Here is a 1149757-nt window from a genome sequence, read left to right on the forward strand (position 1 = left end):
TCAGGGCCAAAACCAATGAGAGAAGAGAGAAATTCAGCTTAAAAACCAATGTGCACATAGACACCATGGTTTCTTCATCCATCCTCCTGTTGAAGGGCACCTAGGCTGGCTCCATAGCTTAGCTATTATGATTCGTGCTGCTGCAAACATTGATGTGGCCTCATCAGTATAATATGCTGATTTTAAATCCTCTGGCTATATGCCGAGGAGTGGGATGACTGGGTCAAATGGAAGTTCTGTTCTGGGTTTTGTTTGTCTTTGAGAAATGTTCATACAGCTTTCCATAGTGGTTGCACCAGTTTGCAGTCCCATCAGCAATACAGGAGTGGACCCTTTCCCCACATCCTCACCAACACTTACTGTGATTTGTATTCTTTTTTTTTCTTACTATTTTTTTAAATGCATGACAGCAGAATGTGTTTTAACACATTATACATACATGGAGTACAACTAGCCATTCTTCAGGTTGTACATGTTGTGGAATTACATTGGTTGTATATTCATACGTGAACATAGGAAAGTAATGTCTGATTATACGAACTTTCCTCCTCCTAACCCCCTCCCTTCCCTTGTTGCTTGTGATCTTGATCGTTGCCTTTCTGACTGAAGTGAAATGAAATCTCAGTGTAGTTTTTTTAACTTGCATTTCTCTAATTGCTAGAGATGTTGAACATTTTTTCATGCATTTGTTAACCATTCATATTTCTTCTTTTCAGAAGGGTCAGTTCAGTTCTTTTGCCCATTTATTGATTTTTTTTTTTTTTGGTCTTAAGTTTCTTGAGTTCTTTGTACATCCTGGAAATTAATGCCCTATCTGAGGTGCTGGTGGCAAATATTTCCTCCCATTCTGTAGGCTCTCTCTTCATGTTTTTAATTGTTTCCTTGGCTGTGAATAAGCTTTTTAGTTTGATGCCATCCCATGTTTTGATTTTTGGTCTTATTTCTTGTGCTTTAGGAGTCTTGGTAAGGAAGTCAGTTCCTAAGCCAATATGTTGAAGTGTTGGGCTTACATTTTCTTCTAATATGTGCACCATCTCTGGTGTACTTCCCAGGTCTTTGATATACACAATGGAATATTACTCGGCCATAAAGAATGACTTTATGACATTTGCCAGTAAATGAATGGATCTGGAGACTCTCATGCTAAGTGAAATAAGCCAATCTCAAAAAACTAAAGATCAAATGTTTTCACCGATTTGTGAAAGCTAAACTACAATAAAGTGGGGTGGAGAAGTTCAGTAGATTAGCCAGAAGAGGAATGAAGGGAAGGGAGGGGAGACAGGAATAGGAAAGGCAGTAGAATGAATTTAACATCATCTTCCTATGTACATATATGAAAATACCTAAGTGAATCCCACTGTCATGCCCACCCACAAGAATGGGGTCCTAATTAGAGTAAGATATATTCCATGCTTGTGTAATTTTATTGAAATGGCTTCTACTGTCATGTATCACTAAAAAGAACAAATAAAAAGAAAACCAACATGTGTGGGTGTGTGTGTCCGCGCACGTGTGTGCACTTGGACTAGGAGGTCACCTGACACACTACTGCCTCCACCTCTACCTCCAGCTGTTTCCTCCTACTGGCCACAGCAGCCAGCGCACAGACTTCCAAGTCTGGGCTGAGTGAGCAGCCGCTTAATCCCCCTTGTGACGACGCCAGAGAAGCCCAGGGTCAGGAATTCAGGGGCTGGAGCCTAACATCAGGGACCAGGTGAGGCTCTGAGGACATTAGAGAGCCCTGGAGGAGAAGCAGGCCGAGGGCCTGTGCAGAGACGGCTGTGTGACTGGGAGGAGTGTGCGTGCCCGGGACAGGAGAATGACCAACAGGAGAAAGAGCCTGTCATGTGTTGGGACTCTGTGAAGAAAGGCCCCATGGGTCCTATGAAAGATTTTGGGATTGTGTGTGTGTGTGTGTGTGTGTGTGTGTGTGTGTGTGTGTGTGTGTGTTGCTGGGGATGAACACCAGGGCGCTCTACCACTGAGCCATAGCCATATCCCCAGCCCTCTGTATTTCTTATTTTGAGATAAGGTCTTGCCAAGTTGCTTAGGGCCTCAAGCTTGCTATCCTCCTGCCTCAGCCTCCAGAGTCACAGTGCCGCTGTGCCCAGTAGGATTTCATCTTTAGCCTCAGAGCAATGAAAAGCCACTGAGAGACTTTAAGCCAGGAAGTGTGACCAGACTGGCAGTTTGAATACATCTCTCTGGCGTTGGAACCGACTAGAAGAAGGCAAAGACTAGAAGCAGAGAGACCAGTGAAAAGTGTCCTGCAGCAAGACTTTAAAGTGATAAGGCAAAGGACCAAGGCAGGGGCAGGGGAGGGGGCTACGGAGGGGTAAAGGATGATTCCGAGGTAAACCAGAAGAGCTTGGGAATTCATCTTCTGGGGTGTGAGACAAGACTAAGGGTCGCGGAGCAGATGGTGATCGGGCCTCTGATGGGCCAAAGGGCCAACAGGTGGTCCATCGCGTGCCTCAAAGATTCTGCAGATCCTGGGGGAGAGACCAGGCTCTGCAGAAGGAGGGCAAGGGCCCAGCCAGCGTGTGGATTTGGCTTGAACCCACGGGTTTACTTGAGCCCGGGGATGAAGAGGAAGCGGTTGTGTATTTGGTCTCGAGCTCAAAGTCTGGAAAGGAAGGGGAGATTTGGGAAGCATCAGATTAGAAGTGGTCTCTGAAGCCACAGAAGTGGACAGAGCACCCTAGAGAGAGAAGAGAGGGGAACCAGAGAAGGGTGAGCTCGAGTCCTCACCAAGGAGACCCACAAGAGGGTCCAGGAGAGCAAGGACGACGTCTAGAGCATCCCGAGGAGCTGCAGCCGGAGCAGAGGGTCCACTGTGGGCGGAGTCCCCGGGGACCAGCACAGACGAGGACTGGGACGCAGACAGAGACACAAGTACCACTGTAAAGGGGGTGTGGGGCAGGGGGGCGGGAGGAGGAAAATAAAGCAAGACTGATAAAGAGGTGCTATTTGTTGAAACTGGGTAATGGATTATTATTTTCACATTCATGTCTTTTTGAAAGATTCCATAATAATCCAAAGAAAATAGAAGCGGGAACTCTGGGACAAGGAAAAGCTGATACGAAATTCAGAGGAAGGAGTATTTCTTTTGACAAACCAAGCCACATCTCGAATAAGATACTACTTTACAATTTAAAAAAATTGGAATTAAAAATGTTAGATGCAAAAACATCAGAAAAACTACATCACATTTTAAAATAGAAGAGTGATTAGGTCTACTTTCATATACTGAGTGGGAATACTGTCAGGTGGATGTCTTGTTTATAAATGATTGTTAGTATAGAAAGTGAGGTGATTATCCAGCTTTTCTCTCCTGCCAACCCCCAAGGGTCATCCTATGATGCTAACTTCAGGTGTCAACCTGACCTGGCCATGGACTGCCCAGGTAGCTGGTCAAACATGATTCCTGGGTGTGTGGGTAAGGTAGGGTGCTTGGGGCGGGAGTAGCACTGAATCAGAGGACCAAGTGGAGTAGACAGCCCCGCCCAAGGCGGGTGAGTGTCACCCAGTCCCTAGAGGCCTGGATAGAAGAGAGTGGCAGGGGAAGGTAGAGCCGGCCTCCTGCTGCCTGCCTGGTTGAGCCGACCCCCTGTGTTCTGCCCTCGCGCCCCTGGCCTGCTGACGGGCTGGAACCTTCCCGTGGCCTCTCCACCTGCTGGGCCTTGGAGCCACTCCACCAGCTTTCCTGGGGCTCCACGTGTGGACAGCAGAGCGTGGATTCCTCAGCCTACGCAGTCCCACCCGCCCAGCCCTATCAGAACTCTCTTCATCTACATATACTGCATTATAGTTTTATTCTTGGTTTTATTTCTCTAGCGAACCCTGACTAATACAAATCTTTGTTTGGGGCTGCTCCAACAGAGCAGCACGACTAGGTGGCTTCAATTTTTGCTCCCAGTTCTAGAGACTGGAAGTCCAAGACCAAAGCTGATCTGGTGCCTGGGGAGGACCTGCTTCTTGGCTCGCAGATGGCTCTTCTCATCTCTTCACACAGGAGAGCAGGGAAGGTGACCACCTCTCTCTTTTTGCTTCTTATAAGACCCTAATGCCATCCGGAAGTCCCCATCCGAATGACCTGGTACCTCCCAGAGTCCTCACTTCCAAGCGCCACCTCCGTGATACCTGGGACTCAGCGTGCAGGTTTGGGGAAGACTAGGCATTCGGGCCCCAGCTTGAGTTATTTCAGTCGCATTTTTGCCCTTCTGCTGAGCCCTGGCATTATGTTGTTTCTCTCTCAAACTCAAATCTCTGCATGGAAAATTTCAAATAGTATTTTTAAACACTTGAAAAAATATTATTTTATCAAATTGAGATTAGTAGCGTATCCAGAATAAGACACAGGTGTGGCAGCCCGGGAGTGTCCCACAGAATCCTGATGTTTATTAGCCTGACCTCATTCCAACTCCAAGCTGGTATCTAGGGGGAAAAGGCCTGATTCATTAATCTCTTTTCAAATCTCTATTTAAATTATGCTCAAAATGTCCCATTCTCATCAGTTCATAGAAAAATATGCAAATGACTAATAAATATGAAAAATGTTCTGCACTCAACTAATCAAGGAAATGCAAATAAAACAACAAAGTAATATTTTTCATCTATCAAATTTGAAAATGCATTTTAAATGCCAACAGCGACATTGGCCAAGGTGAGAGACGACCCGTTTGGGCTCAGGGTAGCACAAACGAAACATTTAGGCTACACAGAGCGAGAGCCCTAAAAGTTGTCATGCCCTTTGACCTCATAAATCCTCTGCTAGAAATCTGCTGTAAGAAAATGGTGTGATCAGAGATTCACATGCAAAAGAATCCAAGGCTCTGGCTTAATAACAAACATCATGCACATCCCACAGCCACCCACTGAATCACGGTTTTCAAGCTCTGATCAGTGGAGCCCTAGAGTTAAGCGCAGAGAGAACTGGTGGGGTCAGAACGTGGACAAGTAGTCAGAAATCTGGGTCACACAGTGATTTTTCTCTATTTTACATTTGAGTTTCAGTTAAGAATCACAATTTTTTTTTTTTTGTATTTGTCTGTTTGCCCCAGCTGGAATGTGAAATCCATGAAAGCCTTATCTTTGAGCAATGGGCTCTCAGAATTCTCAAAATTAAGCACAGTGCTTGGCTCACAGTACACATAGTCAATAAACAGATGATGTATTTTGTGGAGTTAAGTATTTTTTTCCTGATTAAAAAAAATGGATTTGACAGACAAGACACATCAAGGAAAGAAAACATTAGACCAATATCTCTGATGAACATAGATGCAAAAATTCTGAATAAAATACTGGCAAATCACATACAAAAACATATTAAAAAGATAGTTCACCATGATCAAGTGGGGTTCATCCCAGAGATGCAAGGTTGATTCAAAATATGGAAATCAATAAATGTAATTCACCACATCAATAAACTTAAAGACAAGAATCACATGATTATCTCAATAGATGCAGAAAAAGCATTGACAAAATATAGCATATATTCATGTTCAAAACACTAGAAAAACTAGGTGATACTATGAACATGCCTCAACATTGTAAAAACTATATACATAAACCCAAGGCCAACATCATTCTAAACAAGAAAAACTGAAAGCATTTCCTCCAAGCCTGGAACAAGACAGGGATACCCTCTTTCCCTACTTCTAGTCAACACAGTCCTGGAAACTCTAGCCAGAGAAATTAGACAAAAGAAATAAATTAAAGAGATAGGAACAGTAAAAGAAGTGCTCAACTATCCCTATTTGCTAACGTCATGATCCTATATTTAGAAGATTCAAAAACTCCACCAGTAAACTTCTACAACTCATAAACAAATTCGGCAAAATAGCAGGATATAAAATTAACATCCATAAATCAATTGCATCCCTATATACTAATAATGAATCAGATAAAAGAGAAATTAGGAGAACTATCCATTCACAAAGCCTCAAAAAAAAATACTTAGGCATCAAAGGAAACAAAGTGAAAGACTTCTACAATGAGAATGATAGAACACAAAAGAAAGAAATTGAAGAAGACGCTAGAAGATGGAAAGATCTCCCATGTTCTTGGATAGGCAGAATTAGTATTGTCCAAATGGCCATATTACCTAAAGTGCCATACAGATTTAATGCAATTCCTATTAAAATTCCAATAGTGTTCTTCATAGAATAGAAAAAGCAGTCATGAGATTCATTTGGAAAAAATAAAAGGCCCAGAATAGCCAAAGCAATCCTTAGTGAGAAAAGTGAAACAGGAGGCATCACAATACCAGAACTTAAGTTACACCACAGAACTATAGGAACAAAACGAGCATGGGATCGGCACCAAGACAGACACGTAGACCAATGGAACAGAATAGAAGACACAGAGACAAACCCATATAAATAGTTAACTCACACTAGACAAAGGCATCATAAACATGCATGGAGAAAAGACAGCCTCTTCAACAAATGGTGCTGGGAAAACTGGAAATCCATATGTAGCAGAATGAAATTGAACTCCTATCTCTCACCCTGCACAAAACTCAATTCAAAGTGGATCAAGGACCTAGGCATTGGACCAGAGACCCTGTGCCTACTAGAAGAAAATGTAGGCCCAACTCTTCATCATGTCAGCTTAAGAACCGGCCAACTCAATGCAAGAAGTAAAATCAAGATCAATAAATCGGATGGAATCAAACTAAAAAACCTTCTTCACAGTGAAGGAAATAATCAGGAGAGCGAAGAGAGAGCTTACAGATTGGGAGAAAAACCTTTGCCACCTGCACCACAGATTAATTAATTAATCTCCGGGATATATAAAGAACTCAAAAACCTTAACACCAAAAAAGTAAATAACTCAATCAATTAATAAATGGGCAAAGGGAGTAAACAGACACTTCACAGAAGAAGAAATACAATTGATCAACAAATATATGAAAAAGTATTCAACCTCTCTATCAATTAGAGAAATGAAGATAAATGTTCACTGAAACTTCATCTAGTCAACAATCAAGAATACAAGCAACAGTAAATGTCGGCAAGGATGTGGGGAAAAAAGATACACTCATACATCGTTAATAGGACTGCAAATTGGTGCACCCACTCTGGAAAGCAGTATGGAGACTCCTCAGAAAACTGGAATGGAACCCATTTGACCCAGTTATCCCACTGCTTGGCTTATACCCCAAAGACTTAAAATCAGCCATGTCAATGTTGATAACAGCTCAATTCACAATAGCTAAATCATGGAACCAACTGAGGCACATATGAATGGATAAAGAAAATGTGATACATATATATACACAATGGAATAGGAGCCATACAAAAGAATGAGCTTATGATTTTTGCCAGTAAATGGATGGATCTGGAAACTATCATGCTAAGTGAAATAAGCCAATCCCCCCAAAATCAAAGGCCAAATGTTCTTTCTGATATGCAGCTGCTAACACAAAATGGTGGTGGGGGGAGACGGATAGAAGCTCAGTGGATTAGATAAAGGGAAATGAAGGGAAGGGAGAGGAGACGGGAACAGGAAAGAAGTAGAGTGAAATTGAACTCCTATCTCTCACCCTGCACAAAACAGAGGACATAACTTTTGGATGTTGATATATGAATACACCACCTGTGAAACTCCACATCATGTACAACCACAAGAATAGGATCCTAATTAGAATATTATAGTTATATTCCATATGTATAACATGTCAAAATACACTCTAGAGTCAGATATTTCTAAAAAGAAAAAATAAAATATTTTTTAAAATCAAACTTGGAAGCTTAAATATGCTGGACCTTGCTAATTGATGGTCTATCTGGACCAAGGATTATGGAACATTGACTGTTCTTCTAGAATATCATTTCTTAAGGGCATGAGCAAATGTTCATGCTATATTAGGTGAAAAAAAAAGTGTGCTAGTATCCTAGTTTTTCCAAGGATTCTTTTGAAGAAAAATTGACTTTCTAATTGTGGGTCAGAAATTGTTACTTTCTACAAGTTTCTCTGAGCAATTCTTAAATGATCAAATTTTTAATTTTTCAATGGCTATTAGAAAGCTGAGTCAATTAGTCACTTGTAGCAAATTCGCTTACCTCTATTTTTAGTAGCTATTACTAACTTATAGGTATTTATTTTTTTAATAAGTTCATGGAATCTATCTTAAATTTTATTTTTGAAAAACTAAAGTCATAAATGAATAAATGCATAAAATAAAGTATTTTTAATCTGTGGGGGGGGAACATGTATCCTAATAGACCTAATATGGTTTGTAAAAATATTTGTGAGTGGGCCAAAAAAATTGTTAGTAGGGAATACACTGACTATAGAGATTACAGTGACTGCAAACAAACAACAAACAAAAAACAGGTTTGAGCTTCCCCAGTTCATCCCTCCAACCTACCCTAACACCTGGCAACTACTAATGATGGGGTCTGATCCTGCAGAGCATGCGCAGAGGGTGCTGAGGGCAGTTAAATCTACTCTATGTGACACTGTAACAGGGAATGTATTCCATTTGTATGTGCCACACCAGAACGGATCCCTGACAGGAAGTATAGATGCCAGGCAGTAATGATGTGTCTGTGTGGACTCTTCAGTCCTAACCCAGGGGCCACTCTGGGGGATGCTCACAAGTGGGGAGGCTGCACATGTGGGGACAGAGAGCAAGTGGGAATCTCTGTATTTTCTCGGTGTACCTAAACCTGCTGTTTAAAAAACAATATATTTCATGTGCTTGTTGATTGATTGTATGTCCTCCTCTGAGAAGTGTCTGTTCAGGTCCTTGGCCCATTTGTTGATTGGGTTATTTGTTTCCATATTGTTTAATTTTTTTGAGTTCTTTGTATATTCTGGATATTAGAGTTCTATTGAAGTGTGAGGAGTAAAAATTTGTTCCCAGGATGTAGGCGTACATGAAAAAATGCTCACCATCTCTAGCAGTCAGAGAAATGCAAATCAAAACCACCCTCAGATACCATCTCACTTCAGTAAGATTGGCAGCCATTATGAAGTCAAACAACAACAAGTGCTGGCGAGGATGTGGGGAAAAGGGTATACTTGTACTTTGCTGGTGGGACTGCAAATTGATGCAGCCAATTTGGAAAGCAGTATGGAGATTCCTTGGAAAGCTGGGAATGGAATCACCATTTGTCCCAGCTATTCCCCTTCTCGGACTATTCCCTAAAGACCTTAAAACAGCATATTATAGGGATACTGCTACATCGATGTTCATAGCAGCACAATTCACAATAGCTAGACTGTGGAACCAACCTAGATGCCCTTCAGTAGATGAATGGATAAAAAAATGTGGCATAAATACACAATGGAGTATTACTTAGCACCAAAAAAAATGACAAAATCATGGCATTTGCAGGGAAATGGATGGCATTAGAGCAGATTATGCTAAGTGAAGCTAGCCAATCCCTAAAAAACAAATGCCAAATGTCTTCTTTGATATAAGGAGAGCAACTAAGAACAGAGTAGGGAGGAAGAGCATGAGAAGAAGATTAACATTAAACAGGGATGAGAGATGGGAGGGACAGGGAGAGAGAAGGGAAATTGCATGGAAATGGAAGGAGACCCTCATTGTTATACAAAATTACATATAAGAGGAAGTGAGGGGAAAGTGGAAAAAAAAAACAAGGGAGAGAAATGAATTACAGTAGATGGGGTAGAGAGAGAAGATGGGAGGGGAGGGGAGGGGAGGGGAGGGGGGATAGTAGAGGATAGGAAAGGCAGCAGAATACAACAGTCACTAGTATGGCACTATGTAAAAACGTGGATGTGTAACCGATGTGATTCTGCAATCTGTATACGGGGTAAAAATGGGAGTTCATAACCCACTTGAATCAAATGTATAAAATATGATATGTCGGGAGCTATGTAATGTTTTGAACAACTAATAATAAAAATTTTTTTAAATAATAAAAAAACCCAATATATTACATTTGAAAAACAAGTTTGAAAGTGAAATAAGCCAATCCCTCCCAAACCAAAGGCCAAATGTTCTCTGTGGATGCTGACTCACAATACAGAGGGGGTCACCAGATTGGACAGGGCAGAGTGGTGGGAAGTGGGGGAATGGGGATGGGAAAGACACAAGAATTGGGCACAAGTCAGCAAGGCGCTCTGGAAGCGACTAGCTACATGGAATGGACAATGGAGACTATTGCACATTTGACCATTATTCGTAAATGTGTGCCACACACCCCTTATATCAGTGATACTGGTAATAAACCTACATAATATTGATAACAAACCTGGCATTTATCAGTGGACCACTGCCTAAAAACATATTTTATTCAGTGAAGTTCCCAAAAGAAGTACAATTTGCAAATGTAGCCGGAGCCGAAGAAGCCAGCTAACGGGAAGGGGCACAATGGCAAACAGAGGCAGAGTGAAAAGCCCTCTCCCCACCCAGGGCCAGAGGAGGCCAGCAATTAGGTTCTGCACCCTGTGTGCAGGGGACTGTGTGAGGCTTGTTCTTCATCTTTCAGGTTCTGCCACATGTAGAGAGAGAAAATACGAAATTTGAGAGCAAGAAGGTCAAAAGACCGTCTCTATAATTAGCTAAACAGGCAAATTAAGGTGCATTGATTCCCAGAGGCCAAGGCAGAAAGAAGTGGAGTCTACAGCAACCACCTGGTTCTCCGCACCCTCCGCTATTCATCCAATAAATTGCACTCTTTCTCTCCTAATTAGATTGCGACTTAATGTGCAAACCAGATTCCCCGTGCATGTAAACAGTGCTTTATAATTTTCAAATACAATTGTATTATTATTTCACTTGATCCTTGCAACAGTTTTATGAAAAAAGGAATAGCTACATTTTAAAGAGAAAAAAAAGGAAAACAGAGTTTTGGGCGCCTAATTTCACCCTGGCGTGAAAGCCAAGCTCAAGAAAAAAAAAAAAAAAAACGTTCCTTTCAAAATGCCTCTGCTTCTGAGTGCACTCAGGTTTGGGTCCTTGACCACTTGGCCCGGCTGTTTCTGAGGCCCTTGGCCTTGACCGTTCTTGCTGGGGAAGAAGACAAACTCACCTGCACCGGAAGGGCCACCCTGTGTTCTTTACACCCTGGTCTCCGCCCCATGGTGAAAGCTTCTGAGAGGTAGAGAGCCCATCTCTCTTCTGGTCCTCCATCTCCGTCTTCTTCCCCAGGGAGAACTCACACACAATAGGTCCCCGAGAAGCTTAGAGCAAGATGGTTTCTCCAGGCTGCCTGGGGGACATGCGAGCACCACGTTGGGGGGCGGGGGGGGGGGACGCACTGCTCTGAGATGCCATGCAGCCCCATGGAGAAGGGCAATCTCAGCTACTGAGACGACACAGCATCTGCGCTTCCTTTCAGGGAAGGGGTGTGGAGAGAGAAGGGAGGGAAGGCAGAGAAGTTGTTGGACCTCTACCTGTTACGGGAAGTTTCAGAGACTTAGGTGCTGGATCTTCAGACAATGTGTCGGGGTCGCCATCAGCCCCATCTTTCAGATGACAAAACTGAGGTTCAAATGGGTTAATTTCTAGATTAATAGCATAATAGCTAAATATGAATCTGTGGTTTCAAAGACCATCCTTCTCTGCTTGAACCAGTGATTCTCAAAGTGTGGGTCCCAGGCAGCAGCAATAGCATCACGTGGGAACTTGTGAGAAACAGAGAAACTCGGGGCCCACCGGACCTGCTGAATCAGAAACAACAGGGGTGGGGCCCAAGAAGTTGTGCTAGCAAGGTCCCCTGCCAAACACTCAAAAAAGTGACCCCCGCACAGGTCAACCAAGGTTTGCTGCAAAAGGCCAAATAGGAAATGTTTTAGGTTTCGAAGGCCAGATGGTCTGTGCCGCAACTTCTTGACGCTACTGTCGTAGCACAAAGGCAGCCACAGATGATAATAAACAAATGAGCAAGGCTGCGATCCAGTACGCTTTAATTACAGACAATGGAATCTGAATTTTATATCATTTTCATAAAATATCATTCTTCTTTTGGCTCCCCCACCCCCATCATTTAAAAAGCCCTCTCCAGAGGGGCTGTACAGAATCAGGCAGCAGGCTGGATTTGGCCACCGCTGCCCTACAGTCAGACCATGCTACCCAGTACCCAGGAACTCTGAGTTGGGAGAAGGATGCAAAGAGAAGCAACTCTAAAGCAAGGTAAAATGTTGTAAGTGACGAAACTCTCTAAGGCCCAGTGAAAGTAGACAGCTGTCTGGTTGTGGCAAACAGGAAGGCTTCCACTAAGAGGTGACAATCTGTGTGTGCCTTGCAGCATCAGTAGGAGTTCAACAAGTAGAGGGAATGGATATAAACTACCTAGAGAAAGTAGCTAGGCAGCAGAGAGAGACTACATATGCAAGGCACCCACCCCAATTGCCACTTCTACCCCAAATATTCCAATTCCTTGGGCTAAACATGCTTTGGAAGATTGCATTATGTAAAAAGAGCTTCAATGTTCCTGTGAGGACCAGCTAAACTGAAGCATCAGGAAGAAACCAATTGCAACCACCGAAATCGCAGCCCTGCATGTGGAAATCATCATCAGCAATGGGTTCCTACAGGCCTCAGGTTTGGGGAGGGTGTCTTATTCCTGCAACAGATATTTCATGTTGCAAACTATATGAAATATGCTCCCAAGTATCGTAAATTGCAAGAAATAATTCTTTGGAAATATTTTCTAGTTGTACAAATTAGTTCCCTTGAGAATTGCTTTGTTTTCCTAATTATTTACATGCTGTCTTCAAACATTCAAGAAATCCCCTTATGATTGTAAATTATGATCAACTTCGGAGGAGTTTTTTTTCAAAGTTACACATTTTCATTAAATTTGCATCGATACTTGCTATTAAAAGGGAATGCTATCTGTGTAGTCATAGTTCCCAGAATAAGAAAGGAGGGAAATGATCAAGTTGGTAAGGAATAATAAATTTGTGTCCCAATAGATGCCAACTTCATATAGCAGAGCAGTTAAGAAATCAGGTTCTGAAGCTAAACTCTCTGGGTTCAAGGCCCCGCTCTGCCCTCACAACTATTTAACCTTAACAAATCACTCCTCTCTCAGAGCCCCATGTCCTTAGCAATAGAGCAAAGAAAAGCAATATACCCACCTCTGGTTGTGGATATGTTTGCAAAGTACAGGAAAAGGGATCCGTATGTTTTAGTCATCATAATTATTTCCCTGTGAACTCTTTCCTCCAAAAATAAACAAATTCACTTTTCTATTTTCTAAACTAAACTATGTCCCCTTTCCACTACTTCTTGATATGGTGGCAGTTTAGGACAGGGCCTGATGAGTAGACCCTTGCTCTCCCCCTTTCCCCTCTGGGGGGATCCGAAACTTCTCACCCAGCTGGGAGAGGCAGAAGACAGAGAAGCTGAGTATGCGGCCACTCCTCTGCCATCCTCCACCAGCAGGACCAGCTGGGGAGAGCAGGGCAGAAGTTCCACCTTTAGGATCCTTACCTAGTGGGGACATACCAATGACTGAAAGGGGAGTCCTTCGGGACACAGAGTGAACAAGGTATTTGTATCGTCTGAGAGTGGCTGAAAAAGCTATCAGGCCCATCAGCTCCTCCTTCCAGGGGCCAGAGAAGAACTTGTTCCATGATGTGGGTAGGCGTGGGCAGAGGGGACAGCAAATTCAAGCTGACTTGGCTCACATGCCTTGGGGTCCAATTACTTAGGATTGTGCATAGACTGTCCACAGGCAGCGGGTGTGGGACGGGCTCAGGCTAAGACACGAAAGGACCTGAAGTCCACCACCATTAACCCTGTTGAGAGACAGTTTTCTCCTCTAAAACCTGGGGCACAGATGGGTGGGGTACTAGATGAGACGAGGGCTGCAGAGTTGTGGGCACAGTGCCCACCATGCAGTGGGCCAAATGAACAAGAGCTGCACTTGTCCCAACACTTAGTACCCATCTGCTCACTCCTGTGCACTGGTCATCTGCAACGTCACTTGAGTGTTCACTAAGAGACACACCAGACGCTCCCACCTGTCCAATGACAGCCCAGCACAGTCCCCCATGTTCCCGTCACCCCAGGTAACACTGAAGTTGGCATTCTTTACTTATTACCATTCTCCTGTCCATCGGCTCATGGGTCAGGAAGGAAAGTTCCCAGGGCTTGGAGGACAGGCAGGTGAGCTCACACCCCACACTGGATTCCATCTCCCTGGTAGGTGCTCTGCCACACCTGCTACTCCACCTTTCTTAGAGCTAATCACATTTGATGGCAACAACATCTTGAACACTCTCTCCATTCTCTGTGAATTCTTTCATAACATGGATTGGATTTTTCATCCCTGGATCGTCACTGTCTAGCTCCTGGATTTCTCCTGGATTTAACATCATATATTAAGGTATGAGAACAAGCATCTTGTTTAAAAATAACTATGTTGTATACAGTGTGTGCTCTGTATACAATGATATTTGTAATTGTAAGCTTTCCCATGTGGCCATCACCCTAACCAAATGTTTTCTCATTGATCTTCTTTATTTGCCCAGCAAGCATCACAAAAATCCCCGGCACCTTAACACAGGATCTGGCTGCCAAAATCCCATAGATAAAACCAATATAGGATGCTCCCCTAGAATGCCCTAGTCCCTTGGTACCTACCTCCTCTGGAAAAGACTTCCATGAAGGGAGGAATCGGCTTCGTTCTTCAGTCAGTAGAAAATAAGACTCTGAAAGCCAGACGGCACAGCCCATGGGATCCACCTCCAGACAAAGGTTTCGCCACTTCCTTGAAAGAAACATGCCCACACCTCGCTATCCTGCATGTTCCTTGCACACTGGACTAAACACCAGGGCCAGGGGCAAGAGCACCTCTACATCCCTGGAGACCAAAGCCATATCAGGTCACCGCTGCCACACTCTGGGGTCCCCAGCTGTGGCAGGGCAGGCGTGCTGTTTCCAGAGCAACTGCAACATCGGGCTTTACCACTGCTGCAGGTGGTGAGCCCCACGTGCCCGCCCGCAGCAACACACCCACGCACCCATCACTCCAGCACGCGCAAGCAGGCAGGCACACTCAAAGACAGATACCAAACCCAGAGGCCAGCCCCTGTGTCATGTGAATGTTCAACTCTTTTACAAAGAAAAGAAAAAGCCACCTTATTTCCTAATCCAGCCAGAAGAGCTCACTTCCCAAGCGCATACAGTGAGCTGGCTTCTTATCTGTTATGTAATATTTCTTACAGGAACTTGGGGGAAATTGAGAAGTCGGTGCTCTGTATGCATTTGTAAGTGTCTGCTGATCCTGTCCGTTCAGTTTATTTCCCACGTGGGCTGAGAAGGGCCCAGGGGGACGGGATCACCTCTGGCCTGAGATGTGTGGACCCCGTCCTGTGGCTTCAATTAGTGACCTCGACACTTCAGTTAGTGACCAGGGCTTGGAGGACAGGCAGGTGAGCTCACCTGGGCTACTTCCTCCTCTCCCTGTCTTTCTCTTTCCTCGTCCTCCGTAATGCTTTGCTCTTGTTGGAACTGCTTCTCAGGAAAGTCAAAAACCAGAAAGCTCCTCTGCTTGCTTTCAGGCAGGAGTTGTGAGCCTGCGGTGGCACGTGCCCACAATACAGGACGGAGGCAGAGAAACACCTTGGTTCTCCAAAGGGCCCAGTGTAAAATGGGGCTGGCCAAGGCAGGCTTTGAAGAGCAGGGTCTGGGGGCACTTCTGCAGCCTGGGACTCTGGGGCTTGATAAAGGAAGTCGTGCTGGATTTCAGTCCGCTCACACCCTCAGGGCGGCATGGAGAGCCCAAAGCTTCGGGAGCGGGTGGGCAGAGCTCCCAGCCTCCAAGTGCCAGTCCCCTCACTGGTCTCTCTGCACTGCCTTCACAAGCTCAGAGTCCCCAGACCAGGCACTTCTCAACCCAAAGAATCAAGCCAGGGCCTTAAGGGGAGCTCAGTTCTCTATGTGAAGAGCCAAGAGGAAACAGGACTTTGGAAAGCAACACTGTGGTTAGGAGCCCAGATCCAGCCAGAGATGTCGCCTGGGCCTGGTCATCCTCCTGTGCCTCATCCCTCTCTTCTCAACACTGAAGAGCTGATGGCTCCTACACCACTGTGTGGCTCTGGGGATGGCAGGAGGTCACATCAGCAAGCTCACGGCAAGTACACAGTAAAGGTCATCTGCCCTGATTTCCCCAAACAACTCCAAACCCAACTAAATTTCCCAAAGTGGTGAATGCTTTGTTTTCATGTATAGAATAAGAGGTGCTCTTCTCCCTGTCTGCCCACCCTCAGCTCCTCATCCCATAGTAAGTTCATTGTCAGTGTCTAGAAATTGGAGCTTGTGGATGAGCGTGACCTTGGAGAGTTCCACTTGCAGCTTCACCATAAGGCAACAAGGTCATCCACTAGACACCGGACAAGCCTCGACTCTACAGGATCAGGAGTACACAGAAGTACAGAATCACAAATACAGACTCTTACAAGCAAAAAACCAGAATTCACTGAAATTCCATTTTTAAAGGTGGACGATGAAGAGATTTCGTACCAAGAAATGGAGGAAACTCCGGGGTCAATGTCCTCTCTGTTTCCTGAGGCCTGGTGCCATCATGGCATTTGCCAGTACGAAGGGTGCACAGAGCGGCTCAAGGGCACGGTCCCTGCCAGCATCCCCCAGCCTCCCCTGCCTGATGCCAGCACTTGGTAGGCAGGCCCTGTGTGCTGGCATTTCTTCCTGAACTTCCCTGGATTTCCAAGCCTGGATGAGGGGTTCCTTTGCTGTGTTCCCACCATCTCCTGTTATATCAGAGGATAGTGTTGTTTATTTCTGTCCCCCGAGACTCCGAGCTCCAGGACAGCGGGGGTCACGGTCTCTTTTTCTATGCTGTGCCCTCAGCATCCAATAGAGTCCCTGGCACATGGGTTGCAATATTCTTGTAATGAATTCTTGGCAGTGATGAAGAGGATGAGTCAAGGTCAGTGTTAGGAAGATGAGTCAAGGTTTCTAAGGAGCTTTTAGATGGGTACAGGCACCGAGCAGGGTGTTTAAGAGGGGATTCTTGGCTCTGCTCCCAGCACAATCTGGGCAACCAGACAAGTAGTCACTTCCACTCAAAGACAAGGAAAAGAGGGCTCTGGAATTTCTTCAAGTGGGGGACATAAGATAATGGATCAAGCAAACCTATGTGCAAAAGAAAAATTAAGTTATGGACATTTCCAGGGTCCATATCCTCCAAGCTAAGAATGCATGCAGTAACACAAATCCCAGCTGTTTGTGTATGATTTGGACCAAGAAACTCTGCCCATGTGCCTTAGCCAGAGTAGAGAGAGAACTCAGAACAGGAAGACCAGACTGGGCCTGCTGTGGGAGGGAGGGAGACCGGTGTGGATTTAAACCTGGTGCCAACATTGATGGCTATGATTGGCTGCCATCCAGCTCAGAGCCTGCATCTTATAGGGTGAGGTGCTGAGCAGGGATGTGCTGGAGGTGGCACACAGGAAGGGTTGGTGCCAAGGCTCCTGGGAGGGACCCATCTCCTAGTAAATAGCCAGACGTTCAGAGAGCACCCTCCCCTGGAGCACCGCGGCTTCTAGCTCACAAATAAGAACGGCTCGCAGAACAGAAACTTGGCCGGGGAAAAAGTTTTTGAAGCTGCCGAGGGAATCTTGTGCCTTTGAGTGCAGCCAGTTCACCTACTAGGGGGCTCAGAGTGACAATGGGCAGCTTCTGCTGGGCAGTTTCTCTGGAGGAGCATTGTCAAGGTCACTGGGCAGCACTGGAAGGTGGGCCATTCAGGGTCTTCTTACAGGAAAACCTGTTTGAGGTCATCTGTCAGTCAACCGGTTCTTGCCAGGCGCCCAGTGTGTGGGGATGCAGCCATCCAGAGAGCGGCAAGGTCTGTTGGCAGTTCAGCCCGGGTGCAGCAAGACACAGTACAGCTGAGGCCTCCTGGGTGTGTGGCTGCGTCACCTCCGGATGCCATCGCTTCACTGAAGATATACACAAGCCGCCCTTGCCTTCGTCTCTTTTAAAAACCAAACCAGTCTGCACAAAGTGGGTGTGCCCAGGAGACACACTGAAAACTTAGTGGGGCAGAGCAAAAGGAAGAACCAAAAGCCAGATGGTGGCTATCTTGCTCCCGGACCACCCAAGAGACCGAGGCAGAGGTGCCACTATGAGAACAGGGCTGCACGGCTCGGTGGGCAGCATAAGAAAGTACCACAGACTGGAAAGCTTAAACCATGGTCACCTCCTGGACCTGGAGGCCACAAGTCCAAGATCGGGGGGTCAGCAGGGTGGTTTCTTCTGCGGCCTCTCCTTGACCCGTAGAAGGCCACCTCCCCGAGTCTCCACGCAGCCTTCCCCCGTGCTGTGTGACCTCTGTGTTCTAATCTCTTCTTATAAGAACGCCGGTCACATCAGACCAGGATCCACCCAAGGACCTCATTTAACCCCACCTTTTGGTAAAGGCCCTATCTCCAAATGTAGACGTATTCTGAGGCGCTGGGAATTATGACTTCCACATGTGAGTTTGGGGAGACATAATTCAGCCCATAAGGAGGTCCTATCACCAGAACTAAGCCGTCAGCTTCAGGGATGACCTGGAAATGAATCTCAGAGTTGAGAGCTTCCTTGTGATCCCGAGCCAACATCTCAGGCACTTCCCATTTATGGCGTTTTTATTTTTTACTGTCAACTTCTGAGATGGAGCTGGTTGGGGCTTTAAAGGATCATCCATCAACTTGATCGCTCCAAACTGGACTCATTCACATCTAAAGACTGAAAATCCTTCCCAGGCCATTTGGAAACCAGAAGACCAGGTTGCTTTTTCTACTGTAGTGAGTTTCCTGAAATTGCCAGCCCAAAGGCACCAAGAGAGCTGAATCCCATGCAAATAAGCATGATTCCATGGGAAAGAGGCGAAAGTCCCATCCCAGAGCCACCCAGGACACTGACAGGTCATCAAGCAGGAATGATGCTGCATCTTTACCCACCGACCACAGTAAGGTAGGGGGAAAGCCCCTCTGACATGTGCAGAGAGGACAAGGGATGTTGGTTGGAATCAGCCCTCACAGAGTGGAGGCTCGCTTCCTCCCCTCTCTACCTTCCCAGTGTTATCTACCTTGAAAAGACACAAGTGGAACTGGACAGCCCTGCACTGGGCTCCAGGTCCCCGCACAAGGTTTGCAAAGGTGTCTCAAAATGACCCTTGTTACGTTCCTCTCCAATTTTGTCCCTCGGAAGAAAAGGTGCCTTAGCCCTTGTTTTAGTCAAGATTCTTACTTACAAGTGACAGAAACCTATCTAAACCAAACCAGCGTCGGGGGGAAGAGGACTTCTTTGTCTCACGGTGAGAGACTTTTGGAGGGAGCAAGCTTTAAGTAGGTGTCCTGGTTGCACACTTTCCTCAAGTGTGCTCTGAACCTGTGAGTGTGACCTTACTTGGGAATCCATCTTTGCAGATGTTATCAAATTAAGATGAAGTCACACTGGATTTAGGTTTTCTTATAATGAGAGAGATATCTGGATAAAGACACAGGTACAGAGGCCCAGGTGGGACTGAAGCTTCCATGTAAGCCAAGGAGGGACAAAAACTGTCAGCCGCTACCAGAACCTGGGGACAGTCCTGGAACAGGTTCGTCACAAGGGCCTTTGGAGAGAGCGTAGCCTTGCCAGTACCTTGATCTCTGGCTTTTAGTCTTTAGGACTGTGAGAGAACTAAGGTCTGTGGTTTTAAGCCATCCAGTCCGTGGTTACTTGTTAGGGCAGCCGCAGGACACTGGTAGGGTGGGTGAGAACCTGGGGAGCTAGCGTGTGCAGCAATCTGCCCATCACCATGCAACGCAGTGGTAGAGCCAGGGTTTTTAGGGCTGCTTTATTGAGGTGCCATTTACATGCCATACAATTCATCTATTTAGAATGCACAATTGGCCAGGTGCAGTGGCACATGCCTATAATCCCAGCAGCTCGGGAGGCGGAGGCAGGAGGATCTCAAGTTCAAAGCCAGCCTCAGCAACTTAGCGAGGCCCTAAGCCACACAGCAAGACCTTGTCTCCAAATAAAATATTTAAAAGGGCTGAGGATATGGCTCAGTGGTTAAGTGCTCCCTGGGTCCAACCCCTGGTACTCAAAAATAAAAATTTAAAAAACTAAAATGTGCAATAAATGGCTTTAGTATATTCAGAGCTGTGTCCCTGATCCTATGAGTGTGCTTGCATGCAGCCTGGCTTTCAGACCATGCCCCCAGAGGGCTACACTGCTAAAAGGACAGAAAGAAGACACCCTGAGCAGATTTTAAAAATCATAACTGTCCCCAGTGGGCTGTGTCCCTCTGGTTCTTCACAAGGGCTTTGGAGAGAACGTGGCCTTGCCAGTACCTTGAGGTGGGCTTTGGATAAGCAAGCACTCAGTGGGCCCAAGAGTTCTGGGCTGGATCTGAAATGTTCTCCCAAATCTCCTGTGTGGGAAGCTTGTTCAGAGGTGCCTTCAGGAGGTGACCAGAGCACAGGGCTCTGACGTCCGCAACGGACTGACGCACTGATGGACTCATCACGGATGGCACCCTGGAAGGGGTGGGAACTTCGGAGGTGGGCCAGGATGGAGGAGGTGAGTTTGGGGAGTGTGCCCAAGAAGACTCTATTTTGTCCCCTGGCCTTCCCCTACCCTTCCTGGCTGCCATAGGGTACGCAGCTTTGCTCCACAACGTGCTCCCTGCCATTGTGATGTCCTACATTGCCACAGGCCCAGAAACAATGGAGCCAAAATAAGACTTTTCTCCTTTAGGATGATTTTCTCAGGTATCTTGTCACAGTCATGGAAAACTGACTAACATACATAAGGGTCTTTTTACCTTATAAAAAGACTCCCTCTCAGAGGCCAAGTCCAGTTAAATGAACACCCCCTGCTGTAACTTGGATATGGTCTGCTTTGGTTCCAGCACAAGGTTCACGTGCTGGAAGTGTGGTCCTCAGTGTGGGGATGTCAAGAGGTGAGGTGGGCCTAATGGGAGGGGTTTGGGTCATGGGGGCACTGCCCTCAGAAGGAACCCAGATAGTTCTCATGAGACCCTGAGTTAGTTCTTCAAGAGCAAGTTATTACAAATGTTGAGCCTAACCCTGAAACGTTTTCTTGCTGCTCATCTGGTGATGTGATCCCTCTGTTATGGTTTCTTCTATTCACCATGAGGTCCTCACCAGGGTCAATCTGATGCATGTGCCATACTCTTGGATCAACAGATCTTTGAGCTAAATAAACTTATTCTTCATAAAGTAGCCTGCCTCAGGTATTTCATTGTAGTAATGAAAAACTCTTTGTCACTGTAGTGAGTTACTTGGAACTGCACAGCTACTAGTATACCTCCCTCAAAAAGACACCCTCCCCAAATACCAAGTTAATAGACACATAATCCAATATATGAATAATGTAACATTTCAGATGTAACTTGGGATCTGCACCTAAAAGATGTCTACAGAGTATCAACGGCCTTTGAGTTATATGCACCTCAACATTTATATACAAATCGTATATCAGGTGGCATGTGGGTACTTTTATCATGAGTCATGAGATGCAAGGCAGCTTCACAAAGTAAGAAGGCAGGGGCCTAAGGAGACCTGCATATCACTGCCCTAACAGCTGTGGCCTCGATGCCGAGAGACAATGCTGACAATTCTCTCACAACCTTTGCAGCCGTGGAGTTCAAGGTCTTTACTAACCTGTGCCTTTGGCGTTGCCTGCAAACCCAGCCCGGGCATTCACACGCCCAGAGAGCTCTAATTCACTCACTTTCCCTTGGAGGCTTTTCACATTGACTGCAAGAGAAATGCAGCGGGTTGGCCCTTCCTCAGGTCGGAACTGACTTGCTGAGTGGCAGCCCGCAGGACAGAGGAAAACGGGCTGTCGCTGGGGGTAAATGACTCTGTCCAACAAGCCAGTGGCACTCAGAAGTCACAGCTCCCAGAAGGGAGACAGGCAAGGCTGCGTTACTGCACCTCCCGTCAGTCAGAGGGTAGCAATTCTTCAGGTCATCAGTCAAAAGCCTCCTTGGAAATGAGAAACGAGCGGAACGCCAGGCCATTTAAGAAGGTATTTATTGTGAAATGTGGAGGCAGCAGCGCCTTCCCTGAGATGAGACAGGCGCTCAGCATGAATTATGCCAGATAAGAGGAGAGACAGCAGCAGGCACCTGGGTGTAAATGAGAACCCACCGTAAACTAGCGCTTCAGCCCAGCCCCGGGAGGAAGAAGAATCCCGGGGAGGGAGAGGACCTCAGTGCCCAGGGCCATGGGAAGGGACACAGATGATCCCATAGCCCAAGGCAGGACAGTCTTGATGGCACTGCAGAAGAAGAATGAGGCTGCATCCATCACAATGTGAACCGAAGGTCACAGCTGAAATGCCTTGTTGCCTGGAATTTGCTTCAAAACACTCCAGAAAAGACAGGGGGGTGGATAGGTAAAATGAGATTGGCAAGGTATGGATAACTGCTGAGGCTGGGTGAGGGGTAGTTGAGGCTTCATTATATTATTCCTTCTACCCTTGTGTGTATTTGATGCATTTGAAATTTTCAATATTGAAAAACATTTTTTAAGAAAATAAATCTTTTTCCTGCATTCATAGATCTTATCTCCCTGTAGATACACACTTTGGAGCAAGAGCCAGCCATGTTTTCTAGGCTATAAACTAAAAAAAAAATGTATTTTGGATAGAGACACACCCATACCCATATTATAATTGCTACATCTATATTATGGCATGTCAAGTCCAGCGCCAACCAATCTAGGTACATTCCATCCCAAGAGGCAAGGGACTTATTAAACCAGCCAAGGTCAAAGGGCTCCAGGTTTCAAACCCACCTCTGTCGGACTCCAGCCAGGAATCTTACCCTCTCAGTGTACAAACCAGCAGAATGGCTCCTATCTGTCCACCAGTCGAGGTCAGAGGACTCCCAGCCCTACCTGGCTGGTTCTACTCTCCCTTTCCGTATCTCTCACCAACGCCACGCCCTTCTCAAGCCCCTGGCCCAAGTCTGTGTGCACCCAAGGTCATTGCAAGGGGGTCTGCAGTGGCAGCTTCTGTATGAAAAGCTGCCCGTTCTCACAGATCTACATTTGGCTACACAGTAAGACCCCAGAGCTGAGTTGGGGGGCTGGAAATGTGGGAGGCAAGAAGAGCATCCAAGTGTCCAAGAGAACATGAACATGCATCAGAGTTTCCCCAGATAAGAGGAGAGGAAGCCAGGGTAGTTATCCCCCAGCTCCTCACTGGCTGAATGCTGCTTCTGCAGTTAGTACCTCTTCAGCCCTTGTAGCCTGACCTCTGTGCATGGGCCACCACAGGCCCTTTGGTGGCGAGTCACGGGTATGGCAGTGGGATGCTGTCGGCCCATGGGCAGGGCATCAACAGCACAACTTTCAATCCACTTCACCTGGCCACCCAACATTCCTTCTGTAGATCATTCTGTGATACCTTCTGAGCCCTCAAAGCCAACACCATCCTGCCTGTGTGCCTGCCCACATCTTCCTCCAACCATGAGCTGCATTAGTTCTCCGCTTTTACCATTCCAGTTATCCAGCTTTCGCTTCTGTACTCTCAAATGCTTGGAATTTTACTAGTGCAGGTATGAGTACAGCTACTCCCACTCAAACGCAGCTGTGTTTATGACGGTGCCCAACGCCACCACTCTGTGTCCTTTCAGATCACCACTGCCTAGAATTCACCTGTCACTGTAGAAATGCCCAACTATATGTGTGCAATGGATTGATTAATGCCCACTGAATGCTTTGGGATGTGAATTTTTGCCCATGACTATTTTCTTAGGATATATTTCTGGAAGCACAATCACTGAGTCATCTGTCCAAGAATTAAAATATCTTGTTCACATAAAGAATAAAACATTCTATAGACCCTTCCCAAGTACTGGGGCTGCCATGAAACTTATCTCTAAAGTCATGGCTCCCTGCATATGCTCTTGGCTTTTGTTGTGTTGTTATAAGAAATAGTCTGGTGTAACTTATCATAGCAGTGCATAGTGGTTGAAAAAGACTGTTCTACACATTTTTAGTACATGAAGGCCCATGTGAGAGATTATCCTGCTTCCTGTTGCCCCTGTAGAAATGACGTAACTCTTAAAAACTGTGCAATTAACAGCATCTCCCTTTTTGGTTTGACTGGCAGGATGCTCAATATCAAATCTGAGGTTGATTCCCCATTCTACATGTAATCCCTCTGAGTTTGATTTTTTAAGGTCCTGTGTACATTTTACCATGTTATCTCTGTGTGTGTGTGTGTGTGTGTGTGTGTGTGTGTGTGTGTGTGTGGTGGGGGGATGGTAAGCTGATTCAAAATCTTCTGTGGAACACGAAAGATATACACAAAAACAGACAAGAGAGACCAATTTCCTGCCCTGGTAGTGGAGAGAATCCAGCAAGTCCTGTAAAAGGAGGCTTCCCCCTTCCCTACCTGCAGGCCCTCTGCTCTCAGCTCTAGAGAGAGGATGCACAGTCATAGAAAATGTCACAGCCCCAGAGTTCTCAAAGTCTGAGTCCTGGCCTGGTCCTTTCCCTCCCTCCAAGACAAACCATCCCTGGACCCGATCTTGGGGCCTTCACTTCTTCAAGGGCAGCAAGGAGGTCCCCACATGACCTCAAAGATCCCTGCCAGCGGCATGAACACCTGCTCAGGCTGACTCCAGAGCACAGCCAGCCAGTTAGGCTCCCACAGCTGGAGTGACCCACAGGCAAGACCATGAGTGCCTGACCAGCGTGCAGGCACACCTTCTGCCCAGTCCCACAGTGTGGTGGAGCCACCATTAAGCTGGGCAGTGTCAGGCTCCACTGAACCCTCCTCACCTCTGAGCAACCTTGTTGGTGACTCAGCGTACTCCAGGGACAACAGTACGTTTTCCCAGTCTCCGCTCCTGGAGAGTCTGACACAGCAGGACTGGAGTGGGTCCCGGAAATCCGATTGCTAATGTGATTAGCAAAGACCAAGCAAACCTGGAAAGCAACGACAGGAGAGCCACCATGGTAGATACGTGGGGTCTGCTGCCTGTGGCCACGCAGCGCTCACTTCCCATTTTGGTCTAGATCAACCCACCTACCGGTTTATACCTGCTCTTGCCCTAGAACCATTCCCCTACCAAGTAGGCAGGGTTTCTCAGCTTTGGCACAGCTGACATTTCAGACTGCATGATTCTTGGGGTGGGCTGTCCTGAGCACGGTCGGATGTTTAGCAGTGTTCTCGGCCTGAAACATGTCTCTAGACACTGCCAAGTCTCCCTTGGAAGAAGGGTCAAGAAAGGCCACCCGACCACCACCACTGAGAACCACTGCAACCCAGGAGACACCTCCTCAGTCTCAGACAACCGAGAGAGCTACTCACCCTTAAGCCCATTCCCTGCAGAGGGCTGAAGGGAGCCAAGTGCCACTGAGAATCCCCAAGTTCCTCCAGCTACCCAAGTCCAGATCACAACTGGGAAGGGAACCTTGACTATAGTGGGACTATAAATAAGAAATTCATTGAGACATCCCACCCAAGGAAGCCAGACATGTCCGAGCACCCACCTCAGGAGACTGTGAGCTCCCTGAGGGCAGAAAACCGAGATTCTCCCGCCTCGATGATGCGCTAGTACTCTGCACAGAGCACGTGAAATGTGATCAATAAGTAATTGCTGGGGGCTGGGATTGTGGCTCAGTGGTAGAGCGCTCGCCTAGCACGGGTGGGACCCGGGTTCGATCCTCAGCACCACATAAAAATAAAATGCATTGTGTTGTGTCCATCTACGCCAAAAAATAAATATTTTTTTAAAAATAAGTAATTGCTGATGGTTAGTGGGTGGATGGATGATTGATCCATCAATCAATAGGTGAACAGGTGAATAGATAGACAAATGGACAGATGCATGCATTGACTCTGAGGGACTACAGTTAGGTACCCAGTCTTGCCAAGTGTCAGCATATAGAATGCGGAAAATACCTTCTCTGTACGGCTGCTGGAGGGCGAAATGAGAAACTGCACTGCGGCATATGGCTCCCAGGATTAAAATGCCTAATGAAGTGCCTAGCACGCGGCAAATGCCACCTCCTTCCTTTTCTGGGGTCCAGAGAACTAATTAAATTTAATTAAATGATTCTGGAAGATGAGGAAATAGGAGAGGTCCTCACAATGCCTGTAACACTGACAAGCAGGAGCAAGGAAGATTGCAAACATTCTTATCTTTTATGTCTATCTAGTGGCCATCATTTCACACTGTTCCTAATTCAGATAATGGATCCAATAAATGAGATTCCACCCTGTCCTGCCATGTGTCCTCTATCCTGCGTGCCCTGGCATCTGGGAATCTTTAACAACTACCCTCTGTGTCTTAGGTTGGTTCTGCCTCTGAGCCGTTTGGACCCTCTTGCCCAAAGTTTCACAGAGTGTTAGTCCTCCCGGCCTCCCTGCAGTCCAGCGGAAGAGGAGGGCAGAAGGCAGCAGCCAGCCTTCGTTGGGCATCATAAACCTGTGGACTCTTCCCTCGGCTCAGCCAGAAAGACCCTAACCCATGACCTTATCAAGATCTGCAGAAGCCCTGGGAACGGAACTTATTCTTTGTCTCCCTCCCTCTCTCCCTCTGTCTCATAATGTGTGTTTTTTCTTTTCTTCCCTAATTTCTTTTCCCCCCTTCCTTATGAAATACAGTTAGAGCATATGTTTAAGGTGGATACATACACATACACATTGTGAACTGATCACCATAACCAAACTAATCATCACAACACCTCTCACAGTTACAATTTCTGGGTGCTAAAAACATTTAAGATCTACTCTCTTAGCCATTTTCAAGAATGCAATACAGTGTCTTCACCATATCCACCGTGCTGCGGTTTAGACCCTCGGATTGACTAATCCTGCATAAATGAAACCTTGTACCCTTTGGTCCTTTGTGACCACCATTCTCACCCTGAATCCTATTCTTTAGAGAGGAGAGACTGACAGATTTATATGAATGACTCAAACATGAGCTGAAAAACAACTTCAATGAGCCTCAAATGAGGACTCGAGGAGATGGGATACGGTAATAACATAGCCAAAAGGAGAGCCCTCACCAGGAGCCAAATCAGTCAGCACCTTGATCCTGCAGTTCCCAGCCTCCAGAACTGTGAAAAATAACTTTGGTTGTTTAAGCCGCCAGCAAGAACTAAGTCCATGTCTGTTGGCCCCCAGAGAAGCCACATGCCAGACCTCACAGGAGGTGAGGACACACCTGAGTCAGATAAGCAGAGAAGGGTTTGTTTACACAAAGGGCAGGTACAGAGGCAGAAGGCCACCGCCCTGGGAGGGGGAACGCAGGCCAGTTAGGAGAGCCGAGGAGCTGTGCAGAGTCAGCCCCTGATAACCCTGTCACGGAGATGCAAGGTGACCACCCAAGGGAGGGCCAGAGAAGGACGGAGGGAATACTTGACGACTCCTTCAGATCTCCTGATGGGCCCCCCACCTGGGCCAAGCCTGGTGAGTCACCAGAGGACATTGGCACCTAGTGTTGGCCATAAAAAGATGGGGAAGCGTGGAGAACAGAGTGGGTAGGAGGGCAAGGGCAGGATCTCTGCAACATTCTCCTAGCCCTGGCAGGCACTGCTTGTTGAGAAGGCCCGAGTCCTCTCTCCATGCCTGGAGACGGGCTCTGTTAGCAGGTCTTGAGGACTGTGTGCACCTTCCTCTTTTGATTTCAGGGGGGAAGTACGGGGATGATTCCCACACTCCTATTTTGCTACCATGTGATCTTTGATAATCAACACCATTTTAGTGAACAGCCACAGAACCTGTGGACAGCTCCAAAGCCATCTGGTTAGCATTCCAGATTTAGATAAAGAAAGACACCTTGTCTTGGGTACCTGTCTCTGAGTCGGCTGCTCCATATGTCTGCTCCATATGAATGTGTTCTCAAAAGGCCACGCTCTCTCCCAGGATTCCTTCTCCTCTCCCATCACCCGTTCTTTCAACACTTTATTTAAATGTATTTCTCTATCCAGGGCCAATCTGGGATGTAGAGTAGGGCAGCCATGAAAACACACTGCTCAGGTCTGCCTGCAGGACCCAGCTGGCACTGCCTCCCGAGGCTGCTACACCCCGTGTCAGCACAGCACAGTGACAGCCCCACCCCACAGGATGTGGACTCATCTAAGGGTTGGCCCTGGCTGGAGGGTTCCCCATCAGCCTGGGCTGTGGTCTGAGGCCCAGTCCCCCTTCCTCTCCACTCTGCTTTCACGGGTGTCAGGTTTGAATCTCATCTAAACCTTGTTCCATCTCTTTCTGCTTCCCCTCTCCCCTTTATCTGCTTTACAGTCAAGTCCCTCCATAAATCTTGGGCTTGTCTTAATCCTGTGTTGGTGTCTGCTTTTAGAGACCTGAACTGGCACATAGAGCCTGGCTGTTTTTCAAACTGGAAGGCCGTTGATGCCTCCAGTCAGGTGTTTGCATGAGTCTGCATACCTATCAATGTAAGCAGGCTTTAATCTTCTTGTTTTTATTTATGTATTTTTTTTTCTGTGAAAGAGGATGATGGAATTTAGAGTTTGAAGACAAGAGAGAGAGAGCAGGCAGATGGAGGGGTTGCCATGGTGACTGTCTCCTTGATCAGAATTTGGAGACAGATTTTTAGCTTGCATGGGAGAGGAGGTAATGACCACAAGTTGAAGGACTTGCATTCAGGAGAAAGCACTTTGGAAGTTGGACATAAGCAATCTTACATGATCAAAGGTGATAGAAAGTTAGGAACACACACATAGCCACAAACCACAGTGCACCAGCAGAAGCAACAATGCCCAGTGGGAACCACCTTCACTGAGCATTGTATCAGTTAGCTATTGCTGTGTAACAAATCACCTCAATATCCCAAAGCTCAGTGGCTTACCTTAATGATCATATACATTTATAAAATGAAGTTCTATCACTATACTGATATCTCATCCTGAGGCTATTGGAATTTTGCTAAAATAAAGACAATGGTCAAATTTTTAAAAACTCAGTGGCTTAGAATAGTATCATTTATTAACACATGTGTCCACAGGCCCACTGAAGTTTGGCTGATCTAGGCGGAGCTCTGCTGAGGCACTTCTGCTTCACATTCACTCATCTCCCTCCTTGGACTACCTGGCTATCCAGGGCAGAAGAACAAGAGAGCAAATGGGTGTGTGAGATCCCACATAGATCATGGGCCAAAGTAAGTCACATGCTTGAAGGGTGGAGAAATACTCTCCATCCATAACAAAGCCATTGCAAAGGTGTGGACATGAAAAGAATGAAGAATCCCCCATTAGGAAACCCTCAATAAAGGTGAATAAAGACTGCACAAGGAAGAGACAGCCAAAGAGAAAGAATAAGAGTGATAGTCCTTTGCCTATAGAAAACATCTCCACCCAACTTGGAAGGCTTTGCATTGGGGCAGTACCTATAATGTCGCCTCATTAACAGGTAAGAATCCCCCTGCCTTGGCTTCTCTGCAGGGCTCACAGCGACACCTTCTTTTGCACACCCACTTGGTCCTCATGAAAACTACCTTTAGGGAGCAAGATGGCTTTCGGCAGATTAGAAGACACTTCTTCAACCATCCAACACAGGTCTGAAGGTGCCTCTGAGATGGCCAACGAGCAAGGCTGGAAACTAGCATGCATGACTACCTTAGGGACGTGTCACTGTCCACCACAGTACTGGCCCTCACAGCAAGGACAAGACTACACTGTCTGCAACCCTCAGATCTCCTATTTCTTATACCACAGGATGCAGTTGATCCCACAAAGGAACACATGGTGCTCTTAGGAAGGAGAAGAGGTGAAGAAACTGAGGAAATAAGGCACCCAGAATTTACTAGAAGCAGCCAGCATACATACTCCCTGTCCTCGGGGAGTTCCTGGACTAGTTAGAGCAAGGTCAGTGACCAGACAAACGTATCATTACAACTGGTAGATCCTGCATAGAAAAGAAACGAAGAGAACGCTATTGGGACGGATAATTAGGGAACTCTTCTGATGAATTGAGAAAGCCGATCTGGAAGAGTGGGCAGGATCAATTAGGTGAAAGGGGCCGAATGCTGGGGACTGAAGAAAAGAAGGGTTCGAGCATCCCAGGTAAGGGAACAGGCTCTGGGACTAAAAGGGTAATGATACTGGAGAGATCTGGGAAAGGACAAATGTAGGCAGGGATCAAAGACGAGCAAGAGATATGTAAGTTCTAGCACTAGAGAAAAGAGAGGTCAGGGGTAGACCACGCATAGCACCCAAAGCTTTGATATTTACCCCAACAGAAGATGGGCTCGTTGAAAGGCCTTAGGTAGAAAAGGGATGTGATCCAACTGTTCCTTTCACTCCTGTGCCCTAGGGAGAATGGGTTGGCGCTGACAAGGGTGAAACAAAGAGCCTGTGGTGAGGTGGCAGCTGTGGAAACTGGATGGGAGCTTGCAGACAAAGCAAAATAGACCTGATTGTGGTTCAAGAAGCAGAATCAATAGGCCATCATGAGAGACGAAGGGGGACGACCAGGTTGGCAACCTCCTCTCTCTTTAAAGCACTGCCCCTTCAGGGTACTCTGGGTTTCCTATGCCCTTATGCAGTGGTCCACGGAAGTCATGCAGGTGGCGGTGGCAACACAGTATGAAATGGACACTGAGATCCAAACCACCCCGGATGTTCCTATTCTGCCACGCGGCATGATGGGAACTATGGAGAATTTTGAAATCAGAGACCCAGGTCCCAATTCCATCTCTGATCTTCATTAGCTGGAGAGAATGAGTGACCTACTTTAACCCGTGGCACTCCTATTCCCAAATCCATAAAACTTGCAAAGAATAAAAGACTTTAAAATGCTAGTTAGCTTGGTATGATCATCAGTAAAATCATTCTCTTACTTATTATAAGTAAAATTATTCTCTGATAAAGAACATTTATCTAGCACATTGGTTTCTGGCAATGACTAGTTCTATATTTACTTAGCCCCAAAAAAGGGAAATTGCCTCATGGGTCTTTGTTGCAATGTCATGCCCCTACAAATGCAGGGGTCAAAACCTCACTGTGTGACTTGACAATGAAGAATTTCAAATGGAAAAAAAAATACAAAGTATCCTATTTTGGGTACAGTTTTGCTTCTCAGAAAACCTGTCATCAATGACCCGTCACCTGTGTCTACAGGCCTCTTTGATAAATTACACGGGTGTTAAAGCCACAGGCAAGCAAATGTTCAATGCACAATGGGATCAAAGGAGGCCGACAAGGGGCAGGGTGGGTCCCAAGCAAAGACCTTAACTCAAATTGGTTAAGCACAGAGGAAACACTTCAACCTGAGACAGAGAAGACCAGGTCTGTGGCCGACTGAAACATGGGGAATTCTGGGGCTTGAACAATGTCACCAGCTTTTCTCTACTTTCTCTCTGCTTTGTTGGCTACACCTCACGTGGGTTCTCCTCACATCCCCCAAGTCAAGTCCAGCAAAAAAAAAAAAGAAAGAAAAAAGAAAAGAAAAAGAAAAAGAAATTCTCTTCCAGGAAGATCCTGGGTTTCACTCTGATTGGGCTAATTTTGAGTCACATGTTCACCAACCAATCATCTGACCACAAGGAGAGTGATGCTGCTCAGTCTGGATGTGTTTTAATCAGCCGTTGTGCTGATGTGAGTAAACGTTCTGACCAGAACAATTGTAGAGGAGGAAACCTTTATTAGAGGACTCATGGTTTCAGAGGTCTTAGTCCTTAGAAGTCTGGCTCCATTCTTCAGGCTTGAGGTGAGGAAGAACATCATGGCGGAGGAGTGTGGCAGAGGGAAGCAGCTCACCTGGTGTCGGGAAGCAGAGAGAGAGGTCTCCACTTTCCAGATACAGATATATACCCCAGAGCCATGCCCCCAGTTCCCACCTCCTCCAGCCACACCCCACCACTTCAGTTACCCCTCAGCTCATCCCTATAAGGGGATTAGCTCACTGACTGGGTTAAGTCTCTCACCACCCATCACGTCTCCTCCAAACCTTCTTGCGTTGTCTCACATGTGAGCTTTTGGGGGACACCTCACACCCAACCATAATAGGATGTCATGGCCCCTCCCTGGAGGAAGAGCAACGGGACCCTCCCCAAACACCTGACCTGAGAGTGGAAGAAAGACAAGCCCCAAGAAAACTCAGGCACGATGCCACTCCAGCCAGAAGCAGGGGTCCTCACCAGGCTGTGCTTCACTCCAGCTTTGGCCCCCTTTCCTCTGACCTTGCCCAAACCAAGGGTGTCCCCATGAAGATAATTTCACGTCATGGTACTTTCATCATCCACTAGTCCCTCTGCTCTTCACGCTAACCATGGAGAGGGAATGTAGCTTTCCAGAAAAACCTCCTGACTTCCAACTGTTAACATCTATTCTTCTTCAGTCTGCCCTTGCACCCCATTCTTCATCCTCTGTCCTGCTGCCTCCCCAGTCGACCCTGGGTGGCACTCCAGGGCTCCCTTACTGAACCAGTGTCCTGGGGCCACAATCCTTCTGACCACAACTCATCTCAGTCCTCCCCAGCTTGTATGGGTTCCATGCACCCCAATCTTTCCTCTTGCCTTTTCAAGCCCATGGTCGGCCTCAGCCTCCAGGAGCTGCGAGGCTCTGGGTGCCTCAACATCCCTTGTTGGTCAACTCTAACCTTGCTTCTAAGAATATTCTTTTTATTAAAATGTCAACCCAATTTGAATTGGATGGCTTCCTGCTAGAACTCATAAGCAAACCCTCCTCAAAATGTTGTTCCTCAATTACTCTATCTCATCCACATCCGTAATATCTTCCTGTCCTTCTGCTTTGCCTATAAACTAGCTGAGCTTCCCCTAAACCTAAAGCCACCCTCTTTCAACCCCATCAAAATACCAGTCTCTCCTCTTTCCTCGTCTGTTCTCCCCACTACACAGGTGGTCTGAGCTCATGGGCAGGTCACTCAAAACTTTTTTGACTCTTTGGTTTCTTGTCCCTGAAAGCTTTGGAGTCTTCCCCTTAAAAGTCACTAAGGAAAATCTGTTCCTTGGTCCCCATGTGTCTTCCCTGTCACTTCTCTAGGGCCCCGTCTGAGATGTGGAATTTCATTTGCATGTGGCCTTTGCCCCTGTCTTTTCTTATACCTGCAGCCCCCACCCCACCCCACGTAGCTGATCCTACCCTGCTGTCCTTTCATCCTGTGTCATCATCCATGAGCTCAAGACTCTCAAAGCTCCAGATTCCTGTCTCTACCTGCCTATTGGTCACCTTGACCTGGGCGACCCCTCAGCCCCACTTCCCACATGGCACCGACTTTTGTCAGGGTTCTCTAGAGACACAGTCAGTAGGACATGCAGATAGATGAGCAGAGATTTATTGTGGCAATAGGTGCCCATGATCATGGGGACCAGGAAGTCCCATGGTCACTGCTGGCAGAGGGAGCCCAGGAGAGTCAGTGGTCTAATGACACCTGCGGCCAAAACCCTGAGAAATGAACACAGCCGGGAGCAGGTGCCAGTCCCGAAGTCCAAAGGCCAGATAACCAGGGACTCTGATGTCCATGGGTGGGAGAAGACGAAAGTCCCAGATCAAGAAGGGAGAGAACTTGCCTTTCCTCTGCCCTTCTGTTCTACTCAGCCCTCATGGAGCGGATGATGCCCTCCCATACTGGTGAGGGTTGATCCCAATGCTAACCTTTTATGGAAACACCCTCACAGACTGACAGAGCACTATGTTGTCAGCTACATGAGTTCCCCTCAGTCCATCACCATCACAGAATTCCTTGTTCATCTGCTTTCTCATGCAGCTGGTTTCCACCTGGGCTACTCCTGACAGTCGATGGGCAAGGGTCCACAGGACTATTGTACAGGGCAGCTGTGGCTCCTTGCCTGGCTCCTCTTCCTGCAGGGCACACTGCCCTCAGGTGGGTGTGCCACCTGGACGATAGTCGATGATGTAAACCACACCTAGCAGGCACACCGCCAGATCAGGTGAGAGTTTTAAAACACAGATCCCTGGGTTTCATCCAGGTGCTGCTAAGTCAGACTCTCCAGGGTAAAATCCATGCATTTGTATTGTATCAAGTTCTATAGGTGGGTCAACTTGGGGAAACCTTGGTTGAAAGGACCTACGGAGATAATTTTAGTATTTTATCCTAAATTTTCTATACCACTAAATTTTATTTTATTCCTCCAAATAAAGAAAAATAAAGCATCAAAGCAAAACTGCTTCTAGTCTTTTAGATTGTATCTACTGCCTTTGTTAGAGGTGGTATTTTCCTCTGAGGCAAATCTTCATGTACATTATATGGACATCCACTTAAGTAAACTAAACATGGCCTTCTTGACTGACCCTTTTGGCAACAACAGCAAGTTCAAGGTCACAGAAAATAAAGGGGTATGTTGGAGTGGAAGGGAAGAGAAGTGAAGGAGTCGGAAGGTATCAAAATGAGTGCTAAACTTCTAGTTTTTCAATCAAAACAAAAATCTCACTACAATGAACAGAATTCAGAATAAGATTTCAAGAAGTATGAACATGTCGATCAGTCACATTTCTAAGCATCCTTTCATGCCTCTCAAACTTTTTAGCCTATTTTTGGTGTTTACCCAGGATTTATCTTTTCCTTTCATGACCCACAGAGAAGCTTGACAATGTCCTAAGGTTTGACAATGTCCTCTTGGAATTAATATTCCATCACCCACTTTTGGAAGCACTCTATCTAAATGTTCCTCTCTATAGATAACCCAAGTAGACTTTGGTACCTGCTTCCAGTCTCAGAAAGACATACTCCACTTTTCCTTCTCATTTCCAGAGCTATTCTTCCCCCAGCATTTAGACAAAAGAGAAGGGGAAATCTTAAAGCAGTGGTATCTACAGCCTGTTTTGAAGCTCTACCTGACCCTGAACTTCAGCAATGGGCACTGAGATTCTCCCAGCAGAGCTAGTACACAGTTGAGTCCTCCTGTCACCTGCACTCAACCATCAGGCACATTTTCTACCTATGATCTGAGACCTCCTGGGCCTGGAACCCCAAAGCGAGCTTCATCTCCACATGTAAGCAGCCTCTCAGACACCAGCCTGGGAAAACGAAGCCCAAGACACAGATGCACACAGAGCTGGGTCTTCCCCTCCCTGCCCAGCATAGACCCGACCAGAAGAGCATCCTGGGGAAGCTAGACTGCAGAGCCTGGCCAGCACTGGGGCCGCAGCCAGTTTCCATCTCTTTGAGTTTGTCTTTGCATGCAATAGGTTAAAGGTACTGCTCTGACAGAGCCTGAGCTCTCTTATAACAAGTGAGAGTGGCTTCCAATTTAAGATTACCTGATTCTCTGCATGACACGCCCACCCCTTTTCTCTCTGTCGCACAATTCCTCTCCAACACTAATCACCTGGGACCAAAGAATTCTTGAATGCCAGTATTAGACAGAGTCATCAAAACCACTCCCAGTAAGGGACAGAGGCAGGACCATGGGTGTCTCAAGGTTCTCCAGAGAAGCGGAAACACATAAAATTCACCATCACAGTGGGGCAGAGTGAGTGAAGGGAAGACAGTTAACAAAGAGGTCAGAGCATCATTTTGTGGGTTTTATTAATGGATGTTAGAAACCAAAGATAAGCAACAGTTGCCCTAAGTCAATACGCCGGGTGACAGCTACCTAAAAGTCACGTTTTGAATATTTGCTACATTTTCTACATGACACAACAGCTCAATGTCAGCATATTTGTGTGTTGGGGTCTTTCCCTAAACTGTCAACTGTAATAAAAAGCAAGCTCCACTGACCCCAGTAAAACCCAGAATCCCTGAGGACAGAAACCTGAGTCACACCTCAACGAATCTCCACACAGGGAAGGGCAGCTGGATCTCCAAGCTCTGGTTCGCAGATGTTTGCCCAAGGTCGGTCACCACTGCCAGCCTGCTGGCCACAAGGGGCTGCTGTTTCCCACTTGACACCCTCCTAGCCTTGATGGGGAGCCACCTCTCTAACGCCCTGGAGCACAGATGTGTCAAGGCTGAGCGTAAGATCAAGTTTGCAAATTCCAGGGGAGAGCAGAAGGGGACTCAGCACAGGGACCAACTGCAAATGCGACCACTGGGCTGGGGGCCAGCCCTAGACTCAGTTCCTAGCCAGCCTCGCTGAGGTGGGCACTGTGCAGCAGTGACTTGAACACTTCTTTCTAGGACAAATATACTGTGCCAGGCACTGTGCTAGGCAATAGAGATATATTTTGAATAAAGTAAGCATAGGTCTTATTTTAAGAAATCAATGCTAATCCCAAGGTGGAATAAGGCCAATTAAATGAAGAAGAAGAGGTGATAGAGAAAATCCAAGTCCATTTAGGGTAGTCAGGGAGGACCTCTTTGAAGAGGTGCCCTGTAATCTCAGACTTGAAGAGGAGAAGCCAGCCTTACAAAGATGGTACCAGGCCGGGGGGAGGGTATACAAAGTGCCTGGCTGGTACAGGACCTGCCAGTGCTATGCCCCAGAAAGTAGGCCAGAGGGGCCAGGCCATATGGGGAGAAGGGGGCCAGGCCATATGGTGTGGTTTGGGGATTTTACACCAAGAGCACAATGCGATGTCACTGGGACCTTTGAGCAGGGGAGTTCCCAGTTGACCACAAGATCTCCTACCTGCTGTCAGAGTGTGACATGCATACCTCCCCTCTAAGGGTTTATGTTCCCACCCTTTTGAGTCAGGGCATTGGTAGGGACTACTCTCCCAGTGCTGTGTGACTCCTAGGGAGAGGCATGAGAAGGGTTTCTCTGAGAATGCTTGCAGTGGAGATGCTGGCCCTCGTGCTGTGAGGGAGCCCAGGTGCGGGCACGCGGGGAGACCACATGGAGTGGAACTGAAGTCCCAGGCAACAGCCAACCGTGACCACTGGACGACTGAGTCAAGGAGCCCCCAGAGGACCCTGGCCCCCTGCCTGTCCCAGCTGAGGCCCCACCCATTCAGAGACAGAGACGCCACCCTGATGTGTCCTGCAATTCCTCCCCCAGAATAACCTGGAAACGCTTGCTTGGCACTCTGAGTTTGAGGGGATGCCTTGTGCAGCATCGGGGCCAGAACAGACAGCTGCATGGAGAACGAGTTGGCTGGGGCAGAAGTAGAGCAGAAACCGTTTCCTCCACATTCCAGACCCAAAGCACAAGACCTAGCGATAGGACAGGATCCTCTTCCTCTCCACCTGAAGTTAAACCTCTAGCCCTCGCTTCCTGTCTGAGGACCACATCGCTTCCTGTCTGAGGACCCACCAGGGGAAGAAGGCTTGCCCTCAGGTGGGATGTGCCTATCTGTGGGGAGGGGTGGGAGCACAGGTGAGGCCCCCACGGGGTTCACAACACACAGGACAGCACTCGACGGGGCCCTCCCTCCATCTCCAGTGTATTCAACACACACCTCCAAGGACGCATCCACCTTAATTCCATAACTGAACAAGTATCTGTTGAAATTCATCCATTCTTCCATTGTGTGTAGCATTTAGCTCCTTTGGAGTGTTTTTGTTTCCTCTTAAATGTCATTTGCTATTTTGCCTACTTTAGACTTTTAAATGCCCTTTTGCCATTTTGTTCATGTACATCTATCTTAATTGGCTAAAACTTCTTGAAATGCTGGAATGAAGCAAAGGTAACACCTCCAGCGTAAAGGGCTGCTGCTGGGCCTTCAGGAACAGCACCCAGGCCTCTGTGTCAGACCTGGATGATACAGGTTTGTAGCAAGTAATTGAAAAATATATATATTATTATAAAATAAATATACATTGACTGTAGAAGTTTTAGAAAGTACAAATTTTAGAAAGCTAAAGGAGGCCATGGGAGGATGACAGTGAAGGAGGAGGAGGAAAAGGGACAGGGAGGAGGAAGAGAGAAAGGGAGAAAATTAGAATTGCCAACTATCTCACTGCTAGAAAGTTCCTGGTTTCTCACTAACACACCCTAGAGCTCCACAAGGTCTAAATAGGTCCCTTTATGCCAAGCTAATCTCTCTCTTATTTCAGATCATCCTGTCAATCTACAAACATTTATTAAGCACCTAATATGTATGCTAGATAATGATCTACAACAACAAAGAGGCACTTTGCAGTAAAGACTGATGCCAACCAAGAAGCCAATGAAGAGGTGCACAGGATGCTCCCTCCGTGCCAGCTTTGGGAACTGAGGAGTGAAGTCTAACTGGACTTAAAGAGTGAGTGGGAATTAGCCAGTAAACAGGGTATGGGAATGGAGCGGGTAGGGCTGAGGGAAAGGGCAGAGAGGCCGACATATTGGAAAATCTGAAGGAGGGTCATAGTGGTTGGAGCCTAGATTTCACAGAAGGGGCTTGGATAACAGGCAAAGGTAAGGTCATGAAGGGCCTTTATCCCAAGAGAATGAAGAACAACTGTGACCTGTGGTAGGACCAGAATGAGGAGGGGTGATGCTGACGGGAGGGAGACGAGTTAGGAGGATCTTACATTCACTGCGCCTGGCTAGAGATGCTGGATGAGGGAGGGGCAGACTGGAAGGACATTTAGGAGGTCAAATCAGCAGGACCTGGTGAGGTACTGCAGATGAAGGTGAAGGGAAGGGAGAGTTTAACTCGTTCATAATTTTCCAACAAAAAGAAAAAATCCAAGTAGATATATCAGTGGTATTTGTCACTAAGGGAAGGATACCAGGGACTAGGATGAGTTCAGTGTTTGACATTCTGAGGTAGAGATTTCTGCAGGATGGATATCCCGCTGGAGCTGGTCAGTGGGGAAGGGAATGCAGTTTGGGCTTCTGCGGTTTGTACCTAGTTCCCAGATTCCTTGCAATGCACTGGTCCCATCAAACTTCTCCACACTGGCAAATGGCTACTTCTCTGTTTGGATAATGGGTTTAACATCTTGGCTTAATCTAGTTTTGAAGCAATGGATACAAAGAGAAAAGGCTAAAAAAAAGTGTTGTTTTTGTCTACAGTATTAAAAAAACAACTTAAATCCACATCTCAAGTTGTGGGTTCCACAGGTATTTGGGCTTGTGTACTCTGCACCCATAGCATCTGCCAACATGAGGTCATGTGTTGTCCTCCTCCCACATTGGGGAACCCAAGGGTACCACCAGATCTCCATGCTGACGGGGCTCAGGAAGTCACACTACCAATTTAGTTCACTCAGATTGGGTTGAGAACAACAATTAATGAGGACACTTTCCATATTCCACAATTGCCTTAAGACTAGAAGATTCTGACTACAAGACATTTTACAAGAAAGTAAAGATTAGATACTTGCAATTAAGATGTCAGGGCTCAAGAAATGTATTCAGGATATCTGGGTCTGAGGTGGCAGCTTTTTATGCCAAGGAATGGCTTAAGTCCTTTTGAATCTCCACACCTCTTCCACTTATGTCCCTCTTGAAAAAGGACCCCACATCAGCTGAGCCCAGCTTTTTAGACTTGACCATCTAAACAGACCATAGACTGACCCTTTGCAACCCGTTGGGTTAATTCCACATGGAGTATCTGGACATCTTTAACCCCCATCAGCTTGGGTTTGTGTTTATTTTCCATCTTGGATGCTGAAGTCAAAAGTTTTCCAGGTTTCAGGATGCCTAAGTCTTTTATATCTCCCCCCACCAAAAAAAAAAAAATCTGATAGGCATGGTGGCACACAACTAGAATCCCAGTGACTCAAGAGGCTGAGGCAGGACTGCAAGTTTGAGGACAACCTTGGCAACTTAGTGAGACTCTGTTTCAAAAAAGGAAAAGGTGGGGATAGACATAGCTCAGCGGTGGAGCACACTATGTTTAGATCCTGTGTACCACAAATAAATAAATAAATAAAATTTTTAAAAATAAAAAAAAAGTTTTCCAGGTGGCTCTGTTGACCTCAATTCAAGATCTGCCTCCTTGTTATTCCATGGCACCACGAGGTGAACAAGGTTGGCCTCCTCAATGTATTTATATGATGTATGCCTTGTAGTTTCAGAGAACTGGTCAAGAAACTTTCCATACAATAGTTTATTTACTCATCACCCAGCCCATCCACCAATCTATCCATTCATCTATCCATCCATGCATTAAATAAATACTTATCAAGAACTATGCTCTCAGGATATCATATTAGCAAAACAAACATGGTCCTTGCTCTCCTGGAGGCTATAGTCTAGTGGTGGTGATGGAAATTAATCAAAAAAACATAGAGATAAATTCATAATTACAAGCTGAGGTAGGAATTTGTTCTATGAGGCAGTACAAAAAAAGATGATATATTCAAGATGGCAGGTTAGAGCAAGGCTGTGTTTCCATGTGCTCTGTAGCAGCAGGAGCACAGATTCTCAGCAAGGTGGGGTGAAAGAAGGAATTCACTGAAATTTAATATCAGACAGTCAGAGTCTCTTAGAAACTCAGAAAATTGAGTGCATTGAACAAAGAGCAAGGAGAGTAAATTGGAGCCACAGTGATTGTGGCAGCAGCAGCAGTGCTGGTTCACCACAGAGGGGGAAAGATAACACAGAGAGAGAAACCAACAGACAAATTTGGCATGAAAAAACCTGTAGATCAGAAAAGCAATCAGAACTTAGCCGATCCAGAGGCTACACAGAAAACTGGTATTTGAAACCTGTGGGTTCAGATTCTCAAATGGCAAGTAAAAACTTGAGAAAGAAGAATCTTGAGGATGCCACACCACAGCTTGCTGCTGTGGGAACAGGAGATCAAAGCAAATATTGCCATACTGACCCAGCAAGTGACTACCATGTGGGTACCAGGATGTGCTTAGCAGAACATGAGTGAAACACGTACCCAGGGGTGTACAAGTCAGGGATAAGGAGAGGAGTCCAACTCACTTCTTTTTGAGTCTGGCAGCTCATGTGACTAGCTGAAGATGGTCAGAACACTGAACAGGTGGGTATGAACACACTCAGAGATTAAGCCAGGGAAGTAAGTATTCTTGGGCAGCAGAGTGTGGCAGTTCCCATGCCCCATAAGTAGAATTCTTGGGAGGCACCTGAGATCCAGATTCCCAGCAGAAACCCACATCTACCTAATTCTGAGGGGGTGTTGATCTAATGTCTCCAGAAGAGATACCAACAAAGTCCCTAAGATCTTATTAGACCTAAGGCCCAGGCAATGGAACTCCACTCTGGGACTGCATCAATCCAGTCTGTCTGGATAGAATTCCAATCAACAGTTCCTCAAATTCCATCCTACCATATACTGGTGAGAAGGGAAGTTGAAAGTTAGTTCAATAGTTTCAGTTTTAGGCTACTCCAACTGGCAGTTCAGTGAGTTATAAACCCACATCACACTTGTGCACGCCCCCCGCCCCTTTCTCCATTGACCAAGAATATATGGAAAGGATAGCCAAGCACAGGTAGTGACCACCCATCCTTGTCAGTAGCTCTGACAACCTCAAGGGAGACGATTCTTCCATTTTTAATCATGAATCTTTTTTCCTTTTTTTCCTTGTGTGTATGTGTACATGTATGTGTGTATGTGTGTGCACGTGTATTCACATGTGGTCTTCTTACTGTAGTGATTGGTTCATGGATGTATAGATGTTTTTTTCTTCCCCATTTTTAGCATTTTTTATGATTGATATTTTTTTCTTTTGAGGGTTAGAATTTTGTTTGTCTATTTTTGTTTGTTTCTTTTTTCTCTCCTTTATTCTCCCATGAAGTCAAACACTCTTGTTCTCTACCTTTACTTTTTTGTTGTTTTTTTTAATTGATTTTTTTCCTCCTCCTATACAGCCATCGCATGCTACATCTCTTCTGCATTCTCTGTTTACACTTTGAACATTCTAAACATTCTTTTCCTTCCTATTACATTTTAATTTCTTTTACTGAATTATTTTTTACCATGTTTTAGAATTACTTGGTTTATACAACTCCTGCCCCCCCCAATTGTGTTGTTGCAGTTATTGATACTACGGATAGCAGAGTTGATACCTGCTGTTTACTTTAATGCCAGACCTAGCTCACAGATATTTATTGCTTTTGCTTTTGGCAATTTCTAACCCCACCATTCCTGTTCTTAAGGTGATTAGTGTTGTAGATGTCAGAATAAGCACTGGGTACTTATTTTAAAGCTTATATGGTTTCTCCAGTTGTTGCTATGGTTTATTTCCCTGTTTTCTGAGAGGTTCTGGGGATCTATAGGAACACTACAAGTTCATAGGTAGAGAATCTGTTGATGAACTAAACCCAGCCAAGAGACAGTATAACTTGTCTCACAAACTCAAATTTCAGCAATACCTTAATACAAAGAATAGAATAGACAACAACATCAAAACAAACAAACAAATAAAACCTAATGATCAGACCCCAGGCAGAAGTGGTTGGGAGGGCTTCTAAGGTCCCTTCAAGGGCATCCACTCCTACACCAAAAACAAAGAGAATTAACACAAAACATGTAGATACCACACTTAGGAGGGGTCTCAATATAGATCATTGGGGGACACTTTAACAAGAAAACCTGTGCCCTAAAAGAGCTCATAGATAAGAGTGGAAGAGAAATCTATCCCAACTGATACATAAAACTCAGCACAGGAATAAAAGAAATATGAAAAAACAAGGTAACACAATGCCTCCTAAAGTTCTTAATTCACCAGCAACTGCCTCCAAAGATATGGAAGTGAGTGAAGTATCAGATTAAGAATTCAAAAGAAAAACAATGGAATAAATTGAGAAAGTTGTGCAAAACATGAATGAGAAGTTCAATAAGGAGATAGAGACATTTTAAAAGAATCAAACAGAAATCTTGGAAATGAAAGACACAAAAAAATGAACAACTGAAAGTTACTTTAAGGTCTGGGGTTGTAACTCAATGGTAGAGCACTTGCCTAGCTCATGTGAGGCACTGGGTTCAATCCTCAGCACCACATAAAAATAAATAAATTAATTAAAGGTACTGTGTCCAACTATAACTAAAAAAAAATTTTAAGTCACTTTAGTAGAGTAGGCCAATAGAATCTCAGAACTGGAAGACAAAGTGTCTAGCCTTGAGCATTCAGATAATATTAAAGAAAACAAGTAATGATGAACAGAATATACAAAAACTCTGGGACAACATTAAGAGACCAAATTTAAGAATCATTGGCATTTAAGTGGGATGTGAAATGCACACTAATGGTATGAATAACATCTTAAGGGAAATAATAACAGAAAAATTCCAAATATTGAGAATGAGATTAACATCCAGATACATAATATATTCAGAACCCCAAATAGACAAGACCAGAAAAGAACCTCTTCATGACACATTATAATGAAAATACCTAACATTCAGAACAGGGTTAAAAAAAAAAAAACAATCTTAAAAGCCTCAGAAGAAAAAACATCAGGTCACATTTAGAGAGAAACCAATCATAATTACATCCAATTTTTAGTAGAAACTTTAAAATCCAGAAGACTTGGAATGATGTGTTTCAAATCCTGAAAGAAAATAACTGTCAACTAAGATTGCTTTATCAAGCCACCACTATCCTTCAGAAGCAGAGAAGAAATAAAAACCTTCCAAGATAGCAGAAACTAAAAGAACTTGAGACCACTAAGCCAGCACTACAGAAAATACTTAAAGAAATACTACACAGAGAAGTAATCAAAAACAAACCTGAGTTCACAAATGGAAAAGCCTCATTTGAAGAGTAGCTAAGCAAATGAGAAACAAGACAAATTTAAACATTAGAAATAAATCAAAATGTCAGGAATTAATAAACATCTTTCTATAATACCATTGAATGTGAATCGTCTCAACTCTCCAATTAAATGACATAGGCTGGCAGCGTGAATTAAAAAAACAAGAGCCAACTATATGTTGTTTGTAAGAGACTCACATTACAGACACGGACAGCCACAGGCTGAAAGTTAAAGCATAGAAATAGACATACCATGCAAACGGATTCCCCAAAATAAGTAAAAGTAACTACTCTCATATCTGACAAAACAAGCTTTAAGCCACAATTAATCAGAAGAGACATAGAAGATCATTTTGTACTGGTAAAGGGAATAGTTTAACAAGAAGCTATACCAATACTAAACATTTATGACCCAAATGTTGGTGGACCTAATTACATAAAACATTTACTATTGTGAACAAAACAGACACTACTCAACTTGAGGACTCACATATATGCCAGTACAGTGATGTCAGGTGATTTCAGCACACTTCTCTCACCTATGGATAAGTCATCCAGACATAAATTCTGTACTCTTTAGATCTAAAAAGTATTATAAATCAAATGGACTTAAAGGATATCTATAGAACATTTCACCAAACAACAGCCAAATACAGTTTCCTCTCAGCTTCTCATGGAACCTTTTCTAAAATAAATCTATTTTAGGTTACAAAACAACTCTAGCTAATCCAAAAAATTGATATAATTCCTTGATATACTGCCGGTTATCCGTGACAAGTTCTGCTCCCCCACATGTTGAAGTTTGAACATTAGAGAAGCACGCCGAGGCAAGCATATAAAGCAGGGTTTATTTAAAAAGGAGTAACATACTCTTCTCCTGGAAGGGAGAAGGGGTCATAGCTGGTATCTTGGTATCCCAAGAAGTGAGGGTGTTTGCCTTTGTACAGGTCTTAGGGTTTTTTTGTTCTCCTGCTGTCTTCCCCTTATCTCTCTCCTTCTTGCATAGCTGACTAGGCCCAGGAATGCCCCGTGGGTGGCCAAAAGGAGGGAAACAGGTGGGCTGAAGGGGGAAGGGCAGGATGGAGCAGCCCAGGACACATTAATTAACAACTTTATAGCTCCCTGTAGGGAGGGGCAATTCCTGGACAGGTTACCTTAGCAACAGGTTGGAGCAGGGGCAGGTTCTTGATAAGAGTGGAGGAAGGGCTCTGAAGGACATTTCAATCCCTCAAGGGACAGTCTCCAACTTCCCAGACTCACTCAAACTTGGCTTCCTTGATCTGACCTGACTCAATTTACCTATCTATACTGACTACCTGTTTAATTCTGGCTTCACTTGCATCTTATCTGATCTTAATGAAATGAAATTAGAAATCAACACCAAGAGGCTGGGGCTATAGTGTTGTAGGGGACAGATGAGGCAAGGCACCGAAGATAGCAGGAAACAGCTTTATTTGGCTGCAGCCAGGTTCAGAGGGCACAGCTTTTGTTGTAATCAATTAATCCCCCAAACCCCGAGTTCAGGTAGTTTCAGAATTTTATACCCAGTGTGTAAGGGGAGGGGCCTAGAAGTTCACAGTCTGCAGAAGTTCACATAAAAGCAGCTTTTTTTTTTCACTGTTCTGGGCAAGTTAACCCTCCAATGTTAACCCTCAAGTTAACACCTGAGAAGGGGAGAGCTTCTTCTCTCCTTTCTTTCCTCCCACTGCCAGCTGTTACCATGGAGCCCAGTTTGTAACTTCTGTTATCTCAGAAATGTAGACATCTTTGTGAAGCCCCAGCTCAAGGCCAGAGGCCTTATTAAAGGATCTGTCTTTTTTTAAATCACATTTTGCATTTGCAAACACACTTCTACAAACTACTATACTGGATAAATATTTGTGAAAACCTAGTAAAGGGGTGTCCAGCACCTGGAGTGCTGATTTCTTTCAGGCAGATGGCCAAGTAATAGAGCAACAGGAAAATAGGAAGTTTACCTACATTGAACTCTTTGGTAGAGATTCTTTTGTTGATAGTCCTAAAATCAATTATGGTAAAGATTTCTGGAGAAGCTTAGTTAAAATTTTCTGAGGAAGAGAGGATGCCATTATGATAGCTCAGTGGTAAAGCACTTTCCTACAGAAACTATATTAGCCCATGGAGATGGAAAAACACATTTTTGATGATGAATAAGTAATAGAAGAAATCAGAGGAGAAATTTTTAAATTATTAAAATCAAACAAAAAGAGTATAAAACATACTAGAACCTCTGAGACACTATGAAGTCAGTTCAAAAAGGAAAGTTCATAGTTATGAGGGCCTACATAAGAATATTGAAAAGATCCCAAACAACCTAATGATGCATCTTGAAATGATGTCCTTGAAAAAGAGAAACAAGCCAATTCTGAAACCAGTAGAAGGATGGAAATAATTAAGATCAGAGCTGAAATAAATCAACTGGAGAATTTTAAAAATACAAAGGTTGATCTTTTTTTAAAAAAAAAAACTGGTTCTTTGAAAAGATAAACAAGATTGATAAACCCTTAGCATAAACTAGCCAAAATAAATAAGAGAAGACCAAAATTAATAAAATTAGAGATATAAAAGGAGAAGTCGCAGACATCCAGAGATCATTAGGGACTATTTTGAAAACATCACACCAAAAATTTGGAGAACTTAAAATGGATACATTTCTAGACACATATGACCTACTAAAATTGAATCAAGAGGACATAAAAGAAAACTAAGCGCATCAATAACTTCCACTGAGATATAGGAAGCAATAAAATATCTTTCAACAAAGTCAGATGGATTCTCATTTCCACCAGACATTTAAAGAATAGTTTCTCCTTCTTCTCACAAATTCTTCTCAAATTATTCCATGAAAAAGAAAGGGATGAAACACTTCCAAATACAAACTATAAAGTCAGTATCACGCTCATACCAAAACCAGATAAGGACACATCAAGGAAAGAAAACCACAGGCCAACATCACTGATGAACTTAGAAGCAAAAATCCTCAATGAAATATTAGCAAATCATATTCAACAATGCATTAAGAAAACTATCTATCTTGACCAAGTTCACTTTATCCCAGAAATGCAAGTGTAGCTTAACTGCACAAACCAATCGTTGTAATTTACCACACAAATAAAATTAAAGACAAAAATCACCTCACCATCTCAATAAATTCAGGTAAAGTCTTTAATAAAAATTCAGCACATTTATGATAAAAGAAAAACACTGAAGAAACTAGGAACAGAAGGAACCTAACCTCAATATTGTAGAGGCCTCAAAGCCAACATCAGAGTGAATGTGGAAAAACTAAAAAAGCATTCCCTTAAAATCTGGAACAAGCCCTTTATGTTTACTCTCAACACTCTTATTCAAAGTAGTATTAGAGCAATTAAGCATGAGGAGGAAGTAAAAGGGGAAAAAATAGGAAGAAAGAAGTCCAATTATCACTGCTGATGATATAATCGTATTATGATTTAGATATATGAGTTGTCACCCAAATGCTCATGTGTGAGGCAATGTAAACGGTTTCAGAGGTGAAATGATTAGATTATGAGAGGTATAACATAATCAGTGGGTTAGTGCACAAGTATGGATTAACTGGGCAGGAACTATAGACAGGTAAGATATGACTGGAGGAAGGATGTCACTGAGGGTATGTCTTTGGGGTCTATATTTTGTCCTTGGTGAGAAGTTATTCCCCCAACTTCCCCAACCCCCCGTCTTTCTCTCTCCTTGCCTCACCTTAGGTCCAGAGCTAAAGAGTCAGACAGCCAACCATGGACTGAACCTCTGAAACTCTGAGCCAATTACACTTTTCCTCCTCTAAATTGTTCTTGTCGGATCTTTTAGTCATAGCAACAAAAAGTTGGCCCAAACATATCCTATACTTATATGATTAAAGAAAAAAAAAAACTCCACCAAAACCACTGTTTTTCTTATTAAAACAAATTCAGCAAAGTAGCATGTTAGAAAATCAACATATAAAAATCAATGATTTTCTATACATGGATAATGAATCTGCTGAGAAAGAAATCAGGAAAACAATTCTATTCACAATAGACCTTGGTAAAAATGTAGGAATAAATCTTGCTAAGGAGGTGAAATACCTCCACAATGAAAACTATAGAACCTTGAGTAAATTGAAGAAGACACAAGAAGATGGAAAGACCTCTCATGTTCAAGAATAGGTATAATTAATATTGTTAAAATGGCCACACTATCAAAGGCAATATACAGATTCAATGCATTCCTCATTAAAATAACAATGATACTCTTCACAGAACTGGAAAAAAAAAACAGTCCCAAGATTCATTTGAAAGAATAACAGAACAGAAAAAAAAAAAGTGCTGGAGGCTTCACAATACCTGACTTCAATTTTACTCCAGAGGAATAATAACAAACACCACATGGTGCTGGCCTGATAACAGGCACACAGAGCAGTGGTACAGAAGAGAAGACACAGATGCAAACACATACAGATATAGTCATCTGATGTGGTACCAAGATGCCAAAAACACGCTGGAGGAAAAAAAAAAACAGTTTCTTTAACAAATGGTAATGAGAAAACTGGCTATCCATATGTAGAAGAATGAGATTAGATCCTTATCTCTCACCCTGCATTAAAGTCAACTCAAAATGGATCAAAGATGTAGGAATTAAACCAGAAATTATACAACTCCTAGAAGAAAAAACAGGATCAACACTCCAACATATAGGCATAGGCAACAAACTTTTTCAATAGGATCCCTAAAGCTCAGGAAATAATGCCAAGAGTTATAAGTGGAAGAGCATCAAGTTAAAAAGCTTCTGCACAGCAAAGAAAACAGAATGAAGAGAGAAGTTACAGAATGGGAGAAAATCTTTTCTAGCTACTCTGCTGAAAGAGGATTAATATCCAGAATATATAAAGAACTCAAAAGCCTTTATTCCAAGAAAACAAATACCCAATTAATTAATGAGCAAATTAACTAGATAGTTCTCAAAAGAAGAAATACAAATGGCCAACAAATACATGAGAAAATGTTCAACGTTGTTAGCAATTAGGGAAATGCAAATCAAAACTGCACTGGAAAAAACAAATGACACTGAGATTTTATGTCCCTCCAATCAGAATGGCAGCCACCAAGAACACACACTGTAATAAACACTGGAGAAGATGTGGAGAAGAAGGAACCCTTCACACTGATGATGGGATTGTAAATTAGTACAGCCACCATGGAAATCAGCATGGAGGATCCTCAAAAGACTAGATGTGCAAACAACATATGACCCAGGTATACCACTCGTTGGCATTTTTCCTGAAGAATTAAACCCAGAATATTATAGTGACACATGCATATGTATGTTTATAGGAGCATAGTTCACTACAGCCAAACTATGGGGCCAATCGAGGGGTCCATCAATAGATGAATGAATAAAGAAAATGTGACATGTACACACACACACACACACACACACACACACACACAATGGAGGGTTATTCCACCATAATGAAAAATAACAGTTTATAATTTGCAGAAAAATGGATGGAACTTGAGAACATTATGATAAAATAAGCCAAACTCATAAAGTTGAAGGGTTATGTTTTCCTCTTAAATGTGGAAGCTGGAGAGTAAAAAGGAAGAGAAAGGCGATGGTAGTGGACATGGGTGAATCTCATGAAAGTCCAGGTAGATCACTAGAGGACACGAAAGAGACCGGGGGGGGGGGAGGAAAGGAGGGAAGAAGAAATATTGGGAAATGCTACTGGCCAAAGCATATTGTTATATTGTGTGTGTATGAGTCTGTAACAACAAATCCTTCCTTATGCACAACTATAATGCACCAATAAAAATATGGGAAAAGATCATGGCATGAAACAGGAGATCAAGGAAGGCTTTGCTGAAAAAGTGTCTGAAGAAGACTAAGACCTCCCTTGAAGTCCAGTCTTTCATTCAGGACTATTTTCTATAGAGAGAATCTAGGTGCTAAGCCACAATTCAGTTCTGCAGCTGGCTGGAAATGAAACCAAGTAACAGACTTTGCAACCTTCATAGGCTAGTGATGAGGAGTTACAGAGTTGTTCCTCATGGTACAACCTCTCCTCTCCCGAGAAGTGCCCAAGTAAGGCCAGTTAGCTAATTTTGTGCAAGATCAAGATACAGGCAGAGGAATCTGCTTCCTAGAGGCCCCGTGTTATCCTAAAGTTCAGCAGTTTAAGGACATAGAAATCTTATGACCCTAAAATTATCAAAAAGAAATTTTCAAGCAGCATTGGAATGAACTCAGGTGAAGAAAACTTGAATATTGCATTTCCCCCTCCTAGCTATCTAACTAATCTCAAGGAAGAGAATTGTGAATGGCCCTGCACTTACATAAGGACATCTCAACTGTTAACAGCTGATTGCTTTGGCTGAACTTTACTAACCTTGGAGCCCCGGTACTTCTAATTAGAAAACTGATTTGGAACAGTGAGGTATTTGGATCACCATGCTAGAAGCTGATGCCTAGGCTCTTTGAGCATGAATGCAAATCATGTTCAATTAGTTATCAATTTAATAAATATGTACAAATATCAACTATGTTCCAGGCATTGTTCTAAATACTAGGGGTATAAGCAATTAACATGTAAAGGCCATGGGATGCTAAGTGCTATCAAGAAATATTAGAGGCTGGGGGTGTGTCTCAGTGATATAACATGTAGTTAGTATATGCAAGGCTCTGAGCTCAATACACAGCATTTTCCCACACATACAAATACTACTACTACTATTAATAACAACAACAATAATAATAAAATATGCAAAACAGGTAAGTAGTCAGGGACTGACAAAGACCAGACAAGATTTCTGTCTCTTGCCTCTTGGTCTTGGTTCCAATGTCACCTCCTCAGAAGTCTTTCCCGAGCATCCACCTAAAAGTCACCTAGAATTCCTTCTCACTAACTTTATTTAAATGCCCCACACAGCACTTAGTATTATCTGATATCTTTGATGCTTTTTACTGGATTTTGAGTGCCTCTACCGCTAGACTATAAACTCTGAGCAGGGAGCTTGGCAAGCCTGTTCACTCTTGAAACCAGGACACATACAACTAACTGCTTCTCATGGGGTTGATACTCCAGAACTCTCACTTGAACAAATCAGTCAGTGAAAGGCTAAGAGAAGGCCTCACATGCACTGGAAACTGAGTCCTCTCTCCTGTGCCTTCATGAGTGCCCTGTCAGGGGAAGGGAAGAATGGCAGGGGAGAGAACTGGTGAAAGCTGGGGTAGCTGGGGCAGTTTGGAGACATAAAACCTTGGTCAGTGGACTCAGGAGTGTGTTTGAGCCAGCTCACACGTGTCCAGCTAACCAGAGCTGATGGGCCTCATCTTTTTCCAACTTCATGTTCAACAATGTCATGCTGGTAGCTTGATGATAGGAAAAAATATTTACAAAATTTTAAAAAGACTGCTTCAAACCAAGATGAATCACTGAGATCTCGGAAACCCCCCCGATTCTCTGTCACATGTTCCTTTCCCATAGGATACAAGAGTCCCCTCAAATCAGGTCCCATGAGCTCTCTACTTCTCCCACGTATCTCCAGGGGGGCTGTGCAAGCTCAATCCTGATAATGACCTGGGAGAAGGAATTGAAAATCATCTGTCAGCTGCTCTGAGAAGTTGCCAAGGAGAATGTCGGGACACTTGAGAATTCAACTAACATAAAAGCAAACACTTCCTTGAATTTAAAGTGATGTTTACTTTGAGTGCACCACACTCTCCCAACCAGGTGAGATGGCGCTCACTTCTCCCCTCCTACGTGGTGCTGCATCCCTGCGGTACCAGGCATTTGTCTTGCCTCCAGGGGAACATGTTTATTTTCAGCATCTTCATTTCTACTACGAACAATTAAAATTCCATTAGAATCAAGAGCTCGCAGCAAGAGAGCTCTCAGGATTATGCCACTTCACGAGGATGCTCAGGAGTTGGCCCATAGTGGCAGAAAATGGGATGTTGACAAATGTGAGTTACTCTGTGAAAGGACATGGATGGACACATACGGACTCCGCTTCTTAGAATTCTCCTATTTGCAAAATAACTTGATGAAGTGAAATCTTCTCCAGAGAAATAATCCCAAATGAAAAGATTGGCCAACAAATGCAAATCGTTAAGATTTAAAACTCTTAGAAAGGGAGATTCACAAAGCTAAAAATAGAAAGGTTGAAAAAGAGAGAGAGAGATAAATAGACGGCTGCAACCATAGGATGAAACCTGACACAGCGAGAGAAAGAACACCACTCATGGTCCTGGAAGGGCGTTCTGCCGGGGGAAGTAGCTGGACTCCAAAGGCTACGCGCTGCATGTTTCCACCCCTGTGACATCCTGGAGAAGGAGAAATTACAGGACAGGAAAATAGATCAGTGGTTCCCAGGGCTTAGGCTTGATGGCAGAGGGCACTGCACAGGGGAAGGAGGGAGACGGGGTGAATAGAGTTGTTCCTGATTGCACTAGTGAGGACACGATTGCCTGCATTTGTCACAGTATCTGAAAAGGGTGATTTTTTTTGCCCTATGTGAACTGTTTACCTCAATCTGTTTAAAACTTTAAACACTGAAAGAAATATTTAAAGTAAATGTATTAAACCTTGAGATAACTCAGATTTATATGAACATATTGAGATCCAATACTTAAATAGGGAAAGGATATAAATAATATACATGCACCAATAGAAATATTTTTTTTAAAAAAAACACAGTGTTGGGCATGGTGGCACACACTTGTAATCCCAGCAACTTTGGAGGCTGGGGCAGAAGGATGGCAAGTTTGAGGCCAGTCTGAACAACATAACAAGACCCTGTCTCAAAATAAAATGTAAAAAGAAATGTTGTTCAGTGATAGAGCACCCCCTGATTCAACCCCCAGTATACTCCCCATACACAAGCATAGAATCAAAATCCATGCTACTGAATTTTAATGCAGTAGAAAGCAGTCTTGACGTATCATTTTAAACTTACTCAATCTGGAAAAATTTCACAAAATAAACAGTAGATATTGTGGGCCAATTTGGAATGAAATGCAGACTCTCATTCACTATAGATACCTTTACAAATTAAGATGACCTCATTGGAAAACAATATTATAAAACATCTCTAGTAATTTCACTCCTGGAAATGTATTCTGAGGAAATAATTCAACAAAAGGGAAAGGCTATATGTCACAAACATGTTTATTACATTGTCAACTGTTACAGAAAAACAACTAGAAACTAAATGTCTAACACTAGGAAATGGTATTATAAATTATAACATCTTCAATAAAAATGACATCTGAAAGGCAGAGGAAATTGTAAAAAAATGGTAATGATGTATTGCTGGGTTAAAACTCATACAAAAATTTATATAAAATAGCTTTTACCATAAACAACTAAATTTTATTCTCTGTAAATAAAAACATCCTATATGTTCCAAAACCGTAGCAGCCCATCATAACCTTTGGAAAACAAGCATAGGGATTGTGTTGGGTTCCATTTCTCTTCTTCTTCCCCCCTTACCAGCTGTATAGGAAAGTTGCACCTCATCCCCATGTATTGGTTCCATATTTGTACACTGAGGTAAATAATGAGTGTGAAGAAAAAAAGTAACAGTAAGGGAAACACTCTCCAATCTACAATGTACTATATAAAAAAAATGTTGCAGTTATCAGGAAATAGCAAAACTTCAGGGAAGAGGAGCTCAATTAGAAGGTGCAAGATTAAAACAGGACCGATGACATGAAATTCTAAACAACTTCAGGGGGCCTCTGGCGAGTGTGTGTGAGTGTGCATGTTGTATGTGTTTAGCTGGTTCTAAAACGGACACTTCTGGAAGACTTTCTAATTGAAAGAAATTGTCTACAACTTAATTTATTCCTCAAGCTAACTTTTAACAACTTGGAAAGACTTTCTTAAATTTTCCATTTTGTTGGCAAGTTCTTATATGATGTGACAATAGTCTCAATTAAACTGTTGGGATCCGTCTGATATGGGGATATATGTAACCTGGAAGTAACAGTGTAGAAAAAACATAATTATCACATCTTTTTGTTGTTGTTGTTTGTTTTTGCAGTACCCATCAAAGCACCATTCTGTGTCCATTAAGTAAGTGATCAGAGTTTCCTTGGCAAGATGACACATCCAGTGTGGGGGGGTGGGTCTGAACTTGGGATCCCTTGGCTAAGGGACTCCTCTTAGCTTGCCGACATGACCATGGATTATTAATCACTTAATAACGATTTCATGATTTCTGTGAACCTCCTGAAATTGTATGTGTAGTTGTATATCTTTCTGGGAAGAGTATCTAAGCTTCATTTTTAATTCTCTAAGGAATTCATGATGCCAAGAAGTTAACAAGTCAAAGCATCAAGGTATCTTTCCTGCCTTAAAAAAAAATCCTCTCAATAATCACACAAATTCCTTCATATATTTCAGAGTCATTGTCAAGACACTGCCCTCTGATAATCTGGATTCCCATCTTATTGCCTCCAAGAAGACAATGCACTGAGCTCCTGACAGTGGCACTTGGGCCACAAGAGAGCTATATTTCTCATTGCAAAGTTAAGAAATGGGCCATCAGGGAAAGGGAAACATCTCATGTCCAAGCCGCCAGGTGCAAGTACAACAGACCTAGGGAATAATAACTAGTGTGTGGAGCAAGGTCCAGATGTTGCTATAGAGTACCTCATGTCCTCATTACAAATCTGCAAGGAGGGAGTGCTTCCACTTGCATTTGAGGGAATAAATGTTTAGTATAATGAAGACACTTTCTCAGGGTCACACAGCTGCTTGCCTTCTAAGACCAGGGGTTTTTCATGCTGATACCCACTGTCACGAAGTGGAGCTAAGTTACATCAACTGTGCGCATGGTGCCACTGCCTCAAAGCCCTCCACATCTTCTAGCAACAGAGCCTCGTGGTGCATGAGCCAGGCACAGCTGCCCAGAAGATCTCCCAAGTGAAGAGGTTGATTTAGGGATGGAAACGTGACCCAAGCCAGCCCCATTCCAGTTCTTCCCTGATTGTTGTAAACGGGGAAGCACGGGAGGCCTTTTGCCTCTCTGGCCTTGGAGAAAGCTTACCTACTGAGGAGGAAAAAAATGCTCAGAAATCAGAAGGAACAGACGTGGGCAGCAGGAGATCCAGCTCCAGTTCTAAAAGCTCTTCCTTTCGTCCCATGAATGTCCCTCATTCCCTCCTGAAGAGATGAGTCCATCAATGGGAGGGAGTCAGTGACCAGAACAGTCCCAGCTACCTTGTACTGCATGTGTCCCTCACATCCCGACTCAGGTGGGTTCTACTGTTGCCAAGTGAAGGGAAGGAGGAACCAAGTGGTAAACCAAATTGCCCAAGGTCACAGAGAGGATGTGGCAGAGAATATAGAGGCAGACTCTCTCTCAATCATTGAGTTTATGTTGCTCTCCATCAACATAATGTCAACACAGGATTCTGTCAATGAAAACCGAGTGAGGTTATAGGTCCCTTTGGGGAGAGATCTGAAAGCCACATAGATGCCTTCAGTGAGGAGTGTTTTCCCTGAGGATGCAGGGCCCCTCCTAGCTTGCCGACATGACCATGGATTATTCATCATTTGCTATAACAACTCCAAGAATCTCCTGGGTTTATAACAACAAAGCTTTCTTACTTGCATGCAGGTTTGGAGCTCAGCTACATCTGTCTCTGTTCAGCCTGCTCCACTGTCTGCTACTCCAGGACTCACACTCAAGGAAGAGTCACCGTAGGGGCCTTCAATATTACAGCAGGAAGCAGGAGATCAGCCAAGTGACGCAGTCTCACTGAACGCTTCTGTGGAGAAAACCCCTTCACTTTTCTTTTCTTTCTTTTTTAAATATATTTTTTTATTTTAATAAATATTTAATGAAACACAAATAGGATATAAGATACAACAAATAAAGTTATGATACATTTTTTTCACATCTTCATACATGTATTTTGTATAATGGAGACCCTCATTTTTTCTTTCTTTTTGATGCTGGGGATGGAATCCAGGGCCTGGGCTATATCTCCAGCCCCCCTTCATTTTCTTTAAGATTTCTTTTTTCTTTTTCTTTTTCCTTCTTTTCTCCTTTTCCATCAAGCATAAGTATAAATGTGTGTTTGTGTGGGTGGGTGGGTGTGCTCTAGCTGTGTGGATTAGCTTGTGGACATGTTCACATTCTTTTTTACCTTCATTTTTATCACTTTTTTCTACCTTTTTAGTTTTTATTTGTTCTCTTTCCTCAACCATATGCTATCTTGCCTTGTCTTGACTTTAGAGGAGTAAGGGGTTTTGTTTAAGTGCTTTGGTTTGATTATTTGTGTGTTTTGGCTCTTGTCTTTCTCTTATTCCTTTCTCTTCTCCTCCTCCTTCAAAAGTCAGATTTACTTGTTCTCTCCCTCCTCCCCCCTCGTTATTTCTTTTATTTTTTACTCCTTCTTTTACTTCTCCTTGCTACCTCCCTCCTGCTGCACCTCTGTTCACCTTTTGAAATAGTTTAAACTCTTTTACTTTCCTACCTCATTTTCTTTCTTCTTAATGATTTTGCTATCTTTAAGGACAATTTAGCTCATATAATTACCCCCCACTATTCATGTTATTGTGGCTATTTGTACTGGGAAGGGCACAGTTGACACCTGCTTTTTATTTTAATGCTACATCTAGCTCGCAGCTTCTTATTGTTGCTGATATTAAATGCTAATCCTACAGTTCCTTGTTTTGTGATAATTAATCATGTACATTCCTTAATAGACACCAGACATTTATTCTAATGCTATATATTAACTTCTGTATGTATGTAAATGGTCTCAACTCTCCAATTAAAAGATACAGACTGGCAGAGTGGATTAAAAAACAAGATCAAACAATATGCTATTAGTAAGAGACTTACAAGCAAAGGTATCCACACACTGAAAGTAAAAGATATTCCACTCAAATGGAGTCTGAAAACAAGCAGGGGTAGCTATTCTCATATCTCATAAAGCAAATATCAAGAAAAATTAATCATAAGAGGCAAGGAAGGCCACTACATGCTGTTAAAGGGAACAAGAAGATATAATAATAGTAAATATTTATGCCCCAAATGTCAGTGTACCTAATTACATAAAATAAATCCTTCTTGACTCATAATAAAATAATACTTGGTGATTTCAACACACCTCTCTCATTAAGAGACAGGTTGAGCTGGGGTTGTGGCTCAGTGGCAGAGCACCTGCCTAGCATGTCACTGGGTTCGATTCTCAGCACCATGTATCAATAAATAAAATAAAGGTTCATTGACAACTAAAAAATATATATTTTAAAAAACAGAGACATAAAACTCTATGAAGATACATCTGACCTAAATGATACTATAAATCAAATGAACCTAACAGGCATCTACAGGATATTTCACCCAACAACTAAATATCTTTCTTCTCAGCAACTCATGGAACATTTTCCAAAATAAACCATATTTTAGAACACAAGGCAAATTTTTAAAAATAGAAATTTGATCTTGTGCATCATATCAGATTATAATGGGTTGAAATTAGAACTCAAAAGCAAGAAAACTTTTAGAAGCCACATAAGCATATAGAGATTGAACAATAGTCTTTTAAATGAGAATGGATCACAGAAGAAATAAGAGAAGGATTTTTATGTTTAATTCCTAGAATTAAATGAGAACAGCTATATAACATACCAAACCCTTTGGAACACTGAGAAAAAAGTATATAGCATTAAGTGCTCACATTAAAAACAATAACAAAGATAAAAATTCCAAATAAGCTCTCTAATGCTACATCTCAAGGCCTTAAAAAATCAGAAATAAACTAATTCCCAAATCAGTAGAAGAAAGGAAATAATTAAGATCATAGCTAAAATTAGTGAAATAAATAATTTTTAAAAATACAAAGGATCAATTCAATAAAAACTTGTTTCTTGGGGGTTATGGCTCAGTGGTAGCACATTTGCCTGGCATGTGTGAGGCACTAAGTTTGATTCCAAGCACCACATATAAGTAAATAAAATAAAGGTCTTCCAACAACTAAAAAAAATTTTAAAGACTTTTATTTAAAATGATAAACAATACTGATAAAAGTCTAGCCACAATTGCTTAGCAATAAATCTAAGAAGAAATTAAAGGGATACTAATAGAAAAAGAAGTCAAACTATCTCTGTTTGCTGATGACATTATTCTATACCTATAGACCCCAAAAATCCCACCAGAATACTTCTAGATCTGATAAAAAATTCAGCAAAGTAACATGATAAAAGAATAAGAGAGAAGACCCAAATCAACAAAATTAGAAACAAGAAAGGAGCTATCACCAGACATTTCCAAAATCCAGAGATATAATCCAATAAATCAGAAAATCTAGAAGATACTGACAAATCTCCTTATCACATATGACCTACCCAAATTGAACTAAGAAAACCTAAACAGACCCATATCAAGCAATACTTAAAAGCTTTCCAACAAAGAAAAGCCAAAGACCAGATGAATTCTCAGCTGAGTTCTACACACCTTTAAAGAACAGCTTACACCAATCCTCCTCAAATTATTCCATGAAATAGAAAGGGAAGGAACACTCCCAAGCTTATTCTATAAAGCCAGTATCACCCTGATATCAAAATCAGATAAAGACAAGTCAATGAAAGAAAACTACACACCAATATCCCCGATGAACATAGAAACAGAATAAAATATTAGAACATTGCATTTAAAAACATATTAAGAAATCAAAAATCATGATCAAGTTAGATTCATCATAGGAATGCAAGGTTGGTTCAATATACATAAATCAATAAATGTAAGTCATCACATAAATAGAATCATAGGCAAAAATCACATGATCATCTTGATGGGTGCAGAAAAAACCTTTGGCAAAATCTAGCACCAATTCATTATTTTTTAAATATTTTTTTAGTTGTCAATGGATCCTTAATTTATTTATTTATATGTGGTGCTGAGAATCCAACCCAGTGCCTCACACATGCTAGGCAAGTGCCCTACCACTGAGCCACAATCCCAGGCCCAGCACCAATTCATTTTTAAAACTCTGGATAAAATGACATAGAAGGAACTTACCTCAACATCATAAAGACTATTTATGACAAAACCAAAGCCAACCTCATCCTGAATAGAGAAAAACTGGAAACATTTCCTCTAAAATCTGAAACAAGACAAAGATGTCCACTCTCACCACTCCTTTTCCATTTACTGCTTGAAAACTTGAGCCAGAGAAATCAGGCAGGAGAAGAAATTAAAGGGATAACTAATAGAAAAAGAAGTCAAACTATTTCTGTTTGCTGAAGACATGATTCTATACCTATAGGACCCCAAAAATACCACCAGAAGACTTCTAGATCTGATAAACAAATTCAGCAAAGTAACACCATTCAAGATCAATTACAATAATCAATAGTTTTTTTAATACTCTAGAAACAATTATGTCAACAAAGAAATCAAGAAAACTGCCCCATTCACAATAACCTCAAATAAATACTTAGGGCCACGCCCTGTGGCACATGCCTTTAACCCCACCAGCTTGGCTGAGGCAGGAGGATCATGAGTTCAAAGCCAGCCTCAGCAATGCCAAGGCGCTAAGCAACTCAATGAAACCGTGTCTCTAAATGAAATACAAAATAGAGCTGGGGATGTGGCTTGGTGGTCTAGTACCCCTGAGTTTAATCCCCAGTACCAAAAAAATTACTTAGGAATAAATCTAACTAAAGACCTCTACAGTAAAAATTATAAAACATCAAAGAAAGAAATTAAAGAAGACCTTAGAATTCAGGGACAAATCCATATAAATACAGTCACCTGATCCTTGACAAAGGTGCCAAAATCAGACATTGGAGAAAAAATGGCCTTTTTAACAAGTGGTGCTAGCAAAAAATATGTAGAAGAATGACATTAGATACCTTTCTCTGACTCTGCTCAAAAATCAACTCAAAGTGGACATAGGAATTAGACCAGATCCAGCAAGGATAGAGGGGGAGGAAGGGATGAAAAGAGTCACTGGAAAGGTCGGTCATCCTTAAACTAATTAGGCACCACACATTAACCTGAGGGTAGGTCAGCTTCCTAAGGCCCCCGTAAGATGCAGAAATGAAGGAGGTATCTAAACAAAGTGGAGGTTCTGTAAGGAAGAACACAGAGGATCGTGGAAGGTACTGTACATAAATGACAATGAGATAAGACCAATGTGCCATCATCTCACCCACCTCACATGTAAAACACAGCCCTAAGTGAAGACCCCTGCTTTCCTCAGGAAATCACTTCCTTCCTCCTCCTCAGTTACTGTTCTTTTGAACTGTTCATTGTTCCCATGTGTCTTATTTTGCTTCTAATATACATGTTTGTATACCTAAGCAATATGCTACAATCTTTTCTATATTTTTAAACTTAATGTACACAGGATCATACTGTAGAAACTACTCTGCAACTTATTTTCATTGTTCATGATCAGATTTGCAGCATGTCCACAGGAAGGAGAAGTTCCCATTCACACATTTTCGCTGAGGCTCTCCCGTGTGTGAAAGAACCACAGTGTATTCATTCATCCTCCTCTTCATGAATCTTTTCTTGTGTTTTTCTTAACTCTAACAAGAAAGATCTTGTGGAATTCTCAGTACACAACTCTTGGTGTATTTGTAGAAGTGTTCCTTTGGGGTATGTAAATAGGAGAGGCAATGTCGAGTCGGAGATATATACAGCTTGAACGTCTGTTGCCAACAGAGGTTAAAAAGAGTTCTGTCCCTCCTCATCCTTACTAACACATGCTAGAGCCAACTTTAACATCTGTTAATTTTGAAATTTTTAAAATCATCCATGGTTCTTGCTAGTTTCTCCATACCACATGGGCAAGGACTGTGTTTATCTCATCCACTGTAGACTGTCTTTTTAAAAAAATATTTATTTTTTAGGTGTAGATGGACACAACACAATGCCTTTATTTTTATGTGGTGCTGAGGATTGAACCTGGGTCCCATCCATGCTAGGCGAGCGCTCTACCGTGAGCCACAATCCCAGCCCCACTGTAGACTCTAAACTCTTGTACATTTCATGAAGGAGAGCCAGGTGACAGTGGGCTCCTGGAGAGGGGTCCCAGCCTCATTCTTGTAGGTGTAAGTCCTTTTCCATGGTAACGGTAAGAAGGAAGGAGAGGTGCAGTCTGTCTACTGTGAAAATCTTGCTATTGGCTGAATCAGCGCACACAGAATCTAAAGAATGGGAGAAAGATGCCCTCTGCCCTCTAGTTGCCAAGCAGCTTATGGAGGAGTCCCTCCTGCCCCAGGGTGCTCTGGGCCACTCGTTCCCTCCTAACCAGGGCCTTCCTTAGCCTCAGCCTCAGGTTATCAGTAAACCAGGTCCATCAGGCTTTCTTTTGAGCTAGAGGGTAAGGAAGAGGATGAAGTGACCAGAAAGAAGGGAAAGCAAAGAAGAAATGAAAGAGAGCAGCCTTCCTGGCCCAGCCTCAGCAAGAGCAGCTGGACACCAGCTTCTGTTGGTAAGAAGAACACTTCTCAGCACAGGACACTGACAAATGGATTTAGTTTTCCCTCTGCTTTTTCAAATACCTCCTTTTTCTAAGAAAACATGGGCCAAAATCCTAGAAAGGAGACAAATATGCACCATACCTCACCAGAATTGTCACAGACTCCAGCCAACCACAATCTCTTCCAAATCCAGCTTCCTGCAGTGGTTTTCAGTCAGGGGCAGCAGTGCCCCCTGGAGGCAGACAGGAATGTGTGATGGCATTTGAAGTGGTCTCCCACTCTGGAACGTAGCAGGTCAGGGCCTGCAGCCTGCAATGAGCAGGACAGTCCCTCACAAGAAGAGCTGTCTGGCCTAAAAGGCTGAGAGCACCCTCACTGCAAGTGCTGTTGGCTCTGGGAGGCCAAGAGCAAGGCCTGACGTGTTCAGAAGTGCTGCCCCAGTGCTAGGCTGGGCCTGGGCAGAGCCAGGGCTCCATAAATACTGGCTGAGGCGGAGAATGCATGTATGAATGCAGAGCTCTATGGCAGCGGCCCAGAGAACTCAAGTGCCTGTGGCAAGCGCACAGTGAAAAGCAGGTGCCAACTCGTCAGTCAAAAGCAGATGAGGAGGGCTGGGGCTGAGGCTAGTGGAGCAGCGCTTGCCTCGCAGGTGTGGGGCACTGGGTTCAATCCTCAGCACCATATAAATAAATAAACTAAAGGTATTGTGTCCATCCACAACTAAAATTAAAAATAAAAAAGCAGACAAGGAATCTGAAGGAAAAATACCTCTATGAGGAAGTAAGTGGAATTTTCTTTAGTTGAAAGGAGATTTTGTTCTTTCTTCCTGGAAGCCATCAAATGCTGTATTCTCTCCCGTTTAGAAATACGTGGTATTTGAAGAGATACAGTCGGAGTGAGAAATAGATCGGTGCTCAGAGCCCCAAGCAGCCCAAACCCGTCCTCTCAACCCTCTTAACTTACAGTGACCACTATACAGCATAGCATGGCAAAACTCACCATAGCAGCTGGTGACATGGGCCTTGGAGGGAAAGCCAGGGGAGTTCCCAAGCCTCAGAGACCAGGAACTTGGCTGTCTGTCACAGGGAACTGCAGTCACACATCAGTTCTGACCCCTAGCAGCTGAGTTATTTCAGATAAGTGGCCAAGTTACTCCAAGCCTCAGCTTCCTCATTAATAAAATGAGGACAGCGATGCTTACTAGAGGGTAAGAGGAGAATCAGATAAGGCAAGGAAAGCCCAAAGTACAGCGCTCAGCATTTAGCAAGCACTTACTTCCACTATCACATTACTCCTCTGAAAAGCAACTCCAGATAAATGGCCAGAGATGAGACCTCTGACCACCTAGGGACAGAACAGCCACTCTGCCACTGAACCCAAGGACAGGAGCAGACTGAAAGAACACCATGTTCTGAAGAGATACAAACAAGGTAATTTTATTCTCCTCCAAGCCATTTTGTTCCATCGCTGAACAAGACAGTGTTGTGACTCACACTTTAAAATATAATTGTGTTTCTGTTCCCTCTGGTGATAAATATTTCATCTGTAGGCCTCTCTTGCAAAAATGAAGGTCTCCAGTGACCTCATTCCTATTCAAACCTTAACAAATGCAAGTTCCCAGCCCTCTGCCCTTCCCCCACCTCGGGCCTTCTCAGGCATTCTGCTTTACCAGAGAGTAGATTCGTGTTTTATTCCAATAACTTTAAACATCAACAGTAATGAAAACACTTGGCATCTGTTTTCTGTTGAAATGTGAATGCTTCGGAACAATATTTACAAAACCCACTTCCCAACCACTGCTCTTAGATTTGATTAAGTAACAGTAAAACACGACATTCCAAATCAGAGCTACAAGCTGTTCTTGGGCTGTGTAAGAGCCGATCCTTTATATTTTCAAATTTATGAGTATACTTCTAGAGAAACATCACTTACCCAGCTGATAGAGCAAATGTTCTCTTCTCTAACTCCATTGTAATATAGTGTGGGCTTTTCCGACTCAAATCCCAGTTTATGTTCCCTTCCACCATTTGGAGATTGGGTGATGCAGGAAATAATTCAAATATTGGTAGAACTTGCACTTGGATACTTTCATGATTAACCTTTTAGTATAGATGACTGACATTAAACAAATTAAAGTAATATATTGTAGGAACAGGGCAGAGAGTAGTCTCCTATTGCTTTATCAAACTCAGGTATCCATTCAGAACACTGAGAAAATTCTCTCCTGGAGATCCTGGTGAGCAGGCAGCAATGTCCACACATCTAATGATATAGCCACAGTGCTTCAGCTAAAGTGAGTCCACCACTAAGAACTGTCACTAGGTGCAGTAGGCTGAATAATGGCCTCCAGAGACACCAGGTCCTAATCCCTGGGACCTGCACCTGTTAGCTGATATAGAAAGAGAATGTTTGCAAGTGTGATTAAACTAGGGGGCTTGAGATTGTCCTGGGTTATGTGGAGAGCACCAAGGGCCATCACAAGTGAGAAGGCCATGTGACTAGAGAGGCCACGATCGCAATGATTTGCCACAAGCCAAGAACGTCAGCAGCCACAAAAGCCAGCAGAGGCAGGGCGTGGATTCCTCCCCAGAGCTTCCAGTGGGAGTTCACCACGTTTCAGTTCATTGAGGTCCACTGCAGACTTCTAGCCCCAGAACTGAAGGACACGTTTCTGTTGATTCAAGCCAAACACATTAATGGCAACTGTTGCAGTGATCACAGGAAACCAACATATTGTGCAAACAAAAGGCAAATCGCAATGAAGTCAAGAAATTAGCAGTGAAAAGAATTTAATCCAATACTCCCTCTGTTCCTGTTTTACAGATTAGGAAACTAGATAGCTCTGACACCTTAAGGAAAGGCGGAAGAAGAGGTGGTAGTGTGAAAGGCAAGTTTCAAAATCAGAACACTGAGGTTCAAGGAGGTAACACAACTTGCAAAAGATGCACAGGGAGGCCAAGATCTCAGGAAAAATTCTGATTCTGAAACTTGCCTTTCACACCACCACCTCTTCTTCCTTTCCTTAAGACAGAGACACTGCCCAGTCCTGCTGGAGCAGGCGGCCGGCCCTTGCTCCTCTGTGGAAATCAGGTGGGATCTAGCAGTGCCTGCCTCCATCAGTCAAAAGCTCCCTTGTCCCTCTGTCTGGTTTTCACATCTCTTTCTCTTCCCTGGGAGGGCTGAGAAGACCAATCAAGTCCAAGGGGAAATGAGATAAATGTTTGGAATCTCAGCTCTGAGCAGTCAACTCTAGAAATGTAAGAATCTTGTATGAATTCACTTTGAAGGAGTGATTCCTTCTCTTCAAACAGGTCGTGTATCCCGATGAGATTGGGTTTTAAAGGCATTTCTCTTCATATGGCTGGGTGCGTGCATTTATTTCCTGCTTTCTTCCTTTCTCTTTCACATGCACACACACCTGCTAGGTGCCCGCAGACACAGTGTTCCATGCACATGCCAACTGAAACCTCATCATACGTGAACCGTGATCCTTCAGTCCTCACAAGCCTGTGAAGTAGGTGCTATAATCATTCCCATTTCATAGCTCAAGAAACTGATGTTGTGAGAGCCTAAGAAAACGTGCCCTTCATCACCTCAGCTCATAGGTGATGGAGTGGGGCTTAAATACAGATCTAACTCCAGATCCCTAACCGTGGCAGGGTTCAGGATTCTGCCTCTCGAGACAGTCTGAAAAAGACAATTTAGGAATTTGTCATGGAAAAGAAGGCCAGTCCTGAGGAGAAAAAAAAAAAAAAGCCCTCAAAATAGTTCTGAGTAAGTTTCTAGGGGGGCACACATGCTTCACTTGTCCATATCCTTTTCCAGGGTGGCACTTCCACTGCTAACTTTTTTCTTTTTTTTTTTTTTCTGAAAGGCTGTCCTTTGTCTTGAGCAGAAGAACCCGGAACTCCTCAGAGTCAAAAAGACCAAATTAAATCTTAGGCATTTAAGAAAAGAAGAACCAGCAGTTCTGGGTCTTTTTCTCAGAAAGGTATGTACTTCTGAAAAGTTGTATTTCTAGATGAAATTGCTTCTTGACTCTAAGAATATAAAATTTAAAAATATATATATATCATGGAGAATATCAAGCATTCATTAAAGAAGAGAGAAAAGGTGCCAACCCTCCTCCCTCTGTCATCCAGTGCCAATGGTTACCAACCCATGGCCAATCTTGCTTCATTTAGTCCCCTGCACCCACTTTGTTTGCTGACAAATTAAAGTAAATCCCACACAACTTTCATTTGCCCTGTAAACACCACAAAGCATCTTCAACTGATAAGGACATTTTCAAAACATAATCACAATGTTAGTATTACACTAAACAAAATTGCAGTCATTTCTTAACGTCATCTGAAACCCAGTCACACTCAGATTTCTCCAGCTGTCTCCAAACTGCTGGTTGGTTCCCATCAGACCCAGGTTCAGGTTGACCTGGGTTATGTTTCCGAGTCTCCTGATCTAAAGCAGTGCCCCCTCCCTCTCCGAGTTTATGCCATTCATTTACTAAGGAGACTGGGCCGTTTGTTCAAGAGAATGTCACACGTTTTGGATTTCTGTGGTGACTGTGTAACTTGCCTCTCTAGCTTTCAGATTACTGTAAAAGGGAAGTGAATACTAGAGGCTTGATTAGATTCAGGAATATGAGAGAGGACTTTCAAGCATGTTTTGAAATATTTTTATTTTTTAGTTATACATGATAGTAGAATGAATATATGTGTGTAAGTATAACTTATTCTATTTAGGTTCCCACTCTTGTGGTCATACATGATAGAGGGTTACCTTGGTCATGTATACAAACATGAGGCTAAGAAAGTTATATCCAATAAATTCTACTGTCTTTCCTACTCCCCTCCTCTCTCCCTTCCCTTCCCTCCATTTCCCTTTGTGTAGTCCAGTGGATTTCTATTATTCCCCTCCCAACTGACCTTGTTTTGGGCTAGCATCCACAAATTAGAGAGAACATGCAGCCTTTGGTTTTTTGGGCATTGGCTTATTCCACTTAGCATATTTTTCAGTTCCACTCATTTACCAGCAAATGCCATCATTTCATTCCTCTTTATGGATGAGTAATATTCCATTGTGTATGTACACAGCGTTTTCTTTATCCATTCATCCATTATAGGACATGTAAGTTGTTTCCATAGCTTAGCTATTGAGTGTTGTTTCCATAGCATGGATATGGCTGTGTCGCTGCAGTATGCTGTTTTTAAGTTCTCTGGCTATAGACTGAGGACTAGGATAACTGGGTCAAATGGTGGTTCTACTTCAAGTTTCCAAAGGAGTTTCCATACTACTTTCCAGAGTGGTTGAATCAATTTGCACTCCCACCAAAAATGTATGAGAGTACCTTTCTCCCCACATCTTTGCCAACATTTACTGTTACTTGTATTCTTTATAACTGCCATTCGGAATGGACTGAGGTGGAATCTCGGTGTAGTTTTAATTTGCATTCCTCTAATTGCTGGGATTTTGAATATTTTTTCATATGTTTTTTCACCGTTCATATTTCTTCTTCTGTGAAGTGTCTGTTCAGTTCCTTTGCCCATTTATTGGTTACGTTATTTATTTTTCTAGTGTTAAGTTTTTTAATATTTTTTAATATCCTGGAAATTAATGCCTTATCTGAGGTACTGATGGTGAAGATTCTCTCCCAACCTATAGGATCTCTGAACATGTTCTTGATTGTTTCCTTTGCTGTGAAGAAGCTTTTCAGTTTGATACCATTCCATTTATTGATTCTTGATTTAACTTCTTGCATTTTAGGAGTCTTGTTGAGAAATTCAGTTCCTAAGCCAACATGTTGGAGAGTTGGGCCTACTTTTTCTTCTAGAAAATGCAAGGTCTCTGGTCTAATGCCTAGATCTTTAATTTTTGTGCAGAGTGAGCTATTTCATTTGATTACATAGGGATTTCCAGTTTTCCCAGCAGCATTTGTTGAAGAGGCTATCTTCTCTCCAATGAATACATATAGCACCTTTGTCTAGGACAAGACAGCTGTATTTATGTGGATGTGACTGTGTCTTCTACTTTATTCCATTGGTCTTCCTGTCTGTTTTGGTGCCAATACCATGCTGTTTTCGTTACCATAGTAGTATGACTTAAATTCTGGTATTGTGATATCTCCTGCATCACTTTTCGCACTAAGGATTGCTTTGGCTACGTGGGCCTCTTATTTTTCCAAGTGAATTTCATGATTGCTTTTTCTATTTCCATAAAGAATGTCAATAGACTTTTCATAGGGATTGCATTAAATCTGTGTAGCATCAAGCATTATTTTTAAAAGGAGGCACATAATACATAGTGGTCTCACTAGCAATGATTTATGAATTTTAAGATTGAACGATATGTTCAGGGCTCATTGGTCTGAATCATTCACATAATGCTTCCCCATCAAGCTTTCTCTGTCACCTCATGGTTTCAAATGCCCACAGGTTTTAAACATCACTGATCTGTTATTGTATTAGGGGCTGCAAAGGGTACTTTTCTAACTCTAACAGTCTTTCTGTGTTTATTAGCTAGAATTCTTTAAGAAAGAACTCTCCCATTATTCAGCAATAAAAAGAATCAAGTGCAGATAGATACTGCAATGTGGTGAACCTTGAAAATATTATGCTAGGTGGAAAAAACCAATCCCAAAAGATCTATATCCATTTCCATTTATATAAAATGTCTAGAACAGGCAAATCCATAGAGACAGCAAATTAGAATTCATGGCTGCCAGAGCTGGGGAGGAAGGTGGAGAATGGAGAGTGACTGCTAAGAGGTACAGGGCTTCTTTGGGGGATGATGAAAATATACTAGACTTCAACTGTTATACCCGTAAGCTTTGTGAATATAACAAAAACTATTAAATTAAATGGGTGGATTTTATGGTATGTAGATATCTCAAGATCAAAAGAACATTGCTTCAGTCAATCATTTAGGTATTTTGAATATGGTTTATACAAGAAAGTCAGGATATATACCTTTTCCCTTTGCAACTAATGAGTGATACTATAGCAGCCTTCTGTGATGACAGTGCCTTTTAATGTATTTTCATGGACTTGGGAATATTTATACATTCAATGTACTATATATATTACATGCACTATCCTTTTTGGTGCTTATATTGTCCATCTCTGGTCAGTGGGCACTCCTGCAAGGTGAATCCTGTGCGTTGGTGACTTCAACCGTCTTTAACAGGTGCCTTGCTTTCTGGCACAAGAAAGCCCAGCCTCAGCATAGCATTTTTCTGCCCAAGAACTAAATCTGCCATTTCTCTATAGATGCCTTGTTTTGTTTTAGGAGAAATTATACGAAGAAAGCACTACTGGGTGCCTTGGGTGCTCACTGCTGAGCTGTCTTTGCTTCAGAGATCTTTTCAGTGCACAGAACTAGGAAGTACTCTCTTTTTTTGGAAAAATAAATCATGAATTCAAACTAATATTTCCCATTTAAATGAGTATTGCAGTGCTTTGAATTGGATTTTATTCTTGTTACTTTGTTTTATTTTTAGGTTGAAATTCTTGGTTTCTACCAATATATTACTTATTTTATAACATGTATATGATATTTTACAGTACCAATTTCAAGATAAATATTATTTTTATTACTAACAAATAGTCTTACACTTATTTGAAGCCCTTTTTATCTTCAGAATGTATCTCCTTTGAGGACACAGCAATTTTCTTTCTTTCTTTCTTTCTTTTTTTTTTTTTTTTTTGGTACTGGGATTGAACTCAGGGATACTTAATCACATCCTCAGCCCTTTTTGTATTTTATTTAGTGTCACGGTCTCACTGAGTTACTTAGGACCCTGCTAAATTGCTAAGCCTGGCTTTGACCTCACAATCCTCCTGCTTCAACCTCTAGAGCTGCTGTGTGTGCAACTGCACCCAGCTTGTATCTCCTTCTAGGGATGAAGAGTCAAAATTATTGTAATACAACCAACTAGCTATATACTGAGAGTTGTTTATTTCAGTGAGTTTTCCAGTTTTAGGATTTCTTTTTTCCTTAAAGATGCAGATATCACTATATAGTCATAATCACACATATGGAAAAATCCTCTTCATTCCCTTTTCTAGTTTCATGGTACATCTTTGTGTATATGCGCTATGACTTATTCAACCAGTGACCTACTAGTAGACACAGAGAGCCCTTCTTATTTTAAGTGTAAATAGCTAACAATGTACCTATGAAGTAATCTACAGAAAAATAAAGAAAAAATTAATTTTAAAGTCCTTCAGGACAACAATTAATTCAACACTTACATTATACATTCATCCATTAAAACTTAATTCATCCAAAAGCAAAAACAAAAAACATTTACTGAGCATCAACTATGTGCCAATCACAAAGATACAGCAATGAACAAAAAACATAAGGTGTTTCCCAGCATGGTGGTACATGCCTATAATCCCAGCAGCTCAGGAGGTTGAGGCAGGAGGATTGCAAGTTCAAGACCAGCCTCAGCAACATATCAAGGCTTTGAGCAATTTATCTAGATCCTATCTCAAAATTAAAAAATAAAAAGGGCTTGGGATATGGATCAGTGGAAAAGTGCCCCTGGGTTAAATATCTGGTACGAAAAAAATTAAAAAATAAGGTGTCCTCCCACAACAGAGAGCCTTTAGTCTAGAAATAACATAAATCCTATCCTCAGTCCCATGGAATATTGGTAAATTATCTACTGGCTGAATTAAACTGTAATTCTAGTAGGTGAAGACACCATAGCAACTTGAATGATTTCTAGATAATCTTGTTTAGTTAATTTTTTTTAGTTATAGTCGAACACAATACCTTTATTTTATTTATTTATTTTTATGTGGGGCTGAGCCACATAAACCCAATGGCTCCATGTTCTAGGCAAACACTGTACTGCTGAACCACAATCCCAGCTCCTTATTTAATATTTTATCAGCTTGGAAAAGATCCCTTTTCATATTCTGGAATATTCCTAGTAAGTTCAATCAGCAAACCAACAATCAAAGGAGACTAGGAAATATGAATACTCCAGTGGAAAATGGCCAGGTAAAGCTCTCTATATTTGTTATGGTTTGTATATGAAGTATCCCCCCAAAATTCCCATGCTAATGCAGGAATGTTCAGAAGTGAAATGACTGGAATGTGAGAGTTGTAACCAAATCAGTCCATCCTAGTTTGAATGCACTGAGTGGTAACTGTAGGCAGAGGGTGGGTTGGAAGAGGTGGGTCACTGGAGGCATGCCCTACACAGGTCCACTTTCCCAGCAGTCCTTCCTCCCCACCTCTGCTCCCCAGCCACTGACACCCTCCACCCTACCCTTCTGCCATGATGTTCTGCCTCACTTTGGGCACAAAGCAATGGACTTGGACAGTCATGTACTAAACCTCTGAAACCATGAGCCAAAATAAACTTTCCCTCCTCCAAGTTCCTCCTGTTGGGTATTATGATCACAGCAATGCAAAACTGACTAACACAATCCTGAACTATAAGATGCTTCATCTTCTCTGTTCACTGAGGAGAATGCAGATACCCCCTAACTTCCATAAAGGCTTTGCTCTTAAGTAAGATTTTGCTGTAATAGTCATTATGACAAGAGGTCATATTAATACTTTCTCAATATAATACATTGCCAATAAGAACTTTTCTCAAAAACTTCAGTACACAGATATTTCAGGGAAGTATTTAAGATGCTTAAAAATTACTAGGAAAAAGGATTAAGTTAAAAGTGATGACAAGAGTGAAGGAAGATCATTAAACCCAAAGAAGCAGTCACCTTGAGGAGGATAGTTTTATCAAAAATAGTCTAAGTCAGTGCTTCTCAAATTTTGATATGCAGGGCTGGAGATATAGCTTAGTTGGTAGAGTGCTTACCTCACATGCACAAAGTTCTGGTGCAATCCTCAGCACTACACACACTCTCACACACACACACACACACACACACACACACATACACACACACACACACACACACACACACACACAAATGATATCCATACAAATCATCCAGAGATTTTATTGAAATGAGGATTCTCAATCAGTAGGTCCAGAAGGGGACTCAAGACTGTATTTCTAAAAAGCTCTCCCAGGTGATGCTGACGCTGAAGGTGCTAGCCCATGGTTTAAGTGGCAAATAGCTACATTAAGTAGCTGGTTTAAGTAGTAAGGGTCCATATGTAGACAAAGGCATCTGAAAACAGGATGCCCATTCACAATTCATCTCTTTGCCCTCCCCACCTCAATCTTCCCAACCCCTTCCACACTCCCGCACCCTTTGGAATTAGGAGTTAGTCCTCAAATTGTACCAAATACTATCATTCCCAGTGGGCAGATTCTTTCCTAGATAAAAATCTTACATACAGAACATGTGTCTGATAATAAGACTCATGAGATGACCTAGAAACCCTCCTGCTGAATAGCTACCAAAGACACTACAGTGCATATATCAAGTGTGCTTTTAAAGCAGGCTGAGCTCACAGAAAAGTAAAGACAATCCCTTGGGGCTACAAACAGAGAGAACCAAAGGGCAACCCTCCAAGAAAAGCTAACTAGAAAATAACCACCGGCCAGGCCAGGAAAATGATTAAACCTGTGTGACTCATCTTGGGCTCCGAGTAGAAAAAAATGCTTCCCTGGAATTCATAACCATGAGTCTGTCCTCACCTAAACCTGAATAACATGTGTTACTCAAGATGTGCAGGGATCCCTGAACTGCAAAATTATACAAGGAGATCTGAGTCAGGGGTGCCCAGCAGAGACAAATAGAGCCTTCTCAGTAAAGACACAACTCTAAAGTTAGGCTGCATAAAGTCCAAAGAGAAAAACCCTGTTAAAACCATGTTTACAACAATTAAATTAAGATACACAAAGAAACGATCTACTCTCGTGATGAGTAAACAGAAAAAAAGATGCTCAGAAGTATTAAACATCAAAAGCTTCAAATGAGAGAAGTATTGAATTAAAACTATCAAAAGAAAATTATTTAAAAACAAATAAGGATTTTCTGGAACATAGAGGCGGGTGCCGAGGGAGCAATCCCGCGACCTCCTCAGCTACTGGCAAAGAGACTTCAGAAGGACTGGATGCTGTCTGCTCAGGAACCTCCAGCAAGGCTGGGCTGAGGTGGTACCTAGCAGCAGTTTGAACTCCTCAGGCCGCAGCTGCTCGGGGACCGTGAATCCAGGCCGCCCGGCCGTGGAGATGCTGGCTGATTGATTTGCCACCCACAGCCGACCTGCGCGACTCAGCGCTACGGAGACCCTCGAGCGGAATAGAGAAACAAAACTTTGGAGCTTCGCAGGATCTTTTGAGGTGGTGCCCACGGGCCTCCATGGGCCAGCGGTCCAGACCGGAGGTAGGATTTAGAGAGACACACCAGACCCCCCTTCCCATCGACACCCCGGCAAGGAAACCAGCGTCCACCTTGGCAGAGAACTGACGAAGTCAGAGTTGGGTGGATGGCTCACTCCACAGCGAAATGAGCGACCACAGGCGTGGGACCCTCAAGCCTCCCTCCCCATGCAGCTGGGAAATGTCGACCATCTCTCCCCAGCTCTGCGTGAGCGCGATTATCGGAGCGAGGGCAACGGGAGGGACACCTGACCTCCAAGTCCCCCTCCCTCGAGCGCTGACAGCCAAGGCATTTTTCGCCACGGAGGGAATCAGGCAAAATAAGCGGAAGGCCCCCAGCCCCCGCGCTCCACAACCTCCAGGTCTGGGTGACTAGCAAACAGAGAGAGTGCCCAGTCGTTCAAGAGAACAGGGCACCCAGGGGCTGTAGGCTGGAGTGTGGCGAGATCTGTGGAGAACGGCACTGGTGAGTGGGGCCTGGCTGGCAGGAGAAGCGGGGGGCGCTGGAGACAAGAACGGCCCTGGGCCACCAGGATTGGAGAGCCGCCCAGCTGGGGTAGAGGAGGGATTGTGTCCTGCCTCTTGAGAGCAGAAGCTTGGCCTGGAGGGCACAGCTCCACCTACTGGAAGAGAAGATAATCGAACTCTTAAGACTGCATTTATCTTTTTTTTTTCAATTTTTAATTTTTTTCCCTTTTCTTTTATTCTTCCTATTTTTCTTTCTCTCTATCTCTTTAGTGACTTCTTCTTTCCCCTTCCCCTACCTTTCCTCCCAAGCATTACGACTTCAATAATGTGTAATTTACTAAATGCATATACGTGAATGTTCCAAGGTGGTCTACAGTATTCCCAAGTCCCTACCTACCCCCAAATACTCCGATCCATTCTCCTGTTAATATACCCCTTCAGTAGAGCAATCTTCCAAGATTGCTAAGATATACCAACCCCCATACCATCACATCACCCGAACCAAACATAAAGTCCTAAGACCAAAGCACAGATCGCTATACGCCATCAGAATCTGTATGTCATTTATGAAATGAATGAATTTGCTTTAAAGTACAATAAAAACCAACATCTCTAGACATAGACTCCCATCACAAAGGAAAGATCCTGGAGATATACAAAACCAAAACAAATTTATAGGAGTAAATAGTAACACAGCAGTCAAACAGAGCCGGAAAGTAAAGCGAGCATCATGAAAAAATAAGGAAAAAAAGGAATACAAACAATGCAGGACAGCCGAAATCTACAGGAGAACCTAGAGGTGTCAGAAAAATGGTCAGATAAAGAACTCAAGGCATACCTGACTCACATGGAATGGAATCTTAAAGAGGTCATTAGACAGCAAAAGCAAACAATAAAAGAACACCTCAACAACAAATTACATAAATAAATTCAAGAAGCAAATCAACAACTCTACCGGGAGATAGAGGTTATAAAAAAGAATAAAACAATAATCCTAGAAACGAAGGAAACTATAAAACAAATTAAAAACTCAAGTGAGAGTATTACTAGTAGAGGAGATCAAGTAGAAGTCAGACAATGAAGAAAAAATATATCATCTCGAAAAGAGTCTAGTCAACTCAGAAAGGCTGGTAAGAAACCATGAGCAAAACATCCAAGAGATATGAGATATCATAAAAAAAATTTAAGAGTTGTTGGGATAGAGGAAGGTATAGAGGTCCAAACCAAAGAAATGAGCAATCTGTTAAATGAAATAATTTTAGAAAACTTTCCAGACATGAAAAATGAAACGGATGTCCAAATCCTAGAAGCCTACAGGACGCTGAACATATAGAACCACAAAAGACCAATCCAAGACACATTATTATGAAGATATCCAACATACAGAACAAGGAGAGAATATTAAAAGCTACAAGAGAAAGGAGGCAGATTACATTCAAAGGTAAACCAATTAGGTTAACGGCGCATTTCTCATCACAGACACTGAAAGCGAGAAGATCTTGGAACAACATATTTCAAATGCTGAAAGATAATGGGTGCCAACCAAGAATATTGTATCCAGCAAAATTAAGCTTCACATTTGACAATGAAATAAAAATCTTTCATGATAAACAAAAGTTAAAAGAATTTGCAGCCAGAAAACCAGCACTGCAAAGCATTTTGAGTAAAACAATACACAAAGAGGAAATGAAAATCAACAACCAAAACCAACAGTGGGAAGTACCTCAGTAAAGGGGGGGGGGACTAATCAAAGAGGGAAAAATAAACCAAATTAAAAATAAATAAACAAACAAACATGACGGAAAGTACAAACCATATATGAATAGTAACCCTAAATGTTAATGGTTTAAACTTACCAATAAAGCGACATAGGCTGGTAACCTGGATTAAAAACACAGATCCAACAATATACTGCCTCCAGAAGACTCATCTGATAGGAAAAGACATGCACAGGCTGAAGGTGAAAGGTTGGGAAAAATCATACCACTCACATGGTCCTCAGAAGCAAGCAGGGTGGGGCTGGGGATGTGGCTCAAGCTGTAGCACGCTCGCTTAGCATGCGTGCGGCCCGCGTTCGATCCTCAGCACCACATACCAACAAAGATGTTGTGTCCGCCGAGAACTAAAAAATAAATATTAAAAATTCTCTCTCTCTCTCTCTCCTCTCTCACTCTCTCTTAAAAAAAAAAAAAGAAGCAAGCAGGGTGGCCATCCTAATATCAAATAAAATTGACTTCAAGCCTAAGTTAATCAAAAGGGATAAAGAAGGACACTATATACTGTTAAAGGGGACCATTCACCAACAATATATAACAATTATCAATATTTATGCACCAAACAATGGTGCTGCTACATTCAGAAAACAAACTGTTCTCAAGTTCGAGTCAAATAGACCACAACACAATAATATGGGTGACTTCAACACACTTCTCTCACCATTGGACAGATCTTCCAAACAAAAGTTGAATAAAAAAAACTATAGAACTCAATAACACAATTAATAACCTAGAGTTAACCAACATATATAGAATATATCAACCATCATCAAGAGGATATACTTTTTTCTCAGTAGCACATGGATCCTTCTCAAAAATAGACTATGTATTATGCCATAGGGCAACCCTTAGAAATTATAAAGGTGTGGAGATAATACCATGCATCTTATCTGATCATAGTGGAATGAACGATAAAAGAAGGGAGGAAAAATTCTACATCACTTGGAGAATGAACAATATGTTACTGAATGATCAATGGGTTACAGAAGACATAAAGGAGGAAATTTAAAAATTCTTAGAGATAAATGAAAATACAGACACAACATATCAGAATCTATGTGACACAAGAAAGCACTTCTAAGAGGGAAATTCATTGCTTGGAGTTCATTCCTCAAAAAAAGAAAAAAACAACAAATAAATGATCTCACACTTCATCTCAAAACCCTAGAAAAATAAGAACAAAACAACAGCAAATATAGTAGAAGGCAAGAAATAATTAAAATCAGAGATAAAATCAATGAAATTGAAACAAGAGAAACAATTGAAAAAATTGGCAAAACTAAAAGTTGGTTCTTTTAAAAAATAAATAAGATAGACAGACCCTTAGCTATGCTAATGAAGAGAAGAAGAGAGAGAACTCAAATTACTAGCATATGGGATGAAAAAGGCAATATCACAACAGACACCACAGAAATACAGAAGATAATTAGAAATTATTTTGAAACCTTATATTTCAATAAAATAGAAGATAGTGAAGACACTGATAAATTTCTTAAGTCATATGATTTGCCCAGTTTGAGTCAGGAGGATACACACAACTTAAACAGACCAATATCATTGGAGGAAATAAAAGAAGCCATCAAAAGACTACCAACCAAGAAAAGCCCAGGACCGGATACGCATACAGCAGAGTTTTACAAAACCTTTAAAGAAGAACTAATACCAATACTTTTCAAGTTATTTCAGGAAATAGAAAAAGAGGGAGCTCTTCCAAACTCATTCTACAAGGCCAACATCACCCTGATTCCGAAAACAGACAAAGACACTTCAAAGAAAGAAAACTACAGACCACTATCTCTAATGAACCTAGATGCAAAAATCCTCAATAAAATTCTGGCAATTTGGATGCAAAAACATATCAAAAAGATTGTTTACCATGATCAAGTAGGATTCATCCCTGGGATGCAAGGCTGGTTCAATATACAAAAATCAATTATTCACCATATCAACAGACTTAAAGATAAGAACCATATGATTATCTCGATAGATGCAGAAAAAGCATTCGACAAGGTACAGCATCCCTTTATGTTCAAAACACTAGAAATACTAGAGATAACAGGAACTTACCTCAACATTGTAAAAGCTATCCATGCTAAGCCTCAGGCTAGCATCATTCTAAACGGAGAAAAACTGAAGGCATTCCCTCTAAAATCTGGAACAAGACAGGGATGCCCTCTCTCACCACTTCTATTCAACATAGTTCTTGAAACACTGGCCAGAGCAATTAGACAGATGAAAGAAATTAAAAGCATTAAGATAGGAAAAGAAGAACTTAAATTAGCACTATTTGCAGATGACATGATCCTATACCTAGCAGACCCAAAAGGTTCTACCAAAAACTTCTAGAGCTAGTAAATGAATTCAGCAAAGTGTCAGGATATAAAATCAACATGTATAAATCAAAGGCATTCCTGTATATCAGTTACAAATCCTTGGAAATGGAAATGAGGACAACCACCTCATTCTCAATATCCTCAAATAAATAAATAAATAAATAAATAAATAAATAAATAAATAAATAAAATACTTGGGAATCAACCTAACAAAAGAGGTGAAAGACCTATACAATGAAAACTACAGAACTCTAAAGAGAAAAATAGAAGAAGACCTTAGAAGATGGAAAGATATACCCTGTTCATGGATAGGCAGAAATAACATCATTAAAATGGCAATATTACCAAAAGTACTCTATAGGTTTAATGCAATGCCAATCAAAATCCCAATGGCATTTCTTGCAGAAATAGATAAAGCAATCATGAAATTCATCTGGAAAAATAAAAGACCCAGAATAGCAAAAGCAATTCTAAGCAGGAAGAGTGAAACAGGCGGTATAGCGATACCAGACTTTGAACTATACTACAGAGCAATAGTAACAAAAACAGCATGGTACTGGTACCAAAACAGGCGGGTAGACCAATGGTACAGAATAGAGAACACAGAGACCAATCCACAAAATTACAACTTCCTTATATTAGACAAAGGTGTTAAAAGCATGCAATGGAGAAAGGATAGCACCTTCAACAAATGGTGCTGGGAAAACTGTAAATCCATATGCAACAAAATGAAACTGAATCCCTTTCTCTTGCCATGCACAAAAGTTAACTCAAAATGGATCAAGGAGCTAGGGTTCAAACAAGAAATTCTGCACCTGACAGAAGAAAAAGTTGGCTCTAATCTCCATCTCGTGGGGTCAGGCTCCAAATTCCTTAATAGGACACCTATAGCACAAGAGTTAAAATCAAGAATCAACAAATGGGACATACTCAAACTAAAAAGTTTTTTTTTTTCTCAGCAAGAGAAACAATAAGAGAGGTAAATAGGGAGCCTACATCCTGGGAACAAATATTTACCCCTCACACTTCAGATAGAGCCCTAATATCCAGAGTATACAAAGAACTCAAAAAATTAAACAATAAGAAAACAAATAACCCAATCAACAAATGGGCCAAGGATCTGAACAGACACTTCTCAGAGAAGGATATACAATCAATCAACAAATACATGAAAAAATGCTCACCATCTCTAGCAATCAGAGAAATGCAAATTAAAACCATTCTAAGATACCATGTCACTCCAGTAAGAATGGCAGCCATCATGAAGTCAAACAACAAGTGCTGGAAAGGATGTGGGGAATAGGGTACACTTGTACATTGCTGGTGGGACTGCAAATTGGTGCGGCCAATTTGGAAAGCAGTATGGAGATTCCTTGGAAAGCTGGGAATGGAACCACAATTTGACCCAGCTATTCCCCTTCTCGGACTATTCCCCAAAGACCTAAAAAGTGCATACTATAGGGATATAGCTACATCAATGTTCATAGCAGCACAATTCACAATAGCTAGAATGTGGAACCAACCTAGATGCCCATCAATAGATGAACGGATAAAAAAAATGTGGCATTTGTACACAATGGAATATTATTCAGCACTAAAAATAACAAAATCATGGCATTTGCATGGAAATGGATGGCATTAGAGCAGATTATGCTAAGTGAAGTTAGCCAATTCCTAAAAAACAAATGCCGAATGTCTTCTTTGATATAAGGAGGGCAACTCAAAACAGAGCAGGGAGGAAGAGCATGAGAAGAAGATCACCATTAAGCAGAGACGAGAGGTGGGAGGGAATGGGAGAGAGAAGGGGAATTGCATGGAAGATGGAAGGAGACCCTCACTGTTATACAAAAGTACATAGAAGAGGATGTGAGGGGAAAGGGGAAAAAAAAGCAAAAAGAGAGAAATGAGTTACAGTAGATGGGGTAGAGAGAGATGATGGGAGGGGAGGGGGGATAGGAAGGGGACAGGAAAGGCAGCAGAATACAACAGACACTACTATGGCAGGATGTATAAACATGGATGTATAACCAATGTGATCCTGCAATCTGTACACGTGGTAAAAATAATTCATATCCCACTTGAATCAAATGTATGAAATATAATATTTCAAGATCATTGTAATGTTTTGAGCAACCAATAAAAAAATAAAAATAAATAAAAATAAAAATAAAAACAAATAAGCCAGGCACAGTAGTGAATGCCTGTAATCCCAGAGGTTCGGGAAGCTGAGGTAGGAGGATCATGAGTTCAAAGCCAGCTTCAGCAATTTAGCGAGGCCCTAAGCAACTCTAAATAAAATACAAAAAAAATTGAAAAATATGAAAAGAAAGTGTCCATAAAAATATTATAGATGGAATTAAAAGAGAGCTTCTAGAAAGGGAAAGTTATAGTAACTGAAATTAAAAACTCAATTTATTATTTAAGCAGCAGAGAAAATAAAGCAGAAGAGATCATTAATAAATTGGAAAATATTTCAAGAAAATTATAAAAAGGTAATGTTTAAAATTTTAAAAAGTTTAAGAGATACAGAAAAGGGTTTAAGAAGGTCCAAAATCTACTAGGGACTCTAAAAATAGAGAATAATAAGCATGGAGAAAACAGAGAAATGTTAGCTGGGAATTTCTCAAAACTTATAAATGGCAAGAGTCAGCTGGACATGATAGTGCATGCCTGCAATCCCAGTGACTTGGGAGGCTGAGGCAAGTTCAAGGCCAGCCTGGGCAACTTAGCAAGACCTTGTCTCAAAATAAAAAATAAAAAGGACCAGAGATGTAGTTTAGTGGTATAGCACCTGTGGGTTCAATCCCTAGTACTAAACTAAAGAAGAAAAGAAATAGCAGTGCCCTAAAGACAAAGAGATCTTCAAAGTAACCATAAAAGAGAAAAATCCTGATAGATTACCTTCAAAAAATTAGAACCAGTAATTAGAAGATTGACAACAGACTTTTCTACAAACCAGAAGACAGTAAAAAAATATCTTCAAAATGATGAGAAAATGACAAACTTAAAGGCTATATAGCCAATGAAAATGTCATGCAACATGAGAAACAAGAGATTTTCACACAATTCCTGAATCTTTACAATAGGTAACTTGCAACAGACCTTGACTACAATAATATCTAAGGTTTGTTTTTCAGAAACCATTAAATCTAGAAGGAATAGGAATGCATAATGGAATGATGAACAGCCCCTGGCAATCCTAAATACATATTAAATTCATAAATGAAAACAATCTCTACTGAGGGATTAAAAAAATAAAAAATTTTCTGAAACAGAAAATAATCATAAGGAATAAAAAGTGAGTTAAGTTACACGCTCCTCAGGAGTCGGGCAGAGGACTCTAGCCTTTGCTGAGTCAAGTGTGCAAATTGGTACAGGATATCAAATAACTTACTCAACTATTTAGAGGGATGAAGAAAATTCAGAATAATTCCCAAAGTCAGACTGCAATTAGAAAACTGTCTGGAAAATAAGGAAAAACTGCAGCCTTAGTTGCTGACTTTACAACCCCATCATTCCTGCCATGATACACACCAGCAAAAGGGACACCTTGCTTCTCCCTCAACTTAAGTCTAAATTCAAATCTCAGTGACTAATACATACTAATTCTTATCCGGAATCCTTCCTGTAAAGGAATCTGAGGAAATGCAGTGTTTAGCTTTCCTGCTTCTGAAGTATGGAAAGACAGCTAGAAGACAATGGAACTGAGATTGGGCAAGTTCATGCAGTATCCACCATGAAAGGGAACTTCTTTCAGGCACAGGTGTCTGTCTCTCAAACACCTACTGCAAATTTACTTATCACATGTTAGGATTTAACGTCAGTCTGCTGATGTGATTCTACTAAATACTATAATGGACATTCTGATTATGATTTTTAAAAAGAAGGTGTAAGTTTTGGAAAGGAAGAAATAATTCAAAACTGTTAACATTCAAAAGGAACATGATGGTCTACACAGACAAATCTAAGATCTTCTATAGACTGTCAGAATTAATAAGAAAGTCCAACAAGCTTCCTGGAGATAACATCAATATTCAGAAATCAAGAGTCAGGCATGGTGGCACATGCCTGTACTCCCAGCGGTTCAGGAGGTTAAAGCAGGAAGATCACAAGTTCAAGACCAGCCTCAGCCACTTAGCAAGGCCCTAAGCAACTTAGGGGAGACCCTGTCTCAAAATAAAAAACTAAAAGGGCTGGGGATGTGGCTCAGTGGTAAATTACACCTCAGTTAAATCTCCAGTATGCCCCCCCCAAAAAAAAAAACAGAAATCAGTTCATTCCCATTCAATAATAAGAAATTAGAATACGTAATTTAAAAAACATTTCTCAGGAACAAATCTAACAAAAGATTTATAAGATCATTATTTTAAAAATCATAACATTATTATTCGAAGACATAAAAGACCTAAATTAGCAGGCTGGGGTTGTAGCTCAGGGGTACAGCACTTGCTTGGCATGTGTGACGCACTGGGTTTGATTCTCAGCACCACATATAAATAAATAAAACAAAGATCCATTGACAAAGAAAAAAAATTTTTAAAAAAAGACCTGAGTGAGTCAAGAGGCATACAATGTTTATAGATAAACAATGTCATTAGGAAGTATTAAGTAATTAAATTAATAAATTAATAGGGTACAGTTTGGCAACTTTGAGTAAGCCTGAAGATGTATACCTTAAAACCCAACAATTAAAATCCTAGGCTTACACTCTGAGAGACACACTCCCAGATTGCCCAAGAGGATATGTAAGAAGATTCACTGAAACCATGCATAGTAGCAAAAACTGGACACCTAAATCCCCATCAAAAGGAAAACGCTTCAGGTCTGGGGATGTGGCTCAAGCGGTAGCGCGATGGCCTGGCATGCATGTGGCCCGGGTTCGACCCTCAGCATCACATACAAACAAAGATGTTGTGACACCAAATACTAAAAAATAAATATTATAATTCTCTCTCACTCTCTCTAAAAAAAAAAAAAGGAAAACACTTCAATAGTGGCACAGTCACACAACTGAACACTACTACAGCAGTCAAAATGAATAAAAAGTTTCCTTTATCAACATATTTTGTGAAAAGGCTACAGAGACTACACGCATCATGATGCCTTCTAAGTAAAATGTCTAGATATGCAAAATAATCCATTTTTTATGATTATTTCATGGAAGCAGCATGAAATCAGGCATGGGAATGAAATTTATCATTAAGGTACAGTACCTATGATAGAGGAAAAGACATGGGATGAGAGATATAGGAGGTCTTATATGTGGTTGTTTCTTAAAAAAAAAAAAAATACCTAAACCAAAACCAGTGTGCCAAAATGTTAACACTAATAAATCTAGATAGTGGATTGTGTTCATGTTAGCCTGCATATCTGTCTATAAAACTTAAAACATTTCACTTTTTTAAAATATGCCAACATTAACATTAAAGATCCTTCCCATGATGTGATCTTCTCCCTAGCTCTTGTTCCGCCAGGAGTATCTGCTGAGGCAGCTTCTGTTCTGTTAGTGAAACTGGGCCACTTGCTTTCTGCTCTCCCCAGTCTCCTGTCTTCCCATGTGACTTCCATCTGCCAGAGATCAGCCTTGAGCCTAGAGAAAGGAAACATACAGGACTGCAGCCTGGGCCACCTGCTCCATCCCTCATACCATTGTGGAAGAGATGTGTAATGACAAAACCTCCTTTTGTTTCTCTTGCCACTCTCCCCTGTGTACTTACCTCCTAGGGTGACCTCTCCAGGGGAGGCTGGCAAGGTTGGGGATTACGGAAGATTTGGGCATGTCTGAATCCCTGGGTATAATAAAATTTAAAAGGTGGCAATTTCAATCTCATGGTGTAGTGGGCAGGGCAGCCCCTTGTGACTGTGCAACTTATTTTAGGGTTTTTATGCCAAGCACAGAATGATCTCTGGTCTGTTCACCAGGCAGGTCAATGTGCAATTTCTCATTTGGTTCACCCAAGTTCTTTCCTGGGAAAACTAACGTGTGGCTTTCAGCAGAATACTCTATGAAGATTAACCTGATTTTAAACTCCATTTATGAAGGGTCAAAAACAGCTCAACTTTCTATCTTTATGCTTAAATAAAATTGTGTAGCACTTCTTGCAATAAGGCATTAATAAATTTGTTGTGACCAGAGCATCAGGCCCACAGTGTTCCACAAAATTAGATTTCTCAGGAAAACCTTGGCTTGAGCTCTCCAATTTCCAAGACTGTTCCTTATGACCTGAGGGCACCAGAAGTTGACAAGTGAAGGAAATCTATTCCTTCACTCTTCATTCTGCACAGACCCTGTAATGCCTTCCCACTGCCCCCAGAAGAAAAGCCAGAGCTAGACTTCTTAGGCAGTGTTGGGTGGCACTTCCTGACCTAAGCACTCATTTGCACTGTGTCCATCTCGTTCATCAGTGTCCTACCAGCACTCAGCACAGCTTCAGGTGCTTGATAAAGGTAAGAGACAGAGGACCTCTGCTCCTCCCTACCCCAATCTCCCTCTAAGTCTCCCTTAGACTTCTACAGCAAGTAGAAATGTTTTAAAAATATTTGGAAATCCTCAGGAGAGTACGCTTACTCCAGAGAGGACAGAGATTCCGGTCTCATTCACAGTAAGCTAGAGAAAGTTGGAAAGACTAAAAATGACTCAAGCCAGAGGTAGTATGAGAAGGGAAAGATATACTCACATCTGGGGACTGATTTCCTCTGTGGAAAGGCAGGATGTACAGGCAGCAAGGGAATAGGCCAGGTTGGCATGAGTTCCAGGGGCTCACAGTATCCTGGCCCTTCTTTCTACCGCCTACCAAGCCCTACACCCCTGATCCCTCCACCAGTTGGCAGGAGCCATGTCCAGATAGGACATCTCAAGTGATTTGGTGCACCCCACCAAAGTGTGGGAGAAGTGTTTAATACCCCTATTTGAATACACTTAGAATACAAAAATTAAGAGGGCCCTTACTTTGTGTCTGATAATTTGCCATTACATACATTTCAACAAATTCCGTTACTCTATGTGACAGGTATTATCACTGGGTTGAATTGGCTTAAGCTTAATCATTCTTTTTTTTCTTCTTTTTTAGATATGGATGGACCCAGTATCTTTCTCTCTTTCTTTTTTTAAGTGATGCTCAGGATCAAACCCAGTGCCTCAAACATGCTCAGCAAGCGCTGCACCACTGAGCCACAACCCCAGCCCCTAAGCATAACCATTCTTTACCCAGTAACCAAAATGAACTTTAAAATATGTGAATAAATGAAAGTCTGATGTGGTGGCACATGCCTATAATCCCAGTGACACAGGAGCTTGAGGCAGGAGGATTGCAAGTTCAAGGCCAGTCTCAGCAATTTAGTGAGACTGTCTCAAAATAAAAAATAAAGGACTGGATTAACAGCTTTAAGAATTTGAGGGGCTGGGATTGTGGCTCAGTGGTGAAGCGCTCGCCTAGCATGGGCGGGGCCAGGGTTCGATCCTCAGCACCACATAAAAATAAAGGTATTGTGTTGTGTCCATCTACATCTAAAAAAATAAATATTAAAAAAAGGAATTTGAAATGTTTATTCCTTGATTAAATATCAGACACATGCTCTTATATACAAAAAAAAAAAAAAAAAAAGGACTGGGGATGTGGCTCAGTGGTAAAGTGCCCCTGGGTTTAATCCCCAGTGTGCCTATATAAATAAATCATAGTCAATCTCTACTTAAAAACTCCTAATGGGTTTCCATTGCCCTCCAAATAACATGCAGGGTCCTTCCTATGGTTTCCACGGTGGGATTTGACCCTGCCCTCTCCCTGTTCCTGATGCTCCTGCTCCACTGCATTTTTTCCTCTTCCTCAAACTTTCTGCTTAGAGGAAACTGGATGGGTAGATGCAATTCATATTGCCACAGCCTTGAATATGTTACTTTATTCTATAAGAGTCAGGATCAGATGGAATTATCAAAGAGTAAAACCTTAAAAGTCACATGCTGGGCTTAGAGGGTAGGGCATGTCTTCCCTGGAAGTACTAAGAGTGTTCCAGAGGAAGACCAGCCACCACCAGGAAGAGCAGTCCTAAGCAGGACTCTGGCGCTCCACTGAACCTCAGTCTCAACACTTCTCAGAGTCTAATTTCCAGTTAGTAAACTGGTTCCTACAGTTGTAAGAGATGCAGGCACAATAAGCTGAGTCCTAGATGGAAAGAGAAGCAATACAAAACTACCAAACTCCCAGATTCTATTACTCTCACAATCACAAAATGTTCTATGGCAAAAGAATGTTACTTGGGCTGGGGATGTAGTTCAAAAAAGAACGTTACCCCTACTGATATTTAGTGCTTAGAGCTGAGGTCCTATGGATTCTATGGCAAACAAGTAAACTAGTCCAACAATTTCATTTTAAAAATTAAAAGAGATAAAATCCTGAGAGGCTGAGCACCCTGCAGAGTCACACAGGTTGGTAACTTACAGAGAGTCCAACACTCTTATAAGGGTTCAATCGTTGAGATGACTGCAATCTATGTGATCATGAGGGTGGTAGGTAGTGCAAGAGGCATCTATCTAATCTCTGCTCCCAAGCACAAATACAACCATGATGGCACAAGCTGGTCCCATTTCCTTCCTAAATCTACCTGGCACAAGGTCATTCATTCCTCATAAGATGACTTGCCCCAGGAGCCTGGACTTCAGCTGCTTGGGCCGTCAAAAATTATACCACCTCATTGCAGTGTACCCCACAGATTACAGATACGTTCAACAAACAAAACACTCGAGGTAGGAAAGATGACTACTAGGGGAAATCAACTGACTTGATGCACTGCAGTTCCTTCTGCAGGGCCTTTTCTGCCAGCTCAGAAAAGTCTACTGGCTGCATCTCTTCCCAGCTTCACCTTCAGGTTAGTAGTTTGAAATCCACCATAGTGGGAGTATTTACACCAGGGACATTGGCAAATGCTATAGATAAGTGCCTTTTTTCTCTTCTCTGTTGTTTTTGGAGAGTCAGTCCAGTCATTAAACATTCATTAAGAGATCACTGGTTACTTTGGACTCATGGAGCAGAAATATAGCTGAAATAGATCCAACAGCACTCTCCCACTGAGATACTTCCCCAGTCCTTTATATATTTTACTTTTTTGAGACAGGGTCTTGCTAAATTGTTGAGGCTGGGCTCAAACTTGTGATCTTCATGCCTCAGCCTCCCAAATAGCTGAAATTACAGACATGCACAAGCATGCCTGGCTAGTCATTCCTGTAGATCATGAAAGCCACTTCTTTAATTCAGGTTCTCATTCCTTAGAACAAAACTGTAATTGGTCTCCCTTGACGTAATCTGTCTTGCTCTCCATTTTATTCCTCAAATTATAAACAGAAAAATCTTACCAAAATACAAATTGAAACATCCAACTAATCCCTCTCTCCAAATGTCTAATCACATTACCATCTGCAACCAGTCACACCAACATTGAAGATAAAGTCTCAAGAGAATTCAAAGCTGTTTATGATCTTCTTTCATCATCAGCACCCCCCACACACATATTCCCAGTCATGCCAAATGGCTGAAATTCTCAGAAGGTATTCATTCCATTGTCATGTTTGTCAAAGATCACCTTTGCTAACTAGCTTTCTTGGAATGGCTCCATCTTTCTGAAGGCTGGGCATTCAGTACCCTTTCTATGTTTTCTTATGCCACCTCCCTTATCATGGAACTTTCATGATTATAGTTGTCAACTGTAAGTTTGCTACAAGACTCAGGAGGCAAAATGTCTCATTTCTGAATCTGTAGTGACTGACACATGGGGAGACAAAAAATATCCATAAAATTTGTCTTGGAAAGGACCTCAAGAATTAATTCTGGTTCTTTCCATCTCTTTACCAAATGTCTACTAATCTCTGCAACACCTTGCTAAGTATGCCCAGCTTCCTGAACACCTTCTGCAACAGGGAAATTATTTGCTAAACACCACAGGCCTCATGCTGGACATCATACACAGAATTCCACTGCAAGAATTCCACTGCAAGGGCTGGGGATGTGGCTCAAGCGGTAGCGCGCTCGCCTCGCATGCGTGCGGCCCGGGTTCGATCCTCAGCACCACATACCAACAAAGATGTTGTGTCCGCCGAGAACTAAACAATAAAACATTAAAAATTCTCTCTCTCTCTCTCTCTCCTCTCTCACTCTCTCTTTTAAAAAAAAAAAAAAAAAAAAAAAAAGAACTCCACTGCAAGAAGCTCACAGGCCAATTTGTTCCTTGACACCTGAGAAGACCAAGCCCCTACTGCACCATGAATGGGAGTTACCAACTTCGAAACTATCACTTGTCTCAGAAAACTACTGGCAGAAGGAACACTGATAACTAATAGAACTGAATGTGTGAAGAACCCTATACGTAGCACAAAGGAGACATGCTGTTCTAAGATCAAGACCCAGGAGTAATTGGCACCCACAGTGGGCACATTCAACCAAATGAGGAAGCCAAGTCCAGGATTTAAATCCTACCCAGATGCAATCTTATCAATGTTCATTAGGGTTGTTCCATGGTGTCTGAGGGGGTACTGGTTCCAGGATCCCTTTGGATACCCAAAGCCACAGATGTTCCAGTCCTTTCATGGCATAGCGTTTACATAGAACCTACATGCATCCTCCTGTATACTTTAAATCATCTCTAGATTACTTACATTATGTAATGAAATGTAAATGCTATATAAATAGCTATTATACTGTATTGTTTACAAAAAGATAGGAAAATAGTCTGTACATGTTCAATACTGATGCAACTTTTTCAAATATTTTCAATCTATCATCAGAGGGGTCAACTATGAACATTTTCATAAAATGACTTTTTTTCAGTACCAAGGATTGAACTCAGGGCCTTGCACATATAAGACAAGGGCTCTTTACTGAGCCACATCCCCCAGAAAATTACTGTTCAAAAACAATAAAATTGGAATGTTTCCGTATAGTTAACACAGCTGGGATTTTCCCAGAATTCTTCTTGCCCCAGGTTATGTCATCAATGTTTATTCTTCACCATTGCCATATTGCTTTAAAGGGAAGTCTCTTGGCACCATTTTGTGCTAATTCTAGTAAAGTCTAAAAGAAAGGAGAAAAAAATTATTTTAATTACTTTATTGAAGGAGATAGGTTATTCAAACACTACACGGATATCAACAAAGAGCAAAAACATGGAGGAAGTCGGGCTTGTTGGGGAGTTGATAGTACTGAAGGCTCTGCTCAAATGCTCAGAATCTAGTTTTTCATATTTCTCCATGGTTTGACTCTTCAATGATCACTCTCTGTTCAAAGATTCTGGACAACAAATGAGATAAGATTCTTTTGGCTATCAATCAACAGTCCTCAGGTCTTCTCTCAGCCAAGATATCCCGTAAAAATGTAAATTATTTTTCTGATTCCTCCAGAGGACTGAAAAGTCTTTTTCGCATTGCATTGCCATGCTCCCTGCTCCTGGTCCTCTTTTCCATGTACTGGAAAGAAAAAGGGAGAGAAGAGATGGGAGATGATGTCACCTTTTATGCCAGATAAGCCAAATAATAAATGCTATTACTAAAAATTTTTTTAATTGTATTTTTTTTTATTTTACTGAATCTGAGACATTTAGTACAACACTCATTCAATACAGGGTAGCACTTACATCCTAACAGGTACATAATAGTTGCTGAATCGATTGCCTCCCAAAATAAGAATTCAATATTCAATATTTCAGATGGATGAGTTCTGTCCCTGTTCTCCAAGAGTTCACCGTCCAGGAAGTCCTCCAACTCTGCTAAACACATCTAGTTAAGAGGGGCACACCACCTTGAGAGGTGGCCTGTTTAACTGTTGGACAGTTCTACTTGATTCAAAGTTTTCATATTGAACCAAAACGTATATCCCTGTAATCTCTCCTGTTGTCTGTTTCTTCTTGCCTGCTATATTCAAATAACTGATGAATTATGACCCACTCCTCTTCTTCAGGCTGAACAGCATGGGTTTCTACAACTGTTCCACAGCACATTGCTTCTATCTTCTAACATCTGTAAAATGACTTTTATTTAATACCCCACTATAACATCAACTAACTTTTATATTTAAAAATCACTAGAATTAAACACAATATCCTACTAGACAAAGTCTGACAGACATGGTATAATGAACCTAGCTCTTATGTCCTAGTCATACAGTACATTTCTCTAAGTATTACTAAGAATCAATGGCTCTTAGCAGCCACATTATCCTATAGACTCATATGGAAATTTATACCCAGCTGAACTTCCTAAGGTTCTTCATCATGAACAATCATCAAACTTGATTCTCCCTAAATCCTAAATTTCCATAATCAACCTGGATTAAAATGCAATTTTCACCTTGAACATTTCCATGCTAGTACTGTTATGAATAACAGAAAACACAGAGCCAGGCACTTAAAGATTTTCTCAAATGAATGGTTATTAACCTATGTTTAGAACACAAAAATCTGAATATAGTGTTTTATATGTGTATATTTAATGCTTACAACATATACAGAAATATAAACATATTTTAAAGGAGAATCAATATTTCCCCCTGGGCAGAAGAGGAAAAGTTAAAGTAAATTCAAACAGGAAAAAAAAAAATGTGAGTATATGTGAATAGTTGAACATCAAAATCTTCTAGGAGCCAGAGATATGGAAACAGAGGCCACAGAAACTAAAGATTAGTGACAAAGTTAATCAAGGACTTGACTGGAACCCTTCTCCTACTCTTGAACAGTTTTTAAAATATGAGGATTCATGAAGAGTTACTTCACTTTTCTGGGCCAGTAATCTCAAATATAAGGAGCTGGGCTAGAAAATCTTTAAGAATTTTTCTCCATCAAAGATTTTCATTGAAGGATTCTACAAATCTTTTTGAATGATAATTTTTGCCTTCCTCATCAAAAGGCTAAATCAAATTATAGATGAATCACAGAGTCACAGTCATTTCAACAAAAATCATTCTTTTCATCTGTCAAACATTAAATTTCCTCATAAGGTTATTGGGAGGAGCCAACCAAAAATAAACATGGAATTACAGACTCTAAGCATAGAACTTGATACTGGATTGTCTCTGGCAATCAAGACAGAAGGAGGTTCTTAAGGGTAGGTAAGTCTTCAGAACAGTAGTTTGTCATAGGCCCACTAAATGTGTTACAGAGCAAATTATATTAAAATATATGTTTGAGATATCTCCATAGAATTAAAAGAAATGACTATGAAGTCATTTAATCATTTACAAAGCCCCATCAAATGATACAAACAGGATAACCCCCAAAAAACAAAACAATTACGCAGAGCAAAGATGATGATGCAAAAGTAATATCAGTGATTATTTCAATAGAAAAAACAAAAACAGTAAGAAAACAGCAGAGAGAGGCCCAGAAAGAAACACCCAACCCTTTTTCTAGCTAAAAGCTTCATGGAATGAAGTATTTCCATGACTCATGAAAGGAAAGGTAGGAGGAAAGCATCTGAAGTTAGCATTTAAGTAGAGAGGAAATAAAAGACCATAGTTTCAGAGGATTAGAGTATGAAAGGCCAGACAGAAAAGCACTTATAAAGTAGGTAATGAAGCAATATAAAGGAACACAGAAGGGCATGGGGTTGTGACTCAGCAAGCACTCGCCTAGCACGTGTGAGGCACTGGGTTCGATCCTTAGCATCACGTAAAAAATAAATAAATACATAAAGATTATTGTATCCACCTGTAATTAAAAAAATAATAATAATAAAAATAAAAAATAATTTTTAAGAAAGTACATAGAAGACTTAGAAAATAAGTCATGAAAGCTACATGAAAAAACAATATGGGGCTGGGGTTGTAGCTCAGTGGTAGAGTGTTCACCTAGCAGGAGTGAGGCATAAGTTCAATCCTCAACACCAGAAATAAATAAAGTAGCAGATGGGAGTAAAAAAAGGAAACACAAAGCCAGGCACAGTGGCACACACTTGTAATCCAGCGGCTAGGGAGGCTAAGGCAGGAGGATCATGAGTTCAAAGCAAGCCTCAGCAAAAGGAAGGAGCAACTCAGTGAGACTCTATCTTTAAATAAAATACAAAATAGGGCTGGGGATGTGGCTCAGTGGTTGAGTGCCCCTGAGTTGTTTAATCCTGGTACAGGATTAAATCCTATTTAATCCTTTTCCACCCAAAAGAAAAAGAAAATACAAAATATCTACAACATTTTATCAAATAGTCACTGACAGAGCTTAGGATCAACAAGGGGGGAAAATTCGTATCAAGGGGCTGGGGATGTGGCTCAAGCAGTAGCGCGCTCGCCTAGCATGCGTGCGGCCCGGGTTCGATCCTCAGCAGCACCACATACCAACAAAGATGTTGTGTTTGCCGAGAACTAAGAAAAAATAAATGTTAAAATTCTCTCTCTCTCTCTCTCTGTCCCCCCCCCCTCACTCTCTCTTTAAAAAAAAAAAAAAAGAAAATTCGTATCAAGTTCTAATCACCACAGCAAAATTATTAAACTATTTGGAGGAAAAAAATTTAAACATAGGAAAAAGCCATACAATTGAAAGCATGTAAAAACACCACCACCACACCAGCTATATCAATAAAATAGTATGGGTTGATCATAAGTTTATTATTAAGTTAGTCCTAGATTTCGTTTCCATACGAACTAGCTTTTATATATGAAGGAAAACATCTTTCCAAAACAATTATTTTAAAAGCCAGTTGTGGTCACACACACCTCTAATTCTAGCTACTCAGGAGACTGAGGCATGAGAAATACAAGTTCAAGGTCAGTGCAGGTGACTTAGTTAGACCTTGTCTCAAAAGGGGGGGGGCATTGGGGCTGGTAGGACTGTAGCTCAGTGGCATAGCACTTGTCTAGCATGTGCAAGGCCGTGGGTTTGATCCCCACTACAAAGGGAAACAATCATTTTAAAACACTAATATACATATTTGTGCACACAAAGAAAATTATCACCCTTAATACAGAATTCCAGGAAGTTCTTCAAATAGTAATGATAATGTCACACTGAAACAGGGATTCTTTTTTCTTTTTGTTGGACCTGGGGTTGAACTTAGGGATGCTCTACCACTGAGCCACATGCCCAGCCCTTTTTTTATATTTTATTTGGAGACAGGGTCTCCTAAATTGCTTAGGGCCTTGCTAAGTTGCTGAGGCTGGTCTTGAATTTGCGATCCTCCTACCTCGGCCTCCCAAGCTGCTGGTATTATGGGCCTGTACCACGGGGCCCAGCTTGAAACAGAGATTTTAAGAAGCAAAACCAATACAAACAAACAAACAAAAAACCCAGAGTAGAAAATATGCAAAAAGAAAAAAGATAAATGCTGGGCAGTTTCAAACATTTCAACCTTTCCATCTGAGACTAGATGAAAAAAGAAAATAAGTTTGAAATACAGAAAATGAAAATTGGAACAGATTTTTTGTCGATATTATGTGTGTATATGTACACATATTCATAATTATGTATGTATACATACACATATATTTTTAGTCATTACATGTTTTTAAAGGTTTTGAACATAAAAACCTGAAATGCAGACTACAGATGGAATTAAATTTTTAAAGGTTTAAAATGCCCTCTGCTTGGTTAGTAGTACCAGGAAATAGACAACAAATTAGGTATTTTGGCTATTTGCCCAAAGCCAAGTCATAACTTAAATGTAAGTTAACTATGTTAACTTAAGATGACACCTTCCCAAAAAAGTCCAATAAGAGCCCTTTGACTTCTACAGCATAACTATGAAGAAATTCAGGACTTTACAGTTGTTTCCTTAATGTAAGGAAACAGGCCCAGAGAGTTCAGTCATCTGCTGATCAAGGGCTAATTGATTGATGCAACTAAGTCTGATCAGAGACTCAACTTTCTTAAATCTTAAAATTGATCCAACTTGAATTCTCCAGGAAAACAAAGTTTTCATGTGTGTGTGTGTGTGTGTGTGTGTGTATTTATCAAAAAGACAGCAGTGTTCTAAACCGTCCCCAAAGCAGGCTTTCATTTTTCTTCTGGGTTTTCAATGGGTGGTCATACATACAAATGTTCTGTTAGGCCAAAACTGAAGGACATTTTAATAATGTTAACAACACATAATATTTTACATGTTCTGTTATTCAAGTACCTCCAGCCTTTGACATTCTTCTTACCTCATTCTTCAAGCATTTTCTCATCTCCCGATCAAGAGCGTTGCAATGACCAAAAAATTTCAGAATGTTGTGCTAAAAGGAAGAAAAGGGGTAAAATATTCATCCCATAATATGCCAAGGTCTCTGGCACACAGAATTTAATTCTTATGGAATTGAATTTACTGTGTTTCTTTGTAAAGAAGCAAATAAATAATAGTTAAATGTACCAAATATATAAACAGTCTTATCCTGGTCCTTGCTACCTAGAAGAAAAAAATGCTCCATAGGTGGAATGAAACAAAGGTCTTTACCTAGATAACAGAAAAGTCTCCTAGCCCATCAAAACCTCACACAGAGTGTCAAAGCTTAACACCTCATACCCCTTTCCTGAAGGGACACGTTAAAAGCTCAGAGCAATCCATTCTCTAAGACAGGGACTGCTGTCAAGCTGCAGTGTGCCTACAGTGAAATAAGTAGTGACTTCACTAGCAAGCACTCTGTCCCTTAAGAGTAATTATTTAATAAAATGCTTAGTGCCAGAGCATTTCCTCGTTTGCCTCCATTCAAAATGTCACCAAAATACATCAGAGACACACACTATCATTACACGACCCACAGTATAAGCCATTCAAATAAGCCACTAGTTTATAATAAAAGGAAATCTAAGTCTGCTTAGATTTCCTTTTATTATAAAACAACAACAAAAAATTCCTCCCGGTTTCAAATCCTATGACTGAAGGCAAAAAGTAGCAGTGCTGTAAAGCAGGCTAAGAGGAAGGACCATAATTAGTGTTTACACATCACAACTTTTAAGGGTGGGTCAGATAGCACAGCCATCTGCTGTAATGACAGGCCGTAAATGCTGAACTTGTGTTTGTAGTAAGCACATTTCCCCCTTCTCTTTCTAATTATGGCTTTCATGGAAACCAGACAGCACATAATTAGCAAGCTATGCCTACTTCTCTTTCTTTTTTCTCCTCACTGCCACTTTATAAGCATTTTTCAGGTCCACACTGAATAAATGGTCAAGATTCTTTCTGGCAAACCTTTAAAGATAGTATAACACCTCCTATTTGTTACCTAATGGCCTTTTCAGAATAAATATTTCCTGTGTATTTTCTCAAACTACTTCTTTGGCAACAAATAAACAGAGACAATGCATTTTCACCCCTTCTAATAATAAACATGTAGCAAAAAAAAAATTAGACACGTAGAATGCAAGATAATATTTCAGTTTAGTGCACATTTGTTCATATCATCCACATACAAGCACTAATATGCTTCTTTTCACCTCAACATTAAGCCCAAAGAAGAAATTATACTCTTGTGACATCATGTGAAAAAGGTTAAGCCCAATGCCCCCATTGAAACTGGTACAAAAATGCCTGTGGACTGCAATTCTATTGTACACACAGGGCAACTGTTTCTGGTGCCTGGTATCTACTTCTAGAGATCCAAACCAACTGATCATTGAATAAGTGAGTCAATCAGGAGACAACTGAGAACCTTCAACGTGGAGAACTATGTCCCAGACACTGAGCAAGAATGTTCTTCGCCCCATCTCAGCACACAGGAAGAGGGAAGAAAAAAATGAAGCAACTGCCATAAAATAGTAGTCTAGTCCAGGGACACTGAGGAACTTGCAAGACCTTTTCTGGAGATGTACAAGTACAAAACTATTTTCCTAATGATTCTAGGACCTTCTTTTTTCCTTTATTTTCAACTTCTCACAAGGATACAGAACTTTTCCCTGGGCTCCATGAAGTCTGTCACAAGAGATTGAACATACAGGCAAATAGGAGAAGCCAGCTGTATTTTATTAATACAGACATAAGAGAATGGTTAAAAATGCACATGCAATGTCATCCTTTTCACTTTCTTTCATTGAATAATAAAATTTGTATGAAAATTAGTGCTAATGTGAAATAGTCTATTTTTAAATAATTTTTAAATTTATCAACTTTAATTTATAATTCAGTAAATACTGATAGGTATTACCCACCTAAGTAAAAAGCTCATTGGAGGCCCCAGTAATGTTCAAGAATGTAAAGGAGTCCTGAAACCCAAAGAATTGCCATGAAGCAGGAGATGCTTTATGAATGTGCATAGAGTATAGTGACTGTGGCACGATAACCTAGGCCAGGAAAGGAGAAAACAGAGGGGAAATGGCCCAACCAAGCTGAAGAAAACCTGGAGAATGATAAAACCTGGCTCAGGAAATGGTTAAGCAGAGACAGTGAGAATGCTCTAAGGTGAGCAAAGGCAAGTATAAAGGTTTAGAGGAAATAATATTCTCCAGCACATAAAGAAAACACTAGGAAGGTGGGGAGAAGTCATGGGAGAGAGGTAGATTCCAAGAGTTACCTATCGATGGGTTTTATGAAGACTAAAGCTCAAAAACAAAAAAATTCTCAGGCAAAGGGAGGCATTTAAGGAGAGCAATAAACTTATTTTTGAAAAATCACTCCAGATGCAGCATGAAAAGTAAAAGAGATGAAAAACAGGAGACCAGATAAAAATCCTAATCAGACACTGCTGTCATGGATTATGTTGGTGGCATGGGCAATAGAAAACAATGATTCAAGAATTGGGCAACACCTGGTAAGTTCACATGATAGATGAGGCTGATGGACAAATTAAAGATGACACTGGCTTCTGGCTTGGACAAGGAAATGTCATGAAGACAGAAAGAGATTTTAAATAAGAGGTAAGATGAGCTTGGGTTTGGACATTATTGAGTTTATTTGCACAACATTTAAGTCCACTAGAGTCGAGATAAAAAGACATGTAATTCAGGGGGAAAAAAAATCTGAGCTAGAGATATTAGTCTCTGAGATGATGGGAGTGAATGAATTTTTCCAGGAGGTATAGTATAGGAGAAAAACAGGGCAAGAATAGAGGGGAGACTGCCAGGGAGACAGAAAAGTGGCCAAAGAAACAGAAGGAAGACCACAGAAGATAGAAGTACGGTACAAGCCTGGAGAAGCACGTTTTGATAAGGAAGCAAACCAGCCTGGAAGAGTGAGGAAACAACTGAAAGGCCCCATGAAACTAACAACAGTGCAGTCACTAGTGACCCTAGCACCGTAGTGAAGGCAGAAGCCAAACTGAAGAAAAAACATTATTATTTTTTAAATATTTATTTATTTATTTATTTATTTATTTATTTATTTATTGTAGTTGGACACAATATCTTTATTTTATTTATTCTTATGTGGTGCTGAGGATCGAACCCAGGGCCTCACACATGCTAGGTAAGCCCCAGCCCCAGCACAAGAGAAAATATTATTTTAATAGCTCACACCAACAAAAGCAATGAAGGCTACCAGACAACTGGGATTACAAAGGGATTTTATGTATTCATTTTCTCAGGATGGAAAAGATGTGGGCATTTGAACACCCTAACAGAAGACCAAATTTAAAAAAAAAAAAAAAAAAAGGAAAACCATGAAAATTGAAAAAAAAAAAAAAAGCCTGATAAAGCCAATTGTTAATGAGCTGATTTTTGGGTGGTAGAGAAAAATTATTTGCTTTGCACTTTCTTAGGCTTTTTTAAACACTATTTCCAAAGACATGTATTACTTACACGTTACTTTTATAAATCAGAAAAAATAACATTAAAGGGTTCCACATAGCTTTGAAGAAAACAGCTCTTCTAAATTCTGTATTTTAACTGTAGATAACCTATGTCTTGCTGACAAACGTAGGCAAAACAGGCCAGTAGATCAGAAGCAGCCTGTAGATACTGACGGCTAAGGAAATGACATTTGGCTTCGAAGACCATAGAAGAACCATAAAACACAGGAAGAATGATAAAAGCACAGCAAGTTAGGATCATGTGGAGATAAAAAACAGCCCTGCACTTCAAGGACTGGAGAGAGCTGTAGAATTCCAGTACAGAAAGGAGCATGCGAAATGATGGTTTAGTCAACAAAGAGATTAAACTGCAGAATTACAAATTCAGGGCTGGAAGACATCTTAAGACAACTTTATCCATTCATTCCAGTGATTAAACTGAAATTTCATTTGTTTAACATGTGTCTAATATTCCTGGACAATGCAGGAAACAGGTAGAATTTCGAGCTTTTAATAAACAGTAAACCACGAAAGTATCCACATATGGTACATTTCCACTTACATCAAGTATAAACCCAGGTAGAAATGAACTCTATTATAAGGACTTAAAATGGCTAGTTATCCTTCTTGGGGTGTGATTTGCAGGGAGCACAGAGAGCTTTGGGGTGATGATGCTGGCTTAACCAAGGTGGTGAAAAAATGGGCATGAGTTTGTGAAAAATCTGTCTCCTATTATCTGCAGTATTTCCTTACTGCTCAACCCTGAAATACACAGCAGCCAATTTCAGAACTGCTGATCCATACACTACAAAACCCAAACTCTACCAACAACAGCTCTTTCAGACTATAGCCTATATTCAAATTACTTGGGTCAGTTCATTTATTCCTTGACTAGATAACTCATTTCAAAAAGCTAGGTTCACTTGTTATTTGTATTCCAGTTTTTGTTTTTCTTCCCATCCTTTCTCACCCTTTTAAAACTTAGCATGTAAAACATTAAAGATTAAAAAGGCAAAAATTATGTAAGAGATGCCATCAGAAATTTCATTTCCCCATTCTCTTGACCTTGCTCCCACCTGTCCCCCAGAAGGTAATGAATCTCATTAATTTCAGGTGTATTTTGTCTTTTTGCACACAAGAGATCCAAGTGGTTTTGCTTTCTCCTTTTCTAAAGAAATGCTAGAATACTGTAGTTTTGCTTTCTCCTTTTCTAAAGAAATGCTAGAATACTGTAAACACTCTCTCACTTCAATTTTCTTCAAAGAATCCTGGAAGACATTTCTTGTCAGTTCATAGAAATTTTTATGTTTTAGAGTCCAAGACCCAACTGAAAGACTCCCAACTGAAACAATGTGAGCAAAAATGAAGTACTGGATTATAACACAATGTATAAAACAAATATGCATAAGTCCACACTGATGTAAATAAATAAATGGGAGAAGACACCAGGTCTCCAGAACTCTAATAAATTATCTATGTGGACACTCCACCTTCAAAGAGGAAAGGGCCTAACTTCCAGTCCCTCAATATAGGCTGTGCACAGTGAATTCCTTCTGGAGTTATGGAAGGTGGGAAACAGTAACTTTAAGGGAAAGAAGTCGGACAAATACTACTTAATAAGGCCACTCCAATCAACATCAAAAGAGCTCAATCACACACATGTGTAACCTCAACACAATGTGTGCTGAATATGGTACTTGACCTCTATGGTTTTCCTCCCAAACTCATACCACCATGAGTATAACCATGAGAAAACATATGACACGTTCAAATAAAGGAACATCCTAAAATACCTGACCAGTAAACCTCAATATTATCAAGTCATCAAAAACAAAGAAAGAAACTGCCACAGCCAAGAGTAGTCTTGAGGAGTTACAACAAAAGCATGCAACCTGGTGTCCTGAGGAAATCCTGTAACAGGAAATCAGGACAACACCTAACCTGAGAAATCTGAACGAAGCACGACTTTAATTAATGATCATGTATCTATTAGTTCATTAACCACAACAAACGTACCTTCCTAATGTGTTCATAGGAGATAGTAGGTGTGAGATATACATGAACGCTGTGCTGGAAAAAATATTTACAATAAACTTATTAAAGGCCTTACATGCCCAATCAATCATAATACAAATTTTTAAATATGGGCAAAAGATTTTATATGAATGGCCAATAAGTACATGAAAAGATGCTCAAAATCACTAGCCACCAGGGAAATACAATCTAAAACCAACAGAAAACACTACTATAATACCCACAGGTTGGAGAGAGTGAAAAATTTTTACAATATTAAGTGCTGGTGAAAATAGGGTGCAGGGGGCTGGGGATGTGGCTCAAGTGGTAGCGCGCTCGCCTGGCACGCGGGCAGCCCGGGTTCGATCCTCAGCACCACATACAAACAAAGATGTTGTGTCCGCCGAAAACTAAAGGAAATAAATATTTTTTTAAAATTCTCTCTCTCTCTCTCTCAAAAAAAAAAAAGAAAAAGAAAAGAAAATAGGGTGCAGGTAGAAACATAAAATAGTACTGAATGGAAAAGTCTGGCAGTTTCTTATAAACACTTACTTACCACACCACCTAGTCATTCCACTTCCAGGGATTTACCCAAGTGAAATAAAAAGATATCCACACAAATACTTGTATACAAATGTTCATAGCAGCTTTATTCAAAACAACATAACTGCAAACAACCTAAATATCCATCAATAGGCAAGTAAACTGGCATAATTCATACAATGGAATACCACTTAGAAATAAAAATGAATGAATTAATGACATATCCAACAAACTCTATTAGCTTCAAAAAATATGGAACAATACACAAAAACATACAATGTAGAGTACATTTATAACAAATTCTAGAATAGCAAAACTAATCTACATTAACAAAAAGTAGTTCAGGGGTTACCTGGGCCAAGGTGAGAAATGGGGACTGCAAAGCCACACAGGGAACTCTAATACGAAAGAAATGTTGTTTACCTCAACTGTGACAATAATTGGTTGTCAAAAATGTTGGTCAAAAATCAAAGTGTACACTTAAATAGCTGTTTTACTGTATGAAATTATACTTCAAAAGTTAATTCTTCAAAAGTCTATCTTTAGTTCCAATGATCTGAAATATCCTCTTCATTATAAGAAATCCTTTTGAAATAAAAAAAAAAGTAATATTTGATTCCTATTTAAATAGTCATGGACCAGGCTAGGGGTATAGCTCAGTTGGTAGAGTGCTTGTCTAACATGCACAAGGACCTGGGTTCAATCCCTAGCACCACCGAAAACATTGGGGTTGTGGCTCAATGGTAAAGTGCTTGCCTAGCCCATGTGAGGCACTGGGTTGCACCCTTAGCACCACATAACAAATGAAATAAAAGCATGCTGTCCATCTACAACCACAAAAATAAAAATTAAACAACAACAGCAAAAAAATCATGGACCAAAGAGCAGTATGCAAATAACATGTAACAAAGAATACTTAAAAATTAAGGATTGAAAAACTGAATCCCTTAATCTGGTTAACCTAGGAAGTAAATATGAAAAACAGCATTTCTTCACATATGCATAATGTTATGAAAACACAACACACTTCTAAAGGTTAAATTGGCAAAATCATTAAGGATAAGACTAACATATTACCCTACAAAATCTCTTTCTCTCCAAAGCTTCTTTCTGGTAGTGGACCCTCCCTGTTTTCCTTTTACTATAACTCACTACATACAGAGCTGAAACATTCTGTATTGAGTCAATATAAATAATCAGTTCCTGTTTTTTAAAAAGTAAAAGTTGTGCCAGGTACAGTGGCCCATGCCTGTAATCCCAGTGATTCAGAATGCTAAAGCAAGAGGACTGCAATTTTGAGGTCAGCCTCAGCAACTTAATGAAGTCCTAAGCAACTTAGTGAGAGCCTGTCTCAAAATAAAAATTCAAAAGGGCTGAGGAAGTGGCTCAGTGATAAAGCATCACATGGGTTCAATGCCTACTACCAAAAAATAAAAAAAAAAATCAGAAGTTGTGTTTCAGTTATGCAGTCTAGCTCAATTATCAGCTGAGTCAATTCAGGAATAGTGGGGCAGTCCCCGAGACTTGATTTAAAAGTATGGTGAAGGGGATGTGGCTCAAGAGGTAGCACACTCGCCTGGCATGCATGCGGCCCGGATTCGATCCTCAGCACCACATACAAACAAAGATGTTGTGTCCGCCGAAAATTAAAATAATAAATATTTAAAAAGTCTCTCTCTCTCTCTAAATAAAAATAAATAAATAAAAGTATGGTGAAAATGGTTTACCTAAAGTATACTGACATCAAGTAAAAATATGACTTCACAGGCTAAGTATTTCTTAGTACCTGACTTTTGGTCTTTAATTTTTATTCATTTAAGTATTATTATTAAATGAGATACATTGAAAGTTTATAAGTATCATGAGAAAAGAAACTAATTCACCATGCGAAGTAAAACACAAATATTTCCTACAACTATGTCATGCATCAAATGTAGGAGGAAAAGCTAAATATTCAATATCTATAAAAATGTCAGCTTGACTTAATGCATTCTAAGTATGGGTTTCTTTTCTTCCTTTTTTTTCCCTCTTTTTTTGCAGTACTGGGGATTGAACCCAGGGCCTTATACATCCTAGGCAAAGCACTGTAACACTGGACTATAATCCCCAGCCCTCTATTTAGGTCTAATCATTGAATTGCTTCCATTTCACTAACAATTAAATCCATCAGATTAGGCTGATCATAAATTAAATGTAACTAACATCTAATTATATAAAATGTTTCAATTACCATAAAACAGAGTGGTAGCCGTTAAGAAACAGATAATCTTAGAATAACTCCTTCATGATCAGAAGAGTCAGAGCTGAACTGTTCTATTATTAAGAATGGGAAAGATATTTCACTGAAAGAACACAATTTCCAACTACTACATACTGTTTCAGAAGTTCTCTAAACAAACTATCATGGCTTTATTTTTACTAATCATAAAAGGAGGTGGTTTCTTTAAAAGAAAAATTTTACATCATTTGCTAATGTTTAAAACATAAGCTCAGATCCACTACTAAGACATTATCATTTCTTTCCATTAACAGAGATAACATTTTACATTAGTGTGTTGTACCTAAGTTTCTTTGTATTTTATGGTCATTTTTCTGCACTCTTACATTTTTGTGACATTCCTTAAGCAAGTTAATCAAGATGTTGCATTCTTCAGTGTGCAAGTGCGAAGATAAGTCAGGATGCATCTTTGGGAGGTGATGATCACAGCAGTGCAACCTGTGAATATAAGAATGACTTGAATATGGATGAATACATTTGTGAATACCACTTAAAAGAAATTTCAATAAGAACCCCAAATGACCTTCATCAGAAAAGAATGTTAACCATTAACCAGCAGTGAGACTTTAGGCAAACTATTAAATATCAGCCTCTGCTTCCTTATCTAATGATTTCAGGAGTGTTTAATAGAACCTGCATCCAGAAGCAGGAACCATAAAGAGAAATAAGTGGAAATAAGAGCTCCCAAGCAAAAACAGCTTGCCTGATTTCAAATATTTTCCTCAGATTCCTTAAATTGATTATTCCTCATTTTGTTCAGCGGAAATTCCACCTATTAAGAGAATTGGTTTATAAATTCATTTAAAACACCTATTCTCCTGAGAAGGCTAAAGGACTATTAGTTAGTCTCTTATTAGTATGAATTAATACAGACTGCTTTCTTCTTAACATCTGCTAAGACACCTGGTTAGACAATGAAGTAGAATAAGAAGCATATATGAATTTTTTTTCAAGTGGAGCAATTATGTCCAGAAAATTAATTATTACACTGAAAACAGGAAGTACTAGAGACACGGAGAAAACAGACGCCTTGTGCAGTGTTTGTGGGACTGTAAAACAGTGCACAGTAGAAAACAGTATGGTGGCTGATCAAATATCAAAAACAGAGTTGCCATATGATCCAGCAATTCCACTTCTGCTTATACATATCCAAAAGAACTGAAGCAGGGTCCTATTACACCAATGTAACACATTATTCCCCAGTTAAAATAAGTCACCCAAGTGTCCACAGACAGATGAATAGACAAGCATGATATGGTATACATATAATGGAATATTATTTCCTTAAAAAGGAAAAAAATTCATACTATTTAAATTCATATTATTTCCTTAAAAAGGAAAGAAAATAGAATGGTGTTTACCTGGAGCAGGGGGAGGAGAATTAGGAGTTACTGTTTAATGGGTAAGAGAGAGTTACAGAGATAGATGGTGGTGATAGTCAAACAACATTATGAATATGTCTTTTGTTTTCCTGGTGCTGAGGACTGAACCCAAAAACACTCTACTACTGAACTATATTCCTAGTCCTTTTTTTTTTAAAACAGGGTCTAAATTGCTCAGGCTGGCCTGGAATTTGTGATCATAACTTCACTACACCTGGCATGAACTATATGCTTAAAAATGGTTAAGATGGCAATTATTAGAATTTTTCAAAAAGAAAAAGAAAACAGGAGAAAATTTAAACATTAGATTGAGCAAAAAGTTCTGATATATCACAAGCACAAACCATAAAATAAAAATTCACATATTATCAAAACCACAATCTTTCACACTTCAAAAAACACCACGAAGAATAATGACATGTTAATATCATCAACTATAATAAATGTATCAGTGTGGTTCAGGGTGTTGACGGCTATGCTTGAATAGGGGAAGGAGATATATGGCAGCTCTGTCTGTACTTTGGGTTCAACTTTGCTATGAACTTACCACTACTCTAAAATAGAAAATCTATTTTAAAAGACAAACTATAAACCAGAAGATATTTGCAAATCACATGATAAAGTATTTGTATTCTTGTTACTAGAACACAAAAAACTGCTTATAATTTAGTAAGACCAAGAATCCAATTTGTAAAACAGACCCACCAGCAAGCAAAAAAATGGGCAAAAATTTGAATATATCACAAAAAATAAAGGAATGATTAATTAAGCACATGAAAAGATGCTCAACCCCATTAGTCTTTAGGAAAATGCAAATTAAAATTACAAAGAGATATCACTACTCCTATCAGCTACACAGATGCTCCTCAACAGCAGGGTTATACCCAGATAGACCTATTTTAATCTAAATATACTGTGAGTCAAAAATGCATTTAATACAGTAATCCAATGAACATTGTAGCTTTGCCTTGCCAGTCTGAAATGTGCTCAGAACACTTGCATTAACGAACAGTTGGGCAAAATCATCTAACACAAAACCTATTTTATAAATAAAGCATTGAATATCTCTTGTAATTATGGAACAGTACACTGAAAGTGTGAAACAGAGTAGTTATGCAGTACTCACCATTAATGTACACAGATGAAAACACACTGGCCCTGAAGAATGTTTGATGCATTGAACTAAAATTAACTGCTGGATGATGTGGATGCTACAGCAACAAGAGTACTGACTCCTCTCTCTTCTGACAAGACTTGAGAATAACTGGTGGAAGGCACTGAGGCATTGACACTTGTTGACAGTTTAGCAGGCATAGTGTTTTTCAGAAAGAGATCAAGTTTTGACTGTACAGTCAGTTTCTTTTCTTCATTATATATTTCTCTATAGCAAGCAAGAGCATCTTGAATCTGCCTGTCAGCTCTTGCGTATCTCTCATAATTGCTGTCCATTTCTTCTAACATCCGCATACCGCTGCTGATAGTAGCAAATGCCTCTGCAAGTTTTTTTGCTGTGAACTTTCTTGGTGCCTTCCATATAATTTCTTCCTCTGCTTTAACTTCTTTACTTCTTTCCTTCTCTGGTTCAATTAGCTCCTCATTGGAAATCTCTTCAGTTTTAATGCTGACAATTTCATGAATATCGTCTTCATGGATGTCTAATTTTAATTGCTTCCCAAGAGTTAATATGTTGTTACTTACCATATCATCAACAGCAGGGCCTTTGTTAAAACCTTTGAATGCGTTCACATATGTCTTCAAAACTTTCTTCCAAATGCAGTTCATGCATTGTTGTGTGACTTCTTCCCATGCTGCAGCAATGTTCTGGATAGCATTTAGAATGTTAAAACCTTTCCAAAATTCCTGGAGTGTTTGGCCAGATTCAGTTGCTTCAACAGCCTGAGCAAATGTCTGGCGTAAATAGTGTGCTTTGAAGGCAGCTATTGCACCTTGGTCCATTGGTTGAATGAGTGTGGTTGTGTTGAGTGGCAAATAAACCACCTTTACATCAGGATGCATGGCTCCAATATGTTGTGGATGCCCTGGAGCGTCATCTAAGATCAGAAGAATCCTGAATGGGATATTGTTTTGCCTACAATATTCTCTTGCCTGTGGAATAAAACAGTTCAAAAACCAGTCTTCAAACAACACTGAAGTCATCCAGGCTTTCTTATTATGGCGATAATAAACAGGAAGTGTATGCTTGCTCACATTCTTAAATGCTCTAGGGTTCTCTGAGTGGTAGATGAGAAAAGGCTTTAATTTGAATCCTGAAACATTTCCACCCAAAAGCACAGTTACATGGTCTCTGAATCCTGGTATTGTCTTGTACTCCTGAGGAACGTATGTATGCTCAGGCAGACGCTTCCAGAACAAGCTTGTTTCATCAACATTAAATATCTGTTCTGGTAAATATTTCTGATCCACAATTATCCTATGCAGCTCTTCCTTAAAAGCTTCAGCACATTCAATATCGGCACTTGCTGCCTCACCACTGACCTTCACAGTGTGAAAATTATGACGCCTTTTGAAGCGCTGGAACCACCCATGACTTGCAGTAAACATCTGTGTGTATGTAGGATCAGCATGTTCTTTCAGCATATTGAAAAGACTTCTTGCCTTAGCCTGGATCATCAGGAGACTAAGTGGTGCACGCTTTCGTATCTGCTCATCTATCCACTCAACAAGTAATTTTTCCATATCATCAATTGGCCCGGCTCTTTTCTTTGTAATGACAGTGGATTTAACTGATGCTGACGATTTCACTGCATCGCTGATTCGTTTCTTATCCTTTAAGATGGTTGAGATCGTGGACTGTGACAGTCCTGACTCCCGTGCAATGACCATTACTGGCTTGCCACCTTCATGCTGAGCAATTATTTTGAGTTTCATCTCAAGAGTAATTGCCTTCCTCCTCTTCTTTTCACCAGAAGCAGGAGACACAGATGGGCGTTTTGTAGACATGATGGGATGCAAAAATACAAAACACAAAATCCAAAAAGTGTTGGCAACACAGTACACTGCAAAGTTTACCCTTGTGATCACGTGGCTGTCTGGGAGCTATAGCTGGCAGCTGCTGCCCACCACTGAGTGAGAGTATTGTACCGCATATCGCCAGCCAGGGAACAGATTGAAATTCAAAATTCGATGAATGGTTTCTACTGAAAATGTATTGCTAGCACATCATTGTAAAGTTGAAAGCTCATAAGTCGAACCATCATTAAGTCAGGGACCGTCTGTAATCAAAAAGTCAGACAATACCAAGCATTGGTTAGGATATGGAGAAACTGCACACAGGAGAAATGAAAATATAAATCCACCCAAAGACATGTATGTGCATGTATGTGCATGTTCACAGCAGTATTATTCATAACAGCTAATACTGGAAACTATCCAGATGTCCAGGGAATTGGATAAACAAAATGTGGTATATCTACATAATGGCATGCCATTTTGCAATTAGAAGAAATGAACCACTGATACATGCTCTAGCAATGATGACCTCAACAGCCCATAGCCAGATGCAAGAGACTATATACTGCATCAGTCCATTTATATACAATGTATAGAAAAATAAAAGGCAAATTTACAGATACAAAAAGCAAATCAGATGAGAGTGATGATTAATTTGTAACTGTGAACAAGGGAATCTCTTCCAGTAATGAAAGTGTTCTAAAACTGGATTGTGGCAATGGTTGCACAATTTTACAAATCTACTAAAATATTACAAAGGTCGAGTTTTATGAAAAGTAAATTATACCTCAATAAAAGCTGTTTAAAAAAAAAGTTCTGGGCTGGGGTTGTGGCTCAGTGGTAGAACACTTGCCTAGCACATGTGAAACCCTGGATTCGCTCCTCAGCACCACATGAAAATAAATAAATAAAATAAAGGTATTGAGTCTAACTACAACTAAAAAGTAAATATATTTTTTTAAATATTTAAAAAAAGTTTCAAGAATGTATGAAACTTGAAAGTATTATGTTAAACACAGTAAGCCAAACTCAGAAAGCCAAGGGTCATGTTTTCTCTCATATGTTTAAGAGGAAAAAGGAAAAGAAAGGGGTGTGTGTGGGGGTATTTCATGAATCTCTAAGATAAAGACCAATAGAGGAAAAGGATCAGGGGGAGCATGTACCAATGTGTATGATGTATAATTATAACACACCAATACAAAACATGTGGAAAAAATAAGAACAATGAAAAGAAAAAGATGTGTTAATTTATAAGTTCTGAAAAATTCAAAATGCCCATTACTCCCAACAAATACAAAAACAACAACAAAAATATTTGAACAAACAATTTCAAAGGATTACAGCACAGCTAATTCAGACTGGAACTTTATCGGTAGATCACTATCTCATTCAGTAATTACGACCACACACACACACACACACACACACACACACACACACTCTCTATCACACACAAACATACCACAGGTGAAGGTCACGAATCAAGCTATTACACCCAGCTAAGAATTTATTTGAATGAAAAACAGAAAGGCAGCCAAGTTCAAATTTTGTTTACTTGGCACTGATTACAAAGTCTTATAACAGAAATTTATTGTTTCAGGAGAATCAAATTGTATGTAGTTCAACAATGTAAGTCATCTAATATTGTACTAATATTACGTACCTACATTTATGTATAAGTTATCTGGTTTCCACCTCATTGTCTCTAAAAAGAAACACTAGCTTAGCCACCTAAAAAATGTCTTTAACATTTTATTCTGTAAATTTATTTGATAATGTTTTTGTGCAGTTCTATCAATTAGACCTCAAATGTAGGGCTGTACGGTTCAGAAACAAGCTTATGATGTACAGAAATAACCTCTTTAATTGGCAAAGTAAATATAGATGGTCCCCTACCTACAACTGTTCTTACTGATTTCTTGACTTACAATGGTACAAAGGCCATAACTTCAGAAACCGTACTTCATTGCTCTTCTCCGGAGCAAACAGTATGCAGCACAATACCCTGACACTCACTCTTGATGATGGCAGTGGCAGTAGCATAACTCCCAGCCACATGATCACAAGGGGAACCACATACTCTACAGTGTACTTATTGTGTTGCCATCACTTTTTTGGATGTTGTGTTTGGTTTTCACATTCCATCAGGTCTACAAAACACCCATCTGTGTATGTGCGTGAAATAATCAACACTTGATTATAAAATAGTCTTTGTATTAAGTGATTCTGCCCAACTAGAGGCTAGTGTAAATATTCTGAGCATACTTAAGAAAGGCTAGGCTAGCTATGATGTAAGCCTAGGTATGATAAATGCATATTTTTACTTACATTTTCAACTTATGATAGGTTTATCTGAACACAACCCAATGAAAGTCCAGGAGCATCTTTTACTTGAGGAGACACTTGGTGCTAAGATACTATATACATACACACTGTATATAAGCACAAGTACACACACTGGTATGTAAAAACACAATGTAAAATATAGAATAAAATATATTCTCCTCTCTTCATAACAAAAATTTATTTCAAACATGTAAGCTACTGTTAATCCAGCCAAGGAACCAATAAGAAATCTCTCCTTTTCCTTTTTAAATTTTTTTTTAAATATTTATTTTTTAGTTATAGTTGGACACAATACCTTTATTTCACTTATTTATTTTTATGTGGTGCTGAGGATCGAACCCAGGGTCCCGCATGTGTGAGGCGAGCGCTCTACCACTGAGCCACAACCCCAGCCCTAAAATTGTATTTTAGTTTTTAAAAATTTTTTTTAAAGAGAGAGAGAGCGAGAGAGAGACAGAGAGAATTTTTTAAAATATTTATTTTTTAGCTTTTGGCAGACACAACATCTTTGTTGGTATGTGGTGCTGAGGATCGAACCCGGGCCGCACACATGCCAGGCGAGCGCACTACCGCTTGAGCCACATCTCCAGCCCAAATTTTATTTTTAATTGACAAATAATATTTGTATCCTTTTATTTATGGGATTCTCCTAATTTTTTATCCTAGATGACTATTTCATAAAAATTAAATGGTTTCTGCTTCCTTCTCCTACTCTTCTTGGTATGAATTACTACTTAAAGCTCTAAACACTCACCCTTATCTAATTCCTTGTAATACAAATCATTTCCCTCTTTCCTCCACCACATCTTTTTTCCACCATGTTTTCTTCAGATAGATAGCTTCCGCCCCTTTCCCTCTACCCACCCTGAGCCTATGCTATGCTCTCTTCCACGCACCCATGTCACCTGGCTTTCCCCAAACATCAGTGCATACACAGATGTACTACTGTTTCTCTTGGGTGTAATATACAAAGTATGACTATAAGTGTGACAACAGTGCTGTTCTCTCAGAACACAGATGAGCAAGTGCTGATACTTCCTGTAGTTGTCTTCCTACTCTAATTAAACACTCAGAATTCAAGGCATTTTTTAATGAACTGAAGAAAAATCTAGATATATACTCCATATTCTTATTTTTTAAATTTCTTCAAAACCATAAGATGGTATCAACATTATTAGCTTAGAAAATAATTTGGTGAATTAATGTGCTAGACAGTCTTAACGATCCAACAACCATACAAAATGAATAATACCCTTTTAAATTCAGCTGAACCTTAAAGAAACTATCTTTTTGTAGGTCAAAACATGCATCACCCACATTTTCATAGAAAAATTAAGTCCCAGGTCACACAGTAAGTGACAGTTAACTACCCACCTCTCATCCTGACGGATTTTTCCCATGTTCAAAATAGTAAAGACATACCTTCTTAGCATGAAATAAATTCAGACAGGAAAAAACTGTTTTAGGCTAGGTTGTAACTAAGGGGTAGAGCACTTGTCTAGCATGAGTGAGGCACTGGGTTCGATCCTCAGCACCACATAGAAATAAATAAATAAAAATAAATGCATTGTGTCTATCTACAACTAAAATAATAAAGAAAAAAACTTCTCAAAGAACCTCTGGTTGGCCTAGTTTACTAGGCACTAATTCCAGGCCTAAATTCCAAATACGTTAATATGGTACTTTCCTGTATTATTACTAATAGAGGGCTTATGAATATCAAGAAATAGAATATTACTATACTAGTCACTGGTCAGCCTACACAGAATACTGACAAATCCTACTAGGACCAGGCATGGAGAGGGATGTTCATGTTAGAAATGGGTCTGACACTAGATTAAAACAGAAAACCACTGATGAAACAGGGACTACTTACCAACTTAGAGAAGCCCACAACAGAGAGGAGATACAAATAAGAAACAGTCAGATTAAAAAGGACATTGGATTTGAAGGAAAATGTGTGTAGATTTATTTAGGACAAAAGTTGTGGACTTGACTTTCCTAGGTTATATAACTTTGGTTACTAATTTGAGATCTGTCTCCTCTTCCATAAAAAGGAATTAACTTTTGACTTGTATCTCACAGGTTTAAAACAATTTGTGTGTTTGAAATAGTGAACAGTAAGTATGGCATGTGTGTCTCTGAAGTTCTCAGTCATATGGTGTGAAAGACTGACCTGAATCTACTCTGTGATGTGTCTGAAGATAAAACTGGAACCAAAGGGTGAAAGTACAAAAGCAGATGTCACGTTCATGGGAGTCTAACAACAAAACAGGCCATGTGCACCTGTGTTTTATCTGTTGTAATGTGCCCAAAAGAGACTGGCTACATCAACATAGGACATTATAGGGTATATTCTTCATCATATTCTTAAGTTTCTTCTCAAATATAAGTTCCCAATTAATTTATTTCAAGCCACTTCCAAAAATAAAATGCACATCCAAAGAATAAACACTTGCTATGACTAAGAATCCAGAAGGACTGGAGGTGTAGCTCAGTGGAGGAGTATGTGCTTAGCCGGTGCAAGACCCTGGATTCAATACCCAGCATCTCTATCTATCTCTCTCTCTCTCTCTCTCTCTCTCTCTCTCACACACACACACACACACACACATACCAGAAAACAATCTCAAAAAGGTAGTGTTGGGCTGGGATTGTGGCTCAGCGGTAGAACCCGGGTTCTATCCTCAGCACCACATAAAAATAAAGGAATTGTATCCATCTACACCTAAAAAATAAATATTTTTAAAAGAAAGGTAGTGTCAAAGTAAATATGAACATCAATACCACGGTTGAAACAAAAGTGAAGGGAACATTCATTGTAATAAGACCCTGTGCACAGTGTTTGCAATGAGGGTAATAAATCCCATCCAAATTGTATTAAACACAAAATTTCAATCTTACCAGAAATCATTTTTAAAAGTCTATTCTAGTAACACTATTATAACTCAAAGTATTTCTTACAAACTAAAAGAAAGTATATAAACACAAAACTTCAGTTCCACCTTTACACTGATCTTTATAAGTCACCAGAAAGATAAACTTGTCACAATTACACCTCCTTCTCCGTTCCAGCTTCCTCAAGTATGAACACAAGGATACTAAGATAGTTCAATGAAACAAAAATTTTCCATTGTGAAACATTGGTATTTTACTATATGGCTAATAAAGCTCCTAATAAAGCAATTTTAACTTTTTCTTGAGGGTTGGCTGGGAGGGTGAAAGCAGTAGGGTACTCTCAGGGTACTCTCAATAAAAATATAAAAACTAAAATTTTATTTTATTTACTCTTCATTTACCACAACTGTGAGGCAAAATGTTCCTAATGAATATTCTGAGAGAGTACATTTCAACCACAAGATGGCACAATTCTAGAAAATAAATAAAGAACTTCAATACAAAGAAAAGGGATAAGTATTCCAATAACAGACTTTGGAATATCTATAATCACAGGGGAAACCCTGTATTTTAATGCCATCTGTTTTTTTTTTCCTTTGGAAATACCTTGCTACTGGTTTGGCTGTACCAGAAATAAATTTATACTACAGTTAAAATTTCTAATGTTATTTTAAAATAAGAAGAAAAAAAAAGGTCGGAAAAGTCTCTTGTTCAGGGTCTCTTTAAGATCTGTTCTAGAAAAAAATATCAATATTTAATGTTTCCTAAAATGGTTATTATAAAGCCTATATTTCATAAAGTCCTGATACTAATTAAATGAGTACTTTCAAAACTTTTTCAAACTATGAACCATGCTGCACCAGAGGTAGCAAAAACAGCATGAGTGTGTCCACCCTACTCACTCCTCATCACTGCTGCAAAGCAACCGAGTCTGAACTACATCACTCCTAGGGTAGAGACCTGTTGCTACTGACAGCAACCAGGAGGCTGACTAGGGAGGACTTAACAATGACTTCTCCAAATAACTGCACAAGGACTGGGCCTCAGTAGCTTTCCCTGATCATTTATCTGTACTTGCTAGGTGCGAAGCCCTCTGCCAAGTCACGAAGATTTCAAAGACAACATTAACCCATACATGTGGAAGGTGCGGAGATGACTGACAGGATGCTCCTGTAAAAACATGCAGAAAATGACCAACGAGTGTGTTGAATGCTGAATTTATGTTTATCAGAGATTGAGAAATAATTCGCACCCTAACACACAAAAAAGATACAGGCCTCGCACCTAGCAAGTACAGAAATGATTAGGGAAAGCTACTGAGGACTCGTTTTAAACCAACTGAACAAGTGCAAAGACCTGTATGTTAGGGAAAGGGTGCCGCACCAGAGGGCCCTTGCTACTGCACACTTACATTCATTGAAGGTTCCCAAGTTCTCCGCTTCCTTAAGACTACCCAAGACGTCTCCTGTGAAGACCAGCACGGTCATCTTTAAAGCCCGCAAAAGGTGAGAACGTCTACTTTCCTGGACAAGTGCAACGATGGGGATCGTGAGTCGGATTAGGGCAACTCTGAAGCTAAAAGGCGCCCTAGAAGGCTCCAGTGACAGCAATAATGAAGCCTGCCAGGCGCTCCCCGCGTTTTCAAACTGCGCTTCGGAAACCGACGCGTGGACAACACCCATTATGCAGGCGCGGCGGCCGAGGCTCGGAAGCAGAGGGCCAGCCAAGGTCACCAGGCTCGCGAGGGGCGGGCGGACGCCGAGGGTCAGGAGTGCAGGACACCCATGGGCTGCCTGGGGCGGCGGCATGTCCCCAGCGCACGCGGAGGGCAGAGCACTCGTGAAGCACCTGAGCCACCACTGAGAACTGCCCGGCCCGTGGCTCCGCCGGGTCCTCCTCGCTCAGCCACCTAGGCACCGCGAAGGGCAGGCCACCCGAGCGACGCGGGCGTCACGGCCTCCACGCGCGCACAGACACGGCGAGGCCCAGCCGCGGTTCTCAGAACCTTTCCCCCGCGCCCCCAGGACTCACCGACTCGCGGCCGAAAGCCAAGTCTTACAGAGACCCGAAGGCCGGGTGCCCAGGGCTCGCACAGCCGTCCCGCAGGAAGCGAACTCCCAGCCGCGACCCGCCCCGCCTCCGTCGCGGCCTGGGCGCATGCGCAAGGCGGCCCGGACGGGCCCATCCCGCGGCGCCAAGGGGGAAAGACAGCGTGTCCACCAGCACTACAGCGCCCGTGCGGCCAACCAGTGAAGGAAGCGGGCTTTGTGGCCGAGCCCCCCGTATATTCACAACCTCTCCTCCTGGGGAATGTGCCGCGAGTTCACCCAGCCTCACTTCCCTCGCGGCCCTCGCGGTCCTCCGTGCCCCGGGCGCAGGACAAAATGTGAGCTCCAGGGGCGGAGCCTGCAGGCGGCGGGAACTGTCATTGGTGGGTTTGAAGGCGCCTCGGCGGGTACCGCTGCTGAGGGGACTGCTGGAGATGTGGATCGGTAAGACAGCCCTGGAGGCCTGAGGTCGGGCCGGAGGGTGGTGAGAGCCTCGGATAAGCCAGACCCCAGACCTCCAGGGAGCCTTTTCTGCGACTGCCGCACGTCCGAAGGCCCTGGTTTGGCTCTGGGTCTTGGGCAGGAGGTGGGGCCTTTGGATTGGGCTGAGGTAGAAGACGGCGGGTGACCTCACTTCCGCCCGCCGTGGGGCGGGACCTTGCGTGAAGCGCAAATCTGCTTTCAAGCCGCGCTGAGGTCACGTGGCGGAAGACGCTGCGTTCAGCTGTGGGTTTCTAAGGTGCCTGGAGTTGAAATTTTGTTTTGGTGTTTAGTTCCCCTTCGCTTCCGTCGTTTTGTTCACGCAATCTCTCGTTTCAGACGTATGCGCTCTGCTGCAGCAGTGCATGTGTACAGGAATGTTACCTAGGATCTTTTTCTGATCTATTTATTCCACAAATACACCTTAAGTACCTGCTCTATGTCGAACACTGTGCGAAAAGCACTAGGAAGTAGACAAATTTTAAAGGTCGTTTTGCTGGTGAGATTGTGTGATCTTTTTACCAGACTTCTTTAGAATGGCATTCTGCAAAATTGACCTAAGATTAAGAATCATCTGATGTGCTTCTTAAAAAATAGTAAATCTCCAACCTTACTTACATGTGCCCTCCCCCAATTCTATTTAGTGGACCCCAGGCTCTTCATTTTTAAAAACCCTCACAAGTGTTCCTAATAGGGGAAGCTGGTTTGATATTTCACTAACTGTTGAACCCAAATCCTTCCCAGGTTGTATCTCAGGCATGTTGCTTAGGGATAGTGTCTAGTTATTTGTTCCACAAGTATTTATCCGGTACATGTGAGAAGGTTCTTGGACTGACTGGAATTACTGATTGGGCAGAAGCTGTTGTGCATTTTAATGTTATAGCTATGAATAAACAGGCATAGTGCCCTGGAGCATAATAAAATATCATGGTACAATAAAACAATATGGTTAATTTCAGATAGTACTGTAAAGACAATAAGCAATGGAAATGGGGAAATAATTTTGATTGGGTCTTCAGAACAAGTCTTCGGATAAACCATCCAAGCTGAGACCTGATATTGTGATATGGATCTCAGATGTCCCCCAAAGGTCCACATGCTAAAGGCTTGGTTGCCAGCCTAAGGCACTGTTGGCAGATGGTGAAATCTTCAGGAGCTGAGGCCTGGGGACTCCAAGGAAATTGGGCTGAGGTAGAAGAGGGTGGGAACTCTTGAAAGCAAGTTAGGTCATTGGCGGGGGTGTCTTTACTGGGGGACTAGGATCCAGACACTCTCCCTCTCCATTTGCTTCCCAGCCTCCATGAGATGAAAAGATCTCTGGCAGACACTCCATGATGTCCTGTGCTGTCCCAGGTCCAGAGCCACGTGCCAAGCCCATGGAATGAAACCGTGAGCCAAAATGAATCTTTGCTTTTTATAAGTTGTTTATTTCAGGTATTTGTTACAGCAGAAGGAAGCTAACATACCTGATTTACAACAGGAAATCCCATGAATATGAGTGAATACAAAAAGAATCTTCTGGGCAGGGATAATTGCAGGTACAATGGCACATCACCAGAGGGGTCATTCTGTCTTGTAGGAATCAAGAGGCCAGTGTAGCTGGAACTCAGAAAGCTAAGAAAGCAAGGACCAGACAATACAGGACCTTAGAGATCATGGTGAACATTCTAGTCTTGACCTTAATGGAGGCCTCTATCTAGACAAGTCAACAAGTTAGACTCTTGTTTTCATGGTCCTAATTCTGTCCACACTGTTCCTTGAAGTCCATAGGCCTCAAGACTTTTGCATTTGTTCTTCTCTCATCCTAGAAGGCTCTTCCACTGCATGACTCACTCCCTGTCCTCCAAGGATTGCCTCAAATGTCATCACCTCTATATGGCCTAAATTTCTCTTTACTCACACCTCACTGTTCTATTTTCTTCAGAGAATTTTCCTCTTTTAACATTTTGTGATTTTCCTGTTGTCTCTGTGCTCAGTAGAATGGATATTCCATGGGTGTTTTTTTTTCCTGGCTAAAAATATAACTATCCCAATACTGAGAAATTCCTACCATACAGTGCTCAGAAATGGGTTACATGAGTCAGTGAATGAAAGAATGATTTACATATCCTTTCTATCAAAAGATCAGAGTACTCTAGCCAAGAAAGGAGCAATAGTGCTTTCTTAGTCTCTTTTGTGTTGCCATAACAAAATATCTGAGACTGCCTACTTTATAAAATAGAGAGGTTTGTTTAGCTCACAGTTTAGAGATTGAAAGTCCACCATAGGGTGGCCTCTGGTGAGAGCTACTTGGCTGCATCAGAGCATGTGGAAGGCTTCATGGCAGCATGTATTAGAGGAAAGCAACACATACAGAAGAGAGATCAGATGGCTAGAGAAGCAGCAAGAGAGCAAGTGGGGAAAGCCAGACTCACTTTAGAACAACACACTCTCAAGGGAACTCATCCAGTCTGAGACCTGACCTGTTGCCATGAGAAGACATTCATCATTTCTGAAGATGTTGGCCCAGTGACCAGTGTACCTTACATTAGGCCTCCACCTCTTGAAGATTCACCCACTCTCATTACTATTACATTGGGGATCAAACTTGCAGGATATGAACCCGTGGGGAAGAAATGTATTTTTATAAAACTCTAAGGTATATTTAAATACTTTTTTTAAAAAAGTTAAATCCTTTGTTTGCAGAGTGGCTAAAAGGGGGAAAACATTTGGATATTTGAGCTCTAAAGCAAAATCGTAGCTAGAAATATGATACTGAAAAACTCACGGTTTAGTTAAACTTCAATATTTGATTGGTACTTTGTTGTGCTCTTTCTGTTTCTGTTTTGTTGAAGTGCCAAAGAGATGGATGAGACTGTTGCTGAATTTATCAGGAGGACCATCTTGAAAATCCCCATGAATGAAATGATGACAATCTTAAAAGCCTGGGATTTTTTATCTGAAAACCAACTTCAGACCATAAACTTCCGGCAGAGAAAGGAATGTCTGGTTCAGGACTTGGTTGGGCTGTGTGAGGTAACAGTGTTTAAAAATCAGACTCAGGGCAGGAGCTGCAGCTTAACCGTATAGCACTTGGCTGACCTGCAGGAAAAAAGGCTCAGCTTGAACAGCAGCATGCTGCTCCTTTCTTTCTTCCTTCCCTTAGAGTTGAAGAAACTGATTTTAAAACTTAAAAAGAATATTTACAAGTCATTAAGAAAGATTTATTATTTTGAAGCATAACTCTCCAAGGCCAGAAATAAAGGGAGACCCCAGGAGATAAGAGATGTCAACAAAATTTAGGATGCTGGAAAACAGAACAACAATATGAAAAATGAAAAGGTATTAGATCTAATGGATTTAGCAGTATATAAAAATTAATCAATATGTAAAAATTAATTATATTTCTCTATACCAGTAATAATAGTTGGATACTAGAATTCAAAGATACATGTGTATCTATGTTAGCATCAAAAAGTATGAAATATTTAGGGAAATATTTAACAAGATGTATAGGAATAGAAACAATTCCTACAAATAAGAATAGAAACAAACCTACAAAATATTGCTAAAATAAATTAAAGAAGCCCTAAATAAATGAAATAAAGACTGTAAGTCAGAAAACTTGATATTGTTGTCAGTTTTCCCCTGATTATTCTGAGAATCCCTTGGAATCCCAATCAAAATTATGCAGGGGGGCTGGGATTGTGGCTCAGCGGTAGAGCACTCACCTAGCATGGGCGGGACCTGGGTTCGATCCTCAGCACCTTATTAAAAAAATAAAGGCATTGTGTTATGTTCATCTACACCTAAAAAATAAATGTTTTTAAAAAATTATGCAGGCATTTTTATAGAAATTGTCAAGCTGATTCTGAAATCTGTATGTAAAAGCCAAAGACCCAGCATAGCTAAAATAGAAAAAGATAAAAGTTGGAGAGCTAAGACTACCCAAATTCAAGATGACTGACAAACTTTAAGTCCACACATTTTTTATCCTGTCCATGCTTCCCTCTACCCTCTCCCATTCTCCCCTCTCTACCTCCAGCCCCTTTTCCCAGTCCCTGAGCCATGCTCTTCTACTCTTAGGTCATCTTGTTTTTGTTGTTGTTGTTAACTGATTCTTTATAAAGATTCAAAGAGTAATTCTATCCGAAGGATAGATCTTACATCTATGCCTTGAATAGCATCAGTACAATGAAGCACAGTATATATTAAATGATTATTTGGGATGAGGGTTAATAACCAGCAGGCAAAGCTTGACTTTAGTGATCTAAAAGCTGAAATAATTATATGGTATTTTAAATCTCTCTCAATTCTATATATACATTCATTGTGGTGTCATGACTCAATTACTTCATTGAAAAGATTCTCCAAACCCCCCCCAACAAAAAAAGACCGGGATCTAGTAATATGACCTACTAACTGAATAAAAACAAATTAATTCTTGGTCTAACAATTTGCAAATTTTTTCTAAAGTGGTGTTGTTTAACTTATGTCTTTTACTAGTTATGTTTATGAAAAATTTAGACTAAAACATTGCCAAGAACTTTTAATTAAAGTACTATTGATCAGTTTAAAAAGAGTAATTCTGTGAGGAAGGGATAATCTTTTCAATAAATGGTGCTGCAGTAGTTGGATATTCATATATTTAAAAGAAAAAGGAGTGAAGTTCTTTATATATATATTTTTGTATATAAATATATATATACACTTCGAAATGGATCTAAAACCTGAACGTAATACCTAAAAATCTTAAAACATGTAGTAGAAAACAGGAGAAAAATCTTTGTGTCATTAGACTAGTCAAAGATTTCTTAGGTACAATGCAGAAACAATTCAAAAAGAAAAAAAGTTGTCAGACTACATGTTCCCCAAATTAATAACTTTTTCTTTGAATAGTATTGTTAAAAGAACTAAAGATAAGCCCACAGACTGGTGGAAACTATTTTTGAAATCATCTGATAAAAGTCTGTATCTACAGCATATAAATAAATTCTAAAAACTCCAGCTGGGTGTGTAGCTCAGTGTTAGAGTACTTCTCCTCGCATCCATGAGGCCCTAGGTTTAGTCCCCAGCACTGCAGGAATAAAAAATTTCTCAGGACTCCATAATAAGAAAATGACCCAATTTTTTAAATGGACAAAAGATTTAATTCAACACATACTGTCCCATGAAGACTCATGGATGGCAAATGAGCATATGAAAAGATGTGCAAAGTCATTAATCTTTAGAAAAATGAAATTTAAAACCCTAAAATATCCCAACATATTGGAATTGCTAGAGTTTAAGGTTGATCATACTTCTATTGGTAGCTGATTTGTGGAGGAACTAGAACTGTCACACTGCTGGTGGGAGTACAAATGGGAGTACAGCCACCGTGGAAATCAGTTTGGAAATTTCTTTAAAAGTTAAAGTGAATGCATACCATGGATTCAGCCATTCCACTCCTAGGCATTTATTTACTCAAGAGAAATGAAAACATGTCCACACAAATATATATACACTTATATAGCAGTGTTCATAATAGCCAAAATCTGGAAAATTTGTCCATCAGCAGATAAATAGATGAACAAATGATGATCAATCTATGCAGCAGAATACTAAGCAGTAAAAAAGAAATGAATCATTCATAGATGAACAAATATGGTTAGGTATCAAATCATTATGCTGAATAACAGCAGCCAGACAAAGCTGGGCACAGTGGCACACACCTGTAATCCCAGCTAGTCAGGAGGCTGGAGCAAGAGCATCACAAGTTTGAAACTAGCATGGGCAACTTAGTGAGACAAAGAATAAACAGAGCTGGGCATGGAATCTAGTGGTGGAGCCACTGGACTCGATCCCCAGTAACACACAGACGAGTACAGACATGTTAGAACCGGAGTCCTTATGGAACTCCAGAAAATGCAAACAGATGTGTGGTGGCAAAGCAGATCAGTGGTGGTCTTAACCAGGAGTGGGAGTGAGAGGTGAGGACTGAGAAGGGTGGAAGGGGAGGATAAAAAAGACACCAAGAAAAAGGGCAAGGGGAGTAAAAAAAAAAATATATATATATATATATATATATATCAGGGGTTGGTGGATGTGTTCTCTGTCTAAATTGTGATGACATTTTTATGGGTATATTCATAAGTCCAAATTTACAAATTTTAAGCTTAAATATGTGCAGCTTAGTGTTATGTTAATTATACCTTAATAAAGTTGATTTTTAAAAATCCATGACACCAAAAATAAACGAACAAAAAGTTAAAAGTGATACGGAGCGGGTAGAGTTGTAGCGCTTGCCCAGCACGTGTAAGGCACTGGGTTCGATCCTCAGCACTATATACAAATATATACATATATATATATACACAAATATATATACAAAAATATATAAATATATAAATAAATATATTAAATAAATAAAAATAAATATATAAAAATAAAGGCATTGTGTCCATCTCCAACTGAAAATATGTATTTTTTTAAAAAGTGATAGAGGATAAATTCTGGGAGAATAGCTGTTAAGTGCCTGGACTACAACCAGAATCAGGTTTGTCTGTTGGTGAACAGGAGAAAGTGGATGAGAGACAGGTGGTCAGTGGAGTGCGGAGGGCATGCTGAGTCTGTTCTAACCTGTCCTAAAGTGTGCTTTAAGGGGGTAGCACCAAGCCTATCTCATTTCCTGTTTATCCTCTTTTCCAGGAGAAGTGTGCAAGTATAAACGATGCAGCCCTTCTAGACATCATTTGTAAGTTTTGATGATTTGTATTTACTCAGCCAGTTTTATCAGAGGCAACTGTGTACATATGGATGCAGATTCTAGAGTCAAGGGAACCTGGTGTCCAGTCCTAGCTCTGCCACTTACTTGTCTCGTACCCTTTTCCAAGTTGTATCACTTCTCTAAACCTCGACTTCTAAGTAAATGGAGCTGAGTAGTACCTACTTCAAGGACTGTTGTGAGAAATCAGTGAGAATGTGTGGGTTCCTGGCACAGAAACTGGCACATCATAAGCAAAAAATATTTGTTGGGCTTTATATTATTGTAGAATTTGAAAATGCATTTTTGAGAATTTGTTATTACACTGTAGCTTCTCACCTTTCTGCCCTTCTATTTCTTGGATTTTGTTTTGAGAAATATGTTTTTGGTTTTGGTTTTGACTTTTTATCAATGTGGGGCCAAGAATGTGGACCACAGGGCCATATTCCTTGGGTTGGTTTCATGGCTCCATCACTGCGTCTCTGTGAGCACGGGGGTGGGGGTGGGGGGAAGTGACCAACATTCCTGTGTCTCAGTATTTCTACTTGACAAATCTGAATAGCAATGATAATATCACATAAGGTTGTAGTGAGGATTGCAAATAAGAGAGTGCACGACAAGTATTTAGAACAGGGCCTGGTATTTACTGGTTAGTTCTATGACAGGGAAGTGTATCATATGTCATCTTTATTAACACTTTGCTCCAACTGTGACATAACTGAATCTATTTAGAGTACTTGCCTCTGATTTTATTTGTCTCATTTCCAACAGTTGGATTCTAAGCCACAAATGTGTATCCACATAGTTCCCTTTTCTCGTGCATTTATTTAAATATTAAGCACTCACTGTGTACCAAGAAGTATGCTAGGCAGTGGTCAGCAGAACGGGTGGCACTTCCTTAGATGCCTTAGTCAGTTGAAGAGAGAGGTTAAACAATTCACCAAAATACATACTAGGTTTATGAGAGCACAGTGAGACCCACTGTTCTGCAGGGGTTTAGGGAAACTTCCTGAGGTAACACTATTTAAGCTGTGATCCAAAGGATGAGTTACACTAACCAGGCAAAGGTGAGAAGGGAGGTTAAAGAGCAAGAGGGGAAAGGGTAGAAACAAGAGAAAGTATACCTAGGAGCAGAGAGAAGGTGGGTAGTAAAAGCTCAGTGCTACAGGAGAGGGGTCCAGCTGGGCTCAAGGGTTCAGGGAGGGGAGTCTGTTAATAAAAATTGAGAGGCCTTTGGCCTATTCTGTATCCTAAGAATAATTCAAAGTCTTTGAAGGATTATGAGCAGGAAAGAAGTAGTTACAGCACAGAGACTAGAGAGGATGGAGAGGGCCGGTGGGAGTCTTTTGGAGAGGTACAAATGAGAGGATTGTGGCCTGGGTGAAGTGGTAGGGAGGTGACAGAGGGTTTGGTGGGGCAAGGAATACCAGGATTCAAACTGAAGGGGCTTTCAGGCAGCCTGAGGGGAGCAAGTGGAAGCACATATGTCTGCTTGTGAGACCAGAGGAGAAGCCTAGAAGTTTCACCCGCAGGTGGATAACATTTGTCACAGAAGCCAAGGACTAGTCTAGCCTGTGTTCTCTTTCAATAAGAAATATTTTTCTTTGTATTTAAGTCCTTGCCATTCATTTCATGAACCTTTAGATACTGTTGATTAATAGCATTAACAAATAATTTTTATTCCTATCATTACACCCACCTTATTTAGAGACCAACTAGCAGACCATCTCAATTGTGAACCACAGGACCAAGGAAGAGTGTACTAGAAGAAAAAAGACCTTAGGGTGCTATCTCTTGAGCAGGCACTACAGTGTACCTGTTTACCCTTGCTTTAGTCAAAAGCAGGTCATCAGTGGGAATTGTTAGGCCCATTGCCATAATGGGAGGGGAAGGCGGGCAAGGGGATATCCAGGCACCAAAAGAGAATCGATGCTGAACCCAAGAAAAGGGGAGAAAAGCAAGTGCCAGAAGCACTGTAAGGTGGGGCCCGGGAGTGCTGGTGCCCACACCCCTCTGTTTGGGATGGAGGAAGCCTGGTCTGGGTTGACACAGGGAGGTCAGTGCAGGGGTGGTCTAGGGCTGAACATGCTAACTCTCTAGGTTATTTCCCAAGTTTGCACTCCTAAAGACTACCTTGGCACATTCATCCCTTCCTTCTCAAGATGCACACGGAAGGCTTTTTGCCCCAGCGCTTAGATCTAGGACTAGAGTGTGAATGAGGCCCTCATTTCCATGAGAATCTAGCTGGGTAGACAAGTAGTATATAAATGAGTGCCTGAATATGTAATATCAGGTAGTATGAGTGCCTTGGAAGGAACAAGGCAGGGTGAGTCCGTTCCTCTGGCACACAGAGAAATTCTGCATTATGTGGAGTAGATTTGTGTGGGTATAATAAATGCTCTAAGAATAAGTGATGGAACCGAACTGTATTATCTAGGTTGGTTTGAATTGATAATTAGGATTTGTTTATGTTTAAATTAAATTTAATGGGGCTGGGGATGTGGCTCAAGGGGTAATGCACTCACCTGGCATGCGCAGGGCACTGGGTTCGATCCTCAGCACCACATAAAAATAAAATAAAGATGTTGAGTCCACCGAAAACTGAAAAATAAATATTAAAAATTCTCTCTCTTAAAAAAATTAAATTTAATCCATATAAAAGTTTATTTTGGATAAGAATCACTCAACTTGTGAATTACAATTTTTTTCCTTCAGTTATATTATTGAAAATATGTATTTATAAGCACATTATTTCAAAGTCCTAAGATACAATATAAATAAGGCTTTCTTTTCTCAGATACTCAAGTACATCGGCACCAAAAAGTTTGGGATGTTTTTCAGATGAGTAAAGAACCAGGTAATATTTTCTACTTTAAATTGAACATTTGGGTTTGATAGCTTGACAATTTAAGATGAACAGCAGTGTGTCCTCTTAGCTTTCTTTTGAAATGAGGAGACTGCTACACTTAACATCCGGTGGTGCCATGTCACGGATAGTGAGTGGAAGCCCCTGTGTGATCTGATCATTCTTGCTCTGAGTCTGCACAAGATGCTTAACTTTGGGGTCCTTTGCAAATATTTTTTTTTAATACATTGTAACTCCCTTAATTTTTCTTTTCACTTTGATAGATGAAGATGTTGACCTTTTTGACATGGAACAATTCAAACGTTCATTTAAGAAAATTCTTCAGAGAGCATTAAAAAATGTAAGCATAAAATTCAGTTTAATGACATCTCCGCTACTGTCTTGGGTTTTTTTTTTTATTATTATTATTTGTAAGAAACTGAATTAGTCATGTTCCACAATGTTTTACTCTGTATCAAAGACAAACACTTTAGGTAGTTTTTAAATTCCCCTCATCTGTGCATTCAGAGCCTGATGCTTCTTTCTCTGAAGCAGTGCCATCCAAAAGAACTGCAGTGATGAAATCTTCTCTGTCACCATTGTCCAGTACAGTAGCTAGTAGCTACACAGAGCTGCTAGGCACTCGAGATATGGCTATGGCTACTATGGCTGAGCAACTGAACATTTCATCTTGTGAAACTTTAATGAATTTCCTTTAAATAATCCCACGTGTGGCTAATGGCTCTGTTACTGGTCAGCACAACTCTGGAGCACCCTTGATTTTACAGGCATTGTTGCTTTTGTAATGGGAAGCAAAGAAGCTCTCCAGAGTTAAGACCCCCTTCTATTCTAGCTGACAGAGGTCCACTGAGCTGCCAAGGGAGCCAACCAAGGTTTGCACCTCCACACCCAGGATGGGAGAACTCCTTGTCTCCTGTACCAAGGGGATTTGGGAAAGCAGCCAGATTCAAGGGGGCAGAGTTTGCTAGCACCAGCAGCCACCATGTAACAACTTGTTTTTCCTGTAGTAAGATCTGCAGGAGAGGAACAGAGCAGGCAAGCCATGTGTACCTGTCTCGAGTTCCTCCTTTCCAGGCTCAGCCCAAGGGGAAGTTGACTAGGGCAAGCTGAAGAACTGGGAGTAGGCTATTAAATTCCAGTCCAGCTGGTAATCTTATTTCCAAGTTTATTTATCTACACCTGAAAACCAAGTAGAACTTCCTATATTCTGGTCATTTAACATTCCTCCTTAAGTACTTTTTAGCTTCTGAGCTAAATGTGTAAGAGCCATTACTACATAGAAATCTTACTACCCAGCTTTATAGTGTGCACTAGGTCTGTGCTATCTCATTTGTAAAATTGTCTTTATAAACCTTTATATGTGGAACACCACTTTCGGGACAACGCCAAGAAATTATGGAAAAATTGCAATGTCAGGCTGGTATAAAGCTTAGTTGTAGAGCTTGCATGGTATGTATGAGTCCCTGGATTCTGTTCCCAGCACCACAAAACCAAGGGAAGGAAGAAGGGAAAAAATTAAAATGTCATATCCTTATTGTAGGATTTTAAGAAATATTTTCTTCCACAAGACCTTGCAAAATATAAATGTGTCTTACTAAAACAATCAAAATGTTTTCCCAAGGATTCCCAAAATACTTTCATAGTAGGAGAAAAATTACCAGGCCTCAAAAAAAAAAAAAAAATCCACCCCCCCACAGGAATGGGGATTGAACCCAAAGGCACTCTACCACTGACCTGTAGGTATGTATACCCTGCCTCTTTTTCAGATTTAAGGCAATCTCACCAAATGGCTGAGGCAGGCCTCTGATTTAATCCTCCTGCCTCAGCCTCCCAAATCACTGGGACTTCAGGCATGCACCACTGTACCTGGTATCAACCTGCATGCCAAATTAGTAATATTATTTGCTCCTAAAAAAAATCTGTAGTTGGTGCCACATAAGATTTAACCAAGAAACTTAAGAAATCTTTTCTCAATAAGGTGACAATCAGCTTCAGAGATGCTGAGGAGAATGCAATCTGGATCCGAATTGCCTGGGGAACACAGTGTACAAAGCCGAACCAATACAAACCTACATATGTGGTGCATTACCCCCAGACTCCCTACGCCTTCACCTCCTCCAGGCTGAAGAGCATTATGCCCCTTCTGGGTCAGGTATGGAACAGATTACTATTAGCTGTAACCTTCTATTATCCTCACCTCAAAGTCTGTATGGATTTAAACCACTCAATAAGCATTTGATATAGAATACTGCATTTAATTCCATTCTAAAATAAGGAGCAGAAAAGCATTTTTATCTACAAGTAGAAATGTGGCATCAGGTATTAGTTTGGAATTAAAGAAGAAATACATGTTTAATGTAAAAAACAAATACAATCAACACTAAAAAGTCTTTAAAACTTCAATACCCCCTTAATTCCCATTCATCCAAAATAACCTATTAGTTTTCTGTTTCGTTTCAAAAGATGTTTATTACAAAATATGGTTCTGTAATTTGTGTTCTAACTTAACAGAACATTTCCATATGGTTACATACAGTGATTTTTTTTTCTGATTGTACAATGTGTCTACTAAGGACCATTATTGACATTCATAATCATTGTCCCCACATTTTGTGCACAAGAAGATTGCTGTGACCTAAGATGCAGCTTTTGTCTAGAGCATCCCACTCTTTGTGGTTCTGCATTGCATATTACAGAGTTTTTCACATCTTTCCCCAAAATGAGCCACCCCTAAATTGGCCTGGCAACTGCTACTGCCCCTTTTAGCATTCATAACTACCATAGCGCCTCCCATTGTTCTAGAGCTCCCACTTCATCTGGTTGGAAGGCAGCAACTCCATCATCCTGGCTGCTTCGTCTCCTTGTACACCTGAGTCTGGCAGAGCAAAGTGGAGTACTACCCACTAGACTGTCATGGAACACAAAAGCCGTAGGCAATACAGGGTGTATTGCCTGTCACTTAAGATCCTTGGTGGTTTATTGGACAGCAGATGGACAGCTGCTTGCTTTTATTCCCTCTAACACTTAATTCTACTTCTTTACATTTGGGGTTTCTTCATTCAGGATACATAGTGGACAATCATCCACTTACAGCCAGGTGAGTGCACCCTGCTACAAGTAATTTAAATATCACCCCAAAGGATAATGTTCAGGGCCGGGGTTGTGGCTCAGTGGTAGAGCACTCGCCTTGCTCATGCGAGACCCTGGGTTCAATCCTCAGCACCATATAAAAATAAATAAAATAAAGGTATTGTGTCCAACTAAAACTAAAAAATAAATATCTTTAAAAAAGGATAATATTCATTCTTACTGTGTATCTTAAGACAAACTTATCTCTACCCTCTAGACCAGGTAAATTACCTTATTCAAGTAATTCTGTTTCAGTCTTCTAACTTGTTTTCCAAGTGATAGGAAGCTCTTGTAAACTGCATTTAATACACAGCTTTTTCTTCAGTGGTTCTCCTAAAATATTTTTATTTTTGCATGAGAATCTCTTGTAGCATTGGATGACTAATATTCTAAAACGTTTGAGTATTTTTCATTTTAAGTCTGAACAGGATAAATAGGATCACGTTTCTAAAACTGCCTGCCCGTATGAGAATCTTTAATGCCAGTAACCACATTTTTGTTTAAACTGACCATTTCTTTTCACTTTTTAGTTCACTGATTGTAGCCTCTATATTTAACCTTGACAAATATTATAAACACGGCAACAGTAATCCTAATAGCATTGCTCATTTTCAATCCAAGGCACTGACAGTTGCTAGCAAACACCATCAGATTGTGAAAATGGATCTGAGAAGCCGACATCTGGACTCTCTCAAGGCTATTGTTTTTAAACAGTATGATCAGGTAAGCCAATCAGCAACTCCATTTTTAATGTTGAATCACATTAGAAACAGAATCAATGTGCAGATGGGATTCCACCTGCAACAGATCACTTTATAAATTAATGAAATGGAGAACACTTTCAGTTAGTTAACGTGAACAAAAACAAAATAATTTCTATCATCTTTTTATTTATTGTATAAATTTATTGTATCATGTTTTATGTCACTCATTTGTCATTGGAGTCTGTTAGATCCCAGTTTCCAAATCAGCCATTCTGATTAGAATTTATTTTCTCTTTAGAGTAACTTGATGCTGTCTTTTGAAGCTAAATATATTACTCTCATGCAAAATCGAAACATAATTTTTGTTTTACCAGTTAAGCAGGTGACATGGGTTGAAATTAAAGGGAAAGCATGGATTTATCGAGTCCCACGTTGATTTATTTGTTAAAATTATTTAAATATGTGGTTGTTCTTTAATGACAAAGATGGATCTGTCCCTACTCACAGGCTTTGGGATTTTCCTGTGTGTGTGGCAAATGTTTGCTGGTGTGTAGGGGGGTGGTCAATGCTCTAGTGTCTTTGAGTCCTTACAGATGTTATCTTTGTGTGTTCTCATCTGTTCTTGGTAGAAAGAAGTGATGGCTCTGCAAGTCTCTCTTTAAGGAAGAAAATCCAATGTGAAGAAGTGTAGAATTTTCTCTCCCAGCTGTCCCCCCTCCTCCCACCAAATTGATACCAATTGTTCTGTTATGACAGTTTGATTCCTAAGGAAATTCACATATTCGAATATTAATTATAAAAACAGTGGCTTCGGTAGGGAAAGATGGGAGAAGAGCTTCTAGAGATTCAGACTCACAGTAGGACAGTTATTTTCACAAATGGGATCTCGGTAAATTTGTTAGGGTTATGAAGAGAGTTGGAAAGCTAAAACGTCAGTGTCTCTGATTCCTTAGCTTCTGCACTCACACTGAAAATTGAGATTACAATGCAATGTAATATGGGAAATAAAAAACAAAACACAGAAAGATGGAAACAAGTCAGATCATACCTGTACTTCTTCCAAATTCACTTTTATGATCACAAATTACAGAGTTCCTCAAACAAGACAGCCAAGCTGCAGGCCCCACCAGATAATCTGCCAGCATCCTATATTAGGGGCAGTGCTTAGCTCAGCCAGGAAGTAGCCTCAGATGTCCTTTTGTTGAAAAAAAAATAAAGATTTAGCATACATTCACATATTAAATCCAATTAATATCAGTACTTTAAGGTTTAAAATTAGATAAATATTCTTTATTTCTCCCCTCCCTCTAGACCTTTGAAAATCACAACTCTACAACACCTCTACAGGAAAGATGCCTGGGACTAGATGTAAATAGTATGTATGTTTTCATATGAAACAAATTTGTAAGTGCATTATTCCCTTTTCAGATTTTTGTTACTCAGTAATGATACATGTACTCAGATTCTGATTCAAAACTATTTATTGCTTTCAGAAAAACTGAAAATTAAATATTTGTTAAAAGAAGAAAGGCAAGCTACCACTTGTCTCCTTATGAATTTCCTAGAATGATATCTAATAACAAAAACAACAGCTAACTAATAGTTGTTGAGCTTTTCTTTTGTGTCCAGCACAATACCAAGATGTTTATCTGTATTATTTCCTCAGTCTCCACAGTAGTTCCATCAACAAGTGCTATTCATTGGGAAACTTGGGTTTCAGAACATCTTAGTAATTCCAGGCAAAGCACATAGGTAGGAAGTGGCAGAGCCAGACATAATCCCAGGCCTGAATGACTGTGAGCCCACAATCCCAGAGTACTGGTTTGAGAACGTCAGAGTAGTGACTGTACTGATACTTTTAGGTGGCCTGTGTCTCCCTAGAAAACCTGACAGAAAAGAATATGTAGCTAATAAGTTCACAAAAGTGCCTGGTGTAATATGAAGTTTTAAAAATTGCTTACTTTCCCATCTCCTACGCTATGGTGAATTAGTAATAATTAGAAACAATATAGCTGTTGCAAGCCAACATGTTTATAACTTTCCAGTGGCATAGGAAGTGCTGTTGATTTCATGTTAGCAAAAAAGCAGAATGCAAAACTGTATTTTATAATCCCGGCTTCAAAAAAATACACAGACACACACACACACACCCACACACACACAATCTTTTTATTGTGAAAAGAGCTGGGCTAAAATATTAACTGTATTTATCTCTTGTTGGTAGAATTACTGGTATTTTAATTCTCTTTAATCAGCCTGTAATTTCCAGGTGTCCTACATAATAATTTATTACAATCAAGAAAAGGAACAGGCAACATTATTTTAAGTTATATGAATAGCTTGAAAAGTTAGGAATATAAAGAGGATTCTATAAGGATGAAGTATATTCCTAATGGCTGTTTTAATTTAAAATCCTGCACCTACAGTGGATTCAAGGATCATTCATGAAAACAAGGTAGAAAACGAGAGAGTCCAAAGAATAACTCAAGAATCTTTTGGAGACTATCCTCAACCACAACTAGAATTTGCACAGTATAAGGTAGGATGTTGCCATAAACATTACCTGCAACTTGTTGGCATTTTGTAAAGAGGAAAAAAACCTTTTTAATGTGGAAAAAAACAAATTTAAATGTTTCATTTTCATTGATCACCTTAATTTTGTATAGTAAATATAAGTTAAATAGATCTCTTTATTATAAGTTTCTGTGTTCATAAAGGAAAACTTTTGAAATTCTGTATTTGCCTATTCTCTTACATATTAATTCGGGTATGTATAACTGGCTCTGATCTCTATTGGGGGAACGAGGTTACACCTTTTAGCCCATCCACACCTAGAATAGTACTTGGCAAATTAGTGTTCATAAATACTTGTTAAAAAAAAAAAAAGAAAGTGAATAAACAACTCATTATATAGCCTTGCTGGCATTACATAGTGATACTGCAAATGTAGCTTATTCCAGAAGTGTGTTGCTACCTACCACAAGGGCCAGAGGGGATATAGGTGTTTAATGCAAGCCCATTAGGAAAACTTAAAGGTTTCTATCATGATCACCCTATTCTGAGTCTATGTTCATATTCATATCACCTTCTGTGCTCCAAAAAAAATTATTTCTATTTGGCATTCTTGCAGCTGCAAGACACACTTAAAATCTGCTTTGAACCTACTCACTTAGGTCCAAAGCCTATTTGGTTTGATTTGTTTTTAGTGAGAGAACTTGATTGAAACTTTTCAAGTAGGGTTCCCTTAACGACAGGTTTTAACCAATGTCCTTTAAAGAGCTTGTAATCCAGGACAGTGGGGTTCTCAGTGTGTGGTCCCCAGACTGACAGGATCAGTATTACCTGGAAATGGATAAGTGGCGTAGATTCCTGGCACCATTCCACTTCTAGGTTAGGGGAGTCAGCAATTTGTTTTCACAAGCCCTCTACTGATTTTGCACATTAAAGCTGAAGAGCAGTTGGTCTAGGATATAAAGATTTGATTCACAAACTTCCTTTTGTACACATCTTAGAGTTCTAAAGTCTAAGTACACATTTATTCTCACATGCTACTAGATTTTGGACCCTGTCTATTTTGAAAAACAGAAAATTGGCAGTAATACTACAGTGATCATCCATTTCTTCTTCATTTTAATTCATCAGTTGTTAAATTTTGACACACTTTTTATTCTGAAACATTTGAATTTGTTGCAGATATTATTCATCCCCCAAATATTTCAGATTATTATCTCTAAATACTAAAATACTAAAAATCACTTTAAGTTAAATGAATAGTTGAAATTTAAGTACCTATTGAAGTAGCAAAACTTAGATACTTATAATACAGAGTTTTGTTTTGTTTTTTGTTTTGTTTCTGTATGGTAGTGGTATTGAGGTTCAGTTTTTTTTTAAAGACTTCTTGCAGATCTCTTAGATACATGCTGATAGAATTCTATAGTGTCTTGGATTTACATCAAAACAGTGCAGTGGGGGTGGGCAGTGGGGAATGGAAGATGGGATAACAGATGAAACCAGACTGGCCACAAGTTGATAATTGATTCAGCTGGGTCATGTGCACATGGGACCCATACTGTGCTTCTTACTTCTATACATGTTTTATATCTTCCTTAGTAAGAAATTGAAGTGTGTTGAAATGGTATATACAAAGGCAGCAGTAATTTTCCACTAAGAATTCAAACTGAAGGACATGTGCAGGTGGAACCAAAGTGGAGCATTCCCTGTGCCGGGCCCTGTGCAGCTGTTATTCTGTGCTGAATGTCCTTAATCCTGCTGGGTGCTCGAATTTTTGCAGTTAGCAAAGTAAATGATCTCTCTCTCCATTAATTACTGTATTTCTTTTTTTTGAAAAAAAAAGAAAGAAATACAGTAATTAATAATTATTAATAATAATTAGTAATTATTTTTATTTATTTATTTTTAGAGAGAGAGAGAGAGTTATTTATTTATTTTAGTTTTCAGTGGACACAACATCTTTGTTTGTATGTGGTGCTGAGGATCGAACTCCGGGCCTCAGGCATGCCAGGCAAGCATGCTACCGCTTGAGCCACATCCCCAGCCCCTAATTACTGTATTTCTTGATGACAATAATTAAATATATAATCTGATTTCATACTTTTACCATTCTAACTGATAATTGTCATGTATAAATATATTTATTGATAGCTTGAAACGAAGTTCAAAAGTGACTTAAATGGGGGCATCTTGGCTGAGAGGAAAGAACCCCTCCGGTGCCTAATAAAATTCTCTAGCCCACATCTTTTGGAAGCATTGAAATCCTTAGCACCAGCTGGTGAGTGATCGATTTATTTTTATTTTACAGATTAGACCAATTAACAACAGACCTGCCTTTGATTTTTCTCTTATTGAATAATATTAATGGGAGAGAAATCATAATCCACCTTCTAATCTTGACCATTTTTAAAGTGACTTACATCTTTGCTCCTATGATTATTATAACCTTTTTCTTTTTTATTTGTATTTCAGGTATTGCAGATGCACCACTTTCTCCACTGCTCACTTGCATACCAAACAAGGGGATGAATTATTTTAAAATCAGAGACAAATAAGCTGTATAAGGTTTTGTAAACCCAGGGGCTCCTTGGTGATGGTGTACAAGCATTCCAGTTAATGGCTAGATGGACAGCCTCTGGCAGTAATCTTTACTTTAGAAATTAATCCTTAGTATTGACAATGTAGAAGTGTTCCTATAATTTTGGGACTGATTCTTTCCTTCTTGTGCCTCCTCTTCCACTTTTCCTGCTAAATATAGCAGTTGTGGGCATTTGAGAGGTCACAGGATATGTATTGGGCTCTGGATTGACCTTAGTTGCACAGAATGCTCTGAAGCCAAGCATATGACACTGTGGTTGATCCTGTTGGCCTCATATATAGTGCCCTTTTCCCCACTCCTGCTTCTATTCAATCCTAGAGAGGACTAGTTCCTATTGTTCCTTTCTAGGGATCTTCTGTTAAGCCTTGATCACTTAAAAGGAACTATACCCAACTCGGAACTTCTAGAAGAATCATAAAATTAGTCCATTCAGAGAATAGAATTGGGTCTACTAATTGTTACTGGAGGAAGTTACATATCCAATGACTCATTTTTATAAAATAATTGTTTCATTGTAAATATGATACTTTTCATAATGCATTTTATCACACATGTAACATCCAAACTGACCATTATAATACTTATTTGTAAATAAAGATACTGAAAAACTGGTATATCACTTTTGATGAAAATCCTTCATGACATCACTAAATAACATACTCCTTTTTTTTTTTTTTTTTTTTTTTTTTTTTTTTTTTTTTTTTGGTAGTGCTGGGGATTGAACCTGGGGCCTTGTACATGTGAGGCAAGCACTGTACCAACTGAGCTATATCCCTAGCCCCAAATAACATGCTTCTGTAATAGCATTTTAAAATCTAAATCTATTCCCTATCTTGTTCCAAAGAAGATTAATGTTACACAAACATTCTACAATTATAAAATTAAAAGGTGAGGAAATCTGGGCAGATGAGCATACAAGAAAGGAGAACAAAATATGAGTAAGCTAAGACTACTATATAAGAATGTATAAGTGACTCTCCAGTTGCAGGAAGGGTGAAAAGTTACCATGGAGTGCCAGTAGCCAAAGGAGGAAAGAAAACACCAGTCTGTGAGTAAAGATGCTTAAAAACTGGACCATCTGTTACTTTTGATAAAAGTAAAAAAAGATTTAATATACAGAATATAAAAACAAAGTCAGAACTAAAGGAGACTAAATAATACTTTATAATGTCATTTTATTTAGGACATCTTAAATGGGAGAACATAGCTTTTAGATGTAATTTAGAATTGTCAGATACTTCAGTCATCCCCAAGTGAGGCACCAAGTCTGTTAGGGTTTAATGATTCTAGTTTCCCTTTGGCCATAGTCATGGTTTAGGGCATCTTTCCCTGTGTGTCCATGCTAAGTAGGTATTCTGCCCAGTGCTTGAATGCCTGTGTTAGATCAGCAGAAGCCTAGATTCCTGGGTGATTTTCCCATGGGCTCACAGCTCTCCCTGGTGCATGGTTGGAATATGTATCTACAGTCTGAACAAGAAAGACACTAGTCATATTATCTACGTACAGTGGAATCTCTTGAGACTGCTTTCTCTGGCCTTCTCAGACCGCCTCCTGCTTACGAAAGTGACAGTACTAAGGGCTTACCTAGTCATCAAGTTATACACTTGATCATCACCCTTCAAATGCTGCTTGGACACAGATGCAGCAGTAAGTGCAGAGTCAATGACCTCCACAGTCAATTGAAAGTTTTCCAAAAATGAATAAATAAATAATGCTCATTGAACACTTAGTAAGTATCAAGTACTGTGCTAAATGTCCCATTGACTTATTTTCATAATCTCATAAAGCAGACAGCATTACTAATTTTGTTTTACTGAAGCAAAAGCCAGCAGTCATAATCAGCCAGCATTCTAGACACCATTAGGCTAAATCATTTCCCCCCCTCAAAGCATCCACATCATAATCCCTGGAATCCACATGTTATCCTAGGAGCCAAAGGGACTTTGCAATTGGAAGATCACCTGGATGGGCCCAATGTGACCATAAGGGTCCCCAAGAGTAAGTAGAATGTAGTACAGCAATAGCTGCTTGCCTAGCATGCACAAGACCCTAGATTCAACACCCAGCACCACAAAAAATGTGGGAAGAAAAGGTGGAAAAAAGAATAAAAGTCACAAGAAGAAACAACTACTGAAGAAGTCAGTGGGATATGATGGGACAGATTCAACTCACTGATTTGGGTGGGAGGGGCAGACTACCTCAAGAGTCTGGAAAAGGTAAGTAACCAGTCTCCCCCAGAGCCTCCAAAAGGAGCCAGCCCTGCTGACACCTTGCTCTTGGCCAATAACACCCATTTCAGACTTCTATAGAACTGTAAGATGTTACATTTGTTAAGATACCAATTTTGTGGTCCTCTGTGATTAGCAGTAGGAAACTTACAGATGCTAATATCTAAAAATTGGAAGTTCTTTCACACATACAACTAGCAATACCAGAGATGAATAGCAGCCACCACCCCTTTTAAAGATGTGTTTCCAATTTACTGCAATCCTCACCCCTCCCTTTTGTCTACCACCACCACATATTCCCATTTACAGGATTCCTGGTCTTTCTAGGTAGGTCTCCATGTACTGAACTACACTGTCTCCCGAAGAGAAGTAGAATTTCAGCAAGTAAAATACAGTCAAGTAAATATGAATACCTTAAAAGAATCGACCCTGACAACTGCAATGATCATTTCATCCCTAGTGTGACCTTGGGCCCTTGGTACTTGATTTTTTTTTTCTTTTTGGTCCTTTTTTTTTTTTTTTTTTTAAACTTTGAGACAAGGTCTTGATAAGTTGCTGAAGCTCTCACTAATTGCTCAGGCTAGGCTCAAATTTGGAATCCTCTTGCCTCAGCCTCCTGAGTCTCTGGAATTACAGGTGTATACCATGACACCCAGCAAGTTACTTAATTTCCCTAAGCCTAAATTTCCTTTTTGCACAATGGAGACACACCTGTTTCTGTGGTTTTGAGGACATAAATGAGATACTAAGTGGAAAGTGCAACCTTCAGAGCCTGGTTCTGGTATGCTCAATGAAGCACAGTAGAAATTAGGGTTACTGCCTCTCATACAGTTGACCTTTGGGGTTCTTGGTGATCTTTAGGAATCAGAGCTCCTCAACCCGTTGCTCTTTCTCTCCACCTGCTGCCGGAGGTCGAGTTCCTAGGAAAGCTAAGAACCAACCATCAGCCGGACCAAATACTCTTTACCTGCTGGCTTCAAGCTTTCCCTCCGCATCCTCCCTTGGTGTGCGCTCCCGCGGGCACGCGTTTTCCGCCACCGATAGGTGGCGCCGCAGCCGCCGTGCCGGCCGGATTCTAATGAGCCCGGCAGCCCCGCCCCCTTCCGGAAGTGGCTGCGGCGGAGGCGGGGCCTGCGAGCTGGTCGGGCGCCGTGCGGGAGCCATGGCGGCCTCGGAGGCGGCGGCGGCGGCGGGGCCCGCGGCTCTGGCGGCGGGCGCTCCTCCCGTCCCGGAGGCCGCGCGGGGAGCCGCCGCCGCCGCCGCCTCGGGCCCGTGGGGGCCCCTGGGGTCCCGGCTGAGGGGCAGCCGGCCGCGGCCCGCAGCGGCACGGCAGCAGCCCGCGGCCCCGGCGCCGCCCGCGCGCGAGCTGATCCAGCCGTCGGTGAGCGAGCTGTCGCGGGCGGTGCGGACCAACATCCTGTGCACCGTGCGCGGCTGCGGCAAGATCCTGCCCAACAGCCCGGCGCTCAACATGCACCTGGTCAAGAGCCACCGCCTCCAGGTGAGCGCCGCGCGGCGGCCCGACAAAGCGGCCTGGGGCGCTGGGGTGGCCGCGCGGGGGCGGCGGCTCCCGGCTCCAGCCCCGGCGTGGCCTCGCGTGGCTTCGCCCTGCCGCGCCTGGCGAGGGCGCCTTGTCCGGGTTCTGTGGATGAGAAACAGGTGCTGCCCGCTTGCTTTCCGCCTGCCAGCGATGCCAAGTGGGTCCTGCCCAGTTGTTAGAAAGCAGCTGCTGCAGTTTGGCCTTAAGTGCCGTCACTTGCTTAGGAATGGGACCCCAGGGACTTCCCGTGGATTTCCGTTAGGAGGGCAACAGTGTAACGTGACAGGTCGGAGAAACCCACATTATGTAAAAGGGGGCGTGATTTTCAACCTTTGGTGCACTCTATGGAAAGGCTATTAAAAATCCAGATGACTGGCCCCACCCCAACCTATTAAGTCATAATTTCTGTCATTACTGTCATGCCAGCAGTGACATAATAGGAAAACGTAAGTCACTGTAAAGCAAGTTTGTGTATATGTAGCTTTCCAGCGTCTGAGTTGACTCGATTACCCAAGTGTTGCATGTTCTGAGCTTCAGGTAAATCCTCATAGGAAACCATCTTCGAACCTGACTTCTGATAAGATCAACAGGAATTCTGAGGTTGTAATCCGTAGTGGAACAGATAAACGTGTTGTCTGGGAAAGGTGATCTCTTTTACACCAACAGAACCAAAGATATAACAGTGTTCTCTTGTGAAAATCTGTCAGGCAATGCGCAGGGGGTATGCTGAGGAAGACCTGCAGGCAGGCTGTGGTGTTATACAGAAGAGTTGGGTTTCCCAGAATGATCTTCAACGTACTGTTTTCTCTTTCATACTAAATTTTAACTAAATCTAACGTTGGTCGGGGATTCTCCAGCCTGATACCTAGGTTCTTGACCCACCTTCAGTGTTGTCCCCTGACTGGTATGTCTCTGAGCATAAATCGAAGCTGCCAGTTTGTCCAGGAACCTCTCTTGTGTTAACGAAATTATTCTAACCAGCACTTCTTAGCAATTTATATTTTTCTTTTCTCTGGATTTGCTGTTGGGAACTCTAACTTTCAAGATGTTGTTAAGCCTCTGTTTAACATAAATATACCACTTAGTCTTCAGGACTAGTTTGACAGTATGAGTAGGTTTATTTCTGATTATGTTTTTAAAATAATGTAAAGGTCAGAAATCCACAAGAGACCAGTACATAACATAAAATAGGCCTGAGAAAAAGTATGTTTGAACCAATACAGGTTTTTTTTTGTTTTGTTTTGTTTTTAATATTTTATTTTTTAGTTTTCGACAGACACAACATCTATGTATGTGGTGCTGAGGATCAAACCCGGGCTGCACGCATGCCAGGCAAGCGCGCTACCACTTGAGCCACATCCCCAGCCCCCAATACAGGTTTTGATAGTTAAACCTTCACATGGACTTACGTATTTCAGAATACTAGTATCCTCCTTTGCCTAGAAATTAGGTGAAGTAATTTGGTTTTCGTCATTCACTTTTCAGTTTTCTTTTATCTGAAGACAGCACAATATACTCAGGATCTCTTTCTGAACTTAAATGTAGTGCAGTGAAAGATGAACATTTCAAAGATTCCTTCAAAGTCACTGGATCAACCTTTTTAAGCAAGAATTAAATTGTTTCAGAACCATCACTATTTTTGTTTTTATTTTTTCTTTTCAAACAGCTCACTTTGCTGATTATTTGTTATAGTACTGGAGATTGAACCCAGGGCCTCACACATGCTAGGCAAGCACCAAGCTACATCCCCAGCGCTTTTTATTTTGAGTCAGGGTCTCCCTCCAACTTGAGCTCCTGCTGCACCTCCCTCGTGGCTGAGATTACAGGTGTGTGCTGCTGCACCTGGCCATTCCCTTTCTAACCAGAGTGCCAGTAGCCCTTGGACATCCACTGTCTTGGTGGAAAGGAGTCCATTTTCTTTAATGAAAGTAGCCAATGTGACAAAATAGACATGCCTGTATTGTGGTGCCCCAGAGTGGCAAATCTATACCCTTAGCCTGATTACTGCCTGGAAAACTCTTCACACTTTATTCTTGATACTTGATGTTATCAACGTGTTTGGGAGGAGAGAGAGGCAAGAGAGAAGCCTGGGGACTTGGGCTGGCCAGGAAGTTCTCTGTGGCTTTAGGGGTGTCCTCAATCAGGAACATGCAATCCCTTTCTGGTCTAAAGCTATTTCTAAGTATGTCTGATCGATCCACTTTCTTATATTCAGTGGAAATTTTCATTGTTTTGGTTACACTACTTGCATCATTCTGATTTCTTTCCTCAGTTTTTATTTCCCAGGTTATGATAATCTTTTGTTCCTACCCCATTCATTGTTGTATGGTTCTTATTTTAATATTCCTTTCATAATGTAAATGATTAACAAACCCTTCTGAAGGATAATGGGAAAGAATGGGGGGATTGAATTGTAAGCTGGAAGGAATTTGCTGCTTTTGGGGTTTATGTGGGTTCTTAATCTCCATGTTCTATGTCATTGCTTTAAGGAAATTTGAAGTATCCTAATCCAACCTTGCCTGCAGTGGGATCCATGGAGAAATGGGAGCTATGATGATTTGGGATGAAAGCTAAAGTGATCCAGAAAAAGGAAGAGTGGGAGTAAATAGGCCTTTCTTGACTGCTAGAGATTCTTTGTTCCTTGGGTTTAAGAACCTATTAAGCAGCAACATTATATTTTTAAAACATGGCCCAGAGGATATTATATTATGCTCATTCTAGTGGTTTGCTCTTAATGTGCCAACTTGCTTTGTAGACAACATTTTGCAAAGACTACAGATTTTCACTTTAGAGTAAGATGACAAAGCAAACTAGCTTTCTTCTTGGTTGCTTTCTGTAAAGGTGATCTGGCGCTGGACAGCAATTGCTACCGTCCTTACAAACCTTTCCCTTTATCCTTTACAACTATGTCCCTCCTTTTCCCTTTTCTTTTGTATGTATATTTTTCCATATTTTTTAGAACAATTGGTGATTGTTTTTAACTTTTTTTAGTTGTTAGTAAACCTTTATTTCCATATTGTTTTTGGATTGTTTCCTCTTGTAGATAATTTTTCAAATTCTGTCACTTAAAATATTTCTATGTGAAGTTTTTTTGTAGACTTTTTTTCGGTCATGCACATAAAAGATGCAGTACCATATCTGGTAAGTTATATATAGATAAGGTGGTTTATACATAAACACCGCTTTCTCACTGTGGTTCTTGTTTTGTTTTGTTGTTGCCATTTCTCATCTCCCCAGCCTACCCAAGATCTTACTGTTTCAGGACCAGAATGGGAAGAAGGTTCAAAAACCGAGTGGACTACTGTGATGGGGGAGCTGAGGAGTTGGCCCCCATAAAGCTCAGGAGCTATACAGTGTTAGGTGATTACTGTGGCCTGTAAAATGGCAGGAAGAGTGGGAGTAAATAGGCCTTTCTTGACTGCTAGAGATTCTTTGTTCTTTGGGTTTAAGAACATATTATGGAGCATAATATAAAATATAAAAATATAATGTTGGGGTTATTGATATCCAATATGACTGTCTTTAGTGGCTTCATTGCCACAAGATATAGTTTTAGCTTAGGGGGCCACTTGAATATGTGTAGTACAGTGCCACAAGTTTATATTGGACATTTACTTTTTTCAGAATATTCCTAAATGCAACAGAAGACACAAGTAAATCCCTGCTCATGAAAAGGTTTATGAAATTATAATTACAGCTCAAGCATCCAAAATCTGAAATGCCTTGAAATCTGGTAAATTTTTGAGTACCAAAATGATGCTCAAAAGTTTTATATTTTAGAACATTTTGGATTTTCAGATTAAGTATGCTCAACTGCTGGAGTGTATACAAATATTTAAAAATCTGAAACACTTTGATTCCAAAGCAATAAAAGAGTAATCAGAGAAGATAAAGGGACCTAGAAAGTGTGTAGTTAGGGACTTTGTCCTGGACTTGGGTCATACTGTTAGGCTGTTACAAATGTTTGGGTGAAGTAATGACATGACTAAAGCTGTATTTTGAGAGAGATGAATCTGGCAAAGTCTGAATGATAAAGACATATTTAGAGGTTAACAACACAGTCCAGAGTCAGAAGACTTCAACCAGGAATAGAGAGAAAGGAACATCTGGGAGGTGGAAATAGTGCTTGAAGAGGGTGAGTTTGTGGTGTGGACACAGGAGGGAGTTTGAAAGAAAAGGGTTGCTTTGCACCTCTGAGGATGTATCAGAAGTTTTGAAGTGGGCCAGTCATCAGTTTATGGAGCATGTGACAGCCTAGAAGCTGGAATATAAATGGTAAAAGATTTCCATAAAAACAAAACACTAGATGAATTGGTGAGTGAAATGAAGTTGGGGATGAGGGACAATGTCAGTTGTTATTAGAGCCAGCAGATTTGGTGTTCAAGAAAAGCATGGGCAGTTAGACTTGACCAATTGAATAGCTAAAGTACCACTTTAGTTTACTGGTGTTGAGTTGGTTGGCATAATAAAGCAAAGAAGGAAAGGAAAGCCTCTGCCACCAGTGGCCAGAGCCAACATTAATTGCTTTATTGTGCGGTGAACACTGTTCTAAGCCTTTCCGTGTGTTAGCTCATTCCCCACAGCGACCCCCAAATGCACATTGTTGTTACTCCCACTTTGTAGATAAGTAGACCAGCCAGTTTAATTTGCTCTAGTTACATAAAGTGGCCAGGTAGAGAGTTGAAATTACAGCAGGCCAGCTCCAGAACTTCCAGACGTACAGCTACATTGTAGTTCTTATCCCAGACTGCACACTGGGGTCATCCAGCAAGGTTATAAAACCAAATATGGGTTCCAATCCAGTTCCAAGACCAGAAAACCTGGGGCTGAGTCCAGGCACTGGTGGTTCTCAGGGCAGGGACCAGCCCTGCACCCACCCCCACCTCCAGTGCACTGCATGCAGCAGGTGGCCTGCTGTCTTCTATAAGGAGGAAGATGGCTCCAAGAGGTGTGTTAAATTTCTGACTTTAAAAGGCTTAGTCTGGTGGGCTGGGGATGTGGCTCAAGCGGTAGCATGCTTGCCTGGCATGCGTACGGCCCGGGTTCGATCCTCAGCACCACATACAAACAAAGATGTTGTGACCACCAAAAACTAAAAAAATAAATAAATAAAATTTTTAAAAAAGGCTTAGTCTGGGAGACAGGAACTATAGAAAAAATGACAGCTCTTAAGGTAGCATAGGTGCTCTCTTGGAATTCTGAGAAAGATCTTCAGGGTGGTGACAGAACAAGGAACTGGACAGTCTAGAGCACTGAGCTGGGCTGGGCCCATGCTAATCCAGACACCTAAGCTACAGGTAATCCTGAGAAGCAGGTCCCCTCTGTTTTAGAAATGAGTAAACACTGGCTCTGAGGTTAACTACCTTCCCAAGATCACACTAGTCAGTAATGGAAACAGTCCAAACCCAGCCCTCTCCAATGATTTCTGTCTGAAGGTAGAAGAAGGGTATGGGGCTCAAATTGAACCTTCAAAGAAGGAGACTCATCCAAGAATGGATATAGTGGGTCCAACTGGAGGTGGGCAAAGCATTAGACTGAGTGGGACAGTGTTTGAGAAAGGGAACAGGAAGGGCATCAGCAAGTTCAAAAGGGCCAGCCTCAGCAACTTGGCAAGACCCTCTCCCAAAAAAGAAAAAGGGATGGGAATGTAGCTTGGTGATAAAGCACCACTGGATTCAATCCCAGTGCCACCAAAAAAAAAAAAAAAAAAAGGATTAAGTGAGGGGCTGGGGCTGTAGCTCAGTGGCAGAGCACTTGCCTAGCATGCATGAGGCACTGAAGCTAAAGCACTAAGAAGAGTCTGGGTCCGATCCTCAGCACCACATAAAAATAAACAAAATAAAGGCATGCTGTCCATCTATAACTATACAAAATTAAAGAAAAAAAAGGATTAAGTGAGTTGGTATGTAGTCAGTGCTTAGAACTGAGCCTGAATCAACAGTTGTGTAAAGGTCTCAACTAGTTTTTTGGTACTTTAGGGGGCAGTGCAATGATCAGAGAAAGACAAAATGCCATTGAATGGGGGTCCCCAGACCCTAGTCAAACGAAGTTTTTTTCAGGGACTTAAGACAAGGAATCTTGGGGTAGAATAATAAAGAAGACCAAAGGTGACACCCCAATCTTGACTATGAGTAACTGTGGGAGTCCATTTGCAAAAGAGAAGCTAGCTGCAAGAATATGGATTTTAAGTTTTGAAGAATTTTAAAGGGATAGAGAGAAGTCAGGTTTATATTTTATTTTTTAAGAAAACAAAGTTGGGGAAAAATTTACAATTTATTGAGAATAATAATTTACATGCCATAAAATATATTTAATTTAAATGAATAACTCAGTTATTTTAGTAGATTTATGGATGTGTAAACCCATCACCACAATCCAATTTTAAAACATTTTCCACTCCCTAAAAAGAATGCTTGTGCCCATTTTCACATATTCCCTTATTTCTACAACCAGCCTGTTCTGTTGTGGGTGTTTTGAAAATAATTTTTTAATTTTCCTTTTGCAGGATGGCATAGTAAATCCAACAATAAGAAAAGATTTGAAAACCATACCAAAATTCTACTGTTGTCCAATTGAAGGATGCCCTAGAGGTCCTGACAGACCATTTTCTCAGTTTTCTCTCGTAAAACAGGTATTTCACTTAATATATTTCTCTGAAGATGATATACAGATGGTATAAACCTAGTATGCATTCTAATTACTTAGCAAACATTACCAGAGAATTGAGAATAAGCTCTTGCTAGAGCTGCTGCCCCTGTACCTCCCAAGTGGTAGGTACAAGGGTTAAGTGTGGGTGTAATTCCAGTGGACAGAAACGAGGCTTATCTTGGAGGGAACATTACCAGGAGTGGGTTGGAGAGGAAGAGAAGTACCTCTCCATAAAAGAGCAAGAATATTTGTGCTCATAGTTCTCTTAGGTGAATCTGCTTCCAAGGGCTTAGGGCAAAGACACAAAGCCACTGTCCTCCCAAGGGAGTGAGAACCTGCAGAATCCAGGAATAAAACAATTTCAGGAGCAGCTATCTTAAGAGGAGGGAGGGGCCCAGCCACTAGGGAAAGAGGTATTTGGGCCTGGAAGAAAGCTCTGGAATGTTTCCTCAGGAACTGCTGCAGGATGTCCAGAGGAGAGCATCTTAAAGACTTTTGTTTTCCCTGCCCTGCAGCACTTCTTTGTAGGTCAGTCTCAAGGCCAGTACCCTGGATCCATTCCAATGTAGTTTCCTCTGTGCATGAAGCTAAAGCCCTAAGAAGAGTCTGGTGATAAACTGCAGTTACCTTGTTCTTTTCTTGAGGGTGGACTGTTCTGTTTGTACCTGTGAAGTCACTGTTAAGCTGGGTGTGTTGATGTTCTCAGGACTTGGTGCCGTGGCTGTTTCTCACCCTCCTTCCTTCTTTGCTCTCTGTAGCACTTTATGAAAATGCATGCCGAGAAGAAGCATAAATGCAGCAAGTGCAGCAATTCCTATGGTACCGAGTGGGACTTGAAAAGGCACGCAGAGGACTGTGGCAAGACCTTCCAGTGCACATGCGGCTGTCCCTATGCCAGCAGAACGGCATTACAGTCTCACATCTACCGAACTGGTCACGAGATCCCTGCAGAACACAGGTAAAGAGCAAAGAAACAGTGGCACATAAGTCAGTAGCTGTGGAGGAGTTTCATCTGAAACTTCCTGGAGAACTAACAGTACAAGGAGAGGAAAAGGAATGATGGACAAGCAATGTGACATCAAAGAAGGGAGCTTTTGGAAATGGCAGCAGTGCTAGCAAAGGATTGTATCTGGTCCTGGGATCTGACCCAGTTATTCCTCCTTTTTCTATTGCCAACTCTCTGAGGGTCTCTTACTATGCCCATTTGAAATCTCAATTTCCACCATCTTCTGGTAAGGAATATCAGATTGCTGAAGAGTAAGTTTTATCATGACTCTGTACTACTATATATTTTTATTTATTTATCTGTAGATGGACACAATGACTTTATTTTTATGTGGTATTGAGGGTCAAACACAGTGCCTCACGTGTGCTAGGCGAGCACTCTACCACTGAGCCACAACACCAACCCTGTACTTCTTTTTGAGGGAAGGGAAAACTAGGTCTTTAGAAATTTTTTAATGGAACATCTTGCCAATCAGTGGTGCATGCCTATAATCCCAGCAACTTGGGAGGCTGAAGCAGGAGAATCTCACGTTCACAGCCTGTCTCAACAACTCAGCAAGTCTCAAAATAAAAGTTAAAAAGGGCTGGGGAGGTAACTCAGTGGTAAAGTGCTCCTGGTTTCAATCCCTAGTACTTAAAAAAAAAAAAAAGTAAATTTCTATTTGTTGTAATAGCTTCCAACTTTATGGATGATGAAACTTGTGTTATGTATACCATACCTCCTTATGGTTAAATTCTAGTACTTACAGCATTAAAAAAAAAAAAAATTATGCTTTCTTCTTCCCTATCTGCATGTTTCTGAACATCTGCCCCATAATAAGCCCCATTCCCAGAAGTTCAAGAAGGGAATAGTCTTCTTCAGGTGGGGTCTGACCTGTGATAAGGGCAGTAGCATGTATCATTAAGACATAGTGTCATGGTCTAAGAAAGCTGCATTTTCCCCCCCAGTATTGAGGCTTGAATCCAGAGCCTTTCACGTGCTAGACTAGGCTGGCCTCAAATTTGCAATCATCTCTAGACCTAAACCTCCCAAGTAGCTGGGATTACCTCACCCAGCTCAGAAAGCAGCATTTTAAAATTGTTTTCTTTTTGCTTTGTCATTGTCTTTAGGGATCCACCTAGTAAAAAAAGGAAAATGGAAAACTATCTACAAAACCAGAAGTTATCTAATAAGACCATTGAACCATTGAGCACTCAACCCCCTCCTCGACCAGATCCTCAAGAACTAGAAACTTCAGAAATAAAATTAGTAAATCCTTTTGAAGATTCTTGCAGCTCTAACGCCAGAAAACAGAGTGTCACAACACCTCCGAGATATCCTCAGAAGTTGCTTCTACCAAAGCCCAAAGTGGCTTTAGTTAAACTTCCAGTCATGCAGTTCTCTCCTGTGCCTGTCTTCGTGCCTACAGCCGACTCTTCGGCCCAGCCTGTGGTGTTAGGTATGGATCAGGGCTCCACTGCAGGTGCTGTGCACTTAGTGCCCTTGTCAGTAGGAACCCTGATCCTTGGCCTAGAGTCAGAGGCTTGTTCTCTTAAGGAGAGCCTACCTCTTTCAAAAATTATAAATCCTGTTGTTGAGCCAGTTAGTACCGGTGTTCAAGTGAACTTGGGTAAAAATCTGTCTAATCCTTTACAAGAACTAGGGAACACGTGTCAGAAGAACAGCATTTCTTCAATCAATGTACAGACGGATCTGTCCTATGCCTCACAAAACTTCCTACCTTCTGCACAGTGGATTGGCCCTGATTCCTCTGTATCATCTTGTTCTCAGACTGATCTGTCATTTGATTCTCAAGTGTCCCTTCCCATTAGTGTTCACACCCAGACGCTTCTGCCCAGCTCTAAGGTAACTTCATCTATAGCCGCTCAGACTGATGCATTTATGGACACTTGTTATCAGCCAGGTGGGATCTCCAGAGAAACCCAAACCAGTGAAATGCAAAGTCCCACACGTGGCCAAGTACAGATGGACCAAGCTGGAATGTGCAGAGACATTTTTGAGAGTGTCCATTCATCATACAGTGTCCCTGCAGACACTATTATAAGCAGCAGCTTAGTAGCAGAGACAGTAACTCGTGGTTTGTTACCTCAGAATGACCCTAAGACTTTAAATCAAGATATTGAGAAATCTGCACCCATTTTGAGCTTCAGTGCACAGAATAGTATGCTTCCTTCACAGAACATGACAGATAATCAGACCCAAACCATAGACTTATTAAGTGATTTAGAAAATATCTTGTCAAGTAATCTGCCCGATCAGACATTGGATAACCGTAGTCTTTTGTCTGACACAAACCCTGGGCCTGACACTCAGCTGCCATCTGGCTCAACCCAGAATCCTGGAATAGATTTTGATATTGAAGAGTTCTTCTCAGCTTCAAATATCCAGACTCAAACTGAAGAGAGTGAACTTAGCACCATGAACACTGAGCCAGTCTTGGAATCACTGGACATAGAGACCCAAACTGACTTCTTACTTGCAGACACATCTGTCCAGCCCTACGGGTATAGGGGAAGTTCTCACTTCCTAGGCCTTGAGATGTTTGACACGCAAACGCAGACAGACTTAAACTTCTTTTTGGACAGTAGCCCTCATCTGCCCCTTGGCAGCATCCTGAAACACTCCAGCTTTTCCATGAGCACTGATTCATCAGACACAGAGACCCAAACTGAAGGAATCTCCGCTGCTAAAAACCTATCTGCCCTAGAGAGCAAAGTTCAGTTGAACAGTACAGAAACACAGACCATGAGTTCAGGTTTTGAAACCTTGGGGAGCTTGTTCTTTACCAGCAATGAAACTCAGACAGCAATGGATGATTTTCTTCTAGCTGATTTGGCCTGGAACACGATGGAATCTCAGTTCAGCTCTGTGGAAACTCAGACATGCGCCGAGTTGCACGCAGTCTCCAACTTCTAAAGGTGAAGTCCGGGTTGGATGGTGTTTATTATTTCCTTCCAGATTTAGATAATGGGAGCAGGGACAACAGTATTAACTCTGTTGAATGTAGCTGATGATGCAGTTGCTTAGATTCTTTGCAGTTCTTTGCCTTTTGTACTTGTAAACACAAATTTGTGTATAAATGTGAGTGTATTATAAAGTGTAAGATGTTGATCTAAAAATGATTGTTCTTGTGTTGCATACATTTGCCCTTTTATAGCAAGTCTTTCCATCTTTAAAACTATATCTTGTTCCTATAAAACCAATACAGCCATTTAGCTGAAGCCAAGCTTGCAAGGTAGTAGAGTGCAAACTTACCAAATCTCCAAAATGTTTTAGCAAAGTGTAACATACTTAAATTGCACCTAAAATGTCTTCTAGAAAATGCTTCTGTGGTTGGAGACTCCTGTTGCTGCAGCTTCATCTGCTTTGCCATCTCTCTTCTGATTTGAAGACACCAAGGGAATTTACAGCTGTCTTCAGCTTTTGCAAGTTTCCATGTAGTCACTGCCATCTCACCACTCATGAGATATTACTGATGCTAACATGCGCGAACAGTCCTTTCCTCACAAGAGGTTTGTTGCTGTGAAATTATTACTGCCTAGAGAAAGGGCAGCAAGCACTTAGTGTAAATAGTGATAGAAGTACTACATCCAGACTATGGAGACACGGTTGTTAAATCATGCCTGTTAGTTCATCCTGGGGTGTGTGGTCCTGTGCTTTCATACCACCATCAATCCAGAAGCCTTCTGTGCCCAGATGTGTGGGATTTTCCCCATGTACCAGCAAGCAGCTCTGCAGCAGATGCCACTTGGGTGTCCTCTAATGCTCTTCAATTCTGACACTATCTGGAGTCCAGGCCTCCAGAGTGTCTAACCCAGCACTTATAAATTGGGGTTGCCACAGTCTCCTCCCTGGGTTCAATTTATTCATGAGTGGCTGGCAGAACTCAGGGGAACATCATATTTACTGGTTATTGCAAAGGATACAAATGAAGAAATGCTCAGGGTGAGGTATGGGGGAAGGAACTGGCTTCCATGCCCTCACTAGGAGAGCCGTCTTCCAGGAATCCAGGTTTGACTATCTGGAAGCTCACTGAACCCAGTCTTTTTGGGCCTTTATTGAAACTTCAAGGGTATGATTGATGAAATCACTGGCCGTGATCAACTTAACTTCCAGCCTCCCTCCCCTCCCAGAAGGTAGAGGGTTAAAGCAAGGTAAGGCTGAAGATAATCCCACCCCTCTAATCATGTCTTTGCTGTGATGAGTCCTCATTGTAAAGCTACCTAGGGGCTGCCAGCTACCAATGATCTCATTAGCACACAAAAAAATTGCTGGAAATAACAAGGATTTTAGGAGTTGTCTACTACCAGGGAGGGAGAACAAATATGAATATTACCACATCTATAAACACCCTTCCCGCATTCCACAGCAGACCAAAGTGGGGCACCAGAACTGCTTCCCACCATGCACCTCACCTACAGGCTGCATCTGACTTGTCCTCAATGTTAAAGTAGGGAAAGAGAGGACACTACCCCTCAAACCCAGATTTCAAAACTTTATACTTCTGAGCTTGATAGGGCGAGAGTGCAATCTGCAATTATTTTAAAGTTACTTTTCCTTCCATCCACCACCCATCTTTTCCTTGAATAAAGAAACACAGGTCTAATAAATATATCATTTGTGTCTTGAGGCTAGCAATTACAGAATAAACTATCAAACTTGCTTCAGTAATCAAGAATATTTTCTATTTTGAGACAAGGACAGCATCAAGTATGCTTTGGGGGTTCTCTGGTTAGTAGATCCTGTTTTGTTTTGTTTGTTGATTTTTTTCTTGGAATTGGGGATTAAACCCAGGGGCACTTAACCACTGAGTGACATCCCCAGTCCTTTTTATTTTTGCTTAGAGCCTCACTATGTTGCTGAGGCTGGCTTTTTTTTTTTTTTTTTTTTGAACTTGAGATTTTCCTGCCTTAGCCTCCCAAGTGGGTAGGATTGCAGGTTTGTGCCACTGTGCCCAGCCTGAATTCTTAATTGTTGCCCAACTGTCAGGCAAGTACAGCCTGTGTGTTTCAAACTTTACCCAAAAATGCTCTGTTTTTTCTGTGGCACGTGCTTGTGCTGCTGAAACCTAACTCCTCAAAATAGAACTTAAGAAGGAAACTAATGATTCATTAAAGTAAATTGATGGTGTTGGTAATAATGCTTATCCCATATGTCTGAAAGAGAATTGGTAATGGATTAATAACATATCCAAGCAGATGAACTAATACCTAGTAGATAACTTTGCTTTGGTCACAGTTGCCTATGAATATGAGTTTCAAAATGAACATAAAGCCTTAACTTAGATTTTCATTGTTTTAGAATCATCACTGCCTTAACGTTCAAACATCTATTTAAGTCGTCCTGATAAAGAAGAAATGCATGTTTGTTTATGGCTTTTTGTAAATACATATGCAGTGATCTATGGCTTTACTTCTGTTTGTGACGATGTTTGTTAATCCAGCCAATAGTTATTTACAAAAAGTGGAGCATGTGATTGTTCTTCATGTACAAGAACTGTTCCCCTGCAAAACTTTAGTTACCTGGATTGTCCTAAGATCATTTGTAAAAACTGAAATTCAATAATTAAAAGGAAGCTAGAATTCTTTTTGTGTGAGTTTTTTGACCTGCTCATGAAATGACTTTTGTTGCTTTTTTACAGACTCATCTTCTAAAAGTGACATGATGAAGTAACTGTGCTGTTAGTTTCATTATTGTTTTACTTTTTTTGTTCATGAAAATAGACTAATAATTTTCCTTTTTAAATTTCAGGTGAATAATTTACCTAAAAATGGCAATCAATTACTACAATTCACACATTACCTGATGCTACCATTTTATAATGGTCTACCTTTGTTTCTAGATAAAGTGGTTCTAGGCTTATGAGTAAAAACAAGAGGACTAGAATAATTATTTCTTTGCTCCATCACCAATTTACAGGAAAGCTGAACTATTGTGTTTCTGACTGCTTTAGGTCACAGGAAAACAAAAATTTTGTAAACTTACCTGAAAGATGCTGAGTAAAGTCTGAAATTACTTTTTCATGTGAAGACACTGAACAGTATTGGTCTAGCTATGAAATAACTTTTATTAATTCTGCCAAATAATGGGATTGTTTTCATTTAATCCTTTCTGGCCTCAATTTTAGAGATAGTAATTCAGTTCAAAACTGCTCATCAAAACCTGCTAATACTGATAGAGAGAATGCTGGTACATTAAAGGACCTTAAGTTAACTTTAGGAACGTAGGGATAGTACGTGCAGTTTCATTTTCCTTTTATCTCACAATGTGTATGATTGTCTGTTGTCACCACAAGTATGCTGAAGTGCCATTAATTAGATCTGATGCTAGGAGAAGACAACATATACCCTTTCATACTCTCAACATCTAAATGACTCCCAATTGTTAAGTGATGTGAGTTTTAATCGAGTTCCTTCAGGAAGATGCTGGCTGGTAAGTAAAATATTCATATGACCAAAGAAAATGACTTCACTTTTGTAATGGTTAAATCCAAGGGATTCTCAGTTGTTGGGATTGTATTTATTATTAACAGATACACAATATATTTGTTTACACACTAAGACAGGTTGAAAGAACACATGGTCCATAGGTTCTCCAAACATTAACTAAAATGGGCTACATTTAAAAACAAGCATTTTTGGAAGGAGGAGAAGGTCAAATTGTACATAAATAAAAACAATGTGTATATAACCCTTGAACCAGATTACCAGTATTCATTCAAAACTTTAGACAACCTAGGGAAAATACTATAACTGCCTTACTAATAAATAACAAAAACATCTGTAACTTTGTTCTAAAAACACAAATTTCATAAATTTGCCTTTGAGGAACTTAATGCTACAGCCCCTTCTATAATTTTTGGTATTTTACTCTGAAGAAAGTTAATGTTACAGGATACTTGGCTGCAAAAATTTTTTTTAAAAAGAACAACAAAATAATTAAAATACGTTGTATTTTTATCAGCAAAATAAAATATTTCTGAAATTGAAAAAAATCAGTGACTTGTTATTATCAAATACTGGAGTTGTGGCCCAATGGTAGAGCGTTTGCCTAGCATGTATGAGGCCCTAGGTTTGATTCTCAGCACTGTATATAAATAAATAAAATAAAGGTCTATTGACAACTAAAAAAATATTAAGAGGAAAAAAATTTAAAAAGTACAAATGTTACTTCCTACAGGAGTGAGCTTTGTAGCATAGCATGATATGTGTAAATGTCCTGAGTTTCACATTTTCTTATTTCTGCTTACAGCATTTTACTCTCTGCTTTTTGGTGATCCATTGCTTTTTCCATGTCCTGGGAGCAATATTTGGTTTTATGAATGCGTCTCAAACATGTTGCTGCTTAGGAATGAATTTGAAATTGATCCCTCTACTACTTTATCTTCTTTTTTCTTGAGCTGCAATAAGAAATTTAGTGACTTCAGAAAACACAGTGTCCACGCTAAAATAAAAATTTGGCAGAAATCAGTGCATCTGAATTAACCTCTCACAAAAGGATATTTAACCATTAAAACTCTCCTCCGTAACTTAAAAAGCCTCCCAAGATCAAGAAATTTGAAAAGCCATCTAAACTCTGGCAACCTGCTTTAACAATTATACCGTCTTAGGTCATATCATGGAAATAATTTTTGTTTTATCTATATTTGAGAGTACTCTTAATGAATTGCAAGATACTGTTGATCCTTTCTTCTTTTGTACCTTTTTTTAGTAAGATGTGATGTATTTAAAAACAATTTAAATCACTCTTCTGTAACAAGGTATGTGCAAGAAACAATTTGCTAAATAGATACCACAATGATAAGTATCTTTCTGATTTCCTATTTTCCTGAAATTTAAAGAAATCAGTCCTGAGGATTTGAAGAAATAGACAAAGAAATTAAGACAGATTCGTGGACAGTAACAGGGCAAGTGGTATTTGTCCCAAGTTCTATGTTAGATTCTAGTTCTTGTCAGAGCACATGTAGATTAAAACAAGTGAGATTACAAAAAGTTCTGCTTTCAAAGACATAGGACAGTCACAACCTTCCTGCGCTGCTAACGTGACACCAAGAGCTTTAAAAAGTGGGAAAACTGTTCCATTTAAGAGACTCGGGGGAGAAAGGTTGTTTTCAAGTATTCTTATGAAGCATATACTTGCCACTGGTTACCGAGGTGTATCACATGCTTCTTAATATTTACACCTGTTCAGCACAAGCAGTCACCATGGAAAAGAATCTGTTGCTTAAACATTATTCTGAATAATAGCATTAAATGTAAAAATATTAATAGAATTATCTTGAAAACCTTGCCAAAACAATCGTGCACATCATCCTGAAGGAAGGAGGCAGGGAGGCCCACAGCCGCTCCTGAAGTGGGCTCTACTCTTTCTTGAGAGCCTGTTCTTAGAGAAAAGCAGACATGTGGTTGCTTCTATCTAAAGACCTGGACAAGACCATCAGAAAGGACCAGAACACAAGAGAGGGCACCTGTGCCTTTGGGGATTAGATGAGCAGGGTGTTGCCCAGCGTCCCCTCCCATTCTGATCAAGGCTTCTGCTTGCTCTGTGAGTAAGGTCATCAGAGAAGCTGCAGAAAACAGTGTGTTCTAGAATTGCTGATTCCCTAAAGCAGTGGTTCTCTGCTAGGTGACTTGCCCTCGAGAGGCATTTGGTACTCTGGACATATTTCTGGTTGTCACAGCTGGGGTGCTACTGGCACCTAGTGGGTCAAGGCTGGGGACGCTGTTCCACATCTCTCAATGCACAGGACAGCCAACACAAAGAATGAACCAGCCCAAAATGATAATAGGGCCTAGGTTGAAAAGCCCTGCTCTTAAAGATGGCCAGTTGCTAGGATGGGTGGAACTTGAAGCGTTCTATAAATGCAATTCAGTCCTCTAAGTTATGGTGCTCTTTAGAAAGTGTGTGTTAATAGAAAAGGTTGAGATCAGTAGTATGTTTAAAAACCACCTCAGGGATTTTACTATTTACAAATATTAAATTCACTTAGTATTGTTTTTGTTTTTTTCTCTCACAGGAAAGGCCAGGATTCACAACAAATCTGGGACAGAAAGAATTGTTCACCATTTTGAGTCTTTAATAAGGTTTGTGGGCAAGTCAACTGCACTAAAATGACAGAAAGAACCTCAGGTATTAATCCTCTCAAAGGGGCAAAAGCAGCAATGACCATTGACCAAAACCAAGCAGCAATGACCAAAACCAAGCCTCCTAGTAATTCCCAGCTTTGGGCACAGTTTAGCTTGTAATGAAGAGCTCAGCCTCTGGCTCTGCTCCTGGCTCATGGTTTGCCTGACAGACAGTGTTCAAGGATGGAACAAAAGATGGTCCTTGGCTACTATGGGTCAGAAAGCCCCATTTCTTCCTTCCCTGGCTTGTTTTCAGTAACCCTGAAGCTACAACCGCAAGGCAGCACTGAACATGAGCCCCAGATGTGCAGCCTGAAGTTGTACTTGCTTGGCCAATGGGGCCAAAGTGAGATGACCTGGGCTCTGTGGTCTCTCTGGGCCCTGAAACTTTTGTACTTGGAGGAAGAGATTGAAAGCAAATTTGATTCTGGGTTCAAATCATTGTATAGCATGGTCTTTGAAGTAATGATTTGAATAAGATACGATTTAAAAGTAGTGAAGGTCTTCTAAAGTAGTCAAAGGCTTGTCCAAATATAGCCAGGCCTTATTCTCATTTATAGCCTTCCCATTGTCTTTCAAGAGTGGCACCTCAAGCCAGGTGTGGTGGCCCACTCCTGTAATCCTAGAAACTTGTGAAGCTGAAGCAGGAAGATCGCAGTTCAACTCCAGCCTTTGTAACTTAGTGATACTGTCTCAAAAAATAAAAAGGACTGGGGATGTGGCTCCATATTAGGGATTGCTCCCGAGTTCAATCCCCAGCACTCCCCCCCCCAAAAAAAAATAGTGATGCATAGGTAGCTCAGGGGTAGAACACTTGCCTAGCATTATGTGAGGTGCTGGGTTCCATCCCCAGAACTGCCAAAAAAAAAAGTCAACCTTGCCTCACCAGATCTCAGCAGCCACAGCAGGCCTCAACCCCAGCTTGCCTATGAGTGACCTCAGGCTCTGTGGGAATCCTGTATGTGATGCTGCCAAAATTTCACTTGATGAGTTTGAAAGTTTCAAGAAATTTTTACTAATAACTAAAATTAACAGAACAAGGAATGACACACAAGCTCTGTTCTTGGTTTGGAGAGGACTAGAGGAACCAAACCTGAGATTGTCCCCTCAAAAGAGGCCACTGACACCTTCATTTAACGTTCTTCAGTTCTTAAAACACAGAGTGTCCCCTAGAAATTTGGTCAGTGATGCAGATCCCAATGGGAAGGTGTATTCTTTTCAACATTTTGCCTTTCTCTAGCTAGACTGAGACAGCAAAGGACTAGTTTAGATGTCCTGAGCTAATCTGAACAAAAACTGGGCCAAGGCCTGGAGTGACTTCATCCCCAGAGAAACAAGGTAAGCCTGGGCTACAGAGAAGATTCTGAAGGGAAGTTATTAGGTACTTGAATAACTTCCTAAGCCAAGAGATACCAAATGCAAAACATCCTTAATCTATTCACAAAGGAATCTTCTAGTCAATATTTTGTTAGACAAAATAATTATCTGTTCAGAAAGGATACCTCAAATCTTGTTGTTGTGGGTGGGTGCTGGAGATTGAATCCAGGGCCTCAAACATGTGAAGCATGCACTGTGCCAATGAGCCAGATCCCTGTCCCTCAATAAATCATCAGTAATTTTGAGTTTTTCCTTTGTTAAGACTGGCCCTCCTCTTAATGCTAAATTATTATATAAGACTCAGTGATAAAGCACATGCCTAGCATGCATGAGGCTCTGGATTCAGTTCCTGACATCACACACAAAAAATGTACCTATACACACATCATATTATACATATATATCTCTACATACACATGAAATACACATATAAATACATACACATACATAAACACATACACTCCATATCATGTTTTCATCAAAATCTACAATTTTTTTGGCACTGGGAATTGAGCCCCAGGGCACTCTACCACTGAGCTACATGCCCAGCCCTTTTTATTTTTTATTTCGAAACAGGGTCTCACAAAGTTACCCAGGCTGGCCCCAAACTTGAGATCCTCCTGCCTCAGCTTCCTAAGTCACTGGGATTACAAGTGTATGCCACTGCACCCAAATCTGTAGAATTTACAACTCTTATCTGAATGGAAAACTTTTTCCTAAAATTACAAAACCCCACTGTAACCTAGATTAGTGTTTTAAAACTGCCTTAAGATCTCAAATCCCAGCAACTCAGAAGGCTGAGACAGGAGGATTGCAAATTCAAAGCCAGCCTTAGCAACTCAGGAAGTCCCTGAGCAACTTAGCAAGAACCTGTCTCAAAATAAATAAAAAGCAGGCTGGGGATGTAGCTCAGTGGTTACGTGTCCCTAGGGTCAATCCCTAGTACCATTTAAAAAAAATTTTTTTTCAAAAGGTAAGTACACTAGGCTGAGCAGGTAAGGCCTCTGGACCCTCACTCCTGCTGGGGGTCACCATCTCCTGTCACATGATTCCAACAGTTCTACATATTGAGCTTATTGACTAATCTGCTGCTTTAGAAAGGGGATTCTACAGTCACTGACTTAGAGGAGCAGATGCCAGAGCCACAAGGCCTAATACCCCACTGTCCAGAAACATGGGGAATGGGCCTCCTCAGGGGGACACAACCAAGCCTATGAGGAAGTGCAAATGACCTTCTAATGTTGGCTGTGTTATTCAAGCATTTCTGGTGTCTCTTAAAAATCAACACAACAAAGCACATCAGGCTAACAGTCAACACGTTGCAAATGTTTACAAATACAATCATACACTGTTCACTCCATTCTTTAGGAGATGGAAAGTCCAGAATCCAGGCACAACCTGCCTTAAGCAAGTCAAGCTATGTAATTCCAAAGGAGCTTCATGGTTATTCACATAAAAAATGGTTAGACCATTTATCTACATAACATCACTTGTCATTAAAAATAAAACTTATAATGTTTTATTTATATACAATCTCAAAAAATATGCACTGGGGTAAAATAAGAAAGCAAAGGCAGGATGGGGGAAAAGTAACAGCTTATTCCCTACATGTCTAGGGTTGAGGGTTCCCAAGCATCAGCATCAAGTCAGGGATGACAATGACTTTCTTTTGTAAATGGATAATTATTCTTAAACCTGTTCCTCAGACTGAATTTTGTACAACTCTGGCCAAAACATGATGCAAGGATATGATACCTTGGACACCAGGATCGTCACATGGACACAGGCTGAAATTTCCTATGAAAACAAAGCTTCAGATCCTTGTTACAAAAGAAAATGAGTGGAGAAGATAATGCTAATTGAAGTTAGCCAACCCCCCAAAAACAAATGCCAAATGTTTTCTCTGATATAAAGGGCTGATTCATAGTAGGGTAGGGAGTGGGAGAGCTTGGAGGAATGGACGAACTCTAGATAGGGCAGAGGGGAAGGGAGGGGGCAGGAGATTAGCAAGGATGGTGGATGTGATGGACATCATTATCCAAAGTAATGCATGAAGACACAAATTGGTGTCAACATACTTTATATACAACCAGAGATATGAAAAATTGTTCTGTATATAATAAGAATTGTAATGAAGTTTTTTAAAAATCAATTTTAAAAATTGGAAAAAAAATGAGGCAGTAGACAGATATTGACTGCTTATTCAAAAGATCAGAAAGCAATTTAATCTGAGCCAACCCAGGATACTTAGCTTAAGGCACTGGGGTGGGACAGAATAAGTCCCTGCCAAATAGCTCTTGGGCTGGCACAAGGACAGTAGAGGGAGGCACTTTGAATTGTCCACCTTCCCCATGGCTTCCACTGGGCACAGAGAGGTAAAGTAGGTAGAGGTGGGGGCTGGTACTGCCAATTGTCATTTTATAAATGGATTAGCAGCAGAAGTAGGTAACATGGGATTTTAGAGAATAAATCCAAACACACCCAAAGAAGTTCAATTTCCTCTGGTTCTACTACAAAAAAAAAAAAAAAAAAGGATTGTGATAGAAGAGGAGAAAGAATATGAAGGGAGGAGGAGATAGACAAATGAATTTCAAGCAGTGATTATTTTAAGGACTTCTATTGTGACAAGTCAGAGGAATCTGTGAGTGGAAATGGGGATAACAACTCTGCTCACTGTGAGGGACGGCAAGAGGTGTCTTGGGAACATTTCGGTCTCCAGCATTCGGGGTCGGTTTTCCTGCCTGGCCCCTGGAAGAACATGCTTTTGGGTGTTTCTGGGTGGTCTCAGCTCCTTGGCTCTGAATTTGGCTTTGTAGCTTTGCACTTCCTGTTTCTGCAAAAGCTGTAAGGTTGCAAGGTAGTGAACTGGGCCGGGGTTGGAAGGGCCCAGCGGGCTCTCCTCAGGTAGGAAAGGCCAATGCAGGCAGCACTGCTCAATATCAGCCAGCGGGGATGTCCAGAGCGCTGGGGAAGGGAAAGGTGGTGTGTCGTGGACCTTCAGCTTGGCCACCTCAAGGGGTCTTTTCTCATCTTTCCCATCCACTGTTTTCAATTCATGTGCACAAGCCACACACTCATCCTTCTCCACACTCGGCACCTTGTCTTCCAGCTGCCAAGTCACGCTCTTACTCTTCTTACCCAGAATTTCCAAGCCGCTTGAGGGTGAAGGTTTTAGGGGAGGCAGAACTAGTAGGGCCTTGGAAGTCAAGGAGTCAGAGATGGAAAGCCCTCTGTTGGCACCTCCACTTAGATTCCCAGTGGTCTTGCCACTATTATTCTCGAGGGTGGCCCAGTCTTCCACGCACCATATAAACTCCTTGATTTGCAGGCTTTTTTTTTCTCCATGAACATAGGAGGGAAAGCAAATTTTGTTAACCTCCCTGGACGTGGTGGTAGGACGTTGATAGGACCCCTGACTCTGGAGGGTACTGCTCCTGTTCTTCTCAAGACCCCCCTCAGCCACAGCCCCTGCTTCCAATTTCCCAGTCTCTGTGGGAGGGCTGGCTTCCAGACTCGCTTGGGCAAGGCTGATGCAGAATAAGCAGCTGTTATTGGCACTTTCTCCTACCCTCGCCTTTTTTAGTTTCTTCCTTGGCCACATGCAGGCAGTTGGAGAAACCTTTCCCCAGCCTTTGACCTGCAAATAAACCAGCATGTTACTTCTCAAGCCAAATTACTCAACAAAGATGCCCCAATTTTAGCCACATCCCCGTTTTGGCAGTCTTATTTGAACCAATTTACCATTGAGCTACATTCTCAGCCCTTTTTATTTTTTATTTTGAGACAGGGTCTCAATTGCATAGGACCTCATTAAATTGCTGAAATTGATATCCTCCTGCCTTGTCACTGGGATTACAGGTATTTCACCATGCCCAGCCCAATTTTATCTTAAAACTGACTCACCTTTAAAAAAAAAAAATCTTTTAATACCTATTTTAGCCTCACACTGAGCAATAATATTTATAATAGTATATGTTAATTCTAAATGCTAGCAATAGTATCTTTTAATACTAAAACAGTAGGCAATAATATTTGTAAATGGACACTTTGATAAGCAGACTATTTCTTTTCAGAAAAAGTTTGAGGTTGGCCTCAGCAACTTAGCAAGACCCTCTCTCAAAATACTAATAAAAGGACTAGGGATGTACTCTGTGATAAAGCACTTCTTGGTTCAATTCCCAGTAATGATTTAAAAAAAAAAAAGAATAAATAAACTGTTCATTTTTATTCCACTTCCAAGCATTTAAATGTGAAGAAACACTGTTCCCTAGATAAGCTGGAAGGATAGTAACAAGCAGAGGCCCATCCTGGGTGCACAAGAGCCCTGTGAGCTTACCTGTGCCCAAACCTCTAGTCCCCTGGCTAACCTATCTAGAGAGATCTCTGTTAAAATAGGGGTACCACTATAAACCCAGTGACTCAGGAGGCTAAGGCAGGAGGATTCAAAGCTCAGCCTGGGCTACTGAGCAAGAACCTTAAGCAATGTAGTGGGATGCTGTCTTAAAAATAAGAAAGCCTTGGGCTAGGGTCGTGGCTCAGTAGTAGAGTGCTTGCCTAGCATGTATGAGGTACCGTGTTCAATTCTCAGCACCACATATAAATAAATTTAAAAAATAAAGATCCACTGACAACTAAATATTTTAAAAAAGAAAGGCTGAGGATGCAGTCAGTGGTAAAGTGCCACTGGGTTCAATCCCCAGTATCAAAAAAACAAGAAAGTGGGGTTTGCCAGGTAAAAAATAAAACCATATTTGCAAAATACTTAATGCTAAATAAATTAAATGCTGTTTCTCTGAATTTCTCTGAAATTTACTGAGTGTCCTGTATTTCTAGTTACTAAACCTGGCAACCTCACATTTAACCTTGGATTTGACCAGTCTCCTTTCAGTTTTAACTTTAGGATTCCACTCTTGATTCTAAGAACACATGAAGAACAAACAGGATTCTACATAGAACCACAAGCACAGGCCCTCCAGGTCTCATGGGGAGCTTAGCATAGTAGTGAGCAACAAGCCTGTCTTGCCCAATGACTGGCTGATGACTTCTGGCACATTATTTCACTTTTGGGGTATGGCTACTAAGAAGTGAAAGAACAAATGTACCAGGAGCACTAAGTCCTGAGCTGGCCACATACTAAGTGGCCACAGACACCAAAATGGCACTGCTATTGTCACGAGTGATTCTGCCTCTGTTCCAAGGCTCCACAGTTCATCCACTGCCCGTGCTGTGGGAATAGTCACAACTTTGGGGAAATGGCCTGCATGGAATACTGACATGACCCAGCGCAAGACAACACTCACGGCTTCTTCCCAGCCAGTGCCCATAACCAACTTGGTGGCTCTTTCATCGTCTTCAAGCGTAATATCACTGATGTTGAGAAGAGAACACACATAATTCTTTTCACTCTTTCCATCTGGACAAGTGAAGGTTAGTTCAGTTTCTTCTGTGCTTTGAATTTCATTATTTTCTAAATGAGTCTCACTTTCCTGACAGAGATCCATTACTGGGATGGTTGATAATAGTTTTTAACATCTTCCTGCAATTTGAAAATGCAGATTACACTTAGTTTTCAATATTCATTTTTAAAGCAATTCAGTAACTCGGGTGAAATATCTTTTAGGCATTCAGGAAAAGACTAAGGACAAATATTATAAAATCATCCATTGCCAACTACTGACATTATGAAAGATAAAACTAATTTTAATTAAATACCAATGAATGTAATTAAAGCTAAAGTTAGGAATGAAGAAAAGATGGCAGGAAAACCTTAGTACTGGCTGTCTCTTGTTAAGGGGCAAAGAGTACATTACAATACATAGGTTCCAGCATCCTGATACTGCGCTCCACGCTGGTCCAAACAGTACTGTGCTGACACTGAGAGAAGAGTATGATATGTGATTATCTACTCCCACCTGCCACCTCCTCCCTTTCCCCACATACCTCCATACTGGCTTGGGCATCCCTAAGCTTCTGAGGAAGCTGGCAAAGCAGTGTTCATTAAGTTCATTCCCCTTCCCAAACTTCTACCCATATGTCCCCACTCTACTAGTGCTAGCGAAGGAAAGAAGAAAGAAAGGCAAAGCAAGTGTTGGAAAGGATATACAGAAATCAGGACCTTCATGCATTGCTGGTCGGGATGAAAAATTGTTTTTGAAAATGTTCAGAAAACAGTTTGACAACCCCTTACTAAGTGAAGCGAAATTATTATGAAACCCAACAATAGCTCAATCGTAAAGTTTATCCCACATGTGCAAGGCCCTGGGCTCAATCCCTAGCACTGAAGTTCTGACACATGCCACAATATGGATGAACCTTGAAAACATCATGCTGAGTGAAAGAAGACAAACTCAAAAGGCCACATGTTGCATGAATCCAGTGATATAAATTATCCAGGATTAGATAAATTCACAGACAAAAAGATGAAGGTTGCTAGGGGAATGAGAAGCAGAAAAACTGGAAGTCAGGGGGCTTCTTTTTGGAGTGATAAAAATGTTCTAGAATTAGACAATGATGAGAGTTGCACAAGACTGAGTTACCAAAAACTACCTGTAAATGACACCTTTTTAAAATTTTTTCAATCAAAATGTATTACAGGGGTGGGAGTGCACTTCAGTGGTAGAATACTTCCTTACCATGCACAAGGCCTTGAACCCAAGGAAAACAGCAAAACACACACACACACCTGACAAAATGAATTACAGAATTTTTTTCACAGACTGACAGGACAAAGATATTCTCTTTGTCCTGCTAGTCACAAAAGAAAAAATGTAGTCCTAGGAGCTGCTTATGTCATTTTCAGTACATAAGGGACCAAATGGACTATCAGAGGAATCAGCCCGAGTAAGGCTGAAATGCAGAAGGAGAATAAAGAACTGGAAAGAAATCAAGCCAGCTGTGGCTTCTTCTAAAGAAAGAAACATCTACTGAACCAACCTTCCAGAACGTAACAACTAAGACAATGAACAAAATAAAGAAAATAATCCCAAAGAAACTAGAGAGTATGAAAAAGCAGGAGGACTCTGGAGGGGGGTCTAGACTTGGAAAAAGGAAATGGGCTGAGTTCGTTTCATGTTTTCTACAAGTTTTTGGTGTCTGAAGATAGGCATTGTCTTGAAGAACCAAGGGACAGGGTTCAGGAAAACTAAAGCAAATGGAAAGGGGAGTGAGGGAAATTCTAGAAGGGAGAGAAATGTCCCTTCTAGAGTATAGGGTATCCTTAAATTCTATGCAGAAATTCTGCTCAAAGCTCTGGCTGAGCCCTGAACTATACAGGCACAGTTCAGATTCCAAGCAGCCTAGATAAGAACTGGACAGAAATTTCTGTTGCTACCCTCCTGCAATATAAATGGAGTATACAGTTTAGGTCCAGGCAAAATAACTGCCAGATTTTTAAAAATTAATATTTCAGAGAAATATTATAAAATCCAGAGTTGCTACAGTGTATGCCCAAGACTTAGTCCAAAACAACAGGACACAGAGAGAAACAAAATGTGACTTCCCCTGAGATGACCCAGTTGTGGAAATTAGCAGACAGGATTGAGTGTATGGGAACACACAGGCTGTTGGGGTTGAACACAGGGTCTGGCATGTGCTATTCATGTGCTTTTTCACTGAGCTAGCAGACAGGCTTTTAAAATAGTTACTGTGACTGTTTTCAAGGACATAAATGAAAATATATTCAAATTGGAAATGTAGTAGAGAAATGGAAACCATTTATTAAAAATAAAAACACAAAGCCCAAGTATAGTTGCTCATGCCTATAATCCCAGCAACTCGGAGGCCAAGGCAGGAGTATCACAAATTTGTGGTCAGCCTCAACAACTGAACAAGACTCTCAGCAACTTAGTGAGACCCTGTCTCAAATTTTTTAAAATTGAAAAAGGCAGGAGATGTAGTTCAGTGGTAAAGCAAAGCACCCCTGGTTCAACCCCCAGTACTGGAAAAAAGAAAGGGGAAAGGGGAGGAAAGGAAAGGAAAGAAGAAAAGAAAACGCCAAATTTTAAAAATATGAAATTCAAAGAAAAATTAATAGCACATTATTAATGACAACCCTAAACATGACAGGAGTCAACAGAAATCACTTAATGTGAAAAACACAAAGAGAAAGAGTTATAAAATGAACAGAGAGCCAGGTGCAGTGGCTGGTTCTTGGGAGGTTCAAGCAGGAGGCTCTGAAGTTCAAGGCCAGCCTGGGCAACTTAGCATCTCAAAGTAAGAAGTAAAGAGTTAGGGATGTGACTCAGTGATAAAGTGCCCCTGAAATTAAAAAAAAAAAAAAAGTTTAAAATACATATAAATTGTATTTTAAGAGAACAGGGCAGAAATACTTTCTGAAAACATAACTTATGGCTGAAATTTTCCAAATATGTTAAAAGCTATTACAGACATAAGTTCCATGAATCCAAGAAGGATAAATACAAAGAAACCCATACCTAGCCACATGAGAGTCAAATTTCTGAAAAACCAAAGATAAAAAAAATCCCCCAAATAGAGAAAAATTTCACATCACATACATGAAATAATAATACATGACTTCTAACTTCTCATCAAAAACAACAGAAGCCACAGAGAGTGGAATGACTTCATTAAAATGCCAACTGTCATGTATAACTAATTAAAACATTTTAAAAATTAAAAAAAAGTTTTAAAAATGGCAAAAGAAAATAGACAGGTCACACAAAACTCATAACCAGTGAAAATAACCTAAAGAATGAAGATACTATCAGAGGCTGGGGCTGTGGCTCAGTGGTAGAACATAGGCCTAGCATATGTGAGGCACTGGATTTGACCCCCAGCACCACATAAAAATAAAAATAAATAAAATAAAGGTGAAAAAAAAAAGTCTAAAAGAAAAAAGAATGAAGGGAATATCAGGCGCAGTAGCACACAACTAGTAATCTCAACTATTCAAGAGGCTGAGGCGGGAGGATTCCAAGTTCAAGATCAACCCGGGCAACTTGGCAAAACCCTACCTCAAAATAAAAATTTAAAAAAGGGCTGAAGTTACTCCTGGGTTCAATCCCCCATGCCTCTAGTGGAGAAAAAAAATGAGGAGGCAAAATACACATTTCTGGATAAACAAAAAACAGAGAATTAGTTTCAAGAAGCAAACTTACACTATAAGAAAGTGAACAGAATTGTAATATTATGTGAAATTCTTGAAGAAATAAAGAAAGCCAGAAATTACAAATACATGGGAAAACAAAGAAGCCTCTTTCTCCTCTTAATTTCTTCAAAATACGCATGACTATTTAAGTCAAAATTTAAAACTTCCTATTATAAAGAAGCCTCTTTCTCCTCTTAATTTCTTCAAAATACGCATGACTATTTAAGTCAAAATTTAAAACTTTCATTATAGGATTTATGATGTAAACAGCTATAGTTCATAAAACAAAGGATGGTAGTGGGAAACAAATACAATTTCAAGGATTTTATATGTTGCAATAAAGTTGTACAATACTAATTCTAAGCAGAATAAAAAATAAAGATGTATATTATAATCCCTAGAGCAGTGGTTATGAACTGAGATCGATGTGGTCCCTTAGGGGACATGCGGTAATATTTGGAGACATTGTAGTTGTCACAAGTGGGGCCAGCTAATAGGCAGCAGCCCGCAAATACTGCTAAACATCCTAGAGTGCATAAGGCAGGCACCCACAATGTCAATAACACTGAGACTGTGATGACGATGACAGGAAAGATACTATCCTTAGTGGACATTTTTCCAGGTTGGAAAATGAGACTTGACATTGATAATCTAATCAAAGGGTTAGGGAAAGTTTTGATCCTGACTGGAGCAGAATCTGGTGTCACATAGCCTAATAGTTCCAATCCTATTTGCCAGCTGTGTGATCATGAACAAGTTACTTTTCTGGATCTGTCTGGCCATCTATAAAAGGGGAATGGTCACAGCACCCTCCCTCAGACAGAGGGGCCCTTTTGGGACTAATGAGCAGTGAAAATTAACTCAAAAATCTATGCAGAGACCATCAATGGTCTAGCCTGAGTACTGCAGAGCAGCCACATCTTCCCAGGGAAGTGTTTATGAGGAGACCAATGGCCCTGGGGATTCACACCTTGCTTTCTCTTACCCAAACATGATTCCTGCCCAAAACCCACTTTTTTCATTTTCTGTTGAGATAGAGATCAGTACTTATTACAACAAATCTGTTTAATTACTATGTGGCTTTTTCATATAGGCTTAAAGTGGCATATTAATGGTAATAAAGTTCTGTTTACCTTTGGAAGGGCAAGTATCTTTGGACAATATACTCATTTCCAATATGATATAAAGGGAAATGAACATAATGTAAAAGGAAAAAATGCTGTAAGTGACTAAAAGCTAAAAGCATGTATTTATAAATAGAAAGATGATTAAATAAGACAGATTGTGCTAACCAGCTGGATCCATTCACATTTCAAAGTTTCACTTCAGACACTGCCGGCCCCAAGAAGCTTCTACAAGCACACTCATACCTTGTTCCGTTCCAAATTACAAACGCATGTGTACCAGGGAACCTCCATAGACTAATGAACATAGACTTAACAAGTGTACAGTTCGAAAGAAAATGTCCTCTCAGTGGTTGAAAGCAAGGTGTAAGTCCCCAGTGATATGTCTTAAAAGCAAAGTCATTTATTAAATAGTGAAATAAGTATAAGCTTGAGGTTAATGTAGAAAAGGCACAGATGCTATTTAGGAGAGATTAAGTACGGTTAGGATGTACAGATCAATAAGAAGAATGTTCTGTGCTTGGATTATCTTCACTGACAAGGTGCTTACTACTTAGCCTGTTCCAATGACAAATTTCTCTAATTTATTGGTCTCAAACTAGCGGAGGTTTTGTTTTTCATTTTGTTTTATTTTGTTGTGTTTTAGTAGTGGAGATTGAACCCACGGGTTCTTTACCATTGAACTACATCACAAGTCCTTATTTTGAGACACGGTCTTGCTAAATTGCCAAGACTGGCCTCAAACTTGCAATCCTAGAAGAAAATAAAAATAACTCCAGCCCCCACAATTATACAACCTAGAGATAACCATTGTTAATATTTTGGTGTAGTCTTTCCTTTGTTATTCTATGTTGAAATATATTTTAAAATGTATGCTGTTTTTTTAGAAGTAAAGTGATGTACAAGTTGTTAACCTAATTTTTCACATTATATATTATGAACATATTTCAATGCTGTGGTATTTTTCTATAAAATCTTTTGAATAAATGCATGGGATTCAAAAAAAACTTGCAATCCTCCTGCTTCGGCCTCCCAAGTAGCTGGAATGACAATGCACTCAGCTTGGCTATACTTTGGAATCACAGGGAACTTTATTTAAAAAAAAAAAAAAAAAAAACTGATTTTAAGACCTTAGCCAAAGACTGATTGTAATTGGTCTTGGTGGAGCATAGATACTAGGTTTGTTGTTGTTGTTGTTTGAGACAGAGTCTCCCTATGTTGCCCAGGATGGCCTCAAACTCCTGGGTTCTAGTTAGACTCTCAAGTAGCTTAGATGCATGCCACCATATCTGGCTAGATGATGGGATTTTAAAAAAATAACCTACATGATTCTAAAGACCAACAAAGTTAATCAGGCATGGTGGCACATGCCTGTAATCTCGGCTACTCAGGAAGCTGAGGCAGGAGAATCCTAAGTTTGATTCTAGTCTAAGCAACTTAGCAAGACTATCTCAAAATAAAATAAAAAGTGCAGCATATATAGCTCAGAGATAAAATGCTCCTAGGTTTGATCCCCAGTAGTAGTAGTAGTAGTAGTAGTAGTAGTAGTAATAATAATAATAATAATAATAGTAAGTTGTAGAATGGCTGCTTGGGTAGAAAATTTTTCCTTAACCTGAACCAACACTGGTTCCCAGGCCCCATCAACATCTTCCACCCAGTGGTCCTTGGTCTGATGTCTCTGAAAATGTCTGCACCAGAATCACAAAGTGGCCTATCAGCACAAAAGGGTTAGGAGTACTCAATCCAGAGACTGCCCACTGTCTCAACATCACAGTAGCCCTATTAAATGGTTCCATGCACCTGCTCTTCTCTCATCCTGGTAACCATCTCCAACTCCTTCAACTACTTCTCATATGTCAAGTGAAAAATCTGAGAAACTATATACAGACAAAGGAAGAACATTATGTTCATTTCCCTTTATATCATATTGGAAATAAGTAGAATGTCCAAAGATACTTACCTGATCAGGTAAGCCCCTATTCTGCAGCAGAAATTGGTCCCCAATAGGGTACCAGAAGAGAAGTTAGTCACGTTCTATTACCTAGTAGCAAAAGAAATTTAACAATAAAACTTATAGCTCTTACTATATGCCAGGAATGGTTATGAGCACTTTATATATTTGTTATAAATACTGTTATAATAAGCACTTTGCTCATTTAATGGAGAATCATAAGAATCTATATTGACTTTTTTGACATCAGAAAACATAGTAGTGTTTGTCAAAAGGTCAGATTTCTGCACACCAGATCACTAAATGCTACTTCAAACAATCAAGGTTTTACACAACTAGAAGACAGTATCAGTGGGGCTGGAGTTGTGATTCAACAGTAAAGTGTTCACCTAGTACATGTGAGGCCCTGAGTTTAATCCTCAGCAACACATAAAAATAAATAAATAAATAAAGGTATTGTGTCTAATTACAACTAAAAAATAAATATAAAAAAGAAAACAGGGTCAGTGGTTTTAATTTTTAAAAAATTCAGTTTGTGTACATAATAGTCTTAATTTCAGTTTTCCTCCTATAAATGTACCATCAAGTTTTATTACAGATTCTTGTCTTCTATCACAAGTTAACAGATAACAAATAGAAATGTACAAAAAGCATAGATTGACTAAAAGAATAGATCTGCAATTTCTTACTAATTGTATACCATTTTATTTTTATGTTAGATGCAGAAATCTAAATTGATATAATATTTTCTGATAGTAAAATTGTACCTAATTAACAGATTTCAAGGAAATCAAGAGCTCATGCCATTCTACTTCTTGGCTTCCACTGATTCAGTTTGAGAACGACTAGTAAAAGGCATACATCAAAGTCCATCAACTGTTTTATATCACATGGAGAAAACTCAAATGTCACAGTAAAAGTGGTTCCTGGGGAAATGTATCTGCAGAACTCCAGGATCTGAGCACACGGCAAAAGGCACGCATGTAGGCTAGAAGGTATTAAACTCCATCGCACAAGCTACGTAAGGGACTAGACCCACAAGTACAGAGAAAGTGCTGACTGAGCTCCAGATTCTGGAGTTCATGTCCAAAGATAAACTGATCAAAGAACTTAAGATATATGGAAATGAAACAGAGAAGATGAATAACAGTCTAAGAAAAATAGCCTGTGGAAATTCACCATGATCCAGAAAATAGTCTTCTAGAAGCATTTAAACACAGAAACAGAAAGAAAATGATCAGCCAGAGAACTCTAAAAATATCAATTTATTAACATAAGCCAGATGAGGTAGGAGGTTATGCTCTGAGAGGGAATGATGAAACAAAAGTGTCATGAATTCTTTTTATGTGGATGAGTATGAGGACATGAGATTTAACTGTACTACTCTATTCTTATGTGTGAGATTTTCCATAATAAAAAAAAAAAAGTTAAGCCATTGTTATCAGAGTGGTTCAAGAAATGAAACATGGAACAATGGTAGAAGCCAGGGTACAATGAATTTTTACCTTAAGCAAACTGAAATAAAGGTGTCAAAGGAGAGAGAACACGGTTTGTAGAATTTTAAGTTGGAGTAAAGACCATGAACAAAGACTAACTGGAAAAGAACAGGTGTACACCTAGTCAGATAATAGTGTTTAAGAAGGGAAGTTAACTCCATGAATAATTCCAATTATTCTTAAGTCAGAGTCACAAGGTCTTCTCAATGAATATACTGAATTGCCAAGGAAAGAGCTGGAAATACAGACAGACACTACCATCTGGATCTTTGACACTATGTTAAGATCACTTAGTTTGTAAATGAACCGAAAGGTACAGACTCTTTATGAACGCCTCTTTCTTTTACATCTAGCAAAAATGTAAAACCACAATTTTAACACCATAGTCGATCTATAACTTAAGGTACAAAGTGTCTTGCTTCTCAAATGAGCAAAGACTTCTATCAGCTACCAGTCAATAGTAGAGGCACATCAACAGGACACACCTTCTCCCATATATCATATAAAAGTTAAAACCGGAGGGGGAGGAAAAATCAACATAAACTAAAATAGTGAACATGTCTACCATTTACAAATAAATGATGCTGCCCAAAGAAAAACCACTGCAAAAAGACCACCGAACCAAAAACACAAGTTCCAGAAAGGCTAGTAGCTAAAGAGAAGAAACAAGCAGGAAGAGGGAGTATGGTATGTAGCATAGAGAAGGCCTTTGCTTTTCTCTGTATATATTATATTGTTTTAATAAAGAAGGCAATATGATGGTTACTTTACCATGTTAATGAAACCAAAGTTAGAAATGGATCTATAAAATAAATTCAAGTTTTGTTTGCTTATTTTCTTTTTTTATTTCTTTGTTTGTCCTAGATATGACTTGAGCAGACAGGTCCTTTTTGAAAAAGGTGGCCCTGGCAGCCTTACCAGAGCATTACTCAATCTGGCATGGTTACCAGCTCTTGGCCTCAGCTATCTAGTACTAGTCAAGGTAGCTGAGGATATGCTGCAATAACAAGCAGCTCTACTTCTTTTACAATGGTTAACAAAAAAAAGCACAAGTTTATTTCTAACTCATGCTATATGTCCACTGTGTAATGTCCAGGACTCAGCTCCACCTTGTCCTCATTCTGGAGGAGGGAGCTTCCGTCACTGAAAAACATGGCCAGCCATGATGGGGGAATGTGATGGCATACATGAGAAGGCACAAAGGCTTAGATGTTTCTTCCAGGAAGGAACTCATGACTTTAGGTCACATGTCATTAGCTGGAACAAAGCACAGGGCACTGCCTAACTTTACAGAGAAGTAGAGATGATATACTTCCTCTTCCATCTCCCAAAAGTAAAAAAAGCCAGATCTTGGTGACTAGTACTACTATCATCAGCGGTGACAAAGAAGATGACCTACGTGTACTGTGAATATCACTACCTACAATTTGGACTTTTATTACCCTTAAAATAGGGTCCAGAGTCTCTGGGAAAGGGAAGTACTAGATACTGGGACAATAAGACTATGTGCTTAGAACATTATAAGGCTGTTCTTGAAATTTTTTTCATACTCTATATGAAAATACAATGGCTCATAAATAGATCAAAATTTTTATTTTTTTAATATTTTTTAGTTGTAAATGGTTCTTTTATTTATTTATATAGGGTGATGAGGATCGAACCCAGGGCCTCACACATGCCTGACAAGTGCTCTACCACTGAGCCACAACTCCAGACCCTAGATCAAAATTTTTAAAGAAAAACATTTTGAATTATTTGAAGAGAATAAAAAGTGGAGCAAGCAATCACATTACCCAGGTCTAAGAATTACCAAAAAGTGATAAAAACAGTACCATGGCATTGATAAAGGAACAGACACAAAGATCAATGGACCAGAATATGGAGTCCAGAAACACAAAAATGGTTACTTGGTTTTTTTACAAAAGCCCAAAAAGTAATTACACAATTACATACAGAGAGGATACCCTTTTCAACTAATGTGTTGCAATAATTGACCACCCATAAGCAAAAATAACACTAATTCAAAATGGATCAAAAATATAAGAAAACTACATAGCTTCTAGAAGAAAATTTTCATGACTCTCTGTGATAGGCTAAGTGTGCTTAGAACATGACCCCAAAAGCATGATCCATAAAAGAAAAATAACAATATATTAGTCTTCATCAAAATTAAGAACTTTTGTTCTGCTGTAGGTTCTGTTAAGAGAATGAAAAGGGCTGGAGTTGTAGCTCAGTGGTAGAACACTTGCCTAGCACATGTGAGGCACTGGGTTCAATCCTTAGCACCACACAAAAATAAATAAATAAAAATATTGTGCCCAACTACCACTAAAAATACTTAAAAACAGAGGGGGGGGAGGGAGGGAGGGAGAATGAAAAAGAAACAAGTTGCAGATTGGGAAAATTTATTTAACAATCATTTATTTGACAAAGGCCTTCTATCCAGAATATGTAAAGAACTCTGCAAACAATGGGGGGGGAATACAAATTAAAATTTAAAAATTAATTTTCCAAGTAAAAAATGAACAAAATACTTTGACACTTCACCAAAAAGGATATTAAGCAAGGTAAATAAGTACATGAAAAGACAGTATTTTCTTAGTCATTAAGAAAATACATATTAAAACCACTACATTAAGATGGCTAAAATACCACCTACAGCAACCAGAATTTTTATAAAATGCCGGGGGGGGGGGTGATGCAAAATGGCATAGCCTCTCCAGAAAACCATTCAGCAACTTCTTATAAAAGAAGACAGACATACTTTCATGATACTACCCAGAATTCCTATTCCTGTTTTTCCATTCTAGAGAAGTGTGCTCATACAAAAATCTGTACACAGGTATTCCCAAAACCCCATCCATAATCATTCTAAACTGGAAAAAACTCAAATGTACCTGAGTGAGTCAAGAGGCAAAGGAATTGTAGTGCACCCACGTAATGGACCACCACTCAGCAATAAGAAGAAATAGACTCTTTATATGTGTAAAACATTCATCAGTCTTAAAGATAGTAAGGTGAGCAAAAGAAGCCAGTCCCAAAAAGTTATGCTGTATGCTGTATAGTATATAGGAGTGCACGTTCCATTCCTATGTCATTCTCTAAAAAAAATAACTATAGTGATGGTATTGAGATTGGTGTTTATACAAGTTAAAATTCATAAGACCTCTGCAACAAGAATATCACTTTTACTATATAATGATTTTAAAAATAAAAAAAGGAAACCCATAATGAGAGTAACAGCATATTTAACACATTCGTAAAGGTTAAAAATATATTAGCAAGTGTAGCAGTTGCTAATAGGAAAGGCATACTTTGGAAACAGTTTTGAGTTAAAGATGAAAATTTACATTTGGGGCTAGGGGTGCAGCTTAATGGTAAAGAGCTTACCTAGCAAGTACAATGCCCTGCATTCAACCTCCAGCACCACAAAACAACCAAATAAATAAATACTAATTCCTGAGAGCTCTTTATAAACTATGAAGTGCATATAAATATAACACATTATCCTTACATAACTGTTATGTTTATCTGGGAATCTGAGACCTCAAACTGGAAGTGTAAATTTTTATTAGCTGGGGCCCTTAGATATAGACACCGAATCCTCACTGGTCTTTAATAAGAAGAGAAAAATTATCAAAGGTTACTAGATGGCTCCAGGGAAGGAGCGTGTTACAGAGCCAGAACTATGAAGCTGTAAGTTTGTTAACAATACCCAGCTACATCACTCAATACAATTAAGTCAGGGATTCAGCTCTCAGAAGACACTTGAAATGGAACCCAACACTCTGCCACCTCCAGCCCTAAGGCATCAAGTGCATCTGCTGTCATCAGAACAGAATTTTCTTTCACTCCACTGCAAAAGACCACTTCTTGTTATTCGTTTGTCACTGCATGTATTGTGAGGATCTAACTGGTGTAAACCAAGTCACATGCTGGAATCCTGGCTCACAAGCGTGAGGGCTGTGAGTGTCCTATTCTACCTTGAGGTGCATACTCATAATGCGGTAATATCGCCAAAATGTAGGAGGGGTCTTCAGAGATGCTGGGCTGCTACAAGACCAGGCACTCAGCTGAGTCTCATTTCTTAGGAAGCTACACTGAAAAAGGTAAGCTTGAGGGAAGGAAGGACAACCAACACTTAACAAGTGCCTAACACCATCACCACAGAATTTCTAGATACTATGATTCAAACTGAGAGATTAGGAAAATGGGGTTTACATGAATATAGGCAGCATGTAAGAGCTGAGAGCAGTTCCTGGCTGACAATGAGGAATTAAGTGGGAAACTCAGTTCTACAACTGCAAGACATGGAATTCAGTCAACAGTCTGTCTCTGAAGTGGATTCTTCTGCAGGACCTCCAGTTAAGTACCTAGGCTGGCTGACACTTGACTTCAGCCTTGAGAGATCCTAAACAGAGAATGTGGCAAAAACAGAAAACTAATACAATAATAATTCAGCTTAATTATTTCTGCTTAAGTACTACTTAGAGCTCATTAATTTACAAGTATCTTTTTTCATTCCACTAACAATTTCAAGGTAAGAATAATCTTAAAACATCTGCAAGCCTGCAAATTTTGCCCTTTGGTTCTGGGTATTCTTCCCAAATAACAGTCCTGAAAATATCTGAGGTAAGCTATCATTTCTGCAGACACGCATCTCAAATTCCTCAACATCTTAAAGATGCACAATTGTGTATCAATATCTTTCTTAAAATGTAGTGCCTGAAAATGAGGGTAATACTTCAAATATGGTCTGACTAGAAGCACTTATTTTGAAACCTAACTCCCTTTGATCTGAAATCTACACCTGTTAATTAAATATTACTAAATACCAGTTAAAAACACACCCCAAAAAAGCCAAAAAATATAGCTAGATTTTTTAAAGCTATATATTTGCCACAATGTCACACACCTATAATCCCGAGGCTGAGGCAGTAGGATCTCAAGTTTGAGGCCAGTCTCAACAACTTTAGATCCTGTTTCAAAATTTAAAAACAAGAATAAAAAAGACTGGGGATATAGCTCAATGGCAAAGCACTCTGGGTTCAATTCCTTGGACCACCACCACCACTAAAAATAAATAATAAACAAATAGCTATATCCAAATCTCTTTTTATACTGATGATTAAACCCAGGGGCACTTAAATCCTCAGCAACATCCCCCCACACCTTTTTTTTTTTTTTTGAGACAAGTTCTCACCAAGTTGCTAGAGCCTCACTAAGTTGCTGGGGCTGGCCTTGAATTTGTGATACTCTTGCCTCAGGCACCTGAGACTCTGGGATTACAGGCCTGCACCACCAGGCCCATCTATATCCGAATATTGATTAACACTAAGAGTGAGGTCAACTACAACTTCAAGATTTTTTTCCCATAAAAGGTTTACAGTCCCAGTCTTCGCTCTATATTTATGCTTTTGTTTTCTCTCCTTCTCTTTCCCTCTCTCTTTCCTTCCTTTTTTCTAGCTAGATATAGCCTCCAAATATATCAGATTTTTATAAAATTTCCCCTTCTTTGTTTTGGGCCATCAACTAATCTGCTTAGATAATTTAGAATCTAAATCTGAGATCCTTGAATTTGTACATCCCTTCCACTTGAGCATTTACTAATTACTAAACCAGCTACAAATTCACCTCACGACTGCCTGGCCTACACTTCTAAATATCATCTACAGGATTTTAGATCCATTAATTTAGGTAATTTTAACTTAAAAAAAAAAACTTTACCAAGAGTTGTAGGAGTGTTTCTTTATATTAATCTATTAATTTTCTTATATTTATTGTCTATATGAAGAATGAAGAATAGATTAAGAATTATCAATGCCAAACAACCAGTGGCTACTTATAGTTGAGAAGGATCTTGAAACCTGACCATTGCAGGAAAAAAGTTGTGTGATTAATGATGACTGCACAAAATAAATGAGCGGTAGCAAACATGCCTGCCATATTTTACCTTTGTCAATATAGTCAGATTACAATGCCTTACCTTTACATTCCTGCACCTGGTTGACACATTCCTAATCTATTAATAGTGGGAAAAATGTTGAAGAGCAAAGAGAAGCCAAAACCCAGGGTATTTAAGTGAAAAGCAGTCTGTAATTCCTCAAAACTCCCTACCACCTTGCCCCAACTCCTCACTGGCTCTACACTCATTGCTTCTAGACCTCATTTTCTTAGAAGCTACAAGTTTGAAGGAACCTTGAATCTACCATCAAAATTTCAGCGAGTCTAATTTCTGTCAGTCCGTATGATGAATGAATAAATATATGAATATAAACACTGTTAACCAGGATAGAAATTAAGTTTAATATAGGGCTCTGCTTCATGCATATGAACCGATTAAAAAAGCCAGAGCATCCCGTTCTGGTAAGAGATTCTACAGAAAAATGCCAATGGGACTCCAGTCTAACTTACAAATAGTTTTGGAACACAGGAGTTGGGCCTCTGCCCCAAAGTCCTACACGTGCACCTCCCAGTTTGCACAATTTGTTCATATTTTCAACTACAAATACTATCTTCCCGTGTAAATTAACTGTGCCTATGCTTATCATATGCCCACGGGGCACAGATGCCGGGATTAATCCTAGACTCCTTCCTAGGAGCGGGGTCTTTGCAACCATCCTCCAGATCTGACCTTTTCTACTCCAACTCCTCCGCCTTTTCGACTCACATCTTTAATTCACTAAGTGCCTACGCGGGACTAACACGGTAAAGCGACGTGCGTCTCCAGAGCTCTCCCACTGCACAGGAGAAAGCACAAGCCAAGACACACGGCCCACGTGGGACCTGACCTGTCAGCTCCCAGCCCGCTGCCGCTGCTCACAGCGCCCGCAGACCCCACTCTCCGCACAGACCCTCCTCCTCCCAGGCCGGCCCGCCTCCTCACCGAGCCCCGCCCCTTCCTCAGCAGCGCCTACCGTGCCACTAGACGACCGTCCTTCTTTCACAAGGGCCGGGCTTACGGCACTAGCTCCTCCCCGGACCCCGCCCAGGGCTCCGCCCTCCGATGGCTCCTCCCACTGCCCCGCCCCTTCTGCAACGGTCCAGTCCCAGACCGCAGTACCTCTCTTCTGCTTCCCTGCTTGAGGGTCGCTTCCTTGCGAACGGGGCAGGGTCTCTCTCCGCTGCCCGTGGAAGGGTCCGGGGCCTTGCCCCTGGGTCGGGGACGCGGCCGCTCACACCTTCATTAGGGAGTAGGCAGGATGGAAGGCCCCGGAGTAGCCAGTCCCGGCTGGCGGGTTAGAGCGACACAGTTTGTTGCCACCCGGCCGTTGTCCTGGGTTACGGCCGCGCTGGGGGCGGGTCCACTTCTAGTCGCAGCGGAAGTGACGTACAACAAAGCCGGGAGCGTGAGGCGTGCGTGCTCCCGACAGGCTCTGCGCGGCCGCGCGCCTCCCGACTTGTGGAAGGTCCCTGGTTTCCGCGGCGGTAGCCCAGTCGGCGTGCTAGGTACCCTGCGGCGGTGACTGAGAGCCGGGACGTTGGGACCGGCTTCCGGTCAAAAACCCACGCGACCACTGCTCCGGCAGAGAGCTTGTCAACCACTATCGCCGACATTGAGCCGAGTATCCGTGTCTTCCAGGGCGTTTGGGAGATGCGGGGCAGCCAGACGCTTTGCCACCTGTCCCTTCTGGGCGACTCTGCCCCTGCCCTTCGGAGAACCTGTGCCTGGGTGATGCAGGCCCATGGGAGGGTTCCTTGTTTTTTGTTTTCCTTGACTAAAGCAGTACCAACTGACACTGAACTTCTGGTGACAATGGAAGAAGAGCCACCCTGGAGTGCTTACTCGGCGGTTGGTTGACGACGTTGCAGACCGCCCCTCCGCTGCCCGCCTGTGGCGCTGGTGCTTTGGAGCTCTCGAGGGTGCACCCAGGGGCGGGAACCTCTGCCTGGAGTCAGGCTTTGAGCGGTGGGCCGGCGCTCCTGGAGTCTGAGTCCAAGGCCCCTCAGCTTTACGGCTCCGAAAGCGAATGTTCCTGCCGTGGGGATCATTAGCGTCTAAGTCCTCTTTACCACTGAGATTAAAGGCGTTTGGAAAGATAGCCAGGTATTACTGCTTTTGTACACAATATACAGCAGTATTTTTAGGCTTCGCTCAAAAATTTGTTTTTAGTTGTAGATGGACACAATACCTTTATTTACCTATTTCTATGTGGTGCTGAGGATGGAACCCAGTGCCTCACACGTGCTAGGCACGCACTCTTACCACTGAGCCACAGCCGCAACCTACAGCATTGATTTAAGAACATGTAAAGCTATGGAAATAAATGTTGTGTATGTTACATTATGATGTTGGAACCAAGTACTCTTGTAAAATAACTACTTTTTTAGGGTTTTTTATTTAAAATATATATTATATATATATAATATCTATACACACACACATATATATATATATAAATCTATCACTCTTAAAAGTAATACAAGTTCAATAGCAATTTGATACCTACCCATCAACATCTACTTTAAAATGTCTGAATAACCTAGCTAAACAGTGAATAATCTTCCACTGCTTTTTCTCCTTAAATTTATAACTATTTTTATTCTTTATTCTAACATATTTATAGTCAAAACTTACTTTAAGTAAGTCTGTTACAGCTTTCAGCAACAACTATATATATATAAATATATATAAATTGAAAAGGAAACAATTTTCCTAAGGTGGTCACAGCTAAACAGTTAAATTTTTCCTAATAATTCTTTATTCCTACTCTTGACAAATATTTTAGTAAAATATTAAGCAAAATATATTATTAGAAGTGTATCAGAATGAAATGGACAAAGCTTTTCCTCTCCTCCATTAATGTATGTATGTGTATGTATTATATTACTAAAATGAGGTAGATTCAGCCATAATTACATTTTTTCATGAATGTCAGTTGAGATATCTTAACAAATATGAAGATGCAAATGGAAGCAGTTTTGTTATCAGTGTCTCAAAAACTTTTTACATCAAAATTCACATAGTAATCATTAACCAAAAAATATTTTAATGTTCTTTCAACTGACAATTTGCTTTGTCCTCCTTCACCTTTCTTAAAAACAGAATTTGGATCCACCTGACTAGCAGGATTTGTTATCCAGTCATAAAGCTACTTTCTCAGTTGTTTGTTTTGCTTTTGTGGCATTGGGAATTGAACCCACAGGTGCTGTACCACTGAACTACATGCCCTGCCCTTTTTTGTTTTGAGGCAAGGTCTTGTGGATAGTCTCAAACTTGAGTTCCTCCCACCTCAGCCTCCCAAATGACAGTGGTTACAGGTGTTTCTCAGTTTGGGGGGAGTTACCAAAAGTCTTTAACTAAATTTAATGTATGACCCCTAATTAAACAACTTTACTGAAAGGACATTCTCTTAGGTACATGTGAAAATTTAAAGATCTGGAAACTGATTTCTTTCATAGTAAGTGTGCCTGTATGCCCCTGTTTGAAATCTTCTGTAATTACTGTTGAAATCCAGAAGGCAAAAGCCTGAAAGCATAATTAATCAGAAATGTTAAAGGAGAGTAATTAGCTAATAATTATTCCAAAAACAAGTAGAACTCTAGCAAAAGGGATGTTTCAAAGACAAAACTATGAGTGGACCTAGGAAAATCTTGGTGTGCAGGAGAGACAAAGACAAGGAGTATATGGGAACTTTATTTTCTACTGACTTTTGCTGTGAAACTAAAAAATGTTCTAATAAAATCTATTTAAAGAAGGGGGGAAGACAGATGGGTATTTGCTCAACAGTAAAGCCTTGTTGCACAGAAGAATTTAATCCCAATGGAAAGGGTCCCCTCTGAGATGGAAGGCATGTATGATTAGATCTTAAAAACTACATGACTGTTGAGCAGTAATGAAGACACTTATAGCTAGGACTTTTTTTTCCCCCTTCAGTGCTGAGGTTTAAACCCAGGATCTCTCACATACTAGGTAAGCACTCTATTATGGAATGACATACCCAGACTCCCAAAAAACACTATTTTAAGTGTATTTTTTTTAAACTTAGGATGAGCTGTACTCTTATAAGCAGCCCCAGAAAAACAGCAAAACTTGGGGGAAAAGAGTAAGAAATTGTGATGTGCTGATGAATGGAGTTGTACTGGTCTGAAAAACTAGCCTCACTTCCATACCAGGTCTGTGCAGAGTGCCCTCTAGTGGTGTCACTAAAGCCTGATGCTGTAAGCCTCTAAAGCACCTGAGGTGGGTGATATGAAAAATTTTTACACAGGGCAACCTACTTCATTTCTGAAGATTTCATATTACTAGAAAGCATTTATCAAGGCCTTTATTAAGGTGCTCTGCTAAGGCCAAAACCTTAGAGGAGTTTGAGGTCAGGGAAATAAAATTCTACTAATTTAGTCAATTTGAAGGGCCAAAGCCTGGATTTTGAGGGTCTTGAGTATAGCTCAATAGTAGAGTTCTTGCCTACCACGGTAAGGCAAAAAACAAAAGTCTATTTTTGGTGTCACAAATTAATGACAATGAAATTGGCTTCATAGTTAAGTAAAAAAAAACCAAGTTGCTCAGTTTTCTGCTCTTTGAAAGTTGTTTGTGTCCTTAGGAAGGGATGGGAGTGATTGCCCACTTCTTTCAGAAATGATAGTCAAGATTGGCCATTTCTGCTTCCCAGTGTTAGAATATCCCTTCCCTACCCCCATTCCCATTTAAGTATTTTTATATAGTGGTGTATCACCTATCCTAAATGCCAGAAGTGTTTCAGGTTTCTTTGGATTCTGGAATATTTGCATATGCATAATGAGATTGTTGGTGATAGAACCCAAGCCTAAACATGATATTCATTATACATAGTCTGAAGGTAATCTTAAAAGAGTATTTTTAGTGTCCCTGCATTTTGGCTGCCTTCCATCACATAAGATCAGATGTGAAATTTCCCAATTTAGCATCATGTTAGCATTCACAAAGATCCAGATTTTGAAACATTTTGGATCTTAAGATTAGGGAAGCTCAACCTGTAGTTAACATAGCTAAGGGACTGTGGAAAAGTAGACCAAGACAGATGAAAACCCTTACCACCACCACCCAAATATTTATGACAGATCTCTTATCTCTATCACTTTCTTATCTTTGAAGTGGTGGACATAAAGGATAGTCCTACCTAACTCTGGTGGTTGTAAAGATCAAAGGTAATATATTAGATCACCTTCGCTATAATTATTATTCATCCCTATTTCCAAAGCAGATTAATTAACCTGGTAATTTCATAAGAGAAACAAGGAGACAGTCATTCAGGACTCAGGTACTTCCTTGATAAGGCACACTTGGCCTTAAGCTCAGTTTGGAAAAGAATGATTTTTGTGCTGAGAAGCAAAGAAACTATATTTACCCACCCAGTTTTTCTAAGTTCTCATATTTGCTATTACCACCAGGTGGTAGTAACTAAATGTGTCCTTTTCCCTGTAGTAAAAGGGGAAATAGAGGTGTCTGCTTGTGCCTTATGCATATATATTTATTTATACATATATAACCTGCCCTGCCCCAAGTCAGCATTTTACAATTGACTAAATTGGAGGGTATATGCTATGTTAGTCATCTGAAAATACCATTGGTACTCTAAATATGCTTAAGCTCCAAGAGTATTCAGTCAGTCAACTCCTGAGCCCATAAAGCTCCACCATGTCCACTTCTATTCCTATTACTGAAGTGGAAACCTCTGAATATGGTTTAACTTCTTAAAGACACCATGTGCTATGCAGATCAAAATTTCCTCCTTCCCTTGTTTTTCCTCTTCTAACCTAATATGATGAAAAACGACAAAAGTGTTAAATGCTATCAAGCAATTAAATTTTCACTTCAGAAAAACACTGATTTGTAACTAAAAGAAAAATTTCCCTTAAACCTTTGTTATAGCTTAAATATTTTTTTCAAAAATTATGTTTCCAGGGCTGGGGATGTAGCTCAGTGATAGATGGTGCATGCTTAGCCTGCTCAAGGCCCTAGTTTGATCTCCAGCACCACAGAAAAAGAAAAAAGACTTTGCAGAAGTTGAAAGGACCATTTTCATAAATAATAGCAGAGTCCCTAAAAGGAATATTAATGTCAAAACAAAAAACATGATTAATGAAGTTGAATATTTTATTATTTTGTTGCAAGCTGCTGTTTCAGTGTATAAAAATAACACCAGTGAATGCAGTACATTATAAAATTAAGACAGTATTGTTCTTCTGACACTGTACAACACACACTTTCCTCTATGTCCAGTTTTTTTTCAAGTGGAAGATCATTAAGTATATTGACCCAGATCCAGGGATGGATGTAAGCATGTTACAGTATTATATTAGGCTTATAACAAGATTATCCTTGAATTACATACTTATTTTTATAAGTATTTTTACCACAGATAATTTCATGAATTCTGATATCAACCTAGTGCCTACTCTAAAAATCATAAGGAATTATAAAAAAGATGCATATTGTGTTTATCGGCAGTCATTGGGAAGTTAAAGGGTATCTTCTTCCAGTAGCATTGTTAAGAATAGTTTTTTAAGTCTTCTATAAGACAACTGCTGCAGTTATTCCACACTAGTTTATTTAGGGTGCCATTTTCACTCCTCAATAGATTTTACATATTTCTCATACGCTTCTTCGCTCATTAGGTCATCCAGTTCTGAAGGGTCACTCAGTGTCATCTTTATCAGCCAACCTGCAACCAAAACAAAAAGCTTACATTCCAAATTGCTTTTTTTTTAATATTTATTTTTTAGTTTTAGGTGGACCCATTATCTTTATTTTATTTTTATGTGGCTAAGGATCAACCCAGTGCCTCATGCATGCTAGGCAAGCACTCTACCACTAAGCCACAACCCAGCCCCCAAATTACCTTTTTAAAAGGTCAAATTCATTCAATATGTAAATTTCCGAGTGCCTCTAGTATACTAGATCAATTGCTTGAATTAATCCAATGTACACAAATAATACATTATTTATGGAACTTTTTTTTGTACCAGAGACTGAACCCAGGGGGACTCAACCACTAAGCTATATCCCCAGCCTTTTTATTTTTTGAGACAGGGTCTTACTAAGTTGCTTAGATCCTCACTAAGTTGTTGGGACTGGCTTTGAACTTGTGATTCTCTTGCACTAAGAATTAATATATTTGTATATTATAATTGGAAAGAATTTACAGCCAGAATAGAGTATACCATGATAAATTAAAAATAGATTATAAGAAGCATGAACAACTATCATTTAAAACTATAAATACAGGATTCAAATATGTAAGGCCAAGTACATCTTTCTTTAATAAAAGATAGACCCATACTGTACCTGCTGCAGTTAAAGGCATCAAAAAGCAGCAGAAAGAAGGGTGAGATGGCAGGCAAAGAACCACAACCTAATCTTAAATTTGCTATTTACTGGCTGCATGCTCCTGACAGGAAAATTGGGGAGAGGAGGAGCTCAATTCATCTATAAAATGGAGAAAACTGCTACTAGCACACATTTCATTAGATTATCAGGATAAAAATGTAAGAAACAACTTACCATCTTCATAACAAGATTTGTTCACAAGCCCTGGGTTTTCTGCAAGTGCCTCATTAATTTCAGTTACTTCTCCTGATAGAGGAGAATAGAGTTCACTGGCAGCTTTCACACTTTCCAAAGCACCAAACTCATCTAAATGGAGAAAAAAAAATTTTAAATATTAAACGTGAAGTCAAAGACTTGAAAATACAAAATATGGAGAAATGGTCATCTCTCCTAAAATCGTGATTTTTAAAAATTTTACATTTCACCTGGCATGGTGGCACATGCCTGTATTCCCAGCTCCTGGGGGCTGAGGCAAGAGGATCACAAGTTGGAGGCCAGCCTCAGCAACTTAGCAATACTCTGTCTCAAAAGAAAAAAGAAGAAGGGGCAGGGGATGTAGCTCAGAGGTAAAGTATCCCCAGTACCCAAAACAAAATAAACAAACAAACAAAAAAAACACTTTAATTTCTTTAATTGGAAAAAAAAAAAAACATAGGTTTTGTCACGTTCGTAACTCCTATTAGAAGGTATAAATACCCTCAATAAAGTGAGCCTATCTGTCCTGGACACCGAAAATAACAAATGATGATTTTATCTGAATACTAGATGTGTTTATGATGTTCAGTTAAACTCAATTTTCTTTGAGTAACTATGTCTCAGAAAAAAGAAAAAACCTTAGGAGTTCCAGTAATGCTGAAGCACCCCATATCAGACCACATTATATGAGAGCAATCAGAAAGGTACCAAACTAGGTGAGATCTCACTCCCACACAGTGTGACTGCACATGCAAAGAGACAGTTTGTTCGGCAGAGGGGTCAGAGGAGAGTGTAGAGCTGCCAGAGTGGCTGGGAATTGGGGGCTGAAACCGTAGGAGGAATGGAATCACAGTAAAAAGATAAAGGCATTAACAGGAATGGATTCCAAAATAACCCATATGTTGGAATTAGCAGAGAAACTTCAAGTAGCTCTTAGGAAGTTGCTCAGAGACAGTCTTTATTGCAGTGAGGGAATATGAGGAGGAATACTTGCAATGGAAAATTTTATATGGAGGCTCTAGAAATGGAAAGTCTAATACCTAAAATAGAACACTCAATACAGAGAACTAATAGCAGACTGGGGACAACAGAAGACCAATGAAGGTGAAGAGAAAAATCAACCGAAATTAACCACGCTAAAGTTACCAGAGCCAGGGGCTAGGGTTGTGGCTCAGTGGAAGCGTGCTTGCCTAGCAAGCATAAGGCACTAAGTTCGATCCTCAGCAGCACCACATAAAATAAAGTCCATCAACAACTAGAAAAATATTAAAAAAAAAAAAAAAGTTACCAGAGTCAAAAGGACCTGTGGGACATATCAGATGATCCAACAAACATACAACTGAACTCACAAGAGAAAGGAATTAGGAAAAAAATAAAAGCAGAAATAATGACCAAAATAAATCTCCAAATTTGATACTCAAAGGAGAATGACAGAATAGCTGACTTTTCATTCCAAAAAACAGAAGCCAGCCACAATGGAATGAAAACTATGAAGCCCTGAGGACAGGGGAGGGGGAATCTGTCACCAGGAATTCCATACAAAGCAAAAATATCCTTCAAGAATAGATGCAAAGGGATAGGAATAGGAAAGACAGTGGAATGAATCTGGCCTAACTTTCCTATGTACTTATGTGAATACATCACAGTGAATCTCAACATTGTGTACATCCACAAGTCTGGGATCCTAATAAGAATAAGATAAAGTCCATGTTTGTATAAATATGTCAAAATAGACTACTGTCATGTATAACTAAAAAACATAAAAACTTTTTTAAAAGATTGGAAAAATCTATGTGTGTGTATATATATATATATATATATATATATATGAATATACCAGTGAATTTCATCTTTATGTATATCTATAGAAAAAAAGGCCAAAAGTAAAATAAGTGAAGCAAAGACATTTTCAGATAAATAAGGAGGCATAAGCACATCCTCACTTCAAGAAATACTACAATTTCTTGCGCTGAAGGTGATAACAAGATGACACCTCAAATCTACAGTGAGGAGAGAAAGTGTTACAACTGGTAAATATGAATAAATACAAAACATATTCTTCTTAATTTCTATACAAGGCACTCTATTGTTTAAAGCAAAAACTATAATACCATGTTGTAGAGCGTATGCATCTGTTAATGCAGAACACTGAACAGCACAGTGAATGGACAGGAAAGTTACTGTCCTAAATGTCTGACATGCTATGTGAAGTGATGTATTTACCTCTAAATAAACTGTGATAATATGACATACTGTGAGCAACTGTTGAACAGTACAAAGAGGTATACTCTAAAAACCAGTGGAGGCCAGCTGTAGTGGCACACCTATAATACCAGAGACTCAGGAGGCTGAGGCAGGAGGTTCGAGGCCAGCCTCAGCAACTTAGCAAGACCCTGTCTCCAAATTTAATTTTAAAAAGGACTGGGGATATAGTTAAGTAGTAAGCACCCCTGGGTTCAATCCCCACTACAAAAAAAATAAAATAAATTAAAACAAAATGGAAAAAATAAAAATCCAACACCAAAATTTAGAAAGGCAAAAGAACAGGACAAAATGAAAGCAAAGACCTAAACTCAAATATATCAGTATTACAGTAAAATGACTAAATAATCATCAAAAGGCAGACGTCAGATGGACAAGAAAATAAGACCAAACTATAAGCCGTCTTTAAGGAACACACTTGAAAGTTAGCATAGCATCATTAAGAACAAAGAGCTAGGCATGTAGCTCATTGGTGGAGTGTTTGCCTTGGCCCTGGGATCAATCCCAGTACTGTAAAAAAAATCAAAGTAGACTTCAAAACAAGAATTTACCAGAGATAAAAAGGGACATTTTTTTCAGGCTGGGGTTGTGGCTCAGCAGTAGAGCACTCACCTAGCATGTGCAAGGCCCTAAGTTTGATCCTTAGCACCCCATAAAAATAAATAAAATAAAGGTATTGTGTCCAACTATAACTAAAAAAATAAAAAGGGGGCATTTTTTAAAACAGCAAATGGATCAACTCATCAGCAAGACCAAGAATCTTTTATTAAAAGTGCATATAATTAACTATTTCTAACTCTCTCTGCTTCCCACTGCCACGAGCTGAGCAACCTTCCTTCTCCATACCCTTCCACTAAGAAGTTCTGCTTGGAGCCAGCCATCTATGGACTAAACCTCTGAAAACAGCATGTGTGGTTCCGAGCAGTGAAGAAAGGAAAAGAAAGTCAGCTGGGAAAAAAATAACCCAGAACCCTGAACAAACTGGGCCCTGATGATCAATAGTTCTACTCGGTGAATGTGGATTATAGCAAACTGAAGAAAGTAGGTCCAGATTTTGAAATGAAGTGTTTCCCTATAAAGCAGGTTAGAATGCAGATCTTTCAGAAGCCACCCACCCAATTTTCTACTTAACCAGGAGTTAAGTGGGAAGTTGATTTGTTGGTGTAAGGACAGTTTGAACAGTACCATCAATACTAAAACAGTACCATCAATCAACTGAAAGTTAACCCTTACCCCACCATGATATGAGGTGAGGCCTCTGGCAAGAGGAACCCTTGGGAATGGGCTAAGTGTTCCTATAAAAGGGACCCCCAAAAGTTCTCTCCCTTTCTTTATGCCTTATAAGGTTACCAGAAGATAGCAATCTGCAGCCCAGACAAGGCCCCACCCAGACCAAACCATACTATTACCTGATCTCAGATTTCTAGCCTCCAGAACTTAGAAACTATAATACAGTTCTGATACTCATAAGCATCCTCATCTGTGGTACAGTTTACAATAGCCCAAACTAAGATATTCAATAAACAAAGAATGCAGTCTTTTTAAGTACACATGAAACACTAAGATCATATGCTGAACCATAATGTAAGTCACAGCTTCAGAAATTAAAATCTTACACAGTATGTTCCTTTACTTACAACAAATTTAAGTTTAAAATTAGTAATAATGAGCGATCTAGGAAAACTTCAAATATTTAAAAATAAACATACTTTCAAATAATTTGTGGATCAAAGAAATCAGATGGGAAATTGAAAGATACTTTGAAATAAGTGATAATGAGAATACATCATCAAAATTTGTGGGATTTTTAAAAATAGTGCTTAAAGGAAATTAGCATCTTGTGGCACACACATGTAATCCTAGCAACTTGATGACTCCCTGTCTTAAAATATTTTTTATAAAGTGCAGGAGATGTAGTTCAATGGTCAGGTGGTCAAACACCCCTGGATTCAATCCCCACTACAAAAAAAAAAAAAAAAAAGAGATTATCATCTTCATAGCATTTTGAGGTTTTATGTTAACAATCAATGAATGGCCTGGGTGCTCAAAACATTAGAAAATAAACAAAAGGCAATTTCTCCCCCCCCCCCCCACTTCTCTTGTGTGTGTGTATGTGGTAGTGGCATAAGCCAGGGGCACTCTAGACTGAGTTGTACCCCCCCCCCCTTTTTTTTCATTCTTGAGACAGGACCTCACTAAATTGCTTAGGCTGGTCTCAAATTTGCAATCCTCCCACCTCAGCCTCCCAAGTCATGGGATTATAGGTGTGTGCCACCTGGACCCCAAGCCTGTTAAACTTAATAAGCTTCAGCAAAATTATACAGTACCAATCCACACGTGTAGAGGTGAGGAGGGTGGCATTAAGAGTCATTTCCCTCTTTTTATGCCTTTCATTATCAAGTCTCAAAATTCTCCTTCTCACCATCCCTTACAGCTAGTCAGGAAAAAACAACCCAGACCTGCCTGGTAAAATGTGAGAACGCCTTTGCTGAGATTTCTGGTCGAGACATTCTTTCTCAACAAAAACAAAGGAGACCCTGCCCCTCTTCGGACTCTCGAAACACTGAGGCAGAAAGTTTCACCAAGTGGAGGTGTCCTTAATGGCTCTCAGTGAACTAACCCTGTGTCCACCTATCCCCAGCCTTTATAAAACAACAAACCGCTTAGGTGTTCAGGTAAAGACAGACAATGAAAATTTATGGCATGATTTGTGACATTCCAAGATGAGAAAAATTCTTACCTTGTTTTTTCAATTTTGTTCCAACTTCAGGAAGACTACAATAAACAACATCTCCCAGAGCTTCCTAAAAAACAAAAACACAAAAAACTCTTTAAGTCATCAAATTAAATTCCCCAGTAAGTAGGGACAAAACACTGAATTCCCTGTAATTCAGGCAACATATTTTTATACTCAGGAGACTAGATTCTTTGGTCTTCCTCTCAACCCTTTAAAAGTGTGCAGTCTGTTCTTCATTCAGAAGCTGCAACAGGCCACCCACCAGCCAAATCTGGCCCCTCACCTGAAGTGACCCCCAGCACAATCTATGTGCTACAAATAGTTACTAGCTCTTCTCAGCACTAACAGACTGCTTTCCCACCTCTGCAGCTCTACTTAGGCCATGATCCCTACTGCTCTAGCTGTATCCAACTCACTGGATCTGTGGACCACAGTCCTAATAGACATGCACTCCAGGAGATAAGGCTGCTCTCCATCAGGTGAGTGGACCACAATCCCTGGCAGTACCTGGAAACCCCTTCCACCTGTTGTTTACTATGTCGTTTCCATGTGGGTGACTTTCATGGATAAACACCAGGAGACAAAGACAGCATCTTACACAGTATTTCCCAAACACTCTGTGCTGCACCCCATGGTACACAGGTATGCTGATAAAGTCAGTGACTCTCGATACCCAAAAATCTATCTAGCATTTCTGAGGAATTGTGTCCTCCCACTTCCTCTTTCTTCTCCTGCCTTGCCCCTTACACAAATCTAATTGAAAGTCACTGTCCCATGCTACTATGAGGTCCATGGAAATAGGCAAATTAGTAGAGAAAAATTAAATATGTTTCTATGTGTTAATCTGTGCTTATTTGAGTTTTCCCTCTTCTTTATGGCCCTAGGCCATGTGGGTATCACAGTAGCCACAAAATGCTGGCAACCCTCCAACACTTTTGTTTGCTCCTTTTTCTTCTTTCCTTAACTATTCAATATAAAACCTATGGCCTTCTGGAATAAGGTATGTTTCCTACTCTTAAGCAATAACCCAGGATTTCTTAAAATACCACATACTGACCTAACTAAAGTACACTTTACTTGATTTATCTCTGATTTTCTTCCAAGAGCTTTTAAAAAGGCTGAAAGTACTATATAAAGTAAGCAAGTTATATGAGAGGACACTATCAAAAATATTTCAAGACAATACCTGTGCAAAATTGCTGATTCCCACTGTTCCAATACCATTTTCTGTAGTTATCCATTCATGTTTCTCTGTGAATTTACGCACTAAAACAGAAGACCAATATTTCAGAAAACCAGCGGCATTGTTTCTTTAAAAGGCCTTACCTTGCTGGTACAGTGATGCATACCTATAATCCCACCTATTATGGACGCTGAAGCAGAAGGATCACTTGAACCCTAGTGTTCAAGGTCAGCCTGGGCAGCAGCAAAGTGAGACCCCCATATGTGGGGTGTCAGAGACAACAACAAAAGATTTAACCTAAAAAAAAATAATGTGCCACTTTAAGTTGAGTTGACCTAAGACATCTTAACTGAAGCTTAATTATAAGGAATGAAACTGGCCTCCTGGAACAATTATAAATTAAGTTCTTAAAATTATTTTATCAAATGTCAACCTGCCCTTGAAGAAAGTAGCTACTGCTGTTTAAAGAATACTAGGGTATGGAGTGTAGCTCAGTGGTGGAGTGCTTGCCTAGTAAGTGTGAGGTCTTCAGTGCAATCCCCAGCACTGCAAAAAAGAAAAACTTAAGGGGGATTCTGGGCTACATAGATGGTATATATAGAACTTCGGCCACACATTCAGTTGTCCCTCTTGTCCTGCTACAACTTAAGAACTTTAGATTTTACCAGTTATAAACCCTTACTTTTTGAAAGTAACGGCTGGACAAATACAAATGGATGACCTGTCTGAGACTACTGTCCTGGCCATCTTGTCTGATTGTGAAGATAATCTCAGGAGTCAGGTTGTCTGGCAATCACTGAGCAATTGAGCAACCCAAGTGTAGAGGAGGCAGAGCCTTCAAAAGCTCAGTGCACCTAAGGGCACTTATGTCTTTAGCCATAGATTGTTTTTTTTTAACCAGGCATGCTACTTAGGCTAAAAGCAGTGTTAATACAATTCTCCTTTAACCCTTGGACCAACAGGACAGACTAGGTAAATAATTACTTTCTTACTGGCCTTGAAAAAACATGGTTTTTGGCATCAAGAAATCAGGAGTTATAATTCATTAAAATTTTAGATTTTTTTCCCTTTCCAGGTCATTAGATGTTTTACATTAAATGTTGGTCAGTTTCTTACTATTTATTTGATGCTTCACTAATATTTAACAGGTAACATTTCTTCAGTGTTCCCTAGTGACAGAATGTGTGTACAGCAGTTACATTATTTCCTTTCATTCACCCAATAACTCTGAGGTTAAGTATTGCCTCCACTTTATGAGGAAAACAGATTCAGAGAGGTTGAATCCATATGCCCAAGATCTCACAGCGGATAAGAGGTAGAACCAGAACTGGAAGTTGGATCTATCTGCTTTTAAAAACCTAGATGCAGCAGGACATGGTGGCGCACACCCATAATCCAGACTCCAGAGCCTGAGGCAGAAGGATGGCAAATTCCAGGTCAGCCTTATTAACTTTAGTGAAACCCTGTCTCAAAATAAAAAATAAAGAAAGGTCTGAGGATGTAGCTTAATGGTAAAGAGCCCCTGGGTTAAATCCTCAGTACCAAAAAAGTAAAAAACTAAAAAACAAACAAATCCAGGTACATTTTACCCCATAATACATACAATTCTTGTGTCAATTAAAAATAATAAACAAAAATTAAAACCTAAGTGCTTAACCAGATAATGGGCATTGATAATTTGGACAATATTTAACTATAGATAACTAGCAACTGCAAACAGCTAGAGATAGTATAAAGAAAATCCGTAGACATGAAAATAAATTGTCTGAGAAATGCAGTACCATTGTATTCAAGTTGGTAATGTATTGGAATGTGTCACAAATTGTTGAGGGAATATAAATAAGAAAATTGACTATGCTTCAAAATGTCAACAAGTCCAGTTCCAACAGATTTGTAAAACAATGAATTCAATGAGACAACAGCCATATTGATCTATGATCCTAAATTAGCAGCCTGAGTTCTTACAAAATGTAGTTAGTCTTGCAAGTATTTGCGCATAAAGAAAGAAAACTGTTTTTCCACTCGCTAATTGTGCTAAAGCAGCAAAATGGCCAAGCCATTTGTGGGCAGGTTTCCCAGTTATTTCAAGTCCGTTTAAGTTAGGTCTTTTTTCAGCCCCAAGGGCTAATACAGACTTTATAACTCGTTATAACTTCTGTAACAGTCCAGAAGACTTTATCTTTCGTTTTTCGTTTTTAGGAGACAGCTGTTTTCAACATTACGCTCATTTTAGCTAGTAAAAATCTAAATCCAGTTTTAATAAGTGCTTCTCCTTAATTTTACTTGGGAGTTCTCAGTAGTGGCCCATGTAGCAAACTAAAGACAAAGTAAAAACCTCCACATTTAGTCTCACAAGAGCACACAAATGCGAGAGTTACTAAAGTCACAAAGAACCTTGGTGATGCCTGCTTAGCTTCTCCAGCCCGAGCAGCCAACTCACCTGCGGGAGCTGGCCCATACACCATTACCCGGCTCCTGCAGGACCCCCGCCGGCTCCACGTTTTTACCCACGGGACAAAGATCACTAGTGTTTTCTCACGCCTGCTCAAGAGCTAGAGACATGGCAGGGAAGAGGGAGGCCAGCAACGAGCTGAAGCGCAGGGCAGGGCTCACCCTCGCTCCGCGCCAGGGACTCAGCAGTGGGAACCCGACGTTCTCCGCGTGCAGCTCAGCCCCGGGAGCGAGCCGAAGGGAGGAAGGCGCCGGCCTGCTCACGTGCCCGCCGCGCTTACCGGAGAGCAGAATGGGTCCGGTGCGCAGCGTCCGAACAGCGCCCGCCCTCACCCGCCAGGGCCGCGGCGGGCAGAGCGCAACGGGCGCAGGGGCTGCCCGCACGCTGCGGGCCGCAGCTAGCGCGCTCCGGACTGCTCGCAGCGCCATATTCGCAAGGGTACAGAGGGTCGCCGAAGTCGCCTCTGCCGCCCAGCGACCCCGGCGGGAGTGGGCTGGTCGGACTGCGCGGGTCATGATTGGGCAGTGCGCAGGGGGGCGGGGACTCCAGGGGCGTACTCGTCTTCGGATAGGGCGACGTATGAAAGAGGCGTGGACATGTGGAAGAGTTTGGAGTCGCGGAAGAGGGGCGGGGACTAGTGTCGGGCGAAGGCCTGGCTGGGCCGCTTGGGCTGGGAGGCAGGTCCTACTGGAGGGGAGGGGCTTCTTCTGGGACATTCTGGGGAGCTGTAGGGCTTGGCCTGCTGGCCCCGCGGCTCCCTGGCCGGCGGAGTGCGTGCAGAGCAGCGTCACCGCGGTAGCAGTGAGCAAAGCTCCAGATTGGAGATGGTTTTGCTGGGCCGGCTTATTTCCCTGCCCTCGAGTCCTGAGAGGGTAAGGCACCTCCAGTTCCGTTAAAGGATGCGATCCCGCCCTTCTACACAGGAGCCAGGTCATCCAGAGCTGGATTCATTCCAACCCAAAGATGATTATTGGGCATTAGCCAAAGTCGCATAGACACATGCAGTTCCTCTGACTTTTTTGAAATATTGAAAACAGTTCCAGAGCCCACTTTATTTCCTTACAAGATCCCAAGAGGCCCCAAAAAGACAGGCAGAACCGGGAATATTCCAGAGGGCAAAGAATTTACCAAGGGTCAGGAATGGCTTCTTGGTGGAAGTTGAACTGGAGCCAGTCTCTAACTCAGGAGTGTCCAAAAGGCCAAGCTGAGACTCAGCATGGACAGTTCCTTGCTTAATCAGCCAGCCCTGTGACCAAGTCGTTCTGAGAAAAGCCCAAGTCCTTGTCCAGATTCTAGAGTACAGAAAATAATTAAGTTCTGGGAAAGACCTCACCTTCAACACAGATTTTATACAGTAGGCCCCATCGCCACTCCCTCAAGCCCCACTCCCTTATGTGGATTTTTGCACTGAGCTGGCCCACGCCTATAGGAAGGATTGTCAGCACATTGTGCAGAGGCATGCAAGGCCTGTCATGCTCCTTTTTTTTTTTCTGAGTAAATTATGGCCACCTATTGAGTCCTTGTTATGTGCCTGGCACTGTGCAAATGTCCTCTTGTTAATCCTTCTCAAACCCCACTCTGGAAGGTATCACTCTCATTTCATAGATAAGTCCTGGAGACTCAGAAAGGTTAAGTAACTTGCCCAAGAGTGGAATGGGAAGGCTTAAGTATAGCTTAAGTAGCTGCTAGGCAGCAGTAGTAGGATTTTACATATAGGCTTCTACTTGCCTCCATTTGGGATACTGACTGGATCACATTGATGGACTGTACACTCCAGATCTTGGCTACCTTTTATAATGTCAGTATTCTCTTTGTATTGTTGTTTTGTCACTAGTCAGTGCAGAACAGTGGAGCCCATGCCCTAAAATTCTTATCTCAACTTGACTAGCTCATTTGGTGGGAAGAAGAAGATTACATAGCAATGAGTGGAACATATCACAGGCCCTTCCATCAAAAAAAAAAAAGTAGCAAATGTGTCTTTTTTTCCCCTAACAAGCACTGAGTATAGCAAAAATCCTCACTCACCTCCAGCTTGATAATCTTTAACATTCACACCTTGAGTTTTGAAAGTTCATCTATTGCATATTTGGTACAAGCACCTGAAAACAAGGTGATCATTTCTTCTGGGTGTCAGGAGAGTCCCATCCATCTTAGGCTGATAGACATCTTTTCCACTTAACAGAACTAAAGGAGGTGTCTGTTTGATATTTATACTCAAGAGGGAAGTGGAGAGTAAATGAGAAAGAGGGAATGAAGAGATGAAGAATTTAAAACTCCAGATGTTAGACCTTTTCTTGTTTGAAACAGGCATCATACATATCTGGATGAGTTTCTGTACTAGTCTATTGGGAAATGTGTGAAGACCTTGCTATGGGTTATTTGGTCGATCTCTCTGTGTAAATAGTTCATGTTTATACATGATGCAATAAATGGGCCTTTGGGAAATAGAAGATGAAATTCCCAAAGTTCTATGTCTATTGCAAATTATATGGCTCTCTGTTTACAAACGATCCTGAGCCTGTGGGTCTGTGGGTTTTGGTTGTCAAAGTAGTAAAATGGGATCCTGATTCAATTGACATGGGATGTCTAAGGTCTCATCCACCTAGAAAACCATCAGTAGTTCATTGCCAGGGATAAGACAGCCATTTAAGGACCTCATCAAATATGTATTTTTCCTCTTATCGTTCTGCTCTGCCATATTCATTTTTCCCCCTATGGCCTCAAGGTAGCTGCCAAAGTTCCAAGTGTTTTATATCAGACAGTGTCAGCAGCATAGGAACCCTATCTCTGTGAGTCTCTTTTTATTAGCAAGGAGACCTCTCCCAAGGTACTCCCAAAGTACCTTAGAGACAGAACTCCATTCACTTTTTACTATCCAGAACTGTCACAATCACATGGCTACCTAAACCACTCACTGTCAAGAGAAATGGTTTGCCAAAGCCATGACAAATTAGGGTTTACCTTGAGGTGGCTGCATGAGTTGTGTGGGAGTGAAGCCAGATTTAAAGTTAGGTAGTCAGTGTAGTTAGGTAAATCGGGTCTAATATCCGAGTAAGATCCAAAATGGAGGCCATGTTTAGAATGAATTCCTGGAAAAGTTGAACAACTCTTGGAATGTTAATGAAGTCCGGGAAAAGTCCAAGGCCCAAAGCCCATCCCAAAGAAGTGTTAATGAACAGCCCTCAGCAAACTTGAAGATGCTGACTCAGAAATCCTTCCTGACCAGATTACTTCCTTGGCCCATCTGTGCCCCACCCTTGACAGAACAAAGGACAGGAATGTGACAGGAATTCGGGAAAGCTAAATGAAGACTTCAGCTATAAAAATGGGAGACAACTGTGCTTCCACGGATTCCATCTCTTGGGTCCCCTTCTTCCTCCAGGAGAAGTCTTTTCTGCTGTCTAAAAAGCCTCTACTGGGCTGGGGATGTGGCTCAAGCGGTAGCGCGCTCGCCTGGCATGCGTGCGGCCTGGTTTGATCCTCAGCACCACATACAAACGAAGATGCTGTGTCCGCCAAATACTAAAAAATAAATATTAAAATTCTCTCTCTCCCTCTCTCTCACTCTTTAAAAAAAAAAAAAATAAAGCCTCTACTTTCCACTCTAAACTTGCCTCGGCGTGCTTTTCTGGTGTTATACTTCAACATTGGGGAAGCAACAGCAGTAACAGGAGGTGTGGATGGCTAACTGAACAAAACCGTGTTTCTCCTAGCAATGGGATGGATTTGGGTTAGGGCACCTCCAGTATCTGCTATAAGGGATGTGTGAGGAAGACCATTTTCTGTGTGGGGAGGGAAGTGTTCAGTCATCTACACCAATGGCTGTAAGTCCTTTTTTCTCCAGACTTGTGGTTCCCAAGTTCAGCATCGTTCTTAAGTCTCTCTTCTCCTTGGAGTCCTCTAGGGAGCTTCAAAAATATTGATGCCTGGGTCCCAGCCTAGAGATTTGATGTGCTGGGGTGAAGTCTAGGGGTTCTAGCAAGCAGCCACAGCTTAGGACTGTAAGAGGGGTCCGGCAGAGCATCGGAGAAAGAGACCACACAAGAGACTGGCTCCATGCAATTGGCAAAAGGAGATTTATTGGGGATCCATTCCAGCGCGCTGGGGCTCCGTGCTCACTCAAGAAGGGAGAGCAGCCCAGAGCCCAGAGCAGAGGTCAAGCAGTGCTTAAGTACACTTTCTGGAGAGGGCGGTAGGCTTTGCATACATCAGAACAAATCATCATGAGGCGGGGGAAAATTGAACAACAACTCTGAGACGTGATTGGCACATTCATTGGCGGGAACAGGTCGGGCGGGGGTGATTGGTCATTCCTAAGCGGGTTACACATTCAAACTGATTGGTTCGGGCCCTGTGACAAACTGCACAGGGCCCTAGGCTAAATGGCCAGTAGGGCGTTGTCTTAACTATCTCAGGAATCTGGGTGTAGCAGAGGAACTTTGCTATGCCCAGGTCTTTTACATTTTAATTTTGCAGTTTAGAATCAGCTTAGAAATTTTACCCTTACAAGGACCACCAGTGGAGATCACAGTTCCTGGAGTGTCATGTAGGAACATTCACCCTGATGAGGTGCTTCAGTATCTGGAACCTTGGCTTGAGAAGTCTGGGAATCATTGTGGATGCCAGGAGATCCTACAGTGCACACTGAGCAAACCAAAACTCTGACAATTTCATGCCAAAGAACTTGCATAAAGTATATGTCAGATCAGTTGGGGCAGGCAATGGCCAAAGGAGGCAGGTTTAAAAGGGCCGCTGAACAGGCTTTATTGAGATATCACTCCCGGGCGGAACTCAATCAGACCCACCGAGGGGATAGGACAAGGGTCTGAGGAGAAACTGCGCGGAAGCTCAACCGGACTGGACTTTTATGGGGCTTACAGCAGGAAGGGAAGGGCTTGGGACAGGAAACGATGTTTCTAGGGTCCCTTGGCCCCTTGAAGTTGGTCAGGGGAGTTGGCTGAATTCCAGGATTGGCCAGGGGGGTCCTGTTGATTGACAGGCATTAGTCAGGAGATCTGGCTGATTGACAAGCGTTCCCGCCGGCATCTGATTGATGTTCTTTTTCGGCACAGGCTGCTTTGTTCTAAGTTGCCACTAAGTCGCCACCAAGTTGGCCGCCACCAACCTAATAGTGTAATCATCCAGCATTACTCACATTTATTTGGTCCAGAAACTATCATGGATTGGATTGTGTCCCCTAAAGAGATAGGTCAAAGTCCTAACCCACCTCTTCAGAGTATGACTGTGTTGGGATAGAGTCATGCATTAGTTAATTCAAGTCATACTGCAGTAGGGTGGATCCCTAATCCAATATGACTGGCACCCTGATGAGAAGAGTCACAGAAAATGCCAAGTGCCAGGACAGAAGTAGTTAAGGAACACCAAGGCTTACTAAGAAATTCAAAAGCTGGAAAGGGCATAGATTATTCCCTAGTACCGCAGAGGAAACATGGCCCAGTAATACCTTGATCTTAGACTTCTGGCTTCCACAGTTATTATGAAACAATAACTCTCTATTGTTTAAGCCATCTGGTGTGTGATACTATTCTAGCAACCCAAGGCTACTAATACCACACCCGTGGTTGGTATTCAGAGAAGCTCTGAACAAGCATTGTTTGAAGGTAACCCCTGATTGACCAAAGAGATAAGACAACTGCTCTGTAGAGAAGACTTTTATTTCTAAGGGGAAATGCATTGGAACAAACAGGCTCTCACAGGGGGGCAATTTTATGCATGTAGGTAGATATCTTTTTTTTTTTTTTTTTTTAAATTGCTGGTTTGGTAAGTCTTCTACAGACACAACCATTGTCCCAGAGAGACTTTAGAATCCTTGTAAGCACAGGCCTGGGGTGGATGAACACCTTAAACACTGGGAACAGCTTGTGCTGGTTGAGGAACCCAAGCCTTGGGGGCAGATTCAGCCTGGTCACTGCTGCTCTGAGGGTGCTCTCCTTTATAGCTAATGCCTAGGAAGCTGAATATTTTCATCAGAAGCAAATCGATGATCTCTTCTTCCTCTGACAGCTGCAAGAGAGAAAAAACCAAGCAATGTATTTGCAACCATTCTCTTTGGAGGGTTTTCTTTCTATAGGGAAACCATGGTTTTATTGTCCCAGCCTGAGATCACTTTATTGCTTTTGGTGGGGTTTTATGGTTTTTTGGTTTGGTTTGGTTTTGAGGGGATTGAACCCAAGGTTGCTTTACCGTGGAGCCACATACCCAGCCCGTTTTATTTTTTATTTTGAAACATGGTCTCCTTAAGTGCTGAGGCTGGCCTCGAATTTGCAATCCTCCTGCCTCATCCTTCTGAGTCACTGGGATCACAAGAACACAGGTGTATGCCACTGTGCTAGGCCTGAGGTCACTTAATCATTTAGGTTTTTCTGAGGTTATTTGTTTGTTTGTGGAACTGGCGATTAAACTCATGACTTGATGCATGCTAGGTAAGTGCTCTTCCACATCCCCAGCCCTTTTCTGGGGTTGTGATGGCACCTTCTAAGGATCCCAGGGATGTGTGCTTCCTCCTTTTCTTCAATGAGCATGCCTGGGTTTTCCTGACAACATTTTAAATCCCAAGCTGAAGTAGAGAAAGACTAGGCCAGGCTACTTGACCTGAATTTAAGCAGCACAGGCAACATGCGGACCCTCTTTGATAACTGTCACCCATTTCCCTCTAGATCAGTGTTTATAGTGTCTCTTTCTTTTGTTCTTTATTATTGGTACATCCTGCTCTGCTTACCTCCTAGCCTAGCCCGGCATAAGAGGAAATTATGGGAAAAGGAAAACTGTCTCCAATTTTCCCACATTTCTCAACTACTTATATGTTAAAAATGCCAGTTCCACAAACAAACAAATAACCTCAGAAAAACCTAAATGATTAAGTGACTTTTATAGCAAAGAAAAAAATGTAGGAAATAGTAATGGTAGACTGCACTTAAAGGCTGTAGGTATCAAAAAATTCCATTTAGTAAACTAGTCAGAAAATATCCTCCACCACCCCCAATGGAGGCTATTAAAAATTTATGTACAAAGGTCCTCACACATTGCTACTAAGAATATAAAACAGTGCAGCTGCTTTGGAAGACAGTCTGACAGTCACTCAAACAGTTAAACAAAACATATCCAGGGACTGTGGAAGCAGATCAGTGGTAGAATGCCTTCCTAGCATGCATGTAGCCCATGGTTAATCCCCAGCACTCAAAAAAAAAATGTCCAAACAAAATCATGCACATAAATATGCATATAACATTATTCATAGTAGCCAAAATATGGAAATGACCCAAAGATCCATCAACAGACAAATGGATGGTAATCTGTGGTATATCCATGAAATGAAATATGATTCACACATAAAGAGGAATGAATTACTGATCCATGCTACAACGGTGAACCTCATACCGTTATCCTAAGAGGAAGAAGCCAGCCATAAAAACTAATATATATATCCCCATTTATATGAAATGTGCAGAATGGGCAAATCAAAAAAAAAAGAATAGAAAGTAGATTAGTTGTTTTCTGGGGGCTGAAAATATGGAATTTGGGGAATGACTAGTGGTGAGTTTAGGGTTTCTTTTTGGGGTAATGAAAATGTTCTAGAATTTGGTAATTGTGCTAGTTGCCCAGCTCTGAACATACTAAAAAACATTTAATTACACATTTTAAAATGGTGACTGTTACAGGATGTGAATTATCTCTTCATTCAAAACAGAATTTCTGGACCAAAAATTAGTCAGCCTTCTGTGCACTAAGTTCAATTAAAGGTGTCTGTGTAACTGCCTGACACCTCCACCTCCAAAATAGGGTATAATTGGAATACCTGGGTGTCAAAATTGCTCCCTGATAAAGGCAAACATGTTTCCTGAACACTATAAAATCATTTCCAAGATATCAGATCCGTGCAGGGCAAAGACACTGTGGTATAATAGGAAATATATTTGACCTTTGTCCCTGGCTCCTCCCCCAGAGCTCCTAAAACCACTGCAATTTCCTGAGTGACAGCAGTGCACTTTGCTGTTCCATAACAAGCCTTCATGAGCACACCTGAGCTTATGCTAATGAGGTAACTTAGGGCAGGACCCCTAGATAGCTTCAGAATGGGGCTATCACCAGAAAGATCTTTCTAACCCACCAGTCTCCATGAGAAGAAGGAGCAGTGCAGAGTGGAATCAATCTTTATAAAAGATGTGAAGAGTGTTGCTAAATCCATGAAGGTGCTAGGAGGGTGGCTCACCCAGAGGGTGCATGGAAGTGCCACATCCTTCCCTCTCACCTTACCTCTGTGCCTCTTCATCTAGCTATTCATGTGCATCCTTGCACCCTTTATAGTAAACGGGTTTATGTTATTTATTCTATTTTATCTTAAAATTTATTATAATGTCCTTTAAAATAAGTAAGAGTTTTCCTGAGTCTTGAGAGCTGAGTTAGCAAGTTAATTGAGCTCAAGGAGAGAGTTATGGGAACCCTGACTGGTCAGCAATATAGATGACACATACAACTAGCAGTGTATCTGAAGTGGGGGCAGTCTTATGGGACTGAGTTCTCTGCCTGAGTGATTGACACTACCTTCAAGCATATAGCATCACAACTAGATCAATTTATAGGACATTCCGTTGGTGTCCACTGGAATGTTGATGTGGGGAAAACCTCACAAAATTTCCTGGCTTCTGGAAAAGCAGCTCTCTCTTCCAAATGATCCATTAACATGGTTATACGTTGCAACTTAGAGAAACACATCACTGCTCTTGGACAGAAATGTAAAAATCAGAGAATGAGTTGTAAGGATCTGTAGGTATGTAGTTTTAGGAAAGATTTTAGGGAATCTTCCAACTGGGCAGGGAAGGGAGAGCTAGTACAGCTACACCTCCAGAAGGACATTAAAACACATCCAAGTCAACCTAGGCTCCAACCTCACCTCTTCTCCTTTCTAGCTCTGGTCCTAAGTCGGGGATCTCAACTCTGTGGGCATCAGGTTCCTTCTCTGTAGCATGTGGCTGGATTTGTGTACTTCCCCTGAGCTTGGCCTTTCACTATTCAGGATCTGTGAGGCACACTAGGACTAACAGTCACCCGTGGTTGGAGATTGACGGAGGGGCCCCAGCTAGACCCTCATGAGCCACGCTGCTGTAGCAGAGGTTTCAGATTGTAGTACAGAGTTCTCAACCTTGGCTAGACATTCATATCACTGCAGAGATTTTTAAAATGCCAACTTCAGGGTTGTCCCTGAGCTTCTTGTGTTGGTTTCAGGAGTAATTCCAAGGTATAGTCAGGGCCAAGAATCACTGGAGAGCAGGAGATCCCATTCTAGGCCCAGCACTGCCCTTCACTTGCTTGTGACCTCGAGGAAGTAATTTTCTCCTGGGCCTTAGTTTCCCTTCCTGAGAAATTGGTGTTTTGAGTTATACTGGTCTCTAAAATTCATCATCTAATGTTACTCAGCCAGAGTCTTCATAGTTCAAGGTTAATTAAAAGGCAAGAATAGGCCAAAGGAACTCACCTGACCACACTTCTGCTCCTCGCTGAAGGCCACCAGAATGACAGAGATAAATAGATTCAGCACCACAAATGTCATGAAAATAATGCAGGACCCAATTAGGAAGGAACCAAGCACAGGACTGTAGCTCAGCACCTGAAAGTAAGAAGGCCATCCATTCCTGGTATCCTTTGTGCAAGCTGCCACCCCATTCCCTAGGACCATAAGAGGGAAATTGGCCCTTGGAGCTGGGCAAAGAAGTATGGGCAGAGCTCTCTGGAGCTGGCCCAGGGAAGGGAGTCGGGGGTGGGGTGGCCCTCCTGCCCACCACTACTTCCTCCAAAGACAGGTGCCGGTCCTGACTACTGCCAAGAATACTCCTGTTGGAGACCCCCAGCATAGTCCTCCTGAGAATCCACTGCCTTGTGTTCTGTGAGCAGGGGTCTCCAGGGCAGGCTGCCTAGACAAAGGGGAACATATGACCAAAGCTGCCCTGTGCTTGCCAGGCCATGGACCAGAAGGATGACGGGGGTGGTGGGGAGAGATTTCTCTACTTTTCACAGAGACACAGTGTGGTTGCAGAGTCCGCCCCACCATTACCTCCTCATAGTTGAAGATTCCTAGCTGAAGGCTGATCATCGTTTCTGCTGCATCAAAGAGGGTCTTGTAGGAATGGAGTTTCCAACCAAATATTAAGTTTGACTATCATAGAAAGAGACCTCATGAGCAGGGAAAAGAGCATGAATCCCCAAATCCTGCTGTTTGACACAGTAGCCTGTGTTAGCTACCTCCTTGGTCTGGCCTGGCCAAGCTGTCCATACCCACCCAGACATGCAGGTGGTGTATATACATCCAGTTTTGTGTGGAATGTGTGTTTTTCTCTGTGGGCCTTTGCAATCAAGACCACATGTGTCCTGTGTGATTGCATGGACCTGTACACCTGTGGACATCATACCTGCATACCTATGCTGTGTGCATGCAGGCACCCACCACCTAAGCCCCTGCTGCTTTCACCAGATGGCTATGCAAAGAAAGTAGGGAAAGTGGACATTATGATGCCCAACCCTCTTTCCTCCGGGCAGTTGGATTGGATGGACAATGGGCTTTGCCCATCTGGGCATGGCTTTCCCCTCAACACACAACCCTTTCCCAGATTTTTCCCAGGGCTGTGGTGTCAGAGGAAGGCCCAAAACCACATGGCTCTGAGTTGGTGACTTCTGGCCCCAGAGACACTGCAATGTCCTTGCACTGCAAATGGCAGACTGAACAAATTGACATGAATTAGAGCATTTGAATAAAACCACCTCTTTCAGCATACACCCTCGACCAGACCACTCCATCGGTGTGCCCTACCCTGTTTTTGAGTGTGGGACAGGAAGAAAGAGGTGGGGGCAGAGATGATAGGGATACCAAAGGGTCGAAGGTAAAGGCAGAGTGGGGACTAGAATGTAGTGGACGTGTGGTCAGAGAAAGGTGGGAGACAGGAGACTAGATGTGGTCAAGGTGAGAATGAGAAGGGGTCAGGATCAACATAGGGCTAAAGAATCAAAGATGAGTAGGGGGCAGGAGTATGATGGAAATTGTGGATTAGCTGAGCATCAGGATTGGGGTTCATATGTGGATGGAGATCAGGATTGGCAGGGTTGGAAGAGGGTCTTAGTTTCTCACATTACTTGGTAATAAGAAAGAGTTGAATGTTTTATGTTTGTTTTTGTTCTGTTTTGTTTTCCAGTCATTAAAGATGTGATTGTCAGAATGTGCTCAGTGTTAAGGGGTTGAATGAAACAGCATTGATCCTGCTAAATTCAGACCTTATGTCTGTGGCAACAGTGCTGACATGGCCTGTGGACAGTCAACCCTCACTTCCCCATCCCTACCCTAACTCAAGGACAGGGGTGACCCAGGTCATCCACCAGCACAGTAAGAGTGCTCTGTGCCTGCCTGGACATTAGCCCTGTGCCTTCGGAACAACTGGATATCAGGAGAACAGGCAGAGTCTAGCTGCAGAAAGGAATCCATCATTGGAAGGAGTTGGGCCCTTTCAGTTCCAGAGCCTATGCTTCCTCACTCCTACTCAACTAAAATCTCTAGTCTTTGCCATTTGATGTGGCCATCTCATGAGCACCCAGCTAAAATACCCAAGACTCAGAAGATCTGCCATCTTCCTCAGGTTCCCAGAGTTCTCCCTGGCCCTAACTGTTCACTCCACACCACCTGGTAGCCTTGGCTTCCATGGACATCAGCTCTGAGGTTTTCCCAAAGGAGCCACTCACCGCAATGGAATAAGCCAGGAGCATGATAACAATGATGGTAATAAAGCCTGAAATGTCGCCCCAGGCCCGGCGTAGAGCCGAGGTGATCATGTTCATTTTGGGATTCAACCTGAGAAGATGCCAAAGCTTCACTGTAGACAGGAGTACCAGGAAGGCAATAATGTATCCAAGGGCAGCATCAGCTGCTGCTGTCTCACTGAAACTGATCCCCCTGTGGGAACAAAATGGGAAGTCTGGGTCTTAGAGACCATAAGCAATGCAGCTAAAATCCATCTGGATTCAGGATTAGACACATATTGTCTATGGTCTCAGAGGCTATCAAATCCAGAAACAGATCTCGGGGAGAGAAGTCCAATTCCCCAAACTGGTGATGTTGATGATAGTGATGGTGATGTTATAGTGATGATGGTGGTGATATTGATGATAGTAATGACAATGGTGATGATGTTGACAATGATGGTTGTGATGTTGAGGATAGTGATGATAGTGGTGATGATGGTAGTGATAATGGTAATGATGATGGTGTTGATATTGATGATAGTGTTGACTATGGTGATGATGATGGGGTGATAATTATGATGATGATGGTGATAATGGGAATGATGATAGAGATGAGAATGGTAATGATATTGGTTGATGGTATTGGTGAAGATAGTGATGATGGTGGTAGTGACAATGAGAATACTGATGTTAGGATGATGGTGATGATGATGGTGATGAAGATGATGATGTGATCATGAAGGCTATGGTTATGGCATTCATGAGGCCTTTAATTAGCTGTCTTTATTAAAGGTTGTAGAACTAGGGAGAAAAGGTAAAGGAGGAATCCTTTCAGGATTAAGGGGATAGAGCTAAGAGACATCTTTGAGCCTCCCTCTCCCTGCTTTGAGGCCAGTAGATGCCACCCTCTCTGTACACTTGTCTGAGTGTACATCTATAGCTGCCCTGTATTTGAAGGAAGGATCAAAGAAGTATCCATTTGTTGTACTAAGTGAAACTTCATTTGCTTAGTCTCATTTGAACTTCAAGATGAAGTACATCTTTCCAGGCATGGTGATGCATGCCTGTAATCCCAGCAACTCAGGAGGCCGAAGCAGAAGGATTGCAAGTTCAAGCCAGTCTCAGCAACTTAGTGAGGCCCTAAGCAACTTGGCGAGACTCTGTCTCAAAATAAAAAAGGCAAGGGAGGTGGCTCAGTGGTTAACTGCCCAGTACCAAAAAAAAAAAAACCATGATAAAGTATAGCTTACTATTTCCTTTTCATAGATAAGGAGAGAAAGTTGGCACAAGATCACTCAGCTAGTGACATAAACAGTCATTTGTGAGTGGTAAGAGAAGTTGAAATCTACGTATGTCTGATTTCTAAATCCAGGCTGTGCCCAACATCACACCTTGTTCCATTCTCTTCTTGTGCCTTTGTACTTTAAATTCATTCTTAACTATAAAGAGAAAATCATATTACAGAAAAATATTGAATGATCCCAAGTTTGTAAAAGCTTAGGATATATATATATATATATATATATATATATATATATATATATATATATATATCTCCTACATTTTATATATACATAAAATGTATTATATATGTTATATATAATATTTATGTATTATATATGTTATATGTATGATAATATATAGTATTTATTATATATCAACATAATAAATATTAAATTAACTCCTTAAATTGAGCAATACTTGTAGTATCATATATTATTTTAATATTTTTTATATATAGGGGCTTGGGGATGTAACTTATTCATAGAACACATTAGTTTAGCATGCCAAAGTGCCTGGGTTCAATTTCCAGGACCAAAAAAACCAAAGTTATATCACACACAGATACACATACATACATTCATGGGTGTGACACAAAGAAGATCTAAATGTTGGTTTGTTGAATGAATGAGACAATGTTAGAGGTTAGGAGTAGAGTTCAAATTCTGACTCCAGTATTTACTTGCTGTGTGATCTTGTGCAAACAATTTAACCTCTCTAAGCCTCATTACAAATAATTCTCTTATTTGTAAAAAAGAGAAGATAAGACCATCTCTTAGAAGTCTCAGGAATATTAAGATAGGTAAGAAAGTGCTTTCACAGTGGTTTTGTAGGGCTGGATATATAGCTCAGTGATAGAGCACCTGGCCAGCATGTGTGAAGCCCTGGGATTTTCATGACTGTACAACATCCAGCAATAACTCAATAAATATTGGTTATATCTATAAAAAGAGTGAGACAAGAAACACCATGACCCCAAATAAGCCACAGGGATCCTAGATCCACATAAGCTAGATTTAAGTTACTTCTCTGCCAAAGTTAAGCTCTACGGTCGTGGGGAAGTCACATGACCTCCCTGTTAAACAGGGCACTGATAACATCACCCTTCATCAGTTCTTAGGTATCCTGTGAACACATAAGAGATGTATGAACTCACCCTGCATAAGACATAGTGGATGCTTAACATGCTGTAGCAGTTGTGGAGCTACTTGGGCTCTGATACTTGCAAGAGCTCCCCCAAAGACCAGAAGGACTTCAGCAGCATACCACATGGTCCTACATTTTGGTAAGATTTACCAAGGTTAGCTATGTTGTATTTTGTCTTTAAAGAGTCCTCTCCAGTTGTATCTGCTTCAGGCACCACAGCTGAATCTAGGTGGCAACTGCAATTATTTCTACCAGGTGTGTCCCCTGGTCTGCTGAGGTCCACAGGATTTCCAAAGCCTCCCTGACCCCTGGGCCTCCGACAGCTAGAAGGAGGAGAGTCAGTCGGGGAGGGGGGGCAGGGGAGCTAAGACAGCCACTTACTCCTCCCTGTGGCTCCTGTAGCGCTGAAGGTCACGCTCCACCAGGACAGCCCTCTTCACAAACACTGCCAGGGCACTCCAGCTGACCAGGATGATGGCTAGTTCCAGAAGATTCCACTTGCTGCAGAAATAGCCCCACTTCTGCTTCCTCATGAGCTTGCCCTGGGAAAAGAGCCCAAGCTTCTGCTAAAGGCTGCAGACCATGATCACCATCCCCTTAGCCCACAGCTGCTCCTGTCCCCACCAGAGGGCTCTCTAGCAGGGGTTACTGATGCCAGCAAGGCTGTCCAGCCCTGGCCCCACCTACACAGAGTGCCTTAAGGCCTCTCTCCAACCTTGTATAGACTTCTCCCCTTGTCCTGGCTGTAGGATTTATAAGAGTAAATACAGTGTCTACTAAGAAAACAACTGAATTCTCTCTGATGTGGCAAAAAAAAAAAAAAAAGTGTGTGTGTGGGTACTCTCCTCCCACCCTCACTTTTCCAAGAGACTTTACTTTAGAAAACTTATAAACTCTGTGCCCCTTGAAAGTGTACACACATCTTTCCAAAAGTCAAACAAGCCTCCTGCCAGTTTTACAACTCAGAAATGTCTTTCTCAAGAACTGGAGAGCCATCTTGTTGGAAGGCAATTATGAAGGAAGATGATGCCCCTTCTCAGGGAGTTCTCTGCGTGTGGGGTAGGTGCCCACCTCCTCAGGCTCCTAACTCAAGTGCCAGCCCTTATCCTATCATAAAGGCTAAAGCTTATTTTTCCTTTTTATTTAGGCAGTTAGAAAACTGCCTAAATAAATATTATATATATATATGATACTATATAATATATAATACTTTGTATATTATATGTATGATAAATATTAGAAATATTTACATATAAATATGGTGATTCCAAGGTGAATTTAGAAAGGATGAGGTGACAAATGGTGCAGTCCAGTCCTCTACTTGAGGGTGCCTGTCACCCCCTTCAGAGCAGGAGTGCTGTGGGTTCTATCTGCTTCACTGTACTGCAGGTTGTGCTCATCTTCTGTCTTTGCAACCCCTAGAGCCACTGCACAGGACACACCTCACATTCTGGTCTGATGCTTATTCAATAACAAGAGTTACTTTTCTTCAGGAGGAATGGGGAGTGGTTGGTTGCTTGATGCGTGTGGCTTCGGTTTTGCAAGATGGAGAGTTCTGGAGATGTTAGTGATGGTGGTGGGATGATAGAGAATGTGCTTACTGCATACTTAGGTGTGTGCATAAAATGCAAAGTGGTGAGTTTTATGTATACTTCACAGTTAAGAATCAATAATTTAAAACAATTACATTTCTTTCTTTCCTTTCTGTCTCGGGGAGAGATTTCCTGGACTGGCAGGAGACTGGGTTTAGCGATACTTTCCCAACAAGTGTCCCAAGTCAGAGCTAGTCATCCTGCCAGCCCTCCTCTTCCTCCTCTTCCCCTTCCATTCAGAAGAACCATGACTAAGGAGGGGTACTTGTGTCTGGTTAGTGAGGAGGCCAAGTTTGCCTCCATAATAAAGAGGATTGTTAAAACTGCTGAGCAGCACTCTGAAGAAAAGTGAAGGTTTTGGGGAATGACTTTGTGAAGCAACTGCAAACAGAATGCAAAGACAACCGAGAGAAGTGAAGGGTCAAGGGGGTGGTCAGTCCCTCTGCTGGGAGGGACAAGTGAAATGATATTGATGTCTCTGGCTGTGGGCTTGACTTGGTGATGGTGGAAGCCCTGTGTGGCCTGCTTTAGGAGGTCATGTTGCAGCATGGGGGTGAGTATGAAGGTCAGGCATCAAGCTCTGTGTTCAAATGCTGATCCTGGTGGTGGGGGAGTGGTTCATTCCTAGCATGCATGAGGCCCTGAGTTCCATCCTCAGCATTGGATGAATATCTCACTTTGGGTGAGATGGGGCCCTACAGCTGACTCCCAGCAAGTTGTAGCATCTCCCAGTCCTCACCATAATCAACAGCTGCAACTTCCTGGTGTAACACATCAGTGAAGGTGGTAAAGGGGATTTTGCCTACTTCCTAGGGACAACAGATAAGAACAGAACACACCAAGAACCTCACCATCTAAGCTCAGAGTATCCTCCGTATGGGGACAACCACCCTCACATCTACCATCCCCTCACCTCAGCTCTTTGGAAGGTCTCAATTAAGCAGAAATAGGGACCAGTCCTCCGTCCCCAACCCACTAGAAGGACCTCAGAGCTGTTGATTCCTGAGGAGTGCCAGCCTTGGTCCTTCCCATGCCCGACATTATAGACAGAAGCCTGGGTCATCTGTTAGAACCAACAAGGACCAAAAGGCTGACACCATACTTAAGGCAAAGCCTTGCTGCCACCTTCTTCAGGCCCACTCTAAGTGGGGATCGGGGGGAGGCTAGGCACACCCCAGAGCCACCCCTGCCTGTGCACATGTCCCCTCACCTGCACTACCATGTAGTAGAAGAGGAAGATGAAGTAAATGATCTCCGCTGCCACCACAAAGGGGTGCCAGCCATTGGTAAAGGGGTACAGGCGGAGGCTCTGCAGGGCCGCGTGTGTGAAGAAGGTTCCTGGAAGCACAGAGTACATGTCAGTCCAGGCCACTTGCCCCTCAGACCAGTAGACAGGCTGGAGGACTCAAGCTCAGACACTTCCAAGGGGTGGCGGGATCAGAGGAGAGGACTCAGAGACCCAAGGGACTGAGTGTGGACACATGCTCGATGCCATAGACCATGCACACACTGGAAGGGATGAAAGGGGCTACACTGGAAGTTCCACGGGACACATGGCCATTCATGCAGTCACCTCCAGCAAAGCATCCACCCCATCAGCATCAGTCCTTCTTTCCTCCAGCTGGCTTGCTTAAAGCCACTGTACTGCAGATCAGTCCATCTGGTGGCCAGTATGCCTAAAACCCAACCTCCTTTTGAATATTTTTCCTGCACTTGTGTGTCTTTTCCTTATTTTCTGCTAATTGTTGTTGGTGGTGTTTTGTTCTTTTTCCACTGTAATGATATTTGGGTGGATAATGTTGTAAACCAGTTTGACTGGTGAGGCTGGTAGAGACAAAGTCAGCTAAGGGTGACAAGGAAGACATGGAAGCCATCTGAGCCCCTGAGGGACTTCAGTGCTTGGCAGACTCCATCAGCCCTCCACAGACTTCTTACGTGTGCAAACACAATTCAATCAGGGGGGGGTTTGGACAAGTTATTTTAGAGTTCCTTAAGAGACAAAAAAGGAGGCAAAAATATACAAATAACTCCAAAAACAAAATTAGAAAGAATTCATTGACCATAGGAACTGACAATGGAAGTCAAAAGCCTTTTACTGTTCACTTTACACAATTTTGAATTTTTATTTATTGTTGTTATGATGATGATCATGATGACGTGGCTCAGTGATGAGCATGTACTCTACCACTGAGCTGCATCCCCAACCCTTTTTATTTTTTATTTTGAGACAGGGTCATGCTAAGTTGCTGAGGCTGGCCTTGAACTTAAAATCCTTCTGCCTTAAAAATCCTTTCATTGGCGTTACACCGGGAAGGTGCAGCTGTTGAGGGCTGGGAGATGCTACAGCTTGCTGGGAGTCAGCTGTAGGGCCCCATCTCACCCCAAATTAGATATTCATCCTATGCTGAGGATGTAACCCAGGGCCTCACGCATGCTAGGACTGAACCACTTAAAATCCCTTCTGCTGGGATTACAGGTGTACACCACCACACTTGGCTTCAACCTGAATTAAAAAAAAAAATCCACAAGCATATGTTACGTTTTTCTGTGTATGTTATGCTAGGTCTTGAATCGAAAGGTACTCTACCACTAATCTACATCCCCAACCCTTCTATTTTTTTTATTTTTTATTTTGAGTGAGGGTCTCGCTAAGTTGGACAGGCTGCCCTCAAACTTGAGATCCTCCTGCCTCAGCCTCTCAAAGTGCTGGAATTACAGATGTGAGCCACCATAACTGGGTGAAATTATGTTGTAATTATAAAAGTAATATATAATTGCTGGGAATAATGGCACATACCTGTAATCCCAGCCAACCAGAAGACTGAGGCAGGAGGATCACAAATTCGAGGCCAACCTCAGCAACTTACCAAGACTTTGTCTCTACATAAAAATAAAAGGGACTGGGGATGTAGCTCAGTGGTAAAGTACACCTGGGTTCAATCCCCAGTACCACAAAAAACAAACAAAATATAATTTAATATTTTTTAAATGTTCAGTTTTTAGTGGAGAGGAGGTTGAGTTTTAGGCAAATTGAGCATTAACTAAACAGGCTACAGGTTGGTGTTTTTAATAGCCTATTATTAACATTTTAAAAGAGGAGGCAGAAAGGAAGGGATAGAATGGGAAATAGGAGAGCATCCCATGTAGTTGGGGAAAACATTTTTTGTGAAGCTTTAGTTTTGGTTGTATACAAATGTTGAATTGTTATATCAAATGTGCTTCCTAGTGTAAATTGATGCACACTTTATAAAATGTTCTTTTAGGTAACGTTACCTGTTAACAGCCCCTGTCTAGAGCTTCCATTTCGCTCCATCAATACAATAGAAAGCTCCAAAATGAGCTGGAAGAGCTGCCTTCAGGCTCCAACTGTGTCACTTTGGGCCAGAGAGAAGAGGGGAAGAAGTCTAGGCCATCTCTGACACCTTGATTTTGGGGGCCCAGGGATGTACAGCAGTAGGAAAAACCAGAGCCACCCCCAATTTCCCATCCCAGCTGGGTCAGGAGACCCAGCCCAGAGGAGACCCAGCAGGGGAGGCAGCCCACCCAGGCCACTGGTCTCCAGCGTGAGTGTGACGATGCAGAACAGGTTGACATTGGCATTGTAGACGGTGAACTCCACAAACACTGCTCTAGTCAGAGTATCCAGCCAGGTGTTGTCAAAGAGATACTGAAGAATTCTGTGGGAAAGAGCAGCATCTGGGGCATCTCCATCCTGTGGAGGCCTCTGCCCCTCAGTCCTGGATGGGACCAGGGTTTCCTGTTTAAACCTCCCTTTGCCCTTGCTCTGATCCTTGGCCACCAGGGTCACTCCTTAGAATGGTCCCACTTGGCCAGCCATATCATGATATCTGGTACCCACAGTCTCTTGGCTATCAGAGCAGAAGCTTTCAAAGGATGGTCCCCAACCAGCATTTGGGAACTTATTGCAGATTTTCAGGCCTCACGTCAGACCTGCTGAATCAGAAACTTGGGGCTAGAGGATATATGCTCTGATGAGTCCTCCATTCAGGGGAGTCTCATGCTTTTTTAATGACAGCTATGATATTGGAGGAATGCCATAAAACACCAGGGGCTTAGGCAGGCAGCAGCTGCAACAGTGAGGTCCTCTGGAGGCTGGTAGCTCACAAGACCAGATCCTGGGAAGTTGTCAGCTGACTGTAGCACATGTTCTGGCGATGGCCCATGACTATCAAACTCTGAATGCCCCCTGTACAACCTAACCACCTCTCTAGGCCTTGGTTTCCTCATCTACCATATTGTTAACACAAGTTCCTCAAGATCATTGCGAGGAGTGCTTGCCTCTGCACCCACATGTATGCCCATGAGCATAGTAACAATGGCTGGAAAGGGATTTTTCCCCCCAACTCTGAGAATGCAGTTTCTAAGGGCCTGCAAACATAATCTGAGTGCTTCTGAGTCTCCCCCGCCCTTCCAAAATGACATGGAGGAACTTGACTTAGCCCCGTTTTGAAGGCTGAATCTTCCAGTCTATCATGGATTCTAGAAAATTGCTCCACTCAGCTGCAAAAGAATCAAGTCAGCCTTACCTTGATGCACTTTGGAGATCAGTCCCCAAAGGGACCACATAGCCTCCTCCTCGGTACACAGTGAGTTTGCCCCACATGGGATAACCTTGACGTTGGCTCTGGCTCTGGTACTGCCAAGCCTGGGGAAAGGGGTTGCTATTATTGAGGGCGGAGGCATTCCAGCCTTCTCCATAGTCTGCCAGGTCTTCAACATCCTGGGAATATGGCGCACGACATCTGTCCAAAGAAGCCTGCAGCTGTTGGACCAGAAGGCAAGAGTTTTCCCGGATCCTCACTTGGCGAATGTGGGCACTGCCAACTAGCTTGGAGTTTCCATCGGTGACAAAGCCTAAAGATGAAAACCACGTCAGTAAATCTAACTATCAAAATCATCTTAACACATTCCAAGCTCCCTGGCCTGGACGCTCCTCTGAACTTCAGTCTTCCCATCATAGAGACAGCCCAGAGAAGCTCATGACCAACCATTATCTACTCTCATCCCAACGACTTTGCCATCTGTCTATCTTGGATTTACTCTATGCCCTCCATAGGTTCTCTTGGGGAATGGCACTCCTCACCCTAGCATCAACTTGGATACCATCTGTGCCCTTTCCCCTCAATCCTCACACTCTTTTGGAGGCAGGTACTGAGGATTGAATTCAATGACACTTACCACTGAGCTACATCCTGTCTTTTTAGTTTGAGACAGGGCCTTGCTAAATTGCTGAGGCTGGCCTTGAACTTGTAATCCTCCTTCCTTAGCCTCCCAAGTCACTGGGAGCAAGCTCTGCTTTGCATGGCTCAACTCCCATATCCTAATGTTCACCATATCCCAGCATTACCACCTCTTCCATGTTTTATGTACCCATCCCCTTCTTTCCATCACACTGTCCTCTGACTCTGCATCAGCCCCCCAGCATGTCTCCCTAGCATCTTGACTAGCCCACTATCTACCCCAGCTTCCGGGTACTTCCAGAATGATCCTTTTTTTTTTTTTTTTTAAAGAGAGAGAGAGAATTTTTGAATATTTATTTTTTAGTTTTCAGCGGACACAACATCTTTGTTGGTATGTGGTGCTGAGGATCGAACCCGGGCCGCACGCATGCCAGGCGAGCGCGCTACCGCTTGAGCCACATCCCCAGCCCCAGAATGATCCTTATACCACAGATTTGTGTTGCTCCCTTATTGAGAAAACTCCTGTGGTGCCTCCTTTCCTCAAAGATAAAAGGTGAATTCAGCTCCTTCACAGCCTGGTCCCTGCTTCTCACTGGTCCTTAACTCAGACCCTACATTGTCACTATACTCAGTGCTGTGTAGTTTTAGGATGTGCCGTGGAGTGCCCAGGCTCAGATATTCTCATGTTGTTTGTCCTGCCTAGTGCCCGGTTTTTGCCTAGCCAGTGTCTGCTAGCTTAACTCTCATTTAAGATTTCTCCACTCTGCTTCATAGGAGAGTTAGTGACCCTCCCTGCACATGCCCAGCCATCCAGAGGGTCTCCTTCAATAGCATATGGCTATTGGAATAACCACTCGCCTATTCATTGCCTTTGTTATGAAGCAGATTGTGGACTTGCACCAGCTCATAAGGAGACCGTATTGTCATTGACCCTCACTTCCCCAAGAGTAGCATGCAGGGACTGTACCTGTGTAATGACCGTACAGGTTGTTCACAAGGGTGGTGTTAGCCCACTCGAAGAACTCTTGGAAGCCCAGCACGGCTGAAAAGCCTCGGGTGAAGCTGTGTTCGAGGTGTCTATTGAAATGGTAGGCACTGGGGTCCCTCTGACCATAGGCCACCAGAAGTAGCATCCACAGGAAGCCCAGGTACGCTGGAAAGGAGGCACAACCGCCAGTCAGGCAGGATTCTCGACTCCACCAAGTTAGGGTACAACGTGGATGGTGCATGGCTCAGAAGAGTGGAGGTCTCACAGAATAGCCCCTCCCCTTTGGAATAACAGAGCCAATCTTCACAGAGACGGCAGAGAGCAATGAAGTCCTTGGACCAGGAGGCCTCCTGTCTGGGTTCCAATCCCAGCTGTGCCACTTGCTATCCACAGGCCCTTTGCAAATGATTCAGCCCCTCTGTGGCTCACTCTTTATCTGTGGAATTTGCATATAATTTTCTGGCACAGGGTTGTGAGGAGGTGATCAGTTAATATTTATAAGCACTTAAAACAGAGGCTGCACAGAGTTTGTGCTGTGTTAGTGTAAAATAGAATCATTTAAAACATGCATCTGCCCTGTTGCGTTGCTGAGGACACAGTAATCAAGGAGTCAGTTGTATTTCCTGTCACAGAGCTTGCCTGGCTCGCTGGAGACAGAACGGTGTGATGTGAGGGCTCACCAGATGCACACATCTGGTTCAGGAGGCTCTACATCATAACCACTTTGGGGAACAGATTCCTACTAAGCCAGAACCTTGGCCTAGGCCTGGGGAACATTCTGAGGACTCTTCCCCCGAGGACCTGGACAGATACCAATGAGTAGGACAGTTCAGGACTGTACTGCACTCTCTCCCTGAGGCCCCCAGCAGGACTGGGCCCGCTCACTTCCTTCCCTCCTTCTACTCTCCCTTCCCACCACTGAACCCAGGGCCACCTCCCAAATGAACTCCTTGCACCCAGATCTGCTCTGGGGAACTCAGAGGAAACTGCACCCTGAGATTTGGGAACTCCTGGCCAGAGGACCCAGGGAAACCTCTGTGAAGACACAGTGATCAGGCTGAGATTTAAAGGATGAGCAGAATTATCCAGAAGAAAGCTGGGGAGGAAGGGTGGACACCTTCCAGGCAGGAATCATCTGGCCAAAAGCGAGAGCCCTGGGTCCAAGAGCTGTAGAAGCCACTGTGGCTGGAGTTTGGGGCACAAGGAACAGAGGGGGTTTCTGCTTTGGGTGGAGCCTCAGGAGGGAACTCAGACTTCATCCTAAGGGCCATAAGGCCACTAAAGGATTTCAAGTGTAGAGCAGAAGCTGGGGTAAGTTGCCATCTAGGGAAACTGAGGCTCAGAAGCCGGGAGACACTTGGCAAAGACTGTGCAGTGAGTGTGCCAGGTCTGTGCTGAGACCCAGACTGGGAAGCCTGCCTACCCAAGATTTCTCTGCTTAGGGCAAATGCTCTCTGTTCCTTGAGGTGGGTGGTTTTCATCTTCTCAATGGCGGTGGCAAGAAGTGGCTGATAGACGGGCTTGCTGCTGCATCTTCGTGCTCGGAACAAGACGTAGGGGCCTGTGGGAACAAGAATGCCAGGGCAGTCCCCCAAGCAGGCAGTGGGACCAGGCTGTGTGCAATCAGAGATGCCGATTGTTAGCACTCTTCTGCTATAACCACTTAAGGGAGTGCACTGACCCAGCTACCTTTTGGATCCATGCCCCCAGTGACTCCTAACACCAGAATTTGCCATCTCTTGCCTCCCTACTGCCCCCCACCTCATTTCCACTTATGACCTAATATTTTTGGTTCTCGTTAGCAACCCACAGTGATCTTTGTAAAATCACAAAACAGATCACCACTCTTCTGTCTAAAGACCTTCTATTTAAAGATCTCAGCTCGTCCAAGACCCTGCCTGATGCCTCTCTACCTTGTCTTTAATCATCACCTCCACCCCCAGCTCTACCTGCTGCAGCCAAACTATCCATAATTGTTATAAAATGACAAGTTCCATCTGGCCTCAGGACCTTTGCGTACACCACTGTACCATCCTCCCTTCCTTCCCCCTCAGCAGAGGCCTGCACTGGTCCCTCCCAGCCCTGCTCTTAGATTTCAATTTGTGCACTTAATTGCTTAATGTCATCTCTCCAGATGGCCTGTTTATTCCAGAGGCAATGACCTGATCCTTCCAGGCAGTGTCATGCTGCCTAGGGCAAGGGTGGCGTGGAACTGACTTTAGTTGGGCAAGAGGGACTCTTCAGGAGTGACAGATCTACTTAAATCTGAATTGCAGTGAAGGTTACATAACCCTCTAAATTTATTAAAATCAGCCAATTGTGCACTAAAAAACGAGTACATTTTATGTAAATTTTGTTCTTGAGCCATCATGGCTGGCATGCAGCCAGAGCTCTCTGAAGAATGGCCAGAGAAATGGTGGAATGAATGTTTAATTGTGCCAAGGCTGGCATAAATTTGGAGATGCCAAATTGGAGAAAAAGTACTCTTTTTTCCTCAAAGAAGATTTTAATGGGCCTTGTGGATCTGTAGAGCCAACACTTTCTCCTAGAAAGAAGAACATGGTCCTGGTTGAGGCAACTCCACTGAGTGATCATGTGTGGACAGGGGCTCTGGTTTGTTTGTTCCTGACTTATTTTCCCTGAAGGTTGAGATGGGTTATTAGAGGGTTCGTTCTACTGTCTTTGTTCCTTTGTTTTTGTATCCTCTCAGTGTCAGCACTCAGGAATTTCCATCTGGACACACAGAGAGGGCAGCCAGGGTAGAGAGAGGGAGGGTCCCTGAGGTGTCTTTCTGGATGAAGGGTCATGCTGGGGTGTCAGAGCAAAAGGCTGGGGAGGGAAGGAACAGGCTGCTGGGCAGACAAGGGGCCACTTTTGTCTGACTGGTTTGGTGTGGCTCCCAAATCCAAGGAGAAGGCTGGAGGAAGACTGCCCCCCCCCCTGGGCTGCAGAGGCTGGACTCTGCAGTTGTATGGCCTCCTCAAGACCACTAGGTGGCTAGGACCCTGCTTCCACCCACAGAGGCCCCATTACCTGGGCTGGACAGATGTCCCGGCAGTGGGGGCATAGTCTCCTCCTCCTCCTCCACTCTCTTCAAGACCAGCGCAAAGAAAGCAGCAAAGCCCAGTACCTGCAAATCACTGGGGTGAACCCCGAGCCCACCCTAGAAACTCTTAGGGCTGGTCCGAGAGGGACAGGACATTTGTGTGCTGGGCGCAGGAGCCAGGCTCTGGGGCAGGCAAGTGGGAAGCTGGCCACCCTTTGCAGAGAGGGAGGCAGTGAGGAGGAGTGAGAGCCACCAGCCAGGTGGGGTACTGGCCAGACTTGAACTCACCAAGCCTGCCCACCTCTACTCGCCCACAGAGGACTACCCCAGCCTGTGGGCTTCCAACATAGGGGCCCTCCTCCTCCTCCACCCCGTCCTCCAGCCTTCACCTACTCTGCACAACAGTAGGGCTCTGCGGGGTGGCTGGGAACAGAAGAGTCAGGACACACCTGAGCCCTTACTATTCTAGCCTAGTCTGTGGAGAGTTCTCGAAGGTTTTGAGTCTTATCATAAAGTCTGTTCAGAGTAGAATGGGAAGCAAAGGATAGAAGGAGAGTGGGGACTTGGTGACATCCCACAGGCGTCAGGAGTCACCAAGTGCCCCTCCTTTCTGTAGCCCCCACTCCAACACTAACTCCTCCCTACTGCCAGGGGTTCCCCAGAGATGGCCCGTTGACTGCTCCTTCCGAGGTGAGCTGGGCCCCCACCCACCCAGCTCCAGGTCAGGGCTTGGTGTTTCTTCACGCTTGTTGTAATTTCACCTTTCGGAAACAGGGCATAGCTCCTAATTGGTGCACACACTTAATGACTGAGCATTATATTATGAAGGAAAATTTCTTTTAAATTGCCGTTCTCTCATAATCAAAAATATCTTAGAATTAAGGAAACAGGGTATTCATATTTATAGATATACATAGGGTCCAGGGCAAAATGTTTGTGATCTTAACTTCTCCTTCTTCCCAGGTCCTTGCACCTGTTAGGCAAGCTCTCCCACTGGCTACGTCCCAGCCCTGGGATCTTAACTGCTTCACTTCAGGTCTCCTCCCCTACAGAATTTCTCACAATTCCATAATCTCACTTGGTTATGAAAGCAAGTCTCTCCATGCAGCACCAAGCCTGACCCAGAGCGAGTGTCGGATAACATGGGTTATTATGCCGAGGCCTTCATGACCCTCCCTGCCCAGAGCCTGCACAGAGGTGGTGTTCCATGGAGGCTCCTTGAATGAATCCATGGCCTAAGCCCAAGGCAGGACCAGTCATAGGAGGGTAAGGGCAGGTGGAGGGAAGAGGGTGGCACTTTGGAACAGGGGTTCTGACCTTAAGGGGCTGAGTGATGAACACACTCTCCACCAAGGATACAGCCATGGAGATGAGCCACCGGAGGGAGCTGGCCCGCCCATAGTGCAGTCCATAGAGCATCGTGAAGAAAGCCGCCACACCGCCCGTGGCCACCACCAGGAGCCAGCCCACCAGGACGCACCACCAAGGCAGGCCACCACGGGGCCTCCTGGCCCATGGAATACTACAAAGGAGAGTGGACAGTCAGGGTGGTACCAGTGGCTCAAGTTCAAATCCTTTTCTGCCCTCATCATCTACATGACAGTGGCCAAGCTCCTTGACCTCCCAGACCCTCTGTTTTGTCCTCTGTAACCTGCTACCTCAAAAGACTATTCTAGGTGCTGGGGTTGTAGTTCAGTGGTAGAGCGCTTGCCTCGTATGCATGAGGCACTGGGTTTGATCCTCAGCACCACATAAAAATAAATTTAAAAAGACATTGTGTGGGGTTGGGGATGTGGCTCAAGCGGTAGCGGGCTCGCCTGGCATGCGTGCCGCCCGGGTTCGATCCTCAGCACCACATACAAAACAAAGATGTTGTGTCCGCCAATAACTAAAAAATAAATATAAAAAAAAGACATTGTGTCCATCTACAACTAAAAAAAATTAACAGACTAGAGTCTGTCAAGTACAAGCAGTCTCATTCAGGTCTGCTGGAAGAAAGCCCCCCAACTTGACACTTTATACAGACTTGCTCCATTATTCCCTCATAGCAATCCTAGAAATGGGCTCTATATAATAATCTTTTTTCACTTTTATCATGAAAAATGTCTCATCAAAAATTATCAAGCACAGAAAACCCTAGGTACAGCAATTGATTCCCACATTGTCACCACCTTGACACGCTATCCCATCTGTCCCTGGCTTCCTTCTCCCTTTATTAGGGAATATTTAAAAATAAGCTCCAGACATAATACAGAATCTAATTACTTCAAAGTGCAACTCAAAAATGATCATTTTCTTACCAAGTTACTATGCCATCATCACAGCTAACAAATGAGTAATAATTCCTCAGTGTCATCTAATAACCTGTCTGTAGTCCAATCTCACTATTTATCTTAAAAATATATAATTTGTTTTAAGTTTGAAACAGGAGATACCCATCATCACTCCCACTTTACAAGCGAAGGAGGCTCAGAGAGGGACTGGCCCAAGGAGGCACAGCTAGGAAAAAATCCACACGAAAATGGCTACAAATTGTAAAGTGCTGTGCCCAGGGCTGCAGGTGTCTTCCAAGACAGCCTGGCTCAACATGCTTCCTGCAGGAGTCCCAAGTCCCTTCTGCTTAGAGGTCTGGGGTGAGAGCATCCTCCTAAGGTTCCCCAGGATAGGATGCCCTCTCCCACAGCCCCCAGGCTGTCCTGCTCGTCACTGGGAAAGCGGGTTACCTGACATATACTGGGGCCAGGGTGCCCAGCTGTCCCCCCAGACAGCCCTTCAGGGTCTGCAGCTGCCTGAGGGCCTGGGCGTGGCTGTGGCGCGGGAAGCCTCCAGGCCCCACCAGTCTCAGCTCTTGCTCCACATGCTGCAGCTGAAGGTAGAGACACTGCCTGTAGGCGCTGCCCTTCCAGGGACTGCTGGGGGCCAACCAGGGCTCCTGGCACTGTGCTTTCTCTGGGGGGAAAAAAGAGAAAGCCATAGCTGAGCTGACTCGGAGCCAGTTCCAATCAAGATGGCAGCCGGGACAGAGGCGGCTGCCACCTCCCTGAGGATCCTAGAGCCATCCCCACCATGGCCTCGTCCCATCTGTAGACACTTCACGTGGTAAGTGGTGAACTCGAAGCATGACGTCTGTGAGCCTTGATCTTGTTTAAATCATAGAACGGTTCAAACAGAAAAGTGGAGAGTGATAAGAAGAAACCCCACACCCTGACACCCAGCTGCAAAATCAGTTCCCATGTGTTTTGCCAGCACCCACCCCACTATCCACATGGATTCTTTCCAAGCAAATTCTGAAGTTTGTATCATTTCATTAAATAATTCAGTATATTTATGTAGAAGAGAAGGACTTTAAAAAAATAATCATGGCATTATGAATCTTTAGTAATTAACAATATTCCCATCAAATATCCAATCAGAGCCCAAGACCCCCTGATAATCCCATGAATATTCTTCTACAGTTGCGTTGTTCAAATTTCAGATTTAAAAAAAAAAAAGTTTTTGATTTTTTTGCTGTTCTGGGGATAGAACCCAGGACCTGCACATGCAAAACAAGTGCTCTACTACTGGGCTACAAACCCAGATTCTCTGAAACTTTTTAAACATCTTTCGTTGTTTTAAATTGCAAAAGTACCAGATTTCTTGGGAGGAAAAAAAAAACAGATTTCCACTATTCCTTTTTCCACTATTCCACTATTCCTTTTAAGAGAAGCATGCCTTTTAAGGGAAACGTGGACTCTATAGGTGGAACCAGGCCCCAGTTCCTGGGCAATGGGCTGGAAGGCTGCACCCAGGACATGCTGTCCTGCCGTGAGGGCTGGGCTCTGAACCCCTGTTCACCTTCCCAGAGGGTGTGTGCAGCTGGACACAGGAGATGGCAAAATGGAGCCCTCCCCCGTGATCCCGTCCCAGTTGCCAGTGAGAGATGAATGGGAATGGTTTGTGTGCAAAGAGAAGACTGTGGTGGGAATGTGTGCCACAGCTAGATCCTTGCCCTGGGCCTCCCTCACTGAAGCCTCAGCTGGAGAGTCCAGCGCCAACACACTCTATTGCAGGGCTCCTGCTCATGTTTCCAAGAAGGTGCCATCCCTACCAATCAAAACAGAACTAACGAAATACCTGCTTTGTGTTAGGTGGGTGGGGGGCTAAGCCTTCTATATATCTTACAATCTTGTTCAGTCCTCACAACTAGCCAAGAAGCCAGGCGGATTAGTGCCCCCATTTTATAGAAGAGGAAACTAAGTCTCAGAGAGGTTGATCAACTTGTCTCAAGTTGCACAGTTGCTATTGCATTGGGAGATCTTGAGTCAGGCTGTGTCCTTAATTCCAAAGCCTCCCAACGCAGGGCCAAGAGTCCAGTGAAAGCAGAGCCCTGCCAGGATGACCTTCATGACCATGGGGTCAGTGTGGCCTCGCTACAAAGGCCCAAGTGCTACAGTAAGGGGATAGGATTTCATCTGGAGGACAGTGGCTCTCCAAATTCAAGGTGCATGAAAAGCAGCAAGGTGCCTGGCTGGAAATGCACATGCCTGGCCTGCCCCTGGAATATTTAATCATAGGGGTTTGGACCAAGGTTATGAATTCAAATCACCCATTCTATAACCCACACTGTGTTCTAAGCAAAGTTGAGACGCGACAAGTCTGAGTGCTAAGACCCATTACAGCCATGAGGTGAGCAGTTTTGTTGTATCACAGGCTCCTGCCACGATGTTCTGCCTCACCCTAGGCCAAAGCAACAAGGCAAAGCCACCATGGACTGAAACCAGGAACCTTTCTTCCTTTTAAATTGATTATCTCGGGTATTTTGTCACAGTGATGGAAGCTGACCCAGATGGGAAAAGGATCAAGAGGAGAGTAAGGAGACTGGATCAAACTACAACAAATGCCATATGTAGGACATGAGACAATGTTACTAAATTCTAGCTGGATATTATAGCAAAAGACACTGAATTTGAGATCTCCTACCTCTGCCAAACAAGAGATCAACAAGTGGTAGAGAAGCATTAAAGATTTAGTGGCTCCAACTGAGATTTTCCTTGACTTCTTGATTAATTAGGAGGATTGAGAAGGAATAGAGAAAAGAACTTTGTCACTCTGTGAATCAATGTCCTTTAATGTGTTCTGCTGCCCTGGTCGTCCGTCATCTTGTGTCCTGCCCCACACATTTGAAAGCAGATCTGGGTCAACTCTGCAGCTCTGACACTTTACAGGAAAAGGAACATGGGGCATGGAGAACTGAAGCATCCTTCCAAGGTCACAGAACTGGTCACCCCAAGACAAGGCAAATAGGTGGCTCTCACTTCATAAAGTTTGGGGAACAGAAAGGATGGTGCAGACTTTAAACAACTCTTTACACAATTTATCATTTGGCCACGAGCAGTGAATGTAAGGAGAGGCATGGTGGCCAAATAGCAGGGGCCCAGAGCCTGGGAGACTTGGGTTGCTCCCCCAAGAAGGATGCTCAAGACAGAACCAAATGTCGGGTGAGAAATGGCCAAGCAGAGAAAGGGTGAGTGACATTCTAGCCTGCAGGGCCAGAGGGGTCCAGGGCATAGTGAAGGCAGCCAGGTGTTGGGAGGACAGCTGGGTGCCTGTGGTGTAGAAAGGGAGGTGACTGCAGTGTGAGCAGAGGCAGGTAAGGGTACCACCCTGTGACCCTCTCCCCTTGGCTCCAGAATTTCCTTTCTCTGGGCACAGAAATGTCCAGGCCTTACCATTCACTTGTGCAGATCCAAGAGTGAGTGTAAAAGGTTCTCCTCTCTTTTCAGCCTCTTCCTGGAAGCCCTGCCCCCTTGTGTTCTGTGGATGAATGAGGTCTTCCATCAAAGCCAGGAGGTTGTTGATGTCCATCGAGCCTACCAAGTCCCCACCGACGACTGGCGGTGGCACCTTCAGAGCTTTGAACAGCGAGCTGACAAGTCTGCACACATCCTGCAAGGCAGCCCCATCGGGTAAGCAGACAGAGCCTCAGAGGAGGGCATGCTGCTTGGGGCAAGGGCACACGCCTGGGCTCAGCAATCTGCATTTGAACCCCACTCTGCCCACTGAGGCATGATCGGGACCTCTCAGGACTTATGTCCACCACCTCTAACATCTTTTTCTAGGATATAAACTGACTCCCTCCAGGCTGTGTTCCTCAGAGAGGCACATGGGAAATAAAAGCATATCCAGTGCAGAAGGCAGCAGGAGTCTTCCGTGGGCTGCCAGCCTGGGAGGCTGTACCGAGTGGACTGTTTCACACAGTAGGCACTCAGAAAGCACGTGTGTGTGTGGGTACACATTTGTGTGTGTGTGTGTGTGTGTGTGTGTATTAGTTGGTGAATCTTGGCAACTGAGGTTGAGATGCCTTGAGGCTGCTGGGCCCCAGCCCTACCCCCACTTCTGCCTGAGCTAGAGTACCCCCTCGCACAAGCTGAGCTTGAGGGCATGCCTTGGTCACTGCTTCAGGTGTCAGAAGGCCATCCTCCATGGGCTGTGGTGCAGGAGTCATCTTGGGGGTCCCCCAGTCCTGCTTCCCCGTGTTCTGCTCCTTTGGGACCCGAGGACGAGTGTTTCGAAAGATCTGGACAATCAACAGGTTGATGGGGAACATGAGGATGGAGCTCTCCAGCCCGATCATCACTTCCTGCCAAGTGAACTCAATTTTACCTGGGAACAGGGAGGAACAGGGCAAAGGAAGACACAGTCACCAGGAGCCAAATCCCCTCCACTGCTTCCAGAAGGTAGCTGTGCAGTGAAGGATCAACCGGGCCCTACTCCTGGGATGTCACCTCAAAGCCTTTGGATGTCTGGCCTGGCAAAGTGTCTTTGTTTACCCAGGGCTGCGGAACATGTCAGATAGTCTGGGCTGACAGTGTGATTTACGGTGGGCCTGAAGCACATGGTGTCAGCTTAACTCTGGGGGACTGAAGGCTAAGAACATAAGGTGGGTAGCCAGCCATGTCTACATGGCTGGGCCCTAGTAAATGTCTGGATCATAGTGGCATGACTAGCAATGAAGACTGAAGTCCACCAGCCACTAGCTCTGACCATCATGGCAGCAGGAGTTACCCAAGTCCATCTTTTGCTCAGCTGGGTCCTTGGGGACACCCCAGAACATGATACTGGTCAGCATGGTGCACAGGAGCAGGGAGAAGCAGCAGGACACCCTCTGAACGCGTGTGAAGTTGCTCCGAGCTGAGCCGCTGAAGATGGAATACCAGATGTGTCCTTCCTGGAAGCCCGTGGAGGTTTTCATGAAGAACAGGTGGCTGTGGCAGGCAGGGAGAGGGGACAGGTGTTTAGAGAGAGAGGAGTGGGAGACCTGGTCTCTCTAGCTGCACCGGATCCCAGCCTGCTCTCTTCTAGCCCTGGGACCTTGGGTGAGGGTGCTAACAGCTGCACCTCAGTTTACTTGTCTGTAACCTTGTGAGGCACTGGGTTCAACTCTCAGCACCATATATAAAAAAATAAAATGAAGGTCCATAGACAACTAAATATATATATATTAAAAAAATAAACAAAACTTCTTAAAACAAATGTGGATAACAGCAGACCCTACTTTATCACGTGGTTGGAAGGATTCAAAGTTGTCATTTTTGTAATGCATTTGGGACAGTAATAGCACACAGGTGAGTGTTTAGTGTTCACACTGTTATTTGGGGTATAGTTTTAGTATAATAAACTATAATATTATTAATTTTGCTATAATTAGATTATTATTAGAACATGATTAAAAACTCCTGGCTCTGCATTCAAATGGAATTTGGTTTGAGAGAATAAAAATTATAAGGCAGATTCCCAATAACGGCTCCCAATTTTTAGTAAAAATTCAAATTGTTTCCTGTGAGTATAATGGAGTTTAACCACAGGAGCTGCTCAAGGGCCCAGGTCCTCCAGAGTGCCCAGAACTGAGATTCCTGGGGCAGGCCTGTATTCATTAGTCCATGCCAGTGCCCTCCAGAGCTGCCCAGTACTTTGACCACCACACTGAGGCTTGTGGGTGGGCTGGACTTAGGGGAAAGGTACACAAAGAGAGGGCTAGTGGCCAACAACAGTGATTTTCCATGTCATCCTGATCATTCATCAAATATTTGTTGGGCACAGTACGTGAGCCAGATACTGCTGGGCACCAAGTGCAGCGAAGAAAGAAAAAGAACCTGAATCGTTTCCTATCCTGCTCTGTGGCCACTGGAAACACCTTGTCAAGGACACAGTCTCCAACACTGATGGACAGCCATGAGTTGCAGAGGAAATACCACTTCTGGTCCATCGCCAGGTCATAGACCAGCACCCGGCTCACGTACCTGGAAAAGGGACACGCGGTTGTGAGGATAAGGTGTGGGGAAATGAGACTTTCCTGGGCACCCTGAAGCTTAACACCTCTACAGCCCGGAACCCCAAGAACAGGAGCTGCTGGAGAAAGAAACTGCATTTCACTTCATTGACTTTGGCACCTTGATCAAAACTGGCCTCCTGTGGGGAGCTGGGGAGCCGGCTCTGGGAGGCTGTGGCCTGTACACAGATGAGCTGCAGGAGGGCACATTTGGAAACTCTTGGCCCTCCCCATGGCACCTGGCCAGGGCCAGTGTCCAGCCACGAGTGAGTACAGCCAAAGCTGTCGAAAGTGCAGGCAGGTGCAGTCAGAACACACTGAAATGACCCCGTCTCACCTTTCTAGCCACACAATCAGGCCACCATCTATCTGGACCTGGGACTTCAAGGGCCTCATCTACCCTGATTGAGGAGGCCTGAGGAGGAAATGGGAGCATCTTGCTTGTCCTGGAGGTCAGCTCCAGCAGCAGCTCTCCCTGTCACTGTACAGCCAATAAGGACAGTCACAAGAGCAAAGTCATTTTCCCAGTGTTCACTGCACTGTGCTGAGAGGAGAGGCTCTCCACAGGCATTTCTCATTTCAGGGAGGAAGGCCCATCAAGGGTGTAAGTCACTATGCCAGGGTCATGTGACTAACACCTAAGGATGCAGGGAGGGCCTGGAGTGAACAAGTCCTGTGACCAAAACCAGAGCATTGCAGCTGGACCTCAACCCTGCCCATCCTGCTCCCTTTCCTGCTTCCCAGGTCTGATCCTGGACCCCTTAATAGGTACCCAACACACTCATCTCCAAGTCAGAGTCTGCTTCCCAGGAACCACCCAATGGCTGAGGCTCATAAGGTGCGAATATTTAATCCCTTGGTTTAATTAAAGACAGTGGTGTAAATGCTGTGTTGTTCTAAAGCCTCCATCTGCTGATGGTAAGGCAGGCTGACACCATTCATTTAGGTCACTAATTTGGGCCTCAGACACAATGGGGAAGACCTTGTTCTGAACTTGCCACAAGTGTCAGATTGTTGCTGTGGAAGGGCGAAGGGTAGGCTAAGCCTGGACACCAAGGCTGTAACTTCCAGTCCTCTGGCTCCCGATCTGGTTTGTGTGGATCATGAACCAGGTGGTCCTTCTGACCCCGGTTTCCTCATCCTCATCGAATTGGAGGTCCATTCTGCATGTTTTTCGGAGGCTTATGAGGGCCAAGAAGGCAACAAATGAGCAGTACCTCGCCCCAGCCTGGACTGTGAAGGTCCTCATGGTTTGCTTTCTCTGACTCACCAGGATGGCTGGTCCCCTGAGTTGTCATGCCACAGCCTGAGGCTCCGCAGTTCTCCAAGAGGGAACAGGGTAGAAAGCAAGAAGACATCCACACCTCCTCGCTCAAAAACTGGGGAATCAGGGTCTGACAGGTGATGGGGCTCACTCTCTCCATCCAGGCCATAGAGGGTGACAGTCACCTGAAATCCAGAGACCAAGAGTGGCCATCTTCACTTGGGGACTGAGTCCTGCTGGCCTTGCTTAATTGGGGTGGCTAGAAACCAACAAAAACCAATGAAGCACAACCCTTTTACCTTTCTCTCTCCTCCTGTCTTTGACCTGCCTGTTTTTCAGTTGAATGCAGATTTGGGGTGGCCCTATCTGCATTCATGTCTTCAAGATCAATTAAGTTCATTTTTAAAAATGCTTGCTGGCAACATTTTCGAACTTCTCATGTTTATTTGTAAGGGCTGTAGGGCAGGAAATGGTTTCCTTCCTGTTCTAATTGTCTTTTCAGTGCTTCTGAGTACCTGGCTCTGGGAGTGAATAAAGGAGTACCCACTGCTTCCAGAACACATACTCCCAGGGCCACTTTAGAGCTACCAAGTAAGAATGGTGCAGATTGGACCCAGGAATCTGTTTCTCTGAAGCTATCCAGGAAGTGCTGATCGGCAGTGCCTGGTTTTCTGAAACAAAAACAGCATCGCAGCAGATCCTGCCTGTGCTGCCTGCAGCCCTCAGCCTCACACAGGTAGTGCTCCCTGCACTGCATCCAACCGCCACCCCTGGGGGCTCTTTCCCCAGGGACTTTCTTTGGCTGTTAGAACCAAAGAAAAGCCAGACAATGAATAGCCCACACATGCTGTTCTCATTGTGGGAGGTGGCTGACCAGTGCCTCAGTTCCCTCCTCTCTCAGATGGGATATTCTGGGGACACATGTTTCTCACTATTTTTCAGTCCCCCAGTGGCCTTAGACTCAGGTGCCCACAGAGATAACCAGTTTGTTCAGGTACCTTTCATCACCTGCCTGCCTTCCCCTGTATGGCTTCCTACTCCCCTGCTCTCATTCCCTGGGACTCCATCTCTGATGAATTATTTGCAATTCAATTCTTGTGTCAGAGTCAGCTTCTATAGGAGTGTTTTCCCACCTCCACCATTGACATGGGAGCCAGATGCCCTAAACCTTGCCAACTGTCCCCTCAGAGGCAAGATCACCCCAGTGGAGAGCCACTACCCAGGGAAACCCAATTGAGACAATACACCTGTGAATAGGGGGTTTTTCATTCCCCTCCTGTTGAGGCCAACTATTTAGCATCCAACAGAAATGAGATGGATAGTTCATTGGCTTTTTGAAAGCGATTCCTAGTACTTACGTTGGGTCAGACAGCTGATCTAAGACCTAAGATACAGTGATAAATAAAAGTTTTAAATTTAAAAAATAAAATAAATACACATAAATAAAAAATATAATTAAAAAAATAAACAGAGAAATACCCTACTCTCATGAAGCCTGATTTCATTTTCTAAAACAATGGAATTTTCCCCAGGACTGTGTACACAGTGATGATGGTGCCCAAACTGTGCGCCATGGACCCCTCAGTGTCAGTAAGGGAACATGGAGGCGGCTGCAGGGGATGATGTATTCTGGCGAGGGAACCAGCAAGGAATATAAGACATTATAGAGACAGCCCACATGCACTCCATCACTGAACTCGAGGACTTCAGAGAGCCTGTAAGTAGCAGAAATGCTCTCTTCAATAGCCCTGGTCAGCTGCTGGAGGACAGGCAGCTCTGCAGACTGCTGAGCCCTAGTCCAGCTGTCAGCCCGTTGAGAGTGTAATTCAAGATTTCTCCTTCCTTCCGTTTCCCCTTCTCTTCCACACATTATTTCCTATTTTTCCTTGGTAAGTTTACCGAGTGACTACCTCCTCTGTGGGTAAACTTGCTTTTGGTCAACAAACTGAAAGTCAGCATGATTCTTTGGGAGAAGGGAGAGATGAACAGCTAGACCCAGCGCTCCCTGAACCACTCCTCCTCCTCATTTTAAATATTGGGGCTTAAGGTCATATTTTGTATGACAAAAAAGATTATTTTTTCTAAGATAAAAAAAAGAAAAGAAAAACTAGGAAAATATTCCAAGAACACAAATCCAGTGGGCTAGTCACCATGGCAGAGCAAGCACTTGGGTGGGTGGGACATGCAGATCAGTCCATGGGTCTCCTGTGGTGAGGTACCTTTGAGGACGTGGCTGCCCCTCGCCGGTGTCCTGTGTAGACTGTCACCAGGTAGTGGTACTGGGCAAAGGGGTCATTGTCCTCCAGCACTGTGATCTTCACCTGAACAGAAGGACAGTGTCAAGAGGACCCTACCTGAAACATTTACCCATCACACACCAGCCAAGAATGAACGGGGCCCTCATGAAAATTAAAGGGCAAAAATAAAATTATGTATGCTATTTATCATTCCATCTGGTGAGAGCTGTACCTTATAAAAGCAGGGTTTTAAGTAAAAAATGTTGGCAAAAATGAAAAAGTTTAGATTGCATTCCTTATTAATCATGACTCTATGTGGTTAAATTGGAAGTGAACTTGGCACTAATCTGAGAACATTCACATTTGAGCTAGAAAACCATGCAAACTCTTTTCACATGTAATTTCTCGTAACATTGTAACTAGATTTGCTTCTGAGGTAATTTGAAAGGAATGAAATGTTAAAATAGTTTATCAAAAACAAAAACAAGGTCAACAATCTGGAGTTGATCACAGGCTATAGTGACCCCTGAGATGTGCTGCTCAGGTTTCCCTGCAGTGGGAGGCTTGTTACAGGCACTGTTGTCAAAGACACAGTGGTCACCTCTTTGAAGTGGTGCCTCCTGAGGCACCTGGCATCCAGTGACTTCTCTGTGAAGTGCCTGGGGGTGATCAAGACCTGGGCCTCTCAGCTGGGCATGGTGATGCACACTTGTAATCCCAGCAGCTCAGGAGGCAGAGGCAAGAGGATTGCGAGTTAAAAGCCAGCCAGCAATTTGGTGAGGCCCTAAGCAACTTAGTGAGACCCTGACTCAAAAAAATAAAAAATGGGCTGAGAATGTGGCTCAGTGGTTAAATGCCCCTGGGTTCAATCCCTGGTACCAAAAAATAAAAATAAAATAAACACTTGGAGTCTGCTTTCTGGGAACCAACCTGCAGCTGAGGCACTTAAATATTAATGTTTAATCCCTTGAGTGAATCAGAACAGTTGCATGAAATGCTGAAACTATTGTCTTACTAAGTGTTATCTTGTTACCATCCTGAGCGGTACTGCTGGGGAGGAGGGCTGAGGAATGGAGAGGTTGCAGAGCTCTGCCACAGTGCAACTTTGCATCCACTTCTGTGTTACCTTAACTATTGAAGCCCTGTCATGAGTCCAACGAGATGCATATGTGGGAAAATTAACACTACTGTCATTTCAAACCATTTGTTGCATAACCTGCTATTGTTTGGCCATGCTTCTATCCTCAGACTGGTCCTATGCTCAAGGAGAATCTAAGTTTACATCCCAGCTCCTGCCTGATGACTTTTAGCCAATTAATTGACAGCTTGGTCATTTGCTACCTCCTCTTGAAGATGATAGGAGTACTGTGCAATAGAGGATACACTCAGCAAGTTTGGGGTGTTCAGACCTTACACATTCCAAAGAAAGGATCAGCCATTGTATAGATCCTGGGAGGTCATGACTAAGTTCTTGGGAAATCCTGTGTGATAAGAGAGCTTTTGTATTTCTGGGGCATGGGCCAGGCCAGATAGCCTATGCCCAGTGTGACATGTGGCAGGAACTTTGGGCCATGCTCTACCAGGCTGACTTTGTTGAGGGACACTGGAGAACCAGTACCTGTGGTCAGTCAGATGGATGCTCCCTACCTCTGTGAGCTTTCCTGTTGGCAGAACTCCCCATGTGCTGTCACACGGCATGACTGGGAGAGTTAAGTCCCATCTGTGGACTTTCCAGGAAGGAACAAGCAGAAACTGTGCCCGTCTCTCCTCTGCCCCTGCTCATTTTAACCTGCATCCTTTCACTGTAAGAACCCCTAACCATGAGCTCAACCACTTTTCTGAACTCAATGAGTCTTTCTACAAACCATTGAACCTGAGGGTGGTCTGGGACTCCCAGCAACAGAACCTTTCTCATTAGGCTGCTGTGTTACATGGGAGTCAACTGGTCCTCAGTAAACAATCAGCATTGTACTCCTGAAAATTTGAGAAAAAGGGACATTTTTGTAGATAAAGAGGCTGAGGGGCCAGTTTGCTTGAGATGACCCTAGGGGCTAAAGCCTGGCTTAGCAGTTAGCTCTCAGCAGCTCCCCTGGCTTCCCCCTGAGGCCCCTGCAAGGGGTGTCCCCTTACTCTACCCTCCCATGCCCTGGAGCACACAGCCTCACCTTAGCCTGATCTTGCGCATCCTTTCTCCTGGCCCAGATCACCACCAGCACATAGACCACACAGAGGCAGCCAACGGTGGTCACCACCACAGGGTTGTCCTCAAAGGTGGCAAAAAGCTCAGCAGTCTGGTGAACATCGACAGCATTGGGCATCACCAGGAAGGTGCTTCCGAAGAAGGTGAGGTGGTTGCAGAGGCAATGGGTCTGGGAGGGGGTGGTCCGCGGCCCCACCTGCAACCCCCAAGAGACCATGGGTAGAAACGCTTGGGAGCTCATCCCTGACTCCCTTATGCCCATGAGAAAAAAAAAATGTCCACCTTGGAGTGGACCCTCCGCAATCAGCCTTCTGTGTCCACAAACTCAGTCAACCTCATTTGGGGGAGGGAGCAGGGAAGCTCACCTGTATTGAACAGGTAGACTTTTCCTTGTCATTATTCTCTAAGCAATGAGGTATGACAATGATCATGTACCATTTTAGTTTTATTAGGTAATATCCTGAGTAATCTAGATATGGTCTAAGGCACACATGAAGATGCGTATCAGTTACGTGCAAATACTACACCTTTTTAACAGGGACTAGAGCTTCCGAGGGTTTCGGTTTCCACAGGGAGTCCTGGAATTCATCTCTTTTGGATACTGTGTGACAACTGTACTAGGGTGTGGAGCCTCAGGATTCCTTTGGGCTTTTTATATTAAAAATTAATTTTAGGTCTGGGGTCATAGCTCAAGAGCAGAGCACGTGCCTAGCATGTGTGAAGCCCCGGGTTCAATTTCTACCACTGCAAAAAAAAAAAAAAAAAAAGTTATTTTCCAAATTCAGAGGACATTATTTCTAGCAAGCATCTTCATAGCCACATTCTCAATGTGTAGCTCTGAACATCCTGACAACCTGCCTTGCCTATTTAGAGACATGTCGCAGGTGAAATTTGTCCCTACCCCCAGATATAAATTTTTTTTTTTTTTTTGCAAATTTGGATGTTTGCCTCCCATCCTCAGTGCATCTGATGCTCTTTCAAAAAAAAAATTAATAGATAAACCCCACAACTCAGTACTGCCCTTTTATTCCAAGGTCCATCTCAGGATGGAGGGGTTAGAAGACTGGCATCTAGAAAGTTCTCTGCTCAAGCACCAGTTGAGGAAGAACCTCCCACAGCCCTGTTTTATGACCCAAAGGTAACTCTTGTCTCTTTCCTTTTTTTTTTTTTTTTCTTTTTTGGTACTGGGGCTTGAACCAGAGGCATTTTACCACTGAGCTATTTCTCCAGCCCCTTTTTATTTTCTTTTTGAGCCAGGGTCATGATAAGTTGCTGAAGGTCTTGCTAAGTTGCCCAGGATAGCCTCCAACTTAGGATTCTCTTGCCTAAGCCTCCCAAGCCGTTGGCATTACTATTGTGTGTCACTGCACCCACCATCTCTTTCCCTTAATGAGCCACCAGCAAGTCCCATATGTGGGCACAGTGCCAAATCTTTATTAGAATTTCTGGTGGTTGTTAGTGCTGTGGTTGCTCATTGTTTTTCTCATTGTTTCCTAAACCTAGTCATCATTTGGCAAGAGCTGTGGGCCTCACGTGAACACCTGTCATGCCTCGAAGGAATGGGGCTGGTTTCAGAGAAGAGACTCAAGCAGGTGCCAATGATAAGACCTCAGTGCTGGTGCCTAGAGACTAGTCTTGATTTAGGCCCAACATCTTTCCGTTGATGGTTTCCATAAAGACCTTGAGGTCAGTGGCTTTCCCAGCTTTTTTCCAGCACAGGATTTTTTTCTATTTCTGACAGTTCTGGGGATCCAACCCAGGGCCTTGTGCACACTAAACAAGCACTTTACCACTGAGCCACACCCCCCATAAGGTCCCTTTGAACATCAGTGAGTAATCTGTGGACCCTCCTGTGACCACAGTCGCACCTTTGATAAATGAATATCAGACCCCTTGTGATGATTCTGCCTCTATCCTGTAAAGGTCTTGAGGTTCAGACATTTCTTCGGCTATTTAGAGAGAATTCAGTGGTTTTCCATTCACTCTTGAAAACCCATTTACTTATTTACAACTCTGCAATGAACTCTGTATAATGATCTAATGTCTCTATGTCTGTGTCTGTAATGAGCATCAAGTCCACCATTGGATTAATCATGATTTTTGGTCCATACATACTCCCACACATGACCTCTGACATCCATGGTTTTATATGCCTGCATTTGTAGGTTCATCTTTTAATAGCATAATAAGCAATGCATCTAAGAACTTACCACTGTAATCAAAAGCTAAAACTCTTCCAGTAACAGGTTTAGCTAAGTAGTCTTCCCCCAACCCATTTCCAACCACCTCCCAACCACCATCTCAAGCCCTTGGTCATTGTGTCCTTGATTTCTGTTTTACAGCATTGTTATCAACTAATCAGTGTTTAACCTTTGGAGCACCCACTGAGTGCCAGGCACCATACTTAGTATTTTACACCTCTAAGCCCACCCACCTCTATGTGGCAGCTATCCCTCATTCCCATTTTAGGATAGGTAAGCTTAGAGAAGTGGGGTGACTTATCCAAGCCACGCTGCTAGTGTAGGAAATGAACCTAAGTCTATCTGATGGCAGAGTCAACATCCCCAGCCCCAACACCATCCTGGCACCTTGATCCCCAGGCCTTTGAGGATATCTCTTGGGGGCATTTCATGCCTTCCTGGAATATGCTGGCTTTAGAAAAGATGACACACACCCAGGGCTGGTTCCTGAGGCTCAGAAGCTTGCATGGGGAGTGTGGGGAGCCTGCTTTCTCTTGGACATCTCCATGTGCCCCTTCTTCCTACTGTTTTGGAGGCTCTCTGAATGTGGCAGCCCAAAGCCAGGGCAGAAATTGACAAGGCAGTGGAAGCCACCCGGGAGGAGCTCACTCTGAGTCCCTCTGTGGCTCTCGTGGGACATGGCTTCTTAGGGCCCTTGTGACAGTTGTTAATAGACATGTGCCATTTGCTTCTTGTCTGTGTCCTCTGCTAGACTGAGAGCTCACTGGGTCTTCTCACCATATCCCTATCACCAGGTCATGGTGAACATTCAGTGAATAAAAGAAAGAAGGTGCATGTGGTATATGTTGGGACAGGTGATAGATTCAATTCCACATGGAGGCTGCTGACCTTGGGAAGGGTGCGGAATTTAGTGGAAGTCCAACAGAAAAGGTTCTGATAACTGCAAGGTCAATGTCTGTCCCAGGACATTGTCACAGGCCTCAACTCCCTGGGGGCAGAGCTGAGTTGACCCGAGACAGGGGTTTGATTGCAATTAATAAAGCCATATGCCACCTGGGGCTTAGCAGGACTCACTGAGTGCTGGGGAAGTGGCACCACGTACTGCTGAGGTTGTGCTCTGGAAAGAAGGACCTGCCTTGAGTCCCAGCTCTTCCACATATCAGGTGTGGGATTTGAGGCAACTTAGTTGAGTCTCTAGAGCCTTTGTTTTATTGTCTGTAAAGTGGAATAACAACTCTCTTGAAGTTCATTATAAAGAGTTGACAAGCTAATGCAAGTAAGCACAGAACACTGTGCTTGGAACAGGATAAGGGATGCAGCAATGAGTTCATTTCCTCAGAAATGACCTCAGCCTCTCCCATCAACTCAATGGCACAAGGCCCTCCTGAGTCACTCATCCACTTGTTCAATGATCATTTGTCCCCAGCAGTGAACAAAGCACAGCATCCCGGCCCCTGGGGCACTCAGTGCCCTGAGGGAATTCAGATATCATTTAAGTGACAGGCAGAGGCCAAAGACCACCTGCTCAGCAGTCTGCAGGAGGGGCATGCCCTGTGTTTACAACAGAAGATATGTCCTAGTCGCACTCAAGATCAGTTTTCTTGAGGAAGCAGTGCTTAGGCGAAGGCAAGAGGGCATTCTGGGCACAGGGATGGTACATGCAAAGCTCCTGGAGGGCCATGAGATACCATACCAGAAGCAACAAGAAGGGACCTAAAGGAGCCAGACACTGCCTTCCAGCCCACCTCGTCTTCTTTTTGCTCCCTCTCCTTACCCGACATCCAGAGTTATCCCAAGTCTCCTGGACCTCATCCCAGAACACACAATGAGATAGGAAGGTGGTAATGCTGACAGTGAGATTCCCACCAGGGGCAGGCTCCAGGTCAGACTCAGGGACCACTGTCAAATAATAGAGACCTTCTCCAAAGGGCAGGTCCTCTGGGCCCAGGATCCATGTGGACAGCTCATCTGTAAGAAGGGGCTTTGGTCACCCAGAGTCCTCACTGAGACTGGAGCTGGTATCATGGGAGAAGGGGCACCAAGATGACAGGGTAGGGAAACACCCTGAAGTTCTCTCCCTTGTCCTAGGAGGACTTTACCTCCTGATAACAGGAACACAGAGGGGGCACCCCTGGTCAGTGTATAGAACACATCAGAAAGACAGGGGTCACATGCTAGTTCTGTTCCTTGTTGGTGTGTGGGATCTCAGATCAGTTACTTAACCTCTCTATTATTATCTTCACCCCAAGAGTTAACAGTTGCCACTGCCACCTCACTGCACTGAGGTCAGTTCTATGCATGCTTAACAGCACCTTTGGGGCACACAGCAAATACTCACCTAATTTTGGCAAAAAAATAATAATACCACCAACAAAAACAAGTCACTTAAAAATGTGGCACTTGGTTTTTTCTTTGCTTTTCCCCTCATGGCTTCTGATCCTCACAATTAAAACTGAGATGCCTGGGAGGGTCCCCAAGAAGAGGACATGGGATTGGTAGAATAAGGGGGAGTCATTCCTGAGAAGCAGCTCAAGAAATAGTTCAGGGATCAGGGTTACCTGGAGCAGACACTGGTGGCAAATGAGTTTGGGCATCATAGCTGGTCTTGTTGGGGTGGTAGCCATAGCCCAGGCTGAGTGTGAGTGGGACTCTGGGTCTGCAGTGCAGCTGGATGCCCAGAGCTGCCTCCTTTGATGTCACGTTCACCCACAGAGCTTCAGAGCTAGTCAGGCTCAACACAGTTGGCTCACTGTGTCCTTCCACAGGCCGGGGCAGCAGGATCTGTCATCAGAAACAATCAGATCAAGGGAAGGAAATGCCAGCCAGGCAGCATGAGGGCTGCAGTGCAGAACAATGCAGGGCAAGGCCCTGGGAGCTGAAACCAGTTCTGCTTGCGGTGTTAGTTTCCTATGGTTTCCACCGCAGATGACCACAGACCGGGTAGTGTAAACCACTGCAAATTTGATATCTCAGGATCCTGGCGACCAGAAGTCTGAACTCAGCTTCACAGGGCTAAAATTGGCAGGGTTGGCTCCTCATCAGGCTCTAAGGGGAAATCCACATCCTGGCCTTTTCCAGCTTCACGAGGCCACCTGCATCCCTTGGCTTGTGGGCCCCTACCTCATGTCACTCCAACCTCTTGCTTCTGCTATCAAATCACCTTTTCCTCTGGGGTAGTCAATACCCACCTCTGCTCACTCTTATAAGATCCCTTGTGTTTCCACTGGGCTCACTTAGTAATCCAGGCCAATGTCCCCTCCTCAAGATCCTTAACTCAGTCACATCTGCAAAGTCCCTGGGAACATATTCACAGGCTCCAGGGATAAGGTTTCATATAACCAAGAAAACTTGCTATAGACCCAAATGTTGGTAAATGATCACATATTTGTAGTTGCAAGTTAAACACAATGGTTAAGGTAGGGTAAGGATCATTTTGAATAATTCTCTTCTTTAACCACTGTTTTCATAACTGGACAACTTTTGATCCTTCCAGGTTGGAAAATGAAACAGAGTGCCATCTGGATCTGACTGCACTTCAACTTCTACCTCGATGTCCTCCAGTAGGTTCTTTACAGGGAGGAGCTGTCCACTAGGGCTGGTCAGACGAAGGTCACCGACAGTTCCGCTGACATCAAAGTGACTTCCAGCCTGGAAGGGGCTCTTTGGGAAACTCATCATCTGAAACCAAGAGCAGGGAGCATTGGCTAAAGCCTGGAGGGGCTGGAGGTAAACAGTTCCTTCATGAATGATGAAGTCCTAAGAGGGCGCAAATAGCCCTTGCCCTATGGATGGTGGGGGACCTTGCCTCAGCTGCTGCTTTTCAAGGTATGTTTCTGGCCTCCGAGGGTGGCCCTGGAGAGCTCAAATCAGACTTGCTTTGGCTGAGCAGTTACTAGACTATAAAGCCATCCAAATCATCCTTCCCTCAAAGGCAGTATAGTCTGACCGCCATATTTTGGGTTCTGCTCTATAGATTCAACTCACTGTGGATCAAAAGTATTTTTTTTTAAAGTCACATCTGGACTAAACAGGCACAGACTTTTTTCTTGTCATTATTCCTTATAATACAGTCTAACAACCATTTACGTAGCATTTGCACTGTATCAACTATTATAAGTAATCACATGTGATTATTAGTAATCACATTATTAGTAATCACATTCTCTAGGTACAAAGACCTGGGAGGATGTGCATAGATCACATGCAAATACTATGCCATTGGGCATCCACAGATTTTGATATTCACAGGGAGTCCTAGAACTGGCCCCAAGGACATCAAGGGATGACAGTCAGTCTCTAAGGGGAAGACTGGTCTGCTCTCTCTAGGTACAGGGAGTTAGTAGTCTGCTGGGCCTTAATTTGGGGATGGGAAGGGCCCTGGTCTTGCCAGTTCCTGGTTATGGAGCTCAACCTAGAGAGCTCTCTTTCCAATGACTATTGGAGAAACAGGAAGGACCTGGGCATCCAGAGCTGTAGGACTGAATCTCAGCTCTACCCCTTACTGTGACTTTGGCAAGTCTTTGAACCTCACCTATAAAACAAGCATAATATATTATGTAACTGACAGGGCTGCTAGCCACATAAATGAGCAAACACCGCGACAGCACTTTGTGATCTATAAAGGGCTGACCCAAAGAGGTTATTGCTATGTTACCCTTATATCCACGGGCGACTGGCTGTCCTCTGTAGAGAAGAGGGGGGCCACAGCAGGCAGAGTGAAGGCCACAGAGTTAACAGCAGCAATGTGCACTGGGGAGCCTTGCCGACTCCGAGGGTATATTCTGGCCACCGGATGGAAAAAGACAGAGGAGAAAGTCAGGAAGATTCTACACCTTCTTCCCTGCCTTTAGAAAGTTCTACATGTTTGAGCCAGTAGATGTGGCACCAAAGGCATCTGGTCCCCTGTGCTGGACTGGAGATTCCATGAGGACAGGGCTTTGGCCAGGTGTTTCATTGCTGTACCCCTCAATTCCTACAACAAATATTTCTGAATGAATAAATGAGCACAGATGTAGACATTTGTCCAGGTTTATCTCCCCCACCTCCCTCAACCTTTCATGTCATAGGCTCCCAGCCCCATTTTTCCTGGTCATTGACCTTGTCCCATTTGAACAGAGGGGGACCTGGTTTCAAATCCTAACTCTGATCTGGATGCTGCTTTTGAAACTTCCCCTGGGGTCCAAGAAAGCAACCCCAGAACAAGAATCCAGGAAAGCAAGGCTGGCTGGCATTTGGTGCAGGGAAACACAGCGACACCTGCAGCATTCCCTGCAGTCAGGTGGAGGGTTAGAGGGGGAAAGCTCCCAGTGCTGGGCCAGTACTGGGTGAGAGACGAGTCCCCCATGGAGAAAGGCTCGAGGTGAGTGTGTCTTGAATCCATGCAGGTCTTTCCTGGCTGGCACACCGGGACATGAGATCCCTGTGGATCCTAGACATGTTGGGCCAGCTCCATTCACTCAGCCACCTTGCCTGCACACCTCTGATATGAACTTCTCTTGGTGTTCACTCAGGTGGCTCTAACCCTGGGCTTGGCATTAGATGCCTCCCTTCCTGACCTGTATAAATACTCACCAATGTGAGAGGGACATTCTCTAGGTACAAAGACCTTCTCTAGGTACAAAGCCCTCCTGGGTCTAAAGCCCATCCCTTATCCAAACCTCAGGTCTGGTCTCCTAGGCCTGCTGTCACAGGGTCTTGGGATGTAGGTGTGGAACGAGTGAGGTTAGAGCATGAGGTTTTGGGCGGATGCACAGTGCAGCTGGTTACCTGTTTGTGTACACAGAGATGGCAGGGGTGGTCAGGGTGGCTGGAAGGCCCCCGGGCAGTGTCCCCAGCAGGAGGGCAGTCTGAACATGCTCTGCAACCCTGAGAAGCTGGGGCACTGTGGCAGTCTGAAAAGGGAAGCCAGAGAATATCATTATGGAGTGTGGTCCTGTACCACCTGTGGTGACTCTCAGCAAGCTAGTGTGGGAGCTCCGGCAGGGACTAGGGAAGGACAGGAGAGTGAGGGAGAAAGATGGCTCTGTCAATGGTAAGAGTAGGCACTTATATAGATTCCAAATTCCTGGCTTGAAATGGAGGCGCAGAGAGTATAGGTGACTTGGGGCGGTCACATGTTGTGCTGGGACTCACAAAATTGTGTAACCAGCCCCATAAGTGACAGACAGGATTCAAACTCAGGCTGCCTGGTTCCGGGGTCCATGCTCTACCTACTGTACCACAGTGCCTCCCAGAGGTGCTGCTCTCTGGAACCTTTCTTCTAGCTCCTTGAGAAACACTTTAATCTCTGTCCCTCAGTTTACTCATCTGTAAGGTAGGGAGAAAGATCCACCTACAACTGCTAAGTATGAGCTGGTCATGCAGAAGGTGTAAGGTCGGCATCTGGCCTAGGACACCCACCTGGCTACTGTTGGTCTCTATGGGCTCTTCTGGTCCATTACTCAAGGAAGCTTCCAGTACGCTGCCCACAGCTTGAAACAGGTCCCTGATGGCTGCCTGGTGCCTCTGGTCGTCAGGATGGGCCTTAGTACTCATTGTCAATAGGGCCTCACTGGCATGCTGCAGAGCGCAGCTGGCCTCCCACTGGTTCATTCAAAGAAGGAAAAGCACCATGAGACGTGCCTGCAAGGGACTATCCCCTGTGCCATTCTAGGGACAAGGGATGCAGTGAAGGAGAACAAGGCAGGGGCATAAGCCAGGAAAAAGCTGGTCAGGCCCATTATATAAGCTACCTATAGTTCTAACTTGAGACCAGGACCTCCCTCCTCACAAGGCTCTGAGTTCTTCTAGAAAGTAGCCTGGCCAGCCTCTGAAGCCTTCCCAGAGGGTGTCACACAGTGACCTGCATGGGTGTGCAGTAGGCATGCAGTTACATTTGCTGACGAGGTGGATGAATGGGGGTTAGATGGATGGATGGGTAGATGGATGGGTGGAAGAAGATGGATGAATCCATGGGTGGGTAAGTGTGGGTGGGTAGGAAGACACCCGGAGAGTGAATGAATGGATGGACATAGTGCTTCTTCCAATATTATCATTATACATGTATTTGTGAAATTATTTGTTTAATGTCTGGCTTCCATAGTAGTCTGAAAGTGCCAAGAAGATAGAGTTCATGTGTGTGAGTTGCTCAATTCTCCATGAATTTAGTACCTGGCATACAGCAGACAGGAAACATTTGTTGAGTGGGTAAATAAATGAATGCGCACAAGGAAGGATGGATAGGGCCATGCACATACATATGCACACAAACAGATGGGTGCAAATGGATGTGTGCATGGAAGTGTCCATCAACAGCACCACAGCCCCTGTAACTAAGAGCAGCCTCCCTGACTCCAGGCTGGGGGATTCAAGGACACAGCCCCTGCCAGGTCGGGTGGGGCAGAGCCAGGGGAGTTCTTCCCTCTTTCTGTTTGGACATAACCTGGGAACCAGGTGCTTTGATTTGAGTTCTCCAAGAAGCAGATCTCAAGTCAAGGATCTGAGAGCAAGCAAGTTATTTGGAGGTGATCCCACGAAACATTGGTAGAAGAGCGGAGAAATGATACAGGAAATGATACAGGCCCTGGGTTCGATCCTCAGCACCACATATAAATAAATAAATTAAATTTTAAAAGGTATATGTCCAACTACAACTAAAAAATAAATATTAAAAAAAGAGTAGAAGCCAGGGTGATCAAGCCTGTTGCCTGGGGCTCAGTTCTACTGGGAGTTACCCATCAAGAGGGCAGGGAAGCTGGGGTACAGGACACTAGACCCGTTAGTCACTGAGCAATATATGAATTCCCTGCCATGTGGGCAAGTTGGAAAGGTTCTGGGGTCAGGCCCCCGGGCTAGAAAGGCAGGGAGCTGGAGTCTGGATGTCAGGCTGGCCTGCACTGAGGGCAGGACAGGGTGGGTCCACAGTAGTATCTGGAACATATCCATGGTGCCCAAAGATGAATGAGATCCAGCCACTCCTCAAGATGCTCACCAGTGGAGAAGATAATGCTAAGTGAAGTTAGCCAATCCCCCAAAACCAAATGCCAAATGTTTTCTCTGAAATAAGGAGGCTGATTCATAGTGGGGTTGGGAGGGGGAGCATGAGAAGATTAGACAAACTCTAGATAGGGCAAAGGGGAGGGTGAGAGAGGGAGAGGGCAAGGGGGTAAGAAAAGATGGTAGAATGAAATGGACATCACTACCCTAAGTACAGGTATGGAGAATACATGAATGGTGTGAACATACTTTGTATACAAGCAGAGATATGAAAAATTGTGCTCTATATATGTAATATGAGTGGTAGTGCATTCTGCTGTCATATATAACAAATTTGAATAAAAATTTAAATATATATATATATATTTATAAAAATTTAAGTAGGAAAAAAATGTATAACCTCAAGTTAGAATGTGAAAAGATCTAGACAATATCATATAATAAAGTCTCCAATCCTAAAAAAAAAAAAAAAAAAAAAGATGCTCACCAGTAGGTGGAGGTTGAGGGTATGGGTAGACAGACCATCACACCCAGGGTGAGACACAGGGGGCTGCTGGAGGGATGCCTTCCTTTGTACCACCCATGCAGGACCCTTAGGAAGAAGGTGGCAGGAGCCTTGGCATACTGGGAGAGCCCTGTGACTGAGGGACCCCTTTGACTCCTGCCCTGAATCAGCTCAGTGGATGGAAACGTCTTACCTGGGCCAACGACGTGAGCTCCTTACTGTTGTGAGTCACCTCCCTCAGCACCTCAGCCAGGCCCTGCACTCTCTGCATGTCCTCCAGGTTGGTGGCAACCATGGACAGCGACTTCAGCACATGCTCTCTGACCTTGGCACAAGGAGGAGAGGCATAGAGAGGTCATGTGATTCTAGAGACTCCAGGAAGGCATTTCAGGAAGATCCAGGGTCAGAGAAGTGACCAGGTTCATCTGGGTCTTCCAAAGCCCCCCAAACCTGCATTTGCCTCACAGGATGTGTGGAAGGCAGGATAATGGCCTCCCAAAGATGTCCTTATCTTAATCCTTGAAACCTGAGAACATGTAACCTTGCATGGTAAGAGGCACTTTGGCAAAATCACTTTGCAGATGGGATTAAATTAAGACTCCTGAGATAGAAAGGTTATTCTGGATGAACAGATGGATCTCTTTATAAGAGGGGAGGCAGCAGGGTCAGTTAGAGGAGACGGGTGAGAAAAGATGCAGTAAGGAGCTGTGGGCCATGGACTACAGGTGGCCTCTAGAAGCTGGAAAGGCCAGGAAATGGATTCTCCCCAGAGCCTCCACAAGGGGCAGCCCTGTGGGGTATGCTTAACCTAGACCAAGTCACTTTTCTCTTCTGGGCCTTGCTTTTATCATCTTTAATATGTAGGGCCTGAAGTGATGCACTCTAAATCCCCTCCCCATCCCTGAAGCCTGCGACTCTGTGGCAGTGAGCAGAGAAAGGTTATCAATAAAAGAGGCATTGCCTTTTTGTGTCATCAGAACAACCAGAGTGGGAGGTGACATCAACCACTGGGAGACACTAAAGGTCTCTCCACCGATCCATGAATCCCACCCTTGCCCCGAGTGGCTGCATGCAGATCCTGGGGTCCCCAGCCCCAAGTACCTTCCTTCTGACGTCCATTCTCAGTGGCTGCTCAGAGCCCTTGCCCTGGTCCTCCTGGTCCAGCATGGAGGACACAGACTTGGCCAGCTGGAGAAGCCGCTCAGGGCCATGCTCGCCTTGCAGAGAGGTGGTGATTGTCTGGAGTGCCACATCTCCAACACGTGTGTCACTGAGACCCACCTGACCAGGAGACCAGGAACAGGCTCAGGTCAGTGGTCCTTGTTTGAGAACCTGGTGCCTGAAGTCATGGGTCTTTGTGTGAGGAACCATGGCAGCCTGGCATGGGGCTCTTGGGCACTTCCTCAGGCTGGAGCACAGACAGTCCTGCTTGCGTCAGGCAGCTGATGGCCACCAAGACCAGCTCTGGGCAAGCCACTGCCTCTTCTCTAGCTATCCTCTTCAACTGGCTCTCAGGACCTTCCATCTCCTCCTGGCTTCTGACCCTTGAACCTTTCTCAGGACTTTATCCAATTTCTGCCCTGTATTCTTGCTGACTATCTTGGTTCTCCTTCCTCTGAACTCTCTGAAGGTGCTGGCCTAACTCATGACTGGGTCCTTCTACCCAACTCTCCCCTGCTCCAGGACTCTACCCCTATTCTGGCCACTAAGTGAAAAGATCTGCTAGGGCAGGGGCCATGTCCACGTGCTTGTGGCTATATCCTTGAGGCAGGGCACATAGAGGATGCTCTGTGAATATTTGTTGAAGGAATGAGTGAATCAGTGATTCCTCTGGCCAAGCCCCTCAGCCATCCCTGTGGTGAGGTCTGGATGGGAAGAGGAGTTTCTTAGTCTTAGTTTAATCCCACCACCTACCTTAACAGTTGCATGGGTCTGCTGTCTTTCCCCCGCCTGGTTTGTGACAGAAATGACCACTGTCAGCACAAAGTCATTGTTTTCTTTTCCAAGTGGTAGATACACAGATGGGAGTGCTTCTTCGGGGCCACAATGTAGGCAGAAACCTGCAAAATGGGAAAAGGGGGGCATCTCCAAGCCTCAGGAAAGGTGAGACAGCACTCTGGGATCCCACATTTTCAGGGAGAAAATAGCCAAATATACAGATACATTGTCCTAAGTAACTGAAGGCTGCTGCAATGTTGGAATTGTTTTTCTAAAATCCATTAAAAAAAAACAGAAAAAAACCCTGTTTATAGCCTTTTAAAATAAATTAAAAGTGTTAAACCAAATTTTACCAAATAGAAAAAGAAGGAAGGGGCGGTGGGGTGTGGGGGTGGAAAGAGAGAAGAAAAGAGAACTTAGCTCTAAACATACCCAAACTCCCTCAAATGTCCCTTCCTTTACAAAGCCCCTCCCCAGCAGCTGTGTCAAACAGTGCCCCTGCCACCCTTGTCTTTGTTCACCAGCTTCCCTCACTTCTAGATAATAGAGATCATGAGGTCAAGGGCGTCCTCCGTCTGTTCACTGCTGAATATCCAGGACCTAAAACAGAGCCTCATGTTCAATATATATTTATTGCAAAAAAAAAAAAAAAGAGTGAGGGAATGAAAATCCTTTGTACCTTCCCTGGGTCCCACCAATCACCAGCTGCTGTATAGTGTGCAGACAATCATGAAGTTATTGATGTGTGATTAATCCCTCGTTTTATGTGGTAACACCTGTCTGCCTTCTTGCTCACCTGTGTGCGGGTAGGGTACTAAAGGAATAACCAACTGGAATTAGAGCAGCTGTCCTGGCCTCTCCCTTTGGGGGATGCCAGTTGTAAATGAAATCCCACTTTGCTTGGAATATTTCCTTGCAGGCTCAGACCCAGTCACAGCCCTCTTAATAGCCGTGCATTTCCACATCTCTTTGGCAGGGCACCTCTTAAAAACTACTCCCCTAGACCTCAAAAGAGCTTATATCCACCTCTCCCTAGTGAACATATGGCATTTATGTCACAGTGGTGTCTGTAGCTGGATATTGGAGAGAGTCTGAGAAAAACTCACGGTGCCTAGGTTTGGAGGAAAGATCCAATTCAACTAGAATACTTTTAGAGCTCATTAGAGGGTCACAAAATTCCCAGGCCTGCCAGGAGGAAATAAGGGATCAGATGAACCCTCCCAGGACCAGCCATCACTCAAATGGGAGAATAAATGGAGAGTGGGCTGTCCAACCCCCTGCTCATGCCCACTGTGATCCTGGATGTGAGTTGTTATGGCAATGGGTGACTGCAGGGTTTTATGTAATGTGGATAGGGTCTTCAATATTTGTCACCTGTAAACTTTTCAAAAATGTTCTCCTATCAGCTGAGCCTGTCCTGTGACATCACCCATTTCCCTACTATCACCTGCAAAGCAGGGTCAATGAAATTGTGAAGACTCTGTGAACCAGACCATCTGTCTTCTTGAGAAGCTCCAGGCTTTCAGAGTCACAGCTACCCTAGTGTCTGGGCATGGCGTCCTCATATGGCCCCACCTGGTCATCTTCTGGTATCCCTGTTCATTTCACCCTTTAATATCCCCTTTCTATGGCAGAGGTTTTTGGGTCTCCATGAGTGTAGGGGAGCTACTGTTGGAACCTGCTTCTCATGTCTCTGTGGGGTCATGGTTGGATCCAGACCTTGCGGGTAGAGGTCAAGGTTTAGGGGATCCCTCACCCTGTTGACCTCTTCAACCCATAGAATACATTCTTTGCAGCTCCCAGAGAGAGTTCTTGGTGAGAATAAGCCCAGGAACTGAGGGCAGAGCAGAGTCCATGGCCGGTACCTGATTCCAGACAGAAGCAGTACTCCAGGGGGCCAAGGGACTTGGAGGCATCACAGAGAATGGAGAAGCGTGTCAGCACAGTGCCCTCCTCTGGGGCAATCTCACAGGTGGGCACCTCGAGGAGAGGCAGAGTGCTGATCACGTAGGCGTCCTCCCCGTAGGCGTCCCTGGTCAGTGCTGAGGAGTGAAGACAGATGGCGTTTAGGGAGCTGCATTTAACAAGCTCCTCATTGTGCTTCAAGATCCCAGGGGAGCTTGTGAAACACAGATTCCTGAGCCCCTACTCCACGCCCAGAGCCCCAGACCCTTATGGAGATTTTGGGAAACCCCAAAATATTCATATCTAACAACTTGCCCTGACCCAGGGATCTCAGGGAGTAACTGGGCAGAGGTAGAGGAAGAGAATCAGTCAGATCTGAGCTGCAATTCCAGTTCTGCCAATTACCATCCATCCAAGGGGTCTTCAACTTGAACATGATCTTATTACAGGCAAGTTTGTCATCTGTAAAATGGGGTCAATAATAATTTCCTCACAGAGGTAGCATAACGAGGAAGACTACTGGGAAACAATGTCTTGCTCAAGCTCTCTGCGACAGCAAGGGTCAGAGCCAGGATTGAGATCAGGCTAATCCCAGAAGCCTGACTCTTTTTGAGGCCTCTCAGCACTGGGAAGAGCCCTCAGTTGACCTGTTTTCAAAAGACCAGTTTTCAAAAGGAGTATCTGCCTGCAAGAACTGGGAAAAGGAGAATTTTAATCAATTACAATTAATTCCACGGTCTAAATTCAATTTGGATGGCCTGGGTTGGACTCCAGAGTGTCCATTTAATGGGTACACCAGTTTCTCCCAGAGTGGGTGATCTATGAGCCACTTTAGAAAATACGGAATCAGAGACATTCTTCCTGAAAAGAATAATCAACAGATTTTTTTGTATTGTTTTGTTTTTGAGACTACATTTCCCACCCAGGGCTTGATCTAAATGAGCATCTCTGAACTCTCCTGACAGGACACTCAGGTTGCACGACCCCAGAACAACCTGCTCATCCCACTGGGGTCCTCCCATGCCACCTGCATGATAGCAATCCCGAGGCAGGCCCTTTTACCATCCCCAGCTTACTTGGGAGAAGACTGGGGCATGGAGAGGATAAATCCTTTGCCCAGTCTCCCGGGTAGAAAGACAGAATCCCACAGTGGTGGAATTCACTCTAGAGCCCCCGGCTACACTGAATGAAGCCCCATATTATGGTTTCTGGTTTGTCTTGGGTCCCTAACAGCCAGTGGAAGGGTAGTTCACACCTGTGGCTCGGATCCTGATGACCTCGCCCCAGGCCCGCAGGGAGCTGCTGTTGAGCGACAGGGTGGAGGTGTTGCTCTGGAGCAGGACTAGAGAACGCAGCCAGAATCCTCTGAGTCTGCAGGCAGCTGGGAGGGGCTCCACCTGAAAAAGAGCCATGCCCAGGGTCTCTGGGAGTCAGGCCACTGGGCCTCCCCAGGACAGTGGCATCTGACTCAGAAGGGGGGCTTTCGGGTTTCTGTCTGATGAGCGGAGGGCAGGCACTGCTGGCTTTCTGGAGGCTGCATAGCCTGTCTTCAGCCTTGTTAGGCTGCTTGTCTTAAGTCCCCTGGAAGTGGAGCCTGGAGGGGGGCTTGTGTAGTGAGGGAGACTCTCTGGGAAAACCAGCAGGGGAGGCAGGGAAGCAGACCAGGGCAGAGAAAGAAATGAGGAAAAGAAGAGGTTTGAGGGGCTGTCCAGCCTCGGCCTGGCCCCATGGGGAGTTCTGGAGCAGAAGGGACTGTAGAAACTGCCTGCTTTGGTCAAGGGGGCTGGGCTGTCAGATTCCCCACATGAGCCAGCTCTTGGCCAACAGGCACCGCCCAGCAGTTGGGGGATAGGTGCACCAGCCTGGAAGGGGACCTTGGCTGGGCACCACTATATCAGCCAAAGTGCCTCCTAGAGTCTTTTTTTCCCCATTCTATTTTGTTATATACGACAGCAGAATGCAATTCAATTCATATTACACAGATAGAGTACCATTTCTCATGTCTCTGGTTATACACAAAGTAGAGTCACATCATTTGTGTTTTCATACATGTACTTACGGTAATGATGTCTGTCTCATTGCACCATCTTTCCTACCCCCATGCCCCCTCCTTTCCCTCCCTCCCCTTTGCCCTATTTAAAGTTCATCTGTTCCTCCCATGCTGCCCCCAATCCCCATTATGAATCAGCATCTATATATCAGAGAAAACATTTGGCATTTGGTTTTTTGGGACTGGCTAACTTTAGTTAGCATTATATTCTCCAACTCCATCCATTTACATGCAAATGCCATGATTTTATTCTCTTTTAATACTGAGTAATATTCCACTGTGTATATATATATCACATTTTCTTTATCCTTTCATCTACTGAAGGGTATATAGGTTGGTTCCACAATTTAGCTATTGTGAATTGTGCTGCTATAAACATTAATATGGCTGCATCACTGTAATATGCTGTTTTTAAGACCTCTGGGTATAAACTGAGGAGTAGGATAGCTGGGTCAAATGGTGGTTCCATTCCCAGTTTTTCAAGAATCTCCATACTGCTTTCCAGATTGGCTGCACTAATTTGCAGTCCCACCAGCAATGTATGAATGTGCCTTTTCCCCCACATTCTCACCAACTCTTATTGTTGTTTGTATTCATAATAGCTGCCATTCTGACTAGAGTGAGATGAAATCTTAGAGTGGTTTTGGAAATCCATATGCAACAAATGAAATTAAGCCCCTATTTCTTACCATGCACAAAACTCAACTCAAAGTGAATCAAGAACCTAGGAATTAAGGAATTAAGCCAGAGACCCTACACCTAATAGAAGAAAAAGTAGGCCCAAATCTCCATCATGTCAGAAAGGCCCTGACTTCCTTAATAAGATTCCTTATAGCACAAGAATTAAAATCAAGAATCAATCAATGGGATAGGCTTCTTCTCAGCAAAAGAAACAATCAGTGAGGTGAATAGAGAGCCTACAGAATGGGAGCAAACTTTTACCACACACATATCAGATAGAGCACTAATCTCTAGGATATTAAAAAAAAACTCAAAAATCTTAACACCAAAAAAAAAAACCCAAAACAAATAACCAAATCAATAAATGGGCCAAGGAACAGAACAGACATTTCTCAGAAGATGATATATAGTTAATCAACAAATATATGAAAAAATGTCAACATCTCCCATAGTCTTTGATCCTTTGCACCTACTCGGCCTGCTGACCAGTCCCTCCTGTGCCTCAGTGGCATGTCCTCCAGCCCTCCTGACCGCTGCACTGGCTCCGTGTGGAGCTGACCCACTTCTCAGTACTGGACATTCAACACAGGTCTGGTAAAAAAGGGAGATGGTTTCCTGTGAGTGGTTGTCAGCATCCTCACCTTATCTGGGGCAGGGTCATCTAAGTACCAGCTGAACATGGCCACCGAGGCATCGCCTCCCAAGGTGACCCTGAGCTCGAGGTCTTCGCCAGCAGTCACCAGGCGACAATTCTTCTCACAGCTGAAAGGGAGAAAGAGGGCGAGGAAGCTCCCTGGGTGCGGCGGCCGTGGGATCTTCCCAAGTCCTTTGAGAAGGTGGGCAGTGGCCTTTTTCCAGATGAGACGTGGAGTAAAAGCCACGGCTGCCCACCTCTACCAAGGACAGCCTTGTTCTCGCCTGGAGGGCTCACGGCCTCACTGAACTTTCATTTTGTTCACTGCACAGAGTAAAGTCGTGGAAAGTACAGGCAGCTGAACAGAACCCCGGGTTCAAGTCCTGTCCTTGCCACCTAGGAATGGCCACCTCACGCAAGTCACGAAACTCTCTCAGCCTCATCTGCCAAGTAAGGGGATAAGACCCATCAACTTCTGTGATTCTCCTTTTTAAAATTTATTTACTGTGTATGTAGTACTGGGATTGAACTCAAGGGTGCTGAACCTCTGAGCTATACCTCCAGCTGCTTTTTTATTTTTTATTTCAAGATAGGGTCTCACTAGGTTGCCCAGATTGACCTTGAACTTGCTGTCTTCCTGCCTCAGGCTCCCAAGTAGCTGGGTTTACAGGCATGCATTATTGCAATTCTCTGAGTTCTAATAATAGGAAATAATGCTGTGGTTTCATAGCACATGTGCATGCATAAATCATGTTCCTGGGTGTTAGTGCGTCAGATTCTTAGGGCAGCCCTGTGGGTGACACTTCAGTATCCCCAGAGCACACACAGGCTCAGAGAACTGATGTCATTTTCCCAAGGTGATACACCTCCTAAGTAGGTGATGGAGCCCCCATGTCTTACCTGAACCCTGGGTCTTCTCTGTAATGCCCTACTCCCTCCCTGGAGCCCCTGAGAGGTCACTGTGGCGTCTGCTCTATCCAGTCCATCCCCTGGGTCTTCCAAATTTTAAAACCTCAAAAGTTCTTGACTCTTCCTACTCTTCCTTCTCTCTTGATGTATATTTTAGTACAGGATGGTCTCCTTTGGCCCCTCCAGACTGTCCTCCAGCTCTCTCTGGCTGTGACCCATTGACTGGCCTCAACAGGCTGTGATGCCCCAGCTCCTGCACCCTCAGGCTTCTTCTTGGGTCCCACCAATGGAAGCCCTGGTAGAGGACTGGTGGTGTGAGGAGAGAAGGTGAGGTTTGCATTCAGTGTTTTCCCTGCTCCTTCTTTGCAGGCTGCAGTTGGTGGCAGCTGTGTCTTGCTAGCAAAGCCCAGGGCTCCTGCTGGGAGGTCCTTCTACTGCCACAGCTCCCAGGAATCCCCACCCCACCCCATCTTAGCAGTTTTGGAGTGATGGATTCCTGTGCTGCATTGTAACCTTAGGTTGTTCCTTTAGCCCTGTCCAAACCTGTAGACAGAGTCTTCATCCATCAGTGGATGGATGGTTAGAATAAGCTATTTTGTTGCTACAGGGACCAGGCTGCCAGGCCATGCTACCCTGAGCTCTTACCTTGACTCCAGCAACAGCAGGAGCAACCTCCCTGAGGGTTCCCATCCTCCTGCACCCATTCTCCACTCTGCTAGCAGAGTGTTTTGAAGCAAGATGAGACCATGTCTCTAACCGATCAGCACTCTTGGTTGGCATTCTCTACTGAACTACTAGGAAAGAGACCCAAACGTGGCATGACCTGCAAGGCCCTGCATGCTCTTCCAGCTCCTCTTGCCCCTCTCTCCTCCAATCTCAAGGATACTCTCCACTTTCACTTCCTGGCTGCTCTCTGTTCTCTCCCTTTCCCCTCTCTGTTTCCTCTCCAGCCCCCACTCTCTGGCCAAGTCACTTCCTCTTCCCCAGGCACACCTCTGCTAATCCCCAGCTCCTGCAGGAAGCGCTCTCTGACCCGCAGCTGGGGAAGCTGTCATGGATGTGTAGTCACTCCCTTCATTCCTTTGCTCCAATTGTTGCTGAAACTCTTATGAGAACAGTCAGGACAGTCTGCCCACCCTTGCCAGCCCCGCCCCTAAGTCAGGGCCAGCCCGGGGTTGGCTCTTGGTAAGTATTGACTGATGAATGAATGACAGCTCTGGAGGAACTTGCCCACCTGATATGAGGTTTGAGGTTCAGGGGAGCAGAGACATAGAGACACTGCTCTGCCTTGTTCTCCAGCTCCTGGCCCCTCAGAACATCCAGGTGCAGGGTGACAGCAGAGTCTGGTGGTGGCAGGCAGGATGGTGGGACCACCAACTCCCTCTGGTCCATGTGGAGCAGCTGCTTCTCAACACAATTGCTCCACTGAGCCCAGCATCGCCCTGAGAGAGGTGAGCAAACACTGTCATCTGTCAGGAACACTGAACTTGGCACATGTGGCTACCTTCTAGTTGAGGACCCCTCACTACCCCCTCCAATGTGTTCATCAAGAGGCAGGCTCTGCTCAGTTACTTAAACCCTACACTTGTGTCCTCTGTATTCAAGTAATGAGAAGTAATAGAAAGTCACGACCATGTGGCATTATCAAAAACCTTGAACTTGTGCATGATTTTTGACCCTATTATTCCATTTTTAGAATAATAGGGTCATTTAGTTATAAAAACAACCACAGAGGTAAACAAAGATCAAACTATGAGGGTGCTCATTACAGTATTGTTTATACAGCAAACAATTGGTGGCAACCTAATTATCTAAAAAGATAGCACTGGTCCATGTGCCATCTTTTTGGATAACTGATCGCACATCAACTTGATGGTACATTGTATAGCCATTATGAAAATCATGATGGACAAGAAGACTTCATAACATTAGAATATGAAGAATATGTTGTTCAAGGAAGAAAACAAGGGTTGCAAAAGCAATGTGCATGCTATGAATGACATGCATCTTATTTCTAAAAGAGTGCACATGTAGCTAGGGTATGTCCCTATAAAAAGGAGGTCACTGATTCTGAAAAGTGGTGCTACCATCTTGGTTTGTCAACAAATGCCAACTCACACCCTTTCTAGACTCTCTGCAGTGACACATCTGGTGGGGTGGGAGTATTGCATCACTGACATTGTTAGAATTGCCTGTGCATGCTGGTAATAAAAAATGCACACAGGCTTTTGAGTTTATTGTTGGTTTTAATTTTCTACATCCCCTTGTGGCCTGCATTCAGGATCACCCTCCACCCAATCTTGGTTGCCATGATTTCCCCATCTCCCATTTCCATGGAATTTGCAGTCTCTAGCATGTACACATTACATAAAATGTCAGGCTTAAGTAGTACTGTTGGTGTGAAAAGCAAGAAAACATCAAACTCTGACCTCAGGTCATGACTTATTAAGAAAGGACCACCCAAGGACTACCTACCACATGACCAATGGAAATGTAGATCCTTGTCATCATCTGGCCAGCTCAGAGTGACAGTTGTGAAAGGGTCTGCATACACACCAGGCTCAACATGCACCTCCATAGGCCCTTTGTCTCTCTGCAGAAGAAGCAGCCATGGTGAGACTCCTCATTCACAGGCTGTAGGGTGTGCTGCCAACCCACACCCACCTCTGAGCAATCTGTGCCAAGAGTGGCCAAAGTATAAACCTTAGAATGGAGAAAGACCCTAACCTATCCACTCAGGATCACTGGGTGAGTGACTTTGAGTGTGGGCTCAGGGTCTACCATGCATTCAGCTATACTGACACAGGCCTCTCTGGGCCAGGCCCTTCCTGGAGATACAAGAACAAAGATCCAGCCCTTGCCTTGAAGTTAAGTTAAAAAAGAAAAAAAAAAACCAGTCATACAAATGGACAAAACTTTGAGGAAGGGAATCATGAGAGGTGGAGGAAAGAGGCAATAAGTTAAGAATGTAGCCCTTGGGGCTGGCCAAAGCTCAGATTGCCTCATTAGCCCATGACCTTCAGCCAGTTTCTAAGTCTCCGAGCATCTATTGCTCTGAGGGTTTGATAGCATCTGACCTGCAGGGCTGCTATGATTCAATCTAAAAAAAGCCAGTTGTTACCTCTATAAACTGGTCATTGGAGCCAGGGAACATTTCCCTGGAGGATAGGCTCCCAGAACACCCACAAGAGAGGGAGAGAGGGTGGGCTGGGCAATAATGGGGAGAATGTGGGTTCTAGGAAAAGGGCTTGACAGGTACTCAGAATGTTCTGGGAGCAAATTCTGATCGAACCTGTTGAACAGCTCAGGTGGTAGGGCCTCTTGTTCAAGCCTACAGATCTTAGCCTGGAATAGTATGAGATTACAGTAGAACTCAATCTTTAGTGGGTTCCCACAGCCTGAGAATAAAATCCAAATTTCTTACCTTAGCACCTTGCCTTCTGGCCTTCTGGCCTCTGTCCACCTCTGTCCACTTCTCCATGCCTTCTGGCCTCTGTCCACCTCTGTAATCCTAGTCCTTCTCCCACACCAGGCTCTAGCCACACTGGCTTCAGGCCATTTCCAGCTTCAGGGCCTTCTCATCCCACCCACTCAGCAAGCTCTTACTCTGTTTCCCAGCATGCTTCATATTTTCACATCACCCCTTGGAGGCTCATCTGACCACATTTGCTAGACTACTCTGATATTTGTATCTCTGCACCCTGCTGGTTATTTGTAGACACTTAACACAATTCTTAATTTCTTAATTCTTCTATTTTGTTTGTCTCACTCAGTGAGCTTCATGAAGGCAGGGACCACCTCTGTTTATTCACCGTTACCTTCCCAGACACTAACACAAACCTTGAACATTGTGGGTACACGATAGGTCTTTGTTATTGAATTATGCACACACGAACAATATTAATAGCAAGGAGTTGAATACTCAATCTTGTCATAACAACTAAAGAATGTGGACTTGTTTTCTAACATAAACTAAAGCTATAAATTTTCCTCTAAGTACTGCTTTAGCTGTACCGCACAAATTTGATTAGGTTTTATTGTCATTATCACTTAGTTAGAGATATTTTCTGATTTCCTTTGTTGTTATATCTTTGGTCCAGTAATTTTTTATAGAAGAGTTGTATTTAATTTCTAAGATGTCTAAGAGATATCTATATATCCTAGTTAGCTTATTATTGATTTACAACATAGTTCTGTTGTGGTTAGAAAACATGGTTTGTTTGACTACAATCCTTTTGGGGCTTCTTTCAAATGGAAGAGGACTTTGGGATTCCCATGCTTTGGCTATTGGTACCAACAAACCCAAACTCAAAACTAACAGAGTGCTTGAATATCTTTTTCTTGTGAAGTTAAGTGTTTATAAAAGATACTCACATTCTTTCCTTTAACATTCATTCCAGTTCGTTCTTGAAGATTGGATGAGGCTGTAAGCACAATGGGAATGAGCATTAAGCTTTCATAGAAAACCTCATATAAGATTCAAAAGGCAGAATCAGTCAGGCATGGTAGCACATGCCTGTGGTCTCAGCTTCTTGGGAGTCTAAAACAGGATCACAAGAGCCTAGGAGTTCAAGACCAACCAACCTGGGCAACACAGCAAGACTTCCCTACCCCCAACCCCCACTGCAAAAACAGCAGTCAGAGAATCATGCTGAAGATGCTGGGTCAGGATGAGGAGCCCTGGTCTATAGCACATGATAATTTCTATAGCATAAATATTCCCACCAGAGTAGATCTCAAGCTACCAACCCAACATTACTGAATGTAGAGTAAGAAGAAAGGAGTGCAATCGGATCTGACAAGCTAGTGGGGGTGGCCACAGCACCCCGTGGTGTGTTTTCATCTCTCCCTATGGGCTTCTTATAGCTATGAGGACCTGGGCAGCTTAGTTATTATTCCTGAGTCTTAGTTTTTTCATCTATAAACAAGATTTCAGGAGCACTCAATACTATGCTGTTTACATTACGCTTCCTAACTCTCTATAAAGAATACTACTGTGCCGTGTTAAAAAAAAATGGAAAATGGATATTCATCTGATATGCTCTGAAGGCATTGAAATGTGAATGGGATTAATGTGTAACTGAGTGTGGTGATTGATAGGAACACAGGGTTATTCTATACGGATCGCTTGATTCTAGTGACTTGGGTATTTTAAGAACTGGATACTCTGGCTGTTTAAAAATTCTCTTCCAGTAAATTCTCATTCACACAGCTATAACTTTGAAGGTCTATAAAATTACATGAAGCAAAGCTAAGATGCCAAAGAGACCTTCGTTACCCTTAAGAAGGAAGATGGTCTAACAACCCTGGATGAAGAGATCAAGAGAAAGAGTTGCTGCCTCTGCTCCTGCCATGAATTAGTTGAGTGACTTCTGCAAAGCCAATTAGCCTCTCTGAGCCTCAGAGTCATGCATAGGAAATGAGGGCTGTGGACAGTACAGGGTGTTTTCCTCCTGTACAGGCAACCACGCCCCCTTCTTTAGGAAAGAGCCCATCCCTTCCCTATTCTTTGTGCCTATGCTCACGATATGCCCACACCGAGTACCAGTCAGTTCCCTGTGGTCTCAGCCAGGTCCAGGAAGGAACCTGAACTGAGCTTGGTCCAGCAAGAGACAGGCTGGGACTTCCGCTGTAAATCTCAACAAGGAATGTTCTTTCTCCTCTGGGGACTGGGATCAAAGCCGGGGCCCATCTTGCGGGCTGGGGAAGAGAGAATCAGATGACGCCAACACAGAACCAAGAGGTGGAGAGGGCAGGTTTCCCAGGACATTGTGTAAATGATGTCTATCCCCTGTAGTCTTCATTTTATGAACTGATAAAATTTCCTTTCAGCTTGGTCCAGTTTTAACTTCTTTCCTGTCCCTTGCCACTTGGAGTCCTTGGCAAAAGCATTTGAGATGAACTTTAAGCTCTGTGATGGCTACTACTGACTGGCCAGTCAACAGCTTTTACCCCACCCTTCCTCTTGGCAGCCAGATTTCACCTTCCCCTGTAAGCACCTCGAAATTCTGCATCCCCGCTTTTCCAGCCTCCTTTACAGCTGAGCGCATCATTCTACCCTGATCAGCAGTGTCTGAGGGAAGATGACTGGGTGCTAGAGAGAAAGGACACAGAAAGCAACATCCTTCTGCTGCTTCTGGGTGATGCTGAATTGACATACAATGTCTGGAAGAGCAGCAGCCTCCTTGATTCCATCAGAGACAAGAGTAAGAACAGAGTCAAAGCCTGAGGATGGCAGATCAGAAAGATAGACTGAGCCTGGGTCCTTGCTGGCATCACTGGGCCATTGAATCAACCCTCTTCCTTTCTAATCTCTTATACGAGACGAGAAAGCTCCGAATGTTAAGTGACTTGAGTTGGACTTTCTGTTGCTTACAGCCAGAAACACCATAACCAATACCAATTCAGAATTCCATGCCAGTGGTTCAATGTTTTACTGTACAATTGTCCCTCAATATCCCCAGGGGATTGTTTCTAGGATCCCTTCAGATACCACAATCCAAGAATGCTCACATATAAAATGGTGTTGTATTTTTGCATATAACATACACATATCATCTCCTATACTTTCTGTTTCTCAGTGCTGGAGAGCAAACCCAGGGCCTTGCACATTCTAAGTAAGTGCTCTACCACTGAGCTACTCCTCTGGCACATCTCATATCCTTCAAATCATCTCTAGATTACTTGTAATACCTAAAATAATGTGAATGCTATGTTAATTAATAGTTATTATACTTTATTGTTTAGGGAATAATGACAAGAAAAACATCTGTACATGTTCAGCACAGACACAAGTTCTTTCTGATTTTTTGATCATTACCTCTTTAGAGAATTTTGAATGTCTGCAGTACAAGACATGTATTCAGAGCCCTGTTTGAAGGGCCCCTCACTAGATCCCAAGCAATAAGTTTTGTACACCCTTGAGGAAACACCTTGCCTGTGATAGTGACGCTTCCTATCTCCAAGCTCAAGTTTGAGAAGGCATTCCTCAGGTGCACGGTGACCAGAAAGGTGCCTGCAAGGCAAAGGGCAAAGGGCACAGTGTTAGGGGCATTGCCGTGTACTGTCCAACTTGTACTGAGATGACTCTCCCTGCCCGTGCTTTTCAGTCCATTCAGAAGGTGGCACCTGAATCTTTCACCTCTGAGCATTTAATAAGCATCTGCTATATGCTGGGCACAGGGCAAGGCTCTGTGGACCCAGGAGATGAAGGAGTATGGTCCCTGTCCTCAAGGGCCTATGGTCTGGTAGATCCATAGGCAGGAGTGCCAAACCATGGCGGGAATTGGTAGAGGGGCATTGTGGGCATGGGAGAGAAAGAAACGGTTCGTGGGATGGAGCCAGGGCTGGAGCTTAACTTCCTTCCCACCCAGGGAAGGACATGACAACGTAACAAGGACTTAGACTTCTCACTTTTGCCTGCAAACGTTTAGATCATGGCTGAAAGCAGGATTATAGACTTGGCATCTCTGCCTCTATTTCACGTCCATCCTCTTTGTTCCCAGTCAGCTTGGATCCCAGGAACAGGGAATGACCTCATAAACATGTTGTGATGAGTCCAAGCTACCCGGCAGGCCACAGCCTCTTTCTTATCAGAGACCCCACCTGACTGATCCTTAGGTGGTGGGGTCAGACCACACCTGAGCAAGGCCACCTGGCTGGCAGCTGTGGAGAGCCTCCAGGGGCAATCCCCAGCCCTGGCCCCTATGCCCTTCCTGTTGGGCCCTGGAAGGCAGGGCTAAGGGCGCGGGTTCCCCTTCCCGGGGTGGCTACACTGATTAAAGTTCTCTCCTGCCGTTCACCTGTTACCTTCTCTGGTTTTTGCAGGGAGTGGCTGACCTGATTTGTGGGACCCCTCAAGTCAGCCCTCAGGCCTAGGACTTAAAGGACAGAATTGTAAAGAGAGTCAAGAGAGTGGAAAGGGAAGAGAGGTGTGGAAGATTTATTTGGAGAGGACTGCTAATACCTGGAAACCCATCTCCTCCCACTATGGGGAAGGGCCGAGGGGGAGAGGTTCCCCAGCAGAGAGGGGTCTTCAGGAAGACCCCTTGAAACATGTGGTGTGTGTTCTCTGAGGTTGGGAACCCAATGGCGGGTTTCTTACTCCTGCCCCTGAACCTGCTGGAGGGGTGGCCGTGGAGGGAGAGGGAAGAGGGAAGGGAGGGCTGCATTGGGTCTGGGAATACCCACAGTTGGCTGGCAGGGGGTAATAGTGGGTAAGAACTCTCTGTGGGCAGATGTGGGCCATAGGGGAGGGTGGTGTTGCGGACGGTGGAGAGAATGAGGAGACTAGCAGAGAGTGGGGAGAGAGGCAGCCTCTGGGCAGATGTGGCCAGCTGAAAGGGAGGCTCACTCTGTCTGTCCTGGGAGCTGTAAACTGTGGGGCCCAGCAGGGGGCCCCAGGAGCCCATAGAAGCTCTCACCAAAGGCAGTTTCAAACATCTTCAGGGCCCTGAGAACAGAAGAGCAAGTGTTCCTGCCTGATCCCCTTCCCCACCCTCCCTCAGCCCCTCTATCCCTGGAGTGGTCCAAATCTGTTGGCCTTGGCACGGAAAGAGTCTGTTAATCATCTGAGAGTGAGCAAACAAGTGGCAGGGTCACGCAGAGATGATGTCAATCAGTAAGGGATAAACCTCCCCCACTGAGCAGCTTTAAGGGAGCAGAGGGGATAAAACCCAGTGGGCATGTGGATCGTGGCCTCTACGGTGTGTGTCTTTTCCAGTTCCAGTGAACTCTGGGTTCTTCCTGTCCTGCACTGGACACTGGGTGCCTGGCCAACACCTAGTGGTTTCTTATTGAACCTGTCATTCCTGCTGCTGTCTCTTTTGCCAGCACCCGCCCCTGTGGCCTGCTCTCTCACACACCTCTGAGGTCCCCAAAAGCTGCCGGCAGAGTCCTGGTGGGCTGGAGACCCCACTGCCTTCCTGCCTGCTGATATCACCTTAGTCACACTGCCTTCCAGTCCAGCAGCTCCCTCCTGAGTCAATGCAAATGTGTGCTGTGACCTCTTCCTCATTTGGTGCCAGCCAGTCTACCTCATGCGTCATCTTATGCTTACTGCCTTCCAGTTCTAACCCCTCTCTCCCCAGGGCATGGATTGCAGCTCCTAGGACTATTCTGTCCTTGACAGATGTTGGAAGAAATCTGAATATATACTACTCTTTTCCAGTGGTCCTAAAAGAGGGTAATTTTGTCTTTCAGGGGACATCTGCCAATGTCTAGGAACATTTTTGGCTGTCATAACTTGGAGGACTGCTATTACTTGCATCTAGAGTAGAAGCCAAGGATGCTGCTAGATATCCTACAGTGCACGGGACCACCCCTGACTGTGACAAGGAATTGCTCAGTGCCAAATGTCAGGAGTGCCAAAGTTGAGAAACCCCGCAGCTATAAACTGTTGAAGGGCACATAACGTGTCTCATCCTCACTGGGTGATCCAGGCAGGACCACCCATGAGCCATGCTTGTATCTAGGACACACTGAAACCTGGCTGGCAGAACCCTGGGCTCCAAGTCAGAAAGCGAAGAGAAGGGAAGTTGGATGGGTTGCCACCAAGTACCTTCAACAGGAACTGCCACGTGGTAAATCCCAGATGGCTCCCCCAAATCCTCTTCCGTTTGGGAGAAGTTTCCATTGAGTCCCACCACCTCAAAAGTCAGCTCCTCAGGGGTGCCGTGAGCCACTGAGACATTGATCAGTAGGTCCTGACCCAGTTCTAAAAGGTCCGAAGCCCAGGAGGCCTGCAGTCCTGACAGCAGCTCCACAAAGTGGACAGTGATGTTCCCAGAGAGTGCCGAGGCGGTGCTGTTGCTGCCGGCTTGGATCTGCAGGTGGTGGACCCCGGGGCCCATCAGTTCCTGAGCATCCATGTCCAGGGTCAGATTATAGGGTAGTGAGCCCGTCTGGGTGGCAGACTCAGCCAGAGTTATGTTGCCGGAAAGCACAGTGTAAGTCACTCTTGTTCCTAGTTGGGGTAAGAAGAATTTAAAAACATTGGTAACAACCATGCAGCCGCTTGTACTTTGATAGTTCATACTCAAGGTTTGATGTCTGATTCTAGGTGTAGGTATGCATACAGAAAGAGATATAAAGAAATATGTAAGGACATTACCCACTTCCCAATGTTAACAGTGACTATTTCTGAACATTGGGTTACTGGGTGATTTTTTTTGGGGGGGGGCTCTAATTTATTTCTACTATGCACATGTTACCTTTTTTTTTTTTTTGTACTAGGGGTTAAACCCAGGAGTATTCTACCACTGAGGTACATCCCCAGCCCTTTTTATACATTGTTTTGAGACAGGGAGGATCCTCCCACCTTGGCCTCCCAAGTAGCTGGGGTCACAGGTATGTACCGCCATATGTTACCCTTGAACTTAGAAGTGTGTTACAAAACTGTTAGAACATTTTATTGATAGGGATATCCTTAGGGAAGAAGCTGAAAAGGCAGCATCTCTGAGAGGTGGGGTGGACTGTTTTTTATGCATGAGAATGGGTCTCAAGTCTTATTTCAGTGGTAGCAAGTGGAGGCTTTTCTTCCTCCTCCACCATGACTGCCTGAAGCCCACCAACAGGAAAACTCAGCCTCTTTACCTTGGGTGGGTGCTCCCTTACAGTTTGCAGATAGGAATCCTTACTGGGTGCTAAATATCATGAGAATCTTAAAATCTCATTTATACCAAAAAATTAGAATTCCTTCCAAGCTAGTATATTTCTAATTCAGATGATAATGAAGAAGGAGGAGGAGAAATTATTGGTACCAAATTATATTTATATAATAAATAGATAAAAGTTTGTTTTAGGCTTCCCCAGGTTCACAATATCATCCTTCTTCAGCCAGCAAACAATCAAGAGCAGAAGGGAGCACCATGAGCACCGTCCAAGCCTTTTACCCCTCCACTAAGGTACTGCTGGAGCAGGGCTCTCGGTGGTAAGTAGTCACGTCCCCATTTCCACAGCTCTGTGCTGCGTCACTGACATCAACAGGCTTGGTACAGATCTCACACTGGACCTGCACCTCATCAAAAGATGCTGCCCTGGATAAGGATGGGTCTTAGCCAGGAAGTCTCTACAAGAGAAAGGGTGATGTTTAAAATAACTACTGAAACAGTGTGAGCACCAGCCAATAGAATAGATGGTCTGAGGCATCAGAATGGACACTGTAGCCAATCAGAATGAATTCTGTAACAAATCAGAATGGATGCCATGACCAATCAGAATGACACTGTGACCAATCAGAAATGCTACTATGACCAATCAAAATAGATGCCATGAATCTAATCTGAATCAAAACGGACACCTTGGCCAATAAAAAAATAGACATGATGACCAATCAGAATGACGTCTGCAACCAGTTGGAAACAGCATTGGGTGGACCATCACTGTAACAGCTGGTGTGGTGGTGCCAGTGTGTACAGCTGAATGTTAGTCATGACTGCAGCAAGATGACCATGCCCTGCTGACTGATGCTGGCTATACTGAGATAGGGTCAGCCTAGCTAGAGTTCTCCCAGTCCCACCTCATCCCATTCAAATTCCCCCAACAGGAAGAGGCATGGAAGTTGTTCTTGTGATGCGTCTATGGGCAGGCAAAGAAGGGCTTGGGAAGGCTGGGAACTCTGGTTGACTCACTAGCCTTGTGACTCTGGGCACATTTTTTAACCTTTCTGTGCCACCATTTCTTCATCTATAAAATGGAGATAATACTAGTATGCACTTAGTAGGCTAGCATAAGAAAAGCACCTAGAACAGTGCATGGCACATATAGATGCTAAATAAATGAATAAATGGTAGCTTAATTCAAAGTAATCACTGTTGTTGTTTATCAAAGCCTGGTAGTTACCTAGACAGACTCAGAGGAAATCGAGGACCCTCAGCTCACCTTGACCGCCCCAGTGTTGCAGACTCACCTCCATCAAGCTCCACCTGAATCCACAGAGGCTCCCCAAAGACAGCCCGGCAGAGAGAGCTGGCTCCTGATCTGAATCGGCCGGCACACCCAGTGACACTGAGCTTCTCCATCTTATCTCGCACTGTTACTTGTTTCTGAGCTGTCACATGCCACTCGCTGGTTGTGCACTCCGCAAATACAGTGAATTCCCCAGGAGATGTAAACTGGTGGATCACAGTGCTGGACAAACTGCCGCCACAGTCAGAAATGTTATTAGCATTGGGGATGCGTGGGCGCGCGCGCGCGCGCACACGCGCACACACACACACACACACACACACACACACACACACACACACTCACTCCTGACTCACATCTCCAGGCTCTGCAAAGAGAAAAGATGAAGGGCAATGCCCAGCTCTCAGTGTTAGGGAAGGTTACCCTGAGACCTCCAGGAACAGGGAACAGTGGTGGAAACGGCACTCGTCGGGGAGGCGAGTCTCAGGTGCAAGTCCCTTTCCTGTCATTTCTTCCCCTCTCTGCCTCATCTTCCTTCTTGTTTCATCTGTGAAACACAGTGCTCCAGACTACCTCTCTCAGCCTTATTTTCCCCATTTGTAAAATGGCATCAGATTCTAAACATTCCAGAGTTGCAGGCATGTTTGGCTTCTTATTTTCAAGGTGCTAATTAAAAAACTTTTTCCATGGCCCACAAAGATCCACAGACCTCTCCTTCCTCACTGCAACCCTCATCTCCTGCCTCTTTCCCCTTGTCTAACTATACTGGTCACCCAGACCACTGTCCATTTTCTGGACCACGCCCCCTTTCTGCTTCAAGACTGCCAAGTGTGTGGTTCCTCACTGGGAAGTCTCTTGTCCCCTCTCCTTGTTCGTTCTCAGATGGCTCCTTGGGTCCTCCACTTAAACCTCACTTCCTAAGGGAAGCCTCCTTAAACCAAGGACTAAGACTCCTTTTATGGTCACTGTAGCTTCTTTGCTTCTCCTGGGAGGGCACACATGTCTTTTGTGCTTGCCGGCTCTGTGTTATCCTCTGCCAGTGGGCTCAGTGAGGACAGTTCCAGGATCTGCCACGCCCCCCATCAGATAACAGAATCCACAGAGGCTCAAGTCTCTTTATGAAATGGCACAGCATTTGCCTATAACCTATATACGCCATCCTGTATACTTTAAAGCATCTCCAGATCACTTAAAATATTAATATAATGTAATATTATATAGTTATTGTACTTTAATTTTGTTTTATAAATATGTTTATATTTTATTTTTTAAATTTTTATTAGTTTTTTTTTCCCAAATATTTTCTATTTGGTTGGTTGAATCTGCAGATACAGATCCATGAATCTGGTGGGCTAACTGGACCTGGGGCCTCCACATACTATCTAGAACATGGTTAGTGCTCAAGAAATATGCAGCAAGTGAACATATTTGTGAAAAAGCTTAGAAAGGTAATCCCTTTCCCAGGGTTGGTCAAGATGGGAGTAAGCCCATTACAGCCTGTCTCTTGCACTGATTTAAACTACAAGGCTTGGCAGAAGACAAAAACTACCCAAGGACTTTTAAAAAGTAAAACAACAGTGAGCAGATTGGGAAGAAAGTCAAAATGTGAAGAATGACCCATAAAGATGGTATAAAGATGGTAGTTTCCTGTTTTGTTTTGCTTTTTTTTTTTTTTCCTCTCTTGGCTTTGATCCAAGGGTAGCCTAAATCATGAAATGTATAGGGGATGAAGAAAGAGCAAAAACCCCAGGAGAAATGTAAGTCTGAGAATATAGGGGAAGTCTCCAGTTTTGCTTTGTTTTGTTTCTTGTTTGCCTCTCTTAGATTAACCCAAGACTGTCCCCTCTCTAGGAGCTGCATTAACAGCATAGGGTAATGCAAACATCTAAATCATCAATAGAAAGCCCATCTTTCATGGGGTCAGGGATCTCATGAAAATCAAAGGGAAATCAGTAGACAAAAGGGACCAACAACAGGTGGGAGGTGGGGAGGGAGAGGGAAAGTGCTGGGGAGTGATAGTGGCCAAATTATATTGTTACATTGTGTGCATCTACTAATATATAACAACAAATCCCATCATCATCTACAACTATAAATGCACCAATTTAAAAAATGTGGGAAGCCAGGCATAGTGGCACATGCCTATAATCACAGTGGTTTGGGAGGATAAGACAAGAGGATTGCAAGTTCAAAGCCAGGCGAGGTGCTGAGCAACTCACTGAGACTCTGTCTCTAAATAAAAACAAAATAGGGCTGGGGATATGGCTCAGTGGTCAAGTGCACCCAAGTTCAATGCCCAGTACCGAAAAAAAAGAAAAAAAGCCCATCTTTCTGCCCAGAGGAAATACAAATGTAGTAGAGAGATCCAGAGAGAATTCCCTAATTCTGTGATTGAACCAGCAAAAAACACAAGCTCACCTCCAAACTGCACATGTGCAGAAACAGACCCCAAAGAAATAGCACAGGCTTTGTGAACTAAACTACAACAAAACCATGACCCTGGGAGTTGCATGCACAGGACAGACTCAAACATCCCTGAAAACTAGACTGACATTGAAACTATTTCAGAGCAGGCAACTCAGACATGTGCTGGGACCTATCTGGGTCAGTTGCCTGTTAAAACAAATAAATGTTAAAAATAAACTTCCGGAAGATTTCAGCAAGACCCAGAATTTCAGAACATATTACTGAAAACGTTCAGAATGCAATCCAAAATTACTTGATACATGAAGAACCAAGAAAATGTGACCAAACTTCAGGGAAAAATGAAATCAAAAGTCAGTCTTGAGATGTTGGAATTACCAGACGAGGACTTTAAGTCATGTTATAAGCGTGCTCTGTGAGGTAAAAGTAAACCATCCTGAAATGAGTGGAAAGGCATGCATTTTCAGCAGAGAAACAGAAAATACAAAAAAGAACCAGATGGAAATTTTAGAACTGAAAATATACAATATATGAAATAAGAAATTCACCTGATGAGTTCAATAGCAGAATAGAGATGAAAGAGAGAAATGTCAGTGAACTTGAAGATAGACCAAGAGAAGTCCAATCTGAAGAACAGAGAGAAAACATTAAATGAACAGAGTGGGATAGGTATGGTGGTACATGACTGTAACCCCAGCAACTCAGGAAGCTGAGGGAGGATAGCATGTTTGAGGCCAGCAGAGACAACTTAGCGAGATCCTGTCTTAAAATTTAAAAATATCTGGAAATGTGGCTCAGTGGTAGAGCACACCTGGGTTAAATTCACAGTACCCCAAAACAGAGTGTTGGCAACCTATGCAACAATATCAAAAGATCTAACCTGTGTGTTATTGGAGCCCGAGAGAGAGGAAATAGGATTTATGTAGAAAAATATATTTGAAGAAATAATATGGAAACCTCTCAAACGTGACAAAAGACATATTTACAGATTTAAGAGGCTCAATGAACCCCAAACAGGGAAATAAAATAAGCCACACCCATGTCTATAATAATCAAACTGCTGAAGTTGAGATAAGGGGAAATGTCTTGAAAGTAGCCAGGAAAAAAAAAAAAAAGATGATATGTTACATACTAAAAAAAAAAAAAAAAAAAAGTTTTGAATGACCCTAGATTTCTCAATACAAACTGTGGATGTCAGAAGACACTGAAACATGTCTAATCAGCTGAAAAGGATAGAGTTGTCAACACAGATCTCTAGATCCAGAAAAAATATCTTCTAGGAATTAAGGCAAAATAAAGACATTCTCGGGCAAACTAAGAGAACTTGTTTCTAGCTAGTCTCCTCTGAAAGAAATGCTACTGGAAGCTCTTCCCAGCTGAAGGAGATAACAGAAGGACATGTGGAACTTCAGGAATGAAGGAAGAGCACAAGATATGGTAATATGTGGTTGGATGTATAGACTGTTTTTCCCATCTTAAATTCTTTCATATGGCTGTTGAAGCGAGTTTTCAGTGTACCTGGATGTCATATGCATGACAAGTACAGCATGCAGGAGTGTGGGTCCTATGGGATAAAGAGGGAGCCTGGTAAGGCTTTAACACTTTACCTAATTGCATAAAATGTTAACTCTATGTAGATCATGAAAGATTCGGTATGTATATTGTAAACCTTGTATTAGCCACTGAGAGAGTAATGCAAAGAAATATAGCCAAAAGTTAAAGTTAAAATGGAATGCCAAAATCATTCAAATCATCCAAAAGAAGACAGGAAAGGGGAGCAGAAGAAATAAAAACAGGGGGCAAACAGAAAACAAATTTTAAAATGATGGACCTCAATCTAGCTACAGCAGCAATTACATTAATTGTAAGTGGTTTAAATACACCAATGCTTGTGCCTCATTGGCTCTTAAGAAACCAAGACCTAACCATGTGCTACCCACAAGAAGTCCACTTTAAACATAACCACATGGCCTAATTGAAATAAAGGAATGAAAGATAAATCAGCAAGCACTGAGTTGGAGAATATCAGACAATGTAGATTTCAGAACAGGAAAACAGGAACCCTCCGTGGAAATGTGAAGGGTGTATGTATCAGTGATCTATCTGGAAGAAGCCATTTATTCCTTTCTCTGAACTCTGATATCAGCCGAAGTTGCCCAGGACTAAAAGGCAGAGAAATGAACCTTTCCTAATTTCTCCCTCAGCAATCTCACCAGAGGGAGAAGAGTGCAAAGTGGTTTTAGAAACTGCTGCCAGCCAAGGGAGATGTGCTCAGAACACAGAGAGGGAGACAGCGAGGGAGAGGGAGAGGGGGAGGGAAAGGGAGAGAGGGGGAGGAGGGAGAGGGAGAGGGAGAGGGAAAGGGAGGGAGACAGAGAGAGAGAAGAACTTAAAAATTCATAGTGTGATTCTATATGATGCTAAGACCCAGCATTTCCTTTCTTGGATATAAATATGTACAAAAAGGTGGGCTAAAATGTTGGTAGCCGTACAATTTGTAATAGCCAAAAATGAAACACCATCCAAATGTTTCACCAACACTAGAATTCAAAAAGCTGAAGGATATTTACACTGTAGAATGTTATGTAGCAATGATAAGAAGAAATCAGAATTATATGTGATATGAACAAATCCAAAAATGTAATGTTGAGCAGAAGTCAAATACAGTATATTCTCTATAATTCCATTTACTTAAGCTTCAAATGCAGCTTACACTCACCTGTGAGGTTAGGGAATTAGGGCAGTGGTTATCCTTGAGGCTGGACGGGGACTGAGAGGGATGTTGGGAAGGCTGGTCACCTGCCTTTCCCAGTCCGGTAGCTGGTTACATGTGTGTGTTCATTATGTATCAAGGGATTAAGCCTTACATTTTTATTCACTTTTCTGTACGTTGTACTTCGAAAGAAAGGTTAAAAAATAGCTCAAGATGCTTGTGGCTCAGTGTTTGCACTCATGGCTAATATTTACCTTTAATAAGATGTAATTTTCTTTGAAGCAAAGCTCACATTTCTGGCCTTTATTCCTAGTATCTAGCTGTATAGAATGCCATAGTCTGTGTCACTTTGTTATGACACTGAGAAGTGGCCCACCATGTTGGTAGATGAAGCCCTCTGACCAAGCCGGGCAGTGGAATAGAGCAGAAAGAGTGGGGAACCGGGATCACATCTCCTAGGGAATCCACTGGTTACCTGCAGGACCTAAGATCCTAATATTTAACCTAATATCTCAACTAAGCTCCTGGAGCCTTGATTCTCTGGTCCACACAATGGAGATAGAACCGGCCTTGACAGGGTTATTATTAGGTTTAAATGATGTAATATCTGAGGAAGCATCTGGTATATAATAAACCCAAATACTGTAGTTTTTGTTTAACGGGATACCATTGTGTACTACTTGGCCTATGAAATAAACGTATTATTCACTTTCATGTAATATTGATATAATTATAAGAATTAAGGAATCAACTCTGCCAGTTATTTTCTTCTTTGTGGTCTCATGCTCCTTAAAATTATCCAGTGAGTATAACAACACTAGAAATCATGTTAACAACATAGGCCATATAATTCCTGGCCTAAAATCTCTTCTCTGCTCCTCTGTAGTGGATGCTTCAAGTGTGTTGCCCAAGTTCCTCCAGGCCCCACGGCTGAACCCAACTCCAGGGACCCCTTAGTCATAGGAAGATGCCTCACCCCAGGAAACATCCCCTTCCCAGCACATCTGCTTCCAGGGACTGCTCGATGCCAGGGGTAAGTGTCCCCTCTCTGGCCTCAACTCAAGAGGCCCCTAAGAGCCACCCCACTCGGGTCTCCATGGCATTGGTGGGACGTCGGTGGAGGCTGCTTCCAGTTCCCCTTCTCCTCTGCTCCTCTTGGCACCCCTCCCATGTTCCAGTTCAGTCTTTTTCCTGGCTCTCAATCTGCGCACCTTCCTCTGCTCTCCTTAGACCGGCTGGCACAAAGCCCTCTGGACAGGGGCCCTGGTGAGTTTTCTGGCATCTCTGGTTTTTTCACATCCCCTGAATGCCCAGTAGAATGAGATATTATCAGTCATCGGAGCACGCCACGGCTCTCAGGCCCAGGCTGTCTCCTTCCCTAGACCTGCTGCTCCTGCCTTAGCATTCTGGCCCCTAACCCAAAGGACTTCCACTCCAGAGTCCTTTCTGAGCTTCACCTTCTGTCACCTTCCTCTGTGCCTCCCCAAACAGCCTGTGTACACTAGGTCACTCTAAGGCTTGTGTTGTCTTGTGAATTACGGGTCTCCCACAAGTTCCTCAGCTGTGTGTAAGTGGCAGCTCTGAATGAGGATGAAATAATGGTGTCAACCCCCCAATCTGCCAGTGGGTGGCGCTTGGTTACCCAATACTGAACCTGAACAAACTGCCTTGTGTAAATTTGTCCCCTAAGGCCCATGAGATAATCTCAGAAATGCAGAGAGCTTTTCTTAATAGAGAAACGAAGATCCCACTGTATAAATGAATACAAGGACCAAAGAACCTCAAGCAGGAAGGCGGTCCTAAAGGAGGATTTCTGACTTCCAAGACACCATTTCCACTTGAGGCTGGAGTCTCCCCCTCCACTCACGTATAGATCTGCAGCGGACACGGAGGGTCAGATTTTAAAATCCCTTTTTCTTAGACTAATGAGGAGTTAATCAAAAGTAGGAGTTGGTATAACATGTGAAAGAAAAGCAGAGTGACATCCACACAAAGCATGTGACTTCTGTGTACTTAGAGTCCACGCCCTATTGCAAATTGACTGCTGGCGTTGACAAGAGAGCATCTGAGATATGACCTCAATGTTAGAAGCCAGGTGGGTAGCTTTGAGATCCCACAAACTTTTACATGAAATACCAGCACCCAGCCCAAGAACCATGAGTCACTAAGTTCTTGCGGGGGGGGGGGGGGGCGGGGAGAGTGCTTATTACATGGCAACAACTGACTGACACAATCCAACTCCAGGCTCAGAGAGTCCTCTTACCTGGGAGGGTAGTAGGGATCAAGAGTGTGGCCATCTCCCATGCTGAGTATACAGGACAGATTTCCAATGTAGGGAGAGAGGAGCCATGTCAAGGAGATGGTGACATTGTCAAAGGTGAAACTCCCATTTGTCACCACCAGTCGCAGGCCTGCAGATCCAAACATAAGACACCCAGTGCTCTTGCAAAGCAAAGTTGCACATTTCTGCTTTAAACCTACCCTATTCTACCACCTGACCTTTATTTTTATATGGGACATTTAAAGTTTATTTTTGGTTTTAAAAGTTCTTTAAAATTTTATTTCCATTCAAAGATAGTATGAGTGTGACATGTATAAAGGGCACAGAATGAAAAGCCAGCCTCCCCTGTATTCCTGTCCCTCAGCTCTGGTTCTCTGCCAGAGCAGCCATAGCTACCAGCCCAGGTTCACCTTCCAGAGACAGCTGCACACACAGCACACAGTCCTACTTCATTTACACACATGATGCCTGCTGAATTCACTGTTCAGCACCTTGACTTTTCTTTACTTAGCACACCTGAGATTGCTCTGTAGGACCACAGTTAGAGCTGCCTTGTTCTTTTTAATAGCTGCACAGTGTGTCCTGACTTATAAAGCCAGGATTCTATTGATTGTCCCAATGATTTTATGATGGCTAAAAAGACAAAAGGCAAAACCCCTTTAAGGAACTCTACTTGACTAAGGTGGCAGATGAATCATATAAGCTACTTAGTGCACATTAAATTTTATAAAACCTTGAACTTCAAAACTTGGCACAGAGGATGGGCTGAGGGAAGTGACTTAGCTGTGGCTCCCCATGGCCCTGGGCTAATCCAGGCACTGCAGTCTTTCAGTGCTTGGCACTGTAATGTCAGTGGAAAGGATCTTCTGGAGCTGGTCTGAAAGCCATCAGGGCCTGATTCAGAGTTTTCTGAAGATGCTCAGGATGCAGCTAGGCCCTCTGAATATAGTCAGCAGGGCACCAGATAAAGTCCCTTCCTTCACAAATCAGAAACCGTGAGCAGAACACACTGGTTCACAAGGGAGCAGGATGTTCAAAATCAGGGTAGGGGCAGAAAATCTGGTCCACGTTGTCGTCAGATCCAGCATGCCCTTGTGCTCTAAGTGACACGTTTGTCTAGCGACAGCAATGCTACAGCTGGCAGATCTCCAAGGGGCACCCTTTGTCCACCAGCAAAACCACCAAATGGAAATTGCTGCCAAAACACGTGGCCCTCTCCCCAGAAAACAGAATGGACACATCTTACTTGCTCTTAATTACCCCCAGGCACATTCAGCAAACTCACAACGCTGGTAAAACCTGTCTTTACTGCCACGCTCCCTTTTCTGCACCCTGTCATCTGTGGATCCTCCCTCCTTCTTCTGTCCTAGATGTCCCCTGGCGACCCCAGCATTCCTTGGCTCATCTTTTCCCTTCAGAGCTCTTGTCCCTATTGCTCGTGTCCACAGTAGAAGCTGTTGTTCTATGTGATTTGTCAGATGGTGGCTCAGGGCAGTTTCACAGCCTTAAGGGAAGCTGGTACTTTCCCACCCTGTTTATGGGACGCAACCACTTTAGAGGGCAATGCCTGTTACCTTTAAAATGCACACACACTGTGATCCAGCACTCCCACTGGTAGGGATCTCTCCTCCAAAAATTTTTTTAAAAAATAACTAAGTTGTAGACCACTACGTTTCACATGATATATTTTTATAAAAAATATAGGCAAATACATTCATACATAGCCATGTCTATGCAAACATTTTAAAAAGCAGGAAAGTTTCTATTCTAAATAATTAATAGTGTTTCCTTATGGGGAACAGGATTGTCAAATTGAAGGGAATATTTTTTTTCCTTTTTAATTTATAAAGCTTTAAATTTCTTTAGTTGTAGATGGACACAATATCTTTATTTACTTATTTTTATGTGGTGCTGAGGATTGAACCCAGGGCCTCATGCATGCGATGCAAGTGCTCTACCACTGAGCTACAACCTCAGCCCCTAAAAAGCTTTTATAAATTGTGATATTGTGGATTGATTTTTGTGGCTTTCACAATTTGTATTTTTTTTAAATATTTATTTGTTTTTTAGTTGTAGTTGGACACAATACTTTTATTTATTTATTTTTATGTGGTGCTGAGGGTTGAACCCAGAGCCTTGCACGTGCTAGGTGAGAGCTCTGCTGCTGAGCCACAACCCCAGCCCTCAAGATTTGTACTTTTTAAAGTGAGAGATCCTCTGGTTCCTTCCAAATCAAGCAACCTGAAATTTAATGAAGGGTCCTGGGGTTAATACTTCTTTCTGTTTAACTTCTGCAGTAGGAGCTGCAAATGCTTTACCCTAAGAAGCCAGCTTGGGGGTTGGGGGGGTCAAGCTACAGGGAAGCTGTTTTGGTAAGGAAGCCTCTCAGCACCCACATAGGAACTGCTGTGCTTCCTCCAGGGGGAAGCTGGACATGCTATGGACATAAGAACCATTCCAGGGGCTGGGGATGTGACTCAAGCGGTAACGTGCTCGCCTGGCATGTGTGGGGCGCTGGATTCGATCCTCAGCACCACATAAAAATAAAATAAAGTTTTGTGTCAGCCAAACCTGAAAAATAAATATTAAAAAAAAGAACCATTCCTACACCCAAGCAAGAGGGGGACTCACCTTCCCGGCATTGGTACTGCACCCATAGGTAGCTTCCCTGAGTGGGGCACAGATCTCCAAAGTAGGTCTCATCTGCTGCTACCTGGCATGCCTGCAGCCCCTGGCACTGGCCTGAGAAGCATCCAAGTCCCAGCAGCAACAGGGGTGATGTGCAAGACACAAGGACAGACATCAGCAGAGATTGGTTACTATTCATCCATTCCTTTACCTGCCACCCACCCACCCAACAAACAACCATTGGCATCTGCCAAAGACCAGGCACTGGGTGAGTTAAGGGGACAGGAAGGTAAGATTCCTGACCATTAGCAGCTCAGGTCTGGAGCATTGGTTAAACTTCAGCATGCCTCAGATCCTCCAGAGGGCTTGTGAAGTCATGGAATTCCAAAGCCTACCCTCAGTGATTTGGATTTAGTAGGTCTGGGTGAGACCTAAGATCCTGCTTTTCTAACAAGCTCCCAGGTGATGTCAATACTGCTGGCCTACAGACCACACTTGGAGAACCACTGGCCCACCAGCACCTAGACAGATGGTCTAAAGTAGAAGCCTACAGCCTGGGAGTCAACAAGAGGGGGCAAGGTTAGGAATCCTGTGTCTATCGGGGATCCATATGCCTGCAAAAGGGAAGAGCATGGAAACCCCTCACCAGGATCATCTGACACCTCTCCCTCCTGCCCATGTATTAGAAGCCTGCAAAGCAGCCTGAGAGAGAGGGTCAGGCAGGCCCTGTGGCCCGAGAATATCCTTGGGCTCTGAATGACTGTGCCTGTACATCCTGGTTCTCCTTTGCCACTCAAAAACCTATGCTTGCTCTAGACTTTAAACTTCGAAGTACCTATGTGTTTGCTTAGCCAGGGAAGGGAAAACCCCCACTGGATTGCCACATGCCCCCTTGGGCCTGAATTCCTCCCCTGTACTCTCTGTTTCCTGTACCTGGTTTTTACCCAGGCGTCCATCACTCCCCAGCCTACATCTCCCGTGCTACTGTCTCTGGAGAGGGTCAGGCTCCTCCTAAACCAAAGTGAGGTCTTGATCCCTGATATGGGCTAAATTGTGTTCCCCAGAAAGATATATTGAAGTCCTAACCTTTGGAACTTGTGAATGGGACCTTATTTGGAAATAGGGTCTTTACAGATGTCATTAAGTTAAGATGAGGTCATCAGGGTGAGCTCTTAATCCGATACTGGTGTCCTTGCAGGATGAGGGAAATTTGGGCAACAAGACACACAGGGAGAAAACACCATGTGGAAATGGAAGCAGAGATTGGAACAATGTATCCAAAACCCAAGAGTGGCAAGGAGTGCCCTCTATAGCTCTCAGAGGGAGCACAGCCCTGCTGGCACCTTCGTTTTGGACTTTCTGCCTCCAGAACTTGTGAGAGGATAGATTTCTGTTGTTCAAAGTCCCGCAGTATGCAGGACTCCATTTTGGCAGCCTTGGGACACTCATCAGCTCTTTCTCTCCACATCCTTGCTGCTGCTCCCCACTCTCTTGGCCTCCTTCTCTGCATACCCACCCACCCCCCACCTCCAGACCCAGAAGGCCCAAGCCATGGTCATCCTGGTTTCCCATCAGTGGCCACCCCCATGTGTCTCTAGAATCCACACTTTTCTCCCCATGGGCCCCAGGACCACTTGCCTCTATCACCTGGGCCTCTCCATCTTCCAGCCCCCACCTGAACTCACAGCCACCTGAGGGTGTCTCTAAAACAAACTCCATGTCCCTCTTCTGCTCAGATCCTCCAGTGCTTGCCAGTGTCACTGGGATCGAGTCCAGGGTCCTTGGGCAGGTCCCCTTCTCACCTATGCTGGAACTGGCTGCACACTTTGCAGTCCCTGCACCACTGAGCCCTCTGCCTGCAGGGCTTGGCACACGCCCTCCCATTCCCCAAGCCCCCACCCGTGCTTTTCCTGGTCACCTCCTGCCTCATCACCAATAGAAAGTTGGCTGGTCATTGGACCCTTAGCCCCAAGGTACCTGCTCACCCTTGCCCCATGACCCAAGCTTGCCTAACCCTGCTCCATATTGCAGGGGCCCACATTTCTCAAAGTCCCTGGTCCACTGGTTCCCAGGTAAGCCTGGCCACGTAGGCCATGGTGGAAGAGAGCTTGTTCATTTCCAACCGCTACTAGAACATATTACTATAAACTTAGCAGCTTAAAACAACATGGATTTATTATTTCACAGTTTGGGGGTGAGAAGTTTGACTGGGCTGGGCTGGGCTCTACTTCGGGTATTACAGAGCTGAAATCAGCAGGGCCACTCTCCTTTTTGAAGACTCTGGGAAGAGTCAGATTCTGACATTATTTTTGTTGGCAGAATTCAGCTCCCAGATCCTGGAGGTTTCTCTTGCATGTGGCCGTGCACTTCCGAAGCCAGAAGCAGCACATCAGTTCTGTCTCACTGCTGGACTCTGACTTCTCCTCCCACTCTCTCTTCTGCTTCTAGCTAGAGAAAGCTCTCTGCTTTTAAGGGCTTACATGTTCAGATTATGCCCAACTGGATAATCCCGGATAATCTCCCTTGCCTAACACCAGTTGACTAGCAATTTAGTCACATCTGCAGAGCCCCTGTGCTCTGTCAGTTAACACACTCACAGGCATGGTGTCTCCCCGGGCCATAGGTCCAGGGATCAGGGTAATGTGACAACCCTTGTTTGGCTTCTCAGAAATTCCATGACTCAGGAACCAATTCCTTGCATTAAATTCCCTCTGTAGAAAGACACAGGGTAACTTTGTGGGGTTTTTTTTTCCTTCCTTCTTTCCTATTTGTCTTTCTTTCTTTTCTTTTTTCAAGACGGGGTCTCACTATGTTCAAGACAGGTTGGCCTCAAACTTCCAGAGTCCTCCTTAGCCTCCCAAGTAGCTGAGACTACAGGTATGTGCCACTGCATCCGGCTCAAAACATTTGTAAGAATTGGTTCTTTGAGTTGTGTGGGGTGTGTGTGTAGTGTGTGTGTGTGTGTGCGTGTGTGTGTGTGTGTTACTAGGGACCAACCCCAGAGACTTAGATATGTGACACATGTGTTCTAGCGCTAATCTACAACCCTAGCTCCCTAGTGTGATTTCTGATGCAACCCGGTTAGAGACACCCCTCAATCTGAGTTAGGAACTGCATGTGTACTGGACTGCAGAGTAGCACTATGCATGAGCAAATCTGTAGTGCCTTTTGCTCCCTTCTGATGTAGCACTTATCACACTATAGTTAATCACCAACACCAACACATATGTCTCCGCCTGGACTTTGAGCTCTTTAGAAAACAGATTGATTCATCCCTGTATCCACAGAGCCCAGGATAGTGCATAGCACAATATTGGTTCTCAATAACTGTTTATTGGCCAAATGAATGGGCAAGTGACTAGGGCAGGTAGATATAGATGGATTTTGGGGGCCCTCAGGATCTCCTCTAGTGGGGTACAGGGCTCTCCTCTAGAGTGTTCCCTGGATGTAGCTGCCATGTCTCCAAAACTTGCAGGAGAGCCTTTGAGAGGACCTCCCTGTCTGTCCCGGTGTGCCTTGGTGAAGGGATCTCATGCATCAGCCTGTCCAGCTGAGGCCTTTCCTCCTTGGGGCCACAGTCAGGATTGCTGAAACAACGAGGAGAGTTGCAGAAAACCAGGAAGTGGGTCCAGCATAGCCTCTACCCATACCTGCTCCAAGGATAATGAGGGCCATGCTATAGACCCAGGAGGTGGGAGGAGCCTGGGGCCCTACCTGCCACCTCGTCCTTGACGCTGACCCAGCTGCAATCCTTCTCCTGATCCGAAGGAGGCAGGTCTTCTTGGGTACAATAATGGGGGGTCTGGCGCCCATAGAAGGCATCCTGGATCTGGATGACCTCTCCTGAGCCGCAGTGCATGGTGGCATTGAGGCCACCACAGGCCAGGCTCTGACCAACCCCTGTGGCAAAGGGAAGGTGATGCTTTAGGGGGTTCACAGTGAGATGGAGAGCAGCTGGACAGGGCTGTGTGGTGCCAGGACAGGGGAGAAAGCAGGGAGCTGCAGAGAGGAAGCAAGACACAGAGATGCAGAGCACCCGGGATAGGGGGCATGGGAGACGAAAGGAGAAAGCCCTGGACAAACAGAGGCGGGATCAGAAAAAGACTAATAAGCTCTTAAACGGGGGACAGGGAGATGGAGTGACGGCACCAAAGAGAAAGGGGGACGGGAACACCACAGAAGTACAGGGAGAGACCGAGAAGGAGAACAGGGAGAGAGGAGAGGGGAGACCAAGAGAAGCCAGAGGCCAAGAAGGAAGGGAAGCTGAAGAAGAGGGAGGGGCAAAGCTGCACGGAGCGGCCAGGCAGAGGCCAGGAGGAGGGAGCCCCAGACAGGGCCAGCTCACCAAACTCGCAGACAAAGGCCAAGGCCTGGGTGCAGTCATCAGAGGCAGCCCACTGGGAGGAAGGGCCTCTCCCGATGTAGCCACAGGTGTCAGGGGCAGGTGTGGCCTGCCCTTGCTGCCAGTTGCTGTAGCTCACATTTGAAGTGTCCAACCAGGTCCCGGGCCCTGGGATGGGAACATGGCGGCTAGGATTGGCGAGGACCCCTCTTCTCTACGTGGAGGGCTTGCCCCAGCTCAAGTCCTGGGATGCCATAGATGCTTAGCCAACATAGGTGGGTAAAGGCTCTCGTCCCCATACTAGAAGAGGGGCATAGCCTTGCCATTAGCTTCCAACAATCAGACATAAGAACCGGGACACCAGAGTGCACAGCCCGTAGAGGGTGGTCCAACTCAATTAATGATGCTCCCCTTTCATTTTAGATCATTTCCCATGATCAGAGAGAGAGCCCAGGAGGGTGCCGTGGATGTTCTCAGGTGTTCTATGCACTAGCAGGGTTCTGGTCAGATGCATGTGGCTGAGTTAAGATGCAAGCAGTTTGAATCATTTCAGGACCCCTCAGCACCTTGAAAAGCCTGCTGCAGCCCTTGAAGAGGTAAGGTGTGTGTGTGTGTGTGTGTGTGTGTGTGTGTGTGAGAGAGAGAGAGAGAGAGAGAGAGAGAGAGAGAGAGAGAGAGAGAGACAGAGAGAGAGAGAGAGAGAGAGAGAGAGAGAGAGAGAGAGAGAGAGAGAGAAGAGTCTCAAAGATATCCGTGAGCTCTAAAATATAAGAAAAATTTACTAGTAAGACTTGGAGAGTATAATTATAAAATAAATAAATAAATAAATAAATAAATAAATAAATAAATAAAATCCATGCAACAATTTTTTAAAGCTTCAAGTGCTATAAAGTGGTGCAAAATGCAAATATCTTCCCTCTCCCAACCTACAAAACTGCTCCCACTATTAGGTTTTTTTTGTAAACTGTTCCTAATGAATCTTAAGCACATATCAGTATTTATGAGTGCCTGAAATCCAATTGTGTAAACAGTATCATATTGCTCACAGTGTTCCAGCTCCTCTTTCACAACTAACATTACATCTTGCAGGTTGCTACATATCAACCTAGTAGACCTACATCATTTTCTGAAACTGCTATACAGTATCCCTTAGGGGACCTTAGTAGACCTGGCTCCCTTAGCTGCATGTAAATTATGTTTGAAACAGAAGTTCACAACTGTGCCAGGATGCAGCAGGAGCCCCACACATGAGAGCAGAGATAGTCTCTAAAAGGACCATTAAGATGAGACCATCTAATGTGAACAGCGCTGTGCTGAGCACTTGGCCTGCTTTCATTTCCTAACAACTGGGGAAAAGCATTGAATGCACTTTGAAAATAGCTATCTCATTATTTTGGGAGACTGTTTTCTCATTTGTAAAATGAGGAGAATGACAATTTTCTCATTTTTATCGTATGGATCAGCATGATAATGGCCATGAAGCACTCAGGATAGTGTCCAGCATCATTCTAGCAAGAAACTGAAGAAGTTCTAACTGGCATTAAAATTAGGTACATGCAGAGCTGGGGATGCAGCTCAGGGGTAGAGTGATTGCCAGCATGTGTGAGGCCTTAGGTTCAATCCCCAGCACTGGTGGGGGTAGAAGTGCATGCAAAGAAATGGACATTTCTAGACTGTCAGCTTTGTGGCTGGACTCTGTGCTGGGTCCTGTATGTGAATTATTTTATTTGATTCACATAAAACAACTATCACAGCACCTACCTCCTGTGGTTCCATTGTGCACCGAGGTCCCTGTGAGTCCGATCCACCATTCTCTGTCCTGGGAGATGTGCATCTGAAGAAATCGCTGGGTACCTTCATCACGAATGAAGACCAAATGGCCTCCCTGCCCTTCGCACCAGCTCTGGGCACCACGGAAGGTGTGTCCAAGTGACACAAATTCATAACAAGCATCTCTGAAGGCCACTTGGCTCTTAGAGCAAAAGCTGCCCTCTTCTCGATTAGCAATGATGGCCCTCAGCCTCAGAGCCAGCCCCAGGAGTAGCAAGTGTGCCACACTCATGATGGAACCACTGCTGGAACCGATGGCTGAGCTTGCTCTGGGGCCTTTCATACTCTGGGGGCCTTTACAATCATCTGCCATCCATCATCCCTTCTTTCCTTGCATCGAACAACAACAGCTCTTTTTGTTTAAAAAACAAAGACTCAAGGTGAATGTGTCTTTTTTTTTGCTTCACCCCACTCTTTGTTCATGGCCTGTTTGGAAGCTGGCTGATTCACAGAGATCTTCTGCAGAGAGATCAAGCAGTTCTATCACCTGTCTGCTTGTCATCTGGTCACCTGTTGGCGCTTGATAAAAGCTCCTTACTATTGATTCTACACATTACCTGAGGGCCAGACGTCTCAGGATAAGCCATCAGCATGTGGGTGATATGTGATACAAGAAAACTGGCAGGAAAGTTAAGAGTTATGGGACAGCAAAAAACTACCCAGGGCTCAGTTGCCATCCTGTTGTCCAGAGCAGCAGCTGCGCTCGAGTGATAACGGCCCTCTCCCCTCATGGCTGACGTCCTAGTGGACAACTGGGCCCTTCTGATTCATCTCCTCTTCACTCATTCTCTTTCACTTGCTGGAGAATAAAAATGGCCTACAAAATTTATTTGATTTCATCACGAAAATAAACTATTCAAAACAGACCTGCCCACCCTTACCCACTACCTAAGGCCTTCACTGGGTTTCCAGGGTTCATGGTCAAATTCGAACTTCTTAGCTTTGTATAAAGTCTCTGTATAGCCTGGCCCCTGACAAGATTTCCAAACACACCCCTCTAAATGTGGCTTTCTCTCTCCCTGCAGAGGAAAAGTATAAATTGATATGATAGCGGGCAGTGTGGCAATATTTATCAAGATTTTAAAAGCACAAACTCTATAAGGCAGCAAGTCCACTTCTGGAATTTTACCCACAGATCATTTCATACATTTGTGAAATGTCATGTGTAAGGTTACTCACTACAAAATTTTGTACAGGACAAAAGTTTTTCTGATAGAAAACTGGTTAACAAAGTTTGGCATATCCTATAAACCCTTTCAAAAACAAAACCTCCTTCCTAGACAAATATGGAAGGATCTCCAATAGAATAAAGGAAAGGAACAGGGGGAGGGAGGAGAGTGGGGGTAAATACTGAGGAACTATATCGGCCAAATTGTACTGTGTTCTTGAATGAATATGTGTCAACAAATCCCACCATTGTGTACAACTCTAATGCACCAATTTAAAAAAAAGTGATAAAATTTTGGAAGGTTCTCTAAGATTCTTGTTCATGTTAAAAGCAAAATATGGGGCTGGGGATGTGGCTCAGGCGGTAGCACGCTCGCCTGGCATGCGTGCGGCCCGGGTTCGATCCTCAGCACCACATACAAAAATGCTGTGTCCGCCAAATACAGAAAAATAAATATTAAAGTTCTCTCTCTCTCTCCCTCTTTCTCACTCTCTCTCACTCTTTTTTTTTTAAAAAAGAAAAACTGAAAAATAAATATTAAAATTCTCTCTCCCCTCTCTCTAAAAAAAAAGCAAAATATGGGGGGCTGGGGCTGGGGCTCAGTGGTAGAGCACTTGCCTAGCATGTGTGAGGCACTGGGTTTGATTCTCAGCACCACATATATATACATAAAATAAAGGTCTATCAACAACTAAAAAAAAGTTTAAAACAAAAAGCAAAATATGGAACACTGTATGTGGCCTAATCCCATTATGTATAAAACATGAATATTTGAATGTGAGTGATATATCTCATAAAGAACATACCAGATACTGGCAATAGTGATCATCTAGGAAAGAATTAGGTACCTGGGAGACATAGGAGGGAGGGAAACTTTTGTTTTGTGGACCATCCTTTTCCAACTTTTCTCTTTTGAACATGCAAATGTATTACCTGTTCAAAAATAATATTCTTGTTTTTAAAAAAGAATCTCATGGCCCCGTCATTTTCCACAAGCTCAATATCATAGTTGTTCAAAATTAATTAAATTTGACCAAATTACTAATGTTAGTTTAATGGTGGGAAAAAAAAAAAAAAAAAAAAAAACTCCCAACTGCTAGCACCAGAGTTCCTTTTGAAAACTTTCTCTTTAGAAAATACCAGCATGGGCCCATTTGGGTTGGGATTAGAGACACACCAAGGGAGTGATTGGTAAACCGCTTTATTAACCAAAACCCAGAGCTGGATGAATTGGTCCATGTAAGAAGTAAGTCATTTGAGGAAGAGAAGGGAGTCATGCAGGGTGGTGGGACCCTGGAATTTCCAAAAAACGTGTCAGGTAGACAGTTTCTCGTGGGGCCAGAGACTTTGGAGAACACAGTCTAGTGTCTGATTTTAAGAAGTCACTTTGCTCTGACAGGGCTCTATTTGTCCTTGCTTTCCCTGCCCTGGTCCCTGGTCCCTGGCAACCACCAAACGACTTCCTGTTTCTATGGATGTGCCATATAAATGGAATCGTACAATGTCATGTTTTGTGTCTGTCGTTTCCCTTCTGGCCTTCAAGTTTTATCCCTGCACTAGTGGGCACTTTATTCCTTTTTATGGCTGCATGGAATGGACCACATTTCATTTGTCCATCTTCTATTGGTGGACACTCAGGTTATTTTACTCAGAGAGCTTCCTGCGGGAGAGACAACTTCTCTTTATCTCTGTCCCATGGTTGGCTCATAGTAAGATTCAATGAACATTTGCTTGGCCCCATCTCCCAGCTGGCTGGACTGACCCTAGGCCTCCCTCCTTTCCTGGACACCCCTCCAAGCCCTCTGGAATGGTCTGGCCAGCCAAAAGGGGGATGGGCAGGCGCCCAGGCAGGATGAAGTATCGTCACTGACTCACAGGCTGGGGCAAGGCTGGACAGAACTGGCCTCTTATCTCTGGAGGCCAAACTTCTAATGACTTCCATTAGAAAACTATGTGGAAGGCCACAGCAGTGATAATGTATCTCACAGGCTTAATTTATGTCCCTAAAGGAACACAAGCTTGCAGACATTCGGTAACAAATGCAGATCTGTGGGCTAAATTCCATCTGCACATTCTTTACATTCTGATGAATTGCAGGCTCCTGGGCAGGGAATTCGTCTTGGTGATGTCAGTTCTCAGTGTCCCTTAACCTTTGTGTCCTTGAAGCTCAACTGAAAGTAAGCAGGACATAGCTGGTCCCATATGTGATGCTTCTAATGATCTGATCAGTCCTCAGGACTTCCGAGTGGCATCAACGACAGGAAAGCAGAAAGATAGAGATTTGTTTCAATAGGGGATGGGGGCAAAAAGAACTAGAAGGATCTTTACATTCCAGTCTGGGCATGTAAAAATCCATTTTAACTTGGGTTCCCCAGAAGCCAACAAAGACAAGAATTTTAGTGCAAGCAATGTATTTGGGAAGGTCTCCAGAAACTGCCTCTATAGGAATTGGTGTCTTTGTTGATCATATAGAGAATCTCTGCCCTCCTTTAGATCAAAAAGACAACACATTCAAAAGAATTATGAGTTCTCCCATCTTGTGCGTCCTGTTCCCTTGAAGACAGGTATTGCCTAGTTTTCCTCATGTGTGTGGGATCGGTTCCCTGTACATCCTGCACTTCTGCTCAGCACTGGAACTCATTCTTTCCTGGGTCATGAATGGGTTTTCACATTGTCAAGGTGGAGGCTGAGCCCCTTTCCACTGAATGTCCTTCAAACAGATCTGGTGAAGTCCTGCTCCCTGAGATCTGTGGATATGACCATATTTGGAAACAGGGTATTTACGGATGTCATCAGGTGAAGGTCACACTGGAATAGAATGGGCCCCCATCCCATGATTGGCATCCTTAGAGGAAGAGGGAAATTTGGACACAGAGACACAGAGATACTGAGGGAAGGATGTCACGGCAAGTAAAGGCAGAGATCAGTGATGTGTCTATGAGCCGAGGTACACCAAGGACTGCAGGCGATCAGCAGAGTGAGAGAAGCAGTGAGGATCTTCCCCCAGAGTCCACAGGAGCACAATCCTGCTGGCACCTTGATTTTGGTCTTCAGGCCTCTCCAGAACCAAGAATAAATTTCTGTTGATTAAAGCCTCTGATTGTGGTAGTTTGATATGGCAGCCCTAGGACACCAAAACCAAATGACCATATAGCAGGCCATTCATGCAAGCATTTCTTCATTCGTTCACTAAATACTTGTTGAAAACCTACTATGTGCCTGCAACTGTTTAAATTTTACAAAGGAGAGTGACACGTGACACGATCAGGTTTGAAGCTCAACCAGGTGACCTGGAGGTAGTGGGGAAGGTGGATTGGAAGGGGTGGGACTGGAGGTAGGGAGGCCCATGAGGAGGCTGTTCTGAAGAGGTTAAAAATAGTGAGGACAGGGGTTGGTGGGCTGGAAGAGAGGAATAATCTTAACAATTACTTAAGAGGTAGATATGATGGGGTTGTAGTCCAGGCTCTAACCTGGGAGTCATTTTTTAAACTGAATCTTTGTCAAGTGTCATAGACTGAACTTGAAAGTACAGGATGGGAAATGGAAACCTTCCACCTCGAGTATAAGAAGACGTTCTTTTTTTCTTCCAATCATACCCTCTGCATTTCAATCTGGTTGATTCTACTTCCTAAGTGTGGCATATTGTTGTCTTATCATTATTATTTGCCTTTCCATCTCTCTTATTAGACTTTGAATTCACTGAGCTGTATCAGGAGCCAGGATTCTAGTTTTTCTGTCTCTAATAATCAACATGATACTAATCTCTGCTGCTCAGGAGGATTTTGTAAAACTAGTGGATCCTCTTAAATGCCGAGAGCATAACTTAGGGCCTTTGGTTTGGGCAGTTTTCTCTCCAGGAGCTCTAGGTGTAAGGATCCGGCGAATCGTTGGAGAAAGAGACCACAAGAGACCAGCTTCATGCAATGGGCAGGAGGGAGTTTATTGAAGAGGATCCTAATTCAGCGCGCGGAGGCTCAAGGCTCACTCAGGAAGGGAGAGCGGCCCAGAGCCCCCCCCCCCAGCAGAGGTTCAAGCAGAGCTTAAGTACACTTTTTGGAGAGGGCGGTAGGCTTTGCATACATCAGAACAAATCATCATGAGGCGGGGGAAAATTGAACAACAACTCTGAGACGTGATTGGCACATTCATTGGCGGGAACAGGTCGGGCGGGGGTGATTGGTCATTCCTAAGCGGGATACACATTCAAACTGATTGGTTCGGTTTGTGCAGTTGTCACAGGGCCCTAGGCTAAATGGCCAGTAGGGCGTTGTCTTACCTGTCTCAGGAATCTGGGTGTAACAGAAGAACTTAATAATACCTAATCTTTTACATTTTAATTCAAGCCTTCCAGCTTAGAAACTTTACCCTTTCATAGGGAGACTGGTCATTTCACAGGGGCAAACTGCCACCTCTGTGGGGACTTTGCCTGTCACCTTGAACCCAACTGTCTGAGATCAATGTTGTCTGTTTATCACCCTGGCTAATTAGAGGCACGATTTAGACATTAACTTAATTGGAAAACTGCAAAGTAATTTAGATATGATAACATTATCTCCAAAAGGGAAATATTAACTTATTTTAGGCAATAAAACTTTGTAACAAGAGATACAGAATTGCAAAATAAGGCTGTTGGGGTTTTTTTATATAGCCTCTAAAACTTCTCTTTTTGATTTCAGCTGTTACTTCTTAACCTCATGACTATTTTATAGGCTCACCCATCCTGTGTGATAAGTGATCTGAAGGAAGGAGAGCCATCTCCCCGACTCTTTCCCAGAATTACTGAGGTTGGAGGATCTGGAGAGAAATATTCCACCTCCTGCCACAGGGTGTGCCATCTCTGGCCAAGGGCACCACCTCATCCAGCTTCAGCCACTTCTCCTATGAAATGGGTAAATGTGTAAGGGTGAGAAGATGCGACCTGTGGCCTTCCCAGGGCTGGGGCACCCTGTGTGAACTCTGTGCCTTTATTAGCCTCGAGGTTCATGTTCTTCCTCCCTCCCAAAAGGAGGAGGCGAGGCTGCCCACTTGCCTTGACTATCTCACACCTCCCTGACCACAGTGGGCACTCCATACTGTGTGTGACTCCATACCAGGCCGTCCATGCTGCCATCTCTGGGCAACTGCTGAGGCACGTAGCCAACCCGAGCCAGCATGTGACCTGGGAGGGAGCCCAGGAGAGCCGGGAGCCTCTGTGGAATGTCAATCTCCTCTCCCTCTGTTCCTCCTGTTTTCCCCTCTCTCCCTTTCCCACCTGCCATCTTCTCCTGGCTTCTTCTCACCTCTCTGCTTCTTTCCCCAGCCTTACACAAAGCACCCCCAACCCTCCCCTCACCCAGAGCCCTATGTGGCCACCATGCTGGATGATGCCGCCGACTCTGCACCAGCTGCTGCCGTTAGTGGGACCTTTCTTCCCACCTTCTCCACTTGGCCCATGCCTAGTGACCCTTCAGGTCTTGGGTCAAGCTTTGGTCCTTGCAGGAAAACTTCCTCTCATCACCATGCACCTCTGACCTTGGAAGATTCCCCACTCCTTCCTCTGGGGGTTGTGATACCTGTGAAGAGGAACTGCCCCTGACCACAGGGGGCACTCCATACTGTGAAACCGATGAATGGATGAGCACAGGGACTCATTCCATGTTCACCATTGTCAGCCACAGGCTTCTCTGACATTGTACCCTCTAGGTTGGCTTGTCATTCAGTCAAAACTGCCTGACCCCCTTAGCCATCTTAGCAGCTCTCCTTACTCAGCACTGCCAATAGAACTTTCTGGAATTGTTATGTCTGCACTGTTCAACATGGAAGCCCTGGAGCCCTTGAAATGTGGCTACTGTGAACCAGGAACTGGCTTTTAAATTTAATTTTATTGCCATTAATTTATATTTAAGCTGAAAGGGCCACCATGGTTAGTGGCTGCTGTGTTGGACAGCACAGCTGAGTGTCTCCTGAGTGCCTTTGCAGAGTGTCATTACTTGACTCAGTACTCCATTGCCTGGGGTATAAAAGCCAAGTTGCTACAAACTTTCGACCCTATCTCAGCAGTAGTGGAGACAAACATGGTTGCAAGTCCAGACTCTGGAGTCAGGCTGTTGGGATGCAAAGTCCACTCCCAGGTGCCGGGCAACTTGCTTAGTTCCTCTGTGCCTCGCTTTCCCTCTGTAAAATGGGGTAAAACACCTGAGCTCAGGATTATCATAGGAGGATGTGGGTTTGTACAAGTAACAGGCTTAGAAAAGCATGATGCATGGATAACTCGCCCTGAACAGCGCTGTGATTATCCTCCTCTCCCCAGGTCCCTGCAGAGCCAGCCACCTCCCTGCTGTCCCCCTGCTAAAGTGGCTTATGGTTCACAGTGGTCCTTCTGCATAGAAGCTCCACTCCGTGCTCTTGACCCATCCAAATCCTTCCCACTCTCCAGGGCTCAGCAGGGCACCCTGTCCTCCAGGACACCTTCCTTCGCAGTTTCCAGCCTGGGTAAGTTCTCCCTCCTGAGACACCTGGACACTTCCTACCTGTGCCATCTCCCAGAGCAGCAGGATTGGCTGCTGGTCATTGCTCCCTGGGTAACAGCCAGCTAAAGAAACTTAAAATACACGACTAGGTCATCGGTATTTAGTTTTCTTCCAGTGTCAGGCCCTATTGTGTGCATTGCAACTACTTAAAAGTAGTATATTCAATCATTATATATAATCATATACATTATATATAATCATATACTATATATATATATATATATATTCCCTTTTCCAAGAAAAGAAGGGAAAGGAATATGACATGAACTCCTACAATATTTAAAGCATCCATGACAGACGCAATCACAGAGTTCACACTGTTTAAGCTTTGCAGTCTGCCAGTGAAACAGGTGTTATAATTCCCATTTTAGAGATCAGAAAACTGAGGGTCTGAGATTTGAGTGAGTGGCTCAGAAATTTAGCAAGTAAGTAAGTGGAAGGCTGAGGCTCAAATGCTAAGGGTCTGTGGGGCAGCTAGTCCCCAGAGGTAGTCCAGAGGACCTGCCTGGTCAGACCCCATATTCCTGCCCATGAGCAGACCCTCCCCACTGGCTCTTGGCTGGCCCAGTGACTGGCACTGAATGATAGGAAGCCGTGGAGGGGAGTCTGTGCCAGTTCTGGGTTTGGCCTTGTTAGAGACTGGATGCTTGTGCTCCTCTCTCTCTTTAGATGCCCACTTTTGGAGCCTTTGCTCCTGCTGGAGAGACCAGTGAGGGGGCAAGGACAGATCCCAAGGCTACAGGGAGAGAGAGAGGCCTAGGCCCCCACCTACCTCCCAGTCAGTCACAGCAGCTGTGTGAGGACCGCAAGCCCTGGAAGCAGAAGAGCTGCCCAGACATGCCAGCCAACCCACAGAAGTGTGAGAGAATAAACACGGTGGTTGTTTTAAGCCAGCACGTTTGAGGGAGATTTGTTACTCAGCACTGAGTAACCAGGACTCTTGCGTAAGATGTGCCGTTTCCTTCTCCGTTCCCATTGCCCAAGTCTCTTGCACACTGGCCAGTTTTCAGGCCCCTTTTAAGGAAGCAATTGCATTACAGAAACAGTAGCCCCTTGCTCTTGCTCCCTTATCCACTCATCTGCCCCAACCAGCCACTCTGAAAGGTGGGAAGCGCTTTTGTGTAGTGGCGAGGGAGATGCACTCAGTGCGATCAAGTTGCGTCATGACTGTGAGGCTAAAAAGTAAGATTTCTAATGCTGCCCTGTAGGGCCATGGAGGGCTGAAATGAGACTCGGCAAATAGAACACAAGGCACATCCCATGGCGCATGTCAGGCACCCAGCAAAGAGGGTTATGGGAGCGGGGTGGGGAACAGGCCAGGAGACTGCTCTCCCCGGGAACATATCCCTCATCCCACTCTCCCCAGATCAGTAAAGATGCAGAACACAGGGGCAGAGCTGTGCGGCCAGGGCTCCTTGGGAAGACAGCAGTGGCTGTTTCTTGTTGCTCTGATTAGAAAGAGGGAGGACAGACGTTTGGCACAAAGACATCAGGAGAACCTCCACAGGGCACCCAGCCCCTTTGGGAAAGTGCACCCAACCTGGACCCCAAACAAAAAGATCATCGTGGGGGTCTAAGAGGTCGGTCTGTCAGTCACCTCTACATTCCCAGAACGTGGCACACAGCAGGTGTCAGTTCCAGGAAGGCACAGAATTTTTTTTCCTGGTTTATTCCCCACTCTGTTTCCAACCGATAGTAGGATTCGATAAATTTTTGAATGAATGGATGTGAGGATGAGTGATATTCTGCCTCCAGCTGACATTGTAGTTGCCTATCCCAAGCCATCCCTTCTGTTTCTTTGCTCTTAAAAACCAGATTTGAGTGACAACCTGCCACCCCAGAAGAGACTATCAATGAGCTTAAGGAAATTAAGACTGTTCTGTTCCTCTTTGCCAGGGTGTCGGAGACCAGCTCCAACAGGGGGTCTCAGGAGACGAACGGATGGTGAGGAGTCGGCGAAAGAGGGGGTGGAGAAACAACACAGAAACCAAAGTGAAGGTGTTGATCCCAATCTTTACTTGTGAAGTTGATCATATATACTTTCCATTTTGGCAGGCTTACAGCACTTTGTGGTTATAAAACAGGAATCATTATTCAAACAAAACAAAATATTACATAGCTACAATTAGAATAGAAGAATGTATCTTGGCTTATGCATAAGCAAGCATTTGTACTTTCAGTTCGTGTTTTGCTTTGAGCTGTTCTGCTTAGTTAACTTTTAATAATAGTTAGAAATGTCCCAAACTATTGGCCTATACCTTGACTATTCTTTCTTGACTTACTGACTGGAACCAGTGCCATGGTTATGGCAAGTAGTTGATTTGTTATTACTTTTAATCAAACAAAAGTAAGAGCACAAACCATTGTGCACAGGAACAAGAACAAGTTGCCCAGTACTAAGCACTAATCTATCTTCTTAACATTAATTTTTCTTCTCTAGATTTTAATTTAATTTCTCAAAAACTTCCTTGACAGGAATACAGGGAGTTTTTCTTTAGACATTAACAATTTATACTCCACAGCTGAATCATTGCATTTAGAACAAACAGATCTATGCTTTAGAAGTAGTTGCATTAATTGGGAAAGTCATGATTTTTCCTTTATATTTAATGGTCATATGAGAAATCAAAACTATACTTATTAAAGGAATACAAAAACAAATCAGCCCATTCCCAGAAACATACTGCGCTCCTCCAGAGGATGGACGCCTTGCGCCATCCACCTCAGTAGGGCCTTGCCATTGCCTGAGTCAGGGGAGGGGCGCAGCACCAGGGATTGGCCCAAGGATGGTCACCTGATAAAGTTGAGCCAATGGGATTTAAGAGAAAAACTGCTCAAGGCACCCTGGGAAAGATTGTCCTCCAGCATAAAATGAGAAATGTCAGGGCGAAAAAAGGCCTCCGTTGTCCCCACCTTGCCTCACTGATTTTTGCACACCACTTGTGAGGACCCAGTTCCTGGAGCAGAGACAGTCATTTGTAACCAAACCTGAACAACCTAAAAATGAGGATCCAACCCTTGGAGGATGGCCATGAGGAAGTTGGGAACAGCCACTGACCAGAGAATGACCCAGATGAGCTTGCAAGGGACCCAGGATCTCAAGCTCCAGATAGCTACGTGACTGAGGTCAATGCACATCTTTGGGGTTTCAGCAGATGTCCTGTTACCTGCAGTCAAAGTATCTTCCCTTCATTGCTGATTCCTAATGACATTATTATACACCAACCTTTGTTCCCAAATTTATTCAGTGAAGCCCCTGACCTACAGGACCTCAACATGTGACCATTTAGAAATGGATTTTTCAAAGGGAGATTGTGTTGAAATGAGGTCATTAGGGTGGGCCCTAACCCAGTCTGACTGATGTCCTCATGAGAAGAGAAAACTTGGACACACAGAGAGAAACCAGGCAGCGCACAAAAGGAAAGATCATGTGAGGACACAGGGCTGAGGGGAGGTGCCGAGGGGAAACCATCCCCATCCACACCTCAATCTTGGTCTTTGAGCCTCCAGAAATGTAAGAAGATAAATTCTTGTAATTTAAGTCACTTGGTCTGTGGTACTTTATTATGACAGCTGGAGCAAACTTATACAGATATCAGTCATTATGATCCACTTACTATCACCACTATTTAAAAAAATAGCTTTATCTAACCATGCATTATCCCTGGGTTATGGTGGGGGCCTAAATAAGAGAGCTTATCATTGATATCATAAATGATGCAATAATATCAACCCAAGACTGTCTTCTTGGGGTCTATCCCCCATCAATGAATCTGTCCATTACTTCATTCAGTAAAAATCCAGCCAATATCCCTCATGCCTCAGAGCTGTGTGGAATCATCGGTGTGTACTTTGAAGCCAGGCTACCAGCTTTGCTTTCTAATTCAATCTCTTTGTTGCTGTGACTTGGAGCACACGGTTGGTTTCTCTGTGTTCTCATTTCTAGAACAGTGCAAGAGGATTCATCTCATGGGTCAGCAGAAGGCCAGAGTGAGATGTGCAGGTAAGGGTTCTGCAAGGAACTTGACTCACCGTACTCTGTGGACAGAGGCTATGGCTTTTCTGAATTTACAAAGAGGGGCAAGGAAGAAAAACATGGTCATATTTTCAACTGTTTAACTTCGCTGGTGTTCTCCCTACCAGCCCTGTGACAAGGGCATTTCCACCCCAATTTTGCAAGGTAAAGCAAGGCTCCCAAGGGTAATGTGACAGTTATTGCAGTTATTAGATCTCAGGCTGAGATGCAAACCCAGGCCTTCTGATCTCCAAGCCTGGGGCAGTATCACCCCAGCCCAGCCTGGCCCTCAGGGTATGCCAGACATTCACACAAGATGCAGCTCTAACAAGCTAGGAGCAAAAGCCCCGATGAGGACGCCTGTGTTTAGACCCAACTGTGGAATAAACTGGCAGGTTATTATTCAGCTTACTGGACACATGGGTCAAAGGGAAGGGTCTTCTAAGAGAATGGGAGAAAAGGGCAATGACATGGATTGACATCTCTCTGGGGCAGGGTCTTTAGCTAGACCCTTGATTTACAGTGGCCTTGAGACTGATCATCACACCCCGCTTCACAGTTAAGGAAAAGGAGACTCAAAGAGGAAAACCTGACACGGACACACAGAACAGGGATGGACTGGAATTCAAATCTACTACCAGCTGGAACATGCGGCCTCTTTCCCTGGATCAGGGCTCCGCCATGCCTGCTGCACATGTTAGGATCATCGGGAGACAGTTTTGACAACGCTGGTAGTTGGCTCCACCTTCAGAGATTCTGAGACAGGGGGTCTGGGCCGGGGGGTCTGAGCCAGGCCCAGCCTGGGCACTTTCAACCTCTCGCCAGTGATTGAAATGTGCAGCCGGGCAGGAGGTACAGCGTGCGGGGACACTCAATTCTCAGCCCATTCTCAGCTGCATCAAGGCCAGCACTGAGCCTTTTCTTTCTCTTCAAACAATTTTATTTTATTTTAGTTAAATGTATTTTTAACTGATATATCAAACATAAAAATTGCATGTGAACGGGGTTCCGTGGGATGTCTCAACACGTGTACACGCTATGCGATGATTAAATCAGGTACACCACAGCCTTTTTCTCTCTACCCATAGGGAATGGCTGTTCCCCAAGCAATGCGAGTTATGAGTTCATTCTCTTCGCCTGATGCTCACAGAAACTTCAATGTAGATGCACGGCAGTGGCATCACGTCAAGAGACGTGAGTATTGGGAAACTCCAGAGTCGGAGGCAGTCACTCTTTGCCATCCTGAGGGGCCAGGAAGCTGGTTTTTTAACTATTCTTCAGTTCCCAAGAAGTCTCTGGTTCCCTGGACTTATGTTTTAAACAGGTATGTGACGCGTTTTTATCTTTCCTTCTTGCAAAAAGAAAATAATGAATTAAGTTGCTTTTTAAATGATTTGTACTGGGGGAGCATCAGGGCTCCTTTTTAAAAACAAAGCCCAAAACTCCCTTCCCCAACTCTGCAGAAGGCTCTTCCCACGGGGCAGCAGGCGTGCGCGTGACCAGTGTCCTCAGGCGCCTTTGCTGGTCCTCACAGTCCCTTTCTGTTCTGATCATAAACACCTCCAGCACTCGGGATAGATTACTTCAGCCAACTAACTAAGCAGAATGCCCTGCTTTCTCTCCACCATTCAGAAAGGAGCTTTCCTCGGATAAGCCAGAAGTGAAAGGGGAGAGGGAGGGTCGGGGACACACTAACAGGATTAAAGATTAGCCATGGCACATGGCTTGGGAATTGACCTTTGACCGAACATCTTATAAATAACTCCAGCACGGCAGCTTCCCCTGTGAGAGCAGAGACACCAGGCCTTCAGAGGGAGACCAAGCGAAGCGGGAGGGAGGGTGGCTTCAGGACCCACCCTGATGTAAAGACCCGCGGGGAGGGAAGACCTGAAGGCAAAGCGGGAGGAGGAATAGCAGCTCCTGAGTGCACAGAAACCCGTTCCCTGTGAATCCTCGCTCTGCAGCCAGCAGGATGGATTTGATATTTGGCAAGAATAAGAAGGAACAGCTGGAGCCCGTGAAGGCCAAAGTGACAGGTGAGCATTTTGTACCATCTGCTGACTCTGCTTAGACGGACATGTGTTTTCTTGAATGTGAATTAGTTTTGGAAAGTCTGGGAGATATTCTGTAGGGGCAAAATGACCCATAATCCAGACATATTCTCTCTGATGATCTGGGTGTGCTTTTACACATTTTAAGTCCATTTCCAGGGATAGAGAGAGTCCTTCTCGCTATCTCCAGGAAAGGGGTGTTGGGAATGCTCCGGTTCCTCATACGCAAGGGCATCAGGCTGCAAATGCAGCCATTCTGAATGCATGCTGTTTTGCAATGTGTGCATCCTAAACTGATTTTATAAAGCAAATAAGCAAGTGCGAGCTCCTGCCCATGCACACGCCAATGTGGAGGGCATTGCAGCCTGACATGAGCTGTTCTCAAGTGCCCACAGGTGTGGCTTCAGCCTGTGGACACCTGCAGATCCAATAAGAGACGTAGAGAGGCCCTGTCAAGAACCACTCTTAGCCAGATTTGAGTCTCATTTTTTCCCTCTGCCATTTCTCTTGCTCTCTCCTCTTGTGGGTTGCCTCTTTCCTGGGACCATCCTATCTAGACTCTGAAGGGCTGTTGCTGGTTCTGAGCTCTCAGGTCCCTGTAATAGCAGTCCCTCAGTTCAGAAAACAGCTGCTGGGGCAGCCTGGGCACCTGGCGCTTCTGTCTCCCCACAGATGGATCGTGGATGGAAAGTCCACTGGGATTTTTTCCGACTGCAGAATTGCCTTAGAAGTCTTTCAAAAGAAAAAAATCTGCTCTTATGCCTATTTTTCATGATTACAAAGATAATATTCAATGTATGATGCTATTCTGTGTGTGTAAGTATTAAATTATATGTATAATTTGTAAGTGCAAATTAGAACATAGAAGGAAACATTTGGGTCTATTTCCCTGAAGTTTTTATAAGACATAGATATTTTATATTTGAGAAATATAAATAAACATAATATTATGTTTGAAAAATATAAAATTTTAATACACAAATAAACATTTACTGTTAATTTTTTGTATGTAAGAAGAGAGCCTGTGACCCTAACCTTTGTATGCTAGGATCCAGAACTTCTTGCCATGTCACTGTACCTCCCCTTACAACTCATGACCCATGACTGCATGGAATCCTTGGAAATTTTATAAAATAAGAATCTTAGAACCTGAGATGCTGAACAGACTCCAAAGATCCTCTAGAGCAGCAGTTTCCAAAGCAGGATTGTGAGACCTGTGTGGTCACCACCTCCTGGACATTTGGTCGCAGCACAGAATCTTGGGCTCCCCCAGCCCAACTGGACCAGATGGTGTGGGGTGGAGCCAGCGTCTGCATCTTCACAAGCCGCCTGGTGCTTCTAGCAGAAGGACCTGTGCTCTAGCTCAAGCCCCCTTCTTCACAGATGGGGAAACTGAGATGGGAGAGGACAGTGAGTTGTCCGAGGCCAGGCAGCCAGCAGAAAACAGGGCTTCTGATTCTTTGTGCAGACCTGGAGCCCTGGGTGGAGCCCAATCAGCTGGACACTGCTGGTGATGGACAACCTGAGTTTGTGCCTGTGGGGGATCCCTGCCCAGGAGGCCATGCTGAGGCTGTGGCTTCACCTAGATGTTCATTAAAACAGGAAGCAGCCCTCAGGGAGATAGGAATGCAAAGGGACCTGTGTGGGGGACTGGCGTGTCTGCCGCAGTACCCTATCTTAGAGCAGTGCTCACTGTCCAACAGAATATGGTGCATGCCACGCTGGTACTTTTAAATTTTCTAGTAGACACATTCAAAAAAGTAAAAGGAAACTAGTGAAATTAATTTTGATAGTGTATTTAACACATTTCCAAAATATCATCAGTTCCATATGAAATCATATGCAAAAATAGCAAGTGAGATTTTTTTTTTCATACTGTCTTCGACATCCAGTGTGTGTTTTACCCTTACAGCACATCTCAGTTCTCACTGGCCACACTTACATGCTTAATCACCACACTGGGTTGCCATCTGCCATGTTGGATGGCACAGCTCTAGGATGTTCTTTCTTGTGCCTTTGTAAGGCAAACATTCTCCCTCAAGACTGCTAGGTTGCCTCCTCCAAGAAGCCCTTGCTCATTTCTGCTCTTGACCCCCCCAGAGGAGGTTCTGTTCCATGCAGCACACTTTGCTGGGCCTAAAGTCTTGCCTGTGTCATAGTGTATGTTGTGTGTCTCCTCTTCTGTCTCCTCCACGGACAATGAGCAACTTGAAGGCAGGGACCATGTCTATTTATCTTGATAACTTCAGTGCTAGCAAAATACCGGGCACTTTCTAGAAGTATCTGTGGAATAAACAAGTAGGTGCAATGATCGGGGTAGGGCTGCCCAATCCCCCTTCCTCTCTCTGGCAACTCCACATTCTTTCTTCAACAGGCAGGATTCCAGCATGGCTTCAGGGGACCCTGCTTCGCAACGGGCCTGGCATGCACACGGTGGGGGAGAGCAGATACAACCACTGGTTTGACGGCTTGGCCTTACTCCACAGCTTCACCATCAGAGACGGTGAGAGTGTTGCAGCTGCCACCGCTGCGATCTTGGCCTGAGACACAGGTTTATTCTCTTTCAGTTACAGAGGTCAGAAGTTGGAAATGGGTCTCGCCTGGCTAAAATCAAGGTGTTGACAGGGTTGTGTTTCTTCTGGAGACCCTAGAGCAGAATCCATTTTCTTTCCTTCTCTAGCTTCTGGAAGCTGCCTGCATTTTGGGCTAGCTTTCTTCAAAGCCAGCAGCCCAGAATCTTGTAGCCCGCCACCACCTCATACCCCTTGCCCTCTCTCCACTGTCACAAACTCCCTTGTGATGATGCTGGTCACCTGGATAATCCAGGATCATCTCCCATCCCCAAATCTTTCACTTAATTATACCCACAAAGTCCCTTTTACCATGTCAGGTGACAGATTTACAGGTTCCAGGGACCAGGGTGTGAACATGTTGGGGTGGGGCATTATTCTGTCCACAGCAAGCACAAGACTCTCTGGAAGGGTGTCCAGGGTTCTCCCTCAGTTCATCTTGCAAAATAAGATGCATTTTCAATAAGGTGGGCCAGGGCGCATGGAAGATTGCAGGCTTTGGATTCAGATATACATCAAATCAAAATATGAAGCATCTTTGGATTCAAATATGCATCAAATCAAAATATGAAGCTGTGCTGAAGAGCAAAGCTGAGCATCCTTCTCAACAGGCAGGGACCTGCCAGGCCGCTTGAGCACTGAATCAAATATACCTCTGAGCAGAACTCTAACCAGGACAATGACAGGTGTCTGGCTTAAGACATGCACTGTGAATCCTTGGCTATTGGCCACCAAGCTGGTTTGTCACTTTGGTGGCTCTCATGAGACAAGTTCTTAAAGAAGTCCTGGCTGGTTGCATAAGACTATAGCATGTCACAAAGAAGGCAAGTCTGTGCCCAACTGCCCAGGCATGGCGAGACTTCAGCCCCTGCATCCCAGCATGGGTGAACTGTGGTCCCTGAGCCTCGGCTTCCTCGTTGGGAAAATCATCCTCCCCTAGACAGCTGTTGTGATGGTTAGAATTTGTAGCAATTAGAATTATCATGAGATGTTGAGGAAGCACCTAACACTGGCCCAAATGCACAAGGCAAAAGGTGGTAGAGGTCAAGTTTAAGCCCCATGCTTTCCAAAATCAAAATCTCAAGTCCTAGCCACTGTACAGTTCTGCTCTATCCCACTCCACCAGTCACCCCCATTCCCCATCCCTCCCGCTGCTGCCAGATGGCCAGCATTGGCATGGCACAGCCTAGCCTCCTCCCTCCTCGGCTCTAGAACTCTCAGTGGCTCCCCATGATCTAACGGTGGGAACATGGGTTAAGTTCACTACTATGCCTAGTTCAGAAGAGAGCACACACAGGGAGATCAGGGGTCTCTGATGTGCAGATAACACAGAGCCAGGATTTCTCAAAAGGCCTTTGTATACCTCCTTCCTCAGACTACCCTGGGATGTAAATCCTGAGAGCCAGTGTCACCCAGGGCTTGAGTGACTCATGATCTCAAAGGGTAAGGGCAGAGCGTTGGTGTTCCTAACACATTGTCCAAGAGACCCCAAGCCCCTCTCGGCAGACAGTAGGCTTTCCAGGCCCCCGGGACCAGGTTAACGAGAAGTGCTATGAGCTGGGGCACAGCCTCTGCCAGTGTTTAGAAGCACCAGGGGATTCCCTGCAGCAGAGAAGTGCCATATGGAGCCACACAGTGGGAGAGGATTCTGAGACCGGGGAGGGAAAAGGCCGTAAAATGGCTTGTGGCCTTCAGCAGAGACCAGAAGAAGCGAATGCCTTAAAACACAACAAAGAGGACTGGGGATGCAGCTCAGTTGGTCGAGTGCTTGCCTCTCAGGCACAAGGCCCTGGGTTCAATCCCCAGCACCACAAAAAATAAAATAAAATAAAAAACAGCAAAAACTGGACAAAAACTGGACAAGAGGTGGGGCATGGGGGTGGGTCTAGGTGACGGATGTGTAAAAACATTCCTTCCTCTACGTCTAAAATCACTTCAAAATAAAAAGGGCTTTGTGTCTAAACATTTAAGGAGGTGAGTGACTCCAGGTCTCCTCTAGCAATGACAGTTACTGATTATCCAAGAAGGAAAGTTGTCCCACCAGGATTGGAATAGTGGAAAGAGTGTGTGTGTGTGTGTGTGCACATACACACGCATATGCCTCCTCTGCCCCCCAAAATATCAGGCGTGACCCAGCTGCTAAAGATCCAGGCAGGACATGTGTGCTTACTGTGTTCTACGGAAGGAATGTGGCTAATTGGATGCTCCAGAGCAGGGGGTGGGGACACACAGAGGCCCCTTCTTTATTCTCAGCCCCGAAGTACAGGGTCAGCCTTGAGCAGTTCCAGAGACACTTTGTGACCCCTGGCCCCTGCGCTCCCCGCTCTGCTGCTGGATGTTTATAGGACATGGGTGGCCTGGACTGGGAGTTTACATTTCAAGTGAAAAGAATCCAATCTTGTGGGCCAAGCATCCATGAGTCCCAAAGAGCCTCAGCCAATGCACTAGGGGTGGCGCACTCTGCAGAGAGTGGCCAGCACAGGCCAGGCTGGCCTAACGCAGGTCTGCTTCTAGGCAGTACACGGCTGGGGTCGAGGGTGTGGCCTCCCACCTCCAGGATCTCCAGGACCTGCCAGAGTTTCAGTAGCCCTCGACTCACACAGTGTGTCTTGGAGCCAGAGACTTTGCTCATCTTACTTCATGTAAACAACCAACTAGGCCCAGAGAACTCTGGAATCCCCAGCTTTCACTGGAGGAAATACGCTCAGTGACAGTACCTGCCACAGCTTGGATGGGGACAAGCCCCAGAATCAAAGCCTTGACCACTCTGTCTATAGCATCTTGGTACTGTCACTTTTTTGGAGCACCTACTATGTGCTGTACAGGCCTTAGATTCTTCAAGTATAAGAAACATCATAATCCTCATGTCAGCATGGAGAAGACTGAGGCTTGCTTCTGACCAAGGCCAGGTGTGTGGCTGGTCTATGGGGGAGGGTGGATTAGCACATGGGCAGCTGAGTCTCTTTCAGGGTGGGGACTTCGGCTGTTCCCATTTACTGAATCCCCACTCCTGGTCCCCTAAGGTGTTGGGACAGCCCTGTCAGTCCCAGAGCCCAGACTCCCAACTGTTCCTCCCCAGGTCTTCCCACTGTCTCTGGAATCCACCCCACAACTGAAACAGCCCCGTGACACTTGCTCACACAGTGGCCACCTCCAAAAGGATGTTTGACAAAAGGATAGAGGAATATCTGTCCCTTGAGGACACACAGTTAGCCTCCTGGTCAAGAAACTCCAGTTAAACCAGAGAAGGAATTGGACAGTCTTCCATAGTCTCCTCCAGTTTTATTATGGATCATGTCACTAGTACAGAGTCCGTCACTATTATTGTCATGACCTCCCTCCAGTGCACAGTGGGAGGCGTTACCACTGATGTTCACACTCAGTCCTGGGGGATGGTCAAGAACACGATGCTGAAGGGGAAACCAAGGATGCTGTTACAAGTCCAGGGAGTGGTTACCCTGGGGTGGGGGTTAGTGACTGAATAGCTCTAAGGATGTTTCTAGGGCACTGCTTCTGTCCTCTTCCTGGCCAGCGTGTAGCTATGTGGGTATGCTCAGCTTGTGCAGTGTCATCAAGCTGTTCAGTCATGGAAACACATTTCTACAGGTATTTTTAGCATCGAGGATCAGGCAATATAGTCAAACCTGTTGTGCTGCTGTGGCAGGATCTTGGTTAGGAGAGTCAGTTTTCAATGCCTCTTATGGGGCTTCAAATCCATGAGTGCTCACTAGATATGTGGCTTAAGGCAGTGTACTTAACCTTTCTGTGCCTCAATTTGAAGAGCTGAGAAATAGGTCTGCAGGGCTATGAGTACCCAAGCCTTTTGTATTTCCTTTGGGAAGGAATTTTTTAAATTTATTTTAATTAGGTATATATGACAGCAGAAGGCATTTTGATTCATTGTACACAGTTGCAGCACAACTTTTTATTTCTCTGATTGTACACAATGTAGCATCACACCATATGTGCAGTCATACATGTACCTAGGATAATGATGTCCATCTCATTCCACCATCTTTCTTGCCCCAAACCCCCTCTCCACCCTCCCTCCCCGTTGACCAATCATGGTTCCTCCATTTTTCCCATGATCTCCCCCATTATAGATCAGCATCCACTTATCAGAGAGAACATTCAGCCTTTGGTTTTGGAGGATTGGCTAACTTCACTTAGCATGATATTCTCCAACTCCATCCATTGACCTGCAAATGCCATAGTTTTATTCTCTTTTAATGCTGAGTAATATTCCATTGTGCATATATACCACACTTTCTTTATCCATTTATCTATTGAAGAGTATCTAGGTTGCTTCCACAATTTAGCTATTATGAATTGAGCTGCTCTGAACATTGATGTGGCTGTGTTACTATAGTATGCTGATTTTAAGTCCTCTGGTATAGAGGAGGAGTGGTATAGCTGGGTCAAATGGTGGTTCCATTCCAAGTTTTCTAAGGAATCTCCATACTGCTTTCCAGAGTGGTTGCAACCAATTTGCAGTCCCCCCAATAATGGATGAGTGTTCCTTTTCCCCCACATCCTCACCAACATTTAATATTGCTTATATTCTTGATAATTGCCATTCTGACTAGCATGAGATAGACTCTCTGGGGTAATGATGCCTCTCCTGAGCATTCCCAGCTGGATTTGAGCTCTCTCTCCCCTCCTTTCTCCCCAAAAGGAACCTGAGAATATGTCCAGTTTCTCTACATGGCAAAAGACTTTGCAGATGTACTTAGGTTAAGGATCTTGGATGGGAGGTTTCCCTGGGTTATCTAGGTGGCGTAACAAAATCACAGGGTCCTTATAAAGGAAGGCAGGGCTGGGCATGACGGAACATTCCTGTAATCCCAGCAGCTTGAGAGGCTGAGGCAGGAGGATCATGAGTTCAAAGCCAGCCTCAGCAATTTAGCAAGCAAGGCCCTAAACAACTCAGTGAGACCCTGTCTCTAAATAAAATCCAGAAAAGGGTTGGAGATGTGCTCAGTGGTGAATCACCCCTGAGTTCAATACCATGTACCAAAAAGAAGTAAAACAGGAGGATCAGAGTCAAAGATGATAGAAAGGTGTTGGAGTAAAGTGGCCATAAGCCAAGGAATACAGGCAGCTCCGGAAGCTAGAACAAGCAAGGAGCAGATTTTTCCTTCAGAGCCCAAGAAGGAATTAGCCCCACAGACACCGTGAGTTGGCTCTGAAAGACCCATTTCAGACCATATCTCTCAGAGTTGTAAGATGGTGTTTGTTGTTTTAGGTCATAAATTTTGTGACAAGTTGTAACAGTAGCGATAGGAAACCCATAAAGTCTAGAATCACCTGCTGTTTTCATGTTGGTCCTGATGAAGGGACCTGCTCCCTGCTTTTGTGCAGTGACATAGAGCTGCTCTGGGGTCTGGATGGGTCACCCAGTCAGCACAGCTCCAACCCTCCATATACAGAGCAGAAGGTTAGGTGGCCCCTGGTAGATATCCGTGTTACTCCGGGAGGCTGCAGTTGTCCACCCAGCCTTCTAAAGGCAGGACTCCCAACAGTGAGAGGGGCCCCAGGGAAATGCAGCCTTTAGGCCAGTCCTCCAAGCCTGTGCCACCTCTGGGGGTACACCAACATGGCGGAAGGGATGGTACACAGCCAGACAGTGCTGGGCCAGGTCCCTCATATGGAAATGGAGCTAAGACAGACAGACTGAGCATGTCTCACTGTTGTGAGTCTCGAGTGGACGGATTGTGTGTGAAACTGGACCCCGGGTGCTGGTGATGCCGGCTCCTGCATGAAAGGAAACCGTCTTGGTCCTTCATAAAGCCCCCAGGATGGAGGACAGAGATTGTAAAGCCCCATACGTGCCAACCAGGGACTAATCTGGCTCTTCTCTTTCAGGTGAGGTCCATTACAGGAGCAAATACCTGAGAAGTGACACCTACAACGCCAATATCGAGGCCAACAGGATCGTGGTGTCGGAGTTTGGAACAATGGCCTACCCGGACCCCTGCAAAAACATCTTTTCCAAGTAACTGCCCATTTAGAATCTGACTGAATTTCATGCTCTTTGACGCCCTGCATGGTCCAAACAACCAGTACTTCCCCCTGATGGTTTTCTTTAGGGTGGATAAAAACTCCACGGGGCTGGCCTTTTGACCATAGTTGCTGGTAATTCTTGATCACCGGTAGCAAGAAAGGCAGAGAGCATTTGACAAATTGTTAGGTACTCTCCCGCGTGACTGGGGAAAGAGCAGTTAGGAACCATCTGTCAAGGTTACAAATGCACATTCCCTCTGGTCAAGGGATACACTTGCTCGTGTCTGAAGTGACAAATGTACACACAAGGTTATTCACGGCGACGTCATTTGTTATAACGAGAAACTGAAAACAACCCCAGTGCTCATCAACAGAGGAGCGGTTAAGTCAGTAACATTGAAACTGTACGAGAAAGCACCATGCTGAAGTGAAGAGGAAGGAGGACACTCTAGATGGGAACATTTCCAAGACATATTGACAAGTGCTTCATTTTGTGCACAAAGGCAGAGGAAGTCTAGATTAGTTTTTGCTTGCACAGGCGTCAAGTCTGAAAGGATGCTTAAAGGAGAGAGGACACTGGCAGGTGGACCACAAAGTGGGGGAGACTTTTCAGGTCATCAGGTTCTGATGCATATGTAGGTATCACAGGTTCAGCTGTTAAACTCTTGGCCAGGGAAGCAGGCCAGCTGTCAGTATCTCCTCTCTGATACTCTTCAGACAAAGAGGGGTCATGAAATGGCTGGGGCTACACTGGTCCAGAGATGCAAGATTGCTTTTGCTTCTCTGGAAATGGCATCGACTGTCTGCACAGGGAAGTGCTGTGCTCACACCTATAAATGGGGTGGAGCCTGGAAGGAGCCAGCCAGAAAGGAGTGGCAGGGGTTAAGACCACAGCTGCGGAGCAGCCTCTCCTGCCACCCCTTGTCAGCAGGGTGCACAACCTAGATCTAGGATTGCCAGTTGCACCAGTGAACCCCTCTGGGTCTCCTTCCTTCCTGCTTGGGGTTTGCCTTCTGATAAAAATGAATAATGAGTTCCTAACTCAACACTCATTTGTATTCCTTTAAAAAAAAAAAAAACTAATTTCCTAGCCAAATTTGAGAAAACCAGTGTGGACAAAGCAGGAATTCACTGCTTTGACAGCCATTACGGCATGTATGCGATTTCTGTAGAGCTGCTCCAAGCACTTGGAAACAACCCGCCAGCTATTGCTGGCTCTGGCATAAGAGACCTGTGGATTTTTGAGAGCTCAGTAGGGATCAGTGGGTGACCTAGGAACTCCCTGTAACTCACTGTAATATTGTTTTGGGGAACCAGATTTCTAAGTCCTCGAGATTCCTTAAGAACCCATTGAGGGCTGGGGATGTGGCTCAAGCGGTAGCGCGCTTGCCTGGCAAGCGTGCGGCCTGGGTTCGATCCTCAGCACCACATACAAACACAGATGTTGTGTCCGCCGAAAACTAAAAAATAAATATTAAAAAATTCTCTCTCTTAAAAAAAAAAAAAAGAACCCATTGAGACCCAGTACTTTTTCTCCTGAAGCTGAAATTAAGCATTAAAGTGATAGGAAAACTAGAACCCTCAGGGCAGAGCTTTCTGGCTGGGTAGGCAGAGCCAGTGACCTTGCTGATACGCTTCTTTCCCCAGAGCATTCTCCTACTTGTCCCACACCATCCCTGACTTCACAGACAACTGCCTGATCAACATCATGAAGTGTGGAGACGACTTCTACGCAACCACAGAGACGAACTACATCAGGAAAATCGACCCATGGACACTGGAGACCCTACAGAAGGTATCAGCAGACCTTCAGTGACCTCAGTTCCACATGCAAGGGCGGGACGAGCTTGGCAAACCCAGTGGGCTGCCAGGAGCTCATCGGAGGTCCCCCCACGTGCCATTCCATCCTGGACCACCCCTAGCCGTGCTTGGAACTAAATTCTAAGCTCCTGTGGGCAGCGATGGTGCTTTCATCTCTGGGGCTGTGTTGATTTTCCACAGTGATTGCAACAAAGCACATCCTGTGCCCCATGACAACGTGTCTGTCAACACAGAACACTTAAACGGTGGTGGCCCCATGACTGTATCGCCTAGTGATGTTATAACCACCTTGGTCTGTCTTCGAACATGCTGTGATGTTCACACAACAACAAAATATATTGATGTTTCTTATCTCTGTCCCCAAAATAATGCCGCGTGTCCCCATCACTAAGTAATGCATGACTATTCCACAAACTAAGGGGCTTTACTCTCAGTCATGGAGGTCAGAGGTCTGAAATCAAGGTGTTCCCACTTGGAGTTTGCTTTCTAATAACATGAGTGATGAGGTCCTAACTCAACCTTAGTTTGTTTTCCTTTGATAAAAATGAATTTACTGGACAGGCTTGCTATGAGGGGTCTAGGGTGGGATCCTTCCCTGTCTCTTCCAGCTCCTGGTGACTGCCAGCAATTCTTGGTGCTCCTTAGCTTGTAGGCAGGTTGCTCCAGTCTCCTCCTCCATCACCACACAGCCATCTCCTTGAGGTTTTTGAGTCCAAATTTCTCACCTAGCATAAACTCCCAAGCCATCAGATTTAGGGCCCACTCTAATGCAGTATGAGCTCATTTTAATTACTTCTATAAAGACCCTATTGCCCAAAGAGGTCACGTTGGTAGGTACCAGGGTTCGGGACTGCAGTGTCTTATTGGAAGACACAATTCAACCCACACTTCTTGGCACCTAGGGAGCTTGATGACGTTGGAATGGCTGTTGGAGTGCCAGGATTCCTGGCAGCCCTACCCGTATTGACCTGCAGAGGGAGGCCTTGGGCAAAGAGCAAGGGCATAAAAATAAATGTCCTAGCAGATGCCTTTCCTGGGCAGAATCAATCCAACATCTTTGTGAAAATCAATAGACCCGGGTTTGATTTTCCTCAGCTGGCCGTTCAAAGCCCCGGTTCTTCACAGGGCTTTGAACGGTCTGTTAAAGGGAGTGCTTTTCTTAGCTGGGAAATTATGTCCCACTCCTTTTAAGCTAGGTGGCGGGGGTCCAACTGATGCCTGCTTTCCACAAAAGAGGAAATAACGGGAAAGGACGGAGCCCTCCTGACTCTGGGCTGGAGGGTGCGCTGCTCTTGGGGAGGAAGAGTGGACAGTTAGTCCTGGCTATCTCATGGTTCTGCAGCTGTGGCCTGTGCAGAGCAGGGGTTGTTGTTCAGCCTGTGAGTGGAGCTCCACTTTGACTAAAGGGCTTTATGCCCTCTCTATCCCCAGAACAATGGTGCTCGGAGCCCTGTGTTCTGTGGAAGGCAAAAGGGGTGAATCTAAATGAGTTAACAGAGCAGTGGCCAGGATTAGCTGGAAGGCTGCAGTCTCTCTGCCAAAGTCTTTGCTCAAGCCTCCCGCAGTGAGACAGCCTGTCTGCATGCTGAGGGCCCTGGCAGGGACAGGCCACAGGGGGGAATCACAGCCACAGAAGTCACACAGGCTCACCAACTCTCCTCTACCCCTTTGCAGTAGGAGCCCCTCCCAACACAGGGTTACATTCTGATGTAACCATGTTACATTCCACACCCACTCAGGTAATTCTCTTATTTTCCAATCTGGAGATGTGCAAAAATCCCCCTCATCTCTCTAGACATAGAATTAGTCAGGTGTTTAAGAAATTTCAACCTCTCCCCTTTAAAAACCTTGAGGCTGTCTTATTTTGCAGGTTGATTATCGTAAATATGTGGCTATAAACCTGGCAACGTCACATCCTCATTATGATGGGGCTGGAGATGTTCTCAACATGGGCACATCCATTGTGGACAAGGGGAAGACAAAATATGTGATATTTAAGATCCCTGCCACAGTGCCAGGTAGGTCCTTCTGGGGCACGTAATGAAGCCCACCTGGCCAAGGGCAGCTCCTGCTGAGGAATGCTGGGTTTTGTTTACAACCTAGCACTTGATGATACTTTCCCCATCAAGAAGGCATTCAGATGACCATAAACTCAGATTCCTCCTTTAAAAGAAAAGAGTAGTTTCTGGAATTCTTTTTGGAAGAAAGGAATTCTCTCACTATTCTAACCTCCTTTATCAATTCATCATTTTATCCATCCACCCACCACCCATCCATTCATTTGTCCTATTTCAACCTTTTCTCTAAGCTCCACTATTTTATTAGTTTATCCATCCATCCATCCATCCATCCATCCATGTTTTAAGTCTTTTGACAATCTTCGCATGGCCAGGGTTCACCCCCAGCTCTGCAGCCAGGCTCCCAGGATTATTCAGGGAGCTCAGCTCTGCTGGGATTTACTCCAAATCCCCACCCTATTCTCTGGGCCTTCTGGACCTTCTCCACTTAGGGCTGGGATTCTGGAGCAAAGCCCAGGCCAACGGGAATTGCATGTTCCTGAGGGGGAAGAGGGTGAGGTTTCTAGCCTGTCTTTGTCCAGCACCCTCCTAGGAACCACACCCAGGAGACTGGGCCTTATGAGGGCTGCCATGCAGGACTCGAGGCAGCGTGGGACTCTGAGGGTGCTTGACCTGACCTTCTGGTTTAGGAAACTAGTTTACATCTGTGATCCTGATGGTGCCTGCCCCCACAGTCCTGTAGAAACTTCTGAGAGAATTGCCAGGCTGTGCTGGGAGATGTGATTCCCTCGGGTCAGAAGGTACAATGAGTATTCTTTAAGCAAAAATCTCATTAATTATGTCATTCAAGGACTATAAGGTCCAGTCAGAATCCTAGACTGCCAGAGTCAGGGGTATCTAGGCATCTGTTGCCACCTCATATTACCCAGGAGGACAGTGAGGCTCGGGGATCAGGTGACACCCTGGGGCCTACAGTTTACAGGAGCACAGACACTGCAAGAGCATCCACCCTCTGCTCCAAGCTGGGCCTGGCCTGGGGAGCCGTCCCCATCTGTGCCGCCTGGGCCAGGAGCTTGTCATCTCAGTTTGCATTGTGCTTCATTTGTTTTGTGAAGAAAAGAACCATCCCACAGCCCCACCACATCCTCCCCGGCCAGCTGTTTACAGTGTGCACAGGTGGCCACAGAGAGGTGGGGACCTTTGCAGGTAACTCATTATAAACCGGCCTGGGGCCTGGGTGGGGAGGCCTTTTGGCCAGGGGTGACTCATCCTTTCAGAGGAATAAGAAAACCAAACACTGATCACCTTTGGTGTCAGGTGCACCAGGTGAGGCACCGGAACCCCAGTCAGGACAAGAGGTCAGCTTGTCCCTCACCACTGTGTTGTCTCATCCTGGTCTCTACCTTCATTGAGGCTATGCGACCTGATGGTGGAGAGAGAAGCCAAGGATAAGGGGCCATGTTTCTCGCTGATCCCTGTGGCTCTGACCACAGTGGTAAGCAATGTCACCAAGTCTCAGTCTCTCAGTTTTGCAGTGGGCATCCGACAGCCTGGCTTGATTGTCACAGTATATGTAAAAGCCCCTCATCACAAGTCGGTCCCTTCCCAGGGTCTTGTAATGGGCAGTGCAGGAGAAAGTTGTGGAAGCCTTAGGAAATACATGCCAAATGATGGCACCCAGCAAAATACCAGAGCTTCAGCCCAGAAAGCCCCCGTCTCTTGGGAGCCTGATGGAAACGAAGACTCAGGCCCCAGCCGGCACGCTGAGTTAAACTCCTCATTTTATCATGATCCCCAGATGATTCACATGAGCGCTGAAGTTTGAAAAGCACTGCTCTGCAGCAGCTGACTTTTTCTGTAAAGGGGCCAAGGAGTAAATATTTAAGGCTTTGAGGACCATATGGCGTGGGCCACTGTAGCTGAAAGCAAAGGCAGTCACAGACAATGCACAAAGGCGTGGGGGAGTGGGGCCGAGGGAGTGGGACCACAGTCCAGAGAGACTGTGCCAAAGCAGGCGAGGCTCGGGTGAGCCCCTGGCTGTGATGCCGAGCCCTGGCCTCCAGGCCTCCCTTGGTGGACCGGAGGCTTTCATGCCCGAGAACCTGAGCTCATCGTCCTGGGGGGCCTGAGTGGGATGCTCTCAGGCCCTACGCCTGGTCTCCTTAGCAACCATCAGTCTGTGGGTGACAGTTGTGTGGTGGTCCTGTCCTGGGCTGGTTCCTGTGTGATTCCAGGTTTGCTTTCCTGCAGAGGCCAAGAGGAAGGGGAAGAGCCCTCTGAGGCACACGGAGGTGTTCTGCTCCATCCCCTCCCGTTCGCTCCTCTCCCCCAGCTATTACCACAGCTTTGGAATCAGCGAGAACTACATCGTGTTTCTGGAGCAGCCGTTCAGGTTGGACATTCTCAAGATGGCAACCGCATACATGCGGGGAGTCAGCTGGGCTTCCTGCATGGCCTTCCACAGGGAGGACAAGGTGAGGCCTGGCTGGGATGTGGCTGCCTGCCGCAGGGGCAGACTGGGAGGGAGCCTGACTGGCAGGAGGGCCGGGGAAGGAGACTGCGTGGAGGGAGGGAGAAGAGCAGCTACCTTGCAGACTCCGGGAGGAGCCTCAACCTTCCAGAGTTCCAAAGCCGATGGTCCTTTAGAGTATCCCTGAATGAGGGCAAGAGGCCTGGGCCTTCTACCCCCACTTCAGTAAGTCACTGGAGACAGACTGACCTCACGCAACCAAGGCCACCGACCCAGTCCCCACATGCCCAGCTGCAAAGGGACCAAGAGCTCATCCTGAGGGATAGTTGGGCCCCTCACAGCCTCCATCATCCAAGAACACGGCTCCTCTGGCATCCCTGCCATCACCTCGTGTGGCTGGGAGGACGGCAGGTGCTCGCAGTGATGGAGGGCTCCCCAGCGTGCTTCAGGAGAAACATCTGTAGTCCAGGTGTGCCTGAGTGCTCCAGCAGGTGTGTCTGTGTGGTAATGTGTGCACGTATGTGTTTGTGTATTTTCGGTTATTACTTTACTTTTGAAAAATATCAAGTGACTCTCAGTGTCATTTAGTCAACTGATACATGACTTTAGAGCCACATGGTCAGTCCCCTCCCTCCCAGCCTCCTGTCCCTGTAGCCAGCGGTTTTACACGTACATACAAATACTGTGGCTGGCCACCTCCTTAGGGCCTGTCCTCTCCCTTCTCAGCGCTGAGGTTCTTGTGGGAGTGAAGTTGTGGCTCAGGTCCCTCCTCTGCTCAGAACCTTCTAGTTATTTTCCATCTTCCTCAGAATAAGACCCTGGGATCCCCACACACCCCCATCCCAAGCCCTCACTCCCTGCTTGGTGTCCTCCTGACCCTCCTGGCTCTTGAACCAGCCAGATACGTGCCTGTTTCCGGGCCTTTGCATCGTCTTCCTCTCATGGAAGGGGCTGCTCCCCCACCTGCACCTGGCTGCCCCCTGCCCTTGACCCAGGTGGTGGCTCGGCACCCCGATCTCTGGGCCTTCCTCTCTGAGCCCATCTGAGTAGACCCTGTCCGGGGCTTCCTCCACCTCCACCCTGCTCTCTTTATTTCAGGAGCGCCCATCTCCTTGACATGTTGTAGATTCGGTATTTATTGTGGGCTTCACCCCACTAGCATGGGAGCTCTGGGAAAGGAGTTTGGGATGATTTTGTCTCTCTGGTTCCTGAAGAAGCCCCTGATACCTAGTAGCCCTTCCACAAACATTTGAAGCTTAAATAAGAAGGACCGGAAGTCCACTGAAGCTGTGCGTGTCCTGTAGCAGTCTCCTGGGGAGCCCCTGGGAGCTCCTGCCAACAGGAGCTTGGGAGTCCTCCATGTCTCTAACCTGAACCTCTCGGGAGTCCCTGGCCCTCAGAAAGTCTCAGGGAGATTCCACATGTCAGAGCAGACAGCCCTGGGAAAGCTCTGGAAGGAGTTCAGAAGAGAATCTTCTTTTTTCCTTTTTTACAACACTGGGAACTGAAACCAGGGGTGCTGTGCCACCGAGCTGAGCTACATCCCCAGACCTTTTTATTTAATTTTGAGACAGGGTTGAGGCTGGCCTCAAACTTGTGTTCCTCTTGCCTCAACCTCCCTAGTAGCCTGGATTAGAGATATGTGCCACCACACCCAACTTTAAAAGAGAATTTCCTGCAAGAGCCCAGTGGTTGGCTCAGGAATTGCAGTCATGAGAGAGAGAGAGCCTAAAATCATCACCACTATCCTCACCTCCCCTACTCAGCCCACTACCACCTCAGTCAGAGCCTACCTCCCTTGCAGCCCTCCTAACACCTGAAGCTTGGTTCTGGGAAAGAAAGAAGGACCAGAGTGAACCTCCCTTCCTCTCAGGAGGAGGTGGTTAGCCCAGACCTGCCAAAAGAAAAAAACTCACACCCCGTTGGATTAGGCAAATGGCCACAGATATGGCTGATTACCACCCAGAGTGAGGCCAGCCAGCAGTGCCCAGGAAGGTGTCCCTGAGCACCTGTGAGCGGGTGCAGCTCCTAGGCTGGAGCTGGCACTGGGTCTGCTTCACTGCAGCCCCCGGGACAGGTGGGGTTGCTGTTCCAAGCACCTCCTGGGGAACAGGCAAAGGTGGGAAGTGGGCCCTGCAGTACCAGCCGGGAGAGGGGACCCATAGGACGGGGGACTTGGTATCTTAGGGACTACAGCTTCTGATGGAGCCTGACACCTGGCAGGTCCTCCCCAATGTGGTCACTGTCCACTGGAGTTCATCTGTGGAATGTGGGACAGTGCACCCTCGGGAGCCTCCCCAGGCATTGCCCAGAGGCCCTGGCAGCAGGGCATCCCTCCTCCCATCTTAAAGATGGGGCCACAGAAACCAACAAGGCACAGCTCTGCCCATTGAGTGCTTCTACCTATCGGGTACTTCTGAGAAGACGCAGAGCTCAGGAGGGGGAATGCTCCAGATCATGAGCTAGTGCCAAGTAGGGCCAGGTTTTGTCAGTCCCCGGACTCCACCATGCCAGGCTTCAGAGGGAGAGCTGACCACCCGGTGGGCATCTTCTTCCAGACTTACATTCACATCATTGACCAGAGGACCAGAAAGCCTGTGCCCACCAAGTTTTACACAGATGCCATGGTGGTGTTTCACCATGTCAACGCCTACGAGGAAGGTGACTGCATCCTGTTTGATGTCATCGCCTATGAGGACAACAGCCTCTACCAGCTCTTCTACCTGGCCAACCTCAACAAGGACTTCGAGGAGAACTGCAGGCTCACCTCGGTCCCCACCCTCCGGAGGTTTGCTGTGCCCCTCCATGTGGACAAGGTATGGTGCTGGGGGAGCAGCTGTTTCTTCCTAGAGAGACTCAAGCCCAGTAGGAAGTTACTTTGGCACTTATTTGATTGACATTGAAATTCAAAATGAACTGTTAAGAAAAATGATGCTTTCCTTGTTTTGATCATTATGGACATATTTGTACTGTCTGACCCACCTACACACACACGTGCAAACATAAGATGCACATGTACATATCTCTCTCAATTTTAATCAGACTATACATAACTCTAACAGCTTCATTGAGATTTAATTCACATATCACAAAATTGGCCCATTTAAAGTGTTCTGTTCATTCTTCTTTGATATAGTCATAGAGTTGTGCATTCATCATCATTATCCATTCTAGAACATCTTCATCACCCCAGAAAAGAAATCCCACACGCCTTAGCCATCACCTCCTGGTGCCCCTCCCCTCCCCCCAGTCCCAGGCAGCCACTAGCCTACTGTCCATCTCAAAGGACTTGCCTTCCTGACTTTTCGAGTCAATGGAACCACATGGCGAGCAGCCTCTCTGACTGGCTTCTCCCAGGTAGCATGCTTTCAAAGTCCTTCCACGCTGTGGCATCTGGACACTTGTTCCCTCTTATGTGAGGGAATACTAATTCGCATGCTCTTTTCTTCACTTATTAATATATCTAAACATCTCTCCCTGACATTAAATATCCCTTGACAGCATCATTTTTAATTTTTACCTAATAGTCTCTGCCCAGGGTTCATTACCACTGGCTGTCCAACAGTCCTGTTCCGACTCCAGTAGTCATCCTCCATTAGGGTGGCACTGCGGTGGCTCTGGGTGCAAGGAGGCGACAGCACAGCTTCTGGCTCCAGCACTCACTGTCTTCATGACTTAGTGAATGTCAATGAAGCCAAATGCAATTACATTTTGATGGCTCACATTTACTAAATGCACACCAGGTGCCAGGTACTTCGCTAAGCACTCTATTTCCCTTACATCAGTTAATGATGAGGGCGACCCATGGGAGAAGTCCCCAGCAGCCTCATCTTACAGATGAAAAAGCAGAGGCTCTGAGGTAAAGGAATGTGCCCAAGGTCCCAACAGCCCACCTAAGATCAGAGCCTGCTCCGGCCTATCTCCAAACCACATTTGCAGCTTCGAGGTGGTAGTGACTGCTGTTCTCCATAGCAGAGCTCACTCCTGGAAGGAGCCCTGGACAGTCACCCCAACCCCTCTTAGGGCTCTGCAGGCCTAGGAACATTCATTCCTCCAGTACCCGGGGAGCCTTCCCGGCCTCACTGCAGGCTCCACGGGGCAGGGGTTCAGCCTAATCCCACACAGCGAGCAGGGAGCCAGGAGCCGCGCCAGGGTTACTCAGTCTTCAGAGCAGGGGGTCTTGCCCGCAACTCTGGCCTTGCCCCACCTGTGGTCATTTGTGTACCTCTGCCATGGTTTCACCATGTCTGATAGTGCCCCTATTTAACAATTTATGAAATTGTTTGTTTTAACCAACTCTTAACTGGTGTGGAAGGAAGCATGCCTAACGACACAGAGCCAAAGGTTGGCAGTAAGACAAAGATGTGAAGCAGAGGTCTGAACCGCAGGGGGACTGCTGCTCACCAAGATCTGACCTCTTGAAAAGAAGCAGGAGGGGCTGGGGGTGCAGCTCAGAAGCCCTGCATTCCATCACCAGTGCCACATTTAAACGAGAAAAAAGAGGTTGCAGGCACTGTGGCACCTGAGACTCTGAGGGACCCATCAGAAAAGTATTGCCTCCCTCCCTCCCTGCGCGCTCAGGGCTATTGACCCATCGGTCACAGCCCATGGCTTGGAGATGCCGCAGTGCAGCTCAGCAGCCTGTCTCCCACTTCCAGGAAGAATGGGGGTGTCACAAACCACACAGGGGTGACTCACAAGGCCACTCTCAGCCCAGGATGATGATGCAGGAAGAGGAGTGAGCTTCCTCCTGCTGCCCACACCGAGGGTTTTATAACCTTTTATCATGCCCTGGAAATGGTTCCCTTCCCCAGGACCATGCTTAGAAGGGAAACAGGTATGTTTATAAAAGACGCTGTGTAGCCATCTGGTGCTTTGAAATTAGCAAAGAAGAGCAAGCCCTGGGATGGGTAGCTCTGGTCACGCTGTTTAATTGCTATTTATTGTCCTTTAAAAATGCATTCTCTACTTTCAAGTCACTCTGCTGCTGCATATGGAAATGGGAGAGTGAAGCAGGTGGACATAGCCACACATGTGCACATCCGACAGCTCTGGCCCCACCCTGTCCAGAGCCTTATCAGAGAGGTGACCCTAGGAGTGCAGTCTTCTCTCAGATGTCCTTCTGCTCTGGGACCTTGGCCCATTATTGTTCCCTCTTCCTGCCACACTGATCTGTCCCATCATCCTGGCTGCATGTTGGAATCTGCTGCAAAGCTTGACCAGCCCACGCCCACACCACTACAGCAGAACCTCTAGGGGATCCAGGCCTGGCTGGGCTCAGCACCCAGGGATTCCAATGTGCAGCCAGGAGAGAGAAACTCTGGGCCTAGTGGATTCCCCATCCTTCAGGCCTCAGGTCATTTCTGCCCTCAGGTGCAGGCACACCCCCGGGCCCAGAGCTCGACATTTACCTCCAGCATGAGGAACTTGCTCAGTCCCCTCTTCCCACTGAAGCACAGGCTCCAAGAGGGCAGGGACTCTGTCTTGTTGACTGTGTCCCCAAGCTGAGAGGGTACTCACTCTTCAGTATCGGGAAGGAATAAATGAGGAGTGAATGAATGAAAATGTGAACCAAGGTCTCCAAATGAAAAATGATTTCCACAGGGAATGGGCGACAGGGCACTGTACTTAGAGGCCCAGGACCACCCTACTGCCCTGGATTCTCTTGCACTTGAGCCAGCAAAGGTCAAAAGAAGGTGGGGCCATTAGTGCCTCTGGGCATCCCCCCCCCCAGCCTGTCTATGTAGGGCATCTAGTGTCTAGGGAAGGGCTCGGCAGAGAGGAGGAGTGGCAGGGAGGGCATGGGCATGTACAGACAACAGGGACCGCAGCCCTGCCCTTGTCCTAAAGGGCATCGTGTGCTCCAGGAGGTGGCTTCAGAGCATTTATCATCCACACACAAGAGGCTGTCATTGGAGGAGGCACTTTGGGCCCAGAAGTAGCAGCTTCTACTCCTAGACCAGGAGACTTGGGTTTTTATCTCCAAATGCAAAAATGAAGACAGATGTAAGAGAAGCTGTGCTGTTGGGAGCGTGCTGCACTTGAGGCCTATTAAATGCCCTTTGTGCTCTTAGACCCTGGCAAAGGGGGCCATGTTCTGGCCTTCTGTCTCTAGAAGGGCCCCTTCTCCACAGGGTGAGGTGTACACAGGGCACAAGGGGTTGTACCCACGAAGAAGGACGTCTCCCCACTCTTACCCCAACCAGGCTTTGGATACCTAGAATTCTAAACCTGCTTCAGTACCTGCCCCTGTCCCCCTAAGAGTGGACTGTGCCATTGGGGTACCCACCTGGGCCCACAAGGTGGCAGGACTGGCCAGGGCATCCAGGCAGTTAGGGCAGAGCCAGGCCTGGCTGTCTCTGTTCCATCTCATCCAGCTCAGAGCTGCAAGTGGCCCTAGAGCAAGCTCCTTCCAGAGCAGCACTGTGCACTGGGACCTGCATCACAGCCGGAACATTCTCCCTGCCCTGTAACAGGGCTACTGGCCATGAGTTCTGTGGAGCACTTGACAGGGCACATCAGAATGTTTAATTTTACTTCACTATTTTTTTTTAATTTTTTTAGTTGCAGATGGACACAATACCTTTATTATTTTTATGTGATGCTGAGGATTGAACCCAGAGCCTCACACAGGCTAGGCAAGCACTCTACCACTGAGAATCCTACTCAGCCCCTACTTCACTGTTTTTAAAATTTGATTTAAAGAGCCACATTTGGCTGGTGGTTGCTGCCCTGGACACAGCAGTTAGTTCCACAATGTTAAGGTCCATGTGTCCAGGTAGGAGAGAGAGGATATTTTGCTCAATTTGCTTGATGGTTAGGGTCTGTGATCCTCTGCTCATTCTCTCGCTCTGGGTCTTGCACACTTTAGGAATTGTGAAGTGCTGTGCTAATACACATCACACCCTAGTAGTTGTGGCTTCTCCCTGTGTCTACAGATGAGAGTGAAAGTAGCTTGCCCAAAATCGATGAATCAGCCATGGGATTTGTGTTGGGATCTGAATGCTTGTCTGTCTGGCTCCAGGTCACTAACTACAATGTGTCTGACGCTGGACCAGAGGTTTCAACAGCTATGGTTCCATGCTAAACATGATCCTCAGAGCAGGAGGAAGCAACTCTGCCTACTCTCAACAGCCCTTCTGACAGAGGAGGAAGCAGGCCCAGCGAGGCTGAGGCTGGGCTCAAATTCACATAGAAGGTTGTAGAGTGAGATTTCACACTGAAACTGGTTTGTGGGGGATTCCTGAGATGCCTGATTCTCCTGGGAGTTCCCTCACATTAAGGGACTTTAAAGTAGGCCTCCAGGATTTTGTTGAACTCTGGCTGGAAAGTGATCTCTTTCCAAAGCTGAGCATATTGCAGCCGAAAGCAGCCGAGTCATGTTCGTTATTGCTGTGTGTGGAAAAATTCAGTTTATTCCTCAACCAGTCTGACCAGTTTCAGGCTGGAGTTATAAGATGTCTCTGTAGACCAACTCCCTGAGAATCAAGACTGGGACATGCCCAGGGGCCTGTGGCTGTCACGTGTCCGGCAAGGCACCAGGCAGGCCTCCTACTGGCTCCCGGTGCGCACAGGTGAGGGAGGCACTTAGAGTTTCTGTTTATTGCCAGTGTGCCAGGCACTGGGTTACTCTGTTCACACCGTTTATCTCACTGAATTCTTACAGCCAGCCTGGGAAGCAGGTGTTTCACCGCTTGATAGTTGAAGGAAAAGCTTGAGTTATGCATTTACTCTTTCCAGCAATTACTTCCTGTGCACTGACTTTGTGCCATGCAGTAGGCAAAGTCTGGTCCTTACCTTTATGGAGAAGACAAGTGTAAGAAGGAAACAGCTATGTCAAAATACATCCTACCATCATGTATATCTAAAAACAAACAAAAAAAATTAAAGAAAAAGAATCAGCTCCATAATGGAGAAACCACTGCTTAGAACAATTGTTTCAGAGACACTGAAGATTCAGATTCAGACCGAGTTATTAGGGGACATTTGAGCTGAGACTTGCAGGATGAGTACTGGCCAGTCTCAGGACCTTTGCTCTTGCTTTGCCCACTGTTACAATGCTCTTGCTTCCAAGACGAAGAATTACAGTGCAAAAGCCTGGGCCCAAATTCTGCTTCTGCCTGTGTGGCTTTGGACAATTCCCCTTTTTCCTCTTCTGTAGATTGATGGGTTAATCTAGACAGATCTCTCAGCACTCCTGCAGTCCAACTACCAGGATGCAGTGAACTTTTCCTCCTTCCCAGCAAAAAATAGGTTGGTTCTCATTATAAAAAGTGATTTTGGAAAATTGGTACATGGAGAAAAGTTTCAATGAGAAGTCAGCCAAAACAAGGATCTGTGATTTTGTTTCTCAGTCTTCCAGTGCCTAATCTGTACTCACCCCCTAGAGTAGTGGTAGGAATTGTTATTGTAATGGTAATAATAATAATCATATTGTGGTGCCCCATTACCTATGGTTTTGCTTTATATAGTTTCAGTTACCTATGATCAATTGTGATCTAAAAATATGAAATGAAAACTCCAAAATATACAATTCATAAGTTTTAAATTGCATGCTGTTCTCAGCATTATAAAACTTTAAGCCCTCCTGCTCTGTCCTATCCAGGACGTGAGTCACCTGTATATCCATACTGTATATACTACTTGCCTGTTAATCCTTTCATATCTGCCCCAGTTATCAGATCAACTATGCTATACATAAGACTCAGTACTATCTACAGTAAGCACCCACTGGGGGGCTTGTATTCCCTAGGGACAATGGGGACAACTATCACAACAAAGATGTCATCATCAACAAAACAGTTAGCATTTATCTAGCTCTTAAGTTAATCAGGCATTCTTATAGACCATTTGTGAGGATGATCTTATTTAATCTTCACAATAACTCAAAACTATTATCATCCTCACTATACACAAGGAAGCAGAATTGTGGAGAAACTAACTAACCTGCTTAAGACCCCATGGTTAGGAAGTGGGGCAAACAGGGAACATTAGGTGTTCAGTAAGTATTTATTCATGTTAAGTCCTTCTCCTGGGTTAATGGTGAAAGAAAGTTACTGAACAGAGCAGTCTGGTCATAACCCAAGACTAAGGAATGGCCTTGAAAGTTGTTTTTCTCCCAAATAATTATATCACATTTGTTTTCATTTCAGCAATGATACATTTTCACAGGTCAAAGTACTGGCAATCCAGAGAAGCACAGAGAAAGAAAGGAAGGTCCCCATAACCCACCACTCACTGTATTGTCAATATTTGGTTTCTCTCCCAGTCTCTTTACAGTAATTTTGTGTAAATGGTTGAACTCAGGCTCCATATGCAATCTAGTCCAGAACTTTCACCTGGTGCTGTACCATAAGCATTTCTCATATTATTGTATGATCTTTATAAACACCTTTTAATGACTGATGCACTCTTTTACAGGTGAATCATCCAGTATTTATGAAGTGAGAATTTACTCTTATAAGCATATTAATTTTCCCTGGGAGAAAAGAGCCCTAGGTTTCAGTGCCTGGTTCTACCACCTACTGGCTGAGTGACCTTGGAGGAGCCACTTCAAGCTGCTAACCCTCATTTTTAAATTGAGAATAGTATCACAACAATAAAATACCTGCTTCCTACAGTTAATGTGAGACCAAGCCGGTCGATTTATGCTAAAGCATTTTTAAAGTGTACCCAGTGAGGGAAAGATTTGCTCTGAATAAAACGTCATCCTGTCTTGTTCTGAAAAATGATTCTTTTCAGAATGCCGAAGTAGGCTCAAATTTAATCAAGGTGGCATCTACGACAGCAACGGCCCTGAAGGAGAAAGATGACCAAGTCTACTGCCAGCCAGAAGCGCTTTACGAAGGTAACAGGCGCCCTCCTTGCCTGTATCTGGGGGCGGGGGAGGGGGTATCGGGCTCAGTGTCTGGGGACTCTCCTGGCAACACTTGAGTTTGCCTGGCTGCCTAAGAATCTGCTTCTGTAAATGGCCTTCTGCAGACCCTTGAACCTGCTCTGTGAGGGACTTTTGCTTCTTGGAACATAAAGAAATGAAGATGTAAATCTTAGACCCAGGCCTGCTTTGGGGCCGGCCGTGGGCAGCTTATTAAGTATGTGAGCGGCCATCCTTCTCATGCTCACCCTGGCCTGTCCCTTGGAAGTGTCACAGTTGCTCATCTGGGGGTTGGACGGATATCTCCTTCCCATCCCAGTGGTCCCTGCTGAGCCTGCAGGAGCCTCGAAGGCCTGGGGTCCTTTCAGGAGGCCTTCAGGGGGTGAGAGGGTCGCCTCGGCAGCCCCTATCCCTGGACCTTACCTCCTCACCAGCAGTCGGCGTCAACACTTGGAGTACGTCACAAGAGAATACTTTCCCTTCAGCATTCAGACTGGGAAATTCAGCTTGACACATGGGAATACCGAAAGATATGCACATCTGCATGGAATTTTTTGGATTATTAAAGCAATAGACATAATGAAATTTTCACATAATGAATCTACAATATAAAATATAAATTACAAGACAGTTCTAACCCCAGCAGTGCTTTTAAGCTTCTTCTCTTCATTTGTAACATTATTAAGATGATTCTATAATCAGCCTTTAATTTTGTGATATGGATACTTGCCCATGTCATTAAAATCTTCTGTAAACATCATTTTTACATATTATGATAATAGAATTCATCAGATATTTTTTGTATTGCCCATTGAAACTTCTTACTCTGCTTCCAAAATTTATCTTCACACCCTCACGTGTGTGTGTGCACACATACACACAAGTACTTTTTAAAAATATTTTTTATTTAGTTGTTGATGGACCTTTATTTATTTATATGTGGTGCTGAGAATCAAACCCAGTGTCTCACACATGCTAGGCAAGCGCTTTGAGCCACAACCCCAGCCCCTATATACACACAAGTACTTTTTTAAAAAGAGCTTTAAAAATTTGCAGTAGCCTCTGATTTTAATCATGCAATTGTCTTTGATTTCTATCTTGGATAATTAAAGATGCTTACACACTTAAACCCTGGTCTATGATACCTTACTCCTGAAACTTCTAATAGAGCCAGGGTCATTATCAGAGGTTCCCTCCCCTGCATTTGGCTGCCTTTGATCCAATCTGGAGTCTGAATCAAGGTTGGGAATCCTGCTTGGGAACTTTTTCTGTGGAAAGGAGGCCCAGCCTGGAAGGAAGGGTGGATATTCCCCACCCGGGTGACAGGGGCTTACTGTCGCCTCCTTTCTCTCCAGGCTTAGAGCTCCCTCGGATCAATTATGCTCACAACGGAAAGCAATACCGCTATGTCTTTGCTGCTGAGGTTCAGTGGAGCCCAATCCCAACCAAGGTACTGACCCCTGTGTGGCTGCAGAGTGGTTTTCTAGAATGATCTCATCTGTCTGCAAAGTTGAATTCCAGGTTTTGATCAGGAAAGGAGATCAGTTTGGGAAGATAAATCCAAAGTAATGATGAACCATCCAAGAGAGAGAGCCATACCTCGTGGGCTGCAGCTCAAGAAGCCCTGGTTGGAGCTCAGGCAGGGACTTGAGTCCACATGTATTTGTTGAGCACCAACTATGTGCTGCCATGTAGTAGGCAAAGAGGACAAGGAAGTCAGCAGGGGTGTCCCAACCCCTGCCCTCAGGAACTAGCTCACCCTCTAGAGCAGAGAGGGTGTGACTAGAATTTGGAGGATTTATTTTGTTTTTTAAATTAGTGTTTGTCAATCTTATTATGTCTGGGCACTGAACAAAGTGATACACAGGCTTCACTTTTCTTTGACATCTTCAATTATTAATAATTTTGTGTTTTAAAATAATGCAAACCGGGTAGAAATATACAAAGCCAAAAATTAAAGTTCCCAAACACACATACAGACACCCTAAGCCACTCCCCACTAATCCTACACCCTAAAGGGAGTAGGCCTATGAGAACTTAAGAGAGGCCCAGGGACTTTTTTCTTTTTTGCACGAAGCTGGATTGAACCCAGGATCTTGTGCATGCTGGGCAAGCACTGTTCCACTGAGCTATCCCTCTGCCCAGGGTCTTTCATCTTTAAAGCAAGAAGGAATCACATTATATTCTAGCTTTGACATTGAACACATTAGTTTATTTAACATATAAAATTGCAATGTAGTACCAAATACCAGATCAATTCAGGAGTTTTCTGAGAATTCCTTGTCACTGTTGGCCACGTTGTACCTGGGGGACCTGAGTTTGAAGCCAGAGGAGGAATTTCAGTTCTTTCCTTTTCATTGCTGTGCTGACCAGAGGCAGATGTCATTTGGAGGTGATGTCAAAGTCTAGATGTGAGGGCTTAATCTCCCCCCATGGGCCTCCGTACCTACCTGTTCCCAGGAAATCAGCATGTCCTTAAACAGATAACTCACACGTTCCCCTCTTTGGATGTACAGATTCTAAAATATGACATTCTTACCAAGTCGACCTTAAAATGGAGCGAAAAATGTTGCTGGCCTGCAGAACCCCTATTTGTGCCTGCTCCAGGTGCCAAGGACGAGGATGATGGTAAGACTGACCAATGCATGCTTCAGCAATCACCCCTAAAACAGAGATGTTGTCTAGGGGCATCTTGTCCTCCAGGTCACACAGCTAGGGGAGGTCTGCTCTGAGCTCTGTCTGAGCCCAAGACCCTCTTGCTTCTGACACCAATTGTAAGTTCAGGGCCCTCCAGACCACCTGTTCAGGAGGACTCACAGAACTCACGGGAGGCTGCTGTTCTTATTGGTTGGGGTTTCACTGCAGTCAAAAGACACAGGTTAAAATCAGCAAAGCAAAGAGACTCGCAGAACTGGATGCAGGAGCGGCCCGCAGAACTGGGTGCAGGAGCGGCCCGGCGGGGAGGTTGCGCATATCTTCTCCCAGTGTAGTCTCAGCGCTGACTTCTCCCAGTGACCTCACTTGACAGTACACACCAGGTACTGCCAGCTGTGGGAGCTCAGCTGAGCCTTGGTGTCCAGAGTCTTGCTGGGCCACTTATGTGGACAAACTTTAATTGTCAGCCCTCAGAGGTTAAACTGACAGCACGTGGTCCAAGGTCCACTGTAAACCACACTGTGAGGGTAGACTCCCTGAAGGGTCCGAGGCTCCCAGGTGAACCAACTGTTAGGACATTCCAAGGACTTAGAGGGGACCTCCCAAGGACAAAGGCTAGACCTCTCTTTGGCAAGGTTAAAGTCCATAATAAACAAAGCCCATGTCCTTCCTACCAAGTGACACTGAATTCTCCCAGGGTGTGGAATTCATTGCAATGGTTGGATCCAAATTTCTAACTACAACCATGTGACTTTTTCACAGAGCACATAGAAAGTGTATGTTTGCGGCCCATGTCCCTTTTCTAGGTTTCCACATGACCAAAGCATCCTCTCCTTCCACTCTGCCCTTGCCTCAGAAACGCCCTGCCCACAGCCGGGGGATGCTGAGGAGAACGGGTGGGGTCACCAGCTGGCAAGGCGTAATGGGGCTGCCCACACTGCAGGGGAGGGCAGGCGGCCCCGGGAGCCTGCCAGCTTCTTCCCTCAGGTGCGGAGGGAGTGACTTTCTGTCTGGCCTTGTCTTCCTACTGATTGTGGCGTGGCACGCCAGCCAAAACTCCATGTCACTGTCATCTCCCAGGTGGAGGACTGTTGGCATCAACTCCATCTGAGGCTGGCCTCCCACTCAGCGGGCACTTGGTTCCTGTGTGTTCTCTTGGTGCCTAGGAAGAGAGTCACTGTCTTCATAGGACCAAGGAAGGCTCAGGGAGTGAGATAACTTGCCCAAGGTCACACGCACCCTATGTACAGATCTGGGATCCGAATACAGGCCAATCTGACATCGCCTGTGTTCAACTGCTCTACATCCTGGGAGCCTGGGGTGGGCTGTCACTTCCCCTGAAAGTGTGTGGACTCATTAGCCTCTGTCTATCCCTTGAGAGTGGCTGCTGAGTAAGCCTTGGGGTGTTTCCATTCTACAGAGGGCAAGCTGAGACTACAGTTGGCTGCATGCACAAAAGATGAACTGGACTTGTTCGAACACCAGTGGTTTGTGACAAGTCCAAGTTTAGCTGAGTGACACATAGTAGCCAAAGTGCATCCCTGGAGTGGACTCTGTGTCGTCTGAATTTTTAAGCAGTAGGAAAATAGCCATTCCTAAGTACTTGCAACAATTTACAAAGCGCGTTCATATCCCACCCTGCAAGAGATCCTCTCAACAACCCTGTGAGACTAGGGAGGGTTATCCTTACTGTACAGATGAAGAGACTGAGGTTCAGAGAGGTAAAGAGACTGATCCAGCCAGTGCTAGAATCAGTTCTCCTGATTTCTGGTTCCCAGGCTTCTCTTCTGCTCACATAGAATATCAAAATCTCTTTCCTCCTATTTGGATTAGATAAGTAAGTTTAAAGAGAACAGGGAGAGATGGTTGAGAAATCAGTACCCCAGCCAGAGGATGTTCAAGGCTTCACTTTTTAAAAGTATCTCTTTTTTAGGGCTGGGCGCAGCTCAGTGGTAGAGTGCTCCCCTAGCACGCGTGTGACCCTGGGCTCCAGCCCCAGCACCTGAAGTCAAAGAAAGCAAGCACTGTTTTCTTTTTGTTTTTCCCAAAGGAATTATCTTATCTGCCATTGTTTCTACTGATCCTCAAAAGCCGCCTTTTCTGCTTATTCTGGATGCCAAAAATTTTACGGAACTGGCTCGCGCCTCAGTTGCCGTGGAGATGCACCTGGACCTCCATGGGTTATTCATCCCTGGCACGGACGGGGGCACCAGGAGCCAGACCCCAGCAGAGACCCAGGCGGACGAGGCTGCAGACTGCCAGGCAGCATCACAGGCCTGACGGCGCTGGTGGGACAGCTCTGTAGCAGACCTGGGCCCGGCCTGCCGCCTTTCTGGGGGAACGGGGCCTGCGTCTCACTCTGCACTTGTTCTTTCTGTGGACACTGACAAAATGGGGAAGGAGCCCGTCAGTGTCTGCACTTGGATTTTGTCTGGAGAAGCCTTGTTGAGAGTCAAATGCGCATTGGTTGCTCTAGCACTGTTAAGGAAGCCCCTTTCCTTTTTTTTTTTTTAAATGAAGACCTTGACCATGAATCAGAAATTGTTTTAAATCACATTGCATTGTCATCATTCTTACAAAGAGAAAGCACAAACACGGTGGAGAAGAGAGATAAGTACGTGTCATTGCCCCCACCCCACACCTCCTTCTCTCCTAATGGACTGAGCTGTGGGCAAGGAGTTCTGGCTTTCCCAGCCACACCCCGTGATGAGCGACGTGGCCCGGAAGGCACGCTGCTGTGTGGGCATTCCCTGTGCGATGTGGTATGATATAAAAAGAATAAAAACTTCAAAGTCTGCTCAGACCTTGTTTTATTTTTACATGGCTTCTTCCTCTGAAGTTCTGCTAAGGTAATAAATCAAAGTTGTAGAACTTGTGGTTCAGAGCCACCAAGATGCCTCACGGTACAATCGATGGGACTAACAGGTCAGTGGGACCCCGCCTCCAGGACAATGGTCTGCCTGCTGGACAATGACCTGATGAACCATGGCAGAGGGACTAGAATCCAGGAGGGAGGACCAAGGCCAGTGCTGGCGTGAAGAGCGGCTGTCTGTGTCTGAAAACCAGAGCAGGGAGTCGCCCGTGTCTGAGGTTCTCCAAGCTGCATGTGCTGCCAGGATAGACCAGGTGTGTGGGACAGAGTGGCAGGAGCCGAGGGTCCCCATGCAAGGTGGCAATGGGAATGCAGGAAGTTGGGAGCAAGCGCAGAGGGACTCTAAACGGCTACTGGAAGCCCCGTGTGCATTGGAGTCTCACCCTTATGCCAGTGGGCGCCTGCAGCATGGGACCAGGACAGCAGGGGGTTCACACTCTTGTGCTGAATCCAAATCCCATTCAGTCTTCGATGGAGATTCTGTAATGTGCCTCAAAGGTGGGAATACTCTGGTGCAGGTCATGAAACACCCCAGGAGGGTACTGTCCAGGATGACTGTGGCTTTTTCCCAGCAATCACCATGAAACAATATTTGGCTTCCAAACTTCAGTCTTCATTCAGCCTCAGAGTTATTATTGTTATTATTATTATTTGTACTGGGGATTTAACTCAGGGACACTATACCACTTAGTTACCACCCTAGTCATCTTTATTTTTTATTTTGAGACAGGGTTTCACTAAGTTGCTTAGGGACTTGCTAAGTTACTGAGGCAGTTTTTTAAAAATATTTATTTATTTATTTAGATTTTTAGATGGACACATATCTTTTTATTTTTTTTTTTAATGTGGTGCTGAGGATCAATCCAAGTGCCTCATGCATGCTAGGTAAGCGCTCTGCCACTGAGCCACAACCTCAGCCCCCTGAGGCGGTTCTTGAACTTGGGATCCTCCTGTCTCAGCCTCCCAAGTTTCTGGGACTACAGGCATGTGTCACCATGCCCTGCAGTTATGTTTTTTAAATTGCAATTTTTATGGAGATAAATATATGTGGGTGCAATTCTAAGAAGTAGTATAGTTTACTCCAAGGCCAACTTTACCCACTTTTCCCCAGAGGTAACATTTTGCAAAACTCTAGAGTACGTCATAACCAGGCCATTGGCATTGACACCACCCACAAATCTTATTTAGATTCTCCCACTTGAACTTACTTGTGTGTGGTTTAGTCCTAGACAATTTTATTGCCTGCATAAAATTGGTAGGTTCCTGAATTCACCATTCAAGCCACTGAATAGTCCATCAGCACCAGGGTCCCTCGAGGTGCTTCCTCATCACCACACCTGCCTCCCGCTAGTCCCCACCTCCATCCCTAACCCCTGGCCACCACCATTTGTAAAATGCTGTCATCTTGGAAGTCTGATATAAATGGACTTGTGCAGCATTAACCCTCCAGGATGGCTTTCCTCACAGAGCAGAGTATCTTGGAGAGTCATCAATGGTGTGCAGTCACCCTGGCTGTTATGCGGTGGGACGTTCTATTCCCTGATTTATCCTGGCCTCAGAAGCACTGCCTGTGTCACGCGGCACCAATAGCACTGGTTGGATAAACCAGCTAACCCAGCTTTGCACACACCAACCAGAGAAAGCTTCACTGAAGGGCTCCTGGGGGCTGGGAGGACGGTCCACGGAGGACCAGAGACAGCACACAGGACTCTGCACGAAGGCTCCTCTCTCTGTCCCTGACCTCCTCTCTCCTCCCTGCTGACCTCAGCTGTCCACCAGCCTCGGTTTACACGCCCCCTCCAGGAGCACGCACACCTCTAAGGGGCAGGACAGACACCCATTCACCTTCCTCAGAGGCTCCTGTGGGGCTCTCGGAAGCTCAGCCTTGAGAGGATGGGCTGTGGCCTGAGGAAATGAGCAAGGCCTGCGCTGGGTGGCAGGAACGGAAAAGAGCTGGCCAGCCGAGCATCTCTTGCCTACTCATTCTTCTGCTTTCCGTACTTGAAAGGAGGCTGGAATGTAGGAATGCCTCCGCCTCCTTCTACTTGATTCCGATCGCCAAACAGCACCCAGACCTGATCTTGAGAAAGGGTGCAGTTCTGCGGGGAAGAAAACTATGTCTGTGGTTTGTTTACCTTATTTAAGAGGACAGGTGGATACCAGAGTCATGAGGAAGGCTGACGCACCATATCTGCCTTTCTCAGTTTCAAAAACACCCAAGGTTGGTGGCAGGGTGTTTGATTTGCAGGGCTCCTGGGCTGCACTGCATTTCGCACAGGGGCCAGGGGGGTTAACTCAAGCCTCTGCAAGCATGATGGTGCAGGCTGTGTGCTCCTTTCCTGAGGGAACCACAAACAGGCTGTCTTATCCTCCAAGTCTACCATGTCATACTTCATGTGGGTGTAAAGGTGACCAGGAAGTTCTGAAGAAAAAAAATCACTCTGGGTTTGTTTACTGCTTTGATCAAGCCATGGTATTTCCCAAGTGCTCTGAGACCTGCGTATTGAACACACAGGAGGCCCTCACAGGCTTGCTGACCTGCTAACTTTTCCACAAAAGGTTTCCCTAATATGATGCCAAATTGACTCATGAAAATTCAAATTATATTTGAGGTACATTTACTGTGTTTGTTCACACTTGTTCCCGGTGTTGTAGGGACAGACGAGACAAGGCACTGAAGACAGCAGGAAACAGTTGTATTTGGCTGCAGCCAGGTTCAGAGGGCACAGCTTTTGCTGCAATCAATCAATCCCCTGAACCCCGACTTTAGGTAGTTTCAGAGTTTTATACCCAGCATGTAAGGGGAGGGGCTCAGAGGTTCACAGGCTGCAGAAGTGCACATAAAAGCAGCTTTTTCTTTCCCTGTTCTGGACAACACCTGAGAAGGGGAGAGCTTCTTCTCCCCTTTCTTTCCTCCCTGTTACCATGGAGCCCACTTTGTAACTTATCTTAAAAATGTAGACATCTCTGTGAAGCCCAGCTCAAGGCCAGAGGCCTTGTTTGTTCATTTCTACAAACTACTATATTGGATACATGTTTGTGAGAAACTCTTAAGGGGGTGTCCAGCACCTGGGGTGCTGGTATCTTCCAGGCCAGTGGCCAAGTAAAACAGGGCAACACGAAAATAGGAAGTTTATCTGCATTGAACTCTTTTTCAGAGACTCTTTTGCTGACAATCCCAAAATCAGCCATGGTGAGGATTTCTGGAGAAGCCCAATTAAGACTTTTCTATGGAGAAAGGCAGTGCCACTTCCCTGCACAGAACTGACTCCTTTCAAAAGACTGCTGGCCCAGGATAAGTGTAAACACCTTTGATGGCTTCTTAAGCCATGAAAGATTGTTCAGGTGGTTCTTAAATGGTCAGGAGAAGTCTTTCCTGTGGTGAATCAGGGTGTGCGGACCAAAAAGTCATCTCCATCATCCTCAGTGTCCAACGATGATGAGACGTGGCCTCAACACTTCAGCTTCCTCCTGCAAGTTCAGACCAGGTACAGAAACAGACAGGGCCCAACCCCAGCAAAGAGGCAGGTATTTGCTTGGACACAGGAGCAAGGAGAGGTGCGGGGGGCTATGTTGGGGCAGGCTGGGGACATGGTTTGTTGGTGCTGGTGATCAGGAAAGGCTTCCTGCAGCTTCTGCAGGGGGCTGCTCCCTGCAGGCAGAGGGTGCAGCTGAGGCCTGGAGTGGGTGTGGGCTGGCTGAACAAAGCAGGTGTCCTGTGAATTTCCCAAGAAAGAGCCGTGGAGAAAAGTGGGAGACCTAGGGGAGTGTTTTCTCTCTGATTGTAAAGCTCATAATGTTCACTGCAGAGCACCTGCTAAGTTAAAGAAAGAGTCGGAAAACTCACCCCAAGACCCACCACCCAGAGAAGGCTGTTGATGTCCTTCTGGGGTGTGGTTCTAGGCAGTCTGTGTGTCGGTGTTCCGTTTATAGACTCCACACCAGTTTGTAACCGGCCTTTTCCACTTAACCTCTGATGCGGGCATTTCCCAGGTTGTTACATTCTTGGTGGCGTAATGTCCACCACCCCATTCACTGTCAGACACCTCGGTTGTTTCCAAGTTTTCACTATATAAACAATGCCAGGATGAGTCACCTTCTGCCTCAATTCTAGGGTTCACAGCCCCACTGTATGGAGGGGCGATTATTGTTGTTTTCCTTGACTAGATTTCCACCTTGGGATTTCTGAGCCGAAGAGTGGAAGAGCAAGATTTGGGGTGTTTTCTTGACAGACCAAAGGAGACAGGGACTGTGCCTAGGGAGGCTTTCTTGGATATTAGCAGCTCCAATGGCCAAGGTGACTGAGGCTGAGAAACACGTTTCCCTGTAATGGAAACAAATGGATCTGAGGTAAGAGAACTGCAGTCCAGACCCTTCTTCGGGGCTTTCCTCCCTGCAGCGCTCCATGCAGCGCCAGGCTCTTTCTCAGGCTTACGTCCCCAGGGTCCTTCACTTGGCGGGGTGTGCTGGCACAGGGCTGGGGAAAACCAGCATCGCCGCTGCCCCAGGGCACACAGCAGAGTGCACAGCGGCCCAGCACAGCACAGCAGCCCAGCCAGTGGGACGAGGGGCCCTTCGGAGAGCAGCCATGCTGCCTGGGGCCAGCTCACGGGCAAGGATGACAGCAGGTGGCCTGGTGTAGTGGGGCTCCGGGCCCAGAGTCAGCGAGAAGGTGATAAACTTGGGAAACCCCAACCGTGGGTAGAAGGTGGGACAGAGCCACAGAATTTCAGGCAGACCCCAATGTATCTGTGCTCGGGTGAGAAACGGATTGGCATGAACCCAAGAGAAGGCTCCATTGGGAGCTTCAAGGACAACCAAGGGCTAAGAGCAATTTTGGATAATAGAGTTTTTGAGATCAATTATATGGTTTTAGTACATTGAGAGCTAAGTGACTATTACCACTACCTATTTGAGTTTTGCTTGTTTTGGGGGGAGTGGCTGGGTACCAGGGATTGAACTCAGGGGCACTCACCACTGAACCACATTCCCAGTCCTAATTTGTATTTTATTTAGAGACGGGGTCTCACAGAGTTACTTAGCACCTCGCTTTGGCTGAGTCTGGCTTTGAACTCGCGATCCTCTTGCCTCAGCCTCCCTAGCTGCTAGGATTAAAGGCACATGCCTCCTCGCCCAGCTACCACTACCTATTTGGGAACATTTTTGTCACAAAGAAACCCCAACCTGTCAGTGTCCCTCCCCATTCCACATGCCTCTTGCCACCATTCCTAGGCAAACATGAATCCACTTTCTACCTCTGGGTTTGCCTAGTCTGGACCTTTCATATAAATGGAATCGTGTAACGTGGGGTTTTGTGACTGGGTTCTTGGCATAATATTTTCATTGTTCATCTATGGTGTCGCATGAATTGCTACTTCATGACTGTGGCTGAGTCATACTGTACCACTAAGCCTGGTGTAATGAATCTAGGGATCTATCTCTATAACTTCTACTACAGTTGGGGTAGATAAAATAACAGTGAAAGGACCCCTCCAAAAAGGTTTTAAGGGTTGAACATTCCATTGTTTGACCCAGACTGAATCTCCAGGCCTGAAGGAGTATGCGTCTATGGCCAAACTTACTGGCCAATTTTCTTTGACCCATTGGTTGAGTGTCTTAGGGTATTTCCTAAAGCTTGAAGCTGTTGTCTTAATATTAATTTTCCTATTTCCTGTAGTCCCCTGATAAGTGGAGGAGGCCTCCATACATGATCTCACAGGGAGAGAATCCAGTCCTCTTAGTGGATCTAATCTTTAACAACACAATAGGAGGCTTTCATCCCAATGCAAGTGAGTTTCCTGACACAGTTTACCCAAGTGAGCCTTTAAACTCCTATTTATCCTTTCTAATTTACCAGAACTCTGTGGCCTATAGGCAATATGCAACTTTCTTATGATATTTAAATTCTTGGACAATAATTGTATCATTTCTGTTACAAAAGCTGGTCCATTGACTGAGCCAAAGATTATTGGAATGTCAAATCTGGGAATAATTTCCTGGAAGAGCATCCTGACTACCTCTTGAGACTTTTTAGTGTGGTTTGGAAAGGTTTCCTTCTAGCCAGAAAAAGGTTTCCTTCTAACTACAAAACACAAAAGCTATTTATGCCCCGTGAGTTAGTTCAGTAAAGTTGACTTCCAGGTCTTCAAGAGGTGATCCTCCTGTAGTTTAGATTCCTGATGGAAGTCTTGGTCCTTGACAACGGTTGTTGTGGGCACAAGTTTTACACTGTTTAGATATCATCCGGGAAATGCCGTGAGCCGGAGGATGTAGAAATGCGGACACAGAGTAGTCTCAAGTGCCATTCGGACAATGTGTGTTCCCCTGTAGAACTGTCTGATGAAGACAGGGGTTAGAGTCTCAGGGATGTATTCAGCCATCCGAAAACTTCCACCATCTACCTGGGAGGTAGGTTGTTTTTTTTTTTTTTTTTTCCCAGTCTTAAGCCGATTACTTTCCTGTTGGGAATATTTTGGTTCCTGTTTTATTAGAGGACTAGGGAGAAGAGCAGTGTTTGAGACTGAGTGTTTTGTTGTTGCTGTGGTTTGTTTTGTCAAGTTGCTTGGCTTGCTTCTGTCTGTTCTTTGGTTGCCCTGAGCAACCATGGTGTTTCCCTTTTGGTGGTCCCAGCAAGACATAACTGCAACTTTTCTGGGTGTCCATACTACATCTAGAAGATTAAGAATTTCCTGTCCATATTTTATGACTTTTCTTCCTGAGTTAATTGGCCCCTTTTTTAATATAAGTCCCTGGGAATATGAAGAGTGATAAAGGGACATTTTGAGTCTGTATCTACATAGATTCCTGCTGCTGATTGGAATGCTCAGGTCAGAGCAGTAAGTTCTGCCTTTTGTGCTGAGGTTCCCTGAGGCAGAGGCTTTGCCTCAGTGGTGGAGTCTAGAGTGACCCCTGGATATCCAGCAAGACATATTTTGTCTTCTATGAAACTGCTTCCATCTGTGAAGGTCTCCACATCAGGGTTCTTGAGGGGCTTGTCTGTCAGGTCCAGTCTACTGGAGAACACCTTATCCATGACCTCAATGAAGTTGTGATCAGGCTGCCCAGGCCTGATGGGCAGCAGAGTTTACAGTGGTTAAACAGTGGTTACCAGAGTTACAGGCATCTGGTTTACAGTCCAGATGACTTCAAAGGGTACATGTGGATTTTCATATAACATGCGCTGGTATCTGACCATCCTCACATTAATTAGCCAATATTGTCCTTTGAACTGCAACAGTGCCAGTACAGAGTGTCAGGGCCTGTCCCATAGTCAGCTTGTCAGCCTCCACCACAGGAGAGCCATAGCAGCAAGGGCTCATAGATAAGGTGACCAGCCTTGAGCCACAAAGTCCAGCTGTAAAGACAGATAGGCCACTGGACGGTGCCATGTCCCCAGCACTTGAGTCAGGACTCCCACAGCTATTCCAGATGATTCATGGACATACAGAAAGAAAGGATTTGTGAGGTCAGGGAGTCCTCGTCCAGGTGCCCTGGTGAGTGCTTATTTAATGTCTTCTAAGGCTTTTTGTTGTGTTGGTCCCCACACTAGAGGCTCCTGTTTCTCTTCCCTTTGTTGCCTCATGGAGGGACTTGGCCAGGGCTGAAAAGTGAGGATCAATATATGGCAGAATTCAGCAGCACACAGGAGCTCTCAGATCTAACAATGGGTAGAAGGGACTAGAACTGAGCAGACTGCTTGTCCACTCAGAGCCCCTCAGGGCCCAGTTGCCTTTGTCTCTGAGACAGAAGTGGAGGCCCTTGACTTTTTTCCTCGACTCTTCTTTGGGACTTTGTAGTCAGTTTCACCTAGGAGAGTGAGAAGCAGCTGTCCCCTCCGTGCAGTCCTATCAGGTTGCCCTGGCCAGCAGCAGATCATCTACACCCGGGAGATCCACACCAGAGGCAGCATCCACAGAGTTTGCTGCAAAAGGCTCGAATCAGAAGCCAGTGCCTCCCGGAAAATGGTTGGTGAGTTTTCGAAGCCCTGTGGCACCTGGTCTATAGTTGGGGACATTCTTTCTTCCATTGGCCCTCTAGATGGCAGTAGGCACATCGGTTTAGTCTCAGCCTTGTTTGCACATAAGGTGGTCCTTCCATCCAGAACTTCCTTTGGACCTGCATTTGGCCGCAATTTTGATATTTGTCTCGACTTTGTCCTGGTGGAACCCCTGTTTGGTGACTTCTGGGTTTGCGACGATGGTAGCCGCAAGGAGACCCCTCTTCTTCTTTGTCTTCTGGTCTGTCTCTCTTCGAGCCTCTCGGTCTCGGTTGATGAAAAGTAAGGTGGCCACTTCAGTCAGCCCCCTGGCATTCTTCCCAGTAAAGCCCTCTAGTTTTTGGAGTTTTCATCAAACATCTCCCTGGACTTGTCCCACCAAAGCTGTGTTGATCATCCGCTGCTTGTCTGGTGCCTTAGGCTCAAAGGGAGTGGAGTCAGAGGCCTCATATAGTCGTTCATAGAACTGGCTGGGGCTTCTGCCAGGCTTTTGGAGTACTTCTGATATTTTGTTCATATTTAGGGGTCATTTTTCCCTTTTCTTTTAAACCACCAATGACAGCCTCTTGATATCTTTTTATCTTTAGAAGGTCTTCCTCTTTGTTGGAATTCCAGCGGGTCTATGTCTGTGAATTGGGTCTGGGCAGAGGCTTGAATGTTGCCTCGTGTTTAGTTGTTAACAGAACTTCATTTTTAAAATATATATATATTTTTTTTAATTATAGATGGACACAATAACTTTATTTTATTTATTTTTATGTGGTGCTGAGGATCGAACCCAGGGCCTTACATGTGCTAGGTGAGCACTTTACCCCTGAACCACAACCCCAGCCCCCCACCCCCAGACCTTCATTTTATTTATTTATCTGCCATGCTGAGAATTGAACCCAGTGCCTCACACATGCTAGGCAAGTGCTAGCCCCTCTCTAGCCATTTTAGAGCTGCTTGGGTCAGTCACCTGTGTTCCTCTGTCAACCCAAGTGGGATAGTGGGTCTGGATAATGGATTACATCAAGTCATCATGGCCTGGGGCCTCTCCGTGTAGGAGGGAGTATGATTTTTCAAGTTTAAGAGATCAATGGTGGTGAAGGGCTGGCAACAAAAATGCATAGTTCCCCTTGGATGCTTCCCTCCAGGTCAAACCAGGCAGGTCCTCTAGTCTCTCGTAAGGGCATTTGGAGGGCTCTCATCTGAGTTATGGCTCTGGTCTTGGGACAAGTCTTTGGGAGTCTTTGGCTCTGGGGAAGCCTCTGGCACTGAAGACATCAAAAAGGAAGGGGTAGCTGGGCCATAATCTGTTGCCTCTGGGGACAAAGGGGCAGAATGTTGTTTTGGTGGTCTTGGCAAAGTCAGGTAGAGTGGCACATAAGGTGGTGGGCTCTCTTCTGGCTCACTGAACAAAACTGGTTTCCTTTCTCTTCTCTTTGTCAAGTCCCCCCCCCACCCTTATCTCCCTTAGATTGGGTCTTAGAGGCCACCATAGTATGAGCTAATATCAACTCATCAACTTGGACTGTCCTTCTAAACATGCTCTCAAGGAAGGAGGCAGTTTCTATACTATCTCTTGCCAGCAAGGGAATTGGTCTGGGTGTCCAGGGGGTTCCAATAACTATTAAAAGGACCTCACTAATGACACTTTTGTCTAAAGATCCTCTGGTAGCCATCCCACCTCAAATGTTGGCCATTCTAATTTGCAGAGAGTATGTGACCTTTGTGGAGTAAGTTTCACCCCATAGTCAAACTTTAAAACCTTTCTTAAAGTTTTCTTACATTTCAAACAACTCAGTTTACTTTGTGTACCTCCCATGTTCCACTCTGCATCTGTGTCCCACACTTAGGACAAGCCTTGCTTTGTCCATATCTAGCTGTTCCCCTCTTGGGGACTTAGTTAGGGTCCTCTTAGCTTTGTGGGTCAGTATCAATCCCAATCTAGGTGCTGGTTGGTGGGAATCCACCTCAGAGTGTATGAGGTGCCATGGAACTGCAGATCGGGACTCCGTGCTCGCCTCGGCCCTCGGGTTGGGTGGGAACCCTTCCCTGGTGCTTCTCATTCACCCACTTTCACACAGACCTGATCAGAGCAAAATTTCTATACTGCCTCAATTCCAAAAATTCCAAGACCAAAGGAGGAATCATGGTTTCCCCTCTGCTCGCTGAACCCAAACAGAGTCTACTTGGGCGACTCCTCAGGTCCTTTTCACCTCCAACTCCTTCTCAGGAACCCTCAAAATTTGATCAAGACTCTCTCCCCCTGGCTTAGGCTTCTATGGGGAAGTCAGGTGGGATACCATTGATGGACGGGTCCTACCTGCTCAGTCAGGCGGTGCTCCAAGTTGCCTATTCCTGGTTCCTGTTCCTGGGGGTTCCGTTATGCTTTGGGGCAGCCCCTCTGGGGCACCAGGTGAGTTGCCCCACCTACAGGCAAAGTTGCTTGTGGTGCATCATGAAAAGCATTGTCCTCCAGCATTCCAAGGAAGCCAGACCCTGGAGACAAGAGAGGCAGAAAAGCCATCTTCCCCTCCTCTGTCCCATCTGGGTTGTCAAATGATATAGGACAGATGAGGTGGACAACTGAGAAATTTTCAGGAAGCAGGTTTATTTCAGCTACAGTGGTCTAGGGAGGCTAATGTCTAAAAATCTCTGAACCCCAAGTCTGGAAATTCTTTTAGATTTATACTCAGTGGGGTAATTGCATGACAGTGAGAGTGGGAGGGAACTTGACAGTTACTCCTTGTCCCATATTCTTAGGCTAGATAGGGGTTTCACATGCTTTGTCTGCAAACCTGGCATTTACAAGAAAAAGGAAGCTTCAAACCTCATTGATCTCTCTGCAGAACTCCTGTGAAATCCTGTTGACACTCTTTGTAAAAATCTTTCTGACATGAAGAGAAGCTTAATTATGGTGGGGGGTCTTTGGGTGAGGCTACCTGGTCTACTTCATAGCTATTACTACCACCTGCTTGAGAAGGTTTGCGTCACATAGAAACCCCTGTCAGTGTCCCTCCCCATTCCACACGCCTCTTGCCACCGTTCCTAGGCAAACACAAATCCACTTTCTACCTCTGGGATTGTCTAGTCTGGACCTTTCATATAAATGGAATCATGTAACGTGGGGTTTTGTGACTGGGTTCTTGCAATAATATTTTCGAGATTTATCTATGGTCGAATGAATGCCTACTTGATGACTATTTGTGGCTGAGTCACACTGTACCACTACACCAACTTCACCTATCCGCTCCCTCACAGCTGGAGGACATTTGAGTTGTTTCCTCCTTTGGGCTGTCATGAATAATGCTGCTGTGAACATTCATGGGCAGGTTTTTATATGTACAAGTATTTTCAATTCTCTTGAGCACATTCCTAGGAGTGGAATGTCTGGGTTGTATGGTGGCTCCTTCCCATTGTGAGAAAATTCAAAACAGCTTTTCAGACTAGCTGCATTGTACACTCCCACCGGCAGCCTCTGCGAGTCTCCTTGCGCCTGTGTCCCCCAGCACCTTTTGCATCTACCTTTTGGGGGCCACGGTGGCAACTCATGGTGGTTTGGATTGTCCCTCCCTAATGACTAATGACGTGAATGGTCTTTCCATGTGCTTCTTAGTGCTCCATACATCTTCTTTGGAGGACTATCTACTCAAACCCTTTCCAGTTCTTTAACTGTCTTTGTGTGTGCATGTGTGTGTGTGTGTGTGTGTGTGTGTGTTGCTGAGGATTGAACCCAGGGCCTTGTGCATGCGAGGCAAGCACTCTGCCAGCTGAGCTGTATCCCCAGCCCTCTTTAACTGTCTTTTTATTTTTGAATTATAAGAGTTCTTTATAAATCGTGGCGTCAGCCCCTTGTCAAATTATGATTTTCAGTATTTCCTCCTCTTCTGTGGTGGTCTTTTCACTTTATTGCTTGTGCTTTCAAAGTATGAGGGACTTTTAATTTAGATGAAGTGCAATTCATCTAGTTTTTCTTTGATCACTTGAGCTTTTGTTTACCCCATGACCACAAAGAATTGTTCCTAGGTTTTCTTCTAAGGGTTTTATAGTTCTGGCACTTACATTTAGGTCTATGATCCATTTGGAGCTAATTTTTGTATTAAGTGTGAGGAAGGATTTGTATTCCTTCATTAGCAAATGGCTATCTACTTGTCCCAGCACAAAAGTCACCTTTGGGATTAGTAAATCTTCCAAGTAGAAAAAAATTTATACATACAGCCCCTTTCCCACCACCATCTCCCAGAAGATGTTTCCTTCACCCACAAGAAGCAGTGGTAGGGCAGCTCTCTGTTTGGATTCAAGACCAGGAAACCAAGACAGAAGCCCCGTCCAGGGGTGGTTTGCAAGGCTCTCTCTCGTGGAGATTTATGTGACTCCTTGTCTTGGTCCCTGGGTCCTGGTGACATTCAGGTATGTTCACCATATCTGTGCTCAACTCAATGCGTTCTGGTGGGATTCTCCAATGTTTTCTTTATGTAACTGCATCCACATGTCCCAGAAGTTCCAGTAGATTCCATCCCATTCCAGAAGCCGGGAGAGGGGGTGGGTGCCTTTCACCGTGGGCAGCTTGGAGGCCACCATGGCATCCTGATTTTGTCTTCAGTCTCTCGTTGGACTTGGTTGGACAAAAGGCCCCAGCCTAGTTCAGGGCTCTTTACGTAGCCTTTGGAATTCACGTGGGTGGGACAGCAGTGTCCACGTTGTTGTGCATCCTCTCAGGTGTGGGCAGGGACTAAGCCTCCTTCTTATGAAAACAACAGCAATAATAACAGCTTACGGCTGTTGACAGGTCATACTGTGCCAAACACCCCACTGAAGCTCTTCACATGAGCAGTAGCCCTACTGTGCTGTAGCAAATTATCACAGCTTGGCAACACCTCGGCAAATGCCCCCCAACAGCCCAAGCCGACTCTCATATGGTTCTGGAGGGCATGTCTACAGGGCCACGTCCCCTGGAATCTCTGGGGGAGAATCCATTCGGCTTTGTGGCTTCCTTGGTCCTTGGCATCTGTCCCCGCGTAGCTTCATGCTCTCCATCACTGCTTCCGTCCCCTCTCTGGCTCTGTCTTAGAAGGACTGGTGATTCCACAGGGCCTCACTGGCTAATCCAGGATAGGCACACCAATCTCTAGATGTCTAACTGGACCACATCTGCAAAGTCCCTTTTGCCATATAAGACCACATTCACAGGTTTCAGTGGTTGGGATCTAGATGTCTTTGGGGCTATTGTTCAGGTGATCACAAGCACCGAGCTCCTCATGCATTCGAGCTCACAGTGAGGGCTGGATGCCGCATGTTGTCATTGGCAGCTTCCTGCCTCTTCCTGTGGGGCGTGTGTGGTCCCCTCTTTCAGGTCTTGCCCTTCAGTGAGGGGTTCTTGGCCCTAATGTAACACTGTAAGCTGCCTCCTCCACTCACACTCCTGGGCCTCTGAGCCCGTTTTCCTTTTCCCCGTAGCTTTTTGTCTTCTAATATATGATATAATTTACTTTTTTATTACCTTTATTAATATTTGTCTGTTTTCCTCACTAGAATATGAACTGCATGGTGTGAGGATTTTACTCCATTGTGGTCTCAGATGTATCCTATAGGCCATGGTGAGCACACAGTAGGTGCTCAATACACTTGTGTACACATGTGAACTGAATGGCTTCACTGAGCCTCTCAGCTTTGAGCTTCTTTACCTGTGGTGGCCAATCTTGGTTTTCATGGAGTCCTTGCCTGTTATGAAACCAATCAATGGTAGGCAATCTATGGACTCTCCTGTTCACGGTCTCCACCCCATTCCATTAACATACTGGCAACTTTGATCTCTAAAACACGGATGACCTCAATTCTCTTCTCTACCAAGACTTGCAAAAGTCTCAGAGGGAAAGAGAGGGTTTGAGTTTGAATATGTATTGAAGGACAAACTTCTTGGAATTAAAAATACTGCCGAGTTCTAGTGGTAAGGTGTCCCTGGTTGGAGTGGCCAGGGCTGGTTATGTTGGGTTATCCTGTCTCCACTGGTCTGCCTGGAGGTTATGAGGCTGTGGTGTCTGTGGCTGCTCAGGCTCAGGGTTTGCTGTCGAGGTCTTGAATCCCTGAGGAGGAAGGGCAGGGGGGCTGCATGGTTCCATGTGTACTTCCGTGTGTGAATGTTCCCAAGGAAAGAGGCTGCACAGCTGCCATCAGAAGAAGCACTTCTGCACGGGCCCACCTCTGAGCGCTGTGTGCTTCTATGACTTGTGACAGAGGCAGCTAGTCTCCAGCTCGGAAAGGAAGGGCAGTGGCTTGAAAGGTGTGCCCTGGGCCTTGTCCAACACTGAGCTGTTGTTAAAGATGCTGAACCAGGCACTGGTTCAAATCTCAGACTGGCCAATCCCGATTTCTGCAAGACCCTGGGCATTGCTTGAGGTTTCAGTTTTTCTCACAGGTGAAACAGGGATAGCTCTAGTTTCTTTATTTTTTGTGTGACACAAAGTGCTTTGTGGGCACAAAATGACATAGAATTGCAAAGTATTCATGATAAAAGGAATAACTGCCTCTTCTGCTATGCGGTGCCAGACTGTCCCATCTCCCTGCATCCATCCATCCACATCCCATGAACATTCATTTTCTCACAGTAAGAATTAAAGCTGCCATGTACATTTTAAAAAGCTTTATACAAAACACCAATCCTCATAAACAATTATGAATAAACAGGTTCAGAGAGCTCAGGCCATGTGACCCAAGTCACATGAGTCATAAGTGGTGGAGAGAGCTTGATTGAGGATCTGATTCTGTCTCATGCAACATTTGCCAATATCACCCACCCCACATTCTGATGGCAGAGAAGAGGATAGCCACAGAGTGGGGACAGTCTGCTAAAAAAAATGGGTGCACATTACAACATGCTCCTTATCAAACCAGTGTTTGTTTTAATATCAAATCATTCCCCCTGATCTTGAGATGAGTGGTGCTTCAGGAAGGGGTACACCCCAGTGTAGTTCTCCACCACACTCCCCACTCACACCCTTCTTCTTTCCTGGGTTAGTTCAGAAGCTCCCAGAGGCAAGATCTGAATGCAATTCCTCCTTTCTCCCTCCCAAGGCCTAGCCCAGTGCCCAGCATAAAACAGGCTTACAGATAATGAACTTGGCAATGACTTATTGAATTTCTGCCTGCCCAAGCCCAGTGCCACGGGAGATTCAGAGGGTTCCATGTGGTCCCTGCCCTCCGGACACTTACAACAGGGCTGCAGAGGCCAGGCTTCCAGAATCAGCCCAAGGAAGATCTCCCCAAGACTCTTTGCACAGCACTTTAAATATAGTTTAGGACTGTGATAAAGTAATATATGATCATTAGACATAAAACATAAAGTTTCATTAAATAGGACAAATTTTGTGGAAAGTGACAACCTGTTCCCCTGGAAAGGCAGCATTGTGTCACTTCAAGAGCACGCCTCAGAGACATCAAGTGCAAATTATTGATGTTGAAACCACTGTTTCCCAAGAAGAAAAAGTTGAAAACAGTTGCCTGCCCAGATGCTATCTGCTGTGCCACATCTCAGTTTCTGATTGATCGGACTTTTAGGGTCACATTCGGAACTTCAGCTGCCCAAATAAACCCATGCTCCTTTGCGACACATTTGGGTAGGTTCTATGTCACTCCAATTCAATTCCCTTTAGCAAATGTTTACCAAGCTCACCATGTAGGGCCTGGGATTTATAGAGAGGTAGTGACACATGATGGCCTACCAATTCTGCAAAGAAGCAAGGACTCAAAACCCTGTTCCTCCACTAATTCCCTGAGGACATTAGCAAGGGACCACTTTGCCTCTCTGAGCCTGAGTTTTTAGACCATAACATGGAGAGCCTCACACTTGCCCTGCAGGTGGTTACAAAGATGGGGTGAGAGACACAGAGCTCCCTGCACAGGGAATGGGCCCTGGTCGGAACTTCCCAGCAGGGCACTAGTGGAAGTGGCTACTGTAGATTTCAAGAAACTCCCAGTCTGGGGAAAGGACCAATGTTAACAGATAAAGGTCACTGGTGGGATGGGTATGACTGTAGTTTTTGAAGCTAACATTTACTAAACGTGTACCACATGCCAGACTCTGTGGCACACAACTGCACCTGGATGATTCCATTCATCCTGCACAAAACTATCTGAAGCAGAGACCAGTTGTTCCCAGTGAGAAGCCTGCGGCTCAGGCAGTTTAAGCCTTATGCCCAGGCCAGAGAGCTGGAAAGGCGCAGAGGCAGGATTTCAGTCTGGACCTCTGACCCCAAAGGTAGATTTCAAGGTGCAATGAGACAAAAAGGAGCCATGCAGGAGGGCGTTACAGAGGTGAGGCCGGAGAGGCAAAGAGGAGCTCTGCAGGCCCCAAGGCATGGGAGGAGGCGTTGGGGCAGGAGGGCAAAGCAGGTACACAGAGTCAGCAGGACGTGGCCCCTGGTGTTCAGGAGTTCAGGGGTTGGAGTGAGGGTTTGGCATGAGGAGAGTGGGGTCTAGAAGATGAGGAAAGGAGGAGCAGACAGGGTAGTGGGACACCTGAAAGGCCAGACACAGGACTTGGACTTTCTACCTGGAGGATATGGGGACTAATGAAGGATGTTAAAGGCAGGCTCAGAGCAGGAGTGTGATCTACTTACCTGTGTGCAAAGAGGAGATGACTCCGACAGTGTGTTGGAACCAGTGTCTTCATCATGTTTTCCAACTAAATTACAACTCTCTACAAACCATTCATGTACAAGTTCCACTTCCTCCCCTAGAAGCCAATTAGTTCCTTAAGTTTAACTTCAACCCTAATTGCTTGTGGGCTCCCACAGTACCTGGCATTGGTAGGTGCTTAAAATTTTTACTGAATGAATAAGTAGTTAAAAGCATGAGTGGATTTCACATTTAGGACCATGGTCTCTGAAATACTGAATTTTGAGCTAGATTTAAGAAAATGCATACATCTGAGTTGGATCACAGACCCGAGTGTAAATGGGAAAACAGGAAAAGCTTCTAGAAGAAAGCATAGGAGGATATCTTGATCACAGGATTTCTTAAACATCATATGAACGCACCAGCCACCAAAGAAAAGACTGATAAATTGAACTTCATTAGAATTAAGAATTTCTGTTCCTAAAAGAGACCACTTAAAAGTAAAAAGGCAAACTATGAACTAGAGGCAGAAATTCATCTTTACATTCATATACTGAAAAACCCCTTGCAAATTAATTTAAAATAATGGGGCTGGGGGTGTGGCTCAGGGATAGAGCACTTGCTTAGCATGAGTGAAGCCCTGAGTTGGAACCCCAGCTCCACAAAAAAGCAGCAGTAGTGACAAAACTTGAATAACCTCCTATCACCAACCACAGAACACCAAGTGGTTACATGGTATATAAAAAAGGCATTCACCATCATTATTCACCAGAGAAATACAAATTAATTCAAGAGATGTCATTGCACATCAATCAGAGGGTACAATTAGATGAGTGGCATCACCAATTACTACAGGATGTGGAGCCACCAGAACTCTCAGACATTACTGGTGGGAGTACAATTTGAAAAACTTGGAAAACTTCGGCAGTCCCTACTCAGGCTGAACATATGCCCATCCTACAACTCAACAGCTGAACTCTTGGACCTAGCCTCAAAAGGAAAAAGTGTAGACATCCCACCAAGACTCTTTAAGAACATCCATGACAGTTCACTGCAATAGTCCCAAACTGAGACCATCCAAAGATTCATCAATAGCAAGGTGGGTAAGTTGTTACACATCCACACAATGGTACACTCAAAGCAATAAAGAAATCATTGCTACAAGTGGCAAAAAGGAAGGATCTCAAAGACCTCATATGGAGTGAAAAAAACCAAACACAAAAGCTGAAGTATAGGAGAAGTTGGGAGAGTGGTACTGAGGAACAGCACGGCTGAGAGCACCTTCAGGTCTTACTGGAAATGTCCTTCATCTTGACCTGGCTGGTGATTTCACGGGTGTCATCATCCCCAAATGTGCACAGAGCTGCACACATGAGGTTAGTGCACCTTACTCTATGCTATACTTTGGTAGAAACTTTTTTAAAAATAAATGAAAAGTATTAATTAGTTCCAAAACTTGGTGGTGAAAGAAGAGGTCTGACATATTTCAGAAAATAGATGAATGGATTAAATGCTAAAAACAAAATAAAGGCAGGGGGCATGAAAAAAATGGGGTAGAATGGAATGTTTAAAGAACTGTAAGTGTCAGATAGAGTTAGAAAATAGATGAAGTTTGCCCAAATCCTAGGGAGAAGCAAGAAGAGAGCTTGTCAACCCAGGCCTGGAGGGGGTACACCTGCCAGGGCCCAGGCCGTGCAGGTGGAGAGACTAGGCTTTCACTTAAAGTCAACTGGAAGTTAATAATTACTGAGCAGGGAAGGATGCCACTAGAAACAAGGACGATGGTGGGGGGATAATAAAGCATTTATTGAGCACCTTCTACGTGCCAGACCCAGTGGTCAGCACTTCACCAGCATCACGTCACTTTATCCTGGTGGTAAGTGTGGGAGGAACTGCTACATTATCCCAATTTCACACAAGAAGGAACTAAGAAGCCATGGAACTTTCCCCAAATCCCAAGACTGGGAGAAAGAGACCCAGGAGGAGGCAGTTAAGGAATCCAAGGAATTAAAGGGATTCAAATGACTTCACAGACATTTAAAAGAGACCCTAAGGCTCAGGCCAGTTACACAATGGAAATTCTACTGAATAAACTGGCTCATTGAACAACCAGCTGTGCACTAGCTAGGATTGTTGGGAAGGACAATTTTTTTTTTTAAAGAGAGAGGGAGAGAGAGAAAGAGAGAGAGAATTTTAATATTTATTTTTTAGTTATTGGCAGACACAACATCTTTGTTTGTATATGGTGCTGAGAATCGAACCCGGGCCGCATGCATGCTAGGCGAGCCTGCTACCGCTTGAGCCACATCCCCAGCCCAACAAATTTTGACCCATGATGGTCATAAGTATATGACCACCATACAATACCCAAGCCAAATTGATAGGGTAAAAAGTGCAAAGCAGTGCACCTTGAGAGAGAAAAATAAAGTTCTGGCATTGGACCTCATTTGAAAAAGTTATTGGGAACATCTATGCCCAGAGCTGTTGTATGCTGCAGTCTGGCTGGGCACAAACCATGAGCCACTCAAGCAGGAACAAACTTTATTTCCAAACTCCACCAGCACACTCCCCGGGAACTCTCCCGAACGCCACCTACGCGGCTCCTCCAGGAACACACCACACATCAACCGGAACTCCCACCACCGGAACTTCACCAACCAACTCGAACTCTTCAGGAATCCCCCGGAACTCAACGGGAACTCCACGAAAACTCAAAAGTCATCAACCACTACTTCTGGCAAAAATGCCATGCGTCATCCCGACTGGGCTGTGGCCCTCAACAGTTGTAATGGGACCTTCCAAGGTATGGAAGTTTAGTTTCAGGTCCTTTGATAAGTCGGCTTCCTCCAAATTGGCAGTGTTGGATAAGATGGCAAGAGATGGAAAGATCCAGGAGGCCTTTCAGTCACACATTCATTCAGAAAGTATTTATTGAGCACATGCTATATTCCTATTATTTTAGTCTAGCAATACTTTGAAGAGCAAGCTATGAGAATAAGAGAGTCTGTGAAATTAGACAGTACAAAAGTGGGAACATGCCAGGCCAGTTTGGCTGGTGCACACTGAGAGGTAGGTGTGACAGGAAGTGAAGTTACAGGGGAAACAGAAGGCCAGATCACACAGGGCTTTGAAGGCCATGGTAGGGGCATAAGATTTTTATAAGTTTGATGGAAAGCCACTAGAGGACTTTGAACTAAAATATGGCTTGATCTAATTACCTTACGGGGAGAAAAAATTCCTAAGGAGGCAAGAGAAGAGGCCAGAGGGGTGAATGGAGGCCAAATCAGGGTGGTATTGGTGGAGGCCGGGAGAAGGGCTGGATTCAGAAGACAGTTTGCCTAAGACATGCAGGATTTGCTGATGGGTTGGATGAAGGGCCTGAAAGAGGTCAAGAATGACTCCAAGTTTTTACCGGGGTAAAAGAATGGTGCTGCCGCTTACTTGAATAATTAGGTTCAAGGGGTAAAATCAGGGGCTGGGGATGTGGCTCAAGCAGTAGCGTGCTCGCCTGGCATGCGTGCGGCCCGGGTTCGATCCTCAGCACCACATACCAACAAAGATGTTGTGTCCGCCAAAAACTAAAAAAAAATAAATAAATATTAAAAATTCTCTCTCTCTCTCTCTCTCTCTCTCTCTCTCTCTCTCTCTCACTCTCTCTCTCACTCTCACTCTCCCCCCCCCCCACTCTCCTCTCTCCTTTAAAAAAAAAAATCAACTTGTTTCCTGACACGTTGGGTCCACAGGTCTGTTAGATATCCAGCTGGTCTCTAGTCTCTGTCTCTGCTTCCTGGCTGCCATGAGCTGAGCAGCTCCCTTCATCATGCCTTTCCGCCGTGATGTTACACTTCACCTTGGGCCAAAGCAATGGAGTCAGCCAACCATCGACTGGACCTATACAACTATGAGCCAAAATAAACTTTCCTCCGCTAAAAAACAAACCAACAAAGGAGATGTCCAATTGGAGATGGCAAGCAGGCTGTTGAGTAAGCCAGTTTAGAGTTCAGAGAATTATAGAAAACATCTGAAGTCACCCGTTATAGATGGAAAAATCTCCATTCTCCTTATCTATTATTTTTATTTATTTTTAGGTACTGGGGACTGAACCCAAGGTGTTTTTATCACTAAGCTACATCCCCAACCCTTCCTATTTTGAGACAGGGTCTTGCTAGGTTGCCCAGGCTAGCCTTGAACTTGTAATCCTCCTGCCTCAGCCTTCTGAGGTGCTAGGATTATAGGCATGTGCTGCCATGCCCAGCTACATTCAGCCAGTATTTATTGAGACCTACTGTGTGTCCAGCATTGTGCTGTGGTGGTGGCAGAGCATGGATTTGGACAGAAACTATCCTTGTATGTTCTTGGAGCTTCATTACAACTTAATTAGTTCCCTGGTTTCTGAGACTGTTCTCTGACTACTGTGAAATATATAGAATCAACTCTCAAGTGTTATAAATACTAAGATGTTCTCTGACTCAGCAATTTGGAAGAGCTTAGATTTTTCAGAAAGCAAAAAGCTATATATAGATTTGGACAAATGACAAATTTACCCAATAAAATGTCTGAAGTCTACCTTAAAATGAATCAGAAGACACTGTCTCAACCAAATTGGTGTTCATGAAGTCAACCTGGTGTAATGGAAAAGCTTGCAGGGCTGGAAGGCACTTCTGTTTTGCCCAACAAGGTCACTTGAATGACCTTGACCAAGACCTCTGCTAGTCTTGTACTTCAGTATTCTCTTCAATAAGCTGAATCCATCTGATTCAATGTTTTCTAACTACTGGCTTTTTTCTTTGTTTTACAGTGTTCATTTTATTGGGCTAATAATTTTTTTAAAATTAAAGGCCCAAATTCCTAAGGTGATTCTTCTCTTGAGGGCCCACCTTCCACGGCAAAAGAAAGCTTATTTTTTTGCAAGTTGAAATTGCTTTTCTTTTATGATTTCTTTTTTTTTCTTGGTTATAAGAATGGCATACGATCAGTGCAGAAAATATAAATATGAAAGTGCAGAGAATAAGGTCTCTGTACGACCACTAAGGTAACTGTCTCTCAATCACTGTATATGCAGCAGATCAGATAGCAGCAGCTAAGACACATTTGTTGAATGATTACTGTTAATAATATCAGGCAAAAAAAAAAATTCTTTCTCTGGAGGTTGTTTAGCCTATAAAACAGAAGAGTTCCATAGTCAGTCATCAGAGACTGAAACTGCCAGGACAGTATCAGATGTCTCAGATTACTTGTTTCACAATAACAGCTGATATCTGATACCTATGGAATGTCGGGAAACAACAACATTATTTGCACCATTCTGATGGTCATAAATAATACCAAGGGCGGCTCAGTTTAAGCAACATAGAGAAGGCTGCAAAGCTGTCAACGGCTCAACCAGGAGTGGCTCCTGCCGCAGTGGGAGGCTATATCCTGCCTCACAAGTCCTCCTTCCATGCTTGGACCCTCTCTCTCCCCATGGCACCAGGATGAGCTTTCTTAAGGCACCTGAACTCAGCTACTATCACTTTATTTTTTATTGGCAACATAACATCCTTTATCAACTACCTTTCAGTAAACTAAGAGTTTTCTAATTACCTCTGATAATGAATTAAAGCTAGATCCTGCCTGTAGACCCATGCTATTCTGCCTCTTACCCCAGTGGAATTAATTGCTAATGGTGAATAACCAGAACATTCAACATATAGAATTGAGCTTTCAGGATCTTTTGAAAAACTGCTATATCTGGCATCACTGGGCCCTCAGAGCCATCAGCTGGAGTGGGAGGCGCAGCTCCCCCAAACCCCACTGGCCCCTTTGTCTGACATCCTGCATCCCATTCTGTCTCATTTACCTAATTTGCTATGTCTAGCTAATTATGTCAAGCATGTGCTCAGGGCAACAACACAGCTCCTACCCCGGGAGCGGCTCACAATCCACCAGGGGGACAGACTTACAAACCAGTAAATGAAAGCACAGTGAGAGTGGCAAGTGCAGCAAGAAAGCATGAACATGGCATGGTAGGGCCTTAGAGATGGCTGAGCCACTCTGTCCTGGAAGCTGGCTGAAGGTTTCCTGGAGGTTCTGTTTAAGCTGGCTTTCAAAAGATGAACAAGAGTTCACCAGGCAGATGGAGGGATGGAAAATATTGGAAGCAGTGGGAGTGGTATTCAAAGCATCCAGGGGTCTCTGCTGATTTGCTCTGCCAGTTGCACAAATGAGCTTCTCCAGCCAGCAACTACCTTTCTCCTGATTGACATTGTGTATGAGCCTCTGTCCAGGTATTCCTATTCCTTCCTTCCATCAAAACAGAGAAGATTTACCTCTACTAGATTTGCCTGACTAATCCCCACTCACTTCATATTATCTCAACTAAGGCAACCTTCCCACTGTGGGATAACTGGTTATCTGAGGTGATTCTGTTATTGGGCCTCTTTGTTTTATTTTGGAATCCCTGTCATTTGAAGAATAGCCCAGTATTCCAAGCAATCAATTAAGTATTTATCAAATACCTACATTGGACAGAGAACTCTCCAAGTCATATACACCATTTTTAAGCCCAATTGAGAAGAAAACAAATTAACTAAGACCAGAGAATATAATTCAGAAAACCTTTATTAAGTGTCTGGTATTCACAGATTTTTTTTTTTTTTATCCTTCTACCCATCCAACATTCAACGAGTACTACTATGTGTCAAGTACTATGCTTGGCACTTGGAAATCATGCCAAGATACAATAAACATACAAGTTAGCAGGTAACATGAACAAATACACTTATTAAAATAAATTCACTGCTAATGCAAAGTTCAAAGTACAGCAATTGCCTGGAGAAAAGAGTGTTGACTATGTCCAGAGTTGGGTACACAAAAGATAAACTCTTATTGCCTCTCTTGATTTTTTGGTTATGTGTGACAGAGAGTGTGAATGTGTGTTTGTTTTGATATTGGGGATTGGACCCAGGAGTACTTTACCACTGAGCCACATCCCCAGCTTTTTATATTTTGAGATAAGATCTCACTAAGTTTCTGAGGGCCTTGCTAAGTAGCTGAGGCTGTCCTCGAACTTGGAATCATCCTGCCTCCCAAGTCGATAGGCATGTGCCACTGCACCAGGCCTTATTATTTAATATAACATTTTCAACAAACACAAAAATATAGAGCTGGGCGCAGTGGCACACACCTGTAATCCCAGAAGCTCGGGAAGCTGAGGCAGGAGGATCACAAGCTCAAAGCCAGTCTCAGCAACTTAGTGAGGCACTTAGCAGCTCAGTGAGACCCTGTCTCTAATAAAATATTAAAAAAGGGCTGGAAAAAAAAAAAAAGGGCTGGGACAATTCACAATAGCTAGACTGTGGAACCAACCCCGATGCCCCTCAATAGATGAATGGATAAAACAAAATGTGGCATTTATACACAATGGAGTACTACATAGCACTAAGAAATGACAAAATCATGGAATTTGCAGGGAAATGGATGGCATTAGAGCAGATTATGCTAAGTGAAGCTAGCCAATCCCTAAAAAACAAATGCCAAATGTCTTCTTTGATATAATGAGAACAAATAAGAACAGAACAGGGAGGAAGAGCAGGAGGAAAAGATTAACATTAAACAGAGTCATGAGGTGGGAGGGAAAGGGAGAGAAAAGGGAAATTGCATGGAAATGGAAGGAGACCCTCATTGTTATACAAAATTACATATAAGAGGTTGTGAGGGGAATGGGAAAAAATAAGGAGAGAAATGAATTCGAGTAGATGGGGTAGAGAGAGAAGATGGGAGGGGAGGGGAGGGGAGGGGGGATAGTAGAGGATAGGAAAGGTAGCAGAATACAACAGTTACTATTATGGCATTATGTAAAAATGTGGATGTGTAACCGATGTGATTCTGCAATCTTTGTAATGTTTTGAATAACCAATAAAAAAAAAATTTAAAAAAAGGGGGGGCTGGGGATGTGGCTCAGTGGTTAAGTACCCCTGGGTTCAATGCTCAGTAACCTCCCCCCCCCAAAAAACCCCACAGAAACATAAAGAATAGTGCAACCCATTACCTGGCTTCAACAATTAGTAACTCATGGCCACTTTTGATTCATGTCTACTCCTACCTGCTTTCCATACCCCTTTGTTTTGAAACAAATCCTAGACATTTTTTTCACTGCATCCATAAATACTGAACTACCTTTGAAGAAGGAATTGAAAATGTGTGAATCTTCCACTATTAACATCCTTTCCACAACCCAGTCTTCCGCAGGAAATCAGATATCTACTGCCAGTGACTCCAAGACTTGGCTGGCTCACAGTAAAGACCTAAGACTCTACTGGAGGTTTTGCGTTGGCTGAAGTCTGAGCTGAAAACAGCATTCTCCCTTGTCAGGTATGCTGCTGACCAGTCTTCTGATCCTTGGTCCTCATAAAAAATGCAAATTTTTGGAGGCTTACTGAGTACCTAATGTTTACACAAAATGGGAAGTACATTCCATAGTCCCATGTGCGTTCCATAACCTTCAGGTTAACTTCAGATGGTAGGAGGCTCACCCTGCAGGGTGAGCTGACCCAGAGGTGTTTCCTGTCACAGTCTTGATCTTCACTGCGTTGAGCATCTGATCCCATCCTATCTCCCACCCCTTCAGTGTTTCCCACTTTTCCTTTAAAAGAACTAACGTCCAAGTAGTTACTCAACGAGAACATTTATCTGGACTTTCTACACCTCACAATTTTATTCTTTTAAAGCAATACACTATTGTCCACTTACACCCTTTCACCCAGGCCACCAGTCCCTTGTCAACCACTACAGTATCTAAGCACCTACCTGCTTTTAGCACCCCCATCACCACCCCATTCTCTACGTGGTAGCTTAGCAATCTTTATTAAATAAACACCAAAAACAAAAACAAAAAACCCTTCCATAGTTCCTAACACCTACCGCATCAACATCATCTTCCTTACCACAGCCAAGTAGGCCCTTCCCAATTTAAGGCATCCCGTGTATTTCTCCAGCTTCATCTGTTCCATCTCCTCCCCGGCCCGCAACCAAAACGGGCTTTTCAGGCTCTGATCCATGAGTTGGGTGCTCTCAGCGGGGAGCTCCTCTTCCCAGGTTCGCGGTGCGCGCTGCACCTACTGCGCCCTCGCTCACACCAGTCCGCGTCTTCATTTTGAAGATGGAGAAGCTGGAGACGGGCACCTCACCCACGGCCACACTGCTAGTACGCAGAGCCCGCAGGAGCCCGGCCCTCCGGGGCACGGTCCAGCGCCCCGAGCTCTCCGGCACCGGTGCAGTTCGGCCCGCCAGTGGCCGGGGCGGAGCCAGGCAGCTTCTGATTGGCCGCCTCGGGCGACGGGAGCGAGAGGGAAGGGCGCGAGGGCGTCGCGGAGAGATGACGCAACGCCGCGGCTCCTTAAAGGCACCGGCACCGCGCGCCGCGGATGGCGCAGGCGCGTTCCGGAGGTTCCAGCCACAGCTCGCCGCGCCAAGAGACGGGCCAGGCGGGCGCGCGCGCGCGGTGTGCGGACAGGGCGCGCGCCGGACTCGGGCGGCTCGAGGGGTCGGGCCCGGCGGCCTCGGGAGCCCGACCGGCCGCTGAGCAGCGGGTGCCGCGATGGCCGAGGGCAGCGCCGTGTCGGACCCTCAGCACGCCGCACGCCTGCTGCGAGCGCTCAGCTCTTTCCGCGAGGAGTCCCGCTTCTGCGACGCGCACCTGGTCCTCGACGGGGAGGAGATCCCGGTGCAGAAGAACATCCTGGCGGCGGCCAGCCCGTACATCAGGTGAGGAGGGGTCCGCGGCCGGCGGGCGGGCGGGGCGGGGCGGGCGTGTCCCCGGGTCGCCGGTCCCCATCCCCGGCCGCTGGGGTCCGCGGCGGCGCCGTCAGCGCGGCGTCCCTCCCGGAGACGCCCGGCCGGGCCGCCTGGCCGCCGCGCCCCGGGACAGCTGCGTGGTGGCCCCCTCGGCCGGGCCCGCGCCCCCAGAGCTGCCCCCGGCCGGGCCGCGGCCCCTCGGCGCTCCCCCGGCCCCCGCCCCCCGGCGGCCGCTCCGCCCCGGAGGACCCCGGAGGACCGCGGAGGACCGCGGAGGTCCCCCGGCCGGGCCGGACCTGCGCCCGCGAGCAGGGCGGGGCCCGCCGGGGAGAGCCGCCGCTGCGCCGGGCCCGGCCCGGCCCGGCCCACGATCCCGGCAGAAGTTTGCCGGCCGCTCGCCTCCGGATCGACGCGCAGTGGGCTGGGCCGGCGCCGCGGGCGGACGGGAGCGCCCTCCCCGCGGAGGAGCCACACAACGCCTCCTGGCCGGGGCGGGCGGAAGGAGAGCCCCGGGGGCAGCCGCCGACCCCCGGGCGGGTCGGCGAGACTGTCCCTCCTCCTCGGGAGAAGTCCGTTTGAGAGGAGGGTTGTGTGTTTCTGATGGAGGAAGCTGTGGGCGAGTTTTCCCAGACCTTTTGTAATGCTCAGGATCATTTACTGACCCCAAACCTCGATATTCTAGCGATTAATAATAGTGCGTTTTAAAACTTCAGTAAAACAAAGCTTAACCTGATTTACCAGCTCAACTAACCAGCTTAATTAAAAGGCTAAGACAGTGCTTATACAAGCGTATCAGATCGTGCAGGAGGCTGCGATCTTTTCTATTAGCAACTTTCCTGCAAACTGGATTGCTCTTTCAGTTAATGATGGGAGGGGGAATACTAAAAGCTGAAGAAAGTGCCCAGTAAGCTGGTTAAATATAGACTAATGGTAGAGAATACCTCTAGAATTGACAGGTCAGAAAAAGCAAGATGATATGTGCTGTATTCTTAGTGCTTTATCCCAGCAGAACTCAGCACACAAACTGCATTTTCACCTTTGCATTAAGGATGTTTGTTCAAGTGCCCTCGAAATTTCTGGCTTCTGGCTTTCTCCTATAATTATATTTGCACTCTTCCTTAGCAGATTTAAGGGGCTGGGAGAGAGTCTTTGTTAATAAGGAATTTAGGCCATCAAGGTGACAGACAGCCCATAGCTGGCAATTCAGAGGTTAGAACAGTCAGTAACAAAATCTTCAGACCAGGGCCTTCCCTGTATCCACAGTAGTGGTCATTGTTTGGGGAAATGCTCAGGAAAACTTTAATTGGTTATTGTTGTAGTTCTTTGAATGGCAGGTAGTCAGCTTAAAAGAAGTTGCAAATCCTGGAATACGTGGTATCTCCGTTCACTTGTCTCCATAGCACTTACTGCTGTAATATGTGGATCTTTCTCAACCACAGTGTAAGCCCAGTGAGGCCAGATTTTTCTTTGGTTCATTGCTGGGCCCCTCATACCCAGAAAGAGCAGTGCCTAGAAGCTTAGTAAATGTGTTGAAGCCTGCCTGCTTTTCTGTCATAGCACACTGGGCATAGAGGCTTGACTCCATTTCCTTGTTAGCCTAGCAGACTCAAGAGTTTGAAGACCCACTCCTTGTTTCCTGTTTTTACTCATAGCTCTGAGTTGATAGATGGCTTAGTCTTGTCTTTGGCTCAGTAATCTGACAAATGAGGATAAAATATGTCTTTCATTCAATCTTTGAACCACCTCTGAAAAAGTGAATAATAGTGTTTTGAACACTTGCCAGGTCTGCACACAGGTCTACTGAGATAGTGATATCCGCCAGTTAGGAAAGATATTCTGTGGTCCAATTCTGTCACTTTCTTAAGTAGGAGAATAGGCACTTAATCGAGCATTTATGAGGTTTCTAGTACTTAATGGCTGAACTAGGAGTAGACTCCAAGTTCATAATGGCTGTTCTTTAACTCTTAACCATCAAATTAGAACATTGTTTGTATTTAACTGTTGTTCACGGTATAATTGATAGCTTATAGTATGTTATAATTTAAGTGACTATCAAGCACTCTCACATTCATTTTCAACTCTTCTTTCAACTTTTTTTTTTTTTTTTTTTTTTGCAGTTGTAGATGGACAGCCTGCCTTTATTTTGTTTATTTTTATATGGTGCGAAGGATTGAACCCAGTGCCTCACAAGTGCTAGGCAAGTGCTCTGCTCTGCCACTGACTACAGCCCTTGCCCCATCATTTTCAACCCTTTTGTGCAACTGGTAGGATAGATATTTTTAACATCTTACCAATAAACGTGAATCGGTCAATATTTTTCTTCAATAACAGATGAATTACTTTATTTGGCTGTTGAAGTGGTAAAATGTTTTGTGGTTCTTTATCAATTTCAAGGCTGTTTCAAATTAATTTGAATAATCTTTATTGCTACCTAGAAACAAACTGCTTAGTAATTTTAATGCCAATGATATTTGTCTCTTATAATGTATCTATTTTGTATGGATGATACTACAGAGAATTACACTAAAACAAAATGAATTTGTTTGCTTTGGAACTGGTTGGTCTTTATTGTTTCTTTTTGAAGCTTAAGCATTTAAATCTGTGATATGATTAACATATGAATTGAATATTTAAAAGTTTGATAATCTCTGAAGTTTCATAAACCTGAGTTTTGTTTAATGTCTTTAGTGAACTTCATAGTAACTCAGAAGAGGTCTGAAGGTCTGAGATGTATAGTTTAGAAGCCATGTATCTATTGATTCCTGTGCTCAACAGAGGGCCAATCCAATTCTGTCATATTGAAGCAACTTTTTTTTTTCCTTTGACTTGTTGGGAAAACTAAATGTAGACCTAAGTGGGCCTCTTAAGAATGGCAAGGGGCTGGGGATGTGGCTCAAGCGGTAGCACGCTTGCCTGGCATGCGTGTGGCCCAGGTTCGAGCCTCAGCACCACATACAAAAACAAAGATGTTGTGTCCGCTGAAAACTAAAAAATAAATATTAAAAAATTCTCTCTCTCTCTCTCTCTCTCTCTCTCTCTCTCTCTTAAAAAAAAAAAAGAATAATAAGACTTTAAAAAAAAAAAAAAAAGAAAGCCAAAACTGACTCCATATATAAATGACAATTCTTGACCTTTAGTCTTTCCTTTCTCAGCAATCCCGAGTCCTCCATGGGGCTCATAGGAAATTTCCCTTTCTTTGGAATATTGCAGTGTCTGGGGCCCCTCTGGTCCAGGCCTGAGCCCATTGTTGCCCATGTGGAGTTCAGACCCCTTCCTTTGAGCCTGGTTCCTGGGGCACAATGCATGAGGAGAGAATTGAAAGATGAACCACTCTGTACTTCTGCAGTGACTCTATAGTGGCTCTGTACAGGTTCCTGGTCTTTTGAGATGTTAGGTTTTTCTGGGGACCTATGGCAGTATTATTTTTTTTAAATTTTTGTTTGTTATTTTTAGAAATACATGACAATAGGGTGTATTTTGACACATTATACATACATGAAGTATGCTTATTCTAATTAGGATCCCATTCTTGTGATTGTACGTTTTGTGGAATTCCACTGGTTGTGTATTCATATATGAACATAGGAAAGTTATGTCCGGTTCATTCTGCTGTCTTTCGGCAATATTATTTTGTTTAGCTTTCAGGGTTTTTTTTTAACATTTAATTTTTAATTGTATATGGACACAGTACCTTTATTTTATTTTTATGCGGTGCTAAGGATTGAACCTAGTGGCTCACGCATGCTAGGCAAGTGCTCTACCTCTGAGCCACAACCCCAGCCCCTAGCTTTCAGTTTTTGAGAGTAAAGGAAATAAAGATTCCTAAGATTTTCAGATCCTTTGATGAGTCAGCTAACAACATAAGTGGCTTCCTCCCCCAATTTCTTATTTTTCAAGAGAAAACTGGCCTACTGAAGGTGGAATGAGGCCTCAAAAGCAGCAAAGATCATCTTGGACAGTTCCTATAGGACCCAGTTTCCTTATCTGTGAAGTGAGGTCCCTTCTGCTACATAAAAAGCAAATTCCCTTTAAGCCTAGATTGCATGCTGTTTTTGTTTCCATATGTGTGTATTATAGGGAGGCGGTCTCTTTTAAGTCTTTATCATTATGTATTGATGTTTAGACATCTCCCTTCCCAGGACTTGGTTGGGTGTTTTGCTGTGTGAATCCCGCCCATAACACTGTGTTGTAACAAGCATTTGTTTCATGATCTTCATCTGCTTATGTTCCGAGGCCTAATTATTGATGATCCTGTTTTGCCATTTAAATCTGAAATTTGACTCATAGATGATGTTGACGAAACCACTTAAGGACACTAATGTGGTCTCTGTTGGGGGTCCAGGTTTTATAGTAACATGGGAATTACTGTCATCCTTTTTATGGAGCTGAAATTTGTCCTGAGGTCTAATATCGCAGGGGTACTAAGTCCGTTATATCATCTATTCTGTTCAGAGATCGCTTAATCCCCAGCTCCCTTTGCTTAATTAATTTATGTAAGTGACCGGCAGCTCCTCTCAGATTCTCTAGTTCCTTGTTGGTGCCGTACATACCCCTGAGGTGGCTATAACCATGAGGGTTCCTTGATGGCCAGGAGAGTCTGTAGGGCAGCAAAGTGACTTCAAAGAAATGCTCAGTTAATAACATTTTGTTTTCTTTTTTTTTTTTAGTTTTAGGTAGACACAATATCTTTATTTTTATGTGGTGTTGAGGATCGAACCCAGCGCCCTGCGCATGCCAGGCAAGCGCTCTACCACTTGAGCCACATCCCCAGCCCTGTTTTCTTTATGATATTTTAATAATCCTTTTTTTTTTTTTTACTTCCATGTATGCTTTCAGTTTGCAGATGTCCTTATCTAGAGCAACTTCTGAACGATTGGCATAGGATTTTGAGTAGCAGTTGTAGGCTGCCAAGTTTCTTGGTGCTCGGGATCCAGTTAGAAGCTACAGGGTCTGAGTCTCTTGCCAGATCCTGAGTATTCTTAAAATCAAATTGGCTTTCCCCTTTTCTTGTCCAACTCTTACGGTGATGGGAAATGAGTTGAGCCATATCTTTTAATGAATCTAAGCTTTGTTTATTTTTATCTACCTACTCTAAAGGCTTGACAGATGCTCAAAAGATTAAATGTCCTGAAGGTCTTATAGTTAAATGATTTAAATTGATATTCCCTTTCTCTTTCTCTCTCCCCCAACTTCCTCCTGCTATTTGCAGTTTTGTTTGGTTAAGCCCTGCTCATATGGAGTTTTTCAAATGTAATATTAAACTGTTTTCAGTTTCATAAGATCAAAGAAGTGGTTTTGTCTGGGCTTCTGGGGAGACCAGGCACTTGCAAGTGGGCGCTTTAAGTGTGGATCAGAGGATTTGTTTAAGCATAAAGATGCCTGTGTTTATACCAGGCTGTGCCAGCGAGTGTGCTGATTCTAAAGGCTTTTGAAAGGTTTCAAATGATGAAACAAATCAATAAAATCCTTGTTACACTAGTGACTCTTAACATAAAGAGAAGTGTTGAATATCTGGAAGTGCTGTAGAATTTGGATGTGGAATATTTGGATGTGTTATAGAATGGTCCTGAGAATTCGTATTTTGAGTAATGGTGATAAAATTTAACTGTAGTTAACACTGGTGATCTAATGCTATTCCTCATCTATACCTATATCCTTTTGACTTTTGCTTCTTCTTTTTTTTAATATTTATTTTTTAGGTATAGATGGACACACATAATGCCTTTTCATTTTTATGTGGTGCTGAGGATTAAACCCGGGTCCCAGCTATGCTAGGCGAGTGCTCTTTCGCTGAGCCACAATCCCAAAAAAACCTGCTTCTTCCTACCTGTATTTTCCCTGTAAGTCCCCTTCCTCCTTCTTTTTTTTAATATTTATTTTTTAGAAGTAGTTGGACAAATGCCTTTATTTTGTGTATTTATTTTTATGTGGTTCTGAGGATCGAACCCAAGGCCTTGCGCATGGTACATGAGTGTTCTACCGCTGAGCCACAATCACAGCCCCACTTTCTCATTCTTAAGATAATTTTTATTTCCCAGTTTAGAGATTCAAGTAGTGCTTTTCCACATAGAAACTCTGGTTCCTTAGGATTTAGATTTGGATGATATAGACTAAGCATCCAGATTACAAAACCACCTTATCCATTGTTTAAAGTGTTAATTATCTCTCTCATGATATCAAAGTAGCACCTAAAATTCAATTTATAATCCATAAAGAAAACATAATTAGAACAAATAGGGAGTGGTTGGGGTATGAGTCCTGTGCAGCAAGTCTTTTAGAGAGCTACATCATCCTTTGGAAGGACACAGGCTATTATTTTGTATACTAAAGCTGTAATATAAATGAATAATTTGTAAGTTAGAATTCTGGGTTAAGGGTGGAGATGTGGGGGTGTGAGGTATGAGAGTGGCAGGCTCTGGTTGCAACCTTGAATTTGAGTGCTTCCCATGGGTTCTCTGCCTCCTAAGCCATAATGAGTCCTAAGAAGAAAGGTAATCAGAGGCAAAGGTGACAACTCTAGCTCTGTGGAGAGGAAAAAGTCGTAGGTCCATCTAAATGCTCCAATACCTGGCCAGAGTTCTTGACCTTGAAGAGCAGAGTTAAAACATACTGACAGAGAGTGAGTTGGCCATAGAACAATGATCTGATGTTTGCTACTTCCATTTCTGTATGGGAATAAATGGCAAATTCCCTAACTTGTCCCCAAATTATTATGGGAATAATATGAAATATAAATATACAGGTTAAGGTTCTCTAATAGAGAAATCTAAAGTGCTCCAAAATCTGAAACTTTTACACCAATATAATGCCAGAAGTGGAAAATTCCATACTTGACATCATGTGATGGATCACACTCAAAATGCAGACAAGTAAAACATATTGTGTAAAAATTACTTTCAGGCTATCTGTGTAAGGTGTATATGAAACACAAATGAATCTTTTAAAGTATTTATTTGTTTGTTTGTTTGTTTGTTTTTAGTTGTAGTTGGACACAATACCTCTATTTCGTTTGTTTTTATGTGGTGCTGAGGATTGAACCCAGTGCCTCACACGTACAAGGCAGGTGCTCTACCACTGAGCACCAGCCCCATATAAATGAATTTTGTGTTCAGACTTGAGTCCCATCTCCAAGATATCTCATGTATATGAAAATATTCCAAAGTTTAACAAAAAAGATTCTGAAACCCAAAACACTTCTGGTCCCATGCATTTCAGATAAGAAATAGTTGGCCTGTGTAGTACTTAGTCATATACTATGGTAATGAAGGAATTTGCCTTTTCCCTCTCTTCAGAGATGCTAGGAAAATGTGATGTTTCAGGTAAATCAGATCTTGGCAAAATATTTTGTTAGATAAAACAGATACAGCCTTCAAGCAGTAAAGCTGTGCAGAGCAGTGTCCATCATAAATGGAAAAATGGGGAGAATGGTTTTTAAAACCAATTGTTAAATGATGAAATATAGACAGATAAATTTCTTTTCCCCTTCTTTGGAGTTAGCATACTAATGGATATAAAAACTTGAGTGTATATTTTGCTTATAGTTATTTTGTGGTTCTCTCTACTGCAAAGTATTTCTTTTCTTTTTAAAAATAATTTTAATGACCATTTGAGGGCAACCCCATTAGGTCACCTCTTGCCCTGCTGGAGCTCTGTCTCTTTTATTCTCACTTGAATAAATCCTTCTCTTTTAAACACACACATGCACACAGAGGTGATTTTATGGCAACTGAATAGACCCAAGTGAAACATGGTTTTATAGTCCTATTAGCATTCATCAGTAATCAATTGCCTATGTCTGTGAATAATTGCGAATTGTTTAATATTATTGAGCTCAAAGGCTATGCAGTCTCTGTCACTTAAATGGTTTATGTTGACCAATCCCTGAATTGGAGGAAACTTCGTGTTGAAGTTTCCTAAATAGAAGTAGTCCTTCTATTTAGGATATGAGGTTGTATGAGTCTCTTCTAACACATAGGGAATGTTCACTAGAAATGAAGCCAGGAGTTCAAGACTGGTGGGATTTTGAAAGGCACTGAGAATCCTTAGAAAGAACACTGCTAATTGCTTTTGCCCTTCTCAGTCCCACCTACTTTGGAGACAGAGTTGGAGGTCAGCAGGACCCACCATCTGATTGCATCGTCTTCATTTGTTTGGTAATGGGTGAGCCCAGTCCCCCACAGACTTCCAGCCTGTCCTGCTTGGAGCCAGGAGTAAGGCTTTATACTTCCTGTATCAGATTAGAGGCTTCTCTTTGGGCATGCGGTTCATTGGTCTGCTGTCCTGCCTGGACTCTTTAACAGCTACTGTCTTATATAAGCAAAACTACTAGGTTTGTCCCCTGCATAAAAATTACAGGCCTTGTTCTTGGCAGGGAGGAGTAAAATACTCATTCTCATCACCTGCAATGGGGTCAGGAGAAAAGGAGTTGGTAGGCTTCCTTCAGTTTCCTTTTATATTGATAGGAAAGGGGCTTATGAAGATATTTACCACTGTCACAGATGTAAGGACCTTCTTTAGAAATGTTATAACTGCCAGGCACAGCATTGCACACCTGTAATCCCAGGAGGCTGAGGCAGGAGGAATAACAAGTTCAAGTTCAGCCTCAGCAACTGAGACCCTGTCTCAAAAAATAAAAAGGTTAAGGATGTAGCTCAGTGGTGCAGCACCCTAAGTTCAATCCCCAATAAAAAGGGTGGGGGTGGCGGGGAGAAAGCAAAAAAGGAAGGAAGGAAGATTGTCACTGCCTTAACCCAATAATAGATTACGTTTCAAGAATTAATGTTGTCCAACGTTACTGAAATGTACTGTGTATTATTTCATCGTAGATACATTTCACAGTAAAGGGACCTCATATGTAATTAGTGTTGATTGTTCAGGGGGTTTATACAGGTTAATTACATTCATTCACCAGAAACACAGGTGGTAACTCAGGAAACCGCAGCAACTGGTAGGTGGTGGACAACTAGCAAAGGCACTGCCCACCTGATGCCTACATTTCAGTAGTGTACCCAGTAGTGTGCCCCTCAAAGCTCATTTCCTTGTGCGCCACTTGCCAGTTGAGCGAATCACAGTGTAAGAACCAGGAATATGGAAACCATAACTCAGCATATTTATTTTTCTACCTCTGTGGAGCTAGTAAGGGAAATAGACAAAAAACTAAAGGTTTTTAAACTATTTTTGATGTTCACTTAATGTTGCAATGTTGGGTATACTAGTGTAATAGGATAGTGTCAGGATTTCAAGAGTGGGGAAAGAGTAGGTTTGCTTTATTTTCTGAGTAGGCACTTCTGAAGTCTGCTGTAAAAGTTGACTGCCCTGGCTCCCTGTCACTACCATGTTAGCAGCCCTGGTGAGCCGCATTCCCAGACACCACTGTCTTAAGTAGAGACCATTGACTCTCGACTGAGGTTCTCAGACGTGCTCATTCACTCACGAAACCTTTCTTGAATGTTTACATGTGGCACTGCCATGAGCTAGACAGGGTTCTTGCAGCCGAGGAGTCTGGCGGGGAGGCCACAATAAAGAAGTCTAATTACAGACAGATGGGAACACTCTAAAGGAAACACACGGTGGGGGGGGGGGCTGCCTGTGGACTGACTGGGTGCAGGGAGCCTGCTCTGAGCAAGCACCTTTAAAACAGATCTGGTGGAGGAGGCAGCTTCTGCAGGAGCAGATCAGGGGAGCAGGACACCTGAGAGTCCTGAGAGGGACCAACAGGCAGGACGTCTTCAGGGGATCAGAGTGGCATTCAGGGCCTGTGGTCCCTGAGGCAGGCTGGCATTTATACTACTTCCAAAGAAGCTAAAATGTTCCCTATAATATATCCTTGAACAGCTGAGTGAGCTTGGGGAGCTGGTGAGGGAGGGAGGATGAAGGAACAAAAAGACAGTTTTATGATGTGGTTTAGTCTGAGATGGACGAGGTTTGATTTTGAGAGTTACGGGCAGTGTTAAACATCACAACATTTAACACTCGGGCTGCAGCATGGAAAATGGATTATAAAAGTCAAGAGTGGAAGCAGGCCTTTACAGGCTGGCTGCAGCTGTCAGACAGGAAGTAGGACGCTGGGGACTAGGCTGGGTAGTGGGGCTGGAGCAAAGTGAGCAGAATGGAGATATTTGGCATTAGGAATTATTAACAAAGAAAAGGAAAGATAAGAATCGCTCCCGGGCTCATTGGCGACTTCCTCTCTCCACAACATTTTCCCAATTTTGCCAAGTAGTCCCTCCCTCCTACAGACGCCTGTATGTGTGGTGTGCACTGTTAGCATGACGTCCATTGATCCTTTATATTGTATATTGTGTATTGAGAGTACTGGGAGGGGATGCAGCTGGAGTTGCTAGAATGATTCAGGTTATTGCATCTTGGTGATGTCCTTTACTACCAGTAAACAACCGTCATCACCAACTGTGTGCACCTGATTACGAGCAGTTTAGAAGGATGTTCTGAAGTATAGAATCTGCTCTTAAATTTTAAGATTAGCTGTGAACTATAGTTTTTGAAAGTATAAAGTAAAATCTGTTTTAGTTCTATGGATATTCTGGAACTACTCTAGGAGTTTTGCAGGGTAAGACTATGCAGGTCCTCACATATGGGGGAGACTTGGAGAGCTGGGAGTGGATGGATGGGAAACTGAAGAGGAAGGGAGGGGATTGTTCTGGTACAACAAAGGTATGTGTGCAAAGGCAGAGGATATGTGCCCTGGCAGTGAGGAGACAGGCGTGGCTGGACCAGAAGCTTCATCTAAGAATGATGGAGAGTGTGGATATTCAGAAAGGATAGCAGTTTTCTAAAGTGCTGGGTTTTCGATTTTTGTCAATCATTAGTTGGTAGTCATTTAAGAATGATACTAGTAATAAGATGGAGCTCTACTTTAAGAAGATAATTTAGTTTTGAATATTGAGAGTACTGGGAGGGGATGCAGCTGGAGTTGCTGTAATGATTCAGGTTATTGCATCATGGTGATGTCCTAGGTACCAGAGACTGGCCAATAGCAGGAATTAGAGAAGAAACGCACTGGTTACTAATTGGGCATAGGAACCAAGGATGAAGAAAAAAATAGAGACACAGGTGTTGAGCTGGGCTGTGTAGGGAAGAACGGAAGGTAGCAGTCTTATAGTTGTTGAATCTGCAGTAACACTGATGTGTGAAACTTTAATTGTGCTCTTTGGCACTTGACAGCTAGACAAAGTGTTTCACTTCTACACATATGTGTGTGTTCCTTTCTTGCACATGTGTCTTGTCTATGCTGTTCTTGATTTCCTACTGCTTTCTGGCAGCTAAGTTCATGTTCACTGTTGGTAATTTGGATCTGGACTATTCCCCCAAATGCTGACATGCTGAAGGCTTCTTGCCAGTGTAGACTGTCCAGAGGTGGGGTTTGGGGAGTGATTAGATCATGAGTGCCCTGGCCTTATCGATGGATTCATCAACTGAGGACTTTATAGCTGGGTTGGACCATTGGGATTAGGTGGAAACTGTATAGGACGTGGAACCCAGTTGGAAGGAGTAGGTCCTTGGGAACATGCTCTTGGGGACTACATCTTGTCTCTGGCCCCTTCTTCTGTTTCTCTGTGCTTCCTGGCTGGCCTAAAGTGAGCAGCCTTGTTCAGCCATGCCCTTCTGCTGTGACTACTGCCTCACCACAGGCCCAGGAACAATGGAGCCACCTGACAATGGACTAAAACCTCTAAAACTGTAAGTCAAAATAAATTTCCCCTCCTTTAAGTTGTTTTTCTCAGGTATTTTGTCACAGCTATGAAAAGCTAATGCAGTCATCATTCAAGATGTAATCAATATCTCTCTCCATAACATTTTCCCAATTTTGCCAAGTAGTCCCTCCCTCCTGCAGATTCCTGTATGTATGGTGTGCACTGTTAGCATGACGTCCATTGATCCTTTATCTAGTAGGAGAAATGAAAGAGATGAGTGGGCTGGGTGTTTTCAGAGCCCATCATCTCGAAGCTTCAGAGCCAAGGGCACCAAAACCACAAATTGAACTTCCCTGCATAAGAGAGTGGAGTTGACTGCAGACTTTAAGTACCTATCTTCCAAATGAGATTAAACTTTTTGCCCTAATGGCTAAATATATATGGGGGCTCAGGGCAGAGGGACAGTCATCATTTTACAGTAGAGTTTAACCTGTAAGAGAGCCCTGATTTTGTACTCTTTTAGATGGCACAGTTCCAACATAGTCCATTTCTGATGCCAAGAAACCTGGGAGAAGAAGAGACCAAATTCTCTATTCAGAAATAGTGGCTTCAGCAGAGCTTTTGTTCCAGCATGACTAAAGAAGTGGCTGAGAAGCATTCATTCCCTGACAGCATGTTGGAAGGCCCTTGCACTTCAAGCTGTTTGGAGAAGTTTATAGCAGGGGATCATAAATTAAGGAGGTGCCAGAGCAAAAAAGGCATTTTGAGGTGGAGTGGAAAGTGCTGAATGGAAGCTGATCCCGAAGCTGCCCCTCGTTACTGGAGGGAGCCTGGCAGAGGGTGAGGGAAGCTTTAGTTCTTCTGTCCCCTTCTCCCCACTCTCCTTTTCAAAAAAGAGAAACAGATTAACATTCACTTGGTGCTTTGGTTTGAACTACTTGGAAAAAATGGACACAAAGACTGCGATGGATTCATGGAACACTAGCCTTTTGGATTTCCTCAGGAGGCCCACTGTATTTGAAAAGTCATAAACCCTCCCTCTCCTTCTACTGGGAGAGAAAAATTAGAAAGTGAGCAGAGCTATGGACCTGTTGCTGAAATGTATTTCTGCAGTGCTTAGTGCCACTTGTATGCTCAGCACAAAAGAACCAGAAAGCCGGCCTCCATTGAGGGAGGGAGAACCTGCAGCAGTGGCCCCAGAAGCAAAGGGGCTTCCTCTCGAGGTGACCTTCTGCATGGGGTCTCAAGGCCCCAGAGCAGCCTTTCTTAAATAGCATCTGGAAAACAATTCCTTAGTAGAAAATCTGGAACTGTTTGACAGGTTGTGGCATGAGTGTCTGTCTTTTATGTGTATTTTCAAAAGGTCAGGGTGTGACCAGAACAAGGAACCAGGCTTGTTTCACTCTAGAAGAATTTTTTTGCTTCTCAAGTTGCTGTATCATGATTCTGTCTTTGAATTTATCTTAATATTTGAACATGTGTTGTCAAACCTTCTCTCTTGAGGTAAATTGTATTGACTTCTTTACTTTTGAAATTACAAAAGCTAGATACAAATTTTTTAAATCTATTTTATATACAGAAATATGGAAATCACATGAGAGTTGAATTATTTATGGCACTCTAAGTTAATTTCTGGTTCTGAACAGCATATTAAATGCATTATAGTTGTAACCCACGTATGCACGTTTCTTGTGGTTCAGCTTTTCACCTGAAGTCATTTGATCCCTTTCTTATTTCTCAACGTAAATGCCCATAAGCATCATTATTAATAGCTATTTGTTATTACATCATATTGCTGTTCCATGTAATTTGCTTCATCATTCTCCTGTTTGATGTTTTAATTTCTAGTTCTTTTTTCCTATTGAATAGTGACTTTATAAACAAATAAAGAAAAAAATTCACTTCCTTTTTCTTTGTATTTTGTGAGTAGACTCAGCTTGAGGGCTATATCCCAGGTCAGACGGTAGAACAGATTGTTATTCCTCCTACATGGAACCAGATCTCTGTCCGGAAAGACTGTATCATCATATAGAGTCCTAGGCATTGTGTGTCTGATTTTCTTTTTTAAAGATCTGTTGCCGTTACTTTTTGACTTTTAGAAATGATTTCTCAAAATTGTTATTTTGCATATCTGTTGGACTGTATTTTGAAATGATGTGCTTTTACTACCCAGAGTAGGGACTGGCAAGTTTTCTCTGTAAAGAGAAATATTTTAGGCTTTGCAAGTGACATGCAAACTCTGTCACATACTTTTCTTGTTCTAGCAAAATGATTTAAAAGCCATATAAAAATGGTCAGCAAGTTGTAATTTGTTAATCTTTCACTTGCAGTATTAGAATTTAAAATTTGGATGTATACACTTTTAATCTGAATGCCACATGCTGTTTGAATGTAACACCATGATTACTTACCTGTCATATTTACCTGTCATTCTTTTATCGAGCAAAGATTGACAATCTGGACTGAATGCCCACTGTCTTTCTTCTCTTCTCCTGATGTGTGTTTTCCTTCTCCTTCCTCTCCCGGCTCCTCCTCCCTCTTATGAAAGAGTGCTTCCTTCTTTTCCAGTGCCCGCCTCAGAGGAGAGGTTGCAAGTGTTGAATGGGTGACTCCCTCAAAAGCAAAGAGACCACATTCTCTTCTAGCAGGTGCCACACTTTCCCTGATTTTGCAACCAGGATTTTTGAAAGAATCATCCACTTGATGACAGTCTCATCTCCTGTCTTCACTCTGCAATTAGGTTCTGTCTCATGACTCCATTAAAGCTGTTCTTTTAAAAAGTGTCAATATAATTGCCAAATCAAGTGAAAACTTTTAGGTGTTTATCTTATTTGACCTGCCTACTTATTTATCACTGTGGAGCATCTTCTCCACACTCTCCAGGCTTCTGTGGCATCTTTTGTCCCATTTCCCCTGTAGTCTGCTTTCTGGCTCTCTTCTCTGTCTGTCTCTATACCTTGATAGTCACTGGGTTTTGACCTCACCATTCCCTGTCTCCATGGCAATCTCATCTACACTGAACATGCTGGCTCCCCTGGCCTCACTGCTTAAGCCCACGTGGGCCAACTTCCTCACCCCCCAGGTAGGTTGTCCTTCATTCCTGTGCTGGTTACTGGCTACCAGACTCCCCAGGGGAAGCTTGAAAATCATCAGAGATGCTACCTCCCCATATCCCTCAGCATTGAACTGATGCCAAGACCTCTCATTTCTATCTCTCAGATCTCTGGAGTCTGTCTCCCTTGCCTCTGCTCAGTTCCAGCTTTCACTAGCTCTGGGTTGTGACAGGGGCTCTTAGTGGCCTGTCTGCTTCCAGGCATAGTACCCATCAGTCTCCCACTCTGAACTGCCACCAAAGGAAGGCTTCCAGAATGTAATCAGATAGTACTTAAAATTTCACTGTCTTTGGAGACCTGGTTGGTTCATTGCCAGGGCAGGAAAAATACACCCTGAGCCTGAAGATCTTGTGCCAGAAAGTAAAGAGGGGCACAAAGAAGACAGAGACTTTTGAAAGGACCCAAGAGCCAACCTGAAAGAACTCCAAGGAAAGCTGCAGTAATTTGAGCAAAAAAAGATAAAATAACAGTCATACTAGAGGATAGCCATAGAATAAAGTAAACATCCATGTGACTGTGGATGAATAAATGAATGAATGGATAAATTAATTAATAAATGGAAGAGAGGAGTCCGACCTTTCTTACACAAGAATTTCAGTAAATATACATAGAAGAAACCAGAATAGGAAATCAACACTGAAGCTAGGCATAGTGGCATGTGCCTATAATCCCAGCTACATGGGAGACTGAGGCAGGAAATGTGCTAGTTTGATGGTCTGCAACAGAGTGAGATCCTGTCTGGGTCTCAGACAGGGTGGTGGGGATAGGAAGACAAGATCGTCATTGAAAACACCACAGTGATAATTGTTGCAGGCAGATCCACCAGTGGATGCTAAGATCAGTGGGTGAGTTCCAGAGAAAGTGGTATTTGTCTGTTCTCAAATGGTCTCCTCCAATATATTTATTAATAAGAAAAGGAAAAATGGTAACCATGGAGAAACACAGCAGAACCATCGCAACCAAGAGGCCAAGTTGTGTCACTAGTAGTGAGGCACTCTTTAACCCTCCTGTTCAAATGCCTGTCCTTGGGCTGGGCATGTGGCTCAAGCGGTAGCGCACTCGCCTGGCATGCGTGCGGCCCAGGTTTGATCCTCAGCACCACATACAAACAAAGATGTGTCCACCGAAAACTACAAAATAAATTTAAAAAAAAAAAATGCCTGTCCTCAACGACCATGAGAAACTTGCCAGACCCAAGTGAAGGGATGTCATAAGATTAATTAGCCCACCAGTACTCAGCGAAGTATTGGGGTCTTGAAAGACAAGGGAGAGCTGAAGAGCTGTCACAGTCAGAGGTAGCAACTAAACAAAGTTTGGAACCCTAGTTTATATCCAGAGCAGAGCAAAGACCAGAAAAAAAAACAAAAAACTGTTATTTGAATAAATTCTGTAATTTTGCTGAAATAGTGCTCTAGTATTAATTTCTTTGTTTTGATAATTGCTGAATGAATGGACTAGTGTAACTGTACAGTTGTTTTTTGTTTTTTAAGTCTAAAATTACTTCAGAACAGTTGAAAAGAAAACACCACCACCAGGAGCAGTTCTGTCTCTCAAGGCGAAGTCCAGACCCCTTTGCAAGTTGCCCAGGTCCCTGGAGCTGACTTCTGCCCGAGTACAGCCATCCATCCACCCTCTGCACTTTCTAGCCTGCACCCTCTCTTCCAGAACACCGCCTGCCCCCGGCTGACCCCCTCCTGGTGTGCCTCCTCTCCTCAGATGCCTAGAAAACCCCTGCAGTGCCTGATCCAGGTGCCCCCTCTGGGCAGTCTCTTGTAACTCTTGTCCCCTGTTGTCACAACTCCTTGGCCTCACCAATCCCTGGAGGCTCCTCAGTGTTTCCTGATTTTTCATGACTTTGGCACTTTTTACTGATTTTTAAATTTTAAAACAAGTATTTATTTTAGTGCATTATAGTTATCCATAATAATGGGGTTCATTTGAACATATTTATAAATGCTATATCAGGTCTCTTCATTTCAGTCCCCAGTACTACCCACTTTCCTCTCTTTCCTACCTCTGACCCCCTTCTTTTAATCTATTGGTCTTTTTTCCATCATTTTGACAATTTTTAATGAGTACTGATCAATTGTCTTATAGACCGTCCCTTTACTTAAGTTTGCTAATTTTTTACGAGGAGGTTGAGGTTGTGCACTGTTGACAAGAACACATGCCCATAAGTGAGACTGTGACCTACCTCCTTGGTGCATTCTGTCCAGGGCACATAAGGATAGTGGTGTCCTGACACTGGTGATACTGCGGTCCCCTTGGCTAGCACCCTGTTTCCTCTTTATAATGAACAGGGATTTGTGGAGTGCTGCTTTGAGATCACGTTGAGCACGGCATTCCTCCTCAACTTTGTCTCACTAGTTTTAATATCCTCTAAGATTTTGTAACTCATTCTTTCCTCCAGTCCTTAATAGTTGATCTCCAAAATTTTAGACTTAGACAGCTGAGAGGAAAACAGTACCATTTACTAGATGTGGACCCCAGGGCGGGGGTGGGAGTGGGAGTGGGGAATAGCCTTGAGCAAGCCGAGGAGAAAGGATTTATGGGACATAATGCTGGAGACAGCACACTGAGTGGATTAAAACCCACACCCCTGATGTAATGATTTGTAGCGTTTTATTTTGTTGGCAATAAGTTTATGATTAGAAGCACTCATTAGTCAGTTCATGAAGGTTGATTAAGTTGGGATCAGGTTTCTAAATTAATTCCTGATAACTATCGTGCCTGGCACCTTTAAGGGGCTGGTTGTACAAAACAAAGGTGTGTGTCCCCCCACGCAGTTTGCAGTGGTTAGTGACACTTTATATCTTTTCCTATGAGGATAGCTGCTTCTACCTGGTATCACTGTGTCTTGTAGTTGTGCAGACCCGCTTCTCTGTGGTCTCTGCAGGTATACTCTGCACAAGTTTCCTTGAGCTATCCTCCTGTAAAGTTATAATTCTCTTTCCATGTTCTTTTCAGAAAACATGTTCTTCCTTAAGATAGATTTCTTCTTCATTCACATCACGTGACTCTCAGACACATAATTGCTCTTTTCGTGTTTCTTCTGGATGTTGAAGTAATTGACAGCCAACTCAGAGCAGAGCCAGATACACAATGCTAAATTTCATCTTCAGAATGGCAGATGTGCTGTCAGGAGGAAAATGGACAGCATTCTGGTGCCTCCTTGTGTGTCATGTAGTTGGGGAAAAGAGGCCATCAGGGGATGAGAAGGCACAGGTTGTCTCTGATCCTCTGGTGCAGGGGACATGCTTCAACTTTGCTTTGCTGTTGGCTGGCAGGATGCCAGCTGGACAGTAGCAAACCCTTGGTTTCCTGACATCTTTCCTAGGCCCTGTGTTTTTCCATTGCATTGTGACTGGGTTTTCCCAGGCAGTGCTAGTAAGTGGGGAGCAGTGGAGCACGTGAGATGGGCTGCAGCTGGGCTTTCTCAGGAGCAGGGGGCCTCCTCCTATATTTAGCCTTGGAGTCCAGTTCCACAGGGGCCTCCATCTGAGGACAGATCCCTGCATTGTGGACCACTGGGCTGCTTGGAATATGTGGGGTCTAAGTGCTTGCACTGTTGACTGCAGCACACCTGGGCCACGGGCAGGGACAGCGCAAGCCAGCGGGTGTGGTGAGAGCTCAGTCGGTGAGGTGTTTCTGACATGTGTGGTCGTTTGATTTCAAGGCCACATGAAACCAGTCTCTGACACCACAGGGTTAAAATCCATTGTTTCCTCACCTGGCACTGTGCTCGTTATCAAGCCAACAAATGTATCAGATCCCAGGCATTTTATTAGGTAGAGAGATACTGCAGGAAGCAGAGCAGTCTGTTTTCATGATGTTGACATTAAACAAGTAGCGTTTATTAGTGGTGGTGTTATAAATTCTGTGAAGCAACATAAAGCCCAGGAGGGAGAGGAATTGATAGACAGTGGGTGTCCAACAGCTCTGGAGATGTCATTGGAGCAAAACTTAGGACCTGAGCATGTGGGAGGAGCATGGAGGGCTTGCCAGGCATGGAGCGCTTGCCAGGCATGGAGCGCGTCAGGATAAGCCACGAGCTTTCCACACATACACAGCCACGGACCTGACCTAGCTGGCCTGGCATGGGACCCATGAATCTGCTTGTCTGTAAAGCCTCTCTAGAAGGTTCTGGGAAGTGGAGTAGGGGAACTGCTCTTAAAGTTCATTCCAGGATCTACGTGAGGGGAAAAATATTTGATGTCTCCAGGTAAAAGGAGAGCATTCAAGGAGGAAATCAGGAGACTGTGAAGGACAGGAAACGCACTGCGTCTCCTCTGGCGGACCACCACCTCCTCATCCTGCGGTGCTCCCACTGCCCAGGGAGGCTGAGGGCAGCTCCCCACAAGCAATGGCCCCTCCGTGGTCCTGTTGCTTCTGCCCTCAGTACTCACTTGGCCTGCCACAGGGGGCGCCCTGAGGACCTGCCAGCTGGCCGTGCTGGGAGGGGAGCTTACCATGGGTCTCTGGACCCTGCTCATGTCCACCACTTGCCAAGGGACTTCCTTGGGCTTTTCTTGGAGACCTCCAGTCACGTCTCAGACATCTATGAATACTGTCCTCCTATGTTGATGGGACTCCTGGGTGGCAGGACTGTGACATAGACCAGTCCCTGCTTTCCCACCCTCATGTGTATACCAGAGGCCTTCATGAGAAGATGCTGTCTGTTGATGGAAAGATAATTGTAAATTGAGTTAACTTGAATAGAGCTCAAAAACATCCCTTAAAATCGACTTTATGCCAGGCATGATGGCGTACACCTGTAATCCTACCTGTAATCCCAGTAGCTCGGGAGGCCGAGTCAGGAGGATCACAAGTTCAAAGCCAGCAATAGTGAGGCACTAAGTAACTCAATGAGACCCTAGCTCTAAGTAAAATGCAAAATAGAACTGGGGATGTGGCTCAGTGCCTGAGTGCCCCTGAGTTTAATCCCCAGTACCAAAAAAAAGAAAAAGAAAAAAAGTAGACTTTATTATTATTAATTTTTTTAAGATTTTATTTTTTAGTGTAGTTTTGGGTTCCCAGCAGAAGTGAGAGGAAGGCAGAGGGGGATGTGGCTTAGTGGTAGATTCCTGCTTGGCATGAGGCCCTGGGTTGGATCCCTGGCACTGTAAAAATAGTAATAATCGAGAAGAAGGCATAGAGATATCCCCTGAACCTGACCCCATTTGTGCATATCCCCCCCCTAATTATCACCAACCCCCACCAGAGTGGCCAATTATTACCACTGATAAACCTGCTCTGACACCTGGTTTACATCAGGGTTCCTTCCCACCGGTGTGCACTCTGTGGGTTTGAACAGATGTGTGAAGACTTGTTTTCACCTCTCCTGTATCACATTGAGAGGCTTCACTGCCCTGAAAATCCTCTACCCTAAAGATCCATTTTTGATGTGGTTTTTGAAAGGTTGTGGAGGCAAAAGAGAAGTGGGGGATTATCTACAAAACCAGTTTCCCAAAAAAGCATGAATTACTAGTTTGGCATAAGAGGCTGGCCAGGCACTGTCCTCATATATCAGCCTGGTCATGGTGGCTGCACAATTCCAGATGATGAATCATTAAGTCATGAGTAATGCCCATGAATCACCCCACATTTCTCTAAGTCTTGGCTTCTCGAACATTACATTCTCCTGTGTTCTGTGTATGTGTTCTTCCTTTTATTGGAGAAGGCTTTTGCATCAGAGAAGAGGTCGCTTAGGCTTAGTCTCTCTTATTGTCATATCATATCCCCTGCAGTGAGGTCTGGAGTGATTCTTGAAAGAGAGGGAACTGGGCCTGATTACCTGGACTGCCACTGTGACACTTAGACACATCGAACTTCCTCAGCAGTTTCAAAGCTTCTAAGAAGAGACCCCCATGTACCCAACAGATTCCTTTGTCTCCATCACAATTATTTTAAAGTCGTAGACTCCTTTCATGAATATCAAACTTTGGATCATATCAACTTCTTGGCTGTGAGTGTAGCTCAGTGGTAGAATGTGTGCTTAGCCCAAGAGAGGCCCTTATTTAATCCCCAGCACCCAAAACTAATATTAACTTTTTGTTGTTTTGTAGCCCAGAGAGTTGAACCCAGGGCCACTCTACCACTGAGCTACATACATCCTCAGCCCTTTTTATTTTTATTTTTTAATTTTTGAGATAGGGTCGCTCTCAGTTGCTAAGGCTGGCCTTGAATTTGTGATCTCCTGCCTCAGCCTCTCAAATCTACAATTACAGGTGTGCATGACTGTACCAGCCCAACTTCTTTTTTTTTTTTTTCAGTTGTAGATGAAACACACAGTATCTTTATTTATTTATTTTTATGTGGTGCAGAGGATTGAACCCAGTGCCTCACACATGTAAGGCAACCACACTTTACCACTGAGCACAGCCCCAGCCCCCAACTTCTTTATTAGCTACTTGCTACCAACTTTTTTCTACCACACCTTTTATTTTTCAGTGTTGTTAAGAAAAAGCAAATTTGATTTTGTTTCACTCTTTGCTCAACTTTAATAAAACAAAATTTTAAATGCTTGGCAAAAAGGTGATTAGATGAAAAAACTTGGACTCTGATTGCAAGAGGGTTGTGTGGCTCCTCTGTGACTGGTTGGCTTAGCCAGGCTTAGCCCCAGAGGACTCTTGAGGCCCGGTCTGAGAGAGGAGTGTATGCAGTAACACCATGTGGCTCTGCCCAACTGGATGTCATGGCCCAATTGGATGGAAAATGTCTCAGATCTCTTGACTGCTGCATTTTCTATGAGAGAATTGTAACTTAACATCACATAATAATAAAAACAAGAAGGGAGAAAGTCCTGGGAAGTGATATTGGCCAAATTGTATTGCTACACTGGGTGCACACATGAATATGTAGCAACCAATCCCACCATTATGTACGACTGCAATGCACCAATAAAAAATGTGGAAAGAAAAAATAAAAAACCAGGGCTGGGGTTGGGACTCAGCAATAGAGTGCTCGCCTAGCACATGGGAGGCACTGGGTTCGATCCTGAGCACCACATAAAAATAAATAAATAAAATAAAGATATTATGTCCAACTATAACTAAAATAAATATATATTTTTTTAAATAAAAACCAAGGATATTGTAACTTTTGACAAATCTGATTATTACCCTGTAGCTTACTGCAGTGAGGACAGAAATGAACAGTTGATACATAATTTATAAGCTAACTTTAGAAACAAGCAACCAGTTATTAACCTTTAGCTTAACTTTCTATTGTTGTTCATTGAATTCTCAGTTATATGTGACAGGGATAGAATTATGTGCAAGGTGAGAAAAATCTACATAAAAAAGGGAAAGCTGGGGCTGGGGTGCAGCTCAGTTGGTAGAGTGCTTGCCTCACATGCACAAAGCCCTGGGTTCTAGCTCCAGCACCATTAAAAGGGGGTCGGGGGGCTAAGGAGAAACTAGGCCAGATATTGAAGGGGACAGCTAATTGATGGGGATTCAAAATATTGGGGTTTATTGAAGGAAAGAAATGTCAAAATAGAATGGATTAGGAGCGAAAGGCATACAGAGATTTAAACTGGGGGGTTGGAGGGGAAAAAGCAAAAAGGGGTCTGAGGCAAGTTCCTGGGCCACTGCAATAAGGCTGGTACACGGCAGGTTTGAGAGACTCATTGAGATTGGAAGGTTCTAGAAGCCAGTCTTCCAGCTTTCATGGTTTGAGGCAGACTGAAGCTCTTCTAGCTTTCACTATTTGTGTCAGACTGAAGCTCTTCCACCCTGAGGCTACCAACATGTGGCCTGCAAGCTGTGTGTCACCTGTACAGGAGAGTATAAGTACAGTCATCAAGAGGAAGAGTTCGGCAGCTCCTATAGGCAGCAATTTGCCAGAGTCATTTGTTGAATCTACTGATAGAAACTATCGGGGCCTGTATTTTTTATGCCTTTTCTTTTTCATTTTCATGGTAGTTAATTTTTATTATATTTTATATAATATCCATCTGGAATGGGTTGGAAATTCAATAATATACCATGGATCAGTTGAGAAGCACCAGTTAAACCCTGGCTGCCCAGAGAGTGGTCTGGAGACCAGAGGCATCTTTCCACATCCCCAGAGAGCTTACCACAGATGCAGACACTGCGGCCCTCCACCAACTTTCTCAATCAGAGAACCTTGTTTGACCAGGTCCCCAGTGAGTTACAGTGAAGGAAGTGCTGCCTCTCACTTAACCTTCAAATGTGGGCCTTGGCCTTTCAGCTCTGGACAGATTAAATTATTAGGCAGTGCTGCCTCAGTACTGGTTCTGTTTAGCTTCACTGTATCCGAGGTCATCAGGAAAACTCTTGTATGTGACAGCACCTCAGAGTCAGAAAACTTATTTTACAAATAATTGTTGAGTGTCGTCTATTTTTCATCAGCTGCCGCCGGGCTGCATTGCAGATTACAGTGGTAAAGGATTCCAGCCTCGAGGACCTTGGAGTTCAGTAAAGGAAATAGCACAGAATACTGCACCTCAGGCCAAACCGAGACAGTCCCACACTGTGTCATGGTAAAGGTGTGGGTGTAGCACCAGAGAAGTCTCCACAGGGAGGTGATTTGTACCTGCCACAAGAACAGCATGAGGACGGAGGGATCTGGGAAACGTGTCTAGTTACAGAGTCTGGGACCTGGTCTTCCAAGGGCAGGTGGAAGTTAGGTGTTCACAGGTTGCAAGGGGAGGTCAGTCAGGTCGGGTAGGACGGTAGGAGAGTTTGATGCAGGCAAGTCTCAACCATAGTTAGTTTTCTCCCTTAACCTTCAAATGTGGGAAGACTTTGTACAATTCATCTTTTGACAGGCTTTGGAAACTATCGTAATCAGAAGCCTGAAAGGGTCAATGCTCATATTTAAACTAGCCTTTCTTTGTCCTCTTTGCCACCTTCTGTATTCTCTAACCTATTCAGTGAAAACTGCACTCTTTAAAAGGATTCCTCTCTCATTATAAGAACATGACCGAGTAATCATCTTTTTAAAACTCTGGTCACATGAGTCAAAAATAGAAAGGGAAACAATGACAGGTATCCCAGTGACCCTTTTCCCTGGTGGCCTAGTTTCCCCATTCAGTGCTATCTGTATTGCACGTGCAGATGCACCAGCTTTTATTTGAACTGGAGTATACTAATAAGAAAAATGCAAATTCCATGTTGAAACTCCCCTACCAGAGCGCCTTTTTTTTTTTTTTTTTAATTTTTTAGTTGGACTCAATAAGAGTCATTTAACAGCAGGAGATTGGAGTAATGGGGGTTGGTTGGTTACTAAGAAGTAAAGAAAATTCTACAAGTGTAGGAATAACAGAGAGGGCAAGTATACTCTCAGGGCTGAACAGCCTAGTCAAGACATACTCCTGGCTCATGGAAAGGCAGAAAAGCCACACTGGTAGAACTTAAATTCTGTCCTCTAAGGGAAGTGAGAAAGATTCATGGGGAGGTGCCTTAAGGAGATGCAGGGAACTGCCAAGTACTGCAGGAACCTGGACCCAGGAGAGAGGCCCACACACAGGGAGCCAGAACCAGGAAGCAAACCCTTTCCTCCTGTGGTGTTTCCTGTGCTCTCTTCCAAAGAAATTAATATTGTGCCAATTGACCAAGGAAAATGACTTAAAAGGCCCAGACCCTTTTTCACCAAGTGATCTAAAAGGGTGAATTTAGAGCCAAGAAGCAATACATTGATAACCAGCACAGCCACAAGTATAGATAGTGACATCCCAAGAGAAACTCACCAGAAAGGCATCCTGTGTCATCAAGATGGTACAGTGCCTGTGAAGCCAAGTGTTAGTGACTTGGGTGTTATTCTTACCACATTCTGTTTTCTCTCTTAACTAGGAATTGACTGAAATTTTTTTCATCATTATTAATAAAAGTATCAGGTCTAAATAAACCTTAGGGTGCTGCAAGAAGTGCCTATTGAATAAAACGTGGAGTTCAAAAGAAGCTGTTGACACGGGAGTGTAGATTTTGAATATAGGGAGAAATCAGTGTTGTCTAAATACCATCTTTATACCTTCAGATATACATCACATCTTCCTAAAGACTGGCAAGCGCCTCCTACTCACAGCAAAATAAGACTGGCTCCCTTGTACTGGCCCATAGCTGTTGTCCTGGGACCGTCCTCTACCATCTCCCTGCATTCCCTTCACTTGATTTGCTGGATTCTATTTTTTTTAGTGTCCAGAAACTTTCTTGACTTGATTAAAGCACATTTTCCAACAGCATTCTGAAAAAGGTTGCATGAGAGGTAAATTGTTTTGTGATCTTGTGGCAGAAAAGCCACACTGGTAGAACCTGTGTGTATAAAATATCTTTATTCTATCTTGATATTTGATTGATAGTTTGGTCAGTTATGAAAATCTGTGTTGGGGTGCTGATGCAGCTTAGTGGTAGAGTGTTTGCCCAGCATGTGTGAGATCCTGAGTTCAATCACCAGCACTGTAACACAGCAACAAAAAATCTAGGTTGGAAATAATTTTCCTCCAAGATTTTGAAGTCCTCTCCCATTGTTTACTTCCATTTATAAGCATGAAGCCATCTGACTGCCCTTCTTTTCTGTGTAGCCTATTTTCTCTCTGAAAGTTTTAAGCCTTTTTACTTCTTTTAACTATTCTAAATAGAAGGAAGAGACCTGGAGTGGGTCTGTTTCTTCCATGTCATGAGCACATGGTATTCTTTTTGCTGTGAGATGTTCCTGTTTTTACATGTCCCACCTTCTGTACTGATATTATAGTTTTTTTGACTTTCCTATTTCCTTGTCTTTTTCTCTCTTTTGTAAGAGATTCCTCAACTTTTTATTTGGACTTTATATTCAAAAAATTTTGTTTTGTGCTGGGCACTGTGGCACACACTTGTGATCCTAGCAACACAGAAGGCTGAGCAGGAGGATTGCAAATTCAAGGCCCTAAGCAACTTAGTGAGACCCTGTCTCAACATAATAAAAGTGGATGGGAATGTGGCTCAGGTTCAATGCCCCTGGGTTCAATCAATCAAAAAAAAAAAATTTTTGTTGTTTTACAATCACTATTTTTGTTTTTCTTTGTTTCTTTCTGGAGCACCTGTTCTTATTTCATGAGCACAATATCTTCTCTTTTCTGCCTGGAATATTAACGAGAGGTTTTCTTTTTTCCCTTGAGCTTTTCAATTTGGCATAATCTTCACTTTTTTTCCTGTTGATTTTGGTTTGCCTATTGTCTTTTTTTAGATGTCTAGTGAATCCTGTGTACTCAATTTTAAGAGTAGGGCTATCAGTTTCTTAACTAGTATGCAAAAAAAAAAAAAAAAAAAAAAGGTGTGTGAAGATAGACAGTACAGTCTTCTGATAGCTGGGGCAACACCTGGAGAGTCTTAGCCCATCTGGCCCCGGGGCCTATTTACCTGGAGTAAATTCCATTTTCCACTTGTGTTATAACATGGAAAAGCCCGGAGCCCAAGGGCCACCCTTGTTGACCGCGGCTTTCACTCTCTCTTGGTCAAGCTGGCCCATCTTCCTGGGACAGATCAACGTCAATACGGTCAGGTCTGTACTCTTGGGTTGATGGAATCCTCCAGGAGAGTCTTGGGGTTTCTTGCTTGAGGATATTGGTCTTGCTTTCAGCGTGTTAGGAGCCGAGTTGGTGGAGGCTGGGTGCATATGTTCTCTCACGCTGTTTGGGGCAGCATGCCTTCCCGAAGATGTGCCTGGTGCCCCTGTCGAGACCTCAGTTCCATCCTTTTCAGAATAAAAATCACTTTTCTTCCACCACAGCTAGGGAGAGACTTACTAAAATCTTAGCAGGAGCCGTGTAGAAACTTAGGAGGGAAGTTATGTGAATTTGTCTGTTCCGGAAGACTTGGCTGTTTTTAGTTTGTCCTTCTCCCCTTTGTCCACAGCTCCCTGGTCCCATGGTTCCTATGCCCGGGGGGTCTGTGAGTGTGTTCTATGTGTGGCCTTTGCTCACTGCTGAGCTAGGATTCATGTCCTCGGTGTTTCAGATCAGATGTTCTTGTTTGTTTCTAGTTTAGGAAATTTTGTTAATGTGGTTTCCTGCTCTCCTTGTATTCTTTCTACCAAAAGTCTGATTCTTCATTGACTTTATTAGATAGAGTTCTGAATGCAAAGGTAAGTTTAAATTCTGGTTTCCAAATGTTTTCCATGTAGCTGTTGCTGCTTAGGATCAGCGTGTGAGATGCACTTTACTTTTTTCTAGAAAGCATAGTTGCTTGGTAACGGTTAACATAATGCCATTTCTGAGATTTAACATAGTTGTAATTTCTGTCAATATTATGTTCAAAGCTATTTTAACTTAAATATATATTTTTCCATAGAGCCTTTTTTTAAAAAATTGTTGTTGTGGATGGACACAATATCTTTTTATTTTATTTATTTATTTTTATGTGGTACAGAGGATTGAACCCAGTGTCTCATGCATGCTAGGCAAGTGCTCTACCACTGAACCACAACCCAAGCTCAAGCCAGAAAGTCTTAATAAAGAGTATTTGGAATGAGGATAGTATCCATAGATGGGACAAGGATAGTACACTCAGGTCCCAGAAGGAGGTATGTGAGTATCAGCACAGGTGGTTTGGTAGTTTTGGTGAACAGAGCATGTTAAAACACTCTTCTGACTGCTTCTATCTTCATAATGAAATGAGAATTAAGTGTACCAGCTAAAGATGATCAGGAACTGTGCTTCAGGATTGAGGAAAAAGAAGAAAATGTAAAGTAGTAGTTTTAGAGAGTAGGAGAATGAAGGCATATGAGAACTATATATGGATTGAAGAATAATACTATGACTATTGAGGATATGAGTCATGAATTAAAAAGAAGCATGTTAAAAAAAAGAATATTTGGCATATCTTTTAGACCTTGAGTAGATTTCAAACAAGACTTACAAGCATTGGCTTTGAAAATTGTTCTTCAAATTGCCCACCACCTTTACGAAAGCTAGAGTCTACCAAAGAATGAATATCAAGAATATCGCTGGGCTCAGTGGTGTACACCTGTAATCCCAGTGACTCTGAAGGCTGAGGCAGGAGGATTTTAAGTTTGAAGCCAGCCTCAGCAACTTAGCAAGGCTGTAAGCAACTTAGTGAGACATTGCCTCAGGGGGAAAAAAAAAGTTTCAAGAATATATAAAGAACGCTTGATATGAAAAGAATGGCTAAGGATGTCTCTCATGGGTAGAGTGCTTGTCTAGTATGCATAAAGCCCTGGATCTGCCCCCAGCACCTCAAAAAGAGAGAAACAGACATGAACTTAACAGCTATTTCACAGAAGAGGAAACCTGGCCACAAACACATGAAGAGACATTCGGTACCTGGATGAGGAAATGCAGAATGGCAGTCTCAGTGAGATGCCACAGTCACCTTTGGGGCCAACCTCAGAGTGATGATGGTTCAGGCATCCTAGAGTGTGTGGATCCACAGAGAGGAGGCTGTCAGCTGCTCAGCTTTGGAGAATATTTATTATCATCTTCTGCTTTGGTGGATAATGCAACCCAACTCCTTTTCCCAGCATACCCAAGGGAAGTTCTTTTACAGAGTACAAATGGAGAGGTGTACATAATAGTTACAGCAGCACATGTTCAGACCATCAGTAACCTCATGACAGCTCAGAAACCATCCATAGGAAAGTGGAAAGTTGCACAGCAGAACCAGGAGATAGACTCTTGTAGATGAACAAATAAAGGAAGCAAAAAATTCAACACAAGATTTGCATTATAGTTACTTCCAATGTTAGAAACAGAGTAGTGTATGGAGAGAACCATTTGGTTAAAGCTGATTATTGTCAACACTTAGCTTTTGCTTTGAGTAGTGGGCTTGTGAAGTGCTTGTTACATAATTGAAAATAATTATTGGATAAATAAATACACAAATAATAAGCCTAAAAGAACTTGGATTTCCAAGTGAATAGAGATTCATGGTCACATGGATCTTAGTTCTTCATTTGTCAGTTTTGCCTTTTTTTAAAAGAAGCAGCATCTGGGGCTGGGGCTGGGGCTCAGCAGTAAGAGCGCTCACCTAGCACATGTGAGGCACTAGGTTCAATCCTTAGCACCACATAAAAAATAAAATAGAGATTCTTATGTTCACCTACAACTAAAAAAAAAAAAAAAAAGAAGCAGCAGCAGCAGCATCTTGAACATTAGTACCAATGTTTTATAGTTGAAAGTTGTAAGAATATATTGACTTAACGTTAATAAACTAAATTTTCTGAGTGGAATTGCAAAGGTAATATGTATCATAGAATATTTAGTGCATAAATATTTATAGCTATTTGTTTTTTCATAGAAATTTTATATTTTTTTCCTTCCTTAGGACAAAGTTAAACTATAATCCTCCAAAAGATGATGGATCCACTTATAAGATTGAACTGGAAGGGATATCGGTGATGGTCATGAGAGAGATCCTGGATTACATCTTCAGTGGGCAGGTAAGATGAGACACAAGGGAGGAGGCCCAGAGGCTTCTTGAGCTCAGGTCGGGGGTTTCCTTCCAGCCACACGTGGCCAGTGACCCTGTCTTCCTCTTCCATTATGGTGGGCTTTCAGGGGTCTCTCCTGGGGATGGTGCCCCGTGCTGGTCTCCCTTCCCGGCTCTGATCCTGAACGAGCTGCTGATGACCAGCCTTGGACCCAGTCCGTCTGTGTTTGCCGCGGGAAGCTTATGCCCACGCTGTGGGAGATGGGCAGGGCGGGGGACCCTGTGGGCCTCACTGCTGCCCTTTTTGTCTTGTTTCTGCATCTTGAATCCAGTCTTGCTCCTGCCCCATGCTGTCGGGGAATGTGTTCTGTCCCCACAGCAGGGCGAGAGCTTCCTTGGGCAGTGGGCTTTCTTCATAGACGTGAAGAGCTCCTTACAGGTCACTCCCAAGAAAGAAGGTTGACACAAATGATAAGACACCCTTACAGTGGTGATGCCCTGGTCCTAGTGCCTCAGTAGCACCCCATCCCTGCCTGACCCCAGTCTTCATCCCTGTTGCCCTTTGCTCTCTTGGGCGTTTAGTGATGCCCAGGGAAGAAATGACTGGTGACTAGACATCTTGCGTTTCCTTTGCCCTCTTCCCACCCCAGCCCCACAGTGTGATTTCAGATCTAGCTTGGGTGTGAGTCGGGGCTGGTTTTATTAGCAGGAGGAGGGTGGCTCACAGTATGACGGGAGAATGCATTTTCTCCTCTTCCTCTCTCAGGTCTTGCCCAGCTTTCTCCTTGGCTCCTTCAAGCCGTTTCTTTTGAGCTCTTCCTTTCTGTATGGACGCTCTCCTCCATATTTCTTGGTGTCTCAACCATATTGCTGCCTTCTCTAAGCACATTCGCTCTGTCCAGAGCCGCACTCAGGACTCTCATCCTGTAGGTTTGTGGTGATCCATAGTATTCCCTCCTCTTTCCTCTAAACACAGCAGCGGGCATGTATGTGTGTAATTGCTCAAAGTGAACAGAGTTAAAGTAACTTGGGGTCAGCCCTTAAAATCCTGAGAGATTGTAGCACTGCCGACCAGGCCTGTGGCCAGCCCCTTGTCTACTTGGAGTCAGCATCTCCGCACATCACTGGCCAGGGAGAGCATGCATGCTCAGGGCTGGACCCCAGACGAAAGACTGTATTTTCAGATTAACTTCTGTGGTTCATTCCTATTTTAATTGTAAACCATGGTGGCAGTGTAAATTATAACAAACTCCTGAATTGTCAGTTTGGTCTTATTGAGATGTAGTGGTTTTGTTTTTGTTTTTTTCCACATGCCTATATTTGATAGCTCTCTGCTATCTCGTAGAACAAGGTGTTTCTTGCTATGCTCTTTGAATTCTTTCCTTGACATTTCTGAACGTAGGAAAGCACCCTCACTTGGGGTCTTCACCCATGATTGTGGCAGTATTATAGTGGCCATATCTCTACACTGAGTAAAACAAAGGAAAAGTAAACTTTCACAATGAGAAAAAACAACCTTATACTAGGAATTTATCCCAAAAGGTATTTTCAAGGCCAAATTGTTTTGGTTGCTCCATGGTGTTTTGGTATTCAGAATGGGGCTGCTGAGGGGTCGAAAGCTCTCCTTCAGGGCCTGCATTCGGCTGGACCACTTGGCAGAAGAGAAAACCCATATAGTCAGAGCAAGATTTTCAGTATCTCTGGTGCTAGAATTTAAAGAAACCACGCTGTGTCCTAAACATTTCCACTCTGAAGCTTCCTCTGAACTGCAGAAGTAAGGCAGATCGTCACTTCGGCAGGGCTGGGGAGTTCACATGGATGTAGCAGGGGACGACTACGGCGACTGAGGCATGTACACATCCGCTCGCATTGGTGCAAGGGTGACCCCTTGATGGAGGTGCCTGGCATCTCAAATATTCCCTCGTTTTTGACCTGCAGAAGTGGAGACTTCGTGTGGTTTAGCTAGTAGATTAGTGGTTTGGGTCCTAAATACCTACATTCAGATATCAAATGCTGTGACCCTCTTTCAGATCAGGCTGAACGAAGACACAATCCAGGATGTTGTGCAGGCAGCAGACCTGCTGCTGCTGACAGACCTGAAGACCCTGTGCTGTGAGTTCTTGGAAGGCTGCATCGCTGCCGAGAACTGCATCGGCATCCGAGACTTTGCCCTGCACTACTGCCTGCACCACGTCCATTACCTCGCCACGGAGTACCTGGAGACTCACTTCCGGGATGTCAGCAGCACAGAAGAGTTCCTGGAGCTGAGTCCTCAGAAGCTCAAAGAAGTGATTTCTCTTGAGAAGTTGAATGTGGGCAATGAAAGATACGTGTTTGAAGCAGTGATTCGGTGGATAGCCCATGACACAGAAATAAGAAAGGTATCTGTTGCTGACAGCATGGTCTCAGGTTGCGTTTTTATTTGCTTTAAATTCAAATTGTAGTTGTTTTGTCTTTTTCAATTTGAAAGATTTACCAGGTTGTGACCTAAAAGGTATTTGTAAGACATCTTCCATGTGACACTAAAGCAATGGGCCTTTTACCCCAGTCTGTATCTGCGGGGATGATGGACCTGGGAGGAAGCATACCATCTGTCCTGCCTTGCTTTTAATGGCAAAGTGCACTTCAAGCCTAAGCGGGAGGTTGCAGAACTGCCTCGTCTCTCCCCATGCCCTTGGCACCCCTCCTGCCTGCTGCATCGCTGGGTGTACCCTGTCTCCCAGGTGCCCTCAGCAGGCACATGAAGTCCAGCAGAGAGGGGATAGGCATGCCTCAGGAGCTCGATGGGTTCTCCCTGGAGAGATTGGCACTGGGTGGGGAGGAGGCAGGCGGGCTCTGAAGTTTGTGAAGCCGTGTGGTTCCACACACAGGCAAGGTTCTGGGAGTGGTGGCTTGGGGAAGAGGTTCCTAGAGAATATCAAGGCTCAGATCCAAATCAGAAGCACACTGTGGGAGGGAGCAAAAGCACAGGACTTCATTTCCAGTCTGCTCTTTATGAATAAGAAACTAGCTTCAATTACTCATTTTAAAATAAGAAATGTATTAGGTTGGTTTTAGAGAGTAGATTTCAAAAATGTACAGTTGCATTGTTAATTGTTCTTGGAAACTATTAACCTAAGTTTTAATGATTATCATATAATTTTTTAAACACTATAAACCTATGAGTGAGTATATTGAGGAATCCTGTGTATAGTCTTGTTAGTTTTAGTCAGGACACAGTAGTGTTCTTTTTTCCAAATTAATCAGGTAAATTAGAAGAGGAGATAGCAGAGTATCCACCTACCCTGCTCATGGAGGCCACCATAGGAGAGACTACTCCTCTCCAGCTTCTGCTGGAACCTCTTGCCTCAGAGGGGTGAGAATACTTAAGGTGACTGGTTACTAGGGAAATGAGACAATTCTTTGCCCTTTGTTAATCTGAACTTGATACCATATTCTTGGCTTTTATTACTCAGAGTACAGGAGAGTATACCTTAACATGACTACTTGAAACCCAAGAAAAATCTCTAAATATACCGATTAATCAAGTCGTTTACAGTGTTTCGTCTTACATATGTGGAGGGCAGTGTAGAGCAGCAGAAGCATATAATCATCTTATATGTGTTAGTTAATTTTGAACAGCGATTACTAAGGAATGATTATAGAGTACTCAGAATTTTTTTACTTTGGGCTTTTCTATATTTTTCTTATCAACAATGAGACATTATCTAAATTTACCATATAATATCATATATATTACCTATGTAAATGTGAACTCCCAGCACATCCAAATATGTTGGTATAAAGCAAATCATAGTCCTTCTTTACTCTGTTTACTTATTGGAAGAGAAACCCCATAGATGTAAAAAAAGCTGCTGCTTGAAACTTTGCGCTGATCCTCAAATATAAATATGAACAGATGGTTTTAAAATTTTTAGCTTTTATTCCTAAGGCTCTGGGAAGCAGGAAGAAAAGGGGTGAGCACACATTCAAGCCATCCTGGCCCTGATACCTTGCCTGTTAGTAGGGGGCCGTTGACAATTTTCTACAAGTTGGAGGACGTGTGCTCTGGAGCCCCTCCTGCTCTCCAAGGCTAATCCCATCCTTTCTCTGCCTCTGCAGGTCCACATGAAGGATGTCATGTCAGCACTCTGGGTTTCAGGCTTGGACTCTAGTTATTTACGGGAACAGATGCTGAATGAACCATTAGTACGAGAAATTGTCAAAGAGTGCAGCAATATTCCACTCAGCCAGCCGCAGCAGGGAGAGGCAATGCTGGCCAACTTCAAGCCCCGGGGTTACTCAGAGTGCATCGTGACTGTGGGCGGGGAGGAAAGAGTGTAAGTTTGGGTGCAAGGTGTTTGAAAGGTGGGATAAAGGAAGAAATAGTTCTGTGTAAACAAGAATTCAGAATATTTTTCAGTTTCTAAAGTATAATAGCAATTGATGGTTTAATGTTTTAAACATTCTATAGAGCACTAAAGCTAGTAATGGTTTTTGTAAGCAGAACTACATAAAACATTAACTGCTAATCAATTATTTATTTCCTTAGTTCCCGGAAACCAACAGCCGCGATGCGATGCATGTGTCCTCTTTATGACCCTAACAGGCAGCTTTGGATTGAACTGGCACCTTTGAGCATGCCAAGAATTAACCACGGAGTTCTCTCAGCAGGTAACATCCTGTAGTCAGTTTTAGTTGAACACATGACCAGTGATAGATAATTTCAGGGTCAAGTGGAATGACTAAAACCCTTGAAGATATAATTTTATTGTCTCCACATTATGATATTGTCAGTGTGGGTCCAGCTTTCAAGACTATGGTTGAGACAAGAGCATCTATGTCAGTCCTCATTGTTTCCAAGGGTCAATACACAGTCATCTGTAAGGTGGAGGGACACAGACTAGGTGGTGTCACTAAGAAAGAGGCTGCCCTGATTAGCTGTGCAGCCATCCATGGTCTGGTATTTTCTTGAGGCATATATTCCCATCTTCAGAGTTCATGCTGTGTGGAATTCCTATGAGACTTTAGAATATATTACTTAAATTAGCAGTGGCTCAAAATTATTTTACTATGGAGAGTATGTTTTACTTGACTTTTACAAGTTTGAAAATTGCTTCACATTACTCAAACTCCTACTTCAGGAGGTGACAGGAAGGATTGGGACTGCTGCCCTGCAGTGCTTGGCTGCCTTTCTCTTCTCCTTAGACCCTGAGTTCACCCATCAAGTGCCATTTCCCATCATTCTAGTGATTGTTGGCCATCCTCCTGGAATTTTTACATGTTTCTGCTTGCCCACTAGCATTATCTTTAAAATGTTTAAAGGTATGCCACACCGTATCATAAAAATGGTTATCACTATGCAGTTTTATAGAAATCTTTTTATGACTCTCAACATTTTAGGAGTTATTGTAAACAATAAAGAGTTGGATAGAGTAGTGCATTCGACAGGATGAGAGTCTAGTTTTCCTGCCTTCCCAGAATTAGCTCCATCAAACTTTCCCCATCATACAGCACACTTCTACTTTGCACTCATACACCCCATCACAGAGGTTCCTGGATCACCAGGTTTTGCAGATTTTCTGGATGGGTTGGTATTTCAGACACCAAACAATGCAAAGAGTGATTATGGACAGTTTTATTGACTGAAACTAAAATGATTGAATAGTCCTTTCTCTTTTCTTGATAGGGCAGAAGGGTTGGAGGGGAAGGGAGGGGGCATGGGGTTAGAAATGATGATGGAATGTGATGATCATTATTATCCAAAGTACATGTATGAAGACACTAATTGGTGTGAATATAGTTTGTATACAACCAGAGATATGAAAAAAAATAAATTAAAAAATTTTTAAAAATAGTCCTTTCTCTTGCCACAGTCTACTCTATTTTTCTTTTTTTTTTTTTTAACTTTTTTTTAAAAAATTAGTTTGGACTGTTACTCATCATTCAGTTTTTCTTCTCTATTAGTTTGGAAGTTATATTCTTTTTTGCATTTCTTTGGGGAACTTACATTAGATATTATAACCTGTGTCTTTAAGTTATCAGAGTGTAAAGTATGCTAAAATACATGATTTTTAATAGATATGTATGTAATATATGTTTTTTTTTTATCTGTGTTTTGGATGGATTGCTGGACAGATAGAAAGTTTACTTTGTTCTTCCTTCTAATGCACTAAGTTTTCCAACTAGAATTATTTTCCTTCTCTTTGACATTCATCTTTTTGAATTTCCTTTAGAGCAGGTCTTTTTATGGAGAACTCTCAGATTTATTTGTCTGCAAAGGTCATTATTTTGCCTTCATTCTTAAAGAATATTTTTGCTGGGTATAGAATTTTAGGTTGATATTATTTTTCAGCCCATTTGAGGTGTCTTTCCTCTGATTTCTGGCTTTCATTTTAAGTCAGTTGTCAAATCTAAAAATCTTTTCTTCTCCGTCTTCCCAGAATTAACCCTTCCTTGCCCTGTCTTCTTTTTTCTTTACCTGCTATTTCATTGCTCTCTGTGTGTGTGTGTGTGTGTGTGTGTGTGTGTATGTGTGTGTGTGAGAGAGAGAGAGAGAGAGAGAGACTTAAAATTGAATCACATTTGGGAATTGTTGGCCCTTTTGACTCTATAGCGTGACTTTTCACCAGTTCTTGGAATTCTTGTCCGTTTTGTCTGCACATTGCCTGTGCTCCATTCTCCACTCCCCCTCTGCTTTTGGAAGTCACATTCCACACTGCACAGCCTTTAACTCTATCCTTACCTCCTGTCTTCTTGTTATTTTCATCTTTTCATCCTTGTAGTCCTCTTGACCGTCACTTTTGATTTGTCTTTGTACATTGAGTTTTCTCCTTATCATTGATGAATCTATCAACCGACTCATTGTTTTATTTCTAGAATTTCTCTTTAAATCTTTTTGAAATCTGCTGTCATTTTTTTCTCTTTTTTTTTTTAAGAGAGAGAGAGAATTTTAATATTTATTTATTTATTTTTAGTTATCGGCAGACACAACATCTTTGTTTGTATGTGGTGCTGAGGATCGAACCTGGGCCGCACGAATGCCAGGCGAGCGCGCTACCGCTTGAGCCACATCCCAGCCCCATATTTTTCTCTTTTTTAAAGATCCGATCTTATTTATGTGTTACTCTTAAAAATTCTTCTTTTTGTCTGGACTCGGATCTAGAGGTAGAAGCTCTCAGAGTGGCAGCCTGCACCTCTTGGCAGTCTCTTCCTGGGGTTTTTCTTTGGCTTCTTTCGTTCTCTTGTCAGAAGTTTGGCATATTCTGCAGCCTCTTCCCTATTCTTTGTAGTGTGTTGTTTCTTCAGGCGAAGTGCTTGTGCTTGGGTTGGACACATGGAGCAGCAAGGCACTGAATCTTCAGTGCTTTGGTCCTGGGTTTTTTGCCTTCCTCATTTAAGGGTTTCCTTACAACACATTGGTGACCATCATCTTCCTTAGAGAGCTTGAACAGTTTGCGAATTCTACTATCTCTTTTAGGTCCCAGTCGATAAGACACAGTAGTATCCGAGAATCCAGGAATATCTTTCTCTCTCTTTTCTTTTTAAATTATAACCAAGTTGAAAACACTCACATTGGCATCCGTGACACAACCTTGAACAGCTTTGGGCTTTCTCTCTCCAGTTTGCCTTGGTCTATCCCATACATGCTCCTTACTCAGTAGCATGGGTCAAGATACCTGCTTCATGGACAAACCTTGTTTGTCATTCCTGTCACTGATTCGGGTCACATAACCCTTCCATTCTTCACCCAGAGCGTCAGCAGCAACTTCTGTGGCCACACGCTGCTTATAAAAAGTGTAGAATTAGGCTGGGGATGTGACTCAAGCGGTAGCCCACTAGCCTGGCATGCGTGTGGCCTGAGTTCAATCCTCAGCACCACATACAAACAGAGATGTTGTGCCCGCTGAAAAAAACTAAAAAATAAATAAATAAATATTTTTTAAAATTCTCTCTCCCTGTCTCTGTCTGTCTGTCTGTCTGTCTGTCTGTCTCTCTCTCTCTCTCTCTCTCTCTCTTAAAAAAAAAAAAAAAGTGTGGAATTTGTGTTCATCGTCCACTGGAGTGAGTTTCCAGCAGTCAATGGCTGGGAAGAGACACTCAGCTTCCTCTTGGTGCAGCTCTTCGCCTATCTGAAACCTGCTATTGTTTCTACAGTTCCAAGTTTCCTAGAGTTATCTTCAAATTTCATTTTTGAAGCATGATAAACATTGTTATTTTATCATTTTTCTGAGTACTCCAATATTTGGAATTTGTATTTCCCGACTTCTGCTTCTGCTGTTTTTGTTTTTTTATAGACCTTAATTTCTTGTTATGTCTGAATATCTTTGACTAGATGCTGGTATTTTTATTAATAATTATTTGTATGAATAATTGATGCTTTGAAGTTTTAGAATGCTAATAGTCTAAAGCTTAGATGAAAGTACTTTCTTCTATGGGATTTTTGCATTTGATTCTGCCCGTTGCCTAAGAACACCACTAATTTGGTATTACTGTAAATCGAGTTCAAGGCTGGAGGTCTCCTAGGCAAGCAAGGGGGTTTAAATCTGAGCCCGATTCTGACTGACCTGCATCCTGAGAGAATAGAACTTTGAAGAGGATTTCTTGCCAGAAACCAGATCTTTTTGTGGGCCTGTGGGCTTAGATTTCTCTCTTCTCATCCCCATGGCAAAAGTGCAAATTCCTCAGAGTGGGAAATGCCTTGGAAGCATTGGTTCCTTGCCTGGTGACCACTCTAGAGGTTCTGCTTCTTCCTTCAGTTTTTCCTTTTTTGTTTTGTTGGCTTTTAAAGTGTTTTATCCAGCACTGTAGATTTGTTTTGAAGAAGAATATCTAATCCACCTTTATAGAAGTCCCATAATTACTCTTGGGTCCTGTTTTGAATACAGAGGGCTCTGAGTGTCCCAGGGGTCTTGAGGGCAGGTGTGGCCTTTGGGTCAGAAGTTGCATGAGAGTCAGAACCAGGAATAAAATAGGTGAACCGAGATGATCTGGAGCTGCCTGGTGACTGAAGAGTGGTGTCAGCCTGGCTTCTCACCATAGGGGTGGGAGTCCCCTCACAGACACTAATGAGTAAAGCAGAGTGGTCAGAATGACTCACAAACTCAGCTCTGTCACCAAGGGGCAAAGGTCCTGAGTCCAAGAACAAAACTATGGTGGCTGACGAAGGTCTCCAGATGCTGCTCCACCCTGTGGAGCTTGACGTGCTGGAGGACGTGCATTTTGGGTGACTTATGTGTGTCCTGTGATTCTTGCAGAGGGATTTTTGTTTGTGTTCGGGGGCCAAGATGAAAATAAGCAGACCCTGAGCTCAGGAGAAAAGTACGACCCAGACGCAAATACGTGGACTGCATTGCCACCCATGAATGAGGTATCCCATGTGTGTTTCCTGTGATGGGTTTCCTCTTCCCCTGGGTCCTCTTGCTGGCTTAGTGTTCCAGTGTCAAGGAAGAGAAGAGGCAGCCCTGCCTAGGGCCCGCCTGTGTGCTCACGACCCCCTTGCCCTGCCTCTCTCCTTCCTGCTCAGGCCTCACCTGCTCTTACCCGGGCCCTTGTGTTGTTTGCCCCTCCTTGTCTGAACCTCTCTTGAGACTGCATGGCCTGCTCCTCCCCCCGCTCAGTCCTTTGCTGTGTCCTCACTTTTCAGGGGGTTTCCTCCTGCCTCTTCTCTCACACATAAGGTCTTTCCTAATCCTTCTGGAGGCTCTTTGATGGCTGGAAATTCCTTCTGTCCCGATTTACTTTCATGCTAGAGCAGGGCTCAGCGCATGGGGCTCTGAGGTGGTGGCTGGATGAATGGCCAACCCCAGGGCTTCAGCCACTCCCAGACCTCAGCAGCCCGGTCCTCCCCACTGCCCCTCCCGTGGAGAGTCTGCACAGTTATGGCCCTTTTGTGTCTCACTCCTCCACTTGGAAACCCATAGCCCATTGCTATGCAAAAACAATTCTGTGAAACCCATTATTACCTAAGGTAATATTCTTTTTTCTTGCTGTGAGTTATGTGAGTTAAAAAGTAATGGTTATGCCAGTGAATTCACCACATTTTATTCCCTTGTTCTGAAAAATGCCTGGTTTGGGGTTCTTTATTGTGCTGGAAGGGTGAGTGCTAGTGAAGCCAGAAACAAGATGCATTAGGAGAAGTGGTTTTGAACCCCTTTTTGCTGGAACACTGCAATAAAATGATATCCCCAATCTGTATCAAATACCAAGATCTTTGATGTGTTTTCAGGCAAGACACAACTTTGGAATTGTGGAGATTGATGGGATGCTGTACATTCTGGGAGGGGAGGACGGTGAGAAGGAGCTGATTTCCATGGAGTGCTACGACATTTACTCTAAAACCTGGACGAAGCAACCTGATTTGACCATGGTTAGGAAGGTGAGGACAATAGCTTGTGATAACTAGTCTGTTCATTTATTTCTTTAGTATGCCTTTAATATAACTCAGAGTACTTAAAGATTTAAAATGATAGAGTTCTGTCTTTTTTTTTTTTTTTTTAAGTTGGAGATAACACCTTTATTTTATTTATTTATTTATTTTATATGGTGCTAAGGATCTAAACCAGCGCCTCGCACGTGCTAGGCAAGCGCTCCATCGCTGAACCACAACCACAGCCCCGAGTTCTGTCTTTATTAACAGCTACATGCCAAGATAGGAAAGAGGTTGTGCCTGAGAGTTGACTCTGGGGCAGGAGGTGGCACTGCTGGGTACAAGTCTGTTGATGGTGCCATGTGTGTGCACTAACCTAGGGAGCAGCCAGATATCCCCACCTGTTCCTTAGTCACTGTTCAAGATGGGGGAGAAACATTAGTCAGTATACAGGTGAAAGCAAATGGCTTACATAGATGTTTAGAGCAAAGTCCGTCTTTTTTTATAGTCCTGTTGTGGACAAGGAGTATCCATCAAGCCTAAGCTTCATGTGTTATCATAGGTATTTTACATCTTTAGATACAGAGACATGCTTTGTGCCCTTTCAGCTGAGCTATTTAGATAGGAATTAAATGACTTATTGTTCTGTGAAACCTGTATCTTGGGATCTTCAAATATTGGTAAAAGAATAGAGACCAGAGCTTTTTTTTTTCTCTTTGCAATATTGAGGGTTAAACCCAGAGCCTTGTGTATACTAGGCAAGTGCTGTACCACTGAGCTAGACCCCCAGCCTGGGAGAGCTTTTAGAAAATAGGACTATTGACTTAGGATGCAGAAGAACTCCTCCTGGGATTCACAACATGTGTATTCTCTTGCTCTTCTCATTTTTAAGTCCTGTGGTGTCATTGAAAAGCACTGTAGGGGCCTGGAGTTGTAGCTCAGGGGTAGAGTGCTTGCCTCATACTTACTTCCCAGCACCACATCTAAATATGCAAATAAAATAAGGGTCCATCAACAAATTAAAAAAAATTTAAAAAAAAAGCACTGTAGTTTTACTGTTAGAAATCAATCTTTTATGTGATAAATTGGTTTCTGGATGAGTTACTGTCTATTCATCTATCCGAATCATTTTTTTTTTTTTTCAGATTGGCTGCTATGCAGCTATGAAAAAGAAAATCTATGCCATGGGTGGAGGATCATATGGAAAACTGTTTGAATCTGTGGAATGCTATGACCCGAGGACCCAGCAGTGGACTGCTATATGTCCACTGAAAGAGAGGAGGTGAGTGACTGTGAATGCCGACTCCCTTTCTGGTCTGAAGCCCTTACCCAACTCTTCTTCCTCATTCTTTCAAAGTGACCTTTCATTTGAGTGACACTTCCTAGAAAGGAAGGCCCTCAAGTATGTGAAATGCTGGCTACTGCAGTTATAGCAAGTGCTAGAGGCGCTGGGACTTGGGTCTTCAGCCGTGACTCATGCTGCCTGTGCTGTGTGGCCTTTCAGGTTTGGAGCCGTGGCCTGTGGAGTCGCCATGGAGCTGTATGTGTTTGGGGGAGTCCGAAGTCGTGAGGACATCCAGGGTGGTGAGATGGTCACCTGCAAATCCGAGTTCTACCATGATGAGTTTAAAAGGTAATTGCAAACAGCTTTTACTTTACACTGTTAAAAGCATGTTTCAGCTGTGTTTAGTTTTGATTTCAGGTTACTTCATTGTGTTGTCTCTTTAAGAGATATGATCAAAGACATTTATTTAGTGACTTCAGAAGTATTGGTAACTCATTGGAAACCATGGAAACGATTCTCTAAAATGTAAACCAGATCTTGACATTTGGTTGCTTAGAATAATTTACTGGCTTCCAGTACCTTTTAGGAAAAGGTTTAAACTTCTCGACTTGACATAATCGGCCTTTGTCTGCTTTTTCTGCTACAGTCCAACCCAGTTGTTTCACACTCCCCCCGCCCCACCCCCCAAACATGTATGCCTCTCCTTTGGCTTAAAATATCCCTTCCCACTGTTCATTCTGTCTGACCTTTTCCAAACGATGCTTATGTCACTTCCTGGGGAAAGCTGCACCCTATCTTCCAGTCGAATTGGGTCCCTCAGTCAGTGATCCCCTGGTCTCTGTGCACATCTCTCTGAGTTTGTAACTACCAATCATAAACACCTTCAGAGCAAGGTCCCACCTAGTCAGCTGTGCATCCAGGCTTCCAGCATCAGGCCTGGCCTGTGCCATACTCCTTCAGATGTCGAATAGTAGATGAAATGTGGCATTGAGGTTCTTACGATGTCTGGCCAGCTGCCATGTGCATCTCATAGAGCAAAAGCATCTTTTCCAGACTTCCTCCTCTCCCCTCCTTTCACATATTCTGTTGTAACCATGACACTGCTGTACTCTTACTACCTTCAGATTTTCAGGGGACACTGTTGCACTGAATGTAATCTCAGTTGTTACCAGAAGAGGATGCTATAATATAATGTTTCATTTCTTATTATTTTACAAAAGGACAAACAATGAATAGATCCCAAATGTTAGAAATACATATAAATGTTCCCTGATTTTTAATGTGCTTTAAACTTAGCATATTTTCATAGCCTTTTTTGTTTCCAATTGTAGGGGTAGACTGTCAGGAGACTCCAAGTGTGAGAGGGTTCAGAAATGTTTGTTAAGTGGGGGTGGGCAAAGAACTTGAAAGCCCCACTGCTGCTTCCTAAAGGTGCTATGTGGCTGACTGCCAGAGTAGAAAGTAGGCTTTTAATTTCCTGCCCCAGTCAGTCTCAAGACAGTCCACCCAGCTGCATTATCAAGCAGTAGCAGTGTGTTTGGTTTTTGATAAAGCGTTGGTGTAAAGCTATTTTGTTGACTGGATTACTGCTCAGACAGCATGAAGCATGACTCCTGCTTATGTTTGGCCACTTTCTGCCCCTGTGCTCATTATGAAGTTTTTCATCCTGCCACTTGGTTTGCCATAAACTGCTGGGACCTTCAATCTGTTCCATGTTTGTGGTTGATGAACTTTATTATGTGATTTAAGTTCATGATTATTCAACATAAAAGTCTTGCTCTTTCTTTGCTATTTAAAAGCACTTCCAACCAAATATGATTCCTACATCTTGTTGGGCACTGCGGCCCACACCTAGAATCCCCGTGACTCAGGAGGTTGAGGCAGAAGGATGACAAGTTTGAGGTCACCCTCAACAACTTAGCAAAGCCTTGAGCAGCTTAGCAAGACCCTATCCCAAAATAAAAGGTAAAAAAGGATTGGGGATGTGCCTCAGTTGTTAAGCACCTCTGAGTTTGATCCCTTGTACCAAAAAAAAAAAAAAAGATTCTGTATCTTCATCTTTCATATTTCTAGGCTGTTAAGTTCATTTGTAAATAGAATAAAGAGAGCTAAGTGCTCTTGTCAACATAGTACAAAGGATTCTCACATGTTTAGATCACACTAAGCATGTATGTGATGGTGCCACCAAGTACAAGTCACTTAACTCACTGGATTTAGTGTAGATTTTGTAATCAGCCCTATTTCACATAAGGAAACCAGAGCACAGAGAAGAAATTCAGACTCAGGTGTGCTGGCTCTAGAGTCCTCCTTTGCATGACTCCGCTCTGTTGACTTAAAAAATACAGACTTTGGGGCTGGGGATATAGCTCAGTTGGTAGAATGCTTGCCTTACATACACAAGGTCCTGGGCTCAATCCCCAGCACCACAAATAATAATAATAATAATAATAATAATATAGGCTTTTTCTTAAATATCTATAGACAAATAACATATAGGAGTCATTCATTTCTTAATAGATCGGATGTTTCCAAGCACGTTCTAATTGCATATTGTGGAAACTATTGCCAGTTGAGCAATCTGTATTAGTTTGGGGACCATTTAGATTGTTTTAAAGTAATGTCTTGTCTTTCCTGTCTTTGATTCATATTTTTAGATAAAAAACTTTCCTGGCAATATGCCGTATCTTATTATTTTCTGTATTTCTGAATAAAAACAACACTGATAGAAGGAAAGCAAAGAAATCACCGTAAGTTGTTCCCAAGTCCTAGTTAACCATTCAGCCAGGGCAACACTTTCTCTTCCTGGTCCTGCGTCCTGTCCTGTTAATATACTGCCATCCTCCCAGCTATTCATACTCAAAGGGTCCTCTTTGATCGCTCTTGTGCTGCCATGTCATCAGTTGCCACATCTTGTCTTTCCTGGGATCTGCAGGCTTCCTCACACACACCTCTGTGCACAGTGTCCTCAGCCTCAGGGCAGCTCTGGCGAATGCCCACCCTCTGCCTCTTGACTTGGACAAAAGCTCGGGCCATCTCATCCCCCTGCTCAGACCTCTTCACGCTTTCCTGTTACCACATCCACATAACCGTACTCGGCCCCCTCGGCGTCCTCTGATCCAAGGTGAGGAGGTCACCAGTCTTCATCATCCGCAGGAAGAGGTCCTTTTTACTTCCTCCAGCTACCTCTGTGCGTTTGCTCACCCTCCTTTCATTTTCATTTCAGTTTTGTGTATCAGTCAGGTTAACTTGAAGCTCAGACCTGTCGGTTTCACCTTTTCATCCCAGAATGCATGATTGGAATAGGTATGCATGACACCACGAAGAATCTCATGTTGGTTTCTGATCCAGGGATTAGGGGCCACTGTGGCAGGAAATGCTGAGTAGAACCCTGGAACTCTGATTTCCTACCAACATAGAAAACCAGAAGTAACATGCATCCTAGGGAAATTGACAGATTATGTCACCATCAAAAACTTGAAAATGCAGGCATGATGATAGCTTTCACAGCCCTATGTAATCCAATTAGGAAAAGTAGACATGACAGGTGGATCTTAGAAAATGACTACAACGTCATAAACTTCAGTCAGGTGGCTACGCTGATCACAGATGCCGTCCAGATGTAGTACCTGCACACGCAGGTTGTGTCTTTATGCAGCATGGTCCCGGGCCTTGCCCTGCAGCTATTGGCCTAGCCAGTGTTTTTAATTCTCACCAATTTTGAGGGCTCATCAGAAGCCATCTGCTTTTACCTGGAGGGGCCGACAGTTAACCGGCATGTTTCACCCCAGGTCCAGGTCAGTCCTGTCTCTGCTGCGTAGGAGTCCACAAGATTCGATCACCTCTGTGTCACACAGAACATCACGTTTTCTGCCCTGTTCATCAGAGCTTGCTGCTGGGGAGCCGCAGTACTTCAGGCGCCTCCAGAAGGCATGTAAACTGGAGGATAGGAGCTGAACCCCACTCTTGACCAAAAAATTCCACCAAGACTCCAGTCAGGAGACAGAAGGCACACCTATCATCTGAACAGTGAAAATGTAATATACTTGATTATTAACTAGTAAGAAAGATCAACTGCTACAAGAGATGAAGGAAGACTTGAAATAATGCACAAATGGAGGCTCAGGGTACAGCTCAGTGATGGAACATGTCCTTAGCATGCACAAGGCCCCAGCGCCCTGGGTCCACTTCCCCAGCACAAAAAAAATGAAAAAAGAATGCATAAACAGCTGATGTAAGAAGCACAGCTACCACTTTAGGCCAAGGGAAGGACCTAAGGAAGGAACAAATTGGAAAGAGTCCTCCCAGCCCTCGAGACTGAGATTGTCCCACCGGGGAGTGTGTTGTGCTCCCTGTAAGCAGAGCACTAGGGTGCAGGTGCCAGGGGAGCTCAAGGGAAGTGGACGCTGGCCTGCACACGGCCCTGCAGCAGGAGGCGGAGCGCCCTCTGTCCCCGCCTTCTGTGGACAGAGCCAGCTGCTGGTTTGGCTCCATTCTGTCCCTTTGGTTTCTACACTGTCGTCGCATCTCATCCTAGCTCAAGCTGTCACCAACCACTGCCACCCGAGTGATCCCCAGCTCTGACTGACTGCAGGTTTCTTCTGGCCTTCCTTGTCCAGATCACTGGGGCGGCCCCGTGTGCTCCTCATGTGCAGGTCTGAGGCTTCAGGTTCCCATGCAGCTCCACTCTAGCCGCGCCCAGCTGTTTGGATTATCTTTTCTCTTCATTTCACTCGTTGTGAAACGTTTTCTTTCCTCTTCATCAGGTTGGAGGATTTCTGCTGCTTGGTCCTAAACCTGCTGTTGCTTTCCTTTGCTCTCTCCAGCCTGTGGTTAGGACCATCCAGCATATTTTTATTTCAAATATTATCTTTTCAATTCTAAAATCTTTGTGCAGTTTGTTATTAGTGTTGGTTGGTTGTTTTTTGTTTTTCTTTTCATTCTTTCTGTTCTGAAATTGCTGTCTCTCCATCACAAGCCTCTTTTCTTCCCCTCACTGAGCGTGCTCATGGTAGCTGCCTTCAGCTCTCTGCCTGACAATCCCAGCGTCTGAGTCATCTCAGAGTTGGCGTCTGTTGATTGTTTATTCCCTTGAGAATGGCTTCTCCTTTTTCTAACTCTTCTTTTGTTGATTGCATCCTGGACATTCTTAGTTATGTTGTTAAGGCCCTGAGTGTGGCACTGAGAGTCTCAGGAGGCAGTTAGCATGGTCAGACTCCAACACAGGCTGCCATACCTGCAGTGGGTGGTACCTCAGCTCTCATTTCAATTCTTTTTTTTTTTTTTTTTAAAGAGAGAGAGAGAGAGAGAGAGAGAGAGAATTTTTAATATTTATTTTTTAGTTCTCAGCGGACACAACATCTTTGTTGGTATGTGGTGCTGAGGATCGAACCCGGGCCGCACGCATGCCAGGCCAGCACGCTACCGCTTGAGCCACATCCCCAGCCCCATCATTTCAATTCTTGAAGCCTCAGTTACAGGCACATGTGGTCCCAGACTTGGCAAAAGACTTGAAATGAGCGGATGCTCGTCCATGAAGGCTTCCTCCATGCCTGTCTTTTCTGGAGTCTTCCCTTCACTCCAGGACTCCTGACCCCCATTCCCAATTACTATAGCCAGAGAGGTGGCCAGTTTTAGCTACCCAATGGTGCCACCTTCACACTGCCTTTAGAGAAAACTACAAAGGAACAGGAAATTCACTTCACAGGGGTTGCTCACTCAACTTTCATTTTCTTCCCTAAACCAGAGCCCTCTGGTAGCTGTGTTTTGTGTTTTATCCAGAGATTTAGCTGATACTTACAGCAGCACTTGGTCAAGAAGCAGACATCAGCCGGGCACGGTGGTGCCCACCTGTAATCCCAGCGGCTCAGGAGGCTGAGGCAGAGGATCATGAGTTCAAAGTTCAAAGTTAGCCTCAGCAAAATTAAGGTGCCAAGCAACTCAGTGAGACCCTGTATGTAAATAAAATGCAAAATAGGGCTGGGATGTGGCTCAATGGCCGAGTGCCCCTGAGTTCAATCCCTGGTACCCCCTCACTAAAAAAAATAAAAACAGCAGACACCTTACCTCATAAAAGCTTGCTTTTCTCTCCTCTCTCTTCTCTCCCAGATCTCTTTGCTGTTCTTTACCTCTCCAAAGCTCACTGCTGCAGTCCATTCTGTATTTTAAAGTGTCATTCTCAGGGGCAATCTTAATTCTGAGTCATCAAAGGACCTGTCATCATGGCCTCCATGTACTGATAGCCCGTGTTTGAGAGGGTGACCGTAGTACAGGTGTTGCCTTGTTCCTCATAGAAGTGACTCTAATAGTAACCTCTGAAGCGTCCTGGACACCATGCAGGTACTCATTTTGCTCCACAGCAGGCATTTCAGGTGCCTGCTTTACAGAAGAGGAAGTAGTGGTTCAGGTAGCAGCATTTCCAAGGAAATTGAAGTGACAATGTTCTAAACCTTCCTACCTGCTTATGAGCAGCAGCAGCTCAATATGTGATCCAGTAAAATTTCCAAGTTCCATTTCACTTGAAGCCTCTGCATTGCATTACATAACCTCAATCCCCTAGGCTTATTTTTGTTTGTTTGTTTGTTTTTTTGTTTTTTGAAGCTAGGAATTCTGTATCATTGATATGCTGAGGACCAAATTGAGTAGATCATCCACATAGGCCAGTTTTCTTCAGCTTCATACCATTATTCCAAGAATGAATCTTGTTACATTCTCAGTCAACAAAATTTCCAGGGAGCCTCACTGTGCTCCAGGGAGCTTTAGTAGCAGCACAGTCCCATGTTTCCTCGCTGGGGAGTGCTGCTCATCCTGTGAGCAGACAGGCCCTGCCCACAGCTCTGCCCAGAAGAAGACTGTAAGGGTGTCCTGGCAGTCTGGCTCAGCTGAGCACAAGGCACAGTGGTACTCATCAGCTTTGATTCAGAAACTGAGAGGAACTTAAATGATGAGGCATAATAATGTTTATCCCTGAAGATGTGAAATGTGAGTAAGCCAGTGTTGTAGTCTGACATTTTTCAAACTCTTTCTTTCAAAAGCTTATTCAAGATCTCCATTTTTTAGTTTTCAGTGAGAGCTCTTAGTTTTTCTTTTTTTCTTTTTATTGGAGGCATTTTAGAAGTAAGGACCAAAATCTGTATTCTCAGCCCCAGCAAACTACCTGACACCAGTCAGCATTCAGATGTTAAATGAATCAAGTATTATGAGCATACATTTAGGAATCTGACCACTTGTCTTTACTTCTGAGTTGTTTACCATCTTGGACAATTCATCGTGCACTCTTGGACAATTCATTATGCACCCTTGTTTCTTGGAATTCAAAATATGGAAGCTACCTACATTGTAACAGTCTGGGGAAAGTGTCCATTGCATAAAAGTGATGCTCTTTATGCAATAATTTTAGTGATATTTGGTATGGAAGTGCTGTAAACCTAAGGTGCAGGCACAGCATAGTGAGCCAGGCCAGGAACAATGCCTGCATACCTGTGTGCATCAGAGGCCAATTGGGCGTTGGCAGCCCTTGAAGTCCTGAGATCCTACTGACATCCACTGTGACAGCATGCCTGTCGGCTCTTAATAGGAAATTGCTTGGCTAATTGCTTAGTTTTACTTTCTTAAAGGAAAGCAAAGACAGCTTGCATTCTGGAATAGTTTTAGACTTGTAGAGAAGTGGCAGAAATAGTCCTGGAGTTCCCACAAGCGTGCATTCTGCTTCTCCTAATGCTGACATCCTCCGTGACCAGAGTGCAAGTGTCGCGACTGGGATGTTTACACTGCACGGTGTTGATTAAACTCCAAGCTCCTGGAACTTCACCCGTGTTTCACTGGCATCTCCTCTGGATTCAGTCCAGAATCCTATGTGCATCTGGTCACCACGTTCCCTTGGTCCTGTAGGCTGTGACATTGCGTTCCTCTGTCTCCTCATCTGCTCTGACCTTGAGACTCCCAAAGATTAACAGTCAGGTTTTTTCCTAGAATGTCTCTTTATTTAGAGGAACTTAACAGTTTCTCATGGTTAGCCTGGGGTTGTGTAACACTGTGTTCTCTGCAGGGGATCGAGACAAATGTCTGTGAGCTCGACTGCCAGATGCCTTGACCTGGATCAGCAGGTGGAGGTGGTGTCCCTTGGCTTCCTTCTCTGGAGAGTTACTGTTTTCCCAGTGGGATTAGTGAGTGTCTGGGAGGAGGTCCTTTGAGAAGGTGCAGGTGCACTGCTTCTCTGTAAGCCCCGACTGCTGATGGGGGCCCAGCAGATGGGGCCACAGTCGCCACTGTGGTGTCTGCCTAGTGGGGACGTTGCTTTCCTCGTTTCTTCTATGTTTGTCAATTGGAATTCTGTAAAGGAAACCTACCCCTTCTTCCTATTTTTAAATTTTCCCGTTCTTTATTATTATTATTTTTTAGTTATAGGTCGACATAAGTCTTTATTTTACTCTGTGTAGTGCTAAGGATCGAACCCAGTACCTCACGCATGCCAGGCGAGTGCTCTACCTCTGAGCTACGGCCCCAGCCCTTTTTTGGTTCTTCATATTGGTCCTGATGCGCAGGTGTTTTACTCCAGTCCTGCTGCTCTCTCTTGCTCAAAGGGCTCCATGTTGGTGCTTGGGAGTTCCTCCCTCCAGCTCCTGCACCTCATGCTGTGCCTTCCCCTTTTTGAAGGATTTTCTTTCTGGCATCATAGATGCTGTGGGCTCATCTTGTGTTCTTTCTGCCTCTGCCTCAGAACCAACCGCTAGTTCCTGGAACTCTCAATCTTTTAATGGTTATTGAATTGATTTTTCAACAGAGGTGCCAAGGCATGTTTCAGTGGGGAAAGGAAGCCTTTAGCAAAGGCGCTGGAATAGTTAGCTATCTGAATGGAAAAAGGAGAACTTAGACTCGTACCATATGTAAAAATGAATTTGAATGTATCCTAGGCCTAAATCCATAAAGTTCCTGAAGAGTGCATAGGAGAAAAACCTATAAAACCTTGGGGGAAGCACATATTTTCTAGAAGGACACCAAAAACATTACCATAAAAGCAAAAAGAAGATATGTCAAATTAAAAACATCTGTTTCTCAAAAGATTCCACTAAGAAAAAGGCACACACATGCAGGGGAAGAATATTGATATGCTCGAATCTCACAAGGGCCTTGTACTCACTTAATACAAAGGATCTTACAACTCAACAAAAGATAGTAACCCCAATTTTAAAAATCAGCAAATCTTTGAACTTACATTTCACAAAAGAAGATACATGAAGTGGCTAATTAACAGCATCACTGGTCTTCAGGGAAATGCACATCATTAAAATGGCTAAAATTTTAAAAAGACTGACATGATAATACTAACCCACAAGGACTCGCTACACCGCTAACTGGAGCGCATAATGCAGTGCACTTTGGAAGGGAGGGGGCGTTTTCTCATGGAGTGGCATCTACCCTCCACCCAGGCAGAGCTCCCCTCTGCAGTGACAGGAAGCGCAACTGTGGCCATGGAGGTGGAGCATGAGGGTGGAGATTGCTGTGGTGCCCAGTGCTGTGGGTGGCTCACCAAGTTTTCCTGTCTCTTAGTCTTTCTAAATATCAGGGTCATGCTTTTCTTTCCTTAATATTGTCCTTTGGCTTTGTCTGCAGGTGGATCTATCTTAATGACCAGAATTTGTGCATCCCTGCCAGCTCCTCTTTTGTCTATGGAGCTGTACCAATAGGAGCCAGTATCTATGTTATTGGAGATCTTGATACAGGTTAGAATACTACAGTAATTTTCCCGGAACTGCTTCCTGGTAAATCAGAGGCGCATTGTCTAACCTTTGCTTACTTTCATGGTTTAGGTACCAACTACGACTATGTGCGTGAGTTTAAAAGAAGCACGGGGACCTGGCATCACACGAAGCCGCTCCTTCCATCTGACCTTCGCCGCACAGGGTGCGCGGCCTTACGTATTGCAAATTGCAAGCTTTTCCGCCTGCAGCTTCAGCAAGGCTTATTCCGAATTCGTGTTCATTCACCTTGAGGAGGATGCAGAGCAGAAAGCAAGGTCCTGCCCCGAGCGCACCATCACATAGCTGGACGGAAAAGGGAGCAGAGATGCACCTAAACTTGCTCTGTGTGCTGGGCTGCGGTATGGTAACTCCGCGGGGGTCTTATAGTGCTTAGGAGCTTGAGCTTCTGCTCTTGTTTGGAGACCATGTCACTGCTGAAAGACTGCCTGGGAGGAATCAGTTCCTCCAAGGAGGTGTGTCCGTAAACCGTGGAGCTAGTAAATTATATCAAAAGGAACAGAGTGGGAATTGGTATGATGTAAAGTATCCAAGTTAAAACACTAAGGTACGTTTTCCCTGAAGGGAACTCCTGTCTGACTGCTGTATTCAGCACGTGGCTTTGGTAAACAAACAGAAAATCCAAATATGCAAATCAACACATCCAAAAGCATACCAAGATTGCTTTTCTACCACACTTGGAAGGATATATTATGCCTCACCCTGTCCATTGAATTTGTGCCTAAAATGTTAGATTGGACTCAATGCCAATTAGTCTCCATTTATTACTAGTGCTCTGTCCTAAGAATCTTTTTAAGACTGTATTATGATGAATTGAAACTGAGATAAAATTTCTCTCTCATGATGTTTTGTCTTAGTCGTGTAAAGATCCAGTAAATTGTTTAGTCAGGTCACAGCTCTTGTGTGAACTTCAAGGAAGTTGCTAACTTCTCTCATTTTAGATTAAGATATGTCATGCCATAATTTCTGGGGTAGTACTTTCGGAGTTGTGAAGGATCTCATGCAGTGCCATTCTTCCTTTCCAATCGATCAAACCATTTTATAACTATAAGTGGATAGGAGATTTTATAAAGGAAAGATCTGAGTCAGATAAATATTAAAGGGTCTGCTATGACTTTAAAAAAAACTGTTCAGATAAAATACATAGGGATCAAAACCTTTTTAATATAATCCGTCTGAAAGCACACAAAGTCTTGTTTACTACTGTTTAGAATTTGAAAATGTGTCTTAGAATGCAAATCTGTGTTGAGAATCTGGTCTTTGTGATAGAGTATTCCCAATGCCGTTCACTGGTAAGAGTTTTAGACAAATTATGCTATGCGTAACGTTTGGCTGGTAGACTAAACTACCTCAACTTAATTTCATTCTGTTCATAGTAGGCCAATTACTCTTTTTCCTCTTTCCCTCCTTTCCTATCACTCATTCCCACCTCCACCCACTCCACCCCACTTCCCAGAGAAGAGTTCTTTCATTAGTGAAACTTACCTTGTAAGATATTTTGTTTTCCATTCAAATTATACCACCTTGGTGTGAAATCAGGGACTTCAAAGTGTTCGATTACTTCATAGTTCAAATTTTATGCAATATCAAATTTCTTATCAATTTAATATAGAGTACTTCATTTCTAATTGTTTTCTATAACTTTTTTTCTCTTAGAATATGGCTCTAAGCAGTAGCATTTTGTCTTAATAATTACTAAATGTATAAATACATCCTTTGGTTGTAAATTTGAGAACAGGAATATCTTCCATGTGGGGAATGTTTGTATGCAGTTAACATGCATATGAAACATCGCTTGTGTGTTCCCACCCATGGACAGGAAAAGGGGTGAACTCTCTGCAGGTTTTTGTACACCTGCTGGAAGTAAGTTAACACAAAAGTCATTACCTAGGGCCAGGCTTGGGGTCCTGAAGGATGTTAATGCGGCACCTTAACTCCCCGGTGTGGCCAGGAGGTGCCAGGGAAGAGGAGGCATAGCATTTTTATCTTGCGCACCAGAGGCACAGGCCAGGTGTGCCGCGGTGTGCATCCTGGCAAAGGCAGCGTCAGTGCCAGGCCTGGGATTGTAGTGTGTGTGTCAGCCCACTGTTGTCCGCACGTTCCCATGCTATGTGGCCACCTCAGAGAAAGAGCACTTTCTTTTTACAATTAGATACTAGTTTTGGAGGAAACAATTTACGAGAAAGTGCATGTGCTTTGGTGGACTCTCGCATTCAGAAGCTGCAGTCGGCACGTTCCAGAGTCCTGACCTGTGTCACAGCCTTGGTGGGCAGCAGTGCTCTTTCTCCAATTCCTAAAGTTTAAAATCCTTCCCAGTCTACATCAGGCCTCTCCAAGAAGACAATGCATTATTTAGGAATGAGTGAGTCCTATCGCAATGTTATCAGTGCCTGCATGACTTGGTCAATTCACTTTAAAAAGGTTTTTTTTTTTTTTAATTTAGTTATTTGACACTGTAGCTGCAGAAATTAGATAATGTTTTATAAAATAAATTTGCCATTTAATATGGGATGCAATAACAAACAGAAGCTGCTAAGTGCCAAACTATTCCTTTAGTGTACATAGATACAGTACTATCGTGTTAAAGCATAGGGCTGTGTTGAATTTTATTATGTTCCAAAATTAATCTTGACTTTTTTGTAAATTACACTTATTTCAGTCTTGTAAATTATAACTCATTTCATGCAGGTTTGTGTTTTAGCATTCCACTTAAGCCTTGAAACTTTGTTTCTTGATAAATTTGGGGTGGTTCTTTCTCTTCAAGGCACTTTGACCAGGTGTGTGTTGCCTTTGGCAGCTGAGGATAATCTTACAATTTTAAACACAGTATCTTCGGGGAAGTGCAATTTGTTTTCCTCATCCCACCACAGAGGGAGGCTGACTCGGGTTAGAGGAAGTGGACATTTAAAGGAGCTCCCCTTGACTGCAGTCTAAAGTAGGTTTGTTTGTTTGTTTGTTTGTTTGTTTAACACATCCAAACTTGGGTCTTTCAAAGATTCAAGTGTTTAATTTAAAATGAAGTGTTTGCTTTTATGAGTGCTTGTATCCTATGAGAGGAGAAAGTGTGGTGGAGACAAGCGCATGAGCAGCGTGTGCACCGTTGTGTACGCTGGGCCACGTGGCTTGTGGGTCTGTGTGTATGTTTACTTTTTGAATTGTGGTTCCAAACTACAATACATTACTGTCTCCTGGTGCTTCAGATAAATTCTTGAGCCTGTTGACCCTTAGTATATACTACTGTGTTAGATTCATGTTGACTGTAAATATGGAATTATTTGTAGTGTGAAATAAGTTTTACTTGGTGTTTGCATTTCTCTTCTGTGGCAAGATCAAAAGCAGTGTTTACCACCCAGGGGTTGGTTTGCTGTAAAGATTTGGCCTAAGAAATTTGGCTTGGTATTTCACTGGTGTGAGGAGTTGGTAACCCCCGTGGGGTGTGCTGAGCAGCATGTAGTGTGTTGAAGAGGTCTCTACGCTGCACTGTCACTATACTAATGGTACCTCCTTTGTCGATGGTTTGGAAGTGTGATTTTTATGATTTGTAAGTTGAGGAGATTCCCTAGGCCACCCATAGGAACTGCAATCTTTGTCTAAATGTGGCAAGGACAGGGCTGAGCTCCGGCAGCTCAGTTGCTCAGGGGCAGTGAGGTAAGTTTCCACGGAAGAGCCCAGCTACCTTGGTCCATTCATCTTCCTACCCAGTCTACCAAACCAGAGACTCCCAGAAGTTTCCCAAGGAGAGAAGAACCCAGCCTGTTAGCTGCCAGGATGCCCACTTTCCTAATGAGAGGTTCCTTGGTCACATGAGGACATTTGATTATCTGGGGGAAAATGAGGTGGCTCTTCCACTATAAGGGCAGAAAGGCAGTGAAACCCCCAGCTAACTGCCCTGGGGAGAGACAGGCGAGGCTGCTCTCTAGGGCTGCCCCAGAGCCACAGAGACCCTGAGGACAGCAGTGACAGATGGGTCAAGAGTAGCAGAGCCTGCCCCTGGGCCAGTGGACAGATGCTCACTGAGCACCTGCCAAGGACTGAGCTGTGCCTGGGAGCTTAACCATGAGGCAGACATCATGCCGCTCTCCCTCTCCAGCTGCTGTATGTGAGCTGCAAGAGGACCCTTTGTCATCTGCTGATCTCAATACGTGCCACATAGTAGGTAGTCAGTAAATGTTTGACAAATTAATATTATCCCTGTGACCAAAGTGATGCTCTTCACCACACTGAAAAGTGACTTCCCTGGATTTTAAATGAGGAGTTTTGTGCACAGACAGGCTAACCTTCTGTGGCGCCAGGGAAACTAATGCAGAATAAAAAATGCAAAGTGCCTGATGTGGGTGCACAGCTGTGTCTCTCTGGTCTGTAGGGTTTTTGAGACCCTAGGCCCAGCACGCCTGACATTCATCATGTTTAATGTTAAGTTTATTTATTGCTTTTTATAATGGCACCAAAATCTTTTCCAGAACATACTACTTTGATCCTCGGATCTCTGTGATGGGTAAAGTGTGGCTTCATTTCTCACTTCAGGTTGGAGCAGGAACCAAGGGCAGAAGCCAGGGTTGTGGGTTATCAGTTCACTACTCAGCCTAGTAGACTATTGCTTGATTTTTCTGGGCTTGCAATGTAAACTCCCAGACAGTCCTTTGCAAGTGACACAGGTGTGAGCTGAAAGATCTTTGGTTTTCCTTGTCACCTAGAAGTAAGAAGCATAGGAACTCAACCAGGTTCAGGCACAGAGGTCACGTCTGAGAGAGGCAGGGTGACCTGTGAAGATCCAAAGCTTCCTGAACTTCCCTCTCACCCCAGATACTCAGGCAGGGGAAAGAATCTCTAAGAATGTTGAGGAAAGTGTTTTGCTGGCTTTTAGTAATCCCTGAAATATTCTCTACAGCTTTTTTAGAAATTATAGGTGTTCATTTTAAGCCCATCGCAGCATCATGTTGTTTCTAATAGCTCCATCTAGGGGCCCAGGAGGACTTCACTGGCGCCTTAGCATCCTGTGGTCCAAGGTGCTCAGTGTAACAAAGTGTTTTGCCTGTTTTTTTTTTTTTTTTTCAGTTCTATCATTGAAGTCCTTCAAGAGATTAGACTATAAAATTCTCTTTCTCATATAAGAGAAAACTATAAACTATATCATGTAGTTATTTAATGAGAAATGGTTGTCTTTTTAAAAAAAATAAAAACTATTCTTTTTAAATTGCTGCTCAACTGAAATTTGGCCTAATGATAAATTTTGATACGGTTATCCTCTTTATTAAACCAAGTTGTTGAGTTTCCATTTCTACAAACATTTTGCCCATAGCAAACCTGCATTTTGCTTTTCCACATCACTGTGATTTGAATTAGAGAAGGTGAGGGCAGAAGGGGCCACATCCCAGACTCCGGCCACTGCCCACCTGGGTCAGGTGAAGTGGGCACCATCACCAGCCAGAGGACTGATGTAAGTGAATAGTCACTTCAGATCACTTAGATCCCAAGTACATGTGGGTTCATCTCTGTCACTTGGTGAGCTATTTACTTGGGCCTTATTTTTAGCCCTTTAGTACAAATCGCAGGTTCGGGTTCCTTTTATTGTTCTTACTCAAAAGATACAAAAAGACAAAACTTAGAACTTGGATTAGGTTTTTCCAGTCATACAATGCACTTCCTGTTTAATCGGGTGAGAATTACACGCATCAATTCCCGTTCTTTGTGTTCTCAGCTACCTCGCCTTGTGGTGTTGTGCTTGATCCCCTGCCAGTTCAGAAGAATTCCACATGTTCTGCCCTTTAGCAAAAGCCAGAGAGCTAGCAGTGAGTGGCCTCGGGGAACATGAGTCGCCAAGGCCTGTTTTCCATTTTACTCCTTTTTTAAAAATAGGCACTTTTAATCAGGGGGAACAAGGATTCTCCTAGAGCTACTGCAAAGTGATTACTTGAAACTCGACTTGAACTTCAAAGAGTCTTTAAAAGGCTGTGTTTTCATATAGCAGAAAAGTAGTCTATGTAAACTCCACTGCTGTGCAAAGCAGAGGGCTTGGTTTCCATGCCTGTTAGGCTCAGACAAGAAAACGTGTCCTTCTGTAACTGGACACACTGTCTGGAACCTAGGTACTAAGGCTGCTGTTTTTTATTTCCTGTAAGGTGCTGCTATTTCCCAAGGCCGTCTTTCCTTTAGTCCTGATAACCCAGGATTTTAAAATGAAACTCTGGGGTGTTTCCCAAGTACAACCCCATTGAGGTTGGCCAAACTATATAGAATTGGGTTTTGCTTAAAGTCACAAACAATCTGGTTTGTCCCATGTGTTGGCTGATCTCCCTCAACTTCCTCCTGTCTGTGCCTTCACACCAGTGTCTGTCACCTTACCTGCTTCCTAAGTCAGGAGGAAGGGGCTGGAGCTCAGCAGTTATGGACAGACCCTCCCTTCCAGGAGATAGTTCTCGTGGGAAGGAGCTAGTTGGGGCCAATGGAAGGCTTCACTAACCCTTGGTGGCCAAGGTTATGCCTATTTCTGAAGCCTTGCATACACAGAGTGACTTAAGCAACAGTAGAGTCTCTGTCCTTACCCTTGAGTAAGATTTAATTAGTATGCCTGTGCTTCTCAGAGTCAAGGGCTTGCTCCCCCAGGCAGAATGGCAAAGCTTCTCCAGACAGAGTGCATGAGCCTTCTGCTGATCTGCAGCAGACACAAGATGGTTCCTGTGAGTGGCCACAAGAACAGTCCGACTCTATCTCTTTTATTTTGCCCCAAACTCTCTTATTTTAGTAATTTTGAGGAAATCTCAAACCTTTAAATATTTAATCTATGTATTTTCCTGAGTAGTTCTACCATGGAGGGTCCGTGACCTTGGGAAGCTCTTTAGCCTGAGGCTCAGCTCCATTTCTTACCTATAGAAGTAGGATGACCTGGGTACGCACCTGTAGAAGTGTGGAAGGAGAGTGCCTGCACGAGGTCATGCCGATTAACGGAAGGGATGGTCCTTGCACACATTGGTGGCAGCTGTCACTGCCCTATTGATTCTGTCAGCTAGCAACACAGGAAGTACCCAGAGGCACTGGGTGGGCAGGGGGCTGCTCAGTGCTGAATAGCCCAGGCCTCATGGCCTCCTTTATTCCAGTGTCCACCACCAGAGGAGGTGAAAGTAAATGTCTGCTGGGTGCCGTGGCGCAAACCTGTAATCCCAGCAGCTCAGGAGGCTGAGGTAGGAGGATCGAGAGTTCAAAGCCAGCCTCAGCAACTTAACAGGGTCTTAAGCAACTCGGTGAGAACCCGTCTCTACATAAAATACAAAAAAGGGCCAGGGATATGGTTCAATGGTTAAGCACCCTGGGTCCAATCCCCAGCACCAAAACAAAACAAACAAAAAAAAAGTATGTTTATGTTTATAAAATTACCCACTTTCTGTACCTAGCCCCCTCTGTCCTCCTTCATCTCTGATATTTATATTCAGGATAATTCTAGATACCTGAAACATCTCACAATATGGGTTTAGAATATTTAGAGTTTTTATAAATAGCCTTCTGTTAAGAATTTGCCTAATGAAGTCCTCCAATAGCACTTAACATTTTTTACCAAAATTGAATTTTTCTTTTGTTTTTTTTTTTCATTAAAATATCAAAGATAATGGTCTGTATTGGTCAAACAAACTGGATATTTTCTAGATCTTTGTTTGAAATCAATAGACCTAAACCATGATTTCTTAACTTGGATGTTATGTGAAACTTAAAAACAAGCAAACAAACCAACAAATTTGTGATGTATGTGTGAGTGTGTGTGTGAGTGTGTGTGCACTTTTGTACCTTCAAATAGAGAAGGTTATTACCAAAAGTGAACTTTTTTATCCTTTTATAATATCCCTCCCTTCCAGTTCAGATTCTGAGGCTGGTGGGTTTAGCAGTTGTGATGTGCCCAGCTGATGGGGATTTCAGTAAGACATTCGGTGCAAGTTTTTGCTCTCTCTGTGACTAAGAGAAGGGAGTAGGAACCAGGCCAGCGAGGCTGAGGACCAGACCCCAGTATTTTCATTAGGAACTTTATGTAAAAACAGAGCAGACAGAGCAAAGCGCAGGGAGGGATCTGTGTTGGCTGTTCAGATCCACAGTGCTCTCTACAGGGGAAGGCGAAATATAAAGTCTGGGTCTGGGTCCAGAAAAGCTAGTGGCTGCCTGAAAGAGGGAAACCGTTGCAAGTGGGTTGTTGCCCATTGGAACGTGGACGGGCTGCTCAGCACTTGTCTGTGTGTGGGATGAGGCCGAGAAGGGGTCTGCCCACTGCTTCTTCTGTGCTGCTTGCTCTGCCCAGAGTGCCCACTCCAGGTGCACAGTCTGAGAGGATGCCAGCAGGGCACAGAGGCAGCTGTGACCAAAGCCTCTGAAGGCTTAGGAAGGAGCAGATGTGCATGTTCCAGAGCCTCCCTCAGCCAGCAGGCAGAACTCGGGGACAGAGCTCATCACCTTTAGGGCTTTCAGGCAGAGCTGCCTCAGGGTCAGCTGAGTGCTCTCTTCTGACACCGGCAGTGGGTGGGGGGCCTGCAGCCACTCTGCAGGCAGAACAGTCTGTGGGCACTTCTACCTTGAGAACAAGAGCCCAGAGCAACTTGCAAGTGGAAGACTCTGCGGTCATTTGTTCAGTCAAAACAGGAAAAAACAATGTTCACATGTGAGCTTGGTGGGGTGGGGTGAGAGGAGACCATGTTCCTTCTGCTCTTTGCCCTGTTCCCTGCCCCTCCCTCCCTCCACCCATCACCTCTTCAGCTCCTTAGCTGTGGCAGTGGCCACCCCAGCAGCCCTGTCAGTGTCTGCACCTGGTCGTGCTGGTTCTAGTAGAACTTTCAGGAATGGTCTCACTTCTAGAGATTCCCCTAAACTGTACTGTCCTCTAGAGGCACAAGGCTGGCTCGCGTGTGTTTGGTTTAAACCCCACACTGCCCCCACAGACTTAAGAGAGCTGAGGCGGAAGTTGACCCAGGCAGGCGGGCCTCGGCCAGGGCTGGGCTGCCGGGGCCGTCCACCTCCCCTGGGCCTCATTTGCTGGGGCATCACTTTGTCATCCCTTGAGGAGATTTGTTCTTCTCGTGGCTTCATCTTGTCCCTGCTCCAAGGAGAGTCCACTGCAGATCCCCCTGTGTTCTTGGGGGACGGGTGAGCCGCTCACTCTGACTCTGCCCAGAAACAGGCGACCCTGGGTCACGAGGAGCGGCTGTACCTGAGGGCCGCACAGCCTGAGATACTCAGTCGCTGTTGTTGGAGCCAGTGTTTTCTCTCTGTGTCCACTGACCACCCAGGGATCCCGCGAGGAGGAGTCTCTTTGGGAAGACAGGCCCTTCCCACAGTCATGCCTCGTCCTCTGCGTCCAAGGGGGAGGGTGTGGGGCCTGCTGACAGCCTCCTTAGCCACGCTCTTCCCTCTTAGTAGCTTTGCCCCCCACCCTTTTCTTCCATCCCACCCTTTTCCTGGCCTAGTCTTCTAACTGCTGGAATTAGGTAGCAAAAAAAGGACAGCCAACATGACCCTTCCAGCCCCCAGCCTCATGATGTCCAGGACGTCAGCCTTGTGGAGCTTGTAGGGACAGCATTCTCCTGTAGCCCTGACCATGCCTTTCTGCTACCATTTCCCATGGCCGGCCCACCCTGTCTGCAAGAGCACCAGACCCACCTGGCAGGCCCAGCAGCATCCCAGGTCTGAATCCGGACCTCTGAGGCCAAGGCACACCCCAGCCCTGAGCAGCTGTAGCTTAGAGCAGGCACCCTGCCCGCCTGCCCTGGAGGCCGCGGGGCTCCTCTCTGAGCAGGGGAGGGGCAGACACCAGGCCTCACATACTACCTCAGCACCCAGCACCCAGCAAGCACTGTGCAGCCCAAATTGTCCAGCGAGACGTGCACAGGGCCCAGGGTGCCTTTCGGAAACTCTTAACAAGCACTCCACCGTGTCCTGCCTGCCCAGCACAGCCAGGGCCTCGGTGGACTCTGTTCTCTGCGTCCTGTGGAACGTTCCAAGAGCGGACTGGGGCCTTTTCCTTCTTCTCTCTTATTTAGCTCTAACTTAAACACTCCACTCCTGTACTCCAAATGGGAGTCGAATTGGAAATCAGAATTGCTCATTTACTTGAGAGAAACCATCTTTTTGTATTTTTGTCAGAAGGAATTTTTGCTTCAAAATAAGCTCTAGAAAATATGCTATTAATTTAGCATAGCTCATTGAACTTGACTCTTAGGCTTTTGTTTAAAAAAAATCATGGGGGCTGGGGTTGTGGCTCAGTGGTAGAGCACTTGCCTAGCATGTGCAAGGCCCTGGGTTCAATCCTCAGCACCACAGAAAATAAATAAATAAATAAATAGAGATATTGTGTTCAACTACAACTAAAAAAAAATATTTTTAAAAAATCATGGTATATGGGACAAAAGGGTATCATTAGCTTTAAAAAATAAATGCATAACCTCTATTAGGTATATTAAAACTTCCCTTTCCAACAGGGCATCACAAAATTCAAGCTCTCCATGAAAACAAAGGTCATCTAAATGCCACGGGTAAATGATTTTCTGTAGGGAAATGCAGCAGGTGGCCTTTAGTTGAGAAAAGCACAGGCTATTTAGCAGAACTTACTTAGTTATTAGAGGCTTTTTCTGCCCATGGGGTCTTTTCATGAATTTTGAATTCATCTAACTCATCCTTTGTTCAGTTCCTCCCTCCTGTACACCATCAAGTCACCAGTGACAGAGTGAGGGTCATTCTGTTTTGTCTCATACCATTTGTGAATTGTGACAGCCATTAAAAAAACAAAAAACAGCCCTGCGTGGCCTCTCCAGAGGTGTGGGCAGCCCTGCAGCTGGTTCTGCAGGTCATGGGCACGCACGGGGTGGGGGGGGTGCAGAACCCTCCGTACCCCCCACTCCCTCCCTTGTGCTCATCAACCTCACTGTAGAAGCTGCGCAAGGGCAGGCTGGGACAGACTTTGTGCTGTTGCTGAGTGTCACTAGTGACACAGACGTTTGTTCCCTCTGTGAATGAGATGGTCCTGGTCCACAACCCACGCAGCCTGGAGATTGGCTTGCTGTCCCAGCATTGGTCTTCTGCTAGGAGAGAAGGCTGTCCGGGAAGTTCCTTAAAACAAGATTGTAAGTTCAGGGTGACTCCCCCGAATTTGGGGGCTGCTGTTTGCAGGCGGTCCTCGCCCAGCAGAATGGCCCATCTCACTCTCACTGGCTCCTGCCTATAGTGTCCCCGGCACCTAGTATATGACTGTCGCCCGGGTAAAGGACTGGCTTTTAGCACACTCTTGTCATGTTGATGCTTTTAATACCATAGGGAAAATTCCATAAAGACCATTTATAAATGCCAAATTAAAAAAAAAATCATCCTGTTAAGCCCAAATCTGTGTGATTGACATGGTACATGGTACGTGCAGGACGGTTTTCAGTTTGAATCCTGCAGCTTTTGTTGCCTAGCGAAGGTCCAGGCTGGGATGTCTCCTTCAGCATGTGTTCAGACGCACGGGTACTGTGTATAAGAAGGTACCCAGAGAGCCCTCCTACTAGAAAACAGGGATTTGCAACGAACATGCAGAAATGATGTTATATAGGAAGTTCAAAATATTTGAAGGACCAGAAGGTTGCCACTTGTAAAATTGTACTCCTCAAATTCAGTAGGATAGTAGAGAAATTGTGCTAACTTGATTTCTTTGAAATGTCACGTCATGCATCTTGTGGTTCAAATGTACCAGTTTGTTCTGTGGAGTAATTTTCTATTCCTTTGCTGGTATGAAATTTAGCAAAGTTTGAAGTAATTTTTAATTAGTAACCTTTCTTACAAAGTTGCTTTATGGTTTACAAGTAATTCTGATGCAAAAGATCATGTCAACTTTATTAAGTAGCACGCACTTTGTTTACATGCTTTGGTATGTCGTGGGGTAACTATGGGGTCGATCCCTTCTCCCGAGCACAGGACCTGTGCAGTGGGGGACATATTGCCATTGTGCTGTTCTCTTGTACCAAGGATCAGTGAAAGTGTTTTATCTTTTTTACGTAGTTTGTAATGACTGGATTTTATAACTGTAAGAAAACAGAAACAGAGTGTTGTATTTTGATCTGAAATTTGTGTATGGTAAAGTAATTTTGTTTTATGTATTGGAAGTTCATTTAAAACTTGAAATATTTTCTAGAAGGGTACTGAACAAAATGAATTGTCTTTAAGCTGTTTAATTAACCTAATAAAACAATTTGATGGGGAAGGCATTCTAATTGCTTCCAGTTTTGAGTGCTTCCTGCTGAATCAGCGTCGTCAACCCTGGGAGGTTCGGTTCTTAAAGAGAACCTTGTCCTCCTCTCGTGGTGACTTAAATGGTCTAGGAGCTGCCGTGGAAGCCATGCTCCTCGCCCGTAACTCTGGTCTCTCCCACCATCAGAGTGAGTCTGTGCTGACTTCCCCAAAACACAGAGGGCGTGTCCTGGGCCTCACTCTGTGGACACACAGGTCACCTGCCAGCTCCCTGAGGAGTCACTGGCACTCCGTGTGCAGCGCTGGCCACATGTGTGCCCCCGTCCTGGCCATGCCACTCAGGGTGAGGGGCCTCCTAGGCCTGGGCCACTCGGCCTCTGTTTCTCGTCTCTAAAATCAGACCAGATCAAGGACAGTGGCAGAACCCAGTGATGACACCCTGAACCGGATGATCTCCTGAGACCCTCTTTTTTTTTTAACGTGTGGCACCTACATCTGCCTGAGAGCTTGGCCTGCAGCGATGCGCCCCGTGTCACCTGCTCCAGGAAGGAGCACACTGTGCAGTGTCGACATGTAGGACTGACCGTCGTGATCCTTGGGCCTGTTGACTGCTGCTGAGCGTCATAGGGCCTGGTTTGCACACCTTTGTGGCAGACACCAGGCACTTTGTCCTCACAACCGCCCTGTGAGGAATGCTGCTGTCCAGTCCAGCAAAGGAAGCTGGCACTGAGAGTCACTTGCCAAACCCCGGGGCCCAGCGGAGGCCACTTCCGACATCCACACCCCCAGTGACGCCACTGCTCTGCCTGTCTCTCTGGAAAGGGACAAACTTTCTTTTTCCATGAGCCAGGGTCTCGCTGTGTGGCCCTGCTGGCCTCGGTCCTGGGCTCTAGTGACCCTCCCACCTCAGCCTCTGACTAGCTGGGACGAAACGTGTGCACCAGCCCAGCTGGACAGACTTTCTTGAAAGTGGTGCTGTTGTTGACTTAATGACGTGGGGTGGGACATCAGGCAGGAGTAGGGCCCAGGAGTCAGGAAACTTCCTGGACAGGAACCAGGCAAAAACCACCACTTTCAGCTGGAAGAGAGCTGATGAGACCCAGGGTCTTTTTCTCTTTTTTAACTAATACCAAGTTTGAGGTGTTTTTGTTTTGTCTTTTGAGGTGGGGTCTTACTATGTGGCCCAGACTGACCTTGACCTCGGGCTCCTCCTGCCTCAGCTTGCTGGGTCGCTGAACTACAAGGGTGCACCATCACACCTGGCAGAGTCCCTCGTGGCACATGCATGTGATCCCAGCACTGGAGAGGCTGAGGCATGGGGACTGCAAGTATGAGGCCGCCCTTGGCAACAGCGAGGGCCTGTCTCAACATAGAAAACAAATAAAGCGTTGGATATGCAGCACCCCTGAGTTCAATTCCCAGCACCAGAAAAGAAGCAGCCCACCCACCCGTCAGGAGGCCAGAGGGAGTTCATTCACACGAACTCTGGGGCGTTCAGAGCAGCCTCTGGGGTTGGGACAGGGGTCGGGCCTGCCCCTGCAGGGCTTCGTTACTGGGCCAAGGGCAAAGTGGGACTTACAAGGGCTGGGTCAGCTGCTTCCACAGACCTGTCCAGCTCCCGCCAGGGCTCCTGCAGGGGACAGGGTTGGAAAGGTCTGCTCCCTTCCCTGGACTGGCGGGGGTGGGGCTATGTGGTCTCGCAGCTCTGCGTTTCCAGGGGAAGGGTAGATACGTGGAACTCTGCTGTCATTTAAAATGTCTCCTTTTAGATGAAAGAACAAGTCTTGGCGAGTTCTTGGAGAGGGGAGCCCTGGAGGAGCGCTGGTGGAAGGCACAGCAGTGCCACTTGACGGTTCCTCGAGGTACCTGCTGCCGGTGACCGCAAGTCCTGCTCCTGGGCGTGTGGACCCGAGAGATGAGCAGGGCTCGCGGGCTCTCCAATGTCCTTCGCACTGGGGACGGCTCCGGTGATTGCCAGCAGATGGGTGGGCACCAGAACAGCCCATAGCTGGGCGGGACATTAACCCCGGAGGAGGGACGCCGCAAGAACAGGCCGCGAGAAGCCAGCCAAAGGGCGGCCGTGCAAATGACCCCGTCTGTGGGCGTCCAGAGCAGGCAGGTCCCTGGAGACCAGAGGCTGGCCGGGAGCAGGGTGGCCGCCCACGGGGATGCGGTTTGCCTTGGGTGATGAAAAAGAGCAAAGGCAGACGGAGATGAAGGCTTCACAAAATCCTGAACACCCCGAGTGACCCTGAACGACCCCCTCAGAAATGGCGGATGGTGTGTGGATTTTCCCCAGAAGATGAGGGGCAGACGGGAGCAAGTAAAAGTGATCAGTACCCCAGAGGCTGTGTCACCGTTACCTGGGAAAATGGGGGATCCACGTTCACATCCAGGGCTGTTTCCTCAGAGGGTCCTGGGACACAGGCTGAGGCCCGGGAGGGGCCGCACAGGAGTGAGGCTATCTCCCACCTGCCACGGCAGCGGGGACCTGGAAGGTGCCCTGTGAGCAAGGACCTTCTGCCTTGGAACAGCAGCCATCTCTGCAGGTCCCCAGTTCCCCTGTCCTGGGGACGTGTACCCAGAGTCAGGACGGTGACAGTGGCGTCTGCAAACCCACCTGCAGACTTGTCCTCTCGGCCATCAATCCTGGGCAGTGCGGCCCTGGCTGGCAGCAGGCGCGCTCGCCAGGGTGCAGGGGATTGCGCAGGTCACGTGCAGATGCTGCGCCACCTGGAATAAGGGGCTCGAGCCCCCGCAGCCTTGGGATCCTGGCTCTGAAGTGACGCTGGGGGCCTGCGGCTGCACTTGTCTAACTTGGATCCCATGGGTGTAGCCTTCTGGTCTTAAAGTCCAGGTCCTAGAGCCAAACCTGGGCTCAGATCAGCCTCTGCCACCAACTCGTCCTTGCCTTCTGCCTCGTTTCTTGGGTACAGGAGCCAGAGCCAGAGGGACGTGGTGAGGACTGAAGTGGCCGTGGCAGCATTGAGAACAGCGCTGGCTCTCGGAAACCGTGCCCCTGGGGAAGCGCCTGTGCCTAGCTCTTCAGTGCTGGGCGTGGTGAACTGCCCGTTGGCACCCTGTCGCTGCAGCCAGCCTGGCCTGCCTTCCCCCCACTGCCACCACAGCCTCCCGGCCTGTCCAGAGCACAGGATGGGAGTGGGGCACCCTCGCCATTCAACACTCCCGCTCCCAAGTCACAGGGCAAGGCCATCACTGCTGCGGGCCGGTGGGGGGCTCAGGGGGTCCCGGCCTGGGGATCTTACAAGGACCTGCTTACCAGCCATGGCCAGGAAAGGAGGAGCCACCTTGCCCACGGCCAGAGGGCCACCCACGGCTCACGTCTGCCCAGTACAGCTGTGGGGCGGGGGTGGGGGTTGCCTGCCTGAGTCAGCTCACCTTGGTGTCCCCTCCGACCCTCTCAGCTGGCCAGAGACTATGCAGGGCCAGCATCAACAACCATGCCAGGCCTGTGACGGGTCCTTCCTAGCCGGCACGCTCAGGCTTGTTCCCAAGATGACGCGGCAGCAGGAAACACTGTTACCAAACCCAAACAATGCCCCATGCCCCCCATGCCCCCCACATACCTGCCCGTCCTAATCCCTGAACCGGTGACTCTTCCCTGACCTCTGTGAGTGATGAAGCCTGTTGAGATGGGAGGTGACCCTCAATACCCAAGCAGGCCCCGCGTCATCGTGAAACAGGAAATGAGCACAGGTTGAGGGAGGGATGCAGGCCACCAGCAGAGCACGTGGGCACCTCCAGGGGTGGAACAGCAGGGGACGCACTCCCCCCTGGCACCTCCAGAGGGAGCCAGCCCTGATGACACCTTCCTGTGCTGACAGCTGACTCCAGATCGGTTTTGTGGTTTTGTGTGCATGTGTGTGTGTCAGGGATGGGGGGCGTGGGGATCTGTCATTGAACCCAGGGGCACTTAACCACCGGGCCACATCCCCAGCCCTTTTTAAATATTTTATCTAGAGACAGGGTCTTGCTGAGTTGCTCAGTGCCTCACTAAGTTGCTGAGTCTGGCTTTGAACTCACAATCCTCCTGCCTCAGCCTCCTGAGCCGCTATGATTACAGATGTGCACCACTGTGCCTGGCCTCCAGACCTGTAACGTAATTAATGTGAGTTGTTTGAAGCTACGACTCTTTTTGTGTTAATTTGTCACAGTAGCCAATGCAGTCACACTCTCAGGAAATTAGAATTTGATGCCAGGCACGGTGGCTCACACCTGTAATCCCTGCAGCTTGGGAGGTTGGGACAGGAGGATCACAAGTTCAAAGCCAGCCTCAGCAACTTAGTGAGACCCTAAGCAATTTAACAAGATCCTGTCTCAAAATAAAAGAGAAAAAGGGGGCTGGGGTTGTGTCTCAGTGGTAGAGCACTTGCCTAGCATGCATGAGGCACTGGGTTCGATTCTCAGCACCGCATATAAATAAGTAAATAAAATAAAGTCTATCAACAACTAATAAAAATATTTTTTAAAAAGATTAAAAAAAAGGGCTGGGGATATGACTTAGTGGTTTAGCCTCCCTGTGTTCAATCCCTGGTACCAAAAAAAGGGAGATAAATTAGAGTTTGATAAATCTGGAGGGGGCCTGGGTGAGCTGAGAACCACTATTCTGAGGGCATTTTGGAAATGAGACCTCTGCTTGCAGAGCTGGCCGGACATTGCCAAGGTGTCCGCTGGGCAGAGCTCCTGCCTACTCTCCTGCAATTGAGCCACTCAAACTTCCCACCCTCCCAAGGCTGCAGCGAAGTCCCTGGGCCCACCCAAGGTGTGCTGAGGCTTCCCTTTACCCAGGCTCCTCCTCAGACCGCAGCCAGGGCAAGGAGACGCCCCAGACAGGGCCTGCGTCCTCACCAGTCTTCTATGCAGATCCCTCAGCTCCTATAAAACCCATCCCAAGTTCTGGCCACTCCTTCCCAGTCTGCTCTCATGGTGAAGTCCTCGGCTGCTGGCCGCCTCACGGAGAATCAAGTTCAGCCATCATGCTGTGGCCTCTGAGCTGCTCTAAGATGTCCCTTACCCACTGCTCAGCTTCATTTTGTGTTCAAAGTTGAGACCAAGCAAGTTTCCTCCGCAGCCTGATTTCTGATTCTGCCCTACCCTGTCACCTGTCACCTTTGGAAGGTAGAAAAACATAGCCACATTATTTTGCAACTACTCCCACCAAAAAGAAAGGGAGTTGATTTTCCCATTTGCTGATCGATCTGGGCTGGTGACTCTTGTGACTCATGGTGGCCAATAGGACACGGCAGAAGTGACTTTGTGCTAGTTACAGGGCCTGGGCCCAAAAGTGGCCCTGCAGCTGTGCCTCGCCCTCTTGAAACCCTTTGGCCACCATGTAGCGTAGCCTGAAAGCTCGACCACTGTGGGTCGCAAGAGCCCCATGCACAGAGGTCCAGCTGGCAGCACACCAGGCCCGGAACTGGGAGCAAGGCCCTCCAAAACCCTCCCGCCCCATCGGGCTGCACACCAGACCCTAGTGAGGAGGGGCTTCAAGCAAGACCATCGAGAGGACCTCCAGCTGCACCCAGGCCACTCTGCTAGACGGCGAGGACATAGATGGTGGCAGTGTCAAGGGACACGTGGTGATGCTGCCATCAAGAACTCCAGCTGGCCCTCACTGCCCTCCTTCGTCGTCTCTCTTCCCCACCCCCCCACTCCAGCACTCCTGGAACTCAGCTCTACGCCCTGGACTTTGTCACCTGTGCGGGGATCTCAGGGACTCAGGTGACACCCAGTAGGTACTTGATGAACATTAAAAGTCACTTGGGGATGTGGCTCAGTGACAGCACCCGGGTTCATTCCCCAAAACCAAAAAAGAAATGGTCACAAGGGGGGCCCCTCTGGCTGATACTTCAAGCCGCGTTCGTTCCAGCTCGGGAACACGCGCTTCCCACTCGGCAAGTGGGAGCCTGGATGCCAGAGCAGCTGTCCTCAGCCTGGGACAGAGGCCCACCCTGAGGGGCAGCTGGGGCCGGTCAGCCTGCGTCCCTGCAGTGCCTCCTGCTCCAGCTGCCCACGTGGAGGCGTGGAAATGCTGCCCTGTGTGTTCAGGCAGATTTACTTGCTTGGAGGAGGCACATTTGGTCCACGCTGGGGCCCCTCAGCCCTGGGGCCTGAACAGCAAAGGGGAGGAGGCTCAGGTGGCCCTCCCTTCCAACCAGGGCCAGAGAGTTCCCCGGCAGGCCCCTGTCCAGGGGGAGTCGGGTCGAACCCTGCAGGGAGGAGGTACGGCTGACCCACTTCCTCTGCATCTCTCCAGCCTCCCATCCCCTCCTAGTCCTAGTCCCTGCAGCCTCATCCCACGCTGCGACCAAAGTCCACCGGCCAGCGTGGCACTGCTGGGCATCTCCTGGGCCAACCCCAGTCACAACCTCCGGCATGATTGTCACACTAGAGGGACATGATGCAGCCCTACTCTGTCATCCATCGTGAGACTCTAAGTCTGTGAGTTCTTCTCAGATGAGGAAATGAAGACCCATTTAAAGTCACGTCCAAATGGTGCCAACTGTCGTCCTTTCCGGGCGGGATTTGAGTGGCTTAGAAGGCAGGGGCCTGGACCTCAGCCACCAGTGGGAGCTCCGTGGCCCTCACCCACCCCCACAGCCCCGCTGGACCTGAATTGCTCCTGGAATATCTGGGGAAGACAGGGGACAGCAGCCTGTGACTTAGGAAGAAAGGGGGCGGGTCCTCAGTGGAACTTCCATAGCCCTTGGCCGAGAGGGAGGGTGGCGATGACTTCATGTTTGGATTAGAGACTCTCTGGGGATGGGACAAAGCCTGTCTGTATTTCAGGCCTGGTGACCTCCCAGCCCGTGAGAGAAGAGATCCAAGCTCATCGTGACCCCGGGCTGAGTCCAGAACCTGTGGACACTGAGGGCGTGGGAGCAGCCTTCTCGCTGCCTGACACCTGCTGGTGCCACCCACTGTCCCAGACCCAGGACACCAGCCAGGGGGACCGTGATCCGTCGCTCCTCGCCTGGTTGGAGCATCCGGATCACCCGAGCTCTGACATCCACCCTTGGGCTCCACCTGAGACTAATTAAATCAGAGCCCCGGGGCCTGGGGGCCATGTAAAGCCCCCAGGGGGGTCTGCTGAGTCCTGCGAGAGTGGATACTAAGAGCCCCCTTTGTGGAGCATTTGCCCTAGCCAGGCCCCCAGAGGTTATCTGTACACGCCTTAGTTCCTGGACTCTTCTCTGATCCCTCTGAGGTAAGTACGGCTGCCGTCTCTGTTTACAGGTGAGGAAACTGAGGCACAGAGCAGTGGACTCATCTGCCCAGTGGTCAACATTAAATCTTTGAGTCTGTGTACTTGAACTCCGGGGTGCTTCTGCCAGATGGGGTGAGACCAGCTTTGTGCAAACAGGGAAAATAAAAAGAAGTGAGTCCAATGGGCCTCGGGCCAATCTCAGTGTCATGTTAATGGAAGAGCGGTTGGCTGGATTGGAAAGGCCGAGTTCAAATCCTGGGCCTCCCCAACTGCAGGCCCCTGGGCAAGGAAGTTGCTTCCGATCTCTGCCTCAGTCTCCCCCTCAGCCTCCCCACAGGCGAAGGACCAGCGCTTGCCCTCTCCTGAGCCAGGGAGATTGTGGAACCCCCAGCCTGGGCCTGGCGGAGGGGATTGGGGCTGCCCTTTTGCCCCCACTGCCTTAGGTCAACGCTGGGCGTGTCACAAGAGAGGAACCCTGAAGGGGCACTTTGGGGCCTGGGGGGGATCTTCGTGAAGCACCGTTGGCCCAGGTCTCACGCCCAGAGCTGAGACAGCCTCAGTTTGAAAGGGTGTTGCTGGGAGAGGCTGAGTCTCCCCAAAACTGGCCCTGCCCTTAATCCACAGTCCTGAGCACACAGAGGGTTCCCCCCATCTGGCCATCTAGGGGTGGGGGACATCCCACACCCACCCTACCATGCTGAAGGCCCAAGGATCAGGCCCAAAGCCTTCTGCATAGACGCCTCCATTCTCAAACTAGGAGCTGCCAGAGAAGGTGCCCCCACCCCGTGGGGGGCAGGTTGGGGGTGCAGCAAGTGTCGGCGGCTCTCTCTGCATGGCTCCACAAGCACCAGAACCCTGCAGAAGTGTCCCCCTCTCCCCAAGGGTGAGCCAGGGGTCCTGAGGGTTAGGTGACGTCCCTTTTGTACCAGATACGAGTGCTGTTGGTTTCACCAAAAGAGAAACTATTCTTTACATTAAAAATAATTTTAAAAGTTTTCCTCTTTGTTAAATGTGCAAATATTTAAAGACTACCAAGAGGTGTCAAATGTCCTGCCTGGGCCCTGCTGTTGCTTCGAGGGGTGAGGAGCCAGCCAGGGAAAGGAGAGAGAACTGGCCCCAGAGTCTCACCCAGGGTGACAAAGGACTTGAGCTGCATTCTGCCCCTCTAGAGGATCCTGTTCTTCTGCCGTACACAGCTATGGACTTCGAACATGGGACTTGGTTTTCTCATCTGAACAATGGGTTCGTTGACAATGCTCAGGATTAAGCAGGGATCAAAGCCCTGGGATCATCGGGACCACTCAGTGACAGCTGTTAGGTTCTATCTGCTCAAATGATAACCAGTGACAACTGGGAGGATTAGTTATGTCCGTTAAAATAATTTTAATGCTCTTATTTTTGTGGGCCAATGTGAATACTGCATCAAAGAAAGATGCACTGAAGGACAGCCCATGGGCAGTCAGTGTGCTGTCCAGGGATACCCCAAAGAATGGGGGCACAAACCTGTGAGATGAAAAATGTAGGCCCCTCTGCCCTGTGTCTTCTTTCTCATGGGTGGCGATCAGCCGTCTTCTTTCTGGGACTGCCTCTCCCGCCCCACCTCCTCTCCATCCTCACCCTGACACAGACCAGACCCCCAAATGCCCTGAAATGGATCCTGGCATCAGGCAGCAGCAACAGAATTTTCCAGCAGAGGGCGCTCCAAGCCCACGCGGACAAAGCCCTGGGCCTTCAGAGCCACATCCTGAAGTAGGAAGGTCAGGGCTGTGCCATCCCCTCTCCTCTCCCAGCCAGGGCCAGTGCAGATGGTGCCTGATGGGAAGGCTACCTGCATCCTTCTTGGTCCTGACTCAGGTCTGTCTGTGACCTTCAGAAGTCAGAAGTCATTCTGACCCATGCCATTTCCCAAGCATCTGTGTGCACACAGTAGCCGCTTTTGGTTGCACCTACTCAGTTTAGGGCCTTTAGGGCCACCGTCCCTCGGTTTGCAGCATGCATGAGTTTGAGTTCGGGCTGAAGAGCAGGGCCTGGGATCTATGTCCACTTGTGAGGTCAGGCACCTCTGGACTGTCACTGAGACACGACTTTTGCCCTAGAATGAACCCAGCAGTGGGACCTGTCAACGCTGCTTCCAGAAGAGCCCTGGACTGTCTCCATGGTAGGCAGGTGTGTGGGCCAGCACTCACTTCAGCTGGCCGCAGTCCTGCCAGGGTGAGCCTGGCAGAGGTGTAAGCGCTGTGTCTCAGCTCCCTTACTGTGAAAGTGGTCATTGTGCCCAGAATGGACTCTCCATGGAGGTTCGCCCGGAGGGTTATGGGAGCAGGGCTTGGCACAGGGCCAAGAAGGTTGCCTGTGACCATCTATCTCTTGCTACCCATCCAAATCACAGTCACGGCCACTTCGTTCCCTAAACCTCCCAGAAAACCAGGGTCACATTCAAACCCTTCCACCCCAGATGAACCACGTGCCCTGGACCATCGCCTGCCTGCCCTCTGGCTGACTCAGGCCAGGCTGCCCACACACCCTGATGACCCTGGCAGGCTCCACCTGGCCTCTGCTCTGGCCTTGCCCCGCCTTCCTGTTGTTTGCCCTGTAGTCAGTGCGACTCTGTCGAAAATGCAAATCTGCTCGTTTTGCTCCTGTGTAACGTCCCCCAGGTGATTTCCCAGTAAACTCAGGATTCAGTTGAGCCTCTTAGGCTGATCCCAAGGCCTCCGATGTTCCCTCCAGCCTCGTCCCTCTAAGCAACAGCAGGGCGCAGGCAGGACATTTGACACCTCTTGGTAGTCTTTAAATATCTGCACATTTATCAAAGAGGAAAACTTTTTAAATTATTTTTAGTGTAAAGAATAGTTTCTCGGGCTGGGGTTACAGCTCAGTTGGTGGAGTGCTTGCCTCGCATGCACAAGGCCCTGGGTTCAATCCCCAGCACCACAAATTAAAAAAAAAAAAAAAAAAAAAAAGAACAGTTTCTCTTTTGGTGAAACTCTTATCAAAGAACTGTTAACTAATCAGGAAGCATCTTTCATATGACAGCTTCCTGCCCTCATGGGCAGATGACGTTAGCCACTCACACTCCTTAAGGATGACTGTGTCTTACGTGGATTCAGGTTCAAAGTCTGTTTGTCCATAAACAGCCCCCACCTTTCTGCCCTGTGCCTGTGACTCCTCCTCGGGACAGGAGTCTTCGCCACCCAAGATGGGTCAGCACTGGGCAAAGGTGCTTGTTAAGTTTCTGGCTGGAGAAGGTGGTGCAGCCTGAGTTGAGTCCCTCCTCCTGGTTCATTCCCACAAATGCTCTTTCCTATGGCTCTGCCCTCATCTGTCCAGCTTGCTGGTCACTCCATTCAGCCCTGGCTCATCCGTTGCAAAACTGTCCCCTGGTCCCCCCATACAGGGCTCACAAACGTTCAGACCCAGTGCTGCTTGCGTAAAGCTGATATTTGGAAATGTGACTTTCTACCTGGGAGTTAAATTCCTAGAAATATGACCCACCCGTGCATGTCATTTCAGAAATATCAACAGTGTGCCCTGATTTATAGTGTGAAGGAGGACTAAGAGCAAGCCATAAGCTCATGGAGGGGGAGATTGGACCTCTTCCAAGACATGAAGGAGGGACCAGACGCCTGGGAGGTAATGGCCACAGGTGTGCCCTGCAGGTGACTCAGACATCGAAGGCTGCTGGTGACGTGCTTTTCTGAAATGGTGACCAAGTCTTGGTGAACGTCCAAAAGAAGCATAGAACAACTTTCTCTCAACGTACAGGGTGGTTGCTCTCCTGGGAAATCATATGCTTTTCTATGTAAAATGAAGTCAGATTCTAGATAGATGCCAATAATTTCAAACAGGATTTTCACCTACATGAATGGGACGTGGGCCCGTTCTTTGTTGCAGGGCACAAGACAGCTAGTCTTCCTGCCCACTGGTGTTACCAAATGGCCAGTGACTCTGGACAAATTTTCAATGCCAGTGGGGACAGCCTGGAAACTGTCCCCAGGAAAACAAAGAGGTTAGTGGCTTGAGCCACACCCCCAGGTCTGCACTGGGCCTTTGCACACACCATTTGTTGAAGGGGACTCTGCCCTTTCAGCAGGTCTCCACACGTTCCTCATCCCACTTCAACACAACTATCTCATAGAAGACCAGGTGGAGAAACTGCCTCTGCCATCCAGGTGAGTCCTGCAAGGCAGGGCTGTGCCCCAGCATCTGGCTGATTCTGTAAACTGAGGTCACTGCCCATCTCACTTCTCAGGAGACTGAGAGTGAATCAAGTTCAGGGCCAAACCCAGGTGCCCCTCCCCCCTTCCTCAGGGCAGGCAGAAATGACCACTGCCGAATCCTGCTGCTGCTGGAAAGTTCCTGGAAATTCCTGTGTGGACTGACTTTTTTATGTTGAGCACAAAAGATTGCTCTGGGTCGTTCACACAGGAGTGTCCAGCTCTTTCTTGGTAAAGACCTCCCCCGACTTTTTTTTTGGGGGGGGGCACTGATGGTCATGAAACCCAGGGCCCTGTGTATGCTGAGCAAGTGCACCACTGCTCAGCTATGTCCCCAGCCCCCCACCATTATTTCTTGTTTTTATATATATATATATTTTGTAGTTGTTGATGGACCTTTATTCTGTTTATTTATTTGTTTGTTTGCTTATTTATTTATATGCAGTGCTGAGAATTGAACTCAGTGCCTCCCACACGCAAGAAGAGCTCCACCAATGAGCCACAACCCCAGCCCCCCCACCCCCGTTATTTCTTAATGTTGACTTTTAATTTTTAAAAGCTAAGATATCACTCAGCTACCTTAAAGCAAGCAAAGCGCGTGGATTTTTGCTTGTGTTGACCTTGAGACACTACCGTTGAGATCCAGCTGGACAACTGAGCCCAGCACGCCCCTGGCCCTTGCTGACCTCCATCCTGTGGTCAGGTTTGCCTGGTCTCCAACATCAGGTAGATGGCAACGCCCTAGGTGTCTTCTCGGCATCTGCCTCTTCCACTTGAGCACAGCGTGGCTGTGAGACGCCCCCCACCCAAGACGGATCTGAAGTTCCTTCCCTTGATGGCCGAGCTGAGGGGCCCCCTGACCGCTCGCCACCACTGCTCTTTCCCGTTCTTCCTGGACAGTGTTCAGACTGTTTCCAGTGTGGGGTGATCCTGCGATGGATTTTCTTGTGTAGGTTAACTTTATTTGGAGTCGATAATGCAATCATATGACACCAGGAAAATTCAATAGTTTTCTAGGGTTCCTATAACAAGTTTCTACAAACTCGGGGGCTGAGAACCCCCCAAGTTTATTCTCCATCATTCTGCAGGCTCAAAGTCCAAAATCAAGATATCAGCAGGACGGTGCTCCCTTCAAAGGCTTCATGGGAAACTGCCCCTGCCAAGCTGGTGGCCCCGGGTGTCCCTTGACTTATGGTGGCATTGCTCTAATCTCTGCCTCTGACTTCACTCCTTAAATTTAGGGTCCACCCCAATCCCAGAAGAGATCATCTGAAGACATTTAACCTAGTTATGCCTATAACTGCCCATTTTCCAAGTAAGGTCACATTCACAGGTTACAGGGATTAGGACACTGATGTTGGGATATGCCCTTGGGGCAGATTCAGTTCACACCATGACAAATCCCAAATGCATGAAGTAGAAGGAGTCCCTTTCCAGCCCTGGCTCCAACCACCCACTGCCCTCCACAAATGTGTGCTTCCAGAGACAGTTACTAATACATAGGAATATCTGTACCTGTCTGTGTCATTTTTACCTGAATAATAACTCGATTGCAAGATACTAGCTTAGACACTGACCTTCCCTTCTAACTGCAGATTAATGGCCACCCCTCCCCAGTAATACTGCAGTGCCTCAGTCTCGGTTTTTGTGTTTCAGTTCTGGGGACTGAGCCCAGAGCCCCCCACACTCCAGTCAAGCACTTAGCTACATCCCAGACCTTTTTATTTTATTTTGAGAAAGGATCTCTCTGTGTTACCCAGACTGATCTCCACCTTGGAATCCTCCTGCCTCAGCCTCCAGAGTAGCTGGGACTAGAGGCGTGGCCACAGTGCCCCCTTCTTTCGAACAGCTACATAGCTCCCCATTTATGGATGAACCAGGTTTGTTAATTTAAGCATTGCCCACTCCGTGGACCTTCAAACTGCTTTCAATCATTGGCTCTTTCCACCTGTGCTCAAAGACTGTCTGCAAGTGATGTCTTTGTCCAAGTGCATGAGTCTAAAATGACTGGCTTCCCTTCCTCACTTCGTTTTTGTTTATTTGTTTTGGTACCAGGGACGGAGCTCAGGGGCGCTCAACCACTGAGCCACATCCCCAGCCCAATTTTGAATTTTATTTAGAGATAGGGTCTCACTGAGTTGCTTAGTGCCTTGCTTTTGCTGAGGCTGGGATTACAGGCATGATCCGCCCCGCCCAGCTCCTTCCTTACTTAAAAAAAAAAAGACATGGTAGCTGGGCCCAGTGGTGCACTCTTGTAACCCAGCAGCTGGGAGGCTGAAGCAGGAGGATCAAAAGTTCAAAGCCAGCTTCAACAAAAGCAAGGCACTAAGCAACTCAGTGAGACCCTGTCTCTAAATACAATACAAAATAGGGCTGGGGATGTGCCTCAGTAGCTGAGTGCCCCTGGGTTTAATCCCCAGTACCAAAAAACAAAAATAAATTAAAAGACAATATAATAGGATTAAAAACTACTTTTAATTTTTATTTTAAACAATACCTTTATTTTGGGCTGGGGCTGTAGCTCAGCGGCAAAGTGCTCACGTAGCATGTGCGGGGCCCTGGGTTCAATCCTCAACACCACATAAAAATAAATAAAGATATTATGTACAACTACAACTAAAAAATAAATATTAAAAAAAATCATGGGGCTGGGGATGTGGTTCAAGCGGTAGCACATTCGCCTGGCATGCGTGTGGCCCGAGTTCGATCCTCAGCACCACATACAAAGATGTTGTGTCCGCCAAAAAAAAATTTTTTTAAAAATACCTTTATTTTATTTATTTATTTATTTTTATGTGGTTCCCTGGGAATCGGCCCCAGTGCCTCGAGTGTGCTAGGCAAGTGCTCTACCACTGAGCCACAACCCCGGGCCCCTATTTTTGATTTAAAAAGTCTTCCTTTACCCACCCCCTGCCCCAGCCCTCTGCGTGTCCTTTCCATCCACAATCGGAAGCATTTGCAGAGCTGCAGACACAGGCACGCATCCTCTTCATTCTGCTCCATAGATACCACTCGTCTCCTAAGAGTTTTCCATCCTGCTCCTCGGTCATCAAAGTTACATTTCCGTTGCTGTAAAACAATGTCACTCACCGGACAAATGGGACATGATAAGACTAGCAAGCCATGGAAACCACTGCCCTCCACGGGTGCTCAGTTTTGTCTTCTCTTAATGTAATACCACTGAGGACATCTTCTTTCCAATAGCTTTTTAATAAAAAAGGAAAGATAGATTTCCAAGCACAGCGTTATTCAAAGACGGTGAACAATTGGCTGTGCTAACCTTGGGTTGCCAAACTGCTTTTCCAATCCATACTGACATTGGGGTGAGGGTCCTGCCCGGCTCCCAGCCCTGGCCCAGCAGCTACCTTTATCAAAAACATCACATCTAGGGCCTTCCTGAAAGTCCCTTCCGCCTGGATCTGTTTGATTTCTCTTCTCCTCCAGCCATGCTGCTGTGGATTCCCAGATTCCGAGGGACCTGGCGTTGGACCACAGTGTGGCTCCCTGGTGCTTAGATCAGCAGGCCTGGCACGTGGTAGGTTCCAGCTCAGTGGGTGCTGAGTGAATTAATGGGTGACTCATCTCCTGCTTGTGTGTCAACTCTCCTTACCCAATTCTACCGCGTCTTCCCGACATCAGGCAGCATCATTCAAAAAACTGCAAATAGAATAAAATGGCACTTTAATCTTAGTTTCTCTGGCTTAGTCAACTGCCCGTGGCTGGGATAGTCACAGATAGTCTGTGTTGAAACCAGAACTGAAGGACCCCTGGCCTCCCCATGTAACCCAGTGTCTCAACCATCTTTGGCCTGGTCCCTTGTGCATGCTCCAGGGTACCAGCCTCTCTGATGGTGACTGGCTCCCTCTGACTTGTGGGGCTCCCTCTCCCTTGGTTTTTGAGGTGGCCAGCTCAGGTAGGAGCTCCCAGGCCCCAGAAGCCAGCCTCACCCTAGCTGTCCCTTGAGGGGACAATCTTGGTGGCTGGACATTTTTCCATTGAATTTGTTTACTCTTTGCATTGTCTCCTGGGCCCCTGTGGGTTCTGGGCTCTGGGATTTGCATGCCTTTTCACTGGGAGTTGGGCTTGGGTTGTTTTGCTGTCAGTTTCTTCCTTGGTATATTTTTGTTCTTTTCTATCACCATGACATGGAAGATGGATCTGAATTGTTTGTTTTTTATGTAAAAAAAAAAAAAAATAGGGAGAGGAAATTGCTATGTCATGCTGTTCTTGTTGAAGTGTGTGTGTGTGTGTGTGTGCACGGGTGTGCACACATGCCCGATCATATCAGTGAGTGCTGCGTTCTGAACCTCACCTTGTGTGTCAGGAGCACATAAGGCATTTGGGGAGAAGAGGGTGAAATGTGCCCAAAACAGGACAGACAGCAAAACGAGAAGCTTTGATGACCACACTCTTGGGTGCAGTTTTTCATGGGGCCCAGCCCTCTTCCCTACCCACTGGGTTTTCAGCTAATACTGCTGATGGAATGAATTCTACCTGATTTCTTTTATGGTAGACACAGTTGGATCCCCAACTCAGGGGGGACTTGTGTATCTAAGTCTTCTCCACAGAAATATTGCCACTCTCCAGACAAAATTTGGTGTTTCTCTTTTAGTGCATATTTCCAGGTGACTTCAGGTTTATATGTTTAGATTTGGGGATTTTTTTTTTCCCTGGGAAGAACGATTTTTGGAATATTTGCATGTATATTCACAATGAGCTATCTTGGGGACAGGATCCATGAAATTCATTTATGTCTCATGTATGGCTTAGGATCAAAGCCTGAAGGTAAATTTATACAACAATCTTAGAGTTCTGTCCCCAAAAGTCTCCTGTGGTGTGGAATTTTCCGCTTGCAGCTTCCGGTTGGCGCTCCGGATGGGTCTGCGCTCTGGATGTTGCAGTTTGGTGCACCTGGGACTCGGGCTAGGGATGCTCACCCCGTGTTTCCCATTTACGTTTGCAAAGACTAGAAGTCACATTTTTGTGTTTTCAGGCTGTGCTTAAATGGCACCACGCCGGCCGCCACTCTGCAACTTGCTTTCCTTGACGGCTTCCACTCTCCCAGCTGATCCCCTCCGATGGTGTCCTGCAATGAATCATCCATTCTGGGAGAGCGATGGCTATCCTAGCTCCCAGGGTTACCTCAGCAAGCTCCACAGACCCAGAGGCCTAAACAACAAAATCATTCTCTCACAGTCCTAGAGGTCCAAGGTCCAGACTCAGGTGTGGCCAGGGAGGCTCCCTCTGGCAGGGAGGGAGGGTCTGCCCGGTGGCTCCTCCCAGCTTCCAGCAGCGGCAGGCATTCCCCGGCTTGGGCTGCCTTCTCCTCCGTCCACCCTGTCCTTTTCTCTCTATGCATTTCTGTCCTAGAGTCTAAACTCCCCCCTTTTTACAAAGGACACCAGTTATTTTGGACAAGGACCCTCTATAACCTCATCTCAGTGATGATCAACACAGACCCTGTTTCCAAACAAGGCCACATTCACACACCCTGGGTTAGGACATCACCGTCTTTGGAGTGGGTGTGTGTCCCAGAACAATGGCCAAATAGGTGATTTCTGATTTTCAATCTTCAAATATACTTCTGTAGTCTGGGGATATAGCTCATGGTACAGTGCTTGTCTAGAAGGAGGCGGCTCAAACACACTTGGGGAACTACCAAGATCACGTCCTAGTCTACATGAGGGCTGTGTTGAGGGGTGCCCCAGGGACTTCACTTCTCTAGGATGTGCCTCTCCAGCCTGGCAGCAGTTTAGAATCACCTGGAAGCCTTAGAAAATGCAGTGCCCAGGCCCTACCCAGAGATCTGACTTAATGGGCTGGAGGAGGGCCCAGCTGCAATCAGAGTGCAGCCAGGGCCGAGGCTGCTGGACTGGCTCCCTGCTCCTCAGAGTGTGTTTCTCAGACCAGCTGCAGCAGCCCTGGGAGCTGGGGAGAAAAGCCCATGCTCCCCGGCCCCCACTCCATCTCCAGGAAGCTCCCTCTGGAGGGGTGGTCACTCTGTTAGTGGCTGTAACAAAACACCTGAGACAATGTCAAAAGAGGAAAAAATTCATTTGGACTCTTGGTTTCAGATGTTGGGTGCATGGTCAGTCAGTGGCCCTGCTGCATTTGGGTCTGTGATGAGTGAGGCAGCCTATCGTGGTGATGGTGGGACGGAGTGGTGGAACAAACCATTCACCTCTTGACTAGGGGTGAAAGAGGAAGAGGAAGAGACCAGAGTCCTGTGATGCCCTTTGACCTAACTGTAACCGAAAGCTCAGTCCCCATCCTCCATGCCAATTCAATAAGAAGACAAGGTCTTGAGAGAAAGGAAAAGGGGTCATTGCTTTGCTAGCAAAGGAGAAACACAGGCATCCCTGTCCCAAAGGCTGTGATTCTGCCCACCTGCAGGAACAGGGGGCGGTTTATAGAAGTGATTCAAAGAAAATGAGATTGGGGAGGAGAGATCAGGAAGGAGAAGGTTAGAAAAAAGAAGATCTGGGAGGAGAAGAATGGGAAAAAGGAAAAAAAAACATGTAAATCTCAAAGCCATGAGGGATGGAGTCAAAGCATCAAGTGAACCCCTGTTACATAACCTCGCCCTACGCCCTACCTCCAAAAGGCATCTACCCCCTTCTAATTCCAGGTCCAAACTACAGCAGCCACCCAACCCGTTGTCGGTCCTGACTGCCCCAAGAACAAACCCAGCTGAACCTGCAATTGGAGTTGTGTTCCTGTGCTAGAGGCTGCAGAGATGGGTGTTGGATTAGTTTCTGGTGGCTGCTATAACAGATTGCCACTAACTGAGCCACGTGGGTGCGGTGGCACACGCCTGTAATCCCAGCAGCTCCGGAGGCTGAGACAGGAGAATCATGAGTTCAAAGCCAGCCTCAGCAAGGTCGAGGCACTGAGCAATTCAGTGAGACCCTGTCTCTAAATGAAATATAAAAAGGGCTGGGATGTGGCTCAGTAGTTGAGTGCCCCTGAGTTCAATCCCCTGGTACCAAAAAAAAAAAAAAAAAAAAATTGCCTTAAAAGTTTGGTGCCTTAAAAGAGTAGAATGGTATTGTCTCACAGGTCAGGAGGCCACCATTCAGAATCAAGTTGTCAAAGGGTGAATTCCTTCCGGAGGGTCTGAGGCGCAGTACGTTCCAGTCCCCTCAGCTCCAGGAGGTCAGCTAGGATCCTGTCTTTTCCTGCTTGCAGAAGCTTCTCTCCTAGGGCCCTGAGCTGCTTCCCTTTCTCTGCTCTTACAAGGACTTGACATTGAACTCAGGGCCTATCTGACCCAGGATGATCTCATCTTGAGATCTTTAACTTGATTACATTCAGCAAGACCCTTTTCCAAATAAGGATGCATTCCCAAATTCCGAGCAGACACATCTTCTGGGGGGCAGGGGAGCAGGGGCCATCTGTAGGGTGGGGGGGAGTTCCTACAAGATGGGGAAAGAGCGCCCTTCACCCGTCACGCCCTAGAAGGTATGCACCCAATCTGCCATTTTCTTTACTCCTACCCCAAATCCAGTGACATGTTATCCCATTCCTGTAAATTTATCTTAAGGAATTTGTTCATCATCGTAGATTAAAAACAAAAACAAAAACTCTCTTTGTGGCTACTTTTCCTGAAATGTGGGAAGCGACCCCCCAGGAGAGGAGGTAATTACTTAATTACTTCAATAACATCCATGCACATTACTGAGAGGCTGCCAGGTAGACACAGAAGCAAGAGGGCAGAAGACAAGAGTCAGGAATTGCTGTTTCCCCACGAGAGAGAGCGTGGGCACACGGTGAGCCAAACCATCAGGTAATGGAAATCAGGACAGGGCGGGGAAGAACAGGTAGCATCACAGGTGTTTCCCAAGCCATTAGCCACTCAGCGATGACTCCCGGATGAGTAGAGTCCCTGGGATGGGAATCACACCCGACAGGAAGGAGGCCCCAGGAGGAGGGGCAGCCCACAGGAAGAACCACGCCCGCTGCCCACGTGTGAGCATCAAAATGACAAAACCCACAGCAGAACAGAAAGGCTCATGATTAGGTGAAAAATATAGAATAAAAATGGATTCAGCTGGGGATATAGCTCAGTTGGTAGAGTGCTTGCCTTGCATGCACAAGGCCCTGGGTTCAATCCCCAGCATCACCAAAAAAAAAAAAAAAAAGTGTCACATGATCTGGCAACCCCGTTCTGGGAATATACTGACAAGATTGAAAACAGGGACTCCAAGGGATATGTGCACACCCCCATTCACAGCATCATTATTGGCCTATTGGCCGTAACCAAAAGGTGGAAACCCAAATGTCCATTGGTAGATGAATGGATGAACAAAATCTGCTATCATCCTATAATCAGATAACATTCAGCCCTAAAAATGAAGGAAATTTGGACACACGCCACAACATGGATGAATCTTGAGGGCCTTTTGCTAAATGAAATGAGCAAGTCACAAAAGGCCACATATTGCATGATCCCATTTTTGGAAGGTACAAATTCCTAGAGGTGGAGAGCAGAGTGTGGAGCTGACATCAGGGGCTGGGAGGGGCAGGGAATGGGGAGTTAGTGCCGAGGGCCATGCAATTTCAGTTCTCAAGATGAAAGAGACCCGGGGCTGGATGGTGGCTGGGCTGCACCACCGTGGGAATGGAGTGAACGCCACAGAACTGCACTTCAGCAGGTTTGCTCTGGACTATTTTATGTTGCATATGCTACCTTAATTAGGAGGAAAAAAAAGAGATGCTTCTTTGTGTAGTAGCTGATAAGGGAGGGGTGTACTTGTTCCTTTGTTCCTTTAAAAAATCTTTTTTTTTTTTTTTTTTTTTTAATTATCCAGCCCATGGAATGAGGAGAAGGAAGCGGGCGTAATGGCTGATCTGTGACCTTGGGCAAACAACCTCCTTTTGAGTTTGTTTCCTTCTCTGTCAAAATGGGGCAGATAGAAAAACCTTCACCTTCCAGAGATGCTGGAGGGGTGTCCTCTAAGTCACACACTGGAGTGCTTGGCTTCCAGTGGGCACTGCCTGGGGGTTAGTTCCCTCTCCACAGTTCTGTGGCAGAAACACATGCTCAAGGACACACTAAAGGAGTCTGTGTGGCAGGGCAATTGTCTAGCAGCATGCTGTGTGTTTTTAAACCGCCGTCCTATTATGTGCATGGAAGATCTAGAAGTCAGGAGTGGTACTGGGCCAGGCAAGAGTTTTTAAAATCCCAATTCTGGGATGTGCTGCCTAGAGGATCTTGGGCAAATGACCTGACATCTTTAAGCATTAGTTCAGTATTCTTCACTGCAAAATAATTGCACTACCATATACAGTTCCTGTAGGCCATATTTTTTAATCGTAGGAATTTTCAAAAGTTCAAAAAAGAAGGAAAAATAAAATAATGAACCTGCAGCACCCATCACCAATCTTCAACAACTGGCAATAAATCAATAATTTTGTTTCATCTTTACCACTGCATCCCTCCCCTGCTGGTTATTTTACATTAAATCCCAAACCTAGAGACTATTTTAAAAAACATCACCATGATTTTGTTGTTGTGTTTCAATTTTTTTTTTTTTTTTTGTACCAGGGAATGAACTGGAGGCACTCGACCACTGAGCCACATCCTAGCCTGTTTTTTTTCCTTTGTTTTGTTTTGGGTACTGGGAATTGAACTCAGGGGTGCTTAATCACAGAGCCATATCCCCAGCCCTTTTTAAATATATTATTTAGAGAGAGGGTCTCTGAATTGCAAGTGCCTCGCTAAATTGCTGAGGCTGGCTTTGAACTCATGATCCTCCTTCCTCAGCCTCCCAAGTCACTGGAATTAAAGGCATGGGCCACCACGCCCATCCCCCAGCCCTGTTTTGTATTTTATTTAGAGATGGGGGTCTCACTGAGTTGCTTAGCGCCTCACCAGCCTCACCACTGTCGTTAAGGCTGGCTTTGAAATTGCGATCCTCCTGCTTCAGCCTCTGGAGCCCCTAAGATTATAGGCATGGGCCACCGTGCCTGGCTTGTTTTGATTTTGGGTGCTGGGTATAGACCTAAGCATGCTTTATCACTGAGTTACATCCTCAGTCCTTTTTATTTTTTTTATTTTGAAATGCCTGTGCTAAGTTTCTAAGGCTGGCCTTGAATTTTTGATCCTCTTGCTTCACCCTCCCGAGTCACTGGGGTTACAGGTGTGTGCCACCACACCTGGCATAAGACATTACCATGATTTATTTATTTATTTATTTATTTGGTGCTGGGGATTGAACCCAGGGCCTTGTGTATGCGAGGCAAGCGCTCCACCAACTGATCTATATCCCCAGCCCTGCCATAATTACTTTTTAACATTTTTTAAAATGGGGTCTTGCTCTGTTGCTCAGGCTGACCTTGAACTTCTGGCCTCAAGCAATCCTCCTACTTCAGCCTCCTGAGTAGCTGGAACCACAGACATGTTTGGTTTTAAACAAAGTTTTAAAAACCATATCTTAATATCAATGGGTCAGGTTCCTTTTTCCTCCCCGCCTCTGAGCCTCAGTTTCACCGTTACCAACTAGGAGAGGACCAGAAGAATCGAAGAGCTTTCCCATCTCTTGTAAGGCCAAGTTTCATGCCATTGACGGTGGTGGGGATTTGGCTGTGTCAGTGGTCACTTCTGACAAAGAGGCGGGCACCAAGTACAGACTCGAAATGGTGAGTCTCCTAGTCAAAGCATCAAGTGAACCCAGACTACTCCACAGGCCGTCGCCAGCCGGCTGCTTGCTGGCCTGTGATCTTAGGAATTGAGTCCACAATTGATTGGTGATGTCTGTCTCGGCTGAAAAAGAGGAGAGGACCAGCTTCCCCACCTTAAGCCAGACCCGGGGCTTCGGAAATGCAACTGGTCCTCCTCATAGGTTTGGTTAGTTGACCTCCAAGCCAGATCTGCTTAAGATTTCTAGCCAGATAGAAAAGTGAACCCATAGAGAGATGAACCACTTGCCTGAATCCCTGGCCAGGACTCGGCCATCTGTCAAGCACTGCTATTGTGAGACCACACAGGCAGAGGGAACACTGGTCCTCTGAGATTCGCGGGTCATTGTCGTCCATGCTGAATGAAATTCATTAGTCCTTTGTGAGCTGTTCAGGTTTAATGCCTCTAAAATTGCCCCATGGAACTGGAGCGTGGTGGAGTAACGCAGACAATGGGCTGCCCGTTGACGACAGCCCTCTGACTGCCTCCGAAGAGTTGCGTCATGCTCTGCCCAGGGCGCCCGCGTGGAGCCTGCGAATCACGACTGCACCCAGTGAGTGTTCTAGTGTGCATCTGAGGACAGGAAGCAGAACTGTGTCCATGCCTGTCCCTGATGAAACACGGGGAGCCATGTCCTGCCGGGCCAAAAGGAGGCCCGGGCGCCAGGGGTCTTGTGGTGAGGCTCAGCTGGGGGCAAGGTGCAGGGTGGGTGTCCTTCGGTGTGGCCTTTGGGCTCCTCTATAGGGTGAACTGTGTACCCTCTCCAGATATGCTGAAGTCCAAACCCTCAAGTCCTCAGAATGCCAGTTTCTTTGGAAACAGGGTTGTCGCAGATGCGGTAAGTGAAGATGAGGTCATGCTGGAATAGGGTGGGATCCTACTGCATTGTGACTGTGTCCTTATGAAAAGGGGAAGTCTGGGCAAGGACACAGACCAGGAGACGCCCTTGACCGTGAAGGCAGAGATGAGGGTATGCCTTTATCTATACATAAGCCAAGGAATGCCCAAATTGCCATCAACAGGCCTGTGACAGATTCTCCCTCACAGCTCATAAGAAACCCACCCTGTGGATTCCTTGATTTGGGCACTTTTGGACCCAAAATCAAAAGATGAGAGAATACATCTCATCTTTGTGGGGTACTTCCTCAGGGCAGCCCCAGGACACCTCCGGGAAGGCTGGACTGGACTGGGAACCTAAGGCTTGAGCCCAGCGGATTCCTTACCTAGGTACTCCCCCTGGCCTCTGGGCTGAGGCAGCCATTCGGGCCCTGGGACCAGACAGGAAAACGGAGGCAGCTCATTTTTAGGAAGGTGAGATGCCAGAACGGACTCCAGCGGGCGGAGGGATAGAGAGGGGAGTTCCTAGACCTGCCCTGGCTCCTTCCTCCGGAGGCCTGCCTGCTCAGCGCTGGGTCCCCAGGCTTGTGTGTTCTTCCCATCAATCCCCCTTCCCCAAGGCGTCACCGGGGCAAGGTTTAGCTGAACACTTCACCTGTTTTGGAAGGACTTTGAAAACTGTCAAGAGGAATACACATTTCCTGAGCAGTAACAAACCTTATGAAACAGTGCTGTGTGCAGGTGCATGGTGACACGTAAAGAAGCCCAGGCCAGGGCCCTGGGTGGTCCCAGGCCCCTGGGTGTGCCATGGGCTGTATGAGACTGCCACACCTGCTCCCCTGACTCCAGGTCAAAACAGTTGTGAGGTTGCTCAGCGAGGCTCCAGCCTTTCCTTGTCCAGCTGTCAGATGCTGTTGTGAAGTGCCAGATCTCAAATTCTTCCCTGTCTCCATCTTTTTCTCATTTTGAGAGACATGGGCTAACAGATGAATTATAAAGTGATTGATGCTAAAATAGGCAACCTGGCATGGAGTCTGAGGAAGCAGATCTGGTGTTAGATCTTGGTCTTGCTTGAGTGTGATCTGGGGCAAATTCTTTAGCCTTCTGTGCCTCAGTCTCCTCATGTGTACATTGGACATAATAGACTTCACTGAGTCATAAGGACTAATGTAAATAACGTAAAGATATACCAAGTGATTACCAAAGTGGCTGGCATCTGTTAAGTCCTACAATAGTCTTAACTGCTGCAACTAATAAAATAAATGCAAGACTGGGGACCCCAATGGAAGAAGTATTTGTTATTTGTAATAGGATGCTTCTTGGGGGCCTGCCCAGCTTGTAATGCCCCATATGCCCACTCTTCTCTCCTCTAGGGATTGGCCACCAGCAACTATACTGGTACAGCGTGGCCCACACGTAGGCTGGGGCGAGTACCTGGCCCAAGCTGGGCCAGCCTTCCCTAGGAACCGGGATGAACAGATCCTATGGCTTTGGCTGGTCACTCGAGGGTGTGGCCCCCCTTCTGACTTGCCAAAGCCATGGAGCACTGAAAGTCTGCTATAGAGAGAAGCAGAAAGAAGACCCCTTGGCCTTTGGTTTCTGACTTTTGTTGGGTCCTGGCTCCCCCTTTGCTGGTGGGGCTCTGTGAGAAAACTCCAAGCCCTTGCAACCCACAGCCATACTCCGAGCTACTCTGGTTTCTATTGGGACTGAGGCTTCTGGATGCTTCCACCTGTCTTCTCAGTTCTCTGCATCCAGGAGGCTGTGTTCCCTGGAGCTAAGGAAATGTCCACTCTTTTCCCTGCATGCAGACGGACTGAGGTAGGATCCAGTTTTGTGTGATAGTGGTGGAGAAGCCACTTTCCCTCCCATTAGTGAGCACTGATTTCTTCCTAAGCCTGGCGCTAAGCCCCTCAGTGCATTATCTCATTGGTTCAATTGTGAGCATCACAATCTGATCTCTATTTTGCAGACAAGAGACTGAGATTCAGAGAGATTAAGAGATTTGGTTAGCATAACCCAGGAGGATGGAGAGAGAGCAGGGATTCAAATCCCAAACTTGTTCAGCATCTTCACCAACCTACCTGGAGCCCCTAGACAGGGCTCTCTCCTGCTGTAGGGTCTTAGACAATCCTTGACCTTGCCTGGACTCCCTAATCTGCAAAATGGGGTGAGAACCTCACCCCTGCCCGTGTGAAGACAGGAGGAGCTGAGGCAAAGGTGGAGGGGGATGAGTTTCCGAAGAGCGCAGGCATGCCACACGCCACCCCCTATGCCTCTCCGTCACTGCTTCTGAGCAACTGACTCAGAGCCGGTGGAGGTAGGAAGAAAGGGGCCACATGTAAATTGGTCAATTTGAGCAGCTTCACCGCGAAGCCTGTTATGCCAGCGAGACGCATTAATCTGAAAAACACCGTGGCTGTTATTTTTTAAAAAAACATGATCCAGGGCCTTCCCCTCTCCAGAGCTGTGCCAGGCGGCCATTTCCACAAGTCAACAGTCACCTGACATTTGCAGTCTTCATAAAAAGTGTCTGACGTTTTAAAAAATAAAAAGCATTTATTATTATTATTTTTTTTGGTGTAAGGCTTTTTGGACATTTATTTTTTCTTAATTAAAGCAAATCGAAAATAATAGTTACGTGTAAGTGGTGTCTCCACATCATGGATACCTTAGTCAGTGACCAAAAGGACTAGACAATGACACATGCACCAACACAGATGTTAGGTGGAGACAAAACCAGCCCCCAAAGAGGACATAGCTTTCGATTCTATTTATATGACAACCAAGAAAGGGGAAAACTATGAGTAATGATGGAAGGTGATCAGGGATTCCTTGGAGCCAGGAGTGGGTGACTGGGATTAACTGCAGAGGGCACAGAGAAATGATCTGCTATGTGGAGATGTTCTGGATTCAAATCTTCATCGAAGTGGTGGTAACACACCAGTGCATGGTCACTAAAACTTATCAACCTGTTCTTTTAAATTTGTTCTACTTTATTACTTGTAAAAGTGTACTTCAGTAACAACGGCTTAAAAAGGAAACAGAATTACCTGTAATTCCAGTGGACATAATCACTGCTAAAGTTTTGGTGTGTGTAGTAAATCAATCAATCAATCAATCAACCATTTGTGAGAAATATTAGCTCCAGATCAACATTCAGTCCTCTACAATACTTTTTAAAAAATGAACCCCAGGGGACCGAAAATTGGTACAACCACTCTGGAAAGCAGTATGGTGATTCCTTAGAAAACTTGGAATGGAACCACCATTTGATCCAGCTATACCACTCCACCAAAAGACTTAAAATCAGCATACTATAGTAACACAGCCACATCAATGTTCAGAGTAGCTCAATTCACAATAGCTAAACTGTGGAAGCAACCTAGATACCCTTCAGTAGATGAATGGATAAAGAAACTGTGGTATATATACACAATGGAATATTATTCATCATTAAAAGAGAATAAAATTATGGCATTTGTAGGTAAATGCATAGAGTTGGAGAATATCATGCTAAGTGAAGTTAGCCAATCACAAAAAAACCAAAGGCTGAATGTTATCTCTGATAAGTGGATCCTGATCCATAATGGGGGTATGCATGGGAAAAATGGAACTTTGATTGGTCAAAGGGGAGGGAGGGTGGGGAGGGGGTATGGGGGCAGGAAAGATGGTGGAAGGAGATGACAACATTACCCTAGGTACATGTATGACGACACATACAGTGCGATGATACATTGTTACAATCAGAGAAATGAAGAGTTGTGCTGCAATTGTGTACGATGAATCAAAATGCATTCTGTTGTCATATACACTTAATTAAAAAATGAACCCCAGATTTAAGTATTTGGTAAAGAGAGAAGGAAAGAGGGAGAACACAACCTTTGTTATTCCCTTGTTGACCCCTTTGTCCCCTGAAACCAGAGAAGGTGGGAGGGACAGAGAGGGGTTATCATTCAGCTATCCACTGTCAGAGGCTGCGAAGTACGAAAGCAGCCTCCCGCCCTCTCCGTCCTCCCTCTTCACTGATGGAGCCTAGAAAATGACGCTGGCTCACATCAGCTCGGGAGAAGGGGGAGGAAGATGTTTGCAGACTCCGGGAAGAAAACAGGATTCTTCTCTTTATACCAGGAGAAGAAATAAGCACAATTCATTATTTGATCAGTACATTAAATGCCATTGGTACAGAGTGTATGTTCTGGTATCTGATGCTTGTTAAAAATGAAGTCCAGGAATGCGCTCCTTGATGATGTAATTTGGGGATAGAGTTTTCAGACGGGGCTTCCAGAGAATTCCCCCAAAGCCACAGCATGATGGGTAGCTATGAAATTTGGACCACTTGGGAACAAACAATTTCATTGCCTGCTTTCAGTGCCTGGTATTTTATTATACACAAGGCCTTGTGCCATTAAACAGGCTTCAGAACTACCACCTCAACAGGTCACATCCATTCCTTCCTCTAGGACTCTGTGGCTCCAGTCTCAGAAGAGCCAGCTGTGAGCAGCTTTGCTTCCAGCTCCTGTCCATGGCATCTGAGGACCGGGGTGCCTTGTGCCAGTGGAACGATCTGTCTCCCCCAGTTTAGGACTTGCAGGATGGGTGAGTGGGAGGGGGCTGATACTGCAGTCACCTGCCACTTAGCCTGATCTATCCACACTGTTAATAGCACTGAGGTCATAAACATTGCTTTCTACCCTGAGAGATGCTGCATCTGGAATGGCCACACCCCAGGTGCTGGGCAAACGGGCAAGACTCAGAGACACGGACCATATGAAGGTCAGTTATCAGGGCGTGTCAACACGGGTTCTGAAATAACAGTAGGGATGTGAAGAAGCTAGACCTTATTGAAAATGCAAAGAGCTTGACACTGACTCTCACAGAATCTCCATGACCCAGAGGAAGGTACTGCGATGACCCCACTTTAGAATAAAGCAACCAAGGATACACATGGCTGAGTAAGGGAAGAACAGGGATTTATTTTCTTCTTGCGGTACTTCTTTGGGGTGGTTGTGATTTGGGGTCTGGATCCCCTACTTGACTGTGATCTCCACAAAGGCTGCATCTATGAATTGGAACTATGGTACCTGACAAAGCTCCTCTAGGAGGTGCTGATAAATAGGTATTAGTGGAATGGGATGAAAGAATGAATGGCAGATGGTAGGGTGCTGCCCAGCACGCACAAGACCCTTGGTTCAACCCCCAGCACCCCCCACCCTTGCACACACACACAAAATGAATGAAACTGGACAATGCAGGGTAGAGCTTAGAACATTGTCCCTGCAGTTAGTTAGCCAACCTTTCAACAGACAGTCCCTCTGCATCTGAGCAGGACCTGTCCTAGGGAAACAGCATGTTTTGGAGCTGACCTATGTTGGCTCACGACTGTGGATTGTTAATTTTTCAGGAATTTTGCAAGCTGGTTGTCAAATAGCCATTAAAAAGATTAAGTTACATATAGTTACAATTAAATAAGTTATATCTTTAGGAAGGTAATAAAACCCAACATCTCCTAATTATCATTCTACATTTTGCTGGTATCTCTGGTCTTGAAGTTATTTATGTCTCTTGTAGGGGTCGCCAACTTTCCCTGTAAAATGGCCAGGTGGTAAGAACTGTAGGCTTTGCGGTCCAGGGGCTGAATCTGGCCCTTTGTGGTTTGCTGACCCCTGGTCTATTGAATGTTCTAGAATGCGGTCCATCTCTTCCTAACTCCAAGCTCAGCCATGTATGGTGGGAATATTTGCACCAGAGAAATGGACACAGCATAAATTAGGGCTTCTCTTTTTTTCAGCAAGCTGTTAAACATTTACCAGCACACCACTGGATATGACTGTGAGCAACCCTGGGGTGAACTCTGCCTGCCTGGTGGGTACCGTGGATTGGGGTTCTGCCCCATTTCATGGTGGATGGGGCAAGAAAAGAGCTGGGTAAAGGAGGGCAGGGATGGCCACTCGAGACAAGTCTGAGGAGGAGAACACAATCTGTAGGTGTGGCTGCTGAAGGAGGGGCCCAGCCTGGCTCTCCTGGGCTGGCCACCAGCTCCTCTGCTTTCCTTTCCCACAGGGACTTTGCCACCTCATCAAATTCCTTACCAGAAAGGGAAGGGTGCATGAATTCTGTGCCTTCCTGTGGCTCTGTAAACCTCTCAAGTTGACAGGGAACTTAGGGGGGGCCTGGACAATTCTTGGGAGGGTCAGGACATCAGTGGACTCATGTGGCACTGAGAACAACTTAGATGCATGACCCATTCATGGAAGCTTGATGGGCTGGGAAGCTCCTGGGATTCTGATAGAGTCTGATGGCTGGACTCAGATTCATTTTTAGGTCAGTAACCGGGGACAGGTGGAGGCAGTAACCAGGGAGGCAATGACTTGAGTTCCAGTCTGAGGGACTGGGGAAGATCACAGACTGAGTGCCAATGCCCTCTCGACTCTGTGAACGAGTCCTGTGACTGGCACTTTCCTGAGTTCCATGGGAAGTGTGACCTTGACGAACAATCAGTGTCTTACTTAGGGAGCCCTGACTACCTGCAGGTTCTGAGCTGGCACTGCCATTGACCAGGAGCTTTTCTTCTTGCAATATCTTGGAGGCTCCATTTCACCTATTTTAAACTAAAGACAAGAAATATGATTTAAAGATGACATGATTGAACTGGATCCTTTCTTCCTGAATGCCTGTTCAGGAAACCATTACAAAGGAAGACATCTGCATTGTCTTCCAAAATTGGTACGGAGTAGGAAAATTGTGGAATTTGGGGTCAAATGGAGTCTCGGGCTCAAATCTTGGCTGGCTCTCCATTGTTAGCTGATCCTTTCTGGGCCTCAAAGTTTCATTCTTGACATGGGGGTCCTAATAATCCCCACCTCCTGGGCTGGTTAGGAGAAATGGGAGCATACAGAGCCTCTAGTCTAGTACCTGGCATGTGGGTGGTGGACATCATTGTCATATTCCTGCTTAGTGCTTACTTATTTATTAACTGCTATATCTAAGTGGCATTGAGGAGGTCAGGGATGTCCTGGAAGCAACTGGGGATCCTGTGCATCCTGCTTAATCTCCTCTTCTGCTGGAATTTGGATAGAGGAAGTTCCACAGATGTCCCCCTAAAGTGGACGTCAGCTGTTCTGCTTGCCACCAGACACCCCCATTTGGTGACTTTGAGCTGGCCTCATCACCTCCCTTCTGGTTACCCATGACAGCCTTGTCACTGGCCTTCCTCACCTCCAGACTACTTCTGGGAAACCCTCAACGGCATCAAACCACAGCCATTAACCTTTGAAAATGCTATGTACAAGTCACTCCCCTGCATGGTCTGTGTGTCCCCTCTCCACCGTGCTGGTCCCTGGGCCTGCATTTCAGGGCCTTCCTGTGACCTCCCTTGGGTACCTTGTTCAGGGCGATGAGTGAGTCTCCTCAACAGGCCAAGCATCCTGCCATCTCTTTGCCTTTTTGTGGCCATTCCCTTTCTCTGGAGCTCCTGTCCTCTTTACCTGACTCCTAAAGATCTCTGGGAATTCGGATATGTACACCCTGATGCCACCTTCACCCCTGGCTGGGCTAGGTGTCCCCTCTCTGTCCTTGTAGCGTGATCACACTTGTGGCCATTGTTTTTACATTGTCTTGGACACTGAACTCCATGCTTTGTGGTTAAGTCATGGGTTCTGGAGCCAAAGAAACCTGGGTCCAATCCTAACTACCCCAAAGGGCGAGGGCAAATCATCTAAGTTCTCTGTATTCTCATCTGCAAGAGGGAATGACGACAGCACCTATACTGCTGTGAGAAGAATATAACATGGGCAAGCAAAATCCTTAGCATAGAAGAGGTCGTGGTCGACTGCAGTGCAATTATCATAGTAATTGCTGTTAACACTCTGGTGCCTGGCCTGCAACTGGCGCACAGAAGGAGGGCAATAAAGGTTTGAAGGAATGGCCTAACCCCTCAACAGACTGGGGGTTTCTTGGAACCAACAATTCCCCACACCCACATCCATATCAGAAGCTGGGGTCTGGTGCTTGACCCTTCTTGCTCGCTGGTTTTCTCAAGAATGCTAAAGTTCATGGATTGAAAGAAATGCCAGCAAATTGTGAGAAGATGATGAATTTCTAATGGTGTAAGCTAAGGGCTTTTCCTGGGGCCAAGACAGCTTTGCCCAACTGCTGGGCAGGCTGGACATGAGTCTAAGTTGGCGAGGATGCAGGCTGAGGCCTGCCTTCTGCCACTTACTCCTACCTGGCTGGCTGTTCTTGGTAGAGAGGGGTGTGAACATCTCCACCTCAGAGATGCTGTGGACACTCTGCAGCATTCCTGATGCAGTTCAACACATGCTGCACATACTTGTGTGTTCCCTACAAAGGCACCTTTGCTTACCACTGAGGCAAAATCTGGGGTTTTCCATGGTGTTAGCTGTGGGAGCCTGTGGAGGTAAGAAAGGCTGGCTGCAGAGCTGAGCAGTGGCTGGGTGGCCTCAGCTGGGGCTCCACGGCGATGACAGAAAGGGAGTGCTTTTGCTTCCAATCTAGACTAGGGGAAACCGTGGTTCATTCTAAAAAGGCCCTTGGAATATGATTCTCTCCTGGGCTGCTGTGGGACTGGGGATCCCGAGGTGAGGACCAGGTCCCCTCCAGGGGAGGTGGTGGCGGCGGCGGTGAAGAAGCTGGAGCTGCCTGGGTTAGGACAGAGGACAGCTGGCCAGATGACTTTGGGAGGTCCTGGGCAAAAGAAAGGAGGGTGAGACGTCTGTCCCTTAAAGGTTTGAGGACACCAAGGCCAAGTCCAGCAGACATCAGCCATAGCCGAGGAGGAGGTGAGGCCTGCAGAGTCGGGCAGTCTGAGGCAGGGCAGTGTGGGATCATCTCCGCATAACTCAAGGGACATTTTCCACTGGAAGCAGCTACCTTCTGCCGCCATCTGGCCACGGGGTGGGCAGCCTTGGCTAGGGAGGGCTGTCGAGTGGTCCAGCCTCCAACCCTCCAGCACCTGGCCGCCCCTCGGCCGTCGTGGGGACTCGGTTTCCCTCGGGGGGTCGCGGGGTCGCGGGGCGCGCGCGGGCTGCGCACGGGCCTGGGCACCGGCGGGGGCGCGGCCGGCGCGGGCTCCGCCCCCGTGCGCATTCCGGGCGGGGCGCGGGCCTGCCGGGGCTCGCCCCAGCCCCCTCCCCAGGGCCGCCCTCCCGTCGGGCCGCGCCCGCCTCCCGTCCCCGCCCGGCCGCGGGCTCCGCCTGCGAGAGGCCGAAGCCGCGGCGGCCGCCGCCGTTGCCGCCATTGACGTCAGAGGGGCGGGCACATGACCCCGCGGGGACCAATCGCGCGGGCGCGAGCGCTCCCGCAATCTCCCCGGCAGCCGGCGCGGCCCCCGCCCGCAGGCACTCGCGGACGGACGCGGACACACGCACTGCACAGCGCGCGGCGGCGCGGGCCGAGACACGCCCGCCGCCCGCCCGCCCGCGGCCCCCGCCCCCGCCGCCGCCCGGCCCGCGCCCGCCGCCCCAGCCGTCCGCGCCGAGCATGCACCCGACGAGCTAGGAGGAAGCCGGCCGCCGCAGGAAGCGCCGCGCGCCGCCGCCGCCGCCGCCGCCCCCGCGCCCGCCCCCCGCGGCGCGCCGCCCCCCGCCCCCCCACCCTCGCGGGCGGTGGGGGGGTGCGGGCCCCGGATCCGGGGGCCCCGCCGCCCAGAGCCAGCGCCGCCCCGCTCCGCGCGCGGCCCCCGCCCCCGCCGGCCATGGATCTGACCAGCAGCGCGGGCGGCGGCGACCCCCGGCAGATCGAGGAGACCAAGCCGCTGCTGGGGGGCGACGTGTCGGCCCCCGAGGGCACGAAGATGGGCGCCGTGCCCTGCCGCCGGGCCCTGCTGCTCTGCAACGGGATGAGGTACAAACTGCTGCAGGAGGGCGACATCCAGGTCTGTGTCATCCGGCACCCGCGGACCTTTCTCAGCAAGATCCTCACCTCGAAATTCCTGAGGCGCTGGGAGCCGCACCACCTAACGCTGGCCGACAACAGCCTGGCGTCCGCCACGGTGAGTCGCCCCGCGCGCGGCTCCCGCGACCGTCCGCGCCGCCCCCGGCAGCCCGGGGACCCCGAGGCGGAGGCTCGGCCGCGGCCGGTGCCCGCGACCCGCTCCCGGGCTCCTGCGTTCCTGCCGCCGGGGACGCGGACGGACCCGGGCTGGGCCCCGAGGGTGGTGGAGTTCCCTTTCTGGAGACCCGTGGCCCATCTGGATCCGAGCTGCGGGGGAAAACGAAACGACCCCGAACCTCCAGCGGGGGGACAAACCCCCAAACCCAACAAAACCTTAAAGCCCCCAGACCCTAAGGATTCCCAGAAAAGCAGTTCCTTTCTTTGCTTTGCCCGTCCTTTATTCTTCTCCTGCCGGGGCTGGCAGGCAAACTGGGTGCTTCCCTCTCGGAAAATCTCCTTCGCACCTTGGGAGGTCGGCGGGGGAGGGGGTCGGGGTCCTGCAACATCGCCCACGGGGTCAAGTTCTGGTGGAAGCTGGCATGGCATTGTCTGTGGACTGTGTGTGCGCGTGTTTTGTCGCCGGAGGACCTATTTTGTTATTGTTATTGTTTTTCACTCTATGGCTGGGGCCGGGTCAGCTTGATGAGATGGAGAGGAGAATCCACAGATCTCCTTTTGAAATCGAATCTGCAAATGGTGGCCTTCTTCCTGGAGAAAGACAGCTGTGGTGGGCTCAGCGGGGGGAGAGGGGGTGGCGGCTAGGAGCCTGAACAGGATGCTTTGTGTTTTGAAACAAGGACAGTTTCAAATACAAGCTCTGGCTTGGCCTGAGCTTGGCTGAGGGGGTCCCATCCTCTTGGGAGAGGGGGCCCTGTCTTTCCCAGAATGCACACTCCCCCCAGGGCAGCTGGAATCCTGTTTACTAAGCACAGTGGGAGGGGGCAGAATCCAGCGCCTGCCCACACCTGTGCCAGAAAGCCCAGCCAGGAAACAGGGTGTCGCTTACATGGCATGTCACAAGCGTGTAGCGTGTGTAGACATTTCCCCGGCATCCATGTTCCCTTGGCAGTTGTGTCACAGGCCATGACACATGCTCCGAGGAATGGGGAGGGGGGAAAGTTAGCCCAAGAATCCTACTCCTGCTTCTGCCCCCCACCCCAGCCCCCAGAGAGTTGAAACACACATGGACTTTTATTCTGAATTTTGGGTTCAACGGCGCATAGAACACCTATTTTTTCTTCCCTGTGGGCAGCTGGTGCAGTATCTGCAGACTGCTTTCTCAGGCAGGATTGCTGGCTGCCGGGAGGCGGCCTGGTCCTGCTTCCAGGCTGGTACGTGTTCTCAAACCTGCCTCTAGCCACAGGCCTCGGCTTTTCGTTTGGTGGAGGGAGAGCTTCCTCGAATTTGCCAGCACACAGGGTTTCAGAGTCAGAAGGCTCTGGTGACTCCCTGCTTGGGCTCTGAGGTCTGCCTTGAGAATGTTCACCTGGCTGGTGGCTTTACTGAGCTTTGTTCTTTTTTTCTGCCACCCCTCAGAATGAAGAGAGGTTGAGGGCAAGAGGAAATAGTTGAGAGGGACAGTGGCCTGCTGTGGAAAGGGCAGGCTGAGCCTGTGCTCTCTGGGAGAAGCCGGAGTACTGATGGCTCTGCTGCTGGCCTTCCTGGTGTGGGGGCAGCCAGCTCTGGAGGCCAGAAGCCCCCAGCTCCCCCTGGTTGCTCAAGAGGCATGTTTGAGAGGGAGAGGAAAGGAAGAGGGATTGAAGCTGCGCCTGTACTCTTAAGCAGCCAGAGGCCCCTTGCCCACTTTGGCCAGGCAAGGTGCTGGCGTCTTTGCCAGCTTGTGCCTTCCCGAAGAACACCTGGGATTTCCAGTATTGGGACTCAGGGTTGTCCACGGAACAAGTTTCATCTTGGTGGAGCCTTGCCCTGGCATTAGGAAATGTGGGAAGAGGAACTAGGAGGAAGAGCCAGTGGGCTGGCACTGTCCCCTCTCCACCGCCTTTCTCCACCCAACGCTGTGGGCGGGGCATCCTGCAGTCTGGCCCTTGCTCCTTGGGGGCTCAAGTGAGGTCCACGGCTCCCCCTGCCCTCAGGGCCTGTGAGTGTGGAGGTGGGGTCCATTGTTCAGGTCATGGGGGAGGCTGGAGCTGTATCCTCTATGGCAGAGGTGGGATTGGAATTGTCACCTGGGACCTTGTCAGGGGCGAGACACCTGCCTGGTTGGTGTCCAGGCTCTCAGGAAGCAAAGGAGCCCCTGTGGGGTTTCCCAAAGGCCTGGGCATTATGTAATCTGTCTGCATTTTATATTGCGGCCAAGCACTCTATTGAGAAATATTAGCCCAAATGAAACAAAGGTGAATCTGAGTGCATTTCACTACAACAAAAACCCTTTGCAGCCCTGTGGCTTTGCAGTGTTCCCTGCCTATCCTTGAGCTGCCGATAGATCAGGTGTGTTTCATACAGGGTCATGTCTTCCCAAGAAGTGGATGTGGCTTATTTTTAAGCCCAAATCAAAACCATTTGGAAATTATCCAGTTAATTGTGTGGGCTTCAGGAACGGACCCAGAGTGATTGATCTGGATTCAAACCAATAAACAAACCAAATACTCTCTTTTGCCCAAACTGTCTGAGGAGTCTGTCTACACGGATCCAGTTACCCGAATCATGAGCAATAAAGACCAGGCTTCCAGGAGACGCGTTAGGCTGGGGTGCAAGCTGGTGGGGGCCCCCAGCCCTCCCTGACTGGTGGCTTTAGTGGGACACACCCCTAACCTGGACCTCTCTTGGTTCCTTTCTGGGGATACCTAAAAAGGACTCTGGTGCGGTGGGGCCTGATGCCCCTCCCCTGGCCTGGCTGTAAACTTTGCCCTCTGTGGGTCGGGTCACCGCCTGCCCTGTGCCTGGTCTCCTGGGCTGGTTACTGATTAAATCATTGCAGAGCCAACAGTGTGCCCGACATGTCTTGTGACAGGCGGCCAGGTTTGATGCGCCCTGTGCTTGGAGACTTTGGATCCTGAAGGCTGTAAACAAAGGAGGAAGCTCAGGCTGATGTGGGAGGGAGGTGGCGGGACCTGGCGACACCCTGATCTGGATGTGGTGCCCTGTTCCCTTGGCATCCAAACTTCAGCCCCTCCCGGGCCCCCTGCTCTTCAGCTGTCACGGGTGTGCTTGTGATCAGCATCCAGGGCTCTGCCTCAGCGTCACTCTCAGCAACACCAGAATCCATTTTGCTGTCCTGGTCCCTGGGCTGGATTTGATCGCCTGCTAGACGGGTTCGGCTGCTGGCAGAGGGCTTTGTCTGGTCTTTGTTTCCTCTGCATCAAGGGAGCCCAAGCAAGCTGCTTACCTTCTATCTCATCTTACTGTTTAAAAATGTGGCACGCAGCATTTCAGATTGGTGGGTGTAATCCCGACAGTCCTTTACTCACAGGGGTTGGGGCACAAGTGGCAGTGGGGCACAAACTGTATTTGAGCTGGTTCTTGAATTCTCGCCACTCTGTCGCTGGGCATCTTGTCAGCTGTGGCAAGACAAGCCACCAGCATTCCCTCCGTTTCCTTGGTCAGGTGGTCTCAGGGTAGGAGGGGGCGAGGGGAGCATCCTCCTAAACCTGGACTTGTTTAGCAGATGCCGACTGAGACCTACTGTGTGTCATATCTGAGCTAATGGTCCAGATGTTGTGGTTTCTACTTGAGTATTAAAGTCTGTCCTCCAGAGGAGTCGCCAGTCCTGGAACCCATCTGTGTGCACACACGCATGTTAGTTTTGTTCATTTTTGTCCCATACGTCCCTCCTCCATGTGCCTGTCCTTCCTTCCCTTCTTTGATGTGTTTGGTGTTTTTCATGGTAGTTAGTAATAAACAGTTTTTACAGTTTTTCTTTTTTTTTTGGGTCATAAACTTTCAAATTCACAAATTTGTTTCCTAGATAACTTGTCTGATTGGAGACGGGAATGCCGAGCAGGAGGGGCACCAACAGCCAACTTTTCTGTCACCGGCCACTGCCGTCTGCCTTCCCAGGCTGTCCTAAGGGGGGCACTTTAGGAGGTTGCCCTTTCTGGCTGCGGCGACGTTGTGCCAGTCCAGGCAGTGGGTGCCTCCCCGTGAGTGGCCGTGCGGGGAAGGCACGTCGTGGCTTGGTCCTGACTGCTCCCTGGTGCCTTCCTTGGCAGGGGAAGCGGGTGTTTCTGGGGCATCGTCTGGGGCAAAGCTCAGGGGAAGCCCAGCAGCCAAGTCATCCCCACAAGTGTCCAGGGCGCCCCTCCACTGGCAGAGGATAGCGGGCTGGCCACCTCTGTGGGCCAGCCAGCACTTCACTCTTCCCGGGGACCCACTGGGTGTTTGGTAGGAATGGATATTTGAGATGGACTGGTTATGCCTTTGATTAGAGGATTAAATGAGATTAGGCGAGGCAGCCTATGTAGGGTGGCCCTGCCACGGGGCAGAATGAACTTGGCCTGTGCCCTCGTGGTGCAGGGTCCAGGTGCAGAGCTCCCAACTTCCTGGCTGTGTGACTTTCACATGTTGCTCTCCTTCACTGGGCCTTGATTCTTCATCTATGGGTCACGGTCGTGCTTTCTTTAGGGGGTGGCTGTAGCTGGAGAACTCAAAATAGCTGGCACATAGTAGGGTGCGACATTGGATCCATATTCCCACTCCTGGTTTCCTACTTTCCCTGAAAGCTTCCTGAGGTTCTCTACAAATGGAAGAGATTATTGCTACTAAAGAATGGGGGTCTCCACAGAAGATCCTCCTGAGAGGGACCTTGCACTGGGGAAAGTTAGGGGTGTGGGGCAGAGCTGCTGTAAAGAAAGGCACCGAGGTTGTTGTAATTAGTTTAAGAAAAATTCTTCAAGGGCACAGGCTAGTTTCTTAAAAAACAACCTGCCCATGGAAGCAGTTGTGTGCATATCCAGTACATTTAAATTGTCTCTGTCCCTAAAACCCCTTGTTGCTATTACCAACGCAGACCCTGTTCTTCATTTTTTGTGTGTCCTGCTGACCTTTCTGAGCATGTACAATTATTGTTCATTGGACACTGTATTTAGAGATCATTTAGATCAGGTGCTGTCTCCTTTTTTTTTTTTTTGTGCTGGAGATTGAACCCAGGGCCTCACTTTACTGACTGAGCTGTGTCCCCAGCCCCTGCTGTTTCCTTTTTGACAGCTGTGTAACTCTCCGGTGTTGAAGCTTGCTGTAGAGTGGTGTACCATCTCCTGTTGATGAACGTTGACATTAGGCCTAGTTTACTATTTCAAACAAGACACTTTTTTTTTTTTTTTCTTTTGGTACTGGGGATTGAACCCAGGGGCACTTAACCACTGAGCCACACCCCCAGCCCTTTTTTATATTTTATTTAGAGACAATAGAGACAGGGTCTCACTGAGTTGCTTAGGGCCTCACTAAGTTGCTGAGGCTGGCTTTGAACTTGAGATCTTCCTGCCTCAGCCTCCTGAGCTGCAGGGATTACAGGCATCTGCCACTGTCCCCGGCTGACGCTTGCGTTGTTACTTAGCTGAGTTTTTCCTGTTTTGACAATTTTGACCTTTGCTTGCTTCTTTGGGAAGGGGGAGCTGGCCCTCCCTCAAACAGAACACAGGTGAACCTGGGACTCTGACAAGGACCCTGAGCTCCACCTGAGGACAAGGGTCTGAGCTTCTCTACCTGAGAGCCTCTGGTTTGCCCCTGGGCTTCCTGCTTTGCCCAGAGTGGAAGTCAGGCTGCTTGGGCCTTGGGAGGGAGAGGGAAGTGAGAGTTTCTCTTCCCCACTCCTGGCCTGCTGAGGAAGCTCTGGCGTGCCAGCGCGCTCAGGGGGGCTGTGCACACTTTGCAGGGGAGCTTTGCTTAGGACAGGGGGGCCCTAAGTCACTGCAGGGCGTGGAGCCGGGTGGGGATGTGGGTGCCTGCAGGAGGCGGTGCCTGCTCTGTGTACTGAGGCAAAAGACTCCCACAAAAAGGTTTCCCATCTTCAGGAGCCTTTCTTTACCCCCCCACCAGGAAGCAGTTACCTGTGCTGGGTGTCACTGAGGTAGTGGGAGGAGATAGTGACCCGCAGAGGGTTGTGGGAGGACACAGGTGAGCTTCAGTCCTGTCTCTGTCTTCCCAGATGGTGGCCTTGGGTAGGCCACCCAAACCCTGTCCTTATCTGTAAGGTGAGGATTATAGGGACTTCCTTCTAGCCTTGGTGTCAGGGTTAAGGGGGGTCAGGCTGCAGGTTGCTCGCGCCGTCTCCAGCAGATCAGTGCCATGGAAGACCATGAACGGCTAAGCGAGAGAATACAGCTGGCGACAGGGACCATGGGGAAGGCCAGGCAGGCACTGCCTGGGCTCTGGGGCCTGCTGCTTTGTGCGGAGTTCAGGGAGCAGTGATACCGACCCGGGGAAGAGTATTCCAGGTAGAGGGAGCGGCAGGTGCACCGCCCTGAGGCTGGACGGGAATTAGAAATCACCTGGAAACGCTGGGCACACAGTAGGTGCTCTCTAGCTGGTTTCCTTCCCCTAATCTCCAAGAGCTGTGATCTGTTAAAAACTCAGTGTGCCTCGAGATGTGCTGGGTGCTGGGCACAGGGCAGCCCTTTGTCCCCGAGAGTCTCCATCCTCGTGCTTCTGCTGGGTGCTTTTTTCTCTTTTTTTAAAAAACCTGGCTCCCTCCCAGGGAATAGTGAAGAATACCTTTGTAGTGGTGCTTTAAGAGGCTCTTACATTGCCCAGCCCAGCAAAACTCTTAGCAGCCCGCTAGCTGCCCTTGTCGGTGACTAGGTTCCAAGCATCCTGGGTCTAGACTCATCTCATTCAGCCCCAGCTCTGCCCAGCTGGGACTCACCCAAGTCCTGCCTCGAGCCCGTGTCCTGGTTCCTGGCTGTGCGCTTTCTGTGGCCACCAGAGAGGAGAGCATTGTGATGAGGCGGTGAACTCTTCTTGGAGGGAAGCAGGTGAGCTGGCTTCTTCAGTGCCCAGGTGTGTGGACCAGGCAGGGCAGGGGCTTCCTCGGGCTGGCCCAGGTGGGGTTCCGAGGAGAGGGAGGAGACACCAGGCCTCCTGCTGGCTTCCTTGGGTGTCCTGGGCCAGTCCCAAGCACCTTAATGGTCCAGCTCAGCTGAAAATGGAGTGTGCAGTCTGGACAAACCCAGACCTGGTCCCCACTCCTATTCTGGCTCCCTGTATAGCTCAGGCGAAGTGTTCCCCAGGGAGGAAGTGCAGCCGCTGTGTAAAGTGAGCTCTTTGGGTGAGCTTGGCGCTGTGACAAATGGCACTCATAGCGGGGTGGCTCCTGCCGCATTTGTCTGGGGAGTGCCCAGAGGTGCTGTCCTACTTGATCCTGGGGGTACCCAGACGCCTTCACACTGGTAGGGCTGTCCCTTCTCCAAGTCTTCCACTGAGAGAGGTGGGGCAAGAGAGGGGGTACAGGTGAGCTGCACAGCGTAGGCCGGGGGTGTGGTTTCCACGTGTGTCCAGGAGGAAAAGAGGCTAAGAGTGATTCCTCCTGCCCTTGAACTTCCCAGCGTCCCAGGAGCAGAGCTGCTTCTCTGGAAAGGAAATTCAGACAAGGTCTCCTGAGCTTAGGTTGGTGGCAGGTTGGGAAGGTCTGCAGCCTTTTCTGTTGGGGAATTCAGGAGGGTAAGAGACCCTGTCGCAGGACCTGGGGCTCTGCCTCATAATTACAGCCCTGTTGCTCACCGCAGTGTGCGCCAGGTGCTGTGGCATTTCATTTTTAGAGCATTCTCATGGGGTGAGCATTATTCCCACTTTACAGATGCCATGATGGAGACACTGGGGGGACTGGGAGGAGGTGGAGCTGGGGGTCAGAGCCAGGTGTGACCCCTGCTCATGTGTGTGCAGGAGTGTGTACTGCATCTGCTGGGTAGGTGCGAAATCGCTGCAGCCTCCTGCAGACACGTCGGAGTTGGACAGAAGCAGGCTTGGCAGTTAGGTGTTTGCCAGATATTTCCAGGGAGTTCAGAGGCTGGAGTTGGAGTATGAATGGCAAGGATTTGTCGAGGCATACTTTAATGACTCGAACACCAGGGACTGCACCTGCAGAGCGGCTGCCCCCACGTGCTACACTGGCTCAGTCAGGCACCGTCCTCCTGCCCGGTGGGCTCACAGCTAAATGGGGTGACCACAAATCACAGTATGCTGCAGAGCAGAGCACACGTCCTCAGAGAGGTTTGTGTCTTGTCCATGTCTTCGGGGGAGGAAGTAAAGCCATGCTGGTCATGGAAGGCCTTCCTAGGAGAGGCCCATCTGGGTGGACAGAGTGGGATTGAGACTGCTCGAGACAGGATGATGGCCACAGGTGGGCATGGGCAGAGACACTGTTGAAGCAAAAAGACAGAGGCCTCCCCTGCTCTGGGAGGCTGCACTGTTCTCCAGTGGTGCGCACCATCGGGGCAGAGGAGTGGTAGATGACCAGGTCTGCCACTGCCTGCTGGTTCAGGGACTACCCATGTGCACCTGAGCAGGGAGGGCCCTGATGACCACTTGCAGGGCAGATGGTGATGACCACCTGAAGAGACTGAGGAGGCCTCTTCATGAAGCTTCAGGGATTTCCAAGGCCCCAGGGCCAGGCGGTCAGTCCCAGTGGGGACCATACAATGACCATTATGTGTGATTTGATTAGTGTTTCCTTTAGTGAGGCACTGCTCTTGGTGGGCTGCATTGGGGAGCCCCACAACCTTGTAAAATACCTTTACTCTCCCATTTTACAGATGGGGAAACCGAGGCAGTGCCCTCAGCAGACATTGTTTGGATGAAAGAGTGGATAGATGGATGAATGGAAACAAATGAGACCTGCAGTTGCCTAGTCAGGAGAGCCCTCCTTTTGGAGAGGGAGAGGCCACACAGGGAGAACGACACTGACATCTCCACCCCTCCCCTCCTCATAACCTGCATGCCTCTCTGGCTCTCTGTCAGATTGTCACACCTCTCCCCTGCTCCAGGGCTGTGATCCAGCTGAAGAGAGCATTTGGGCAGCATCTTCAGCGTAGTGCCTGAGCATGGTGTGACAGCCAGACTCCGTGTGGACGCAAGTGCAAGGATTCCTGGCCCCCTCCTGCAGCCTGTGAAGTCACAGTGGCCAGGCAGGTCCTGACGGGCTTTTCACGGGGGCCTCCAGTGCTTGGATCCCAGGCCCCAACCCTCTGCTTCACTCTTGGCCCCCAGGGTCCCCCCTCCCACCTTCCTTTCCTTGAGGCCTGGGGCCGGATTAGAATAGGCCTGGGCTCTTGGGATGGTGATCTCAGTGGGCTGGGGCCCAGGCCGAGAGACAGCTGGGCACCTAGCAGATGACGCAGGGGTGTCACTTGGCCTTGTGTCTGCAGTGAGGAAGTGCATGGGGTCGTGGCAGTGGAGGCAGGGCTGTCCTGTGGAAAGGGGAACCATGACTTGTTGATGTGTTTTGCTCTGGCTGGTTTGTGTTTCGTGACCCTGTGACTGAGGCTTGCTTCAGGGGCAGGAAATCAGTGCTTGGGGCTTCCAGTTGGCCAGTGATGTGCACCTCCAAGAAGGAGCGAGCATGACCCCAGGGTAGTAAGGATCACTTCTTCCAGCCATTTGGGTTCTTAGCTGAATTTGTGCATTCGATTCCCACATCACCCCCATGTGCTAGGAATTTACACAAGTGGAACCCAGAGCCAGTGGCCTCTGCATGCTGCCGTGACTCCACAGGATTGTGGCAGCAACGCCTGAATTACCAACCAGGAAGTGGGAATGACAGCTCTCACCTGTGTGGCACTCCCTGTGTGCCGGGCCCAACCTGAGCCTTCACGTAGGTGAGCGCTTGTCAAATCCTGTGATGTCCCTGTTTACACCTGAGCATGCAGTGGAGCTGGAGTCTGTTCCAGGGCTGTCGAGCCCCAGAGTATGATAACTGCTTGGGGCTGGTGGCAGGGTTCGGGGGCTTAAGAACAGAGCATCAGAAAGGCCTCAGGTTGGGCCTGGGTGCCTCTGTGCTGCGAGGAGGGTCTTGTAGAAGAGGGAGCTTGTGGATCAAGCAGAGGGTTCCACCCCAGGATCTGCTGGGGTCCAGCACCAGGCCTTCAGCCGTCTTCCTGCAGGCCTGCTTGTGAAGAGCCTCCGGGGACTTGTGCTTCTCTCTGGCCCTTTGTTGGTCCTGGGATGCTCACTTGCTCTCTTGGAGCCTCAGATTCTTTGCCTGGGATGGCCCGGATCTCAGGAGCCGCCCTGTCAGAGATGACGGTGAGGACGTGGCCAGGCCACCGTGGAAAGCCAGGTCCTCTGGGGTGGGCTGTGGCTCAGCGGTGGAGTGCTTGCTGCGGCCCAGGTTTCGATCCTCAGCACCACATAAAAATAAATAAATAAATAAACAAACAAACAAATAAATAAACAAAATGAAGGTATTCTGTCCAACTACAACTAAAAAATAAATATTAAAAAAAGAAAAAGAAAGAAACCCAGGTCCTCTGTGGAGCAGCGCCCGTCTGCCTCTGGCTGAGGGTCGCTCTTGCCTCTGAGTTCTGGCATGCTTATCGCGGCTCCACTGCCTTGGTGGCCTCTAAGGGCCACCTTCCTGGGTTGGAGTGGGACCCATGGTGTGGCACTTCCCCAGCTGGGTGGCCCAGGAAGCCCTGCTCCTGGCTCATCTTTCCGCCAGCTGTTCACCTCTCTACTCGTAAGACAGCAAAAGTAACAGCGCAGTGATTATGATGATCTCGTGAAATAAAGGAGGAAAAACTCTCCCACAGCCCTGTCCCTGCGGAGAGCCACCTTTGCCCCTTCACTGGAGGTTTCAAAGTGGGGCATGGATGCAGTGTGGGACTGTGGAGCACTTCTCGGGGTCTCCAGTGCCAAGTCCCCTCACTGAGCGCTTCATATAGGCTCAGCCGTCTAGCTAAGGGCTCGCTTGACCCTGTAGACAGCGGGGCCGGCCCTGTGCACTGCAGGATGTTCCCACAGGTGTAACAGCCAGTCAGTGGATGTTGCCATATGTCCCCAGGGACCACGTTGCCCTCAGGTGAGAATCACTGAATTCATGTAATTGTCACCCCCACCTTGTGGGGTCTTGCTTCCTGCAGCCGGCCACCCTTGGCAGAGCTGGAAGCTCATGCCCCCACTGTAGTTACCTTGTCTCTTCAGTGTTGGCCTCAAGCTGTTCTGAAAACTGGTGCCGCAGAGTCAACCCCTTCCCCTGTGTCTGGTGTGGTGGGGCCAAGAGCCAGGTGCGACTTGGCCCCCTGCCCCAAGGAGGAAACCTTGGCCAGCCAGAGCATTAGCTAGAGTCCCCTACCTCTGATCACTCCCAGGGACCCACCCCTGTACCTTGATGACTCAGGACTTCAGAGATCTGAGTGGTTGAAAAGGGAATTGCATCATGTCAGTGGAGAGAGAAAATTAGCTTTAGAAAGTTTTGGTGTAAGGAAAATACCTTGAGACCTGCTTCGTGCATCCTGTCTGAGTGGAAGCAGGTTGTGTGGGGGCTGAGGGAGTAGGGCGGAGAGCAAGCAGTCCGGGCGGCCACCTGGCTTCTTGGCTTTCCAGAGGCCATCACCTGCTGGACCCAGGCTCCACTCAAGGTGGTGCAGTGAGACCTTCTGCTTTTTGGAGCTGATGGAACTATATCCTCAGAAAAGATACGAGAAGGAAGGTTTGGAGTTGTGCGTGGTCTTGGCAGCAGATTAAAAGGGAGAGAGGTCCCAGGCCAGGGAGCAGTGTGGAGGAGGGGCTGGGGCTCTTCTGTGGTCTCAGTGGCAAGCAGTACCCTTGGGGCTAATGCAGCCCTTGGGGCTAGGGTGAGCTGAGTCTAGCAAGGCTTCAGCCCCTGCCGGCCCTCATCTGGGTGCTCCTGGGCAGGGCTGCTGCCTGGCCTCTCTGGGAAGCCTCCTTAAAGAGGCCTGCCCTGTGGACTGGATTAGGGAACGGGGAAACCAGCCCCACTTTGAAACCCTGAGCACACTTATTCTCAGTTGTGAATTGAGGGTGGGGTGGGGATGAGGCCTTAACGACCCTGCTGGACCTGGCCATTGCTTCTGTAAAATGAAACACTCATCAGGCCAGTTTGGTTTTGGATTCAGACCTTCCATGTTGGCTCTTTAGCTGATGGGATCCAGGTCCAGTTTCCTCTTGCAGGCTGGGATGAGAAGAGGCGCCACCTCTTAGGCTGTCCTTTTTTTTTTTTTGAAAGAGGATCTCCCAAAGTTGCTAAGGCTGGCTTTGCACTTGGGATCCTCCTGTCTCAGCCTCCACAGGCATGAGTCACACACCTGGCCTGGGTTGTCCTGAGAAAGGAGGAAACCGTGCCTGGGAAGGGCTAAGCACCTGGAGCCAGTGCTCAGTACATGCGCACACCGCCACCACCTCCATCCCCACCCTACCAATCAACTGCTGCCTAATAGTTGCTCACCCTGCGCCGACTTCCCGTGGGATCTTGAGCTTGAAGGCAGGGTTTGGAGTATGTGTCCTGGCATCCCTGACGGCTGAGCAGACCTTTGGTGAACACTGTGGCTTGAAGGGGAACATTGGGGACCCAGGCTGCGAGGAGACCCTGCCCTGTTTGGTGGCCTTGGAGTCTTGGGAGGCTCCTGTAGGGTGTGACCGCATGCGGAAACTCCAGGTCTTGGAGTGTGGCCTAGGTCCTAACCCAGCTGCCAAGTCCCCAGCTTGAGAGGAGGGAGCCCGCCGTTGGGCGCCTTAAGATATTGTTGGTGGTTTCACCTCAGCTTTCAGCAGCAGTGCTTGGAAAATAAGATTTTGATCTTGGAAAATATGATTTAAAAACAGAATTGAAAGTTGCTTTTATTTTCTAAACGATATTGCCCCTGACACATGTGCTGGAGCTGAGCGGTGGCCTTGGTCTGAGCACAGCGATGCGACAGACCCGCTCGCAGCGCTCCCTGGGCACACGTGTGTCTGTCACAGGACCCCATCCAGGATCCCCCAGGTGGGTCCACCGTGCCCAGAGCCCCTGCTTTTGACGGAGCCTGGGCGGCCGCCCTCTCTGGGGGCAGCTTGCTGTGTGGTCTCAGCCCTGCTACCTTGTCAGCCGTCACCACGTCTCTGCTGCCACCAGGGGCTTCTTCCTCCAGGCCCTGCCCAGCCGTGTTTGAATGCTGAGATCCAAACCATCTGCCACAGTAGGTGTGTGCAACACCCATCCTAGTGCCCTCTTCCTGGTGGGAGGAAGGTCCTTTCCTGTCTGTTGAGTGAGGACGGGGACCATGAGTCCCCACCAGGCCCCACTGTGGAGCTTCCTAAGAGGCTGTGTCCAGGGTGGACCCCGGTCCATCTGGCTGTTCTGTCTGGACACCACACCTGCCCTTCTTTCCTGTGCCTGAGGACCAGCTCCCAGGCCCCTGGCTCTGGGTGGGCGAGGCGGAGAGCCTGGAGGGAGATGAGGGAAGGGGGAGCCAGCGGGGTCCCATTCTCCAGCTCTCCTTCTTGGGTAGGGGGCAGCACAGCTGCCATGCTGTCACCCCTGCACCCAGGTTAGGTGACTAGTGGGAGGAACACTGAGGCAGGGTGACGAGTTGTCTTGTCTTGCCTCTGACTGCCGGAGGCTTTGCCCTGGGAGTTCTGTATCCTGGGAAGCCCCCATTACAAGGCAGACAGGGACCGCAGGTTACCCAGGTAGAAAAAGCCTCTTTCCCAGGACTCCTCCCGCGCCTTAGTCTGCAGTCCTTTTGTTTATATTTCCTAAATCCCACCATTTTGTGTCAGCCATCTGTTTCCTCCCAGGACCCTGGCTGACACAGGAGCGTGGGGAGGATGGAGTGTTTCCAGGTCTTCTTCCGTGAGAGCACATGGTCACCATGGCATGCTGCTGGACATGGGAAAAAGACAGAGGTCTCCTGCCCTGGACTCGTCTGAATATTCCCTCTTCTGAGAACAGTGGTGTGTTGGGGTGGTGATGGTGGCGGCGACCCTGTATTTGTCTCCTACAGTGGGCTTGCTGTGAGGACCGTTGATGCACTTTTGTGCTTGATCACTGCCGTCGGTGAAGACTTCCTCAAGTGGAGGAAACATGCGTGGGGAGGTGGAGTAACTTGCCAAGGGATTGGTTGGGCAAGGGGTCCGGCCAGGGTTGCCTGTTGGCGTTCCCTGTGAGCTTGCAGGCTCGCCAATGAGGTGTTTGCAAAACCCATACTTTCGTAACTTCTGGCTCGGGTCAGGTGTCTTGTTGGGCCTGAGGGCTCGGGTCTGATGTGTTCCACTTCTCCCGTGTGGCATAGAATGTGCTGGACTGGCTGGGCGGCCAGCTCTGGTTTGGCCAAATGCAGCAGTCGTGGCTCATATTGGAAAATGAATCTGTTTTCCATTTGCCCCCTACCCTCTTTACACATTTATATAATTAGGGTCAGAGCCAGCCGAGTTGGAGCAGAACCTGGGAGTCATCTAGTTCTGGGAGGGCCAATTCATGACATGGATGGTACTCCTTTTCCTTGCCTGGCCTGTGGTCAACATTGCTATCAGTCCTAGCATAATCAGTCTTCCCGGTGAGCCCAGAGACGGCCATCGCTAGTCACTGTTGGTGTGCAGGGAGACCTGTCAGCCAGCCTGATGCAGTCCAGCCTCTCCCACTGTCTGTGCTAGGGACCCAAGGTCTAGACCCAGGGGAGCCCCTGGGGTGTGGAGCCTTCTTCACGCGGGATGCTTGCTATGACAGGATGACTTTGGGCTGAAAGTCCATGTTTGAACAGGGGGTGGTGAGTGGCCAGGACCTGGGTTTTGCACAGCAGTGCAGGGGTTGGGGGTTCAGATCCTGATTTTGTCTCTTCGTGGTTGTAACTTTGGGTAGGTCACGTAACTTCCTTGAGCCTTGTCTGGGAGTGGAGGCTGCAGTGCCCGTGTCCCAGGTTCGCGAGGAAGAAATGACTTGGTGTGTGTGTCACACACTTAGCAGGCATTTCCCAAGTGCCTCATAACCACTGTTGGGGCCTCCAGGTGGCTGTCAGCTGCACAGAGGAGGCCCCTGTGTCCAGAGAGCCTGGCTGCCCCCAGGAAGGGCACTTCCTTTCTTCCTGTCCCTTTTCAGAGGCCCGGGACTACACTGACCACCGTCTTTGACCTCCTCTCCTGCTTTCCGCTCACGGTTGGGCCCGTTTGTCTCACGTGACTGGCTTTGGGAAGTGCTTTGTTTCTCTTTTCTTTCCTGGTGTCATCCTCATCCTCATGTCATCACAGCGATCGAAGTGACAGACTCTTCCTAGTGAATGGGGGTCCTGGGACCCTGGCCTAGACTTTTATGAGCGAGGAACTCCTTTTGAAAATTTGCCAAAGGGTATGAGTCCTGGCAAAATGGTAAGATGCTGGGCTCGTAAAGTTTGGCATCTCTCTATTTTGTAGCACGTATAATTTAGGTGTTCCAAGGGATTCCTGGGGCTCCCCATCCCCAGTTATAAACCCACGACAGGGTGCGGGGCTTCACAGTAGCAGGAAGTGGACACGTGGACGACAGACGTTTCTTAAGTGTGAAGCCTGGGCTTCTGTTCCCAGCTCTGCTCCGCTGCGGGGAAGCAGGTTTGAACTTGCTCGAGCTGTGTTTAGTCTTCTTGAGGATGGTGAAATATTTCTTCCTTTGTCCTAGTCTGGAGTTTCAAGGTTGGCACTTCTTGCCCCTAAAATGTTTACGTAAAGGTTTAGAAGTGTTCTTCCCTCCTTGATAAGGCAGAGCGCATCACTGGAGATGTGGGTGTCACGGAGAGGGCCCTTCTGCTGGGGTCAGGCAGGTGGGGCTCAGCCCCACCCCAGCACTTGGGGTGGCTAACGCAGGGCCGGTGTGGGCCACCTCACCTCTCTGATATGTACAGCAGAGGATCAGAACGACCATGCATCCTTATTGGTCAGGGGTTAAAGAACACTAAGCATAAATAATATGCCCAGGAAGTGCCCAGGTAGGCCTTGGCAGATTTTGCATTTAAATGCCTTGAATTTAACTCAGAAGTCTGGGTCCCTGTGCTGTTGGCATTTTTACTGAGTCTGTTAGGGAGGCTGCCTGATGAGCCCAGCTGGAGCCCGCCAGTGTGCTCTGAGGTGGCCGAGTGTGTGGTTCTGATGTGGGTCCCCAGCACTTTGGTGAGACTAACCAGGTACTGGGAAGAGAAGCCCAGGGTTTCCTTGTTGTGGAGATGCAGGATCCCAGACTCCGCTTTCTGCCTGCCTGGGCCTCCTCCTCACTAGCCCCACCAATCTTTAGCCACGCCCTGGAGTGAGATGTTATTTAACCGGCTGGAGAGAGAGTTCCTGGGCCATTTCAGATGTAGGCAGGCAGCTTTGCTGGGATCATTTCTTTGCTGCTGAATTTTGTATTCGCATGTTCTTACGCCAGAAATGTAGTTGAACTTTTCCTTTTGTTTGCTTCATTACTCCCACCACATTTGGCAGTTTGGTGGGATGGTGGCTGTGTTTTTTATACTCAGGTTCGGTTTTTTCAAAGTGCGTCGTGCGCCTGGCGGCCTCTCCTCCCTGAGGGTGTTGTAGGGCAACTCCAGCAGCTCTCTCCCAGCCAGTCCTGATTGCCAGGGAAGGGAAGGGCCAGGTGACATTGTGGAATTCACCATTCCTTGAGCCCCTACTGTGGGCCAGGGTCTTGCATACGTCGCTAAGTCCTCTTTTTTTTTTTTTTTTTAAATTTATTTTCCAGTTATCGGCGGACACAACATCTTTGTTTGTATGTGGTGCTGAGGATCGAACCCGGGCCGCACAAATGCCAGGCGAGCATGCTACCGCCTGAGCCACATCCCCAGCCCCGCTAAGTCCTCTTGTAGAGATGCAGCAACTCCCTGGGAAGGTGGTGTGCCCCTAGTACAGGAGAGGGGACAGGTTCCCAGAGATCCTGCGTCTCCAGGGTCCTACGGCTGCAAATCATGAGCAGTGATTCCAGCCCAGGCCAGGCCCACTGAGCTTGTGTACCTTTCCTGGGGCCCCACTGTACCTCCTGGGACCTCAGGGACACCCTGGGTGTCCTTCATGTTCCTTCCCCTTGCAAGGATCCATTGAAGGAAAATGAAGAGGGTGCTGTTTGGACAGGGAAGGCCTTGGAGAGTTCCTCACTTCTGCAGCCCAGAGGCCCTGCCTGCAGCCTGGGGGTGGCCAGGACTGTGCCGGCCCCCTGAGTCAGCTGGCGGGGACGGATGGCTTCTTCTGGGCAGCCAGCTCTGGTATGAAGCTAGAGTTCTGTCCACATCACCTCTCTGACCTGGGGTGGGGGAGCCCTTGCCCGTGTGGGCAGGAAGGAGGGGTACAGAGAAGGCAGCTTCGACAGCAGTCTCACTGTCCAGGCAAGAGGACCAGGCTCTGAGGGGAGGGAGCGGGCATGGTGAGGGAAGGCTGGGCTTGAGGAGGGGGTGGGCCGCGAGCAAGGAGGGATGGGCCACGAGGGGGCTTCTGCCAGCATCCTGCTAGACTTAGCTCTCAGACCCAAGGAGGAAGATCAGATCTGGTCAGGCCCCCGTCTGCTCTAGGGGGCCATCGAGAACATCTGGGCTGATGCTTTCATTTTACAGCCAGAGATGCGCCACTCCTGCAGGCGCCGTCCCTACCTCAGCGCAGCTTCTTGTGTCCCCACACATGCCATGGCCAGGCAAGCTTGGTCAGGAGAGATCTGGGAGGGTGTCATGCATTCATTCATTTTGGCATTTGAAGTTCTGAGTTGTTAGTAATTTTTTTTTCTGAGCTAAACTATACTCCCTATAGCCATTTGGAAGTGACCATTCAGGGGCATTAGTACGTTCACAGTGCAGCGTGGCCCAGACTTCTCATCACTACTGAGCCAGTGAACACCTGCCACCCCCACCCGCTCTCACGGTCGTCTTTGTTCTGTGTGTCTGAGCTTGGTGATTTCTGGGTGCCTGTGTGTGTGGAGTCATGTGGCATCCGTCCGCCCTGGGACTGGCTTGTGACAGCACCGTGTTTCCAGCTTCCACCTATGTGTGTAGGTGTCACATCTCTTCTATCTTGAGTGGGGGAGGGGGCATTCTAGCGTGTGCTGCCGCATCTCTGTGCCTGTTCTTCCTCCTGTGGACCCTGCAGTTGTTTCCAGATTCACCTGTCCGTTGTGGCTGCTGCAGCTTCCTGTAGTCCCCACCTGTCATTTTTTTGGGATATGAACCTAAAGGTGTTAAGTTTTTAGAGATGCTCCTTCCCATTATGTAAAGAACTCAGGCTGATTATAGAATGATTAGACAACTCACGTAAACAGAAGATGGAAATGAAGTTCACCTGGAATGCCAACACCCAGAGGTGGTGGAGAACATTTTGCTCGTTTGCATATGCTGGTTTTTCCATCTGTACACGATCCTGCTGTGTGAGCATCTCTGATGGTGGGTGATGATCTTTGTTCAGAAATATGAAAACTCCACAGGAAGGCCCTGGGCAGGGGAGGGGACCCCACTCAGTTTTTGTGACCAAGCTGGCCTCCTAACCATCTCCAGGGGTTGTCCTTGGTGTTTCCTGGGATTGCTCCAGCCTGTGTTTTGTGTCCCTTTCATGTGCCTCCTAAATGGACTGTTGAAGCCCCAGGGAGGCTGCCTAGCACAGTGCCTGATTGTGAATATGTTGAAGGAATGAAGAAATGATCCAATGAGTGAATGCAAGAACTTAACAAGCAAGGGACCTTGAACTTGGTCCTCTCTGGCCAGGCTTATTCATCTGCTGCCTTATCAGGCCTCCTGGTGGAGGGGATGGGTGGGGTAACTGACCATGAGTTGTCCTGTCATCTGGGAGGGGGTTTAGACAGCAGGCTGTGGGAATTCCCTCACTCCTCAGGCATTTGCTGATGGTCTCCTGCATGTCAGGGTCTTTGCTGGGGCCTGGGCTATGGGAAGAAGAAACAAGGCACCCTCCATTCACTGCAGGGGACCCTGGTACAAAGAGGCAAGTAGTAAGTGTTATGAAGAGAAGCCTATTAGTTTTCTTTTTCTCTTCTGCATTTTTTTCTTTCTCTGTTAAGAAGTTGATCCAGTTCACTTTCTTGGATAGGTGGAAGCTGGTGATCTGCAGGTCCTGTGCTTAACACTTCCACAATGATCCTGGTAGTGATCCTAAGCTTGGGGCCTCAGTTTCCTTGTGTGGATGTTGAGGGAGGATGGTGTCTGCTTTCCAGGGTCTTGTGAGACATGAGACGTGACGGTCGAGGTGACTGCTGCTGTTACTGTTGTTCTCATGAACGGGCCACCACTGAATGATGAATCTGAAGCTACATTTTAAATATGTTTTAAAATTCCCCAGTGGACCCCATCCAGTTGATCAGGGGTCGCCCTCGCTGGAGGTGGTTAGTTAGGGTGGTGGACTTAGCAGGGTACATTTCCCTGAGACACTTTGGCTCAACCGAATTTGTTCAGCCACCCCCTCCCGTGTCCCATCTCTGTTTCTCCCTGGGAATGAGGAACAAAAGGGCCTCACTTGAAAGAGCCTGTTGTTCCTTCCAGTTTGGAAGCCAAAGTTGGGTTTCTGCAGCCAGCCCCAGGAGGCATGTGGCCACACAGACTTCTTCCTCTTTCCTGGCCTCATTTTGCACTGATTCTTTTGGGGAGATGATCGAGATGCGCAGAAGAACATATAGGAAAAGAAGCCAACAGAAACCCCTAAACTGCCCTCTGAAGCTGGCCCTTCCCATCAGGGCAGGATCAGCCGCAGGGACAGGGCATCTTCTGTGTTCACTGGGTGGGTTTTGTTTGCTGCTGGAGGGCATGGTGATGCCGCAGACCACCTGATCTCACCATGGGACCTGAGGCCCCCTGTCACTGATTGGTTCCAAATAAGGTGCTGGACGTTACCCTGCTGTGTTGGGGAGGAAGGATGAAGTGACATGTCCAGGGTGAGCACTTAGCACAGAGTGTCCCTGATAGGGTACCTCGTTCCCCAGCAAGGGCGATCTCCTTTGCCTCCTCACATCTGCCCACCAGGAGAAATTGGGAGGATCTGAACACCCCACCCTCAAAAATGCCACGTGCACCAGTTCAGGTCTGCAGAGGGAGTTGGTGTCTACTTTGCTGGCCCCTCCCTTTCGCTCCCGCTTCTCTAATGGGGACCTCTGGTCCAGGGGAACAGAATGTGAAACACCCAGTTGGCATGGCCTTTGTGGCCCTCGTGCCTGAGCTGATGAGCCAGGCTCACTGGGCAGGGGGTGGGGGTGGGCACGCACCCTTCCCGGTGCAGCTTGGCTCTGGTCTCTGATGAAACAAGCCGCCCTCTCAGGCTCCAGCAGTGGGTCTGCAGCCCAAGTCCCAGCCCGCCACTTCCATCCGCGTAACCCTGGGCAGTTGCTTCAACTGTGTGGTCCTCCGTTTCCTTGTGGGCACGTGGCGTTCGAGGATGGAACCTCCTGTACCAAGTGAGAGGAGCGAAGTGAGGAACAGCTCCTGAGGCCTGGGACAGGTGCCTGCTTGCACTTTGTCCTCCCAAGTGCGTGGGGTCTTCCTAACTAGGGGATCTCCTGGGCACCCAGTGTCATGCTGAGGGCTGGGCATGCAGGGCAGCAGCTGGGAGGAGAGAGGGGCGCCATCTGTGTCAGTGCCCCATGTGGTCCCAACACACACAAGGGTGCCTCTTGTTGGGTGCTCTTGGGAAGTGCCCTGAGCAGGCTGCCTGGCCGGCAGAGGAAGCAGCTAGGAGTTCCAGGCCAGGCCCTGCAGGTGTCGCAGGCCTGGTGCGCCCAGGGGAGGGCAGTGATCCCTGGCTGGTGGGCCTGGGACACCGTCCTGCAGGCTGGCCTGGAGACTTGGGTTGCAGACGTCAGTATGGAAGGCGAATCCCAGCAGCACTGCCTGAACCATTCTTCCTTCTCAGCCTGGGAAGGGCAGAGGTCTTTGCCGGGGTGTGGGGCCTACTCAGGCTGAGGATCGGGAAAGGCCAGCAGGAGACTAGGTGAGCTCAGAGCATTGCCAACAGGGAGCGGCCTCTTTGCCTCCGCTGGGGTGATGGTAGAGAAACCCAGAGAGGCTGGCCCTGAGGTCCCCCAGACTGGCGGTATCTAGACTCAGGATGGTGGAGAGAGCCGCCTGACCCTAGAAACACTGGCCAGTGGTCAGAGCAGCGAGTTGTGAGTTCCACCTTGGGTTTTGCTGCTGGTCTGCAGTGTGACCTTGGGCAAGTAAGTTTACCTCTGAGCTATTGTTGTGCACCAGCACAATGGGCTGAATGGTGGTATTGAGCCCAGGGGCTCTCCGCCAGTCATGAGCACACTGCGTCAGGCACAGAGAAAGCGTGCGCGTGCGGGGCGGGAGTAGGCTCTTCTTACTTCCCGTACCACCAGGATGTGAACTGCTGTTTCCCAGATTCCAGAGGAGGGCCTGGCTCCACCCAGGGCAGGGAGGGGCTGGATGGGGCTTCCCAGGGCAGGTGCTGTCAAGCTCTGGAGTCCGACATTCCTAAGTTCAGGCTCTACCAGTTTGTAGCCATGGATGACATGGGGCAAGTTACTGGAGTTAAATTGAGCACATTAGTTGCATTCTGGTTGCCTAGTTACCTCACCTGGAAAATGGGATAATAGCTTTCAGCTCCGGGGCTGCTTTGGGGGTGTAGGAGCCTTTGGTCAGTTTTCCTGTTGGAATAAAATTTGCTGACAGCCTTTGGGGTGGGGGAAGGGACAGTGCTTTGGGGACTCCTGCTGCCTGTTAGTGGCACCTTGACCTTGTGTGGAGTCTAACAGCCATCAGCAGGTACGAGCAGAGCAGGCTGGGTTAACACTTACATTTCCTCAGGCCCCTGTCAGGAGCCCTGGCCTCACCGCTGTGTATTATCTTTTGCAGAAATCGTTAGCAAGGAAGGACAAACCACTTCCTCTGCAGCCTAAAGACTGATCAGATGCAACTTCTGACAGTGTCAGTTTAAAGAGAATTTGACGTTGAGAATATTAGATGAACAAATTGCCTCTGGACTCCACTCTGCTTCTGTGTGTGAGACCAGGGCCCCTCCAGGTCTGGGAGGGCCCTGCGGGTTCTAGAGGTGCCTCACTGAGTAGCTTGAACGTGAAGCTTGCTCACACATGCAGGATGCCAGCTCTGGTGGCTGGGGCTCCAGGCATTAGCATGGTGTTTGCTAATGTCCTGTGAGCCATGGCGTTTGCTCAGGAAGGCCAGGTCAGTGAGACATAACCTTGATCTCACAAGGCTTTTTTGTTGAAGATAAGGCTGAGTTGGGACTGAGGTGACTGATGGGCTGCCTGGAGAAGTGGGCCTGACCTCTCCCCTTCCGCTCAGCCTGCCCCCTGGAAGGCCATAGCACGGTAGCTCCTGGGATGATACCTGCTGGAGCCACAGAGATTGCGATTTAAGTAAAAAATGATGGGAGTATTGGTTTCCTGGCGTTTGACCTACTAGTTTTTAAATAAACACAATTCCTAGCTTCTGGATGTCGTCTTTTTCAGTAGCCCCAAGACTTCTAAGGTCAATACAGAAAGAAACCTTTACTTGGGGCAGAAGAGGGAACATTGTGATTGGTGGCCTTGTGCACATACTCACGCAGGTCTGCATGTGTACAGGTACCCGTAGGGATAGACACACACGTAGTAACACGTACAGGTGCCTGTATGTGCACACACATGCATAAGCAATCCACAAAGAAGCACACATTTGTACACAGGCATATACATATGGACATGCATGCACAAACCTATGCTCGCACCCGTGATACATATATACCCACACATACATGTACATCTTCCAGGGCTATCTTTGGCACTTCTCTCGCCACATTCATACTTAGTAGGTGTTTGACTTTGGGCAGGTCATGTGACCTCCAGCCCTTTGTTGTCTCCTTGATGTGATGAGGTCAGCAGCCACGGGAGTGAGCTCAGGATTCAGGAGGTCATGCAGGGCACAAGCCTAGGCTGCGGCCGCTCCTGGGCCGCTCCCCCACCCCCTTGTTGCTTGGTTGGCCTGCCCTGGGGCATTGGCCCTCTCTCCCATGTTCTCCCCAGTTGAGTACAGCACACTGAGGCCAGCTCCTGCGCTGTCCTAGGCCCTCTTGACACGGCCCCTGCTCTCAGGAAGCTGGGAGTTCACTGGGGCTGACAGCACACAAATGGGCTCATGAACCACCCGGTCCCTGCAGAGGTGGCTCGTGCTGGACAGTAATGGATGTGGAAGATGAAGGGAGAGCCGGGGCAGCGTATCTGCATATCTGGGCTTCTCCAGAGGTGGTGTCCACGCAGGAGCCCGCTGGGAGGCCAGGGGCCGAGCGGTGGGGGCTGGAGGGCAGCCATGGTGGTTGCACTCTGTCCAGGACCTCTGCTGCTCCTTGGCCACTCAGCAGCTGCCCAGTGAGTGCTTGAGGGCGGTCAGCTGACCTGCTCACCTGAGAGTGTGCGGACAGCCCCCTGCCCCTCCTCAGAGGGTGCTGGATTATGTGGGTTTCATCTTCTCTGGTCCCCTCAGTGTCCTGATTGTACAGTGGGTGGGCCGTCAGCCGCCCTGTGGCATGCGCAGCCTGCAAGCACCCAGTCCCTGTCTCCTGGGACAGCGTGGTGTCACTGTCTTCTTTCTTGTTTGTCCTGGGGGAGGGGCTGTAATTGCATTCCTCAGGAGTGAGTGACACAGAGAGGGCAGGGGTGTCGGCCTGCTGCTCTGTAATTTTCGTGTCTGGGACGGTTTCAGGCTGTCTTCCTTGTGACTGGCGGAGCCGCTGCCCAAGCCACTGCCCAAGTCAACAGCGGGTGTTTTTGAGTTTGCCTTTGTTTTTTTTCCCTTTCTTCTCCTTTCTAAGTAGGTCTTTTTCCTTCCTGTGAAATAGAACTGGTGACTTGGATGTGGCGGGTGATAGTAGCAGTCCTCAGCCTTGTGGCCTGAGGGCTGCTGGGGGTTGACTCAGGTTTGCTTCCTGTTGAGAGGTTGGGCGGGATGTGGGGCCGTGGGATGGTCTGTGGCCACTGGGGACATGGGGCTGGTGGGCCCCAGCCTGCCTCAGGGGCAGGGGCTCGCAGGAGGAGGTTGGGAGCCTGTCCCACCGGCCAGACACACGCACTTGACTTTGCCCACAGTGGGTTGTTTTTTCCAGTGGGGTGACCTCACTAAGTTGTCTGCATTTAAAGATTGGGAGAATTTCTCTTAAGAAAAGTCCATATTTCATTTTGTGGCCATCCAATCCCTCAGTGGGGAGTGGGGGCAGGCCCTGAATGGGCTTGTCTGGCTGTGCCTGGGGGCTGTGGCTTTGGGCTGGCAGCTGCTCTCCACGCCCCAGCCCCTGGCCCTCTGTGCTAGGTTCATTTCCTGCCTGTGCTGAGCCTGGGAGGGCAGGGTGGTGGCTGGAGTCTAGCTGCTGTTCCTGCGAGTCACTACCTCCCATCTCTCCTCTCTCCAGCTCCTTCCTGTCTCCTGCTCCCCCCACCAGCTCCCCTCGTTCAGCGGGGCTCGCAAGGACCCCTGGTTTGGGCGGGCCTTGCCCTGCTTTCACACCAGGCCTCTGGTGGAAGGTGCAGCCTGAGGGTCCCAGAGGTGACTCGGTCATGGCAGTTGGGGACCCCACCTCTGTGTGATCCTTCACTCCTGTCCAGTGTTAGTCACACTTCTGTGGGCAAAGGGTGATGGGGAGACAGAGGAGCCACAGCCCACCTGGGTAGGGGCCTCGCAGGGTGCTGTGGTGACCTCCTCTTGGGGCTCTTTTCCCTCCACCTGCCCCTCCCGCCTCTTGTCTCCCTTGGTGCCAGGTGAGCCAACCTGGCCACCCTGTCTCTAGCCATGGGGCAGGAGGGCGGGAGAAATAAGCGACTGGTGGGCTCGGCATGGTTCTGGGGAGTGGCCAGGCTTGGGGTGACTTATTTTGGAAGCTTTGAGATGTCATTTCACCTAAGGATGCTTCAGCATGTGGAGGTGAACCGCCCTCTTCACAGGGGACCTGGGGCTTCGTGGACAGTGGTGTGACCTGTGCTTCTGGCTTCCAGGGAGCACGGTCCTGGTGAGGAGGTGCCCACGGAGGCCTCGGCCCTCCCTCCATGCCCCCCACTTGTCTTCTCTCTCCCTTTTTTCCTTTTTGGGTGTATTAAAAAGTCACCTGGTTGAGGCGTGCTTGAAAAGCAGTGAATTGCAGGCTCTCGTGTCCTTCTGGACGGGTGAGCGAGGCCCTGCCTAGCCGTGTCCCCAGCACACCCCACGCTCGGGGATGGCGGCCTATTCCTGCCATCCACAGAAGCACGTGAGCCGACAGCACGGGGCCCTCAGTCCCAGATGGTTCCCCCGCAGGTCCTGCTGTGCCCCCCACCCCGTTGTCCCCATTCCTCTCCGGGCCCTGGCGTCGGGGTGGATTCGTCTTGGGACGCTCTGTGTTCATAGGCCGGTGTCGCCCCAGTTCTGGTTTCATAGGATGGTTTCCTGCTTGGCTTCTTGCTGCGCGCCCTCGGCTGCTTTGCTCACCTGTGTGTGGGGTCCACCAGGGAGCCTCGTATGGCTCTGGGCGTCCACTCTGTTGTCCCACATGTTGTCTCCTGGCTGCTGATGGGTTCTGTTCGTGGCCTTTTGGGTTGCTGAGGGTTTTTGCTGCTGGAGACGGTGCCGCAGAGAACCCGGGCGCCTCCTGTGCAGGGGTGGGAGGCTTCCTCCCTTCCCTCTTTCCATCCACCCTTTCCCGCTCTCCCTTGCTTTTGTCTTCACGTCCCAGGGTCAGCCAAGACCAGCCCAGGAATCTTCAGGAGACGGTCAAGAGAATGGGAAGGACCCCAGGCTGGTGGCAGGCATGGTGGGTTTCAGCCGGGACTTGGTGACGGTTGTGGGGCTTCCTCTACGGCAGGGCTACTTTTTTCTTGTGAATCTAAGATGATTTGTGTAGGATGTTAAGCTGAGCAGCTGTGGTGGCATACAGTAGGTGCTTGATAAATGGTGGGGCTACACCTCTCCATCCATTGGACACCGGACTATCCATTGGCTTTGAGGAAACATCAAAGTTGAGATGTCGCCCTGGAATTCTTGAGGGGCAGATGTCAAGGCCTGACTTGGGCTGTGGAAATCACCAGGGCCCAGAGCCTGTGCTGCCTCCTTTCCTGCTCAGGATGCCAGGTGCTTGGCCTCCTGTGCAGGCAACTGGGCTTGCTCACCATCTGGAGTTAGACTTGATTTATCTTGCATTTAGGTCCAGGTTCATATGAGATTTAAAAAACCTGGCAGCTTCAACACAAATAAATGTTTTTTCTCCTATGAAAGAAATCCAGGATGCAGGCTGTCATGTTAGGATGAGTGTAGTGTTTTGTGCTTCATGGACCCAAGATTCTTCTGTCTTCTGCTGCCCCATTTAACTATCTTACTTTGTGGTCCAAGGTGGCTGCTCAAGTTCCTGCCATTTAGTCTACATTTCAATTGGTGGGAAGTAGGTATTTGTCATTACATTTACATTCTAGTGAGCAGGAACTGGGAGTGTGGATGTGGGGGTGGGAAGAGGGGAGAGGACAGACTTCTACCCTTTTAAAGAGACTTCTGCTTTCGTCTTACTGACCAAAGCGAGTCATACAGCAGCCCAGCTGCAAGAGAGCCTGGGAGACGCAGACCTTTGCCAGCGGGCAGTGCAGCCCTCTGCAGGCCAGGAGTTTATTAGTGAGGAGGGAGCAGAGGATCACGTAGGATGTCCACGTAGGCCACACCAGCCTTACCCGCCCTCCTGCAGGTGTCCCAGGGACAGGCTCGTTCCGCTGTCGAGAAGGCACAGGCTGGCTGGGAGACACGTGTGTGGACATGCCCCTAGAACAGGTTGCGCTTCAGAACCTGCTCACGCGCTGCAGTGGGAGGAACCCAGGGCTTTGATGGGGCGGCGTGAGGAGTGGGCGTCCTGGGGCCAGGTGCAGAGCAGCCCAGGGAACCCTCACATTCTGTGTGTGTGGTGCCCTGGGACTGTGCCTAGGACAGAGGCCCTGGGCAGGGGACCAGGGCTTCCCCCATGTGCCCCTGTCAGGGCCTTTCCCAGCCACTGCTGCCACCGCTTGCTGGGACCATGCAGCCCTTCTTGTTTACCAGGGTCCAGTGGAGATGGGCCCCACCCACAGCAGGGTGAAGGGCTGCCCTGCCACCCCAGGCTGGGGCTCTGCTGGACCCCAGGAGGGGCTGGGGAGGTGGAGGGCGGGAAGTGAAAGTCGTGAGGCCCTTAGTTCTGCCTTTGACCGGATAGGGTTTTTCCTGGGGGGAGGCCGCGGGTCTCTTTACTTAGTCTGGCCTGGTCCCGGCCTGCTTGTCAAGGGGGCGTCCGGTTACCCGAAGTTGCTGTCCTGGAATAACTGGGAAGTCGCTGGCTTCTGCAGGAGCGAGGTGGCCGCACTGTGGCCAGGGGGGCAGCTCCTGCGCTGGCCAGACACTGGGCACAGGGCGCCACCTTGCCGAGCCTTGGTGCAGCTCCTCGTGCTAAGGGACCCCTCCCCTGTGCTGTGCTCTGTGCCCCAGGCACCTTCGGTGTTGTGCACCCAGCACTCCTCCATTCCAGAATATTCCCCTCTCTACCTGAAGCCCGCACCTTCAACCCTCCCCAGCCCATGGCAGCTGCATTCTGCTCTCTGTCACCAGAAATGTGACTGCTCTGGGGACCTCTGTAAGTGGAATCCTACCGGAGTTACCCTTTGTGTCTAGATCATGATTTTTTTTGCCTTTAAAAAATTGAGATGAGACTCACGTAACAAGAACTTCTGCTCTACACACACGTACGCATACGCACATGCACACACATGGAGATTTTTTTTTTGATTTGGGAGATTGAACCCAAGGCCTTATGAGTATTAGACAAGCGCTCTACCACTGAGCTGTATCCCCAGCCCAAACACTTGTTTTAAAATGAACGATTCTGTGACATTCAGTACGTTCACAATGTTATGCAACCACCACCTCCACCTAGTTCCAGAGCATTCCTGTCACCTCAGAAGGAAACCCCATACCCATTTCCCTGCCCCCAGTTCCTGGCAGCCAGCAGATGCTTTGAAACCCGTGAATTTGCACGTACAAGGCCTCTGCAGGAGTTCAGTGAAGGTTGAGGGGGGTCCTTGCCAGTGGATGGAGCGATGCAGAAACTTGGGTTTCCTGGGTGCCTCCTGTGTGCTGTGCTGCCTCCCTGCCCATGGGAGGGAATTCCCTGGGCCCTCCTTGTGCTCCCAGGCCCCACCCAGAGCTGCCTGCCTTGGTTTGCAGGAAGCCTGGGCAGTGTGGCAGTGCCTGGCATGCAGTATTCCACTGTGCCTTGGCAGTCCCTTGGGGGAGGTGACGCCGTCTTCATTGAGAGGTGGGAGACAGGTTCAGAGAGGTTAAGCCACTTACCCAGGTTCACAGAGCTTGGAGTCTTTCCGTCTAGAGCCCTGATCCATCCTGCTTCCCCAGCCTCCCTCCGTTGGTTCTTCTGTATGTGATTTGAAAGGGGCACCTGTTGTCCTTTGACCTCTGTAGTAGCCCAGGCAGAGGGACTATAGTAGTGACCTGTTTCTCTGGGCGTTTCTGCAGGAAGATGGGCCTCCTCTGCTGTCATGTGGGGGCTCCCCTGAGGTGGGGGACAGGGAGGGTTGGTCAGAGTGGCGTCGGCCCGAGGGCCAGATCTGGAGCTGGATGCGGCGTTTTTGTGGCCAGGCCTTGGCAGTGGTCAGTTTGGAGAGTCTGGGCCATTGGGGTTGAGCTGGAAGCGCACACTTCGGGGCGCTGCCTCACCGTCTTTCTCCCCATGTCTCTGTGTGAGTTTTCTGGTGCTGCCCGAGGACCTGGATGGCTGGGACTCTGGGGACTGCGGGGACGTGCAGTGGACCAGGCTCCATTCGCCACAGACTGGCCATCCTGCAGCGGATGTGGATAGGGGCGTCCTGCTTCCTTGAGTGCAGCAGACCCTGTCTCCAGCGCCCCTGGGGGCCACGCAGGGTGGACCTCTGCTGTGCTGCCCGGGGAGTGCAGGGCTGCTGGGGGAGGCGGGAGGCCGAAGCAGAACCTGACTGATGGATGATTGTGAAAGGGGAAGCCCAGAGCCTCTATTGAGGCATGTGCCGGCCAGGCTCACAGTGCATTGGTCCCCTGTGGTCACCATGATCCACGATCATGAGCTTGGTGGCTCGCGACAGAGCAGGGTCGTCACCCTGCAAGTGCCAGAGATCAGGAGCCCCATGGGTCTCGGGCTGGCATCAGGTGCTGCTCCTCCCAGAGGCTCCAGGGAGACCCGCCTTCCTTGCCGGTCATGCCTGGAGACTGCCCCTTGCTCCTGGCAGTGTCACTACAGCCACTGTCTCTATCATCACGTCCCCTCTGACTCTGACCCTCCTATTTTCCTTCTGGGAGGACTCTGTGATGACCTTGGGCCACCCAGGATTGTCTCCTGACCAAGGGTCCCTAGTCGAAGCATCTCTGCACAGTCCCTTTTGCCACCTCAGGCCACTTATTCACAGAGTGGAGGGATTAGGATGAGGGTATCTCTGGGGGCCATTATTGTGCCTGTGACAGCAGGAGGGTACCACTGAGGGGTAGTGTGACGAGTGAGCAGGCCTGGTGGAGGGCTGCGGTATCTGAGCTGGAGTGAGGGTGTCTGGGCGGGGGCTCGGCAGGACAGGTGGGCTTGGGGAGGCTTGTGTGCCACTGGACTGGCTGGGAGCTGGTCACCTGCTAAGTGGCATCCAGAAAGGACCTCTGTGCTCCCACCTGAGCGTGAGGCAGGTGTACCTGGAGGCTGGAGCGTGGTGGAGAAGCTCCCCTCTGCCCACTGGCCTTTCCCTGTGGCCTTTGGCCTGGAGGACAGAGTGTCTTCACACCGCTGCGGGAGGTGAGCCCGGCTGAAGAGTCGGGGGCTGGATTGAAGTCTGACTCCTTGGGTTCTAAGCTGAGCCTCCTCTCAACTGCAGAATGGCAGTGAGCTGGTGACTGTCTCGTGGGGAAACTTGAGGACCAGCTGAGCCAACTGTGGCCACATCAGTGCAGAGTGGGCTCGTCTGCTGCTCCTGCAGCAGGGGCAGGTGGAGCGTCCACTGTGTGCCAGGCGCTGCTCTAGGCAAAGAGCAAGGCCGACAAGGTCCTGGCCCTCTTGAAGCCCATTCCACTGGGCAAAGAGAAGGGACAGGGAGTGTGGACTTTGGTCAGTGTTGACAAATGCCCTGGGTGAACGTGCAGCAAGATGAGAGATGCAGTGTCAGAGCAGCTGGGCGGGTGCAGTGTCGTGTGGCAGTACCTTGAAGGGGGGCCCGGGGAAGGTCTGATGAGGAAGCGACGTGTGAGCAGAGGCCTGGGAAGACGTGGGACTGAGCTGTGATTTGCAGAGTCCCTGGGGTAGGCCTTTCCTGGGAATGCAGGAGGCGAATGTGATCGGAGCAGAGGGACCTTGAGAAAGGTTGTAGGGGATGAGGCCAGTGTGGCCAGCTGGCAGGGGCCCCCAGGACCTTTGGCTCTGGCCCAGTGTTGGAGCAGGCACCCAGGAAAGCGACCACCCCACAAGCTGTCTGCTGCCCTGCTGCCCTCTGTTTGGTGGGGACTGGCTGGGCCCATCAAGACCTGCCACACCGAGCAGCAGCCTGGCCACAGTCCAATCTGGGGACTACTTGTGTCCCCTGCAGCTTTCATCACTGCTGGTTGCCGTGACTTTTCTGTTTATGTGGCGTGTGGTTTATAAACTGCTCTAGAACGTCACAGTCTACCCTTTGCCTCTGCAGGCAGTTGATGGCAGTCTGCATGTAAGGACAAGGACAGGAGCAGCATGTGCTCTAGCTCTCTGCCCAGGTGCTGCTGCTTAAACCTGACTCGCACTGCACCCTGCAGTAGAGTTGCACCCAGTTTAGTTCCCTTCTGTACCTGGCCACTTCACGGTTAGTGAATTAGTGAGTATTTGTTGAACCCTCCTGCTGTGTGCTACGTTTTCTGAGAGATGTGAGATTTGGAGGTGGATGAAGGGATCCCCTCTCCAGCATGTGAGGGAAGTGGTCCCCACGTGACTTCGTCCTCTTCCCTCAGCACTTCTGGTCATCCCAGAGGCCCACAGGCAGAGGCATCCTTTCCAGCTGGACGCTGCCAGCACCCCCATTCTTCCGGGCAACTTTGGTTTTGGCCCCCAGATATGGTGGCTGGATGGAGTTCACTTGCCAGCCTGAGATGGTTTCTGGGGGACTGGGGAGCAAGCATGCCTGTGCAGCAGCCTTGGGACACTCCACAGCCCTGACTTGGGTGGCTTTGGGTGTGCAGTTGCCATGGCAGTTCACCTCCCTGAGGCTCCTGAAGGATGCTCTAGTTGAGCTCCATCCTGCCTCTAATGGAGAAGAGTGTGTGGTTGCCCATAGCCCCCACATGCAGGCAGGCTCGCCCTTCCCATGGGCCATGTGGATGGGGAACTGGATGCAGGAATGGGCTTTTGGGGTAGCATAGTTGGGTGACCGAATCGGACTCTGCACTGCAGTTTGCTCACACATACCTGGTGGCTTAAGAACCACCCAGCAGACTTCTGTAGACCAAGAAGTTAATTGGGCAGATTTAGCACTTGGGAGGCTCTGCGTGGGGCTTGGGGATGCCAGGCACCTTCTGGCACGAGTGTGGGATTTACTCTCCTTCTGATGCTCAGCCTGCCTGGGCCTAGGCTCCTTATCCCTCTGCCTTCCCATCCCTCCGCAGTCCCTCCTGCCTCTGGCCGCCCTGGAGCACTGCTTTGGCTTTGTGGGGGTTTAGAGTAGCATTCCCAACCTTAGTGTGTACAGCAGTTTACCCAAGGAGGTAAGGCATGCGGAGGACTGGTTCCACCCTGAGATGGGGAATCTTGTTTTTTGTTCTGATATCATCTATTTGTATAGCTGCAGAGTATTCTGTTGCACATACATGCTGGGATTCATTAAGCCAGTTTCCTGTTGATGGACATTTACATTTCTAAATTTTCCCACTGTAATACATTCTGCATACATCTTTTTGTGAGCTCATGTCAAGAAATACCACAGATGACTTTGAAATGGGTGGGTGTCTTCTCCAGCTCCCCATCCAAGCTGCTCTACCTTTGGTTGTCTTTGAGTTACTCTACAGCTCTTCCTGGAGAAAGCTGGTGATCCTGCAAATAACCTTGTCCAGGGGAATGCAGTCACATTCTGTCCACACTGCCCAGGGGATTGTGAGGGGGAGGCCTGGGTGAAACTCGGTTTAGAACACTGGAGGCGATTTCTAACCGCAGCCTCCTGTTACCCTTCTGGGCTCTCTGGGCACCTGCTCGTTTAGCTCTGTTTGGAGCTGGCCAGTGCAGGTGGTAAGGGCTAAGGCTCACTGAACACTTCTAATATGCCAGAGACTTCTTTGGGAATTTGGGGTGTTGTTGAATTAGGTGGGTACCATTTCACACAACAGCAGCTTGGTGAAGTAGGTCCTCTTTCAACCCCAGATTCAGGTGGGGAAGTCGAGGCAAGAGACAGTTCTAGAGGTCGTGTTGTTCATGAGTGACAGAACTGGGATTGATGGGGATGGGACCCCTGGTACTCACCTGGATCTTGCCACTTCCTCCAGAGACTCACTCAGTATCTTGCTTTGAGTCTTTGCATAGATGATGGTTGAGAGTGATGAGGGGCCAGGCATGAGAGCCTGGCGCTGTGCCTGGCAGGCTGAGAGGGGCCTGTGAAGGCTATAGTCAAGGTCATCACACTGTGTTCTTTACTGCACGCTTGTCGCCTTGGTCATAGGAGCTGGTTTGTCACATTCAGATGAGAGTGCTCCAAGGAAGGGTAAGAGGTGTTTTGGCCACAGGTTGACCTTTGGGACATTCAGGCTCTCAGACCTGGCTATGAGACCTGAGCTGCTGGACTTTGAATGCTGTTACCACCAAGAAACAATGCCCGCTTAAGGTGACAGATGTGGGCTGGGGATGTGGCTCAAGCGGTAGCGCGCTTGCCTGGCACTCGTGCGGCCCGGGTTCGATCCTCAGCACCACATACAAAGATGTTGTGTCCGCCAAAAACTAAAATAAATAAATAAATATTTTTTTAAAAAAAGGTGACAGATGTGCTGGTGATGTATGCCTCACATGACGAATGCATGTGTCTAGGCACCACATGGCCCACGTGTGTGCGCGTATGTGATTACTGAATGTCAGTAAAAGGCTAGTTAAAAGATAGAGCAAGCACACGTTGCTCCAGGGCCACCACGTCCTGCCAGCTACCCTAGGGCAGCCCCTCTTGTCAGATGAGGAAGCCGAGGCCAGCCATTGTCACCTCACGTGGGCTGAGGCACAGCGGCAGACCAGGACATTGCACTTCAGGCGCTCATTGGAGCGAAGGCGAGAGGCCTCCCTGGGGCCACGCGGCCAGGAAGTGCTCCCTGCAGGGTGCAAGAGTTTGTACTCAGCGCAGGCGCGGCCTTCCAAGCAAAACTCAAGAGTCCTTCCCTTCCCAGGCAGGCAGTTTGTGGGTGTCCTTAGCTCAGGGGGTGAGGCTTGAGGGGTGGGCCTCTCGCCCAGTCCCCAGAGAGACCTGGGCTCCTGAGGAACTAATTTCTTAAGAGAACTTTATGGCTCTTAACTCCCTAAGTGAATCCAGATGTGCCTTGTGGCTGGCGCTGCTGCAGATGTCCTGGCCAAAGCCAGCTTGGTTTGGAAGTTGTGTCCCGGCAGCCGCCAAGGCTGGAAATGAAGTCAATGAGCGAGTTGTTCTTGGCCATTTTCCCCTCGTCTCAACCCAACTCAAGTCAAGCCGGGGCTCTGACCTCAGGCATCGTACATTCCAGCATTCCCTGGCCTCCTGGGTTTGAAAGGCGCTGGGCAGGAGATAACCGTGTCGCGCATTGAGCAGGACACGGGAGGTGCTCTAGAAGGAGCGTGGGACACTGGGTGGGGGCAGCTGGCATGACCACACTCCTGGACACCAGTCCTGCTGGTCCAGGGCCGTGGGGGAGGGGTCCTGAAGGCTAGCTTGGGTCCTGCTGGGAACAGAGGTGAGCCTGGCTGCGGAGTGAGGGGGCAGTGGGCTGGTTTGAGCACCCCCATCTCTCCTGCCCTCTCTGTGCTGTCTGGGGGCATCACTCAACTTCCTGAGAAATGAAGGTAGTTCAACGTCCTGCTGGGGGAGGTGGTGCCAGCTGGGTGGTGGCGTGAGCTGGCACCTGGATTCCTGAGGTCTTGGGGAGCCCGGTTCAGACCTGGGTGGTCAGGGGTGAGCAAGGCCCGACTCCTCCACTGCCCAAGGCCTCAGACCAGACCACACAGCCCTGGAGGGTGAATCACTTTGAAGTGATGGGGTTCCTGGGCCTGTGGTGGCCTGAGGGGCCGACTTGGCGGGAGTGGGCAGCCTGGGCAGCTTGTCCTGCTGGGCTTCTGGGCAGCTCCTCCCTCTGAAGGCAAAGGAAGGCAGAGCCAGAGCGCCAGGTCTGGAGCTTGGATCGGAGTGTGGCCGAGTTCAAATGCCACTTCCTAGCTGAGGGCCCTGGTGTGACAATGGGCAGTCCCTTAACCCTCCCCGAGCATCAGCGTGCTGTTTCCAAGCACCAGGGGCATCGCTGCAGGTCCGTGCTCAGCACAGAGAGGGCTCCTGAGCTGCGGAGCCTTGGGGTCTTGGCCCCCACCTTGTCCCTGAGCCACTCCGTGGACATGGAGACCAAGCAGAAGACCTGTAGGCCCTGCAGACTGAGCACTGGACAGCCTGATGACCCTTCTTGCACTGAATCATTGCTTTTGCCTCCTGTTCTTCATAGTTCTGGAGTGTCATTGAGACACCCTGTTATTTTTATTGGTCATATGACCTTTGTGGACTAAGCTAAGGGGAATGCTGTTGCTTTTGATTGGCTGTATGACCTGGGCATACTAAAGGTGGGTGCATTACTTTTGTTGTTAGTGGCTCCGTGGGCTTTGTACACGAAAGCTGAGAGGTAGTGACCATAGTGGTTAAGAGCTCAGATTCTGGACAGTCTGCATGGGTTTAAATTCCTCTTCTCGCATCTTAGCGGTGTAACCTTGGGTCCCTGACTGAGAGTCCCCGTCAGTTTCCCAGTCTTAATCTGGAGATGATAGTGACCACCTCACGGGGTGTCAGAGGACTAAACGAGGTCGTACGTGCAAAGTGCAGAGAGCAGGGCGCAGTGCAGAGTGCTGTTACCATGTTGGTCCCCCATCTACCCATAGGCGTTGACTGTGGCCTCCTCTGTGTCTGCTTCTCTTGGAGCAGTGGGCAGATGCCAGTCTCCTGGGACGGCTGTGAGGATGATGTGCTAGTAGGGCTCCTTTTTGGTGGCCCTCCCAGCAGTTATCAGCTCCCTTGCTTTCCTTCTGCCCAGGTGGCTGCACGTGGGGCACTGGGGCCTGGAGCCTTCGCACTCCACTCTATCTGGGGGCTCTCACCCCAATCCTGACTCTTGGTCTGTGGCTCTGGCTCTGTGACCTGAGGATGGGGAGAGAAGAGTCACCAGTGTGGCCTGGAGATTGTGACTGTGAAATCAGAGGCACGCTGCTGTCATTGACACTTGGCTGCTGGCCTGGATCAGCATCAGGAGAGCGCAGCCGCCTTGCGGGCCTTGCGAGCTCCACGCGGGTTTTGTTCTTTGACTCTTCCCGTTCCATTCTCTTTTTGCTTTCATTCATTCTGTTCATTCATTCTTTGATAATTCATCAATTTTCCAACCCTTGAGCCTCTGCTCTGTCCTGCCATACTCTCAAACTGGAAGAGGCAGCCTTGAGAAAGGCCCACCGGGTCCAAGGGCTCTGGGCCTCCCGTCCCAGCCGTGTCACCATGCATCATGGCCCTACTGAGGCTGATGGGCTCTGGGAGCTGACTTTGAAGGGTCAGGCAAGGTGACATCTATGTGAGCCACTGGGGAGGGACTAGAGATGGCCTGGTGAAGGCGGCGGCGGTGGGGGGTCCCCAGCAGGGGGCCCTTCCTACCCAGAACTGGCCTCCAGGCCTGCAGTACTCTGGCTCTGCCTGCTCCCCATAATCAGGTACATCCCTTGGATTCAGGGGCTTGGATGAGAGACCAGCGCTAAAGATCTCGTTTGTGAGTCCTCATTTTAAAAGTGCCAGCGTGTGCAGAGGTCTCAAGCCTTTGGGACTGTTTCATTTGCAGAGTAAAGGACCCAGCATAGACCCATGAGCCACTGTGCCCCCAGCCCCGACCCTGAGGTGGCCTTCTGGATTTACGAGGCTCCTCTTGCTGTTTTGTGGGAAGGCCTTGCTCCAGGTAGGGAGAGGTAGTGGCCACCTGAGTGAAGAGCCTGACATAGGATCTACTGGCCAGGGCCAGCTCTGGCAGGAGGTGGCACAGGGCAAGGGGCAGGAACTTCCCCAGCCTTCTGGTACTAGGAGGTTGGCCTTGTCCTCTTGCAGAGTGCCAGGATCCAATGGCTGGGCCGACATCTGCAGTCCTGCTGCTGCAGGACAGTTCTTTGGGTTTCAGGCTGCAGTATTCTTGGTGCCTTCTCAGTGCCAGCGTTTGGACTGTTCGGGGTGTGGGCCTGTGTGTACTGTGGCCTGGGCTGGAGGCGTGGTGTTCTGGGGACGGATGCCTGTTGGAGGCTGTGAAAGTTAGTGTGGGTCATTGGTTAAGTTTGGCCCAGCGTTCCTGCTGCTTCTGGCAAGGTCACTACCACTGCACATCCAGTAATCGGTTGCCTTGTTGAGCCCCTGCTGTGTGCTGGAAGTACAGCCTCACAGCCAGCAGCGTGCCTGTTTTGTGGTGGGGCATGCCCAGCCCAGGGGCCTGAACTAACAGTCCTTCATGTAGATACTTGGCTCATCAGGTGTGGATCAGGGCCATGAAGGACCCAGGGCAGGAGGGGCATGTTCACCATGTGACCAGGCTTCCACCTGGGAATGCTTGGGCTGAGACTTGAGCCACCGTGGTATCTGGGCGGAACACTCCAGGTGGGGAGGCGTGCAGAGGCTGAGGAGAGCGTGGTGGCGCAGTGGCGCTCACTGTGGGCCCTGGAGTGAGCAGCCGTGGAGGCAGTCCTGTTATAATTCCTGTTTTACTGAGGGCTTTGACAGACAGCCAGGAAGTAGAGGAAGTAGGATTAGAGCTGGTGGCCCCTGGGTGGCAGCGGCCTTGGCTCTTGTGATTGCAGTGCTGGCCCTGATGGCTGCTGGGCCCAGCTGAGAGGCCAGTGTGGGGTTTCCTTTGTAGGTCCCTGTTCTGCCACGTGTGGACCATGTCGTTGGGCCTGGGCTTTGCCCTGCCGTGCTGTCTTCGTGAGGGCTCCTGGCTGGCAGTCCTGGGGCTGGTGCGCCAGGGTTGGAGTTCTGGTGGCTGGTGCTGGCTGCATAGGCACCTCGCATGGGTTTGCCTGCCAGAGGGCCTGGCTGGAGTCACTGCGCTGCCACTGCTCGGTTGACGTGACTCCAAGAAAGTCCCATCCTTTCTGATTCCTAGTTTTCATCTTGTTTAAAAAAAAAAAAAAAATGGAGCCAGTAAAGCTCCCTGCCCTGCCTCCCCGCCAGAGATTTTATGAGGATCAAGCAAGATTACACACAGGAAAGTCCCTCGCCACTCCAAAGTCCATATGCGAGATTCTGATTTTTCTTTACTAAATTGCAAAAACAGTACCCACAGAACACTGAAGAGAATTTAAAAGAAAAAGAGAAAACCTCGACTTAGGATTCTAGTGCCTGAACCGAGCAGGGGACAGCAGCCCCCCGGCACGCACCGCAGCTGGAGGAGGGGCTCTCCTGGCTGCACTCTGGTCCCGAACACGGAACCACTCCCATTCCCATGTTCCGCCTCTGGCTCCCCAGGGCGACCTGGCCCTCTGCTCACCTGTTCCTGGGTCGTCAGAGGCAGCCGAGCAGCCGCCCCTCCTCCTCCTCTCCCCCGCTGCCTCCCAGCCCTGGTCAGTGGCGACGTGATCGGCTCCCGAGTGGCTGCGTGTTTTTGGGGTCCACATCCCTCTTTCTGGGTGCAGGGTGCTTCCTGCTCTTCTCTGCCCGGCGGTGCTCAGTGGGTATCCCGGCCGGCAGGCCCCACCCGGCTGTGCTCTCCCATGATGATTGAGTGATTGGAAAAAGTGCCCGAGAGAGGTGAGGGGGTGAGGAGAGTGTTGGCTTCCGATGTCCCCGAAGCGGTTCTGTCTGTCTGGGAGTTGGACCCATCTGGGATGCATCCCTGGGGGTGTCCTCCCCTCACTGCCACTGGCCTTGGGAGGTTTGTTTTCAATTTTTTTTTTTTTTGATCATAAAGTAACTTCATTCATCGACTGGAGTCACGTTCAGGGGTGACTACTCAACAGCTGGCTTTGAGGCCAGCCTTTATATCCTCACTGTGGTCACCTCCGCCCGGCACCACTGTTAGCAGAGATGCTCAAGCCCCTTCCTGTGGGCCCCGGCAACAGCGGGGTCACCAGCGGCCGGGCTTTGCAGGCTGCCCCGTGCGTCTGGGGACAAAGGCCAGGCGGGGAGGGAAGTGAGGGCGCTGGAGGAAAGCGGGAGGGAGAAACAAAGACAGAGGCCAGCAAAAATAGACCACGGAAACGGCAGGCCACGGGGATAAGGAGGACGGGCAGGATGTCGAAGGGCAGAGGAAGGGAGGTGCGGCCGGCGGGATAAGGGGGAGGACTGCAGGGCACAGGGGCTGGAGGGTGTGGCGAGAGACACAGAAATGGCAGCGGGAAACAAGGGAGGCCTGGGCCCTGGCACCTCTTTAAGCTGATGGGAGGTGAAAAGCCACAGTAGGAACGGGGAGACTGAGTCCCCACTTGGCACTGCCCCTTGCTAACTGTGAGTGTCCTCGCCAGGGACCTGTGTGCAGTCCTGGCACCCAGAGGTTCCAGTGATGGAGCCACCCTACCAGGTCCTCCCTAGGCCACGCGTAGCATCTGAAGCTGGTCTGGGGTGGTCATCAGGCCTGGGGCCACAGGCAGGCCCCTGCTGGGTGGTCGCCTCCTCCCCACGGCCTGCCAGCCCTTCAGTGCAGGTGTTGGCGTTGCCCGCCACTCGGCTGTCAGAGAGCCAGTGGAGCAGAACACAGACACCTGCATCGGCTGGTGCTCAGGCTGGACTCTGGGTGCTGGGGCCCGGGGCTGCTGACCACCAGTCTTCACACTGACCACAAAGACACAGTGTGAGCCGGGGCAGGGCCTGGCCTTGTTTCGTCCTCCAGCGACGGGGCGAGCTCGGCCAGACTGTTTCTTACCTACGGGGAACGGGTTTCCGGAAGTTTCTGAGGGCAGGCGCATCGGGCAGAGCACTGCGGCCTGCAGACAGCAGCACTGACGGCGGCCTGAGCCCCGAGGCCACGTCCCTGCCTGGCTCAAGCAGCACGAGGGGCAGCAGCGTCGAAGGCGGATGCCTGTGACCACAGAGCAGCCCCGGGAGTCACGTGGCCATGTAACTCGTTTCAGCTCCAGGCCTGGCGCATGGTTGGCCATTTTCAGGAACATCTGGAAGGCTGGCTGACTTATTAGCTGTTTTTTCTCTTAATTTTTAAAAGACAGTCTGTGAGTGTGAAGAAGCATAATTCAGCATCTGAGAGGTCAAGGCTGGAATCCCTGGCTCAAATGCAATGGTCTCATCTACGCAGATGAGGACTGTTCCAGAAGCTTCCCTCCAGGCGTGGTCCTCATCCTTGGGGTCACCCAGGGAAGCACGCAGGGTTAGGTTGGCGCCAGGCTGCGGGGGCCGCCCCTTCCAGCCAGGACAGATCCTGTCTGTCCCCAGTTCAGTGCCCTGAACCCAGAGCAGAGCTGGCCAGCCCAGGGTGTGTCCAGATGGAGCTGAGAACCCAGCAGGTGCAGAGCCCACACTCTCCCCTGGGGTGGGAAAGTGCCACGTGGCTGTGCTGGGAGCGGGTGGGCCTCTCTGTCTGCCTGGATCAGGGCGGGCCTTCCCAGAAACTTTCCAAGGGAAGGCCACAGCCCCTCTCACCTCTGGGAGGGAGAGAAGCTTGGCAGTGTCCAGCAGGATGCATGGCTTTCAGAGAGAGGGCTCCAGAGGGGCCTGGCTGGGAGGCCCCGTGCCTAGTGCCGCCTGCTTCCTGTGGCTGTGGGCCCTGGTTGTGGGCTGCCTCCTTCCAGTGCCCACCGTGCCACAGCCACACAGTGAGTCGCGCCCAGGCCCCCTGACTTTGCTGTGCTGCTCTAGTACCACTGGGTACCTGGTGGTCGCCTTGTCCACAAACAGCATTGCTCTTATTTTGTCATGACCGATGTCAGATTACTAACAGCTGCCATTGTCAAGAGCCTCTGGAGGCCAGGTGCTCTCATGTCCTGCTAGGGAAGCCCTGAGTTTGAGCATCTCAATTCCACTTTACAGAAGAGGACATTTGAGGCCAGAACAGTATGGAACTAGCCAGAGATCAGAGAGTTAGTCAGAGGGTGACTCACACCAGTTCTGATAACGGATACCTTTTACTCAGGCACTGTTAGGCTTTGAGCAAGTCAGGTGCCCTCTCTGAACCTTGGTGTCCTCTTCTATAAAATGGACTTAATTGTGCTCCCTGTGGCATAGGTTTGAATTATATGAATTAATAACTGTAGAGTGCCTGGCAAATGGTAGATGCTCACTGAGTGTCAGCTAGCATCATCGTCATTGATCTCCCATAACACGTTTTCTCATGAGGAAAGACCCTGATGATCAGATGGGAAGCACTTATTGTCCTGTGGACAAGGCCCTAGAGAGCTGGCCCTTGTGCTAAGTGGGAGCCTGGCAGTAAAGGGCAGGCAGCTCGCGCGGGCCCAGGCACGCCTGCGTGGATGCTTAGAGAACAACACACCAACCCTGCGGGCTGCCGCTGCATTTCCTGTGAGGCGGGAAGTTACGGATTTCCACCCTGGTGTTTGGGGAAGGATGGGACAGGCTGCTTGGGGTGTGGGCCCGTGTGGTGCGGACAGTGGGGGTTGTGTCCAGCCCAGGGCCATGCCCACTGCCTTCTCCACCCCTGCCAGCTCCAGGCTGGTTGAAGCTGCAGACCCCCTTCCGGAGGGGCACAGATGTCCTGGTCCGAGATGGCCTGGCCTCTCTCCTTTTGTGTCCCCGGGAGGAGGGTAGAGAGTGTGGACTGCTGCCGTTTGATGTCCCTTAGGCACCTGGAGGGTGGTTACCTCCTCTGGGGATGCCCCACTCATGGCCAGCCATGCCACCTCCCCTCCTGGAGCCCCCTCAGTGACTTTGCTGTTGGCCACGTGGTCTTCCCACCTTGTCCCCAGCTAGACAGGGAGCTGGGAGCTCAGGCTGCTGTGGCTGTAGTGGGAGGCGATCACCCTCCGCCCCAGCTCAGACTCTAGGAGTGGAGGTGAGCAGCTGGGCCAGGAGGAGGGGATGGGGTCCACTGAAGGGCACGAGGAACAGGACAGAGGGTGGCACCTCTAGGATCCCAAGTCTGGGGTGCTTCGCTTAGCAGTGCCTGGCTTTTGTCATCTGTGGCTGTGGCCTGGTGGGTTTTGTCACCTGTGTGGCTTGGGTCCTGGTCCTGCTCAGAACACCTTCTCTCCACCCACGACAGGGAGGGGGTCCTGTCCACTGCCAGGCTTCTGGAAGGAGTGTCTGCGCCCTCTGCTCCTGCCCTTCTTGGATTAGCTTCCTGGGCACTCAGCGTGGCTTCCTGGTTTCCCTGTGGTGCCGAGCGTGCAGAGCCCAGGGTTGGACATTGCGGGTTGGGGTCCGCTGCTCATCACCTCTACTCTGGGCAGGCTTCTCAGCTGCTCAGAGGTCAGTTTTCCTGCCTTGTTCTCCCTGGGCCAACAAGAGGGTTGGCGGGATAGCAAGCCCTGTGTCCTCCCTCGCCACTCCTTACCTGTGCTCAGCAGATGAGCAGATGCCCCTCACTTTTGCACACCTGTGCTCACCCAGCAGGTGTCTCCGACCCTGTTTGTCCTGAGCACACGCTCCTGTTGCCTGTGCTGTGCTCAGGAGGACTCACGCCGACTGCGTGACCTGGGCTCAGTCTTTGTTCTTTTAACACACACGCTCAGTCCATGTACGGGGAGCCCAGCGGGGTACTCTACACATAGGAATTGCAGGAGACGCTCTGTCATTAGCCTCGTCTTACAGATGAGGAAACTGAGGCATGGAGAAGTCAGGTCATTAGCTGAAGGTCACATGCTAGCAAGGACAAGGCCAGGATTCAGTTCCAGTCTGGCTGCAGTCCGTGCTCTGGTCCTTTGCATGATTTGGCCTCCTCATTTAGGAGTGTGTGTGCATGCAGTGCCATACTGTCACCTGTGCGTGGAAGGGACACAGCACACTCTGTCTGCACGCACACACACACAGGTACCCCAGCATTCCCCAGTTGCCAGCTGCCTTTCGGAGAGTCCCGTCTGGGTTGGTCTGGTGCACTCGTGGGTTCGGAGGGAAGTGATCCCACAGGTCTGGACCCGCTCACCGCACCTCGCCCTGGGCCATCCTCTCTCCCACTTGTGACCTCAGTGTAGGAGGCAGCCCTGACCATGCTGTGTCCTCACCTTCATATCTATCTGCCCAGCACCCCTTGTCTTTTGCCGGAACCCCATTGGCTTATCAGCCGGCCTAGGACCTCAGCCCCCAGCCCAGCTTCCAAGAATCACTGGTATCCACAGTAGGGGGGCGCTCATGGCCTCAGCCCAGGGCACAGAAGTGACTCCTCAAGGCTTCCCATGAGGCTGTGGCAGGGAACTGACGGTCCCCTGCAGTCGGTCACTTCCTGGCATCCTCTGTGCCCCTCACTTGGCTTCCAGCAGCGCCTCTGAATCTGAAGCAGTGCTCTCTGCCCAGCCCTGCCCAGCCCTGCCCTGCCCTGCCCTGCCCAGCCCTGCCCAGGGTCTTCAGTGGTAGCCCATGACTTTCAGGTTCAAGTCTGGGCTTGTCCGCAGGGCAAGATTCTCCTATTCTGGCTCCGTCAGAAGGATCCCGATTCCTCTGCCCTGGCCCATCCTAGCCCTCACCCACGCGGGGCTCCACCTGTCTCTGGGCCTTGTTTGGGCTGTCCCTTTCTTCCTTCTCTCAGAACCCCAGGGTGCACTAGATTCTAGGGAACTAGATTCTAGGTTCAGCCCTTTGCTCCCTCCACCCTCTGGCTCTGTGCAGGCCACTCCACCTCAGCCTCCAGTCTTGGAATTGGCAGAATTGGCACCCATGCTGTTAGAGCACCCCTGGGCCTGAGGCCAGGGGCTGCAGTCTGACTTGCTTTTGGTAAATTTGGATTCTTCACCAAAATATCCCTCCTTCCCTCCTCCCTCCCTTTCTCTCCTCCTTCCCTTCCTCCCTCCCTCCCTTTCTTCCTCCCTCCCTCCCTCCCTCCCTCCCTCCCTTTCTTCCTCCTTCCCTCCTCCCTCCCTCCCTCCTTCTCTCCCTCCTTCCTTCCCTCCTTCTCTCCCTCCTTTCTTCCCTTCCCCCTTCTGTCCCTCCTTCCTTCCCTCCTTCTCTCCCTCCTTCCTTCCCTTCCCCCTTCTCTCCCTCCCTCCTCCCTCCCTTTCTCCCTCCCTCCCTCCTTCTCTCCCTCCTTTCTTCCCTTCCCCCTTCTCTCCCTCCTTCCCTCCCTCCCTCCCTTTCTCCCCCCTCCCTTCTTCCCTTTTTCCCTCCTTCCCTCCCTCCCTCCCTTTCTCCCTCCTCCCTCCTTCCCTTTCTCCCTCCTTCCCTCCCTCCCTCCCTCCCTCCCTCCCTCCCTTTCTCCCTCCCTCCCTTTCTCCCTCCCTCCCTTTCTCCTTCCCTCCCTTCCTTGAGCCAAGGCCTCCATCTTCTGTTTCTTGAAGGCCCCATGAATTGAACTAACAAAGAAGAAAAAGCGAAGGACTTGAGGGATCACTGGCCGGCACAGGTGCCCTCTGCCAATTGGTTAAAAAGTTTTATGAGCAAATCTGGTGGTTATCCTTTGGAAAATAAGCAAAGGCAAACCACTTCCTGCCGTTTCCAGGAGCTGCTCTGAGCCTGAGCTTTCTAAGACCCACCAGGAATCTGAAGTTTCAGGCACGCTTCCTCCATTTTCCTGGAGAACCCAGAAGTTCATGTTGTTGAGATTCCACGGGGCCCAGTGAGGTTGGGGATTGCGTTTCAGTCTTGTCTTGTTGAATAATTTCTGAGATCGAGTAATTTGGCAGGACAATGAAAAGGGGAACTTCGAATTGTGACATGCCAGCAGCTGATGCCCTTCCTATTTGGGGGCTGGTGCCTCTTGGTTTGCATAAGCCACGGGCCTTGGACTGAGTCCCCTCCTTTGAGTCAGCCACTCTTGGCCCCAGGGAGCCTGGGAATGCCCAGGGCAGAGGGCCATCAGGGCTCCTGTGCTTCCGCTCCCCATGCTCCCCATTCCTGGTGGGGAGGGAAGGTGCTGTAGCTAGCAGCTGCCTGCTGCGCGCAGAGCATGGGCAAGACTGCAGGGTGCGTAAGGCACGGCCTTCGCTGTGAATCTAGTTCTGCCACCAACAGTCATGTTACTTAAGCCCCTTGTGCCTTCATTTCCTTTGTGAAACATTGATGACTCCAGGGACCCACTCTGGGTGTGGCAGGAGGACTTTTTTATTCAGTAGATGCACTATGACTCCTGCTTTGTGCTGGGTTCTGTTCTAAGCGTGGCAGTATTAAGTTGTGTAGTTTGCCCTGTGAGGCAGCCTAGCTGCATGTACAGACGGGGAAACTGAGGCCTCAGGAGGGTGAGTCACTGCCCCAGCCGGCAGGTGGCAGGCTGCACGCCTGGAGCCGTATTGCCCCTCCAGGTGGGTTGGTGAGCTGTGAGGAGGGGGTGCCATGGGGGGGTCTGCCTGGTGGGGGGTGTCGCGCCTGTCGGCTTTGCCTGGGCTGCTCTAGACTGTATTTGAGCTCCTGCTGGAACTGCCTGGGGTGCCCCGTTTCATTCACAGCCGTCCCTGGTTTGTACGGTAGGTTATGTGTAGTCGTACCTACAGACTACACAGGTGTCACCTGGAATAGGACAGAGTGTGAGTTCATGAGCTTGTGGGTGTTTAGGACGGGCTTTGGGGACAAGTCGTGAGCCATGAGGGGAGGTGACATGACCATAGGACACCCAGCCGCCTTGTCTGTGGTGCCTAGCTACCTGCAGAATGGAGATCTCTTCATTTGTCAACTCATTAATCCAGCAATCCCTGGACACCTCTCACATTCCAGATATGTGGGCGTCATGCTCCCTGAGGGACTAAGGGGGAGGGCCAAGAGGGAGGCCGAGCCAGCAGCTCTGGGAAGTGGAGTCACATCCAAGACCCGCCCTTCTGAGAAATGCAGAGTATTACCTCTTATTCTCCTTGCTTTGGCAAATATGACAATATGGTCATTACCCAGGCACTTCTGATTACCTATTGTTTGAATTTGGAAATAAAGGGTTCTGATCACCTATTGTTTGAATTTTAAAATAAAGGTTAAAAAACAAAACCGAGTAAGAAGAAGGCCTATTAGTGGAATTTATAAGTTCCTGTTCCCAAACAGGAATGGGATGGGCTTGACCCCAGGCCCTGTAGCTGCTGCTGTCCCAGGATGTGGGATAAGGGTTCGTCTAAAGCCTGTCATCCTACCTGCTGCTGTACTGCATCACAGCTGCTGGGTGTCCTAGGCAGCCAGGGTGTCCTCCAGCCTCCTGATGTCGCATTGAAGACCTGCCCTGGTGTAGCTCTTGCTAATGCCTAGGGCTGCAGGACATAAGCTTGGAGGCCCAAACTGTCCCAGTTTGCCTAAGACTGACCCCTCTATAAAACTCTGAGTCTCGTGTTCCTTCAGTCTCAGGAAAACCAGGATTACTGGCCATCCTGCTCTGGCCATCCCATCACCGTGCGTGACTCCACCGTGTGACTGCATGCATGTTATTTAACCATACAACTTCATTTCCCTCTCCTGCAGAGCGGGCTTCATGGTACATATTTTGCCGGGTTACTATGAAGCATCAGTGGTGATTTATAAGAGTCTAGCACAGAGGCACCTTGCAGATGGCCATGAACATTGATTTCATACAGTTTATAAATAACCTTAAGATTTTCCCCATGGCATTAGGCAGGAAATGTTCTCCTCTGGTCTCGGTGGACCACCAGGTGGCTGCTAAGCCCCAGGTAGCTCTCCTCCTTTAGATACCAGTCTGGTCATCTTGTCTTAGAGTGGATGTGTGGAAGTGATTTCTAAATCTCAACCCATTGCCTGGTCCTGTGGCCCTGCCCCAGATTCCTAGGGCAGCTGCCAGGCCTGCCGGTGACCCAGGTGTCACCTGGAATAGGACAGGGTGTGAGTTCATGAGCCACTTGTATCATTGAGTATGTCTTTGTGCCTGGCTTGTGCTCTGTGAGCTCCATATTTAGGTTTCACTCTTAGTTTATAAAGGGCTTCCCAGGGTCAGGAGTGATGAGCTGGGGCCAAGCCCACGTCTGGCACACTCCTGACGGCTGCTGGTGTGGTCTGTGACCTGAGCTGTTTGTAAGCTGCTTGCTACCGTTCTGTGAGGGTGTAGAAACTGCTCACAACTTGATGTGACAGTGATGTTTTTATTTTACTTTTCCAAAGTATCAGTCTGCAGGGGATCTCTCACGGAGAGTCCGGGAAGTGCTGCTGTGGACTGTGCTCTTTAACCCCAGGTCCTGCTGCAGCCACATACAACCCTGCCCATCAGTCTTCACACACCCCTGGTTTCCTTCACCCATGTTTATTTCTTTGTGCCGGGCATCCAGGGCACATTCACAGGGGTCCTTGCTGATCTGTCGCCTGGGACCCAGGCTGATGGTGCTTCCATTCACATTTTGCACACGGGCCTCCGGTGATGCACACCACCTTGAACATTTCACTGGCCAGAGCAGGTCATGTGGCCATCCCTATACAGGAAGGGAGGGAGAGGAAATGGAGTCGTACCTACAGACAGGAAAGACCAGAAATTGTGGGGAGAACTCTACTGGAGATCAAATCCAGTGTGCCTGGGCCACTGAGCTGGGGGGCCTCCCATGGCCTGCAGAGCTCCCAGGTCTCTGCAGCCAGTCACCTCTGGTTTTTGTGGTACCATCTGCTGGCTCTTGGTCTCCAGGGAGGTTGGCTCTGGTGCTTTCCTGGTCAGGGAGCTGTATCTTGTCCCTCTCATCATGGTATGTGAGGGAAGAGGCAAGATCTCTGGCCCTCCTGCGCCTCACCCTGCTTCTGTTGAAACAGCGGCTGCTTTGGGGCAGGAGCAGGGGTCGCCATTCCCTGAGGGCTTCCTTTGTGCTGGTCACTGTGTGGGGCAGTGCTCACACTCCGCCTCATCCACGGCCTGCATCCCTCAGAGGTGGGACTGCCCTGAGCCTTGATTCATGCATGAGGAAAGCAAATCTCAGACTCAAGAACTTCCTCTAGGTCATCCAGCCAGAGACTGCTGAGTGGGACTGCATCTGGCCGTGTGATGTGCGTGTGTGCCGGAACAGTTTGACTGTACTTAACTGGCTTGGGATCTGAGCAGATAGAAATGAGGAGGGGCTCCAAAGACATTTTTAACCCATCAAGAAGTCTGGCGAGATCTTGACCTTTGTTATTCTTTTTTTTTTCTTTTCCCCATTGTCGATGGACCTCTTTACTTTATTCATTTATTTATATGTGGTGCTGAGAATCGAACCCGGTGCCTCACACATGCTAGACAAGTACTCTACCACTGAGCCCCAGCCCAGCCCTTGACCTTTATTCTGGAGAGGTGGATCTGCCTCAGTTACATTCAGCCTTTCACTACACAGACCTGATTCTGCCAGTATTGATAATTAATTAAAAAACTGGCCTTCCATGAAATAACATTGGAAAGTGAAAATAAACATCAACGGTGTTTTAAGGACAGTAATTCAAGGCAGGGACGAAGGTCTTCCAAATACAAAGATTATGCAGTGAAAGAAAATAAAGTGGGTCTTTGAAGTTGAAATGGCCTAAACCCTTGTTCCTGAATGTTTGCTGGAGAAAAACTGTTTGTCCTGGGTGTTTTGAGTATCTTTCCTCTGCAGATGCCCAAATGAGGCTAAACTACTTCTCAAATTGGAGTACGTGCAGCCCAGTAGGAAGTTGGGAGTTTGAGAAACTGTAGATCAAATCCAGTATGTCTTCCCCACGTGTCCATTGATTTGTTGATTCAGAGGGAAAAGTTAAATAATTTCACTAACATATAACTTAAAATGTGTCCTGTCTTCTTGGGAGAGAGCATTTTGCTTGAGGGGTGGAGAGGTTAAATGCTGTAACTGGAGTGTGATCTAAACATGGTGCCCCTTCCTGGCCGCACCCACTTCAGAAGGTTTGGCGAGGGGCAGAGGTTAAACTGCTTAACCAGAGAGTCATTGAGAACATTATTTTGCTATTAAAGTGGGCAGTTGAGGAGCGCAGGGAGGTCACGGGACTTGTGAAGGTGGAACTGGAGACCGGGTGAAGATGTGGGGGGCATGGCTGTGCAGCGCTTGGCTCCCTTGGGGTCATGGAAGACTAAGGGGCCCGGGCTGTCTGGAAGGGGCTGCCGTGGTCGTGGTGAGGGGCCAGGGCCCTCCTGGGGCCGCCTGCACTGGTGAGCTTTACCTTTTTTGCTTTGTTTCCGGGTTGGTTTCTCAAGCCTTTCCGTGGAGCCTACTGCAGCCGGCAGGAGAGTGCCCGCCCCTCCCGGGGCCAGCCCGGGCTGCAGCTGCCTCGCCGGCCGTGTCTGCTTTAGAGCAGGTCATGCTTTCACGTGACGCAGACCTCAGAAAGCACTGAGAAGGGCCCCAGCGTGTCACCCTGCGGCCCTGCGCGGGATCACTCGTGCCCATCTTCTCTAGAGATGCTCTAGGAGCCCGTGCAAATACGTACCAAGGGTGCTTCCCTTCTTGTGTTTGTGGAAACAGATGACAGTGCTGTACACACGTCCCTCACTTACGTTTTCACTAAAGAACAATAAGGGCCTCTCCACCCCGATGGCGCCGCATCCTGGGGGGTGGCGTAGGCTCTTCCTGTGGGGGCTTCTTCAGCCGTGTTCTTACAGGTGGCTGTTTCCAGCCTTTGCTCTTTCAAGTAACCCTGCCATGGCCGTCCGTGGACATTTGAGACAGATGCAGGAGCGTGTTGAATAAGTCCCCAGAAGCAGAAGAGCCGAGTCGAAGGTCAGCATATCTGCGGCATTCCCAAACCCCGGTGGCCTTTCCACACCCTCCACCGCCCCAGGACAGTGGGCCATGAGGAAGGTCTCAGGGTGACCCGCACAGGCCCAGGTAGGTGTGCGGGACAGTCAGATCGTGCCATAGGGACCCGAGCAGGCGCCAGGACAGGGCCCTCTCTGGCATGTGCTTCGTCAGCGAAGCAGCGCGGGCTGGGAATGCTTAGGAGAGCAGGTGTCCCGGCCAGAGCGGGCCTCCCTGGCTCTGCCCACGAAGCACGCAGTGTCTTGCTTCACAAGAAGCAGCGTGAGGAACACGGGGCCCCCTTCTTGCTTAGTGCGAGTCCCCCACTCCAGCAATGAACTTTTGAGTGTGTGATTCAGGCTGCTTTTCACTTTGCCTTGGGAGCAGCACCTGCCGCGGAGGAAGGGAGTCATTTGTGTATTGCTTTTCAAATAAAGGTGCACTCCTCAGGGGCAAGTGCCAGCAGGTCCCCAAGAAAAGCTTGTGTGCATATGACGCCAGCCCGGTATGTGCCTGTGTGGCCGGTCTGCCTCCTGGTCCTCTGGCCTCATCTGCACCGTAGCCGGCTTCATTAGCTCCATTCCAGTCAGGAAGTGGGACAGAAAGAAGCAGCCCGGGTTGGTCCCCCCTATTGCAGACCCTCAGGAACGACGCAGGCCCATGTGCCCTCATTGGGGGCCAGCATGGCTTTGGAGATCGGCTCTTGGGTGTGAAGTAGAGGCCCCTTCTTCCTGCTGGTGACACCTCTGGTGCCTCTCTCGATTCTGGTTTTTCAACTGTGAAATGGGAGTGACCTTCCCACTGGTGCCGACCCAGGGTGGTACCCAGGGAGCCTTGGTCTGGCCGTCTTTCTTTCCTGCCCATTTGCCCGCCTCTTCCAGTTACCCTGAGCAGGACAGACCAGTGTGGCCACAGGCAGAGCTCTGCCCTCACATTGGGGTGGGGGCTCAGATCTGGTTCAGGGGACCTGGGATCCTCACTGGACCACCCAAGTTGTGCTTGATCTGGTGTGTCTTGGGGCCTACCTGTGTCAGCAGACCTCTCTGGGGCCAGGTCCTAGCTGGGCCCCCATTCTGCTGTCTGCCTTCCCCGATTGGACAGGAGGAGGTTGCTGGCTCTCCTGGCCAGAACACAGAAGTAGGACTGATCAGATGGGCAAGGCCTCCTTTGTCAGGACCTTCTGGCCTCCTGTTCTCCACGAAGCTCTGCCCAGAGAAGTGCCCGGGTCAGGTCCAGCTGCCAAGTCGGACCTCATTTTCCTGGGTTTCCATTAGAGTTTTCAGTGAAGGCATTTTGCTTGTACGTGTGATGGGGCATTTGGCAAGAGCCGTGCTGACCAGCTGTGACTCACCGCAAGTGCCCTGTCAACGCGTCACTGTCAGTGTCAGCTCTGCCCCACCACTGTGCTGCCTGCTCCTTCCCGCTGTGAGTTAGGGCTCTCAAGGCCTGACTGGGGACCAGCACACACCCGCTCCTCAGGACTGCTCCAGGAGCCCCACGGTCAGCCTCGGGGCTTTCATTTCTCAAGATTGGAACCCACAGCTCAGCTGGGTAATGGGAATCGCCAAGTGGGCCTGTGATTGACACTCGTGCCACTGAGGTCCTTGCCAGTGAGCATGAGGAGGGTGACAGTAATGAGAATAACAATACTTGTGCCCCTGAATAAGCTCAGTCTGCTTAGCTTGGGTGATTCTTATTCGGTCCTCAGGGAGGTCTTGTTAGGAAACACTATGATTTTCAGCTTCATTTAGCAGATGGGTAAACTGAGGCTGAGCACGCAAAGGCACATGTCCCATGTCCCTGATGAGCCAGGGGCAACACCAGGATTTAAACCCTGGAGGTATGATTCCTGGTTCCAAAGCCATCCCCCGACCTGGGCACTGTTTCACACCAGCCTTGGACTCATGCTTTTCTCTTTAATTAAACAAAGTACAAATCTTCATTTTGGGAAATTTGAGAATGCAGAAGGATAAAATGGATCACCCTGGTGTACCCCGGGTACTGCAGTAGCCCGCGTGGACAGTCTTGTGATACAGCTGGCCCAGGTACTTGCCTCCTCCCCAGCTGCTAAACTGTGTTCATACAAGTCCTTGATGTTCTGTCATTTCAATAGAAGTGACTTAAGTCTCTAAGGCTTTTTAAAAAAGAATAAGCGTAAATGTAAGAATACTATTCCATGCAGTAATTCCCTGAGAGCAAATGTCCAGTCAGCATTTCCGTTCGCCTCAGTTGTCTAGGAATGACCTTTTGCTGTGGGTTTGTTCAGACACAGATCCAGATGTGGCCTACGCCTCGCTTGCTCAGTGTGTCTCTTAAGGGTCTTAAACTCTCTTTTCGAATCAGGTCATTGTCTTGTGGACTTTTCCACATGCAGCTTCTGCCTTCGCCTCCCCAGGGTGCCATGCAGTGTGTGCCTGGCCACCCTGGGTTTCCTGTGAATTTCCTGCACTTCTGTGGGTTTCTGTCAGTCCTATCCCTGTGCTGTTCAGAACTTCAGCCACTGGCCACTTGTGGCCATTGAGCACTTGCAATGTGGGCGATCCAGTTGGAGGTGTTCTAAAGTTTGAAATGTACACCAGGCTTTAAAGATTTAGGTAAGTTTATATATTGATTATATGTTGAAATGATAATGTGTCGGTTACATTGGGTTAAATAAAATGTATTAACGTTGGTTTCATCCCTTTTACTTATTAAAAATGTGGCTATAGGAAAATTTAAACTTAACTTCGTGGCTCACTGTGTGTTTCTACTGAGATGCTGATCTCAGGATCTGGTCAGTTTGGCTTAAGACGTTCTGCTCAGGTCTTTCCTAGGAGCCGTCGTGCATCCCTTCTGCCCCACCCAGGGTCCTCTCACTTCCAGGGTCTTTCTGGTGATCTGTGGGCAGGTTCTGGAGCTGCCGTCTGATAATAGCTTCCCGATAGCTCTTCTGCATGGTCTTTGCTCACACCTCTTATTTCTTTAGGGGTTGCACGTGAAGGTGTCAGTGTGCCTTTCTACCTTCGTTCGTGATGTTGAGTGATCCGAAGGGGCGTCCCTTCATAAGTTCCTTGTGGTCCTCTTGTTCAGTGTCTACAGGAAAGACAGCAAACGTGTTTCGTTCTTCCCTTCAGGTCAAGTTTTAGAGTGATCAGCTGGGCTTGTAGGCTCCTCCCGAGGTTGTCTTTTTATTTTATTTTATTTTTTTACCATCACAGTGAATCCACGTTACAGCTGGTGGGTCTGTTGCAGTTACTGTACTTTTGGATTCGTCATTGTCTTGTCTTGGGTGATTTTTGTTCTTGTCCATTTGTGAATCTCCATGTTTTTTCCGGGGCTTAGCTGGTTGGGTGATTCTTCTTCTTCTGGTTGGAGCTTTGCTTGTGTTTGGCCCAGTGTGAGGTTTTGATACGTGTGTGCTGTCCATCTCCTTGACTGTCGATGACTTCTCGGCAGCACGAACGTTCTTAGAGTGGGGCTGCCGCATCCATTGCTGCTCACCAGGCTGGGGACGCGGGGCTTCCTGCCAGCGGGCTATTCATAGGAGCCACCTTTCCTTGGGCCTCCTTGCCCAGTTCCCAGCAAGAGGCTGGAGTGGAGGAGCCAGGCCAGCTCGGCTGGCTCAGGCCCCACATAGTAGGTGTTCCGGAAGCAGCTGTTGAGTGAATGGAAGGACTGAAAGCTGATCCGCACAGCACCTGGCCAGAGGGCTCCTCTCCACCCCGGGATTCTCGTGCCTAGAGCTGGCCTTCCATTCTCTGCAGCAGCCGCGGGGACACCTTCCTGGTGTCCTGCGGTGGGTGCTGACTTGGGGGCCACCTTGTCTTTTCTGGCCTGGCTGCTCTGCAGACCTGTGGGCACAGGCAGTGGGGCAAGGGTCGGCCTGGTGACTCCCCAGAGTGGCCCTGTTGCCAGGGAGCAGCTGCGAGGGCACAGGCGTAGCTCCGGTGGCTCCTGGCTGAGTGGTCCGACTTCTTCCTGTGTGAATTTTTAAAATTCCAGCTCTCTGAACCTCCGGGATTGGCTTTCGCTCCTCTGACTTGAACCTGTGCAGTGTGTGCGCCAACCTGTACCCTGCCCGGAGCTCCTGCCCTGTGCCCTGCAGTCCTGGGACGAGGGAAGCCTTCTGTTAGGGGCCCAGAGCGGGCCCCAGGCTTTCTGCTGTGGTTGCTGCTGCTTGAAAAAACAAAACACACAAAATTGCTGCCAGCTTTGTTGATGTCCAGAGAACCACCCCCCCCTCCCCAAAATGTGTCAGTTTATGGAGAGTGACTTCATGTACTTACTATGTAAGAAGCTAGAATCCGGTGACACTTCTGGTCTATTTGAGGAATGGTCTATTTGTGTCTGGTTTTGTTGTGAAGGGGCAGGTGTTCTGGTCCTTGCAGATGGGGGAGGCAGGGAAGAGGAGGGGGCCCAGGAGAGCTTGCCCTGTGTGTGGGGGGGTGTGACTGCCTCCAGAGGATCAGGGTGGGACAAGCTTCCAGCAGTGGTGGGAGGAGGGGCACCTAGCTCCAGCTGAGGAACAGGCTGCGCTGGGCAGGAGGTCAGCAGCGCTACCTCTGGCGTGAGACCACCCAGGTTCCAAGCCCAGCAGCCACTTGTAAGTCTGTGACCTTGGCCAAATGGCCTGACTTCACTGAAGCCCCATTCTTTCCACCGTAAGTGGAGCTGTCCTGAGGGTGAAAAGGGACAGCCCCCTAGGAGCCTGTACCATGGCTTCTGGTGCCTGACGGGCTGGGCACCACAGATGGTCCCAGCAGAGTGGGCCTTGGAGTGATTGTGGAGGAAACGGTTAGTTATTGTGGCTTAGTTTCCAGACTTCTGTGCCCTGGTCTCCCCACCTGTAAAGTGGGGGAATAGTATCTCCCCTCCTGGGCTGTTGTGAAGATTGACACTTAGGCTGATGCCTGGCTCTGTGTGCACTGCTGGGGGCTGGCTCTGTATTCCAGCTGTTGCTCATACCAACAGCTGTAGATAAGGTGGCCACAGGTCCAGGTGGGGCCTTTTCCAGGGCAGAAGAAGCAGGAAGAGCAAGGGCCAGGCCTAACTCCTTACGTCCTCGGACAGCCCAAGGGGAGTCATAGCTCTCCCATCTGCCAGAGCTGGAGCCTGAGGCTGGAGGTTGCTCACGGCCACCCGGCTGGTTCCTGGCAGGGCCCTGCCCACTCCTCAGCCTCTTCCCTGTGCAGGGCTTCCTCCTACCAGTCAGGCCAGGAGCTGGACTTCAGCAGAAGACACCTGTGGGCACCAGCTGCTCTGCGTGCTGGGCAAGGATCTGCCTTGGGACAGGGGGTTGCCTGGCAATGAGCCTGGGCCCTCCTGCTGTGCTTGGAGTCCCATGGTGATCCAGGGGAAGAACACCTTGGACTTTGGCTCTTGTCCTTGAGTTTCTGGGGTTGTCATCAAAATGGAGCTCTCCACTCCACAGCATTCCCTCCAGGGGCGCCTCAGCGTAGGGAGCCATATTTGGCTTACTCTTGGGTGGCACTACTGTGTGCCAGGAAGTGAGGGGGCATGCCCATCTTGGCTCAGGGGCTGGGCTGTTGAGTGCTGGGAGGCTGCAGTGGCTGGGGACCAGTGAGGCTTGTTTCAGCAGCTGTGGGGGGTGTGAGTGCTGTCAGGAAGAGGGACTGAAGGGACTCGGAAATGAGCCCCTCCACACTGTTGGTCCTTCCAGTCTGTGTGTGCGGTACCAGGTGCTGTTCCAGGTCGAGGGTGGCTGTTAGCCCAAGGGCGCATTCCTTGTCCTTGGTCTGGGTTGCCCTATGGCCAGGGCTGGCCTGGGGGGGCAGGCACACGGGTCACTGGGTTCAAATGTGAGGTTTGGGGGAAGGGAGACTGCAGGGAGTTTGTCCTTTGCCCTTGATCTCTGCAGGCGTCCGGCAGCAGTTGTACCACTCTGGGACCTGCAGCCCACTGGGCACCTCGAGGTCCATCTTTGGTCGGCCATCCCAGCTCCTGGCCTCAGTACCGCCACCTCCTCTTTCTGACCCTCTGGTGTGGGTGGTGGCCCCTTCCTGCAGTTCCTCATCTCTGGGTTGTTTCATTGTCCTCTGTTTGGCTTCTCCAGTCTTCCACTGCGTGAACCCATTTCCCTGAGTTCAAGTGTGGATACTCAGGTGGCTTCTGACTTGGGGTTCAGCCCCACTGGTGCAGCGAAGATGGTGGGGCTCAGCCTTCGCACGGCTGCTGGTCCCAGACTTGAGCTAGCCATCAGTTCTTTTGACCTTCCCATTGACCACGCGTGGAAGGCTCCCGCATTCCTGTCCCCTCCCCCAGGCCTTCATCCTGCTGACTCGGCCTTTCCTGGGGCCAGGGCTGACTCTCAGCCCCTCAGCCCTCAGCCACCTGTGCCCCTGGGCACTTTCCAGGATACAGAGTGCATCTGGCTTCGCAGTGGCAAACTGCTCTCCACTCCCCAGCGTCCCCTCCAGGAGCGCCTCAGGTGTGGGGAGCCATGTTTGGTTCACCCGGCCTTCTGCAGGTGCCAGCTGGGTCCCAGGCTGAGAGCCCCTTGCCAGGCTCCCTCCCTGCGCCCTGGAGCTCTCCTCCTCTGCTCTGGCCAAACCCACCTCCTGGTGTCAGAGCATCCTGGTGTCTGTCCTGCAGTCCCTGCATGTGCACACGTGCCTCAGGCTGTGGCAGGTAGTGAAGAAGTAGCTGGCCACCAAGTGCCACCAGTGAAGGGCGAGGCCCTGCTTCTGTGGAAGATAATGTCATGATGATGGAGAACAGGAGAGTCAGTGCCCGGCTCTGAGAAGGCTCCGGGGCTCGTTGTGTCCAGACTCTCGGATGCACAAAAGTGTAAGGCAGAGCTATTTAGGATGTGTGTGCAGATGCCTAAAAAATGACTCAAGGAAAACCCCCTGCGGTGGGGGCAGGACTGAATGGCGAAGGGGATTTTGTTGCTTTTCACTCTTCCTGTTTCTGCGTTGTTCTAACTTTAATGACAGTACTGTGTTCACATATTAGCTGTGTAATTGGAAAATAGGTAACAGGCTGTTAGGGAAAGGAAAAACAAAAACAAAAACCAACCCGCATGCTGGACATGATGGCATGCACCTGTAATCCCAGCAACTCAGGAGGCTGAGGCAGGAAGACCACACGTTCGAGGCAAGTCTCAGCAATTTAGGAAGGCGTAAGCAACTTGGTCAGATGCTGTCTCAAAAAGATAAAGACTGAGGAGGAAGCTCAGCGATACAGCTCCCTGGGTTCAATCCCCAGTACCCAAACCAGTGCAAAACAAGCCCCTCATTTTAGCCAGTGTGTCCCAGGAGTCTCCCCTGAAGACATCCGCGGAAGGGCCAGGGACATGGTCTTGAAGAACTCCAGCGTCGCGGCGGCCCTCTCGGGTTCTCTCGGAAATGCTCCCGTCCTCTGGGGATGCCATTTCTGGAGTTTGCTCTTCTCAGGAGGCTTGGAAGATGCAGCCGCGGCACACAGTTGGCAGTGCCTTAGGACATCTATTTTCAGTGTGACCTCCGGCCACAACAATGGGAACCTTCTATAGTTCAAGGATTTTCTAGGAAAGTGAACACCAGGGACTTGTGGCCTTTCTTTGCAGGCACCGTGAGTAGCCATGTGAGCGTGCGTGTATGTGCGTGTGTGTGCGTGTGTGTGAAGGAGGTGGTGTGTGGCTGTTTGAGGACTTGCCAGTCTTTGGAGGTCAGGGGCCAAGGCTTGGTGCTTCGCAGGTCAGCTTTGAAACGCCTGCGGCCAAAGCCCTGGGTTAGCCCAGCGCCCCATTTCCTCCTGGCGCTCTATGAGGTCCAAGGAGAGCTGAGCCCAGAAACTTCACCCTCATTCTGAAAGTGTGGCCTGCAGTTTACCTGACCCACGGTTGGTGGATGCCTGGAGTTGGGATGCGGAGAGGTGTCTGGCTGGTGAGTGACTGTAGTGGCTTTCCCGTGGTGGCCAAAATACAGACCGTACCCTGACCTGCCCAGGAGTGCACAGTAGGCCAGGCCCTGGCGGGGCCGACTCCCGAAATCCCTGCGGGGACCCAGGCAGGCCGCACCCCTGCATCCTGGGAGAAAGCTGAAGCCCGGCGCTGGGCGAGGGAAGGGGCTCCCCACAGAGGAGGGAGGACCTGCGCTTGGCTTCCAGGCCGCGCTCCTCTCATCCAGCGCCACGCTGTCTGCTGTCCGGGTCTCAGCTGTCTGACCCCTTGGCCACCCGGGGCTCAGACCAGTTAAGTGGTGCCTGCCTGCTTCCTGTGTGCCATGTCTGTTGATTTAAAAATACAAAATCCCTGTGATTACAGCCTCACCACTGAGCCGCACCTGCTTTAACTTGAGAGCGGCACTTGGGATGCCCCAAGAAAGTCCCGATTCCCTAACTCAAATCTCTCACAGCAGAGGAGGGGATCTGTATTCTCTGCTCTGGATTACATGTAGCCACACCCTGTTCTGCACCTGAGGGCAGGTGTCAAGTCACCTTGGGCATTGTGGTAGGCAGGGACTTGGGTCTGTGACCTTGGGCCATATTTTAACCCTCTGAGTCTCAGTTTCCTCATCTGTAAAGTGGGATAGTTACGAAGCTAAGGCAGTAGGCTAAATCATAGGAAAGTGCCAGGTTTTGGCCACTTTTCACCTCCAGAATGGCAGCTTGACATGGCCCATCCCAACCCCTCCTTCGTGGAAGTGTCCTGGTGAGGTGCTGGAACAGAGCCCGCTCTGCGAGGTCCCCGTCCTCTGGAGCCCTTTCCACTTCCACTCCCTGGGAGCGGCCCCTCTGGGCGGAAGGGGCTGTTGATGGTGCTACTGCTGGGGCTGTGGTGGCCGGAGTGGTGATGCAGCTGCTCCTGTGCGGCCCCGTGGGTCATTTCAGACGGTTTCAAGGGTGATGGCGCAAACCAGAGGGTAGGATTTGGGAGGCTGGCTCTTGTTGGTGGGGGATCTGATGTTCGTGTTTTGGCCACCCGAGTTCGCAGGGAATGGTAGGTATGGCCAAGAGACCAAGAGCCCTCTGTGGAGTGTTTCTGGACAGGTGTGAACTGGACGCTTGCCTCTGGCCTTCTGTGTGCCTCCTCCGACGAGCTACTTCACCTCTCTCGGCTCCTCATGTGTAGTAGTTGAACCCCACAGACTCTGAGAGACACAGGCCAGATGCCCCTGTAAGGTATTCACACAAGACGCAGCACAGTATAAGCCACCTCTGTGGAGCAGCTCGGAACATTTATTAAAAATAATGTTATTAAAAGTCAACATTAGCATGGGGGTGGGAAAGATGGTGGAATGAGGTGGACATCATTACCCTAAGTACATGTATGACGACACTATGGTGTGACTCTGCTTTGTGTACAACCAGAGGCATGAAGAATTGTGCTGTCTGTATGTATTGTGAATTGAAATGCTTTCTGCTATCATGTATAATAAATTAGAATGAATAGAGAAATTTTAACAAAGCCAACGTTAGCTGCTCTAAATAAGTGAGGCTGGCCATAGACTGCATTGGGTATAATTGAGTTGACTGGAAATTCTCAGGGCCTGCAGGGCACTCTCGGAAGGCCCTGTCCGCATGTTGTGTGGCCTTGGACAAGTTGCTGGTCTCTTTGAGGCTGATTCCTCTTTGGGTAGGAAGTGAGAAATTAGATTTGCAAGCTAGGTTGTGAGGACGGCCTCGGGCACTGGTCTTGCAAGGTGCAGCCCTGCAGACGTGGCTGTAGCCAGCGCCAGGCTGTCCTGTGGGGAGCCCCCTGATTTTGGTTTCACTCCCTTTTATTAGCTGTGCCATGTGCCAGAAAAACTACCCCAGGATTTGAACTGATGCCTCTGCCCTGGAGATTTTTGGAGCTCAGTAGTAGGAATGTACTTTAGAAAGATTGTAATTTGGGGGTAAATACTTGAGGAACAGGAGGAAGGTTTTTAAATCAAATGAATCACTGTGGAAGGCATTTCTTTGTCACTTCCTGGTCCCTGTGACGGTGGACCCCTTCCTCCCAAGGCCTTGCAGCAGGCCTTCCTGAGTGGCCTGTGCATCATTGCTTGCTGAGTGGCTGGTGCTGCGTGGTTGCCATGGTAGCAGCAGGATGTGGTTCCTATGGTGATGGTCGGCAGTGGCAGGAAGACAGTGGAGGTTTCAGTTATCTGGTGGCTCTACATTCACTGCTTCCCTGAACAGCAAACATGAGCTGTCCCCACTGTCACTGTGCTCTGTAAAATGGTGACCACAGAGGTTGGCCACCTCCCTGAAGTGTCACTGTTGGTTCTTGGAAGGATAGGACCGCACAGGAGCATTTTGCTTCCTAAGGAAGGGGGGCTGTCTGCAGGGGCCCTCAGCTCAGGGTGGGAGGTGCTTACATATCGACCTTGAACCCAGCAGGCTATTCTGGGAAGGGCCTCTTCAAAAGCCCCTTCTGTGGAGGGACTTCCTTTTCATCCATGGTACTCCTGTTTTTTGAACAGATGTGGGATGATGTGCTAGCAGAAACTCCTGGTGTACTGTCTTGTATCCAGATTTCAAAATGGCCACAGTTGGAGGGGCTCGGTGGAGCTTTCACATGGTAATCCTCTTCAGCTGGGGGCTGGATGAAACCAGGAAACCGCAGAATCTGTTCTGAACGATTCTTTCCTTTCTATGTCAGAAACCTACAGATTTCTGTCTCCACAGAAATGCAGGCATCTGGTACCGTGACATGCAGGGTGCGGAGCCGTTTCCTCCTCCTGTGGGGAGTAAGGGCAGTGCGTCGGCAGGACTGAGGGTTGCTGCTACAACTCCAGAGTCAGCCTGGAGTCGAGGAGCTAGGAGCAGGGGGCCGTGGGCTCCTGGCTGGTCCCTGCACCCTTGCACTGGATGAGGCTGCCTGGGAGAGGGGGGACATTGTGTCTGCGCCCACAGCTGCAGCCCCGTCTTTCTGGTGTGGCCACGCCCTTGGTTTGTGCTCTGGTTGGTGAGGGATGATGTCATTGGGCTCCTGGAGTGTGGTTGGTGGACCGAACCCGTCTTCAGACCCTCAACCAGGTGGCCATCCCCGATTGAAACTGGAGAGAGAGCGAGCTGACATTTCATGTGGTCCCTCCACTGAAGGACACTCAGACCTCTGTGCCTGTCCTGTGGAAGCAGGGCCAGCAGCGTTTCTCCTTTTCGCTTGAAGTAGCTGGAGGCCAGGGGATGTCCTCTAGGAGAGCTGGGCGAGAGGGTTCTAGACAGGGATGCGTCAGTGAGCACTGCCTTGGGACAGACTTAGCGTTGTTTGACTTTAAAAATTACAGAGAATGAACCCAGCTTAGGACAGTCAGTGGGACTGGACCAGGTTCAGCTGATTTTAGGTGAGCAGCTGGTTATCAAGAGAGGGCAGAAGCTGCCAGGACCAGCCAGAAATCCCCATTTCCACCACTTTGGTCATGTTTTTAAAATAAATCATTAGCAAAGGTACAGTCGCTCTGACATTGACCTCTTGTTCACTTGCCCTGTCCAGGTCCCCTGCGTTGCAAGTTTGCTGTGGTTACATGCCTCACACGAGTGACCCTAACCAGGGCAGAGCTGTTTTCGGTCTGTCTCCAGAGGGTCCTCACAGCTCGCCCTACGCTCGCAGTCCTGTGGCGTGTGTTTGATTGAGACTGTTGGTTTTTGTGGCTCTGGGGCCTTTATTTTCATGGCAGAAGACTAGCAGTCTGCCATCTTGCCCCACTGCAGGGGCAGCCCGGGATGGGGTAGACTCACCCCGTCCTGCAAAGACATGTGTAGTGTCCATAGCCACCTGGCGGGCCTGGTTGGCCTTGGAAGGCAGGGCTTCCGTGCCACACCTCCAGCTTACCTGGGCTCTAGCCAGGCAGCTGACTGAGCCAGGCTGACAAACGCCAGCTCTCCAGTTGTCCAGCCAGCGATGTTTGCCTCACTTAGGTCACTGCAAAGCCCCTCCCCACAGGGCACGGCATGGTGGCCTCCAGTGAATACGGACAGAAACGGGATCCGGCGCTTCCATTCTGGGGAGCTGTGTGCCCGTTTCCCTGACCGGCTTCACGTCCCCATGGAGTCCTGCGGAGGGCCTTCATGAGCTGTGTCACCAAAGTAACGCTGACCCTGGGCTCCTCAGCCAGACTGGAACCCCCGACCTCTGTGAGGTCTCTTGAGCATTGGCCTCTCCACCTGCAGCGCACACCGCCTGCATATGGGAGGAGCGCACAGCACGGTGGCTGCCCCTGAAGTCCCAGGTGTGCGGCCAGGTGTGTGTGCATGTGCCGCCACATGTGGGCCGTGTCCGTGTGCACCTCGGGGTGGGGAGTTTACTGCCATCTCTCAAGCTGTGGCTTCCTCAGCTCCCACTGCTGCAGAGACTCCCTGGAAACAGGCCAGCCTGGAGACCTGGAGGTGCAGACCCCAGAGAGACCACCTTCCAGTGCTGGGTCCCGTGAACTTGATCCTTTCCGTTGCCCCACAAGTGTTTGTGGAGGGCCTGCTTGGATGTGGGCTCTGGGCTAACATGGCACAGGAAGCAGAGATGGCCTCTGGCCTGCTGCAGCTTGGAGGGACAGATACAGAGAGAATTACAAGCCCTGGTTCCTGGGCGAGCCCAGCTCTGCCATTTCTTAACTGGTGACCCTGGGTAAGTTCATGAAGTCATTCGTAAGGCACTCGCCACAGTCCCACCAACTTCACAGGGTTATTGGGGAGTCTTGGTGAGAGAGAGACTGCAAATGCTTATCTATGTGCTGATGTCATTGTTGCCTAACGTGTAGTAGCTGCAGTTGTGGCCATGGCCTTCATTTCACAGATGCGTAAATTGAGGTCAGAGAGGTGAAGTGACTCGCCTAGGGTGGCCCAGCTTGGAAGTGGTGCAGCAGTACCGCAGTCCTGTGTCTGGGGCACAGGCACTGCTCAGCCCCAGCAGCTCTGCCCTGGGCCACCGGCAAGCTGTTCTCTGCACACGTTCAGCCTTTGGTTTTGTTTTTAAGGTGTTGTTGTGTTCAAACACACATAACACCAAGTTGATACCTTAACCGTTTTCCGCCTGTGTGGCTTGTTGTGGTCATCCACGCTGCGTCCACGCTCAGCTCCAGACCTCTTGTCTTCCCGCCTGGGGCTCAGCACCAATCCCCAGGCCCCTCTCCGAGCCCCTGGCAGTCTCTGGAGTTTGACTACTCTGGGGATCTCAGGAGTGGACCCGTGCAGGATTTGGCTTTATGACCAGCTTGTCTCACTTAGGTTCACGCATGTTGCGCCCTGGCCAGTCAGTTCCTTCCTTATTAGCATGTGTGTGTCCATTTGTCCATCCTTTGGTGCTTGGGTTGCTTCTGCCTTGCAGCCATGAGAACAGGGCGGGCGTGAATATTGCTTTACAAGTAGCTGAGTCCCTATTTTCAGTGTGTTTATGTGTAGGGAGCATTTTGTCATCAGGAATAAAATAAAGGTAATGAAAAGAAAGCTCCTAGGGCTGGGGATGTGGCTCAAGTGGTAGCGCGCTCGCCTGGCATGCGCGGGGCGCTGGGTTCGATCCTCAGCACCACATAAAATAAAATAAAGATATTGTGTCCACTGAAAACTGAAAAATAAATATTAAAAAAAAGAGAAAGCTCCTAACTTCTGGGAGATCTTAACTGTGGGTCCTTGGGTGGAATTCAAGAGATCTGTGAGCTTGAGTGTGAAAAGAAGCCATCTGGATGGTCACCAGCCATAGCTGGAGTCCGCACTTCCTTTAGTGCCCGGAGGCAGTGCCAGCCATGTGGCCTTTGTAGCACCTGTGACAGCCACTCAAAGGCATCATGGGGATTTTCAGGTTTCTGTCCTCGGTCGCGGGTGTCTGGGAACATCGTCTCATTTACACTTTGCCAGAGTCATGGTAGTTACCAGCCCATAGTTGAGTCTTGTTTCTTAGAGTTAATAAAGAAGACAGCTGTTCCTCTATCACAGGTTTTAACATAAAATTTGACAGTTGCTTCAACACAGGCTACTCCTTTGCAGTTTCCTGTGAATTTATCTTTTGTTTTTAAAAAGATTGCCCTAAGTGGGGGCTCAGAGGGTACCGTGGGGTTCAATGCCCACAAAAGCTCAGGAAGCCCACTCGTGCTTCTCAAGGAGCCCCCGGAGGGGTCACAATGCAGGAGCCAGCCTGCCCAGGTTTTCAGTGTGCTGCTCCCAGGCGCCCTGAGGAGGACAGTTGGGGTCTCTTTGGAGGGACCCTGGGCTTCTCTTTATCTTTCCAAAGTAAGAAGAGAAGTTTGGCTTTGCAAATACTGGGATCATCCATTGATTCCTGGGATGGCTGTGGACATGCCTTGTGCCTGTGGACTTGGCCTGCACACACGGGTGGGAGATGTGTGTCCGGGGCCTGGTCCCCTGGAGGAAGCAGCAGGATGAGGGTGCAGACAGCACGCGTGTCCTGCTGGGTCCAAATCTAAAGAGGAACGTCACCTTGGGTGTCGCCCACACTGGAACATCTCTGCTCTCCAGTCGTCTGCTCAGAGTGTGACAGGAAAGGGGGCCCTGGGAATGAGGTGACTGTGAGGGTAAGTCATGGCCAGGAGCCTGTGGCAGTGGGTAGCCACTGAGTTGCTCGAGAAACTTGAGCTTCATGGCCTGTGTAAAGGACAATGTCCATGAACCTAAAGTGATGGGCGTTCACTGTAAGATTCTTTTCAACTTTTTCTTTCTTTTTATTGGGGCTTTACTTATTTAAAAATGTATACAACTGAGGGGCTGGGCCTGGGGCTCAGTGGTAGGGCACTTGCCTGGCATGTGTGAGGCACTGGGTTCGCTTCTCACACCACATATAAATAAATAAAATAAAGGTTCATTGACAACTAGAACATATTTTTTAAAAAAGTATGCAACTGAAGCGAACAGCTCACTGAATCATCTCATCCCGTGTGCCGGCCACCCAGGCTGTCAGTCAGAAGGGGCATTGCCGGCACCCCAGAATCCCCTGCAGCCCCTCCCACTGCCCACCTGTCCGGATCCTTCCAAAGGCAGCTCTCCTGATCACTGAGTCCGCGTTACTTAACTCCCTTCAGTTCCGACTTCACTGACAACCCGTTGGAGTGCGTTCCTCCGCGTCTGGCCGCTTTGCTCAGCGTCAGTGTGTGAGCTTCCTTGAGTCCTGTTTTTGTGGCCCCATGGATTTTTATCTGAGGACTATGCCATGCTGCATCTGGTGGGCCACTCAGGCAGCCATGTCCCTCCTTGGGTGGTTATGAGCAGCCGTTCCAGGAGGACACTTGCACACACCTTTGGGGGAGTGGGTGTGGAATTGGTGTGAGGAGCCAGAAGCTGGCCTCTGGCTTTGCACAGATCAGCTTGTTAGAGAATGCTCAGCAGAGTGCACAGTGGTTGTACCAGTTGACACTCCCAGGTCTGAGGCTCTGGTGGCTCCACATCCATGCCAGTATTTGTCATTGCCAGGCCTTTTAATTTTAGACATTTTGGTGGGTGTAGAACAGTGTTCAAGTTTTCTTTATGTTTGAGATTTTTCACAATAAGGTGTTGAAAAAATATCATTCCCACTCACGTGACAACTTCATAGAGAAATAAGTGTTTTTAAGGAAATGGGTGAAATGGGTACTTGCTGGCCTTGGACTGAAGACTGTGCTTCTCTCTGCACGGTGCCAAGGCCAGTCCCATCTGCCATGACCCTTTTCTTCCCCTGGCTGCCCTGGGCCCCATGCTGAGTCCTGGATCAAGTTTAAAAAGCCGGATATAGATGGAGGACCCTGGGGGACCCTGGCGAGGCGGGGAGCTCTTGGAGTGTGCTCAGGTGTCTCTGCAGAATGCTGGGGGTGTGTGTGTGTGGGGGGGGGCGGCGTGTGCTCCTGCTTCTTGCTCGTTCCCAGAGACACAGCTTTGGAGTCGGCCTGGGAAATTGCTGCGATCCATTGGTGTTCTGCTGGTTCCGGCCGACTGTGTGCCTGTCCTGGAGTGCTCTGTGTCGTTGGCTTGAGGTCACAGCCACCTGCTTGGTGGGTTGTCCCTTTTTGACGTAGCACAAATGATGCTCAAGTGAGTCTTCTCCTGAGTTAGCTCAGGAGTTAAGCCGCTTAACTGGCTTCCTCAGTCCACGCCCTTCCTCCCCCTTCCTTTCACTCCACTAATGAGTTTGTTTCAGGGAGCACAGCATTTTTTTTGTTGGATGCTCGCCCATTCTCCCTTCCACCCTTTTACCTTTCCTTCCATTTGCCTGTCCGTCCGTCTGTCCATCATCCCCTCACCCAGTCTCCATCTCTGCCCACCCACCTGTGCTCCCTCCTCCTGTCTACACTTACGGAATGACCATGGTGAGCGAGGCCTTGGGTTAGACACGTCAAGTGGACCGTGGTCTCTGCTTCTGAGGCTCTCCCCTGGGAACCGCATTGGAGAAGACATGGTGGAGTGGATGCTCACCCCTCAGTGTGGCACAGGGGATGGGTGAGAAGGGGGACAACACAGAGGTGTCTTGGCCAGGCTAGGAGGACCGGGAAAAGCTTCCGGGGGGTCATAGTGTGATGCTGCGTCTGGACACTGTCCTGGGAGGGGCCGTTGAGGAGGAGGGGGGAGAAGGGGCCTGTGGCCTCTGCGATGGAGACACAGGTGAGCAGGTGAGCAGCGCCTGGGCCACTCAGGAGCCTCGGGGTCGCCATGTGGGAGCGTGGAGAGTGAGGGGCAGGCTGGAGATGCAGCTGTGGCAAGGTTGGCAGAGCGAGTGAGGTGGGCCCTGCTGGCCTCCAAGGAGTGAAGGCTGTGGAAGTGTGGGGCACTGGGGTGCATGTGGTGGACAGACCAGGCCCCCCAAAGATGCTCATGTCCTGGTCCTCAGACACTGAGGTGTTACCTGAGGGGGCCAAGAGGGTTTTGCGATGGACGGATGGAGGGTGGGATGGGGAGGTGTTCTGGATTACGGGGTCCTCCTCAGGGCTGGAGGGAGGCAGGAGAGTCCGTGTGGAGAGGAGATGGGAGGGAGCAGAGGGAGGAGGAAGGGGCCTGGGGCCAGGAAAGCAGGCGGCCTCAGACGAGGCAGAAGGCAAGTGTATACTCTCCCTTGCCTCCCCTCGGCAGCCGTGCGTGGTGTTCTTGTTGGTGGCTGTCCTTACGTTTAAGGCCGAGGGGAGCCAGCCTCATTTAGGATCAAGGAAAACCAGAGGGTTTGGATCCATTCTTCCCGTTTCCCACGAGACGAGGCTTGAACTTGCTCTTGGGGGTTCTGCTGCTGCACAGTCGCAGGTGAGCAGGTGAGTGCTGGGCGTTGGGCCCCCTTTGGGGGCTGCGGAGCGGTGCCATCGGAGCTGCGGTGCCGTCGGAGCTGGTGCCTCCCGCAGCGGGCGGGTGTGGGGAGTATCACTGCAGCTTGTACTTTCCTCAAGTCAAACACGTCTCCCGGGTGGGAGGATCTGTCTCTGTGGGATCGGCGCGGCCGTCTGACTCAGTGACTCATCCGGCACCCTGGCTGACGCTCCTGACAGCGCCCTGGAGTCCCTGCCTCCCCTCGCAAAAGCCTGCTCCTCCATTCAGCCCCCGCCCAGGCGGCGCCCGCCCCCCTCCCACGCTCCCTCCCAACCGGGGGGCTGTGTGGCGCTGCCTCCAAGGCTTCTGTGTCACGGGAAGTGGAAATATCACCGAGTGTCAGCCCTGTGAGCCTCCTCCAGATGCCAGCACTGGTGGCATTCCTGAGTGGCATTTGCATGCCAGGCATGTGCCTTCTTTTACGTACACCACCTCGATCACACAGCCCCCTTCTGCACCAGCAGCACACTCTGCCATCCTTGACCGCAGCACCCAGTGCACCTGCCACCCTCATCCTCACCTTCTGCTGCTTGGTTGTGGGCATCAGCCACTGGCCACCGTGGGCTGCTTCTGCCATGTTCTTCAGTGGCCGCTGCAAACGTCAGCTTTCTGTTACTGTGACAAAGAGCTGAGATGTCAATTTAAAAAGACGAAAGGCCTGTGTTGGCTCACAGCTGTGGAGGTTTTGGTCCATGACCGACTGGGCCCATGGTGGGTCAGCATGGCATGGCAGGGTATGTTGCAGGAGAGGCCTGTTTACTTCGTGGCTGGGTCTGAAAGAGAGGAGGAGGAAGGCACTGGAGTCCCACTGACCCTTGAAAAGTACACCTTGTGACCTCAGACCTCCCACTAGGCCCACCTCTTAGGGTTCCACTGCTTTTCCATTGTCTCATGGGGATCAAACCTTTAACAACAGGCCTCTGGGAGACATTCCATATCCCAGCTCTGGCGGTCACTGATAAGGCTTGAACGATGACCCCCAAAAGGTATGTTCAGGTTATAACTCTGTGCCCATGAGAGTGACCTTATTTGGGGACAGAGTTCATCAGGTTAAGAGGAGGTTGTGCTGGAGCAGAGAGCTGGGGTGCAGCTATAAGCCAAGGAAGCCAGGGGTCCCTGCAGCCACCAGAAGCAGAGGTGAGGCACAGAGCCTACCACTGCCCTGCCAGCACCTTGATTTAGGACCTCTACCTCTGGCCTCCTGCTCGTGTTGGAAGCTGCCCAGTTGGTGAGACTGTCGTGTAGCCTGGGGACACTAGTGCGCTCCTGTGGTCTTGAGTCTGCTGCCTGCCTCTTGTCTGCCCTTCCTCCTGAGGCGGTACCATTTCCACCTGCTTGCTTAGTGCTGACCGAGGGGTCAGGAGGTGTCCTGCTTAGACTGCTGAGGAGGCCCGGCCACGCCTCTGGGAGCAAGCCCAGGCCCGCTCCTGCCTCTGCCTGGAGCGTGGTGTTCCGATGGGTCCGAATCATTCCCCTTCCTTCCATGTTACCTGCTTTTGCAAAGTCAAGCCGAATGCTGAGGCTTTTCCCAGACTGGCTGATTCAATCCCTGCCACTGCCAGGAAAGAAAAGGATGATTGACTAGAATATTCGTTTCTGTTGCAAATTCCTGGTTGGTGCTAGTTGTTGATTATCCTCACCTCCATTGCCTTTTGCATTTAGAAATGGCTCATAAATTTGCTTGCGTGGGCCTGGACTGTGTTCCGCAGTGAAAGGCTTGCATGGTGGATGGTTCTGAAGCCATGCTGTGACTTGATGGCTTCCACCTGGTGGCTGTCCTGCGCACTTCAGGCTCTGAGGGGTGTGGGTTGGTGCTTACTGTCTTCTGTGGTGACCCCCCTTATACAGGTAAGGAAACTGAAGCCAAGGACAGCTGAGGACCTTAGATGCCTAAGGTCTCAAGTCTCGTAGGCATTTGAGCTGGGTTTCAAGCTGCAGTCTTGGGACTCAGTATTCTGTGTCGCGTTGCTCATCCTCATGGCAACTGCAGGCAGCTTCCTAACTGCTAGACACCAGAATGAAACCAATACAGTGCTCACCTCTGGAAGCGCCTGTGTGCACCACGTGCCTGGGCAGGAGGCATGAGCACGTGTCTACTGTCTTCTGAATGTTGGCCGTCACTAATTTTGAAACGTTTCCTGAATGACCTCTCCTGCTAGTTCAATAAATCGAGCCCAACAGATAAATCACTGGCTTATTGCCGTCACCTCAAGTACCTTTTAAATCCTGCCACTAGCTCTGAGCGTCCCCTGAGACCGGGGCTGGCAGCCCTCTGCTTGGTGCTGCAACTGCAGAGACTCCCAGCTGTCAGGAGGACATCCTGCAGAGCTGGAGAACCTGGAGGCAGAGCCAGGGGATCTGTGCCGAGCAGAGGGTTGGTGGCACGTCCTGGTGCCCAAGAGGAGCTGCTGTCCCATGAGCGCCATAGCAGTGCCTGGGACATTGGTGGGCTTGTCTCCCCAGGAAGCAGCTCTGTGCCCTCTTCCGGTGGTAACATCTGGCTGGTCTCTCAGTGATTCACGTGTGACATTGGGCATCCCATGTCACCTGTGCCCGTCTGCAAGGGCACTGTGACTAGTGGAGGCTCACAGCAATGGTGTGGTCCCAGCCTTCTGGGTGGCCACACCCAGTTTGCCTCACCTGGAGGCCTCTCCCCATGTTCCTCTGTCCGGGATGCACAGTGCCTCAGTGACCCTCACGGCCTCCCCCTCTTCTCGGAAGTCACCTCCCAGGCTTCCTTGGCCAGCCCCCTGAGCCCCCTGCCCCACAGTCTATCTTCTGGTCCATTCCCGCCTTGCTCTGCTCTCCTGGCCCCGCCTGCACTGTCAGACAGTTCCTGGTTCCGCTTACTGCCGCCTCCTGCTAGAAAGGCCGGGCTTTTGTTGGTGTCAGTGTATTTGACCTTGTGGGTTGTGTCTCATGATACCTTCCTGTATTATTTTTCCACTCATTCGTGTTGCTAGAATGCTAACTTATCTGCAGTAAGTTCTGTTTCTAAGTGGAGCTAGTCATAGTAGCAGCTATGTACAGTAATTAGCAAGAATGAGACGAGACCTGTGCATTTTGTATACTATGCCCAGCACCTAAAAAGCTCATAACATATTAGTAATAGTACAACTACTATTATTCCCATCAGTTTTACCTGTAAGTTACTTTCTCACCTCATACTGTCCGTAAGTGCTGTAGGCACGTCTTGAATTTCAGGATCTTCTCATTGACAAATATCTGCCCCTGTACCCACCTTATACTCCCTTAGGTAAGTTGATTGAGGTGGCTCCAAACTCTAAATGGGCTGACAAGCTACCATAGTGACAAAACTATACCCTTTTAACACTGCCCGGAGCCACAAGGACTCTGTCAGTGCAAGTGGGCCAGGCTTTTGGGGAAAGTGTCCACTCTGACATCAGGGTGAGACCACCTAGGTCTCCTCCAAGAGCCGCGTGACCCGAGGGTCCTGGGACCTTGGTGATAGTCTTATGCCTGCAGTCTCCTGGGGTCCATGTGATCCTGTCTGCAGCGTAAGCTTCTACGCAGGGATACAGAGCAACCCCTCCCGGGTCTGCAAAGCAGCCACCACCAGCCAGCACAAAGGTTCATTTCCCTGTAAAACTCTGAAATCAGATAAGTGTTAATTACTTTAAAATTGCACAAAGAGAGGATTGCTTGCCATGAAAGCTAATATAATAAGTGGTTCCTTGAACCGTTGGGAGGTGACCAAAGGAGGTGCTCGCCACCTCTCCTGTGCAGATTGGAATCTCTGCTTCACTGTGCCAGGATGAGCACGTGGCTCAAGTGGACCCAGTGTGGCCTGCCTGCCTGCACCAGGCCTTTCTCACTGCTGTCCGCTCTGCGAGTGTGAACTCATCTCCAGGAGTCAGGCATTCCTGCACAGTTCATATGCTCATCATTTTTGAAAATCGTGGTAAAATACCCGTAGTGCAGGAGTCCTCCACAGCCCTTTGACACACACAGGCTGGTGGTGTTGAGTATGCCCCCCACGGTGTGCCTCTGGGCTCCAGGAGTTTACAGCTCATCCTGATTGTAGGCCTGGACTGCCTTCCAGGATGGCACCTACCTTGGGGTACGGCGCACTTTGCTTAGAGCTGGAGCTTTTCAGAAAGTTGCCCACACCTCCTGTTTTACAGATGAGGAAACTGAGGCAGATTGTCAGTAAGGGTTAAGGAATGCAGTGCACATCTGGAAACATGCACAGTGACACACTGCTCCGCAGCTTTTCATCAGCTGAGTGCACAAGTGTACCCAGCCTCCGTTGGAGACGCGCTGAGCACTGCTGTCCCTGCTCCCCAGCCGGCCGTGACTGCTCTCCTGGCTCAGTCAGCATTCAGAGAGCCCTATGGCTCCTGGCACCCACACAGGCAGTCACAGCATGTATGATTTTGTCTGACATTTTCCGCATGATGTGATGATTCTGTTACATTGAAAGTAACTTGCCAGAGTCTGATCTCAGAGCTTGGGGGACACTGGGCGTGGACTGGGGGCCCCTCTGCTCCGCCAGCCCCCCTCTCCTGGCTTTCCCACCAAGGATGCCAGTGGGAGCATTGGGGAACCTGAGAAACAGTTGGGTACAAATGGCCAAAATGAGGGGTTTCACAAAAGTTCAGCGGAGGAATTCGACGTGGGGATTTTGGAAGCTGCTCCTTTTGAGCAGGGAAGCGCCCTGTAGTGTTGTAAGTGAGGGCAAGGGCTCTGCCGGGAGGGCCCTGCTGGAATGCAGGGCAGGGGTCCGTGGGGAGCAGAGTCTTCGGCAACTGCCAGGACAGAGCGTGAGAGTCAGGATGAGCTGGGTGGCAAGAGGCCAGCTGCTCTGGACAGTACCCTAGCCTGCCTTGGACACCACTGAGCATGTCACCACAGTCTTGCTGTGCATCCCAGCGTGTGGCCCTCACAGGGTTCTGGGAGGCAGAGGCTGTCATTGTACCCATTTTTTAGAAGAGAGAACTGAGGCTCAGGGAGGTGAAATGACTTGCCCTGGACTGGGCACTAGTAAGTAGAGCTAGTGAGGCTAGATGTCTGGTTCTCAGAAGACACTTGAGATCAGCATCCTCTGGCCTGACGTGGAAACCTGGGAGTGGAAATCCAGAGAAGTCCAGAGCTGGCACCAATGACCTGTCTCCAGGGTGAGGACACGAGGACTGAGAAGATGCCCGTTCGTAACACAGGTGGCTGGGTGAAGGTGACCACGACTGGAACCTGTCCAGTCATGGTTGGAGACTGTGCTGTGGGTTGGCAGGCGTTTCCCAGTGTCTTGCTCGGGAATGGCACGGTTTCACGTGCTTGCTTCATATGCCGAGCGAGTCGCTATCTGTAATTTAAGAAGAGTCTGGTTTGGAAGGAGGTTGATTCGATTACCGTTTTATAAGATTTTCTTGGTCTGGTCTTGATCCTGTGGATTTCTCTTGGTTTCAGTAATTTTGGGGTGGCAATCTATCTCCTGCCTGTTAAGCTAAGTCACACTGACGTTCAGTCCACCCCAAAGAATGTGGTAGAATGGCCTCATTCTAAGAAAATAGAAAAAGGCGTTAAGGTCAAAACAGCACGTGGCATCTTAAACCCAGCCTGTTGTAATCTTGGGCAGTAGCACGATCATCTGATTTTTTTTTTTTTTTACCCCCACAGGCAAGTTGATTCCTTCTAAGGTCAATAATTTTATCTGTATCCAGTGGAAATTGTGTTCATTTCAAATTAAAATAAAAGTAACAGTGTCATCTGCTTCTGCAAACCTGATCTATTAAAGCTGATATAATCAAGCTGTTTACAAGTTCATCATGGGTCAAACAACAGTATTTATATTCACATATACAGGAAATTTGATTAGGTCATGCCGAGGAAGGGCACGTACTGATGGGACGTGATTGGCCTGTATTCAGGCAGCCGGGTCTCCACTTGGTCTCGAGTGTTAGCTGGGGATATCCCTTTTGTGACGCAGAATCTTGCGGCAGAGCAGTCGGTTGTAGCTGCCTGGGAGAAAGAAATGCTCGGAGCAGGGATTTCCCAGGCAGGCCTCTCGATTGCTCGGAAAAACACTGGTGGGATGTTTGCAGAAGGCCAGCAGTCCCAGGGCTTGTGGGAAATGGTGAGAAGGTTCTAACAGGCGTCCGGGAGTCCCCAGTGGTGGCAGTGGCCGGGGCAGCTGTGAGAGGCCTGGCTGTTGAGGGGGACCTGGAACAGGTGTGCGTGGCCCAGCGGGAGGCGCCCCTGAGGACCATTTAGGAAGCCCAGGCTGCTGAATCAGGAGGAATGTGGCAGAGCCCCAGCTTCCATCCAGTGTCCTGTCCTGGCTCCGTTGCTGATCCTGACCGGGACCACAGGGCCATAGGGCCACAGGGCCACAGCTGCTTCTCCCCCTCTTCCTGCACCCTGAATCCCTCACCTTGTTCAGCGGTGGAGTTGCATTTCCTTCGCTCAGTGGGACAGCCGCCTTCTCACTCGGTGCATGCTGTTCCTGCTGAGGCTGACCTGTCACCACCCTCCTTCGCTCCACCTCTGTGGGGGACCTTCTGGGGTCCTCCCCGCCCCACCTGGGATGGGACAGATGGCTCCCTTTCTGGGCTGTGTTATCGTCCCAGTACAGTTCACATGAAAGAGTCGTTCGTCTTTAGTTGCTCTGTGTCTCCCTCTGCCAGGTCACGAGCCTGCACTCACAAATCTGTTCCCACCTCTGAGCTCTGTGCCCGGGTAGATAAGGAGCGTCCACACTGCTGGTACCTGTGCCAGCAGGGAGCAAGGCTGAAGTGGCTCTCTAGTTTGCAGAAAACCTCAGCCACCTGGGAGGTCCTGCCGCATGCTGCGTCTGAGTGAACTGGCCAGAGGCGCAGCATCTCTGGACACTTGGAGAAACAGCAAGGGCTGAAGGCCGTTGGTCACCCACAACTGAGCAGCCAGCTGGGTTGACCTGCACATCCGAGCTGATGGATGCCCGTTTCAGCCCTGCCCACTGAAGGTTCCATCCCTGCATGCCGTTGGCCCGCGCCGTCCACTTGCTCGCCCTGGCTCCGGGAGGCTGAGGGCCTTTCCTTTGTAGCCAGATATTTCCTGTTTTGAGTGTTGTTTTGATTTTCAGCTGCATGCTTACCAGGCTCCGGGCTTGTTTGTTTTGGGTGCTGAACTTCTCTGTTAAGTCTTGTCTTGTTGATTAGAAAGAGTAAAACTCAGCTGTTCACCTGATGCAGGAATACATTCTTGTGCCAAGGGATGCCTTACAGAAGTCCATCTCCCCTCCCACCCCCACCAGCCCTGCTCCTTCCCCACGTCCCTCCCTCAGGTCTTTCTCTTTTGTACTAGAGTCCTGTACTAAGGGCAGGGCAGCAGGGGTCCGGTCGTGTGTGTGTCTGCAGGTTGCTTTTTCACGCAACAAGACTTTGAGATGTGTTCGTGCAGCAGAGCCTCGGAGCCCTGCTGACGCCCCTCGCCCACTGCCTGCCATGAGGGATGCCCACAGCCTGGGATGCCCACAGCCTGGGACTGGGGAGGTACCCTGGGGACCCCAAGCTCTTCCTCAAGTGGCCTGTCTGCCAGGAGTCAGTTGGGTTTCTTCCCAGACCCGATTGTGTCCAAGGCAGGTGTCACTGTGACCACACAGTTACCTGGGGTCACTTCAGCTCCTGGACTGTGAGTGTGAGGAGAGCAGTTGTTTCTGTGAAAAATCGAGGGGGTCGCCGAGGAGGGTTCCCGCAGCCTGTTGCAATGAGAGGATGGGGAGCAGGGGGAAGGGCTGGGTGGCCCCATGGCCTGTGAGGGGGCCTGCCACGGCTCATGGCTGCAGACTGCGAGTTGTCAGCAAGGCATTAGGTGGGACCATGCCCAAGGACAGAGCAGACTTTGGTTGGAGCGGGGCGCAGGCTGGAGAGCAGGTGTGGACTCGCAGCTCTCTGTGTGTCCCCTCCACGTTTCCACAGCCCTGTCCTGGGAGGGCCTGGGGTTCGCATCTGACCCCTGGACCTGCTGGCTGTGGCCCTGCCTCATCTCTGGGGGACTCCTGAAGGCAGCCCTTGCCTGGGGCGGTGGGGGACAGGAGGGCTCTTTCTCATGGAGCATGAGTCTCCCTGGGCTCCTGGGTGTGGGCTGCAGGTCCCTGGGTGGATCTGCAGCTCATGGTTGGCTTTTCCATCGAGGAAGGTGCTGAGTGGGCTGGTTTGGAAGTCGGAGACTCCCAGGCTCGGGCTCCGTGAAGACGGCACTCCCTGTGCGCACGGCTTCCTGCCCAGCAGGCATTTCCGACCCCGCCGTGTGCCAGGTTCCGCATTAGGCTCTGGGGTGGGCGGTTCGTAATGTGGGGGCCTACTCTTGAGAGGTAGGTCAAAATTCTTCATTGGCAGAAGAGGCTGTAATGGTCTGATTTTCTGGGCCCTCATCTGAGGCTCATGTCCTCTGTCCACACCAGCTTGAGCTGCCACAAGGAAACACCACAGGCATTGGCTTTACAGCCCTGGAGGCTGGGGTCCCAGTTCCAGGTATGAGGTTGCCCAAAGTTTCCAGCAAGAGCTGTCTTCCTGCTGGGTGTGGTGCTACATGCTTATAATCTCATTAGCTCAGGAGGCTAAGATAGGAGGACCACAAGTTTGAGGCCAGCCTTACCAACTTAGTGAGACCCTGTCTCAAAAAATAAGAAAAGGGCTGGAGATGTGGCTCAGTGGTTGAGTGCCCCTGGGTTCAATGCCTGGTTCTCAAACAGCAAACAAACAAGCAAACACACAAACACACACCTTTCTTCCTGGCTGCAAAGGACACTACCTTCTAGCTGTGTCCACTCCCGGCAAAGAGAGAGCCCTGGTCTCTAATTCCATCATGGGGCCCCACTCTTGTGGCTACTTGTAACCCTAGTCGCCTGCCAATGGCCCCACCTCCAGATACCATCCCAGTGGAACTTAGGACATCAGCATATGCATTGAGAGGGATGGACATAAACATCCAGTCCCCAGCACCATCCCCAGCTTGGAGGAGCCAGGGAAGCAGTGTCTCACAGTGGGGCTGGGGTGGGAGGTTTGTGTTGGCCTGTGGCTTTGTCTCGGGGGTGGGGAATTCTCTCCAGCCAGGCAAGAGGTCAGTTCTGGGGTTAGTCTGTACAGAAGAGTGGTGGTCTGACCCCCACCCACAGGAACCTGGCAGTAGGACGCAGGTCTGGCTTCCTGGCACCTGTGTGGTTCTGCCAGCTGCTTGTTGTGTGACCTCGGAGAGGTTGCTTCCTTCCGTAGGTGGCTGGGTCTGGCTTGGGGAAGCTGGAGAAGTTCTGAGATGGCACAGAGTGGCCTTTGTGACCGATTTCATGGCCGTCTTTGCCCTAAGTCTTCCCGGTCATATGCCATGCTGCATGACCGCCAGAGAGCCCCTCCATTGGGTACAGTTGCAGCACCCCAGAGGTTGCCGCCTGACTGGGACATTGCACGGCCGGCCGTCCCCACCTTCAGGTTCACAGCTACTCGGGACCCGGCCACTGTCCGTGTGGCCTGCCTTGATGCAGCAGCGCTGAGCAAGCTGAGCAGGGGAGAGGGGTTGTGGGGTGGCACCTGCTCTTTAGTTCACACCTGGGCAAGTCACTCCCTCTTGGTACCTCAGCTCCCCACCTCGAGTCATGGTGAGGATAGGCCATGCTGCTGCCTGACACAGCTTCTGGGTCGCATCTGACAAAGATGGGGCTCATCATCTGAGTCGAGGAGAAGGTCCTGCTTGGCTCATGAGTCTCTCCTTCCAAGGAAATAACTATGTTTGACTCATTGGTTAAAAAATGGACTCCCACCAATCCACTCTGACCTCTGAAGTCCCTTCAACGTCATTCCCACTGCTTTTCTTTCCAAAGAAGAGTGTTTGCTGAGCTGATTACTGGTGTGAACCATATTGCAAGGGAAAAGGGTTTGTCTTCTTAGGAAAGTGTGACTATTTTAGGGTGCTTTAATTTTCATCCACCTGGTACGAGAAATCTTCATTGTGAACGAGCCTCGTTGGGGTACCCATTCCTTTTTTAGAACAGCCCCCTAGCTCACGAGAGGGGGGGGGAGGTGCCAGCACTGGACAGGGAGAGGTTGCCCCTCCCGGATTATGCCGCCCTTTGTGGGGCTCCCTGTCTGTGCCCGCCAGCGCCTGCCTGGGGCCTGACTTCCTGGAGGAGACTGTCACTGTGCACGTGGCTCTTTTAAACAAGGGGAGGAAATGCATCCCCAAACAAGATGGAGGTTGGACAGTTACGTAGTGAAAGAGATTGGGTTCTCATCCCAGAGTCTCACTGCATGCAGTGGTCCTGACGCATGGTAGCTTCAGGGCAGGGGATGCGGGTGCTCGTGGGCATGCGGGGACAGCTCCGCCTCTGTGCCACCTCCTCCTTGAGCTCGATGCCTTTGTTCTCCATTCTGCCCTGGGTCACACCAGTGTCAGGCCCCACTCAAGGGTGTGTGTGTGTGTTTTAGTGTTGTGTGGGCATGAGTGCATGTGTGCACAGTGTGGAGCATTACATGTATGCACATGGATATTTTGTGTGTACATGCACATGTGTGAGGAGGGTCTATTTGTGAGTGGGTGGTGTTGGTGTGTGTTCACTAGTGTGGAGGAAGTGTACATATGCCGTGTATGTGTGCGGGTGCGCAGACACACATACGTATGGAGGGCTAGCTCCTGGTCTCCAGCGCTGAGTAACTTTAGAAGTGGTGCTTAAAATCCTCTTGTTATCCACAGCTCAAAGTTCAACTCCTCATTTTCCGGGCAGAGGCTGAATTTGGCTCAGACTCAGTCTTTTCAGTTTCATCTCCTGCCAACTTCTAACCAGGCTCCCTGTGCCTCAAATGACCTTCTCCTGTTGCTCGGAGAGCCCTTGGTCTGGTGCATTCCTAGACCTGGCCAGGGACCCTTCCTTTCCTCGTTCCTGGCCCTGCCTGTCCTGGCTCATTAGCTTCTCCAGTCCTTTGAGGTAGACTAACCATAGGTACTGCTGTGTGTGGCTTAGTGTGTCCCCCATCCCAGGGATCGCTCCACCGCGTGCAGATAGACACAGACTAACCTGTCTTATGTGAGCAGCACCTGGGTCAGGGTCTGGCAGAGGCGTGAGGCCAGGCTGGGCAGCCGAGGAGCGAAGCTGAGCTTCCATGGCAAGAAGCTTGTGCAGGGAGAGGCTAAGCTGAGGTGCCCCCCATGATGGTGGTTGGCAAGTGCCTCCTCTGTGCCCTGCAGCCTGGGAGGTAGCGCTTCTCCACTGACAGACGGGAAAGCAAGGCTCCAGGTCACAGAACTGATGCTCACTGCAAAAACCTCTCGACTGATCTGCTTCTATTTGGGAAACCAACCTTCCTTGGCACTGTGCCCATGTAATGGTGGCTTTTGAGCTCCAGTGCCCCGCCACCTTCCTTGGGTGCGAGCCCTGGGGCCTTTGCTCGGGCTTTCCCTGTGGGGCGCAGATCTGGGTCTGGCTGAATGAGAGCACAGGGTCCTCACGTGTCCATGAGAGAATTCCTAAATTTGTTTCAGGCGGTGTCACCCCCTCACTGGAGGCATATGTAGTGAACGCAGGAGAACCCAGCGTGACCTACATTGGGAGGAAGTGGGACGGGGCAGTGGGCGGGAGGGACACAGATGATGCGCGCAGTGAGTAGCAGCGCCAGGAGCAGAGCAGCCAGCAGTCGGCATGAGAGGCATGTGATATGAAGACTCCAGTTCCTTCCTAGGAGTGGTGATCGCTCCCCAAACCTCCCAGGGGCCTGCCACCTGAGCGGGGGCAGGAGAGGGGGAGCCTCCATCTCAGTCGAGAAGACTTCTTCTCGCATCTGGGAGAGAGGAGCGCAGAAAGGATGCTGGCAGGAGGAGGAGCTGGGCTGAGGGCACATGCCCAGGTCAGCCAGAGTGGCCCTTCTCGTCCATCAGGGATGTCCTGAGGCTTGGTGGGAGGGGCGGGTGGGTCAGCTAACTTTCACCGGGGTCTGTGCACCTGAGAGACACTGGGTTGCAGTGGTGAGCAAGGTCAGCAGTGCCAGCCATCCTCTAGGAGCTGGATACCGATGACTGCAGCATGGTGACCAGGGACCACACAAGCGCTGTGCACTCATGTTCCTTCATTTGCTCCCCCGACGGTGGCCTTGAACACTTGCCATGTCTGAGCACTTCTCTTCCTGGGCTGTCTAGTGTGGTAGCCACTAGCCACATGGCTGTGACAGTCTCATAAAAGTGAGACAAAGCTAAAATGCAGCCCTTCAGGTCACAAGCCGCATTTGGAGTGCTCAGGCCACAGTTGACTCTCGTGTTGTACTGCACAGAGCTAGAACATTCCATCGTAGTGGAGAGGCCCTGGACAGGCCCCCGCCACCAGGAAGCTCATGGTGTCGTGTTGGGGGAAGACCAGTGTGTGTCTCCGTGCAGCGCAGGGCAGTCTGTGCCGAGTCATGGCCACATGGAAGCTGGACCGGCATCCATATTGGGCCCTGGGGACAGAGAGGGTTCAGCATGGTCTAGCCAGGGAAAGGGACGACACACTGCATAGAGGCAAGAACTGGTTCAGGGTTGGCCTTGGGGAGGAGCCAAGAGACTGCAGACCTTGCATGTGTTCCTGTGGCCAAGACCGTGGGCTTCATCCAGCTCCGCATGAGGCTCTGCATGGATGGCAGGGTCCTCTGCTGCCTCGAGGGACAGAGGGCTCACCATGTTCCTTCAGCCCTACTGGTGGGATGTTGTTTCTTGACCATCTCTATCCTCAGGTATGCCAGGTGGTGGCCCCTGAGCCAGGGACAGCCAGCTTGCCAGAGAGTCTGTTTTTCTGGGCCAGAGCAGGAGGCTGGCTCTTGGGGGACAGATTCGCCCTTTTGGAAAAAGCTGCAGCAGGTAGGCTCAGGAGTGGAGGAGGGACAGGAAGGCAGTGGTCTGCTGAGTCCGAACGAGGGTGTCTGTCCACCAAGGAAGCAGGTGAGGAGCGGCCCCTCCTCCCCGCGCACAGCTGCACATGGAGAGCTGGCTTGTAGTTTCAGGTCATCAAGAGGCCTCAGCATCTTCGTGGCACAGTGGGTCCCCAGGGTAGGGACCAGCTTGTCCTTCAGGCTGGTACCGTGGGAAAAAGAAACACATAGGGATGCAGGCAGTCTCCAGCTCTGCCCTGCCTTAATGGCACCTGAGCAAGACATGGCCTCTGATCCCAGCCTCCTCTTGGCACAACACAGTTGGAGATGATGACCACGGCTAGCATTCACCACAGGCATCGCGCTTCACACGCTACACCAGAATGTCTTCGTGCCAACCACTGACATTGGAGCTGGGTCACTCTTTATCACAGGGTATTTTGCACAGGTCGGGTATTCAGCAGTGTCCCTACCCTCAACCTGCTAGAGGGCAGCGGCACATTCTCCTCCCTCATTGTGACAGCCAAAAATACCTCCAGAACCTGCCAGATGCCCCCGTTGAGAACCAGCCTTTATACACCTTGGCCCGTTTATTCTTACGGTGCCCCGTTTTATAAGACGAGGATCCGACTCGTGTGGCTCCCCCCTTGGCATCCGGAGTTGGATCTGGGTCTGTCTCCTGGGCCCGCACCCTCGGCCCCCAATCCTCTGCTATTTCAGTTTAAAGGAAAAAGTACTGCCCAAGGCTGGGTATAACAAGTGGCCAGGCAAGGGGCTCTTTTGTATTTTTTTTTTTTTTTTTTAAGTACTGGGGATTGAACCTGGGGGCGCTTAACCACTGAGCCATATCCCCAGCCCTTTTTATGTTTTGAGACTGGGTCTTGCTGTGTTGCTGAGGGCCTCGATTAGTTGCTGAGGCTGGCTTTGAACTGGTCATCCTCCTGCCTCAGCCTCCCAAGCAGCTGTAGTTAGAGGCATGTGCCACCATGCCCGGCTGGAAGGAGCTGTTTTGATGTCAGCACCGAGACCCTAGGTTCAGGGGTGCTGGGATGAAATGGGCACAACCTCTGACCATGAGCTGGTCTCTGACTTGGCACCTGGGTGCCCCGCCTGGGCATTGAGGGAGCCATTTGTTCCCACATGGCAATGATTAACCCAGCTGAGCTGGTAAATCTTTTGATAGTTAGAACTTTACCCTGGGAAATGCCAGCCTTGCAAATGTGGCAGTTTGCCTCCCATCTGCACTGTCTTCACTGGACTTTATTACCAGCCAGGTCAGCAGCCAGTGGTGTGGAGGGCCCTTGGGAAATTGCTCTCAGGCCCATTCCTCCTGCTTTCCCTCACCAGCCCTGATCTCTCATTGTCCCCAGGAAACTGACCTTTGTAGGACTGGTTGTGGTGTGCCAGTGGTGTGTTCCTCAGGGGGGATATCGGGGAAGTGGCCCAGAGCAAGGTCTTGGTGGTCCTGAGAGTGGAGCAAGACCTCATGTCTGCTTATTTGGCTCTGCAAGCTGCACATTGGCCATGAGATGGCTCCGATGGCAGGGGCAGCAAGGACGGTCAGGCTGTAGTGGGTCTGACTGCCCAGTGGGGTTCTGGATGCTGGTTGGCATCCTTGATGATCATACAGCCCCTTCCCCTCTATGTTGGGAAGCCCTGTGCGTGCGCACATGTGTACTTGTGCATATGGGAGAGTGTGCGTGCGAATATTATACGTGCACACATGCAGCCTCTGTTCAGGCACCTGTTTACACATATGTGTGGGTAGGCGTGTGTGTGTGCATGTTTACACATGTGCACACACGTGGTGTGATTTCGTCCCTCCTCTGTAGGACGGAGGCATTACAAGCTGAGCGCTAACGTGCCCTTGGTGGGTCTCCCTGGGTGCTCCCACACTGTGGACACAAACACCCGGGTGGACAGCAGCCTTGCCTGCCACCTGCTGTGATCTGAGGCTGGCCATGTGGCTGCCAAGCCTCAGGCTTCTGCTCTGAAATGGGAGAGTTGGGACAGCAGCAATGTGGCCTTGTGGTGAGGGTTGTAGGTCGCCGTGTGCACTGCCTTGAGCCTGGCTCCAAGAGGGTGGCTGTTGCCGGGTCCCCCCAGCTCTGGGAAGGTGTGACCTTGTTCCTGGGGGTGCAGGAGGGCAGCAGGAGGGCAGCAGGGGTTAAGCTGCTCCCTCTGCCTGTGTCTGTCTTCTCCTGCAGCACTGGACCAAGGGTATAGACGGGCCCCATGGCGTCGGTGAGTCCACCTGGCCTTGCCAGCAGGGAGGTGGGCCCCGGCGGGCCTGCTTGTGCTTCTGCAGCTTGGCTGGTCAGGGAGAAGTCCCAGGCCGCTGAGGTCGGGCTCCACTGAGCCTGGCGTTTGCCTACAGTGGTCATATGCTACTGTTTTAGGGAAGCAGCACCCCTTTCTTGGTGACAGCCCGTGGTTTGGCACACTTGCCCAGGGGACAGAGAAACCCTGACCCTGTTTGTCCACCCCAGCTCCCTCAGGTGCACCAGAGGACTCCCAGCAACACGGCCATGGGAAGCCAAGAGCAAGGGGGTGTTTCCTTTGCCTGCTGTTGTTTTCTGATTAGTCACTCCCTGGTCATTAGCAGGTGACGAATGGGACAGGAAAGCTCTGACAATGCCCCTCGACTTCATAAAATCTTGGCCACACACATGGTGGAAGGGGTCTGGCCAGGACCAGAAACCCGAGAAGACATTTGAGGGCCCCAAGGTGGATGCTCTGAGGACCAAGTCACATGGGGTGTTGAGGTTGAGGCACCCCCTGGACGTGGGAGTGTGGGGACCTGCCCCTTGTCCCCTTTGCCTATACACTGGAAGAAGTGACTTCCACTCCACGGTCCTTCAATGACTGAGACCAGCTTTCCCATCCCAGGCACAGGACTCTGGGGACGTGGCAGGGTGTCTGTGACTGAGGTAGCATGTCCTCCCAAAGGTGGCTGAGCCCCCTGTAGTGGAGGGCTGTTGTTTCCATAGTTAGGTCTGTGTGTAGTGTCAGGATGGGTGGGGTTCTGGTGCTGTGACAAAGGACCCCCCCCGTCTGGAGACTTCAGTTTTCCTCTCGTTTGGCTGGCAGCGCTGCGGGCCGTGTGCAGGGCCCGGCAGGAGGACCGGAGTCACTGTGTCTGTTGCCACTTCCACACGGAGCCCAGGCTCGCTGCAGCAGGGGCAGGAGGATGTGGAGCGAGCTCTGGTAGTTCAGTCTTCTGGCCTTGGGGGTGTGACTCACATCCCCTCCTCGCACATTGTTGGCCAGAACCCAAGAGTAGCCATGGCCTAGCTTCCCAGTCCTCGTGTACCTGGTAGGAGATGGGAACCATAGCTTGGTACTCAGCAGTGACCTGCATACCACTGGGTGGCCCAGCTGGGCTGATGGTGCTGGAGTGAGGTCCCAAGAGTATCCTGCACGCAGTAGGGGTGCAGGCTTCCTAGGCTTAGGCCTGCTATTGCAAATCTCCACACATTCACTGACTTAAAACAAACATCATCTGGCTTCCTGGAGGGGAGACCTCAGGACGGGTCCTCTGTCTCCTGCTAAACCCAGAGAGCGAGCAGAGCAGGGCGGCCCGTCCCTGGAGAGTCCCTTCACGTTCTTCCAGCCTCTGGAGGCCGCTGGCCTCTTCCTCCTGCTCCAGACCACTCAACCTCGGTGTCCTCAGACCTGCCCTGCACCTCCTCCCCTGAGGGCACTGGCTGGAATAGCCACCTGCTGACCGGACTCGGTCCCATCTCGCCCTCTTTCACTTCTTCCACCTGGAAAGTCCACCTGGGGGCCTGCTCCTCTGCCCAGGGGAGAAGCCACGCAGCCTCTCCTCTCTCTCCTCCAGCCTTCCTAGCTCTTGGTTTCCTGCCAGGCCCTGCCCTGGGGCTGTGGTGGAGCCAGCGGCAGCCCTGCTCCTGCCCTCAGGGAGCTGCCAGTCTGACCTTCAACAGACTGTCCAGGGCAAAAGTGAGGAGCATTTTATCAGGCAGCCCAGGAACCAAGGGGGACGGGAAAGGCCTCTTCAGGACTGGGGGAGGGAGGGTTGCCCGTGGCTCAGGGACTAGAAGTCACAGAGAGAGTCTGCTGCACTGCTGGGTCCCAGCACCCTCAGTAGCCTTACTCTGTTCTGAAAGTCTCTCCTTGCTTCTGTCAATCCTGGTGGCGGCCACCCTTGGCACTCTGGAGGGGGGCTGGGATGGCCTCCTTCTTCTCCTAGTCTGGCCAGTGAGGCAGGCCGGCCCGAATGAGGCGGCCTGACTGGGCTGCGCCGGTTGGGAAACAGGACCCAGGATGCATTTGCAGGAGCAGCAAAGTTGAAGGCCGCCGGGCGGGCTGTGGCGCTGGGGAAGCGCTGGCTCGCAGAGCCTTCCGTCTCCAGACCAGAAAGGGTGGCTGCTCCAGACTCTGCTGATGGGGAGCATGTATTCCAAACAAACCCCACTGCCTGTGCTGGTGCCAGCCCTGAGCAGGGGAGGCGGCTGTGACGCAGCGCAGCTCCCGCTCGGCGGTGGGCGAGGTTGCTCATCCAGGGGAGAGAGACCTCTAACTGCAGCCCGAGAGAGAACTGAGCAGCTCCCAGCCTCAGACCCCCACTCCCCACAGCCTGAGAGGCCCGTGGTTTCCTCTGCCATGCCCTCCACCCTTGCCAAAAGCTACAGAGGCAGCGCGGCCAAGATTCCTCCCTGCAGTGGAAAAATCAAAGGAGGAGGCATGAGCTTCTAATTAGTGAACACGGGCGGACGGCGAGCGGGCAGGGAGACCACCCTCGGCTCCCGAGCGGGGAGCGCGGCCTCCTGCAGCCCTGGGTGTTGTGCGCCCACATTCCTTGGCTGCCCAGCACCCTTCTAGGCCAGAGCCGAGGTGCAGGTGTTGCCAGTAGATGTGAGCAGAAAGGCGCTTTCCACGCCAGTCAAACCCGCGGCAGGGAGGCCTGGCGCCCTGCAGTGGGCAGCGACAGGACCCGTCCTTTCTGTTCAAGGCATTTAGAACAACAATTATCATTAAATATTTATCAGTTGTTTTCTAAACTAAGTGAAAGCAGAGACCCTAGTATACAATCAGTGCTTAATAAGTGTGTATTGAGTGCCTTTCTTTCTTGTAAGAATTGAATTTTATCTTTGAATTTGCAAACTCCAGGTGTGTAACTTAGCATCAGAGAAAGCACTGTCCTCCTGGGAAGGCGTTCCTGCCGGCCGTTCTGCTCCTGAGTTTGGTGCAGGGGAAGCTGAGGAGGGGGAGACCCAGGGAAGTCCCCTGTGTCAGAAGGGTCCGCAGTGGAGGTGTGATTGGTGATGGATTGTGCAGTGATGTGTGATGGTAAACGTCCCAGCTGTTCCACGCTTTCCACGGCTGTGCCCAGGGCTGACATCAGTGGTCAAGTGCTGCTCTTTCCTGTTGAGCCCAGAGGCAGCTGCAGAGCCTTTCACCACACACCTAAGGATGGAGCTGGCCATGTCTCCATGACCTTGACCTCCAGATTTCTCCTTTCTGACTTGGGCCTGTGACTTCACTTTCTCGTTCCTCCAGTCACTCTTGTCAGAGTTACCATTCTTCTCTCCCTGCCCCCAGGGTAAACCTGAGCGTGGGTTCCTTGGATAATCCTAAGGTAGGCTGGACTGGGGGGCCAGCCACAGTGCAGAGCACCAGTGCAGTGTCCACTGAAGAAGTTCAGGGCAGCTTGCCTGGGTCCTCCACAGGTGGGAGACCTAGCCACCTGAGCGTCTGCCCAGGGACACAGAGTGCGGGTTGTCTCCTGGCCCTGGGTGAGCCCTCCCCTGCACACCCTTCCCGCCCTGTGGCCTCACCTCTGCAGAGAGCCTTCCCAGCCACGGGACCGTTGCACACCCACAAGGCCTTATCTCAGGTCTGCAGCATCCAGCAAAAAGCCAGAGGGATCAGAAAGCCTGTCATTTCCCCCTGTGGAAATCCACAAGAAATATTTCCGATGTTGTCATAGTTATAGTAAGCCCCAGGCGTCATCCAGGGGCAGAAACGTGCCTGAGCACTGTGAAGAATGGATACCCGAGGTCTTCCCCGCCCCCAGTGGGAAATCAGGATCATCTCGGACTCAGCTGGGGACACAAAAAGATGGTGACCTGCTCCTTGCCCAGGTGTCCTCACAGACTTGGTGACATCATTGCCAGGCCTCCCAGGGAAGTGGGGTCCCAGGCAGAACCCCAGATGGCTCTGGTAGAAAGGGCCTACTGGACGGGGGACAGATGGACAGGTGCGGGGCTGAGAGCCAGGCTCCGGGGCCCCTGGGGCTCACAGTGGGTCTGTCTGCAGCTCGCAGCCTCCTCTTGCCCTGGCCTTGCACAGAGCAGGGGCACACCTCTCCTCGCTTGTCCACGTCCGTGTACCCCGCGGCGCCCCAGCTTCCACCGCCGAGGGGGAGCCCCGCTGGAGCCCGTGGCCTCCGAGGGCAGAGTCGGAGCGTGCCTGCCGATTCAGTGTGGTGCAGCTGAACTGTGCTGCCTCCTTTGGTCACATATTGAACCTTTGCTAGAACTTTCCATGGATGAGTAAAACTAGCTATAGGGTAGAGACCGAAAATTAAGATGCAAGAAATGGGAGCTCTAGGAGTAGTTTTGGTGTGCGCCTGTGGGGCAGGGATGCCTCTAGCCTCAGGTCGGCATCTTTGCCTCCCAGACCCTCTGTCCTGCCTGGGGACCCGAGAGTCCCTCCTGCTTTGCTGCGTCCAGCCGTGCACTCCAGGCTCGGGGGAGCCTTCTTGCCTGCCGGTTACTGCCACGGGAGCAATCGCAGTCTGTCCTGAGCAGTGATGTTCCCCCTGCATCTAGGTCCCTTGTCTCTAAATTGAGCCAGTGCAAAGTGTGTTTGGCTTTGGTGACACATAAAGATGGTGACCTGCTCCCTGGCCACAGAGAGCTGTGACGATGACAGCTGGGAGCTGCACTGTGGCGTTTGGTAAGTGCTTAATAACCAGGAACTCTTTGGTGGCACATTCACCTGTCTTACAACCTAAGTCTGGTCCCTGCCAGTCAGAGTCACCTCCTCTCCGAAGCCATTGTTTCCCTGGAAAATGCAGGCCCCGTTGTCCCTGAGGTCTGTGGGGAAGAGGAGCAGGCCAGGGACCTCAGGAGGGAACAGGCCACTCCCAGGCCACAGTCACCTCGTGCGTCATTAAGGAGCCTCTTCTGTACCCGTGGGGCGGGGGACAGGTGTCAAGCTGGTGGTTGTGCCTGTCGTGAGAGCAGGTGTCAGTGACTGTGAGGGCCGTGGGGCTGTGGGCAGCTGTGGACGCTGCTCTGGGGGCCAGGGCACACCTTCCAGTTGAGTTGGGAGCAGGGTTGGGTGGGGCTGGGTTTTGTTTTCGTGCATAACTGCAAGTGGCCCTGCTGGATCAGTGACCGTGAAAACGTCTTGAGAGACCACCTAATGTCCACACAGTGGCACCTCAGGCGTTCCCTCTAGTGACCTGCGCAATGCCAGCGTCCCCAGTGTGTCACTGCTCTCTCGGCAGTGGCCCTCCCGACGGGCATGAGAGGCACTTCTCCGCGCTTCTCAGCTGCAGTCGTGGAGTCGGGCAGAATCATGGGGACCACCCCAGAGGGACGGGGTGGCAGGTAGTGTTTGATGGGGACGGCATTTGTGTTTGGGAAGCGCCAAAGTGCTGCAGGTGGACAGCTGCACAGCCGTGTGCATGTACCCAGTGCCACTGGACCCACGCCCGAGAGGTGAAATTGCAAACACAGAAAGTCGCCACGTAGGCCACCCCAGCAGAGGGACGTCCTGCCCGACACCTGGCGCATGTACGTGAGAACCAGCATGTCCTCCAGAAAGGGTGGCCGACACAGTGTAGGACCCTGGGAGGGACTCGGGACAGGAGAGGTAGCTGGGGAGAGCCAGTGAAGTCCATACCAAGGCCCAGTGTGGCCAGTTGTCACGTACCAGTGTTGACTGGTGGGTTGTGACAGATATTCTTGGTCACGGGCGTGGTCACACCGGTGGAGACTGGGTAGGAGGAGGACCGAGTGCTCACCTCTACAGCTTTCCTGTGAACTTAGAGCTATTCTCAAATGAAGTGTAGTTTTTAAAAGGAAGAAGTGGCTGGTTTGAGGGATGGCGGTGCCTGCTCCGGAGTGTGGAGGGAAGAGTGTGCAGGGTACAAGGAACAGCAGGGAAATGGCCCAGAGTCCAAGCGCCATCTTGGCACATCTGACATTCTGGAAATATGGAATCTCTGCCTTCTTGGCTTTTCCAGCTGAGAGAGTATTCTTGGGGCCTGGAGTTGTCCCCCACCCCAAGTGCCAGCACCCTGTTACTTCTTCACTGTGCCCTTATTACTGTTCTCTTTGTGAGCAAAGTGCCTTTACTCCAACAACAACAACAACGAAACCCAGAATTCCTCTTTACAGGGGACGAAGCCAAACCAAGGGACTAGAAATGACCCCTGGAAGAGTCTTTCCATTTTTCCTAAGAACCTCGATTGTGCTGAGACCAGAGCGTTGCGGGCTGTGGGTATGGGCTCTGTCCTGCGCACTGTGGGAGCAGTCCCCTGGAAATGACTTCTGAGTTGGGACTTAAGGCTGGGAGTGGCCAGTGGATGTAGGGGGAGGACCAGGGCAGCCAGTCTGCCAGGGAAAGGCCCCCTTGGGGGGAGGCAGAGAAGAGCAGTAGGTCTCAGTGGGACCAGTGTGCCCCCCAGGGAACTTCTGGCAATGACTGGTGGCATTTTAAAAAACTGTGGTAAAGTACACATAGCCTCAAATTTGTCACGTGTTGACCACGTGAAGCGGACAGTTCTGTGGCATTAAGTGCATTTCCACCGTGGCACAGCCATCGCCATCGCCGTGTCCATCCCAGAGAGCGTTGTATCTTGCAGGACTCAGACTGCCCGTCACACACGAGCGCCCTGCTCCCTCTCCTAGCCTCTGGCCACCCCATTGAGTTTCTGCCCCTCTGAGTAGGTGACTCCAGGCCCTTCATGTGCAGAAGCACACGCCCCAGGTCCTTTGTGGTTGGGTCCTCCTGTGACGTTCCCATGCTCACGTGCTGGGGCTTTCTCCCCGTGCCCAGTGCTGCTCCCTGCGCCGCAGACATCTCTGCTCACCGTCTGCGGATGAGGCTGTCCCCGCCTCTGGGCTGTCCCGGGCAGCACTGCAGGGAATGTGCCTGCGCAGGTCCCATGGGTGAGGTACCCAGAAGTGGGACCGAGGGCCAGGTGGTGATCCAGCTGCTTCGTACAGGAGCCACACTGTCCCACAGCAGCTGAGCCATTTTCCGCTCTTCCCAGCAGCAGGCAGAGACCAGAGCTGCTGCTCAGCCCCTGCAAGCCCACGGCTGCTCCCTGAGGGGTGTGGACTGGAGGGGGGCGCAGAGGAAGAGAGCAGAACGGGGTCAAAGGGCGGAGCCTTTTCCAGAAGGAGGGATGACACGGCTGCAGCTGGCTCTTGTTGTGTGTCCCAGCGTGCAGACCCCGGAAGCAGCTTTCTGGCCTTGTCTCAGCCCAGCGCCCCGCAGGCTGGCAGTCTGACGGGCGGCTCACAGTAGGCCCGCTTCCTCTGCTGCCCGCAGCAGCCTGTAGATCCTGGTCTGATTCTCCCCATGTTTGCTCCCTGAGGTACTTTGTCCTTTTTAAAGCGAGATGTAAACACTGGCAGCCAAGCCCAGCAGATAAGGTGACCGGGTAAACACAGGGCCCTCCCCCTGGAAGCCAAGTTGCCGTGTCTGTGCGTGATCGGGGATTACCCAGCAACCGGGCCGGAAGCTCTCCTGCTGCTCCGAGCCACCAGGACTTCCTCCTTGTGTTGGGGCTTCCGGCTTCTGGCACCCATGGGCAGTGGGTGCTGGGCAGCAGGAGAGGGTGGTGTTTCTTTGTGTGTTGTGAAAGGAGGGCCCTGGGCCTGGCTGAGTGGACCAGGCCACCTGCTCTGTCCAGGGCCAGGTCATGGAAGCAGCCCCCAGCCTGTCCCCACGGTTCCTTCATCCTGGTCAGGACAGAGGAGACACAGTGGACAGACGGGTACTCAGTACCTCGGGTGGTCCTAGGAGGGTTTCCAGCCAAAGAGGGACGCCGTCTTACTGGCTTTAAAAAGCCAGCAGCTGTCTTAAGCCTTCAAGCCCAGAGCCATGGGGGATGTGTGGCACTTACATTTAAATTAACCAAAAAGAAAGTGAAGAATTCAGCTCCTCAGTCGTAAGAGGCCCATTTCAAGTGTCCCCCCTTGACCCTGGCAAAGAATGTTTCTGCTACGTCAGAAGGTCCTCGTGGTCAGTGTGGTCACCTGGGGGCAGTGTGGCGTCAGGGAGCCTGCTGGGGGCTGCTGGATGATCCAGGAGAGATGTGGCACCCACACTTGGCCACTGTGCCGGCCACCTCGGCCTCTTCCTGCCCTGGGTTGTGCGAGGTGCACACGCCCGGAGCTGCCGTGGTGCCGTGGGAAGCATGGTGTGTGCGTGCTTGGTGCCTTCCACCAGCCCGGTGAGGTCCACCAGGAGCTGCCCACCCTGCCTCGGGTTCCAGACCCGCGGTGACTCGTGAGCCTGTGGAAGCTGAGGAGCTCGGGTGCAGGCTGAGTGGTTTAGGGCCCAGCTCTTCCCTGTGCTGCTACCTGGCAGTGGACAGGGACCCTCTTCTTAGAAGACCTGGTCTCTCATAGCAAGTTGCATCGGTGCTGCCTCTTGCAGACTCTGGACTCTTATTATCATGGGGCTTTGTGGTGCAGAGATGAGGTGCCCTGGAAAACAGATTGATATCTAGAAAAGCGTCCTGCTGGCCATTGGTGCCATCCTGGCCGGCCCAACACCTGCAGGAGGCAGCCCTCCATGGCAGACCTCACTCTGGCTCTACACTGCAGCCCAGCCGTCTCCTGCTGCTGGTGCCTGGGCCAGGCCTTCAGAGCCCAGCATCCTGTGGGGTGGGCAGCCGAGCGCCAGCCAGGGCCAGCTGGCCAGCTGCTCAGTCTCCCCTTTCTGTTTACCTTGTAGCTTTAGGACAGATCCATATATTGTGGTCGGAGAAAGCTGGGGTGGCAGAAAGAAGCAGGTGGCTACTGACAGCACCGTGGAGCCAGGTTTTAATTGGTTGAGTAAATCTGCAGAGGGGGAGAGAATGTGGCCCTCACTCAGGCCAGGAGGTTGGGCAGCCTGTGGGGACAGCGGGACCAGAGTCCCGGCCTGGCCCTGGTCAGCACTCATCGTGTTTCCTGGGCGCTTCCCTGAGGTGTGCTCTGACCACCCTCAGAGACTGGACTTGAAAACGTGTGTGTGCAGCTCTGTGTGCGCGTGTGTAGTGCTCTCAGCAGAAGTGAGGCCATAGAGCCGGGAAAGAGGGACCTCTCCTCCTGTAACGGGCTCTGAGCCCTCCCTGGCACCCACTGGGGTCATTGGCAAGAGGGATAACTAACAGGGACAAGGAGAAGCAGCAGAGCCAGCCCCTGCCAGCACTGCCATGGCATCTCTAGGGAACCTGCACCCGAGCAGGGCTGTGGGCAGCGGCGGCAGGGCTGGGGATGCCTCCCACCCCAGGGGTTGTGCTTTCAGAAGTTGGTCACCCCCCGAGGGACATGGGGTGAACGGAGAGGTCTGTTGGAGAGGTAGGACGGGTCCAGGCTGGGTGCTGTGGCCGTGGGGAGGTGCTGGGAAGGAAGGCGTCCTCCTGGCAGCGAACGCCTGGGCAGGAGGGTTCTGCAGAGTGGGTTGTGGAAGGGTGGTGCGTGGCCAAGGACTGGGCCACTCTAGGAGGAAGCTCGAGATTTGGGGCTGACCATAGCTCAGTTTGGGGAGCAGTGTGTGGGGGCGGATTGCCAATCACCAATGCGCTCTTACAAAGTCCCTCCTTGGATCAAGGGATGCCCTACCCCCAGGGGCAGGGTGCCACTGTGAACCTCAGCCCTGCGCTGGGCCCAGTAGGGGGGGCTGGATGCCTTCAGGCTGCGTTCTCAGAGGGGCCAGTCTCCCTGTCCTCACCCTGGGGTACCCTTAGGGGTGGGCTGCTGCCAGTAACTTCCAGCTCCAGGGCCTGTCACAGCAGCCCAGCGCAAGGGGCTGCAGGAGGGCCTGTGGGCAAGGACAGGGACGGTCCACTGCCCCCTGCATTTCTGTCCCCTCATTCCGAGTCCTGGCCTGCAGTGTGCTCTAGCCGGGACGTGGGGGCTCAGCCCAGCAGGTAGGCCTCTGATCTTTGTTCCTCCGAGTTTCCAGACCCCCAAGGAGGGACCCATTGTGGCTGGGCTCTGGCAGATGTCAACCAGGCAGGGGCCTGGTGTCTTAGGGCAGCCGCCTGGGTAACTTGTCCTAGCCCCACAGACCACGGGGCAGGGGGAGCTTCAGAGGGGACTCTGTAAGGGGAGGGGGACAGACAGTAGCAGCCTGCCACCTGCTCACTCCCTTCCCGGAGGACCCCAGCCCTCATCAGCCCTGCGTGGAGTGGAGTGTGACCGCCTCTGGGACAGACTGGCTCTCACCCATCTTCTCCCTGGGAGTGGGCACGCATCAACAGGGTGGACGTGTCACTTTGTCCCCTCCCTTCGGGTTTCAGGACCACAGCCAGAGAGTCCACTCTGGACACACAGCCAAGTGGGAAACTTCAGTGAGACACTCCAGAGACGGCAAATAGCTGGTTCTTTGAGGCTGAAGCCAGGCAGCAGGGGGCCCGGGAGACCATTGCCTGTCATTTGTTTGGACAAGGGAGGCTTCTGCCACTCTGTCTCGGACAGTCCGCGGGAGACAAAGGCGCTTCAGATGGGAGGCTGCCCTCTCCTCCAGAGGGAGGCGCGCCGGTGCGGCTGGGTGCGTTTGCTTCCAGATGAAATTATGTGCTTGGGGTTTGGGTGGACTTAGACCTCATTCATGCGCCTCTGTTTGCCCAGCCTGCCAGGCTCTGTACCTGGTCTCCCGGCCTCCTGGGGACGGGTTGGGGCCTTGACGGTCTTCCAGGGAGTGCAGGGGCAGTATCCTCCCACGCACTCTTTCTCAGGCTCATGGTGCTTACCCAGCGGAGGCTGGGCAGGGAGACCCAGGCGCTGAAGCCCTGCACAGCTCAGCTTGGTACCGCAGCCTTGCTGTGTGCTCCAGGCACGTTTCGAGAGCGTTCTGTTTCCTCATACAGTGTGGCTTAGGTGGCCTGTCTTCTGGCTCAGCAAGGTCCACGCATGTGCTCCTACATCAAGGAACCAGTGGTTCTGCTCAGTCCACCAAAAGTCATGAATGAGAATGTTCCGAGCAGCCTTAGTCATACTCAGCCCAGAATCGGCAGCATCCTCTGTTCTATCCTTGGCAGAACAGATGAACCAATTGCGACCTAGTCACACAATGGAATACTATGGAGCAAAGAAAAATGACACATCCCCCCACACTGCAGACGTCACATTGAGTAAGACACAGTGAGCACACATGGCATGCGTGCATCATGTCAAGTTCCACAGCAGGTAAATACAGGTCGGAATAACGGCCACTTCAGGGCAGTTGCTGGGAAAGGGTGAGAGGGAGCTGCATGGTGGTCACACATGTGCACATGTCAGCCTGTGTGCCACCTTCTGCATACAGGACCAGGTGGAAGTAGCCTGAGTAACTCTGAACCCTGCCCTCCCAGAGAGAAGGACCCTCAGCCACAACTGTCCTGTGTTGCTCAGAACCGCAACCATGCTGGAACCCCAAAGAAACCCCCTGCTGGACCGGAGCGAGCAGAAGCCGCTCTTCCTCTGCCTCGCTCCTGGGCCACACTGCCGGGCCCTTCCTCCCCTGCCACACCTGGCGCCCCCTCTGCTTCCTTGTCCCCGGAAAGTTGGGGCCAGAGCACCTCGGAGCACTCGTCCTGGGTGCGGGTGCTGTGTGCTGCAGGGCTGCCGGTCAGCGGGCGATGGTGGGTAGGCAGGATATGGGGGCTGAGACGGGGCCAGGCGGCCTCAGACGGACCCCACACCAGGGCTCCCTGGCTGTCTTTGCCCTTTCCTCAGGCCCCAGGCGGGCGGGGACTTCTGCCTCGCACCCTTGGCTCCTTTCTGGCTTCGTCTTCTCCACTGCCTCTGGCCATGTGCCTGTCCTCTGTCCTCTGGAAGTAGGCACCAGGGAGGAGCTGTCCCCAACCCTGTGTGAGGAGCCACTCTGCACAAGCCCAGGGACCCGTAGCCTTGGGTCTCCCATCGTGGTGTGGCTGAGACCCAGGACAGGGCATGGTGCCTCGGGAGTGAGTCACTTTCTCTCTGTGCCAGGCCGGAGCTCCAGGGACAAGTGAAGGCCCACGGAGTGAAGGCCCGGGGAGCACGGTGCCCGGCCACCAGGGGCACAGGGAGGAGAGCGGGAACTTTTACCTTGGCTTCTCGGTCCTGCAGATTGGCAGCCGCAGGCAGGTGCTGGGAGGAAAGAGCTGCGTTGGGCTGCGTGACAAAGCGACCCTCGAGCAGGGAGGACGACCCGCCTCCCACAGACCCATCTGAAAGGCATGTGGTGGCCGAGCACAGTGCCAGCCGCTGGCCAAGGAGGGGTTAAAGGACCTTGGTGGGAAGAAAACTGAAGGGATCAATGAGGAGCAGCCCCCAAGGGAAACGAGAGGCGCTGAGGTGGGGGCCTGGAGGTGCCTGCCAGGAGCCCAGGAGCCTAGGAGCCCAGGAGCGGGAACCCAGCCTCCTCTGAGCAGAGGCCTGGAGTAAAGGACAACCGCCCTGGGTGTCCCTGCCGCAGAGCCTGCGCGGGCTGCACTACAGCCTTGCCCCGTACGGGGAAGGCACCTGCAGCGCCTGGCGGACACTGCCTTCCAGACATGCCGTCCCCTCCCTAGGACGGTGGCCCACCACGCTCCCCTTCACCTCTCACCCTGGCCAGCTCATGAGCACCTGCTCTGGACCGGCCTCTCTCCGTACCGTCTCAGTCTGAGCACTTCAGCGCCCCGCGTCATGGGTGGGAACAGGGAGGCACAGTGGCCGAGGGTCTGGGCGAGGTTCAGCATGCCTAAGCGCCCCCCCCCACCTTCCCAGCCCATCCCAAAGCCCATGCGCAGCTGTGCCCTGCCTCTTCTTGCTCTCAGAGGAGCTGGCCCTCAGGTGATGCTGCAGCTTGTCTTCAGTTTTACCTTGCAGTGGCCGTGACCTGCTGGGCTGGTGGACAGGATGGTCCCCTCAAGGAGGTGGTGGGTTACAGAGAAGATGACATCATTTAGCTCATTGGGATGAATCATCTGTAGGGTTAGAGCCTCAGAGCAGCTTTCTCACAAAGCCTGGGAGCCGGCAGAGCGTCTCCCTCCCCTCTCTCTCCCTCTCTCCCTCTCCCTCTCCCTCCCCCTCCCTCCCTCCCTCCCTCCCTCCCTCCCTCCCTCCCTCCCTCCCTCTCTCTCTCTCTCTCTCTCTCTCTCACACACACACACACACACACACACACACACACACACTCCTCCCCTACATCTCCCTCCACGCACACACATGCACACAACCCCATTGCAGAGAGAGCAGCTAGGAGTCGGCCTGGGGCAGTGGTGAGTTTGCTGTTGGGGGAACAGTCTGACTGGCTGTTGCTGGGGGTGCATGCGGCTGTGACCCATCGCGCCTCTAGCAGCCCTCACTCCCTGGGCATCTGTTCATCCAGGGTCCACTGGGCCTGTCCTAGAGTCTTCTCTTTCCCTCCCTCCCTCCCTCCCTCCCTCCGGGGATGGGGTTTGGGGGAGAGGGGACATCTGCCCACCATGCCCTCCTGCAGAGGGCTTTGGCTGGATTCTCACTTGCTGAGTTTTGATCCAAGGCGGCCACACTTTTTCATCTTTAACAAATCGCCACTCATGTGGCCCCTGGTTTTGTGTGGCCAACAGGGCCCTGAGAAGACCCACTCGTGGTGCTCAGGTGTGGGCTCATTTATGTGCATCCTGGAAGCCACCCTGCTGCTCAGTTGTCAGCTTGGAGGAGTGATCTGGGACTTTAGGAGCCACCGTTCTGGAGACACCTGGGAGGGTGTGAGGCCTGCCCACCTCTGATGGAGGGCCTTGGGCAAGCACTGACTGGTCTGAGGAGCGCTTCTGTGCCTGCTGACCACAGTGCCTCCCCCGGGCAGAGGCTAGACCCGAGAGGCCCCCAGTCAGCCACACTCTGCTACATCAGGCCTGGGCTGGCCCTGCCTGGCCCGGGCAGACACGCCCCACCCCAGACACTCCCGACCCAGACAAGCCCTACCCAGACTGGGAGAGTGTCCACAGGGACCCTTCTTCTTCCAGGCTCCCTGGTGAAATGCTGTCCCTTTTGCCTGGGGTTCTCTGAACACATGGCCACCAGAAGTCTGGGCTCTGCCCACCTTCAGGCCTGCAGGTATCACTCCGGCCATAGCCACTGGCAGCCAGGGCCACTGTCCTGAGCCCTCCTGTGTGCCCCTGTGTCCTTGAAACCACCCAAGACCTTTGGCTGGGAGGCAAGATTGAGGGCACCAAGGTTGGATCTCATTGAAAAGAGGGTGTTATTTGTGTTTTTTAAAAAATCAATGCGACCTGTTAATTTTATTGGAAATAGCTTTGTGGGTTGGGGCCCCGGGGTGGGTGGAGGGAGGAAGGCCGGGGTCAGCGTCCCCATACATGCACTGAGGGAGGCGGGAGGGGGGACCCAGGACCCACGGTGCATCCTGGCAAGAGGTGGGGCTTCCTCCTCCTGTGCTGAAGGGACCTGGCAGGAGGGAGGGGTTTGAGGGAGTCAGAAGTTGAAGAACCAAGAACGCTGGTAAGCCCCAGCGTTATTTTGGGAGCGCGCCGTCCGTGTCCAGCTGCTGAGCAGAGCCCGGGGCCTCCTCGGGGCCGGCCCACCTCCCCCAGGAACTCCAGCCGTTCTCCACTGGGACAGCCTGGGGACCAAGCCAGCTCCCCTGATTCGGGAGGGAGGCCGGCCCCTCCTTGGCACAGGGCGCGGAGGGGACCCATGGGGTGGATTGAGGCTCTGGAACACTCAGACCTGAGTTCAGTCCTGTGCCCCTCAAGCAAGTGGCTCAAACTTTGGAAACCCCAGTTTCCTCATCAGTGACATGGGTAACGTCCCGCTCACCCACAGCTGTGGCGGCTAAAGGTGGGGTCTAGTGTGACACGGCCGCGCCCTGCGCCCCAGCAGGCCATGTGCCCGACAGCAGGAAGCTGCCTGCTTTCTCCACCGGCCCTCAGTTCTCTGCTGACTTCCTGGGGGAACCTTGGTGTCCCAGTCTGTGCCGTCCTGTAACAGGTCGCACTGCCACACGTGGCTGGTTCAGGTTAAAATCGAGTGGATTGTGGAATCGGCTACTGGGTCGCACCAGCCACCTTTGAGTACTTGGCCCTCATGGCCACTGCACTGGGCAGCGTAGAGAGAGAACATTCCTGCTGTCGTAGAAAGTTCGTAGGGCCAGCCTGGAGGGTTGGTGCTGCCCGTCTGCCAGCCCAGAGCCCAGGAACAGCTCTGTCCTACAGCTGACTCTAAATGTGCCTGCACCTTGGGGTCTCTGGTGTCCCCACTCATCCAGGCTGCCACCTCCCTCTTACTTCCCCGACTCCTGCCTGCCACTTCTCAGCCCATCCTGGGACTGCCCTCGCCTGGCACCAACATTCTTGTGGCCTCAGGAGTCTTCCTGCTGCTGGCAGAGGGCTGGCGGGCTGCCAGCCTTGGCAATGGGCACTGTTGGCTGAGTGGGCCCTGTGAAGCCGGAGATCTCAGCTTGCATGGCCCTGCCCGGGCTTGTGATGTCTGCTAGTCCATCCGGGAAGGAAAGGTGGTGGTTTGACAAAACCGGGAAGCCTTTGGAAGTTTTAGTAATGGACACACTGGAAAAAAGGGAGGGCGAGATGGGGCAGTGCTGTGCCCGCCAGGCTTGGTGGTGGCCTGAGATGCAGACCCCCACCTCTGCTTGGTGTTTTAGCCATCTGCATACAGGTTCCATGTGCAGATACTGTGCCACTGCCTGGGGTATAGTGGTGGCCTCTGGGGACAGAGGCTGCATTCTAGCAGTCACAGACCAGCAGGGGAAACAGACAGGTATCTGAGTAGATCACAGGCCAGTGGACTGTGCTCATCCTACAAAAACTGAACATTGGAGCAAGCCACGCTGAGATCACACAGGCAAGGACTGCACTGTCCCCTGTGGGTCCCAGGACCCACACCTAGTTGGTGCCCATTAAGCAGCTGCTGGAGGAACACCTGTATAGGAGTCCTGTTCATGCCTCTCTTTGTCATTGTTCCCACTTGGAGGAGGAGGTAATGCATTCAGTGTGCTCTGCTGCTTCTGGAGTGTGCTCCAGGAGTCACCTTGTGACCTGATAACTAAGGTTAACTGAGCACTTACTGCATGCCGCCAAACGCTTTGCCCAGATGAGCTCATTTAACCCTCCACAACAAACGTGGGCCCTCTCGGGATCATTTTGTAGTAGAAGAAACCGAGGCGCAGAGTCAGAAAGTCGAGCCTCTGCCACCCAGTAGTGGCATGGGGATTGTTCCTGCGGAGCCGATTTGGACAGGCTTGACCTGCACCCATCCCGCCCCTAGCCGCCAGTGCTGTCACTGCCCACCTTTTCTGACAGGCTCCTGGGGGAGGACACGTGACTGCCAGGGAGGGAACATCTCCCCAGTTGAGCCGGGGTCTCTAGAGATGATCTGGTGATTGGGCCCCAGGAGGGACCGTCCCATGGAAAGGAGACTGACTTCATCCATTAGGTGGAGGAAACAGGTGAAGGGCCCTCGAGGCTGCCCCTCCCTCCTCGACTCCCTAGGGATCTGAGTTGCTGTTGGTGACAGTGCAGCCCTTGAGCCTCGCCATGCAAGGTGCAGGGCTGGGTGTGAAGAGGTCTGAGTTCCAATCCTCCCTGGCCCTTCCTAGCCATGTCAGCTTCTGATGGAGGGCTTGGGGTTTGTCTCAGTCTGACCTATCATACCCTTAACCAACCCTTGAACACACCTAGTAGACTGTGCCACGAAACATATCGGAATAAGGTTGGATCCTCATCCAAGCCCCGCTGGTGCCTGGGGCTCTTCTGAGCACTTGCAAAGTCTAATCTCATCTAATCCCCTAATAACCCTGTAGGGTAGGTGCTACTGCTTTCCATCAGGCCTGAGATTCCTGGACTATACCTGTTCTCTCACATACCACAAAGACAAGAATGCCGCAGAGCTCTGTGGTCACAGCGGCTTTAAGGGAGATTCGCCTGTGCATCTTTGATTTGATGAGATACAGTGTATGTCCATTTTACAGTTGAGGAAATCAAGACACAGACAAGTACAGTAAATTGCTCAAGGGCACACAGCACCCTGACTAGAGTCAGGATTTGAGCGTGAGCATCTATTGCCCAAGCCTATGGGGTGCTTGAGGCGGATTGGATCCTGAGTGTGGGATATCATAGAGTGGCAGGAGGTGAGACTGAAAGGAAGACCACCACCCCGTTGCCAGGGCCTCAGTGCTGCCCTTGGGTTTGAACTCTACCCACGAGCCATCCAGAGTCTTCAAGACCGACATCAAGTTGACAGGATTTCTTCTCCTTGCCAAAGAAGGAAACCGCCACACTCATCTCCATGAGGGATCTCGTGGCCTGGCACTTCCTAGCCTGCCCGTTGTCTACGATGGCAGGAAGGCTGGTCAGACAGCAATAACAACAGTAGAAGAGACCAAACAACCCAAAAGTTCTGCTGCCAACGTAGTACAGCAGGTTTCTTGGTGACAGGCCTTCTCAGTGCCTTTAGTATGTAGTACTGTGAATTCAAGCCTCAGGGGAATGACAGAGTTAATTTTCCAAGTGCATTTGTCTGTGGACTCCTTTCCCCCCAGACTGCCCGGTCTTGGGGCCCATCAGGAGAGAGTGGTGTTTCCCCAGCCCTTCCCCGCCCCCCGCCCTTCTGCTCAGGAAGTTTGAAAGCTTGATAAAATGGGCAGGCGGCTTCATGGCTGGTTAGAGAACTCGGAGAAGGCATAAAGGACTGTGCATTCTGGGTCCCCACTGTCCCTCTTTGGGGGAGTGACCCAGGAGCAGCCAACATCTGCTCCCTGCCCACTGTGGCTGCAGGGGAGTGCCACTGCCACCTGAGCCCACCTCCTGCTGGCCTACAAGATCTGTCCGAGCCCAGGCCTGCCTCCCTCTCCCCTCCCCAGCCTGTGTCTCACCCACGGGGCCTCAAGTGCAGACCAGAATCCCCGTGGGCCTTGGCGCTCTGCCGCCGTTTCCGTTGTCGTGAAACGGGGGTGGCACTGTCCCCATCAAAGGGCGCTCAGGATGATGAGGGGCATCTCTTAACCAGGGAAGAGGAACTCGAAGGGTCAGCCCGAGATGAGGCAGCGGCCAGTCCGCAGGCCCCACTGCCCTTGGCATCACTTAGGGACCTGGGGCCTTCGTCTCCATCCCTCTAAGTCGTACCCTTTGGTCCCAGTGCACTTTGGCCCACACCCCCAGCACCTTGCTCTGTGCCCAGGACAGCCCTCTAGCCTGGGAAGCCAGTCTGAAGCTGGAAAGGAGCCTTGTCCCTCAGAGTGGCAACCCCAGGGACCCAGGCAGCTCATGGCTGGCTCGCTTGGGAGGTGAGGAGGCCTGGACTGGGCAGTGGCCGGGAGGCTCTGGCCGGCCCTGCACCCCCTCCCTGCCTTGGCTTTACCTGCCAGGACTCGGGTCAGAGATTTCGTCTGAAAAACTGGCTCTGCCACTGAGAGGAGTGGACGACACCGCAGGCTCAGCAGGTGTTAGGCCGAGGGGGACGCGACTCTGGCTCCTTCTGAGGAACAGGCGTGTCCAGCATCTTCAGGGCCTGAGACCTTCCCCCTGGGGGTGGAAGGAGACGCCCCTGCCCTGCCTCGAGACACCTGGTCTCCCCCTTCCCAGCTGCCCTGTTGTGGTGGGACCCCTTTGAGGGACAGCCTGAGGAGTCTGAGAAAGGAGGTGGCCAGGGTCTTGGGACCCTGCGGCCTATCCTGGGAGCCACACGCTGGCCCTGAGCTAGAGTGTGTGTCCGTTGTAAGGTCAGGCGAGGCGGGCAGCGACCAAAGGAGATAGATTTAAAAAGGCCACCGAAGATGGCCACCGAGATGTCACTCCCGGGTGAAACTCGATCAGACCGACAGAGTGGACAGGAGAAGGGTCCGAGGAGAACCGCGTGGGAGCTCGACCGGCCTGGGATTTTATGGGGCTTCGGCAGGAAAGGAAGGGCTTGGGACAGGAAAAGGGATTTTTAGGGCCCTTTGTCCTGCTGGAGTTGGTCAGGGCAGTTGGCTGAGCTCCAGGATTGGCCAGGGGGTCCTGCTGATTGACAGGCGTTAGTCAGGAGATCCTGCTGATTGACAGGCGCCTGATGGATGTTCCTTTCCTGCGCGGGCTGCTTTGTTCTAAGTCACGGCCACCAACCTAACATCAGTCTCTTCACTCTGAGTGGCTTTGCCTGTCTTGAAGTGGGCAGTGCAGGGTCACTGAGCACATTATGCAGCCAGCCCCCCAAAGGAGAGCCCCTGCCCACCAGCAGGCACTCCCCGCTCCCGTCTGCCCCCGCTCCAGCTCCTGACAGCCTCTACTCTGGGCCAGTCTGGATTTACCCATCCTGGACACTTCACAGGACCCCACAGGAAGTGGCCTTCATGCCTGGCGATGCTGGGGCTCATCAGTGCCGTGGTGTGTACTAGACTTCACCATTGAATGGCTGAAAGGTTCCATTGGCTGTGGCTGCCATGTTTGTCTATGCTTCTGTCTGTGGGTGCACAGTCAGGCCTTTAGGAGTACCCTGCCTGGGACATTCCTGTGTGGGTCTGTTTCTGAGTCCTTTGGGTGGACACCCAGGAGGGCGTGGCTGAGCTCGGTGGTTTAGGAACAATGCCTTCTTTAATCCCTCCACTGACACCCGAGGTCATCCAGGTGGGAAAACCTAGGCTCAGAGCAGGGGACTGGCCTGCCTTCTCACATGACCCAGGAGCTCTGGAACCAGAGCCCTTTGGTTTCTGCTTTTTGCCTTCTCCCCACAGAGGCCTGCAAACCCTCCCCAGAGAGGCTTCTTCCCATGTCTGAGAGACCCTAAGTCCTCAGCCCAGGGCAGAAGTTCCACCTGGGAATGTTTGCCAACTGGCCAGTTCTTCCCTGTCCTTCTGAGCCAGAGCCAGAGTCAAGGTGATGCTTTTAAAAGCCACTTATCAGATGGGGCTTGAGAAGGGCAGGCGGGGCTACAGGGTTAAGGACCCCAAATGGTTCCTCTGGGAATCAAAGACCTGCCCTAAGAGGCAGCAAGTGACCTTTAATTGCACCCTGGTTGTCCAGTTGTGAGAACTCTGAGCTTCGAGTCAGCAGTGGGCCTTGCCGCTGGTAAACAGGAACACCCGGCTCATTCCAAGGCCGCTCTCCAGCAACAGCTCAGGGCCCCAGGGAGAAGCGGCCCAGGGGAGTTGCTGCAGCACACCCGGCTCACAGTGCTCATTTCCCAGGGGTGCAGCCCTGATGAGTGTGTTGCTTGGGTTTCTGAGACCAGGAATTAGAAGCAGCAGAGGAGAAGGTGGGTGACATTCATGAGTGGACATGCTGTCCTCAGGAGGCGGGCGCGCCTGCCAGCGTTCCACCCAGGGAAGGGGGCCAGGACGGAGAGAGGAGATGCTGTGCCAGGCAGTGGGGGCACTGAGCCCTGGCAGGGCCAGTGTGTCGAGAAGGTGGCCCGAATGGCACCTGTCATCAAGAAGAGAGCAAAGAATATGCGGTCTGTTGAAAGCAAGGGAAAGAAGGGGCGTTTCTGTCCAATTATTAACATTTCTGAAGGCCTTGATGCTCCCCAGGGCAAGCCGAAGCTGGATTGCCTGTGTCCTTGACCGCCTGGCTGGGCAGGGAAGGAAGGACTTCCAGGCTGCTCACAGGCCCCTGCTAACACCTGGGCTCCCCGCCTAGCCCCTCGGCCTGTCTACTGGCATCGGCAGTGTGGACAAAGTCCTGGGCCTCCTGCATCTCTAGGACACCCCCAAGGCTGTGGTCCCCACAGCAGCCACGGAGCCTCGGTCCTTCAGCCTGCATGGGCTTGACCACAGTCTTGTCTTGTCACCTGCTGAGCAACTGTCCTAGGCAAAACCTGAATTCTTTCTCCTTCACACCTGATTTTGCTTTTAATACATGCTTGAGAATACTTCTCTCCGGGAAGAGGGAGGACTAGCAGCCAGCACAGGTTCTCTGGATCCTGTACGTCAGGTGGAAGAGGGGGAACAGAGGAACCAAGTCCAGCGGACTGTGTCCTTGTCCTTCTTTTCACTGTCACCCCAGTTGAGGCCTTTGAGGGATTCGTTGTCTTTTCTTTGGACCCAGATCCTCCCTCCTGTCTCTGCAGAGGCATTTCTGGGCTTGGGAGAGGCCTGAACATCTGGAAAGCCAGTGGGGGCTGCTGACGCGGGGCCCAGGAGGCTGGGGTCTCCTCTGCAGGCAAACGTTGCCCTGAAGGCCGTCCTTGACACAGATTGTGGAGAGGAGTGTAGGGGACCAGGCTGGAGGCAGGAAGTCCAGACAGGAAGCATCCAGGAGATGAGAGGCGACAGCTAGAGCCGAGGGCAGACAGCGCTGTGGAGGGCACGAGGGGTGCCGGGGCGGAGCGGTGGGGTGGCCCCCGCGACTGGCTGAATTCGAGGTTGGGTCCAGCTGGAGGGAGAAGTGTGGCCTGAGTGTGGGTGACTTGCAGATGTGGCAGCAGCCAGCCGGGAGGGTCAGGGGACCAGGTGGCACTCATTGGGCGACAAGCCCTCTGCTGGAACCGCACCTTGAAGGCCAGGAGCCTTGTTCTGTGTGAAGAGGTGTCCCCGATGCCTAGACCGCGCTGGCAGGGCCTTCTTGTCACGCAGGAAGCACTCAATAAATATTTGATGACTGGATAAACTGTGAGTCTGAAGCTCAGGAAACAGGCTCTTAATCCAGCTTTTAGGTTATTTATTTCAAGCTGAGTACAAGGCGGTGCTTGTGCGTATGGGTGAGACCGTCCTTCTCCCTGTCCGAAAGACCCTGGCTTCACCTGGAGTGGTCACAGAGCTGGCCGTGGAAATGGGTGAGGCCCTGGTGATGTGAGGAGTGTGTTTGCACCGACTGACGGCAGTCCCCCGCAGGGGCACCCACCTGGCTCCTCCTGCGAGGGAGACCCACACCTCACCCTGGCACCGTCCGTCTTCTGAGTTTCAGCACATGGTTACGTGCCGGGAGGCGATTTTGTTCTGGAACTGGCCGGTGAGGCCTCCTCGAGAGCCTGGTTCTCCCCCACTGTCTGTCCAGGAGAGGGTGTCTCTCTGAGCAGGAGTGTTGGGGATGGTGGGCAGAGTCCGCTGGACTCGGGTGCCGAGGCCCCGTCTTCTCCAGCTGTCCAGGGCCCGTATTCAGGAAGAACAGGGGCTTTGGACCCACCTCTTTTGCGTCCCCCTTGAGTTTGTGACATTCTCAGATTCATGGCATTAATTTTGGATTTTTAAAATTGAGGCAGAATTCACATCTTGTCAAAACCGTTTTAAGACGGAACTGTTCGTTGGCACTCAGTCCATTCACGATGTTATGCAACAGCACCGAGTGGAGTTCCAGAATATTCTCATCCCCTCAAAAGGAAACCCTAAGTCCATCAGCTGTTCCCCATCCCCATGACCGCCACCCATCTGCTTGCTGTCCCTGGATCTGGACTGGTCATGTAAACGAGACCCATGTGGCCTCACGTCTTGCACAGCGTCGTGTCAAAACACAGAATTTGGGAATGGATGTCCCGTGGCACGGCACACTGCTGCCAGCCCCTCCCTGGACCTCCGACATTCTGTCACACCTCCATGAGGCTTGGGCTGCTGGGCCCACACCTCCTGGCCACCTCTCGGCCTGGCCACAACCTCAGGACAGAGCCACCTTGGAGCTTGCTTGGCCTTCCCACCCTCCCTAGGCCGGCCCGGCCAGTCATGCTTGTTGTGGCCTGCTCCTGTGCCTGCCGAGCGGCCACGCTCCCTGCTGCCCAGCACCACTCAGCTTCCCGCCCACCCCATGCCTTTCGTCTCCTGGGTCCAGTGAACTCCTACTCCTTTGTCAAGATTTAACTCAGCAGAAGCAGTGGTGGTGGCTGTCTTTATCGGCCCCTTGAATCACCTGCCTTGGCCCGTACTGATGGGGCACCTCCCACCTGGAGGACGGCACACAGGTACTGCAGGAAGGTTTGCCGTGGTGAACAAACTGTTGGCCTTGAACCCAGACCTGTTGCTCCTCTTGCTGGTGTCCGAGATTTGTCATGCTCTCATCTGTGCATGTGCCTGTCTTCTCCAGAAGGGACCTGGGGTGTTCTGGGGTCTAACCACCTGCTGTGGGGACTGGCATCACTCTACCCCTCACCCCATCTTTAGCATCTGCTTTTCCAGGCCGGTTCAGAGCGGGGTGGGACCCCTTGGTGGGTGCTGGAATGCAGGGGCAACTGGACACGGCTCTTGAAAACACAGGGTTCAGAGGAGCTTTCTATGGATGGGGTGAAAATCACTCCCTGGTCCAAGTTTCCCCAAAGAAAAACCCAGTAGCGGCATTGTGCTGCCCCTGCCCCTAAGGCGATGGTTCTCTGTCACTATGAGCAATGCTGATGTAGGGGATGTGGTGGTTCAAAGCTCACCCGCCCGAGGGGCCATGTAAGTCCAGAGCCCCTGGGTGTGGTCCCGGGAGGCACTCTTTACCATGCCCTGTTAGCTTACTTGGTTTCTTGTGCACCAGGAAAATCCACTCCCTGGGAGTCCCCACGTTCCTTAGTCACTGTGTAAATGCAGTCACTGCAGCCTGCCATTCAAGACTACAGAATCCGGATCCAGCCAGTTTTTCTGACTTATCTCTCCCAAACCCCCGCCCCTCTGCCTGATGGGTTGTTCATCCTTCACAGCCCAATTCGCTTGCTCTCCGAAGGCTTCTTGAGTGATCCGTGGTGGAGTTAGTCCCCTGCCTCCATATCTGCACACATCATTCGCAGGATTGCAATAGTGCGTAGGTGTATCTGACTCCATGCACAACTGCACAGTTAAGGGGAGAGATTCTGGGCTGTTTTTTTCTTGTTGTGACTGCTCAGCAGGTAAGTTAGGAGCTTTCATGGGGTGCTTATGTAACAGTGGATAAAGGAGGTAAGGTGGAGAACTGGAAGAGGAAAGATCACTGGATCCAAATCCGGATGCTCCAATACCGAGGTGTTCACATAGGTCTGCTGGGACCTGTGAGCTCTTTCCCCAGTTCTGCAAAGTGTGAAGAACAGCAGACATGAGATAAAATCTGTGTGCTTGGTTGGTTTTCGCCTTCTGACACAATGTGTTATATTGGCTTGAGTAATACGTTACAGGTGCTGATCTGAGCTCCCCGTGGGGGGATAGAGGCTCTTGTACATGAAAAGGGAGCGGGAGAATTCCCTGCCGGTGGCCTGGTCCTGGACACACCTGACCCTGGGACTGGCTTCCACCACTCTCTGCTCTCTCATTGGTCCCTTCCTGTGCTGGGTCAGCTGTTAAGCACTTTTAATATCACCTCTGCTTTTATTTTGTTTGCTAGGCAGAATTTTAATAGATGGAGAGTGTGTGAGTAGGATGGACAAGGTGACTGATGTATGTCCCTGTCACACACAGGAGCCTTGGCCCATAGGCTGGCCTTTCTGTGCCTTCACTCAGCCACCTAGCAAGTCTCTGCCACCCAAGCCAACACGGATTGTGAGAACCATCACAGCAGTCCCTAAGCCAAACACTGTTCTCATTCCCACGTCACCAGTGACCAAACCCAAGCTCCCAGAGGTGAAGTAGCAGCCAGAGAACACCCAGGGATGAGCTGTGGCTCCCACATTCCGGAACCTTCCTCCACCCCACCTGCCTTCCAGACATGACTGCGCCTGTCCCTTTCTCCTACCTGCCCTGGGGAGCAGATTTTTTTGTGGTGGTTCTAGAGAGTGCACATGGATCCCCTCCTGGTGGTGAATGAGCGCGTGCCCAGGCCTCAGAGGTGTTCCTGGCCCTGCGTCCAGCCTGCTCGGAAGAGCACAGGGTCCACGAGCAGCTAGTGTGCACAAGCCTGGTGGAATTCTACACTTCTGGCAACCCTTGGCTGGACGCCCTCAGCCTCCAGGCAAGACCCCAGAGAAGAACGACCAGGGCCTCCCCACTTGTTCAAGCACACCATCTTAGGCCGCCACCAGCTGTCCTGGGAACGCTGAGAATGTCGTGCTGGTCTGTGTAAGAGCATGCCCTGCCCGCGGGGTGTGCAATGCTGTCATGGGGACTAGGCAGAGGGAGACCCTCAGGATCCCTGGGGACACCCACCCTCTCCCACGCGTCCTGCAGCTGCTCACAGGTCTCTGTTGAGGTGGCAGAAGGGAGGGAGGCGGTTTCTGCTGTGCTCCTTGTTTTTCTGGCCAGAAGAGGCACACATCTTCTGGGATCTCTGATCCTTCTTCCTTCTCCCCTCTCTAAGAGGTTTTGGGTAGATGTGTCCGCTGGGTTGCTTCCATTAGCAGAAGGTTTTTCTGTAAATTCCGCCCCTGTCTTTAAGGAGCCTGTTGGGTTTGTCAGGGCTGTGGTCTCAGGGCCAGGGTGCTTACCCTGAGAAATACCAAGTGGTGCTTCCACGGGCTTCTCCAGGATTGTCCCTCCTTTCTGGTGACGGTTATGTGGCTGTCTTCTGTGGCCACCATGTCCAACACTCTCTTTGTAGTGCTAGGGCTGGACCCCGGGCCGTGGGCATGCTGGGCAGTTGCTGTACCACTGAGCCCCCGGCCCTCCTCCTCTGCTCTTATCTCCTTTGTTTGTTTTCTTCCTTACTGTTTAGCATCCTGTGTGTTGTACTTGTTTTTTGGTTTGTTTTTCCATTTCCCCCTCTTGCAGAAGGACTCCACATGGGCAGGTGCTTGAGTCCTAGCTCACATTTGCTGAGCTCCGCCCTTCAGCCCTCGCCATGGCCCTGTCTTAGGCTGTTAGCATTCCCACTTCCTAGATGAGAAAACTGAGGAATCAGAGACTTCTCTAGCTCAGGACCCCCAACCCCTGAGAGGCAGAGCTGAGGGGTGGTCAGGTTTCTGATCCTAGGAGTGTTTGTTGCTATTACCATTGGAGAAAACAAAAGAATTCCATCAAGACATTTTGATATGCAGTGCGTTGGCTTGCTTTTCTACAAGTTGTATTCCTAACAATAGCACCTGCCTGTTTTACAGCGCACACACATACACAAACAAGCCTTGTCCTCTGTCTGCAGGCGGTGGCTGTGGGCAGGGACAGAGCTCGCCTACTGTGGGATCCTGAGCCTGGCGTGTGCCTGGCACATGTGGGCTCCCCTGTTGGGCTGTGTAGGCGTGCATGGTGCGAGAAAGTCACAAAGCAAGGCTGCGGCCCTTCTGTGTCCATGCCTGTGGATGCACTGCCATTGACCAGAGCAACTAGAGGACTTTGTGTAGGAGACATGGAAAAGCACATGCTCCAGACTCTGGAGTCTCCCACCCTCCCTTTACTTATCATGGAGGGAAGAGGCAACTCAGCCTCTGAGCTTATCTGTTCAGTGAAAAAATAAAAGGACAGTGTCTACCTATGATCGCACAGTGATAATAGTCTGGTGCCTGCCCTGGGTCTTCTGTGTCCTCAGAAAAGCACCGAGTCTAGGTGGCAAGGTCATGGCTTAATGCAGGGGAGGACAGGTGTCCTGACTGGAGGCCCAGGGAGCAATTCCAAGGAGTGTCCTCAGCAGGGGGCTTGGCAAGCTGTCATTCTGAAGCTCTTGTCTGCTCACCACCCAGGTAGAGCTGCGGCCCTCCAAGAGGCCATCTCTGCCATCTCTGCACCTGCAACTAAGTGACTGTGGGGTCGCTGTACCTCTCTGAGTCTCAGTTTTCTTCTGCGTGTTGGACCAAAACATCCTTCTGGTTTTTTTCCTTCTTTCCCATTCCTTCCTTCCACCCTGCCTCTGTTTTGTTTTTTTTTTTTTTTTTTTGAATCCTGCATTGTTGGAGATCACTGTCCCAGCTTCCATTACACTACCAGAGGGTCTCTGAACAATGTGTCACTCATGCAGCTTGTTCCCATGAGGTCAAGAACAAGAGCGGAGCCAGGCATGTGACGCATGCCCATTAGCCCAATGAGAAAGTTCAAGGTCAGCCTCAACAACTTAGCAAGACCCTGTCTCAAAAAATAAAAAGGGTTGGGATGTGGCTCAGCAGTTCAGCACTCCTGGGTTCTATCCCTGGTACCCCAAAACAAAACAAAAAAACCAACAAGAGCCGAGTGTGGCTCAGCCTGCCCAGGGGCTTGAGCTCAGGGTGTGCTGGTCTCCACCGGTTGCTTCCCCAAGAGGCTCTTGGCAGCTGTCCCATTTGGCTTTGTTTAAGGATGGGCCTGGGGAACTTTCCCCCAAGTTCGTCCTCTGGGAAATTTCTGCAGAACTTGTTATGCTTCCACAGAACTCGGGACTAGGACTAAGGCCAGTTCTTGGAAGGAGGGATGTCTCAGGAGATAGAGGGTCTTTGCACTTCTCAGTAGGACCCCATTCTTGGGGAGCACAGCAGATAGCAAGTCCATCTGCCAACCACGCCCCCACTCACACGTCTTTTGGTGCCTTGTGCTGAAGTCACCTTAGGAAAAGGCAAGCGAGAATGCATTGCACTCGCACTCTCCTGAATGCTCACTTGCACGCCTGTGTCCCTTCCTGTTTGTGTTTCTCTCACACAGGTTTGGAGCAGGCAGTGACAAACTATGGTCCCCAGGCCAAAGTTCACCTGCCTCTAGTCTTTATAAATGAAGTTTTATTGGAACACAACTGGCCACTTGTGTATTGTGTGTGGCTTTCATGATGCAGCCTCATTGTCAAGTAGTTAGGACAGGGACCTTGTGACCCCAAGGCCTGAAGAATTGACCCTCTGGCCCTTTGTAGGAATGTTTGCTGGCCTCTGGTTTAGAGTCATAGCAGCTTGAGAGCCTGACTTCATTAATAACTAGCAGCATGGCTTAGAGAAAGGTAGTTCTCTTCACGGCATCTCAGTCTCCTTTGCTGTGAGAGAATCATAATGGTGTCATCTCATAGAGCAGTGGGAAGGTGTCTGGCCCAAGAAGGTCCTTGATGGTGTCACAGGTCACTGAAAGTGAGAATGAGCTCAGGTGGTGCATTAAAGGTCTAAGGAGCTCCTGGCACACAGATAGTTGGCACCAGTACAGAGCAAGTGCCCAAGGTCAAGGTGCCAGAGCAGGCGCATGAGGGCGGACTGTCATTGGCCAGTTTCCCCCCAGCTGGGTTTCATCATCAACCAGTGCTGATGTTCTGGAAGTGCACCATCAGATCGTGCGGAACACCGCAGCGATGCAGGCCTGTGCGGCCTCGGGCGTGTGATTCTGAAGCGGAGAAGATATCATATTTAAAAGGCAGCTGTTATCATGACCCTGGGCTCTGAGCTCCCGCTTGGGCATTTGCTCTCCTTGCTGTGGTGAGGAAGGAGCCACCACCCTTCTGTGGCACGAGCATGTGTCTGAAGTCACCAGAAGGTTCATGTTCACCCCCTCCTCCTGGGGGCCCTGCGTCCAGGCTTGAGAACAGGACCCTTCTGCTGCAGGCCGCAGAAGGCCCCTCTGTGAAGGGTGCATTTGGTCTTTTGAGAAAGTTGATCTCCGTTGCCAGCCTGGCTCTGACCCCAGAGCTCAGCAGTCTCATCTTCCTGAGGATCAAGTCTCTGTGCGGGCCGGCCTGGCCCCTGCAATGGCACTTGTTTTTATAAACTTCCCCGGAATTCCCAGGGACTGTGTTGGGCATAAGGGGACAGGCATGTTACCCGGAATCCTGCTCCTGGGCTTTTACCCAAAAGAGTGCTTTTGTTCCCCCTAAAGTACGTACAAGGATGTTCACAGCAACCCCAGACAGGGAACAGCCGCTGTGTCCATAAACAGACCACACGACATGGCCTGGGAACCCTGGTCTGTGGGGTGAAGGAAGAGCTGCCGGTGGGTAGGGTGCGTGGGGACGCCCTCGACACCAGCTGGTAGGAATCTGCTGTCACTCCGCTTGTGAGAAGTTCAGAAACACGCGATACTGACCCAGGGCCACAGAGGCCAGGGCTGCCAAGGCCCCTGGGCAGGTTGGCAGGGAAAGGTTGAGGGGCCTCCTGCAGTGAAGGGGCCGCCCCAGACTCGCCCTGGTAGCGGCTGCACGAGGTGTGCGTGTGAGAATAAGTCCAGCGGCACACGCGAGGTGTGTGTACTTTGATGCTTTATGGACTTTACTATTTAAACTTGAAGTATTTTTCCAAAGGGAAGGAATAGAGAATAAGACAGTTCAGAAATTTGAGATTTGGGCAGTGGAGAGCTGTCCCCTAGTCTCTGTCCTTTCTCAGACCCCTTTCTGGGCCTCCTTGTACTTAGTGTCACCTGACATCTTCTCATTCCCAGGTCAGGACCCACACAGTGTCCCTTTCCTTTGAGAATGCCCAGTGACCCCCTGTAAGGTCTCAAAGGTCACCTCTGAGAAGCCTGTCTCACCGTGTCCCTCCCTCCCTCCGCTTCGTGCCTCCTGCACCATGCACCTCTCCATGAGGTTGGTGTACCTTTGTACTCCAGCCCCACAATGAGGCCCCCTCGCCATCCCGGAGCTCCCAGGCCTGTGTGTGGCAGAGCTGGAGGGATGTGGTTCAGTGCCTAAGGATATGACCTCCCAGCAGACAGTCCTGGCTTTTATGTGGCCTTTCCACTGACCAGCCGTGACCCGGGCCTTTTACCTAGGGGCTCTGACCCTCCCTTCTTCCTCTGAAGGAGGAGCCCTTGCAGGACTTTCTCTGGGTCCTCGTGAGGGCTTGGTCAGGTGGTGCCCGCAGCAGCTTGGCTCACTGTGGCATTTGGAGTAGGATTCATTTAGTTTGGCTGCTGTCGTCCTTAGAAACCTCCGGGAACTCGGTGGTTGGGAAGGTTGCTGGCTTCGGAGCACCTTTGAGCCACCCCACCAACTTCTCCCGCGGCAAAGGTGCCTGGTGGCCCAGATGCTCACTGCCTTACCTTGGGGACCAGATTTTCATTCTTCACATGCCTGCAGAGATGACCGGGATCGGAAGGGTCTGATATGTGGAAATATCAGTCCTTTGATCTATTATTAAACTCCTTGAGCCATTGGCCATAAAAGGGGGCCTCTGCCATGGCAGGACCTGTGATTAATGAGCCCCAGTGTTCCCTCTGTGGAGCCCCGATGTGCCTCTCCGTGGAGCCCCTGAGCGGCCTGCCCTTGCGGCCCGGCACCAAGCCTGCTGTGCTGAGCTCCGGGCAGCAGGGAGGAGGCCTCGCTGTCTTCCAGTCATGCCAGTGATCCGTGGCCTCCATTAGACCCTTCTCAGGTCCCCGAGGAGGCGTGGGCTGTGGGGGCTTGGCTGAGAGGGAGGGGGGAAGCAGGCCTGCCTGAGAGGGTGCGGCGTTGGCCAGTGGGTCCTTCAGGCCTGACCCCAGGACCCCGGGAACTGACGTGTCTGCTTGCCGTTGGTCACGTGTCTCTGGCCCGCGTCCCCTCTGCCAGGCTGTGCAGCCCCTTCTTGGGGCCATGGGGTGATAGTGTAGCATGGTCTCCTGTCGCGGGGTCTCTGAGCCCAGCGTGGGGTTGTTCCCTTCCCTCCACTCAGCCGCAGGAGGGCACACTCGCCTTTTTCTTGGTTGAAATGTCGTTCACACACCACGAGAGTCCCCATCTCAACGTGTGGTATCTGGTGCAGCCATCTCCACCACCTAATTTTAGAAGATTTTTGTCTCCCCCCAAAGGGGCCCACACCTGTGGGTGATCATTCCCACCTCCCCAGCCCTGCCCTGGCTGCCAGCAGTCGGCCCGTCTCTGGAGTCACCTGTTCTGGCCTTTCATAGAGATGGAGTCACACAGGCGGTGGCCTTTGTTGGCTGCTTCTTTCACACAGCACCCTGTTTTCAAGGTTCCTCGCGGCTGTCGTGTGTCCCTGCTTAGCCCTGCTGATGGCGGGTGATGTTCTGTGGGGTGGGTAGGCCATGTTTTGTGTGCACTCATCTGTTGATTTGTTACAAAACTCTTTTTATCGAAACAGCATGTCCACAGAAAAGCGCACCCCCTGTGGAGTGCTGGACGTGTTTGTGCAAAGTGGACACCCGCCTGTGTGGCCACCAGCCAGGATCAAGACCTAGAACACTGCCTGGTCCTGGACCATCCCTGGTGAACACTAGGGTGGGTCCCCGACTCCTCCTGTCTCCCAGGACTTCCCGGCGGGCAGTGCATCTGACACCCCGTAACCACACCGACTTCCCGCACAGCCTTAGGCTTGTCCACTGCTGACTTCGGATGCGTGGAAGGGTGTGTCAGGGGCTCCACCTCCCTTGGCGACATGAGTGTGTGCCACATCTCTTTCTCTGGTCTACTCTGGCCTACTCTGGCCTCGGGCTGCACATGGGAGGCCTCTCCTTTTTGAGTGACTATGTGACTCCAGTCCTAAGGGGACAACTCCCATATGGGGAGTGTCCTGGAGGATCAGGACATGGGTATTTCCCGTTCATGCTAAACTTCAGTTTCTCGTTTGTGTAACTAAGAGCAGTAATGCTGGCCTCAGCTGGCCGTGAGGGTGACATGTGCTCATTAATGAAGGTATTTTGGAAACTGACCCCCACCAGGTAAATGTGGAGTGTCCTTCGTAGCTGAGCTGACCAGGAAGGTCACTCCAACCACATGTGGCTGCTTGAATTTAAATGAGTGGGCATCAAGGAAAACTCATGGGCCAGTCCCTCAGTGGCACCGGCTACTCTTTAAGTGCCCAGGAGCCCATGGGCACCACGGTGGTGGGCAATATAGATCCAGAGTCCCTGTCACTGCAGGAAGTTGTGCTTGGCAGCACTGTGAAGTCACCAAGGAAAACACCGAAGGGGTGTGGTCCTCTCCCAAGAGCCTTCTTTGTCGGACGCCTCTTTCTTGTCATTTTATGCGTACTTCCGGTGGCCTGTGTTCTCTGGCGTCACAGGTTACCACAGAGGAGCAGCAGCCTTTCAGGGGTGGCCGGGGTTGCAAGCTGATGGCCGTGGGAAGGGGCCGCCTGGTGTCTGGAGGATCACTGGAAAACTATGCGGAACACATACAAAGCTGTCAGCTCCCGGGCCATCGAGTGTGGCCACAAGCAGCTGTCCAGGCTGGGCACCTAAAGTGATGGGGGCAGGGCTGGCCCCGCCCTGAGGCCACGAGGAGAGGAGACCACACTCAGCGCCTCTGGTCCTCAGGAACAAGGGGAGGGGCCTGGGAGGGGCATCTGGGAGACTTGTCCTGGGCCTAGGGCCCAGGTGGCCCACCCACAGCATATTGCCCCCCGCCACCTCTTTTAGCTGTGGGTTTGCCCTTTGTGGAGAATAAAGAAATCATCAGCATTTTGACAGGCTTTTCCCGGATGAGCATCTGGGGTTTCTGCCCTCTAGGCCAGGTTGAGCTCCGGGCACCAGGGTCACCTGCCAGACTGGGTGGCAGTGGGAAGGCAGGTGGCGGGGACCTTAGCCCTTTCTGCATGGCCTGCCATGCCTCCCTAGAGGTGTGCGTACTCATGGGCACAAAGTCTTGCCTCCTGCTGGAGGAATTTGGCAGATCATCTGCCTTGAGAGTCATGAGATTGAAACCAGCATCTGTCTCTTCAAAGCAGGGTGTCTGTGACATGTCACCACCTCTCGGTCCTCAGTCCCTTCTTGCCAGAGTTGCTGTAAAGCGGAGTGAGGTGCCACACTTGGAGCTCTCGGAGATGCTGGCCCCATGGTGGCTGCCTGGCACGTCTATGTGGCGGGGCTGACAGGGGTGGCATGTGCAGGACAGTGTCCTCTGGTCACATTGGAGAGGGCACAGCCGGCTCTTCGCAGCGGCAGAGGTAGAGGCAGCCCGAGCGTCCATTGGCAGATGAACGGAGCCACCCGAACACTCCATGGCGGGCGGGCCATCAGGCAGGCAGCCAGAGCAGGGCGCCTGCCGCTGGCCCCACGCGGAGATGGAGGATGGGCGGGTAGCAGCGGGGGCTGTTCGGGTGGTGGTGGGGGTCCATTTGGGGAGATGACAGTGTCCCAGAACCTGGCTGGGTGATGGCGCGGCAAACGTGCGGGGTGCTACCCCACTGCTCGCTTCTTGAGTGGCAACTGGCTCGGTTGTCACGGCTTTGGCCATAGGACTGCAGACCACCGCTCCCCAGGCCCCTCACGGTGCCACAGCCAGAGCAAGGGTGCATTGGCACCTTCGTCTTGGGCCTTCTCGGCTGGGCTGGGGACTCCCCACCGTCTGATGTGACACATGTCAGATGGGCTGGTTGGTGGGCGGGCCCCAAGCAAATGTTTCCCGTGCCAGCGGGATGGTGCCACAGGGAACCCGCGGAGCAGCAGGTCTCCCCTGCACTGTGACTCAGGCGACTTCCACCCAGGAGAGGGCTCAACCTGCCTTGGGCTGCCCAGTGGGCCACCGATACCCTGTGACAGACAACCTGCTATTTTAACCCATTTCCCGACTGGGCCCCGTCCCCAGCCTCCAGGGAGGTTGAGGGAACTTTCCCGACCGACTCCCCTCCTCCGGAGCCCCTCCCTGCCCTTGCCCTGCTGAGCTGAGTCAGCCCCAGCCTCGTCTTGAGGCTGCACACACTGATTCACGCTCGTTCTTTGGAGAAATCCCCGTGGAAACAGGCAGGTTGGGCCAGCGGGAGCTGCTTCGGGGAAGGCAGGAGGCGTCCAGGGTGGGGACCCACGGGGGCTGGCCACCTCATTTCTGCCGACCCTGTCAGCTCTGGAGGCCGTGAGGGTCCGCGGGGCCCTCAGGACGTCTCTGCCGCCCCCCTGGTGCAGATCTAGGTGTCAGAGCCCTCCTGCCAGCTCGCCCGAGACAACGGATGAGGGCAGGCCTTCTTTTCTTGGTCCAGAAACACAAGACCCCTACACCTAGTCCATATCGGCCCCCAGAGCAGGGGGTCAAGGCCCAGCTACTGAGCATTTGCACCGAGTCCACCTGGGGAGAAGGACAGCACCCAGCGGAGCTGGTGGCCAGGGACGCAGGCCCTCGGCGCCCTGCAGGGCTCGAAACATCTCCCTAATGAGGGCAGTTTGGCAGCAGCGTGAGACGCGCTCTTACCCTTTGTCCCAGTAATTCCATTTCTGGGAATCTGGCCTAAGGAAATAATCCTAAATATAGGGCAGAAAAACACGCTCCGCAAGGATGTCGCCGCGGAGCTGTTCGGAGCAGCGTGAAGCGGAGCGGGCGCTATCCCAGAGCGGGAAGCCGGAGGGGATAAGGGGTGGACAAAGGTTTCCACCAACGGGCGTCCTGGGACCCGCTGCTGAGGATGGTGACCTGTGATCTGACCCGAGCAGAGGCGCCCCCGTCACACGCACCGCTCGTTGGGGCTCTGTGAACAGTCACTGTAAACACCAGCAGGAAGGTGACCCACAGGTGCCCTGCGTGGTCCAGAAGGTGGCCTCCAGGAGAACCTCTCCCGTCCACCACCTTGCCGTCCCCTGCCGTGTCCACGCCTCCCTCTCCAGTCAGGTGGAGTAGTCGTGCGAGGACAGGAAAGCCCACCCTTGGTGTGAGGCTTGGGGAGCGGCACCACAGCCGAGGGGTCCCTCCCCTGCGTGAGCTGGCCGCCCCACAGTTGTGCAGGCCCCAGGATGGCGCCACCGTGCAGCCCGCACTCGGGTCTCCTAGTGTCCCCGGAGCCAGGTTCCAGCCTCCCCCAGCCCTGGCTTCTGCCCCTCAGCACGCTCTGGTCACCAGGCCTTGACAGTTACCCTGAGATTGTCCCCACAGTAAGAAGGCGCCAGGGTCTTGGTAAGCACCGTGGCCACGAGACCAGAGAGCAGCCGCGTCCGGGGCCTTTGGGCCCTGCCCCAGGCGGTGGGTGGGGAAGCGGCAGCAGTGGGGTGCTGTGGTGAGATTTTCGTCCAGGGACAGTGGAGATGGCAGAGGAAGGGTGAGGACACAGGCCCCCGAGGCGCCAGCGTCCCTGTTGCTGACGGGGGTGGGGTGGGCTGCTGTGGACACACTGCACTGTCCACACTGTCGCTTCCCTTCCTTTGCACCTAATGTCCTCTTTCTGTCCTGAGTCCCATAAGACCCCGGGAGCCATGTCCTCCTGAACCTCTGAGTGGGGCATTGCTAGGGCTTTCCTTGATCTGGGGGAGGCCTGGACAGGTGTTTGGAGGAACGTCCTTCAGTTGAGGTTTGCCTGATGTTTTCTTCATGGTGAGACTTGGGTTTTGGGAGGACGACCCCAGAGATAAAGTTTAGTCTTTTTCATAATAGTTCTTTTTATTGAGGTTTTCACAGTGTTCCAAATGCTATCTAGGCCCTTGACAAATGAGATCTTTTTCAATGCTCCCATAATTGTGTCTATTGAGTCAATCTTATCTTACCATTGGAGGAACCAGGCTCAGAGAGGTGCACTAACTTGCTTAAGGACACACAGTTGATGGCTCAAACATAGGTTCATTTGTTCTTTTAAAACCCTGCTTGTGGCCAAATGCTGCTACAAACAATGGGGAGGCAATAAATCTGCATTTTAAAAACAATATGTATTATTTATACCCAGAAAGCCTTGGTTGCAACTCTTGGTCCAGGCTGCTTTCAGACAGCCCAGGCAGGTCATGAGAAAGAGGTGGACTGTAGTGGCCAGGTCCCGTCCCTCCCAGCCAGTTGCATTAGCAGCCATGTTCACCTCCAGGAGCTGGGATCAGGCCTTGCTGCCTCTCAGGGCCTCCAGAAGTCTGTGGGGACTAGAAACCCAAGGGTGGCCCCAAAGAACTGAGGCTGCACACGCCTTGGTCTGGACCATGCGGTGTGTTGTGGTGAGGACAAGAGGCACGCTCACAGGCTTCCCTCACTTTAGCAAGATGCTCATTCCTTTGTTAGGGTGTCAGACCCGGGTGCTTAGCTGTGGCAGGGACACACCATGACTACTCCAGGCAGGGTCAGGCAGGCGGTCATAGCCAGCCACTGCACTGGCTTCACTGACCACTCGCTGCCCTGCCCTGCGTGCGGGAAGACTGCGCCGCCTTCTGCAGGCAGTGTGCTGGGTGGTGGTGGGTGGGGGGCACCTGCGTGGACTTGGGATGTGCTGCTATGAGCCGTCTTGGTCAGGACACAGCAGCCATCGGGTGGTACCCAGGGGTCTTGCTGAGCATGGGGGATGACCAGTGAGAAGGGCAGGGTGAACCTGCTGCCTCCTCCCACACCTGCAGGGTCCAAGCAGCCTGGCCCCCCACAGCAGTGCAGGAGCTCCGCTGTCTCCACCGCCACCCTACTCCTAGGACTGTGCGTGCGGACCTGCCAATGCTGCTGAATCTGGCTCCAGCCCCTGCCTGAAGCACTGCGTCCCCCGAAATAGTGCCCCAGCCCCAGCTGGACCTCTGGGCGTGGCCTGGCCTGCCCTGCCCCCCCCAGAAACTCCCCCCGGCTCTTCCCTCCTGGGCTTTGTGCTGGCCACTGCTCTGAGGTCCTCCATCTCCGCCCACTGGGCCTGGCTCTCGGCCACCTGTTGCCACTCCCTATTTGGATCTTTGTGCAGCACCTGCCACTCTCCAGTCATTTATTTATTTGGCTATTTTGTTGGTCACTTCTTTGCCCTGCTGGGCTCCTGTCTTTCTCACTGCTGACCCCTAGCACTCAGCGTGGCCCCTAGAGTGTGACAGAACTCAGTAAATACCTACTGGACCAGAAAAAGAGCGAGGGAGGGATGGATGGGAAAACTCTGCTGGACAGCTGCTCGGACGTCCTGGGCCTACGGACTCATCATGGGGAAGTGAGGTCGCGCAAGCCACCAGCCCTCCACCCCTCCCAGCGCCACCCGTCTCCACTCAGGCAGACAGATACGAGGAGGGAAGACCCACGGGGGCCAGGTCTTCACGGTGGGGCCAGCTCACAGGGATCACGGTGGCCAGTGTGGGTTCCAGAATCTGAACCCCTGGTCATGCCACTCACTCCTAGTTGAGTGACCTTGGGCTAGTCACAGGGCCACCTGAGCCTCAGTTTCTGCTTCCCTGTGATAGGGGTGGCCCTGGGTCCTGCTCCCTGAGGTCTTTGTGAGGATTAGATGTGGTGCCCATGCAAGAGCTGGGAGGTGTTAGCTGTCGAGATTCTCAGCTGTGCTGTGCTTGCCTCTGATTCTCCTGTACTCTGGCATGCCAGGGCCAGAGTGACAGGGACACTGCCAGAGCCTGGTGGCCATGTGTGTCCTGGCACCTGGGGCCTCTTGCAGAGAGTGTCTGTGGACTTCTCTTTCCCATGCTTCCTCCCGCCTTGTCCCCAGTAGCCCATCTCGTTCTGTCTTCCAACACATACTGGTGAGCCCTTGCCATGGGCCGGGCACAGGGGAGACAGGCCAAGACAGACCTGCACCTGGCCAGAGGCGGACGGACATCAAGTAAACTGCAGATTGAGTAGGGTGTGGTGAGGCCTGAGGAAGAAGGCGCAGGGAAGGGTGCGACCCGGTGGGGCAGACCAGGGCAGGGAGCATGGCGTGAACTCCGTACCCAGGCTGCTGGGAGCCATTGAGCAGTGTTGAGCAGCCGTGAGGATGAGGTGGCCATGTTGGGACCTGAGAGCAGAATTCAGGGTGACCTCTGGGAGGCCGTTGCTGCTTCTGGGAGGGGTGGCAGTGGCAGGTTGCTGGTGAGGGATGCTGGGATTCCAGCTAGGCCCTGGGCTGGGCCCATGCATGGATGCCAGGCGCAGCAATCCCCAGCCCTTGCCTTCCTGAATGCAGGATGGGTTTCCTCTACAGCACCCCTTTCCCCAGCCAGAAGTAACAGAACTTCCCTTGGCCCCGGAGCTGTGGACCTCTGCACCAGCTCCCGTGCTGTGTCCAGAGTGGGGACTTCTCGGGAGCCTCTTCAGGCTGGGGCCATGCCTGTTACATGATTGTTACACGTTACATAGTTGTAACCTGTGTGTCTTCTCTTTTTCTGTTGCAGCCAACTGGGTACATGGAAAACTCAGTCTCCTACAGCGCCATCGAAGACGTTCAGCTGCTGTCCTGGGAGAATGCCCCGAAGTACTGTTTACAGCTCACAATCCCCGGGGGGACCGTCCTGCTGCAGGTAGGATAAACAGCATGAACAGGCAGTTCCTCTCAGCCCGGCTGGCTGCCCCGTCGTTCCCCTGGAGGGAAGGGATTTAACTCCAAGTGTAAGAAAGGTGCCCACTAGGGCTCACTGGAGGAAAGGAGGAGGGGATGTGGGAGGTTTGAGCTCCTGCTGCATGCCTGCTGCTGTCCGGGAGCTTCACGTTGCTCATTAGTTCCCCACACCTGAGAAACGAGCTTTGCAGATGAGGAAAGCGAGGCACATGGCCAGTTGTGAAGGCTGGGAAAAGCCTGTGAGCAACAGGCGCTGCCTTTTGCTGTACATTGACTGAGGGGACTTCTACTTCACCTTGGCTAATCCTTGAGATCGGTGGAATTATGGTTCCTCTTCTCAGAAAACAGATGTGCATGCTGTATGTTCTAATCAGGACTTTGGTTAGAAATGACAGACATTATTCAGAGTAGTAAGGCAAGAAGAGAATGCAGTACTGTAACCTTTAAAATGACTGGGAGGGGCTGGGGTTGTGGCTCAGTGGCAGAGCGCTTGCCTAGCACATGTGAGGCTCTGGTTCTATCCTCAGCACCAGATAAAAATAACTAAAGGTGTTGTGTCCATCTACAACTAAAAAAATATTTTAAAAAATAACTGGGAAGTCCGAGAGAGGACTTGAAGCATAGCTGGGTCCTGGATCCAGGGGTCAGATGACATCATTAACATTCAACAGCTCCTCCATCTCCTGGCCCTGCTTCTGGGTGCTGGTTTTATTGTGAGGCAGCGTCTCACTCATCTCAGCACCTCTGTAGAATCTCAGAGAAGCTGCTGACTGGCCCTGCTGTGGTGCCTTCGCCCCGTGGGAGCACCCTGCCCTGCCCACCCTTGACCACAGGCAGCGTGTGTTCTGGCTGATAGCCCTCAGGGCCTTGTGGAGGCAGGAGGTGTGGGTACTAGAAAGAAGGGGAAGCAAAGCCAGTGGCCACCCAGTACACCTGGGTGCTACACGCCACATCAGGGTCCCCTAGTTCTGGGGAACCAGGTCGGATGCCCAGCCAGGGAGGGTTGCCCTGGCCTTTCGCACCTGGATTCTCTGGGGAGACTTTCTCTTGGCCCAAAGAATGGCTCCCTGCTTCAGCAGTGGCCTCTAGATTGTGTCACAGCACTGGGGCCAAGAGTCACCCTGTTTGCCTCTGAGGAGTGCCAGGTACGCTGGTGGGTGGAACAGCTGGACATGTGTGGGCAAGGCCAGGTCTTTATTGTCGCTTGGAGGACCCACCCTCCCTGCTTCAGTGGCTCTTCTCCTGGAGGCCCTCTGCTCGCCCTCTGTCCAGCAGAACTCCCTCTGTCCTCCTTCCTCTCCTGTCTTCAGTGTGGAGACGAGCTCAGCCCCTCCCAGAGGCCCCTGCTGCCACTGGCCTCCCTGCCTCCTCTTTCACTCCTTGCCAGTCTGATGGCTTCAGCCGGGTCCGTGCAGGGGGTGGGCAGGGCAGCAGGAGACCTGCTGGCAGTAATACCTGAGAGGGAGGGACTCCGAGGGACGTCTCACCCGAGTGCCTCTGCTGCCCTCACAGTTTTGAGGCTGCTCCCCCTGCGTGGATGAAGGCCTCCTCCTTGCAGAGCTCTTCGGCCTCTGGGGAGGCAGAGCCATAAGCAGACCATGACTGAAGTTAGGACTGAAGTCGAGGCAAGTCCCAGGGGACTGGGAGCCCAGAGGATGGAGTGACTCATTCAGTTTGGAGGTGCCACAGCAGCTTCCCCAGGGGTTCTGCATGCGGCCGTGTGCAGAGGGATGAACAGGCATGTGCCAGCATGGGGGGTGCACGCCTCTGGGTGGAGAGGACACGGGGCTAAGCACCAATCTGGGGACACCAGGAACTTGCTGTCACTAGAGGAGGGGACTCAGGACCTGTGGCTCCATCTAGATCTTGCAGGCCTTGCCAGCTAAAGGAGCCTCAGACTACATCCTGGAAGCAACAGGGAGCCATTGAAAGCTCTTCAGGGTAGAAGGGACGCTGGGTAGGTGAGCATGGTTGTGGGGCAGAGGGGCTGAAAGTGGGAGTGACCACAGGAAGGAGACTCTTGGAATAGAGACGGGAGGCCTTGAGTCCCTTCTCCACCCGTAGGAGGATCTCTTCCGAGAATGTTAAGGATGACTCTGCCCCCAAGGAAGTCCAGAGTATTGTCACCCTGGGGACGGAGGAGCAGTGAGGCTGTGGGGGAGACACGTCTTGCTAGTGCCGGAGTGTCCCTTTAACCAGGCTGTGGCCGTGGGCCTGCCGTGATGACTCGCTCAGCCGGCTGCAGTGGGCAGTGCTCCGCCTCAGAGCTCCCCCTGCAGAGCTGACGGGCTGGTCTGGGCAGTGGCGGCCTGTGGCTGCTCCAGCATCCCCTACTCACTGCCCCTGCTCCAGCGGAAGGCACAGCCAGAGGAGGAGCAGGAGAGGAGCAGGAGAAAGGGAGGGGGAGACGTGCAGCGCCTCGGATCCCGGATCCCGAGAGGGAGGCAGAGCTGAGCTAGGCAGGAGCAGCGTGGCCCCCCCATCCCCAGGGGAGCCCAGGTGGGTGCGGCCCCCACCCTGTCAGCCTCCCTTGCTGTCATCTCCACTGGGCCAGGGAGGTGGACCTGGGGTGGCTTCTCCCTGGCTTTTGTCGTCGCCCTCCTCCCTGCTGCCCCTGTGATTCATGGCTGCTGTGTGGCTGCCTCATTCCAGAGACAGATCCGAGTCGTCCTGGAGTGGGCTCCTGCTTGGGAGCTCTGTGTGGGTGTGGGGGCGCCCGAGTGGCCCCCTCCAAGACAGTGCTTGGGGTGCTGAGTGGGGCCTTCTCCCCTGCTGATGGGGTCCGCTTGCTCTTGTGGCAGACGGATCTTTCCTTTGCCTTGACTCTGTATGGTTTGCTGTGTTAGGACCCAGAGCTTGGGCGTCGCCAGGAGCAACCATAGGGTCCCCGGGGATAGATCTTTTCTGTTCTAGAGTGGGGGGGGGTTCTAGAGGCAGCCAGGTGGGCTGATGGATCACAGCCCAATTAGAAGGCCTTGAGCGCTCCAGGTGGCAGAAGAGCCAAGACGCCTCGAGCTGCCTCCTGGCACTGCAGCCAGGACCCTCCCTGGGTCATTTGTGTTTGGATTGGTTTATTCCATTCCATTCAAAATGCATGTTCTGAGTCCACCAGGCACGTTTTGCATGCCACGTGGTTACAAGTAGCCAGTGTCCACTACATTAGCCAGAGCAGATATGGAGTCTCTAGCTGGGCCCCATGGCACACACCTGTGATCCCAGCAACCTGAGAGGCTGAGGCAAGAGGATTGCAAGTTCAAAGCCAGTCACAGCAACTTAGCAAGACCCTGCCTCAAAATAAAAAATAAAAAGGGCTGGGATTGTAGCTCAACGCTAGAGCACTCTAGGTTCAATCCCCCGTAGTCCCCTACCCCCAAGAGAGGTTCTGTACCCTCAGAAGGCTCTGTGGGTACTGCTGGCCCGAAGCCTTTCGTTTAGCCAGGCCCCTCCCATGGAAGTAGCCCCTGAGGTGGAGTCCCTCCCTGTGCCTGAGTCACTGCACCCTGAGGAGGCTCCCTGTGTCCCCCGCCTGTCCCTGCCTGTCGGGTGTCCGTTTCTGTCTCAGGTTCCCTGCACCTGTGCCTGTCTCTTTCCCGTCTCCCTGTGCTTCTGCTTCTCCTCCATCCCTCTCCCTGTCGTGGTTTCTCCTCCTCCTTTCCCAGGCGCCATTTCTCACTTGCCGTCTGTCAGCGTTGTCTGTGTGGCACCTTCCTCCTGGACTCTCTGCATCTCTTGTGTCTCTCTCTCCTCTCCTCTCTTCTCTCTCTGCCTGCCTCCCTGGCACCCCACTTCAACACTCCCACATTTGAACCGGTCCCCACACCAGCCTCTGGGGCTGACCTGAAAGACGAAGGAGGCTGGGGAATGCTTGGGTCCAGGTACCCCCTCTCCAGCCCAGAGGCTGAGCATTTGGCCTGCGGGGGGCAGTGCTAGATGGGAGCACCCAGCCTTCCATGATCCATTTGCTGCGATTCTGGGTGCTGTGTGATGTCAGCAGTCCTCCCTCATGCCATGTTATTAGAACCCCTGGTGCAGAACACACCCGTTAAGGGGCAGGGCAGGGCAGGGCGTCTTCAGGAAGCTGGGCCTTGCAGTTGGGTTTAAACACATTGGTGAGGAATGGAGAGCCCCATGAGGCCTCAGCGAGGTTCCTGGTGACGTGAGAGTGAGGAGACCCTCCTCCCCAGTCACATCACCATCACTGGGTGTCTCAGATACCTGGCTCTGCTGTCATTGTTCCGGAAAGCCCACAGGAGCCAGGCAACTGTTTACCCCAAACACTGGCATCAGGGCAGGGGACAGGGTGGGTTTCTTTCTTACTGGAAGCTGGAGGGAAGCCCTTTCCGGTCTGCACACTCGGGCTGTTTTTCCCCAAGAGTTGGCCAGAGAAGGGGACTTGGGAACAGTACCCTGGTGCTCCCTGGGCTGTTTTTCTCACCTCTGTAGACAATACAACAATGAGCCAGAACTTGGCAACTTTTGAAGAGGAAATTAGGCAGAGTTTGCCTGGAACCAGGCCCTTTGGTTGGAAAGATTTATTACTAGGATCCGTCAGAGGGCAGCCTGAGGAGCACTGGGCGGGCCGGGGGCTCCTGCCAGTGTTCCAGTGGCTCCTCCTCTGAGTGACCCTCAGACTCAGCATTCCCTGGGGTCTGGCTTGTCCTTGCCCGGGCGCCCGCAGAGCAGAATGGGCCCTCTGCTGAAGCCTCTCCCTGGGCTGAGGCTCCTCTGGGCAGCTCTCCCTGTGCTAGAAGCTACTTAGACGGCCCTGGGCCAGCAGTGGTCCTTCAGAACCAGATAAGTCCAAGGAGGAGCAGCTTCCTGCCACTCTCATTGCAGTCTCTGGCCCCATCAACTGTACCTGCTCTTCTGGAAGGAAGTTCAGGCCCACCCTGTTGTTTAGGTGGGGCCTCCTTGTGCCTGGAACAGGGTGGCAGGTCCTTCCTCCCTTCATCAGAGGGAAGTCACACGGGGAAATAATTCTTTCAGATTCCCAGCTCAGGGCCCGGGGTGCAGAGGAGCTGGCACATTGCTCACCAGTTCCAGGGATGAGCAGTGGGGACAGCAGGCTGGGGTCAGGCCCTCTGAGCTCCAGCCCAGATCTGCCTTGCACTGGCTGTGTCACCCTGCACTGCTGAGGCTGTGTAGGTAGCTGTGTGACCCTTGCAGCAGGAAGGACCCTCTGTATCTGTGAACTGGACCCATAATGTTTGTCTCCTTGGTTATTAGAGAGGATCATAGATTCTGTGTAAAGTACTTGGCAGTATTAGCACAAAGTACGTCAGGATAATACCACCGTGGTTATTTCTAGAGGCTTCATCAAATACAAGTTGGGAAGAGAGGGTGTGAGGACTGACGAGTTCTTCTGAAGTTCTCACACACATGAAATATTCTCCATTGAACAGAGTGGGTACATTGGTGCCCATCCACCCATGTGTCTGCCATCTGTCTGTCCTTCTGTCTTACCATGCACCCATGCATCTGCCTGTCTATTCATCTACCCTTCTGTCAGTCCTCCTGCCTCACGCATCCATCCGTACATCCTTCCATCCTTCATTCATTCAGCGCGTCAGCCCGTCTTTCATTGACAAACGTTTCCCTGGCTTTTTTTTGACACAGTGGTGCCTAAATCAGACCTGGTTCCTGACCTCCTAGAGCCCAAGCCTAGGGACGGGACACTAGACGGGTGACTGTAAGACAGTGCGATGTGTTGGGTGGGTGCGGGGGGAGGTGCCATCATGACAGTTCTGGAGAAGAGGCATTTCAGGGGGACCTGAGGGTTGAGTGCGAGTTGAGTAGGCCCCAGGGGCGGGGTGAGGGCAGAGTGTTCTGGGCAGGGAGGTGGTGGTGGGCTTGAGGCTGTGTGAGGACCAGGTGATGCTGCCCTGGGGAGCAGCCCCACGTTCCGTGTGGCCGCTGCTCACCCCGGCTTTGTGTGCAGCGTGTGGGGGGCTCATGCCTCAGGGAACGTGCCGCTCACCGTGGCGGGGGCGGGGGGAGCTCAAGAGCTGGCTCATCCACCAGCTCACACTCACTGAGCAAGCTGCATGGTCACGTAAAGAAGGCCACTGGAAATAGACCTGATGACAGGTACAGGAAATCTGGACCATTTTCCACATCAGAAAAATGGCATCAGAGAAGAGGTCAGATTAGATCTAGGTCCTTAGCCTGCAATTCATAACATGTCCTGAAGCCGCCTGCACAGGTGTGTGTGTGTGTGTGTGTGTGTGTGTGTGTGTGTGTTGCGCACACTTGTGGATATCTCTGGAGGCTGGAAGTCCCCCGGGCTAACATCCAGGGTGGGCAGTGCCGGCTCCTCAGGAGGCCCCCAGGAGGGTGTCTCCTTGCCTCTTTAGCTGCTGGAGGCCCTGACTGGAGTCAGCTGAATGGCATTATTCACAAAAGCCTGGAGAGCCCATTGCTAAACGTCTGTGGGCACAGCACTGCTGTGGCTGCTGCTGACCCGAATGGCCATGTTTCAAGAGCCTTCGGGCGCCATCTGGGGCGTGCTGAGTAAGCTCTTCCCGTGGTTATTTCATCGTCTGGGGTGTCACCGTCCCTTGCCCTGAGCTGGGGATGTGTGTTGTCATCCTAATGAACAAGAAGTGTCATGAGACCAGAATGCTGGGTCAGTGCTGGCAGCGGGGACCCCAGCCACAGCCCGGCAGGGGGCTGCTTCTCCTCTTGGGCCTGAGCAATCCTGAGCAGGTGTCACAGGCCATGTCCCCAACATCCTCCAGGGCAGAACGCTAGACTATGGCAGAGGTCAGGGCCTGGGCCCGGGTCTGTTGGAGGCTTAGCCATCGCAGGAGTCCCAGGAGCACAGAAGCTGGTCTCTGGCTTGGGTCGCACTCAGGTTCAGCCTGCCTCAGGGGCTGGTGTGACTGCCCATGTTTGAAAGGTGTCTTTGGACTGACCCCAGGATGCTGTGCCACCTGGGCACCAAGCAGTCTGTTTATTCAGGACGGTCGGGTGGAGACCATTGTCTACAGAAGACCTGGGCCCTGTGTGTGTGCACATGTAGGAAGCAGAAGGGGTGAGTCATTCCAGCCTTCATGGAGTCTCTCGACCTTCGCAGTTAGGGTCACTTGGAGCAGGGGGCGTGGCAATGCCTGGGTGGCCTGGAGAGAGCTCAGAGGGCCGCTGTGTGTGGTTTATAGCTCACTTCCTGGTCCTCGGCTCCCGTCTGAACCTTGGGAACATTCTTAACTTCAGTTTCCTCCTCTCTGCACCACGAGATGTGGACAGTCCATCTTCCCAGGGCTGCTGCTGCAAGGCCAGCCCGCGGGTCCCATCGCACACTGTCAACGTGGCTGCTACGGGTGGCAGGCCTGCTGCTGGGGGCGGCCTGAGAGCAGCCATTCGCGCCAGGTGGTCCAGCCTGCTTGGGCCAAGTTTTATTTGGGAGAATTGGTGAGAATGGCAGCCGTGGCCTCCAGCAGGCTCTGGGTGGTTACGGCATCCGTCCCCCATCCTCTGACGCCGACTTCCCACTCACAGCCGCAGTCGGGAAAGTCCAGACTGCCTTGCCGGCTCTCGGGATCAGGGTGCTGGGGATGAAGGAGGTTCTGCTTCTCGGCTCCATGCTTTACCCTAGGTCTGGCCAAGTTCAAGGCTGGCACTGCCCACCCTGACCTGTAGCTGGCACTAGGGTCCTGCCTGGTGAAGTACACAGGCCTTGACGCTGGCCCGCCTGGGTCTGAATGCACGTAGTGTGGGATTTCGGAGTCTTGGTGTTCTCCTCTGTGGAGCGGGCAGTGATGGAAGCCGCCTTTAGCTTAGGGAACTAGCAGGACGGAGAAGAGGTGGGATGGGTGCCTAGTGATCCTGGTGGGAGGGAGGCCCCTGGCAGCTCCTGCCACTGTCACCACCCTTCTCATGATTCTGAGTGAGTCTGGTGTGTACACAGGCAGCAAGGGGGAGCTCCTTGTGCCCAGCAGCCAGCATCCACCAGGGCTGTGTCTTCTTTCCAGAAAAGTCCCCCGCATGCTTCTGTTCCAGAGCAGACCACTCAGGACTCGTCTGCCCAGAGCAGGCAGGGCTCACGTGCTGGCTGTCAGGGGCCCTGAGTTGCCGCCCTCTGGTGACTGTACCTTCTCTTGTTCTCGTTGCAGGCTGCCAACAGCTACCTGCGAGACCAGTGGTTCCATTCTCTGCAGTGGAAGGTAAGTCCTGCCTCGGCTGCTCCTTCCCCAGGGCCACCCCAGAGGTGTGGAGGCAGAGGACACTTGCCATTAGGCGGCTCTGCAGAGAAGCCTGCTGAGGAGAAACCTCTGCCCTTCACTCTCTGGGGTGAGGGTCCTGTCCCCCGCAGTGCTGAGCTGTGTTCCCGCCTGGTGTGCTTGGCCCAGCGCCTTGCACTGGTGTCCCTGCTCTCAAAGGGTCCCAGAACTGCTTGCTGTTGGAGGGAAGGTGGTCCGAGGCCGGGGAGGCTGGCCCTCCAGGGCTCCAGGAGCTGTGCTGAGGAGACTTCCGGAGGCTGTGCCAAGCCGTGGAGAGAGCAACCGTGTTCTCGTGGGCTCCTCCTGCCTGTCTCTTTCTGGCCTGTGGCCTGACTGCCTGGTTGGAACTCTGCAGAGGATGGTTTGGAGTCCTCTGACACATAAAGAAAAATTCAGCTTTGGCTGGTGGCCACCTCTGCCAAGCCGGTCCTCAGGCCCCTGCAGTCCAGATTCTGCTCTGGGACTTTGGCGGTGGTGTCCCATTCAGACAAGGTGTGCAGCTCGCCCAGTGAGCATCCGTGCCTCCCTGGCTCCCACGGCGCCGCAGTGGTGGAGGATGAGCGTGGCAGGCGTGCCCGGGAGCTGTCGTCTGTCCCGAGAGGCTGGGCTCCTCACACCTCCCAGGGCTCTCCGCAGCCAGGCCAGTCTCAGAGGCTGGACACGAGTCTCCAGGGTGGGACTGTGCGGACTGAACTCCTCTGTGTGCCGGGAGCTGTGCCTGTCTCACGATGTCCATTTCACCCTCACCAGAACCTCGCGAAGTCTATGATTATTGTCCTGTCGTACGCACAGGAAGTTGAGGCTGGAGTCTGACTCCTGCAGGTTCAGGTCCCTCTTTCCCACTAGGTTCTGGGTGTAGTTGGGGTGGAAGCCCCCGGGTGGCGGCTGAGGGGGCAGGTGGCACACGTCAGCTTTTGGAACCAGCAGTGTTGCTGAATCAGCTCACACAGGGTTGACATCCCTAATGCCACACTCTGTGCCAGGGCCAATGTGCCCAGGATGGGCGGACACAGACAGGACCCCCTGGGCCTGGGAGTTAAATGCCACAGTGATCGAAAAGGAGGAATGACAACTGGGCGGCAGTGACCTGTTACATGCCATGGCCCTCCAGAGCTTTTCCTAAAAGAAGAGTCCACTTTGTGGTCAGGGACGGTAACTCCTTAGTCCAGCCTCGTCGGCTCTCTAGAGGTCTCACATGCGAGTCCTCATAAGTGGCAGCCTTGCTTGTCCTCCCCAGGTCGGGGCGGGCGGGAGGTGGACAGGCTGGGAGCACCTCGCCCAGAGGAGCTGTGAAGGGTTTGAGCGAGGGCTGCGGTGCCGTCCAGGGCTCTGCCTGGGCCTTGTTCCTTCAGCAGCGTTCATTCAGCGGCTCTGCAGGCACACCCAGAGGTCAGTGCTTGCAGGTTCTGTGAACGTTACCCGGCTGTAAGGGGGACCAAGATGGGCATAGAAAATGGAATTTCGGGAGAATTTGGCCGGAAAGCTGATTTAGAAGTTCAAGTTGGAAACACTGGTTTGTCAAGAATTTCATGTGGTGTCCAGGTGGTTGGTTAAGCTCGTCAGGAACTGGGGCTGTGGGTGTCCAGCAGTTCTTGGGAAGACCGTCTGTGCTCAGATAGGGTGGTATTTGGTTTATTGATGGTTATTAAATTTGATCAATTAAAAGAAAAACCGGGGGCGGGTAACTAGGAAAGCTAAGCCAGAGGCGTCAGAGAACAGGTAGGTGCCTGGTGGTGTGCTGGCCCTTTGCCAGGTGGTGGATATTTACTCAGTCTCACTGTGTAAGCTTGGGCTTGGTGGGGCTTTAAGCATGTGTAAGACACTGGCCGTTTTTCCCCTTCAGTAATTGCCCCCCAATGATTTAGGTATGCCACCACCAGGTGGCAGCGGCCTCTCAGAGTTGGCAACTTCATTTAATTCCTGACTCTTGGCTGCCTAGTTCTGATGAGAGTTAAGGGGGCTTACTCGCCTTCTTTTAAAATGGGAAAGGAAGAAGCATAAGTTGTTTTGGAGGGTGCTGCCTGGCCAGATGAGCCGGAAGACCTGGATTTGAATCCCGGTTCTGTAACTTACTTGTACTGATCTGGAAAGATTATAGCAAATATTTGTTTAATTGAGATGGAATTAGTAAATACCTCCAGTGTGTCAGGCCTGGCTGGGTACATTCTGGTTCATTGTTATTCAGCAGATGAGGGGATGAGGCTCAGAGAGATTGAATGACTTGCTCATATTTGCACAGCAACAAGATCTAAATTTTATTCCAGTCTGTCGGTCCATCCCACCTCCTCCTTGATCAAACTGTGTTTGACTGAGAGGCAGACTCTTCAGCCCACTCGGGACAGGACCCTCTGCTGCTGTTAAGACAACCACTCTCTCTCCCATATTTACAATATGACCAGCCAGTTTGAAGCTCTCCTTTCCTTTTTTCTTTTCCCTTTTGCTACTTAACGGGGGGGGGGGGGGGGTGTCATTAGGGATGTCTGGAACTTCCACCACCTCACTTGAGACTTTGCATTTCTGAGTACTCAGAAACCAGTGTGCGCGGGTGTGCCACAGCACAGCGCATGTACAGAAAGCTTCCTTCTGCTCCTGAAGAGCACAGCTTCTGGGACACCGTGTCCCGGGGTTTAGCTGTGGACAAGTTGTGCTGACATCTCTGGGCATTCCCCATAGGAGTGAAGTCCCCTTAGGGCCAGAATTGGGTCTTTGGGGCTTAAAAATTCTTGTTTTTTAAAAATACTCTGTGGTCCTCTGAAGCTCAACTCTGTTCACTAAAACCTTATCGTTTGGTAAAAGGAGGAAAGCAAATGAGGGAGATCTGTCCAAAAGGCCTTGTCTCTAAACAAAAATCACCAAGGGCTGGGGCTGGGGCTCAGTGGTGGAGTGCCTGGATTCAGTCCCCAGTGCAGGGCAGGGAGACAGTCATGAAGAAGGTTGAGAAATGCTGCTGTCGGTTGGCTCCCGGGATGCGGCAGAGTATGACCATGATGTCTGATGTCTGTGATGCCCTGTTGCTCGTCCCTGTTCACCGGTAGCACCGCTATTTGAAAGGCCTCACGTGGCCTCGAGAGTGCTTGCCGCCGTCCCGGCCTCTTGCCGGAGAACTTCCTCTGCTGGGCACCATGTCTGTGGATTATCCGTCTCTGAACAGGTTCGGTGGTCGCCCTTTGCAGATGAGATCTGAATGCAAAGCATACGAGGCCCTTGCAGGGTCTCTCTCCACCCCCCACCTCCCTGGGCACTGTGCTCTTCCTGCTCCTAGGAGTGTTGTTCAGGGAAGTCCAAGGAGGCCTGGAGCCCACAGGACAAAGACCAGCAAGCACCTGCCATCCCCATGCCGGTGGGTTGAATGGGGATGGGTGCTCTGGGTGGCGTGACAGTAGCTGCAGACCCCCTGGAAGCCGCTGGAGCAGAGCTCAGGTCCTCGACTCTTTCGGGAGGCTAGCCCTGTGTGGTTCTGGTGGTTGGGCCCTGGAGGCCAGTTCCCAGGGGCTTAGAAGCACAAACAACGATGCTGGGTTAATGAGGCCTCCTTTCTGACTCTGAGATGCCCCACTTTGCTCCTTCCCTGGCCCTTGGAGGCTGGGTCCATTTATATAGGGCCAGGAGGGTACAGCTGGGTTGTGCGCCAAGGCCAAGAATGGGTTCACAGAGCCCTGGGAGGAATGAACCACTCCGGTGTCCAGCATTTGGAGATGAGAGGCCCAGGCGAGCCCAGCTGTCAGGGTGGGCCTGAGTGCCCCAGACAGGCCCGCACACCAGGCTGTGAGGAGACGCTCTGGGCTGATCACGGAGCCCCAGAAGCCCAGAGACACCTGCTTCGCGCAGCTGGGACTTGTGCAGACTCCAGCCCTGCGCTCCTGATGGGTTCCAAGGCCGCTGCACAGAAGTCTTGGAATCTAAACTTGGAATCCAAGTTTTATCCCTGGGGAAGCTAGGTCACTAAGAACAACCCCAGGGGCCCAGCGCCAGAGCTGAGCCCGAGGAATAGACTGAGTGTGTGACAGAGGCTGGCCAGTTTCCCTGTCCCAGGCTGGCCAGGCCAGAGGAATGCGTTTGGCTCTGGGAAAGTCTTAGCCCATGTTTGCATCCTCTCTGGCTAGCTGCCCTGGCCACAGCTGCCTTCTCCCCAAGCAGGCTTTCCCAACCCCCTGGGGCGGCCACAGCCTCTGGTCACTGCGTCCAGGCCTTGTCCCTCCTCTGTACAGGAAAGGAAGCAGGAAAGAATGTGGGAGGCGGGTGAAAGAGAGAAAGGCCACAGTGCGGGTGCTTGTGCGTGTGTTGGCTGTGAAATGGTGACATTGCCTCACTTGCTGCATTACTGTGAGGCTCATGTTCCTGTTTATGTGGCAGGTAGAGGGGACCCTAGCAGGAGCCAGTGCCTCTTGCAGCCCCCTCCAGCCCTAGCCAGCATGTCCTGGCAGACTCGAGACCCCCAGAGCTGTGCTGGGAAGTCTATCCTCAGGAGGAGTGTCCCCCAGGTCAACAGAGCGTCCCGTTGACCAGCAATGCACATGCATCTGCTCCCTTGAGCCTCGTGACAGCTCTGCAAAGTCTTCATCTCCTGGCCAGGGCCTGAGAGTCCTAGGAGCGAGGAACATCACCAAGGATGGCGGCTCCTAGCACAGCGCTCAGAGCCCTCTGGCTTCTGCATTTCTGCCGTCAGTCCAGAGTCCAGGCTCTCCTCACCACTGAGTGGTCCGCAGGCATCAGGGTTAGCCTGGGGCTCGCTCAGGGCCCACACCAAAGGATAGCTGCTGTCAGGGTCCCTTGCAAGAGCAAAATGTGGCCATCTGGCCATGCCCTTGGGAAGCAGGACTCGCCCACACAGGGAGAGGGCCCAACTTGGGCCCGTATTCCCAGGGAACCAGGGCAGGAGGACCAAGGGCCTTGAGCTGGTGCCCTTGCTGTACCGTCCTGCCGAGGGCTGAGCTAGGGAGGCTTCTGGGAAGGGGAGAGCTGTGAGCTCAGGGCAGGACCCTCAGCAGGTCCCATCAACCCTGGCTCTAGCCCAGGCTCCCCATTCTAGGCTGCAGAGCCCTCCTGAGCCTTCTCCATCCCAGACTGATCCCTGAATCGCCCCCAGCCCTCTGCACCAAGTAGCAGGTGACGGCTCCGACCGCTGTGCTGAGCACCTGCCCCACCTCAACACTGACCTCACCCCCTCAGGTTCTCTGCATCCCAGGAAGGGCCTGCTCCTCCGGCTTTCCCAAGGTTACAGATGGGGAAACCGAGGCCCAGAGTCACACCACTTTCTCAAGGGCACAGGGCTGGGCTGTAAACCTGGGACATCTGCAGCAGGAGCTGGCATGAGGCACAGTGCCCCGCGCGCGCGCACACACACACACACACACACACACACACACACAGCTCTGTCCCTCCACAGACCCCTGTGCTGTGCCCTGGCCTTTTAATCTCCGGAGGCCTTGCCTGGGAGCTTTGCATTTCCCGCTTGTCTCATGGACGTCATGGGGGATGATGCTAATTAACCTTTGCCTTGCAAATCCCCGCTGGGTGCTGGGAGCCTGCGTGGTGCCGGCCAGTGCCTTCCCCAGCCTCTCCTGTCTGTGCAGCCTGCAGACCCTGCCTCCTGGCCCTGGAGGGTGAAGCACAGGACTGACCCACCTCCTGCCTTTCCCAAGCCCTGCATCACGCATGCCCAGAGGCTGGAGTCCCGGCTCTGTGTGCTCTGCCCACTCCGCCCAGGCTTCTCTGCATGCCTGCTGCTGGGACATCCCTTTGTGTTGACCTAGCAGCCACCTCAGAGCTGCCTTCCCCTCTCGGCCCCCTTTGCCATCCTATCTTTCTCTAATTCTTTTTTTTCTTTCTTTCTTTTTTTTTTTTTTTAATGCTGGGGAAGGAACCCAGGCCTCCCACACGCTAGGCGGGCTCCACCACTGAGAAACCCCAGCCCTCTCTACCTTTTTAGAGCCGCACAGGGACAGCGGCCCCTCTGCGCCAGCCAGGGCTCACCCCTACGCCTTTCCTGGTGCTGCGCGTCTTCACGCAGATGTTTCCTGCGCGTAGGGTGTGAGGTACAGGCTCCCCGGCTGTGGGTCTGTGCCGCTCCCTCTGAGACGGCGTGGTTGCAGCTCTCCTATACCAGCTAAGCCTTCACTTCCCTTAAATCCTTTAGAGCAGTTTCCAGAACACAGGTTACTAGGAAGGGGTCAGGGGCTGGCAGTGGTGGTGGGTGGCTCTCATCACTTATTGCCAGTTTGCTCCCAGAACAACATTGTGTCCATTGCTGAATGTGAAGGCTGCAGGCCGAGGGGCCCAGGTCCAAAGTTCAGTAGGTTCTCAGGAAGGTGGCGGGGGTCAGTAGCCATGGAGATTCTAGAACCACGCCTGCCTCATGCTCAGCAGTCAGTGAAGGCTGCTGCTTATTCTTCATGGATAAACAAGACCCCAGAAGATAGGGCTCCCGGAGCAGGCGGGTGCTGTGTGGCACACATGGCCCAGCCCCCAGCGAGCCCCCAGCAGGCATCACCAGTCCACTTTCCCAGAGGCAGAGCTCTGCCCACAGAGCCCTGCTGCCCAGCTCCATGGCCGAGGGAGTGAAAGTGCCCAGACCCTGTGGCAGCCTGTGCCCTGCGGATTCCAGGCTATTGCCGAGGCTCTGCCTATGTCTCTGGGGCTTGCCCCAGGGCCTTTGCAGGGCTTGCAGCCAGACCCTCTGAGTCTGAGTGTCTTCTGATGGGACAGGCAGGTACTACCCCAGTATCCTGCAGTCCGAGAAGGAAGAAGCAGGAGCAAGGCAAGGTGGGCAGGAGGTGGACTCCACTGCTTAAGGGCCCAGCCTCATGCCTGCTCAGCCAGGTTGAAACACAGGAATTCCATCCAGATTAATTTCTGGTCCTCAGTCAAAGAGGTCTTAGTGACCCCTTAAGAGGGATCAGAGGGATTCCGAGGAGCACTGTGAAAGGAGGGCTCTCCCTACCCAGCAGCCCCCCCCCAGAGGTGGCTGAGCAAAGGCCTACTGAGCTGGGGGCACCCAGCCCTGGGGCGTCCCCCTGCACCTGTGCTCAGTGGGGCCCAAGGCTGACTCTCCTGGGAGAGTCCACCGTCTCCAGCGTCTCCCAGCCACAGCATAGGCCGCGCTTAGTGGGTCACAGGGGACCCTGTAACCAACAACAAGGGGAGCTTCTGGGATTGAAACCAACAAGTGGCAGAGGGCTGGGCAGCCTTGGGGACGAGAGCCAAAACTCCCACCGGCTTTCTTTACAGTAGAGGAAAAGAACAGCTACTAGGTGCCCGCCACTGCCAGTCACGGGGCGGGGGGCTTCTGTGTAGTGTATCTCAGGAAACCCCATCTGACAGAAGGAGCTGAGGGAAGGGGGGCTGGTCCCCAGGCACACAGCTGGCAATGGGCAGAGCTGAGATGCAGCCCAGGGTGGTGGCCTCCAGGCTAGCCTCGTGCCTGGCCAGGGCAGCTGGGGTGGGGGCAAGGTTCCTGCTTCCCCACCAGGACTCTCTTCAGAACAGACTGTCCTGTCTGTTTTGTGATAAACCTCCCCTGCAGCACAGCACGAGGGGAAAGCACACAGATCATGAGAGCAGCACTCAGGGAACTCCCCGGTCTCCCCGGCCTCCCCGGCCTCCCCAGCCTCCCCACCAGGGCTGCTGCTGCTTGGACTCCAGCAGCACGGGTTAGTTCTGCATGCTTGGACTTTATCTGAATGGAATCTGCAACCTGAACTACTGTGACCTGGCATCTAGGCTGAAAGTCAGGTTTATCAGCTGCCCTGCTGCGTGCTGCGGTTGTCTCGTCCTTGTGTTGCTGGGTCGCACTCTTGACTTGTTTGTTCTGTCGTGGACATATACGTCCGGTTTGGGGCTGTCACAGGTGGAACCGTGTAAACATCCTGGTGTGTGTGTCCACATGCCTGTTGAGCGTGTGCTGGGAATTAAGTCATCAGGCTGCAGGGCAGACTTACAGTCACCTTCAGTCAACGCTGGCCAGCAGTGTTCTGGCGTGTCGTACCTCCGCTCCTTCTTAGGGGTAGGAGAGCCCTTAGTCGGGACGTTTAAAAAGTCTATCTACTAGGGTATTTTATTTATTTATTTAGGTACTGGGGGTTGAACCCAGTGGCACTTTGACTTAAGTGTTTTTTTTAAATACTAAGGAGATCAAAGAAAATAGTAAAAACATTCCCACTGTCCGTAACCCTTCCCAACAGCTAGGATTTTTCAAAATCAGGTTGCAGTTTAGATATAACAAAGTGCATGTGTCCTGTCGGTCAAGCTCAGGTTCACCATCACCCAATTTTCCATCACCCCAGGAAACCACCCCAGCCAGCCCCTCAATCTGTGGGGGCCATGTTCTAAGACCCTCAGCGGATGCCTGAATCCTCAGCTGGTTCAGAGCCCTAAAGATAGCGTTCTCCTCTGTGTGGCCTGCAGCGTTGCCGCAGGTGCCAGAGTGTGTGCTTCCATGCTCCGGGCCCTGTGCCCCGACACCTCCTTCACATCACGACTCCTGTGCTTTGGGGCCACTATTAAGTCAAGCAAGGTTGCTTGAATGCCAGCACTGCAATATGGGATGCTGCAAGGTTGACCTGGTAACCGAGAGGCTACTATGGGACTGATAGTGTATACAGGGTGGACACACTGCATCCCAGCCAGGTGGAGTGGGCCGCCACAAGTTTCATCACACTCTTCCACTCTTTATCTAAAACTCATAAGTGGTGTATTTCTGGAATTTTCCATTTCATATTTTCACACTGTGGTTGGCCCTGGGTAAGTGAAATTATGGGAGGGAGGAGTGTTGTCCTCTGTTGAGACAAGCTTTCAGCTAGATGGGGCTTAGATCTCTCAGTAAATGCTACTGACCACGCGAGGAAACTGAGTTTCTGAAAGCACCTGGGGAGAGTATTAGCTGAATGACCCCCCTGAGGAGGCAGGATCAAGTCACTGTCTTCCTGGGGTCACCTGTGGCAGTGCCAATAGCTTCTGCTCAGTGACTTCAGTGACTTGATCCTGCCTCCTCAGGGGGGTCAAATAGCTCTTTGCACCCCAAATTAAGATGGGAGCAGGGGCCTTGTTAGTCACTAATCTGAGGTAGCATTTTCTGAGCACCCCCCCCAAAGAAAAATGCAGAGACCATCCCAGAGGCCACGCTGGCTCTGGCTCCACGCCCAGGGGAACAGCCCAGGTGCGAGGCCTGGCCCAAAACCACGGGGCAGAGCTCTGCTCCCTCTAGGCCTGAGAGAAGGAGCTCTATCCCAGTCACTGAGCAGAGGCTATTGGCACTGCCACAGGTGACCCCAGGAAGCCAGCATGTGGGAGTCAGCTCAGGCAGCAGGACTGCCAGGTCCTCATCTTTACGTCTTGAATGGACGTCCTGCCTCTGCCAGCCCACTGGAGGTGGCTTGCTAAGGCACACAGATGTGGAAATTGATGGGAAGTTGTTTGGAGGGTTCCCGCAGGTGATGAGAAAGCAGGCCAGGTGCACAGACAGAACAAAATGAGGACCTCAGACTCTGCTCTGTGGACCTGTTTGATTATCAGGACCACGAGAAAGGCGCAAGGCCATGCTGACGGTGCCGACCCGGGCGCGACTGCCTGCACCACCTGTTCTCCCCGGCGGGGTCTGGAGTGCAGCCCTGCCCCACCACGCTTCAGCAGCACGGTGGTTGCAGGAGGGGACTGTGGACTGTGGCTGCTCGCCTCGCATGTGTTTACCATAAGCTGTGGTGTCGCAGTGTAGTGTGGATTCAGGGGAGGGGAGGGGAGGGGAGGCGACGGGAGTCAAGAGCCAACAGGGATGTTACAACCTAAATTCGTGTGCCGGTTTGTGTGTGTGCGCGCTCACATGTGTGTACATATGTGTGGAAGAGAATGCATGAAATGAGGTCACCCAGAGACAGAAGGCAGGTGTCATCTGGCAGGGGCCGCTCTGCTTTCTGTCCTCATTGTTCTATACAATCCTGATTTTTCAAAGAATGCATATTATTTTAAAAATCAGATAATACACTACTAAAAAGTACAAATACTAAGGACTAGCCACTGTGAGGACTCTGTTCCCGGGGTTCCTTCCTCTTTTCTCTTTAATTGGAAGTGCAGCGCCTGGCTGGGGCTTCTTGCAGTGGCTGGAATCTCTGCTGTGGAGCAAGCCCAGCCCCTGCCCAGACCCCTCCCCAGCCACCTCTGCAGAGAAGCCAGCTGTGCTGGACGGCTGTGGGCCTCCCTGGCTGTGCGTGTGGGCCAATCCCTTGTGGGCGGGCAGGCCTGACTCTGGGTGATGGTGGAGGTGGGTCCAGGTGGATCTGGGTGTCCCCGCTCTCTAACTGCTGTGTGGCGCACTGTGACCACAGTCTGTCACTCAGCTTTTGCACTTACCTACTGAACTCAGTAGTTACTGTCAAGCCTGGAATGTTACATTTAATCCTCTCAACAGCTCCAAGAGGCAAGTGACACTAAAGTCCTCATTTTATAAATGATTAAAGTAAGCGTCAGAGAGGTGACATGGTTTGTCGAAGGCTGCACAACTTTTAAGTAGGAGGAAAGAAATCCAAATGTGGGTCCGCCCCACTCTCAGTTCATTATAATGCACACTCCTGGGTCTTTGGTTCCCAGGAGTTTCCTCGCTGGGAAGGGGGAAGTCCAAAAATCTTAAGAGTAATCATGGGGCTGAGGCTGGAGCTCAGTGTCAGTAGCACGTGTGAGGCCCTGGGTTCCATCCTCAGCACCACATAAAAATAAACAAATAAAATAAAGGCATTCTGTCCATCTACAACTACAACAAAATTTTTTTAAAAATCATAAGAATAATCAGAGCTGAGGGTGTGAGGTGTTGGGGTGTGCTGAGCATGGGCTTGGGGACCTGCAAGGCTCCCTAGAGTTCTTCAGCCAGAGGGGGAAGCTTGGCAGCCCTCTGTGCACTGCTGATGGAATTTGCTGTAGCTTTGCTAGAGGCAGAGGCCAGAGGATCCAGGAGGCTGGAGATTCCCTGCTGGGGTGAGGTCCCGGGCTGCTAACATCTGCTCCCATCCAAAGCTCTAGGACACGACCCTGCCCACCTTCCGGCTCTGGTGGCTCTAGGTGTTCTTTTGTGGCTTGGTCCATTTAGGCTGCTGTGGCAAAATCAGAAGCTGGCCGGCTTACAGGCAGCAACCTTTATTTCTCCAGTTCCGGGGGCTAAAATCCCGGGATCAAGGCAGATTCCGTGCCTGGTGAGGGCCTGCTTCCTGGTTCCTATGACCATCTTTCCGCTGTGCTCACGTGGTGGGAGGGCGACACGGCTCTGGAGTCCCTCTGGTAAGGGCACTGATCCCATTCTTGAGGCTCCGGCTCCTAATATTCTTACACTGGGTCACCTTCCTCCTCTTCTGTTTTTGGCACTGGGGATTGGACCCAGGGGCACTTAACCACCGAGTCACATCCCCAGCCCTTTTTTGTATTTTATTTTGAGACAGGGTCTCACTAAATTGCTGAGGCTTGCTTTGAAGTCTCATCCTCCTGCCTCAGCCTCCCGAGTGCTGGGATTACAGGGGTGGTGGCCCTCCTTTTCTTTCTAATGTTGAGGACCCCACTGAGGACCCACTTGGCGCAGGCAAGCTCTCCTGCCCCAGGTCAGCCTCCTGGAAGGGGGAGGCACCTTCTACCCACAGGTTCTGCCACCTACTGAAGCTCAGGGGACCCAGGTGCAGGGCTGGGCAGGGTGGCCGCATCCAGCTCTTGGACTCTGGGAAACGCCTCTGGTGGGCGTGCACGGAGTGCGCTCTGAGGGCCACGCTGTGCATGCTATTGTGCCAGCGCCTGGCAGGTTTGCAGGGTCAACACGTCCCCTGGGGTTAAGGCTACTTGAAGGCAGGAGAGCCCTTCCAGAGCACCAGGGGTGTCAGGCTGGACTTAGGCATGCAGCCCAGGACCCTAAGGCAGGCCTCAACTGGCTCCTTTCCCCCTCTTCCCTTTGTAAAATGGGGGTCTCCCCTGCTGACCGTGGTACCAGGGATTGAACCCAGGGGTGCTAAATTACTGATCCACCTCCCAGCCTTTTTTACATTTTATTTCCAGACAGGGTCCCTAAGTTGCTTATGGGCCTCACTAAGTGGCTGAGCTGGCTTAGGACTTTCGATCCTCCTGCCTCAGCCTCCCGAGAGGCTGGGATTACAGGGTGGGCCATCACGCCTGGCTAGCCATCTGGAGATTCTAAACATGCTTTAGTCTGTTGTATTAAAATAAACATAGTGTGATTTATCACTTTAACCATCTTTAAGTGTACAGTTCTTAAGCACTGTCACATTTTTGTGCTCTCATCACCACAATCCATTTCCAAAACTTTCTTACCTTCCCACAATGAAGCTCTGACCTACGAAAAGACAGTTCCCATTCCCTCTCCCCCAGCCCTTGGCAGCTGCCCTTCTCTCTGTCCCCGAGAGGCTGACTGCTGCAATCACCTTACATGAATGGACCTGTACAGGAGCTGTCCTGGTGTGACCAGCTCAGCTCACTTAGCAAGGCTCATTCATGCCAGTGCTTCCTTCCTTTTTAAGGCTGAATAATACTCCATTGTCTGTTGGCACCACGGTGGTGTATCATGCAGTGTGGGTGGACGTGAGTTGCTTCCCTCTGGCTGTTTGAGTTGTGCACAGATGGACTTGTGAGTATACCAGTGCCCAAAAAAGCACTGATGCCTGGGTCGCACCCATCCACAGCACCCGCCTGATAGGCTTGGCCTGCGATTGGACTGTACTGTTGAGATTTGGTAACCCCCGGGGGCTGCAGTGTGTTCAGGGTGGAAACGCTGGTGGGCTTGTTTGGGCATGAGCTCAACTGGTCTGTGGGCAGCTTGAGTTGTCGGCTGGTGTGCAGGTGGCTGCTGGTGACAGAGAAGCTCTGAGCTGGGGTCCTCCCCCACCATTCTTTGCCAAGGCCCCTGCGTCATCCTCTAGCTGACGTCCGTGCCCAGGTTCTCCTGGAAGTTCTTCCTGCAGGCTCCTGGGACCCCAGGCGGCTCCTTCTGACATCACTGCTGATGCAGGTGCCCAGGTGTGCAGGCCTCCTGGCTCCGCCTCCCGGAGACAGCGAGGACCAGGGCTTATGCAATCGGGTGACGGGTTGGGCCGGTGTTCAGGCGAATGTCAGTGTTTCTACCCACTGAGGGAGCAGAAAGGGACAGGGCATCAGGTTGCCACCAGGAAAGTAAAACCCAACAGTCTAAACCGAGGCTAAGCCGGGAACTGAGGCCTTCTCACCCGGAGACCCACGGGCCCCCCTGCCCGCTCCGTCACTTGAACAGCTGCAGCAGAGCCCTGAGAAGCCAGCCTCCTGGGTCAGCCCTTGTTTGCTACCAGCCAGCTGGGGGGGTTTCCAGTGGCTGCCAGGACAGATTACCATAAACTGGGGGCCTTCAAACAGAAATCTGTTCTCTTCCAGTTCTGGGGCCAGAAGTGCAAAATCAGGGTTTGGGCAGGGCTCCACTCCCTCCGGCTCCAGGGGGCTCTTTGCCCTGCCTACAGCTTCTGGGGGCTGTGCATCCCGACACTCCTGGGTCTGCACATGTGGTGCTCCAGTCTCTGCCTGTCTTCACGTGGCCTTCTCTTCTGAGTGTGCCCAAGAGTGCATGTGTGAATGTGTCTCCACGTGGCCTTTTTATAAGGACACCAGGCAGATTTAAGGCCCACCCTCATCCAGTATGACCTCCTCTTTACAAAGATGACCACAGTCAGATCCAGTGGGTAGGACTCAGACTATCTTTTGGGGAGGCCCAGCAGAATCCACAACAACAGCTGCATGACCCTGGGAAAGGTCACGATCCCTCCTCATCACGGTCTGCTCTGCATCATGAGGCAGGATAGGCGTGTGCACCCCACCGAGGCGTGTGGATTAGCACTCACCACGTAGAGGGCTCAGGAGCATCAGTCTTCCCAGCAGGCTCCATAGTGGACTGCCAGGGCCCGCTCCGACCCAGGGAGTCGGAGTCCGATTCCCACGCAGGGGAAGTGGGTTAAAGGATTTGTCCCAGGCTGCTACAGTCTAAGCACTGAACACTTGTTAGCTGTTATTCTGATGATTGTCCTCCTCCCTGCCGACCCTACCTTTTACAAAAACCAGGCGCACCTGCTGTGCACCCAAGTAGCTCCAGTTATCAGGCCACACATTGAAGAAACAGCTGAGACATCATCCTGCCTCACGGAGCTCATGTTCAGTGGGAAAAACGGCCACATTCGATTTCTGCTGCATTCAGACAGCATCCATGGTGGCCAGACTGCCCAGGTGCAGCAGACCCTGAGGTGCAGATAGGATGTGGTGCCCAGCTGGGAGCCTGACACCCAAGCCAGGTCATCTCCTCCTCCCCAGGCAGACTTATGGTTACCTAGGTAACCAGAGATGCCCAGAACCTGCTGTTTCTGTGACAGTGGTAATGGCTGCAGTGAGGCTGCCTCTGGTGGGCTCTTCCGGGGCTCTTGCAGGTCTCCCCAGGAGCCTGTGTTTCCAGGTACGTGTCAGCTGGGCACCCAGCAGCAGCCAGGCTGCACCTGCCCCTGGGCAGCCAAGGAGGCAAGCTGAGTATGTTGGGGGGATGATAGGAAGTGGTAGCATGGGCAGGGCACAGGAGGCACCCACGTGCACCCCTCTTGATGGTACCCAGGATGCAAAGCTAGACTGTGTGACTAACCTCGGCCTCGGCTTTCTCGGCTGTGAAGTGGGGCTGTGTACGCCACGCGGGGTTAGAAAAGTTAATGCACCTGAAGCACTGAGCGCTGGCCTGGCCTTGAGGGTCCTCCAGAAAGCAGAGCCCCTGCGCCCTGGTACCACTTGCACTGCAGTTGCTCCTTGCTGAGCAGTGGCCATCGTCACTGTAATTAGTAGATTGCTAGAGTGATGGGACCATGCCTTGCCCTGCAACCAGATGGGCAGTGCACAGGCCTGGTTGTTCCCCTGCTCCCTGCCCTCCATGCATTCAATGCCCTTTTACCATCCTGAGCCCACAGCTCCTGGAAGGTGGTTGTTATCAGTCCCTCTGTCAGTTATTGGACCAACAGGCGACAATTGAGTATCTGTCCTGGCTAAACTGTGGTCCTCTGAAAGACCATTAAACCGTGCACTGCCCTGTGGCCTGTGCAGGCAGTCCTGGTGCAGCTGAGGTCCCAGAGCAGGGTGTAGACCTCCTGTCGTCAGCTAAAGGCAGTGGCAGTGTGTACGGCAGAAAAAACCAGGTGCCCGTCCTCAGGGGCCGACAGTGGTGTGTCCACGGAGGAGCGACACAAGTCCTGACACCTGCAGCGGTGTGTACAAACGTGAAAGCATCATGCTGAGTGTGACATGCAGTCCCAAGAGGCCACCTGCCATATGACTCTGTTCTTACAAACTGTCCAGAACAGGGACTCGCAGAGACAGGAAGGAGACCAGTGGTTGTCAGGTGCTGAGGGGAGCAGGGAATGCTGCTTGGGGCACAGAGCTTCCTTTGGGACCAAGGGTACACAACATTGTGTGAATACTAAGGGTGCCTGGATCCAACTCTTTAAAAAATTATCAGTGGTTAATTATGTGGTATGTGAATTTGACCTCAACTGTGTGTGTGTGGCATTTGTGTGGGCAGTGGGAGTGTGGTGAGGTGTGTGTCCATGTATGTGCATGTAAGAGCCGGTGCCTTGCAGAGCTGCTTCCCACACCTGGACTCCCAGGCAGCCAGAGTGGTGGGCTGTCGCAGGTGAAGCCCCTTTTTCCCCAGAGCAGGAGCTTTTCCACTCTTCAGGCAAGGGAAGAATCCCAGCTGTAGAGAAAAACAAGTAGTATTCAGTCTAATCTCAGAACATTTATAGAACAGAGAGCCCAGTCTGTAACAACAACAACAACAAAAAACTATGCAATTACAATAGATTGAGATCTGAGGGTATTGATTTGTAGGTGTGATGTAATGTAGGTGTAAGGTGAGCATCTTGTAATTACTTAAACCCCTCAGTTAGGTGTATGAATGCCTTCCGGTTCTCCTGTGTAAAGTCTGAGAGTTGCATGTGACCCTTGGCATCTCTGTGCAGAGATAATCTTGTCTTGAATTAATGATGGAGACCTAGGGCCAGATGGGTCGTTTGGGGGTACATGTGGAACAGTCACAAGGCCTTTGTCATCTCTGAAGTCAAAACAATGGTCTTTAATGCCAAAAGGATTTAAGGGAAGGATCAAGGGAAGCCATTCTGGAGTCATAAAGAGAAGGCCAGCACAAAGCAGCTCAGCAAATAGGAAACTCCTGCCTCTGTTAGATCTGATCTTAGATAGTGCCCTTATCAGAGCACTATTGGCTATAACCTTTCCTCTTAGAAGTGCTTTCATAGTGTCTCAGAGGTTCTAGTATGTTGTGTCACTATTCTTATTGAAGTCCAAGAATTTTATAAATTTCTCCCCTGATTTCTTCTATCACCCATTCATCACTCAAATTGTGTTGTTCAATCTCCATGTGTTTATGTAGTTTCTGAAGGGTTTTTGGTTTTAATTTCTAATTTTGAAAACTTATACTCCAATTAGAAAACTTCAAAGAAATGGATACATTTCTAGACAAATAATATCTGCCAAAATTGAATCAAGAGGATATAGAAAATCTAAACGGACCAAAAACAGTATAAAAAACCTCCCAACAAAGAAAAGCCCAAGACCAGATGGATGGATTCTCAGCTGAAATCTACAAGATCTTTAAAGAAGAAATAATGCTAATGCTCCTCAAAATAGTCCATAAAATAAAAAGGGATGGAACACTTCCAGATTTATTCTATGAAGCCAGTATCACACTCATACCAGATAAGGACACACCAAGGAAAGAAAATTATAGATCAGTATCCCTGGTTAACTTAGATGCAAAAATACTTAATATTAGGTATTGTATTCACCAATATATTAAGAAGATCGTACATCATGACCAAGTTGGTTTTATTCCAGAGATGCAGGAATGGTTTCACATGCAAACCAGTAAATGTAATTCATCACATAAATAGAAATAAAGACAAAAATTACTTAGTCACTCAGTATATACAGAGAAGGCCTCACAAAACTCAGTACCCATTCTGAATTTAAAAAAGAAAAAAAACTGAAGGCACTAGGGATAGATGGAACCTACCTATATATGAAAAACCCAAAGCCAACATCACAGTGAGGAGTAAACTGAAAGCATTTCTTTTAAAATCTGGGACAGATATATCCCCTCTCACCATTCCTAATTAATATAGTGCTAGAAATTCTAGCCAGAGTAGTTCAGCAAGAGAAGGAAATAAAAGGGTTAAAATTGGGAAAGGGAGAAGTCAGGTTATCACTGTTTGCAGATGATATGAGCATATATGTAGAAGATCCAAAAACCCCCACCTAAAGACTGCTAGAGTTAATAAATTCAGCAAAGGAGCAGGTTACAAAATCAACATACAAAAATCAATAGCTTTCCTATATACCAACAATGAATCTGCTAAGAAATCAGGAAAACAGTTCTGTTCACAATAACCTCACCAAACAAATAAAAACTAGGAACAGGCCGGGCACGGTGGCTCACACCTGTAATCTCAGCAGCTCAGGAGGCGGAGGCAGGAGGATCAAAAGTTCAAAGCTAGCCTTAGCAAAAAAAAAAAAAAATGAGGCCCTAAGCAACTCAATGAGACCCTGTCTCATTTATTCAGAGACCCTGTCTCTGAATAAAATACAAAAAATAAAATACAAAAAAATTGAAGAAGACCTCAGAGAGGGAAAGATCTTTCATATTCATGGACAGGCAGAGTTAATATTGTTAAAATGGCCATATACCAAAAGCAATGTACAGATTTAGTGCTATCCAATGACCAATGACACAACTAGAAAAAACAGTTCTAAAATTCATTTGGAAGAATAGTAGTCAAAGCAATTCTAAGTCAAAAGAGCAATGCTGGAATCTGGGATCATGGCTCAGTGGTAGAGCGCTTACCTGGCATGCGTGAGGCACTGGGTTCTATCCTCAGCACCACATAAAAATAAAATAAAGATATTGTGTCCACCTAAAGCTTAAATATATGGTATTGTGTCCATCTACAACTAAACAAATAAAGGCAATGCTAGAAGCATCCCAATACCTGACATCAAAATATACTACAGAGCTGTAGTAACAAAAACTGCAAGGTCCTGGCATAAAAATAGACAACAGACCAGTGGTAGAGAATAGAAGATAGACAAACCAACACAGGTACAGTCATCTAATCCTAGACAAGGGCCAGAAACTTACATTTTTAACAAATGGTGCTGGGACAACATATGTAAAAGAATAAAGCTAGACCCTTCTCTCACCCTGCACAAAAATCACCTCAAAATGGATCAAAGACCTTGGAATTAGACCAGAAACTATGCAACTCCTAGAAGAAAACACAGGGTCAACACTCCAGCCTTTAGACACAGGCAACGACTTTTGCAATCGGACCCCTATTGAGAGCTCAGGAAATGATGCCAAGAGTTAATAAATGGAACAGCTTCTGCACAGCAAAGGAAACAATTAGGAATGTGCAGAGAGAGCCCACAGAATGGGAGCAAATCTTTGCTAGTCACTCTGGACAGAGGATTAATATCTAAAATATACAAAGAACTCAAAAAACTTAAATAGCCTAACTAATAAATAGGCAAATGGAATTAAACAGACACTTCTCAAAAGAAGAAATAAAAATGACCAATAAATATATGAAAAAACATTCAACATCATTAGCAGTTAAGGAAATGCAAGTCAAAACTACACTGAAATGTCATTCCCTACCAGTCAGAACGGCAGTCATCAAGAATACAAATAATAATAAATGCTGGAGAGGGTGTGGAGAAAAAGGAACACTTTACACTATTGGTGGGACTGTAAATTAGCACTACCACTATGGAAATCAGTTCCTCAAAAGACTAGGAATGATATGCCCCAGCTATACCACTCCTTGGTATTTTTTCTGAAGAATTAAAGGCATCTTACTACAATGATGCATGCCTGCCCATGTTTATAGCATCGCAGATCACAATAGCCAAACTATGGAACCAGCCTCAGTGTCTGTCAAAAGATGAATGGATAAAGGAAATGTGGTTCCTAGACACAGTGGAATTTTATTCCGCTAAAAAGAAAAATGAAATCATGGCATTTGCAGGAAAACGAATGGAACTAGAGACCATTATATTAAGTGAAATAAGCCAAACTCAAAGGGTCAAGGGTCATACATTTTCTCTCCTATGTGGAAGCTAGAGAAGAAAAAGGAAAAGAAAAGTGGGGGTGGAGCTCATGAAAATCAGGGAGAGCTCCGTAGAGGAGAGGGCAAAAGAGCGGCGGTGGGGAGTGCTGGGGAGGAATTTGGCCAAATCATAGTTCTGTTGTGTGATGTACGGCAATGTGACAACAGCTGCCATCATCAGGTACAGCTGCAGTGCACCAATAAAATACCTGGAGTGTTGGAGACCAGGCCAAAATGCACCTGTGCCCAAGAGGCCGGGCTGCGAAAGCCGCTGGCTTGGCAGAGACCGCAGACTGCTGCACGCACCACATGCCCAGACAGAGCGCATCTTGAGTCGGGAAGGCCAGGGATGTTGACCAGCCGGTCCTCTGCCTGGGTGTGCAAGGCCCGTTTGAGGGTACCAAACCTTGGCGGACCTTACAGGAGTCCCCACCTGAGGGGTGTACAGGAGCCATGTGCTAATGCACACAGTGGCCCTCAGCAGTGATGGGGAGAGGCAGGAGAGAGTAGCTGGGCCCCTGGGGTGTGGTGACAGAGGGGACCCCAAGACTTCGGGACATGTTGTATGGCGAGGTATGCCACTCACTAGACTGGACACCATTGTGTCTTCACAGTGTTGGAATTTATTGAATAACAAGAAGTTCACAAACTGCATGGACCTCTTCCATCAGCAACAATCCACTGAATACTCATGGGTCACTTTGTGGCCATAGGCAGGCTGTGACAAGTTCTTTTGTTCCAGTCCTAATTACTAGCACCTGTGACACTGAGTTCACACGATGGTATGTGTGGGCTACAGAAAGGCTAAGATGGGGTCTGGGTCGCCACAGGTTCCACTGAAAAGCCAAGGCCAGAGAGGATCCTAAGGCACAAGTCACTGCAGGTGGTCAGGTCAGATAACCCCAGTGAGCCTCCACCGGGAAGCAGACTGTCAGGGTGAGGGATGTGTGCTAGGGCCACCGGGGCGGGGAGACGGAGCCGAGCTGAAACACCACCGCAGAGCCCCGGGTTCGTGGCCTGTCGCCCTCGTGATGCGTTTGCCAGATGGTCTAATGAGGGTCAGTGGGTGCCACCATAACCAGTCTTGGGGTTATAGGTCTCGAGAGGGGGTTACAGCTGGTGAGACCGAGAAGCCTGTGGGCCTGGTTTCTCTGCTAGGGGTCTGATATGCCCACGCGTCCATCTACTTGTAATTCAGTTCCATTAAGTTCACAGGTGGTCAGCATTTATTAGCACGATTAGCGTACTTACCAGTTTGTGCTTAAGGTTGTGCTGGGCAGATGGTGGCTGTTTACTTGTACAAACAAGGCGTGGACTCATTTTACCTTGGCACTTGGGCTCAAAAGGGAGTTATTCATGGCAAACTGCCGCTTTATAAAATAGAGTGACTCGGGCTAGACCCAGCCTTTCCACAGGGCAGCACTGCCCAATGGAACTTTCCACCATGATGAAAGTGTTCTCTGTGTCATCCAGTGTGGTGGCCACTAGCAACTGCGTGTGACTAGTGTGGCATGGCACTGGAGCTTAGTCTTAGCTCACTCTAGTGAAGTTCTTTGGTAGCAGTCCCTGGGCCAGTGGCTTTCTGACCGGAGCTCTGCTCTAGGACCCAGGACGTGCCCTGGGGAGATAGTCAAAGCCAGGCCGAGACTCCTGCCGCCTCCTGTCTGCGGGGTCCTCCTCCCCTCCGCAGCTCCACGAGCATCCGTGTGGCGTCCTCTCCCTGACAGGTGGGAGCATGCGTGCTGGTGTGTGTGCGAGCCTCAGAGGCTGCACCACGCAGCAGAGCCGCAGCCCCATCCTCGCGAGGCCCGCTTCCAGTACATTCGGAGCCACGCCTCTCCTGGCGAGGGGCACGTTCCTGTTGACAGCTTGCCTCCCGAGGAAAACCCACAAGCTCCGCTTTCCCAGGCCTGAGAATTCCAGAGTCTGTGCCTGCTTCTGCCGCGGGAGCTGTTACCAGAGAGATGGCGGGTGTTGCCCAGGTAACGTCCCTTCCCTGACAAGCGGAGAGGGTGAGGACAGCAATGGAGTGGCTGGCTCTGCCAGACGGGAAGCAGGAGGCTCTTCCTGCTGCCTCTGTTTGTCGTTAGCTGTGGGACTGAGTCACAGATTCTGGGAGCCCTCCGAGTCCTGCCTGCTCTGGACTGCTCACTCCTGGGCTGGGGTAGGTGATTATTAGTTGCTACTTATCCAGGAAGTGGGCTGTTTTATGTATACATGTTTAGTGGATAATCACGGCAAGCCTCTGACAGTAGTTACTCTTTTCCTGCCCTGCAGATAAAGAAACTGAGGTGCAAGTCAGACTGTAAGTTTCACGAGCACCAGGGCCTGTCTGCTGTGCTCGCCCTGGGTGTCTTAGTGTTTAGCACAGTGCTTGGCCTATCATAATGGATGGGGCCAAATAGCCTGTTGGGCGATTGGATGGAAGATAGGTGGGTGGGTGGGTGGGGAGATGTGTGGATGAATGGATGGTGAATGGATAGATGAGTGACTGACTGACAGATGGGTGGGTGGGTGGATGAAATAAAGTACAGATTTAAGCCAAAGTCTGCTTCAGATCCTGGACTCTTCAACACCAAACCTGCTGGCCTTTGCTTTGTCTGATGACCTCCACATCTACACCCTAAGATATCATTTAGAAATAGCCTATTGGAGGCATAATTTACATCCCATAAAACTTGTAAATGTGGAATTTGTGTGTTAGTAAATTTAGAGTTGTGCCCATCATACACCCAGAGATGTCCTTGGGCTTATCTGTCATTTAATCCCTGTTGCCATTCCTCAACCCTGGGCAGCGACTGGGCCACTCTCTGCCTACAAATTTGCTTTTTCTAGACATTCCATAAAAAGGAATCTACAGTATGTCCTTTGTGTCTGGTATGTGGGGGGTGAGGCTCACCCACGATGCAGCGTCGTGAGCTCCGTCCTTTGTGTTGGGAGCACTGTCTGTCGGCTGTACCTGGTCTTACTTACCTGCTCCTTCATTGATGGGCACAGGAGTAGTTTTGTGGGCAGGTCTTTGTTCTCTTGGGCAGATTCCCTGAACAGAATGGCTGAGCCACGTGAGAAGCCTATGTTTAGTGTTTTAAGAAGCTGTGAACGTGTGCCCAGCAGAGCACAAGGGCCCCATTTCTCCACATCATCGCCAGCACTTGGTATTATCTTTTCGACTGCAGCTGTCCTGGCAAGGGTGAGGTGGTGTGTCTTTATGTTTTAACTTGCCTCTGCCTGAGGGCTGATGACCTCGTGCATCTTTTTTCACGATCACTCCTGGGCAGAGATTTGACTTTGTGAGCCAAGTCCCGACAAACGTTTTTTATAAAAGTCCATTTAGCACATATTTTGGGCTTTGTAGGCCACATTCAGTTTCTGTTGCATATACTTTAGGTTTTTATTTTTATGTCACAACTCTTAAAGAACGTAAGGCCATCTGTCCTCATGGGACTACAGGCAGGGGCTGGGCTGAGGGAGCCACACGTTGTACTTTGCCAACCCTACTTAGTCTGCTCCCTTCTACCTCACACCTGTTGTGTGACCAGTCACAAGGCCGTTCCAAGGCCCCATCCACCCAACCTCCCAGCTCACAGGGATCCGGTGTCCATGGGAGCCACACTAGACAAACTACAAGGCCACCCCCCCCCGCCCTCCGCTGGCAGAGAGGGCTGGGGGAGGACCATGTTGCCAAGCTGAGAGCATGATTCATCGCCTGGTGAGCTCATCAGAGTTCCTGGGAAGAGATATGCTAATTTGTCACCCGAGAAGTGGGGGCCTTGTGGCCCTGGACAGGCTGCCCAAGCCATGGCTCAGAGCCTCTTTTGAAACAGTGGCCTGCCCTTACTCCAGATGTGTGACGTCACGGTGCAGCCCCTGCCTGCTGTTCCCACAGCCCGTCCCTGGCTCCTCCTTTCTGGTTACTGGCATTCAGATTTCAGAGCCTCATGGGGTTGTTCCTGGGCCTCCTCCCCTTCCAGCCACCCTACCACTTCACAAGTCATAAGCCATTTGTGCTCAGTCTTTTGCTTTAGGGTCTGCTTCCACAGGGCTTAACCTATGGCCAGGCCCTGGCTCATAGGATCATTGTGAGAACTGAATGAGACAGTGCTTGTCAACTTAGCACCATGCCGTGCACGTCGTACCAGCTCACCAGGGGCAGCGCCCGACTGGGAATGCTGCCCTGAAGCCAGGGCTCAGACATTCACAGAGCCAGAGAGCCGTTGTCCTTCCTGCTCTGAGGAGGGCCCCGATGAGTGCTAAGGCTGGGTCTTGACAGTGGGGCTGGTCCCTGGAGCCGTACTGGTGCAGGTGTCGTGCAGGCCTGCTTTGCCTCGGACAGGAGGCCTCCGAGTCTCTGTGGAGTGTGGGAGGCTGCAGTGGCAGCTGCCAGTCCCACAGCTGGTCACACTCTGCAGAATGTACATGAACGTTGCCTGGGAGGACGCTCACCTGACATCATGACGGCTGTTTCTGGATTGTAGGATTGTGGAGGCCTTTTGAGCCTGTCTTCCTCCTTTGTGCTTTTCGGTATGTTTAATTTTTTTAATGAGTGTGCATCATCTTCACAAAAAAAGAATGAAGTCATTATTCTTTCAGAAGTAAGTCACGGCTGATCAGCAGAGAGGGCTCTGAGAGCTCGGGCCATGCTCAGATCTAGAACATTCTGTGGGAAGATTCCAGTCCCACTAAATAGCTTTGGGCTCTTCACGTAGGGTGAATTTTTGTGACCGTTTCGTTGTCATTTAAAAATTAAGCAGCTCTCTGGGCACACACTAAGACCACAGGCTCTGGCTCGGGGAGCCGTCCTCTCCTGGAGTGACTGGGCCGCGTCTGTTCTGTTTTTCAGCAGCGCTCTGCTCCCACACCGGGGCGGGGCAGCTCAGGTGCTGGTAACAGGCAGGCTGCTGGTTATGGTTCCAGAGAAGCCTGGGCGAGCCAGCTGTGTCTTGTTGTTAAGGTAGAACGCTCACCACTGGTTCACCCCAGCAGAGCTTGCTGTGCGCTCCTGACGGTCCCCGAGGACCTGAAGCTCCGTAGCTGTCCCGACCTCCCGCCCTCCTGATGCACACTGCCCTCTTGCCTCCCTGCTGGCCTCGGGCCCCTTTCCTCATCCCCATGCAGAATGGGGGAGCGGGCACAGAGCACTGAGGCCAGGAGCGTGGAAGAGGAGAGCAAGGGGGCGGGTGGACAGGCGGAAGGACAGGGAGGATGAGGAAGAAGGGAGCTAGAGGCAAGATCTGTCGATGACGGGGGAGAAACACACCTGATGCCGTCTGTGTGGGCCACAGTGGGGCATGACGAGCGACCCAGAGGCCCCGGACAAGCATGGGGCGTAAAAACATGGAGGGAGGAAAGGGGAGCGTGCTCTCACTGCTGTGGGGTGTGTTTCACGGCCTCGAGGTTTTCAGAGATGAATGGGCAGCAGAGCTCTTCCTGTTGGTGCCAGCCATCCCGCCTGGACTGCACTTGTGGCAGGAACGGCCCTCGTGGTGCAGGGTTTCCACGGGTTACACACTGAAAGGCCTGAGAGGCATCTTCATGCCCAGTTTATAGAAGGGGCGCCTGTTCCGGGGACGCCGCGCCCAGTGCCGGCTGTTCGTGTGACATGGAGCATGTTCCCAGTACTTCCTTGCTGATACCGGGTCCTCAGGCCTGTGGCCTGCTAGCTTCTGTTGGAGCCTCTATCAGTAGGGGACCCTCCCCCCTCCTTCCCCTTTCCCCCATTCAGACTTTGTCTCAGAAACTGTGACAAGTCACCCCAGCTGGTTGCTGGCTCAGTGACACTAAAATTAGGCTTTCCCCAAGGAGTGGCGCGCTTAATGAAGGAGTTCATCCAGGCAGACTCCAGGCAAGCGGGCAGTGGGGCAGGCCGCCGTGGAGACGGTGTGGAGGGAGCGTCGGCTGGGACCTCCGCCACACGCTGTGTTTCCATGATGTCAGAGGGCGGAACCGACTCTGCCTCAGGTGCAGGCTGCAGCCCCCACCCAGCCACTCTGGCCTTGGGAGCTGGTGCTGAGCAGAGGTGAGCTGCTCCTGTCTCTCTCCAGAGGTGAGCTGCTCCTGTCTCTCTCCAGGTGGATGCTCAGCCTCGGCCCCGGCCCCGCCTGACTGGGCTCAAAGTCCTGGCCCTCATCCGGGCTGTCATGTTCTGTGGCTGAACACCACTGTCCAGGGACCTCCTAGGATCTGCAGAAGCAATGCCTTTGACTCAAAGAAAGCCCCTTCGTGGGCCATTTTAAAATTGTGGGAACGATGTGGGAAATGCTCTTCCAGGGTTGGAGCTGACTGTCGGCAGGCACCTGGTCTCGATGAAGCTGTTCCTTTCTCCAGGTGTCCCCTCCTTGTGGGGCGGGTGGTCCCTCCCAAGGGCCTGTGCGCAGCCTAATGCTCGGGATTCTTTAATCAGCTTGTGTCTTCTGCCCTCCTCAATTCAGTGATGTCTGTCTCTTTCTCTCTCCCACCCAGAAAAAGATTTACAAATACAAGAAAGTCCTGAGTAACCCAAGCCGTTGGGAAGTTGTCTTGAAGGAGATTCGGACGCTGGTGGACATGGCCCTCACATCCCCCCTGCAGGATGACTCCATCAACCAAGCCCCACTGGAAATTGTCTCAAAACTGCTCTCAGAAGTAAGGCGCTCCCCTGGCTTGATTTTGCACCCCTGTCCCCTTGTAAGCCATTTGCCTCACCTCCGCTGAGCACCAGCCCCGTCCTAGAAGCGGACGCCATGACTGCTCCCAGGCGCGTCCTCTCCTGTTGCAGAGGGAGCGAGCGGCTCCCACCCTATGGTCCTGGGTGTTGGTCCAGCTGCTTCCATGCAGAGAGTGTAGCAGGAGGAGGGCAGAGCTGCCACCCCTGCCAGCCCCCCAGAGCAGACTCAGCCTGGGCTGGTGGCAGTGACAGCCGCAGCAACGGAGTTCCCCAGGTTCAAGGTGCTGGCTTTGGAAACCTGGTCATTCCTGAGGGTGACGTGCCTGCGGCCCCCCCAGTCACTCCTCCTGGCCTCTGTCAGCTTTCTACCCCATCACCCACTCAACCTAAAGGTTTAAAATCAGATTTCACAACAAAATGAGAATTTCCAGGTTTTCTTTAAAAACGGTCAGAAAGCTGCAGTTTGGGGCTATCACTGGTCACTCAGCAGCCCGGTTCCTCGGCCCACTGACAGCCCTACGTGTGCACCTGCCAGGGTCTGTTGTGGGCCTGGAGTGCCATTGAGCCCGGGTGATCATGGGTCAGTCCTGCCCGAGCTCAGGAGGGAGCACGTGGAAGCAGGTACTGTTCTGAGCTTACAGAGTCAGTGTGTCTGCCTGACCTGCCTGGCCCTCGGACACACCGCAGTTGATGACCCCAGAGTCGAACGAGTCATAAGCCAGCAGAGTGGTCCCCTGGCCTCCTCCCTCCTGGGTCACTGCTGCAAGCTCCTGGTGAGCTTCCTGCACCCTCTGCCCTCTGTCCTGCTGCCCACTCTGCAGGCCCAGGCTGCTGCCCCTTGGTATAGGAGCCTCTGCAGTGCTGAACGGAGGGTCCCTCGCTGGGAGGTAGAGAGTGGGTAGCAGAGACAGCGCAGGGGGAGGGCACAGCTGTGTTCTCAGGTGAGGGACAGCCTTGCTCTGCAGAAGGGGAAAGTCAGGCTCAGAAATGAATTGCCACCAAGGTCTTGAGTTCCCAGACCACGTGCCCAGTGCCAGCCTTGCATTCACACTTCTTCAGAGCGGGGAGAACAGCTCATCTTTCATAAGCCAGGCCGAAGCCGACGGCCACACGTACAGCTTCTCCTATGGCACTCACGTTCTCCCTGACCGTGGCCTGAGGCCAGGGCACCGAGTGACCTGCTCAGCCCAGTGGTGGGGGGCTGCCTGGCTCTGACTGGAGGCCACATTGCCCAGCCCTCCAGCCTCACCAGGCTGGACCACGACACCACCATCAAATTAGGTCAGCTAGGCCCGTCATCCTGATGAGGCGGGGGTGGCAGGCGGGCCTTGCTGCCCGCTCTGGCTGCGTTCCAGCCCACCTCAGGCGTGTTCGCGGTAGCCACATGCCCCTTGGCCTTCCACCCTCTTGGGCTTTAAAGCAACCTTTCTGAGTCTGCTGACCCCTAAGTAGAGGGATAAGAATATTTAAAGGAAGAAAGTGAAAGACACTTCCACTTGCTGCACGCCTACTGTGTGTCAGGCCGGGATCAGAGAAACCCTCTGTCTGAATAAAAAAGGGATGGGGATGTAGTTCACAGGTTAAGCACTGGGTTCAATACTTTGTAAACAAAGTATATGTTGCTCTGAAAGTTGAGACTCAAGAAGGTGCTTCTCTGTGTGTCCCGACCTGCCTTCCAGCTCTAGGCAGCGTTGCTGTCACAAGCGCCACGTCCTCTCACGGCAGCCTTAGGAGATGTGCTTAGCAGGATCCCCACTCCCCCCCTGGAAACTTGAGTCTCATGGAGAGCTAACCATCCTCCAGGCCACGTGGTTGTGAAACACGGACACGGACTCAGTCCTCTGTCACATCCTCCCTGGAATTAGGAAGAGATGGCTGGGCTGGGGAGGCAGCTCGGCAGGCAGCAGAGGGCTTGCCTGGCGTGCGCGAGGCCCTGGGTTCCAGTCCCTGCCCCACAAAACAAAAGAAAAAGTGACAGCCACCCTCGAAGGACCTGAGACTCTGTGGACCTTGGAAATCCAAATATATTGATTTCTTAATGTTATTTTCCTCCTCCTTTCTCCATTCTCTCCTTTAGAACACAAACTTGACCACCCAGGAGCATGAGAACATCATTGTGGTAAGTTCCTCCCGACATCACCCTCTGCCCTCCTCCCAGAGGCAGTCTGAGATCCTTCGGGAAGCATGAGAGCTCCGACCTCCTTTGCTTGGTCTGTCTTTTCCGTCAAGCCAAGCTCCTGCCATCCCGCCCTTGTGCACTTCTGAGCCCCTGTGGACCGCAGCAGGCTGGGTGATCAGCACACTTCATGTTTGTGCCTGGGTCTGCTGCAGGAGGTGAGGGCGGGAGGTGGCAGAGACGTGTTTATGCATGGCCATCACCATATGAGCGGAAAGGTCAACGATCTCTTTCTTACCCCAGAGCCTGTCTTCTAGTTAGTCTGCAGATAGAACTGGGGTGTAATCCCTATCATGTATAAAGTAAGATGGGATTTTCAGGGGCTGTAATGATACATGCACCACTGGGAGTAAATTACCTACCTGGGCGGTTTTAAGCTATTGAAATGTGTCTCTCGCTAGGGAGAAGGAAGAGATGGACTTGCACCTACTGCACACAACGCGCTGTATTTGAATCCCCAGGGACTGAGATGGCCCTGCTCCCCTGGAGCTCATGGTCTGTTATAGGAGGACAGATGGGATCACCACAAGATAGACAAGGGGTGTGGAGGGTTGGGGTGACAGCCCCACCTGGGAGAGGAGCCAGTGGTGTGTTTTGCAGGATCAGTGGGAGTTTTACAGATGGCAGAAGGCAATGAAGGCACCTATATTTATCCAGCTAATTTGGCTGAGCCTCCCCACTACAGGATGCCTCCGAACAGGGAAGAGCTTTGTGGCAGGCCTAGCCCTTGCCCCGGGTTCTACAGCCGCCTCCCTTTCAGTATTCCTTGTTACCATGGCTTTCGCTGTCACTGTGACCATGAATCTCCTGGAGCTCTGTCCAGCCCAAGTTACTTTGTCATGTTGGCCTTTGGGCAGCTGTCCTCCAGTGTGCGAGGTGATTCTCTGTACCAGTCCCCCATAGAGTGAGCTGGTTTCCTTCATTCCGTCGGCCAGGCATCTGAGCCACAGGAGCCGTTGGCAGTCACAGCTGGGTGTCACCGTGCAAGCTTGCCTGGCCTCCAGGCCCCGCCAGAGTCCTACTCACTGTGCGTCACTCAGCCTGTCAATGAAGACGGCAGCCCCACACCCAGTGTGGGCTCAAGTTCACAGCCAGGTCCAGACATGGCTGTATCCTTGGAGGAGCAACAGAAGAACTTTTAATTTTCTTTAAAACACAGTCAACTCTTGGTATCTGGGGTATCGATTCCAGAGCCCTGAGGGTGATGATGGCGGCTCACACCCCATGTGGAATAGTGTGGCATTTACAGTGCGAGGCGTACCCTCCCACACATTTGGAGTGGGCTCTGGGCAACCCAGAGCCTCTGATGCTGCCGCATTAATGCTCTGCAAACAGTTGCTGTGCTCTTGTCTGGGAATAATAGCAAGAAAAATTCTATATATGCTCAGTACTGGCACAGTTTTATTCAAAATACTTTTGGTCCACAGTTGGTTGGATCCTGAGACGTGGAGGCCACAGCTCTGAGTGGTGGCTGAGTCTAGAATGTGGCAGTGCTGTCCGAGTGTGTTCTCACTGTAGAACAGAAGGCGCCCAGCCTGAGCCCTCCTTAGAGATCCCCTTCTCAGGTGGACACCCCAGCAGCCAGAGTCCACGTGGCTTCTGATTTTTAGCATCCATGATGTTACAGGGTGTTGTGCATTTGGTTTTTCACCTGAAATGTCTTCCAGTTTCTTCCTGGTTTTAGAGGACCTGCCCCGGAGTTTCTTACCAAAGCTCGGGTGACATCTGAGGAAGGATCATTCCTTGGAGGGCTCTTGTGTGCATTGCTGAGTGGTCAGCAGTATATCCAGCCTTAACCCACTGGAGGCCAGTAACACCCTTTCTGGACAGAGAGGCCTCCAGGTGTGCTAGGGATCCCCTGGAGGGTTAACTCACCCCAGGTCTACCCCATTCTTTCTAAATGCCTCAGTCATTCCCAGCCAACCTCATGCTCTAAGCCTCAGTCTCCTCATCTGTGAAAAGGACATATTGGTGTCCTTCTACCGGGCCCCTGGGGATCCTATGAGCTAATGCAGTACTGGGCACAGGCTTGTCGAAAAGTTCTGCTAAGAACAGAACCCTTTGTATTAGTGATACGTGTAAAAATTATCATTCAGTGACCAGATCAAGCCTGATCACCTCCCCGGTCCTCTCTTCATCTGTACAAAGGAAACTACCACTGGACCTCACGAGTCTGTCAACGGCGGAAGCACCAGACTGCCCCTGGCAGACAGTGGAAGTGTACAGCTAGTCACTCTCGCCCCTGGCAGCCTGGCTTATTGTTATCCAAAAGAGGGGACTTCCCTGCCCAAGGTCCCTTCTCCCCAACTGGTCCCAGAGCTCAGTCTGAACAGTGGAGCCTTCCCCCGCCTGGGCCACAGCAGGCTCTGGGGTCACAGATGTCATTTCCTCCTGGCTCTGCCTCTTTCTCACTGTGCACCTTGGCCCTCTGACTTTATCTCTGACCTGCTTCCCCACCTGAGAAAGGAGGGCATGCCGACACCCACCTCCCAACAGACAGTGACGCTCGAGCCACACTGTGCAGTGGCCCAGCCAGGTTCAGTGTCATGGATGTTGATGTTGTCACGGTCAGCACTTCAGTACTGTGAAGTGGTTGGTTGGCATGGTGGTGGGGATCGTGACAGGCGGGGCTCACCCCTTGCAGAAGGCTAGGAGCCCACTGCCTCCAGCAGAACTTTCCATACCTGGGCCGCCCTAGCCAAGAAGGCCCGTGCCTGGGCCCTGCTCTGTGAGCCTGTGGCTGGTGCTGGGAAGCGGGGCCCTCCCCTGCAGTGGCTTCATTGTCCCAGGTAGCCTGCCTGAATAGCTCATCAGTCAGTGCAGTCTACTCCCCTTTCCTAATGATCCCTGGAGCAAGCCGACCCCGTAGTACTGTCACACAGCTAGCCCCAGAAGGCTTGCTAAGAGGTGTGCCCTGGAACACTAGATGGTCACCACTAGGAAGGGCGCTCCTAGCCGCTGGTGAGTCGAGCCTCCATGGTGCACAAGGGGGCCCGCCAATGAGGGCTGGAGCCCCACTCCCCCTGACTGCAGGTGACCCTTGAGGTGACTCTAGACCCCTTTCCAAGTGGGAAACTTGTTCTATGGCAAGCGTCACACACCCAGCAAGCGTCAGAGTCAGGGCTTGTACTTGGGGCTGTGCCCCCAGCCTGTGTGCTTGTCCCTTGGCACCTGTGGGGGGTTCATTCCAGCACCCACCACAGAAACCAGAACCTGAGGGTGCTCAGGCCCTTGCCTAAAGTGGCGAGGTACCTGCCCCCTCTGATGTCCTGTGTGCAATTCCAGGGTATGGGTCTGAAGGGGACACGGTGGGTAGCAGCAGGCCATGCAGCCCCTAAATTTACACACCATCGTGTGTATTGTGTGTGTTTTTCCCGGGGAACAGATCAGGGCTTTCTGAGCCTCTGGAGGGAGCTGTGGTCCGCAGATCAGAAAATGGGCTTTTTCTGCCCGAGGACGGCAGAAGGCTGCTCTCCTGTCAGGCCACCTCTCCCGTAGGAGTCTGGCCCAGCCCCACCCGGGCTGCCGCACAGTCCGTCCAGCTGACACTTGCTCCTTGTCTTTCAGGCCATCGCTCCTCTGTTGGAAAACAACCATCCCCCTCCAGACCTCTGTGAATTCTTTTGCAAGGTATGGTGTTGCTGAGGGGGGGCTGTCCACACGGTAGGGGTGGTTTACACAAAGTAGCTGAAAACCCAGGCCTCCAGCCTGGGGCCAGGGTCCCAGATGCAGGCAGAGGACATAAAGGGCACCTGTCCTTAGGACTACAGCCCCTCTGCCACACAGGTGACAAGTTAGAGCAGGGTCCCAGGGCAGGGGGCAGGGACGAGCATCTGGGTTCTCTTTGGAATAACTCCCTGGCTGTCTTGGGAAGCAGTTTGCAGAGATTTTCTGGGCTCCTGACGTCAGAGCTGGGTTATTCTTAGCCGAGGCTCCTCGAGGCACCAGCTGGCCCACGGTAGGGGCCAGCCGCAGGGCTTTCCCTAGGCAGGGGAAGCTGGCGGAGTGTTCCAGGTTAGCCCAGGGGAGCCTTGGAGCCAGGCGTCCATTCCCAGGGACGCAGAGCCAGCCTCGCAGCGGGACTCAAGCAGCACTGCCCAGCAGCACCAGGGCCAGGCCTCCTGCATTCCCAGGGATCAGGCACATGCTGGAGGCGGCACTAGCCCACACACCTGTCTGCTCTTTACTATGTGCTTGGCCTGGCTCTGTCCCCTCCCCGGAGCTCCCTCACTCCCACTCCCGCGCTTCCCATCCTCCTTCCTGCCCTATCTCCCTGGGCACATGAGGGTGGCCTCTGCCCCTTCCATGGTCATGTGCTGCCCTTAGGGGAGGTGCAGTCGCTGTGTCCAATCACGATACAAGCTGGAGAGACCGCAGAACAGGCACCAGGGGAGGAGGCTGGGCACCCAGCCCCAGCCAGGGAGTGCTCTGTGTGTCAAGGGTAGGATTGGAAAGAGAGATGTGACCGGGCCTTTGTCTTCAGCCTGCCTCTGCAGCAAGAGATCCTTTCCAGACATGCATACCTCTGCAGGCCTGAAGTGCTGGGGTGCGTCTGAGTGCCCAGAACCCAACAGGAGTCCACAGGTGCTAAAATGGAGGGTGCCGCCTTTCAGGATGCCATGGCCCAGTGAGCCGCTGGGCCACTTTCCTTGGGCTGGGAGCCCAGCAGGAAGCTGCGGGGATGCAGCCTGGCCTGAGCAGCTGTCTGGACTCACAGGCAGCCTCCCTTCTGGGTTTCCAAGTCCGTCTGTGTTCGTTTCCCAGGGAAGCCCTGGTTTCTCATATCCCAGGTCCATTGTCCTCATCCAGGGGTGGGCAGCTCAGCACCTCCATGGCCAGCTGGGTTATGAATGTGTGCAGGACGGTGGGGTGGGGGTCTGCTCAGCATGAAGGCCTTACATTTCAGTTCAGAAAACAGCACCATGCTGCTGAAGGAGAGCGGCTGGGATGGCTAAAGCCAGAGCATTTTCAGCTCCCTGGGTGTTGTCGAACCTGATCGTCAAGGTCCGTCAGACCAGGGGTGCTGGCTCTTGGTTCTGCAAGAGTCTTGTCATATAATAAATAGGAATCCTGTTGGAGTGGATTCCTTGACCTTGACTGCGCCATCTGAAGCAGTCTCACACTTTCAGATAGAAACAAAAAGCTAACTAGAGACTCTATTCCATGACACTTTTTTAATCCCATCCCCCCCAAAAAAAGCCATGGCACCCCTGTATCCACACAAAAATCTACACACATTTGTTCATAGCAGTTTCATTCATAACTGCCCAAACTCAGAAGCAACCGAGAACCCTCAGTGGACAAATGAATAAAAATCAGTGGTGCCTCCCTGCAGTGGGATCATACCCAGCATTAAAGAGTGTGGAGCTGTTGGGCTGGGGCTGGGGCTCAGTGGTAGAGCGCTCACCTCGCCCGTGCGAGACCCTGGGTTTGATCCTCAGCACCACATAAAAATAAATAAGTGAAATAAAGATCTGTGTCCAACTACAACTAAAAAATAAATATTAAAAAAAAGAGAGAGAGAGAGCGCTGTCGAGCCACAAAGGCACATTAGAAATAAAAGAAACCATACTGGAGAAGCTGCCCGCTGTGTGATTCCAGCTGCAGGCATAGCAACCCTGATCCCCAATTTGAAATCTGAAAATACTGCAGAATCCAAAGCTTCTCCAGCACTGATGTGACGCTACAAGTGGGAAACTCCTCACCTGGCAGGTCACAGTCAAAACACAGGCACACTAACGACGTTGTAGAACTTACAGAACGGCCTCCAGGCTGTGTGTAACCGGGTAGGAAGCACAGATGACTATTTAGACTTGGGTCTCATCCACAAGATGTCTCATGTACATACGAATATTCCAAAATCCAAAAAAAGAATGGAAACACTTCTGGTCTCTTACATTTCAAAGACGGGGTGTCAACCTATATTGATGTGCTGGGAAAAGCAAGGCTGTTGACACAGAAGGGAGATGAGAGATTGTCAGGCTTGGGGCGAGGGAAGGGTGAGGAGGCAGGATGCAGAGGACTTTGAGGGCAGTGAGCCTGCTCTGACTGCCTCTGCTGTGGTAGATACGTGTCCTTACACGTTGGTCCAATCCCAGAAAGTGTAGGACGCCAAGGGTGCACCCCAGTGTAAACAGTCGACTATGGGTGCTAATGACAAGCCAGTGTGGCTTCGAGGCCCGGGACAAGGGACAAGCATCGCCGTGCCCTTGGGATGTCGACGGGAGCTGTGCGGTTGAGTGGGCGGGTGCATATGGAACATCTCGCCATCTTCCTTGTGGTTTTGCTATGAGCCTAAACGTGCTGTAAAAATTGAAGGCTTTTTAAAAGTAACCTGGGCTCCCTGGCCCTGGCCCGCTGGAAGCTGCAGGCTGTATGGACGCTCCAGCTGAGTTGACCCACCGTCTCTCCCCAGCACTGCAGAGAGCGGCCCCGGTCCATGGTGGTCATTGAGGTGTTCACCCCCGTGGTCCAGAGAATCCTCAAGCATAACATGGTGAGTTCCTGACCCCCGACCGCCGTGCCCCAGCCTCCCAACCTCCTGCCTTCCCACAGATTTAGGGGATGGGGTGGTCCAGCAGTCTGTTCCGGGAGCTGGGAGTTTCATGCACCCACTTTCCTTGACTCGATTTTCTTCCATAAGGCCACAGGAAGAGTCTTTTCACAGTTGGTTAGAACAGTAGCAGCACTGGCTTAGGAGGCATGTTCTGTGCAAAGCAGACCCAGGGGTGGCGGGATGCACTCGTGTCCAGGACCTGAGCAGTGTGGTGGGAGGAAGAGCAGATCACGGTGGAGAGCCTGGTGACCAAGGTCAGCAGCAGTGACTCTTGTTGACAGCGGGGACCTTGAGATGAAGTGATGCAAACCGCACTTTACCCCTCCCCGCAGCCCATCACCCCGGTCTCACCTCAAAAAAAACCTCACACACATCCCAACCAAGGGCCCAAAATCCATCTAGCCATCCAAACCCGGGAGATGAGGAGCTGACACAGGAGAGGAGCCTAAGGAGACTGGCAGCCAGACATCATGTGGGATCCAGGAGGGGACCCCAGAGCAGAAAAGGGACATTAGGGGAAGTGATGGAAATCTGGATGAAGTATAGACTTTGCAGAATTGGACTGCCCAGTCACAGGATCCGGCACTTGTGATCTGTGGCTCCTTGTGTTCTCGCTGCCGAGGAGCACAGGGAAACAGGCTTCGTGGGCAGGGTCCACTGACCGGCACTGGGGCCTGGCTAGAAGTCAGATATTCACAGATTCCTCGCACACCTTCTTAGAGCCAAGGAGAGTGCCTGCGGGGTCATCAACCTCACAGCGAATGCACAGGAGCCTGGGACCCAGAAAGGCCAGGCAGTGCCCCACCCAGGTCTGTGGGTGGGGGCCAAGGAGCAGGCAGCCAGGGGGCCCATTCCCACCCACGAGGTACTGTGCCGGTCTGCAGCCTGGACGCTGAGGTCCCTGCGCAGGGGAGCACCTATTCTCTGCTCTTAGCCATCACACACCCTGATGGAGTGTTGCTTTTCTCTGAAATCCTCTAGATTCGGGGCAAATTCATCTTTTGTTTTCCAAACGTGGGAGGGGACACCGCATGCAGTTCTCTCCAGGACAACAGGGTGGGGAGGGGATTTCTGCCTTGACGTGGGCTCTTCTAGCTTTAAGGAGGAGCACTATCTGCTCTGGCCAGCTGGGAGGACAGGGCCTCTTCCTGCTGGCGTGTGGGGTGGTGAGGGTCCAGAACAGAGGCCTGGGTTTGGTTTGGTTTGGTTTGCAAGGGGTCTAACTTGTCAAAGCAGAGCCACGTGCCAGGCAATGTCTCTGGGGCACACAGACCCTGCTGTTTTGCATACTCCATGGTAGTCATTATTCACAGGGTTCTGGGGGGACCTCTGACATCAGGGAAAGAGTCAAAACTCTGCCTGCTGTCCTTGCATTTTCTCAGTCTCACAGCCCGAGTGTTGCCCACCTAAGTTTTCTGCATAGAATCACAACTGCTGCAGGGCACGCCCGAAGTCAGCAGAGGCCATGGTGGCCTGGCCTCAGGCACGAGGACCCCAGCACTCCTCAGCGTCAGGCACTGTGGAGCGTCCGCATCCCACAACCCACGGGTGTCTACTGACTAAACGCCACAGTGGGGTCAGGAGAGAACTGCAGACAGGACCAAGGAGCACGCACTGCTCTTGGGAAGGACCAGCGGTGGGCAGTGGGGGCTGGCGGAGCCAGACCTGGGGTCCTGGCCACACTGCAGGGCGCGGGGAGCCTTGACCTTTGTTCAAGGCCGCTTCTTCATGCTCAGTGAGCGGCCAAGGCTGCGGCCAGTGTGAGCAGGCACTGCCCCAGTGGTCCTGGGGGCCTGTGCAGCCCCTCTCACCCCAGAAGGGGCAGCAGCAGCCACACTTGGAGCCCTGCAGTTGGGGGGCCCAGAAGGGAGGTCTCCTTCTGCCTTCCTGTTCTGCAGGTGAGAACCCTGATTTGGGTGGTTTTTTCTCTGATGGATAGAGCGCTTGTGGTGTTGGGATGGAACCTAGGGCCTGTGCAGGCCAGGCAAGCGCTCACCACTAGTGCCCCTGCCATCAGGTGGCTTTCTTGATGGGTCCCCTAGTGGAAGGCATAGGATGAGCTGAGGGGTACCAGTGTCCTGCTGCCAGCCACTTGTCCAGAGAGCTTGGGCAGAATGGCCCTGGGCTCTTTCTGCTGGCTGCCCAGGACACCAGGCATGTACTGGGAAGACCAGGGTCATCCAGGTGCCTGGCAGCCCCAGGACCCCCCAACACCCCCATACACACACCACCACAGTGCTTCTTCCACACCCTTCTTTGAGCAACAGCACCCCCTGTCTCTCCCATCTGCCTTTTGTCCCCATGCGCCTTTGGTGGTGGCTTTCTATCCAGAGAAGTGTCATCAAACATTCCTTAGTTGGGTCCTGGAGCAGGGAGGCTGCACCTGGGCACTGTCAGCTTGTGGGCCACCTTCCCACCTGTCACTCCCTCACTCTGGGGAAGGAGCAGGTGTCTCCTTACTACGTGTGGTGGTTTGGGGACTCAGGGAGCTACTTTGTCCTGTGCTACTTATCTCTTCCACACCCCCAGCAAGTCCAGAGTCCTCCCCAAGTCGATGCCTGCACCAGGCACCTTGGCTTGGCTGGACTGAGGGCCTCAGATCACAGCTCAGAGATAGCAGGAGCCAAGACTCTCGGGGGGCCACAGAAGTGTACCTAGCTTCCTGGGGCTGTGGGAGGCTGGCTGGGCTCTGCAGGTCCCACACGGTCCTGCCGAGAGAGGAGGGGCTGAGCCCAGCAGCTCCTGTGCCCTGGGTCATCAAAGGCGAGAGCCAGGGCAGTGCTGGTTCTCCAGGTGACTGTGCTGAACCGTGCGTGAGCTTCCTAGAAGTGGGGCTTCCCGTTCTCTGTGCACTCCCGCAGAGCCGGACCCCACCCGCTCCAAGGTGCCTCCCCAACTCCCGCCCTCTGCTCTGTGTGCAGGACTTTGGGAAGTGCCCGCGACTGAGGCTCTTTACTCAGGAGTACATCCTCGCCTTGAACGAACTCAACGCGGGGATGGAGGTGGTGAAGAAGTTTATTCAGAGGTAGGTCTCCCGTCTGGCTTCTTCCCCTGGCCTGAGAGCCCGCTTCCCTCCCTCTTGGCCCCAGCACTCCATTCCGCGACGCCCAGGGGAGTTGGGTGGTGTTCCGCAGGCCTGCTGTCTTACCTTTACAAGGAACTCCACTAGATCCTCCCACCCTGTGTGGGCTGAGCTGCCTGCTTGTGGGGTAGCACTGTGCCAACCTCTCTAATCCCACGTCCTCCTGTATGGGCAGGGGCCGTGAGTCTGCATGAGGCAGCCCCTAGCAGGGTAGTGTTGCTCAGTAGGCACTTGGGAAGTGGTGGAAGTCCTAAGCAGTGCTGCCTTCTCCCCAGGTCCCTCAACCCCTGTGCCACCGGGTGGTTAAGAGAGGATCTTACCCTGGTGGCCTTAGAGAATCAGCAGGACTTTCGGCCACCTCCCACTCGTGACCAGGAGGCAGCCGGCTGCTCTTGCTCTTGCCCATTTCTGAGGTTCAGGCTTTGCCCGCTTGCTTTTCTTGTATTGCTCTTCACTTTTCTCTTCATACTTTAGTTTTACTTACCCAAGTACCCACTTCACCCTGTGAGTGTGGGAATTCAATGTGGTTAAAACGGTTCTGAAGCCTCCGAGTTCTGAAGTATCCCACCTGACCCTCCAGCGCGTTTCCAAACCCAAGTGCTGCTGTGTCCTTCTTCCAGAACCCTGGGGACCTCAGGTTCCCCTACAGCCCCCTTTATGGTTAGTGGAGCTTCACCAAGTGAGGCCTGTCTTGGGAAGGCTTAGTGACTGTCCTAGATCCATGCCAAGCCCAGATGACCATAAAATTTTTTCTTCCAAAAAAGTACACTTTTGAGAGTACAGTGGAATGTTAGGCGTGACTACTCCAGAACCAGCAGGTGCAGGTGTGGCTGCCCCGGGACACACAGGCACTAGTCTTTCTGTGAACCAGGAAGTTGGTGCTCATTGTCACTCTGGAGAAGGGGCCTGTTTCCCTCATGTGACAGCCATTGACACGGGGGAGCGTGCCAGGCCACTCAGCTGGCTCACCCTGCCCTCCACTCTTTTCCAGCATGCACGGCCCCACAGGGCACTGTCCCCACCCCCGGGTCCTGCCCAACCTGGTGGCCGTGTGCCTGGCTGCCATCTACTCCTGCTATGAAGAGTTCATCAACAGGTCAGTGCCACCCCGGGGGGCATGGGGGAGAGGTCACAGGGAGGTGGAATAGCTTCTGCTGGGCTGGATTCAAGTTTGCCAAGTCCCCTGGGCGTGTCAACGGGGGCATGGCCCTGGGAGGGTGCTGAGAAGGCAAGAGCTGCGTCTATGCCAGCACCCACAAGCTGCTAGGTGACCGGCTCTGGGAACCAGATTGTGTGCCGAGGACTCTGACCAGCTGGTGTGCAGCGTGGGGGGGTGCACATGTGAGTGCACGTGTGTGGGTGTGTGCACGTGGCACGGGCTCACAGTGAGGTCTGTTTCTGGCCTTGTCCTTGAGAGCACAGGGCTCTTCTGGCTTTTCTTGGGCACCTGTCTCAGGCCAGGCGTGGTTCTTGGTGCTGGAGATTAAGTATGGTCACCACTCCCCTGGCCCTTTGAGGCCTGGGTTCTATCCTGCAGACCAGTCAGCAGCAGGATTGTGTCAGTTGGGAAGAAGGGCTGTTCGCGAGGTGAGACAGAGCAGGCGGGCAGCAGGGGACCGGAGGAGGTCCTGCAGGGCCTCTTCCTGGAATCAGATCCCCAGGGGCTAACCCTGGACCCAGATGCAGGTGGAAACAGATGCAAGTGCAGGTAGAAGGAGACAGGGAAGAGGGGACAGCTGGTCCAGCTGAGTTAGCAAGCAGGTGACCACTGCAGGATGAGGTTAGTCATCCCCTGAGGGCCGACACTTGCAGTTCCCAGGCCCCTTTCCTTGCTGGTGGAGGTCTACTCCTGGGGTAGGCCCCCTCGGGTACCATGAGTTCATGAGGAAGTTTCTGCAGTGATCTCTAGTCATTGGAGGAGATGTGGCATGTGTATGATGGTGATGATGTCTGCTGCAGCCTCCCAGTTGTCCAGACAGTTCACTGCACAACTCCAAGGAATCAGTGTCTAGGCCCCACTGTAGCTGAAGATGCAACAGAGTGGACTTTGGTTTTTCCTCAAAGAAAAAGCAGTAGAGCACAGAGACTGTTTTAGTCAGCTTTTCCTTTGCTGTGACTGAAGGACCTGACCAGAACAGCTGCAGAGAAGGAAAGGTTTATTTGAGGGCTCACTGTTTCCGAGGTCTTAGTCCATAGAAGGCTGATTCCACTCCTTGGGGCTTGAGGTGAGGCTGGATGTCATGGAGAGTGTGGAGAGGGAAGCGCTCACTTCATCAGGAAGCAGAGGGACTCCACTCGCCAGATACAAATATATACCCGAAGCACACCCCAGTTCCCACCTCCTACGGCCATACCCACCACTCCAGTTACCACTCAGTTAATCCCGGTCAGGACTAAGTCACCGATTGGACTAAGATTCTCCTCCGAACCTTCTTGCCTTGTGTCACCTGTGAGTTTTTAGGGGACACCTCACATCCACACTATAATAGAAGCCCTGTGCAGACCGGACTTCTAGAACAAGCACCATGCTTTGAGGGTTAGAGGAAGGAGTGGGAAAGGGGCCTTGGTAAATCGGGGTGTCCCTGAGGCAGAGCGTTAAAAGGCAGGGCTGCTGTCCTTAACGCCTTCAGCCCCAGGTCCTGGCGTTCAAATGTGACCAGACCCTGGGGTTAGGGCATGGAGGACCAGCTGGTTGTTCCCAAGTGCCTGTCCTAAGGCCTGCAGCATGGATAAGAAGAGAAAGAAAAAATACAGAAAAGGAAGTCAGACAGTCCCCCGGACACCCAAGGCTCCCCTGTACACACTGGTGTTCGCTTGCCCTGGCCTTGGACTCCAGCTCTGAGGCACAGATGTGCACAGGACACCCCAGGCTCCTTTCCTGGCACCTGACTCACCTGGCCTGCAGGGTGCTTTGCACACCTGGCTAAGGTGGCGGTGGGTCAGGAGCAGAAAATGGTGAACGCAGGGCTCCGTGAGGCGCCTGGAACAGGAGGCAGAGGACAAGGAGACTGGAAATCTCTCCCAGTTCCCACCTAGGGGAAGGTCAGAGGGGAAAGGAACAGAGCTGGACACTGCACTCGCTGCCTCTCAGGGGGAGCAGCCCCACCAGTGCCCCACCTGCTCCCCTCCCCAGCACTTGTTCAGGGGCCACCACGTGCCAGGTGCTGACGTTGCCCAGGTGAAGCAGCAGTGGCAGGTGAGCACGGTCCAGCATGGTTTGATCAAGGCAGTGAGACATGGGGCGGGAGGGGCACCGTTGCAGTCTGGCTGGGGTCTCAGCCTCCTGGGAAGGTTTCAGACAACTGGAAAGCAGAGCCAGACCTGTGAGCTAGCACTTCCCCTCCTGTCTGTGCTGTATATTCACCAAAGACACGTGTGCGAATGTTGATGGCGGCATGGCTTCCAACAGCCCCAGACTGAAATCTTCCCCAACTTGAATGTACCACAACAGGAGAACAGATAAATAAACTGTGTCCTAAACAAACTGGCAGATGCTGCGAGCACTGCACAAGGATCCATATATAGTAGCAGGAATGAATGAACTGGTGAACCTCACTGAGCGCATCATACTGAGCGCAAAAAGTCAGACCCAAAGGATACCCTCAAGGCTGGGCAAAACTCACTGTGGTGGCAGGCTGCAGAATGGTGGCAGGTAGCTGCCAGGCTCCTGGAAACAGTCCGCACCCTGCACGCTGCTTTGTGTCCTCAGTTTTCCTCCCAGGGGGGAATTGGCAGTGTCTGGACACAGCTGACAGCTCTCTATCCCCAGATGCCAGGCGAGTCCCATTGCAGAGCCCTGGCCGGGGTGCTTTTACACGGGGAGATGTGTGGAAATTACCTCTGCCCAGGAGTCACTCCCTCTGCCGACCCTGGCAAGTTAGGCTCAGCTGACTTAGGCCCTCAGAGGACACGCTCCCCAGCCCTGTGGCCAGCGATGCCACGTCACTTGAGGGCAGTTGCAGCAGGGATACTGAGGCCATGGAAATTGGCAAATGCTGCAAGCCAGGGTGCCTTTTCCTGCAGAAGTGGTTATTAGACGTCACCGGCATCCTGCAGTCAGAACAGGGTCCCTGGGCCCCATGGGCTGCCTGCGGTTCTGATAGAATCAGGGTGGTCTGGCACACCAGAGCTGAGAGCCCCTGCTCCAGGGAGACCAGGAAGGACCCCTCAGGAAGGTGCTGTGTAAGCCGAGACCTCCCGGCTGTCAGCAGGGCAAGAGGCAGGAAGCAGGTGATCCAGGCAGAGGGAGAAGCACACACAGGGCCCAGCAGGGGTGGATGAAGTTGCTGAGGTCACAGTATTTTCTGTGGGTGGGCCTTGAGCCCCTGCCTCAGAACCACCTGGACGGCCACTTTCAGATGCAGATTCCTGGAGGCAGCTCTTGTGGCGGGGTGCCCAGGAATCTGCGTCCCCAACTCCTCAGGTAATGCTGCTTCACAGAGAGGGTAGAGACGCTCTGCAGGCAGGAACCCAAGGAAGTTGGTGTGAGTGGGGCAGAGAGCGAGCAGCACAAAGTGGCGCTGGAGAGGGAGGCAGGCCCCAGCATGGCCAGATCTGCGGAGCTCAGCTTCTTGACCTTTGCGACTGACACTTTCCTGGGGATGGTCTTTAAAAGCAGATTCGGGTGCCGATCTGAGGGGCTCCCTGCTCTGATAGTCGTGCCGTGGTGGGGACCACTCTTTAGCACTGTCTCACTGGCAGGATTTATTCTGAGAAGGCTGGAGAGTCAGTGTGCGTTGGAAGTGAAGGAGGCCCTCGTGGGATTTCACTGCCAGAGGCTCAGGTCACGCTGCTGCTGGCTGCAGGATGGGCTGGAGGAGACGAGGGGGGCATCAGGCGGCTCCTGAAACAGGGAGGGGGCGAGACAGGTTCTGCCACCTCCCCCCAGGCTGGCCTCAACTCCCTGCTTAGCACAGCTGAACCCCCTCAGAGCCCAGAGGAGTCGGGGTCCCCACCAGTGTTGCCAGTTCCTCCAGATACCCCAAGACACTCATCTCCAGGGAGATGTTCCTGTGCTCACGTCCCTCACACCCCATTGGTCAGTCCCTCCAAGATAAAGCTGCAGCGTTCTCTAGGCCTTCCGCAGAGCTCCGGCGGCACATGATGTACTCACAGGCACAAGAACAGACAGCTCGACCCAGGTTAGCATGGCTCTCGGGAAAATCACCCATCAGAGCCAAACAGCCTTGAAAATCCACTCCCAGGCCCAGCAACGCAAAGGACATGGAGCGCTGAGCATCGGGGAGCAAATTAGGTCTGAACCAAAGGAGACATTCGGGCTGCCCCACCCCCCACAGGCCACACACAATTTTCCATCGACCGCAGAGTTCTTGGACGGTAGCCAAGGGATTGTTTTTTCCCCCAGCAAAGTTTAAAGCATGTTTATTAAACACCCTTGGTGGGCTCAGCTCAGCCCTGGCTGGTGGCAGGTGCTGGGTGAATTCAGACCCTCCCTGTGCGTGGAGTCTGAGACTTGCACAGGGCCCCTCGTGCTGCTACTCAGCACAGGTGCAAGAGTGCGGGAGGCACAGAGGACATGCGTGGGAGGCACAGGACATGCACGGGAGGGTCTCCTGGGGAGGCCTGGACCAGCACTCAGTCAGGTGGAGCGAGGATATCAACCTTGGCCACACACACCGGAGCCTGGAACATGACTCATGTCCAGACCTCACCCGGAGGTTCTGATCTAACTGGACTTTGGGGTGTTTGAAGTGCCCCAGGAGATCCTGGTGTCCAACCAGGGCAAAAGCTGTGGCTTAGAGTTCAATGGGAGGAAGAAATCAAGGGAGACTTCCTGCAGGAGGGCACCTGCACAGGGTCTGAGGAGGTCTTGGAAGAACCTGGTGGGAGGAGCCTGGCTTTGTATCAGAGAGATCCAGTTTCATATCCCAGCTTCCTTGACTCAGGAAGGTCATTTGACCTCGGAATACTTTCAGCACCAGTGTTTGGAGCATCTGTGTAGCAGCACTCAGCACAGTGCCAGCCTGTGGGCACCAGCCCAGGATACCCACTGCTGCTGTACCGCCCCGGTGGGAACCAAGTGCATTAAGAAACACTCAGAGGAGGGGTTTTAACCAGGTCAAGGTGCTGACGAGTCCTGTTGTGAAGAGGCCTAATTTTACCACTTGGCCCCACATTTTCCAAACAAATGTGACATTAATGATGCCATGTTACTTCTAGTAACACCCTGGGCAGGCAGCTGTGATGGGCAGTCTGGGGTTTGGGAGCCATTGAAGTGGGCTCCTGGGTGGACGGCAGATGCTGGCCTCTCTCACCTGCTGGGGTGGGCACTAGAGTAGGACCCAGGAGGACACTGGCTTCAAGATGGGGGTAGGCATAGACTCGTTGGACCAGGGAAGGCATTCAGTGGAGGTGAGCCCCACAGCCTGTGGCTATCTTAGAGACGCTGGGTCTGTGGGGTCAGCAGGTGTTTTGAGGCCACTCTGTGCCAGATCTGGAGCCAGATTCACTGCTTCCTGTCTGCAGGGCTGTCAGTGAGCCGCTCCCCGTTCCTGGAGCAGGGATGAGGGCGGTGTTCCCTCCAGGCCTTGCCGTGGGGCTGGGAAGGCACTTAGCAGCCTGGTGCCTTCTGCATCACGAGCACTCGTAATGACGTCTCCAATTGCCGCCACCCCTGCCTCCAAGCATGCCAGGCCGTTCTCACCTGCCTGCTCCTCTTCTTCCACCAGCCGCGACAATTCCCCCAGCCTGAAGGAGATCCGGAATGGCTGTCAGCAGCCCTGCGACCGGAAGCCCACCTTACCTCTGCGCCTTCTGCACCCCAGCCCGGACCTGGTGTCTCAGGAAGCCACGCTGTCCGAGGCGCGGCTCAAGTCGGTGGTCGTGGCCTCCAGTGAGATCCACGTGGAGGTGGAACGCACCAGCACTGCCAAGCCAGCCCTGACGGCCAGCGCGGGCAACGACAGCGAGCCCAACCTCATCGACTGCCTCATGGTCAGCCCCGCCTGCAGCACCATGAGCATCGAGCTGGGCCCCCAGGCTGACCGCACGCTTGGCTGCTACGTGGAGATCCTCAAGCTGCTGTGAGTATCCTGCGAGCCGCTGCCGGGCGGGGGGGGGGGGGGGGACTAAGGGATGCCCCCTCTGCCCCTGGGCTCTGCCACAGTTGTTGACGTGCCACCTGTGAGGTGGGGCAGGGTGAGTGTGTGTGTGAGTGCACGCACTTGCTTGGGGTCTGGAGAAATGTGCACAGCCAGTGTGGCTGGGCATGGGTATACAGACACCAGAGTGAGTTCACACAGCAGAGTCTGTGAGCACACACAGGAGTGTGCCCGGGAATGTACACATGTGGAGTGCATGCATGGCTGTGTGTGTGTGTGTGAGAGAGAGAGAGATTACATGGACATTTCTGCACGTTCTGGTTTGGGTTTGGGTTTGTTCTGAGCTTGTATGTCTGCATGACTGTGGTATATATGGGAGTAGACTTCACATGGATTTCTCCATAGGGACCTACTGTGAGTGTCTCAGTGTTAAATGCACAAGTAAGGGTGTGTCTAGGCACTTGTCCTGGTGTTGTGCATGAGTGCGTGTGTGCAATTGTGTGTGTGTGAGCAGGTGTTTGTGTTTCGTATGAGCCATGCATGTTTGTGCTGGTGTGTGGCAGAGTGTGCGTGTGTAGTGAATTTGAGCCTGCGTACATGGTGGGTATGGAGTCTGTTTGGGCCTGTGTGCCTGCATAGCTGTGGTCATGTGCTTTGTGTGGTCCATGCACATGGGCACCTTCTGTAAGGGCAGCATCTCTTTGGCAAACAGCTCTACTGGACCATGCTGAGGTCCAGGCCTTGTCCTGGCTGAGCTCCTGATGGTCCCTGGAGAAGGAGCGAGGTTCCGGTCTGCTCTGGGTGGCACTGCTTCCAAGCTATGTTCTTTGGTCTCTGTCCCTCTTGGCTGTATGAGTCTGGAATGGGCAGGCTTGTTCCTTGCCCCCAAGGGCCTTTCCAGCCTCACCATTCACTCTGCCAGCTCCAGCCCTTCTCAAGCAACGTGGGCTTGGTTCCTGGAGCCATGTTTGGGGCACCTGGATGGCCCAGGGACCAGCTTATGTCTGGAGATACCCATCAGGTGGCTCCCACAAATCCCCTGCTTCAGAGTAGTGCTCTGTCCTGCTCTCTGTGGAGCCAGAGCCACAGACCCGCATGTCCAGGTGCAGTTGGTGGTGGCTGCTGGGCTTCCCAGGGGGATCGGGCACGGCTGCATCGTCACATATGAACCAACAGTCAGTGCCTGTCTAAACCAGGGGCACCAGGGGCCTCTCTCACGGGAGGATCCAGGCACCTGGGCTGTTGTCAGTGTGGGCAGGGTTCCCTGAGACCCTCTTGTCATGCAACAATGTGGCATTTGCTTGTCCCCAACTCGTGGTCATGTTGCTGCCTAGAGTGTGCCCAGGGCTTTGAAGGGGAGGCCAGCTTCCAGACACCTGGCAGGCTGGTGAGGTGGCAGGAAGGGGCCTCAGATGCCCCTTGCTTCCACAGTAAGGACTGTGGTACCTGCATGCTCACACGTGTGTGTGCACACACGTGGGCTTGTGGTTACACAGTGGCTTCCTGTGGTTTAGAGGAGGACATGGAGGCAGCATCCCCAAATAGCTCCTCTGCCCTGGTGTTGGCCTTGGCCAGGAAGAGGCAGGGCCCCAGGGTCAGTGCCAGCTTTCCATGTGGGTCCAGCCATACACAGAGCCCATGAGGGCACCACCACACCCAGGGACACCCCGAGCAAGGGCATTCCCAATGCTGCTAGTTGCCCGCTCTGCCCAGAGTGTCCTCCAGGCAGGGCAGAGTCCCGCAGGGTTCCCAGCCCAGGTCCAGTGGCCTTGCTCAGCTGCCTTCCGCCCCCTCGAGGACTCAGGCCTGGACCTCCTGGGTCCTGACTGGAGCTCACCTGGCGTTGAGGGCTTGCGTTTCATCACTTGCTGGGTTTTCCCTTCCTGCATGGTGGGAAGAAGGCTGGGTTCTCTAGGCGTTGGCCTGCCTACCCCATTGCCACTGCCAGGCACAGGCTGGGGTCGGGGTTTCCTGGTGGGCAGGCCGGGTCAGAGGCCTCTGCAGAGTGGGGTTAAACTCTCAGAAGTCTCTGAAGGGGAGCTCGGAGCACGCTACAGTGTCCCCTGCTTGCCTGGTGGCTTCATTTCCTACGTTCTTTCTTAACCCAGTGGGCCACTTCAGCTCCTGGCACACTGGGGACCTCAGACCTGCTCCAGTCAAGCAGCTGCACACCTCAGTGTGACGCTCTGAGAAAGTACACCCAGCCCAGGCTCTGTGCCCTTCCCGTGTGTCACGTACTCCTCGTGAAGTGGGTGGGCCTCCGAGCCTCAGCTCCTAGGCTGAGAGGTGCAGTGCTCATGGCCACCTTGGCCATTGGTGAAAGTACATCCAGCCCAGGCTTGCGCCCCACATAGCAGCCATCAGCACAAGGTGGCACCTGCAGATGGGAGTCGCTGGAATTTGTGAGCATAGCCTTGGTGTCTGTTTCAGCCACAGGAAGAGGCACCCTTAGTTTAATACAGTGCTTTGAGGGAGAAGAACCAGTTCAACCTTCAGCAGACACCTGGATTGCCAGGAACCTCCATGTGGGTGGTCGGACGCCACGGCCACGGGACTCCTCTGCTGTGTGGCCGTGTCAGCATTCTTGGCTGCCTGGGCCTCTGTTTTCTTGGCTGTGAAATAGGTGGCTGCCTGCCTTAGAGGGCTCTCGTGAGAACTTGGGGATGTGGGGGGGTGCTGGCCTCCCGATCTTGATAAGGGTGAATGGCCATCAGCAATACTGAATTGCTGCCCAAAGGACAGTTCAATGTCAAGTAGACTCAGTGTGGAATTGAAGGTTTTGTGGGGTGAAGGAGGCTGTGCGCACTCAGCCTTGGCCAGCATGGCCCCCTCTGTCCACTGAGAGGACACTGCTGGCCCCTGGGAGTGTGGGTCAGCACAGCCCACCTTGCATCTAGAGAGGAGCGGGGACAGTGTGAGAAAGGCACAGTCCCTGCATCGTGGCTGTGTGTCCTCCCACAGGAAGGCCCCCGCGTCGTTAGAATGGACACTTTGCAAAGTAACCAAAGCCGTAAATCATCCCTGGGGACCCTCGGGAGTACAGTCAGGATTGATGCCAAAGGCCAGCTGGGAGGCCGGCTGGCTTCTGTGAGGGAAGGAGCTGGCAGGAGCAGGCCCGCGGCCTCTGGAGGGTGTAGTCTCATGGGCCTTTCACACTTAGCTGCTTGCTTATTCTTTTTTGTTGGGGGGGTCAATAACTGGGTTGAACTCAGGGGCACTTGACCACTGAATCACCTCCCCTGCCCTATTTTGTATTTTATTTAGAGACAGGGTCTCACTGAGTTGCTTAGTGCCTTGACATTGCTGAGGCTGGCTCTGAACTCCCATCCTCCTGTCTCAGCCTCCTGAGCTGCTGGGCTCACAGGCGTGTGCCACCACACCTGGCTTGCCTGTTTATCAAAGGTTGGTGGCACACCTTCAGTGGGCCAGGTTCTGTGCCAAATGTCAGGGATTCTGCCTGGTCCTTGCCTCAGTCCCTCAGAACCTGAGGATTGTCAAGTACCCAAAGCAGTAACATTGAGTGCCCGGTGGGGTGGGGTACAGTGCGTGGAGCTGTGGGTACTCAGCAGCCCACGGCAGCAGGCTGCGCTTCTGTCCAGGGAGAGAAGACAGCCTGCGGAGGGCTTCCTGACCCTCCTGCTTCTGCTGTCTGCCACTCCTTGCAAAGGCTGGTTTTAAAGAGGTTTGACAGGCTGTAGCTACTCTGGGCAGAACCCCACCCTCAGGGTCTTCAGGGGAAATGCAGACGCCTTGGGGTATTCTGATGGCTGGGAGGCCTTACTGGGCAGGATCACAGGAGACCATCAGGTGATGCTCAGGGAAGCCCTGCTCTTTGGAGATCCCACCACCATGTTCCTCAACCCCATGAGGAGTCCCTGCAGGAAAGAGAGGAACCGGGTCATATGAGGCCTAGCAAACTGAGGTGCAGTGGGGTTTGGACAGGACAGCAGGCCCAGGACAAAGCCCATGAACATTGCCTGAGTGTCCAGTGAGGAGCAGGAGGAGGACCAGTGGTACCCCGTTCAGCCTCTGCTGTGCCTCACTCTGGGCCTCTCTGGGCAGCGAGGCTGCTCTGGCGCTGCAGTGTTCTCCCCCTGAATGAGAAGAAGGCCCACCTGGCAGGGAGCGTCTTGTCACGGAACAGCTCAGAGCTCCAGGTGGCTGGTCATTGACAGGTGGCTGAACACCCAGCTGAGCATCCCAAAGGGGGACCCTCTCTAATCACAGTGTGCCTGTCTGTACAGTAGGTGGCAGGAATGCTCATGTGACTGGGTCGCAGGAGGACCACACGAGCTGACGTTCGGGAAAATTCTGGAAGAGTGCTGTGCCTGAGGTTGCATGTAGATTGCCGGAAACAGTACGAAGCAGTGATGGTAGGGGAAATGGCCAGAGGGGCATCTTGAAGGGAAGATGAACGAGCCGCAAAAGTGTACGCCTCTCCCAGAAAGAGCTGAGGGCACAGGCACGTGCCCGCCTGCACCCTGGGGCCTCTGGGCTCCAAGTTCCACGGCAGCAGAGCACATAGGCCTTGGCTGCAGCAGGCCAGCTCTGCGCCTCTCAGATGGCTGAGGCTCCCTCCCCCTGCTCTCGCCAGCTCCCCTGGTGTTCGGGGTCACAAGTCAGCCAGTACCACCGCTACAACTAACCTTGGGCCACCGGGCTCCTGGCAGTTCTCTCCCAGGCGTCCGACATCTGGGCCTTTCCTCAGGAATCTTCAAGGGATCGGTCCAGGTTCCAAAGGCTGCCACTATATCATGGGTTTGTTTGGAGGAAGGCCGGGCAGGAAGATCCCTCATCCAGGGGGTCTCTAAACCAGGCATGATCCACAGAAGCTAGTGTTTGTCCTAGGTGGTGGAGACAGGTTTGCTGTTTCTAAGGCCCTGTAGGTGTACAGCACACAGACAGCAGACAGAGTGTGTTAAAATGTATGTGGGGAGGAGGCGATTAGGAAAACCGCTCCTGGTGGAGGTCAGGATAGGGAGGCTGAGAAACACTGTGTTCCCAGTGTAAAGGAGTCACAGGTCCCAAGAACAAGAATCAGGCTTGGGGCCCCTGGTCATCCCTCTGCCCCCATGTGCCAGCCCTTTGCCCCTGGCCCAAGACAGGCTCTCTGCCATCCTCTCACAGCTCCACAGAATGGAGACTGATCAATGTCCCCTTCTGCTCTAAGTGAACCACAGTCCCCAGGCTGTGTCACCTCTCCCAAGCACCAGCCATGTCCCGGGCCAGCACCCACCATAGGAGCTACATAGGTGAGCCCCAACCCCTGCCTGGGCCGGAGGGCGGTCTGAGATCCTGGGGAGTAGGCAGGGACCCTTCTGCCTGGGGGACTGCCCTGACAGTGCCCTCTCTCCCTGCGGTGGGCCTCGGCCCTGGACCTTGCAGTGCCAGGCTCGGCTTAGGACATTCGGCAAGAGCCACCTACCTCTGGGTTTACTTTCAGTTAAGTCCCCAAAGCCAGAGAAATCGGGAACTCAGTTTGTAACCAAATTATAGTCAGTGTTACAAATAGTCAGTGTAGGCTTGGGGAGGGAGACAAGGTGGATTGTGCCTTAGAGCACCTCAGGCCATACCTCAACTACCAGCTCCGACCTGTAGCAGGTACAAGGCATCTCTGAACCTTGGTTTCCCTCATCTGTAGAACAGGGTCCTCAGGAAGCTCTGCCGCAGTGTGCAGGCCGTTTCTTCCCAGACTGAGACTCTGGCTCGCCCCCCCATCCCAGACCCTCTTGCTCTGGCTTCTTGGGGCAGGAGTGGGCAGTACACTTCCTTCTTTTAGAAGCTGACCTGGTGGGACGGGAGCAGCCCTGCCCACCCGGGGGCTCCCAGGCATTGCTTCCCTCCTGTGCCCACGTGGAGCAGCTCTGCAGTTACTTGCCAGGCGCCTGACAGCTCGTCAGGGACAGTTGGGGCTCTGCCGGGGCTGCCTAGCAGACTCCATGGGCTGGTGCGGGCGAAGTGCTCGCTCAGCGCGCTCTAGTGTAGCACTGCAGGTGACGGAATCGCAGCATTCTCAGTGTCGCCTCAGCTGCAGAAAGAAAGCAGTTGTCTGGAAGCAGGAATCGAAGCATCCAGTACAACAGGAGGTACCTGGACTGCCCTCAGACAGCGTGGCACCTACAGCTGCCCCTTCATTTCTGGTCGAGGGTAGCATGGCCGTGTCAGCGTGCTTGATGGCCAGCACAGGACACTGAGTACCGCGCAGCTTGACCAGCAGAAGCGTGTGTTCTCTCCACTCCGAGAAGGAGACTGGAATGAGGGCATCGGTGGGGGGTATTTCCTGAGGCCTCTTATATGGGCACTCCAGGGGGTCACCTTCTCGTGGCATGCACACACCTAATGTGTCCTGGTGTCTGGGCTTCCCCTTCTTGTGTGGATGTGAGTGGGTTGGAGGAGCCTGCCCTGAGGGCTGCGTTTGACACGACTTTAAAGGGCTGATTCCCAAATACAGTCATACTTTGAGGTCCTAGGGGCTGGAACGCCAGCATGAATTTGGGTCAGGGGGACACAATTTGGCCCCTAACAACTCCTGGTGGTTCAAGAGAAGGCATGGATAATGACAGCGAAGGCTTTGTTCAGGGGTGGGGCAGGTCTGAGATCCTGGGTAGTAGGCAGTAACCCTGCATTTGCCGTCTGGAAGCTGGCCTGGGTCTGCTGGTGACCTCATGCTGCACTGTGGACATGAGGTGCTTGTGCCCTCCACCACTCTTGGACCTTGAAGTGGGCAAACTCACCAGACTAGCATCTCATCCTGCTGCCCACCCAGGGCGGCACATCAACAGCCTCGCCCTGACCACTGTCCTCACCACGTTTTCTCATTCCAGGTCCGACTATGATGACTGGAGACCGTCTCTGGCCAGCTTGCTTCAACCCATTCCATTCCCCAAAGAGTAAGTGCACTTCCCTGAACCCCCACTGCAGGGAAACCTTCCAGGGCACGTCATGGCAGGGGCACAGCCAGTCACGGGGAGAGCAGGGTGGACGCCACAGGGAGTTAGAGGAGACTCCCGAGGCCTAGGGCTCTGTGGCAAGGATCGGCTGAGCTCAGGAGGCAGCAGCCTTCCCATGAAGCCTTGCAGCATCAAGTTAGCAATTTTTAGTGTGCGTCAAAAGGGAAATAACACCTGCCACTCTGTCTCCAAGGGGGATGGTGAAAATCCAAAGAAAATGCACTTGGAACTGTCTGCAGGCAGCAGCATGGTAAAGTGCAGGAAGCTCTCACCACCCTGTTATGGTGATTAGCTCAGGCTCCACCGTGAATTTGGGCTGAAATGGACCCTCTGTCTCTGCCAGCCCTGATCCCAGTATCAGAAGCATCACAGGAAAATAGTGCCATCTGTGGTGATGGCCTAGGGGAGCCAAGAGCTCTGCCTCGGGCCCAGGTCTCCACATGCCTCCAGGTCTGTTTTGATCCGTGTGAAGAGGCCTGGCCTCGGGGGCCGGCCTGGGCTCTCTCCGGAGCCCATTAAGGAGCCCGTGTTTATGAAATGCAGCTCCTCTAAGGGAGGCATTACACCGGTAATTGCCCCATTTGCTGGCCCGTCCTGTCCCCACGGGCCGAGGTCTGGAGACCGGAGAAATCCAACTCCTGAGAGCTGCTTTGGGTCTCGGAAGGGCTGTGGCGTCATTGGTTACAGCCAGTGTCCCCACAGGCCCAGGCACACACTTGACAGTGGCCCATGATGCAGTTCGCTTGAAAAATGGTCCCCGGCTGCCTGCCGATGTGCAGCGGTAATTAGTGCAGCCAGGCCTTGACAGTGGAACGATTAACGACACCTGGGTCTCCAGAGCCCACGTGCAACTGCACAAGCTCAGCACCCGGTTAGCGCCCCTGCTGGTGGCAGGAGGGCATGGGCTTAGCCTGTCACCTTGCTAGGATTTGTCACTCCTCAAAGGAGGCCTTTGTTTGGAGCTCTGAGTGGGGACAAAATGTCAGTCTTTCATTTTAACCCCCTCTTCATTCTTCGAGTCGAACACAAAGTCAGACAGTCCTAGGGCCGCTCTGGAGTGGCTAGGAAGCCTGTGCTGACTGCGTGTTTCCCTTGTTTTCTGCACAGAGCACTTGCGCACGAGAAGTTCACCAAGTGAGTACTCCGGTGGCAGCACCCTCCACCCTCCTCCCTGCTCCTGGGTGGCACGTCCTCTGTTCTGAGGTCACCCTCCATGGCCAGCCTCTTAGCCCATTTTCTGAGCCATGTGCATTCTGGGAGGCAGCAGTGTATCCTCCTGGACGTGCTCCTGCAGCTGTCCAGCCTGTCCTAGCAACACGCCTTGCCCTGTCAGACGTTCCCTCTGTGACCTGACCCCTCCCTGCCCCATGCCTCCACCCCCCTGTCTACCCAGGCCAGGAGTGACCTGCCTGCCCATCTCTTCCAGGGAGCTGAAGTATGTGATTCAGAGGTTTGCGGAAGACCCGCGGCAAGAGGTGAGCTGGGGGTGGAGGCGGGTCTCACTTGCTCTAGGCACACGCTCCGCGGCTGAGCCACACCCAGCCTCTCTGCAAGGAGGCATGCTGTTGGGGATAGCAGTCACACGAGGGTCTTTCAGAGCCCTCTGAGGCTCTGCCAGGGGCTCCCTGGCCACCAGGGGACGGGTGCAGTTGACGGAGGATGTTTGCCTGATGTGTACAGCCGTGGCCAGCATAGACCGTCTGTGGTGGCACTTCTCCCCAGGACCTAGCTAACCAGCGATGCTTTGCCACTGGCTGATGGCTTCTCCCTGCTGCGAAGGCCTTGATGGAGGGGTGGGCTGAGCCCTCAGGCGGCTTGGGGTCCTGTCCAGGGCTGCTGCTCCAGGAGTTGGCAGGCCCAGGAGGAATCCAAGCCAGGTTCTGAGCCAGGTTTTATTCCTGGGCATGGTGGCCAAGGCCTCCATAAACGGCCACACATCCGACCCTCAGCAAAGCTAGGCTTCTGGGGACAGGTAGACTTCGTCCCAGCACCTGTGTGTGAGCAAGGCCTTAGATGGCCATGACATCAACTGTCCTTTTTTTTTGGAGACAGGGTCTTGCCAAGTTGCTTAGGGCCTCGCTGTAGGTAGGAGCTTTTAAGGAGCTGGAGCCCGAGTCATCTGGGATATACTACCCCAAGTCACTCACTGTGTGAGAACAGTCTCAGAGCCCTCCTGGGAAGGGACTCTGTGTCCAAACAGACTTGAGGACAAAAGGGTGGAGAGACAGAGCAGCTGTGGGAGGGCCAGTGCCAGGCCAGGGTGCCGTGCTGGGGCCAGGGACTGGCCACAGGAAGCAGCCTGCCGCTCTGCTCATGCGCCTGCCCTGTGGTCCCTTCTCCTCTTGGCCTCTTGGTTTTCTCTGCGGTTCCCCATTTCCGTCTCTCCTCCCTTCATTCCTCCCTCTCCCCTCCTGGCTTTCCCCCTCTGAGTGAGGCCCAAGTTGTCGTCTTTTGAGTTCCTGGCCATGTTGGTCGGTTAGCATTTCATACCTTGTTGTGACTCTGGGAAGTGGGCACGTCAGCCTGGGTTCTGCCAGCTCGGAGGGCCGCGTGGATGCCTGCTGCCTCTGCTTTGTGTTTATTTGTGGGGGGGCGTGCCCACCGTGACACCTGCGAGTAAGTGACTCCCGGCAGCAGGTCGTCCTTACTTTCGAAGGATTTGATCAGGCCTTCTCCAGCTGAGGACGGGAGGGAGGGGCAAAGGCCTGTGTGGGGGTGACTGTGTCCCTGTCTCTTCGTGTGGGACTGGAATGGACAGAGTTCCTCCCACCCATGCTCATGGAGGCACACACAGCTCTGGGAAGGAATTTGAGGTCGTGCTTTGGGTGCCCGGGACAAAGACCCTTCGATGGAGAAGGAGCAAAGATGAGCCCTCATGAGGAGGGCGGCAGGGGCCCAGGCCGAGGGAGAGGGCGGGACATGAAAGCAGGGAACACCACAGAGGTGGGAAGGAGGCCGACAGAGACTGCCCCAGACCGTGACAAGAGAGATACAGAAAGGGGGACAGAGAGCAAGGGAGGAGTCAGAGGCTTGCAGGGAGAGGGGCAGAGACCCGGCAGAGGGAGGAAGGAAGCAGCCAGGGAAGGGAGCTGAGGAGGCCGATCCTGGCTGGCTATCAGCTGTGTGGCTGGCCCTGGCCTCCATCCCAGGGAACTGATGTCGGAGTTGGCGTTCCCCGGGGTGTGGGGACCTCTGTTCCCCAAAGGTATTCCAGCTGGGAGTCTCGGGCCTGCTGGTCTTGCTGGGCCTTGGCACTTCCCTTGTGGATCGGGTGTTGTGGTCCAGCCATGGGAGGCTGACCTCTGCTTCTCTGCCACAGGTGCATTCCTGCCTGCTCAGCGTGCGGGCTGGCAAGGACGGCTGGTTTCAGCTCTACAGCCCCGGAGGGGTGGCCTGTGACGATGATGGGGAGCTGTTTGCCAGCATGGTATGTAGTGCAGGCTCTGCGGAGCTGCGCTGGGCACAGGGTTTGCCCCTCCTGACCAGTAGAGTAGCTGCCCCAAGCCCTCTGTGGCCTGTCCAGGAACACCTCTGCAGAAACAGTGCTGATGGTGGTCACCTGCTCGCTCCTTTCCTGAGCGTTGCCCATGTCACTTGGCTCTGGGAGGAGGAACCTTACCTTTGCCCTGTATAGTAGACGAGGCCATTAATGGCCACAGCCTTTACTGCCCAGGCCCCACAGTTGCTTGAGCTTATGGCAGAGGCCTGAGCACATGGCGCCCGGAAGGCACTAAAACCCACAGACTCCTTTAGTCCTTGCAGAGAGGGGTCAAGGTCGGGGTGGCTCTTCCCATCTCAGGACTGTATCCACAGTGCCCTCGGTGTCCCCCTGCACCCTGTCGGACCCTCACACACCGCCCTTGTTCATCTGCTCAGCATTCCTGTTGCTCTACACCTGGGTTAGAACACGCCCAGAGAAGTTCAGAGCTTGCTTGAGGCCTTCTTTGTAAGCCTGTCCTTGGCACACTGGTGACAAGATGCTGGGTGAGGCAGCTAGCCATGCTCCTAGCTGCTGCCTGTGGCTGCTGTCCCCTCTGCTGACAGCCTGTGGACTGGGCAGACAGCTAACTGCGGTGGACTTGGTGCAGTGACGACAGCCGAGGGCTGCCTCTGAAGCTGCCCTAGAGGGGCCTGCCCTGGGCACCTCCCTCAGACTCCCTCCCCACCACTCGCTGCTGCAGGACTCCTTTCCCAGTGCCCCGCACCCCAGAAACCTGTCCTGCTGCCCACCCATGCTCACACGGCTCCTGCTCTTCGCAGCCTCTCTCTGGCCTCTGATGTCACAGCTTCACCATGGCAACACAGTGCTCCCCGCCCTTGATGCAGGGACTCAGCGTGAGAGAATCAGGGAGCTGGCAGCCTGGCTCCGTGCCTCTGTGTGTGTGCCTGAGTTGTTAGTGGTGGCGCAGGGAAGGAAGCGGCCACCACCGGGTGGAAATGGGGTACTTCATGGCAACGCAGGGACAGCAGTGTCCCCTGGATCGGGCTGCCTCCCAGCCTGCGTGAAGTTGGGAAGAGGCGAGGTTTCTCCTCCCCCAGCTCCATGGCCTGGGGACCCCTGCCGTGGACACCTCCCCAAACACCAGACAGACCAGGAGCACAGGGGGGAGCGGGTCTCCCAGCTCTCAGCCTGTGGGGTGGGCATCTTCTTCAACACTCCAGCTCATGGGGCTTGGCGGGGAAGCAGAGTGGGTGACAACTTGCCCCAGGTGTGGGAGCTGTCCAGTGCTTCCCCAAGTGAGGGCTGCCCCCAGATTTCAACCTGGGTCCAGCAGTGCTAAGAATTCAGAGAATGGAATGCCAGCACAGCCCCTGGGCACTGGAGAGGGACTTTAACAAGCGTTACCATTTGAGGCTATTGATGCCTGTCTCTGGAAACACACCCATCCCAGCCCCACACAGTGGTCACATTTGTCCTTCTGTTCCTGCTTGTTTGCTCAGCCTAACGTCCTTAAGGTCTGTCCTCTTTGGGAGGGGCCCCATGCATCCCCAGGGAGAGTGTGGTGGTCACTGAAGATCCAGTTTTCTGCTTAGCACTCGGGAGGATCCATTCAATGGCTCCGGGTTCCTCCCTTCCTCCCAGCAGGCAGGAGCCAGCACTGGGGGCCACAGCCCCTCCTTTGGTGGCCCTGCCATCACCTGGGCCTTCTTGCCTCACAGGTGCACATCCTCATGGGCTCCTGTTACAAGACCAAAAAGTTTCTGCTCTCCCTGGCGGAAAACAAGCTGGGCCCCTGCATGCTCCTGGCGCTGAGGGGGAACCAGACCATGGTGGAGGTAAGGAGCTGACCTGGCCCTTCGTCCGCATTGGCGGGCTCCCAGGAGCAGGAGCTGTCACAGAGCACGGGGAACCAGGGCGAAGCAGGAGCAGCCCAACCCTGCTGAGCTCAGCGCGTCTCTGGGTCAGTGTTTTATTTCCGCTGTGATCCAGCATGTTGGTCAGAGAGACCGGGCAGTTTCAGCCTGCTCCTCTGTGGCCAGCAGCACAACCCCAGAGGGAGCTTAGAACCGTGATACTTGTTTGGCTCGTGGATCTGGAGGTGGCTCGGCTCAGCTAAGCAGTGCTCGCTTGGGGTCTCATGAGGCCACTCGGCGGAGGCTGGGCTGGGTCCTCTCCACAGCCTGTTTCCCTGGCCTGAGGGGAAGCAAGACCGGACTCCCCAGCTTCTCCCTGTGTGGCCTGTCCCCTGCTTCCCACCACCAGCACAAAGTCCCCGAAGCCTAGGACTCCCACAGCAACTGTTCAGGAGGAGCCAGGCCCGAGCCATGTTGCTTTTTAACGTAGCCTCCTAAGTCAGGCAGTGTCACGCCTGCCACGTTCGACCCCTCAGACCTGAGTCGCCAAGCGACCTGCTGGTCAAGGCTATGGGACTTAGACGCCATCTCTCAGTGGGAAGAGCCTAGAGAACTGCAGGTGTTAAATCCACATGCTTCCTGTGGGACTAGAGGTTATGGTGAAGTGTAGGACCAAGGAGGCATTAGCAGGGCGACAGGAACAGAGGGTCCAGTCTGTGGAGACAGCCCGTGCCAAGGCCCTATGGCAGAAAGACGCTTATTGGAGGTCAGGATGGCTGGATCTGCTTAGCCTGTTAGGAGCCCAAGGGTCTGGTGAGGAATCCAGATTTGGTCTTGACACCTGTGGTCGGGGCTGAGGTGGGGTGGGAAGAGGGTGAGTGGGGAGACAGGAGGCAGGCAAGAGCGGCTGTGAGGGGCTGGCCAGGTGGGCTCCCCTTGGCAATGGGGAGGCCATTGGAAAGAGGGTCTTAGAGGCACTGCTATCCAAGTTGACCAGTGCAGGAGGCACTGGGAAATGTGTTCTGCGGCTGTGCCCAGGGCCCTCTCCTGCCGCACTCTGGGCCAGGGAGAGAAAGGGCTTGTTGCTTCCTGGCAGCCCTGGGGTCCTGCGTGCCTCATTCCTGGGCACGTTTGCCGAGGACGCACCTGCACACAGCTGCATGGACGCTGCTCCCTGCCATCCTGGCCGGGAACTGGGCTGGGTCTGCCCAGCACCACACAGCCAGGAGTGCAAGGAGAGCAGCGTGCCAGCTCTCAGGGAGCCCTCCCTCCATGTGCACGGCTTCTCTCAGACCCTCCCCAGGGCTGGCGGGGCTCAGCCTCTGCACCCCGAAGACCCTGCCCTCAGTGCCCCTCTGGTTCCCCAGATCCTGTGCTTGATGCTGGAGTACAACATCATTGACAACAACGACACGCAGCTGCAGATCATCTCCACGCTGGAGAGCACGGACGTGGGCAAGCGCATGTACGAGCAGCTGTGCGACCGGCAGCGGGAGCTGAAGGAGCTGGTGAGTCCCCGCCGCCCGGCCTGGGTCTCCAAGCCAGGGAGGTCGTGATTACCACCAGCCACTTCCCAGGTGGACAGAGAGGTGAAGCAAGTGGCCAGAAGTCAGACAGCTCATACTTGACCTGGCCAGGACTGGCTCCTTCTCAACCTCCCGTGCCCAGCTTCCTTCTGCTTCGGTGCATGGCCAATATCCAAATGCCAGCACCTGGGTCTCTTTTCCAATGGACTTTGTATCCTCGGGCAGCCACATGAGCTGCTGGAAGCGGGGGAAGTGGCAGGGAGTTGATGCCCCTGGTCTTGAGCCGCCCTCACCCAGTGGGTTCTGGGCGCGGATGTTACACACCCAGTCCCCTCAGCCCTTGGACTGGGAACTAAGACACAGCTCCTCCACCTCTTCCAGGGCCCCAGTGGGATTTGTCAACAGTGGCCCCATCAAGACTTGGATTGGTGGCGCCTGTGCTCATGGTAGCTCAGGTTGCCTTCTGCTCTGGGGCAAAGCCATAGCTCCACCAGGGCTGGTAGCTGGGGTAGAAGTGGAGGGACAGGGCTTGACCAGTCTGGCTTCTGTTGCAGCAAAGGAAAGGCGGGCCCACCAGACTGACGCTGCCCTCCAAGTCCACGGTGAGTGGGTTTGGCTCTCTGCAGGGCCAGGGAGGGAGGCTGTGCGGGGGCCACCCTGCTGGGGAGTGATGGACACCTGCTGCTGGCATGGGAGGGTGGAAAAGACCCCCTGGCGTGGGGCAGGCCAGCTCTTCCCGGGTTCAGCAGGTTGCAGGGAGAGAAATGAAAACCAAGAAGAGAAATTTAATGCTGTGATCAACATTACTGGTGATATTGGGGACGTGGCTCAGTGGTAGGACACCTGCTTAGTATGTGTGAAGCCCTGGGTTCAATAAATAAATAGCTAAGAATGTCGGTGATATTAGTGATACTGCCACAGTTGTGGTGGCAATGGTGGTAGGAGCTAATGTCCCTTGGGCATTGAATGCCAGATACTGTACCGTTGGTTTGTGTTATCCTCACGACAACCTGTGAGGTCTGGGTGTCACCACTCCCCTTCTCCAGAGTCTTCAGGGAGCGTATTTCCTCTGACCTGCTGCCCCACTGTCCTTGACTCATGGTTTGTCTCAAACCAAGAAATCTGCCACACTCCAGGCATGCGATTCCACTCTAGTCGTGGCCTCCCTTTAAGACCCTTCCAGAAGTTCCGCATGGCCCTGCTTAGCTGCACAGGGGGCTGGGAGATCAGCCTTAACTCAGGCAGCCACTGAGACTCGGTGGAAAGGGGTGGAGCGCGTGCTTAGGCGCTGGTCAGTCTGGGCGCTTCGGTGTTTGCGTGTGGGGAACGAGCAGGGACTGCCTGGGAGCACACAGCTGGCCAGGCCCATGCACGCGCACACAGACGTGCATGCACCCACATCATAAGATGGGTGTGGCCTCGGAGCACCAGAGCTGGTGACTCAGGATGTGAGTCACACGCAAGGCCTCACCTGTTCCTGCAGCGGCATGCACAGGTGGAGGCGCCCTCCCACCATCACCTCGGCCCCAGGTTTTGCAGCCCAGAGCCAGGGAATGTGAGGTTCTGGGAGAAGAGGCAGGGAGCTCCTCAGGGCCTGGGGAGCTCCAGGTGGCCCAGCACTGCCCTAAGTCCACCACCCTCTGCAGGACGCTGACCTGGCTCGCTTGCTGAGCTCGGGCTCCTTTGGAAACCTGGAGAACCTCAGTTTGGCCTTCACCAATGTAACCAGTGCCTGCGCTGAGCACCTCATCAAACTGCCTTCTCTCAAGCAGCTGAACCTGTGGTCCACTCAGGTGTGCACCCTCACCCTGCACCCTCCTCACCCTGCCCCCTCCCTGCCCTGTGCTCCCTGGTGTCCATGGGGCCCAGCTACCACCCTCTTCCTCCAGCTTGGTGCCATTCCGCAGGTGGGAGGGGTTGAGGGCCTACAAACCCAGTGGCCTGTTTCACAGTTAGGAACACTGAGGCCCAGGACAAGGACACGCAGAGCATGAGGCTGGTGGGGATTGGGCTGAGACAGGTGGGGGGCAGCAGGGCTGGGCAGAGAGGCAGGGGCCAGGGGTGAGGTTTGCAGCAGGTGTGCTCCTCGGTCTGTGGCTGCAGGAAGCACACAGGGAGCTCCTGAGCTGCTTCCCGCAGGACATCACTGGCTGCCCTCTGCTGGCCCTTGCACCAGGCTCACCTGCTGAGCTCTCCATCCGTCCTGGGAAGCACAGGCTCTGTCACCACCTCATCCTAGAGAAGAGGAGCATGCCGCTCCCATGCCCTCTGGACCCTGTTCCACCCTTGCCACCGTCCTGCCCAGCAGGTGCTGCTGGGAGCTTAAGGGTCACTTGAGTTCAGAGCCTCCTTGACACTGAAACCGACTCCAGGAAGGGCCCGCCCCTGGCCCCAGCCCCCAGCAGAAACTGGATGTGAACCAGGACAGGCAGACATCAGATTCCCTGGAGGGACATAGAGCAGCTCCAGCCCCTGCCCCCCAGCTCTTCCCCAGCCTGGGGTCCTGGGGTGGCTGAGAGTCTCTCTGCCCACAGTTTGGAGACGCCGGCCTGCGGCTCCTGTCGGAACACCTCACCATGCTCCAGGTGCTGAACCTGTGCGAGACCCCGGTCACCGACGCCGGCCTGCTGGCCCTCAGCTGTGAGTCTCAGGGTTGTGGGGAGGGCCATGTACTCCCACACTGTGCTGAATGACTGGCATCCACTATATAAGCACACCTGCTCTTTGCCAAGCACTTGTGGGAACAAGAGAGAAAGGGGCCTGTCTGTGCCCTCATGGAGCCTATAGTTAGTAGAAGGAAATCAGGAGGGAGTCCAGCCCACCCCTCCCCACAGAGACTGCTTGGCACTCAGGTGCCCACGCCACTGCCAGGCCCATTCCAAATTGAGGAGTGCTGCCCAACACAGGAGCCTCAGGGGACCTGGAATGCAGATCCCCGTGCCCTGACCCTGGCCTAATGAACTGTAATCTTGGGGGTATTGAGCCTGGAAATCTGCATTGACTGCCTTTCCCTTTTCTGGCCCCTGGCTCAGCAGGCAGGGGACCAGAGTAGGCTTCGAGAGAGGTGGTTGGTTATGGATGTGGCAATAGATGGTAAGAGGTGGCCCGGAAGGCGATGCTCTGCGCATTGGTCACAACCCCACAAGGTCTGGGCCGGTTCAGATGGTGGGGGGCAGCAGGGCTGGGCAGAGAGGCAGGGGCCAGGGGTGAGGTTTGCAGCAGGTGTGCTCCTCGGAATCATGGGAAAGGGTGTCTGAAGGGCCTGTGGATTCCAGGACCTGTCCCAGCCTCAGCATTTCTGGGAATGGGCAAGGGACCTGTGTCCCCACAACTCCCCACACGACTCACACCAAGCTTGGGGAGCGGCTCTGAGCCTGCATCTCCCAGAGAGCGTCCTGGCTGCCCGAGGGGAAGGGCCAGCCTCCTGCGCAGGTCCAGGGTATGTCAGGCGAGCTCTGGGTATCCCTGGTCTAGAATCAAGACCTGCGCCTGAGTAGACTCCACCTGGGGCAGCTCCCCGCCCATCTGCAGGGGGCTCCTCCCGCAGGCCCAGCTCTGTCTCTTGCCTTGGCAGCCATGAAGAGCCTCTGCAGTTTGAACATGAACAGCACCAAGCTCTCGGCCGACACCTACGAGGACCTGAAGGTAAACGCCCTCCCTGCGGCAGGCAGCCACCTGTCGGTGCATAGAGCTGCTTCTCCAGTAAAGGGGCCGTTACATTAGCAGGTGAAGGAGAGCATCAAGGGCAGGTGGTGGGTGGGGTGGGTGGGCTGGTGAGGAGGAGGCCAGCAGGGCATGCAGAGACCGGAAATAGGGCAGGCCACTGGTGTGGGGAACCAGCAACGATCCCTTCGAAGAGGCCATGTATACTGAGACCCAAAGATACAGAATCAGGGATGCCCAGGGCAAGAGAAAGAGCAAAGGCCCTGAGGCAGAGAAGGCAAACCTGACTTGCACGTAAGCTAGAAAGGGAGACGAGGAACAGACAGGGCCGGTGAAGAAGCCCTGGCAAGTCGCAGGAGGCCTCTGGGTTCCGTCCACTCAGCAGAAAGCCTACAAGGGCACTTGCAAGGTGCCGAGTTATGCTTTCAAAGCCTGTTCAGGCCCTTGTGTGGAAAACAGCTTTTTTGTGTGGGGGAGCCACAGTAGAAGCAGGCAGAGCATTTCACAGGGTGAGTGCCATCGGCTGAGGAACTGGGCTCCTGGCTGGACGCGTGGGCAACAGAACCCTGGACGCAGGAGCAGGACCCGAGTGCTGGCACTCTGGGAAGAGCTGCTCGGGGAGTTGGCAGGCAGGGCTTGCCACCATCCTGGCCTGGGCCAGCGGCTCCACAAGGAGCAGGTGAGGCCAGCACTTGGCACTCTGGGAAGTGTGGGCCGCGTCTGAAGGCCAGAAGGCACAGGTGGCACCCGCGAGCCGCACTGGAAGCCTCTTAGAGGGACTCCTCCAGCAGCCGTGGCCAAGCCCCACTCCAGCCAGGCTCCCGTGGCCCCTTCTGGTGGCGCCTCCTGCGCAGCAGATCTCCACAGCCAGGGCTCGTTCAGGTCAAGCTCCAGACCTGGAGTACCCACGGCCCCCGGGCCCTTGTTGGGAAGGGACACCAGGGTGTGGCTGCCAGGACCTCTGCCCAGAAGGCACGCTCAGTCCTGGCAAGCAAGGGCTCAAAGGGACCAGCAAGAGGGGTGGGACAGCCAGCAGAGAGGGGCTTAGAGCATCCAGATGAACACACAGAGGAGGCAGGGGACGGGAAGGGCGGGGGCACGGCCACCAAGCCTCACCCACCCACTCCTGAGTCTTCCCTGTGCTGCCCAGTGGGCCGTGGACCTTCACCCTGGCTGGGGAGGGCTGCGGCGCCAGGGCCCCCTGCCTGCCAGAGCTAGCTGTGTGCCTTCACCCCGCCCAGGCTTCCCTTTTCACCACAGCCCGAGACGCAGCCCCAAGTGCCCTGCATCCGGGTGCCCAGAGTCCTGTGCTTCTGTGCCCTGCAGGGGGAGCAAGGGGTGCAGGGGGCCCAAAGGCTGCTCAAGGGGAAAATTGCTTCTTCACGTTTTTATTTTCACACACTCAAGAAAAGTGTGGTGCCAGCCTGGTGATTCTGGGCTTCAGCTGGCTTCAGTGTTGAGGACCCAGAGCAGGAGGCCTGTGCGCTGGCCAGGCAGGCAGAGTCACGTGATTTGCTGCCCATCTGGCCTGATCTTCCTGTTTTGGGAGAGAACCTGGAAATCTAGATTCCTCTGTGGGCCGCCTGGTCTGGAAAGCTTGGATTCCGTGTGCTGACTCAGGCCCAGCAAGCCGCCCTGCCTGGCAGCGGGGCCCGGGTTGCTGAGTGCGGGAGCATGGGGGCCAGGAGTTTCCTGAGTGCGCGTGTGTTCATGGGTGTGCACGCATCTGTGACTCCCGGTGGCAGGGCCCAGGGAAGCTGGGTAGGCAGGAAGGCAGGGGGCAGCTGCCTCTGTACAGTGAAAGCTTTTACAATAGAAACAAGAAGAGTTGGCCACAGAACAGAAAGGTGGAAGCTGCGCTGAGAGGGAGAGGTGGGGTCACATGACGCCCCAGGGCCAGGGGGCGTGCCCCCGCCTCACACCTGGGACTAGCCATGCCCACTCCATCTTCCCACCCACGGCCTGGTAACGGGGCCGGTGGACAGCAGTAGACAGCGGGAGGCCCCGGGGTAGTCCACCCCTAGCACCGACCTTCCAGCCTGAGACTGTGCCTCTTGTTTGCCACGCGGAGGAATCGGGGCCAGAGAGGCCGTGGTTTGCTCCAGGTCAGGCAGCCAGTGAGCGGCAGAGCTGGTTCACCCACCTCGGCCTGCAGAGTCTGAGAGGGGGCAGGGTGGCGCTCCATGCCACCTGGTTCCAGGCCCAAGTGGCCTGTGACTGACAGGGACCCCCTTGCGCCCTTGCTGTCCACAGGCCAAGCTTCCTAATCTGAAGGAGGTGGACGTCCGCTACACAGAAGCCTGGTGAAGCTCCGCGGTGGCAGGGACGTTGCAGCAGCGACTCTTGACTAATAGCCTAGGGCGGCAGGTCCTGGGTCCCACCCGCTGTGGGTGGAGGGGGAGCCTGGGGCGGGGGAGGGGTCCACAGCACGCCCGCCCCGCCTAATTCTTTTAGCTTCATAATCGGAACCTTGACCTGATCTAAAGCGGACTTTGTGGCAACAAGAGGAGCTTCAGCGGGACAGGAAGGGGCGGCCAGGGGCCCTTGGTGGATTTTCTTTGCCTCTGTGTTTAATGCCGTGTGGGAACGTCACTGTCAACTGGGATGCTGCCATCTCGCCAGCCCAGGAGCTTTCCTCCTGGAGGCCCGAGCTGAGTGGGATCCGCCCCTGCCGTCAGACGAGAAGACCAGTCACGTCATCGCACCGTCCTGTGTCCTCACCATTGCTATGCAAAGTGGTTCTTGTTGTACATAAGATTTAAATAATGCACCTATTTAAGAAATGTTGACAAATTGCGGGTCTGGGACCTGCTCTTATTTATGAAGTCTGACCCCTCCCCACCCCCTGGCGTGTAGTACTGTACAACCAGTCAGCTGTTGGGTTAGTGGTAGTATTGTTATTTTTTTAAAGGAAACAGACAAAAAAAAAAAGAAAAAAAACAAAAGACAAAAAAAAAGACCCTCCTTGGAAAATTAATTGCTTTTTCGTAAAGGATTCTGTATGCTAATGCTCCCGTCTGTCTGTCTGCTCCCTGCCCACCCCTGCCTCTGTGTATTCCTGATTTCCAGACATCTCCACTTCCCACGGGTAGGGGTCAGGCTCAGGGGAGGAGGAAGAAATGGGGTCCCCGTAACCAAGTCTTGCTCCTCTAAGGCCCGAGTTCTTTTCCTGGCCCCTGTCACAGATTTGGAAGGGGCTCTAGCCCCCATCCTCCTTGGTAGAAGAGCTGCTCCCACCCACAGCTCCCAACCCCCTGCGGCCCTTGCTGTCCCTCCCTGTCCCCTACTGGACTTGCGACCTGTGGCCTCCCCAGCCATCGTGTCCCTGCCCCCATGGCCCTCACGCATGCCCGCCTCTGCATGGTCTCCTGGGAGAAGAGAGATCCTTCGCCCTGCCAGCCTGACTGCCCAGCCACCCCTATCAACGTGACCACTGCAGCGAAGACGTTCCTGTCCCCACACCTGTTCTGAAGACAGACAACCTCCATTCTTTTATAACGGTTGGCTTTTTCTTAACAAGCCCTCACTGTACAGGACAGTCCCGTGATGGTTTATTTGGGGTCCCCCTCTCCCCCAGCTCCCTTTTCTGTTGGTTCAGCACAAATACGTCCCCCCACCGGCACCTCAGACCTACCCCACAGTCGATGTCATTGTTTTATATCTATTTAATCTCACTCGATGGAAACCATGCTTTGTCGTTTTATACTTTGCTAGTAGACTTTATTACCCCTACTATGCCCTCATTTTTTTAAAAAAGGAAAAAAAAAAGAAATTGGGTTTCAGTCTTACTTCATTTTCGTGCCAGGTTTTCCGGTGTGTGCGTGTGTGAGTGTGTTCCGTTTTGTGTTCCGTTTTCTGTTGTTGTTGTTTTCCGTTGTTTGGTTTGACTTTCTTACCCCGGTTCCGTACTTCACAGCACTCCGGTGCAGGAAGAAGCAGAAGCAAAAAAAATTTTAAAAAAGAAAAAAAAAAAAAAGAAGAAGAAGAAGAAACAAGACATGCCACCTCCCCCCGCACTGTCGCTTTTCCTGATGGTTGCTACTCTGTCTCGTAGCTGTGTACAAAGAGATGTGAAATACTTCAGGCAAAAATAAACTGTAAGTGACTCATCCACGTCTGGCTTTTCTGTGTGGCTTGGGGGCTGGGCAAGGGGGGACAAGGCCCAGGACAGTCGCAGGGCACCCTCTCCTGCGTCCATGAAGACTCTGGCTTCTCAACCTGGACGCCTGACCCTGGACCCATGACTTTGATGCACAGCTGAGCTGTTCAGTAGGACATGCTGAACAGTATCCCTGGTCTCTGCCACCAGTACCCCCGCCCCCACTCCTGCGTGCCCAAGTCTCCAGACTTTGCCAGGGGACACAATCACTCACCTGGTGAGAGCCTGTGCTATAGACCCAGGCCTCTGCTGCTGTTCAGCGGGGCCATGTGGAAGCCCTAGCCCAGCACATCCCCAGCCACCTGGGTATCTTGTGACCCTGCAGGTCAGGGTGGGCCTGGGACTCTGCGTTTTGGTCAAGCAGCTGCTGCTGGTTTAGGGGAGGACTCTGGCCACAGAACCTAGACCCATCCATTAGCCACAGCCCCCCCAGATGCCTTCAGGAAACAGACTCGACTTATCCAACTAGAGAAGTTGTATCTCCACCCTTTTACCACACCAGTCATCCTGCAGGTTTCCCATCTCATTAAGGTGTCCGCGCTGCCCGGTGCTCAGCCTGGTCTGTCCTACCACCCCACCCCTCACCCTTGCTGCTCTCCCTCCAGCCCTTCACCGGCCTGCCCAGGCAACTCTCTGCTCCACCTGGTGTTCTTGAGCCAGGTGGAATCCAAGGCCCCTGCCCATCTCTGCCCACCCCTCCACATTCCTGGGAGGCCTTTGCCCTGCCCTGTAAGAACAGGGTTCCAGCCTCCCAGCATGCACCTGCTCTGGTGATGCAGAATGCAGGTACTGTGGGAGGGAGTCAGGGGCCTGGGACCTGCAGCGGGGTGGGGCAGGCTCTCCAATGCCGCAGGAGCCCTAGATGGCCTTGGCTTCACCATGGCCAGCCACAGGCCTTGTGTGCACATGCCCATGACAAGACCCTTGACCTGACCTTGCCGCCCAGCCCAGGGTGGAAAATAATATCAAGTGGGCAAGAGGAAGCTTCTGGAGAGGATGGACATGTTTATGGCATAGACTATGGTGACAGGGTCATATGCGTACGATCTCCAGACCCATCTAGTTGTACACATTCCTTGTGTACAGCTGCTTGCACGTCAATCACACCTAACTAAAGTGGCTTAGAAAAAGAACCAAGAGCCATTGTGGTGGAGCATGCCTGTCATCCCAGGGACTCGGGAGGCTGAGGCAGGAAGATTGCAAGTTTGAGGCCAGCCGCAGTGACCTAGCAAGGGGCTAAGCAGCTTAGTGAGATCCTGTCTCAAAGAAGAATAAGGTCTGGGGTGTGGCTCAGTGGGTCAAATCCCTGGTACTAAAACAAAGTGGAGCGGGGTGGGGAGGAGATCAGGAAACACGGTCTTGCCCTCCAGGGGCCTGGTGTCCAGGCTTGCTGGTGAGCAGTGATCAGTCACACTGTCACACAGCACACTCCACGACAGGGCACTATGACAGGGATGGGTGGTGGCGTATGTGGGCCTCTCGGAGTCAGCGGCTTCTGGAGGAGGTGGCATTACACATGAAGAGAGAGGACACTTGCCATTCACCAGAGGGGACAGGAACAGGGCCAGCCTGGGCCACAACCAGAGCCCCCCAACACTGGGCACTGCCATTGGGGTGGGGGAGAGGTTGGAGCATGGAATTGCTGGGGATGAACTGTTCCCCGCTCCCCCGTTAGCTCAAATTGTGGCTTTGAAGACAGGATCTTTAAGAGGTGACTAAGGTAAAATGACGTGCCTAGGGTGGACCTGGTCCACCGAGACATGACCAGTGACCTCCTGGAGCTGGGAGCCCAGGAGGCCCTCATTCAGCCCTCAGGAAGCTCGCCGGGTCAGGACTTGAGCCTTCAGACTGTGAGCCCACGCACTGCTGCTATCTGAAACCAATGCAGTGCTTGGGGCGTTGGTGACTGGCTTCGTCCCCTGGGCGGTTACCCCAGCTGGGGGGCGGGGAGGGGAATCGCCCTCTCCCGGTTTGGAGAAACCTGACCTGCAGATGCAGAGGCCCTGCTTCCTCGGGAGGCTCCTCCTGTCACCAGCTGCTGGTGGCTCCTGGCCTCCGAGGCTTATGGTGGCCTCACTGCCATCCTGCCTGACTTCCTGCACCTCTTGGCCAGGGTCTGCGGGCCTCTCCTTTTTTCTTTCTTTCTGTCCTGAAATTGAACCCGCTGAGCCGCATCCCAGCCCGTCCCCGGCTCTTTGTTTTTTCTTTACATTTTATTATTTTTTATTATTTTTTAGTTGTAGTTGGAAACAATGCCTTTATTTTATTTATTTATTTTTATGTGGTGCTGAGGATCAAATCCAGGGACTCGTCCGTGCTACTCGACCACTGAGCCATGGCTCAGCCCTTGCATTTTGTTTTGAGACAGGGTCTTGCTAAGTTGCCAAGACTGGCCTTGAACTTGAGATCCTCCTGACAGTTTTCCGAGTTGCTGGGGTTACAGGCACGCTTCACACTGGATTTAGGGATGGCATCATCTCAAGATCCTTAGTGGCATCTTCAAAGATCATTTCCCATAGAGGGCCACCTGCACACAGCTAGGTAGGGGTTTCCCAGGGGCACCACTGGACACCGTGGCCAGAGGGGAAGGAGAGGTGAACTATTTCTTACTGATCATATTCAGGAGCCCGGGACTTACCTGGAGGAGAAGGAATGATTATAAAGTCACGATTTTTAAGCAAAGCGCGTGCCTGGACCCACCACGTGCCAGAGGTACTGGGGTTTCACGGGTCTCACTCTTCACCCCTCCTGGCGTGGCTCTGAACAGACACTAACAGGATCCCCGGAACTCACCCAGGAGCAGCAGCCAGGAGAGGCTGGGTCTCTTCGCAAGGCCATAGACCAGGCCTCTGGGAAGGTCTGCTATGGCTGGTGAGTGGATGAGCCGCCCTGGGGCCTGGACCACGTGGAGAAAGAGCCCAGAGAGGTGCAGGTATAAGCTGCACAATATGGTGACTGGCTCGGGAGGGTGGGCAGGCAGGCAAGGCGACTTTCAGTTTTCTTGCCTTCTTCCGAAGGCAGACAGCAGGGCCAGAGTTAGCCCCTGGGCCCTGCTGCAGCCCTGGGCCCTGCTGCAGCCCTGGGCCATGACAGATGGGAGGTGGGGCAGTGGTCCCTCAACTCACTCCTGGAGGGGAGTGGACAGCTCCCAGTCCCTCCCTGGGTTAATCCCCAGTTGCGCTGGCGACTTGTTAGGACATCCTTCCCTCCCCTGCCCCTCCCAGGCCTTCCCTTTGTCCCCCTGGTGTTTTCTGGGACCATTTCCTGAACAACCTCCCGTACTTGGCCTTCACCTCATCGTCTGCTTCTGGGGAAGGCCAAGTAACAAAAGTGACTAACCACGTTAGGAGACAGAGGAAGGGGTGGACTGCAAGCCCTCCCAAGAGGACTGCATGGTCACCCAGCCCCGTAGCTACTGAAGGACCCCCTGGGCCCAGCTGGAAGGGTCTGTGCCGGAGCCTGAGAACTGTCTTGCACTGGAGTTTGGAGATGGGGGTGGGTGCTGGCGACGGCTCAGCCCGGCCAGTGGGACGCAGCCTGCGGAAGCCCCGTAACCACTACCCCGGTTAGAGCCGAACACACCCACCCCCCAAACAGGAGCAAGAGTGTTCCCAGCAGCACGATTTATAATAGCCAGAGAGTGGAAGGGCTCAAATGTCCACAGCAGAGCAACACCAGGGGAGAGTCACAGGGGGACAGCGTGAAAGTCCTTGTTAGCTGGCGAAGGAGTCAGTACAGAGACAGACACAAGAGACCTCCACCGAACAGGAGGGAGGAGCCAACAACTGAGACACAATGTCACGGAATGTCATGGATTAATTGGACCAATATTGCTCCTGCTAGGGAGCTCAGGAGTAGGTGAGCGCCCCACACGTTCCAGAGGTCACCGGGCAGCTGTCTCTGCAGTGGGGTTGCTGTGGACCCGGGAGGGGTCAGGGAGCACTGGCATGATGGAGATGCTCCCGTCCTGACCCTGGAGACGGGGTGTCTCCTGCAATGACAATGTGGGCAATTTGCCACCCATGTTCCCCACGACTTTTAAAAGGACATCAGGTGGGAACAACCCAAATGTCCATCGACCAGAATGGTAAGTACACGAGGAACAGATACTGGTCCTAAAATGGAATAAAGTACTGATACAACCTACGACGCAAGCGAGCCTCAGACACATGGTGCAGCCAAGGAAGCTAGGCCCAGAGCACGGCACAGCACACCCTTCCACTGGAAGCTTCCAGAAGGGGCAGCTCTGTAGAGACTGCAGGTAGGCATTTGCCAGGGGCCGGGGTTGGGGGAGACTGCTGAGTGGGTATAGGGTTTTGCTTGGGTGCTGAATGTGTTTGGGGACTAGATGGAAATGGTGTTTGCACGACTGTGAATATTCTAACTGTCAAGAGATGCATACTTTAAAACGGTTTATCTTGTGTGGCATGAATGGCACTTAAAAAAAAAAAAAGTAGCACCAAAGAATGACTTTTTAAATGACAAGATGGCTGCAGCTCCTCAGCTGCGTCTGGAATGGGAAGGTGAGCTGTGCCCTCAGGACTCCTGTGGCAGCCATCCTTGTCCGTCCTTATGAAGCTTCTTGGTGTCTGGATCCCTTCCTTAGAACACTCGACTGCCACCTGCTGGAAACGTCATAATAAACACACAAACCCATGATGTAAGGGGCCCCTGGGATGTGGCAGCCCTGGGCAGTGTGCAGCCTGCACAGATAGGCCTGGTGGGACGTCTGACTTGGTGTCACTTTTCAGTGTGCCCTATCTAGATTTGGAAAGGGCCTTGAAGACTCCTGTTCTGGCTTTTTTTTTTTTCTTTCTGTCCCCACTCTAACGTTGATGCTGCTAACCAGAAAAAGAATTAAGCCTAGAGCCTCGCCACTCCAAACATGGCCTGTGCACAAGCCGCATCAGCATGCTGTAGGGTCTGTGAGCAGTGCAGTCTCAGTTCCACTCAGACCTGCCGAATCAGAGTCTGCATTAAACAAACTGGGTACAGTGGCGCAGGCCTGTAATCCCAGCAGCTCAGGAGGCTGAGGCAGGAGGATCCTAAGTTCAAAGCCAGCCTCAGCAACCAGCGAGGCACTAAGCAACTCAGTGAGACCCGTCTCTAAATAAAATAAAATGGGGCTGGGATGTGGCTGAGGGGGTCCAGTGCCCCTGAGTTCAATCCCTGGTACCAAAATGATAATAATAGTAAACAAGGTGCCCCGGTGATTTGTGCATGTTAAGTTTCAGAGATGCTGCCCTCAAAGAGATGGTCAGTGTACATTGAAATCACTGGGTCATTTTTATTGTTGTCGAGGGTTTTTTGTGTGTACAGAGGACTGAACCCAGGGGCACTTAACCACTGAGCCACAACCCCAGCCCTTTTTATATTTTATTTAGAGATAGGGTCTCACTGAGTTGCTTAGGGCCTTGCTAAATGACTGAGGCTGGCTTTGCACTTGCGATCCTCCTGCCTCTGCCTCCCGAGGTGCTGGGATTACAGGCGAGCACCACTGCATCCGGCTTACTGGGTGGGTTTTGAAAACATGCTGATGGCTGAGCTCCATCGGAGGGACCCTGATTGACGAGGTCTGGGGTGGGGCCTGGGCAGACATCATTTGAAAGCTTCTGAGATGACTCTCCTGTGCAGCCAGGGTTGAGACCTCTGGTCCACAGGCCTGGCTTTTCCACGTGGGGCCTGGAACCAGCAGCCTTATGATCACGTGAGAGTTCTTTGGAAATGCAGTGCCAGGGGCTCACCCAGACAAGGTCTTCAGATGGTTCACATGTACTTTCCATTTGGAGTCGCCTGACTCCAGGCTGGCTACACCATTTGTGGGGCCTGGTGTAAAGTGAAGAGACAGGACCCAGATCCTCTCCTGACTCCCAGTTGAAACTTCCCCAAAGTACCATTGGTCCTTTCCACAGACCCAGAGGACGAGGACAGGATGGAAGGGACCCAGCCCAGCTCCTAAGACAGACCTCTCTACTGTTGTTGCTCTAAACTAAGCACAGAAGTGCAAGACTGCCCCCTGCTGACCCTCCCCACCCGCCTACCCCACAACGCATGCCCAGGTCCTCTTTCTGATTTGCCAGGGAGCGGGAGGGATGTCAGTCCAAAAGGAACCTCAGAGAATCCTGCTGCTTCTGGGGATCTGGGCAGGGTGTGGGCCCTGACTCCCCCTAGTGGTGAGGGTTGTTGTTATTATTTTGGTTTTGGTTTGGGGTTTTTTTTTTTGGTAGTAGGAATTTAATCCAGAAATACCCGATTACTGAGCCACATCCCCAGCCTTTTTTATTATTTATTTGGAGAGAATCTCGCTAAGTTGCTTAGGGCCTTATTAAATGGCCAAGGCTGACCTTGAACTTGTGGTCCTCCTGCCTCAGCCTCCCAAGTCACTGGGATTACAGGTGCACCTCCACGCCCAGCGTCTAGTAGCCACATTTTGAAGAGTAAAAAGAAACAGAATTGATTTTACCAATGTACTTGTCCTTAGCCTAACTGACCCATAGTATTAGCATTCCAACCTGAGACCAGTAAAAAACCCTGGGACCCTGCAGGTTCTCTCTCCTCCATGCCAAGTCTTGGCTGCAGTTTGTAGCTTCGTGTGCGTTTGCTCGCGCAGCATGTCTGAGTCGGGAGCAGCCACGTTTCGTGTGCTCAGTAGTTCCCACGAGTGTCCTGTGGCTGCTTTGGGGACAGTGTGGTTCTGTCATGAGAGAAGAGCTGCCTCTGAAGAGGGGTCTGAGGAGTCCCAGGGTAGAAGGGGAACTTCTTGGCTCACAAGCAGAAAAGACTTCCGGCACCTGCCAATCACAGGCACCGACAGGGGTTTATTTAGGAAAGTCAATACCCATTCAAGGGAGAATGGGGGATCTGAGAGCCACCTTTGGGGTAAAGTAAGGAGTACCCATCCAAGGGAGAGTGGGGGCCCTCCTCAGAGGGAGAGACACACTCCGTTAGTGTGCGGTGTGGAGGGACAGTTTCCAGGGGCTGGACTGGACATGGAGCCAGGGTGGAACTATGTCGTTTTATACCCGCCCATTTTCTGCCTTTGGTGTCACCCCTCAGGTTACAATGGCTCAGGGGTGTGTGAGTCAAGGGCATGTCCTTCAGTTGCTGCAATGTTCCCTGGATGCTTTCTACATTTCAGTGACTTGGGGGCACTTCCTTTGAGACTCAGTATTTCTCCCTTAATTTCCCAATTCCTTTCTCCATTCCAGGTTCTGTATAAAGCAGGGGGCAGCGGGGGTCCTGTGGTGAGAAGCAGGGGCCCGGGGGTAGAGCAGTAGCACACTGGTAGAACCCCTTCGCTGACACGAGGACGAGAGGAGGCCACCAGGAGACTGTCCCAGTGAATCCCAAGCAGAAAGTCTTGCCAGGCCCTGGGGTAGGCTCCAGCACACTGACTTGCCGATGTCACGTTCACAGGTCTGGTCCTAAGTCCCATCTGAAGGCGGGCATCTCCCGATTCTATTTTTAAAAATAAAAGTAGAGGGGAATGGTTCCAGGACACCACCCACCCACATGCATGCAGAGACACCGGGATGCTAAAGTCTCATGAAAATGGTGTACGGTTTGCATCTGACCTATTCCCATCCGCTATGGTTTAGATGCGAGGTCTGAGACAATGCAAGAATTTTCAGAGGTGAAATGATTGGGTTATGAGCACCTTAGCCTAATCACAGGATAACTGCAGGTTACTGTAGGCAGATGGGAAGTGACTGGAGGAGCAGTCATGGGGGTGTGACGGGTTTATACTCTGTCCCTGGTGAGCAGAGTTCTCTGTCTCCTGTTGTCACGTCCTGAGCTGCTCTCCTTCTCTGTGCCCTTCTCTGAGTCCTGCCTCGCTTCGGGCCAGAGATACCGAACTGTGGACGGAGGCCTCTGAAACCACAAGTGACAAACGTTTCTTCCTCTCCGTTGCTTTTGCAGGTCTTGCGATCACAGTGACCAAAAGTGACTAAAACAACATCCTGCCCCACACTTAAAGCATGTCAAGATCATTTGTGCTTCAAAGCAAGCATTTTCCTGCATCGTGTAGGGAATCGGGACGGGAAAGAAGGTCTCTATTCAGTGCGTGTGTGTTTTGTCTTTGGCCCACAGTTGACTGAACTGGAAATGAGGAAGCCACAGTCCAGCGGCCAGCTGGATGTTCAGGTGGGAGTGGGACAGGCCTCCTGAGAGGTGGTACAGCAGAGGAGGACTGGGTGGGGCGTGAGCGACTGGGGACAGGGAAGCCAGTCAGCAGCCATATCGAGGGGATATGAGATCATTTGGGAGCTGCACACGCCCCTGGCTTCATTGTGGAGCAGTGGAGGGAGAGGTGGGCAGGTCACTCCCACGTCCTATTAAATGTGGACTCTTCCTGGGCGGGGGCTTCAGGAAATGGAAAAGGAAGTCGGGTCTGTTACCCTAGCAGCCGGCTGGGGGCAGTTTCAGGACAAAGGGGCGGTGAGTGCTGGGTGGCGAGGAAAGCAAGAGGGCAGCATGGACCGGGCTGGCCCGTTCACACCTGGCCCCTCTGGCCACCAGTCCAGGGCAGATCGCAGGGCAGGTGGGCGGCTTTGACTCCTGACTCCGCAGGGTCCCTGCTGCTGCCCGGGGGCTGGGGCTGGTGGGGCCGGGTTGGTGGCTGGGCGGGAGGCAGCCTTAGCAGCCGGGTCCTTGACGTCAGCGTTGCCATGGAGACCACACAGCTGCTGCAGCCTGGGCCCGGCTGGGTGGCGCTGAGCCTCGTGGACCTGGGTCCTGCTCGGGCCCAGACTGGGAGGGCCTTGCCTGGCTCCTGTCGCAGCCCCACGTCCCCAGGATAGGGCCTTGGGGTCCAGGGACTGTGCTCTCAGGGCCCAAGTCTGGAAACGGCCCCCGCAGGAGCAGAGGGGACCCTCTGAGGGGAGCGGGTGCTGCGACCTCCTCCTTTTCCCCCCGCCGTCCCTGTCCCTCCTTCCCCTGAGCCCACTGTTTTGGGTTTATGCCCCTCATTAAGAGCCTCTGTGGGGCCACAAATGCTTCACTGAGCTCTTGGAACCGGCCCCCAGGGACGGAGCCCGCAGCAGGAGTCCCTGGGGCACACAGAGGCCTCTCCGTTTGACGGTCACATCTTTCTTTCTGGTTCTCTGAGGCCATCAGGAGAAAAAAGTCGAGGCTGGGGACAGCAGGTCCCTCCCTCCCCTGGGCCCGAGCCCCACGTCCCCCGCTGGCCAGTGGAGGTGGAAGTGGACAGGGGCTCAGTCCTGGCTGGTGTCCCCCTTGTTCTTGTTGTCACCGGGCACTCCTCGCAGGCCCCTGGGTGTTCCAATGCTGGCCCGGATGTGAACTTTGGGGGGACCTCATGCGATGAGGTAGAGGTGATGGTCCCTGGCGTGCCCCCAGCACCCTCCCCTGGGGGTCTCCTCTTCCCTTCTGGGTGGGACTCTGGCGACGTGGGGAGCTGACTCAGACCTGCGTCCCCTGATGCCCAGGGACTCTAGACCTCAGAGCTCCCTCCCAGCTGAAGGTGGACAGGTGACCTGGCCACCGCCCCCACCCAGCCACCTCTTGCCAGTTCTCTTTCCCCTGGTTCAGCTGAGACAATGTGAAGACGCGCCCTCGCTGCCCCGGCCGCGTGGGGAAGAGCAGCAGTGAACTTGGGTAACGTGGAGGGAACTTGATTTCCTGCTCATGGAAACTGTCGGAGCTGGAAGGACAGAACATTTTCCATCAGGAAAGCCCTGAGGCTGCCCCTGGAGTCCAGAATGGAGAACTCACAGGTTGACTTAAGCTGCTAGAAACGCTCCCTCGATCCCCTCTTCGTTTGACCGTCTCTCTGTTGATCCGTCCATATATCCATCCACCCCATACGCAGCACTCACCTACCGTCATCCACCACCCACCACCATCCATCTTGATCGTCCTCTCCTGTGCGCTGGGCACTCTGGTGCCCAGCTGGGATCTAGCAGTGCAGGAACAAGACCCCAACTCTGGCCCTGGTGCAGCCTGGGTTCTGAAGGGGGTCAGGCAACAAACACAACCAATAGGGAGAAGATGGAGTTTTTAGAAGGAGAAATATGGTGGGGAAGTAAATTCAAAAAGGGGGCTAGGGAGAGTGGAAGACGGTGCTCAGCAAGGCAGAAGGTGACGCCTGGGCACAGACCTGAAGGAGGGCGCAGTGGCCACCTGGGTATCTGGGCAAGAGTGCTCCAGGCAGGAGCAGCCAGCACAAAGGCCCGGAGGTGGGGTGGGCATGGGCGCCAGAGGAGCAGGGAGGCGATGCAGCCAGTGCCCAGTCGTAGGGCCAGAGGGGAGGAGAGGGCCACCCAAGGCCCTGCCAGCTGCAGGAGGACTGTGGTGTCATTGTCCCCTGCTCTTTTCTTAGCAGAGTAGCATGGGCTGCTCGCTGAGGGGCCCTCTGTGTCTCACTCCATAGATGAGAGAGCGGAGGGCCTAGCAAGCAAGATGACCCCTGGGGTGAAACAGGAGCAGGCTGGACAAGCATTTGAGTGGGGCACAGGGGGTGGGCAGGCCTGGCCTGAGTGACTGCTCGGTAGAGGCAGAGGGTCTTTGTCCCACAGGGAAGTTGGCCCCGCTGTGGCTGCTCCATTTGGCCCAGGTTTTTGAACCTCCGTGAAAGCCCCAAACAAGATTCTTAAGTCAAACACATACCAAGGGGCTTGAGGGCTTGTGGGAGAGCAGCTGGGGCTGGTTCTCAGCAGGAGAGAAGGTGGCTAACTGGATCCAGGTGGGGGCTCCTCCAGGAGGTAGCAGAGTGGCTCTGCAGCCCAGGTACTGCCCCATCTCTCAGTGATTCAGGGCCTTATTTGAGGCTCCCTGGACCTATCTCGGCAAGACACAAAGAGCACATGTCTGGGAAATCTTTGGTTCCTTCATTTGACAAATGTTTTCATGGGTCCGACATTTGCTGGACCCTGGGTTCTATGCAGAGCAGGTGGATGGATGGGTGAATGGACGGTCAGGTAGGTGGACCACTGAATGGACCAATGTATGGACAAGTGGCGAATAACAGATGGTGGATGGGTGGGTGGCGTGTAGAGGGGGATGGATGCTAGTTATCTGTTGCTGCCTAACAAGTTGCTCCGTAAAGTCAGCAAACAGTCATCATGTCACAGCTTCGGTGAGTCAGGAATTTGGGAGAGGCATGGCTGGGCTGTGGCCCAGGGCTGCCCTTGTGACCGTCCTGACCACTGAAGGTTTTAACTGGGGCTTGAGGGTGCGCTTCTGTGATGGATCCCTCACATGGCTGACGGTGGGGGCCCTGGGCCACTTGAGTGTTCTTATGACAAGAAAAGCTGGCCGCCTCGGGGTGAGGGGTCTGAGGGAGATCCACACAGAAGCCACGGTGCCTGTTTCCTGATCCCACGGCCCCTCATCTCGCCAGGTCTCCTTCCCTGCCAACTCCCCCCACCCCTCTGGCCCTCTCCCCTCCTCTCTCCTTCCCCTCCCTCTCCATCTCCTTCCCCACCTTTGTTCCCCTGTAAGAAGTGAGTCCCTAAGTCCAGCCCTCGCTCGAGGGGAGAGGCAGAACCTGTGGATGTGTTTTACAGCCATCAGGACAGGTCAGTGGCTGGAGAACCAGCTACAGCCAGGTGCTGAAATCCCAGAAGAGGGACACTGGGCCGCGGCTGCTTGTGCAATCCATCTGGACACAGAAAATGCCAGTCCTCCTCGGCAGTCTGACTTCATTGGTCTGAGAGAGATTTGGACATTGGCATTTGTTTTTGTTTTGTGGAATAATCTTAAACTTTAATTGTGAAGTCCAGCATTTATGTTCTTGCTATATTTTTCAAATATCAGTAAAATATATAATATATGCATTATATATCATATGTATATAAATTGATCATTTTGAACTTTTTTTTTTTTTTTTTTGGTGCATGTGGTGCTGGGGACTGAGCCCAGGGCTATGCAGGTGCTAAGTACATGCTGACCCCAGAGCCACACCCCAGGCCATGTTTTAACCATTTTTTCTCTCTCTCTTTTTTTTTTTTTTTTTTTTTTTTGTGGTGCTGGGGATTGAACCCGGGGCCTAGTGCATACAGGCAAGCACTCTACCAACTGAACTAAACCCCAGCCCTGTTTTAACCATTTTTGAGAGACCAATCCACTGGTATTAAGTACTCTCACACTGTTCTGCAACCGTCACCTCCAGAACTGTCACCATCCTAAGCTGAAGCCACACCCACTAACCACTGTCCACCCCCTCAGCCCAGGCTCAGCAACCCCACTCCGCAGTGAGTCTTCAGGGTCACCGTGCTGTGCCCCGGTTGGAATTCCCTTCCCTCCACAGCTCAGTAATCTTCCCTCTCTCTCCCATTTGGTTTATACAGCCACCCATCAATAACTACTTGGGTTCCCTCCTTCTTGGTAGTTTCCTTCCCCCCATAAGACAAGGACCATCTATATTTGTCTGAAATTTTTTTCTTTTTTTCTTTGAATTTAATTTTTAAACTGATATATAAAAATGCAAATATTGTACATATCGGTCCTGGGGATGTGACTCAGTGGTGGAGCGCATGCCATGCCTGGGGCCCTGGGTTCAATCCCCAGAGCATGAACAATGTGCTCAGTTATGAGGTACCAAGTGATGCTTTGGTGCGCTCGTACCTGAGTATTGTTGAAATCAGGGTAAACTTCTCTGTCTCCTCAGATACTTCACAGACAAAATGTTCAAAATCAAAAGGCTTGTTTTGCTTTCTTTAGCAGTTCTAGGTTTGTGGCCAAATCTCCAGGAAGGCAGGGGCTTGCTGAGTACACCACTCCAGCATCCGCACTGTGTGAGTATGGGGACTTCATTCCTTTCTTGGCTGCTCGACGTCCCTTCTGTGTAGACCCTGCTCATCTGTCCGTGTACATGAAGTTGTTTGCACCGTGGGTTTTTTAACTCCCTGGTGATTCTGACACGCAGTCAGGCCTTAGACCGGTGGTTCTCAGTCCTGCCTGCACAATAGAATTACCAGGGATCTGTTAAAAAAAAAAAAAAAATCACCAGCTGCTGGTGCAGCCCAGGTGACCACAATGAGGGTAGTCCTGGGGCACAGTCTTGCCATGCTGCCATCTTCCGGCCTCTGCTGCCCCCTGGTGGCGTGACTAGAAACAGCCGGATGGTGACACCAGGGTTCCTCTCCCTCTCCTGGGTGGGCCTCAAAGAGGTCCAGAATGCCCATCCCGTGTCCTGGAATCCTGAAAGGCTCCACCTGACCCTCCGCCTGTCTTTCATGGCTGACCTTGCTATGGCTCTGCATTTGGAAAGGTAGATGAGTTATTATCCAAAGGGCCCACACAGCATAGGTCTGTATTGTGTGACCTTGAACAGGGCATCGCACACGTGCCTGTTTCCTGGACTTTTCCAACTGCTGTGCCCTCAACGAAGTCCTGAGATCACAGTGTTATGTGTGTCAACACCGGAGGACCAGGTTTCTATCCTCAGTGTGCAGCTCTGGGGATGGCTCCCTCTCTGTGAAGGTTCTCTTGTGCCTTGAAGGGTGCTGAGCGCATCCCTGGCCTTGACCCTAGAGATGCTAGGAGCACCCCTCAGCTGGGATAAAGAAAAACTGTCTGCAGACATGGGCAGGTGTCCCCTGGGAGTAGGTTGCCAGATAAAACACAGGCTGCCTGCTTAAGTGTACATTTCAGATGATAAACATTGCGTATCTGTTAGTATCATTATGTCCCAAAGTGTGCATTGTTACTTGCAGCCTGGGAACCCTCTCTGGGGGACAGTCACCAGGCTGAGAGCCAGTGAGTCTTTGGCAGCTGTTTGGAGAACTCACATCAGGCTGGTACGAAGACCAGAAGGGGAAGTTGCAGCAGGAACTCAGCCCTCCCCAGAGAGGGAGGGCGCCCCGCAGGGTGCTGCCCAGGGGACAGTCCAGCCACTGAGGTGAGCTATACTGGGGGCCAGTGGTTGGGCTTTTCCCTCTGGGAGCCTGAGAGCCAGTGGTGTGCTGTGGCCAGAGATGCTGGGAAAGGGAACCACCTGTTTTTCCAGCACCTGCAGCTACTGGGGCCAGAGCAGTTTGTGGCTTTTGGGCACTTTTGGGCAGTAGCTCACCCCTAGCTTTTCCCTGGAGAGAACCCAGAGCCCTTAGTGATGGGGATTCAGGCTCAACCTGCTCATTTGCATGAGTAAGATATGGGCCCAGAGAGGGGCAGTGACTGGCCCAAAGTTATACAGCCAATGTGTGGTTGTAGGAGAGGCAAACTGGGTAATGAGGTCTTCAGCCCAGGGCTTTACCCTGAGCTGGAGCCTGGGAATGTCCTCCAGATCTGTTCAGTTCTCTGGGAGCATCCAGCATTTTGCAGGCAGGGTACTGCAGTCTTCCTGTGGAGGCTGGGCCACCTGAGGTCCCACTGGCCAGCACTACTCAGGGAAGAGCCATGAGCCCTCTGCCCAGCTGCCCTGCAGAGACCAGCTCTCCTTCCTGTCTGGTGGAGAGAGGCACTGAGGGCTGCTGGCCAGGCACATGGACTCGTGGCCCTGAGCCTCCCAATTCCTAGTGTACGTTACACTCTCTGTTAAAGGAACTAGTGTGCTGATGGGACTGACTGACACAGGCTTTCTGTCCCAGCAGAGGGACTGGCATGGTCAAAGGCCATCAGGCTGGAGGGACACGTTCCAGGAGCCAGAGAACAGCGGAGCTGGAGTGGAGCACTGGGGTGGCAGGTGAAAGAGGCCAGCCAGGGTCACAGGCCAGGGGTGAAGGGCTTGTGGGCCATTGCACGGATGACAGCCAAGGGCATTGGTGAGCCCTGGAAAAGTGTGAAGCCCCTGAGCCACGTGATCAGCATTGTGTTCCTGGAGGCTGCTGTGGCCACTGTGTGCCCAGCTTTCTGGAGGGGACAGGAGCTGGTACTCAGGAGTCACTATGGTGTTGGGGAGCTCATCACCCCAAAGCTCCCCTGGACTTGGATCCTCTGAGCCTGAGGAGCAGCTGTGCACCCTGTTACTCCTGTCACAGCCTGGCTCCTAACCTCAAATGTCCCTCCAGTGTCCAAACTCGGCTGTCACGTCCCTGGGTCTTGGGGGCTCTGAGGAGAGTCTTGCCAGTTCCCTCAGGGTGACTTCCTAGGATCCAAGAACAAAGAGGAGAAAGGTGTGCTCCCCGGCTTCCCCTGGCTCCAGGACTCCTGGGGCCACCAATGTCTGCAGGTGCTCGAGTCCCTCATATTAAGTGGCACAGTGTTTGCAACAGAGCCTGGACGTGTCCTCCCGCGTACCTCGCTACCTCTGAATTACTTACAATACCGAATACAATGGGAAAGCTTCGTGAATATTTGTCACGCTGTGTTGGTTGGGGAATAATGACAAGGAAAGTCTGTACGTGTTCAATGCGGATGCGATATTTTGTCCCGAATATTCTCCCTCTAAGGTTGTCTGAATCTGTGGGTGTGGAAGACACAGGTAGGAGGGGCCAGCTGTACAGAAACTAATTCCAAAGCATGAAAATCAGCCAGTTATTCTGAAATAGTTACCAACACATAAAAACCTAAACGCATGACATGGTAGTCTTCATGATTGTTTCAAACACATTTAATAACCCAATCTAGCGGGTGGCCCAGTAGCAGTAGACATCTCCAAGTAGTGGACGGCGTGAATGACATTTTGAAGTGTGCGAAACCTGTGGTCTGAAGATGTGCGGGATTTCCATGGATGCTTGGGCACCTTCAGTCACAGGTGGACAAAATGCTAATTCTGATTCCAGCGTAGAGCAAATAAGGATGTGATGTTGTTCCTTCTCCAAGTTGAAGGGCCCCCTTCAGCCACTGTCCTCAGGCTAGGAGAGAGGGCCACATTGCTGGATCAGCTGCTTCCGTGGAAGAGCCAAGACGCATGGTCAAGTAGCAGGTCCATTAAACTATCTGCTCATGTGGGGAGGACCTAGCTACCTGCGGCCAGGCCTGCCTGGGTCCTCACCCCACTGGCTCCGCCTAGAGGCCTGGGTGTGCTCACCGATGCACTAGGGATAATAGTCCTCCAGCGTGGAGGTGACAGAAGGATGCTTGGGCCAATCTGCATGGAGTGCTCCACTCCATGGTTTAACTGAGCCCCTGGTCCAGCTGTGACTGAAGCTCGATATTTCTAGTTACATGAGCCAATATTTCCTCCTTTTGTTTAAAGCAGTTTAAATTTTGTCTCACTTGCAATGAAAAAGGTCTTTTGGCATTCTGCAAATATTAGTAACGAGGCCTGGGGAGGTAGCACAGTGGGAGAGCACTTGATGGGCGTGAGCAAGGCCCTGTGTTCAATCTCAAGCACTTCAGGAAAAATATAGTGGTGAGGAGGATGAGGAGGCAAGTTTGAGAAAAGAGGAAAGAATTGAATTCCTCTCAGTAAGAACCAGAAGAAGAATATGATTTATTTAGCATTACTGGGGATTGAACTCAGGGGCACTCTACCACTGAGCTACATCCCCAGCTCTTTTTATTTTTTTGAGACAGGGTCTCCCTAAGTTGCTCAGGCAGGCCTCCAACTTGCGATCCTCCTGCCTCAGCCTCCTAAATCTCTGGGATTAGTAGCCACCAGCAGGCTAGTAATAGACATTTTGAAAAGAATGCTGTATGCTAGAAACTTTCCCCCATTATTCCATAAACCTTCAGCAAAAAATATAAGAATCATTAAATGCTTTTATAAAGGAACTCCAGCGTGTAAATCATGGCAGGACCAACCTAGATAAGGTATGTTTGGTTACTGAGGTGTTGAGGGGTTTCCTTCCTCTTTGCAGAGCCCGTGCCAGGGTGCCAGCACCAGAGACTCAATTTTGATTGACTTAAGTTGGAGGATGGCACTCCTAGTCCTCTTTCCATTATTGGACAGCATGGGCATGTGTGACTAGTGCTGACCAATGAAAAGTCAGGAGGGTTGCCTTCCAGGATGACCTGGCCACTTGGTAGTGTTGGGGAACATTTCTATGCTAGATCATTCTCAGTTCCATCCAATGACAGTAACTCAGAGCTGTATTCAAAATACTTACAACCATGGGCACTGACCAATGGGCTACTGGCCACAGACATTTGGCCCTGTGGTCAGTATCAGCCCCGAATTAATCCCAAGTGTATTCTGTATTGAGGGTGGCATGGGACAAACATAAAAACCGCATATTTTATATATCTTGTGTGTGTGGGTGTACTGGGGATTTAACGCAGGGGTGCTCTAACAGTGAACTACATCCCCAGCGCCGCCCCCCCCCCTTTTTAAGACAAGGTCTCACTAAGTTGCTGAGGCTATCTTCCTTCAGCTTCCCACGTCACTGGGATTACAGCCCTGCGCCATTGTCCCCGGCTAAATAAGCCTACTCACTGCACTCCAGGCAGGCAGACAGGTAAGTCTAGACTACAAATGTGATGCATCTCCCCGTAAACCTAAATCCTCAGCTTGGCTGCACATCAGTCACGTGGGCGGGGCGGGGCTGATTCAGCGGATCTGGGGTGACGTGGACGTGTGGGTTTTAACAAAGAGCACAGCTGAGAACCTGTGCTCCCAGGTGCTGATTCAGAAGCTGGCTTCGGTGGCCCAACTGCATTCCCGCGTTTCCTCCCTGCAATGCGACTACTTAGTCATCTGCAGGAGCAGGGCTAGCCTATCGAGCGGTGCTTCCTTCCTTTTTCTTTACTGCCTTGGAGGGGAGTAGGTCTGAAGGAGGAAGGGCACGGGTGCGCTGGTGGGGCAACATGATGTCACCGAGCAGAGGACGCCACCGCACGGCGCCTACAACACCCGACACCAACCGAGCCACCGAAGTCAGGGGGAAGCTCAATCACGCTCCCAGGGGCGGTGCGGCCGCAAACTGAGCCGGTCTGCCGGCAACGGAGGGTGGAGAGTGGTTTCAGGTGTCTCCGTGTCTCATATACATCTACTCATCCCGGTGGGGCCGCTGCCTGGACCACCGCGGCGCCCTTAGTCCTAGCACATCGGCACCCGACACGGATGGAGACCGCAACTCCCAGAAATCACCTGGGCCGGAAGCGGAAACGGGGTGGTGCCTGATCGCTCTGCCTTCTGGGAAGTGTAGTCCACAGACAGGAAGCGCCCAGAGCGGTGCGTTCTGGGGAGTGTAGTTCACGTTGTGTGCCTAAAGCCCCAGTGTCTTGGAATCTTGGAATTGACAGCCCTCCAAGCGGGCGGCAAAGAGGAAGAACCCTGCGCACCTCTGGCCCGGGGCCGACCCTGGGGGAGACCCGGCAGGGGTGGGCGGGCTCGGAAGCAGGCCTACTGCCCACTCTGCCGTCTTGGGTGATTTGACTTATTCAGGTGTGTGTGTGTGTGTGTGTGTACGTGTTTTGCTGGGGACTGAGCCCAGGGCCTTGAGCATGCCAGGCAAGCACTCTACCAACTGAGCTATATCCCCATCCCCCTGTTCACATTTTTAAAACTTCAAAGAAGACTGTTTCTGGGAAGCACTGGGGTCAGAAAGTCCCAGGCTGGCGCCCCTGTTCCCCCAGCCGTAGACCTGAAGCCACACCCGGGCAGGATTCAGTCAGCTCATTTTACAGACAGGAAAACTGAGGCTGGAGAGGTCAAGGAGACACTGGCAGAGCTGAAATTGAAACAGTCCCGTGTAACGACTGCCTCTGGCTCTTTCGCTCTTGCTGGTGACCTCTCAGAGAGAGCTGGGGTCGGGGGCAGTGGGGGCAGCAGAGGGTCCAGGGTGGAGGCCAAGAGTGAGGTTTCCCTTCCAGGCTCCGTGCTCACTGAAGCTCAGCCCAGCTGCCTTCCTGCTGCCGCTTTCAGGAGGGGATGTCCTGGCAGGAAACAGAAGTTGATGCACCCGGAGCATGGGTTCGATTTACATGTTCACGGACAGCTGGTTTGGCAGTTACCTGGCCGGGCTGGCGGACAGCAGGCGCTAACTCAGCCAGAGCCTCTCGCTGAGCCCATCTTTCCCATCTCCATAATCCCTGAAGATGCTCATTATCAAATCACGTACTTCAGACAAAGTAGTCTTTCAATTAAAACAATTTAAAGACACTGACAGATGCTTTTTGCCAATTCAAACAGAAAATTATGTAGAAGGCAATTTGGCGTTTCTATCCAAACTTATGTCATGATTTGGTTTGTGATCTGGCATTGTTCCCCTGTGTTTAGCCATACATGCACAATGGTGATGGCTTATAAGGAGGCTTGCTGGGTCACTCATGTAGAAAAAGGTCCACAAAGTGCTGTTCAGTAAAAGAAGCAAGTAGTAGAGCAATATGGTTCCATTATGAAAAAATAACTTTCAATACATACACATAGAGAGAGATGTTTGGGCTGGATGTAGCGGCACATGCCTGGAATCCCAGCAATTCAGGAGGATGAGGTAGGAGGATTGCAAGTTTAAGGCCAGCCTCAGCAACTTAGCAAGGCCCTAAGCAACCTAGCAAGACCCTATCTTAAAAATAAAAAATAAAAAGGGCTGGAGATGTAGGTCAGTGGTATAGTGGTAAAGTGTTTCTGGGTTCAACCCCCAGTACAGAGAGAGAGAGAGAGAGAAAGAGGGCTATGTTTGGGTTAAAAAAAATAGCGTGTTATTTAACTACACTGTGAGAATGGTGTTTCATTTTAATTTTGTGATGATCAGTGAAATTGACCATCTTTTTTTTTTTTCTTTTTCTTTTTTACAGTGCTGAGAATTGAATGCAGGGGCGTGCTACCATTGAGCTATGTATTTCAATCCTTTTTATTTTATTTCGAGACAGAGTCTTGATAAGTTGCTGAGGTTTGCCTCAAACTTGCAATCCTCCTGCCTCAGCCTCCCAAGTTGCTGGGATTAGTGGTGTGTGCTATTGTGCCTGGCTGACCATTTTTTGTTTTTTGTTTTTTTCCCAACTGGTGAATTGTGGTTCCTCTTCTATAAATTGTTGGTTGGACTTTTTTTTTCTTTTAATTTTTTAAAAATATTTATTTCTTAGTTGTAGTTGGAAACAATACTTTATTTAATTTAAATTTTCTTATGTGGTGCTGAGAATCAAACCCAGGGTCTCGCATGTGCAAGGCGAGCGCTCTACCGCTGAGCCATAACCCCAGCCCTGCTTGGACTTTTGTCACACAGAAATCGGGTAAAAATTTGGCACGGTGTCTCATCATAACAATTTCTACTTAGGTCTCTGGTGCTTTCCTTAAGAATTTGTTTTGGAAATGGGATTTCTAGATCTGTGGGTGAGGATGCTTTCAGTCTCGAGGTAATGAATTATTCTGTGCTCTGAAAAATAAGGTCATTTTCCTGCCCAAATCACGACTCCCGTTTTTCCTTCTTTTAATTGCAGGATGTTCTTATAAAGGGTATTGTTTGGTTCTTGGTGAATTCTTTGGAGGTGGGAGTGGTCAGGATACTGGAAAGGGAGGAAGGTGTGGGGGCTGAGAGCCAGGGCCAGGACTAGGGCAAATGAAAAGAAGTGCCCAGTGAGCAGCCCAAGGGGGACACTGAAGGAATTGCAAAGTGTGAGGGGACACGATTCTGGGGCCAATCCCTCTCTCAGTCCTTCACTCAACTTGCCAAGTCCCAGCCCCTTGATTGCTTCTTGATGGCAGAACAGAAGCGCTGTGCCAGCTGTCCCACGTAACACGTGGTCTCGAGTGTTCTGCAGCGCTCTGCCCTGGGGCAAGAAAGCAGATCTGGCTCAGCTCCCGAGGTGGTGCCCAGACCCCTTCTGCAAGGCCGTTGGACATCTTGGTGAGGTCTCCTTCTCTGGAGGTGCTTGAGGAGGAAGGGGTTCAGAGTGGACCTCTGCCAAGATGGGGAGCATCCATTTTTTTGTCTTTTTCTCTCTGATTCTCCATTCATTACTGGTTTTCTCTGGAAATACCCTGCACTCGGCTTCCACCTGATGCCGGCCCTGGGTCCAGTCTCCCGGAGAAGGCGGGCAACCCTTGAGCCCAGTCCTCGCGATTCCCTGACATGGAACAGTAGCTACCATCAAAGAAGCTCTTACTTCACTCGAGACTTGATGTTGACACCTCACCTCTAACACCCCTTTGAATTCTCACCTCAGCTGTTAGAGGTCAGGACTCTTGTTGGCTCCCTTTTACAGATGGGAAACCGGGCCCAGAGAAGGAAAGCAACCTGCCGCTGTCCACACAGCTTCTGCAGCCCCAGAGGTGTGTCCCCCACGGCAATGCAGCGTCCTCCATCGCTTGGGAGCTACCAGCCTGCAGGGGGCGGGGTGCTGGTTTGGGGCTCCCGCTGTCCCCTCCGGTGTACCCTGGGGCTCTCTAGGCTGGAGGCACTGAGGCTCTTGAGAGTGCGGGGGTCATCTGTGGGGCCGAAGCAGGTTCCTTCTTCCTGGGGGCGGTTCCCCGAAGCGCGGGGCACCCCAGCTCAGTCCACTCTTCCCTGGGGGGAAGGGGTGGTGCGGGTTGGGACACGTCCTCTGAGAGTTCTCCCTCGCTGGCCTCTGACCACTTCCTCTTCTCCTGGGCGGAGGCAGAGGCTGCACTAAAAGCAGCCGCCTCACAGAGGCCGAGGAGGCCCGGGGGACGCTCAGGATGGCTCACCCCCCTGGGCCACATCACCTCCACTTCCTGCCCCCGCCCCAGAGTCTCTGTGCCCCCAAGAGGAGTGGGGGCCAGGACTACCCAAGTCCTCTCTCAGGAAGATCAGCAGCACTGGCCCGGAGGCTGAGCTGCTTCTGCTTCTAGCAGTTTCCGTGGAGAATGGGCCCTGGGCCAGGACTCCTGGCCGACAGTCAGGTCCCTCTGGACTTCCCGAGGGGGGAGGCCCCAGCCTGGGGGGAGACTCAGCACCTCCCCAGCGATGCCGGCCTGTTAAGATGTGGGTTCCCGGCCTGTCCCTGCTGCTCTCAATTGGGGGCCCTGGGCAGGTTGCTTCTATCTTTTGTGCCTCGGTTTCCTCGTCTGAGCAGTGGAGATAAGTAGCAGAACCTCAAAGGGTCATAGAAATAAATGAAGTGATGCATACAAAGCGCTGAACATAGAAAGTGCTTAATAATGGCATTAGCCAGAGCCTGTGACTCTGCCTGAGCCACTGGGATGCCCCTGCCACCCCCTGCTGAGGAAGCCAGTTGCAGGCACCTCAGCCTGCCTGGTCCCAGCCTGCCCCGGCCTGCTCTGCGCCATCCCTCATTTCGCCTGAGCCCAGCTCCTGTGTGGCCCCACTGTGGGTCCCCAGAGTCCCCAGAGAGCATGCGTGTTCAGACTTGGAGCCCGGTGCAGCCTGCTTGGTAAAGTGTGGGTGTCTTCACAGTTGAGGTGGCCAGCCCCAGGCGTGGGTGTGTGAGCCTTGCACTTGCAGTGTCATGGAGTACATGTGACACGAAACCCACCACTTTAGCCTCCTATCACCATTGTCTTTTCAGTACTGGGATTGAGCCCAGGCGTGCTTCACCACTGGGTCACCTCCCAGCCCTTGTTTATTTTGAGCCAGGGTCTTGCTAAGTGGCTTAGGGTCTTTTTAAGTTGCTGAGACTGGCCTCAAACTTGAGATCCTCCTGCCTCAGCTTCCTGAGTCACTGAGACTACAGGTGTGTGCCACAGCGCCCGCCCGGCCACTTTAGCCTTTCTTTTTCTTTTTTAAACATTTTAACACACTGCCTTTTATTTATTTATTTTTAATGTGGTGCTGAGGATCCAGCTCAGGCCCCACCTGTGCTAGGCTAGTGCTCTATGGCTGAGCTACATCCCCAGCCCTAGCCTTTCTTAAGTGCACAGTTGAGCGACACTGTGTTACCGTCACCATCATCTTCCTCCAGAACTTTCTCCTCTCTCCACACTAAATTCTGGCCCCATGAAACGGGGACTCTGCCTTCCTCCTCCAAGGCTCATTATCCCACCTCTGACCCTATGAATGTGTCCTCCTTATTCCATGTGACCTCCTACTGACACAGTGCCACTCCTGTCATGACTGGCTGTGTCCCCTGGCACAGTGTCCTGGAGGATCACCCACAGGGCAGCACATGGAGTCTCCATTCTGTGATTGACTAATATTCCACGGGGACCCCCAGGTGCAGTTGGTCTGTCCATTTTGTCAACTGACTTTGGGCTGCTCTGAATTGCAGGGCACAAATGCCACCCAAGTCCCTGCCTTCAATCCTTTTGGGTATGACCCAAGAGAAGTAGAGTTACTGGTAGTGCTGTGTTTAGTTTATTGATTTTTTTTTAATTTTTAATTTTTTTTTTTGGTACCGGGATTGAACTCAGGGGCAGTCGACCACTGAGCCCCATCCCCAGCCCTATTTTGTATTTTATTTAGTGACAGGGTCTCACTGAGTTGCTTAGGGTTTCACTGAGTTGCTTAGGGTCTCGCTAAGTTGCTGAGGCTGGCTTTGAACTCAAGATCCTCCTGCCTCCTGAGCCTATGGAGGGATTATAGGCATGTGCCTCTGTGGCCGGCTCTGTTCAGTGTTTTGAGAAGCTGCTAGAAGCCCTGGGGTTTTAAGTAGGGCTATGTGCTGGGGAGGCCCCTCTGGCCCTACTGTGGCCAGGGCCATATGGAATCAAGGGACGTATCATGAGTTCAGAGCCTGGCTCGGCTACTGCCCAGGCCGGCTGCTCCCACTGCTGTGTTGCTGTTGGTGGCCTGAGATGGACAGAGTGGAGCACCTTAGGCTCCGGTGACAGATGGGTCCCAGACACAGAACATTTGCAGCACTGGGGCTGGTGCCTGGTGCAGTGACATCCTCCTGGGGTCCCGGGGCCTCTCGTCCTCTTGCTGAGGCCCAGCCCTGCAGTCCAGGTCTTACTGCCTGGGTGGCATCTTGCCAGCCTGGCCCTCCAGGGGTCATCTTTTTGGAGCTGGCCCTTGTCCCTCTCCAGGACTCAAGGTTGTCATTTTGGTCTCTGGGACTCTATGTCCATCTAGAGGACGTGCCTTTCTTTCCACCATGGCTTGAGCCAGGGAGACCTCCAGAGCCAGTTCTGGGAGACCCTGAGCCAGGCCTGGAGGGGGATGCTGGGACGCTGACCTGGCCCAGGCCAAGGGGAGCCCCTTCTCCTTCCCTTTGATCTTGACCGACCACTCCCCATGGCTGGGCTGGTCTGGGAGCTGCATGTGGGGACAGGCTGAGAGGAGCCAGCAGGAGGGGCGGCTGAGGACCCGGAGGAAGCGGGCTGGTGGCCAGGCCCTGCCTCCCCAGGAGACGTGGTTGGAGGGCTCCCGTGGGGCTGGGGGGTGAGGGGTGGCTGGGGGCACGAGAGTTGCTCCAGTAGCCGGGCTCCCTGGAGGGCCAGGAAGGTCCCAGCTCCGTGGAGGCTGAGCAGCCCGAGGGCACTGCACTGGCCTGGTCCCCACCACAGCCATGGCCAGGCCTGGCAGGACGCTGCTCCTTGGGGACCGTGGCTGGGAGCTGATCTAGGGACCCACTCCGGGGTTCTCCGTCTCTCCCTGAGGGGAGGGGACAGGGAAGTCTCCCAGGAGCTCTCTGACTTCCAGCCCTTCTCCTGTTCCGTTTGGGTCTCCGCTGCTCCTTTTACCTCGCATCAGGAGGGGCGATTGGTGGGCATTCACAAGGCAGCGCGCCCACTCAACAGTGTGTCAGCCTCAAGGGCTGGAAAGGAGCAGGTGCTCGGGGCCATGGATAGACCCAGACTCCACCGACACTGCCATCAGCAATGCCAAAACCAGCCTGCCTCAAGTGTTTGGAGGGACCCGGGGGCCCTGACACCTACTCTGGGGTATTACATAGAGTATTGTGAAGATAAATGGAATAATGTGTAGGAAAATCCTGCTGCCTCGCAGGTACTCAAAACTCACCATTTTAAAATTTAAAATGATAGGACATTGTTTCAAGAATATTTATTGAACACCTACAACTATGTCCCAGGTACTGCAACACTGGAAGTCTGTCCTTAGAGCTACACTGACTTTCCGAGTCTGGATTATAAGCAGTGTCCTCGACCAAGGTCACCATGGAGGGAATGGCACAAAGGGAGGGACACTTTGGAAGAGGGCAAACCAGCTGTGTATCTTTAGGCAAATTGCCTTACCTCTCTGAGCCTGCTTCCTCATCTGTCAAATGGCTTTGGACCTCTGCCTCCATCAACTTTAGAGCCAGGAGCAGGGGGTTCAGATGAGACAAAAGATGTCTGGGGTCTTGGCGAGCAGAGAAGTGCTACCAGCCAACTCAGAGGCGGAGGTGGTGGGCTACCCCTGCCATGCCCCTAACTTCAGCACCTGAGCTGTCTCTGCAGGAGCCTGAGGACCCCTTCGTGCTGTTCTCAGGGGCTCCTGGCCCTCGGCGAATAGTGCCACTCCAGGTCCACAGGCAGCTTGGGCACCTCCCTGATGAGCCACGTCAGGGCGCGGCTGAGCCTCCGGTCCCACTGCATCCAGGCCTGACTCCAGCCCCTGCTGTCTCCATGGAGACCAAGAAGGTAACGGCATTTCTGGGAGGAAAGGTGGGCATCCTGTTCAAGGCCACAGAGGGCTTTGGAGGCTGGTAGGGCACTGACGCAGGGTAGAGGAGGCCATCGCTGTGAGATTAGGGGTGGGCGTGGCCCAGCACTGGGGGTGCTTCCCCTGGAGGGCCGGGAGGGAGGCGCTGGCTGGATTGGTAGCAATGTGCCAGTTTCCATGGAGCACCATTCTGTACCAGTCGCCATCCTCAGCAATTCATGCGGTTTATCTCCTTGATCCAAAAAAAAAAAAAGCAAGACAGCTCCTATTATCACCCTATTATAAGCAGCACAGAGAGGTTAAGGATCCTCCTTGAGGTCACGCAGTAGAGGGGGCAGGGCAGGGACTCAAATCTGAGTCATCAGAACAGAGAACCCCTGCAGATGACCACACCATCTACTGTCTCGGGCCAGGGGAGGACAAGCACAGAGTCGGGTGGTGGAAGGAAGGTGAGTGCTGGTTCCTGGCCCTGTAGCTTTCCATTGGTGTCAGTGGTGAAGAGCCACAGACTTCCCGTGGAGGGTGTCACCAGCACAGTTTTATAGATGAAGAACTGGGAGCCCGGAGAGATGGGGTGGCCCAAGCAAGAGTTAGACACGGCTCCCGCAGAGCCTGCCTTTCCAGGGACCCCTCTGCAGTTTGCTCACAACTAAAGCGTCTTGAGAGCCGAGATCGTGCAGGCGGCCCGGGCCCCACACACCAGCCTCTGTGCCAGTGTCCAGAAGTTGTGCAGGGAGGGAGGGGCTCTCCCTGCCCTGGTACAGGAGAGGAAGTGCAGAGGGCAGCACCGACACAGCCCGGAGCAGGGATCACCGCTGCAGTGGGCGGTGCCAGAGAAGCGTTTCTGTTGTTTTAGGAGAGAGTCATTAGGGTAGTTCTATCCTCTTCACTTTTGGGTGAGTCAAAGGGAAAAGAAAGCTCCAGGAGGGACCCAAACAGCCTCCCACCCAGGCACTCATCGCCCCCCACCTACCAGGGCACCCAGTCACCGTCCACCGGCTCCTCTGCTCATCCCCCCAAGTGACCACGGGCCCACCCACCCTCCTCCTCTCCACCACCCTCCTCCTCTCCACCCCCCATTCCCTAGTCATCCGTCCCTCCACTCATCATCTGTCTGTCCATCCCTGCAGGACACATTGGCTGGGCTCCAGCTTTCTTCCCAGCCATACAAGAGCATCCACCCATACCCACACCCACACACACCCACACCCCCACACACCACACACACACACACCACACACCACACACACAAAACCCAAACACATAAAACCCCCAAAGTAAGCTTCTAGAGAAGAGCCGTTGTTTGGCATTCTCCCCGGGCTGGATTCTGCAGTTCTGGAGACGGAACCCAGGACCCCGCACAGGCCAGGGAAGCTCCTCCCACAGAGGCACCCCAGGGCCACCTTCTACACTTAAAAACCAGCTTTGTCAGATGCAGTTCGCATCCCACGATGCTCACCCACCTGAGTGCACCATCTCGTGGTCTCAGGGCGGTCAGAGTGGCATGACGCCACCCTGCCCTGGGTTCCCATCCCTCCCGCCACGGTCTTTCTCCCGTCTCTGGATTGGCTCTTTGGACGGTTCAGTGTATGAAATCGCGCAACAGGTAGTCTTTGTGATTTTCTTCTTTGGCTTAACCCAAAGTTTTCACGGTTCACCCTGCAGTACCGTGGCTCAGGACTTCATGTCTTTTTATTGCTGATGACATTCAGGTGTGTGAGTGGACCACATTTTGGGTATCCCTTCATCAGGTGATGGACACTTGGGTTATTTTGCATAACGCCGCTGGTCAGGTACACATTCTTCTTTCTTTTTTCATGAGATCCATTTTTTTTTCCTCTAGTTTCCACATATGAGAGAAATCACACAACCCTTGTCTTTCTCAATCTGCTTATTTGCTTAATATGATGTTCTCCAGTTTCATCCATTCTCTTGCAAATGACCTAATTTCCTTCTTTATGGCTGAGTGAAACTCCGTCATGTCTATACACCACATTTTCTGTATCCGTTCATCTGTGGGCGGACACCTAGGCTGGCTCCATAACTTGGCTATTGTGAGTTGTGCTTTAGAGACATGGGGATGCAGGTACCTCTAAAGTACACTGGCTTTAAGTCTTTTGGTTATATATCAGGAGTGGTATGGCTGGATCCAGTTTTAGGGTTGTGAGGAGCCTCCATGCTGATTTCTAGGGTGACTGTGTTAATTTACATTTCCTCCAACATTGTGTAGGGTCCCTTTCCCCAGATCCTCACCAGCAATTGTTACTGTCATTCTTAATGATGACATTCTGACTGGATGGAGGTGGACTCTTCGTGTAGCTTTGATTTGCATCTCCCTGATGGCTAAGGATGTTGAACATTTTTTTATAGAATTGTCCTTTTGAGAAGTCTGTTTAACTCATTTGCCCATTTATTTAATGGGTTATTTATTTGTTAATTTTGGTGTTGAGTTTTTTGAGTTCCTTATATATCCTATTATTTATTTATTTTGGTACTGGAGCTTGAATCCAAAGGTACCTTACCACCGAGCCACATCCTCAGCCCTTTCTATTTTTAATTGAGACAGGGTTTCACTAAATTGCTTAGGACCTTGCTTAGTTGCTGAGGCTGGTCTTGAACTTGTGATCCTCCTGTCTCAGCCTCCCAAGTCACAGGGATTATAGGCATTTGCCACTGCGTCCAGCTTTATTATTATCATTTTTTAATGACACTGAGAATTGAACCCAGGTCTTGCACATGTTAGGTAAGTGCTATACCACTGAGCTATGTTCCAGTGAGGTTTTTTTTTTTTTTGTTTGTTTATTTTGTTTTTTATACCAGGGATTGAACCCAAAGGTACCACTGAGCCACATCCCCAGCCCTTTAAGGAAAAAAAAAAAATATATATATATATATATATATATATATATTATTTTGAGACAGAGTCTCACTAAGTTGTTTAGGGCTTTGCTAGATTGCTGAGGCTGACCTCAAAATTGTGATCCTCCTGCTTCAGCCTCCTGAGTTGCTGGAATTATAGGCATGTGCCATCACGCCTGGCCCAGTTTGTTCGTTCGTTCTTTCTTGCTTTGTTGTAGTTGCACACAATACTTTTATTTTATTTATTTATATGTGGTGCTGAGGATCGAACCCAGGGCCTTGCACGTGCTAGGTGAGTGCTCTACTGCTGAGCCCCAGCCCCAGCCCCCAGTGAGTTCTTTATATATCCCAAGTATTAATCCTCCGTAGGAAGAGTAACTGGAAATACTTCCTCCCATTCCGTAGGTTTTCTTAGTCTGACTTCGTGCCATTGGTTAGCGCTTGGCTTTCTTCCTGAGCTCTGGGAGCTCTATGAGGCAGTCGCCGCCCCGGCCTCCTGGAGTATTTCTACTGTGTTGTCTGTCTGTCTTTTCAACTGAGCTTACTACAGGTGTGAAGTGGATTGCACCAGAGTGTCCGCGTGCACTTCCTGGCTGGCACCTTTACATGTCATTAGTAGCCATTATTCATCCTCACCCATTTTAATGGGGTTGTTTTCTGTTATTGGGTTGTAAGAGTTCCTCATAGACTCTAAGTGTTTATCTGACACGGCGTTCCAATATCTTCTCCCATTCTGTGGGCTCCAGTTCTTCATTATTTCTTTCATTTGATTTTTGTTATTATTATTATTATTATTATTATTTTTTGGAGTGCTGGGAATTGGACCCCGCCAGGGCCTCATGCATGCCAGGCCAGCACTCTACCACTGAGCCACATCCACGGTCCCTTTTAAAGCTGATTTTTAAAGTTCACTTTTCATATTTTAGAAATGCAGAAATACAGAGAGATGAAAAAATAACCACCCCAAGAACAGTCCAGCTAACATTTAATCATGTTCCCTCTTGTCTTTTCAGTACACTCAGTTATGTTTTTGTTTTTTGACAGGTAATATCTACACAGATACAAAATTATAGACGTCTAAAATAAGCCTTCTTCTCCCCTGAGCCCCGTCACTCACACTCCTCCTAGGCACAGCCACTGTTACCACCTCCCCGAGGTGGCTGACTAGATGGACATATGTGGCCCATTTCCCCATAAATACATAACGGGGTATTATCCGTTCTCCTGAGCACCCACTCGTAGTAGCTCCTTTCTGGTGCTAGCTCTGCAGAGCTTTCTTTGCATAGTTAAACCACCCTGAAGGTACAGGATATCTGTCTATTGTAGGAGGTGGGACTGGAGCCCATTCTCACCTTAGCAGAAACAAGGACTTATTAAAGGATACTAAGGGCTGGAGTTGTGGCTCAGCGGTAAGTGCTTGCCTAGCACGTGTGAGGTACTGGGTTCAATTTTCAGCACTTCATATAAAAATAAAGGTCTGTTGACAACCAAAAAATATTTTAATGAAAAAGGGTATTAGGTGGCTTGCTGAGTCTCCAGGAGGGCAGAGATCCAAGTCTTGGGCCTACCAAAGCAAAATCACGTGTCAGTACCTCCTGTCGAGTGGCGCCTGCCAGGACTTGGCTCAGACAGCAGAGCAGGTTCTTTGGGCCTCAGGATGCTGCAACCTCTGAGCCTGCTGCCTCCAGACACCAGGTGTCTCTGCCAGGTACGTGCCCTTTGACACCTGCTCCTCTTGTAGCCAGCCAGCTTTTGAACATGAGGCTGGTGGAATGGCCATACCCTAGCTGCAAGGGAGTCTGGGAAAGCAGGTTTTGGCTCCCCCTTGACTCCTCCTAAGTGGGGAGCCCAAATACAGGAGGGCAGTTTCACTGGGCAGCCTAAGAGCGCGGCAGAAGCCCACTGTGTGGTGCTTCCGTGTCAGTGGTTTTCAGGTGTGAAATCGCAGTCATCTTGACATGAAATCAGTGCATGCGTGCAAGGTGGGTGCTGTCATGGTTCAGTGTGGGCTGTCTCGGGGCTGAGGGACCCACTCGAGTCATACCTCTTTCCCTGACCATCCTTATGACCTCAGTCATGGTTTAAAGTTCTTTGTGCCTCCATTTCCTACGTGGTAAATGGAGACAGTAAGTGGGATGGGATGGGCGGAGCAAAGCAATGAGGCGTGAGGTTTAGAACGGAACCTGGCCCATTGTCTTTATCCATCTCTCCATGCAGCTTAAGTTTTTTTTTTTTTTTGGGGGGGGTATCGAGTATTGAACCCAGGGCATTTTACCACTGAGCCACATCCCCAGCCCTTCTTATTTTTAATTTTGAGACAGTGTCTTGCTAGGTTGCTGAGGCTGGCTTTGAACTTGCAATTCTTCTGCCTCAGCCTCCCGAGTCACTGGGATGATAGGCTTGTGCCACTGTTATTTTTAAAAAGCAGCTCTCAACTGTTAATTTAAATGACATGTAGGTAGAATTTGTATTCTTTCCTTAACACAGGACAGAGCGCCACAGGATGGAACCAGATTCTTCAGGTCGAGGGAAGCTGAAGGGGAGGGCTGCTCTGAGATGCGACTTTCCGGAGGCTGACCTTATGGAGTCCCTTCAGGTGGATGTCTTAAAGCACTTGTTCAGGTTGATTGAGAGGAGGGGCAGAAGAGGAGGGCTCAGAGGGTGGAAGGAGGGCAGAACCCGGCCTGCCTCCACTGCCCTGGATAATTCTGCTCTGTCCCAAACTTGCAAGCCTCACTCAGCAGACGAACCCCTGGATCAGTTCCCTACTGCTCCACAGGAATCCAGTGCAGAAGGCAGTGGCTTAAAACAATAGTGCTTGCTGGCTGTCTTTCGTGGGCTCCAGGGGAGGAGAACTTGGGAGTGGCCGGGCGCTGCCCACCAAGGGTCCCTCATGCAGCTGCAAGCTTGTGCTCACACCGTCTCACGGGCTTCCTCCCCGAGGCCTGGTGCCCATGCTGGGGGACTGGAGACAAGGGGCTGGAGCACCCGGGCCTCCTGGGCATCCCGTGTCCCTGTGTGGTCTCCCAGCGTAATGAATGTAGAGGAGCTGGCTGCGCTGCCAGCTTTGGGCTCTAGGACATGTGTCCCAAGCTAGGAAGAAGCTGTCATGCGTTGTTCCTTCTGCCACTGTCCATTGGGGGCAGTTAGAAAAAGTTACCAGAATCTTCAAGGGAAGGGAACCGGGACCCCACCCCACAGAGGAGGGACGTTGGTGTCACATTGGGGAAGAACGTGTGGTTCGTGGTAGGTGTTGGGCAGGGGTGCTTGGAAATCCACAGCTGGCTTTGGGTAGATCCCTCCTTCAAAGGCAGGTCAGCCCTGCCCATCATCAACATGCTGCCTGGAGGCCCCCTGCTTCCCGCCCTTGGCAGTCACAAGCTGTGCCAACACTCGGCATCCCGGTCATCTCAGAGGTCTGGTGAGCCTGCTTTTCTCCATCTTGTTCAGAACTGGGTTGAATAGCGACCCTAAGATTCAAGTCCACCTGGAGGCTCAGGATGCAACCATATCTGGAGAGAGACTGTTGGCAGCTACTGGATTCGGGTGGACACCCCCATCTGCTGTCCTTAGAAAGAGAAGGAAACCCGAGCACAGAGAGATGTGAAGAAGGAAAATGACACGAAGACAGAGACACAGAGAGGGCCAAGTGACAACAGAGGCAGACACTGAAGTGGTGCATCTACCAGCCAAGGTACCCCAAGGACAGGGAGCCCTTCACCACTGAGCCACATCCCAACCCACATCCCCAACAGAGGCTCCCTCAGAGTCTGGGGCAGGAACAGCCCTGCTGACACCTGCCCCAGGTGTCTAGCCTGCAGGTCAGCAGGTGTGGCCCTTGCTACAGCGTCCCAGGAAACTCCTACACCCACGACACCTTGACCCCTCACACAGTGGAGGGTTGATGGGGTTCAGCAGCTAAATCAGGCAGCTAAACACCTCGGCAGATGTTCTCTGTGGACTCTGTGCTGTGTGGCTGGGGGGAAGGAGGTGACACACTGGAGGGTCCTGCAGGGCCCAAGAAGGAGCCAGGTCTGTGGACAGAGGACCCCGGGACCCCTGAGTCATAAGGCGCCAATGTGTGTTGGCTTGCTTGGGTCTTTTATTACTTTCTGTTTTTCCAATTTAAGATCCAGGCTCAACCTTCCCAGGTGTCTCTGGGGCTGGCGTGGTTTTGTCAACACGGGCACTGTTTAGAATGGCAACAGCCGTGACTGTCAGGGCCAGGAGGAAACCTGCCTGTCCTGACCCGGCTGGTTCTCCAACACTCGGGGCCTGAGCAATCACTCACCCAGCAGAAGGTTGCAGCCGGGGTGAGGCCTAGCTGCTCCCAGGGCCAGGCTCTGCTGCTCCTCCCCAGGCTGACCCCCTAGGGAGGACCTGGCTGTTCCTGGCAGGCCCCGGGGATTGGGGGAGCCCGGGCTGTGCACCAGCTGCCCCAGCCTCCTGCCCCGCTGTGTCAGTGGCCGGAAGGTCAGCCCCTGGGCTCTGACTTCACAGGCCCCTCTTCCTCCTGCTCGGGCTGCCCAAATGTCCCCTCCTCCAGAGCCTCGGAGGCCATGTGTGAGTCCCTTCCCTGCCTCTCCTGGGATGTTCAGCTGCTGTCTGAAATGGTCAGGCCCATCTGAAATGGCCCTCTTTGGGGGTCCTTGCTTGGGTCTGTCTTCCTTGTAGAATGGAAGAGCCCCAGGGAGTGTTTGGTTTTTGAACTTTGTTTCCATCGTTCCTTTGGTTTCCCGGCTTCTAGACCAGTGCCGTGCACACAGCAAGCGTCTGTCAGTGTTCCTCAGGTGACACTGGGAAAGAGCACCTTGGGCGCCCTCCTGCTTCAGGCCTGGCTCCCTCCCTTGCCCCCGGCCGCTCACAGGGGGCTTTCCCCAAAGCACAGCCCCGTCCTGGCCACTCCTCTGCTCCCTATTGCCCCCAATCCCTCAGTAGGACTCGCAGGCTCTGCGGGCGGGAGCTGACCAGTGTCACTTTGCCACAGACGCCGTGCTCCAGCACCCAGAGCCGCTCCCAGGGGCACGTCATTGTCACCGATCCTGCTTTCTGGACTCCCGCCCTCCTCCCCCTCCCCCACCTGTGGCTGACCCACTCGGCCCCTTCAGGGGTCTCCGTTGGAGGACGCCCACCTGCAGGAAGCCCTCCTGACTTTCTGTGGCCTGCGCCACCGTTCCTTCTCCTCCCCTGGGCCATCCCTTTCCACCTTTTAAAGAGTGCGGTTTCCATGCAGCAGGACTCACCCCTTGGGAGGATATTTCTGTGAGGTTTGGCAAATTATGAAGTTGGGTGATTCTACCAGAGTGACAACGAAAAAGCAAGCAAACTAAACAACCCGACAACTGCCCCCCAGCTCTCCCCCAGCTCCTCTGCAGCAGCCCTGCCCCTCAGCCCAGCCCCTGGCGTCCACCGCTCGGTCCTCTGTCTACACCGTGGTCCTTCCTGAAGGCCACGTAAGTAGAATCAGGCTCTCCCCGGCCTCTTGCTGCTGGTGTCTTCCCTTGGCATCGGGCTCGAGCCGTGCCAGTCGTGACTTTCCCGGCCCAGGGCTGTGTCTTTGGTGCGTGTTTGTTGATCCACTCAGGAGCTGGCAGACGCTGGGTATCTCCGCTCCTCAGTGATTACGAATACAGCTACTGTAAACATTACCGTGCAGTTTTTGCATGGACATATGTTTCCATTTCCCTTGGGTAAACACAGGTGAGATGGCCGGGTCCTGTGGGAAGTGTGTGTCTAACTTTTTAAGAAACTGCCCTCTGTTTCCCCACGAGGCCGCCCCTGCTCACACCCCCAGTTGCTTGGCATCCCACCTGCACTGGGCACGGTCAGCGGTCATGTTGGCCGTTTCAGTGGGTATGGAGTCAGCTGCTTCCCGCTGGCCTCTTGCATGGGTCTGTGGCTCCTGACAGAATGAATCTTTCTTCCTCTTATCCCCAGACCCTAGAGGAGCGACAGACAGGTAGTAGGTGCTCAGTAAATGCTGTGGACTGACTGAACCAATCCATTGAATGAGTGATCAAGTGAAATGGTATTTAAGGGGAGTTTATCTCTGATTCCACGGTGGAGGCCTTTGATGACAGCTGTTACTTCCTCCGGAGCCCAGCAGTGCCCGGCTCCTCAGAGCTGCTCAGCAAGTGTTTGTTGACTGAGTGAACTGACTTTGTCCCATCATCCCACACGTGGAACACCTATAAAAACTAGTATATAATTATATGCTAATAATATAATTATATTTAATATAATATTATTTACTATGATATATAAGCTCTAGATTATGATTCCCAATCCATTTTAATGCACCTTTTAATGCAACATTTTTTGTTGAAATATTTGCAGAATTGGAAACTTGGGACTGAAGGGTCAAAGGTCCCAGCAGGACCCTGGGCTTAAGAAGCTCCGTGGAAGACCACGGCCCAGAGGCTCTTCCAGGCAGGCAGGCCTGGGCTCCAGCAGCCCAGGGGGCTGGAGGCAGGCCCAGCGTGACCCTACTGAGGTCTGCCGGGTTCTGGGTGGTGCTTCCTCTCACAGAGCCTGCCAGCCTGCCCGGCCGCTGGGACTCGCCTCGTCCCCAGGGGAGGGGCACGACTCTGAACAATGCCGGGAAAGGAAACCAGGCTCAGGGGCTCTTGGGGGTTTCTGAGGCCAAAGGGGTAAAATTGGTGTGGTTCCCTGGGCCGGGATGGTGACCTCAGCCTGGCCACTGCCTTCCGTGGTGGAGACCGGAGTCCAGGATGGGAAGATTCCCCAGTAAAATAATGACCATGACAACCAGAGCCGCTGTTGCTCGTTGTCATCCTTACTCTGGGTCACTCATTATTTTCAAGTCTTTAACTTATAAGGGAAGGGTTTGAAAAACTTTATTGAGATAGTTCACAGCTGGGTGTGGTGCTGCACACCTAGCATCCCAGTGACTTGGGAGGCTGAGGCGGGAGGATCACAAGTTTGAGGTCAGCCTCAGCAACTTAGTGAGGCTCTAAGCAACTTAGTGAACACGTGTCTCAAAAATTAAAAAGGGCTGGGGATGTGTCTCAGTGGTAAAGCGACTGGGTTTGGGCCCCAGTCCCCTCACTCTCATTAATAATGACAGTATAGTTCACATACCACACAGTTAACCCATTCCAAGTGTACATTCCAATGGCTTTCGGTTACAGAGCTGTTTAACCATCACTGTGGTCAATTCTAGAACATTTTCACTATGCCAAAGAGAGATCCTGTACACCTTCTCCATCACCCCTCAATACCCTCCATACCCACCTACTCCTTGGCAACCACTAATCTATTTTATGTCTCTATGGATTTGTTAATTCTGCATATTCCAAAGGTAGGTGTTACTATGGGGAAATTGGGAGTTTCAGACAGGGTCACTGAGCGGGGAGCAGGTCAAATTCATACAGCTAAGGGAGGGGCAGACCTTGGACTTGAGCTTAGATTCCCTGCAGAGTGCTCCCCCCATTATCCAGCGCTGTTTGTGGTGGGCCTTTAACCCCCATCATCTCACTCAGTCCTTATGCTCACCCTTGGATGTGGGTTGTGGTGATACCTGTTTCTTTTTTAAAAAAATATTTATTTAGTTTTAGTCATAGGTGAATACAATGTATTTATTTATTTGTTTTTGTGTGGTGCTGCGGATGGAACCCAGGGCCTTGCCCATGGTAGGCGAGCGCTCTACCGCTGAGCCACAACCCCAGCCCCGTGATACCCACCTCGAAGAGGAGAAATTGGAGCACAGAGAGGCTAAGGGTCCAGTGTACCAGGGCCACCAGCAAACAGAAGAGGGGGTGGGGGAAAGCATGTATGTACCTGAGGGCAGGTGAGGGGTGCAGAATAAAAGGAGCCGAGTTAGTGTGGATGAAGGGACTTTTCTTTCCTGTTATTTTCCCTGCCCTCCTCCTCCTTTCTTTTTATAGGAAAAGGAAAAGAAAGTTCCCTCCACCCTTTGAGGTCACTTCCTGACCCTTCATTAACTTGTGGGGTGGTTCCAAACTCATGACTCCCTGCCCGAGCACCTCCTATTAATGCTGGGGATGGGCAAAGGGTCAGGTGCCCGCGGGCTCCGGCACCAGACTCTAGTTCAAGTCCTGCCTCTACCACCCACTGACCTAACACCTGGGGCCCAGGACAGCTACCTACATGCCTGAATGTGCAGAGTGCCCCCCCATTATCCCTTGGAAAATAAATATCATTTTATGTTTGAAACCTCCCAGAGCTGGGGCTGACCTTTCAATTACTTTTATTTAACAACCAAATGGAAGTCTGAGGAAGAGATGAGGAGCCCCCACACTCCCATTCCTTGCTCTGGATTCCTTTAGTTGTTCACCTTGGTGTGGGCGGGGAGAGGGTCATTAAAAAGTGAGGCAAAGAAGAAAAGAATTAAAAATATGAAGAAAAAGGAAAAGCAAATTGCCATGTACCATACCCACCGCCTCATGCACCGTGGGCATTTGAAATCCAAAAATGCTGTAGGCTTCAGTCAGGACGAAAATTGCAGCATGTTTTATATGTTCTCTTCTTGCTTGGCTCCCAGTGAGGGGAGAAAATTCCAACTGAAATTAATTAGCCTCTTCCAGGTCAGCTGGCAGGAGCCGGGGCTCCCTACAGCCGCCTCCGGCTTCTGATTGCACATTTTGTCAGCAAGAGGTTTCACCTGTTCCTCATATACATATGCAGGTTTGTATTAATGAGTTACACAGGTGTGACTTAGCTAATACTTTATGCACGTTGCAAAATATGAGCCCAACCAGAAGTGCTGTTTAAAGGATTGATTGAAATAAAGAAGTTCAAGTTCTAATAAAAAACAAAGGGCAAATTTCAGTCAGATTTGGCCATGATTCCTGGGGAACTGGCTCCATGGTCTCAAGTGGTTGATATCTAGAAAGCACTAGACCTGTGGGGACTAACCCTGGTTCTCACCCCAGTCACAAGGTAAGCCAAGAGTCCACGGAGCAGCACAGATCCAGTGGCTTCCGATCCAGCATTTACAATGAGAGGACAGTCGTGGATTCAGAGATGCTGTGACCCAAGCAACTGAGAAGTGCAACTGGAGTGCCCTGGCAGCTCTGAAGGTGACTTAAAGCCACCCAGAGGATACTTCCATCAAATGTGCATAGGAAGGGTTTGAAATAGAAAAAAGCAAGTTTTTTTTTTGAGAGAAAGAATTTTAATATTTATTTTTTAGGCGGACACAACATCTTTGTTTGTATGTGGTGCTGAGGATCGAACCCCAGGGCCGCACGCATGCCAGGGGAGCGCGCTATCGCTTGAGCCACATCCCCAGCCCCAAAGCAAGTTTTTTTCCTGAAGAATTTTTACATCTCATTGGGCAAATGGGGCATCAATTATATCTGGTGTTCTTTGTTCCTTACCACACATCTTTGGGACTGGCACTACTTTGATCACGTTTTGCAGAAAGGGAAACTGAAGCTGCGGTACTGAAGTGACCCGCCTTAGGGTAGTAACAGGTGTTCCGACTCCAGCGCAGCCTCTGGAAGGGCGAGAGTTTACCAAGTGCGTGTCACACGTGCAGCAGGAGCCCTATAAGTGCTACATTGGTGGGGAATTCTCTCTCCACCTGGCCAAGTGACAGGGGCAGAAGGTAGCCCCCGCGCTGCCTCAGTTTCTCCCTCTGCGGGCCCAGACGGGCTCCAGGCAGGGGCGCTGCGCTGGGACGCTCCGGGAGGCGGGCGGGTCTGGGCCCGCCTCGGACCGGGGCGGCGAGGGGGACGGCCCCGCGAAGTCACGTGGCGCGGGCCACAGCCGAAGCAGAAGTGGGAGCTCGGCGGCGGCGGGGTGCGCTGCAGGGAGTGCCGGATCCGCGGCGGACGGCGCGCCGGACCCCGGAGCCCCGGAGCCCCGGAGCCCCGGAGCCCCGACCCGCGGCGAGCGGGCGGCTGCGCCCCGGCGGCGCGGCCAGGTGAGCGCCCGGCAGGGCGAGAGCGCACGCGGGACACCCGGGACCTGCGCCTGGAGACCTGCGCCCCGGGGGCACCCGCGCACGGTGGGCATCGTCCCGCGGGGACCTGGCCCGAGCGCCGGCGGCACGGGCAGGGGTGGGGCGCGCCGTCAGGGCTCCGGGCCAGCAGTGCCCGGGGCCGGGGTGGTGACGGCGCGGGTCCAGCCCAGCCGCCAGCCACTTCCTCACCCCGGCCGGCGCCACCTCGCGGGTCGGTGCCGGGCAGCCCCGGTTTGAATGGGAGTCGGAGCCACGCGGCGCGGTCCCGGCCCAGAGGGTCGCGCCGGCGCCGAGGTTCGGGGTTCCTGCAGCCGAGGGGTCCTGCGCGGGTGGCGCGGTCCCTCCTGATCGCCTCTGCCGAGCTCGCTGCCCCTGGGGACCGCACTTCCCGTATTACACAGGTGGTAGGGGGCGGGAGCGACTCCGCGGAAGGCGCAGACCTTCCCCAGAGACGCTCGGAGTTTCCAGGGAATTCGGGAGTCCCTCCCGCACCCCACGATCGTGCGCAGGAGCATACGAGCGCGCGCCTGTGCGATTCACGTTTGGGAACCCCAGAGAGGTCACTGCCCTCGTAGCGGAAGAATTCGAGGGTGGGATGGGTCCCTTTTGCACAAGGCCTTTGGTGCCCGGACTCCGTCGGAGGCGGGGCCCAGTCATTTTGGCACCTCGTTTTGAATTTGGTGAGAGGCTGGTGGGGCGAGGGAGTGACACGGCAAAAGGGAAACAGGTGGCCTCGTCAGTCAGAACTTAATTTGAATTTCACTTCCATCTGTGTGACCTGGGGTACCTTGAAGAGCCCCGAGTCTTGGTTTCTCCCCTAAATACTGCAGCCTGCTTCTCAGGGCTGGGTTGAGAACTGGAGCCCATCCCATGGGAAGGGTACTCTGGCAGTTTCCACCCCTGGCCAAAGGCCTTTGCCTAGGTGCGGGCCATCGTCCTTATTGTTAGACCTGCAGGGAGGCTTTACAGAATTGGACGTTCACCTTGGCCCCAAGTAGTCGTCCTGATGGCTAACTCGTGTGGGCCAGGGCTTCGCATTACCAGCCTCACTGATGCTTAAATTGCCTAAAGCTGGTGCTGCCTCCCCGACCAGGCCAGGTGCAGCAGGTGGAGGAGCTAAAGCAGGGCCCCCATGAATAGCCCCTCTGCACCCTCTTGGTGGAGTCAGTGGAAAACTACTGGTGAGAAAATTTTTGGAAACATTTCTTAGTTTAGAAAACGGTTAAAAACTCAAAAAAAGAAAAGGCTATCCTTATGTCACCACTTTAATGAACATAAAATGGAGTCATCCCTTCCCCTAGCCTCCACTGATGACCCCTCTCTTGGGTTTGTAAGCAGACAGCTTTTAAAGAAATGTAATTTAAGTCAGGGGCTATTGCAACTTGCCGGTCCAGTAGTTCATGAATCTTTCCACATCAAATTGCTTATAGATCTCATTCTTTCAGTGGCTCCCCAATTCTTCTGTGTGCATCTTCCATTCAGAGATCCCTCTCCCCACCTCGTGATGAGCAGTGGAATTGTTTACTGTTTTTTTTTTTTTTTTTCTTTTTCTACTACAAATAACCCTCCGGTGAACTTCTCCATGTCTCTTTTTTGCACCCGTGTTCTTGCTGGATCAGAGCATATGCATGTTTCATATTTTAAAAGATTCTTACAGGTTGCCTTTTAAAAAAAAAAGAAAAAGTTGAACCAAGGTCCGCTTGGCCTGTGGCAGCCCACACATTCAGTTCCTTCTATGAAAATCTCTCCGCTGCAGCCGTGGCTGGGGCCTGTAGGAGGGCAGGCACTGCTCAGGCTTCAGCTGGGCCAGATTTTAACAGAATTGTTTCATGAAATCCTGTACTGCCCCCAAAATGCGAAGGGCTTTGAAGAGAAGAAAGCTTGTTTCCTGGGCTGGGGTTCTTGTGTATCAAGTTCACTTTAAAGCAAAGGACATGAAATGTAAAATTGACAAAACCTCCTATGATTTCTCAGCCATGTTTGTATTTACACTGTAAGTCATATCACACAGTTACCCATGGAGGGTGAGAAACAAAACAACAACAACAAGAAATAGCCTGGAAATCCTTTTATTTCATTTTTAAAATAAAAAAGCAGAAACAAAATGGAGATTGCCTGGTGACTTGTGCTCCTCCCTGGGGTCAGGGCCTTGGAGACCTTGCCTTAGGTGCTAAAGCATGGAACTCTGGAAGCCCGAGCTGAGAACCGGCTGGTTTTGGTGGTTGACTCTAAAGATCTTTGGCTGAAAGGATCTCTTTCCACTTGGTGAGAGGCAACATCAAAGAGTTGGTGTTGATAGCTGAGCTGATCCATGGGCTTCTGAGTGAGGAGTAACTGGATTCTGGGGAAGGTTAAGCCCAAGTCTCTCCCAGGGTCAGGGTTGGAAAGGCCCGAGTTGCCCTGGAGACTTAGCAGTGGGGAGCTCGGGAGCTGTGTGGCCTTGGACAAGTCCCTTAACCTCTGTTGAAAGGGGTAGGGGCTGCCAGTTTAGTTAATATCTGGCCAGATTCTGCCACGGGACTCTGAGGTTTAGAAGGCAGGTGCTGGAGAATGAGGGGCGTGGCACTCAGACTGGGTTCCCGGTCTTGCACCGCCACTGGTCTTCGACCTTGAGCAAGTGATTTCCTCTCAGGACTTTCATTTTCCCCTCAGGCATTTCTCATTGAGACAGCTGAGCTGGACAGGTGTGGCACCTGGGGAGGGCCGGGTCACGGGTGCTTCCCAAGGGTGAGCTGGGCATGGGGCACCCCGTTCATTCCTCTTCCTGGCTGATGAGCAGGAGGTAACTTCGGGCTCCCTGAGGAGATGCATTTGAGCGCTCGGCAGAGTTCTTGGCGTCCCTCCTGGGCCGCCCCCGTCTTTGCTTAGTTGGTTCTTCTGGTTGGAATCTCATTCCCTCCTGGCTCATCTTTTTTTTTTAAAGATGGGATCCAGAGCTCCCCCAGAAGTTTTCTCTGAGCCTTCTAAGCTCCTAACCCCACCCCAGACCAACGTGGGGATCTTCTCCCTGCCCTGTGGCCCTGGTGTGTCTCTTGGCTGCACTTGGCTCTGCCTTAGGGTTGTCAGGTGCTCACCTGGCAGGGAGCAGGTGCAACTAGTGAGTTTATGCACTGCTAGCACACCCCAAAGGTGGCTCTGGTTAGGGCGTGCAGTGGAAGGAGGAAGGGGCAAAGGGCAAGGCCTAGCCTCTCCCCATTCCCCCTCATTTGCATCCTGTTGGCATAGAGTTGGACGCTTGGTTAATGTATGCACCAACCGGCTGATTAATGTTTACTGAGACCCTGCTACATGCCCCCAGTGGTGCACACACTCTAGCATCTCCTCTATCAGCTGCTCCTTGAGGACGGTTTGCCCCAGGTTACAAGGGGGGGGGCAGATTTTGAGCAGTTTAACTGGAGGCGGAGAAGGTTGGAAGGCCACAGGCCTGGCGGACCTCTGCAGCTCACTTCCCGGTCTCTGCGCTGGGAAAGTTCTCTCTATTGCTACTTTGTAACCTTGGAGGTTACAGAGTAACAACAACTCTGGGATTTGGAGAAAAGGGAGGAGATAAGAAGGACACACAGAACAATTGATGGTAATAGTCAAATTGGCTAAATCTAAAGACAGTCATTGTTTTAAGGGCCTGAGACATGTATCTTGTTTAAGCCTTATAAAAGATAATGTGTGTTTTTTTTTTTTTTTTTTTTAAAAAAAAACAGGAGTGAGAATGAGGGGGGGGGGTTTAAGGGACTTCTTGTAGTGGCAGCCAGCTAGCAAGGTGGGCCCTGGTGGTCCAGCTCCCCTCACTCTTAGATGCCACCTCAGGGGACAGTCACTGTGCCTTTGGACATTTGGGGCAGGTTAGTGGGGGAGGTGCAGAGTGAGGGCTGGGGCACTACTTCGGGAGTTGAGCAGAGGAGTGTCATGATTTGATTCATGTTGTAAAATGATCCTTCTGACCACTGGACTGATGACCACAGGGGGCCAGGGCAGAGGCAGGCAGACCAGGGTGGTTAGAAATTCCCTAGCAGGATAGAAAAGGCTGCTGGGGTAGGTGGGGTGCAGTCTTGGCTGCTTTGGCTAGTCAAATAATTCTACAGGGAGAGAAGGGGTCACCGCCACCATGCTGGGGTGATTTGGTTATTCAAAGCCCGCTTGACAGTTGGGTCATTGAGATTGGGGGCTCCTCCCATCCCTGACTTCATTTAAACCTCTGTGGCCTGCCTAGACTCTTTGAGTGGCCAGAGACTCTCCATCTCCAGAACCTTTTCTTAAAGTGCATCCCGATAGGCCCGACTTCCATGACCTGGTACCTAAGCAACCCCTCAGTTATTAAAAGCCACTCACCCCTTTATTCTGCTCTTCCAGCCTCCTATTTCTCCTGCCTTCTCCCACCTCCCCGGAGGGACCAATGATGCCCACCATGGTCAACGTGGACGCTCTTCCAGAATACGAGAAGAGTCAGATCAAGAGAGCCCTGGAGCTGGGGACAGTGATGACCGTGTTCAGCTTCCGCAAGTCCACTCCTGAGCGGAGGACGGTGCAGGTGATCATGGAGACACGGCAGGTGGCCTGGAGCAAGACTGCCGACAAAATCGAGGGCTTCTGTGAGTACCAGCTGGGGAGGCCGAGTGGCCATCTTTCCTGGCCCCAGCGCCTTCTCGTCTTCCTCCTTTGGCTATTGTTACAGTGAATGTTGGTTTCGCATCTTTAATATAAGCGAGGGCTGGGGGTCAGAGGTAGAGCCCCTGCCTAGCACGGGGGAGGGCCTGGGTTCCATCTCCAGCACCGTTGGAACAAAACACACGGACCCCAGTGTTGCCACTTGTCAGGGGTCTTGGGGAGGGGGAGGTCTAGAGCAGGTGGGGAAGCGGAGCCAGGAAGGTGCTGGGAAGTCCCAGAGGCCCAGCTGCCTACTTGGAAATGACATTTGGCCAGTGTCGGGGATGGCAGCTGTCACGGCTGGTGGAGCCCAGCTTGCCGAGACTCCCAGCGGGGGGCTGATGCCTGCTGGGCTTTGCTGCAGCCCGAGGCCTTTGAGAGCATGTCATTGAACCCTCTGTTACTTTCCAATAAACTTCTGGTCCTGGTGGAGGTCCCTGTCCTTTCCCAGCCCTGGTAGAGTGGGCCATTGGCTCAGTTTCTGAAGTTTCTAAGACTGTTTCTAACAAATAAGAGTAAGGGCACTTCAACCATTTGCAGTTGCAGAATATTGCTTTAATTTTTATTTTTATTAACTGCTTTTTAATTGAAGAATTAAGCTGTACTCTTGGGAGTTGGGAGTCAGCTTATAAATGTCTTTTCCCCTGCCACCTCCCCCAGGCCCCAGAGGCAAGCTCATTATCAGTTTCTTTCATCTTCCAGAAATATCCTGTGCTTTTGTAATGGGAGATTTTTAAAAAATTAATTTATTTTAATTAGGTGTATATGGCAGCAGAATGCATTTTGATTCATTGTATACAGTTGCAGCACAACTTTACATTTCTCTGGTTGTACGTGATGTAGCTCACACCCTATGTGTAGTCAGACAGGTACCTAGGGTGATAATGTCCATCTCATTCCACCATTTTTCCTGCCCGCTCCCTCTCCTTTGCCCAGTAGAGTTCCTCCATTTTTCCCAAGCCTCCCCGCTCCCTGTTATGGATCAGCATCTACTTATCAGAGGGAACATTTGGCTTTTGGTTTTTGGGGATTGGCCTACTTCGCTTAGCATGATATTCTCCAACTCCATCCATTGACCTGCAGATGCCATGATTTTATTCTCTTTTAATGCTGGGTAATATTTCATTGTGCATATATACCACAGTTTCTTTATCCATTCATCTATTGAAGGCCATCTAGGACCCCAACTTCCTTAAGAAGACTACTCTAAAGCACAAGAAATAAAATCAAGGGTTAATAAATGGGATGGACTCAAACTAAAAAGCTTCTTCTCAGCAAAAGAAACAATCAGTGAGGTGAAGAGAGAGCCTACATTTTGGGAGCAAATTTTTGCCACAAGTATGTCCGATATGTCCGATAGAGCAATAATCTCCAGGATATATAAAGAACTCAAAAAACTTAACACCCCAAAAACAAACAACCCAATCAATAAATGGGTGAAGGAGCTGAACAGACATTTCTCAGAAGAAGATATACATACATTCAATCAACCAATATATGAAAAAATGTTCAATATCTCTAGTATTTAGAGAAATAGAAATCAAAACTATTCTAAGATTTCATCTCATGCCAGTCAGAATGGCAGTTAACAAGAATACAGGGGAAAAAAAAAGAATACAACAATAAATGTTGGTGAGGATGTCGGGGGGAAGGCACACTCATACATTGCTGGTGAGACTGTAAATTGGTCCAATCAATTGGAAAGCAGTATGGAGATTCCTTAGAAAACTTGAAATGGAACCATCATTTGACCCAGCTATCCCATTCCTTGGTCTATACCCAAAGGACTTTAAAATCAGCATACTACAGTAATGCAGCCACATCAATGTTCTTAGCAGCTCAATTCACAAGAGATTAAAAAAAAAAAAAAAAACTCCACAAATAAGAAGTACTATGTAACATTTCTTACCTTCATTTCTTTTTTCACTTGGGAGTGGTTCCTTATCAGGATTGCCTCATTCTTTCCCAGCCTCATAGCATTCCAGAGCATGGTCACAGTGTACAGCTCAGCCCACAGATGGACATTTTGTGCTGTTTCTAGGCATTTATTACTAGCTGCAGTAGCTACCCCTGTGTTCTTCAAAGAAAGGAAAAGCATTTTTATTGAGATAATTGCCATATCTTACATACAATTCACCCATTTAAAATGAACAGTGCAGAACTCTTAGAATATTTACAAATATATTCAGTAACCACAACAGTCAGCTTTAGTATATTTCGTCTCCCCAAGAAGAGATCCCTTGTCCAAATTGTTGTAGTGCATGCACATACAAATATGCAATAACAAATCCCATCGTTATGTGCAATGATAATGCACCAATAAAAAATAGAATAAGAAAAGAGACCCCACTAACCCCAGCCCTAACTTTTTAAATTTCCCTGTCCTGGACATTTCACACAAAAGGGATTCTATCATGGTCTTTTGTGACAGGCTTAGAACAATGTTTTCAAGATTTATCCTCTTTGTAGTATGGGCCAATCATTCCTTTTTAGCTAAATAATATTCCATCATAGAGACATTCTACACTTTGTCTCTCCATTCATCTGTTGATGGACATTTGGATTATTTCTACCTTTTGGCTAATGTGAATAATGCTGCTATGGACATTTGTGTAAAAGTTTTTTTTTTTTTTTTTTTTTTTTTGGTACTGAGGATTGAACTCTGGGCACTCCACCACTGAGCCCTACCTCCCAGCCCTATTTTGTGTCTCTGAGTTGCTTAGGGCCTTGCTAAGTTGCTGAGGCTGGCTTTGAATTTTGCGATCTTCCTTCCTCAGCTTCCTGAGCCACTGGGATTATAGGCACGGGCCACTTCGCCTGGCTGTGTACGAGTTTTCGTGTAGATGTATGTTTTTATTTCTTTGGGTATTTACGTAGGAGTGAAGATGCTCGGCCCCATACTAACTAGTTTAATCATTTTAGGAACTGCAAGATTCCAAAGTGACTTACATTTCTATTGCCACCCGCGGTGTGGTGTCCTTGCATTATTATGTGCACATGTGACCATCGGTGGGGCTGGCTTTCTGGGAGACTTATGAGAGTTCAGGGGTACAGTGTATTTCAACTTTAAAGGGCGGCTTGGCAACACCCTACAAGAGATTGCCGCATGTTCCACTTCAGCCACGAGTTCTGCGAGAGCCCGCACCCTCGTCCACATGCCACCGGCTTCTGCACTTGGCCATTCACGGGTAGATTCTGACAGCCTGGCGTGGCTCTGAATTTGATTTCTTGTCACCAGTGAGGCTGACGAGCTTTCTGAAAGGTTTCTCTGGGGTCAGAGGCAGCAGGTCTCGGGTGACAGCGAAACCCTGCTTTGAAAGGCCCTTCTGTTTAGGCAGTGAGTTCCCACTGGCCTTGCCCACCTCCCAGGCAGCCCAGACTTGCAGCTGTGGCGGGGGCCTGTGGGATGGGAGGGAGACGCTGAGGTGGATGTGGTGTGCCACATGGAGAGTGGGCCGCGGGCTCCTTTCTCTTGAAGACCTGCAGGCCCCAAGCCTGGCTGGCCCACAGAAACACCAGCTAGGGCGTTAAAGTTCTGTCGCTGGAACCTTCTCCAGAAGCTTATTCTAAAGCACACGAGGGAGGATTTTGCTTGGAATGTCCACCCTGCGTCTGTCCTCTACCTTGATTCCACCTCCCAGCCTCCTGGTGGCCTTTCTTCTTCCCTCTCCTGGAGGGGCCAAGAATGGTCACCACGGCTCCCTGCCCCCCACTGTCACCACCCTAGAGAGGCCCCTTCCCCTCCCCGTTCCTCCACTTCCCTCCATCTTTCCCCTCTTCCTCTCTCCTTCATCTCCCCTTTTCCTCTTCCCTCCCCCTCCCCCTCTCCATTGCCACCTCCTTCCTCCTCATCCCCCTGCACCCACTTGAGTGGCAGCTCTGCCAGGCACTGTCCTGGGCCCTGGAGAGCCAGCAGTGATTGAACTGGACTCTGTCCTCGCGGCCTGGGCCTCTGTTGGGTCAGGCCGGGGCAGACTTTGAGCACTGCTTGGTGCTCTGTGCTGTGCAACCTTGAGTAGGCAGCTTCCTCTTCCTGAGCTTCCATTATTCCCTTATCTGCACATGGAGCAAGCTCTGTGTCCTCCCCACAGGGTTGTGGTTGGGAATAAGCAAAGAGGAGCTTCCTCCGCGGGGTCCCAGGTCCCCAGCGTTTGACCAGCGCTCAGCGCCTGGGAGCTGCCACCATCCCAGAGTTTGCTGCTGCTGGTGAGCAGAGTTCCCCTTACCTGGGTAGTTGAGGTCCACCTGGGTGTCTGGATGTTTTGGTGGCAGCTGGGACCAGGGTTTCAGAGATGAGATTGCGTTTGTGAGTTTGAACATGCTGCGGCCTTGGTGGTGGCAGAGCAGCCAGGGCAGGGATGAGGAGCTTGGTCACGTTCTCCCCCAGGCCCTGGGTGGGCAGGTCAATGCCAGCTTCCAGCCTCCTGTTATAAGGGGCGCTATCTCCAGGGCACCCTGCCACTCTAGCATTCCTTCAGGGGTTTCTACTTTAATAAGAATTTGCTGAACGGTGGCTGGAAGGGGCACAGGGCGTGAGGTTTGGAGGGTACTTGGCGTGTAGTATATGCCTCTTAGACAGGCATCAGAACCCCAGTGTAGGCCTGGGTGACACCCACTCCCGACCAGTGCACCTGGGTGACATCTAAGGAAGTGAGTGGTTCACAGCCGTGCTGATTTCACCTCCCCCCTGCCCAACAGGACTTTCGGCAGAGTCTGGTGGTGTTTGGTGGTCACAGCTGGGGACACAGTGCTACTGGCATCTGTGGTGCAGAGGCCAGGGATACTGTCTGGGGATGCACAAGACAGGCCCCAGGACAAAAAATTACCTGGGACAAAGTACTGGTGGTTCTGAGGGGAGAAACTGCTCAAAGTCCTGTGCTTGCCTCGCTGAGAGCTTTGGAGTGTCACCGGGTGAAATGGGTTTTCTTTCAACTGTGCCGAGGAGGGAGGATGGAGTTCCAGCCCGTAGGAGTGGGTGACGGATGCTGAGTCCAGCCACTGAAAGACCACGTGATTGGTAGCACAGCTAGGTTGTGTGCTGGATACCAGCCGAGCAGGGAAGGTTCTCGCTTTCTGGGGTGGGGACCAGGTGGGGAATGGAGGAGGCCTCTTATGGAGGGTGGTGAGTGAGGTGGAGATTGGCCAGGTGTCTGGTGGGTGCCGTATGATGCAGATGGGCTGAGATCTGGACCAGCCCTGCTGGGTGAGTCTTCATTTTTTTTTTTTTTTTTTTTTTTGTGTGGCCTGGGCTATGGTCATTTGGTGCTCAGCTGGCACGTCATCTGGTCTGGAAGTTTCCAGAATCACTCACACATGTGGTACCTTGGTGTGGAAAGGCTGGAAGGGCTCAGTGAGACTGCTGACCAGGGGCTTATCACACAGTGGGGTCGGGCAGCAGGTGTGAGGCATCATTGGACAGCCTTGGAAGTCCTAGGAAATTCCTTGCACGAGCTCGGGTCACTAAGCTGGCTCAGGTTTCATACAGGAGTGCTCCCCTTGGGAGGGAGTGCGTGTCATCCAGGTGGGCCACATGCTGTCACAGGACCTGCAAATTCTACACCTGGAATCGTGGCTCATGTTCCTGCTGTGCCACTGGCTGGAGGTGTGGCTGGAAGTGGACAGGCCACTCCATGTCCTATTTCTGTGTCCATCAAGTGAGGTCATGGTAGTTTCTATCCCATGGGGTGAGAATTCAGTGGATTTCATCCTCTGGACTTTTCTATAAGTGGGAAACATTGCATTGCGGCAACTTAATACAACAGGGGCCAAAAGTAAAAAGCCACTGGTGGGGAGTCCCGGCCCGCCCTCTGGTGGGCGGGGTTGGCCTTGAGGAGCGCATGGCCATCAGTTTCCTGTTCCTTCCCACGTGGACAAGTCGGCTTCGTGTGACCTCAACCAACACCTGAGGTGGTTGATTTATAAGGAGAAAAGTCTGCTTGGCTCTAGTTTTGGAGGTGTTGATCCGTGACCAGTTGGCTCTGTGGCTTTGGGCCTGCGGTGGCACCTCATGGTGGGAGTGTGTGGCGGAGGACAGCTGCTCTTGGCCAGAAAGTGAAAGTGTGTCCTTCAAGGATACAACCCAGTGGCCTGATGACCTCCCTCGACCCCGCTTCTCCGGGTTCCCACCACCTCCCAGGGGTGCCATGGGCTGGGGATCAAGCCTTTGGCACATGGGCCCCTGGGGACACTCAGACCCATCTGCAGCACAGGGGGTGGGGCTGGACCTGCCCTCTCTGACCCTCTGCGTTGAGAGAACTTTCCTTGCTCTTGAGCCGCTGCAGGTGGGGGGAGCTTGGGGACTGTGGGTGACAGGGTGTGGCTGCTCTGCCCTTCCTGGCCCAGTTGCACCGTCTCTTGGTAGGAAGGGGCTGCCTCTGGGCCTCTCTAGGTCGAGCCTGGGCTGTCACCTCGATCCCAGGCCTTTGGGAGGCCTGGAAAGTGCCGTGGGAGCCTGTCTGCGGAGGCTGGCCGGGCCACGAGCTGCTTTGGGGGGCTGGGACCGAGTCCATCCCGGCTGAACAGCTCCTCTTCAAGTTGCCACCTTGCTCAGGCACGGTTTCCCTGTCTGCTGACGTCGGGCAAGTGTGGCCGTGGGAGGAGATTGTCAAGCAGGCGCTGTGGCCGTGGAGTTAGGTTCTCGGTGCCTGCCTCCTAGTAATAGTGGTAACGTCGACGACCTGAGGGTGCTCTGGGCAGGAGTCCCTGCGTCAGCCTGTGCTGTGCGACTCGCACCTCCAGACCATCCTGAGAATCGGGGATCATTCCCATCTTGTTATGTGGGGATCGAGACTCGGAGAGGCCAGGTGACATGCCCAAGGCCAGGAGAGGTCAGGAGAGGGCAGGACTACGACTGGAACCCATTCCACCTCCTGTCGGAAGCTCGGGTCCTTCTGCTCCGTGTTGTCACTTTCTTCACAGAGTGACCAAGGATGCACGGTGCGCCCTGCCTGGGAGCCAGCAGGGGCCTGTTCACACTGTGCCATGGCAGGAGGGCAGCGGGTCAGCGCCTGTGAGCCTGGAGCTCTGCCCGGGGCTGGAGGTGCCAGAGGAAGGAGACTAGTCCTCATCTGGGGGCCTGGCCCCGTGGGGGGTTGGAAGGGAGGTGGGAGGAGGTGGGGACCTCGAACCAAGTGCGGGAAAGGGCCCGTGGGGCCAGGGGCGGTCAAGTCAGGTTGTCGTGTGTCTTGGCTCATTCTGGAATCCAGCCTTGGGTTCCCATTTATTTAAAAAAAAAAAAATAGAATAGTTTAGAAAGTTGGTGAAACAATGTGACAGCTGTTTTCTCCCTGGGTTCTTTTTTCCCGTATTTTATTGGTGCATTATAACCACACCTAATGGCGGGCTTGTTAATACACACACGCACACACACACACGCGCGCACACACACACACACACACACACACACACACACACACACACACACACGGTGCGACGGTGTGGTTTGGTTGGTAGTATCCCCTCCCTTTCCTCTATTGATCTCCCTTCGATTTTCGTGAGATCTCCCCACCATTCCCTGCCCCCCTTTTCCTCTCTACCTTCCACATGAGAGACAGAACATGACCCTTGGCCTTGGGAGTCTGGCTGATTTTGCTTAACCTGCTGCTCTCGGTTCCGTCCACTTTCCCACAAATGCCACAATCTCCTCCTTTATGGCTGAATAAAACTCCGTGGTGCTCTCCACCCCGTCTTCATCCTCGTCTTCATCCTCGTCCGTGGTTGCTGGCACCTGGCTGATCCGCAGTCTGGCCCTTGTGCTGCTGTAAGCATGGGCGTGCGTGGGGTGTGCGTGGGTCACTGTGGTGTGCTGCCCTTGGTGGCTCCATCCCTGGTCTCTGTCTCACTGTGTCCTTGCCCGACAGTGGCCCTGTGCTGCCTCCGTGAAGCCTCGTCCCCACAGTGAGACTGGGCCGAAGCCCGAGGCCCGTGAACACAGACTTTTCAGTACAGGGGGGCGGTGGCTGGACAGGAGCACAGGCTCCGGGGGCCTGAGTTCAAATCCTGGCCCTGCTGCTTGCTAGGGGTGTGGCCTTGGACCTCTCGGGTCACCTCTTTGCCTCTCTGTAGAATGAGGATAATAAGGGGGTGGTTCCCACAGGGTCCCTGCAGGACTCCGTGAAGGCCGTCCCGAGGCACCTCCGAGGAGCCTGGCCCAGAGGACGTGCTCAGTGTCCCTTGCCCTCCCCGCCGTCGGTGTCACCGTGGATGCAGAGGGAATGGCGCCACAGCAGGGCTGAGATGGATGTGGGGACTTCCGGGACACCATGCCCCTTTCCTTCCTGCCTCTGGGCCGATGCTGCGTCCCCCTGGGGTGCCTCCACCTCGGGCCTCCAGGGTGTTCGGCCCTGCCTTACGCGGGGTGGTGGGTATTGGTTTTTCCTGTTAGTCGAGGATTGTCTTCCACTTTGGATGACAGGCTCTGACCTGATCATGATTCAGCAAATACCCCAGGAGGGTCTTGTGTGTCACCCCACCTGGTGCTTGTCACTGGGGAAGGAGGTGAACAGGACGGTAGAGATCCCTAGAGGAGCTTGCAGTCTCAGGAAACATGGAAAAAAGCCAAAATAATGCATTCTGTCATTTTGGATTGTGATGGATGTGAGGAGTGAAAGAAACAGTGTTGTGACAAAGAGTAAGCAGGCTTTGGTGGAGGTGACATTTGAAGAAAGATTTGAAGGTGAGAAGGAGGGAGCCATGGGAAGCTCTGGAGGGAAAGCATTCCAGCAGAGGAGGCAGCAATAAAGCTTCTCTATCAAGTGAGGCTGACAACAGTAACAAATTACTACTACGACTACTTCGTCTTCCTCCTCTTCTTTAACAGTATTGAAGATCAAACCCAGAGGCACTCTACCACTGAGCTACATCCTCAGCCCTTTTTATTTTTGTTCTAAGACAAGGGTCTTACTAAGTTGCTGAGGCTGGCCTCAAACTTGTGATCCTCCTACCTCAGCCTCCTGAGTCACTGGGATTGCAGGTGTGTGCCACTACACCCAGCTGTAAATTACTTCTCGATACAGGTTCCTCCTGCTCAAGTCTCGGTCCAGTGGGATTGTGGTAGGACTGTGCAGTCTGCTGTCACCCAGCCCCTAAGGTGTAGAGGCCACTCACTGTAAGATCCTTGTGTGGTCAGCACGTGGGGAGGTGGCAAGAGTGGAAAGTGGTTCACTAGCTTTGTGCAGGTGGGGCCTGGAACCCACGTGCCCTTTCCTCCCACCTCCTGGTGACAGAATCTGGCGTGTGACTAGCTGCAAGGGGGGGCCAGAGCGGGAAGGCGGTTTGTTGGGCATCCTTCTAGGCTTTTCCATGGCCCCTGACAAGTAGGGAGGTTGGGGAATCTGAGGTCTTGTGGGAATTCAGGAAAACCAGCAGCCTCACAGCTGAAGAGGCAGATGGAGGCTGAGGGTGCCGGGAGCCTCCTGCTCTGTGGCAGCCCGGGTGGTGACGTTCCTCGGCAGACAGCCTCCTCTGCCTTCTCTGTCCTTCTCCTGCCAGCACCACCCCTCTGTCCCCACCTGGATCGCCCAGCACCACCCCTCTGTCCCCACCTGGATCGCCCAGCACCACCCCTCCGTCCCCACCTGGGTCGCCCAGCACCACCCCTCTGTCCCCACCTGGATCGCCCAACACCACCCCTCTGTCCCCACCTGGATCGCCCAGCACCACCCCTCTGTCCCCACCTGGATCGCCCAGCACCACCCCTCTGTCCCCACCTGGATCGCCCAGCACCACCCCTCTGTCCCCACCTGGATCGCCCAGCACCACCCCTCTGTCCCCACCTGGATCGCCCAGCACCACCCCTCTGTCCCCACCTGGATCGCCCAGCACCACCCCTCTGTCCCCACCTGGATCGCCCAGCACCACCCCTCTGTCCCCACCTGGATCGCCCAGCACCACCCCTCTGTCCCCACCTCGGCTGCCTGGCTGTGGTTCTCAGGGGAGGGGGACTCCCACAAGAGGTGTCCATGGTGTGGGCACGAGTTGGTGCGTCCTGAGGTCAGTGTCCTCTGGCCTGGGCAGCTGTGGCTGGACATGCAGGTGGGTTAGATGAGGTTTCCTCTGCTCCTGGGGCTGTGGGCAGGTGCCTGTTGCGGTGTGTCCCCATCCTAGGGCTTCAGAATGTGACCCTATTTGGAAACAGGGTCTTGGCATAGCTTAGGTGAAGTCATCCTGGGCTGGGCTGGACCCTTCATCCAGTGTGCTGGGGTCCCCACGAGAAGAGCAGAGACCCCTGGGGAGAGGCAGACCCAGCTGCATGCCAGGGAGCATCGAGGTGCCGGCCATTGCCAAAGCCAGCAGAGGGCAGGGGCCATCTCCCCCAGAACCGACCAGCCTTGTTGATCTCGCGCTGCTGGCCTTCAGGACCAAGCACCCGTCGTTGGAGGTGTCCTGGTGGGTACTCCAGAGGTGGCTCAGCACAGCCTGCTAAAGGAGAGGTGGAGGAGAGACGGTGACGGGCACGTTGGCGTGACTGGGCATCACCTGCGAGTTGGAGCTGCCACCAGAGAACTCCTAAGCCCTGCGTCGCCCCAGTGTCACCTTATTTCCCAGCCATGCTGGTCTGGGCCAGAGCTGTGCTGGCCTAAGGAGCAGGGGGGTTAGAGGTGGGGACGTGCGGCCAGCCTGCCTGGGTCTCAGTTCTGACCCACTCACTAGCCGTGTGACCTTAACCTCTCTGTGCCTCTGTTCCCTGTCTGTGGAATAAGCGGGTGACAGCACCTACTTCAGTAGGGCTGATGTGAGGGCCCTGGGAGGCACTCTAAGCCTTTGTCACCGCGGCCCAGGCTGCTTTCCCTTCTCTTGGAAACATTCCCTTGAATTTCCTCCCGCCATGGTTCAGCCAGCTGGCTCCTGTGGGACGGGGTGTTGACATGGGTCTCCTTTGGGACTTGAAGAGCGTCTATCTTTGGGCTTTGGGGGCTAGGTGGCCCAGCCCAGAACTCAGGCTCTCTGTCAGTAGGGAGAGAAGGGATGGGGAGCAGGTGGCCTGAAGCCACATCCCACTCTGAGAAGGCAGGCTGGGGACACGGGAGGGACTGTCTGTCAAAGCAGTGCCCAGCCCCAGGATGCAGGTGTGCCCTGCTTGGTGTAGCTGGGGCTGCTGAGTGGTGGGTGCAGGACACACCTACAGTCCGTGAGGGGGAGTGATCTGTTGAGAGGTGCCCCTGGGGCTGGGGCTGTGGCTCAGAGGTAGAGTGCTCACCTACCACACATGGGGCACTGGGTTCGATCCTCAGCACCATATAGAAATAACGATATTGCATCCACCTATAACTAAAATATAAATATTTAAAAAAAGAGGTGCCCCTGGGTGAATCCTTTTGGAAGGAAAATTATCCCCACCTCCAGCCCCGCCTGCCTCGGACACAGAAGATCGCCTGGTGGGCCAGCAAAGCTGCGTGTCTTGTTTTGTCTTGGAAGGGATTTAAGCGCTGTGTCGTTTGGGTTGAAGCTAGAAATCCAGGGTCAACTCCTCCTGCTTCTGGGCTGGACCAGGACCAGGACCAGAACCAGCCTGAGGTGGTCCTCACCTTGGCGCTGACATCCGAGGCAGGGCTCCTGGGTACCAGCTGGGAGGGCTCCCAGCACCAGCCAAGCCCGCCTGCAGCAGGTGCTCCTTGGGTACCCGACAGCAGACCAAGCAGGTGGGCGTGGTGGCTCACACCTGTAATCCCAGCAGCTAGGGAGGCTGAGACGGGAGGATCGCAAGTTCAAAGCCAGCCTCAGCAATGGCAAGGTGCTTAACAGCTCCGTGAGACATTGTCTCTCAAAATAGGGCTGGGGATGTGGCTCAGTGGCCCCTGAGTTCAATCCCTGGTATCAAAAAAAAAAAAAAAAAAAAAAAAGACAAAAATAACAATAAAAAAACCAGTCAGGAAAATGACCTGGGCACCCCTGAGCCTCCACTGCCTGCTGTATCTGGGGTGGAGAGAGGGCTCCTCTGAGACCACCTCCTTTTGAATGGTACATCACGGCTCCGGTCTGAGTCTGGCACTTACTATGTGACCCCAGGTTGTCTGCTTGACCTGCCTCTTGGAGCCTGAGATTTCTGACTTGAAGGTGGGATGACGGTAGATCTCGCCTCATTAGCTGGTTGTGAGGGTCACAGTCGTCAGTTTGTAGCTTGGGTGGATGGATGGGCTGTGCCTACCCCAGGTGCCTCCACTCACGCTGTGCCGATAGTCTAGGTGGAAGGTACCTGCCTTGAGCGTGCTTGGAGCACAAAGGGGGCCCAGGGACAGCCCATACGTGTGGAGGGTCCTCCTGCTGGGCTGTGGCCACAGTGAGGGGTCCTGCTGGAGAAGGACCCATAGGTCTGAGGTTGTATGAGACCGGCAGCCTGACTTTTCGCCTCCCTCCTGCAGGGAGGGGAAGCCGGGGCTGCAGGAGGGGTGTGCACAGGCGGGAAGTTCTGTGGGCAGCCTCTGCACTGCTATTTTGAGCCCCTGTCTCGGCACCACTGGGAAGAAGCTGTGAGCTGCTGCTTTCACCTTGCACAGGTTGTGTGTGCTGGTGGCCACGGGTGGGCGCGAGTTTTGGGGGCTAAGTATCTCGGTGTGTAAAGGATGTGTTCTGAGAAAACAAATGGGAACTTACTAATTTGTAGAATGGAAACCAGCAAAATTACATTAGCAGGAAGAGACCCTGCAGAGCGGAGGGAGGAGGTGCTGGTCTCGGCTGCAGCCGGGGCCTGGTCCTATTGGCTTCCTCAGACCAGCCACCTTGGTCTCTCCCTGGAAGGACCTCCCCAGGGCATGGCTGGAGAAGGGTGGGGTCCCTGGAGTAGCAAGGGGTCAGGCCAGGGTGCCGAGGGCAGGTGACGTGCCAGCTTCCTGTTCAGGGCAGCTCTGGTCGGGTCTCTCTGATTTAGCCTTATTTCTCCTAATTAAAACTCCTATTCCCCCTGCCGCTTATAAGCAATAGGATTCATTGGTAGAAATAAACTACCTTGGGGTGAGGAAAAATCCCCTTTTCCACCCTGAGTGTTTACGTGCGACATCCCCACCTCCTGCCCCGCCTATTTTTTTTCCCCAAGGTTAGATATGTTTCATAAAGGGCAGTCTTTCCTGGACATGCTAGTAATCTGCCTTTTCCTTTTGCTACTCTATAGTGACCATCTTATTATAATGAATTTAAATGTTGAGGCTGGTCCAGAGAATAACATGACACACAGTCCAGGCTCAGGAGGGAGGGCTTTACGGTCTGACTCCTTGCATTCAGATCTCAGCCCCGCCACTTCCCAGATTTGTGACCATGCACAGTGTACCCATCTGTAGAATGGGTTGCACAATGGGGTCTCCCTCACTGGATTGGGAGGTAACTATGTCTGGCATGTTGAGATGGTGTTTGCCACGGATCTCATGGCTTAGATGAGAGTGAGCTGCCATTGCTGTTAGCGGAGGTAGTAGTTCTATACTCTCTGGTAGGCAGAATAGGGTTCCGTAATGCTGCACTGGCCCAAAGATGTCCATGTCTTAATCCCCTGAACCTGTGAATATCTTGCCCTATTTAGTAAAAGGCTCTTTGAGAATGTGATCATGTTAGAGATCTTGAGATGGGAGATTATCCTGGACTATATAGGTGGGTCTGATGAAGTCTCCAGGGTCTGAGTCACATTGGAAGATGGGACCCTGCCGACTTTAAAAATGGAGGAAGGGGCTGAAAGTCAAGGAATGCAGGTGGCTTCTACAAGCTAGCAAAGTCAAGGGAACTAGTTCTCAGAGCCTCTGGGAGGACCAGCCCTGCTGATGTTAGCCCAGGGAGACTGGTGTTGGATTTCTGACCTCTGGCATTGTAAGATAATAAATTTGAGCTGTCTTTTGCTATCATGTTTCTGATAATTTGTTATAGCAGCAACAGGAAACTAATACACTCTCCAAGTCAACTTGGACAAGTTATAATATTGGCTTTGGATCTTTTTTATTTGTAAGAAATAGAATATAAATAAGTCCTTGAGTGTACACTAGCTCCCTAGAGAGTATTATCTTTTTTTTTTTTTTTTGGTATTTTGTGTACTTTATTTATGTCCTGAGCCTGTCACAGTCCATGACATTTAGTAAATGCTTGCTGAATAAATTGAAAATGATAACAAAGAGAAAAATATGGTCATATTATTGATCTGATAAAGAAGTTCTAATTTTCTCTTAGTATATGACAAACCACTCTGAACTTAGTGGCTTCACACAATGATTTATTTTCTCTCTCAGCTCTGTGACCTGATGGGACTGTGTGATTTTACTTCAGATCTTTCATGTAGTTGCAGTATCCTTAGAGTATTAGTAATTCTCACGACTCGGTATTATCATTCCATGCTTCCCCCCCATTTTGAAAATTTGGTCAACAATTAACATGCCATGTTTTGTCTGTGTTTTTACATAACGGACGCTACAGGGTGTGTGGCCCTCTGACAGCTTGCATTTGGGCTTGCCATGGTCCGCACGGGTCAGTGGCTTCATTTGAACTGCCGCGAACAGTTCTACTGGACAAGCACGTGTGCCAGGTCTGTCCTTGTAATGCCTGACCTTTAGTTTGTTTTCAAATGTGAAAAATCTCCATTCCAACAAATCTATGTCGTCCATATTCAGTTTTTTTTTTTTTTTAGTTGTAGTTGGACCCAGTACCTTTATTTTATTACTTATTTTTATGTGGTGCTGAGGATTGAACCCAGCACCTCGCCTGTGCTGGGTGAGCGCTCTACTGCTCAGCCCCAGCCCCAGCCCCTTCCGTATTGTTTTGATGGACTAGAGTTTTCCACCTTATTTTTTAAACCAATGCCCTAGTTTTGGGGTATTATGTAGTTTTAAGATTTTCGATTCATCCTGGGAATGTTCTGTCCTTGGCATGTTCCACGGGATGTGTTTCTAAGTCGCTTCTGGGAGGATGGGGAGGCTGTGTGGTGGGCTTGGGCCCAGGGCTCCCGTTTCCCAGGAAGCCTCTGCTGACTCGCAGGTCCCCCCCTACCCTGCCCGTGTTGGGCCGCAGCTTTTACGGTCACAACTGCATCGCACAGACCAGGTCCTGCGGGTGTGGTTCCTCTTCCTTCCCTCCTGTCGGCTGTTTGTTCTGGCCCAGGCTGGGAAACCTCAGGAGCCATCGGGCCCCTCTTGGCTGGAGGCTCGTGGATCCGCCCCAGCACCACCAGGACTGCGGGCTGAGGCTGGAGGGGGGGGCGGCTGAGGCTGGAGGGGGGGGCGGCTGAGCCCTTGCTGGGTCCTGGGCTGCTGATCTGCCTCTTTTTTTTTTTTTTTAAGAGAGAGAGAGATGAGGTGAGAGAGAGAGAGTGAGAGTGAGAGAGAATTTTTTAATATTTATTTTTTAGTTCTCAGCGGACACAACATCTTTGTTGGTACGTGGTGCTGAGGATCGAACCCGGGCCGCACGCATGCCAGGCGAGCGCGCTACCGCTTGAACCACATCCCTAGCCCCCTGATCTGCCTCTTGGTCCCAGGATCGACTCCCAAGGCTGATGTTTCTCTTAGTTCTCCAGGAGAACTCTGATGTGGACGGAGAGCAGTCATGCTCCAAGGTTGGCGGCTGGGATTTAATCCTGGTTGGATTGACTGCTGGGATGGGGACCACGTGTCATTTTCCTTCCTCAAGAGAAAGGCTTGGGTGACCTTCCAGTTTGGAATTGGCTCTAAAAATATATGGCTGTGCAGAGTTGCCAGAGGAGCTCGGCCTGGGATGGAAAGACGAGAAGCCGCTTCCGCGAGGCGGTGTCTCGTCTCTGTCCTCTGTCCAGTTGCCCCCAGTAGGTACTCGGGAGCTGTTGCTGTTGAATGTATAACTGCCGCCTTGAGTTATTGATTTCTATTTTTGAGAAGGAACCTAAGATTTTATCATTTTAATTTTTGAAACAACAGCTTTATTGGCTCATGATTCATAATTATGATACCCTATAATTCACCTATTAAAGCGTACAACCCAGGAGTTTTTAGTGTATTCACAGACATTATTATAGTCATTTTTAGAATGTTTCCATTGTTCCTTACAAAGTCCTCTTCCCATTCTTTCTTTTTTTTGGGGGGGGGGGAAACTGGGGATTGGATCCAATGAGTGCTGAGCCACATCCCAGCCCGCTCCCCTTTCCTTCATTTTTTTTTTTTAATTTTGAGAAAGGGTTTTTCCAAGTTGCTCAGGGCCTTGCTAAATTGCCGAATCTGGCCTCAAACTTGCAGCCTTCCTGCCTCCTGAGCCACTGAGATCGCAGGCATGTGCCACCACGCTCAGCTCCTGTCCCCTAACACTGTTGTCTCTGCTTCTCCCTACCCACTGACAATGATCAATCTGCTCCCTGCATTTGCCTGTTCTGGACATTTCCTATAAAGGAATCACTTGTCTGTGGCCTCTGGCATAAGCCGCCTTTCATTTGACATAATGTTTTTGAAGTTCCTTGGCCTAGTGGCATGCACTGGGACTCCATTTCTCTGTGTGAGTGAGTAAGCTCACTGTAGGGACCACATGGTATTTATCTGTTCTTCAGTTGATGGACACTTACGTTGTTTCCTCTTTCTGCTCCTATGAAGGACGCTGCTGTAAACATTTGTGTTAAAGGCTTAGTGTGGATATATTTTTGTTTCTCTTGACTATGTATCCAAGGTGGGATTGCTAGGTCATTTTTAATTCTGTTTAATTGTTTAAGAGGCCATGACAATCATTTTCCAGAACAGTCCTGCATTTTATGTCCCACCAGCCACACACGAGGAGTCCAACTTCTCCACATCCTCCCAACACTTGTCATTATCTGTCATACCATCCCAGTGAGGTGATGTGCTGTCCCTTCTGAGGATACCACCGCAGCCCTCCAGAGGACCCATCTTTGCAGCCGGTAACCTGTCTCAGTTTGCTCAGTGGATGTTCAGGCTTGTGTCGTGGATGAAGTGAGTCGGGCTTCCATCATTTCAAGGTTCGATGCCTCAGCCCAGGGTGTCCAAAGTTAGTGACCCTTTGTGCAAAGTCCTGGAGCTGCCTCTTCCCTTCCTAGCTGCCCACTTGAGCACTTCTGCTTCCTGTTTGACCACTTCTAAGAGGGGCCAGGAAAATGGCATTGGGAAGCACTGTGGGTACTGGGACAGGGGAGTGTGTTTGCAGAAGTAGGGCACCTGGAAGGAGTGGTACTTATTGCATTGATGGAGCATCTGCCCTTTGCGCTGGCCCTGACCAGCATGTGTGCAGCGGGGCGCTTGTGTGTGTGTGTATTCGTGGATAGTGTGTGGTCATCACCATCAACCCATGAGTTTTGCCCCTTTTACTGATAAGTAAAGTGAACTTGAGTGCCTTGACAAGGTTACCAGGCCCTTGGGAGGGGCTGTACCAGACAGCCTCAATTATTGTGTGCCCAACATCGTTAGGAGGTTGAAAAGACAAGCTTTAGACTGAAAATGTTTGTGAAATACACAGCTGATAAAGGATCTGTATCCAAAATAGACAGAGAGCCCTGAGCTTTCAACAGTGAGAAAGCAACCCAAGTAGAATGTGGGAAAAAAGATCTGAAGAGATGCCCGCTCTCCCTACCCCACCCATTCCCACCACCTCTCCACCCTGTGAAGCCACAGCTGGCAACTTCTGGGCCAGCACCGTCTGGGGGAAGTATGACATATGCCACCAGTGTCAGTCATGTGTGTAGTTGAAAAGAGAAATGGGTGAAACTCACTTTGAAAATACATTTTACTTAATTCAGTATATCCAAAGCTATTTTTTAAACATATATACAATATAATCAATGAGACAATTAATGTTATTGTTTTGGGTCTGAATCTTCAAAGTCCAAGTTGTGTTTCATAGCTACATCACATGTCAATTCAGACCAAGTCAATTTCGAGGCTCCGTGTGGTCAGTGGCTGCCACCGTGGACACATGGTTCTAGAATACAGTTCTTTTCTCCTTTTGCATGACCCAGTTTTCTGCACATGGCAGGTGCTGTGGTGACCGAGCTGTCACTCTGCTTGGTGAGGTCCCACAGTTTTCATGTCCCCTGGAGCCTGAACAGGTGGACTCCTGGACAACTGCCTGTTTGTCCACCTGGGCATCTGCCCTGGACTTAGGTGTGGTGCCGTGGCTGGGTCTGGGCATCTGGTTCAAGCTGTGCTTCTGCAAATTACTGGGTGGTGATTGGGGGACCTTCTCTTAGGCACTGCCTGGTTTCTGTAGCTTGTAGCTGGGAGCTTCTATGTTCTTTGAGACTCAGCAATCTGCAGTATCAAAAGGACATAGAGCAGTCTGCAGACCCATGTCCCAGGGTCCCACCACCGTAAAACTGATGGAGTTAATTACATGTGTGTGGGAGAAAATAGAGCCCTGGCAGGGAGACCTGAGGGCTGGAGCTGGGGTTCTGCTGAGAAGGTGGCATTTGGGTAGAGACCTGGAAGAAATGAGTGAACTTGGTGGGTACTTGGGGAGGCGTGCACCGGGAGCAGCAGCACCACGCCCTAGGGGCCGGGTGCTCTGGATGGGAGGAGGCCAAGCAGGGTGGTGAGGGTGAAGGAGGCCACGGTGTGAGGCTTTGGAGGCCACTGCTGGGGACCTGGGCTTTTCCTCCAGGGAAGTCGGGAGCCTCGGGAGTCTGTAGCAGAGGACCAGTCCTCGCTGTTGCCGGTTCTCAGCCTGGCCAATCTCCTTGCCACCCAGGCTCCCCGGTTCACATTGCAAGTCCAGATTTCCATTTTGAGTCTCGTGACATAATGTCAGGTGGTCCTTGGGGGCCTGCAGCAGAGCCTGTCTTGCTGGACACGGTGACTGACGTGGTAACTTGGTGTCTTGAGCCAGCCTGGTCCCCTGCTTACACCAGAAAGAGGGAGGAGGCTCAGGCCCAGGCGAGTTGGGCAGTCCTGTGGGATCCTTGGCCAGCCATAGGCTGGATGGTGCGGTCCATGGGAGGGAGGGCTGAGGTCTAGGAGGCAAAAGAAGAGCCACTTGTAGGCAAAAGGGCCACTTTTAGCTTCATACAAGGCAGCACCCTCATCCACCCCCCACCTATTAATTATCATTCCCGTTGCTGTCACCACCTGCATTGCCAGAGCTGCTGCTTGTAGAGCTCTTGATATACACTCAGCCCTGTTCTGAGAGGGTTCCATGTATTACTGCTTGCTCGATCCCACAATCCAAGGTCATACTTATTATCCCCATTATATAGATGAAGAAAGGGAGGCACAGAGGGCAGTCACCAGGGTTACCCAGCTAGGAGGTGGCCAGCTGGATCTGAGGGCAGGTATGCAGAACTGGCCAGGTCAAGCTCTGCTGCCTCTTATTCCACTGTGCCATCACGTGGGACACACTTGGGTGCAAGGTGCCCTTTCACTCCATCACTGGCCCTGGATCCTGGAGAGGAAGAAAATGGAATGGTCCACACTGAGCTGTTGGGTTTGCTCTGGGAATCTGGAGGGAATGGAGCAGTCGAGGCCGTGGGTTCCAAAGGTGCAACTCCTCTTTGGTGCAAGGCTGGTTGGTAGCACAATGAGCAGCCCTCACTGGGCAGCGCTGTGCCCACGGGAGTGCCTGCCCGCCTGGGGAGGGGCCGTGGTGTTTTTACCGGGCCTGCCAATCAACACCCAGGATTTTTCAAGGGATGTTAGAATTCTGGATTCCTGTGTGACTTCCCTCAATTAAAGATGTTAACAGTGGCAACATTTAGACAAGTGCATTTGACCCCAAGGCTCTGGGTTGCAGCCACTACCTTAGAGTCCTCCAGGGGCAGAGATCCTGGTCTCAGCTGAGACTCAGAATGTCTGGATACCCACCACTGCCAGGCTGCTGAGCCTCCTTTTCCCTTGGCTCCCTGACCACCCACCATCACGAGCAGACGGATGAGAAATCTTCTTGGTTATTGTCCTGATACAGCCCAAAGTCCTGTTCCTTGCGTAGGGTCTCCCTGGATCAGCCTGTCATCATTCTGGGTTGTCCCTCCAGAGCTGGTGTGTGAGGCCTAAGGGCAGCCTGCATGTTCCTCCCAGGGCTTCTTCGTCTCTGTGGAGGAGCCTCATCCTTGCTGGGGTTGTCGCAGGGCAGCTGCCAGCCTGGTTGGAAGTCTCACCACCTGAACTCCTACTTGCTTTTAAAGAATCGAGACTGAATTTGTACACCATAAAATTCACCCTTTTCAGGTACAAGTGCTCTCAAGGCTGTGCAGCCAATGCTGTAACTCCAGGTCATGTTCGTAGCCTCTAGTAGGATGCCCCCCACCCATCCTTCAACAGCCGCACTCCTCATGTTTTCCCTCCATCAGCCCTGGCGACCTTTGATCCGCTTTCTGCTGTGGATTCTGCAGTGGGAGGGCAGCACACGCTGTGGCCTGTTGTGTCTGGCGTCTTCAGCATTGTGCTTTTGGGGCTGCTCTATGGGGTGGTATGTGTGAGTGCCTGGTTCTTTTTTTAAAACTGAATGGCATTCCATTGTGTGACTGGACTGCATTCAACATGGCCATTCCTTGGTTGATGGACATCTTTTGGCTCTGTGAATGGTGCTGCCAGGAGTATCCACATGCAGGCTTCAGTGTTTCCACTTTTCTGGGTCATGTGCCTGGACATGGGCTCGCTGGATTATATGGTCTCCTTTGGTTTAACCTCTGGAGGGGCCACCAGACTGGCTTTCAAAGAGGCTATGCAGTTTTGCATTCCATGGCTCTTTGGGCTATTTTGGGGTTGAACCCTGATGCTTCAAGATCAAAATGTCCAGAAGACCCTCATAGAGAAGTGGGAGGGTCAGCAGTGTATGGTGGAGGGCCATGTGTTCCCAATCCTACAGCAGAGTCCCAGCTGTGCCATCGACCACATGGCCGGGAGCAAACACCTTAACTTCCATGAGCCTCTGCTTCCCCCTGCAAAATGGGGACCCTCGGGGTGCCATGAGGCTCCCATGAGATCAAGGGAGAAAAGAGCCTGCAGGGCCCCGAGTGGTGAGGATCGGGGCCCACGGGGTTGGTGACTTCCTCCAGGCATTTTGGACTGTGCTTTTTGGAGTCTGTCCAAGGCTGAGCACTGACACGGCCGGGCAGGGAGGAGGGTGTGTATTGGTTTGGAGTGGCTGGGGACGCCGGTGCTGAGCTGGGCCTCATCTCCCTCCTGCCCGACAGCTGCTGGCGGCAAACGCCTGGGGGTGACCACCCAGCTGTGTGCAGATGGCCTGGAAGCCCAGGGAGGAGGCGCCTGCAGGGGTGCCTGTGCCGGGCGTGGAGTTGGTGCATCCATCCCCAGACTCCTGCATCCCCTCCGCGGCCCTCTGTCCAGAGCACTAGTTCTGCGTGTTCTGCACTGGCTCCGAGTTCCCTGGCGGGGGTGATGGACCTGATAACACACTCCCTTAGGGCATGTCCCTTCCCCTGTCTCACTGCCCACCCCCCACCTTCCAGGGACTCCTGAGGAGCCCTCCCAAAGAAGCTGCTCACACACCATCTTGCCTGTTCTGGGCAGTGTGGGTGAGGACAGATCCACTTCCGCCCTGCGTCAGGAAACACGTGGGCTTGGCCACACCGGGACTCCCTGTTTCTCTGTCCCTTGGGGTGCGTGTGTGTACACGCGCGGGCACATTTTCCTCTCGGCATCTTGGCTCATGGCTTGTGGAGTCGGTGGTTGTGAATTTGCCTACTCGCCAACAGTGATCTGTGAGCCCCTAACCAGGACTCACGTTTGTGGTCATCCACTGCACACGGTCCCCCCACATGGTGCAGTGAAGAATCCGTGTGCCCAGCCGAGGTCACACAGGGCTCTCTGTCCTCTGGTTCTGGCCCCAGGCTGCACACAGGTGTCCTCTGCCTTCTCTCTGGTGCCCTGTTTTCTGATGTCTCGTGTGCTTTGGCCTCGTGGCTGCTTCAAACGGCCCCAGGCCCAGCGCTTGCTCTGCTGGGCTTTACGGCCTCTCCCGTCATTCATTCCTTCTGTCCATCGGCTTCTGAGGACTGCATTGTGTTCTGATTGAAAGGGATGGGTCTTCAGTGTCCCAGGCCCTGCTGTTCTGTGGTGACAAGGAGGCCAGCACTGGTCAGATGTCCTCGTGACTGTGTTCCCAGTGCATGTGAAAGCAGTTTCTGCTTCTCGACCAGGGGGTCTGGGGGAAGTTCTGCATCTGATGGCAGCCCAGGAAACGGCAACCAGACTGACTAATGGTGGCCTTTCTGGCCCACAGCCACATCTAATCTGCGATCCCAGAAGGGTGTGAGCATGTATTTCCTGCAATGACCCTGAGGTGGCCCCTCTGCTTTGGGAGGTCACGTAGCATCCCATCTCACAAGCCTGGTCTCGGCTCCTGGCTCGCCCGCCCAGTGTCTGCATCCGTAAATTGGGGATATGGTGGCACTGACCTGGGGCTGGAGTGAGACTGGGCGCTGGGCAGGTGCAATCTTTGGCTCAGTGCTCCGCTGGGCACTTTGGTTGGCGCTACCAATAAGGAGGGGTGGCTTTGCTTCTCTTGGGTCTCGGGCTCCCCACGGGCAAGACCATCGCCAGAGGCTGTCACTGGGGAGGAAGATGTGCCCCCCGCTTTGGGCTGTTGTTTAACTTTCCTTTTGCTGCGTAACAAATGCACACGGGGCCTTAAAACAGCCAGAACTCTGTGGGGCAGGGCTTTGGGCAGGGCTTGGGGTGGGGGCCCCATCTCACCTGGTGTTGCCAGGTGGTTGCCAGGTGGGTGAGGCCTGAGACTGGCAGAGTGTGGCTTCCACTGTGTTCTGTTGGCCAAAGTTGGTCACAAAGCCAGCCCGACTAGAGGGGTGGGAAATGGACTCCACCTGTTGATGGGAAGAGCAGCTGTCCGTAACCCACCAGAGATGGAGACCTGGTGGGCAGGGTATCTCATCCGGCCTTGACCTTGGATGACCTTGGGAACCCAGGCTGGCCATTGGTAGGAGCCCCTGCTCTCCGCATGGCCTCTCGTCCTGCAGTGGGTAAGCCCAGTTTCCTGACCCAAGAGTCTCTGAGACATCCTCAGAGGTGGCAGGCAGAAGCCTCAGTGGGTACTGAGGTCCAGGCCCTGGAACTCGACGGTGTCTCTTCTGTCTCTTCCTGTGATTGGTCAAAGTAGGTCACCAGGCCAAGGAGGGGAACTAGATCTGTTTGCATGGTGAAAGGAACTGTGGGATATCATGGCTGTGGGGTTCAGTGGCCCACAGTGTCCCCCTCATCTGCCATTCTCTTGAGGGGTGCTCGCGGTCTGCTCTCCTGGCACAGGGTCCTGGGGCAGCTTTAGATGCCCATCAGTGATGGTGTTCAGTGTGGCCGCAGCTTCAGCAAACACAGCTGGTAGCAGAGGTTCTCCCGGGCAAGGAGAGAAGTTCTCCCCTTCCAGGAGACACCAGATGTGCGTGCGGAGCTCAGGGGCACCGACACTCTTTGACGGAATGTTTACTGAGTAGATTCTGCACGTCGGGCCAGGGCCAGGTGAGCCCCCTTGCTTGTGGGCCAGCATCCTTAGTCCTTGGAGAAGAGTGAGCCCTCATGGAGCCCAAAGGAGAAGTCTGGTGCTGAGAGGCAAGGCGCAAGACGGACCAGGTTGCCATTCCCTCTCTTCCTTCCTGTCACGTGGCCCGGCCCAGACACTTCCTCCCTGTGGGCGCATGGCCCCCATCTGTGAAGTGAGATTGCAACACCTACTTTGCATGGCTGTCATGAGCATCCAGGGAGCCGGGTCCTCGCTCTTAGCACCCGAGTGTCGCTGTGTCCTCTTAGCCTCGCTCTCCTCAGACGAGTTCCTTTTTATCTGAGAGTCTGGGCTCAGTTTGGACCTCACTTCCTGTCCCTCTTTCTGGAATAGGGCCCTGTTGGTCTCTCACTCCATCACGCCTCTCTCTTTTGGAGGTTTGTTATGCCAGTGGTTACACTTATGGGGACATTTACTATCCTCCTCCCTTACACTCTCAGCCTATCGGGGGGCTGTGTTTCCTCTCTCCGTTGCTCCAGAGCCTTGCATGATGCCCACAGACCAGGTGGGGCATGCTGTTCTCCCCCTGCCTCGGCATGAGGGACGTCCATCTGCTGTAGTACAATGAAGCTCCGGAGGCCAGAGCTTTGGGAACTGTCTGTCCAGCGAGAACCATATTTCTGGAGACCTTGGTGGCCTGGACAGCAGCCAGGCCAGAGCCAACAAGCTGGGAACACCCTTCATCAGATGTGGCAGGCCTGGCTGGCGCTGTGGGCAGAGGGAAATGGCTGGAATGGCTTGCATGAAGTGCCCCTTGTCGTGAATCTCCATGGAAACCGAGGGTTGCCTAACCATGGCTCTGGCATGAGGGAGCATCAGGGAGCTGGTATTTAGGTGGATCTCCAATGGGAGGATTTGCTTCCTGTTCCCTACATTAGTGGGGAGTCACTGGGTTTTTCTGTTTTGTTTTTGGTGGAGGAACTCGGAATCGCACAAATTCGCCTTTCAGTGAGAACGCGGGTGTTCTTTCCTGTTGCTGGGTGTTCCTCCCTGGTGTGAATACACCCGGGGCTGCTCACCCACTGCCCTGAGGGGTGACCTTGGGCAGACCAGTTCCCATCTCTGAATCGAGGGCAGACTTTTCTCACTTTATGGGGTCGTTTTGAGGATTCAGTGAGTTAGCTTGTGAGTGACGGCAAGAGGGTCCTGAGCTTGGGCTGAGAGTGGTGGTGACTGACGGAGGTGACGATGGCTTTTATCCATTGCTGTGTAACCCCCGCCCCCCCCCCCCCCCCAGTTTTAGTGGTGGGTATTGGAGCTGCTTTCAGTCCAGGGCTTTTCTGAACAGTGCAGAGGAACAAAGCAATAAAAATGCAAATCTGTAGCTGTGGCTTTGGAGCTGCTTAGTGGAAGGTACTGCCTCCCCAGGTGGGTGGCTTTTGTACTGAGGTGGGTCCTGGGACTCTGATGTGCCTGGTGGGACCCTCCTTGTCACCCTGTGCCCTGCCCTGAACCTGGCGTGAGTCTGATCGGGGCTCGCCCCCCAGCTCGGCTCCCTGGAGCCGCAGGAAGTGGCCTCTGTGGCAGTGAGTGCCGAGCGCTTGGCCAGGCAAGCAGGTCACTGAAGCGCAAAGCCCCAAAATAGATCTTTCTCTCTAAGCTGCCGAGCCAGAGGGGGGTGGTGGTGAATGCTTTGCATAATTTCCTACCCAAAAGGAAAGGTTTTATTGCAAACAACCTTTTAGGACTGCCCCCCCCGCCACACCAAAAAAAAAAAAAAATCAAAAAGATACAAAAAGGTCAAAATGAGGCTCGGGTTCAAATCCAAACCTACCACTTACAAGCTGTGGGATTTGGGGCAAGTTCCTTAACATCTCTGGGCCTCGGTTCTTTTCTGTGTTCACTAGTGACGGTGAACCCAGATTCCCAGGTGTGTGTGTGCACAGCAGCCGGTACCACATTTGCACACAGCAGAGATGCTGCCCATGGGGACTGTCTCCATCTTGGTCTGTCCCTCTTTTCCTCTTTGCTTGTTCCAGTACCTGAGCTCAGTTCCTGTTAGCTTGGAGGCGTGGCAGGCAGGGAGGGGATGGGGGTTAAGCTTTGGCTTTGGCTTTCTTGGGAAGAGACTTCTAAAGCCTCCCCTGCAGGTCACTAGTCAGACAGGTAGCACTTGGGCACTCATTGTAGACACGAATAATGGCCTCCGGAGGGACTGAGGGCTAATCCCTGGATCCTGTGAGTGTGCACCTGGCAAAGGGGCCTTTGAAGATGGGATGAAGCAGAGGAGGTTGAGATGGGAGATGATTCTGGATTATCTAGCTGCATCCAATATGGATCTTGTTAGAGACAGGCGGTTGGAGAGCGTAGAGGTAGAAGGCGTGGCATGAAGACCAAAGAAGAGGTAGAGGGCCATGAGCCAAGGAGTGGGGAGGTGGCGGCTGGAAGCAAGTTCTGGGGCTTCCGGAAGGAGCCAGTCCTGCTGGCCCTTGAGTGAGCTCCGTGACACTGGTTTTGACTTGGGAACTGAAAAAGTGAATTTGTGTTGCTTTAAGCCTCAAAGCGTGCGGACATCTTCTGTGGCACCCAGGGCGCTGAGCTTGCTAGGCATGTGCATGATGGCTTCGATGGACGGTCACCCTCAGAGGGTGGCCTTGCGTTCACTTGAAGCTTCCGTGCTCCCGACTTGGATGGTCTGGCTTCTGGGACGGGGGTGCCCTGGCTGCCTGGGCTGACCCCACAGACCCGGCTCTGTGGTTGGGTGGCCAGTAACCGCTGCAGAGAGGCCTCCTGCGTGCACAGATGCCACCTGCTCGCGGCAGAGTTGCTTCCTGTTGCCAGACCCTGAGGTGCTGCCCTGCCGTCTCACCCGGTCCAGCTGGGGCCAGGGGCTCTTTGAAGTGTGAGCCTCCCTGTCTGGTGAGGATTTCAAGCTATGGTTCTCTTTAGGTTTGGCAGCAAACGGCCCCTAGGGATGGGAGTTCAAGGGCAGGTGTGGTGGGGCAGGCCTGTAATCCAAGTGGCTGAGGCAGGAGGATGGCAAGCTCCAAGCCAGCTCCAGCGATTTAGAGAAACCCTGAGCGATTTAGGGAGACCCTGTCCAATAAATAAATAAATAATAAAAAATAAAATAAAAAGGAGGTAAAAAAGGCTGGGGATGTACCTCAGCTGCTCTGTCATTCTGTGCCCCTGGGTTTAATCCCCAGTGTTTTTTTTTTTTTTTTTTTAAAAAAAAAAAAAAAGGCATCTCGGCTTCTGTGGAGCAACCAGACTTCAGGAGACTCCAGGGTTGGCCCAAGGCTCTTTGTGGGGCCGTGTCGGCTGTGTCCTGGATCCTCGTACCGCGTTTCTCATGTGCTACCTTGTGAGGTCATAGGACATTGGGGATTGGGCCTTTAAGTATCCAACAGTTATTCCAGTGAGGCTGAGAAAACGTCCCATGGTGGAATCATCCCACTGGTTGCCATTTGTGACCTTTGCCCTCTGTCCCGGCTGGGGCATCACCTGGCTGGATGGTGGTCCCCTGTGTGGGCAGAACAACAGTCCTGAGATACTGGAAGCTAATGCCAGGCACCTGTGATTGCACGACCTCGCGTGGTGAGAGGGACTCTGCCGACACAGTTAAGGCAGAGACCACGAGCTGGGAGATCACCATGGGTCGTCCAGGAGGGCCCAGTGAGCTCCCAAGGTCCTTCAGAGAGGGAGCTGGAAGGTCAGAATCAGAGATTTAAAGATTCTGACTTTGAAGATGGAGAAAGAGGCCCTGAGCCAAGAAGACCCACAGAAGTTGAAAAAAGACAATGAATAGCTTCTCCCTGGAGCCTCCACAAAGGAACATGGTCCTGTCAACACTTTGGTTTTAGTTAATGACATACTTCTGGGGTGAAATCTAAGCATTTCTCACCAGTGTGACTTTGAGGTCAAGTTTTTTTGTCTTGGAATTTTGACCTGCAGAATCCTAAGATAATAAATTTGTGTTGCTTTAAGCCACTGAGTTTGTGGCTGTTTGTTATAGCAGCCATACGAAACTCATGCACTCTCAAATAGGCCTCGCCTGAGATCCCTTTGCTTGACACATTCTTTAAGTATCTACGTAGCCCTGACTACTTGCCAGACACTCTGCTGGGAACAGAGGTTACCAGGTTGACCAAAGTGAGACCCCCATTTCTCAGGGGCTCAGGGCATAAGGGGGAGAGAGATAAGAAGATGGTAATGCTCAGACTGTCACATGGGGTGCTGTGAGATTGGAGAGAAGGAAGCTGGGAACCAGCGAGGGTTCCTCAGACATCTTGAGAGAAACTTTGAACTTGAAGTAGGAGCTTTGCAAATGTCCAGTTATCACATAATCATTCCTTTACACGTAGCCATCCAAAGTGGAACTTGTCACCAAGACATGAGGATCTTCCTCTGTAAAATCCGCTCCTTCCGCTGTCCCCATCTCGGTAAGAGGTGCACCACCACACTCCAGTACCCACGCCACAACCTGCAGTCCTCCTTCCTCTCTCCCCCACCTCCTACATCGGGTCCACCCCAGGCTTCTTCTGTGTTTATTCCAGGTTCAGAGAAGAGAGAACTGAGAACACCACCCAGGATACGGTGTCCTCATAGAGGGGCAGCAGCCTGGTGCTGAGGGCACCTAGGTTGGGGTTGTGGCTCGGGAGTAGAGGGCTTGCTCCACACGAACGCAGCCCTGAGTGGGGGGTGGGATGGGGCACTCTAAAGGCAAACTTCCTGGGGCCGAACTCCAGCTGTGTAACCAATGAAGCTTTAGGTCAAGTTGCTTGCTCGTGTGCCTGTCTCCTCATTGATAAGGTGGGAATAATAAAGGTACCTGCCTCGTAGGGATTTTTAGAATCTCGTGTGTTAAGAAAGCACTCGGAACGATGCAGGTCCAGTGATTGGCGTTGGTGCTTGTGAGGGAACCTTCCGTGCAGTGTTCAGTACTGAACATGGTGGTAGCCAGCGTTGTTTATTAACTGTGTCCTGAGTGGTCCTATTAGCCTCTGTCCTTGGTGCTTGAAAAGCCCCCCTAATGCTTCTTGAGGAGCCTACCCATTTTACAGATGGGGAAACCGAGTCTCAAAAGGCAGCAGGAACTTACTGAAGCCATTCTGTTGGAATGGCTCTGCCACGGATTTCTAGGACAACTCTCCACCAGCCTCCTGCTTCCTCTGGACAGCCAGGTAACTGATTAGCTGCCTCCGGCCTCTGCCTCCCAGCTGCTCCAGGGGTTTCCGTGTGCCCCATGGATTCTCTGTGAGCAGGCTCCTGTTGTAGCCTCAGGTTGCAGGTCCCTGTGGACCTTATGCCAAAATAAGACTCACTGGACTTCTGCACCGTCCACCCGCAGTGGGACATGGGAAGGTACCTAGTACATGACTGCCCACTTCAGTTGGGAAAGATTGCTGGCTCTTTTGAACAGGTGCAATCGAGTTTTTAGACTCGAAAGTAAAACTGTGTTTATTCCTCTAAGATCTTGCCTTCTGTGTTTCAGAGGAGGGACGGGAGACTCCGGTACAGGTGAGGTGACCTGAATTAGAGCAGTGGGAGACAGTTGATCACAACCCCAGGCTGCATACACAGCGCAGCCCTGGCGGGGCAGCTGGAACTGGAACAGGCAGGTGGAGGCTCATATGAGGCAGATGGGTGGCTGGAGTCGCAGGTTGTTACTGTGAAATCTCATTTTTAAAATGAACGTTGACTCATTTAAACAAACAAACAAACAGCAAGCTTGTCACCCAGCAGGGCACATCTGCAGCCCCCTGCGGTTCTCAGACCTGCAGCTCTGTGGTCTCTTTCAGCCCATGAGCTCCTCACAGCTCGCAGCTGTCGGTGGGGTAGCGTCCCTTCCTTTGCTTTGATCAGCCACAGTGTTGATCCATGTGTCCTTGGGGGCTCGGGGGTCGGTGGAGGATCCTGGGGAGACATGACCTTTAGCAAGTTGTAAAGCGCCTCTGAGACTCGGTTTGCTCATGTAGAAGGTGACCTTTCCAGCTCCAGCCTTCCGAGTTCAGTTGTGATGCTGGAACAAGGACCGCGTTCCAGAGGCCTGGGGAAGAGGCAGACCGACGCAGGCGAGCTCAGGCAGCGTGGAGTCCTTAGTGTGCGTTCCTTTTCTGAGTAAGGAAACTTAAGAAAAATGGAAAAAGGAACTGACAGAGGCCGGAGCCCTGAGGCTCATCCCCAGAGACTTCTCTCCAGGGGGACACTGCCCGTCACCCAGGCATCCTGCCACCTCGCCTACCGTTTGAGTTCTTGTCTGACAATGGTGGCTTCGCGCAGCCCTGGCTGTGGTCTGGAGATGCTCTGTCCGAGGCAGTGTTGGGTATGGGAACAGTGAGTGCAACAAGAGAACGTGCTGGTCCTCATCCTGGCAGGGTCTTTCTTAAAAACAAAACCAAAACCAAACCAGGGCAGGGCAAGCGGCGGGGAAGAGGGGCTGGGAATGAGACCAGAAAACAGAGAGCATGCAGCCATTAAGAGATTTCGGGAATTGAGTCCAGGGCCTTAACCACTGAGCCAAATCCCCAGGTCTTTTTTTGTATTTTATTTAGAGACAGGGTCTCACTGAGTTGCTTAGGGCCTCACTAAGTTGCTGAGGCTGGCTTTGAACTTTCGATCCTCCTGCCTCAGCCTCCCAAGCTCCTGGGATCATGGGCGTGCACCACTGCTCCTGGCTCAATCTTGTGTTCTTAACCCCTTTGTTTTTCCCTTTTAAAATGGGAAGCAACATCCAGGCATTCAGTATAAGGAATCGTCATGAGATGAACCACTGTGCGCAGCTGCACCCCGACCCAGGCCTGGAACGCTGCCCTGTCCCTGCTGGCTCTCATCTTCTCTGTGGCTTGCCATCCAAGCAGCGACATTTGGCCTTTGCTCCTCCATGACACCTCAGGAAATTTTCCCAACTTGGCTGATGCAGATGAAGGTCTCTGCCCCCTTTGCGAGTTGCACAGCCCCCTGGCCTGGGTGCGCCTCGGCCGGGTTCCTGTACCTTCAGGGTGATTCTGGGTTTTGTCCGTTGATTTGGCCACTGCAGACTGGGGAGGATCTCGCTTTCGCTCTGTTACTGTGGAGCACTGCTCATCCCAACAAATCCAAACAATGCAAATGCGAATTCAAAAGGGGCTCTTCCTTTCCCAAATCCCAGGGGCCATACGTGTTTACTATTTAGTGGGTATTTTTATTTCTTAAGTGTCTTTCCTAGGTGTATTTCCACACCCATGCACATATAGTTTTTAAACGAGACTGGAGCCAATGTCTTCAGAATTCCGAATCCAGACATACTCATAAACCAGGTATACATACTTCAGTTTTTAAAGCATAAAAAAAATTTAAAAACCTGTGGCTGGGGTTGTGGCTCAGTGGTACAGCATTGTCTTGCACGTGTGAGGCACTAGGTTTGCTCCTCAGCACCACATAGAAATAAATAGATATTGTGTCCATCTGTAACTAAAAAAAATATTCAAAAAAACCCTGACTCCTTCAATCAGGAGTGGGACAGAGTCACCTCCAACTGCTTTATGGCTCTGAGCAATTTACTTGAGCCTTTCAGGCCCTCAGTTTCTTCATCTATTAAACAGGAGACCACCTGTGGTCCTGCAGCCTGCCATCTGCCCCTGCGGTGCCCTGGATGGTCCTCTGGTCGGTCATAGTGGTGGCTCCTCTATTCCTCATGGCTGTTCATTTAGTCAGTCCCCCGCTTGTGGACAAGAGGTGGTTCTGATCATGCAGAATAGAAATTTCCCGTCCTGCTCCTTCTCATGGGTGCGCTGGTCCATCTGCAGGGTAGATTCCCAGAAGCAGAATTCTGCCGTATGTAGATTGGCATGCCTTCCCCTCACCAACTGCATCCTTGATTTGGGGGGTCATCGATTGAATTTCTCGCCACAGGCACTTTTCCTCACACGTTTCTATGCTCAGAGCCAGAAATCGTAGTAGAATCTGGGTTTTCATGATGACGAGGGGTCTGCCCCCTGCCCCATCTTTTTCCATGTCTGTGATTTGCATTCATTTAGGGGGATGTTTATTTACTTTAAATAATACATGCTTGAGATTTGACATGACAAAATATTTTGAACATAGAGAGCAAAGCACAGGAATAATAATGCACCCATCACCCCGTTCTGCAGTTCTTAACGTTTTTGTCATTGGCTTGAGCTCTTTATTGACAATGATAGATGTGGTTATAAAGCCTCTGTCATTTCTCCTGCACAAAGTCATTTCCTGAGACCTGGATGTGCAGGTGCAGAGCTGGTGCAAAGGGAGTGCCCAGGAGGAGATGTGCAGTGGGGCAGGCTCAGGGTCAAGAAGGCTCCCAGGAGCAGATGCTGTGTGTCGCAGCAGGCAGTGACCTTGCCGTTCCTGGAACACACCACACATCTTTCCATCTCAGAGCCTTTCACTCTCTATGGGCTCTGCCTGGAACATTCTCAGACATCAACCCTGGGGGAGATGTCCCCTCCCTGATCACTTTCTATGGGAGCTCCTCCTCTCTCGCCCCCTCCCCCCGCGCCTTGCTGTGCCTTGGTGTCATTTTTGCACTGGTTTGTTCATCTGTCAGATTGTCACTCCTGGAGACAGGGATTTGATCTGCTTTGTTCACTGCCAGCTCCCCGGCTTCCACACTGCGCTAGGCACTCGGGCCCTCAGAGACTTTGTTGACTGATGAGGGGACGTTGCATTGGCTGGAGGACCTGTGGGGTAGCAGCAGCAAGTGTTTGAGCGCCAGCTGTGCCTGGCGCCCTGCTGGTGTGATCTGTTGTTTCCTTGAACCCCCTTGTCAGGAGGCCAGCCCTGTCTGTCAAGTCTGTTGGTGTCCCCCAGTTGCTGGTGGGGACATGGAAGTAAAGGGGCTTATGGGCAGCACACTGGACATGCTGGGCGGGTTTGTGATCCTGTGTCCCCAGCTGCTGCTAGGAAAGGAGGAGGCCAGTTGTGGATTCTGTCCCCAGGCTGTGCAGTCAGCCTGGCCTTTGTACCCCCTTAGTAGGACTTGGGTCCTTGTGCAGAGGAGACTCCGGCTGAACCTGCCTGGCTGGAGGGTGCTTGGGGACCCTAGAGGCCCAATCCCACCATCTCTGAAAGGGAAGGAAGTGTCTCACCTCCTAGCTCTCTGTAACAGGAACTGCAGGAGGCCACACTGGCCACCCCAGCCTTGGTTTGCAAAACGCTGAGTCTGGTGGGGAAATGGAGGGCCGGCCTGCTCACCACAGGGAGGACTCACTGCAGAGGCCACACGGGGGGCCAGTGCGTCTGCTCTGCCCTGAGCAGAAGGAACCAGCTTCTGTGGTCTTGCAGGAACCAACTGAGCTTGGGAGCTGGGAGGTGGCTGGTTATCAGCAGTGGGTTTATCATCTGCCAGCCTCAGTCTTCTCCTCTGATAAATGGGGTGATGATGATACTGTGAGGTTTGAATGAGGAAATGCTCATAAGACTTGGCTCATTGTGAGTACTCGGGGATATTTGTGACTGTGGTGATAGTGGAGGACGCTCCCTGTACAGGGAGCCTCGCTTTAGAAATAATCCTCAGGTGAAGCACCTGAGGGTAAGGGTTTCCTCCATTGCAGGCTCTTCTTTTCCTATCTGAAGATGATTTGTCATTTTATTCAACGTCCAGGAGTGGCTGGTATCCACTGAAGGCCAGACCCGGTGCCTACAAAGCTAGAGGAGGAGACAGCCCTGTGGTCTGGGAGGGTGACCCGCCAGCTGTAGGCAGCTGTAAGTGCCAGGTCGGGCAGGAGCTCCCAGTTCCACTGGCAACTCCTCCAAGGTCCCTGTGTGCACCGTCCTGTGCTGGAGCACGGAGGCAGCGTGGAATGCGTGGTCACTTAAGGTGTGAAGAGAAGCTGGAGGTGTCCGGGAGAGGAAGGGGAGTGGTCAGAGTTGGACCTGCCAGTCAGGGGCGCCCTGCCCTTCCCGAGCCCCTTGAATGCCTCTCCTTGTGGACCCTGGCTGCAGGAAGTGCTTAGAGCATGAAGACCCTGCTTTGGGGTGGAGAGAGCCCAGGAAGGCTGGTGGCTCCTTTAGACCCAGGGCCCTGGCTCCCTGAGGCTGCGTTCCAGCCCTAGGTGGCTGCTAGGCCTGAGCCTGTGTGTGGGTAGGGTCCTGGGGCTCAGAAAAGGCTCCTGGAGACCGGGTCCCCTCTGTCATCTGCCCCCACCCCCGGGCCTTTCCTGGCCTGGCTGTGTCGGCCCACGGAGCCCGGGCCAGCATGTGGCCAGTGTGACCCAGTCCCTGCAGTGAGGCGGAGGCACCTGGAACTCCTTCCCTGTCCTGCTCCCACTCACCACGTGGGTGGCCTTGGCAGTGGCAGCCCTGAGCACCTTGACGTCCCTCTGCTGGCAGAGACCTACCTGGCTTTCAGGGAAGGTCCCACTTAGCCAGAAGCTGTCCTGCTGTCCCCAGGCTTCTGAGAGGACACCGTGGGAGCGGCTCCCTGGAGCTGGAGGGGCAGGGGAGGTGGCGGGGCTCGCCCGGTCTTCAGGCCTCTCATGCCCCCACTCACCGCCCTGATGCCTCCGACACCAGAGCCCCGCTGGGTGGCCCTGGATGAGTGACGTCACCTCCCAGCCGGCTCTGGGAAGAGAGGCTGCCTTCTCCACGCTGGTGTGCAGATGGGCACCCCTGGGCACTCGGCAAGGACCTGGCCTGTCTGTCCTCTGTCCCAGTCGGGTGTTTCTGTCCTGAACCTGACCTCTGTGGGGCTCTGTTCCTACAGCCGCTGTCGGGTGGCTTCAGCGTCTCGGCCCAGGAGCCAGCCTGCGGGGTGCTGGGGCGCACAGGCTCTGATGGACTGGCAGGGCTCGGAACCCACTCACCCAACCTCCCTCAGCCTGTTTCCTCCTCTTCAGATTGGAGGCCAAGAAAATGATGGCCGCTGCCTAGGGCTGTGGAAATCACGGAGCCTGCCCAAGTCACTCAGACAAAAATGGCAGAGCTGACACCCAAGCCAAGGAGGGGGCACCCTGAAGCTCATCGTCCTCTGCCTCCTTCTGCTGAGAAAAACAGCACCCAGAAACCAGGGGGGCAGAGTGCCTTGTCCTGGCCCCGTGGGGTAATCCAGATCCAGAACCGGACTGCAGCCAGGACAAGCCACGTACAGTGTCCATTTCCATGATGGACAAAGGCCTCCTCCCATCCGCACAAGGAGAGTCCCGAACGAGCTGTAGAAGCCCAAGCAAACGCACCCCTTCCACACCCAACCAGGGAGCTCCAGGGACTCTCCCTTGGAGAGGGGAGCCATGCCTTGTCCCCCATGGGCCCCCATCCAGGAAGACCTCCTGCCCTGCTTCCATCCAAGCCGTCCCTGCCACAGTCCTCCGCTCTGGAGCAGCTGTGGAAGGAGCCACAACCCTGAAGCCCCAGACAGCAATGGCAGCAGCTCTGAGAGCTCTCCATCCATCACCCACAGTCCTGGACACTCTCTGCCTCATTTTCCCCATCTGTGGAACGGAGACAGTGATCTCTGCCTCATGTGTGCGCAGGTGCCAGGAGGTCCCAGGAGGGAGAACGAGGACCAATGTTTTCCACGGGAGGATTCAATCGCAGTCAGACCTTTAGAATTTGAGATAACTGTCAGTATTCTTATCATCCTTCTTTTCCTCCAAAAAGACACAAAAACCCACAGAAAAGACAAAACGTGAGCTCAAAGAGTGAGATGTAGGTGCTCAGTGATGCTGGCTGGGCCAGGTCAGTGCAGGGTGTGCCTCGGCAAAGGGCCATCCTGGAGGGGAGCCCTGGTTGGCACTTCGGCAGGTGCCCAGGATACCTGGACTCACGTTCATGGAATTGTGTTCCCAGCCTCTTGGGGAGCTGCATGACCTTTACCCTTTCCGAAACAGACCCCAGTGCCAGGCCGGGCTCTGGGCCCTGCGGGCACTTCCTTTGGGTTTCCAGGCCTGGCTTATCAGGAGGCTGCAAGAGCATTTATTTCTGGCCCAGCTAGAAATAGTGTGGCTGTTGCAAGGGTGGAGCCCAGGGTTGGTGGAGGATTGGGAGTGGCCAGCTGGGAGGAGTGAGGGCCCATCTCCTCAGGGTCCCCAGAGATGGTGCATCGGGCGCCATGGCTTGACATGATCTCCAGGTGTGCCTGGGGGCGTGGGCAGTGTGGGGAGCACGGTTTCCTTTTCAGTTCCTGCCAGTCTTTCTGACCAGGACAAGAACACCTGTTGTGTACTAAAATGTCTGTCTGTCTTGATACTGAGCATGTCTTCCTTGGCCTTTCAATTTAGATAATTGTAGACTCACATAAGGTTGTAGGAATAGTAGACTTCACTTAGCGTCCCCCAGGTCAACATCTTGCAGAACCATGGAGTATGACGTCACAGATTCCCCGGTTTTCCTTGTGCCTGTGTGTGTGACGTATGATCTCGTCACCTGTGTGGCACACGGAGGGCCCTGTGTGCTCTACCACAGTAAGGTCAGGCCTTGTAGTTGTCCCTACCATCCTCTGTTCCTCAAATGTCGGCGTCTTTTGTCATCAAAGACATAATGTTTCTTTGTTACACTTGGTAAAGTGCACAGATGGAGCGCAAGTGGCTGTTCTTACACGCGTGTCCCTTGGTGACCATCCCGTCAACTCTAGACAGTCCCTGGGCCCCACCAGCCTCCTCTCCAGGGGACCCTGCTCTGACTTTTGCTCCACCCATGAGTCTCACCTGGGGACTTGGCTCCCTTCTCCTCTCCACAGTCTCTTCCTCCCTTTGTAGCTCAGAGCATGGAGCCGAGGCCTTGGCCGTGGCTAGAGGCCTGTTTCTAGGTAGAATTGAACACGGTGTCTTATTTCCACTGACTTGACCTTTTGTGATTCCTGTTTCATATGGTGAGTGGTACTGGTTTTGTTTTGCCAGAGACCTAAAATCATTCTTACGATGTGTCCACTGGAGTGAAAAAGGTGAATTAATTTCAAGAAAAATACAGATAAATAGTGCCTGCTGGCTGCAGCTGGAGCGAGCTGTAAGGTTGATAAACGAGACATCGTTTGAGAGCTTTGTAGCTCCATGAAACCCAGAAACAGCAAAACCAAAAAAAAAAAAAAAAGGATCAGTCCACATCAGTGGGGGAAGGGGTCTTCATATTTCAAGGGCTTTCTGAGGTAATTTTGATGTACAGCCGTGGTTTAAAGCAGAACAAGTTTAAATTGTCACAGGCTGCATAAGGTAGTGACTGCGCCCTATATTGTCTTTTCACGTTTTGCTCTGTTTGTGCACTGCCTGGGCTGTTTACACCTAAGGCTTGTTTTAAAATGGACTCACTTATTTTTCTTTTGCGGTGCTGGGCATCGAACCCAGGGTCTTGCGCATGCTCGGAGGCGCTCTACCGCAGGACCTAATTTGGCATGGGATGGGAACTTGATCTCACAGCCTAGATGCTAGGGGCATGTTTTGCCCAAGGTGTATTAAAATGCCTTGCAATGGAGACACCTGTCTCCCACGCCCCACGCACAGGATTGTTCTCTCCTGGCTTCCAGCAGAAGGAAGAGCACCGTGTCTGAGTGACGGTCCAACAGGGGACGTGGGAGAGGACCTTGACGGTGCCTGCTGGGGGAGTGGGCAGCCCTGGACACAAAGCTCTTTCTTCCTTTATCTCCCGAGTGTGGAGACACTGGAAAATGAAACACAGGCTACTGCTGAGGGCGTGGAGTGGGTGGGCTCTGTGCTGGGAGCTGCCCAGGGGGCGTGGCTTAGGTCCAACCCTGGCCCCTGACTTGCCCACCCCACAGGCATCTCAGGGGCAGCGGCCCTCTAGCAGGGCAGGGGGTGCCTGGTGTGTAGATGGGGTCAGAACAGGAGCTGAGTGCCAGCTCTGGAGTCGCCAGTTTCCCTGCCCCTCCCTTGGAGGGAGGAGCCTCAGTTTCCCCGCTGTCCCTCCAAACTCTTGTCCCTGGAATATTTCTGTGTGAGCAGAAGGCACTAGAGTACCAACGACGTAAAGATGCGAGTTATCCAGAATGTTCTCTTCGTGTGGAAGCAGGCTGGCTGTCCTCACGTCCATCAATTATATATATATAGGAAGTTAAAGGCATCCTTGCCCCCGCCCCAGGGGTAAAGCAGTTTCTAACATCTGTAACTCTCAGGACAGCTGGCGTTTTGTGGAGTATCTACCTGTGGGAAGTGAGCCATTTCCCCATTTTACAGACGGAAAAAGTGAAGGTTAATCCGGGATACAGGGACCCACCCACACTACACATCCAGGAAAGGAAGAGTTGGCTTTGAATCAGGTCTGCCAGATTCTCCGGAGCCGGGCTCCTCCTGCTGGTCTGTGTTGGGCCCCGAAGCCCTTTGCAGCTCCACGTTCTGTGCCTCTGGCTCGGTATCCAGCTCAGGGTCCATGCTGCACTGGGAAAGGACCCAGCACCCCTGGTTTTTAGAGCAGCCTGACTGGGCCACAGCTCTGGTCTTTTCACTTAATGTGAACCCACCCGCAGGGAGCGGCTGCTGAGAGGGGAGAGAAGGTCATCCTAAGAGCCAAGTTAGGCTGGACAGACCCCAGGGCCCCCAGGGCCTGGCCCTGTGGTATTTCATTGGTTTACACAAAGAAAGAGGAAGGAGGCACTTGGCCACCGGCACCTGGGTCCACCTGCCGGGTTGGAACCAGGTCTTTGGGTTCCCTCCCAGCCTTGGAGCTCTGCCAGGGCAGGGACCTCTGTCGCTTCCTCCTGGCAGCCACGGCACTCAGCAGCTCGAGGGCCTGGCTGATTGAGGGTGGGAGTCCCAGGAGGTGGGGGGACATGTGGGCGCCAGGTCGCTTGCCTGTCTTTCCCCACTTGATCTTGATATTTTCATCAGGTTTGTGGGCAGAGGGTGCCACCTCTGGACAGGCCTAGGAACTGGGGGGAGGGCCACGGCCCTGGTGTCGGGATGGGAGCATGCCCCAGGGGTCTCGAGGAGCAGAGGGAGTGGGAGGAGGAAGGGGAATGGAGTCTGAAGAAGGGTCACAGGCCCAGCCTGCCCAGGTGTTGGGGGGTGAGCGGGGAGGGAGAGGAAGAGGGGAGATGGCCAGGGGCTGGAAACCCCGAGGGTGTGTTTGAGGGTGATGGGTGGGAGGGCAGGAAGAGGGGCTGGCCAGCTCCAGAAGCTGTGGTGGGGAGGTGGCGGGACGGGGAAGACCCACGGCCAGCCGTGCTGGGAAGGAGGTGGGCGAGCAGAGACGGGCCTGGTTTGTGGCCGAGTTATCTTGCTTCTTCAAGCAGGAAGCCCGGCCGCTGAGCCCCAGCACACAAGAACGCATGGTCTGAGCTGTGCCAGCCAACCGTAGCTGACTTTGAAAGAATGTCAGTCGCTTTAATGACTGTGCTGTTGGCAAGACATCCACCAGTGCCGACCACGTCATCGGTCCTGGCCTGTTGTCCTGCCCCCAGTGATGCCCGTTGGTGGGAATCTCCTGGCACCTTTTCCCATCACACAGACAGGTGCAGTGTACAAACGGGTATTCCTCCCAGCTGAGCCCATGTGCCTGGAAGCGTGTCGGAGAGCTACTTTTTTCAATAGCAGCTTATTCCATCATATCCAGTGGGTACAGACGCTGCTGGTGACCCACGCCTCAGCGCCCGCCTGCTTTAGGTACCAAAAGCAGCCCACCCCATTTTTTTTTTCATGAATACAAAGTATCTGTAACAATAAATACCTAGGTATTTGATTTTCTAATAAACTAATTACTGGGCATATTTACAAAAAATATTTACAGGAATTGTTCTGAATTACTATTTCTTTTTAACCCTCAGACTACCTTGTTGTGTAATGAGACTAGCAATGAAATAATCTGTTAAAAGTACTAAAGATGTCATTTAGATGGGACCCTGGTTGGTACCAGGTGTGTCAGAAGGGCTAGGACTTGAAAAGGACCCAGCAGAGTGGGTGGGCTTGCTCCTGTCCTTCGCAGGCCGATGCACACCTTCCCTGGAGACTGCCCGGGAGCCTCGTAGCAGCTCTGAGATCTGGATGGTGCATTTGGGGAGAAGATTTTTCTAAGTTCTAGTGCATGCTCAGCTAGTGAGGATGGTGTCGGCACGCCATGCAGTGTACGCATGCACACATGCGTGTGGACTCGCAGAGAGATGCGCACGTCCTAGAAACAGAAGTTGTCCTGGTTTTTTCCGTGTTACCAACATAAGGATCTCTGCCTCTGTTTTCACACAGGTGAATTAGGGACACTGGGTTCTTCCTTAGGACTTCAATACATCCATCCTTATTTGATTACATTAATAATCTAGAAAGAATAGGTGACAAGTGATAGAGCTTCTATATTGTCAGTTAAACCTGTCGGCCTTACTTTCATTGGCAAACACATGTGCACACGCATGGCCACACTCACTTGATCCTCACAGAAGCAGTGAGTGTGAGCACTGTTGCTCCTGGTGTTCACAGGAGGAAAAGGAGGCACTGAGGAGTGAAGCTACTGGTTGAAGCCCCAGGTGGGCTGGGTGGACCCAGAGTCCATCTGCCTAGTCTCCAACTCGAGGTCAGAACAGTGGCTTGGATTATCCTGGTCCTTGCTGCTCTGTGCCTTGTGGCTGGGAGGATCATTTTCTGGCAAGCGTGCCTGTGTGCTCCAGGATTGGTGCTGGGTATGTCAACAAAGATGCTAATGAGCCCCCCAGGTCTTGCTAGTGATGGTACTTGCAAGTCAGTGACCGCCTAGCATGGAGGACAAGAGGCCAGTCTCCCTGCCTCCAGGTGGACCACTTTTCTGGTGTGGTTCACGCTGCAGCACCCCTCTGTCATCACTTGAGCAGGGATCCCCGACTCTGGCTCAGCTTCCAGGGAACCATCCTGCAACCATTCACAAAGTGTTAGAAAGGCGTCTGTCATGTAGGAAGCTTGGTAAGTTTTCCTGTGTCGTTAGAGCCTTGTTTTTATTCTCCAGGATGAGGCAGGAGTGCCTAAGACGTTGAGGGCAGGTTAAGTACATCCAGCACGCTGTCTGGCTCAGGGCTAATGATGAAGGTGAAGACAGCCCACGTTCATGGATAGGAAGCCGGTGCTGTCAGAGACCAGTTCTTCCTGGCTTGATCCCGAGGTCCAGACAGTCCCAGTTGCAACCTGATAGAATACAGGAAAAAACCAGATGCGTTTCTTTCCCATTCTCAGAAACTCAGGACAGCAGGAAATGCCTCACTCTGAGAAGGGAAGAGCGTGATTTTTCCTCTGTCTCTTCCCGGCTCAGGGCTCCCCATTCCAGACAGGTAGAGTTTTCTCCCTCATGTCGAGCACGCCATTCCGAGTGGATGCTGGCTGGTGTTTTCCGATTCGGTTCAGTTCTGGTGCTGTTTATGTGGAGGTAGTGTCAGATCCCATGGGTTAAGGGCAGAGTCCCATGAGACCACCCCGCCTCTCCAGCCCCAGGCTGTGACCAGTGCCTCTGAATGACCAGCTGCACATCAGGGTTCCCCTGACCCTTCTTCAGGATGCTACGGCGACTCACAAACCAGGGGGTACTTTTTTCTTTTTACTGGTTTATTGTAAAGGACATTTCAGACGAGCAGCCAGCTGGGGGAGGTGCACAGGGCAAGGGGTAGGCATGCCACCCTCCAGGAACCCAGAGACAGACTCCACAGTCACCTCCACGGGTCTTTGACAGAGGAGCCTTAGGGTGGCCTGGGTGGCCGCCTGCATTTCCTTTTCCTCATGTGTTTTCGTCTCTCATCCTTCTTTGGGGTCTGTGCCTGTCTCCCCTTCCTTGCCCAGTGCCTTGTCCTTCTCTGTGCCAGTCTGATCCCTCTGACCCTCTTTGCCCTGTCTCTTCCTCTCTGTTCTTCCTCTCTGTCCCCTTCTCTCTCTTCTCTTTTAACAGCTCTTACGGGGCCCACCGTGTGCAGCCTCCATGCTGGGGTGGGGTTGGGGACAGAGGGCTAGCGATGCACAGACTCCCTTGGATAAGCTCTGGCCTGTTCAGTGCTGTGGGTGAAGGGGAGGAACAGTGCCTGGTATGTATCTCAGCAGGCAATGGGAGGCTGCCCGAGTTCAGTGGCCACTGACCTCATATTGGGAGAGACAACTTGGAGCTAGGGCTGAGTAAGCTGGCAGCACATGCTAATGCCCTGTGGTAGGAGTGAGAATCGTAGCTGGAGCATGGGAGTGGGCCAGGCTGGGGGTACTGTCCATAAAAGCCTGTGGTTCCTAGTCCTAAGAGTCAATGGGACACCACTGGAAGGCTGATGCCAGGCACAGCATGGGCCCTTCATAGAGATGGCTCTGGTGATGGGCTTTGCTGAAGGAGGTGTGTCGGGAGGCTCCCGAGAGGACAGAGCAGCTTGGTTGCCTATCATGACAGCTTGGGTTGTAGGGTTGGTCATGGAAATGGAAAGAAGTTGACAGCTTCAGAGCAATTTTGGAAGTAGAAATAGACTTGGTGATGGTGGGAAGACAGCGTCACATGGTCTGGACATTTTCCCTTAGTTTCATGTACGTATGTCAATTTTTGTATCATTCTTATGCAAAGTGAAAAGCTCAGATTCCCTTTAAGGGACATTTTGTGGGGAAAGAGAAAAGTCAGACTAGATTGGAAATTAAGGAGCCGGGCCGTGATGGCGCACACCTGTCATCCCAGCAGGAGGATCTCAAGTTCGAGGCCAGCTCGACCTCTTAACAAGACTCTCCACATACAGAGGGCTGGGGTGTCGCTCAGGGGTAGAGCATCTCTGGGTTCAATCCTCAGTACCGAGGCGGGGGGGAAAAAGAGTTCGTTACTTAAAGTCACTGGACTCTTGCCTGTCGGTCAACTGGGTGGGTGACGGCTGTTTTTGTAAATGAACCTTCATGTCATTAAAGGTTTTAGGTAACTGCAAAGGCAGGCGCGTCCGGAATGCGGACTTCCCTAGAAAGTCTCCAACTCCAGTGCAGGGAATGGATTTATTTTTGAGGAACAGATAAAGAGCCAAGCTCGGAAGCCCGCGGGTGTCTGTGTTGGGTGAAGAAGGGGGCGTGCTCAGCTGGCCACAGTGGGGCCACCCGTAATTGACAAATGGTTTCTAAAACCTTTTGTTTTGAAATTGTTTTAGACTCCTGTGGCTGTGGCTAAATGGTGGCGCTCCTGTGCCTGGTCCTCCAGGGTCCCCGGCGTGTTTCCTAACGTGATGACACCCTGGTGTTGTCGCTGGGACGGTACCGCTGACTAAGCCGTGCACCCCCGCGGCCTTCAGCCCCCTGGTCTGGTGCTTCCTTCCGTGGAGTTGTAGGGCGTGGTCCCATGGCGTGATCCCAGGAGCAGCCGCCTGTGCGGATACGCCTGGGGTCCAGAGCCAGCGCTGTGCTGAGTCTCCTCCTCTGTCATGACCAGGGTCAGCTGAACAGACCCGGGTGAGAAGGCAGAGGCTGTCCGCTCATCCCGCCGGCCTGTCACCTGAGAATGGCCCGAGTCTTTCCTGCTGCTTCAGCTCTGACTCCGAGGGGCCCTTTCTTGTTGGGCAACAAGGTGGCTGCAGCCCCTGGACGAGGCATTTCCTTTTGGAAATCGCAGAGAGTAGGTCTGGGAGGTGATGCATAGGCTAATGGCTCCGTGAAGCCATTGCCCAGTGTAGACCCGTTTCAAACATCACCTTCTATGTGACAAATGTATACAGTTCTGTTAATTATCAGACAAAACATAAAATGAGCTTTTCCCCCTGTCGGACCCACCCAGCCTCCTCCTCCCCAAGCCAGCCTCCTCCTCCCCAAGCCAGCCTCCTCCTCCCAGCCTCCTCCTCCCCAAGCCAGCCTCCTCCTCCCCACCTCCTCCTCCCCAAGCCAGCCTCCTCTTCCTCCCTGCCTCCTCCTCCCCAAGCCAGCCTCCTCTTCCTCTCTGCCTCCTCCTCCCCAAGCCAGCCTCTTCCTCCCCACCTCCTCCTCCCCAAGCCAGCCTCCTCCTCCCTGCCTCCTCCTCCCTGCCTCCTCCTCCCTGCCACCTCCTCCTCCCCAAGCCAGCCTCCTCCTCCCTGCCTCCTCCTCCCTGCCTCCTCCTCCCTGCCACCTCCTCCCTGCCTCCTCCTCCCTAAGCCGGCCTCCTCTGGGCGCAGAGCTGATCCTGCCTTCCTCACCCCTGTCTGGAATCCCTGCCTTTCCTGTTTCTCTGTTGCATGTGTGAACTGAGGTGTAGGAAGCGGCTCTTTTGGTTGGTAAGTGACAGAAACTTGTCTCCAGCTAACCTGCGCTGACTGTATTGGTTGTCCTAAGTGGCACCTCCCAGGGCGGAGCTGCCTCAGAGCCTGACTGGGAGCAGTCGGACTTGGTGGTGTGACGGGGCTTGATGTCTCTTTCCATGTGGCCAGCCACAGGGTGCCGCTACCCCAACTTGGGGCCAGCCTGGCGGCAGCCCTGAGACACTCCTCATAAATGGTCCTGGCCAGGTGTGTCCCAGGAGAAGGCTTAAGGGCCCAGCCGGGGCCATGACTTGTCCTGGGGCCAGTCACTGAGCCAGTCGGCGGCCAACCTGGGGTTCCCGGGACGCCTGCTCCCCCTTCACCTGGTGGTTGAAGGCAGTGGGGGAGGGGGGAGCCAGCGCAGGGAACAGGTCTGGCCCAGGAAGGGGGGACGTTTTGCTTTGATTTGGACTGAGAAAGGGAAGGAAGGGACTAGTCAGGCCTGCTGTTTGGACTGGTCCATCATTCAGTGGTCATCCTGTGAGGGCCAGGAGTCTCCCTTGGGCCCTTGGCTGTCCTGGCCCTGCAGCTTTTGATCAGGGGGGGTGGGCTGCTTCTGACTGACCTGTGCTTATTTCCTCAGTGGACATCATGGAGATCAAGGAGATCCGCCCGGGGAAGAACTCCAAGGATTTCGAGCGTGCGAAAGCCGTCCGCCAGAAGGAAGACTGCTGCTTCACCATCCTGTACGGCACCCAGTTCGTCCTCAGCACACTCAGTTTGGCAGGTGGGTGTCATTTTGTGTGCTTTTCTCCCTCCCTGGGCCGCAGTTTCCGTCTGAGGAAGTTCTCTGGTTAGTGGATGTTCATCCTTACCCACTAACATACCTTTGGAGCATCATGGTTTTAAATCCCAGCACTGCTGAGTGTTTTTGGGCAAGCTACATAACCACTCTGAGCCGCAACTGCTCAGCTGTGAGATGGAAAGAACAATCATGCCGGCCTCATGGGATGCTGTGAGGAGTTTAAGTGTCAGCCTGGCTCATGTTGAGAGTCAAGTAAATGGTGGTTAATGCGATTGCACAGGCAGGCACCTTGCTTTCTACCAGAGCTCCTGCCCAGAAAACTTGGTACTGATCTGAAGGAGCTGAGGTCTTACATGCGTGTGCTTGCAAATACACGCTACATGTGTATGCACACACAGACACACGTATCCGGACGTGAGGTTTCTGGTCATCCCTGTGCATCATCACAAAGCAGAAGAGCCCCCTCTGGTCTTCTGAGAGCAGATGGAGAGGGTGGGCTCTTTACATAGGGCTGAAGCTGTGGTTGCTTAAGGTCCAGCCTCTGTGTGTGTACAACCATGACGGTGAGCTCTGCGACAGCAGCAACTGGGCGTCTTTCCTCTTTTCGCCCCACTGACATCTCTCTCAGAGCAAGTGCACACAAGATGCTAGGCAAGAGCCATCAGTAAGGGCTGGCCAACCCTAACCAGACGTCCCACACTGCTCGGCTGTCACGGTCCCCCTGGGTCTACTTGAGCAGGATTTATTTTCTCCCCCTCAGTCACGGTTGTACACACACAGGGGCCCCTTGACATGGGCCTTCACAGCTCCAGCCACGGAGCCCCACGCCCACAGAGCCCCACGCCCACGGAGCCCCACACCCACGGAGCCCCACGCCCACGGAGCCCCACGCCCACGGAGCCCCACACGCGGGCTGAGCGCATACCAAGCTCTGGCATGAGTTCCTTCTAGGGCCTGAATTCATGACCTTGGTTCACTCGCTGGGACACTTTGCCCTTCTGAGCCTGGCTTCCTCCTCATCCTGGGGAAGGAGTGAGAGTGGAGATCTTGGGGTGCTCCTGGCAGGGGAACCAGGTGCCGGTGCTCAGCACGTGCTTAGTAGATGGATGGCGAGTGTCGCGGTGCTGCTCCCTGCTCCTGAGGGCTCGGGGGGGGGGGGGGCCGAGCCAGTGAGGTGGCCTGCCCATGGCAGCCCTGCCGAGGTGTCATGGACTGCCCTGCCGAGGTGTCATGGACAGCCCTGCCGAGGTGTCATGGACAGCCCTGCCGAGGTGTCATGGACAGCCCTGCCGAGGTGTCATGGACTGCCCTGCCGAGGTGTCATGGACTGCCCTGCCGAGGTGTCATGGACTGCCCTGCCGAGGTGTCATGGACTGCCCTGCCGAGGTGTCATGGACAGCCCTGCCGTGGTGTCATGGACTGCAGGGGCCGGCCTCCTCTTGCAGAGAGGTCAAGCCCTGTGCGCCACCTGTTGCTGCTTCCCTCTGTCCAGGGTGCTACCTCCCCTCCCGCCAGCCTCCTTGGAAACAGGAAATGTGTATGGAGGGCGCCGGGATTGTGGCGCACATCTCCCCGGCCCTGCTTCTGATTCACCACCCTGGGCTAAAAGCAAAAAGTCTTCAAAGAGACAAAACAAGAAGTTAACGCCCTGAGCCAGAGGCCCTCCATTGCGGAGATGTCCGCGTCCCAATGCCCGCGGCCTGTGCGTGCTTCATCTGACACAGAGGCGGGGACTTTGCAGACGTGACTGAGTTAAGGTCTCCATGGGAAGGTGACCCCAGGTTAGCCAGGACCCAGTGTAATCACGGGAGGGAAGAGGTGCAGCCGCAGAAGTCAGAGTGCTGCTGGACCCGGCCAAGGAGTGCAGGCAGCCCCCAGAGGAAAGGAGGTGGGTCCCTCCCAAGGGCTCTGAGCAGGAGCGCGGCCCTGCCAACCTGTTGGGGACTTGACCTCCATAATGGAAAGAGACACCTCCGTGTTACTTCAACCCGCTGGGTTTGTGGTAACTCGTGATTGTGATAGAGGCCCTGAGACCTCAGCCTGTGTTCCCACTAGCACCCCCGGGAGAGTTGCCCGCCCCCCCTTCTGAAGTGGTATCTCGGGTGGGGCCTAAGCCCTGGGAGTTTGGAAGGCCACCCAAGCGATTGTCTGAAGCTGGGTCTGAGCACCCCTGGCTTGGAGTTCCGGATCCTCAGCTTGTTATCCACAGAGTCGGGCGCCATTAGGGTTAGGGTTGGGGTGGGCTGCAGGTCCCTATAACCTCATCTCAGTCTAGTCACCCCCAAATGCCCACTCCAAGGCCCGTCAGGAATTCTGGGAGGACTCACCTTCAGTCCTTCTTGGCACTTAGGAGCCCTGTGGACTTGGACACATCACCGAACCTTAGACTCGGTTTTTCCTCGCTGGGGTGGTGATGGCGCGCCCCTTGTGGGCTCCTCAAGAGGAGGCAGATACAGGGAGGCTCTCGGAACGGCACCAGCTGTTCAGCAGTGGCCTCTGTGGAGTCACTGCCACTCTCGGCCGGGTCCAGGTGGTATGGGGAGCCCCTCTGCCGCCTGTGGGAGGAGGCCCGTCTCCAGTGCAGCCTCGTCTCGGTCGGGAGCAGGCCCCAGGACAGTGACGGTGTGAAGGAGACGCCCCTGGTGTCCTGCCAACCTGGAAGGCAGCGCAGCTCTCTCCCGTCCCCCCCTGGTCTGTAACTCTGCTGGGGTTGGGGCTCCAGGCAGAGTCTCCCAGTGATTAACGATGCTTCTGTGCCGTCCCCTCTCCAGCTGACTCTAGGGAGGACGCCATGAAGTGGCTCTCTGGCTTGAAGATCTTGCACCAAGAAGCGATGAGTGCGTCCACCCCCACCATCATCGAGAGGTGCCTGGCTTACCCGTCTCTGCCCTCGCTCGCCCACTCCTTGGGCAACGGGCTAAAGGGAAGGGGGTGGGGCATTGCGTCTTGGAGGTGCACTGGGAGCCCGTGGGCCGTGGGCGCGTGGGACTGTGGGCTCTCCCGTGCTTCCAGTCGGGCCTCCCGTGCTACTCTTTAGCCTTGGCCTTCGGTGAGCAGAGCAACGGGACTGAAATGGAAACTTCCACTGGGGTGGCGGTCGGGAGGGCGTCCTTCTGTTAGGACTCAGTGGGGGGCAGGTGGCCCAAACCGAGGCAGCCAGAGTCAGGACTGGAGTTTGTCCCCTGTCACTCCCTCAGGATTGTCTCTCAAGGTGATGGGTATCAGTGGGATCTGAGCATGAGTACTGCCCCCAGTAAACCAAAGGCCCACTTCTGCTGTTTTTCTTCACCAGCTATTTGGGGACTAGTAACTGTCATTAGAAGGAAACACCAAGTTACGCAGAAGCCCAGCCTCCCCTTGTGGAAGGGGCCCTCTTGGCTCAAATGGAGGCCTTCAGCCATAGGGAAACCTCTTCCCAAGCTGCCCAAACACTTCTTATTTTGTTTTTGGTACTGGGGATTGAACACAGAGGCTCTGAACCACTGAGCCACATCTCTAGCCCTTTTTTGTGTTTTATTTAGAAACGACACTGTCTTGCGAGTTGCTTGGGGCTTCACTAAGTTGCTGAGGCTGGCTGATAACTTGCCATCCTCCTGCCTCAGCCTTCCATGTGGCTGGGATTACCAGTGTGGGCCACCACACCTGGCCTAAAATACTTTTTGCTTCTCTTCCTTTTGTCCCCACCCCTTAGAACTTGCTTAGACTTCACTATTTTCTAATTTCTTTCTTTTTTTGTTTGTCTCAATCTCTTTCCAGTTGGCTGAGGAAGCAGATTTATTCTGTAGATCAAACCAGAAGAAACAGGTAAGACTCTTGCACAGTTTTGCTGTTTTCCATGGACTCTAATTTTCATTTTTTTCTTCAAATGTTCCAAGGGGCTTGGAGCATGCTTTGTGGTGGACAAGGTCCTTGTGAGATCACACTTGGATGATGGAGGGACAGATGCCAAGCTGGGTGCTGGGGGTTAATGGTGACAAAATTTTCTTTTTTTTTTTCCTCCACATTTTTTAATTGGTGCACATCGTTGTACAGATGGATGGATTTGTTGTTAATATTTTTAGATGCACGCCATATGACAATATAATCTGGCTACTATCAATACCCAGCACTTACCCCCTCCCTCGGTGCCTTCCACTCCTCTCCTCTACTGGTCTCCCTTGGATTTTCATGAGACCCCCCCGCCCCCCGTTTCTTTTCCTTTTTCCTCTCTAGTTTCCACATATTACAGAAAACATGTGAACCTTAATTTCTGAGTCTGGCTTATTTCACTTAACAGGGTAGTCTCTAGTTCCCTCCATTTCCCTACAAATGCCATAATTTCATTTTTCTCTGTTGTAAATTGTGATGCGATAAACATGGGATGCATGTATGTATCTGTAGTAGGACCTACTTTAACTTTCAGGAAACATACCGAGGACTGGTATAGCTGGGGCCTATGGTCCATTCCTATCTTTTGAGGAAACGTCCTACTGATTTCCTCAGTGATTGTACTGATTTGCTGTCACAACAGTATAAAGGTGTTCCTTTCCCCCCCACATCCTCTTCAGCATTTATTTATCATTTGTATTCTTGATGACTTCCGTTCTGACTGCTGTGAAGTGAGATTTCAATGTAGTTTTGACTTGCATTTCCTAACTGTTAATGATGTTGAATTTGGGTTTTCATGTATTTATTGACCATTTATGTTTCTTTTGAGAACTTGTCTAATTCCATTTGCCCGGTTATTAATTGGGTTATTTCATTTTTTTTTTGGTGTAAAATTTTTTTTTATATATTCTGGATATTAAGACAGAGGTCAGAGAGTAGCTAGCAAAGATTTTCTCCCACGTGATAGATTCTCTCTTCACATTCCTAATTGCTTACTTTGCTTGGCAGAAACTTTTTAATTTGATGCTATTCCATTAATTAACTCTTGGAATTGTTTCGTGAGCTTCAGGGGTCCTACTAAGAAAGTTGTTGCCTGTGTTTGAAAGTTGGAGTGTTGACCCTGTATTTTCTTCTAGAAGTTGAATAGTTTCTGGTCAAATTCTGAAGTCTTTGATCCATTTTGAGTTTACTTTTGTGCCATGTGAGACAAAAGGGTCTAATTTCATTCCTCTACCTATGGATAACTGGTTGTCCCAACACCGTTTGTTAAAAAGGCTCTTTTCCCCAATGTATATTACTTTTGTCAAGGATTAGTGACTGTACTTATCTCTTTATCTTCTGTTGGTACTGTACTGTTGATCTATGTGTCTGTTTTTGTGCCAGTACCATGCAGTTTTGTTACTACAGCTCTATAGTGTACTTTGATCACCGCAGCATTGCTTTTTTGGCTTAAAATTGCTTTGGCTACTCTGGGTCTTTTATTCTTCCACATGAATTTTAGGACTGCTTTTTTTCTAGTTGTGTGAAGAATGTCATTGGTCTTTAGATGTGCATTACTTTTGGTATATGGCCATTTTTTTTTAATTTGAAGGGCCATTATTATACTTTGTACAATCTACTATGCAAATGATAATATAATACTGAATATTAAAGCTTCTCTTTAACATTTCATTGTGAATAAACAATGAGTCAGAAGGAGACATGCAGAATAATCATCTATGCAATTATTAAAGTGGAAATGATACTTTCAGAATGACAATCTAATAAACTTGTTTAAATTCTACATTTTTCATTATGATATACTTGACTGATGTAGCAAAAGAAAATCTCTAATGCTTGAACATCAGCATTTAAAACAAACTTGTATACAAAAAATTCTCAATATTTCATTTTGGAGGCTTCCTTATTTAATGCACAAAATCAAATTTCATTCAGTAAATACTGCTATTCCAACAATGTCCTAAAGTTTTCCAGTTGTCTGCTGGTGATCCTGATCCACATACTGCATTCATAAAAGCCAAAAATAAAATAATACGTAAGGATGAAATAATAACTTTAAAAAACCAATGATAATTAAAAGGTTCTAAATTTTATATTTTGTCAAACTTTACTGTATTTACTAAAATTTTGGTTTTGTAGACTCCGTGATACTAAATTGCCTGTTGGGTTTAGTAATTTCTCGCATCAGTTCTTGTAACTGTCCAATTTGCTCATCACGAAAGTCATTAAGTTTTTCCTCTGGGAGGGAGGTGCCAAAACATGCTCTTTCAGTTGAATTTTGTCTGTATTCATTAGCTTGTTCCCATAACACTGATGCATACACCTCCCATTCCTGCAAGAAACGCTGGGCCTCGTCAGAACCAATGATCTTATGTCGCCTAAATTCGTCCTTCACGTACTGGTCACTCAGAGATTTAAGGTCTGGGGGTAGAACCCGGTGTAGTTGCAAGATCCGCCTATATAAGCTATGGACCCGAGAAACGTGCGTTCCAGGCATTTCACCATGCGCTATATGGCCATTTTAGCAATATTAATTCTTCCTCTCCACGAACATGGAAGGTCTTTCCATCTTCTGAGATCTCCCTCAACTTCTTTTTTCAATGTTTTATAGTTTTTTTTTTATTTAACTGTAGTGATCTTTTACCTCCTTGGTTAGGTTTATTCCTACATATATTATTTTTTTGAGGTTATTGTGAAGGAATTGTTTTCCTGATTCCTTTCTCTGCAGATTCATTGTTGGTATTTAGGAAAGCTATTGATTTTTGTATGTTGATTTTGTAACCTGCTCCTTTGGTGCAACTGTTTATTACGTCTCAGTCTTTTGGTGCAGTTTTCTGGATCTTCTAGGTACAGGCTTATTGTCATCTGCAAACTGTGATAATTTGTCGTCTTCCCTATTTTTATCCCTTTAATTTCCTTTTCTTGTCTAATTGCTCTGGCTCGAATTTCTAGCACTATATAAAACAGGAGTGGTGAGAGGGGACATCCTTGTCTCAGATTTTAAAGGAAGTGCTTTCAGTTTTTCCCCATTTACCATGAGGTTGGCTTTCGGTTTTTCATATTATATCCTTGATGCTGCTGAGGCAGGTTCCTCCGAATCCCTAATGTCTTCAGGGATATCATGAAGGGCTGCTGAGTTTAGTGGTGACGGTATATTCTGTGTGGGCTGAGCCTCCATTCCAGGGAGAATCCCAGTCCAGCTTCAGAGAGGACGTGACCCTATTCACAGACACTTGAGCACCTCTGTACCTTGGGAATAGTGGGACGCATGATCCCTCACGCCTATAGCTTGTGGTGGGAGCGAGGCTGACCGTGAAGGGCAAACAGAGTTACTTGGCCATGGCTTGTGCGCCGGGCTGGGCAAGCACGCTGGGCGACCTCAGGCAGCGTGCTGGACAGGACCTTGGTGGAGTATCCCAGTCAGCACACCCAGCTCTGTGCTAGGCATTTTCTTTTCTTTAACAAATATGTGGTTTTGGTTTTTCCTTAGCTGAATGTGGTGTCGTTGCAAACATCATTCCCTTATCAAGGGACAGAGTTGTTCCTGATCCTTGTGTTGTTACTGTCAACAAAGCGGCTCTACAAATCCTGCTGGGGCAACATGGGCTGCTGAGTGTTGCTGGTGAGACCTGTGCCTGGGCGTGGAGCCCAGCATTGGACCTCGCCCTCTGTTAATCTGATGGGTGAAAGGCAGGGGTGTATTTTTGCTTAAATTTGCATATCCTTCTTTTGGACAGGGTTGACCCCTTTCCTTTTCTTTCTTGGGGGTTATGATCCAGTTCTTGTTAATAATGAAAAGATGGAAGCTATTTATTGCGCACTCGCGCTCAGCTGGTGGGCTCTGTGCCCTTTGCAATGATTTTTCTCTTTTTAGCTTCACATTTGACCTTTAAATTTTTTTTTTCCTTTTCATTTATTCTTGGTCTAGAAATATCGGTGTCATACTCAAGGCAGTAACTCAACAGCCAGCACTTCCCTCGCCTTCCCAAGAGCCTTTCTGTCCTTACGGAGTCCATCTCTCATTGAAGTCGGGCTTTGGGTGGCCTCTGTGGCTTCCCCTCAGTGCGGTGACGGAGGATTTGGAGCTATTAACCATGAGGTGGTTAAGTCCTGGGAACATCAGCTCAGCCAGAAGCCCCTGCCTTGCTTCTTCCTCCTGGGGTCCCCTCCCTTGTCCTCCCCTGTCTTGTGCACAGATGGCCGTCCTCTGGGGACACTGGGCTGGAGCCGGCGAGGCCATTTGGCAGATTTTGTACACCCTGGTTTCCTTCAGCCTTGGAGGGGGCGCCTCCCTGCTGTGTTTCCCTCCTCTGTGGTTTGTGTGATTCACCATGGACACTGGCAAAGGGTGACAGAAAGAGCCATCCTGGCCACCCCTGTCCCCACCGTGGTGGCAGGAGGTTGTTGTACTGGTTTCAGACTCTGCTCCTCCTTCTTATGTGGCCAGGAATTGGAAACCTCGCTGTCGCCCGGGGTGGTTCTGCAGGTCTTGTGTGGAGACCCACCTTTCCACGCTCTGGTCCAGGCCCTCAGCAGAGGGGGCGTCCTGTCCTGGATGGGGCCCTGGTCAGGCGCTCCGTCTCCCTCCCAGTGGCTGAGCCCTGCTGCTCTGCCAACGTGTGGACAATCCCACCTTTTCCGTGCGGACAGGAGGGAGCTTTTCAAAGGGAGCTTGGTCAAGGAAGCCGTGAAGAACTGCTCCTTTCAGCTCTGCCAATATCTCACCCTTTCCTGACACCCACGTCAGTTGACTGGCTGTGAAAACCAAGCAGCCACAGAGGAGCACAAGGACCCGAGGGCAGGCGTGGAGCTGGCCTGGTTTGGGTGGAGCCCTAATCACAGGGGCTTTGCTTGGCCCAAGCCACCTTCTGGTTCTTAACTTCTGCAGAAGCAAAATGGACGCCGCTGGTTTTGTGGAGAACTTGCTTAGCAGCCCCAACCCCAAAAAGCTCTGGCATACTTGTGGGACGCTCTTAGCTCACTGCCGAGGTAGGGACCCGTTTTCTACATGAGGTCCCTGGGGCCAGTTGTCTAAAGCTGCCCCCCTTGTTGAGGTTGGCACTAAGGTTTGTAGTCCCCCTGTTGGAAATTTTTTAAAAAATTGTGTTATTGAAAGTCAGGGAAATCTTTCCTTCTTCACCCTGACTGGTCACTTTACAATTAAAAAGATAAGATTTCAATTTTGCTTTATTGTGGCAGAAGATGACGCCTTGCAGCCTCCTTCAGGCACGTGGTTCTGTGGGGTTAAGCCGTTCCCAGTCTGCAGCCGATCCCCACCCCTGTCCACTCCACAAATTTTTCTTTTTCCAAGTTGAGACTCTGGAGCCGTTAAGGGGCAGCTCCCACTCCTCCCCCAGTCCTGGAAGCCCCGTGCTGTCTCTGATGTCTTTAGCCCCTCTTCGGGGTGGAATGGGGAGACATCCGTCTTTCCGCCCCGTTCACCCAGAGCAGTGTCTTCAAGGCCCGTCCCCCTGTCTTGAGTTGGAATCTCCTTCCTTTTCGAGGCAGGTGATGGTGTGCTGTGTGTCTGTCCTACCACATTTTGTCTGTCCGCTCTTCCACGGTGGGTGCTCGGGCTTTCCGCTCTGGTGAGTGTGCTGTGTGAGCAGGGTGGTGGTGGTCTCTGCCATCTCTACCTTCTGCTCTGGGTCTGCACAGAGCAGCGCAGGTGCTGCAGTGGTGGTGATTCTCCTTGGCATCTGGAGGAGTGCTGTCCTGTTTTCCATGACGGGGGGGGGGGGGCACCCTGAGAGGTTCGGTTTTCCCCACCTCCTCACCAGCACGGACTTTTCTTTCCCTCACTGCCCGCTGGGTGGATAGCGCTGAATTTGCATAGCAGAATTGGTTTCCTTTCTCCTTCAGCTCTGCAGGGACAAAGGGGCCACTGAGCTGGGCCTTCAGGGAGTGGGAGGAGAGGGCGGGTTTTTTTTGCAGGTGAGAGACAGGTGTGGGTCCATTTATCTCCCTGAATGCAAATGGGTTTCGTGTGGTTAGTAGCTGAGGTTCCAGCACAGTACAACTCCCTGGGCAGATTTTGTTGTTCTGGGCACTGCCTCTGCCATGGGAAATTTTTAGAAGTTTTCCTTGAAGCTGGGGGCGGGGCGGTTGGGAGCTAGAGAGAGATTTTTAAATTTGAGCAAGCCTCAGAATCCCTTGAAGGGTTAGAATGAAGGGACCAAGGAAGTGGACTCAGTGGTTCCGGGCTGGGGCTGAAGAATTTGCATTTTAACGAATTCCTGGGTGAGGTGGATACCTCGGGAACTGTTTGCAGAAGGACCCTCCAACCGCTTGTGCATATTGGGAGCTGCTGAACACTAGCGGCTGTTTAACATAATGAAAATTAAATAGAATTTAAAAAATCATAATCCCAGCTGCGAGCCCTTCCTATAAAGCTGGAGGGACCATCTGCTAAGGGCTACTGGTGGAGAGAACCTAGAACACGGTTTGGAAATAGTATCTCAGAGCCGACATGGCGGTGCACGCCTCTAATCCCAGCCACTCAAGGGAACCGAGGCAGGAGGATCAAGTTCAAGGCTAGGCATGGCAACTTGGCGAGACCCTGTCTCAAAAAAACAAAACCAAAACCTCTAAAATGGCTGGTGTAGCTCAGTGGTAGCCCTGGGTTCAGTCCCCAGTACCCTGAAAGCAAAAAACAAACAAGCAGCCCCTTGGTTGCAGAAGCCACGTGAGGCCGGCGGCCGCGCCGAGGGCCTGGATGTGGAACGTCTTCAGCGGTGGAGAAAGTTCTGCTGCTGGTTGGGTGAATCGGGACAAATGGTTTAATTTTCTTGTGCCTCAGTTTCTTCACCTTGAAAGAGAATAGTCCTGCCTCCCAACTGGGGGTTGGCGGGAGGGTTCAATGGGTTGGTCTGTGGACACCCTGGGGCAAGGCCCGGATGATGTGTCTGTCATTGTCATAGTAGAGGTCTGGGATGGTGGGGTGGGTTTAGAGAGCTGCCAATGTCACTGGCTTGGCAGTGGCCACATGGGGTGCAGCGTTGAGGGTCCTGGGACTTGGCCAGGCTGAGAAGGGAAGAGCAGCAGGATTTTGTTCAATGATGCCTGCCATGGAGGAGGGAGGGACCATTGGTGGCTCCTGGGGGGGGGAGGGATTTTTGCTATCCTTCCCCAGAAGGGGGATCTGCTGCTCCCCTGGGCAGCTCAGGGACTGCGTCACAGAGCTGGAACCAAGGCCAGATGGAGGTCTTTATTCCCCTGCATGGGCCTGTCATTGGATGCTAGCTGCCCTGGGGGGGGGTGTGACCTTGGGCTAGGCACCTTCTAGCTGATGATCAGCCAGAGAAGGTGGAGCTGAGCTCCAGGAATGTCCAGTGTGGGGAAGAGGAGGGCTCTAGAAGCTCTGGCTCTGGTTTTGCGGTGACAGTTGGGCTTAGGTGCTGCGGATGCCCTGACTCTCATGCTCCGGGTCCCAGATCTGTTCCCCTGGTCCTCAGCTCTGTGCACCTCACCCTCTCTGTTCTTGGACATGGGAAGCTTCTTTTGCCCAGTGCAACCTGGGCTCCTGAGGGGACTCTGACGTCTCCCAGTGTGAGGCCCCAGGACCACCAACCGGGTCCAGACCCATTCTCTGCTGCCTCTGCGGTGCTGGCCCCCTCGGGCCCTCCACCCTCAGCAGAGGAGTCAGGAGGGTTTCTCAGTTGTGGGGGGTAATGTCCCCCAGCTGCTGGCTCCTCTGCCCACTAAGCCCCACCCAGCCCTTGGGGGCTTTCTGTGCCTCTGAGCTTCTCTCTGTGGAGGTGCTCTGCCCCTGCAGTGGGGGTGGACAGGGAGCAGCTCACAGGTCAAGGGCTCTGACGGCAGAGAGGCGTCAGAACTAGAGTTTAAGAAGGTGGGCGGTGGGGACTCTGGGTGGCCAGAGCAGGCCAGCCTTCCTCAGGAGCCGCCGCTGGACGGTCACCTGTATTCCTTGTGAAGGTGACAGTGGGGCTGGGCTCCCGTGTGGAGGAAGCTGGGTCGTTTCCTGCCCACGCCTGGGGCAGGCTCCTTTGACCCTCACCCTCTCTAGTCCACCAGACGCTGGGCTCTCTGGTCAGGGTCTGGATCTCCTGCCTGTGGGTCACAGACTCTAGTCTCACCTGTCCCTGTGGTGTGTGCCCTCCCTGGTGGCAGTTGGACGTGGCTGGAGTGTGAGCCTGTGCTGCCTTCGAGGGCTGTGGAAGCCAGGGACTGCACAGGGCGCCTGGAGCGCACCCTGCGCCTGGCGCACACTCATGAGTTTCGGCTGCGGTCACCACTGTGGTTGGATGACCTCTAGTGTCCCCTTTCCTGGGAGGCACTCTCCTCTCCTCTTGAAGTGAAGCTGACGGCCAGCGCACGGTGGGGGGGCAGTGCATGGAGGTTGGGGCGCGAGGCTGTTCTGGAGTTTGCCTCTGACTCTGGCTGTGCTGCTCTGGCCTCTGGTGGGCTCCCCAGGGACCCCCACCTGTTCTGAACCCTTGGGCCACTGATGCGGGCTTCACAGGGGGAGGCCCGTGATGCCTGGGCGGCCTGGGGCACAACCAGCTCAGGTGCCCCCCGCCCCTCCCCCGCCCCTGGTAACCTGGCCTGGCCTTGAGCCCCTGTGCGGTTGGTGTTGGGGGTCCCGGGCCATCTCTGGAGGGTGGAGGCCAGCCCTCCTCATGGGGCATCATCCCCATACACCCGACTCCTACCACGACTGTGGACATCCCTGAGGGGTGGGGCCAGCCTCCGTCACTGGAGTCCCCTCCATGAACCCCGAGTGTTTGGTTCCTAGCTGCTCAGGAAGCAGCTGCCAGCCAGGTTGCTCGTGGAGGGTGGGAGGTGGGAGCATGGGGCGGGCTGAAGCCTGCGCGGCTGAGCCCTCGAGGCCCATGGATCCGGATCTTTCCTCTTTTGCAGCATCAGCCTCCGAGAGTTGAAGGCCATCTTGCCCCTGGTCAACTTCAAAGTGAGCGGTGCCAAGTTCCTCAAAGACAAGCTTACGGTAAGTCTCAAAGCTGAGCCTGGGAATCTTAGGAACTCGGGGCTACGTGGTGCCTCTCCCCCAGCCCATGGCTGCCTGGGAGCAGGAGCTCTGTGGGGCGGTGCCCAGAGAGTCCCAGCCTCCAGTGCACCTGTTCCTGCCCAGTAGCAGATGGGGTGATGCCGCAACCCGGCTGGGCACAGAATCACAAGCCACTCAAGCAGGAACAAAACTTTATTTTTAAAAAGGCCGCCAATGCCCCGTGTGCGCCGGGCTAGCAAGCTGGTCCACACACGTGTGTGTCTCTACCGGAACCGGGGCCCGGACCTCCCCCTGAATTCCCGCCTACTATCCTTCCCCAACCAATGGGAACTCTCCGGGAGTCCCGTAACCTGAGTCCCATAGCAGGCCGAGGTGAACAGCAGGAGTCCAATTTCCATATGAATGTAAATCTTAACATAATCATAACATCTCAATGGCTAGCTGGCAGTCACCTTAACCAAAGGTGCCATGCATCATAATACTTTGCTGTGGCTCCTAGCAGGGTGATGGCTGCGGGACATGTTCCCCGTCCCTGCCAGGACGTGGTGAAGACCGCTGGGCTGTCGGCCGCAGAGCACCTGTACTCATTGCTCTTTTCCCTGTCGCCTGGTCTTCCTGCTGTGTCCTTTCTTCCTAGTAGCGTGAACGTGTATTTTTTGCAAAACAGTGTTTGTAAATAAGTCCTGTTGGTGTGCTCATGAGGGAATGGCTCTGGATTCCCCCACCTGTCCTCTAGCCATCTGTCCTTCCACCTCTCGTTGAGTTTGCTTTTGTTGTTGTGTTCTGGAGCTGTTGGAGCAGGACAGTGAAGCCCCTGAGTCACGGGATACAGAGGGTCGGGGGGCTTCTCTGGGTGGGGCAAGGATGCACAGAGATAATGAAGGACAGGCACCTTGTGATTTGACAGGAAGCGGGTACTGGATCTCAGGAGCCCCATGGGACTTGTGGCCATGCCAGTGTCAGCCATCATCCATAGGATTCCTCTGCTCATTCTGTCCTAGCGAGCGCCTGGGGAGCTGACCACGCCATGCTTTGACCTACCCCACTGTCCTACACTGGTCCTCAACAGAAACAGACAGGCAGGATTTGAGAAGAGAAGGAGGATGAGGGGAGCATTTATCATTGATCCCTGAGTGATCAGAATCTTGTTCTTATCAGGCATTTGTGTAGCCAGGCATTTTGTATCTGTTATCTTACTTGGTTTCAGGGAAGATAAGGAGGTTGGTGATGGGCCTCCTGTTTAATAGATGAAGATACTGAGGGTCTGAAAGGGTCAATTAAATTGCTCAGAGCCCTAAATAGCAATTGATTGGAGCTGAATTCTGTCCAACTCCTGATTGACAATCAGGTTTTTTTTTTTTTTAAATTTATGCTTTAAAAAATGAATTATGTATATATACTTTATAAGTATGTCTGGATTCAGAATTCCAAAGAAAGTACCTCCTGCCCACAGGAGGAGGACTTGTTGACGGTGGCTCTTGGAAACCTGGCCGAGACTCTTCCCCTGGGGGCTCAAGGGAGGGCCGTCCTTGGTGGCGGTGGTCCCTGTGGCGTTCTCTCAGACGGGTGACTTGGGAAACTTGTGGACAGCTTGGCTCAGGGGAACACAGGAGGCTCTGAGCTGTCCTTGAAGGAATGGTGTCCAGTTCCTGCAGGCAGTCGGGGGGGGGGGGCGGCTTATGGTGGACACCCAACACTATGTGGTCACTGTTTTTTTAATTTTTTAATTTTTTTGTATTTACAGGAAATTGGTGCACATAAAGATGAACTCAGCTTTGAACAGTTCCACCTCTTCTATAAAAAACTCATGTTTGAGCAGCAGAAATCGGTAAGAGGAATCCTGAGCAAAGGGTCAAATGATGCTCTGTCTCCTGTTTTGAAGCCTGGCTTGTGTCTGAAAAACCCACAGGAAGTATCTGACCGCCCGTTTGGCCAAGGAAACATAAGACGGGAATGACAGTGACATGCATTTTCATTTATTAGGTTGGCAAAAAGAGTGAACTGTGGGGGAGCTACAGGGAAAGGGACAGGGTGGTGGCTTGAGGCCCGCGTCCCTTCTGGTGGGGTATGAACCTAATCTGAGCCTATGAAGGTACAGAGTGCAACGACTACTGTCTTATCTCATTCTGGAAGGAAATTAGCAAATTATTCATAGCAGCCGGCTCTGCGCTGAGGGGTCACGTGTGTTTCTTATTTTAACACTTTTATTCCTATTTTTTACGTGGACTTATTTTTTCGTGAAAACAGTAGACTTTTAAAATTAAGATGCATGTGCATTTTGACCTGAAAGTGGCATTTTGGAGACTGTTTTGCAGGAATGAGGGACTAAGGATGTAGTCCAGATGTTTATGGTAGCTTTTCTTATGCTGCCAACATACCTGGGGTCTTCTGAATGCCCCTCAGAAGAGGTGCCCCTCAGAAGAGGGGCCTGGTGACTCATGGCCCCTCCACACTGTGTGCCTTTAAGCGGCTGATGACAGTCAGTTCTGTTGCTCCTGGCCTGGGAGGATGCTGGTGCTGTCCTGTGGGGATGGCAAGGAGCTAATTCTGGTTTACGAAAGCATGGCCCACCACAGCACTCCAATGTCTGTTTGCATTCATGTTTAGGAGCCAGGAGAGAGTGAGAGAGAGAGTGAGGAAGAATATGTAACTCCCACCGAATGTTGGTTTCATCCGTGTGCTGGAGGGGTTGGGAGGGTGGGTAGGAGGAAGAAGTAACTCTTCTTTGAATATCATTTCCTCCGACTGGTTCCAAGTTGCATGTTACTTTGGTAATAAAAATGCTCCGTAAAGCATCAAGTTGAAAGATGGGCTATTCAGGGCAATGCCATGCTGTAGCTGGTGGGCGGCACATGTTCAATGGAGCTCTTGCTTTTACAGCTGGAAAGGGCTTTGCAGACTGTAGAGGGGGTTCCAGAGGGAGCTTCCAGGGAGCGGGGTGCACGTGGGACTTGGCACCAGTGGGCTCTGGTTTTTCCCGCCAGCTAGCTGTGTGATCTTGGACAAGCTCCCGACTGCACCGAATCTCAGTCTTCTCTTCTGTGCAATGGAAGTGATGAGTCCCATCCCACAGGGCACTGGGAGGATCCGAGTAGGAGACCAGGAGTTTCAAGTGCCTGTGTGAATTTTACTAGATTATTATGATTGATTGTCTTCCGCATGCAGGGCAGGCTGACTATGCAGTGGCTAACTTAGCCACGGAACTTTACAAGAGGTGGAGAAAGGGGAGAAGCCTTCCCTCTCTGCCTAGATTGGGGAAGACTCATATTTCATGGAGTAAAAAATTCAAATGCCATGTGTTTACTTTTCACATATATAATAATTCATTATTGGTTTGCTAAATAAGAGGAGAAAGATTATAGGCTCTGGAGCTGGGGGAAGTGGATTCTACCCCAGTTTGATCTCTAACTGACCCGAGTGATGCTGGGGGAAGCCATCTTTATTCCCTGATGCAGCTTCTGCATCGAAATGAAGATATTAAATCAGATCAAAGATTTCAAACTTCTAAAACTGTAGAAGTCCTCCTTTAAATATGAGACCTGAATAACAACAACAAAACTGCATGTTTCATAAAAGCTGATCACAATACTCTTTTAGGTCAGAATCTATTACTTTTATCCACAGTTAGTTCTTGAGGATAACAAAAGTGTTTTGATGTTGATATGCACAAAATCCTGGTGATGGCCATTGCTGCCTTATGCACTTGACAGTGCCTGTGACAATTTGCCCTGAAAGTTCAGGACGCTGTCCCATTGGACTAATGGCAAAGCTTGAGAATTGGTAGGTCTGCCAAAGGCTGCTCCCCCTGCCTGCACAGGTGGGGGCCTCCTCGGTGGGGGGGAAATTGTACCTACATTGTGTTTTTTGCAGTGCTGGGGATTGAACCCAGGGCTTGGCACAAGCTAACCCTGCCCTCTATCACTAGGCTATATATCCCCAGCCCAAGATATATTTCACCTATAATATGGGTTCTGTTTTTTATTTAAAAAAAATTTTGGGGGGTTACCCTGGATTGACCTCAGGGGCCTTCGACCATGAGCCACATCCCCAGCTCTATCTTGTATTTTATTTAGAGACAGGGTCTCACTGAGTGGCTTCGGCCTTGCTGTTGCTGAGGCTGGCTTGGAACTTGTGATCCTCCTGCCTCTCAGCCTCCTGAGGCACCACTCTGCGCCTGGCTGTATGGGTTTTAAAAAAAGCATGTGTGTGAGAGAAGAAATTTTAGTTTTGCGGGATCCCTGACCCTCCAGGAGTATCCCTGGGTGGGACTTTGGGGAAAATTGAACTCTGTCCAAGGTTGCCCCTTGGTGGCCAGAATGCCACATTGAGCCTGCATCTGATTGATCCTGTCCTGTCCAGTGGTTTAAATAGTTTAAAAATCAAGCTTTTGTTTAAAGGTTGTGAGAGCGTATATTAAAATTCAGATTTTTGAGCATCCTTAAAAAAGTCGAGATCCATCTAAAAATGGGTCCAGAGCTCCCCATGGTGATCAGCCAAAGGGAGGAATGTGTCGGGTTCCTGCTTGTCCCAGCCCTGCCCTCTCCTCATTCATGTTGCCTGCCAGGCCACAGAAGTCCTGGGTCTTACCGTGGGAGGCTATAAAGCTCCTCTGCAGCAGTTGCAAACTCAGGGTTTAGAATTTGAATGACCAAGCCCCCAGCTGTGTAAACAGTGTCTTGGCTGCTTGAGCTGCTCCTGGGGTGGGGGGCTCCTTGCCCCTCCCCTAATCTGCTAGCAGACTGTTCTGATTCTGAGCTGGCTGGAAGCACCAGGCAGAGAAAGGCAATAGCTTCTTGAGTGGCCTCCTGAGTGGGCGTTAGTTGGATTTCTCAGGTGCCTTGGAGAGACAGAGCTGTCCTGATGACTCATGAGCCTCAGATTTGAAACTGGGGAGTGGGTTTATGCTAATCAGTAGCCAAATGCTTTCTAGCTTGAGGATGCCCATTCCTTCTTGTGTTAATCACCTACCTTCCTACATCTCAGCTATCTAGCCTCAAGGCTTCTGAAAGTTGGGCAGCAGCAGGAAGGTAATTTAATTTCCAGTGTGCCCTCCCCACGAGGGGATATACATCTAAGTAGACTGTAATAATATCATTATGCAGATAATAGCTTACATTTCTTTGGGTGGACTGTATGTTAGATACTGTGCTAAGTACAAACGTTTAATTCTCAGCCCCGTGAAAGGGGTATTGTTAGTCTCCAATTTATGGATGAAGGAGCTAAGGCTCAGAGAGGCCCTTCACTGGAGGTTACACCCCTAGGAAGCCGCAGATGGAGGACTTGAGTTCTCCTGCCCAACTTTGATGCCCAACCACTGATGCTTCTTGTTGACTCTTAAAACTTTGATACTAAGTCATTTCAAACATGTACAATAGAACTTCCCAGGTACCTCCTGGTCAGGCCTGTGGGGTTCCCTGTGGGTAGAGCACACCTTGTATATAAAAGGAGAAAATGCTTACAAATGGAAGGAGAATTATCCAGGCGTGGTGGTGCATGACAGTGGAATGAGATGGACATTGTTACTGTAAGTACATGTATGAAGACATGAATGGTGTGACTCTACTTTGTGTACAATCAGAGGCATGAAAAATTGAGCTTTATATGTGTAATATGACTTGTAATGCATTCTGCTGTCATATATAACAAATTAGAATAAATAAAAAAAGAAAAGGGCTGGGGATGTAGCTCAGGGTAGAGTACCTCTGAGCTCAATCCCTAGTACCTTAAAAAAAAAATTAAAAAGCCTGTAAACCTACCTATGGTTGTGCCTGTACATTCAATGAGAAGTTTAATGATTATTCTTGCAACTTTCCTATGGGAGCAAGTGTGGAGGGCACGAGTGATCTACATTTCTTAAAGATGCCTAGGCCGAGGGTCCCCGGGAATGGTGCAGATATTCTTGTTGATGATGGCTGGAGAGGAGGAGAGTCCGCTGGGTACAAGTTGGCAGTGACTCTCTGGTTGGCCCTTGGCCTCCTAGACCAGAGGGTTCCTACCTGCTAAGTGCAGTGATCAGGCATGATGAGTTACAGCTCTGGAATGCTGGACTTGCCTCCATCCATGCTGGAAAACTCCATTCCTTGATCTGCATGACTCTGGGGTCTGCTGTCCCCTCCCTTTGGCATGTCTCCTTCCAGCTAGTGACTTCTACTTCTCCTGGGGCCAATTCAAAGGTGAGGTCTCCTTGTCATCTTTTAGCTCCAGGGAAAGCGAACTTGTCTGTTGTTTTAGTCATTTGTTCGACTCATCTGCAGAGACTTGCAGGACCCCAGAGGGCGCACAGAGGTTAGCAGAGCACACAGCTCCCTGACCACACACGCATCCCTTGCTGGGGTGGCTGGGTCCTGGGCATTGCCCAGAGTTGTGCAAAATCCACCCTGGTCCCCTGGGTAGGGAGGATCTGACCGCATGTTCCTGCTCGGTAATGCTGGGTTAAGTTAATTGCTGCCTCCATTATGTGCCTGGAGCATCTAGAATATTCTCTGATTGCTGGGATCTCGCCTGTTTGACTTGCATGGTGGCATCTGCATGTGGGGCCCTGGAGATCCAGCTGGTGAAATTCTGGACCCTGGAACTGTTAGGCGTGTCCTTTTGGCACAGGTCTTTGTCCTTTCTGACCCTTTTCCTGTTTTTCTGAGAAGGGGGTATTTTATTACTTGTCTACTAGGATGGATGTGAGGGGAAGCTGGGCCTGGAGGCATCATCCACTCTTGTCCTTCGCTCCCTGCCCCACGCCCGCTGCCGTCAACCAGGGTTTGAACATATTTCCAGGCAGCTTTGTCTCCAAGTTCAGAGTCCCGGGTTTGCTTCCCCTTGGGCTGCCCAAGTGCTGGGCATGAGGAGCAATGTTTTCCTCTGTGTTCTTAGCTCTTCCCTGAGGGCTCCTCTCCTTTCTGTGCCCCAGTGCAGCTCCTGCAAACGCATACCCAGGCACCTTTGTGCATGGTCTCTGGTTGGTTCAGCATGTAGGGGTCCCTGTAAGAAGTTGGGAGCTACAGAGAGGGGAAGCCAGGGTCTTTCCTGGCTCCAGGAAGCTCTGTGTCCAGTGGCACCTCCTCCGCCATCCATGTCCCTCATGCACAGAATGTGGTGGAGCTCCTGAGCCCTATCAACAGGAACAGGAAGGATGGCAAGGTGGGGCAGTCCCCAGGGGTGTCACACGGTGCTGTCTTCAGAGCCCCAGACCACCCAGCCTTCAGTTCGGCACCAGCTTGACCTGGTGACCCAAGTGCCAAGTGAGCCCAGAGAGCAGCTGGCAAAGCCACCCCCCATTTACAGCTGAGCCATGAAAGGAAGCACTTCCGCGTTTGTCTGAAAGACCCTCAGCCTTTGGGGGTGAACTGCTTCTCTGAGATGCTGATGGAAGATATGGATCATCTTTCCAGAAAAAAATAACACACCTGTATACACTGATGTGGACCCTCCCCTGTGCTTCCCCAGCCTGTGGGCTGCCTCTGGACTGTCAGCGATATTCCTCATCCTCACAATTCCAGGTAGTTTGGCAAGAGGACCCAGGTGGCCTGGTCGCTGTTTGATATCATTAGTGTTAGTCACAGGCCAGTGGCTGCATTTCCATTTCTGTCCAGAAGAATTACTCAAATCTTACACAATTGCAGTGTTCAGACACAGACAAGGGCTGTGTGTGTGCATGTGTGTGTGTGTGTGCATGTGTGTGTGTGTGCATGCGTGTGTGTGTGCATTTGTGTGTCCAGTGCTCAGCAGACGAGCTGGTGTGAGTAGAAGCAGGAGGAAGGTGCCCACGTCACAGGCCGGTAGAGCAGAACTGAAGCCGTCTGGCCTTTCTTCCTGCCCTTGGATTTGAAGACGAGAAATACCATCTTTGAAACACTGAGGATTTGAAATGTAGCGATGCTGGGAGGGAAGGTGGCATGGTCCAGTGGGGCTGCCCAGCCAGGTCCATGTTTTGAGAGTGATTGTCTGAGTCTGGGAGCTCATGTGCAAATCTCACGCTGGGATTTGGTTCCAGGAAGATGGCCTGTGGGAACGCTGGTGTGTGGGCCAGGGTGGACGTGTGAACGCACAGGGGCTCCTTATAAGACTGGTGTGAGAGCAAGTGGACTGACACGTATCATGAAATAAAATGTGGCTTTTCAAACCAGTGAAGTGGCGCTGCTTGAGGCTGCAGAATCGTGTGTGAAGCAGGAGACACCACCCCGAAGTTTGCGGGAGACGTGGGTGACGTGCTAAAGTGAGATCTAGGTAGAGGAACACCCGTGGACCAAGCTCCAGGAGGAAGCCGATCTGATCGCAAAGAGCGGTCGCTTCTCGGGAGGAGGATGGATGGGGGAGGGAGACTTCTCCCTTTTGCTCCAGAAGTTTCTGTTCCATCTAAATGGTCACAGCTAACATGGATTCCCGTGGTGATATTTTAGCAAGTCTTTTCGTTGGCGTCGTGCGACCTGTCCCGTCTCATTTTGTGCGTGTTTTCCTTTTCAGATTCTTGACGAATTCAAGAAGGACTCCGCGGTGTTCATCCTGGGGTGAGGCACCTCTCTATGTCATTGCTTTTCAGGTTAGCTCTGCCTCGGGTGCAGCTGGCCCTTGTGAAGGGACACCACTGTGCCATGACTGATCTTCAGGGACAGGGTCCCTGGCAGGGGACCGGCCAGCCTGAGCAGGTGGCATGGGAGAGGGGCCACAGCAACGGGGTGGAGAGTGTTGGGTGGATGGTCCAAAAGGCTCTACAAAGAAGCCTGTGAGCCTCGGGGCTCCTTCCTAGAGTGTGCGTCCTGGACTTGACACGTTAGCAGGTTCCTACAGAAGCTAAAGGGAGGTTAGTGGAGATTCCTGGTTAAGCAGGTTGCCCTGAATTAAAGTGGGTGAAGCGTGTACGGTGCCTCCTGGTGCTGGGCACGTGGTGAGGACTCAGGCCTGTGGTGAGAGCGTTATCCAGGGTCAGTGCTGCAGGACTCGTCAGGACGTTCCTGTGCCTCAGGAGTCCCCGGGTGGGGATTTGTCAGGGGTCTTGTGTTTCCCAAGCCTGTCTGACCGGAAGCGTTTGCCATGGAGTGAAGTGGCACCTAGAGATGGCCTGTGGGGCACCGACAGTCCTCAGTGAGGAGTGACTTTCCCTCTGTCACTCTCTAAACTAGAGCTCCAAGATGCCAACGGAGGTGTCAAATGAGTGGACTCTCAGAGTTTGGGTGGAAGGGTTAGTGTGAGGCCCGGAGGCTGCTCTGAGACGGCAGACCTGTGACTCTTGGCGTTGGTAAGGGGAGCGGCTCCAGCACGTGAGGTCCCATGTAGTGTAGGTCCGGCTCTTTCCTACCCTCCCGCATGTGCTCGGGCAGTTCTCTCCTCTGCGGAATGTGCTTCCCTGGAAACCAGCAGAGGCTTGTGCCCATTCAGTGAGGTTCTGGGCTTTTGGTAGCTGCAAACGTCCTCTCCTGGAAGCAGCCGTCCACGGCCTGCTGGGGAGGGGGTCCTGCCTGGTTCAGAGTGAAGGATCCCTCTGTCCAGAGGAAGGGTCTCCAGAGCGAGGGCCCCTGCTGGCTCCCTGGCAGAGTCCTGCCCACTGCAGCGGCTTCTCCCCGTCTTCAGAGCCCCCGAGGGCTCGGCACACTCCGAGGAGGCCCAGGCTCTGGTCCATTTGCTCCTCTAGCATCAGCTCCTGCTAAACGGGCTCCACATGTGGCCCTGTCCAGCAGGGGCTGTGCACGCTGTGGCCCTGAGGTCCTGCCCTCCCTGCCTCCTGGTCCCCACTTTCCCCTCTGGAATCGTCCCCCGCCCTCTTCCTTGGGCCCCTGCTGGACACTTCTCATCTCCATCCCACTCGCCCCTCCTCACTCTCCTCCTGAAGGCCTCCCTGGCCCTCCAGGTCTGGTGGGGCCCTCTGGGCTCATCCTGGGCAGCCCCTTCCTGCCTCATCTCTCTTGCTTCGTTCCTCTGTCTTCTCCATGGTCACACTCAAGAAGTGTGCCCCAGACCTTGGATGACACTGGGAATGGCCAAATGCAGAGTCCAGGCTCCACTTTCTGAGATTCTGGTGTTAGGGCCCCTCCTTGAGTCCTCCTAGGTCAAGGACTCTGTGCCATTCACTTGCATCATCTGGGGGCCAGCCTGGTACCTGGCAGAGTGGGGGCTGGGCACTCTGGGCAGAGCGGGGCCCTCTGTTGATTTTTCTCTCTGTAATGTGCTCTCTTTCCCTGAGGGCAGCAACACTGACCGGCCGGATGCCTCTGCCGTCTACCTGCAGGACTTCCAGAGGTTTCTCTTACATGAGCAGCAGGTGAGAGAATGGCAAGCGTGCTGAGACTGGGGGTGCCTTTAGGGGACACCGTGTCCACCTGGCCTCTGACTGTCATAGAATAGCAGTAGCCTCTCTGACCATGGTGCCTCGTGCTTCAGGCTGGTGTTGAAAGCTCTGTGACGGGTGGTGACCCCGGGGTCTGAAGTCTCCCTAGCTGCACAGCCTTGGGCAGGGTGCTCAGCCTCTCGACCCATTTCCCCTTGGTAAATAGGGATGAGAGCTCACACTGCTCCAAACTGGGGGGGGGGGGGGTCAGAGAAGATTGCAGCAGGTGTGTGTGTGTGTGTGTGTGTGTGTACGTACACAAGTATAGTTGCATGATCTTAAAATTTCTCTTTATATTACTGGAGTCTCATTGACGTTTTCTCTTATTTATTTGACTTCTTTATCTTTTTGAATAGACTTTATAGTTTCAGAACTGTTTGTTTCACGACAAAATGAAGTTCATTTACATAAAAATACTGAGTTGCCAGATATTTCAAACATACACAGAAGTAGATCGTGAACCACGCGTCTCCATTACTCAGACTTAGAATTAGGAACATCTTACCAGTTTTATTTCACCTCCCTCCCATCTCCATCCGAGTCTCCCCTGTCCTGCCCCCTTCTCCGTTCCTTTGCTGAACTCTGTGGCCTGGATTTTGTAGCCTTTGACTTATAAATGCCTCAGTAGCTCTCTTGCACAGAAGGGGACTTGTTTTTAAAAGCCACGGCCACAGTCCTCCTATTTCACCTGACACAGTGAGCGGTTTCTTGGTGTCTGCCACCCAGTACCCTGCCCGGGTTTGGGTTTCGTTGATGGTAGAGAGGCTAATGACAGGAGGGAGGCACGTTTTGCATAAGGGCCCAGGCAGTGGCGGCAGGTCCCTGGCGCTCTGGGCCATGGTGAAAGAGGACTTTGATGGGCGTTGTGCTCATCATACCCTGCTTGTGTAGGGCCCAGGGAAAGTGACGCAGGTTGGTTAAAAGGAAGGGGGCAAATTAATTCTGTTGAGCAGTTACTTGTGAGATTCTGTGCTCTTCTTTGCTTAGAATGTTCAGTTTTGCAGGGAACTATTGGAGTTAAGTTGATACAATTACTGATACCAGTAGCCAGGATGTTCCAGAACTTCCCAGTAGGCTGACTTGAGTGTAGATTTAGCCCCACCTAGTGGTTACCTACTGTATTGCAGGATTCCCCCTGTTGGGCTCCAGCTGCTGGGTGCCCTTAGAGCTCAAGGTCATAGGGCCAGGAGAAAAGGGCAGGGGTGCTCTGTGCACCTGGGGATCTGTGCGACATTTTTTTTTAGGGTGATGGTGCTCATATAAAATGGCTACTGTAGTACTTTGTGCAAATTATTACAACTTTTCCAGAAACCGTTTGGCTATGTGCTATTAAGATGAAAACACTAAACCAAGATGCATACAGTTTGATTAAATAGTTGCCCTCCTAGGCACATGTCCCGAGGAAATAACAGCAGTATTCTAGTAGGAATGGAAACCGGGAGCTCAACCACGTTTCTGGCAGGGGCCTGGCTAAGTATAGCCAGCCCTGGGTGTTACTCCACAAAAAGGCGTTGAAGTTCAGCCCCTAGAGCCCCTGTGCCTGGGTTTGGTTTCAGCTTCCCCATTAGGTCCCGTTATTTAACACAGAGGCCTCTGTTCCCCGTTTACATTGCGTGGAGAGTACCACACACCCTCTGGAGTCCTGCTGCATCCTGGATGAGTCACTCTGCTGAGAGAGCTCAGCACAGGCCCCGGCAGAGCCAGTGCCCAGGGTGACTGCCAGCACCATTTATTTTCATTTTCGTCATCGTTCTTTGTCGTTTTCATTGTCGCAGGTGCTTAGTGCAGCCACCCACATCATGTAGATGCTTTTCTCCCTCCTAGAACATTGAATTGTCGTCTCCCTCAGGCAGAGGTCTCTTTGTGCACAGCCAGTCCAGTGTCAGATTATATTTGCTAAGAACTATGCCTTTTAATAAAATCAAATGCTTCGTGGGGATGGAAGGAAGGGTGCCGTGTCCGGCCTCTTTGGGACATCTGGGCCAGCAAGGGGTTGCCATCAGTATCCTACCCCTGAAGCTTCACGTTGCCTAGTCAGAGATCTAAGGACCACATGGAGATGAACTCACTGCTCCCAGCCTTCGCCGGTCTGTGCCGCAGATCCCGGCGGATTTGCATGAGGCCACGGCAGGGCTTGTTGTGGTTTTGCACCCCGTGCCAGCGAGGCAGGTCTTCGCCACACCATTTGCACCTGTGCTTCAGCTTTTTGTCTTTCCTGACACCCTCTTCTGACCCTTCCCACCCAACCACACTCACATCTGCCAGCAATTTGCTTTTATTATCCGTAAGGACGGAGGTTTTAGGATACCTGAAACCCACAGTCAAAGCTGGAGTGTGTGCCACAGTTCATTCCTTTTGCCTGTGAATGTTGGGGGCTTGGGGGTTTGGGGGTGTGGAGAGGAAAACAGAGTGACTGTATGCGATGTGTTCTTTTCCTAAAGGACTTTGGAATTCCAAGTCTGCAGAAGCTGTGTTGGAACTGGATGGGTGTATTTCAGGCCTTAGCCATCTCTGAGCAGCCTTGCTTGGCTGACTCCCTGAAAAGAGGGCATGATCAGATTCTATTTCCACTCTCCAAAGTTTAGTTACTTGGAAACTGGACTCTGCCACTTACGAGCCCTGTGGACTTGGGGTCATTTTTTAATGGTCCTGGGCTTCTGTGTTCTGTCTCTAAAATGACAGTAACAGTATAGGACTTGCAGCCTTGTATGGGCTGAAGATGGCCATTGGGGATGGTAATTATTTGTGCAAACCTTCATGAATTGAGTGTGTGCCAGGTGCCACGTTAAGCCCATAACCTTCTTCTATGCAGTCCCTTGCTGAAGCGTGCAGCAAACACTATAATTTCAGTGTCATGAATGTGGACACACAAAGAGGGCATATATCTTGCCTAAGGTTGCCCTTACGGAAGGAGAGGATGAGCCGGGCAGGTAACCCTGGCAGGCTGACACAACCGCCATGCTCCTTGGCTGCTTCCTACCAACCAATGTAGTGGACTATTACAGGGCACGTGTCGGCAACCAGCTTATGGGTCAAGTGTAGCCCTCTTCTTGTTTTTGCAAATAAAGTTTTATTGGAACATAGCCACGCCTGTGTGCCTCATATTGTCTGTGGCTGTGTTTGCACAGGAAGTGGCTGAATTATCACCCTGTGGCCTGCAGAGCCTAAAATATTTGCTCTTAGGTCCTTTGTAGAGTCTATTTGCTGACCCCTGGCCAAGACCTTGATATGTGGCCCCTGATGGCCAAGGAATTCAGAATTGGTCAATAGTTTGGTCTTTACAGCTGGATATACCCTGAGTGGGGAGGAGTTTTGCCAGTTGTCATTTTGGTGATTTCTTGTTCTCTCTGTCATTTCCAGGAGCTGTGGGCTCAGGATCTGAACAAGGTCCGGGAGCGGATGACCAAGTTCATCGACGACACAGTGAGGGAAACTGCCGAACCCTTCTTGTTTGTGGATGAGGTGAGTGGGCACGGCTGGCTGTGCCCGTGTCCTCCAGGGCTTGTTTCCTGGGTCTCTTCCCTCGGAGGGCACTGCCGTCGGCGGCCCCGGGTCCCTCTGTCTCTGGGGGGCTCCCCAGGTTTGGGGTCGTTCCTGCCTTTCCTTTCCTGTGCCTGTTCCCTGTGTGGCTGTGTGATCTGCCACTAGAGGGCGCTGCCACCAGGGAAGACATGTCACTGTGAACAAGATGGAAAAGTGTGGCTGGGGCAGGGATGGCTGTGTCCACCTTGCTCAGGGCAGCAGGGGAGGCCCGGGCGGGGAGGGTGGGGAGGCTGCTCCCAGGTAGAGTACAGCCCGGGGCACTTGGGCTTCTGATTTTTTTTAAATTTTAAGGAGCTAGGTGTTGGGATAGGAAGTGTCCTGCCTTTGGGTGTTGTGATTCTGGGAACATTCTGGGTTTTCAGTTGGGTGGTGAGTTCACAGACGTTTGTTACTGTAATGACGGAAAACTTCTGTGTAGGAAGAAAACGTTTTGGAATAAACATTAAAAAAGAAAACATTGCTGGGTGCAGGAAGCCCAGGGTGGCCGTGGCCCGATGCCTCCTGAGCCGGTGTGTTGAGAATCCGGGAAGCCATGCGTGGGTGCTTGCGTCAGAGCTGCCCTCTCCCCATAGGGCACAGAGCAGAAACGGCCAGACGGGGTCCTCAAGCCACGGCTCTGCCTCTGTGTCTCTTTCAGTTCCTCACGTACCTGTTTTCACGAGAAAACAGCATCTGGGACGAGAAGTACGACGTGGTGGACATGCAGGACATGAATAACCCCTTGTCGCACTACTGGATCTCCTCGTCCCACAACACGTGAGCTTCCTGCCAGCCCGGTGGGCTGGGGGCCAAGGGGCCAAGCGGCCGTGCTCCAGGGGGCTGCCCTGGCAAGGCCTGTCACACAGGTAGAGAGGGAGTGCCAGTTGCTCACACTGGCATGTGCAGAAGCTTCTGGAAGGGGTGGGGGACACAGCTTCCTCTCCAAGTTGGTGTTGGAGTAATAATCCTTTGTCGATGGCCCTAAACCCTAAGTCAGCAAACCTGCCTTTCTGCAAGTTGGGCGTCTCAGTGGACATAGCAAAGCTTCTCAGTTGGCCGTTGACTGGTATTTATGGATGGTCTGCTCTGGGCCAGGCCCTGTCCGTGGTAGGTGCAGAGAGAGAAAAGGAAGGTGGGTGGGATGGGAGACGGGGAAGGTACGTCGGGTTCTGGTGTTTGCCTTTGAGGGTGGGGGCGCAGTCCTGGGCTCTCGGGCACCCGAGAGGGGTAGGCTGTGCTCGCTCAAGTGTCACTGCAGGTGGGGGGGCTGAGAAAAGGCCTGTGGGTACGTCATCCTCTGAGTATCTCGGAGTGAAGTATTTCAGGGGCAAATCGACTCCCTGGTTCTGTCTTCCCTGCCCTGTCCATTCTTGTCAGAGTGGGTTTTCCCAAGCGTAGGAGACGGTGAAGGGACATAGTCCCTTGGCACGTGTGTGGCCACAGAGAGGAGTGTATGAGTGTCCCTGTGGTCATTTGGTGGGTGTGACTCACAGCAATGAAGGCCACCAGCTGCTACTGGGCACCTGCTCCGTGCAGCCTGCAGCCCCGAGAGCCTGCCGAGGGCCAGCACTGCTGACAGCCAGGCCTGGTGGGCGGCCGTGGGTCCTTGATTTATCATCTGCTCTTTCTCACCCTTTGACGGAGTTCTAGAAAGAACACGCCATCCCAGGCTCTGGGTTGCCAGGGGCCATCATTCACTTCTGGCGGGTGGCCTATGTCTAAGCTCGTGACCAGTGCAGCCCGGGGACTGTGTGTCTGACCGGGCTTGGTTCGGGTATTTCTGGACAGGGAGAACTCGGGGCTGTGGGGACTAGGGCTCCGATGGTCCCTGAGGACACCTTGGGGTGCGTGGCTGCCCCGCGTGCTCCCTCCCCTCACGGCCACCCACTCTCCTGCCTCAGGTACCTCACAGGTGACCAGCTGCGCAGCGAGTCGTCCCCGGAAGCGTACATCCGCTGCCTGCGCATGGGCTGCCGCTGCATCGAACGTGAGTAGCCCGTCCTAGAGGAGGTGGCACTGCTACCGGGGGCCACTGCCTCTGGAGCCGCTCGGAGCTTTTTGGGTTTAAAGGGCTGAATCGGAGACGGGCAGGACAGGCCGAGGGAGGCCTGGTGCCAGGAGTACCTGTAGTGAGGGAAGTGGCAAGGACCTTTCCCTGGAAGATACCCGTCTGTCCCCGAGTCAAGGAGTGACTGGTCAGGCCTCGCCCGAATGCTTTGGGGCACCCAGAGTGTGTCCCAACAGAGTGGGAGGCTGGGCCACCCTCTGTTTTTAAGAGAAGGCAAGTAAATGCCCTCTACTTCTAGCACTGGTTCCTATGTGCCCAGGCACCGCGTCTCATGGCCACTGGGGCATTCGTGAGCATCTGTGGAAAGGACAAGCAGGGCCTCCATGGCTGGGCTGAAGGCAGAGGCCTTCTTTCTGTCCTGCCTTCTTGTCATCTATTTGGTTTTCTCTCTTCCAGCCTCACTTGATCTCAAAAGTTCCTAGGCAGGTGTATTAGTCAGCTTCTGCTTACTGTCACAAAAGGCCTGTCATAATTAACTTATAAAGACAAAAGGTTTACTTTGGTTCACAGGGTGGGGGTCATGGCTTCACACATCATGGCGGGAAAGCATGGTGGAGCAAACCCTCTCACATCATGTGCTAGGAGGAGGGAAGGGGCTTGGGTCCCACAGTCCCCTTCAAGGATCCGCCCTCAGTGACCTGAAGACCCCCCCCCCCAGGCCACACCTCCTAAAGGCCCTGTCCCCTCTGATTAGCACTCCCCTCAACCCTGGGACCAAGCCTCTAACACGGCTGTGTTTGGGACAGCAGAGCAGTGGGTTTGGCTGGAAGAAGGCGTAAACCAGGGGCTCAGGCTCCAGTTTTACCGAAAACACTCACCATGGTATAAAGTTGAGTCGTGATTATTCTATAGATTCTCCCAAAAAGCAAATGAAAAAAATAAAGTCAGAAGCTCTTGGCTTCTGCTGTCTGGGGGGGTTGAAAATTTGGGAGTCGCTCGCTCACCTCCATAGTCTGCTTGTTTGACTATTTCGCCTGAACCTTTGACGGTCTTTTCATGCCCTCTGTTACTTCCACTGGCCGAGAGGCAAGCAAGGCTTCCCCGGGGACGTGGGAAAAGCAGACACACTGTGGAGAGCTTCGTAAAAAGAGGCGTTGGGACCATTTCTCTTTGGAGAAGCATTGGGTTATATGAGGGGCGGGTAACCCCGGGTACACGGTGAACCCCTGTGTGCTCTGGGGGTGCTCCTCGGAGTCCTGTCCCTGGGCTGCTGTGGGAGCAGCCCTGACCTTGCTGCCCTTGGCCGGATGGCTGCTGCTGAGCTGCCCTGTTTCTCCCGTAGTGGACTGCTGGGACGGGCCTGACGGGAAGCCCATCATCTACCACGGCTGGACGCGGACCACCAAGATCAAGTTTGACGACGTCGTCCAGGCCATCAAAGACCACGCCTTCGTTGCCTCCAGGTCAGCTGGCCAGTTGCCTTTAAGGAGAAAGTGGCTAGTGTGGGACAGACAGACACACACACTGAACTGCCCACCCCCTCCTTCCGCAAGCACTGGAGGTCTGCACCCCCTCTTGGCCAAAGTCACTGCCAGGGCTGGTGAGAGGTCCACGGTGACCTCAGTGGCGTGATGGTCTCTTGGACATTCCTGGCATGTGGCAGCACCATGAGAGTGGGCGCTGGGATCTCTCCTGGAGTCTGAATCCCGCTCTGTTCATTAGCAACCTGCTAGGCACTCACCGCTCACTGCTGTGGTTCCCACATCTTGAAAACGGAGGTGATGATCACATGTATCTCACAGGGCGGCAGTGGAGACTAGACCCGGTGATGTCTCCCCAGTCCTCGCACTGTGTCCGAGTGTTTTTTCCTACCTGGTAGGAAACCTTGAAATCGGTGCACACACGGTCTCCATTTTGGCATCCCTCCCCCAAGAGCCTCAGCCCTTGCTTGTGCTGACCTCCGCTGTCCGTGGAGCCATGAAGGACCCCGTGTTAACAGAGGTGGTGAAGTCAATCAGACTCTATTAGCTTTTTGTCACTGTAACAAGATACCGGAGATAATGAAATTATAAAAGGAAAAGGGTTATTTTGGCTCAAAGTTTTGGAGGTTCCAGGCCATGAGTGGTCCCGTTGTCTTGGGCCTGTAGTGGGGCAGCACTTCATGGCAGAACAAGACCACTTACATGGTGAGCCAGGGAGCAAAGAGGAAGAAGAGGAGGCCAGGGTCCCACAGTCCCTTCGAGGGCTCACCCCTGTGACCTAAGGACTTCCCACTAGGCCCCATTTCTTAAAGGTTTCCACCTCTGATCTGCCACCTGGGGACCAAGCCTTTGGGGACATTCAGCCTTCATGCCATAGCAGACTTCTTGGGGAGAGTGCTTTGATTTCACAGTGCTTGTGGCTGGGAGTGGCTGTGCAGTCACAGGGCCTGGCCTTGCCCCTAGCTGAGGGAGGGCTTTGTGGTCAAAAAGGGACCTGCAAGGCGGGACCCTATAGTCAAATGCATTGTTTTTTGTGGTAAAATGGATGAGTGTTCATATTAAGAAGGATTTTTAAAAAGATGATAAGCAGCATCCGTTCCATTCAGAGTTGGCTCCGAGTGGAGTTTTCTGGGTCTTCTTTGTTCTGGAAGCTCGGCTGTGTGGACCAGGATGGGGGCTTAAATCTGTGTTTCCCAGGATTGACTTGAGGTGAAACGTGGCTAAATGATTTTATTTTAAAGCCCCCACCCCATTTACTCTGCTTTCCACTGGTGCTGTGGCTTCCTATTTATGGCAGTGACACACCTGCCTTCGAAATAGTTTTGCTTCATAATAAATGCATTGCACAAACCTCAGATGGATTCTAGATGGAAAGAACCTAGCTATATATTACATTTCTTTGCTAGTTGGGGAAATTTGAGTATGCACTATCTATTCAGTGATATTGAATTAATGATAATTTCCTGAGTTCAGTAATGGTGGTGTGGGCAGGCAGGAGAGTGGCCTGGTTCTTAGCAGATATAGGCGGGGGGAGGGGGATTTCTGAGCCTCCTTTCAAATGGCTCAGGAAAAAATGTAAATGTGTGCGTGTATGTACCTTGGGCACATCACAAATCATAAATAGGCATAGATATACTTGTTCAAATGATACACACACACACACACACACACACACACACACACACACAAAATCAGCTCTTATCAGTGGCTTCTGTATTCCAAAATTTATTTCTAACTCCAAATTGAAAAGCACTTTTGAGGTCATTTCTGGGCATGTGACAAGTGCTGGGAAATTTGAGTCATCTGATGTGCACATGCCCAGCTCAGATGCAGAGATGCTTTGCCTTCTTATTTTCAGTCCTTGAAATGCAAACAAGTGTCCTTTTGGTCATCTCTCTCATGCCATGTTTTTCATATTTTTGAACTTTGGCTGGTAACTTCACCTTTTGAAGTGGCTCCAAGCACAGGGCAAAAGTGCTGGGTGGGGTTCCTGAGAACCAGAAGGCTGTGATGTGCCCGAAAATCCATGTGATAGATCAGCTGCCTTCAAGCACAACTTCTAGTTCTGTTAATGAATCAACAGGATATACTGAATGAGGTGTCTCCAAACAGAAGCTCATTAAAAAAGGTCTTCAAATTAAAGGTTGATAAAAATGTGACCAAAGGCTTGAGATTCTAAGCCAGTCTTCCCCCCGAGGAGCAGATGGCTCAGGTCAGTGTTGGCAGCGACTCATGGACCACGGCCCCCACAGACGATGAGATTCAGCTGTACCTGCACACACACAATGTGCATGATGCACCCATACACAAATAATATATCAGTATATACACGTGCATACAATGCCCATACGTGTGATAAATGAACATAACGAAACAATTACACTTTATAAAAATAGGAAAAAATAAATAGGATAAGCAGGTGCACCCAGGAAAATGCTAACACTGGGGCCTCTAGTTGACACATGAGTCCTCATTGTACTGTGTTTTCACCTCTTTTGTAGATTAGAAGCTAAAACTTCAGGGGCTTTTTTATTTTATTATTATTATTTTTTAAATTTAAAGTTGTGCATAGTTTAAAAGAAAAGCACTGAGAAAAGTTGCTGTAGTTTGTCCCTGGACACAATGAACATGGGAAAGTGGCTGATGACTGCTCTGGGGTCAGCGGGGCCTGAGTTCTGGCGCGGTGTCCACCTCCTCGGCTGAGCCAGGGCGCAGGCGTCATGGGTCCGTGTGGGGCAGCCATGGAGGTGCCCGCCCCGCTCCTGAACTGACCCTGCCCTGCTGCTGCAGCTTCCCTGTGATCCTGTCCATCGAGGAGCACTGCTGCGTGGAGCAGCAGCGCCACATGGCCAAGGTCTTCAAGGAGGTGTTTGGCGACCAGCTGCTGACAAAGCCCACGGAGGCCAGCGCCGACCAGCTGCCGTCGCCCAGCCAGCTGCGGGAGAAGATCATCATCAAGGTAGGCCGCCTGGCCCCAGGTGCTGCTCTTTACCAACTTCATGGCCTCGGGAAGGCCACTTTCTCTCGAGGTGCCCCTGTGTCCCCCTGGGTTTCAGGGGTCACCCACCTCCTTCGCTTGGTGCCCTAGCGATTGCGGCTCCGTCCCGCACGGGCGCTCTCCACGCACTGACTAGTGAGTGATTGGTCGTAATAGGAATCTGTGATTGCTCATTTGTTCTTTGGTACCACGCCCCTCTCCAAATGACCCCAGGAGCTGTTCCAACCCTCCGGAGTCCCCAGGCCTGTGAGGGAGGTGGATGGGATGATGGTCCTGGGCCCAGTGATGCCAAGGGAGCATTTGGGTATTTGTATTAATAGGATGGAGACCAGAAGCAGTGGCTTAGAGTATTTGAAACCATTTCTTATTCATTTGAAGGAGAATGTTCTAGGAGCTTTGAGCTCCAGCCTGCAAGGTGACCCAAGATCTTCACCACCTACTCTCCCATCTCCCAAGGGGTTTAGCTAGGGCTCTACAGACCCCGAAGAGCCCCTGGCTAGGATGGGGGAGGGCAAATGAACTTGAGTGGGAAATGCTGCATCTTCTTTTTGTGACCGGTCTGTAAAGCTCGGGGGCTTCCTTCCATTGTGAGTGTCGGCAGCAGGCCACCTGGGCTTTGTCACCAGCAGAAGGCACAGATACTTTCATATCACATTCAGTTATTGCAGATATCTCAAAATAGCATAGTGTTTGTTACCATGTGGGAATTATGGAGGTGATTAGATCTGCCTGTGCATCTTATTTAAGATGCTAATGAGGAAGCATGCCTATTACTATATTGAATTATTTTTATTTAATATCTTAATAATTGTATTTCAGTATAATTGGCTTCCCTTGTAATTGTATGCATTGTTAACAATCTGAGAATGGGATCCGTAGTTCTCCCCACAGCACAAAAATGAGGACAGTCTGCCCGGGAGCATGGTCCTCGTTTGTGGGGGAGCTGAGGCTTGGCATGTCTGAGTGCAGCTCACACAGGGCAGCATGCTGGGCCTCTGGGGCAGAGCATTTCCTGTGAGCAAGAGCTGTCTGTTGTCCATGGCTCGTCCTTCATGGTCAGTGATGTGAACTCTGTCCATGACCATCCAATGGAGGCCGCATCTGAAGGCTGTACCTGGCAGCTGTTAGGAGGGAGATGGGTTTTGTAGACAACTAGCAAGGCCACAGGGAAGGATGGACAGGTCTTCACCAGGTGCCTTGGTCCACCTCGGCACCTTTGGGCTGCTATAACCAGTACCATATGCTGAGTGGTCTACAACAAATTAACTTCCCACTCACTGTTTTGGAGGCTGGGAAGTCTGAGGTCAGGGCAGTACTGCGAAGGCCCTCTTCTGGGTGCAGACTGCCAACTTCTTGCTGTGCTCATGTGGTGGCAGGGGCAGGGCAGCTCTCTGGGGCCTCCTAGGAGGGCACTAATCCCATTCATGCCATCTTTACCCCGTGACCTTACTGTTCCCAAGGGCCCACCTCCTGAGACCATCACATTGTGATTAGGTTTCAACATATAATTTTGGGGGGGGGACCCAAACATTCAAACTACAGCAATAGGCAGGGAAGGGGGGATGCCCTTCCAGATGGGGGAAGTAACAAATGTGAGGGTGTGGCCATGCCAGCACATGGCACATTCCCTAAATCGTCACTGGGCCACCAACAAACGTTGGGCACAGTCCCTCTGTTGTAGGAGGTCTGGTATTGTGGGGGACACATCTGCCAACAGAGAGACACTGCACAGTGTGAGGGGGCTTTCGTCAAGCCCACCAGATGAGGGGATATTGGTGTCCTGTGGGTAAGAGTGTCAGTGCACTGGGACTGTTGGGTCAACGCCATGGGCTCCTGGGGCGGTTGTCACTGAAACACCAAGGGAGCTCCCTGCATGGTGAAGGCGGGCCAGGTGCATGGGGGCCTGGCTGTCAGGGGTCCAGGGCTCCTTTAGCTTCTGGCAGGTGGGGCTTCAGGGGGCCTGGCTCATTTGCTCCTCTCTGTTCCTGGCTCACCTGAGCACATGAGGTAGTGACTGTTCTCTGTGCATTTGTTGAGTACTTACTATCTCTGAGTGCTGTTCTAGCACACAACTCAACAGGAAGCAGAACAGAATCTCTGCCTCATGGGCTTGTATTCTTACAAAAAACAGACTAAAGACAATCAGATGTCCTTGGGGCCAAGAATATGAGAAAAACAGAGCAGGACTGGGGCTGGAGGGTGGCAGGGATGGGAAGGTGGTGTGGCCTGTTTTTGGACTGAGTGGTAGGCACGGCCCCTCTAAGGACAAAGCCCCGAGGACAGAGCTGAATACAGTGGGAGATGACCAGGCAGCGGAACAGACAGAGCCAAGCTCTGAGGCAGGAGGATGCAGGTGGGCACTGGCTGGATGGATGGCTGATGGGGAGGAGTTCTCGCGGATTCCAGATTTTCAACATGGGTTTCGAGAGAGACAGACTGTGTGAATTTCTTTTCCTTCAGCATAAGAAGCTGGGTCCTCGAGGTGACGTTGATGTCAATGTGGAGGACAAGAAAGAAGAGCGCAAGCAGCAGGGTGAACTGTACATGTGGGATTCCATTGACCAGGTGGGCCTGGGTCCCTTCCCATGTGTGCAGTGGATGTGGCTTCCTGCACCCTTCTTAGCGCCCCACTGGGGAACTCTGAAATCCTGCCTGTCTTGTTCCCATTTTAAGCCAAGTGAATTGGTCTTCACAATTAAGCTTTTCCATTTGCATTTTTGTCTTATTTTGAAATACTTTTATATTAAATGTAATATGTATTTACACAGTAGTTGAAAAACTCTCATATATCCTTCTCCCAGTTTCTCCAAATGAGCATTCTGCATAACCCTGTACAGTACAATGATCAGAACCAGGAAATTAACAATGGTATAATACTGTTAACTAACTTACAGACCTTATTTCAGCTTTACAAGTTTGTCTGCTGACGTTCTTTCTCTGTTCCCCATGGCACTATATTTAGTTGTCCTCCAAGCTGGAATAGTTCCACTAGAAATCTTATTTTTTTGTGTGAGTAAGGCATTTAAAACTCTTAGGGCCTCTTCTCCTGTCCTTTAACCTAATAGGCAAATCCATTTGGGTATATTTTTATGTATCTGTTCTTACATTTCTAGAAATAAACATAAAGGTGGTTAAAATTTATGGTAAATAAAAAGTCATAATTATATGTTGCAGAAGATATCTTTAGACTCACTGGCTGAAAAATCCAGAAAAATCTTAAAGTAGAAGCGACAGGAAAAGATAGTCATGTGGGGCATGAAACAATCCCATCCATCAAGAAAGGCTGCAAATTAAATATGCAGGAGAAAATTTGACATTAAGTCGTATCTACTCCTAGACACACTGATTTAAAAAGTCCTGAGAATGATAAAAGAAGTAAAAAATAGATGTCTTAAAAAAGAAATGTCTCAGAGGGGAACAGATTCGTAGAAAGCACCATAAATGTCTGAACCTGGGAGGGGGAATCCCCAGTGAATGCTGGGGAGGTGCCCTGCGGGGAGGGCCCCAGAGTTGACGGGGTGGAGACCTTGGGGGACTGATGCCAACTTTGCCCTCTAGAAATGGACTCGCCACTACTGCGCCATTGCCGATGCCAAGCTGTCCTTCAGTGACGACATTGAACAGACCGTGGAGGATGAACTGCCCCAGGTAGGTGGAGACCCCGCTGCTCCTGTCCACTCCCCTGGACCGCCTTCTTGCTGGGCCTCGGTGCCATGTGGCCTTTTATCCTGATGTTGGATGGGCTCAGGATCCTCATCCATAAGGAGCTTCCTCTTTGGGTACCAGAGCCTTGCTGGCTCTTCTCTGATTGGCTGGCTGGCCCAGGGGCTTAACCAGTAAGATTCAAGACTCTTTCCTACCGGCTGCAGGACCCAATTGGCCTTAGATGGTGGCCCTCGCTGGCCAGGGAGTACATGGACATTTGGATACTCTCTCTTGCGGTGTCCCCTGGCCTTTCTGGCCGTGTCCAGCTGTTGGCCATACCCCATACTCCCCAGAGCGTGGCTCTCAACTTCCTGTAGAGCAGAATCGAGGCCTTTACTGGGGACCTTTGACCCCATGTCTCAGGACTCCAAGAGGCCACTGCAGATGGGAGCTGCGAGGAGAAGGCAGGGGAGGGCAGCAGGAGCCATCCTGAGCACCTCCTCTTCTTTGCGGGCCAGGACACGCCCCCCACGGAGCTGCACTTTGGGGAGAAGTGGTTCCACAAGAAGGTGGAGAGAAGGACGAGCGCCGAGAAGCTGCTGCAGGAGTACTGCGCCGAGAGCGGCGGCAAGGACGGCACCTTCCTGGTGCGCGAGAGCGAGACCTTCCCCAACGACTACACCCTGTCCTTCTGGTACCTCCCGGCCCGCCCTCCCGGGAGCTGGGGGGATGGCCCGGGTCTGCAGCCGGCGGGCGTGCGCTGACCTGGTCCCCCCGCAGGCGGTCGGGCCGCGTGCAGCACTGCCGGATCCGCTCCACCACCGAGGGCGGCGTCCTGAAGTACTACCTGACCGACAACCTCACTTTCGACAGCATCTATGCGCTCGTCCAGCACTACCGCGAGTCGCACCTGCGCTGCGCCGAGTTCGAGCTGCGGCTCACCGACCCCGTGCCCAACCCCAACCCGCACGAGTCCAAGCCGTAGGTCCCCCAGCGGGTGGGAGGCCCCGGGGCGGGTCCACAGGTCGGAGCAGCCAGCCAGGGGGCTTCTGAACCACTAGCTGGCCATGGCCTTGGCCTCTCTGTCTCCTCCCTTCCCCACGCTGTCTCCTTCCTTCGCTTTCCTTTCTATGCATAGTCCTGAGGTCTTGGACTTCGTTCTAGAGGTGAAATTTGGCCCAATGATGTCCTTTGTCCTGTCAAAGCTCACTCTGACAGTGAACAGGAAAGGCAAATGATGGTAAGGGTGTTTCCCTCATTTCTTTATTTAGCAAAGTGAGTCTCAAGTTATGTCTTGCAAAAGGCCAACACAGTGTGTAAATAACTTTTAAGCAGAATTCTATTTCTGAGGAAGAAGAATAACTTAAGGGTTTTTTTTTTTTTTTTACCTTTCCTGTCTGTTTTCATTCGGGTCGCCTTTTAAAACTTGATATTTCACATATGATGAAATAACCAAGACCCAAGCAAAGTCCCCCCAGAACCCCCTGTGCGCTCTGCTCAGATTTCCTGAGACCTGCTATGGTTTCTGCCCTACTTGTTGGGGCTGGCCTTTTAGACTGGGCTGGATGGGTGGGTGAAGATCAGTGGGTTTATTCTTCTGTCCTTCGGGCCAACCCATTCAGTCTTCCAGTGTTCTTTTAAAAAATGACTGTCCTCGGAGCTGCGGCTGGCCAGGGAAGTCCCAGTGTGATTCCCATGGCTGTTTCCAGGGACAAATTCCAGGACTTCCTGGAGCCCATTATTTCATCCCTTGTGGGTGGCCAGCTCAGCACCCCAGAGGGCCCTCACCTGGCTCTTTTCTGTGTCCTGGGCACAGCTGGTACTATGACAGGCTGAGCCGTGGAGAAGCGGAGGATATGCTGATGCGGATTCCCCGAGACGGAGCCTTCCTCATCCGGAGACGGCGGGAGGGGACCGACTCCTATGCCATCACCTTCAGGTAGGCGTGGCAGGGGGAGGTAAGGAAGGGCAGGCATGGGGCACAAGAGGGAGCTTCTGGAGGAGACCTCCGGGATGGGGTTCTCTCCCCAGCTTCAGCAGCATTGATGACTAGGGTAACAGCAAGCGCCACCTGTGCTGGTGTGTCCCAGACACTGCCTACGTCCTGTGCCCGCTCTTTGTGGCATTTCAATACCTTGTTTCTCCAAGGTGGAAACTGAGGCACAGGGAGGGTAAGTATTTGTAGAAGCATGCAGCAGGGGCCTGGGGTTTGAACCCAGACAGCCCAGATGTGTGATGTCATAGCTCTGGCCTGAGCCCCTCAGCATCTGCCACCCAGCCACCTCCAGGACTGTGATTCTCTAGTCCCACCCCCAATTCCCCTCCCACCAGTGATGGGGGAGAGGGTCGGTGTTCAGACCCCAGGGTCATGCTGGCCTGCCACCTCCCAGCCTCAGGTTTCCTTGAGCTCTGTGCTCATGGTGACGTCATGCCCTCCACTGAGTTCCTGACTGTCCCTGAACTGGGTGGCCTCCGAGGTCCCATCTGAATGAGCCCTTCACTGCAGCCTGTGGTGGGCAGGGACAGGTATTACCAGTGAGGAGACAGAGGTCCAGAGAGGACTTCGCTTTCATCTTTTCTTGGTAATAGCTTTTCTAACAGGTGTGAGCTACTATCGATGTTCTTGTGGTTTTAATTTACATTTTTAGTGATGTTGGACATTTCCATATACCTGTTGGCCGTTTATATGTCTTTTGAGAAATATTTATTCAGATACTTTGCCCTTTTTAAAATTAGTTTGTCATTAATGGGTTATTTGAGTTTCTTACGTATTTTGGATACTAATACTTTTTTGGATGTTCAGGTGGTAAATGTTTCCTCATTTGTCTGGTTTTTGCTTTTGTTGCCTGTGCTTTTAGGGTTGTATCTAAAATATCAGTGTCCAAACTAGTGTCCCGGGCTTTCCCTTATGTTTCCTTCTGGTAGTTTTACAGCTTCAGATCTGACATTCAAGTCTGTTTGGGGTTGAGTTTTCTATGTGGTGTGAGATTATTTCATTCTTCTGTGTGTTGGATTCCAGTTTTCTCAACACCATTGATTGAAGAAACTGTTCCTTTTGTATTGTGTGTCCTTGGCCTCTCTTCTGAAAATCGATTCCCCATAAGTGCCTGGTCTTACTTTTGGGCTATTTTGTTCCGCTGGTCTAGGGCTCTGCTTCTCTGCCAGCACCGTCCTGTTTTGATGACAAGAGCTGGGGTATGTTTTGAAGTCAAAGAGTGAGAAGTGCAGCTTTGTTATTTCTGCTCAAAATTGCTTTGTCTATTTGGAATAGACTTTAAAAAAATTTAAGAGTTTTTGATTGGCACATAATATTCGTACCTGTTTATGAGATCGTGATGGTTTGGTTCATATATTCCTTGGGTGGCAGCAAACTCAGGGTGAATACATATCTGTCACCTTACACTTTTATCACCTTCTTGGTGAGCACATCAGGGTAGACTTAAAAAAAAAAAACAAAACAAAAACCATTTGTTTTTATAAGATCTTCTTGGCTGTAAATTTAAGATCAAAATTTTATTTTTCAAAATGTTTCTGTTCTTAGAAGAGCTAGTGAGACTGAAGAGTGTTCCGTTTGAATTTTTTTTCTCTTTTTTTCAAATGCATGAAAAAACAGAAAACCCATTTCCTTTTTGAAAAGTAATTCTGAAGTTACCTTATTGGGCCACATTTAGATTCACTCTAGTCCCAGAGGTCTAGAGTGGGCATCAGCGATTTTCTCAAGGCTTTGCAGGCCACGTGGTCTGTCTGGCAGCCATTCGGCCCTGCTGTTCCAGGGAGAGTGTGGCTGTGCACAGTAGATAAACAAATGAATGGTAAATATTTCAATAAAACTTTATTTACAAAAACACACAGTGAGTCAGACTTGGCCCCCGGGCCTTTGGGCGCTGACCCTGGTCTGGACACCTCGGGGGTTTCCACAGTCAAGCCTGTGGTGGGCCGGGAGCCAGCTCTGGTGCAGAAAGACCCACGCTGTCGTTTCCAGTGCAGTCTTGTGTTTGTAGGAGGGCAGCCTCTGTTTATTGACCCAGTCCCCTCAGGGTGGATGCCCAGGTGGTTTCTAGTGGGCAGGGCCTATACAGCGAGTGTGTGGCCATCAGAATCTTGGTGTGCCAACTCCACTTGGTTCCCCCTTCCCCTAGGGCCAGGGGCAAGGTGAAGCACTGTCGCATCAACCGGGATGGCCGGCACTTTGTGCTGGGGACCTCTGCCTACTTCGAGAGCCTCGTGGAACTTGTCAATTACTATGAGAAACACGCGCTGTACCGGAAGATGCGCCTGCGCTACCCTGTGACCCCTGAGCTGCTGGAGCGCTACAACATGGTAGGTGGCCAGCTTGGGATTTTGTTCATTCCTTTGGCATAACTTTTGGTACTTACTGTGTGTCTGTAGCTGCTGCAAGTCTGAGGATCCAAAAGAACACAAAGATCCTGCCCTCCTGCTGCGTACAGTCTAGCTTGGAGGAGGCAGACAATAAATAAGAAAATATACGTAGCAAGCATCAGTGATAAATGCTAAGGAGAAATATGGGAAGTTGGGTAAGAGCATACAGAATACTAAGGGGGAGGTTTCAGTTTTCAAAGGGCCTGGCACGAGCTAGGCATCGTATCTGGGGGAAGAAAGGACAGCAGGTGTGAAGGTTCTGAGGTATGAGCCTGCCTGGAGGCACAGAGGGGAAGCTGGCATGGCTAGAATCAAGTGTGCCCAGGCGGGGGTAGAATTTAATAAGGATGGGTCAGTGTGGGGCCGGTTCAGGTAGAGCCTGGTAGGCCATTGTGAGTCACTGGCTGGTGTTCTGACCATTGGAGGGTTTTGAGCAGAGCGTAAACCTGCTGTGATGACTGTGTCTCACTTCCCATGGGAAGGGTTTATTAATTTGCTGAAAAAAGGTGGACAGTCCTGACTGTGCCAGGGACTGCTGTAGACACTGGGAGCAACGCCTGCCCTTGGGAAACTTAAGTTCTGGAGAGAAGAGAGCCAGCACAGTGACGTCACTGGCATGTTTTCAGTGAAGCAAGTGATACTGGATAGCATGAGGAGGGTGGCGCTGCTGCAGGCTGCGGGTGGTCAGAGGAGGTGGACTTAAGTGGCTGAGAATGTGAGCTGAAACCCAGTGGGTCAGCCTGGGAGGTGTGAAGGAACTGGGACTCCTCCCAGGTAGAGGGAGTGGCCACTGCAGGTCCCTGAGGCTGCTGATGGACAGAGACTGGCGGCCTCTGGGGGAGGGAACAGAGGCAGGAAGGTGGTACTCGGCAGAGGCTCTGGGAAAAAGGCCCTGCTTTATAGCGCGTGCCAGCCAGTTCCCGTGGTGTAAATCCTTCCTCAGTGGCCGATTTCAAGCTTCTGTGTGCCTTCCTTGAACTCCAGGACAGGAGAAGACGTGCTGGTGGCTCTGTGAGCCAAGAACTCGCTCCACAGTTGGCTCTGCAGGTTGATGTTTTTACAGGGAAACACAGTGCCTGGCACACAGTAGGCCAGCACAGGGCCCCTGTGATTTGGGGGAGGTTCCCAAATTTGGGAGAACTTCTCTGTAGCTTCTAACCATCTCTACCCATGAGCCACAGTAAGTTCTGTGCGATTTCCACCCTCCCCTCGGGTGAGTGCCAGGACATCTGTAGCCCTCGCTGTGTCCAAGGGCTGTTCCGGGGGCAGTGCTGTCCACTGACTTCTCTCTCTCTTTTCAGGAAAGAGATATAAACTCCCTCTACGATGTCAGCAGGATGTACGTGGACCCAAGTGAAATTAACCCTTCTATGGTAAGGTCCTGCTTGCCCCATGGAAATTATACAGGACCAGAGAAGGTTCTGGAAAACCTGGCGTGCGCATGCTCTCTCTCCAAACACACACACATACACACACACACACACACACTCTTTTATTCTTTTTTTTAATAGAAAGGATGATTGGTTTCAGGGCAAAGGTTAATAGAATCCATCCACAAGCAGCTGGGCCTTGCTAAAACTCTGAGGTTTGATGAACCACCTTTTGGCCAAATGGCTTCCAATTAGAAGTCTTTCAAATGTATTTTTCTACCCAACTGAGCCTGTGGTGTGTGTTCTGTCTGGTTCTCTGACTCCTCGATGCAGACGCTATCTTGCCTTCCCACCTGGCTCTTATGAACCTCCAAACAGGTGGGCGTGAGGTCTGCCTTTGCTCCCGGCTCCTCCTTGCTCTGTGGTTTGAGCAGGTGGAGGGAGAGCCACAGTGGGTTTTCTGTGTGGGAGACTGGCCCTCGGCTGGTGTGCAGCCCCTGCCTAGGAAGCAGCCTGCTGGTGGCCTCTGTTAAATACAGATGGATTTTTTTCTTCTTTCCTCTCTTCCTTCCCTTTTTCTTTATTTAAAATTTCTCATCCTCGGCTGATGCAAATCTTGAGCAAGCAGTGAAGTCCTGAGGAGCCGGTCGTCCTGCCCCAGCCGGCCTCAGAGACTTTGGTTAGCACTGAAGAACATTTGGAATGAGAATGGTCGCCCCTCTGCCCGACGTACAGGTCCTGGACATCTGACTGGGGCCCTCTGGAGCAGTGGCCAGGGGCCTTTTGTCTTTGCCCTTGGCGGGGTGTACTTTGGAGTTTATTTTGCGGGGCTGTCTCTCTCATTTTCCTTTTGAATGTGATTTCCTAAGGCAGGGGCTGCCAGCTCACATGTCCGTGAAGGTCAGGCAGATAACATGGGTGAATGGAGCTGTCCGGGCGTAAGAAATATTTCGGTCTTTTAAATCTTCCGCGACAGTGACAAAATAGTGCAAGTTTGGTGATGAATGGCAACTGGCATTTGGCCTTTCGTCAGCTGGTCGGCAGGGGTGACGGAGCCTGCGGTCCTCTGAGGGACGCTCGCCCTCAAGGGCACCGCTCCACAGCAGCCTCTGGCATTGCCTTGCGGGCGGGCAGCTCGGCTCTTCCGATTTCGTGGGACAAGCCAGTAATCTGGGTGTTTCACATGAAATCTCCTAATTTTAAAACTCTGGCAACTAAGCCAAATGGTAGAGACGATCTCCTCTGTCCACCGTGTGGGCCACGTGAGATGCCCCTGAATGCAGCACTTGATCCAAACTGCCACCTGTGATCAGCACCTCCAAGTAAGGTTATTACTGTCACGTGGAAACTGATGGAAGGAAAGAAAGCACGTGGCGGAGAGGAAGCGGCCCACCCCGGGTGCCACCTGTGCCTTGTGTTGACCCTCCTTGCTGCTCCGTCTTAAGTTTCCTTTGCTCATCTCTTAGTGACCATTTTGTCAAACCTGGTAGGCTGAGCAATTTAAGCAAAATCTCTATATTGGAATTTAACCTAAAAATGTTTTTAATGTTGTGAAATATCCTGGCGATTCTGCCCATTTAGCTCTTTTCCCATCGGTGGCCACTGGAGTCATTTCTGGTTTTTGTTGTTCTAGTTAATACTAAAGTGAGCCGCTTCACGCAGAGGCTCCCGGCATGTTTGCATTCTTTCTCTTCGGTAAGCTCTTGAAACTGGAGGACAGATCAATAACCCTAGGTAACCACATACCCGGCAGTGGCTGGACCATTAGCTCTCACGACAGCCCCACGAGGCAGGTTTTATTTTGAAGCCCATTTTACAAAGGAGGGAACTGAGGTACCTCGAGGTTAACTGTCAGGAGAGCGGTGGCGTGGCGCTGGACTCTGGTCCTGGGCAGGCTGGCTCTTAGCCATTTGACCTGCCATGTGCCCACTTGGGCATCTGGGGAATGGCTGGTTTCTCTGTAGCTTATCGGGACCTCTCTTGCCACCCAGCGGGCTGGAGACTTCCTCCCCATGGCAGCCATGTGGCACTTCCCTCTGCCACAGGCTGCCTCCCACTGAGGCCTTGAGCCCAGCTCTGGTGCTTCCACCTGCCTGGAAGCAGAGTGCCCAGGTAGAGCCTGCTCCATTTGCAGGTGAGGAAAGAAAGGCAGGAGGTCTGGGTGGCCTCCTCTTGGAGGTCCCGAGTTTCTAGAATCCTTGTTGCTTTTTATGGAACATCATGGACTATGGCAACAACCCACGCTAGGTGATCCAGTTCTGGGCTCAGGGGCTTACCAACTGTTGACCTTGGGCAGATCACCCAAGGTCATCTCTCTGTACCCCATTTTCCTCTTCTGTAAAATGGGCATATTACCACTTCTACCTCCCTATTGGGGTGGTTGTGAGAGTTAAAGGAGACACCGTAGGTGAAACAGGCTTAGAACAGGTCTTTGACGGGGTGGTGGGCGATTGTCATTACATGCAGTACCTCATTTAATAGTCTCAGCAAACCTGGTATGTAAACTTTTAATTCCAATTTCACAGGTGGGAAAACTGAGCCTTAGCCTTAAATGTAGAGCTAGGAAGGGGCAGAGTGATGATTGGAACCTGCGTGTCGACACCATTGTCTGCCTTGGAGAGCAGGTTGCCTGCTCCCTGTTCCCATTTCCCTTGGGTGAGAGGAAGGGAAGCCCTGGATCTAGGCAGACTCGACAGCTCTGCCATGAAGACTTTCTTGCCACAAGGGTGTAGTTTTGTCTGGGTTTCTGCTTGCCAAGCAGCAGGCATCCAGCAAATTCTTTGAAAAAAGATCGTATCTTAAGTCCTGTCTTGTTCCTGTCAACAAGGGCTGACCGTCTGATGAGTTTCATGGAGCAGCGCCTCAGCTGTTCCTGTAAAACGTCAGGCCTTGCGGGAGGCTGGTTAGAGGGCCACCCGCCTAGTGAGAACAGCGTGCGGCCCTGGATGGCCTGGAAATGGGGCTGTCCTTAACTTCTGGGGACACCTGGGGCACAGCGATCCTCTGAGGACCTCAGGTGGTGCTTGTGGTGTGCTCTGAAAGTTGTGTCCTCTCCTGTTGAGGAAACTGAGCCATATTGGGTCACACCCAGCTCAGGCCATTGTCAGTGCCTCCCGGGGACATAGGGGCCTTGGCTCCTCTGCAGTGCTGCCCTTTGGCCAGCAGGTGGCGCTGTCATCCTGGCCTCTGAAGCCTCCTGCTCCTAAGAGGAGCCTCACAGCTGCCAGTGATGCTGCCTCTTCTCTGCGGCTGTCACCAGGCCTGACCTTTTCCTTCCTGTTTCCCTGAAAGCCTCAGAGAACCGTGAAAGCTCTGTACGACTACAAAGCCAAGCGAAGTGATGAGCTGAGCTTCTGCCGCGGGGCCCTCATCCACAACGTCTCCAAAGAGCCCGGGGGCTGGTAAGGCTGGTGGGGGCGGCTGGCATGCTTGGCAGGTGGGTGCCACTCGTCTCTTCTCGTGGTGGCACTCAGGGATGGCTGACCTCTGATCCCCTTGATGATCTCCTGGGCTGGGTTTGGCCTGCTATGCTCCTCCACTGGGAAGTAGGTAAGCAGCGGTGTTAACGATTACCAGATCTTGCACAGTTCACATCGTCACATACCGGGTATCACTGCAGTCAAAACAGCACTCTGCTAACTGCTTTTACACATTACCAAATCCTCGTTGTGATCCTGTGGAGCTGTGCCTGATATTGTCCCCACTTCACAGTGTGGCCAATGAGTCTTCCCAAGGTTACACAGCAACAGGCACTTCCATTACACAAGCCCGTGTGTTATGTCAAATTCAAATTCCTAGGCTATCGCTTAGTCCTGTGCTCTGTATTATGGCCCCATCCTAAACTGAGGAGAGTAGGTTTTTAGGGCAGGGGTACCTGGGTTTGCTGAGGTTTAGTTACCTCTTCTCTTCTTTCACCTTGGAAGAAAAATTTGTCGCCTGATGATACATTTCCAGGCAAGTGGTTTCTTACCTGAGAGCAGTAAGAACTCGCTGATGACCAGGGGCACTGGCAGAGATTCTAGCACTACATTAGACTGGCATTTCTTCCTCCCAACATGATAGTGAGACCTGACTTAGAAATCCAAGAGCAGCTCGTGTTGGGGTCTTACTGTGTTAAACACCGTGGTAAGCATTTCCTTTGAAAGCTCATGTGTCCACATGATGGTGAGTTCTGTTGGCACCTGTTTTTTCATGGATGAGGAAACTGAGGCACAGAGAAGTGTAGTAAGTTGTCCAGGATCACACAGAAGGTGATTATAGGGTCCACACTCTAGTTTCATGAGAGTGAGGCCTTTCTCTGGTCTTGAGCAAGGGACCTCAGTCCAGGGATTTTCAAATTTGTTTTAAAGCCAGGAGAACCCTCACTCCAAACCGTTACTTGGTTACCCAGAATAAAAATCAGGTAACAGTGGAGTTCCCTGTGGAGTGAGGGTTTGGAGCTGTCCTGCAGATGGCTCTGTCCCTGCTGCAGCTCCTGCTTGGCAACAGTGTTGTCTGCCTGCCTCTCCCAAAGCAGGACTTGGCTTTGCTGGGGTCCCTCCCCTCCAAGTGGCACAACCAGAATTTGGTCTCCTGGGGCTGCGGGTGCTCCCCATGATGCTCCTGAACTTACCTCTGTGGGAGTCCCAGTTCTCACTGTGGGCAGATGATGGACTTCTGTGGAGGTGGGGGTACAGCCCAGATAATGACCCCAACTCAGTTCTCCAATTCCAAGGCTTTGGAATGAATGAAGAGATTGGCGTGAGTTCCTTTGGCAAGGGGCCGTGGGTAAGCTGCCCACCAAGGTGTCACTTCTGACTCCTTGATGGCCATAGCGCCACCTATTGTTGGACCAACTTTTCTTCATCCTACCAGACTAGTTGCTGCAGAGCCAGGGGCACCAAATAATTTATGTCGCAACAGAGATAACTTTTGAGAGTGAAGGGAATGCTATTGCTAATAATTATACCTGGCAGCAGGTGGCGCTGCTCAGTCCTAGGCAGACGGTTCATGTGGTCACCTTAGATACAGGGTGAACTTGACTGCCTTTTCCTGAGATGGGTGTGGAGAAATGAAGGGGAGGAGGGTGTGGAATAGGCTGAGAGCTGGCAGTCACTAGGCCATCGGTACCATCCGTCTTCACTCTGCCTGTCCAGGCCCAAAATCAAAGTGCTTCCTGTCACCACAGAAGAGATTTGATCAGCATCAAGAAAGGTCTCGAATAGTGGGGAGGTAGATCCAAGGTCCCCCTGCTGACAGCTGGTGGCCGAGTCTGAGGGTCCAGTAGGAGAAAGGTGCACATGAAGGGCCCGGTGGTGTGGCAGGGCAGACAGGCTGCCTGGAGACGCCAAGCTGGAGTCCCCGAGTCCCAGGGTGATACTGTGTTGGGCTCTGATGGCCAGACTGGAGTCGGGGTCCTGGAGGCTTGGAGGAGGTGCCATGTGGCATAGTCAGAGGTCCATGTTGGCACAAGCCCCCTGGCTGTAGGATGGCCAAGCTACGAGAGGAGGCCTGCCCCCCTGAAGAGACTTGGGAGAATGTGCGGTACCAAAGTCTGAGGGTCTGGCTGGACCACAGGTGTCCTCGGCATCACATGGGAGCAGTGCTTCAGCTGAGGGGACAGGGACCTACTCGTCCCATTCTACACAGTTGTGGTGAAGCTGGCATTTGATTCAGGGCTGTCTGGCTCCAGAACATTCCTCGTATGGTTTTTATGTCTACATTTGCAGCCCTTCCTGAAACAGGGTGGGCGCCAGCCAGAGAGGGTGGGTGGTCTGCGGCTTCCACTGAAGCATAGGAGCGCCTGACTTTCCGCGTCTTGGACCCACCATCAGCATGGTTGCAACGAGGAGAGCAGCGAGCTCCCAGCAACTCGCTGGTGATTAAAACAGGAGGCAGAAGCTGCCTTTGAAATCCTCTGCTGTCACATAATGACAGCCCCCTCTGGTCACTTGGCCAGTTGCCGCTTTTCCCCATCACAGCCAGCCAGCAGCTGGGATCTAAAGAGCAGTAATGGATTATTAATACCCGCGGGCGAAGGCTCTTGATGCCCTCTGCTTTTATCCAGGTGGAAGGGAGACTATGGCACCAGAATCCAGCAGTACTTCCCGTCCAACTACGTCGAGGACATTTCAACAGTTGATGTTGAGGAACTGGAAAAGCAGGTGAGTCCTGCCGTCCATCATCCTGCCTATGCTGTTTTTTGGGGAGTCCGGAGCCATCGTGGGGGGGTGAATTTTGACGCGTGCTGGTTGTAGTTTCTGAGATTTGGAATGGGGAAGACAGGGTGACATGGAAATTGGGACTGAACCCAAGTTGTCATGGGTGGAATTCGCTGTGACGAGCCAGTCTTACTTTAATCAGGCGGTGCTGGGCTGGAGGCTCTGAATAGGCAGAGAATTCCCACGGGAGGGAAAGTGGCCAAACAGGGATTCTGCCCTTTGCTTCAAGCAGTTTGCCAGTGGAAATCATTGAGCTTGGGCAGCCAGACGTGCAGAGCGGGCTTGATGTGAGGAGTGTGGTGGGCCCCGCTGGTCGGGGAGAGGTCCTCGTGTGGCTTTGCCAGCTGGGTTTCTGTTCCCCAGCCTCTGCCTTGTGCCCAGAGGCTCAGGGAACAGCCACTTTGACTGCACCAGGGTGACATCTTCCTGATGAGGACTGTAGGGACCCAGAGCATTTATTTCCTAAGGGAGGTGGGAAAATCTGGAAGGGCTTCCTAGAAGAAGGGACATGGGAGGTGGGCTAAGCACAGAGGGGGCTGGTGAGAGCTCCTGCTGAGGTGCAGCCCTCTTACCATATGGGTCCTGTGTCACTCCTGCCTACAGTCAGTGTGAGCCTGGTGGGGAACGGTGGGGCGGTGTAACCACCCGGTGGGTTTTCAGGTCTGCCCTCTCTCCTGGCAACAAGATGGTCTCTGTCTCAGCTGGACGCTGGAGGGTGTGGGTGTGCAGTGGCCGGGAGAGCCAGCTGGCGGGGGCAACCAGGGCTTGGAAAGATCAGAGCATAGCTGTTGCTCCCATAGGCCCTGGGAAGCTGCAGAGGGTTCTCGAGCTGGGTGTCGTAGGCCACAGGGTCCCATTCACAGTATTGTCAGATAATGGGTCTAGGGCGTGTTTTGAAATCTGTTCTAGGAGTCACAGGCCTTGTTTTTATGGATGGGGAAAATGAAATGCTGACCCTGTGGCTCCTGCTCACCACTCGGTCCCCTTCATCTCCGAGCTTCGTTATTTAGCTCTCCCGGTGGACCGGTCCTGTAATGAAAACGCATTTTAAACGATTCCACAGGCAGTGTCTGCTAAACGGTGTGCTTTGGAAACCGGTTGTCTTTTTATTATTCTTGTTACGACTACCGTGAGTTATGTCTTGTTTCTTCACAGATTATTGAAGACAATCCCTTAGGGTCTCTTTGCAGAGGAATCTTGGACCTCAATACCTACAATGTTGGTACGTGCACGCATTGTCTTAGCAAGTCCCCCAAGGCCTGACCCTGGAACCACCCCAGGCAGACGCTGGCCCTGTGCAGTGGGCACTGATGTCGGCTCCTGCCCTGCATGAAGCCTGGTGCATCTGGGCTGGGCTGGGCTGGGCTGGTCAGTGATGCGGATGGACCCAGCCAGGCAGTGGGTGCTGAAGTGGAGTCTGACCCGATAAGCTCTTGATGAGTATTAGCTGCTGTCCCCAACGTCATCGTCATTATTTCGGGAACTGGCTTTTGAAGCTGTTGGCCAGGCCCAGATGAAACGCGGGGTCAGGAGGCTGGGCTTCTAAGGTCAGATCTGCAACTTTGTCGCTATGAGATGGCATCCTGACACTTTTCTCTGTTCAGCCAGGGACCAGGAAACCAAGACTGCCCACAGGGGGTCTGGGGCGAGGGGGAAGTGAGGGTGTGGCCCAGGCGCGGGCTTGTGCTGTGGTGGCAGGGTTGGATCTGCATGGGCTGCTGGGGCTGGAGCTGGCCTGTATTTAGGGGGCAGGTCGCAGCTCCCTCAAAGCGGGGTGCAGGCAGCGAGAGACCTTCTGGGCCGAGGGCCTGGTAGCTTCCCTCTGCTGGAGCACACTGGTTTGTCAGCCTGGGCTTGCTCCCCACAAGGCCCTCCCTGGGGAGGCCTGGTCCCCGAGGGCTCAGAGGACAGTGTCCCAGCACTTTGCTTTCTGCCTGCATCACTTGGTTCTGGTTTCCCCTGGCAACAATCCAGTAGGGTGGCCGGGTACAGGAGTTTTTGCTGCCCTTGCCAGATGACAGAACCGAGCTCCTTAGTGACCACCACACCTCAGGTCCCAAGGTGAGCTCCTAGGTGCACAGGGCTGGGGGAACTCCCCTTCACGCCCCAACACCCTGGAGCATCTGCCTCCCCTCCTGCAGAGCAGAGGCATGAAGTAGGGAGGTCTGATCTTGCCTCTGCCACCTGTGTGGCCTCAGTTTCGTCTCCTTAAAACGGACAACAAGGTAGTGGTGCCCCATGAGGCTGAGATGAGGACTGAGCAAGACACAGTGTGTGTCACTGCTGAGAGTATCGCCTGGCAGCCAGGAGCTCAGAAATCTTAGAGCTGATCTTTTTAGGCAGGTCATCTCCCCCTCATAACTATAGGTTTCTTTTCTGTAAACACGTTCTCCGTGGAGGCCTCTCTAGGCCTCTGCTCGCTGGCTGATGCTGATGCTTTGCTGTGCTTCACCGCCCTGGTGTCTGCCTCCATGTCTCTGTGCTCCTGCATCTGAGTCCAGGTCTCCCCCTCCTGTCTCTTAATGGAAAACCAGTCCTTGGATTTAGGGTTTACCCCAAACCCAGATGTCTCAGCTTGGGATCCCTCACCGAGCACATCTATTTCTAAATAAGGTCGGGTTCTCGGGGACTGGGCACTTGACGTTGTTGGGACACCACTGCTGAACCCACTAGCCACCTTGGGGCAGGACGTGTGTCGTCCAGTCAGTGCCAGGACAGCCTGCAGAGGTGGCTCGGGGTGGTTCCTGGGAAATGTCTCGGGCAGCGTGCGGTCTGCTCTTCGGGGCTTCTAACGGGCCTTCCTCTCCATCCCCCGCAGTGAAAGCCCCGCAGGGGAAGAACCAGAAGTCTTTTGTCTTCATCCTGGAGCCCAAGAAGCAGGGTGACCCTCCTGTGGAGTTCGCCACGGACAGGGTGGAGGAGCTTTTTGAGTGGTTTCAGAGCATCCGAGAGATCACCTGGAAGATCGACACCAAGGTAGGCCTCTGCTCACCTGGGTGCATGGTGACAGGCAGGGACACTTGAGGTCCCTGGGAAGCTGGGCCCCGTCTGAGCTTTCAGAAGACTTGGCGTGTGCAGCGTCGCCCCTGCCAACATAGCCTACCCAGGAGGTATCGCCTTCCTCGTCCCCGTTTCCTGGTCCTGGGCATCTTTCAAAGCAGCCTAGATCCTTCCACAGCCAGCGATCATGGAGCTCTCCTCCCTGGAACGCAGGGGTGACCAAGACCCACCCTATGGCACATCGTCTTCTAGATGGGAATGGGCTTTTTTGGGTTCTTCTGAGCATCAGAACCTGGCTGGAGGGTTTTGGGGTCCTGGGTAGGGACAGCAGGCTTGGAGTCGGGCAGGCTGGACTTTGAATCCTGGCAGGGTTGAACACTGGGCCTCGGCTTTCTTGTCTGCAGAACGAGGAGCCAAATACCTGACTGGTACGATGAGGTGAGGTAGTGACCGCAGTCCATGATGTCCTTGGACATCTCTGTGCCAGGATGACGTGGCAGGGCTGCCACGTCTCAGGGATGGCATGAGGTGCTCTGCTCTTTCTTGTGGCTACTTTCTTGCTTCTGAGGAAGATCTCAACCTCTCCAGTCCCCCATGATCTCGGGATGCAGTCCATTCTTGCTCCTCCAAAGTACTTGGAGTGCCCACCTGCCAGCAGTCTGGTAGCCCCTTTCCCTGGTCCTTGGCCACCAGGGGTCTGCCGATTCACCATTTCTGCAGGGCAGTTTCTGTCTTCAGAAGGCCTGCCACTTTTCCCTGTCCTAGAAATTCAGGGGCCTTGTCACACCACCCCTAGGCACTTGGGTGACCTGTGAGCTTGTGGCCAGCAAGTCAGCTTGTTCGCACATTCCCTGATAGGGACATCTCATCTGTCCCCTAGTTACTCAGGTTGGGGGCGCCACCCCCCTGAGGTTCATTTGAAAAATCATCCCTACCCAGGTGTGTCCTTGCTGGCTCGCTGTCCTGTGATCTGTGTGGTGCCACCTGATGGCACGTCCCTTCCTGAGCAGGTTCTGGTTGGTCTGGGTCCTCTAGCTGAGGATGGAGAAAGCCAGCCTGCGAGTCCGTCCCCAGCACCAGCCTCCTGAAGGAATGCCTCCGTGTGGGCTGGTGCCTGTGCTTGGCGCCTCCTGGAGAAGAGTGTGGCTTCACTTGAGGTGCCCTGGCCCCTCCTTCTCGTGTCCGTGAAGTTTTCTGAAATTGAGCCTAGCTCTTCAAGGCTGCTTTCTGCTGCCTTTGATCTGTATCCTCTGTAATTGGATTTTACATTTGCTAAAATTTCGTGAGGACAATCTTAGTCTTCTTATTACATTGAGGGTTAAAAAAACAGGAGTCGGCAGAGTTGACCGCGTTCTGGCTCCGACACAAGCCACCCTGTGTGAGGGGCTGGTGTGGGTCTGAGGGGCAAGGCCCATCCCGACCCTCGAAGCCTCGCTCCTGAGCAGGCCTCACGGCTGCCTGGGGGCCAGCTCAGGCGTCTGTCTGTACGTGATTTCTGCCATCTGTCCACACTTCGAGGTGGCCCAGTGGGCAGCACCTTCAGTGCAGAGCGACATTAAGCAATTTTGAAGAAGCAACTGGCATTTCCTCTTGAGCTGGTGTGGTCCTGTGAGCCTGAAAATGGAGTAAAGTCCCTACTTGTCATAGCTGGGCTCCAGGGACATATTCCAGAAGCCCACCTATGTGTGGCACGCCTACTCACCTTTGCCTCAGCTGACGACAGGGTTGCTTAGAACAAACGGTATTATTGTTGGGGTGTCCTGTACCCCCACACACTCACAGTGAAGATCGTGCACCAGGAGTGCAGAGCCGGGCTGATGAGGACTAGCGAGCTGAGGTTTGGGAAGGTCCTCGTCTCCTGGGAGCATTTGGCTCTAGGTGGGCTGATGTCTTAAGAAGTCACGGTGTGCTCCACGCCTACTTCCCTCCTCTGGTTGCTTTGTACCCAGGACTCCTGTGAAGCACGGGAAGGGCTGGTGAGGGTCGGGCTGGGTAGAGGAGCTGGGGCGTTTCCTCACGTGCGGACCTGGCATTGCCAGAGCCTGCTGCTTGCTCACCTGCCTAGGGAGGTGCCTCCTGGGGCCACGTGGCCCCCATTACTGATCCATGAGGCTTCCTCGTTTAATTCCTACAATGGCCCGGGAGGGAGCATTCCTGTGAGCTTCATTTTACAGTGAGGGGATCTGAGGCTCAGAGACTGTAGGATTTGCCCAGGTGACCCAGTAATTCTCAGGGCCTGGTTTCCCCTTTCCACCGCTGTAACCACCTGAGCACGTGCTGTCTGCAGGGCCCTCCTGCCGAGGGACTCCCCTAGGGGGTCACCATCTGCACATTAGCATGAAGGCAGGACAATGGAAGAGATGGTCAAGGCTGAGCCTGGCAGAAGCTGGCTGGGGCAGAGAGGCGTGGATGCCTTCAGGAGGGCCAGGTCCCTTCCCCATGAAGGCTTCCCAGAAAAGGGAGGACTTGGATAGGTCCAGGAGAGCTCTGCTGGACAGGCCCAGGAGCCACCAAGGGGTGAGGAGTCTGAGGGTGCTGCTGGGGCTTGGGGACTGGCTGTGAACTGTGGTGCTAGATGTAGGGGCAGTTTAGTGACATCTTCTCCAGGGACTTTGGGTCCCTGCTCTTAAGCATCTGGTCTTGACATCAGCTGGCTGCATTTACTCGGGTGAGCTGTTTAACCTCTCTGTGTACATGGCGATAATTTCTGCTTCTTGACATTTGTGGATCAAATAATATCCATCATGCCTGGAGCTGAGCACCACCCCATGGTGACTGTATTAAATATTCTCTTACGGTTCCTCCAGGCCAGGGAAAGGCTGATAGAATCTGAGGGGTCAGGTGTGGGGTGAAGTGAGCAGCTCATCCTTACCTGGGTAGAGTTAGATCGAGCAGTGGACCTTCTGGGAAATGCTGCCTGGGCCCTGGGGAGAAAGGAGAGCCCTCTGGATGGAGCCAGGATAGGCGGAGCTGGAGGCACGTGTGCTGGAGCTGGCCCACAGGGTGCACAGAGATCTGGAATTGATGAACTACCACTGGTTTCAGGGGAGGGGTGGGGTGAAAGGCAAGAAAAGAGAGGTAGTGTCAAAGAGGTGTCCCCCCTGCCAGCCAGGCCCCCATCTACTTGTGAGAGCTGTGGCCAGGACTGGGCTGGACACCAAATCTGGGTGGAAGCTGCTTGTGGAGGAGGGGCAGGGTGTCTTCAGGACAAGAGAACATTCAGCTCCATGGAAGGTCTGAGCAGGCAGGAGGGGCCCAGTGGCTTGGGGTTGCTGGGGTGCAGTCTTGTGCCTGCAACTAAAGATGGTGGCGTTGGAACAGGAGAACAACCTGAAGTACTGGGAGAAGAACCAGTCCATTGCCATCGAGCTCTCGGACCTGGTCGTCTACTGCAAGCCCACCAGCAAGACCAAGGACAACTTGGGTAAGGCCCTCCCCGCGACTCCCTTGCCATGAGCAGGGCTCCCTGTGGAATCGGATGCTCCAGGGCAAAGCGTTTCCTGCTGGCTCTTGACTGCTCCTGGCAGAGGCCCGACTCCTTTGTCCTCGGCCCCTACCTGCTCGGAGGGCAGCCACTGTAAAAATGACCATGAATGTGGTGATTGAAAACAGCACACATCTGTGTCACACAGTCCTGGAGGCCAGACGTCTGAGGCCACTGTCACCAGGCCAAAACGAAGGTGCCAGGGGCTGCAGTCCTTCCAGACCCCCAGGGGGAGTCCATTTCCTGCTTTGCACAGCTTCTGGTGGCTTCTGGCCTTGGGCCTTCTCTTCCTTGTGAGCACAGCAGGCCCCCCTGGATGATCCAGCAGGGTCTCCCTGTTCCAAGCTCCTCAGCCGCATCTGCACTGTCCCTGCTGCCCTTTAACAGCTGATTCATAGGTTCTAGGTCCTGGGTGGGCCAGGGACCACTGTTCAGCCGACCTCGGAGAAATTACAAAGTGGATCTTCACTAAATTCTCCATAGCAGGCAGGTCCCAGCCCTCCAGGTCCAGGGGAAGATGCTGAAGTGCACGATGGGCCCGGCCAGGTATAGCCAGTTTCCTTCTGGTTGTCCCACCCCAACTGGGTGGAAGCAAGTGAGGTGTCACGTCCACACCCTCCCACCTCGCCTTTCCTTTTACCAGTCCAGGCACTCCTTCCCATCACATCCCGCCCACAGGCGGTACCATTTGGTTCTCACTCCTCCACGATGCGGGGTTTGTGCTACTTGTGTCTCTGGCATCCTGAGGAGAGAGCCCATCTCTGCATATTTCCTTCCCAAGACCTGCACCTTCCTGCTGCTGCCCACACACCTGCTCCTCGTTAGTGCTGTGTGCTTCAAGGATCTCGTAGTTTTAATCCCAAATTGTCATACATCTAGTATGAAAGATGAGGTTCCTTTTTATTGTGTGGGGCCCCCGAGGGAGGAGTCCACAGCAGCATTTCATCACTGCCCGAAGCGTCCTGTCGAGGGACTTCTGGCTACCTTTCACCACCTGAGCACCCACCCATGGCAGCAGGTATTAGGAAAATGTGCGAGTGAGACCTTCGAGAGTGAAGTGCCATCCACCCACCTCTGTCCACAGAAAACCCTGATTTCCGGGAAATCCGCTCTTTCGTGGAGACGAAGGCCGACAGCATCGTCAGACAGAAGCCCCTCGATCTCCTGAGGTATAACCAAAAGGGCCTGACCCGCGTCTACCCGAAGGGGCAGAGAGTTGACTCTTCAAACTACGATCCCTTCCGCCTGTGGCTGTGTGGCTCCCAGATGGTGGCACTCAACTTCCAGACCCCAGGTAACTGGAGGGCCGCCGGGGGCCAGATGGTGGCCGCATCATTCCAGGCAAAGTCAGCTGGGGGCCAGCGATGTGTCTTAGGAACCGCCAGGGCTCAACCAGAATGCCAGTGAACGCAGAGCCCAGCAGCTGACCCGAAGGGTGGCCACTGTGGCCACCGGCCGTGTGATCACGAGTCTAGCTTAAGAGAAGGAGCAGTCTTTGCTTATATAATGAAAAAGTCTAGGAGCTGACGTGTAGCTTCAGGCTCACAGAATCCAGGTGTGCAGTGGCCGTCTCGGGGGCTCCCTCCTCTTGGCCATCCCTCTTTGAGGACTTCATGCTCTCTCCCCGCTGGCGCGGTATTCAGCTGCTGGGGAAAACCAACACACACGGACTTAAATCACAGTGCTTTCCCTCCTTACATTCTCTTCATCGCCACTGAGTGGAACTGTCATCTACTTAACAAGCCTCCCATGGAGGTACATCTGGGCCATTGCCCATCCTTGGCTCTTAGAGGGAGCATTGCCTTTTGGACCCTCGAGTGAGCATCATTCAGATGCAGGTGCACATCTGTGGGGCAAGGGTCTCAGAAGGACTGGGTGGGGCACCCACACTTGTGTTCTCATTTGATAAGCTTTACCTGCAGAAAACCACTGAGCACCTGCGTGGGGTTGTGCCTGAGCTGAGACCCTTTGCAGACAGTGCCTCCCTAGAGACAGTGGAGAGGAACACAAATGGGTGAAAGTATGAATTCATGTTTTTGGCATAACTTCACCAGGGTCAGATATTTTTTTTTTTTGGTACTAAGGATTGAACCCAGGGGTGCTTAACCACTGAGCCACATACCAGCATGTTTTATTTTTGAGACAAGGTGTCACTAAGTTGCTGAAGCTGGCCTTGAACTTGCCATCCTCTTGCCTCAGCCTCCTGAGCCACTGGAATTACAGGTGTGTGCTATTGTACCCAGCACCAATGTAATTTTATTGAGCTTTTTAATTTTTGCCTGCTGATAAGTGAAAACTGATATTATCCTGTAGATAATTAAATCTGCTCTTGCAGGCATTTCTCCTACCAGTGATGATGTTAATCTATTTTTCACTTACTTAGGGAGAATTTGCATTTTTTTTATGCATTCCATTCATGTGATTTATCTAATGTGGTAGGTTTTTATAGCATATTTACCACAGCTCTTAAGAGGCTAAAGGTTTATATGTATTTATTTGCTTGTCATTTGAAGTAAAGTGATTTAACTTTTTTTTTATACTTGGGATTGAATCCAGTGGGGCTTTACTGCTGAGCTACATCCCTAGTCCTTTTTTAAATTTTGAGATAGAGTCTTACTACATTGCTGAGGCTGGCCTTGAACTTGCAATCCTTCTGCCTCACACTTCTGAGTCACTGGAATTACAGGCATGTGTCACCCCACCCAGCTAAAATGATTTCACTGTGATATAGTTTGTTTTTTCTTTGTAGATATTTTGAGCTTCCAATTTTTAGCCTTTTTTCCCTGTCGTCGTTTTGCAGTGCTAGGGATGGAAGACAGGGCTTTGCATATGCTAGGCAAGTGCACTAACCCTGAGCTACGCCCAGCCCTGTTTTAATCATCTATGGTCCTACTGTCATACTTGGAAAAGTGTTCCTACGACTCACATTGTCTTTTAAGTCACATACCTATTGGAATGACTGCCCCAAGTTGTCTAGGAGAGCGCTACACCGCTTCCCAGACAGCACCCCCAGCCCAGGGCCGTGTCCCTGAGCGGCCTTACATCGTGCTCGCTGGGCTGTCCTTGCAGATAAGTACATGCAGATGAACCACGCGCTGTTCTCGCTCAACGGGCGGACGGGCTACGTCCTACAGCCGGAGAGCATGCGGACAGAGAAGTACGATCCTATGCCACCCGAGTCGCAGAGGAAGATCCTGATGACTCTCACTGTCAAGGTAGAGCCCTCCCGGGGGCTGGGCCCATGCTGCACTGGAGGCCCAGAGGGCATCTGGGGGCTTGGTCCCCTCTAGAGTGCTGTCCTGGGAGGAGGGGATCTCCTTAAATCCAACCCAGTGACCTTCCCTGGTCCTCTACGGGAGAGGCATGAATCTCCCTGGGTGAGGTCAGCCTCTGGCCAGGAAGAGAGAGAAAGGCCATGTGGACATGTCATCAGGTCTCAACCCAGGAGAGCTTGTCCCCCTGTGGGCCAGTTTTAGGGGTCAAAGTTTTCTTAATTTAACCCAATTTTCAGACAATGTGTTGTTTTTTTCTAAGAGTTTTTGGAAAGTCGAGAAGTGGATTGCATTTCTCATGAGATTAAGGAAGAAAAAGTGAAATGCATGCCACCTAAGGTCTTTGCTTAATAGGGTGCCCTGCTCTCCTCTGCCCTGTCTGTTCTGGCGCACCCAGCCTCGGTAGGTGCCCACCTGTTGGGTCAGATGACAAGTGGCTTGGTTCAGACTTCTCCCACCTGGGAACCCCGCAACTCTCCACGTCACTTCCTTGTTTCCCAACGGGAAGCAGTGATGGTGGGCACTCTGGAGCCACACCCTAAGGGGTTGCTATGATTCTCCTGTGGACGAGGCTGGCTTTGAACTTGTGCAGCTGGACTCTAGACTCAAACAAAGCCCACGCCTGGCTGACATGTGGGACAGGCTCAGCTGCTCATGGGCGGACCCGGGGGATCAACCTGCTTACCTTGGTGTCCTAGGTTCTTGGTGCCCGCCATCTCCCCAAGCCTGGGCGCAGCATCGCTTGTCCCTTCGTAGAGGTGGAAGTCTGTGGAGCCGAGTATGACAATAGCAAGTTTAAGACGACGGTTGTGAGTGAGTAGCCTGGGCCTTTCCTGAAATGCCACCCAGTTGGATCACATGCACATGCTGTCCCCAGGGGACTCCAAGTGCACTTTGTGGTTTAGCCTTTTTCTGTGCCCCTCTTGTCCACCACAGGGAGGGGAGGGGAAAGGCAAGGCCACTTTCCTAGAGCACTGGACCTGGAGCCGGTGCTGTGCCTCTGCCTGCGGGAGCCGGGCGAGGGCTGGAAGGCAGGGCTTTCACTCTGCCTTGTGACACTAGGTGGGTTTCCTCTGCGACAACCCAGACCTGACACACCTGTGGATTGAAGGCTAAGAAGCAGAGTGGGGGACACATGTGGCTGACTTAGCACCATTCAGTCTAACTAGGGTAACCTCAGCCATAGAGGGCAGGAAGGACCTGTCAATTATGGGCCTTTTTAGAGCAGAATCACTGTCCCTGGCCAAAGGCAGCCTACTGCATGACTGGATACTGACCACGTGGCCTTTCTAGAGGTTAGGTCCTCCCTGTCAACTCTAGAACACGCTCTTCAGCGACCCCCAGCCCACTCCCCTTACTGGACAGAGGCCGCTTCTCACCCGCCTTTCTTCCAGCCGCTCCCATCACAGGAGGTGAGGTGGGAGATGTGCTCCCTTCCTCTGTCCCCGAGGGCCACACCCTCAACTGCGGCTTGCCCACTGGGAAAGAGGGGAAAAAACCAAACCTGAAGATGATGGCTGGGATCTTCTTGGATCTTGGTGCAGATGTGTTCCAGGAGGGCAGTGCGAATGCAGCCTCTGACGAGCTTTGGTCTCCTTGCAGATGACAATGGCCTCAGCCCTGTCTGGGCTCCATCGCAGGAGAAGGTGACATTTGAAATTTATGACCCAAACCTTGCATTCCTGCGCTTTGTGGTTTATGAGGAAGACATGTTCAGCGACCCCAACTTCCTGGCTCATGCCACGTACCCCATTAAAGGCATCAAATCAGGCAAGAGGCATTCTAATCAAGAAACTTAATTTGGGCCAGAATTGTTCTTTGATCTGTGCTGCTTGCTTTAAAAAGAATGAAAAAGCATTTTACCTGGTTTTGATTAAATTGGTGCAAAACTGATTGGGTGGCTTGGAGCTGGGACCCCTTTGAACATTTATTTCATCCACAGGTGGGAGGCAAAGGGTGAGATGGGGGGCTGTGTCCTTTAAGACTTTCATGTGCAAACTGGAGTATTTGTCTGTCATTGAACTGGTGCTGCTCCCTGAGCTCCCTGGCTGGGATTTAGTGACTGATGGAACTCAGTCTTAGGTCCAACTCTCCTGGCCTTCAGAACTCACCTTCCTCTTTTATAAAATTGGAGTGTTGTTAATTTTCCTTCATGGGTAGAGAAGGGTCATTTTGTGTTTGTCTGTGACCAGCTTGTAAGAACCTGGGTACTGAGACTGCCCATTGAGTCTCAAATGCTCAAGCTCCTCAATGCAGCTGCCAGAGTCCTGGTGGGCAGGGGCTGTGGCCCAGGAGCTCAGGGCTGATCTGTAAGATGGCTGTCCTTATGTGGAAGGCAGTTTCTCTAATCTCCTTTCCTGCGGGATTCTGTGTATGAGGTTTGACAACCAGGTGTCCACTAGATGTGGAATTTCTTCCTTGCCCTTCCTGGGTGTTTCTGATGAATGAGAGGTAAGATTGGAAACCCTCTTAAAGTCACTTTTCCCTCTTTTCTAAGAAAAATTTTTCAAGAGAAAGATGTTACTATCATTTTAGTCGTTTATATTAAAAAATACAGTCCCTTGGTGTTGTTGGGAAACTTGGGCCACTTATAGAACTGGACTGGGTGTTGTTATTAAACTTGGAACACATCACGTGTTCTTGAACTTCTCCTCGTCTTCGTTTCATAAATCTGGCCATTTCTTCCACTGGCTACTAGCCCAGCTTCTGAGTAGCAGGCATACTGGGGCCTCTAATCAGCCCAAGAATCTGCATGTTTGGCCAGCTCCTCAAGTGGCTTTTGGATGACACCGAGAAAACTGCGTGGGGCCCAGGCTGCCCATCTTACGCTGAGGATACCAGTCCCTAAGCAAGTAGACTGAACAAGCATTTCAGAAAATGTTTAAACCCTCTGATTTCATAATTTAATGCCTATTCATTTGTAAGTCCCAGAGGCCTGATATTTGGCAGCCCTTACTGGGTAACTTGCAGATCCTGTGAACTATTTTAAACCTAGCAGTTAAGCTGTGATGCTCTAACTTGCCATGTGCTTTGTTTGGATTAGCCTCATCAAGAAGGCTTAGGAATGAGGCAGGAGGTATAGATTTTGGTAAATCCTAACAGTCCTAATGCCATAATGGATTTCTTTTTATGCTAACTGTGCCTACCATTCCTGACCGTACTGCTACCCCTTGTTACTCTGATGTCCTCCTAAGGGATGGGGCAGGAGCCTGTACTCTCCCCCAGTCCCCTGGGGAAAGGTTAGAATGGATGGAATTTCCTCAGTGTCCCGGCCAAAGTACAGTCCACCTAGGCAATGACTAAATTGGAGATATAAAGAAAGAACAAAATCTCAAGGACGATTATAGATGTGACCCTCCCCTAATTGTGAGATACACCGGGGACCTCCTTACTCTCCTTGCCAGCTCCTAGTAGCACCTGATGCATCCATATTCATGGGAGGAATAAAACAAAATGAGTAGTGCCTCTGCGCACGAGGCATCGAGGGCCTTCTGAACTCGAAAATGAGCTTGGCACGATGTTGTGAAGGATGCATTTAAGCCTTTCACCAGCTGGGGCTCGGGGAGGAAGGAAACACCAGTTATTGCATTAGGCACCTTAATGTCTTTCTCTTTTAATCCTCATAGTAATCCTACGAAAGGGATTTTGTTGTGTTTGCCTTTAAAATCTGAGCACTTTGTGAATTAACTAGTTCAAGGTTGCAAGACCAGAGCTAGGACTCCCTCTCCCCCCCGATTCCTCCTATGCTGCCTCTTGAGTCCTCTTACTGCCACTGGGTGCTTAAAGCCCCAAACATTGTGACCTTATTTTAAAATATGTCATGATTTCTCTTTCCTCTGGGATATAACGAAAAAGAATAAAAATTCTATTTTTGGTGAAATTGAGAACACCTTTCATCATCCTTAACTCCAGTGTATGAGAAGAGCTCCCAGTGCATCATAGTGACAGTGGGCACTGAGCAGGATTCGGAGGTCTGGAGACAGCTGGTCTGGGGCAGAGCTCCTGCTGCTGGATTCAGAGGCACAGGTGGAGTGTCTGAGTGGCTTCCTGCTCGGAACCATGCTATTGGAGTGCACGGGGTACCTGACCGCCTCCTGGAGCACCCAACAGCATGTCAACACTAAACCGACTTCTTCCCTGTCATCAGTAGACTGTAGCTCATGGTAAATGCAGAATCTTAGGCCTCCAAGTCAGAATCTGCCTTTGAACAAAATTCTCAGGGACTCACATCTGGAGTAATGACAGCTGCAAGGTAGGAATTCTGTGATCTGCTATCCAGGCAGAAAATCCACAAGTCAACATCACCCATAAGGTAAAAACCAGAACCTCTCTACAGCAGAATCCAATGAGACCAATGTCCTCAGAATCCTACAGGGAAGACTGTGACCTGAGAATTTTATACCCACTCAAACTGTCACTCAACTGTAAAATCAAAGTCGGCTTTTGAAAATGTACAACTAAGAACATAACCAAGACATCCACAGTGAGCACTGTACAATTTAAGTTTGTGCATTTCATTATGTGTAAATTTTATATGAGAAGAACAATACAAAGTAATACTGGGCTCTGGTTAATGAGATGCATTAAGGGGAAACTGGTTGGGTAAATAGTGAAAGGTTAGTGGTAGAATCTAGGTGCGTGGTATACAAATGTTCCTTGTATTTTAACTTTTCTGCATATTTAAAAACATTTATGATAAAATGTTGGAAAAATATAACTAAGTCTCCTTTTGTGGGAGAATGATGGTTATAAAATGGAATGCAAATACCACAAATGATATGGGGGGGGAGGGGGGAGAAATGTTATCTTTACCCAAATTAGGGGAAGAGAAAGAAAGGTTGGGATGGGTACCTCTGCTCTCTTCCCGAGTGGCGGAAAGTGAGAGAGTCAGTTGATATTGTTAAAAAGTCATAAATTGATTGATAGAGCACATTTTGCACTGAGAAATGAGCCGAAACTTGGGGGGAAGAGTGTGGATTCCCTAGCTGGGCATTGCTCATCCTGGAGCATCAGTGAATAAATGTAATTAAAAAGCTTTGAAGACAAACCAGGGCCACAGAGTGGATCCCTAAATTAAGTTAAATGGAAACTTTAAGGTCCTATTCATTTGTGACTTAAAAGAAGCACAAACTCTGTGCACTGACCGTCTTGGGAAAGAGTTAACAATGGTTTGTTCTAGGAAGTGGAGCAACTGGGTGGGAGCGAGCTCTATTTTACTGTGCACTCTTTCATACTACTTAATTAAAACAAGGAAACCAACCCTCCCGATGAGCTGACTTAGACATTACTTAATGGGGTGAGAGGAGATTCAGCTCCAACTCCTCCCAATCCTAAGTAAAAAGAAACATTAAAAGGACTGTCAAACACAGGTCCTAATGGTAAACAGGGAATGGCTGCCAGAGGAGGATGATCAATACTGCCACGAGCTACCAAGGGACAGGAAGATTGGAAATCTTTAAAGATAAAACACACCCCCGCATCCCGTGCCTTGTAAAAGCCTATATGGAGGACAGGGGCTGTGGATTCATTGCTCCTTGGAGTCTTTAAGGAATTGAACCATAGCTGCAGTCACTCTAAAGTCAACACAGCGTGTTCTATGGGCTTTAATGCCTTCTGAATGAATCCTTTTCATTTCTAGATGGCAGACTTAACTTTGCTTCCCGTGTGGACCTGTCTGTCGAGACTTCTAGCCTCTATACCCAACTCTCAGGGGGTACTGTAGCCCCCGCATGGGGCACTGACCTCCCTGTTCTTGGGGCATATGATCTCTGGGTACCCCAAGAGGCCACGATCGGACATTAATTCCTGCCTTTGCATTTCCCCATCCTGTTGCAGGGTTTAGATCTGTTCCTCTGAAGAATGGGCACAGCGAGGACATCGAGCTGGCTTCCCTCCTGGTTTTCTGTGAGATGCGGCCCGTCCTGGTGAGTGGAGAAGCACCAGCGAGTCATGGGGGTGGAAGTGGCTCATGATCATTGTGGGCTGATGAGACTCAGCTAGCCCAAGCACGAGACGTCATAAAAGACGTCATCTAATTCTGCAGAGGTCCTGGGTCTTTCCTCCTAGCATTCTATTTCTCAGAGAATGCTGCACAATTCTGAGAATAGGCAGTGTAGTTGGACAGGTGATGATCCTTGGAAGTTCCTCAGCTGCCTTTCACCAAGAAGAACCTGGCTCTTCTAGAGAAGCTCATCTTTCTGGGGGTGCTTTTTTAATTGGTCTTGCGTCATCCCTTCAAAGGATCTGAGAATATCCAACAAGGATCCTCCTTGGCCAGTCCTGGGGAAGGAGCTACATGGATTCCCAGCTCCTTTTGCACCCCTCTACTACTGGAGGCGCCTTCTTTTTGGTCCCCTTGGTTTGCCAAAACTTTGGAGATTCTTGGGTCTCTCCTTTGAAGAACCAGTTTGGGTGGGCTTGGCAGAAGGGTCTTGGCCTCACTGAATGGCATTAAAGGATATGATAAGTTTTCTCAGGACAAAGGGGTTAAGAACAGAACACCAAACTCTGGGTAGATGGGGCTTGGGTTCGATGGTAGAAGACCTGGAGATATATTGTGATTCTGGAGCTTCAGAGTCTTTGTGGTGGCCTCTTCCATAGATGCAGACCCATGTATGGTAAATGGTTTTTATAATGCCTGATCTGTAGTCAGTGTTCCCCCAGGGTCTTCCCATCCATCACAAGACACAGAGCTCCACCAAGGGCCAGGTGAGTTCTTTGATCCCTCAAGTTCTCTTTGGCTAAGCTAACAAAACAAAACACACACACACACACATACACAAAAAAAAACTGTGGGCCTGGACCTCAGTGGTTGAGATGGGCTGGTCCTGCCCCCAGACACTCCTCGTATTTGTTCAACCTGTATTTTCTGGGTAGAGTCCATACCCTGTGGTGTTATTCTTTGGCTATAAGAACTAGCCAGTGATTTGGTAATTGCTGGTTTGACAACTTTCAGAATATAGCTGAAAGCCTTTAAATGGGGAAGGTGAGGGGTGCTTTTTAACGGCCATACTTATAGCCCGTGCAGTAAAAATTCATGAACTTGACTGAGAGGCGAGAACATCGGGCTGCTTTGCATAGCCGTTTCCCTGTGCTCAGTTTTTTTTTTCTGCAACCTTGGTAGTTTTCCACTCCATAGCATTTCAGAAGCATCGAGATGAAAGAGAATACAGACAGGAGCAGAGACATAAAGGCCCAGTGCCTGGGGCCAGAGACCCTCAGCCAGGGGCACGACTTTTTGTTGGTGTAAAGTAATCTCATGATGATGAAATTCTGTCTTAAGAGGATACAGGGATGTATAATAGAAACTCTCTTATCTTCAAACAGAATTTAAATGTTGAACTGTAATGTTTGTTGGAAACTAGTTTTCACTTGAACCTTAAATTATGGGCCAAAAAATCAACTGCCATGATTCTTTCTGTAATAGAAAGGCTTGGTCAGGAAAATTTATATAAAGACCTCCCCTCCCCGTACCAGGGCTAGTGAATTAGCCAACAGACCCTGCCTGGTTGAGAATTCCTAGTTCTTCAATTTCTCCTCTTTTGGAGTGAATCATGCATTTCTTAATTTATCATTGAGACTGGGGTATTTATTAAATCTATTGAAAGATTTAAGCCAGAATTCTTTTTTTGTATAAATGGTTTAAAGAAATTGCCACAAAACCCCAGCTTAGACTGTGGGGAGTGTGTATTTTTATAATTAGAGGGAGAGGGGGGCATGGACAGGGGTCTGTTTGCGTCCTTCATTTCTTAGTCATATATCTTCCTTATGTAGCACAATACAAAAATTCATGTTTACATGTACAGGAGCTGGTGGCACCCCCCCCCCCCCAAGACAACCCAAACTATATCTAGACAGGTTACTTGTTCCTTGGTGGCAAAGTCGCCACTGCTTTGAAGTGAGATTAGAAGCACTTTCATACTGTCACCCAGTCTTCACAAACACTCAGTGACATCAATGAACATGAGCTCTGTGTTCTTCCACGTCAGGCATTTGGGTGCCACCTGGTTACAACAAGGCCACCAAGCCTGTCTTTATGTGGTTTCCTTTTCTTTCAAGTCTGAATTATTTGCTTAGGACCCATTAATTTAGCGGGATGGTGGAACTGGGGCCCTCAACTGAAGCCTTGAGCAGGTAAGTGAAGGCCTTTGGTCTGGTTAAGCTGCCCCGTCCAGGTCCTGGACTCATCCCTCTGTGTCCTGGGGAGGGAACAGCGCTGCCCCTCTGTGCCCACCAAGCCCATCTGCAGAAAGGCCAGGTGATAGCGCTGGCTTGAGGTGGTGGTAGGAAAGTGTGTGCTGAGACTGCTCTGCAAAGCCTGTGTAAACAAGCCAGAACCGTATCATAAATAATTTAAGTGATTAGGTATCACCAGCAGCAGAGAAAATTAGTATATTTAAAAGAAACTCTTGTTTATCCAGATTTGCATTCCTTGATGAGGGAAGCTTAATGCACAGCGGCTGCTGGGGCTTTCTGTGGAAGCTCTCAGATCTGCTCTCTGAACACGTTGTTGTAGAGGGGTTGTCTGAGTGTGTGCGGATATCATTCAGCTGCTGGCTCTCGAGGTTTACTTAATCCTACATCTGTCACCTGGTTCTGTGCCACTCGCAGGTGCCATTTGGCATTTCCATCCACACTGAATGAGGGCCTTTCTTGGAAGTCAAACTGGGCTGCACTTGGTAGGCCCAGGCTCTCTCCTTGATGGCCAGGGCCGAACATCGTTTTATTTATCATTATATCCTCTGATGCCACGGAGAGACTTGGGTAAACAACCTCTAGCAAGATTTGTCTGAGCAAGTGATTGATCCAGTGAGGGCTGAGATGGAGTTTACTCATAAAACATTTGCTGAGACAGAGTTTAAAGCCCTAGAAAACTGTCAACAAGCACTTTAAGCCCCTTCTGAGGAAGCCATTTACATGTCACAATTACTTTATCAATTCTCAGTCCTTTACTTTGTTAGCTGTATATATGGTTTATACAGAGTATTTTTAGTACCATTTTATTACCTACTATATTTAATTTGAGAACTAGGGTAAAAAGGAGGAGGATGGGGAAAAAACCCATCAACAGCCATTATATAACCATTATTAGCACCCTGCTGTATTTCCTTTGCCTTGTAATTTTTTGCATATAATATTTCTGCAGTTGGATTCACGCATGTGCCCTCTTTCCACTTCACAGATGACCTTAAGCACTTTTTCTGTTAGGATTTTCAAAGCCATTGATGCCTGTTTGATCCGCTGAAGATCCTAATTCACTTAGCCACTCTCCCACCGATGGACAGTTCGGTTGTTGGCAGTTTATAAATAATAAAGTCCTCATGAACCATTTTTTTAATTAAAAATTATTCCCTAAGGCTAGATATTTAGTAATGGCATAATAGATCAAAGAAAAAAGGGCCATTTTCTGTGATACATGTTGAATTGTTCTCTGAAAGGTTGATGTTTTATATTCATTCTTGCCTTAATGGGAAGGGACCTCCACTCAACTGATCTAAACTGGTCAGATTCAGAAAAATAGGACTAGGCAAGGCAGGGAATCCTGAATGTCCTTCCTTATCCTCACAGTGGGCCAGCCTGCAGTGCTGGGGGTGTGCTGAGGACAGGACACTCGCTGCCTGGGGTTTCTCAGGTCTGGATCCTGTTGGAACATGGTTTGCTGGGTGCAAGTGCTGGAGAGGCTCAGTGCCAAGACCTATTGGTGGGGATTCCAGGCCAAGCAGATGTGTGAATCCTTGGGGAGAAGGCCCAGCATGCTCCAGAACCCCAGAGGACCAGGGGCTGTACTCTCAAGCTGAACTGGTCCTAGTTTTTGAGGTTGAAAAGATTTCTTTCTACCTGGGAGACACGGAGGCACAGAGGAAGACCCTCCTGTGCTCCGCCAGCTGAAATTTACCAGTGCTGAAGCCATGAAGCCTGTATGACTACTCAACACAGAGCCACCATCCTGCAGGGAAAAGCAACGGCGCACGGTGACCAGGGGAGAAAGACCCCCACGTGGACATGGAGCAGCTGCTGGCAGTTGAAGCTGAGCCGTAAAATGTAAGTCTGGCACCTTCCAAAGCCATCAAAGCTGAGCGCTGAAAAAGGCTTTCAGGCATTTGAAACACATTAGGAAACCCTGACTTCTTGAGTTTAGAATTTATTATATAAGAGAAGATATGGACATTATTGAATGAAAAGATAAAGTAGAAGAACTATTTTCAATCCAGACAGCATCCCCTGAGATGGAAACCATGGAGGAAACGAGAGGCTAGAAGCAAATCCCAAGACGGATTTGGTTGGCCGCTTGGACCCAGGTGGGATGAGTAGAGAACATATCCACAGCCCTGGGCTTATTTTAGTAAAATGTTTAAATTCCAAGAATAAATTAAAAAAACACCCTTAGACTTCCCAACACAATGGCTGTCTATAAGGAAAAGGCAATCAGACCTGTTGACATCAGCACTGAAAACCAAGACAGAGGGATGCCCCTACCCACAGGAAGACGGGGGATGTGGTGACCCCACGTCAAGGCAGGAGGAAGGCATGTGTGTTACATAAAGAAGCTTTCAGGTGGCCCCGAGTAGACAGTATTTTATTCAGAAGAGGGACCTCTAGACAGGAAACGTCTAGTTCTGCAGAATTCCATCTTACAGGATGGTGATAAGTCTCAAATGAGGATTCCTGGAACCCAACACACTCTGATGCCAAATTCCATAATCAGAAGCTGCAGAGAATCCTCAGAAGAGCCCAGGGGCTGAGAGGGAAGATGGAGGTGGCCTGAGGCTTCCGGCTCCTGGGTTATCAGGCACATGGAGCACCTGCAGAGGACAAGCGCCTTCTGCTATAAAGGGAACATGTAATTTTAATTTGGATTGTTGAAAAACTGAGGAGAGCCATGTAAAAATTGAGAAGCAGTGGCACAGCGAGGAGGAGATAAACAGAAACTGAACCAGGAGTAAAAATAAGGAAAAGGATCAAAGAAGGAATTAAAGCAAAGAGTAATCAAAATGACATGGAAAGCGCTTGTATTTAATTTGGTAAGTGGGCTAAATTCTTTTCCTGAAAGGGAGATCCAGCTGTGCAGTGTTTACAGAAGTAAACCCAGGAGCAACCTGATGGAAGAGCTACTGGGTAAACTGGGAAGGAAATGTCAATATGAAGAGCACTCGAGAGCTTAAGAGGAATGAGGGGTGAGGATAAAAAAAATGCTGGGTTTACAAAGAAACAGCATCCAGCCAGAATACATAAAATCTACCAATACAACAGATAAAAGGCTTTCAGAGTTTGAATGATATTGTAGTATTCCCCTCTCCCCCCAAAAGGATCAAAGATTACAATAATTTGACTTCAGAGATGTACAGCTTTGTATCCTACCCAGGGATAATATGTTCTGTGTGCTTCTTGTCTCAAACTGTGTAAACTTGCTTATATACTTGATCAGAAAGAGAACCCTAATATAGTTTTAAAATTAATGATTTTATAAGTCATTATTTGGCAGATAAAGATGCTGAAAATGCAAAATATTTGAAAACAAGAATTTCCTAAATAACCAATCTAAACAAATTACCCCCAAGGTAGGCGGACCTGTGAACACCGGCAGAACAGGCCCAGTGGCCTGCTGAGGGGCAGAGCCTCCCCCTCCCCCCGTGCCTACAAGGTAGGCGGACCTGCGACCCACCGGCAGGTCAGGCCCAGCAACCTGTGGAGTGGCAGAGCCACCCCACACGCCTGCAAGGTAGGCGGACCTGCGACCCCCCCCAGCAGAACAGGCCAGACCTGCAACCGACAGAACAGGTCCAGCGACCCGCGGAGGGGCAGAGCCGCCACCCGTGCCTGCAAGGCAGGTGGACCTACGACCCACTGGCAGAACCACTGCCTGCGCCTGCAAAGTAGGCGGAACTGCGACCACCGACAGAACAGGCCCAGTGGCCCACAGAGGGGCAGAGCCGCCGCCCACACCTGCAAGGTAGGTGCACCTGCAACCAACTGGCAGAACAGGCCCAGCGGCCTGCTGGTGTGGTAGGCACATTGCCCCAATTGGAGGAGGAGCAGAGCCGCCACCTGCGCGGGAGACTTTGCAAGAGTAATACAAATATAACACAACTGTTTCACCAAGCAGAAAGAAACGCGAACAGTATGAAGAGACAAGGAAAGAAAGGACCACAAGCAATGCAGGTCAACTCAACGTTAGAAGAGGTAATATCTGCAGCAGATGGAATGTCAGATAAAGAATTCAGGATATACATGCTTCAGATGATCTGGAATCTCAAGGAAGACATTAGACAGCAAAATCAGACAATGAAAGATCACTTCAACAATGAATTACATAACAAATCCAGGAAGCAAAAGATCAACTATACAGGGAGAGAGAGGTTATAAAAAACAAACAGAAATCCTAGAAATGCAGGAAGCAATAAACCAACTTAAAAACTCAATTGAGAATACTACCAGCAGAGTAGAACACTTAGAAGATAGAACATCAGACAATGAAGACAAAGTATTTCAACTTGAAAAGAACATAGACAGCTCAGCAAGACTGTTAAGAAACCATGAGCAGAACATCCAAGAAATATGGGATAACATAAAGAGACCAAACTTAAGAGTCATTGGGATACAGGAAGGTATAGAGGTCCAAACCAAAGGAATGAGCAATCTATTCAATGAAATAATATGAGAAAACTTCCCAGACTTGAAGAATGAGAAAGAATCCCAAGTCCTAGAAGCCTACAGAACGCCGAATGTGCAAAATCATAAGAGATTCACACCTAGACACATTATAATGAAAATGCCCAACATACAGAATAAGTAGAGAATTTTAAAAGCTACAAGAGAAAGGAAGCAGATTACATTTAGGGGTAAACCAATCAGGATAACAGCTGATCTCTCAACACAGACTTTGAAAGCTAGAAGATCCTGGAATAACATTTCAAACACTGAAAGAAAATGGGTTCCAACCAAGAATTGTGTATCCAGCAAAATTAAGCTTCAGGATGGAAGATGAAATTAAAACCTTCCACGATAAACAAAAGTTAAAAAGAATTTGCAGCTAGAAAACCATCTCTCCAAAAAATCCTCGGCAAAACATTACAGGAAGAGGAAATGGAAAATAACAATGAAAACCAACAGTGGGAGGTAGGGCAGTAAAGGGGGTAAAATAATCAAAGAGGAAAACAAACCATGTTTAGTAACATAAATAAACAAATATGGCTGGAAGAACAACCCATATCTCAATAATAACCCTAAATGTTAATGGCTTAAACTCACCAATTAAGAGACACAGGCTAGTAGAATGGATCACAAAACATGACCCAACAATATGCTGCCTACAGGAGATGCATTTGATAGGAAAAGACATACATAGACTGAAGGTGAAAGGTTGGGAAAAAATCATATCACTCATATGGACTTCGGAAACAAGCAGGAGTGTCCATACTCATATCAAATAAAATAGATTTCAAGCCAAAGTTAATCAAAAGGGATAAAGAGGGACACTACATACTGCTCAAGGGAACCATACACCAACAAGACATAACAATCATAAATATATATGCCCCAAACAATGGTGCAGCTATGTTCATCAAACAAACTCTTCTCAAGTTCAAGAGTGTAATAGAACACCATACAATAATCATGGGAGACTTCAACACACCTCTCTCACCATTGGACAGATCTTCCAAACAAAAGTTGAATAAGGAAACTATAGAACTCAATAACACAATTAATAACCTAGACTTAATTCACATATATAGAATATACCACCCAACATCAAGCAGTTACACTTTTTTCTCAGCAGCACATGGATCCTTCTCAAAAATAGATCATATATTATGTCACAGGGCAACTCTTAGACAATATAAAGGAGTAGAGATAATACCATGCATCTTATCTGATCATAATGGAATGAAACTGAAAATCAACGATAAAAGAAGGAAGGAAAAATCATGCATCACTTGGAAAATGAACAATAGGTTACTGAATGATCAAGGGTTATAGAAGACACCAAGGAGGAAATTAAAAAATTCTTAGAGATAAATGAAAACACAACATATCAGAATCTATGGGACACATTGAAAGCAGTTCTAAGAGGAAAATTCATTGCTTAGAGTTCATTCCTTTAAAAAAAAAATAAATGATCTCATACTTCATCTCAAAATCCTAGGAAAAAAAAGAGCAAAACAGCAAAAGAAGTAGAAGGCAAGAAATAATTAAAATCATAGCTGAAATTAATGAAATCAAAACAAAAGAAACAATTGATAAAAGTTGGTTCTTTGAAAAAATAAATAAGATTGACAGACCCTTAGCCATGCTGAAGAAGAGAGAGAACTCAAATTACTAGCATACGGGATGAAAAAGGCAATATCACAACAGAATTCAGAAATATAGAAGATAATCAGAAATTATTTTGAATCCTTATACTCCAATAAAATAGAAGATAGTGAAGGCATCGATAAATTTCTTAAGTCATATGATCTGCCCAGATTGAGTCAGGAGGATATAGACAACCTAAACAGACCAATATCAATGGAGGAAATAGAAGAAACCATCAAAAGACTACCAACTAAGAAAATCCCAGGACCTGATGGGTATACAGCAGAGTTTTACAAAACCTTTAAAGAGGAACTAATACCAATACTTTTCAAGCTATTTCGGAAATAGAAAAAGAGGGAGAACTTCCAAATTCATTCTACGAGGCCAACATCACCCTGATTCCTAAACCAGACAAAAACACTTCAAAGAAAGAAAACTACAGACCAATATCTCTAATGAACCTAGATGCAAAAATCCTCAATAAAATTCTGGCGAATCGGATTCAAAAACATCAAGAAAATTGTGCACCATGATCAAGTAGGATTCATCCCTGAGATGCAAGGCTGGTTCAATATATGGAAATCAATAAATGTTATTCACCACATCAATAGACTTAAAAATAAGAACCATACAATCATCTTGATAGATGTGGAAAAAGCATTCGACAAAGTACAGCATCCCTTTATGTTCAAAACTCTCGAAAAACTAGGGATAACAGGAACATACCTCAACATTGTAAAAGCAATCTATGCTAAGCCTCAGGCTAGCATCATTCTGAATGGAGAAAAATTGAAGGCATTCCCTCTAAAATCTGGAACAAGACAGGGATGCCCTCTCACCACTTCTGTTCAACATAGTTCTCGAAACACTGGCCAGAGCAATTAGACAGACGAAAGAAATTAAAGGCATAAAAATAGGAAAAGAAGAACTTAAATTATCACTATTTGCGGACGACATGATTCTATACCTAGAAGACCCAAAAGGGTCTACAAAGAAACTACTAGAACTAATAAATGAATTCAGCAAAGTGGCAGGATATAAAATCAACACGAATAAATCAAAGGCATTTCTGTATATCAGCGACAAAACTTCTGAACTGGAAATGAGGAAAACCACCCCATTCACAATATCCTCAAAAAAAAAAAAAAATACTTGGGAATCAACCTAACAAAAGAGGTGAAAGACTTATACAATGAAAACTACAGAACCCTAAAGAGAGAAATTGAAGAAGATCTTAGAAGATGGAAAAATATACCCTGTTCATGGATAGGCAGAACTATCATCATCAAAATGGCGATATTACCAAAAGTTCTCTATAGGTTTAATGCAATGCCAATCAAAATCCCAACGGCATTTCTTGTAGAAATAGAGAAAGCAATCATGAAATTCATATGGAAAAATAAAAGACCCAGAATAGCAAAAATAATGCTAAGCAGGAAGTGTGAATCAGGTGGTATAGCGATACCAGACTTCAAACTATACTACAGAGCAATAGTAACAAAAACAGCATGGTACTGGTACCAAAACAGGCGGGTAGACCAATGGTACAGAATAGAGGACACAGAAACCAACCCACAAAACTACAACTTTCTTATATTTGATAAAGGGGCTAAAAGCATGCAATGGAGGAAGGATAGCATCTTCAACAAATGGTGCTGGGAAAACTGGAAATCAATATGCAACAAAATGAAACTGAATCCCTTTCTCTCGCCATGCACAAAAGTTAACTCAAAATGGATCAAGGAGCTTGATATCAAATCAGACACGGCATCTGATAGAAGAAAAAGTTGGCTACAACCTACATACTATGGGGTCGGGCTCCGAATTCCTCAATAGGACACCCATAGCGCAAGAGTTAATATCTAGAATCAACAAATGGGACTTACTCAAACTAAAAAGTTTTTTCTCAGCAAAAGAAACAATAAGAGAGGTAAATAGGGAGCCTACATCCTGGGAACAAATCTTTACTCCTCACACTTCAGATAGAGCCCTAATATCCAGAGTATACAAACAACTCAAAAAATTAGACAATAAGATAACAAATAACCCAATCAACAAATGGGCCAAGGACCTGAACAGACACTTCTCAGAGGAGGACATACAATCAATTAACAAGTACATGAAAAAAATGCTCACCATCTCTAGCCGTCAGAGAAATGCAAATCAAAACCACCCTAAGATACCATCTCACTCCAGTAAGATTGGCAGCCATTATGAAGTCAAACAACAACAAGTGCTGGCGAGGATGTGGGGAAAAGGGTACTCTTGTACATTGTTGGTGGGACTGCAAATTGGTGCAGCCAATTTGGAAAGCAGTATGGAGAGTTCTTGGAAAGCTGGGAATGGAACCACCATTTGACCCAGCTATTCCCCTTCTTGGACTATTCCCTAAAGACCTAAAAAGAGCATGCTACAGGGACACTGCTACATCGATGTTCATAGCAGCACAATTCGCAATAGTAAGACTGTGGAAGCAACCTAGATGCCCTTCAATAGACGAATGGATAAAAAAAAAATGTGGCATTTATACACAATGGAGTATTACTCTGCATTAAAAAATGACAAAATCATAGAATTTGGAGGGAAATGGATGGCATTAGAGCAGATTATGGTAGTGAAGCTAGCTAATCCCTAAAAAACAAATGCCAAATGTCTTCTTTGATATAAGGAGAGTAACTAAGAACAGAGTAGGGAAGAAGAGCATGAGAAGAAGACTAACATTAAACAGGGATGAGAGGTGGGAGGGAAAGGGAGAGAGAAGGGAAATTGCATGGAAATGGAAGGAGACCCTCAGGGTTATACAAAATTACATACAAGAGGAAGTGAGGGGAAATGGAAAAATAATACAAGGGGGAGAAATGAATTACAGTAGAGGGGGGGGAGGGGAGGGGGGATAGTAGAGGATAGGAAAGGCAGCAGAATACAACAGACATGAGTATAGCAATATGTAAATCAATGGAAGTGTAACTGATGTGATTCTGCAATCTGTATACGGGGTAAAAATGGGAGTTCATAATCCACTTGAATCAAAGTGTGAAATATGATATATCAAGAACTATGTAATGTTTTGAACAACCAACAATAAAAAAGAAAAAAACAAATTACCCAGAATGCAATAACACATTTATGCCCGACCGTACAGGTGTACTGTTTTCCTGTACTTGGCAGATGGTGTGATGTTTATAATCTGAAGCTACATGGGGCCCTTTCCCAACAGCACATGCTGACTTTGTGTCACTGTCACATTTTGGTAATTCTCCAATTTCAGACATTTCCATCATTCTCCTATCTATTACAGTGATCTTTGATGCTACTGTTGTAATGGCTGGGGGCACCCCAGCTGCACCCATTTAGCCAGCTTGATTGATGTTGTGAGTGTTCTGACTGCTACTCTCCAACCTCCTACAGCCTCCATATTCCCTGAGACACAGGGATAACCCTATGATGGCCTCCCTGTGTCCAAGTGAGAGGAAGAGTCCCAGGTCACTCCCTTTAAATCAAAAGCTAGGAATGGTTAAGCTCAGCAAGGAAAGCACAGGGAAAGCCGAGGTGGGCCTGAAGCCAGGCCTCTCGTGCCAACAGTCAAGTTGTGACACAAAAGAAAAGTTCTTGAAGGAAGTGAAAAGTGCCCCGAGACTGATAAGAAAGCAGAATGGCGGATTGCTGAGAAAGGTTCTGTGGCCTGGACAGAGGATAGAACTAGCCCTGGTGCTCTCTGCAATCCAGGAAGGTGGAGGGAGGTGAGGGAGCTGCAAGAAAGGCTGGAGCTAGCAGAGGTTGCCTTCTGGGGTTTAAGAGAAGAAGCTTTCTCCAAAGTCATTTTTCTGTTTTTGCTGTGCTGGGGATTGAACCCAGGGCTTCACCCATGTTAGGCAACAACTCTTTTACTGAGCTACACCCCCAGCAGCCATCTCCATTACCTGAAAGTGGAAGTTCAGCAGCAAGTGCTGAGATAGGAGCCGCAGTAGAGCTAGCTGAGATCACCCGACAGCAGCCTTTTGATACAGATGAAATAGGCTTCTACTGGAAGAACATGGCATTTAGGAGTTCCACAGAGAAGTCAGCACCTGGCTTCAAGAGACAGGTTGACTCTTGTTAGGGCTGATGCAGTTTGTGACTAAGTGGAAGCCTCGGCTCATTTACCACTCTGAAAATCCTAGGCTCTCAAGGATCATGTAAACGGACCCCGCCTGGGGTAGAGGGAACAACAAAGCCTGGATGACGGCTTGCGTGTTTACAATATGGCTTGCTGGAAAGCTGAAGCCCACTGTTGAGACCTACTGCTCAGGAAAAAAAGGTTCATTTCAAAATATCACCACTCGTCCACAGTGCACCTGGCCCCCCCAGGGCTGGAGTGGGCATGTACAAAGACATCAATGTCGATTCCGGCTGGTGGATGGGCATCCATTCTGCAGCTCATGGATAGGGCAGTAGTTTTGATATCCGAGGCTTGTTATTTAAGAAATACATCTTTAAGTCTGTGGCTCCTTTGGATAATGACTCTTCAGGTGGATGTGGGTAAAGAAAACAGAAAACCTTTTGGAAAGGATTTTCCATCCTGGGCGAGGTCAAGAACATTTGTGATCCAAGGGGAGGAGAGGTCAAAGGATCAACATCAACAGGCATTTGGAAGAAGTTGATCCGAACCCTCATGAATGACTTAAAGGGGTTCAGAACTTTAGTGGAACTTTAGATAAAACAAGAGAAATAAAACTAGGGTGAGCAAAGAAAGTGGTTTCTTGACATGGAGTCTACTTTTAATGAAGGTGCTGTGAATAAATCGTTTCTGAGAGAATCAATCAGTGTGGCAAACTTTGTTATTTTTTTCCCCTAAGAAATTTCCCTAGCCACTCCAACCCTTTGCAGCCACCACCCTGATCCATCAGCAGCAATCAAGGTCATGGAAAAACCCTTAGATTATGACTTACTGAAGGCTCAGGTGACTGGTAGTGGTTTTTAGCAGTGAGGTATTTTCAAATGAAGATATGCACACTGATTTTTGGCCATTAGGCTATGGCACATTCAGTGGACTGCAGGGTGGTGTGAGTGTAACTTCAATATGCAAACTTCACATGACCTGCTCTGTTGTAGTGGTCTGGAATTAAACCCACAGTCTCTTAGATTTACCTGTATTTTGAAGGGGAAAATTCTTGCCTTAAAACCTCACAGGATAAATACTACATATGCATGCCCTAAATATTCATCTTAAGAACTTTTAAGTGAAACACAAAAGGAGAAGAACAGAAAAAATTAATGATGGTTTACCAGAAAGACCATTTAAAACAGTTCTTTGCTTATTTTATATGGGAACAAAGTAAGAGCAAAAAATCACACTGGAATGGGTATTGGAAAGGAGACCAAACCCCAAACCAGAGCAAATTGGCAGTTGTCTTAAAGTGTATCAGTGGGCTAAAATTGTTCTGAGAAGGAGTAGCCAGGTTAGAGACAAAGTCCTACAGGAGTCCCTTGAAGGGTATTAAAATACCTATTGGGTAAAACAGATTTTAGATATACATAGCTTTTTAAATGAATTCTGAAACCCAAGAATATAATTCCAGTTTGACTCCATAGAAGCCACCGGCAATTCAGAAATGCTGCAGTTGTCTTGAGTTCCACAACTTTCAAATCAAAACCAGAGGTGGATGGGACTCCAGTGCTCCATCCACCCACCACGGCCACAGGTCAGTGTCACTTGTGACTAAAATGTATTGGCAAACCCCAAACTTCACTTTCAGCTTCTTATAGAAGCACAACATATTAAATCTAAGTGGAATTTATTCCAGGAATTCAAGGATAGTTTACCATTGGCACAGTTGGCAACAAATTGAGAAAAACAGCAAAAGCCACTAAATGCTACAACTGTATCTGGCCAAATAATTAGCATAGATTGTGGAAAGAAAGATAAAAGGGAGATATATATATTTGTCTCGCATTTATTAAATCTAATCACTTCTCTATTCTGGAACTAACATGTGGAAATGTAGGGCAGCAGACAGGGACATATGGGAAATTCTGTTCATGACATTGACAAAAACAGTTCCTCATTTAGTAGTAATTTAAATAAGAAATTTAAATAGGAAAGATTGCATTTATATAAGGTCAAGTATAAAATCTTACCGAAAGATAAAACAACCTCGGGACAAGTAGAAATGTATACCAGTCATCAGTATAAGCTCACAATTATGTGTTTATTGAGAAAGATGGGAGGTAGCTGCAGAAATAAATGTGTTTGTGTAAGTTAGATAAGTGTATATCCTTGCTCTGTCTGCTGAGGGAGCCCAGAACTACTGATGTCCTACTAGCAATGAGCACACCTACGCACCTAGATATTGCTTTCTAAATATAATCCCCCAATAAAAGAAATCAGCACTCCTCGGACAAATGATTAGTTACAGGGCTGGGATAAAATGAACATGGAACATCATTGTGGGCACTTCAAGTGGGCAGAGGAGCCAACCGGAAAGAGCTCCAGTTACCAAAACTGGAACAACGTGAGCAAGCAAGTAATGATCGGCCTGGATTAGAACGCACAAGGTCAAATATCCACCTGTCCCCGAGTGAAAGAGAAGAGAGATCATCGAAGCCAGATGATCCACGTTCGTGCCACACGTGACTGCACGTCCATGCCCTTCCTGATGTGACATTCTTACCAAGAGCCTTAGATCGCGAGGACACACCAGCCCCCTGCATCATGGGACACTACACCACACCACCATAAAACATCAGAGAGGACCGCGGAAACAGACTAGGGGGACCAAGGCAACGCTGGCCAAGTACAGCATGGGAGCTCGGAATGGCAACAGGGCATTCAGTAAAGTCTGCGGCTCAGCAGTGACGCACCAGCGTCCGTTTATCAACGTGACCTTCCTAACTGTGGTTGTGCAAGAGGATGACACTGCAGTATCTGAGAAATGTACCACTGCTGCAGTCTTTCTGTACAATTTAAAATTTCAATATAGAACAAGAGAAGGTAGCATCAGTGGGGGGAATTTTCTTCATGTTTTTCCTCCTGCTAAAGAGAGAAAAAAAGGGAAATGCTCTAAGATTGCATCAAGGGCCAGGTAGAACTTAGCACCAAAGTATTTTCTAACTAGGGACTTGGAAAAGCAAAAAACTGAAAAAATATGTCAAACAGACTCAAAAAACTAAGAAATGGTTATTAAAAACTTCTATGGGGGAAGAGGGAGATGGTTAGGAGGGGTGCAGGGTGGGCAACACGCTCTTGACAGGGTGGTCGTCTCTCCCCTCTCACAGTTCCCTTGGGGGATGTCCATGGTAGCTATTTTAATGGTTTTATTCATGCATTATAATTATACACAATAGTGGACACAGCTGGCAGTGGGTCTCATTTTGACATTCGTAATTGCATATAGCATAATTGGCCCCATTTCAATTCCCAGCACTTGCCCTTTCCTACCCCTTGCTCTACACTGTTGGTCTTCCTTTTGTTTGTTGATTGTTTTAAATTGGTGCATTATAGTTATGTATAAAAGTGAGGAATTCGTTGTGATGTATTCCTGTATACACATAGCAAAATCTGGTCAACTTCCTGCTCTGATCCTCTCCCTTCCTCTTCCCTCCTCCCTTCTCCTTGGTTCCCTGCCTCCACTCTGCTGATCTCCTTTCTGTTTTCATAAGACCCCCCTTTCTTATTCCTTCTGCTGCTCTTGTTTCTGTGTATGACAGAAAACGTTTGACCCTTGACTGAGTCTGGCTTATTTCACTTAGTGCGATTTTCTCCAGTGCCATCCATTTACCAGCAAATGACATAATTTCATTCTTTGTGACCGAGTAGAATTCCATTGTGTGTATGTTCTGTGACTCTTTGGAGGCCATTAAAGTGGAAAGAGATTTGCAGAGACAGGTATCCTCAGAGTCTGTGCTTTTTGTAAAGCAAATGACAAAAGCAGCCCAGAATGTATATTGATCCACAATTTTGTAGCCCTGGAGTCTCTCATAAAGTAGTCCACCTGTAGGGGAGTAGTGGTCACTAGACTGACCTCTGGAGTAGCCAGCCTGCATACACTGGTCAGTGACCTTTCAAAAATCACAGGTGGCAAAGCTTTCTTTTCTCCCCACCCCACAAGCACATTGGCAGGAATATTCGGGCTCCCTGGGTGGCAAGGCTCAGGGGCGGGTCTTGTGCCAGTCATGGCTGCACACTAGTGCTCACCCCACAGCTCCGTTTGCCCCTCTCCTGGCCTCATTTCAACTTTCTATACATTACAGCAAAAGGACTGAATTGAGATCACTAGGAACTGGGTACATCCACCATTCTTTCAGCTAGTCCCAGGAAAATTTTACACTAAGAGCACCAGCAAAAATCCTGTGGATGCTTTTAATTGGCTTGGCTGGGGTCACTGCTGGGAGATGATGGTGAGGAATAACACATCGCTGATGCCTAGAACTGAGCCACGTGCCTATCCCTGGGGGTGTAGTCTACAGTACCTTGGCTTTTTTTCAGGGGTGGGGAGGGAGATAACAGCTCTGTTGAGATAAAACTCATTTATCACACTCACCCATTTAAGGCACACAATGTTTTTAGCATATCCAAAGTTGTACAACTACAACCAATTTTAGAACATTTTCATCACCCCAAAAAGATAATTGGCTGTTACCACTTACCCGTCCCCTGGTTACCATTAATGTACTTTCTGCTGTATGGATTTACCTGTTCTGGAGATTTCACATAAATGGCATCTTACAATGTGTCATCTTTTAGCATGATATTTTCCAGGTGGAACCTATTACTGTGCCTTTTTTAAAAGTTGTAGATGGACACAATACCTTTATTTTTATGTGGTGGTGCCAGGGATCGAACCCAGTGCCTCACGCATGCTAGGCAAGCACTCTACCACTGAGCCACAACCCCAGCCCCATTAAGGTCCTTATAAAATCTTAAATTATCTGCTTCCTGCCTATCCTCACATTGTGCTGCTCTTTCCTTAGTTAAGCCAGTAGCTGCTTGACCTTTGCTCTTAGGTAAAAGCCGGGAGGTGATGCAGACCAAGGAAAAAGCCTCTTAGATTAAGATGTGGGATCCAGGGACTTTTCAGAAGGGCTAGCTTCTGTAGAACACGTAATGACTAACTGTGAGCTTTATCTCCGATAGTCCCATTTGCAAAGCCTCTGCCTGGGCACATGCATTAGACCCATGTCCCATGTGTTGGTTTGGAAGATGTGGTCATTTCACAAACTCAAGGTGGTTCTCACCCCTGCCCCCAGGAGAGTGAAGAGGAACTTTACTCCTCCTGTCGCCAGCTGCGGAGGCGGCAAGAAGAGCTGAACAACCAGCTCTTTCTGTACGACACGCACCAGAACCTGCGCGGTGCCAACCGTGATGCCCTCATCAAGGAGTTCAATGTCAATGAGAACCAGCTCCAACTGTACCAGGAGAAGTGCAACCGGAGGTGGGTTAGCAGATCCTGGGCGTCTGGGCAGTGACATTGGGTGTGCAGGCCAGGCTTCTGGAGAGCCCCCCTCATGGCTTCTCTAGGAATTCTTTGTTACCCTCGCTCTAATTCTCTTACTCTGTAGATGAACTTACAGGAAGACTTCAAGCACCCGACACTTCCCTAGATAGAACTGTTTTCCAGAAATTTCAATAATAGTGGAAATAAATGATGATCATTAACTTTTAATTTTTTATGGTGCTGGGGACTGAATTCAGGGCCTTGTGCATGCTACTATGCTAAGGCAAGGGCCGTACCACTGAGCGACCTCTGCCACCCCAATAACTACAGACTCCAAAGGAGTCCTACTGACTTCCCAAGAATGGGCTAGTCCTGTGGTTCAAGAACAGGGCAGAATCCTCCCAGGGGAGGCTCTTGTTGTGCCCCAGGCACGTGAGGCAGAGAGCTAGCTAGACTTGACAGGTGGCTTCCAGTGTCCCAGATAGTGACCGAGCAACTAAAAATGACTCCGACAACCTCAGCACTGTTCTGCACTCCTCACCGCAGAGACTCACTGAACCATTTGGCCAGCCTACAGCACAGCTCTTACCCCATTTACCAAGGAGGAGGTGGATCTGAGTTTCAGGGTCTTGCCAGGAGCCTGGGACTCTCCCGACTCCCAGCCCTGAACCATCCAGCCAGGAATGCCTACAAATGTATGGATGGAGAAATGATATAATCTCTGCGCTGAGCTCCAAGTCATAACTGCTAATGACAGCACAATCTCTTTTCTTTCAGGTTAAGAGAGAAGAGAGTCAGTAACAGCAAGTTTTACTCCTAGATGCGAGTGTATGTGTGGGAGTATCTGTGTGTGCATGTAGGAAAACGTGCTGTTTGGTTCCTGGGAAGAGGCTAATCTGTGACATTGTCCTGTCTCCAAGTCTGCCTTCAAGATGATGTTTCTGAAGAAGCCCTAGCTGGCATGAGTTGGGGTGATTTCCTGCTAATTTTTCCTCACTAGGACAACTTTTTTTTTTTTAACTTATATTCTCTATAGAGAATTGCCCAAATGTGCTCATTTTTGGTGTCTCATATTCCAAACCTCATTGAATAAAAGCAACAAAAAATCTTGGTCAGTTAAGCCTTCTATGCATGACCCTATACCATGAATAGGATTTCTTTTCTGGTGGACAAGATTCTACTAATGACCCAGGTAATTGACTTCCACAGAAGATGAATCAGAAATGTAAGGAACTAATTAGTTAGATTCTGAAAAGAATTTTTAACTAAAAAGCAGATGATTCCACAATTAAGGCCATTGGATTCCACAGAGAAGCCTGCCCTGCGAGTACCCAGCTCAGTGCACATTCCCTACCATGGGCAACTGCCTGGCTAGACAGACGTCCTGCATGGACCACCACAGGCCCCAGGAAAGAGCTGGGTGATGGCATTTGTTCATTAGGACAATTTCTAATTAATGGCAGAGGCTTGCTTTGTCAATAGAGTTACTGGGGGTGGGAATCTTGGGGCCTCTGTGTTAAGAAGGCTTTCAGAGCTCAGGTTCTGTGGAGGCTCCTCCCACTCCTGCCTGCTGCTGGGAGTCTCTGCCACTCCTCATGCCCAGGCTCTGTGGCACCGACTGGCAGCAGCTGGGAAAGCCCTGGGTCCTCAGACAAGGTCAGTTGCTGGTTTAAAGAGGACAAAAGTTGAATTTGTGGGGGAATGTCTCTGGGTTGTTCAGTTTCTGGAGCAGTGAGCCAAGCTCTCGGGGATTGAGCACTAGAGTGTTGTAGAAAACTGCAGACGCAGCTTCTCCCAGCAGGGAAGGCACCTCCATCCTGATTACACAGGTGGCTCTGCATCCCGAGCTCAATTTCAATGACTTAGTAAGCCTTTTAAAGGAGAGGATCATGCTGGGTCACTAGAGTCACAAGTTAGAGTGACTTGAAACTTGAGGAAACAGGTGTACATATGAAAAACAAGTGCGGTGTAGAGGAACTAGTTAGCAGTAAACTGGTGCTTTGGTTGGGTGGAATTTGGTCCTAGAAACCCATTCAGTCCTCCCCCGGTTATACAAAATGTCGGGCTCAGCGTGTATGTATTGTTGGCAAGCAGTTAATACAAGTCAGGCCCTGTCTGACCCAAAGGCGCTCTTCCTCGAGTCCGCAAAAACCTACTGAGCACCTCCATATGCCAAGCACAGTGACAGTTTTGACCATGAGAAATATCTGTGGTTACTGGTCTCATGGACCTATATCCATCGTGAGCTCCTGGAAGAGGCAATTACCTTCCCCAAAGCCAGGAACAGCAGTCTGTCGTGGGGGGTGTGGGGGGGCTCTTACTGTGGGACATTATTTATTGCTCTGTGAGTTGCTGCTTTGTGTGGCAGTCAGCATCAAAAGTCCTCCTAACAGTCATCATTCAAAGCGACTTTCAAGAAAGGCGAGGAGCTGAAGTGCCACAGGGAAGGAAGTTTCACACTGTCCAGCCAGTGCCCCGCTGGCTGGCTGGTGGCCAGGCAGCTACTGGCGCCTACCCCAGGACTGTGACAAGTACCCCAGTCCCTTTTAGCCATATCATTACCCTACCCAGAAGCTCCCACATCACTCTGTATTAAGCCAAATTCCAAGCCCACATCTCCTTTCACTTAAAACGGACTTTTGACTACTGTATCATTTTGGCTACTGTATCAAAGATATGGAGAAGTAGCAGAAAGACTGAAGCTTGAAGTGAGGCTTGTCTTTGCCTACTGCTGTCTGGAGACTTGCCCAGCTGACCCCTGTGGGAAAGGCAGGCAGGGGCCACCACAGCGATGCTGGGAAGAACCCGTCTCCTCCTCCTGGTGCTGCAGTGAGAGCCCACCTTTAGAGAGTACTTGCTTTGGCTCTTCTGTCCTTCCCTTAATAGGATTATGTATTGATTGGTTTTTGGTAATGCCAGGGACCAAGTGAATTCTCAGGAAAGAAATAGATATCATGTTTCTTCCCAGAGTCTGGATGCCACAGAGCCCAGTCATCTAGCCGAGATGGCTCACCATGTGACTTAAACCACTGGCTATACTGCAGGGTAATGCAACATTCCGACAGATGGCAGCAGCCCTATGGGCCCCTGCTGCCAGTGCATGGGTGTCACATGACTTGTTTGCCAATTCCTTACATGTGCTATTGGGAATATTGATTACTACATGGAAAATATAAATGGAGGAGGTTGGTTGGGTTGTTAAGTTTGGGAAACTTAGGTTGTACAAAGCTAAATTTCCCCATGGTGAGACTTAAATATGCAAGAGGTAAGAGGGGTGTCCAGAATCATGTTCCCCAATTCGATCTCAGAATCCTTTGGCCAAGCAGTGGCTGAGAGATCAGTGTACATAGGAAACATCTGAGGATCTGATGGTCCATTAAGAAGGAAGCCAGACAACAAAATCTAGTAATTTACATGTTTTCTGACCTGGTTAAAAATTTAACCTCAAGCCACCAAACCAAGGCCAGTGGCCTTTGAGCCACCCATGCCATGGCAGGCCAGCCTTACCCCTGCGGCAAAGAGCCTTTCAGGTATCTGTTTTCAGATCCTCATCTCCCTATTGCACTTGTTCCCAAGAGTCATCTACCTTTAGACGAAGCCCTTTTTTAATCTTGCAAAAGAAAACACGTTTCCCTCCTTTCCGATCTACTGGAGACCAGGACCCAAGGTAGAGAATTCAAAATATGGATGCTTGGTCTAAACAGGGTACAGACCTTTTACAAACTGGGCAGTGCCTAATTCTTTGCTTTCACAAAATGGATGAGACACTCAAGAAATTTCTGTCTTTGGACATGTGCCTGTGAGAGGAGACGGAAGAACTTGGATACTGCTGTCACAAAACTTCCTCCGCTGTGGCATCCGTGTGAGAAGGGTCATCACAGCTTCCATATGTAACAGGGAGAAAGGGCAGCCGCACCTTGGCTCATTCTGAAAACATTAATTCACAGGTAGATAAAATAATTGGAGGAGAAGGCCCTCACCATTTCCAATTAATAATCAATCTCCATTAATACATTTCCAATGAAGTTTTACTATGTTTAATAATTCATGTAAAATTTGTACTCCATGTTTGCTAATCAAGCTCCACCCAGAAGCCTAGGGCCTATGATTGTATGATATTATGTAATTTTATTAAAAATAAAATTAAACAATATAAAAGCCCTATGTAATTAGGCTAAAATTTCAAGGGGGAAGAGGTATAAAACTACACATTCAGGGTATAAAAGGAAATGTGGATTTCCTATTAAAAATCGCCTGTTCATGTCATTTTTGAAAGAAGGAGTGTCTGTCAAATAACTTTTATATTTAGAGCCTCTTGGCTAAATTTGAAAAGGGATTTAGTGGTTTATTTGAACATACTGTACTACAATATGCCAGCGTTTACATCCTTGCAACTGTTTGTGAGGAAAAATTTTAGATGCCAATTTAAGAGATATCAGAGCATGACATTTTAAGATCACTGATCCAGGGCCATTAAGTGACGAGTTGTATTTGGAAGCAAGGATGGCTACAAAGGGCCCTGATGCTCTTTACTTTAAAAGGAATGTCACTCAGCGTTTAACTTGTGTGACATTAACTTTTTGGGAGCAACCCTAAAATATATGCCTAATATGAATGTGCCTATATGTGGTACTCTAGCTGTACCTAAAAGCTGTACTCTAGCCAACAGAAAGTTAATTAGATTCGAGTATGCAGAATTAAGAAAATTGACATTTAAGATTATTCAATGAGGGGCTGGGGCTGGAGCTCGGTGGCAGAGCGCTTGCCTAACACATGTGAGGCACTGGGTTTGATCCTTAGCACCACATAAAAATAACATAAAGGCATTCTGTCCATCCACAACTACAAAAAAATTTAAGATATTTGTTCTAGGTTTTTAATTGATCAAAATGTTTTCTTGAAGAGCCAGATCACACAGCGATCCCATTTTTTTCAGAAATTTCCCCTTTCTTACTTTTCACTAGGCTTTACACAGCTGCATTTGGAAACTCGATTCCTTGTTAAAGCTTAATTTTTTTTTTTATATAAATATATGTGCTTGTCTGTGTACGTAAAGGATTATGTGAATGAGTCACACAGATGTTGGCTATGGTTCTTGTGAAAATTAAATGGTTGTATCACATTTAAAAAAATAAAAATTTGGCTTGAATGAATACAGTAATCTGTCCAGAACTCTTGTTTTAAACTGCTATTTGATTTTTACACTCCCTAAAGAAACAATGGAATGATTCAGATATGAGATAGTTATAATTCTTTTAAAAATAAAATTCTTTTTTTTATTTCCTATTCTATTTATCACATTTTCTAGGTTACAGGTCTTTTTTGGGGCAAAACTCAGATATACAATGAATATGTGACTCTTCAATTTATCTGCTTTGGAAGAATGTGTAGGGCTAGAAGGAGCACTGAGGTCGGTGTAAGTGGATTTCTCAGAACAGTCATGGGTGTCACTGGGGCTGTCAGCTACAGCAACAGTCCCTGGTGCACAGAAGCCATGTTGTATGTCCCATGATGGTTCCACCCTGGCCCCCACCACCAGCAATCAGTCACCCCACCCCAAGACTTCAGAAAGGCCTATGCCAAACCTGCATTAGGAGATGGAGCAGTAACAAGTAGAGAGGAAATTAGAGTAGTGGCTTGATCATTTGGGGAAAAAAATGATGCAGCCATAACTCTGGAAGATACAAAAGGAACATATGTCAAAATTCTGTTTAACTCACTAATCCTCAAGGGGACCCATAATACATTCCAGCTGGAGCAAAGGAGAACTGAAAGAACAAGGTACACAATGCATACACAGGCTGCCAGGGCCTGGTTCTGTAGGGTCTCTACACCTCCTATTGAGTAACTCAATTGATTCCTGTCTGCAGAAATGCAAATTGTGACTGGAGACTCAGTTATGCATTGCCTTGTGGGCACTGACCACTGATCTTGCCAGTTTGGTATCCACTGAGCAAATTTATTTTAGTATCATCCATGACTTGAAATCTAACACTTGCCTCACACCACATATACAGGTTCAGCCCAGTAGATTATAGGCCAAAATGGAAAGAAAGGCAATCAAACCTTGAAGTAGGTGAAGGCCGCTCAAACAGAACAACAAAACCTAACCCTAGGAAGACTGCTCAGTTTGACCACCAAAGTTCAGGCTGTGTGTCTCAAAGAGCATTAATCAGAAGGCAAATGGGAAAGTGGAAGGAGGCACTTGCAATAATATACCAGACAACAAACAGACTTCAGTCAAAGCACGACTGAAGTAAATTGACTCCATCTTTCCAAGTCAATGACAGACAATCCAGTAGGGAAAAAGTGGGCATACTTCATGAGTAGCCCCTTGCAAGAGTGCATCCTGATGGCTGGGAAGCAGAGAAGGTGTTCGTTATTCACAAGGGCAATACAACATGAAACCACGAGAGGCTGCTATATTCTTACTGGCGTGTTGAAAATTTAAAAGCTGGATAGCAAATGGGGACAAGAATGTGGAACACCTAGCACACTGGTTGTGGGGTAAATTGGTACAAAATCCACAGACCCTCTACTGAAGTTAAACATGTACACATTTAAGACCCAGCAACTCTGCTCCTAAATATATGCCTAATATGAATGTGCCTATATGTGTGCACATATATGTGCACAAAAAGATGTGTACCAGAGTGTTCATAGCACTGCTGTTCAAAATGGGCAAAATCCTCAAAGAGCTCAAATCTAGACTTTGGGATTTCACCCTGTGTTCTACTGTGTATGCACAAAATAAAACTTCCTCAAAGCCAGTTTATAATCTAGTACACAGATTATAGAAAAAAGTATAAATACATCAAGAATTGAGGGTCTATCTTCCACATAGAGTGACAATATAATTTATTATATAAAGGGGACCCACTTGAGAGTGAAAAGGGACATTATTAAAGAGTGAAAAGGGACATTATTAAAAACTAGGATAAGACTACAGGCATAAAATAGAATTGTCCCGGGAAAATTGGGACCCAGGGTCACACCTCCCATGTCAGCAGAGAGGAGTGTCACACCATACGAGCAGGTCATTGCGATGGACAGCTGAACGGGATACAGAAGTAGTAGAGGGCAACAGGGCAGGGGCATGGGAGACAGGAGCCCCGTGGCCCTGCTTTCTACAGAAACATACACAACAAACTTGGGATGCTGCAAAGGGGTCTTGGACGTATCTGCAGGGTTTTGGCCTTCTGTAAGGAGGTGTTCACACACTTAGGCACTTTTAAATCTATGTTCATGAATTGAAAAGAGGTTCTCTAGGTGTCCATGGTGAACGGAGGAAGAGAATGTCGTGTACACATACACAATGGGAGTGTGTTCAGCCATAAGGGTGGAACCCTGTCCTTTGTGGTAGACTGGGGAACATTATGTTAACTGACATAAGTCAGACACACTCATAGTTGGAAGCTAAGCATGTTGATCTCCTAGAAGTAGAGAGAAGACTAGTGGCTACTGAAAGCTGGAGTGGTGGCTCGTGCCTGTGATCCCGGCTACTTGGGAGACTAAAGCAGGAGGATCTCAATTTCGAGGCCAGCCCAGGCAACCTAGCCAGACCCTCAAATAAAAAAGAAAAAGAGGTGTGACTAGAGGTGTGACTAGTGGGAGAGTACTTGCCTAGCATGCATCGAGGGCCTGGGTTCTATCCCCAGTACTGCAAACGAACAAACCACACACACACACACACACACACACACACACACACACACACTCACATAAACACACACACACATACCAGTGGTTACTAGAAGCTGGTAGGGGGAGATGGAATGCAGGGAGGATGGTTAACAAGTAAAAGGGGGTGTTGGGCCATTTGACTCAGCTATCCCATTCTTTGGTTTACACCCAAAGGACTTAAAATCAGCATATTACAGTAATGCAGCCATGCCAATGTTCATAGCAGCTCAATTCACAATAGCCAGACTATGGAACCCACCTAGGTGTCCCTCAATAGATGAATGGATAAAGAAAATGTGGTATATAATGAATTCATGGCATTTTCCAATAAATGGTTGGAGTTGGAGCATATCATGCTAAGTGAAATAAGCCAATCACACAAAACCAAAGGCTGAATGTTTTCTCTAATATTTGGATGAGAATTCACAATAAGGAGGAAGGCACTAGAGAAGAATAGTGTTACCTTAGATTAGATAGAGGGAAGTGATAGGAAGGAAGGGGAGGGGATGTGGGGATAGGAAAGATAGAATAAAACAGACATTATTACTTTATGTATATATGTGACTGTATGGCCAATATGATTCTGCAACATGTACACTCTGAAAAATGAGGAATCATATCCCATCTATGTATGATATATGAAAGTGCATTCTACTGTCACGTGTAACTAATTAAGACAAAAAATTTTTAAAAAGAGTGGTGTTGGATAGGAGAAACAGATTCTGACATTGATGGCATAGGACAGTGACCATGGTTGTCAATATTTACCTGTGTATTTCAAAATAGCTAGTGGAGAACATTTAATATGTTCTTAGCACAAAGAAATGATTAATGTTTGAGGTGATGGATCTGCCAGTTACCCTGATCTGATCATTATACATTGTACACGTGTATCACACTGTACTCTATAAATATGCTCAGTTACTACCTGTCATTAAATTTTTAAATATTAAAAATGTACTCCAAGTGTATAGAAGTAAGAGTTTGACCAACATGTTATTTTGGGGTTGACTTTCTAGTGCTGGGTGATTTAAAACCAAGACACACCATGGTGAGAAGGAAGACACAAATGACCATTTTTCCTCCAGTATGATCTCTGCCACATCAAAAAATAAAAAAGAAAGTAAGTTCCCATTTTCAGTTTACAGCCCCAATCATGTTTGCATTGATGTATTTAAAGCCATGGTAAACAAACCAGCACCTGCTACAGAGCAGCGATCAATGAGAGCTTTCATTAGCACCGTGCTCTCTGTACAGCCACTGAGAACGAGCGCTTCTCATTCACACTGCGGCCTCTGCGGCCAGCTGCTCACTGAACGCCCCGCTTCACCGTCTCACCCTCAGCTAGCTGCCTTGCATCCATTGCTGTGAGCCACCAGCTCTCCCTCCACACCCTGCCGCCTCTCCCAGAGGAGCCAATCTTAATTAAGGATCCATGTGCACCGTGCCTTGCAGGTCCCAAAAGGCCTTTGTGCCATTTAATCCACACAAGTTCCCCCAGGAGATGAGCAGGGAATGTATTATCTCCACTCCACAGATGGGGGGCATTTTCTCTCAGAGTCACTTTGCAAATAAGAGATGGATCCTAGAGAGGCCCAAGGACCTGCAAGCAAGCAAATGACCATCACCACCAAAGGAAGGTGGAGTGAAAGCCCAAGGTGCCCCAGGGCTCAGAGACAGTGTCTCTCTCAAGCATCTGGAAAAAGTTCACTTTTTACGGGGAGAATTTAAGCATCTTGGGGCAGCTCTGTGAGTTGGACTTTGCATTTCCTTTCCTCTGGCAGATTTTTCTTTTTCTTTTTTTTTTTTTTTTGGAAAACCACAAATAAAAAGTTTAATTTCAGAAACTGAATCCATCATTTAGAAATACACTAAAGCACAGTCCACTCGAATTGAGAGCGAGTGAAGGTACAGTATTCAACAGAAGGACAGCTTCCTGGGGGGCCATGGCAGAGGAGCACATCGCCTCACCCACAGCACCCAATGGTCTGAAGAGACGTAGAATAGGAACATTTTTCAGATGTTAAAGCAAACACTGACAACCGAATCTGACAACCGATAATTTCACTCTGATGCCCTGGGATTCTAAAATACCCTAGTGATGGCTGAATCTTCCCTATTATAAAAAAAGAAAAATCTAAACACCTAAGGCTAGCCCCACCACTGTAGCCTGCCAGACACCCCCGTTGGTCACCACTGCCTCCAGAGCCCGGCCGTGTCCCAGCACCTGGGTCGGCGCACACAGAGCTCCACTGCTCAGAGACGCTCCTGTCAGAGGCGCCAGATGCGGTCAACGGGCCCCCTGTTGCACTGCCACGCTCTGCACCGCTGAACCCTTAGCATGGACACACACGGGACTCAGAGCTCAAGGAGTCAGGACAGACAGTCGGGGACCTCTGAGTGAATGAACGGACCTCGCAACCCTGAATGCAAAGACCTGAAACGGAACGTGTCCGTGACCACGTCACTGCAACTGCACACTCTGTGAGTCACCCAAGTACAGTTTTGTTTTCAAACACTTTGTCTCTGTGGTAAACAGCTTCCAGAATATTCTCTCCACTCCTCGACACATTTTAGAGCCTACAGTTAAAACTGCTGTCAGGATGGCTTAAGCTCCACCTCTTATTTACAGGTTTCATTTCACAGCCACAAAAGCTGTTTTGTTGCAATTAAAGCAATATTTAACTAAAATACAGTACCTGATTCATGGTTTTTACACAATTGAATAAAAAGCCTACAGGATAAGACTGTTTACATCTTGTCTCCATTCTAGGAACACATACTTCTGACCTCTAACTTTTAAAAAACGCTGCAGTCATGAATGAAAACCTGATCATCCCACTTCACAACCGATGAGACAGGCTGCTTCCAGTGGACTCCCAACACGCTGTGCCCTGGCCTGACAGGAGTAAGGCACATGACACATTAGGGTGCGAGTCGTCGGGTGGCCCGGATGCTGGCCTGGTGTCCCACATGGCCCCGCTGGGCGGGTCACAGCCCTGGTACAACCGCCAGCCAGCCAGCACTGTCTGGCAGATTTTTCTAGTAAGCGTGTGCTCCACATTGAGAATGGTGTAAGAGACTGCAGAGGAGGCAATACCAGCCCCCAGTCACACCTGGACTCTGCTCCCAAGAATCTGATTTAGGAAGATTAGAACATGTGCATTACGCCAGTGTCGGAATGTGATTAGGCATAAAACCAAGTCAAGTGTTCTTGGGGGAGGTCTTCCAAGATGCCCCAGAGCTCCAACATGCCATACTCCTCACAGAACAAACAAATTTCAGTAGACACTCACCCCCTGAACATACAGTAAAATAATGCTTTGTTGATATAACTTAGGATGAGTTTGTAGAGCAAAAGTTACTGTTGATAGTTACTCATCTTTTACAGCAGCTTATTTTAATTACCAATACACTTTGTGTGACATTTGGCTTTGAATGATGTTTGGCTAAAGGAATAAAGCCACCTCATACACCATAGTTGAGAGTTTGGCCTTTGGAGTCAATGTGGCCTGGTTCAAATCTAAACTTGGTTACTTGCTAGCTAGGTGACTTTGGATAACCTTGGGCAAGGTGTCTCCCTAAGCCTCAGTTTCCTCCTGTGTAAACTAGAGATTATAATGAACCCATCTCTTAAAATATGGGGAAAACCAAATGGTACCAAGAAATATAGAGAATGTCACAAAGAGCAAGCTCTCAACAAACAGCAGCAATTAACTGTGAAGAATGATCTGAGTCACCAGAGTAATTTAGCTGACTAAATTAGGTGACAGGTTACTACCTACCATTACCCTCAAGCTGAGCATGTAGAGAAAAGTCCCCTGTGCCAAGAACCCAGTGCCCCAGCATTAGCAAGACTTCCTCTTGAAACTGGTCAATGTTTCAAAATGACCCCTGTTGGCTCTTCAAGATGCTAACTCTAAGGGACTGTTAGGAGCACAAGAAGACACATTCTTACAACATTAAAAAGACATTTTTTGGGTGTGTGTGAATGTATGTGTACATATACGTGTGTGTATATATACATGTATGTGTGTGTATATATTTTTACTTTTAGTCCACTGGAAAAAAAGATACCTATAATACTTTCTAGGATTAAAATCCTATATTTTAGTAATGTAGAGTTTTTTTAAATTATTGGCCTGCTTTAACTAGTCTCATTACTTAGAGACTTGTTACTTAGTTATAAATTATTGCAGACAAATTCCTTGTGGTTTAAAGACACTTGTCCCAATTACTTTGCTACTTATAATTTCTTCTAGACGTGGCCTCAGTCATAATGACTTGATGACTTGAGTTCAACAACAAAGGTATTTTTCCTGTTGTATATGGGTTCTAAATTATAGGAGGATAACATTCTATCAATCTGTATATTCGGCTTAGAGATGTTCCTCTGACTAGCCCCATTTCTGATTAGAGTTTCCTTAGCCAATGACTGAATGTGCTGAAATATTAGATAGCCAGATTTGACCAGATGGGTTAAAAAAAAAAAAAAAAGCGGGGCTGGGGATGTGGCTCAAGAGGTAGCGCGCTCACCTGGCATGCTTGCGGCCCGGGTTTGATCCTCAGCACCACATACAAAGATGTTGGTCTGCCAAAAACTAAAAAATAAATATTAAAACTCACTCTCTCTCTCTCAAAAAAAAAAAAAAGCCCTTTGGTCAAAGGATGAGGGCTCTGGGATGAGGCCTGCTTCTCAGGTAAGAGAGACATGCAGGCCCTGCATAAAAAGCTGGCAGGAGGGAGGTCACTTGAATCTAAGGTCCTTCTTCCCCTTCATACACTCAGCACCTGCTATAGCAACGCACTCTAAAGGGAAGAGCCATGCAGGGGTTCAGGAGGCTCGTACTGAGCGTTTTGCAAAGGAGCATGTGTTTGGTATCTGGCAGCATTTTTCACTGTGGGAAGATAAAAAGCACCTGGGGTGTGGATTCCCAGTCAACACCGATTTTCCAAATCAGAACAGCCAGGGGAAGAGTTTGAAGTCTGAGTATCTTTTTTTTCTTTATAGTAAGATATACATAAAGAGCTTTTAAATCATGAATTTAGTTACTGTCCTTCTCCTAGTTTTCTGGTTGTTACAGTAGAGGACCAATCCCAGAGCCTCCTTGTCTGCCTTTTAATGTGGATGTCAGCTCGCTGGAGTCTATTTTTAACGTGAACCTTAAACATATTTATTAGGTAGAGCCACAGGTTTAAAGGAAAAGGATAATTAGGAAATCAACTGTAATCTCAGTTAAGAGCCCTGGTGGATAGACTCATCCACCCAGTCAACTGCATTTATTGGGCACATGAAGGATATTCTGTGATCTCTGGATATGAGAGCAGACAAAACACACATCCTGATGAGGTGTCTGCGTTCTGGGGAGAAATCACTTTGTTAATATTCTTATGGAATGAGAGAGTTTGAAATAGACCGCTTAAAGATGTGTTGAGCTCAAATATTCATGGTTTAAATATACAAGATTCAAATAAACATGATTACAAGAAAGAAAAACTCAAGCAAATGTTCAGTTAGCCAGAGGAGAAAAGAAGGTCCCTTTTATCAGGAAGGGAGCACAGAGACCAGCGGAGAGGGACCGCCTTTGCAAGGCGACCTCCCTCATGCCAAGGGGCTTATGGACCGTGGAGACCCTAAGCCAGGACTTTACCAATTCCTGGAGAAAAACCCAACTCAAAGCACCTCAAGCAGAAAAGAAAACGTTCCGTGACTCACATGACGGGATGACCGTGGGGAAGTAGCTGCAGTGATGTCAGCCGGGACCTTCTGCTTCCACTTCTTCACTCTCTTAACACATGGGCTCCAGAAACCCAAACACTGTCACCAGAGCTCAGTCCTCTCCATCAGGGTAGGAGAATCCTGGGAGCAGCAAACGCTGATCTTCCCAACAAAGCCACCCCAGCAGCAAGTCCTTTTTAAGTGGGTGGGGAGAGAGGTTGGAGCACGTTGGCTGGCCCACGTGGGCCCAATGACTGGGGGTAGGATGATGGGTGTCCTGATTGGCTGCACCTGGAGGGCAGCTCCATTTCTTTCTCGGGGAAAAGAAGGGCGGACATGGGTTTTTCTCATCAAAAAGGAGTGTGGAGTATCGCTGCCAAAGCAGGGGATGCTAGTGAACAGGGTTTTAATAAGACATAAATGTGATGTTGGCTTCCAGGGGCACCCAATGGGGGTGCCATTCACCCCATGGCCTTGGGTGCACAGGGTGCTGAGGCCGCAAGCAAAATCTGCAGGCTGCCTCGCCCCTATGTCTGTGAGGCTGGGTGGACAGGGGTTTGGAAAGGCATGTAGGGCAGGAGGCCCCTGCTGGTTGTTAGTAATCCAGTAAGTCTCTGAGCAACACTGTTTGGTGATTCCTCTGGAACATGGCCCTGGCCTGGACCCCGGGTTTGAAAAACGTCCTCCCTAGGTAAACTGGTGCTGGAATAACTTTCAAATTTATTAAAATTTTCAAAAATGTCTACTTTTTAATTGAAATGTAATCATCATAATTTCATTGTTGTAATTGCTGGGCAGTGGTTAATTGTATCATATGACATACGGTTCTTTGGTCTTACTGTAATTGCTACAGTTCACAGTGCAGTGCCTTTTGCCCCTGTGACCAGCTCTGAGGGAATCCGACTAGATTTCCTGACAGGCCCCCCAGACCCCTCTCCCTCTGCATTGCTCTGTGCAGGTTTGGGTGAGTCCGTCTAAGCTGAGGGCCGGGGAAGGCAGCTGGAAGCCCTAGAATGGATGGAATTCCTTAATTGCACGTCTCCTGAGCTAAGAAGGAAACGGGGTAGCCATCAGCTTCCATGTGAGATGCTCACGTTCCTCCCTGCCCTGAACTCACTGCCCCTCAGGAGTCCCAACCTCAGCTATGGCCTCGACCTCCTTTAGGCCTGACTTAGTCAACACAGTCCTACTGTGAGTTGGCTAGAGGTAGCAAGTTACCTCTGTGCCAGAAGAGTAACTGCCCTCAGAGGAAGGAAGAAGCTCGGAGTGAGGCAGGCAGGCTCCACTTGGCTTCCTGATGTCATGGCCCCGTGCAGTTCCCTCTCAAACCCATCAGGCCTGCGTAAGGCATGGCACTGTGGAAATGTCAGTGCAGGGCTGAGTTTGTGGCTGTGGAATCTTTTAAGACCTCAGAAAGGCCTGAGGGGGCTCCTGAGAGGACCACCCAGACAGCGAGCTTGAATAAGGCTTTTCAGAAGCGAAAGCTGTTAGTAATCCAGTAAGTCTCTGACTGAGCATGTCCCTCAGTAGTCCCAACAGAAGCTCAAAGAGGTCTGTGGGTGAAGCTTTTGTGAGTTGGGGTGAACTGCGACAGGACTCGTGGGAAACAGAAAGTGCTCCGAGTAATTATATTTGCAGTGACACTGCCAGCTTGGACTGGGAGAGACCCAGCACAAAACCTTGCAGCGTCTCCAGACCTCTGAAATCCCAGCGGCAGAAAGCAGGCTGAGGAAGCCAGGTAGCGGGCAAGGTGGGCCACAGGAGACAGGAGGAGGGCCTGGCGGGGCCAAGAGCCCAGCCTCCTTGGGGACCCTGGCAGTCCCCACCTTGTGGCATTCACACCTTTGTGTACGTCCCTCCCACACAGCATGGGATTGATCCATGTGACCAATACACTGAGTGACGATGTGTGACATCTGAGGCCAGGCATGAAAGTATGGCTTCCACCTTGCCCTCTTGGATTGCCTTTGGAGGGGAGACCAGGTACCGTCTCATTAGGATGGGAAGGGGGGCCTCCTGCCAACACTCACAGGGACAGACCATCCTGGAGTGGGTCCCCCAGCTTCAGTAAAACTGTCAGACAACCTCATGAGATGACCCTCGTGGCAGACCCTAAGGAAGCGCTACCAGCCAAGTGGCACCAAATTCCTGCACAGAAACTGAAGGTCATGGTAACTTGTTACGTAATAATAGATAACTGACAGGGGAGAGGTGTGTTTTGAAACACAAATAAACTACGCTTTAAGGAGGGAGTAGACGATGATGTCAGTGCTGCAGAATGCCCAGGCGGGTCACAGGCTAGGTGTTAGGGTTTTGATATGAGGTGTCCCCCAGAAACTCATGTGTGAGACAATGCAAGAGAGTTTAGAGGTGAAATGATTGAGTTATGGGAGTTTTAATCCAATCATCATGTTGATCTTCTGGCAGGGATTAACCAGGTGGTGACTGTAGGGTGGTAGGGCGTGGCTGCAGGAGGGGCTCACTGAGGGTGAGCCTTTGGTGAGTGGACAATTCTCTCTGCTTTCTGATTGCCATGTCCTGAGCTGCTGTCCTCTGTCATGCCCTTCGCCACTGTTCTGCCTCCTCTTGGGCCCAGGGCAATGAAGTTGGCTATCTGTGAACTGAGACCTCTGAAACCATGAACCTTGATGAACTTTTCCTCCTCTAATTGTTCCTGTCAGGTCTCTTGGTCACAGCAATAAAATAAGCTAAAACACCAGGCTGACAACAGGCCAGAACTTTATAAACACTGAGCATGAACTTTACAAACACACCGATCATGAATTTCACTTATGTAATTAATGAGGGGAAAACTCCCCAAACCAACCAATGAGGGCCTCGCTCTCCTCCGAGTGCTTGGTCTGAGAAAACTGAGACGCACCTCCGACTCTTCTGAAGGGTGTCACGGAAAGCATGTTTTGAAAGTTGGTGCTGCCTCTCAAAGACAATGGGAATGCTCTCCTGGGCTTGCCTGTGAATCAGCACCCCGTCCTGTGGAAGAGCTGTTCACTCGAGCCTGTGACTGTGCAGAGGGCAGAGAAACCTGCCCCAGGGCGCCCTGAGCCTTAGACATGCTGTGGCGTTCACTGAAGTTACTCAAGACTGAAGCAAGCACTTCCTTGTGATATAAGACTCAAGCAACATGATCCCGGAAACAATGATGACCACCACCTCACATCTATGTTGCAATTTATTAAAAGTACTTTCACCACATGTTATTTTAGGCTCATAGCAAACCCTGTGAGGTGGGGGGGTGGTTTATAAAAGGGCAATGCGTGGTCTCATCTCCAAGTTCTAAATGGCTCGGATACTTGGTTAAGGCCATACAACATTCCCAGTGCAGGTCTTCTGACACTCAGTCCAAGGCTTCCTTCAAATCCTTTGGGCAGCATTCCCCAAAGGCTGTTCATCTGTTTGTATTCTTAACCACTCCCAGAGGAAGTCTAGTATAACTGTCCACAGTGATGGAAACTCCCGGGCTTTAGTACTGTCCCTCCTGGGGGCGAGAGCCTGGCACAGGGAGACTCTGTCCGCTTCCTACTCTGGTTCCTAGGCAACCATATAACTTGAACCATCTTCCACGGTGGTCCCCATGGGTGGACAGAGAAGGCTGACATTGTTCCTCCTTGAAAGTGGCCTTCAGAGAGCCAAAGCTCTCCCCAGTGAGAAAGCCATTGGTTGAATCATGCTGCACTAAGCCATGCTACATTTTAGCATCATCAGCTTGATCATCTTCCTTAATCATCAGATTCTGAGCTGTTTGCTAAACTGCAGTCTATCTAGGAGGCCAGAACTTTATAAACACTGAGCATATACTGCTGCAGGCTCTGAATGCACACCCACAGACATTCCAGAAAGTTCACTAACAATAGCCCTCTAGAAATAACATTCTGAGAAAGAAAACTCTCATAAGGAATGTTCAGTATCAACTCTATAAAAATAATGGCTTATGTGTGTGTTTTGTATGCTTTGTTTAATTTAATCCTTAAAAGAATCCAGTGAGGCAGGACAGAGGTCTGCTAGTCTAAACACCCACATGACCACGTGGGCACACAGGGGCAGTGCCCTGACTTGGCTGTGCTGGTTGCTGCCTCCCTGCAGCAGTGGCCATCCTGAGGGGAAGTCTGTTAGGATTCTGGCCTATTTTGGTATTTTTCACTTTTTTCAAGTCCGTGAGTGTTTTGCATTCCCACATCAGTCAGAATTTTAGTCTACAGGTAACTGCAGAATGTATGAAACAGAAGGAAGTGCATGTTTGGCCTTTGATATACTCCAGTATAACATTCCCAGCCATGCAGCCTCTCTCTGCGGCTCCAGGCCTTACACTGAACCCATCTAGGATGCAGGGACACCAGAAGCCACACTCCTAGCTCACCTCTGCCTCTTCTCTTCTCCCAGCAGCATCAGTGTGAGGAGGATGGAAATATTTAGTCCAAGACCCTGTTCTCAAATCATAATCTGAAGCGTCCAAACCTGGTCAAAGAGAACACTGCACATCCCGAAACCAGTTCCCGAACCCATGCCACCACGCGTGAGCCGCTCCGTGTTTCCGGCTCTCCCTTCACGCTGACAGAGTCAGAGAGGGCAGCCAGGTGAGCATGGACATAACCAAGAGGAAGGCCAGCAGACCACCCCAAATAAGACACTCGGAGTCTCTGCTTCCAGGACTTTTGCCATGACCCCGGGCCTTAAACCACTCCACCACTTCCTGTAGATCAAAGGGCTGGGGCTCATAACCCAGCTCTCGCCTGGCTTTCTCTAAGCTAAAGTAATGAGTGACACCAGTTTTATACACTTCAGTGCGGGTGAGGAAGGGCTGGAAGTTGTACAATCGACCCAAGATGAAGTGGATCAGCTCTGTCAGGAAAGCAAAGCAGTAGATGAGGGTCAATGGCAGGCGGGTAGAGGGGAAGGTGTAGCCCAGGCCCTCAACCAGGGGTCGGAAGAACTCGAAGTTGTTCACGGGTTGGCCATCTGAGATGAAGTAGGGCTGCCCAGAGGCAATGTGGCCCTTGTCAGCCTTCAGTGCCTCAGAGGCCAGAATGTGGGCCTGCACCAAGTTATCCACGTGGACGAACTCCACCAGGCTCCTGGGGTCCCCGTACACAAACCTGAACAGGCCCCTCTCAATGTAACTCACTATCCTGGGAAGGTGCCTTTGTTCTCCAGGCCCATAAATGCCGGCTGGCCTCAAAGCACAGGTTCTTAGGACACCATCGACTCTTTCCAGGATGGAACCGTTTGCCTCCAGCACCTTCTTCTCTGCAATAGATTTGGTTCGAGAGTAGTGATCAGGGTGCAGGTGAAGAGGCAGGTATGGCAGAGACTCGTCCCCATTTCTGATGACTTGACCTCCGAAGACAACATTGAAGGTGCTGGTGTAAACGAATCTGGGCACCCCTCTCCTCTGGCAGGCACGGAGGAGGTTGTCGGTTCCACCCACGTTGACTTCTTCGATCAGGGTTTGGTTCAGCTGTTCGCGCCCTGACATACCGTAAGAAGCAACATGGAACACACACACCACATCCACGCCCTGGAAGGCTTTCTCCACCTCAGAGAGGTGGCGGATGTCTCCACATATGAACCTGATTCCTTCTGGAATGTCTTGAGCAGGCCTGATGATGTCAAACAGAATCACATGGACTCCCTTCTGGTTCAGAGCACAGCCGAGGCTGAAATGAGAAGAATTAAGAGTTAGATCAAGTCCCCCTTGTGCTGTATCAGTCAAGGTGGCCGATCCAAGTCTTCTTGACTCATCTCGAGTGCCTCACTTTCACATGTTCTTTGTTATTTCTTATTTATTTAAAATTTGAAAAGTGAGAATCCTCTCATCTACTCAAATTACAATGACACAGCTGTGAAAGAATAGCTATTTCTTAAATTGTTTTTGGTGATGTCATGCTTCTCCATTTACTGGCTTTATAAAGAATTTTTCCTGAAATGGGACATGACTGTGGTTCTCAATTATAACGTCCAGCAATAGGCAATTGGTTCATTTCTGGTTTAACACACGTGAATGGCCAAAAGTCTACACGGTGTTAATGTCAGACTCGAAAGCCACACTGTTTGCAACAAGTACCAGTAAGGTAATTCAACACACATATTTTGTACATGAACTGACCGAAAGCCAAAATAGCCACTCCCTCCTGTGATGAGGACAGTTTCCTCTGGAGATCTCCGGGAGTCCATATGTGGCAGTCAAAAGGTAACTGGACCTAAAAGAATAAGTATGAAAATTATTATGACCCAAATGCAAATATGGTTCACCCTAATTTAAAGTTAAAAGAACAAAAAGGGGCTGGGCCTGTACTCTGTAGTAGAGTGCCTGCCTAGTATGCTCAAGGCTCTGGGTTTGATCCTCAGCACTGAAACAAATAAACAAAGCCAGAAAACCTAACAGGTAGAATAATCTAGTAGCGTGAGACTCTCAGATCTGGGTACTAGTCACAGGTGTGTGACAAGACCCACCCCCTCTCTCCACATTTTGGCTTCAAATTTCTTTACATAGAACATGGGACAGTAACATCTGCCCGCCTACCTGACAAGGCCAATATGAAGGAGAAAGAGGATAACACTGGGGGTGCTTTGAGGACCACAAAGCACTTTTCAAATGAAAGGCATGATGTTAATTCTTGGGAAAGGTTAGAGTCTTTTTGAAAAGAATTCATTCAAATTTGGAAGGAAGAAGCACTTCTCCCCCATGTACCAGAAAATCAAAGATAGAACTCTAAAGAAAGCTTCCAGACATCTTTTGTTTAAAATGGCATACTGCTGCAAGGTTTGCTTAATACGGCTTTAGTCCTACACTTATTTAAAAAAATGAGGAAAAAAATCTCCTTTATGTAGCAAACTACATTCCCACTCAGAAATCCTGAAAGTGCTTCAGTGCTCAATGCCTTTGGGGTCCTGCTTTTCTTTCCCCCTCATCTATGACCCCTGCAAAATCCTCTCAAGTCTCTAAGACTCCCTTTTGGCAAAAACAAAAAAGGGGCTACCCAACTCCTTCCACATAGGGAGGGAACAGAACCGGAGGCACACAGTCCTCAAAGGTTCTGGGAATAACCGCTGAACACATGTGCACACTCCAAAGTCAGAGGCATGGTTAGGTAGGGAGGCTGCAAGCAACCAAGGGCCCAATCCCTGACCAGTCCCAGTGGGGGTGTCCATAACTGCAGCCACTGCACCTGTAAGTGTCCTTAAACAAGGAACTTAAATAAATTTCTCAAGCTGACCTGGAGTCATAACCACTCGAAAGCTGGCCCCAGGAGTCCATGACCTAACCCAGAAAACATGGACTTTGAATGAGGACAGAGTGTACTTTGGGGTCCTATCCAGTTGTGTGGCCTTGGACCAGTTAGTGAACTCTGAGCCTGCTGCTTTATCCAGATGTACAGCTGAAGATAAACCTCCAGGGTTACAAGGTCTGAATGAGGTGATGGACAAAATGTCCCCTCAAAACACCTGGCAAGTCTGACTCAGCATGAGTGTTCTACAGGCGCCATTTCTCAGATTTCCTTTTCTTCAAGCTCTAAATTTTGGGGATTTGACATCTATGACATTCCCACACACCACGATCAGATCTCTCAAATGCACACAGTTATGAAGTTTCACAAGTTCTTCTGGAGACCTGTCAGAGTATCTAGATTGCCTATGAGTCTAATCAGATCATTCATGCAGCATCAGTTGGTGTGACACTGAAGACAGGGTTCACTGAGTGGCAGTTTCAGTAGCTTGAGGGTATGCAGAAAAAGAGAGAAGAAATGTTAGGGAAACTGAGCAAAATGGTGTGGAGGATGGTGTTTGGGCCACAAGTTTCCACTCGCATTTGCCACAGTTGTAAGAAAGTTCATAGATTAATGCCCCAGCCCACTACTGGTATACCCAACAGTCCACTGCCTGCCTGTCTGCCTGCCCCAGCCCACCACTGTTATACCCAACAGTCCACTGCCCGCCTTTCTGCCTCCCCTAGCCCACCATTGTTATACCCAACAGTCCACTGCCTGCCTGTCTGCCTGCCTCAGCCCACCTCTGGTATGTCCAACAGTCCACTGCCCACCCCATTCCTTGCTGCTGCAGCCCCGGGCCTCACATGCCAGGGAACCCCTCTGCCACTGAGCCATAGTTTCCCATTTCTGAGTGCCGAATGCTCCAATTTGGATTCTGAGTACTAATAAAACCAAATGTAGTCAATTCTGCTATTAACAGAGTCACATGACTTTATTACACATGCTACTTACAAACACAGTAGGTGTCAATTACTGAGATTTCAATCCAGACTTCTTTCACCTCCATGATCTGGGCCTAGCTGCCCTTCCTCCACCGAGGTACTCTGTGCTCCAACCCCATGGACTCTCTTTCCTCTCCTTAAGGATGCCAAGCTCGGTAGTGCTTCCTGTTCTCACCTCAGTGTGACACACAGCTCTTCCAGGTCCTTGCCTGGCTGTTGCTTTCTTGATACTAAGGTCTGCTCAGGTGTCACTTCCTCAAAGAGGCTCCTGGTCATGCCATCTACAGAGGTCCCCCTTGCTGTAAATGCTGCTATTTCCTTCACAGCACGTTTCACTATAGAGAAATATACTGCTCTCCTTCCCATGGAATGTAAGTTCTATGAGAACAGAGGCCTGTCTTTTTCACTGGGGTGTCCCTCCCAGAGTCTAGAAGATGCTCAACAAATATTTTCTGAATTTATGGATGATTCTGAACACCATAAATTACATCCAGTTGAGTAAAACTGTACAAATTATGAGCACAAATTACGCAGGGCCCTGCAATGTCCAACAGTCATTGTTAAGTGTATCATTTAATGTTGCCGTTTTCATTTAACTTCCTAAAAAGTACAGTTATGAAATGAAAAAGACACAAGGCTCAATAAAATAGGGGTCCTGAAATTAATGGAGAGAGGCTTTTGTAAACATCTGAAAGACAAGGTGTTAGGGTTAGGACGAGCCACAGGGAAGGCTGTGTTGGGCAACCAGTAGATGGGTACAAACTGAAGCCAGCACCAAGCTGTACTCCAGGGTGGAAGGACAGCCTTGGGCCAGCCCTAGAGACAGCTCTGCGTCCTCTTTTGGGGATTGGAACTCTATTCTGTAGGTTGAGGGCAGGGAACAGTAGGATCACCTTGGTCCTCCACTGAGGAATGAGCCTTTCTTTCAGGGGAGAGAGGCTGGAAACAGGCTGGGGAAGACCTGACTTGGAGTGTTCACAGTGAGGACTAACCATGGGTGAAAGGTGACAGGTGGCAAGGCACTGAATGACGCCGTGACAGGCAGAGGCAGGGTGAAGCCAGAGGAAGGTGACAGGGTTAACGGGAACATAGTTTTGGGAAAGCTGCATCTGGCTAACAGGATGTCCGATAAGTTACAGATTTTATTAATGTCTACACGAATTCCACCATAAGGGATCCAGAAATGGAAAAGGCTTCTAAAAATCTAGTTTTTAAAATTCCAACAAAAATACTTCTAATCACTTGTTGTTTTTTAAAATTACTCATTCCAGCCCAGCTACAGACCACAAGTCAATCATGGCTTATGTGTATGTTAAGCAAGTCAGGAATGTGCAATTATAGATTATTAATGGTTCAGAAATTTGCCAGGTCTATTGATGCTTCTCCTCATTACCTTCCAACTAGTTCCAGAATGATCTGAAGCAAGAACTTACATAATTGACCTGATTAGGAGGGTCAGAAGAGAAAGGTGAGAAAAGTGCAGGAATTTAGCAAGACAGACAGCAGGAAAAGCAGCTTATCCTCTAGGTCGGTGACACCTTCTCGGGTTACCAGCCCTCATGGAACCATAGGGAGCCACCTCCTCCTTCCTGGTTCTCACATACACAAGCAAAAACAATCTCAGCAAACATGTTTTTCAGACCCCCCTAAAGCCTCATGAATGACAAGCCAGAGGGGAGAAAAAGAGTGTCCATAGTTTTTATTCAGCCAGTTTTATTAATTAGTTTTCATATGATTCTTTCTAGGGCCATGCACTCAGACCTGCCTTTTAATGGCAACTGCTTGAAGGCTCTTCCAAAATGTGGCTTTGTTCAGTAATTGCTTTCCTGTTGGGGTGGGGGAGGGTCACTTTTGACCTGAGCTGTCATTTTAGCAGAAACAGGTTAAAGTTAAGCACATGATCAAGAAAAAGGAATCTTAATTACAAACAAGGAAAAAATGAAATTTAAAATTTGCCTGACCTTTTGATAATGCCAAGGCAAAGTGAGGGTAATAAAGTTGACATCTCACAGGGAAGTTAGGAGAAGAAACTAATAAAAGATGACCGTGAGTACTTTAGATTTACAAAGACCTAATTAAATGCTAAGGATCAGTAGTAAGAACCTTGGATTATGTGCACAGTTCTTCGGTTCTGGTGCATCTCTGTGCATTCAGAGCACAATGCTTGGTGGAACAGCGCTTGCCTAGCACATGTGAGGCACTGGGATTGATCTTCAGCACCACATAATAAATGAATAAAATAAATATATTGTGTTCATCTACGACTAAAAAAAAATTTTTTTTTTTAAAAAAGCACAATACGCTCACTCCTAGCTCAGAGCCATGTAGAAACCAAGGCACCATTAGCCCTTCAGCAGTAGGATGGATCAGAGGGAAGTTGACCAGTTCATAAAAAATATTATACTCACTGTAATGAAGATAAAAACACCTCCAGGTGGTGTGACCCTGTGATTAGGTGTCTTAAATTTTTGCACAGACCTGTGTTCATGTGTTGTTGAGACCTGGAAAACATGTTGAAGCTACAGGGTTTATGAGATGGAGCTGTTCAGACTCCATGCAGGAGGTGAAATTCATCTATTTGTGTTTAATGTGCAATTACAGATTATTAATGCTTCAGAAATTTGCCAGATCTATTGATGCTTCTCTTCATTACCTTCCAACTAGTTCCAGAATGATCTGAAGCAAGAACTTATATAACTGATCTCATTAGGAAGGTGAGAAGAGAAAGGTGAGGAAAGTGCAGGAATTTAGCAAGATGGACAGCAGGAAAACCTTGGATTATGTGCGCGGTTCTTCAGTTCTTCGATCCTGGTGCATCTCTGTGCATTCAGTAACACAATGCTTGGGGCATTGCCACCAAAGCAAAAAAGACACAGTAGATTAAGGATAGAAATCAGATACAGATGAAAGGTAATGGGAAGTATAATACCTAAAAGGCCAAACATTTGGGAGGAAATTTAACTGACAGCACAGCATTAAGAGAAAAATTGGTGTACTCATGACATGTGGTATTTGTGCACACCACTTTGAATGTAAGTGAGGGTGGCCGGGCAGCTCTGTTTAATTCATGGTCATCACCTTAGGTATATCAAATCTTCTTGTCTAGCTAGCATGTAAACCCTCTTTACTCAGATAACTGTTGCACAAAAGGTTCTTGCTATTCTTCACAAAGCTGATGAGAAAAGGAGGTACATAATTTTATAACCGATGTTTCCCAAACTTCCATTCAAGCTCCACGTGAGCACAGAAGCACTTTTGCAGGGGTATCTGTGGGGACAGGGAACATCTGGCAGACTATAGACCCAGTAATGTAAATGGGATGAACCAGCAGGCTTTCCACATGTCCCCATCTGCCACATCTGCAAGGGAGAGCAAGTACAGAGAAGTCCTCGCCCAAGGTCAGTCTGTCTGCCACTCTAACACACCTAAGTAGTACAGCCTGCCATTCACTTAGGCACTTACTGTGCTAGGCTTGTGCTACACTCTTGTCCACAAATGATTTCACTTGATGCCCATAACAACCCTCTGAGATGAGTACTAATTTGTGGGTCCCATTTTACAGCTGAGAAATTGGAGGCTCAGAGATACAGAGTGACCTCAAGTCCCACCCTAGTAAATTGTAGAACAGGGCTCCATATACCATTGGAACCCAGGTGCATCTGATTGCCTGGTTCATGTCACAACCAAAGCAACAGCTGGGGCTGGGCAGAGCCCTGACCTGAAGCTTTGGGGACAGAGTCCCTGCTGACCTGAGTCCCTATGTGTTTTCACAGTGAGGGCATTCTACAACACCTCAGGAGCCCCTGCAATTCCTGGAGGGGAAAGAAAGAGCTGCCCATCTCCTCCCATGAGGCAGAGACTAGTGATGCAGGGTTGAGATTCCTAAGCTGGAAATCAGGAAATTTTGGCTCTTCCACCAGCTCCCTGTGTGACCCTGGGCAACTCATTATGCCTCTTTGATTAAAAACAACAGCAACTATGGCTACATTTTTAATTCATGGAGGGCTAGGTGCTTTAAAGGGCCACAATTTATGCTTGAGGTCAATCTGGAGATAGTTCTAGTATTAGCACCAGCTTTTCAGAGATAAATTTCATTCAGAGATAACCTTCAGCTCATTGGTGGAGGACCTTGCCCACAAATCACACAGGTCCTAAGAGGTGAGGATCCAGGGCTTGCAGCAGGGTCTGGCCGAGGTGCAAGGTCTCACATTAGGGTTGGGAGGAGGCCCTGCTCACCTGGGGCATCATCTGACCTCTATAAGGCCTGCCCTACCTGCCCGGTACTATGACTCGCCTGCTAGGTTTTACTTGACTCCAACGCTTTTTTTTTTTTTTTTTTTTTTTTCAGTAAGTAACTCAGGTTAAACGGGAACCTCACACTGCCACCTTAGATGGGGACTCCGATCATCTGGCAGAGAGAAGGCGAGGCTTCCCCCAAAGTGCGATGAAACGGGAGGACGGGGCAGAGTGGGGCGAGGCAAGGTGGGGAGCCCTGGGGGTGGTCGCCGCGGAGGCCCAGCCAGCCGCATCTGGAATCAGAACCAGAGGAGGGCCGCGCCCCTCGCCCCTGGGGCTCTGCCCACCCGGCCCAGGCCGGGTCCCCGAGGGCCGCCCTCCCGACCCTGGCCCACTCACGGCGGCGGCGGACAGCTGCGCGGCGAGGACTGCGCGAGGATGGGCGGAGCCGTCGGACAGGCCTCCAGAAGCCACTTCCGGGCCTCTCTAGGAAGCCTGGAGGTGTCGGCCTCTCTATGATGCGCAGGTGTCTTGTCCACCTTCGCCTAGGCTGGAGCTGCAGGTTCAGGCCATGATCTCCACGACCTTCCCAGCCCGTACGTTCCCGTGTCGCAAGAGTCCTTTGAGGGTCACCTCTACTCCTTTTCCCACCTGCAATTTCTGTCTTTTGGCTTCCCTCTGTCTTTGTGTATCCCCAGTGCTGACTACAGGGCTGATAGAAGGCGCTCAGCTCAGTAGTATTGCTCTGGGGAGGTGGATGGGCAGTGGATGGCTGGTTGATGGCTGGATGGATAGATGGGTGGAGGATGGATGAGTGAGGGATGAGCTCCACTGATGACTGAATATTTACTTTCCATGTGTCCTTTAAAGTCTGTTACCTCAGTGGCCACATCTCTGTGTGTTCTTACGTTTTCCCATGTCCCTGGTTTCCCCGTTTTTCCAACTCCACTTGTTCTGGTCACTGGACAGGCAATGATGCCAAGACTTTGTTGCTGAAGGGACCTAGGACTTAAAAGCCACGAGGAAAGGAAGGCGGACATTCTCACGCAAAGTTCTCCCCCATCAGGAGTGGGGAACTATGGAAAGCTGCTCAGTGGATGCTCCTCCAGCCCTCCCCACACATGGACTCCTGGCTGGGAGGATATCATTTTGGTGGTTCAGAGGTTGGAGGTGTTGACTCCCTGGGCTGCTTTTGCACTGGTCCCACATTTAGACGCAAAGAGGCTCATATGAATTATGCCATTTATTGCTCAGTTTTCACTAAAAAGCAAATGAAGTCACAAGGGCAAAGAAGCCCTGGGAAATAAAAACCAATGAAGGCCAGGTGAAGAAAATGGAGAGAGACATTGACCCTTCTGGTAAGACCTTGACTTCCCTGCCTGTCTGGTCCTCAGCTTGACCCAGTTGTAAGTTTTGAGCGACTGAGTTAAGATGGTTCCAGGTGGTTTGAAGGGATGGCTTTGCTGTGGCTTATATAGAAATATTAGAAGAGAAGAGGAAGGTTATTAGGGGGTGGGAAACCAGCTAGATGCTCTGGGGAGCAGCAGTCAAAGAAGAAAATGAGGATGCAGCACAGAGGATAGATTCCCCGGGATCCTCCAAGGCAGGTAGTGATTTATTGTGTGTTGATAAACATGAGAAATGGTGAAGTTAAGTGTTAATAGTCTGTGACACCCAGGACTCTTCCCAAATATAAGCACTTATTTTTGAAGGAAAATTATAAACTGTATAATTTCTTTCTTAGTTTCAACTGCAATTTAGTGAGTTGATTTTGTAAAAGTGTAATATCTAAGCTAGAAATGACTAGATAAAGAACTTGACTTCAGTGTGAACTTATGTCATTGCTTATCTAATTTTGTTTCCCCCCTTTAAAAATTTCAGACAATGGGTGCATTTCAGAAAAAAAAAACCCACAAAACTATGCTATCAGACTTCCTTATAGGGATACAACATTTTCTTTGTAACAAAGTACATTCACACTTACTATTTCATCAAATTCTCTCAGATAGTGATGCTGAGGATCTAAGGTTTCAAGTAGTAGAGAGTAACTCCAGCTAACATAATTTTAAAAAGTGCGATTTGTAGAGTCTCAGAAAGGGTGGAACATCTGTATTTACTTTTTGGTAAGCATGATTAGCTTCTGTAACAGGAAGCCCTGCAATCTCAGTGGTTTTGTGCAGTAAGTGTGACTCTGACTCTCACTGCAGTTTAACTGGGTCTGCAGGGAGGCACTGAGGGCTGTGCTCCATACAGTTACTCAAGGATCCAGGCCTCCTTCACCTGCTGTGCCGTCATCATCTTCAACACGTCGACTCCAGGCTTGCCTCACAGGGGCATGTACGAGTTTGGATTTGAAACCTCTGATTGAAGTATTGAAATTCTTCAGTCCCTTTGTAGCACCTAGCCCATCTGAAATTATCTTGCACATTGCGAGAGTGAAAGCTCCCAGAGAGCAGAGACTGCTTTATTGATGGGGCATCTCCACTGCCTACAAGAGTGTCTGGTCAGAGACATTTTTTTTTTCAAATTGCTGAATAAATGAGCAGGTAAATAAATGTCGTGTCTCTGGTTGTTCCTGTTCAAAACTTCATGTCTGCAGGTGAGGCTTTCTTTTGGCCCAGCTTGGGTCAGAATCATCTCTACTATAGTCAGCTACGACACGGGGGTGTACAAACAACTGTTAGTGGCTTGCCACTATAAACTGAGGTGATTTCTCAAAAAAGGTAATCGTCATGTGCTTGGCAGACACCCCAAAGTCTTGTTACTTAAGAGTGTGCCCCAGTAACACCACCATCCCTTGGAAATTTATTAGAAATGTTGGGTCTTGAATCTGACCAACTCTAGACATTGCATTTTAGTAGAATTTGCAGGTAATTCCTATGCACAAAAGTCTGAGAAGCACTGCCTTAGAGGTGCTGTGACCTAGTAGTAGTACTACTGTGGCTCTCTGGAGTGGGTATGAAGGTCCTTATGATAGTCCCAGATGACCCCTGGAAGCATGTGAGGTTAAATGACTTGGTCAAGGCCACAGAACTAATTAATGACAGGGTTGACCATTAATTGGAGCTTCTGGCTCCAAGTTCTTCTACACTCCACACTCTATTCTGTGCTATCTCCTGGATCAACCTATTTTTACTCAATAACAAGAAATCATTAAAAGGGGAATAAATAGAAAAAAATTCAAGTTATATTTAAGTGGTGGTTAATGATTTCAATAATTGATTTGTTTTGGAAAAGGCAACAAGCATTTATTACTTACAGTGCACTTGATGAAATGTTTTCCCACCACATATTAAGGAACTATCCAAGTAATATAATGAATGTTTATATTTCATTTATTTGGCAATTAAGCATCTTAACATTCTTTTATAAGGTTTTATAGCACTTATTAAGAATTATCAAGCATTCTATTTGGGTCAATGGTTTTTCTTTTTCCTTCCAAAAGCTTTTGAAATATCTTTTTGTTAGTATGCATGCCTTTCTTGGTACTGATGGATCTGAGTGTTTCAGTAGTGCTGATTAAAACTGGGAAAGGGCTGGCTGCACAGGGCTCAAGCCTTTGGACCATTCCTAGAGGGGACACAGTGGACTCCCTGATATGCTGAGGATTGTCTGCTGTTTTAGTGATTTCAGGAATTTAGGAACATGGATCCACAACAAGATTAATTTGGTATATTTGAACTGCAAATCAGAAATTCACTCTGATATAGAAAAGTCAAAAGTATGAGTGATTGGCTCTGGTAACTAGAAGCTCAAAAGATGGATCTAGTTGCAGGGCCTCAAACTTCATCAGAGCTCTCTGTCTCCACCTCTCAGTTCCAAGCTGCTGCTGAGTGCCTCTCCCTGTGGTAGCCAAAGTCAACAACTTCCTTATTCTCCAAATCCTTCAGAATGTTCCAATAAAACTCCCAGGGAAAACTGTGATTGGGCAGTCCATGAGCCATGTGACCACCTCTTAACTGATCACTGTAGCTGGAGATGATACATTCTGACTGATTGAAATTGAATTTTGACCCACTCTGGGATGGTGTATCAGTTTCCTAATGCAACTGTAACAAGTTACTTCAGACTGGGTGGCTTAAAACCACACGCATTTATTCTCTTATAGTTCTGGAGGCCAGAAATTAGAAATCACTTTCACTGGGATAATGTCAAGGTTTTGGTCTGATGTTGGACACAGGAAGAAGGAACCTAGATCCCTGAATGACCTTATGGAGTGGAGCTGTCTCACTAGGCTCACAAATCTAGATTACCTGTACTCGTATTTATGGCCCTGTATATTTTTAATTGAAATTTTGAGGTACTTGTAGATCCTCATGCCATTTTAAGAAACAATGCAGAGAACTCCTGCATACATACACTTCACTCACTTTCCTCTAATGATAATAGTTTGAAAAAATACCATGACCAAGATATTGACATTGGTACAACCTACAGATCTTATTCAGATTTTCTTTTTTACTTGTACCCACTTGTGTGTGTGTGTATGCATGTGTGTGTGTTTAGTCTTGATGACTTTATCACATGTAGGTTTATGTATTAAGCTACTATATTTTGAGGATTTGGTTTTTTTGTTCCGTAGTTTAACCTTTATGTAAATGCAACATAGTAAAACATATGCCAAGAGAGAATGCTTTCTAGTATCATGTATAACTGATTAAAACAAATTAAAAAATTAACAAAAGAAGAATGATGTGTCCAAAGGCAAAGATCCTGAAATGTATTGTGTGCACTGGTCTGCAAATCTTGTCTTTACTGAAGATAGTCAGCTTGTATTGGACACCTGCTGTGTACCAAGCATCTTGTTAAGTGCTGGGAAAATGCAGCAAGAGGTAAGATAGTCCCAGGAACAATGGCTGCAGTGGTTGTGTCTCATCCAGCGCAGGTTCCACCACCTGCTCCTGATGCTCTGCAGCCACTTGAATATAAAATATACTCATTCCATAATGTCTGCATTCCCCAGGAAACATGCACTCCTGCCCTGCATCTTCTGAACCTTCTTAGACAACGAAGCACAAAGCACAAACGTCTCTCTTATAGGAGGGACATTTCCCTCAGGAAGGAGCGAGTATCTCAGGAGTCCCTGCGAGAAGTTCCGGTGTGATTGGATTGCAAGAGATTACCACTGTGTCTTAGTTTGAGTCTCTCTGGAGACAGACCTTGAGAGAATTCAAGTGCAAGTAGCTTATTTGGGAGGTGAACCTAGGAAATACCAGGAGGAGCGGGGAAGTGAGACAGGGAGGGGAAGGCAGCCAGCATTAGTAAGGAAAAGAGCATTGTCCCCCCCCCCCCCCGCCCCCCTCCCCAAGCTCTAGAAGGCAGTGTCACACCTTTCTGGGGAGTTGTCCTACCTGCGGGATGAGGCTGCTGTCTTCATTCATGTCTCAGCATGGTCAGTGTTGACTTGTTATTGTTGAGGGTGTATGTGTGGGAGGTGAATTCATTTGCTGTCATTACCAGTTACCCCATGAGAAAGCAACACACAAGAACACAGCTGCTGGCTGGCATCTGGAAGCTGTGCTGGCATGCAGGGGAGGGTTGAGGGGAAGGCTGCGGGGCACCCACAGTACCTGCTACACACGGTAATCCCACAGTGCTGTGCCCTCGAGGGTCGCCCTACCAGCCCCCCTCCATAGCCTCCCGTTGAGGTGGTTTTCTTGGGCACAGCTCTTTAAATGTCTATTGAGGAAGTGACATGCGAGGTGAGTCCTGCAGCACGGGAGGAGTTTGCCCAGGGAGAAGAGGAGCAAGGGAAATTTGGGTAGAAGTAACTCCATGGCAAAGGCATGGAGTCAGGACTGAGCTTGGGGGATGGAGAGGTGCTGGGTGTCGAGTCGTGGGGGTTGGAGGAGGCACTATTTTGTAAAGTATGTGTCATGATTAATCTGAAAAGGAAGACCTTGTCCACCTGCTGAAACTGTCCCATAAGCCAAAGCAAGATGGAGGAAGCCTCCGGGAGGGCGGGGGTGTAACCTGGATCCTCATGCGCCACCCTCTTGGTGACACATCCTTCTGTGTCACAGACGTTGGCTTCTTGCTGGGTCTGTCTCACGTGGAGGAAGCAGCATGAGCTAGCTTTCTGGCCTTTTCTTTCATGAGCATTAATTCTGTCTATGAGGCTTTGCTAAATAATCCCAGAGGCCCAATGCCCAATACCATCACCCTGAGGGCAAGGATTTCGACACACGAATTCAGGGGTGGGGCATAAACATTCAGACTACCCTATCCTCTTTCTGAGAATAAACCTCCTGAGAGCTTTTAGAGTGACAGTAGCTGACAACTATCTCCATATCCTCCAAGGGACTCCTGCTACCCCTCCAAGTGTTTTCTCCAGGGAGCCACAGGCTAGGGGTCGTGAGTTTCCAACAGGATGGTTGGGATAAGCCCCGAGTTATGTAACCAGTGTCTTACTTATAGTCTATGTCTTACTTATAGTCTAGTACTTCATCCAGAGTCATGGAAGACGGGCCCTTTCTAATCTCTTAACTTGGAGGAAGTGAAGCAAGACCAGAAGCCTGGACTTCTGCGTGAGAGCAGGGGAGACGCGGATCTGTCTCCGCACACTGAAGTCCTGAGCTGCAGCAGAGGCTGCCCGCATTCCACACAGACACCCCTGGGCGGGTGAGCTGCCCTCAACACAGATCAGGTTCAAGGTTATGTGGGTAAAACTTGTATAGGAACATTCATATCAGCATTTTCGTAAGAGCTCCAAGGTGGAAAGAACCCTATTGTTTATTAACTGATGAACAAACGGATTAAGTCTGTTATATCTTGTGAATGAATGATTCGGCTGTAAGAAGCAGATAGATACTGGTGTGAGCTACCTCGTGGGCGAAGCATGAAAACATCATGCTGATATTTTCATCAGCCATTTTCAGAGGCCAGACACAGAGGCCATCGAATACATGATTTCTTTTAGAGGAAAAATCCACAATAGGCAAATCCATAGAGACGGAAAGTGGTGGGTGGTTGCTGGCAGTTGGGGGTGAAACTGGGAGTGAATCATTATTGCTGATGGGCTCAGGGTTTCTTTTTGGAGTGATGAAATGTAAAGGCAGCTGCACAACTCTGAATACTGAGAGCCACTGATCAACGCTGTAATGAATAGATAACATATAATATGTATATGAATTATATCCCAATAAAGCTGTCATACAAGCGATCACACCTACAATGGTGTCAATCTCATTCTAATTTTAATGTTTGAATAGGGGAGGACAGGATGGCATATCTCCTGGGCCATGCCCACAGAGGTGTGTGCTGAATGGCAAAAATTAGCATGGGTGTAACTTTGGAAGCCACCACCTTAGAAAAATAAACATGACTCTCTTTGCTCCACTATCTTAATACCCTGAGTTTGCCCCTGAGGCCTCCGTCTCACTTTCCTCATTCTCAGAGCCAGGAGGAAAAAAAAAAAAAAAAGTACCAGGCAGGAGGCAAAAGCGAAGTTTGAATAATAAGTGGTTTCCAATTAGCTGCATTGAAAATTGAGAGTCAACTTGTATTAATTTTCATGACCAAATTACTTCATTTTGTCTCTCCTCTGACTGGGAGGATAATTTTATGCCAGGTTTATTTTAGTCATTCTAATTATGCCTGCATCAATATTTAGTGGGTGTTTGCCTAACCCGCGGCATACCCACGTGTTTTTTCTTCCCCAGAGATGGCGGTCGCACAATATAATATTACAGGTGGTGCAGTGCGGGACGCTGTTCCTTTCAGTTCCTCGCCCCTGTGTGTAAGGAACATTCAGGTGGTGTTTCCTGGGGAGCAAGGTGGAAGTATTCAGATGCTTCTACAGAGCTAAGGACGGCACTGAGGGTGCCATGGCTCAGTATGTGACGCTCCCTGTGATTCTAGCACAGATGTTTTTGTTAGGGATTCAGTTATGGAAGACAAATGGAAACCGACCACTTTTTGAGACTTTCCGTCTTCATTTCCTTCCTCTGGCTCCTTTTCTAGCTCCTCCCTGGGGAAAGCCCCAGAATCAACCTTCAGCCTTTCCCCTTTCAACATCTACATCCTTTGCCTGAAAGAACGTTTCAACCCCCTTAGTTTCTTTCACCTCTGAACCCGAGGCTGATGACCCCCAGATGTACGTGAACTTGCAGCTGGACGGTGGTCATGGAGGTGGTCGGGTTTATCTTGACTGATGTCAGGGTGGATTCCTTACTGCAGCGACACCCGGCATTGGTGGACTCTTTTGGCACTCTCTTCTTTTCCTTCATTTCCAGGTTAGTTTAATCGGACTCTGCAAAGCCTCTTGGACTCTTTCTGTCTGTCCATTCTCTGTGTCAGCTGCCTGATTTCCTGATGGACTCCTAACCAGAGTCCCACCCCAGAGTGTCAGCAAGTTCATCTCCATGGCCTGCAGGGCTTGAGAACCTCTTGGACAATCCATCCTGCAGCCAAACCACTGTGCTGCCTTCCACGCCTTTCTCCTATAATGCCAGATTTGTGGGACCCCAGTAGACCTCCGGGAGCCAAATCTGATGCAATCACACAAGAGTCTTTATTGCAAGCTTGAGCCTGGACCACAACTGTTTCCGACACAGTGGTCCCAGGGAGTGAGTCCCAGTCCTTTGTTCAGTGAGATTTTATAGGTTTTTTGGGGGGATATTCTATGTGTCACACATCACACAGCAAATCATTCCATACCACGGGAAAATCAAACAACAACTCTTAACATTGATTAGCACATTCACTGGCAGGAACAATTTGGATAGGGGTGATTGGTTAGTACAAGAGGAGGATTCCTTTGAACTGATTGGTTTAAGCCATGGGGGGTGTACGTGCTGAACTACATGGTTTCCCAACATGTTATCAACCACCATAAACTACTGGGGGATCATCTGGCATCCCAGGTATTTCCCTGTCTCATGCTGATTGGTGGTTGCTAGGGGGGTTGCCATGGGTCCTCACCTAGCCTGACTGAGTCAGGGTCACCTGGCACCGCAGATCTCTCCTGTTATTTACAGACAAACAACTCAGCAGGGTGGGTATGTGGTAGAAATGCTCTGTGGGTTTTTCCAAGGACAAGGGTCAGGTCCCCTTCCTTAGGACAGGCCTTGAGGTAGAAGCTGCTGTTATTTATTTATTTTCAAAAATGGAGTCACATCAGTTTCTCACGCCCACTCCCAGGGTGCAGAGACACCTTCCCCTGAACCACTCCCCTGAGTCCTATAGAATGAGCCGAAGTTGAGACAGAGCCTTGGGTCAGAGAGCAGGACAACAGTTGGGCCAAGGCAGGGGAGGGTGTGAGAAACGAAGGGACACCAGGGGTTGCAGGGCCTTGGGAATGTGGAAGGAGAGATGCAGTGGAGAGGTTGCTGACTGCCTGTGGACGTCCCCCTGAGTGATCCCCAGGACACTGGAGCCAGAGGAGAGGTGGCGGGAGGTTGGGAGGAGCAAAGTAGGGAGGAAAGTCATTCCAGAATCTCCCCTGCAGATGCCAAGGCGTGGTGCATGGCTCCACCCTGGACTCTGTAAGTTCTCCCGGGTTCCACACAAGCATCCAGCCGTTTGCCACCCACCTGGCACCCAGCTCCTTTTTGCACTGAATTGAGGGAGGTGGTTACACAAGCTATGGCACATAAACAGTTTACAGGCTGCGGCAGGCTGCTTGGGCAAGAGCTCTCAACCTTTTATTGCACACTAAGGACACTAGACTCTGCAAGTTGGTGTCGACGAAAAAGAATCATTGGTGAAAGTTAGGGTGGTTTGGAATTTATACTATCAGAGACGCACATAGCTTCTGATCCGTCAGGGTAAACCTGACTAACCTCATTGCATGTAGCTCAAATCCAACCAAAGAACATGCTAGTTTAGTTGACTTGGGTTAATGTAAGCCTTGATGAGAGAGAGAGGGGGGTGGGGAGAATGGAAGCACTGGCCAGTTAATTAATTCGTTTTTTCATATATTCAACAAGCGTTTATTGAGTGTCTCCTATGTGCCAGGGAGTGTTTTAAGACTGTAAAAGAGATGATAATCATCAAGATATTCTGATTCTTCAGAGTTCAGAGGCTAGTGTGGGCTCAGACAAAGAAACAAGCAATTGCATAACAATAAAATTTCTCAAGAGGTGTTCCTTGTGCCACTTGGAACAGATCAGATCACCGGGTGTGTCTTAAACATGGCTTCCTGGACCCCACCTTCACCCAGCCCAGGAGTTAGCCTTCCTGGCAACATACCTCAGAAGCTGTTTTCTCACTGCATTTTTGAAACTGCTCTGCCATAAGTAGAGGCTGTAATAGTGCCGAGAACCTGGGTGGTAGGCATCGGGAACGGAAGGAGGTCCTAACCCTGGGGCCTGTGGAGGGACACTAGATGGCTTCCTTTTGGAGGGAAAAGGGAGTGAGCAGAAGGGATGGGGAGGGAGCAGCAAGGGCCACAAAGTAGGATGGATCTGGGATGTCAGAAGCATTTCCATGAGGCTGGGTCACAGAGGAGAGAACACACAGAGGTGAGAGGGGAGGCAGGACCCCTTCAGGTGGCCTCATGGATCACGTGGTGAAGAACATCCGAGTCTCCACCTCCCGTGGCCATTTGCCCCACATGAGTCAGGGCACATTTGTTTGGTACATTGGGAAAGTTTCTTATATCCTTTGGAAGGGACCTTGAATGACAAGCCAGGGCACAGTTGGCTAGGATGACTCTATTTGCTTACTTACAAAAATACTATATCGATTTTTTTGCTAATAAGTGGGTGCTATGGTCTGATTATGGCCAGCCTCCCAAGGTCCGTGTATTAAAGGCTTGATCCCCAGAGTAGCAACTACGGAGAGATGATGGGATCTTCAGGAGGGGCAGCCTAGTCGAAGGTTCTTAGGTCCTTGGGTATGTGCCCTTGAAAGAATACCATCAGTCGCTTGGCTTCCTGACTCATTTCTCTACCACAGAATCCCCTGGGCCATAATGTACTGCCCTTGACAGAGACACAAAGCAATGGGGTCACTTGAGCTTGAATTGGAACCTCCAGAATTGTAAGCCAAAATAAACCTTTTCTCTTTATAAGTTAATTGCTTCAGGCATTTCATTATAGTGACAGAAAACAGTAACACAATGGAATAGCTTGCTTTTAGATATTTTCACTTTTGTTCATTATCCCTAAAGGGAATTTAAAAAAATTATATTCTTCTTGGCACATTTTAAAGTCAATGTCTCAAAATTTTGGCTAATGTCCAAATAGTTGTAAAGAATGGGATAACTAGCATATTATAAATGATGACATTTTAGGATAAACTATTTTTTTTCGGGTACCAGATAAACTATTATATCACAATTTTAATTATATCTAGAAAAATCTAAATAGCTTGACAGTTAATATTTTCAGCATCTTACAACATTGTAAGACACATTATAAGAAGGGTCTCTTTTTAGCAGTTGAAAATTTTATATATATCTTTTTATACCCACATTTCTAGCCTACTGCTTTCAAAGACTTTCATGCAATATATTCCTTACTTATTTCTTTTTTCTTTTTTATTTTTTTTATTGGTTGTTCAAAACATTACAAAGCTCATGACATATCATCTTCCATACATTTGATTCAAGTGGGTTATGAACTCCCATTTTTTACCCCAAATACAAGTTGCAGAATCACATCGGTTACACACCCACATTTTTACATAATACCATATTAATGACTGTTGTATTCTGCTACCTTTCCTATTCCCTACTATCCCCCCTCCCCTTCCCTTTCATTTTCCCTCTCTACCCCATCTGCTGTTGTTTAATTCTCTCGTTTTTTTCCCCCTTTCCCCTCACAAACTCTTATATGTAATTTTGTGTAACAATGAGGGTCTCCTTCCATTTCCATACAGTTTCCCTTCTCTCTCCCTTTCTCCCACCCTTACTTATTTCTTATTAGCTCTTCTTCCTATTTCTCTGTAATATGTGTGTGTACGTATGTATGTTTAGTTTTTATGCCCTGTGACCACAGGTATTCAGTCTCAAATTTCTGTTAAATCATATGCACAAATAAAATAATATTATATATCTAATTATTAAATATAAAGAGTAGGAACTCCCCATCCCAATTGTAGAACTCCCCACCCCAATTTGTTCACGTATTCATGACTGCATGTTGTTTGCTAATAGTCTCAGATAATAGGGTCATCATGAGTGTTATTTTTGCTATTTATTTTTATGGAAGTAGAATAAGTAAGTTCAGCATGAATTCTATTAATATATTTTTATAGATGAATCTCTGAGAAGTCTCATTTGCAGAGTTTGGTAGATAGGAATACAACCAGATATAGACAGCAAAGTTACCTAGTATTTCTCAAACCCATCAATATATTTCACAATGTTCATAGAGGAAGAGAAACTATATGATCATATTCATAGATGGAGAACAAACATTTGACAAAATTCAACATCTTTTTTTGATAAAGGCTATTAGTAAATTAGGAACAGGTGGGATACTCAATTTTAAAAATTTCTTTTGAGTTATATATCCCAAATGTAATTTAATGATCAGTTGACAACTGGGTTAGGTCCTTCTTCAATTTTTCTGAAAGCTGAGAATAGGAAACAATATTATCAGAAAAGAATGTATAACTCAATCCATCTCAGTTTCTGGAAAGTAGACCAAAGTGAATTTAAACCCAAATCAAATGGTAGTCATATCTGTCATTCTCTTACTTAACAACATCTTGTTTAACTACATGTTCTCAGAGTTGAGAAAATCAAAACTGTATAAATACAACATTGTGAATGCAGTAGTTTTGACAAAATACTTTGATTTTATGTGTCTTAAATTTATTTTAAAATAACTTTATAACTGAAGATTTAATCCATTGATCTTATGGAAAATAGTCAACATACAATTAGCAAAGCCATGATTTGTAGATTGCCAATTCAAAGTATTTGAATTTTTTTGGAGTTATACGGTCCAATCGTATTTGACAGTCAGCTGTTGGGAAAAACATGACTCTTTATTTCAGTTCAAACAGGCATGTGAACAGGACTCTCATGAAAACCACTTATTTCTGATAGACAGTGTCATAGTTTGGGCTTCTATAATTAAGCCCCACTGACTGGGTGGCTTCTAAGCCACAGGATTTTATTTTCCACAGTCCTGGAGGCTGGACCTGGAGGACAGGGTGCCAGGGGTTCCGTGGAGAGCCCTGGTCTACCCTGTGGAGCGCCAGCCCCCTGGGCCTCTTCAGGGCACTAAGGCCATCCATGAGGGCTCTACACGCATGCCGAGTTACCTCCCAGAGGCTCACCTCCAAGTGCCATCACGTTGGGGGTTCCGACTTCAACTCATGAATTTTGGGGCACACAAACGTTCAATCCATTGCACACAGACAGACGGAGCATGGAGTTTCTTGTTGCCATCCGTTCATAATTTAAGTAATCCTCATGAGAAGAGTGGGAGCTCATTAAGTGGGGCAGGGTGTCCTGAGCAGGACTCCTCCAGCCTGGAATTACAGGACACGGGGGAATCAGGCCAGTGGACAGCGTGTCCAGGTGGAGGGGACCACTGCAGGGAAGCTCCAAGGCGAAAGGGTGTGTGTGGGTTTGAGAAGTGGCTGAGTCCCTTGTGACTAGAATGGAGTAAACGAGGGGACAGAAGTCGTAGATGAGGCCCAAGAACTAGAGGGGCCTAAGGATTTTGGCTTTTACTCTGGGTGAAATGAGAGCCTTTGCCAGGTTTTCAGCAGATGCTGGGGAAGACGGGGCCAAGGATAGAAAAGTCTCTCTCCAGGGCTGAGGGGAGAATGGACGGTGGGGCGAGGGTGGTGGAGGGACCTGGTGGGGGCCACTGCAGGATGCAGGCCGCAGGCCAAGAGGATCGGCTCAGGTGGGAGTGGTCAGGCAGAGCCAGCAGGATGGCCTGGGTGTGGGCTGAGTCAAGAGCAGCTCACGGGATTCAGGGCCTGAATCGGGATGGAGCTGCCCTCCCTGAGACGAGAGGCTGTGGGAGACGTCCACCAGGAACGCGGCAGCCTGGGAGAAGGACTGGGGCGAGTGTAGAGGAGAGGGAGAAAGGAGTCCCCGGGACCACGTGGGAGGGGACAAGAGGAGGGAGCAAACACACAGGGACCCTCAGGCCATCGAGGAGGCATCCGTGAGAGGACTGGAACTCCGCCTGGCGGGAGGAGATGAAGGACCTCACAGTGTCATCTGCACAGCTGATGGTGACGGTGGTGGTTTTCAGGGCTGCCATAATAAATTCCCCCGGTGACTTCAACAACAGCAGTGTGTTCTCCCACAAGTTCTGGAGGCCAAAAGACTGAGGTCAGCAGGCGGCGAGGGCCACGTTCTCTGAAGGCTCTTTCAGCTTATGGTGGCTTCAGTTCCAACAGGCACGTGAACGGGACGCTCATGGAAACCACTTATTTCTGATGGTTTGGGCTTCTATAACTCAGCCCCACTGACTGGTGTGGCACCTACTCTCTACCTGTCTTCAGTTGGCCTTTGCCCTGAATCCCATCCGTCTTCTCTTTTGTCTTTTATGAAGATACGCGTCATTGGATGAGTCCACTCTGATCCAAGAGGAGCTCGTCTGGAGAGCCTTCTCTTAATTACACCTGCAAAGATCCATTTTTTCCTAATAGGACCACGTTCACAGGATCCTGGAGTTAGGACATGGATGTGTTTTAGTGTGTGCTGGGCGGGGGTTGTCACTGTTCATGCCACTCCAGTGCTACAAACTCTTCCTCCGCTTCATTATGTATCTCACTCCAACTCGCAGGCACCAAAGGTGGGAGGAATGTCACTAAGCTTGACTTTGCGGCTGTGACTTTTCTTCTGCCCTCAGGTGAGAGAGGTTGAGTTGCATGTTGAAGTCTAAATGGTGGAGGAAGTGGCGACTGAAAAGGTGGAAGGGACCGTGCCAAGGTGGGTCTCCAAGAACTTAAAAAAAAATCTTGGCAAGACTTTCCAAGGCCATGGGATAGGGAATTTGAGCCAGTTTTATTTGGATCCCAAGTTTTAGGAGTATCTGATTGATATCGGGGTTATAATGATGTAAAATATGATTAGACCATTTATTCTACTTTATAACCTGCTCTTCTTGCTTTAAAAATATTGCAAACTTTTAAAAAAATCATTAAATATTCTTCAACAACACAATTTTTTTTTTAGCGACCAGATAGCAGTTTATCAAATGAAAGTATCGTAATTTATATAACGAATCCTTTACAGAAAGCCATGTGGGCTACATTGAACACGTGATAAATACCACTGAAATGAACAACTCTCTTTATAAATCATTGTGCACATCTTTGATTATTTTCAAATGGGCTCATTTTAAATAACCATGAACCATGAATTGCTGTTTTGTGATCGCAATTTCTGCTCATTGTTTTCTTTATGAACTAAAACTTTTCCTTGAGGCGGAAAAAAAAATGGAAAAGAAGTTCTTGGAACATCTGGCTTATGGTGTAATTTACTTTTGGTATTCAGCTGTGCTCTCCAATTCTGAAATGTCTTCTTCCTAATAGAGTCATCCCAGGTTTAATCTCCCTTCTGGAGGTACAGATGCAAGTGTGTTTCCTATGCAACTGTGGCCTGGAGCCCTGACCCCAGGAGAAAAGCAGTGCTGAAGTTCTGCGTTAGTTGCCACAAAATTATTTCTCAACTTGAAAAAGCCGAGGAGGTGGGGCAGACAACAGAAAGAAGTACAGTCCAGGGGCTTTTGTTGGGACTGTGGCTGCCTCTGAAGGCTGTGGTGTGCCAGGTGGCTTGCCCAGCTCCCAGATGATAACGTGTACCCATCTGAGGTACATGTTATCATCTGTTATTGAGGACAGGCTGGAGCTCCGCAGAGGCCCGTCAACCTCACAGTCAATTAAGTAACAGAGTTGGAATTCTAGCCCACATTTGTTCCACTCAAACCCATCTTGTTTGTGTCCATGGGGCGCCCGTGTCTTTGCCTTTTAAATAGTGGTAACATTTCAGATCAAAATTTAAGAAGCCATATAGTGTGTCAACTGTTTTTCTCTTTAGGGATGGGTTTTGCTAAGTTGCCTAGGCTGGCCTCCAACTTGCAATCCTCCTGCCTCAGCCTCTCAAGTAGCTAGAAATTATAGGTCCTGGATCACTGTGCCTGGATAGGTGGGACCACTTTTAATTTTGCCAAGCACCAAAGCTGAGCAGCCACTAAGCCATGATCTTGTGTCACCACCACGACTTCACTCACTGAAAGGTATTTTCATGCCAAAAAGAAAAGGAAAGCTATGTGCCCTGAAAGACAGTCCTTGTAATAACGAGAGTTCAATCTGGTGGAAATGAAGTATATTGTCCTTATTGTTGATCATCATCTCTCCATGGACAGGGAGAAGTGGGCACTCTCTACAAACCATGTCTAGAGGTTGTGCTGTCCATATCCTCACTGTTCCTCCAGATGGTGACCCCGGAGTGGCTGGCTGGCCAGTGCAGAGGGAGCTGTGTCCGGCTGACACCTGCCCTCTGATGACGTAAACTGTGACAGCAGGGGTTCATGCTTTCACCTCCTTCTATTCAGGGAGGATTTCTTACACTCAGGTCCTTGCCAAGAATGAGGAAAGGGAGTGGAGACAGTAGATGTGAAATTCTACTTGAATTTAAAGGGGAGGAGAGAAATATCTGGACCCGTGGACAGCAAGATGTTTCTACACGAGGATCTCTGCGTGGGTTCCTAGGAAGAGAGCTGTACGGAGATCCCTTGCCGTTCTCCAAGGGGATGAGCCAGCATAGAACTCGGGAGACTCTCACGCTGGCCTTCCAGTGATGCCATTGTTCCCGTTCAGTGTGTGAGAGGCAAGGACACATGTGCAAGAGGACGTCCTCACACACTTGAGCAAGGAGATGCTGGAAGAGTGGCTGGCATGGAATGAACACAATAAATAATTGACGACCAAAAGCCAGGTATTAGGTAAGTCTGCTACTGTTTAACCCCAGCTGTTGTCCCAACTCACCCTGCTGTTGAAGTCATGGATTTATGGACATAAAAGCAAAGTTGGCTTGTGTGCGGTCTCTGTAGATAACAAGGTCAGATGTGAGGTCAAGGAGAGCCAGGTCAATGGACTCAGGTGTTGCTCAGTGGCGGAGCACTTGACCAGCATGCACGAGGCCCTGGGTGTGACCTCCAGCACTGCCAGAAGAAGGAAAAAAAGAGAGAAAGAAAGGAGGGAAGGAAAGAAGGAAGGAATGTAGGAAGGAAGGAAGAAGGAAAGAGAAATGCAAGTGGAGATGTTCCTGAAGTTACACATTATTGAATGAAAACCCTGGACCACATTTTGTACTAAACATTTGACCAGCATTAATCTCAGATGCACAGGTTGAGGGAGAATGGCTAATGTTATCCCTGGTTGAAGAGCACAGAGCCCAAAGATATGTTGAGCAGCTGGGAATGCACCGGCCTCCCATAGGAGGTGTGAGAAGGCGCCTGCTTTGGAGGCAGACTGACCATTGACTCACTCGCAGTTCATCATGCATGTGCACAAACACATACACGCACACACACCCCCTAGACACAGATGTAGTATACACCTACCTATGTATACACATGCTTGCACACATATGTGCACATATATATATAGACACCCTGTCCACATCCTCCACACATACGGCTACAGACACATACCCTACGTGTGTGCACATGCACATACAAACACCTATGCCACACACTTTTGTGTCTCTATCTCTAGATCTATAATATACACATGCACACACACACATATAAAGAAATATCCTTGGTTGGGATTATAGCTCAGTTGGTAGAATGCTTGCCTAGCATGTGTGAGGCCCTGAGTTCAATCCTTAGTACCACATAAAAATAAAATAAAGGTATTGTGTTCATCTACTATGAAAAATATTCTAAAAAAGTTTTAGTATAAAAAAAAGAAATACCTTCAACTCCTCACACTTACTCCCCTCAGCCCACAGACACACATACACACATATACTCCCCCACATACACAAGTGCACATGCACAAACACATGCATATACACTCTTCCTGACAGACACACTCGTGTGTGTACACAGACACACACCAGAGCAAAAGCCCCAGTTATGCACCAAATTCTGAAGCTTGTCTCTCTGAGTGAAGTCAGGTATTGTCCCCTCCCTGTTCCTTGGGTGCTTCACTGCAATCTCCAAGTTTGGATTAAATTGGTGACCATCTGATTATATGCCCTGGGGATGTGCCTTGGGCCTGCCTTGTGGTGAGGGAATAGTCTAGAACACTGGCTTAAACCAGATCCGCTAGACTTCTCCCCTGCCCTTCATTGCGTTTCACTGAAGGATTTTATTTGCATGAAAGGGTCCCCATCTTTAAAAGTTTGGAAACAAGTGAACGTAGAGCTCCAGGAGAAAGGGCTGACCAGGTGCCGACGTGGCGAGCAGATGGAGGGGCAGTGTGCTCAGGCCGTTCTTGCCCAGGGCTCTGTACGGCCCCATCGCCTGCCCTTCACCCACTTCAGCAGACACCCTTGCACAGCAGCAGCGCCTCCCTGTGCTGTGGGAACTGCTGAGCCAGGCGGCTCCTTTGTTTAGTTGAAGTCCAATTATTTTGATAAAGCCCCAGGAAATTGTTAGTCAGAATCACATCAAGGATTTCTAAGAAGAATATGCAGGAAGAGGTTTATAACCTAGAAACTGAGAATCATAAATGTTGCTGCCACATCCACAGTGCCATCGTGCCAGGGCAGTGAGGTAGGTTGCCGACAGCCCAGAGAAAGTGCCCGGAGCCAGTGAGCAAGCCCTAGGATTTACTGGGAAGGCTTACAAGAGACCAGAGACCGCCCCAGGAAGAGTGCCGGGGTGCCAGCACCCCTGTCCCTCATGGTGCCTCTTCCCCCTCACGGTGATCTGTCCAGGGGTGACTGGCTGGACGAGTGACGCAGACCCTTTCCACAGTGCCCTCGGCTCTGTGCCCAGGGTTTTATAGGTCAGGCTGCAGGAGCAGGGATACCACCAGCATCAGCTCCCATAATCTTAGAAAAGGAAAGGGCAGTCATTAGGTATTAACACAGTCAATCAATAAATAAGTGATCAGGTTAGCCTGCTTCTGCATTTTGATAGAATGATTGTACTGATAAGAAGGATGCATAAAAACAGTGACTTTGCATTTCAACCAGGGTTTTGACAAGGTCACTCAGATATCATTTTTGGTAAGATAAAGAAATGTGATTAATTCAACTTGGAAAAAGGTGGCCCGTGGTCTGTCTCTCAGTTAGAATTGCCAACCTATTGGTCTGTTTCTCTGACTAGAATTTAAGCTCTGTGAGTCTAGGAACCTTGTCTATTTTATTCATCACTATGTTCTCAGTTCTAAAGTAGTTCCTGGCACATAGTAGGAACTCTCATAAATATTCAGTGGACTAATGTTTTATTAAATATCTTAAATACATAGAAAATGCTGTGGAAGAGAAGCTTGAGAGTTCTAGTTCTAGTGACATGGTGCCGAAAGGGTAGAACAGTGGACCTCGTCTTAATAGAATGAAATCTAGAAGGTTTCCATTTTGAGTCAAATAAAATGTCTTAAGAATAGAGGGAGTTGATCCTTACCACAAGATATTAAAAAAAGACTTCAGAACTTTGCTTCTGGGGATGGCAGACAAGGTAATTGGGATCAACACTCTTGCTGAAAGTTTATTGAACAGAGCCTGAAAAAACATTTTTTTTTCGAAAAAAATATTTTTAAAAAGATCTCCTCAAAGCCATCAAAATGCTGAAATAAAACAACTACCAAAGAATTAATAGAGTCAAAATGGCCATAGTGCCAAAAGCAATATACAGATTCAATGCCATGTCCATCAAAATACTAATGACATTCTTCACAAAACTAGAAAAGCAATTCTTAAGTTCATTCAGAAGAATAAGAGACCTAGAATAGCCAAAGCAATACTAAGCAAGAAAAGCGAAGCAGGAGGCATCACAATAACTGACCTGAAATTATATTACAGAACTATACAACAAACCCAGCCTATGTGTTGGCACCAAAGAGACCCGAAGACCAGTGGAACAGAATACCAGACACAGAGAAAAATCCACATGCCTACAGCCACCCGATACTTAACAAAGGTGCCGAAAATATATGTTGGAGAGAAGACAGCCTTTTTAACAAATGGTGCTGGGAAAACTGGACCCTTATCTCTCATGCTGCATAAAAATGAAATGGAAATGAATCAGAGACTTAGAAATTCGACCAGACAGATTTAAATGAAACACATCAATATTTGCATTAAATGTAAATAAGTCAATCTGGCTGAAAAGAAGATTGTCATGTTGGAATTTTATAAAGTTCTCTCTGCTTCCCCCCACCACTTATTTATATCAGTATGGACTCATGGAAATTTATTTAGATTTATGTTTCGGACAATTCTTCACATGTATTTTAGTTTAAAATAAAAAGCTAAAATGAAATACCTACAAAATCTGGAATTTTGTTTGATAAACTTCTATTATGGAGCCAATAGGGCACTACTGTCAAAAGGGCAAATGATTCTTTGGACGCGTAAAGGAAAACATAGCTTCAGGATGGGGATGTGATAATCTGATCCTATTCTGTGATGTTTGCACTGTCCTAAAATTATTGTGTCCAGTTCTGGGTCCATTCTTTCAGGGGGAATTAGCAGCTGGATAGCTGCCATTCTATGAAGGGTCATGTTGCTAAAGAAACGTGAATTATGTCCTACGATAAATGAGATTGCAATTAATGATAATTGAGGAGTTTAGATATCTTCACTACAGTGTTGCAAGAACAGGGGGGAAAAAAAAAGACTTGATCCAGCTCCAATTTCTGGTTGTCCACTGTATGTGGTTGTCCCTCTCACTGTATGAAAGAAATGCTTAATATTTGCTCAATTACAATTGTATACTTAAAATATTAATTATTACCCAAGCATTCAATGAAACCCATTAAAAATGTGCATCACTGGCAACATCTTCCCAATGTCCCTGAGATTATCGGCTATGACCTGTACCTATCTGTTCATGTCTTGAACTTTAACACCAACATGTGGCTGTTCTCTGCTTGCTGAATCGTGCCATGCTACACAGGCACCATAACAAAATATTCTTCAGTTATTGCAACAACATAATTTTTAAAAGAATGTTTGAACTATTAAAAATGTGGCTGTTTCAGGAATTTAGCACAAGGTAAGACATATTCTACTGTGTGCCAGGGACATTTGAGAGAACCAGGGACCAGCAGCCTGGAGAAGGTAAGGCATGAGAGCAGTCTTCAGATACCTGAGAACAATAGAACCAGCCATCCTCTGTGTGTCTCCAAGTGGGAAAGGAAGACAAAGGCCAAGGTTGAGTTGAGCCTAGAGGGGAATGTTGTGTCACCCTGAGCCACTGGGACCTGGATACGCAGCCTGCAGGGGCAGTGAAGGGCCTGTTCTCAGGCAATAGTGACGATGACCACTTGGTGGGGATGTTACGGAGAGAATTCCCCACTCTAGATGGGAAGTTACTTCTTCAAATTCCAGTCTAAACTTGAGTCACTTATTCTAAGAAAGTGTACATTTGAGGATTCTCAGCAATATTTTTATTTTATTTTCTTTTGCCCAGATTGAGAAATCCTTGCCTTTGGTAAGACTGTCTCGTTTTCAAAGAGGCCCCCTCCTCTGGCAGAAGGACCTAGCACACCAACCCACTGGCGTCAATAGCAATAATTCATCCAATTGTTCTCTTTCTTGGAAAGCTGCACTCAGGCTTGCCAGGCACAGGGCACCAGCCAAGCACGGATGTCCTTGAGGATCTAGCTTCGGGACAAAATGATGGGGACAAAAAGAAGACAGGCTTCCACCAGCTGGGTGGAGGAGTCTTCATCCAGAACAAGAGCAGCTCTCAGGGAATTCAGGGCTCAGAAGGGGTTGGGAGAGTTTTCAGCCTGGAAATGCTGCAATTCCACCTGCCCTCCCCCAGTTGGTAGAGAGCCTTCCTTTTCACCCCCACCACGGCAGCCTCCCGAGAGCTCTGGGTCATTGGCTCTGCAGGTCAGGAGCTGGGTCCCTAAGGTTCCCCACTGAATTCCACCCGGGCTGGTGCGGAGCCAGACACCTAGAAGGCACTCAGTAGAGACTCGCTCCTCCCTGAGGCCACTTATGATCTGGTACACAAGTGTTCCCCCCGCTCAAGTACCTGGTACACAGGCACTTGAGCGGGGGGAAAACAACAATGAGGACAACTGAGACAAGGGCCCTCAGGAAGTCCACTGTCTAGAGGAAGAGACAGAGAGCTTTCCTTGAATGGACTAATGGAGTCCGTAATTGTGCTTTGGGCTAAGTGTCACGAAGCAGCTGGATCAGGTGTGGGCACAGAAGATGCTCAGGGTGCGTGGTGAAGAGGTGACATCAAGCGGAAGTCTGAAGGACCCAAGGGCATGAGCTGAGGGATGGCTGGGATGGAGAACTAGTGACTAGGGAGGAGACGGGCAAGGGTGTCCCTTCTTCTAACTCCAACTTCTTTTAACTTCTAAGCTCTGCTGACAACGAGGGAAGTGGCTTCCCTTTATGACTGCCTGTCTGTGCCAGGAGCCCTGCAGGAACTGAGTGGTTTGCTTTGTGAACAACCCAGGGAGCAGGACTTGTCTCCACCCCCCTTTGACCGATGGGGAAACTGAGGCTCAGCGAGGGCAGTTAACTTGCCCAACGCCTCGCAGCCAGCGAGTGGTGGAGCCAGGCTTCCCACACAGCAGGGTCAGGGACACCCTCACCTAGGCTTCCATGTCGCACGAGGGCTGCTGTAGGACTGGGCTTCCAGCCGGAGAGCCACCGGGCTGCCTCCCAGAGAAGAGCCACCTGGTCTCCGGTGGGTGGGCACCCGTCAGGAAACCTACACAGATATGTTGGGCCCAGCCCAGATGTGGGGGTCGCTGACAAAGTGCCAAAGCCCCTGTAAAGGGCTGCGACTTGTCCGGCAAGTCCACGAGGGAAGGCATTTGTCCACTGGATCTGACAACAGAATCCTCCTGGCCAGTGAGGGCACAAGACCCGTAAAAGGTGGCCCGGCCCTCGGTGGCACAGTCAGCAGCACAAGTGGGGTCTGTGGAGGGAGAGAGGGAGAGTCCAAGGCTAGCCAAAGAGAACCCCAGATCCTTAGGCTGAAGCTTTCTGGCTTGGAGTTGGCAAAACCTTCCTACCAAGGTACCCACGAAGCTGGGAGGGCAGATGTGAGTTGCCACCTCCCGAGGGTTCTAAGATCACACAGCTCACAGCAGGGGCAGCTCACAGGCTGCTGCTTCCCACCCCTCTCCCTTGGGTCTTGAGGTTGACCTGGCCTCAACCTGACCCTCACAGCTGAGCCGTCACATCATGTGCGGCCTGGGTTCCACCCTGCACCAACCTCGCCTCCCCCACGGCAGCCCCAGCACCTGGCTTCTCCCGGCCACTCCTGGAGGAGCCCGTGGTCAGGACAATTCCGCTCTGTCCTGTTGGACACCACATGACCTCCTCTTGATTTTTGTTTTTTCTTATTTGTAAAAAGCAAACCACTAGCATTTGAGAGGCTCTTTCTAGTATTCCAGGTAGAATGAGACCACGGGATGAAGTGGCCCCCACCAGACTACCTGGTTAAGGAGCCGGGGCGAGGTCTGGCTTTTCATTCTGGCAATCTGAACTCAGAGTGCGAGCTCTTCTGTCTCTCAGGCTCCCCCATCACCAGGACTTTATTAGAATTCTAAACCCTTCCCAGCAAAGTGTGGCAAGGTCAAGGCCCACCTTGTCCAGGGGAGCGGCTCCCCCGGGGCCATCAGCCTTGCTCTGTGACCTGCATGGAGCGGCAGCCACATCACGGCTTTTGAGCTATTGAAGTATGGGTAGGGGTCTGGATTCACCAGTCTTGGCTAAGTGTGGCTTAGCCTCTCCAGACTGAATTTTCCCTTTTAAAAACTTGAGGGTGTTGGTTTCTACCTTAAAAGCTTATGAACCTGCCGATTGTGTTCCATTTCTGATCCAAAGTGGGCAGTGGAATAGTTAAGGCTTTAAAGTGCCGATATGAGGCTGCTTGGCTCCAAGGCTGTGTGATCTTGGGTATATCTCTTGATCTCTCTGTGCGCTAGCTTCTTCCAAAACTGCTACAATAACCGAATCTTTATTATAAGGCTTTTGTATTCAGAGAGGCTGAGCATGTTGACTGCTGAGCCCCCCTGCCCGGAACAGAGCGTGGCATAGGAGCCTCTCAATGAAGAGGATGAAGGAGTGGAGTAGCTGAGCACAGCCCTGTCACCATGAAGCACCAATGCTGACTGTGCTCAGTTCTGTTGTCATTGTTCTCATTTCTCCCTGTCATCTCTCCCCTCCAGTAAGACTGAGGACTCTCTTCCTCTGGATCCCCTCTCCTCCGTCCAGCCCTGAAGCCTCTTGAGTTATCAGAGGCAGGAGTCCCGTGGACATGGGCCAGATCAGGGTTGCCTCCCCCGACCACGATCCACCTTCCAAATCTCACTGACTGCTTGGGTTTACACACACACGCGCGCACACACACGTACACGCTCCTGAGTCAGAAAAGGGACTCGGAGACTGACTCACTGTGAGCTCTCAAGGCTAAGAGACTATGCCCCTGTGAACCGGAGGGCTTGTTAGTTTCTGTTCCGTTCCAAGTCTGTCAATTATTATCCAACTAATCATCTTTCCAGAGGTGGAACCATCATTAAAATAATCAAATGTGCATGTTTGTCTCTGGGAGAGCGTGGTGTGTGTGTGTGTGTGTGTGTGTGTGTGTTTTGTGTGCACAGAAGGGCGGGAGGGGGGGGCCTGTTCAAAGAGGAAGAGCCCTGGTATTTATATTGTAATGCACACGGGTTTAAATTAGCCAGTGGGAATATGTGTCTGGGTGATTACACTTAATCCATGCTCATTCAAAGGGTGCTGGGCCTGTGTCCGCCCCCCTTCCCTCCTCTCCATTCATATAACCCCAGTTGCCTCCTGCTAGCCTTTGCCCACTAGGCTTGCTGTCCCTGAGTGCGTGAAAGTGCAGTGAGTCGTGGAGAATGAGCATGCCTTTCTCAGAGGCGGTGTGGCTGTGCCTGGCTGTCACTGCAGGTGTGGGAGGCATAGCTGTTTGCAAATACAAGAGCCCTGGGCAGCTGGGAAGCCAAGCGATCTGCCTCGCAGCCCTCTGGGGAGGGATTTGCCTGCTCAGACTGTCCCTCTTCTGGATCTTGCTTCTTTTCTCCCTGTCATGTTTCCTTTTGTATATGTGCTCACCGAGCCGAGAGTTGTTACCTGTGGATCAAAAGGCCATCCTGGTGACAGGTAAGTGGAGGCACTGCTTTCGCAGGACTTTGTCAAATTTGGCTTAAGTATAATATATTTGGCTTGGACTAAATCAGAGCACAGACCCAAGTGTTTTTCTTTCTTTCTTTTTTTCCTTTTTTCATGTTTTTCTCGCTTCATTATAGTTACACATAATAGTAGGGTACATTTTGACATATTCATACAAGCATGTCATATAATTTGCTCCATTTCAATTTCCAGTACTTAGCCTTTCCCTTCCCTTGGTCCCCTTTCTCTACTTTATTGGTCTTCCTTCTGTTAATTTGTTGTATTTAAAATTGGTGCACTATAGACAGACATCAAAGTGGGATTCACTGGGGTATATTCATACATGCACATAATGTGCCCATTTTATCTGTGGTTCCCATACATTTTTGGTGCACTTTCTTCAGGAGGTGAACTGGAAGGAGCTGGTGGTAAGAGAGGAAGTGAAGGTGAAGTCACTTTATCAATATTTTTGTTAGTTTTTCAGGAATAAAAATTAATAAATTCAAAACTGCAATGTTTCAGGTTTCCTTGCACTTGGACTTCTTTAGGTTCTGTGCCAGGTCTTCTTCCCTAGGAAAACTTGCAGAGCCAGAGTCCCCTGTACCTTGCTGTGTCTCCGGGGACTCACCTGTGCAGGAGACTTTGAGGTTTGCCCTGCTGCTGTCAAGAACCCTGCATCCTGTCTGAACTTTTCCTCTTTAAGTGTGTCATTAGACTGCTAATGCTATTTAATTAGACTAAGTTGGCAGTGTGTCCAGAAAGCTAGTTGCTCATTAGCAAAGCTGCCAGCTTTTCTCTTCTTTTGTGTTTTATTTCACTGAAAGTGTGAGACCAAATTAAATTCCTTTGACTTGTAAAACTGGCTTGTTTGGTCTGCAAAGTTGTAGCTTGGATAGAGCTTTGTTTAGGATTACCCAGAGTTATCCTAACCCAGGAAGTTCTGGCAAGATGCAGAAAGGCCATCAGCTGCAGAATCTCTGGGAGGTGCTGGGAGGTGATCACCCACTCCTGTGCCCCCTGGGGTGGAGGCCAGCATTGGGTGTGGTTAAAGAAAGTCAGTGGGGTGACAGTCATTGAGAAACAGATTCTAAAGTGACTTTTTTTTTGTTTTGCTTTTTACTTTAACCCAATGACAAAATTCTCTCATGAAATGCAAGTTGGTTCTTGTTGGAGTTTTGAAGTGTAACAGAAGATGAGCTTCTTTAGATCAAGGGAAGAAAAGTCAAAAGTAGGCAATTCAGCCAATCCTTGGGACATTTATCTATAGGACTCTGGTCTCACCAGGGGGTCTGTGTCTGGGAGGCTGTTGGGTCTTTCACTTTATCACTAGAATCTCAGATGGCCAATGGGTGGTGGGGGAGGGGGAGCTGGAGTACAGTTCTGTTCTAGTAGAAGAGTGAGCACCCAAATAATTTCAGGTCAAATTTATTGTTTGTGCTTTTCCGGTTGCATGGAAGAAGACAGAACAAATAAGTATGCTTCAAAACAACTAGTAATGCCATGGTTGCCACTCAAGGTGTGTCTTTCCTACAGGTCCAAACATTCCTGGGGAATCCCATTTGGGATACCCTTCCATGGTTCAAAATTGGAAAAATTTAATCTTAGGACAAACTCAGGCCAACTTTAGGGCAACTGAGAAAATAGGAATTCACTCTTGCTTGCTTATCTTGTCAACATTTTTCATCCTGTGCTTTAGATCACGTAGCACCATACTAATCTCATGAAACCCATACCCAATCTAGGAGCACATGACAGCCTTTGAAATTTTTGTGTTCATTGTCCAGTAAAATAACTAAATCAATTAAGCACTTCAAGTCCCCTGACTAATTTCTAAATAAAATTCTCAGCAATTAGAGAATTTGGAATTAGGAAGAGAGCTGTGTGTACTAATGTCACAATCAGGTTCCTTATGGTTTTCAAGAAAGTTACAGTCTAAGTGTCATGCTAGAGAGGACTTGTACCCTTTGCACTAGATGAAGAAACTTCAAACAAATTCCTTTAGTTAGATAGAACTCATTTTAAAACCTGAGAAACCACCCTGAGTTGGAATCATCTTGTTTTCAAGCTGGCTTGTGATGTAAGTTGGTATGCATTTTGGTGGGATGGGGTGGGGGAAGATGTCACAGTGAACATAAAGAGGCTTAAGTATTCTTTTATCTGATAATTCAAATCTTGAAAATTCTCTTAAAGATATCCTCTGGGGGCTGAGATGTTACTCAGCGGTGAAGTGCTTGTCCAGCACTTGTAAGACCATGGCTCGATCCCCAGCACAGCCCAGAAACAAAACAAAACACACATACTTGAAATCGAGAAAAAATAGATGCAAAACAAAGTGGCCTCTTCAGCACAGTCTTATTTAAAATAGTGAAATATCAAAAGCAACCAAAATGGTAACAGTCTATAGCACATCCTCCCCATGTGACAACGTGCAGCCATTGATGTTGACAACCACGAGGACTGTGTTACAGCATGGAGAACGGTCCAGGCTGCAGGAAAAACACACCAGAGAGCCAAGTGTTTGAGCAAGAGGTGCCTGGGTGAAACACTGCGGGAACAGCTGGAAGGAAGTAGTTTGTAAAGGGCAGAGATCAGGGAGGCATAGTACCAAGAAAATAGTTTGTAAATGGTTAGAGTATTGAGATGTTTCCCCACCCCGGATTTCAGATTTCTCTGACGTCATCGTATGACTTGTATCATAAAAACGTTGAAGAGAGAGAACATTAAACTGGTCAAATTCATATTAGTTTCTATTTAATTATCAACCCAGGTAAAGGACAATTATAAAGACAAGTTCAAAAAAATCCCTTTTTCTCCCTTTGAGTCCTTTATTTTGTTTCGCTATGATGTTCAAAGCTCTTTCACTTCAGAGACAATATAATTATAGTAAGAAGAAGAAATAAGCCTGCGGAGAGTGTTTTGAATAGATTTGTCTCCAAGGTTCCTGGAACTACAATGGTCATTTGACTTTTTAGATGACGGTGACATTAACGAAGAGCGGAGCAGAGTGATTGCAAAAACATCTCAAGCACAGCATGGCAGACAGGTGTGGGCAGAAGCCTCATCCACCTTGCCTTAGACTGTGCTCCCCCAACCCTGCTCCCCAGGGGCAGGGCAAGAGGTGAGCGGCCTGGTGTGAAAGACTTTTTTTTGGGTGGTGATGGTGAGGTTTTTCTAAGGAAGATGGACAGGGACAGGGAAGATGCCAAGTGAGGCCTTCAGCCCAGGGGGGTGTGGGGCTCTGTGGGTTTCACATCAGAGCTACCCCATTAGGGTTAGGGAGTAGTCTCATCACATCTGCCAATCATTAGTTAAGGGCTGCCCATCTTGTGGCCCACCAGTCCCTGGGAGTGCCCACTTTGGCTCCCTGTGGCACTGGCAGCGGGCTCTTACATCCTGGGGCTGCTTGGGGAAAGGAGCAGCAGGCTCTGGTGAGAGTGGCAGGAGCCTCAGGCATCATGTGCTACACACCTGTTACTAGCTCTGTGGTCTTTGATACTCAATTTTGGGTTATTGGATTTCTGACCCGCCCGTTCCCAAAGCCATCCTTTCGATCACCAGGGCTGTAGCCACAGTTGGTAGTAGACCGTGAGGCTACCGGAACATACACATTCAACCTGCAAGCAAACGTTGAACACCCACCGTGTGCACATGACTCTGCTTTGCCCAGAACTTGACAGTTGAACAATGCAGGAGACGCATCCGAGGGATGATGAAAGGAGGGTATCATGGACAGGGATAGCGATGTTTGAAGAGGGTGACAGTTTCAGAGATGCTGTATGGTAAGTATGACTTCAGAATGAGTTTGAGGGCAGGGAAGGGGGCTCAAGTAGAATGTCACTGACAGGTGGAAACACAGAAGTAGAAGTTGCTAGGTTTGGGGGTGGGGGCTGGAGAAGCAGGAGTGGCGCAGTGACCGTGGCTCCTAAGGGAAGGGTTGCTGCGGCACCTTGCTGTTAGGGAGGCAACGCGGGCCTGGGAGAGCCTAGAATCTTTATCAGATTACTTATGTTTGGCCGTGTTGAAGAATTGAACCCAGCGCCTTGCACATGTTGGGCACTTGAGCCACATCCCTCTTTAAACATGCAGTTTGAATTTAACCATCTCCGGGGAAGCATGGAAATGATTGTTACACTCAGGTCATTTTGAAAAAGCGCCAGTGGTGATTTCACCAGGCATTGCGGATGAGGAGTTTTGATGGGGGGATATTCCCATGGGTTGGAAATCCGTCCAACTGTATTGTAAGCTGCCTGAGGACAGGGACAGGATCTCTTCTGTGTCCACGTCCCCCTTCTCGGACTTGAGGTACAGTGGCCTCAAGAGGATGAGAATGAGTGAGCCATGTATAGTGAGTCATGCTGAAGAAATGTCCTCCCCCCCTTTTCTGGTCATTGGCTGGACACAATAGGACTGTCCCAATTTGCCCGCGGGTTCAGCATTTATCTCTGCTGGCTCTTTTGCTGGTGTCACCTGTACAGAAAGGGCAGTGTGACACGGCAGAGCTCTGGGGGGGGGGCTATTGTTCTCCAGCCACCTAGTTGATGGCTTGCTCTGCACAGGGCTTTGTGTTACTTGGTTCTGAGTGGGCTCCTACTGACCCAGCATGTGGCCCGAACGAGTGGGACAGCTGCGGAAGCTGCCCTCCAGGGTCACCAGAGCTCGACTCCGGCTCCAGCACTGCCCGACCCTATTTCCTCCAGGGCCTGGCCTGCTTTGCCTCCCAGGATGCTGCACGTTCTTCCCCATCCCTTTGCTCCTTCAGGTTGTCCCAGCTTCCCCGAGGGTGACCTCTAGGGCTCTGTCCTCTGCCCTCTTGTTTTGCTATATTCTCTACCATGTAGCAAAGTCCCACCTGACTTTCTCACCTGTTGAGGACTGGAGTGTTCCTGGTTTGGTGCATCCAATGTCCTTATGAGCTCTTGACCCATTTCCAGGGTTTTAGCCTGAGGCTTTAAACTTGGCTTCGTGCTCTAGGACACTGACCACCTTTCCTCCTCCTTCTTTTCCTTTCCTTAACTTCTCTGGTTCCCATCTTTCCTCTAGGCTGACTGTCCCATCTCCCGCCCCACCTTCCACTACTTAATGTCAGTCACTTGCTACAGGTTTCCACTATGTTTTTTTTAATGGTTCTGGGGATGGAACCTGGGGCCCGGTGCCTGCTAAGCATGTGCTGTGTGGCCAAGTCACACTCCAGCTCCAACTTCACTTTTTGCTGATTTCTTCACAGGCTCATGTAACTCTGTCTCCCCTCCAGGTGCCAGCACTCCCTGTACCCCAATTCTCTGCATTGTCCTATAGGTGCCACCTACACTTCTCTTACTGTCCTGTAGCCATCGTGTTTGCATGGAGGACTTCTGCTACCGTCTGTGTTCTGGTGATGCTCACATCTCTCTGTCTCGCCCAGACTTGTCTCCTGCTCTCTGGATGCTTATCCACAGCTTCCTGAAAGCCACCACCTGAAGGTCCCAGAGTCAACACGCCCCAGCCTGCACTCAGACTTTCTGCTGAGTCCTGCCATGTCTCTGCACTCTCTGCTCAGCCCACGGGACCCTTGCCGACCCCCGCCTGCCCAAATCAGGAGGTTCACAGTTGCCCACTATTAATCCTCCTATTAATCCACCACTCGGAACTCGAGAGCTCCTTCTGCTCTCCTGTCCCGTCCAACCAGTTGCTTGCTCATGCTTCATGGCCTTTCGTTCCCTCTGGACTCTCTCTTCTCCTCTCAATCCCTACTACCACTCCCTGTGTCCGAGGTCTTGTCACTTCTCATTTGAACTATTGTAACAGAGTCTTGGTTGTTCTTCTTTGCTTTGTCTTGGTCTCGAAAATTACCAAAGGGTATCTTGTTTGCAGCCTCCTGGCCACGGCTGCCTGTCCTCTTGTTCATGTCAGTGTCTGGACCTCTGTTGCCCCACAGCTTTCATGCTTTATGCTCCTAAAGACAAACCCTTCCCAGGTGGCTCCTGTGCCCCACCCCTGCCTTCCTGATTTTGGTGTTCCATGCTGGGCCCTCGGGGTGGGGGCTTATGTTAGACCAGGGAGTGTTGATGTTTGTGTTGGGACATGGTAGGGTGAAGATTCTGAGCAAGACCAGTGCAACAACAAGGTGGACAGGCCAGTGAGTGGCTCAGCCAGTTCCAGGAGGAGATCATGTCCTGTTTGGGTGATCTGGGGTTACATGGGGCTTCTGTCCATGCCCTATCATCACCAAGTAACAACCTCTTTTTAACACAAGACCCACTACATATACTACTTTGGTGCCCCCTGGCCTGCCCTCACCCATGGCCATGCTCAGATCTTTCTCTGAATCAGTACTGCCAAATCCCCTGGACTGCGTGTCAAGGACAGGATGTGTAAAAGACATGCCTCCATCAGAGAACAAATCCCAAGCTCAAGAAGAGGAGTTATTGTGGCTCTTTCATAGCATATTCTTTATGTCAGAGAACTCAAGTCCAGGGACTGCATAGGATTCATTTCTATTTGAGCCAGTCAGTGCCCAACATGGCCTTTGAGGGAATGAAATCCAAGTTATTTGTTTATTTTTTATGGGACCAAGGTGCTGACAGGTGAATTGAAGTATCAGAGAGGGACCTGGGATTTGTTGAAACTTGTCTTTCAGAGTCACGCCTATAGGGCTTCTGTGGCCAACAGAATCAAAGCAAACCTTGGCATCACCAATAGGAGGACTGAAAACAAAACCCAAACTCTGCTATTTTCTTAAACAAAGTCATAACACACATGCATCAGTGATCCTGGCTGCAGGCCCAGCCCCGTCCTTCACGGGGGGGGGGGGGGAGGCAGTGGGGTTAAAATCACATGCTTAGGAGAGTGATCTGGCAGCCAGCGCCTGCCTTGCCAATTAATAGCTTTCTGCCAGAAGAAAGTTAATTAACCTGCCTGAATCTCGGTGTCCTCACCTGTAAAATGGGGCAGTCCTGATATACCGATCCCACTGGGGTTGTCCCCAGGATAGTGCACTTGAGATAACATATATGCAGGGCCATCTGGAGCTGGCCACTCTTCTCAGAGGTCAGGGTGGGGATGCTGATGAGAGTCCTGAAGGAGGCTCCAGCTCTGGAAAGGGAAGAATGAGAGTGTGTGGGGTTGCAGCGGACCGTGGGGTATGAGACTGGGGTGGGGGTCACTCAGGATACTCCCACCCAACACCCACACCTTTTCCCATTTGAAGTTTTAGAGAAGTCTCTAGAATAAACCACATAAAGGTTGTGTCTAAACAACAGATAGTGACCTGAGAGGTCATCAGAGGGGAATGTAAAACCCTGATGACCAGGAGAAATTTCCACTCAGTCACCATCAGTTTCCCAGGACACACCTGGCAGAAGATGGGGTCAAACACATTGACTTTTCCCTGCCCAGCCAAGACAGACTGTCTCAGATGGCCCCTGGCAGCGCCTGTCTGCCTCTGGTCTCTCTCCTTTTCTCTGCTCCCATGATGCCCCCACAGTTTCACCTGCCGCCCCCCCAGCTCCATTCCAAAGGTAGCATCAGTGTTTGAAGCTGTAAACCAGACACCCAGGGATGTCAACTGGTCCTGACACCCAGACGCTGGGGAGAGGATGAAGGGTGGTGAGCCAGGAGGAGTGTAAGAAACTCGACCTGCCTCCTGAGCAAGGTGAGTTTTTTTCTGTTCCCATAGCAACACAGGATAGAGACAGAACTGACTGCAGAAAATGGCAACTGATACCTCGATACTTGGCTTCAGTATCTAGGAGTGGGTACAGGGTGGCGAGTCCCCCCCTAACTGGAGGACATGGCCCCTGACCACAGAAGGCAGCTGCTTCTCACCTCCAGCCAAGTATTGCCAGCTGGCTAGATTTTTGTGATTCTTCATGAGAGGCAGGAAATTGTGGACTTCTGTGTGTAAAAATCTCCTATTTAAAAAAGGTGGTAATTATTTCCTTCTTATATTTTAATCAATCCCACTGGTCCAACAAAACCTATCCTCATGGCCAGATGTCAGGCTGCAAGCTCTGCGTGGCTTCCTTTAAATTCTTTAGAGAGGAGCAGGAAGAGAATGAATTCTTCTCTTGCTCCCATGACCGCATATCTTTACATCACTTGATTCTCTTCCGGCAGAATCCATGGATTTGCTGTCAGGGCTTCTTTCTTCTTAGGCTTTACTGCAGACTCCTTCAAGGAAGGGTCATGGGAGGGTCAAGGTGTTCTTGAGCCAAACATTTCCCCCTGGATCCTGTGGGCTGAGGCTTCCACAGCCTCCCCCCACCACTGTGATGAGCTTGGTGCGGGCTTGTATTCTGCTTCCCAGGTGGGGTCTGGACATTGGCAATTGGCCCACCCTCCTTTTTACAGGCCAGTTGTGATCCTGGGGAGAGAAAATGGGGAGGAGGCAAGAGCATCTCATTCTGCTAGCGCGTGGTTTAAAAAGGCTCAGATGAACTTTATTTTAAACTGGCCAACTCCCAACACCAGAATATCCTCTTGGGGATCATTCCATTTAACGGAGTGAGGTTGTCTGAATAGCCCTAGTGACAGGGAGCTCACTGCCTATTGAGGGAAATCGTTCTGTTTGTACACAATGAGAACAGTTGTAAACATCTTCTTTCTAATGAGCCGGTTCTTCCTGGGAAGTTCTGCCCTTGGAAATCACACAGCCTAAGTCAAATACTCCTTTGCCAGGCCATTCTTGAAGCATGTGAAGACGGGCTGCATCCTACCATAGCCAAAATCGTCCTTGAACTAAATAGTCTTCTTCTTCTCACCATTTCTCCCATGGCACAGTTTTCAGAACTTCCACCATTCTCTTGGGTTTCTTCTGGCCCAACTCCTGTTTCTTGACTCCTCTGAGATGTTGACTCGGGGTTAATGTTATGAGCCAGTGAGATGAATTAAATCAGAACTAAAGGGAGTTCTTCACTGGATGTCACTGCTCAGTGTGGTGGGGTGAATTCACGACTCCCATCTCCCCAGTGAGTCCTGCACTATGAGAAGGTGGGAGGAACAGGCAATGATCAGATGTCACCTTTGTTCCTGATTGAAACTTCCTGGAGGAAGCAGCACTGCTGTAGTGACAAAGGCGCAGCTGGTCAAGGCAGGGTTGGAGAGTCTCTGGCGGTGCTCACAGTGGTCACCTTGCAGACCATGAGGCAGACAGGAGAGCCTCCGAGGGACACTCTGGCCTCCTGGGTTTCCTCTCTACTTCCCAGCCCTCATTGTTGGCTTTGAGTTGTCCTTTTGGTTCTCTGCTGGAGAAAGAAAGACTTTTGCACAAGTCCGAGTGTTTGGTCCAGATCTTTCTGTCAAACTCACCAATCAGATACTTTATTCCATCTCCTCAGGGAGCAGAGAGGAAGGAGCCACAGCAGCTAGGAACGTCACACTGATAATGTTCCCCCATACAGCAGGAAACATAAGAAGTGGGGAAGAAGAGTTCCTTCTTCTATTTGGGCTCAGAAAATCAACTCTGGGTGGAGGACCCTATGTCTAAACTGCCGCTTGTGCGAGAACAGCCAGGGATGCGGGACTGCAAACACACATGGAGTCAGTGCTGGACTGCTGGCCCACAGCCACCCCTCCCACACACCGCAAGCTTCCGTCTTAAGTTAGACAATATCTAGGTGAAGGCTTCTAAGAGTGAAGTAAGATTGTGAATATGTGTCACTGACTGAACATAGTGAATGATTCATGCAACAATAAAGTCTTTAATCCTTTTCTTATCTCTTCCTGTCCAGCCATCCCCTTGACAAAGAGACCAAAGGGCAACCGGAGGAGTCCAGCAATTCCACCTTTTATGTATTCTAGATGAGGCCTCTTGGGCCTTAGGAGGCGGCCCACTCCTGTGTTCTTTTGCATCCTGACCATTTTTGGCTGGCACACCCTCTTTTTGCAGCTAACTTTCCCCCTCAGGCCCAAGTATTATTTGGGTTTTCACTTACAGATGATTTTCCTGCTTGTGGACAGGGCTTCTCCAGCGTCTGGTCCCTTGGCTGTGTGCTGTGTCGACACTTGGTTCTTTCCCTTTTAACCCTGACCTCATCTGAGAGCATCCCCCTGAGACCACTCCAGCCTCCTGTGTTTCCTCCTCTGAATCTTCTCAGCCCTGATCCCTTACTCTGAGTTGTCTTTTTGGTTCGAAGGGAGGCACTGGACTGCACAAACCTCTGATCTAGGCAAAATGGTCACCTGTTTCTTTTCCTCTGGGATCCCCAGCTCCCCATGACAGGACATTCCCTCTCAGGCTGGGCTGGAGGGTGCTGGAGAGGAGAAGGGTGTGCAGTTGTTTTGAATAACCGTCTGTGGATTGCCTGCTGTGTACACTTGCCATACAGAGGCGGAAGAGACAGATAAGGACCTGTCCTCATGAAGCTGACTTCTAGTGGGCAAAGATGACACAAAGAAACCAACGAACAGAGTAAAGAATTTTATTTCCAGCAGCCAAGCCAAGGACACTGCTTTGTTTTTGGTTGGCGAGATTTGATCACCACCTGCAAAATAAATAATATAAAAAAGGAAGAGTGCAGTTAATGCCATCTGGATCACCCAAACTGGGAAAAGGCAGCTAGTCTGTCTTCCCACCAACCCTACAGACACGACTTCGAATCACAGAAACAGAAGCCAGGAGGAAGACACATGCAGATTCCAGTGGGATGTGACAGTGGGAGAAGACACCGCAGTGCAGTTTCTTTGGTGCCCATCTAGGTCAAGGAAAATCATTTCTCAGTTTCTGTTCTCAACATGAGGAAACTCCGGATCCAGAAAATCAGTTATCAGGAAATTTGCTTTTGATTTTAAAAGGGCTCCGTTTCAATCTCAGCACCACAAGACCCTCCGGGCAAGGACAGGGGTGTCACCAAGGCTTCCCTGGTATGGTGAAGAGCATTTTCCACATCGAACTCCCTTTAATTCTCCCAAAGAGCTTATAAGATATTTTTTAAAGCTTTAACTATACAAAAAGAAGAGCCAATGGACACAGTATGACCAATTCTCACATGCTAAGATGACCGTGATCAAGATGTCAATGAGATGGTTTCTGTTATTAACTCCATGCAAAGAAGGAGACGTTGAGGATTTTCAGTTTACATAACTAAAGTCACGTAAGGAATAAGTAAGTGCTGAGGGCCACTGCCAAGTAGGAATGACGCATCGAAATTTCCTTGCCAGCGTGCCCCATGTTACTTAGAGGAAGGACTCGTGGAAATGGACTTGCCTTGGACATTCGCTGTGACATTGCATGTGTGTTTGAGAAAGGTGACCCTGCTCAAGGACCAGGGTGGATCCAGGTTTAGGGTGTATCCTGCAGGTTTTAGGAAGTATCCCGCTCCTTGGGTTTAGAGCGTTCGCGGTTTAGGGTTTAGGGCGTTCCCGGTTTAAGACAATCTGGGTTTAGGGCAGTTCCAGGTTTAAGGTTATTCCTGCTGGGAATAGGATAAAAAGCCTGGTGGAGTATGTGAATTGGGCAGCAGAACTTGGCACGGCAGAACTTGGATTTCCCCAGAACGTGTTTGTAGAGGGCCGGTGTGAGTTCGGGAATAAAGAATTGCTGTTTGAATCTACAAGGTGTGCGGTGGCTCGTGATCTTGTGCCCAGCCAGACTGCGGCAAGTAAGTGATAGTGTTGGGGATCCAAGTGCACGGTATGCCATCTCTCTTTCAGCTCATGGAAATAAAATAAGCAGTGCAGTCAGGCAGAGGACAAGAGTGTGCACTCCTGAGGGGACAGGATGGTGATGTCAAGGGCCTCAGGAACCTGGGCTTCTGCATTCAGACTTGGCTCCTGTAGCAACGCTGGTTTTCGGAAAAGAGAGGCTCCCCAGCAAGGCTCCCTTCAACAGCATCAGAGGACACTGAAGACCCAGCAGCTAGGTGAAGCATGTCCCCCTCCACTACTAGCCGTTCTCTAGGAGAAGCCACATGTGCCCTGTCCTTACTCATCCGCCAATCACTGTTTTCCAAATATCCCCCACTGTGCTGTTGTGACTTTGGCTCCCTCTAGATCCTTATTTCAGAACCCACATGGCATGCTGTTGAGGTGAAGCTCCAGGAAGAGCTCGAGAAGGGAACTCTGCAGAGGAGGGCTTAAAAAAGAAACAAGAACTCCAAAAAGGGCTTAGAATCCATGCCTTCCCAATTTCACCCATATTCATTGAGCACTCTGTGACAGGTCCTGAGAATACAGTGGCAAATGGCAAGCACCCATTATATTTCATGAGCTTTTAATGCAGTGGGGGGAGGGGGAAGGAACCAGGACATTACAAGGCAGTGTCACGTGTGACCATTCAGAGAAATGGGCAGAAGTGAGAGGAGGTAAGAGGAGGCTGGGCAGAGGCCATGAGTTGGGGGAGCAGTCATCGGGTTGGAGATGGACTTTATGATGGGAGAATCACAGGACTTGCTGCTCACTAGACCTAGCAGAGGGGAGACCCTGTGACCATTGCAGTTTCCCATCGCAACTCCCTCCATGCCTCATGTAATCCTTCTTTTGAACGTCTGGCTTGACGGGTGGACTGTAGCTCCATGAGAGGAGGCACTGAGCCCTGTTGTGGATGGTGTCCAGGAAGGGATGCTCCAGGAAAGAAATGCAGAGAATGATTTTTACCGCAAAGAGGAAGAGCAGTTCTTGAGAGAGCCAGAGGAAGGAGCTAACTTTGAAGAAAGGCAATGTCTTTTGTTTGAGAGGTGTTGGATTTGATGGGCCATCGTTCTTCTATTCATAGGGAGATGTTCAGATGAAAATGGAGAAGTCAGACTAAAATTTAAGAAAGAGCCCAGGACTGGAGATAAAAATTAGGCTAGTATTCCACATGGGTAGGACCAATAAAGCCCAGGAAGCTAAAAAGACATCTGAGCATAGAGTATAGACAGAGATTAGGACAAGGAACTAGGCAGCAGAGTCCACCTATGTTTATAGGATAAGAAGTGGAAGGTGGGATAGTGTTCCAAGGAAGAGGAAAGTTCCAAGGGAGAGAGTTATAAACAGCATCTGACTGGAAGCAGAGACTGATGGGACGAGAAGCTACTTCTGCATCCCACAACGGAATTGGTCTAGTGAAGGGTGTGGGAAGGAGGCTCAGTGCAAAGCCGGTGAGTAGAAGATGTTACTGGGCAATGCTGACATTTTGGAACCCCAGTAGAAAAGGGAAGGAGCAAGGTGTAAATCAGCAGTAGGGAACAATAACCCAGTAGTAACATCAAAAGAAAAAATTGGGGGAAAGGGAGAAAATCTGGGGTGATGTGGAGGTCCAAAGAAAGGTATTATGGTCTGGAGATGAGGTATCCTGCAAAAAGCTCATGCTAGTCAATGTGGGAATGTCCAGAGGTGAAATGATCAGGTTCTGAGAGCCGTAATAACCAGTGGGTTAGGCACATGATGGATTAATAATTTGAACGAATTACTGGCTGGTAACTATAGGTAGGTGTGATGTGGCTGGAGGAATTAAGTAACCAGGAGCATGCCCTTAGGGATTATATATCTTGTCCTTGGGTCCTCTGCGTCCTGGCTGCCATGAGCTCAGCTGCTTCCCTCTGCCACGCCCTTCTGTGTAACTGTTCTGTCTTATCTTGGACCCAGAGCAATGGTGTTGGCAGACCAGGAACTGAACTTGTGAAACTGTGAGTCCAAAATAAACTTTTCCTCTTTTAAATTGTTCCTGTCAAATGTTTCAGTCGCAGTGTCAAAAAGTTGACTAACACAAAAGAACTCAACAAAGAAGACCCTGACCACGGAAAAAAAGATTGTGATACTTAATGACACGGGAGATAAAAGGAAAAGTAGAAGCCACGGGTGTCTCAACTTTTGTCCTACTTAGTTTACAGTGAAGAGCTATTGGTTGTAACTGCGCTGAGAACCTGTCTGGTCCTGAGCTTTTTGTTCTCGGTAGGATTTTGATGGCGACTTTAGTTTTGTTGCTTGAAATTAAACTGTTTCAATTTTCTATGTCCTTCTGATTCATTTTGGGTAGGTCATATATCTCTAGAAATTTGTTGATGTCTTCAAGATTTTCTACTTTATTACAGTATAAAATTTCAAAATAGGTTCTGATTATCATCTGTATTTCAATAGCATCCTTTGTGATATTTCCTTTTTTTATCATAAGTTTTAGTAATTTGCATTTTCTCTCTTTCTCTTTGTTAATTTGGCTAAGGGTTTAATCAATATTATTGATTTTTTCAAAGAACCAACTTTTTATTTTGTCGATTTTTTGGATGGTTTCTTTTGTTTCAATTTCATTGATTTCAGCTCTGATTTTAATTATTTCCTGTCTTATCTTCTATTGCTTTTGGTGTTGATTTCTTCTTTTTCTAGGGCTTTGAGATATAATGTTAGGTTATTTACTTGTTGACTTTCTATTCTTTTAATGAATGAACTCAATGCAATGACCTCTTCTCTTAGCACTGCCTTCTTAGTGTCCCAGAGATTTTAATATGTTGCTATTCTCATTTACCTCTAAGTATTTTTTATTTCATTTCTAATTTCTTCTGCTATCCATTCATCATTCAATAGCATATTATTTAGTCTCCCAGGTATTAAGTATCTTTTTAAAAAAATTTATCATTGATTTCTAATTTCATTCCATTATGATCTGATTGGATGCAAGGTATTGTATCTATTTTTTTTTGTATTTGCTAAGAGCTGCTTTGTGGTCTAAGCTATGATCTATTTTAGAGAAGGATCCATGTGCTGCTGAGAAGAAAGTGTATTCAGTCATTGAAGGGTTAAATATTCTATATATGTCTGTTAAGTCTAAATTACTAATTGTATTTTTTAGTTATATAACTTCTTTATTTAGTTTTTGTTTGGAGGATCTATCCAGTGGTAATAGAGGTGTGTTAAAGTTACCCAGTATTATTGTGTTATGGTCTATTTGCTTCTTGAAATTGAGAAGTGTTTTGATGTACGTAGATGCTCCATTGTTTGGGGTATAAATATTTACGATTGTTATGTCTTATTGATATAAAATTCCCTTAAACAGCATGAAAGGTTGTTCTTTGTCCCTTCTGATTAACTTTGGCTTGAAGTCCACTTTATCTGATAGGAGGATAGAAATCTCTGTATGTTTATGAGATCCATGTGAGTGATATGTTTTTTCCCCATCCTTTTACTTTAAGTCTGTGGATGTCTTTGCCTATGAGGTGAGTCTCTTGGAGATAGCATATTGTTGAGTCTTATTTTTAATCCAAACTGCCAGTCTGTGTCTTTTTATTGATGAGTTTAGGCCATTTACATTCAATGTTGTTATTGAGATAAGATTTTTATTCCCTGTCATTTTGACTTATTTCTGGTTTTTGATTTGAATTAGTTTCTTCATTGATTCACTGTTCTTCCTCCCTTTGCTGGTTTTCACTTTTATTTTTCATTTCTTCTTCATGGAATATCTCATTGAGTATGTTTTGTAATGCATGCTTTCTAGTTGTGAATTCTTTTAACTTTGTTCATCATGGAAGGTTTTAATTTCATCATCAATTTTGAAGCTTAATTTTGCTGGATATAGTATTCTTGGTTGGCGTCTATTTTCTTTCAGAGCTTGGTATGTTGTTCCGAGGCCTCCTAGCTTTGACAGTCTGAGTTGAGTGTCAGCTGCGATCTGGATTGGTTTTCCTCTAAATGGTACCTGTCTTTTTTTCTCTGGCAGCCTTTAAAAGTTTGTCTTCATTCCATATGTTAGGCATTTTCATAATAATGTGACTTGGTGTGGGTCTGCTGTAGTTTTGTATATTTGGGGTCCTGTAAGCCTCCTGTATTTGATTATCCATTTCATTATTTAGATTTGGGAAATTTTCTGATATTATTTCATTGAAAAGGTGTACATTCCTTTCATTTGAATCTCTGAGCCTTTATCTAGCCCCGTAAATCTTAAATTTGGTCTTTTCAATTTATCCCATATTTCTTGGAAGTTCTGTTCGTGGTCTCTTTAAGATTTTTTCTCCATGGTCAACTTTGTTTTCAATACTATACATTTTGTCTTCATTGCATGAAACTCTGTCTTCCAAATGATCTAATCTGTTGGTGATACTTTCATTTGAATTTTTAATTTGGTTAATTGATTCCTTCATTTCTAGGCTTCTGCTTGTTTGTTTTTTTTTTTCAGAATGTCTATCTCCTTATTGAATTAATCTTTAACTTCCTATATTTTCTCTCTGATTTCACTCCTTATACTGCTCTTATACTGATCTTTGTAGATCAGTTTAACTATGTATATTCTAAACTCCTTCTCTGACACTTTTCCTACTGTGGTATCAATGAATCCCATTATTGGAGCACATTGATTTGTTTCGGGTGATTTGTTTCGTTAATTTTTCATGTTGTTTGTGTGTCTACCCATCTAACAGCATGGATCTGAGGTGGTAGAGTTTCTACCCTGTGGACTTATATTGTACCTGAAGGTTTCCAGTACCTCATTGTTTAGGGGGAGGCAAATAATAATAACAACCAATGTGAAAAACATATAGCATTAAACGAAATAGTTCTTACTATGTCATCTACAGTGTTAATTATCCCAATAAACAGAAATGATATGATCAGCCTGGGATGGTGGTGCACATCTGAATAAGCAGCAGCTGTGCTGCTGGGGATTTCTTCCTTATTTTATCATATTCAACCTCTTGAGCCATGATCTCTTTAGTATGTTCAGTTTTAAATTCCAGTAAAGTCCCCCTCCCCAACTCTTCTTTTGTTTGTTTACCCACTTTGTTGAGAAGCTGCCTGCCTGCTTTCTTGGCTTCACACAGGGAGCAGCCAAGAAAGCGACTTTCTCTGCTCTGCCATCTTGAAAAACCTCTCAGCTATTGATTATAAGGGAAATTTACTTATATATAAAATCCACAAGCTGTGCATGGGGGTCTATGCCTATAACCCCAGCTACTTGTGAGGCAGAGTTAGGAGGATCACATGTTGGAGGTCAGCCTGGGAAACTTACTGAGACTCTGTCTCAAAATAAAAAATAGAATAGGCCTGGAGATATAGCTCAGTGGTAAAGCACAACTGAATTCAATCCCCAGTACCAAGAAAAAAAAAAACTTCAATCATTTGTGGTGCCAGTTGTGGTCATTGGATAGTTATGAGAATAAAATGAAATAGAGCTGGGCGAATGTTCAATATTATACCTGGCTGCATAGCAAACAATCAAATGAGATGGAGAAAAGCAATAAGGCCATCAGAGGAAGCAACATTAAGGAGATAATACCAGCTATGTTCTGGGCTGGAACAGAGCCTCTTGAGTTGAGCTCTTATCTCTCTGTTCATGCCAAGTTCAATTAGTTCTCTCCTGTTTATGCCAGTTCATCACCTTCATCAGCATTTTCTATGAGTAAGTATTTATGTGCTGTTATCTTCCCCCTTGAGCACTATCTTTATGGGGACACTTTGCTCTCCTAGGGGAGCATTTGGCAATGTCTGGAGGTAATTTTGGTTGCCACATTGGGAGGCATGGGAACCAGCATCTTGTGCTGAGGCCAGGATGTTTACTCCATAATGCCCAGGACAGGCTCCACCACAAAGCATTAATTACCCCACGTCAACTGTCAATAGCTCTCAGGTTGAGACACCTTGACCTACAGGGTGAGCTCCCTAGACCCAGGACCATGACATTCCCATGGATCATGGTACCCCCAAGCACCAGGTACGAAGAAAGTCACATGATGGTTTCCCAATAATAACAGGGAATGGAGATTGGACTGGACCTTGAAGAATAGGCCAGGTTTGCTTTATCTTCTGCTTTGAGTGCACAGTGGCACAGGGTGCTGGGGCTTGTTTGGAAAGAAAGTTCACAAAGGAAAATGCAAATATTCTGTCTCTCAGAGGATAGAAGAGGAATCAGCCCCAGGGCGTCACCAGGAGACTGACATTGCTATAAACAAGAGAGTCTCAGAACCAAAGGTCTGGAACCGCAGGTAACCAAGAACACCCGAGACTACCCGGCTCATTGTTTTGACAGGTAGAATTCAGCCACCCACAGAAGCAGCAGAGACAGAATTGTAAATAGACACAAAACAGAGGGAGTTCCTTTGTTAATGCACAAAGGAGAGGCTTCTTAGCCCCCTTAGGGGCTGCCATGCACACAGAGCTCTCCACCTTGGGACAGTTTCTCAAGGTTGGAAGATGGATATCAATAGGACTGTGCATTAGAATCACGGCGGGGGGGGGGGGTGCTTTTAAAGCACACTGAGGCTTTGGACCTGCTCCTGGAGCTCAGGCTTACCTGATCTAAGCTGTGTGCCTGGGCATTGGTGTTTCTTTGAAAGACCCCATACCAGGTGAAGTTGATGTAGCCCTATACAGAGAACAAACTACAGCTCAGAACTTTGCATAAACGATTGCTCTTTCCAGCACCCTTTGTGCCCAGTTTCATTGGGTGGCTCACACTGTACAGTCTGAGGCTGAGTTCTTGATCCCTCTCTTACCCGGCCCTTGGTGGGCTGTATCAGCCAGCACTGTGGAGTGTCCTGAATCTCAAGATTCGATGCTGGTCAAATCTACCCTCATTTCTTCAGGGCCGCACTTTGACCTCTGGGATTCTGCTTTTGGCCTTTCCCCCCTCCTTCTCTGTAGAGCAGCCAGAGTGTCCTTTTGACACTTACGACCTTTCAAAGGTTTTCTACTACAGATAATGAAAAGGGCAACTTCTGTACAAGACTGAGGCTGTGCGTGGTCTGGCCCCTCCTGTCACATCCCTCCACATCCTCCTGAATTTGAAGCATGGTTTTCCAGCCATGCCTCATGCTGTTCCTTGCACTGGAGTGCTCCCTGATCCCTTAGAGGGCTGGATTCTTTATCACCTGCATACTTTAGTCTAAACCCAGGTCCCCCAGCCTTGGCACCACTGATGTGCCGGGCTGGAGAGTTCTGTGTTGCTGGGGCTGTTCTGGGCTCTGGGGGGTATTTGGCAGCTCCCCTAACCTCTCCTCACTGGATGCCAGTAGCATCCCACTCCCCAGTTGTGATGACAGAAAGGTCTCCAGACACTGCCAAATGCCCCAAATTGTGCTAACTACTGGCTTAAGCATTACCTTTTAGAACAGGTGTTCCTTGGTCTCTAGGTTTTAAGAGTCCAGCTGTTTTTCTCAATCTCCAAGTGCTGTTTGTTACTTTCATAGCCTTTTTCTCACCTTGAAATTACATCTATCATTAGCTGTTAAGATCTGTGCCCCAGCCCCTCTAGACTACCTTGACTGTCACTCAATCCTGTGATACCAGCATCGAATACAGCTCCTTCATACACAGCATATACTTAGAAGAGTGTACTAACAAGTGCAGCTCTGGGAGAATGGACGTAGGAGCGGGTGGGAACGCTGCCCATTGACGCAACTCTGCGGGGTGGTGTTCTAGTGCAGCAGAAATAATGTGGACTTTGAAGTCACTGAGTTCCAGCTTCACCGCTCTGCCTTCTACTGTGGCCTAATTGACATCTCAGAGTCTTAGTTTACTCATCTGCAGATTGGGGATGCTCCGTGTGGTCTTTTTCCCTGCTCACTCCTGGGCCCATTGGGGTTTAGATGCTCCTCCATGTGCCCTTGGAACCTGGCACAGGTCTCCAGGGTTCACCATTGCCAGGATCAGGCTCTCACTGAATGCTTGTCCTTCATTTAGAGCCAAGCACATGGTAGACGCTCAGGAGATGACCTCAGTGCAGCATGGCCAGGAGCCAAGTTGTATCCACAACTTAACAGTCTGCTAAAACAATTTCCACAGGGGCTGGTCCCTGAGAAAAGGAACCAATCCAGGTCCTCCCAGGTTGGACTGAAGAACTGGGGAGGCCACACTCCTCTCTGTTCTTCACGTTGGGATTCTGGCTTCTTGCAGTGAACTGGGAAGGTAGGCCAGCATCTCAGGATTTCTCTCTCTCTTTCCTTATGCCACATCCTTTGCAAACAGTGAATTTAACAATCATATTCACTGAGCATCTCTGAAACTCCCGGGAATTGAGTGTGGCAGTAATACCCAGTGGCTCCACCTTGGCCAGAATAAAGTTATCTTCATTTTTCCAAAATGGTGCCCAAGAGGGGTTCCCACCTGTAGAGTCGCCACTGAGCTCCAGTTTATAAAACAGTGGGATGCTCCTTTGCTCCCTCTGAAGGCACTCCTAGATGTTTGGAAACTGAGTCAAGGAGGCGGCCCCCAGGGTAAGCTTTTCCTTAGACCAGGTCACCCCTGTCCCACTGGGTCACTAAGTGATAAAGCTGGGGTCTGAACTGAGGCCTTGCCTACCTCTCAATTTTTTTGATTATCAAAATTCTTCTGAATTAAAAAAAATAGCAGAAATGGAAAACTAAAACAAGAAATGCTGGCTTAACCAATGATAAATTTTGCAGGATTAGAAAAAGGTGCTGGCTGTGGACTCTGAGTCCTCTCCTGGATGCAAGCCCCTGGGCCAGGTGCTGGGTTCACCTGGCTCTGTACCTACCTGCAGCACCCAGCCCATTGTGGGGCAGAGAAGCCAGTGGAGACAACTTGGTGATGGCTGGGGTCTAAAGATGTTCTAAATTAACTGTGAGACTTTGCACAAAGTCTCCTCTGTGCAAAGTCTAGAGAGAAAGCTTCATCTCCGGTTGCTCCTGGGTAACAACGCAACACTAGATGTGGGGTGGCAGAAGGGTAGAGTGTCCCCTTTTGCATCACATGAGGAAGTTCTAACATGGATGCATACAACAGGTAGAAGTTTGTTATTTTTGATTTAACTCAGCAGTTGTGGCTGATAATCAGGGACTCAGATGGCGCCGTACCCAGGAGGTGGAGATATCGTGTGCTTGAGCCCCATGTGACAACCCACAGACCTCCCAGCCTGTTTGACAGTTCCCGAGCTCACCTTTCCAGGCCACCTCTGGCTCTGATTGCTCCTGAAGGTGAACTCTCATGTCCTTTCCCATTATCACCCCAAACATGCCAGAGCCCGTCCCTTAATTACTCACCCTCAACCTGCACATTTAAAAGGCGATAAAGAAATGCTGCATTAGATCAGACGGGGGTGACTGACTGGAGAATTCAGGGGTCCTCTTGCATATCAGGGATTTTAAAATTAGACTGCCCGTTCCTTTCTTATCTTCCTTTTTATTGGGATGTACTTGACATACGAAACTCACCCTTCACAGAGTACAGTTCAGTAATTTTTAAAAAATAGAATCACAAGTTATACAACCATAACTACCAATTACAGCTTTTACCAAAAGAAACCCGTAAACAGCCTATATTATTTCTATTTATTATTTTAATTTTAACTTTATTTTTTGCAGTACTGGGGATTGATTCCAGAAGCGCTCTACCACTGAGCTCATCGCAGTCCCTTTTTAGTTTCTATTTTGAGACAGGGTCTTGCTAAGTTACCCAAGGTGGTCAAACTTAGGATCCTTCTGTCTCAGCCTCTCAGGTAGCTGGGATTACAGGAGAGAGCCCCGTAACTGGCACAGCCTGCCCTATTCTTAAAATGCCACCTACCAACTCACCTTCTCTACTCCTGGTGGGCTGCCTTCTACCCCTGCCCATCCCACCTAATCTCTTTGGGGGTGCCATCCTCTCTCTCTCTCTCTCTCTCTCTCTCTCTCTCTATATATATATATATATATATATATATATATATATATATATATATATATATATATATTTATGTATGTATAAACATAGGTAGAAGTTTGTTATTTTTGATTTAACTCAGCAGTTGTTGCTGATAATCAGGGACTCAGATGGCGAGGTACCCAGGAGGTGGCGATATCCTGTGCTAGAGCCCCATGTGACAACCCCATGTGACAGAGAGAGTGCTCACAAGCCACAACTTAAATTTTTCAGATAGTCACATTTTAAAAAGTAGAAAGAGAAATAGGTGAACATAATTTTAGCAACACCTTTGATTTAAAGCAGTGTATCCGTGTGCCGTCTCCACATGCCGTCGATACACTCATTGTGAACGAGCTGTTTTGCTGAGGGGTTGCTGTTGCAAGGTGCTCCCTCCGGAGGGTCTTCTGTGGCCAGCTCCACCCAATCATTCCTCCCAGGGCTCAGTTTGGCTCCTCTCGGGGCCACTTGTCACAGGCAGAGTTCACTGTTCCTGTCGTGTGTGTGGCGTCTGCGTCCAGCACTGGACGGGCAGCTTTGTGAGGACCAGGCTGTGGAGGGAACTGTGTGTCCCCCGGCCCCATTCAGAGGTGGAAGCCCAAGCCCCTCATGTGATGGCCTTGGGAGGCGAGCCTCTTGGGAGGTGACTCATGATGGGGTTACTGCTCTGATGAGGAGACAGACACACGAAGCACACTCGCTCTTCCTCTCCCTCTTCCTCTCCCTCTCTCCGCCATGGGAGGACACAGGGAGGAGGTGGCCATCTGCAGGCTGAGAGCCCTTACCAGAACGTGGCCATGCTGGCACCTGGTCTCAGACTTTGGCTCACGACTGAGGGAGAATGGACTTGGTTGTTTAAGCCACCTGTTTGTTCTGTGATGGTTTTACAATCTCAGGCTGAGCTGCAGAGTGAGGGGGCGGCGGGTGACACCTTCCTCCTCATGAGTGTATCCCAGTGCCAAGCACCGGAGGGCACATTTGATAAATGAATAAACGAATTCTTACAGGTAGAGAGTAGTAAGGTACAGCAATAACTACTTAGAAAACTCACCCAGAATATTATCCACTAGGAGACTTCCTTTTCAGGAATTTTCAGAAAACGTGGAGATTGTTGTCCTGGGAATAGGAAGGATAACCAAAAAATGTTGCTAGACATTGTCAGATGTCACCTGGGTGGAGCATGGGGGTAATTGTCTAAGGAAACAGCCACTGATCTAATGGTCCCATGTTAACTAGAGCTACTGCTCAGATTTACCTCCCCCTGTTCTCTCCCTCACTCTGCTCTGGCTAAAATGAACCTTTTGGCATCCTCTGATAATTATGTTCCTGTCTGAGGGCCTTTGCACCTGCTTTGCACTGTGCCTGGTAGTCTTTTCTCTGGAGTAACTAACTGTTCAACTGTGATGCTCTCAGAGGTGCCCTCTCTGACCCCTACACAGAGTGTGATATGCAGGAAATGACATCCACAGTCACTGTGCTGCTTCAGATGCTCATCATCATGATTCACCATATGCATTTGTTTGTTTTTAGGATCTACCCATCTTCCTCTACATCGCAGGCTCTGTGGAGTGGGGACTTGGATGGTTTTATGTTTTTCTATGACCCCATGATCTAGAAAAGAGCATAGCACATAAGAGGTGCTTCATAAAATGACATTGGAAGAATGGGTTGTCTAAATGATTAGAAGGACAGGTGGGAACACCCAGCATGGGATATACAGGACTTGGGTGAGACGGTGAAGGAGCCAGCCAACTGGAACGAAAGTAAATTCTGAGGTTGGGGAATATGGAAAGCTTGATAGAATGTAGGCTTTCCATACAGATGTTATTGAAACTTAGGCAGGGTACCTTATCTACTACCTATCAGGCAAGTGGGAGACAGAGTAGGTTCATAAGTAGGAGAGAGATGTGATAAAAGTGAGAAGCCTAAAAAACGATGCAGGGGGGCTGGGGATGTGGCTCAAGCGGTAGCGCGCTCGCCTGGCATGCGTGCGGCCCGGGTTCGATCCTCAGCACCACATACCAACAAAGATGTTGTGTCCGCCGAGAACTAAAAAATAAATATTAAAAATTCTTTAAAAAAAAAAAAACGATGCAGGGGAAGCCAGAAGCCAAGTAAAAAATTACTCCAATGTTTTGGGCGTGAGTAGAGAGAGCTGGCAAATAGATTCCTTCTCATTGGTGAGACGTGCTGGGCCGAGGAGATGCCAAGAGGACCGTACATTCATTCAACAATATCCATGGCCACGTGAGAATGAATTGCGGCACGAAGCCAAGGGTTTGCCATCCCTGGTGTGAGACGGCAGGTCCGAGGCAGTGATTATTAGTGAGATAGAAAATGTAGACACTTGTAAATCATAGGTCTTCTGGATTTATGAGCAGTATTTTAGTCAAATTTGGAGAGCAGCATTTTGTAACATTATATGTTAGAGGCAGCTGAGTAAGTTTTTGACCATGTGTTGGTAAGAACGGCACCCCAGGCTTCTTGCGTGGATGTCTCTCAGGGACAATAATAAGGCGGACCTTGGGAAATAAGACTCTAGATAAGAATAGCGAAGGGGAACTAAGCCACCTTGGGATAATGGGCCATATCTCTAAGTAGTTTTCCCTTCTGGTTATTTTAATCTTAAGTAAATTTACTCTTCCGAATAGTGCTGTACTATTTTTATGCAGTTACTTAGCATGTTTTTACAAGTGTTACTTTGCTTGTAACCTTTCTTGTAAATATATGGTTGGAACCTTTAAAAAAAAAATTCCACCAACCAAACCGCATGAAGACATGGGAAAATGAGCAAAAGAATCCAGCCACAAAGAAGGCTAATCCATGCATCCATTTATTTAAAGCAAAAAATGGTCAAAACTGATTGATGCTTTTAGAAGTCAGGCTAGGATCCTTGGGGGTTGGGGATGATGGGAAAGAGGCACGGGAAGATTTCTGGTGAGTCTTATGTTCTGTTTCTTGATCTGGGGGCTGGTTGCATGAGTAGGTTCACTCTGGATATTCAGTAATCCGTACACTTAGGTTTTTGAGGGCACTTTTCTTTGTGTCTATTTACTTTAGTGAAAAGTTTTTAAATAAAAAAGGAAGTTTCTCAATAATGGTGGTTTCAATGTTACTGCCTGAAATGTCTCTATCAGGTGAATATATGCTTGGTCGTTGATTTGCAGAGGTTGACTATATTTAGATAGAGTATGGTGGGTAGGAAGAAAAAACTCGTGCTTTAGAATCTTGTGGAGGTGGATTCAAATAGAACTTCTTCTCTTGTTAGCTGGATGACAGTGGTAACTTTTCATATTCTTCCTGAAGCTTCATTTCCTTATCCGAAAAATGGGGAAAAGATAGGTGCTAACAGAAAAAAGCTCTAAATGGCTAAAGCTGAAAAAATTTGGGCACTAAAATAAAGTAGTATTGGATTTTCTCCCAAAGTATAAAATAAATATTCATGAATCCATACTGATATAAATAAGTGACTGACTGAATTAATAAGTGAGAACAAAAATCTTCTATGCAGAATTGCAGATAATTGATGTAGCTTCTCTGCCCCAAAGGAAATAAGGACCACTCAGTCCTGAAGTGTGTGCTGCACCCAGTGACCTCCTTTCCAAGGGCGGCAAGTGGGAGAGAGTGAGGAGAAACCTGACACACATTGCTCCTTCAGGTGATTGAGCACAAGGAAAAGTCTGAGAAACTGCCACAGCTCAGAGGAGCCTAAGGAGTCCGGATGATTAAATATAAGGAGGGTCCTGGATAAGACACTGAGCTGAAAAAGGACATTAGGTAAAAAGTACTGAAATCTTAATAAAATGTGGAATTCAGTTAATGATACCGTGTTGACATTAGTTGTAGAAAATGTAACATACTGATGGAAGATATTAATAGGGGAAACCATAGGCCAAGACTATGAAAGCTCTCGAATACTACATTCCTGATTTTTCTGTAACTCTAAAATTGCTCTTAAAAAAGCTCAGGGAAAGACCTATGTTACCTTGCGATCACAGGCATGAAATTTCACACTTAAACATCAGGCTCCCACACCCACTGGGCTTAGTTCCCTGGGTTGGGTGAATGTCCTCAGTGCCTACCTTCCCTGCCATTTCTACACGTCTGTGTCGCTCCACCTGGGTCCTAAGGTCAGTGTGGGTTTTCACGGTGATCGGATCCAAGCTGAATGCTGCATTAAAGTCATATCTGTACAGCTGGCTCTCTGAACTTGTAGGTTCATAGCTGTAGACTTGAGCTTTGGGAGGTCAAATATACTTGAAAAAAAAAATTACATGTGTACTGAACATGTGCAGACTTTTTCTCTTCTGCTGCTTTACTGAATAATATAGTCTGACCATTTTCAAAGCCTTTGCATTGTATTAGGTTTTGTAAGTCATCGAGAGATGATTCAAATATATGGGAGGATGTGTATTTGATATATGCAAATGCAATGCCATTTTATATATGAACTTAAGCATAATTGATGTACCACAGATTTTGGTATCTGCAAGGACCCTGGAACCAGTCCCTCAATCCCAGAGACAACTGGATTCCAGTTTTCTTTGCAAATGTAAATTTGAGAAAAATTTAGTAGGCTCATATGAAAAAAAATGAATGGATGAATATTGTCATTAAAAAAGAAAGGATCTGGAAGAATAGATCTCGGATGCACCATTGGCTGTTCTAAAAGAGGCTTCGGAGGTGTAAAAACCAGATACGATGGGTAGACCTGGTTTGATCTTGACTGTGATCCACTGTAAGAAAGTATGTTTGGAAAACATAAGAAGAAGTTTTGAGTACATTTTGAGTGTGAGATGATCTTAAAGGAGTGTTGATTTTACCAGGTTTGCAATGAAACGACATTTTACAATGGCCTCATCTATGAGCGGAATATATTAACAGGTTGACAGGTTTATAGGTAACACTTATGATATTAAGTGTGGGATTTATTAAATTATGGCAACCGTCCAGAATAGGCAAAAAGGAAAGCCAACACATGATTCTGAGAGTAGGAAGGGAGAGAGAAAGGATAGGTGGCCGGAGGGGGAGAAATGGGGATGACAATGGGGATGATTAGAATCAGGTCATGCAGCCTGGGGTTGCAGCCTTGGGTTGCAGGCTGGGGTTACAAGCTTGAATCTTTTTCTGTGGCTGTTGGAAAGCACTGAGGTTGTGAAGCAAAAGAAAAGTAGGCTCAGAGATACCCTTGGGAGGCAGAGGGAGGCACAGAGGGTCACAAAGTTGGAAGGACATGTGCAGGTCAGAGGAGGGGTAAGAGGCACCCAGGAAGTCAACATTGGCAGGACACTGACACTAAGCCAGGGGACATGTGGTATCCCTGGACTATGATATTTTTGTATGGCCAGCTGGTCATTTTGTTATTTGGCAAATACTCACTTGGCAACTACAGTGTGCCCGGTGCTGTTTCAACTGTGGGGGTCAGAACAGCAAACCAGATAGCCCAGCAGGAAGGAGTTCATGCTGTTTCGGAGGTGACCAAGTTCCTCCTCTTCCCTGCCAAAATTCTTTTCCAGAGAATATTCCTTCAGGAGGGACTTTGATTCTTTATAAACTTTGGTGATGGCCCGTAAATCCCAGAACTTTTCTATTTATACCATTCATCAATATTGTTAATTGTTTTCTAAAGTTTGCTTTCTCCCTGGATCAGGTTTTTCACTTTGGCACTATTGACCTTTGGAGCTGGATCGTTCTCCGCGGTGGAGTCTGCCCTGTGCCCCAAGGATGTTGAAAAACATCTCTGATGTGTTTGTTAGGTTTTCGTGACTGTGACCAAAATGGCCGACAAGAACAACTTAGAGGAGAAAACGTTTATTTGGGCTCACAATTTCAGAGGGGTAGTCCATGGTGGGTCCACTCCATGGCTCGGGGCCCAGGGTGGGCAGCACATAATGGTGGGGGAGCCTGGCTCCATTCTTGGAGGCCAGGAGGCAGAGAGAGAGGAGGGGAAGGGGACGCAGGGCAGATGAACCCTTCCACGCCATGCCCCCAGGGGCATACTCCCTCCAGCCATCCCTCCTGCCTACAGTTACGTCCAGTCAGTCCGTTCAAACTAGGACAGATGATTAGGTCACACTCTCACAATCCACTCATTTCACCTCTGACTATTCCTGACTAATGCAGGGACTTTGAGGGACACCTCCTATCTAAACCATAACACATGGCCTCCACCCACAGCCCCAGTGTTGTTTAGGGGAATTAATAAATGTTCCCTGGGGAACAAAACCCCACTACCCTACATCAGTGTTCCTCAACCCCGGATGCACTCTGGAGTCACCTGGAGAGACTTGGAAATGGTCACCTATGAGTACTGGCCTCTTCCCAGACTAATTAGATGAGACTCTGGGATGGGTCTTGGGCTTTGGCATTTTTCAGTTTCTAGAGGGACTCAGGTTTGAGGACCTCTGTCCCTGGTGGCCAGTTCCTAAGTCAGGGACTGTCTTTAAGGGTGACATTGCTAGGACCCAACACAGTGACCCCTGAATAAATGAATCAATGAATGAAGCGAGGTGAGAAGAGGCCAGAGTATCGGGAGTGAGCAGTGGCCTTTGGGGTAAGCCAGAGCACCTGTTTGCTTATTATCATAGATGTAAGCAGTTGGGTGGGACTTTCCTGTTTTATTTCCTTTTGGGAAGGACAGCTAATAAATTTAAAAAAAAAATCTTCCCTGGATGTTCTGAGAGGAAACAGATGGGGGGTCTTGGCTGGTCCCTAACTGGTGCCAGCAGAGAGCTCTTCTCCCTTGTCTGGATACTCAGTTGATTGTTTTCTAATGTCCTCTTGCCTGGCTGAGAACTCCTGAAATTCCGCATATCTCAGCTGACCACACATCAGTCCCAGGGGCATGGACTTCAGGGATGTCAACACCATGAGTCACATGTAGTTCTTCTTAACTGAGTGGTGGGGTGACACCCTGCTCTGTGCAGACCTCGGCAGAGGCTATATGAAAATACAGAAGTCATAATGTCCACATCTGGGAATGCCTGGCTCCAGTGTGGGCAATCTGGGGGCAGGTGAAATTGAGCTGAGCTGTTTTTTTTTTTTTTTTTTTTTTTTGCCATAAGGTACAGAAAAGGAAATATGGAGATAGATGTCCAAATTTTAGGATTGGAATGTGTGGGTACTGAATGGGTGTGTGGATTGGGAGAGAAGATGTTGGTTTTGGGTAACTGGAAGGAGGTGACATTGTGTAGAACAAGGAGTTTCAGAAGGTGAAGCATTGGGCATGAGCAGCAATGAATTGAACAGGTGAGAGTAGAGCAGCAGGTGGGTTTCAGGAGAGAGGTTGAATTGTGTCTTGAGTATCCATTTCCATGAGTCAGCTTTCCATGACTATAACCAAATACCCGAGACAATCAGTTTATAAAGAGGAGTGGATCTGGCTCAGCTTTGGAGGATTCAGTCCATGACTGGCCCCATTGCTTTGTGCCTCTGGCAGGACATCATGACAAGAGCTCATGGCAGAGCAAACTGTTCACTTCATGGATAGGAATGAGAGGGGCAGGGGAAGGGGTAGGGTCCTATGATCCCCTTTGATGACCAGAAGCCCTCTCCTGAGGCCTCGCCTCTTAAAGTTCTCCCTATTTCCCAAAAAGTTGCACTATGGACTGGGGCTAAGCCTTTGTCACATGGGCTTTGGGGACATTCTAGATCCAAACCGTAGCACCGCCATTTGCTCAAATCCAGCTGGCCCACTTTGGCTGCCTATTTTTTGGCAAGGCTTAGAGGCATTTCTTCACACACCACTGAGCACAAACCCACTGCAGTTACCCTGCTGGGAGAGCAGTGGCAGGGAGTCTGCGCGGTCACAGTGGTCCCCAGCGTCCACCCACTGTGAAGGGAGCGGCCATCACTGGTCCCCAGTTTGCTCATGCCTCCCCTCACCCACCCGGAGCTCACAGAGATGACGAATCCCAGCAGTAAAAGAACAATGTCAGAAAGAGTGCCTCTGGGTTTGAGGGCTGACCCTAGGTATCCCCTGGGTAGCCTGGAACAAGGATTCTCTCTGCGTCTCAGTTGCCCGTGTTAACAGAGGGACAGATTAGGGGACAGTCGCTCCCGGAGGTTATGTTCCATGGAAAATATACTTGTTTCCATTAGAAATGGGACATGAAGGAGCAAGCTATTTTCCAGGGTCTCTCCACCCAGCAGAAGGGATCTCTTAGGAGTGCTACCCACAAGGGAGGTGGGGTGCCAAGCGTTTATTCTTCCTAATTTAGAAGTTGAGCCCTTTGGGGCCTCGGGGAAGTCTAAAGTGCACTAGCTTTATTTACCTGCCAGCTTATTGTACCTTGGCCATTTTATGGTGCACAGGCAATGTCAACATGAGGTGGTAGTGGATGGATTGCCCAAGCCTTATCCCAAGGGAGGGGAAAGGCCTTTCTCTACAGGCTTCCAACCAGATAAACAACTCTTGATCCAAGTGAACTTTGTAAGTGGGACAATGTATGTCACAGCCTCAGCTCAGGGCCCCAGGCAGGGCAGGTCACGTGGGGAGCCTTGTTCCCCTCTGGGGGGGGTGCCCACTGGGCTCCGAGCCTCAGCTCGTGAGTCCCTGGTGGCATGGGCCTGCTTGATCAAGAGAAGCTGTTGCTTTGGATTTTGCAGGTGAAAATTCTCCTGCTTTTGAGTCTTGGTTCAAATTTTTACAAAGTAACCTTGTGTGGGCCAAATGGAACACATATTCAGACCATGTCCTCTTCCCGAAACACAGTAGGTCTTCAATTTCTGGCTGTCCCCCGATAGAAGTGGGCTTCACTATGAGAAGGAGTCTGGAGCCTCTGAAGCAGCAGGCCCCTGAGGGGCTCTGCATGGGGCTGCTGTGGGTTGGAGATGTCACTGGCACGGGAGGGGCTCAAAGGAACTCTGGGACAGAGCCGTGTCCTTGGCTGATTCATTGCTGTGGTTCTGATAGCTGTGACAATCTTCTGCAGGGAGAATCAAACTGAAACCCTTTTTGTTCTAGAAACTAGAAGTAGCCAATGAAAGTGCAGCATGGGTTAAAGAAAAAAAAATTTGCAATTGCTGTGTGCTGGGCATTATTCTAATTATCTTATTATATTGAATCATTTGATCCTAACAACTCTCTGAGCAGGTCCTCAGCAGGTCCTCTGCAGCACTCATCTTACAGATGAGGAAACAAATGCACAGAGAGGCCCCGTGACTTGCTGAAGGCACACAGCTGGTAAGTGGCAGAATTATTCGAACCCAAGTCTGCTGGCTCTAGAATGTGGGCTTTCACCATTTCTTCCAGGCCACGTTTTAATATAGAAATTTTTATCTAGCAATAAAAAAAATTAGGATTCTGAAGACTATGCAAAATATGTAAAACTGCTTTATATAGTATTAACTTAAAAATTAGCTGGCAAATTTTATGTGTGCTATAGTCCCGTTAAAGAACTACCTGTACGGGGAAAAAGACCTGAAAAAAAAGGAGAAAATTATGAAAACTATGCAAGATTGTTGAGGACATGGACAATGCCTCTTCCATTGGTCTTGTTGACCACGAGGTTTCATTACTTATACGACGTGTCAGAGATCTTTAATTCCTCTCCCTTCTTCTTTCTCTCTGCAAGGGCCCCCACTTTTGACAATGAGCCCTCACATCCCTCCACCCATCCCTCTCGGTAGGTAGGGTGCGTGTGGCCTGAAGAAGTACCCAACCTGCGTTATTCACAGCCTGCTCCCTGGAAGACCTGACCCAGGAGTTCCCCAGCCCACACAGAGCACCCCGGTGGCAGGAGCACAAACACACTTAGAAACTGTACAATTGTGAACTCTTACATATTCAAGATGATTCACAATGTTTCCATTTTGCACATCAATCAAGCCTTTATCAATACTTTAAAGATCAAGTGCGATTTCCATTTCACTCCAGTAGTGCACAGACCAGACTCTAGACTCATGGCTTGCTCTAAGTTGATGGGTCTCCAGCCCGCTAGAGAGAGAATGGTCTCAAGGGGCACAGCTGAAACCAGCCTCAGCGGTTTTCTGCCCTCTCTTGGGAGAGGCATCTGACGCCACAAACATTAGTTGATTTGTTGAGCACTTTATGCATCAGGTACTCTCAGCCTGGTGAAAAAGCACCTTCTCTCTTCTGAGGCACTCACCTTCCGGAGACCTCTAAAATGCCCATTCATTCAACACATGCTCTTACTGACCACCTACTGGGTCGTGAAGGATTTTAATATTTTCTCCCCCAGGTGTTCTGATCCTAAGCCATGTCTGGGTCTAGACTACCTCTGCTGTGTCCTGGCCAAGAGATGGAACATTCTGTGCCTCAGTTTCCTCCTCTGGTCATAACAGCATTACTTGTCCCGAGGTGGCTGGAGCGTTCAGGGAGTGGGCCTCTGCCAGGCTGGCTGGCATGCAGGAAGTTCGTCAACCACTCTGGGAGTGACTGTGCAGCTCCTGGGGCATCCTCTTCCCTCTCACATGGGCATCTCTGTCCTCAGGATTTCCAGAGTACATAAAGCTTATCTCAATAGAGAGGGGCTCTTGGCCACAGACTTTCCCAAGGTCCCCTGAGCCCCGCACAGCTTCAGGGTGGCCCCCCTCAGCACAGCCTGATCTCCAACCCTGCACATCAGAAGTGACTTGGGGTGAGAGTCAGCAGGCTGGTCACTCTACTGTTGACATGCCAGGCCTTGTGTGAAACCCTCTGTCTCTGTGACCTCCTCAGTTGACCTACGTGGGGAACGCTGTTAGAACCCCATTTTCCCACAGGAGGGGGAGGCTCTGCAAGGTGCCATGTTGTCTCCCAAGGTGCAGAGGCAGCCAAGCAGTCTGATTTTTAACCAGGATGCTCAGCAGACCATCATGGGGAAAAACTCTCTATCTCCTAATATTGTCTGTGCAAAGTCCTAAAAACCAGGAAGGATGACAGTTTTTTAAAAACAGACCTATAGAGTCATCACTCCAGAGACGCTGTTAGGCCCTTCACAGGTATTAATGAATCAGGTTCTATTATTAAACCAGTTTTGCGAATAAGGAAGTTCAGGCAGGGAGGTAGGACGGACGGCATCAGCAGGGATGTGGAGTCGGCTTGCACCCACACAGCTGAGCACAAGCAGATGGTCTCTCATAAACTCCGGGTCCATTCATTCTCCTCCAGATGAACACAAATCATGGGTAGTTAGGAGAAACTCTATGCCTGAGGATTACTGCAGGAGTCTGTGGGACTGGCCAGGCTGGGACCCTGGGATCTGCAAAACATCTCAAGGATCAGGCAAAAGGAGTCTGCTTTCAGAGGGAGGAATAAACAAGTCCAGAAGGAACTGGGCGCTGGGAGTCCAGGTAACTGGAGCTGCAAGATCAGGAGGGGCTGTGGAAAAGGGGTGGCCTTCTGGCTCAGGCTGAAGGTGGGCCAGGGGAGGAGGAGAGAATCCTTAGGTTAACAGATATTTAGCCGCAGTTGATCAGTGGGAACGAGCAGCTCAGCTAATCTCCTACTACCTGACAGATGAGGAGTCTGGCAGCTCTGGTCTAGAACAAGGGCGCTCTGAGTCCTATCTAAATCCCACAGCGAGAGGAGAGCCCTTCATGGGAGCCCTTCCCAGAACTCGGGGGTGGAGGATTTCTTAACCCTCGCTGTTCTCGGGGATCAAAGGACTTGAGTCACTTGAGTCTGCTCGGTTTGCATCTAGCACCTGCTCTGTGCCAGGCTCGCCCTAGGAACTTTCCTAAGACCTCAGACTCATAAAGATGGTCAAAGGCACCGCCTTGGACACCACCTGCCAAGACACTCTACACTCAGAGAAAATGGGGACAAGGTAAAAACAGCTGTTCCTGGCTCTTGTCCCTGCCACTTGGCTTCTTGCTTCCAGGTTCCTCTGAGTGACAGCCTGTGTCACTCCTTTTTGTCCATCGTGAATAAACCATTGTAGGCAAAGACCACATTCTGTTGATCCATCCCCGGGTGACAGGCGTGGCTTACTTCCCTCTTCTGGGCTCTTGTGAAGAGCGTAGCCATGGGCACTGTGCACCTCTTGTGCTTCTCTTGGGTGTACCCTAGGAGTGGATCGCTGGGTCACCTGGGGCTCTCTGTTTAGCCTTCTGAGGAAATGCCAAGAGGCAAGTGTCAGAGTCTATAATAAGGAAAAAAGGTGGGGTTCAGGCAAGACACTGAAACTAATTTGAGAAAGAAGCGGGGGGTTATAATCAGGGTGTGGGGTGTCTCTAAGCCTGCGTGTGATGGAGCTCACCTGAGGTTCACCCCAAGCTGGGCGCTGTCATGAGCCAGAAGTCTACTGTCCTACTTCTGTGGATACCACGGGACGTGAGGCTCTATCTGTGGCTTTGCCTGTTACCACGATTCAGAAAAAACGCAGCAATGCCTCGTGTGCATTCATGATGGAAGGGGTGGTCGCTGCCCAGCTGGCTTGTGAGACTCCTGTCCTCCTGGGCAGACTTAGTCTGCTGGTGCTGCTGTAACAAGACACCACTGGCTGGGTGATTTATAAAGAACAGGAGTTTCTTACAGTCCTGGAGGCTGGGAGTCCAAGGTCATGGTACTGGCATCTGGAGTCAAGTGGAGTCTTCGTGCTGCTTCCTCACATGACAGAAGGCAGGATGTGCTCTCTCTCCTCAAGGTCTTTGATCTGGGAACCTATTCCCATTCATGAGAGGAGGTGCCCTTGTGACCTAATTAAGATTTTCCACCTCTTACCACCATTATATAGACCTGAATCTTAGCAGGAGCCCATTCAAGTCACAGTTCCACAGCACTGAGTGGGGAAAGCTGGTCGCCCTGGCTCAATCAGCCCTCATCCAGTGGGGGAGTTTCCCAGGACACTGGTGAGCCCGAGGATCCCTGTGGGGGAGGGGCAGCCCTGGCATTGTGGGCGGGGGCACACAAGGAAAGGCACTGACCTCACCTGCGAGTGGGGCACAAAGGCCAGATGAGAAGAAGAAAGGGCAGAGTTAAGCAGAAGATGACAGAAGCTGGGCCTGGGTGCAAGTGGACAGTTGGTGTACCTTTGTGGTTGGCAGCCTGAAGGGGTGGAGGAACCTGTCCGCGTGCAGAGGTCAGTAGGTGCTGCAGAGAGCTGGGCCCCGGCCAGCAGTCTCTGTAATGCAGAACTGTTCTCTTGGTGCAGAGGGAACATGCTAGTTAGTGTCCCGAGATCACACACCACTTGAGGGGAACCAGGAGCCTCCATATGTCCAGCTGTGCCAATGATGCAGCAGAGGGTAGGGTGGGAAGCAGAACAGAGTGTCAGGGGCCGTCCAGCAAACACCTGGCTTCCCAGAGGAGCGTGGACTGGCTGCAATCCTGGCTCTAAGCTACCTTCAGGTCAATTCATATCCTTTCGGGCAACAGGTATAGGGAGGATGCCTGACTGCAGTCCCCAAGTACTGACAAGAGGGACCCCTCAAGGCTTGCAGGAAAGGTCACATGACATAGCGGATGTAAACGTTTTTCTCACTGTTACCACTGTAGAGACAAACTAATCGTTACATGTTTGTTATTCTGGGATAACTAATTGTTACCCTTTTCTTATGCTCAGGGATTTCATGTCCAAGCTCTCTTCAACTTTAGAATTTTAGAGATCTGTACTTGTACTTGTGGGTGGGAGACATTTTTCCTATGGTCCACAATATCTTCCAAATGGGACCGGGTAAACTGCCACCTCTGCTTCTGAGAGAACTGACACATCTTCCCCTTATTGTGTTACCCTGTGTCCTCACAGAACAGTGTGCTTATGGCCTTCTGTCCAGGCTGCTCTCTCTCTCGGGCAGTGTCTGCAGATGCTAGGCAGGCTGGCCTCTCTCTCACGCCCTCCTCTGCCCTTGCAGGGCTGGCCAGTCTCCATTCTTATCAGCATGACCTTTGGAAAAAGGAATTAAGAAAAATAAGTACTTAGAGCAAAAATAGAAAATATTACAACATGCTGCTGGTTTTCTCTGTCCTCTCTTCTTTGGCCAAAGCCAATCTGACACCACCGTCTCCCCAGTCTTGCTCGTTGTCCCTATGTCCATCTACTCCTTCCACACCCAAGTCTATACCTCCCTTTGGTTATATGGGGAAGTTGTCTGCCTTGTCTTTTCCACCCATTTCCCTGCTTAGCAAACTTCCCAGGATATCCCCTCTTCAGAGAGCCTGGCCGTCCCTGAATAGCACGTGAGGCTTTCCCTGTTCTGTCATCTCTCCTGCCGCTTTGGTTTGTGCTCATGCTGTCTTGCTTTGGCCCTTTGCAGGTGGTGACTCTGGGTTCGGCCATGGTTTGGCCAAGCATCTGGACAAGCTGGGCTTCACGGTATTTGCCGGGGTTTTGGATGAAAAGGGCTCAGGAGCAGAGGAATTGCGAAGATCTTGCTCCAAGCGCCTCTCGGTGCTGCAGATGGATGTCACCAACCCGCAGCAGATCAAAGATGCTCACAGCAAAGTAGTAGAAAAGGTGCAGGACAAAGGTATTGCCAAACTACCTGAGCCCTTGGTTGCCCGTGCCTGTCTCACCAACACCCAGCTCTTTCTGGCCTCCGATGATCACATCACATCCTGTGTCCCACGCTGCCAGCTCACAGCGCCTAAGAACATCTGCACCTGTGGCCAATGTAGACACCCACCCGGATGTTAGGAATGACTCAGACACAGGCCCTGTCCTGGGGCACTTGCAGAAGTCTCTGCCCCTCTCCCTCTGAGTTCCTCTCAGTCACTCTCCGCTCCCCATCTCCTCCTCCTTAGGGCCAGCAGTATTAAATGCACCGGGCTCCCCAGCTTGGCAGAAGACAGGGCACGGCCACAGGCCTCCGTTACCCTCTTTTCTCTCTCTTCATGGCAAGCTCTCTGCAGCCCGTCGCCCTGGCTCTTTACTTCATGCCCAAGTGATAGTGGACTCTTGCATGCCTCTCTAACTGACCTGGCCAAGGTCTTCGGTGTTGATCTGAGGTCCAACATCTGAACTTTTCTCTGGCACTTAGAGGAGGAGGCCATGCTTTCCTCATCGACTCTCAGCTCTCTAATCACCCTTTCTGCTTCTCCTGGATGAGCATCTTTCTCTTCTCCCCAGCAAATGCCAGTGCTTCCGAGGCTCCACCCCCAACTTCCTACTCACACTGTGACCACCTGTGGAGGGTTGAAACTACCAGTCTTGGGTCCAGGATGGAACACATAACCCACAGGACCTGCTGCAAAATGAAAACGGTGGGGGCGGGGGGGGTTCCCCTTGTTTAAGAAATGATTGAGAATTTAAGATGGAGACAGCAGAGAATTAACCAAGGGTGGGCTCCTTCCGAACTCACACCCTCTATGACTTCATAGATCCCACAGTCCTGGGGTCTGCCCTGCCTGGATTCTCCCACCCTAAAATCCAGTTAAATCATCAGTGTCCTCTGGGGAGCAGCTCAGCTGTCGGTGGTTTTAAGGGTCCCTGGGTGATGCCAGAGTTTGGTGAGGGTGGAGAAACACTGATGTATGCCACTGGCTTCCAGAGCGGTGTGGACAACTGGGCTCTTTTTCTCCACATCCAGATCTACACACGGAGAAAACTGTCCACCAGACATTTCCCAAGTATCACAGGCTTCCACTTCAACCTGCCAAAAACGGACCTGGTTGTCTTTTTCCCTTGGTGCCAGTCTGCAAATCAATGTGCCGCCCCACGTTTCGCAGCTCAGATGCTGGTACTGCCACCTAATCAATCACTGAAGCCAGCAATCCAGGGGTCACTGTGACCTCCAGCTTTCCCTTGATCTTGCATCTTGTTGACTCCTTATCAGTTCCGCCTCCTTGACACTTATCATCCAGCTGCTTCCCACCATCTCCTAGAATTGGCAGCCTATTGCAGGCCCCCACCATCTCCGCCTGAGTCCCCAGTGACCTCCCTGCAACCTGTCTTCCCTTCCCCACCACTTTCCAAAGGGAGAGTAATCTTTACCACATGTAGGATCCTAAAAACCCTTCGATATAAAGAGCCTCTGCGGGCTCAGTTCCTCCCACGAGCCAGGACTGGGGATGGACATTTGCCTTCTCAGTGGTTCGCTGGCTGCTTCAGTGGCTTCCTATCTGTCACCAAACAGAACTGAAGCACCATCATGAGGATCAAAAGGACTTTCAGGATAAGGGCCCCTGCCAAATCCTTAATCTGCAATACCTGCTTGTCTATGTAATAAATTCTGAAGTGTTTCCAGAACAGGATGTATAATTCCTACCTCTGCACACTCAGCTTCCTCCTGCTTGACTTGGCCCCTCACCTCCACTCCTTTTCCCTAAGACGGTTCATTGCCTTGGTTCAACAGCATCTTCATGGCCGACTCTGCTCTTGTAGGAGACCAGTGCACACGTGACATCTCTTGCATGACCTTCCTGGCAACTCAACTCTCATTATTTGCTTCTTCTTCCAGACACTTCTTCGTTATATCTTGCTTGCACCTCTTGTACTGCACTATTGTTAAGTATCTGCCCATCTCCCACTCCCCACCACTGTGTTCCTGGAGAACAAGAACCACATATGTGCCAGGATTCTTTCAGTTACAAGTGACGTAACCTCATTCAAAATTGCGAAAGCGAAAAGAAAGATGGATGGAGTTGTAAGATGTCTATGTTGCTTATATAATTGAAAAGGCTTGTTGATTTCAGGCATGGCTGGATCCAGTATCCATTTCTTAGTTCTGCTCTCTCCTTTGTTGGCTCCTGTTGGAGGTTTCCCTTGGAGGCTGTTGGCACTTCCAGTTTACAACCCCTTTTCAGCAAGCATTCCTAGAATACAGAGATAATGGCGACTGCCTTGGTTTGTACTCAAGGGATTAACTATTATACAGAGAACACTTAGAAGGGTCCCTGGTACAAGGCACAGGCTTAGTAAAAAGCTCGTATTTCCACTCACTCAACATTCAGAGCAGTAAATCCTAAGTAAACATCTAAAACCTGAAATGAAAAGAGAAAAACTAAGTTGTTGGTCACTAGAGATCAATTTTCAGCAGGTGTAGCCTTGGCAGTCATTGAGCAGAGAGGCAGGGTTCTTGGCCTGGAGTCTTGCTGTGGCATGGGTTGGGCTCATCCCTCTCATGAGTCTGGCTCCATGGCTTCTTATTCAAGGTCAAGTTCAATTCAGAACTCTTTTGTGAGGCCCAGAAGGACAGTGCTGAGCGCCTGGAGAATGGAAATCCCAGTGTCTAGGCAGGAAGGGAACTGGTTTCCATGGTGTGAGCACCGGCTATTTTGTGGCCAGCATCCCTCCTCTGGAACAGGATGGCCAGGACACCTTCTACTTGCTCTTCTTGGGGTCTCTCTAACTTCCATATCCCAAGTCAAAGAGGAACTGGAGCAGAGGGACAGGACTTTACCGTGACTAGGGAGTTTATTTGTCAAAGAACCACGGGGGACCTGGAGATAGACCAGTAGGTGCTGTCTTCCTACAAAGCATGTTATTGACTCGGAGTTAGCAGACTGCTAATTGTTAACTAATATTAATTATGGTCAAGCTGTTATTAAGTTCCACAGGGACAGTGGGCTTAGTGGCCAGCTTAGAATTCTATAGCAGTTAACAGGTACCCAAACTCAGGTAGATAGAAGAAAAAGTTCTGGTGCTGCTGTATATGTTATCCCTAAACCCCTGGCAATTGCAAATCTGTTCTCCACCTCTTTAACTTCGTTATTTAGAGAAGGTTATCTAGGTCTGACATCCCGTTCTTGTGTGGCCTATGAGCTAAGAATGGCTTCTTCTTTGAATTCAAGCAATTAAAAGAAATCAGAAGAAGACACATGGAAGTTATATAGTATTCAATGTCAATGACCGTGTGCAAACTCTCACCGGAGCAGAGCCACTCCTGGATCACGTGGCCTGGGGCTGCCCTTGCTTCTGTTGGAACAGCGGAGTTAGGGCAGCAGCGCCTGCAAAGAGGAAATGTTTACTTTCCCAGCGTCTAGTCTAGGACGTTATCAGGCTCTGTGTGGACTGGCCAGAGGGGTGCATCTGGCTGGGTAGGCTGAAACTAGCACTTGCTATGAAGGTGACATCCTCCCACTTGTCACCTAATAGCTGTTGAGCTCTTCCTATGTGCCAGGCACCCTCTCATTTAGTACTCCCCATCACCATTGTGTGCAAATTCAGGGCAAACTGGTGTGCAAGAAATGCGATTTTATTTTCTATAACTCAGTTTATGCTTAGGGCCATCTTTCTGCCACGTGGCAAAAACAGTATGGGCCCCTTTGAACTGGGTCTCATTCCCCTGGGGTTTTCAATTGGTCCCTGCTGAGAGATCCCTGCTACACGGAGTCCTCACGCAGTTTGGCTGGCACCACCTCCTTCTTGCCATCAGACAGGCACCAGCAGGGCCAGTGCTGTCCTTCCTACCTGAGACCTGTTTGGCTCCTCATCCTGGGTCCTCGCCCCCTGGTGTTCCTCAGGATCCTGGAGGGCAAGTTGTATCACAGATGCTGAGCTCAGCGACACTTCCTGATCCAACGTTTCTGATCCAGCGCGTCAGAGTGAAGTTCAAAAGTTTGCGTTTCTAACAAGTTCTCAGTTGATGCTGCTGGGTGAGGACCACGCCTTGGGGACATCTCCCACCATGCTCTATCAGATCTTAGCATCTCTGCTTCTCCCAGATCTTTACCTCTGTTCCTGTTCCCCTCACCTCCTCCGAAAAAAAACCAAAAGAAAAGAAAAAAAAAAACCCAAAGAACCCCACGGGTGTTGTGATATTCCCTCTATCCTATCATTTAGAGAGTAGTTCCCAAGCTTCCTTGAACCTTGGGGAATTTTAGAAACTACTCATGCCTGGGTTCTGAGTCTTTCCCACCCCAGAACAATTTCTGAACAATTGGGCTGGGATGAGTCCTGAGCACTGGGATTTACCAAAGCTCCACACAGGATTCTAATGTGCAGCGAGGGTTGAAAACCACTGTTGGTGCAGTGGTTGTCCATGGGTGGTCTGGACTTGCAGCACCAGGGAACATGTTAGAGACGCAGATTCTCAGGCCCTGCCCCAAACACCCTGACTCAGAGTCTCTGAAGGCGGGGACAGCAGTCTGTGGGAACCTTCCTGGTGGTTCTGATACACCTCTGGGGGTTCAGGCTGGTGCAGGCAGAGTATAGGGCTCAAAACCCTAAAAGCGACCCATAATTATCCCAGGTCTTTGTTCTTCCCATCTAGTTTTTTCTGTTTCCCTGAACTAGGGAATCGTTACCAGATCAAGGATTAGAGAAGACAGGCTCTTATTTCATCCTACATTGTTGCAAAGACATCCTACTGTCTTCACCCACTCCTTCCAGGGGGAAATGGCGGAAGCTCTTGAACTTCACAGCCAGGCAAAGATATTCTTACCCTCTGCTTGTGCCCCTTCCCATATTTGAAACATAGCCAGTTTCCTGGGTGCAGGCAAGGACTTTGAGGCAAAAGGAAAGACCCACAAAGCACCCCTCCCCTTTTTGATATTTCACAGATTGATTCTGCACACAGCACCCCATGGTGGGTGGTTTTGGTTACTCTGTGGAGACTATTTGTCCTTTGACCTGTGGGTCTCCAGAGCTCTCCTGTCCTGCCCCTCCTCACAGCTGCTCCTTTCTGCCCCCAGGACTGTGGGCGGTGATCAACAATGCTGGGATCATTGGCTTCCCTATGGACGGGGAGCTCATTCCCATGGCCGACTACAAATCCTGCATGGCCGTGAACTTCTTCGGAGCCGTAGAAGTCACCAAGACGTTTTTGCCTCTTCTCAGGAAATCCAAAGGGAGGCTGGTGAATATCAGCAGCATGGGAGGTGAGTCAGCCTCGTCACCCATGGTCATGGGTGCCTGTTGCAAGCAGGGCAGACATGGACAGGGCTGGGTCAGGATTAGTCAGTTTGAATATCCCCAGCTGATCTTAACAACAATGAGACCTTTCTCTCCTTTCAAATCCTTTCTTGCACAAACTCTTATCCACTTTTTAATTCATCTATTCATTACTGGGGATTTTAGATTTCTTAAGTATCTTCATGCTGCAATAACCAAGGCTTTCCTGGATTGGGACAGGAAATCCCACATCACAGGTGACACCAGTGTGGCAGGAAGCCTGTGTCCAACCCTCTGGGCACTCAGCATGCTGCTGCTGCTCTCTGCAAGCTGGGAATAAATCCTTCCCTCTGATGGTCCTGTTGGTGCCCCCATGTTGCCCACCATTGCTGAACCCAGGATCATTGGTGTCATGCAGATGGGCACAGCTGGGTCAGGATGTGACATTTGATGACTTTCTCAGTCATTCAAAGGCTCGTCGTCTCCCTTTCCATAAACAACACCCGTGCCAGGCATGTCATAGGCTTCCTTCTAGAACAGACATTTTCAAATGTCCTTCAGATCCTTCCTCAGCTTTGGGGAGTGCCCACAAGCTCTCACCAGTGACGGGGTGGGTGAGAGGGAAGTCACGGGGTTGCGCTCTGGAACTCCAGCACCCTGCCTGCAACCCTGCCTGCGTCCAACTTGTGTAATTTATTTTTCTTTGTTTGGTTTGGGAGGAGTGGACCTGAGTTTTGCAATATGAACAAAGGTTCTAGAAGAATTTCTTTTTTTGTAGGGCATTTGTATTTCTGAGACAATCATCGCTGTCCGTCACATTCTGCTTCCTGTCTCCTAACTCAGTCACTTCCTTGAGTCTCACTGTGGTGTGTGTCTTTGGTCGGTGTCATTGGTTGGCCTGAGGCAGAAGAAGGGAGAGGGGGAGAGAAGGAAAGATGGGGAGTGGGCGAGAGAGACAGATTCCAGGGGGGTTAGGAGCAACCAGTGTTATATTTTAACTTGTATGACCACTCCTAAATTTTTCCAATTTCTGTTACTTGGAGGAAGCAAATGAATTCTGAGGGGAACACCCGCCCCCCCCCCCACGACCTAGCAGCATTTTACCCTTGACTTTGTTCTGAACTTGGCCTTGATATGTTTGACCTCTGTGGAAGCATCACCTCTCGCAGCTCCCTGGTACGGTCTGGTACTTCTGGCAAAGTCTCAAGTACACGTTGCCTCACTCATTTAACAAATATTTACTGAAATGATTGATCATGGCCTTCTTGGCACATTAACTAGGATGTTTTTCCCTTTTCTCTCCACCTTGTTCCCCACTTTGAGCGGCTCACTCATTTGAAAGGTTTCATGTTGGTTATCTCCAGCATGCAGGATCGGTGCCGTGGGCCCAGCGTCTGGTAGCACCAGCTCAATTAATAAAGAAAGAAATGCAGACGTGTGAGTGAGCAGGAAATGGAAGATGGGTGAGTGAAGGGCTTGCAGGACAGAGGTCGCCCTTTTGGGTGTCTCCAGCGTGGCTTGAACACTCTTTTCAAGCCAGAAATTCTTTCTCTGATTTCTTGTATCCCTTTCAAATAGTAACCTTGAGTGTTAAAATAAATCACACATCTCACATCTATTCTCACTCCCGGGTTATGCAAACTCTTGACACCTGACCTCACTATTCCATTTCTTGGGGATCAGCACCAAGCCAACATGGCTGAAGCCGGTCCTGCTCTCAGGCTGTGGAGCCTGCGGTCCAGGCTTCCTCCAGTTTTTCATGGTTCAGAGCTGGGAGCCTTTTTGTTTTGTTCCTCCTTGAGTGTCCCTGAAGTGTATGAAGTCTTCCTTCATCATGTCCGGCTTTGAAACCCTGCTCCAGAGAAGCTCTAGAAATGATCCTATTGATAGGTCTTAGAAATCACCCAACAGACCAGGAGATCAGATGTGGAGGATTGTGTACCCGCAGGGCAGGGAGCTCGTGAGCAGACAGAAACACAGCTCTTAAAGTTGTTGCTAACACTTGGGCTCTGTGTTACTCTGCCAGGGCTTCCAGGAGAAAATGTAGGTATGTTAGCAACGGATATTTCTTTTCTCGCAGTTCTGGAAGCTGAAGTCCAAGATCAGGGTTTCTCCTGCGGTTTCTCTTGTGGATGGCCACCTCCTCATGTAGACAGTCTGTGTGTTTCCATCCCAGGGGTGTCTTCCTCTCCTTGCAAGGATGCTAGCCCTACTGAACTGTAGTCCTATTTAACCTTAATCACCTCTAGAAAGGTCCTATCTCCAAATACAGTCACACTCCAAGACACTAAGGGCCAGGGTTCAACATTTGAATTTTTCTAGGAGGAAGTGGAGTCCCAATGCAGTCCCTAACACCCTCATGGATGAGGAACACAAGGGAGACTCCTAGCACTTTCTGGAGAGGTTTTACACCATGTTGAATTAACACTCTTTATTGCACCCCCAAAGGCAAAGCCCAAATAAAATAAGATTTTATTTTAAAGACTCTGTGGAAAGAGGGAGTAGAGGTTAAATCCCATAGCTCACAACACATTTTGGTGCAAATGCCCTGTGGTCTTCAGTTGCTGGCCACCTTGCCTTGGGTCACCTCCCCTTCCCCATGCTTCCAAATCTTGATGGTCTCTTTCCTTTTCCTCTTTCCAGCTCTTTCTCTACCCCCTCCCAATGCCCAGAATATTCATCCACCTACTCTGAGCTGCTCAGTAAACAAAACCCCCCACAGGCTCTGCCTTCCTCAGGAGGCAAGAGTGTGCACAGGAGGAAAAATGACCCTGGTTACAAGTGGTGTTTGGGCTCAGTTGCCTGCCGTATTCACTTCCTGTCTGCATCTCAGGAGCAAACAGGAGGCCATCCACGTGAACTTCCACCCCCCTCTCCTTTCTTCACCCCTGCTCCTCCTCCTGCTTTCCTTCCTTCTCTTCCCGGCTAGCCCTTCCCTCTCTGGGCCCCTCCCTCTACCCAGGGCCCCAGTCCAGGGATGAGTCCTTATCAATTTCTCAATCGCTTCCTCTCTGTCAGGGTTGGGCCCCTTGGGGGGGCGGGGTGCTCCACTCCACCTCCTAATCCGGTGACACTCCCAGAAACCTCCTCCCAGAACTCCCAGAGCCTTTCGAAGCTCCCATTTTCTCCCCACGAAGTGGAGGAAACCAGAGTGCTGACCACACAGAGGTGTTGCGAGGCTTAAATAAAATAATCCCCCTGAAGTTCTTAGCGTGGCTCCTCAGGTGAGGGGTGGACAACCCCAACAGGCCACCACTTCCAGATGGGGCTGTGCCTGCTCTAGGAGACTTTGCCCTGTAATAATATAGTCGTCGTCCCTCCCACACCAGGATTATGCTCTTTACCCCCATCCTGGTAAGGCAGTTGGATGATCTTCCTGTTCCTGAGGCCTAGGAGCTTTTTCTGCCTGTTTTCCTCTTGGGAAATTACCGAGTAGCCACTCCTACACATTTGCATGCTGAGCTTCAATGAGAAGGCAAATGCATCTGAAGGGACTCAGGCCACAGGGATTTTTGAGTTGGTCGTGATTTGCATTGTGCTCTGCTGAATCAGCTGGGTGACCTGGGGCAGGCCCTCTGTTTTGTCTTGACTCTATTTTATCATCTTTTAAGTGGGTGGGATATAACACCTGGGAGCATTTTTCAAGGGCTCTAGGGCATCCAGGGCACCTGGGGCGGTGTTTCTCAACCTGTGTGCTCTTGACATTTCGGGGAGAGGATAATTCTTTCTGTGGGGGATTGTCCTATAGTGGGGGTGGTGTTTGGCAGTGTCCACGTCCTTCACCCACTAGATCCTAGTACCACTTTCCACCCCCATTGTGACAAATCTTCAGCTGTTGTCACATGACCCCTGGGGTGGGGGGGTAAAATTCTCCCCAGCTGAGAACCTATGGTCTCAGCTGTTGGTTTAAATGCATTGCAGGCTCTGAAGGCTGAACACAGCCAGTGAAATACTGAAAGTACCCATCTCAGTCTGTTGGTGTTATAACACAGAACCTAAGTTAGGAACTTTATATAAACAGTTCATTTTGGTGGCTGAAAGGTCCAAATATCATGGGGCCAGTGTTTGGCAAGGGGCATCCTTGGCTGCCTCACAACATGGCGGAGAAGCAGAAAGGGAAATGGCCATGGGCTTAAGGGGCATGTGTGCAAGAGTGGTCCACGATGGCAAAACTTGTTCTATAGCAACCCATACTTGGAGGGACTAAGCCAGTCCCAAAGATCCAGTCTTCTTCTGTGGGGTAGCACCAGCACATTCATGAGGATGGACCCCCCATGCTTAAGAGCCATAGCCGAGTAGGAATGACACGTGACATTTTTTGGTTGAAAGGTGACTCCAGCAAGCCATTGAGATGATAATGATTATGTTAAGATGTGCATTCAATTGGATATTAGACCCCTGCTGTCCGCCTTGGCCTGCTACTTTGGAGCTCTGGGGACTCCCGGAGAGTTCCCATTGGTTGGGGAAGTGCGGTAGGAGGGATTTCCGGAGGAGGAGGGATTTCCGGTTGGTGTGGTGTGGCCCGGGAGAAGGCCGTGTGCGTGGCGTTCCCGGAAGTTTTGGAAAAAAAGTTTGTTCCTGCTTGAGTGGCTCGCGATTTTGTGCCCAGCCAGACTGTGGCACCCCCAGTTTCCTAACTGCCTTTCACTAGTCCCAGCTCTTCAGTTTTCACCACTTCAACACCCACACACTGGGGACCAAGCTTCTAGCACATGCACCTCTGGGGGACAAACCACATCCCATCGTATCTCCACCCTATGAAAGGGACCTCTCAGTTGTAGTAATCATTGCCCACCATCTCAAGCTGATTAAAATCACCTTACACCAAACGAAGCAGCCTTAGATAGCCTTACAAGACCATATATTCAAGGGATACCGTAGAGTTCAAGGCTTAATCTAACTCAGCCTAAGGTTGACCATGCGGTCATTCCTAGACTTCTTTCCAGCTTGCTGCCTCAAGGGAATCTTTTGGAAAATCAGTCAGCTGGACTTCAACTGCTTCCTGACTGAGCACGCCAAGACTGAGGCTTACCTCCCGACACTGTCCAGGGCTGTCGGGGCAGTGGGCAGTGGGCAGTGGGCAGTGGGTAGAGCAAGGCTGAGTGGCGCTTCCATGCTTTCCATGGTGGGATGTGTTAGGTGTTTACATGTCTAAAGTTACGCACTTCTAACACCTGCAGGATGCAGAGATTGATTTTTCATGTCGGAATTCTGCTAGCCCAGATTCAAATAGCAGGAAGGTGATGGAGTCAGGGTGTGAAACTGGGTGTCTCTGTTTTGCCCCAAGTTCTACGTCCTTCCCACTTTTCCAGGCCACCAAAGAAGACCCTATCAGACAAGCAGGGGCATAAAAAAAAAAAATCCCTAAACTCTGATGATTGGGAAGGGTTGGCAGTTTAGGGCTATCTCCTACATCAGTGCTTCTCAAACAAACAAATGTTTGAGGGACTCACCTGTCAAAATGTAGAATCTGACCGAGTTGTTCTGGGAGGAGCCCAAGACTCTGCATTTCTGTGCTGGTGTCTGAGTGATGTTAATGCTACTCATCTGTGGGCCACTCTTAAGCTTTAGCTGCATGAGAATCACAAACACAATGTCTGGAATTGAAAGCCACAGTAAACTAATGTGCCCACTAAGATGGCTGTATACAACAAAACAGAAAACAACACAGTCTGGTGAGGACGCGCAGACACTGGAACCCTCAAGCTCTGCAGGTGCGGCTGGTGCGGAAAGCATCTGACAGATCTTCAGTAAGGTAGACAGAAGGACCGTGTGGCCCATCAATGCAACTCCTAGGTGTATACCCAAGAGAACAGAAAACAGATGAACAGGAAGGGCTCTGCAGAGCAGCATTACTCATAATAGCCAAGGGTAAAACAACGCGCACATCCAGTGAATCACTGGATAAACAAAACATGGTGTACCCATGCAGTGGAATATTATTCAGCCTCAAAAAGGAGTGAAATACTGATTCATGCTGGTATGGATGGACCTTAAAAAACATGACGCTGAGTGAAAGAAACCACACACAAGGCCACCTACTGTATGATTCCCTTTAGATGAAATATCCAGAGCAGGCACACCCATAGAGACAGAAAGCAGAACTGGTGTTTCCCAGTGCAGTGACTGTTTAGTAGGTAGTAATAAGTATCTGGTTTCCTTTGGAGGTGGTGAAAATATTCTTGATGGATAGAGGTGATGGCTGTACAATTCTGAATGTATCAAATGCCACTAATTTGCATACTGAATTGTATACCTGAGAATTAAAGTGGTGAATTTTACCACAATAAAAGTTTCTGGGCCCCAAGAATTTCTGACTCCACGGTTTAGAGTGGGACCTGAGGGTTTCCTATCGATTCCTAGATACTGCTGCTGCAAGAGGCTCACACTCACACTTTGAGTGACAAGGTCCTAACTTTGTGATACTTAGCAGTTCGTCAAAGTCCCAGAGACTGTCATATTATAAGGAAACCACCAGATGCAATTTTAAGTTTCTGCTCCTAGAGCCTAATAGAAATTCGCAGACCTGCCTCTCCTTAGGTTATGGAACTGGTTGGTATTCTTCAGCTTGGAAAAGTGCCATGCAGAGAAACTTTGTTGCCTTGAGTTGTCTACTTGACTTTGAAGAAGGCAGAAGCTGCTTGAAAGCCCTTATGGTGTTCTCCTGAGCACCACGGGCTCAGCACCTCGGTCCCCTTTCTTGATGGATACAGCCTGGGGCTGAAGGGCTGAAAGATTTCTGCCCCCTGCTGTGTTAGTTGGGTATTGACTTGCAAAGCCCTTTCTCTTAGCTTCCTGTTGTAAAAAGAGGGATCACTATGGAGGTGCTGCTTATTGTGGGTCTGTGGAGTTTCTGAGGTCCTGTGAAATCTCCGCTGACATCAAGACCTTGGGCTGGTAGAACTCCAGGGAACATTGCTAACTTTGGCTTGTGCTACACCAAGGGAGCCAAAGACTGGCTTTGAATCCATTCTCGGGGAAAGAGAGAGCATCTCAAGTCTTTTGTAAGTTCCTAAATGGTAACTTCAGGTGCCCTATTTTTATCCTAGTGATAATATACCACAATGTAAAGGAAGGACAATGACCACTCATGTGGTCAACAAAGTGAATTCTGGATTTATTCACTCTCCAGGCAGGGAACATGGGGTCAAGGAACCAATTCACTGAGTGCTCCTAGAGGCAGAAAAGGTGAGGGGGATGACATTAGTGGTCGCACAGGGAGTCAGGACAGCAGGTCTGCCAACTAGGTCTCGGAAGGGCTGTAGGCGGTTGGTTAAAACAAGTCCTGCTGTTGACAGATGAATTTGTCTGCTTGGGCTGCCATAATGAGACACTTAGGTTGAGTGGCTGCAACAACAACAGAAAACTGCTTTCTCACAGTTTTGAAGGCTGGAAGCCATGGATCAAGGTGTGGGTTTCTGGTGAGGATACCCTTCCTGGTTTGTAAATGACGGTTTTCTCTCTCTGTCCTCACGTGGTCTGTCCTTGGTGTGTGTGTGTGTGTGTGTGTGTGTGTGTGTGTGCGCGCGCGCACGCGCGTGCGCAAGGAGGCAGGAGGCAGGGAAGGAGGATGGAGAGAAAGGAGTATACACACACACACACACACACACACACACACACTAAAATGAGGCATGCCTGTCTTCCAGGTCTCATTCCAGAACTTAGGGAGGGGTCTTGACCCCTATTTAATAGGTAGGGAGATAAAAGACCAGGGAAATTCATTGTCACACAGCTAGTGAAAGAGAGAGAGAGAGCGCGAATATCTCTGGTTCTTAAAAGGACACTAACCTATCCGATTAGCCCCCCATCCTGATCTCATTTAACCTTCATGACTCTCTTAGAGGCCCCATCTTTGAATACAGCTACACTAGGGCGAATACAGCTACACTAGGGCTAGGGCTTCAACATATGGATTTGGGGGGAATGCAAGCCTTCGATTCATAATAAGGGGTATTCTGTTCACCAACAGCAGGTCTCTCAAAGTGCTTCAGTAACGCAAGATGAGCCGGTTCTGCTGCTCTCCTGAATGACATTGTGCCTTTTGTTAATCCTATCGTATGCTTGAAATTCTGTTCAGGGGGTAGATCCCATATTCCCACAGTTAAGTAAAAATTAAAATGAAACAAGTCTATTTTGGTGCCAATACCAGCTGCTTTTGTTACTATAGCTCTGTAGTATACTTTAAGGCCTGGTATTATGATGCTTCCTGCTTTACTTTTCTTGCTAAGGGTTGCTTTAGCTATTCTGGGTCTCTTATTTTTCCAAATAAATTTCATGACTGCTTTTTCTATTTTTATGAATAATGTCATTGGGATTTTAATAGGAATTGCATTAAATCTGTATAAATGCTTTTGGGAGTATGGCCATTTTGACAATATTAATTCTGCCTATCCAGGAGCATGGGAGACATTTCCATCTTCTGAGGTTTTCTTCAATTTCTTTCATTAGTGTTCTGTAGTTTTTATTGTAGAGATCTTTCACTTCTTTTGTTAGGTGGATTCCCAGGTTTCTTTATTTGTGGATGGAGTAGTTTTCCTAATTTGTCTTTCAATGGATTCATTGCTGATGTATAAGAATGAGTTTGATTTATGGGTGTTGATTTTATATCCTGCTACTTTGCTGAATTCGTTTATTAGTTCTAGAAGCTTTCTGGTGGAATTTTCTTTTTCGTTAGATAAACAATTGTGTCATCAGCAAATAGTGAAAGTTTGAGTTCTTCTTTACCTATTTGATTCCCTTTAATTTCTTTCTTTTGTCTAATTGCTCTGGCTAGAGTTTCAAGCATGATGTTGAATAGAAGTGGTAAAAGAGGACATCCTGGTATTGTTCCAGTTTTAGGTGGGAAGGCTTTCAATTTTTCTCCATTTAGAATGATGCTGACCTTGGGTTTAGCATATATAGCTTTTACAATGTTGAGGTATGTTCCTACTATCCCTAGTTTTTCTGGTGTTTTGAACATGAAGGTGTGCTGTATTTTGTCACATGCTTTTCCTGTATCTATTGAGATAATCATGATTCTTGTTTTTAAGTCTATTAACATGATGAGTTACATTTCTTGATTTCTGTAAATTGAACCAACCCTGTATCCCTAGGATGAACTCCCCTTGATTGTGGTGCACTATCTTTTAAATATATTTTTACATGTTATTTGCCAGAATTTTATTGGGAATTTTTGCATCTATTTTCATCAGGGATATTGGTCTGAAGTTTTCTTTCCTTGATGTGTCTTTGTCTGGTTTTTGTATTAGGGTGATATTAGCCTCATAGGATGAGTTTGGAAGGATTTCCTCCCTTTCTACTTCATGGAATACTTTGAGGAGTTAATTCGTCTTTGAAAGTCTTGTAGAACTTGGCTGAAAATCCATCTGGTCCTGGGCTGTTGAGGCTGGTACCCTTGTGTTCATTTCATCTTACACCCTCAGGGATCTTTGGCATCAATGACAGCACCCATGAACTTGGGTCTGTGGGGTTGGACCCTACAATAGGCCATTTTTGTGATTAAGAGGTCTAATGGCCATTTCACAGGGTTCAATATAGTACAATAGATAAATAGGTCTTGAATGTTTGGTCCAAAACGTGATTTTTTTAGATGACACTGTGGGATGTAACGTACTCTCATCATTCTCCACATGTCAGACTCACTGTCCCTCTTGTGCTGATGGAACTGAATACCTGAGACGAGATGATTCATAATGAACAGAAACTCATTGGCTTGTGGCTCCACAGGGTGGAAAGTCTAAGACTAAGGGGCTGGCATCCAGCAAGTGCCTTCTTTTGGCAGGAGGTAAAAGGGCAAAAGAAGGAGAGAGAGGGAGGAAGTAGAGGGGGGTTACACACTTTCTTCTGTGACAAACCCCTCCCGACATGAAGGCTCAGTGTCCTGGCCCAGTCGGCTCTCATCAGGCCCCAGTCTCCCAACACTGTTGAACCGAGGACTAAATTTCCAGCCCATGCTTTTGTTGGGGACACATTCAAACTAGCACTCTCCTCATCAACAAGGTGGAACATCACCAGGAAAGCTCACGATCAGAAATATGTGACCAAAACCCTAATGTGGTACTTTAAGTAGTGGAGTTCAAAAGAATCACTTGGACTGGGTTTCGGGGTTTTAAATGCAGATGGTGACTCAGGTTGAGGTGGGTCTTAACCACCCACACAGGATGTGATCCCAGAGTCGCTGGAGCAAGGGCGCCAGTCCTGCTAAGAAATCCTGGGCACACAGAGCCTGGACTGTCAAGGTTCGATTGAGAGGAACAGAGTAGCACGAACAATGGGAAGCCCTGACATGGGGCCCACTTTCTGCCAGGCACTCTTCTGACCTATTAATTTATTGAAACTTCACGACAACCCTCTGATGCCTGTATCATCATTATTCTTAATTTGCAGATTAAATGGCAGAGTCACGTAAACAACAAAGCCACTTTCCTGAGAACAGGTGGCTAAGGCCAGAGCTGTGATTTGAACCCAGGCAGTGTTGGCTCTAGAATCCTGATCTGCTTGCCTGCCTCCTGGCTGGGCAACCTCTGACACCTGTAAACTCACCAAGCAGTGAAAACACAGATCAATCCCCTAGACTGTGGTTACTACACAATTCAATAATAATGTAATGTCTTTGGTTTCTCTTGCCAATAGTAGAAGGAAGTGATTAGATTTTCTGATGCAAAGATTTTGTAAACTAAAAATCACCTAAATAAAAGTCAGATGGTTATCTGTGTGGCCCGGAAGGGAACCAGTTTAATGAGAGCCTTTTGATGCCAGATGTTCTATTTAAATTATGTCAGTTAAGCCTTGGGGCTCTTCATTTGCAAGTGACAGGATCAAACCTCAAATTAGCTTAAACCAAAACTGGAAGAAGAAGTTACTAGCTTACCGTTTGGCTGAGACCAGGCTTCAGGACGAAGTTGTCACAATTTCCCCCACCTCTGACCCCTCGTCCCTTGTTTTCTCAGCTTACCTTCTCCCGTAGCAAAAGCAGCCCCCTAAGAACCAGTCTTCCTCCAAAGATGGTGTGATAATGTACTAAAGAAGCCAGGAAAAAATATTCCAACCATCTTTTCTCCATCATACATATCAGTTCTTCCCAAAGGACCCTGGCTCACTGTGGGTCATGTGCCCACCCCAAGCTGAGGTAGGATAGAAGAGATCAGAAAGTACAGGTAGAAAAGAGACACAGGAAGGACAAGGAAATACATTTTTTTTTCATAAGTTCTATATACTTTTCTAGGCATCTCACTTCCTATGCCAGTCTCTCTCCCAGACCTATCAGTCTCAAATTCCTGGTCAATCTGTAAATCTCCATGGAAACTGTTAATGAACCTCCCAACAAGTAGATTAAGCAAAGAGAAACATAGAATTGCCAGCATTATCTGTTGATCAGGTAATGAAGACCACACCAACCTAGGATCCTGCAATTGATCAGACAACATAAACCATCTTGAGATCGCCAGGCTGATATCATACCCTTCCCATACCCACCTCTCACCAAGTGTCCTTTAAAAGAAAAGCCAGGACCCCCAAAGTGTGTCTGCTCCTCTTGAGATGGCCCACATTCTTCCTTGAAAGGGTACCTACTTTCCTAAATAAACTTCTATGTCTCTATTTGGCTCATGCTGAAATTCTTTTCTATCATATGAGCCAAGGAATCCACTGCTCCAGAGTCAAGTTCCCCCTTCCTTCCAGAACTCCTCTGACCCTTCTCTGAAAACACCTCTTCTCCTTTGATAGACTCAATTTCTGTGGCTAGGCAATGGGGTATTATGACTGGTCAGCGTCTCTTTCTAGATGAGCCGGACAGAACCATTGATGGATATCCTTCTTATCAAGATGAGCCATGCCCCCAAAGGAAGTTCTGTGAGCAGACTAAAGCATTCATAATAATGTAAGAATAATGGTGGCATTTGACATGAACTAGGCTGGCTCTCTGTTTTGGTTTGGATCTGAAATGTATCCTGAAGGCTCATGTGTTGAGAGCTTGGCCCCCCCATGCAGCAACTGTCAGAGGTGGGGCTTTGGGGAGGTGATTGGATAATGAGGGCTGTGACCTTATTGATGGGAACAGAGCTGAGGCATCATTGGGAGGTGATGGAAACCGTAGGAGGTGGGCTACGGGAGCAAATAGGTCCCTGGGCTGTGCCCTGGAAGGGTGTGTCTTCTCCCCAGCCACTTCTTCTTTCTTCCTCTGCTTCCTGGCTGCCATGAGGTGAGCAGCTGTTCTCCATTACACCCTCTCTGCCACGATGCTCCGCCTCACCACAAACCCATAGCGATTCAGCCAAGTGACCACGGACTGAACCTTCAGGAATGTGAGCCGAAATAAGTCTTTCTTCTTTAAGTTGACTTTCTCAGGTGTATTCTTGTAGTGATTACTAGCACAGTATCTGTACTTTAATGCACTTTTTCTTTTTTGAATTGAAAGTTTTATTGAGTTCAATGTAGATTTGCCTGAAGCTGTCAAGAATAAGAGAGATCTTGTGTATCCTTTACATATCATATCTCAATGCCCCCAATTATAGTATGATATTATTAGCATATTGGTATTGCTAAAATTCACCAATTTTCTTCACATTTACCCAGTTTTACTTCTACATGTATGTGTATGTATGATATGTGTTTATGTATGGTTCCATGTAATTTTATAGTTCCATGTTATTTATTATTATGCTGTGTGACTTTCACACAATTGAGCCTCAATCCCCAATTTAAGATACGGTATTGTTAAGTACCTGGAAATGATCAATGTCCCCACTCAGATTACCTTTAAAAAATAGGCCTAAGCAATACACCATGTCCTTGAGATTCCTGCTCCCTCTATGGGTAGATAGGATCTCAGTTTTTTCCCCATATTTTTTAATTGGTGCATTATAGTTGTACATAATGCTGAGACCTCATTGTTATATATTCAGGCATACACACAATATAAAAATACAATTTGGCCAATATAATTCCCTAGTATTTCCCCTTTTATTCTCTTCCTTTCTCCCTCTGGTCACTTTCCTCTACTGATCTCCCTTTGATTTTCCTGAGATTCACTCCTATCTTTCTTTTTCTTTTTCTTCTTTAGTTCCCGCATATGAGAGAAAACATATGACCTGTGATTTCCTGTGTTTGATTTATTTTCCTTAGCATAATGTTTTCAAGTTCCACCCATTTTTCCTGCAGAGAACTTTTATCTTATGGCTGGATAAACTTCATTGTGCATACAGATCTCATTTTCATTATCTATTCACCCATTGACAGACACCTATGCTGGTTCCATACTTGGCTATTGTGAATTGTGCTGCTATACACATGGGTATGCATGTGCCTCTATAGTATGCTGATTTTTATTTTTAATTATTTTGGTAGTGAGGATTGAACTCAGGAGTGCTTTACCACTGAGCCACATCCTCAGTTCTTTTTACTTTTTATTTTGAGACAGGGTCTTGCTAAGTTGCTGAGGTTGACCTCATACTTACAATCCCCTGCCTCAGACTTCTGAGTTGCTGGGATTATTGGCATGCTTTAAAAAACCTGGAACTTACTTCAGTTCTTTAAGATAAATACTGAGGAGTGGTATAACTGGGTCGTGTGGAGTTTCTCTTCCTAAACTTTTGAGGAATAGAACTGATTTACTGAGATACTGATTTTCATAGTAGTTGTTCAAGTTTACAATCTGAATAGTGTAAAAGTCTTTTTCTCCACATCCTATTCAGCATTTATTACTATTTGTATTCTTGATAACTGCCACCCTATCAAGAGTGAAATGAAATCTCAGTGTAGTTTTGATTTGCATTTCCCTAAAACCTAACAATGTTGAATATTTTTTCATATGTTATATATATATAATATATAAATATATATATATATATAATATATATTTCATATATTTTTTTTCTTTTGAAAACTGTTTACTTCATTCAGTTATTTGTTTATTTTGGTGTCAAGGTTTTTGAGTTGTTTATATATTCTGGATATTAATCCTTTGTCAGAAGAGTAGTTAGCAAAGATTTTCTCCCATTCTGTAGATTCTTCACATTCTTAATTGTTTCCTTTGATGTACAGAAACTTGTTAATTTGATGCCATCCCATGTACTAACTCTTGGAATTATTTCCTGAGCTTTAGGGACCCTACTGAGAAAGTTGTTGCCTGTGATTATACACTGGAGTATTTTCTTCTTGGCGATGCATAGTTTCTGATCTAATCCCTAGGTCTTTGATCCATTTTGAGTAGAATTTTGTTCAGGGTGAGAGATAAGGGTCTAGTTTCATTCTTTTTAAAAACTTTTTTTTTAATAGCTTTATTTTATTATTTATTTTTATGTGGTGCTGAGGATCGAACCCAGGGCCTTGCACGTGCTAGGTGAGCACTCTACCGCTGAGCCATAACTCCAGCCCTAAAAACTTTTTAAAATATTTATTTTTAGGTTGTAGTTGGACACAATACCTTTATTTTATTTATTTATTTTTATGTGGTGCTGAGGATTGAACCCAGGGTGTTTCATGTGCTAGGCAAGCACTCTACTGCTGAGCCCTAGCCGCAGCCCTAGTTTCATTCTTCTACATATGGATAACCTATATTTCCCAGCATCATTTGTTAAAAAGCCTGTCTTTTCTCCAATGCATGTTTTCAACCTATTTTTCAAGGAACATGTGGCTGTAAATATGTGGGTTTGTCTCTGTTTCTTCCATTGGTCTATGTGTCTGTTTTTATGCCAGTATTATGCAGTTTTTGTTACTATAGCTCTGTGGTATAACTTGAAGTCAGATATTGTGATACCTCCAGCATTTCTTTTTTTTTTTTTTTTTTTGCTTAGAATTGTTTTGGCTTCTCTGGGTCTTTTATTCTGCCAAATGATTTTTAGGACTATTTTATCTAGTTGTATGAAGAACATTGGTATTTTGATGGGAATTGCATTTAATCTATTTATTGCTTTTGAAATATTGGCCATTTTAAAAATATTTATTCTGCTTATCCAACATGGAAGGTCTTTCCATTTTCTTGTGTCTTCTTCAACTTCTTTTTCAATGTTCTATAGTTTTCATTGTGGAGATATTTCACCTCCCTGGTTAAATTTATTCCTATGTATTTTATTGTCTATTATTTGGTCCTGTTTCTCATTTGCTTAAATACTCTTTAACTAAGATTTGTACATTTTTGAGCTCTGGGGTTTGTTTTTGATTCTTCTCTGTGTAATATTTCTTTATATATTTTATGTAGTGCTGGCTTAGTATTTTTGAATTCTATTTAGTTTTTTGCTTATCTTGGAAAGTTTTTATTACTACTTTAATTCTGATGGATAGCTTTGATGCATATGGTGATCTTGTTGACTTATTTTCTTTTAGGGCTTGGGACATACCATTCCAATTGTGACCTGACCTGACATTTTTTTCTCTTGAGTCTTTTAAAATTCTATGATTGGGGGCTGGGGTTGTGGTTCAGTGGTAGCGCACTTGCCTAGCATGCGTGAGGCACTGGGTTCGATTCTCAGCACCACATACAAATAAATAAAATAAATGTCCATCAACAACTAAATTTTTTTAAAAAAATAAAATTCTATTATTGCTCTCTTTGTTAGGTATTTTAATTATAATGTGTCATGAGAGTTTTTTTTTTCCAATATTATCTATTTGGGGTCTGAATGTCTCCTGTATCTGAATGTCCATCTCATTCTCAAGGTTTGGAAAGTTTTCTGTTTTTATTTCCCTGAAGAGATTAGTCATGCTATTAGCATGCATCTCATATCCATCTTTAATTCCAGTGATTCTTAAATTTGGTCTCTTAATGTTGTCCCAGAGTTCTTATATATTCTTATCATGGTTACTTCTTTACTTTTTAAAAATACTGTCTGAATTTTCAATACTTTGTCTTCCAGCTCTGTGATTCTGCCTTCAGTATGGCCTGCTCTATTAGAGAGACTTCCAACTAAGCATTTTATTTGATTTAGTATACATCTCAACTACAAGGATTCTGTTTGGTTCTTTTTCAATAGTTTTATCTGTTATTAAATATTTCTTTATACCCTGTACTGATCTCCTTAATTAATTTAGTTGTTTTCTGTGTTCTCTTGGAATTTATGGGTAATTTGAAAATCATTCTTTTAAATTCTTTATCTGATATTTCATTCGCTTCAATATCTTTGAAGTCAGTTGCTGGTGAATTATGAAATTTAGGAGGCATTGTATTACCTTGTTTTTCATATAATTTGATTCCTGTGTTGGGTTTTATGCATCTGTTAGGATGTAATTCTCTTCTACTTTTATGAATGGATATTTTTAGCACAATATTTTCCTGCCAAAGTGTCCTAGAATGATCTAGATTGAGACCCATTGTAGTGGTATTCACAGCCTTTGTGTTAATTCTCTCTGTTTTTGTTATAAAAGTGGATGTTCATAAATGGAACCTAAGGTTTTTTGCTAACCATTCCTACTTTTACCAGTTTGGAATTTTTGTTTCTTCTATTCTTTGTATTAAAGTTTTTTGTTTTTGTTTTTCTTTTTGTTGCTGGGAATTGAACCCAGGACCTTATGCATGTGAGGAAAACATTCTACCAACTGAGCTATATCCTCAGCTCTGTATTATAGTTTTACTTTGAGTATGGTTAAACTGTGAGTGGCAAGGTGTGCTGTATCTGACTGGGTTTAGTTCTGCAGTTGAGTCTGTACCCTGTGAATTTGTAGTGTCCCTGTATATTCCCAGAATCTCACTGAAAAGAGGGAAACAAACAATAGTAGCAACCAATGTACAGAATTAAAATAAATGCCTAGTGCCGATTATGACATCTACAATGTTAACTACCACAATCAGAAATGTTGGGGACAGCAAAACAATAAATAACCATGAACTAGATTTGGCATTAAAGCAGGTTTTAACTGTGCAATCCACAGTATTGGTATTAGTATTAGTAACTGCAACAATGTGAATGGTAGAGGCAGGAATTCTATCAATCAAATAGTTTTAAAAGATGCTAAAAATACTGTTCAGTGAGAGAAAAGAAAATGTGATAGGAAGATAAAGAAAAACTTATAATGGTCAAAATGTGAACAGAGAGAATGCAGAAGAGATGTAGCAAATGATGGTTATAAAGAAGGAGGTGTTAAACAGAATAAAACACAAAGGGAGGGAAGAGATTTGACTGTTAATTGGAGAATAAAGTAGAGTAAGTGAAAAAGAGAAATAAATAAACAAAAACCAAACCCAACCAAAATAAATTTTAAAAACCCCTAATTCTTAAAAGACAAGAAAAAATAACTATTGTGAAAAAATTTTTAAAATGAGAAAAAGAAACAAAAATGTATAGGTATATATATCTGCAAACTAACCAGCACAGCAAGAAAACACACACACACACACACACACACACACACACAAATCTTAATGAAAAATGTAAGAATTGTCTCCAGTGAGGTGGTCAAAGTTGTTGATGAGGATGGATGGTCACTGCAGCTGGTTGAAATAGCTCTCAGCTTCCCCTTCTCACCAGCATAAAGTAGTACCATTGAAGGGAGTTTTGTCTGGGCAGACCAGATTAATGCACAGGGGAAAAGGCTTGGGCTGCTACAGAGTTCTGGGACTTGAGGAGTTTGCTGGGTGGTATCTTCTCTGGAAAGATCAGATCAAGGGACCTAAACATGGACACCTGAGGCACTTCTGGATCCTAGAGCCTAAACATGGATGCCTGAGGAACTTCCGGATCCGGGGGCCTAAGTATGGACGTGCAACTAAGGAACTTCCGGATCCAGGGGCCTAAACATGGACGTGCACCTGAGGAACCTCCGGATCCGTGGGCCTAAATATGGAGGCCTGAAGAACTTCCAGATCCTAGAGCCTAAACATGAACGTGCATCTGAGGCACTTCCGGATGCTACGGCCTAAACATGGATGTGCGCCTGAGGAACTTCCGGATCCAGGAGCCTAAACATGGATGTGCACCTTTGGAACTTCCGGATCCGGATCCAGGAGCCTAAACATGGATGTCTGAGGAACTTCCGGATCCAGGAGCCTAAACATGAATGTGCACCTTTGGAACTTCCGGATCCGGATCCAGGAGCCTAAACATGGATGTGCGCCTGAGGAACTTCCGGATCCAGGAGCCTAAACATGGACGTGCACCTTTGGAACTTCCGGATCCGGATCCGGGAGCCTAAACATGGATGTCTGAGGAACTTCCGGATCCGAGGGCCTAAACATGGACATGTCCCTGGAACTTCTGGGTCCTTGTGCCTATAAAGGGTAGGGCATGACCCTCAGGAGGGACGTGGCCCATGAAGAGGAGCTGAGTATGGGGCCTATTGGGGGCAGACTGAGCTGTCGCACCCTGAACTTGAATGTGACGGTGGCCTCACTTTCCGGCGTTCTCCTGGGTGTCACTTTCTCCCCTTCCAGGCAGTGCCAGGGAGGAAGTGAGACCAGGCGCAGTGGCCAGGCCCTGAGGAGGGACACCGTCTTTCTCCTCACTTAGCCAGGCACCTGGCCTGGCTGGGGACTGCATCCCTGCCCCGGGACCTCAGGGACCACAGCAGGGACAGTCGTTGACATGATTTTCCCCTGGCTGCTGACCCTCAGCCCCGGGGTCTGCCCAGGGAGAGCTGTCTCCTAGAAGGTCAGGGGGCCCCTGTGACCTGCTGCTCCTTACCCACTGTCATCCTGGGCGAGCACAGGTCAGGACACCAGACGCTACTGAGAGTGGCATCTTCTGGATAGGCAGCTGGGGACTTTGCCTCTGTCCCCAGGCCTCAGACATGGGAGGGATGATCCCTCCCAGAGACAGAAAATAACCCCACACTGCCTAAGACTTATTTTTAAGCTTTGGATTCTGAAATTTTCCTGCTCCCACCTTCTTTATGAAGCCAGTTTTTCAACAGAGACAATATTCCAGGGGAAAACAACAACAACAACATGGAGTCAATCAAACCAAGCTGACACATCTGGTCCTCCAAGAGAAATCTGGACTGGAGGGAGAACAGCCATTCTCAACTGGCGAAATAGTGAAGTTCCCTTGTCCTTATTTTGTGCAAGCAAAATAAATAATCTGATGTTAACTCATCAAATTATTTTTGATGAGTGCTTGGCTCATAGGAAAACTGATTCTGTTTTATGGAATGAAGTGTTACCTGATTTTAAAATTAAAAATGAAGCCAATTAGGATTGTTGAAAAGAAAAAAAAAAAAAAAGAAAGATCAGGTCAACATATCTCTGGGCCAGGCAGATGCTGATCTCTGCTGGGAGTCTGGATCTCAGGAGCATCCAAGAATTCTACTCTCAGGGCAGTGGAGCCAGCCCTCCACAGGTCTCTCACACGTGCTGCCATGGACATGGCACTCCCAGGCTTAGTCCCTGAGTATTCATGCCCACCTGTTCTGTTTCCTGCCCCTCTTTAGCTGGTCACATGAACTTCCAGACTCAAAGGGAAAGCAAATTGCACTCCTACTGTATCTCTGACTTGGAAAACCTGGGTACAATCTTCTCTGTACTGTTTCACTCACATTCTGCTAAGTACACCCTAGGCCACACAGTAGGCCCTTTCCAAGGCAGAATGCAATGTTTGCTATGATCTCCTGGGTTCCCACAGCAGCAGGCTGCTGCATGGCCTCCTCAAGATGGCGCCCACCTCAGCTCTCCATCTGCCAGTTGAGAAACCCAGATCACTTTGCAAATACCAGTTTGATGTGCAGCCTCTAAATTAATTAAGTTCAGGAGCTTTTTTATTCTGTGGATTTTTCCATGCCAAATTTGTCCACTGTGTTTCTCTGTTTGTGTTATACCTCCCCTTTCTGATGAACCAGTTTGCCGCCACCATTCTAATTGGCTTGCCTTCAGAGTATTCTTTTTTCTTCTTTTTTTTTCAATGTCCCTGAAGCTTTGAGTCTCTAGGAGACTTTAATTGTCCAATATTGAATTTCAGTGAATTCCCTGTTTCACACACGTTATGAGAAGCAGTACTCTCATTGCTTGAATCCTGAGTCACAGAGCAAATGCTGAATCCAGTTTTTTTCTGGGTGTCTAGCTAGAGCACCTGAAAGCCTACATATGAACAAGCATCCATCCGACCTAGGGCAGAGTATGAGGTAAGGATGTAGGTCAGCCTTAACCAGTGAGCCTTAATAAATGTCAGACACGAGTATGAGCTGTGTTTTAGGGATTCAAATATTCAGTCTGCAAATTTAACTTTTGAATGGAGGTAGAACTTAAGGCAAGAGATTTCAATACTAAGAAGCTCTTCTCCTATGGATGTAGCATCTCTAACTGAGGAAGGACAAGAAACTCTGCAAGGAAAAAGTATCAATTGCAAGATGCTATAGTGAGGAGAAAACACACATGCACACACATACAAACTCCATATTTGGTTTGGTAAGAATCACTGGAGGATGGGAAGACTGGCAGAACCAGGAGGTGTGGGAACATAGAAGCAAGGAACACTGGAGTTCCTCCTTCCACTTCTGAATATTGCACAAATGTCCTGATTATGTGAGGATGAATGAAATACCCTCTCTAGCTTTTGCTGAGATGTCCATGGGCTTTTGAAATACAGTGGCTTCTCTTCCTCCTCCTCTTCCTCTTTCTTTTTTAAATTGGGGCAATGCAATGGAAATACATTGAACTGACCATATTTAACGTGGACAGTTTGATAAGTTTTTAAGTGTCTATACCCATTGCACCATCACCACAGTCAAAGCAGCGTATGGGTGTATCCTCTGCCTGAAGCATCCTTGTCCCCTTCCTAATCCCTCTTATTCCTCCCCATCCTGGATATGAGTCTGCTCAATCTGCCATATCAAAATACCATAGGCATCCAGAACTGTGAGAAATTCATTTCTCACAGTTCTGGATGCTGGAAGTGAGATCAAGGTGCCAGCATGGTCAGGGTCTGGTGAGGGCCTCTTCCTGGCTTGCAGATACTGTCTTTTCATTGTGTTCTCACATGGTGGAGAGAGAGTGAACCATCTTGTGGGACTTCATAAAAGAGCACTATTCCTGTGATGAGGCTTGGCCTGCAGTTAGGTGCTGATTTAATATTTATTGGATGAATGAATAGAAGCGGCATATTTGATTTTTTTCCTCCCATTATTCCCACAGGAGTGTTCCCAATGCAACAGATGGCAGCTTACAGCTCATCGAAGGCAGCTCTCACCATGTTCTCATCAGTTATGAGACAAGAGCTTTCCAAGTGGGGAGTAAAAGTCTCTGTCATCCATCCTGGAGGCTTCCGAACAAGTAGGTGCCTGAGCCTGACGCGAGTATGAGCGTGATGTTCAATGTGGAAGGAAGCCCGAGGGTCCTCTGGGCCTGAGAGGGCATGAGTTGAACACCTCGGGGTTTCAAAGATAAACACAGCCAGGTATTTCACAGTTAAAGTGGTGAAAACATATATTACTCAGTAGTAATGACACCTAAGCTCCATTCTGATTTGAGCAGATGACATTTGTGCAGTTGAAGGGAAGATGGAGGCGGGTGGAAAGCAGGGCTCAGTAGAGTCAGACAAGTGGTAAAGTACAAAGAGCTGGGCACTGTGAATGGAATGAAGGTAGGATTCAATACTCCCAAAGAGGCTGGGAGGCTGAAGCCTCAGCCTCCTGGGTGATTCCATTTCAATGGCTCTCAGGTCCTTGAGGGAGGTATTTCTGAGTTCAAGAGATACAGATTCATACTTAAAAGGCCTTTTCAAATGCTTCAAGAGAGTGGACTCAGGAACCCATCAAATAGTTTTCCTGGAAGCCTGGAGGCTCCTCAGGCAGGCATTTTAGTGAGGAACTGGTGTCATCTGAGGGACAGGGCTTGCTGGAAGCTATGTTAGAGGGTGGCCAAGTCTCTTAGTGCAGGGGTTTTGGCAGAGTTATCATGTGGCCAGCATGCTGTAGCTCTCCATGTCCACCAAAGAGTTCAGAAGGAGTGGTTTCATCTAAGACGCGAGAAGCAAGTACCAAGCTCCTTCACACAGGGTTGTTTCTCTGCTTCCTTCCCCGGACAGCTGGAGTTAGCTCCAAAGCTATAAGCAAGCAGAGGCCATGCGGGTATGAAACCAGGTGTCCCTTGGAACAGGGCCTTCCTAGGACTCACACCTGCTTCCTGGGGGCTGAGTTTTGTTTGACCTGTGAGAAAACGGCTAAGAACTGCTCTTGACTGACTTTGACCAGCTTTGATCATTTTCCCTACACCACCCAAACCTCTCTTCCAATATGTTATCCATGAACCTCTTATCAGGCTTGTTGATTTAGATTTAGAACTTATTTTCCCATAGAAGTCTCAGTGGATATGTTGGTAACATTCATTAATTCCCCATTCTCATGGGCTAAAATGGTTTCATTCCTCCAACTTCTTTGTGTTTGGAAAACAGTTATTCTCCTCCTAAAGAAAAAGATCCGCCTCCCCTGAGTCCTGGAGATTTTCATTCTCACCTCTCCTCCTGGAACTTCTGAACTCTGAGCAGAGAGAGACCACCCCAAGGCCCAGTCCTTTTTTGGGTCATCAAAATTTTAATCGGTGATTTCAGTGAAGATGTAAAATGTATCTGTGACTAAAGACCAAATATTAGGAGGCTCCACCAACACAACAAGAATAAGCCCTAAAGCTTCGAATATTAGCCCAAAGATAAATTCTGAAAAGAAAGACTGAACTTTTGGCTTGAAGCACTTAGCAGCTGGGAACTTCACAGCTTATGGGGGTTGCTCAAGACACCCAGAGTGGAGAGAAAAGGACTTTGGCCATGTAGGTTGAGAGGAAGGAGAAGCTGGTAGACGTGGAAAGAAGATGAAGCATTGGGAGGGGTTTGCAACTTGGGGACTCCATGGGAGGGAGGAGAATTGAGGGGAGTTGGTGGAGAATGGGAATTGGTCAATGATGAAACCAGGTGTTCCAGACAACGGGCCTGGGAAGGAAAGGGTATTACAGAGAGAGGGAAGCCAGCTGGAGCTAGTGGAGGAGGGAGATGATAGACTGGGTCTTGCCACCTGGCAGGACGATTTAAAGTTTGGTGCATAATCCCAGGAAAAATTCTAGCACACAGATGTAAGACTCCATTTGGACCAGAGAACAGCCCTGCAGTTAAATTGTACTTTCAGGGATTCAGCAAAACAATTATACCTAATATTTCTAGGGATCTGCTCTTATCGGGCATGGGCTACCCACTTCTCACCCACTATGTATTCCTGGTGTAGCTGATCTTATTGTTTAAATGGGGAAATATATCTCATATATAGGAAAAAAAGCAGACAAACGTGTATAGTTTAACCAGTTATTATGAACATTCATGTACTTAATGCTAAGATAAAAAAATAAAAGACCATTAGCACCCAGAAGTGGTTACCCAGGAGGTAACCACTCTCTTGCACCTTTTAATGGTTATTTGTTTGCTTTTCTTTACAGAATTAACATCCACCCAGGTACCCTCAAACAACAGAGTTTGGTTTACTAGTTTTTGAGCTTTGAATAGAATGAATATGCATATATCATTCTGTCACTCAATACTGTGATTTTACACCTCATCTATGTGGGGTGTAGCTGTGGTTCATTTGTTTTTATTGCATATTCTGTGATTATGCCACAACAAATTTTCTATTGTTGATGAGATATTTGGGTCAGTTCTAGATTGTGGACAATGCATCTCTGGACTTTCTGGTACATAAACTGGGGCTTTGGTATACATGAATTCTCCTGTGATATATGCCCAGGAGTGATCATAACTGCTAGATCAAAACTTTATCTAGGTTCAGTTTGATGGGGCAAATTGTTTCCTACAATGTTGTTCCAATTTGTACTTCCACCTTTTATATATATATTTTATTTTTTAATAAGCATATAACAATTGTGCATATTTGTGGGGTACAGTGTGATAATACAATACGTGTATATGATGTGTAATGAGCAAATCAGGGTAATTAGCATTTCCGACTTCTTAAATAGTTATCATTTCTTCCTGTTGGGAGCCTTTGAACTCCCATCTTATATTTTTTTATAAAATATATAAGGCATAGTTTTGATTGACATAATTCTCCAGGTGAGGGAGCTAGGAGTACTATGCCCCAGAGCCGGTATTTGGCACACCATGTGATGGAGGAGCAGCAACCAGATCCCCCCAGGTGCAGTGTCTGAGTTCAGGTCCTTCTTTCAATTTAAAAATATATACCTCTTCCTGTTAGTCACCTTATTATAAAATAAGCAGGCATTGCTGTTATATTTTAGAGTAAATATATATTATTTAATTTTTATATAACAAGCTGTCATTGTCTCTATATTAAAAATACATTTATTCTTAATCATATGTAATTTATGTTAAAACTTAAATCCACATTTAAGTTATATTAACATTAAATTTAATCTGCATTTAAAAAATTATATAGATTTGATATTTTAAGTTGTATATTTTTAACTAGAGTAGGTGTTACTTCTGTATTTAACAAATTATATATGTATACTACATAGGTGCAGGTATACTGATAAAATAGGTTATATGTAATATATATTATCTTGTAGACATATTATAGGTAGTAAAAGACACGTGCTAGAATGTTCGTGTCAGCCGTTTTTTGTAAGAGCGTCAAGTAGAAACGACACACATCCTTGTGGCCGACTACTGGACTGCATTTACACAGGGTTCAAACCCAGGCAAAATGAACCTGCCTGTCCTGTGGGGCCAGTTCTACTCTTGGTCTGGTCGCTGATTCTGTGGATTATCAAGTTTGCAAAAACCCAATCCCGAGTGCTCTGTATGTTGGTTGAAAGCCAACCAGAGCGGCTGAGGTTGAGGCTCAGGGACAGAGCGCTCGCCTAGCACGCGTGAGGCGCTGGGCTCGCTCCTGAGCACCACATAAAAATAAAATACAGACATTGAGTTCACTACGACTAAAATATATACATTCAACAGCAACAACAACGAACGCCCTTAGGAAGCACTATTGGGAACGGCTTTTGTGCATGTCGGTCCTCCCGTCCTTCCCGACAGAGGCCAATTCTGCACGCAGCTGCTTCCCCGGCTCAGCCAGGTCCTGGCCCCTGACCCTCCCTTTCTTCTTGTGTCCCAGATATAGCGGGCACAATTGAGAGCCGGAACCAGAAAGAGAAGCTTATCCTGGACCACCTGCCCCCAGAGCTGCAGGAGGACTACGGCCGGGACTACATCCTCCAGCAGAAGGATTTCCTCCGTGGGATAGAACTCTGCTCCTCGGACATCACCCCGGTGATCCGCGACGTGGAGCACGCTGTCTCCGCCCAGAGCCCCTCTGCCTTTTATGCACCGGGGAAACTGACTTCCCTGTTTCTCAATATTGCTTTCTTTTTCCCTACCAGCTTCCTTGATTATTTTGAGAAAAAACAAAATACCCAAGGAAAGGGCGTGCCCAGAGCTCTAAGCACGCCTAAGTAGAACAAGGGCAGAATGAAAGCAAAACTGGGCGCTTCCCATTAAAGCCATTTCCTGCTTTCCATGCCCTCCAAGTGTGTTGGTGGGCTTGGAGTTGTCGAGAAACAACCCTGCGGAGAACACCTGGTACCTGCCACGCCCTGGATCGTTTCAGATACAGGCTACCTCGGAGATAGCTGCGGACGGGTTTCAGACACAGTGAATGCAGTAATAAAGCAAGTCACGCGAGGGTTTTGGTTTCCCAGTGGATGTCAAAGTTGTGTTTGCCCCATACTCAGTTTATTATGTGTGCAAGAGCTTGATGTATAAAAAGTACTTACCTTAGTTAGAAATATTTATTGCTTAAAAAAAAATTACCCATCACCTGAGCCTTGGGCAAGTCACAGTCCTTTCTGGCCTTGGATGGTCTTGCCTCCTCGTTGCTGGCTACTGCCTGATCAGGGTGGTGACTGCCGGAAGTTGGGATGCTGGTGGCAGTTTCTTAAGACAGTGAGATGGTGGCAATTCTGCCACCTCTTCAGGCTTTTTCTAATCTTAGTTCTCTATTTTTCACATCTGCAGTTTCTTCTGCCACTGAATTCTTGAACTGTTCGAAGTCATCCATGGGCATTGGCAGCAACTTCTTCCAAACTCCTGTTCATGTTGATATTTTGACCTCCTCCTATGAACCAAGAATGTCCTTAATGTCACCTTCAATGGTGAATCTTTTCCAGGAGGTTTATCCAAGTCCTTTAGAAGAATCACTATCCATGGCAGCCACAGCCTTACAAAATGTATTTCTTAAATAATATGGCTTGAACATTAAAATTACTCCTTGATCCATGAGCTGCAGAATGAATGCTGCATCCACCAGCAGGAAATCAACATTAATGTCTTTGCACATGTCCACTCCAGCCCTTGGGTGGCCAGGTGCACTGTCAATGAGTGGTGATATTTTGAAATGAACCCTTTTTTTGCCCCTGAGCAGTAGTTCTCAACAGCAGACATAAAAATTTCCCAGTAAACCACATTGTGAATACATGTGTCCTCAGACTTTGTTATTCCATTTACAGAGCATGGGCACAGTTGGTTTATTAACCTGCTTAAAGGGCATAGGGGTTCTGGGAGGGTAAATGAACAGTGGCTTCAACTTAAGATCACCAGCTACTTTAGCCCTAACTAGAGAGTCAGCCTGTCCTCTGAAGCTTCTCACTTTAGCTGTGAAAGTCCTAGATGGCATCTTCTTCCAAGGGAAAGCTGTTTCGTCCACACTGAGTACAGAGTGCAGCTGTGGAGATGGCCTCTTCCCTTAAACCCCAGGAGCCCACCTCTGTTAGCTCCAGCCTTTCCTGCAGCTCCCTTACCTCCCTCCACCTTCCTGGAATGAGAGAGAGCTGGCTCTGGCTTAGGCTCTGGCTTAAGGGAGCACCGTGGCTGGTGCTACCCTCTGTCCAGGCCGCTGAAACTTTCTCTAGCCTAGCAGCAGGCCTTCCTGCTTTCTTATCAGTCATGTGGCACTTTTCACTTCCTTCAGACACTTTTCTTTTGCATCACAACTTGACACAAGAGGCCTGGCTTCCGGCCTGCCTCAGCTTTCCCCGTGCCTTCTTGCTGAGCTTAACCATTCCTAGCTTTTGATTTAAAGGGAGTGACCTGGGACTCTTCCTCTCACTTTGACACTGAGAAGTCATCATAGGCTGTTGCTTGGTCTCATTTCCTTGTTGCTGTGTGTTGAGGAGTAGGGAGGCCCCGAGGAAAGGAGATACAGGAAATAGCCAGTAGAGCAGTCAGAGCTCAGGCGACATTTGTCAGTTCGCTGTGTGTGGGCACGGCCCGTGGTGCCCCAAACCGATGACAATGGCAACATCAAATATCACAGATCATAACAAGATATGATAGTGATAAAAAAGTTTGAAATATTGCTAGAATTTCCACAATGTGATGGAGAGACACAAAGTGAGTGCAACCCATAGATTTGATTGACACGGGGTGGCCACCAACCTTCAATTCCTAAAAATGCAATTTCCGTGAAGTGCAGTGAATGAGAGCTCAATAAAATGAGGCATGCTTGTGCTCTATCCTCCAGGTCTCATTCCAGAACTGAGGAAGGGGTCTTGACCCCTATTTGATAGGTAGGGCTATGAAAGACCAGGGAAGTTCATTGTCACACAGCTAGTGAACAGTAAGCCGAAATTCATGCCCAGGAGGAGCTCCACTGCCTGCTGAGAGAGGAGGAGGAGAGAGACAGAGAAAGAGGGGGCAAAGGAAGAGGGAGAGGAAATGACAGGGGTGAGGCCCAACATCTTTCTCACTGTGCATTAATATTCCATAACTACTGCCCCCAAGGTGCTGCATTCGTTGCAAATCAACAGGGCTCTGTGTGCCTTCTCTTCCTTCTTCTACCATAAGCTCTGGTTGTAATTGGATGGAGTCCCTTCTCAAGCAGGGACCCAGAGCCCTCTTTGCAGACCCAAGGCAAGAATGATTACCCAGAGGAACCTGGCTGATTGAAGGGTGCAATATCAGATACTGATAGAGGTGTGACCAAGTTCAGCTGGATGTGGCAAAGGGGCAAGCTGTAAGCAGAGGCTCCCCAGAGAGCACCAGGACACCTTGTTCACTGCAAACCTCCCTTTGTCCTGTTTCATGTCTAGAACATGGAGGCCCTTTTAAATTTTTCATACAGATCTTCTGGAAGGAGATTAAATGACAACACTCTGAAAATAATGACAAAATGGTAAAACAAATATTTTTTTGAAACATGAACAGTACATCTTAATGGCTGGCCATGTTGACTGTCCAGTGTTCTCCATCATTGCTTCCAAGGCAGAACAGGTGAAAAAAAATCAAGATGTGTCAGTTACCATAACAGGCACTTTCTGGAGATATGTGTTGTCAAAGCCAAAGCTGCTAGTTGCATGATTCAGGTGCTGTTGAGAGAGCAAAAGATATGTTTAACTTGCAGTCCAAAGTTTAGGAAAAAACTGAAGATTGTGTATTTTACCAAAAGCCAGTGGCTCTCAAAGTGTGGTCCTTGGACCTGAAGCATCCTCTTGACCTCAGAACCTGTTAGAGATGCAGATTGTCTGGAGCCACCCTAGTCTGGTATGAGGTTGCTGTGGCTGCTACAACACCTAGCATCTTTTAACATCTAGTACCTTAACCCAACATAAATATGCTCCCTTATATTTCTGAAGGCAAAATTAAGTGGTCAGCAAAGCCGTGTCCCTTCTGGAGGTTCTATGGGGAATCCATTTGTTGCCATTTCCAGCTTCCGAAGTCCTGCAAGCCTGTGCTTGTGGCTGCATCGCTCTGGCCTCTGTTTTCATTATCACACTCTTAATGCTGATCCTCCTGCTTCCCTTTTATAAGAACTCTTCTGGTTACTCTGGACCCACCCAGATAATCCTGGGTAGTCTCATATCAAGATTCTTAATTCAGGGAACAAAAAAATTCTTAGCCATATCTGCAAAGCCTCTTTTGTCAGACAAGGTAGCATGTTTGTGGGACTGGGTATCAGCAAGCCGTGATGTTGGTGAAGGATCCTTGTTCTACACCTAATGAACCAGGAGCTCTGGTAGTAGGCCAGCAGCTCGTGCTGCAAGGAGCCCTCCGGATGACACTCACCCACAGGTAGAGACATGACTCTAAGCCACAGGGCAGTAGTTTGCTGGATATGTGATCAGGCTACAGAGGAAAGGAGGAAAGTTCTTGGAAGAAGTAGAGAGAGAGCTAAAGATATCCAGAGAGCTGGGCCATGAATGCGGCCTACTTCTGTTCTGCAGCTTCCCAGACCTTGAAAACTCTCTGAAGCACAGGGAGAAGGTTCTGAACAGAGATCCAGGCAGGTCTGAGAGTCCCGGATCAGAGAAGCTCCTGTCTGGTCCCCTGCAGGATAGCTTCCATGTCTCCTCTCAGGACAGTACACCACAGAGTGGCCTGTTTAGCCAGAGAGAGACTGATGACCTCTCCCTGCGTCCCAGATGTCTTAGTCTGTTTAGCTGTTGTGATGAAATGCTGTAGACGAGATGGCTTCTAACCCTAGAAATTCATTTTCCTGGGTTCTGGTGGCTGTGAAGGCTAAGATTGAGGCTAGCAGATTTGGTGTGATGAGAGTCCATTCTTCATAGATAGCACCTTTGATGTGTCTTTGCAAAGGAAGGGATGATTAAGCCCTGTCAGGCCTCTGGGATAAAGGTGTCAATGCCACCTTTGTAGGGCTGACTTGACCACCTGCTGTGGGCCCTACCTCTTCATCCTCCAATCCCACTTTGAGGATTTCAACATACATATTTGTGGGGATGCAAACATTCAGACCATAGCACCCATTATAACCCCCTTGACTGAGTGGGAAGAGTGGGAACAGAGGGGTCTGGAAAAGTTGCTGATTCCTAAAGATAGTAAGGAAGAGAGCTTGGCATTAAGAATCAGGATACCTGTGGGGTAGTAGGGGGAGGCTGTCACAGAGGCCACTGGGTGGGCAGCGCTGAGCTGGGGCTAAAGTAAGAGGTGAAATCTCAACTGGAGGATGAGACAAATAAAGTACAGCAGGCTAGACACCTAGATCCTGGAGAGAAGAATTGGAAAAAGAGAAGTGGAAAGAATCCTGAATCGACCCCATTTAATCTGGAGGACCTTGTTTTAAACTAGAAGGGACTAAGTTACCTGAAAGTTTTAACAAAGTTTCAATTATATTTTATTTCTAGAATAGCACAAACAGTTTCTCAGAAAACAGAAGAGGTGTTACATAGAAAAAGCTTCATGCCTTGACCATGTCCAGGCAGCAATTGAGGTCTTTGGTTTTACAGTGAGAGACTAGTAACAGCTAAAAGCAGTGGAGAGCCCCCAGTACATTGTCACAGTCTTGGAAGATGAAAAGGTGACATAACAACAGGACTACTAGCAAAAATGACCCCCACCCAGCTCTGCTGTCCTGGGCAAGGATTTATGTTTGAATCCATGCAACTCCTGCCCGCTCCTCTTTGTCTCTTCCCTTTCTGGGTTTTCCCAATGCTGTTGGCAGGGAAATGGGCCATTCTCACAATAGAATCAGGGTAGTAAGGAGGAATAGGAAAAGCACACAGCAAAAATATGGTTGATTTCAATATCGGGAGCTGGTTAAAAAGTGTACAAGTTAGCTTAATTGTATTATTGCAGTAGGACACTTCATTTCATCCTTATACTGGTGATAGGTCACGTTCTGGAAAGCCATTCTGATGCTTTAGTTCTGAGAATGAGGAATTGAATTCCATGCCAAAAGCGCTGAGAGGATGGAGACAACTCTTGCCCAGCCTGACAGCGGAACTCCTGTTGTTGCAACACATGCCTGAGATGATCAGCTTATGAAGAGAAAAGGTTTACTGTGGCTCACAGTCTTGGAAGGCCTAACCCATGCTCAGGTGGGCCTGTTGTTTTCAGGCAGCAAATTCTGGCGGAAGCATGTCGGAGCAAACTCTCTCACCTCATGGCAGAGAAGTGAAAGAGAGGACAAAGAAACCAGGTCCCAGAATTCCCTTTGAGGGCACACACCCAATAATATGAAGACCTCCCATTATACCCCACCTCTTAAGTACCCCGTCACCTCCCAATAGCACCAAACCGGGAACCAAGCCTTTAACACATCGACTTTAGGGGATGTTTCAATACAACTGAATGTTACTGGACCAGCTCACATGTAATGCTCCACTCAGGGGCTTAGAATCTCTGGATCCTTGCTCTAGTATGATTTGTCTTGTAGGCCATCATCCCCCTCCAGGACATGGTGGAAGAAAGCAGCTCAGGACATGGGCAATAGGAAACAACTCTGCTCACCAGGGACAACCCCCCCCCCGCCCCCCGACCCAAAGACCTGCTCTCAGTGACTCACCTCCTCCAGCCACATTCTGCCCATACTTACCACCCAGTTAATCCATTCAAGTGGATTGATGCATTGCTTCAGTTCAGGCTCTCACACTCCAATCATTTCACCTCTAAACTTTCTTGCATTATCTCACACCTGAGCTTTTGGGGGATGCCTCTTGTCTAAAGCAAAACAAAGGATTAGTGCAATGCCCAACTTAAAATTCTACACCGAGACTCAGGAAGCACAAGGAAGGTGTACGGATTGGAGGATGACTTTCAAGACTGTGGATAGAGGGATCTCAATATGTTTGGAGTGTGATGTTGCTTATTCTTCTGCCTGTCCTGCATTCCTTCTTTCTGGTATTTGGTGAAACTGTCTTTCAAAGGACCCTACCTCCTACCACAGGGATGGGCATTTGACTCATGTCAGCCAATCAGCCTACATCTTCGGCTTCTGTGATTAATTCAAGAGTGGACACAAGACCTAAGAAGGACTAATCAAAAAATTTTGGGGGGAGGATTGGATGAAAGGAAGAAAGGATGTCATTTCAGCTTTTGAGTTGCATTGTCCAGGTTAAATCAAATCTTCCAGGACACACCAAGAGGAGAATCTGGTAGAGAATGAAGCCAGAATAGAGAACACAGTACAACGATGAAGGAGAGGCAAGGTGTGGTGATGTATTTGGAGCTCCTTGCTGTAGCCATACCTGAAGAGGTGCCCTTTGGATTGATTTCCAAGTTGTGTGAGCCAATAAATTTCCTTTAAATCATTTCAAGTAGGGTTTTTATCTTGTAACAGAATTGAGACCTGATAAACACATACTTTCAGGACAGTCCAGTGAAGAATGAGAAATAAGATAAGGCTCGACAGAGAAAATGGGCAATACATCAATGTCCTAAGGGAGAAAGAAAGAGATGAAACTAGCGACCAAAAAAGAGAAGGAGGTATGGGTGGGTGATGCTGCTGTTCATCAGTCCTCCCCTATAGAACATCAACTTTTCTGATAACATTTATTCTGGAGCCTCATCCCCAAAGTCTGACAGCACAGTCCCTCTGCAGCAAGGTGAAACAAAAATCTTGCTGAGTCCACAATGGAAACCAAAGATTTTAGTGGGTCACTGGAATCACAGATCATCAGAATCACACTTGGCCAGGATAAAAGTGTAAGGTACATTGTGTCTAGTGTGATAAGCTATCCTGTCCTGGATCATCATAAAACTTATTTACTCTATTGCAAAATATAGAGATGACTCAAGTGAGAATCCAAGCCTACCAAGTAAATCAGGAAAGTCAATAAGCAAATGCATGGCAAATGTTCTAAATTGTTTGTTCATGGCAGAAGGGTTTCCCAGAGAAAAGCTGCTCACCTCATGATAGACAGGACGTAGAGGGCACATGGTCAAACCAGGGATAAAAGATAAACCCTCAGGGCATGCCCCCGTGACCCACCTCCTCCAGCCATGCCCCACCTGTCTACAGTTACGAGCTAGTAGTCCATTCAAATTGTGAATGCATCAAATAGATCAATGATGACAGTTCTCATAATCTCATTCTTTCACCGTGTGCCCTAACAGGAGATTCTGGGGGACATTTCATATTCAAACCCTAACAATGTCCTAAACATGCTCGTGCTTTTGACTTGGTATGGTTTTCAGAAAAAACTTAAATGTTTGGGCAAGACAATTTCACTGATGAAAGCAAAATGTGCATTTTCATCTTGAATACCCATGGCAAATAGCAAAATAAACCTGAAAACTTGTAAAAGGGCTGGGTCAAGGCATGTCATTTCCATTTACTGCTGGATCTTGTATTTGGAAGGGGAGGTGTGGCCCAGCATCGGCTTACCTTTCTATTGGAGTGAGATCTGGTGGAAAGCAATGCCCTTCCTCCAAGGATAGAAGCCACAGGGTCTAATCCTGCCTCTCCCACATTTTCAGCGTCTCAGACTCTGGCATCTGACCCTCCTAGGCAGGGAATGGTGACTCAAGGATATCAAGGGTGGTGTGGCACCTTCCCAAAATGACAGGTATGCTCCCCCAATTCTTGGCTCTTTAGAAACAGGTGGTCCTGCAAATCCAAATCTTCAGGCCTGCTCCTTCAGCCTGGCTTTGACTATGTTACCCATACGCATTCAGATAGCTCCCAATTTGATAAAAGAGAGCTGGAACTCAGTTTCTGTTCCTCTCCCTGCAAGCTTGACATTCTGATTGAGAATCATCACCATCATCATCATCATCACCCTCACTCTAGTTTCCAAAGTCCCACTCCTAACGGGCAGCCCCACACCTTTATAAGTCCTCGGGTGAATGACTCCAAGAAGGATACACCCTCCCAGAGGCCCCTACCTGTGATGAGAGGTATGGTAGGTGTGTTCCTCTTGCTACTGTTCCAGTAGTGCACCCTGCCTCCCTCCAAGCCCCCTCTCCTTCTCCCTCTCTGTCTGTTTCTCTCTGGCACTTGGTGGAATGGAGCCCCAGGCAGGCCCTGGATTCCTGTCTCTTTTTTTTAGTATCCACTGAGAAACATCTTTATAACTCCCAGTCCTCAAGAAGCCTCCCCAGAAAGAAGCCTGAGGGTGTCATATAAGAGAGAGACTAAGGTTTGACCTAAGTAGATTGGAGAAGATGGAGGGGAGCAGGGTGATGGGGGGCACTTCCTCGGGGGGCTTAGACAGCAGGTGGATAGACTCTAGGGATCTCCCTGCACCTCGCTTTAAGGTCAAAGACTGCTGTCTCCCACCCCTGATTCTCAGAGTTGTGTTTGTGAAGTGTTTTGAATCCTGGTTGGCACAGCTCCTAACATTCATGGTTGGTGGCAGAGAAGTAAAGCAGTATGGTAAGGGGCTTGGAAGTCTATGGACTGGATGTGTCCTCCCCAAATTCATGTGTTGGTATCCAGCCCTTCAGACACAGGCTGGAGAGGATGGAGTCTTTGCAAGAAAAGAGAGTGGAACACTCCTTTCTCTCTCTCCCATGTGGGAACGCAGAGAAAAGGCAGGTGCCTGTGAGCAGGACATGGGGCCTCACCAGACAGCAGATCCACTGGCGCCCTGATCTTGGACTTCCTGGCTTCTAGACGTTGGGAAGCAAGTTTCTGTTGTTTAAGCCACCCAGTCTATGGTAACTTGTTATAGTGTTACCTGGGTCCTTGGCCAGAGACTTGGCTCCAGGGGTCCCAACAAGATGGATTCAGTCATCTATCTTCATCTGGAGTAAGAGAAAAATGATATAAAAAGAAAAATGAATTTATTTGCAGCTTGGTCAAATTTGGAGGAAAGCTAATCTGCCTTTCCTAAACCCATAAAAGTGTTAAAATTTATAGAAGGGATCATTCTTACAGAACCCAAGCCAAGAAATATGCATATGTATATTAAGCTGGGCTGAGGGCCAGAGGTAGGTTGTAACTGCTTCTTCTTGCCCTGCTGGTGCCTCCTGGGACCAGGGACCAGTATGTTGGGGTGAAGTTTCCCTTCAGCTTTAGTTTTCAGCAAGAGATGACCACCTGTGGGAAGCTAAGCTAGAGAAACGACTTAAAGAGCGGCTCAGCAGGACAATGGCTGGCCTTCTTTCAAATCTTTTCATTTTAAAAGAGTAGCAGTCACACTAGGAAGGCAACTGTCACAACAGCAGCAAGAACAAAGACACAGAGAATTGGGTTCCAATCTTGGGCCCGCTGCTCCACCGCTAGGTGACCTTAAATAATCTGCCTAATTTCTCTGCACCCCATGGATTTAAAAAAGTGTTTCTTTCTACTCTAAAAACAGGGCAGTGGTAATGATAATCTCGTGACGTTGTCGCAAGAACTGGCTGATGACAATGCCAAGGCTTTAGCCAGCACCTGGCATTTGACAGGGGCTTGATGGACGTGGTAGTAACAGTGGTCATGCTCTTCTCTCTTTTCTGGAGGAGGATGAGGTCACCTTAGTGTGTCCTTTCTAGGCTGAGGTTGGAGGCTCTGGATCTGCGGCCATGACTTTAGGAGCACCTGAATCCAAGTGGACTTTGGTCACTGATTTCACGAATGCTCCTTCTCCTGCAAGGGCACAGGGGAGTCCTTCATGAACACACACTGGTGCTTACACGCCACCTCCTGCTCAAAATCTCCAGGGCCATGTTTTCTTCTTTTATGAACAAACAAGGAAGCTCACATCTTCTGCTCTTGGTAAAAATTTCTATAGTCTTTTTTTTTTTAAGTTAACAATCATTTATGTCTTCCTCTGTACCAGGAATTCTGCTACCCATTCATTGCTTACACCAACCCCACTAAGTAGGTGATACTACCAGCTCCATTTTTAGGTAAGGCAACAGGCATATGAAGTTAATTTTCCCCAAGTCACATAGCTAATGTATACTAGAATTGAACTTTTAAGCTGTGTGTTCCACTTCAAAAATTTAGAAGGAGCTCTCTTTGGAGCCAGTTTCCTGGGTTCAAGTTACAGTTGCATTGCTGAGCTATGAGATCTTGGGGATATCTCAGAACCTCTGACAGTGCAGTGGGGAGGAAGATCATGAATGGTGCTTTGCTTACGGAGCAGCTAGTGTTATATTAAATAGCTTAACTATTCAGAACTGAACCTGGTAAATAGTAGGAACATGACAGGCATCTGTTATTATTATTCTATACAGCTAATTTTGGGGTGCTATATTAATGATGGGAGGGAAGCTCAGACATGAGAGCATTAGAAAAGATGTTGAGATGTGGAGCAGGCTTTGGAACGTGTGAAGTTTTATGTTAGCTCACTTCTTGGAGTTGGGCTTGAGGTGGAAATTATGTCCTTACATATTGTTGGTGGGGTTTCATCCGATCACTAAAGTTTTCTGTGATTTTGAAAGGCAACATGGTCTTCTTATCACTAAACAAGCCAGTGGTCCAAGCAGACCATGCTGAAACACATATCCCCACCTGGGGGAGGCTCTTGGCTGCAGGGATGAGCTGCAGGATGCAAGCCTGGGGACCACGCATTCTCTCTTCCTATGGACCCAGGCATGGAAGAAAACAACTCACCACCTCTGTGCCCTCACCTGCCTCCTTCCATCATATCAGGGAATAATTTTCAGAAAAATGTTAAAATCTTGTACAAATACTAAATTAGCACACATCACAGTTTCATTTACCTCGTTAATGAGAGAACCAGTGAGATGGCAAAGTGGTTTCAGAGAGGAGATGAGAAATTGGCACATAAAATACAGTGCTCTTGGGCTATGGCTGTGGCTCAGTGGTAGTGCATTTGCCTGGTATGTGTGAGGCATGGGTTTGATTCTCAGCACCACATATAAATAAATAAAATAAAGATCTATCAACAACTAAAGCAATATTTTAAAAATACAGCATTCTTTAAGAAAAAGGATGCTAGAATCAGATTGCTAAATTACATGTAAAATTGGTTAAGGTGGTATGGAGTGATTGGAGCCATATTCTCTAGTGATCAGAAATCATTTGCATCCCCAACTGGACAAAAATAATCTATATTCAGTCAGTTTTCTCCATATTAATATCTACCTTTACAGACAGAGCTGAGTCAATAGGCAAAACTAGTCACTTTCTCAGCCTGGTGGTCCTTATATGGGCTTTTATACAATGTCAGAGCACACAAAAATACCAACGATATCTTTTTTGTCTTTGTTCCAAATTCTTGATGATTTTTCATAATGATAATCAGGATAGGATTTGCTAAGTGTCCAGGACACTCCTCTACCAACCTTGATATGGCCTGGGACTCTTTCTCGGCATTGTGTTCCACATACCCACTGACAGTCTATGAGAACTGGTGCCAGGGAGGAAATTGATTTGCCATCCATTCCTTAGTGACCAAGTGGATGGGCTTAGACCTTCTCCATGACTGGCTGGTGCTTACAGTGGCTTAATTAAAGATGCTGCTTAGACATGAGGAAAGACCTGAAGAAACAGGTCTTCTTCTCATTGAGAGAAGGCAGGGGGTCTAGGGAAGCCATGTCTTTTCTATCAAAGATGGGTGTTCACTTGCTCTTCCCAAGTCAGGATTTCAAAAGACAAGAGACGTGGCTTCAGAACACTGCGTCTCATGCTGATGGGTTGTTCTGATTATAGAGTTCTGTGCTAAATGGGTGATAAACTGGAAGGGGGTGGGGCATTTTGATCCTAGTGATATTGGGTGTTGCTAGTGACCTTATAGAGATGTATGATCCACGAAGCAAATGGGTCTGTGGTAATCAGAGAACAGGAACATTGGCTCAAGAGGAGAGGAAATCATCATTCATTCCTGGGTATCCACTTGACCCGGACTATGGGCCTAACTTCACAGAAGTCCATTGGCAGCTGTCAGGAAGTCTCTTTTCCAGAAGCAACAGGAGACCTGGAATTACATGTAATCAATTTCCTAAGTGGGAGAATTTCCTCATTTAAGAAATTCTAAATTGTCGAGGCCTGTGTGCCCATTCCCATAAAACCCTGTCCATCTGCAGGAAGAGAGAAAAGTCAAGCAGTATGCAAATGCCCTTCTAGAAACATTCTTCCTTAGAGCTATGGAGTGTTTAAATTGTCAAAATCCCCTGTTCGAAAATTACACTCGACACTTATATTTCTTTGAAAAATTGGAGAAGAGATAGTTCATTAGTGTTTCAAATAAGGTACCAGAACAATGATTCAGAGTCATCATTCTTGTCCTCAATGGAATGACAAAAGGAAACAATGCAGTTTTCTTCTCATGATGGAAGCAAGAACACCGTAAGCCATCTCTATCTCCTGGAGGCCTGGGACTTCTGCGTCTCATAGGTGAGAGAGCAATCCCCACTTTGCTGAGAGATGGGGGACAGCCCACTTAGATAGCCTGTGATGAAGCAGCTGCAGGGGAGGGGGCAGCAGCTGCAGAACAAAGAGACGCCCGCCCTCCCAGAAGTCACTGAGTGGCAGGAAGACAGTGGCCCCCAGTACCTGAGGCTCCACATACAGGGATTCAACCAACACAGACAGAAAATACCCGAGAAGAAACTGCTTCTGTACTGGACATGTACGGACTTCTTCCTTGCCGTTATTCCTCTACAGTATACTAGGACTGTTCATAAAGCGTACACTGCATTAGGAATTTCAAGCCATCGAGAGATGATTTAAAGCATATGAGAGAGCTTGTGCAGGGAATATGTAATTACCACCCCCTTTTATATAAGACTTGAGTGTCTCTGGATTTTGGTAGCCATGGGGGTTCCTAGAACCAATCCCTCACTGATGCTGAGGGACAACTGTACTGTCCTCAGACCCCACAGGGCTAATGTGAAAACCAAAGAGTGCCAATCAGAGAAACAGTCCAAGATCAAAGGTGAGATGATTTTTTAAAAGAATTTACCATGAAAACACTAGTCAAAAGAAAGTTGCTGCTATGATTTGGGTCTTAAATATCTCCTAGCCATCTAGGTGTTAAAGGCATGGTTCCCAGTGTGACACCATCAGGAGATGGTGGAACCCTTAGACATGGGGCCTTGACAGAAGCCTTTAGATTACTGGGGGCATGCCCCCTCAAAGGGGCCTTTCTTTCTTACTTCCTGGTCAAGAGGTCCTTGGTTTTGCTCTGCCATCTATTTCTGCCAAGATGTGCTCTCTTGTCACAGGTTCAAAGCAACAGGGGCAATCAGTCATGGACCAGAACCTCCAAAACCATGAGCCCAAACAAACCTTTTCTCTGTATAAGGTAATTATGTCAGGTATTTGTTACAGTGATGGAAAACTGACTAACACAAATGACATAGCTATACTAATACCAGGCAAAGTAGACTCTAAGGCAAGAAGCATGTCATATTTCATCACATATTCCATGTATTATATATCCCATGCTCCCTATTTGGAGCTCAAATGTCTCTACTTTGGGACTCCTGGTGGTTCTGCCTTCTCTGATCTGATCTGGGGCACAGATGTCAAGCCAGGTCCTAGCTTTCCCTTCACCCACCTGGCCCTGAAGCAGGAGGGAATCTTCTTCAGCCCCCTCCTTAGGTCTTCTCTTTCATCTCTCACCCACTGCATTACCAGAGTCTTCTCCCATGCAGCCCATGTTTTTTGAACTCTGACCCAGCGTGGGGCATGGTGCTGTGCTAGGCACTGGGGGCATGTCTGGGGTCATGAAAGATGCGTTTCTGCTGTCCTCGGAGTTGACGTTGTAATGGGGAAATAAGTTGAAAATAAACAAATAGCTAGCTGTTTAATACAATCCTTTGAAACTTGTGGTCAGTGCTATTAAGCTGAGGACTCAGGGAGCTTTATGTACCTTATCACCAGGGTTGCTGGTTTTAGTTGTTTCCCACCAGGGCGAGGATAGGGAGGGCCAGTTCTTAAATATATATATATTCCACCCACCACGCCAACCACCGCTGGTACTTCTGAAAAGATGCCAATAGAAGATGAAACCCTTGGCAACTGGCCCAGGAGGTGAAAGAGGGGTGCCAGGCTTTCGTGAATAACTGCTGGGAATTTTCAGGCTGCACAAGTGCCTCACTCAGACGCCTGCTGCTGCTCGACTTTCTGCAGTCCCTGTCTGACACCTGTGGAGGACACGCAGTTCCATTCAGTCCTGATCATAAGTCAGCTTCAAACCGCAGAGTCAGCACCGGGTCCACAGGCTCTGGACCACTTGTAAGAGCCAGTGTTCTGGTTTGACGTGACAGGCTGCGGGAATCAATTTTATCTGGTAATTGGTTTTGAAACACCTGAGGACAGGCCAGGTGCAGAGGCCCAACAGGGAGACAGGGCAGCTCTAACCAAAGCTGAGTGAATGGAATTTACTGGGCAAGGACAGGGGCTAATTTCACATCATGTAGCTCACTGAACAGTTAATGGGTCTCCCTGAAAACTGGTCCTGTCTTTAGGCTGACTGGTTTCACTCCTACTCAGAGAAACCTGTAAGGCAACAGGAAACCCTCTAGGCTGCTGAGTGTTGTCTGGGCTTCTAAATCAGGCAAAGCAAGTGTGTCTTCCTGCCGTCCCCAGGCTGTTTCTGGGTAGAAGCTAGCCCATATGATGCCGTCTACAAATCAGTGAAAGAGAGTTCTGAGAATGCACGGATGGTAGGGAGGGCAGGCTGGATTGCGGGCACCTCTTAGCCTTGGCAGGGTGTGCAACTTACCAAACCGTATGCAGGCCTCGCTGAGCTTTGTGCTCTCCAGGAAGTTTCTGTCATTCATCTGACAAACTCAGGGGAATGTGGAAGCAGCAAGTAAAGAAGAAAAGGTGGCATTCAGCTTTCATTCCACACCCTGGTGAGGCCTTCGGCTCTGGATCCTGAGTAGCAGGAGCCCAACAAGCACACAGACTCTGATGGAACACCCAGAAGGCAGGGCCGCCTTGCTCTCCTTGACGTCTTGCCTGAGGCAGGCTGGCGGAGCATCCCCAGTGGAAGATGAGGAGACGGAGGTGGGAAGCCCCGGGAGGCTGGGTGGAGGAAGGTGTCGGAGGTGGCGGGAGGAAACCGGCAGCATTCACTGAGTAAGCCAAGAGAAGCTCAAGCGTGGTGGGTGGAGGCGGGTTCAGAGCAATGAGGAGGAAGAATCTTGGCTGTTGAATGTTGTGCCTCGGTCAAGGTGAAGTCTGTGGAATCCAGAAAGCTGAAGCTGCTGAAGGTCCGGAAGCTATAAAATTCCAGGAAGAAAGGGGCCCCAGCCCTTCACATATCCACATGGAAGTAAAACTGCTCCACTCCCCCGTCCTCAGGAAAGTGCAAACTGCAACACAGTACGAAATTACCGCCCGAACACCAGTATGGCTGAAAGAGTAAAGCAGGTGATTCCACGTTGGTGAGAGCGTGTAGCAGCCTGAATGGCCGTGGGTCAATGGGACAATTTGACACAATCACCGCATTAGTTATCCAGGCTGTCAAGCACCTGCAAGCACCACAGGCCAGTGGGATAAACAACAGACATTTATTTCCTCACCCTTTTGGATGCTGGAAGCCCACGTCAAGGTGTCAGAGGATTGACTTCTTCTGACTCCCCTCTCCTTGGCCTTTAGATGGCTGTCTCCTCACGTGGTCCTCCCTGTGTCTGCGTCCACGTTTCCTCTTCTTAAAAAGACATACTGGATGAGAGCCCACACTAATGACCTTACTAACTTTACTTACCTCCTGAAAGACACTGTCTCCAAATACAATCCCACTCAGAGGTCCTAGGGCTGGGGACTTCAGCACATGGATTTGGGGGGAATACAATTGAGTTTATAACAACCACTTTGAAAAACTACTGGGAGGATCTGCTAAAGCCGAGAATACCCATATTTTATAAACCATTAGTTCTTTTAGGCATATGCTCAACAAAAATGCACACTTACGGGTGCCTGAAGACATTGGAAAGTGTTCACAGCAGTCCTGCTTGAGATAATCCCAACCTGGAAACAACAGAAATGTCAGTCCACAGCGGAATGAATAAACAGTGCTGTATTCATACAATGGAATACTCTGCAGCAGTGCAAAGGAGTCAGCTGAATCTCACAAATGGAATTTTGAATGAAAGAAGTTAGATGCCAAAAAATGAAATTATGTATAATTCCGTTTATTTAAACTTTGAAAATAGTCAAGCCTGATGCATGCTCTTGGAAGCTGGCACCGTGGTTACTTTGGTGGGGGGTGTGCCTCAAGACTGAAAGCAGGCTCCAGGGGGCCTCTGGAAGGCGGGTCATGTTCTGTCCCTAATATAGATGTTGGTTACTAGGTGTGTTTGCTGTTTGAAAATTTATTGAGCCTCAGAGTATGGTTTGCATGATTTTCAGTTTTGCACTTTAATTCAATAAAAAGTTGATAAAGGAGAGAATCTTTGACCGTAGAAATCTATGGAATTGGAGACTTTCAAAAGTCTCTGTGCTTGTATGATAGCAATGTTATAAGATCCATATCTTCAATGCAGAGATTGTGTTGGATCTCTAAGTTAAATGGGTAAAGAGCTGAGGCCTAAAATCTTACCTCCCTGAACAGGGTATGGGGCCTTCCTCTGAGGAAGTATCATTTAGGCTGAGAACAAAGAATGAGAAGGAATCAGATATAACCATTTCTAAAAAAAGATTTAAAAATTGAGTAATTATTTAACCTTAGGCATATGGCTCCATGAGTTTTGAAAAATATTCACATATGTGCATCACACGCCCAGGTGGCAATAGGGGTCAAGGGTCACTTTCTCCCATAAGGAGGTTCCTTTGCTCCTGTACCATTTGCTGGCAAGTCTTGTCCCTGTGAAATTGCTGTGATGTCTTTGTAAAGAAATCACTGACCATGTAGATGTGGGTGTGTCTCTGGACTCTTCAAATACTACCCTATGCCAAGGCCATATGCTTTTTGCTTATTTATTTATTTTTCTCTCTGTGTGTTGGGGATGGAGCCTGGGGCTGTGTGCATGCTAGGGAAGTGGTCCGACAGACTTGGACCACAGATCTATTTCTATCTTTTATTGGATGAGCTTTCTTTGACTTCCTATTTTTAACTTAACATATTTTATTTCAACTCCTTTGGTGTTTTCTCAAAAATATACCATGTACACATAATGTATACATATTTAAAATAATACCTAGATAAGTTTACATTTTTAGTCTCCTGGTAAATAATATGCAGACCCTGGCGCAATTTGGTTTTCCTCAAAATTTTCCCCTCCCATTCTCCGTGCAACTTGTTTCCTAGAATGATTTAAAAACCAGGTCATTAAACTACTTACAAGTAGTGAATAATTACATTTTCCAAGTAATTACACAATTTGCAATCAATGTGTATTTAGATTTTTGAACCAGTATTTGCCATTTTATGTCCTTACTAATGTTTCTAGTCTTACACACTCTATTTTATCAAGTCCACTCTCTAACACTTCTTTCAGGGAGGGACTGTGAAGAGGAATTCTTGTTTGTTTCTATTTTTAAAAGCAAATTTCAGCCCAGACTTCTATACCCAAATGACCCCAAATCAGGAGCTGTTCCATTTCTAAGGTCTGGTTCCTGAAGAGTTTAACTTATCCAGATCCTCACAAGGGCCGTGCATTTTGATTTCTGCTTTCTACTGGGGCTAGGTTCCCATTGGCCCCTGGAACATTTTGTCTGTTGCTTTCTGATTCTGCGCTGTGTTTTTTAAACATGGGTGTTATTCGGCATGTGTTTGGGCCTCTACCATGATTAGGGGTGGTTTGAGACAGAGAAAACAGTGCTGTCCTGGTGCAGCAGGGGCTTGGAGAGAAGGCCTGTGACTGTGGCCTTGGGAGGAAGCAGGGAGCTTGTGGATGTGATTTCAAGGGCAGGCCCTGTCACACAGAGCCAGCAAGGAATTGTGAGTTCACGGTGTAATGGAAACCCATAGACACATTTTAAGCAGAGAAGTGACCTGATAGACTTCCCGATTTATGAAGTAACTTGGCATTTACTGCTGTCTTTCTCTCTCTCTTTCCTTGTCCAGCTTCTTAGAACCCTTGGTGTTACTTTCACATACTTATGTCTGTTTCCACAGCTTCCAAGCATTTACATTCTGAGAATGCTTTCCACAATATAAATAAAGTCTCCAACATTAGCCTGCAGACAATAAGAAACCATGTTAAGGTGCTTGCTTAACCCCGGGGTTATAAATTGCTTGACTCATAGGAAGCAAAAATATAATTTGCATTAGATTTGGCCAGATTTTGGTTAAATTAAAATACAACAGGTAATTATTCAAGAAATGCATTGCAAGAAAAAGAGATGAAGCAGGAGCCTATAGATTAAAAGAGTCCTAAAAGAAATATTTACCAGTCACAATATAGAGACTTTATTTGGAATTATAATTTAAAACTTAAAAAATAAAGCATTATTAAATAATAAGTAAATTATAATGGACTATTGTGTGACATGAAGGAATTATTAATTACTTTAGACGTGATAATAGTACTGTGATTACTATTCAAAAAAAAACCTTTATCTTTTAGACATATATATACTAAGACATTTTGAGATTGAATTTTCTGACTTCTGATTCAGAATAATATAGAGAAGGGTGGGTACCCAGAGTGACCATGGGAAACAAGATGGCTATGAGTAGATAATTTTTAACCTAGAGAATGGGTATATGGAGGGCTGCAGTCCTGGCTCAGCTGTAGAGCACTTGCCTAGCACATGCGAGGCCCTGGGTTCCATCCTCAGCACCACATTAAAAAAAATAAATAAATAAAATAAAGGTGTTGTGTCTGACTGTAACTAAAAAATAAATATTAAAAAAGAGAATGGGTATAAGGAAATTTATGAAACTAATCTGTCTACTTTTTTATAGGGTTTAAATTTTCTACAACAAAAATCTTTGAAAGAAATTAAAAGTAATTTTTGTTTTTATTTATGCTTATTTATTTGGGGTACTGGAGATTTAAACCAGGGTGCTTAAACAATGAGCCACATCCACAACCCTTTTTATGTTTTATTTTGAGACAGGATCTCAGTGAGTTGCTTAGGTTCTCCATAGGTTGCTCAGGCTGGCTTTGAACTTGAAATCTTCCTGCCTCAGCCTCCCACCCCACTGGGATTATAGGTATGTGCTACTGTCCCCCCGCCCATAAAACAATGTTTAAACATGCAAGTAACAAAATGTGAATTTAATCAACATGAAATTGCCAGATAAAAATGTCTGCAAGGCTTCTTCTTTACAATTATTCTTTTTTTTAAAAATTTCATGTACCATCCACCATCCATCCATTCAATAATAACCACTTATCCACTATCTATCCACCATCCACCTAGCCATCTAGCAAATCTTCATCCATCCCTTCATAACCCAGCTAGTCATCCATCCATCCATTCAATAATCATTCATGGGGCTGGGGTTGTGGCTCAGGGGCAGAGGGATTGCCTTGTGTGTGAAGCACCTGTTCGATTCTCAGTACTACATATAAATAAATAAAAATAAATAAAGGTCCATTAACAAATAAAACCATTAAAAATCATTCATATATTCATTATCAATCCATCCATACATACATACATCCACCCATCCACCCATCCACCCATCCATCCATCCATCCAATCTTCATCCACCCATTCATTCATTCTGTATCTATCCATGCTTTCATCTATTGATCTACATGTCTGCCTAGCCTTAAATTATCAATAACAATTGCTCAAATGTCTGGATCAGTTTCTCCCTTAATTTGCAGTTCTTCAAAAGCAGACCCTCAGATGAGGGTTCAAGTGCCAGCAGTTTATTTTGGAGGTGCAGGACAAACTTGGAGTCAGAAGGGAAAGCAACCAATAAGCTGCCTTATGAGTCAGGTCAGTACTAAGGGAACTTGCAGCCTGGGCCCTGGAAATTCTACAAAATAATGCAAAACTCTCCTTTGAGTGGTGATGGGCATTTCGACACCAGCTGTGTTCAGCCATTAGCTGGGGGCTTTTCTGAGAAGTTAAGTCTCAAGCACTTCCACTGGGCTGTGTCCAGGCCAAGTGCTCTTCCACAACTTTGGAAAAAGCCATTTCTTATGTTCTTTGGATCAGGCACTTAAATAGGGCCCAGCAGACTGAAAATGGGTCCTTCTTGAGCCAGGTATTGTGATACATTCCCGTGTTCCCAGATACCAGCTACTTGGGAGACTGAGGCAGGAGAATCACTTGAGCCTGCCAATTCACCAAACAACACAGTGAGATCCCTGCTCGAAGAAGAAGGAGAGAGAGAGGGAGTATCAGGAGGAGGAGGAGGGAAAAGAAGAGGGGGAGGAGGAGGGGGAAGAGGAAGAGCATAAGAAGAAGAAGGAGAAGGAGGAGGAGAAAAGGAGGAGGAGGAGGGGAAGGAGGAGGAAGAAAGGTGCATCTTATTGTATGTAAATTGTAACTCCACACTGATTAAAAACAGCAACAATTATTTTATTTGTTTGGCAGATCCACAAAAGAGAAGAGACTTAAGGAGAAGATTTGTCCCTAACATTTTATAGGGCTCCTGACATTGCTAAAACCTTCAACTTGAAGCCAATCTCTCCCTTGGCCTCCTTTCTCCAGAAAATTCAGCAAGAAAGATTCTTCCTTCTCCTTTTTTTTTTTTTTTTTTTTTTTTTAGCAATGAAAATATTTATTCTTCATCAAAGAAATGAAGAGTGAGTTAGTGTATATTCAAATTTTTATACTGAGTTGATTTAATCCAAATTAGAATTTTTGGAAGAAGACAGTACTAATTCCAACACTTTGAGTATTAAAACCAATAAGCTTCCAACATGCATAATTCATATTCAGGGAGAGCTTTTCTTAGCTTCATAATTATTACTTCTTTCCATGGCTGAAATTGCTGGCATTTATTTTGTGGCCCTCTTGGTTTATTTAATCACTTTATCTATGAAAAGGAAGCTCGGGGAGACTTCTTAGTTTTCCTCTATCACTCCAGGTTTAAACATTGAAAATATCCAAATCCTGGTTTGAAAATGACGGGCTGCCAACCCATAGGTGCTGGAGGGTGTTCTCAAGCCTTCTTGTCCCCAGCCCTCATATGAGGCTGAAAGACTGCAACCTCACTTGCTTTTAGTGAGAATTCTGATCTACTGGTTTCCTGTTGGATACCTGCTGGAGGTGCTTAGCTGCTTTTGCCACTTTCACTGGAGATGACAAGAGCAACCTCACTCCTGTACATTTGGCCATTTTGGATTATAATTTCCAAAAATCCAGAAGCCAACTTTCTTAGAATCAAGGGCATGGTGGCCATCGTCTATTGAGTAATTGTTCTCAATTTATCTACAGCATTACCACTATCTAGTCTAAGGGTGAGCCCTCCAGTAACCTGGTGTTGTGGGATATTTTCCCTTTGGAAATTCTTTCTTTTAACATCTGCACTGTAGTATATCTCAAATTGCTGATTTATCCTGGCTAATTTGGAGAAATGTTTTCCTTCCTCCAAACCTTGTCATCCACCTCACAGAATGGGGATTCACAAAAAGCTTCTCAAACCCACTAGCAGTCAGAGAAATGCAAATGAAGTAGGTAGGGAGACATGAGCCCACGATCATCTCCCTAAGATGGCAAACATTTGGGAGTTAGTGTTGCAGTTACTTCTTGCCAAGTAGCAAATTTACCCAACACTTAGCAACAATGCCTTAAGATGGTTGGACTCTAATAGAGCAAGGAGTAGCTGAGAGGCACACCCTTACATTTTTCTGATCTCTCAGAAAACTGTCTTAAGGGCTCACTCAGGACCAAATTTTACTGACGATATTCTAGATTTCATCTTTGCATTTTCTTATTTTGAAAGGCTTTGCTTCCTAGAAAGGCTACTTTCAGATTTTCTTTAAATTTTGATATAAAATAAAACAGTTTCTTCTGCTCTTCCTCTCCCTCTCTTGCGTTTTCCCACAAGCAGCCAAAAGATGCCATTTGTCACTTTTATCTTTCTGCCTGGGCATTTCCCCAGCCTGACCTCGTCAGATAAAGCAAACTCTGAAGGTAGTTTCTGGGAATAACCAGTCTCAGAGGCCTTGCATCTCTGTCTCACAGAGGTGTCGAATATAGGATTCAGTCAGAAGGGAACAGTTCGTCCCAGATTAAGAATGTCCTGATTCTGATCACTGGTCTCCTGGGGAAAACACTGACATTCTACTCTATTACTCCTGAGCCTTGAACGACTGAAGATTTTGAGTTTGTGAATTGACGCCTTTAGACAGAGCATTACCTTAGAAAACAGTGAAGTGTGCAAAGCCTTTGAGGAGTCCAATATTTATTTAATGAATTCATAGAAGAGAGTCTCTGAAAATACTTATGTGAGGTTGGGTAAATAGGAAACGTTTTGCATTCAATTTACTATTATCGGTTTAACGTCGACTTTTTGCAAAGCACAGTGTGAAGAATTTGGGATTGGAACCAGAGTGGGGCCACAATCCCTTCTTTCAAATACGATGATATTTCACAGGAAACAACCTGCAACAGGATGTGATGACAAGAGTCATGTGCCAGTTGAGACCTTGTTAAATAATAGTTTTTCCAAATTTTTTTTTGTTACCAAAGATTCACACACATAATATTTCTTTTGGAATCACTAATATTGAGAATAATCTATTTGTAAAAATAATCAATTTGTGTCTGAAACTGATTGTTAGGGTAAATTTAACCAAAATTATCTGTGAAAGTCAATTTATAAAAAGGAAGTTTTTAAAAATAACTGATAGAACAATATGATTCTGAAAGAATCTGTCAGCGGGTTGATTGACATCTTGGCAGGTCACACCCATCTCATTGATGGGTTCTGTTGCTGTGTGGTTCCTGGCAGAGCGGAAAGAGATTCACATTGTCCCTGGGCATTGACCAGAGGAAATGTCCACTGGCCATTCCCAGACACCAGATGTCCCTCTCCATGAGGCTTCCATGCTCGGTGACCCACATGCAACCCATGGCTCATGGCACAAGTTCTCTGGGGAATTTTCTTGATAGTGCCATTATGACTACATCTTCTCTCCCTCTCCAAATACTCCACTCTGGGAGGGTTAATCCACAAAGGTGTTTCTGAAGTGTGAGTGAAGCATGATTAGCTGCAAAACTGAATTTTGTATCCGTTAGCCTGTGGTATGCTGCGTGGGCTGTCTCTAGTCCAGCGAGGAGGTCCACGGAACAGGGTAGAGGAGAGTGTGGCTGTGGAGTCACTAATCAAGACCTCTGGAGACCAAGCAGGAAGCAGGTCTGATTTTATTGCGTAGTTACCATGTATATACACTCGGGCAGGAGCTAAGCAGATTACAGGCAGCCACCAATGCAATTTCTACTAACTGTCCTTGCAGTGACCACTCAAGGAATGGGCCGTGGAGCAAACACAGGGACTGCAACACCTGGCCTCACGCCCAGGGCTGTGGCTTCAGGGTAAGTGGCCTGCCACTCACGCTCCTAGCACGAGGGGAGTGGCCTGCCACTCAGACGCCCTTAATGTATGCTATGTATGTAGTACTCCATGCACTTGTTCCCCACAGTATACAGTGTTCTTCTCCAGATCTGTGATGGCAAAGGGTTTTAGTCACTCGATTTGATGGCCTTGTCTCTGTGGTGTCAATCACCTACCTGCCTCTAGAACAGGCACCTCCTGGAACTGAAAGCATCTCTGATCCACTAATGGCATCTTCCTATGGAGTTGGGTGCAGATTTCCATAAAGATATGATCAAATGATTGTATTTTATACTGTGAATAGAAATAAACCTGAGCACTGAGAGACTGAGGTTACAAATGGATAAAGAACAAACCAAAGGTACAAATGGAGTTTTGACCCATAACCTGCAAGCAACTTGCCTAAGAAAGCAAGCCCTCATCTACAACAACGTAGGTAGCCACTCTGCTAGTAAGTCAGACCTGCAGGAAGCCAGATGGCTATCTCTGTGGCAATCTTAGACGATAAACAAGTGCTACAAGCCTTTGGCCAGGATTTAACTGACAGTTTCCCTAATCTTTGCCTGCTTTCCATTTAGGACCAAATTAGAGACAGCCAAATATGAACCTCTAATCAATCAAATAGGGTGTCCCCATTCCTAATCACCAGCCTGTACCTTCCTCAGGCCAACACCCTCCAACCAGGGCACACCTGACTGTTCTTGCTCCTCAGCCTGCTTTTGAGGTTCTGACCAAATGCAAGTGGAGATGCTTGTTCCTTTCCTACAGCAAGCTCAGAATAAATAGCCGTTGCTTTTCTCATTTGGTTGGTCTCCATTTGTTTGCACAGCATGGTCATGTAAATAGGCTTTGTGTGCTAATTGGCTTCCAAATCATCCCAACTGCTATTCATTCATTTATTTATTCAATAAATGTTTCTTTATTGAATGAATAAATGAATGAATAGCAGTTGGGATGATTTAACATATTCCTTGTTAGGCCCTGGGGCAAACAACAAAGAGTAAAATACAGTCTCTCCCCTAGAGGACAGTAGCTTAACAACTAAAGAGACAAAATGAATGATTGAGCAGTCTAATCAACAGGAAGTTGAAGTTGAATGGACATTTTTACTTTCATATTAAGGAACTTGAATGTGGACTAGAGAAATAAGCATTTTAAGTCCACCAAACCCATGATATGACAATATTACTTTAGGATGAATGTGTATTGGTTGAGAACAAATCAGGAGGGGGGAAAAATCCCAAACACTGTAGGGAAAGAAAGATCCTCTAATTCTTGTAGTTCTTGTGTAGGGTTCCATGGCTGGAATTTATTGCAAAGGCTGATTAACAAGAGTGTAAGAGTTTTCATTTTGCATGTATGTCAGATCTTCACAAGAAAATGAAGTCTGAAGGAATGGCCAGATCATGATGCTTACATGCTTTTTTAGGCAAAGAACAATCAATGCATGCAGGAATGAAGGGCAGTAAAGATCTGGACTAGGATTGTAAGTGCCAGGATCCTAAGTGCCAGGCATGGCACTAGGAGACATGCGGGGAATGTAGAAGCCAGTGGAAGGTAAGCGCTCCTTCAGGGTTTGACAGTTCATGTTCATAGCAGCCCGAATTACCACACCCTGGTGGTCAAGGCTATTATCCAGCCTTGACATGAAAAGGACATAGCTCCCAAAATAATCTTTATGGCTTGCCGTATTTTGCCTTAACTCCTTCAACACCCTTTAAAAAAAAATAGTTGGTGCATAAGAATTATGCAGAACAGTGGGTTTCACCATGGCATATTTGTACATGCACATAATTTGATCAACTTTATATCCTCCTCTTCCCTCCCCTCCTCCCTTCCCCCAATCCTCTTCCTTTACCCTACTGGTATCCCTTCTATTTTCATGAGATCTCCCTTTGCCCCCCCTATGTTAGCCTTACTTTAGCTTCCACATATGACCCTTGACTTTCTAAGTCTGGCTTAATTTGTTTAACAAAATACTCTCTAGTTCCATCCATTTCCCTGCAAATGACATAATTTTGTTCTTCATAACTGAATAAAACTCCATTGTGCATACATACTACATTTTCTTCATCCATTCCTCTGCCGATGGACACCTGGCTGGCTCCAAAATTTGGTTGGACAAACTCGGCCATGTGTGCAAAGCTATATTGTACTGACTTTGATTCTTTTGGATACATGTTGAGGAACACTGTTCTTATTTTAACAGAGGAAATCAATACAAAGAATGGATAATGAGGCACAGAGGTGTCCTGCAGGAAGCTGCCACCCGAAGGGAGAGGTGGAATTGTTGAGTGTAGAAATTGGAGGGGGCCTGACAGCTGCCATTCAGATGTCTGATGAGCTGCTGCTCATCAGTGCCTTGCTCATCAGTACCAGTGCCTTGGAGTTGAGCTGGAGCCTATGGCCCAGCAATGACAGATGTGTGAGGAGGGAACACTGGGGGTTGGTTGGTGCCAGTGCTGGTCCTGGATGGAGCTATGGGCTGCTCCAGCAAGCACCGGGAACACGGATGCTCCTGGTGACAGAGACTTGGTAACACCATAAACTGGTGTCAATTACTGTCACCAGCACACAGGCCTCTGCAGGGTGAAGGAGTTTTGAGCATGGTGAAGGAGGAGGAAGGAAAAAGGAAGCAGACAGGATGGACCAAGTCCTCCCTCTTCTTCTAGCTTTACCACCTTCTTCTGGGCTTCCACTGGAAGATCCCAGGTGCTGAGTACAGTCTGCTTTTATTTGTGGGTTCTGCATCTGTGAATTCAAACAACTGTGGATCAAACATATTCAGGAAAAATATTTGCTACTGTACTGAACATGTGGACAACACATAGAAATGATACAGTGTAACAATTAGTCATTTAACATTTAATAGTATTTGGTATTGTAAGTAACCTAAGGATGACTTAAAGCACATGAGAGGATGTGTAAGTCCTATGCAAATACTATACCATTTTATGCCAAGGACTCAAGTATCCTTGGATTCTGGAACCCACCAGAAGCCCTGGAACCAGTAACCCACAGATAGCTGACAGCATTGAGGGTGAGTTGGAACCTGAGAAGCAATCGTTTACAATCTGCTAGAGCCCATGGTGGGCCATTCAGCCTCTGCACACAAAATGCTTAACATAATTAATCTTCCTGCAGCAAGAGAAGCATCTCTTTATTTCTATTTAATAAATCGCAAACATCCTTTTATAAAAGAGATCTTCACCTTTTCTCCCAAATGAGACAAGAATGTCCAATAGATCTTTGATCAGTTTCTGGGAGTCATACTCATCTCCTCAGTTACAGTTAAAGCGTAGTCACAGACTAAACAGCAAATTGAATCCAAGCTTATATAAAATAAAGGGGAAGAGAGGAAATCAGCACACACAGTGTGCAACTGAGGCAGTAACTTGTTTCTGTAACTGTTGGTCACAGGCAGCAGTCAGTAAACTTATTCACACCCACATATTGTTTCACCTCCCTCATCTTTTCAGGGTTCCTAAAATATAATGGTCTAAAGGTCACACTCTTCTTTGAGGTTATTGTTATTTCCATTAAAATTCTGTTACTGGACATTGAAGTGCTAAACACACCCTTGTGTGACCCTTGGGCACAAGCCTATGTAAGTGGTCCCCAATTCAAAGCATAAATTCCATTTTGTCAGATGGGGTGCTATACCCTAGCCAGTGCTACCAATGTTTTCAGCACCGTTCCACCATCCCTGTGTACCCGCTACTCCTGGTGACAGAGGACTTGGTAAACCAGGCATCACCTGTTGCCATGCATGGGCTCATCATTAGAAGTGACGCTGTGAAGGTGGAGAGTGTGCCCAAGACATTCAGTAGACCGTGATGCGGGCAGGGCATGGGGAGGAACTTCCAACCACTTCTCTAGGATGGAGCACACTGGCAGCATACTGTTCCCACCTTCACACACACAGAAAAAGCATGATTCTTCAAATTCACTTGTCATAATTCACCAGAGAACTGAGATCACAGAACCACCAAAATCTATGGGAGATTCAGGGAGAGAGATCTGTATCTTGCTTATTTGTTGAGAAAAAACATTAAATGATATCAGTAATTAAAAAAAACTCTTCAGTACCTAACTCCAGACAGATCCACTTAATTCCATATGCTTCTACACCTGGTACTTAGAATAGTTTCAGGCTGAGATGGTCTGGTGGTGAGTGGTAAGTTCTATAGGCCTATACTATAAGAGACTAGAATACTGTTTTTGACCCATATAAGGCAACTTCTTATGGTTCAACTGAATACATCTATATATTCTAAATTAATGGCTGATATTAAAAATTACTATTTGGATAAGTTACATTATCTACACTAAAATTATTTGGAAGTTCAAGAAAACAGAAAAAGCATGTGGAAACAGATATTTATTACAGAATATTTAAAAAAAATTAAATGCCTTAAACAAAAAACAATACCATAAAGTGATAGACCTGGTAGCATGCAAATACTTCAGGTTGGAGAGGCATATTTGCTCTTGATGAATGTACATATAAGAAATTCCTGACACTTGACTCCAAAATGAATGTATGAATCGGCTGGACATGATTATATGACTAATAATTTAAAGTAAAATATAATCTTAAAGGCAATTTAAACACTGGCATTCATCTATAGGAGTCCATTCAGTGACTGGAGAGCTATATAAAAAGAACTGAGGTAAAATCTTTAGGAAGCAATGTTGTGCCTATGAACATCTGTAAGATTCAGGCTCAACTTCTGCTTCTGATGAACCTGATTCGGAAAAGGATGTATAACATCCATTACACATCTGTTTCAAACACAGTCTATTTCTAAAATTACACATCTCTTTACAAATAAATATCAAGTATTAATAGCTGAAAGATGCCACTGGGATGGGCTCCAAAGTCTGCTGTTCTCATGGCCACCCCGAGACATATTTTAAGGCATCATTTTTAATCTTGAGGCTTTAAGAACATCTTCTTTGCTTTAACTGGTTTTATGTTTCCATTTTCATCTTCTTCGTAATTGGCACGGTCTCTTTTCTTGGCAAACTTTTTTCCAATTGTCCCCACCAAGGTCTCATATCTGTTAAAATGACATATAGCACAAGTTTAATTTCAAATAAAGTAGGAATCAAATCTTGTCAAGAATATCAAACCAAAGGCAACAAAAATAATAGAAGTAGAAACTATGATTAAAAGAAACAGTTTGATCTAAAAATTTATGAACTTTTTAAAGAATGACCAAATTACTTCCTGGTTTTGCTTTGCATTACTCTAAGTAAACATTTTTGAATACATGGAAGAAGCACTGGAGGGGACACTTCAACTGTCAGCTTGCCATAGGCGAAGGCACCTGAGGCTGTTGAAGAGGCAGACTGTAAGTCTTCCTGCCGGGGGCTTCGTTTTTTCATTTTTCTTTGGGGATTGAACCCAGAGGAACTTACTCACTGAGCCATATTCCCAGCCCTTTATATTTTATTTTATATTTTGAGTCAAGGTCTTACTAAGTTGCTTAGGGCCTTGCTAATTTGCTAAGGCTGGCTTAAAACTTGCAATCCTCCTGCCTCAGTCTCCTGAGCTGCTGGGATTACAGGTGCGCGCCAACGTGTCCAGCTCTAGGGGGTTCTTTTTAAAGCTTCAGCAGACTGTAGGGTAAGAGAAGTGCACACAGGGTGCCAATGACACAAGGCCCAGCTTGCAAAGCTGTTCCCGGGTAACAGTTACCTTCTAGCCATTTCCTCATCTGACACATCAAGCTCTACTATCTCATCTTCATCTTCATCTTCTGCTTTGTTCTTAGCATTCATCTGAAGCATCAATTTCTGAAAAATACACCAATGTTGACCATGATGGCTAGCTAGACAAGGCTTTGTGAAAGGAAATGGCATCAAACTTATTTGAAGGTGGAGAAACTAAAGTCAAAGAATCCAGAGGACATGTCAGAATTTATAAGGGATTCCCTATAACACTCGATGAGTTGTGAATCACAGACAAGTAAGAAAAGCCCCACCACACTGTATTTAGAGCCAAGGAATTCAAGGTGTCTTTTCTTTTGCCTCATATTTAAGATGGGCATATGATACCACAATATAGTGAAAGGGCGAAAAAAAAAAATAGACTTCAGATTTCCTTTGAACTTCCCATCTTAGAGCCCAGTGGAAGATGTTTTGGTAGAGGAGGATAGTCACTAGTAATCTGGATTGCATGTCTCAGTGGTGGGCGGGAGGGCAGCCAGTGCAGGACAGAAGTGGAAGCCTGGCCCTTCATGATGCACAGAATCTGCAGCCAAGCTCACTCTGAGCTTCAGGGTGGAAGAGGCATGGCACGCAGTGTCTCTGAGCCATGGCCTTTCCTCCCTCATTAACCTCTTCGTAAGAGCTATTCTCTAACAGACTAAAAAATAAAATTAAAGAGGGGCTGGGGATATAGCACAGTTGGTAAAGTGCTTGCCTCACATGCACAAGGCCCTGGGTTCTATCTCCAGCAAAACACACACACACACACACACACAAAACTGAGAATAAAGTACACTACCATAGTTACAGTTGGTGGGGGAATGGCCAGAGGATGAGAAAGGCTGGCAGATGAGAAAACAAGCTCAACTGGTTTCTCTAACACTCAAAGGACCAATAAGAAAATAGGTGACAGCCTTTCCCAAGAGAGGGTGTCCAGGATCACAGAACCAGCAACCAGCCCTGTTTTCAGGCACCCTCACATTCCCCCGCATCAGGCATACCTTGGGGGTGTGTGCCACCCAAACCCCGCTCTTTAGACATCCTACACTCAGTTTTCCTTTTTTTTCCTTGCTTCATAGTCCCCCTTTTCCCTCCATCTAAAGCTCAAAGCAGGCCAAAGCAAAGAAAGTATATATTAAAACCAAACAGTTAGTGTTGGCTTTGTGTAAAGTAAACGTAACACCTTAATCATCCCATACTCCCTCCCCAACCTGCTACCCTTAATATAACCCTGCAGCAGGCTCAGTCAACTGTGGCTCTCTAGAGGTATCCTGTCCTCACCTGGGGACAATTCTGCCCACTAGGACAAAATGTATGGCAATGTCTGCAGACACTTCTGGTTGTCATGACTGGGCTGAAGGGGGCAGTTGTGTGCACTAGTGGCATTCAGTGGGTAGAAAACTGTTCCAAGATGCTGCTGATCACCCTATAATGCTCAGGACAGCCATCACCAGAGAATGATCTGGCCCCAAAGATCAATAAAGCCAAGGGCAAGAAGCCTTGGCTTCAAGTGATATTTACAGAACTAAAAATTTATATTGGCAATGTGCACCCGGATGATCAAGTATGAGGTGGGACCAACATAAGTGCCAAAGTTCTATAAAGGTGTTAAATAAAGGTCTGCTTCTCTGCAAACCTGAGGCAGGAAATTCAAACAGCTCAGCTCAGCTACAAGGTGAATATTCATCTTTTGAACAAACTTTCCAAAGTATTCACTTAAAAGTCTATTTACAAGCTTTGATTAAAATCTGCCCATTAAAAAGTCAAATTATACAATTTTAAAGTAATATTATCCATTAGAAAAGATACATTTACAGATGCCAGAAAATAACTTTTCATAATAGCATCATTTGAATAAAATCTTGACACTCCAGTAAAAGACTCCAGTTGAAATTCTAGCACAGTGGCACCATCAGGGACCCTGTGCTGCTGTATTAAATTATCTACTCAATTCTTCCATAAAACTAGACTGCAACGCCTGCAATTTCTTTAAATAGCTACAGCAGTATTTCAAGACTTGTTATTTTCTATATAATAAGGAGAAATGATACCTGGTAGAGAGAAACGTAAGCTCAACAATTAGCAGAAAAAATTCAATTGGAAAAAATTTAAATTTGAAGCAATTATATTTAATACCTCAACTTCAGGATTAAATCCTCTGAATGACATTCTTCCATACAGAAGATCTTCACATAACAAGAAGCTCTGCTCCTCTATTATGACACTCCTAAATGGGAAAATAAACCTGTATCAATGGCAAGTCTACACATAACAAAGCAGAGCAAGTAAAAATCAAGACTGAAGGAAAAATCAATCTGATGGTTCTCAGCAGGATCAAGTAAAAACACAGTGTAAGTTTCTAACCCAGGGCTGGAAATAAAATCTGATTAATTCAGTCAGCAAAGGAAGGCCCTGGGAGATGAGAGCTACAGGCTGGAGGGAGGCACAACTCTTCTGAACACTATGCACAAGTACCTGCATGATGTACAGACCAAAAGCATTAGTAAACTTGACTTTCCCAAAGTTGTAGCAAAATTTCTTTGATGTCTACCCCCACCCCCCAATTCTTACTAAACGTCCAGGAAAAAAAAAAAACGTAAATCAAACAAATAAATATGCAGGAGGAGCCTGGGCAGCTTTCACAGAGTGTACTGGCTGAAGTGTTTAGCTAACTACCCGGAAGACTGGCCCTGGAGTTCCCATAAGACCTTGGGAAAGCTGGATGAGCAAAAGTAGAAACCGGCAGAAATAAGGGTGATGAGGTGTGGAAATGAAACCAAAATCATTCTCCACAATTAGCCCAGGAAGAACAATGCTGGGCTAGAAGCCAACACTGGCACCAGAGGCAGCGTGGCAGCCGCAGTTCCCCCTGAAACAGGACTGACTGCAGTGTCTCCAAAAGCATTTCTCCTCAGAACCGCCAGTGCATGACCCTGAACCCAAGGTAAGCTTCTCAGCTGGCCATGACCCTCAACAGGCCAGTGTGTGGCTTCTACTCCTCAGCAGACTCACTCAGCAAACATTCAGAGATCGGACAAGGCAGACTCTCTTCCAGAGGCTGGGAACTGCCAGGAATGAAAAAGCCTCTGCTCTCACGGCCCCAGACAATAAAGAAAACATTGCCATCAGACAGCAGAAGAAAATTAGCAGGTTTTCCATTCCTGGCCACCCAGAGCCAATTAAAAAATAGGGCAAAATGTGGAACAAATATTTTCTGACTACATCAGAGCACTGGCTGACCAAGAAGAAAACCCAATGGAGTGAGCCCTGCCATGTAGGGCTTTCTGCCCAGACGCAATATTCAGATTGTGGAGGAGGAAGCTAGAGACAAACAGCACAGCCCTGCTGATGTGAAGACAAGCTAAAGTTTGGGATGACAGAGGTGGCTAGGCTTCATGGGCCAGAGACACACAGGAAATCCAGGACCTGCTGTGGGGTCCCTTCAATCTCCAGCTAAACACTAAGCTGTGCCAGGTGAAGCCACCACATCAGGAGAAGAGCTCTCACAGATGCCTTCTGGGAGAATAGTTATCTGATGACTCGGTTTTCTGTGGCTGCTGTAGCAAATTACCAGAAAATTGGTGGCTTCAATCATTAGAAACTTAGGCTTTCACCATTCTGGAGGTCACAAGTGCCTAATCAAGGTAGCAACAGGACAGTGACTTTAGTGGAGAATTTGCCCATTGCTTCTTTGGCTTCTGGTAGCAGGCAGCACTTCCTGGATTGGTACTACTCGGCTCCAACTTTTCATACATGGTCACAATGCCTGCTGTGTATGTCAGATCGCCCTTGGCCTTCCTCTTACAAGATGTAATGATTTGTGCCCCCCAGGGATTCAAGTATTAGAAGTTCAGTCCCCAGTGAGGACATGTGAGGACGCCTGAAGCCTTTAAGATGTGCAGCTGGAGGGAGGTCCTTAAGTCATTGGAGGGGTTGCCCCTGGAAGGGAAAGCTGGCTCCTGGAGTAATTCTCATGATGACAAACTGTTACAAAAATCTGAGCCTGCACCTGACTCCCTGGCTTCCTATCTCAAGATGGTAGCCCTTCCCTCCCCATACACCACTCAGTATGAGGGACCCCCCAACCCAGCCCAGTCATGTCCTTGAACCTGCAGAACTATAAGCTAAACAAATCTCTATATTTTTCAAGTTACCCAACCTCAGGCACTTGATTATTGTAATTAAATGAATTAATACATAAGAAAACATAATTGTATTTAGTTTCCACTCAGATAACCCAGGCAATCTCTCTTTTAACGATCTTTAAGTTAACCATAGCTGCAAAGTCAATTTTGCCACCTAAGGTAACACAGGTTCCAGAGACAAGAACATTAATGTCTTCTACCCTACCATATCTGGAAAAGAAAACTCATCCTGCAACTATATGTTGAATAGATATTAGGGCTTGCACAGAAACGTGTCATGTTTGAGTTCTGTCTAGCCAGAGAGCAGAGGTCAAGCCTACTCCCTGTGATATTTAGCAGAAAGGCCCTACCTTAGAAGTAGGGCTAATTAAGCCTTAAAGCAGAATCTATCAGACCGATTCTAACAAAAACAATAAGCTGATCACTGTAAATTAACTGCCTAATGGAACAAAATTCAACACTCTATCAAGGGAGACAACAAAATCTATGCAGTTAGTGAAGTTAACACACATAATGCAACGCACACATGGAAAATGAGTAGACATGCAAGGAAGCAGGAAAATGCAACCCTCACACACACACACACACACATAAAACAAACAAAAATCAAAAGAAAGATGATGGAATTAGTAGAAAAGAACTTTAGAATGGTGATTATAAATATGCTCAAGAATTTACATGAAAAAATGAGTGCATGAAGAAGCAATTAGGGAACCTGAATTTTGAATGGAAACTGGAAGAGTACCAGTTTGTGCTCCTTGAATCACCCAATCTGTCAGTGTACAACTAGCAGTGCCATCTTTTCCTGAGTGAGGGCACAAAGTTATTCATTATCTTCTAAGGAAAATAATCTAAATGTCATTTTCTGTGTAGAGGGGGAAAACAAAAAAAGAATATTGAAAACAAGATCAAAACTGTCTCACCCTATCTGAGTACAGTGGTGCACGCCTGCAATCCCAGCAGCTCGGGAGGCTGAGGCATGAGGCTCACCAGTTCAAAGCCAGTCTCAGCAAAAGTGAGGTGCTGAGAAACTCAGTGAGACTCTGTCTCTAAATAAAATACAAAAATAAGGCTGGGGATGTGGCTCAGTAGTCAATTGCCTGAGTTCAACCTCTGATTAAGTGTCTCCCATCCCCCGCCAAAAAAAACACCTCCAAAACAAAAATAGCCCTGTCCCACCCTTCAGTAAACATCTGGAAGATCTGAGCAAGTTCATAAGGCAAAGCACAAATCCAGATTATGGATCCTCGTGAGGACTGATCCTCTCCCCCATTAACACTATCTCTTGCAGCACTTGTTCCCTTCTCACCAATACCTTGCTCCCTCTGAGGCAAATGGAGAAAAAAATGTCTCTTTCTCCTGATGGGGCAGATGTTCTGTCTTTACAGAAGGGCATCTAAACTCCCAAAAAGGCCCAGAAAAGATCAGAAAATGAAGAAGGAATATAACATGGTAAATCAAAAAAACTATCAGGGGAAGAAAGGAGCACATATGTGTTTGAAAATGTACACAGCATCTTCAGTTGGCTTAAGTAAAATCACACAGGCAGAGCTTGCCAAGGCAAGAGATTTACTAGGCAACAATGATAAGGGGCTTCCAGAAGGATCTAGATCAGTAAATGAGATGAATCCATCACTCCTTCAATCAAAATCACTTCTTAGGCACCAGTCAAGCTTGGAAGTTGAGGGTCACTATCTTTGTGTGCTTTTGCATCTCCAGCACTGGACTACTGAGTGGCTCTGGGCAAACTACTGTTAAGCTGCAAGACGGACAGAATGGAAATGGGCAGCTCTTACGTTTGCTATGATGTAAGGTGCTGAGCCAAGTACCTGGAACACATTCTAGATTCAGTGAATGTGTGCTAGATGAATGGTCTTTAAAGTAGTAACAATTAAAAAAAAAGAAAGACAAAGCTCCTGACCTGAAAGAGCCTAAGTCTAATAAATTAACTCTGTTACTGAAATAAAACTGGATGGCCTGAAGTACACACCTAATTTTGGAACTTAATGTGATACAGAGCATATTATAGCTTCCAATAAAAAGTCCTCTGTTATTATCAGAGATGTATGCACTAGATTCCTTTACTCAATGAAAAAAAAAAAAAAAGACAGTGTAATAAATGATAGCCAGGAAGCCAGTAAAAATATATAAATCCAGGTAGAACTTTTATAGGTTTAATAGTTTTTAGAAAATTATTTGCAAGGCTAACCCACGAAACTGAACATAAAATAACTTTATAGTTTACATCACTGGACATAAAATAATCCCTGTCAAATCTACAGGGATTTTCTTCTGACTGTCCCAAACATCATCAATATAAATTCTAATAAACCTACTCTTTTTCTTTAAGCTCTGGCAAATCCAAGTACCAGTGCTCTTCACTGATGATCTTCTTTTCTTCTTCCTCTAGTTGTTTTTTGGTTTCTGAGTCCAGTCCCCTTTGCATGAACTGTAAAAACAAAATCAGTGTCAATACTCTTGTGTGTCTTTACAAACAGGCCTTCTAATGTAATGAACCCAGACCAGTCTTACATTTACAGACTCATTCCTAAACATGTTGAGTGTTGCTTCATCTCAACACTCACATTCTTGGTACACAAATACTCATTTATACCTATATTTGGTACACATGGCAAAATGGAACACCCCGTGGCTGTGAATCTAGTACCTCCACTTTTAGGCATCAGTTTAGTCTCCTGACTCTACAGCATCTCAGAATACATTCTAAAGTTAGCGATTTAGCCTCCTTCACAACTGAGAATCCACAGTAGGCTTTGGAAAAGTACAGTCTTCAGGCTGGATATTTTCTATCATAAATAAAGTTTTTGGATGTCTGCTAGTATAAATAAAGTTTTATTGGAACAAAGTAATGCTCATTTAGTTCTGAGTGGCAATGGCAGAGTTGAGTAGGTACCCAAAAGACTACCTGGCCCATGAGCCTAAAATATTTACTATCTGAATCTTTAAAGAATAAGTTCACCAAAGCCCATCTGTCCTAAGAGTCCAAAGGAATTAAAAACAGAAACAAGCACCTTTTCTATAAGCAATCCATCATACCGGCAAACCTTCTATCCATATCCTTTTCTTTGTACTTCCTACCAGGATTACCCTCTGTCCAACAGCTAAAGTCAGTGGTCTTCAAGAGCCCAGAAAACAAGTGAGTTGGACTCAATGCTCAGTGATTTCATACTTGCCTACACTCAGCTCCGAGTGAACAGCGACACTGGCTATAATGCCCCATGACTTCTCACAGCATATACTCTGCTTTTTCTGTAGGCAGTGTTACCTGGGATCCTGCTGGCTAAGTTCTTTCTTGTCCGTGATGGAAACTGCTAACTCAAATGGAGAACCTGATTAATTTCTAATCTCTCCTTTGCTTCCAACATCCAATTCAAACTTCCCCATTCACTTGGGTGGTGACAGATTGTTTTAAGACAATTTCTTCCTTGTTAATTCCAGAGACAGATCTTCGGTCCAATCCCTAATCACCAAGCACATCTTTATTTGGCTTATTCCTAGAGCAAATGCTACTGCTAAAATCTTTTCAGTGCTTGCTTGGTCAGTCTATTCCACTTCTCAAAACCAATGAGATCATAAACCATTAAACCAAAAGAAAATTCTGTTCAGTAAAGACTCAAATTTTGCTGATATGCACAAAAGAAGTACTTTACAAACCATATGTCATGCTACAATTTGTCCCCTCCCTTCCTCACCCTACTAATCCCTAGTTACATCCAAACTTAACTCCATTCAAATCTTGCCCATGTAATATTTTCTCTTTAATCTTCAAAACATTACTTACACTTTCTATTCTTGGAAATTCCATCATTCTGTAAACATGATATCTAACAATCTGTATAAGTACAGATGTTCCCCATCTTAAAACTGTTCAACTTAACAAACTTTTGATTTTATGATGGAGGCAAAGTGACACACACTGAGTAGAAATAGTACTTCAAATTTTGATATTTTCTTGGGCTATCCATATGCAGTATGATGCTCTCAGGTGATACTAAAGAGCAGCCGTGAGCTACAGTTCCCATTTAGCCACACCAAGTGGAAGGTAAACAACTGGAACTCTACAGTGTACTATGTGGTTAAGTTATGGTGTTCAGTAGGTTAGGTGTGTCATGCACTTTTATCCTCTGTTGATTTATGATGAGTATATCAGGGCATAATCTCACTGTAAGTCAAGGACCATCACTAGCAAGTGCCACGCAGAACTCTGGAGACAGATAAAACTGAGTTCCAGTCCTTACTAGCCGTGTAACTTCAGGCATATCACTTCCTCTCATTTGCCTCAGCTGTAAAGAGGCATAATGACCACAGCCTCCTCAAAGGGTAACTATGTGAATCACATGAATTATCATGGAAAGCGCTTAGAACAGGGCCCGGCATATGGTAAAGATTATCAATATTTGCTATCTGTATTATCTAAGTTTTAATTTTGTCTTCATTCCTGTGTTTATTTTACCAACCATGCTTTATCTGGATTGTTGTTCCACTTTGAAAGTATAGGGTTAAAAATGACTGAATTTCAAATCTTAAAAAAAAAAAATCAATTTTGTTTAAAGTTGGGTCACAATTCACTTCCACTCCACTGCCACAATTTTGTGCCTTTTCGGGGCCTTTCTTCCACTAACATATTCTCCACAGGGCAGTTAAAGTGATCCTGAAGAGCAACACAGCTCAAGAGACTGCTCCCTGCGCTCAACAGCTTCTACTGCTCCTAAGTTAAAGGGAAACAAAACCCCAAACCAACCCTCCACCCCGCCCGAAGCTCCCTGCACGCCGTGACCACGGCCTGCCTTCCAGACACAGTGGTCACTTTGCTTCTTGGAAACCTTCTTGTTTCCCTTCTCTTCCTTGAACTCAGGCCTTGAACTCGCCTTCCCCGATCCGGGGACCCTCCCGCTCCCTCCGCCTGGAGCCTGGCTGCCCGCGCACGCGTTAGCAAGCGCCCGCACCGGCCGGGTCGCGGGGAACGAATGAGCTCCGCCCGCCGGAGGCCCGCCTGCTGTCCCCTGCACGCCCGCCGCCTCGTCCTGAGCCTGGTCGAGAGGTCAGGGCCCTGTCGCCCCCCAGACCCTCCCAGCACCCGCGCACCTTCATGCGCAGCAGGTTCTTGGACAACTTGGTCTTGCGCTCGGCCGCCATGCTGGCTCCGGCCGCCAGCCTCGCCCACCAGCCTTCTGCGCGTGCGTGCCGCGGCGTGTCTGGTGACGTCACACGCTGCGCGCGTCGACCTGCCCAGCCCGGGCGCGTCCCTTCTGTTCGCGCGCCTCCTCAGCGCGCTGAGAGGCCGGGTAAGAGCGCGGGCAAGATAGCAGCTTGCTGGCGCGGGCGGCCCACCAAGAGGAGGGCCACCTCGGCCGGGCCCCTGGGGACTCCTCCCTCCGCGCCTCTCCACCCGGCCGCTGACGAGGCCGCGGTGGCGAGTCCCCCTGATCCCCGCCGTCCCGGTGCAGTAGCTCCATTTGTGTCCCCGATGGCCCCATGAGGCGGTGGTCACTGCACCGCCGGCCACTGGGAGCAGGGCGGCGTGAGCCTAGGCAGCTGGCTGCAGAACGCCCTTCAGCCCTGGGCTCCAAAGCTGTGCCCAAACCATCCCTCCCGCAAACGCTGTGGGCAGGGACAGGCGCCCCGAGCCGAGAGCCCGAGGTTGCTCCACCCCAAGGGGTAGGAAGAGCAGGGAGAGGAGGGTGACCTTAGCGCACCCTGAGTGCCCTGGGTCCCCCACAGGGCTTCCTCAGCAGCCGCAGGTCCCACTCGGGTCCCACGCTTGGGAGGACACCGACATTTCAGCCGGCAGCAGCCTCGGTACGCCACTCCTTTGAGCTGGGTGCCTTCCGTACCTTGTCCAACTCTGAGGAAGGTACTGCTGTCCTGGGTTAGGACCCGACAGGGAGGGGAACCTGCTGGATGAGTGTCAAAGCTGAGATCCAGAAAGCATTTGGGATTTTAAAAGCCCTGCAGATTTTCTCAGGGGTGTAAATAAAGGCATTAACATGTGCTAAGTGGTTACAGAAACTCATTTATGCATAAATATGAGTGAGACCCTGGATACACAGCAGTGTGTCAAAAGGCATGACCGCCCTTTGCAGAAGCTGACATTAAGTGGTGAGTGCCATGGTAGAAAGAAAATAATGACGCAGGAGAGACTTTTAGGGTTACTTTAGATAACAGGGTCCAGAATGGCCCTTGTCAGATATTAGTGCTATGTTGCTGCTTTATGAAGAGTTGAAGGTAGTGTACTCTAGGTATACTAGAGGGTGTGGTGACTGTAAAGGCTGTGAAATGAGAATTAGATAAAGCCCCTCTTTTCATGGAGTTTGCCAGTTGAGTACCATAGAGGTTAACATCATGTAGGCTGAAGAGTGGCCTCCCAAAATTCATACAGTGAAGTCCTAGCTCCCAGTACCTCAGAATGTGACTGTATTTGGAGATTAGGCCTTTAAAAAAGTGATTAATGTTTAAATGAGGTGCGAATGGTGGATCCTGACCCAATTGACCCGTATCTTTGATAGGTTCAAACCCAGGGCCTTATGCATGCTAGGCAAGTGCCCTACCAATGAGCTATATCCCCTGCCCCAGTGTCCTTATAAGAAGAGAAAATTTAAACACCCAGATGCCAGAGGGATGTGTGAATAAAGGAAAGGCCTTCTTCAAGCCAAGGAGAGAGAGATTAGGAGAAGCCAGACCTATCAACACCTTGGTCTTAACTGTGAGAAAATCGATAAAAGGCACCCAGTCTATAGAATTTTGTTATGGTTACCCTAGTAAGCTAATACACCACATAATTAGCTATAGATTACAGTTGTTAGGAGAAAAGCATGAAGTTCATGAGATGGTATGACAAAGGTATCTAAACCATTTTGGCCTGGAAAAGAAGTCTCCTAAATGGTGTGAACTTTAAGCTGAGATTGGAAAGAAGAGGAGTTAGCTGGCTGGAATAATCTTCTAGTTGTTCCCATTGATGTGCTGCGATGATACCATCCATCCACTGAACTCTACATCTTGTTAAACTGAAACTCTGTACCTATTATAGAGTAACTCTTCAACAACCACTGTTTTGCCATCTTAATTTGGCTCCTGACAGGATTTTGAAGGAAGTGCTGTGGGAGCACAGGTGGAAGAAGGAGCTCAGTTTGTCATCTGTATCCAGGAAACCAGGAGGTGACAGTGAGCCAGATTTTGAAGGATGAGCACGTGTTTTTCTGGCTTAAGAAGAGGAAAACAGCATTCCTGGCATATACAAGAGCACATGTACAGCCAGCTAAGGATGCTAGAAGCACCACGCCTTCCCTGCGCACTTTTGCTGTTGTCAGTCTACTTGAATACTGGATTTTGATTTGTTTTCCTGAGACACTGATGTTATCATGTCACTCCTTGACTCCAAAATTTACAACATCTGCTGTTGTCAGTTAGATAAAGGTCAAATCCTTCAACTTGCCACTCAGAATTCTATATTTTTATTTCACTATGAAAATACTGAAAGTGAATCCCCAAAGTCTCTTTCTACCTTTTAAAATATAATAAACGAAAAGTGATTTAAGAGTAATAGTGTAATTTTAACTTTGAATTAAACTCCCTGACAGGGAAGATAACTCCTTGATCTCCCCATGCTACTGAATTATAGAACACAGAGGATAGTTGTCACACTCAATAATGTGTTAGCCTGTTATAGTTACACAGCAAAGGAAACATTGTTTTGGAGTAAGAAATATTTTGGATAGGTCTCCTCACAGTTCTGAGTCATTTCATAGTGGAATTTGTTGGAAGTGTGAGAGCCTCCAATTCCAGTCAAGAGAGGGTTCCATGTAGCTGCACAATAGAATAGACCTGGTCACATAATAGCCATATAGCACTTGAAATGTGGCTAGTCAGCTGAGGAAATGAATATTTTTAGCTAATTTAAGTTTAAAATATAAAATAGTTTTCTGTATTCATAGCTTTATTGTTTTGGAAGGACTACATTTCACTTTAACCTTTGAAAATTTAGCATCTGACTTGAGGTATATACTGTGAGTGTAAATAACATTACCACATTTCAAAAACTTAGGCTGAAAAAAGTAAAATTTCTCAGTGTATTTTCATAGTGATTACATATTGAAATAATAGTTTGGATATTTTGGCTTAAATAAAACAGTGTTAAAATTAATTTCATCTGTTTCTGTTCACTTTTTAAAATGGCTGCTAGAAAATTTTAAATTATATGTGTGGCTTGCGTTTCTTCTGTTTTCCTTTTCTTTCTTTCTTTCTTTCTTTCTTTCTTTCTTTCTTTCTTTCTTTCTTTCTTTCTTTTTTTTTTTTTTGACAGCACTGATTTAAGAACTACATTGGCCATGTGTGCCATCCCTAGAGTAGAAGAGTCTGCTGTGAGCAGAGGAAGGAACTCTTATGCAATGAGACAAAGCTGCTATATTATTAGATTTTGTTCATTTATATATTTGCAAGTACCAGATTCCAAAATGACTTGTTCAACAAAACAAGGATTTATTAGAAGTATACTGGTAGTTCATAGAATTGATGAGAAGCCTTGAGAACAAAGACGGAAGCTGGGACAGCCTGGGATGTAGGGAGCAGAAATGAACCTGATACTTCTGTAAGAATGGATGAAAAACAACTGATTTCTCTGCTCTTAGGACACTGGACTAAAGTTTTTAAAATCAAAGAATCTCCTTTTGTTTTAATTTAGGATAGACCTGAATTGCAATCTCAGCAAGATTGGACATGATAGGGAGGATAATTTTTAAGAGAGATTGAGTGCCAATCCTCAAAGAAGGGATAGTTGCTATGATAGGCCATGCAGCAATGCCAAGGGTAGGAAGGAGGAGAGTTCTATTGAGACAGCTCCAGAGGACAAAAAATTAAATATTTGAGTGTCAGGAAACTCATATTCAAAGTCAAATCTGTCTTTTTTTCATAGAATGTGCTTCCTCTTCTTGATTCTGTATTTCATTCTTTAGACAAGCATTTATTATCTGCCTGACACGTGCAAATTGTGACTTCAGGCTAACTAGTCTAGAAATCTAAGTAGTTTAATATGTTCCTTCTGCTCTTACAATAAGTGATTTATCAGAATCTGTCAATTTCTTGTTCATATGTATCTTGGTCAAATCAAGACGCTGGTGCTAGGAATGGTCTCACAGGATACTTGGGAAAGTAACTCCTAAACATCAATTGGTTGTTATGCCCCAATGACCAGTGGAAATTAAAGTACATCAAAAAGAAAGAACACTCCTGATTCCCTGGATAATTCTAATGATCAGCCAGGACTTGGGAATTGCTCATCTAGATGGACCTTCTAATTATATATAGAGAGAATTGTGTTAACTCAATCAGAATTCAGTTTTGTTAACATTTCCTTTCTTTACTGTGCCCCTCATCATCCTCAAGTTTGTGCCTATTTTATGTCTGTCTGACTTATATACACTCCTTTCTGCTTTTTGTCTTTTTCATCGGAACAGATATTTTTGGGCATCTCTTTTGTTCCTGGCCCTTTGGTAGGCGCTGCAGACATATCCCCTGAGGATGTGTCACAGCTAAGGATATGATCCTAAGAACTGTCAAGAGAAATAAGAGTGGCAGGAAATTTAATCTGGGTTTGAGAAGCTTTGTGAGCCTTGTTTGGGGAAGTGACATCTAAGTGAAAACCTCAAGATGAATTATGAGTTTGCCTGACAAAAGAGGGCAAAGGGACAGGTAGGAGTGAAGGAGGTTTCAGTCATATGGAAAGGAGTTTGGATGCTGCCCATAGTGTAGACAACAAGTCTGCAGAGTTGGGCCAGGGCCAGCACCTAAAGTCCAGGCATTGGGGTGGGAGGACTTTTCTGAAGGTCTCTGTGAAGCTGTTGAATTGCTGTGAATGGGTGAGTGATGCCATTTTAAAATTCCACAAGAGAACTGCCATTTTTTAAATTACTCTGGCTGAAAGTGGAGTAGGGAAATGGAGGGAAGAAAAATAAGACTGAAACAGGAATATATTCTGATTCTCAAGCCATTTCAGAGGTTAATTTTAGATTACACTTCCAAATTTCTTTTAGACTAATTTCCTATTCTAACTAGTCATATGGAAAGGAGTTTGGATGCTGCCCATAGTGTAGACAACAAGTCTGCAGAAAACAGACTTGTGAGATAAAATCCAAACCCAGGTCGAGACCTGATGGTCAGGACTTCACTTGCCTTTTCGCTTTTAAGTACTATCTTATATGTCTCAATTTACCTCCTCTAGCTGAACTGATCTTCTCACCATTCTTCCAAACATTCCAGGTTACCCTCCACATAAATACATCTTTCTAGAAAGATGCCTAGGGTAATGTTTTCAATTCTTTCAATTTTTCAAATCCTACCTGCCTCTCAGGGCCCAATTCAAATTTCAAAACCTTCCTCTTACATCAACTGAAAACGAAGACAGGGTTGTTTTATGGTTTTAGTGTTCATGACACCCACTTTTTATTGTTACCTAACATGATGGCAAATGCAGGAGGCAATGCTGAGTTTATACTTACGTTTATACTTTCACAGGAAGATTTTTTAATATACTTAATAGTTAAGTATATTAAGTATCTAATATAGTTATTAATATACTTAATACTTATTGAAAAATGGGTGAGACAGCATCTTTTAGAATTCTACACATCCTTTAATTACTTATAAGCCTCAGAGAACCCAACAAATTCTCTCCAGCTGAGTTGACAGTTTTTTTTTTTTTAAAGTTTCATTTTATAAAAGAAAAAAGTAAGGATGCGGTAATGAAACCAGCTTACTTTCCTGTACTAATTCTATTCAGAATGTTCTGTTCACTTAAAAGAGAGATGATATCTTTGGACATTGTGAGGAAGTTTCTGAAGAAGCCAGTTGCTAAGGGAATTACGAAGAGAAAAAAAATTAAAAAATACCTCCAATTCATGCAAATGAAGTTATCAGGTCTAAACCTGGAAGACATTTGGGAAAGATGAAGGAGGATCTCAGAAAGAAAAAGATTGTGGGCCTGAGGGGTTAGGGAAACATACTACAATGGGAGTTATCAACACACATCTGAGATGGATTTTTATCTTCCCTAAGAAGAAGGGAAATATGTGTGTTTTCTCATAAAAAGGAACAAAAGACAGATTTTACATCAGAGGACTAGGGAGAACAATCTTACCTAGGATGAGTTATTACTACCAGAAAAGGAGAGAGGAGGTTATAGAAGTCAAATTCAGTAGTTGAAAGGGAGGCTGCTGAGACCTGAGCCAGTCCAGGGTGGTAGCCTTCACCTATCATGTCTCTTGACCATTCTAAGAAATTTAATCTCACTTTTGCAAAAACAATGTCCTTTTTTAAAAAATAAAGACACTTACGTTTGTAGTTGTTTTATTATTTTATTATTTGTAGTAAGTTTTACAGACATAAAACTACTTTTGACTTTTGAGAATTTTTTACCTTTAACTTTAAAATAGACAAAAAACTGTTCTCCTTGATTACTACCTGTGTGCCGAGAGTATGCTTGAAAATTAAAAGGCAAGAGCATTCAATCCTGCATACTCACTGGATGGCATAATTGAGAGAGAAATTCCAATTCTGATGCTCATCCTGAGTTTGCCTGTGACTACTTTATCTCACTGGGATTCACACTTTAGCTGGGAATTCCTGGCCTATAGGGCATGGACAAACTAAGGTTTTCATAACAAAGGTGAATAATTCAAAGAAAGAAGTCAAAGTACTCTTTTTGAAGCCCTGTAAAGTATTCGAAGATAGCTATATGTTTGTAGCTATTTTGTTGGCTGGCAATGATGTTGTGATAAAGGGGAAAAAGACTCTTGATTAGATATCAGGTTCCTTTGATTTAAAAAGAGTAGTTTTTCAAATTATAGTATGTTACAGAAGTAATGAATTGCATTGTAATCAATAAAAAGATAAAAAAAATGTACAATAAAAATGTACAAAGTAGAAAAATGAAAATCTCACCTGCTTCAATTCCTCAACTACCATTCCTTGAAGGTAACTTCCATTAAATCTCTTGGTTTTAAAAGTTTCTGTTAAAAGAATAATATTTTAAAAGTTTTTTCTTTTCTGTTGGATGGTTTTAAAAAAGCAATGTTTTTTTTTAATAAGAAAACATTGCAAAGTATTAAGACTCTTTTCCTCTTCAGATATGTCCATAAATGTTTGATTCTTGTGTTTCGTGTTTAGTGAAGAGTGGTATGGCTTTCTACCACAATTGGGTGACAACCTAAATTGAACCCCTTAAGAAGTGAACTCATCCTAAGCAGTGGGTTCTGTGAGATCCATCTTACAAATGACAACTTTGCACAGATGTTTTTAAATTAATTGTTGAATAAAAATTTCCTCTTCTTTCTAACAAAAGGGGAGGGAGAGAATGGGGGTGAGGGCATAGAGAGAGGGAGAGGAAATGCCTAGTGACCAGATGTCCCTCTTCCATTAAGCCATTTCAGCAGCTTGAGAGCCACTGAATCCTCTTTTTCTGTGAGTTTCAAATAAGATAACATATGTAGAAACACCTTACCAAATGCACAAGGCTGTGCAGATGTGAAGGATGGTAATTGCAGTATGGCTGCAGGTTGTTTTTATAGCCACTTTTATTGGCATGGTTGATTTTTAATGGAGTAGTCTATGTGAATTAGTTACCATAAATCCAAATCTGTAAAAACTATTGCACATCTTTGTTTCCCTTAAATCCACTGAAACCCACATCTAAGTTCTCTTTATACCTTTGGGTTAGCAGAAATTAAATCTAAACATTTATCAGTGCTTTCCTGTCCCAAACATTGTACAAAGGTTCAGAATCTCAAGAGATGCGAAAGCATGGGTGAAGTTCCCTCTGGTCTCACTGATCATTGCCTCTCACTGGATGGTGCAGAGACACCCAATGTCCATCTGGACCATGTCAAATTCTGCCATCCTGTGCTTCCAGTCCATGTTTGGTATTCAAGAATTTTGAACCTGGAAGATTAGCTTCCATTATCTCTGGGTGCATTGCCTGGACATTCCCTGGTCTTTCCAGATTCCATGTCTCACTGTACCTTCTGAACTTGGACCTTTCCCCAATACTGAAAAAAACTTCTTTTTCTCTTTTGTTTCCCTGGAAAGTGCTTGTCTCTTCCATCTGTCTCCAGGTTACAGAGACATAGCTCTTCTGTGAGTGTAGGCTTTTACAAACATCAGGAAGAGCTGTAGAATTCAGACAATTTCCTCTCTGTGCACTATCGACCTCCTTCACTGCTCCAGGGGCAAGAGATATCAAGGGCCAGGTCACCTTCTTGGAACTGTTGAAGTATGTATAGAGCAAAACACAGATTACAGACTCAAAAAATTAATCCAGTCATGTAAAAAAGACTTTCTCTTTGCTTTAGCATGGCAAAGTTTTGGTACTCACACTCCAGATTATATGTGTCTGTATGGATGAACAGAATACTCAACATTGTCTTTAGCATTTCTTTTTTTTTACATGTACTATTTTTTTGCATTACAATTCTTATTACATATATATACCACAATTTTTCATATCTCTGTTTGTACATAAAGTATGTTGACCCCCAATTCGAGTCTTCATACATGTACTTTGGATAAGCATTTCTTGACCGTGTATAGCCTAAGGAACTTTTTTCCTTTTTTTATCCAGCTACAATAATTTCAGTATATGAGAAAAAGGAAAACACTTCTTCAGTAATTTGAAAAAGCAGTAATTATGGTAGTGTATAATTTATACTTGCCAATAAATAACTCCCTTAATATTTTCGAACATTGCTTCTCTGGGCTGATTATTGTATTTGAATTTTTATGGCATCATCAAAACTATAGGAAAGCTAAGTTGTCTTTTGTTTGTGTTGCTTAGGGGATGGGTGTTAGGGATGATTAGTCTTGTTGATTAAATTATCATCTAATCAGGGATTAATTTTGTGATTTATAAGTATGGCTGTTTGGCATTTAGTAGATAAATTGTGAGGCAAGAAAGAAAGGTTTCAAAAAAATTTATTATGGAAAATTTAAAAAATATCCAAAAGTACAAAAGGAGAATAATCTAATCCCTATATACTCATCAACCAGCTTAATTAACAATTCATGGCCAATCTTGTTTTATTTATGTCCCTCCAGTTTCCTTCTCTCTATCCATCTTCTAATTTGAGGGTATTAATAGGCACCACATAATTTATCTATAAACATTTTAGTACATATCTCTAAAAGGTTAGAACTTAAGACAATCACAAATCTATGATCAATGCATTAAGCAATGTTGAGAAAATATTTAACTATTTATTTTTTATCACCTATTTATCTTCTTACCATTTAAAATTTAATATTAAATTTGTCAACAGCATGAATCTACACATATTACCATATCCTGAAAGATATTAAGGATAGGTTAATTTAAAAAGCAACTTTGTAACATGCTTCATTGTCCATTTAAAAAATTCTTTTAAACAACATGTAAAAACATTAGGCATGTATACCTCAAACAGAAAACAGTGGTCATTTTCAAAGTAAGAATGATTATAGTTGTTGGCACTGGGTGTGGGAAAGGACTCTTACTTGTAATCTGTTCTTCAGTATTTTTTTTATCTTAAAAATATATATTGCTTTTTGAACTAAGTTTTCAAAAGATAATTCATAGAAGGAAGAAGCTAACTAAATTTTATTAATATGTGAAATGGGAGGTACTCCCAGGTCAGGATGTTCTTTCCCTCTGCTGGGTGATCTTTCTGGGTAAGTCAGAGAAGTAGCTGATGTGCAGAGTGCTGCTATATGCCAGGCGCTTTGATAGGCATGTCCAGTCAGATGATTCCCATTTTACAGATTAAGAACTATGATCCAGAGCAGCTGAGTAACTTGCCAGAGGTTGGAAGAAGTTGACCTTGACTGGGTCCTGAGCTGGGAGACCCACCTACTCTTGTGCTCTTCATCTCATTGATCATTCTGCTTCCCTGGGTTTTTGCTGGTCTCACTAGTATAGAGCAAGTTTTGTTAGCTCATACTTGTATGGCTCTTGTTGGATTTCCATGTTAGCTTTGACTGTTCATTTTGCTATCAACTCAGTGGTTCAGGAGAAACAGAGCAGTAATTCCTTCCTTTTTGTCCTGTGCCCATAGAATCTAACTGAAAGAATAAAGGGAGAAGCAACCTCAAAATAATTTCATGTTTTTTTCTAATTTAGGAAACATTTAAATGACAGGCAGATGGTTCTTGTCATTAGTGGCTTTCTGTATTATTCTCCAGCTGCCTAACCTTTTTTCCTTGGTGGAAATGTGATAAAGCTCTTCTTAATTTATCTATCCATAGATGTAGGATAAAGAGATTTTAAGTATATGGGAATAGAAGAACCCAGTGCTTTTACTTGAATACTTTCCAAATCATAGAAGTAAACAAGCTGTTCTGTTTTAAAAAAATTTTGTTATAGATGAAGCCTCGCAAACTGTAACACATTTTTTTTTTTCACAACTAGCCCTTAGCACCCATAAGTCTTTGGCCTTTTTGTCATTTTTTTATTCAGAAATAACAAATTATCTTTATTATCTAATATAAGAAAAATGTGATTGGGAAAGCAAATGAATCTATAAAACAATGTACCCGCATACATATACTGTGATATGCATTTTTTTTGAAAATTTATCCTGATCAGAAATTTGCTGACAGTATTCTAGCAATTACTAAAGATGTTTCTTCTATGCCATTTCATGGGGGTTGTTGGAGCTGCATGTGGAAAATACCTGTGACAAGCCAGAGTTTCCAGAACTCAGACCACTTGATGTCCCTCTTTACACACAGTGGAAAAGTACAGCAAGTAGGAACTACTGCACAGACCTCAGAGAGAGACTGTACTGCCCATTCCTGCTTAAATTCTTCAAGTAAATGGCAAAGTTTGGTCCTTTAGATTTAAAATTTCATCCTTTAGATAAACTGAATGGTAAGCTACATTAGTGGGCAGTTAGTTCACAGTGCTTAGAGAAATTTAACATTAATATTAATTTTTCTAGAGTTGAATATAGCTTCTCTGTGCCTCTGTGTTTGGATACCACAAAGAGGGTATTTTGAGAAATCTCATAAACAGTCATAAGTATCTTTATCTTTGGTGAGCTAGTTTAAAATAGTTCAATTTTAACTTTAGGAAGCCCAGGTAGAGAAGAGACTACTCAGAAAGGGGAAGAATTTTTCATTGCCTATTGTCAAGAAACACTGCAGAATTCTCTGAAGGATCTCTAGCTATTTTAGGAGCCATGCTAAAGGAAAGTCAGTTCCATGCCTGCCTTCTAAATGTGCTTCATATCAATCAGTGTCCTGAGTACCTTGTGAGTTTAGTTCTAATGAAATTTGGCTTTTTTTAAGTTGTAGATGGACACAATATCTTTATTTTATTCATTTATTTTTTTATGGGGTGCTGAGAATTGAACCCAGTCCCTCACATGTGCTAGGCGAGCGCTCTACCACTGAGTCATAACCCCAGCCCCTGAACTGTAGCTTTATTCCTCCAAGGAGATGTATTTTTCCTGTGACTTACATGTCATGGTTGGCTACTATTAGTTCTTTTGTCTCCTGGATCACCTTGTAGTTGTTACCAGAAAGTCTAGATATTGATTTTAGTTGTGTGATAAATATCATCGTAATATACACCATTTGGCAGAGGAGGATGTCTGTAAGGACATAGCTTTCATTTTAAGTGTTAGGATTAGAAATATTCTTAAATATCTCTACTCATATTCTTTGTTTAACTCACTAGGAAACTGAGGTCCCAACAAATTTAAGCAACTGGAGCACTTGCATCTTGGTTAAATGCTTTGGATCTGAAGCCATAGGTTGGAATCCTGCCCCTTCCACTTATCAACTGGACAGCCTAGTGTAAGTTATATCCTTTCTCTGTGCATGAATTTCCATATCTGAAAATGGGTGCATAGTTTACAGAGTTATTGGAAGGATTAAACACAAAGATTACAGGTGAAACAGCTCAGAGCCTGGTATATAATGAGTACTCAGTATACATGCTTTTGGAATTATTATTCATATCTCTTTCCTCATTTTGATTTTTATAGTAGTACCACATTATCTCTCCTGATATCCTTTAAACATAGTAAAGTATGTCAATTGTATTATTTCTTATTAGAAAAGAACACACATTTAACAAGCATTATTTTATCTATTTTCCATATCAGATATGGTCATGTAATACATAAAGAATCTAGAAAAATAAAACAATGTATGTCTGAATGTATTTTGGTGATATTTTAATACTCTACTTTTTAATACAGCCACAATTTCCAATTTGAATAAACAATTGACCACTTTAGTAGCTCATTAGATAAATTGAGCCCAGTTAATATAAACTTATCACAAATGCACATCTGGAAGGTGAAACTGTTACTGGAAGCTCATTGAAACTTGAATTTCCAGTAAAGGAACCCTTGATTTTTCAATAAAAAAGAAAATATCTATTCTGGGTTCGTGTAGACTATATAGATTTAGCAATGATTTGTGCATGTATTATAATCACTAAGTGACTTTTAAAAAGAGATTCATAGCTTCCCAGGTTTCTATATAGACACACTGCTCTAACAACAATGGCTAATATTAGGCACATGACAAGCTTCCAGCATCAGCTCTATGAATGAGCCATGGTGTAGTGAGCTGAGCTCGTTCTATTCTTATTAGGTGTATGTGATAGACACTTTGGGCTGTCTACTCCCCTGTCATTCTCACCAATCGAGTTTTTTGCTAGAACTGTTTTCTTATGTGCTTCAGGGGAAGGTGGGATTTCCCTCAGCCTGAGAGGAGGTGGATCTTTTTTTGTATCAGTTTAAAATTTTGTTCTTTTTGGATATACATGACAGTAGACTATATTTTGATATACATACATGGAGTATAACTTATTCTAATTAACATCCCATTCTTGCGGTTGAACATGCTATGGAGTTACACTGGTCATGTATTCACATGTGAATGTAGGAAAGGTATGTCTGATTCATTCCAGTGTGTTTCCTATTCCCATCCCCTCTATCTTCCCTTCATTTCCCTTTGTCTAATCCAATGAACTTCTATTCTTCCTCCCTGCCTTATTGTATGTTAGCATCCACATATTAGAGAGAACATTTGGCCTTTTGGGATTGTCTTATTTCACTTAGCCTGATAGTTTCCAATTCCATCCATTTACTGGAAAATGCTATAATTTCAGTTTTCTTTATGGCTGAGTAATATTCCATTGTGAATGTATACCACCTTTTTTTTTTGAGAGAGAGAGAGAGAGAGAAAATTTTTTAATATTTAATTTTTAGTTTTTGGTGGATACAACATCTTTTTATGTGATGCTGACGATTAAACCCAGCGCCCCACGCATGCCAGGCAAGCACGTTACTCTTGAGCCACATCCCCAGACCAACCACATTTCTTGATCAATTCATCTGTTTAAGGACACCTAGGTTGGTTCCATAGCTTAGCTATTTTGAATTGTGCTGCTGTAAACATTGATATGGCCATATTACTATAGTACTCTGATTTCAAATCCTTTGGGTGTATGCCAAGGAGTGGGATAACTGGATCAAATGGTGGTTCCATTCCAAGTTTCTGAGGAAACTCCATAATGCCTTCCATAGTGGTTGAACAAATTTGTAGCCCCACCAGCAATTGTAGCTTCTTTTCCTGAGGAGGTGAATTTTGAATAGTCTAACTAGACATTTTCACTACTACCTTTCCGCTGGTTGATTTAGACACAAGTTTGTGATACAGTTTGGGCCAACAAGCCTTTGGTTTTGGGGGGCTTCCATGTAAGATTTATGCTGGAAAGAAAACACCTCTGCCACTACTGTCACCTTCATGTGATTCTTTGAATACAGAGACCATCTTAGCACCTGGTAGAGAGCCAGCCTCAGAGGACAAGCAGTTCACTTATGCTGGCAGAGGGGAAAGATGGAAAGATGGTGAATTAGCAAGAGAGCTTGTCTTGGGGCCACTTGACCTCTGGATTTCTTGTTTTGTGATATAATAAAAGTCACTATTTAAGCCAATTTTAGCTGGCCTTTACCTATTTTCAACAGAAAATATGCTAACTGATATGATGTAAAATTGTTTAACCATAAGTCAGCTTTCTTTGTGTTTTTCGATTTTGTTGCCAGGAGGAGATGAAGTTGGAACTCAGTTGCCCAGTAGGACCAGGCATAGCCTCTTCTCTCATAGCTTCACTTGCCAATCACCACTCTATCAGTATGTGTAAGTATTTAAACTTATGTAACCAGTGTTGTTTCCTTATTCTTGGGTTAGCATGTTAGGTACAATCCATAAATTAAATTATGGAATCCCTAATCCCAGGGTGTTCCTCCTTGTTAACAGTATCTTGTCCATCTCTTAAGCTTTTCGGATATCATCATTTGGGGGCATAGTGCACCCAAAGAGGTCAGTCTGAATAGGGAATAACATGGGTCAGTGCAAGGAATGATGCAAACCTTTGGGTGCCTTAGCACAACCTTCTCCTTTTGAGTTGGTGTCTTCTTAACAGACATGCTTAATTTAGATGTCTTAAAATTAACTTTCCACTTCTTTTTAGAGTTGTGAGCACAGAATCATGTAATAGCAGCTGTAGATTAACAAGACTGAACATATGTGAATTGAGATTGCTGTTGTGTTAAATGAAACAAAAAATTAATTTGACATATATTTAACATATATTAAGTTTTTCTGCTGGATAATTACTAGACATTGATGTTAATAGGTTGATGCAAATCACCAGGGTTACAGTTTATAGGAGTCTTTAAAAATAAATGCAGTTGGATTATTATTCAGTCTATAGGGAAGTCTCATTACCTTTAGAAAAATTTCCTCAATTAATTTCACTTCTGAATAAGTTACTTTCCCATGTGTGCCATCCCTTTACATGTCTTTTCCATGTACAGTTACTGACAGATAGTGTCCCCTTTTATTCTGTGAGTAACTCATTGAATGCTGAGTTACTTACAGAATAAAAGTTTCATCAAGAGGTTCATCTCCAGTGTTACTAGGATCAAATTGTGAGTATAGGGGATGGGTTTCACTAAGGGTGACACCAGGTGTCAGGCATCTATCAGTCATCCAGACAAAGCAAATGAGGTGAACTGAACAGTTGGGGCTATTAACTGAACAGTTGGGACCTTTAGGATGGTCCCCACAGTGGAACTCAACCCTTGATATTACCATGTGGCCACTTCTTCCCTTGGTAATAAACAGACTAATAGACCATGATCATTTTTATTAATCTGAGAACAAAACCCCTATGTCCTTGCTGACAGTCATATCTCTGTATGTCTACATTGAGGAAGGAAATAGGAAATATCTACCTAAAGCTAAGATTTACCAGCTTACAGCTGTTGGTTTAGAACACCTGCTTGCCAGCACTTTTCCCCAGGTATGCCTGTCATTTAAGACAAAACAAAGCTGTGACTGGATGTCACTTTGGGCTTTCTGCTCATGTAAAGGTAAAACCTTTCCCAAGTCTCTTGGTCTACTTGCTGGGGCCTCTCCTTTAGCTCAGTCTCTACAGAACTCTCCTGGAGGGCATAACTCCTATTCACTCTCTGCTTTACTCCCTAATTGAATACTTCCAGCCTTGGATGATTAAAAATCCCTACCTTTAGACAGAATACTGGGAGCAGAATAAATAATACTGAAATATTGTTTAGTCTTGCATCTGATAAATAAAAAGAAGTATGTGAGTCTTTTTATGAATCTTTCTCTGGCATTGTGAAATTTCCTCCCATCATTATAAAAAAGAATTAAAGTACAGTTTATATTAGAGAGGAGAGGTGCATTTCATTTGGGAAATCCTAGAACAGGCTCAAAGATTCTGTCTTTATTGGCATTCAGAAAGCCCACAGCCTCACATAGGTGTTGACTCACTAGTTTCTTTGGGGAATAAGAATGTGAATTTTTGTGGGGGCCATGAGGTTTATGTAGCTAACATGTTGGAGTCTATAAACTTAACCACTTTTATGCATCTTGCATAAAGTGAAATACTAAAGCTTTTTTTTTTTTTGAAAATTTTAGTCTATATTTTTTTTGTGTTAAGGAGTCAAGAAAATTGTGTGTGTGTGTGTGTGTGTGTGTGTGTGTGTGTGTGTGTCTGTGTAATCATAGGGCAGAGCTAGGCATAATTGGCCAACTCCTTTTAGTCCATTGGTTAATTTTTTCAAGACAAGAGGTTCATTCAGCTCATGGTGCTGTTGATTCAAGGGCAGGACACCAGCATCAGTTCTGCTCTGGTGAGGTCCTCAGGGCTGATGGAATCATGATGGAAGGATGACATGTGGGAGAGATCACATTGACAAACAGTAAGATAGCATGATTCAAGGACTGGCTTGCTCTTATGACATCTCCCTCTGAAGAGAGTTCAGGGGTCCCACTAACTGTAAAGTGATAACTCCCCCCTGTGACTTAAGCACTTCCCACTAGGCTCTACCTCTTAAGGGTCCCACCACGTTTCAGCACCATACTGGGGACCAAGCTCCCAAGACATGGACCCTAGAGAACACACCAAAACCACTTCCAAACCCCAGCACCCTCTGTCCTTCCAAAGAAACTCCTTCAAGAGCTGAAAGCATTTTATTCTGTTTCATTTTAATAATGGGGGTGAAATTCCAGTGAAGTGACATATATAGCCCCATCTATTTATATGAGAGATCACATTGGTTTTCACATAGTTTTCTTATATGCTTTGTAAGTTTTTTTTTGTCCAGTTTCTACCACATACAGTAACCCCTTTTGAGCAAAGAGGCCAATATTTTAATTCTTTTGTATTCTAATACATGATAAACCCTGCAAACTGCAGGGATTCTATAAATCCTGATAACTCACTAGTTTAAACTAGTAGATAAGACAGTTCTTTCAAGGTTACAAAAACCTGTAGCAATTAGCAGCAGGAGCAGTCTTAAGCTCTTTTCTTAAGGAATATGTTTAGTGCAGGATGCGTGAACATTTCAGTTGTCTTGGTAGTATTCTTCCTGTGATTTCCACTGCTCAAAGGAGGTAACAATAGACATGATTTAAGCTCCTTAGCTGGTCATCATCTAATCTATTAAGCACATAATTGTCCAGTATATATTTTCTTTTGTTCATCCCTTGTGGATCATATACAGCTTCCTGTTTTGTCTCCTAGCCTATTTTCATTTTTTAGTTCAAATGCCAGTTTTTCTGCCCAGGCAAGAAATGTGCATACAAGGGGGAGCTTGGGGTTTGGGGTGTCAAGAGTTCTCTTTCTCCTTGGCTCATCTGATCCATTCTTAGGCCTTTGTCTCTAGAGAACTCCCAGTGAACACTGAGTGGCAGCCTGAACAGTAGCCATGAGCCTCTTGGTCTCAGAGATCTTCAAGGACCCAAGGTTGCAGCAGCTAAAGGAAGAAGCAGGCACACCAAAATAGTTAGTTCTTTCTTGGTTAATGAAGATCACAGATGGAAATTCTTCTTTTCCCCTTTGGACATGTTGAGATTTTAGAACTGATGCTATTAATCAATCTGTCCTAAAACAGAAATAGTTGCAAATATGTAATATAGAGTATCAGTGGAATAGAAAACAAGCCTTTAACTAAGACTGGTGTTTTTTTTTTTTTAAGTTGGAAAATGTTTCCAGCTTGTTTTTGATGTAATTGAAAATGTTTAGAACCTTTCCTGAAGAGTTGATTAATATATCAAAATCAAAAAAGGCAATTTTGGGTCTAATTTTGTTTGTTTACTGTGCAATACAGGATTCTTGGCTTTGAAATTCTGCCATGCAGGGTGAAAAATGACTGTCAGTGTGAAACAAAGTAGTCTATTGAAAAGAACATTGTGTCTAATAGGGAACAGCTGATACCAGCCCAATGCATCATATCTGGAATTACAATATCTTAATCAGTCTGATTTGTTCCTTGTGGGCATTAAGAGAGTCCAGATTTGGCCACGGATCAGTCTTTGTCCCACCTACCTTTTTGTACAAGGGCTCAAAGTGAGAAGTGGTGGGCAGGTACTCTGGTTCAGGCAGGAGGGACAGGATAGTTTTCGATCTTGATCAATTGCATGGACAGAGCATCACTGGGTGCACAGAGGCAGAAGCAGTGTGGGGAGGGAGGGGTTGCATAGCTCCTGTAGGAGGACCTGAAATTCTTGATTATGCTCCAAGAAGCTTTTCCAGGGACTGCTTTATTTTCTAAATCAAAATGAACTGAAATAGGTAATTATATTTTGGCACTCAACTTTTGGAGGAAAAGTTCAAGAAAACTTGCCATGCCAGAAAAAAACTGGTGAACTCTTACTGAGAGTTTCTACCTACTGGGTTGAAACATGAGTATTCAAAGAGAGATGGATGTCCGCTCAAGCATGATTTTACATTTTCTTTTCTCTAGGAGAGCTCCAATTTCATGTATTTTCCCCATTATTTCAATAATTGACATCTCATACAAATGCTAGACTGGCTTTCAAAGCCAGAAGCAACACATAAGTCTTATAGAATCACAGGTTTTGGTTTGGAGTTCAGAAAGTAAGATCACCATATACAGAAGAAAGTTGAACTGAAAAAGACATATAGTCAACCTGATTTGCTTTGGGTAGATAACATCTGGGCCAGGTTGTCACATAGCCTCTGCTGGAATGTCTCCCAGAGAGATTGGGAGCTTATGACTCTGGAGGCAGCTAGTTATTAGTGAGCTTCACATCTCTGGCAAACCCTGTTTCCCATAGCCTTCCTCATCAGTAGCAGCAGAGAATGTCTCCCTGTTTTGTGGTGACAGCCCTTCAGAGATGCAGGGGAACATTTTACTCCTCTGAGTCTTTTCTCTCCCAGGCCAAGGCTAATAAACCTTTTAATCCTTTCATTCACAACAAGATTTTCATCACTCTGCCTTTAGTTTTCCTGGACTAGTTGCAGAATGAAACTGGAACATCCTCCCCTTTAAAAATCTGATGATGCAGTTTAGTTGTTTCAGTTCACTTGATCACATCTTACCATTAGTTCACACTGAGGTTATTGGTAGCTCTTAGTCGATTTCAGATAAATGATTGTTTCCCTCCACAATATACCTGTGCCCTTGATTCTTATTAGACCTTACCTTTTTTTAAAAAAAATTTTTTTTAGTTGTTGTTGGACCTTTATTTATTTATATGTGGTGCTGAGAATCGAACCAAGTGCCTCACAAATGCCAGGCAAGTGCTCTACCACTGAGCTATGACCCCAGCTCCAGATCTTACCTTTCTACCTATGTTTTTGAATTCTGACCTTCCATTCAATTCTGTAACATTCTTGAAAAATCTTTCTAATGTACTGGTTTTTCTGTCAGCTGCAAATTTAAGCAGGCTTCTCATATTTTTGTGTTATTATAGTATTGTAAAATAGAGATGTACTTTGCTGTGAGACATATCTTTGATTTTAATTCCAGCTTCATTGTGTACCCACTGCCTAATATTAGGCAAGTTATTTAAACTCCCCAAGCTATTTAAACTCCAATTTGCTTATCTGAAAATGAAGAAGATAATAATTTCTATCTTTTTGGTTTGTTGTGAGTATTTGCAATAATGTAAGAGCCTAGTATAGTGTCAATCACATAGTAGTAATGGTGATGGTAACAATAATAAATGCTTTCTTTTTTAGAAGGGCAGGGACTCAATCAAATTTTTTATTTTCTTTCTTTTTATCTGGATCAGAGTTAACATTTTGCATGAAGCCAAGGACAGAACTATGTAACCACTAAAGATCATTCTCCATTGACATCATTTAATTAGGTAAATATTATCAAACAATAACTATTTATTGAGAATAACTATATTTCAGTAATTTTCTAGTGGCTAGGGACATAGTGTTGAAAAATATAGCAAAGTCCTTGTCTTCATGGAGCTGACATTCAAATGGCAGGACTACCATGTAACAGAGACATCAGTTACATAAAAATGGTTAACTTTGCAAGAGGAATAGACAGATGTGTGTGTGTTTGTGTGTGTGTGTGTGTGTGTGTGTATCACTATCTGACATTGTATTATATACAGTATTATATATACATATATATGTGAATATAATATTATATATATATATATATATATAAAATACTGTAATGTCAGAGAGTGATAAGAATCAGAATATATATCAGGTAATGATAAGAACTATATAGAAAATAAAAATAAGGTACTAGTAGTATGAGAGGGGACAAGAGCTAGTTTATATTGTATGGTCACTCTTCAAGGAGTGACCCTGGTACATTCCTGATGGAGGGAGGACATGAGCTATACAACTCTCTGAAGGAAAAGTGCGCTAATCAGAAGGACACTGATACACGAATCAAGCTTTCTTAGTATGAATGGTCAATTAGGCATTTGTTCTCTTATAACCACTGACTTACTTATTTATCAAATCACCAAGAATATAAAGGGACTCTTAATATGCTTGCCTTCATTAATATAAACTTCAGATGGAATCTGAGTTTGTGCAGGGGAACTGGGAATACACATGAGTTGCATGCACTCATCCATACACAGGCCGTTCTCTCTCTGTGCAGTGTGCTTCACAGAGCTTAAAGCAAAGAGAGGGACCCCCTTGCTCAGCCATTTCACCCGAATCAACACTGGTGACCCATGGCATCATAGGAGCCTCACTGAGGTTGCTTTCACCTCCCTCCTTGAACACATGGCATCTTCAATTTGCCAGCCATCAAAGCCACAAAAATGCATGCAGGATCTCTGTTGTTTTCCCCCAGTGGCTCCATTTGGTTTCTAGAGATCACCGTGTCCTTTTCTAAGGACATCGCCTGCACATCACCTATCTAATCATTTTAAGATATTACCAGGATTCAAACTGAAGCTTGCAGATCTGTAGATCATGGAATGAATCTTCTTCCTCATGTTGAAAAATTAGAATGCTCTTTTTCCAGCTCCACTATCCCAGCACCTTTCATGTTCTCCATGATTCCTTAAAGATTACTGACAATGATTCTCAGATTGCATCTGCACAGTCTCCTTATACTCTAGGATGTAATTTGTTTAGGCCTGGAGTGTTGAACTCATTTAAAACAGCGAGACCGTCTCCTGCTATCACCTTACCTATCTCATACTTCAATTCCTTCTAAACTACATTTATTCAACTCTCCTGAGTTTAAAGATCTTTCTCCTTGATAAAGAAGATGGAAATACAACAAGAGTTGAGATATATGACTTTCTCTTTGTTGTTTGCTAATGTTATATCATCTGCCCCAAGCAGTGAGTCTGTTTTGTCAGTTGTCTTTTTCTTTTGATTGCAGCGGATGATGGGTGTGTCTAGATGTGTGTTTCTGACTTGTGGATGAAGGATTAAGCATATTTCACTTCAACTTTTTGAGGGATTAATTCTTTTGTTATGCTTGTTCAGTTCCATACTCCTGTGCACATTTCTCCTTGTTTTAGAATGTGGTTTTGGGTGACGGCTTTGAGATCACACTGTTCAGGGTTAAATCCTGACTGTCCTGGGTCCTACAGCAGTGAGATCATAGATAAATTAGTTAATCTCTCTGAACATGAGTTGCTTTATCTGTAAAATAAAGATATAACACTCAGCTTCTAGGATTCAAAAGTAGATGATTTAATATACATAAAAGGCTTAGAATAGTATCTATCACATAGCAGGTGCTCATTCTAACTACCACCAGCATCATCATTTGTAATGTCTTCCTTTCATTTTTCACAAGTGTTTTAAGCAGTCTGACCTCATCAGAGAGCCACAGTTTTTCTTACAGTTAGAACACACTCAATCCAATTCTATTACTTTGTATCTTCTCTCTCTGTGTATCCAGCCCCCAGCAATGGGAAAGGATATAAATAATTACAAAGTAACTCTCAAAGACCAGGAATCATCAAAGAAAGATGAAATTACATATAGTATACTCATGGTAGCAGCAAAGTGAACAAATGAATTTTACAAAGACTCTTAGCTGAGTCTGGTTTGAAACAAACATTTTAAAAATGGACCATCTTGTTAATCTTCCAAGAATAAACAGTGTACCTACCTCCTAGTCTCTGGCTCATTGTGAGTACTTACGGGGAAACATCATGATCCTGGATGAGGCCAAATGAATTCATAGCACTTTATGTGAATCCTAAAATACTGTTTCACAATAGCAAGAAAAAACAAACTCAAATCACCAAGGGAACACTGAGCCTATCAGACCTTTGGACATATTAGGGCTGTTGGTAGAAACTTAAATAGAACTAGACTGGTTGCTGTATGGAGACTCCTCATTTTCTGTGTTTATGTTTTCATAATGGATTTCCTTTGGTATAACATGCATCATATTCTTGGCCTTCTCTGTTTGGAGAAAGAATTAAACTTACTTAATTCAGACCTTTCTCTTTTCCTTAGAATTGTCCTGTCTCTAGGATGCTACCTATTGGAAACTTAGAGAAGCAGCCACTGTCTGGGTGGGGAGAGTCCTGCATTAGCACAGCAATGCCTGGGGCTTATGGGTAAATCTGTCTAATTGAGAAAGAGTATTAGCAAGTTGATTCATGCCCAATTCAGCAGCTGAATTCTTTCACCAGCCTTATCAATTATAATCATAAAGCTTTGCTTTGATCTATATTTGTATGTCTTCTGTGTCTTGCTTCCTAATAGATCTTAAGAAGGGAAGAGAGATATTACTTATTGATACTCTCATACCTCAAATGATGCAAGTAATAAAAACAAAGGTGGCAATAGCAATTAGCTTCTACTTTATATGTAGCCAAGATGTGAAGCAAGACAGTCTTTAGGCGACCTGCCAAGAATGATCTGATTGACGTTTCCCTGGGAAAACCTACTCTTTTCCTACTTTTCACCATGGATAAATGGATAGAGGCAGATAGACAACCAGACAAGACATAAATCTATAAAATGGTGATGAAAAGGAAGCGGAGGCAAAAACTAAATTGAGCTGATTGGAAGGTGACTAGGGTGTGAGGTTGTTTTTTTTTTAATATCAAGTGGCATGGGGTTCCATAGAACACAAGCTGTGCCTGACCCAGTAACTGAGAGTAAGGTCAGGGAAATCTCTCTGGGGGAAGTTATGTCTAAGCTGACATCTGAAGGACAAGTTGGAGTTAGGCAATCAAGGAACAAGGAAGAACATAACAGGCAAAGTAAATAGGATATGGAAGGCCTGGCAACAGGTGAGAAAGAGCTTCAGGGTTAGGACTTCAGAAACCTGCAAGTAGGTCAACACCATACTCCAGGCACTTTGCGCAGGTAGTATCTCTGCCTGAGGTTTAAGTCTAGAAAAAGTGAAAATGGTCTTGGTGTTGTCAAGGTCACCAGGTTGGGAACATTCCTTGCTATTTGTTCCTTGGAAAGCAAGAAATAGGGTAATGAAAAGGGCACTGAGGGGGTCCCCGAGCCTAGGAGCATGATGACCAGGAGGTCAACAGGACAGTGCAGTGGGTTTTGTGAAATTGTCTGGATGCTTTGTCAATGAGCAGAGGAAGAACATAAAGCTAAGTCCAGAGGAAATAAATAGTGCATTGAAAAGTGAACTTTATGCATGGCCAGAAAAAAAAAAGACAGTTTAGTTTTATATGTTACATTTTAATAATAGTCATTTGTAACTGCATAATGAAATTTGTGAACAAAAGTTCATTTCCAGAAGAATAATCTCTCACTGATATGCAATGCCTCAGTAGGATTTGGCCAGGTTTTAATTTCAGTTTGAATAAATAATGTAAGATACGAGGCCGGGTGAGATAAAAGGAAATCTCTGTACTTTCATCTCTCCATGATGGAAATAACTACTTTATTTCAAAACAAGTTTCCAATTAGTTTCTGTGAAATATTATTATCCTCCTTTCCCAGATACTGTAGCTCATTTTGAAACTTAATTTTGATAATATATAAACATTTCTGAAACTTACTCTACAGGAATGACAGTTACATTTGGAGGGAGGAATGCTGCTGGGCTATAACTATATTATTTGGGACTGTTCTAAATAATAGTAAAAGTAATGAAAGAGAATCAATCAAAGTGTCATCACATTTAATGGCTATTGGTGACCTCACATGGGCTCATCCTCACAGGAGAGCACAGATCAATGCTGTTTTCTCCAAAGCCATTCAACAGAATTATTTTTGTCTTCAAGGCTAGTTATACACCATTTTGACCTCATTTAAAGAGGTGATATTATTTAAACAATATATATGTTAAGTAACATAATTTAGTAACACTGGACACTGGCCTGGGGCTTGTTTGGTCAATTAGGCAGATGTGATTGACCTCTGCTTTTGAGGGTCTTATAATCCAGGAGAGAAGGTCAAAATTAAAAATCTTCTTTTTTCCTCTGTCTCTGCCTTTTTTCTCATACACAGTTAATATACATGCAATAAGAGTAGTATGGTGATTTGAGAACAAATATAATAAGGAGATTTGGACTAGTCACATTAGATTAAAAAAAGGCTCTGATATGATTCAGTTGAGATAGGGTATAGACTAGTTGGGATACAAGCTAAATTTCTTGAACAAATATGCTAAATTGCTGTGGCTTCAATAAGGTATAAGTTCTTTCTTTCCCATATGGCAATCCAGAGGTGAACAGGTTGAGTGGGCAGTTCTGCTCTCCTCAGCATTGGCTCCCAGGCTACTTCTGTGAGAGCCATTTTGAATCAGGAGTGGAGGCAGCAGCTCTCAGGAGGCAGTCAGGAAGCTGGACACCTCTTTGTTGCTAGGCCAGAACTTAGTCATGGCCACACCTAGGTAGCTGGAAAGGTGCCCTGAGAGCTCTGTTGTAAAATCAAGGCCAGAGCAGATGTGAGGAGCAGTCCCTGAAGACTGAGTAGTGCTAACTAGACTGAAGTGAGAAGGGGTGGCACATGCCAAGGCCGTGCGTCAGAAGAGTGTGTGGGAGCCTTGGCAGAAAGTGAGTCAGGGAGGAGCCAGATTATGCTCAGCCTTATGATTCTGGACAAGAAGTCTGGCCTTTACTCTAGGAGCAATGTGAAGCCATTGGGGACTAAAGCAGAAGGAGAGGTCCTTCCCTCTTTGAGGGGAATGGTTCTGCCTTTGAAGAGATTGTCTGCCATGGTGTGGAGAATGGGCTGGAGGGTATCCAGCAGTTCCTCCATATCAGACACTATGCTGGGTGTTGGGAACAGGCACAAGCAGGATAGAACCATTCTCTGCCTTCCTGGAGTCTGTATCTTGTGAGAGGGAAGGAGGGAGCTGAGGGAGATGCAGGAGCCATGAGGGATGGCTTTCTTCCTCAGAGTCAGGAGGGATGTGTCCTAGGCTCTTGGCCTCAAGCTGGCTGAGGCCCTTGTTCATTTTATCTGCAGCTTCTAGTTTTCTAAAGTGGAGGGAGGCTCCAGTAATGGGGTTTGTCAAGATGGATGTATTTCCTGCTAGCTTGTTGTTTAAAGTTGAGGTAAAATCCACATAGCATTAACCACTAACCATTTTAAAGAGTGCAGTTCAGTGGCATGTAGTGCATTTGTAATGCAATGGGACCCTATCTCTATCTAGTTCCAAAGAAGTTCCACCACCATAAAAGGAAACCCCCTACAGTTACCCTTCACTGCCCTCCTAGTCTCCCTAATCCCTGGTAATATCTGTCTGCCATCTAGGTCTATGCATTTACATATTCTGGATGTTTCTCATGGAATCATATCATATATAACTATTGGTGACTGATTTCTTTCACTAAGAATGATGTTTTGAGACTCACCTATGTTGTAACATGTGTCAGAATTTCATTCCTCTCTATGGCTGAAAATATTCCACTATATAAATAGACCACATCGTGTTGTTCATTCATACACTGATGGACACTAAGGCTGCTGCTTCTGCTTTTTTACTACTGTGAACATTGCTTCTGTGAAAATTCATGTCCACTATTTTATTTTTGCCCAAATTAATTTTTTTTAATCCATGTGGAAAAAATAGTCTGGAGAAGAAATAAAAGAGTAAGTTCTCCTATCCTCACTCTGCTGTGTACCAGTATCCCTTTCACCCTGCCCCAGGTGTGTCTACAAGTTCTGGGTCACCGCCTACCCTACTCAGGCTCTCACAGTTCTCCTCTATTGCCTGCTCCTGTTCTACTCTTCATCCCAGCTCTTTTCTCAATAAGATTTCCCTGGTCTCTGTAAGAAATTCCACTCCTCCATTTTTTTGCTTCCTAATCTCCCTCTATACTTGAAGCCCCTACCTCCCTCCTGGCTTTCCAGACTCCTTTGTGCCTTGTGATTGCCTTCATGCAAAGTCCACAAGTGTCATCATTTGAGGAAGATGGAAACCAAGTGGGAAGATAAGCAAGTGCCTGTTGATGTTCAGGAAAGTCAGTTGGTTCATTCTTTCCTGTTCATTCATTCACTCATTTTTAAAATTAATTCTTCCAACAAGCATCTATTGAACATCATTCTGCATAATAAACTATCTGATCCTAGAGATCTATATATATATAGTCTGGCTCTTTTGAACCTCATAGGCCAGGCAGATGTTCAAATTAATAAACCACAAGATAATCTAGATTTCAAAAGTGGCACAGACAAAGTACTGGTGAGGCTTGGACAAGGCAGATAGCAAGGGTGAGCATACTTTGGAACAGAGGCTCCTCTACCAAGGATTCCCCCATACACCAAATCCTTTAAAGGTAAAGACCATCCTTTAAGTTTATAATTTAAGTTAGGACCTGACCATTAGCTATAAATCATTGTAGATGGATAAACTGAGGCACAGAATACTAGGCTCAAACTGCTAGTAAAAATGTGGTGTTTTGAGTGGAAGGCTGGTTCCCTGATGCACTCGTTACTCCCCAGGCCCCATAAGCTCACATTTCTACAATTGCAGTATACTGTTCTTTCTGCCTCAGTACAGAAAGGTAGACTGGTGATTCTATTTTTCAGAAGAAGAAAACAAGGCAGGGGAGTTTACCCAAGGCCACTTATCACTTTTATGGAGGAGCCAGAATCACAACTCCTACCCTTTGAGTTTTTAGCCTGTTGCCTAGCTACCAAACCTCCCTGCCTCTTCCACTGTACAGCAGCTGAGCAGGCACTTAATAATCATAATTGATGGTGCTGGCTGAAAAGGAGAGCTCAGAGTGATTCTGGGAGTTTTTTGTTCACATACCTATGAATTTTTACTCTTCCTGTGGTCAATAACCTATACCCATTTGTTTTAGATAACATCCCTGTCTTAGTTCACAATGAAGTTTTCTTGTCTACACTGGTGATTTCTCTTTTTTCTGTTTATCAACTATTCTTTCTGGAGAAATTCAGTTTATGTTTACAGGTATTACACATAAAAAAGAAAAGAATTACAGTGTCTGTCCCAGGGCTTCCTATAAGAGAAGCCTCACCATAGCAATTTAAGGAAAAGAATACAATTCAGCACAAGCTAAATGAAATTTTTCCAGAAAATAACACTTCTGCTTCTTAATTATGTTAAAATATTTAAGCACCTATATATTCCAAATATTTATAGGAATAGAAAGATAAATTTGCTTACCCTTCCAACAAGGACTTACTGAATGCCTGGCATGTGCCAAATATTGTGCTACTGCAGGAGATTTTGTGTTACTGATTGTCCAGGAGGAGTCAGATGACCTCATGTGACCACAAAGTTGAATAGTCACAGTTCATATGTGCTTCAAAGAGGAAGTACATACTGCTGTCAGTGCCTGTTATGAGGTGATTGGACAAGAAAAACTTCCCACAGGAAGTGATGCTCAAGTTGAGTTCTGATGAATGAAAAGGGAGCAAAGAGCATGCCAGGCAGAAGTAACAACATGCTCAAAAATCCCTGGGGTAGGTGGGGATGTGAGGCATCCAGGCTGTGCAGGACTAGTGTGAGTGAGGTTGGGGAGCCAGAGGAATGCAGAGAGGTAGGCAGAGGTCAGACGGTGCAGGTACATTGTTCTCATTAATTCTAGCCGGGCTGTGGTGAACAGGGCCATGTTGGCTCCCACCAACTCTGTTGACCTCACCCAGGTGCACCTGGGGCTTCTCTGGTGCCTAGGCCTGCAGCCCTAGTAGATGACCACTGGCAGCCATGTGTGAGCAACCCAGAAGTGCCAGGGAATTAGTTTCCATGGGGCAACTCTGCACTGCTGATGCATGAAAGTCAATGGATGTCCCTGGTGGGCATTTTGAGGTACATTCCCCAGGGTCCCTTGGAAGTTCCTCACAGGTTTGATCACAGTTGTTTATGATGGTAGTCAACTTGCTTATTCATTCCCTCATTCTCTGTTTTACTCACTTTCCCTAACCCATGACTCTGGCTCCCAAGGGTCAATTACCAAATTAACACTGTGTATAGACAAGATTGTGTTGTGCTGTTTCAGGGGAAGCCAGACAGAGACACCATGTAAAAGAGTTCGCCTTTATCTTAAAAGACAGAATGCAGAATGATTGTTTTTAACAAGCACAATTTTGGATTCAGTGTGGAGAATGGTTTGGAGAAGACAATGGCAGGTAAGGGTAGAATAGTTAATGAATGGGCTTTACTAGTCCAGGCAAACAGTAAGCCAGTTAGGATAGAGTGGGACCAATAAAAATAAGAGAAATATACATATCTGAGGAATATTTAGGGCTTCTAATTAATAGGATCTGGTGATAAATTGGATATGGAGAGTAGGGGAGAAGGAATGACTCCTAAGTATCTGAATTTTTAGCTGGAGGGATGATGATGTATTTCATTGAGTTGAAAACTCTGGAAGACCAAATATTGGGCAGGGAGTTTCAGCTGAAGTTCTGTTTTTTTTTTTTTAAACTTTTTTTTTTTTTTAGTTATAGATGGACACAATGTCTTTATTTTATTTATGTATATTTTTATGAGGTGCTGAGAATCAAACCCAGTGCCTCATACATACTAGGCAAGTGCTTTACCACTGATCCACAACTCCATCCTTTAGCTAAAGCTCTTTATGATTGAAGATAGAAAACCCAACACAAACTGCATTAATCAAAAGAAGAATTAGTTGACTAATGACACTGGAAAAAAAGGTCAATTGGCTTTAGGTATGACTTGTCCAAGGGTCAAATGATGTGACAAAGTCAGTCTCTCAGCTCTGCTTCCTTTGGGTAATTTCAGCCACTTATGGAAGCAAGATGATCACATTCTCAAATCACCATGTTTAGAGGAAACAGAAGGCTTCTCTTCCTAGGAGCCCCAGCCAGCACATTACTGTGACTCATTTGTTCTGACTGGATGATGTGCACAGGTTGGAGTTGTGGATGAGGATGAGGTAAACCTGATTGAGACCAGATTTGGCCAAGAATGGGAGAGATGAAGTCCTTAAAGGAAAGTAGGATACTGCTGCTGGTAGAAACACAGAAATGGATGCTAGGAAAGTACCCAAAAGTTCTCTTACCAGAGAGAGAGAGAGTTCCTGAGGTTTATTTTGAACATGATGTGTTAGTGTACTTTTAAGACATTCAAGAGGCATAGATCCTTGGGTCTAACCTATGATAAATCCTTAAGTCTAATCTCAAAGGAGAGTTCTGGGTGGGGAATACATTTTGGGAGTAATTTGCATTAAAGTAGACATTGAAATGGATGGTGTGGATGAAATTACCTAGGGAGAGGGATATACACTAAGAAAGAGGACCAAGGAGAGGTGAGAAGGAATTCCAACACCGAGTCAGAATTCTCTAAGGTAAAGAACTATCTGATATTAAGATGGAGTAGTCAGAGATGTAGGAATAAGTCCATGAAGACTCATTTAATAGGAAATAAAATAAAATATGAAATACAACAGCTGCTTTCTTGGAATTCATAGTCCATAACCAGACTTGAACTAAAAACTGATGCAATGTAGGCAATTTCAATCCTCAAGTCAAGCCCTGTGTTAGAGGCTGGAGCTCCAAGTACACCTAGTTCCAGCCCAGAAGAGAATAACTAGTTGTTCTTGGGGGAGAGAAGAGGATCGTGAGGGGTCTTTAAAGAAACACATGGTTTTCCTAGTTGTTAAAGGAAAAGCTGCAGGTCCAAGATGAACTTCCATGGGACATTTAGGAAGGATTTGGGCCAGATCCAAGGAAGGGTAACCTCAACTGTGAGAACTCTGGGAAATAAACAAGGACTGGAAAAGGGAGAGTTGGCCGAGGGAGAAAAGCTGGAGGCACCACACAGGTCACATTTGTGGATGGTTCTTTATCTTAGGGCTTGACTGTGTCACTCCATCACTTCAAAACCAACTTGATGGGTCTTTATTGCAGTTTGGCTGATTGGTTGATGTGTTATCTAGCTTTTGGGGGGAATGATAAGACAGACTCTAAATTCAAAAGGTTTTTTATAAGGTGGGTATTTACTAGTTGTTTTCTATTACTATCATGGTGAAGACAGAAAAAATATGATTACATCTCAACAAAAGAAATTAAAGTCAAACATTAGGAAGAGTATTCTTTTCTTTTTTTTAAAGAGAGAGTGAGAGAGAGAGAGGGAGAGAGAGAGAGAATTTTTTAATATTTATTTTTTAGTTATCGGCGGACACAATATCTTTCTTTGTATGTGGTGCTGAGGATCGAACCCAGGCCGCACACATGCCAGGCAAGTGCGCTACCACTTGAGCCACATCCCCAGCCCAGGAAGAGTTTTCTTATCAGCAACATTTGTTTTATTTGTCTGCATCAGCTTTCCAGTTTTTAGGTTCAGTTAGATAATGATAAAAACAAAGACAGATATACAATAGAGCACCAACCTACTCCCCTCTGCTGCTGTCCCAGGGCCTCAGCTCTCCTCCCTTGAGTGGCTGGTATGGATATGACGTGGTGAAACAGAACTTATTGCACCCTATGAAAAAGACAACTACTGGAGTACGGGAGTTTAGACGGGGAAGGAAGCGGTACAGTCCCATCCCCCACAGCGGACACTCCACCAAGGGAATCAGCAGTCAGCATCTTGAACAGCTGATATATCCACCGCCATTCTCCGACGGATCTCAACAACAAAACAGGTGTGTGGCACTCAGCCCATCCCCCATACATCGGGAACTCGCATAAATTCTCTCCTAGGCTTGCCGGGGGAGGGAGAATCAGAGTGAGCCTGCATAAAGACTAGGGGGGAACTAGAGGCACCTGACCTGCAACCCCCCCTACCCATCTGCAGCCAAAAGGAAACCTGTCTAGCTAGAGCTGGGGGAGGGGCAAGCAGGAAAAATCCAAAGGACAGAGTGCCTGGGATCCCAATCGCCAACTGTGGGACCCCGGAGATCCAGGCCCACTGATTCGTGCGGCCTGCCCTGCGGCTACAGAAGGCTAGCAGGAGAAACCAGGAGGCTAGAGGCAAGGCCCTCGAGACTGGGCAGCTGGAAATTGCAGGCCCGCCGGCGACAGTTCACCCACTGCCCGCATAGCTGGGCGGTAGGAGAACACCCGGCCGCAGGTGACCGATCACCCGCCCTCGGCCTGTGATACTGGGCGGCTAGAGACCGCCTGCCTGCCGCGACTGGGAGCTGAAATCAAACAGAGACAGTCCAGTCACACCACCTCATCAGGATACCCAGGCAAGGAACTGGGGCCGGTCATAGCAAAGTAGTGTCGTCACTGGAGCTCGGACGTCGGATCTTCCTTCACAGTGGAATCCACGTCAGCAGGCATAGTTTAACAACACTAAGGAGAGGCATCAGAGTAATACAGAACCAAAACAAATCTATAGAAGAGAGTAGAAACACGACAATCAAATAGAGCTGGAAAGCAACGGGGACAACATGAGAAAACAAGGGAAAAAAGGAGTACAAACAATGCAAGACAACTTAATTCTACAAGAGGACATAGAAACATCAGAAGCAGGGATAGGGAAAGAACTCAAGGCATACCTAACTCAAATGGAAAGGAATATTAGAGAAGACATGAGACAGCAAGTCCAAGCAATAAAAATATATTTTGAAAATGAATTAAACAAACAAATTCAAATGGCAAAGAACGAGCTCTACCAGGAGATAGAGATCTTAAAAAAGAATCAAACTATAATCCTAGAATTGCAGGAGACTATAAACCAAATTAAAAACTCAAACGAGAATATTACAAATAGACTTGATCAAGTAGAAGTCAGAACATCAGATAATGAAGACAAGGTTTATCAACTTGAAAAGAGTATAGTCAACACAGAAAAGATGCTTAAATCCCATGAGCAATCTATTCAAGAGATATGGGATGTCATTAAAAAACCAAATTTGAGAGTCATCGGGATAGAAGAAGGCACAGAGATTCAAACCAAAGGAATGGACAGCATATTAAATGAAATAATTGTAGAAAACTTCCCAGAGATGAAAGATGGAATGGATTGCCAAATCCTGGAAGCCTACAGGACCCCAAACATTCAAAACTATAATAGACCAACTCCAAGACACATAATTATGAAGATAGCCAACATACAGGACAAGGAGAGAATATTAAAAGCTACCAGAGAAAAGAGACAGATTACATTCAGGGGTAAACCAATTAGGTTAACGACTGATTTCTCAGCACAGACTTTGAAAGCGAGAAGATCCTGGAACAATGTATTTCAAACGCTGAAAAATAATGGATTTCAACCAAGAATACTGTATCCAGCAAAATTGAGCTTCAGATTTGACAACGAAATTAAAATCTTTCACGATAAACAAAAGCTAAAAGAATTTGCAGCAAGAAAACCAGCACTGCAAAGCATTCTGAGCAATATACTACAAGAAGAGGAATTGAAAAATAGTGCCCAAAACTAACAACAAGAGGTATCTCAGTAAAGGAGGAGGAAAATAACCAAAAAAGTAAAACTAGCCAAACTAAAATAAATAAATAAAGAAGCATGACTGGAAGTACAAATCATATCTCAATTGTAACTTTAAATGTTAATGGCCTAAACTCACCAATCAAGAGACATAGGCTAGCAACCTGGATCAAAAAAACAAATCCAACAATATGCTGCCTTCAGGAGACTCATATGATAGGAAAAGACATACACAGGCTGAAGGTAAAAGGTTGGGAAAAATCATACCACTAACATGGCCCTCGGAAGCAAGCAGGAGTGGCCATACTCATATCAAATAAAATCAACTTCAAACCTAAGTTAATTAAGAAGGATAAAGAAGGACACTATATACAGTTAAAAGGGACCATCCACCAACAAGACATAACAATTATCAATTTGTATGCACCAAACAATGGAGCTGCAATCTACATAAAACAAACGCTCCTCAAGTTCAAGAGTCAAATAGACCATAACACAATAATTACGGGTGACTTCAACACACCGCTCTTGCCATTAGACAGATCCTCTAGACAAAAGCTGAATAAAGAAACTATAGAACTCAACAGCACAATCAATAACCTAGACCTAACTGACATATATAGAATATACCAACCATCATCAAGTGGATACACGTTCTTCTCAGCAGCACATGGATCCTACTCAAAAATAGACCATATATTATGCCATAAGGCAAATCTTAGTAAATATAAAAGTGTGGAGATAATACCATGCACCATATCTGACCATAATGGAATGAAATTGGAAATCCATGATAAAAAAAGGAAGGAAAAATCCTACACCACATGGAAAATGAACAATATGTTATTGAATGATCAATGGGTTACAGAAGACATAAAGGAAGAGATAAAAAAATTCTTAGAGTCAAATGATAATACAGACACAACATACCGGAATCTATGGGACACAATGAAAGCAGTTTTAAGAGGGAAATTCATATCCTGGAGTTCTTTCATCAAAAAAAGAAAAAACCAACAAATAAATGAACTCACACTACACCTCAAAAACCTAGAAAAGGAAGAACAAAACAACAGCAATTGTAGTAGAAGACAAGAAATAATTAAAATTAGAGCAGAAATAAACGAAATTGAAACAAAAAAAACCATTGAAAAAATTGATAAAACTAAAAGTTGGTTCTTTGAAAAAATAAATAAGATAGACAAGCCCTTAGCTATGCTAACAAAAAGAAGAAGAGAGAGAACTCAAATTACTAATATACGGGATGAAAAAGGCAATATCACAACAGACACTACAGAAATACAGAAGATAATTAGAAAGTATTTTGAAACCCTATATTCTAATAAAATAGAAGATAGCGAGGATATCGATAAATTTCTTAAGGCATATGATTTGCCCAGATTGAGACAGGAAGACACACACAATTTAAACAGACCAATAACAAAGGAAGAAATAGAAGAAGCCATCCAAAGTCTACCAACCAAGAAAAGCCCTGGACCTGATGGGTATACAGCGGAGTTCTACAAAACCTTCAAAGAAGAACTAATACCAATACTTTTCAAACTATTTCAAGAAATAGAAAAAGAAGGAGCTCTTCCAAATTCATTCTATGAGGCCAACATCACCCTGATCCCAAAACCAGACAAAGACACTTCAAAGAAAGAAAACTACAGACCAATATCTCTAATGAACTTGGATGCAAAAATTCTCAATAAAATTCTGGCGAATCGAATACAAAAACATATCAGAAAACTTGTGCACCATGATCAAGTAGGATTCATCCCTGGGATGCAAGGCTGGTTCAATATACGGAAATCAATACATGCTATTCACCACATCAATAGGCTTAAAGACCAGAACCATATGATCATCTCGATAGATGCAGAAAAAGCATTTGACAAAATACAACATCCCTTTATGTTCAAAACATTAGAAAAACTAGGGATATCAGGAACTTACCTCAACATTGTAAAAGCTATATATGCTAAACCTCAGGCTAGCATCATCCTAAACGGAGAAAAACTGAAGGCATTCCCTCTAAAATCTGGAACAAGACAGGGATGTCCTCTATCACCACTTCTATTCAATTTAGTTCTCGAAGTACTAGCCAGAGCAATTAGACAGACAAAAGAAATTAAAGGCATAAAAATAGGAAAAGAAGAAATTAAATTATCGCTATTTGCAGATGACATGATAATTTACTTAACAGACCCAAAAGGATCTACAAAGAAGCTGCTAGAGTTAATAAATGAATTCAGCAAAGTGGCAGGATATAAAATCAACACGCACAAATCAAAGGCATTCCTGTATATCAGCAACAAAACCTCTGAAATGGAAATAAGGAAAACCACTCCATTCACAATATCCTCAAAGAAAATAAGATACTTGGGAATCAACCTAACAAAAGAGGTGAAAGATTTATACAATGAAAACTACAGAACCTTAAAGAGAGAGATAGAAGAAGATCTCAGAAGATGGAAAAATGTACCCTGTTCATGGATAGGCAGAACTAACATCATCAAAATGGCGATATTACCCAAAGTTCTCTACAGGTTTAATGCGATGCCAATCAGAATCCCAAAGACATTTCTTGTAGAAATAGATAAAGCAATCATGAAATTCATATGGAAAAACAAAAGACCCAGAATAGCAAAAGCAATTCTAAGCAGGAAGTGTGAATCTGGAGGTATAGCAATACCAGAGCTCAAACTGTACTACAAAGCAATAGTAACAAAAACAGCATGGTACTGGTACCAAAACAGGCAGGTGGACCAATGGTACAGAATAGAGGACACAGAGACTAATCCACAAAGTTACAACTATCTTATATTTGATAAAGGGGCTAAAAACATGCAATGGAGGAAGGATAGCATCTTCAACAAATGGTGCTGGGAAAATTGGAAATCCATATGCAACAAAATGAAATTGAATCCCTTTCTCTCGCCAGCCACAAAAGTTAACTCAAAATGGATCAAGGAGCTAGATATAAAAACAGAGACACTGCGTCTGATAGAAGGAAAAGTTGGTTACGATCTACATATTGTGGGGTCGGGCTCCAAATTCCTTAATAGAACGCCCGTAGCCCAAGAGTTAATGACAAGAATAAACAAATGGGACCTACTTAAACTAAAAAGTTTTTTCTCAGCAAGAGAAACAGTAAAAGAGGTAAATAGAGAGCCTACATCCTGGGAACAAATTTTTACCCCTCACACCTCAGACAGAGCCCTAATATCCAGAATGTACAAAGAACTCAAAAAATTAAACAATAAGATAACATATAATCCAATCAACAAATGGGCCAAGGACCTGAACAGACACTTCTCAGAGGAGGACATACAATCAATCCACAAGCATATGAGAAAATGCTCAACATCTCTAGCAATCAGAGAAATGCAAATCAAAACCACCCTAAGATACCATTTCACTCCTGTAAGATTGGCAGCCATTATGAAGTCAAACAACAATAAGTGTTGGCGAGGATGTGGGGAAAAGGGCACACTTGTTCACTGCTGGTGGGACTGCAAAATGGTGAGGCCAATATGGAAAGCAGTATGGAGATTCCTGGGAAAGCTGGGAATGGATCCACCATTTGACCCAGCTATTGCCCTTCTTGGACTATTCCCTGAGGACCTTAAAAGAGCACACTATACGGATACGGCCACATCAATGATTATAGCAGCACAATTCACAATAGCTAGACTGTGGAACCAACCTAGATGCCCTTCAATAGATGAGTGGATAAAAAAATTGTGGCAGCTATACACAATGGAGTACTATGCAGCACTAAGAAACGACAAAATCATAGAATTTGCAGGGAAATGGATGGCATTAGAGCAGATTATGCTAAGTGAAGCTAGCCAAGCCCTAAAAAACGAATGTCAAATGTCTTCTTTGATATAAAGAGAGCCACTAAGAATAGGACAGGAAGGAAGAGCATGAGGAAAAGACTAACAGTAAACTAAGACGAATGGGGGGAGAGAAAGGAAGAGAGAAGGGAAAACATATGGAAATGGTAGGAGACCTTCAGTGATACACAAAATAATAAGAGGTTATGAGGGGCAAGGGGGTGGGGGGAAAAAAAGGGGAGAGAATTGAACAACAGCAGAGGAGGTAGAGAGGGATGTTGGGAGGGGAGGGGAGGGGAGGGGGGATAGTAGGGGATAGGAAAGGTAGCAGAATACAACAGTCACTAATATGCCATTATGTAAAAATGTGAGTATGTAACAGAAGTGAGTCTGTATTATGTATTTGGGGAGTTCAAAACCCAATTGAGTCGAATGTATGAAAGATGATATGTCTTGAGCTCTGTAATGTTTTGAACAACCAATAAAAAAAAAAAAAAAAAAAAAACAAAGACAGAAGGGCTGAAGACCAAACATGCAAACAGAACTGACATGAAATCAGTGCGCTTACTGGGGATGGCTCAGTTAGGGAAGTTACACATGGGATGATCACTATTTCCAACTAATAGGGATATGTTTCTGGAAATTGTAGTCCAAAGACCTGATTAACTATAAGGGCTTGGATACAGAGCATTCTTTCTAGGCATTCCTGCCAATCCCTAGAGTGTCTATATCCTGATCCTTAGAGGCTAAGAATGTTAGGTTACATGGCAAGGAAGAGTTTAGGTTGAAGAAGAAATTCAGGTTGCTTATCAGCTGACCTTATGGGTGACTATCCTGTAGTACCCCCGTGGGCCTAATTTAATAATGAGTGCCCTTTAAAGGGAGGCAGAAGAGGAAGTCAGATGCTGTGCCATTGGCTTTGAGGATGGAGGACCAGGCCATGAGCCTAGCAGTGCAGGCAGTCTTCAGAAGCTGGAAAAGGTAGGGCAGACTGGCCCAGAACCTGCACAGAGGCAGCCCTGCCCAAGCCTTGACCTGAGCCTGGGAAGATCCATTTTGGACTCCTGACCTTCAGAGCCTCAGGATGGTATGTTTATAGTGCTTCAAGTCACCAAGCGTGGGGTGATATTCCTTTTGCAGAAGCAAAAGGAAACTGACCAGGGTCTCGGAGGACCTAATGAATGATTGACTCATGGGATGGATTGGTTTCTGGTATAAGCAGAAACTGGGTGGAAATTGGGGAGGCTGTGAACTCAAAATATTATCATTACCTCTTTTTTTCTTACTTTTAAAAAATTCTATATTTTGAGATAATTTTAGACTTTTAGAAAAGATGTGAATAAAATTTCTGCAAAAATTCCTGTGCGCCTCTTACATAAATTTCCTGTGTTAGCATTTTAATACATTTGCTTTATCATTTTCTCTCTCTAAACAGATATATAAATATAATGTATTATAAACATATAAAATATACATGAATGTTGTATCTTAATATAATTTCTCCATATATGTATATATGGCACATATATATGTATATATAGCAATATATGTGTGTGTATATATACACACACACACACATAATTTTTCTCTCTGAACTATTTGAGTATAAATTGCAAATATCCCTTTATACCCAAATACTTTTCTTGTGTGAGCCTTAAAAACAAGGTCATTTTTATAGTACAGTGGTAAAAATCAGGAAATTAAAAATGTCACAACACTATTATTCAATCTAGAAATCTATTTAAGTGTTGCCAATTGTCCCATGAATGTCTTTTACTGTGAAGAGTTTTTTTTTTCTGATCCAAGATCACATCTCATATTTAGAACTTCAATTATTAGTCTCTTTTAATAATTAAGTTTGTCTTTATCTTTCATAATCTCCACATTTGTTGAAGAGTATAGCCATTGTACTGTGTCCCTTGGGTGGCTTTGTTAGTGCTTCTGCATGATGAAGATTCAGGGTATGCATTTTTGGCAGGAATATATAGAATCTGTACTGTGTCCTCAGTGAATCATATCAGGAAGTACTTGGTCAGGTAATGTTTGCTATGCCCCTTCACTATGAAGTTATTGTCATTCTCTTTATATTTAGTAGGTAGCTTGAGGGGAGATGTTTTGTGACAAGTACCTTGTTTCTCATACTTTCACTAAGTAATGTAGCATCCATGATTCTTGCCTATACAAGTAATGCTATGGTCAACTGCAATCTAGTCATAAATGTATGACTGTAAGAGATAAGGATTTTAAGACATAATAATCCCATCACCTTCATCTCCCCTAAAAACAAATGAATAATTCTTTAAGATGATAAAATATTACATTATCTCAATTATCTTACAATTTAAGGCATTTTTTTTTATTTGAGATAATTTTAGGCTTACAGAGGAATTACAAAATCAGTGTGGAGTATTACTGCAAAGCCCTGATGTTGTATTAAATCTATAGATCACAGGGGAAGAATCAATATCCTAATAGTACTCAGACTTCTAATCCATGAACCATGATTTTTAGGTCTTCTTTGATTTCTTTCTTTGTAAGTTTCACTGTATAGATTCTGAACACATTCCTTTAGATGTATACCTAAGCATTTCATTTTAGGAATGCTACTGGAAATGATAGTTTTTATTTTAAAAAATTTGAATTGTAACTTTTCATTTCTAGTCATGTTTTGATTTTTAGGCTATACATTTGCTAAAAATGCATACTAATTCTGTAAGCTATTTTTTGTTGCTATAGATCCCAAAATATCAACTGTTTTTTCTTTTTCTCCAAATCATCAGTTTTCTAACTTTGTTTCTTGTTTTATTGCATTGGCTTGGATGCATTCAATATGATCCATACAGTGTAATATTGGATAGAAATGAGCGCAATGAGAAAACCTTCAGTTTTCTATCATTACATATGATCTTTCTTCTTTATTTTTCTGTCCACATTGTGAATTATATGGACTGACTTTCAAATGTTGAACCAGCATTCCTGTGATAGTCCCACTCCACGGTGAGGTATTATCCTTTTTTATATTAGTCTTAATTGATTTGCTATTATTATTCGAACTAGTCTAGCAGAACCATTGTTACTGGTGACCATCTATCTAGTTGCATCTACCCCAGGTAGGCTGGTGATCACACCTCTTCTCTCCGCAAAGATATCTGTCTCTCTTTGTGTTTTAGACCAATTGATTGATCTCAGGTCTCAGTTCTCCAATGGGTTTTAACAAACATGATTTGGCAGATGCTTGGCCTTTTTGTTTTGTTGTTGGTATAAGTGTGAAAGCAGTGTTCTGTCCAGCTCTACATATTCTTGAGTGAAAACCCAAGGCCCCTCAATTGTTTTCTCCATAATTGTTTATATGAAATAGAATCCCAATCAGATTTATACCACCTAATGTCAGTATATCCCTTAAGTGTCTTTTGATCCAGTTTCTTCCTTCTTTTTTTTTTTTAACAGTTTTTCTTTTTAGTCATAGTGGGACACAAGACCTTTATTTTATTTATTTATGTTTATATGGTGCTGAAGATTGAACCCAGCATGTGGTAGGTGAGTGCTCTACCACTGAGTCACAAACCCAACCCTTCTCACTTCTTTTTTCAATCTCCTGTTTATTCTGTTATTGTTGTCAAGGACACAGGGTGTCTATCTTATTGTTTCCCACAGTCTGAGCTTTGCTAATTGCATTCCTGTGATGTGGTTTAATTTGGTCCTCTGTCCTGTAAATTGGTAGTTAAATCTTGAGGTTTTTATTGGAATCAAGTTCATTTTTCCCTTGATTATTCACAATCTAGATATTTCTCTCTCTCTCTCTCTCTCTCTCTCTCTCTCTCTCTCTCTCTCTCTCTCTCTCTGTGTGTGTGTGTGTGTGTGTGATGTTATCAGCCACTGAAGTTCTAGCTGTATTAATTCATTAGGAGATTTTTTTTGGCCTTTCGATTATAAATGAAGAAAATGAGGCTCATAAAGGTTAAATGATTTTGCTAAGACATTATAGCCAGTTAGCAAAAATACTCTGGGGCAGAACCTGTGTCTTATAAATGAAAGTCCAGTATGCATTATGAAGTATTGACTCTCCACACATTACTTTATTAGCAGTAAGAACAGCCATGTCCTGTCCCTAAGGACAGAAGACATACTTCTTTCTTTTAGAGAGATGAATCTCTTTGAATTTAGTTCTGCTTGGAGGCATAGGACCATATCAAATGATTACTCAAAAAATTTCCTTCAAGTTCTGGATTACATTCATTTTTATGGATCTAATTAAAATTATTCATGCTAATTTCAGTCTGGAATGGTACCTAAATTCAGCTCAGAATCCAGAGCACATTTCAGGTTCTGCTTGCCCCTCTAGTTCTACCAAAGAAAGGACACAAAACAAACGAATGCAGAATAATTACTGCAAAGCCATTTGTTTCACTTTTATATTACATTCAAGACACATTGCTAAAATTTCCATTAGCTAAGGGGTGTGTGTGTGTGTGTGTGTGTGTGTGTGTGTGTGTGTGTGTGAGAGAGAGAGAGAGAGAGAGAGAGAGAGAGAGAGAGAGAGAGAAGAGAATTGGAGAGGAATGTTGTAACTGGTTTTTATCTACCACCTAAATTTTTTCATGAGTTTTACCGAAGGTGATATAAAATCTTTCCTGGGGGTGGTGTGGGCAATTTCATGAATTATTGGCTAGAATTCAGTGGAGATAACTTAAGAAAAAGACATTTTTAGCTCTATAAAGATAAATTTATCATGTTTGAATCAACCAAGGACAGACATCTATCTTGACCCGAGCATTCATTTTTCAACACACATGATATACTCAGGTTATATCCTGTATCATCTGATGCAGGACTGACATTCCTGAGCTTATTTTCCAAAATAGAACATAAACTTTCCACTCTGCTAATATTTCTAGAAAGCTCTGTAATTTATTAAAGCTATAACATAAAGATTATCAACAAAATAACTTTCAATCTATTTCAAATACAACTTATGCAATAAGGGAGGATGAACCTGGCTTCACTCTTTAATCACAGGTTCTGGGGATTCCTAAGCAGAGGAAAAGCTCTGCTTCCTCACTTTTTCTCATGCAAACTCTTAAGTGTGAACAGAACCTTTTGCTTTGAGTTGGGGCAACTGGAGGTCCTGTGGTCTTGTTAGATACTAGAAGAAAATGGAGCAGAAACAGGAAGTACCTAATACATTTTGCGAACAGTATCAAGGGTCCAGCACAAGAACTGGAGTGAACAGACATAGATTAGGAATTTTCTTTAGAGCTTCAGGGTCTTTAGAATATTAAGTTAATATGGAATCTTAGTTATTATCTGGTTCTACTCATTTTGGCAAAGTGGATTACACAAAATTGCAAAATTATTAATGGTCAAATATATGCTAAATTTTATTCTTTTGAGCTATTCCTTGAATTTCCCTTCCCCTGGTTTCTGAATTCAGACCTGGGAATGGGCATGGGTTCTGGCTCTTATAGTAACTGCACCTATGACATTGGGAAAATCACTGATTATTATCAAACCTTCCTTTCCCCACCTAAAAATAAATGAGGTTCAGTGTGATAATGTGTGTGAAGCCCTCTCTGAATTGTAAAGCACATTCAGAAGTGATTGGAACTATGGAATTGAACTGAGTCTGGGTAGATCCACTGACATTTCCTAAGAATTTTTACACTAGATCAGGTTTTTCTCCCCCCTACCCCCAAAGCTTTGTGTGTGAATCCAAAACCCATTGACATCTTGTTCAGTAAGGGGTGTTGAGATGGTCAGAGTATGATCATCCTAAGGGCCCATGAACATCCTGAAGGGAACCTGACTCTTGAGAGTCACCTGCAGGACCAGGTAGGTGTCCTTTAGAATCTTATTTCTGATGCTGCTGCTGCTGCTACAAAAAAAAGTAGTTAATAAATTTCACTAATGTCTATAGGAGTGTTCACCAGGGATCTTTGGAAAGAGTAATCTTCACATATAGAAGTATTTTCTCATTATGGATAATGGGATGATGAGGTGAAAAATGATCTTGGCTACTTATGATTCTAAAAAGCCTCCAGACTGAATAATCTATGGCAAATTAGACATAATGGCTGCAAAGAAATAACTCATTTACTACAAGGTCCACTTAGTTATTTAATCACTTTTACTGTCACACAAATACATATTCCTATGCAAAGTGGTGAAAAGTTAGTAATGGCATAAAAGGCAATTGTGTAATGTCAGCCTGGCCAAGGCTACAAAGGAAGTAAAAATTTGTTCCAGATAGTTCAGTGATTGAGCCAATATGCCTTATGGTGTGAGCACTGTAGAGGAGCAGTGATTGGAATCCTTTACTTTGTCCCTAGATTATTGCACATTATGGAACAAGGATGCATCAAATTGGCAGGTTAGACTTGGGCACTGTTTGGGCTTAGATGAGCTCATTAGAATGAAAATACTTTGGGGAGAACACTGGTAGAATACACAGTTATTATTACTTTAATATAAAATTTAGATAATTTAGGCCAAAGAAGAGAATGGGCACTATTAGCCACATATGCTAAGAGTATCTATTATTAGAAAAAGCAGTTATGGAGATGGAACAGGTGTCGAAAAGTCCCTGGAATCTGGTGTCACCTGAAATAATTAATAACAAAAAAAGTGTAATTGCCAGCTCATGTTTCAGAAACCAAGAGCTGCAGTACCCCAGAAGGCAGGGAGCAGGACTGTGCGTGAGCAGGACAACAGAGAGCACTGTGCGAAGACATATAAGGGTGGGAGGAAGCTTAGATGGTGGAAACAGGAAGGTGGCGCTAGTCCTGTTTGTTTTCCAGAAAATTCCTTGAGGATAGGGGCTGGAAATAGGTTCTGAGAGCAGGACTGGTTCTATCATTGTACCCTTGCCCTTGGGGGATCCAAGGAGTTTTCAATAGTGAATGGACTTGGGATCTCACTCAAAGCTTAGCACACCTGCAGTCTTGACATAGAGGGCTCCAGCAGTGGGCCGTGGAAGTCTTTTCTCACAAGACTATGAAACAAGTACTCTCTCCAGGAGGAGAGATGTAACACTTGCCATTGTTCTTTGGGCTCAGCTCTACTTCTTACCTAGAGCTATGACAGATTAGGTGTCTGTGAGAGAAGCACTGTTGAATAGAAATGAAACATGAATCACAAACACAAGCCATGTATGCAACTCTAACTTTTCTAGTAGCCATATTAAAAAACTAAAAAAAAATGTATGCCTTGTTTAACTCAATATATATAATCAACATAAGGTTATTGATAAGATATTTTACATCCTTTTTCATATCTAGTCTTTGAAATTTGATATAAGTCTTATATTTTTAGCACATCTCAATTTGGACTCTTTACATTTCAAGAGTTGTATAGCCACATGCAGCTGGTGGCTACTGTATCGGACACCCCATAATTTTCTTCCCCTGTAACACTCCTGAAGTTCAACTCTGTTTTTCCAAAAGTGTCTGTAGCAGTGCAGGGGCATCTGTCCATACCCAATGACCTATCCAAAATCAACTCTGTATATCTAAAAAGTTAAAATATTTACCATACGAATTTAGTATGGTGAATATTTCTCTTAATTTTGAAGAGAAAAATAAAAAACAAAGGAAAAGGTTGGTAGATTTACCACTATAAAATGTAACATTTTTGGATAATGATAAAGTCAAAATTATCATTAAAAGTTGTGCTCAACAGATTGGGGAAGATATTTGCTCTTCCTTTGAAGGTTTTAATGAATACTTACCCTATATTAAAAAACTCATTTGAATATAAGGAATAAAATTCATACCTCATTTGATTTGTAAGATATTTAACAATTTATAAAAGAGTGAAAGCAAACAACTAAGAAAATGTTCACTCTTTCTATTCTTTAAAGAAATTAAAAATGGAACTATCATTAAAACAAGGTAGCTTTATATACTTATTAATGAAGTCAAAATGAAAATGATAATACTGATAAGATTGTGGTAAAAGAAAAGCACAATGATAAAATCTTTTTAAAATGTAATATGACATTATGGTACTGGAACTTGAAAATTATTCATGTTTTTTTCCACATGTAACCCTGTTCCTGGGTATATGTATCCTAAGGACATAATCCATTAGAAGAGAAGGTAAATGCTTCAAAATGCTAATTTCCATTTGTATGTAATAGTGAAAAATTGGGGAGTAGTTAAGTAGATGATACTAGATCAACTAAATTTATAATTATGCAGCCATCAGAATGGTAATTATGAAGACTACATGGAAAATGTTTAAGATGTATTAAACGGAAAATAAGAATGCAAAAATTTAAGTACATCTTGATTAGAACAATATGCATCTACATATGTGAACAAAGACCAGAAGGAGTTGAACAGAAACAAAAATAATTGCTTAAAAGGTGGAGAGAACATGGGCAATTCAGTTTGTTTTACAAATTCCAAGAGATTGGATCAAAATGTTAGGAAAGGAGCATATTCAGATATCTTCTTTCCCATCCCACATCTCATGAAATGTAAGAAATGATGTGAGAAAATAAGTTAAATTTATAACCACACTGGCAACATGAATGACTGCAATCAGGGATACTTGAAAAAACATGCAGATATGCTTCATTGGTGGAGGAAAATAGAGCCAAAATATACACAGGTTAGGACCGCAGCAGTGAGGGGTCCACTCTGGAGATCCCGTAATCCCAGATGCAGCTTATCCAAGGGAACAAAGGAAGATCAAAGGAATATATATTTGGGGGCCAGTTGATTCCTCAGTCTTTATGTAACAATGGAATTTTCCAATGAATGTGAATACCGAAACCAGGAGATGAGGCAGTAGCCCAGGGAAGTACTCATTTATAAGGGCTGAAGAGCTCTGATAGGTACCCACAAAAGAGGGCTTCTCTGTAGCCACACTCTTTTTGCTACTCTGAAGTGTGGTAGGCTATGGGAAATAAGACTGACAGGTTTCATCTCCTACTGATTTAAACCAACCTATCTATCCAACCCCCTAACTACAGGGATTAGTTTAAGAATTGGTGCACAGTCCAGTGCTGGCCACTGAGAGCCAAGTCCAGGACCTTTGTTTAACTTTTGGGGAGAAAAGCCCTTGCTGTCCATGTAAAAGTAAAACCAAGGGACCCAGCAGCTATCTTGTGGTCATGAAGGGAGTCTGCAATTTGAAATTAATGGTGAAGTAGAGCAAAGCCCAGCCAAGAAGCAGTGTGGGCATAGTAGCCTGAAGTCCTCTGTTTTAGCATTTGATGGTTAGGGTAGTGATGGTGCCTGTTCATCTTAAGCAAATCCTGCCTGTTGGCCAGCCCCAACCAGCCTCTTTCTCATATAAAAGTATCCAAGGAAAACCGTCAATCACCATTCCTTTGTGTATATCCTGAACATGGCAGAGAAAACTTGAGAAGAATTAATGGAAACATTGACTCTAAAAAGAGTGTTCCATAAAGTGACTGGACAAAAGATTCATGCTTCAAGGATTCCCAACACATAGAAAAAACAGCATTTGGGGAGATGGAAATTCTAGTTTTGCTATTGACCAATACATATTATATACATGTATAAATTATAATTCCATCAATGTGTACAAATATTACATGTTAATTAAAAAAGATTCAGATTCAAAATCAATAGTACCAGTAATAATCACCTAGGAAACATAATGAAAAGAAGAATCTCATTTCTATTAGAAATGAAATCCATCAGCAACTTAGGAATAAACACAGTAAGAAATGAGTGAATACCTGAGTGAGGAATACTAAAATTGTAATCAGTATGGAAAGACATAAAAGAATAAATGGAAAGATGAACTCTACTTCTGGGTGGTAAGATGGCAGTTTGCAACAATACTTGCTTTCCTTAAAAAAATAAGTTTGGAACAAGACCAATGAAGCAAAGGGCCAAAAGTTAGTATAAAAGGGACAATACATAAGCAAAGAAAGAAGTCAGAAAGAAACTGTGTGAATCTCTAGCAGTGTTCCAAGTGTGATACTGAAGTACCACAGATAAGCTGAAAAATGACATGGGACAGGGTCTGGGAACTGACTAAGTCAAAGATAGCAGTGTGGCTTATGATGAAGGAAGTTCTTCAACCAGTAGGAAAATAACAGAGCATTTTAAAAGTGATGTTGGGACCAAGGGCTCCTCACATGGAAAATATCAAGATGAAATTCTAGACTATTTCACTTTTTATTCATTTATACAAAGAAATTAAATTCCAGGTATATTAACAAACTAAATGCAAAAAAGTACCAGCATCACTAAAATAGATGTAAAGTCATTTGAAGAACATACAAACTGGCATTTTATCATTGTTAATAGTGAAGGCATGGAATGTAAATGTCATGGAGGGAGAAGGAAAAATGTGTGTGTGTGTGTGTGTGTGTGTGTGTGTGTGTGGTGTGTGTTCACACATACAGATAGATAGATGTACAAACTTTCTAAATGATTTTTAATTTACAAGAAGTTTCAGAGATAGGAAAGAGTTTCTGTATACCCTTCTCCCAGACTCCCTAATGTTAATATGCTACTGAACAACAAAGACAGAAGTCATCAAGTAAAAAATAAAAAAAAGTATATTCAAGGCAAATTAATAAAGTTTACATTGAAATTAAGGGTCATTCTGAGCAGACAGACTGAGATATTTTAAGCAAACATACATTATTATAGAATAATGAGTTCCTACAAATCAGTTATAAATGACAACTCAAAAATATACAGGAAACAAAAAAGATCAGGCAATTCACAAATGCAGAAAAAAATGATGTCCAAAACATTTGTGAAAATAAACTCACGCACAGTTGCAGTTAGGAAGATAACAATTAAAATAAGATAACAATGCTCATTTATTAGAATATAGAGAATGGAATCATGCCATTAGAATATAAAGCATGTAAAATCCTGATACTATCAAGACTTTGCAACAAGGCATGAAAGACTTTCTCACATACTCTTGATGAAGCATGAATCATTTCAGCCTACTGGGAAGGCAGTTTGTTGGTATTAATCAAATTCTAAAATTCACAAACTTTTGATCCAGCAATCCATTTATAGGCGATGTCACCCAAACTCTCAAGCACATGTTTTCTGAAGATCTTTGTACAAGGAAGCTGATTTCAGCATTGCTTACAGGGATAAGAAATTGGAGGCAACATGTCTGTCAGTAGTTAAGAGCCTCATTGGTGAATTATCATAGACATTTCCATGCAATAACTTACAGTGATTACAAAGAATGGAGCAAAGCTGTGTGTCAGACATGGGATGATCTCTGGGATGTTGTTGAAGTGGAGTAAGCTACAGAACTGATTGTAGAGCTGGATCCCTTTATATTAAAAAAGTGTTCATATCTGTGAATAAATCTAGGGAAAATGACATAAAGTTTACCCACCGAGGAGTAGGGAAAGGGAGCATTCATGCTTTAAATGATGTAATTTTAGGTGTCTGAATCCTTCACAACATGATTATACATATCCACATACTTAATGTAATACACCTTGAAACAAGAAAAGTAATAACAGAATTTTTCTTTCTTTCTTTTTTTGTACTGTTAAGAATATAACCAAAGCTAATCTTTTGGAGTGAAAATGAGGATTTAGAGGGTGACTGAATTTTTCTGCCACAGAGGGTATTGCTGAATACTGGTCCTCACTTCTGACGATGCTGGCTTCCCACACCTGCACCAGGGTGAAAGGCATTTAGCCTTTAGCACAGGCTGGCAGTTGGCAGCTCTTGCTCAAAGGCAGGTTGATGTCCTAATCAGAGTGCTTTGCCTGTAGCACAGTCTTCTCAGAAACACTGACAACCAAGAAGGAAAGCAGATAAATAGCATATTGCTGGCCAGAATGAGCCTTGCTATTTCTTAGATTAAATTGAAACATATGCCCAATTGTAAGTTTTAAGCAGTATTATCAGGCTGCTTGACAACTCATCCAGGAATACAATATGGATCTATCAAGAATGTAGGAGCCATAATCCAAACTTCAAATTTCCTCTTGTGCACCAGTGGATGAGGGAGTTGTAGGTGTGGCTTCCAGGTATGTGGGTTGCTGGATGTGTGCACGAGTTCACATGTTTACCTGCTCATGGATGTGTATGTGGCAGCCTCAGTTTGAAATTTTCTATGCTACTTTCCTTGGCAAGCATAAAAATATTCCTCAGAGAAAATTTTGGCATCCCAGTCACATTTCCAAGGGATTAAGGATTGGGTGGGTGTTCAGGATGATCATGCAGAAAGCAAATTCTGGTTGGGGTCATGCTGTTCAATGAGTAAAACTTTTAATTCTGTGTATCATCCATTTACCTATCCATTCCCTCAACAAGTATGTCTTGATTACTTAAAATATCATTTTGTATGTTCTCTCTTCACATTCTTAATTATTTCCTTTGTGTGCAGAGCTTTTAAATCTATGCCATTCCATTTATTAACTCTTGGAATTATTTTCTGAGTTTTAGGGGTCCTATTGAGAAAGTCTTTGCCTATGTCTATATGCTGTAGGGTTGACCCTAAGCTTTCTTCTAGAAGTTGCATATTGTCTGGTCTAATTCCCAGGTCTTTGATCTATTTTGAGTTGACTTTGTTCAGAGTGAGATAGGGATCTAGTCTCATTCTCCTACGTATGGATAACCAGTTTCCCAAGCATCATTTGTTCAAAAGACTCTTGTTTTCTCCAATATATGTTTTTAGCACCTTTATGAAGGATCAGATGACTATATAGTCATGCTTTTAGACTATATATTTGTGGGTGTATCTCTGTGTCTTCTATTGTGTACCATTGGTCTATGCGTCTGTTTTTATACCAGAACCATGCTAGCTACTCCTCTGACAGAGGATTAATATCCAGAACAGATAAATAACTTAAAAAACTCAACATCAAAAATGAAATAACTCAATTAATAAATGGGAAAATGAACTAAACAGACATTCTCAAAAGATGAAATACAAATGGCCAAAAATATATAAAAAAAGTTAAACATCTTTAGCAATTAAGTAAATGTAATTCAAAACTAGGTGCAGTGATGTTTGCCTGTAATTCCAGTGACTCGGGAGGCTGAGGTAGAGGATTGTGAGTTCAAAGCCAGTCTCAGCAACTTAGCAAGGCACTCACAACTCAATAAGACCCTGTCTCTAAAAAAAATACCAAAAAGGGCTGGAGATGTGGCCCAATGGTCAAATGCCCCTGGGTTCAATCCCCCATACCAAAACAAAAGAAAACTACTTTGAGAGTTTATCTCACTCTTGATGGCAGCCATCAAGAATCAAGTGATAATAAATGCTGGAGAAGATGAGGATGAAAAGGAACACTTTTCACTGTTGGTGAGATTGTAAATTAGAACAACTACTATGGAAATAAGTATGAAGATTGCTCAAAAGACCAGGCATTGAACCACCATATAACCCAACTGTACCACTTCTCAGTATTTATCCTGAAGAATTAAAGCCATCATACTATAGCAACATATGCATACCCATGTTTATGGTAGCACAATTCACAGTAACCAAACTATGGAACCAGCCAAGGTGTCCATCACTGGATGAATGGATAAAGAAAATGTGGTATACATACACAATGGAGTTTTGTCAATTGTCAACCATAAAGAAGACTGAAACTATGTCATTTGCAGGAAAATGGATGAAACTCGAGACCATTATGTTAAGCCAAATAAGCCAAACTCAGAAAGTCAAGGGTCGTATGTTTTCTCCCGTATGTGGAAGCTGGAGAGGAAAAAGAAAACAAAGGTGTGTGGGAGTATCTCATGAAAATAAGAGGAGAGCAGAAGAAAGCGACCCTGGGGAAGAGAGAAGGAGGGCGGGAGCAGGGGGCACTGGACAAATTATGTTGCTATAGTGTGTGAATCTATGAATATATAATAACAAATCCTACCATTATGTACAAGTATAAAGCACCAATAAAAACATAGGAAAAAAAGCCAGGAGGAAGTATAGCAGATTACCAAATACAGAAATAAACTTACATATTAATCTTTCATGAAACTTCTTTTGTAAATGATTCCATTCTTAAACTCTTTAAAATTTTTATCTTAAAAATTGCAAATTAATGTATTATATGGCTGTAATTTTGTGTTCTTGAATATTTTGGATCATTAAAATGTTACCAATTTCTATATCCCTTGCAAGATATGTGGGGCTGAGACAATAGTCAAAGAAGGTGTGTGTGTTTGTGTGTGTGTATGTGTGTGTGTGTGAGATATGTCATGTATGAATGTATGGAGTGGAGATGGGAAAGGCCAGGATTAGAGTGAAATCCAAAGAGAGCTCTCTTTTTTCCTTCTTTCCTCTTCTCCTGACTACTTCTGCCTTATCTTTCCCCCTCTCCATTTCCACTATCTTGTCATCTCTTTTGTGTTCATGTTTTCCTCAGTCATGCTTTTAGAAAGCATCTTTAGCAGAAGAGAAACTCTTGTAACATTCCACAGTACTTCAAACCATAACGATTCCAGGAATTCATCCCAGAAATCTCCCATAAGGAATGCCATTGAACAGTTAGTAAAGGTATGTCCACAGGAAACATTGTGAGGAATAAACATTATTAGGTTTTTAAAAAATAAAATAATAATTCTAATTCTAAAAAACATGGCACTAGAATTATCTTCATTTACTTGAACACAAATAAATTAAAACATTATAAGAAACTGTAACATTTAATAGTCTCATATTACATCTTCTCAATTAATGTTTTCTTCAAGAATCCTGAATTCAGTTGTGACATTAAATTCTAAAATTTACTAGAGTGCTTTATTAGCAATTTTTTGTTATTTTAAAATAATAAAAAATATTTTATATGAAAGAATTTGAATTGGTAACCAGAATGACCATTGCCAAAGAGTGAACATACAGATGTCAAGCCAGAACACCACAGGACTCTCCAAACTAATCAAATCAAAGATGGTGTTATGTCCTAGTGTTTGCTGCTATTCTCTCCAAGAAGGTCATGTCCTAGTGCATTGTGTTAGCCCAGGATATTATTCCCTATTTAGTGTTAGTTCAGGACAAAGCAAAAGCAAAGTTTATTAAATTTCCTGACCTCCAGCCTTCTGTGAAAACAATAGTAGTAGCACTTATCTCAATTGCACTCATACTTATTCATAGGAATAAAGATGCAAAAGAAATGATGCATGTGAAAAATGCTATCTAAATACTATTTGGTACTCAGAAGGGACAGAAGTTGTTTTTCTCAAAGGTTTTGCTCCAAGTTTCATGTTTGTTTCTAATTCATAGTTTGATTGCAATAGCTATCTCTATCTATTGTCTTTGTAAAATCTTGATGTGTTTATTGAAAAATTTATGACAGAACGGTCATTGTAGTGGTCAGGGTTCTCCAGAAAAATGAATCAGTAGGATGGAGATCTATCTATCTATCTATCTATCTATCTATCTATCTATCTATCTGTCTGTCTCAGAGTTGATTTATTATTGGCTTATGTGATTATGGAGGCTGGGAAGTCCCATGATGAACCTTTTGGAAGTTGGAGAAGCAGGAGAGCTGGTTTGAATCTGGAGGCCCAAGAACCAGGGTGGTGGGCTGCTAGTATAAGTCCTATAGTCCAAAGGTCCAAGGACCTATGATTATCAATGCCAGTAGAAATGGCTGTCTTAGCTCAGAAAGAGAAAGAGAATTTACCCCTTCTCCAGCCATTTGTTCTTCTTAGGCCCTCAGGTGATTTGATGTTGTCTGTTGGGTGAGAGTGGATCTTCTTTACTGTTTACTGATTCAAATGCTGATCTCCTCCAGAACTCCCTCACAGGCATTTCCAGTAATTATTTTTACTAGCTCTCTTGGCATCCCTTAGCTCAGTCAAGTTGATACATAAAATTGCCTATGTAGTCATTATCCTTGAGGCGGCCCTGGAACTGTGAGTTTCCTAGGGAAGGTCATGTTTCTTAATCCTCTTCACATTCCCATCACAGGGCCTGGTTTTTGGTTGATGGTTAGTAAAAGCATGACTGGATCTATGACCCCATTTTTGGAAGATAATGGTAGTCCAGTCCATTATTAAGCAACTAGTACTTGGGAATAAAGTAAAGTCCAAAAGAATATTCAAAATGATCTTTATTTTCAGGTTGAACTGAAGTCATAGGTAGAAGATTTGGTAATAAGTCCTCTTATGTCTTCTAAAAACTCTCAGACATTCAAGTTTCTTAGATTCTTCAAAACTAGCTTTAGGGATCAACTGCATGACCACCCCTCATGCATCTTCTTTGTACCCTCTCGTTTTCCTCCCATCCATAGGCTCTCTGTGCCCATCCCATTTCTCCCCTTCCTAGGGACCCCCTTCTTTTCCTTGGCTTCTGTTGCAGTTTATCAACCATCTAGTTCCATTTGGCTCCACTCTATAAATGATTCCTGCTGCTGCTGCTGCTGGGTTTTGATCTTAATAGATGTATCTTATTTTGCTGTGTCTATTGCTTCATGGTACAGCCACTGTTTCTCATAATGCTAGTAGAGTCCCTGTCTCCTTCTCCTCCACAGTGAGTTGTATTACTGATTTCCCCTTCTGGTGATCAACCTTCCTATAAATAATGCCCCAGAAGAAGGATAAGGCTGGGATGGGGGTAGGGAGAAGAAAAAGACCTTTCCATTGTACATGGATGAACACACATCACAGAGAATACTCAATTAAGATCTATTTTTTTTCTGGCTACAAAAACCACCAAAGATTTTTAGTGGAAATATCATTTTCAGTGGAAGTTAAAGTTACCGGCACATTGAGGTTGGAAGAAGACCTTTTCTGGCAGCTGTCAATAAAGAGAATGAGTCATAGGAACTCAGTGAACTGTGTGGCAGCAGGCAGAGCTCCAGGCTTCCTAAAGAGGAGTGAAACTGTAGGGCACTGCCTGACTGAAGAGACCCTCCAGGGAGGCCATTCCGAGGAGGTGCTGATGGTTAGCATGGTCAGTAGCTGGACTCCCTGGTGAAATTTTTCTTTCCTTACCCACCATGTCAGCACAAATGGGGTCCTGACTCCCTCACTTCATGTTGGGCTTTCAGGCAAGTCTCTTAGTTTCTCTGAATCTGAGTTTTTTAACCATAGGATGGGGTAATAAAAATTAATATCTGCTCTCCCTACTTTATGGGATTGTCGTCAGTATAAAAAAAAAGACAAAAAGAAATGGCTCCATAAGTCGGTAGAGTACTTTTCTTAAGTGAGCCAACAGGTCCCATATCAAAAAGGAATTATGGTCCAAAAGCTAGAATTAATGCTCATTTGTAGGTTATGCACCAAAATATGTTTTTCTATACTAAAAACTGAAGCAAGGTGTTTTAAAAATAATATTCATTGTAAGTCCCTTCAAGTCAGTATTGAGTCAATATATTTTATAATTGATATGGATTCAAAGCAAAGCTGGATCTTCAGAGTCATCAAGTCAACATTACTGAATTGATGGAATACTTGACTCAGGTCTCAGCCCGTGGCTTGTGGTGAAGCCTCCTTTGCAGACACCCATTGTCATCTCTGTCAGTGCATTTAGTAATCTTTTCACAAGTGCAGCTGGGGCAATGAGAGTCCATCTCTGAGGACCTGCTCTCTTCGGTGCAGGGGATGGTCATTAGAGCCTAGGAAGGACAGCTGTGATACAGTGAAGATACAGAGAGAGCCTCTTCCCAGCCACTGCTGTCCTCCCCTGCCAGCACTCTTGACAAGGAGAATTTGTCATTCTACAAGCTGGCTCCTTGGCTTTGACATTTAGCCTCAGCAGCAGACACTAAACCCTAGTTACCTTGAATCTGGTTTAATTAGAAAGGCCACTTCTTCTGGGCCTCTGTCCTCCCCAGCTGCTCCCTACAGTTTTGGAGTGAAGTTTGTGCTAGATTCATAAGTTACAAATCTGGCTTGTAGTTGTGGTCTTCTGTGCAGGAAGGAGTTTTGCCTCAGCAGTAAAGACATGAAGACAGAACTAACTCTCAGGATGAGACCCTGATGGGGACAGAGAGCCAGGTGACAGCCCAGGGAACTAGATAGGAAAGTGGGGGTGGCAGTGGTTATGAAGAGAGGATGCATATGACAAGAGAGGCAGATAAACACAATTGTCTATAGATTCATAAATGTGGCTGTTCCAACTATCGGATTTGTGATCTGCAAGTGGAGGAGTGACTGAGGCACTGGACAGTTTGCTGGTTACATTAGTAATTTGAGGAACAAGTTTCTTGATAGGACTTCTTGGAGGCAAGATCCAATCAATCGATAGATGAAATATCATTTTATGAGCAATTCAGGAACCTGGTTGTTCTGAGACATTCATAATAACCAGTTAAACTTTATGATGATGTATTTAATTCTGATGTATGAGAAATGTTACTTTGAAGGCTATGAAAAAATGACTATATGAATATATAACAAATTGTTTTTTCTCTTTCTGATTTTGTGTGTACGGATGTCACACATTTTAAAGAGTACCATGAGTTAATGTTTTTCAAAGAACTGGCTATTTCTTTAGTAATGTATTGGGTGGAATCTCTGACCTCAAGAAGAAGACCAACAAAGGCTGGGGTTGTGACTCAGTGATAGAGCGCTGCCTGGAACATGTGAGGCCCTGGGTTCCATCCTTGGGACCGCATAAAAATAAATAAATAAAATAAAAGTATTGTGTCCAACTACAACTAAAAATAAATATTAAAAAAATAAGAAGACCAACTAATGAAGTCAACCTAAAATATACTGTCAATAACAAAAGATAAAATACAGTTAACTCCGAGTGTGGTTTATATATTTTGTTATGTTGTAATAAGGCTAATAAATACAATGCTCTCATGGCTAATTATGTATATGCATAGGACGGAATGCAAAGTTGCTGCTAAATTAGATTAAGTAAAACACAAATAATACAAAATTCATAATGAGAAGAATTGATTGCAGATTTATTCATTCTTTAACAAAGTACCTGTTGTGAATCATGTACTGCAGATATGGGATGAACAGAGCTTACAAACTCCCAGCCCTCATTCAACAGATGTGGGGTAGAGACGATATTACAGAAAAGAGTGGCCATTACAGAAAAGAGTGGTCAAGGAAAACATCATCAAATATGTCTGGGATCTCATAGGGTGGTCCCAGATTAACAGCATTGGCATCACCAGGGAGCTTCCTAGAAATGCAAATTAGTCTTCACCCTAGACCTAATGAGTCCAAAACTCTGGGACTGGGCCCAGGGATCTGTCTTAATGAGTTTTGCAGGGGTTCTGGTGTCTATTGAAGGTGAGAACCATGTGCCATGCATGGAAGTAAAACTGCCTCCTGTAGTTGAGAGTGCTCCAGTATTTCATTTGGCTGGGGTATAGAGGGAAGACCTCTCTAAGAACTGACCTTAAATCAAAATCTGAATGTCAGGACACTGTTTCATGGCTCCTGATAGAAGGAACAGAGAGGATTGAGACCCCAAGCTGAGACTGTGGCATATTTGGGAGATGAATTGGTCTATATGGCAGGAACCCAGTGGGAAGTGCTTCAAGTTATGGTCAAAGATGTAGGTGGGCTCAGGTGGATGGACAGAGCTTCTCAAATTTAACAGGCATATGAATCACTTAGCTTTTGTTAAAATACTGATTCTAATTCAGTAGGTCTGGGGTGGGAATTGAGATTTTAACCATTTCCTGGTTTATAGATACCACCTTCAGCAGCTCCAGGGAAGGGCTTTGCAATCATAAGGTGCAATTCCAGATCATGGCTCTGTGGGTATGTGACAGGGGGGTTGGGTTTTTTACTAATTTTCTGTCTTGGTTCTTTGAACTTTGATCTCACTGGGACTTTGTTCAGTAAGGAGCCATTGATTAGATTAGGTGGCAACTGGGACACTTGAAAGGCTTTTTGCAGTGACTGAAATTTAAAAGGGGAACCATGTAGTTTAGTGTTGAGAGGCAAAACCTGGCCAGGTATGGTGGGATTGGGCTTCAAGAAGGATGCACAAGAGGCGTGGGTACCTTAGAATCAGTTCTTCCATACCCCTTCTCAGGCTCTGTACTCTCGGCCCTTCTGAGCTGACCAGCAGAGCTTTCTGCTTATTGCTGCCTTTTGTCCAGGGTCTCCTTCCTGCTTATCTTCTGCTTCAGTGGCATCTAATCTTTAGGTCTCTGCAAAGTTCAAGCTTCTTGTTAGGGACCCAGACCATGTGGATATTTGGGTTTTTCTCCATCAGTTATTTGTCTTTCAGCAATCAAGAACTTGAAACCAGTTGAAAGACACTTCCTGCTGGGGCAGGACTGTGGATCTTCAGATGAGGCTTGACCTACAAACTACAAGCCACCCCAGTTGTTCTGGATCTACTATGGGAGCCCCTTTATTTCTTAGTGTCCTCCTACATTTCCATCAGGTTCTGTGTCCTACCTCTGCATCCCATGCCCTCTGACAACGACGTGTCCTGGTTTTTGTCAGGCTTGTCTGCCCCTCCCTGCTAGATGGCTTCTTCCATCCCTAATTCCAGGAAAACCCTCTTCCTGGGATTGTCTTTCCTGAGGCGGAGCTTCTGCTCCTAGACTCTCTGCCGCCCTCTGCTGGCCCCCTGGAGCCTGAGCCCTTGGCCCTACTCTGTGGTGCAGCTTAAGTAATCAGCACCTAACAAGAGGCTCCCCTCCCCCAAGGTCTTCTTCCCTTTTTCTGGTTGGCAAAACACTTGTTGATGTTTTATGTGCAAGGAATTGTACAGGACCCCTGGGCACAAAGGTGAATAAACCAAGTCCTCAATTCCCAAGTCCTTACTGACTAAAGGGAACTGCAGAAAAGCAAGCAACCATTAGAACACAGTTCGGAGGGGCCAGATGAGAGGGGCAGAAGATGAATTGTCCTTGGGAGAAAAGAAATGCTAGCATTGCTGGCAGCAGGGAGAGAGGCCTCACTGGGGTTTTGACATTTGAGTTGGGCTTTAAAGGATGGTCAGGAGTGGGCAAATTGTTGGAGTCTTGGATTTATAGACTAGGAGGGATGGAAAGGATACCAGAGTTACATTTTGGTTGACTTAATAATGAGCTGTCCAGTGTGTGAGAGGACAATGTCGTAGATCATTTAAATTCATATCATCTTTGCCGTGAGGCTTAAACACTGGGGTCTTTTTATAGTCTTGCTGCCTTGTATTTTAGCATACAAATACTCAAGGAAAATAAGCACTGAGATTTTTCTGCTTATGATCAAGCAAAAAAAAGAAAAGAAAAAGAAAAATGAAAAACAAAAAACAAAAAAAGAAATAGGGTTTTGTGAATCTCTGTAGTTTGAAAGCTGACAGATTATATGCTTTGCCTCTCTGAAAAGCTGAGGAATTTTATATTTTCACTCTGGTATTATTTGGAATTTATGTGCTACATACCAAATAATAACAGTAAATACATTATCCCTGGAAAGATGCTTTGTTCTTTTTGCTGGCAAAAAAAATTAGCTCACTAACACTTCACCCCCCAATTATGCTGTTCGTTCACTGGAGCGCTGCTCATCAAGATAACTGACAGCTTCAATTGTTATTTGTAAAATGTTGACATCTAGGCTGGGCTTCCTGCCTGTAGAATGGCATAGGCTGAGGATGAATGGTAAGTTAACGAGCCCGTCCATCCCCCACCCCCAGCATGAGGTGCAGTAAACAGCATCTGGCTTAGTAATACAGAGAAGCTCTGTGATTCTGGGGAAGATGGAGTTATTACACTCCTACCTGGATGCAAGTTTAAGATGGAGAATTATCAGCTTATCATCAAAGGAGCATAGGTCTCCTCAGAGAGCATAATCTCCTTAGGGCCAGAGCACTGTCTTATCCATCCTCATGGTCCTGGCTCCTCTCATACAAGCTGAACTGTGGTAGATGCTTCCACAAATGTTGGCTTCATGCAGCTGGTTTTACTGCCCTTGGATGGAAGTATGAGCTTTATGTGTTCCTAGCTACTGGAACCCCAGAAGATCTGCTTAGCTGGATATCCCCTGGCACACGTGCAGTCATGGAAATGTCTGAGGGTCTTGTCTTTTTTTCATTCACTCGATTTTCACCCTCCCTGGAGTCTGCAGGCTGCCCTGGGTTCTTAACAGCCATTTGACTACAACCCAGAAAACCAGTGCCGGCCTTTGCCAGTCCTTCCTTGAGATCCACCTCTTTCCTGAGACATTGAAGATGAAGCAGACAGGAAGAGGTATCAGGACAGACCAAAGAATGAAAGTTTCTTTCTCCTGGGGTAAAAACCACACTAAAGAAAATGTGGTGAAAATCAAATACAGAAAAATCTAATGCAGGATTCCCATGTAAGCTCTATGCCCCAATTAGCAGAGTAAGAAATATGTCTGAGGAAGGAGTTTGCCACTCAGAGAGCCTCTTAGTCATAGAATGTGGGGCAGAAGGTATTTAGGAATCATGTGTTCAAAATTGTGTGGTTTTTTTTGTGAATGATGTATTTGTATTTGTTCAACCATAAGAAACAGATATACTTACTTATGATGGCTTATAAAGAACAGTTTTTTTCTCTCTCTCTTACATAAAGAAGTCTCATAGTGCTGGTGCAGTGAGAATGCCAGAGCTCATTGTTGTTGTGGCAGTTCCTTCCTCGTTGCTTGTTGCTTTTACCTACAGGTTACTATTCCTTCTCCTAAGACCTAACCCAACTGTTCTCTGTTGCTTATTGCCTCATGGTTGCATGAAGGCTGCCAGAGGTTTGAATCTCATGGCCATGTTCAAGGGAGGAGGGTAGGAGCAATGGTTAAACCTACATCTGTCCCTTTTGTGTGAAAGCAGAATTTTCCAGAAGTTCCCCATATGGCTTCCTCTTACACATCTCTAGCCAGGCCTGGATTCATATGGCCACCTCTTAGACATAGGGGAGCAGATGTAGTGGGGACTGGATCTGTTGCTTCCATGGACAACATTGAGGGCTATTAACAAGACATAGGGGCAAACAGTGGCAGGCAATACAATGTCCACCACAGATGTCCAAGCATATAAATACTTGACACTGGTGGGCAAAATATTTCATAGCATCCAAGTGTTCATATAAGAAAATAAGAAAGTGCTAAATTACTCTGTTAATGATTATGCCCAATGCTCTGGCAGAACTTAAAGCAAAGGTGGATTGTCTGGTTTTGACCACTCTGGAAAGCTGCAGTTGGCTCTGATAGCCAGGAAAGAGTTGGCCCTGTGGGACATTCTGCATTTTCATGTATTATATTCTTAACACCTAGTAGTTCTGAGCTATATGGTGGATTCCTAACATTTGTCTCAAGACCTTCAAGAGACCCCCGGTTTATCACCAGTACTGCAGTAAGCAACAAACTCATTTCAGGATGCAGGTACTGGCCTATTCACCACCAAATGGCTAGTTCTTCACAAACCAGCTCATAGTGGAGGTAACTCAAATTAGGGCCTTAGCAGAATTGCAAATCACCTCATGTCACAGGCCTTCAGGACCTTTCACAAATTGTCAAAATCATGAATGTAAAATTTGAAATGGAAAAATGCCCACTGTGTGTTCTTTGAAATGCTTTCTTGTTATCAACAAAATTCTGGAGCACAATGACAATAGAGGTTTCAATGTTGAAGAAAATATTGAAACAGCTTTATTATTTTTAGTCTATTAAAATTGAGTCAGAAGCCATCACCCTCTTCTCATATTGTTCCACTTGAGGAGACCCAGGTTGGAGGGTGGCCTCTGACTTCCAGGAGGAGCTGGAAGGAGTGGTGGATAAGGGACAAAAGAGAAGCAGAGTAAGGCAATTTGGTCTAGTTCTGTAGAAAGGGAGGTGGTCAGCTTGGAGGAAGGACTAGAATAGGGTTTGGGAACCTCCTCTCCCCCTTTCTCTTTACTCCCCCATTGCCCTATCCATACTTTCCTCTTTTGTGTTTTTAAGACACCCATCTTTATGGACTGATTTCCAGTGAAAGGCTAAGATGCCTAGGCACAAATATCTATATCTGTACCCACACCAGTACCTGCATCCATGCCTGTAGTTACACCTGTTCCTGCCTGTTTTTAATCTATTGGTTTCAGGATAACAAAATTAACAGTATATTTGTACTTACAAAAATAAAGTTTTTCCAAATATGACAGACTAAACACTGGTATTGCTAAATCACAGATTTTATTGTCTAAAATGGGCTATGCAGCAAGCAACTCAGTAAGAGTGGAAGGTCATTCATTAACTGAAGCATTCCCCTGGTTTTGTGCATAAAATTTATGCAAGAGTCAAACAGAAAACTTCAACAAGATTACATGTGGGTTCTGTTTCCAGAGAGATAAAAAACATTCTAGTATCCTAATTATACCTTGCCTTTTAGGCATAGTCCTCGATGATTTATACATTTCATACATGTTCTTTCATTTTGCTCTGTCTCTTAATAATAGAGCACAGGGTTGACCAGCTTGAAGTCAATGAGCATCTGATTGAGGCTAATGACTTATCACTTTCCACAGGCCTAATGATTTCTATCTTCGTTTCAACTGTATTAAGTTAATGAGATCTGTGCTTCTTATCATGGATATCAGCACATTTTTCTTCCTCAGTTTTCTAACTCAGTTTTGTAACCCAATAAGAACAAAATGCAATGAAGTATTCATATAATTATACAAACATTGCTTTACCTTCAAAGATGGAGATGCTATCCAAGCAGAAATATTGGTTGGCTAGCAATGCTACTATGAAAAATCCGACCATCTATAGGTATAAAAATCTCATACCTATGAAGTTCAATATATAAAGTATCAACATGTAGATAACTTAGAAATTGTGTGGAAATTAAACAGCTCACACCACAGTTGTACAGTTAGCCTACAGTCATAAAGTATGTATCCAAAGACTGGGAACAAGAGCCAGCACTCACAACTTCAAATAAGTGTCCATTAATTCATTCAGCAAATATTTATTGAGCATCTACTCTTTGATGAAAGGTACTGCTCTTGGTATCATCTGATGCTAAGCTGGAGCCTCAAGGGACAGCCTCTTATTTTGACTTGAATTTCATCTTTCTGACACCTCCAATTAGCTCTTTGTGTTTGGGTGTTTTTGCAGTGGGTTGTAACATCTGCCTACTTGAATTCCTCCCTTGTCTGAGAGTGAGAGCCAGGTCAGGGAAGCCTCTCTGTTAATGGCTGAATTGCCCTATAATGTGGATGAGGAGTCATGGAAGAATCTCCATAGAGTGCTACTAGCAAATATAGACAGACCCTGAATCTAAGCATTGGAATTTGGCACTCTCAAAGGATAACTGAAGAGTGAAGGAAAGTTTTTGCTATTCTTCCTCTCTCCCGTGCAGTATATAATGGTCTGATATGAAAAAAAAAATCTGCTCTGACATTCATGGAATGTCATGGAGAATGATTTGCTCTGTAAGGGGAGTCTCAGGTTGGGTTCTTGGCAGTAGGTGCCAAGGCAGAATTTTGTGTGTTGGATGTTTATGAGAAATAGTACCTGTTGACAGAGAAGGGAGAAACAGGCCTGGGGAGGGGAAAAGTTGAACTGTGATGTAGGTTTAGCAAAGCTTTGGCTGACTTCATGGGAGCTCTGCACATGTTATTCATTTAAGTTGACCCCAGTAGACTGAAACAGCTGGGTTTTTAGACTGCACCTCAATCAGTCACTGAAAGTGAATTCCCCAAGGAAAATTGTGCAATCTATAAAATACTCCTTAATTGAAAAGTGATTATAGAAAGGTTATAGGGTACAAGATAATAGAAAGTGAAAAAGTGGGTGCTCCATTCTTATGTTTGGGAATGAGGCAAGGATGTTTTTTCTTATCATCCCTATTCAACATTGTGCTGCAAGTCCTTGGTAATGCAATAAGATAAGAAAAAGAAGCAAAAAGTATACACTCTAAAGGAAGAAATAAAGCCCTCTTTGGTGTCAGATGACATGATTGAAAAATCACAAGTAATCTACAAAATACTCCTTAACTGAGAAGTGATTATAGAAAGGTTATAGGGCACAAAATAATATTAAAGAAGTCAGTGCTCTCCTATATACCAGCAATAAATAATGGGAATTTGGAATTTAAAAAAATTTAGGATAATAATCCACAAATTAGATTGGGAATATATTTAACAAAAATGTGTAAAATCTATACATAGAAAACTGTAAAACTCTGAAATATGAAATCAAAGCTTTAAATAAATGAATATTTATTCCATGTTTATGGATTAAAAGATTCAATATTGTTAAAGCATTAATTATTCCCTACTTGATGTATAAATTCAATGCAATTCCTATAAAATCACAGCAGCCTGTTTTATAGATACTAATAAACTGATTCTGAAGTTTATATGTAAAGACAAAAGACTCAAATTAGATAATGCAAGATTGAGGGAAAAGAATGAAGTAAAGGACTGACACTAAGCATCTTCAAGACCTGCTGCAAAGTTATGGTATCAAGACAGTGGGGTACTGGTGAAAGACTAGACAAGTGGGTCAGTGGGACAACTCTGAGAGTCCAGAAATAGACTGATACAAATACAGGGAGTTGATATTTGACAAAGGAGTAAAGGCAGTTTAATGGGAAAAGGTTAGTCTTTCCAACAAATGGTGCCAGAACTATTTGATGTCTATATGCAAAATGAAAGTCAAATAAGAAAGCCAATCTATATCCAGACCTTACACCTTTCCAAAAATAACTCACAGTGGCTCACATATCTAAATGTAAACCACAGAACTGTAAAACTTCTCAAAAACAATATAGGAAAAAAATCTAGGTGATGTTGACTTAGCAATGAAATTTAGGAACAATACCAAAAGCAAGATCCATGACAGAAAAAATTGATAAAATGAATGAAGGCTGAAAAGCCAGACTTTTAAGAGGCACCATTGAGAGAATGAAAAGATAAGCTATTGGGAAAAAATATTTACAAAACACACATCTGATTTCAGAGAATTGTTAGAACTCAGGAATAAGAAAATAAATAATCTGATTTAAAAATGAGTGAAAGATCTGAACAGTCACCTCTCTAAAGAAGATATACATGTAGATGATAGGTAACTATATGAAAAGATGCCAAACATCTTCTGTTATTAGGGCATTCCAAATAAAACAATGAGATTCCACTACACACCTATTAGAGTGTCTAGAATTTAAAAACAACAATAATCAAGAAACAATGGCTTGCAAGGATGTGAACCTGACAGGAATCTTCCTTCATTTCTGCTTGATCAGCTTTTTGCACACAAGCAAAAAGCAAAGCAACAACAATGAAAACCATCCCAACCTCCCACAAAACAAAACAACACCTCCAAAAGCCCAAATGATGGAACATATATCAAAGGGATGTAGAAGCCAAATGAAAGAACTCTCAGTGGACAAACCTGGAACAATTAAATCAATAAAATAAGTTAGTTTTAGATTCTAACCAAAGGCATAAAACTACTATCCATGTATTCATACTAATGTAAATAGATGATCGAATAAGTAAATAAATAGGGGAGAATAATACACAAATATTCCATTATGGTTTGGATATAAGGTATCCCCCAAAAGCTCATGTGTGAGACAATGTAGAAACATTCAGACATGAAATAATTAGATTATGAGAGTTGCAACCTAATGAATGGATTAATCCATTTGATAGGTTTGTAATTTGAATGGATGAATGAGTGGTAACTATAAGCAGGTAGAGCATGACTGGGGGTGTGCCCTTGGGAATTATATTATCCATGGATCCTTGTATTCAAGTTCTCTCTGTTTCTTGTCTGCCATGAGCTGAGCAATTTTCCTCCACCTTGCCCTTCTGCCATGATGCTCTGCCTTATCTTGAGCCCAGAGCAATGGAGTCAGCCAACCATGGATTAAACCTCTGAAACTGTGAACAAATTTTCCTCCTCTGAGGTCTTATCAAGTATATTGGTCACAGTGATGCAAAGCTGATCAATGCATAGTCTATGGAGAAGAAATATAAATAGCTCATGCAGATACTCTGGTTCCAAGGAGATAGAGCATAACTTGCTCTCCCTTGGGTGTGGCTAAGCATCATGACTTCTTCAAAAGAGTTAAGCATGGAAAAGGGGCAGGGGAAAGTGACTGCAGGCAGATAACTGGTGAACATTATATCAGTCAAGTGATTAAGGTCAAAATCAACAATGCTAAGTCATTCTTGATGGCAGGTGACCTTGATGATTATGATGAGAAGGGCATTCCTCTCCAAACCCAGGTCTAATCAGGAGAAAAATGCCAGCTGAATTCCAACTGTGGGACATTCTACAAACACCTAACCAGTACTTCAAAATTGCTAAAGTCATAAAAAACAAGGAGACTATAAGAAACTGTCATAGCCAAGAGGAGCCTAAAGAGACATGATGACCAAATGTAATACAGTGTCCTGGATAGGATCCTGGGGCAATAGGAAGCTGTTAGGTAAAAACCTAGGCAGTCTGAATGAAGTATGGACTTAAGTTAATAATAATGTGTGAATATTGGTTCATTAATTGTGACAAATGTACCATGTTAATGGAAGATTTTAATAATAGGGGAAATTGGGTGTGAGGTTTATGGGAACTCTCTGTACTAGCTTTGCAATATTCTGTAAATCTAGAGCTGTTTTAAAAAATAAAGTTTATTTTCAATTTAAAAAATGCATACTAGGCATTGTGCCAAGCTCTGGGATGGGTAAGACATGACCCTATCCTCAAAGAGTTCGAGTTTGTGAGTGGATAAGGAATGTGAAAATCTGGTTTAGTATTCAAGTCAGTCATGAGCAGAGGGCTTTGGCAATGTAGGGTTTTTAAAAGAAACTTTGAATACTTCTGTCCCACTTCTTATGAAAAAGTCAATGTTCTCCCTAAAATCTATATGAAAAACCTGGTGGGGGTTCTCTCTTACTTGTGGTCCTGTGCCTCTCGTCCCCACCACTGTTCTGTCTGTCCAGCCCAAGGGATGCTCATCTTATTTCCCCCCTTTACTCCCGTGCACATGTGCTATCAGACTTTTATGAAAGATTAAAGATGTGGAAGATGTTTACATGTCTTAAATATAAAAACGTACAAGTATAGATTTGACACCTGGGCTTAGAACACCTTTGGCCATTTCACCCCAGGAACATGCAGGCTCCAGCATCCTGCCGTGGCGTCGTCTCCTGTCTCACATTCCTTTGCCTACCTCCAACATTCTGGGTCATCTCTTTAGTAGCAAAGTTTACCTCTGTGTTTATTTATTGCTCTCCTTATAAGGCAGGTTTAAGGTCTCAAATTCTTGATGCAAATCAGTCTAGCTAAGTATGTCTCTTAATATAGATGGGTTTTTCTAAAAAAAAAAATTGTTTTTCCTAAAAGAAAAAAACAAAAACAAAAAACCCTCAGGTGCCAACTTTGGAAATAGTTGATTTCTTTTTTCTGTTATGCCATGTAGGAAAACAAACCCAGTGATTCAAGTAAACTAGAAGGCTGTCAAGCATGTGTGTGAGAATATTAGATGTAGCAGCTGGATAGAAGGACATAGGAGGGGTGGTCATAGTTGGGCACTGGGAAGAGGGGACTGTAAGTCGCTTCCTGTATTTTTTCATAGGGAAGTGTCTGCTTTATTATTTTTTTTCTCCTGGAGATTTTTGGACAACTCAACTGCTTTTATTTGGTCCATTTCTGCACCCCAAAATTGGCAGCCTTATACATCAATCCTGCCTGATGTTCCAGATCAGTTCTTCCTTGCTATTTGACTCAATTGATAAAATCTATGTTTACCTCTCTTCAATTGAGTTTTGACCAGGATTGGGCCAACTTTGCCCTAGGTAAAGCTGGGAGAGTCCCAAAATGTTAGTTGTTGTCATTGTTAGTGAAGTTATCACTTACTGTGTCATTCAGGCAGCCACTGTGGTAGACATGGCCATACTCTATAGAAGTTGTGGAAATCTTCAGTTTTATGCACTCTTCTTCTCTCTATTCTCACTCCTCTTTATGCCTAGATGATGATGAGGGGGATATTTTTCTTCAAGTTCTAAGCTAGTTGGAAGAAAAAAATCAAGGAATATGTTAGTCATGACTCCTTTTCTTGTAAACTATAAAAACTCGACTTTAGCTTAAGCAAAAGAGGAAAAGAACAGTGGAGTAGCTCACAAGATCAAGGGAACAACTAAAGGAACCAGAGCCTTGGCAAAGAGATTTGTGCATGTCTTCCTGTTTCTCACCCTGACCTTTCATCCTCTGCCATTTACTTGGCTTCTCTCTGTGGGTAGGTCCCTGTGGTCAGCCTGAGATTCCCATCCTCCTAGCTCGGCATACCCAGAACACAATGTTTACCTTCATGTAATGGCTGCACACCAGTCCCAGGAAAGAACTCTAGGTGGCCCCAGTGGAGTCACATACTCTCCTTGGACCAGCCACTGTGGCTGGGACCATGGGGATCATGGTTGGCTAGGTCTGAGACCCTGGCCATCCTTGAGGGGAGTGGATTAGGGGACTATGATAGCATCAGAATGACAAGGGGTGGATTTAAGGCAGACAAGTCAATTAACATTCACTCCTGAAAGTATACTACTGCGTTTTCATGGTGGGATAATGGGTTTAAGTAAATTCCTAGGAAGACACTGTGAGAAGAGTGAAGTTGGTGGACCTGGTCGATGGAAACTTTCTCTCCTCAGGACCACCTCCCTGGGCCCCTTTCTCAGGAAGAGAAGGCAGCCCATTGAGGCAGGGTGGAATGTACAATTTGGGGAGCATGAGCTCTTTAAGCTGGCTGTGGGAATGCCTTCAAGGATCATCACAGTCTCTTTGGGCTACAGGGCCTCAGCTGAACCCGAGACTGCAGCAGGGATGAGTGTGGCATCTTCAGTGCAGTGGCTGGTGTGCACTGAAGTCTCCATTCCATAGGCTGCTCATCCTAAACTGTCTGGAATCTCACAGTTGGCTGTGATTGGTAGTGCTCCCACTACGGGGACCATGAGTCTGGAAAAGGAGCATGAAAGGTTTGTATTTCTCTCCTGCCTGAGAGGTTGGAGGTCCCACCTCCTGGGGCCATTTCTGGTTCTGAATAAGAAAGTGGCTAAAGTGGTAGCTTATGAGAATCTCTTTTTTTCTTCTTATTAATGGTTGCAGTGGATTACAAAATGGAACCCAGCAGGCATGGAAGGGCTTGTATCTATTTCAAAAGCACCAGTACATTCAGAGGCCAAGGAAAGTCTTTTGAGAGTGTACTGTAACGAGAGTGTTGTCTGTGGTTTTTGTAGCTACAGCCCTGGTGGGGATTCTGGACCAAACTGATGGCATTTCATTTTTAGTTTCAATCACAGTCTAGCAGTCAGACTGGAGTCCAGCTAGGAGCTCTTTTTTAGGCTCAGTGGAAGCTACAGAGGGCTCATTCAGAATTCATTTGTGGAGCCTTTGCATACACAGGGCATGGGGTCAGGGTTGCTGGGCGGCAGGTCCCTGCTCTCAGTGAGCCCACAGTCTGCACCACAGAAACTCATAAACCACACACAACCATAGCAGAAAAGTAGATGGGATCAGAGCTCTCAGGGAGGTGAAAGCCAGCCGCTTGGTTTGAAGGAGACAGACATTTTCTTTAACTAGGTAAGAATGAGGGGCAGGTGGTAGAGTGAGGTGTGGAAAAGGTGAAGGACCACTGTTTTGTCACTGGGTGTATCTGAGCTTCTTGGAGTTCAAAAAGAAACGTAAGAAGCATCAGGAAAGAGTTTGTTTGGCTAGATCTTCGAATACTTAAGAGATTTAATGATATTTCTTGATCAGGAAATGAAACATTTCAAGATTGGCTTAAAGGGGTGTGTTTTGAAAGAGCTGTCTATTGATGAAATCACCTTTTCTTTTGTCAGAGTATTTCCCATTAATATTCAAGTTTAGACTTCCCTCCTCCTTCCCTATAAGAGGCCTATCCACTTAAGATTTGGGAGGAGTGGTAGAAGAATAAACCTACCCAGAAAAATCTCTATCCCAATCAGGAGAGAGGAAAGAGGTGTCTTATCCCACTTGTGAGCATGGAAGTTTCTCCAAAGAGCCAGAGAGAAGTTGCCAGGGAAAGAGAGGACACAAGGTAAATCTGAATTTCAGAAAATTTATTTTAGTGTAAGCACGTTCTGACAATCCTAGTCCAGACTTGCTTGGCATCTTGGCACTAAATGGATGGCTTGGGTTTTCCCCCATATCTAGCTTCATTAGATAAAAAAAAAAATTACCCATGGCACATGCCGGCCAAACAAGTCTCATTGCCCCTATTCTAAGTTCCCAGGATATAACAGAAGAGGGTCTTTGTTACACTCAGGGCAGAGTAAGGGAAAGACAGTGGTTTAGGATATACCAATGAGAAGTTAATCTTGGGTGTGATTAAGGTCTGATCACCTTTTGAAACTATCCTAGGGACAGACCTTGGTGAGGGCTTCTTATCATGTTCCCCAAACACCACCCTCAGGATGGATCCCCCTCATCCTAGATTGTGCAGCTGAAGAGATAGGACTGGCTGACAACTCATGCTGGAGTCAAACCCGCAGAAAGTGGAATCCAGGGGGAGAGGCTGAAAGGGTGAGAGCTAAAAGACAGGACCTAAGGACACCAGTCTCCCCAGCTGATGTAAATGGTAGGTTCCATGGGGGATGCTCCCAAAATATAAAATTAAGTGCCCTGTAAATTGAAGGCATTGGGCCATGTTGAGGAAAGCAGTGCTTTTTAGACTCTAATGTTGGACAGATAGATGACCTAGGTGTTTGTTAAAGTGGAGATTCTGATTCAGCAGGTCTGGGGTGGGGTCTAAGATTCTGCATTATGACACACTCCCAAGTGCTGCTGCTGCTGCTGCTGCTGCTGCTGCTGTTGGAGTATAGCCCTCATTTTGAATAGTGTTAAAAAGAAATTGTACAGGACACTTGTTGAAAGGACAACTTTATTCAAGACCTTGCAGCTGGGCATAGTAGACACACCTGTAATTTCAGTGACTCAGTAGGCTGAGGCAGGAGGATAGCAAGTTCAAGGCCAGCCTCAGCGACTGACTTAGTGAGATCCTGTATCAAAATAAAAATAAAAAGGGCTAGGGATGTAGCTCAATGGTAGACCACCCCTGGTTTTAACCCTCAGTACCACAAACAACAGCAATAACAGCAATAAACCCAGAGGAAAAAACCAAAACACTGTTGTAATAGGAGTTAAGGCCATTGCAAGAATGGAGAGAGATTGAACTTGACTTCTAATACAGAAAGAACAGACAGGGATTCATAACCACAGGATTCATAACCAAAAGGCAAGGTGAGGATAGAAAGTTACTAAGAGGAACGTGGTTAGGTATTGGTGTTAAGGAAAAGGAAAATTTCAAGGGTGGGAATTCTTGCTAAATTGGATTTAAAGGATTCTTGCTAAAAATAGCCTCAGGAGAGCAAGGAGAAGGTTTAGTCAAGAAGAGAATGCTGAGGAGCCTGGCTGAAGTTTGGTTGAGGAGGGCACCCTTTCCAACAGAAGGGAACGGGGCAGAGAAGTTATTCTTAAAGCTCTTTGTGGTTTCATTTGCTTGGGATGAAGACCCCTTCCCCCCAGAGAGCAGGGCCAGTGCTGTAACATGCTGATGCCAACTCTGCCTGTTAACCAGGAGAAAGCTGACCACAGGTTCTCACATGAAAAACTGTTGGGTCACCATCTAGTGACCTTGTGTAATGGAAATGGCGATTCAGGATGTTGGAGGCCTGTTGAAAGACTCTAATCCTGCTGGGCGCCATGGTGCACACCTGTAATCCCAGTGACTCAACAATCTGAGGCAGGAGAATTGGGAGACCCTGTTACAAAATAAATATAAAACCATGATGGGGATGTAGCTCAGTGCTAGAGCACCCCTGGGTTCAATCCCCTGCACCTCCATCCTCCCAAATTACTCCAGTCTTGGAGAGCCAAAGGGTTAAAAATGCTGGCCAAAGTGAGTATAATTCTGGACCTTCAACTTCCAGCCAGTGGTCACATCTTTCTCTCACATACTAATTCAATGGAGGTCTCTTTTAATCCTGTGTCAATGTATTACCATTATTTAAAAAATGTCTTCCTAAGTAATAAAAATAACATATGCCTATTACGTGTATTTGTCTGTTTTCTGTTGCTAATAACGCAGCACCACAGACTAGCTGAGTTATGAAGAGGTCTATCACAGCTCACAGTGGGAGGTGCAAGGTCCACGGGCTATGTCCAGTGATGGCCTTCATGCTGGTGGAGCCCTGAGGCTGTGTGGTGCACCACGTGCCAAGAGACAGGGAAAGAGAGGGAGAGGGAGGAGAGAGAGGGAGAGAGGGGGGAGAGAGAAAGAGAGGGGGGAGGGAGGGAGAGAGGGAGAGGAAGAGGGAGAGGGAAAGAGGGGAATGAATCTAGATCTCTCTTATATTCTTTCTCCCTCTTCTTATATGGCTACTAGCGGCTCCACCCTTAGAACCTTTTCTAGTCTTAATCACCTCTCAAGGCCCCACCTTTACACACATCGCTGGATTAAATTTCAGCCCTCTGAACACCTCACATTGGGGATGAAATTCCAACACTGAAACCTTGGAGGATGCCCTGAAACAAAATCCAAACCACAGCATATCAGGTAACTGTAAAATTTGGAAAAGACTAAAACTTGAAAAGCCATCTGAACACTCTGTGAAGACCACTGATATGCATCACATATATGATATATACACTCATGTGCCAAGGCACAGTGAGCATACCACGTAAGTGTGCACATCTGTCTCACGTCATGCTCTTTTGCAATTTACTTTTTTAAAATATTCTTTTTGTTGGCACTGAGGATTGAACTCAGGGGTACTCGACCACTGAGCTCATCTCCAACCCTATTTTGTATTTTATTTAGAGGACAGTGTCTTACTGAGTTGCTTAGCACCTCGCAGTTGCTGAGGCTGGCTTGGAACTTGAGATTCTCGTGTCTCAGCCTCCCAAGTTGCTGAGATTACAGGCTTGTGCCACCTCCATGGGTACAATTGCTTTTTAATAGGTTGTTAAATTGCGGACACTCCTCTGAGGAACATGCATTGCTGACATCCCAGGCCATCTTCTTCAACCTAAGACCTCTGTGACCCCCACTCCTATATTTGCCAAACATTTATTTCTTACCTTTATTTAAAACTTCATTATTACTTTCTAAGTTGAAGGCTTATACTTTTTCTTCTTGATGAGGCATTTTTGGTGGCAGCGATGTTAGTCCTGGTCCTCTGAGAAGCAGATGTTAAGATTGGATTAATGCGCAAAGATTTTTCTCAGATGAAAATTCTGTGAACAAAATTGTGGAAGGAGCTGGGGAAGGCTGAGAGATACCAGACTGCCATGCAAGCATGACCCCAGGTGAAGGAGAGGAGGGAGCGAGGGCTGGGTGGAGCCTAAGGTTTATGCAGCCATAGCAGGCTCTGCAGGGCAGCAGGGAAATTCTCAATCACAGTCAGGTGTCACAGAGTCCTGTGGCTCTTAGGAATGGGCTTGCCTTAGGATTTCTTCCATACCCAGTAGTCAATGGGGAGCAGCCCGTGGAAGTGTGGCTTCAGCACAAAGGTATCCAGGGGTTTCAGCATGTGGCAGCTAAGCCTGTCCTCAGTTATGCTTCCTGTGGCCAGAGGATGAAGGCAGCATTCCCATAGTTCCCACCTACCTGACATTTTCATCTGGCAGTACTGTCCATGACTTTGTCCTGGAATATCATGTCACTTTCTTAGGGTGGCTAAGTTGAGATACAATTATGCAATCCTGTTCTTATGGAAGAAATTTCTTGGGATCTGTGAGTTCTTGAGATTTTGACCCAGAAATTTGGGTTTTATATAATTTTCATATGTCATGAAGCATTATTTTCCCTTTTATTTTTTCCTAACCATTAAAAAATATAAAAATCATTCTTGGCTTCCCCCAGGCTCTAGTAACCACCATTCTATGTTGTCTCCTTGATCTGACTCTTGTAGGTACCTTATGCAAGTGGAATGATACAGTATTGATGGTTAAGACTGGATTATTTCATCTGGCTTAATGTCCTCATGGTTTATCAATGTTGTGGCATGCATCAGACTTTTCTTTCTAATGACAGAATAATATCCCATTGTATGTGTTTACAACATTTTGTTTATCTATACATCTGTCAAGGGATGTTTCATTTGCTTTCATTTTTTGCCTATTGCACATAATGCTGCTTCAGCATGGCTATATAAGTCTCTCTTATGATGTCTTTTCTTCCAGGTAATCTCCTCCAATGCTTATTATTTCCTTGTCAGATAGTGAGCCATGGTAGGGCGTGCGTGTCCAATTAATTTTTTTTTTTTGTAGTGCTGGGGATTGAACCCAGGGCCTTGTGCATGTGAAACAAGCACTCTACCAACTGAGCTGTATCCCCAGCACCCCCCAATTCATCTTTATATGCCATTGACAAGGAGAGGACCTATCAAAGGTTGGGCACTTAAATCGGTGGTTAAATTCCTAGATTTCCCACCTATTATTTCCCCCGAAGCTGAAGGAATACTGAATTTCCATCATAGTTTTCCTGTAGCATTCCCTTCTATGTTCTGTAGTAGAGAGTTATAATAAAAAATTAGCCCCCTTGAGTTTGGACATGTTCAGTAAACATTTGCTGAGTGGATGGGTTTATTCCTGTCCATGCTCCTTGGCCGTGTGGTGTATCCAGCTTGCTACCCAGCTCTCACCTCCTCTGATAACTGTACTGTACTGAGGATGTGGTGACCTGACACGTCCTCTGGACTGTCTCTTGCTGCAACCATTCTGCCTAAAGTCAGGGTCTGACTTTGGGAACCCTGACTCAGACTTGCAATTAGTCTCTCTCACTGAGACATCCTCATCTACTGACAAGGAGCAGGGTTGTGAAGAGATTGAATGAGGTGATATGTGCAAAGCTCCCAGGGCCTGGCTTATGTAAGGCATGGTAAATGGATTTTTGTTAAGTATGCTATTCTTTATCACATACAATTTTATATATGTCTATATTATATATGTGTATATAGGTATGTAATCTTTTTACTCTATTTACAGTGCTTCAAAATCATTTGTTATATGACACTGAAATTTATGTATATCAAAGAATTAGAAATAAGAATAAAAGATCTCTTTGTAGTTGTTATAACACCTAGAACACTAAAAGTAACACCCAGGTGAAGAAATTATGAGGCTGATAAAATGGTATATGTGTGAGATCACCTTGCACTGGGTGAGACCCAGAGCTGATTGAAAGTTTCTTGGCCCCCTTGACTGGATTAATAATGTCTGGGGTAAATTCAAGCATGCCAGGCCTCTTCTCTCAAGTGCTGCTTAGGTTTGAAGCCCCATCTGGAATGATCAGACCAGGCAGTCTGTGTCATTGAGACTCACAGAGCACCTTCCTCACCCCACCTGATGATATTACCAGAAGCTCTTCTGGGCCCTTCCTGGCACCAAACCAGCCACCGGGAGAATCACACCATTGCTTCTGGAAGCTCCAGGATCACTGTGTCATCTGTTGACCCTTTTCCCAGCATGAGGAACTCCTGGGATTTCACCATAGAACGTCCGCTCAACTCAGGATCTGTGAACATTCTCTCTTGAGGCCTCATAGTAATGTTTTTGGCTTTGGAGGCCTGCAACAGTGTCCCTGCGATCACTCAAGTCTGCTTAGTAGCACAGAAGCAGCCATAGACACAAAAATGAAAGGGCATGGCTCTGTGCCACTAAAATTTTATTTATGGACACTGAAATTTGAATTGCACATAATTTTCACAAGTCATAAAACATTATTCTCCCTTTGATTTTTTTCCCCAACCATTAAAAAATGTAAAAATCATTCTTAGCTTACAGGTTGTACAAAAACAGGTGGTGGGCCAGATTTGGCCCACAAGCCATGGTTTGCCTACTCCTGACTCTGACTTAGATGAAATATGAATTGCTCCAAGTGGAATCAGGCTTTCAACATGCTCTGTCAGTGACATCTCCTTGTGAAAAAGGCACGCATATTTTGATAAAAGGCAGGAATAAGGAGATACCTTAAGTGTGGGGAATCTTTGAGGCCTGTAGAGTCCTGAGGGATAGGAGTTCCAGGAAAAAGGACTGAAGTTGAGGGTTAGGAGAAAGAACTTTCACCTTGGAGCAAAAGATCTTGATTTAAGTCCCAATTTGGTTATTTTCAGCTGCATGATCTGGGCTCAGTTATTTGATCCTCTGAGCATCTTTCCTCACCTGTGTCAGATGGCTGTGAGGATTGGAAGAGAACAATGCCTAGTCAGAGCTTAGCATATTGTTAGTTCCCCTGTAACTTAGGGTGATGATTATTTTGACTTGCTTTTGCTTAAAACCCTATGGAAATGTGCTCTGTGGATGGGAAAATAAGCTGAAAAAACTGGCCCTGGGTGCCTAGCAAGGAGTGAGGGAGGTCATCTCATATTAGAGGGCACAGCCCTGAGTACAGTGGAAGAATGGAGAGGGGATGGAGGCTGAGGCAAGGTCTGTGCCAGGGAGGCCAGGGGACTGGAGGGACAGGACTGGGAGCTGCAAAAGAGCAAAGCAGGAACCAGGCCAGCCACAGGAGTGGCAGAAGCAGGTTGAAGGCAGGATGGGGGCAGGAGGCCTCTAAGGATGGGAGGAGCTTAGAGCTTAGAGCTTAGAGGGATGCAGGATCAGCAGCACTCACAGATGAAAGCTCAGTTAGCAGGGGGCCAGTGCACAAAGGCCATCACTCTGAGAGATACTTAAGGCTCCAACCAGGGGCTCCTTGCCCAGCTTCTTCATTGGTAGCATTTCACTAATGCATTCCTAGCACACAAAAGATATTGTACATCAAAACAAATTTGATGTTAAGTGAATGAAAGCTGAATTATGTAATGAGTGTTCTGGTAGGATTGTTCTGTTTATAAGAAAAAGACTCTCAGGTTTGTGCTTATATCACTCAAGGCCAGTGGGCTTTACGGGAAAGACAGAGCAGTGCTGTCTAATGGAATGTTCTGCAATGATGAAAATGTTTCCACCTACCCAGTCCAATATGGTAGCCATCAGCCACATGTAACTACTGAGCACTTAAAATGTGGCTAGTGTGGCTGTGAGGTTTTAATTTTAATTCATTTAAATTTAAATAGCTAATGGTTACTATATTGATCAGTGCACCTTCAGATGTAAAACAGAACATTATCTACCTAGCATTGGCAACTTCTGTCTTGTGTCAATTCCTGAAACAGGAGGAAAGAATCTGATTGGTCCAGATCATTTTTCTACAACCTATGGATTAGCCACCTTGGGTGGGGTTAGGTTCTCCACACCAGTTGTGACTAGGGCCAGGAGCAGAGTCCTATTGCATGAACACAGCCCTGTGGGCAGAAGGACTACGGGAGAGCAGAGCTCCTTAGAGCTTTGAGGTTGTGATTCCTTCTCCTCTCCCTCCCTCTCTCCCTTCCTTCCTTCCTTCCTCTTTTCTCCTCCTCCTCAGTTTTTCTTTTTGGTAGTACTTCTATCCAGATGTAAGTCACTGACCATACATTTCATTTCTCTAGATCATGTACAGCACAGTGGCTTTTGGTATTCACAAGGTTTTGTATCTATCACCACAATCAATTTCAGAATATTTTTGACACCTGGAAAAAAGAGACCCCTCACCCATTAGCAATTTTTCCTTGTGTTGTGGATTACATGCCTGTGACCCCCTCAATTTCGCACGTTGAAACTCTAGCCACAAATGGGATGGTATTAGGAAGCAGGTCTTGGTGTGACAATTAGGTTTCCATATGATCATAATGGGATTAATGTCCTTATAAGAGGAGAAGAACTGTAGCTTCTCTCTAGCTGCACATGTGTATCAAGTAAGGCCCTTACCAAGATGGCACCCTGATCTCAGACTTTAGCTTCTACAACTGTGAGAAATAAACGTCTGTTTTTTAAGCCACTCAGTCTGTGATATTTTTGTTATAGCAACCTAAACCAACTAAGGAACCTCATTTTCCCCCAAACCCTCTACCTTTATTTTTCCCAACCATTGGCAATCATATGTGCTTTCTATCTTTATGAATTTGCCTATTCTGGATAGTTCATATAAATGGAATCACACAATATGTAAACTTTGTAACTGGCTTTTTTTTTTTTACTTTGTAAAATGTTTTCAATTGTCATACATGTTGTAACATGTATCAATACTTCATTCTTTTTTATGGCCAAATAATATTCTATTGTATGGATAGGTCTTATTTTGTTTATCCATTCATCAGGTGATGAGCATTTGTATTGTTGATGGACCTTTTGGCAATTAGAATAATACTTCTATGAATATTCATGTAAAAGTATTTGTTTGAACACCTGTTTCTAATTCCTTTGGCTGTATACCCAGGAGTGGAATTACTAGGTCATATGGCAAGTCTATGTTTAACATTTTGAGGAACCGCCAGACTGTTTTCCACAGGGGCTGTACCATTTTACATTCCCACCAGCAATGCTCTGTTGTTTCTTTGATTTTTCATTACTTCTATCAGGCAGCTTACTCATACACAGGAAAATGGAGCTTATTGAAATATATTTATTAAAAAGGAAAGTAAAACCTATGAAAAATTTTCTTTGAAAAATTAGGTGCACATATTGAGATAATTATGCCTTATAAAAAACAAAAACACTTTGGTGGAGAAGTAACAAATGTCAGCAGATTGTTATTGAGACTTGCCCAGACTACAAACCCCTGGTAGCCAAGGGGTTTAAGTCAAGTTTTACCTGGGCTCTCCTCATGGGGCTTAGCAAGAGGCTGGGGATGAAAATTCACTTAATTCAGCCACTTGTTCTCTGGACACTTCATATGGGATTATGGCATATGCCTATTTAACAGTGTGCAATTTAAAAAAAGAGAAGACTAATTTGAATGGCACAGTGGGCCCATCATTGTACTCAATGAAGGAGGACTTGCCAGCAAAGGATGTGATATGCTCAAGCCAGAAGCAGCGATTGCAAGCTTGAGACCCGTGGATGTTATTGATGAATAGTTTGAAGGGCTTGTTATTCTTTGACAATAGAAGAAGATGCATGATTCAGGTGGCCAGCTGAGTGGATGGTGATGGCTCCTTGACAAAGAAATGGAGGATGGAGGACCAAGTGAAGCTTTGATTGAGGAGAGGTGAGAAGAACCAATAGTCTTGTCCTCTGAAGATATTTGTGGGTGAGTTTGGGATTTTCAAGAGCAAGATTGATGCTTATTTTTCCCTTAACTACTGACTCGAGGAAGTGCTGGAACCCAGAGTAGATCTAGTGGGGAAGACAACAAATTCAAGAGGAATAATAAAGACACATAAAAAAGGGCACAGACAGGAGTGCTCATGGGGTTGGGTAGCACAGAGCAGGGAGCTCCCGAAGGCAAAGTCAAGTGTGTTTGTCTCCTAGGGCTGCTGAACCAAATCACCACTGGAAACAGTGAAAACTTCCCTTCTTATGGTCCTAGAAGCCAGAGTTCTGACATAAGGGTACCAGCAGGGTGCTCTTCTGCAAAACCTCTAGGGGAGGCCCGTCCTCCTCCAGCTTGCTGGGGCCCGGCACTCACTGGCTTGTGGCTTAATCATTCCAACCTCCCGGCCTTTTTCCTCTTCCTCCCTGTGTCTCTTCTCTGTGTCTCTTATAAGGTACGTGTGTTTTGACTGAGAGCCACACAGATAATCCAGGATGGGTTCATCTGGAGATCTTTAACTCTATTACATCCACATTTTTTTTCCAAATAAGGTGACACTCACAGGCTCTAGGGGGTTAGGATGTAGATACATCTTTTTGGGGCCTATCACTTAGTCTACTACATTAGGGTAGGCTTCTGAGATGCAGTAAAACAGCTGAATTAAATTCTGAAGGAATTAGTCAGGTGAAAGGATAGGAAAATTGTTCCAGAAAGAGAGGTTGGCATGTACCAATGTACTATTGGAAGTGACTCTGCCATCTTTCTTGTGCAGTTAGACTCTTGGAGAAGCGTGTGTGCACTCGCGCTGTGTGGAGGGAGGAGAGGGAACGGTTTGGGCTAGAGAATTAGGCAAGACCCAGACCTCACAGGGTCTGGAATGAGATAATAAGGACAGAATGAAGAAACTACTAGAGAATTGTAAACAGCAAGGCCATGTAAGCCAATTGGTGTTTCAGGAATTTTATTTTGGTCACTCTGTGGAGGGTCAGAAGCAGTAAAGCTGATGGTGGAGATGCTAGTTAGCAAAACTTTTGCTCAGTAACTGTGCATTGACTTGAGACTGCCCTCTCCTTACTTCACAGATTTTGTTTTCCTGCATTAGCTTATGATTTTTTGCTGGGCTGTTGAATGCAATTTAACATGCAAAGCCCATCTATTTACTTGTAATGTTCATCACTAATAGAAAACAAGATTCTGGCCTCACAAGGGAAGCTGGCCCTGCTCAGTTGACAAAGTCCCTTGCATTGATGATGAAAGATTGTAAATGGATTGAGCAGGTTGATGGTGTCAGTTCCAATTTGTTGAGCCACCAAATCATGTTGTCAACAATTAGCATCTACAAAATATGAACACACATACATCAGCCTTTCAGTGAAAGACTGAGGAACACTGGCTACTTTTCTGGGTATGACACAAACTTCTCCCTTATCATTGCTTTGTATTTGCTGCTGAAATTAAGTCTCCAATGACATTTATTGATCCCCTTCTAGGTTTTAAGGATATCTGGAATTTAGCAGAGAATCAGACAGCCTGTGCCTTCAGAGAGCCCACAGTCTAGAGAGGCACAGACAATAGACAATTTAAGACCAAGGGGATCGTGATCAGTTTTGTGCTAGGAGAGAGTGGAGTGTTCCACATCATCCTAATGCCCATAGCAGGGGCCAAAGGGAGAGCTGTGGAGGTCTCTGCTTTGTGCTGCATACCTGACTCTTGACTCCACTTGTCTGGTTCCAAGGCAGAACACACTGGGTTTAGTGATGTCTGATGTCCTTGAGTCCTTCTGAGTGGAATCCACCCCCCACCCCCGCCCACCACATGCACACACACACTTGCCCTGGGATCTCTTAGAGTGCAAGTATATTTCTCTATGTCTATTTATTTGTGTTTTTCATTCTGCAAACATATCCTAGCCTCTGACTGCTTATAATATCCTGTGTCAGCTAGTGGAATTAATAAAAACACAAATGAAATCCAAGTCTTGCCTTGAAGATGCTTATGTTCAGTTAACCACTCAAAGGAAGCAAGCCATCATGGGAGGGGTGATGAGAGCAGGTGAGATTTCATTGGAGAGAGAGGCCTTGTTGTCACTGAAAAGGGCTGGAAAGGGGACTTGACAGCACTGGGGAGAGTGATGTAGAGGGAGAGAATGTTGAAACTGAACATTGAAGGATTTGACTGGTGGAGTTGGGTCACCTTCACCCTGACCCACCCCACCCAGGCAAGCCCTTGGTCTGGAATCAGGTATCCAGGTCCAGACCCATTGTTAGTTATGAGAGTTGGCCTGAAGGCCTTCACCAGCTAGGCCTCAGTTTCCATATCTGTGAGATGGAATACACTTAGTTCTGTCTTCCTGAAGATGCCCTAGAGACTCTACCAGCTGCGTCTGATGCCTGGTCATTGTGCCCCATGTGGAGAAGGATGTCAGTCAGTATCAGCTGTCATTCCATTAGCCATTCCTTTCTAAAACTGTTGACTTTGAAAGGCTCCTAGGACCATATCTTTACTGGAAGGGAGAACTTGGTTGACCATTTCTGTGATCTGTGAACTTGCCTGGTAGCAAGGTGAGAAGGCAAGCCAGTCCTGCATCTCAATCTTTATTAAAAGTCTTTTATTCTTTCCTGGCTCTGGGGCTGAGTTTTCTACCTGTTGTTATAAAAACACGGCCTAGAATATCTCTAGCCAAGCAGTCTAGAGCCCATGGGATCTGTCAAAACTGGGACTGGAACATAAATATTAAATGACAGGCAGCTTCATGTGCTGTTATTAAACTTCACAGCTAGAATTTTTAAAAGCAAATTATCATGTAAAAATATTCTTGTTATGTTAAACTAGAAATGAAAATGACTTATTTATTTGCTTAGATCAAATCGTTAGAAGCAAAGTTAGACTGCATTTTTTCCCTGCCAAATGCTTTGATGTGTTCCTTTAACCAAACAGTTTAAATCTGAATATTAGTTAAGATGCATCAACCACAGTGGGTCTATCAGCCTCCTAAGGACAGTATCCTTTCAAACAGATCAGTGAATGGAGATTTCAAATAGGAATCAGAGGCTTTAGTGTTTGGGCATTCAACTAAAATAATATTTTCCTCACAGATAGTATGGCTATGCTATCGATGATTGATAAATGGACTTATTTATGGGAACTTGGTGTCCCTTTATGTGTCCTAAGTCTTCAGAAGCATGAGTGGGCATTATGGGGGCCTGGGACTCACCTTGACGACCACCAGATGTCACTGTTGAGTCACAGAAGCACAGCCAGAGGGTCTGAGAATCTTTCCAGGGGAGGACATTAAGGAAAACTTTACCTGGCCAAACAGCTCATTCTTTATTTTAAATATCTGCCAAGCTCAAGATCCCAGGGAAAGCTTAATTGAAGTCAAGAGAGTACTTTTGAGTATGGAAGAGAATTAGAGCAGTAGGCAAAAAATGCCGTTTTTGCTTGTTCTGTGTTCTGGAGCTTCTCCTTGTCAGTCAATCACTCTTGCATACCTGGTCTTCCCTCATTTTCACCCCAGAGATAGGCAGGCACTTGAACTGGTTGGCAATTGCAAAATTGCAGAACAGAACTGGAAGAAGTAATATGGGCCATGGAGCACAATGCCTCAAGTTGAGTGCAGGCCTGTCAGGAGGGAGAGAGTCATTCAAGATTGCAGTTAGCTTTAGGGTGGGAATCTCTCATCAGGTTATTAATGAAGCCATACAACAGGTGTGTTCTCAAAGTGTGGTCCCCGGACCAGCAGCATTAGAATCTCCTGGGAACTTGTTAGAAAAGCAAATTCTTGGCCTCTAACCCAGACCTACTGAGTCAGAAAGGCTGGATTGGGGCTTAGCAAACCTGTGCTTTAATAAGTCCTCCTGAGGATTCTGATTTGACAAAAGTAAAAGATTTACTGATAATAGGCATAGGAGGGCTTTTGCTCCTGCTTCCTTGAGCAACCAACATCTTTCTGGCTCTGGACTCTGAAGAGTATGGCAAATCTATTGCTTCTCATTGGAGCTTGACCTCATCTACACATGGCCTGGCAAAAGTGTCCCCCTTCTGAATATGTCCAAGTCTAGTTGAAAGAGGATTGCCTTGAAGGTTCCCCTTTTCTGGGCCTCCAACATCCAGCCACTGGGATGCTTAGTTCAGTTAGGATGCTCCCTGGGGGCTACATCTTAGTCAGGAACAGCTGTTCCCTAGACTCCCTTCCTCTCCTCTACTCTCTGAGCTTTCTTAAGCTTCTTCTATCTCTTACTTTTCCACTATATAAGAGAGAACTCAATGTTACTGAGCATCTCCTATGTGACAGGTGCTTCCACACATTCTTGCAGTTCTCATAGAAAACCTTAAAGAAGAGAGTTTGAGCATCATCACTTTTTTTTTCTTTTTTTACAGGCCAGGAAATTTCCAAGGTCACATTAGAGAGGACATGTGCACATGGGAAAGATTTCAATGGCCCTACTTCAAGTTAATGGGGCTTTACTTTCCTCCTTGACTTTCTGCATTTTAAATGGACCATCAAGCCCCAAGAGGGAAGCCAAGTAAGAATTTCAGATTCCTCTGCCTGGATCTGAGAGCAGACTTCTGGGGGTAGAGCAGTAGTAGAAGGGACTCCTGTGATTCTCACATGGTGCCCCTGGAGAGATAGCCTAACCACCATGCTTGGGAAGTAGTGGGATCCTGAGTCAAGTCTTGTATGGAAAACAACATTCCTGAGTGTCAGCCATGGCTTTCACGGTGTCATTTTTCAGATATATATATAGGGCTGACTACTCCTCTTTACTATATTCTCTAGAGTTTAGCCTAGAGAACAGTGTGGCTTACTTTGCTGGGAGATCTTGAGTGTTCCCAAGAACACTTTTCTTCTTTCCTTGTCCTCATTACTTTTCAAGCATGGACTTTGGCATTGGGTACTCCTGGATTCAGATCTCAGCTTTGTTTATTACTGGGTTGTATGAACTTTGGTGGGTAACTTCACCTGAGTCTCAGCCAGAGAGAGCCAGGCTCCAGGGCACGGAGACTCAGATCACTAGGCCCTTACGTCTTGGAGATACCACGGAGTCACTGCTGGCTTTGTGGCAGTGACACAAACAGGGTAGATTCAGATCCTCCTCAGGAAACTGGCATCTGAAGGTTTGGGAGGCAGTTGCTTTTGAGGTGCTTTAGAAGTTATGATGGCCAAGTGCAGAAATTGCTCCTTTCCTGATTAGGGGTGTTCTAGGGATCAGCCATTCCTTTCTTTCTGATTACCCATACCCTCTTCACCCCCATTCTCTCCACAACTTCCCTGGATGTGGAACCTTGTTGGTCTGGGAAATGAATTGGTTAGACTTGAGACCTCTTGGAGTATTGTATTATGCTCAATAAAAGCACTTGCTCTGTCTGATTGCCCTCAAATGTAACTGTGACAAAAATCAAACTAGAAAGACATAATGAATACCCTTTTATTCTAAGATCCTTTCAGTTGGGATTACTGCCAGCTAAAACATGGTGGCCATCCTTCTCAACAGCCTGTGCCTTTGCGTGCAGTTAGGGATCCTAGTGCACTCACCTCTTCCCCATTCTGAGCAGAGTGGTAGGTGCTTAATAAATATTCACTGAATGGCTGATTAATGAAAAGACCTGGGTTTTAGTCTCAGTGTGGTCTTGGGAAAGTCACTTGACCTTTCTGAATCCCCTTTTTCTTTCATAAGAGGTAGGTAATTACCCCTAAGTCTTAGGTGGCACTCTCTAAGAGTAGCTCCTGACCTGTGGCTGCAGATTTCAAAGGTTTATTAAAGAAGTTCTCCCAGGGCAGAGCAGTAAAAAAAGGGAGACAGGTAGAGTGAGGGTGTGATCAGAGGCAAAAATCCCAGGGTCCAGCTCCAGCCTGATCCCAAGGAGAGCTCTGGAGGTGAGATGTGCCTCATTTCTGGGCCTTTTATGCTCTAGCATTTCTGCTGGTTAGGACTTGGGGTAGGTTAAAGGAATGTAAGTTCTCAGATGCTTTGAGCTCTTCATTCATTTGGGTCAAATGATCTCTGATACTGAGGGAAGTCCTTCAAAACAGAGCTGTAATTTAGAAATGGAAGCACACCAAAATCTGGGTATAAGAGAAAAAAAGAAATTAGGAGGGGCACTGACATTTTTTCCTGACATCCTACTTCAGCCGCATTCTGAGGAATTGTTGGTTATCAGATCAGAAAATTTGGTGATATGCTTGAAAACTATAATGTTCCATTCCAACCCATTTCAAAATAAATGGTGGTTTTTATATTCAATAAATTGTTTTAAAAAGAGTCTTGTGCATCTAGAAAGGCCCAGAAGAAGAATGTTCATGCTAATCATACATTCTGGTTCATAAAAAGTCACCCTTAGATAAAATTTCATGTCCTTTGAGAACTGGTAATCCAATACCAGTTTTCAAAGAATTGTAGTTTAAATTAATGCTGCAACTACAGGCAAGACAATTTAATCTCTGTTTGATGCTTCAGAAGGCATTTCCCAATCTTGTAGGGCCTCAGGGTCATGATTATCATTGCTCACGACATGCAGAACTGCAGTTAACAGGCTGGCTTAGGGGAGTGGGGAAGATGGTAATGTCTCTCTCTTTTGTTATGGGAGAGGTGCTGGCCATTGCTGTGTATACAAATGGCTAAACACTGGAGCTTTGACAGTTTTTCAGACTTAAAGCTTTGATTTTCCTTTAATTATTTCTGGAGACAGACCAAGATGGGAAGTCTTTACCTGACTTAATTAGATAATTTTGAATATAAATATAGACCCTGTGACATGGTTAAATAGAATTTTCTTGGCAGTTTCACAGTGTCCCAAACAAAAGCCTGGGGTAGACACACCCTTGCTCACACACTGCCTCCTGCATCACATAGTGATTATGTTTGAATTGCCATTTTAGCTGTCATTTTACATCATGCAGGGGGCTATGCATTTTCCTTGGACTAGGGTTGCCAAGGCAAGGTCTCTCCTGTGAACTTATCCATTGACACCCGTGATCATTGTTCTTCAAAATACCTTCTCCCTCCTACTACCACTGGCTTCAAGATCACACTATTGGTGTATTTTGAGATCCTGTCACTATTCATGCATTTTGAGATATTGCCATGAAATAAGCATGTATAGAGGTACAAGAAAGATATAAAAGCCCTAAAGCCAGGGAAAACATAAAGAGAAGAAATTGTGTCTGGAACCATTTCATAAAAGTCAAGCAGGGAAGTGTCAAGGAGAGGGAAAACCAACCTAGGTCCATTTACATTTCATTAAAGACTTGGACACCAGCAGATTCAAGATGGTGGATCAGAAAGGCTGCTTTTCCAGTTGTTCCATGGATTGTGATTCAAGTAACAGGAGCATTGCTCCTCAGTAAGGTGGATGGAAGAGGGATTTCATTGAAATTCATTATTGGACAATTAGAGCCTCTTAGAGACTGAGAAATTCAGATCTTAGAGGACAGGAAAGGGTACTTCAAGCCAAGCTAGTTGCTGTAGCACCAACGGTGCTGGTTCACTGCAGAGGGGAGGGGTAACATAAGCCAAGAAAGATAATAGACAGAGTTGGCACAAAAAAATCTGTAGAACAGAAAAGCAGCCTGAATTTAGCTGACTCAGAGGCTGCACAGCCAACTGGTGTTTGAAAAGTGACCTGGGTTTTTCAACTGGCAGATGGAGAGCTGAGGTGGGAGCCATCTTGAGGAGGCCACCCTGTAGCTTGCTGCTGTGGGAACCCAGGAGATCATAGCAAACATTGCCATTCTGCCCTGGAAAGGGCCTACTGTGTACTTAGCAGAATGTGAGTGAAACAGTACAAAGAAGATTTTACCCAGGTTTTCCAAGTCAGAGATATAGTAGGAGTGCAATTTGCTTTCCCTTTGAGCCTGGCAGCTTATGTAACCAGCTGAAGAGGGCTAGGAAACTGAACATTTGGGCATATGAACACTCAGGGACTAAAGCCTGTCCATGGCAGTGGGATGTGAGAGACCTGTGGAGGATTGGCTCCACTGCCCTGTGAGGAGAATTCTTGGGAAGCTCCTGAGATCCAGATTCCCAGCAGAGATCAGCATCTGCCTGGCCCAAAGATGTGTTGATCTGATCTTTTCAGAGAAAATACCACCTAACAAACTCCCCAAGGCCTGATTAGACTAAGATCAAGCCACTGGGTCTACTCTCTTAGAACTCTGAAGCCAACCCTGGTCTGTCTAAACAAAACTCCCATCCATGGTATATCTCACTCACTCCTACCTTATACTGGTAAGAAGGGGAAGCTGAGAGCTTTTTCAACAAGAAGAAACAGAAAGAAGAACAGTTGGGCATAGGCAGTGACCATCCATCCTCATCAACAGTTTGACCACCTCAGTGTAGACAATTCTTTGGTTATTCATGAGGAATCTTTGTGTGTGTGTGTGTGTGTGTGTGTGTGTGTGTAGTGTGTGTGTGTGTGTGTGTGTGTTTTCTTGCTGTGCTGGTTGGTTGGAGATATATATATATATATATATATATATATATATATATATATTTGTTTCTTTTTTCTCATTTTAAGCATTTTTTTCCACAATAGCTATTTTTCCTTGTCTTTTGAGGATTAGGAAGTACAACTTTCTTTTCCTTTGAGTCTGGTGACTCACATGATCAGTTGAAGGGGGTTGGGAAACTGAATAGGCAGGTGTGATTGCACTTGGGACTGAGCCTAGGAAGACTGTATTCATAGCAGCAGAATGTGTGAGACCTGCAGAGGGTCTCTATGAGTAGACATCTCGGGAGGCTCCTGAGATCTAGACTCCCAGAGGAGATTGGCATCTGCATGGCCCTTGATCTAATCTCTCCAGAGCGGATACAACCCAACTAAGTCCCAAAGCTCTGATTAGAGCTAAGCCCCAGCTGAAGAAACTTTCCACTTAGATCTCTGCAGCAGCCCCACCCTGGAAGTGCACTGGTCTGATCTGTCTTGATAAGATGCCAACCAACAGTACTTCTCATTTTGTCCTATCTTATACTGGCATGAAGGGAGATGAAAGCTATTTCAACAAGTTTCCGTTTTTGGTTGCTCTAGCTGATAGCTTGGTGAGCAATACAAAAAGAGGAAGAAGTTTACAATCTCTAGTCCTTGCTCTCTCTAAGGGGTACATAGCCAAGGAAGAAACAGAATGAAGGACAGTCAGGCATAGGTAGTGATTATCCATTCTTGTTGAGAGTTTGGACTACTCTGGTGGAGACCATTCTTTCCTTTTTCAATAAGAATCTTTTTCTCTCTTACTATTATTATTTTTTGGCATTAATGCTATGCTGATTGGTTCATAATTTTTAGCATTTTTAAATTGTTGCTATTTTTCTTTGTCTTGTCTTTTGGGAGTTAGGATTTTTGTTTTTGTTTTTGTTTGATTGCTTCTATTTCAATCCTTTCTTCTTCTAATAGCTAAATTCTCAAATTCTCTCGTATTTCATTTTTTTAGTTTTTTCTCTTCCTTCTTTATATTCATCACTTGCTACATCTCTTGCATTCTCTCTTGTTCACATTTTGAACATTCTAAACATTCTTTTACTTCTCTTTATCATATTTTCTTTTCTTTTTTGGTTTTTATAACTCCTGCTACACCATTCATGATGCATTTTTTATTGCTGTGGATGGCATAGTTGACACTTGCTGTTTATTATAATGTCTGATCTAGATAATGCCGCAGTCTGGCTGGGCACAATTCAGGAGCCACTTGTCAAAAGAAACTAACTTTATTTTTAGAACTACAAATGCCAAACAAAACATCTCCTCAGGAAAAAACCCTCAGAGCCCAAGTGCCACCACTGGCTTCCCACAAGCCTCTCACCCACACCAACCGCTCCACCTCCCACAATCCTCCTACTCTTGAGGCCGATTGGCTGAGTTGCGTGGGTGGAGCCAAAGAAGTCCCCCAATGAGCAGCTCTGTGGAGGAGCCAATCAGCTAGATGTTGCTGGGGCCGCTGTGAGCCAATCATCAGCTGGCAGCTGGAAGTTTGCTGGCAGCTGGAAGTTTGCTGGGGCCCCTTTGGCTGTGGCTTTCAACAAGATAATGGTTATTTTTTGCTTTTGTGCTATTCACAATTGCAGACCCTGCCACTACTGTTTTTATGGTACTGTTGCAGATATAATAGCAACACATATTTATTTTTAATGTTGCATATTGTTTGCTTCTGTTGTTGCTATTGTTCACTTTTCTGTGAGGTGCTGGCAATCTATTGACACTACAAGTTCAGAGGGTGGAGACTCTGCTGCTGAGCCCAATCCAGCCAAGAGACAGCATTCCTTGTTCCATACAGAAATTAACTATGAGTAAACTTAAATGGCACTTTAATCCAAAGTATAGAAGAGACAAAATCCTATACCAACAACCAGACTCCAAGTAGGATCAGCTAGGGAGACCCTCAGGTCTAACTCATAGACATCTACTTCTCCAGCAAAAATAATGCAAAGTCTGGGGACACCACATCAATAAGAGATCTCAATTTGGATTACTCCTATACCCCTTTAGAATATACAAAGTTGTTAACAGAAGAAGAGCAATCACAAAGGGTGTACTGACATAACTAACTATATACAACACAATTGTTAGATCTATAAGGACCTCACATTTTGGAGACCCCCCCAAAAGTCAGATCTTCAAACTCTGACACAGTATACAATGTATAAAAATACACTAATCACCACCAAAAAACTATAAGGGAACCTAAATTACCTCTTGAAAATATGTTGAAAAATTCACAACAACCTGATATCCCAGAACACTTTGGAAAGAGAAGGCTGTGTCCTAATAAAGCCCAACATAAGAGTGGATGAGAAATCCCTCCCACCAGATGCATAAAACCCAACACAGGAATACAAGAAATATGAAAAAACAAGGTAACACAATTCTTAACCAAATGAATTAAGGAAGTCAGTACAGGATATGAATGAGAAATTTAGTAAGAAGATAGAAAAAGAACCAATCATAAAGCTCGAAAATGAAAGATACAAAATCAAATAAAATGTTCAGTTGAAAGTTTGTAACTGAGTAGACCATACTGTCTTCAGTATGCATACTGAAGACAGAATTTCCAAGCTGAAAGCAAAGTAGCCAGCCTTGAACATTCAGACAATATTAAAGAAAGAAAATAAGTAACCATGACCAGAATATATAAGAACTCTGGGACAATGTTAAGAGACAAAGAATCATTGGAATCATAGAGCATTGTGAAATACAGGCTAATAGTATGGATATGAAGTGTCAGCCAGGGAGCTGAAATAATAAAATAATAATTTCCAAACCTTGAAAATGAGGTAGACATCTAGATACAGGAGGTATTCAAAACTCCAAATAGGCAAGGTAAAAAAGAACATCTTTGTTATGCATTATTATTAAAATAGCTAACATACAGAAAAAGGATAGAATTTTAAAAACCTTAAGAGAAAAATGTGGAGTCAATCAGAATTGCTTTTGATCTCTCAGTACAAACTCTAAAATCCAGGAAGGTTTGGAATGATGAGTTCCAAATACTGAAAGAATGGAACTGTAAACTTAGGTTGCTATATCCAGGAAAGCTATTCTTAAGAATCAAATCAGATATAAAAAGAACTTCCAAGATAAGCAGAAACTAAAAGAATTCATGACTACAAAGCTAGCACTACAGAAAATTCTTAAAGAAATACTACACATAGAAGAATCAAAAACCAACCCCAGAACTTGCAAATGGACAAATTTAATTTAAAGAGTAGCTAAGCAAATGAGAAACAGGACCAAACTAAGCATTAGAAATAAATCAAAATTGTATGAATTAATAAACATTGTATGAATGTAAATGATCTTAGCTCTCCATTAAAGATATAGGCTGACAGAATTTTGGGGGTAAAAATGGGAGTTCATAACCCACTTGATTCTAATGTATGAAATATGATATGTCAAGAGCTTTGTAATGTTGTGAACAACCAATAATAATAATAAAAAAAAACCAAGGCCCAAGTACATGTTGCAAAGAGACTCACGTTACAGGCAAAGATTGTCACAGGCTTAAAGTAAAAGAATGGAAAATGATATACTATGCATATGAAAAAAGGTAGGAATAGCTACTCTCATATCTGACAAAGCAGACTTCAAGCAAAAATGAATCAGATGAGCTGAATAATGACACTTCATACTGCTAAAAGGAACAATCAACAAGAAGATATAGGATAATAAATATTTATGCCCCAAACATTGTGTACCTAATTACATACACTACTCAACTTGATTCAGATACAGCACAGTATCACAGTACTTGGTGATTTTAGTACAACTCTGACACAGTATGCACTATATCAAAATACACTAATCACCACCAAAAAACTGTAAGGGGACCTAAATTACAAACCCCTCTTGAAAATAGGTTGAAAAATTCACAACAACCTGATGTCCCAGAACACTTTGGCAAGAGAAGGCTGTGCTCTCTCACCCATAGACAGGTCATCCAGACATAAACTTAGTAAAGTTTTTTCAAGCCTAAAAAATATTTTAAATCAAATGGATTTAACAGACATCTTATATTTCTTCCAACAACAGCTGAATTTACTTTCTTCTTACCTGCTCACAAAATCTCCAAAATAGACCATATTTTAGGCCATGAAGTAACTCTTGGCAAATATGAAAAAATTAGTTTAATTCCTTGCATCTTATCTGATCATAATGGAATGAAATTAGAAATCACCCAAACCTTATAGACACTATATAAACACATGAAGATTGAGCAATACATTCTTTTTTCATTTTTTAAATTTTAATTTGTTATATATGACAGAAGAATGCATTACAATTCATATTAAACATATACAGCACAATTTTTCATATCTCTGATTGTACACAAAGTAGAGTCACACCATTCATGTCTTCATATATGTACTTAGGGTAATGATGTCCATCTCATTCCCCTGTCTTTTCTACTTCCATGCCCCCTCCCTTCTCTGCCCTCCCCTTTGCCCTATCTAGAGTTCATTGTATCTTCCCATGCCCTCTCGCCCCCCACCCTCAACCACATTATGCATCATCAGCCTTAAATCAGAGAAAACATTTGGCATTTGGTTTCCTGGGATTGACTAATTTCACTTAGCATTATAATCTTCAACTCCATCCATTTACCTGCAAATACCATGATTTTATTCTCTTTTAATGCTGAATAATACACACACACACACACACACACACACACACACACACACACCACAGTTTATTTATCCATTCATCTACTGAAGGGCATCTAGATTGGTTCCAGAGTTTAGCTATTGTGAATTGTGCTGCTATAAACATTAATGTGGCTGTGTCCCTGTAGTATGCTGTTCTTAAGTCCTTTGGATATAGATCAAGGAGTGGATAGCTGGGTAAAATGGTGGTTCCATTTCCAGTTTTCTGAGGATTCTCCATACTGCTTTCCATATTGGCTGCCCCAGTTTGCAGTCCCACTAGCAATGTATGAGTGTGCCTTTTCCCCATGTCCTTGCCAACACTTGTTGTTTATATTCTTAATAGCTGCCATTCTGACTGGAGTGAGATGAAATCTTAGAGTAGTTTTGATTTGCATTTCTGTAATTGCTAGAGATGTTGGACATTTTTTCATATATTTGATGATTGATTGTATATCCTCATGTGAGAAGTGTCTGTTCAGTTCCTTGGCCCATTTATTGATTGGGTTATTTGTTATTTTGTGTTAAGGTTTTTGAGTTCTTTATATATCCTAGAGATTAGTGCTCTCTATCTGATGTGCATGAGGTAAAAATATGTTCCCAAATTGTAGGCTCTGTATTCACCTCACTGACTATTTCTTTTTCAGAGAAGAAGCTTTTTAGAATGATGAATGGGTCATAGAAAATATCAAGGGAGAGATTAAAAAATTCATAGACCCAAACAAGTATAGTGATACAACATATCAGAACCTCTGGAACACTATGAATGTGGTTCAAAAAGGAGCAATTATAACTATCAGTGCCTCATAAGAAAATTCAAAAGATCCCCCAAACCAACCTAACGGTGTACATTAAGGCTGTTGAGAAGCAAGAACAAACAAATTTCAAAACCAGTAGAAGGAAGGAAGTAATTAAAATCCAGTTGAAATCAATGAAACGGAGAATAAAAACACAATACAAAAGATCAACAAAATGAAGAATTGATTTTTTTTGAAAAGGAAAACAAGATTGAAAAAAAATTTAGTCAAATTAACCAAAAGGAAGAGAGAAAAGGTCTAAATTTATAAAATTAGAGATGAAAAAGGAGAAATCACCATTAATCTCATAGACATTCAGAGCATAATTAGCAACTATTTTAAATAAATCTTATCTCCAATAAATTGCAAAGCCCAGAAGAAATGGATGCATTTCTAGACACATATGACCTGCCAAAATTGAATTAAGAAGACATAGAAAACCTAAACAGACCAAAAACTTGTAATGATCTTGATAGAAGCAGTAATGAAAAATCTTCCAATAAAGAAAAGCCAAGAGCCAGATTAATTCTGATCTGAATTCTTTAAAGGAAGACTAATGCCAATTAGACCTTTAAAGGAAGAACTAATGCCAATGCTCCTCAAATTATCCCATGAAATAGAAGGGAATAATATTTCTATGTTCATGTATGAACATATGACCGGTGTAACTCCACAACACATCATGTTCAACCACAAAAATGGAAAGTTATACTCCATGTATGTATGATATATCAAATTATATTCTACTGCCATGTATAACTAAAGAGAACAAATAAAAAAATTTAAAAAATTTAAAAAATGAAAGGGGTGGGACACTTTCAAATTCATTTTATGAAGCCAGTTTCACGCTCATACCCAAATCAGATAAGGGTACATCAAGGAAAGAAAACTGTAGACCATTGTCCATGATGAATTTAGATGCAAATTTTTTAAATCAAATTCAGCAAATCACATCCAACAACATATTAAGAAGATTATACATCATGAGCAAGAAGATTTTTATTCCAGGGATGCAAGGATACTTTAAAATATGCAAATCAATATATGTAATTCATCACATAAATAGAATTAAAGGCAAAAATCACCTAGTCATCTCAATAGATGTAGAGAATGTCTTTGACATAATACAGCACCTATTCATAATAAAAACACTGAAGAAACTGGGGATAGACGGAACCTACCTCAACATCATAAAGACTCTATAATACAAACCCAAAGCCAACATTATAGTGAATCTGGAACAAGACAAGAATATTCAGTTTCACCCCTCCTATTCAATATAGTACTAGAAATTCTAGCCAGAGCAATTAGGCAAAAGAAGGAAATGAATGAACATAGGAAAGGAAGAAATTTAATTATCACTGTTTGGAGTTGATATGACCCTATAATAGAAGGTCCAAAATCTTCTAATTATAAAAAAATTCTGAATACTGCTAGTTAAGTATCAGATTATAAAATTAACTTATAAAATCAATAGCTTTCCTATAAACCAATAATGAAACTGCTGAGAAAGAAATAAGGAAAACAATCCCATTCATAATACCCGTCCCCCCCCAAAAAAAGAAACTTAGGAATACAATGAAAATTATAGGACACTGAAGAAGATAGAAAGACCTCTCATATTCTTGGATAGGCAGAATTAATATTGTTAAAATGGCCATACTATCAAAAGCAATATCCAGGTCCTTTGAAATCCCCATAAAAATACTTATGATATTCTTCACAGAACTACAAAAAACAGTCCTGAAATTCACATAGAAGAATAAAGGACCCAGAATAGCCAAAATAATTCTAAGCCCCCCAAAAGCAATGCTGGAAGCATCATTTACCTTATTTCAAATTATACTACAGAGCTATAGTAACAAAAATTGCATGGTACTGTCATAAAAACAGATATATAGACCTAATGGAACAGAATAGAAGACATAGAGACAAACCCACATATCTAAAGTCATCTGATCCTTGACAAAGGTACCAAAAGCATATATTAGAGAGAGGACAGTTTTTTAAACAAACGGTGTTGGGAAAACTGGTTATTTGTATGTAGAAAACTAAGACTAGATCCTTATCTTTCACTCTGCACAAAAGTCAACTTGAAATGGGCCAAATACCTAGGAATTAGACCAGAAACTATGCAATTCCTGGAAGAAAATGTAGGGTCAGAACATATAGGCACAGGCAATGACTTTCTTATTAGGACCCCCAAAGCTCAGGAAAGAATTCCAAGAGTAAATAAATGGGATGGCATCTAATTAAAAAGCTTCTGCACAGCAAAGGAAACAATTAAGAATGTGAAGAGTGAACCTACAGGATGAGAGAAACCTTTGCCAGCTACTCTTCTGACAGAGGATTAATATCCAAAACATATAAAGAACTCAAAAAAAAAAGCTTAACACTCAAACAAACAAACTACCCAATTAATAAATGGGAAAATGAACTAAGCAGACACTTTTCAAAAGAAGAAATACAAATGGTGACAAATATATAAAAATATTCAACATCATTAGCAATTAGGGAAATACCAATAAACTATACCATTTCATATTACTCCAGTTAGAATGGTGACCATCAAGAATACAACTGCTAGAGAGGATGTAGCAGTTTTTTTTTTTTTTTTTTTTTTACTGTTGATGGGGTTTTTAATTAGTACAACCACTATGGAAATCAGTCTTGAGTTTCCCCAGAAGACTAGGCATGGAATCACTGTGACCCAGGTATACCACTTTTTGGTATTTATTCTAAACAATTAAAGTCATAATACTAAGTGATACATTCATACCCATGCACAATTCACAATAGCCAAACTCTGGAACTAGCCTAGGTGTCCATCAATGGATGAATGGATAAAGAAAACGTGGTATATAAATAATGGAGCTGTATCCAGCCACAAAGAAGAATGAAATTATGTTATTTGCAGGAAAATGGATGGAAATTGAGAATATTGTTGAGTGAAATAATATTTTTTCTCTTATATGCAGAAAGTAGAGAGGAAAAGAGAAAAGAAAAGGTGGTGGGGATCTCCTAAAAATCAAAGAAATTAGAGGAGTTGAGTAAAGGGACCAAGGGAGGGAGGAGGAAATTCTGGGGAATGATATTAGCCAAATTATATTGTGTACGTGCATAGACATGCAATGTACTCCACCATTATGTATAATTATGATTCACTAATAAAAACTTGGAAAACCATATAGTGTCAAAAAATAAAAAGATTCGAGACACTACTGGTGATTATGCTGAAGATTTCTTGCAGTCTTGGACTTGCCTCATGCTTGTTGTTTTCATTATTTTCTTTCATTTTATTTTCCCCTCTCATGAGGGCTGGCAGTAACAGCAATACGTCCATTCAGTTATTCATGTGACATTTGCACCATACTTTCGGTGGTACAGGTAGTGTGTTGGTTCTGAGGCCACGAAGACATCACAGATGTGACCTGTCTTCAAGGTTCAGTTCTGGGGTCAGAATTGAGAGGGAAGATGAATGCAGCCACAGGAAAAAGCCTTGCTTTTCCCTCATCAGAGGGAAGCACCAAGGAGAACACACAGAGGAGCAGACAAAATAAAAAAGGGATGGGGGACTATGTTTTATACAACAACCCTGGTGAGTGCAGCCCACAGCCTGGGTAGTGAACAACTGGAGGAAAGGCAGAGGCAGCCAGCTCCTGAGGACACTTGGCAGTGTTCCCAGGGTAGAAACAGGATGTGCTGCTGCGCGTTAAAGAACTGGTATATTTCCTTGCAGAAAGCCCTGGTGGGGTCATGCGATTTTAAGAAGTAGTGCCAACCTAGTGAGAGACTGCATGGACCAACAGACAATGACAATGGCCAGACCACCCACAAAAATAGAACACTCATCCACACACTCTGTAGCAAATGGCACCAAACACCCAGGACTTGATCAGTCTCTGCCAGCTTCCCTAATTTTGCCTCTGGTTTCAATTTGGGATCGCCAAAGTCAAATCCGTTCCTCTCCCCAATTTTGAGTAGGATGCCCCATTCCCCACTTCCAGTCAGCCTAACTATACTTCCTCCAATCTCAGGGTATCTGAAACTGTCCCCTTTTCCACCAAGAAGCTTTCCCTCCCCTCTGCCCACTACAGAGTCTCTGCTAAATACAAGTGATGGTGTCTGGCTTTCTTGCCACAGCAAGTCTGCACGAATAGCCTCTGCTCTTTCAATGAGTTGCTTATCATTTATTCCCACTGTTTTATTAAAAGACATATTAAAGCCTGTTGACAAGTGCTAACATCCACTGGTCACCTATAAATGCTGTTCTTCCATGACAGGAGACTCCTGCAGTCCCAGCTGCATGCTTGGGAAGTACTCTCCTCTATTCCAAGTTTACTGACCACCTGGCTTAAGGAAGACTAGACCTTTATGCAATCTGTTAAATTCATGCCAGGCAAGGGCATCTGTAGCTCTGTGTGTCCTGGAGAGTTCTATGGGATAGTAGGTGAACAGCTGAGACAGGGAAGGACCATGTCACAGTCCTAATCCAACAGCTCAAAGACACCTCACAAAGCTGTGTAGAGACCAAGGAGAGGACAGGATGCCTTTCAGAGGTGGAAATCTAGTTTCAAGCTGACGGTGCTTCTACCCCGGCAAGCACACTTCTTGATAATAAACTTCCTGATAAGCTGAGTACAGATCACACTTCTGTAAATGGAGTCCTACTTCCCTCATGATTTACACTTTGCTTTAAGTGCTGATTTACCATCATCTCTCCCCTTGGCAACCATCCTTACGACTCGCCTCTTAGTCCTAGCCTCCCTGGCAGATAATTAATGAGCTCTTAATATGGCTTATGGGCACTAGAGGGAACACACTATTTAAAAAACGCCTTTCAGGGAATTTTTTTTTTTTTTGGTAAAGTGAAGAATCCCTTTGTCATGCAAAAAAAAATCCGCATACATTTAGCAAACATTGCCCTTTTGAACTCAGGGACTGTTCAAAGGCAGATCAAGAAGTTTGTTGGTCTAGAAGTTTAGAATGCCCAGCAGTTTCTGATAAGTACTTGAGGTAGGAAACACAGTCTCATTATAACTTTTTATTAACTAATTGGTATTTTTTGTTTGCTCACTTGTTCGACCAATACCTATTGAATACTTACGTGCCAGGCCCCATGAACAAGACAGACGTGGTCATTGTCCTTGGGGTGCTCATAGCCTGTTGGTGAAGACAGATAATAAGCACATAATTATGCAGATAATGAGTTCACTACACATTTGATAAATGCTACCAAGGGACCAATGAGGGAGGCTAATGAGGCCTGAGCTAGTTTCAGGGAGGGAGAGTAGTCAGGACAGTTAAGCTGAGCTCCAAAGGTATGGGCTAGAATTAACCAGAGAAGGGGCCCTTTAGGCAAGGAAGAGGCTCTGCAAAGGCCCCAAGGAGAGAAAAAGCCCAGCCCTTTTGAGAACAGGGGGAAGGACGCTGAGCCCAGTACAGAGACGAAGACAGGGAGTACTGATGAGATAGAGGTGAGCTCGGTGGTGATGATCCTATGGGCTAAGAGTTTCAAACTGGATCCTAAGAACAGTGGGTACAATATTGGTGGCCCTGCATCTTCAGCAAGCCCCCCAAGTGATTCTTATAACCTTTGCCTTAGAGGCTCGTGGGGCACCTTTGGCCCTGCTCCAGGTATCAGATTCTCATCAGGCCATGCTCCTGGGGGTAGTTCCCCACACAGGTGGCAATCGGTTCTGTTGGGGTTTAACTTGACTTTTCCTAGGCTGAGAAGTTTCTGCTGGTTTCTAGGTGGAATATGATATGTCTGACCAGTTTCAAAGGTAGAACTGCAGTGGTAGGATTCCTTGCTGCCATGCACATTCCTTGCTGGGGGCCACCCAGTGCTAGCCCAGTAAATCTGGGAAGTGAGGAGTTGCAGAGTGCCCTAAGCCCAGAAGGCTGTGTCTGTTAAGGCTCAGATGAACCAGCCTAGTCAAGGACAGTTACTGTGTGGCCTTGTTGGGGACAAGGGAGAGAACTTCTCACACTGAGTTCTTGGGAAGCAAGGATGAGGGAGCTCTTGAGACAGACATACTCTAGAGGTGCCTGCGAGTTTGTTTGCTCCAGATTCCCAGTTTCACCTTCAAGGGGGAAGGACAGCCCTGGCATTGCATAGGAAAGATCTGGGGAACTAGGAAGTTCCTGGATTTCAAATGAGTTGGAGTTTGTTCATGAATCTTGAATTAAGCTCTAAGGCAGCAGCTGTACTTAAAACAAAAACAAACCCAACAAAAGCATAAAATATATATTTTTAAATGCCTGCTGGCCTCACCATCTCAGAACTATTGCTGTGTGGGGGAGTGGGGAACTCATAAATATTTAATCAAATCTCCCTGTTGGATGTCATGCACAGCTCTAGGGGGCCTGTAAGCCTGGGCATCCAGTCACCTTGTGGTGCCAGGAAGGACCAAGGCCACCTTGGATGGCTGGGTTTGGGGGCTTCAGAGAAGACAGGCACAGTATTGTGGGGTGCAGGAATGAGGAAGGAAACTTCAGGAGAAAAGGGCTTGGAGCTGAGGCTTCATCTAAAGCCAGCAGTGTCATTGCTTGATCACTCCTTCTGTTGGGACCCATAAACAGCTATAGAGCCATTGGCAGGCCTGCTTCTTGGAGAAGAGGACTGTGTCCTTGTCTTGGCACAGAAACGCAGCAAACTCCCTGGGCACCATGGGCTTTGTTTAGGGAAGGCCTGTGCCTTCAAGTCCTCTCATCCTCTTCCTGCAGCTAACGTTCCTTTGCTAAATGAGTCCATTAGGCAACCTGGGCCCAGACTTTGGTGGGCAGTCTGGAGTCCATGAGACTCTTGCGGCTAAGAGGTCGCAGCTGCCAGTGCTGTTGGAGTTCCTTGGCAGCCCCAAGCTGGGGGGAGCCTTTTAGCAGCTGGGAACCCTGTTCATAAGGCAGGTGGAGAGCTACTGAGTGGCTATGAGGAAGTAAGTGGCAAATGCCCGCTGGTCCAAGAAGTGCCCTCTGAAGTGGGAATAGTGTGGGGCCAGCAGAGAAGGGGCAGAGCTGCGGGGGAGGGGTGGACAGACTTTGGCAACATTTGAGGTGCTATGAGTGGCGATCCCCTCTTTGTTTGGGGGATTAACGACTGATCTCCAGGGTTGCTATATCAGTGGGGAGGATCCAAAGAGGGTCCACTTTGCTGAAGAGCCTGAATGTGCTTTGGGCTCAGACCAGGTGTCACCTGAACAGATTTAGAACTAGACTGGAGATCGAGAGGTCTCCAATCCTTTCTCCCTTTGCATCTGATGGCTTTTGTTTTCCCTGGAGTTAGATTAGTAACATAAAATATCCTTATTCACTAAAAAGTACTTACTGAGCATCCATCATGTGCCTAGCTCTGTTCTTAGGGTAGAACCTCATCAGTGAGCAAGTGAAGACATTTGGACAGGCCGTGCTCATAAGCCTATCAGGCCAACAAGGCTGGAGTTGTTGGGGCAGGGCAATTAGGGCCCTCTTTGTGTGGCCAGAAGAGGAGCCCTGAGGTTGTGAAGGAGAAAGCTCCAGGAAGTTCAGAGAAGCACATCCAGAAAGTACTCGGGTGGCCATGGGCTTACCGTGTTTGAGGAATGGCAAGAGTGGAGACATGGCTTAGGTGAGCCAAGAGGGAGTGAGTACAGTGGGAGACAAGCAGATTGTAAGGTCCTGGTGGGCGCAAGTAAAAGGCTTGAGTTCACATGACTGTGATAGGATGCCTCTGGAGCATTTTCCTCAGAAAAATGGCAGAATCTTATTTATGTGTTTACAGTGTCACTTTGACTTCTATATTAATTTTCTAGGGTTTCTGTAGAAGAGAAATAAACCAGACATTGACTGGGTGACTTAAAACAATAAGCATTTATTTTGTTAGTTTTGGAGGTCAGAAGTTCACATCCAAACATCAGCAGGGTTGGTGACTGCTGACTTCTGGAGGCTTGAGGAAGAAATGGATGCTTCTTTTTTCGGTTTCTGGCATGAACTGGAATTCTATGGCATTCCTTGGCTTGCAGCTGCATCTGTTTGATTTCTACCTCCATCTTCCTATGACCTTCTCTGTGAGTCTTCTCCGTTCTCATACAAGCACACTTATTTGATTTTGGACCCACCTGAATCAAGAATAGCATCTCAAGGTCCTTAATTATGTCCGCAAAGACACTTTTTCCAAATAGTTCATACTCTCAGGTATTAGGTGCACACATAGGTGGGGAGACCACCATTTGGTGCATGACAGCTGCTATGTAAAAACATTATTTGGGGGAAGACCAGGAGCAAGGAAGCATCTCAAACAAAAGTCATGGAAGCTGGGACTAGGGGTTGCTAGAAAAGGTGTGGATTCCAGTTCTTTCACTTAATTGTCAAGTGACCTCAGTCAGGCTCCCTGAGGTTTTGTCTCGATTGCCTCTTTGGAGAAATGGAAATAATAATAGTTTTTACATAAAGGATGCTGAGAAGGTTAAGTGGAATCAGACATAAGGGGTACTTAGCATCATCCCTGACCTGGGGAATAACTCAGTAAAATACTATCAGTTTTTGGTGTTCAATAGGGCAGTCTACCTGGTAAGTTCACCGCATGACTGGGGGATGATCGGTTTTTCTGTGCATTGGAGGAGCACTCAGTTGAAATTTTAGCTATTGTGGGTCTGGTCTGCTAGCTGCATAGTCTGTGGTGTTGGTAGAGGTGCCCAAGCAAGAGAGGTGGGTCAGCCATTGTGCTAATGCAGAACAGAAGCCACTGGGGAGGAGGATAATGCAGATGTGGGTGCTATGTGAGCTGGCCAGCCTGGAAGCTACAGGGCAGGCCATCAGGCTGTGTGATCTCAGGCAGGAGCTGATGCCGCAGCCTGTAAGTGGGATTTCTTCTTCCCTTGGAAAACCTCAGATTTTGTTCTTAAGGACTTTGAGAGAGGGTGAGCCAGGAGGAAAGCAGCTAAGTGAGTGAAGTGGCTGGGGCAGAGCCTGAGCAGACCCTGATATTCCAGAAACAAGTGGAGCTACTGTTAGTGGCTGCAGCCCAGCGAATGGATTATGGGTTGTCAGAGTTCACTGGGTTAGTGGGCAGAGCAGGCCTTGAGGAACCGGGTGTTTGGTGTGTACCTCTTATTCCTGGGAGAGGCATCCTAGGGAAACAGGAGTATTCCAGCAGGAGCTGGACCTGGGACCAAGTCTTGAGGTGCCCTGGATGTAATCTGGATCCCTAGGGCAAAAGAGCCAGAAGGAGATAGGTGTTGGCAACAGTGATCTCAGAATCCTCCTGTCATTCAGTCCTGAGGCTGGATTATTGTTAGTATTGCTTCCTATTGTCCAGAGATGCAGAGTCCAATCTCCATCACATCCTACCTTAGGGATTGGTAGAGTGATTCTAATAAAGACAGAAAGGGGAAGGTTAACAGGTAGTTTCATATTCTCACATGGAATTCTCTGAAAAGCTCAGGTATCAAAAAGGTATTTCAGCAGCAGAAAAAATGACAAAGGACTAAAAAAAAAAAAAAAGTCTCATTTATCCCTCAACTAAAAAGAATGGTCCTAAGTTCAAAGAATCATGCTGACTGCTGGACATTGGACACCAAGTATGTATCAATAACAGCCAAGCAATCTGCTTTTGTTTTCTCATCAACCTTCTGACATGGATATGATAATTTCTACCACTCACAGTAAGGGAAACTAAAGTTTTAAGGGATTAGGAAATTTACCCAAGGTCATGTAATTCCTGTGTGGCAGATCTGGGACACAAACCCATGGGCCCTGGCTCCAGAGTGTGTGCTCTTAATCATCTCATTCCATCCAGAACACAGGCATCTACACTGTGTGAAAGATACTGAAGACAACTAAAAAGAGCTCTTCACTTCCATTTTGGGGAAAAAAATAGATGAATAAGAAAAAGTCTGCTTGGGGGGAGATTTTAACAGATGAGAGAGAAAACAGAACTACTCAATTGCCGTTTGAAATCTGCCTTGTCGTCCAGGGGGAATAATCTTGCTATGGGGAAAACAAGAATAAAGGGAAGGAAATCAGGATTGGTATAGGTGCGAAGGCAGGAAGCCAGCACTGGTTCACAGACGTGCACTGTGGCCTCCAAGCTTAGAGGGGATGCATCCTATGAATCTACTGAAATTTTCAAACCTATGGTATTTGTTGCTCCACAGATACAGCCATGCTACTTTTGAACCTCCTCTTCTGTTTCTCCTGAAGATATTTATGACACTCAGGCAGGGTTTTTTCTTGCCCATATCTATTCCATGAGAAGCTTTTGGCACTGGAAGCCTTTTCAAACATGAAGAGTGTATACCACATCTATGGGAAATTTCCTAACAAGAAATGTCCTCTTTCCCTTCTCTAGTATTTGAGTGAGGCCATCAAAAAAAAAAAAAAAAAAGGTGCATAGTAAAAATAATGCCACGTATCAAGGAATTGCAAAAAAGCTTCGATGCTCATGTGTCCGAGTCAGATGTGGCAGGCTGGTGGCTCTGCTGTTCCCCGACAGGCTTTCTCAGCATGTGAGCTCACATGGGTATTGAAAGATATAGTCTGGATTAAGCAGGGGAACACCAGGATGACACACCTCTTAATTGGTTTCTCATCCTAGCACCTTGGCCCTGCCATTGTTTTTATGGCAGTGACCGAGTTGCGGGATCACAGTAGAGATGCCCAGGCTGCAAGGTCTGCACTTAGAACCAGCAGGAGGTACCTCCACAAGTCACAAATTAAGGCCAGACTCAAGAAGTGGGGTCATGGACAGGAAACAGAAGTGTCATATGGCAAACAGGACGTGAATACTGTTGATCTCCCACAAGTACCTGCTGTGGGCCCAGCACTGTTTGGGATTATGAGGGTCAATAATCATGTGCCTGCATTTGGGAGTTTTCTAGCACAGGAAGGACAGTATCATTGATAATGGTCACTTTCTGAACTTGAACATGAAATTTGCTTCATGTATGAATTTCTGGAGGACTCTTGATCCACACTGCACCTGTGCTTTTTACCATGGGCTGCACATTTATATCTCTATGGTTGATTGTAGAAAATGATTTCTAATGTGGAGAGCACATTGGTCCCAGTGAGCATTACTGCTCAGGAGTCGCTGTCCATTGTCTCTTTTCTTTTGTTAGGACTGTAAGAGAAGACAGAGATCTCAGAGTGTGTGAGCTAGCAGGAGGCAGGACATAGACAGGGAGAACACCAGGCTGATCTGGCCAGAGATTCTAACTCAACTCTTCTGTTCCCCTTGGGTGAACCTGTGGAGTAGCATTACTGAATTTCCCGTGGTATGTTTGCTTGGTTGAAACACAATTGTCAGCGATTCTCACTTCAAAGCCACAAGAACAACCCCATCTGCTGACTTCTCTCTACATGCCAAATTCCCTACATAGAGCCGCATGCTAGACATTCTTTAAGTATCTGTTGAAAGAAAAAGGAGAGGTGATTGAAGACAGACTGCAAACAGACTTTGAAGGGATTTTCAAAAGAGGAAGAAGGTTGTTTTAGAAACTACCAGCCAGTGAATTTGACACTAGCTAATGGTGCAATTCCAGACTGGTTACCAAACAGATGGCCTATGAAGTAATGGAAAGGAAACTGGGATCACTGGGAGCCAGAAGGGCTTCACCAAGAACCAGTTGTGTGGAACCATCTCTGATTCCTTTTATGATTGGGTGGTTGTACTGTTGTAACAGCCTGGAGGCAAGATGTGCGTTACTCCCAGTAAGTCGTCTGACAAGATATTTTATACAACTCCCACCATCCAAGGCGGAAGCATGGGTTGCATGAGTTAGTAGGTTGATTTATAATTGGATGTTTGATTACATGAAGAATCTTCTGCTAATGTCAGTTTTGAGGGGAGGTTTTTCCACAAGTATGTCATGGGACTCTCCTCTATTTTATCTTGCATGTATTTATTGATGGCCAAGATACAGTTATATTAGGCAAACCTGTTACACTTCTAAATGACTGGAAGCTGGAAAGAAAAAAAAGAAACAGTTTACACGTTGAATGAAGGGAGTAAGGATTCCACATCATGTCAAAAGATCAAGGTGATGGGCTGAAACTAAAGGATGAATTTGAATAGAAATAAATGCATAGCTGAGAGCAGACATTGAAGAGTTACTTACAGACTGACTGGGGAATGGCAATGCAGGTCCCAGTTAACAGCACATAGTCAATTAGAGCCGACTCTGTGACATGTGGATAAAAAACTACATGCCTATGCTGAATTAATAGAAGCACAGTGTTAAGATCAAGGGAGATTATAGTCCCCCTGTCTCCTGAATTTATCAGACCACAACCATTCAATAAAACATTTATTAAGTAGCTCTCTGTATCAAAGTCTTAGCCAGACACTTGTTAAATAAATTGGTGTGCATTACAAGGAATTCCTCCCTCACTCCTGTTGCTGCACAGAAGGTATTCGACAGGCACTGGCCGAGTGGTGGACATGCAGCAGGTGCTAGATAAATGCTAGGATCATAGGAGGCCCACACCCTAGTTGACAGCCTGAGGGGGAAACCCCAAATCTCTGCTACAAGTAAGGAGACTTGTTTTGATTTTCTTATTTTATTCGGCTCTCTTTTAAAGCCCATTTGATAGTTTCAGGGCTCTACATCCACTCCTGTTCTTTAGCTCTTTGGGTATCAACGCCATTCTCTCCTATGCAGAAAGCTGCTTCCATATTTCTGTGGGAAGTGACCAGAAGCTGCTTAAGATTGTGTTGTCCTTATGACCTGAGGTTTTGGAGACAGACTTTATCCTGGTATTCATGAGGCTTAGGTCATATGGTCACTCTTGACCTGGCCATATTGGGCTGGTAGTGTCCACTGCTGTGGTGGTAGTAGTGCATGAGTTTCCACAGGAAAGAACAGAGGTTCTATAATGAGAGAAGTGGGAGAAATAGGCCAGGGAGACAAAAAAGAGATATTTATAAACTATACTTTTCCTGGGAAAACAGCTGGATTATGGGTAGGAAGAAAGACAGGAAAGAAGGTGGAGGGAGCCCCTTTCTCTCCTGCATTAATCAGCTCTGCAGTGAAGGGAGGAAGAATGGCTGTGATTCCTTCGCTCAATCACTGTTTTAGGACTGATGCAGAGGACTGCTTTGGTTTCAGGCTGAGATTTGCTTCTGCCTTTTTCCCGGGTTTGATTGTGGGGTTTGTGCTTTCCACCTCTCTTCAGTGTCCAAGGGATATCTTGGGGAAGTCCTGAGGTCCTTAGATGGATGAGCGAAATGAGAAATGCATTGCTCATGCCCCACAGCCTGGGAGGAAGCATCTGCTCTGCTCCAGGCGGTGCCCAAAAGTGACCTGCTCATTTCAGGCTCAGCTCTATTTCTATCTCCTCTGGTCAGGGCTGGTCATTTTGGAGGTTCCCTCAGAGCTGTGAAACAGGAAACTTCAGCCTCACTTCTCTCATGGGGGTCATATACCCCTTGGGAAGAGAGGGAGGACGAATTCCTAGCTCTAGAGAATCTGACGCTCAGATTAATTTGCACACTGGATCCCCAAGCCTCTTGATTACCTGTGCTGACAAGGGAAGCTGGTGTGGGCACCCAACTAAGTGGTTAATCTTAGCGTTACCTGCTTGGCTGTGGACTTCACTCTAGGGCTGAACATTATTTTGCAGAAAATTTTCAATCCTAATGATGTTTCCTGTGACTGATATTAGAATGTGTGAGTTCTGTGCGTGCTGTCAGGCCAGCTGGCCTATGGTTGGAAGTTATTTGGTATCGGAAAATTGGCCTTCAATGAAAAGGTCACTGCAGATTAGACACAAAATAAGTGAGCCACCAGAGGTTTGGAGTGATTATTTGTACTCAGGCTTAGGTCCACAAATGCCATCTTTTTATTTATTTTTCCTGCCTCCTTGAAAAGCTGTACATCATTTGCCTTCCCATTTATCTATGAAATGTTAGGGGTTGAAATCAACTGCAATCTACCATAAATCCTGAGAACCCATCATAGCCCATTGGCCCAACCCTGAGGAGAAAAGTATGGGGTCAGGTGGCTTAATATATTTTAACTTTTTATATATAGATATATAATATTCATAAATTCATGTATGTGCACAAAATCTATTCAGTGGATATATTACTATATATATACGCATTTAAAAATATATTTCGTGTATGCAATATGTATTTTTAATATATGGCACTCATCTCCTTGCAACTTTGCTAGATAGATATTATCATCCTTATTTTTATAGATGCAGAAACAGAAGAAATTGGGTAATTTTCTTAAGATCACCGGGTCAGTCAGGGTTCTCCAATACAAGTAATAGAAACCAACCCTGATTAATTTAAGCAGACTGTTGATTTATCAAAGTAGTATTGGGCAGTTCACAGGATCTTGGGGAGGGCTGGAGATAGGGGTCTTGGGGGTACAGTTGGGAATAACTAATAGCACCCAAGACCCTGCTGCTATCATCATAGGTCCAAATACTGTGGCACAAATGGCTCAAAACAAACCAGACAGTGAACCTAAGTCACTGCAGCCCCGAGAAGACAGGAGACCAGGCGCCACGGCCTCTGTCAGATCAGCTGCTTTGGCCCACGTGTGCCCCTCTCCAAGCGTGAGTGGGACCCTGGTTGGGCGAGACTCAATCAAGTGTCTACACCTTCATGCAAAGGGAAGCTGAGAAGGGATTCCAACGTATGCCTCGCTGGCTGCCATAGGAATGTGAATGACAGATGCACTGAGGATCCCATATTGGGCAGCTGGAACCTGGGTGTGGTGCCGGGTTGGTTTAGCCATGAAACCTCTTTTACATTCTCTCTCTGAAGGCTCCTGGAGGAAACCCAGCAGGCAGCCAGGCATCGAGCTCAGAGTGATTTCAGGGTTCTTGTTAATCCTGACTGGACCCACGTTGCCTCAGAACACACGTACCTGATCTGATGTAAATCAACCAAAACCCAAAAAACAAAACAAAAAGGCTCAATAACGTTGTGGTAAAAACCATGAGGGGTTTGGCTTGTGAGGAAGTGGAACATCATAGGATATCCTTGAGGAACATAGATCCACCAAGCAATCGTCCAAATGCTTTTACTTTTTGACCATGCAGTTAACATATAAATGTGTTTTTTCCTGAAAGTTGAATATTACAAATAGGTCTCAAGTTGTCTTGACTATTATCAGCTATATTGGGGTATTGCTCCAGGTAAGAAACAGCTACTCTTAAGAGCTTGGTGTAGATTCTTTTGAACTAAAAAAACTTTTTTACTCATATATTTGTGTCATAGAAAATGTGTAGTGTTATTTAGTGTGTGTGTTTCCTTCAGTACCATGTCTTAGACACTCTTCCAGGATTGGGGTGTACTGGCCTATGTCACTGGTTTATGGATGTCTTAGCATGTTATTAGATGACCATCTCCAACAGAGTGTTCTGATAGTCTCCTACTGATACACCTAGACTGGTTTTTGCCTTTGCAAATAATGTTCCAATGAGTATCTTCAGCTGTGTCTCTGTATGCTCTGAGTGTTTCTTTAGGATGGCTGTAAAGAAGTGAATTGCTGATTCATTGGGGGTGCACATTTACACATTAATGGTACTGACAAATTACCCTCAAAAGTGCCTGTACCAAATAATACTCTTGCCTGTGGTTTTGAGAGTAACCATTTCCCCATATCAATATTAGCATACCTCTTAATTTTTCCTAGGCAAAGGGCTTTTTTTTATTACAAAGCTCTTGACATATCATATTTCAAACATTAGTTTCAAGTGAGTTATGAACTCCCATTTTTACCCCCAATACAGATTGCAGAATCACATCGGTTACACATACACATTTTTACATAATGCCATACTAGTAACTGTTGTATTCTGCTATCTTTCCTATCCTCTACTATCCCCCCTCCCCCCATCTTCTCTTTCTATCCCATCTACTGTAATTCGTTTCTCTACTTGTTTTTTTTTCCAATTCCCCTCACAACCTCTTATATGTAGTTTTTTATAACAATGAGGGTCTCTTTCCATTTCCATGCAATTCCCCTTTTCTCTCCCTTTCCCTCCCACCAAGTGTTTCTGTTTAATGTTAATATTTTCTTCCTGCTCTTCCTCCCTGCTCTATTCTTAGTTGCTCTTATTATATCAAAGAAGACATTTGGTATTTGTTTTTTAGGGATTGGCTAGCTTCACTAAGCATAATCTGTTCTAGTGCCATCCATTTCCCTGCGAATTCCATGATTTTGTCATTTTTTAGTGCTGCGTAATACTCCATGGTATATAAATGCCACATTTTTTTAATCCATTCATCCATTGAAGGGCATCTGGGTTGGTTCCACAGTCTAGCTATTGTGAATTGTGCTGCTGTGAACATCGATGTGGCAGTATCCCTGTAGTACGTTCTTTTAAGGTCTTCAGGGAATAGTCCGAGAAGGGCAATAGCTGGGTCAAATGGTGGTTCCATTCCCAGCTTTCCCAGGAATCTCCATACTGCTTTCCAAATTGGCTGAACCAATTTGCAGTCCCACCAGCATTCAGAGAGAGCCCTAATATCCAGAGTATACAAAGAACTCAAAAAATTAGACAATAAGACAACAAATAACCCAATCAACAAATGGACCAAGGACCTGAACAGACACTTCTCAGAGGAGGACATACAATCAATCAACAAGTACGGCAAAGGGCTTTAAATTTGCATGTCACTGAACACCGGTGGTGATGGTCACCTTTCTCTGCATTGCCTGGCTATCTGTGTCTTTCTTTTATGTGTTCCCTGTTCCTATTCTTCCTCATCAGTATCCCTGTGTATTTAATTTCTATAATCCTAGAATAGGGTGGGTCTCTCTTGTCTTCAGACATAGCTCTGTTTTTTCAATTTTATTTTTATTATTATTTTATTTGTTCTTTTCAGATATATTTGACAGTAGAGTATTATTTGACATGTCATACATACATAGAATATAACTTATTCTAATTAGGATCCCAATCTTGTGATTGTACATGATGTGGAGCTATACTGGTCAAGTATTCATACATGAACACAGGAAAGGTATCTTTTCTAATCTAATGAACTTCTATTCTGCCTGCCATTGTTTGTTAGTGTCTGCATATCAGAGAGAACACTCTCAGCCATATCTCTCGTGCCCCTCACAGTATGTTCCATGAAATAACTTGGAAAACACTTGTGAATTGACTGACAAGTCTTCAAAACCTTTTACCTAAGTATGGCTCTGCCTTAGCTTTATGCACCAATCAAGACACAGTCTGAAATCTCTGTCCCAGAACTGAACTTTCACACAGAATTTTAAGTCTTTTATAGAAGAAGATAGACCCCAGTCACTTTTGCCAACAGGTGGTTCTCCTAGAAATGTGAGGTCGGAGACCTCCACATGCCCTAGAATTCATCCAAGTTGTGTCCTAGCAGTGTAGGGCTAAGATGGCCCTACAGGGTGTCTATTCTGACCCTGCCTTTTGTCTGACCAGGACATTCATAAATTCAACAAAATGTGTCCCTTTTCTATGTGCTTCTATTGGGAGGTATCCAGATTTTTGACTTCCCTTGACAGATGGATGACCCAGTGATTCTGGGCTTTCTAGAAGAGGCAGGCTCTTGCCAACTCACCATTATTCCTGACTATTTTGTTCCTAGAGATGTTTGAATTTGCATCCCATAGTTGACAATATGATTGGAAATAAAAGTAAATCTATTTAAAAAGAAAAAAAAGGTAGCCCAAAATACAAAGCAGTGTGTGATATACAAAGTGGGTGATATCCTGTGGACTTCCAGAAGAGTTCTGAGGAAGGAAAGGGTCTTGAAGTCTGGGGCCATCCACAGATGTTGCAAACTAGCTGGGCCTTCAAGGGTGGCAAGTGTTGCTGGGCAAGGGGGTGGGGAGAATGGAGAAGGGCCAGAGGTAGTATATGGGTAGAGACTCAAGTGACCCTAAGGAGGGCACTGTAGAGTGTGTATTTCCTTGACCCCAGATTCACAAAGACTAGGTAGAATCCTGCTCACAAATGGCTGAGAAATTTGCAAAGTTGAGCGAAAAATTTGTTTGGTTCCATACTAGCCAGCACAGATAGGGTTTTATGCTTCTGGTAGAGTCTTAAAAGAATTCATGAGCCCCCAGTTGTCATGAATACTATTCCTTCTCATCAGTGTGAGAATGACTGGTAAAAGAGATTTGGGAGATAATGTTAGAGTAGCAATTTGAGGACCAGCTGTAGAGGGCCTTGGCCTATAAGATTCTTGGTCTTATAGGTGATGGGGAGTTTTTGCAACCCAGGGGGTGATTTAAGCTACACATGGGACATTGTTATAGCTATCATGTATGTTCCTCATACTGTGCCAAACTTTCAAAAGTTTAAGATGAAATTCATGTAACATAAAATTAACCATTTCAAACTGTGGCCTTCAGTATATTCATAATGTCACACAGCCACCGTGTTTATTGAATTCCAAGTGTTTTCAGCACCCCAAAAGGAAACCCCATGCCCATTAAACTGTCTTTCCTCATCCTCTTCTCTCCCCTGCTTCACTAGTTTGCTTTCTCCCTCTACTGATTTGTCAATTCTAGATATTTCACTTAACATAATGTTTTCTTTCACTTAACATAATGTTTTCAAGGTTTATTTATGTGGTGGCATGTACCATTCCTTTATAATGGCCAAATGATCTATTGTTGTATGGACAGACACAATTTATTTGTTTATTCTTCAGCTGGTGGACATTTGGGCTTTTTCTACCCTTCGATTTTCAGAATATTGTAGCTCTGAACCCTCATTTTCAAGTATTTGAATGCTTGCTTTTAATTACTTGGGGCATATGGCTTAGGAGTAAAATTTCTGGCCCATATAGTGATGTATGTTTAATTTTTGAGGCTTTGCTGAGCTTTATCTGAGTTCTCTAATCTTCTTACTAGTTCAGTGAGGAATAGCTCTAATTACCTCTCTCAGATAAGAAATTACAGGTAAGAAAACTGAGGCCTGCAAAGTTAAGTGGCTTTCTCACGTTCAAACAGCTAAGAAGCGGTGGAGTTGAGTTTTAATCCCAGGACTGACTGATTCCTGAGCCTGAGGCCTTCCGTGCCTCTCTACTGCCCCAAGGGGGAGGGTACCTCCCCATGTAGCAAGGAATGAGTTCTTCAGTTTCCTACCTCAGCTGATTGTTAATGGGAAGAAAACTGTCTTACTGCAAGAATGCCACCCCATGGCAAAGCCACCAAGCTACCTATCATCTGTTGAGCTGAATGGGCATGCTCCACAAAAGGGAAGTGGGCACAGCCTCTGGGGGCACTTGCTATTCACCTGTCCAGCAGACATCACTGGCATGAGGAAGGCATAGGACATTTACTCTCCCAGCCTTCCCCGTTTCCTGCTCTTGTGGCCACCCCTTCAGTCTCCTACCACCTCTGAGCCCCTGGCCCTGGGGGACTGGTGGTTTCAAAGACAGAGAAACTCCTAGGCAGCATATCCAAGCAGGAAGCTGCACAAACACCTGAGTCTTCATTTCTTGCACGGATTTCCTACCACTTGTCAGAAAGAACCCACAGTAAGTGGCTTTCATTAGGATTAATACCTGTTGACGGTGGAAATGTGAAATTGATCACAGATAGCACTTTTTGAAATAAGACCTTGAGGTGGATGAGTGAGGCAGGGAACAAGGTGTCTGCTGGGTAACTGGTAACTGAGATGTGGTAACTGCAGAAAAGTGAAATTGATCATATGAGACAGGATTGCTGGAAAGTGCTGTGGGGGTGGACAGGCAACACAATCTCTATTGTATCTGCTGCCCCAGAGAGGTACTGAAGAGCCAGCTCTGTCCCCAAATGCTCCCATCCTATTCTAAAGTGGCATCTTTTATCAGCCAGCTAGAGAGAGGGCCTCTCCAGACACCTGAGTATGTTAATAGCTGGCTGTCTACCAAGGTATGTGCTATTGAAGTGCAAAATTGCGTTTCCAAATAAGTTTTTAAATTACCCTGTTGTCTGTTGTCTATTTCATAGAAATAAAGCCTTCTGGGATGTACCTTGAGTTCTATTTCTGTTTGTGTGTCTTGATTTGAGTACTCATCCATTAAGCCAACATCTTTCATGTGCACCTCTGGGCTCATCAGTGAGCTCTCTGGATCTGTGGTTTCTCATTGTGTTTTGGTCAATGGGAGGCACTAGCAGGAGACTGGAAGAAAGAAGAAATGGAGTTGAGCACATTTGAATCCCTGCTTCCTTTCCTGGGACTCAGGTTGGTAGAGGTGTGTTTTTCTGTGATGGTCAGAGCTCCACTTGGGTGGCTCTTGCTGTAGAACTTGTTGAGTTCTGGGAACAGCCCTCCCCGTATGTCCCTTCAATCTGTGGGCAGTGACAGCTTCCCACTTTTGATAGCCCTGGGTGGGGGCCTCATCTCCTTTTGGTTGCCCCCATCTTTCCCACATCTTTGTCAACAGACTTTATCAACTCTTGACCTCCTTCTGTTTCCTGTTGTGACCCTGACTAGCAGAGCTACCAGGTACCTCCTGTCTCTTGGCATTGAGCTATGAGAGGGCTGAGCGGGGAGAATCCCAGGGTTAGCACTGATCACAGGGTGACTAAGCATAAATCATGGCATCAGCATCTTGTGTCTAATGCAACAGGACCAGAGAATAGGGAAACTGAAGGCAGAGACATTCAGCCAAGAAATGGAACCAGAGGAAATGGTGAGGGAAGTTGCAGGAACTGGACACTCCAAAGAGAGGGGAGAGGATAACCTTCTGATTAAGTTATTACTCCATAGCATTTTGAGGGGCAACGGGTAAGATGATTTGTGGGGTTGGCCATGCACACAAAGTTCATGTTCATAGATGCCTTTGTGACTAGAATAACCCGCCCCTTTCCTTAGGTCCTTCAGTGGGGTACCTTCTAGGTATTCCATCTCCCTAACATTCACTCCAGGATTTGACTCCTTGCAGGTTGCTAGAGTGGCCTCAACCACTTCTTACTTCTGTCCCTTCTCATGTGGTTTGTTTTTCTAACTCATTCACCAATATTCTTAGTTTTCCTTTAAAATCAATTGAGAGGCTCAGGAACCTTATATATCCCCTAATGGAAATGCCCTCTGTGCTCCCAGTTTCTCCATTCTTCCAGTGCCAGAACATGAACTCTCTCCAGTAGGACTGATAAGAGGCCTTATCAGTTCAAGATGTTAGTTTAGAAAATGTGGTTGGGGAGTGAACATTAAAACTTCAAACTCTTCAGAGATCTGTTGGGGTAGTGAAATAAAAGAGTAATTATGCTTCAAGAGTGGAAAAGGGTCCCCGCCAGAAATTCTGGAAAATTCTAGTTTTTGAGATAAGAACACAAATCTCTAGGTATGAAGCCAAATTCCTTACATTTTAAAGAAGATAAAATACTTTAATGGTTGGGTACACATGGGGGCCAAGTACCTATAGGGTAGAAAAGAAACTACTTACCTTTTGAACTCTGGGCATTTCCTTCATGATCAAAGATTCTCACCCTCAGGAGCACACATATAAATGCATAAAGAAGACTATGTTTATCTCTTTTTCATGAAATATCGTGGTAGTCCTCAAGACCCACCTCAGTCATGTGATTCACTTAGGCAGGTCCTCAGCCTAACCTGACTAGGCATGTGTGGGGCAGTGCCTGGTTAGGCTCCTATTCATTGAAGACTTTGCTTATTTTTCAAGCAAGGGATGGAAACCTGTGTTCCAATAAGAGAAGGGGACGATTTTCAGGCCCAGAGGGCTCGGGGGATTTTAGGTTGAATGAGCTCAAGAGAGTATTTCAAGGTATCTCCCGCCCAAGTCTCAGTTCCTTCTTTCCCTAAGGACCTTGACCTTGGCGGAGGAGGTGTGTTGAGGCTGAGAGTTTCTGCCCTCTTAGAGTTAAGTCCTGAGTCTGTTCTTCAGTTCTGCTTTTGTGCTGAGGAAGATCAGGGTTTCTCTAAATACTACCCAGGAGGCTCTCTGACATAATTTGCTCTAAATTGTTGAGTGATTGCCTGAGGCTCTCATTTTTTCTCTTGGAGGCATTCGTGGTGTTCAGCAAAGCTGCCCAATTTCACAGTCTTTATAATCATTGTATCTCTCCTCTCCAACCCAGAGATGTGGCATAAGCTTATCAGAACAGCTGGTTCCAATTCTGCACAGGTGGAGGTGTTAGCAATCACAGTTTTCTAATGCCAGGGGTAGACGCTTCATGTCCCACTAGTGATGGGATCTTCATTGCCAGGCAGCCAATTGGTGATCCAGCTCGAGTGTCCCCTCCTGTGAGTTGGGTTCTTAGGACCACTCCTGTACCAACTCCCTTAGGTTAGCAGGCAGAAAAATGGTCATCCACATCCCAATTCCTGGAACCAGTGGGTTTGTTACCTTGACCCAGAGAGATTATCCTGCATCATCCAGATCATTCAGTGTGATTACAGCAATATTTGATGAGGGATGCAGGAAGATTGAAGTCAGAGAAGGCTCTGTGCTGGTGGAAGCAGAGGTCCGTGAGGTAGGCCCTGAGTCTAGGAATGGAGGAAGCTTCTAGAGTTGAAAAGAGAAGAAGTGGATTGTTTCCTGGTGCTTCTAGAATGAATGCAGCTCTGCTGATACTCAGATTTAGCCCAAGGGTGCACTTCTGAGCTCCAGAGCCAGAAGAAATGCATTTGCATTGTTTAAGCTACTAAATTTGTGGTTATTTGTTCCATCAGTGAATTTCGAGGACAGTTGGGTTTCTGGAAGTAGAGCCTGTGATAACTATTTGGGTCTATGTGACTCACTTAGGCATGTCCTCAAGAGAATCCTGAAAGAGAGTGAGCAACAGAGGATGAAAGGGAAGGGCCAAGTCCCCATTAAGGCTCAAGTTACCTGGCCTTGTTGTGATCATTTAATTGGTGTTCCAGACATAAATCACGCTGCAGTTATGTTTTGATTCCAGTTTGAGGCCTTCACTGGCTGACCCTGGGTTGGGGGAGGGAGGAAAGTCTTTTCTAGATGATGCAGTTTCTGTCAGCACAGAGCAGCTCTCTGTGAGCTGTTAGCAGCCAGCATTCACAGTGCAGGAAAAAGGGTGCCAGTGCCAGTCATCCTTGTGCAGGATAGAACCCATATACTCTAAGGAGTCCACCCCAGTGTGCCAGACCAGACCAATAAATGTTTAAGCACTGTGGCTTTTTAAACATGATTTCATTGGCCTCCAAGCATAGATTTGGTCTCACTAGTGCAAAGACAACTGTGTGGATTCACCTGCCTGAATACTTGATGATTTGCATAACTCAGCTGATGACTAAATTCTTTCATCTTAGGTTTAGTTAGATCAAGCAACTTTGGCTGAATAGCTGATCAGTTAGCACAGACCACAAATATGATCACATTCAAGCAAGAAGCCCCTTGGACTTACCCATTGCTTGGAGATTTTTGGCTGGTCTGGGCCTCCAAATGGGCAGTGCTGGTCTCTGAATATTAATCTTTGGTTGCCTGACCTGATCAACATGGGAAGTGGGACATCAGCAGGCAGTCACCAATGGAGACAGGATTTCAGCCTTAATTATTTCACCCCTTGACAGCACAAGGAATACATCCAAACTGATGGAAAATGGGATTCTTCACTGAGCCGCATCCTGCCCCAGATCTGTAATTTGATACAAAAGCTTCACACAAATTGAAATTAAAATGCATTTTAGATGCTTCCTCCTATCAAAGCAGTTTGCACCAGCAGGCTTCTCTCTTTCACGAGTTTGCTATAGAAATAGGGGACACCGGGTAGCTTTGCTGTTGGCGGCTGTGGAAGTAACACAATCTCCCTGCTTGCCAACTGCAGGCAAGAAAATGAAATAAAATGAAAACCAATTGGAGGCCTAATTATCCTTTTCAAGATGACTTCATCGTGTAGAGTGGCCCATTGAATCCGTAAAAGGCACCTTTTTCTTCCTTTATTCTTTTCCCCTTGGGGCCATATTAGTTGGTGGGGTGTGTCACAGTGGGACTTAGGAGATGGGGCATACATATATTTTTTAATTGTGCTGCTCATGACTAATGCTTCTCTGAAGTGGTTGCTGCAATTAATATTGTCCCTCTACTGTATGCAGGGAACCTGTTTCTTCTGAACCTTCACACACCATATACCAGAAAAACCAAAAGATAAAAGTTCCTACGTGAGAAGTGGTGTTTCGTGATTGTTTTGGTTCATTGTGAGGACAGCCAGGTGCTTTTTCCGTGCTTATTGTCTAGTTGTATTTATTGTTCTCTGAGCTGCCTACTTGACTCCTCTCTTTCTCCCCTTATCAAGTTCTTTCTTTTTCTTACTGATGTGTTGTTCCCTCCTTCCATTTTTAAAGCTCTGCCTCTAGTTTACAGTTGGCCCTGCATTCTGGCTTGTAAAGACTTTGGTTAAACTAACTTTTCCTCTTCTTTCCCTTTGCTTTTCTCCCCTTTAATCTTTATTTCCAAATGCAGTGCTGTGCCTCCTGTGGACGCAATAAACACGTGCTGATTGACTGTTTTATTTATCTGATTTTTATGCCTTCTTTCCTCTGAAGAGCGCCACAGACTTTATAGTCATTAACTGGATAACCCTCAAAGCACTCTAGTGTGGCAGCTGTAATTACTGTCGGGTTTTTGAGATCCTGAAACAGAGGAGCCGAGATTCTCCAGAATTATTCTTTGAGGGCCTCAGAAGGGGTTCTGGGATGGGGTGTGGGGCTCAGCTCCTTCACAAATTTTGGGACCAAAGAGTGTTTAGAAGGGTCTGGTCAGAATGACTGCAATTGATGGGTGGTTGACCATTAGGTCTACAAGATTTCTATTCTACAAGAATAGACATGGGTCAGTCTATTCGTGGTTTTGTTTTGTGGTTACCTGTGAGTTAGGTACTTTCACTTTGTTCTGTATATCTCCCTTTTAAATTTTTTTTTCATTGAAGATAGACTGCATAGGGTGATATGGACCAGTTCAAATCCTATTTCCTCTTCTGAACAATTGTGTGATGATGCACAAGAACAATAACAAATATATATTGGGCTCTTAAGATCTTCCAGACCAGAGGCCAGATGTTTTCCATGCATGGTCTTACTTAGCCTTCAGAACAATCCTGTGACATGCGAAAAGTTGAATAACTGGTTCAAGATGACTTGGAACTAAGTATTGGTGTTTATAGTGGGCTAGATGTTGGTCCCTGAAACTATATTCAAGTTCTTATCCCCAGAACCTATGAATGTGGTCTTGGGTAGAACAAGAGACTTCACATGTGTAAGTTAACTGTCTTAAAATGAGATCAGCCCCAAATCTTGGGATGGGCCCTCAATCCCACCCTGACAAGTGTCCTTAAGAGAGACAGAAGAGGAAAGAGAAACAGAGAGGAGAAGCTAATATAAGGACAGAGGCAGAGACTGGAATGATGTAGCCATAAGCCAAGGGACACCTGGGGCCACCAGAGGTGAAAGGGATAAGGAAGAATCCTCCCCTAGGGACTTTGGAGGGAGCGTGACACCTCCATGTCAGATTCCTGGCCTATAGAACTGTGAGAGAACAAAGTTCCATCATTTCAAGCCCCTTGGTTTGTGGCAATTTGTTCCAGCAGACACATGATACTTAAATAGTACTATCATGGGAGTCTGGGTGATGTGCATCTCAAGTCTGCACCACCTTTAACTGTAACACTCTCTGGTGGGCACAGAGCTGTATCTCGTTACTTGTTTCTGCACCTGTACATGGGACTAGCTCTGTGCCTCCCCAGAGTGGATTAAATGAGATAATTTTCATAGAAGATGGAGAAGAAAGCTCACCAATTGTTAGCTCTTACTGTACCTGAGATTGTTGAATGGCTTTAGGAACAGCTACTATGTGCAGGTTTTGCTCAGAAAAGATCATACGTGTCTAGAATAGTCATCATTCCGGGGATTTGGTAGCAGAGTAAGTACCATGGAAACATGGGTCAGTCTATTCGTGGTTTTGTTTTGTGGTTACCTGTGAGTTAGGTACTTTCACTTTGTTCTGTATATCTCCCTTTTAATTTTTTTTTATGGTGCTGGGGATTAAACCCAGGGCCTTGTGCATGCAAGACAAACACTCTACCAACTGAGCTATTTCCCCAGTCTCCCCTATTTTATTTTTAATGTTAATGATCCTGACACTTGCTGTTATACATTTATACCTTTTGTTGACTTAGAGATAGCCATACTTTTGATTACCTCAGGTCACTCTCAGATTTGGTGATACACTTAGAGGTCTCATAGTACTTAGGATATACTTGAGACTCAAGGCTAATATTTGTCACAATGGAAGGATACCAAGCAATATTAATAGAGGGAACAGCCACTGGATCGAATTCTGGAGGGAACCAGGCACAGGCTTCCAGAGTCCTCTTCTGGTAGAGTCACATGGGGCTCACTTAAGTTCCCCAGAAGTAGATTGTGACAACACATGTGAAATGTTGCCAATAGGAATGCTTGCTAGAGACCCAGGGACCAAGGTTTGTGTTGGGGGCTAGTTATGTAGGCAGCTGAGACCTGACATGTATCCAAATTCCAGACTCCCGTGGGGAAAGTAATGTTCAACATAAATTAGATTGTTAACACAAATGATATGTGTAGCCACCTCATAGTCAAGAAAGAAGGGAACTTTCTAATGTTCAAGTTCCCAGGCATACCCGAGGCCCGACCCTGCAAGCAGGCCTTCTTAGGGTGGCAGTGTCAGGCTGGCTTCCATAGAGAGTGCAGTAAATGTTAATCATTTCTAGAAATTACGTTAAGAACCTTACAGGGCCGAAAGTATTATTATTCACAATGTAGGTATGAAGGAACTGAGGATCAGAGAGTTTAAGACGTCACTCACCCAAGATCATCACTGGTAGATTTGAATTCAGACTTGCTAGGCTATAACTACTATGCAATTAAAACTTTCAAGAGAGAAGGAATTCTTCAGTCACTCTGACAGGCAGCATGTAGGCGGAGCTACACTGTATCAATCCCCACAGCACTGAAGATTGGTAACAACTGGTTACTTTTCACTTAAGCAGATTATGTGGAGTGCTCACTGTGCTAGCTCTGTGACCCAGCTACTAGAGCATCTAGTGTTCATCTTTAGAGGGGAGAAAAGTGCCAGAGTCAAACCATACTTGGCTCTTCCCCTTTATTCTCTGATGTGATATGCATAGCTTCCATTGGCCCAAACAAGTCACAGGGCCTTGTTGAGCTCCAGTGGGGCTGGAAGAGCAGTCCTATGGGGGAATATTCATTGAAGAGCAGCACCAAAGTCTGCGCAGTGGCCAGACAGGCTTGGCTTCAGCTTGTTGCATCTTCTATCCCAACACTCCAAAGAACCACAGACACTGTCCTGATTCAGGTGCCATCGGGTCCTGACCCAGTGACCTAGAGCATACCATTGGAGCCTACGGGCAATGTCAGTGCCTGCTCCCTTTGCCCTATACCCACCGCACACTAGACTTTACAGAGATTAGTATCTTTGGGGTCTGTCCTTCACTCTGCCTCTGCCTCCCCACTTACTTCCTTTTGCCACAAGCTCAAGACATGGGAACTCTGGTGCAGGAGAGAAGCCCCCTGGCTTGATGGGGCTTCTGAATCCCTGGCAAAGCCTGCCTAGACATCTGAAAACTCTGATTCCTTAAAAAGAAATCCAGGGGTGTACTTATTAACAAGCATGGATTTCGACAGATTTTCATGTTCCTCTTTCTTGGCAGGGCATGCAGGGATCTCCTGCCAGTTTCTGACAGCCTTGTCGCTAGGTGTTAAGTGAAAAACATCATCAGCCCAGTCTATTGATAGGTTCAAGTGACAGTGTATGGTGCCAATCTCAGCCAAGAATCACTTCTGACAATTTTCCTCTCCATCACTGTGCTTGGGCAGGAACATCCCTCCACCCTCTCTCCTTGGGAGTTTAAGAAGCTGTAACCATATTAAGGCTACATATGTCTGCATGGCTGCAAGCAGTAGGTTTGTGGAAGAATTAAGCAGGGCATATGGCTTCAGGCAGGCTGCCTGTATCATGGTGGCCTTGCCCAACCTGGTGCCAAGCAGCTTTAGAAGCTGCCATGCCAGGTCCTTCTGAGGACTTGTTGATTAGTGTGCTCACTGAGGCCAAAATGGTCTGCCAGCCTGTGGCCTCTCTGGGGGAGGCCACCCTGATGGACAAATCTCCTTCTACCCCCACCCCATGCTTGTCTTTCCATTCTCACCTGCAAGGCTTGAGGACACCCTCCCACTCTGCACAAACAGCCAATGCCAGACCCTCCTGCTCCCTCTGTTCTTCATCAGGGAATCAGAGTGATCATTTTAGAACGCAAAGCTGATTGTGACCACATAAACAATAATAAAAATTAAAATAAAGATTTCTCCAACAGATTCCTTTTGATCTTAAAATAAAAAACAAAATTCTGAATACAGCATGCAGAGTCTTGCCAGCCCTGCTGGGCCCTGCCTCCCTTCCTGTCTGCCTCAGTCGGATCAAGCACCGTGTTTCTCTCTTCATGCTCAAGCCTCACTGGCCTTCTGTAGGCTCCACCAGTGGCCTGTCCTTTTCCTTCCCTACATCCCCAGTCTCTTCTCATTAGTTCAGACACTGCCTTCTATGAACTGCACATGAACTGTAGGATAAATGGAGGTGGGGGAGGTAAGTTAGAATCCCCTGTGCATCCCCAAGGTACTGCTCTCCAGGCCTCTCTCCACCAGCCTAATTCAAATCTTTGGAGTGCTTTGCTCACCTCCAAAGATTTGAATTAGGCTGGTGGAGAGAGGCCTGGAGAGCAGTACCTTGGGGATGCACAGGGGATTCTAACTTACCTCTAACCCTATACTGGTAATTCCTAGCTATCTTCAGAGTTCAGTCACCCCTTCTTTAGGGAAGCTTGCTCTGATATCCCTGGCTAGGATGGACTGTTTCTCCTTTATAGGATTAGAGGATCTTCCACCATTCCTTACACTACTCAACATTACCTCCACTGGGTGGGGACTGGATTAATTTCTCTCCTCCTCCGTGGACTCTAAGTTGCATGAGGGCAGTGGTTACACATCATTTTGCTTGCCATAGGCATCCCAGTGCTGCTGTTGTTACCAGTGCCTAATAGGAAATCAACAAATAATGGTAAAATAAACAAGTAACTTTGGAGACCTCCCAGGGTCTTTGGGTGGCCAAATATTCCTATTTAATATCAGGACTATAAGATAGATTTTGAATTTTCTCTGTCCAAGGGCTTTGCCTTCTTGTTGGTCATGAGAATCCTAGCCTGGCCTCTTTGGTGAACAAGAGTGGGCTCAGAGGTGTGAGGTGTAGCATAGAGGTAGGTGGGCCTGGAGGAGTAGTGGGCATGGTCTATGGGATATTGAAGCAAAGCAGGTACCATAGAGGGAATGTTCTGGGTATAAAGACACGGCCTTCTATGAACTGTCCATGAATTGTGTTTGGTAAATTAATATTCAGATTCAGAATAGTATGCTTCTCCTCTCTTGAGAGGGGAAACTGGTCTTCAAACTGGAATATTAGAATAAATGTGGTTTGGGGCTATAGGCCTCAAAAATGAGTGGGACTAGCTTCCTGAATCTGCAAGTTTAACATTGAAGTAAAACACTTTTCCTCACCTGGAAAAATGATACAAGGCTTTGTGAAGAGGTAGTTGTGATTATATGGAAAAAAAATCATCCCATACTGCAAACCTATATCAAAATTTCACATTGCATTCATACATACATTGAATTATTATTTACCAATTAAAAGTAAGAGAGCAAAAACAACAACAAAACCTTCCCATAGAGTAAAACCTACATTTTTATGTTTTGCTCTTAAGGTTTAATTTCTTTTGCAAACCAGTAATGAAATGGAATTACACTGATACAAAGAAAAAAAGAAGAAGAAGAAGAATCTCTAGAGCCTTGGACCTAGCATACGTTTGCTGAGAACCAAACATGTAGAATTAATATTATTTCATCTTCCAATAAGGTTATTAGATGGGAAATTCATGTTCAAAATTACACATGCCGTACTTTGGTTTCAATAAGGCATTAGATAATATTTCCTATGGTATAATTTTTAGACAGGATAGAAATGATTAAAATGCTATAGGGAGTATCCCACTTTACAGGAAAGTGTCTTAGCCTTGTTCTCACTTCTAATTTTTTCCCTGTGCCTTCTCTCTCCTCTTTTTTCTCTGTGGATTTTTCCCTACACATTTCTTCCCTATTGCTCTATATGTGATGCTTCTCAAACCCACACTTCCTGCTTTATTCTTTCTCTCTAGCTACAAAGCCACCTTTCTAGCTGGAAGTTCTGTTTATTGCCAACTCACTGACCAAAGCAGAACTTTCTGTGTCTCCTACTCCTCACCCAGATCACAGTCTTAGCTATTTTTGGGAACTGGGAAAGGAAGAGTTCACTCTTCAAAGGGGCATTAGGATCTTTCTTTTCTTGCCAGTGGGCTGCAGCTTCCTCTAGTCTTTTTGTTTCCCAACAGACTGGGGAGAGGTTAAACACCACCGCTGCTATCATCAGCCCCCCAACCTCCACTATATGCCCTCACCACCACCACCACTTCCTGTACCACCCAGACCCTCTCCACCACCTGCTCTCTCTCCACTACCACCACTTTTACTACCACCACCTTCACTCTCTCTACCAACCCTGCCACCATCTTTACCATCACCACCACCATTTCTTTTGCCGCTACCACCATGCTACCAAAACATCTTTGGAAGTACCTGGAGCAGGAGAACACATAGACGACTCAAACCTTACAACCAGAGATATGACTTGCTGCCAGTTTATTTCCTCGTTGAATTTCTACCACCTAACAAGGGTAGGAGGATGTCCACCCTTGTCACAACCAAAGATGACAAAACCAGTCCCATAGAAGCTGACTCTTCTCTGTTAGCAAGTTCAGAGCCAGGATCTTTCCACTGCAGACAGTTCACCTGCAGAGCCCAGGCTCTCAACCATTGTGCCAGATGAAGCAGCCCTTAGATGAAACTTACCCACAATCCTCAAAGGGGAATACTTTTAAGTTGTGGCTATGGGCTGTGTCACCTTTGGTGGTGTAATTCAAGGTCACTGTGATCAGACTTGGAGTTTTTAAAGGCAGGGGTTCTTCTACTTACTATCAAGTGCTAGGGCCAACCACTGCGCTCAGTACACAGGGGACTCTGTTAATTTGAATGAATGCTGGTAAGGCAATTCCCTCATTGTTAAGTAGTTTGGATTTTATCAGGTGTCCTCAAAGTATGATCTACATGCCACTTCCAACAGAATTGCCTGGGGGAACTTAAAACATGTTTTAAAGCCTCTTGCAGACCACTTGAATGAATCTGGGAGTGGATCTAGTAATCTGCATTTTAAATACATTCCCCAGTGATTTTACGTTCTCTAGTAGGAAACTTGCTCTGACCTCTTCCAGGGCTGAGATTATGTGATGTTGATTTCTCACACAACAGTTTGAGAAATTTTGTCCACACAATACAGTAAAAGATGGTATGGAAAAAGTGGTTCTGGGAATATATTTCTACCAGCATTTGATTTCCAGGATTTTATATTCAGTTGTATTGTTTTTTTTTTTTTTTTTTTTTGTGTGTGTGTGTGTGTGTGTTAAGTTTCCTCAAATCCTTTATGGAATGAGCCAAGCTATATAAATCAATAGGAATTAATAAAATTAAGCTATCCTGTTTCTCTAAGTAATCAGACAATAGAAGCCTCAATAACACAGCTGCCCTCATGGCTACTAAAACTCTGACCCTGCATTGACCAGAAGGCATTTCTAGCAGAGGCAAGATGGTGCTCAGGGCTGGGAGTGTTCTTAAGTACCAGGAGGTCAAGCCATGTAAAGTGAATTACTTCCCCACTCTGTGTTCTCTTCCTGGAATAGTCAGACATGAGCTTGGCATAATGAAACAAGCACTCTCTTGGAAACCAGCAGGCCCAAGCCTGCATTGTGCCACTGCTGCTCTGGCAGGAGACTCATTTCCACGTCAGGGAAATGGTTTAAAAAGACCTCTTTGGAATTTGGGAGGATGTGTGTATACAAAAGATCTAATCCCATGTTTGGCCTGCTTGTGGTTGATACTTGTATGATGGACATTGCTCTTTTCCTTTCATTTGGTATTATTTAAAAATTATGATCAATGTAATTCTAATTATTTCTAGTTCTTACCCCCACAAGAAGAGGGAGAATAATTGAATCTTTGCTCCTGGTACTCTTAGAATCTGATCACCCAAATGATGAGAAATGAAATTTTGTATCAACTCTGGCAGTTAACCGCCCATCTCCTTGAAGTGTTCCCCAAAGGACTTCCAACAATGCATTGCCTATTTGCCACACAACCTGGGATTTTAGCTGTGAATTTTGAAATATGAGGTAGGTTTCAAAAATGGCCACAGTATACTTTGCAAGATTTGCAATTTTTCCCAATAGGATATGGAATCTGATTTTCCCTGGCTAGGAAATCTGGGAATCTGGGATGATCTCTAACATACTTTGGCCTACTCAATATTGTGGAAGTCACGGTGGATCAGTTCTGAGTCTGGGCTTTGACTCTTGGAACTTTGCTACTGTCATGGTGCCCAGATGGATGATAAGAGACCTCTGACCCAGTTACTTCTGCAATTCTGGTGACAAATGGCCAACAACCAGATTTGTGAGTGAGGCCATCCTAGACCAGCCAGTCACTGATCAACCTGCCAGCTTCTAGGAAATGCATGAGCCATGTCTGTTGAGCTTAATCAAGCCTATCCTGTATCATCAGAACCACCAAGCTGATCCAGAGAATCATGAACAATGACAGATGCTTAGAAATTTAAATACTAGATCTTAGAATGGTTGGTCACACAGCAACGACCAACCAATACTGTTCTACATTTGGTAGCCATTCCTCAGGCATGTTATCATTACATAGTAGACAAATGTTTGAATGCTCACCAGTGTCAGACTCTGGATATATTTGTGAACACAGATGATGTCTGATCTAAGGATCGTACATTCAAAAGCTAGAGACATGGAAAAAGTAGAACTAGGAGGGGACCTGTTGTTCCCCTTGAGCATCACCAGTACTGCAGCCAAGGGACCAGGCTCCTAGATGATGATTTTGGGCGGTTTTACTTCTGTGACATTGAGCACCCTTTGGAACCCAGAAGCATACACAGTGAGCCAGTGGCAAATCCTCCTGTATGCTTAAACAAGACCTCCCTGAAGGGCTCAGAAAGGGTGGGCTCATGGCTTTTTTGCCAGGTCATTCTCCAGGTTGAGGACAGCAAGTTAACTCTGTTGATTAAGAGTTGTCAATCTCTTAAGATGAGAAACTTGTTGGCTCATTTTCTAAAAGTGTCAGGTGAGAGAGCAGCTGAGGTTGTCCTCACCACTGCTTATTCCCCAGGGTCCTCAGTTTCAAATTCAAATGCCCATCCTTTTTTTTCTACCCAGATTGAGTGTCTCCAAAGGCCTGTGAAGATTTCCTGGATAAGCTGAGTCAGGGGAAGGCAGGCATTTCTGATGTGACTCAAGACTGAGGGTTTTCTCCAGCTAAGTGACCCTATGTCAGCTGGTGTACAGTAGGGCTGCTTACAAGTAAACTAAATTCATCCACCTTTTTCAGTGTTTTAGAGCACCTACCTGTGCCAGGTAGATGCAGAGATGAATAGCACAGTCCTCAGTGACAGAGCTCACAGTCTGAGATACAGATGATTGTGTCATTTCTGCACTGTGTGATAAATGGCCCAATGCTCTGTACATCATGGTGATTAGAGAAATGGGAAGGAGTCACGACCTGGGATTAAGCTTCACAGTAGTCAGTCCAGCTCGGGCTCCTCAGCATCGCATCTCCTGCTCTGTTCTCACTGAAGCCCAGTCTTATCCTTGTCTCAGGCTTTTGCTCTTAATACTTGTTCTTACTGCTAGGAGGGCTCATTTCTTCTAATTGTTCACTTTCCCCAGCTATATTTTACCTCTTCAAAGAGGTAGTTCTGTAGCATTTTCTCTCACATTAGGCTATTTTAATGGGTAATAGGTTAATCGCTATTGGAATTGGTCTAGTTTTCTGTTTTGTTGTCTCCGCCCCCACCTCCTGGTTTTAATTTATTACTCTTTTGCTACAGTAAATTAAAACTGTGAGTACAAATCCATTCCTGAGTTCTGTAGGTTCTCCTAGTAAATTGTTGATCTTAAGAGGAATCTTGAGAATCCCCAAATTGTAGCAGTTGGTAAAAAAAATGGTGCCCAATAAAAGTGATTGAGTGCATAAGTCATGGTCTTCTTGAGGTTTTCCCCATGAGCCCTGGAAGAAAGAAAGAGTGGCTCAGCTGCGGTCCCTCCAATAATCATGAACAGGGTTAGCATCTCCAGAGGTTCACCTGTGGTCTCTTCCTCCCTGTCATGCTCTGATCCAGGTGCTTGCACAGGTTAAGAGAAATGACTCATAGTTCCTTAGGTTTTCCCAGGGACAAGTATAAATACCTTTCTACAGCCTTCACTCTAGGACACCCTGGAAGCTGTTTGTGACTTATATTCCAAAGTTACTTGTTTGTCTTTGGGGTGGCCAGTGGGCTGGCATCCCAGCTCAGGGGGCAAGATGTGACCTGATGGGCTTCCTTAAATTCCTAGCACATGCAGATGGATCTGCACTGACCTATCAGTCCAGGTTTTTGGCTAAGAGAAACTCACTTGAGGTAGTTCAGAGCCAAAAAAAAAAAAAAAAAAAAAAAAAAAAAAAAAGCCCTGCTATTAAGAATATGTGTCATACTCAAAAGAACAAAAATACAGTTATATCTTATAAATAGGGCATCAGAAAGTTTGAAACAAGATCTTTCTCCATCACCCAGGGCTCCACAGACTTATTATCTCTCTGCTCTTTTAAATCTTATATGTCCTAATATAGCATCCAGACACACATCTACATTAGAGAACAGCAAGATTTTACTCTAAAGGGGCAAAGGGGCAGGTAGTATTTTTTTTTTTTTTACTTTGTGGACCATATAGTCTATGTTGTAACAACTAGGCTTTGTCATCATAGTGTGAAAGCCGCCAGAGACACTATGTAAACAAGGCCATTGGCGATATTTCAGTGAAATTTTATTAATAGAAACAGGAGATAGGCCAGATTTGGTCAATGGGCCAACTTTTCCAACCTCTGCTCCACATCATGACCTCAAGCATCTGCTGCCAACTAATAACAGACTGTGCCTTTTAATCAGATTTCCAAGAGAGGAACTTGTTGGCTCAACTTGGTCTGTATGGGACTATCTTTGGATCAGGTGGCATCTTCAACCCCTTTAGCATAGCAAAGGGGGATAGAGCCATGTGCTATAAACATGGTCAGGAGCAGGGAATGAGAGTACGGTATTACACATGACTATCATTCCCACAAACAGCTTCATTTAATTCCAGTTTTTGACTTCTTGAGACTACGTGGGAATCCAAGTCATAGATGAGCTCCTGTTAATCCCATGATTACTTACCTGTCCATAGCGTGTATGTTCAGATGCTGGGAACATAAGCAGCAGAGAGGACCTCAGGCTTCCCTTTTGGTCTCAGAAGCTGTGAACTAGCAATACTCACTCATTCACACAGTTGTTCACGCACTCACTCAACCATTCATTCACTCATTTTTTCATCCATTCACTCATTCTCATTTATTCAAACTCATTCACTCATTCATTCACTCACTCCTCATTCATTCACTCATTCTCACCTATTCAAACTCATTCACTCATTCATTCACTCACTCCCTCATTCCCTCATTCATTCACACATTCCTTGTTAATTTCTATTATTGTCAGCCATGGGGAGGCTGCTGGGTTGTTGTGAGAAATACATTTCTTCCTGGTGATGTTAAATTGTGTCCTGCTATTATAGAATGACTCTCTCATCTTGATAAGGTGTCAGAATGAAGTGTTGCTTAGTCCTGGGTGGGTCCTTCATTGGCCTGAAGATTGTGGAACAAACTCTGAAAAAAAAAACAATTTAAAAACACGAGGCAAGAGGGGGAGGCACAAGTCATGGCTTACAACATCCTACAGAAAGAGGCTTCCATGAGCATTGTTTCACTCAACCTGTTAGAGAAGAAACTTTTGAGCAGAGTCCAGTCTGCTTGCTAAGCTATACAACTCTCAAGTCCAGTACAAAATATGTCTTCTGAACCAGTCCAGGGGACACAGGTGGCAGGTCGCATGCCTCATGAGTGATAGCACTGTGAAAGGATAACCTTGCTGCTGGCTGTTTTCCAGCAGGTGGGATCACAATTGAGAAGGGAGAATCCAACATCTTCAGTATACTGTATACAAGGAGCTTATATGGCACCCGTCTTTCTGACAGTTGTGGTTAGTGACAGCCAGCTGGAATAACTTGGCTTGAATACTGGGTGAATGATCGACAGGCACTGCTGGGAGCTCAGGTGCCATCTTTATCTCACTACATATCAGGAGGCAAATGAAGAAATCACTGACTTATGTGATAGCCCTTCACCTTGCTATGGGGTTTGCTGCATCTGGCAGAACCAGGCTTTGGCAAACCTTGAGTCAACCTGGCTGCTGGTGAGTTGGGTATTGGGGCTGTCCTTCTACAAGCATTTATTGAATACTCCTCATTAATAATAAGACCCAGTCTCTGTGTTAGTCAGCTTTTCATCATTGTGACCAAAATTCAGGATGAAGACAACTTGCAGAATGGCTTATTTTGGCTTATGGTTTCAGAGGCCTCAGTCTATGGTCAACTGACTCCATTGCTCTGGTCCTGAAGTGAGTAGAACATCATTATGAGAGTGTGTTACAGGGGAAAGCTGCTCAGTCATGACAGCTGGGAAGCAGAGGGAGAGAAAGGGGCCAGGGCACACCCCCAGTGACCTACTATATGTAGTCATGTCCTATCATGATTTCACAATTTTTCCACCATGTAGTCCTTCAAATTATTAATCCTTCAAATAATCAATTCACTGATGAGGTTTAGAGCTGTCATCATCCAACTGTTTTACCTCTAAACATTGATACATCGCCTAATGCATGAGCTTTTGGGGGAATATTCCTAGATCCAAACCACAGCACCCAGCAGGTTAAATAAGCACAGTTTTATTCATGTGGAAAACGCCTGTGTGCAGAACTGCGCCTTAAAATTCATTCACCAAGACCTGTCATGCTGTCCTACCCTCTTGACTGGGGGTTGCAAAGCTACTTAGGTCCCCTGATTCTACTCTTGCCCCATGCTCCCTTCAGTCTGTTCTTGATGCTGGGCTAGAGGAACCTAGATAAGTCGCTGCCTGTTCAACGTTTACAGGGTCTTGTCTTCGGCAGGAGCAAGAAGTTTGTATTTTTTTCCTATGAGACCCTACCTGAGCAGGGTCCTACTTTCTCTTTTGACCCTATTTGGTTAGGGTCCCTTCATCCTGTACTGTCATCTCAAGACACTCTTGTTCATCTTCCAACCTCTGGGCCTCAGGGCCTTTCTGTAGCCGCACTCTGGGCTCCTCCTCCCTCTGCCTGTAGTATATAGCACATCCCCACACTTCACTCAGGTCTCAGCTAAAGCATCATGTCTTCAGAGGCCCTTTTCCTGACCACGTATCCAAAAGCGCCCCTGCCTTCCCACCATGCTCGCTGTGTCACCCTGTCGTTCCCCATGGTCATCACTGGTACTTGAAACCTTATTACTCGAGAATTCTTCGTTTCCTTGTGTATCGTGTCTTTCCACTTGAGCGTAAGCTCCACAAGAGCAGCGGCTTTACCTGACTTGTTTGCACTGCAGCTACAAAACCATGGTGGGGGCCAGGGTTTGGGAGCCCTCGAATAGCTCTTGAATGGAGGACTGAGTAGACTCCAACAGCATGGTTTGAGATATATAGAAATTTGTTGAGGTCATCCAGTGTTGGGAGAACTTGCTGGGTGAAGGCCAAACCTATGTTGACTCTTCAAGGAAACACCACTCATTCATGCATTTGCTTATTTGAAAGCTGCTTATTAAGCTCCTTGTACACATTAGGAATAAGTACATAGACAGGTCATGGCAGACAAGTTCCTTGCTTTGAGAGCTAATGTTTTTGCTACCTTTGAATAAAAACTGTGCCATACTGTCTAAGTGCTTTAGTATAATAGTGTGAGGAATGGATGGGTTGGGTGGGGTGTGGAAGGCAACCCCAGCAGAAGGATAGTCACAGCATATTAATTTCCTAGGGCTACTATAACAAATTACCACAATTTTAGTGACTTAAAATATAGAAATTTATTTTCTCATAGTACTGGATTTCAGAAGTCTAAAATCAGGGGTCAGCAGGGCTCTGCTTCTTCCCAGACCCTGGAGAGAAGCCTCCGTGCCCCTTCTAGCTTTGGGTGAATTGTGACAGTCTTTGGATGGTGGCTGCCTCACTCTAAACTCTGCCTTTGTCTTTACATAGCCTTTTCCCTGTGTCTCTCCTCTATCTCAAATTTCCCCCTCCTTTCTTTTATGGACTCTAGTCATTGAATTTAGGATCTCCCCCAAATCCAGAATGATTCTCAACTAATTTGCAAAGATCCTTTTTCCAAATAAGGTCACATTCACAGGTATTAGGGTAGTACTCGGATATATCTTTTGGGAGGCACTGAGTCAAGTAAGAAAGGCTGGGAGCCTGTGGGATGCTAGATTTGTCATCAGGAGGAACTAGTTTTGCTGGGTTGACAGACATCCTGGAAAGCTCTTAAACCCAGAGGTAAGCAGTCACATTGGGCTACTGTGGAGGACCCCACACTTGTGTTAGAGCTCTTTGGCTACTGTCTTGACATGCTTGGTCATTTTGTCCCTGAGTGTGTGTTTTGTAAGAGACCATGGAAATGCATGTGAACAGAGGACTTGCTCAAAGTGTGCGTGTCACAGGTCCTTGCCACCTTGCTGGCTTATGGTATTTCCAGTGCCCCAGGAACATGTTTCCAGTGGGCCTCCACCACATGGGAGGCTGGTGAGACTCAAAGAAGGTACAAGGTGAGCGTGTTATGTCCAAGATGAGTAAGCCGAGGCACGAGAGCCCCAAGAGCCACGGTTCCTTCAGACCAGAGCTGTCACAAGCCCAGAAGGAAGAAGATGGTGCTCTAAGAAACACGTGGCCAGGAGGAGCCCTGTGGACCTCACTTGCCTCCCATTAGGCCATACTGAGGCTGAAGGAGGGGGCGGAGAATGAAGGGGACATTTTCCCTATGTCAGGGAGGTGTTGGTGGAGAGTTGTGGTGCAGAGCAGGGAGCTCGTGTGGTATGGCTTTGCCTCTGTTCTGACGAGGATGAAGTACATGGGCATGTGCCAGCTACTGAACACGAATTCTGTAGTTTTTGGGATTCTGCATATTAGCTTCATGCTTCTGTATTTGCCTTTAAAACTGGCTCTGCACAATACAAAGATAAATGGTAAAATCATGTTCATTTAAAATGTTGATTTTTCATTGCTTAGAATGGTGCTAAATAGCAAATAAAAAGCATTATGACAGACTGAAAGGAAGACCATGGGAGAAAGGAAAAAGCACTACATTTTATCTTCAACAGCATGTTTTTCTGTGTTTGGAATCAGGAGCCCCATCTTTCATTTTGTGTGCACTGGGTCCTGCATGCTGTGTGGGTGACCCTGCAAAGACAGATGCTGGGCAGGACCCCACGAGTCCTCCTAGGGTGCCACCTCTCGGATCCTCTGCTGAGCTGTGACGTGTCTCTAGCTTCACTTTGGAGCCATGAAGGGCTTCTTCACGTTTTTCTTTCCTGCCCAGGTTATTGTTTTTCTGGTGATTCTAAAAAGCCTCTGCTCTTCCCCTTCTGCCCTCTCCTCTCCCACTGTTGTTTTTCTCACACTTCTAGCATTTCAGGGATACAAACAAATCCATCAAGAAGTTACCACTGGTGGCCTCCGGCACATGCTGTGAGTCACCACTGCAGCTCGCCAGCTGGGGCTGCTGCAACTCACCAGGACATGATTTCTGCTGTGTTTGAGGAAGTGGCCCAAACAGCTCTTTGTCTCAGAAGCCTCTTCCTTTGTGGGCAGCCAAGCCAATTGTTTGATGAAAACACCACGAACAGCCCACCGGGGTTCTCGGTGGGGGGGGGAGGATCTGTAATGTCACTCCACACTCCGCTAGGCAGGCTCTTCCCTCCCCACGCCTTTAAAGGCAGAGAGCGCAGGGCAGAAATTTCAATGTGACTGGGATTCTGTGAGAAGTAGGTTGCTCTTACTGGGAAGACAGGTGGGGAGTCATGAGTAAGGAAGGCGAATCTGGAGTGGAGCGTTCTGAGACTGGTGGTTTCTGCTGGGCAGAGAGAGGGGAACCCTCGCTGTACCCACCTGCCTTCCAGATCTCCAGTCCAATAGAGATGTAAGGAGGCTGGAAGCATTAGTCAGGAGTGTGGAAGGGTGGCATTTTCTGGGCTTTTGTCCTTGATCTTCTTGACGGCCAGTTTGGGTCCTAGCCAGACTTAGGCTGGGAAGCACCTTTCACTGCTGTTGTAGCGACCAGCATGGCTTTTACTAACTAAATGGCATGAGGAGGGCAAGGCTAATATTTGTTGAACAGAACTTCATCCTGATGGCAGGGCCCCTGGAGTGCCACATGATCTTGAGCCGATGACTGGCTGGTTGACGGGCCTTACCCTGCGGTTAGACACTGGGCCAGGCTCCACAGAGTTTACCTCATTTAATTCTCATTAAGCAGCTGTGATATGGGGATTGTGACCTTCATTTGATAGTAGGAAACTGAGGCTTACTGAGAAAAGACAATTAATTCAAAATTGCATTATAATAACTGGAAGCAGAGCTAGAATTTCTACCAGGTCTTTCCTTTTCTAAAACACGGGTTCTTTCTATCCCACTGCCACGTCCCTCCCTGCCCTGTTTTCACTTCCTTTCCTTCCTCCATCTATTTATCCACCTAACTTTCTTTCCTTTATCATGCACTTTTCTAAAACAGAGGTTAAAGTACTCATTTCTCATTCTAGAATTTAGGGACCTTCAGATCTAGTCCTAGTTAAAACATCGTCCCTTTCTTTGAGATCTCTTTCACATGTCCAGACTCATGTCCTTGCTGATCCCCTGGACGAAACACATACCTTCCTGCTCTGACCCCTCCTCCAGCACACCCTCTCTTAGCCACGCTGAGCTCTGCATGCTAGCCCAGAGCTACCCTACCTATCTTTCTGTCAAAAATGTGAGATGACATTATTGAACACTGACTTTGGGCCACTGACTGCCATACGTTCTTGTATGTGCTTCAAGCACACTTAGGCCAATGAGGTGGTACAGTGGTTGAGTGAGTGTCCTGGAAGAGGAAACGGAGCTCCAGGGTTTAGGTGGAAGGTGAGGTAATTTTCTTGAGGTCCATGGGTAATGCTGTAGTTTTCTTACTTCCTATTGATCATGTCATTTCTTGCTTCATTTCTCCACAGTACTTTGGCCTGGCCGACAATTTCCATGCTCATGTCTTATTTTCCCAAGAAGATGACCTGTGTTTGAAAATATAAATTGCATCTTGCAATTCTTTAAGTATTTCCCAGAGCTAAAAGTTGTGCTTGCTGAGCACATAGTAGCCTATAATATATCAATACAGCCCCAAGTGCGCATGCCTCATTAAGCTATTAGAAAGTGCCTATTGGCCACTTACATGACAAATGAAAAGTTTATGAATTTTTGGAATCTGGAGCTATAAGAGAGATTTTGAAAAAATAAGATAAGTAGCCCAAGTGAATTAGGTAAGATAAAGCTAGCATCTATGACACTACCTCAGAGTGCACAGTGCCAAATAGAGAGTCATTATTTAGTGCTTGTGAATGGGCCTCTGTGGCTGAGTTCTTTATTTTACCTTTATTAATTTATTCATCCCACATTCATGAGGTAATGGAGACAGAGCTGGGCAAGTCATGGTCTCCATCTGCATGGAGATCAAGTGGTTCAGAAAATTTTTGGTGGAGTGTGGTCTTTCATATTGGGACAAGGATGGAGTCCTGTGGGAGGCATGGGAAGGAACCATAGAGGAGAAGGCGGCCTGGGTGTGGGGTCCTGTTTCAGGCACATGTGATGATAGTGCTCTCACAGCAAGAAAACGGGGTCCTTGTATATGATGTGGGGGACGGTACCTACAAACAAGACAAGCTGAACACAGAGTGTTCGTCTGTGCTTTCTCAGAGACTGTCCCTACCCATCCAGGGGGAAACATTGTGAAGTCCTGTTGTGCACATTGTCCTTTACTCAAGAGCCAGCTATCTGTGGAGCCAGGTGCCAGGTACTATCCTGGGTCCTGGGGGTAAGTCAGGGAACATCACAGGCGCACCTGCCTTTGTTGAACTTACACTTTAGAGTCTGAAAGCAGGTGCTGAGTGCTGTACAAAGTGTGCCTGTGAAGGAGAATGGGCCTTGCCTAGGATGGGGTGAGGCAGCAAATAAACATTAAAAGGGGATGGTCAGAGAAGCCTTCTCTGAAAAGGTGATTCTTGAACAAGAACCTAGAGATGTGCAAGACTCGATTGAAGTCCTCAGAAACTCCCAAGGTGAGCAGAACCATCTCCATTTTGCAGACAGGGACAGTGAGGCTGGTGGAGGGGAAGAGCCTGCCCAAGCTCACATCTGAGTAGAACGGGCACCTAACTCCAAGACCAGCAGCTGAGAAGGAAGCAAGAGGGAGGGGGTGGGTTTGTACTCGACACTCCTGGTCTGGGCTGCGGATGTTGATAGGCTTTATCCCTCCTTGTCCCAAATCACACTCAGTTACTGCGTGGTTTCCTTCTTCTGCATGCCACCTTTCTAAATATAATGAATAATATTTGGAGCTGCAAACCAGAAAGCATTTAGTGGTCATGAAGGCTTGATAAAATGTGTACATGGCTTTAAATATTCCATTGTAATGCATGGTGAGGCTTGGTTAAAAATGAGAGCACGGAAAAGCCTGCTGGATTTGATTGATGGCACACCATCAATATTGATGGCTGAGAGCACATTGGGAAGTTGGGAGGCTGTATTTCTGCTGTGTCCTGCTAGCATCCAAGTCTGCAGAGATGATATATCGTGTGAAAGCCCGGGTATCACACTGCCGTTACGCTGACATTAAGTAATGATAATGGGGCTCAGCCTTAGTTCGAAGTAAAATCAGTTTTGAGTGAAACATGGGCTCACGGAGTCTGTGTGTTTGTGAGGCTGTTTGCAGGGCGCGTGCTCTGGGAGCACTGGTGACCACACCCATGCACTAGCTGCTTCTGCCTCTGGGATTGCTCTGAGCCCAGAGAACTGGAAACACTCGCCCTGTCTAGGAGTCACTCCCTGAGATGACAGACGCAGAGACTGGAGGAGGTGGAGATGGGAGCGATGTGTCTACAAGCCAAGGAATGTCAAGGATCAGCATTGACACTAGAAACTAGAAGAAGCACAGAAGGATCCTCCCCTGTAGCCCACAGATGGTGTGTGGCTCTTCCGACACCTTTATTTTGCACATCTGACCTCCAGGCTTGAGGATTTATTTCTGTTGTTTTAAGTCACCCAGTTTGTGGCAATTTGTTTCAGTAGCCCCAGAAAATTCATAGGAACACTTTCCAGCTGTGTGACCTTGTGAATGTTCCTTATCCTTCCCATGCCTGTTTCTTCACCTGCAAACTGGAATGGCAACAGGCCTATTTCTCTTAGGGATAATTGTGAACATTACATGAGAAATCCCCATTGAGAGTGTAGAACTTTGCCTGCATGTAGTAAGTGCTCAACAGATTTTATTACTGTCCCTGCTCTTCTCAATCCCACCTTCATCCTTATTGTTTAGTGATTTCAACTATATATTGGGCAACATTATATGCACAGCAACATTTCTTTTTCAAAAGTTCCCTCAGAGAGCTACATGGTATGATACTATCTCCAATCTTCAGATGAATAATGGCTCAGAGAGGTAAAGTGGCTTTTTTAGGGATACACAGCTGAATCTGGGAGAGCCAGATTCAGTGCTCTGGCTTCAGACTAGGAGTTCTTTCCATGTGCCAAGCACTGTGCTAAGACTTTAATGCTTGCTTTCTAAGTCTTTACAAAAATTTGAAGTGATTCAAGATATTATGGATATTCCATTTTACAGATAAAGAAACAGAGATGCAGAAGGATTTAGTGTCCTGCCCAAGGTCACACAGCTAGTAAGTGATAGACTCATGATATATTCCCTGTACTAAGCCAAATAAACCCAGAGTTACCTAGGTACTAATCCCTGGAATTTAGGAAGAAAAATTTTTTTAGATGTAAGGTGGTGATGATTTTTATCCCATATTTTTTTTCACTGGTGCATTATAGTTGCATGCAATGGTGGGATTCATTGTTACATATCTGTACATGTGCACAATGTAACAATATAATTTGGCCAATATCATTCCCTGTATTTTCCCTTTCCCTCCCTTTCTCCCTCCCCAAGTCCCTTTCCTCTACTCTAGCGATCTCTCTTTGATTTTCATGAACATCCTCATGTTTCTTTTTCTTTTTTCTCTCTATTCACATATGATAATTGATCTTCTGAGTTTGGTTCATTTTGCTTGGCATAATGTTCTCAAGTTTCATCCATTTTTTTTTTGTAAATAATGAAATTTCACTGGAACAGTTAACTTCTATGGAAAAAGGACTTTGCAGATATGTTTAAGGATCTTCAGATGGGCAGATTATCCTGGGTTATCTGGATGGGTCTAAGCTTAGTCATTGGGGCCTTTGCAAAGGCAGAGATTTGCCTACAGCACAGAGAAGAGGTGATGTGATGGCAATAGACCAAGAGCAAGGTCCCATGTTGCTATACTCCTGGCTTTGAAGACGAAGGCAGAGGCCGCTAGCCAAGGAATGCAAGATGTGAGGCTCTGGGAGCTCAAAAAGGCAAGGGAATAAATTGTCCTATGGAGCTTCTGAGAGCCTGCAGTAGTGAGTGCCAAATCTTCACTTTGGCCCAGTGAGATCCATTTTGAACTTCTGACTTCCAGAAGTGTAAGAGAGCAGCTTTGTGTTTTTTTTAAGCCACCCAGTATGTGGGAGTTTGCTATAGCAATGATTGGAAACCAATATAATACCTAACATTGTGACTGAGATCTGCTTAGTGACTTCCATCCCTCCTCTCAGTACACTCATGGTCCCAGGGTGTCTGTGCTAGAGGCCACTTCACACGGACAGTTGACCTGCAGATTGTAGGTAGGGGTCATCCCAGGCTGCTCCTTCGATGTCACCATTAGCAAAAGCCTGGGGGAATCAGTGTTTCCTGTTTGGGTAGCAGAGCCCACAGAGGGACCTGTATTCACTGTTAATATGACATATCAGGCTGCTGGTTCCAAATTCCTCCCTATCCTCCAGGTGGGCTCACTAGTACCCTTACTCTTAAACTAGGCCAATCTTGTTAAATGATATTGAAAAAGTTCAAGTTTAGAGCTTAGAACCAGGTTCTAAGAAAAACCAGGTTCTAGAAAACTCAGTGCTGTTTTCTAGACTCTTCTTTATTTCTTGGGAAGAAAATATGATAAAGCAGAAGAAGCTTGAACCTGAGTCAGACCCAGGATCAAACTTCAATGCTGCTGTTGACCTGGTGCCTCAGCTTCCTCATTGCCAGGTGAGGATAATTGGCCTGTAAGGTGGTGAGACACTATGTGAACCCACAGCTTGGCATGTGATTAGTTGAGGAATGCTGGTCCCTTTCTCTTCCTCCTCACCTACTCTGTCTCATTGTGGGACCTGGGGGCCTGTCTTCAAGCTTCTGAGTCCCGGCTGGCTCTGCTCCTTGGTTGGGTTTTCCTAGAGTGGTGTCCTGCCTTGCCAGGTCTGAATTCAGACCCGGGCCCTCAACAGGCCCATTGCTTGCTGACCCCAGACAGAGGAGCTGCTGCTTCTTCTACCTTTTATGGCTGTTGGTCTCTTGACTGGCACTCTCTTCTGCCAATCTTCCTGGAGCCCCTCCTAGGTATTAATTGAGATTTTTTTTTTCCAGTGAACAAGAAACAAAAGCTCTAACTCAGCTAATTTAAACAGTAGAGAAGATTTCTTATCTCTCATAATTAGGAGTCCTGAAGGGACTACATTTTTTTAAAAAATGATCATTTTACTCTGTTACTCTCGGCACAATGGCTTATCTTTCAGCCTTGCTTTTCCCTGGGTCACAAGATGGTCCTGATACCACATCTAAATACCAGTGTCCATCAGCAGAGACCTTCTCTCCTTTTCCCTTACTCCCTTCTCTCACCCTCTCTTTTGACTTCCTTCTTGGAAAGAAAGACTTTCTCTCTTTTTTTTTTTTTCCCATGCCCTCCCTTCGAGCTATCCTTCAGGTCCCTGTGCTCCCAGTGGGCTGTGGGGTCTCAAGCCTAAGCAATCCCTGCTTGAGGAAGTGGGTCACTGTGGTTGGCTGTGCCCACACATAATTTACCTTCTGGGAAGAGAACTGGGGTCCACTTCCCTTGAGACACACACATGGTTCTGTAAAGATGGAGTAGTTCTCTGAGCAAAACTGGAGCTTTTCTGGGAAGGATGAATGGTTGCTGGTAGGAAGCCAAGAGTGTCTGCCTGAAGAAACTCTTGGCATGTACTTGGATTTCCTGCTATGAGCTAGAAGTTCTGCCTGATCTCAAATTCAGAGATGGAGGGCATGGACTTATCATGCATGCTAACTTGAATTGACTGCTCATGACTACCTGGAATAAGATGTTGAGGATTCTGGCCACATCTGGGCTCAGCAGGAATGACAGCCATGATTGATTAACAATGTCTGCCAGAGGGGTGTTGTGTGTGTGTATGTGTGTGTGTTGGAATAAGAAGGTAGTAGGAAAAATTTCTCCCTTTTTATATAGTTTTTAAAGCCCTAAACTTTCTCTTTCTAAACTGTTCCACTTCCCAAGGAGTGTCTGTAAAACCATGTTTAACTATTTCACAGGCAGATGTGTTGTGGAAAGTTAATGGTGCATTTTAATATGGGGTCCTTGTCTCTCTGATTTCTGACAGCCTTCCTTATAGCCACATAAGAAAGGCCCATAAGTCTCTGGCTTCCTGTTGGTGGACTCCAGATGGTATTCAGGAGCAAACTGAGCACCTAATTTAAACAGTAAGTTTAAATTAGGGAAGCTGCCCTCAACTATGGATCCTATCAGGGTGGAGTTGTTAGCCCAGAGGTGAAAGATAACTTTTGGAGTAGCTCAGCAATAGTTCTTGTTGAGCTTCAAAAGAGGCTTCTAGCACCCAGCTTTCCTGTGAGACTTCTTTCCTAGTAAAGGAAAATTTCCCTGCACTGGTAGTTCTGCAATTCTGGGTCAGCCAAATAAGCAGTATTTTAATTTTAAAATCTTAGTCAATTATCAAGAGGGTGGCTTTCTTCCGGGTATCATCAGCACCATCTCTGTAACAGCCTTTTCTTCTCTCCTTCCTGCTCATCTTTGGAGACTCGCTGAGCCCAGCTGCTTTGGAGATGCCATCTTCCTAGGCATACTAATAATGAAGATTTCTTTTATCCTAGAGCAAGTTTTCATTATTTTGACTTTTTGTCTGTTTGTCACATGTCCAACTAATTTCTCTTTGTTTTCAAAACAAACAGTGGTTCTAGGAAATGGAATTGCAGTGGTACCTTTATGTCATTTCTGAATTTCTTCCATCCCTCCCTTTCTGTCCTTACAGTAAAGGAAAAGTAGTTTTTTTTTTCCAGGTTATGTTTCACAAATTTCTAGACACAGTCAGATAATTTTGCATTTCTAAACTCAGTGAACCACATGACAAAAGTTAATTAAGCTGGCTGGGATAGGAGTATTTGCTGGTGGATCAGAATCACTGTCATATTTCTCAGCACAACCACAACCAACACACACACACCTCAACGCTTCCTGTTGTCTAATCAACACACCATCCAGTACTTCACTCAGAATACCTCCAAGCCACTATATTATCATTAAAGATATTAAATTACTCTTTATTCTCAATAACACATTGCCATTTCTCTCTCCTCCAAAACTCTTGTCTGAAAATTCCCAGTGTGCCCCAGTCTATATATTTAAGGTGAGATTGTTTCACAATCTAACAGAGTGGTTATGACTTAAGTGGTCAGGGATGGGTCTAGGTGCTTTCATTTTAAAGTTCCCTAGATACTTCTATTGGTGTAGTCAGGTCTGAAAACCACTGATCCAAGAGTTATGCTGTATATCAATCAGCACCAGATTCATTCTGCTGCAGTAATAAATAGTTCAGCATCTCTCTTGACTTGAAATGATGCAGGGACTTTCTTGTCTTGTTCTATGTTCACAGTGGGTAGGCTGGGGACTCTGTTCTACATTTCCTATCTCTGACCTGTGTTGATGAAGCACTGTTGCTTGCCAAAATGCACAGTTCACTTCCATGACATTACCCAAACTAATGCCACGTCAGTGTTTAGAAACATAGAGACCTTCAGCTGACACACAGCGTGGCCCAGGTACATGCCTAAGGTTCCTTTCCTGAAAGGAAAGGACATTATCTCACTGCTCTCCAGCCCAGCATGCAATCCAGGGAATGCTAGTGATATCTGTTGTGGCCCAAAGCTTGGGCCATGGCCCTCTATTCAGTGAAGTTGTGTTGGTGACACTTTATCACTAGGCAAGAACACATTCATTTATGGCAGGGCAACTGCTCAGGGAGCTCCCTTCTTAAGAGCACAAAATGGAGCTGAGAAATGGCCCTTTCCACTTGCAAGGTGCACAATAGCAGCATTTGTGCCAAAAGGTGGAAGATGGCAGACACAGGAGAAAAGTGTATTGGTAAAACCTTTGAGTTGTCTTTGATTTCCACAATAAAAGCCAAGAAATGAATAGGTGGAAAATGTCCAAATTGTACTTTCTCTCCTGGGCCAGCACAGGTAACAATCTGAATCTTGAGTAAAGATAAGAGATTAGTCACATTTTCTAAACCCAGAGTACCTGATATCATGTTTTCAGTGTTTCCAAATTACCCAGGGATCTCATTGTACAGATTCCTGGTGCCACTTGTCCAGGAACATGTAGATTTCTGATCCCCACTTGAAGAGATCTTAATGCAATTGGTCTACTTGAGGTCTGGGCACATTATGAACAAGTCCCCAGGTGATGTTGTGGTGATCTGTAGGACCACCTTTGGGAAACATTTGCAGAAGCTATGAAGACAACCAGGAAGTCATTTTCCTGCTCACTTGCTCTCATGACAGCTATCTCCAGAGCTGGGACTCACAGCTCTTGTCATTAGCTAGTCCTAACAATGGGGAAATCATGATTATTTGAGTCCTGCCTCTCACAATGGTTATCAGTTATGCTTTCTACGATTCTTCCCTTTTTATAAAACTCAAGACTAGTGGCTGGGGTTGTAGCTCAGCGATAGAGCGCTCACCTAGCATGTGCGAGGCCCTGGGTTCTATTCTCAGCACGACATAAAAATAAATAAATAAATAAACAAACAAATAAATAAATAAATAAATAAATAAATAAATAAAGGTATTGGGTCCAACTACAACTGAAAAATAAATATTTAAAACAAACAAACAAAAAACCCCCTCAAGACTAGACCAGGTAAGAATATTAGCCTACACCAGGTCCAACTTCAACTCCTTGGTTTTACAGACAAGGAAATGAAGTCCCAGAGAAAAACAAGGCCATGTTGCATAGGAATTCCGTGTTAGGCCAGAGGATCAGGATAGTCATCAACACTGCCTAAGGACAAAGCAGGCAGAGGATTGAAGGATGATCTGTTGTCCTGTTGCAGATAACATAAAGGGTCGCTTTACATGAGTTTCTCCTGCCTCCCCACAGCACCCCTAAGGAAATGGACTCTAACAGAAGTCCCAGCAGTAGCAGGAATTGTTGATGTCTAGCAGGGTAATCCAGGGCAAGTAAGTCACTTACCTTTTTTGTACCGCCTTGTGAATTGAGATAATGATACTACCTACTTCATTTTTTTGAAAATTAAATGAGCCAACATATGGAACATATGTAGATAAATGCCTCCCATATAGCTGCCACTTATTTTAATTTTTAGTTGTAGATGAACATAATACCTTATTTTTAATTTTTTATGTGGTGCTAGGGATTGAATTAAGTGCCTTATACATGCTAGATAAACACTATACCACTGAACCACAACCTCAGCCCTAGCTACACTTATTAAATACTCACTATTATTAAATACTATTATTAATTTTCAAAATGTCATTGTAATAATAACTTTATCAATGTTAGAATGATCCAAGGGGATAAGGAGATTTCACAATCATTGTCTGGACATGACTTTAAGAATTAGATCAGCATTGTCTTGATTTATTATATTTTTCACCTTTGGATGGAGGGGCTTAATCTAATTGAACTTCAGAATTTTTTAATTTTCCCATCAATCCTTTTTTAAAAAAACATAAACCCAATATAGCCATGAAACTGCCTGATGTTCAGGGAAAAAAAAATCTCAGACAAGCTTTTCTAGCATTCCACATCGACCGAAGGTGACTTCCCTGATGGGTACATCAATGATAGAGGGACAGAGGTTAAGCCAAATAGATTTGAGATCTGAAATTGGACCCTTTGAACAAGCTCTCTGTGTCCACATCTTTGACAGCCCCAAGGGCAGGGATGTGTTCATGAAGAGTAGCTACTGCACTGTGCATTTGTACTCAGAGCCTGGTGCTGGAGTACTTGCTAATAGGAGAGGAAGCACCCAGGGTCGCCTCATGGAGGACATGGAAGAGGTCAGGTAGTTGCCTCAGGAGTTGGCCATCCTTTATTGGAGCTAGTGCATCCAGGTCAGGGTTGCCTTTGTAACTGTGCATCCTCTGCCCTGAGTATGTGCAGCTCTGCGCCTGAGCACACACTGTCCTGAGGGTTCACCAGCTCAGCATGGGTCAGAGCCACTTGCATTGTTGTCAGTGGAGATGTCAGATGAATGGTGCTGTTGGGTCAGACAAGTAGAGAAACGACAGCACCTGAGAAAACAGTGTCTCACAAATAAGTAAATCCATCCTAATAATGAAAGAGGACTCCTAGAGAAAAGCTTCACAATCCTGCCAAGGAAAGCTCTGCAAGAGGAACAAGTCGAAGGCTGCCAATAGAAAGTGCCAGTCTATGGGGAGGGAGCAGTCTAGATCCAGGCCTGTGCATCACGGGCGGCTTTGTTTAGAGCTCTGCTCAAAGGAGAGGTGAGCAGGTATGGATCTCATAGAGCCCAAGGCCTGTGTCTTGGGGACAAGGAGCATCGTGATTGCATACAATTCTGAGCGCTGTGTTCCAGGCCTAAATTTTACATATATTCATTCATCTGATGCCCATTTTAGGTAACCACTGTTATTGTCCTCATTTTCCTGAGGAGGCAATGGGGTAGAGAAAAGCTAGGTAGCTTGCCTACCTTCTTATAACCAGGAGGCTGCAGAGAACAGACTCAAGGAAGTCTGACCTGAACATCCAGATCCTTTATCACTAAGCAGCTACACAATGATATGCACCAACACAGACACTGGAATGAGTGTTAGCAAGGAACAAGAGTGCTGTGAGGAGAAGAAACTGCGGTAGGAAAGGGAGGGGAGATCAGTAAGGAGAGAGCACATCTTGTGCAGGTCCAGGGCAGGGAGTGTAGCTGAGCTTCAGGGAAACCAGAACTGTCCTTCTCTCTCCACTCCTCCTGGATCACAGATCTGAGCTTGTGGGGCTGATTCCTGCTTGCTGCACCATCACTGTAGGATTATTTCCACAGGACAGTTCTTTTCAGTCTCTCCTGCATCACCTGCATGGCTGGCTTGCACTAGAATCTACTGTGGTCCTGATTCTACAGACCTCTTGGCCCCAGGCCTCCCACTCACTGGCACCATAGGTTTCCCTTGAGTCAGGCAACCAGCCCACCCAACTAACTTGTCCTGTGGGAGTCACAGGTGGAAAAGGGGAGGCTTGAGAAAGGAAGGTCTTGAGTCCTTTAGCAGTCTGATGAAGTCTATGAAGCTCTTCTCAGAAAAATTTTTTAAGTGCAAAATACACATGTTGAATTATGAAGACAGCCAATTCTATTAAATTGCAATTATCAGAATACTAAAGCAAGACTTATGATGTGCTTTTTAGATTTACATATTGACAAGATCTAGTGGCAAGTCTCATAAATCTATAACTTTGTAGAACTATAATTACAACTATAGCTAATGAATGTAGAAGATGTTTTGAGATTTCCTGCAAAATCTAGGTGATATGAAAATATCTGTGATTTATATTGGTGACAAATTCATAGGCATGCTAATACAATCATCGTTTGTGGTGCATGTTCATTATTGAAAAAACTGCTATATTGAGTTTAGAAGATATAGAAAATAAGGCTGTAAAATTTTTTCCCACCTAAGTTCATAAATGCCTAAATTCTGCACACAGACTTTTTCACCCTGTTTTAGCATTTCTCCAAACATACCCATCAACACTTATAGAAGAGTGGGAGTGGGGGTGACCAATGAAGGATTATTTTGAAAATGCAGATTTCTTAGTTGTCCCACTGTAGATCTGCCAACATCAGACCTGAAGGGGAAACTCTGGAAACTAAATATAAATTCATTTGTGTTGGGCTCCTGACATCAATCTCATGTACACTAAATTTTGAGAACCATCAATGTAAAGTAAAAAATTTAAAAGCATCATAACATCAAACACCACTCTCTTTATAAAAATGGGTTGGGGGATGAGCCAACTCCGTCATATGAAAGGGAAATACATTTCAAATGCAAACATAGTTTTCAAAATGTTTAGAAATAAATTAGTGATGCTGAATGCAGGAACTTTCAAATGCTTTCTTGAAAGATGCCATTTGGTTCATTTAAGAGGACAGCTTTGGGGTATCTCTGCACCAGGTGGAGGCTGTTTGAACTGTAGTCATGGAAGAGCAAAAGCTTTACTGAAGCAATCTCAAAGATTACTGCCACTTGACGTGGACCCTGATTCGTGTGCATGACTGACTGGAGACCCAAGCCAAAGGTGATGCCTCACTCAGAATCAGAGCGGCACAGGAATGAGCAGCTGTGCCCCCCAAACCAGCAAGGAGAGGATGAACTAATCTGGTAGGAGCAAGAATGGCTTGTGGTTGGAAGGAAAGTGCAGGGGTATGTTTTGGTCACCAGGTGGGCAAAACAAGCTTGTAGCAACTGGTTGAAGACACAAGAAGCCTGTCAAGATGAACTAATAGCAATAAACGGAGAGAGGAGGAGCAGGGCAAAGCAGGAGGACCAGCAAGGAACCAGGGCAGACTAGGGACCCTGTGCAGAAAGAGCAGCCCTGGGCTTGCATGAGGAGAATGCTTTCTGTGTGCTCCTGTGGCTTTGGATCTTGGAACCCTATGGAACTTTCTGGTTGGGACTCAGTCTCTTTTAGTCTAGGCTGTCGGACTTCACTTCCACCAAAGTAAATTTTAACACCTCAAGTGGGGGGAGTTCCCTAATAACACAGTCATGTTTTTGACTGCTACAGAACTTTTATGCAGCAGCATAGCATAGTGGGTGACAGCATGGCTTGCAGGGCCACCATTGGAATCACAGCTTTGCCACTTGTCAACTGGCTCACTTTGGGCTGGGCTTAATTTTTTTGTCCATTTCTAAGATGGACATAGTAATAGAACCTCCTCATGGGGCTGCTATGAAATTTAAGCACGTTAGCACATGTAAAGTGCTCAGGATTGGTGCCTGGTAAATATTAAGTTCTCTATATCTCCAGGGATATGTGCATATGCGCATGCAGACACACACAATCATACTTATGTATCCATTGGGGATTGGTTCAAAAATCTACTGCAGGTATCAAAACTTAGGGATGCAGGGACCCCCCTCTATAAAACAGCATCATATATGCATATAACTCAAGCACCTGCTTCTGTGTTCTTTAGTACATGTCTAGATTACTTGCAATATCTATTACAACATAAATACAACATGAATAGTGGTTCTGTATTTTTTAGGAATAATGACATGAGAAAATCTGTGTGTTTTCAGTACAGACACAGTTTTTTTGGACTATTTTCTATCTCCACTATTGATTGAGTCCATAGATGTGAAACCACAGGCATAGAACATACACATACAGAGTGCGTACTTGTGTGTATGTTGTTTGCTACATAAAGAACTATTGGCATTGTTTCAATGACCTCCTTAAACTTGATGAGCTAGTCATTTGGTGGTACACTGAGCGCAGAGGCTCTTAAATGGGATGGGTTCAAATTTAAAAGTTTGTACTCAGCAAAAGAAACAATCTGTGAGGTGAACAGAAAGCCTACATTCTGGGAAAAAATTTTTACCCCTCACACATCAGATAGAGCACTAATCTCTAGGGTGTATAAAGAACTCAAAAGGCTAAGTACCAAAAAACCCCACAAATAATACAATTAATAAATGGGCCAAGGACCTGAACAGACACTTCTCAGAAGAGCATATACAATCAATCAACAAATATATGAAAAAATGTTTATCATCTCTAGCAATTAGAGAAATGTAGATCAAAACTACTCTAAGATATCATCTCACTCCTGTCAGAATGGCAGCCATTATGAAGACAAACAACAATAAGTGTTGGCGAGGATGTGAGGGAAAAGGTACACTCATTCATTGTTGGTGGGACTGCGAATTGGTGTAGCCAATACAGAAAGCAGTATGGAGATTCCTTGGAAATCTGGGAATGGAACCACCATTTGACCCAGCTATCCCTCTCCTTGGACTATACCCAAAGATTTTTAAAAAAGCATACTACAGGGACACAGCCACATCAATGTTTATAGCAGCACAATTCACAATAGTTAAACTATGGAACCAACCTAGATTCCCTTCAGTAAATGAATGGATAAAAAAATGTGGCATATACACAAAATGGAATTTTACTCAGCAATAAAAAGAATAAAATCATGGCATTTGCAAGTAAATGGATGGAGTTGGAGAATATCATGCTAAGTGAAGTTAGCCAATCCCCAATAAACAAATGCCAAATGTTTTCTCTGATATAAGGAGGCTAATTCATAGTGGGGTAGGGAGAGGGAGCATGGGAAGATTAGGATAGAGGGGTGGAAGGGAAAGGGAGGGGGCACAGGGTTAGCAAGGATGGTGGAATGTGATGGACATCATTATCCAAAGTACATGTATGAAGACACAAATTGGTATCCACATAGTTTATATACAACCAGAGATATGAAAAATTGTGCTACATATGTGTAATAAGAATTATAATGCATTCTGCTGTCATTTATTTTTTTAAAAAAATCAATAAAAAAATATAAAAAAATGGAAATCATTATGTAATAATTCTTAGGAAGTAGAACTGCTGCTCAAGTAGGTTGGAGCAAAGCTTCTTAAATTTCACTGCACCTTTCATTCCCTTGGAGATCTTGATAGAATGCTGAGTCTGAGGCAGCTGGTCTGTTGCAATAGATCTCATTTCTAATAAGCTCCCAGATAATGCCTGCTGTTGGTCCATGGACTGAACTTTGAATGGTGGGGACTAATAGTTTAGGAGACAAACCAAATCCACAGAACACCGCCCCTTCCTCCAAAGTCCTTCCTTCTAAGCCTTTGCTGCAAAAGCTAAGATCCCTGGACACCTAGGACAGAGATGCTCATTTGACAAACCCTCCTGCCTGTGCACAGCCAAAAGTTATTGAGACATGCCCTGCTAATTTTCTTTGGATAGTGTGGGTGGCTTCAGCTCCAGAACTTTCTGGGAGGATACACGGAAGGGAGCCTGGAGGTCCATGTTTGTAGGTTTGCTTTGAGCCACAGAGTCCTTCTGAGAGTTGGAAGTGATAGTTGTAAGGTCATCTGTCCAGAAACCATCTTGCTGGCTAAAGGGAGCCTGAATTCCTTTAAGGAATTAGACCTTGGCAACAAACTCCCCTTTGAATTTATTCTTTTGAATCTGGAATTAGATCAGTTCTCTAAGGAATTTTGTCAAGTGTGAGTTAGCTTCCAGATGATTTTTAATCAATCTATAGTCTGTTGAAACTATTTGGAAAAAAATATCCTTGAGGAAATAAGAAACAGAGGATTATGAGTAAAAGAGTGAAAAGATAAGGAGATCCCCAATTTGTGTCTTAAGAAAGAATTTCTACTCTGGTCTATTATGTGTTTACTCTGTACCAGGCCCTACTGGGGATTTACTTCTACTATGTAATTTAATGTTGAGTTAAGGCTGTTCTTTTATTTTAAAGATGAGGAAATTTAGAAATTGAACCAGACTAAATGGTTGAGCACAGGTCACACAAAGACAAATGGTACAAGTTAACTCTTAATGCCAGCAGTCTGGCTCCCTGATGTTGGCCCTGCAGCCCTCTGCTCCTGCCTGAGTTGGTCGAATATCCCCTCCCTGCCAAGACTTTCAGCCTGCTGTCCTTCCTCCACTCTAGGGGCAGGCCACTCTTCAGCTCACTAGGAAGAGTGGGCCACCGTGCACATAGTTTCTTATGAAAATACGTGGCTCTTGGCTCTGGTTCTGCCTCTGTGAGTACATTGAAATACCCAACAACTTCCTTCTAGCAATCCATCTGAGAAAATAAAAAAATATATGTTTGCTCAAGAATTTACACTGAGATATTCACAGTGGCATTATTTATGATAGCTTAAAATAGAAACAACCCAAATTCCTATCAACTAAGGAGTGCATTAAAGAAGCTATTCATCCAATAAGTATTATTCAGCTTTAAAAAGGAATGGAATACTGATAGGGGTCACAGCATGGATGAATCTAGAAAACACTGCACTGAATGACTGAAGGCGGCCACCAAAGACCAGCTGTTGTAGGATTCCATTGACATGAAGTGTACAGGACAGCAGTCACAGTGGTTTCAGGGACTGCAATGAAGAGGAATAGAGAACGACTGCTAAGAGGTATGAAGTTCGTTTTGTGGGGGCATAAAAATGTTCTGGAAATAGATAGTTATGGTTGTTGTACAGCTTTGTGAAGATAATGAAAGCCCCCAGAATTATACAGTTTAAAATGGTAAACTTTATGATATGAATTATATCTCAAAGAAAACTAGTTTAGATAAAATAATCCCTCATTTAAGATTTTAAAGAAAGGATTAAACCAAACAAATCTATCAATATTTGAAGCTGGCTGGCTTGTTAGTGAAAATTCTCTTCTCTATGGTAAATAGCTCTGATTCCTTCAACCATCTTTCTTATGATACAAAATTTAGTCCTGGTCCAAATGGATTTCTTTCTTCCCCAAATGTCTCAAGCTGAGAATGATATTCTTATGATACCCACCCCCACCACCTAACCAAAGTCCTGATCCAAGTGCAGACTTTGGGTTGGGGTAGAACAGAACCTCTCTCTCCTTCCCTGAAGTTACTGTGTGATCACCTGACATTGTTATTACTTATAGATTGGCCATTTTTAGTTTTGAGTGATTATAGTCTATGATTCATTTTTCCCCCTGAGAAACATAAAAAAACATAGAATTTTTAAAAATTCTCTTGAAAAAGCTAATTTTAATGCTAAATTGAAAAGTAAAAGCAAAAAAGAAAAAAAGAAAAATTTCAGAAGTACAAAAACTGTTATACTCCTTGGTAGACTGCAGAGTTAGCCACAATTCCTAACTCTTCCATGACATGTACCCTTGCTGATGTGACTCTGAAACTCCTTCCATCAATAGTAAAGTTTATACACTTGTTTGGCCAATAGATTGTGGCAGACATGAAATCATGTCTGAATGAACGTTTTGAATATAAGCCTCAAAAAAAAAAATTCCTGCTTTGGCTAATTGTGTGCCTAGTTGGCATGGGGACAAATCCAAGCTTGCCTGCTGCAGGGTAAGATGCAGGTCACCCAGGTGCCCTCATTGTGCCAGCTGGTAGCCAGCCAAGCTCAGGATCAGATCTTCCAAGCTGACCAGTACTTGGCTACAGATGCATGAAGTTTCCACATGAGATCAGAAAAAACACCAAGTTGAACCCAGACCAATTTGTCAACCTAAAGAAATGGGAACTAAACAATGATTGTTGTTTTAAACTACTAGGTTTTGTCAATGTTATTTATGCAACAAAACCTAAATGAGGTGTTCTATTTCTGTGTAGGATATAGAAAGATGTGAAAGACCTCTATCCCTAACAACACAATCATAATTCACTAGGAAAACTATAACAAAAATCATACTTTCCTTTAAAGCCTCAAAGAGCTACTGACACAAAGATGTCTAAAAGGGCTTAACTTCAAAGGGGAGAACTGTTTCTAGACACAATGTTTTGTAATGCAGTTAAATTTAGAAGACTTTCCAAAAATAGAAAAAAAATTAGTTAATTGAATCAGACCCAGAGGCAATTCAAGTATAATAATGTCCAAATAAGAAATAAAATAATAAAAGTAAAAATATTTTAAAATCCTATTAAAAATGAATGATTTAATGAGTAAACACATGAAGAATTTCAGAAGGAATCTAGAACTTCTTTGGTAAAAAAAGGAAGTGGATTTTCTAGAATTGAAAAATGTAGTATTTATCTGTAACAAAAATATTACCTGATAGATTAGTAGCTGACAGAAACACCACAAATGTCTTACCTTTTCATAACTATGACAAAACACTTGTGGAAAACAACATAAAGAAGGAAAGATTTATTTTGACTCATGGTTTCAGAGGTTTCAGTCCATGGTAGGTCAGCTCCATTGCTTTGGCCCAAGATGAGGCAGAACATCATGGTGGAAAGGCATGATGGAGAAAAGCTGTTCTCACTCTGGTGGCCAGAAAGCAGATAGAAAAGAAGGACCAGGGACAACATATCGTCCCCAAAGGCATTCTCCAAGGACCTACTACCTCCAGCTAGGTTCCACTTCCTACAGTTTCCACTACCTTCCAGTCGTTCATTCAGCTATGAACTAAATTCTTCAGGGGACTAATCCTTTGATGAGATCAGAGCTCTCCTGACCTAATCACTTCCCCAATCTCGACCTCTGAACAATGCTGCATTTGGGACCTCAACACATGAGCCTTGGGGGGGACACTTCATATGCAAATTATAGCAAAGAAGAAAGGAGCATTAAATTTGAAGACAGGTCCTCAGAAATCATATAAACTGAGGCAGAAAGAGAATTACAAAAAGAAGGAAGGACAAGGGGAAGGAGAAAGGAAAATTTAAGACACTGAAGTGACCTATGAGGTGGTATCTAATGGATAAATGAAACTTTGTTTTCACTTTTTCTTGGAGTATTAGAAAGGATAAAATGGAAGATCAACATCTAAAAGAATATAGGCTGAAATTTTCAATAGTGAATCAAAAATAGCAATTCATTGCCACAAAGAAAAATCAGACAGCCCCATATAGGATTAAAAGAAAGAAAACAAGTTAAGCTGAAAAAAAGTAAAAGCTAAATAGAAACATTAAAGTTGGTATAGGAAAGGATATATATATATATATATATATATATATATATATATATACATTAGATACAGGGGAAGACTATAAGGATGAGAGCTGACTTCTCAGCAGAAATTATCCAGAGATAATTGTCTCTGGTCTTTAAAGGGCTAAAACAAAACAAAAACTCTCAATATAGAATTCTATATCCAGCATAAATATAACTAAAAATGAAATCAAACTAAAGGCATTTTAAAATGAGGAAAGCTGAAAGAATGTGTTGCCAGCAGATTTGTTCTACAGGAAACACCAAAGTAAGTTCTTCAGGCTGAGACCAGATGGGAACTCAGGTCTGCAATCGCGATGGAAGAGCCCGAGAAAGGGTCAGAATGTAAACAAACCTCAAGTCTAATGTTTAGAAATTATTTTGTTTGCATACTAAAAATATAGTTAAACTTTAAAGGACTGCTGACATTCAAAGCAAAAACAATAACCATATGCTATTGGATCTTTAATTGAAATGGAAAAAATACACGAAAATAGCACACAGGGTGGGAAGGGATGTGTGGAGCTGTGCTGTTGTGAGGGCACTCCCAAGTGAATGAAGTTATTGGTGGTGTTTTAAGCTAGATTGTGAAAACATGAACCTACAAGTTATATCAATATCTTAGCCAGTGGCGACTGAGCACTTGAAATGTGACCAGTGAAACTGAGGGACTGTGGAATTTTTGTTAAAATTAAAATGAAAAGCAGAAGCAGGATAAATATTTTTCTATGAAACACAGTTTTATTCTGGTAGGACTACCTTTCTGTCACAGTATGATGCACAGTAAGAATGTACTGTTAGAATGAACAACATCTCAATAGTTTCCAGAGTTGTTACATGTTGAAACGACACTATTTTGGTGTTAAATAAAATGGATTGTTAAGTTGATGTCACCTGTTTCTTTTAATTTTGTTACTATGACTAGGGAATTTAGATATTCTGTAAATACACATGTGTGTATTTGTTAGAGAAATTACTAAAACTATAGTACAATGATATAACTAAAAAGCCAAATAAAGGAGATAAATTGGAGTACTAAAAAGTATCCATTTTGTCTAAAATAACCAGGAAGAATGAGGCAGCAAAGGAACAGGTGGATAAACGGAGTAAATGAGAACCTAAATACCAATACTAGACTTAAACATGACCTTCCCAATAACCAGCTTAGATATAAGTGAACAAAAGTGAGACCTAACTGAATGCCATCCACAAGAGGGATGGTCTAAGTGCAAAGACCCAGACTGAGGGTGAAGGGCACAAGAGACACCAGGTTGAGAGTCCCTTGCAGAGCTGCAGGTCTCCAGAACCAGCAGATGAAATAGATCTTGAGGGAAAGCAATATTACCAGAGGTGAAGAAGGGCACTGCAGTGTAGGCTGTCAGGAAAATCTAAGTCTGATATGTGTAGATGCTTCAAATGCATAAAGCCAAAAAGGGCACAGCAAAGTGATACACAGAAAAATCTAGAACAGTACTGGGGTTGTTTATCATTGTCCTCTCTGTTATTAATAGAAAAAAGTAGAGTATTTCAACTTCACAAACAGTAATAAAAGTAACAGAGAAGGAGGAAGGATGGAGCTTGCAGATCAGGATATTCTCAAAGGTCATTGGCTGTTCTTGTTTAACAACTCCAAGGAGCTATTCTGTTAGGGTGATATAAGTTGTTTCATTTTCTGTGATAACAGGCTGATACTAAACCTATATGATCAGTTAATATTCTAATCTCTCTTCTGTACTCTGTTAACTACATTTGAACCAATTATATTGGGGAAAACAGTTTAAAGAAAACCAATCTTGTCATTGCTATTAGTGGTTTGAATTCTATTTTCCTGATTAATGTCTCTCTATATAAACATACATATATAAAATAATTTATAAATATATTTCCTCAATATTTTAAAATTTTTTTCTAAAATGACTTAGAGCTCTTTTTTTATATTAGTATGTAATGATAGAGCTATCTTTTAAACAGTTTCATAATATTCCTAGTGTGGCTGTCTTATAATTTAATTGGCCATTTATGCATAATTGGACAATTAGGTTATTTCTAGATTTTCGCAATAATTAGCAATGTTATAATGAAAACATGTTCCCTGCTTTTTCTCAAAGGAATATGCATTTTCCCCAGGGTTGGCACTGGCGAGGTGGAAGGATATAGGCAGCTTAAAGTTTCTAGGTATAACCAATTTTTTTCCCCCACAAACTACTTTAACATTTTGCCTGTCTCTAAATAGAGTACAACAAGAGTAGCGTCAATGTTTTCTCAACCACATAGTGAAGCTGGGCATTTTTTTTTTTTATGTATTTGCCGTCCCTTTTCTGCAAATTACTTGTTCATATCTCTTGCTCACTTTTCTAGTGGGCCGTTTACCTTTTTCTTATTCATTTGAGGGAGTTTTAAAATATGCAGATTCATACAGGAAACCTTTGCCATGTATGTGGCAAATATTGTCTCCTTGCCCATCTCTTGTCCTTGTTTATCAGAAATTTCTTGCTGCTGGTGGTGTCATTACCCTAGATATCCAGCTCTGTCTTCCCACAACTCTCACAGATGTTTCTGTGTCCACACCTGGGTTTCTTTGGGCACTACTTGCTCCTTTGGACTATGTGTCAAAGGCAAATGCTGGCTAAGATGAGACAGGGTTTCTGCAGTGAGTAATATTTTAATCAGAACCACTGGCTTGTTTCCATCCTGCTGACATCTGCTGCTTGCTGGCTAGTGGGTAACATTTATCACTGAAAGTGATGGCCACAGATCCCCTTCCCTGCTCTGGGAGGGGTGCATGGGCAATGTCCCCAGTTCAGTGTGGCATCCTTAAGCCCTAGCAGATGCTGGCTCTGTGGCCTCCACACAAACCAGAGACTGTGTTTTCTTTGCATGTTCTATGCCAAATGGGTCTTTTCAGAAGAAAACGTGTTAGGACTTGGAACCTTGGGATACCATTTTTGGCTACTGGCACAGGCCTCTGAATTGTGAGGCTTTGAGACAAAGTGGTCTTCCTATAAAGATCTTTAAACGGGGGCCCGCTGGGCACTGCAAATGCACATAAAACAACTGTTTGTTCAAATAGAAAGCTGGGAACCATCACAGAATCTCAAATATGCTTCTCAAAAATTTTATATGCAAGAAATTCATGAACATTTACATTCTCATGATAAAAGCTGCAGTAATCTGGGAGAGGCAATGTCTTGCTGCTTTCCTGACTGCCAGCCCTGCGCCTGTCTCCAGGGGCCATCTCGGGTCAGAGCTGAGCTGCATATTCCAGAGTTCAGGTGCCTGAGGCTCTGCAGCTTCAGTTTCCTGCTTGTGGCTTTGTAGGCCCTTCATGACCATCAGGCTATGGGTTAGCCAGCGGGGCAGCCAGCCCCGAGTGTCTTGTCCTGTAGCATGCTCAATGTGGAGAGAAGCAGGGTGGCAAGGGACACAGAAGATTCAGCTGAGAAGAGAAATGGGATGGTGAGGGCCCCCTGGAGTAGATGATGTTCAAAGTAACCCCTGTCCCATGGATAGGAAGTGGTCCAGTCAGCTGGCCCTAGGCCTCATAAAAGACATGCATGTCTTAACCTCTCAGTACCAGTGGGTATTGTCTGTTATGGAGAGAATGGTTACTGGGAAGGATGCTAAATGCAATCACAAGTGTCCATAGGGACCACTGCTGGAAGAAAGGCAGTGTGGCACTGAAGAAAAGCACCGTGCTGTGTGGGGCTGGGAGAGGACCAAGACTAAGGGGGGCAGAGACTGCTGCCCTAGAACCTGGAGAAGGTGAGAAAATGGACTCTCTCCAGAACCCCCAGAGCCAGAAGGGCCCTGCTGTGCCTTGGTTTCCGCCCAGTGCAACCATGTTTGGCCTTGGCCTTCAGATTGTAAGAAAGTGCACTGGTGTTGTTTTAAGCCACCAGTGTGTCGAGCTTGCTATGGCAGCAAGTGGAAACTAACGGTAGTGGGTCAGAGCAGAGACAAGACACTTTCATCTTAGGAAGAGGGGAAAACCTTGTAAGTTTGGCAGGAGAGAAGGATCTGATCTCTATGACATATGGGCACCAAGTAGAGGGATAAAATAGAAAGTAGAGGGATAAAACAGAAAGGAACTGGAGACATAAGCAAGGGCCAGATGCGTGGAGCCTGGCAGGCATTCTCAGGGATCTGACTATACTCTGAAAAGAATAGGGAGCCAGAGAAGGCTTTTGAGAAGGAGCAGACAGTTTGATTTTGAAGAGATCACCACCAAACCCTCCTTTTTGCTCTTAGAAAAGAAGAAACAGAATTTGGCTGCTTAGATGGGAATTCTTAGTCTTTCTACCTTTTAATTCCCATCACACTCAATATTCTTCCTTCCAATCTAAAGCTGAGTTCTGTGTCTGTCCCAAAAGGAACTGAGCTCTGCTCCGACAAATCTAGATAGCCAAGGCTGCAGGCAGATCGTTCCTTCCTGAACTTCTGCATGGCTGTTTGAGTGGCAGCAAGAGGAAGGTGCTTACCTGAGCTGGCTGTGGCCCCAGAGTAGGCTAGAAAGAGAGCATGAAGTTGAAAGCACTTTAGTTCATCTAATCCAGACCATGATGTCCCCAGGCCAGCTGCTGATGGAGGACAAGAGGGCAGAGAGACAAGTCCCCATTCCCAGGGCCCAGAGGGTGGCAATCTATCACTGGTGCTCAGACTCTCTTTCAGGGCTGGGGTCATTAATAGAAAAAGCACTTCAGGTATCACTGTTCTGTATGGATTACAGTTTTTCCCCCCCAGCAAATTTCTAAATCTCTAAAATGATTAAAGCAGACAGTCGCCAAATCACTCAGTGGGGTAGAAAATAAAGATAGCCTTCAGGGCTTTGTAAAGGAACAAAAATACACCTGAGCAGGAGGCTTGTCAAAGTGGTATGAGACTTTTTCTTCTCCCTTTAACAGTGGCTATCAACTGGCAGACACAGGACTGTAGGAGGCAGGAGGGTTTCTCTCTCCAAAGGAGGTAGGACTCCAACTGAGCAAGCTGGGCTGGTTCTGATAAGGAGGAGTCAATGGGCTTCCTATGCCTTCAAACTGCTCCATCCCATTTTGCCTTGAGTCACCATATCCCTTGTAAAAAGTCACTGGGGACAGTGTTGAATAGACACCAGCATGCTGGGGCCATTTCAGAGAGCAGTAGCCCAGTAGATTCTACTGGGTTCATTATCATTGTGGTGGGCAGAGATCCTTTGCACACACAGAGTCATTCTGCCATCTTCTCCATGCTGATTTTTCTTGGGGATTCACCCTTTCCCCACTCTTATTGAGAGTAGTGTGGCAGACTGGCCTCATCACCTCTAGTTCTTATTTGTGTGACTTAGACTAAAGCCAGTCCATTGCCAGGTTTAGAATTGTGTTCAAGGACTGAGAAGTGACTCAAAGTGACCCAAATAGGACCACCCTGAATTTTTGCTAAAACTATTGGAAAATAAGCTTTTTTCTTCTTCTGAGTTACTGAGAGGATTGAATGTGCATTTGGAGTAGCCAGGGACCATCTTCTTCAATGAGCATGCCTGGCTGGGAAGAGATCCAGGATTCAAGGAAGATAAACCAAGAAGTGAGGGTCCAGACGCCAGATGAGTTCAAGTGAGCACAGGGTCTAGCTGTGCTAGATGTAGAATATTCTTAATGCCCCTCTCTTCTATAAATCAGTTAGTTGGGTTTTGATTGCTTTCAACTAATGGAACTAATTCTGTATTTATCATCACACTGTTGTTGAGTAATTACTATGTCACAGTTTGTACTAAGCACTTTGGTTGTGAAGAAAGATAAAGGATGTCAAGATTTGGAGGAACCTTCTTCCTATCTAGCTTAGGTGTTCTTGCCTGGTGGTACCCATGAGCTCCATTGTCTGTATTTGTTTAGAGAGTCTTTAGACTCTGGCTTTTATGTAAAACATGAGCACCAACTTCTCTCCTGGCAAGAAGGTTCATAACCCTTATCAGATCCCCAAGTAGCTTGTGGCCTTCGATCCTTTCTGTAGACCACCTTGCCCAAGCTTTGCACCACTATAAGAAGACGCTCCTCTGAGGGAGCTCAGGGCGCTTATGCATTGCTTCTGAAGATGAGGCATGTGGTCCTATGGATCTGAGTGTACCATTCTCACAAAGCTTTCCCAAATGTAAATAAAGGGACTACTGTCCATCTCTACTTTGTGGTGGCTCACATCCCCACTTTTCTGAGCCTCCATTTCTTTTAATGAAAAAGAAGAGATTTAATCTGGTCATCTTGTGTGCATTACAGGCAGTCTTGAGGATGAGCAGAGGAGAGTGCTGAAAACGCTCTCCGTCATTCAGTGGCCTCCTGGCCCCACCTCTGCCTGCCCTCTACCTTGCCAGGTGTTTGCTGCTTCTGGGCTGGTCCATAAGTCTGTGCTGTCCATGTGCCTGCAGTATGTCCCAGCAAAGCACTGGCACTCTGACTTGCATATGTATGCAGAGCCTCTTCATTAAGTTGGCATGTGTCGTTCTTAACAAACACATTAAGGAAACATTTTGAATGTCACTTGCAGAGCAAACGAACAAAAATAGACAGGCCATCTGATGCAGAGAGATCTTCTTGTAGCTAGAGGGTTTCATTTTCCTTAGCATGAGACTGAGCTCTCCAGAATGAGTTTGCTCATTAAAGCATCTACTTAGGCGCTCACTCAAATATTGAAGAGCTACTCTGCTCAGCATTGTGATAAGGTGTGAGTGACGGTGACCTTTCCTTACCCTCAAGGTGCTCACTTTCCACAGTGGGTAGAAACACCCAAATGTCAGCTGGGTGCTAAAGACAGGTGTCAGATATGTGTGGTAGGAAGAGAAGAAAATAACATCCATGTTCTAGGATTATCTGGAAAGTTTTCAGAGAAGAGGACATTTGACAGGAGTCTTGAAGGCTGTAGAGGGAAGGAGAATCTAGCCAGGAAGAGGAGACTCGTGTGTGAACCAGATCACTGTAGAGGAAGCAGAGGATGCTGGGCAGGGTGCCCTAGGGGCACAGGGGGATGGACAAAGGCAGGGTAGTCACTGTGTGTCCTTGGCTGTGACCTTGTGTCAGACTTACCTTTATTTTAATGAGCTTCCTAGCTTGGAGGAGTGCTGCAGAGTGATTTTGAAGAGTGCCCCACAATTGAGATGTGTCTGATGTTCTTCTCATGAGCAGACTGGGGCTGTGGTTTGGGGAAGGGAATGGGAGGCAGATGCCATTCTCATCACACCAGGTCACGGGCTGCCTTGATGTGTCGCGGCCAGTGCTGCCTTTGTCACCTGGTGGAGGTGGTGTTTCCTGTTTTCCCACAGGGCACTTATTTTTTTACCTGTCTTCCCTGTGCTCTTTGAAAGAGAGTCATTTTACCATTTGACACTCCAAGAGTTGGGCATTAAGCTTTGCCCAAGAGAATGGAGTTTCTCCATCAATTATTTAGATCTCTTCTGCTTGAGAAGTTTGTCTTTTCATCCATTTTATTTACTTATCACTTATTTATATTGGTATGGACACATGGTTGTTTACACTACACCCTTGGATTGTGTCCAACACTACTTTATTTTCTTGCTCAAGTTGTTTCAGCTGTGGCCATTGGGAGCGCTTTCAGTTGACCCTGGGCTTCTTTGACATATTTTCAACATTGTGGGTTTTTGTTTTTAGTATTTGCTACTTATTGGCACTACAGAAGCTCTCAACTCATTTTGTATACTCCCTGACCCTGTTCTGGAATCAATCATTTCCCCATGGAGCCCTGAGTCCTTGTGCTGGAGAACATATCAAGAGTCCAACATCTGTATGCTAGATGTGCTCATTGCTATTAGGGAGTTGCTTCAGCTAGTAGGCATTTTGTAAAACTTAATGTTTAAATCAAGTTTAATGAGATATACTTTACATACAAGAAAATGTGCCCATTTGAAGTGTACATTTTGGTGAATCTTGACAAATGGAAGCCTGTGCTGCTACCATTGCGATCAGGTTAGTGAACCTTCCCACACTCCACGCCACTTCCCAGGTCTCACCACATCCCCTCTTGCTGCCCAGGCACACTAACATGCTTCCTGTGACTATAGGTTGATTTCGTCTTTCCTAGAGTTCCCCATAAACAGCACCCTACAGTATGCCTTTTGAATCTTGGGTCTTTGGCTTACCATAATCCCTGAGAGTCATACATGTTGCATGTATCAGTAGCTTGTCTTTGTGGCTGAATAAAATACTGTTGTGTGGATAAGCCATATTATGCTTATCTGTTCACCTGTTGGGTTGCTCCAGTTTTGACTCACCAAAATAACCAGAACCTTGTTTCAATTAGCATACGGGAGTCTGTGCCGATGGTCTGAGAAACCCCCTTGAAAGTGGTTTCATTGCTATTTTGAAGGAGTCTCTTCTGGTTCCCTATCACTCTGTGTAATCTGTTCTGCTGCTTGGATTCTTCCTGAAACCCTGATATGCACCAAGAATATAAAGCTTCTATCTTCTGTTAACCCATCTCCCTGAGTCTGAGAATTTTTTCATCCTTTGAAACTGCTCTTCTGTCCTCCAAGTTCCTTGAGCGCTCTCTCTCTCTCTCTCTCTCTCTCTCTCTCTCTCTCTCTCTCTCTCTCTCTCTCTCCCTGTGATTCTGCCTCTGTAATCTTCAACCATTTTGAAAGCTTCCTTTGAACTTTTCCTCCTTTTCTCCCCCCTCTGCTTTTGTGAAAGAAATCATGTCAAACTAAAATTGTGTTTTCATTTTTTAAAAACACGGGGCATATAATCCTCTTTTGTGGTTCATGTTTTATTACTGAGCCTGTGGGGGGGATAAACCATGTTTACTTTTTAATGTTAAAGAACAGAAAGTCATGAGAAAAACAGGATTTGGTTGATTCTTCATCTTGTTCGTCATCCATCTCATTTCTCATTCAAATTCCTTTTGCTCCCTGTAGGGCCTCAGCACATCTTTACATTAATGTTATGTAACCTGTGGAAGATGTAACCACACACTTCAAAGTTAATTTATCACTCTTGTTAAACCCAGAATAGTTTCCTTGGTTGAGCAACTTTGATTCCAAGTAATAATTCCATGGCAAGGGGAGGGCTTCTTCTGTCTTGCCATTCTGCTCTTCCTACCAGGGTGATTCCCAAGTCTCATGGGAGAACTCTTCATTAAGACGGCCCAGAATAGACAAGAGCAGCATCCCATGCAGCAAGTTTTTATGTACCAGGCTTAGAAGGCACTTCTCATATTCTGGGAGCCAGGATTCAGTTCTGTGGTCAACTGGTACAAGGAGGCTCTGTGCCCAGGAGACAGGAAACGCTGGCCCCGATCATGGTGATGCTCCTACTCTTCTGTTCTCAGCCTTGGGGCTTCCACTAAGCACTTGGACAACACAGGGCGGGTGGGGGGGATTGGCATTTTCTTGAGACCTTTGTCAGCTTTCAGAGTAGCTTTTTTCTCTGGGCTTCTTTAAGGGGGAGATTATGATAAAAAGTCCTTGGAATGTAAGCTTCACAGGAGCAAAAATCTTGTCTCATTTATCCTCTATTGCATCCTAGGACATATTTCAGTTCCTGGAATTATATGGGTGCCCGACAAATATTTGTTGAATGGATTTTTATAAAATAAACATATGATTAAAGTTTTGTTGTGGCTGGGTACCCTGGAGCATACTCAGGCTTCCAGCAGGTGGCAGTGTGGCTTGAAGTGTGCATACCTGGCAGGGAGGAACTGGCTGGTGGCCCAGCCCACCCCAGGCTGGGCTGTGAGTGCCAGTCTGGGGTGGGTAGATGGGAGAGGCAGAGACAGTACACTTGAGTTACATTGCTGGACTTTTACCTCATACAAGAACCATGAAAAAGACTGATATCTCAGTGCCAAGAAGGCATAGGTTTGAGGCTACAGGAAATTACCCACCCTGTAGTATAATTGGTTGATTTGCAGGTCAAGGCAGCTTTCATGGGCATCAAGAGGTAAAACAGGGACCCTGGAAACACAGGGATAGGGGCCTGGCCATAGAGCAGACTGTTGTTTCCAGAGGGGCAATGTCAGCTTGGGGTAGGAGGACAGCAGATACCGGAAAGGGACAGACTCATGGGGGAATGGCCACAGATGACTGGAGTTGGCAACATACCAGCAAGGCTGAACAGGGATTTTAGCCCAGAGAAAGGGCTGGCTGAGGGTTTCCAAATCACACCTAGCAGAACTCTGGGCTCTGAGACACTTGGGAAGCTTGTGGGTTTGACAGGGAGAGTTTAAAACCCTGGGAGGATTTTGAACCCTTCTTTCCAACCCCTGCCAGGGCAGTGCTACATTCACCTCTCTTATATTTTAGGATTCCATGTAAACATTTGCATGTTTTAAAAACAAAGTTTCATTTTGAAAACTGCTTAGATAAATGGCTTCTAGAGCTCTTCTTTTTGATGTCTGAAGTGGAAACAAATTGGAAGTTCTTCAGACTAGAGGCAGCATGTTCCACGAGCCCACTAAGAGTCCACTGGGGGTAGCTTGGGATGAAATGAAGCACAACTCTGCGCCTGCTCTCTCCACCCTCACCATCCTGCCCAAGCCACACTCCTGTGCACCATGAGGAGAGAGGGCTGTGATGGGCCCAGTCGGAGGAAATCTGCACAGAGGCTCAGAAACCCTCGAGTTTGGACTGTGCTGCTCTGGTCTGGGCCCCACACCAGCCCAGCTTGAGAGTATGCCCGGCTCATTATCTGAAAGAAATGGCCTGAGCAGTGGCCTGCTGAGAGTAAGGAGGGAAAAGAGAAATAGTAACATTGATTTATTTGGGACTGAAAGATCTACAGACTGGGCAGAGAGGGAGAAGGAATCATAAAGCTGGCTCCATTCTGCAACCTGCCGCGGGCAGATACCATCATAGTGCACGGTAGCAAAAGTGGAGGAGATGGAAACAGGGAGAGCCACCCCTTCCCCCTCTGCAGAACCATAAAGCTGCAAGGCAAGGATGAAATAGGTGGTTTTGGAACCTCCAGGGCCTTGGCTAATGGCAGGTCCTGCGCCTGCTTCTGAAAAGTTGCCTGTGCTTGCTTCGAAGTGATTCTGTGGCTGCACCTGCTGAGCTCTGTAGGAGGTGTTTGATCCCAAAGGCCCAGTGGGGCATATGGACTTGTCCTTTCATGTCAACCTCAACGCTCAGATTTCAGCTTCTCCTGTGCCAATAGGCCTACCTCACCTGCTTCTCTTGTGGAGCCACCAGGGCCTTAAGGGTTGGAGCTGAGCTCACCAGCCAGGTGACTCCTATATGGTGTCTTCCCCAGTATCAGGGTCTTATTAGGAGAGCTCTGAAACCCTACAACCCCAGTTGGTGCAATTTGAGACGTCAAATTAAGGGAACACTTCAAAGTCAGGTCCATATGGGGAATTAGAAACCCCATATCCTGTTCTTTGGTGCCCTGATCCTGCAGGAAGAGGTACTGTGAAGGCCAGAGAGATCTTTCCCATATAAATTGAAGCATCTTCCAAGTTGATGCTTTCTCTACTGAGGGTCAGCAGGGACTGCAAGAGCTTTGCTTCCCCCACAGTTTGTAAACCACAGAACAGCAAAACCCACTTGGGAGAGTCTGAAATCACCCTCTTGCCTGGTGATTTGAACTTTAGCCATTAAGTGACCTAGCCAAAGAGTTGATACCCAGCAAGCAGCATGACTGAAATACCCAGGGGTTGGAGATGTGAGCAGTGCAGATCACGCGACCTGTCTTGGTTCTGGATTCCCATCTTCCTCATCCTGGGAGCCTGGGTAATGTTTTCTAGGCATTTAGTGATGATTTTATGCCTGATTGGCATTCAGGGAAACACTTTCAGCCCAGGTGGTGCTGAAGACCCACCAGGATGCCTGGATCCTCTTCCAGCTCTTTTGGATACATGTCTTTGGGCACAGTCCTTGACTGATTCAGATCTCAGTTTCCTTATTATCAAGAGTGAATGATAATACTACTACACTGGATATTTCCCATTTATCTTTCCAGATTAATTCCTCAAGTTTTCACACCTTTCTTTGTGCCTAAGAGGTTGAGTTACATGGCTTTGTCAGTGGCCTTCCTTGTCCTGATGTGTCTGAATGAGTTTGTGCAATAGGAATGGTCAGAAAGGAATTGGAGAAAGGGAAACAGCAAGGCCATGGTCTTTATTTCTGGAGCTCCCTTGTTCACTGTCAGTGGGTGTCATCTCTTTACCTTGCTGTGATGCTCCCTCCAGGTTCTCGTCCCCACCTCCTGCTGTGAAGCTCTTCCAGACCCAAGAATGTGATGGCGTCTTGCTGTTGCTAGCCTTGAAGCACTGCACCAGTGCTTGATGGGTTTGTGGACATTTTCTATGCCTTTGCAAGTGTGTTTTTTATTGTTTATTATTTGCCCCTTCATCCTGCCAGGACCCTGACTTATGTAGAAACCTCTTACAATAGTATCTATTTCTTAAAGTGGCTGTGATTGTTAAATAGATTCCTGTGTGTGAAAATCTCAAAAGCAGTGCCTGGCATGCAGGGTGGGCTTATTAAATGCCAGCCATCATGTGGTGCTTAACATCTTCCTGTCCTCATGCCCGCTCAGACAAAGGAAAGCACGGCAGGTGGTTCAGCACTAGACTTCACAGCCATGGCAGTCCCATCACCTTCCTGACGGTTACATGCTCTGAAGTTTGGCTGATGGGTGGGTCAGCACACAGCCCTCCGGAATCCACCAATCTCCTTACAGCATGCTCAACTCTGTCCTCTTTTCATGGTCCTTTTGAGCCCTGTGCTGTGGCTCCACCTACTTCTGAGGGCCAAACAATGGGATATGGAGTGTCACCTACATTTGCAGTGAGGTTTTCTGGCAATGCACAAGACTGAAGGGTATGTCTGTGCAAATGTCACCATGATCTAGTTCTAGAACATTCCCATCACCAAGAGGTCCATTCTGCCTGCCTGCTTTCAGGCACTCTCCATTCCTCCCAACTCCCTACCCTGGCAATTACTGGTCAGCTTTCTGGATGCATGGAATCTCCTCTCCTTGGCTTTTTATGGAAACGGACAGTAGTGTGTGCATTTCTTCTCTGCATATTGTTTTCAAGGTTCATTGGTGTGGTACGTGTGTAGTACATTCAGGGAATGTTCCTTTTGATTGCTGAATGATGTTTTATGGCATAGGTATATCACATTTACTGCCTTTTGTTGATAAACATTTGGATTGTTCTCATATTTCACTATTGTGAATGATGCTGCTGTGAACATTTGCGTATACCACATAAGTGATATTTGCATGTATCACTCATCTCTTTAGAATTTAAACTCCATGAAACTAAAGTTTATTATATATCATGTGTATATGTGTGTGTGGGTCTCTTTCTATCTGTGGACATAAAATTAATTTTATTTGGTTTTGGTAGGTCCTTGATTAAATAAAAATTAATGGAAGAATATGTAAATAGTGCTAATGCAAAGAGATCAGGGTAGCTAGAAATTCTCCTGCTGGTCCATCTTAGAAATACAGGCTGGTAGAGACTAGGTCTCCAAGGGGTCCTGGAGGCCCTACATTGGCACCCCAGGGGTAGGTCTTTTTGTATCTGAGCAAGCTTTCCATGCTGGAGTGAGGAAACCCTGAGCCCTTACCACTTGGAGAAGCCTGCTTGTGGGTAGGGAAGCGAAGTAAGGTCCCTACTTTATCCCTGCTAAACATTTCACTTTACAGCTCTGTTCATGAGAGCAGTACTGCTCTGCTCCTTTCCTGGTGATGGTCCCCTGTGAGGCATCTATTGAAGCTGAACTCCAGTTGGCTTCTTAGCCCTGTGTGCTGACTTTTGCTCAACTTGGTGAGGCACAGGTTTTCCTTTGTTGTGGGGATTGCCAGGCTATTAAAGAGGCAAATAAAGCAGATTGTAGCGGGACCAGCAAGAGGGAAGCCTGGAGCCATCAATGTAACCACAGGGAGCCATGGAGCCTTGGGGAGGGTAAGCAGTGGGTTAGGTGTGGGTTCTGGATGGGAGGAGTGGCCTAACAGGTGCCCTGTGGAGACTGAATAGCAGCGGGCCTGTTTCAGCATCCAGCCTGGCTCACGGCTCTCTTGTCTGGTATTGAACCAGACTCACAGTCGGCTTGCTTTGCAGTGGTGAGAAAGTGTACACCACTGACTTTTTGGGAAAAGTTGCTACCGGTTTTGGAGGAAAGGTTTGCTTTTTCTTTGATCTGACTTCTAAAAGAATAAGGCATATTATTTTTTGTAGCAAAGGAAACTTCTAAGAAGTTTGAGTGTTTAAAATTGAAGTCTCCCCTCAGCGTGTGAAAGCAATATTTGTGTCAGTTAGATGGAACAGATGAATAGTTAATCTAACAAGAGATGGAGAACCTGAGAAAGAGCCACATCGAAATGAAGATGAGTGTTTGGGCTCAACCACTGTCTTTTCACTGCATGGTGTTTATTTGATAATGAGCATCAACAGTGTGTAGGCATCATACAGACACAAAGGGTCTCTGGGTCAAGTAAGGCACCATTCCACCTGCTCATGCCTGAAATCTAGCATGGTGCTTAGCCCATTCTCTCCTTCAGGCTCTTGAAATGCAAGAAGATTGGCCTGTGTCTAAAGACCTATTGCACAATGCAGAATGAGTTTCCCTCTCCCCTTGATTTCATGTATTGTGTGCCTAATACTATTAGCATCTCTATCATATTGCTAAGGCTTCTCAAAATTCATATACCATTTATTGGGTACTTTACTTGGTGCTAGGAAGTGTTAAGTGCTTTTTATAGAACATTTCATGTGTGACTCTCCTATGAGATAGGTAGTGTCATTATTCTTACTTTACAGGTGAGGAAACTGAAGCTCAGAAAGGTTATATAACTTGTCCAATATCAAGCATTAGCATATAGCAGAGTTTTGACTCTGACAAAATTATACATGGCTAAAGAACTGCTAAAGATTTATCATACACACACACACACACACACACACACACACACACACACACACTCTTTTTGTGGTGGTGGGAATTGAACCCAGGGCCTTGTGTATGCAAGGCAAGCACTCTACCAACTGAGCTGTATCCCCAGCCCTATTATATTGTTTATTAAAGGACAAAAATAAATATTTAAACATTTCTTAGTTTTAATTTCTGAAATGGCAAATATTTATAGATGTAAGCCATATTTGGGACCCTTGATATTTTTTAAGATTGCAATGAACTATGGGGACCAAAATGATTGAGAGGCACTGCCATAGGCAGTTAGGAGCCATGGGAGGCTCTTGGGTGGGGAGTTATATTGGTCACATTTTTTAGAAGCTCAATTCTGTGACTTTTTTCATCATGGAAAGTATCTCTGACAACCTTCACTACTGACATTCCTATTGGCATAGGTTAAGTCAGCGAGAGAGTCAAAATCAATCCAGCCAGAAGGCCCCAAACCAAGGCTCTGGGCTGAGAGCTGCCCTGTAGCTGGCTCTTGGGAAACCTGATCCTACTTTGTATATAGTTTGTCTTCCCACAAGTTTTAAGGCCTGGACAGCTGGTTTCCACAAAGATTGGCACTAATCAGATAAAGCCGTCACCCCTATGTGAGCTTCATTCTCTGGGGTGTGTAGTTCACCTCCATCCAGTTGATGAAAGAGCCGTCCTGTGTGCAGACTCTGATTGGTGAGGAGGTTGCAGGAGGGCCGACCTCATGGAAGGGAGAGGGCCAGATGCTCCTGTGGGATGGAAAGGGAAGCCCCTCAATGAACTCCTGCATAGTGTAAGGAAAATTTGAGGGGTTGAATTTGCTAAGAATGACATGTGTCTGAGACTAGTTTTCATTACTGAGTGCTGATTCTCGGCTTAATAGTGAGCTCAACTGTTTTTATGTATTATCTCATTTAGTTTCCTCAATAATTCTCTGAGATCAACTTTATTATTCCTTCATTTTATAGAGAAGGAAACTGAGACCCAGAGAGGCAAGTGTCTGAGCCAGGTTCAAATTTAGTATTTCTTGTTTCCGGAGTTCCAGATCTTAACTCTCCTTTTAAGTATACGAGAAACTCAGTTGGCCAGATGTCAGCCAGAGATAAAGATTCTAAATATAAAACAGTGAGCAAAAGGCACAGAGGTAGGTATGAAGACATGGGGAAGAGGCTGATAGGATAGAGGGGGAGGGAGCTGTGGCGTGTGCCATTGTGGCTGCTGCCATTAACGAGTGCTGAGTGCCTTATGCTGGATAGGGGAGATCAGCTGGAGCTGGTCCTGCTCCTTGGCTCCTCTTCAGTGGAAGGCCAGTCTCTGGAAACCAGAGGAAATCTACACACTAATTCTCGTGTATCTAGAAGTTTGGTGGAAACTAGACTCTTCAGCAGAGACCAGGCAGTGGACTGGAGGACATGGGCATAATGCCAATGATGAGAGTTTCAGGGAAGGGAGAGGGCCAGAAGCAAGAAGCCGGGGGACACCCGTGGAAGGGCACAGGCTCTGGAGAAGCAGATAGGCTTGAGTCCACCCCTCTGGGCTGGCCTCCCTCTGTGCTGAGTCCTCACTCTAACACAGAGATGATGACATCAACTCATATGACAGTTGGGAGTTACATGGGTAACATCAGAAGTCATGCTGCATAGAGGCCAGAGCACACCACTTACATAGATTCTTCTTCCCTTCCTCCTTGACATAGAGCCAAGGGAACAGTGCCAAGGGAGCTTTTGTCTCTACAATTGGCCTTTCCCAGGTAAGATTTCTTCCCTGTCTCATTGTTTGGGAGCCACTTGCTTTGGCTCACCTTGTCTTCATAAGCTGCATGATTTTGGGCAACCCTGGCATCATTGCCTTCAACTGTAAAGCGGCAGAACACTGGCACCAGCCGTAGGCCTGTGGTGTTTGTGCAGTGGGCAGAGTGCAAGGCTGGACACCTGTCATGAGCTCTCAGTTTAGTCCATATCATTACTGTGGCTGTTTGACAAGCATTATGCTGTCAGAGGTGCTGGGTAAATTCCAAGGGCCACATTGTTGATCTTCATGACAGCTCTGTGGGCTGGGCCCATCCTCCAACAGAGGTAAAAAGGGATCTTAGGAGAGAGAGAATCATGATGCACTCTGACCTACTGGGCTCTTCCTTTTCTCTCCCCATCATGCCACACTTCAGGCCTGCTCTTTTTTTTACCAGCACGGTTTGTGATTTAGCAATTGGCCGTGGCCTGACCTCGTGACTTCAGAGCCTGTGCCAGGCTGTCTTCCACATGCACATTGATAACCCGCCTCTTAGCACACAAGATCACTAGGATCATGGATGTGAAAGGACTGGGCAAAACATGGAAGCACTCTATAAAATATTTGTTTTTTATTTATGTAGGCCCCCATCATGTTTCAGAAAGGGATTTGAAGTAGCCTATTAGTTGTCATTAGACTGATGATGATTAATGATTATAATAACAAGACAGGCATAATTGGTTCAAATTGTGCCTTTTGAAATGGACTCCTAGGAGGCCAAGCAGTGGGGAGGGAGAAGGCAGCCTCTGCTGCACGGAGCTGAAAAGATGGGCCTAATTGGTTAAAAGCAGCTTTGCTAATTGCTTTGGCAAGGGCCTGAGAGAAAGCTCTGGTTTGATTATACATGAACCAGGGTCCCTTGAAGCCCTGGGATTCCAGGCTAGATCTGTTCCTCAAAACACAAGCAGAAAGAGAACAGATGTTCAGCCACTTGACAGAGATTTAATAAGACACTTAGAAAAATTACCATGTTCACTCTACCCCCCTCTGACCCTGGGCTGGAAGCAGGAGAAGGGCCTAATTCAGTGTCTGATGTTCTGAGCTGGAGCTGTGAGGGTTGCGCTAGAGGTTTCTGTGTGAATGGTTTTCTGCTGTTCTTGGGTCGCTGCAGAAGGGCTTGGTGGAGGGAGAAGAAGAGGCAGCAGGAGAAGGGGGAGGCTCCATGACGGGCTGCATCCCTGTCTTGGTTCTGGCTGCTGTGGGCAGGCTGGGACTGAGTGATGGAAGTCGCTTGAGAAAGAAGGGGCAGAGTCAAGCCAGCTTACAGCACAACATGGTAAATCTCTGGGACACAAGCTGGAGCACATGACAGGGAGAAGTGCCCCAAATCATCAGGGCAGAATGCATGGACTGACAATGAGAGTGTCAGGGATACTCTGCTCTAGTCCCTTTGATGGCCACCTGCAGCCACAGGGGTTCAGGGAGCCACTACGTATATTCCAACTAATTCAGCAATTCCCTGGTTGTGGGCTCCTACAAGTCTCTAACCACCCTGAACCCTAACATTCTTGTAGAATAGGAAAACAACAGTACCTACTTCCTATTTATTGTGACAATTAAGTGACACAATGTGCGTATTAGTTTTTTATGGGTGCTATAACAAACAGACACAAACTGGATGGCTTAAAACAATAGGAATGTATTCTCTTACAGTCTCAGGGGGCCAAAATCCATAATCAAGGTATTAGCAAGCTGCTCCCTCTGGAGGAGCTCGCCTCTCCCACTCCCTTTTGCTCACAGCAAACCTTGGCTTTCCCTGGCTGTGATGGCATGACTCCAGGCTCTGGCTCTGTCTTCACATGGTCTTCTTCCCTGTGTGTCTCTGTGCCTTCTCCTCTTCATCAATCCATTGGGACATCTCAAGATCCTTAATTGTATCTGCAAAGATCTTATTTCCCAAAAAAGTCATGTTCTGAGTTTTTGGGTGGAAATAGAGATTTAGGAGATACTCTTCAACCCACCACTGCAAGTAGGGATATTAGAAAGCCTGTTGGCACATACAAAGCTCCAGATAAATGTTAGCTACTATGCTTGTTACCACCACTACTACTGCTGTTGTTTTGACAATAGAAGTACCTGATCCTAGTTGCTCAGGTTTACCTGAGTCCCAAATATTTGTTAACTGTATGTGCCCGAATAAGTCACACCACACATAAATTATAACAGGCTAGGCTAGGATACAGAGGTGATGAGATTAAAAACACAAGCACAGCATATCACAACTACAGAACAGATAACTGATGTTGTGTTGTGTTTTTAATCTCCTTTGATCTTAGAGATGATTTCTTACTCATATTCTCCAACACTGAGCCAAGAAGATATGGAATTGATATTGGATTCAGCACTGAATCTGCATGAATATTTGAAATTCTCGTCTCCTTGCCTATGCAGTAGAGCTGATGATTTTTCCCTTCTTCACCAGGTTCCCATGGATATTAAAGGGGAGGCACAGGAGCATGCAGGTCCTGGACAGGAAGTGTGGGGCTCAGCATCACTAGGTTATGGCGACACATAAGAGGGGTAGCAGAACTATTGACCAAGGTCAGGCCCAGACGGAGAAGATGAGAGGAGTGACTTCAAAGGCCAGGGATGATAGAATGTTAGGGAAAGTCTGGGAACAGGTACCAAACCAATCAAGGAGAGAGGCTAAATTCAACCAGGCAAGGATATGGCCAGAATCCAGAAGGGAATCCAAGGTGAAGGGCAAAGGAACTTGGGTAGTTCTGACAAATTCACTGGACGGTGACCAATGGTGCATAGAGTTCTGGATTAATGTATTCAAATCCATATGGATACATGCCTCAGGTGGGCCAGGGGCCATGCCAAAGTGTTGGGAATTCACAGTGGAAAGGAAAAGTGCAGCCTTTGCTCTGCTGGAGCTTACAGTGCAGAGGAAGAGAGAGATGCTCTTATGATTGTGATCTGGAATGGTCCCCACAGTGCCATGTGTTGAAAATTTTGTTGCAAATGCTGCAGTGCTGAAGATAGGGCTCTGGGGAAGTGATTGGATCATGAGGGCTCTCACCTTATCAGTGGATTAATCTAACAATGGATTCATAATTTTATGGCACTAGTGAGAGGTGGTAGAAACTGTAGGAGGTAGATACTAGTTGGAGGAAATAGGTCACTGAAGGTGTGTGTCCTTGAATTGTATATCTTGTCCCTGTCCCCTTTCTCTCTATCTCCCCCCACCCTCCTGGCTACCATGAGATATGCAGCTCTTCACCATGCCCTTTCCACCATGATGCCCTTCTTTACCACAGGCAGGTCCATCGCAATGGAGCCAGCTGACCATGGCCTGAAACCTCTGAAACCATAGCCAAAATAAATCTTTCCTCCTTTAAGTTGTTTTTCCCAGGTATTCTGTCATAGTGATGGAAAGTTGACTGAGACAGATACTACATAAAAAACACCCAACATCAACACCCTGTGGGAAAGAACGACACAGGGAGGAGTTCTGAGAGACCTGCTGTAATGGAATCTCTGAGCTGGTCTGGAGGGGAAGGAAGCTGAGGAAGGCCCTCCCTGAATAAGAAAGTTTTAAATTAAGAGATAAAAGAGAAGAAGGAAGAGATCAAGTTCAGGGAATGGGGGTTGAAGGAGGTGGGCAGAGGTGGGTGACAGAGGGTGAAGCCTGTGTAGGCTGGAAAGAGGCAAGGCTTGCCTGGTGCATGGTTGGTCTGAATTGAGCATGTGTGACAGAGATTGTGTGGCTCACCAGGCCTAAAATATTTACTGTCTGGTCCTTTATAGGAAGTTTGTTGGTCCCTGATCACATGTGTTTTCCCAGGTGCCAGCATCTCTGAGTACAGCCCTGCTGTTCCTAAATAAGGAAAAGGGGAGGTAGTGCCTTCTCTCCCCGCCCACCCCCCCACACACACACTCACCAAAGATCCCCCATCTGTCTGTTCCAGCATTCCAACTTGGCAGCACAGGCCCACAAACATGAGCAGTTTGGCCCATAGAGAGTTTTAATTTTTTTTTGTTTTGTTTTTTGGAAGAATTTCCATCATTTAAACCTTGGAAAGCCATGTTCGATTTTGGAGTTCCAACTTCTCTTGTAAATCAGCCGTTCAGGCATGCGGGTTGCTGGCCCTCCACCCCTCAAGATGACCCCAAAGGGGAGTTAAGGAACAGTTTTCAGTGCAAAATGAACTACCCAGTTTAGTGGAGGCCCCACGGGCCCCTTCTCTCTGGGCATCGCCTGCCTGCTATTATAGTCACCTGAATTTGTGCCCCAGAATCTCTGCCCTAAGGATAGACAAATGTGATAGAAGAAAGTCCTTGATTTTTAGGAGAAGACTATTAAAAATTTAAGTCCAGATGCCCTATTAGGAAGATATTTTATACCCACCCCTATGAACATGTCCGTATCTCCAAGAAGAATCTCTTCAAATGAAGCAGGCCTGGATGGCCTTAAGCCATCCTTCCTTTATTCTTCTTTCTTTCTTTTTAAAAAATAGCAATGAAACTCTTTTTTTCCCCAACAAGTACCTTATGCAAAAACCCCATGTAAAATGTAGATCAAAGTGAGTTTGCTTAGGTCGAATCTGGTATGTGCACCTTGGAAAACTGGCTGCTTGACTTTCTCCTCTTCTCCCTAGATGACTCTGTGTTACCTAGGGTTCTTCAGGATACAGTTGAAAACCCTTGTCAAGAGCACTGTGGGGCAGGCTGCCACCAGTAGGGGCAGGATGTAGGATGTTGGCCACCTGTGTAACTCTAGGCCAGCTGGAAATGGGACAATATGCAAAAGGCAAATCTGAACCCAGCCCTGCCCCTCACCTCCACATAGACAGAGCAGGACAGCTCAGGGGGCAGGTGGTGTCAAGGCCTGAGAGCATTGGGACTTGATGGAGACATTGTCAAGGCCTGAGAGCATACAAGGCCTGCTCCCATGGGACTTGATGGAGACTTGGAACTATACCTCATTCAGGAGTGTGCACCTTCCTGTGGCATGCATCATGGCAAAGCAGCCCCTGTCCTACTGTAACTCTGAATGGGGGTAACTCTCCCTGCCTGGTGAAGTGTGGCACAGGGAACTTTGGGGCCGGGGCCCTGACCAAACTGTAGGAAATGGCTGCAGTCTGCTCAGCAATGGAGGAGGTTTCTGAGCTTCCTGGTTTAGCTAGCAGCTATACTGTCATGTTATTACAGATGCTTGTCATTGAAGCAGCCTTGTCTGCAACCTTGACATGTACCATTTCAGATTCATTTTTCAAAATTGCTTTGAAAGCCAGGGCCCATCCCATCCATTAGTGGAACTCCTCTGTGACAGGTGCTGGGGGATGGAGGCAGCAGAGAACTCCCCTCGCACCACTGATTCCTGGGGGGCACATGTGAAAAGACACAGGCTGGCTGGTGCAAAGTCTCCATGGAAGTTTGTAGGTGGTTTCTTCCCCCTTATAGGGCCACATGAACCCTACCTGCACAAACAACTTCCTTCCAACTGAGCCTGCACACCTCCATCTGGGTTGGCCTCTGTCAATTTAATAGCTACATCTGTTTGAATTGTCTCATGCAAGTTTCTAGGAACTTTTGGTTTCTGTTTCCTCATCTGGATAAAAAAGTAATATTCAATTATATCTGTAGGGAGATATCATTCTTAGAGTTTCATCTCCAGAATAGAAAGAATATCAATCTCCCAAGTGCATCGACATGATAGGAATAATGTTATTCATCTTGCAACCTAATCCGTATAATAGAAATGATAATATTTACCTCTCAACCTCGCTTGTAAAACAGCTATCATAATGCCCACCTCTTAATATCAGCTGTATAATAGAAATAATAATACCTGCCTTGCAATTTTGTTGTAAGAATTAGGAATAATATACCTAAAGTGCTGAGCAGTGCATTAAACAGGTAGTTCACTTAATAGGTAATAGTGCTGGAACCCTTAGCTTTCTACAGGCCTAAGCTAATTCACATTTTTGAGTCTCCAGATATGTTTAAAAAAATAAATTCCCAAATTGTTACAAAAATTGTTTAATTTAAAATGTGTATTTTGGACATAGGAGTGCTTTTAACCAACATACTAGAATGACTCCAGCCTCAGGCAGGGGTGACCTAAAAGACTAACTCCCGGGCTCTTGAAGAGAAGGGGTTTGGCCCAAATGTGCCACCTCTCCATGCCAATTGTAGGCCCTACATAGACTTTAATAAATGCTAGTCACTATAGCATGATATAATATCTGTCCCCTGAGATTATAAACAATGTTTCCTCTCCAGTATTATCTGCCTATAAATCAACAGTTTTCCTAGAATTAAAACATTTTGTGATGGGCCAGTGGGCCTGGTGGGAGAGTGGAGAAGGAGCTGGCTATAGCTGTTGGTACCTGCTAGGAATTGCTGGGACCCACATACATGGCTGTATAGCTTTCCTACTGAAAAAGCTGAGCCACATATCAGATTCACCTTGCATTCTGGATGATATCTGGTGAAGCAATCCCTGCTGGCTGTAAGATGCCCCAGGCTACATGGGATCAGATTGCAATTATTTCAGCCGATTGCTTTGGTAGCAGGCATCTCCTTCTGGATATCCAGCGAGATGCCAGGTCATAGTCCTATCAAAACAGCCTTTCCTTACCAGGACTAGTAATCGTTGGCCTCCTGTGAATGTATGCAGGCCTACTGGGCAGAAGGGACTCCATCTTCTTGGATTTTGTCCAGGTATCCAAATGCTAACCCTAGGGAAGAGTCAATGCCTGCAAGCAGAAAAAAGCAGGAATGTACTTTGTTATGCAGTGACAGGAACTGATCCTGAACCTGGCTGTGGGGAGACAGTGGCTCCAAAATGCCTGGACTACTCTGACTTGCCATTTCCCATGCTAGCAACCCCTATTGTCCTAGTTACATCGTCATAATTCTGAGCCCAAAGTAGAAATTGTGATTTGACCTATAAGTATTTGAATGACCATGAGGACAACAAGGATGAGGCATTCTAAATAAGGATCTTCTGAGAAGAGCCAGGACACATGATCACAGTATGTAGAAACGAGTGCCCAGAGCCTATCTATTAGACGCTAGACCACTAGCAAAGAGCACGCTTTGAGAACTTTAATTTAGGATCACTTGGCACTTTGTTATTCTTCCTTGAACATGCCTAGAATTTACTTTTATAAGCAAATAGAACTGACTACAAAGTTTATGTGAGATTATATATAGAGATATGCTTTATCATTGTTGTAGTGAGTATAATTAGGAATAAAGTAGAAAACAATTCCCACAAACGATTGTGATTAGTATTGATTATGCAGATAATTCAAGCTTTTCTACTAGTACCTTGTTACTTCCTGCCTTGCTAATTGCACTGATTCTTCCAGGATCTGAAACACACATCCTGGTTCTAATTCTACACTCAGCCTCTCCTGTCCCATCCCTCCTCTCTGGTGGCTCTGGGTTGAGAACCAGAACATTGTGTTTGGTGCCCATTTTGCCAGAACCCCTTGGTTTTCTACCTCTAGAATACTTGAACGTCTCCTTTCTGCCACTCACCTGCTTTGGTGGTGGGTGAAGCAGAGGAGGTTGCCTGGGGAGGCAGCTCCTGTTGTTGTTCAGGGCTGAGAGGGGTCCTGGGACCAAGGCTGGGGAGGGGAGGAAGAGACAGAGACATCAGCTGGGGACTCCACACTCCACAGAAAACATGAGCAGTGCTTGCTCTTCACCAGAGTCGGGGCCAGGCAGGGATGCAAGATCAGTTTACAGGCCAGAAGAATGGCCCTGCTTCCCTTTTCCTGAAAATTTATCAATTTTCCATTTCTCTTGGTCTGGAATTTCCAACTAGGGGCAGACATTTCATTGTGCTCTAAGGAAGATGAGGTTTGAACTGCTAATGCTGAGGTTGTCCACACACAGATGTGAAACATTTCAGGTTCCAGGAAGATTTCTACATCAGATCCTTATGTTCTGGGTCAAGGTTAGGGCTACAGAATAGAGAAACATTGAGTGTCTGATGAAGACAGACCACAAGGGTCTGCAGGGTCTCTCTCTCTCTCTCTCTCTCTCTCTCTCTCTCAGAGAATGCTGGTGTGCTACAGACTTTAGCCTTGAAGTGCTTCAAGTCATGTCTAGCTTGACCACTTGAGGATCTTGAATGAGACCAGGGCTGCCCAAGAGGGTATCCAGGGATCAAGATCTTTCTAAATGGTTTCGAGATAGAGTGCCTTTGGCCCTTCCCATCTGATATGCCTTGTGAAAAGGTTTTGGGAAATTTGATTCTTTCACTTCAACCCAAGGGTAAAAAGTTACCCCCACTCTAGTCCTCAAGTCTATTCTCCCTTGAGCTCTAAAAATGCTGAGATCACATCATTCCTGCATAAGAATCACCCAGTGATTTCCTACTGCTGTTAAAATTCATGCATGCATTCATCCATGTATCATCTACTCAGCTACAGTTGCTATCTTGCCATCCTTTTTTTATTTGTTCTTTTTAGTCATACATAATGATAGAATGTATTTTGACATGTGTACATAGAATATAACTTCCCATTTTTGTGGCTGTACGTGATATGGAGTTACACTGGTCGTGTATTCACATATGAGCATAGGAAAGTTGTGTCTGATTCATTCTACTGACTTTCCCATTCACACCCTGTCCAATTTGGTGCCCCCCTCTATTGTGAGTCAGCATCTGCATATCAAAGAGAACATTTGGGGCCTTTGTTTTTTGGGTATTAGCTTATTTCACTTAGCTTGATAGTCTCTAGTTCTATCCATTTACCAGCAATGCCATAATTTCATTCTTCTTTATGGCTGAATAATATTCCATTGTGTATATAGGTTCCATAGCTTTCTTGCTATTCTTTAAGTAGCTTTCTTCATTCCTTCTTGCTCTTGCTGTTGCCTTTGCCTGGAATGTTCTTTCAATACTCACATGACTCATTGTCTCTTCCTTTATTTGGGTCCTTGTTCTAATGTCACTTTCTTTGCCATAACAGACTTGTGGCTGGAAGGAGGCACATGGGTCTTCTGAAGTGAGCCTTCCATTTTTTGATCTGGGTGCTCAGTGAGTTAAGTTTGAGTCATCTGGAAATCATGACTTGCACACTTCTTTGTGTGTATACTTCAATGAAAAGTTGAAAATAATAGTCTCATTCTGTCTCCCCCCACTTCTCATTTTGCCATTCTTTGCTTCACAACCCATATCACTTCCTGCACCGTCTTACTTCCTCATTTGCATCATCTCATCTCCCATGACACGTGTGTATTTCAGGGTTGAGATTTGCTCGTTTCCTGCTCTAGATCCAGCGTGCAGCACAGTGCATGTTATGGAGGAGGAAATAGCTTCTGCTGAATGGATGCCTAAGGAAGTGGTTGAAACCTTAAGTCACTGGAAGATGTAATACAGGAAATGAAAGTAGAACATCTGATTGATCTGGTGTTTAATTTGAAAGGGTCTCAAACAGGCCTCATCCCCATGGGAACTCCTTGTTTTACCCAGAACCTTCTGTCCCAGATGACCTGCTCTCTCAATTCTCCATGACAATTGGTGTGTTACCTTTGACTGCTTCTCAGCACACTGATATAGTATGTGAACCTCCACACCAGGACTCAGCTTAGAGTGTGTGTGGATGCTGAGTCAGGTGCCAAAGAACAAAATGTCAAAGGAAGGGCTTTGGCAGATGGGCCCCTGAGAGCCTGCTGCATCTGCAGTGAATGCTTGCAGGAACAGCGGGCCCCTAATCTAATCTCCGGCTTTATCTGACCATGTGATTTTAGACAGCACTATGCTGAGCCTCAGTTCCTCATTCAGTTAATGGAATTGGTTACCATACCTGTCCTGGGGGTTATTTTGGGATTAAATTGGATGTTGCCTGTAAAGTCTTTGAAACAGTTCTTGGCATTCAGTCACTGTTAAGAATGATTGACAATTATAAGCATTCAGTCTCTTTGAGCTCTGAAAATGCTACTATTGACCCTTCCTGATATCCAGTGTCTTCCTATGACCTTAGGATGACTCACATCTTTCTACTTTGTACCTTCAGATACCTCACATGTATCTGTCACATGTCTTTTACTGGTTGTATGTCCACGAATGACACATGGCATTTTGAGAAATTGACTTCTGTTTCATTTTCTCCTACCTTCTTTGTTATGGCTTGGGTCTAGGTGTTCCCTAAAGCTCCTATGTTAATGCAGGGATATTCAGGGATGAGAGGGTTCATTTCTGAGAGCCATAACCTAATCAGTGATCAGAATGGAGGGAGTGGACTAACTGGGGGCTACTTTAGGGAGGTGGGGCATAGCTGGAGGAAGCTGGTCATGGGGGTGTGCCCTTGGGGGTTACATTTTGTTCCTGGATTCTCCTACTTTCTCTCTCTGCTTTCTGGTTACCATGAGCTGAGCCGTCTTCCTCTGCAAAGCTCTTTCACCTTAAGGTTCTGCCTTATCTCAGACCCAGAGCAGTGGCGCTGGCTGACTATAGACTGAACCTCTGAAATCCTGAGCTCAAAATAACATTCTTCTTCTCTTAAGTTGTTCTGGTCAAGTATTTTGGTCACAGCAATGAAAAGCTGACTAACATAGGCTTCTTTTCAAGACAGCATAATGGAAATGACTTAACCTCTCCAAGACCCCATGTCCTCACTTAGTGAATGGGGTAATAGGAGACCTCATGTTCAGAGTGACTCTGAGAGTCCTAGAAGATAGCAGGTGTGAATTCACTTGCAATAAATGTGGCAGAAGTTTATGTTTTCTTTCTCCCTGTTTTGCCTCATCTCAAGTGTGGTTTAATTAAATCTCAGGAGAGGTTCTACCTTTCTTATGCATACTTTCTCCAAACACTTTTTCACTAGCCATAGACTTTTTTTTTTTTTTTTTGCCTCAATCACTGGCTGCCTGCAGTCTTTAGCCCATGGACCCAGAGGAGGCCCAATAGATAGACAATTCTCTACAAAGGTTCAGAGTTGAGATATAAACTGCTCTCCAGATAAGTTCTGTGTTATCTTACTATGTCTGATGCTCTTCAGCTGTGTTTTTCCCACACACATTGCATTGGGTCATTATCATCATAGTAGCTGATTGATTTTAAACCAGGCTCCCATTGCCCTGGAAAGCACCAGCTGACAGGTTACCCAGGTAGAGGAATTCATGCATCTGGGAAGTAGGAGAAAAGGGTGTGCTGGAGGCTGGGTTTGATTTTATGTCTTCACATGTCTAGAGAAACATCTTGATTCTTTTTGTATTCCTTTAAACATCGTAATGGATTTGTTCCCCACATCCCAACCTTTACAGTCAGTGGACCTCAGCAACCTTTGTAATCACAGAGTGGGCCTAGCCAGCAGGACCCACAGTGTCTGGGAACTTGTTAAAAATACAGATCTTAGGCCCCACCCAGGAATCAGAACTTGTGCACCCCTCTTCCCATGATTGATGCATATGGGAAAAGCTGAAAAGTGCTGTCCTGCAGGACTGTGGTGCTGGCAGAGTCCAGCATGATCTGGGCTTGATATCAGCCTTTTAAGATGGTATTTCTGGGCTCAGGATGAGTTAGGAAGGAGGAATGGCACATTATCTATAGAAGACTGTGCACAGACAGCCAGATGGTCCTCCACCCCAGTGGTTCCTTCACCTGTTTGCCTGGTTCCAGAGCCTTTGACCTGACCTCATTTCTGCCTTGTTGCAGTTCTGTGGTCCACTGGGTACCAATCAACATCACTGCAACTGTTATTATCTCTTCAGTGCCCCAAAGCTTCCCCAGGAGTTTGCTGACTGATTCAGTTAGAGAAAACCAAGCATCAAAAAAGGAAGCACAAATTAGTTTGTTTTTGTCTTGCTTATCTTTCTGGAGAAAGCATCCCTGCTCTTTCGAATGTCTGATAAATGGACTTGATTATCCTCTCAAGCAAACACGTGGTGGAGCGGCAGGGGTTGTTGGTTGTGGAAATTCTGCTGGCTGCCAGCAAATCTTTCTCGTTGCTGTTCTCTTCCCCATCCCAATGACAAGAGTTTCCTGACTTGAAAGCTTTAAGTTTGTGTTTGAGGAACATGGTGTTGTTCCTCTTCCTTGCTCCCTGTGAGGAGATGGCCTGTGTGTGTAGTAGCTCCAGTGTCTGAGGAGGGCTTGGGGATGACGGGGACCCCAGGGCTGGCCTTTGGTGTCAGTTCATTACCCACAGCAATGTCGTTTTATCAACTTGACTTTTCCTATTCACTGGACTTTGTTCATCCAGCAGATATATCTTGCACTCAAATCACAGTAGTTTCCAGAATGTTTTCTGGGATCATACTTGCTGGGTTTGTATCCTGGTTTGCCTTTTAGATGCTATGAAGCCTCTAACAAGTTATTGATCATTTCTGTGCCTCAGTTTCTGTTAAGGTTTGGATAGGAGGTGCCCCTCCAAAGTTCCTGTGTTCATGTGGGGAAGTTTAGAGGTTAAATGATTAGATCACAAGAACTGTAACCTAATCAGTAAATCAATCAATTTGATGGATTAATAATTTGAATGGATCACTAAGTGATAACTGTAGGGAGGTGGGGCATGGCTGGAGGAAGTAGGTCACTGGGAACATCCCTTGGGAACTCTATATCTTGTCCCTGACTCCTCTTTCTCTCTCTGCTCTCTGGCTGCCATGAGCTAAGTAGCTTTCTTCCACCGCACCCTTCCACCACGGCGTTCTGCCTCGTCTCCAATCCCCAGCAGTGGAGTCAGCTAACCGTGGACGGAACCTCTGAAACTGTAAGCTCAGAATAAACTTTTTCTCCTCTAAGTTGTTCTGCTTAAATATTTTAGTCACAGCAATGAAAAGGTGACTGACACAGTTTCTTCATTTACAAAGTGGAGATAATGAAAAAATCCATCTCAGAGGGTTGTAATGAGGATTAAGTTAGTTAATATTGCCATATATTGAGGGTATTTCCTAGAATCTGGTGAGCACAGTTTTTGCTGTTCTACTAATAATATGTAGGTCAAACAAGTTTCTAGGCAGTGAACATAGGAGCAGAAGACAAGACAGGCCCAACCCTGCCCTGAGTGACGTTCCCTGGGGAGAGTCAGTAAGGGACTTCATACCAGTACAGTACTCCCTTACCCCAGAGAGGAGCACAAGGACAGACATGCAGGTGCCATGACAGTGAATTCAGGCTGCTCTGGCCCACTGGGGCACATCCTCAAAGGTGCCCCCAGGATGTGACATTTATGCTGGGTTCAGGGAGGCTGGGTGACAGTCCTGGGCAGGGCAGTGATTAAGCCAAGATGGGCTCAGAGCAGGCCTGAAGGGGTGGGAAAGGTACAGAAATGAGAGGTTGGGGGAGGACGTCAGGCTTCAGAATTCTTCCTTAGGGATTCACAAACTTTAATGGGCATCCGAATTGCCCAGAGAAGCTGTTTAACAAGATGGATTCCTGTCACCACCTCTGTTCTGACTCAGATGATCTGGAGTAAGAACCTTTCCCTTAATGAGAGTCCTGAGGTGGCAGGTGCAGTGGATCCCTAGAAGATAGTGGTGACAGCATAGCTGGACCATATTCAAGATGTGTGTTTTTATCTTAATCTTGAAAGAATTGGGGGCCACTCAAGGCATTTCAATTTTTTTTTGAGGGAGCCTAATTTTGTTATACTTTACACATAACTAGATTCACCGCTTGAGGTCCTGTGGGTTTTAGCAAAGTATTCAGGGGCATAACAACCAGCCTGTCACACTCTAGATGTAGATGACTTCAATGTGCCCAAAGTTCTCTTGTGCTCTCCTCCTGGCCCCACAAGGACTGCTCTGCCTTCTTCCATAGTGTTGGCCTTTCCTGAGGTCATATAAATGTCATTGTGCAGTGTCTGGTTTTTTGCTTACAATAATGCTTTTGCTACCAATTTGTGTTATTGGGTGTCATATTTATTCATTTGAACTTCTGAGTTATGCTCAGTAGAATGGGCATTCCACAGCACATCCTTCAATAAGCAGTGGGCCCATTGGGCATTTCCTCTTCTTAGAGATGGTGAATAAATCTGATGCAGGCACCTCACACCGGCATTTGTGTAGATGCATTTCTGTTTCTTTTTGTACACCTAACATCAGAGTTGTCATACTCTATGTTGGGGCATGTTTGACTGAAGAAGCTGCTCACCTGTCTTCTGCCTCATCTGGGCCACTGTGAGGTCTCAGTGTGTGGAAGGTCCTGTTGCACCACATCCTTACCAGCATCTGATACTGTCAGCTTCAAAAAAATTATTCATTTATTATTTGAATTTTTAATTCCATAATTACTATGTGTTTACCTGCTCATCACATTTAGTTTTTCTTTGGCAAAGTGTCTGTTCATGTTTTTTAACCATTTAAAAAATGTGATTGTTTTACCGAGCTTTGAGGCTTCTTTATGAGTTCTGGCTACAAGCCCTTAATCAGTTATATTTTGCAAATATATCCTTCTAGTCTAGGTTGTCTTTTCATTCTCTTAGTAGTCTCATTCAAAGAGCAGAAATTTTAAATCTTGTGGAGTCCAATTTATCATTTTTTTCTTTTATAGTTTGTGGTTTTGTGTTTTATGTAAGAAATCTACCTAACTCAAGGTCATAGGTATTTTCTTTTAGACATTTTTTATAGTCCTATGTTTTATATTTAGATCTATGATCCATTTACATTTATATCTATGATGTAAGTTTGAAATATTATATGGGTCAAAATTTTTACCACTTCACCTTATTAAAAAAATCTATTGACCACATGTGTTTGGGTCTATTTCTGGGAATTCTGTTATATTTCATTTATCTCTATGCCTTTATTTTCCCAGAGCCATACTTAGGGTTACCCTACCTTGGTATATTGTCTAAACTTACCCTCCCACCTGTTTTTGTAAGTTAAGTTTTGTGGATCCCAGTCATACCTGGTTATCTACCACTTTGTATTGGGCAGTTATGACAGACTAGATGGCCTACAAAGGTCTTAACACTTCCACTGGGTCTTCTACAGACAAGTGCATTAGCCTTAGTCATATGTCTAATTAAATCTTTTAACTTTGTTATTTTTTGAAGTTGTTTCATCTATTTTAAGGTCTTTTTCTTATAACTTTTTAAACCAATTTAACAATTTTTAACAAAAAAATTTGATGGAATTTTGATTGAGATTGGATTGACTATAGATCAATTTTGGGGAAGAATTAAAATATTGGATCTTCTGATACTTAAATATAGTATATCTTTCTATTTATTTTAGTCTTTTAAAAATTTTTTCTCATTAATGCCTTATAGCATTCAGCATACAAATCTTATATTTACTATGTTAGAATTATCCCTGAGTATCTCATATTTTATGTTATTGTAATAAGTACATTTTAAAAACCTTCTATTTCCAATTGTTCATTGCTAGTGTATAGAAAAAACAATTGAATTTTATGTATTGATTTTGTATCCTGTGGCCTTGCTGAACTCACCTATTCATTCTGGTAGACTTTTTGTGGATACTTTGGGTTTCTGTACACAACCATGACATCTGTAAATGAATGTTTTCTTTCTTTCCCATATGTATACCTTTAGCTTTTCATTTTGCCACATTGTGCCATCTAAGACTTTCAGTGCAATATTGAGTAGCAGAGGCAAGAGTAGACATCTTTGCCTTTTTTTCTAATTTAGGGGAAAGCTGAAGTATTTTAAGTAAGAAGCTGACATCATTGGATTTTAATCTTGTTTAGCAGCAGCTAGGCTCATGTGGTTAGTTCCTACCTGTTTCCAAGGGATGGTGGTCTCCATGCCTCTTTCCTCAGGTAGCTGTCATTGCAATAACATTGCATAACAATCAGCCACCACATATCAGGGGTACAGTGGGAATTTATGTTTGCCTTCCCCATCTGTGGGTGAGTTGGGGCCTGGTGGCTCTAAACTAGGTGAGGCTCTAGGTTTTGGATTGGGTTAAGTATATTCCAAATGTTTCTCCTCCTGCTTGGACTGTGACCACCAGGACGTGTTTTCTCTTATGGAAAGGCAGAAGTACAGGACACAGGCTCAGCTGTTCAAACATGTTTTAAACTTTCATCTGTGTGATGTCTGTGAACATCCCATTGCTCAAAGAAAGGAACATGGCCAAGAGCAAAAGCAAGTAGAGGGGAAGTCAGGTGGCCCTACGCGGAGCAAAGGTGATATGTGGGGAGGGACTTTCCTCCAGGGCAGCAAAGAATTAGGGTCAATAGCTCCCATCACCATATTCTTAAATGAGGAAATATTTCAAACTGCTGGTGGTAGTCAGGGCTGTCCTCTGCGATGCTATGAGCACTCACGGGCCAGGCAGTGTCTGACTTTCCTCTCGATATGTGTGACTAGCACAATGCCTGCTGGGCCATAAGTGCTGGGGCTTACCTGGGACTTCACAAGTCAGCCCCCTGTTCTGTTGACAGACCAGAGAATCCTGGTCCAACATATTCTTCTCTCACTTGTACCTATAACCAGGCCAAAGGACTCCAGAAAACTGATCCTCAGAGACAGCAAAAAGGATGGGACAGACATGATGTCTGTACCTCAGGGAAAGCTGTCCTCCTTGCTGGAAAATGCTCGGAAAGAGCATGGGGAGGCTGGGTTTATCCGGTTCCCCTCATCTGCTAGCTGTGTCGGGGCAGCTGGGTGAGGTCCTCTCCCTGGGTGTCCAACTCCTCATGGGTGTTTTGCCCTGTTCAACTAATAAAAATACATGATGATGTGTATGGAGGGTATGAAATGTGTCTACATGTAGCACCTGGGTGTGAGAGTGTGTGTGTGTGTGTGTGTGTGTGTGTGTGTGTGTGTGTGTGTGTGAGAGAGAGAGAGAGAGAGAGAGAGAGAGAGAGAGAGAGAGAGAGAGAATGTGTTTGTGTGTAAAATAAGCAGAATTGCTATTCTGATGATCACAGGTCAGCAGGGAGACCCTCAGCTTAGAGGAAGCCCATGCTCTGGGGATGGTGCTCCAAGAAAGAAGCTTGAGGGCATTTTGGACCCTGTTCCTGAAGCCATAGTATTGTATTTCCTCATGCTCTGTGTCATCCCTGCCTGGTGTGCCCTTTGCTCAGGGTGAGCTCCTAGCTCCTCCTTCCCCTCTCTTTCCCTCCTCTCCCCTTCTCAGCTCCTGTCCTCCACACACAGGACCTCTTCCCCTAGGGTGTCAAAAGCTCTCCCTCAGGCTGGGCACAGGCAGTGACGACTTTTGCTGAGGTACACCTGCCTACCCCAACCCTACTAAATCCCACTCACTTTCGGAGTAGCTGCACCATGAATCTGTGCCTTCCTATAGTCCTGTGCAAACTTGCCCTTGTGCAGTACTGTTAGATGCTATGTTCCCTGAAATGTATTCTGAAGTCATATATAGAATATAAAATATTTAAATGTGAAAGATCACTGCTCTGTGTGTGTGTGTGTGTGTGTGTGTGTATGTGTGTGTGTGTGTTCTTCCTCCTTCTTTTCTCTTTCAGGTCTTGCAAGCTAATATCTCCTGGTCAGTGAGGGCTGGGGGCTGGACACACTGTCAATGGACAGTCTAGTGGACATCCACGTCCCTCTTAGGAATGTTCTCCAGCAGTGAGCATCTTCAGCATGATCCTGAAGGGAGAGATTGCTGACATATGCTGTTTCGTCTGTGAAAGCTTTTCTTCCTGATGTGTGCATTGTGTGTCTTGGAGAACAACTCCAGTAACTAGGGACAGGTGTGCAGATGATGCTTCTGGGCCTGCCCTTGAGAACCCAAGGAAGCAGATCACACAAATGCCGGCAATGGCTGGCATCCAGTTCAAGTTCAGACAAAGAGAGGGTACAGAACAGCCGGTGTTGTGGGAAGGTTGGTAGGTCTCTGACATCACGCTATGGCTATAAAACCTTGGGAGGTCTGCTTAACAATAGCTTGAGACCAGCCAATGGGTAACTTATGGCTGGGTGGCAAGGGAGGACATAGAAGGCTTGAAGACTGCTTGCAGCATACAGTGCAGACCACAAACCCACATGAACTATGGTGTGGGAACCCACGGTGGTTACCAGGCCCATTCCAGTCATTCCAGGAAATATGTGCCCTCATGCAGAATGGATGCAAGCGTGCTTCTGTAATGGCCCTGTTGCGGTACGATAATTGATTCTTTGTTTGCTTTCTCCCCTTCTCTCCTCTAGACCACAAGCTCTGTGGGGGCAAGGTTCTTTGCCCTCACAGAGGGAGTGATGCTGCAGTGCATACTCACGACCCTGCTGGACTTAGCATTGATGGCTGCCTGCTGGGCACAATGCCCACCAATGCCTGTAGCCAAGCTCTTCCCTGGTGCTGCCCTGCTGTCAGCCATTGCTTTGTCTGGGACTGTCATTCCCTCTGTGGCAGCATCTGATGAGCTGTAGATTGTGGTGGGGGGTATCAAAAACCAGCCCCCCTTGCCTCAATTGGACATATTTTGAAGAGCCCAGCTTCAGCGCCCCTTGACCAAGGCTATTTTACAACTGCACCACAGCAAAAATTTGCCTTTGTCCAACCAGCTTCTCTCATTATCTTACAGGGGATGTTCCTAAGATGCTTCCTGCATGCAATGCTCCATCTCAGAATCTCTTCCCAGGAGACCAACAATCCCCCCAGTCCCTGGCCCTTTCCTAGGCTTGCAGGGTTGAAGTGGTTCCTCCAACTTGGAGATTATGAGAGCTTAAACCAGCACCTCGGTGACTTGCCCAGGGCCACCCTGATAAGTGCTGAGCTGGGAAAAGAGCTCTTTCAAAGGGCTGGTGGTTTAAATGAGAATGAATAAAAATAACCATGAGGAGTAGGTTCTCATTCAATGGTGGGCTTTTTTTTTTTTTTTTTTTTTTTTTTTTTTTTTTTTTTTTTAGGAGTTGGGCTAGCACTGCAGTTTGGGGAAGGAAGGAAGTTAGAGGAAGTTGTGAGGCCATACCTGTGGTGAAGTTGGGTGGGGGGAATTGCTACACCTTTGCTCTGGCTCAAAGCCTGAGCCTCTTCATCCTGCTCACTTGGTCTATCTTTCATAGCCAAGCTTCACAGAAAGAATCTTTCTTTGCTATCATATTTGTTGTAAGGAGACATTAGCCTATAAATTACCTACTCCCTCCCTAAAGACTCTTATTTCCGTGTATGGGAATACTTTTTTGTTAGAAAACATTTTGACCACACACTGAGCTGATTATCAGTGTAATTGTGCTGTAATCACATCTGAGGAAACTACCCAGCAAATCAACTCTGACTGTCCGCCTACTCACATCGAAGACTCAAACTTGTCAAATCAGAGCACAGGAACAGGTGGCCTCATTCACAAAGAAGGGCGCTCCTTTCACCACACAGCTCTCTCTGTCAATAAATAGAGTGGATGTACGGGTTGAGAGGCAGCCACCCAACACACACAGGAAATGCTTGCAAATTGATTGCAAATGGCTAGTTATTTTCCTGAGAGATTTTTGGTGTAGGTGGTTTATGAGGTACTTCTTTTTTGCCATTTTGGATATAAATATGAAAAAAAAGATACTAGGAATTAAAAGCAAAACCTTATTATTTACTCAGTCTTAAAGTTTTAAATTCAAGAGATCTGAGTTTGAGCTCCTAAGTGCTGTGTGATCCTGGGAAACCAACTAATTAGTCAGGTTGGGATAGGCTGAAGTAACAAATAAGCCCCTCTCATCTCCATAGGTCCACAATCACTCAATAGTGTCCTCTGTAACCTAAGGCCTGATTCACAAAGATAAATCTGTTCTCTTCCAAGTTGTGATTCGGAGATACAGGTGATTCCAGCTTGGGATTAAGTGGCCCCTCAAGTGACTGTGCTGGGAAAATGGAGCAGGGAACACTCACCCGACTCCTTCAGGCTTTACACCCCATTCACCAGAACTTACCCCATGGCTTTATCTAAAGCAAGGAGGCAGGGACGTGTTGGGGGAACACAGATGTAGGGGAGTGATGCATATTTCTACTTTAAGTGGGTTTCCATTTCTATATCTTCAAGTGAATTGGTGAATTAACTGAATAATGCCTGTATATAAGAGGTGGCACATGACTTTAAGGGTTGGTCCTTGTGTTTAGCTCTTGGCAGGCACTGGTGGCCAAGACTCATACCCTCTGGCCTTCACTACACTTCTCCATTGCAGGAAAGTCAGATGTACAGTGAATGACAATAGCATTCTATGACTGTACAGCAGGAGAAACTGAGGGGTCAGGGCCAGCTCATGGCTCCATGTCCTGAATCAGGTTTAAGGACGCTTCTTGGGGAAGAAATGTTTTCTTAGCTGAGATCTGAAGGGCAACGAAATACTCACCCCAGGGGGAATGTTGTAGTGGAGAGATCCCCACTGGAAAGCCTTGGGAACGGGGGATATCTCCTTCTCACAAGAGGCTGTGATGTTTTCTTAAGATAATACATATTTAGGGTGGTTGCAGACTATATGATACAAGTTTGAAGGGTAAGCTGTTTAATACTCGGAGCAAAAAGTTTAGGTGCAATTCCTATTACGAGATAGACTCGGCTTTATGGACATAGAAGAAATGGCAGGAAGATAGCTGAACACAGGCATTCTAAATCACAAACCCGAGTATTTTAACCACAAATGTTTAGAAAGCCAGTTGGAATGCAAATATAAATGACTTTTTTTTAGGGATAACTGTTTAACTTGATCCAACTTAACACATTTACAAAAGAGTAAATAATATGCAACTTTTGACAGTTCATTTTCAGTAGTAGATTGTCAGGTTCTGATTAATTATGAATTAGGCTGAAAATGATGTACAGGAATATTGTGGTTAAATCTACAGTCCTAGGCTTGGCACCTGTCATTTGTCCATAGATGAGCCAGGGACAGGAGAATATTTTCTTTAAACTTTGTGAATCATGTTTCCTGGGTTCAGAAACCAGCCCCATTTCTATGGAACCCAGACACACAACTGCCAATCCACAGGTGAGACCACATAACCTTCCACTCCCCACTCAAGCTTCCCATGGGGGGAGCATCGAGATAGTGAGGGAGGCAGGATGGGGAAAGGAACCAGTGTAGGAAGATCCACTGGGCTGGGGAGACATTGGCTCTGTCCATTACTGCTCACCCAACTCATTTTGCCTCTATTGTTATGTGGGAATAAAATCTTCATTTCATGAAGAAATTGTCAAACTTTAGTGCTTTGAGCTAATTTATGCTTTTCATCAGTTCACCAAATTGAGAGAATGACTCGACAGAGGTCTGTCATCAGGCAGTCTCAGCCGAGAATTGTTTTATAACATTCAGGCAAAGAGCCTCCTTGGAGATGCTAGTAAACAGCCCAGCGATCATGAGACGCTGGAGAAAGCACACTTGCAGAACCAGACAGAGAACAAAGGGCTTTCATGGCCAGGAAATGCACTCACAGGGGACTCGTCGGTCCCAGGCTCTGCCTCTGATTGGAAATGCAATCACTTGGCTGTGTTTAGCTGTGTCCAGTAAGGGGCCATTGGCGGCAATGCTCCACTAACTAGAAATCTCTTCTGCAATCAAATTAAACACAGCCGCAGCACCCTCATGATACATGCCGGTTATCACAGAGACAGTTTATTGCAGAAATGCTTTTTAAACATTAATTATGCTGCACATAATATGACCCAGATAAAATATGGGCGTATTATGACTTGTCTGTGGCTTTGGAGTGTGCTATTTAATCTTTGGCAATGGCTTAAGGAAGAAGATGGGCCAGGCCTTTTGCTTTGGATTTTCATTCACAGGGCATTCTGTGTCTGCAAGCCAAAGGTGGCTGCAGAAAGGTTTGGGCTTTGATTACTCACCTTGAATCATCCTTGACTTCTTTCTACACTACCATGTTTCCTAGAGGAATCACAACATCAGAGCTCTGTTGATATTGACGTGGGGACACACCTTTTAGTGGCCCTCTGCTTATGCCAGGTGCAGGCATCTTCTATCTCCTTCAGTGTAAACAACGTGTATCTTGTGACTTAATGATGGTTAGTTATTGTTAACACCTGCAAAGGTAGGCATCATCTTGAGTTTTCAAATACAGAAATTACAGCTCAGAGAACAGATGTGACTTGGCTAATGTCTCACCATTGTAAGTAGTAAAGCTGGATTTCACGCCATTTTTGTCTCCAATCTTTCCACAGTGGTTTTAAAATTTTTATCTAAAGCAGTGGAAATCTTTCTTTAAATGCAATCTGATGTGGAAATCTGAAGAGAGAAAATGAACACAAACGAAGCTGTCCTAAGTGGAGGAGGGGCTGTGCACACAGCCCCTTCCCATTCCTAGCTCTGGTCACCCCTGCAATAGAGTCGCAGTGTGAAGACCACTGCCCTGTACCATGCCTTATCCCAAGAACCTCAGGGAAATGCTCTTAGTTTGTAGTGCTGAGCTTTGGGTGCTGGGAATTGCCTCTGTCCCAAATTGAGGCTGTCCCTGTCCTCTGGGAACTTGCCTTTTCTCTGAGCTAATAAAGACAAAACAAGTAAGGAAAGTGTGCTCTCCTCCATTGATGGTATAAATGTGAACTGAAGCAAAGTGGGACTGGGTGGCAGGAGGCCTGGGGGAGAGGCAGTG

At 47.0% G+C, this 1149757-nt stretch overlaps 14 protein-coding genes, 8 long non-coding RNA genes, 1 other non-coding gene and 1 pseudogene across 43 annotated transcripts; 13 read left to right on the top strand and 11 right to left on the bottom strand.

Annotated features, from left to right (window-relative positions):
• Window positions 1-87909: 87909 nt before the first annotated feature.
• Cmc2 (C-X9-C motif containing 2) lies at window positions 87910-113103 on the bottom strand. The gene is made up of 4 exons (XM_005318456.5): window positions 112954-113103; window positions 101653-101764; window positions 92938-93009; window positions 87910-88280 (listed from the first exon to the last, which is right to left on the bottom strand). Exons 1-4 carry the CDS (start codon window positions 113079-113081, stop codon window positions 88194-88196), a joined length of 399 nt encoding a protein of 132 aa, XP_005318513.2. The 5' UTR covers window positions 113082-113103; the 3' UTR covers window positions 87910-88193.
• A 96-nt stretch (window positions 113104-113199) lies between these two features.
• Window positions 113200-132594, top strand: Cenpn (centromere protein N). Of its 4 annotated transcripts, none has more exons than XM_013365665.4 (12): window positions 113200-113414; window positions 114746-114839; window positions 116285-116465; window positions 120117-120162; window positions 122969-123028; window positions 123301-123377; window positions 125016-125189; window positions 126788-126889; window positions 128182-128245; window positions 129297-129409; window positions 131533-131659; window positions 131854-132594. In XM_013365665.4, the coding sequence occupies exons 2-12, from the start codon at window positions 114832-114834 to the stop codon at window positions 131934-131936; spliced, it is 1035 nt and encodes a 344-aa protein (XP_013221119.1). In that variant the 5' UTR covers window positions 113200-113414; window positions 114746-114831; the 3' UTR covers window positions 131937-132594. The 4 variants fall into 4 exon arrangements, with proteins under 4 accessions (XP_013221119.1, XP_013221121.1, XP_021577426.1 ...); XM_021721751.3 differs by lacking the exon at window positions 113200-113414 and adding an exon at window positions 113615-113709; XM_013365667.4 differs by lacking the exon at window positions 125016-125189.
• A 2776-nt stretch (window positions 132595-135370) lies between these two features.
• Window positions 135371-148984, top strand: Atmin (ATM interactor). Of its 2 annotated transcripts, XM_078032720.1 has the most exons (5): window positions 135371-135709; window positions 142254-142379; window positions 143155-143354; window positions 144512-146320; window positions 146721-148984. In XM_078032720.1, exons 1-4 carry the CDS (start codon window positions 135371-135373, stop codon window positions 146316-146318), a joined length of 2472 nt encoding a protein of 823 aa, XP_077888846.1. In that variant the 3' UTR covers window positions 146319-146320; window positions 146721-148984. The 2 variants fall into 2 exon arrangements, with proteins under 2 accessions (XP_077888846.1, XP_077888845.1); XM_078032719.1 differs by having other exon boundaries at window positions 144512-148984.
• A 906-nt stretch (window positions 148985-149890) lies between these two features.
• On the bottom strand, window positions 149891-174875 carry C15H16orf46 (chromosome 15 C16orf46 homolog). Of its 3 annotated transcripts, XM_005318516.5 has the most exons (4): window positions 174648-174874; window positions 166098-166178; window positions 159205-159440; window positions 149891-157541 (listed from the first exon to the last, which is right to left on the bottom strand). In XM_005318516.5, exons 3-4 carry the CDS (start codon window positions 159403-159405, stop codon window positions 156534-156536), a joined length of 1209 nt encoding a protein of 402 aa, XP_005318573.3. In that variant the 5' UTR covers window positions 159406-159440; window positions 166098-166178; window positions 174648-174874; the 3' UTR covers window positions 149891-156533. The 3 variants fall into 3 exon arrangements, with proteins under 3 accessions (XP_005318573.3, XP_021577431.2, XP_021577432.2); XM_021721756.3 differs by lacking the exon at window positions 166098-166178; XM_021721757.3 differs by lacking the exons at window positions 159205-159440; window positions 166098-166178 and having other exon boundaries at window positions 174648-174875.
• A 46-nt stretch (window positions 174876-174921) lies between these two features.
• On the top strand, window positions 174922-247134 carry LOC110597470 (uncharacterized). 4 transcript variants are annotated; one of them, XR_002483236.3, is made up of 7 exons: window positions 174922-175149; window positions 175312-175631; window positions 186457-186566; window positions 220481-220663; window positions 228730-228870; window positions 229762-229865; window positions 234422-234595. It is a non-coding gene; the product is annotated as an uncharacterized LOC110597470 (long non-coding RNA). The 4 variants fall into 4 exon arrangements; XR_013431040.1 differs by lacking the exons at window positions 228730-228870; window positions 229762-229865 and adding an exon at window positions 246948-247134 and having other exon boundaries at window positions 234422-234654; XR_013431041.1 differs by lacking the exons at window positions 228730-228870; window positions 229762-229865 and adding an exon at window positions 246948-247099 and having other exon boundaries at window positions 234422-234488.
• On the bottom strand, window positions 179643-190225 carry Gcsh (glycine cleavage system protein H). The gene is made up of 5 exons (XM_005318461.5): window positions 190003-190225; window positions 187274-187353; window positions 186091-186154; window positions 181068-181199; window positions 179643-180228 (listed from the first exon to the last, which is right to left on the bottom strand). The coding sequence occupies exons 1-5, from the start codon at window positions 190148-190150 to the stop codon at window positions 180131-180133; spliced, it is 522 nt and encodes a 173-aa protein (XP_005318518.2). The 5' UTR covers window positions 190151-190225; the 3' UTR covers window positions 179643-180130.
• Pkd1l3 (polycystin 1 like 3, transient receptor potential channel interacting) lies at window positions 195382-275881 on the bottom strand. Its single transcript, XM_021721755.3, has 43 exons — window positions 275581-275881; window positions 273823-273987; window positions 273192-273377; window positions 269481-269591; window positions 266832-266979; window positions 259433-259662; window positions 257084-257488; window positions 254462-254539; window positions 251899-251948; window positions 250000-250117; window positions 248759-248966; window positions 246623-246743; window positions 244506-244647; window positions 243211-243387; window positions 241322-241467; window positions 240509-240688; window positions 239601-239732; window positions 237328-237510; window positions 236695-236819; window positions 235583-235709; window positions 234475-234606; window positions 233487-233709; window positions 232703-232896; window positions 228693-228923; window positions 226510-226611; window positions 224297-224475; window positions 222851-222997; window positions 221763-221962; window positions 221143-221360; window positions 220427-220643; window positions 217442-217667; window positions 216036-216240; window positions 214706-214802; window positions 213096-213233; window positions 211652-211837; window positions 210031-210358; window positions 209027-209160; window positions 206694-206821; window positions 204273-204433; window positions 201465-201675; window positions 199792-199893; window positions 199216-199347; window positions 195382-195746 (listed from the first exon to the last, which is right to left on the bottom strand). Exons 1-43 carry the CDS (start codon window positions 275879-275881, stop codon window positions 195585-195587), a joined length of 7386 nt encoding a protein of 2461 aa, XP_021577430.2. The 3' UTR covers window positions 195382-195584.
• LOC120887878 (uncharacterized) lies at window positions 251709-277298 on the top strand. Its single transcript, XR_005731241.2, has 6 exons — window positions 251709-257871; window positions 258361-258454; window positions 265455-265601; window positions 272274-272354; window positions 274243-274415; window positions 274909-277298. It is a non-coding gene; the product is annotated as an uncharacterized LOC120887878 (long non-coding RNA).
• Window positions 277299-282659: 5361 nt separating this feature from the next.
• Window positions 282660-284175, bottom strand: LOC144370926 (uncharacterized). Its single transcript, XR_013431046.1, has 2 exons — window positions 284099-284175; window positions 282660-282970 (listed from the first exon to the last, which is right to left on the bottom strand). It is a non-coding gene; the product is annotated as an uncharacterized LOC144370926 (long non-coding RNA).
• A 4931-nt stretch (window positions 284176-289106) lies between these two features.
• On the top strand, window positions 289107-319604 carry Bco1 (beta-carotene oxygenase 1). 2 transcript variants are annotated; one of them, XM_005318462.5, is made up of 11 exons: window positions 289107-289377; window positions 291767-291895; window positions 297828-297957; window positions 299613-299760; window positions 301657-301804; window positions 304055-304278; window positions 306833-307090; window positions 314016-314121; window positions 315504-315598; window positions 316665-316776; window positions 318854-319604. In XM_005318462.5, exons 1-11 carry the CDS (start codon window positions 289314-289316, stop codon window positions 319081-319083), a joined length of 1644 nt encoding a protein of 547 aa, XP_005318519.1. In that variant the 5' UTR covers window positions 289107-289313; the 3' UTR covers window positions 319084-319604. The 2 variants fall into 2 exon arrangements, with proteins under 2 accessions (XP_005318519.1, XP_077888852.1); XM_078032726.1 differs by lacking the exon at window positions 291767-291895 and having other exon boundaries at window positions 289110-289377.
• Window positions 319605-322350: 2746 nt separating this feature from the next.
• Window positions 322351-330271, bottom strand: LOC144370927 (uncharacterized). The gene is made up of 2 exons (XR_013431047.1): window positions 329980-330271; window positions 322351-323999 (listed from the first exon to the last, which is right to left on the bottom strand). It is a non-coding gene; the product is annotated as an uncharacterized LOC144370927 (long non-coding RNA).
• A 2481-nt stretch (window positions 330272-332752) lies between these two features.
• Window positions 332753-408788, top strand: Gan (gigaxonin). Of its 2 annotated transcripts, XM_078032724.1 has the most exons (13): window positions 332753-339072; window positions 340013-346013; window positions 357639-357740; window positions 375090-375204; window positions 377225-377575; window positions 379296-379513; window positions 379726-379847; window positions 384431-384543; window positions 385402-385551; window positions 386688-386824; window positions 387047-387175; window positions 396437-396546; window positions 396634-408788. In XM_078032724.1, the coding sequence occupies exons 2-13, from the start codon at window positions 345847-345849 to the stop codon at window positions 396813-396815; spliced, it is 1896 nt and encodes a 631-aa protein (XP_077888850.1). In that variant the 5' UTR covers window positions 332753-339072; window positions 340013-345846; the 3' UTR covers window positions 396816-408788. The 2 variants fall into 2 exon arrangements, with proteins under 2 accessions (XP_077888850.1, XP_077888851.1); XM_078032725.1 differs by lacking the exons at window positions 332753-339072; window positions 357639-357740 and having other exon boundaries at window positions 344028-346013.
• LOC120888045 (small ribosomal subunit protein eS6 pseudogene) lies at window positions 382286-382966 on the bottom strand (annotated as a pseudogene).
• A 5288-nt stretch (window positions 408789-414076) lies between the features above and the next one.
• Window positions 414077-427773, top strand: LOC120888035 (uncharacterized). 4 transcript variants are annotated; one of them, XR_013431045.1, is made up of 5 exons: window positions 414077-415999; window positions 419513-420171; window positions 423661-423751; window positions 425210-425767; window positions 426845-427773. It is a non-coding gene; the product is annotated as an uncharacterized LOC120888035 (long non-coding RNA). The 4 variants fall into 4 exon arrangements; XR_013431044.1 differs by lacking the exon at window positions 426845-427773 and having other exon boundaries at window positions 425210-425439; window positions 425614-426269; XR_013431042.1 differs by lacking the exon at window positions 426845-427773 and having other exon boundaries at window positions 425210-426269.
• A 495-nt stretch (window positions 427774-428268) lies between these two features.
• Trnaa-ugc (transfer RNA alanine (anticodon UGC)) lies at window positions 428269-428341 on the top strand. Its single transcript has one exon. It is a non-coding gene; the product is annotated as a tRNA-Ala (tRNA).
• Window positions 428342-441353: 13012 nt separating this feature from the next.
• Cmip (c-Maf inducing protein) lies at window positions 441354-634830 on the top strand. 2 transcript variants are annotated; one of them, XM_078032727.1, is made up of 21 exons: window positions 441354-441746; window positions 560239-560364; window positions 568514-568564; window positions 594229-594390; window positions 596490-596531; window positions 600156-600218; window positions 603004-603084; window positions 606066-606169; window positions 607218-607322; window positions 612916-613269; window positions 620112-620177; window positions 621345-621371; window positions 621664-621712; window positions 623557-623664; window positions 625398-625514; window positions 626900-627040; window positions 627613-627660; window positions 628705-628851; window positions 629593-629698; window positions 630633-630703; window positions 632975-634830. In XM_078032727.1, the coding sequence occupies exons 1-21, from the start codon at window positions 441450-441452 to the stop codon at window positions 633026-633028; spliced, it is 2319 nt and encodes a 772-aa protein (XP_077888853.1). In that variant the 5' UTR covers window positions 441354-441449; the 3' UTR covers window positions 633029-634830. The 2 variants fall into 2 exon arrangements, with proteins under 2 accessions (XP_077888853.1, XP_040135990.1); XM_040280056.2 differs by lacking the exons at window positions 441354-441746; window positions 560239-560364; window positions 568514-568564 and adding an exon at window positions 589599-589751.
• On the bottom strand, window positions 523106-524762 carry LOC144370928 (uncharacterized). The gene is made up of 2 exons (XR_013431048.1): window positions 524588-524762; window positions 523106-523783 (listed from the first exon to the last, which is right to left on the bottom strand). It is a non-coding gene; the product is annotated as an uncharacterized LOC144370928 (long non-coding RNA).
• A 17755-nt stretch (window positions 634831-652585) lies between the features above and the next one.
• On the top strand, window positions 652586-653833 carry LOC144370929 (uncharacterized). The gene is made up of 2 exons (XR_013431049.1): window positions 652586-653112; window positions 653541-653833. It is a non-coding gene; the product is annotated as an uncharacterized LOC144370929 (long non-coding RNA).
• An 18870-nt stretch (window positions 653834-672703) lies between these two features.
• Plcg2 (phospholipase C gamma 2) lies at window positions 672704-805188 on the top strand. 2 transcript variants are annotated; one of them, XM_078032730.1, is made up of 33 exons: window positions 672704-672959; window positions 677346-677584; window positions 721679-721822; window positions 724612-724705; window positions 725597-725644; window positions 734588-734672; window positions 736438-736521; window positions 743151-743194; window positions 744870-744942; window positions 748369-748470; window positions 749189-749307; window positions 750432-750517; window positions 751881-752001; window positions 754810-754978; window positions 757478-757582; window positions 758576-758665; window positions 759181-759356; window positions 759443-759643; window positions 760479-760601; window positions 762802-762982; window positions 764344-764415; window positions 767704-767813; window positions 770459-770555; window positions 771768-771834; window positions 773431-773588; window positions 776934-777036; window positions 778181-778390; window positions 780166-780311; window positions 781067-781181; window positions 781971-782138; window positions 786204-786292; window positions 803886-804070; window positions 804851-805188. In XM_078032730.1, exons 2-33 carry the CDS (start codon window positions 677389-677391, stop codon window positions 804891-804893), a joined length of 3804 nt encoding a protein of 1267 aa, XP_077888856.1. In that variant the 5' UTR covers window positions 672704-672959; window positions 677346-677388; the 3' UTR covers window positions 804894-805188. The 2 variants fall into 2 exon arrangements, with proteins under 2 accessions (XP_077888856.1, XP_077888855.1); XM_078032729.1 differs by having other exon boundaries at window positions 672928-673043.
• LOC101972819 (succinate dehydrogenase assembly factor 3, mitochondrial) lies at window positions 727781-728224 on the bottom strand. Its single transcript, XM_005318464.4, is given in 2 exon segments — window positions 727781-728033; window positions 728035-728224. Coding segments are annotated over 2 exon segments (312 nt in total). The 5' UTR covers window positions 728205-728224; the 3' UTR covers window positions 727781-727891.
• Window positions 805189-820197: 15009 nt separating the features above from the next.
• Sdr42e1 (short chain dehydrogenase/reductase family 42E, member 1) lies at window positions 820198-830416 on the bottom strand. Its single transcript, XM_005318466.5, has 3 exons — window positions 830338-830416; window positions 823597-823690; window positions 820198-823147 (listed from the first exon to the last, which is right to left on the bottom strand). Exons 2-3 carry the CDS (start codon window positions 823662-823664, stop codon window positions 822037-822039), a joined length of 1179 nt encoding a protein of 392 aa, XP_005318523.1. The 5' UTR covers window positions 823665-823690; window positions 830338-830416; the 3' UTR covers window positions 820198-822036.
• A 24260-nt stretch (window positions 830417-854676) lies between these two features.
• Hsd17b2 (hydroxysteroid 17-beta dehydrogenase 2) lies at window positions 854677-922725 on the top strand. Of its 5 annotated transcripts, none has more exons than XM_013365548.4 (5): window positions 854682-855139; window positions 890861-891073; window positions 896178-896363; window positions 917429-917566; window positions 921370-922725. In XM_013365548.4, exons 1-5 carry the CDS (start codon window positions 854875-854877, stop codon window positions 921708-921710), a joined length of 1143 nt encoding a protein of 380 aa, XP_013221002.4. In that variant the 5' UTR covers window positions 854682-854874; the 3' UTR covers window positions 921711-922725. The 5 variants fall into 5 exon arrangements, with proteins under 5 accessions (XP_077888858.1, XP_077888857.1, XP_013221002.4 ...); XM_078032734.1 differs by lacking the exon at window positions 854682-855139 and adding an exon at window positions 889616-889686; XM_078032731.1 differs by lacking the exon at window positions 890861-891073 and having other exon boundaries at window positions 854679-855139.
• A 26948-nt stretch (window positions 922726-949673) lies between these two features.
• Window positions 949674-960386, bottom strand: Mphosph6 (M-phase phosphoprotein 6). The gene is made up of 5 exons (XM_005318467.5): window positions 960274-960386; window positions 957504-957616; window positions 953159-953249; window positions 951012-951109; window positions 949674-950370 (listed from the first exon to the last, which is right to left on the bottom strand). Exons 1-5 carry the CDS (start codon window positions 960322-960324, stop codon window positions 950238-950240), a joined length of 486 nt encoding a protein of 161 aa, XP_005318524.1. The 5' UTR covers window positions 960325-960386; the 3' UTR covers window positions 949674-950237.
• Window positions 960328-962728, top strand: LOC144370930 (uncharacterized). The gene is made up of 2 exons (XR_013431050.1): window positions 960328-960473; window positions 962267-962728. It is a non-coding gene; the product is annotated as an uncharacterized LOC144370930 (long non-coding RNA).
• The last annotated feature ends 187029 nt before the right edge of the window (window positions 962729-1149757 follow it).

Source organism: Ictidomys tridecemlineatus, chromosome 15 (genome assembly GCF_052094955.1).
Source record: "Ictidomys tridecemlineatus isolate mIctTri1 chromosome 15, mIctTri1.hap1, whole genome shotgun sequence".
Taxonomy (NCBI): domain Eukaryota; kingdom Metazoa; phylum Chordata; class Mammalia; order Rodentia; family Sciuridae; genus Ictidomys; species Ictidomys tridecemlineatus.

Bases quoted from the DNA above. Each gene is read 5' to 3' on its own strand.
- Gan (XM_078032724.1), top strand. From the start codon at position 345,847: ATGGCCGAGGGCAGCGCCGTGTCGGACCCTCAGCACGCCGCACGCCTG. The intron at 384,544-385,401 runs GTATCCCATGTG...ATGTGTTTTCAG, and splicing joins CATTGCCACCCATGAATGAG to GCAAGACACAACTTTGGAAT. The intron at 385,552-386,687 runs GTGAGGACAATA...TTTTTTTTTCAG, and splicing joins ATTTGACCATGGTTAGGAAG to ATTGGCTGCTATGCAGCTAT.
- Pkd1l3 (XM_021721755.3), bottom strand. From the start codon at position 275,881: ATGAGTGTGGCACACTTGCTACTCCTGGGGCTGGCTCTGAGGCTGAGG. The intron at 246,744-248,758 runs GTGGGCAAGTTC...TCTCCCTTTCAG, and splicing joins AACCTCAAACCTCATATCAG to CTGTGAGAAGAATTGTCGCC. The intron at 239,733-240,508 runs GTACTTGGGGCT...CCTTGTGCCAAG, and splicing joins GAATGGACGTCAGAAGGAAG to GTCAGAGAGCATGTGCTGAA.
- Bco1 (XM_005318462.5), top strand. From the start codon at position 289,314: ATGGATTTGATATTTGGCAAGAATAAGAAGGAACAGCTGGAGCCCGTG. The intron at 307,091-314,015 runs GTATGGTGCTGG...GATTCTTTTCAG, and splicing joins TGCCCCTCCATGTGGACAAG to AATGCCGAAGTAGGCTCAAA. The intron at 314,122-315,503 runs GTAACAGGCGCC...CTTTCTCTCCAG, and splicing joins GCCAGAAGCGCTTTACGAAG to GCTTAGAGCTCCCTCGGATC.
- C15H16orf46 (XM_021721756.3), bottom strand. From the start codon at position 159,405: ATGGATCTCTGTCAGGAAAGTGAGACTCATTTAGAAAATAATGAAATT. The intron at 157,542-159,204 runs GTGAGTGTTGTC...GTTTATTTGCAG, and splicing joins GCACTGGCTGGGAAGAAGCC to GTCAAAGGCTGGGGAAAGGT.
- Mphosph6 (XM_005318467.5), bottom strand. From the start codon at position 960,324: ATGGCGGCCGAGCGCAAGACCAAGTTGTCCAAGAACCTGCTGCGCATG. The intron at 953,250-957,503 runs GTAGGTTTATTA...TTTCCCATTTAG, and splicing joins CCAGAGCTTAAAGAAAAAGA to GAGTGTCATAATAGAGGAGC. The intron at 951,110-953,158 runs GTATTAAATATA...TGTATTTTTCAG, and splicing joins GATTTAATCCTGAAGTTGAG to AAATTGATGCTTCAGATGAA.
- Hsd17b2 (XM_013365548.4), top strand. From the start codon at position 854,875: ATGAGCATGCCTTTCTCAGAGGCGGTGTGGCTGTGCCTGGCTGTCACT. The intron at 896,364-917,428 runs GTGAGTCAGCCT...TTATTCCCACAG, and splicing joins GAATATCAGCAGCATGGGAG to GAGTGTTCCCAATGCAACAG. The intron at 917,567-921,369 runs GTAGGTGCCTGA...CTTGTGTCCCAG, and splicing joins TCCTGGAGGCTTCCGAACAA to ATATAGCGGGCACAATTGAG.
- Atmin (XM_078032719.1), top strand. From the start codon at position 135,371: ATGGCGGCCTCGGAGGCGGCGGCGGCGGCGGGGCCCGCGGCTCTGGCG. The intron at 142,380-143,154 runs GTATTTCACTTA...TGCTCTCTGTAG, and splicing joins AGTTTTCTCTCGTAAAACAG to CACTTTATGAAAATGCATGC. The intron at 143,355-144,511 runs GTAAAGAGCAAA...CATTGTCTTTAG, and splicing joins GAGATCCCTGCAGAACACAG to GGATCCACCTAGTAAAAAAA.
- Cmip (XM_078032727.1), top strand. From the start codon at position 441,450: ATGGATCTGACCAGCAGCGCGGGCGGCGGCGACCCCCGGCAGATCGAG. The intron at 560,365-568,513 runs GTAGGATAAACA...TTCTCGTTGCAG, and splicing joins GGGGGACCGTCCTGCTGCAG to GCTGCCAACAGCTACCTGCG. The intron at 594,391-596,489 runs GTAAGGCGCTCC...TCTCTCCTTTAG, and splicing joins TCTCAAAACTGCTCTCAGAA to AACACAAACTTGACCACCCA.
- Cmc2 (XM_005318456.5), bottom strand. From the start codon at position 113,081: ATGCGCCCAGGCCGCGACGGAGGCGGGGCGGGTCGCGGCTGGGAGTTC. The intron at 101,765-112,953 runs GTGAGTCCTGGG...TTATATTCACAG, and splicing joins TGGCTTTCGGCCGCGAGTCG to GTTGCACTGCTGTGATCATC. The intron at 93,010-101,652 runs GTAAGAGTGCAG...TCTTCCTTTTAG, and splicing joins TTAAGGAATGTCACAAAAAT to CACAACATTCTGAAATTTTT.
- Gcsh (XM_005318461.5), bottom strand. From the start codon at position 190,150: ATGGCGCTGCGAGCAGTCCGGAGCGCGCTAGCTGCGGCCCGCAGCGTG. The intron at 186,155-187,273 runs GTATTGTCTTGA...TTTGTTTTTTAG, and splicing joins GAATCAGCAATTTTGCACAG to GAAGCTCTGGGAGATGTTGT. The intron at 181,200-186,090 runs GTAAGAATTTTT...TTCTCCATTTAG, and splicing joins AACAAAATTGAAAAAACAAG to ATGAGTTTGGTGCTTTGGAA.
- Cenpn (XM_013365665.4), top strand. The intron at 123,029-123,300 runs GTAATATTTTCT...TCACTTTGATAG, and splicing joins TCAGATGAGTAAAGAACCAG to ATGAAGATGTTGACCTTTTT. The intron at 123,378-125,015 runs GTAAGCATAAAA...TTTCTCAATAAG, and splicing joins TTCAGAGAGCATTAAAAAAT to GTGACAATCAGCTTCAGAGA.
- Plcg2 (XM_078032730.1), top strand. From the start codon at position 677,389: ATGATGCCCACCATGGTCAACGTGGACGCTCTTCCAGAATACGAGAAG. The intron at 721,823-724,611 runs GTGGGTGTCATT...TCCCCTCTCCAG, and splicing joins CAGCACACTCAGTTTGGCAG to CTGACTCTAGGGAGGACGCC. The intron at 734,673-736,437 runs GTAAGTCTCAAA...TTGTATTTACAG, and splicing joins TCCTCAAAGACAAGCTTACG to GAAATTGGTGCACATAAAGA.
- Sdr42e1 (XM_005318466.5), bottom strand. From the start codon at position 823,664: ATGGACTCCCGGAGATCTCCAGAGGAAACTGTCCTCATCACAGGAGGG. The intron at 823,148-823,596 runs GTCAGTTCATGT...TTCTCATTTCAG, and splicing joins AGTGGCTATTTTGGCTTTCG to CCTCGGCTGTGCTCTGAACC.